Source organism: Pan paniscus, chromosome 13, assembly GCF_029289425.2.
Source record: "Pan paniscus chromosome 13, NHGRI_mPanPan1-v2.0_pri, whole genome shotgun sequence".
Lineage (NCBI taxonomy): Eukaryota > Metazoa > Chordata > Mammalia > Primates > Hominidae > Pan > Pan paniscus.
In genome coordinates, this window is record NC_073262.2 from 84421743 (window position 1) to 85572454 (window position 1150712).

At 37.0% G+C, this 1150712-nt stretch overlaps 6 protein-coding genes, 1 long non-coding RNA gene, 1 other non-coding gene and 1 pseudogene across 33 annotated transcripts; 4 read left to right on the forward strand and 5 right to left on the reverse strand.

The window, feature by feature from the left end:
- The first annotated feature begins 118790 nt into the window (after positions 1-118790).
- ITPRID2 (ITPR interacting domain containing 2) lies at positions 118791-157521 on the forward strand. 7 transcript variants are annotated; one of them, XM_008977190.4, is made up of 18 exons: positions 118791-119353; positions 119691-119736; positions 123114-123163; positions 123992-124048; positions 125962-126001; positions 126096-126194; positions 127773-127981; positions 128854-129554; positions 136991-137063; positions 140936-141024; positions 142307-143518; positions 145695-145772; positions 145852-145979; positions 146393-146543; positions 147698-147763; positions 149045-149509; positions 155259-155376; positions 156345-157521. In XM_008977190.4, exons 1-17 carry the CDS (start codon positions 119143-119145, stop codon positions 155361-155363), a joined length of 3780 nt encoding a protein of 1259 aa, XP_008975438.3. In that variant the 5' UTR covers positions 118791-119142; the 3' UTR covers positions 155364-155376; positions 156345-157521. The 7 variants fall into 7 exon arrangements, with proteins under 7 accessions (XP_008975438.3, XP_008975442.3, XP_008975441.3 ...); XM_034954606.3 differs by having other exon boundaries at positions 118807-119353; positions 147698-147751; XM_055108832.2 differs by having other exon boundaries at positions 118807-119353; positions 145864-145979.
- A 30417-nt stretch (positions 157522-187938) lies between these two features.
- Positions 187939-189348, reverse strand: LOC100972754 (keratin, type I cytoskeletal 18-like; annotated as a pseudogene).
- A 15021-nt stretch (positions 189349-204369) lies between these two features.
- PPP1R1C (protein phosphatase 1 regulatory inhibitor subunit 1C) lies at positions 204370-349504 on the forward strand. Of its 2 annotated transcripts, none has more exons than XM_063595230.1 (5): positions 204370-204574; positions 214350-214410; positions 287984-288021; positions 290271-290331; positions 349026-349504. In XM_063595230.1, exons 1-5 carry the CDS (start codon positions 204464-204466, stop codon positions 349112-349114), a joined length of 360 nt encoding a protein of 119 aa, XP_063451300.1. In that variant the 5' UTR covers positions 204370-204463; the 3' UTR covers positions 349115-349504. The 2 variants fall into 2 exon arrangements, with proteins under 2 accessions (XP_063451300.1, XP_003823581.1); XM_003823533.4 differs by lacking the exon at positions 204370-204574 and adding an exon at positions 210391-212718.
- LOC134728704 (uncharacterized) lies at positions 274414-282460 on the reverse strand. Its single transcript, XR_010109401.1, has 3 exons — positions 281982-282460; positions 279179-279262; positions 274414-278573 (listed from the first exon to the last, which is right to left on the reverse strand). It is a non-coding gene; the product is annotated as an uncharacterized LOC134728704 (long non-coding RNA).
- Positions 349505-367799: 18295 nt separating the features above from the next.
- Positions 367800-763223, reverse strand: PDE1A (phosphodiesterase 1A). 18 transcript variants are annotated; one of them, XM_008977183.4, is made up of 16 exons: positions 762955-763220; positions 762613-762723; positions 496775-496888; positions 473273-473455; positions 467588-467654; positions 464174-464290; positions 463165-463305; positions 457018-457118; positions 438966-439091; positions 434715-434816; positions 434467-434587; positions 422018-422099; positions 419505-419625; positions 418929-419116; positions 378829-378945; positions 367800-374796 (listed from the first exon to the last, which is right to left on the reverse strand). In XM_008977183.4, the coding sequence occupies exons 2-15, from the start codon at positions 762711-762713 to the stop codon at positions 378872-378874; spliced, it is 1638 nt and encodes a 545-aa protein (XP_008975431.1). In that variant the 5' UTR covers positions 762714-762723; positions 762955-763220; the 3' UTR covers positions 367800-374796; positions 378829-378871. The 18 variants fall into 18 exon arrangements, with proteins under 18 accessions (XP_008975431.1, XP_063451292.1, XP_063451294.1 ...); XM_063595222.1 differs by lacking the exon at positions 762955-763220 and adding an exon at positions 498422-498523 and having other exon boundaries at positions 762613-762907; XM_063595224.1 differs by lacking the exons at positions 762613-762723; positions 762955-763220 and adding exons at positions 498422-498523; positions 668259-669568.
- A 30764-nt stretch (positions 763224-793987) lies between these two features.
- Positions 793988-848826, reverse strand: LOC134728705 (uncharacterized). Its single transcript, XM_063595231.1, has 2 exons — positions 848264-848826; positions 793988-794059 (listed from the first exon to the last, which is right to left on the reverse strand). The coding sequence occupies exon 1, from the start codon at positions 848724-848726 to the stop codon at positions 848346-848348; it is 381 nt and encodes a 126-aa protein (XP_063451301.1). The 5' UTR covers positions 848727-848826; the 3' UTR covers positions 793988-794059; positions 848264-848345.
- Positions 848827-956581: 107755 nt separating this feature from the next.
- Positions 956582-1024178, forward strand: DNAJC10 (DnaJ heat shock protein family (Hsp40) member C10). Of its 2 annotated transcripts, XM_003823529.6 has the most exons (23): positions 956582-956638; positions 957507-957856; positions 959565-959727; positions 961585-961635; positions 968153-968235; positions 968441-968572; positions 969428-969521; positions 970603-970680; positions 972078-972121; positions 975812-975949; positions 980233-980322; positions 981176-981289; positions 983528-983642; positions 991591-991718; positions 992005-992121; positions 994951-995052; positions 996266-996421; positions 997644-997777; positions 998789-998842; positions 999112-999259; positions 1002797-1002916; positions 1015437-1015541; positions 1017247-1024178. In XM_003823529.6, exons 2-23 carry the CDS (start codon positions 957653-957655, stop codon positions 1017256-1017258), a joined length of 2382 nt encoding a protein of 793 aa, XP_003823577.3. In that variant the 5' UTR covers positions 956582-956638; positions 957507-957652; the 3' UTR covers positions 1017259-1024178. The 2 variants fall into 2 exon arrangements, with proteins under 2 accessions (XP_003823577.3, XP_063451302.1); XM_063595232.1 differs by lacking the exons at positions 1015437-1015541; positions 1017247-1024178 and having other exon boundaries at positions 1002797-1007586.
- Positions 1024179-1070853: 46675 nt separating this feature from the next.
- FRZB (frizzled related protein) lies at positions 1070854-1104153 on the reverse strand. The gene is made up of 6 exons (XM_003823528.5): positions 1103054-1104153; positions 1095758-1095805; positions 1079451-1079516; positions 1075263-1075467; positions 1074802-1074865; positions 1070854-1071809 (listed from the first exon to the last, which is right to left on the reverse strand). Exons 1-6 carry the CDS (start codon positions 1103529-1103531, stop codon positions 1071693-1071695), a joined length of 978 nt encoding a protein of 325 aa, XP_003823576.1. The 5' UTR covers positions 1103532-1104153; the 3' UTR covers positions 1070854-1071692.
- A 6668-nt stretch (positions 1104154-1110821) lies between these two features.
- LOC112439235 (U6 spliceosomal RNA) lies at positions 1110822-1110928 on the forward strand. Its single transcript, XR_003027517.1, has one exon. It is a non-coding gene; the product is annotated as a U6 spliceosomal RNA (small nuclear RNA).
- The last annotated feature ends 39784 nt before the right edge of the window (positions 1110929-1150712 follow it).

Below are 1150712 nucleotides of genomic sequence, written 5' to 3' on the forward strand. Positions count from 1 at the left end.
TGAATCTTTCAGGATCTCGTCTTCCCCCTCCTATTTCCCTCTCCATCATATTACTGTGTTCATAGCTTATTGGTGCTGCCAGCAGAAATGTTGGCTGAAACTGTCAGGAAAAGCACAATCAGTCCAAATTGAAGGACATTAGGCATGTAGATGAAAGATTTGGTGGGAAATGAAATATGGTTTTAAATGAATTTTAAGTAAGTTTTCAGATCCATAATATCTTGGATTAAGAAAAAAAGTACCTTTTTATGTTCTTCTCAACTATAAATGTGTGCAAGTGAATCCCATTTTTTACAATCAGTTAGTAAATACCATCTTTCCCCATTGGTTTCCCCATAGTATTGTCACAGATTTACACTTCTCCAAAGAAGAGTTTTGCTACTTGCTTTCTTCCCATTTGCTTCTCTGCCCTCACACCTGACTTCCTCTTCTATCACTCTGATAGCATAATTCTCCCCAGGGTCACTAAATGCCTTATTAATTGCCAAATCCAGTGGATGCTTTCAGTCCTTATCTTGCTGGGCCTCTGCTGCATTTGGTGCTATGCATCATTCTTTATTTTTTGAAGCTTCCTTTTCTCTTAATATTTGCTAAACTGCAGCCCTCTGGCTATTCTTGTATCATTCTGACCATCCTTTTCCAGAAACCTCTTCTTCTACCCATAATATAAATGTTGCCATACTCTTGGGTTACATCTTCCATATACTGCTCTTCTCATTCCAGATGCTTCATCTGAGTAAAATTGTTATGATCTGAATGTTTGTGTTCTCTCCAAGTTCATGTGTTGAAACCTAATCTCCAATGCGATGGTATTAGAAGGCAGGGCCTTTGGGAGATGATTACATCAAGAAGGCTCCTCCCTCATGAATGGAATTAGTGCCTTAATAAGAGGTCCCAAAGAGCTACCTTGCCCCTTTGTCCATGTGAGAACATAGCTAGAACGTGCTGTCTGTGAGGAACAGGCCTTCACAAGACACTGAATCTGCTGGTGCTTTGATCTTGGACTTCCCAGCTTCCAGAGCTGTGAGGAATAAATATTTGTTGCTTATAAGCCACCCAAGTTGTGGTATTTTTGTTATAGCAACCAAAACAGATTAAGATAAAAATCTCTTGTGATTGAACTCATACCTGCTTGCTAATGACTACCATACATATATACGCACATACATATGGGGGGTGTGTGTGTGTTCAGTCTCTTCTTCAAGTTTTACATTTTTACATCTATTTTCTATTGGTCATTGTCACCTAGATAGCTCACTGGCCTCTCAAGTGGAACTGACTGTGTTGAATTTCATCTTTCCTCTTCCATTGGCTCCTCTTAGAGTATAGTAGTCCCCCTTTATCCATGGGGGATGCATTCCAAGACCCCCAGTAAATACCAAAAACCTCTGGTAGAACCAAGCCCCATTGTCCTCATTTAGAACATGTTTTTCCTCATGCCTTCCACCCACAAATGTAATGCCTTTTCTTTCATAACTAAGTACTTATCATGCACTTTGACTATGACTTTTGCAGTTTGAGGTGTGACAGCAAAACTAGCACAGATTTCTTTTTCTTGCTTCAAAATCTCATAGGTAGAAGATTCACTCTTACTATACATCTTAGCAACCTCAGCATATGATTTTTTTTCTTTCCTTATTAAGTGGAGAACTTTTACTTTTTTAGTTAAAGGAAGCACTTTATAGCTTCTCTTTGACATTTCCATGTTGCCGGCATCACTACTCTTGTGCTTTGGGGCCACTATTAAGTAAAATAAGAGTGACTTGGGCACAATCGCAGCAAATTGCTATGGCTGATCTGATATACAAGACAGCTACTAGGATGCATAGCATCTACAGTGTGGATATGATGGACAAAGGGATGATTCATGTCACGGGTGGGGTGGAGTGGGATGGTATGAGATTTCATCATACTACTCAGAATGGCATGCAATTTAAAACTTATGAATTGTTTATTTCTGGAATATTCCATTTAATATTTTCAGACCACAGTTGACTGCAGGTAACTGAAACCACAGAAAGCGAAACTGGATAAGGGGGAACTACTGCATTCTCTTTCCTTTGTTGACTGCACCAAACTTTCAATTACTCAAATGAAAAATCCGGAAGTTTGTTTTACACCTCTTACCCTATCAGTTGTCTTGCCTGGCTAGATTTGTCTCCAAATCCATCTTGAGTGAATTCCTTTCCTCCATTCCTACTACCACAACCTTAGTTCGGATCTTTGTCATCTCTTGCTTAGATTAATGTAAGTTTTCTAACTGTTCTTGCTCCTCTAGCCTTTCTACTCAAATGTATCCTCCACAAGACTATCTGAAAGCTCTAACAAAAATACAAATTTGGCCCATTTTGCTCCCTTGTTTAAATGTCTTCAACAGCTATTCATCGTCTATACTGTCTTACGGATCCTCTACAGAGCACTTAAAATTCTTTATATGAAAATAGGCTTCTAGGCCAGGCATAGTGGCTCACACCTGTAATCCCAGCACTTTGGGAGGCCGAGGCGGGCAGATCAGGAGTTTGAGACAAGCCTGGCCAACATGGTGAAACCCCATCCCTACTAAAAATACAAAATTAGCCGGGCATGGTGGCATGCACATGTAGTCCCAGCTACTTGGGAGGCTGAGGCAGGAGAATCGCTTGAACCCAGGAGGTGGAGGTTGCAGTGAGCCGAGATCATGCAACTGCATTCCAGCCTGGCGACAGAGTGAGACTCCATCTCAAAACAAGAAAAAAAAAAAAAGGAAAAGAAATAAAAAGAAAATAGGCTTCTCCACAAACTGCATACCACTGTTCTTTCTTGCCATTGTCGGTTATATGCTAAGCTTCCATATCAACTTGCTTACTGTTCTCTGTAAATGCTGTTTCTTACCTGTAAAGCTTTTTTTTTTTTTTTTTTAAATCTGGTCTCATATTGTTGGAATGGTCTTTCCTGCCTAATTTACCAGCAGCTAACTCCTACTCATGCTTTAAGGCTTAGATCTGGTATTACATCTGCCAAGAATTTTCTGAAACCTTCCAAGTAAGATTCACAAGTGATATGGTGCTGTATAGCATTAAAATTATAAATTTTAAATTCACCTCTAGCATTAAACTATAGACTCTGAAGTCAGACAGTTTCACATTAGCATATTCCACATGGCTTCCATAGTACATTGCATACAATAGGCACTCAGTGAATGTTGGATGATTGCACAATAGTTAAGTGTTGATTAAATATTGGTATGTGCCTTACCTAATACTCTTGGGTACCAGTATCTATTGATTTATGATTGCTAGATCTTTCATGTCTTATAGTTTCTTCCCAAGTGCTATGTATTTAAGATTTCTTAACAATTATATTACTTTTACAGAAATTTTATAATAATAGTTCTTGTAAGTTTTAACTCCTCAGATAGCTAACTCCTTCAGAGGCTTTAATTTATATTTTTATAAAACAGTTATATGTTCTCTGCCAACACCTACAGGTTTTTCTGGAAACCCCTGTAAAAAAGGAAAGCAACTTCAACACGCATTTCTAACTCATTGATATGCCAAGTTCCTTTTGGAATGATAAGTTGCCAAGCACCAAAGCACTGTGACTTGTCATCCCCAGTGAATGAGAGGAAGAGGTGGTGTGGAAAGAACATCCTGTTGTGCAGAACCTCAGTAACTAAAGTGTTGTCATCTCACATTATTTTTTTTTTTTTGTCATTAGTGCATCTGTTTAATCTTACACTGCCCCTGATACTACATGGTTGACTTAGATAACTAAAATCCAGCTGATCCAAATAAGCTGGAGCAAAAGAAAAGCAGTACAGTTTGAGCGAATTCCTTACTTCACAGTCCTAAGTGGTAATAGTAGCGCACGAGACACTTCTGAGTCTCACAAGCCCCATCTTTCAGCTCCTGAAGATCTTGGAATGTTATAATGCCAATCCCAATGACTTTGCCTTAGCTCACCTATCAGACCCATGGCATTACCAGAAACAATATAGTTCTGTTTTAGAAAAATACATAGTTGGAGAATATCAAGCACTATAGAAGCAAGTTTTCGTTAATAACAATACTTGAGGTCAGGCACTGTGGCTCATGCCTGTAATCCCCTCAATTTGGGAAGCCAAGGTGGGTGGATCACTTGAGCCCAGGAGTTCCAGACCAGCCTGGGCAACACAGGGAGACCTCATCTTTACAAAAAAAATTAAAAATTTATTCAGGCATGTTGGCACATACCTGTAGTCCCAGCTACTAGGGAGGCTGAGGTGGGAGGATCATTTTAGCCAAGGAGTTTGAGGCTACAGTAAGCCATGATCACACCACTACACTCAAGCCTGGGTGACACAGTGAGTCCCTGTCTTAAAAATAAAGTAAAATAAAACAAAGTAAACCTTTTTATTTAAAAAACCCACAATATTTGCTTTCTATAAAAAAATAGTTCTACTAGTTGAGTGTGTACTATTTCAAGCATGCGGTACTTGCTGTACATGTTCTCTTGCTTAATCTATACATTAATATTCTGAAATAATATCCAATTTTAATACGTGTAAACCAAAGCTCAGAGGGAATAAGTACTTTGCTCAAGGTTATATGGTTGGTAAGTACCTGAACTGAGATGAAAATGTAAGTCAGTTTTGGTCTCGATTTAAGTATTCTAAAACTCCTTGTTCTTTTTGCTAAAATATAGCTCAGTTTTACTCTTACAGTACTGTTGGATATTTTTTATCTTTAAGTAATTATACATTGAAAGTATTGCATATTTCATTTCAAATTCTTGAGGGAAGGGTACATTTATTACTGTCAGTCTCAAATGCAAGAACTTGACAAATGTTAGCCATAATTAAGTGTTAGCATTTGCTATGTATTTTAAAGTACAAATGACAGTGCTAAGCACTTTCATTCACAAGGAAGGATGCGAAATATCTCTTGCTTTCATGGGTCATATAACCTGTTTGGTTAGTCAGTCCCTGTATTTGTGATGACAGCTTAGCAAATTGATAGTGCTTATCTTTATGGCTCTTTAGTTGAACTTGATTTTGATCTATTGAAATGGAAGTATTGGAAGTACTAACTTCACATTACTTACACACTCACAAAATATGAGTTTATCAAACATGAGAAAAATTATTTAAAGAAACGATAACACTGGCCTTTAAGCTCATTTGAAGTTCTGCACTTTTTCGTAGTCTGCAGGAAACTTACATCTTCAGAAACTCACTCAGAAGCATTCTTGAGTTATGAGACAAATCATTAATAATTAGGAACTCTAACATGAAGTTTCCAAATCCTTGAAATCTTCCTAAGGAAAGGAGATATACACCCTTAATATGAAATTGAACCTTTTGTTTCTTTTCTAATAAGGGCAGGGCTAATTTTGTCTTATTTGAAAAAATATTTTGATTTTGTCATTTTATTTTAATAAAAACATCTAGCTAAATTCCTTCTTTGCTGTTTTCTCAAGTTTATCTTGGCTAGATGAGATTCTCTTTCCTGATGTTAGATTAAAATGTAAAATGTGGTTAATTGCACTTTCCTGCATACTATCATCTTTAAAAATTAAGTTAGAGAAGATGAGAAATGGGCTTATACCTTCACCTTTCCTTTAAAAATAAAACAGATGTTAATTATTATGTGGACATACCATATTATAAAGTTATACCATAGATTCATAGTTTCCCAGAAGTATGTCAATATTATATTTTAAATTGCAAAGAAAAGATTATATCAGCATAATAGTTAGATCCAATGAACTGAGAGACACAATTTTATGGGATAGCTATTAATGAGTTGTACAGTTCAAATACAACTTCTGAGTTCACTTAAATCTAGCTGTGCTATGTAAAAAGACAAAGGAGGCAGTGAGAGCTTAGCTGGGTTTCAAACCCATAAAGCTGGCTCTGAACAGCATGAGTCACTCAGAGATAAAGGCATTCAGTGATTTACTTGAATCCATTCGGTGCTAGCCTGGGAAAGATTTGGGGAATTAGCAGTGTCCTCACTTTTTTGATGGCGTGGCTAAAGAAAGGCTAATTCATGAAAAGGAGAAACCCTTTTCATTTGACATTGGATTTCCTCCTAGCTCAAACACAAATGGCATTACTAATAACACAATGTGCTGGGAGACTAGCAGGATATTGTGTCCCTTTAAGAATAGGCTACCATCTTGAGCATAATAACTAACTAGTGACCTGGGTAATTTTGAATCCATAAACAATTTCATTTGACAGATTATCCCTTCTTGCTTAAAAAAAAAGACATCAATAAGAGTTCACTAATTTCCCAAGCAGCTGTGATTTGTAATGAACTTGACAGTTTCCATTTTTACTCTGTGAATGATTTCTTGGCCTGGTTAGAACGTTTGATTCAGGTACATGCAGATTCTTTGTGGAACATTAGACTGATAAACTATGCTTACAATGAGAAAGTACATTATCTGCCATCTTTTCTCTTTGAAGATGTTGACAGTTTGACCATAATTTGACCATTAGCATAACTGAGAAACTGGGCTATGTTAAGTTAACCACAAACTCATCATCATGACACTAGATGGTATTTGAGTCTCCTCCCCAAAGACAGCGCTGCCTCTTCTGAATTCAGGAAAGATGTCAGAGCTCATTTCCGGTTCATCAAGGCCCACACAGGGTCTCCTTGTCAGTGGGTGGAATGATATAGAATGTATGCTGGGACCTTCCCAGAGATGGAATGAAAGAAACAGGCAACAGTTACTTAATGCTAAGAGCTTGTCAACCCCAGACTTCAGGAAAGACCAGAAGGTGATCAATCATTTACTTTGACCTGAATGCATGTTTTGTCACATTATATCTGTAGGAGCTGCAGGCATGCTTTATGTCTTCTTGTTGGCTTCCTTATTCAGAAAGCACCAACCTAGGGTTGATGGCTGTTCTTGCCCTCCAAGGTCGCTTCATGGCTGAAACTTGAATGGGTTTCATTGTATCCTTAAGAGCATCTCTTTCCTCAGTTTTCTAGTTACTAGCCTTGACAACCCGGGAAGAGTGTTTTACTTATCCTCCTTAATGTCCTCTGCACACGCAGATGATTTGCAGGGAGTATGATTCTACTTCTGGCCTTGGTTTCCCTCCCACCTAAAGTTTCTCTCTCTGTAATTGGCACAGTCTCCTGATACATGGATTGGAGTTAAACTTATTTTAAAACCTGATTTCTGCTAATGTGCATATATCATCCCTAGTTTAATAATAAACCTTTTTTGTTGTTGCTCCTAGCATAATTTGTAAATTACTTCCCAGAGCCGCCTTTACTAAATGTCTGTGACCTTATTGTCAAGAAAGGCTTGACAAGCAGAAGCTGCTGCCTGGGGGCTGGAATGTCCCACTTCCTGTTCTTTCTCTCCAAGCTGCAGCATTGTATCCAAACAAAAACTGAACTCAGTGCACATGTGACCCAGAATTAGTTTGAAATGAAACTCTCTGAAGATGAAAAACTTTACACATTAACTCCTTGTTACACTCCATCTACTTGCAGTGCTAAGACCACAAAGAGGGCCTTTTAAAAAGAACCAAAATAAACAAATGGATAGCTCAAGCTGTGGATAGAAAAAACAAGCAAACAGCAGCTGCATATAGCATCAGATTAACTGCTGCTGAGCTCTGACAAAATGGCAAGAATCTAAGACAAAGGAGTAGCACTGTTCAAGTAAATGAACCCATAGCCTTGGACTCTACTCAATCCCAGGAGGGTATTTCAGTGTAAAGGAAATCAGTTCTTGGACCCCAACCAAGGGTGTTTATGACTAGAAGGAGCAAAAGAATCCTATGTCTTCACTACAAAAATACCATTCCTACAGAACCATTTCTTCTGTTATAGAAGCCTGGAAGAACTACCATACCATTCTTCTGTTATAGACACCTGGAACTCATCTTGATGTTTTCCTTGTAGCCATGACTCTAGTTTTTCTATCAATCATTTACTAAGATACAATAAAGAAAGGGCACAAAGCTAGATATTAAACTGGAGGTTTGCTTTCCTTCCTTTAGGAGATGATTTAGCAATAAGTCACAATATGAATGGAAACAGGAAATCACCAGCCAATCACCAAGGTGGCTTCCTTTAAGATGACAGATATAAGGAAAGAAAGCTCAATTTTTAAAGAGGAGTTGCCACCCAGGAGAGGGAAGAAGTTGGGAAGAGGGAAGGAGTTGGAAAGATGGTGATCTGGGGTCCATGAGGAGGTAGTAAGTACCTAGCAGGTGGCTGTGAGCTGTGAGAAGGCTGAGCACCAGGGCTATAAATCCCCTGGGTTCTTGCCAGGCAGGGAATAAAAACCCATGGCTGAGTATGACACTGTTTGTGGTGGCAGAGGTGGGGGTGCCTTTCCCCTAGGAGCCTCTGTGGCAGGGCTCTGCTGTAGTCCTAGTAGCCATTGGAACAGTGGGCCTTGCCTGTGCAGGGTTCTGAGGCAACCTTTAGGGCATAGGCAGCACTTCCCCTTTCTTAAGCCCACTCACTCCCTGCCTCCTCCCCAGTGAGATCCCTAGAACCCAGCATTCATAAAGACTTTTCATGGCTAATGAGCAACAAAGCAGTGCCCAGCAAGATAATTACAGTACAACCTGAATTTACACTGTTCAACACCAGTGAGTTGGCCAAAACTTGAAAGAGCTATAACTCACAAGGCATGGCCACCCTGTGGGAGGAATCCACCAGGATGTGCCCACATATCACTGAAGATGGGAAGCACTTCCCCACCCTGAATATTTGCTTCCATAGAGTAGGATGCTACCTTGGTTTCTGTGGTTGCTACAGGAGCTGGGGTTTGCTATCAGCTTGTATCCTTTCCTCACAAGTTTCCAAGGCCAAGTTCTTAAGCCACTAGTATCATTCCCTGTTATCAGGGCTTTGACAGAGTCCAAGGTAGGCAATATTCCCTTTTCCTGGACTCCAACATTTTCCTAAGCATTAACGAATCCCTGGATATGCAATCAGGAAGGAATGGGAGCTCTGGATGAGGGATAGAAAGGACTTCTCTTGCAGGTGGAGATAATGAGATGTTGCACATCAAGGCAAATTAACTGTACAGTGGGGTGATTAACTAACTGAGGGGGTCCTCAGGATATTGAACTTTTAGTGCTAAAAGGAAAATCCTGGGCAAACCAAGATGAATGGGTTATCTGTTGCATATCAAACTGTACAAGGGACGCACTTTTTTTTTTCTGTATATGGAATAAAACTTTGAGTTCTGCTCATTTGGAACTTGATTCAAATAGGGGCTGATAAACACATATTTGACAAATTATATAATAAACATATATGTAGCACACAATCAAGAGGAAAAAAATCAAAGTTTTCTGCAAGCACTTACACATTGACAGAGATCAGTCAATGTAACAGTGTTCTTATGTTATCCTTTAAAGTGAGATTCAAGACTTTCAACTGGAAAGTGCTACTCTAAAGTCCTTCTGTATACTGAACAGTAAATTATTAAGTTTGGAGCAAAGGAAAAAAATACAATTTGAGATAACAAACACTGTGGAAACTGTGAAATAAATGAGTTTTGTCATTTTCCCCCCAGAATATTTTCTTGCTTTGGCCACTGCAAGTGAGGATGTTTCTATCTATATTTTTTCACTTATGAAATTTTTCCTTTCTACTCCCACTGTAGTAAGTTGAATAGTGCCCTTCCCAAAATTTATGTCACTTGGAACTTTAAAATATGACCTTATTTAGAAAGAGACTTTGCAGAGGTAACTAGTTAAAGATGTCAAGATAGAATCATCCTAGGTTTAGGGTGGGCCCTAAGTCCAATGACTGGTGTCCTTATAAGAAGAGTAAAGGAAACAGAGACACAGGGAGGAATGCTGTGTGAAGATTGAGGCAGAGATTAGAGTTATACAGCTGCAAGCCTAGGAAGGCCTGGGGCCACCTCCTGTGCTGGAAAGGTCAAGGAACCTTTCTTCCCTACAGACTTCAAAGGGAACTCACCCTGCTGACACCTTGGTTTCAGTATTCTGGCCTCCAGAACTATGAGAGAATAAATTTCTGTTGTTTTAAGACAACAAGTCTGTGATAATTTGTTATGGCAGCCCTGGGAAACTAATACACCCACTAAATAAATGTTGAACAAATGGTTTGCTATTGTCTGGGTTTTGGTCCAACCCTGTTCTCTGGTTTCTGGCAAGTGCAATAGGGAATAAGTCGTGCACTTTTCATTAGGAAACACTAGCAGAAAGGAGGTTTGGATGCAAAACGGATTTCAGAATTAGACATATTGAGTTTCAGTTGTCTGTGCCATATGTAAGTGGAGATGTTGAAGTGTCAATCAGATGTATCATTATGGATTTCAGAGGCCAGGTTTGGGCTGGGTATATATGTTGAAATTTATCTGCATACAAATGGTACATGAAACACAGAAGTGGTTAAGAGTGCCTAGGAAGTGAGTGAGAAAAGAGGAGCACTTCAAACAGTTCCCCAAGGTGTCCCATCATTCAAAATGGACTAGAGGAGAAAGAGATACTAAAGGAGACTGGAAGGGAAAAATAGAGAAGACAGAGAAAAGCCAGGAAAGGAAGTGGCATATCAGCCAGAGAAGGGGGCTATTTCAAGAAGAAGAGAACATTCCCCATGTTGAATGCTGAGAAGATGTCAGATAAGATCCAGATTGAAACTGGCCATTGGTGTTAGCAACACAAAGGTCACTGGTGACTTAAACAAGAGTAGTTTAGGCAGAGTGGTATTCAGATTGAAGTAGGTTGAGAAGTATATACATATTTGAAATATTTTAATACATTTTGTAAAAGGAAGAAAGAAATTCAAGATAGCAAGGCTTGCAAAGTTTGGCTGTGAAGGAGAGCAGGACAGGAGGGTTGTGTGTGTTAAGATGAAAAAGACTTAGGCAAGTTTAAATGCTGTTAAAAGGGAATGTTAAGGGGGAGAGTTAATGAGAGGAAACGAGTTTGAGGATACAGTGAGGGGGAGAGTAGAGATAATAGTGCAAAGTCTATATAGAAGGTGATCACAGATGGGATTCACAAGACACATGGAGGAATTTGGGCTTAGATAGGAGGGGGAATCCTTTCCTCCCCTGTGAGAGCAGGGAAGTTAAAGACAGGTGAGAGTAGCTGTGGACAAGCAGGTCACAGACTTTTTTTGATGGGAGGCCAAGGCTATGTTATCATCTAACCTGTATATTTTCCCAGAATATTAAAAGGCTATACATTTACTTTCTTCTAGTTCATATTGTACACTATGCTGAGATTCCCTTCTCTGCCTATAATTAATTCAAATCAGTGATATGTCAGGGTAGTGACTTCTCTAAAACTTCAGGCCATATAACTAGGTATATTGTGTCAGGGCGCTATGCTATTCTTATAAAATAAAGAGTTGTACAATTACATTTGGTCATTAATATCACCAGAAAATCTCACACATATTCATAGAATGAAATGTTTTGCTACCTTCCCAAGAGAGAAAAATTATGTTTTCAAAAAGGAAAAAAATATGGTATATTCATGAAAAGAATTGTTTTGAGGATTTGTTGACTTAACCAAATTTTTAAAAATGTAAGCAGTCTTATAATAGCATAATTGTTTTATGATTATTCCCAAAGTAAACTGAGTAAATATTGGAATGTGGGGCTGTTCATACATTTACACACAGTGTAAAGCAAGTATAATGATAGATACACAGATAAGTGATTAGGTAGGTGGGTAGGTAGTGAAACTCCTTAACATCTATCCTACTGCTCCTGTTACCAGGCACATGATTAAGCTGAATACAGCAGCTGGCTGTTGATTTAACCTTTGAGTTTTCTGGCTCCTGGCATGTAAGAATCCTAACATTATGCCTGAGCAACACTGAATAATAAGCCAGATACTGCTTTGAAAATGTATGTGGTCCCACACATATAATTTTTTTTTGATGAGCTGTTTGTCTTTTAACCTTAATCCTTTTAGTTTGTTATGAAATTCCTTACGGCATAATCACCCCCCAGGAATGGCAAGGATAGAGCCTTTTCCCTCGCAACCCTCCCACCCCACCCATTTTCTTTGACATGACAATTATTGTCTGATAATGATGTGGTAGAAACAGCAGCATGCTTGAGAATCAAGATTTAACTACGAATGAATGTCAATTCACTACTTTAACCTAGTACCTTCATTTTGATCCTGTACATGTTAGCCTTCTGATCTATGGTTCATAAGCTGTTCTATTTGAGTGTATTACTGGGAGGAAGGTTTCTATTTGAGTGTATTACCAGCAATTACTTCCCATCATTGAAGTTAAGTAAATTTTGCCACACTTTATCTTTTGTTTTATAAATCACAGCAGGTACCATAATTCATTTCAGTAATTTATTCATAGGGCAATTATATAGTTATTAATGGAATAGTAATGGAGTAAAGGTTTTCTTTTAAAACCCAAGTACTGTACCTTTAAAAATATCCTAGACTTTATCAGTCTTCTGATAAGAAAATACTAATAACTTTTCATTTACATTTTAAAAGGAAACACTATATCTGTATATACTTTTTCAGTTTCTAAATTTTAGTTGTGGACTTGTAATTACAAGTTATAAAACTGTCATTTAGAGAATATTGGGTTTTATTATTGAAATGGGAAGGTTAAAAAATGGTGTTACAGAGAACATTATACATTTAAATTTTCAGGATTGGCAAATTGGGTTCATGTAGGCCCCTAGAAATGTTTGTGGAAACCAACAAACAAACTGGAATAAGAGTTCAGAGAACAAGGGTCTAAGGTTATATACAACTGACTGCAAGATCTTCAGCAAATCATTCAATGTCTCTAAGCTCCTCTTTCCTGGATCATAAAATAAGTGTATCAGACTAGACATTCCTTCTAATACTCTTTTTAGCTCTAACATTTTCAGGACAACCACACTTTATGGGTCAGAGAGTAATAACTATAAATAATGATTTATTTCTTCCAGAAAAAACATGCTCAATAAATTACTGTATTACAAAACACAGGAGGAGCCTAGCCTAATAAAAAGGACATGGAATGAGTCAGACTGAGGCTGAAATCCTAGCTTCACCATTACTGGCCTTAAGCAGTTCTGCCAGTTTCCTCACCTGTCCAGGTAGAATGCTATCTCTGCTTTATTGTTTTCATCATGGAGGATTGCTATGAAGATAAAGGTGTCTAGCACAATTTAGGTGCTCAATAGGTTATGTATGTTCTTGACTCCTTTTAAAATTTCATTGAAAGTGCAAAGTATATGTGTAGTAGATGTCTAGGGGTATAAGATTAGTCACACAGTATAAGAAAGAAGCATTAAAAATGGCCAGAAGAATTCCCAAGTCATGAGATTGAGGCAAGGAGTTTCTCAATAAGATCAGTAACTGCATACTGGGGAAGTGGGATAATGATGTTAACTCAAAGTAGAACTCCATTATAGTTAGCATTAAGAAATACACCAATGTAGAAAATAAGGCAAAGGGAATAGAAAGACTATTAAAAAATAAAAAAACCATCCTCAACAAGCAGGAAGTCAATTAACTCAACAGCAAAAATCAGCCAGGTAGGAAGGTTTGTGAAGGGAAATCAATGGAATGAGAATTTTTTCGTGTGTCCAGGCATGAGCAAGGTGCTGTGCTGAGTTCTCATTAACAGACCTGCCCTAAACTTTCTTGACCTCCTCTGGCTGCTTTTCTCAGTACATTTTTGACACAGAAGTGCACTGGACTAGAAATCGGAATGCTCACTCTGCTGTGCTGTGGAAATGTGATTGTAAATGAGTCTCTTATTACCTTGAAGCCTGTTTTCTCCTACCTAGAGAATGCATTGTAAGGAAAGAATGATGCAATATAAGCTGCTCCTAGGTCATCCATATTCCAAAGGTGCAACCCTTAATTTTCAAATTATAATTTTGGAGTGAACCTTCCAATGGTCTATTTGCTTGAAATAAGCTCCTCTCAAAGTTTTACCCCAGCTATTTCTGAGAGTTCCTCAGGGATCTCGTGATCTCTGATAGAATCCTTACAGTTTCTTCTGATCTCTTTCTTCCATTTCCCTGTTGATTCTGTTGTTGCTCACACTTTTGAGGTAATCATTTGGGAAAATGGTACTCTATAGGCATTCCTGCTCTTAGAACTGGGCAAGGGTGCTTGCTTCAACCTTCCTCCAGCCATGCTGCTCTCCATGGGGTGTGAAATCCATTGGGTTTACTTCCCCTTTTCTAGACCATGCTCTGGGTACCAAGGACTCAAGACTCTTCTGCTTAGAAGGACTTCAGTCTTCTCTGGCCCTTCATTCTGAGGCTAACACATGCCAGTGTGCAACTCTGGGGGCTCAAAGTGCAGCAAAAGGTGACTGTTTTCTGTGGGAGTGTGTGTGGAGCTTGGAAGCATGACCTGGGATATCCACACATGGTGAGCAAGGCCCTTCCTCATATGAGACAGAGAGAGTGAGCATGGAAAAAGAAGGCTGTGGGTGTCGGCAGGAGAGAGAGGAGGGGGTGGAGAATTCTAAATTTCAACTGTCCTTCAAGTCATTATGAAGAGAGATTTGTCAAGGTAGAGGATGAGACATATTCCAGGAAATTAGGTAGCTTGATTTATAACATTTAAATATTTGGACATAGGTATGCAAGTCTCCTTTGTGCTCCCGCCCAGGCCTGTGGATGTTGGGGTAGACCTGTCTGAGGTGAAGTGATCACCACTGATACCTCTTCAGCACTAGAGAGGGCTCTAATTCCTCTTAGCGCAGGTGACACCAGTCTGTGAGTTTAACAAGACCTCCTTGAAGGCCTGGAAATAATAGAAGTCTAATACAAAGTAACCAACAGCTATTATCAGTGGTGGTTACTTAGGATTCACAGACCCAACTGGACTGCAGAGTTCCTTACACACTCCCACAGCTTCTGGGATCATGGAGACCAGCTCAAACCCACAAATGGGAGTCTCCAGACACCTCCAAACACTAGTCTAGGCCTGTTTATTGTGGTTCCTGTTGTTTTAAATGAAGTCATACTTGTTTCATTGATTGACAGTGGCACTATCTGTTTCCTTCAGATGAGATACCACTTCCCCCTCAGCCTCTACTTGTGTGTAATATGACAACAGTGGCCTGGAAGAGATCATCACAGTTGTTCCCCTTATTTATCAAAATCCCGATTGTTTTATTTTAAACAGCACACATCTGAGCTACTAACAGTTTGGTCCAGGCAGCAGAGCACAAACCCAACACCAATTTCCTGTCACAGCCTCACCTGCAATGGGAGGTGGGAGAACGATGAGATTGATAGGTCCCTCCTGTCACAGGCTGGTCTCAATTCCTAGAGTCCTGTGAACAACTATCTGGATTTAAAAAAGACAAACTAGCTGGGCACGGTGGCTCATGGCTGTAATCCCAGCACTTTGGGAAGCTGAGTCAGGTGAATCGCTTGAGCCCAGGAGTTTGTGACCAGTTGGGCAACATGGTGAAACATTGTCTCTACTAAAAACATAGAGATTAGCTGGACGTGGTGGCATGCACCTGTAGTCCTAGCTACCTGGGGAATTGAGGCATGAGAATTGCTTGAACCTGGGAGGTGGAGGTTGCAGTGAGCTGGGATGGGCCACTGAACTCCAGCCTGGGCAACAGAGTGAGACTCCATCTCAGAACAAAACAAGAGACACAAACCTTCCAAGAACAAGATTTTTTTTTTTTTTTAAATCATAAGGCAGTCTAAATTAAGACTAGGGCAGAGAAGAATTCTCTAAATCTCCAGGGCTGAAGTCTGCTAATAGTCTCAATTATGGAATTAAGTAGAACTGAATATATCTGTCTGAAGCAGCAGCACTTGGGTTAAATTTTTATAATCCAGAGATTCCTGAAAATATGGGTTTCCATCTATATCTTCAAGATTTTAAAAGCTCACCAAAGTCAATTCTCCCAGAGAAAAATGAGGTATAAACTGCCCACTACCCCTCTCGGCTTGTCAGTTTTCAATCTTCAAAATTATTGGAATCAAATATCCACTATACATAATTAAATATGTGTACTACTAAAGACATTAGTATTTATTACTAACATGAATAATATCTGTCCTGTCTGTATCATGCACCACTGTGAAGCCTGAAAAAAAGGGGATGTAGTGCAAGAGTAACACAGTAGCACCAGTAATACCATCAAGCAGGGATAGCCCAAGCGCAGTACTGTTACACACATGGTTTTCAAAAGCAGGTTGCAAACCATAAAATGATCCAAAGGTTAGGTAATTCTGTCACATTTCCCTTCCTTACTGAGGCTAGCTGTTCTGGTGAACATATTTGGATTCAATTCAATATGTTTTCAGTGTCTTCTAAGTACAAGTTGGTATGATAGGTGGTGAAACTCAAACTATCCCCTTGGCTCAAAGCAACATTTTCAATGTTACTGCTCAGCCGCACTTATACACAGCCTGGAAAACCTGTAAGAGCTCTGCTGCAGCTGAAGACCAAGGATTTCTTTTGTTTTTCTCCATTTTCCTTAGTCATTTTACATGAACAGGGAGAAAGAATGTTAGGATCTTCCTTCATCTAACAAATGAATCATTTTGTTTTGTTAGCATGAATACTATCTGTAACATACAGCTATTATGGTAAAGACTGAATTCTAGAGTCAGCAGACCTGTTTTCAACTCTTAACAGTTGAGTTATTTAACATCATCAATTCAATTCAGACTTTGATCGTATGTCAAATTGGATTGAGGATAGGATCTATCTCATGGGAAGGCTGAGAAGATTAAGGGGGATAACAAATATGAAGTATGTAGCGCAGTAAGGACTCAAACATTAATCATTTTAAATTAGTAATTGTATTATTTCTAAACTGGGTGCTTGCTAAAGAAGATACACAGATTGTAAAATGAGATCTCCATTGTCAAGTATAGAATCCTTCTACATGGAATAAGCTGTACACCAATAATGTCATTTACCCTAAGAGACATATAGAAACTCTTTGTTATCCAGAATGCCATCTATGCAAAATATATTTAAGAGATGGGAAGTGAAAAATGAATCAATGCAGCTAAATTAGGTACCAGACAGTACATATATACCTTGTACAAGTGAAGGGTCCAAAATAGTAGATGACTAATTGCCAACAGTAGATTTTTGTTGTAGTTACCTACAAGAGTAATCATGATTCTTCTCATGTGGCACTATTATTATTGATCTTTCACAGAAAGAGTCATGTTATCCATGCTCATGTGCAATGGACAAAGCTTTTCCAACTTCGTCCTGTTCTAGATGTTACATGCCAGAAGTTCACTCCTGCAATCAGCAAGTGGGACACAGGTAGAGAAAGACAGAGATTTCAAAGCCACACAGACAGAGCAGTCATTCCCAGACAGTCACTAACTCCACACCCATATTCAGTAGAGAGCACTGAAGGAAAGCCTTATCTGCACTTTCGAAACTGATACGACAGATTTTAAGGTCTAACACTGAGCAGCTGTGGACTCAGAGATAGAGAATGTCCTGAAAAATAGTAATAAGGTCCATGATAGAAGGAAATAACATGAGCTAAAATACACATAAAGGATTTAGAAGAGTTCTGCGAATGTGGAAAGTCCTTAAGAAAAGTGAGCTTTTATTATTATTTTTTCTAGGAAAAAAGCAACTTGGACCCACAAAACAGCAACAATGGAAACTGGACAGCTGAAAAATATGTAGAACCATTGGCAACTTAGAAATTTAGACCCCCAAATCACCAAAGAATATTTTATTTGTTCAAGAGAACAAATTCCTTAGTAGATAGGGGCACTTATAATACACTTGAAGACTTTCTTGTGGTTGATTTCATGTGTGGGTTAACTCTAAAGTAATCTGCATATACAGATTATTCCTTAGTTTTAAATTTGTCATCTTCATAAAGTTCCAACCTAAAACCCTTCCAGGTATTATTACACCCGAGAGTATACGGATCTACCTTAGCTGTTAAAGTCTGAGGGCCCACCCAGAGCGGGCAGATCAGATAAGCACGTCACCCCACAGGAAGCTGCTTTCAGTTGTTTGCTGGGGCATGCCTTGGTATCAGTCACAGATGTTACTCAAAGATGAGACCCCTATAGCCCTTATTCAAAGCCCTTTTACTCTTCTTTGTTCCAATTCTGTAATAAACATTTATCGAATTTTAGATACTGACAAGGCCAGGAATATATGTCTGGCCAGCCACAGCCAGGTAAACATCATACGCGAACTAAAAGACAAATGCAGTCAGGGGAGCTGTGAACACATTCAAGCCCCTGAACTATGACCTGTGCTTTGAGTTCTGTGTGAGACTGAAAAAGAAAAACAGAAGAGTTGCCTGTTAGAGATAGTTTTGTTTTTCTGGTTTTAAAGATATAATCCTTAGATTTGTAAATCATTCTTGGTAAGGGGGAGACACTGCTTTCCAGTTGTCTACCATTTCACTTACCTGAAATTTTTGAATGCATACTCCTATACATTCTTTGTCAGTACATTGATTTTGAAGTCATTTTATAAAAGTTAATGACTCACGGGGCCATCTGTGCAACTTAAACACAATGGCAACCTATGCAGGTGGTTGCTGTGTGTCATATACTGTGCCTGCTGTGTATATTTCTTCTAATTAGTCATACATCCTGAATCAGTTAAGGATGACTGTGGTGAGAAATACAAATCATACCAGGACTGCTTTTAGCCTGACCTATGGTGAACTTGAATGAGTAAAGTACTCCCTGGAGAGAAAATTGCTCACTGTATAGGTAGGCGTACTCCTTTCTTTCAAGGCAACAGGATACATTTAACAACAAGGAAAAAGGAGTTTATCAAATATATCCTGAGTAAGACCCTTTGGTGGCTGGTTGTTTTTCAGGCTCAATTTCTTGGCTTCTCAGATCTATCCTTTAGGAAAAAAGAAAAGAGTAGTCCAAAAGCTGAAATTCGTCAAGAAACATTCCCTGTTCATGAAGGAGTCCTAGTGGAGGATGGAAACAACTTTAATTTAGGTTCTAGTAAGCAGTCTGGGGTGATTTTCAGATAAACCATGAAGCCATCAACTTGTATTTAATTTGCTGTCATAAAATTTAATTACCCTCAAGCAAAACAAGTTCTAATTAGATGTGATATGAAAAAATTAAAACACAGCATATTAACAAGTGAAACTGATCTCTAGATAATAAAAGTGAGAGAAAGTACATATTGAACTTAAGGAGTGGTCTGGAAAGAGTACCAACAACTAAACGAGGAAAATTTAGTGTGGTCGTGGTAGGAGGAAAGGTAGCCAAAGAAAAGAATCCTGTGTTAATGAGCCTCTGGTCAGTGACTGAGACTATAGAAAAGAGTAAAAAATAAAATGAAAAAAGTCAAAGGAATTCTAGGTTATCTGCACTCACCTCATTATACAACAGATGAAGAAACTGAAGCCTCTCATGGCAAAGTGACTTGTTCAAGGACACAAGGCAAGACAATGTTATTACTAAGGCATATGTATGTCCTCTTCTTCATTGTTAGGTAATGTATGCTAAAGTATAGTAGGCACTGTCTTCATACTTGGATGTGAAAAGAGGAAGTTTCTAGTAGTATTTAAGATTATAGGTAGACTACCAATAAAATAATTTGCTAAATATACATGATACTCATTTAAAATAGATTCCTTCTACCAGTAATGTCACAATTGGTAGTGTATGGAGGGTTTTGTCCATGTAATCCAAATTTGTGGCAAATTTTAGAAATTTTTCTTGGGAAAGGAAATTTAATAAGAAAGTGATACAAACTTGAAATATAGCTTTAACAATCAATAAATTATCTAAGTACTTTTAAATGGACTGGAAGACCGAAGATGTACAGATGGCAAACAAGTGTGTGAAAAGGTGTTCAAAATCATTTGTCACTGGGAAATTAAAAATTAAAACAACAATGAGATTATACTACACACCTATTAGAGTGGCTAAAATTCCAAAAACAGATAATATCAATTGCTGGTGAGGATGTGGAAAAAGGAACTCTCATTGATTGCTGGCAGAAATGCAAAATAGTCTAGCCATTTTGGAAAGCAGTTTGGCAGTTTGCAGGAAGCTAAACATGGTCCTAACATATGATCTAGCAATTGTTCTAGGTGTTTACCCAACTGAATTGAAAACTTATGTCTACCCCCAAATCGCCATGCAAATGTTTAGAGCAGCTTCATTCATAATTGTCCCAAACTGGAAGCAACCAAGATGTTCTTCACCAGGTGAATGAATGAAAAAAACAAAATAAAACTATGGTACATCCATACAATGGAATACTATTCAGTAATAAAAAGAAATGAGCCATCGAGCAATGAAAAGACATGGATGAATTTTCAATGCATATTGCTATGTCAAAGAAGTCTGTCTGAAAGGCTATATGCAGTATGATTCCAATTATATGACATTCTGGAAAAGACAAAACTACAGAGATAGAAGCAATTAGTGATTGCCAGAGGTTTGGTGTGGGAGAAGGGGAGCACAGAACAAGTGCGGCTCAGGAGAAGTTTTAGAGCAATGAAACTATTCTGTATGGTATAACTGTGGATATGTGTCACTATGTATTTGTCAAAATCCATAGAAATGTACAGTAGAGAGAGTAGAGCTTAATGTATACAAATTAAAGAAAAAACATTTATGAGGTTGGGAGAATCCCAAGATGAAATGTCCAACATGACAAAGATTGTAACTGTATTACAAATGTGTGAAACAACCTCACTGTAGGTTCTATAGGGGAAGGTTACTGACCTAAGTAACTGGAAATGAGTGAGGTCTGTATGACTGAAAAAGATGGCAAAAGAAATTATACATAAGCACTATACACTCATTAATGAAGTTGTTTCCCACAGGGATAAAAGTTTTAATACCATTATACATATATACTGAAATTGAACAATGAAGTAAATGGATGATGAATATTAGATGTCAGGTATCTCACTTTTGGAAAGAGAGGTTACAGATAAACAAGGGGACGAGGCCAGAATAACCCACGTGGTAATGGATTAGTCAGAAGCATCAGTATGAATTCATGTTTAGCTTCATATAGCTAAAACATGGTCACATATGGAAATATTTAGAGATATGCGCATATGTATAGGCTAGTATTCACACAGGTATCTTGCTGATCTGTCAGCTGAGAGGGCCAAGAAGCAATGACAGTTTAGTAGCATGGACACTAAGCATCGAGTTCTTGGGTTCCCATACCATTCTGCAATAAAAGGAATGAGGGCTTCTTGGGGGAAATGTCTGATTCTAAGACTGGAACAAGAAATATACAAGTAAGATTTGCGTATTTGTAGTACCACAAAAAAGGAAGTACTCAGAAAAAGCCAACAAACAAACAAAACACAATGATAGGGGCACATCAAAGGGACACAAGATCTCACTGAAAGAGCTCCCAGTAGTAAAAATTGGAACAATTTGAGCAACCATAATAAATAAAGTAGCATCAGATTATAACCCAAAGTATAAAATAAATATTCAAGTAGCATTGGATTATAATCCAAGGTATAAAAATTATTCAACCAAAATAAATAAAGTAGCATCAGATTATAATCCAAAGTATAAAATAAATATTCATTAATCCATACTGACATAAATGATTGAATAAATAAATAAATAAATAAATAAATAGAAGGAGAAGAGACCACCTCCCTTGCAGAAATATTTCAAATAATTTAGGTAGATAGTCCTCAAGGAGGTAGAGCATAATTCCCCAGTCCTTAAGTGGGAGCTGTGCATAGGGACTCCCTACCAACGAGTACATGATAGAAAGCGGTGAGGAGAATAACTTCATAGTGGAGACACCTGATAAACACATCTCAGCCAGGTGATCACCACCAACAGTGATATCAATAGATCACCGTAGTGATGGCAATATGCCCTTGATAGATGTGATGAAAATGGCATTTTAACTTTTTGAGCTTTCTCCCAAAAACACATAACCTCAGTTTAATTGTTAGTCAAATCCCAACTGAGGGATATTTTATAAACTATCGGACCAGTACTTCTCAAAACTAAATGTTATCAAAAACAAGGTATGAGCCAGATGTGATGGCTCATGCCTGTAATCCCAGCACTTTGGGAGGCCAAGGCAGGAGGATCACTTGAACCCAGGAGTTTGGGATAGTGAGACCTCGTCCCTGCAAAAATTTAAGAAAAATTGGCGGGGTGTGGTGGTGCATGCCTGTTCCAGCTACTAAGGAGGCTAAGGCAAGAGGATCACTTGAGCCTGGGAGATTGAGGCTGCAGTAAGCCATGATTGTGCCAGTGCACTCCAGCCTGGGCAACAAAGTGAGACCCTGTCTCAAAAACAAAAAACAGACAAAACCAAAAAACAAGGTAAGTTTGAGAAACTGACATAGCCAAGAAGAGTCTACAGAGACATAATACTACATGCAATATGGTACCTTGGATGGGATCCTGACACAGAAAATGAACATTAGGTAAAAATGAAAGGAAACTGATTAAAGTATGCACTTTAGTTAATAATGTGTCAATATTGGTTCATTAAGTGTAGAAGGTATATCATACTAATGTAAGATATTAATAATAAGGGAAACTGGGTGTGGTGTATATGGAAACTGTACTATCTTCCCAATTTTTTTCATACTGTTCTAAAACAAGAAAAGTTTACTTAAAAAATGTGTTGGGGGAAGAGGTTCATATTGGGGTGCTGAGTTTCATATGTTTGCAGGACAAATAATGAGATTAGGTGTTCCACAATGCCCTGAATCATAGGGCTGGCCATTTTGATCTTGCCAATAGTTTCAAAGCAATTTTTTTAAAGTAATTTTTTTTAGAGGTAGAGGGGTGGAAATTGTTTCAACAGGTACGTACTACTGTATTTTAAGATGGAATGAAGTGGGAAACACTATTTTACTTTAATCTTAGAGGATATTAATATCACAAAAGTAATATTTTTTTAATACTCACCTTACATTTCTTCAGGTTTCCAGTTCCACAGATGACCAATTAGTAACCAGGGATCAGTTGAAAGAAGAAAAATCTTGATGTTTTCTACATTGGGAAATACAATTATGTATCACTTCATGATGGATATATACTCTGAGAAATGCATCATTAGGCAATTTTGTCCTTGCGAGCATTATAGAGTGCACTTACACAAACCTAGATGGTACAGCCTACTATACACCCAGGTTATATTGTACAGTCTATTGCTCCTAGGTTGCAAACCTATATAGCATGTTACTGTACTGAATAGTGCATTCAATTGTGATACAATGGTATTTGTGTATCTAAACATATCTAAACATAGAAAAGGTACATTAAAAATTCAGTATCATAATCTTATGGGACCACCAGTACACATGTGGTTCATGACTAACTGAAATGGTGTTATGCAGCACTTTACTATACTAAACATAGAGTCTTTAGGATTTTCCATGCTAAAATCTTTCTGAAATGATACATTCTCACCACATTCAATTGTTCAGGGACAGACCATCTAGTTTGTAAATTCTGCATTTCTTTAGCTTTCCTCATTATCCTCTCTGCCAGTCTGTCATTAGATGGAAAAAGATTATTTTTACAGGGTGAAAAGAAAAAACACAGAGCATCAAAAGTATTACCCAAAATGGGCTTCTTGAATTATCTGCAGATCTGATTTTTGTATGCTATTTTTCCCACTTAATGCACTGTCACTTGGCCATATCTGGGCATATTTCAGATGCCCAGAATTGAGATTGTTAGCAGAAAGCAGTCCTGCCAGCAGATTGTTCATGGTTCAGAATCTCCTGTCCTTTCTTCACTCTGACCAAGTCACACTTGCTGATGGCCTTGGGTTTATAAGGTATTCTTAAAGATCCACTTAAATTTGTGCTCAGAACTGATGCTGACTTCAAGTGTGATCTGGTCATCAGGTTGCCGGTATCCAATATGATACTTTACCAACTTAGAGGCGGATGAATCATCAGTACCATTTCTTCCCACACCTGAATCCTGCTTAGAGGCCTTGGCCTCAAATACGCCTTTTATAATCTCTTACAGGAGAAAATTAGCAGCGAAGTCTTAGGCCATTTAATGAACTTATAACATGTTTGAGAGCAAGGGAAACAAAGAGGTTTTTACAAAAGTTGGGCCAATCTGTAAACACAGTACTGATCAAATTCCAGCAAACCTAAACTAGAGGGCATACATACTAAATATCCTACAGTTTCAGTTTTCTTAATAACAAGCAACAGAGTGTCTGTTGCGTTCAAAACACAACACAATTCTTTTACTTTCCATCATTCTCTTTATTTCTGCATATACTCTATGTCAGTCTTTCAAACACACTATTCTTCAATAGCTTGTGCTAATCTGCTCTCATATCACTTTCTCAACATCTTACCAGACCACTGAGCACACACTAATGCCACTGGAACGTTTTCTATAGTGTGAGTGTGTATGTGTTTGTGTGTGAGTGTGAGTGGGTGTGCATGTCAGGAGGGAGTAATTTCTTTCATAGGCCAACATAAATGAAAGGCTCTTACTAGCTTTGTGGAGAGAATTTCAGCTCTTTTGGTCAAAGGAAAGGGAATTTACTAGGTTAAGGGCCCCATGTCCATGTAAAATGACGCACTAACTTCCCAACCAAGTCAGACAAGAAAATTTACAATGAAGGGTGAGCTTCTTATAGCCAGGTAGCCATTGTGGCCCACATGAAAGGCTGGCTGTTCTTTCCCTCTAAAGAGAGCATGGGCTAAGAAAGTCAGCAAGTCGGTTGTCTTGTGAATCACCTCTACAATGGCATGGGGTCTGGGTACACAGGGGACAGGAGGGTAAGGGAGGTGAATGAATGAGAAAGGTACATGGTCATGCCTCTGTTTCATGAGTCTTTCTTTGCTTTGATAGCTTGTGTCATGTGTGAAAGGGGCGGTGAAATTTAGGTTTTTTAGAAAAGTCTGATAGCTGTGAGTTTTCTGGGGCTGCTATAACAGAGTACCACAAACTTGGGGGCTTAGAACAACAGAAATGTATTATCTCAAAATTCTGGAGGCCAGAAGTCTGATATCAAGATGTTGGCAAGGCCATGCTCCTTTCAAGGGCATTAGGGAAGGTTCTTTTCCAGGCCCCTCTCCTAGCTTCTGAGAGCTCCTTGCCTTATGGCAGTATAATTCCAATCTTCACATGATATTCCTGTGTGCATGTCTCTGTGTCCAAATTTCCCCTCTATATAAAGGCATGAGTCATATTGGTTAAGGGGCCTACAGTACTCCATTATAGCTTCATCTTAACTGTATCTTCAACAACGCTATTTCCAAATAAGATCACATTCTGAGGTACTGGGGATTAGAACTCCAGTGTGTGAATTTTTACACAGTTCAATTCATAAGAACATCAAACTGTATACAGACACTTGGCAATTATCCTGAAAAGAGCAGTTCTTTGAGTTGATACGTCTCTGTGCTAGAAGCCTTTCTTTTTGATCTGTGAAGTAATTAAACCAGTGTTCTGGCCAGGATATGTTGAAATCATAACAATGGCATGAATTTGGGCTGGATATAATTGTACATTTTTTTAGGTAAAATTACAATATTTATGTTAAAATAATATGAAATATTTGCATAACAAAAGCTTTAATATGTGTGATCCATTTTCCTTTGAATTCAAAATATACCTGCAGATGGAAATACACAAAGGTATTAAAAGCAGTTATTACAGGTGGGAAGGAATATAAAGTCTTTCTTTTCTTCCCTTTCTGATTTTCAAATTGTATAGCTAGCAGGATTTTTTTTTTTACTACTTTAATTTCTAGGGTACATGTGCACAACATGCAGGTTTGATATATAGGTATACATGTGCCATGTTGGTTTGCTGCACCTATCGGTCATTTACATTAGGTATTTCTCCTAATGCTATCCCTTCCCCAGGCCCCCACCCCCGAAAAGCCCCAGTGTGTGATGTTCCCCACACTGTGTCCAAGTAATCTCATTGTTCAATTCCCACCTATAAGTGAGAACATGTGGTATTTGGTTTTCTGTCCTTGTGATAATTTGCTGAGAATGATGGTTTCCAGTTTCGTCCATGTCCCTGCAAAGGACATGAACTCAGCCTTTTTTATGGCTGCATTGTATTTCACAGTGTATACGTGCCATATTTTCTTTATCCAGTCTATCATTGATGGACATTTGGGTTGGTTCCAAGTCTTTGCTATTGTGAATAGTGCTGCAATAAACATACGTGTGCATGTGTGTTTATAGTAGCATGATTTATAATCCTTTGGGTATATACCCAGTAATGGGATGGCTGGGTCAAATGGTATTTCTAGTTCTAGATCCTTGAGGAATTGCCACACTGTCTGCCACAATGGTTGAACTAATTTACACTCCCACCAACTGTGTAAAAGCTTTCCTATTTCTCCACATCCTCTCCAGGATCTTGTTGTTTCCTGACTTTTTAATGATTGCCATTCTAACTGGCATGAGATGGTATCTCAATGTCGTGTTGATTTGCATTTCTCTAATGACCAGTGATGATGAGCATTTTTTCATGTGTCTGTTGGCTGCATAGATGTCTTCTTTTGAGAAGTGTCTCTTCATATCCTTTGCCCACTTTTTGATGGGGTTGTTTGTTTTTTTCTTGTAAATCTGTTTAAGTTCTTTGTAGATTCTGGATATTAGCCCTTTGTCAGATGGGTAGATTGCAAAAATTTTCTCCCATTCTGTAAGTTGCCTGTTCACTCTGATGGTAGTTTCTTTTGCTGTGCAGAAGCTCTTTAGTTTAATTAGATTCCATTTGTCTATTTTGGCTTTCATTGCCATTGCTTTTGGTGTTTTAGTCATGAAGTCCTTGACCATGCCTATGTCCTGAATTGTACTGCCTCAGTTTTCTTCTAGGGTTTTTATGGTTTTACGTCTAACATTTAAGTCTTTAATCCATCTTGAATTAGTTTTTGTATAAGGTGTAAGGAAGGGATCCAGTTTCAGCTTTCTGCATATGTCTAGCCAGTTTTCCCAGCACCATTTATTAAATAGGGAATCCTTTCCCCATTTCTTATTTTTGTCAGGTTTGTCAAAGATCAGATGATTGTGGATGTGTGGTATTATTTCTGAGGGCTGTGTTCTGTTCCAGTGGTCTATATCTCTGTTTTGGTACCAGTACCATGCTGTTTTGGTTACTCTAGGCTTGTAGTATAGTTTGACGTCAGGTAGTGTGATGCCTCCAGCTTTGTTCTTTTTGCTTAGGATTGTCTTGGCAATGCAGGCTCTTTTTTGATTCCATATGAACTTTAAAGCAGTTTTTTCCAATTCTGTGAAGAAAGTCATCGGTAGCTTGATGGGGATGGCATTGAATCTATAAATTACCTTCGGCTGTATGGCCATTTTCATGATATAGATTCTTCCTATCCATGAGCATGGAATGTTTTTTCATTTGTTTGTGTCCTCTTTTATTTCATTGAGCAGTGGTTTGTAGTTCTCCTTGAAGAGGTCCTTCATGTACCTTGTAAGTTGGATTCCTAGGTATTTCATTCTCTTTGAAGCAATTGTGAATGGGAGTTCACTCGTGATTTGGTTCTCTGTCTGCTACTGGTATGTAGGAATGCTTGTGATTTTTGCACATTGATTTTGTATCCTGAGACTTTGCTGAATTTGCTTATCAGCTTAAGGAGATTTTAGGCTGAGACGATGGGGTTTTCTAAATATACAGTCATGTCATCTGCAAACAGGGACAATTTGACTTCCTCTTTTCCCAATTGAATACCCTTTATTTCTTTCTGTTGTCTGATTGCCCTGGCCAGAACTTCTAACACTATGTTGAATAGGAGTGGTGAGAGAGGGCATCCCTGTCTTCTGCCAGTTTTCAAAGGGAATGCTTCCAGTTTTTGCCCATTAAGTATGATATTGGCTGTGGATTTGTCATAAATAGCTCCTATTATTTTGAGATACGGTCCATCTATACCTAGTTTATTGAGAGTCCTTAGCATGAAGGGCTGTTGAATTTTGTCAAAGGCCTTTTCTGCATCTATTGAGATAATCGTGTGGTTTTTGTCTTTGGTTCTGTTTATGTGATGGATTATGTTTATTAATTTGCATATGTTGAACCAGCCTTGCATCCCAGGGATGAAACCGACCTGATCGTGGTGGATAAGCTTTTTTATGTGCTGCTGGATTTGTTTTGCCAGTATTTTATTGAGGATTTTTGCATCAATGTTCATCAGGGATATTGGTCTAAAATTCTCTTTTGTTATTGTGTCTTTGCCAGGCTTTGGTATCAGGATGATGTTGGCCTCAAAATGAGTTGGGGAGGATTCCCTATTTTTCTATTGATTGGAATAGTTTCAGAAGGAACAGTACCAGCTCCTCTTTGTACCTCTGGTAGAATTTGGCTGTGAATCCCTCTGGTCCTGGACTTTTTTTGGTTGGTAGGTTACTAATTATTGCCTCAATTTCAGAGCCTGTTGCTGGTCTATTCAGAGATTCAACTTCTTCCTGGTTTAGTCTTGGGAGGGTGTATGTGTCCAGGAATTTATCCATTTCTTCTAGATATTCTAGTTTATTTGCATAGAGGTGTTTATACTATTCTCTGATGGTAGTTTGTATCTCTGTGGGATCGGTGGTGATATCTCCTTTATCATTTTTTTATTGTGCCTATTTGCCTATTTGAATCTTCTCTCTTTTCTTCTTTATTAGTCTTGCTAGTGGTCTATCAATTTTGTTGATCTTTTCAAAAAACCAGCTCCTGGGTTCATCGATTTTTTGAAGGGTTTTTTGTGTCTCTATCTCTTTCAGTTCTGCTCTGATCTTAGTTATTTCTTGCCTTCTGCTAGCTTTTGAATGTGTTTTCTCTTCCTTCTCTAGTTGTTTTAATTGTGATGTTAGGGTGTCAATTTTAGATCTTTCCTGGTTTCTCTTGTGGGCATTTGGTGCTATAAATTTCCCTCCACACACTGCTTTAAATGTGTCCCAGAGATTCTGATACGTTGTGTCTTTGTTCTCATTGGTTTCAAAGAACATCTTTATTTCTGCCTTCATTTCGTTATTTACCCAGTAGTCATTTAGGAGCAAGTTGTTCAGTTTCCGTGTAGTTGTGCAGTTTTGAATGAGTTTCTTAATCCTTAGTTCTAATTTGATTGCATTGTGGTCTGAGAGACAGTTTGTTTTGATTTCTGTTCTTTTACATTTGCTGAGGAGCGCTTTACTTCCAATTACGTGGTCAATTTTAGAATAAGTGCAATGTGATGCTGAGAAGAATGTAAATTCTATTGATTTGGGTTGGAGAGTTCTGTAGATATCTATTAGCTCCGGTTGGTGCAGAGCTGAGTTCAAGTCCTGGATAGCCTTGTTAACCTTCTGTCTCGTTGATCTAATATTGGCAGTGGGGTGTTAAAGTCTCCCATTATTATTGTGTGGGAGTCTAAGTCTCTTTCTACGTCTCTAAGGACTTGCTTTATGAATCTGGGTGCTCCTGTATTGGGTGCACATATATTTAGGATAGTTAGGTCTTCTTGTTGAATTGATCCCCTTACCATTTTGTAATGGCCTTCTTTGTCTCTTTTGATCTTTGTTGGTTTAAAGTCTGTTTTATCAGAGACTAGGATTGCAACCCCTGCTTTGTTTTGCTTTGCATTTGCTTGGTAGATCTTCCTCCATCCCTTTACTTTGAGCCTATGTGTGTTTTTGCACATGAGACATATCTCCTGAAAACAGCACACTGATGGGTCTTGACTCTTTATCCAGTTTGCCAGCCTGTGTCTTTTAATTGGGGCATTTAGCCCATTTACATTTAAGGTTAATATTGTTATGTGTGAATTAGATCCTGTCGTTATGATGTTAGCTGGTTATTTTGACCATTAGTTGATGCAGTTTCTTCATAGCATGGATGGTCTTTATAATTTGGCATGTTTTTGCAGCAACTGGTACTGGTTGTTCCTTTCTATGTTTAGTGCTTCCTTCAGGAGCTCTTATAAGGCAGGCCTGGTGGTGACAAAATCTCTCAGCATTTGCTTGTCTGTAAAAAATTGTACTTCTCCTTCACTTATGAAGTTTAGTTTGGCTGGATATGAAATTCTGGGTTGAAAATTCTTTTCTTTAAAAATGTTGAATATTGGCTGCCACTCTCTTCTAACTTGTAGGGTTTCTGCATATAGATCTGCTGTTGGTCTGATGGGCTTTGCTTTGTGGGTAACTCGACCTTTCTCTCTGGCTGCCCTTAACACTTTTTCCTTCATTTCAATCTCGGTGAATCTGATAATTATGTGTCTTGGGGTTGCTTCTCTTGAGGAGTATCTTTATGGTGTTGTCTGTATTTCCTGAATTTTAATGTTGGCCTGCCTTGCTAGATTGGGGAAGTTCTCCTGGATAATATCCTGAACGGTGTTTTCCAACTTGGTTCCATTCTTTACATCACTTTCAGGTACACCAATTGAACATAGATTTGGTCTTTTCACATAATCCCATATTTCTTGGAAGCTTTGTTGATTTCTTTTTACTCTTTTTTCTCTAACCTTGTCTTCTTGCTTTATTTCATTAATTTGGTCTTCAATCACTGATACCCTTTCTTCCACTTGATCAAATAGGCTATTGAAGCTTGTGCATGTGTCACCAAGTTCTCGTGCCATGGTTTCAGATCCATCAGGTCATTTAAGGTCTTCTGTACACTGTTTATTCTAGTTAGCCATTCATCTAACCTTTTCCAAGATTTTTAGCTTCCTTGCAATGGGCTGGGACATGCTCCTTTAGCTCAGAGAAGTTTGTTATTACTGACCTTCTGAAGCCTACTTCTGTCAACTCATCAAAGTCATTCTCTGTCCAGCTTCGTTCCGTTGCTGACGAGGAGCTATGATCCTTTGGAGTAGAAGAGGTGCTCTGATTTTTAGAATTTTCAGCTTTTCTGCTCTGATTTCTCCCCATCTTTGTGGTTTTATCTACCTTTGGTCTTTGATGTTGGTGACCTACAGTGGGGTTTTGGTGTAGATGTCCTTTTTGTTGATGTTGATGCTATTCCTTTCTGTTTGTTAGTTTTCCTTTTAACAGTCATGTCCCTCAGCTGCAGGTCTGTTGGAGTTTGCTGGAGGTCCACTCCAGACCCTGTTTGCCTGGGTATCACCAGCAGAGGCTGCAGAACAGCAAATATTGCAGAACAGCAAATATTGCAGAATAACAAATATTGCTGCCTGATCCTTCTCCAGAATCTTCATCCCAGAGGGGCACCCGCCTATATGAGGTGTCTGTTGGCCCCTACTGGGAGGTGTCTCCCAGTTAGGCCACATGGGGGTCAGGTACCCACTTGAAGAGGCAGTCTGTCTGTTCTCAGAGCTCAAACGCCATGCTGGGAGAACCACCACTCTCTTCAGAGCTGTTGGACAGGGACGTTTAAGTCTGTAGAAGTTGTCTGCTGCCTTTTGTTCAACTAAACCCTGCCCACAGAGGTGGAGTCTAGTGGCAGTAGGCCTTGCTGAGCTGTGGTGGGCTCCACCCAGTTCGAGCTCCCCAGCAGCTTTGTTTACTTATTCAAGCCTCAGTAACGGCAGACACCCCTCCCCAATCCAGGCTGCTGCCTCGTATTTTGATCTCAAGACTGCTGTGCTAGCAGTGAGCAAGGCTCTGTGGGCGTGGGACCTGCCAAGTCAGGCATGGGAGAGAATCTCCTTGTCTGCTGGTTGCTAAGACCTTGGGAAAAGCACAGTATTTGGGTGGGAGTGTCCCGTTTTTCCAGGTACAGTCTGTCACAACTTCCCTTGGCTAGGAAAGGGAAATCCCCCAATCCCTTGCACTTTCCAGGTGAGGTGATGTCCTGCCCTGCTTTGGCTCACCCTCCATGGGCTGCACCCACTGACCAACTGGTCCCAATGTGATGAACCAGGTACCTCAGTTGGAAATGCAGAAATCACCTGTCTTCTGCGTCGATCACGCTGGGAGCTGCAGACTGGAGCTGTTCCTATTTGGCCATCTTGGAACAGATCTCAATTGTATATCTCTTCAAAAGGTAAATTGTCTCTTTAGAAATAACCCATTTGTTTATCAAAATGTTCATCTTCTTACTTCGATGAGACTACCATTTCCTTTAGTGTACTTCCAAAATACCTCCTGAATAATTCTGCATCCTGATTTTCCAACTTGGTGAAAATGCTTGAGGAGCGGTCAATTAGAAGCAATGGGGCATATGGTGATTTTATGATCAGTAAACTATGTAGAATGGGATTCTCTTATTTTTTTCCCTGATGCTTTGGTCCTTGCTGAAACTGCATTTCTTAAAACTTGAGGAGAAACAATAATTTTAGTTGTTTGGTGTAAGACAGATAGCATTTCAGAATTAATTCTGCAGTGAATTAGAAGTTCTAGAGTGGCTAACACATCTAGTGGACTCCAGATCTCTGATTCTATACTAAGTTTTAATAGTTCCATGTTAACTTTATTCTAAAAATGAATCCATCAAAGGTTTCCCATTGTGAACATGCTTATTGTTAATTAACAATAGAATGTAACATACAATAAAGAAGAAGTATGGGCTTGGCAAAAGCATTCAACTGTTACTTTTTAAAGAAACTAGAGTCTGAATAGGAAGTGAATCATACCTTTTATTTTTTTAAACTTCACAACAAACCCAGAATTCTTATTTTACTTCACTGACAGAAAGTCTGAGAACCTTGATATTCTCCAGAGCACATAACAGATGCAGTGATAATTCTAAGCCTTAGACATTTGGCATAGTTGAGGTTTTATGACAAGGTACTCTGGCAGAAGAGAGAAGACCCTAATGAGCAAAGTAACCTTGTTAACCTTTAAAGTATTGTCCTTTTGGATCCCATGAGGTTTTTTAACAGATACATCATTTGTTTAGATCATTTCAGTTCTATGACTTGATATATTTCCAAAACTGGCTTCAAGGTCTTATTTATTTTATCCTCCAAATGAGCCTAGTAAAGTAGAAACATAACTGCATTGTTGAAAGTCATTTGTGGTTTGCAAGCTTCTTCTGTCTTCCTTCCCATAAAATACAATTTAGTACTTAAGCTTTTTCTTTCAATAATGTATGCTAAAGCATTGTCCATCGATGCCACATTTCCCTTTATATGTTACAAATAAGGGTGGCTGTGTGAAATAAGACGGTATCTGATTACATGGCCTGGAACTTCCTCTTTCCTAGTTTTTGCACAGCTACAAGGCTGAGAGTTAAACAAAGGGTACGGGACAGTAAGACCTAGTGAGAGCCAGACATGAAGCCTGGTGTGACAGTGGCTGCCCCAAGTTTGGAGGGACCTCAGGAGACCCATTTTATTCCAGGTCCAGGAGGAGACTGGCCTCTGCTTGCTTTAAATACAGACTTCATGGATGCAGCAAGGAGGGTCTGAAGTTTACAGGGAAAGGCAAGGATTTTGTAGCTCTTAGGAGCTTCGTTATTACCATCAGGTAGCTGCCAAGCTCAGCGCCCTTTTGCTTGGCAATCAGTCTGAGTACTCTTTCCCCTCCTGCCAACTTGCCCAAGGAAGGCCTAAGCCACATGCTACTAAGTAACAATTTGCCAAATATACTAATTTCCTTTTGGTTATTTGTTCTCTAGAAGCCCAGCATTTCTGAAATCACTAAAACTTCACTGTGTGGAAACTATCACACACACATTTATTTTTGCTTCTCTCTTCATTACAGGGATAGGAAAGTGCATATATTAGTAGAGTTTTACCTCCATGGCATTTGCTGCTTTTACGCCATATGTAGTGATAATAGTAGAGAATATAGGCAGAAGAAGAAAGCCCCCCTCCCACCAAAACAAGCAACATTATTAAAAATTAACCGTTGCAGAGAAAAAGAAGTGCTTATACACTGTTGGTGTGTAAATTAGTTCAACCATTGTGGAAAGCAGGGTGACGATTCCTCAAAGAGCTAAAAACAGAACCACGATTCAACCCAGCAATCCCATTCAACCCAGCAATCCATTCAACCCAGCAATCCCATTACCGGGTATATACCCCAAGGAATATAAATTGTTCTATCATAAAGACACATGCATACGTATGTTCACTGCAGCACTATTCACAATAGCAAAGACATAGAATCAACCTAAATGCCCATCAATGATAGACCAGATAAAGAAAATATGGTACATATACACCATGGAATACTATGCAGCCACAAAAGAGAAAGAGATCATGTCCTTTGCAAGAACATGGCTGGAGCTAAAGGCCATTATCCTTAGGAAACTAACACAGGAACAGAAAACCAAATACTACCTCTTCTCACTTTTAAGTGGGAGCTAAGTGATGAGTACACATGGACACATAGAGAGGAACAATACACACTGGGGCTTCCTGGAGGGTGGAAGGTGAGAGGAGGGAGAGGATTAAGAAAAATAATTAATGGGTACTAGGCTTAATATGTGGGTGACAAAATAATCTGTATGACAAACCCCCATGATGTGGGTTTACCTATATAACAAGCCTTCACATGTACTCCTGAACTTAAGAGTTAAAAAAAAAGATTAACCTTTACTGCATGCTGCCTCTGCACCAGACACTGAGTTAACAATTGCACATGTATTATTTTAGTTAGCCCTCAAAACAGCTTGAAGAGGTTGGTTTGAGAGGTTGGGTGTCTGACAGGTCACACAGTTTTGTATGCATGATCCATCAAACTTACCTTTATCCCATTCTTTAGAATGGGATGGAAACCTACGACTGCCTATTACAGAGTGAAGCTCTTAATTGTGCTACATATTGGCTACCTTTCTTTCCCTGTCGCATTTAGTTTGTGATGGGAATAGAACAGGAGCATAGGAAGAAAATGAATAGTTACAAATCAACTCAGTAGAGAGTAATTAGAATGTGTGTACTGTCTACTTATTGACTGTAAATTGTGATTTGCTAGCGTCCTGGGTTGTGAATGCTTGCTAGCAGGGTTCATGAGTACATAATTACCTAACATTGCTTAATGTGGCCAGGATAATCTGTCCTTTGATGAATCCAAGTGTGAGAGAGAGATCTTAGGTTTCTGGATTAAGATTCTTCCTGAGATTTGTAACCTCAAACATTTGGCCAGCTTCCTTACTGTGCATCCCCAGTTTGAAGCCCAAAGGATTATTAGGCAGAATGGACTAGTTCATTAAGCATCTTTCCACTGGCTGTGGGTTTGAGTGCCTATGCTCTGTCCTAAAGCATCCACAACTGATTTCTACTCTTGAAGTCTGGGGGTTAGACATGAGCTGGTCCCGAACTCACGTAGTGAACTCTGTCTGGCTTGAATCTTCCTATAGGAAGATTATAGGAACCAGTCTAGGAACTGAGTGCTGTACAATGCAGAATTGATTGGCTACTATGTCACAACTAAAAAAATGATATCTGGATGCCCTGAGATTATTTGGACCTGTGTTTTCCTTCAAAGAAAAGTAATTTTTATTTGCTTTTTAGAAATTCACTTTTGTTAAATAATAACAAGATATTTTTTAAAAATACAGACTATATAAAAAGAAAACTATAAACCATAGTTCCATTGCCCAGAGATCAACACTAACAGGTCTATTAACATCCAGTCTTTTTTCTAGTTTTATTAAAGAGAAGTGTGTGTATGCATGTGTTTACATTAAACATTATTTGCTCCTTATTAATTGGTCCTTAGTAAATATTTGTTGAGTAAATGAAAAATTAACATTAGATTCTGACATTTTTTTCAGAGGAATTTTTAAATACACAATTACAGTGTTGTCCCCATAATGAGATACACATTTCATAATAAAATTATTTACTTTGAATCCAAATGCTATCGTGAGAGTAATTTGGCACCAACAATATCACATTATTAAAAGAATATTAATGTGGTCAGTTTAGTCAGGTGTGGTTTGTTTTTTAGGACTTCTCTGATGTGATGAATATTTTACGTGTTGATGGTAATAATAATTGCTAACATGTACTGAGTGCTTAGAATACATTAGCAATTAGGAAAATTTCTCATTGCTCTCCATTTATTAACTAATTTAATATTCAAAACAGCCATAAGATTACCTGCAGGTTACAGAGGAAGAAACTAAACTAGTTTTCTCCAGGTCACACAGTTAATGAGTAGTGGAACAGGGATATGAACCCAGGCAGTCTGGGTCCAAAGCCTTTGAGTATAGCTACTATACTATAACAGGGCACTCTTCCAGGCATATTATACCATGATTTCCCTTTCTGGAATTTTTATGTTAGTTAATCATTAGTCAATTTGAGTATATTTTCACTAGGTGTTACATTTAATATACTTTTGAGAGCAAGTAACAGAAAATATTACTCAAACTGGCTTAAACCCGTGGTTCTCAAACTTTAGTCTGCATCAGAATCCCCTGAAGGGCATCTTAAAGCATGGATTGCTGAGCTAGCTCTACCCTGAGTTTCTGATTCTACATTTCTGGGATAGGGCTTTAGATTTTGTATTTGAACAGATTCCCAGGTGAGGCTGATGCTTCTGGTCTAGGACTATGCTTTGAGAAAACTCACTGATCTTAGTCAAGATTTATGCCTTAGGCTGGCTTAATACAATTCTATGGCTCGATTCCTCTGCATCCCTCTTAGCTATTGTCTCCTCTGTGTATCTTCCTAATCTTCAAACCGTAGCAAGATGACTGCAGCAGTTTTAAGCCTTGAATCTATGCACAAAAGTATCCAACAAAGGAGAACCCAGTTATTTCAGCAATTTTTGTAAGAACAAGGAAATTCCTTTATCAACGACTTTGAAAAATTTCTTTGGGTCTTGACCTACATTAGATCAACTCTCTGTTGAACAAATTCTAATGGACAGGAGAGCTCTGCTTGCTGATTGGCTTAGGCTTAGGTGGAAAAAGAGAACTTTTCTATTTAGTCTTCCTTTCTACTGTTTAGGTTCAAAGCATGTTTTTTAAAAAAGCATTTCCTTTTTCAGTCAAAATCTTCGGAATCTATCTCTGAAAAACTGTAGACTATAAAATGTTACCTTCCCAAGTCACCTTAATAATTAGGCCATATTATTATCTATGTTTTGCAGATAAGGGCTATAAAGCATCTATACTATAATAGTACACATCTAATTTAACTTAAATGAATATAACAATTTATTTTTCTTGAAACTGTATAATGTCTACCATGGTATAACATATAATTGTTTCAGAAATCATCTCTATGAGGTACATATGAAAAATAACCAATCTTGGGCTGGGCACGGTGGCTCATGCCTATAATCCCAGCACTTTGGGAGGCCGAGGCGGGTGGATCACAAGGTCAGGAGATTGAGACTATCCTGGCTAACATGGTGAAACCCCGTCTCTACTAAAAATACAAAAAAATTAGCCCGGTTTGGTGGTGGGTGCCTGTAGTCCCAGCTACTCAGAAGGCTGAGGCAGGAGAATGGTGTGAACCCAGGAGGCAGAGGTTGCAGTGAGCTGAGATCGTGCCACTGCACTCTAGCCTGGGCGACAAAGCGAGACTCCGTCTCAAAAAATAAAATAAAAATAACTAATCTTAAGGGAGTTATGCTGATGTATGTTGTTTTCATATCTAGTTTAATTAAATTTAAATGTCTATACTTAAGTATTTATTATGTATATTATGTATTATGTATGAAACACACATAATATATATTTATTTTACATATACATACAATATGTGTGTGTGTGTGTTTAGAGAGAGTGAGAAAAAAATCTCTTATTATAATGCCTGGCTCATAGAAAGTACCCTATGATAATGTTATATTTTTATTTAATTCAATGTAATAGCTATTTGTTGGGGAACTACTAGCTATGAAGTATTGTGCAAGGAAATGAATAGCTATTAATATATACTGACATTAAACACCGTATATTAAACACCAGGCCCTTTAACATAGGCTCTTCTTAATATACTCATTACAGAGGTAATTTCTCAAGCAAATTAGTCATGTAACTTGTTTCTTGATAACAGCACAGGGAGTTAAGACTGCCAAAATCAACAGCGTATTTCAAAGGCTTCCAGGTTCTCTGTAACAAAGGCTGAGTAAGCCATGACTCATAATCGGGAAACTTCTATTTGAGGGCCTGATTATCTTTCTTCATATCTGGGGTGTGGGAAAGACTGGTAGCAGTGGGCAGCAGGCTAGGGAGGAGTTCCGTTCTGTTTCCAGGGCCACAAAGGGAGTGAGAAGCACATAGTGAAAGTTCTCCAGAGTAGCTTTTTCTCTTTCAAGGGAGCCCTAGAGACACACAGAGTGATCTGAAACATATTCGGGACAATCGAGTTGTTAGAATTCATGATTTACTGCATTATCTGGTTAAGTCCATCATGTACCATCACCCAGGAGTCAACTAGCCTCTGTCTTGCACCAAGCCACTCTGGGTTGCTTGCTGCTTCTGTCTGTGTGTTTTATTTATTTACGTGGGCAGGAGGAGGGAGGAGTAGGGTTGGAGGAGGGAGGAGAAGGGTTAGGGGAGGTATGTTTTTAAGGCCCCATTTTGAACCTGCACATAATATAATTGAAAGAGAACAGTTTTCCAGTTGCCCAGAAACGCATCTAAATTTTGGCTATCATGTACCTTTGTGTGGCCTTGGGTAATGCCTTAACATTTCTGAATCACAGTTTCCTGTTGTTTAAGACAGTGACATTATCTGCATAGTGGATTTGTTGTAAAAAATTAATTACAGTGCAAGTGAAAAAGAGCCATCGCAATGCCTGGCATATAGTAAGCTCTCAAAAAAGAAAAAGAGGAATAAAAAAAGAAACCTAGTGAGTTGGTGTCATGCTAAATAACCATTATATTTAAAATGACTATGTAATTTATATCCCAAAGATGTTTTTGAGAATAAAAGGATCACTATTAATAATTAGGTCAGGGCTGGGCGCAGTGGCTCATGCCTGTAATCCCAGCACTTTGGAAGGCCAAGGTAGGCAGATTGCTTGAGCTCAGGAGTTCGAGACTAGCCTGGGGAATACAGCAAAACCTCATCTCTACAAAAAATGTGATGGCGCACCCCTGTAGTCCCAGCTACTTGGGGCGCTGAGGTGGGAGAATTCACTGGAGCCACAGAGGCAGAGGTTACAGTGAGCCGAGATCAAAACACTTCACCACAGCCTGGGTGAGACAGCGATATCCTGTCTCAAAAAAATAAAAATAAAAATAAAAATTAGCTCAGAACAACAGACCAAACAAGCACTGTCCTGAGCAAATCTGAAGGCATACTCCTTCTAATTACAATCATGCTGCTCTATTGATAGGGCTAAAGGTAGGAGTCAGAAGTCCTTATTTCTTGAAATCATAAATTTGTAATCACATAACTTTTCTCTAGGTTTCTCTCAGATACTTAATGGTTGTCATTAGATCATGCATACAATATAGTCCGTGATAAGTGATAGGGTAGAGAAAGGAACGTGGATGGCCCAGTTTTCTTCTTCCCCTAAACTGAAAAAAACCTAAATCTCACTTTTTCCCCTAAACTGAAAAAAAAAAAAAAAAAGAGAGAAATCTCCCTCTTGCCTGAACAGCAACTGCAAGGCTTAGAACCCACAAAAATACCACTTAGCTCAGACATCAGAGAAATGTCTGTGCAGTTGATGGGCTGAAGGTCGGGAGGAGACTTTTCATAAAAGTTTGCTTTGTAATTCCATAATTTAAGCTCATGATCTGGAAAGTATTTCCTCCTTCCTGTTGTTGTGTAATCCAGGATATACTTTTATGATATACTCGATGGCATTCAAGACAATGACTAAATTCAGAGGCAGTGGAATATTGTTATACCTCCTAATTTAAATTCCTATTTTATATGGCACAAAGAGTCCTGCCATTCTCCTAAAGAAACTTTTTAAAAATGGAGGCTAAAAAGAAGAAATGTGATCATTTTAAACACTTTATATTTTGTAAAATTCCAATTTTAAAACATGGGAAAAGAAATACAATGTATAAAACAGATACATTAAAAATCTGGCATTATCTCTTTATTTTGAATATTGATCCTGAACTGTCTTAACTTTTGCTGTTAAATTCTGACTTTTCTAAGAAATCAAAAGGAGGCACTTTGATCCTTGATCCAAGAAATTGTCTGGGCCTTACCATTTACATTTTAGGAAAGAAGTCTAGAAAAAGTCAAGCTAAAAGGCTGTATGCTACTTCACCTGGCCACTCTCCTACTCACAAAAGTGAACCTGGGCAGATCCTTTATTGGTTCATTCATTCATTCATTTAACAGGAATTTATTATGCTCCTAATAAGTGCCATATTCCAGGCCAAATGCTGGAGATTCAAGCATGGTCATGCCATTTCCAGGCTTAATGTCCAATGAAGCAGATGGCATTGCTGTGAAGAATTATTACTAGAAAACGAGATCAAGATTAATGATAGAGGAAGCTCAAGACACTTTGAGAGCCCATAGTAGTCTATGGGTCAGGGAAGGCTCTCTGAATATGGATCTTTCTCCAGCCGAGTAAGGTGAGCAGGAATTGGTCATTTTATAATAGAAATGGTGTCCAAGGCAGGAAGGACAATCTGTGAGGGAGGGGAAAAAAGAGAGAAGTTGGTGTGAGGATCTGAAAATATACAAGTATGGCTAGAATGAGGGCACTCAGTCACCATGAGGCTAAAGAGACAAGCAAGAGCCCAATTATAGAGGCTTTGAAGTCATATTAGGAGTTCAGGGTTTACCCTGTTGATAGCCGGGGTGTCTCTAAACATTGAGTGATTTTATGAAAAAGGTTGACATGATCAAGTGTGCATTTTATAGAGAGAATTCTAGCTTCAGAAGATCAATTAGAGAATGACATAATGGTCAAGATCAAAATTAATAGCAATTTCTACAAAGATGTTGTCATTGGAAATGGAGAAATTTAGGAAGGAATATTAACAGGACATGGTGATTCCTGAGTAGATGGTGATGCCCCTAAATGACATGGAGAATATAAGGAGAAGAAGTGGGTTTAGAAGGTGGTGATACCCGTCAAACAGTTGAATGTGAAATGTCCTTAACATATTCAAGTGAAGATTTCCAACAGAAAGTTGATTGTATGGGCCAAGGACTCAGGAGGGCATGGTGAACCATATTTAGAGACTGGGGAGTCCTTAGGGTATAAGTGGCCTTTGAAGCCTAGGGAGTAAATGAGACACCCTGAAGACAGTAGGCAGAATGAGAGAAGAAGCGGGTCAAGGACAGTCTCCCAAGGAACATCAACATATAAAGGAGCAGGAGGGCCGCTCTTGTGTTTCTCTGGCCCTGAGGTTTCAAAAGGTCTTCATAACAACAGGCAGCATGTGACCGCGATCTAACTGGTGATAAGATGAACTGTCTGATATTATGCATGGGGTTAGAGTGTCAGTCAATATCTACTGGTAGTTCTAAAACTAGATTCCCACTTGAGAAAAACATTTCTTGATGTCCTGTGGAAATGAAGAGGAGTCATAGTCTGACTATGTCACTAATGTTTCTGCAGTTCCTTTGCTTTTCTTTCCCTTCTTTGGTAATGCTCCATCCAGCACATGCTGGCCTGGCAACATTCCAGGCATAAACAGCTTAAAGACTGCTCTCAGTTTATTCTTACATAATATTCTCACTCGTATTATAGAAAAAGGAAGTTTTATGATAGAGTTAGTTGGAAAATAAACCATATGCTTAACCTAGCCATAAACTATACTTAGAAAGACCAAAAATACCTGAAGTGGTAATTCAAGACTCACTTTTCTCAAGAATCTCATAAAAAATAAGGAATGCAAAGGTCCTGATAAAAGCTTTTAAATATACACTGAAAATGAAATAGATGCTCTTATTTTTCTGTTTCCAGTCTGCATCACATCCACTTACACACACTGTCTCTTCATTCTAATAGACAAATCTTAGAATGAAGGCATGCTAAATCTGAAAAGATCTCAAAGAGAGTCTCTAATTCAAGCCCCCTTCCCACTGGCCCCTTGCCTACTTTCTAGATGAGAAACATAAGATGCTGGAATGATAACACTAAGAACTTTTACATGTTGCTGTATATGTAAATAATAATGTTTACCTTCAAGAGAAAATAAGTTAATCACATTGGCTAATATCCTCAGCTCTCAGAATTGATTATCTGGGTTTGACCTTGGGCAAATTACTTAACCTCTCATTTCCTTAGCTTTTGCACCTATAAAATTAGTTAATGATAGTATCTATTCACAGATGGGAGATAATTCTCCACAGGTTTCTCACATTTTTGCCTGTCTTGAGTGCAGAAACACTGATAATTCTTGTTTCAGACTATATTTTTAAAGATGTTAGTATAGCAAACTGTCTTGAAAGATACATACAGTGTTTTCCTCCAGAGCAAAGGGCAGGTGTGCTGACTGTCTAGCATAATAGAGATAGTATCTCCCTCTGGAGCAAAGGTGAGCATACTTCCTGCCTTTTTGAAATATTTGGGTTCCCTAATCTCAGGATTTCTGTCCTGTAAGAGTACCATCTCCAAAAGTAGGTGTCATCTGGCCCTCAGAGAATTGGTACAAATGGTGGTACTCTGTTATTCTTGATGTGAATACAAGTTGAGCATCCCTAATCCCAAAATTCAAAATCCAAAATGCTCCAAAATCTGAAATGTTTGGAGTACCGACATACCACCACATCTGGGAAATTGCACACCTGACCTCGTGTGATGAGCCACAGTCAAAATGCAGTAAGAACTTTTGTTTCATGAACAAATATTTTAGAAAATATTTTATAAAATTACCAATTACCTTCAGGCGATGTGTATAAGGTATACGTGAAACATAAATGAATTTAGTGTATAGACTTTGGTCTCATTCTCAAGATGTCTCCTTACATACATCCAAATATTCCAAAATCTGAAAAATCACAAATCTGAAACACTTCTTGTCCCAAGATAAGAGATAATCAACCTGTAATGAGGTCCTCTGTCTCTGACCCAGGAGTCTCATATCTTTTGTCAGGATCCATGCATTTGTGACAAGCTAGCATGTTAGCTCACAAGTATGGTAAAATCTCAGACTCTTCACAGTTCTTGGCAATGGATTTTGGTTAAGAAATCAGTAAATAAACATAAATTTCTCAGAAGAGTATATGACACAAAGCAACTAAAGACTGGTTAAATCAGTCATACCTCTTCAATAAGCCACTCACAAACAGCCTCATTCTAACTGTATGCTCTTGGGTAGAATGTGACATTTTTAAAAAATATATAATACGAAGATAATAAACTTTTATGAATTTTCTTATTTCCCTCTCTCCAACTCTCCCTGCCTCACTACTCACACATTTGAATATCATGTTTTCAATTGTGGGAAGGTTAAAATCAATATGTAGTGTGACCAATGTTTGAGTGACAGTGTTTCTAAAAAAATTCAAAGTTTTCTCCATTATCATCAACTCATTTTGTTATTTCTCTTTCTGATTCACTACATCAGCTCTTTTAAAACACTGGTGACTTTTTTTCCTGATGTGTGTTCTATGCTATTTTCAGAGTTCTGTTTTCTATCTGTAAGCCTGTCAAACATAGTAGCTCCATCTTTTAAAAATAATGTTTCACCTTTTCTTTTTTTCTATACTATAACTCATACTTTTGAAAAATCAGCATGACCTTTTTCATTCTTGATCAACACTTAACAAAAGAGCCTCCCTGAAGCAAAAGGAAGTAACTAGAAGAGACAATATGCTGAATGATCAGGATGTGGGGCCTAAATCTTGGCTTATACCCAGCTGGTGTACTTGACCACCTACTTTACGTAAGTTTAGGGATTTCAAAATCCCCCATGTCTCCAGATCTTTTGAACACTGATTTGCCATGATCTTTGGTCATTATCAGTTTAGATAGATAGGGGCCTTGTCTTTAGCTGGCCACTGTTAAAACACCATAGTCAAGGATGATTATTATTAGAATAACTACTTATCAACTAAAGCTCCAAGAACATGAGCATGTTACTGTGCAGGGAGAAAACAGGGAGTAAGGAAAGAGTGTCCAGAGTGAGATCTGTATCTGGGCAGAACACAGGAGGACATGATACTAGAGAGGTCTAGAATTTGGCAATGTATGGGAACTTGGAAGGCTTTATTTATTTCCTTATGTGTCCATCAATGGGGAAACCACTCGAAGGATGAAAATGATAAGAGGTAGCCTCTGCTTTTAAAGTACTTCTAGTCTAGCTGGGGAAATTAATCCCACACAACCTAGGTAGAACACTGTATGTAATTGTGTTTGTGGTATAGACATAACTATACATATTGACAAGACTATTGACTTTATACGGGACTATTAAGACTTCAAAGAAGGGAGACATTCTTAACTCAGGATTATTGACAGCTTTCTCTGGAAATGGCAATGAAAAATTAAAGAGGAGAAAGGAGAGTGGTCAAAGAAAGGAACAGCAATGTACGCTCTGCCCATACAGGGGTTGTGTGGGAGCAGTTACCAAAAGATGAGGCAAAACAGTTTCCAGCACAATTTGGCTTTGAGCTGGGGACACCTTAGAAGGGAGACGTGGAGTTTGTGTGTGGCCATGACTCATACAAAACTCTGTCATTCAATTCCTATATTTGTAAAAACAAATTAAATGGAATTTGCTTGTTACTCTCCTAATTTGTGATGTGTTTGGCTCCATTAGGTTATAGCAGGCATTACCTGAAAGCATCTATTATATGGCAATTTTGGCATGGAATTAAGGACTGAATTAATAGAACCCTATAAGCCCTATTTTTGCCCTGTAGATGATTATAATATTGTAACCAGATATACTAAGGAAACACTGATAATGGGAATATCATTAGCACATTCTTTGTAAGACGACTGGAAATGAGTGGCCTGTGCTGTAATACTCTGCTTTCAGTTACTCTGTCCTTGTTCCTCAGCCTTCTGTTCTCTAAGTTCTAATTTCTTCTCAAACTTGCTGGGTAAATCTTGGCAGAAAGTTTAGCAAGCTATATCTAGGAGATAGTAAAAGAATCACATTTCAGGATGTGGGAAATCCTGCATTTGGCCTTTCTGGATCTTGAAGAGATACTGCTTTAAGGATTGAAGGCCAGCTCTCCTCTTGGAAAAATTTTGCAGATAATTGCCAATGATATGTACATTACAACAGGATCAGAGTTTTCAAAGTGAATCCAATTGGTGAGAAGGAATATTTCAAAAGAATAAGAACTAAAGAATTTAGTGAATTTAGACCCACTCCTAATACTTCAAATAGCAGCTTTATTTTTCCCTCAGAGAAGTCATTGCCAAAATGGACATACAGAAAAACCAACGGTTAATTAAAAAAACCCATTAGCTTGAATCATGTAGAAATAATTATAAGAACCAGGGCTGGTTCCTCTCAATTTTGACCTTTTGTTTTACTGTTCAATGTAGAATTTTTGATAATGTTTGGATTCAGTACAGTGAAGATTTATCTTGTGTAGTGAACTCTATGAAGAACAGACTTGACTTGGAAATAACTTACTGGCTTAAAAAGAGTCACTTAACAATTTCTTTGGCAGTAAATAAGGCATAATGCTATTGCTTATGGTTTTTGTTAGCTGGGTTTTTTTCCTGGTGAAAAGAGATGTTGAATAAGAATTTCTTTCTTACAAAAGCTTTGGTATTATTAACATAATTGACTAGGATTTGAAATTCTATGAAAACAAATGCCCTTTCACCAGTTCTTATTTTGAATATGTGTATTCATTTAGTGCTTACTTGAGGATTTAGGATCTTGTTCACTATTGTTCTTTAGGATAACTTTGAAGAAAATATTGTTGTATGAAACCATGGATGGTATTAACATAGCTAATATCCCGGATGTTTTATGAATACTTTTATGAATCCTGATATTTTATGAATACACAAGCTTCATTGAAAATATTTTTTCCATTTTATTTTCTTAAGTAGAATTTTCTATATTGAAAAGTATAAGACTAAAAAGATCAGAGTGCCATAACAAGGGAGAAGGATGACCATATAAAGTGTGGGAAGAGGTTCAGTAGGTATTTTCTCTAGACATTAAGGAGATAATGTGCTAGACAGTTCCTGGAACATAGTTAGAGCTTTGATGTATTGTTTTTGGTTGATTGATATACTAAGGAAATGGTTGCCCTTCACTGTCAGAAGTGAACATAGGATGTGAAAAGTAAATAAAGCCTGAAAGGGCAGTTTATACTGTGTCATTTTAAATTCTTTCTGTCTCTGGGCACCACACTTCCCCACAGCTTGTTTTATAAAGGCCTATAGTATGGCGAAGATTCAGGAGGAATGAATAATAGGGCCTCTGAGCAGGGGAAAAGAGAAAAGAAAGATCTGAAATGAAGGTGGGGCTCTGAGTTAGAAGCAAAAGTGTACTTTCGAGGAAGGTGGTATAATCTCTGATTTAAGAAATCTGTAGTACTAAAGGGGGAAAAACATATCAGAGAAGTAGAACTGGAAAATGGGGCTTTGGATCCAAATTGTACACATCATTGGCTTCTCCAGTATCAGCTATGTGTTCCCAGCTCATGGCAGGGAAGAGCCCTGAGGGATTCTCGTCATTACTTCCTCACCTTGGGGTAGCTTGAACTCTGAGGAGATAAAGCAGGGACTGTTTCCTGATACTGTATATCCCTAAACTCTTTGATTGCTTTTTTTTTTTTCAGTCCCCTGATGGGGTAATTAGTAATAGTAATTCCTAGCTACCCAAGAACTAGGAACAAAGCCTAATTCCTTTTGGAAAAAAAGATTCTAATGCCAGCCTCATAATTAATGGGATATCTAAAATGTGGGCTAATGGCCTCTGTGTGTTTCAATTTCCTCTTCTAATAAACAATCTCTACTGATATCCTGTGTTAAGATTAAAGATATACAACACTTTTAGAGGAATAAGGCATAAGATTTGTATCTGAGTTAGTAGTACACTTTATTTTGTGCTTAGCATGGGAAGAGCCTCAGACAGGTACCTGTGTGGAATTCTGATGCATCTGCCATTAGAAAAGTAAATCTTTAGGATTTGTTCTTGTATTTGTTTGTGGGAGGGTGTTGAGGAGGGGCAGATAGTGCAGGAAATAGAAAAGGGACCAAATAAAGTGAAATAGCTATGAAGAAGACCAAAGGGTACCTTTCTTATGTGATTCACTTAAACTTCACCTAGGAATGTGCTTTTGTTTTCTACATTGAAATAAAACAGATGTTTAAAGGGATTCTTTCTTATAGCATAGTTATTTATGTCAGTGTTACTTCTTTTATTTACCTACAAACTCCTTGAGGACAGAAGCCATGTCTCATATTTTCTACTCTTACAAGACATATCATAGAGACATTCATTCATAAAGAGTCCATAAACATCTAGTGTGTGAATATGATCTGCTCATTTTGCCAGTTGCTATATGGAAATAAATCTCTAGTCACATGCTATGTAATGATAGTGGTGGGCACAGATAATAAAAGGGGACTGGATAAATGGGTCAGCAGACTGTGGTTTCCATTTCCAAAAAGTGCTTTAAATGGTCAAGGGAAATTTATTTATTTATTTACTGAGACGGAGTCTCACTGTGTCACCCAGCCTGGGGTATAATGATGCCACCTCAGCTCACTGCAACATTTGTCTCCAGGGTTCACGCGATTCTCCTGCCTTAGGCTCCCAAATAGCTGGGATTACAGACATGTACAACCACACCTAGCTAATTTTTGTCTTTTTATTGGAGACGGGCTTTCACCATGTTGGCCAGGCTGGTCTCAAACTCCCGACCTCAGGTGATCCACCCACCTCGGCCTCCCAAAGTGCTGGAATTACAGGCATGAGCGACCGTGCCCTGCTGGTAAGGGAAAAATTTTAAGAACTGCTAAAGATTCATCATTTATGTATGGTCATCATTCAAATTTCTGTGCTTTTTTGCTTGTTTTTAATTAGGGCCCACTATCATTCCCAAAATATATGTTCCTCAACAACTGACTCTATGTTTCATCATCTTTAGGACAAAGAATACCAGCTCTCTTTAAAGTAGTGCTTTGAAATACAGTTTGGGAGGTAAGTATAGATGTAAAATTGTATCTCCTAGCTCAAAGAGAACTGTTGAAAGAAAGGTAGCTGCTTTGTTTTTCTAGAATGTCAGTGTCACTATTTTTACAGCTCCTTTTGAGAAACACTAATTTGTGAAAGGAAAGCATCTCAGAAGTTAAAGTTGATGGTTTAAATTCTTATGCCTGTTGTGTTCTGAGGAACATAATTAATGGGAAGATAACAAGAGGCTGAATACAGCCTTGTTAAACTTATTCACAGAGCCAGTGAAATGATTCTGAATTGAACTTTCAAAGTCTGAAAGAAGAAAGTGTAGTATGCTTTAGACAGAAAGCCACAGGGTGATTGGGAAAATGCGAGATATGAGCAGGTGTTATGGTAGCATTCTAGTGAAGTTTCCAAACTGTCAGAATAAGCAAGGTCCCTTCCCACACTGATAAACACATAGTTGTAGATGGCATTCCACTCTTTGAGGCAGACTTAAATAGTATGTTCGTTTATTAGTGTCTGGAAAGGGATGCCAGTGAAAAACTTGCAAATTTGGTCCATTTCAAGAAATCAAACCTAAACTTGTTGCTGTCAATCATTTTTTGATAGATTTAATAAGGAAACCACTTTGTGGGCAGACTTAAGACATGGAAACTGTCATTTGCACTATGGAGAAGTTTCAAGAAAAAAAAGCAGCTATGGTTAAAAATCAAGAAAGAACTGCCAACTTCAGGACCTAGATTTCTTTATACCTGTATAACTTACTTTTGAGTTTTTTGAGGGGAGGGGGAATTTGGGATTTTATCTTTCTCTTGTTATCATTGGTCCTTCCATCTCACCCCATTGCTGCTAGGAAAATTACATGGTCAGGCTGGGTGTAGTGGCTTACCCCTGTAATCCCAGCACTTCGGAAGGCTGAAAAGCGGGAGGATTGCTTGAGCCCTTGAGTTTGAGACCAGCCTGGGCAACATAAGGAGAACCCTCTCTCTACAAAACATTTAACAATAAAAATTAAGCTGGGAGCAAGATGCTGCATACCTGTAGTCCCAGCTACTGGGAAAGCTGAGGTGGGAGGATCACTTGAGCTCAGGAAGCTGAGGCTGCAATGAACTATCATCATGCCACTGTGCTCCAGGCTGGGTGACACAGCAATACCCTATCTCAAAATAAAATAAAAAATAACATGGTCACATGATATTAATAATAGTTATGTAGCGTTTCCTTTGAGGACATTTAACTTTGGGGCAAAATTGAGGTTGAGTTATATGACTCAAGATGGAGATAGGGAGAAGGTTGGTGGCAGTGATAATATTGCTATTAGAAAACAAGTGGGGGAGACCAGCTCAAATCTGAGAAATACCCTGGGGACAAGCCTTGCCAAGGCCACAGAACTATTTCCAATGGCAGGAGCTGGAGTTGAGGTCATCTACACAGTTACTGACAAGTTAGTGGGTGGGTACTGGGTAGGAAGGGAGGTGCCTTGGTCTCTCACTTAAAGCTTCTGTGTGAGGAGATTTCATAACAGAATATTTTCCTGAAGGAAATTACTGCTGCTATATATGTGGTACTCTGTGAAACAAAGATACTGAGTAATTATTAGTTCAGCGAATAAGAGAGTGAATAAATAGATATTTTTCCCCCCATGGAAGTTCTTTTCTATTAGGATAAGTTTATATAGTCCATCCAAATGTATCCTAATTTATCTATTAGGATAAATTTATACAGTCAATCCATATACATACATGTAGAATGTAACATATTTTTATTGACTTTCTACATGCTGTATTATATTGTCTAGGAGTGTTATATGGATAACACTACAAAGGGAAACTATATTGAGTTTTAAATCAGTGATTTAAAAGCAGGATTTTACAAATACTAGTAACAGTCATAAGTTTCATTTGAGTGCTTACCAAGTCTCATATTCTGCTGAGTCTCATACATGTATCATGTCTTTTTGTGTTCACAGAAAAAAAAAACCAATGAGGTCAGTATGAGCATCCCCCTTTTACACAGGAAACAGACTGAGATTGCTAAGCCATATGCTGAAAATTGCAAAGCTAGTAAGGGACAGAGCAAGGGGTTACATTCAGAGGGGTCAGACTCCAAGTCACACCATCTTTTAAAAAAGTTGTACTAATTTATGGGGTACTTGTGTAATTTTGTTACATGCACAGATTGCATGGTGATTAAGCTAGGTCTCGGTTATCTATCACTCACATGATGTACCTTTTACCCATTAACCAGTTTCTCATCATCCTCCCTGCTCCAAGCCTCTCACCATTCTGAGTCTCCATTATCTATAATCCTACTCTACATCCACGTAAATACTTTTTAGTACCTATTTTTGAGAACATGTGGCATGTCTTTCTGTGCCTGATTTGTTTTACTTAAGATAATGACCTTCAGTTCCATCTTTGTTGCTGCAAAGACATGATTTCACTTTTTATGGCTGAATAGTATTCCATTGTGTGTATGTGTGTGGTGTATACACACATACATATATACATATACACATACCTTACACAGGAAATAGACACTCAGATTATTAAAGCATACACTGAAAATTGCACAGCTAGTAAGGGGTTACATTCAGAGTAGTCCCATTCCAAGATATGTGTGTGTGTGTATACACCACACAGATACAGATACACACACACACACACACACACACATATATTTCTGAGAGTCTCACTCTGTCATCCAGGCTGGAATGCAGTGGCACAAACATGGCTCACTGCAGCCTTGACTTCCTTGGCTCAAGCAATCCTATTGAGTAGCCAGGACTACAGGTGCATGACACTAAGCCCAGCTAATTTTTTTTTTATTTTTTCAAGAGAGAGGTCCTCACCATATTCCCCAGGCTGGTCTCGAATTCCTGGCCACAACAAATCCTCCACCTTGGCCTCACAAAGTACTGGGATTACAGGCATGAGTCACCATGCCTGGCCTCCATTACATATATACATACACCACATTTTCTCTCTCTCTTCATCTGGCGATAGACATTTAGGTTGATTCCATATATTCTATTGTGAATAGTGCTGCAACTGCAGATATCTTTTTGATATATTTATTTCTTTTTCCTTTAGGAAGATATTCAGTAGTGGAATTACTAGATCAAATGGTAGTTCTATTTTATTTTAGTTGTTTGAGAAATCACCATACTATTTTCCATACAGGTTGTACTAATTTACATTCCCATCAATAATTTAACAGTTCATTTTATCCGCATCCTGATTAACATTTGCTATTTTTTGACTTTTTAATAATACTCATTCCAACTGAGGTAAGATGATATCTCATTGTGGTTTTGATTTGGGTTTTCCTGATGGTTAGTGATCATGAGTATTTTTTCATATACCTGTTGGCCTTTTGTAGTCCTCTTTTTGAAAAATGTCTATTCATGTTCTTTGCCCACTTTTTAATGAAATTGGTTTGTTGTTGTTGTTGAGTTCCTTGTATATTCTGGATATTAGTCCCCTGTCGGATGTGTACAAATATTTTCTCCCATTCAACAGGTAGTCTCTTCACTCTGTTATTTCTTTTTCTGTGCAAAAGCTTAAGTCCCAGTTGCTTATTTTTGTTTCTGTTGTCCATGCTTTTAAGGTCTTAGTCATAAATTCTTGGCCTAGACCAGTGTCCAGATGAGTTTTCTGTAGGTTTTCTTCTCCTAATTTTATAGTTTGGGGTTTTACATTTAAGTCTTTAATCCATCTTGAGTTGATTTTTGTATATGGTGAGTTAGGAGTCCAGTTTCATTTTTCGGCATGTGGCTATCTAATTTTCTCAGCACCATTTATTGAAGAGGGCATTCTTCCCCCAGTATATGTTCTTCTTGGCTTTGTCGAAGATCAGTTGACTATAAACATGACAAGGTATGCATTCTTAAATCTAAATTATCTTATAAATACAGTCAATGAATATTTTAAATTTTTTTTGAGATGTAGGCCTATTTAAGAATATAAAAAAGCTATAGTTCCCTCCCCAAGACTAAATATACGTATGTACATTGACATGTAATTTCCAGGTATATGGACATACATCCTGCCACCCCTCCCATTATGAACCCCATGTTATTCATATAAATACCAGCCTTAAAAAGGCAGAAAATCTACAAAATTATGTTGAGAAATGGAAAGAAATATGAAAATTACAATAAAAAGTTTTCTGAAGGCCTCACCACAGAAATAAATATTAAGAGGAAAATTCAGGGGCACTGAATTTGAGAGTAGTTGCATGTTCAAGCATGGAATTTGCTGCACCAATACTTCAAACACCTGCAAATCTTTCCTATTCACCGTGTTAAATTGCATAAGGTTTCTTCTCCCCTTGTTCCTTTCACCTTCTTCTGTAATCCTATACACCCCCCTTGTCTCCTTGATTCTTGGAATCCTCAAGTATTTAGTGCCTACTACACATCAGGCACTCTTCTGAGTGTTTGTGATATACCAGCAAAAGGAAAAACAGAGGGACAGAAAATCACTGTCTTCCTGGAGTTTATATTTTAGTGGGAAGACAAATGATAAAAAGAAATCTACAAAAGAAAATATATATTATGTTAGAAAGTGATAAATGCTATGGCGAAAACATTGGGCAAATTGGGGCTAGAAGAATGACAGGTTGCAATTTAAACGAGGATGGTCCAGGATAGCCTCATTGAGAAGGGCATATTTAGGCAAAGATTTGAAGGCATTAACTCTGTGACTTTTGGAGAAAACACTGTTCTAGACAGAGGGCACAGCCAGTGTCTAAGTCCAAGGCAGGAGGGTGCTTGATGTGTTTCAGGCACAGTGTGGAGGGTGTGGAGCCACATGGAGTGAGTGAAGAGGTAGAACTAGGAGGTGCGATCACAGAGGTAAGGGGTGGAGCAGAACATACAGGGTCAAGGTGGCCTTATAAGATCTTTGATGTTTACCCTGAGAAAAATGGAAAATCAATGTAGATTTTGAGCAGAGTGGCATAATCTGACATAGGATTTAAATGAGTCACTCTAGCTGCTGTATTAAGAAGACTGTAGCAGGCAAGGGTAGAAGTTACAAAATCAGTTAGGAGGCTTTTTAATAATCTAGGTGAGGAAGAGTGATAGATTGTAAGTAGAACTGAGTAGTTGAATTCTGCATATATTTTGTCATAAAAGGTTTTACTACTGTATGTTTCTCTCTATGCACTGCTTTAGCTGCATCCCACAAATTGATTTGTTATGCTTTAATTTCATTCAATTCAAAATGATTTCTAATTTCCCTTGTAATTTCCTCTTTTGATAAATGGATTATTTAGAAATAATTACTTTTATTTTCTAATATTTGGAGATTTTCTAGATGTCTTTTTGAGAGGTCTCAAACATTTTACATTATTTCAATTAATTTAAGTGTATTAATGTATTAAGATTTGTTGTATGACCCAGAAGATGGTCATTCTTAATAAATGTTCCATATTAAGTTGAAAAAAAATATGTACTCAACAATTGGTGAAGTGTTCTCCCTATATAAGCTCAAACTGATAGATAATGTTGTTCAGGTCTTCTATATCCTTAATGATTTTCTTTATTTTTGTCCTGTCAATTCCTGCAAGAATAGTGTTGAAATCTCCAACCACAATTGTGGATTTGCCTTATTTTTATCAATTTTTGCTTCATGTATTTTTAAGTCTTTTTGCTAAATGCCTACACATGTAGAACAATAATGCTTTCTTGGAGAACCAATCCCTTTATCATCATGTAATATCTCTCTTTATCCCTGGTAAATGTCATTGAGTCCTACTTCAGTTATTAATATAGCTACTCTCGTTTTCTTTTGTTTAGTTTTAATGGTGTATCTTTTCCCATCTCTTTACTTTGTATTTATGTCTTACATTTAAAATAAATTTCTTATAGATAGTGTACAGCTGGATCTTGCTTTAAAAAAATCTAATTTGACAATATTTATCTGAAATTGTTGTTTATATTGTTTACATTTAATTATTTATGGTTTGATTCAACTACCATCTTACTAGCTTTTCCTAATGTTCCATCTGTTCTTAGTTTCTTTTCTCCTATTTTTATTTTCACCTTCTTTTGGAATTTTTAAAAATTCTGTTTTATTCCTACCATGGGCATATTAGATATACCTTTCTATAAATATTTTAGTTATTTCTGTATATTTTAAAATATACATGTTTAATTAATCAGGATATACCTTAAAATATACTACTTTATATGTAGTATAAGAACCTTAAAACAGTATATATCCAATTCCTTCCTCCCAACTTTGGTGCATTTTTTTTTTTTGAGACAGTGTCTCACTCTTGTTGCCCAGGCTGGAGGGCAATGGCACGGTCTCTGCTCACTGCAACCTCTGTCTTCCAGGTTCAAGCAATTCTCCTGCCTCAGCCTCCTGAGTAGCTGGAATTACAGGCACCCGCCCCACGCCTGGCTAATTTTTTGTATTTTCAGTAGAGACAGGGTTTCGCCATATTGGCCAGGCTTGTCTCGAACTCCTGACCTTGTGATCCATCTTCCTCAGCCTCCCAAAGTGCTGGGATTACAGGTGTGAGCCACCAAGCCTGGCCACATTTTACTTTTACATTTGCGACAAACATATAATGCATTACTACTGTTTTTGCTTTAGATAATCAATTATTTTTGAGAGCAAATTAAAGTAAGAAAAATTTCTATTACTTTGATTTATTTAATTTCCAGCACGCTTCATTTCTTTATATAGATCCAGGTTTATGGCTGGTCTAATATTCGTTTTGATTGAAGAACTTCCTAAATTTGAAATTTTAAATGCAGACCCTATGAGATTTCCAGACATATTAGGTACAGCCATGGAAGGAAAAGCCAAAGATGACCCTAGAGTTTATAATAGAGGTGATGATAAATCACAATGATCGCAGCAAATAATTAAAATAATTATTTAGGAGGGGATACGGGTATAAAAACAAATTCAGCTCTAAAAGAGGAAAACCACTTGATACACCAAATATATTTTGTAATCCAGATATTTGGTATGAATTTTTCTACACCTCAAAGTTCAAATTTCAATGACCTGTAGAAGTTCAAGGCTTTTCATAATTCCCAAGGAGGTGGAGGAGGGATTAGATGCTGTGTATGACTCCCATATCGACAGATGCTTAACTCTTCTCCTCCACTTCAGTCTGGATAAAAAACTCAGTCCCTTCACTGGTTTCAACAAGAAATCTACTCTCCTGTTATGCTAAAGCCCTGTTAACCTCAGTAGGGAAGGCACCAGGTTCAAGAGGCCTAAGAGACCCGCAGCCAGCAAAGGAGACGTGGGGCTTTATTAGAGGCTCAGGGAAGAGTCCAGTGGTGGCAGCCTGGACAGGAGAACCTCCTTACATACAGAAATGTTCCAGTAGCAATGAGCTAGACAAGATATCTGCCTTACTTACAGTCCGGTGGCAGCTGGCTGGACAACATAACTGCATGGCCCAGTGGTAGCGGCTGGTCAGGAAAATAGCAACCACTTGCAAACAGCATGCAGTTGATACAGCATTTTCACTTAACACCCTCCACCTGATGACCTCCACTTGACAACCTTCATTTAATCCAGAACTCAGGGCCTCAATCCCCTATACAGCCTGTGTTCCACAGGATGGGCCAGGGCTCAGATTTTTATCATAAAGAACAAATGTCTGAGTTGGCCACTTCCGGATTCCCGAGCTCAGAAAACACATTCAGATATAACTGTCCTGTAGGTTCATTCTAAGGGTATGCCTAAGTTACTGCTATCAGGTGCATTTACCCTACATCATCCCCACACTCCACCCCTCCTTACACATTTATCAGTTTTTCTTAACTCATTTTCATTCCCTCTTGTGATCTTCCTTCCCTTCCTATGAAATTGCTTCCTGTGAGTTCCAAATTCTTTCCCTTATTTTAGGCAGAATATGTATCTCCTACACTCAGCATTACATAGACAACCCCTTAAAGAGGTTATCAGAATGAAGGAGGCAGGCCAGACATGGTGGCTCACAACTGTAATCCCAGCACTTTGAGAGGTTCAGGCAAGAGGATCACTAGAGGCCAGGAGTTTGAGACCAGCCTGGGCAACATAGTGAGACCCCCCATTTCTACAAAAAAAAGAAAAATAAATGGAGTTATGATTACACCACTGCATTCCAGCCTAAACCACAAAGCAAGACCCTGTTTCTAAAAAGACAAATAAATAAACGAGGCATCAGGATCTTCCCTTTTTAGAGATTCAGCTTTATAAATATAACCTATTGGCACAGGTAAAATTTCCTAGGGATTTGCATGCGGGAGTTTACTAGAAGTGCTTTTGAAAGCTGTATCTGTGAAGGTGCAAGAAAAACAACACAGGGCAGAGGCAGAAGTGAAATGAGGTGTGGTTGAAACATTTGCCTTACCCAGTGCCACAGAGACCTTGCAAGGTTGAAATGCTCCTACAAAGATGTCCTTCATTACAGAATCAATCATTGGATATAGGCTGCCCCAAATAATTGGGCATAGATTTGCGCAAGGCAGTTTCCTTCAGCTGAGAGCACAGAGTTGGACACAGCTGCTAGTTGTCAGAGCCAATACCCCAGGCATCTGGAGTGTGCCCTGATCATGAAGGGGATCTGGGAGGTATTCAAATGTATCCACTACAATCCAGCCTGTGCCACTCCACTCCACTAGCCTCATATAGTATGTTCCCCCCACAAGGGAACAACACTTCCAAAATTGTAATTTGTCTCCTACTTACAATTCTGGAAAAGTTTTAAGAGGAAGTTTAGTGGGACAAGCTACAATGTCAGCCCTTCTCCTGTCCCCCTCCTTCCTCCCAACCCCTTGCCATTATCCTACCCCCACCTCTACCCCTCCAGCTATTCTCTAGATTGCACCTGATGTTTATAGTCTCTCATCTACTTACCCCATCTACTAGATTCCTCTCACCCTTAACTATCTTTTCTGTTCATCTTGGTTACTTACCTGGTGGGATGACCCAGACCCTTCTCCCTGAGGGGGTCTGGGCCCCTAGTTGCTGTGCTTTTCTCAGGATTAAGTTCTGCATGTGTCCATTTACCACCAAAATTGGTCAGGAGAATACCAAGAGCCCTCCTCCTTCTCTCCCAACAGATCACCTGAGTAACTTCATCTTCAGTCCTCCCCCTACCATGAATTCCATTTGCCTGTTAAATATTCTCCTCCTGCTCCACTTGGAAAGATCCCATTAGTAAAGATTATGAGAAAGTATTTCTCATAATCTAAAAGGATTTCCATTTACTGCCTTTATGTTATTACTTCAACCTGGAATTTCCCTCCTATTCCATCATCCCGAATCCTCCATAAAATACTTATTTTTATGATCCAACTCGAATCTTTCAGGAAGTGAGACATTAATAAATTGAGTCTCCATGAAGAAACTCCTGTCAAAAATAGATCTTCCCTCCTCTGAACACCCTGCAATCTTTAATGTTAGAGCTCACATCTTACTATCTTTATATCGCTGCACAAAGCACACAGCAGGTGCATAAAGTTGGATGAATAAATGTCTTAGCACCTTACGCTTGGGACACACAGCCTTGTATTATATTTTGGAGTCATTTATCTGTCCTGTAAGTTAAAAATCTCCTTGAAGTCAGAGACCAGGTCACAATTTTGATTTTTATCACATCTCACAAAATGTCTTTACATCAAGTTAGAACCAGTTAACGTGTTAAAAGAATTACTGTTAACCCAGGACACATGAGAAGAGAAGCTGACTCATGCTGTAATTACAGGAATAGATTCCATCTATCCTATAGGGTTTTCTGCAGGTGCAGTGGCCATTTAGAAGTGTCCTGAATCGAGGCTTGGGGGACAAACTTTTGTTCTCTGCATTGCCTAGGCATTGGATGTCCTCTGTGTGCCAGGGAGAGCAGATAGCCTTGGGTGAGACAGCTTCCTTCACCTAAGGGCAAGTCCTCAAATAGGACACAGCTGTGAGCCCTCAGCATCCAAAATTCCAGTCAACTAGGATAGTGACTACCTTGATTCTAAAAGGGGATCTGGGTGGCACACAACAGCATTAAATATAGCATCCCTGAGTGGGAAAAACACAGACACTGGTCATGTTTCATGAAAAATCCTCTTCTTGAGGCATGGGGGGAAAGAACATGGAATTTCCCTGTAGCACCCAAGCCTCAAACTCCTCCTCTGAGCCCAAATAAGTCCCTTTTCTCTTTGGGGATTTTGACTAGCCCTTGAGGTATTGATTTCTAGCTCTGCTCTATCACTTGGATACTGGGAAGGTTTCTCCTCCTTACCTGCACAGTGCTTGTCCTCATACTAGTACTGTCACTGCGTCAGCCTAATCAGGAGGCATCTCCTTATATTAGTAAGATATCCCATGATATGTGAATTGCCAGGGGCTATGCAATTGTTCCTAAAGATCATAGCAGTAGAAAATATGGGGCCTGAAAAAATACAATTCTCTTCAGTATATTCTACCATCTTCTACTCTCAGAATAAAGGCTTACTTCTGGGTTAATGACACCTACATACAGGGAAGGTGCATCAGGCTCTGTTCTTCTTAGCCCCTAACTGCATGATCTCTGCCTCCTATAAAAAGGATCCAGAATATCTATGGGGCATTTTGTTTGCAAGGATGACCTATCTACTTGGTTCCTCTTTGTTTTTTACTTCAATTTCCAGATAGCTATGGAAAGTCTCCCATAGCAAGTATCATTTCCTAGAAAATACTGATATTTTCTATAACCAAATTTGAAGAGGGGAAGGGAAGACACTTTCATTTCATCTGGCAACTCTATACACTTTCCTGAATGTGCACCACACAAATGGGAACCACCTAAATGTGATTTGTACTTGGACGGTCACAGGTATTCTCTCTGCAGTCAGATCTCATAAACTAAGAGTAAATTAATGAACCTGGTCTCTCCCTAGGACTTCCCACTTTTTCTGGATTTTGGGCCAGAGCAGAGGTTAGAGAAAATTTCCTGGGACCCTACTTGCAAGGAAGTTAATTGACTGGGAAGGCTGTTAAACCAGCATCATCATCATCATCTTCAATTTTCAAGTCTCAACTGAAACCTTCAGTTCAACTCTGCCATTTGGTTTGGTTGCGTAAAGACATCGGTCATCCTTTTCTCTTCTCTTCTTGTGTAAAGATTTGCTAACAAGGATAATTTAGATCTCCCATGAGTTTTAAAGCTTCTCTTATAATGCCTTACTGTATATTGCTCTTGTAATAACATGCTTCAGCTGAACCTGATTTTCCAAACTGTTCAATAGCACCTTGTCATATGGCTTATTGCAAAATACTCTAGTATCAACACACATCCAGGGAGCTTTTCTCCTTCCTGTTGGTACATGGTGGGCAAGTGGATTTACGAGTTCCAGCAACTCGTCACAGTATCAAGTATGCTTTTTGATGCTGTCAAGGATTTCGTCAATGAGGTGAAGCCCTGGCAGGACTGAGATCATGTGTACCTCCTAATGCCAGGCCCTATAAACTTTATTTTAATCTCCTTCACACTCCTGCTTCAGAAACATACCACTACTGCAACACAGGATGCTCTCTTCAAACTCAAAATCCTTCTGTCTGTTCCCTGAACTGGACTGCCTGAAAGTGTGTTTAGCTAATGGTCAACAGGTAGTTCTCATGACGCTGCAATGCTTAACCTGATAACCGATTCAATAGATCAGGATCTGATCTATTGACAGTCCCCAGGATCAAAGGGACCCTCAACAAATGCATCAAGGTAGCAATATTTGATCAGGCAAAGCACGCTTCTTCCAAAATGAATGTTGTATTTTAGAGTATGCTGAGGTAAACTTCTAAAAAAGACCCTCACCTGCAACTTGGGGTTTTTGAGGGTCGTGTAATGGTATGGTACCTCGTTTAGCTTAAAATATTCAATGTTGAACAGCATGTCCATATGTAAAAATGAATGGCACAGTTGATCTCAGAGTAGATCTCTACCTTGGGCTCCCTATGAGTCTGTTATAAAATTGTTCTCTAAGATTTTTAGAAAGATAATATTTAACATTGAGAGTCTTTGAGGCACATCCTGGAAATCCACAGAAGGCCTTTTGAAAGAGTTTATGAGATATTACCTTAAATCCTTCTAATGTCTTAAGAAAAGGTTTTACAGCCACACACTTGAATTCATATTTATCATGTTTTCTGACAGCATTCTGGATTTGATCTTTGCCCCAGAGTTCTTTCTTATTTTTGAGGGTTGTCTTCTGGGAGAGACTAGAGATGAAAAATAGTTTTATTTCTGAACTCAGTAAATTTTGTCCCACTTATATTTGTTTTCATTCTGCTCAAAAAAAAATGAGTAATTTCTTCCTTAGCTTATATCCCTTTGCCTTCATTTTATGATATTCAGCTTAAATAAATAACTTGTCATTTTCAACACTTAGCCTAGAAATATACTTAGCCAGATCAATTAATTCATTAGGTACATTTCTATTTTTACAGGTGACAGATTTCCTAAACTTTCCACCACTACATATCCAAGGTCTCCTATCTTCCAGGCTCAAATAACATTTCACTCACTCTTCTTTAAGCCTTCACTGATACCCTCTTTGAGGCTCACTGGTCCTAGAAACACTTTATTTCCGAGAAATAATAATCTGTTACTCTTGCTACATAGTAAATCTACCCAAAACCTAGTTGTGTAACACAACATTTATTTTGTCTTGCTCATGATTTTGTTTAACAAATTTTGGGAAGGCCTCTGCTGGGCAGATCCTACCTCAAGCCTCTCTTGCAGTTTTAGTCAAATGTTGGTTAGGGCTATAATCATCTGAAGGCTTGACTGGGCTGGACATCTAAAGCTCGCTCTCATGGCCAGCAGTTGACATTGGCTGCCAACCAGAGTGCCCACAGGCAGCCTCTACGTATAGCTTAGCTTCCTTATATCATGGCAGCTTCTGGTAGGTGGGCTTCTTAAATGGCAACTCAGAACCCCACATGTGAGCGTTCTCATGAAAAAGGTGGAAGTCGTATCACCTTTTATGATCTAGCTTTAGAAATTATATAGCATCAGTTGTCCCAAATTCTATTAGTTAAACATGCTCAGATTTAAAGTGAGGGAATTCTGTGAGTTAAACACCTCAGATTTAAAGTTAGGGAATGCTTATTCACTTCTCAATTTCAGAAATGTCTAAAAATTTTGCAGCCACTTTTAAAAGCCCATCACATGGTGCCTTGCTGTTAGGCTTTCTCGTGTATTACCAGCCATGTGATGGTACCAAACAGATAAGGGATGTTGTATAAGCATTTGTTGAAGTCATGAATTTTGGTAGGGAAAGAAAAGGAATTCTGTGAGTGACAGTAAAACTAATAAGGCACCACGTGAGGTCTCTTTCTCTTGGTTCTTCAAGAAGAGAAGAGACACTACTTTTGCCTCTGTTGCATGATGTAATCACCTGTCTGTCTAAAGGTAAAGGACTGACTAGTGTTCTTCTCTTGTTTTTTTATTTTTTATTTTTTATTTTTTTTATTTTTTTATTTTTTGACCATTCTAGGCCTAAGAGACAGACTCCTAGATTGCTGTATTAGTCTGTATCATACTGCTATAAAGAAAGACCTGAGACTGGGTAATTTATAAACAAGAGAGGTTTAATTGACTCACAGTTCTGCATGGCTGAGGAAGCCCCAGGAAATTTACAATCATGGTGGGAGGCAAAGGGGAAGCAAGGCACATCTTACATGGTGGTAGGAGAGAGAAAGAGAGCATGGGGGATGGGAGAGTGCCACACTTTAAAACCATCAGCCCTAGTGAGAACTCATTATCACAAGAACAGCAAGGGAGAAATCTGCCCGCATGATCCAATCATCTTCCACCAGGCTCCTCCTACAACATGTGGGGATTAAAATTCAAGATGAGATTTGGGTGAGGACACAGAGCCAAACCATATAAATTGCCAAATCTTTTATTTGAATTTTCAAAAAGGAGTCAGATTTCCATACTCCAAGAAGATGTGGAGTTATGATAATCTGGTAGCAACCTTGAGTAACATAAGGCAAACAAGTGATCTGGAAGAAGTAGGGATGCTCTTCAAGTCCTCTGTTCCAGGGAGTAACTTTGGCCACACAGCTATATAACTGAACATCTTTCTCTGTTCTAAGTTAGTCTCAGTATCATAAAGGGTCTTAATTTTCTTCTGTTACTGGATACAGGGAAATTCTTCATGTGGAGGAGAGGAGCTACAGGAATATTATATGCCAAGACCGAATACCTAGACTCCAAATTAGGATGAGTTTCAGTAAATGCACTTTTTATACATCATAAAAAGTTATAAACAGGACAAAAGCCTTAAAAAATTTGGTTATTGTCCCTTAACACTCCCATGCAACAAGTTATCATGCTCATAAATGGAAATATCTACTGAGAAATGGCATCTTGTTCGAAGCTTTTGAAACAAAACAATTTCTGTGATGCATGTCTAGTGATGCCAAGAAGTCCATCTGCCAGCCAGAATTTCATCCTTTAAAAACCTTGTTATGGCAGCACAAAAGAACACAATAAGATTTGTTTAGAGTGTCAGTTTTCCATCTCTGGGCTAAAGGGATTAGGTCTAAATTGCACATCATTAGGTAAGACTGTGCATGAAAATGTTTGCTTCTTTTGTCCGTAAAATTACTTGCTGTTATTTTAGAAATAGCCAAAAAATATTAATTGGACTAAATAAACCCATTCATAGCATCATAAGCAGTAGATTTATCAGTCATTCTCATTTATGTTGTTATTTGACACACAAAAGTAGTGGGAAGTTTCAAGTACAAATGTTTATTGGACATGGCAAGAGGTTGAGGAGAGGCCATATAGTGTGGTAGTTAAAAGCATATATTTTAGAGTTAGTCTGGGTTTTAGAGTTAGATTGGGTTTTAGCCCTTCTGGTAAATAACTGTAACTTCAGGAATATAACTTCTCTGTGGCTCATTTTCCTCACTTGTAACATTGAATATCAGTGCTTAGTAGAGAGTAGATGCACAGTTAACAATTTGGGTAAGAATGAGCACACAATTTCAATACGTTGTGTGTGGGGGGGGGGTGTGTGTAGGAGAGAAAGAATGAGAATATTTTTGGAGGAGTACATACATAGAGAATATTATTGAAGACAATAGGGATATCATGGTCAGTTTTTAGTATACTGATGATGAGATTTTGAATTTTGAAGATGTTGGAACTGAACAAGAATAAAATGTCAAGAGGCTTATGATGATATACATCACTTTGAGAGCCACTTGACTCTTGTACCTAGTACAAAGCAGAAAGCCCAAAGCATTTCTCATGTCTCAGCAAGGCTCAGCCGTCTACTAGATGAAAAAGTTGGAAAGCCACCAGGCCATTACTTGTCATAGTAATCAACTTAAAGGTATTTTCATTTTATTATGGGTGGGAAGTTCAGTATGATATACAAATAAAAGGCAACTTTCCTGAGAAAGAAGACTGGCGAAGGAGTGGAGGAAAGATTTAGAGGTTGCCTAGCCCTTTCTTCCTTTTTGAAATGAACTGGTAAGGTCATCCTTGCTCTTAATTCTTGTATGTTAGGCAATTTGGAAGAAAGACATCTGCAATATAATGCTGTAATCTTGCCATTATCAATTAGGATAATCATTTCCATTGCTAAGGCTTATTTCTATAATGATCTTGTTCAAAAAAATAAGATTTAGACATGTATGTAAAGAAATCGAGTATAGAGGGCAAATTTCTAGATTTTAAAAAATGCTTTCACCAAAAATAGGTTTTTATTTCCTTTAAATGCTGTCCTATTCAAAAACAATGCTTTTAACACCCTTCACACAACCTTTTAAAATATTACTTATGAATCTATGCACCTTGATAAAATGTTTCCTGTTTTTCATTCCCCAAGGCTAAGGTGACACAATTATTAGCTTTCGATAGGGTTAAACAATAACTACCCATGCTTACTTTTGTGAAAGTACGGAAAACAAATATACCTTGAAGCCCTGTAACAGTTGAAAAAGTTCCCATACTTTGGCTCTTTCTTATTTTTCTTTTTCCTAGAAGAGCACAGAAGAATTGGAAGAAAAAGAACAATACTTTTAAATAAATGTTTTATCCGCTTCTAGTGCTGAATATATCCTTTCTATCCCTAAATTTTAACCATGTAATATTTTTTAATGGGGACTATTTTTAATCCTCTGTAGTAGCAGTTACAATATACCAGGTAATATTCTAGATGGAGGGAGTACACCAGTAAATAGGACAGATCAAAACCCCCGCTATCTGGAGCTTACAGTCTACTGGGGGAGACAGAAAATGAACAATATAAGTAAGTATAGAATGCGTCAATAAGCATAGAATGAAAGAAAAAATAAGGTAGGAAGAGAATGCGGAGTGTCAGTGGGGTGGGCAGGGGCTGCAGTTTTAGAGAAGGTGGTTAGGGAAGGGCTTTTGAGAAGATGACAGTTAAGGGAAGATGTGAGGGAAATGAAGGAGGATGCTTTGTTTTAAAGAACAGTTGGTGGACCGAGTGCAGTCAGCCAGGGGAGAGTATGAGAAATGAAAAGTAAGAGAAGGTCAGCTTGGTAGTCTACTGTGACGACTTTGGCTTCTATGCCATTACATTAAATGGCATTGCAGGTAGAGGTGGGAGGCCATTATAGGTCTGTCTACATCTTCTGTACATCTCCACCCTTCTCCATTCTGTTCTCTGGCCCAGAGAAGCTGAAATATATTTTCCTATTTTCCCTTATGACCAATCATACTTCCTTTTGGCCACCTTCCTCCTCTTTCAATTGTCCAAAGGTTCCTTCTGTTAGAGAAGCAGACACATCAAGCTACCTGTGTTTCCCTGGATCGGTAGCTCTCAACAGTGGCCGTAAGCCCACGTGTGTCAGTCCCACACTTATTAAAATGCAGATTAGTCAGCCTCCCTCAATGCATATTCAGTCAGTATTTCTACAACTGGGGCTTGAGAATCTGCATGTTTGAAAATTTTCCCAGGGCATTTCTTTCTTGTAAAGTCTGAAAATTAGAATCCTAGATTATAGAAACAACACCCTTCTGATGGGCATCCAAGTGGTTTCTTAAACCTAATTTTTTTCTAATCTCCAAAAAGGAGAACTTAGAAATAATTGGTTTGTCTCTGCTCTATTTTGACTGAGTATAATCTGCTAGGCTTTTATTTCTAGTTTATTCAATGCCTATAAAATATCTCATTTTGTGATGTATTTTGTAAATTTTTTTTTTTGAGACAGAGTCTCACTCTGTTGCCCAGACTGAAGTGCAGTGGCATGATCTCAGCTCACTGCAACCTCTGCCTCCTGGGTTCAAGCTATTCTCCTGCCTCAGCCTCCAGAGTAACTGGGATTACAGGCACGCACCACCACACCTGGCTAATTTTTTGTATTTTTAGTAGAGACGGGGTTTCACCATGTTAGCCAGGCTGGTCTTGAACTCCTGACCTCAAGTGATCCACCCACCTAGGCCTCCCAAAGTGCTGGGATTACAGGTGTGAGCCACCGTGCCCAGCCCAGTATTTCATCATTAAGTACTATCCATAAGAATCATTTTGCACATTTCTCATCAATTTGTGTAACATGAGATTCAATGTCTGGCTTGAAATTTTATAAACTGTGAAAAGATTATGACTTTCATGTTTTTTACTAAGTCTAATCCCATGACAGATTATTCCATATATTTCTGTATAACAGTACTGATTTTATTTTTATTTGCATGCTAATGTTTCTATGATAAATTATATTTCAATATTTTACTTGTATTACAAATAAAGTCATTAAAAAATTACTAATCAATGCTATGCTTTTATGCGTTTCTCTGAGTCATAGAGGGGAAATGAGTCTGTGACTTAGATGGTTATAGAATTTGTCATGAGGAATCTATGTTTCCCAAAAGTGTATGCAACACTGCTTTCACATTACACCCAATCTTCTGGAAGACAGACACTAGGTTGATATTTTCCAGAGTTTCTGTTACAATTTCCAGAGTTTAGCACTTTTAAACAAATATTGTCCTTTCATTTTCTTCAGATTTCATAGGTGGATTTCCCCACACCAGAAATTATTTCAAGATATTAGGGCAAATCAAGGTTGTCATAAATAAAGAACAAGGCAGAGGTAAAGCCATGTGCCAAGCAGATAATAAATATCTAGCTGAGTAGCTAAATGCAGTCCCATCAAAGAAGACCGATTCTATTGGTCTCTTATTAATAATGTTGAATTATTTCCTGACACAGAATGGGTGTGGTATATTGATTGCAAGAGCTGCGTAACACATTGGGCTGAGATTTAAATTAAACCAGCCTTCTAAGCTGGAAAGGATCAGATGATGGAGTCTTTATGTTCCACTTTGGCTGAACTGTGTTTATGGTGAACACACAAAAGCATGCATTTCCTTTCAAACGTTAAGATTTGCAGCTGTTGGTTAAAAATACATCCAAAATGGTACCAAAAGCAAATGGTCCATACATTTTAAGAATGTAAGGAAAAGGCTGATGAATTTTTTACAAATTACATTGCATGAGATAAAATGTCTCATAAGAAAAGACTCTTAGAGAATTTCTGCTCCTCTATGCCTCTGGTTAAATTATTTAAGTCAATGTGTTTAACATGAATGCATTTTTCAGAAAGAGAAAAAAATTTCCACATTTAAAATAATTGTGCATTTTCTTTTATTAGCAAAAAGGCTTATAAAACCTCCAGATTCTGGAAGTATAGATGAATAAATAAGGAGTAACATGTAAAAAAGGGAGAGAAAATAATTTTGTATTATATACACCAAAAGTCTTTATTTGCATTAAGATTTTTACATAGGGATTATATAGGATTTTGGAAATCCTAAATTTGAAATGAACCTTGAAATTTATCAAGTTCAGAACTACTAATAATAACAACAATTATGTTAATAATATAGCTAAATTTTGAGCACTTATAATCTGCTGCAAATTTTTAAAAGAAGCTTTACATATGTAATCTTAGTCAATCCTCACAACAACCCTATGATGTAAATATTATTAACTTCATTTGACATTATGATAAAGGAACTGAGACACAGAATGTTTAAAAATTCTGCGTGAGGTCATAGAGCTAGCAAGTGGAAGAGTCAGTATTAAGACTGAAGAAACACTTGTAAAATTAGCCCAGCCAGTTCTGTCCAGGGAAAGTGTACACAGCTGTAGAGAGTATGATTTGAAGATGCCAGAAGGTCTACCCAAGTTCTATCCAAACACAGTACCTTCAGCAGTTTACAACACTGCTTCAAATTCCCACCAATAAAGAAAGTGCTTTGTGCTAAGTTATTGCCTAGAAAGGACATGTGTTTAAAATATTACCTAAGAAGAATTGCTCATTAATGATATCAAGACAAGGTGGACACATTTTAGGGAAATTTGGATGATAAAAGAGAGAGAGAAAAAAAGAGCTGTTGGAGGTAAAGCATCATGATATATACTTTTCTTCAATCCTGGAAAAGTGGAAGGGTAATGAAGATAAAAATCATCTAATTTGGTTTTGATTGGATATGGAAATTGTACATCTTAAGTTGTCTTCTCATTTGGGAGGTATAAACATAATAGATAGTTAAAGCTTTACCATTTGCAATTGTTAAGTTTGATTAATAGCAAAAATGGTCTAGGTATAATACAAAAATTATCTATGTATAATATCTAGGCAAGTCAAGGAGACTTGCCTCCTTGAGCAGAGATTCTTAAACAAGGGTCCACATAAGAACCCCTATTGATATATGAAATTTCAAGTATGTACGTGAGAATACACAGCACCCTAAAAAGACTGTCCAAATTCATTAAATTCTCAAGTGGATGTAAATCTTTTAAAACTGTCAAGATAGCGTAGAATCAACCTAGCACAGCTGAACTTCTTACATATCATCCAAAATTAGTGCCTTCTGGAAGTGGTCTTTAACAGCTAAGAGAATAATATCACATACAACTGTTTTGAATTTTGTATCCTAACGAGCACCTAGAGCTACATTTAAGCTGATATTTTAGAAAGCAAAATATGATATCAAAATACTCAAGATAATATCGCACACCACCGGTTTGCTAGAACTACCTTTTACTTTTCCAGTGTGTTTCTGCAGCAGCAGATGCAACTGTCTGGGATTGGGGTTTTAAGTAAAGAATATGCTACAAGGAAATGAGAAGGTATGTCAATAGATGTTCTTAGCAAAGAGTTAGGCAATTGGAGTCAGCAGTCTATTAATTAAAAATACTTTCCAAAATGAACAAACTGATCTGACTTTCTTGATGAGTTATTACCAGGTTCCTTTCAGCTCTTAAAACATTTGCTTTACTCTGTGTTTAACAACAAATGTGGGCCAATTGCTGTGAGTTAATTGAAAAGGATTGTTTTCTAGTTGCCAAGAAACAGTGCTTTCTTACATTATGCCGGCCATTATGTGCACAGATCAAGCTTCCTGATTTTTCTTTTAGGGTTTAAGAATATAGGCTGCTGTGATTTAGCTGTCCCTTGAGGAGAGGAGAGCAAATCAAGAAGGCTTTTGGGAGCGTTGTTCTATTTCAATTTACCAGGTAGGATTTGGATTTGAAAGTGCTACCTTCTTTCTTGTGCTTAACTTTTCCTAAATCACTTAAATGCATTTATGTTGAGTGAATTAGTAGATCTAAAATAATGATATTACTTGACATAGTTTCATGTAAGATCATGCCACATTGATATTCTTCCAGTTGAAGATTCTGAGAAAAAAGAGAAAAAGAGATAGAGATAATAATAGATGTCTGTGAGACTGGTTCTAGAGCTTGTTGTTGGCTTCAGAGTAGTAAATATATGTAAATCAAGAGGTTGTGAGTGTGCTTAGGGTTGAAATATTGTTATTGCTTTGGAAGCAAATATCATTATGTCTCTTTAAAGGAAAGATTTCAAATCTTGTTTGGTTCCAACTACAAAACGGGCTTTATAGCTTGTTAACTTCAAAAAGATTAGTTGATCTTGTATCTAAGTATAACTTGGTTACTTCTGGCTCTTAAAAAAACACACCTGTATATATTTTCAGCATCTTTTTTTCCTCTTTTTTGTTGACTATTTTCTTGATGATTTTCCTTTAACAATGAAGGTAAAATTAGGGTCCTTGCACTTAATGGAGTATACTAATAGGTATGATACAAACAAAAAAAGTCATTTGTCATGCTCAGGAAGAAAAGCAACATTTCCTTTTCTTTTCTCTCTCTCTTTTACTCTGGATCATTTGAATTAAAAGAAAAACAGCATTTGTTGATTCAAAATTAGTAGCTTCCAGGCTCACAAATGCAGTGCTCACTGTGTGTAATGTAGGGCAAGGGTTGAAAAGGACTCCGTGAGTTAAGTTCGTTGGGTCAAAGCATCATCCCATTCTTGAATTCATGCTTTCATAGGTTTAGGTTGAACTCTGCAAGTTCGTGAACTTATACTTAGCATCATGGAGTTTACATTGATTGCACGTTGAAAGCAGGTCTTGCCAACTTTGCAGATGAACCTAGCTGAAAGCTGTTATTGATCCTTTCTTTCAAAGATTTTACCTCCTGTCTTGCATACTTCTGGGTTTCTTTAGGAACGTATTTCCTTTAAAAGGAAGATCACCAAAATGGATACAAGTCAGGTCAAATATTTGTTGTCTCATTAGGTACGTTTCCATTTGTTCAGGGTTTGAAGCCACCTAAGTATAAATATGACCTGTGTAATATGAACCCTAGTTAATGCTGGAAAGAAATGATTGCAGCATGCCTTTATCTGATAATATGATTTGGGTTTTCCACATGTGAACAAACACTTTGGTAAGGAAACTATTATGTGAAATAATGTCAATGAAGTGATAGTTGAATATGAACATGCAATCCATTCATTTATTTTTAACTCTTCATACCGGAGTCTCCTTTCTTGAGTTTACTATTTACGTTTTAATTAAAATAAAGAATCACAGTACCACTGGCTTTTGCAAATTCATTACACTGCATTTTTAATTCGTATAATAGTAAAATTGAAGTAGCTCATTTAAATAAATGCGTGGTTTGTGGTTATGTATGCTTGGTGTGATATTACCATTTTTAGTTTTGTTAGGATTTTGCATTTCTTTCCAAGCAAGATGCAATTAAACAATTCTGTTGTAGTTTACATTCTTTTCTTCATTTTTTTTCTGGCCAAAAAGTGCTCTTTTTCCTGAAAATGTACACTTGATATTATTGGTAGTGTGGTGCTTAAAATATCTATGCTGGTGAAAATTTTTACTTAGTCCTTTTTTTTTTTTTTTTGCCACTGCTAGAGCAAGGTGACATGTGATTGTGTGGGGTGGGTGGAGTGGTTTGAAAATCAGCCTGAGATGGTACCTTATAAGTAGATTTCTTTCCATATCTAGCACACTGTTTCTTCTTTGTCAGTACAGCAGAGTGGTTGTGACATTAATAAAATACCTACATAGGAAATATTTGGTAGTGCAACAAAAAACCTTGGTTTCATCTCTGAAAATTATTGGTTTAATAAATATTAAGTGATATTAATTTGCTTCTCTGTGGATTAAAAATTTTGTAAAAAGAATAATGTCCATCTAGGTTGGGATGGAAATTAGGCTATAAAATTTTTGTTCATCCTTAATTAAGGAGAGACTGAATTGCATTCATTGGTAGTTTGTAGAACATAGTGATTGATATTCCATAAAATCATAAGGGCATTTATTGCTTATTGAATCTAATGGCTTTAAAACTTTATTGTGAGGAAACTTAGAAATTCCCAAAAGCATTATAACAAGGATGGATATGTAGAAGAGGGAAGGAATGGTTAGCTCTTGGTGTGGAGTAAATAAGCCATGTTTCAACTAGCCCATGGTTTTTAAATTTGTCTGCAAGAACACAGATAGCGTAAGAGGTTTTGGCAAACTTTTCATGACAATAGAATACACTGGATTTACTCTATAGCATTACTCTGATCAACCATTCGAGAAATCCAGTCAAGTATGAGGTTAACTTGACATATCTCATTTATAGTGAACTCAAGATGCTTTTTGATAACCAGTTCTCCTATTGCAGGCACTCAGCATTTCTTTCATTGTTCTAGAATTTAGAATTATTTCAGGGATCCTTACTAAGTAGTTTATCAATTTTTTTAAAAGTCTACCTACTTTTTTTTTTGAAATTGGGTTATTTATCTTATGGTACTTTTTTTTTTTTTTTTTTTTTTTTTTTTTTTTTTTTTTTTACAGGTTCTTGCTATGTAGCCCAGGCTGGTCTTAAACCCCTGGCCTCAAACAATTCTGCCTGGGTCTCCCAAAGTGTTCGATTATAGGCATGTGCCACTGTGCGCAGCCTATGGGTCATCTTTTGAACGTTGTTTCAAGGATTTCTGAAAACATTATTGTGCCTTTGATTGCTAATTTCCCTCATAGTCTTTTGGTATGAAATTTACCTAAGTTTAGAAATTCAGAATAATATATATATTAATAAAGTGCTTTCTTATTATCTATTTTCCTAAAAATGTTCCCTATAATATTAGATCATTCACCTAAATGAAGGAGATAGATATATACAAAATATTACAATAATTTTAATTGTTCTATTGTTTATATAAATACAATTAGTACCAATCTTCAATCTTGCTCTGATACCCATAGGGACATTCCTTTCTTTTTGCCTTAAAATTTTTGTTATGCTGAAATTTTAACCCTTTCCTCAACTGCTGTGGTGTTATTTCTCATATGTTCCTATTTACATGTTTTCTGTAGACATTTCTAATACTTCAGAGTGCTTGCTCTCTCTTTCTTTTCCTTTTGAGTAGTTCTCAGTTTGGCAATGTGTGAAGATGTTTTTTTGGTTGTCACAACAAGGGGGCGGAGTACTCCTGGCATCTCATAGGCAGAGGACAGGCGGGCTGCTAAACATCATACAATACATGGACATTCCCCCACAACAAAGAAGTGTTCAATTCCAAATGTCAATAAGAAATCCTGCTTTACAGGTCTCATATATCTGATTGTGGCTAAACACATAATTATGGGTCAGAATTTTTGTTTTGAGAATGTCTTCAAGTCCCATGTAACTTTATTCCTTTTATTCATAATATTAGCCTATAAGATCACACCTATTTGTTAATTGAACTTTCTGGAATCTGCCTATTTAAAGTCTAGGAATCATGATCTGACTGGATTATCCAGTTTTCTCTTCCTTGATTATTACCAGTACTAAAATGACAATGGTCACATTATCTTTAAGCTGTGCGTATAACTAAATAGTGCTTTGTTTGAATGACTTGTGGATTATTTCCCTCATTGCTTCTAAAAGCAATGGATAAAGAAGGATTCATTAAAGCAAGACAATAATCATCTGTTGAATCACTGTGCTCCTGGATTTCCATGCCCAAATCATTTTTCAATAGTGATTTGCTCATTCTACAGATATTTCATTCTATAGAATAATCATTTGCTCATTCTACAGATATTTATTGAGCATCTATAAAAAGAAAAGGACAAGAAAAAATGAAAAAATGAAAAGAAATGAAAAAATGAAACAAAATAGAGGGGAAAAAAAAGCAGCAATGTATCTTTCCAGTGCAACCATAACTCAGAGTAATTCTTTTCCTCTGGTGAATATCTGTCTCTAGTGAATTCTTTAAAATTCCTTACTTATTTTATATTTTATTACTCAATGGTCTGGGGTGAAGCTATTAGTTTCTTTTTTAGGAGGGGAATGAGAAGCATAAGTGAAGCAGAGTATTATAATTTTAATATTCTGATACTGCTATTTCATGTTATTTTGTAGTTTCTTCCCTTCCTTCCTTAATGCTTCTGTTTGTTTTGTTCGTTTGTTTGTTTTTGAGACATGGGCTCACTCCTAGAGTGCAGTGGCATAATCTCAGCTTACTGCAACCTCTGCCTCTAGGCCTCCCAAGTAGCTGGGACTACTGGCACATACCACCACCATTTTGTATTTTTTTGTAAAAACAGGGTTTTGCCATATTGCGTAGGCTGGTCTCAAACTCCTGGACTCAAGTAATCCTCTTGCCTTGCCTTCCAAAGTGTTGGGATTACAGGTGTGAGCCACCTCGACCAACCTTGTTTACATGATATATGCAGAAATACATGCATCTTCCTGTTAAATGTTCTACTACTGTGTTAAAATATGAAGAAAAATTTGATGCTCTAAAATTCTCACTTTGTAAAGCTATAAATTTTAAGTAATCATTTAACTTACTACGATTTTATTTACCAAAAGATGATTCCTCTTCTCTTCAAATTAGAAATTGAATTTTGCTCACTAGGGGTTTATTGGCATACAAAATTCCAAAGAAACAATACAAATAATAGCTATAGAAAATGTTTAAAAATTGTATGAGTATATTTTTGGAGTTTATTGAAAATGAGAGATATTCTAATACTTTGCCTTATAATTTTCTAGTGATGATTTTGAAAAAAATAATTTTATCTTAAAAGTCTTAGTGGTAACTGACAGACCGCAATGAAATTGCCTTTGTTATGCAAGCAAAACAAAGAGGAGTAATTTGTTCTTTGAAGTCCAGACTTTGCAATTTATTAGCTCTCCAAATGTGAGTAAGTTACTTAGTCTTTATTAACCTAGATTTCTTCTACTGTGAACTGGATAAAAATATTTATCTCATAGTGTCATTATGGAAACTAAATGCACAAATACAGTTCAGTACTTGTCACAGAGAAATTATGTAATGATATGAAGTTCCCCTTTCTTCATAACTTTAGGCCTAGGCTATCAAAATTCATTCACAGAAAAGACTCTAAACGAACCTTAAAGATCATCTAGTGTACCACACGTGATGCTTGCATAGTTTAATGTTCCCCTAGTAACTAGCTTATACTTTATTAGCTTTAATAAAATAAAAACTGTTACCTCCTAAGGCAACAGACATTTATAAATATTATGTTGAAACCTATGAAATTGCTACTTCTGTAGGCCAAAACAGCCCAATATTGACAAATTTTATATGAGTCAACCCAGTAAATATAACATAGCCAATCCTATTTCTGCAAAGAATTCTATATTATGAAAGATTGACATGACTTGATAAGGTTATAGACATAGTTCTATTAAAAAGCATTATAAAAAGACACTACTAGGGAGAGAGAGTATAATCAATAAGAGCTTAGAGCAGAGGTTAACAAACCGCAGTCTGTGGGCCAAATCCAGCCCACTACTTGTTTTTGTATAGCCTGTGCGGTAAGAATTGTTTTTACATTTTTAGACAGTTGGAAAAAAATCAAAAGAAGGACAATACTTTGCGACACATGGAAATTATATGAAATTTAAATTTCTGTGTCCATAAATAAAGTTTTATTGGAGCAGAGCCGTATACCTGCATGTACATATTGTCTAAGTCTACTTTTGTGCTCCAGAGACAGAGTTAAATAGTTAAGACAGAGATTTTATGGTTTATAAACCTAAAGTATTTACTACCTCAACCTTTACAACAAAGGTTTGCTGACCCCTGCCCTAAAGTCAGACTGCCTGCTTTCAAATGCCAGTGTCAACACTTCTTGGCTGTGTGATTTAGTCAAGTTACTTAACTTTTCTAAGCCTCAATTTCCACATTTTAAAATGAGCATAATAATAGTCCTTACCTCAAGGATAATTGTAACTGCCTAGTATATCATAAGTACTCTATAAATATTACTATAATTATTAATATTATTTGGGGGTGCCATTGTAAATGACTTTAAAACCCCTTAGATTGTAGCCCAGCTTCTGTAGCTGAAAAGCTTAGATGGGCTACAATTGTTGTATCACCATATTATGACATGAAGTCCAAACAACAGTCACCAGCATTCTGTGGACTTTAATAGTAAAATGTTACCACTTGCTCATATAAATGATTTTAATATTTACATCTCGTTCATACCAAATGGATCATTTCAAGTTAAAAATATTTAAGCTTCTAAATGTGCAATTGCTAAGCTGCAAAGTAGGGGCTGTTTTCTCCCTGGGACAATGAACATCTGCTGAAACAATTTGTCCGACGGAGCATTTGCCTGTGCTGGCCTTTTTTTTTTTCTTTTTTTTCTGAAATGGAAAAAGGATCATTGTTTAACTTCAACTCTTCTAAACCAAGAAACAGTTTCTCTTGGGACTACATGTTTCTAGGATTTGGGAAAGTAAGGGGGCCTTAGCTTTTTATTTATTTTTTCTTATTTTCCAGTAAGGGTAAGTGGAGTTTTACTTAGAATGCCATATTCTTTTTTCCTTTTTATTTTAATATTGTTTGAAAGACCACAGGCCTTTCTAGATGATTTTAAGATTTGTGTATTGAATTGATCTCTGCAGCACTTTCTAAATCTGAGAGTGAGTAGGGGGTGGGGTTAGTGGTTATCAAACAGCAGAAAAGGAGTCAGGTTTTAAATTAGAAAGGCTTTTGAGAAATAGCCCAGATCTATTACTTTTTGTTTGCAAAGTCAGAGGGGTTTGGAGGGAAGACGATCCAAAATCTTGAAAATAAAATAAAATCCTCTCAAAGCTAACATCTAATAGCCTACTAGAGATAACGGATGGGTAAGTAGAACTGCTGATAAACTTCAAGTCCAGGACTTATCAGTCAGCCTTCTTCTCCAGCTTTTCTACATTGATTTCCCCAGGGAAAGTTGAAGAGAGGACACTTAAGGCACTCAGCTTTATAATGCATACTTAAGAGGTCAGTGAATAATAACTACTAGAATTATCTGGGTAAACCAGTTTGAATTAAAGATGCATTTCCTTTTGTTTCCTTGCTTTAAAGCAGGGGTTCTTGGTCTTTCGAGGTTACATCGAGAGCAGTGAGTCATATCCAAAATGAGGAAAGGAAAGTGTTGTCAAATTTCTTGTTGATTCATAAGAAGGAGCATAAAGTATTATTCACAGTTCTATTTGCTAGAAAAAAATTGATGAACTTTGCTATGTCCAAATAGAATAAATTCTATAATATATAAATTATTTCTGATTTTTAATATTCAACCTAGTATTTTCCTGATAAAATGGTCAAGTATGTAAATAAAAACAGTATAGCTATCAAGTCAAAAGTTTTTGCCACTTGTTTGTATTTTGTCAGTCAATTAAAATCTTTAACATTCTTTGTTACAGAGGCTTAAGATGCTTGCAGGGTGGAGGGAAATTTTCCTTTGAGTGAACTGTTAGAATCTTTTGGATGATAGTCAAACACTTCTGTAATTTCCTTCACCATTTTTAGCTCCTTTTGGCATCATTTATTTCAAGTATGTCTCTGGAATGTCAAGAAGATGCCATTATTTTAAATGTTGTGTTTTAATATAATATCAAGCTAAATTTGTTCCTAGAGAATTCAGAAATAAAGGTAGAGTTCTTTTTTCTTATCTTTTAGCAAAATGGAAAACTTCAAAGATCAAATGGAGCCTTTGATCAATCTCCTACCTATGAAAGCAGATTAGAATTTTTATCCTCTGGCTACAGTCAATACAGATTTATGTGTTGTAGGAAAAAGAACTGAGTCAAAGGGAAACTAGAAGCTAGACCTCTCACTCAAATATTTGGTCCAAAAGCAGCTGCATTGTTCTGTCCTGATACTGGCTTTTGAGTGTTCTTCATTTAAACCTTTAGAAGAATGATTTGGGTAATACTTTGGAATAAACTTCCTATGGTTATTTCTGAAGTTGAATACATCTACAATTCGAAATTCTATAATTCCTGGCTACTGTAATTCCCTTAAACATACATGTGAAGTTCATTGTGCTGGCACCAGTAGGCACAGCGAAAGAAAGAGCCAGGAGGGACCTCATTAGATCATCTAATTCATACCAAAATCATTCAAAACCGAGTCAAAGGTTTCCAAAGGATTTGTTACAACTGCAATTGCAATATAATTAGGTCTGTAACAATAAAAGAGGCTTGCTTGCCTTTCTGATCAAGAATCATTACAATATCAAACAAAAGATGAATTCTTTCCTAAGAATCGTATGCTAATTCAGGTCTCTACAAGCACTCCAGGAACAAGATTCTTTTTAGTTACCAAGATAATGGTAAGTGTGATTTTGGCCCAAAGGCTTAAAAAGCAAAGCACATATGATGTGTCCCACTGGTCTATGGGCTAGTTCTCTTTTCATTCCTATGCTCTAGATTTTTTTCTATCCTTGTTATATTGAGAAACAGTAAGTATAAGTATTTTTAGCTGGCTTACCTGAATTAATCTCTTACAGGGCTGACATATTTAAACTAACAACAGCAAATATTTAACAGAGAGAACTTTCCCTGCTCTTAATTTCTAGCTCCTATCCCACTATTTTTAGCTTTGTGGACTTGGGCAAGTCATTTAAATTCTCTGGATCTCAGTTTCTCCTTCTGTATAAAGTAAGAGAATGAATCTAGATGACTAAAAGAATCTCTTTTAGCTCTGACAGTCTATACCCCAGTCTATCATAAAGCTAAACTAAAACAATTCTGTGACCTTTATCAGGAAGAAAGGACAGTGGGAGGGAGACACGTTAGGAATTTTCTCTCATTTCTCCCACTCACACAACTGCTGCTGCAAAGGGCTCAAGTTGGTGACCCCAAATTTTACTAGTTATGTTAATTATTTGGGTAAATTTTCATGCAAAGCTTATGTATTTGAAGCTGAAGGGGAGAGAGATTCTAAGTTGTAATCTTTAATTTTTTTAAAAATTTGTGGCCAATTTTAAGGCTTGAAACCTGTTGTTCTAGAATAGACCACTGAGTAACATATGTATTTGTTTCTCAGGAAATAACAGCTAACTGAAGTTATTATTCCTTCTTATTAATAAAATATAATTTTTCATCTTTTCTGCCCAAATTTGTGATAAATGTGCTTACTCCTATAAATGGCTTATATTTCTCTTTAGCACTCCTATGCTGAAACTCTCCAAAAATGTTCAAAATACTCACATTCTAGTAATAAAATATTGCTAAAGGTGTACTTTTAATGAGTTTATTCCATGCACACAAACAAATAGTTTTTTTCTTATAGTCTGACTCCTTATCGTAGCTATTAGTGGAGGAAGAGAAGGAGAAAATTTTATTGATGAATTTCCTATTGCTATTTTTGAAATTTCCTCAAATGACAGATATATCCAGAGAGATCTATGGCTATGAGAAAACTATTTGAGAGGTCCGCTAATTGTAAACTAAGCAATTTCAGTCAGACAGTGTAATTAACAGACTGGGTATAGGAAAAGGAGCTAGTTATGTTTCATTTCCTGAATTTTTATGTCTAAAAACAGAAATGTTTTATCCACTTCCCATTTTGTAAAGCTATTGCAAAAATTTCCTGCCATCACAAATGTTAGAGATAGTGTGTATTACTAAAAAGTTGTATGTGGAAAGCCTACTAAATTTATGCCAAAGTGTCACTGTAGACATGGTTTAACATGAAAGATCAAGGAGTATATCTTGTTTTTTTGTTCTTAGAGAGAGGATCTTGGATCTTGCCATGTTGCCCAGGGTGGTCTGAAACTGAAAGCATATCTTTTCTATTAGATGATGTTATGAACCAGTCTTAGTGACAAGTTAAATAATCTTTCGAAGACAAAAACAATTCTTCATTTTAACTGCCACCTGCTTAGTATGTCAGGATGGCGAAAGTATTTCAGTGACACCATTGACTATTGTTATTCATTGCAAATAATTGTACATGCCAGATAGTAGATGTAACAAGAGCCAGTGACCAATTACAATGCTAATGTATGTATTTTTCCGTCACTACTGAAAAAAGGAAATGAATTTAATTTTAACATTTCCACAGAGTCTATAAAACCTAATTCATGTAAAGTTAAAAATAGATCCATATTATAGAATCAAAATCATGTAAACAGTTTTATTCATTTTAATGGAAGAATATACAAATACAGAGGAGACTCCAAACCAAGCACTGATGGCTTTTTACTTTAAAAACCTCTCATTTTCCAGTTTATTTTCAAGGAACATTCTACTAAATCTTACTTGAAAATCAAGAGTAGCCTACAGATTTAATTGATCTCAACAGGGGGAGAAAATGATCTAATTTTTCATTAGAGTTCCTGTGGTAACCACAGAGAGAGCCAGTAACTTGGTAAATACAGTTATGTCTCTATGGGCCTGTGAAAAGCAGAATGAAGAACATGACTGTATAAAAGGTTAACCCATGAGGATAATTTCCAAGTACATCATTTATTTTCACTGCCCTGCATCAAGGAGGCCTCACTGGAGAATAATTTAAACAATAAGAAAACAAACTTAAAAAAAATTAGATAAAATGTTTTCATACATTTTTCTGAAAGAATCTATTTCACAGGCTCAGTACATATTCCAGATATAAAGGCACTAGCTTTTTACTGGAATTTAGATATTTTCACTAATTCAGAAGTCTTAACAAAATTCTACCTATTGCTGAAGCACTAAGAAGAGATTCATTAAGATTAACAATTTTCCAATATTATCTCTCCTCCAGACAATATTATTTTGTTGTGTTCCAACACTCAGCTCTTCCATCATTTAACTGGTACCTTTCATATATGATACAGATCATAGCTTTTTTTTTTTTTTGGAGATGGAGTCTCGCTCTGTTACCAGGCTGGAGTGCAGTGGTGTGATCTCAGCTCACTGCAACCTCTGCCTCCAGGGTTCAAGAGATTCTCCTGCCTCAGCCTCCCAAGTAGCTGGGACTACAGGTGGCGCCACCACGCCCAGCTAATTTTTGTATTTTTAGTAGAGACGGGTTTCACCATGTTGGCCAGGATGGTCTCGATCTCTTGACCTCGTGATCCACCCGCCTCGGCCTCCCAAAGTGCTGGGATTACAGGCATGAGCCACCACACCTGGGCAATCATAGCTCTTTTAATACTCTGAACCATTAGGTATTTGTCCCAGATAATCTACATTCACAAATAGAGGAGTACTTTCATTTTTACACAGAAGTGAAGAATGAGGAAATTTATAAGTTAGAATTCTTAAGAAAGATAATTGAAAAGATTCTGTTAGATGTTTACCCATGTATTGGCTGTCTGGGTGGCTCTAATCATCCAACTTGCTCAGAGTTTTGTAGCCTTACAATAGTTGAATAAAAATGACCCCACTTTTGTCCCTACCCTGGGTCTCATGAATAGTGTGAAACACATCATTTTCTTTTTTCCCCTGCTGCATCCCCACCTCCCATTTCACTTCTTATTGCTATCCCCTTCTATCCATTCTGCATGGACCCAGATGTGAAACGCATGTGTTTTCATTTATTTCCATAAAACACATTCACACCAGGCAGTGGGGCTGAAGATTTGTTGTGTGTCTTGGAATACAAGGGCATTATATTCACAGCACAGCACGGCCCATAGCATTAACCTAAGTATCAAACCCCTGTTCTTTAGCAGGACTGGCCACCAGCCAGCCCATTTTCTCAGGACCTGGCTCTGGATGTCTTGCTGGGCCATCTTCTTTACCTTCTATTATCTTCCATTGCTTTCCCTAGTCTTGGAACACTTGACTCACCTATCTCTAGCTGAAGCAAAACATTCTTCTTACTTTATTATGCAAGCAATATAATTTTATTTATCAAATTGCTAGCTCATTTTAGACAACTTCCAAATGCAGAACCAAAGATGGCTCACCAAGGTGTTTTTGCTAAACTGGGACATTTTTTCCATGATAAATTCTTTCACCTGCTTTTAACTTATCTGGCCCCTCCCATCTATCACCACACCCACACAGATCCCTACACAAGGTTTTGTAGCACATTCTACCTGTCGAAGGCGATTCAGCCAGCAAAAATTTAGGCTTTGAAGGACACTTGGAAGAGACCTGGGATTCATTTCCATTTCTCCCCATTCCTTTCCAAACATAGCCAACCCTAAGCCCTGTTGATTCTACAGTACTTGAAACACTTCACTGCCCTTTGCTGCTACCCTAGTCCAAGCCACCATTATCTTTTCACCAGGATTAGTGCCAACAGCCTCCCAACCTATTTTTGGGAGAAAAAAACTTTGCCTCTACCAACTTTATTGGTTGGTAGTGGTTGAGAGTTGTGGGGGAGGCTGAAAATTAATTGAAAATGACAGATTAAATGGAGAAAAGTTTATTTTCACATGCATGAGGGAGCACTCCATAAGAGGTGGCTCTATAAACAGCTAGGGGTAAGGGTTTATATACTAGCTTAATAAAGGGGGAGTTTAGGGTTTCAAATAACAGAGGTTTTAATTAGGATTGTTTATACTTTTTTTTTTAATGTCCCAGTTCTCAAGGCTCAAGTCCCTCTCTTATAGAGACTACCCAGGATGGGTGATTTGTGGCAGCTGACTCTACTTTTGTCAGATAAGGGAAGTTCAGATAAGACTTTTTTCTGCATCTGTTAGAGCTCTGGTGTTTTCACTTTGAAGAAATCTTTATACCATTTTGGTGGGTTGTTGGTCCCTATGCCGTCTCCCTACTTCCAGTCTTATTCCCCACAAATCTGTTCTCCACATTACAGCCAGAATGACATTTCTAAAACATCTGATCATGGCATTCCCCTTCTTAAAAACACTTCAGTGGCTTTTCACTGCCAAGGATTATGATTTATAATCCTAGATTTACCAACTTGCCTAATAAAGCTTAAAGAACAAAAAGCTAAAATTGTATAAATCTAGCCTAGTTGGCTAAATTTGATTTCCATGGCAGGAGAGGTAAGGCAAGGTGCATAAATTATGATATACAAAAAGTTAGTCTTTAGTGCCATCCCACATTTGTATTGTTTCTGATTTCACTTCTGAAAATCACTGCTTTGGGCTGTATGCCAGGTATTAAATCTTTTTCTCTTTCCTTAAATTTTAATTAGCACTTCATTCCTTCAGGGCCTTACCGAAATGCCTGGCTAAGTTCATAAGCTTCTTCTTATGAGTGTTAATAAGTTAATGTACTATGAATTTCCACATGCGGTGTTTCTATTTCACCAAGGCCCTTCATGATTTACTCCACAGGGTGACTGTAAAAGGCATTTTAGACCCTGAAGCAAAACACTGAGGAGAAATTTTGAGCAATGGGCTTTTGAGCACCTTTTAAATGATAGGCTTTTTGCACTGCCTATGAATAGAACTGGTCCTGGAGGGAAGAATTCTATTGCCTTTGTGTAATCTGAGCCCCTCTAGAAGAGTTCATGCACCTCTATATGGCCTTATTATGTAGGACAACTTCAGTGACTACAGTGATATTTTGCTAACCATCTGTGATTTCTACTTGAATTGACCATTTTTAATAGCTTTATTTAGATATAATTTACATGCCCTAAAATTCACCCATTTAAAATGTACATTTCAATAATTGTTTGTATATTGACAGACTTGTGCTACCATCACTACTACCTAATTTTCAAATATTCTCATCATCCCCAAAAGAAGCCCTATACTCTCATTAGCAGTCATTCTCTATTTCTGCTTCCAATACCCCAGCCCAGCACTGGGTAACAAATGGTCTATTTTCTGGCTCTATAGATTTCCCCACTCTGGATTTTTCATATAATTACAATTATACAATATGTAATCTTTCTTTTTTGACTGGCTTCTTTCATCTAGCATAATGTTTTCAAGGTTCATCCATATTGTAGCATGTGTTAACACTTAATTCCTTTTAATTGCCAAATAATATTTTATTATAAGAATATACCAAAATTGTTTATTCATAATCAGTTACTGGACATTTGGGTTGTTTCCACTTTTTAGCTACTATGACTAATGCTGCTATGAATATTGATATACAAGTTTGTGTGTGGACATGTTTTCAATTCTCTTGTGTATATACCTAGTTGTGGAATTGCTAGGTCATATGGTAATTCTATGTTTAGCATTTTGAGGAATTGACAAATTGTTTTCAAAGTGGCTACACCAGTTTACATTCCCATCAGCAATGTATGAGGGTTCCAATTTCTCTGCATCCTAATGACCCCTTTTATTGCTATCCTATGTGTATAAAGTGGTATCTCATTATAATTTTGATTTGCATGTCCCTAATAACTAATAAGGTTGATCATATTTTCATGTGCTTTTGGCCATTTGTATATCTTCTTTGGAGAAATGCCTATTAAAATCCTTTTCCAGTTTTTATTTTCTAAAAAATTATCCAGTTGTGAGTTGTTTATATATTCTTTATATATGACTTGCAAATATTGTTTCCCATTCTGTGGGCTGTCTTTCCTTTCTTGTTGTTGTCTTTTGAAACATTAAACTTTCTAATATTAAAGAAGTCAAATTTATCTATTTTTTGTTGCTTATATTTTTGGAGTCATATCCAAGAAGCCATTGCCTAACCCAATGTCATATTTACTCATGTTTTCTTCTATGAGTTTTATAATTTTAACTTTTACCTAAGTTCTATGATCCATTTTGAAACAATTTTTGTATGGAGTGTGAGATAGGGGTCTACCTTAATTCTTTTCCATGTACTTATTCAGTTGTCCTACTGCCATATTTTGAAGTTAACTGTGGTTTTAACCACTAACAAGGAAGCTATAACTTTAGTAGTTATGTTAGTTATCTGTCACTGAGTACCCTAGCAAGCAAATTCAACTCTGAGGGGCTTTATGTGTCAATATTTGTTCTGTAAATTTGTACACATTGTGCACTGTTCTTGCTTTTGAATATTGTGTTGGTATTGTTCTTTTAAATATCTCAGATGTTTGGATGTATGTCTTACCTCCAAAAAATTATTTACTATATTTAAGGTGAAAATGGATGATAATTTTCAAAAGTAATTTAATCTTGACCTACACAGAACTTAGAAATTCATCCATTTATTCCCTTCACAAACACTTATTGAGGAAAAAATATGTGCCAGGTATTCAATACTGAGGATATAATAATGAACAAAACATAGTCCCTGTCCTCAAGGAACAGTTTCTAGAGAGAAGAGGTGAAAAGTGTATGAAAATAGGTATATAATAGGTCAGATATCAATATGTGTTATAAAGAAAATGAAAGAGAAAGAGGATACAGAGTAATGCAGAAAGGGGTTACTATAAATAGTATAGCATAGCATCTATTTATACAAACCTGCTATACTATAAATAGTATAGTTATCTATTTATATAATAGTATAGTATAGTTATCTATTTATATAAATAGATAACTATTTATAGCTATTTATTAGTAAAGCAGATATACTAATAAAGAGTGTTTCATACAATGGGAACAGCAAGTGCTGAAATCTGAGATTCAGTGTGCTTGGTTCAGCTCAATTTTTCCCTTTCTTCTATTTCAAACAGAAATGGCATAATTTCTGTACTAACTCCATTTACCACAGTTTCTTTTCAAAAAGGATTTAGCCATAATGGATTATACATTGTATCATACCTAAGAAGATTTGTTTAGATAATGTTTCAAAATGCAATACATTTACAAACTAAAACAACTAACAAAACATTTTACTATGATACATTTTGCATCCTTGCAGAAGCACTATTTATGATGTTGTAACTTCAATCCAATTCAACAAACTTTATTGAGCACCTATGGTGATATTTCCAAAGTTATAATCTGTGGATCATATTTGTGGTTTAGAACTTCCACTAGAGACTTGACAATTGTTTAGGTAATTAGGAATAGTTAGTTAGGACTTAGTAATTTATGATAACTAGATTTACATTTTGACAATGCAGAATGTAGTCAACATTGTCACTGGAATGACTTAATTCCAAGGAGCTATACGTTGAGAAATCTGGATAGTTTATAAACAGTCTACCTTGAGCATCATCAGTTATGACACACTGGGTGTGTACAGTGGGATCAGTTCATCACTTATGCCATATATGGCTCTGGTGATTCAATGACTCACTGGAGCTAATGTTGCAAATTAGACGTTGTTACCTATGTACTATGTTCCCACTGAATATTAATATCCAAAGAAAAAATCTACTTGCTACAAAAAGGTTCAGTGCATTTTACAGTCATTACTGTCTTCAATAGTCATTACTTTTCAGGAACAATACCCTGAAAATCCATGCCCCACCTTTCTCTGTTCATCCTTGCCCCTGTTTGTGATCCCTATTTCAGATTACCTAGGGCAGCTGGCTAATATTCTGTGGCCTAGATATGCAAAAGTAAGATGATATAATACCTTCCCTATTTAGACTCGAATATTCCAAGGTTTCCCCAAATCTTCACATTTACTAGATGATCCTAGGTGCACTTAGACTTGCTCTCTGTATTTTGGCAGATAAAGCAAACATCCCTAAGTTTCAATGTTTCCAAGGAGTACCACTGCAAGTTGGTCTATGATTGAGGCATATACACAGTAAAAAAAATTAAATTAGAAAATTAAAATGCAATTATAGAATGCCCTCTTGCCTTTACACCAAATATATTCAATTCTTATCTACTGCTTATGGTAAAATACTCCTTCTTGACCCTGACTTCACATTAAGACTATTTTCTCTTGGCTAGCATTTCTTATGTTCTATTTTCCACATTAAATTATATATGTGTCCTTCGACTGTCATGACCTAGAAGCATATTCATATTCTGCCTGTAGAGGGTTCTCAAAAAGTATTTACTAATTTATTATTACTATGCTTTGAAGTATTAGGGAGATAAATAGCACAATGATCCCATTGGGTTCAACTTTGTTTCTATTTCGGTTTTTGGTTTTGCTTGTTTAGTAAGATTTGGGTTTTTTTTTTTTTTTTTTTTAAATAGAAGATGAGTGGGAAGAAAAGTTTAAAGTATGTTATTTCTTTGGTAACATTTTTTCTTGTTTTACCTGCCTTGTAATCAGAAATAGATTTTAACTTAAAAAAAAAACATTGTGAGTCCTAATTGCTATTTCCTTTAAATGTGGCCGAAGTGACCGTCTTTAAAGGGTGTTACCAGATTTAAGCTTTGCCAAGTAAGGAAGGTGGAGCTGTGTGGGAATGAGGTTTTGTTTAATCAGGTTGTATAATATTTTGCTGAGACATGTTAGGGAAAGCAATCCAATGTGATGTGGACTTAGTATGAAATCACAGTCTGAAACTCACCTTATAAAATTTAGAGAACTTTTGCCATCCTCTTAAAAAATTATATAGCAGTAATGCTAGGAAAATGAACTCTTGATTCAATGTATACATACAACCCTTTCCCTAACATTTATGGGACTAGAAAGAGTACAAGTAGTGGCCCACATACAATATGCTGAATTATAAACCCTCCTAAATATCTTTAATCGAGTGGGTTCTATCCTCCTACCTTAGAAAATTTACCTAAAGGCAAGGTTCAAATTTAAATTAAAATTCTTTGATTCCTTGTAGCTTCATGTTGAAGAAGTAGAGATGCTGGAAGATCCTGATTTAAAACACATAGCCCAGGCCCCTCCTTGCACCTGCTCCCATCACCAGCTCCCACAACCAGCTCCTCCTTGCAAGATGAGAGATCTCAAGAGTATGCATGAAGCCACTTCTGCCCACATATCCAAATTCCATCCAGACACCCTGCAAACAGCTGCCACTTGAGCATTCCTCAGGCCTAGAAATGTTTCATACCCATGGGATAGTCCATTCCTGGAAACAGGCCTGTGGAAGAAGCTGAAGCAGGTACATGGCCATTTGGGGGTGGGGAATGAAATTCAGGGATTTCAAGTAACCACAGAAGGCAAAGAAGAGGTTATGGCTCAAGCTATGGGTGGGTACAATCCTTTGATTCCAAAATTCTTTGTCCTGGTCAAAGAACTGTAGCCAGAGGAAGGACAGAGAGATTCTCTGAAGCATGAGGTCCACAACAGAGACCCTCTTGCCTGGGATAAAAGTCATACTCTGTAGTATGTGTGAACACACATATGTATATCAACAATGCCAAGCCCCGTATAATCATGTATTGATTATCTTATCTAAGGGAGAGCTATAATGTTATAAATGACCCAAAAGAGTGAGTAATACAACACATTTGTGACTGGGTATATACTGCAATGATTAGTTGATTGTAGATATAGAAATACTTCATTTTACTAAAAAAAAGACTGAAGCCCCTCTCAGAAAAGCTTGGAAAGCTACGAAGTTTCCCTAATTTATACACTGAAGGATCAACTTCATCTTGCTCCTTGCTGGACTGCACTGCACTGCACTGCCTGCACTAGCAAAAATGCTGACTTGGTGATGCCCACTTCAACTAGGTTCCTCCTCTCTCACTGGTGGCTTCACATCCTCTTCCTTTTGAGTGTCCTTGTTCTTCTTGTATCCATGCTGGAAGGGGCTCTCTTAAAAGTTCTTAACACTTTAATCCCCTGAGCCACCAACTACCTTTGGCAAAGGAGAGAATTGAAGCTCGATCTTCAGTCTTTGGAATAAAAAATATTGAAGACTTAACTATATTTACTTTTGTGATAGGTCGATATAGAGAGAAGATAATTAGAAAAATGGAGCATATGAATATGAAACAATTACTTTATTATGTGTGAATGTGAATTTTTTAAAGAGTTAATGTTTTAGCTAAGGTCTGTATTTCAGGAGTGCAGAAGTCAAAGATGAGTGTGGGACATAGGAGAAGCTATCAAGTTATATAAAATGCAGTAAAGTAATTCTTAATAAAAATGGCAGCAGATGTCTGAGCAAATATTACAAATACTTATATGTGAACTATTCTGCTATAATGCTATATTTAATAGTCAGATAACTTGAAACAGTGAATTTAATCTGTTGTGATCTGATTTGCCAGAATTTGCAACGAGACAATATATTTTACTAATATTTTAAGTGATCCACATCCTGGATTATGATCATTACATCTTTGGGCTTCCTTATTGCCTAACCATGTTCTCAAACATTTTATTACTCTGTGAAGAAGAAAGTGGTTAATTGGCATGTATAAATCAACAGAGCAAGTAAGCAAGAGTATAAGATCCCTGAGGATAAGGATGTCCTGTTTGCTCACCACCGTATTTCTAGAAACCTAGAACCTAAAACAGTTTATATATAGTATGGCTCTCAGTAAGTATTTGTTGGCTAACAAAAGAATAATAGAAGTAATAAGAGAATAATATAACTAATGGAAATAATTTTTATCAAGTGCCAGCTCTGGCCCGAGGAATAGTATTTTAGTACGATAGTGTTAGGTTGATTAGTATTTTCTATATTGTATGGCATTAAATCTTCTGGTATAGATGAAGAAAATGAGGTTCAATGAGGTTATATAACTTTCCCAAGGTAACACAGCTTGTGAAATGATGGACTTACCTATAACTATCATAAGTGATCAAATATTAATCTTGATATAATTTATTAATATAATCAAATATGTGAATGAAAATAATAAAATAACTCTTGTTATTGGCACATCTAGAGTATAACAGGTATATATGGCCAGTCACTTCCTTTCAAAGTTGGAATCTTGGTTTAAAATAGGGAAGTCAGGAATCTGGGATGTAAAATCACAAAACTCTGTGCCCTAAGTGGTCCCGGTTCCTCTGACTCAGTGAGAGCAGAATTCCCAAGCAGACTTTTCATCTTTTTCTGGTAGTAATTAGTGGTCAAGGGCCTATGATGGCCGCATTTGGTGGGAAGAACAAAGGAGGGCAGAAATCAAATGGCTTCTGCCCTTCGCTGTCACTTGCTCTCCTGAACATATCTTTCCAACTCGCTGCCTTCCTGGACTCTGGGCTTTGGTTACTCAGAACAGTGGTCCTTGCAAGCTCGCGGTTGGCCTTACCTGACTTCCCTGGACTCCAGCCTGAAGTATAACAACTTTGTGCCCCTCCCAGCCTTGTCTCTACCTCCCATAGCCTTCCTGAGGCTCTCTAAGTCAGTGACTGCCAGAACCTCTTACCTGGCTAGTTAGACTCCTATGCATTTTGTCTTAGTCTGGGCAACCTCACAACCACCTAAGAAATGAACTGCAGAAAACCTTGGCAGTTCTTAAAAAAAAATTGGGGAAAATAAATTAGCTCTTATTCTAAATTATATTATCTGTTAGTATATTATAGTACTTATATGGTCTTTTCTCTGTTCATATAGGCCTGAAAGATGAATCTTTAAGGATGTAATGAGTGTCTGGTGACCATTTTTGTTTGTCTGCAGGTACCTGGCAGTTGCAAAAGGGCTGGAGTGTGTTTGTGTGTGTGTGATTTGGGTTACTTTGGATTGTTTTGCTAAGGTGTTGTTAATGTTAGTTAGGGCTGAAATGAAATTGTCTTGCAAAAAACACAATGATGTCTTAACTGTAAATACTGATCAAACCAAATAAACTCACATCATATGCTATTCCTACCATAAGCAGCAAGTATCTTTACACGGGATGACAGACTGACCACCAGGATTTAAAACAGTTAATAATATGGTCACATATTTTAATATCTCTAGGGGATCGTTTTACTCACCCAGGGCAGAGTCAGAGGAGGAGAGGGAAAGAAACAGAGAGAAAATGTTAACTGGCCTTACCTAGCAAGAGCTGAGCTAGTGTTTCACTGCAAAATGATGTGTCTTCAAAAAAAGTTCCTGTTCTTAAATGTGAATTTTATTATCATAAAAACCTTTTCAAAGTCCTAATACGAAAGGTTATCAAAGTGTTTTCTCATTTCTAACCTGAGAAACTAAACAACAGCTAGATAAAATCTGGGAAGTTCTTCAACTGAACTAATTTGCTTAACAGCTGATATTAAATATTTGATTAAAATTTTACTTCTCAAAACTCAGTTTGGAATTGTAGTGAATGTTAATTCCAGAATGTCTCAGAGTAAAGGTACTTTTATATCGTTACTAGATTGGTCTATAGATTGGGTACCCACTAGATTGGGTATGTCTGTTGTCTGAGCTAAAACTGTTGGCATCTGGGAGTTTTGTGAATTCATTTGAAGGTGGAATGGCATATAAAATGAGCAGTGGAGTGGGAATAAGAATTCCACTGGCCTCTGGTTCTATTAGCTTTGTCAATAACTAGTTTAGTGAGCTTGAGCAGGTCATTTAATCCCTATTGGCCTTAGAATTTTTCTTTGCAAATGAGGGGCCGAGCTTTGATATCTAAGGTCAATTAAAGCTACGGAATCATGTGACTCTTCCACAAGTTTCTTTCAAAATACACATTGCTTATTTATTTATATCTGAGCCTATCTTAAAGGTTTTACTGGACTTTGTCCAATCATAGCTTCAGCAAACAATACGGCCACAGAAAGCCTACTTGCGTCACTTGGTTTTATTTTTTCACATTCAAACAATACCTGGCAAACAAAAAAAAGGTTTCTGAATTGTGATTGGCACAATGATACATGGTCAGCTGCACTGAGAATTTAGGCAAAGTATATACATAGTCAGGGTGCAGAATGAAGGTGAGGGCTGATTTGTAGTTACTTGCATTTGTGAACCAAACAAATGCTGTAAATTGTGGGTGTGAGACGAATGCCAAAACCCAACAATTTTACTACTCTCCTACTCATTTGGCCTTTCCACTAGAATGCACACACACACAGCAACATTTTCTGGTTTTCTCTCCTAGATCTTCCATTGAATGTACCACCATAGTCCATGCTTATTGTTTGCACTTCCTTGTTTCCGTGACATTACACAACCTTCTGCCTCTGCTCTCCTTTCCATATCTTAAATTTAGCCATACTACAAGACATATTCCTAAATCTTTTGGTCTTCTGTATTGGATCTCGCTCCCTTAGCATTTTCTCAACTGCAATTGTCACTAATATGTGGATAGCTCCACAATTTACATCTTTGATCACTTTTATATAGTTTAAAACTAACTTATTATTAACTCGTTTATTCAATAGACAGGAGATATATTATGAAAGGATTATTTTAGGTACAATGAGGTATTTGAGGAATTTTTTTTAATATGTCCTTTCAAGAAAGAAGTGGTATATGATGTGTATCAATTCTTGCTGAATGCTTAGAAGGCATCCACAATTTTGAATAGGACTAAATTAGATATCCTATTTTTATTTTTACTTTTTTGAAACAGGGTCTCACTCTGCCACCCAGGCTGGAGTATGGTGGCACGATCATGGCTCCATGCAGCCTCAACCTCCCACGCTCAAGTGATCCTCCCACCTCAGCCTCCCAAGTACCTGGGAATACAGTCGTGTGCCACCACACCTGGCTATATATATATATATATATTATTATTTTTTTTTTTTGGTAGAGACAGGGTCCCACTATGTGGTCCAGGCTAGTCTCAAACTCCTCTGCTCAAGCAGTCCTCCCATCTCAGCCTCCCAAAGTGCTAAAATTACAAGTATGAACCACTGTGCCTGGCCCCCACTATTTTTAGAAAGTGAGTAACTCATGATCTTTTATGATTTAGAAGTTATTTAGAGGAAAGAGAATTCAAGAATAAGACTTTTGGGGTTTTAGAATATATTAATTTCTATTTCAAAGAAATCTTGCTCTTGTTTATAAAACATAGGATGCTGATATACTGCCATTATTTGAAACATGACTGTAGTCAAATTATTCCTCCTCTTATTCTCCAGTACCCTACTTTCCACACCTGTGGCACAAGTCAGCATTCCTCATCTATGTTAATGATAATCATCATTACTGTGGTCACCCAGCCTTAAAATATTAATCAAGCCTATGGTTCTTCCCTTTCCCTCTTCCTCGTGCTCCAGTATCTTGTCAGACATTGAATTCTATAAATTCCTGCTTCATATTATCTTTCAAAAGCACCCTTTGTATTCCCTTCGGCCCCAACCCAAGTCAATGTTCTCACACCCTGCATCTGCAATATTGCAACAGTCTTTTAGCTGCAGTCTAAATTCCATAACTCCCTTCTAAATCCCTACTGAAACCCTCCAGTTGAATCTTTGTAAAGCATTTTACCCAACTCATTGCCATTAGTAGCTCTCCAATGACTACAGAATAAAGTCTAAATCCCTCACTTTCAAGAACCTACCACAAATTATCTAATCTGTTCAAGAAAAGTTTAACTGCTATATTTAGAAAAAGGAGATAGGTTGTTCATAACTGAGAACTTAATGTAAGGGGAGTTTTGATTTTTAGTGTAGTTTGTTTGTTTGCTTAATCTCCTATCTGAAATAAAAATATAATAACTGTGAAAATATATTTTTAAGCAAATAAATTGACAAAGAATGCAGAAAGCAGAGGGATCTAGGATTCTTGTCTAAGTGAACTTGGGGACCTCCTAGATATCACCAGGATGCTTTAGAAGCTTACGGAAGTAATATATTGAATGAGAACATTTAGTATCAAGGTTAGACTAAAAATGAAGCAAGAATTTAATGTGTTTATATATTGAGGCCTATGAGAAAGACTTATGGGCTAAACTAAGAAAATTATAATTATTCTAAATATTTGGTATTTTTCCTTAATTTGGAATGAAATACCTTAAAACATATTTTAAGAAGGATCTTAATGAGATCCTTTTTGAATCTATACAACTTATTCAATAGAAAGAGCAAAAGTACTGCCTCGTAAGATTTTCTGAAAGCTGAAAATACATGAAAATAAAGATCCTCAAATATAGCATCCTTGTATTATCTAGTAGAACTGGTAGCTCAATCCAATTATTTGAACCGCACTCTAGAAGTTATGCAACAAAGTGAAATGCAGTATAGAACTTATGAGTGCTCTGGAGTTAAGACTGTCCGGTTTCAGATCCTAGTTAAGTCCTTATTAGCTGTGTATCCTTGGACAAGGTACTTAATCTTTCCATGTTTTAGTTTCCTGAACTATAAAATATTGGTAATAACACTACATACTTCATAAAGTTTTCCTGAGCAATAAATGAGATCATGCATGCAAGGTGCTTAGAAAAGGCACCAAGTACATATCTGGGTACATACTAACAATCCTACAAAGTAAGCAGTGTTCTACTTATTTTACAGATAGGAACCAAGCCATGAAGAGATTGAGACTTGCCCAAGATAATACTACTACTAAGTGCTTAGCCTCCACAACTCCAAAATCTTTGCGCTTTTCCCACATAGTTTCATTGTTTTTGTATTGCTGGAGATATAATAATGGATAAGACACAGGCCCTCCCTTCAAGGATAACACTTTAAATAGAGAAAAAAACAAGAAGTGAATGGACAATTCTATATAAGTGTTCTGGGGGCACTGGTAATAGGGCATTTAACCCAGCATTGAAGGGCTGGGGATGGCTTATGTAGAGGTTTGCAGGTAAACTAGGTCTTGAAATGTGAGTAGGAATTAGGTCATGGGTTTGGGCGGGTGGAAAGTATCCTAAGTAGCAGAAATGTCTGGCAAAGGAGTGGAAAGGATGCTGTACATGCAAAGTGGCAAAGGCTGTGCAAAGACATGGGACAGTAGTATTTGCAATAGCTCATGAGGCTGGAATATGGAATTTAGCATAGGGTGGAGGACTGATTTTAAAGGGATAAGGTTAAAGAAGTTCTCTTTCACCAACCATGGAAATATAAATCAAGGAGGAGGAGTACAAATGCATGTACACAATGATGTATACCCTGGAGCCAAATAATCAGTATCCTTAGATGTGTAGGCTGGTGCTCATAGACATTGAGGCATAGGCTAAAATCCTTTTAAATATAATGTATGCCACAGGCTTGAGGAAGTCAAACGTATCTATAGGTAATATATACTTCACAGAAAAAATAACCTTATTAGCAACTGAGAGAACTATTCCCTACTTCCTCCTTCTAGATATCTTTTCCTAAGGAAATTTATCTACATTCGAATTATATGTTCAAATTCCTGTGTTTCTAATAGGAAAGCATCTTTCTGACTTGTGTGAAAAATATTATTGGTAGTGTTTTACTGTAACCTTTATCATGGCAATAGATCAACCAAGTTACACCTAGTAACCAAGTCAGTGCCCATAGATGGGCTACAGAGAAGTGTTGAGTTAAGGATCTACTCCTAAAGATATATTATCTCAAGATATATTAACAGTGGGTTTCAACCATTGTGGAAAGCAGTATGGTGATTGAGCTAAAAGTAAAACTACCATTTGACCCAGCAATCCCATTACTGGGTATATACCCGGAATAATATAAATTATTCTCCCATAAAGACACATGCATATGAATGTTCACTGCACATTCACAGTAACAAAGACATGGAATCGACCTAAATGCCCATCGATGACCGCCATAGAATACTATGCAGCCAAAGAAAAGAGCAAGATCATGTCTTTTGAAGGAACCTGGATGAAGCTGGAGGCTACTATCCTTAGCAAACTAATGCAGGAACAGAAAACCAAAGACCGCATATTCTCACTTATAAGTGGGAACTAAATAATAAGAACTTATGAACGCAAAGAAGGAAACAACAGACACTGGGGTCTCCTTGATGGGGGAGGGTGAGAGGAGGGAGACGAGCAGAAAAGATAACTTGGTAACTGGGCTTAATACCTGGGTGATGAAATAATATGTATGACAAACCCCCATGACACGTGTGTACCTATGTAACGAATCTTCATGTGTACCCCCAAACCTAAAATAAAAGTTTAAAAACGTGGGTTTCACTAGTCAGTGCAAGTTTACTGTTGAAAACATTTATCAAGAACTAATTAAAATATAAAACGAGTTGGGCACCTTAGGAAATTTCAGTATAGTACTTTCTTAACTATGGAAGACAACCTTGTACATAAAAAAGTAGTCCATCTAATGCCTCCCTGTATAGTTTGTGAAAAAGTTATTTGTATGGTGCCAGCATGTTGAGAAACCATATATATTAACAATACTAATTTCAGATTCAGTGCAACTTCTCGTGATATCATTAACCAATAAAGTGTGTGCTAAGTGCCAGGCACTAGGGATACTGTGAGTAATATATAGTTGTCCCTACAAAGAACTCATTTTATATGGATAAAAACAGAAATATTCATGATGTAACATAGTAAGTACAAAAATAGAAATATGCATCAAACTCATATCAGACTTGATAATCAAGAGAGGGCATCCCAAACCTGAGAAAAAAGATGATAATTACGCAGTTTGGTGTTTTTTTGCTCCAGCAACTAGATGTGGGAGGGTTGAATCATTTTATGTAGGTCAGAAAAACATCTGATTAGCACTAACTTGTCTAGATTTGATCCTAATTCAAATAAATGATAATGTTACTGGAATTGTTAGTTCCCTTATCTTTTAAAACACTCTGGTCTCCTTTATAAGTGCTTTAAAAATGCAAATGTTGTAATGTGCACCTGCTTAATTAGAACTGTTTCCTTAGATTATGTAACATATCATAAAATATTTTTTAAAGTCATCTCACTAGCTAACATGTGATAGTGTTCCTAAGAACACTGAATGTGGATATCATAATTTATATAAAATAAGATTGCTCTGAGACCGAAAGCTACAAAACATATTTTCTTTTTTATTTTTATTTCACTTTCTGCAGTTTCAGTTACAAAACATATTTCTCTAAAAATGTGAAGAAATTTTTTTGTTGTTGCCTTTAAAGCAGGAAAGTTTTAATTAATCTGTGAGCTGCTGTAATCTGAATTCTTTAATTTATAATGGATAAAGCATAATTTTTAATCTGAACAACATTTAATGTATATAGCTAGCTTGGATCAGATCTTATATTTCCTCATGTACACAGAGAAGTTCATGTTTAGTATCTCCTTGACTTTTCCACGTAAAGTTGACATCAGCTTCCATTGTCAATGAAGCTGTTAATTTCTTTTGGCTATTCCAAACAAAGTAAGCATCACTTCTTCAACTTGTTTCCTTCTTTCCCAAGTTTCTCATCCCCAATAATCATATGGCAGTAATGCTGATTTTAAAGTCAATCAGAAGGATTATTGAATATGGGATATGTGTTTCATTTTAAAAACTAGTATCTGCCTATTTTTCAAGTTGTAGAAAAGAAACAGTCCCAGTTCCATGTATTTAAACACACCATGTTGAAATGTATCAAATTAATTTTAAACAAATTTCCTAGTTATGATAGAACTAACCAGAATAGAGAGAAATAAATATTTCCAGGCCTCCCCAAATGTTAGAAACATGAAATAATTTTCATCTATTGTAATATTTAAAAAGGCATCCTAATATATTTGAAGGTAAGTAATACCCATTTTACATATAAATGTTTGACTATTTCATGTTTGTAATGATACCACAGTTCACTTATAGATGAAAATGCTTCCAGATTTTAAAGTGCTTTGTATTTGCTTGATCCTCATAATCCTCACAATAACTCTAGAGAGTGAGAAGTGTTTTTCAATCATCTTTGTTAATCAGAGAAAATAGAAAAAGGTTGTATGTTTACAACAGTAGTCAGCAAACTATAGCCTGAAGGCCAAATCTCATCTACTACCTGTTTTTGAAAATAAAGTTTTATTAAAAGACAGCCCCATGTTCATTCATTTACATATTACATTTGGCTTCTTTTGTGCTATAATGGCAAAATTGAGTAGTTGTAATTGAGACTCGTAGGCCCACAAAGTCTACTAAGGCCACAAAATCTATTAAAACTATAAGACTATGACTATAAGGCCAAGAAGTCTACTAAGTCTATAATGCCTACAAATTTGCTACCTGGGCCAGGCGCGGTGGCTCACGCCTGTAATACTAGCACTTTGGGAGGCTGAGTTGGGCAGATCACGAGGTCAGGAGATCGAGACCATCCTGGCTAACACGGTGAAACCCATCTCTAATAAAAATAAAAAATAAAAAATTAGCCGGGCATGATGGCAGATGCCTGTAGTCCCAGCTACTCAGGAGGCTGAGGCAGGAGAATGGCATGAACCCAGGAGGCGGAGCTTGCAGTGAGCTGAGATCCCGCCACTGCACTCCAGCCTGGGTGACAGAGCAAGATTCCTTCTCAAAAAAAAAAAAAAAAAAGCTGCTACCTGACCTCTTATGAAAAAAAATTTCTGACCCTGACCCTGTTATACAGAAGTTTGTTCTTAAGAATTGTATTTTAAGACACCAATTTAAAATTATTTTTCTCACTTTATGATGTCAAAATTTATGTGCCACGTTATATGTACATTTTCTGTGAGAAATCTGCATACTGCAAGAGATGAAATAGAATTTCATAGCATTTAATGTTGATATTTTACAATAAAGGCATATCAGAAAATGCATGTGAACAAAATAATTAGAAGAATTTTGGTTTGTTGATAACAATATGACTAGCATGAAGTACTCCAAAAAAAGTCTCATTTTAAACTTAAACTAATACTATTCTAATTTAGTATGGCTTGGAATTCCATTCATATTGATACTTTAGGTTAGCTTGCACTAAGATTGTTCTTCATAGAAACAATTACCAAACAGTTCCTGTAGCCTTAGAATATGCAGTAAGGCTAATTTAACCTTACTTTTGGGCATCTTTTTCATTTCAGGAGGTTTTAAACTTGAACGCAAACGTCTGGCTCTTTCTTTAGAAACATCATCTTCAGAGTAGATGTGCTACACTTCTATGATATATAAAATTGTACCAAGGATAATAAATTCTCACCAGTTGAACATAAAATGAACTAAATCTATATTTTCTAGTAGGGGCACATAATAATTTCAAATGACAAGGTTTGCCTCTTGCCTTTCTCCCCTTAAAATACTTAACTTTGGAGAAATTGGAAAAAACAGACTTTTCTTTATTATTACTAGAAATTTGAGGACAATTTGATTTGGAGCATAAAAGAAAGAACTGAGATAGATAAATGGTACACGAATGTAAAGTTAGATTTTCAAAAAATGAAACTGCAACATTTTAACCACCAGGATGCTTTTCTTTTGGTTTTTATTTTGATGTATTTGAGTTATTTAAAAATACTGGATTCTTTTCCTTAAAGCCACAAAGTCAACATCTTTCTAAAAAGGAATACACAACCAATTTTCAACTTTCTTTTCATGGCCTTTCTATTCTTGTGGGCCTTATCAACAGCAATTATATTCAAGTGTTTATGGGTGGCATCTATTCCAGAAACTTGTATGTGTAGTATCTTCTGAGCGTCATCTTTAATTTACTCATGTTTTTCTTATAACTTTCAGATTAATTAAGCCAAACAAAATATTGATGAGCTACTAAATCCAAGGCACTGATACAGTTTGAGAGAAAATCTTATTTGACATTCTCCATTATTTGATGCTTAGCTACTCTTCTCTCAAGGAATGGTCAATTGAGACAGAGTTGAATGGAGCCAAAATAAAAACATTACATCCTATTGGTCCTAGCTGCACTCCCACTTATGCCTCAATGGATTCAGTAGCTTTATAGCTATATTCCTCTAAGAATAAACATACTTTCATAATATACAGAAAAGCCCAATAGCTCCCTTTCTTTCTTATCTAACTTCTTTACCATTCCCCTCGCCTTCAGACTTTCCCTAATAAAAATCATCCTTCCTGTCAAGTCTTTTTTTATTATTATTATAGTGCTTTTAAAGATGGTTGATGTATGTATGGGAGGAGGGAGAGTAAATGTGACCAGGAATTCCTCATTGCTTTTCCAGGCAAAAAAGTTCCCCTTTGATTCACCTCAGATCTCAAATGGTTTTTCACATTCAAAAACGTGATTTTAAAGCAATGTCTATATCTCTAAGATGATAATTGGCTTATACTGCAGTTCCTTATTATGGTCCTAATTAGTGTGCAAGTTTCTGGGTATCAAATCTTAGTACTCAATTCCTATTAAGTTAGGTAAATCATCTTGTACGAAAGGTAACACAACACTTTAATGAATGGGAAAAATTTACATGGACTGAATATTTTAAATTATTATTTTTAATTGACACAAAATTGTACATATTTATGGGCTAAGTGTGATACTTCAATACGTGTGTACAATGTGTAATGATCAAATAAGAGTAATTAGCATATTCGTTATTTCAAACATGAATCATTTCTTTGAGTTGAAAACATTCAAAAAAGAACGAAATTCTGAATATTCTCAATTTAAGTATATTTAAATTATTTATATAAGTTTTCAATAATAAGTGCACTGTGTTAAATTTCACTAAATTTTGTAAGTTATATGTACAATTTATTTCTAAAGTTTAATTCATTAGAAATGACTTTAACAATAAATATTTATAAAATTATATATATGCATACACACATATATACAAATACACACATGTAGATGACTTGGCTTTTCTATTGAGATTTTCACATTATAAATCTATTTTGTAAACTGGAATATTTTGGTAAGAAAACTAGCAGCAGTATCAACAGTTGTTGTGATCAAGCCGAATATGGCACTTTTTTATTGATAGCTGAGTCAAGTTGATCTGATGAGAAAACCAGGCATTCTAAAAAATTTATAGATGTTGGCAGTCACATTAAAGTATGCTGCAGTTAAAAGTAGCAACAGTTTATTTAACAGGTTGCCTGAATCAAGTGGAACTTACTGTTTTTTGCCTGCCTTTTTTTTTCCATTTACAAATGAACCAGTGCAACATAGAAATAGTTTTTAAATATAGCCAAACTGAAATGTCCCAATTTCACCAATATATTTTATTAACTGGAGTGGTAGTACTTTTTAGTGGTATTTGCCTGACACTGGGTTTGTGTATTTCTTCACACATTCTGTTAAGTGAACACATGCCAAAGCAAATATCTGAATGATATTTATACCAGATTGTTTCTGTGTAGGAACACTATGTTACACTGCTTGCATCCTTGAAGTTACACAGAAGTTTAGAAGTCAAGAATATTGAATACTAACTTTGGTTACTTAAAAAATGCTACCTCAAAGTAGAACTTTCAAAACTGAAATTTACTGATAAAAGGTAATCCACAAACCAGAATACAAATGAAACACAATTGTTCAAATTGTTAATCAATCCTAGATTCTTATTTTTATCAAACATTATAAAACATTTTTTTCTAAGGAAACATAAGAAAAAATATTGACCTAATACAACTACAGAACATTGAAATAGCATAGGCATGAATCTTTTTTTTTCTTTTCATTTGTCTTGACTGATGCTTGCATTATGAAGCTTCTCAGCCTCTATGTATGACCTCTGACAGCCAAGTTCATTGTTTTTAAGGTTGAGGAAAGAGATTTGGTCAAGCCCGCACAGAGAGGGAGTGGCAGAGCCAAGACCAAGGTTTCTGCCGTTTCTACAAAGTGTCTCTTGAATTCCTGGAGGAGCCACAGGAGCTATCTGTGGAAGGGTCAAGCAGGCAGTTCCTCACCTCTCGCCTCACACACTGCACTCTCTTTACCAAGAGTCTCTCCATTGGCATCTCTTCCACATGTTTGAGGTTCTGGGTAAGAATGAGTTTGAGAAAAATAAATCCTTGTAAAAAGCAATTTTAAAACCACGGTATTACCACATGCACCATGGAGAAAAAAGAGAGACTATCATGGAGAACCAAATCTGAAATGATGTCACTATTGGTAACTCGCATGAGAAATGCCTAGAAATTGCACTCCAGAATAAGAGGAAAGGAGCCCTGCATGTACCTTTTTTTAAAACAAGTAAAAATGTATTGTTTTCTTTCTTGTTCTCTGGTTGTTGACTTTAGTGTTTCTGGAAATTTGAATTCACGGATTTGAACAATGAATAAACAAACTTTGGTAGAGAAATTTCTAGTATGTTTCAGAATGCAAGGGCAGATGGAGACTATAGGAGAGCGTTAAGAATAAACCAGTTAGTTAGTAGTCAGAACAACGGAATGCTAAACTCATACTGAGAGTAGAACACCACATGGACTGGAAAACTCAGAAAGAGCTTTCTGGAAAAGGTAAATGTTGAAAGACTCAAGCAAGAGAGGAAGATAAAGGAGATGACATTCTTGGTGGACAGAAACAACAGGGATGAAGCGGGGGTGGGGGCAGGGGTCATGTTCACTAAAGAGAAAGAAGGTAGATTTAAATGGAGAAAAGTGTTTCTGTAAGTGGATAGGCTTCAATTGTAAATGGGGTCATATTGAAGAAGGACTTTTTTTTAATCATTCTTTTTTGTCTGAGATAGAGTATCACTCTGTCTCCCAGGCTGGAATGCAGCAGTGCATATACATTAAGATATTTTGCTTATGGTAAGTTCTATTAGTTTGAGAAATATTTGAAGTAAAATAGTCTTTCTTAGGGTAGTATAGAAATATTATTTGACTATATTGGAAAAACAATGGATATTACCAAAGATTTGAGTTAAAAGATGCTGGAGAAATGTTCTCTTCCATTTATCAGTTTTATTTCCAGTTTTTGTTATTGTTGTTATGCAAGATGTAGAGACAAAATTTTACCTAGTATGAATAAATAATAAAAAGAGGGAATCCTTGGACTGGAAATGTCTTTCCAAGGTAAATTCAATGAATGACCCTTAGAGTTTATTGTGTGATTATTAATTTTTAAGGGAGAGCAAATCAATATTTTAAAAAAGTAACAGATCTTGATACATAGGTTAAAATGAATTCCAAACAAAAAGCATCCTACAAAAAGATTTATCTTCTAAATATATTTCTTCAATTGTCAATGTTTTTAGACCACCTAATTAAAATGTTAAATGTTTCTGCTCCTCCTTTTTGTTCTCTCAAGTTCACTGTTCTTATTTTGGGGTATGTGTGTTTGCATGCATGTATGTGCCATGTTTTTTTGTTTCTACATTCTGATACAGAGAATATTAATTTTTTTCTAAGGAGCAAATTTTTTCCTTTTTGGGACTCACCTGGTTTTGCTGAATGAACACTAAAATATGCTTGTTGGGGGGTGTATAAGAGATGTCTGTCAAGAAGTATGTTTAAGTGAGAATAGTGGTAATCGGACAGTATTTTAACATGAATGCTTTTTATACTATAACTGCAATGTTTCTGTTTTTCTTAGATAAGAAAACTTGGAAGGAAAGCTGAATTGTATTTAAGTAAGATTGTGTTAGGAAAGAGAGAGGAGAAGAGTGATGAGGTGGCTAGAGATCAGAGCAGAATTTGAAGGGTACTGCTATGTCAGGTGACAATGTGTACTGTAAACTTCTTGGTGTTCCCTCCTTCCATTTCCCACCCCTGGAAATGTTTAGTAAAACTGATTTTACTTGCTCTGGTTTTGTGAGTCTGGATCTGCCTTAATGATGGGCATGGAGGAAAGAGCAGAGAGAGGCTTCTTGTGTGGGGGGAACATCCACCGCTAGGCCACTCACAAGCATAAATGTGCACACATACTCACAGATATGCACACAAATGTATATCACCATTTGTGATAGACATCTGTATAAGCCTGTAAGCTTAGACCATTTTCCCCACTGACCATGAGAAGTCACTTCGTGTAAAACTTCCTCTGTTCTAGAATCACTGTGGTTATACCAATGGTAGAATTTTAAGAGTATTCACAAACCTGGTTTGGGCTTCTGGTAAATCTTTGGACGCGAATAGAAAATGTCAACTTCTATTGCTTCCAGGGCCACATAGACTGTAAAATTATCTAAAAATTTTCCATTGTTTATCTTATTTTCTTTTGCCTGAGATTACTTTGTTCTTTTGGGATACTAAGAGGCAAAACTATAAACTTATATGGATAAAAGATTACATTCTAACTTTTACTCATAACTCAAGAAACACCAGGTAGAAGTTACTGAATTACTGCTTTTCATGATGGTGGTGTTATAAATATAGCCCTCTTAATTCTTAAAACAAGTGGCTACTGTCAAAAAACCCTTTTATCATATCATTAATTTTAATATTGGATAATCTCTGTGGTAAGGCTTAATTGTTAAGTGCTTTGACAATTAAGAAAGTATCTGCCCCACCTTTACATCTTTTATATCATATCCTCATTTGTCCTATAGTAACAATAATATTTTCTGAACTACAATAGATCTTAGAAATCATCAAATCCAGCCAAACCATACAGATGAATACATCAACATGTTATGTATTTTGCAAAAATAATCTTTATGAAGTGCTACACAAAGACATAAAATTATGAATTCTTAAAACATAGATGCATTTTATATTGAAGAACCTTCACAGAGATTTTTTGGAAATACAAACTATAATTTCTAAGTTGACACTTAGGGACGAACAATATGTTATCATCGTGCTCAATGACAGAGATGATAAAACTCTGTCAGTTAGTACACTTTGGGCTATAAGTAACAGAAAATGCAGACAGAACTTGCTTAACAGCAAGGAAAATTTGCCTAATATTAATTAAAATGTTTTGAATTAGGACAGTTCCAGATTTGGCTCATACAGCAGCTCAATTACTTCTTCATTGAGCCAGAGTCTTTCTTTCTCTTTTTTCATCCGCACCAACTGGAATTGCCAGATTAAATACATACATCACTGAAATCTGAATTTTGGAAAAACAATGCATAATTTTAAGGTGCATCCCATGCAATACTATTTGTTATCTAAAACTGGTATTTAACTGGATGCCCTGCATTTCTGTTTTCCAAATGTGGGAACCTTGTCAGCATATTGGTTTATCTTCTTAGGCCAGCCTCTCTCATGGCCACGAGATGGCTGCCATAGCTCTTAGTGTTATGTGAAGATGCCAATATCCACTGGCATAAAAGTGATTCTTTTGGTAAAGAAGAAGGTGGAGGAATGGTGGTTTGATAGCTAACCAACAATATAAATCACCAAGGCAAATCTGATTTTTTGTTGATTAAAACATAGTTTCTGCCAATATTAAGTACTTAGTTCTGTAACAGGATGTAATTTACCCTGCCTTCTGATTTAAGGACAGAAAGTTATCGACTGTAGTATTTATGTAGAAGTTTCTGGCCCTTATTTTTCTTCTGTGAAAATGTATATTTTGTTTTGAGACTCTTTGTTAGATCTGGGAAATCCCCTATCACTGAATCTGAAATAATTTTTATTGAGACTGAAATGAGGTAAGGAGACGGCTCATTTGCAGTTTCCCCTTTTCCACAATATTCCCGGGGCACATAGTAAGTAGTTCTCCATGTTCACCATTCTTTTCTCCTCCCTTATATGTTAGTTGTTCACATTACCCCTAGCCAAATTCCATCTTAATTTTCCATGTTCCCTTCCTCCTTCCACTAATCCTCCTTTTAAAATGTGTCTTTATCTTCAGGCCCCTATTTATACTTAAGTGATAATGATTTTAAATGGGCTGAACTAATCTGTGTTAATATTACTATATTAATATTACTGTGTTAATATTTACTTTGTTAATGTGTTGGACCTCTGGGGTAATTTAAGCCTTTTATCATTTCAAAAGTTCAACCCCGTTAAAAAGCTCTTCAGGAATGCTGCCAGTTTGGGCACCTTAGTGGCACAGCACTTTTGGCTTCCCCATCAAGCTCAGAGAGGTAGGTGACTAAAAGAAAGAGTGGCCTGTATGACTGCTCTCTGTAGTCTGTTCATCATGGCTGTCTGGTCTCTGTACTTAGTTTATCTTAGATTATTCTCTCATCACACTCACACTGCAATCCACTGGTCTCTGAAGTCCTTTTCTCCACCCCTTCCTGTCTCATCCTGAGTGATTCATCTGTGACTTCAGTATTTATAGGGATGCCCCACCCAGCACCCTAGACTCATAATTTCTTGACCTCCTCTTCTACAGAGGCTTTTAATGCCTTTGGACGTCAGTGTTCTCCCAGTGCCACACCCCAGTGCTACCTAGTCATCCAGTAATTCTTCACCTCCTACAATTACACTTCAAAATCCTGTGTTGCAATCTAAGCTCCTGCCCCTTTCAACGATCGTACTGCCCCTTACTTCTATCAGGCTAGCCCACTGACCTCATAAGGAATTTAAAACCTTAGGAAAATAGCAAAGAACCAAGTATTTGAGCGCCTCTACAAACCCACTTGCTTCACTCCTGCCTTCTCTCTTCCAAGCAGTCTGCACTCTGTGGATTATCTCAACAACTAAGCCCTCATTTTCCTCCATATCTCAAACTTCTATCACATTCAACCTCTGAACTCCTATCCTGGATGAATCTTAAAACATTGGTCTTTTGAAATTCAACACCTATGTACCTAAATCTGCTTAATAAACTCATATCATTGACATGTGGGCCTTTTAGAATGTTGAACAATTAGGAGGCAGCATTGCAAAGTGGTTCAGAGCATGAAGCTCAGTTCCTGGCTCCTCCACTAGCTGGGTGCCTTTGGGAAAATAGCATGACCACTTTGTGCCTGATTTTCTTCTTCTGCAAAAAGAATAATTGAACATATCTCACAGGTATGTTACTGTGTGCAAACGAGTTAATCTTTACAAGGTGCTTAACTGTTGAATAAATGAATATTTTACTACTTCCTTGTAGTTTTATTTCCATTTTGAATAATAGCTATTCAAAATCTTTACCCTTTTAAGTTATCCAAACAGCTCAGGCTCCATCACTTCAGCAGATTATCTGGCCTAGTTCTTAGAATACATATAGGACATTAGGTGTGAATGCCTTTAAATTATCTCCCCCTGAAAATTTAAGTACATTGGTGCATTTATATCTCCTTTCCATCTAAAAAAAGACCTTCTAAAGTTAATTTTTTTCTTCTTCTCCTCAAGATCTTATCTTTTCAAATATCTAACCTGTCTTTATTTGTTCCTGTCTTTAGCTAATAAACATATGTTATTCCCATGTATCCCTGACAAAAAATAATAAAAAATCCTTTTTCAATCATACATTTCTTTTAGCTATTTTCCTATTTCCATCCTTCCTTTTATCATGCATATGTGTTTGTGTATGTATGTGTATATATGTGTTTGTGTATGTATGTGTGTATGTGTATATATGTGTGTGTATATATGTATATATGTGTATGTATGTGTGTATATACGCATATTATATGTGTATATATGTGTGTATATATGTATATATGTGTATATATGTGTATGTGTATATATGTGTATATATGTATGTGTATATATGATATATATGTGTATATATGTATATATGTGCGTATATGTATATATGTGTATGTGTGTATGTGTATATATGTGTATATATGTTTATGTATGTGTATACACGTACACACATATATATTATACATATGCATGTCTACATGTGCTGTTTCTATCTTACCTCCCTCATTACTGCATTAATGAGAAATTATAAGTAAGAATGTCTAACACTACAATTAACTGGTAATTAACTCAGAAGGGTCAAAACTTCAGAATTTTGCTTTTTCTCAGGCTTAGCCAAGTATAGACATCTGTGATTTTGAATAGCCATATATTTGTATAATGGCTTTCCTGCTCTTTTGTTCTATGTTAGCCAATTCATTGTTTTATTTTGAATACCCCTGCTATTTCCTATTTCTCTCTCTTAAAAGGAACCAGCCCACAGATTCCCACTCTAATCAAGGTGTCCTTCTTCATGATTTCACCACAATTATTGCCAAAGTCAGCAATAAACATCTATATTGCCAAATCCAGAGGTTAATTCTCAGTGTTCATTTTAACTTCTCAGGAAGATGGTGGTGTTGATCATTTCCTTCTCTTTAAAACCCTTTTTTACAGTCATCTTCTGGAAAACACTTTCTCTTCGTTCTCTTCCTACCTCACTAGTTGATTTTTCTCAGCCTCCTTTGCTGGGATCTTCTCATTTATCTGCCTCTAAATTGTGGAATACCCAAGACACTATCCTTGGACATCTCCTCTTTTCATTCTTCACCAACCCCTCCCTGGTGGCCCCAACTAGTTTTCAGCTTTAGATACCATCTATATGCTTATGACTCCTTAATTTATATTCCAGTCCAAAATTTTCCTCGCAACTCTGTATCTGTATCCAAGTGCCCATTCAGTATCACTACTTGAATGCCTAACAGGCTTTTCAAACTTAACATAGTCAACAAACTTTTGTTTCCCTGAAAACTGCTCCACTGGAAGTCTTAACCATCTCAGTCTTCTTACTCCAGTCTTCTAGTTGCACATCTCAAAAAAAAAATTCTTTCTGTATTCCTTTCTTTCTTTGACATACCACCTCACATGAATAAACAAATCCTATTGACTTTATCTTCATAATCCTCATCAGTTATCATTTCCATAGCTCCCACTCTGGTACAATCCTAGATTATTTCATAATCCTCTTGTTTTTTTTTTCTCTACCTCTATCTCAACCCCATTAGTTTATTTTACACATAGTATTTAGTCTTTTAAAACATAAGTCAGCCCATGGCATCCCTTTGCTAAGCATCGCAAATGATCTCTGTTCTTTCAAGTGGTTCTCCTCTGCCTCGCTTACTTCCTACCACTCTCTCCTCACCCAGAAGAGTATATGAACTTAAGAGAGAGCTCTTCTCAGAACAATAAAGCTGGTAGAAGAATAAAAGCCAATGAAGGAGACTCAGAAGTAGGAGAATCCTAAAATGTAAGGTCAAGAAAGAAATTAGATGAGGAGTCAATCCTACCAAAAGCTATGAGAATACTATAAAATGAGAGCTGAAAAGTATCCACTGGATTTGGTGTTTTAGAGGTCATTGATGATTATTTCCTCAGTAGGTTTGGAATAGATTACTTGGAAAATAGGAATAGGGCTGACCAAGAACATATAAAAACATGGCTGTCTGGTATTAATGGTTCAAAACACACACACACACATACACACACACACAATCTCTCTCTCTATAGATATAGATATAGATATAGATATAGATATATATACACCAAACCTTTATCCAGAGTTTCATCTCTGAGTGGTATTTCTGAATGCTTGGGGCTATATCTCCATCTGCATGTATTATATGCACATCACATCTAGTATGTCCAGTGATGTACTAATTTCCCTTCTTCCACCTTATTCTCCTTATTCTCAACCAAATTAACCCCAAATACTCAATCCTTGTAAATTGTCTATCATGTAGAATGACACAAATACCTACCCATTGATCTAAAGTAGAAAACAAATCTTAGGGGTCATTCTAGTTCTTCTTCCTCACCCATTTCTAATCTGTCAAATCTGACTGTAGCTTCTGTCTCCACTGAGTCTTTATCAACCTACCTCCTTCCCCTAAGCATAAGCTTCCTAACTAGTTCTCTTGTCTGAGGACTTCCCATGTCCTACTCCTTCAATTATTCAGTTGCTAGTTTTCTGTCTATAAAACACTTTCATTACAAACTGAAGGCTGCTTTCTACTTCCTATTGGCAATAAGACAATCCCTTAGAGTAGTGCACTAAGACCTTAGAAACTGGTTCTCACCTACCATTCTGACTTCAATTTATGACAGTTCCCCACTTAGTATAATCAAACATTGCATGGAGTTATGCTCATACTTCTGTGCATTCTAGCAATATAGTATGATATGTCATGTTTTCAGTATTATTTGATTCACTTCATTTCTACTGTATTCTTTCCAGGCCCCTGACTACACTAGTTCAATCACATGTGATGACAGCCTTTGGAGTAGCTATGACCAGAGGAAACATCACTTTCTGCTAGACCTCACGTAGCCATTTTAAAGATGGTAGGGGAGAGGCGTGGCAAGGTGTGGCTGTGGTAAAGGGAAGAGTGCACTAAATCCGATGTAGCATATTATTATGCTGGTGCCCACAGTGCAGATATGGGTAAAATTTACTACGGATTTTTCACACAATTTATGACAGTTCCCCATTTGTCTTGGTATAATCAAACATTGCATGGGGTTATGCGCATACCCCTGCACATTCTTCCTGCTTTTGGAATAAGTAACTAGAGCTTTCAAAATTCAAATAATTTTTTTGTCCCTAAATTGCAAATACAATTTCAAAAAGTTTGGAAAAGAAAAAAAAGCCAGCCATAATGTTGCCACTTTAACAGAACATATTTGTTCATTTCTGTCTTAATATTCCTCTATGGATGTACACATTTGTATAGCAAATATAAAATTTTGCATAATTTTCTCATATATTTTATTTGGCTATTCCTTGTCATGTTGCAAAAAAGGAACATCAAAAGTAACAAAATATTATTTTGAGAAAAGGAGAAAATGGAAGAAGAAAGAATAAAACAGGGATGGGGACAAAAAGGATCTATGAATAAGGTTTAAGATGTATACCATGATAACCTACTCATCTCCCACAGTTGAGCTCCACATTTGGTTCTCAATTTCTCCAGCAGTCAATGTGAAAACAGAAATTTGTCTGTTATCCAATCCCCAGTATCCATGTGATGTAAAAAAATGTTCTGGTAATTTCAATCATTCTTGGAACAAATATTGTCAAAAGAAATTTCTCTTGAGATCCTTCTAAAGAGAATAGAGGGTGACATACCATCAACGTTCAGGTAGGTAGATTCCTTCTTAGAGATAGTACATGCTTATTTCATGTCTTTGCTCATGTTGATAATCAAAACAGGCAAGTGCCATTGCACAAATCACAGAATGATTTTTGAAAAAGCCATCTTTTGGGAAAACATTTGATATTATTAAGGCATTCATCTCTTAAAGTTACAGTAGTGGCCAAATTGTTATCCTTTAGAAAAACTTTCTGAATATTGTTTTTCTTTAAGATACAGTTTGAGATGGTTTTAATATTTCCTACATGAAATCTTAAAACTCCAGGTTTTATATCTGGCAGTGGATGCTTCCTTGGAAGGCCAGAGTTTAGGTTGAGAAGCAAAAATCCTCACTTTCTGATTATGAACATGTTTCCCTTTGAGGAAGTCTTCTGAGAATGTGGCTGGACAGAGATGTTACAGTCTTGGGCTTTTGTCTCTTGTGGAGAATAGGATGTTATCCTAAGAGAACTAAAACATAAGTTGAATAACATACTCAGGTTCATAGAGGTTCTGTCCCCAGTCCTGAGTCTTCTCCAGAAATGTGGCTAGATAGAGCTATAAATTTTGGACCTGAAGTATCAACTTCACTGAGGAATGTTAACAATGCATGCTGGTAAGAAACCTGGATACTAAAATCTTTATTTTTCCATTTTCTGAGCTTTTGAGAAGATTTGTTAAGATAAAAGCAGTTTAAAAATATTTGGCTTTATGTTTTTAGGGCTGTTCATATGAAAAGAAAATCCTTCTGACTACAACCTAGATATGATTTATCTTACACATTCATTTTCTCTGCTGAAATGCATACAACTTTAGATACATGGTGACATTTTAAAGATATTTAAACAACACTGTACATATCTCAAGGCAGATGTAATCATCTGACAGGAATGGTGCAGGTCTAGTGTAGTCCTTTCCAGAGATTCCCAGAGGGGAATAGGATGACTACTTGACTATTAAATGCGATATCTCTATATGAAGTGGAAGATTTATCAAATAACCAACTTATGAATAAAGGCTCATGGTATTGCATATTACTGTGTGGAAAATCTGTGGTAAATTTTACCTATATCTCCACTATGGGCACTAGCATAATGGGCTACATCAGAGTTAGTTCACTCCTCCCTTAACCACAGCTACACCATGCCACTCCTCACCCCTACCATCTTTAAAATGGCTATCTGAGGTATAGCAGAAAATGATGTTTCCTCTCGTTTAAACTCTGGTCATAGCTGCTCCAAAGGCCATCCCATGTGACTGAACTAGTGTAGTCAGAGGCCTGGAAAGAGTACAGTAGGATGGAATCTTTCAAACGATATTGAAAAGTTGACATATCATACTATACTGCTAGATTGTCTGTAAAATTTATTTCATAATGGCCATAAAATATTTTATAGAGCAGCTATATCATAATGTAACTACACCTTCTTTTATTACTTATTATTTTGATTTTCCTACATAAATAAGACGTGAATGAATATTTTTACTCACAGTTTTTTCCTTCTACTCTATGAGGCACACAGTAAAGATTGGAGTATAATTTATGGTAATACAAAAAGTGCAAACTAGCTGTGCCATATTAGGAAGAGGAAAAGCAAAATAAGAAAGTAACAGGAAAGAAAAAAGAAGAAGGAATGAAGAGGAGGAGGGATGAGATGATCACCCAGAAGGTCTTCCATTATAGGATGGAATGGCAGGACAAGCCTGTTTTGGTCATTATGGTAACACAGAGGCTTTACAGTAGCTGGCATATTCAATAAACATTTGTTGAATGAATGAGTGAAAAATGAAAAATATAAATGACATATATCCAGTGAGCAGAACTATGTGCATGATGGTATCCCATCAGTTCATAAGCTAGATTTGGACCCATGTGAGAATGTGTATACTAGGTTCCTAATTTCTTTTAAATTGTCAAGGAGACAGTAGAGACATGTCTGCCTGCGTTTAACCAGAACTTCCCTGATCACAAACCAACAGATATTCCTAAGTCTCCTAAAAAACCTTTTGAGTGATTGTTGCAAATATTCTGAGAATATGTGCTTCATATTCTCAGTATAAATGATTTTGGTTTATAATATCATTTATTTGTTGATTAATGCTTTTAAAATGTATTGATTTTATCTGCAATGTCTTCACTCATATCAGGTTTCTCTAAAGTATATATATGAGAAATGTTTATGATATACACTATTATGTTAACGTTAAAGTGTTAACATTCTTATACAGTCATGCATCACTTAGTGACTAGAATATATTCTGAAGATGCATCCTTAGGCAATTTTGTCTTTGTGTGAAAATCACAGGGGGTTCTTATACATACCTAGATGATACAGTCTATTGCTCTGAGGCTACAAACTTGTACAGTATGTTACTCTACTGAATACTGTAGGTAATAGTAATACAGAAGCAAGTATCTGTATATGTAAACATTAAAAAGGTACAGTGAAACTTCAGTATTATAATCTTAGGGACCACCATTATATATGTGGTCCATCATTGGCCAAAACCTTGTTATGTGGCATATGACCCTAATTGCTGCCCATACCTTCCTGATGAAAGTATTGTGTGGTGGAGTGGGAAGCACATTGAACTGATGATACGGATTCTTGCTCCTAATTCTCTCACTAACTAGTTGGCTGACCTCAGGCAGGCTACTTAAAGTTTCAAGCTCAGTTTTCCTTCCCTGTAAAATGGAGTTGTAGGAGGCAATTCCCTCCCCAGGATTCCATTCACTTAAGGGTCACACTGACCCTCTGCCCATCAGCTATAAGTGAAGAATCCTTTCAGTATGATGAGACTAAGTGACTGCTAATGTTTCTCTAACAGTGGGGCTGAAATACTATGAGACCATCGCATATGGTAGGTAACAGCATGGGCTTTAGGTGTAGAGTAAGTCCTGGTTCTTCTCTGTCACTTTCTAGTATGTAGCCTGGGGCAAGTATTAACCTTTCAGAGGCTCAGTTTCCCAATCTATAAAGTGAGAATAATACAAACACTTACAGTTTTTGTATTAAATGAGACAGGGTAAATCCAGCCCAAAATACTGTGTCTGACACAATAGAAGTGCTCAGTCAAAAGCATCCATTTTTAACACTGTTATTTCCTTGGCTCCACTGAAATAACTGCTCTTCTAGTAGTACTTCTCCAAACTGATTATCAGTACTATTGTAATTATAGTACTTAAAGGATTTTAAGGTGCCAACTTGGGCTGACCTGTTTAAAAATAATTGGAAAGACATGGGCTCGGGGGATCTTTAACAATTAAGCAAAACAACCTGTGTGCTGACCTTTACCCTGTGGTTCTTTTATTTAATAACAGTCTATTAATAAACACAGCTTTAGTTCTTTAATACTAATGTAATCCAAGCCAAATATGCTACCTAACAGCTGTAATAAACTTTCTTGCCCCAAAGAAATTTTGATGAAAATTTGCCTCACTTTTCAGTTTGTTTTGAAAGATTATGGAGAAGCTCTTGAGTTCCTATCAATAAATATTAAGTCTCCTTAGTTTTTGATTATATGTAGATTAAATTTAAATAGAAACAAATGAGATAAAGTCATTCCTAGATTGGTGAGAGAATTTTTGAAGGCTGTATAAGTTGTTACTTTATAATTTTAAAACAATTACTTAACCATAAAAGGGAAGGAAAAAAAAGTCCCCAAAATGTAGGAAACCAGAGTACTTGCTTTGCTGTTAATTATAGCAGGAAATACCTGCGTGTTTATCATGACCCTGTACTTCCATAGTCACATTAACTTTTAAACAGTTTTCATTCCCTTTACCAACAATTGTCAGCCTGCCTTGTGGAAACTGATCATTTGCAAGGGAGTTCAAGGAGATTACTTGCTTAATTAAATCAGTAGTAACTGGCTTCTTCCCACAACTTGGGGATGGACCATTTGTAAACAGGCAACACTACTAAGTGTAGGAACCTCTATAACACCTGTTAATTGCCTCACAATAATCTGCTGGGTCAACTTATGCTAAAGATTACTTGAGGACTCTCAAATTTTATAGCAAGTGTTCTATGTTACCATTATGTGTTTAAGAATTTCTTCTTAATGATTCCATGTTTCTTTCCATTCATGAGATGTGAGCCTCAACTGATCTGTAGCAGGTTGTGGAAAAGTAATCACTATATTTCTGCTAGAAAGTTATCCGCAGGATACAGGATACGTCATAGGTTCCATAGACACATAAGAATCTACATTGATATATAAATCTGTAATATTTGCATGTTAAATATCTAAAATTCAACAAGCCATGGTATAGACTTGTTTTAATTATAATAATTCAATTTTTAAAGTTTCTTAAAAAGTAGCTTATTATTTTCAATCTCCATAGCTCTATCTCCTTTAATATTTTATTATTTGATTGACTCTCATGAGACTTGTTTTAAAAGCAATTTGAGAGGATTGCATATTGCATTTATATAACATTTTCTAATTGCCTATGGTAACTATTTGTCAAATACACATTTAATCAAAAGAATTGGGCTATTAAATGTATATGTTTTATAGCTTCTGAATCAGAGACAAAAAGGGGGACTTAAACTGTTGCTTAGTTCTTGTGTATCTGCTCATCATCACAGTGTAAAATGAAGTGTCTTTGTTTTGAAGTCCTACCTGCTCAACCTAGTACTTTTTAGTTGGTGATGGGATTTGGTGGAGTTGAATGTAAAGAACTAGCCAAAACTGGTTTACCAGAATCCTGTCTGAGTGTGGCAGAAGACCTGTTCTTTCCCCATTTTGTCCACCCTCAAACTTGCCAAGCCTTGTTCGCTTTGGCTTTATTTTTAAAATGCATTTCTGGTGAGTGAGGAAAGGTTTTGTACTGTGTTTTCAAGTGACTCACCCAAAATAACTCCATTCAACTTGTAAACGGTTCTGTTCTGAATGCAGATTGTATTTGTTCTGAGATGGGCATAAAGGAGCTGCAGAAGGGAGATTAGAGAAGGGAAACGTGCTGGGAGAGGCCGGTGCAGTTTATATTTATTCAGGTTCAGGCACATACCACAATTATTTTTTTTTTCAAAGACTTGTGTGTGTGTGTATGCTCAAGAACCGTTATAAGGTGTGTACCATTTAAAGCTCTTCAAGGTACAGCAGTGTTAGATAGATGTATGGTTCATCTAATCACGAACCTTCCTTTCCTGGTCTTCATAAAATACAGAAAGAGAAATTTACATGAAAATATATAATTTCAAATATATGCATAGTGAGCTGTAATTTTTTTAAAGTTCTAAATGGCTCCAAAGAGAAAGTAATCATATACATAAACAAAAGAGCTAGAATATAATCTTAAATATGGAAGAGAAATTAACTATATAATAGGACAGTGCTAACACTGGAATAATGACATCCTCCTGTTCGGTTGTGTTTTGCAGAAAAATTCTTAATATCATCTGGCATGGGTATAGACTGTGCATTTCATATGGACAGATATACCTTTTTAAAAGCTTTTATGATTCAAAATGTCAGAGACTTTTAAAAGCAACATTTTAGGGCAGGGCTGAGAAGAAAAAGTAAAAGGATTGATCCAAACTTGAGAATTAGGCTTCATAGATAGAAAGCCAAAATGTTTGTAATTCATGTGTAACTATGTTCAGTAAAAAGGATTTCAAAACTCCTTTGAGTTGTTTTATGAATTCGTGAAACAGAACAAATAGTCTATTCTGTTACATAATCTTGCTTCACTTCATTGTTAAGAATAGATGAGCCATTCTTACCTGTTGCTCAGAAACACCAGAGAATTGAGCCACTGAAAAGAAAACAAACTGGCCACAAGGTTTCACTGAGAAAAGAGTAAATTTAGCATTATGTGGCAAACTGAATAAATTGTGATCTGAGAATGAGTGATAAAACGACAAGCTTTTAACATGCACAAAATCAGAAAGTATATAAACTGGTAATTTACCCAGACTGTATAAATAATTTGCAAGGCAAAATTCTAGTGGTATTAACACCTGCTTCTCCTTCTTATCTGTACTTGGGAAAATAAGAGAAATCAAAATAATGGACTATTCTACATATTAATGCTTCCTTATGAGGAAAAGAAACTAATCTAAAAATCCTTGAATTTTTGCTAATGTGGAAGAACTCTAAGATCAAAGGTTTATAGGCTTTAAACATGTAATTTTATTGCTTTAACATATATACAATAACCAGAAATACTAAAATCAGAAATACTTTAATAATTAATAATGGTTTCAAAAATAGAGGAATATATCAATAACCCAATCTAAGTCAGACTAACCAGCATTCCTCATAGTTCAATTACATGATTTGTAAATAAATCTCTGAAAATTTTTGAAGTGTTTACTCTTATTTATTAATATTTTTTCCTTTATTCTCTTTTATGCTATTGCAAATTATTTCACTGGTATCCCTGGAAATGTTAATGGATACATTGAGGGGCCAAAAATATTTACTGTTGAAATAAATTTTATAACTATTGGGTTTAAAAAATTAAACGGTTTTAAAAAACAAGTTTTGAAGACGTCTCAAGTCTTTAACATTCATTGTGACTGGGCTGGGGTGGAGGAAGAGGAGGGGGTATAATATGCAGTGTTTTCCATTCTTATTTTATGTAGAATTTTTTTCTCCAGGCAATACTATCAAAATATAAAATGCTACTTTGTTCATTTAACCTGATATTCTACTTAACCTTATACCTCTGAGCCCCCTTTTGTCTTAACAAAAGATGAGAATTTGAAGAAATAACTGCAACTCTACCACTCTCTAATCAGATTCTAAATAATTAAGATTTTGATGCACAAAATACAATTTTTGAGCATATAAATATTATTAAAGAAACAATACCATAACTACAACCAAAATGGCTTAGCCTACCCAATAGTAAATCTTGTTTTGCAATTTTAAATATCTAATTAAACCAAGAACAATGTTTCCCTTATGATTCATGCTTTCCCATATAAAACTGCCTGATTTAACCAAAGTATACGTTTTCTATCCTTGCCTGAACTTATGCCAATTTTAAAATACAGCTGCATAAGCATGATGATAGATGCCATTTGCTAATATGAGAATTATTCCCCCATATGAAATTGATTTATTTTTGCTTTCTGCAATATAATCATTCTAATAGCTATACTGAGCACCTACATTATTTCATGTGAGATTCACATCAATTTGGGAAGGTAGTTATCATGATTGCTATTTCAAAGATGAGAAAAGTCATGGCCTTGGGATATTAGCTGTCTTGCCTTATACCATACAGCTAGAAAAAGAGGGAAACATTTCAAACTTCAGTCTAACACCAAAGACCACGTTGCTTCCACTATGTCATGCTGGATGGAATTATCCACATTTAATATACATTTCTTTCTTTATCCACCTTGCAAACATCATTGATTCAGACAGTACTCTTTTTTTTTTTTTTGAGACAGCGTTTCACTCTTTTTGCCCAGGCTGGAGTGCAATGGCACAATCTCAGCTCACCGCAACCTCTGCCTCCTGGGTTCAAGCTATTCTCCTGCCTTAGCCTCCCAAGTTGGTGGAATTACAGGCATTCGCCACCATGCATGGCTAATTTTGTATTTTTAGTAGAGACAGGGTTTCTCCATGTTGGTCAGGCTGGTCTCAAACTCCCGACCTCAGGTGATCTGCCCCGCCTCAGCCTCCCAAAGTGCTGGGATTACAGGTGTGAGCCACCATGCCTGGCCCAGACAATACTCTTTATGTAGAGCTTCGCAATGTATATTTGCAGTTGGTGTACAACATAGTACTTGTTTGGGAGAAAATCCTCCAAGAAGCAAACATGCAGACTTTCTTCATGTGTAGTATTCATTATCGAATAAATGAAATACCTTGGGCATTTTGAAACATCTGTAAAAGTTGAGAATACAATGAAAAAACCTTACTTTTCAAGGCAATAGCATACTACTTCAAGGATTTCCTTCTCTATTACTTCTATACCCTCAACATATTTCATTAAAAAATGCCATGTAGAAGAAAGCACACATTTGTGCTACCGGAAACTGAATAATGTATATATTCTACTTTGTTACCTGCTGGTAATTTTTCCCCCTTATTACTTGACTCTGGTTGTTTGATTTTTTTTAAACTATGGTTAATTATTGCCTTTCACAAGAATTCTTTGTTGTTGTCATCTGAAAGTGTATTTAAACAACTGCAAACCTAAATAAAATATAAGCATTATAGAAATAACATGAAGCAAATTTTAAAATAATCAATTTAGGTGTCTCTTTGAAGAACACAGAAAACAGAAACTACCTCAAGAAGACCCATTATCCCTTGTGGGATCAGCATTTAAAAGTGTAATGGGTGCAAGAATACTGAAGAATGTTCTATCATCTCTCACAATTTACAATCTGGCTAGTAAGCCAAACATACCTTCCAGGGCCAATCTTATTATTTACTCTACAATCCAGTCCCCAAATAAATGACGTAGACAGGCTGTTGTATATCAGATCCCTGTGGGAGGGGTGTGATCAGGAGTGGTGGAATGGTGGAGTCAAAAAGTTCTGGCTTAGCTAGATTTTGAAAGTCATGAAGGTAGTGGACAGAAAGAACAGGAATGAATTAATTAGCAAAGACAGAGTAGGCAACAGCACTTAGATATGATAGAATTGAAGCTGGGAGCAGCAGAGGAACAGGGTGGGTACGTAAGAACCCTGGATAAAACTTTGAAGGCAGCATATTTTGTGGCACTTGACCAGCCCTTTCAATGCTTCTTCTTAGGTACCTTCTTTATTCATTCTCTTTTTCATCTTCCACACAGGCAGCGAGACTCTGACCTATTTTGGAGAGCCATTAAACTGTTAGCTGCATCCTACTACAGGACCCTTGAAGGCTGAGAAAGTCTTATAGGTTCAAAGAAAAGATTTTCTAGTAGTGAAATTTCAAGCCATAGAGATATTAATATCACTGTTCTAACTCCCCTGACATTTGGCAGTACATAGATGAGACTCAGGAGAATATTATGATGGTTCTGGAAAGCTAGTCTGGATTTTGGATTTGATCTTGGGAATATTAGTAAACCATTAGAAGATGTCTTGGAATTGTAAATCTAGAGCAATGCGCTAGAAAGGAGATAGGAAAGAATGAAGGCAGGAAAATCAGTGTGCTATTTTAGTAGTCTATGACTTATGTGTAAATGCCTGGACAAAAACTAGGCACTATTTCATCTCCAGAGCATTCTTCATTCCAAATTCTCCAAAAGTTATGGTTTCCTGTAGCTATCAATGACAATGCACTTAATTACCTTGTAATTCGAATGCTTCCATTAGGAATTTTACTATGCTCTTGATTTTAATTTCAAATGAAAAATAATTCCTTCCTTAAAATATTTTGTCTATGCAAAATATTCTTTTCAATCACGTTAAGATTTTAAAAAGTGTTCTAACTTGTTCTTCAGAGCATAGCCAAGTACAATAAAATATTGGAAGCCTTACTTATATGTATAGTTCAGACATAACATTTAGGGGAACAATGCTGCTTGATAGGTCTGTCACATTGTGTCTGGTTTTGGATAGAATTTGAGTCTTTTTGCTAATGAGAATTTAAACATAACAAAACGGAATGCCAAAGCTGGCTTTAAAAAGTTTTGAACCCTGACATCATTTGTTTCTTGTATCATGCTGTCTCACCAAAATCCAAGCAACTATCTCCACATTGTCCCAATTGTTTCCTCTATTCTCCCTCACCGAAGTCCAACTTCAATGTGAAATTTCCAGATTAAATATCCTTTCACAATTCATTTTCATTCATAACATAAACACGATAAATAACTTTATGAAAGTAGCACTCCAGGAAGCTTAGTCTTTTGCAGTTTTGACATTTTGGCAACACCAATCAAGCACCTCTTTCCGTCCTTACCCCAATTCCTTGGACACTAAAGAGTCTACATTCAGGCGACTCTTTCAAGTGTATGTTTCAGGGTGCCCAAGCAGACACTTGTTTTCTCGCGGGGGATGTTTTGTGAGACTTGGCCTCCCCACTTTCGTTCTATTTTTAGGTGAGGGAGGAGGAGGAGGAGAGGAGGAAAGATTATTAACAAACTAATCTTGCCCATTCCGCGGGCAGTAGTCGGGGGCTGGCCTGCTCCTCGTCGCGCCGGGCGCGCCCCGCCCTACCGCGCCCCGCGCGCCCCCGGCCGGAAGGGGGCGTGGGCCGCCGCCGAGGGAAGGCGCGCAGACGCGCAGCGGCCGGCCTGCTCCGGGCGCGTCAGGCAGTGGGTGGGGAGCAGGGGCCGGGCGGGCGCTCGGCTCCCAGCCGCGCTCCCTCGGGCCACTAGCGCTCCCGCGCCGCGCCCGGCCGCCTTCATGTGAAGCGCCGGCCCTCCGCCCCTTCCCTCCCCTTCCTTCCCTCCCTCCCTCCCTGTCCCCTCCTCCTCCTCCTCCTCCTCCTTCGGCGCCCGCTTCAGCTCCCCGGGGCCCCCTGCCCGGCCGGGCGCTGACAGCAAGGGCGGGGGTCCCCGCCGCCGCCGTGTCTCGCGCAGGGTCCGGCTGGGGTAGCGGAGCCCCCAGTGCGACCATGGACCGGCCCCTGTCGTCGTCGGCGGAGGCGGAGGAGGAACTGGAGTGGCAAGTGGCGAGTCGCAGGAGGAAGGCCTGGGCCAAGTGCCGCAGCTCCTGGCAAGCGTCGGAGACGGAGGATCTGTCCACAGAAGCGACGACGCAGGACGAGGAGGAGGACGAGGAGGAGGACCTCCCCGGCGCGCAGCTGCCGGCAGCGGGGGGAAGAGGTCGGTGCGCCCGGCCGGGCTCTGGGGGGAGGCTGGTGGGCTGGGGAGAGTCTCGTGCGCCCTGGGCGCCTGCCACGAGTTCTGGGAGAGCCTCGGGCACGGTAGGCCGAGGGGAGAGGGGACACTTCCGACCTTCAAACGCGCGCGCTGGACGAGGCGCCCCCAGCGTCAACACAGACAACTGGGTGCCATCCGATTTCCCTGCCAAGGGACACTGAGACGTGTCGCTTAGGCTGCATTTGCCGTGGTAGATTTTCCTACTTGGGAGGGTCCAGGGTGACTCCGCCGTCGTAGTGCTCCTGGGTGGTAACGTGCTGTCCCCTCTCTCTACCCCCAGGAAACGTGCCCAACGAGAAGATCGCGATATGGCTCAAGGACTGCCGGTGAGTGCTCCCTGGCCCGCCCGCGTCCCGGGGGAGATCCGTGCGGACGGGACGCCGGAGCAGAGCCACTCGGGCCGCGTCCCTGTGGGTCCCGCGACCGTTGTAAGCTACAAACCGGAAAGTGAGCCGGCGGATAGCTTCCTCCTCTAAGCGATTAGAAATGGAAGTGCTGTGACCGCTGATTATTTGGTGACCGTGTTGACTTTACAGTTAGGACTTGAGCTACTCACGCATCGTGTTAGCATCAGAGATCAGAAATCCAGAACAGATAATCATGCCAAATTTGTTCTGTTTTTATTTGAAAGAATTCTCACATCTCACAGGATATTTTGTTTTGCTTTAGTTTTGGCATCTGTACAACTGGCACGGAATCATTTTCCTTTCAAATGTGTTTTAGACGAGTTTAATTTACCTAACTACACTAAATGGGCTTTAATTTTGTTTTTGTTTGGGGAGCTATTAAAACTAGCTAACTTTGTACTTATAGTTTACTTCTTGAACATGGAATTGTCAGATGGCACTGAATTCTCAGAGAATAGAACTTTTAAAAGCATTCAGACTGCATAAATCTGTTTAATTACATGCTTTGGCAACTGGTACAAAAATGTTTGATAAAATACAGAGGAGATGAATCATGTTGCACGTAAATCTGACTACAGCAAAATGTACTTGTTTCTTATTTTTTCCACTTTATTTGCTAGTTGTAAAATCAGGAATGTAGCCTTTAAACTTTTGTTAGTGTTTGCTTTCGAGCATATTTTTGCTTTCTCAATTTAGATTTTCTTAATATTTTGTTCAAATATTAGAGTTAGGGTAGTTTGTTTTGTTTTGTTGTGGAAAGTGATTCATATGCCAGTTTGCCTCCTCTAAAGACAGACAAGATATTGGCTACCATGATATTAATGCCTTGTTTTGATGAATCGACTGGAACCTTATTGAACACTCTTTATTACAGAACTCGTACCCTTTATTGGAAGTGTCATAGACCCTTCTGAAATATGATGACATATATGGAATAACTTCTGTTTAAAGATGCACAGAGGCAAATACACTGCTTGAAGTCCTTGGACCCCAGATTTACAATCTAGCTGTAAATCAATCTCCCAGTTTTCAGATAAGCCTTAGGTATTAGATACTTCACTCAAAGTTTAGATCAAGAAATTGTATTAATGTGCTACTGGTTCATTTAATTGTTAAATACTAAAATAGTCTATAATTTAAAAGCTTGAAATTTTGAATGTACGTGTTCAGGACCTTTTGGGTGAGATCTGATGAAACTAGTATCTTTCAGGTTTCCTCTTAGAAATGTGTTTGAGAAGTTGTTTTGTAACTTTTACTTAAGTCTTTTAAAGCCTCCAATCTGACTCTTTATTTAAATACAGTCCTAAGTACAGTATTGGCTTACTTTAGGTTTCTTAAAATAGGCTTAGCATTACAAATACATTTATAATGTTTTATTGTTTAAATTCAAGTGCATATTCAAAAGAATTTTAAAAATTAAGAACAAGAGAAGAATCACACTATAGTTTAATGACATATAGGATTTAAGATTGTATAAGAGATCCTGTCAATTAGACAGTAAATAAGTGCATCTTTTTTGAGACAAATGCAGTAGGCAAATGTTGACATTCACCAGGGCACAGTCAATCCCTTACAATTTCAGAAGTTTTGTTGCCAATACTGATTTATGTGGGCAGATTCTGTAGTCTGCTGCTCCTTCTCTCATGGATTACCTTCTTGTTCCTGCAGTTGCACCTATTCTACACGAGAGTGGCATTCATTTGTATCCAGGAAAGCTAGAACAAGTAGTCTTTTAATCTTGGCTATATTATCACAGATTCGACTTAGGATATGTTGCATCTGTATTTTTGTTTTAAATAACAACTCAAGTTACTTCTCAGAGTTGGGCATCTGTGTATTTTGTTTATTATGTACAAATGACCTGAAGACAGCATTTTACCCACTTGATAAGTTCTCAAATAGTCTTTGTTTCTTAGTGCCGTCCATATCCTGAATAAAGATACCGTGTTTTCTTTCCTGAAAGGGAGTCTTTATTTTGATAACCATTTGTGGGGGGACTAAGTAAAAACTGCTTGAATTAACATTTAAGAAATGATAGAGATTTTGATAGAATTTGGAAGGGAGCAACTATAAAAGTAAGATATTTGTTTTCGAAGGAGGATTCCTGTTACTCTGCTTATCTACCATTTTCTGTTAGTGCATAGACCAGTAGAGACATCTGTGGACAGAGTAATACAATGTTTACATCCAAGAAAGTAGCCATCAGGGAAGGATGACTTTTTAAAGACATACATTAGAATTTTATTAAAATATATGCAAAAAATAGATTAAAGCTTTTATTAATATATTTATGGTAATTGCTTGTGATTCTTTTACGTTTCAAAAGCACTAAGTTTTAAAGAGCTGCCATTGTTAGTATACTTGTAGAAAGTTTTAACCTTTAATTGGCATTTCAGTAACATTTCCTTGAAACTGATATTTTCATGATTGATCCCATGTCTCGTGAATTTTTAACAGGTATAAATTGTTACTGAAGAAAGGTGTGTATCACAAAACAGACCCTCCAATATAAAACAATGTGTTTCTTACTATAACTTGGTTTCAGAGAATTAAAAGTGTTTATTTTTGTATTTGAAAAAAAGATATTTCTCTCATCTGTATTTGAACTACAAGAATGAAAAAATTTTAGCAATGGCTAATCTTAATGTTGATTCTCAAGTCAACTTTTTAGTAATTTTCAAAGTTAAATGAAGAATATATATATTTTTTAGCTCAAAAACAGACAGCGAATCTCAAGCTTCTAATTTACATAAAGAAAAAGATAGTTGTTGGGGCAAGGGGGAGGCATTAGGTGATGCTCTGAAATGCTAGTGATAGATTAACAGATGAGGTTTAAGGAAACTATTGGGCCTCATTTCCAACTACTCTTCACTTTAATTTTATTAAGGTTAAGTTACCTATGACTGAAGATTTGTTTTCTTCTAATTCTGTTTTCTTTTTTGATGGAAGGGGTTGAGAAGAACAGACATTTTCTTAATGCTTATTGTCAGTCATTCTCTCTTTTTTGCAAAGAAAAATGCCAATTCACATCATTTGTCATTGCCATTTTTGCCCCTAATTGTTGGCACATCAGACATGATTAAATCATTCCTGCTGAACTGACCTGATGACAGGTATTTGCTTAGTTAGTGAATATTACTTATGTAATCTACTTGCATTCCTTGTGTGTTTTTGGAGGAGAGTTTAACTGTGATTAGAAGCTTATTGAGCTATAAATCTTTAAGTAAGGCTGTGTAATGACAACTTTCCAAATAGCCTTTCACAAGACTAAGGCTTATACGTTTATATGGTTTCAGTACACCTTTGGGAGCCTCACTGGATGAACAAAGCAGTAGTACACTCAAGGGTAAGAGAAGGTTGCCTTTCTAAATCTGTTCTTTATGACAGTTCTACTTCTTTGTCCTCTGGGTAAAAGTGTATATATAACTTATAAAAGTGATATTCATGTTTATAGTATATGCTATTCTGAGCTAGAAGCAAAATGGAGAAACTTTGTTATAAACCGTAAAACAGTAGGGAGTTTAAGCAAATTGCCTAGCCTTTTCACAACGTGAAACTTACATCTTTATTGTCCAGTTAGGTATTATAAAGACTAATTAAATATGAATATATAATATGCAAATATAAGGAAAATACTTACTGAGTGAACAAAAGTTGAGTCAACTTTAGTGCAGCATTTCTTTGCTTACATTTACTGAAATTGCCACACCTAAAATTTTACCACCTGTTCAAGACAGAATTCTAAAGTTCAAAGTACAACAAGCATGTGCAGGCAGTGGCAAGGCATATAAAAAAACATTTACAGTGTCAGGAAAATCCAGCTCCTGACTTAATATGAGATGGATAAGAAGAATATTTGCTCCAGGATCTGGTTTTCCATGAAACTCTTGGTATGTAGTCTGATTGAACATCTTCAAAAATATAAGTTTAAAACAGCCTATAGGTTGGCTTCTGAGAACTTTATGTTGCTGGAAAAGTGGTTTCTTTACGTTAAAGTAAAAGCTTATACCTGCTTCTTGAAGTTATATAATCAGAATAATGTCTGAGTACATTCAAGTCTAAAAGATTTTGCTATATAAGATATTTTGCTGGGTGAATTTAACTAAAACAGTGATTTTATATGAGGGTGGGGAGGAACAGAACACCAGGATGAGTTTTCAAATGTGTCTTTCAGGTGTGCTTGTGAGAAATGGAGGAAGTTTTGAAGATGATTTGTCATTGGGAGCTGAAGGTATGTTTGTTGGGAAGAACTGTATTTTTGTGTAGTTTTCAAATTAAAAAAAAATGAGAAAGCTGAATGGTTTCAGGTTTATGATCCTCAAGCTAAATTTAAAGGTCTTGAAAATGGCTCAGGCACATTTCACATTACCTTTCTTTGTTAATAATCTAGTCATAGTCTGTAGGATACGTGTAGGAATGACTCTGAAAAACTATGTGAAGTGTCCATCTGTCTTTCTTGGACTAAATGCTTAAAGGAACAGTTTGTAACAAACCGTGGTAATATAACTGAGGGAAGAATTGTCCTGAAAAAGGAAGGACACTTAAATATTTATACATGGGAAAACAAAATTGAAGCTTATTTTTAGCGCAAAATAGACTTATGTCATACTTACAGCTGCAGCTTGTCTTTCTCTTTGCATTTAAGTGTCTCCTGTCTTTTCCCCATTTTCCTGATTTTCAGAAGATTAAAGGGGAAAGACAAAATAGCAGAGCTAATAGAATTTTATTAGAAATCATGCTGGTGTTTATTCCAGAAAGCATTAGATTTTAAAAAGTGTGTTGTGCTATTTAAAAGTTTTTACAAGTTATGTAATGTTTTCCAGTAGATTTATAATAAAGCTTTCTTGTACAAAAAATAAGAATTTTTAATTATTTTACTGGTGTTTTAAAAGCTATTTTATAGCTCATTGATCAAACTGAATAGATTATTCATAGCTGTATAGCTCAGTTATTAATGTGTACTTTTTAAAAAAAACAAGGATTTTAAAAAAATCTTTAAAGCTTACAAGTTGGTGAATAGTGAATTTATACACTGAATTTAATATTCTTGATTTTTTCCTGTTTGAAATGCATCTGTAAAGTAAATTACTTATTTAGAACCTTCTAACATTTAAAACTCTGGAATATGCAAATATATTAGTTCTTATTATTTCTGTTCATATATTTTCAAGCTCTATAAAGAGCTTAAACTTACTGCTTCCCACTCAGTACAATTGAACATGTTGTCAATCCTTTATTAAAATGCACTTTGCACTTTTGATATTTGCCTTGGTAGTTTGATAATATTGAATGATTTTATTGGAAACCAGAACCTAAAAAGGAGTCTCATGAAAGAGTAAATCTATTACGTTGTTTTACTGAAAATTATTTCAAGGCTATTTCCATTCATTAAGTAAATAATTACTGAGTGCTGTGAGTTAGGCACCTTTCTGGTGGATGTACAAAGAAACACAAAATTGTCATAACTTTGTAGATCAGAAATGAAAAGCAATTCATGTGTGCTGAAATAGATGTGTTTATAATTAATTTTATTCTTTGTATTTGTCTATAAATTTAACTTTAAACATTAACACTTACCTGTTTAGAACTTTAAGCTAAAGTTCTATCATAAAGTTGAAAGGCAATTTTTAAAAGAAACTTTATATTGAAATAAGTAGAAATTTTCATGTTATATGTGTGAAAAATCAGTTATAACCTTAAAAAAATCCACATTAGAAACTGACATATACTATTGCCACACTTAATGTTAAATCATGTTTTCCTCTTAAGATATTATTCATTAATAGCTTTTAATTTTAATAATTAGTACCACATATATGGTACATATCTTCCTCATTACTTATTTCTAACCTGTTAAAGAAATTTAACTGGTTCCCTATACGTTTTTTTATTTTAAGCACTCAAGTGAGAGTAGTTAGTTTCATGTTGCCAAAACACAAAAACACCCTTCAAAAGCTCCTGGCCCTGTTCTTATCTATCTGTATATCACTTTTAATAATGCAGATTTAATGGACTAAGATAAGTGTTTAATATATTTGGCATTTAATTCTAATATTGTAGGTAATTTGATTTCTTGATAATTGTATCATAGTAGTTATAGTCCTACTAACAATTGTGCTCTACATTTATTGTTTTTACCTGTAGCCAACCACCTCCATGAAAGTGATGCTCAAATTGAAAACTGGTATGTAGCTGTTTTGTTCTATTTCTTTTAAAAAATGAAGACCTTTAATGAAAATAAAGTTATAAAGTTTTATATAATCTGATTTTGTTCGTAGCAATAATATCTTGGCCAAAGAGAGAAGATTACAGTTTCATCAGAAAGGGAGAAGTATGAATTCCACTGGATCTGGGAAAAGTAGTGGGACAGTTTCAAGGTAACTTATTCTGAAATTGTGTTGGAATTACATTGTGCTATAGATGACCTACTCTTATCATTTTTTCAATCTTGGATTTGACCTTGATCATATGAAATCAGAAAGAACACAAAAAGAGTGTTTCCTGTACCAGCACAACTGATAGGAGCTTTTTGTTTTGTTTTGTTTTGTTTTACTTTGAGATTAAATAAAAAGCAATAAATAGGCTTATACTGCTGCTGGAACCCATAAATGAGTATTTTGAGCCCTCTCAACAGCCTGAAAGAGGAACTCCATAGCGGAGTAACTTGTAGTTGTAGAGAACCAAAATTCATTGTTAAGGACTTGAGTTAACTCTGACACAAAAATCAGAATAAATTTTTCTAAGTTACAGCTTGATATTTAAGCATACTTTTTTTCAACACATTAAACCAAAGATCTTTCAAATATATAGTATAGCCAGGCCCAGTGGCTGACACCGGTAATCCCAGTGCTTTGGAGTGTCAAAGTGGGTGGATTACTTGAGCTTAGGAATTCAAGACCAGCCTGAGCAATATGGGGAAACGGCGAAACCCTGTCTTTACAAAAAATGCAAAAATTAGCTGGGTATGGTGGGATCCACCTGTAGTCACAACCGCTTGGAAGGCTGAAGTGGTACCCAGGAGGTTGAGGCTGCAGTGAGCTATAATTGTGCCACTCCATTTCAACTTGGCTGACAGAGTGAGACGCTGTCTCAAAAAAGCCAAACAAAAAAATACCCTTGCCCCTCTCCCGCCTGCACACATAGGATATTAAAATACATCAGTGCATGTGCCTATGGAATCCAGTTTAAACTGTTATCCAAATTATAATATTAGAATCTGAGCATTTTGTCTGAAACAAATTGAAATGTCTCTCTGTTGAAGTTCCATCTCTGACTTTCCTGTTTTCTTCAGTGAGTCTTAGAAAGCTTGGATTATCACTGGTATGAGAGAGAAGGGATACTAAATATTTAATTCCCAATAGGATTAGAGTAGTTACCTTTGTGTAACCCACACTCTCCGTACCTTACTCCTCCTACTTCCTGAGTGGAAGTGGTTGGAGAGAAGTTGAAAGTAAGCTCCTCCCTCACTTCTCTGAAATCAGCTTGTTATCTTTATTGTTCCTCCTAGGACAATTGCCACTCCTAGAACAAGGATAACAGAAAAGCTCAAATTTCACAAAATGTCCCTCAGTTCCTTTTCATTTCTTCTTTAATCTGTTCATTCCTTATTCTTCATCATCTGTCTTCTACTTGTTTTAGCTGCTTTACAGGGAATCTCTTAAAATGACAAAAAAAATAAGGTGAGGAATCACGTAGGGAAACTCTGACTGTGTTCATTGGGGTTAGCTCTTTTCTGCAACTCTAGCAACTTGAGACAATGAACCCTTTATAAGGGCTATTTATTCCCCAGTACACATGTGTAAACATGGTAAAATAAATAATGGTTTCCAGAGCAGAAGCTGAGAAAAAAGATTTTATCATAGGAAATCAGTAATATGTATTCATTTATAATGTGGTGTGGACTATCAATTTATTTTATATTTTCATGTTTCCTTTTTTGCCCCCTTTTTTTGTAGTGTTTCAGAATTGTTGGAACTTTATGAGGAAGATCCTGAAGAAATTCTTTATAATCTTGGATTTGGACGTGATGAACCAGATATTGCTTCTAAAATTCCTTCCAGATTTTTTAATTCATCATCCTTTGCCAAAGGGATAGATATTAAAGTATTTTTGAGTGCTCAGATGCAACGGATGGAAGTAGAAAACCCAAATTATGCTTTAACAAGTAAGATTTTTAAGTGTTAGGCATATTATTTTCTTAAATTATAGCATCTACAGCAAGATGGTCTTATTTTAAAGCCTTGATAATTTTCAGGAATAGCACTGGAAAGTAAAGAGATTGATTAACACAAAAGCCATTTTTACATGTTAAAATTAAAATTAAGCTATTTTATTACTCCATTTATAGTGGTTAATTTGCCTATTTTTCCCCTCCTCCCCAATTCCTGACTTAAGTGCTACCATAACTTATTTGCAGAACCTTATTGTTGTCTACAGATTGCTTTTATTCAAGAAGAAAAGAAGTAGGAGAGGAGCCTTGTTAATCTTAAATGAAGTCAGTCTATTTCAGGAACTAGTCTGGCTAATTTGATCAGTTTCACTCATATCTTTGCTTGTTTTCTTTCTGTTAGCCAAAGATTCCAAAAATAGGATTCCAATCCTGCATTGTTCATGGATCAGTTTTAAGAGATCAATAAATCCCTCCCCCTGCAAATTAGGTATAAAATGTATGCTTACATGCATTTTCTTAGGAGAATTTTGAAAGAGTCTTAATGGAGTTCAAGACTTCAGAATAGAATCACAACTGTAGATTCAATAGCTAGTTCTTTTGTTTTATTCAGTGTTGCCATTATGCTTTGTGCTTATTTCTGATTTTTTAAAAATACAAATTCTAGTGCTTAGAGTAAAAATCTTGCTCCTTCTTCCCACCCAGTGAATGTAGAGAAGGTTTAAGTGTTAGATGAGGAAAAAATAGGGTTTTATAATCTTTGTGATCTAAGTGTAGTTTTTGGAATTCTAAACAATAATATGCATTTAATATATGTGTATGTATATATATAAATATAAACATATCATTAATATTGTTTCTTTTGGTAGGCCGTTTTCGTCAAATTGAAGTGCTTACTACTGTGGCCAATGCATTTTCTTCTTTATATTCTCAAGTCTCCGGGACTCCCCTGCAGAGAATTGGAAGTATGTCCTCAGTGACCTCTAACAAGGAGACAGACCCACCTCCACCTTTAACTCGAAGTAACACTGCAAATCGTTTAATGAAAACACTCTCAAAACTGAATTTATGTGTTGATAAAACAGAGAAAGGAGAAAGTAGTAGTCCTTCTCCATCAGCTGAAAAAGGAAAGATTCTAAATGTTTCAGTGATTGAAGAAAGTGGCAATAAAAACGATCAAAAGTCTCAAAAAATTATGAAGAAGAAAGAGTCATCTTCTATGTTGGCTACAGTTAAAGAAGAAGTCTCTGGTAGTTCAGCAGCTGTTATGGAGAATGCTGATAGTGATAGAATTTCTGATGAAGCAAATAGTAATTTTAACCAAGGAACTGAAAATGAACAAAGTAAAGAAACTCAAAGTCATGAGAGTAAACTGGGTGAGGAATCTGGTATTGTAGAATCCAAATTAGATAGTGATTTCAACATATCCAGCCACAGTGAGCTGGAAAATAGCAGTGAGCTGAAAAGTGTCCATATATCCACACCTGAAAAAGAGCCTTGTGCACCACTGACAATACCATCCATAAGAAATATAATGACACAGCAGAAGGACTCCTTCGAAATGGAAGAGGTAGGTAAAAAATTACTGAGACTGATTTCAAGTTGCAGACTAGGAAAAAAAGTACCAAAAATGCTTATAAAATGAGAGGTAGCTAATAGATTTATACTAGAAAAATTTATTCTAATTTTGACTTTCCAGGTTTATGTTTCACAAACCAAGAATTGGTCTCAGGATTATGTGATGTCGAGGTAATGGGACAGTTCAGTAACTCCTCCAGATCTTTATCCACTAGTTGATATTTGAACCTTAACCCTCTTTTCTCTCTCAAGGGTAAGATTTTGATGCTCAAGAAAGCCCTGAGAGAGTATATTTAAATTCAAAGCAATATTGCATAATAGTTAGAAACACAGGCTTTGAAATCAAACAGGGCTTTGAGTTTTGTCTGCCACTGAATGACTGTATGCCTTTGGGCAAGCTTTTCTTAACATATCTCAGTGGTAAGGGTATGTGAAGAAGGCTTTGGGGATAGTTCTTGTTATATGACTGGAAAGAACATGAAGATATTACGTACCTGCATGGGGAGGATAGGGACCCTAGAATAAGCAGGTTTGAAAGGCCACTGAATAGGGTTTCTGCAAGCCCAAAAGACCAATGTTTGGTTACTTGTTATTTGTGTCCAGTAATATACCTGATAGTTAACATAAATTTTTAATTGGAAAAGATAAAAGATACTTATTTTGAATGAGGTTCAGCTAAAACTGCTTCTGAATAGTAGGAGCTGAATAGCTTGGGGCAGGAAAACTGATTTTACCAAGCATCTACCCTGTGCTGGGCACTGTTCTTGGCTCTTGAAGTACTTCATTGCAGTCTGTGAGGCACATAGTAGTGGTCTCATTTTATACATGAGGAAACTGAGGCATATGTATGCTGATGAAGAGTTGTGGCTATAAATTATATAATGCGCAATTTGTCTTTTGTAATTTATTACATTAGATGCGTTTTAGTAATAGTTCACAGTAGTTTTAACATCACACACCATTATTTTAGGGAATTAGAAAATGAAATAATTGATTCAGCTCATAAATGTCCTCTTAGGTGAGTGTCTCTCTCTCTCGCTCCCTCTCTCCCTCCCTCCCTCAGATTAGTGAAGATTTTTCATTTATTGTAAAATTTCAGTTGCTGATACAGATTTTTGCCTTTTTGTGGTCTGTTAATACTTTAATTACAACTGAATAGTGAAATAAAAAGGGAGTAGGAGCAGCACCTTGGAATATTTTACATTTTGAGCTTTTTTTCTTTTATTTATTTGTATATATTTATAGTTCTTCTATCTTTTTACCTCCTGGTATAATTTATTTCTCATCTAATGAGTATGGAAGATGACTGTGATGACTACATTAAAACCTCTGTTCTATTTCACTCTGATAACTTTTTGACTTTGTTTTGGTCTAAACTTGTTCCAGCACTCATAATTAAAGTGTAAATTTTTGCCTACCATTAGGGCCCTCTTCTATGACAATTAGATATGGCAGTTAATTTCCTTGTTTAATACAATAGCAGAGCATAAAGATCTAAACAAATTATGTTAGATAATTGCAAATCTGATATTGGCGACTCCGAGTGAACAACACTCATATTTTCAAGTAAGTCACTCTTCAAAGAAATCAAGGAAGTTTATTTTTAATTTCTAAAATTCCTGAATTCTAAGCTGTAGTTTTTAAAATTTTTTAAGATGCCATACACAAAAGGTTTTTTAAACACTTATAAAGTGGTAGATGTACTTTTGTGGCAAGTTAACCTTTAATGATAGTCTGGGGTTTTTTTGCCCCCTCTACTGGCAAAAAAGGTTAATGAAGAAAGCAATGTGGCATTGACGTGAACATTTTTTTGAAGTACAAGGTTACATGCATTGGTGGAAGAATAATGGGAGATTTTTTTTTTAAATGAATTTATGGTCGACCACAGCTACATTGTAAATATGGGGAATTTTAAAGAAAATAATGTATCTTCAGATATATTTAAAATATGGATAAAAACCTCCTGGAAGTGTGTTTTCATCCCTAGGGGAACATTAAAGAGAGCTTGTAGAACAATGGATAAAGAAAGGAAATAATGTGTTAACTTTAATTTCCTCTTCTCCCAAACACTTGAATCATATTGGCAAATGAAGAGAACAATCTTATTGAAACTGACTTTTAGATCCTATTCAGCGTAGTTTGTTGCTATTTTTCTTTTGGACCTCTTTCCATGAGGTTTGATTCTTGCTGGGAATTTTCTTCTTGTGAAAACCATGAGTAAATATAAGTTAGAGCTCCCTCTGTCTCAGTAAATCAGTTCTCAGAAACATTATCTGAGCATGAGCTGCTTTAGGAAGCTAGGAAGGAGAAAATGTTGCAGATATGTTGACTGCATGAAGCTGCCTAATCCATCTGAGACGAGGTAAGATCCCACAGTCACCAGAAGCAAAGAGACAAAATACTTAAATGTAAAGAGAGCTAAATAGATGATGAGACTGCTCCTGGCCTGGTACAATGAAGTGTCTATTTCTTATGTTAGAAAAGGAAAAGGCCAGAGACTTTCAGTTAAAAGTCAACTTGCCTTATAAAGTGTCTTGTAGACTGTTTAAAATAGTTATGAATGTTTATAACGATGTTTTTTCTTTTTTTTTTTTTTTTGAGACGGAGTTGCGCATTGTCACCCGGGAGTGCAGTGGTGCAATCTTGGCTAACTGCAACGTCTGCCTCCTGGGTTCATGTAATTCTCCTGCCTCAGCTTCCTGAGTAGCTGGGATTACAGGCACATACCACCACAGCCAGCTAATTTTTTGTATTTTTAGTAGAGATGGGGTTTCACTACGTTGGCCAAGCTGGTCTCAAACTCCTGACCTCGTGATCTGACCACCTCAGCCTCCCAAAATGCTGGGATTACAGGTGTGAGCCACCGCACCCAGCCTATAACTATTTATAAAAAGTTATTAAATCCTGTTCTTGAATTTCTAATTTTTCCAAATGACTTGCTTCATTAATTCTTGTGTTCTTCTTGAATGGCTTGTTTTGAATACGTCATGGTAACTCTCTGAAGCATAGATTAGTAGTGTGAATGATTCACAAGTTAAACCAAAATGATCCTTCTCAAGCAGATGTTCATCTTTTAGATGTAAAGGAAAAACTTAAGAAGGAGAACTTTTATCTCAGCATTTCTGTAAGAAGTTGACTGTGTGGTCTTCTTGACCTTTAAATGAATTTTTATTTAAATATAACCATTATTGGATATACACATAATCTTTTTTAAGCTACTGATGTGTTAGTAACTGTTTCTAATCCTGTCTTCGTACTAATTATTGATTTAACTAATGTACTTGACTACTCATTTTTAGCTGTTAAGTTTTAGGATTTTTCTATGTTTATTGGTCTGAGTTAAAATAATTCCACATCAATCAGATATTTGACAGATAATTAAGTTGTTCCTTTGGCCTTTTAAATGTAACTGTGTATGTTTTGAAGATAAGCCTGCCCTGGAATATGAACTCTTAACGTATGACATGCACAGATATCTGCTACTCTAAAGCCCAATTAACCACTGTTTTGTTATTTGATATTTACCTAAAAGACCTTAGTTAATTTTTATTAAAAATTTACCTGACAGTGAAAATAAATGATATTTTTGTGTGTATGTGTAAAACTCGATAGTATTTGTTTAAGATAAACATTTGCAAGTAATTTATAGAATCATAAACTAGTACGGAAAGAGATACTTTATTCATTATTCATTTTCTAGTTTCTTCCCTTTACAAATGAGGAAGCATCCCCTCCCTCATTTGATATTGTTTTATAGCAGTGGTTCTTCACCATCTTTCTGAGGGCTATAATATTCCTTTTGATATCAGTGCTTCACAGGGGGAAGGAGCACAGCGGGTGTCAGTGGAGGATGGCAGAGGAGGATCTCCTGTTGTACATTCTTACTACTTTACTGTTTGAAAGTACTTTGACTTACAGTTATATTTGATCACCCCAAGGACCTGTGAGGTAGAAATTTTAATTTTAATTTTGCTGTTAATTTTAATTTTGAGGCTGAGCATGGTGATTCACACCTGTAACCCCAGCACTGTGTGGAGGCTGAGGCAGGAGGATCACTTGAGCCCAGAAGTTAGAGACCAGCCTGGACAACATAGCATGACTTGTCTCTACAAATAGTTTTAAAATTAGCTGTGCATGGTGGTGCATGTCTGTAGTCCCACTTCTCCAAAGGCTGAGGTGGGAGAATCACTTGAGCCCAGGCAGTTGAGGCTGCAGTGAGCCATGATTCCACCACTGCACTCCAGCCTGGGCAACAGAACGAGACCTTGTTTCAAAAAAATGAAATAAAAAGAAAAAAAAATACGGATATTTATCGCAGATAATTGTCAGAGGCCGTTAGCCAGTAAGTGGCATGAATAAGACTTGAATTCACGTTACTTGTGACTATACTATACAACTTGCTGAAGGTCAGATATGTTGGTATGGTCAGGCATTGTACAAGAACTAATCATCTGATGCACAGCACCATGCTACTACTTTGGAAAAAGAATGATTTCCTCTGACATTTTTTTGAGCTGTCTTAAAAATTAGACAGAATTGTAATTTCTAAAGCTCTAGTTTTGATTTTCTTTGAAAACCATTTTGATATACAATGTTTATTCAATGATGACAGCTATACAGTCTCTTTTTAAACTTTAGAGGAAGGGTTATTTGAGTTAGAACATCCATGTATTGCTGTCCTGTGCAATACAATACAGTAGTATTGTGCCTAGAAGATCCCTCTTAGTCAAGGTAAACATGACAGCTGTTAAGAAACCAAAGTGGTTCACTGAAACAAAAAGTACATTTTTTAAACAAGAGAAAGAAACCAAAGTGAGTGCCTGTCATTTTAGCAGAACATTGATTTAGAAAGATACAGTCATTGTTTCATGAAAACTTTTTTAAATGAAGTAACCCAAATGTGTGGGTTATTCTAAAGCTATTTTTCATCTTTAAATCCCAAAACATTGAGACCATGCAATTTTATCACTTTGGTTTAGTGGGTTTTTTTTTTATATTATGAAACAGTTTTGTTATGAAAAGTTTCAAACTTACCTGAAGATTAGAGAAAATAATATCATGAACACCCATTACTCATCATTCTAATTCAGTTTTATTTGGCTATTCTTGTTAATTATGAAAGCCTGCTTATAGCAAATGACCAGAATTCTACGGAGCATTTGAAACCACTGAATAGGGAAAATCTTGTCACATAAATCTAAATTCTGTGTTCTATATTTGCTTCATAATTCTCTGTGGTGTACCCCATCTCAAATTTGACTGCCTTCTTTTGCACAATTGTGACCAATAATAAAATAAGAAATTCACCCATTTTCACTAGCATGTATGTTTCTCTCTTCAGCAAGTGGGTACTCTGATTTTGCTGAGAAAACAAGAAGAATCCCGACTTTAGTTTTATTAGTAAAATGTGACTGTCTCAGCTTTTTGAAGTGCTCCTTTCTTGCACTTAATTATGGAGTTTGTAGTAAAAGGAGAGAGTAGATTTGTTTTTGCCATTGAGTAGCATCTTGAAGAATAGAACGCTGATGATATGTGTTTATTAAAGTCGTGTTATTTTGTGATTAATTTCATAAGTCTAAGGAAATAGAATATGTGATAATTCTGTGTTTAAAGGTGAGCAGCCGGGTGCGGCGGCTCACACCTTTAATCCCAGCACTTGGAAGGCTGTGGCAGGTGGATCGCTTGAGCCCAGGAGTTTGAGACCCCAGCCTGGGCAACATGGTGAAACCCCATCTCTACCAAAAATACAAAAATTACCCAGTCTCATAACCCAGTCTCAAAATAAATAAATAGATTAAATTAAAAAAAATATGACAGTGAGAGATTTGGTATATTAATGCTGTGCCTGAGCCAGTATTCCTAGAACATAAATGCAGAGGCATTGGAATTCTATTATAATTTTTTGATCTGGTTGATATTTACTTTACAGAAAGTTACTTGAAGTAGACCGAGCCTGAATAGAAGCTAATAATAGACATTGTATTGAATATAAAAAGAAAACGCACATTGTTCCCTTGCATACAAGACAATGGTTTTCCTGTTGAACATGTATCTGCTGCTTTGAAGAATTATTCTAATTTTAACAAGATAACAAAGAATAGTAGAATCTATTTTTATATATCTGATCTACAGGTGATGGTTTTGCATGAGCAGTGTGCTTTCAGTTTTCAAAAGATTCATAAACTTGGGTTCCTGGAGCTATGTAGAGCAAAGAAATCACAAATTAGAGCAAATTTTAAATTGGGTAATACTATCTTTAACCTTTGGGCTTTTAAAAATGTTGGTTATTTCACTCTTATTCCTTTGGAATATTTCTTATTCTTGAATAGCTTCATAAATAAAAACTACCAGAGTTTTCCCTAAAATGTGTTAACTATTAGCGCTTTGATTTTTTTTTTCAAGGTTGAAAACCCATATGTTCAGCTAGGTACCACGCTTTACTAGGATGTTCTTTATGATTTAAGAACCAATCATTACAGAGTAAAGTGACAGAAATTACTGTGCATCTTGCCCATTCCCTATGTATTTAATGTTGACATAGAGTTAATTATGTTAGAATAAACAGAGTGTTTGTGGGGTGGAGGTGGTGATTTAGGAATCTGAAAATTTCTAAATTATGTACTTGTGCAGATAGAAAAATAAACACAAAAAGACAACTAAGTTTGATATGTTCTTTGAACAGTGTTTTCAGGGAAGATTTATGGTTAATATCTTTCATTATTTTAGTTCTGTAATGAAACCTGCTTTTCCACGTACAGCTCCCAAGTTATGTCTTGAAAGAATTTCAGGACAAAGCAGTCTTACACATGAGCAATTTTTGATACCTGAAAGTTTGGGGGAGTTTAGAAATTCTGCAGTGGTAGCACTGTGTTCTATTTTCAAAGATGCGAGACTTATAATTACCTCAACTGTGTGTTGGTCATAATGTGCTGTAGTGAGTGTATTAGTGTTTCTCCTGGGATTTACCCTACTTTGAAGTTTAACGTTTAGAGAACTTTTCCTTATGGATCTGTTTTTCATATAATAGCAACATTTTTTTTGAATGAAGCAGTTATTAAAATTTATTCAAGGTTGAAAACCCATATGTTGGGCTAGTTTGCACACTTGACTACGATGTTCTTTACTATTTAAGAACTAACCGTTACAGGGTAAAATGATGGAAGCTAGTGCACGTCTGATGCACTAATTTCCATCAGTTATTTTTCTTTGCTACAACTTGAGTGCTGTTGTTAACTGGAAAATAGATCAGAAAATTTAGTTGTGGAGCATTCTAATAATTTTGAGGTCAGATTTCTTAAAGTTTGAATATATATATAATGTTTTGGTGCACTTGAGTTAGGTTGATTTGTTTAATAGATGGTTATTCAAGAAGTTATACTTGTTTGCCTTAGATTCATTTGGTTTTAACTACTTAAAACTCTTCTTAAGGTTCAAAGTACGGAGGGAGAAGCTCCTCATGTTCCAGCCACTTACCAGCTAGGTCTTACGAAGTCGAAAAGAGGTAAGTGGACCAGTATCCACTAGTTCTGAGCACATTATCAAATATTAGTTGATTTGGAAAAGGGGTTTTATGTATCAGTATTTGTAGTATTTATGAGTGTGAAAAGGTAAAGAACACACACAGGTAGGCATGATTCACTATTGTTTGTAGAACTTTTTTTGTATTTTTAAAAAGACTTTTTAAAAATTAGTTTGCTAATTAGTTTGCTTATTCTGGAATGACCTCATTACACAATTTTGTGTGCTCTAAGTATTTTACACTATTGCATAAGACCTAGTTGGGAAGTGATAGAGCAATGGATTAAGACTACCTTTTACATTGTTATGACTGAAAAATATACTGGTATTATCTATCTTTGGTGTTTCACTATATAAATATAGCTCCTAGGTATAACACATGAATATTCCTCTAGCAAAACCCACCAATTTTTTAGCAATAGTTAAAGCTAGTTAAATTCAAACTATGGGTCGAAGGTGAGTGGTTGTAGATACTGTTCCTCTCTTAAATTATTAATTATTGACCAAAGAACCTTTGAATCCATTCCTTTCACTTTTAACTTGCAACAACAACAACAACAAAAATGTGTGATCTTTGGATTTACAAAACTTTTGAGCTTTAGAGAAAGGGAAAGAGGAAGAAGTGAAAATGACCACTGAAGGTAGGACTGTTTATTTTTGAAACTTTACACATGCTGAACCACCCTGTTTTTTTTTTAAACAAAGATTCGTATGTATGTTCCTAGAATAGGAAATTACATGTTTGTTGTCTCCTGATCTCTGAAATTACTTCACAGGAGACAATTTGCATAAATTGTTTTCTTTTATTGCAATATGGTATTAAGAAACAAGAGCTTCACTCTCACTCGGTCACTGCAGCTCTGGTTAGACTCAAAATGAACTTTACTATTTAATTTTCTTCCCCTTGTAAGTTCATAAATTTATGTATGTGTTTCTGAGCTGAGTTCATGGTCATCAAGAAGTGTTTGCTTTAGATAGGTAGACAGGGGATACATTGGAAAAAGCAGCTTGCCATGCATTAAAAGGAGGATAAGAAAACAATAAAATTACTTTAAGGTGTTTTAAGAGCAAGATCCCTGTAGTAGGAATGATTAGATGTGGTTTATATTCATATCTGGGTTTTTTTCCTTTTCTTAGTCAGATTTTTATAAATTAACAGTAAAATGGTTCTGTGTGTCTGTGTGCATGAGAGAGAAGAGAGAACACCATAGTTTTCATCATTTTGAAAAGTATCCTATATCCTATGTAAGTATCTTAGATTGATCATAACTGCAGAGTTAGAAACACTCGTAATATATTTACTTCAAAAGTTTAGGAAAAATGCATATAGCAGTTTGATAATAGGACTTTTGAAATCAAAATTATCTTAATCTCAAATCCAGTCCAAGATTTACATACTGAAGCCCAGAGAGGTTTAGTGACTTAATGTTTGTTACAAGTTAGCATTCGGTAGTTATGTTGAGAAAAGTTCAACATTTTTCTTATTAAAGAAGACATACAATATTTTCTTTAGTCTAGGAGAGAATAGATAGACAGTTATTTGGTTTCTTTATGATAATACTAGACAAAGTTTCCAGATTTTTTTCTCACTTTAATGTTTCCTCTAACTTCCTAGTTTTTAATTAGAAATCATATATTGTATCTTCAGGACAGAGATCTAATCCTTTTTTATAGTTCCATCTTTTTCTGTTGAGAACTGTGTTTTTGGAAACAGAAATGTCTGACTAAAGAACTTAGATTGTGATTTATGGTTTACAAAATAGTTTCCCCTACATTCTACTTAGTTTCTGAAGTAGCCCTGTGAGATAGACAGAAGAATTATTATTATCTCGTTTTGCAGAGGAGAGAAGCTATTGCTTATGACAAGAAACACAGCAAGAACTTGAACCCAGGCCTCCTTCTTTTACCCATTGCCCCAAACCTGCTCTGAAGTCTAAGCAGTCTACCTGCATTATGACCCAAACTGTGTACTTAGACAGGGCTTAGCAACTGTGAGGTGAACTTGGCAGACTGTACTCTCTTGCAGATAAAACATACCTTAGCAGAGAGAACCAGTCAGAGCTGCTCACTCTGTCTTCCCTGCACTCTCAGGCACCTGCCCTTGCCTAGCCAGATAGACAGTTTCACTTCTAAATCATTTAAATGACTGCATTATTCTTTTGTTGCTTTAAGGAAATAGGTATCATTGATTGAGGTCAGCAAACATTTATTGTCAGCTTATTCTAGGTACTGGGATACAAAGAAGAATAGTTTCTGCCTTCAAAAGGCTCACAATCTAGTTTAAAGATATGGAAATACGTAATTATAGTGATAACTGCTATAGCATAAGATGTTAATCATTTTACCAAGAATATAATGCCTTATCAGTACTGGTGGTAACAGCTTATTGCAGTTCAGTTTCACAAGTATTCCAGTTTACCTAGGCTTATCAAGGATATGGAATAATTCCTTATATTTCATTTTGCAGTCTTGTTACTATCAAAATGATATTACAAAATTATTCTAAATTTTTAATGGGAAAAATGTATTCCATGGAAACTGAGTCTATAGTGGGGTATTTTTCAAACCAAGTTGACTTTAATAGATTTTAAATTTTATTTAATTATATTATCTGGCTCTTTTTCTATGTGGTTCATATCTTAAATGAATATGGTTTTGGTAAACACACTTTATTTAGCCTTTTGCTTTTGAAGTTCTGCAGAACTTTGCTGTCTCTTGAAGCTTCTGCCTTGATGAATGTAAGAACTGTACAGTCTCTCCCATTGTGGTAGTTGTAGTGTGGATAGAATGTGAACATACTTGCTATGCTTAGTTGGCCTTTTTACTTATGTAAAACATTATAGATCATACTAACCAGGAATTAGAATTTTGAGGCAGAAAAATAAGCAGAAAGATTTTATAAGATTAACAATATTATGTTGTAGTTGAACCTATTTGGTTGAGTTTTATGTAATTTTTATGAAAGAATTGTTTCATACCTTATACATTTGCATCATTTAAAACATCATAAAACACCAGAGACATTTAAGTATGCTTGCATTTCAGATTATTTAATTTACTGGCCTTAATTGTATTTATTTATTTATTTATTTTTTTGAGACGGAGTCTTGCTCTGTCGCCCAGGCTGGAGTGCAGTGGCACAATCTTGGCTCACTGCAACCTCCACCTCCCAGGTTTACTCCATTCTCCTGCCTCAGCCTCCCGAGTAGCTGGGACTACAGGTGCCCGCTACCACGCCTGGCTAATTTTTTGTATTTTTAGTACAGACGGGGTTTTACCGTGTTAGCCAGGATGGTCTCGATCTCCTAACCTCGTGATCCACCCGCCTCAGCCTCCCAAAGTGCTGGGATTACAGGCATGAGCCACCGCGCCCAGCCCTAACTGTGTTTTTTAAATTGGGAAGATAGTAGAAATCTTTACACACTATGCTCTCTATATGAACTACTAAATTTACCTCCTAAATATCTTTACATATTTACATAATGGAAATGGTTTACTTTGGGACTTCTGTTTTTATTAGAGCCGTCTTTTACTTCAGTTTTCCTCCAAGGATAAAACATTGATTGGATTTACCAAAATAGATTATAATTATAGCTTAATTAATGAGCGAATACCGAGAGATTCTAATAGAAGATCTGATACAGTTTTTGTTTGAATTTGAGTTACCTCCTGTACTTTGAAGACATAATCTTACATAAGTAATGCATATTTTTCTAAGAAGCAGTCAAATATTGTGTATCTTATATCTGCTGGGAATCATATCTCTGTAGTAATATTGCTCTCAGTAATTTCTTATAGCCACTTTTTTTATTCATAGATCATCTGTTTCTTATAGCCACATTTTTTTATTCATAGATCATCTGTTACGTACTGCAAGTCAGCATTCCGATAGCAGTGGTTTTGCTGAAGATTCTACAGACTGCCTATCCCTTAATCATCTTCAGGTAAAATTTTCTGTTCTAATAGGCACTATGATTAACTTCCTCATTTTAAGGTGGTTTTTCTATTACTATATATTTTAATATTGAGTCTGTGTAATCTTTATTTTTCAAGTGACAGAACAAAACTCCTGGCATGTAGATGTTATCTAAGCATTTGACTATAAATTTTAGATTTCATTAATTCTTCTCTCTGAATATGTTTTTAAAAATATCTATCTTCCCCTTAATTTTTGGACCACCAGTAAATAGAGATTATTGTGATCATTAACCTGTTTTGTCTGTTGTTTTTCTTATTTTTTTAACCATCATTATATTTCATTATTTTACAGTAATTGTTTTGCCTATTTAATAACTGACATTAATTGTGGACCTATAGCTTGCTGAGTGTTATACTGATTTTTACACTAGGTTGTGTGAGATAACCCAGAGAACAGGCACATCTTTATCCTCAAGAAGCATATAGTCTATATGTAGAGTACACAGAATGCACAGAAAAAGCATTTGAAACATTTTTTAAGCAAATTCTAAAGAAAATTGGGATGAGAAAACTCCCAAAGAGCCTTTAGGAACATAGCATTTAAGGGGTAAACAGACAAGAGGCATATGTAAGTTCACTGAGAAAGAGTAATTAAGTGGACAGAAACACTGGGAGATGGAGGAGAAACTTTCAGAAGGTATGGAAGAAAAGATAGGAATGTTGACTGGTTTTCAAATATGAATGATAGCTTAAGAGTGAGGGGTCTTTTTGTCTTTTTATAATAACATGAAATGACTTGGGGAAGGTGTTCAGCTAAGGGAAATAACCGTAAGAGAAGAACTGATTCAGAAAAATCCGGGATGAAACTGGAGAGATACCCTGGTCTTGGAGAGGATATGATCAGGAACCCAGGTTGGAGGGATTCGCTTTGAGTTTCCTTTCAGAATGGAGAGAAGGAAGGAATGATGGGGAGAGATACAAGGAAGTTTTTAGATGTTGGGGAAGAATGTTAGGAAGTGTTTGTCCATTTTCTCTATGAGTCAGTGTGTTGTATTGAAAGGAAAGGGGGAGGTTGTTGGAAAGGGAATTTTAGGAAAACAGTGAAGTTCTGAAATAATCTTTGTGAGAAAGTGAGAGGAAGGAGGGATGTGGTTGCTGCTCAGGAGCAATAAAACAATTTTGAGCAACAGCAGGGCCACAACTGCAGTGGAGACAGTGAAATTATAGAAGCACCATGTTGGTTTGGTATTTTGTTAGTGACTCTTCTTACATGTATTCTTCATCTTTCCACCTATTTTCTTTTCACAGGTTCAGGAGTCCTTGCAGGCTATGGGGAGTAGTGCTGATAGTTGTGACAGTGAGACAACAGTTACGTCACTTGGTGAAGACCTTGCCACACCAACAGCACAAGACCAGCCTTATTTTAATGAATCAGAGGAGGAGTCTCTTGTCCCTCTTCAGAAGGGACTAGAGAAGGCAGCAGCAGTTGCAGACAAAAGAAAATCAGGTAGCCAGGATTTCCCTCAGTGCAACACCATTGAGAATCCAGGAACTAAACAGTCCACCTGTAGTCCAGGGGATCATATCACTGAAATTACTGAAGTGGAAGAGGATTTGTTTCCAGCAGAGACAGTAGAGCTACTGAGGGAAGCAAGTGCTGAAAGTGATGTGGATAAAAGCAGTGAAAGTGAATTTACTCAGTATACCACACACCATATTCTGAAATCATTGGCTTCTATTGAAGCTAAATGCAGTGATATGAGCTCTGAAAATACAACTGGGCCTCCCTCTTCCATGGACAGAGTTAATACAGCTTTGCAAAGAGCTCAAATGAAGGTTTGCAGTCTGTCTAATCAAAGGATGGGGCGTAGCTTGCTAAAATCAAAAGATTTGTTAAAACAAAGGTACTTATTTGCAAAAGCTGGCTATCCTCTAAGAAGGTCTCAGTCTTTACCAACCACCTTATTGAGCCCAGTAAGGGTTGTGTCCTCTGTCAATGTTCGATTATCTCCAGGAAAAGAGACCAGATGCAGCCCACCTTCCTTCACCTATAAGTACACACCTGAAGAGGAGCAGGAATTGGAAAAGCGGGTGATGGAACATGATGGTCAGTCTTTAGTTAAATCGACCATTTTCATCTCTCCATCATCTGTGAAGAAAGAAGAAGCCCCCGAGAGTGAGGCGCCGCGGGTGGAGGAATGCCATCATGGAAGGACTCCTACCTGTTCACGGCTTGCTCCACCACCAATGTCTCAGTCTACCTGCTCCCTTCATTCCATCCACTCTGAGTGGCAAGAAAGGCCCCTGTGTGAGCACACAAGAACTCTGAGCACTCACAGTGTTCCCAACATATCAGGGGCTACTTGTAGTGCCTTCGCTTCCCCTTTCGGGTGTCCTTACTCACATAGACATGCCACCTACCCTTACCGAGTGTGCTCTGTGAATCCTCCTTCAGCCATAGAAATGCAGTTGCGAAGAGTATTACATGATATTAGAAACTCACTGCAGAATCTTTCACAGGTATGAGAAAAAGTATATTATCATTAGCTTTTTTCTTTTACTGCTCTGAGCACTTTTTAATTCACAGAGAAGCTAAGGCACATCAAGTATGAACTACCTCAGCTTTATTTTCTGACATGTCTAAACTTAATCTGCATCTGCCTTCCTTTTCTATCTTCCCTCCTGTTTCAAGGGAGAAGCTGTAACTAACCCTGATCAGTCGATTTCTCTGCTCATAAGTCTGTCTCCTTTCCAAGAGGAGAGATTTTTCTCGTTAAGTATCCTCCCATTTTTACTCTATCATCCACTGTCTTTGTTTTAGTCTAGAATCTTTTGTCATTTCTATTATTAAAAAATCTTCCCTCTTAAAGTTCTTTCTCTCTTTCTCTCTGCTATTTGAACATGTTGACTACCTTTTCCTTTTCCAAGTTTTCTCCCTGTTGGCTTCTGTGGCACCACGTTCTCCTGGTTCTGCTCGTAGCTCTCTGACTAAGCTTTCCCCTTCACCTACTGACCCTCGATGCTGTGCACAGAGTTAGTCTACTTCCACTGGACTCAAAGACTGGAACTACTCCAGACCAGAAAATAACAAATCAGGTAAAGTGTGAATTTGATTTAAAATGCTCTGTATGTCTTGTCACTTTTAAAGTCATTCTCAGATTTGTTAGTAGACTGGAAATAATTTTCCCAAAAAAATTTTGAAAATAAGTACGTTGTCTTCAGTTTTGCCTTTTACATTTTCTTGAACATTCTCTCTGAATGAATCGTGTTTAGACAATTGAGGGATTGAAGAAAATGACAATGTAATATAGTCATGAGAGCATTCAACAAAGAGTCAGGAGGCCTAGAATGAATGTAATAGACCTCTTATCATGACATAGTAGACAGGGAGCCACTTGGAAAGTAAAAATCAAAGGTGTAACTTCTCAAGTTATAATAAGATATACCTCCTCTTAACTGTAAGTTTTATCCTCATGACAATTGTCCCCTAACAGTTTTCTGTTTAAACAGAATGTGGGTGTTTCTTATTCCTCCTTACAAAATATAGTTCTGTCTGTGATGGAACTTGCAGCTGTGATTATGTCAAGCTGGGGATTTCCAGGACCCTGTCCACCAGTACCGTGGTGCATCTTTCTTTCTAGGCCACCTAGTTCTTCGGCTCCAGCTGTGGTCTCTTTCTCCTGGATATCCCAGCAATAACTCAGCTAATACATCTCCCCATGCCTACCCCACCCTACACTAGTGGACAGGTGCTTTCTATGATGTGGTCTCTGACTATCTCTCCAGCCTCATTCCTTAGCTGTAGGACTGTGCACAGGTCTCTAAACAGTTGTGTGTTCTTAGGTATCTGCACATGGCTGATTTTGTGTTTTGTTTTGTTTTTCTAAAATAAAAAGATGAAGTTTCTGTTTCTCGCCCACGTGGAGTGCTGGAGACAGCGGTGTAATCATGGCTCCCTGCAGTCTTGAACTCCTGGGCTCAAGTGATCCTCCTGCCTTGGCCTCCCAAAGTACTGGGACTATAAGCCACTTTTTTTTAACCGAGATCACCCAGCCTTTGCCTTTCTTTGCATAATCAAGCCGTAGTTACTGTTAAGGCTCAGTTCAAGTAGTGTTACCGCTTTTGGGAAAGTTCACGTAATCTGAATTTTTCTGTGTCCATCATAGCACTCCTTCCACAGTATTAGAATTTTTTAAAAATTTCCTTTATTTTTCTTTACACTGTGAGAACACCTGAAGGCTGGGAATACCTTTTATGTTTTTATCTCACTGCCTAAAATAGTGGCATATAGGAAATGCTAAGATGTCTGAGAAAGACGACATTGATTGCTTGCTCTCCAGCAAAGTTAATAATCACTATAATCTCATGATGATATTTGCAATGGCTTCTACATTTTTGCGTTTTGATTTTGTTTTTTTTAGTTTCACAAGAGGGAAGTCCTGAAAGAAATAGATGTGAACTATGTTCCTTCGCCTCCTCCTCCCACATAGATTGACTTATACCTGGAACAGCTAGCAGTATTAGGTGTCATTGGGAACTGATTTCTTTTTTCCTGCTTACAATATGAAGGTTTTTTGGATCCTTTTGTCTTAAAGAGAAAAATATATAGGCCCCAAATTCTGCCTTTTAACCCCTTAAGTGATTTGGAAGTATTCACTTTAACATTGGTTTTAATCCTACTTTTACTTTTTTGAAGTACCCTATGATGAGAGGACCTGATCCTGCTGCTGCTCCATATAGTACTCAGAAATCATCTGTTCTACCTCTTTATGAAGTAAGTTCTTTCTTACATCTTTGTGTTCCGAAATAATTTGTAGAATTTAGAAGTGTAATTTTGTTATATTGCATTCTAGAATACTTTTCAGGAGCTCCAGGTAATGAGGCGGAGCCTGAATTTGTTTAGAACACAAATGATGGATTTAGAATTGGCAATGCTGCGTCAGCAAACCATGGTTTATCATCATATGACTGAGGAGGAGAGGTAAAAGTTCATTTTGTCTTAGCACACCTCAAAAAGCTTTTCATTCAAAGTCTTCTCAACTTATATTTTTTAAAATTAGGTTTTGATTCCACTGCTGTGTACCTTGTATCTGTTTTGTGAACCAGTGTAGATAAGATTAGTCATAGATAGTGTTTTACTAAGTAAACTTGTATGCCTTCAGTATCCTAAGGGTAGTGGTAACCTGCTTTCCCGTGTTTGAGATATTTGTGAGAGGATAGGGGAAGAAAGACCAATGTCCTTGTGGATACACCTATTGTAGTTGATATTGTACTAATTTCTAGAACCTGAGATTTCCATGCCTTCTGTTAGCATATAGTAGTTGTTGAAAGATTTGTGATTAGGAATCTCCAAACTGCATTTTTCAAATTTTGTGCCCTTCACCATACCAATAGGTTTGAAGTTGATCAGCTCCAGGGTTTGAGAAATTCAGTCCGAATGGAACTTCAGGACCTGGAACTGCAGCTGGAAGAGCGCCTGCTGGGCCTGGAGGAGCAGCTTCGTGCTGTGCGCATGCCTTCACCCTTCCGCTCCTCCGCACTCATGGTACGCTACCTGGAGGGTGGTCGGAGTTTTCACCAAAGGTTTATTTATAATGTTCCAATAATTTAGGACGTGTGCCTTCATTTCAAGTCATTTATTTTAATGGTATTAAAAGCATGCATACTGTTTAAGGAGCTTTCCCACAAATCAGTTGAATGTACAATTTGTAATAATTGTCATAAATAGTATATTTAGAAATATGTTGAAAATTTTTAATGATAAATTTTAATAACAGGAAAGAATAAGGGCTTATACGAAAGTTGAGGGTTTTTAAAGGAAAAATGATAGTGAATTAACATATGAGTAATGTAAATTTTAATTGTTACATGTAACTGCAGAGAACACAGATGCATATTTTGCTCACTTTTTTTTTCTTTCATGCCTTTAAATAAAAAGTGTTCCTTTTAAACTTTTTCTTTATTTTGGATTCTTTTCCATTTGTTTTTAAAGGAATCAAATGATACCTGTATATTTTCATACATATATATATACATATACATATATGTATTTTCCTAAATATATAGATATATATCCAAGAGAATAAAAAGAAACATGTTTTTGTACCACTTTTCATACTTCTAATGTTTCTTTCCATGACATTTGAACTTCAACAGTTGTATTCTTATTTTTGCAAATATCTTTGAAGTTGTAGAATATGTTGCTTTGAAATGCTGAAATAGTGAATTATTCTTTGTTACCTTAACAATGTATTTGATTTTGTTAAAAAGAAATGGATGAATATACACACATACAATTATGTGTGTATATACTATAAATGAAGTAGAATAAACATTGGTGTATAAACACATATATGTATAGCATAGACTAAGGATGTTCTGTATTGCTAATGAATGTACTTTTCAACATGGTTTTGATTTATCATTCTGAGAAGTGTATGTTGGTGACAGGGGAGAACTAGAACATCCTTTTTGCATATTGTATCAGTTTTAACTCACAATAATGCATTTTATGGGATCTGTGACACTTGAGGGTAACCTTTGTGACATAAAGGGATGCTTCCAGGCACTAATTAGCCAATTAATTTTATTATAAAAGTCTTGTGATTTGAAAAAATATATATGTACATTATAATTATATATGCATGTATGTATATATACACACACATATACATATTTATATTGTTCTTACCTTTTCAGGGAATGTGTGGCAGTAGAAGCGCTGATAACTTGTCATGCCCTTCTCCATTGAATGTAATGGAACCAGTAAGCTTCTTTCCTCTTAAATCACTGGGGAAGGGAATGATACAACATTTCAGACACATAGTTTCCCTAGTTTAGATGAAATATATGTTTATTTTAAATACATAATTTGATAAATTATAGTTGATTGGAAGTGACTTTCACCTTTGAAAGTCCATTGCTGTCTGAAGCCACTAGAAAGCCACCTGAATTGCAATAGTGATTTATCTTTCTGACTAAAGGAGGTAATGCACCATAAAAACATGTACAGTGGCTCATGCCTGTAATCCCAGCACTTTATTTAAATGGTTGAGGTGGAAGGATTGCTTCAAGCCAGGAGTTTGAGACCAGCCTAGTCAACAAAATGAGACCCTTTCTCTACAGAAAATTTAAAAATCAGCCAGGCATGGTGATATGTGCCTGTAGTCCCAGTTACTCAGGAGGCTGAGGCGGGAGGATTGCTTGAGGCCAGGAGCTCAAGGCTACAGTGAGCTATGATTGTGCCACTGCACTCCAGCCTGGGTGACAGAGCAAGACCCTGTCTTTAAAAAATAATAGGCCAGGTGTGGTGGCTCATGCCTGTAATCCCAGCATTTTGGGAGGCTGAGGCAAGTGGATCACCTGAGGTCAGGAGTTGAAGACCAGCCTGACCAACATGGTGAAACCGCATCTCTACTAAAAATACAAAAATTAGCTGGGCATGGTGGCAGGCATCTGTAATCCCAGCTACTTGGGAGGCTGAGGCAGGAGACTTGCTTGAACCCGGGAGGCGGAGGTTGCAGTGAGCCGAGATCAAGCCATTGCACTCCAGCCTGGGTGACAGAGTGAGACTCCATCTCAAAAAAAAAAAATTGATTTTTAATTTACATTTCAGGAGACATGTGCTTTCACAGTTTGATCCTGGTTCTTTAGGTAGGTAGAGCTGTAACATGACCACGTTTTTAACAGAAATCTGTCTTTATTGTGTTAGACAGATTGGTTCATTTGGGGGCAAAAGCACTATGAGTAACTATTTTTCACTAGTTACTCTTCCTTACAAGTGATTTGGACACCTTGGTGGTAACAAGTAAAATTTCATCCTACTATGTATTCTGTTTACCTGTTTTGTTGCTTCATCTCAATAGGAATTTAAATTTTACTTACTGTTTTTGCAAATAAAATTGAGTAGTTATTAAATTAATGGAATAGATTTATGTCTTTACAAATTACATGATTTTAGGCAATAATAACAACCAGGACTTTAACCTTTTTAGCTACCAATCTTAATTCCAAGAGAGAAGAATAACATTTTTTTATGATCTCCAGGTCACTGAACTGATGCAGGAGCAGTCATACCTGAAGTCTGAATTGGGCCTGGGACTTGGAGAAATGGGATTTGAAATTCCTCCTGGAGAAAGCTCAGAATCTGTTTTTTCCCAAGCAACATCAGAATCATCTTCTGTATGTTCTGGTCCCTCTCATGCTAACAGAAGAACTGGAGTACCTTCTACTGCCTCAGTGGGCAAATCCAAAACCCCATTAGTGGCAAGGAAGAAAGTGTTCCGAGCATCGGTGGCTCTAACGCCAACAGCTCCTTCTAGAACAGGCTCCGTGCAGACACCTCCAGATTTGGAAAGTTCTGAGGAAGTTGATGCAGCTGAAGAAGCCCCAGAAGTTGTAGGACCTAAATCTGAAGTGGAAGAAGGACATGGAAAACTCCCATCAATGCCAGCTGCTGAGGAAATGCATAAAAATGTGGAGCAAGATGAGTTGCAGCAAGTCATACGGGAGGTGGGTAAAATCTGTGTTTCATTCATTTATTTGGAGGTATATGTTAGAGGAGATTTTGTCTGAATATTAATTATTTACAGAATGTTCTTTCGATTCACTGTATTCAATAATTTTCACAGAGCTTTTAAATTAGCTTTCCTGTTGATCAAGTTTGTGTCAATTAAGATATATTTGTAATGGCATTTCTGCAAATTTCATACTCTAATGTGAAATAATTACAATTCTCTGTGTTCAGTATGGTGAAAAAGATATGTGAAGGACTCAAAATAAACATGACGTACTCTTTGGACCTCTTGTTTCCACATCTACAAAATGAGGATTTACAGTTTAGATCTCTTCGAGGATTAAAAACTGCATTTTATAGCTGGACGTGGTGGCATGTGCCTGTAGTCCCAGCTACTCGGGAGGCTGGGGTAGGAGAATTGCTTGAACCCGGGAGGCGGAGGTTGCAGTGAGCCAAGATCATGCCATTGCACTCCAGCCTGGGCAGCAGAGCAAGACTCCATCTCAAAAAAAAAGAAACTGCATTTTATAATTTCACTTGATAGGAGAAAATGATTTTGTGATTTTAATAAGTATAAATAGATTGATTTGGTTTGGTGTTTTTTATTCAAAAATCAAAATATACTAAGAAAAGAGGGTTTGCCCTAGGTGATAGCAGCATAAGAACTTGAAGAATTACCATAGTTATGGATGACCAAAAGAACTGCAAAAGGAAATTACATATGATTAGTAGTGAAAGTTCAAAAGTTGAGAAAATTAGTAAAATAAATGTTTTTTGCACTGAGATCAGGTAATAGGAAGGAATAGAATATATCGTTTAAACAGCTCAATGCAATTATCTCTGTTTACCTAGTAGTATTCTGTGGATTAAATTGTACATAAGCAAATGTGAAATTTGCTGTATATGCTGTTCTCTAGTATTTCAATCATGTTGAATCAAATCACATTTTCAAAACAAGCATTATAGCAGAAGACTTCATATCTGTAATTTATTTTCATGATATGACTCTACCAACTAAATGTTTAAAAGGTCTTAATTCTATAAATTTATTTTTCCTACAAATGTAATTATTTTTGTAAATTGGTTTTGGCTGCCTAATGTTTAGCAAACTCAGCATTCACCCTACTCGGTCAGGTGTGTCTATGATTAATAATCCATTCCTGTTTACATGTTTTATATCAAAGATCAGTTTTTGAGTGAAATTATGTAATTATTCTTCTCCACACTATATTTGCTAACTGAGGAAGCGGGTTTTAAGGTAATTTTTTTTTTCTAGAAATGTGATGGTTTTGCTCCCCTTAGCTTGCTTTGGTATGAAAGTTTTCTTTGAAAACTTTATATTGCTCTTTTAAAACAAATATTCCATTCAATGCACACTTGAATCCTCATTTTTAGAATTTTAATGGCCTGATATGTCCTGTAGATGATTTCCTAAGAATAAAGTGTTCATTTCAGACTAGAACATTGATTCTTTGGCTTATAAGACATAGCATATAGAAAATTTAGTTATTCCCATTAGGCTGCCTTGGTCCTAGAGAATTAATCATTTAAAAGAACTTCTCATTAAATATGAAAGATTTTATAATTTGCAAACACTTAAGCTGGTATGCAAGGCAAATGTTCAAAGAATTTTTCAGAATTTGTTATTTAAACCATTAATTAGAAACTACTTAGTTCTGAATTTGGCATAGGCTTGAGGAAATTGGGTTTAACATTTATTCTTTTACTGTCTACAAAGGACCTACCCAGCAAAATATGTATAGATCAAACAAGGCATAAGAGGAGTATTGTTGTACTTAAGAAAACAAATTATTTTTAAGTACTTTAAAAGCATATTTAATAGTTTAATGCCAGTTATAATTTAAAAATTTATGTTAATATTCTCTTAGTTACAATAGTTTTCTGTTTATAAAGTATTTAAAATTTAGTTTGGTTTTTATTCCAGTCATTCAAATTGGTAACCTTTTTACCTAAATACATACTGTACTAAATTCCAATTTTTTAAAATCTTGGTGTACAGCTACCAAGAAAATTAAATTAGATTCTGTCTTCCTAGCAGATCTGAGCCCCTAATCCCATTAACAAAGCCACCATTCAGGAAGGCAAGATTTAATCTTGGGTTGAACAGTTTTGCAGGTGAGGATTAAGCATGTTTGGCAGGCACTTTCAGGAAAGTTTTCTTACTGCGTTCATGGATGCATGAAAACAATGGTATCTGTCAGGCCTTTGTTTCTTTCGTTGTACCATTAAGTGAGGTTTTTAAAAAGAGGGTTTTCATCATTTATAATGTGTTAATACAGTAGAATTCTTTTTTTGAAGGACAACATTGAAAGTCTTTTCAGACAAATATTTAATACACTAATTACATAGCTAAACTTTTGTCATATTAAAGATACCTCTTTTCTGCATGTGCATTGTACTAGGAAAAAAGTACACACTGTCTTAAAATTTGCCCAAGTCATCTGTGATGTATGTGATCAGTGGCCTGAAACTGTTTGCAGTTACTTTAAAAATGTATAAATGTGTGTAAATAAAAAGATTACTTAATAGGATGAATGAATACATGCCCACAGAAGGCAATTCAGCAAAATTAAATGTCAAGGAGTAAACATAGATTGCTTTGTGTTTAGAGAGTTATTTGTTAATTAGAGTTCATAGACTTGATTCATGCCTTTTGGGATCTTTATTAGAGCACGTCTGACATGTTTTACCCGTGTATTTTGGTAAATACACAGCTTGCTCATGTGTTCTTATGGAAATTTCTTTTAGTGATCACTTGTAATAGCTGCCACTTAGTAGGCACTCAATAAGTGCATAATAAGTGGATGTGTTCCCACATACTTCAGACTTGTAGTCAGTCTTTTTGTATTGTCGATCAGCATGACTTTCTCAATCTCAGGTAGTCTGTATTTAGCCTACATTTTTTTGGAAATTATGCTCATAAAGGTAATTTTACCATCCATCCCAGGGTAGTTTCCTCACTTCTAATCCTTCCAACCTCTCCATAGCATGGGAGACTTTAGAACTAAATTATTTGTCCATGCATTTATTCATTCAATAAATTAATAAAGACATTGTATCATTTTCAGGGCCATTTTATCTGTAGTCTGCTTTCGTTTTTCTGCTTTCTCTTCCTTTTTGTGTCTGATATTGTCTCTCACCCTTGTGCTTTCTCACTCTCTCATTGATTCATTCATTCAGACACTTACTGAGTTCTTCCTGTATGCTGAGATACACTGATAAATGAGACCTGACCTGCTCGCTGAAGGAGCTCACAGTACGCCTTCCATCTGACCTCACCCTTCCTATTCTGATTCCCTTCTACTCTCTAGAGGGAACTGTCTTGGCAGTCAGGCTCCATTATACTCCCCTCTTATTTGAGACCGTCTTGCTACAGAGTTTTCTATCTCCACTGTCATCTGAAATTGTTCTTTCTTTGTTGTGACATACCATGTAAAAGCTGCCATTCTCTGAGAATTTTGTCCCACACTAGTCTCTCATTTATCAAAATTTTTTGTTCTTATGTCATTAATGAATCAATACATTATTTTTCCTTTAGTATTTTATGAAACCGACGAGGTGCGGTGGCTCACGCCTGTAATCACAGCACTTTGGGAGGCCGAGGTGGGCGGATCACCTGAGGTCAGGAGTTTGAGACCAGCCTGGCCAACATGGTGAAACCCCATCTCTACTAAAAATACAAAAATTAGCCAGGTGTGGTGGTAATCCCAGCTATGCAGGAGGCTGAGGCAGGAGAATTACTTGAACGTGGGAGGCAGAGGTTGCAGTGAGCCGAGATTGCGCCCCTACACTCCAGTCTGGATGACACAGCAAGACTCTATCACAAAAATAAATAAATAAGAAATATATTTTATGAAACAGTATTCATTTTGTGTCCATTGAGATTATATCATGCTTGATGGTAGAGATTCTTTTATACTTTATTACAATAATGCCTGTACTCCCAAAAAAGATTGGCACACATTCCTGGTTTGTCAAGAATACATTTTGGCGACTGGGCGCGGTGGCTCACGCCTGTAATCCCAGCACTTTGGGAGGCCAAGGCGGGTGGATCATGAGGTCAGGAGATCGAGACCATCTTGGCTAACATGGTGAAACCCCGTCTCTACTAAAAATACAAAAAATTAGCTGGGCGTGGTGGCGGGTGCCTGCAGTCCCAGCTACTCAGGAGGCTGAGGCAGGAGAATGGCGTGAACCCAGGAAGCGGAGCTTGCAGTGAGCCGATATTGTACCACTGCACTCCAGCCTGGGTGACAGAGTGAGAATCCATCTCAAAAAAAAAAAAAAAAAAAGAATACATTTTGGCTAGTTTGTTTTTTGAGTGATGAAGAATAATGAGATATAATAAAATGGCCATATTGCATTGGTAGCAGGACTGGAAAGACTATACTCATTGTTGTGAATATAGATTTGCAGTGGTCCTAATTCAGTATGTTGTATTTCTGTTTATATACTGTGACTAAGAGATTCTGGTTTTTAAAATATTTGTATCCAACACATACTTGTTTGAAAAGTAAATCTGAAGTGCTGTGTGCTTCATAGTCTTTTGATGTTGTTTAAAGTTTAGAAATATTGATAAAAGGTAAAGTGAAAAGCTTATAGTATTTAAATATATTCCAGTACAGACGGTTGGTAGCTAAGGAGTGTTTTGTTTCTTTAAATAACGATGTATAAATCTATGTATTGTGTACCAATTTTGCATGATAGACTAATACAGGACCATTTTTGGAAAGATTATAGTTAAGATGTGTTTGAGATGTACTTAGGAACATTTTAGGAAATAAATCAATTTGGCTGACGGAAACTGGAAATGTAGAATTTTTAAAAGCTTGTTGAGAGTATCTTGAGTGCTTATTTGGGAACACATTATCACTTTATTTCAGGAAATACACATTTATAGCTTTCACAAAGGGCTATTTAAAAGTGATGCTGTATCATTAGAGAGAAAAGGTGGAGATAGGCATATGTAAGTGTTTGGACACCTGTAGAAGAAAATCCTGTTGGAATTGTCATTTCCTCAGGTCTGTTTGCCTTTTCCAACAATAAAATGAGATGTATATCCTCATATCCTATATGCATATTGGAAACAAAAGCTTAGATGGCTGGCAATGATACCATGCAACTAAACAAAAAGTTATTTCTTTAGAGTTTATGGTTGTTTTGAGGATGTTTTTTATATTATAAAATAAATTGTACTAAATGATAATTTCTTCTTCCCATTTTAAATGTGTTAGGTTAGAACAATATGTCTTTAGATACCTTGCTGTCAGTTGGCATAAACAGGCAGTATACCTGTATACTATTTTGCCTCTAAAAGATTTTCTCAGCAATGAGAGCACTTGTGTCTCTGCTGATTACCTTACAAAGTTAGACAATACTAAAAACATTTAAGAAGTCCTTCCAGATTATTTTTTTGACATGAGGTAAAGTATTTACTAGAAGTTTTTTAACTTATGAAATAACATTTTCCTAATGTCCTCACCTTATGAATTGTGATATTTGTAATCTAGTTAGCTCTAGAATGATTCTAGACCAGTCCTTGGGAGTCTGATCTGGGTTGGATGATAGATGGACTCGATTCCCCACTCCCTCTCTGTATTGCAGGGAGATTCACATGAAGGTGAAATTAAGAAATTGAATGCTATTTGTATTTTTTCCAAAAACAGGAAAAAATAAATTCCATTCATATTGGTAAATTTTTGTTTTATTGTTTTTCCAATCTAGATTAAAGAGTCTATTGTTGGGGAAATCAGACGGGAAATTGTAAGTGGACTTTTGGCAGCAGTATCTTCAAGTAAAGCGTCTAATTCTAAGCAAGATAATCATTAAACAGAAATTATAGGTAAATTTTTCTGAGTTTCTTTGTTGAGCTAAATGTAAATAGTAACTGGCATTTTATTCTTTGTTTTGTTAGTATACAGGTTTGGTTCTCTAGTTAAATTTTGAGTTTTAGAATGTATGTAATATGTTATTTTACAGTGTGAAAATTTCACACAAGCCTATTTGAAGTGTAAGTCAAATCCCATAATACAAATCTCCAAGGAATTACTTATATTGGGTCATTCTACTGAAATTTCATTATAGTAATAAATCCTGGAATTGGACCTTCAAACCTGAATCTTATTTTGATTATAATGGTATTTCAGATGTATAGTTTTAAAGAACAAGATTTTGTGAATTAATCACAACTTCTAAGTATCTTTCCTAATTATTTTTATCTTTTAAAGAAACATATCCCATAGATTCATTTCTAATAATAATTTATTTCAAAAAACTCTTTTATATGTCTGTCTTAGTAAAACGAATTACTTTCATTTTATCTCGTAGCTCTAATTACGTTAAAAAATTTTTTTGTAGAGATGGGGTCTTGCTATGTTGCCCACGCTAGTCTTAAACTCCTAGCCTCAAGCGATCCTCCTGCTTTAGCTCTAACTTCATTTTATATAATATATATTAATAATAATTCTTGGTGAATGCAAAAAGAAAGAATAAGTTGAGTAGAATAGAACTAAAAATATTCATTGAATAAGACATGAGAAACAAATGTAATTTGAAAAGTATAATATACAATTTCAGATATAGGAAATTGGAAAGTATTTTAATAAATTATGTCACAAAGCAATTAATAGGAATTATTCTTTTTAAAGCCAGGGATATAAGAATTAACTCTCAGGAAGATGTATAGAGATTACAGGATAATCATGTTTCTGTGTATATATATTTGCATAAAATTCTCATCTCCTTTTAAATAAGCTTTTAATAATAGTATTTGAAAGAGGTTTAAAACTGACTTCTCTTTTCTTTTTTAAGGTTGGCATGGATCCTATTAGCTGTGTAATACTGGAATTATCAATGATATGCACTGGTGGAGGTGTTATTTGTGCTTTAGAAGATACTTGCTGTTGAGCTGGGCTACTGTATACAGTGTACAATATGTATTTCTTCAACCGTATATTTTAAAAAGACGTACATAGAAACTTAGGCACTTTGCTATTTCTTTTCTAAACTATCAAAAACTCTAGCAGTTTGAAAAGCCTAATATTTATTTGTATGTCAATATTTTTCATTTGATTCCCTATTAGAATTAATTATAAAACTTGAAGACTTCCAGACTTATCCAACTTATAAATAACATATTTCTTCAGACTAACATCTTAAAACACTGACCTCTATGAGGTATTTACTGTGCAATAACTGATTCATTTTTTCAGAGCTTGAAGCAACCAATGATTTTTCCCTCCACTGCTGTTAATTAATGTCACTTCCAAGAAGAAAAACTGTTCTGTTGTAAAAAATATAATTGCTCTTAATTCTTGGGGAGGTTACTAATAGCAGTAGGATAGAATTTTATGAGGTTACCTACAACTACTTAATGTTCTTACACTGTAAGCCTTGTTGCTTTACCCAAGACAAATGTAATTTTATCATTGCTTATGTAGTATTTTTCTTTTGGAAATGTGCCTTATGTTAAACACTATGTACTTTTACTTTTTGCATTGTCCAGACTTCTTTATTAGATGGAGATGTTTCTTTTTCTGTCTTCTAGACTAAATAGAGTATCATCCAAATAATGGGGCCTATGACTTGAATGAATAGAAATGAATAAGCTGGTGTTTGTTTATTCAAAATGGAAGTAATTTAGATTTGTTCTCCTCATACATAAAATGATTTTAGTTCAGTTTTAACCAGTGAAAACTTTGTTTTTATGAAAAAAAAGGAAAATGGTTTCCCATTTGGTTTTATATGTGTTAAATAAATGTGTAAAGTAACCACCAAATGTTATTAGAATTTTTCTTCTAGGATTTATAATTTTTTCAACTCCTATTGTGTTTCTTTGTGTGTGATATTTTAATCAAAAGTGGTTGAGTTGTTAACAGTGTTCTTTGAAAGAATCTCTAAAAGGCTTATAAATGTTTGAAATATCACACAAAGGCTGATTTCTAAAATATATGTATATTAAAACAATAAAGTATTTATTTTGCCTAAAGTGTTTTAGTGGTTTCTTAAACTGCAACATGAAGATTTTGAATTAGATTTGATAGGTAACAAATGAGGTCCAAAAGAATTGCAGCATATAACCCAATAGAGTGATACTCTCTTTTCCTAGGGAAGTGTTATGATACTTTAAAAAAACAATGCTTTAAAAAATGCTGTTTAAGACTAGACCACCCTGGAGAGAGGGCATGATTGAGGCCTCTTTGGCTTATCTAGTTCTGTGGTCATGATAATTACCATCAGAGGTCAAATAAAACTTCTCTTTAAAAATAAGCTATTAAACTACAAACAATAGATATTAAAATACTATTTAACTCTTTGTTCAATAACAGCAGTAATAACAGCAGTAATAACACCTATCAACCAAATGCCCCAATTTTTTTTTTTATACTTTAAGTTTTAGGGTACATGTGCACAACATGCAGGTTTGTTACGTATGTATACATGTGCCATGTTGGTGTGCTGCATGCAGTAACTCGTCATTTAACATTAGGTATATCTCCTAATGCTATCCCTCCCCCCTTCCCCCACCCCACAACAGGCCCCGGTGTGTGATGTTCCCCTTCCTGTGTCCATGTGTTCTCATTGTTCAATTCCCATCTATGAGTGAGAACATGCAGTGTTTGGTTTTTTGTCCTTGCGGTAGTTTGCTGAGAATGATGGTTTCCAGCTTCATCCATGTCCCCACAAAGGACATGAACTCATCATTTTTATGGCTGCATAGTATTCCATGGTGTATATGTGCCACATTTTCTTAATCCAGTCTATCATTGTTGGACATTTGGTTTGGTTCCAAGTCTTTGCTATTGTGAATAGTGCTACAATAAACTTACGTGTGCATGTGTCTTTATAGCAGCATGATTTATAATCCTTTGGGTATATACCCAGTAATGGGATGGCTGGGTCAAATGGTATTTCTAGTTCTAGATCCTTGAGGAATCGCCACACTGACTTCCACAATGGTTGAACTAGTTTACAATCCCACCCCCAAATGCCCCATATTAATAGAAATACAGTAATCAACGATTTAAACTATTTAGTTTTGAAGTCACTTTTAGTTAATTTTTGACAACACAAGATACCCAGATTTTGATAATCAAAATTAGAAATATAACAGTTGCAATAATAGGCTGAGACAATCAGCAAATTACCTACATAGTATATGAATGAAATAAGAGGAGTCTCAACAACTATCAGAGTTTTATGTTCCTTCTCCCCATTTTATTGTGTACTTAACATTTGAAAGCTATCAAGTTCAAGCCACCGTGCTAGCTGCTATGTGAAAATGAAAAATGAAAGGGTCAAAAAAAAGACAAAGTCAAGGCATCTTTTAATTTATGGATACGTTTAGAAGTGTCAACGAATAACTAAAATAATTTGAGAGACTATAGCCTGGGGTGGTCAGAGAAGCCTACCAAGGAGATGAGATTTGAGTAAAGTCTTAAAGTAGTCAAGAACATTAGCAAAAGTTATCAAGAATACATAGAGTTTGAATTACCATGTACATGATCAAAGCAATACTTTTTAAATGCCAGGTTCATAGTTTGTGTGTATTGTGCTAAGAGCTTGCACAAAGCATAGAAGAGAAAGAAACTTGAAATGGTGATTTTGATGTTTGGAGTTGCTATGAATGATACACCATGAGAAAAATAGGCAGATTTTGAAGTACATTTCAGATTTGGAGTACATTTCAGATTTGAAGTACATTTGAAAAATTCTCAGATTTGAAGTACATTTCTTTCCTCTAAATATATTCAGTTGAATTTCATACATTTAAAAGTACTGAATATTTGCTCAGCTGGCCATCTTCAACCTTTTCAGAGGAACATGAGAATGCAGTAAAGTGTATATAAAAGAATGTAAAGAGAACGAAAGTTTGGGCAGTTTCTGGAGAAATGCTGCATTGCCCATGTTCTTCACCTGTACAAATGGGAGTGTGGCCTTAGGGAAGGAATTAAGCAAAACTGAAGTGTATGTTCTTCTAGAATTTTTCCTCTCCTGGAAAGAAGGAAATTATAGCACTCCTAGGAAGTGGGAAGAGGAAACATCCTATCACCTTTTAATTGAAGCTGAGGGTCTACACTTTTAAGCATCACTTAGAGTTACTTATGAATATTGGAAACATTTAATTAGCACTTATTCTAATTGCATTCTAAATGTATAAAGTTAAAATGTCATAACTAATAGTTCCTCTCCTATACAGTTTCTTCTATGTATTGCTATTGAATGAGGCCTTTTCCTTTTTGTTCTCATTTCCACAACTGATGTTCCATTAGTCATATTGAGTAAATAACAGTTTACATACAGTGTCAGTGTAATAAATAATACTGTCACAAATCATAAGTAATAACTTGCATACAGAATGTCAGTGCTCAGCAGGGAGTTACAAATATATTAAAAGATAATGCATATCAGACAAATATCAGAGTCCGTTTTCCTCATAAGGGTCTTTCTGCACACCCAAAGGAGAAAGACTTAAATTTTTGTGAACAATGAGCTTATTTGCTCACTCTATCATGGTAGTATTAGTACCTGTTTCTCAGTTGATAGAGAAGAATGTAAAGGAACTTAGCACAGCGCTTGGCACAGCTCAGTAAGTTAGCTGTTACGGTGATAGCAAAGATGGGTAAAGATAGTTGACAGGTAGATGAGTTTTGGCAAGTCAAAGCATTAAATGGGAAGGACAGAATATGGACTTATAGATCCAGGACTGACCTTTTCAACTTTAATGTGTTCTTTCAAGCAGTTGAACTAGGAACTGGTACCAGACTGCCGATTCTATGATATAACAGGTGAACATTAATTACTGGTTTTAACATTTTCAAGAAATTTTGTTATTTGAAACCAAAAAACTGGTCATGGAATACCATTTAGAACAGTGCTTCTCAAACTTTAATCATACAAATCAAATTACCTGAGAATCTGTAAAAAGGAAAATTCTGATTGAGGTCTGGGTCCTACCTTCTGGGATTGAATTTCTGCATTTCAAGAAGCTCCCAGGTGAGGTTGATGGTGCTGCCATGGACTGCACTTTAGTAGCAAGGACTTAGGATAGTAGGTCTTCACTACCTGTCTGCTAGATGCTTCAAAGGAAGGAACTTGTTAAGTAGGAAAAGGATTTTAATCTCCAAGGGTACATCATCTTACAGGCCCCTTCAAGAAACTTTTCATTATAGCCAAAGTTCAAAATGAAGAACAAATGTAAGCAAAGCACATAGAAAGGAGATCTCAGGAGGGCCCAGCCAAGGCATTGTGGAATTGTACAATGGCCAAGGAATGATCACAGTAAAAGAAAAAAAATTGCTGATTGCCGTTGATGGCAATGAATAGTAAGTCCTTATATTGTGTAGATTGGATGTTGAGAAAATGCAAAGACCATCTGAGTGCTTCTAGAATCAACCAGTCAAGAACCAGAATGAGACCCAAAAAAGAATTAGTCTAGAGATGCTGCAGAAAGAGATCGGATCTGGGATATGGAATTTATTTATAGCCGTTGGAGTTTGAAGGAGTTTATCATTCCTTTCAGAGAGATTCATGATATTTCACCTCTGCAGAGCACACTAATTTCTTATTCGTGTTCCTGAGTTAATTGTTTAGTAAATCCATGTACTGATGATTCATGGTTTTGCTTCGGTACATCTCAAATAATTTTATTATTTCAGCAGTCCAAGATAAAAAAGAAAAAGGCCCCTGAAGTATAAAGCAGACATCTGAGGAGTAGATTCACAAATATCTGTTAGAACTCTGTGCCTGGGCAGAGACTGCTCTTGATAGAATCAGCAGGGTCATCAGTTAAATCTCAGTTGTGAATGTCTTGATTTATGTTTAGTCAAAAAGGACTTGCATTGTTATTAACCTATTGATATCTGTAAAATATAGACATTTCAATAAGATGATGTGTTTACCCAATCTTCTTTAGTCTGTGATGACAAATGGGAATGCATTAATGATGACAGATATATTTTTCTTTTTCCATCATGTGTTAAAAGATATGTTCCTCTCCTAAATCTCATGCATTAATATTGGGGCTCCCCGAGAGTTATTCATACATCTTCATGACAGTCCTAATACGTCAATTCTAAGTGCTTTGCTCTTCTCTTGCTCTCTCTGTTGAGGGACCCAGTGCTCCCCTGCCCTTCTGCTGGGGTCCTCAATTGGCCAAGGTTATGATGATAACACACTGTATGGAAGTGGAGGGAGTGCTTCTCTTGCTGAATTACCCCTTACTACCTTAGCAGCATAGCAGCATTGCTTATAACCCAGCTTTCTCATATGAATCCCTTGTGAAAGAATCTTAGGTCATTTCTGCTTTCAGACACATCTTCATGGGGCTTGGCCATGGGTGAAAGCGCTTGAGGCAGACATTTCGCTGTCCTTCCTATCCTCTCTTCTCCTCTAATGCTGGCAGGCTCTCTCGCTCTCTGCTAAAATGCCCCCATTTAAATCAACTCATTCAAATCTACCTTGGCTGAATCATAGTAGGAACACAGTGTGGGACCAAACTGTTCCCTCCTACTTTCAGAAACAGACATGCATTTTAATGACAGATATGAGCATTCATATTTTAACTGTTCTATTCTGAAATCTTACCACAATTAATTTCATTCGACCAACACTTAATAAACTATTGAGTATAAGGAAATAATGACAAAATTAAATTTTTAATGACCTGATTATACCATTTACTAATTTACTAATTTTACTAGCATTCGAGTCAAGTCTTTCAAAATTCACAAAAGTGAATTTTTATTTTGATATAACTTATTAGTTTTTCAATTGTTGTATAAAAAGCTGAAAGCAGAACGCAAATAACATCATGATTTCATCAGGTATATTCCTAAACCATTTTTTAGAGTAGATATAATTCTCTAGAAGTCTTTGGTTGGTCCATTCTGCTCTATAATGGGAAAGAGAAATGAATGAAATGGCTCATAATTGCCTAGATTCTGGATACATATTATGGCAGAAATTATTTTTAGAGGAGCATAGAAACATTGAAGGAAACTTAATTCATCATCAGAACTGTACATGGATTATAGTATACAGTTGTAATCATTACTCAGGATTTTAGGGCAATTTTTCCCAAACAGGGTTAACCTCCCACAGGTTTTGAATTTGTGTCTAACAGTCCATTTATATTATTTCTTGGTTGATGGATTAGCTGCATTATGGCAAAGCTGGCTGCAAAACAAGTTTCTCTAAAATACTTTATACTTTCCAGTTAATAACAAAAGGAAAGGGAAAAGAGGAAGAGGCAGTTGGGAGAATTAGTAACAGGCTAAATTTAGACCTTTTAATGAGAAAAATTCTTCTACTATGAAAAAATTCCAACCACTGGTACTCTTAGAGCAATATGTATTTTTTTAATAGTGTGTTCTCAATTTCAGCATTACCGTTCTGCTCTTTTCTTCTTGCCATTCAAGAAATTCCCTTGAAATTTCAGGTTGTGTAAAACAAGCTAGTTCTTGATCGGATCAGACCTGTATGTTTGAGTCTGTGTACTGAGCCTGCTAAACACCAAAGACATCTGTGTTCACTTCTTTTTCAAAGAAAATAGTGCTGAAAACATACATAACTGAAGGGAGTAGAAAAATGTAAACATTGACGGGTCCAATTTAGAGGCAGATAGACCTCAATTCCAGACCTAGCATTGCCACTTTCATACCTGTCTAAGTCTCACCTTCCTGTAAAATGAGAAGTAACAATTGTACCTACCTCTTTGGTTTATTGAGGAGATTAACAAGTGTAATAGCACAGGGATATTTAGTTAGCTGCCTAGTATATGGTAAGAGCTCCATAAATATTAGCTATTAGCAAGAGGTAATAATAGTAGAAGAAAAATACAAAATATATAGCAGTATATTAAAATATCAAGATGATACACTGCATTGGTTATCTGAATCAAACATGAGAGAAAATACAGTTGATTTTATTCCAACTTTATGTTAAACCGTTAAATGTAAAAATTATGTAATTAGTCCTGCCTAATCTTTATTTAATTCAGGGAAAGTTCAATGTGAGTTACATTTTTCAGAAGTCTCTCTAACTATTTTGAAGAATACACTTAATTGGCACCATTAATTGGGATCATCAATTAGGATAGTTGCCGATGATGAAATGCATCATCCTGTATCACTTACTTAGATTTGGAGCTTCAGAAAACTGGCATTTTTAGTTCGGTTATTTGTAGCCCTTTAGTGTATTTTTATAAGAATGCCTTGACACTAATATTCTCTGATGATTATCCTGTTTCTCTTCCATGTTTCTTATTTTTAAAAATTAATCAATGAACAATTGAACTGAGCTTTTAAAAACCTTCTAGCATAGTGATTCTCAGCGGGGCAAGGGCAGTTATCATAAGAGTATGTGTTGTGTGTGTATATTTGCATGTGTGAATGTACACACATATGTATGGGCATGCCGTTTTTATTCAGTTTTGTGATTTTTTTGTTTGGAAAATACTTTTTTGAAATACAAACTATAGAAAAGAGCCTTTTAAAATTTCCTGAGTTGGTGAATATAGGTTTTTTAAAAGTTGAGAACAAACTTTTTAACAAATTAAGCCATTTATACTTGCTAGCATTCAGAATTAAATGGTTTGATTTGTTATCAACATAGAAACATTACAAATAAAATATACTCTATCCAGTGTTCATTGTAATATTTACTTTTGAAAGGTTCTGCTCTTCAGAATATTAGAATTCTAATGGATGTGTGATAGCCAAGTGATTTTCAACTTGATCTAATTCTGAAAGACATACAATCTAAAGTTGAATAAATATTCAATAGCTAGATATTACAGAAAATTTGGACAACAATTTTTAAAACACTACTGTGGAACAGGCAGCATCTTCCTGCTAGAGGGAAGAATGTACAGCTCTGGGTCAGCTGGTTGCTGAGAGAGGAACACTTACTTAACTATGACTTGTGTATCTTAAGAGATTGAGAATCAGGAAGTGTGGACATCAGTATTTTGTGACCTTGTCGTTTCATTACAAGCAAGAAAAAGAAGAGGCACTTAGGGGAAGTGACGGCCACTGCCAACTTTTTGTTTCTTATTCAAACAAGGAACATTTAGGCATCTCCAAAATATTCTGGTACAATGCTAGAAAAACATTCTGTATGCAGCAAGTGCCTCTTCTCAGCCCATCTGTTTTTGTGGTTGCTGGTGAGAAACTTCATAGCTATCTCCCTAAAAATTAAGAGGGTTTTAATTGAGGTGCTGATCTATAAACACAACTATAAAGAAAGCTTCACAATATCCATAAAAAGCCCCTGGTTTGGTGGTTATTTTGTTACTAAACTGTGTATTTGGCTTCTCCTCAAGAAGAAATGTGTGAGTGGTTTTATATACTTGAGCCCCTCTCTACAGATACTAAGTACATAAAAGTACATTTATAGATTATACTGTAAGTAATTTCTTTCCCTTCAAGGGAGTATTATATACAAAGATCATGCCATCTGAAGCATTAGCCATTTTGGATTACTTTTTACATTTTCCCTTGTTGAAATAGCTAAGTAAAAGTTCCACTAAGGTCCAATTATACTTAGCAAATATGTTTTATCTATTGTATGCCAGGTACTTGGCTTCTTTTCACCAAGTCATGAGATTCTATAATAACTCCTTCATATCCAGTTGTCCCTACTGTTAATGTCTTAGTTTCCACCCTCTTCTTGAATTATGGCACTATTTCCCACCTGGGCCTTTCTGCCTACCAGAGTTTGCCAGTAAGCCCATATTTTTCCATTTTGTTAGAGTGGTTGTTCTAAATGCAAATATGATCCTCACTCCTATTGCTCAGTGTCATCCATGGATGTCTCATTGTTTTTGAGTTAAAGTCCAAATGCATCCCTTTCTTTCTTTTTCTTTTTGAGATGGGGCCTCACTCTGTTTCCAGGCTGGAGTGCAGTGGTGCAATCACCGCTCACTGAAGCCTCAACCTCCCAGACTCAGATGATCCATCCATCTCAGCCTCCCAGGTAGCTGAGACTACAGGCACGTCAACACACCCAGCTAATTTTTGTAATTTTGTTGAGATAGGGTCTCATTATGTTGCCCAGGTTGATCTCAAGCTCCTGGGCTCAAGCAATCTGCCCATCTCGGACTCCCAAAGTGCTGGGGTTACAGGTGTGAGCCACTGCTCCCAGCCAAATGCATCCCTTTCCTTTCTCCAATCCTCATTTCTTGAATCCCTCAATATGCAACTGTGCTTCAGTCATACTCAACCATGCTGCTCCATGCTTCCCTGTATTTGCAAGTTTTGCCCTCTCTGCTTGGAAGTCCTTTCCTTTTTCTCCAATGCCACCCATGCTTCAAACATCTATCTCTCCATGAAGCCCTTTGTGACCCACCAAGCAGAAATCACCACTTTGTGTTTCCAATGTACCTAGAACATACATTTAAATGTGTGTGTGTACATATGTGTGTGTGCAGATGCATATTAGCTTTATTGAAATATTCACAGATCATAAAATTCACTCATTTAATAATACATACAAATCAACGGTCTTATTATGTTTACAGAGTTCTGCAACCATCATCACAATTAATTTTAAACCATTTTCATTACCCCCTAAAACTCCCAGTACCCACTAGCAGTCACTCCTTATTTCTCCTCAACCCACACCCACCATAGCTCTAGGTAGCCACTAATCTGCTTCCTGTCTCTATAGACTTGCCTATTCTGGACATTTCATATAAATGGAATCATACCATGTGTGACTTTTTGTGGCTGGTTTCCTCACTTAGAATAATGTTTGCAAGGTTTATCATGTTGTAGCATACCTCAGTACTTAGTTCTTTTTTATTGCCAAATAATATTCCCTTATATATACATGCCGGCATTATATGAATATGCCCTCATTTTGTTTACCTATTTATCAGCTGATACACATTTGGGACATTTGGGTCCTTTCCATTCTTTGTTTATTATAAATAATGCTGCTATGAACATTTATGTGCAAGTTTTTCTAAAGACACGTGTTTTCATTCCTTTTGCATAGACACCTAGGAGTGGATTTGCTGGGTCATATGGTAACTCTATGTTTAACATTTTGAGGATTGTCTTTTTTTATTTTTTTATTTTTTTTTTGAGATGGAGTGTCGCTCTGTCACCCAGGCTGGAGTGCAGTGGTGCAATATTGGCTCACTACAACCTCCGCCTCCTGGGTTCAAGTGATTCTTCTGCCTCAGCCTCCCAAGTAGCTAGGACTACAGGCACACACCACCACGCCCAGCTAATTTTTGTATTTTTAGTACAGACAGGGTTTCATCATGTTGGCCAGGATGGTCTTGATCTCCTGACCTCGTGATCCACTCACCTTGGCCTCCCAAAGTGCTGGGATTACAGGTATGAGCCATTGCACCCGGCCAAGGATTGTCTTCTAAAGTGACTGAACAACTCTACATCCATCAATAGTGTATGGGGGTTGCAATTTTTCCACATCCTTGCTAAACTTGTAGTGGTCAGTCTTTTTTTATTCTAGCCATTCTAGCAGGTGTGAGGTGGTAGCTCATCGTGGTTTTCATGTGCATTTCCCTGAATGATGTTGAGCATCTTTTTGTGCACTTATTGGGCATTTATATATCTTCTTTGGAGAAATGTCTGCTTACATCATTTAACCATTGTTTTTAAAGTGAGTTATTTGTCTTCCTATTATTGAGTATGTGAAGTCTTTACGTTTTCTAGGTGCAAGTTCCTTAGATACAGGATTTGCAACATTGTTCTCCTATTTTATGGGTTGTCTTTTCATCTTCTTGATAGTGTGCTTTGAAGCTTGAAAGATTTTAGTTTGGATAAAATTTAATTGATCTATTTCTGTCTTTTGTTGCATCTGCATTTTGGTGTCATATCTAAGAAACCATTGCTTAGCCCAGGTCATAAAGATTTACTCTTATTTATTGCCTAAGAATTTTGTAATTTTAGCTCTTAAATTTGTGTATTTTATTCCTGTTGAGTTAATTTTTGTACATGGTGTAAGTTAGTGGTCCGATTCTATTTATTTTCATGTGTGTGTAGTACATATCTTTTAATTTTTTTCATTTATTATACTATATTGCAATTAACCATTTAGTCTTCCCAATTATAATAAGACAGAAACATGCCTTACCTACTATCATATACCTAGCACAGTGTTTGGCATGTAGTAAGTGTTCTATAAATATTTGTTAAATGGAGTTGAACTAAATGGAAAATATTGACTTTTCCTCCATTATTAAAAACAACAGATAATTTTTATTGAGATAAGTAATTATTTAAATTTTAGTATGATAATGTTTTACCAGAATATGTCCACTTTATGAACATAAGGATTTCCAAACTCAGTCAGATCTATAATCCATCGAGATATATTTTGTTTACTGTCAGGGAAGAAGAAGAGCTATATTATGGAGTGTTTAATTCTTCTCCATAATTTTGACATCATTGATAAAAAATATATCCTCTGAATTATTAATGTCTCTATGCAATTCTTTGTTTACTTAATGTGGCAGATTATATTTTTTAAAGATAGGTCCAAAAGAATCTCCTATCCTAACTACTCTTCTAAAACTTTGCAATTTCCTCATTAAGAACTGTAGCCTGTATGTCTTCCTCCTCTTGCAACTGGTTGGTCTCTGTGACTGCTTTTGAACAATATGAAAAATAGAGTGTGGTGAAGGTAATAACCTGTGACTTTCAAGGTTAGAACATGAAAAATGCCATGCACTTTTATCTGATTCTCTTTGAATTCTTGGTCTTGGAACCCAAACACCATACTGTCAGGAAGACCAAGAAGCCTGGGAAGAGGCCTACATGGAGGAAGACAGAAGCTTCTGGCCTTTGGCCCTGGAGGAACTCCTAGCCAACAGACAGCACCAAATTGCCAATCATATGAGAAAGTTATCATGAACGTGGATTCTCCACCGCTAGTCAAGCCACCCCAGGTGATATCACATTGAGTTGAAACAAGTTGTCCCTGTTAAGCCCTGCCCGAATTGTGAATTCATGAATGAAATGAATGATTGCTGTTGCTTCAAGACACTAAGCTTTCAGGATACTTTATGTGCCCATAGATATCTGTGACAAATTTTGGTATCTAGAAGTAGGATGCTGCCATAACAAAACCCTATATTTGGGCATTGGCTTTGGGCCTGGACTGTGGGAAGCAGCTGGAAGGGCTTTGAAGAGATGCTTAGTGAAAACCAAAGGCTCTCAAGTAGACTGCTAGTGGAAACCTGAAAGACCTTGAGGAGGCTGTCAGTGAAGGTTTAAAGGAAAGTGAGGACAATGGTATTGGAAGCTAAAGGAATGGGAAGCCTTGTTGGATGATGGCACAGAGTTTGCCAACATAATCATCTGTGTTAATGTGGCAAAGTGGAAATATACCTGCTAAACTCAATGATCTAGTTAAGATTTCCAGGCAGAATATTCAAAATGCCACCTGATTTTTTTTTTCATCACCTATGATAAAATGTGAGACAAGAGAGATGAGCTAAAAATAACCTTTAAATATAAAAGAGTCAGAACTTGCCAGGTTTGAAATAAAATTGTGTCTTATGCCCTGATCCGCTAAAAACAATTACTAAATTAAAAATGGCTCTGGAAAAGATAAAATCAAGGGTGGATCCATAAGATTCTTTGTTAGTACTTAAGAAAGATTTAAGAGAGTGGCTCACAAAACATTTCAAACAGAAAAAGGTATTTTTATGGATCTTAAGGCCTGCCTGGCCATCTCTTCTCTGTTAAATAATTGGGTGCTCAAGTGCCCAAGACTCCTAAGGATATATTCCCATAGGAGTCTCAAGAAAACCCCAAATAGATAAGGGCTTATCTTGAAGAGCTTTGCTAATTTGGTTTTTGTCTAACGGAGTTGGTTATCAATTGATACACAGAAATCTACAAGGATTTTTAAAGAATTTATTAACTTGAGCTGAAGGTAGAGGAAACAATATAAAACAAAGAAGGCTTTGGATCTTCAAATGTTTAGAGTTTGGAAGCAGGCCTTCTCACACTACTGTTTTGTAGCATCAGATTATGCATTGCCTTGCTTGGGTAAATCATTCTCCTGTATGTGTCTTAAATCTTCATGTTTCTGTCTTCAAAGGGCATTTCATATTTCTAATATGACTGGGATTTGAGGAACAAGATGTTGTTTCCAATCCATCACTTTAGTAGGTTTTAAGGGCTTCAAATAAACTATCACTCTGACTCAGATAGAAAAACACTAGACATTTTTTTCTTTCAGAATGAGGTCTCTTCCAACCCACTACCTATTATCAACATCCCTTCTACAGTTTATGATCCCCTTGTATCTATTTTCTGGCTTTATTTTCTATTTCTTAAAATGCATCAGCCAGGACTACATCTAATGCCTCAGAACAGATGTATGTTGCTTTTGCCAGATAAGAACAATGTTATATGTTTGTTTACCACAGTAGTACTCTTTTTGATGATCATGGAGATTATATTGTTTTACTAAATATGGTATAGTTGGAAGATTACATAAGTATCTTTGGCCATAAATCTCAGAACAAGGAGGTTACCGTTTTAACTGCTTAGATTAGGAACAGTTCAAGGATTATCGGAAATAAAGTAGGAAGCACATATCTTACCAAATGTGGTTGGTAGAAACAGTAAATATTGGCAGAATCCTGTTTGAATAGTGATGAAGGATTATTCTGTGTTTTCTATTATTCACTTCAATGATGTTGAGTTTGAGGAGGTGAAGTGGAGCCTAAATACATCTGGAACATTTCCTTTTGCATTTGGCATTTGGGGACTGGAAGATGGTGTTGCAACAGGTACATATTTGGAATTGTCTCAGACCTTGTGTGAAGTATGTCTCTCCCTGTTCAGTATGCATTTGGAGTGTCAAGAGTAACTAAGTACCAGTTGAGCTACATTCCTCATGAAACAATCTTATTATGGCAAACCCAAAGACCTTAGCCCTGGTGATAATTTCCAGAGTGAAGTGTTCACAAGATGAAATGGAAAAACATCAGCAGCCCATCTTTTTCTTTGTCATCTTTGTTTATGAAAACCTAAAAATGTGAATGAGCTTTCCTTGTTTGTGTTTCCCAAGCTTAATAAGGACATACATGGAATTTGTCAATGTGAATTAACAATTCTATTCATGTTCTATACAAGTGGCTTTCTACTGTTTGAACAACCAGTCCCTTTTGCTGGATTCAAAGTTATTTACTTACAAAGAAACAAACTCAATTTGCTCCAATTATTAACTAAAGACCTAATGTTGATTGATGGTGCAATCTCACTTTTTAGTTCCTTACCATTTAATTAGCCTACTTTTGTACCGAATAACAGAGGGAACGTCAGGTCTTCATTTCTGATTTACTATAGCAGGATAACTTTTTTCATGCTGGTTTATGTTTGTTTTCCTAGTATTTTGCTCACTCTATTTAGAAGACAAAGGCCAAGTCTTACAATCGCTTGCCTCAGGTTTGTGATGCAGGACTGATTTTCCAATATCAAAGGAAAATAGGCTGCTATCCTAGACTAGGCGCTCCACAGTACTCCACTCTGACGTTCGCCTTTTAACTGTTATTTGAGAAAAACCACCACTGCCAGCACCACCAGACAGCAACAACAACCTTAATATGTCAGGGTCCCTGGAGAACCGGGTATGGTACAGGCTGGGTATTCTCAGATGAGACACTCGCTGTTCAACTCAGATTACTCTTAGAGAAAAAGAACTTCCTGTAGAGAGAAGAACACACACCCTTTGTATAAGATAGTTCTCAGGGAGATGAAGGGACAAACTTTTGTGAACTTCAAAGTTCATTTAAAAGTAAACAATCTAATAGAACTTCCTGTCACTGGATTAGAAGGAAGTTAGGGACTTTAGACAAAAGACAAGGGACAAAAGAATTTAGAGGATTTCTTAAATTTGTAGTTTTCCCATGTTTGTTTGTTTTTTAATGTTCTTAATGTTCTTCTGCTTTCCCAAAATGATCATCAGTGATAAACATACATCAAAAAAGATATGTGCACACCATCCTCCCCCTTATGCCTGGGACATATGATCCAAGAGGTTTTGAAGATGCCTGAAATCCCAGATAGTACTGAGCCCCCTATACGCTATGCTTTTTCCTATACTTAGATAACTATGTTAAAGTTTAGTTTACAAATTAGGTAAGTAAGAGGTTAACAATGATAACTAATAATAAAATAGAACAATTGTACCAATATACTACAATAAAAGTTATGTGAATAGGATCTCTCTCCCAAATATCTTACTGTACTCAACATTCTTGTGATGACATGAGATGACAAATGCCTACGTGATGAGATGAAATGAGATGAATGCTGTAGGCACTCTGATGTAGAGGTAGGCTACATTTGGATCATCTGCTTTTGGGTGATCTTGCATCATGGAGCCATGACATTGTCGATGGTTGGATGTCAGGAGCAGATAACGTCAATGACTAATGGGCAGGCGGCATGTACAGCGTGGATACTCTGTGCAAAGGGGTGGTTCACATAGCGGGCAGGACAGAGAGAGACATCTTGAGATTTCCCCATGCTCCTCAGAATGGCACACAATTTAACACTTGTTAATTATTTCTGGAGTTTTCCATTTAATAGTTTTGAATCAGCATTTACCACAGGTAACTCAAATTGCAAAGAACGAAATCATGGATGAGGGGTCAGGGGTGGGCTACAGTACTTTTCTCAGGGATCAGGTAGTGAAACTGTGCCCAGTGTTTAGACACTCTTGGGGGAAAAGTCCAAAGAATGCTGTAAAAAGAGGGACTCTCATCTGGTGAAAATTTGTTGATCCCATGCTGTTTGACTGATCCTACAACACAAATGAGGTGGGTATTTAATTCATTCAATGTGAATTGAATGTGCAGAAATGAAATTTTTTTATTTCCCTAAAACTGATGCTCATCATGTCCATTTGTATTTGGTGCTTATCAAAGTATAAATTTCAAAAAATTAAAAACACGATTCAAATATAAAATCAACAAATGTCAAAGACTGAATTAATAATTGAGGAAACTAGAGGGATAGTAAAGCTAATTGCAAAATGCACAGGACAAGCAGAAATATTACAGTACTTGGAAAAAATACTGAAATAAGATGATTACATTAAAATTTAAAACATTGGGTTTTACTCTTTTCTATCAGAACTTATTTATATCTCTACAGAGCAAAATTAATTTGAAATGTTATTGAACAAAAATTATTTGAATTTCTGTCAGCTTTCTACAAATCAACATTTCCTTTTTTAGAATTGGAATATACTTTAATTAATAGAAAATAGTAAGTTGAAAGAAAGCTATATACCCTTAGAGAATCAACCTGTTGTCTGTTTTCAACTTTGGGATTTTCCCTTTTAATGTGCTGATGTAATTAATTATATTTTCCCTCAAACTGGGAAGTACAGGGTAATTTCTTCTGATTTATAATTCCAATAAGGTGGTACATTGTAATATCAATTATTTTGACATTTATTTCATGCAAAACTGTGAACCAGTATTGATTTAAAAAAATTTTAAGTGCATTCAGAAGTCTTAAAATAAAATGGTTAATGAAACTAAAGGCTTCATGAATTTTAAATACAAAGTGTATGAATATATTATAAAATATAATTTAAATCATGATTTATAAAAATATAAATGCCAAACACTATCATTTTATTATAAACCAACAAAAAATTTAGAAAAACAAAGTATTAAATCAAATACTCTAAAAGTGCTAAAAGTTTAATTAATCATAAGAAATCACATTATTCAATTTTAAATTACAAAAGAAAACAAAATCTGTGAATGGTGATGTGGTTAAGTGACAAGGTTACTTTTGTGTAAATTGTTCCAGATGCTGAAAAACGCTTTTTGACTTTAGTCAGAATAGTGTGACCTCTAACTCCAATTTGAGTATTGTGGAGGTGTAAAAGAGATGCTTTCTAAATGAGGACACCATTGTTTCATGTAAGGTTTTGAAGTGGTGCAACTACTCTCTAGGAATGTCTCAAGATGTAATAATGTAAGATGTAAATAATACCAGTTCCACTGCCTACCCTTCAACTCTGGCTACTTTAAAGATTTTCTTCCTAATATAGTAGTTCCCCCTTATCCTGGAGGGATATATTCCAAGACTCCTAGTAGATGCCTAAAATTGTGAATAGGTAGGAACCTGATTGCTGTCAGTCAGAACACATTACTGTTCATGTCTTCTGCACACACATTTCATGTCTTTTCCAACTTAACTAAACACTTATCACACACTGTGGTAACAACTTTCACAATTTGAAGTGAGACAGCAAAATAAGCACAAATTTCTTTTTCCTTCCCACTTTCATGGACAGAAGATTCATTTTTAATGTAGATCTTAGCAACTTCAGCATATATTTTTTGCTTTTTTTTTTAAGTCAAGAACTTTCACCTTTTCACTTAAAGGATGCACTTTATGGCTCCTCTTTGGCATATCCAATAGCCAGCATCACTACTCTTGTACTTTGGAGACATTATTAAGTAAAATAAGGGTTACTGGAACACAAGCACTGTGATAGGTCTTCTGTATTTAAATAAGCCCTATGCCATTTCCATTATATGGTGCCCACCCTCATCTAGTATGGAATACTCTTTGAGGCTGCTTCCAATTAGAATTCCAGGCCCAGAGTGAAAAAAAGCTGTTTCTGCCCATAGTTCAGAGATATTTGGGCATTTTTTCATGCAGCTTACTGTCCAACCCACCCTTCTCCCTGAGCTGGAAGCAGGGCAGGGGCCTCTCTGTAAACTCACCTATGACTCACTTACCTGCTCTGCTTATTTTCAAGATTCTTTTCATACCAAAGAAGGTTTGTTATTTTTTTGTTTCCTTTTTTTGGGCTGGAAGACTGTTCTCATGTCATTTCCTGTATCATTTATATTTAAAGATTTTTAGTAAAATGATTTTCTCAGCCTTCCAGGTTTTGTTTCTTGATATTGAAAGGAAAAATTATAGAATTTTTAAAACAAAAAAAAAACAAAACAAACTCTGCATCTCTATCTCTTGCTTGCCTCTTGAAATTGAAAATAAATTTAAGAATTTTCTTGCTGAAACTAATTTGAGGGGTCTGTTTTTGAAAGCGAAAAGCCAAACTCTAAAAACTTTATATATTCTAACTATAATAATCTTATTCTTCCCTAAGTAATGAATATCTCTAATTGAATAGGGATAAGATTTTAAAAAGATACAAGGAAGTGCCAAAAAGAAAAGCATAGTAACGTATTCAAAAGTATTACCTCACTACACAAATAGAATACAAGCTTTTCTACTGACACATAAAAAAAAAAAGAACTAGGTAACCACAAACAGTTGTTTTAAAATAGCAGTATTGAGTTCTAAGCTACTTTTCTCTCTTTTCCTTGTCCATGGAACTGCTAGAACTCAGATGTTGAAGTCATTTTCTTCCTTGGCAGAGTTTCTGGTATGGATTCCTTATAGCTAGTGTGCATTTGCTGCTCCCCCTCACTCCACTGGTCTCTGGATTGCTGCCTGTCTACCATCTTCTATATCATACCTTGGAGTGTCATGTTGGGGTTTGCTGAGATCCCTCCATCTCTCGAAGTCCCAGGGTGTGCTTGGGCTCTTCTAGCAAATAATACTTCCCAGTAGTATTTTTGTGTGGGTGTGGTTTCTCTGTAGAGCAGTCTTTTTCATTTGCTCAGATTCTATTAATAATCCCATGTGTCATAAGCGTTTTGTATCCTTTTTAATTTCTTGAGAAATTAGAATAATATTCCTCATAGGCAGAGTCAGAGGACAATTCATATGGCATTTGATTGAGTCACCTCAAAGTATCACCTTGTACTGCAAAATCAACCAGTTTCCTATGTGTCAATGGAAACATCTGGATGTGCCTTTCCTGGAGCTTTGTTTTATTTTGTTTCTTTCTTTCTTTCTTTCTTTCTTTCTTTCTTTCTTTCTGTCTGTCTGTCTGTCTTTCTTTCTTTCTTTCTTTCTTTCCTTCTTTCTTTCCTTCTTTCTTTCCTTTCTTTCTGTTTTTTTGACATGTTCTCTAGTTCATTGCAATCTTGAACTCCTGGGTTCAAAGGATCATCCAGCCTCAGCCTCTGAAATAGCTGGGACTACAGGCACACCACTGTGCTCGTCTAATTTTGTTTTGTTTTTGTTTTGTTTTGTTTTGTTTTGTTTTTTAATAGAGATGGAGTCTCGCCATTTTGAGCAGGCTGATTTTGAACTCCTAGACTCAAGCAACCCTCCCTCCTTGGCTTCCCAAAGTGCTGGGATTATAGGTGTAAGCTACCAAACCTGGCTACTGGAGTTTTGTAGATATCTGGCATATTCTCTGAGAGGCATTGGTGTTGCCTTTATCCTCTTGTTTTTGGAGTTTTAGTTCTTGATTCCCTTTTTCCTCTGGAGTCCATTTACAACTTCTTCTTGGGGACCATCAGAATCTTTCTCAAATATACCCACTGACATTTTGTCCTGACATGTTAGAATTTTGGGTGAATATACAAATTAGGAATTTCTGGAATCCAACTCAAGCTGGTTAAATGACAGAGGGATTTATTGGCCCATAATTGGAAGCTGACATGTAAGTTGGCTCCAGCGTTGGCTTGAGTCAGCTACTCAACAATTTCCTTTTATCTCCTCTCTGCCTCTGGCAGGGTCAACTTCTTCTGAAGCTGGCTCTACTCTGTAGTCACAAAATAGTTGTGTCAACTCTCATAGCAATGTGGAGAAGCACATCTATGGAGGAAGAAGCTTACATTCATGGCAGAAGGTGAATGGGGAGCAGGCATGTCTTACACGGCAGCAGCAGGAGCAAGAGAGTGAGTCGGGAGGTGCTACACATTTTTAAAGGATCATATCTCAGGAAAACTCACTGTTTAGTGCAAGGACAGTATCATGGGGGATGGTGCTAAACCATTCATGAGAAATCTGCCCCCATGATCCAATCACTTCCCACCAGACCCCACCTCCAACATTGGAGATACAATTCAACATGAGATTTGGGTGGTGACACATATGCAAACCCTATCATATGACCTTTGTGTCAGGGACTAGCATATGTGCTAAAGATTCTACATACGTATTTCTGAAATGGTTCAGGGTGTCTGCCCAGCCTATTACTGCCTTTCTTTGAGAGTTTCCCTTACCAGAAGATGGACTTATTATAGCTTGTTTGTTTGATGAAGTTGATTGGATTAAGAATAGTTATTTGGTCCACATTAAGCCAATTATCTTCCCTAGGATTTTTTTTCACTGTATTTTAAAAATACCGTCTCTAGAAATTTTGAGGTGGGATTCAAACTAGTCAGTTTCTGCTGGTGTGTGGGAGCAGAACAGATATATTCCAAAATAGAACACTAGAAGCTTGAGGTGGCCATTTTTTATATGTGCACAGAGAAACAGGATGGATTGTGAGCAGAGTTAAGGTAGTATTAGGGCCCAAAGAGGCAAAGACAAAGAAAAGCGTCCTTGGTTCCTGATGACTTTCACATTCATGGTTCAGCTGCACCTTGGGCCCATTATCTGTGCAACAGGTTTTTCAAATGAGGCACAAAGATAAAGAAAAATATAATAGATTCCAAGGAATAATTATCTCTCCCTACCCAATGCCTCATAAGCTAAAGTGGGGGTGCTAGATTGCCTGTGCATGATTTGCTAAGGGATAATCAAGATGGTTCTGTCAGCATGGTCATGTACCTCAGCTAGTATAACAGGGAAAACTTGGAGAACAGAGGTTTTTGTGTGAACTTTGAATGGTCTCCTCTGCCCCTCCTCATGGAAATAGCAGGATGCTTTATCTCAGCTCAAGCCAATGTGTAGGGCTTCATGGGGACTGTGAGGAGATTTTGATATCTGTATCCTGGAGATTAATGGACATAGTCAGTAGTGTTTAACTTAAGTCTGAAAAGTCTAAAGTCAAGGGATATAAAAGGAATCCACTGGGGCACTGGGAGTAGGCTGCACTTCCACTCAAATTGGCTCCTGGTTAAAAAAAAAAAGAAAGAGAGACCCTCTCCTCCCCTAACCCTGCAAAAGAGAGTTGACCTGGGGTTATCTTAAAACAGAAACTCTTAAATGACTACCTCAGTGGGTTGTATACATGAAAAAATAGTGTGTTACTGGGTGCTCAAAATGGAGCTATCCAGAAGAAGGCATTGCCAAGGTCAAAGAAACTGCATTGCAGATCTTGAGTGAGAAGCTCTGAAGAAGCAACAAAAGTGTCCAACCAAGAAAGACTCAGCAATGCATCTGCTGTCCAGAGAGCACGAAAGCCACATTTTATCAGCTGCATAACCCAGCTCCTTCCTCTGGTCCCTCTTTCCTTAGTCTGTCTTTGGAGAAGCCAGAGCCGTGGCTTACACAGTGTGGGAGGAGGCAGAGTTAGGAACTTCTTAAGAAACCAGCCACATCCCCACCCCACCTTAAGCCTCCATTCTGGGAATGAGGAAAGCTTGACACTGAATAAGAATTTAGATATTCTATTTCTTTACTGAACTGAACTCTAGCTTGGGTATTATTAGAGTAGCTGATATGTTTAATGCCAAAACATTACCTAAGAATGAATACACTAACTATGGACTTTATCTATAGTTTTATCTTTAATAGTGAGAAATAATACATCATTTTCTTTTCACATTTTATCACTGATGGAGGTATCACATAATCATATTAATGTATCTGCAGGATAGATGTTATCTTAGTAGGAATTATTTTCTTCCCTCTGTAATTAAGGAAACTGAAGCTCACAGAGTTTAAGTAAGTTTCCTAAGGTCCCACAACCAACAGTCAAAAGAACAAGGCTATGAAACATGAATGTTTCAGTCAAACAGTCATTCCCTTCCTGCACGCTGCACTGAAACTCAAGGACCAACAAATAACTTGAGAATTCAAAGTGGGCAAGATTTTATCTAATTTGGGGAAACAAGGAGTGTTCATGCAAGGGGAATGGTTCATGAAATGGACTTTCAGGATGAATAGGTTTTTAGCAAACAGAGATGAGAGGAAAATAATTCTAGGACAGAAGTGACTAAACTAAGAAACTGAGGCTGGATAGGGTGTAGTCTACAAACTATGGTAGTCTAATCTGGATACGTATAAGGTCGAGGAAGGGTTAGGGAAAGAGAAGTCTGGAAACACTGTGGGGCAATAGAATGGTAATTCTTTACTTTTTACCTTACTCCCTCTTCTGCAACTGCCTCTTATTCTTTGAGAAAAAAAGGAAGATATCCTTTTCATATGATTTGGAAAGCAGAGATTATGTGCTAACATCTCACTTGGTATAGGGAAAAACTGCAAGGATTTTTTAGAGAGGTGGACCTAGTTTCAAATCCATTACTACTATAAGAATATACTATTTCTGAAACTCAATTTCCTTGTCTGTAGAGCAAAAAAATTACTCCATAGTACCACAGTGGAGGATAAATAAAATAAGATGAATATGATACACAATTATAAAATAACTGTGTGACCTTAAGCAAATTACAAATATCATGTCTCTGTTCCTCAGTTTGCCCACCCCATTGTGTTGTCAATGACATGTTATATCACTGTTTGAAGGACTTTACAGGGAAGATTTTTTTTTTAAGCAAAAAAAGGTATTCTTATAAATGCTCAGTAGATGTCAAGCTTAATTTTGTATGTGTCCAAAATTAAACCTTTCATTTTAGTTACATAAAAAGGTCCTTTAAGTGAGGGTAAGAGAACATTTAAACTGAAAGTTATATATACTAGGCCTGAAATTTTTAATGGCCTTATTTAAAATGAATATAAAGGTACTTAAGGAAGGTAGCAGTTGTAGGCTTTCTTTTCTTAGGAAATCAATACTCATAAAACTCAAGGTTGGAAATGAGAATTAAAAACCACAGTGAGTTTATTTTAAAACATGTAGTCTGTCATCTTTATTTTCCCTTTGGATTACATAGTGTTTATACCCTGAGGTCTATTTATGTTGCTGCAACTCTTTCACTGACTTTGAAGTGAACTTTACATGGTGCTAGAATCAGAGCATTAGGGCTTAGAGATCATGTATTCCAACCCTCTCATTTAAAAAGAGTAAATTAAGGTAAGAGAGTAAAGCGAATTTCCTTGATATCTTTGTTTCCTCTGAGATGTAAAAATCTCTGTTGTTCTTAACCACCAGGCTAAGTTCAGTGACAGCAAGAGTCATCCTAGTTCAGCCCCTAACATGGCCCCTGATCCTCCCCTTAACCTAGACAGTGCCTGGCACTTAGCAGACACTCCACTTATAGTTCTGGAAAAAAAGCACTTATCTCTGAGCAAAGTCTTTTACTCTCATTAGAAACTCTCTGGCATTCCTGGTATGGCTTAGGAGACTAATCACTGATAATAAATAAATAAATAAATAAATAAATGATAAATTCCTGCTGTTCTTCTCCCAAATACATGCCTCATGGAGTTGCCTGCAGGAGAAAGAGTTCCACAGCAAATCAATACCTGCAATTTAAAGGATTCTACTCTTGCCAGGTGTGATGGCTCATGCGTGTAATCCCAGCACTTTGGGAGGCTGGGGTAGGAGGATTGCTTGGGGCCAGGAATTTGAAACCATCCTGGTCAATATAGCAAGATCCCGTCTTTACAAAAAAATTAAAAATTTAGCTAGGCGTGGTGTTGCCCACCTGTAGTCCCAGCTACTCAGGTGGCTGAGGCATGAGGATTGCTTGAGGGATTGCTTGAGCCTGGGAGGTCAAGGCGGAAGTGAGCTGTGATCGCACCACTGTACTCCAGGCTGGGTGACAGGGTGAGAGGCTCTCTCAAAAACAAACAAACACACAAAAACGAGGGTTCTATTCTTGTAACTTCAAACCAATAAAAATAAGGATTCTACTCTTATAACTTCTCACCAGCAGATTCATTTAAAACCATTATTTCTTCTGTCCAGAGCATCCTAATACATGCAACTGCTCTCATCCAACTGGCAAGCACACAGATTTACTAGCAAAGTTTAGTACCTGTTGGTCAGAAGACTGCCTATTTCTTCTGGGTATCTCTTCAATGTTCCAGGAAACAAATTTCATTTATTCTTATAAGTCTGACTGTCCCAAACAAAGTTACTGTATGTACAAAAATCTGTGTATTTCTTTTGGTGTGATTCAGATGCAAGCAGAAATTAATTTTATTCATATTGTTATCTTTAAGACTGTGTGGATTGGAGAAGGATTCATAGACAACAAAACAGGAAAAGATTAAGTCAAACAAAACAACTTAGTGGTTTTGTAATTTTGGAGGCTTTTGTCTGAAGGGAGATAGCTAAAGCTTGACAAAGGCTTCCTATGTGTGAGTAGAAGAGACAGCTCTTTTCCCTCTTCATTGGGGCAAGCACCATAGTAATTAGATTTAAAGGACACCAATAGACTTTTTTATTAGAACCAGACAACTTTCTGGTGTTTCTCAAATGAGAGAAAGGCACCTCCACGGAATGTCTTTCATCCGTTTTCAAATTCTACCAAGCCCAGTTCTTCTGCAAACTTCACCTAATGTATGTGTGATCTACAGCTGTGGTTTACAAACTGAATTCAGGTGGCCAGGCAGGGACCCCTCCCCCCGCGCCCCCTATCCGCTAACCGCCTCCCGCCACCCACACACACACCCCGCGCGCGCGCGCGCACACACACACACACACCCCCCGCGCGCGCGCACACACACACACCCCACCCCACCACCCCGACCTCCACATACATTCCCCCGACCCCCTCCAGCAGTGAAGTCTAAGAGCACCGCGAAGTAATTTAAATTTTCGAGGGAAAGCACAGCGCCATCTGTCGGACATCATGCCAATTACTCTTGTTAAGTTCCGACCTGACGGTTACTTTATACTTTGAACTGCTAGGTACTCCTTTTGGCCTAAGGACACAGTGAAAAATGTACCGAGACCTTGGAGAGCCACGAACCAAGAAACTTCAGAAACCTCTGATATCTGATCAAGAGTTAAGAGACGTCAGAATCATCACAACTGACAAAAGGTTAGGAAAAAATTCTAAACATTTCTATTTCCTACAGACTTCCCCATTATATTTTTGGCTGCCTAAACAGAAACAGACTTCCATGATCAGGAGCTGGGCTCTGGCAGTTAACATTTTATTGCCATTTTACTGGTTATGAACTCTTTCTATGATATCTTCGTATCTATATGAATAGATAGGTGATATGTATCAGTATGTATGTGTTTAAAGAGAGTTTTTTTCCCCTGGGCATGTCTCCATACATAAATATTTTTAAAAGTTAAAAACATGGGTTCCATGTTTCGAAATGGCTAGGACAGGAGCTGTGGAGTTCTCAAATCCTAATTGAGGGCTGTCTCAGGGAAAGGTGCTGATACAAAAATCAATCTCATCCTAGGTGACCTCTGTCAACTTTATAAGCTCTTTGATGACTTATTAGTCCATTTATAAAACAAAGAGAATAATACAGATGTTATTGAGGTTCGTGTTTATAAAATATTCTAAGATGGCCAGATGAAAAGTGTGACTCACAGGAAATGCCAAATCTGAAATAAATCATCCTTCTGAGTCACAACAAATACCTTTCAATGTGATGGAAACTTGATATTTGAAAACTCCCTTGATTAGATTCCTGTTTTCATCAGCTGTACTTTTCCTATGAAATTTGTTTACATATTTCTTTCCTCTTTACCATGCTTTCAAATTGGTTGACATTTATAACTTGAAAGAGGACCATTGAAAAATTACTTAAGGGAGACCGGCACAAATACAATTTTTTTTTCCACCAGGGAAAGGCCATGTGCGTGTGTTTAAATGTAATTATCGTTTCCCTTTTGATTTTTGTCAATCAAGGAAATAGTGTTACTAAAATGTCTGATTGTTTTATCTCATCACTACCAACAAAAACTGTTCCATTACAGTCTGTGAGGCTTTCTATTTTAGAGTGTTTTCTAGGCAATATGTGGTAATTCAAAGAGATCAAAGTAAATGTCTCCACCTCAATTCATACAAGCCTTGATAATAATATATTTTCAAAACTTGTCCATTCTAAAGTAACATTTGTCTACTAAGCCCTTTTTTGGGGGAAATTTAAATTAGTGGGAGGACCTTATACACTATCTTTTTCATAAATAACACTTTTCTTGATTATTAAGAAGTAAATAAAATGATCTTCAATTCTAGCACACAGAGATAAGCGCCATTGAAATGTTGGTGTGCTTTGGTCTAGTCTTTTGTCTATGCATGTTTTAATATTATATACTTTTTAAATTTTATTAATCTCATTTTGTGTTACAGTTTCTTTTTTATTAAGTTGTGCAGGTTTGTTACATAGGTACACATGTGCCATGGTGGTTTGCTGCACCCATCAACCCATCATCTACGTTAGGTATTTCTCCTAATGCTATCCCTCCCCTATCTCCTCCCCACCTCCCCGCCGCCACCCCTGCCCACAGGCCTGGCGTGTGAAGTTCCCCTCCCTGTGCCCATATGTTCTCACTTTTCAACTCCCACTTATGAGTGAGAACATGTGGTGTTTGGTTTTCTGTTCTTGTGTTAGTTTGCTGAGAATGATGGTTTCCAGCTTCATCCATGTCCCTGCAAAGGACATGAACTCATTCTTTCTTATGGCTGCATAGTATTCCATGGTGTATATGTGCCACATTTTCTTTATCCAGTCTATCATTGATGGGCATTTGGGTTGGTTCCAAGTCTTTGCTATTGTGAACAGTGCTGCAATAAACATACGTGTGCATGTGTCTTTATAGTAGAATGATTTATAATCCTTGGGGTATATACCCAGTAACGGGATTGCTGGGTCAAGTATTTCTAGTTCTAGATCCTTGAGGAATCGCCACACTGTCTGCCACAATGGTTGAACTAATTTACACTCCCACCAACAATGTAAAAGTATTTCTATTTCTCCACATCCTCTCCAGTATCTGTTGTTTCCTGACTTTTTAATGATCGCCATTCTAACTGGTGTGAGATGGTATCTCCTCGTGGTTTTGATTTGCATTTCTCTGATGACCAGTGATGATGAGCATTGTTTCATGTTTTTTTGGCCACATAAATGTCTTCTTTTGAAAAGTGTCTGTTCATATCCTTCATGTTACAGTTTCTTTTGGTAATTTTGATTACTATTCACTCCAATTAAGTCAGTCATGTAATATTTAACATATTTTTGCATGTGTTTAAAAAATGGCAATTTAAGATTATTTTAGATACTGTAAGTAAATTGAAATTGTGAAGTATAGATTTAAATGTATTATTTTTGAAATTTCCATCTGAAATGTTACATAATTTTGTTTGTTGAGTCACTCTGTAATTAATTCTAAAGCTCAAACCATGAGCTGTTCACACTGTTAAACCTTAAAATTGATTTGGGACCAGAAAAATTTCATCAGCTGTTTTAATTTAAATAAGTATGCATGTGCTTTGCCACTGGATAATTGTGCTAACTCAGGCCAGGTGCAGTGGCTCGCGCCTGTAATCCCACCACTTTGGGAGGCTGAGGTGGGCGGATTATCTGAGGTCAGGAGTTCGAGAACAGCCTGGCCAAAATGATGAAGCTCTGTCTCTACCAAAAATACAAAAATTAGCCAGGCATGGTAGTGCACCCCTGTAATCCCAGCTATTCAGGAGGCTGAGGCAGAATTGCTTGAACCCGGGAGGTGGAGGTTGTGGTAAGCCGAGGTAGCGCCACTGCACTTCAACCTGGGCGACAGAGTGAGACTCTGTCTTAAAAAGAGAAGAAAAAAATTGTGCTAACTCTTATCAAGCAAGCCCTTGAAATTCCACTCAATTCATGAAGCCATCTCAGTTTCTTCTGGGACAGGTAGTAATTTACCCATTCTCAACCATTTAGAAATATTATTAAGTCCCTTTAACTTACTGAATCATAACAGACATTCATTCCATTGTTTATACATAAAATTACTAAATATTAGTTATTGGGTAGTCCTAGATAAAATTTGTGAAGTTAGGGTGTCTTCTGCTCAAAACTGTTTCTGTTTTGAGTATTCTTTATTTTCTTCTTATACCCAAATAATCAAAATCTGATAATTCCCATTGCATACCTTAGGAATCTGTCTCCCATGCCCCACTCAGCTCCCCTTTCCTTGCAAGGCTTGTACTTTGGACTTTTCTGACCACCACACCTTACCCCATACTCATCAGCCAATGTTGATTCTTCTGGTGGCTGAGGGTCTTGTTGGATGACTGCATTGCTAATCTTGCCATTGCATTTCGCTAAAGTGCAAATAATTGATAAATGATTCATGAGTCATGCCTCCCAGAGTGTGTACTCATTTAATTAATGGAAGGCTTCGAAGGCTTAATTCCTAAGAGGGACTGAGTGATAATGAAAGTAGATTGAAGTATTTTGAAGGGTAGTGAGGGAAAGAAAGCTACACCCATGTGATAACTGGGTTTCCAATATAGCTGTTTTCAGTCTGATTCTCAGAGGCTGACTTTGATATAAGAACATTTGAGCAGGAGATATGCTAAGGAAGTGCTCCCAAGAAAAATCAGTAGGGGGGCTTAATGGAAGCAGAACAGGGAAGTGGAAGTAGCTAAGCAAGGACTAATTTCAGGTCAACTCCCTTTCTCAGCCCGATCCTGCAGGGAGTTGTGCAAAGGAAATTACATTACTGATTTTGTCCTGGCTTGAGGAAAGCGAGTCATTTTCCATAGCTTGCCCTGTGGTGGCCATAAACTCCCTGGCACTTCCTGCTATAAGTATGGCCAAAAAGGCTGTAGTAAACCAAGGACAGTCCCCTTGGTTTTGAGACTGTGAGCTGTTAGAAGTACAAATACAAAAGCTGGGGATGGGCATAGGAATCATAAGGAGGATCCATAGGGATGTGGATGAAGCACCATCTGTATATACTGCAATGGCATGAACTTAAGAGGGAACAGAGTGGATGAACAATATCCATGCAGCCATGAGTTGGGCAGTGGGTCCTTCTTCCTGAAGGTAATTACAGCACCAGATCAAGATATAGAATAGAAGTCTTTCTTGTACTCACTTCCCATCAATAGACCCCTTGAAAAGGTAATCAGTACTCTGATTACACTTACTTTTGCTTGCTTTGTAGCCTTATGTAAATAAATCATACACTATGTACTCTTCTTTGTCTGTCTTTTATATCTGACTTATTGAGATGCATCCACATTGTAGCATCTAGAGGGTGGTCATTCTTTTTCATTGCTGTGGAGTATTCAATTATATAACTGTTTCACTATTTATTCTACTGCTGATGGGTGTTTGGGCTATTTCCAATTTGGGGCTATTATGAGTAATGCTGTTATAAATTTCTTTTAAGTGTATTTTGAGGCACAAATGTTTGCATTTCTGCAAGAAATGTGTAAATACCTGACAGTAGAGTTGACTGCATAGACTACACATATGTTAAGCATTAGTATAATAGATATTGCCATATAGTTTCCCAAAGCGATTATGGCATTTTAACTCCCACTAGCAGTATATGTGAATTTCAGTTACTCTACATTCTCTACAATACTTGGGAGCCTCAGTCTGTAAATTTTAGTCATTCTAAATGCATAGCTTGTTTTTTAAACTGTCAGTAAATTGAAAACCTACGATTAAGAATTTTGTGGAAATTTCCCTTGATATTAGCAACCTTATTTTGAGAAATGCCAATATTAGTAAATAACCACTCTCCCCACACATATGCTAAGTGCTAAATATTATTATTTATTTACTCAACTGATAAACTTGTTTTTTATTTTTAAGCATTTGGATCTGAATCAACAAGATGTCTCTCATATTGTGTATTGTGAGTAATTAATGGTTATGTCTACTTAAATTTGCTTTATACAGAGCAAAGTTTCATGCTACATAACCCATCAACTAGTTAATACATATCTTTAAAAAACATTTTAATTTGGCTAGTCTTTAGCCTAGAACTTTCTAGCTCCAATTTAAAATTAAGACATTCCAGCAAAATATGTGGGAATATTTTGACATCTGTGTGTATGTATATAGTAGGAAATGAGTCATTTTAGTGTCAGCTGAAAAAAAAGCCACATTTTAGGTGTATGAGACTATTTTTAAAAGTTGTAATTTTCTGTAGACTGAAACCTGATAGCAGGTGAGAGAGAGGTAGCTGTCTGTCCATGCATGGACTGTAATTGGAGAAAGCTTTGAGCAGTATGCCTGTCCTCCAGTATCACTGTCACTATACATCATTTTACTAGTATGACTTTAGCTTTTTAAGTGTTTTAGGACTCTGCAGTATCCAGTTAATAATGTTTTTAACTTAGGTAGTAGCCATGCTGCAAAATAAGAAGCCATTGTAGGAGGCTCCAATGATCTAAAAAAAATTAGGCTTTTATTAGATGGCAAATTTGTTCAACCATGTGATTCTTGTGTTAATTTTTCTCCTTATAACTAAAAAAGTCTTACAAAATAAAAGGTAAATATTGCCTCAAAAATTGTGGATACCTGTATAAAGCATCTGCCCTCGATCCTTATCAGCTAACACCTGCTTTATAAATTAATACCTTATCAGAGATTTGTAGAGTTAGCTACAGAGTAAGTCATTAAGACGTGGTGGTTGAAAGAAAGAAAACCAAAAATTATAGTGGAGAACTGTCTAGAGGGAAAGAAGATCTGCTTATAAATTACAGAAAACAACAACAATTTTAAAAATAATAAGTTTTTCACAATTTTTCCAAAGCCTGCCTCTGCTCATTTTAGGATGAGCACAAACCATATGGCTTCTATCTGGAGGCACTGTGAGATCAATGGTCTGGTAATGTCTGTTGATTTCCAGTATCAAATTCATAGAAGCATACAGTAAGTAAAAGAGAAAGAGTCTTGGCAATTTTGTAGTTTTTGTTCTTTCATCCAAACAGGAGAACTGGAGCTCTGCAAAGAGTGAAGAACAACCTCAATGTCACATGAAACGTTTTCCATCCTCCATTTCCACCTATTTCTCCAAACACCTCTCTCTCCCCCTCTCTTCAACAGTTTCTATTAGTGTTTTCCGTTAACACAAAACTCAGAATTCTCTCTGCCATGGGCCCTTGTGTTTTTTGATGTTTGTGTCCTTGTTTATGCAGTCTCTCCACTTACAGGCAACTGTGTCAGGCAGTGGGGACAGCTGAAATGTTGATGCTGCCATCTGGGAATCACTTTCTTGTGGGGGTCACTCATGTAAACAAAGAACACTTGCTCTAAAGTACAACGTAATCAAATCATGAAAATTATGAAACCAAACAAGCTCTAGCTCCCCTTCTGTGCCTGTATGAATTACAGAAATTCCATTGAAATGTGTTGAAATGATAGCAAACATTTTAGTAGACAATTCCATTATATACCCTGATTTTAAAAGATGGACTCAGACCAGAAATTTTGGGTGATTCTTGGAAGGTAAAGGGCAGATAGAATCACTTTGCTGGAGAAATCAGAAGAGGGACAACTGCAAAATAAAGGCTGTAACAGGAGCGTGTGTCACATCATCATAGCAGTTTTCTTGTCTTCCTTCCCTTCCTTCCTTCCTTCCTTTCACCTCTGAACTTTTTATTGACCTCCTGCTCCCCAAAGGGTACCCTGCTTCTGCTGGCTTGATGTCTTAGAACTTTGGTGTCATTGGTCTCAGACACCACTGTGCGGCGGGTGGTGGTCTTTGGATGGTTTGCATGGAGTTGCTGTTGTCCAGGGCATCACCAAGATTGAAGTCCTCATCATCAAGCAGGCGGTGGTAGGTGGCGCTCTCAGCCTCCAGCTTGACCTTGATGTTCAGCAGAGCCTCGTACTCCCCGATCTGGTGCTGTCCCTCTGCCCGGCTCTGTGCCATCTCTGACTCCAGGTGCAGCAGGATCCTGTTGAGCTGCTCCATCTGCAGGGTGTAGTGGGCCTCCACCTCCCTCAGGCTGTTCTCTAAGCTGGCCTTCAGATTTCTCATGGAGTCCAGGTCCATCTTTAAGGACTGGACTGTACGTCTCAGCTCCGTGAGCGTCATCTCAGCATCTCCAACCTTGGTGGACTGCATAGTGACCACTGTGGTGCTCTTCTCAATCTGCTGAGACCAGCACTTGTCCAGCTCCTCTCAGTTCTTTCGAGTCAGCTCATCATATTGGGCCCGGATATCTGCTATGATCTTGGCAAGGTCCTGAGATTTGGGGGCATCTACCTCCACGGTCAACTCAGAGCTGGCAATCTGGGCTTGTAGGCCTTTTACTTCCTCTTTGTGGTTCTTCTTCATGAAGAGCAGCTCCTCCTTGAGAGCCTCCATCTCTGTCTCCAGCGGCAGCCAAGTGACATTGGTCATCAGTGACCTTGTGGAGCCCATGGATGTCACTCCCCACAGACTGGTGCATGGCCAGCTCTGTCTCATACTTGACTCTAAAGTCATCGGCTGCAAGACAGGCATTGTCAATCTGCAAAACGATGCCGGCATCGTCCACAGTATTTGCGAAGATCTGAACCCTCAGGTCCTCGATGGTCTTGAGGTAATGACTCCAGTCTCTGACCTGGAGTCCCTTCTTCTCCAGGTGCTCCCGGATTTTGCTCTCCAGCTTCCGGTTCTTGGTCTCCAGGCTCCTCACTCTGTCCAGGTAGGAGGCCAGACGGTCATTCAGGCTTTGCATTGTCTCCTTCTTATTCTGGATGCCTCCCATTCCTGCCAGACCCCCGGCCATCCCCGCGGCCAGGTCCCCGGACCCCATGCCACCCCGGAAGCTGGTGGAGCGGGACACGGATATCCGGGAACCAGAGCCCCCGGCGCCTGCATAGACGCTGGCCATGCAGCTGGCCGGCCGGGCGCCGTAGTTGGACACCTGGACAAAGCCCAGGAACAGGTAGTTGGTGGAGAAGATGGAGCGAGTGGTGAAGCTCATGCTATCCAGGGAGGAGAGTGAGAGGACAGGACTCAGGCTTTGCCGACGACCCGTCATAGCAGTTTTCTAAGGAAGCTGCAGAGAAACATCAAGCTCAGATCGAACAAAGCAAAGAGCGGGAGGGGCCCTTGGGCCAAGTATCAGGGCAATAAATTAAAGACTTTATTTGAATAATCTGGGTCCCACCCTCTAGCCTCAATAAGCAGCTGTTGACCCCAGCAGTGTTTACTCCAGAATGAAGCCTAGAGGGTGTTTGTTTGATATACAGTGAGTTTTCCTAGGAGAGTCCCTTTTGTATGAGGCTGTGGCTGGAGATAAAGGAAAGCGGAGCTTGAGCTAACCAGGGACCTTCACATCCACATGAAGACAGGGGAAGGAAGGAGAATCACTGATTCCCTTTGTCTGCAGGACACATTTGAGAGGGGGGAACTCTGAAGCAGGAGTTCAGACACAGGATACTCCCAGGGTGGGTAGTATACAAGGTAATATACAACACAGAGCAGGGCTGCCGATCCCCAAGACTCTAAATAAAAGTTATTTGTAAACCCTGGAGGTTTATCAGTCTGGCCTCCTCTCAAACATTCAAGGCAAGTTTCTATGTTCAGAGCTTATATTCAGTGACAATAAAAGAGGGTCTCATTTGATCTGATGAAATACAATACAAACATTATCTAACAATTCCGTTTGATAAAGATCATTATAAATAGCAACCCCCAAACCATAAACTTGCTAAATAAATTTAGGATAAAAGCAAGTCATTAAAAATATTTAAAAGATCCAAAATGTTTCTGAGTAGCATGAATAGAAAAAACACTATCCACATTTAAACATACCCTAATATAATTTCAGAATACCAAGGATAAATATGAAATTCAAAAAGTTGGCCAGGCGCAATGGCTTACGCCTGTAATCCCAGCACTTTGGGGGGCCGAAGCGGGTGGACCACGAGGTCAGGAGTTCAAGACCAGCCTGGCCAACATGGTGAAACCCCCTCTCTCCTAAAAATATAAAAATTATCTGGTCATGGTGGTGCGTTCCTGTAATCCCAGCTACTCAGGAGGCTGCAGCAGGAGAATTGCTTGAACTGGGACCCGGGAGGCAGAGGTTGCAGTGAGCCAAGATTGGGCCACTGCACTCCAGCCTGGGCTACAGAGAGAAACTCTGTCTCAAAAAACAAACCAACAAACAAAAATCCAAAAGTTTTTCAAGAGAAAAAAACCCAGATTGCTAATGATAGAGTTCCCATGTTGAAAGTGAAGGAATAATATTGAAGTTGTGAAAGACAAAAATATTAACCTAGAGTTCTTTTTTGCTTGTTTTTTTTTTAAATTTTAATTTTAAAAAAATTTTCATGAGTACACAGTAGGCTTATGTATTTATGAGGTATGTAAGATATTTTGATACAGGCATACAATGCATAATAATAAACTAGGAGTAAATGGGGTATCCATCACCTCAAACATTCATCCTTTCTTTGTGATAGAAACAATTCAATTATAACTTTTAGTTATTTTAAATGTATAATGAATTATTGTTGACTGTATTCACCCTGTTGTGCTATCAAATACCAGATCTTATTTATTCTATATAAATATATTTTTGTACGCATTAACCAGCCCTACTCCCTCACTCCACAAGTACACGTCCCAGCCTCTTGTAACCATCATTCTGCTCTCTGTTGCCATGAGTTCAATTGTTTTAATTTTTAGCTCCCACAAAAAATGGAGAACATACAAAGTTTGTCTTCCTGTGCTTGGCTTATTTCACTTAATTAACATAATGACTTCCAGTTCCATCCATGCTGTTGCAAATGACAAGATTTCATTCTTTTTCATTGCCGAATAGTGCTCCAAAGAAAATATGTACCACAGTTTCTTTATCCATTGGTTTGTTGATGGACACTTAGGTTGCTTCTAAATCTTGACTATTATGAATAGTGCTACAATAAACATGAGGGAGCATATATCTGTTCAATTTACTGATTTCCTTTCTTTTGGGTATACACTAAGCAGTGGAATTACTGGATCATATGGTAGCTCTATTTTTTAGTTTTTTAAGGAACCTCCATACTATTCTCCATAGTGGCTATACTAATTTACATTCCCACCAATGGGGTACAAAGTTTCCTGTTTTGCTACATCCTCAATAGGATTTGTTATTATCTGTCTTTTGGAAAAAAAGCCGTTTTGACTGGGGTGAGATGACATCTCACTGTAGTTTATTTTATTTATTTATTTATTGAAACAGAGTCTCACCCTGTTACCCAGGCTGAAGTGCAGTGGTGCAATCTCAGCTCACTACAACTTCCGCCTCCTGGGTTCAAGAGATTCTCCTGCCACAGGCTCCAGAGTAGCTGGGATTACAACAGCCTGCCACCATGCCTGGCAAATTTTTGTATTTTTAGTAGAGACAGGGCTTCACCATGTTGGTCAGGCTGGTCTCAAACTCCTGACCTCAGGTCATCCACCCACTTTGGCCTCCCAAAATGCTGGGATTACAGGCGTGAGCCATCGCACTCGGCCCAACATCTCATTGTAGTTTAGTATGCATATCTCTGATGATCAATGATGTTGAGTGCCTTTTCATATACCTGTTTGCCATTTATATATCTTGTTTTGATAAATCTGTATTCAGATCTTTTTTCCATTTTTAAATTGGATTATTAGATTTTTTTCCTATAGAGTTGTTTGAGCTCCTTATATTTTTGTTATTAATCCCTTGTCATAAGAATAGTTTGCAAACATTTTCTGCCATTTTATGGAGTGTCTTTTTACTTTGTTGATTGTTTCCTCTGCTATGCAGAATCTTTTTAACTTGATGTGATCCTATTTATCCATTTTTGCTTTAGTTGCCTGTGCTTGTCAGATATTACTCAAGAAATCTTTGCCCACTCCAGTGTCCTGAAGGATTTCATCAATGTTTTCTCTTAATGGTTTCATAGTTTGGGGTTCTTGATTTAAGTCTTTAATCCATTTTGATTTGGTTTTTGTACATGGCAAGAGATAGGGGTCAAGTTTCATTCTTCTGCATATAAATATTCAGTTTTCCTGGCACCATTTATTGAAGAAACTGTCTTTTCCTCAATGTATGTTCTTGACATCTTTGTTGAAAATGAGTTCACTGTAGCTGTGTATATTTGTTTCTGGGTTCTCAGTTTGGTTCCATTGGTCTGTGTCTGTTTTTATGCCAGTAACCAAAACCATGCTGTTTTGGTTACTACAGCTTTAAAGTATAATTTGAAGTCAGGTAATGTGATCCATTCAGTTTTGTTCTTTTTGCTCAGGATAGCTTTGGGTATTCTGGATCTTTGGTGGTTCCATATAAATTTTGGGATAGTTTTTCCTATTTCCATGAAGAATGTCATTGGTATTTGGATAGGGCTTGCACTGAATCTGTAGATTGCTTTAGGGAGTATGGACATTTTAACAATATTAACTCTTCCAATCCATGAAGATGAAGTATTTTTGCACTCTTTCATTTCCTCTTTATTTTATTTCATTAGTGTTTTATAGTTTTCATTGTAAATATTTCACTTCTTTGGTTAAGTTTATTCCTAGGTATTTTATTTTATTTTGCTTGTGGCAATTGTAAAGGTAATTATTTTTTGATTTCCTTTTCAGATTGTTCACTGTTGGCATATAGAAACACTACTAATTTTTATATGTTAATTTTGTATGCTGCAGCTTTTCTGAATTTGTTTATGAGTTCTAATAGGTTTTTGGTGGAGGCTTTAGGTTTTTACAAATATAAGATTATGTCATCTGCTGAGAAGGATGATTTGGCTTCTTCCTTTCCAATTTGGAGGCACTTTATTTCTTTTTCTTATCTGATTTTTCCCTTGTACTTCCAGTACCATGTTGAATAACAGTGGTGAAAGTGGACATCATGGTCATGTTCCAAATCTTAGAGGAAAGCCTTTCAGTTTTTCCCCATTCGGTATGATACTAGCTGTGGGTATGTCATATATGGCTTTTATTGCATTGAGGTATGTGTCTTCTATACCCAGTTTTTTTTAGTGTTTTTTTCATCATAAAAGGATATTGAATTTTATCAAATGCATTTTCAGCATCAGTTGCAATGATCATATGGCTTTTGTCCTTCATTCTGCTAATATGATGTATCACATTCATTGATTTCTGTATGTTGGACCATCCTTGTATTCCTGTGAAAAATCTCTGTTGTTCACGATGAATGATCTTTTTAATGTGTTACTGAATTCAGTTTGCTAGTATTTTGTTAAGGGTTTTTGTATCGATATTCAGAGATATTGACCTGTGATTTTCTTTATTTGATGTGTCTGTCTAGTTTTGATTTCAGGGTAATAATACTTGCCTCATAGAATGAGTTTGGAAGTATTTCTTTCTCTTCTATTTTTCAGAATAGTTTGAGTAGGATTGGTATTAGTCCTTCTTTAATTGTTTGGTAATATTTAGCAGTGAAGCCATGGGGGGTGCTTGGCTTTTCCTTACTGGGAGACTTTTTATTATAGCATTGATCTTGTTGCTTATTATTGGTCTTTTCAGGTTTTAAACTTCTTCAGTCTTGGTAGGTTGTAAGTGTCTAGGAATTCATCCATTTTTTCTAGGTTTTCCAATTTATTGGCATATAGTTGCTCATAGTGGTCTCTAATCATCCTTTGAATTTCTGTGTTATTTATTGTAATGTCTTCTTTTTTGTCTCTGATTTTATTTATTTGAGTCTTCTCTCGTTTTTTGTTAGTAAGTCTGGCTAAAAGTTTGTTGGTTTTACCTTTTCAAAAAACCAAATTTTCCCTTTATTAATCTCATATTTTTTGGTTTCAATTTCATTTATTTCTGCTCTGATACCTGTGGGGTTTTTTTTCTTGTACTAATTTTGGGTTTGGTTTGCTCTTGATTTTCTACATCTTTAACAGGCATTGTAAGGTTGGTCATGTGAAGATTTTCCACTTTGTTGATGTGGGTGCTTATTGCTATAAACTTTCTTCTTAGTACTGTTTTTGCTGTATCCTACAGGTTTTGGTACAATGTGTTTCCATTTTCATTTATTTCAAGAAATTCTTCAACTTCCTTCTTAATTTTTTAATTGATCCACTGGTCATTCAGGAGCATATTATTTAATTTCCATGTGTTTGTAAAGTCCCAAAGTTTGTGTTTCTGTTTTTATCAATTTTCCTTCCTTCCTTCCTCCCTCCCTCCCTCCCTCCTTCTCTCTCTCTTTCCTTCCTTCCTTCCTTTCTTTCTCTTTCTTTCTTTCATTCTTTCTTTCTTTTCTGAGATGGAGTTTCACTCTTGTTGCCCAGGCTGGAGTGCAATGGCACATTCTTGGCTCACTGCAACCTCCGCCTTCTAGGTTCAAGCAATTCTCCTGCCTCAGCCTCCAGAGTAGCTGGGATTACAGGCACGAGCCACCATGCCTGGCTAATTTTGTGTTTTTAGTAGAGATGAGTTTTCTTCATGTTGGTCAAGCTGGTCTCAAACTCCCAATCTCAGGTGATCCGCCCGCCTTGGTCCCCCAAAGTGCTGGGGTTGCAGGCATGAGCCACCGTGCCTGGCCTGTTATCGATTTCTAGTTTTACTCCATTGTGATCAGAGAAAATATTTGATATGATTCCAGTTATGTTTTTAATTTATTAAAACTTGTTTTGTGGCCTAACATGTTGTCTGATCTTGAGAATGATTCAGGTGCTGAGGAGAAGATTATGTATTCTTTAGTTGTTGGATGAAATGTTTTGTAAATATCTTTTGGGACCATTTGGTCTGTAGCATAGATTAAGTCCAAAGTTTCTTTGTTGATTTTCTGTTTAGATGATCTGTCCAGTGCTACAGTGGGTTGTTGAAGTCTCCAGCTATTATTGTATTAGCATCCATCTCTCTCTTTAATGCTAGTAATATTTGCTTTACATATCTGGATACTCCAGGGTTGGGTTTATACGTTTATAGTTGTTATATCCTCTTGCTAAAATGGACCTCTTTTTCATTATATAATGACCTTTTTGTCCTTTTTATAGTTTTTGTCTTGAAGTCTATTTCGTCTAATATAAGTATAGTTACTCCTGTTCTATTTTGGTTTCCATTTACATGGAATGTCTTTTCCCATCCCTTTATTTTCAGTCTATGTGTATTTTTATAGGTGGAGTGTGTTTCCTGTAGGGAACAGATAATTGGGTCTTGTTTTGTGATCCGTTCAGCCACTCTATGGCTTTTGATTGGAGAGTTTAGTTCTTTTACATTCAATGTTATTATTGATAATGAAGGACTCACTACTGCCATTTTATTATTTGTTTTCTGGTTGTTTTGTGGTCTTCTCCTCTTTCTTTACTTCTTTCCTTTTAGTGAAGGTGATTTTCTCTGGTTTTAAATTAAATTTTCTTTAATTTATTGCTTTTTATTTTTGTGTATCTGTTGTATGTTTTTTGATTTGAGGTTACTTGAGGCTTGTAAATATCATCTTACAACACATTATTTTAAACTGATGGATTCATAATGATTACAAAAACAAACAAGCAAAGAGAAAACAAATAAAATCTGTAGATTTTAACTTGATATCCCCCTGCTTTTTAACTTTCTGTTATTTCTATTTGTGTCTTATTGTACTTCTTATCCTTCCAACTTTGTTGTAGTTATTATTTTTGATAGGTTTATTGTTTAGTCTTTCTACTCAATATATGAGTAGTTTACACACCACAATTGCAGTATTATAATATTCTGTTTTTCTGTGTACTATTACCAGTGAGTTTTATACCTTCAGATAATTTCTTATTGCTATTAATGTCTTTTAATTTTGTACTGGAGAACTCCCTTTAGCATTTCTTGTAGGACAGGGCTAATGTTGATGAAATCTTTCAGCTTTTGTTTGGGAAAGTATTTATTTCTCCTTCATGTTTGAAGGATATTTTCTCTGGTTATACTATTCTAAGATACATATTTTTTTCTTTTAGCACTTTATATATGTCACACCACTCTCTCCTGGCCTATATGCCTGTATGATTTCCATTGAGAAGTCTACTGCCAGATATATTGGAACTTCTTTGTTTGTTATTTGTTGTTTTCTTTTTCCCTCTTGCTACTTTTGGAATCCTTTCTTTATCCTAGACCTTTGGGAGTTTGATTATTAAATATCTTGAGGTAGTCTTATTTGAGTTAAATCTGCTTGGTGTTGCATAACCTTCTTGTACTGGTATCTTGATATCTTTCTCCAGTTTTGGGAAATTTTCTGTTATTTCTTTGAATAAACTTTCTACCCCTGTCTCTCTCTCTACCTTGCCTTACAGCCAAAAACTCTTAGATTTACTATTTGAGGCTATTTTGTAGATCTTGTAGGCATGCTTGTTTTTTATTCTTGTTCTTTTGTCTCCTCTGACTATGTGTTTTGAAACAGCCTGTCTTCAAGTTCATCAATTCTTTCTTCTGCCTGATCAATTCTGCTATTGAGACTCTGATGCATTCTTCATTATGTCAATTGTATTTTTCAAATCCAGAATTTCTGTTTGATTCTGTTTAATTATTCCAATCTCTTTGTTAAATTTATCTGATAAGATTCTGAATTCCTTCTCTGTGTTATCTTGAATTTCATTGAAGTTGCTCAAAACAGCTATTTTGAATTCTCTGTCTTGAAAGGTCACATATCACATATCTCTCTGTCTCCAGGATTGGTCCATGGTGTCTTGTGCCTTATTTAGTTTTTTTTTTTTCCTTTGAGGTCATGTTTTCCTGGATGGTCTTGATGCATGTGGTTGTTTATTGGTTTCTGGGCATTGAAGGATTAGGTATTTATTATAGTCTTTGCAGTCTGTGCTTATTTGTACCCATCCTTCTTGAGAAGGCTTTCAGGGTATTTGAAGGGACTTGCATGTTGTGATCTAAGATATTGGTCATTGCAGCCATATCTGCATTAGGGGGCACTCCAAGCCTAGTAATGCTGTGAATCTTCCACACTCATAGAGGTACCACCTTCGTGGTCTTGGATAAGATCCTGAAGTATTCTCTGGATTACCAGGCAGAGACTCTTCTTCTCTTCTCTTACATTTCCCCAAACAGAGTTTTTCTCTCAGTGCTGAGCTGTGCAAAGCCAGCACAGCCCTAGGTCTTGACCAAAGTCCATGATAACCACTGCTTGGCTATCACCCATGTTTGCTCAAGGGCCTAGGTCTCTACAATCAGCAGGTGGCAAAGCCAGCCAGGCTTATGGCTTTTCCTTCAGGTGGCAATTTCTCCCTGGCCATGGGTGGGTCCTGAGATGCTGTCCATTAGCCAGGGCCTGGAGTCAGGAAGCTTAGGAATCTACCTAATGTTCTATTCTACTGCAAATAAGCTGGCACCCAAGCCATAAGACAAAGTCCTTCCTACTCTTCCATCTCCTTTCCACAAGCAGAGGGGACTCCTTCTGTGGCCACCACTGCCCCAGTTCACGGAGAGTACTGACTGGCTACCACTGATGTTCACTCAAGGCTCAGGGGCTGTTTAGTCAGCTCGTGGTGAATGCTGCCAGGCCTGGGCTCTCCCTTCAGGCCAGTGGGCTCCCCTCTATTTCAGGACAGGTCCAGAAATGCTATCCAGGAGCCAAGGCCTGGAATCAGGAGCCCAAAGAGCCCACCTAGTGCTCTACCCCATTGTGACCAGGCTGTTTCCATGCCACAAGACAAAGTCTCCTTTACTCTTCTGTTTCCATTTCTCAAGCAGAATGAGTCTCTCACCACAGCCATGACAGCTGGGAATGTGCTAGTCACACCTGAAGCCAGCACGTCTCTGAGTTACACCCAAGGCCCACAGCGAGTACTGCCTATCACTGCTGATTATTCAGGCCCAAGGGCTCTTTAATCAGCACTTGGCAAATCCTGCCAGGACTGGGTCCATCCCTTCAAGGCAGCGAGTTTCCTTTTCATTGAGGGTGTGTCTAGAAATGTCCAGGAGCTAGGTCCTGGAATGGGGGACTCAGGACTCTGCCTGTGGCCGTATTCTACTGTGGCTGAGCTGGTATCCAAGTTGCAAGACAAAGTCCTCTTTAATGTCCCCTCTACTCTCCTCAAACAGAAGGAAGGAGTCTCTTTTGGTGCTACAAGCTGTGCTGCCTGGGGTTGGGGAGTTGGCACAAGCACTCCCTTGGCCACCCCAGCTGGTGTCTCACTAGGTCACGTTCCCTGCAAGTCCCCTCACTCCACACTTAGCACAGCACCAGACCTTGCCAAAGAATTGCAGTCCTTGAGGCATAGATTGCCTTTCAGGTTTATTTAGGGCCCCAGAGTACTGTAGGCCATGGTCTTGAGGCTTGGTAGAACTCAGGTTCTGACTGCTGGGATGGATGATTCCTTTCTGTCTAGGGCTCATATAAATGCTCCCTCTATAGGTGCCAGCTTAGTTCTGCCTGATGTTGCTTTCTGTTGTGCCAGGGCAACACTGAGTTCCAATGCAGTCCCACAATCCCTTTGCTCTCCTTTCCTCAAGTGCACAGATTCTCTTGCTGCACCACATGGCCACTGCTGGGGGATGGAGAAGGGATTGTGTCTGCAATTCAAGAGTATCTTTACTACCCTCTTCAGTGCCTCTTCCAGTGATATAAACTTAAAACCAGGTATTGTGATTGCTCACATGATTTTTTTGGTTCTCATGAAGGACTTTTGTGTGAATAGTCATTTAATTTGGTGTTTCTGCCAAGGGGACAATTGGTAGAGACTTTTATTTGGCTATCATTCTCTGTCTCCTCTCTCAATCTGGAGTTCTTTACTCAGCCAAATTCACTAATGTGGGAAGGGAAAGAAAGTCATTTTTAGATATTCGAAGTCTTGGAAAGTTTAATACCTATGAATCATTTCTATAAAGCTTACTAAAGAATATACTTCAGTAAGTCAGAGAATAAATCCAAGACAAAATGTGTGATGTAGGAAAGATGGCGAACAAATAGATGATTTCACTGTGGCAGATGAGTGAAGCCTGTGGAAAAGGTCATGCTGAGCATCTTGTTTCTTTGGAGGTGTATGTGGACAATAAACGTGTATTCATCCATTATATAAATTATTCGTGTAATTACTTTTTAATAGGACAAAAAAACCCACAATATATCAACAAAGTCCAGAGGATCGAGCAACAAAGCACTTGGAGGACATTTTAGCAGAAGGAGCATTTGAACTTGGTCCTAAAAGTAGAGATGTTTGCTAAGTAGCAAACATAGGGTGGAAGGGTGCTCCGAGTCACTACAAGTGACCATATGTACAAAGTGAAAGGACTTGGGTTATTCAAGAAAGAGTAAGTTCAGTGGTGATTAGGGGGTACATGGCCTGAGGTGCGCCTAGAAAATAAAGTTTTAATTTCTGTTTTCTATAGAGTGCCAGATGATGAGCTAAATTGATTTCCTTATCATACTTTCTTAATTACCTACTCCTATCATTCATTTTGTTCCATGACTCATTATTTGTACTGGAAAACAAGGCTTAGCACATTACAACCTGCTAGAAATTTCATGTTCTTTCTGAATTAAGAATTATCTGTTTGCTTCCAAACTCATTATGCATATATTACACAAGCAGTATAATGAGTCATATGTTACACTTTTTAAAACTGGATCATTAAGAAATCGTAAGAACAGATGTATAACAGTTCAAAATCTCAAGAAGCAGAGATTATGGGATGGCACTGGTGATCCCCAAAACAGGTTGCTGTGGCATAAATATGATCAGTAAGCAACTTTGACTCATAGGCCAGACCAGACCCACCCCAGACCACCATGACCAAGACACAGAGGCAAATGCTCTCAGTCAATATAGGTTTCATGTTCTTACCGAGACATTTGCTTTTACTGGAAGTGACTCATCCTAATCAGAAAATTATTTTATTTTTAATGCTCCGTTATTTGTAGATATGAATAAGCCTACATTCTGCATGGAAACATAGGCAAGCACTCAAGAACAGCTCTTTTGCAGAGTTTACGCAGAGCCAGAAGATTGCTAAACTGAAGCAACATAAGTCCAAAACTTGAAATCATTTATAAAGAACTTATTTTTGTTTAAATAGATGTTAGAAGTCAGAGAACATATACAAAGTACTAAATGTGTGTATACCATTTACATAGCAGATAGGGAGGTAAGCAGAAGAAGCAAGACAGGAGAGAGCTGTTTGTCAAGTTTTATAGTGATAATAAAAAAGGCAAAACGAATGTTTCAGTGTCAACTGAGAGCTGATCATTTGTTGAAGATTAAAGGCGGAAGAAAAGGGACTTTTGGCAAAGCAGATCTTTCTGTAACACTGTTAGTACAAAAAACAATTGGCTGCCTTTTGCAGAGATGTTCTAATCAAATACATTTCTTGAAAAAGTAAAGGCATACTCAGGATGAATACAGCATGTAATGTATGGCCCCACTGACATCTACATTCTATGAAACTTTCAAATTATATTTATATTTAATTTAAATTTACATCCCTGTTTTCTTTTTAAAAAATATTTTGAAAAGGTTGTCTAATCAATTACTGTTAGCACCAACTTTTTATTTCTGGGGATTGATTAATTAGTTTGTGGGTTATGCAGACATTTGATGACTTGTTTTTTCCTTGCATCTTGCCTTTTAAACATTATGTTAAATAGTAGCATTTTACCAAGATTGAGAGATAAGAGTTGAAATTTAAATCAGTCAATTATGCTACCTTGGAGTATTTATAAGGCTTTATATATGGGTGGGTAGAGACTTTAAGGTAAAAAAAAATAGGTAAAAAAAAAGTCATTAAGGAAAGAGAAATGGAACCAATATCTAGAGTTGACTTAAATCATGTATTTGCTGTTTGTCCTCTTTCCCACAGGAATCTAAGAGATGGTTGTGAATATTAATTAAAATAACATACAGAAGATTATACTCTGAGAATATTTCTTACTTGATATTTATCAATGTTACATAAATTCCAAATTGGATTCCATAGAGTATATTTGAAGGTGCAAATGAATTGAACAGAAGATGCTGTTAAAATATTTCACAAAACAACCAGAAATTCAATGAAAGTATCTTAACTGCACTTTAATATTATCACAGAATATATATTCTAGTCTTGTCACAAACTGTAATTGGAAAAGACTGTGATCATACTCCCTTGCACAAAGATTTGGTATCCATTCTGAGATTGGATTCTTCTAGAATAAATATGAATCTGAAGCATCTCTATGTCAACCTTATATACAGTGGACCATTCCTGGAATTGAGGAACTCAGATTTTCCAATTGTGCTATGTGATTTTCAGAAACAATTTGAGAATGTTCAGGTGTAAAGGTGTGAAATGGAGAAGACAGTCACTTTGGGTTGGAAGACACCCTTTGCCTGAGAACTATAAATCAGAATGCTCACTGGTTTCCAGAGAAAGTGAGAGTAGTTAGGCAGCAGTAGCTGCCTGGAACTACCTGATTTTCCACTAGCTATACCTGAACATCGTTTAAAAGGTTATACATATTTTAAAGTGCTTCACCATTATTAGGAGTGCAGTCTTTCCTGTCTTCAATCATTTGTAATGTCTCTCAATAAAGGCAGTACCCCAAATGCTTTTCCTGATACCTGCAAAATAAATGAAAGGAGTCCACTAAAATTCTGATGACTGTCAAGATTGTGTCAGACATCAATCATATGGGGTTACAAGGCACTGACTTAAGGGACTCTTAAAACCCTGCTTTGAGAAATTATAATATAAAATTTTGGGGGTAATTTAGATCAATGCTCCTGATGAAATGTTTTGAAGAACTAAACTGGAGATAGTACATCAGCCTGGTAGTTATTTGTTGCCTTTTTTTGTTTTGTTTTGTTTTTTTAGAATGTTTTCTCTCTTCAAGATTCTCTTTTGAAAGACATCTAAAAAGGCAAGACTGGGCAAGACTTTGAGAGAATTTGTTCTTTCAAGTCTTCCCTGATTGATAACTATTGCTAAAATATAGTTCATGGTTTGCCTACATCAGTGATGGTGCATAATACTATTTATATTTTGAACATTTCCTCTGAGTAGAAGATGTGAAGTTCATTCAAATTTATGGAGCTTCATCTTCGACCGTGTTTATTCTCTCTCTTTTTTCTCTCTCAGACAACACATTCATTTATTCTGTTTTAACTATGTAAAAAAATAAGAATATGTTGCACTTGTTATCCATAGCTTAAAGAAAGAATTAACAAAGCTAAACCAATAAAATAATAGCTATTTAACAGGAAGCTATAAGAAAACACTCTCCTGGTTCTTTCTCTTTTTATTTTTTATTTTATTATTATTATAATACTTTAAGTTTTAGGGTACATGTGCACAATTATTATTGTAGTTCGTTTCCATTGTATTACATATGTCAAGTACAATGCATATTGAAAGGCCCTCTGTGTACCTATAATATTGCTCTTATAGGTAAATGTAAGAATGTTAGGAACAGTGTTCTTTTGCATGAAGTAAGGGAGGTAAATTCAATATGATTTTGGAAATAATGATCTCATCCAAAGTAGCGTGTCCTTCATTAGAAGACAAAGCATGTTTTTTTGAAAAAGAGCTCTATTTTAATTTCTCTGATTTAAGAGAGGGTGTGAAAAATCTTTTTCTGCATCAAAATGCAAAAGAACCTTAAAAATATTATTTAAAATTATCTTTGTTATTCTGGCTCTTAATTTTTTATTAAAAAATTCAAATGTGCTCATTGTATAACATAGAAAATCATAAAGAGAAAATATATAACCTATAAACTCACCATCCAGAGACAACCCCATTAACATCTCAGAATATATTCTTCCAAACATTTTTCGCACATCACACACAAAAGTATAAGTAAGCGTGTATGTATATGTCAGTAGGTGTTTAATGCATGAGTACATGCATGTGTATATATGGATACAAATCTATAATGAAATTATACTAGATACAGCTGTACTATTTAAACATTGCGTGAAATTTTTGAAAATTATTTGGAAACCCTACCAAAAACAGAGTTCTAGAAGTTACTCTGAATCCAAACCAAATAAAATCTTATAACATTATTTTCTTCCATTGTATTACCAAACTATTTAAAATGTGAAGAATTTTGCAAATGGGTTATTTATTCATTTATTTATTTATATTGTTGAGTAAGAGGATCATACCTATAATCTCCTACAAAGGCTACTGGCCTACTGTTCAGGAATCCTGAGTAATTCTCCTCACCTTAATATAAATTTTATCTATATATCTGTATATCTATATCTATATCTATATCTATATCTATATATCTATTCCTCACTCCTCTCTGTCTCTTGAGTATTTTAAACCTCTTTCCTCTCTGGCTACCTCCTTGCAGCCCAGGACATATTCAAGTCTGGTTCATCTATAAAATAAATCTAAAAAGCTCCACTCCACTCTTGCTCTTGCTCTCTACTGTAAGGTCCCATGTTTGAAGGAGGCTTTCTTTTAACTGTCAAGGTGTTTTTTAAAGAACTTGCCTAAATTATGGGCCAGGCACAATGGCTTATGCCTGTAATCCCAGCACTTTGGGATGCTGAGGCAGGTGGATCACTTGAGGCCAGGAGTTCAAGACCAGCCTGGGCAACATAGCGAGACCCTGTCTCTACTAAAAATACAAAAGTTAGCTGGGCATGGTGACACATGCCTGTAATCCCAGCTACCTGGAGGCTGAGGCATGAGAATCACTTGAACCCAGGTGGAGGTTGCAGTGAGCTGAGATCGTGCCATTGCACTCCAGCCTGGGTAACAGAGTGAGAATCTATCTAAAAAAAAAAAAAAAAAAAAAAAAAAAAAAAGAGCTAGGCTAATTTTTTCTCACCTACCTATTTCCCACTCTTTCCCTCAATATAACTACTAGAATTCAGTGGATAATTTTTAGATGTTTGTAATTACATCCTCTGTAGTTTTGACATGCTGATCGCATGTTTCCTAAAGAAACTCTCTTCAATCTTTATTTCCATGTTGTTATTCTTTCCTGGTCTTCTTACTCCTCTGATTGTATTTTTTTGTGTGTGTGTTTGTTTCCATTTTGTCCTCTTTTCCCCCTTAACATTTGGGTTTATCAGAATTCTATACTTTTTTCTTATCTTTGCATTCCACAAACTGCTTGGATTAATTTATCTATCCCCATGTCTTTCAGGGCTTATTTGACAAGGACTCATATATTATGTGTATACCTTCAAGACAGACCACTCTTCTGTGTTATAAAATAGAAAACTGTAAGAATAATACTAATGATATTTAAAGTGCCTAACAGGACACGGGGGCTCATGCCCGTAATCCCAGCACTTTGGAGGCCAGCAACCATTTTTTATGTCCATAGTTTCTGTAGGTCAAGAATCCAGGTAAGGCAAAGTGAAGATGACTTGTCTCTGCTCCACTATGATGAGGGCCTCAGTTGGAACTCTCACAACTGGAGCTGACTCACGTGGCTGGGGACTGGAATTACCCAGAGGCTTCTTCACTCACATGTCTCATGGGGTAGCTGTGATGACTCAAAGTCTGGGCTCCACTGGGGCTGTTGACAGGAATCAGCATGTGACATCTTGTATTAGTCTGTTTTCATGCTGCTAATAAAGACATACCTGAGACTGGGTGGTTTATAAAGCAGAGAGGTTTAATGGACTCATGGTTTCACATGGCTGGGGAGGCCTCACAATCATGGTGGAAGACAAAGAAAGAACAAAGGGATGTCTTATATGGCGGCAGGCAAGGGGGCTTGTGCAGGAGAAGTCCCAGTTATAAAACCATCAGATCTTATGAGACTTATTCACTACCACAAGAAAAGTATGGCAAAACCACTCCCATGATTCAATTATCTCCACCTGGCCCTGCCCTTAACACATGGGGATTATCACAATTCAGGGTGAGATTTGGTGGGGACACAGCCAAACCTCTGCATGTGACTTGGGCTTTTCACTGCATACCTCCTGGGTTCTGAATGTGCCTCATGACAGAACATTTGGAGAGTAGGCAGACAGAGCAATGCCAGAGTGTTTTTCTTTGCACCATGATGTCTGGGGCATCAGATCAGAGACTCAAACAGCTGGAGATGACTTGAATAGCTAGGGATTAGAATGCTTTGGAAGCTTCTTAACTCGCATGGCTGACACCTGGGCAAAAATGACTCACAGGTCAGGCTCAGTTGAGGGTGCCCACTGGAGTACTCACAGGTGGTCTCCATGTGGCTTTGCCTTCTTCACAGTGCAGTGGCTGTTTTCTGAGAGGGAGCAGTCCCAGCTGGAGGGACTGGAGAGGGGTGTTACACGGGAACTGAGTGGAATGAGCATGGCCTTTTATGAACCAGCCTCAGTAATCAGGAAGCATCACCTTCTCTGTGTTCTATAGTTTACATATGAGTCACTTAGGCCAGCCTAGATTTGAGGGGAATTAGACTACAACTCTTGGTGGGAGAATAGTAAGGGCCATTTCAGAAAAATATGTGGAATGAGAGAGATTGTTTCTTCCATTTTTGCAAAAATAGATACCCCGATACCCCTAACTGAGCCTAGCTTTTGAGTCATTCTTGCCCAGGTGTCAGGCATGTGAGTAAAGAAGTCTCCAGAGCATTCTAATCCCTGGCTATTCAAGTCATCGCCAGCTGTTTGAGTCACAATTATGCCATGTGCTGAACAGTTTTCATGAATTACCTCTTGGAATCCTTATATCAATTCTATGAAATAGTTAAGAGTTTTATCCTTATTTTAAATTTTAATATTCACTAATTTTAACAATGAGAAAATGTAAGGAGTATTTCCATCTAGATAACATACTTGGACTAAACCAAGTCTAGAGTAATTGATTTTTATTGTTGTTCTACATGTTATCCTTACATTTTACCATTTAGTGAGTGATATGACCCCATATACTAGGCTACTAAATCTGAATTCATAGTTCATCATTGTTCCAACTCTCTCTTCCATTATTATCATCCAATTTCATTAAATAACTATATTCTATGCATCTCCCTCTCCATTTTCACTGCTATTACTTTATTTGAGGCTTTTTTTCATTTCTTGAGTAGATTTTTATACATCCTCAGATAATCTTGTCTCTGGTCTTGACCCATTCCAATCTACTTCTACGTGGGCACCACAGTGATCATTCTTTAAAAAACCTAAATCAAATTGCCATACTCTCTTATGTGAATCTCTTTAGTTCCTGTCACTGCCTTCAGAGTAAATCCCACATTTCTTTGCATGGGCAAGAATGACTCAAAAGCTAGGCTCAGTTGGGGGTATCGGGGTATCTACTTTTGCAAAGAAATGTGCATGGCATGCAATGTTGTCATTTCTTCCTCTAGGTCAGGGACTGAGTGAAGATAACTGGGTGTGAATAGAGTGTACGTAGTGTTAGAGGCGATGGAGCCTGTCTCTATGTAAAAATCACTTCTTTGCATAGAGAGGGCAGCTCTGTGACCTTGTGGATATGAGGGCCCAGCTTTGCAAGACTTTCTACTTTATTGAGAAGCTGAATATCTTTATTTTTGTGTGTTTTTGTGTATTTTTAAACGTGGTAGCAATTAAAAACGACAACAACACCTGTAGGCAAATAAAAGAATGTCTGTGGCTCACAGTCAGACATCACCCTCCTACCTAGGTCCCCTTTCCACTTCCTATAACTCCTTTTGATCATGGCGTCACCAGCTCTATGGTGCTTATTTTTATAGGATTCTGCCTTCTTCTCTCAACTGTATGTTCTTTAGAGGTTGGGATCTTATTGTATTTGTGTTTGTATCACTGTGTCTGTCCATAGAATGAGATACTCAATAAATATTTGTTGGATGTATAAATAATATTTATGAAAGCATTTTGGAAATGAATATATTTCTAGGTATACTCAGCAATTACAAGTCCAACTTCATTTAATAATCATCTCTCCAAAACAAAAAGCAGGGAGAGGCTAACATTAAGCTATGGAAATCCATAAAAGTGAAAGGTACCAAAACAAATGAAAAGGGAGATAGGTAGACAAGGGGTGAGAGCGAATTCCAAGTCTTCCTCACGTTATTCCTGTGCCTTTGCTGGACTTGAGCTAAAGTCTTTTTAAAAGTCTACATGGTCTAAAATTTCTAAGACTGTCCACACTGGGCTGTGATTGACTGTGTCCCCATGACACTCCTATTCCTGGGCTGTCCATTGAGCTGTTTCCCAAAGTGGCATCAGTAAAGACCTACAGTGCCTCGGCTCTACAAATCTCTGTAGCTCCCTCTCTCTGATGTCAACTCACTGCTATAGCATCATGGCTAATATGGACTTGCTACAAACTCTTCATGGGTTTATGGCTTTCTTTAGTGAAACTGCCTCAACAAGAATAGAGATTAAACATAATTGAGTGACTACTCAGGAAAATTATACATTAAAAAATAGTGTCTGCATGGTTAGAGAAAAAAAATACTGAGTATGTAACACACTAATAATTCTTCAGTTCAATTCAGCACTCATATACACTCTACTGATTGATATGAGGATTCTAGAGTCAAAATTGTTAGAGTTAGTGAAGATGAGAACATACAATCACAAAACAAATAAGGAGAAGTTTTAAAGAACACAGTAGGCACTAAATAAATGTGGAATGAAAGAATCATTGATGTTTGCGTTTAAGCCTGATAGAGATTGCAAGTATTTTATACTTAAGTGCTGTGGGAATTCAGATTTTAATATGAGATTGCAATATAGTGAGCTTAGTCTGGTAAGGCTTCTTATAGCTGTAGATCTGAAAAAATATCATATTTAAAATTGCATTGTTGAACTTATAGGACATTCTGAAAGAGTTAAAATATGGCTAATAATTTCCATGGGGGAAATTTAATTTAAATGAGCACTTGGAAAGAGTGGTTCATTTCACTTATATTACTGGGATTCGACCACATTTTATAGATAGGCCTCTTTGTCTCAATTAGGTATCAATGGTTCAGTAATAATTTAATATTAATATGAAGGTTTTGGAGTTCTCCAACAGGTTACATTGAATATAATTGAGATAATTCTATGAAAGCCCAATAATATTGTCACTCTCCCATGCATCTGTTTTCTTTGATGGAGGAAATGAATGAAGTTACAACTAGAATCAAAGGAGGACATGCAAGGGAGTGCATCTGAAATGTGACTGCCAGCATTTGGGTTTTAAATAGAAGAGACAGAAAATCATTGCATTAGGGCTAGAAATCTTTTCAATGGACTCATATCTAGATGATATTGTATTTTTTCTGCTTTTGTTCATTATTGTACTTCCAGCATTTAATGTAGTCATGTGTAATACATATTTGCTTTTATTTTTGATGGCATTTAGTTAGCCAACCAATTGTTAAACAAAGTCATGTCTCATATATCTGCATAACTTTCAAGATTCATGAATTCAAGATATTTAAAACAAAGCCTTGAATAGAAAATACATTAAAAAGTTTAAAAATTTGCTTTTCCCTCTCCACCCCTCTCCTCTCTTCCCCTTTCTTTCCCTTCTCTTCCCTCAAAGAAAGCACTTGTTAATATCAGGTAACAATTAAAAAACAAGTATTGACAGTTATCAGATAAAGAAAAATAACTCTAAAAACAGTCATAAGAACTATGTATCTATGGTATTTGGAGGCAGTAACTATAGCAAGAAATACTAACAGCAAGGTGTAGGGCTTGAAAGGGTGAGCCATAGTCTTTTGGAAAATTCAGTTTATTGGAACACCTTACGTTTCTTGATAGTATTAGATAAAGCCTAATTGGACTTATTTAGTAACTACTAGATGACCAGCATCTTGCTTGTTATGTTTATGTTTAAGATAGGATGGGATTTGCAGTCTAGGAGAAGAGGCAAAAGAAACACATAGGAAATTATTATAGAATAACATAAAACAATATATAATTAAATACCAGGAGAGGGAACAAATTGAGTGATTCTTCTTGTGTGGAGAATCTGAAGGTCTCTTTCTAAGGAGGTGGAATTAGAGAATGAATATAATTTGGGTTAAAAAAGGGAGCGGGGAGGCAGGATGGCTTCCAGGGAGGTAGGGGAGGCCACAGAAAGACTGGTGGTAAGGTGAACTGTGGCGGCCTGTAGGAGGGTCTTGAGGAATCATGCAAAGTAGGGCAAGATAGATATTATAGTGTAAAATTAGGAAGGCCTAATGGCCTATTTTCCTAATGTTTTTCCATCTTTACTCCAGTATCACTTACTTTGAAGAGAGACTATAGTTGTTGCTTGTTCTAGAGGCCTTTTTAATCTTTAATGATTGAACCCATTACTTTTAAAGAGCAACAGAGAGGATTCCTTTTTCAGTTTGGTGGTACAACATCCAACTTTAGGCTCTCCTTTCTATATTGATATCTAATTTGCAATGATTGAGTATCTTGATTAATAGTATCCTAGTCATGCTACTTGCTTCTCTTTCATTCATATACCACGTCATCTTAAGATCTTTTACCATGGAATTGATATGGTCAGAACCTCTAACCACTGCGGAGATTCTGTTGACTTTCACTGACTTCTCTACCGGCCTTATATTATAGTGGCCATCATGATGCTGTTGTGATTAAAAGCCCAAGCCCTATGCAAAATTGCCCAGGTTTGAAACTGGGCTTTGCCATATATTAGCTGGATGACCCCGGACAAATTATCTAAACTCTCTGACTCCCGATTACCTAATTTTAAATTGAGGATAGCAATAATATCTACCTCAAACAGTTGTTGGAATAAATTAATGCAGATAAAGCACTTAGAATAATTCCTGGCACATGGTATCATATAAGGGTTAATTATTACTCTTGTCTCTAATAGGGATAAAAAAATGTGCACTTAATATTTAGGAAAATTATACCCCCCATGCAAACTCTATATTAACATTTTTTAGATTATCTTACATTTAAGTTGCATTTTAAGTAGTTCTTCAAGTAACAATTTAGCTTTAAAAGGACTTCAAATACCTTTTAACACAATCTCTCCTCTAGTGCCATAGCAAAAGGCCTGGTGTGGAGTAGACTATAGTATCTACTCAACAAATATTTGCTATGTGAATAAATAAAGTTGCAAAATACTAAACATTCAAAAGACATGTAGGTAGTTATTATGATAAATAGAGTTATGCTTCATTATTTAAGAATACAGAGAGGTGAGTTTAAACCCAATGTGGAGAACAGTAAATCTACAAAGGCTTCCTAGAAGCAATGATACTTAACTGAATCTTAATGGACACACAGGAGTTGGCCTCATAAAAAACAAGAAGCTTAAAGGGTCTAGATAGCCCATTTACAATATTGTCTCTGATCAACCTATTCAAAATAGGGCAATTAGCTAATGAGAACCATTTTATTGGTATTTATACCAAACACATATATGAAATTTCACTTTGTCACCTATTATTCTAAGTGGAATCAAATTATTCCAAGTAGATAGATATTCTTAGTGATTCTGGTTGAAAATGTGTATGTTTATGCCTTTTGAAAAATCTGGCTGAAAGAAAAATAATAGCTATCTTTTATTGAGTGATTCCGTGCTGGCCTTGTAATGAGCTCTTTTCAGGAATTGAGTAATCTAAACCTCACAAGAAGAAAGTTCTCTTACTGCCCAAACTGATAAACTTGGTAAGTAGCAGAGCTAGAGCTTGAACTCAAGGTTGCCAAGTGCATGTTCTTAATTATTACATTATGTGAAGTTTTGGATTAACTCCTCACTAAAAATACTGTCTTGTCTTGTTTTCCTTTTATATAATTTGAAGATATATTCAAAGAAATAACTTCATTAATGATATCAATTTAGATTTTATTTCTGGAGACTTTTGTAAACTGTTACATAAAATGTAATTTATAAATTTCCCTTCGACACTACACGGATAAACTCATCACAAGATTTCTTGCTAGTCAGCACTGTTCTCCACTAAAAGTGCTTTCACATCCACATCTTTGCTTTTTCCCCTAGTGAATATAGAAAACTACTTCAATAATGCATATTCCTTTCTATATTCCTTCAACAGAATGTTGCCTATTTAAATCATTAAGATGGATTCCTAGTACAGAATCAGAATTTAAAAAATAAAAACTTCAATTGTAAATACCTGGAATCATAGTCGATGTCTAAATATATTAAGTACATCCAAAAACATATTTACAAATCTAGTATTCATCACATAATGCCTCTCAAGAAAGCAGAGATCTCAAGCAGTTTCATTTTCACACTTCCTTCATAAAAGTATTCGAATGCATGAAGGCCATCTGGCTATGTTACTACCCCCCCTTTGACATTAACTAATGTGGCAATCAGGCTAGTGTCCCACTGTTCCCTGACCACTAGCCAATATCAACCCTCTGAACATTACCCACTTCATGCTTTTTTCAAGTCCTTATCTTTGCATACATTTCTACTGTTGACAACAAGCCATAATGTTGACTACCATTAGGTTTCTACTAATGTTTTCCAGTCATATTCTTCCAAGTCAGAGAATGTAACTGGCTCCACCAGGAAATAAAATAGAGGTCATTGAAGCAGCAGTGACTTCCAAGCTGTTTGCTAAATTTAGCAGCACAATACTTTCCACTCTAATGAAAACTGTGAACTGCAATTTTAGAATGTTGGAACAGGATGGGACTTTAAAGGTCATTGAGTCCAATCCTCTCATTTTTCTGATGGAAGTGTGGAGGCCTAGACGTAGCCAGTAATTTTCTGGAGGCCACAGAGCTTGTTAATTATGAAGATGGAACTCGAACTAAGATCTGCTCAGCCCTGCAGTAATGCTGCCCTCACTACACCACAGATGCTCTGCCTCCTAGGATGAGTTTAAACTAACCAGATCTTATAGCATAAACATAGCTGATATTATTGGTTGTGGCTTACCCTCCATGGCCATTCAACTGTTTCGTGGCTGAATGTGAAATAGCAAAGGTATCTGACTTATAAGTTGCTGAGAGAAATGATTCCATACCAAAACCCTGCCCCCAACTCTAAAAACTTCCTGCTTGATGTTCATCAATAATGAATGGCCCATCCCTGCAATACTCAGAGGGAGCTTACATTGCACTTTTGAGCAGCCGTTTAGTAATGTACAGTGGATAGAGCCTTTCTTTCAAATCCCAGGGCAGTGGGTCCTTCAAGGCTAGCATTGCATTTTCAATTAGCTGCTGAGTGAATGCTTGGCATGTGTATTAGTGAAGAGGCACACAATTAGCGTATTGTTCCTTTCTGTATTGTGCTGAGAGGATCCAAGGGATTGGTGGGGGAACAGGCAAGCCAGGCATCACCGTGGATGTTGAAGAAGGGGGTTACTCAAACCTCGGCATCTTCACTTGCTCGATCTGGAATTACAGCTATTTATTACGAAGCACTCTGTGTGGCTTAGTGGAGTGTGTCTGAGGAAACACATCCCAGACACCACTTAGGGTTAGTCTTTCTGAGCTCTTCACATCTCTGACTAATTATCATCATTACCATGGAGCCCAACAGTCCCAAAAAGATACAGTTTGCCGTGCCTGTATTCCAGAGTCAGATTGCACCTGAAGCAGCAGAGCAGGTATGTGAAATTGCATGGGGAACCATTCCTGTACATAAGGTAATATGAACATGCATTCTGGTTATTAATTGAAAGGTTCTTTACCTTTTGATTTTGCTAACTCTGACTTTCAAGATAATGTAAACAAGAAATAAGTTGGTTTTTACACATACTTGTATTTAAATTGCATTGGGAGAACTATTGTCTAAAATGTAACACTTCATTTGATACAAAATTAGCACCTCTGAGGGGAAAATGGCTCTGTAAGCAATTCAGATATGGATTCATAAATCTGTTCATTTTTGCTCATTAAAATAACAGTTTCAACATTTAGAGCAACTTTTAAAAATTATCAAAATGAGCAACATTTTATTTTATAAAAAATGATTTAGCAATAAAATCATTAAATCCTGCAATAGTTTGAGACTATAGGCCTAATACTTTATTTTCATATGTTTTATTATTGTGGACACAAAACAATGATTATAAGTTTATATAATATATTACAGCTAGGATTTGTAGCTTTTTGTACAGTTTTAAAATCGTTTTGTTCAGACATTACAAACAGTGTTTTAACATTTCCTAGATTCTTTGTCCATGTCTAATATTGGTTTACATCTGTATCACCTTTCATATTCAGATTTACTTAGATTCTTGATGCAATGGCATCTCTTAGAACTGCAACTGTGAGGAGGCAAAAGCAAAGAAATTTATGAGGACATCAACCTAATCCATTCATTTCTTAAAACTTAAATTATTCTTGAATCCTTTTCCAAGTATTTGATATAAAGTCTTAAAAATAATTATTTAATCCGTGACTCATAGTGTTTCAGGATGTTTTGAAATCTGAGGTAGATGCACCTAGACTCAGGCCAGATAAATGTAACCTTGAACATGTGTCTATCCATGCTGAATGGGATGTTGCTTCTATCTTGGACAGGATGTCATTGATAAATTTTATTATCTATCCTACTGACACTTACTTTGGGAATTTACCCATAAATGAATATAATAAACAAATAAAGGATATTATATTCAAGGGATTCTGACAATACTATGCTCCTGTAACTCTTAAAATGAAAAAAAAACTTTAGAGTTTGTAATAAGTTGCATATTCTCATAAGATCCATATTTATTCTTCATTTGTTTATTTGTTCTAAATACTATACTAGAAAATAAAAAAGTTAACAAAATTAATTGAAATTCAAAGCTTATGCTATTGATTTGACTCTGGTACCTGCTAGAAATAGGTTTCCAAGCTCTTCCTTATCCTGTTTAAAAATAAGGGTAATGAATCTTGAAAGCACCACCAATGTTATGAGGCTCCAAGCAAGCCACTAACATTATCAGGTCAACCCTGTACCTTCACTGTAAATTAATTTTCTGTTGTATCATTCAGTTGTATATAATTATTTCTTTTCCGTGGAAATGTAGCTTTTTGGTCAAAGAGGGTGATACTTCTATCAGACAGTTCAATTCTGTGGCTTTCTATTATTTCAAAATAAAATTAGTGAGCACCTTCCATGTGTCCTCCAGAAATTTGCTTTTGCATGTGGGGAAAAGATGAGGGTGAGACAGCTTTGCAAGCTGCAGAGTAACCTGGAGCAGTGTCTAATACTCACTGATATTAGCTGGGCTTTTGTCGTTCACAGATCAGGAAAAGAAGACCTACACCAGCATCACTTGTGATTCTCAATGAGCATAACCCCCCAGGTAAAGAAGCATGATGTGTTTCACACTGATGGAACAGAATGGAATTGTTTAAAGAACATCAAAGTACATGTCATTACTGAAAAGTTTCAATTTAGGATTTCACAGTTAGCAATACTCTAGAAAGCTAATCTATAAAATGGATCGTAAACAGAATCAGAAATAAATATTACAGGAATAATCTCAAGCCACAGCCTGTATTTCCTCTAGAATATCATAAGTGATGATATGCTATGAAATATTTTGCTAGCACTGGCTGTCATATGTTCAGGTGTTTGTATGGAACCTGGATTACTGCTTATTAATGAGGCTGGTGGAAAGCTGTTTAATTAGGTTTCAAAGCTCAAATTACAGCCCTAGAGATGCTTATATCTTTACAGAGTAAGTTTTTTATATGGAAAAGGTTGACATGGGGTGGGCAATGACCCAGCGTTGGCTTCAGCTTTGCTGCTGACGTCATCTCTGAATAATGCAATTGACAAGTAACCAGATCAATTTTCAGCACCGCCTATTTGAGAGCCATTCTGAATGGCTGAATCCATTTGTTGAGGTTTTATTTTCCATTTCCTGTAAAAATGAAAACTGCATTATTACTCCTGATAAAAGACTATGATCTGTAATCCACAAACATTATTTACTTATTGAAGCGGGGTGATTTTTAGTCTCACATTTAAGTGCTGCTTCTGGATATACAAGTAGGATAGGAAAGGTCATGACATTAATTTGCAACCAGGCAGAACTTGGTGTTGGATTTTTTTGCAGGTATAAACAATAATGGGTGGACAAAAGGAGTTTAAACACTGGAAACATAATATGTCTAATAATAGACTGTAGCGAGTGATCTAAGAATACCAGGGTGAAATAGTCCTTGACTTTTTCAGACTCTTTTCTAATTAGAGAAACATATAAAAAGAAAGTAAACTAATAGGCTACTCATCATTTAGCCCAAATCCAAGAAAATTTTCAGGTGATGGAAAATAAGCAAGCTAATTTATTTCTGTTGAAAATGAATAATTATAATTTGATCCTATAACTTTACAGTGTCATTGCATTTAAAATTATTTTCAAATATATTATCTCAATAAATGTTAACTTATATTTGGTTAAATAAGAGGTGCAAATGATATGTAATTATAATTCTAAAATAAATACAAGTATGAAGATAATGAAGTCTTCTCGATTTGGGGGGTAATTTTATAGCAATTTTCCATCACTGCCTTGCTCACGGTAGCAGACATTTCTGTAATGTCCTAAAACTTTCCTCCCTATGCCTGCCTTAAGGTGTACTGCACAACTTGATTTCCAGGTGTTCTATCTCCTGGAGAGCAGTTTTCAGAGGTCTATAGGCATCATTGCTGTTTGAACATAGTGAAGTCATGTAAGTGACCTTCATCCTCTCATTTGAACTCCCAAAATAGCAGCTACATTCTCTTGAGTGCCAAATATGTGACATTTGGATGAGGAAAGTGTGTATCAGAGAGGTGAAGTGATTTTTGTGGCTATTCCACTAGAAGTGACGGATTCCAGAGACAAATGCAGGTAATTCTGATACTGAAGCCCATACATTTCCACTGGCACTGGCTTTGAAAATATCAGTTTGCACTACATGGTGAAGGCTTTATAATGTGACTAGTCATTCAGGCCCTATAAACAAGCAAATCCAAACAAAGTAAATCCATTTTCTGGACCACTTATCTTAGTAGATTAAGGAATTGTACTTAAATATCCCTGGGAATGAGATTCAGTTTTTCTCTAGAAACCTTTTTTTTTGTCAGATCTCCCAATTACTAGATGGCATTGTCCCTTTTCTCTAATTGACCTCATACTTCTCTTTGTTTTTTAAGCACCACTGGAGACAAATTAGATGCAAATAGCATCTCACAGAGAACTACTTTATTTTAGTACATCACCTGCCTGCATCTTCATCCCCCTTTATGGAAACTAGAATAGTCTACAAAGAATTAATCAGCTTTTGGCTGTGTATAGGACTTGGATAAGTGTGCGTGGCAACTAGAGATTTTGGACTAGTGATGGATTTTTGTAGTAAAACCCTTAAAAGCTTATAGTTTTCCCAGTAAAAATGATCTAGCACCAAGCTTACTGGGGAAATAACTCTAAAGATAAAACAACAACAATAACAACAAAGAAACAAACAGCAAAAAAAGAACACTAAACCAAATCAAACTTGGATACTGGTCTTAACTAGCCATGTGATGTGATCTTGGGAAAGGGATATCTCCAAGCTTTCTTTTCTTTCTTTTTTTTTTTTTGAGACGGAGTCTCGCTCTTTCGCCCAGGCTGGAGGGCAGTGGTGCGATCTCAGCTCACTGCAAGCTCCGCCTCCCGGGTTCACGCCATTCTCCTGCCTCAGCCTCCTGAGCAGCTGGGACTACAGGCTCCCGCCACCCCGCCCGGCTAATTTTTTTGTATTTTTTTTTTTAGTAGAGATGGGGTTTCACCGTGTTAGCCGGATGGTCTCGATCTCCTGACCTCGCGATCCGCCCGCCTCGGCCTCCCAAAGGGCTGGGATTACAGGCCTGAGCCACAGCGCCCGGCCTCCAAGCTTTATTTTCTCATCTATAAAATAGGGATCATAGTGTTCTTTCTTTCAACCTCACAGGGTTGTAGTAATGATCAAAAGAGTTACCATGAACATGACTTAAAAATTGCAAAGTGCAACAAAGATTAGGTATCATTAACTGATGTGTTCGGGAATACAATATTTGCATGTGATATTTAAGAACAAAGATATAACAAGAAAAACAGAATTTTCATAATCTCATCTGTTCTAAATATTTCTGCGCGATCCAACAGTTTCTTTTCCACACATTATTTGAACACTCTCTATCAAACAACAAAACAAATAAGAGTAACAACGAAAACACTCATAAGTGTTAAATGACCATTTTTAAGCAAGTGTTTCTCCTGTCCCCCAAAAGCAATATGTTGTTTGAAAAACAAAAGCTGGGTGCAGCTTTAAATCCTGGTAAAACTAAACAAATCTCTTCAATTCACTGAAATTGGCCAGGGAATAATTGGCTGTTCTTGGACTCACCTGTCATTAATGCTGTTTAAAATTCAAAACCCTGCAAATCTTTCTTTACTGTCAATTAATAAAGCAAAGAAAATTAAATTCTTCGTTATAGAAACATAAGTAATAAAACATTCCAATTCATATGACAAGATCAGTGTACTGCAATCACTGTTAAATGGATTAGACATAGCTTGCTTTTTTTTTTTAACCTTTTGAAGTGTTTGCAGGAAGAGTAAATTATAGGAGTATTTGAAAGAATGATTATATATATTCTGTTTATATTTTGTAGAGGAAAAATAGAAAGATATTTCAAGATGTATATTCAGATTTTTTGTTTGCTAGTTCATCTATGCTGGTCTAAACACATAGATGAGATAGGCACCTGATTAGTTGTATTCTAGGGGCAGCATAATGTCCCATCAGTCCCTTTCTGACAAATAACCTAGAACTCTCAGCAGTAGAAGCACTATGTAAACAGATACTTAATCTGTTAAGGAACTATCACCCTCTGGCATGGGTTAGTAAATCAGTTTAACTCAAAATAGTGGGAGATGAAACTAAAATTTTTAAATTGAAGGCATGAGTCTGGGAAAGTTTAGTAACAAAGGTGTGTCTTTAGGGTAGAAAAAGCAGAAACAATGTATTTGCTCCTAGGAATAACTCTCAACAGTCAGGTGGCAGCAAAAAGATACTGAAAAACTGAGATAGGGGAAGTAGGGAATCGCCAAAGATCCCTATATTTCGTCTTTTTCAAATGTTTTCTGGGGCTACCAACATGAGTGACCTGTGTAGCAAACTGCCTCTCTGTATTTTCAGTTCCTCTTCTGATTAAGGGCCTCTTTATGATAAGCTCTCTGAAGCTACACAGGAGAGCATTATTATCTATTCTTATACTGTGTGCTGTTTGCTTTTACTTTTGTATAATCTGTAGTGAACTGGTTTGGTTCCTATATTTTTTTTTTTATCTAGAGAGCTGCTTATGTGTAAATCCTCTCTATAGGGAAATAGATGGCAAAGATACTTTCTGTAATTTATTCCATCACATCTATAGATATTTTAAGTCTACTTAAAAACAAGTAATGTCTTAAGTAGACTTATGAAAAGACTGTATATTTGGCTACCAGCGTTTGAAATCTAGAGTTGGAAAATAATTTCAGAAAATACCTACTTTAACCACACATCTTCATGACAGACATACATAAACCAACCCAAGTCCCTGAGACTCGCTCCATTTTATATACCTCAGAGAAGAATCCATAATTAACCGGGGTTTTCAACTCCAGCTCTGATAATTTCAGATGTTAGAAAATGATTTCTTATACCAAACTTAAATATAAATTCCCCACTTTATTCTAAAATAACTTCATTTGTTCTCTGCAATAAAAAGTCATTTTCTCACCTTTTAAAAAATATGAATGAATGATTATTTTCTTTTATTCTAAATCTCCCTAAGGGCTTTAATAAACTCTATCCGAATTCTCCCTATTGCTCTGCCTTTGAAGCCCAGAGCTGGACACAGTCTTCCAGTAAAAAGCCAGCCTAGACCAGGTCTTCTGAATATTAAAGTTTGTGGCATCCATTGTTTTCCATTTACCATTAAGCAGAGACAATATGGTTACAGTTATATTTAATGGACCTGATGCCTATTAAACATGAGTGAGCTGTATGAGGCCTGGAGATAAGTGCAGATTTGGGTAAGTACCCAGGAGTTTTGACGTCATTTAAAAGCTCACTGTACATCTAAAAAGTGGAATCCGAAACATAAGGTAAAATAGTTTTTTGAGTATATTTATTGAACTTCCTATCACAGCCAAATTTTGGGGAAATCAACTTTATCTTTGACCCTTTTAGTGTCAAATATCCTTTGAAATCAAGAATAAAAACAAAAGTTGTTCTCACATGCCTCAGGTTCCCAAAAGTTAGTTAATAGGAGACATAAGAGATATATGATACTAAATATAATACTATCTCCTTTCAAATTTGATAGCAGGCCTGGTCATTAGAGAGAACTGAGATGTGCAATTGCTTTGGCTATTCATTTCCAGAAACGAAAAAGAAGCCACAGTTTATACTGTATGTAGCATATTACTTTCTAAATGAGGCATACGTTTCAGGATTCTGAAACTAAGTTAAAAAAACAGATTTTGAAGAGCTGAGACACTGGATGATAGCTAGAAAATAATGCTGGACTAAGATTGAATTGTTCAAAACGCAAGGGGGCTCCAGAAATTTCTGGTGATTATTTTTTAATCCAAAAATAACAGGAAGTTTTTCAGGGTCAACAAAATGAAAGTAGAAATTTATTTCCAGTATTAGGGCATCACATGCACAAAATCTCTTTTCATGGAGACCCTCTCTTTTGCAAAATGAATGATTGTGTTGTCAAGAGAAAATTGGGCTCCAGGGACCATACTGAGAAGTTTCTGGGGACTCTTAAAGATGAGTAAGACATTATCAGGCCCAGATCTTGAGGTACCAGCCACCTCCAGGGACCTCCAATTAAATGTATTCAAATAAACGCTATACTGGCCCATTGTCCACATACTTATGTTGCATTTTAAATGGTCTCATTTGAATGTGGTTGTAATTCATTTGAATCCACAATCCTTGCTGATTGCTCAGCGATTATTTTGCCTTGTCTGTATTAATGACAATGTAATACAAAAAAATGGTCCAGTGTTTGAAGATCATTGAAGTGTTAGCTAGTATTAATTTTTAAGAAATTGTAAAAAAGCCTATTTATTTCCCTCAGCACTTATTTTTATGAGTTATTGAATGCTGAATGATTTTTTTAAAAGTTACACATGTGGCTTTCAGTGATTCATGTACTGTACAATTAATTGACTTATTTTCCCTTAACTCTTCAGTATGTGCAGCCAAATAGCCCAATCAGTTGGAATAATTGTGAGCCAAAGATGAGGTTCCAGTTCTTGATAGTGACAAGGCTTGCTACATTGTAAGTTTTCAAAGTAACTTGTCCAATCTTCAAATTAAATGAAAAAAAAAATGAAAGGGACCTGCATTTCTTATTCAAAGATGGCCCAGCTTTTTTCTAATCCAGATGATGTTAGTCATTGGCAAATAGTTTTCCCAAAAAACAGTAGTAGTGCGTAAGAAAAAAAAAAAAAAAGATCTATAGTACCCCCTAATTCATCAGGAGAGGCATATACAATTGTGGAAGTATTATGTATCCTATATTGTAGTGTTGGTTTAACTGAGCATGCCCTGTTTGCCAATATAATTTTCATGGAATATGAGTTCTTAAGATTTTTTTAAAATAAGCATGCTACTAATGCTTAGGTTTTTCATAAGGTTATGAAAAACATTATTGCAAATAATTGACATATTTGTGGCCAATTTGTGTTTGACCAAAAATGAAATTCATATTCCAACAGTATGTAGAAAGAAAAAAAATTTAAGGATTGAGTATAAAAATCTTTTAGAGATATCTATCAAATACTCTTGTTGCTCAATTTTCATTCCACTCCATTTTTATTCACTTCTTTTCATACATCATCTCTGTTCTATATTCTGGCTAACCTTTCTTTATTTATTGAAGCAGTTCTCTCATGCTGACTTTTAAGACTTAGTCTAGACTGACTCACTTGCATAAATCAGTCTCTGTCTTTTTCACGAATTTCTCTTATTTAAATAAACTTCAGCACAAGACTCACTTAAATTGCAAAAGATTTCCCTGAATAATCTGACCCATTGTCTGGTCATGTTAGTCTAATATTCTTCTCTTAGTTTCTACTCTTAAAGCTGTTTATTGGTTTATACATTCAATTCGATTTATTGAGTCCTTATTCTAAATCCTCTGGGAACATGTGGTCTAGGTAACAGAAAATATTATGTCTGGATGTACCATGATACAACTGTAATAACAGAAATCCCTGTTGCTGAAACCACAGTAAAGCTAATTCTGGCCAAGGCATAGAGGCACTTATTTATTATGCTTCCTAGTCTATGAAGCATTTGCATGACTAATTTTGATCTCTGGGCTTTAAGCTATTAAGGATTGAGGTCAGAGCTAAAATTTTACTGTTTATTCCAACTTACTAGTAGAGTAGATGTTAAATGCCTGTGAACGATTCAAAGTCAATCCTTCAAACTTTTTTTGGCACCAGCTCTGGTTAAAGCACAATGTTACTCTTCTAGGGGATAAAACAGGTAAATTAATTATCAACGCTACCCACATGGAGAAACTTATCTCAGACATATTTACAATCTGACATATGCATTTTTGTAGTAAAACCAATAGTATATGCCAAAAATACAAAATATATTTCATTCAGTAAAGAAGTGTCTATCACAGGATTTTTAAAGATTAGATTAAAATGTTGTACAGTACACAGACTAGATGCCTGATAAATGACAATGATTACTTTGGGGAGGCAGATATGTAATACTTAAGAGTAGAGGCTTTGGAATCACTCAGGTCTGGATATCAATCTTAGATGGCTGTTTACTGCCTGAGTTTCCTCAGAAAAATAGCGCATCCTCCTAAGACCCAAGAAGCCACATGAGGTAGTTGGGCTCATGCGTCATCAAAATACATGTGTTTTCCCACACCACTAAATATAGAATACATTAATTTCAAAGAACTCTAGTCTGAGTCCATTGAATAAATAGGTGTCTGCATAGTAATAGACACAGATGACATCATTGTCAGTTGTTCTGGGTAGCTTAACAGTTGTTCAGTTTCAAATTTGATAGAAAAAATTACTAACAGTTCTTTCTAATTGCTTCTAGTTGATAGTCATATTCCACAAGACCGCAAATTAGTGGACCTCTAACAATAAATCTAGCTAAGCTGTGTGCTTGATGGAAAAAGATTACTTCTAAATTTCTTCCTTTTTTTTTTTTTTTTTTTTTGGAATTATTCAGGAGCAAGCCCTGGAGCCTTGGGATTTTTCTGTCTTTTCTCTCATCATTTTCTAGGCATCACTTCCACTAAGTAGTGATCTGACACAGTTTCCACAATTCCAGACACAATTCCAGACAGAATTTACCAGGGGCTTAAGCAGAAATGCCCCGGGACCTGGGCAGGTGACATAGATGAGAGCCTGGGCCCTAAGAAGGACAGTAGGCCGTGGTGGGGTCTGTAGTCTACTTGGAGAACACAAGCTCCATCCAAGGCTTTCAAATTAAACAGATAAAACTGCAAAGGACATTGAGAAAGCACTATAACAGGTTGGAACACCTAAGTGGTAAGATTTTAGAGATACTGGAAAGTATCTCCCTAAATTAGTTTCCATACTACCTGAAATCTTACCTTTTGCAGTTGTTGCTATAACTTCTAAAACACAAGTACTCTGAAGATATAACACGTTGTCCTTGACACCTTAGAAAAATTGCCTACCTGGAGCTCAGGAAGGACCTGTGAAAGCCAGAGGTGGAGGGAAAGGCATGTCCTAAAACAAATGTCCCAGCTGTGACAATCAGGGGGCTCAGAATTCACCTTCTCCCTCCCAGTCTGTGTGCGGTCTCTGCCCTCTCCATACTCATTTGAGTCCCTTCAGATCTTCCCTAATACTTCAGGGGTTCCCAGCACATGTTGGAAAATGTTACACCTATATCTGTGAGTCTTCTCTGGGCTTGGGTAGAATATTATCTTTGTGACTTTACTTCATTTAGAATAATTTGATATAGTAAAAATTAGTGTTTAACAAAGCCATTTGTGAAATAAGTTGCCAAAATCCACATCATGAAAGACATATATTGACAATCTGATTAGAACACAATTACAATTTGACCTTGGTAATAATGCTGAGGAAAAAAAGGACTGTGCAAACTAAAAAGCTAGAGAATTTATAATCTTTCATGTTTTTTTATTCTCTGGGAGCAATTTTCCATCATTACAGAAAACAATTTTCAGAATTACACTCTTTACATATAAATACATATTGACTTGCTTGTGAAAATAGAACTGGATGCACAACATAGAAGAATGAGAAGTTATTTCGGAATCCAATTTTTAGAATACTTTGCCTCAATGATGCAATATCATTTTATGCTTTTTCCCCTGTCTGATGATAAATAACAGAATATTAGAAGACATATACACAGCCGGGCGCGGTGGCTCACGCCTGTAATCCCAGCACTTTGGGAGGCCGAGGCGGGCGGATCACGAGGTCAGGAGATCGAGACCATCCTGGCTAACATGGTGAAACCCCGTCTTTACTAGAAATACAAAACATTAGCTGGGCGCGGTGGCGGGCGCCTGTTGTCCCAGCTACTCCGGAGGCTGAGGCAGGAGAATGGCGTGAACCTGGGAGGCGGAGCTTGCAGTGAATTGAAATTGCGCCACTGCACTCCAGCCTGGGTGACAGAGCAAGACTCTGTCTCAAAAAAAAAAAAAAAAAAAAGAACACATATACACAAATATTTACATGCATGAACACACGTACACATGATGCACACAGAGGTAGATATCCAACTGTATGTAAAAAAAAAGACCCCACGTGGACTACTTAACCAAGTAATAAATCCATATCCACTAAGTAACCTGACTTACAAAAGAGGCCTGAACCTGCCAAAGTGTCTTGAAAAGCTTTGAAAATTCAGGTTTTAAATGGAATAAGCTAATAATAATTTTTTTGTTTCTAACATCTTGAATTAAAAACCAATAGATTAAAAGCAAATTGTAGTATTTTAAAATCCAACCTTGAATAGAAAACATTGAAATTATTGGCATGGATTCAAGTAATGAGATTGATTAAATTATTTTTTAAAAAGTAAAAAGAGTATTTTAAAGAATAAATTGCATGTATTGAATATTAACAATACTTTAAGATTATATTCTCATTTGAGTAGGTTTCATATGCCCATTTTCATGATTTACGGACAGAAGTATTATAATTAGATGTAGAAATTGAGCTCCTCCAGCTACCACCTGAAAGTCAATGTCTAACTAAAATGCATCATCCATATTTGAAGACAACTTTTCAACTATTGACTTCAGCATTACAGTTAATTTTATCCCCATTCTTCTAATCACTAAACCACACAACGTTAGGATCATCTCTGGCTCCTCTATCTCTCCTTCATGTCTTAAATATAGCAATGTTTTTTCTGTTAACTCCATTCTATAGGTTGAATCTGCCCTATGTGTTTTTATTGTTTCTGCTGTGTCTGTGACACATATTGCTTTATTCTGAACTCACACAGTAACTTTCAAACTAGTTTTCTTTGACTTTGACACTGGGAGGCCATTTTGTGTAGGACTAAGAGCCTAACCTTAGAATCAGTGAACACGGGTTTCATTCGTGGCATGAGTAAATGTCTGAGTCTTAGTTTCCTCCTCCAGGAAGCAGGGATCCTGGTAACACTGGCATTGATTGTGTTGCTGGAATCAAGTGAGATCATGCATGCAACACTATTGATGCTAGGCTCGGTCTTTGCCCATTCTGGTTTGTGTGAGAGGCTTTTGGCAGACATAATTATATGATATGTGATTGACTATGGCAGCTTTACTTTCATAATTGATTTGTCATAAGCTCTAATTTGTATCCTGTGATTTATCTGCCCTAGCTTGTAATTAGTTGAGATAAGGCACCTGGAGTCTTCTCATGAATAGCTCATCTATTTCATCATAATATACACATCATTCTCATTCCTTCTTTTGAATAAGTCAGCCATTATAGAATCTTATTACACAAATTGTTGACAACTGCACTAAAGCTGAGGCTTGATTAAAAGGAAATGAACAGAAGAAAGGGAGATGATTGTTAGATTATGGTTAATGTTACCACTTAACTTCCTCCTTTATTTTTGTGGAGGGCTCATAAAGCAGAACACAGGAACCTTGTTTATTTGCCATAGAGAACTTCCTATTTAAAATAATTTTTCAAAATGCGTAAAGATTTCCGATCAACTAGGAACAGGCTTAAGCTGGATTTGCTTCCCAAAACACTTTTAAGAATATCCACTCTTTCTTCGTGAATTTTAAGCACTTCTCACCTGCCTCTAATGGTTAAAAGGTTTTCAAGAAAGAATGCCAGAGACCCACTCACCATCACATTTCAGTGAAGCAAAACAGCATGAATGATTGGACTAAAACGGATCATCTCAATTTCTACCACAGGTCATTTTACTTGGTGAATAGCCCAGAGTTCCTGCTTCACTTAGCCAATAAAGGACAATTTTTTACTTAAGGGTCTGGAGATGTCTGCAAATATTTTCACACATTCTAGATCTACAGTACACAGCCATCATTGGAATCAAGACAAACACCAGCTGTACTTTTCATTTAGACAGTTACAGAATAAGCAACATATTCAAAATATATTTTGAAACATGTTTAGGACACAAAAGAGAAAAAATGCCTCTAAGCAACAAGTGAAATAATTTAAAAAGAAAAACATACCAACTCAAAAGCAAATTTAAAGGGGGTTACAGAAATGTATCTTACTTTTGGTAGATTTACAGTTTGCAAATCCATTTGTTCTATAATACATGTCCTTACAAACTCTATCAAATGAATATTTTAAACTCCATTTTACAGAGAGAGGGTGATGGGTGAGCTGTTCAAGGTCAAAAGAGCTATTTCAGTAGGTAGGTCTGTAATGTACACATAGATTGTGTAACCAAGGTCAATGTACTTCCTACTACATTAATAACATCTTTATTTCTGTAAATAAGCAACACAGCACTGTTTCTATTTTATTTGTCTTTTTCATGGAATAAAATATAAGCAAGCTCCTCTTTGTAGCTTGGCCATGTGAGATTCTGTTTGATATAATATATCCCAATATGTATTTCATCTTTATTCCAAAATAAGTTGGTTTTGAAGTGGTAATTCTATACTTTTTTCTTTCTCTTCTTTTGTATTTATTAGTTAAGAAGACTGCTTTAGCATTGCTTATACTAGATATTTTATTCTATACGCTAAAAACCAAAAAAAAAAGATAACCAAATAGAAAAAAGTAAATATCATCCATTATTCCCTCTTAGAGATGAACCCCGTTATTTATTCATCTCTGTGTTTGCTTACCTATATATATCCATTTATTTTAAGAAATCATTATCTTGACTTAAATCATCATTAGTTGTGAGGCTGAGGGACATCTGGATTCTAGTTAACTCAAAACATGACCGATTTGTGCACATACAGTCATCTTCCCTTCCCTTCCATTTTAGTTCTTCTTGTCCTGTGAGACTCAGATCAAATCCCACTTCCTTCATGAAACCTTTTTGGACCACTCCAGCTGGAAGGTTTTGCACGAGTAAACATAATATGTCATGACACCAAACCAGGCTTGTTCTGCCAGCTAGCAGTAAGTCAGTCATTGTGATGGTGGCCTTTGCAAAACAGAAAAGATTTTATTCACAAAGCTGCTGGGAGAGTAAATGAGAGAACAAATCTCAAACCCACCTCCCTGAAATCAGGGCTTGGTAGTACTTATGGGATAGAAACGGGGTTGGTCTAAAGTGTGGGGAAAGGTGATTGTTGGGTAGGAAAGGTGAGATAATCAGGATTCTGTCCAAGTGTAATCAATCTACATGGCTCTTCATAGGATGCATGTTCCAAAAATAGTGGCATTAGCATGATCTGAGGGTGGAGTTTTTGGCCTCCTGACATCAAAAGGTCACATTTTGGGCAACCAGGCAGGCCAAGTTGGAGGATCAGTAATCTCAACTAATTGGAATTGGACAAGAGTTTGCCCCCTTGCTCCTGAAAAACAACTTTTAGCAACAGTTACCATAGAGACATACACATTAGAGATATTATCTATAAGGAAGCTAATGAAAGTTTAGTTATGTATTATTTGGTTATGTGACTTTTAGCTATCTAGGTTTTAAGACCAACTAGAAGTAAGCCATTAAAGGTGAACAAGGCAGGTTAAGCTTGGTGGGCTTAATCAGGTTAGTCCTCGGTTTCAGTGATTGGATCCATTAATACATTTGCTCCAATCGATTGCTCAATGCCTTTCTGTCACCTGATAATGCCCTGAAGGAATAGATCTTGGAATTAATAAAATTTAATGTGGATGGAAAGAAGAAAGGTCCATGTATATGAGGCCTTATAATTCCTCTCTGGATAGGATGGCTGCAAATAAGGCTCTGAGGATGGAGCAACCCTCACTGTGGAAGGAAAATAGAGGTCATTAAAACTAACCTGAGTGTTCCATGAGGTTTATTCTTGTCCTCCCAGTTCACAGATACCTACACTTGCTGATGCATAACCCATTGGATTATTATGAGCTCCTACATAAAATATTTATGGGCATAATTTAAAGTGGCCTTTGAAGCACAAAACACAGGCTGACCAAAGTTTTGGAATCATCTCAACAAGAATGAATTTTAGTAGTAGAAGACTTGAGCTGGTTGTTTCACTGTTTTAGTGTAGACATGCTTTGAGGTAGGCATCACAGGTAATTAGTGACTGCAGATGCATAGACAATTTTGCATAATAATGATTTTGGGACTTCTGGAGTTTTAGAGGACAATTGAAAGACTGAGCGTGTTTTGTTTAATGACCAATTTTATTCTTTTGCTGTCTTTAAATTATTCACATCTGATTTTAAAGTGTCAATAAAATGGTAATGCTGGAAAACTGAATACACAATCAATTTGGCTGCTTTCTTCTAAGAATATAGGAGCTCAAGAGTCCAATTCAATGCCATCAAATAGTAACCATCTCTGTCCTACTGGATGGTCATATACTTTCCTTCTATGTGAACTTGGTATGTGCCCAGATAAATAGGGGCTAGGTTTTATTTTCATTTCCTTTGAGTTGTAAAATAAACATTTTACAACTTAAATTATTTCCTTTGTTAGCAATAAACTATCAGGGAATAGTTAGCAACCCTACAGTCAGTACTGAAAATCAAACAGTTCATTACATATTAAATGCATTTAAAATTATACAACTTCACTCCAAAATCCATTTGATGTGTTTTCTGGTAAGATTTCTATGTAAGCAGAACTTAATGATTGTACGAGAAATCATTTTAGAGTGGACTTTGTACTATATCCTTCCTTTCCCTCACCTTATACACAAGGAATCTATAGAAACAACTTATTTTTACCCTACTGAATTATTTGCAGTCATATATGTATAGCTTCACATTACAACATTCCAGCTGCTATATTATTTTCTGACTGAGTCAGATAAGATTATGTTCTATGTATTTCTGTTATCTGGGTGCTTATTAACATGCGTATCATTGTGGACATATTGCTGTTATATTGTATAACAATGAGCTTATAGCAGGCACAAGCTCCCTTTCCTTATTTCCAGCTTAGAATGTTGATATTCTTCTTAGCATTTTTTCCTGACATACTACAACCCACTTTCCATCAAGGTATTTTTTTTTTCTTTTCAGTATTAAAATTTTTCTGTGTAGTAGCTAGAGTTTGCAATTGTCTCATTGTTTTTAGAACTATAGGTCTACCTTTCACTCCAGTAAAAAATCTGAAAAACTTTAGTATGAAATTCCTTATGAGAAAATAACTTTTTAAGATATGATATAAACTTGAAACTGACATAAAATAAATTGAGAAGGAATAAAAAACGATTACGTGCTCCAAATTTTATACTCTAAGAAATATATGTAAACTGAAACAAAATAATACCAAACAATAACAACAAAAACAAACCTTTGTTTCCACAGAAGTTATTGGATTTATATTTTTATTAATAAAAATTATTATGTAATAATGAGCAAGATTCCTTGGGCTTAAAGTAGAATATTTGAATCCCAGCTCTTTATTAATAATCTTGGTTAAATGTCTGATAAAGAAAAGAATGGCTAAGACTAATGCTCCAAAATGATATTTCAAAGAACTGAAAAACAAAATATTAGAGGATTTTCATGACATTGTTTATTAATATGCTTCATGATCTGGACTGATTTACATGCTTTAAAATCTCCAAATTTAAATATTCTAATACCCTCATGAAATCCCATCAAACATTTGAGAGCAGAAAGATATATTTGAAATTTGTGTTTATAAGATCACCCCCTAGTATCTGTACATAGTCATTCTCACCTTCGTCTTCCATAACTGGTAGAATCATACCACCAAGAGTGATGCCATAAAACCCCCCCCAAAACCCTGAAATCCCCCAGAACTGTCATCAACTATTATATTGGGAGAAAATTGACCCGTATTCTTTCCCATAGTCAAGCAAACCACAGGGAGTTTCCTTCAGCAATGGAGGTTAACAACATTCTGCCAAACTATCAACATATAGGGGAAATGGGCCCACTGAATTACAAAGGAGTCACATAAATTGTCAATTTTTAAACTACTGTGATAAAGATATTTGCAATTTGTGCTTACATTTGAGATCTGCTCTGCATAATCTTGCCTCATCTTTTCCAAACAGTAGTCTTGTATTTCACTACCTTTGCTCACCCATTGCTCCTACAACTATAACACTTAGATTTCTTAGTCTGAAGAAATACAAAACCTGTAAATCTACTTTGCTTTATTCTTAGGCCTGGACCTGCATCTCTGGCCAGACTGGCTAATTGTCTTCTAACCATTTCTACCTTAAACCTTTGATAGAATTTTTTTTCTACTTAGAATGCCTTCACCAGTACCCTATTTTACTAAATACTTGCATTTTTTAAGATACTCAGATTCCATTTTATTTCATTTTTGGACATGGACATACAAGAAATATGTTTTCTTGCAGCTCAGAGCTGAAAAAATATCACTAAGTAGAGTACAGTTAGGTAGCAGTTTATATCTCTGAATTTCCTACATTCTACCAAAAGTGGACATAAATCAGTCTTGTAGCATCTCCAAGCTAATAAACTCAATAGTCAGCCTCTATGATTTTTGTTGGATGTGTGTGTGTGTGTGTGTGTGTGTGTGTGTGTGTGTAGTGTGTGTGTATGTAAAATGGACACTACCATTTGGACTTTGCACAAATTTAATTATTAAAAAAAAGGAATGCTCAATAGCCTCCCAAGCTCCCACTAAAACCATCCCCTTTTCATTAACTTTGAAATAGATTGTTTCATAAACAAATCAGGTACACAGTAAAATTGATAAAAGCTTGAGTAGGAACACATAGCCCAGTTTTGATCTCAGCTCTATGCTGGATTACTTTCTCCAGGAATTTCAACTGATGATTAGTCAGATTCCACTTGACCATTTCCAGTGGTTAGGATTTTGGCTGGTTTTGAAACATCACGGCTCTGACTGGAGAGCTCTAATTGTTAGAAAGTCATGCCATATACCTAGTTAAAATATCTTTCCTGAAGCTTTCTTCTGTTAGTCTTGGTCAATTCTTTCAAAAGATCTCAGAAAAAGTATAATACTTCTTCCAGTTGAACACCCTTCCTGTGTTTAGGGGCAGACATCTCATTTGCTCTCAGTTCTGTCTTATCTAAAATTTGCAGGTATGTTTAACTTTACAATTATGAAATATTTTTAGATGTCTCATTATTCTACTCCCTAGCAATACACAGATTTTCAGTATAGCACCAACATTTCATTCATTTAACAGATAGTTACTGAGGCCAGGTATGTGCTGAGTTGAGGATTCACAATGAAAGGTGATGGAGTTTGTGATGGCAGAAATATAGGATGGTTTAAAAGCACACAGTAGGAACACATAGCCCAGTCAATGATAGGGAGGGTAAGGAAGAGTATGCTGAAATCTTAGGGTGAAGGCAGGGAAGACTATCCAAGACACAAAGAAAAGTAGAGGCAAAAGCCCAGAAACATGACAAGGCATTAGAGATTCAATGCTATGAATGGAGCCTGTTATGTGTGGCATGGCGTGCCATTAGGTGGAGGGTGGAGATTTGGCAGGTGCCATGTTGGCAGGCATTGTAAACATCTCAAAAGAGTTAGGATTAGGAACCACGAGATGGTTTTCAGCAGGAGGGCTCACCAGCAGGAGGGCTCACATGCTCATTTTTTATTTTAAGAAGGTCCCTGTGGCTGCAGATAAAGAAACCTGAGTGCATAGAGATTTAGTGAACTTAATGATTTATTGGATGGCAAAATTGGAGGTGGTGATAAGAAAGAGTACTGGAGTACTGAATTAAAGCTATAGATGCTGGGGCCTTTTCTAACAAGACAGAAGCCATTTGGGAGAGTGGGGATGGTAATGAATTCAGAATGGAACCCATTACTCTAGACATGGTAGATAAAATAGCCCTCATTCTAATCTCATATGAAATATTCATAACATTCCTGGAAGTAATGGCTCAATAATGGAGCTGCTAGTATTATAAACTAATTTACTAGATGTTTTTAGAGTAAGCACAATGTGCTTATTAAAAACAGAAATGTTTACCTAGTAATTATTACTTCGATAACGTTGGCAATATATATACTATAGGCTCAATATAACTATCTTAAAAACAATTACTGCTCTTAATCATTAAAATAAATTCAATTAGACATGTACATCATTAGCTAAGCAATTTAGATTAGTTACTCACATCTACTGATCTGCTGAGCAGTCACTGACATGCTGCCAGAAAATCTATGGGATATTATCTCTGCTCTGACAACTGCTCCACATATAGGTGTTCTAAGGAATAGCTAATCTGAAAATGTATAGCCTCAGTTCAATATATCCATTCATATTCAAAGTCTAATGGGAGCAACATTTTTCATTCTTCTTTGATGAGTTTTATATCTTTCATTTTCAATTTTTAGGAAAGTGAGCATGTGTGACTGAACAAGTTATCTAAATATGGTTTTGGAATTTTGAAGATTTGTAAGTGAGAAGTAGCAAATTGTTTCTATCTGTAACTAGGGGCATCTGTTATATACAACATAAACACATATTTTGCATCATTTGTGTTATTTATACAATTATTTTCACGTCTCAAATATGAGCTTACTACACTAACCATTTTCTTATTCTCTTCAGTGCCGATCTTAGAAAAATTATATTGCTTGCCAGGTAGTGTGGTATAACAGAAGAGGTTAACGTTGGAACGAAAAAGACCTAGGTTTGAATGTCATTTACTAGGTCTGTCACTTTAAGCAAGCTACCCAATCTTATGAGCTTCAGTTTACTCACATGTAAAATGTAACTAATAATGCCTACCTCACAGGGTAGTTTAAAAGATGAAAATAATAAATAAAAATGTTTGGCATTATGGCATCACAGTATTAGAGCCAAAAGTAGTCACAGTAAATAAAACATTAATAGTCTGGAAGTTGTTGAAACAAAAAGAATATTCTTTTTTCTTTCCTCAGCTGGAGATTCTGCCAATCTCATCATTGCATTTGTTATTTATGTTTGATGGTGATTTTATAAGTTGAGGGATGAAGGGTCCCCAAAGACCAGTAGTTGAAATTAAAGAACTAGCAACTTAAAAGTCAATGAAAGAGAATTTGGGTTAATTTTATATTATTATCCATGATCTTACTAAATAAAGACTTCATGATATATGGAAGTGAGGCTTTGGTTATAAAAGATCAAATACATACACTTTGATCTTCACTAGAACCTTTGAAGACTCTTAAAAATATTGCCTTTTTATTTCTTAGCCAGAAAATAAGGATTAGATGAGAGAGACTAAATGTGGATGTAAAGTTAATCGGATCGGCATATATGATATACAGCATTGATGAAACAAGATTTCCTAAGAAGAAAAAGAAGTGATACTTCAGCCAGTTTGTCCATAATTTCTGGTGACACACATTGGTTCTCAGGCCCGAAGGATAAGTGTTGCTGCTGAATGTGGTTACAATTTTTAGCAAAATCACATGGGTCAATTGAAAAATCTCTAGACATGTTTTCTGGCTGGTCTGTTCCTTTTTAACAACGGTCTTAAGTTTTAAGCAGTTTCTTCTTGTAAGGCAAATGTGCTGAAACATGTGTGTGAAGCCATGTGCCATTAGGAGTATAACACAAAGAAGTTGAAACACAGCCCTGTACATGAACCATTATTGAAGTATTTGAGTTATTACAAAACAGCAAGAATCCTAAAGTCTTGAGCAATTATCAAAGTGACAATCATGGACATTGTAATGTTAGGATTTCAACTGGTTAATCTGCCTTCTTACTGCTTGTTGATAGCTTTCAGAGTATTCATCATGTTGGTCTTCAAAATGAAGATGTAGTAGATATTTCCTTGTATATCTGGTTAGGTTATTTTATATATTCTCATGTTTCAGCTATAAAAATTGTTTATTGGTTTTTGTTTATTTATGCAGAGGACATAAGGGAATACTTAAAAAACTAAAACAATAATAACTAATCTAGATTTTAATCTCAAGTCTGCCATGATCTAGCTAGATAAAGGGCTATTTGCCTCATGTCTTTAGAGTTTCATTTTTTGAATCTATGAAATTAAGAGGTTTGATGAGATGACATTCTTGATCCTTGTGTTGAAATTTAACAATTTTAGATATTGTTGGACACACACACATACACACAGGTCTATCTACGTATACACTAACATACCGCATAACTGATTTCTCAGGATGTTTCATCATTCTGTGGTTGTATATTATGGCTTGCTTATTTTCTACAATATCAATAAGAATACTAACATACTACTAATTCTATAGTTACATTTTATTCTACATTTAAATTATATTTAATATCCAATTGAAATTCCATTCTAAGCCTAACATTTCATAGCAGACACCATTTGAATTTTGATCCCCAAATCTGTGTTGTACATAGCGCCTTATTTGGAATTCTATGCTTTTGAGAATAATGCCACATTAAGGCATATGGTGGTGGAATAAAAGAGAAATAGATAGTAGTGGATTTTGTCCTGACTTCCACTAACCAAGTAACCTTAGTAAGGCAATTTGTCTTTCTTTTCCCAGGCCATGTTTTTCCCATTAGGCAACAGAGGCAAAGTGCCTGGAGACTAGGAGTTTTATCTGGACCTATCAAAAAATGTAAGGCCAGAAAATTTTCAGTGCATTCAGTATATGTAAAAATGTATCAAAATAGAAATCAAGGCTAGGCGCGGTGGCTCACGCCTGTAATCCCAGCACTTTGGGAGGCTGAGGCGGGTGGATCACGAGGTCAGGAGATCGAGACCATCCTGGCTAACACGGTGAAACCCCGTCTCTGCTAAAAATAATTTTAAAAAACTTAGCCGGGAGTGGTGGTGGGTGTCTGTAGTCCCAGCTACTCGGGAGGCTGAGGCAGGAGAATGGCGTGAACCTAGGAGGTGGAGCTTGCAGTGAGCTGAGATCGCGCTACTGCACTCCGGCCTGGGCAAAAGAGCGAGACTCTGTCTCAAAAAAAATAAATAAATAAATAAATAAATAAAAATAAAATAAAATAGAAATCAATACTTTTGCATAAATGTCTATAAACAGATTACATTTAGTGTGAGGTATGAGTGAATTGTATTATGCTTGATGTAATATGGGATAGACCCCTCAAGGTCATTGCCAATGCCTTTGGTTAAGGCAAACTGGTAGAGAGGGACAGACTCAATAGTTTCAAAGGACCCTCCCATCTTTAACACTTCATCATTATATTCACTGTTTTAAAATAATGTTTTTATTATCATTCTTGATGGCTTACAATAAAAAAAACAGAAAATGGACTTTTCTGATAAATTTACTTTGAAGGCAGTAGTGTAAAGCAAGAAGGTTTTGATGTGAGATAGATGTGGGTTTATAGCTCAGTTTTACTACTTAGCCATCAAAGGATCCTACAAAAGCGACATAATTTTTGTGAAATATAGTTTCTTTTTAGAAATTTTATTTTTATGGGCATATAGTAGGTGAATGTATTTATGGGATACATGGGATATTTTGATACAAGCATACAATGTGTAGTAATCACATTAGGGTTAATAAGGTATCCATCACCTCAAGCATTTACCATTTCTTTGTGTTACAAATATTCTCGTTATACCATTTAACTTATTTTAAAATGCACAATAAATTATTGTTGACTGTTATCACCCTGTTGTGCTATCAAATACTAGCTCTTTTTCATTCTCCGTTTAGTCCCCACTATCATTCCTAGTCTCTGGTAACCATCATTCTACTCTCCATCACCATGTGTTTGTTTCAATTTTTAACTCCCACAAATAAGCGGGAACATGTGAAGCTTGTCTTTCTGTGTTTATTCCACTTAACATAACGATGTCCAGTTCTATCCATGTTGTTACAAATGATAGGACCTCATTCTTTTTTATGGCTGAAAAGTAGTCTATTGTGTTTACGTATCACATTTTGTTATCCATTCATCTGTTGATGGACACTTAGATTGCTTCCAAATCTTGGCTATTATGAATAATACTACAATAAACATGAGAGTACAGATATCTCCTCAATACACTGATTTCTTTTCTTTTGGTACAAATTATCAACGGGATTACTGGGTCATATGATAGTTCTATTTTTAGTTTTTTTCAGGAACCTCCATACTGTTCTCCAAAGTAGCTGTACAAATTTACATTCCCACCAGCAGCATATGAGGGTTTCCTTTTCTGCACATCCTCACCAGCATTTGTTATTGCCTAACTTTTGGATAAAAGCCACTTTAACTGGCATGAGATAATATCTCATGGTAGTTTTGATTTGCATACCTCTGATGATCAATGACTTTGAGCACCTTTTCATATACCTATTTGCCATTTGTATCTCTTCAGAAATGTCTATTCAGATCTTTTGCCCATTTTAAAATCAGATTATTTTGGTGTTTGCCTATACTGTTGCTTGAGTTCCTTATATATTCTGGTTATTATCCCTTTGTCATATGAGTAGTTTTGAATATTTTCTCCCATTCTGTGGGGGTGTCTATTCACTTTGTTTGTTGTATCCTTTGCTGTGCAGAAGCTTTCTAACTGGATATGATTCTATTTGTCCATTTTTGCTTAGTTGCTGTGCTTGTGAGGTATCATTCAAGAAATATTTGCTAAGACCAAATCCTGGAGAGTTTCCCCAATGTTTTCTCTTAGTTTCATAATTTGAGATCTTAGATTTAAGTCTTTAATCTATTTTGATTGGATTTTTGTTTATGGTGAGAGATAGGGGTCTAGTTTTATTCTTCTGCATATGGATATCCAGTTTTTCCAGAACTAATTTATTAAAGAGACTGTCCTTCCCTTGTTATATGTTTTTTTCACTTTGGTCAAAAATGAATTCACTGTAGGTGTGTGGATTTGTTTCTGGGTTCTCAATTCTGTTCCATTGGTCTGTGTGTCTGTTTTTATGCTAGGATCATGCTGTTTTGGTTACTATAGCTCTGTAGTATAAAGTCAGGTAATGTGATTCCTCCAGTTTTGTTCTTTTTGCTCAGGATTGTTTTGGCTATTCTAGCTCTTTTGTGATTCTTGTAAATTTTAGGATAGTTTTTTTTCTATTTCTGTGAAAAGTGTCATTGGTATTTTTATGGGGATTTACACTGAATTTCTAGACTGTTTTGGGTACTATGGATATTTTAACAATATTTGTTCTTCCAATTCATGAACATGAAATATTTTTGCATTTTTTTGTGTCCTTTTCATTTTCTTTCATCAAAGTTTTACAGTTTTCATTGTAGAAATCTTTTACTTCTTTAATTAAGTTTATTCCCAGGTATTTTATTTTATTTGTAGCTATTTTAAAGATAATTACTTCGCTGATTCCTTTTACAGATTGTTTACTGTTGCCATATAGAAATGCTACTGATGTTTGTATGTTAATATCATATCCTACAACTTTACTGAATTAGTTTACCAGTTATACTAGTTTTTTTGTGGAGTCTTTAGGTTTTTCCAAATATAAGATCATGTTGTCTACAAACAAGGATAATTTAGCTGCTGCTTTTTCAATTCGGAGGCACTTTATTTCTTTTTCTTATCTAATTTCTCTAGCTAGGATTTCTAGTACTATGTTAAATAACAATGGTGAAAGTGGTCGGCCTTATCGTGTTTTAGGTCTAAGAGGAAAGCCTTTCAGTTTTCCCCCATTCAGTATGACACTAGCTTGTGGATTTCTCATATATGGCTTTCCTGTGTGGAGGTATGTACCTTCTATTCCCAATTTCTGAGGGTTTTTATCTTACAGGGATATTGAATTTTATCAAATGCTTTTTCATCATCAATTGCAATGATCATATGGTGTTAGTCCTTTATTTTATTGCTATAATGTATCACATTGTTTGATTTGTGTATGTTGAACCATTCTTGCATCCCTGGGATAAATCCCACTTGGTCATGATGAATAATCTTTTTAATGTGTTATTGAATTCCATTTGCTAGTATTTTGTTGAGAATTTTTGCATCATTGTTCAGGGATATTGGCCTGTAGTTTTCTTTACTTTGATGTGTCTTTGTCTGGTTTTGGTATCATGGTCCTTCTGGCCTCACAGGATGAGTTGGAAGCATTCCCTTCTCTGCTGTTTTTCAGAATAGTTTGAGTAGGATCAGTGTTAGTTCTTTAAATGACTGGTGAAATTCAGCAGTGAAGCTATTGGGTGCCAGGCTTTTCTTAGTTGGGAGGCTTTATAATGGCTTCAATCTCATTACCTGCTATTGCTCCATTCAGGTTTTGGATTTCTTCAGGACTCTATTTTGATAGGTTGTATGTGTCTAGGAATTTATCCATTTCTTCAAGGTTTTAAAATTTATTGGCATATAGCCATTCACAGTAGTCTCTAATGATCCTTTGAATTTGTGCCATATTGGTTATGAGGTCTCCATTTTTGTCTCTTATTTTATTTATTTGAATCTTCTGTCTTTTTTTCTTCATCTGGCTAAAAGTTTGTTGATTCTGTTTATCTTTTCAAAAACCCAACTTTTCATTTCATTGATTTTTTATTTATTAATTTATTTGTTTCAATTCCATTTTCTACTGCTTTGTTCTTTATGGTTTATTTTCTTGTACTAATTTTAGGTTTGGTTTGCTCTTGCTTTTCTAGTTCCTTAAGATGCATTGTAAGGTTGGTTATTTGAAGTTTTTCTACTTTGTATGTAGGCACTTATTGCTATAAACTTTCCACTTAGTACTGCTTTTGCTGTATCCCATAGGTTTTGGTATGTTGTGTTTCTATTTTCATTTGTTTCAAGAAATTCTTCAACTTCCTTCTTAATTTCTTCATTGACCCATTGGTTATTCACGAGCTTATTATTTAATTCTGATGTGTGTGTGTATAGTTTCCAAAGTTTCTCTTCTTATTGATTTTTAATGTTATTCCACTGTGGTCTGAGAAATATTTGAAATTATTTCATTTTCTTTGAATTTGTTAAGACTTGTTTTGTGGCCTAACATATGGTCTATCCTTGATAATGATCTACCTGCTGAGAAGAAGAAGGTGTATTTTATGGTCATTGGATAACCTGTAAATATCTATTAGGTCCATTTTATCTATAGTGTAAATTAGGTGTTATGTTCCCTTGTCAATTTTCTGTCTGGATGATCTGTCCAATGCTGAAAGTGGATGTTGATGTCTCCAGGTATTATTGTATTGTGATTTATATCTCTCTTTAATAATATTTCCTTTCTTTATCTGTGTGCTTCATGGGTGGGTGCATATATGTTTACAATTGTTAAATCCCCTTGCTAAACCGACCCCTTCATCATTGTATAATGACCCTCTTTGTCTCTTCTTATAGTTTTTCTCTCAAAGTTTGTTTTGTCTGATATAAGTACAGCCTATATTGTATGTCATTTCTGGTTTTTGTTGGCATGGAATATCTTTTTTGATCCCTTTATATTCAGTCTATGTGTGTCTTTATAGGTGAAGTGTATTTCTTGTAGGCAACATAGTTGGGTCTTTTTAAAAAAAACCTTTTAGCCACTCTATGTCTTTTGACTGGAGAGTTTAGTCCATTTACATTTAATGTTATTATTGGCAAGTAAGGACTTGCTATGGCCATTTCGTTATTTGTTTTCTGGTTGTTTTGTGGTCTTCCTTCAGTCCTTGTCTTCCTTTCAATGAAGGTGATTTTTCTCTGGTAGTATGCATTAATTCTTGCTTTTTATTTTTTGTGTGTCTTTTGTATGTTTTGTGATTTGAGATTATCATGAGGCTTGCCAATAACATCTTATAAGACATTATTTTAAGCTGATGACAACATCACACTGATTGCAAAAACAAACAACTAAGAAACAGGCAAAGAAAAAAACTAATAAAAACTGTAGATTATAACTTCATACACCCTCACCGCTTTTTAACTTTTTATTGTTTCTCTTTATGTGCTATTGTACTTTCTATGTATTTAAAAATTGTTGTAATTATAATTTTTGATGGGTGCATCATTTAGTCTTATTACTCAAGAAATGAATAGTTTGCACACCATAGTTACAGTGTCATAATATTCTCCATTTTTCTGTGTACTTACCATTTCCAGTAAGTTTTGTACCTTCAGATGATTTCTTATTGCTCATTAATGTTCTTTTCTTTCAGACTGAAGAACTTCCGTTAGCATTTCATATAGGACAGATTTGGTGTTGTTGAGATCTCTCAGCTTTTATTTGTCAGGGAGTCTTTATTTCTCCTTCATGATTGAAGGATTTTTCACTGTATATACTATTCTAGGGTAAAAGTTTGTGTTTTTTCCCCCTTCATCACTTTAAATATGTCATGACACTCTCTCCTGGCCAGTAAGGTTTCCATTGAGAAGTCTGCTGCCAGATATATTGTAGCTCTGTTGTATGTTATTTTTTGTTTCTTTTCTCTTGCTGCTTTTAGGATCCTTTCTTTATCCTTGATCTTTGGGAGTTTATTGTCTTGAGATAGTCTTCTTTGGGTTAAATCTGCTTGGTGTTCTATACCCTCCCTATAATTGAATATTGATATCTTTCTCTAGGTCTGGGAAGTTTTCTGTTATTATTACTTTGAATAAACTTTCTATATCTATCTCTTTCATCACCTCCTCTTTAAGGCCATCAACTCTTAGATTTGCCCTTTTGAGGCTATTTTCTAGATCTTGCAGGCATGCTTAATTCTTATCTATTCTTTTTCTTTTGTCTCCCCGATTGTGTATTTTCAAATAGCCTATCTTCAAGCTCACCATTTCTTTCTGCTGCTTGATCAGTTCTGCTATTAAGAGACTCAGATATGTTTTTCAGTATATCAATAGAATTTTTCAGCTCTAGAATTTCTGCTTAATTTTTAAAAATTATTTCAATCTCTTGTTTAATTTATCTGATAGGATTCTGAATTCCTTTTCTGTGTTATCTTGAATTTCATTGAGCTTACTCAAAACAACTATTTTGAATTCTCTGTCTAAAAGTTTACATATCTCTGTCACTCCTGGTTGGTCCCCAGTACCATATTTAGTTAGTTGTCGAGGTCATGTTTTCCTGGATGGTCTTGATGTTTGTTCATATTCTTCGATTTTGGGGCACTGAAGAATCAGGTGTTGATTGTGGTCTTTGTAGTGTAACCTTGTTTGTACCTGTTCTTCTTGAGAAGGCTTTCCAAGTATTGAAAGGGCATCGAGTGCTATTATCTATCTGGTCACTGTAGCTGTATCTGCATTAGGAGGCACCCAAAGCCCAGTAATTCTGTGATTCTTCAAGACTCATAGAGGTACTGCCTTGGGGGTCTTTTTAAAATCTGAGGGACTTTCCTAGATTACCTAGCAGAAGCTCTTGTTATCTTTCATTACTTTCCCCCAAACAAACAGAATCTCTCTCTCTCTGTGCTGAGCTGTGTAGAACTCTGGGAGAAGTGATGCAGGCATTGTGTGGCCACCACTGGGACTGCACTGGTTCAGACCCAAGCCAGCACAGCACCGAGTCTTGCCCAAGGCCCATGGCAACCACTGCCTGGCTACTGCCAGTTGTCACTCAAGGCCCAAGGGCTCTTCAGTCAGTAAGTGGCGAATCCAGCCAGGCTGATGTCCTTCCCTTCACGGCGGCAAACCCTACTCCATCCCAGGGTAGATCTAGAAATGTTGTCTGGGAGCCAGAGCCTAGAACAGGGAACCTTAGTAACCTACTTGGTGCTCCTTTCTACTGTGGCTGAGCTAGCACCCTAGCTGCAAAACAAAGTCCTTCCCACTCTTCCATCTCATTTCCTCAAGCAGAAGGAGACTCTCTTTGTGGCTACCACTTCCCCAGGTCCATGGTGAGTACTGCCTGGCTACCACCAATGTTCACTCAAGGCCCAAGGACTCTTTAGTCAGCTTGTAGTGAACGCTGCCAGGCCTGGGTCTCTCCCTTCAGGGCAGTGTGGGCTCCCATCTTGCTCAGGGCGGGTGCGGAAATGCTGTCCAGAAGCCATAGCTAGAATCAAGGACCCTAGAAGTCCTCTTGGTGCTCTACTCCATTGTGACTAAACTGGTACCCAAGCTGCAAGACAAAGTCCCCTTTAGTCTTCTCTCTCCTTTCTTCTAGCAGAAGGAGTCTGACATGGTTTGGCTGTATCCCCACCCAAATCTCATCTTGAATTGTAGCTTCCATAATTCCCATATGTTGTGGGAGTGACCTGGTGGGAGATAACTGAATCATGGGGGCAGTTTACCCCGTACTGTTCTCGTAGTAGTGAATAAGTCTCATGAGATGTGATGGTTTTATAAGGTTCTCATTCTCTCTTCCCTGCTGCCATGTAAGATGTGACTTGCTCCTTCTTGCCTTCTGCCATAATTGTGAGGCCTCGCTAGCCATGTGGAACTGTGAGTGAATTAAACCTCTTTCCTTTATAATTACCCAGTCTCTGTTATATGTTTATCAGCAGTGTGCAAATGGACTAATACAGAGTCTCTCCCTCTGTATTAGGCACTGCAGCTGGGATTATGTTGGGTCACACCTGAAGCTGACACAGCACTGGGTCTCACCTAAGGCCCATGGTGAATACTGCTGGCTCCAGCTTATGTTTATTCAATGCCCAAGAAAATGTCAGTCAGCAGGTGATGAATCTTGCTAGTACTGGTTCCTTCCCTTTAAGGCAGTGGGTTCCTTTCTGGCCCAGGGTATGTCTAGAAGTGTCATCCAGGAGCTAGGGCCTGGAATGGGGGGTCTTAGGGCTCTGCTTGGTGCCCTGTTCCACTGTGGCTGAGCTGGATCTAAGTCGCAAAAAAGTCCTTTTTATTCTATTGTCTCCTCTTCTCAAGCAGAGTAAAGGGGTCTCTCCCAGAGCTGCGAGCTTCACTGCCTGTGGTTAAGGGATGGGTGATGACTCAAGCACTCCTTTGGCTGCCCTGGCTGGTATCTCACTAGGTCATTTGCACCCCACGTGTGCATGTGCTGGCTCCGAGCCCAGCACAGCACTAGGACTTGCCCAGGAATTGCAGTCTTTGTGGCCTAGATTGCCTTTCAAACATACTTAGGACCCCAGAGTGCTTTAGCCTGTGTTGGTGGGGCTACCTGAGTCTCAGGATTCCAGCCACTGGGACGAGTGCTTCCCCTCTGGCTAGGGCTGGTCTAAATGCCCCCTCCATGGGCATCCAATGCGAAGACCCACAATCTCTGAACTCTCTCTCCCACAAGCACACAGATTCTCTCTCCCCACCATGTGGTCACTGCTGGAGAATGGGGGAGGGGTGGCATCAGCAATTCAGGACTGTCTTTTCTACCTTCTTCCATGCCTCTTTCAGTGATATGACATTAAAACCAGAGATTGTGATTGCTCATTTGATTTTTGGTTCTTTCTTATGAAGTTGCTTTCTTGTGTGGGTAGTTGTTCAATTTGGTATTCCTACAGGTGGGGAGGGGATGACTGCTAGAGGCTTCTATTTGGCCATCTTGCTCTGCTTCCTCTTGAAATGCAATTTCTTTATCTGGAATATAGTGTAGTATTATTCACTTTATGTAAATATTAATATGAAGATTAAATGAAATAATACAGTTATTGGCACATGGTAGTTGTCTAATAAAAGTTTTCTTTTTCCTTCCATTTTAAACATGAAAGTCCATCGAACTGGTATTTTTATACAAGTAGTTATGCATATATTTGAAAGAGAAACTGATTTCTAGTCTTTTCTAGCTGAAATATGATAATACTACAGCTTCTATAAAACATAGGAACCATTTAGTCAAAATACACATCTAATTTTGTCCTTGTTTCTGATAACAAACTGTGAGTCTGAGTTCCTGATTTTATTGTCAGTTGTATTTATCCTTCTATTAGCAACTTAAAAGTGGTTAGACATCTGTTTAAGTTTTATGTCGTTTTTATAGGGTAGGCCCTAAAGTATCTAATTTGTGTGATTCATAGCCAAATTTCCAATTACAGGAGTAAAGTTTCAATCTTATTTTAATCCATAATCCAAAAGGAATTTTTCCTTGTCATCACAAATTCATGATAGTATATAGTTTACCCATCTTTGAAGAGGTTGAGCCATCTTTGAAGTCTTTGCCAAATACTTGGTAGGCCAACAGGCTTTATAAGTTTCTTCTAACAGTAGACATTCTAAGTGAATCAACTATATCTTTAGTGCATTTATTTATTTATGCATGTATTAAGTATACATTTAGCAATAAGTTAACTGATTATAAAAATTACATTTCTGGAAACACACTCATATATGTATGTATATATATAATCAAAATTTATCAATACATTTTAGAGTTATTAATTTATATTTGGGGACTGGTCTAAGTCCATATTTTAACTCTATAACCACTATCCAGCTACCTTTTCATATTGTTAAATCACTATCACCAGAATTTTTTAAATTCAGTCTAATTTTTATATAACTTACTTCAAAAGTTATACTTATTTCTCCTTGCTCATTGTTTTTGCTTATATGGCTTGAAGTTTGTATATCAACAAAAAATGAGTGATTTTAGACTTAGGTAAGAGGCTAGCAGTACAATTGCACAGTAGAATGTTAACATTTAAAGAATATAGGGGTGAATTGAAATAATTTTTCACTTATGCAATCAATTAATAACTATTAAGCACTAACTACATGTTCTAGGTACTGTAGATGCAGTGATGAAGAAAACAATTTATTCTGTGAGTTTGTGTTTTGTCAGCAAGAGAAATAAATTAAAATGTATAGTGCTATATTTGTCAAAATACATTCATTTACTTCCATGTATTTAATAGGAGTTTACTGCAGAACATGTTGTTTTCATAGAACTGTCATACTGTACATCTATTGTTAGTCTCAAAAGAGATGTATGATGAAAAAGCTCTAGATTTCTGGGATAAGTCAACAAAAGGAAAAATCATACTTTTTTGTTTTGCATTGTAAAACAATGTGCTGTTTATATTGAGGAATGATCGTTATTCTAAATTAATGTCAGATAAAAGAGCATGGTTATAATTTAAGTTATAGTTTGAGACTTTATGTATTATACATTCAGACTAATCAATAATGGTTATTTCTATTGATTTCCTTCAAATTTTATATTTGTAAAACTGTCTTCTTAAATATTTAAAGCAAAAAATGGACAGTAATGTGAAAAAACGACTTTATACTATAAAGCTCTCAGCTATAATGATCTACCTAAACTAAGACCAAATAAAAACATTGAGAGTATAATTCCTAAGTCTAGTTTCTATGCTGGATGTGTTAGGATAAACCAGATCTCTGATTAGCTAGCTTACAAACTAGTTTAAGGAAACAAGACAAGGAAATTAGGACAGCTAACAGAAATGAGAAACAATATAAAGGAGTTGCAATAAGTAGATGATTCATTATTTAATAATGATGTCCACAGTAAATGCTGTAAGTGTTTGGAAGAGTGAGAACTCTAAGAAGATTGATGTTTTTAGAATTGACTTCATGGAAGAGTTGGAGTTACATTCCAGGCATAGCTTGTGGAAAATCATGGAGGGAGACCTTATAAAGTTTAGATTGTTCAGGCCAGTTAGACTAGAGCAGATGGTTAACACAGATCAGTGAGAATTTAGGTGTGTGGGGACCAGAGGGTTCAGGATGAATAATTCTGAATTTCTCTTGCAAAATAAAAATTATTGTCATTCTATGAGCTAGAACATGATGTGATTAAATGAGGTTCAGTCTTGCAGCATGCAATTTGAAACATGGAGTGGCATGAAAGTCAGTTAGGAGACCAGTGGAATAGTATAGGAAAGAATGATAAGGATCTGACTGGGGGATGGGAAAGCAATCGATTGAAAAAGACTAATTTCTGAGGCACTGAGAAAAATGAATCAACTGATGACTTGAATCATTGATTGGCTACTGAGTATAAAATGAGGATGATGAGAGAGTCAAGCAGGAGTCTTAAGTATGGATAATTGGGTAATTAGAAACCTGGAAAAGGAAAATACTTTTGTGGTGAAAATTAAGTTAGTCATTTACGAAAGTATAGTGAACATATATATCTATATTATAATATATTAAACACAGATAGTGAATGCAACATTACATTACTGAGATGTTATTATAAGTATATTTATGCCATGAAAAAATTCTTATACACAACAACTCAACTTCAAAAATAAGACCAAATGTAGAGATTATTTGAAAGAGTAAAGGTTTGTATCATTATAGATACAGCTTGAAGTTATCTAAGTCTTGTCAGTCTGTGGAGCTAGATGTGGTCTTATTTACACTAATTCCTGAAGTTTCTTTGCATGGTAGCCATTACGTGCTAATGTGGGCCCTCCAGCCCCATGCAAAGTACTTTCTCTCATCAAATATTTTTGCCATCCCTTAGGTGGAGTATCACATGTGTACAATTTCCCATGATTTTTACAGCTCTACTGGGCACAGCTGCTACAACTTCACGCCATTTCAACCAGAAGGCACGTATTTTCTTAGTTGGTGGCCACCCTCAGCTCTGAGCCTGCTGATGATACAATGGTACTATGCTGTTTGTTCAAAAATGATTATTCTTTTTATTAACCCTTTAGAAGCATCCCAAAATACTTAGGGCAGGTTTATTACAGAGAATGGGTAAGTGTCTCATTCAGTTTTTACTTATAGCTCTTTTCCCCATTTTTGAAGAGAAAATGAGTTCAGGGAGGTTAAGTAATGAGCCTGATACCACATAACAAATCAGTGGCAGAGCTAGAGTTTGAACTCAGAGATCTGATCACAAATCCAGTGTTCTTAAACACAAAATTTTTATGAAAGACATCCAGTTTCATAAGACAGCATTGAAATAAGCTCCAGGGATCAGATCCAGAAGTTTATCAAATCAGCAAAACATATTAAATAGAAATTCCTGAGCTGAAGCCAAGCTTAGCAACTAATTTGATGAAGTGTTCTTCAGAGTAAGCAGTGGCATATAGATCCATCTCTGTAACAGCGACTTGAGAACATCAGATATACTAAATAAATGAGATGCTTAAGAAATCAGTTCCCTGAAACTACGACCATTTGAAACTGGTTTAAACAAGTTAACTATTTGTCTGATATTTAATATTGAAGCCTCATTAGAGACATAATTAGTTTTCAGAGGAGCAGGAGATTGCTGATGACTGTAAAGATTTAAAGGACTACAGTGCCCTATGTGTATTTAAATTAAAGTAGCATCATTTTGATTTGGTAAGCTATTTTAGTATATTTAAAAATATTCATACTGTGATTCCTGATAAGAAAGATCTGAGGTAAACAGATTATATGTTTTAATTCCCACATTATAACTGCATAGAATTAGATGAAAGAAGAGTAATATCTTAGATAAAATATGTTATTAGACATGTTCATGCGTTCTGGAATTGGGGGTTAGAGAATGAGAAGGACTGTGCAACTTGTACTTTCCTATCCCTCTGTCTTTTTGAGAGCCACATGAGGATTCTCTTTGAGCATGAAGGGCCTAAGGGTAAAGGTAAATGTTTGCAGAAGCCTAGAGTAGAATAAGTCGTTCCCTAGAGGCCCCTCACATTTTGAACACTGTTTTGCTTCTGTTTCCCTGACAGCCTCAGAAGAAACCACAACTCTTCTCAACATGAAGTTTCTTCTAATGTTATTTGATTCTTTTTCTCTTCTCTTTCCATAAGGGGTTTAAATTCCTATCCTTTCTGGTATCCTGATCCTCTCTTTCCCCACTGTCTTCCTTTCTTCTGCTTTTTAAAGTGAGTAGGAGCCCATATCTTAAGAGAAAGAAAAAGAAAATACTTTTGTTCTGACCTTCCCCAACCTTTTCTATATGGTATTTGATTTCTTTCTGGCTGTTTATGAGTCAGCTTTCCAAAGGTTAGTCTGACTTTGTTTTTGGATTCTCGTTAGTCACTGAACCCACTTCAATTTGGCTTTCTCTAAATCTCCTCTCTAGAAGGTCACTTTATCCAAATACACTTGTCTGTGCTTATCTGTCTTGATATCTAAGCTTCTGTTGAAAATGCTGACAGTTTTCTTCTTGAAATTCTCTCCACCCTTTGTTTTCATGATCCCACGCCCTCTTTTTCTGTAATAGCCTGGGTGACTTCTCTTTCTCAATATTGTTGGCTGGTAACCCCTGTCCCTCCTACCCTCCATCATGGGAAAGAATGGGCTGGAGTGTAAATGAATCTTTGGTAATTCAGGCAGAATCTAGATTGTTGTCTCTCATGCACGTGGTAGAAAGAGTCCTTAATTGCTTAGGAAGAAGTGAGGAGTAGACCCTTGTGAAGTTTCTTTGGGGTATAAGAACCTATTCATATGGCCCAAGTCATCAAATTTTATGGTTATTCTTTCTCTCTCTCTCTCTCTTTTTTTTTTTTTAATGGAGTCTCGCTCTGTCACCAGGCCGGAGTGCAGTGGCACAATCTCATCTCACTGCAACCTCCACCCCTTGGGTTCATGCAATTCTCCTGCCTCAGCCTCCCGAGTAGCTGGGACTACAGGTGCGAGACACCACGCACGGCTAATTTTTGTATTTTTAGTAGAGACAGGGTTTCACCATGTTGGCCAGGATGGTCTTTATCTCTTGACCTCATGATCCTCCTGCCTTGGCCTCCCAAAGTGCTGAGATTACAGGCGTGAGCCTCACGCCCAGCCAAATAAAATGGTTATTTTCTTAAGATTTTAGATTCCTTAATATAAGAAAGAAGATGATGGTAATTTCTCTCTGCCTTTTAAAAACTGCTCCTGAAAAGAAAAAGTATCAGACAGAAAAGAGCTAAAGAGGTTAAAGGAAGGCAGGTAAAGGAGCAACTAATGTGGTCTAGAAAGTATCAGGATATATTTATCCTTTCCTACACAAAACAGAAAGTGGTCATTTTAAAGAAATGAACGAACACTTTAGACATTAGAGCTAATCACCTAACACATTGCTTGATATTTATCTGTGAGGCAGCCAGAAATAGCAGGGGGAGGAGAGACCCCAGTAGAAACTCTCTAAGCCAATAGGGCTACAATCAGAGTTAAAAAGCAAGAAAGATTCTAAAATGCGTTGGCAATGAACCACTTATGAGTAGATATTTCTTTCAGTCATGATCTAAATTGTATGTTTTCTTAAGAAATGTCAAACTGAATTAGTACCTAGTGTTTACTTAACTTGTGCTATTGTTTAAATTAAACAAATAATTTAATTAAAGAAACCACTACATGCTGTAAGACATAAATTGATGAAAATTTTTTGGTTAACACCATCTTCACCTGAAGTCAATTTATGTTTTCAATTAAATTAAAAAATATTTAGTGAGCATAGGCTAAATACCACTTTGCAAGACTCTGGGGGGAAATCAGAGATAAAGCAAAATTCATAAATCTGGGTATAGACAATTTAATAAAGTTGCCTTCATTCTTTGTGAAATTAAAAAAGTAAAACCTGTAGGAAAGTAATAAGATAAAACTAGCAGCACCAAAAGAGGCAAACCAGTAAATCTCCATGCCATGAACTTTAAAATGTGGCAGTGAAGGAAAGAAATAGACTCTATCCCAACTCAGAGTGGCTGTTTACTCCTACTCCATCCCCGCACACATACGTAGCACAAAATAATTCTGTGAATTTTTATTTAAAACATCCAATTTGAAAAGACTTTGATTAAAGGTGATTTCTATACAGATTTCCAAATCTTACAGGAGACAATAAAACCCTGAAGAGTAGTAACTATTAACCACTACTGTAGAATCTCAGGATCTTAGTAGAAGCTTGAGAGACCATTAGAAATCATCATGGCCAGGCTTTCATAATTAATGAGAACAATAAGTGTATCTCCCTTATAAAGAATGAATGTTGCTAACAGGTGGAGTGAACCCTAACGCAAGAAATTTAACAGTATGTTGAAGAAATATCAGAGCCAAGACCAGTGATGCCCTCCTTCCCCACTCATCCTTAGACATATGCTTAGGTTATGCAAAAGTGGATGTAGAAATACCCAATTCTCACTTGTAACTTGTGGCAAGAAGATAATAAATTAATGTGGAAATAATATCAAGAATGATCTATAGTTTATCGTATCAAAATATAAAGAAATGGAATAGCAACTTTGTAAATATAACACATAGAGACAAATGTAAAAAACCACAATGTAGCTTGCTACAGGCAGATTAAGTAGGCAATATGGAAAAATTATCATGCAAGAAACAGAAAAAAATTTATTCGTCAATGCTCAGTGATGCAGAAATACTGAGTAACAACATGACTCTCATGATCCCACAGCTAAAACTTCAGATGATAAGAAGAAACAGTGAAATAAAATGGAAAGAATATACCAAAATGGTACCACTACTGAATTGATGAATAAATTACAAATAAAAAGGAAAATATAATAGGCAAGCTAAAAGTGAAATTACTGATCTGGATGAAAAGCTTGAGTTCATGTGTAGGGAAAAGACATGGAAACAACTTGAAAAAAAGAGTGAGGGCAAAGATAATCCAACATAAGGACAATTGGTGTCACCCTTGACAACTGCCCCACCTCCAACAAAAGAAAACAACAAAAACAAATTATATAGTATCAAATTTTAAACTATAATACTGGAGTTGAAAGGACATTGATGATCCAACAACAACTTGCCTAGAGTGCTTATGATAAAATATTATTATTAAATGATTGATTTTTTTTTAAGACAGGATTTTCCTCTGGTTCCTCAGGCTGGAGTACAGTGGCACAACCATAACTCACTGCAGCCTTGGTCTCCTGGGCTAAAGCAATCTTCTCACCTCAGCTTCTCACGTAGCTGGGACTACAGGCATGCACCATCATGCCTGGCTAATTTTTAATTTATTGTTTTTAATTTTTTTTTTGTAGAAACCAGGTCTCACTGTTTTGCCAGGCTGGTCTTGAACTCCTGTGCTCAAGCAATCCTCCCACCTTGGCCTCTCAGAGTGCTGGGGTTACAGGTATGAGTCACCGTTCTCTCCCTGAAATTTAATAATAATTATTCAGATGTACAGGCATAAAAAGCAAATTTCTCCTTCTCATAATAGCGCTAAATTACAGAATATGGTAGGAGCAATATCCACATGATTTTAAAGGAAAGTGTGACCCAACATATATTTAAACCAGACAAATTATTTTTGTATTTCAAGGTACAGATAGTCTCAAGCATGTAAGAATTAAAAACAGTTTTCTATGAGGCTTTCTAAAAAATAATTAATGATGAAATTCAGCTAAATCTGAGCAAGTTAAAAAGGACTTAGCATGAAGAAGCTGTGATACAAACAGTATTTGTGAGTGTATATATATCCTTAGAATTAAGGTTAAATAACTATGTTTTGGAAGAGAATGTAAACATTATATCCTGAAATATAAGAATTAGAACCAAAAAATTTAAGGGTGACAAAAACAGTTTGAGGACAAATTAAAGTACTAATTTTTAAAATATTTCAGAGCGCAGTCAATTGATAACCACTACACTTGAAATATTGTTAAAATAATATTCTCTATTTCTTCACAATGTAAAATTATCTTTAAAGAGCTGTTACCTCTCGGTGAAGAAATATTTATTTGAAATTTACTAACTTCTAGAAATTTACATCACTATCTTTTTGTTCACTAAGTTGAAGAAGTATTATAGAACCTGTAAAAACTAGCAATATCTTGGGAGGCCGAGGTGGGCAGATTTCCTGAGCTCAGGAGTCCAAGACCAGCCTGCAACACGGTGAAACCTTGTTTCTACTAAAATACAAAAAATTAGCCAGGCATGGCAGCATGAGCCTGTAGTCCCAGCTACTCGGGAGGTTGAGGCAGGATAATTGCTTGAACCCAGGAGGCAGAGGTTGCAGTGAGCCGAGATCATGCCACTGCACTCCAGCCTGGGCAACAAAGCAAGAATATGTCTCAACAAACAAACAAACAAACAAAAATACTAGCAATATCGTGGATAGTAGAAATCCATTAAATTAAAAAATTAATATATTCTTCTTTTTTTTTTTTTAATGGGTACAATGTATGTTATTTGGGTGAGGAATATACACTAAAAGCTATGACTTGACAACCACCCAATCTCTGCACATAACAAAGTTGCACATGTACTGCATAAATTTGTGCAAAAAATAAAACAGGTCCTATACTCTTTATAAGGCAATTATTGACTTAAAGAGTAAATTGTTTCTCTTTCTCTTTGCCAAACCTCAAGTAAATAAAATTCTTATTATTATTATTTATTTATTTATTTTTATTATACTTTAAGTTTTAGGGTACATGTGCACATTGTGCAGGTTAGTTACATATGTATACATGTGCCATGCTGGTGCGCTGCACCCACTAACTCATCATCTAGCATTAGGTATATCTCCCAATGCTATCCCTCCCCCCTTCCCCCACCCCACCACAGTCCCCAGAGTGTGATATTCCTCTTCCAGTGTCCATGTGATCTCATTGTTCAATTCCCACCTATGAGTGAGAATATGCGGTGTTTGGTTTTTTGTTCTTGCGATAGTTTACTGAGAATGATGATTTCCAATTTCATCCATGTCCCTACAAAGGACATGAACTCATCATTTTTTGTGGCTGCATAGTATTCCATGGTGTATATGTGCCACATTTTCTTAATCCGGTCTATCATTGTTGGACATTTGGGTTGGTTCCAAGTCTTTGCTATTGTGAATAATGCCGCAATAAACATACGTGTGCATGTGTCTTTATAGCAGCATGATTTATAGTCCTTTGGGTATATACCCAGTAATGGGATGGCTGGGTCAAATGGTATTTCTAGTTCTAGATCCCTGAGGAGTCGCCACACTGACTTCCACAATGGTTGAACTAGTTTACAGTCCCACCAACAATGTAAAAGTGTTCCTATTTCTCCACATCCTCTCCAGCACCTGTTGTTTCCTGACTTTTTAACGATCGCCATTCTAACTGGTGTGAGATGGTATCTCATTGTGGTTTTGATTTGCATTTCTCTGATGGCCAGTGATGATGAACATTTTTTCATGTGTTTTTTGGCTGCATAAATGTCTTCTTTTGAGAAGTGTCTGTTCATGTCCTTTGCCCACTTTTTGATAGGGTTGTTTGTTTTTTTCTTGTAAATTTGTTTGAGTTCATTGTAGATTCTGGATATTAGCCCTTTGTCAGATGAGTAGGTTGCGAAAATTTTCTCCCATTTTGTAGGTTGCCTGTTCACTCTGATGGTAGTTTCTTTTGTTGTGCAGAAGCTCTTTAGTTTAATTAGATCCCATTTGTCAATTTTGGCTTTTGTTGCCATTGCTTTTGGTGTTTTGGACATGAAGTCCTTGCCCATGCCTATGTCCTGAATGGTAATGCCTAGGTTTTCCTAGGGTTTTTATGGTTTTAGGTCTAACGTTTAAGTCTTTAATCCATCTGGAATTGATTTTTGTATAAGGTGTAAGGAAGGGATCCAGTTTCAGCTTTCTACATATGGCTAGCCAGTTTTCCCAGCACCATTTATTAAATAGGGAATCCTTTCCCCATTGCTTGTTTTTCTCAGGTTTGTCAAAGATCAGATAGTTGTAGATATGCGGCGTTATTTCTGAGGGCTCTGTTCTGTTCCATTGATCTATATATCTGTTTTGGTACCAGTACCATGCTGTTTTGGTTACTGTAGCCTTGTAGTGTAGTTTGAAGTCAGGTAGTGTGATGCCTCCAGCTTCGTTCTTTTGGCTTAGGATTGCCTTGGCGATGCAGGCTCTTTTTTGGTTCCATATGAACTTTAAAGTAGTTTTTTCCAATTCTGTGAAGAAAGTCATTGGTAGCTTGATGGGGATGGCATTGAATCTGTAAATTACCTCGGGCAGTATGGCCATTTTCACGATATTGATTCTTCCTACCCATGAGCATAGAATGTTCTTCCATTTGTTTGTATCCTCTTTTATTTCCTTGAGCAGTGGTTTGTAGCTCTCCTTGAAGAGGTCCTTCACATCTCTTGTTAGTTGGATTCCTAGGTATTTTATTCTCTTTGAAGCAATTGTGAATGGGAGTTCACTCATGATTTGGCTCTCTGTTTGTCTGTTGTTGGTGTATAAGAATGCTTGTGATTTTTGTACATTGATTTTGTATCCTGAGACTTTGCTGAAGTTGCTTATCAGCTTAAGGAGATTTTGGGCTGAGACCATGGGGTTTTCTAGATATACAATCATGTCGTCTGCAAACAGGGACAATTTGACTTCCTCTTTTCCTAATTGAATACCCTTTATTTCCTTCTCCTGCCTAATTGCCCTGGCCAGAACTTCCAACACTATGTTGAATAGGAGTGTTGAGAGAGGGCATCCCTGTCTTGTGCCAGTTTTCAAAGGGAATGCTTCCAGTTTTTGCCCATTTAGTATGATATTGGCTGTGGGTTTGTCATAGATAGCTCTTATTATTTTGAAATACGTCCCATCAATACCTAATTTATTGAGAGTTTTTAGCATGAAGGGTTGTTGAATTTTGTCAAAGGCCTTTTCTGCATCTATTGAGATAATCATGTGGTTTTTGTCTTTGGCTCTGTTTATATGCTGGATTACATTTATTGATTTGCGTATATTGAACCAGCCTTGCATCCCAGGGATGAAGCCCACTTGATCATGGTGGATAAACTTTTTGATGTGCTGCTGGATTCGTTTTGCCAGCATTTTATTGAGGATTTTTGCATCAATGTTCATCAAGGATATTGGTCTAAAATTCTCTTTTTTTGTTGTGTCTCTGCCCGGCTTTGGTATCAGAATGATGCTAGCCTCATAAAATGAGTTAGGGAGGATTCCCTCTTTTTCTATTGATTGGAATAGTTTCAGAAGGAATGGTACCAGTTCCTCCTTGTACCTCTGGTAGAATTCGGCTGTGAATCCATCTGGTCCTGGACTCTTTTTGGTTGGTAAACTATTGATTATTGCCACAATTTCAGCTCCTGTTATTGGTCTATTCAGAGATTCAACTTCTTCCTGGTTTAGTCTTGGGAGAGTGTATGTGTCGAGGAATTTATCCATTTCTTCTAGATTTTCTAGTTTATTTGCGTAGAGGTGTTTATAGTATTCTCTGATGGTAGTTTGTATTTCTGTGGGATCGGTGGTGATATCCCCTTTATCATTTTTTATTGTGTCTATTTGATTCTTCTCTCTTTTTTTCTTTATTAGTCTTGCTAGCGGTCTATCTATTTTGTTGATCCTTTCAAAAAACCAGCTCCTGGATTCATTAATTTTTTGAAGGGTTTTTTGTGTCTCTATTACCTTTAGTTCTGCTCTGATTTTAGTTATTTCTTGCCTTCTGCTAGCTTTTGAATGTGTTTGCTCTTGCTTTTCTAGTTCTTTTAATTGTGATGTTAGGGTGTCAATTTTGGATCTTTCTTGCTTTCTCTTGTGGGCATTTAGTGCTATAAATTTCCCTCTACACACTGCTTTGAATGCATCCCAGAGATTCTGGTATGTTGTGTCTTTGTTCTCGTTGGTTTCAAAGAACATCTTTATTTCTGCCTTCATTTCATTATGTATCCAGTAGTCATTCAGGAGCAGGTTGTTCAGTTTCCATGTAGTTGAGGGGTTTTGAGTGAGATTCTTAATCCTGAGTTCTAGTTTGATTGCACTGTGGTCTGAGAGATAGTTTGTTATAATCTCTGTTCTTTTACATTTGCTGAGGAAAGCTTTACTTCCAAGTATGTGGTCAATTTTGGAATAGGTGTGGTGTGGTGCTGAAAAAAGTGTATATTCTGTTGATTTGGGGTGGAGAGTTCTGTAGATGTCTATTAGGTCCGCTTGGTGGAGAGCTGAGTTCAATTCCTGGGTATCCTTGTTGACTTTCTGTCTCGTTGATCTGTCTAATGTTGACGGTGGGGTGTTAAAGTCTCCCATTATTAATGTGTGGGAGTCTAAGTCTCTTTGTAGGTCACTCAGGACTTGCTTTATGAATCTGGGTGCTCCTGTATTGGATGCATATATATTTAGGATAGTTTGCTCTTCTTGTTGAATTGATCTCTTTACCATTATGTAATGGCCTTCTTTGTCTCTTTTGATCTTTGTTGGTTTCAAGTCTGTTTTATCAGAGACTAGGATTGCAACCCCTGCCTTTTTTTGTTTTCCCTTGGCTTGGTAGATCTTCCTCCATCCTTTTATTTTGAGCCTATGTGTGTCTCTGCATGTGAGATGGGTTTCCTGAATATAGCACACTGATGGGTCTTGACTCTTTATCCAATTTGCCAGTCTGTGTCTTTTAATTGGAGCATTTAGTCCATTTACATTTAAAGTTAATATTGTTATGTGTGAATTTGATCCTGTCATTATCATGTTAGCTGGTTATTTTGCCCATTAGTTGATGCAGTTTCTTCCTAGTCTCGATGGTCTTTACATTTTGGCATGATTTTGCAGCGGCTGGTACCGGTTGTTCCTTTCTATGTTTAGCACTTCCTTCAGGAGCTCTTTTAGGGCAGGCTTGGTGGTGACCAAATCTCTCAGCATTTGCTTGTCTGTAAAGTATTTTATTTCTCCTTCACTTATGAATCTTAGTTTGGCTGGATATGAAATTCTGGGTTGAAAATTCTTTTCTTTAAGAATGTTGAATATTGGCCCCCACTCTCTTCTGGCTTGTAGGGTTTCTGCTGAGAGATCCGCTGTTAGTCTGATGGGCTTCCCTTTGAGGGTAACCCGACCTTTCTCTCTGGCTGCCCTTAACATTTTTTCCTTCATTTCAACTTTGGTGAATTGACAATTATGTGTCTTGGAGTTGCTCTTCTCGAGGAGTATCTTTGTGGCATTCTCTGTATTTCCTGAATCTGAACGTTGGCCTGCCTTGCTAGATTGGGGAAGTTCTCCTGGATAATATCCTGCAGAGTGTTTTCCAACTTGGTTCCATTCTCCCCATCACTTTCAGGTACACCAATCAGACGTAGATTTGGTCTTTTCACATAGTCCCATATTTCTTGGAGGCTTTGCTCATTTCTTTTTATTCTTTTTTCTCTAAACTTCCCTTCTCACTTCATTTCATTCATTTCATCTTCCATTGCTGATACCCTTTCTTCCAGTTGATCACATCGGCTCCTGAGGCTTCTGCATTCTTCACGTAGTTCTCGAGCCTTGGTTTTCAGCTCCATCAGCTCCTTTAAGCACTTCTCTGTATTGGTTATTCTAGTTATACATTCTTCTAAATTTTTTTCAAAGTTTTCAACTTCTTTGCCTTTGGTTTGAATGTCCTCCCATAGCTCAGAGTAATTTGATCGTCTGAAGCCTTCTTCTCTCAGCTTGTCAAAGTCATTCTCCATCCAGCTTTGTTCCGTTGCTGGTGAGGAACTGCGTTCCTTTGGAGGAGGAGAGGTGCTCTGTGTTTTAGAGTTTCCCGTTTTTCTGTTCTGTTTTTTCCCCATCTTTGTGGTTTTATCTACTTTTGGTCTTTGATGATGGTGATGTACAGATGGGTTTTTGGTGTGGATGTCCTTTCTGTTTGTTAGTTTTCCTTCTAACAAACAGGACCCTCAGCTGCAGGTCTGTTGGAATACCCTGCCGTGTGAGATGTCAGTGTGCCCCTGCTGGGGGGTGCCTCCCAGTTAGGCTGCTCGGGGGTCAGGGGTCAGGGGTCAGGGACCCACTTGAGGAGGCATTCTGCCCGTTCTCAGATCTCCAGCTGCGTGCTGGGAGAACCACTGCTCTCTTCAAAGCTGTCAGACAGGGACATTTAAGTCTGCAGAGGTTACTGCTGTCTTTTTGTTTGTCTGTGCCCTGCCCCAAGAGGTGGAGCCTACAGAGGCAGGCAGGCCTTCATGAGCTGTGGTGGGCTCCACCCAGTTCGAGCTTCCCAGCTGCTTTGTTTACCTAATCAAGCGTGGGCAATGGCGGGCGCCCCTCCCCCAGCCTCGCTGCCGCCTTGCAGTTTGATCTCAGACTGCTGTGCTAGCAATCAGCGAGACTCCGTGGGCGTAGGACCCTCTGAGCCAGGTGCCGGATATAATCTCGTGGTTCGCCGTTTTTTAAGCCGGTCCGAAAAGCCAACATTCGGGTGGGAGTGACCCGATTTTCCAGGTGAGTCCGCCACCCCTTTCTTTGACTCGGAAAGGGAACTCCCTGACCCCTTGCGCTTCCCAAGTGAGGCAATGCCTCGCCCTGCTTCGGCTCGCGCACAGTGCGCGCACCCACTGACCTGCGCCCACTGTCTGGCACTCCCTAGTGAGATGAACCCGGTACCTCAGATGGAAATGCAGAAATCACCCGTCTTCTGCATAGCTCACGCTGGGAGCTGTAGACCGGAGCTGTTCCTATTCGGCCATCTTGGCTCCTCCCCCTATATTCTTGTATATGTGTTTATATAACAAGAATTATCTGGCATAAGATTCACCTGATAATGATGATTATATTTGGATAGTAATATTGAGTGGCTTTCTTCACTATAGTGGACTGTCTTGCTTGAATTTTAAGAAGTGGACATTATTTTTATGTGAAGAAAAAAGTCGTTAAGTTGCTAAACATTCGGATAAAAATGTTTGGAGGCAAAAATAAAGTAAAAAAATTTAAATCATTCACTTAACTTAGTTATAGCCTGGAGAATTTGTATTTATGACTTAGGATGTCATCATTTCTTCAAACACATTTTTTAAAAGAATTCAACAATATGTTAAAGGAGAAATCAAAAGCCTTGCTGTAATTACTTAGGCATAATTTGTATTACAATAGCCTCACTTCTTATTTTCTTATCAAATATCATTTTAGTCCCATTGCAATATAAACACTTGATACAGCTCTTTGACCACACACATTGTTTTCCCATGATCAACAGCTGCTGAAATGTTTTACTAGAAACTTCAAAATTTATAAATTCTATAATTTATGGTTTATATATTCTACTATGAGTAATTCTACTACTTAACCAAACCTACCTAGAAGATTTTGTTAAAAGAAAAAAAGATTGATATTCACTTAGGAAGCATGTATGTATGATAAAGAAATTGTACCATATCTTATTTTTTCCACATTCCAGATCATAGCCCAATCTTAAACTCGGGAGATTGTTGGAGAGAGTTAGAAATTTTCGTGCCCCTTCATGGGGAAGTCCTGTGGGTATCAGTTTAAAGTTTAGTATTTATTTTTGCGTTGGTAGAAGGTAACTTGTTCTTTCTTAAACATTTAAATTTGTGGTTACAGTGATGTAATACACCAACAAATCATAGCAGATAAACATGGAAACTGGCCTTCTGAAATGTTCATAGTTCAGCCAAAACTCAAGGGGGCCATCCCTTTCAACTGAGCTAATCCAATCTAAAGAAGAGTTAACATATTGGTTTCATCAGAACTGAATATCAACTATTGCATTTGTTTCTAGACGTGGTTAACTTTTTAACCTCTTTCAAACCTTGCTTTAATGTCGGTCTCTCAGTGAGACCTACCCTGTCTACCATATTTAGTTTGCAAACCCATTACTCTGCACTGCTGGTTCGTTTTTCCATAATACTTATTACCATCCAACATACCATATAATTAACTTATTTATTGTGTTTATTGTTTATGTCTCCATTACTAAGGGGAAAAGATCTTTGTCAGGTTTTTGTTCACTGGTATATTCCAGGAGCCTAGAGCAGTTTCTGATACATAGTGGGCCCCACCACATACTTATTTTTGATGAATTTATTTCCATTATGTTCAGTGTTTCCATTCGTGCTGAAAGGCAGTATAGTTAGCAGTGTGGGCTCAAATTAGACTGCTTGGGTTCAGGTTCTAGTTCCACTACTTACAAGCTGTGTGAGCTGCCCTGGATTATACAATGCCAGAGGTTCAATTTTCTCATCTATAAAAATGTTAATAATTCCACTACCTATTATGAGGATTAGAATAGCGTGATGGGATGAATAATGCCCAACATACTAAGTGCTCGATAAATATTAATGCTTTCTCCTTAAGTTATCAATATATTCAAGCCTCTTATTTTAAAAACAAAACTTCTCTTGAGCTCTCTAGGCATTACCTCATCTTCTGCCCTTCAGAGACAAACTTCTTGAGAGAGTTGTTGCAAATTCTTTATCTTTTATTTCATTTTAGCCTGTTGCAGTCTGACTTTACCCCCAAATTCACTCCACTCCAATTGCTTTGTTAAAAGTTACTATTAATAATTATCCAATAATTGCCAAATCCAGTAATCATTTTTAAAGTCCTTGATCCCTCTCTACTACTTAACATTGTTAGCTATGTTAACTTTCTTGCAATTCTTTTCTTCCCTGATTTTTGTGATGTCCTCCTTTCCTTGCCACATCTTGCTCTGCTCCTAAGTTTCCTACCACACAAACAATGATCTTTCTAGAGCTTGTAATACCTATTCTCCTCATGACACCTATACTTACTCTCTTAATTTTATTTACTCTCATAGTCTAAAACTGTCAGTCATATACTGATAACTTTCAAATCAGTGTCTTGAGCCAAAAATATTGCCTGATCTTTAGACGTCCATGTTTAAAAATCATCTGGATGTTTCCCTAACTCTGGTTGTCCCAGAGGCATATCAATTTAACATGTCTAAAAGTGAATTTATGACTTCCTTTAACTTTCCAAACTTGCTCCTTGTTATGTATTCTTTAAAAACCAACTAATAATCAATTTTTGCCCATTTTGTCTCTTAAAATATTTCTCAAATGTGGCCCACATCTCCCTTATGACCACTGCTTAACTCAGGTCCTTATCATCTCCATTCTTTTACAATAACCTTGTCTCACTCTTTGTGCCAACTTTGCCGTTACCCTTCTCTTTTCCAACAGTCATATTCTTAAAATACACATCTGACCACACTATTCCTCTATTTATGAAGCCCTTCAAAAATTTTCTAAGAAGTGCAGAAAAAGTTCCAAGCTCATTTGTGTGATATTAAAGGCCAGCTACGATGTTTCCTATTTACCTTTTCAATCTCATCCTTACGCTAAATCGCTTTGAACTGCTTCTAGGTACCAGGACGCAGAAAAGTTTTAGAAATGTATCATTGTATTCATGATATTCTCTGTTCCTGCAAAACTCTTCTGATCTTTCAGTGGCTAATTCCTCCTTTGTCAAGATTCAGGTTTAGAATCAAGAAGGCTTTTTAACTCCAGGCTATAATGTGTGTCTTCTAGAATTTTCTAGAATGTGTAGTGTTTTTTGACCCCATGAGCACACCATAATACATTTATTTATTAGTTTATTCAATCAATGAAATATTTTTGAGTGCCTACTATGTCTAGGAAACTGCCCTATTCAGAATAGAGGCAAAATCATTTTCTTATACATTGTGCTATTAAGGACAGGAAGACAAAGTTAAATCAATCACTACACAAATGCTTAATTTATGATAATCGTGATAAATGCTATCAAGTTGGATTAAAAGGTGGCATCAGAGTATATAACAAGACAGATGTAGCTTAGTCTAGGTGGTCCAAGAGGGCTCAGTCATGGAATTAATACTTTAAGTGCAAAATACGGAAGAGATAGAGTGTATATTTTTTAATTAGAAGGAAAAATATGTACAAAAGCCCTGAGGTGGGAAGAAGAATAACATGTTTGAGGAACAAAAAGAAGGTCATTGAGGCTGGAGAGCAGAGAGGTGGCAGAAAAAGCAGCATGACATGACACATTGATGTTTTTATATTAAACTGTTTCTCCACAAATAGACTATAAACTTTTAAGGGCAGGACTGGTTTGACTGATGTTTTAATTACTCATACCTATTCAAATTAATTCTGGTCAATTTAAGTAGAAGGCTTAAGTTGGAAGGATGTTAAGTCAGAAATGTGCGAATGTCAATAAGTGGGCAGGCCACAAGTAGATCCAGGTTATCTAAAAGGCAGTCTCATCAAACTTATCCAAAGAGGAAAAATGTAACTCCTCAAAAGTTATTAGGTTGCTGTTGGAAAGAAAATAGGAGGGTAGGCCACCAAAATCAGCAAATGTTCACATCATTTATCATGGTCCTAGGCACATATTAGGAGTACAATGAATGTTTTATGGATTGAACTGTACTCCTGTGGCTCCTTACACACCTTTAATGCACTACATTGTGATTATTTTGGGTCTGTCTCTTTTTGAAAGAAAGGACTGTATCTGATTGCACTTTTTATTCCCAATACCTAGCCCAGTGCCTGGCACCTCCTTGTTGCTCAATAAATGCTTTGTGAGGGAATGGGAAGTGACTGTATGCCCATGTGCACATCTGTTAAATAGTTCTGTAGTCTTGACTGTGAATCTGGGCTCTTCATCACCACATCACCTTGCTTCCTCCCATCCCCATCATTGAATAGAGTGCCGAATTCACAGTGAAAGTTTATAGCATGAATGAATGGCAAAAATGGTTGTTATTATACAAAGCTGGTTTTACATTCAAACATTCAAATGCCTAAGTAAAATATTTTTTCACAATATTTCATCAGCTTTTAGTAACTATTTAATTCTCAATTTTTCAACTGTAAGCCTCTAACAAATCATGTAAGTGCCTTACTTAAAAGAAATTGCCATGAGGAATTATGCATAATTTGTTTCTTCATAGAATTTACTTCTTGGCATTTGATATAGTTTGTCTCTGTGTCCCCACCCAAATCTCATGTTAAGTTGTGATCCAGAGTGTTTGAGGTGAGGCCTAGTGGGAGGTGATTGAATCATGGGGGTGGTTTCTAATGTTTTAGCACCATCCCTCAAGTGCTGTCTCATGACAAAGTTCTCATGAGACCTGGTTGTTTGAAAGTGTGTAGCACTTCCCCCTTCGCTCTCTCTCTCTCATGCTGGCCAAGTGAAGATGCACTTGCTACCCCTTTGCCTTCTGCCGTGATTGTAAGTTTCCCGAGGCCTCCTCAGCCATGCCTCCTGTGCAGCCTATGGAACTGTGAGTCAATTAAACCTCTCTTCTTTATAAATTACCCAGTATCAGGTAGTGCTTTATAGCAGTGTGAGAACAGACTAATACAGTATTCTTGCTACCAATTCTAAATATCCCAAGGGGAAAAAGCTTAATTGTTTCTGACTAATCCTAGAATGATTATACTATAAAGACTCATGCTATGTATGCTATACTCCCTCATTTCATTGTGTGTTTATACACACACACACACACACACACACACATTTGCTTTTCCACATACAGGGATTGTGACTGAGCAGCAGAAGAGAAAACGGGCTCTCCAAAACAAGTCCTTTCAACAAAGTGAGTTAGAAGGCTGAAACTACAAATTCAACCTGAATTTGATTTCAATTTATTTGGTAACACAAAAAGCCCTTCTCCTTCTTACAATCTCTGTAACTCTATTTAGATAGTTTCTCCTCTTGAGGACTCAGTTGCTCTGCTTTGAACTGGTTTCAAATCCTGGTTTCTCCATTAATTATGTGACTTGCTTCTTTTATTGCCTGTAAATGGAGGCTGATAATAACCACTCAATAGTTTTGTTGAGATTAAATAGAATATAACATGTTAAAATGCTTAGCACAGTCCTGATACAAACTAAGTACTTATTAAATAGTAGTTACTGGATTATTACTATTATTATTTGTTGCTTATTTCATATATATAACTAAAATGCACAAACATTTTTAAACATGAAATTACTACACAGGTATACTAATACTTAATTCTGCTTTTCTGCATAAACATAATTTTTAGTATTTAGATAGTTAAAATAACTACATTTATCTAGGTGATCTCTAAGGTATCTCTGCATTCTACTGTCAACATTTCATAATTCTAAATTTATTGAGAATAGAAACTGTTATTATTATAACTTAACCTGATATATACATTCTGTCTCTCTCTCTATGTGTTTGTGTGTGTGTGTGTATATATATAAAACATAGTGTGTGTGTGCATATATATATATATATATATATATAAAACATAATGGCAAATACCACAATTACTTTTGCACCAACCTAATATGTGTGTGTATGTGTATGTATAATACATGTACTATTAAATGACACATTTGTAAGTTGTAAGTTGCATTTTCAAGGTGAACTCACTAGAAGCCTGGATTTTTATCCTACCCTTCTGTTATATTAGCATGTTTCAATAAAGATAAGACCTTAGATGTTCACTTTTTAGAAACAACACAAAGGTAAAAAAAGGAACACATAACAACATGTGAATTTCAAAGAGAGAGTGGATTTGTAGGAATTGTATTAGAGAGGCTAAATACCAGAACGGATTGAGGCTTGAAAATAACATACCATTAAACATACACATAAAATAGCTTTTAGATTCTCTAGGAGCAAAAAGAAGAAGGGCATTCCCAGTTGCTTTGTTACAATGCCAGAATATTAGATTAAAAACAAAAACAAACAAAAAAGGCAGAGGTTGTTGACTCATATTTCTTTCACAGTTTTCTACAAGAGAAATTCTCCTCCAAGTGAGGATGAGATGTAAATATTGTTAAAGAAGACTTGAATCTAAGTTCAGTAATAAAATAGGAGAGCTTGTTATTTAGCTTTCTAGGCTCAGGAAGCACTTTGGGAGGCCAAGGCCAGAGGATCACAAGGTCAAGAGATTGAGGCCATCCTGGCCAACATGGTGAAACCCCGTCTCTACTAAAAATACAAAAATTAGCTGGGTGTGGTGGTGGGCACCTGTAGTTCCAGCTACTCGGGAGGCTGAGGCAGGAGAATCGCTTGAACCTGGGAGGCAGAAGTTGCAGTGAGCCGAGATCACGCCACTGCACTCCAGCCTGGTGACAGAGCAAGACTCCATCTCAAAAAAAAAAAATGTGTAACACCAAGCAATTAAAGAATAGCAATTATAATCAACAAGCTATTGATGGCAACCTATAAAGATACAGGTGAAATAAATGAGCTGCAAGTAATCATGATGTTTATGAACAAGAAAACCTCAGAGTTTAGAAACTATGAACTGTTAATTTCACCTGAATTTGAAGCAAAATCTATTACAGACATCTCAGTAACCTAAAATGTCATTTCCTAGAAACAAGTGTAGGCTCATTAAAAGCAAATCACTTCCTCACAACTTTATTTCTACACTTTTATTAGATTATTCTATTAATTGATCAAAGTCATGCTGAAACCACATATATATCAGTAAGATATTTGGAAAATATCTCCTGATATCTCTATATTTACTGTGGAGAATAATTGGGTTATAATAATATATTCAGGCAATTTCTATTTATATTTATATGTATTTTATTTTATATATATATTTGAGATAAGGTCTCACTCTGTTGCCCAGGCTGGAGTGCAGTGGCCTGATCATGACTGCAGCCTCCACTTCCTGGGCTCATTCCATCCTTCCACCTCAGTCTCCCGAGTAGCTGGGACTACAGGCACACACCACCATGACCAGCTAATGTTTTGTGGTTTTTGTAGATATGTGGTTTTACCATGTTGGCCAGGCTGGTCTTGAACTTCTGAGCTCAAGCAATCTGCCCTCCTCAGCCTCCCAAAGTGCTGAGATTATAGGCACGAGCCACTGCACCCAGCCTTATTCATGATTTTTAAACTAACTATCCCTGTAGATTAGTGGATACATGGGCACCTGGAGTAAACTATCTTAGTGGTTTGCTTCTTCTGTCTCAATATTTGCATCCTTATATTTGTTTGATATTTTTTATTGACGACTTTAAGTGAAGTCTTGTTAATGCCCCCAAACTGAAAAGATATATGTAGGCATTGAATGGCAGGATCAAAGCTGAAGAGATCCTGACAAGCCATTTAGATAGGTTGAAACCCTTCAAGATTAGCTCTATCAGGGAAGAATGTAAGATCTTGTTTTTAACTAGTTAAAGTCGACTGCATACAGAAGAAAGGAAAAGGGTTTTTGTGAATCAAATCCATGGATTTAAAAAAGCAATAGGCTGTGTGTGCCTAATGTGTTTGGCAGCTGATACAGTCCTTCATGACATTAAGAGAGCTATGACACACCCTCATCAGGAATGTAGTGCTCAGTTCTAAGGATCAGCTTTTAAGAGTCATCAACTGCTATAAGTAACAAGGATGTGGGCAGAAGCTCCAGGCAGGTAGATTTTAGCTTAGAATAGAAAATAATTTTCTAATTGTTATTTCATTTTTTTATAAGAGATTGTTTCAAAAGTCCTTAATTCACTCCCTTTTATTTAAACTGTGTAAGCTGTTATTGAAAGTCTGTTAAGACACACAGAAAGGATCCTTGCTTTGAGTACGAGTTTGGAGTAGATGTTCTTTATGTTCTTCCACACAATTCTAAACTTGTATACTCTATTTGTCCATAATATTGCAACATTTACTTTTCAATTTATATAAGTATTGATCTTCTTTTCTGTGGTTGCTGTTAAGCAGAAGGAATATTTCCACTAGGATGAGAAATATGAACTTGTTACTGGCCTATTTTGAATTCCTTTCCTATGTTATCATCTTTGATTGTTCCATATAATTTTGATTGAAAGTGTCATAGAGGTAATCTGCAAATGGTACTGCTCAAGCCAGCTTCCTGTTAGAGATGTCTCATTTTGTAGCTTTTGGAGTATAAGTGGGTTTTGGGTTGTTGTTGTTGTTGTTGTTCTTTGTTTTTGAGACTGATCTCACTCTGTCTCCTAGGCTAGAATGCAGTGGTATGATCACGGCTCACTGCAGCCTTGACCTCCCCGACTCAGGTAATTCTCTAACCTCAGCCTCCTAAGTAGCTGGGACTCTAGGCGTGTGCCATGATACCCAGCTAGTTTTTTGTGTATTTGTAGAGCTAAGATCTCATTATTTTGCCCAGGCTGGTCTTGAACTCCCAGGCTTAAGTGATCCTCCCACCTTGGCCTCCCAAAGTACTGAGATTACAGGTGTGAGCCACCACTCCTGGCACAAGGGGTTTTTGGTTACGTAGACGAATTGTATAGTGGTGAAATCTAAGATTTTAGTGCATTTGACATCCGAGTAGTGCATATTGTACCCAATATGTAGTTTTTAATCCTTCACCCCCCTCACCCTCTCCCAATTCTGAGTCTCCAAAGTCCATTATTTCACTCTGTATGTCTTTGTGTACCCATAGCTTATCTCCAATTATAAATGAGAACATACAATATTTGTTTTATTCATTCCTGAGTTACTTCATTCAGAATAATGGCCTCTAGCTCCATCCAAGTTGCTGCAAAAGACATTATTTCATTCTTTTTATAGCTGAGTAGTATTCCATGGTGTATAGATACCACATTTTCTTCATCCACTCATTAGTTGATGGGCACTTAGGTTGGTACCATATCTTTGCAATTGTGAATTTTGCAACAATAAACATATGCATGTGGGTGCTTTTTGATATATTCACTTCTTTTCCTTTGGGTAGATACCCAGTAGTGAGATTGCTAGATCAAATAGTAAATCTACTTTTAGTCCTTTGAGAATACTCCATACTGTTTTCCTTAAAGGTTGCACTAGTTTACATCCCCACCAGCAGTTTTTAAGCATTCCCTTCTCACCACATCCATACCAACATTTATTGTTTTTTGACTTTTTAATAGTGGTCATTCTTGCAGGAGTAAGGTGTATCTCATTGTGGTTTTAATTTGCATTTCCCTGATGATTAGTGATATTGAGCATTTTCTTCATACATTTATTGGCCATCGGTATATCTTCTTTTGAGAGCTGCCTATTCATGTCATTTGCCCACTTTTTAATGGGATTATTTATTTTTTTTTCTTGCAGATTTGTTTGAGTTGCTTGTAGATTCTGGATATTGGTCCTTTGTTGGATGCATAGTTTGCAAATATTTTCTCCCATTTCATGGGTTTTCTGTTTATTCCAATGATTATTATTTTGCCATGTACAAGCTTTTTGGTTTAAATAAATCCCATTTATATATTTTTGTTTTTGTTGCATTTGCTTTTGAGGTCTTAGTCATGAATTCTTTGCCTAGGCCAATGTCTTACAGAGTTTTTCCTAGGTTATCTTGTAGAATTTGTATGGCTTCAGGTCTTAGATTTAAGACTCTGATCCATCTTGACTTGATTTTTATATATAGTGAGAGGTAGGGACCCAGTTTTCTCTACATGTGGCTTGCCAGTTTTCGTAGCACCATTTATTGAATAGGGTGTCTTGTCCCTAGTTTATGTTTTTGTATGCTTTGTCAAAGATTATTTAGTTGTGAGTAACTGGCTTTATTTCTGGATTCTCTATTCTGTTCCATTGGTCTAGGTGTCTACTTTTATACCAGTACCATGTTGTTTTGGTAGCTATAGCCTTGTAGAATAATTTTAATTCCTGTAATGCGATACGTCCAGATTTGTTCATTTTGCATAGGATTGCTTTGGCTCTTCAGGCTCCTTTTTGGTTCCATATGAATTTTAGGGTTGTTGTTTTCTAATTCTGTGAAAAATGATGTTGATATCTTTATAGGAATTGCATTGGATGTGTTTTAATCTAAGTTTCTTCACAATTTTAAAAAATGGAATATGTCATCGACATTAGATATGAACTTCTTATGAAGCACTTCTCTTACTAAAAATTGTTCCAGGCCTGGCGTGGTAGCTCACGCCTGGAATCCCAGCATTTTGGGAGGCCAAGGCGGGTGGATCACCTGAGGTCAGGAGTTTGAGACCAGCCTGGCCAACATGGTAAAACTCTATCTCTACTAAAAATACAAAAATTAGCCAGTTGTGGCGGCAGCTGCCTGTAATCCCAGCTACTTGGGAGGCTAAGGCAGGAAAATTGCTGGAACCCGGGAGGCGGAGATTGCAGTGAACTGAGGTCATGCCATTGACTCCAGTCTAGGATGACAACAGAGAGACCCTGTCTCAAAAAAAAAAAAAAAAAAAAAAAAAAAATTGTCCCAAATGTAGCCACTTTCGGTATATAAACTGTATGAGCTAAGAAAATGCAATCAAAAAAGTTTAAAAATAAGAAAAGAAAAACAAAAAAATTATCATAGTAGACCAAAGGGGTCATATAACATACGTCCGTATGTTCTTTCATGTGTTAATATAGTTGCCCTTTACCCAGCAACAAAATGTCATCATGTTTGCTTCCTTCTCCAAATTCATAACCTCTGTTTATTCTGCTTTTGGCAGCTTTATAGTGCTTAAAGTTTAATTTATAATGTATTTATCTACATTCCTTTGATCTAATATGTGGTTATTTCATATATGTGTTTGTATCCCATTTTTCCAACTATTTTTTGAACTTCTGGTAATCTGGGTCAGTCATACTTTTTCCTTTTCCGTGTATGTAGCTCCCTCTCTTCCACTTGTCTGTCAGTATATGTTGTATTTAACACATCTTACTCACGTTGAATTGTGATAATTGAATTATGTAGTTGTATTCACTGAAGAAGGTTTTCTGGAATAGAATAGAAAGTATGACTCCTTTTTTTACTCTACTTATTTGGTAAAATTTCAATTAACATTAAAGAAGAATAAATACTTCTTGATCTTTGTTCAATGAAGTTCAAGGATGTATTATTTCATGTCACAGATAAATATGAAAAATGAGTGACTTAAAGTCTCTGGAATGCAGAGACTAGAAAAGGATTTGGATGGAAGTACTTTATCTGGGATGGAATTTCAGAAAGCAAGAATAAGTGAGAGAAGGAGTAAATAAAAGACTCATTATCAAGGTCATTGCTGTGAAATGAAGGCTTGACTGTGTTGGGACCTCCTAAGATGCATCTAGCCTACCTTGCTGGGGCTGCCCACCTGAAAACAGGAGGCTGAAGTTTTCACTCACCGGCTTCAGTCCTCTAGTGGCTGTGAACTGTCCCCCAAGAGCATTAACTTCACCTGCGTTTGATTCTTCTAGGGTCAGAGAATGCCCTAGGGAGAAAGAGGAAAGATGCATGTGGCATGAGGTTGAGGTGGAATGAAGTTAAACAAGAGCCTATTAGTCCTCTGCTACAATAGCAGAATTGTAATGCCTTATACCTTGGTCTGGAATGTTGTGTTCAGTTCTGTGCACCAGCTTTTAAGAGGTGGCATCAAGTCATGAGACAAACAGGAAAACGTGGTACTGAAACCAAGTCACATTAAAAGGTACCAGGGAAGCTGGAGGTATTAGCTTTAAGAGAAGAACAGAAAATGAGATAGGTTCGTTCAACTAGAGATGATTGTGAGCCTTTCTGGATGCAGGGCATCTGAAACATCTGCTACAATAAGAATCCTTAAAAAACTTGAACAACAATATTTGTTTAAAAACTTTCTCCTTAACCTTAAAAAATATGTAAGCAACTGCAAACAATGAGCCACCAGAAAAATTTTTTAAAAATTGACTATTAAAACATAATGGCCAAACATTAGAAAAGCAAAAGAGCACACAACTCAACATTTTTGCCAGTTCACTACTCAGAGAGTTATATTTAGATGAATGCAAAATGCATTTGGTCAACCACTTCGTATTCAAATTCATGTGTGTGGAAGTAAATTTGATCCATCTGTTTCTGGATTATTTTCTTAAACCACCACAATTTTATTTTACAAGAACAGATTTCCAAAGAGTCATGTGATACCCTCAACTTCCTGCCAAGCCTCCTCAAAAGGTCTGAAATATGGTTATTATATACTGAACTCAAAATACTTATTTAAAAACTTTAATAAGCAAAATAACAAGCAAAAGGATATCTGATTTATCTGCCGTAATGTTATTTATGTTGAAATCGAGCATAGAACATGAAAAAAATGGGAGAAAGCTCTATAAAGTATCTATTTTTTTTCCACATATATGCCCAGATATGGTATGATACAAATGATCTACCTAAACCGCACGCCATGTGTAAGCAGTTTACACATGTGCCACTCATGTAAATGTGGAGTAGCTGATCCGGGACAACTTCATGCCTACCCTGAAGAGTATGCTGACGTAAGTTGTATAGGTTACCATGAAGTTTCCCCTCGAATCCTTGGCTTCTCTTGTGTCTTTTTACAGGCCTCTTCCCTGCAGTCTATTCCTTATTTGTTGCTATTACTCAGAGTTGCTATCTTGGCCCTCTGCTTCTCTAGTCCTCCACCGTCTTCCTGGGCATTCTCATCCTCTCTCATGGCTTTATTGACCACCTAGGTGCTGAAGACTCCTAAATCTGTGTCTTCAGCTCCGCTTTCACTACTGAGAGTGACTATATCTGAATTCTACCCACTTGGATAATCAATAAGTACCACAATATGAACAATTCCATGAACTCAAAATCTAAGCCAGAAACTGCATGTAATGTTTGACTCACTTTTCCTGTCACTTGTTCCCCCACCCTCACCCATGTCGAGTCAGTGTGCAAGTCGAGTCCATTCTTTCTCTTAAGCATCTCTCTCACCTGGTTCCACCTTCATCATCCATCACCTGAATAACTGCAATGTCTTCCTAACTGAGCTACCTGTATCCAGGATGGACTCCTCCAATTCGTTCTCCATATAACTGTGAGAATGATCTTTCTACGAAAGAAATCTGGTCATGCCTCTTTCTGCTTAAAACCCTTCATTGGTTTTCCATCACTTTTGGAATAAACTACAAACTTCATACAGTTTCAAATCCCTGAATCATCTAGTCTTACTAAATCTTCAACCCCTTCTGTCTGAACTCACCCCTGGCATTCTATAGTCCAAGTATTTGAGCTTTTTCTAATTTCTAAAAAACATCATGCTCTCTCACACCTCAGGGACATTCCCACAAGCTGTTTCATCTGATGAAAATCTTTTCTCATCTCCAGTCTTACCCCACCCAACTTCCTTGCCCACTCACCTTTGCTGGCCATCTCAGCAGCAAGCTTATAAAGATTTATTTCCTTTAAGGAAAAAAATGATAAGATAGATGCCCTTGATATATGCTTCTCCCACACTCGGTGCTTCGTCTGTTGCAGCCCTTATTTATCATACTGTACTGTGGTTGCCTTTTAATCATCTGTCTTTTTCAATAGAGTTTGAACTCCTCAGGAGGGTGGGACCTCAGTTCCTAAAAGGATGCATAGCACAGAGTATATATGCAATAAATTATTGTTAAAATATTGGGCACATTTTGATCCATGGTGACAGACAACCTTACATATAAGACACAGATTGTCATAGGCGTTAATCTACAAACTGCATTTAAATGTGTTTTTATTCTATTTTTCTCTTTTATCACCATTATAAGAAAAAAATGGTTAGTTAAAGGCTTATACAAAGATAAAGTTCCTTTTCCTTCATCTTTCTGTCTCTCTATCTATAGATATATGTATATTCTGTTTTCGTATCTGAACTTGGTGCCAAACATATTGAGTTGGTATCTTGTTACAGGTCTGTCCTTTCACAGTTCTTCCATATAGCTACTAGAAATAATCACTGCAGTTTAGAACACACTGTGCAACCCTCAAGTAAATTACATTTGAGACAAGAAAACTGAGAAACTGCATGAAGGTTAAGATTTTCGAGATAGGTAAAAATACCAAGAGCTGAAAACAGAATCCAATTACACAGATATTTAATCCTTCAATCTTTAAAACTCAATAAATAAAGCATTGCTTTTTTTGAGGCATGTTATTTAGGATGAAAAGTGAATGTTTATTTCAGATGATCAAGTGACAAAAACTAACTTCTATAGTTTTCAAGTCGATAAAAACTTATAGAAAGTGAAATAGGATTTTAAGGATATTTTTCCATTGACCTCTCTTTCTGTTAGTAACAAAAAAAAAAACTTCCATTGATGATAGGATGCCTTCAGTTGATTAAGCCATGAAAAGATTACCACTTTGTTTATAATCATCCATATGTATTTAATGTGTACAGTAACATCTTGTGATTTTAAGAATAAATTTTCCATCTATAACTAAAAAATAAAAGTTTTCCTCTTGTTATACAGAATTCTAGTTAAAGAGAATGTTGCTTTATTTTATGTTATTTTTATAATGGTTGGTTTACTCATAATAGTGATACTCAGATACAATTATTTTGAAATTTGCAATGGTTATATCTACACAGTTCAAAATGCAAAAGGGTTTGGAAAAAATAAATTATTCATCCATGGAAGATATAAAACAGCATAGCTATAAAATAAGAATATGACTTAAATGAGCAATTCTATGATTTGGCAATTTGATCAAAGTAGAAAAGCTTCAAAATTATCAAATATCCAATCATGTTTGGCTTTATAAGAATACATTGAAACCTAATTTTATTTTACCTTTTACTGTATATATATTAAAAATATACAACATGATGTTTTGATATACTTACCTTAATATACATATGCATAGTGTTTACTACAATCAAGCAAATTAACAAACCAAGTATCTCTTATAGTTACTTTTTTCTTTCTCTCCCCTCCTACATTTCTTTCTTTCCTTCCTTCCTTCCTTCCTTCCTTCCTTCCTTCCTTCTTTCCTTCCTTCCTTCTTCCTTCCTTTCCTCCTTTATTTCATGGTAAGAGTACCTAAAATCTACTCTCTTAGCAAAGTACCAGTGTGAATACATTACTAACTATAGACCTCCTGTTGTACATTAGTTCTCTAGATTTACTTAACCTACATAATGCAACTTTGTACTTTGACCTATATCATCCCATTCCCCCTGCCCTTACCTCGTCCCTAGTAACCACTGTTCCACTCTCTGTGAAACCCAGTGTTAAAAATAGCTTTGCTTCAGTTTTTATACATGAATGATAATCCCCAAATTAGTCATAGAAACTATTAACTAGCAATTCAAAGGCGAAGTGGCTCACGCCTGTAATCCCAGCACTTTGGGAGGCCGAGGCAGGTGGATCACAAGGTCAAGAGATCGAGACCTTCCTGGCCAACATGGTGAAATCTCGTCTCTACTCAAAAAAAAAAAAAAAAAAAATACTAAAAGTAGCCTGACGTGGTGGCATGCGCCTGTGATCCCAGCTACTCGGGAGGCTGAGGCAGGAGAATCACTTGAACCCAGGTGGTGGAGGTTGCAGTGAGCCGAGATTGTGCCACTGCATTCCAGCCTGGCAACAGAGCAAGACTCTGTCTCAAGGAAAAAAAAAAAAGAAGGAAATACATTGATAATAATTTTAAGTTGGACAATCATGGCAAGTAATTAAATGTACAATATATAAAGAAATATTTTACAAGTTTACCTTTATATTCCAATATCTTCTCTAGAAATGAAAATCTGTTACATGTGCTCTGGCTGACTAATGCAAGTTACAAAGCAGATTTAGTAAGTCACTGTCAATGTTAGCGACCTATGTGGAAAAAAAAAGAAAACATTTCTGTGAAGTAAAAAGAGAACTAAATATTTCAAATAGTGGTAAGCAGCTAATTCTATTCTAATTCCAGTGCCTCTCAGAACCATCTTTAAAGTGAATGCTCTCAAAATTTCCTGTCATCATCATTCAAATTGTTAACCTTTGAATAATTTTCTCATGCTCACCTCAATTATTTCCCCTACTTCTACTTGTAAGGAAATTGGTCATAAGACTTTATTTGGGGACTCTGATGAGAATACTTTTGTGATATCTTATGTAGAAAAATGAAATATTAGTGTTTTAAAATGACTAATACCTAAATTATTCAAATCCTATTTAAAGGAATCTATAGATCAAAATGACATAAAAATATATTATTGGGAAAGGATTAAATGCACATTGAATAATTACATCATTAGTTTTCCAACATTGCCTAAAACATCTAATAATTATTTCTAATTTGTAAAAGTTATGTTAAAAGTATGTTTACAATCAGTTCTCTGCTCAAAAGAAGATACACTTTTTAAAAAAACTAGAATTACTGGAATAAATATTGCTGTTTAAACTGATGTCATCCCCAAAGAAAACCCATCCATTAAGTGAACCAACTTATTTTTCTGGAGCAAATTGGCAAATTCAAACTCCAAGAAGGCAGAAAAAATTGTACCAGTGATTGAAAAATCACTACTGATAAGATGATGCAATAGTTCTTTGGCTCTCATATAAAATGGTTGTGTGGTAGGATAAAATATATCTTATAAGAGAAACTAAGTTCATAAAAATTGAGAATACTAATGAAAAGCAGACTCTTGAGGTTTCAAATAATCTGCTTTTTCTGCTCTTCTTTTACTGTGCGTGGAAGAGGCAGCAGAAATTATGAAATATAAGCAGAAAGGTAGTTTGGAAGATTTCCAACCTGAATCATGAGATAATTACTAGTTGAGAGTTCTTTTTGAATAAATCAACATAATCCATCTTGTGTTTTCTTTGTCATTTCCACCGCTATTTCCACAGAGAATATCTTATACCAGGTTCTTATTGGCATCCCCTAAAATGAGCCATTTTAGGGGGTTCAGAGAGATAAAAATCTATTAAGTAATGAGGTTATGTTCCCACTTTCATCATTTAAAATGGAAAGCTATAAATAATATTGAAAGAAAAATACAGCTGTGTGAATCTTGGCACAACAGGGTAAAACTATTCTTAACATTTTCTTCTTTTCCCCACATTCCCCTTTCCAGTGCATATAACTTTATTATTCTGGTGGTTTCAGTTTGGGCCCCAGTTTTGACTAACTCTGAGAACTCAAAGAAAAACACAACTGAAACCACTACCTAGTGGCTTAACGTGAAGCCCCAAATGATAGGCCTTCAACAGAGCCCAGCAAAGGGCTTATAAACACAGCTCATTTTGGAAAGGAGGAGAGTTTGATAAGTCAGGAAGACAGGCTTCACTATAGCTGGCTTAGGAGATTTTCATAGCCCTACTACATTTAGCCTTACTAAAAAGAAATTATAATTCTAATCCTCTGCTATAGGTAAGAAATACATGATAGATTTCTCTGGCACTTTGAACAGATTGATTTTATGCTAGAATGCTAATAACACAAGGAAATGGCAAATATACATGCAAAATGAAATTGAGCTGTGCATAACAATTTCTTTCATTTCTCTTTGATTTATTCCCATTCAATTCTGAAGGCTCATGGGTCAATGATTGTGTTGAATTAGTTTTGTCCCCTCCTTATATTGTTCAACTGTAGATGACCTAGTCAATAGTTGTAATCCAAGGATCACTGTAAAGAAAGAGATTCTACCTTCAAACATGTTAGATACAGTCTACTGCCCTACCACCCTGAAAGCGCCCCATCTCATTTGATCTTGGAAGCTAAGCAGTGCTGGGCCTGGTGAGTAGTTGGATGGGAAACATGTTGGATACAAAAATGGAGAATCTGCTGAAATGTGATAATTGAGATTTCACTGTTGTTTTCAGAGATCTGATGGTAAATTCCTTCGGAGACTGTCAAAGATAGCACTGATGTCCTTATGATTAAATCTCTGAGGCAGGCCAGGCATGGAGGCTCACGCCTGTAATCCCAGAACTTTAGGAGGCCGAGGCAGGCGGATCACCTGAGGTCATGAGTTTGACACCAGTCTGGCCAACATGGTGAAACCCCATCTCTACTAATACAAAAGTGAGCTGGGTGTGGTAGCGGGTGCCTGTAGTCCCAGCTACTTAGGAGGCAGAGGCAGGAGAATCACTTGAGCCTGGGAAGTGGAGGTTGCCATGAGCCAAGATCATGCCACCACTGCACTCCAGGCTGGGTAACAGAATGAGATTCCATCTCAAAAAAAAAAAAAAAAATCTCTCTAGGGCACCTCAAAAAGAGGAACATAAATTGTTTTTCTCTGTTGCTACTTCTCTACACAATTATTTTTTTCCCACAAAATAGTGCAGGAAAAGATTATAAACAAAAGCTAATGAAAATATACTAAGGTTTTGAATAGTGTCCCAGTTTGCAGCCTTGGCTGAATATAATCCCTTGACTGCAAACTGGGATACTATTCAACTTATTACACAGAGGGGTGGAACATCAAACTGAGAGATATGCTAAACATTCTTTCAGGCCCCAAAACATGCAGGGGTTTACCTTTTCCTCTGTGAGGCAGAGTAGGAAACTGATCATGTATTCCAATAATAAATTGTGCTAGGAAAGTCCCAATTTTAGTTTTAATACAATTCAGTTTACCTCTGATTTGTATATTTTCTAGGCCTTTCAACTAATGGTCTGTGGTCTTTGTATTTTTTAAATTTACGTTCTGTTTTCAAGAGATTTCCATATTATTTATTCACTTACCCAGTATAGCTTCAGAAACTCTCAAATGTCTTAAGGCAGAGACAAATTGCATGTTTTAATTCCCTGAAGTCTTCAATTTTATCACTCTACTATTACACAATTGCCAAAATATCTTGTGGATTTTCTGTTCTCCTGTAGTGGGGCTCTGCCAGAGGCCAAATTTGAATAGTGAGCCTCTAGTTCTGAATGTCTCTGCTCTCTGTAGTTTTCTTTGCTTTGTCAGGTCTTGCTGTCTTTTATAATTTATCCTATTTTTATAGTTCTGTTAAGCAATATCATTGGCCTGCTGTATACCGATCCATACTACTTCAAGCAGAACTGCAAAATTTAATATCAAGGCAAGTTTTTTGTTTGTTTACTTTCCTAGTTTTATATAGATTATCCCCTATAGTTTCTACTCAGTTTTCTAGTAACTATTCTCCTCTCACAGCCAGGCTGTCAGTGGCTGTGTCTCTGATGCTAATGCTTGATTTCATAGAAGTTTATCTTCACCATCTGTTTATACCACCTTGCTATCTTGTACTGTTCTTTAAAAAGCCTAATTTTGGTCTTTAGGACTAAATTATCTCTCAGAACTCCACTCCATCTGCTGACTTTATTTCAGTTTGGTCTTTTGGATACAAAAGTGCTGCCTCTGCAGCCCACTCTCCACCCTCCAAACCTCTGCTTGTGTATTCTGTTCATGTGTTAATTCTGAACAGCATGTCAGGACTACCTGCTCAGATGCCAGCCTTACCTGGTTCTCTGATCATAGTGTCACACTGTAGCAATAAGTCATCCATTGATTTCACAGCCTTGCCTATTTATTTGATTCTTCCAGATCCTAGCCAAATTAAGCACTAATCTTACTTCAATCATATCTGTTCACCTGTCATCCACAAGCCAATACTTAAACTTTGGCAAAAAGCACAGCATAAAACACATGCAAAACTGACAGGAAATTTCAAAAGAAAAACATTTTAATATAGAAGATTTTTCCACTTCATTTATTAATCTCAGTGTACTCTGCATACATTTCCTAGAGTATGAGTCTCAGAACACATTGTACTACAATTTCATCCAGATTTTTATTACAGCAGTCAACATTTTCTCTTGAGTAACTTTAAAAAGAGAATCAAACACATCCTGCCTTCAGACAAAAACAAAACAACAGCAGCAGCTGAGCTTCTCATGATCCAGCGAGATACACAGGCTGGATGTGAAAATAACCTATTCTCACCTGAATACTTTGAAATTCATGGAGGAAATTGATGGAGAAAGGTGCGGTATTTGTTTTAAGCACTAACTCAACAGAAGAGTAAAAGAAGTGGGGAAAGAATATATGCATGATTGAGACTTTTATTCTGCAATCTTATTAGTGTTTTTTGTGCAAAATATGTTCTTAGTGCCTCCTGAAAGATAGAAGAAAAACTTAAATGCTGACCAGTGTTTAAAGTCTGTGGAATTGTAGCCATCACTCTCTTGTTACAGATTAAAGGAGGTGGAGAGGTAAAGAATCAGCCTCCAGTAATGGTTACCATGAGAGGTGTAATTAATTCATTAAACTGTAGTTTAATGAATGACTTTTCCAGTGCAGGCCTATACAGGGAGAAGTGATAATATTCATAAGGCTTAGCCATGGATTTTTCTGGTAGCTAAATATTACCACCACATCAGTTACAGTATTTCCATTGATAGACATTTAAAAAAAACGGTCACGAAATAACTTTATCACCATACTTCATAAACTTACATGGCCTCTATTTTTCAATTTAAACTTCAGTGTGAAAAGATGTGGAATTTTCACAGCTGTGCTAGGTGAGTCCCACTGCCTTAGAAAACAATTAGACAACACTTCTTAATCATAAAATTTACTCACACATTAGAGTAAACTTGATATTGACATAATGACCTCTCTATGTTTATTCCCACTCTTTAAATACAGTTAAACCATTTGTTTTTTGATATTAGAGTGTATATGAGATGCTTTAGGTTTAGTGGAGATTGAGAGTTAATATTTTACAAAACCCTTTTTTAAATTGTGATAATACTGGTGCGTATCTGCAATCCCAGCTACTCAGGAGGCTGAGGCAGGAGAATTGCTTGAACCAGGAGGCGGAGGTTGCAGTGAGCCGCTGAGATCGCGCCGTTGCACTCCAGCCTGGGCGACACAGTGAGACTCTGTCTCAAAAAAAAAAAATCATGATAATACAATGATTAATACTTAATATTTTTGACAAAATTATTAAGCATCAATTGTAGATTGATGATTTTTAAATAATAAATTTGATAGAAGTTAAAAGGTATCAAATACCGTTGTATCTAACAAAAATGCTGGCAATATAAATAAAAACTTAGCTTTTAGTTTTTCTTTGTCGCTCCAGGTAATTCAGGAAATTTCTGTAACCTCTTTCCTAGGATTAGTTTTAAGGGATGGAATAAAAGTTAATCATCAGATTAAAAAAGTGTCAATGGAATGGTGAGAAAAACACGTATCATTGAACACAAATCTAGTCTCTGTCATGGCAAGAAAAGAATATTGGGAAATCTCAATTTCCTTTCTCCTATTAGAGCAGACATGCTTGGCTCTATCAGCTAATAGTTATTTTTAGACAATGCCAAAGGAATGCCTTGATAAGTGAAATAATCAAGTTTATTTCTTTTGTGTGTCATATCATCCCACACAGCAATGGTAGTTTTGTGAAATTTAATTCGATTTCAGTGAATTCTACCTAACTAACTGGTTTAGGATTGCACACAATCCTACTTTCTCCTCTGACACTCACCTGCTTATGTATCTCACATTAATATGACAAAAGTGAGGCCATCACCCCAACACAGCAGGCTGCCACTTCACTGCTCAACTTGCCCTGTTGTAAATTAAGAAAAAGATATTATCCACTTAATCTTAGGATTAGTATTTGTGTTTTAACCTTTTGTTGTAAAATTAATCGAAATCACAAAACATACAATTTTTATTAACATGTTCGAATATTTTTAGTAAAATAAAATCATAATTTATTGACAGACGTCTAAAATAGACTGACTTCCTGTCAGCTCATTAGAATAGCTCCCAAATGAGTGAGCCAAGAAAAAAAAATCGTATGTTTGAATTCTAAACAAAATGTAGTAATATGTTTCCCTTTTAAAAAGAAATTTTCTGTTTCTTGGTACTCACCAAAAATTCAGAATAAGGAGGAAATTGAAGTTATTTTGGAACCAGGAAAAGCAGGCTTAGTACACAAAACAAAAGTGTATGTTTTTAAAAGAAAGGACTTTTATGTTGATAATTTCATCCGTTCAAGAAAGATATTAGTAAGAAAAACAAACCAATTCTGCTCTTAGAGTAGGACAAAATTAGCTTTGGAAACAATTGTCTGCAGTTTCCTCCATCTTCCATTCTGTTTGAAGATGTATAATCTAGTTGTGGTGAAAAATGTTTTCAGCTAAAGGGTTTATACAATGTACAAATATTTGTTTTATTCACTTTGAGCAAATAGTTGATCTTTTATTTTTAAACACTCTGGAATGTATAAATATAAGTTGATCTTATTCATTGATAAAATAAAGGTCATTGTAACTATTGATCTTTTTCAATTGTCTGAAAATGGCTGTATTTTGTCCTTTTTGAATACAACTTGGTAGAAAAATAGTTTTGTTTACTTCCATGCCTTTGCCTTTGCCATTTGTTATTGCAGGTGAGATTTTTCCACAGTTAATAATTGTCCTTTCTAGCTCTCGTAACCCTCGAGATTTCTCTTTAAATGTGATGTTATAAACTTTTACTTCCATGGTCTGGGCGTAGAGTTATTTTCATGAACTTTCTTGGCATCTGTTTTATTTATAATATTTATGTATCTCTTCACTTATAAAACATTTTCTAACATTTATCCTCTCATTCTAAATCTGCTCTTTTATATGATTTTGCAGATTTTTATTTATTTATTTATTTTATTTATTTATTTATTTTTTTGAGACAGAGTTTTGCTCCTGTTGCCTAGGCTGGAGTGCAGTGGTGTGATCTCAGCTCACCACAACCTCCGCCTCCCGGGTTCAAGTGATTCTCCTGCCTCAGCCTTCTGAGTAGCTGGGACTACAGGTGCCTGCCATCACGCCCAGCTAATTTTATATTTTCCTCTGGGATTAGTGCTGGGATTACAGGCCTGAGCCACCACCCCCGGCCAGATTCTTAATCTCTTCCTTATGTCTGTTTACCTTTGTTTCATGTATTTTATATCTTTATATTTTGGTATTGGATTTGGGTAAATTTCTCAGTAACATTTTTGATTTATTAATTTTCTCTTAAATTATTTCCAATCTTGAATTTTTGTTGTCATAATTTGTTTCTTTTAACTTTTAATTTGGAAATAAAAGATTCACAGAAAGTTTTAAACATAGCCTGGAGAGGTTCCAGGTTCCTTTCATTGAGTTTTCTGTAATGGTAACATTTACAGTACAATAACAAAACCATGAAATTGACATGAGTACAATGTGTGCTTATAGTTTTACGGCATTTTATCACTTATGTAGATTGTATACCTACTATGGCAATCAAATAGAATTATTCCATCACCACAAAGATCTCCCTCTTGCTACTACTTTATATTTATACTCACTCCTTCCTCCTCTCACTATTCTTGATCCCTGGCAACTACTAATCTCTTCTCCATCTTGAATAACAAAATGTCATTCAAGAATGTTATATGAATTGAATTACACAGTATGTGACCTTTTGAAATTGGCTTTTTTTTTCACTCAACATAATGCCCTTGTGTATAGTTAGATTATTTTGATTTTTATCCACTGTGCCAATGTGTGTGTGTAAGTGTGTGTGTGTGTGTGTCTTTCTTTTTGAGACCGTTTTGCTCTGTCACCCAGGCTAGAATGCAGTGGTATGATCTCAGCTCACTGCAGCCTCTGCCTCCTGGGTTCAAGTGACTGTCCTGCCTCAGCCTCCTTGGTAGCTGGAATTATAGGTGTGTGCCACCACACCTGGCTAATTTTCATATTTTTAGTAGAGACAGGGTTTCACCATGTTGGCTAGGCTGGTCTCGAACTCCTGACCTCAGGTGATCCACCTGCCTTGGCCTCCCAAAGTGCTGGGATTACAGGCATGAGCCACCACACCTGGCCCAGTGTGTTTTTTAATTGGTTTACTTGGGCCATTTATATTTAATATAATTACTGCTATGTTAGGACTTACATCTACCATTTTAGTTTTCCAGTTGTCATTTTGTTTTTAGTTTCTGTTTTTTTTTATCTTTGCCTAGGTTACTTGAACATTTTTATAATTCCATTTTGATGTATCTATAACATTTCTGAGTGTATCTCTTTGTATGGATTTTTAGCAATTGTGCTATTATGCATACATACTTATCACAGTTTGCTGGTGCCAACTTTTATCAGAGTATAGAAACTTCCCTCTAAGTGGCTTTACTTCCCTCTAAGTCTCTTTACCATCTCTTACTTATATATAGATTGTCTTAAATATTCCCTCTGTATAGGTTGAGAACCATAATTTTTTATCTACTTGGCAAACATAATGTAGACAATTCAAGAGAGGTAGCAAAATCTATGATATTTACTCACATTTTTGCTTTTTCCATTATTCTTCTTTTCTTCCTGGTGTTCTAAGACTCCTTTTTTCAATCCTTTTTCTTCTGGTTATAGAGGACTTCCTTTGCCATTCATTTAGGGTATATCTGCTAGTGAGGGTATATCTGCTACTGGCAAATTCTCTTGGTTTCCTTTGTCTAATGGTGGATAAAGAAAAACTTTATTTCTCTTTCATTCCTAAAGGATGATTTTACTGAATATTGAATTCTACAGTTGATAGTTCATTTTGTTCAGTACTTGAAGACCGTTGTGCTGCTTCCTTCTGGCTTCATGATTTCTCATGAGAAATTATGCTTTCTTCTTCATCTCTTTGTAAGTCCAAAATATATGCATTTTAGAGACATTTTAAAACTGCTCTGATGTTTTCAAATCGCTCTGATGTTTTCATTTCACCTGGAAGAATTCATCTTCCACTTGCTTTTTAAGCAGCATTCCTAAAAAAGATTTTTCGTTTTCTTCTTATGTTTTGAAATTTTAATTTTCAACTCCTTGTGAATGGGAGTTTTCTCTCCTTTATGCTCATTCTTCCTTGTTAATGTTCTTGAGTCTTTCTTTATTCAATACTATATACTTGTCATCTAGAATGAGATCCTAATTGGGACATCAAAGACTCCTGTTTTATGATGATACTAGAAGTAAAGCAGAGGCACTTACCTAGCTTGTGGTGGCCTGTTCTAAAATGACCACTTTCTCCCGTCTCGCTAGATACACAGATGAGTGCCTTTCTCAACACAGATGAGAGAGCCCTGCTTCCACTTCCAGGTAGCAAGTCTGGCCTTTGTCTTTCACATGAAGTCAGTTCTGCTGAGAGATTAGAAGTTCTAGTTGCCTCAGTCGACTTCTGGATCTAAAGACTTGCAGGCCCCATGGTTTCCAACCTGCTTATTGCATTTTGCTTTTCTTGTATTTATGGTCCTTGGAGATGTTTAACTAATTTTTGACTGTGGCTCTATCTTTTTAGTCATCTCTTTTTGTATTTAATCTGCCATTGCTATTGCTTTTGAGCAGAAGAGTCTTCAAAGAATGAATTTACAAGACTGTTTTTATTGGAAGCCCTCCAATTTCCACTAAACTGACTTTTTCCCTCACATTTCCAAAATAGCTGCCTAAAATGAAGATTCAAGTGACCCTCTGTTATCTAAATTCATCAAAAGTCTGTATCTTTGGGGTTTAGTCTAAGAAATTGAGTCTCTTCTTACCAAAGCATTCTATATATGGGTCAGTGCTCTTTAGCAGCCAATATCCAGAATAAATCATTCCTTTCCATGGTTTTAGTTATTGTCTAAGGCTAGTTTCTGTAAAATTATATGTTTGATTTGACCTTGCCTACCGCTTATTTTTAATTTGTCTTATACATATTGTCCTTGAAATAGATATCTTCTCAATCTCTAGAAACCAACAGAGGGAAGTCATACATCCTTATTTTTCCTGTAAGATTCCCTTTGAGCCACTTAGGCAATATTTATAAGAATTTGAGTGTCTGTAGCATTTGAACCTAGTACATTGATTTTTAAAAATGGAAGTAATGGATTCTGCCTTAAAAAGTTTGCAAACTGAACACTTAAAAATTGTTAAAAGTATTTATTTAGCACCTACTATGAGCAAATAATTGCACTACTATTGTAATTTGGAATGCAGAGAAGCAGCAAACAGATGGTCTGGTTTTATGAAACATAGGCATTAAGATAAATTTATTTGACAGGTTGTTATTGTGTGTCAGCTATGCTATTGTGCTCAGAGATGTGGAAAAATCAAACATAGAGGATAATCCTCATTCTTTTGCAGGTTGCCTGGGGAGATAAAAACACTAATGGACATGATATAGGGAATATGGTGGTGAGTTCTATGAGACAGGAGTAAAGGAAGTGCTGTGGGTGTTGGTTGGGGAAGAGATGAGTTCCAATTGAGCATAGGAGAGACATGAATTGGGAAAGATTTCCCAGAGGAAATGCTGTTTGAACAGAACTCTGAGGGATAGTAGTATTTGGTATGAGGGCAGGAGTTTTCCGGATATGGGGAATAAATGCACAGAAGCAGCAAGCTGGGGAATATGTATAATCAAACAGATACTAGTGGTATTTTATTTTATACTTTGTTCCATTATCTCCCCACATTCAGTCAGTAAGTAAATCAAGGTAAAGTGCTCCCATCATTATGGACTTATTTGAAAATTGTTTAACTCCCCATTTTTTCCTCTAACACATTTTTACTTGCATCAGCTTTCAACAACTTCAACTAAACTTTGAAATATTCTCTTTGTAAGCTCACTCTTGCCCTTCCTTATACCTCTTTAATTGGCCCTATATAACACTTTTAAATGATATTTTCATGACCTTGTTTTTAGTTACATTGTCTACTTTCTAATCATGACTCTCTGTTGCTCTTCAAAATACACGCAGAATTCTGACAGTAAGAACAAAAATGTACTCTTAGGGTGATTTTATTTGGATTTAGTGATTTTTTATTTTTCAAGTTTTTATTAATGGGCTTAATTTTTTAAAAGAGTTTTAGATTTATGGAAAAATTGAACGAAGGGCACATTGAGTCCCATGGAGCACCTTCTTCACACATAGTTTCCCTATTCTTAATATTCTAAGTCATTACTATTTAATTTTTACAATTAATAACCCAATAATGATTTTTTTAATTAACTGAAACCCATAGTTTATTGAGATAGTTTTATAATGCCTTTTTTTCTGTTCCAGAATCCTATTTAGGATACCTCATTACATTTATCATGTCTCCTTAGGCTCCTCTTGGCTATGACAGTCTCTCAGACTTTTCTTGTTTTTCATGACCTTGACAGCTTTGAAGAGTACTAGTCAGCAATCTTGTACAATGCCCTTGTATTGGGATTTATCTGATGTTTTTCTCATGACTAGACTAGGCTTAAGGGGTTTGAGGAGGAAGATCATTGATATAAAGTCTCGTCTTCATAGCATCATAGCAAGGGATCAACACGATTTATGACTTGTATTGCCCTTGGTTACCTGGCAGAATTAAGTTTCCCACCATAAAGATACTCATTCCCTCCTGCTCCTTTTCCATACTGCACTCTTTGGAAAGAAGTTATAGTCTGCACTTAAGGTGTGGGAAATTGTGCTCTCATTTTTTCATTTTTTTATTCCTCAAAACAAACTTATGAGAAAACGAGGAAGGCAGAGTAAGAATTATTATGCTTCCTCTTTCCCATTTCACACATGAGGAAAACTCTGTAATTCAGGAATTTTATGTGGCTTAAGTGTGGTCACGACAGACAAATGGAAGAAACAGTATTAGATATTATGTATGCTCTACAGTGCTTTCTCCAAGACAGATTTTTCTGCCAGCCTCAATCATGGCTCTTTAGGCTTTCCTTAGTGTTGTCTCTGCATTCTGCCCGTTTCTTAGTTTTTATAGTTCTCATTCTATTATAGTTCACTTTTCCTTATTTTTTGACCATGCTCTTTATGTTTCCTTTGCTCTTACACTTCATTTTTGTAGGCACTTAATTTTTTATTACAACTAGTTTTCCAAAATTGAATGAGATCTCATTGACAAAGACAAGGAGACGCTGGGTGTTTGTAGTTCACGTGTGTATCCACATGCATTCTCAGTTTGTCCTGTTCCTTTCATGAATTTAAATATCTTAAGAGCATTCTAACTAATCAATACTCAAAACAGAAATTTCTGTTTCTATCTTCATCTTTAATGATGACAATATTTCTTAAAATGTTATACTTAGATGAGTTTTACATTTTCCTCCCAAACCAAGAAATTTCTTCTTTCAGACTAAGTGGTCCTTGAGAAATGGAGAAATATAGACAAGATATGGCTGGAATAGCTACAAAAGCCTCTTTCAGAAAATTTATAGTTTGTGATTATGGGTAATCTACTAACACACTGATTTTGTTCAACCCTACTCCAAAATAGTATTTTTTTTTTCTGGTTTGATGAGAGAGCTAAACAATATTTGAAGACAGGGGTATATTCTTATGCTTCATGTGGGATCCAGTTTCCTAAAGACTTCTGGGACTGCCAACGGGGTCAGAATTTGAGGCCCTGAGGAAAAAAAAAAGGAGACATTATTAAGAACATTTTGATGTTTTTGTGTAAAGAGCTGGCAACTATGATCTGTTATTGGCTTCCGTTGTACTTTTGTCTGAGTCAATTTGACTGAAAAGTTAGTTATTTAATTTTCACTTTTCAATTTCAAGACAAGAATGTAAGACTGATTTTTTTTAATCCTTGCCTTCACGACATAAATAATTGATTTTATCAGCAGAACTCAACAACAACAACAAAACAAACCTTTTTTTATTGAAATATTTAACAGTGAGGCCCTCATAATTGCCTTGGGAAAACACTGTTTTAGTGGGCGTTGTAGTGAGACAGTAGGGAAAGTAAAAATCTGAATGATCAGATCCCATTGTGTTTCTAAAACATAAAGTTATAGGTCCTGGGTTGGATTTTGTAAATCCTAATCAAAAGCAAAATATTAAGGAACCCCACTGGCATTTAATCATCCAATGGATCACAGTACATTGTTACAGTGGATCATATTTGATATTTAATAATAATGTGATAGCAAAAAAATAGTGCACATTGATAGACAGGATTGTTCAATTTAGTATATTCATAGCTGCCTGAAAATGCCCCACATACTTACAGTTATTGCATCAGACACTTGTGATTGCCATACTAAACTGTCTGTCCTCCCTTATATAAAGAAAGTACAATGTATCAGAAGTTTCCATAACTTTTTAACATTTAGTAAGCAAGATATCAGATTAGAATAAACAATGGTTCCATATACTATTCCCATTCTAGCTGTTTAGCCAGTTTGTTCTCTTACTATATGAAATATCAACTTCAGGCATGGTTGGATTTATAGAGAAATTCTACTACATATATGTATATATTTGTGTGCATATATATGTGTATCCACATACATACGTATACACTGCTTTTTTGTTATAAAAGTAATACATGCTTGTTATAAAAAGAAAAGCAGTACAGATAGGGATAAAACAGAATATGTTATTCAATCACCCCAGGATAACTACCGTTAACATACTGGTAGTTTTCTATGCATATATATATCACTTTATCTACATATATCTATCCTTTATTAAATAAAAATACCATTCATTTAGTTTGAAATATTTTTCACTTATATAGCATGTATTTTCATGTAAATACAGATCTACATCATTGTCTTTAAGCAGATATTATTTGATGAACTTCTCATTCAGTTTTTGGATCATGGGGTTAGTCTTTGAGCCTTGGGCCTAGCATAAGGATCAGGAAAGGGGAACTAGGTGAAGAAGCCAAGAGGCAGACACCATACAATGTAGGTGACGAGGTAAAAAAGAAACCCAGCCCAGAACATCTTGCTGCTGTGGAAGGGGCATATGTAAGCACCTCTTCCTCCACCTCACCGTTCCTCACAACCCTTCATACACAGCACAATCATAAGAAGCCATCCAAGCACTGTCATAAGAAATATTTGATGGAGCAATTAGTTCTTTCCAGATACATATATAGAGAGGATACTGCCTTCCTTGTAGTCATGGTGATTGGACTGAGTGGGAAAGGAGATTTGATTTGGGTAGTGACAAACTTGAGGAAATTTGACAAAGGCTCTCATTAATGGATAGTGGCGGAGGAGAGGAGGTTCCTGACACCTTAACTGTGAGGCTGATGACACCTAACTTTGTTCCAAGAGTCACTTCCCTGGTCCCCTTTCTGGACTGCTGAAAGGTGAGAAATCTGGGATGTCAAGCTTTTTCTATAACTTTTTTGAACCTTTGGGAGAAGGTTATATCAAAAGGAAACTACCCACCTCTGTCCTCCTCTCCTTCTTAGCTGTAAGTTGTAGTTTTTGTATAAGGCAATTATTAAATCATTTTTATCTGTGTTGTTGAAAATGTTAATATATATATTACAAGAAAGAATATTACATGCCTAATACATTATACCTACTTCTCTTACAGAAATAGATGACAAGAGGGTGCCCAACACACAAGGGGAAGTAAGTTTTTAAAAATATTTTGTATAAATGTGTTCAAATCAATTAAAAATGCAAAAATTTGCTTGATTTGATGTGATATAAATAATATGATACAACTGTAATAAAACTTTAGGTTGCTCCTTCTGACTGAATAAACAGTAATATAGTGTCATTAAAATCTCTGCCTCTCGGTTACCTTTATTCTCTACCTATGTAATGCTAACCCCTGAAAATACTTTTAAAATAAAACATCACTTTTAATGGCAAAATATGGTATTGACAACTTCAATTTATTGAGTGTTTATATATGCATACCACAGGCTAAGCCAAGTAATGCTGGAACCCCAGAGCAAGGAGATGGGGTTGGAGGGATGACACCTCTTACAGGGTCTTCTGGTATGTGGAGCCAAAAGTCTGAGGCCAGAGTCTAGGGGGACTGAAGTCCCCAAAGCCTGAGTAAACAGATCCAATGGGTTCACCTAGAAATGTACTCAGATTTAAATTCAGCAGGCTGTCTGAACACTGTCACTCTCTATTCCCTCCACATACATGTGTAGGAGTTTATATAGAAAATAGAAACCAGGAGAGGCTAGGAGAGCATATAATATAGAATATATGAAACACAAAGCGAATAAACTAGTTCCCAGAAATGAAATAAATATTGAATAGGATGCTGTGCAGGGTTACCTAATCAATTCCCTTGATCGCAGGTGTAGGCATACAGCAATACTTAAAGAGAAAAATGTAGAATGGACAAAATATCAAATAGTATATCACAAGACTTTTCTGAAAATTTTGTGAGATAGTAAAAGTGGAAAAGCTTTCAAAACTAAACTCTTACATAAATATAAATTAGTTTTTATTAGTAAGTTTACACTGTGTTACTAAACAACAACAATAAAAAAATTTCTGTGGATTTAATTTTCTATTTGATCTTTAAATATGTGTATGGAAGTAAACATTAAAAATCCCTAAACTGATTCCTTCTCAAAACCAGCCAGATGTGACTGAAACAGTAGAAGTGCCCCAGAAATGTCAGTCATCCACATATTTAACATTAATGTAGAGTCACCCTGTCTACACCTGTGCATAGTATGTAGGTATCACAAAACTCTATTCTGGAGAAATTTGCTTATACTATTTGCTCATCTGATATGGATTTGGTAACTGTTTTGTTGAAAGGTTTAGTTTTTAATTGATTGTTTTTGCATCAGATAAATAACATCTCGATGATACCTTTGAGGGCAGTTAATCTTTAGCAAGCACAAGGAAAGAGGCCTCAAGCTCTATCTACAACTTTGTAAAACAGTTTCTAGTTTAAACTTTGTACATTATGTTCTTGCTAATGTGCATAGCAAGCCTGGAACAATCTTCAAAAAGTATGTTGTAACTATTTACACTTGAGCTTTTCAAAGCAAAAATAATTGCCCCAGATGCAAAAACTCATTGATTAAGACCCGTACACTTGCAACATTAAAACATAAATCAACGTGCTATTAAAACGGAGTCTTTGGCATTTTCCGATTGGGGGTTAGACCATGTAATTTATTAAATGAATAATATGTATATCCATTATATAGAGCTCTGTATCCTTATCTGTATTTTGACCCTGAAATAAGTTCTTATTTTTGTCATTTTGAAATGCAAAATCTCTTCAATAACTTTATCCTGATCCAATAATGCTTAGGTAAGAGTGTCACATAACAGTTTTATTAGGAAAGGACTTATCTTTTAAACATATGAAGAATGTTACCTCAACATTATAATTCCAAGTAAATGGAGGTAATAGTTGAACACGTCAATTCAAGAGGGTTAAAGATTGCTATTACTTTCCAAGGATCTTCATTGTCCCTCTTGAATCACTCAGTAACCCCACGAACAGATACTATTATTCCCTGGACATAGCTTTTGGAATATACTTTGTCATGGAACTCAGACTGTTTTTCTCTCAAATGAAAAGGATTGGTGTCTCTTTTTCTCTTTCTTTTTAAAATAAATTAATGTTATTAGGTGGGAAAGTAAAATGATTTCAAGGCTGCCATGAATGAAGAATTTTATGATTAAGTAGACCCTACAACTCCATGTATCTTTTAAGTCTGTGATATCACTAACATGTATATAATTTCTCATTAATTAGATTCTATTTCATGACAGGGAGAAATCAGAAAGCTTTTCATAACATGGCACAGTATTTATTTCCCTCACAGGTCTGATGGCATCGTACTTTGTATCCAAATCTAAGGCTTTTACTTTTTTCTCTTTCTCCACAGTTACAGAATGCATCCCCTAAGCAAAGGAAGCAGAGTGTGTACACGCCACCCACCATAAAAGGTACTGTTCAGGTACTGTTTCGGGTTGTCATGAGTGCTGAATCATGGCTGGTCGGCCGTCTGTTCTCTAGGACCACACATCTGATGATAAGCTAGATCTAGTCTCAGCTCTGCAACTTAACAGTGTTATGTTCAGTAAGATATCTTATCTACTTAAAACTTAGTTTCATCAAGAGTAAAATATGGGGTTGAAAAAGAAATAATTAGGGATCTCAGAATTTCATTCTAGAAATTCAGTTTCCAAAATAATGACAAAAATTTTTTTTTACCCTTATTCACATACTTCCTTAAAGAGATTTTTCCAGAAGCCCTAATTACTCTTGCCAGTGTTGGCAGATGATTACTGTTTTTCTCTTGGCTAAAGCAAAGCAGAATAACTTCAATTTCAGGGAGACTGAGGATGAAGTGTTGCCTCATTGTCTTGTGTCAGGAGCAGCTCTAAGAAACTCAATCAAACCAGCTATTCACTGTACATGTAACTACTGTTGAAACAACAACTAAGAATCTAGTTCAGATTCTGAAATTTTCCCCAGAATTGGAACTGCTAGAAGAAGACCTATCAGTATCTTGACCAACATCAGTTCCAGGGAAAGCATCTCTTATTTCTCACACTGAAATGTTCTTGATTTGAGGTAGAGTCTGCCCAGTCTACTCTCTCATGTTTTTTCTAGTCTGGTGCTTGGACTGTGGGCCCACTGGTTGATCATACTCAATTTGTCCAGCTCAGTTTCAACTGCATGAGAGGCCAGCTGAGCAGCTTCCTCTGGAGTTTGGAGAGAGGGCTAAATTGGGAGTGAAATTTCCCACTCTGTATTTGCTCTAGATTTGGGGCCTATTCAGGGAGGCGGGATATAAATGGACACATTAATAGCTACTTTCAGTAGACTTCCTTCCTCATGCAGCTATAAAACACCATGTTTGCTTGTTCATAAGACTGCAGAACATAATATAATCATCAGCATTGTAGTTTATTCCAGAGTAATTATTGAGACTACTAGGCATCTCTCTCTGAAGATAAGTTTAATCATTTTAAAGATATTTTCCCCGTTGTAAGTGATTTTGTACTTTCAAGACACATCCGTTTTGGCATGAATGGGCAACAAGGAAAAATATATGTTCACTCATTTAATGATTTCCTCTGCTCTATTTTAGGTTCACTTAAACTAAATAAAGTAATACTGTTCTCATGTCCTCAGAGAATAATGCTATTATTTTTAAAGGAAAATCTTAAACTGAAAGTCTCAAGGGCCCATGATGTTCATTATATTTAGTTCTCAAATATCAAAAGAATGTGGGATCCTAACATTTAGAGAAGTTAGTCCTGTTACACATTTTTGCATAAAGCCTTATACTGTCAAGTCTCCCCGAGATACTCATTTAATGATAATCATTTGTGGTCATAAGTTAATGGCTTGAGAAAGCACAGTAATTGTTTCAAGAGGATATCAGGGTATTACTACAAGTCACATAGGTTCTCATTTATAAACAGAAATGATTTGGAAGTCCCCTGCTTTTGATAAAAGAAAAGAGAAAGCTAAATGCAAATATTTTATTTGGTTTACCTGTCCCTAAGAGCTAGAAATAAATATTTTAAGACAAAATGAAGCAATGGTAACATACGGCATCTTGTGAGCACATTAAGAGGCTTCAATTATAAAAAAGATGAAAGAACAAAGGAAATGTTATTAAGATCTTAAATATAATGATACAATTGCTCTGAAATGTATAATTCTTCAAATCGCAGTTGAATGGAACATGCAGTTATTGAGTGTAAAAACATTTGCTGAGGGCACCATGGTACATGCTTATAGTCTCAGCTACTTGGGAGGCTGAGGTAGGAGGATGGCTTGAGCCCAGGAGTTGGAGGCTATAGGGCATTATGATTATGCCTGTGAATAGATACTTCATGCCAGCCTGGGCAATATAGTGGGACCCAGTCTCTAAAAAAAATTCTAAAAAGAAAAAAAGAATTTGTACTCACAGATCCTTGTTCTACATCTTGTCATTTGTGAATTTTTAAATGACAGATATCTAAATATTTCAAGATATCTATTAGGTCTTTGTCTCATGCTAAATTTTCTTTTTTCCAGGTTGAAATATCTTGATGTCAGTTATACCTGTTATTTAGTTATTTTGCCTTCATTCTTGATCTTATAATAAGCTCCACTTTGCCTGTATCATTCTAGAAGTCCATCATTCAAAATGAACCTAATGGTTAAGATGTGTTCTGATCAGAAACTTGTGGAGACTTCAATTATGCCTGAAACCTCCTTCAACCCAGATACTTTAATTCTATTAATGCAACCCAAAATCTTATCAGCTTTTTGTGGCAGCATTACACATTGTTGGCAAATAGTGAGCTAACTATAAAATCAAAATGTCCAAGTATTTTACAGGTACAGCTTTCCATATTATTCACCATGTATTCCCCATACTGATGTCTTAAATTTGTTTATATCAGAAACTAATACAGTACTGTCATCTCAATTGAATTGCCTATGTTGGAGACAGATTGTTACATCGGCATGTTATATTTTGTATCCTGACTCTATTATTCATTCTATTTTCAGCTATCTCAATTGTGTGTCATCATAGATAAGATAAACCTATTTTGTTATTTTTATCTGATCCATAACAAATGTATGAAACAAAACACAGCTAAAAGAGAGCCCTGCAGCAGCCCATATATCCCCTTCTAATTCACATTGATCCCCTTGTCACCATCATTTAACCATTTATCAAATAGACTTATTATATCAGGGTTCCATCCCTTCATCAGAGGTTATCATCAGCACTCCTATTAGATAAATTGTTGTATTTCAGATATCTTGTGCTAACCATGAGTCATAAATTTATGATATATAGTGCATAAAAATGACAGAAGTTGAAGTTTGCATAGAAAACAGACTTTTTCATTATCTTGTGTAATATTGTGTTTCATGATTATACACAGAAAGTTCAGATTATCAGAAAAATGACAGCTGATGACTAATACCCATGTACATTTCTCTGGTGTTTATATGGTGGTCAGCCCTGTAATTTACAGAACAGCCAATTAAATTATTGTTGGACTGCTTGAATCATGTTTTCAGAAAAGTGGATTTGAATGTTAGGACAGGAAATGGCTGACTCATTTCTATCCCAATTTTGTGTGTGTGTCTGTGTGTGTGTGTGTTTGTGTTTTACTGGAATGCAAATGCCTTCTACTGAAGAAAGCAAAGTAAGTGCTATTGATTTAAACGGAAATTTGAACATTAAACAAAGCAGCTGACTTAAAAATGACTTTGTAGAGCAGGGCCTATTAGTATTGCATTACCATTCTTAATGCATAGCCAGTCAGATTTTTCATTTACTTCTGTAAAATATCTTTTTCCTCCCATTCTTCATAATTTCTTGTAAAGACTTCAGTATCTAGATATTTTTCTTCTAAGTCAAACAGACTTCTGATATGTCAAAAATACCTTTGAATGCTTACAGCATTTTAACACTGAAGCTTTTTTTTTTTCTCCAAGGATGGCTATGATCTTGATTTTTTTTTCAACCTCTCCTCATAATAAAGAAATAAATACAAATACAGAATAAATCAGAGAGCAAATCAACCTGGACCAATAAGAAGGCTAACATGGATTTTGGAGGGTGGAAGATGAAAGTGGCAATAATGGCAAGAATAAGACATACTTCAGATCACCAACTGAAACATGATCTTCCATTCAGGGAAAACTGCTGATCATGGTGATTTCCTGGAACTCAATATGAAAGGACATGGACTTTGGCGGACAAGCCATCACGGTTCCAACCTCAATGCCACCACTTATTAGCTGTGCAACCTTCAGAAAATCAATGGGTTGTTCACCCCAGAAAACAACAACAAAGAAAAATATATTCAAATATGCTGGATGTATTTGGGAAGTAGAAATGAAGATTATGACCCAAGACGCACAGTTAAGCCAAGCCACATATGCATCTGCAGTGGGAAGGGTAAAGGGAAGTTTTATTGGCACAGGGGGAAGTTCATGTAAGCTACTTGGAAACAGAGTTTATTAGTTTCGGACACTCAGAGCCAGATTTGGCATCAGTTAATTGCCAATATAATTGAATGGCAATTTAATTACATTGCTGGACATACCTGTCCAGTAATGGCTGCAGATGCCATTACTGAACCGGTATTCTTTTGAGAACATCTTATCTGAATTGCAGTAGTCCTAAAGAAAGAATTTCTTGGGAGGTTATTTTAGCAAGTCCTTGAGACAGTCTTTATCTCAGCCATATAAGCATGAACTCCTCCTTTTGGCTTTTTGCTTTAGTGTGTTTGGGCCTGACAAAAAAGTGATTTCATCCTAGTATCTGCAACTTTCACAGGATTAGCCTGTCTCACTTCTCTCATGGGGAAAATGAAAGTGTTGTTTACCACATATGATTGCTGTAGGGACTGAATGAAACAAAATGTGTAAAGAAAATGCTTATATCAGGCACACAATATGTGGAACTATTTTGAATAATTATTTGAACCCTGAATTGAGAGTAGCGAATACTCCTTCTCCGTTTCTGCTTCACCCTGCAGCATGAAGGAATGATTTTGAGAGAGACAGAGGAGAGGTGAAAGGACTTCCAGGAGAATAAAATAGCTTTGTTTTCATCCCAGTGAGACTTGAAAAGTCAGGTTTAAGATGCCTAGATGTAAAATCCATGTGGATTACCACGCTTGCAACATTCACTCCACTTTTATTTAGCACTAAGCCTCAGGTAGGTGTGTGAAGTTTATCTTCAACATTTTGCTTGCTTTTAAACAAATGTGGCTTTTCCCTCATTTCACCTAGCTCCGGTCCTCAGACATCATGTCCTTTATTTTCCGACTATTATAACATTCCTGTAAGAGATACTGATATTTCAATTAATAAGCCTTGCAGTTCAAAAAAGCTGAAAAACAAAATGATAGCTGATGTTGAATTTTGGGGTGCTATAGCAGATTATGCAATAAGTATTTCTTGCCAGAGGGATGAGAAGGAAATCATCACACCATATAAATGCAGCCTACGCTTAGGCAACATAGGTAAATTAACCATGACTGTATTGGAATGTGACCAGTTCACTCTTCCTGATTTCAAATCTCCTTATAATTATGACTCAAAAAAACTCAAAAGGAATAGACCAGCTGTAATATCCTGTTCTCATTACCCGTCACACATTGAAAATTGAAGGCAGGAAGAGAAGGCGGCAAGATCTCTTAGCCTCTCATCAGGCCATCTCCACCACACTACATTCCTTTTATAAACACTCCTGTCCCTCTGTGGGTGTTCTTCAGGTATTCATCACATTTGCCTTTCTAAATCTTGGCTTTTTTGTTTGTGCTGGCTCAGTTTGTTTACTGTGTAGGGTGGGGCTTATTTATGCAGCTCAAGAAACATTTTGACAGATTTCTAGATAACAAGGAACATTCTAAATATATACAAGTCTCGCTGTCTTTTTTTTTTTTAAACCCAAGTATGCTCCTATTTCCAGACCCACTTCCTCTGGTTCTCTTTAATTTCTTCCACTGAGTTTTATGCTCATCTTTCCTCACATCTTTGGATGTGGAGGGTGGAGTCAGGTTGGAGAAGCAATTTGAGAATGTACCTTTCTTGCAAGTCAGTCACTAAGGTATCTTTTTTTTTTTGGAGGTCAACATTGAGAGAGAATGAAGGAAGAGGAAAATACCAGCAAGTATGGGTGAACTTCATCTTTTATGACATTGTCATGGATTATTAGGTTAAAAGGTCTAAAAGACCTTGAGATAAATCAAATTGAATTGCAAATTTAAAATAGAGTCCAGTAACTTAATTAATCTCATGGGATGCCACTTAAACATTGGAAAAGAAGAGCACCATTTGTCAATATGGTTCCATTCATTTGTCTATATATATATTAACCTATTTTAAAATTAATTAATCTTTTAAATTTATATTTCTCTGTATAAATAACATAACAGCTTTTAAAATTGCTTTCTATTTGAGAAGCAGGGAAAAAGATAAAGTTTTGCATTGGGTTTGAATAACTGAATCAAGAATCAGTTTCTTTAAATATTTCCCAAATAAGCAAATAGCAACATTCAATTGTGTAAGTACTAATAACACACTGCCACAATCACATATGAGCCTTTGCCATGTGTGGAATGCTGCATTAAAGTGGGGTGGATGCAGAGGTGAAAAGCAGAGCCCTGGCCCTGTGGGAGACCAGTCTGGAGGAAGCAACATACAAGTGGATAGAGCATAGCATGGTAAGTCCTTTAATAGGGATTTAGACAAAGACATCTGGAGATGGGATGAGACTCGCCATAGGCTTACTGGACAGGAGGGTAAGGCCACTTTCAGATCACAGAAGGGACAGTCATATTTACACATAAGTCTGGAGAATAAAATGGACTAGGTCATGGAAAAGTGGCATACATGGCTCATACCATGATCATTCCTCCTGCTCATGCACACTTGTGAAGCATTTAAGATGATGCTGTAATGTGGACAGTTAAATTCTGCATGGACCATCACAAAGAACTTTGCTGCCATGCAAAGACTAAATAGGTCTCATTAATGGGACTATGTAGATAATATCACTTTCCAAAGCATCTGAAGTCCTTGTTCATTTGATTCCAATTTAAAATTTCTGCTTCACATCTTTGTCTTTCTTCTTAATAATATTACCTTTAAAACAGAATAAATCCCAACCAAAATTACATGTTTTAAAGTTAGATTTTATATTTTAGAACAGGTTTGGATTTGTAGAAAAATTCTGAAGATAGTACAGGGAGTTTTCATATACCCCATATCCAGTTTTCCCTATTATTTATGTCTCATGTTAGTATGGCACAGTTATAATTGGTAAATCAATAGTTGTATAAAACAGTTCTTGCATTGCTATAAAGAAATACCTGAGACTGGGTAATTTATAAAGAAAAGAGGTTTAATTGGCTTATAGTTCCACAGGCTGTACAGGAAGCATGATGCTAGCACCTGCTCGGCTTCTGGGGAGGCCTCAGAAAACTTGCAGTCATGGCAGAAGGTGAAGGGGGAGCCAGCACTTTCCATGGCTGGAGTAGGAGGAAGAGAGGGAGGAGGAGGTGCTACACACTGTTAAACAACCAGATCTCACAATAACTCCCTCACACACTATCAAGAGAACAGCACTGAGGGGGTGGTGCTAACCCATTCATGAAGGATCCACCCCTATGATCCAATCACCTCCCACCAAGCCCCACCTCCAACACTGGGGATTACAATTGTACATGAGATTTGGATGGGGACACAGATCCACACCTTATCAATATGTATACGTTGTTGTTAACTAAAGCCCATATTTTCTTGGTATCTATTTAGTTTTTTTCCTAATGTCTTCTCTTCTATTCTAGGAATCTATCCAGCATACCACATTATGTGTGGTTTCATGTCTCCTTAGGCTCCTCTGGGATGTGACAATTTCTCAGACGTCCCTTGTTTGTGACGACCTTAAACGTTTTGAGGAATACTGGTTAGGTATTTTCTAGAATATCCCTGTACCGGGATTTGACTGATGTTTTTCTCATGATTATATTGAGGTAGTGGGTTTTTGGAAGAAAGACAGCAGAGATAAAGTAACATTTCATCCCATGATATGAGGGGCACATACTACCAATATGGTTTATCGCTGTTAATTTTGACCTTGATCACCTGGCTGAGGTAGTAGTTTTGGAGATTCTTCACTGTAAAGTTATCCTTTTTTCACTCCGTTTCCATACTGTACTCTTTGGAAGGAAGTCACTGTGTGTAGTACCCATTTAAAGAGTGGGAAGCTGCACTCTACTTCCTTGAAGGAAATGTCCTGTACACACATAAATCATTTGAAATTCTTCTGCACAGATTTGTTTCTCCTCCTCCATTGATTTATCTGTTCATTTATTTTCATCATTATGGACACATGGATATTCATTTTATACTTTGGATTATAACTCAATACTATATTACTTATTTTGTTGCTCAAATAGTTCCTGTTTTGGCCTTTGGGAACTTTTTCCATTGACTCCTGTGTCCCATTGACATATTCCATTAATGTCAGGGTGTTGGTTTGTTTTAGAATATCTTTACTTTCTGGGACTACAAGATTCTCTAGGCTCATTTTATGTATTTCTTTTCCCAGTCCTAGAATCAGCCTTTTCTCCAAGGAGCTCTCAAATATAATTTGAATTCCTATTTGAGTCAGTATTCTACAAAATATATGTGTGAATAAGCATGTGGTTGCTAAAAATGGAGAAATCTATCTCCTTGCAAAAATGTGTGTACACCACGTCCATTAATGTAGGCGCTATCAGTATGCTAAGGTGTACACACTCCACTCATACTAATGCTAATGGGAATCTCAGGAAGTAAAAACAATTCCTCATTACTAGAATAGGCAGATGCCATTTTTATGGACTTGCTCTCCTTTGTTTTATGCCCAATGGAGTGTTCCCTGATGTTTTCTGAGACGAGATTTGTATTATCCCTTTATAAATGTGGAATTAATAATAGACTGACAGCCTTCTTGACGCTTAGCTGTTTGCTTTACTTAAATCAAAGATTTAAAAAAAGATGTTTATAATACCTTACAGTTGTGTAGTGTAGTGCTTCAACATATACAATGTGCTTTTGTATAATTATTTGGCTTTTATAGAAAACTATGAAAGGTAACTAAAATAGTTTATTTTGGAGGAAAGTGTGGATTATAGAGGAGCAGCGTTCCCATGTTAAGTGTCCTTCCCCTTTACAAAACTAAGTCATGACCTGAGCCTTTTTTTAGGGTGTCCTATGAAGTTTTGTTAGAATAGCAATGGGCCTCATTTTTTCCATTTGCCCATCTATCCTGTTTGCCCTAACTAAAATACAGAGACCATGCAACCTTATAACTTGATGGAAAATTTTTACAAGATCTTTTTATACCAATGTTTTTACAAAATGCTTGGTATCTTTGTTTTTAATAATTTTAAACTCGTGTTATTGATCCTTATGTAATAACAGTTTTGTACTCAAACCAAGCTTGCCTCTAATCTTGTCTCTCTCCAGCTTCTCTCCCTCTCCCAGACAGCTGACCACACAAATCTGACTGTTTTGTTTTAGATTCCTTCAAGTGTTCACTAATTCCCTTAGAGTAAGTCCCTGGAAATGATGTACAGGTCTCTTTATGACCTTGCCTCTTCACTCCTGTCCTGCCTTGCCTCTGGCCACAGCCTTCTTTTTTCCATGCTGCAGCAATGCTGAGCTGCATTCAGTTCTTTGAAAATAATACGTGGTTTCTGGCCTCTATGCTTTTGTTCTGCAGTGTTATTTACATAGAGGCGTTTCTTCGTCCGCCTTCCTGCCAGTTCTAAATCCTTTTAGCTGTGCTTCTTTGAGACTGAGAATGCATTTTATATACCTATATATGTGATACCTGTAATTCCTTCTAGCTAGACTGCGGAGCCCTTGAGGGCAGGGCCCATGTCCTATTTGTCTTCCAGGAGCATTCTGATCTGTCTTCCATTTGAATTTTAGAAGACTCCTAGTCAATGGTGAATAATCTTTCTGATTTAAAAATAAGCATCATTAGCTTAATTTTAGCCACATTGAACAAAATTATAAATTCATTCACTGACTCACACCTTCATTCTAGACTCTAATAAAATGCTTACTCTCTATCTTCCAGGTCATTTATTAGGCTCTTTTAGTTCAAGATAAGCTAATACAGTCCCTGTTTATATGAAAAATGTTGTCAAATGAAAAAGAAAGTTATTTAAAAAATTGTAACTTGTAAGTTCCCTGAGATTGATATGGACAATGACATTAGAACACAGAGAAGGAAATAGCTGGCACTTCCTGTCACAGCTAGGGAAGACTGTACAGAAGAAATGAATGGCATCTGTAAGTTGAGGGATGAGTGAGATTTTGTTAGAGAAATATCAGGGGTGGATTCCAGAAAGAGGGTTTGGCAGACCTGAAGGCACAGAATGTGAATGGGCACATGAACTTTGAACACTGTGGGGTGGGGGCAGAAACTGTGGAGGAGAAAACACTGAACAGATGCAGGGGACTTGTCAAAGGTCTCCTGTGTCCTGTGCAAAAAAGTTGGGATTGTATCCCGAGACAATAGAGCACTTTTGGATAATTTTGAAGATTGCTTGACACGTTGCCATATTTCTTGTGAGTGCTTTGAAGATTTGCGACCAGGGCAAAAGGACAAAGTAGTTAAAAATTCTTCTTTTTTTTTTTTTTTTTTTTTTTTGAGACGGAGTCTCACTCTGTCGCCCAGGCTGGAGTGCAGTGGCGCGATCTCGGCTCACTGCAAGCTCTGCCTCCCGGGTTCACGCCATTCTTCTGCCTCAGCCTCCCAAGTAGCTGGGACTACAGGCGCCCGCCATCACGCCCGGCTAATTTTTTGTACTTTTAGTAGAGATGGGGTTTCACCATATTAGCCAGGATGGTCTCCATCTCCTGACCTCATGATCCGCCCGCCTCGGCCTCCCAAAGTGCTAGGGTTACAGGCGTGAGACACTGCGCCCAGCCAAAAATTCTTCTATGATAAGTTGTATTTGCCTCAGTTTATCTGCTTGTTCCCAGTGCTCTTATTTCTACAAGAATGGACAACTGTTAGCACCAATCTTTCTTTTTCTTTCATGCATTTAGACTTTCTAAGTAGTAGCTATGACTTTGACATGCCAAAATACTCATCATATTATCTTCCAGAGTAGATCAATTGAAATCCTTGTAAAATGTGTTAAAATATAAAAATGTCAAGATAAATTGAGAAATTGGTTCTTAGTGGGGCAAACTTAAGATAAGACTACATTCTTCACAAACTTGTCCTGGTCTATAACATTTTCCCTCCTAAAACTTTATATTCTTGCCTGAACTTGAAAAAGGAGCCTGATCTGCAAGATAATTTTAAGAACAGTTTTATTAATTCCTTTCTCAATAGGCTGTCATGACAAAATACCCAACACCTCAGTTGTGGCAGAACTAGATGCACTCTTTCTGTTGAGTGTTTTCTGTGGGACAGTAAAGATACCAGCAATGCTGTCAAACAGTATACAAATATTTATTAAACTTGTACTCTGTGCAACATTCTGAGATCTGTGTTACTTTAAACAAATTAACTACCAAATTCTAAACACCCTAAGTCAGATTTTGAGGAAGGTTTACTGTTTTGGATTTTTCATTAAGAGAAAAAATACCAAGCAGGATAAGAATGTTCAAAGGTTAGAATTTCAGGAAATTGCTATGTGCACAATATAAAAATTATGTGATAAGCATTGAATTTATGATCTGTATTCTACATTGCATCCTTTCTGGTATAATTACCAATGGGAGCTATGTTGTACTTTCATTATCCTTGGTAGGTATACTGAAGCTATCATTTTATTCTTTTTTATGTATAAATTTGTCACATTTTATTTTCAAAACCAAACTTAAAATTATTTTAATTGACTTCCAACAGGCGATCTTAGGAAAAGATTCTCCCATGCTTTCATCCATGTAATACCCACAAGGCAACTCAGTTCCAAATACAGCTAAAGCTAGAATTGTTATAGAGCCTCTGAGAGCTTGAAATGGCTATCATTTGCCTTCTGACTCTGAGGCCATCAGCAACCTACTACTAAATATTTAATTCTTAAAAGCCAGTTGGTCCTCTTAGACCATGGCAGTCTAAGAACAAATGAAAAGGAAGTAGGAAGTAGAAGTAAGGCACATGATGGCTGCAGGAGATATGAGAGCAGGCTGCCTGATGAGCAGAGGCAGAAACACATAAAATTTACACACCATCACTACGTAGGACAAAGATGATCAAAACAATGATTCAGTCACTAAGAAAATAATTACACTATTTCTATTGTAATGCATATTTTAAAAGGCAGGAAAGTGGTTTGAATCCCACTTTTCAAAAGCATTTTTAAATTCTTGTTGACAATTAACTCTATGCACTACTCTATGTCCATTTCAGGTTAAACTATGAAGTCTGAGCATCTCACTTCAAATTTTGGAGTTTCCTTTTGGGTTTCAATTGATAATCTTGAGATGATAAGCTTTGCCTCAACTTACAGTACTTCTGTGAAAAAATATATTTTATGTATCAAAAATTGTCACTGGATGATAATGCTCACATTATGTAAAAATAGGTCTCAAAACATATTTTTGTGTGGCAAAAATAAAAAAATTAAAGTAGTTTAAATGCTTTTTTTGTATATGCTTATAATGTATTATTTTATCTTTAAGTTTTACATTTAGTCCCACAGCTTATTATGTTGATTTTTGCCTTGAAAAAGTTTACTCTGTGATTGTAGGAATTAGTCTGGATCTTTTAGAACAGTTCTTGATATCTCTAAAGTTATCTATAAATCAAGGATTTTGAATTTTTTTTTTTTTTTTTTTTTTTTTTTTTTTTTGAGACGGAGTCTCGCTTTGTCTCCTGGCTCACTGCAAGCTCTGCCTCCCAGGTTCATGCCATTCTCCTGCCTCAGCCTCCTGAGTAGCTGGGACTACAGGTGCCCGCTACCACGCCCGACTAATTTTTTTTTTGTATGAACTTCTATAATAGAAAAAAGGGACCGAAAGAGAAATCCTCTCCTACTGTCTGTTCATCTTTTTAAAAAATGCAAGCAAGAAGTACTTGTTCCTGCCTTTGATGTTATTGAAGAAATAATATATGTAAAAATCAGGAGAATGGAGGGAAAGAGCATTGGATCTGTGATTTCATACACTGCACTCATTTATGCTTTAAGTCCTGATGGTTAATGAAGTCAATCAGAACCCCCCCCAAACCTCCTAACTCTACCATTATTCCTTGATGTAATTCCCTCTTTGTGCAATAAGTTAATTAGTACTTTTACAATAATTTTCTTCAAAATACTTTTCTATTAATCTTTCTCAATTATGTATGGCTGTAGTATCTTGCTTATGCTATTTTCTTCAACATTTTAATTTTTCTACTATTAACAAACTTAATTGGATTTTAAATAACACATCTGTAAATCCTACCACGAAGAAATATGGAAGAGTGTTGTTTGCCAAAGATTCTTAGCCTATCTGATGTTGATCCCTGTATACTCCTTTGTACCAGTCTTACTCATCCTAAACTTTGTAAAAATAATAATGGAATTAGTTTTTCTTTGGGCCTTTCTTAGAAGATGGTAGGCAGTGTCATTTGATTTTTATTAATTAATTTTTTACAGTTACTTGGGCATACAAATGTGTCCTAGACATAATGAAAACTTCTAGTCTACCTTCAAATTTTTAGAGAAGTACTACGTGAATACTCATTTGTGTAAATGAAAACGAAAACTTTCTTTTATGACCTCAAAGAACCTCAAAGAATGGCAAAATAGGTTTCAAGTTTCAGATATTTAAACATTGCTACATTAAACTGTTTGTTTTAAAGTAACATAAAATGTCATAAACTTACTTTTTTTGGATTAAGATACATTTTGTGAGAGCTGAACCATGATAAAAAGGAGAAACACCTGATCGTCTTAATTTTTATGTGAATCGACTTTAATTAACATATAAATGTTTTGAAAAATATCACAGGGCCTCACTGGCAATGTCAAAGCTTTATTTCATTTTATTAAGATTAATTAATTGTTGAATCACCACATGTCCCATGTTTTACTTATAAGGCCAAACCAAAGAATTCTTTGCATCTATATCAGCATCCTTAGCTTTTCAGACAGGCATTTTAATGTCTTCTGATCTCTGAGATAAATATATTTTTTCACGTAATTATGTAATTACTCAATAGACCAGAGCAGATCCCATGGAGCCACTGCAGTGTGTGCTGTATAAATAATGTTCCGTTCTACCCCTGATAATTGGCCAGTAGAGCCTCCTAGGAGAGTTTTTATCCCTTGAATAAACACTACATAGGCAAGGAGGGTTGACTCAGTATTTTCTTCATTGGCAATGAAACAGAAGCGCTTCACACTCAGTGCTTATTAGATCATTTTAAAAAGAACACAGTGCTTATGACCCTACAGCTCCCTCTGCTGGTTCACAAAGTTTAAAAAGTACAAGTAGAAAATAATGTTTAAGAAGTGGAACCCTTGCCGGGCGTGGTGGCTCACGCCTGTAATGCCAACCCTTTGGGAGGCCAATGCGGACGGCTTGAGATCAGGAGTTCGAGACCAGCCTGGCTAACATGGTAAAACCCCTATCTCTACTTGAAAATGCAAAAAAATTAGCCGGGTGTGTGGCGCACACCTGTTGTCCCAGCTACTCCGGAGTCTGAGGCAGGAGAATCGCTTGAGCCCGGGTGGCAGAGGTTGCAGTGAGCCGAGACTGTGCCACTGCACTCCAGCCTGGGTGAAAAGAACCTGAGCCCCTTAGGAGAAAAATATGTCATTTTTGGTATGAAATGGGGTTAAACTAAGGGAATAAGCAACAGAAAGTCTTCTTATTTTTATGATTATTAAATTGTGAGCCACCTTACTCACCATCTGTCTTCAATCATCCAAGCATTATGTATTCCTGTCGTGTCTTACTTTTTGCAGTAAAAAGCAGGCTCTAGGTAGAGTAGGCAGGTATTTTTTTCAGGACAACCGTAACCAAAGTGAGCTTCATGAGTCTATCAGCCCCACATTAACAGCTCTATTCCTTCATAAGGCCGATTATTATTCATAGGGGTCCTTAAGGTACCTTTACTCCATATGAAGGAGTGGCAAATGAAAGATGTAAAGAAATGAACATCTTCTTCAGACTGACCAGTTAAAATCCTGTGTATCTCATCTTTCTGATATTGATAACCGCCTTCATTTGGTACGGGAAAAAAATAGCAGAAAGAAGGAGAACTGGAGTAGGAGAAACGTGGGCTTGAATCCAGCTCTGACAATTCAAATCTGTGTAGTCTTCTTCCCATTATTTAACCTTTATACTCTTTCTTGTTCACACCTATAATTTGAAGATAACCTCAGAGAGTCATGTGAGTGAAAAATAAAGTAATATATGTATAGTGCCCAGTATGTAGCAGGTGCATTTTAATTGTAGTAAACACTACTCCTGAGAAATCTGGGTTTCTGCCCCAACCAACAGAATGACACAGAGAATGTCAAAGAGAAATCATTTCCCTTCCAAACATTCTGAAAGTATGGCCAGGCAACATACAGTCAATCATATAAAATACATAGTTTTTATTTAAAGAAGTTAATGTGATGTGACTTTTCCATAGTTACACAATCTGCAATCAAATTCTATTTATTTTTGATATGGAGACAAGATCAGAAATATAGTTGATTCTACAGAATTGTAGGTTCCAGAAACCATTAAATCAGCCTATAAAAGAAGCTATGTAAACACTATATTCTGATGAAGAGGATTTAGATAATGAGTTTTAGAGGTTGTCATAGATTATTACAAATAAATTCATGTCTCTGATAGCTCTCTATTGCTACTTACATAGCAGATGTGTTTATTTTAGTATATTAGGTTTTGACAAGACAGTAAACAATGGTTTTATAATCTAATAGCTAGATAAAGGAAAATGGTTTGAGCCTAATGTCTTACGTATTCTGAACAACAGTTTGCCTTCAGGTAATGCTGCGCTGTGTCTTGTTCCCTATACACAGGTTAGGTCATTCTTTATTATCAGGTAATAAAAAATAATAGAGGAAGTATAAGCAGTGGCTAAGTGCAAAAATCTGAAGCCTGAGAATCTAAGTTTGAATTCTAATTCCATTTAACTGTCTGACCTTGAGAGAGTGGGTTGGATGCCTCATCTGTGCTTCATTTTCTTTGCTTCTAAAATGGAGGTAATAAAAGTGTGCACTTTGTATCAGTTTTCAAGGACTGCCTTAATAGATTCCCACAAACTTGGTACTTAACACAAAAGAAATGTTTCCTCTCACAGTTGGTGAAGCTAGATGTCTAAAAATCAAGGTATCAGTATGGCCATGCTCCCACTGAAGGCTGTAGGGAAGATTCCTTCCTTGCCTCTTCCAGTTTCTGGTGGCCCCAGGTGTTCTTCAGCAAGTCCTCAGGTGTTTCTGGGAGTGGAACTCGTTTCTGTCTCACTCTTCTCGTGGCCTGCTCTTCTGTGTCGCTGTGTGTTGTTTCCTCTTCTTGTAAGTACATCAGTTATTGGATTTAGAATATTGGCTACTTCATCCTGTCGAGCCTCATTTTAATTATATCTGCAAAGGCCTTATTTTCAGATAAGGTCACATTCTGATGTTCCAAGTGGACATGAATTTTTGGAGGACACTCTTCAACCCAATACATACCTCACTGGTTTTGAGGATTAAATAGGTTGCTATACATAAAGCACTAGAACAATGCCTGTTGCAGGAGTTTTAGTTAAGGTGACTTCTAAAATTCTATGCATAGTTCAAGCCATTTCCAGTTTCACCTAAGTTACAGATGTCCCATTGCATATCTTCTTGACAGCACATCCCCCAATAGCCTGCTCTATCTTAAACTTAAGCCATCTAAAACTGCCTTTATGTTCATCCCCAAACGAAAACCAGAGGATCCTCCAATTCCTGTAAATGGTATCACTATCCCCCATTTGCTCAGATTCAAAGCCTCAACATCATTTATAACGACTTCGTCTTCTTTGTTGCCATAACTAATCAACCTTTTGGTCCTGTAGAGTGGATCTTGAGAGAAGTTCACTTGTTATATTCTATTTGTCCTTTTCCAGGTCAGGCTTTCTTTAACATTCACCCAGATAAAAAACAGAGTAATACCATAACACAATACATCATGTAATACACATACACACATATTTCAGATAGAAACAGAACTATATTTCCTTTAATTCAGACTATATGTCTATTTAATGACAAAGAGAAATAAGAAATATCCAGCAAGTTGGCCTTATTTAGTGGCTCTGCATACAAACTGACTCATTGCAGAAAAGGAGAAGCTTTAAGGGGAAAAAAAGGAAAATATTAACTGCTTCTAACCCACAAAATTTAAATAAAGCCATTTTAATATGCATTGATTATGTTCAGCCATTTTATAGCTCTGGCCTCAGTTTTCTTATTGGTAAAATATGACCTTGAGAAAGTTATTTAAATTCCCTAATCATAAAGATACATACTCATAAGGTTTTCATAAAAATGAAATGAAAAAACTGTATGTAAAATGCTTCAGCATAGTACTATGCCCCTCATCCATGGTCAAGAAATACTAGTTATTAGATATAATTTTAGCATCATATTGACGTAAACTCTTTAAAACTCTTACACTTATTTGGTTGCTGCTTCATTTGATGATTAACTTCATTTAAAGCATATTTCCAGGTTTGATTGCATTTTAACAAGAGAGTGAGGTTTGTGCTCAGTGTGTGCAGTTGTTGGGAAGACTTTGGTAAGTAGTATACTCTTTCTGAGCATAGTGCCAACTGGTGTCTATATTTATACAAAAGGGGGTTAAAGGGAATGAGAAAGAGCACACAGTAAGCATTCAACAAATAGCGGCTATCGTATTGTATAATTTTTTTTCAAGTTTCAGTTTCCGGGTGAATACAAATGAGTGCCTTAACCTCTTTTCAGTCTTCTTTCAGAGAAGATTCAATACATTGCAGTTGCAGTAGTTATAGGAAGTAGCTAAACAGAGAAGAGTAGAAAATTGTGATAGAAAATTTGAAATCCTTATATTTCTTTTGCTAGATTAATTAACATATATTCAGCACCTATTGAGTGTTGATTCTGAAAAGCATTGATCAGATAAAAGTGATCATTTAGTAAAGCAAATGAGAGAAACTTAATTCTAAAATACAGCTATCAGAGTTAACTTACAAATGAACTTTGATAACTTCTGGATGCCTTTTGTAAAAAAAAGTATTGTGTCATATTAAAATATGTCATAATAAAAACTCCTGCACTTAGCAGGAATTACATTAGCTATGTCTAATGTGTGTGGTTGAAAAGCCACTTCAACCACTCATCACGTACACCTCATATCCTGCCTGCATAAAAGGCTATGCCCATTTCACTGTGGATATAGATTTGTTTATCCTGCATATTACCAATTCCTTATGTCCACATAAAAAGTCATAAATATCAGGGAGAAAAGCTTCATGTGCAGAAACTTTGTAGTTAATGGGAAAGCAAATACCAAGTTCTAACTACATACCTCCCTGTGCCTATTTTTTTTTAAAGTCTTTTTTATTCCTGAAGCTTAAAGAAATAAACAAAAGCTATCACTTTGACAAAGCAGACACCAACATAATGAGATTTGAGCAGGATTCTGTATTTCCCTTTATCTACCACTCTGTTTTCCATAAGGGGACACAAAGACATTTTTTGCACTTAATCTTGTGAGCTAGTTAGGAATTCTCACTTCACCCATGCAAAGAATAGAAACAAACTCATAAAGCAACAGATGAATGCATGCATGTGAAATTGGAAGTCATTTGCATTTAAAGTGATAGAACTTAGGTAAACAGAGGGGATGCATTTAGGATAATATTTTCTTTCAGGACTCAAAGTTCTCAAAAGAAAATATCTCACCTGGTTTTCAAGCAGGTTTCAAATTATGTTTGACAAACATGGGACATCGTCTCTAAAGCATGTGTGCACGTGTCTGGCATAAAATCAAGGTTGGAAAGTTACCCTGAAGGTCAAACGGACAAGGTTTTCTGAGTTTCTGCTTGGCCTGGTAAGACAGCCTTGGTCATGGAGGAGGCCTGATTCTGAAGACTGGGTCAATTCTGTCACTTGCATTTGTTTACTGCCCTGCCTTCGCTGGCTCTGCATCTGAGTCGCGGAAGAACATAGACTCAATAAGTACTGAATATATGTTGATTATTCCAGCAATAGAAATATAAGAATTTCAAGATTGATCTATTTTAACAAAAGCACTGTTAAACATTGAAGACCTAAGTAATATTACTAGAGGATCTCTCTGATCAACTATAACATACAGGCAGAAAGGGCATCCTTTCCTGTGTTGCCCCAGATCACCCTTTGACTTGGTCACAGAAGGATTCCAGTTAGCAATGCTTTATGGAGCAAAAAGGTACCTGTTGGGAAGCTGCAACACTTGGTGGAGTCTAATAATACCCAGCGGGAGACCACGGTACCCGGTGGGATAGAATCAACACAGCCCAACTGGAATACAGATATTTGGGAACACTGTTAGATATGTATACTCAGAAAAGCCTTGGGACATGACCAGAGCATAATAGATTCTTAAAGGGGCCTTAGGTGAGTCCTAGAGTCAAAAAGAAGTTTGAGGTATTTGTGATATTAGAATCTCATAAATTCTCCAGGCTGCTAAAGTCTAGAAGTCAAGTTACAAAAGAAAGATTAGATTATTGTCATACTTTCAATTGTGTACAAGTTTTTGGTTTCAGTCTTCAAAACAAAGATTTGAATAATTAGGTTGAAAGTGAATTTTTTCATATATATTTATTTTTATTTCAATAGTTTTAGAGGTACAGGTGGTTTTTGGTTACACGGATGAATTGTATAGTGGTGAAGTCTGAAATTGTGATGCTGCCATCATACAAGTGCTGTATATTGTGACTGATATGTAGTTTTTTAGCTCTCACCCCTCTCTCATCCTGCCCATACCTGAGTCTCCAATGTCTGTTATATAACTCTGTGGCATAATGTATACCCTTGTGGACCTATAGCTTAGCTCCCTCTTGTAATCAGGAACATATGGTATTTGGCTTCCCATTCCTGAGTCACTTCACTTAGAATAATGGCCTCCAACTACATCCAAGTTGCTGCAAAGGATATTTTTTTTCTTTTTTAATGCCTGAGTAGTATTCTACAGTGTATATACACCACATTTTCTTTATCTGATCATTGGTTGATGGGCACTTAGTTTTGTTCCATATCTTTGTAATTGTGAATTTTGTGCTGTGATAAACACATGTGTACAGGTGTCTTTTTGCTATAATGACTTCTTTTCCTTTGGGTAGATACCCATCAGTGAGATTGCTAGATCAAATGATAGATCTACTATTAGTTCTTCGAGAAGTCTCCATACTGTTTTCCATAGAGGTTGTACTAATTAAAATTTCCACCAGCAGTGTATAAGCGTTCTCTTTCACCACATCCACATCAGCATCTGTTACTTTTTAACTTTTTAATAATTACCATTCTGGCTGGGGTGAGGTGGTATTTCATTGTGGTTTTAATCTGCATTTCCCTGATTATTAGTGATGTTGAATATTTTAAAATGTTTGTTGGTCATTTATGTATATCTTCTATTGAGAGCTATCTATTCATGTCATTTGCTTAATTTTTAATGGGATTATTTGTGTTTTTTTATTTTATTTGTTTGAATTTCTTGCAGAGTCTTGTTACTAGTCCTTTGTTGGAAGCACAGTTTGCAAGTATTTTCTCCCATTCTGTGGGTTGTCTGTTTACTCTGATAATTATTTCTTTTTCTGTGCAGGAGCTTTTTAGTTTAATTAGGTCCCGTTTATTTATTTTTGTTTTTGTTGCATTTGCTTTAAGTGTCTTAGTCATAAATTCTTTGCTGAGGCCAATGTCCAGAAGAGTTTTTCCTAGGTTTTATTTTAAGATTTTTATGATTTCAACTGTTAGATGTAAGTCTTTAATCCAATTTGAGTTGATTTTTGTATGTGGTGAGAGAGAAGGACTCTGTTTCATTCTTCTACATGTGGCTATCCAGTTTTCTCAGCGCCATTTATTAAGTAGGGTGTCCTTTCCCCATTTTATGTTTTTGTATGCTTCGTTTAAGATCAGCTGGTTGTATTTGGTTTTATTTCTGGGTTACCTATTCTGTTTTACTGGTCTATGTATCTACTTTTATGCCAATACCATGCTGTTTTGGTTACTATAGCCTTGTAGTATAATTTGAAGTTGGCTAATGTGATGCCACCAGATTTGTTCATCTTACACAGAGTTACTTTGGCTATTCATTTTTGTTGTTATTAATTTAAGGATTGTTTTCTTAATTCTGTGAAAAAATGATGTTGATGTTTTGATAGGAATTGCATTGAGTCTATAGATTGCTTTGGGTAGTATGGCCATTTCACAATATTGATTCTTCTAATTCATGAGCATGAGATGTATTTCCATTTGTTTGTGTCACCTATAATTTTTTTCAACAGTATTTTATAGTTCTTGTAGAGATCTTTTACCTCCTTGGTTAAGTATATTCCTAGGTATTTTATTTTATTTTTTGGCAGCTATTGTTAGAGATTAAATTGTTGATTTAATTCTCAGCTTGGTCATTGTTGGTGTGCTACTGATTTGTGTACATTGCATCATATAGTGATACTGATTTGTGTACATTGATTTTGCTGAATTCATATAAATCTAGGAGTATTTTGGATGGATCTTTAGGATTTTCTAGGCATATAATCATATCATTAGCAAACAGAGATTGTTTGACTTCCTGTTTTCCAATTTGAATGCCCTTTATTTCTTTCCTTTGTCTAATTGCTCTGGCTAGGACTTCCTGAAGGTAAAACTTATTTTTTTCTTATCTATTTTACTTTGCAAGTTTTCCCTCTGTACATCCATCTGTATACACATAAACACACACACTAGTCTCTAAAAAAGTAAAATGTTATGAATATTCATCCTTTAATTGTAGAAAATGTGTAGTTACAAATTTTTTTCTAAAATGTTTATCAAAAGTGTAAGTAGCTTTACCCTTCAGCCCCCATTCGAGTATAAACATGAATATGGGTGCCAAAGATGGTACTTGTAGAAGATAATTAAATTCTGGTTCAATTTACTTTAGACAAAATGGGAAATGTCTTGTCTTTTGTTGCCTCTAGCTTTTCACACTAAAAACAAACCCTAAAGAATTTGCTGCATGTAATGTTTTTGCTGCCTAAGGCAACTGTCTGCTCTGGCTATACAACAGAATCTATTCTAGTTATATTTGTTGAAGTTCAAATATTTGTAGTTTATTTTCAATGAAGAAATGACACTGCAACATGCCACGGGGGAAACTTTTAAAATGGGGCGGGTGAGCAGGGAACAGATAGGAAAGCTAATCACATAACACACATGTTTGTTCTACTTTGCCCTCCAGAATATCTTAGTTTTCTGGTCAAATGGAAATGTATTGATAAATCCATAAGAAAACCCCTAGATGGGTCATAAAGTAAAAAATTTCAAATGATATCACAAAATAACACAGAAGAAATATGTATACTAATCAGATATTAGATCTGGAAATATAAATATATTTACAAAATGTGTTTAAAATATAAGTGCAAAGTTAAGATTTTATAAAGAAAAAAACACGAGAAACAGGATTATAGATACCAAGAGGAAAATATTGCAATAGCTAAAACATTATTGAAAGATAAATGACAGACTAGAAAAGAAGTAGAAAAAAATGTTATCATCATTATATCAAGAGCTGTCACAAGTTAAGCTGTCATAAGCTAACACTTTAAAGGAAAGATGAATAAAAGTTGTAAACAGGCAATTTATAGAAAAATGATTGTGTTCCCAAAATAAAAAAGTTAAATCTCATTTATAATTGAAAAAATATAAAGCAAAGCAATCTACCAATTTTGAATTTTTCTTTAAAAGGATCATACTCAAACTTTGTAAGAGTGTGGGAAAAGATACACTCATACATTGTTACAGAAATGGAAATCGATACCACTTTTTCAAGAAACAGAAAAACAAATGACCTCTTGTTATAGGATTCTGCATTTATGAATCTGTTATAAATGTGATGTGAGGAAATTGCATACCATAAAACATTAAGTGAAAAAAGCTGGATTCATAATTACCTGTATATTTGTATTATCTGCTGTATGATCTCAATTTTGTAGAGAAAACAGAAGAAAATACAGCAAATATGCACAATAGTTACCAGTATGAGAGACTGTTTTACACCAATATAGAAACTTAAGAATTAAAACTATAAGGCTCTATATATGTACACTATATTAATGAATACATATATGTATCCCTGATATGAAACATATAAATTCATTAATTAACACAGTAACTATCTGTGTAAGACCTGCTATATGATTGGTCTGACAGAGATCTTAAACTTAACACGTCCCTGACAGAAACCCAGATTTTCTTCTGTCCCCTACCAGTATCTTCACTACAGGGGAGAAAATACCAAAAAAACCAAAAACATTTCTTTCTCTCAGTTAATGGCCTCTTCATCCTTCTAGTTGCCACAGGCCAAACATTTTAGTCTTTTTTATATTTCTTTTTAACTCTCACATTTCACATCCAAGCTACCAGGAAATCCCACTGGCTCTACCCTCAAAAAAATATACAATTACTTCTCACAAAGCCAGTTGCTATCATTGTTGTTTGAGCGGTCGATAGTTTTCACCTGGACTACTGCAGTAACCTCTAAATGGGCCGTATTGTACACCTTTGTACACTGCAGTTTATTCTTAATACATCAGAGTGATTATTTATAGTTCTCGTAATGCCTGCAAGGCCCAGGAGCTGTAGCCTGTGACCTGTCTGACCTCTTGCCTGCCACTCTCCCACCAGCTTGCTCTGCCTGAAGCACCTGGCTTCTTTGTTGTTCCTTAAAAATGCCAGTCACCCACTTGCCTTTAGGGTCTTTGCACAACTGCTGAATTCCGTTCCTCTGCTCTATATTTTCCCATGCTAATTTCATCTTTTTAACAAATTTTATCATTTACTTATTAATCACATATGATGCTTATTATCTGGACTTTCCCACTAAAAATAAACTCCATAAGGTCAGGAATTTTTGTTTTTTTGTGTGTGTGCATATTCCAGTATACCAAAGTATGCCTGGCACACAGTAGGTACTCAGGAAATATCTATTGAGTGAATGAATGGACTCTGAGTGACTGTGACTATAAGCTCCTTGAAAAAGTGACCATGTCTGTTTTGGTCATTAATGGATCCCCAGATCCCAGCACACTATTTAGCACTTGGCACTGAATAAATGAAGGAGAATTAGACGTGGGTTGTTCAACCGTGACACAACTTTTGGTCAGAGTCCATAGTTTATAATATCATGTATTTTTCTTAGTTGCTCAAAATTGGAAATACTTACAAAGCTTTATAAGCTACACAAAGGTAATGCATAATAGTTAATGAGCTCTCACAGGGCATAACCATAGGCTAGGAAGTGGAGCAATGGCATTCTACTGCTGCAAATCATGCAATGAAAATGACCTGATCCAAATGCTGTCACCATCTTCCAGAAGAAGAATGATCTCTTGCTGGCTTTCTTTTAAGTAATAAGATTATTTTTCATAGCTTTCAGTAGTTTTTCTTTTTAACTTTCATGGAAGTTTCCCCCCGACTTTTTATTTTGAAAAATTTAAAGCCTACATCCATTTCCCATCTACAGACAGACACTGCGTGGTATTTAAAGCTTTACGGGTAGATCTCTTAGGTAATTGCCTTGAATGTTTCCCTCTGTGGTTTGCTGGGGTAACCAGTGAAGATGCAAGCAAATCTTATAACAATTCTCCATTTCCTACTCAGGGCCTTTACTATCAGTAGATTTTGAGCTCAATGCTTTAGGCTATTAAAAACAAATACTTCTAACATGTTCTCGGACCTCTTGCTGTGAAAATCTTCTAGTCAATGATTAAATTTCAAGAGCCTGAACCATCACTAAACTAGTAACCGTTGTTGGATAAATTTGGGAAGAGGTTTGTTGATGCTCATCTAAGCAGCCCCATATGTGGAGTTTGTTTTTCTCCTTGGTTATCAGAGTTTGTGGGTAGCAGTCAAGGCGATGGGGACATAGAATGAGGCTGTAACCAAGGAATACATGTTGGTGACTTCCATGACTAGTAAGAGTTTGGCAGTGAGGCAAGGCTAATGGGGGGTTTGGCAGTTTTCTTATCACTTGATTCTTTTTGCCTTGGAAAGTTGCATCGGTATTCCAACTACACTGACTATTTCTTTTTCTCTACTTCTTAGTAATGTGTTCTTCCCTTAGTCCTATGTGTTTGGTTTAATGTAATTAAGACTAATACAAACAAATTTGCTAATAGGATTACTAGTAGCAAGCACACTATAAATATGCTTAGCCTAAATGAATCACAATCATTCCCTGGTGCACGCAACATTCCTTATTCAACATTCCTTATTCAAATTCATTTACTCTATCTTAATAAAATCCCAATAGGAACTAGAAACTCTAGGCCTTTTAAACAGAGTCAGATAACCTCAAATGCTAGAGAGGAAGAATAAATAGAAATTTGGACCTTGTTTTATCTAGACAGCCAGGTCAAACTGGCCCTGTGCAGGACCACCATTTATTTCTTGGTTTTGTAAACTGAATCCTGTGATTACAGTGGAAATCCAGCTCTGTTCAAGAATTTTTTTCAAAGGCATGTCCAGCTGGAGCCAGACAATTCTGAAATAGATCCCAGCTGTTTGGATCATCTGAACCCGAGAATAACTAAATGCTGCCACTGAAAGCACTATCAGTAGTAAATTCTCATTTGAAGTTGTAGGTAGCTAGAATGCCAAATCCTTAAAGACCACCCCTACTTAGCAGCAGCTTGGAAAGGGTAGTAAAAGGAAGAGATTAATTCTTACTTGTGGTTTTAACTGGCCCAACTACCACAATCCATTTGGTATCTAAAATTTGTTCCAAGCATGAGCATGCTTAGATGGGCATATTTCAAAGTTGGAAAAGCTGGCCCTTTTCTAGGAAATCTTCAGATTTTTCTAACTTTGAGTTAAATGTTTCATGTATATCTTCAATAATCATAATTGTTCATGGATTGTGTATTTTGTCTCATATTTAACTTCTTTATCTTTTTATAAATGCAAGCAGGTATAGACATTTCCATAGCTAAAGTCTCATTTTCATTACACAGCACAAAACAAGTATTATTTAAAACAACAATATTCAAAGAGTAACATGGTAGATAACTAGAGGGTAGTTTCCTTTATTCACAATAATCATCACTACACTGTTAATTAATCTGATTGTATTTTGTCTCAGTCATATGCTTTGTTATTAATAAGATAAACAACAGTACATATCAATTTCTAAAAATTAGGTTTTATAATTTTGTTCTCCAGCTAAATAAGCCTCATAAGTTTTACTCTGTACTCATCATTATCTTCTAATGGCACAAATATTTTAAAGCAATTTAAATATATTTAAATATATTCAATTTTTAAATGCTTATAATATATTATCTTTTTATACTTACATATTCATAAGTAATATATTTGAATTTGGTTTTCACCTGAAAGTCTAACCAAAAGCAAATCTTTTCAAATATAAATATTTAGTCTCTCAAGAAATAGATTCATTTTCCTTTAGTATATGTTCTGTACACTTAATTTGTTCATTCTTATCTATGTAGAATTAACCAACCTATCCTACAAAAATACTCTGTATACAGATGAATGCTAATTCTAATTGGGCAGCAGTTTAGAACTAAAGCCAAAATTCATTTTATTACCTGATATTATGTCAAACTACAGTTAAACAATTCTCTTGAACTATAAACTCTGTGTGTGTGTGTGTGTGTGTGTGTGTGTGTGTGTGTCAGAGAGAGACAGAGAGAAAGACAGAGAGAAAAACTGAGAGAGACAGAAAGAGATGAAGCTATGTAGTTCGATATGCTTTCTTAAAATAAGGCTGTGGGGAGGTAGTTGGTAAAGAATGTTTTCCCAATCTTAAACAAGTAGTAAATTAGGTGATATTTTCTATTTATAACCGGTAAAAACCAGACAAGAATTTCTTTCTGCTACAACTTTCTGAACAGAGCATTTAAAACCTTTGATGACTAGATGAGTTCATTTTCTTTAAATGCTGTGCTTAATATTTAAGCTACATCTTATTCGAAATATTAGTCTAGGATAAATAAATAAAACATTCCAGATGCAATCTTCCAGCAATGACATTCCAGCAATTTCCCTGAGAATAAAGTCAGAGAATATTCCAGGTTTTGAACGTCAAGTGTTTTCAGATGATAACTAGTAAGTTTTCCAAAACATCTAAAGTTTCAAACAAAAACTTTTAAAAAGCTTTTTCAAAAAATGAAAAGAAACCAAACTCTCCATTTACATATGTACAGTCTTCACAGTTGAATGAGAATATAAACCATTACTTAAAAACATAAAAACTTTAAAGTTTGAACATAAAAATAGACAATCTACTTCCTAGGGCAAGTGGAATTGTCCACAAGTCCTACCTTCCTTTTCCGGAAACAAGTAATCAAAACTGTTAACCAAGACCAGGATTAAAAGAGAAGAAATGAGCTAATAGTTTTGGACATGTTGAGTTTATAGTGCCTGTATTGGTGAAGGACTTTTCTTCAACCTTAAAGAAGTAATAAATTACCTTGAGCAAATAATTTCACTTAAATCTAAGTAGGAAAAGCAGAAAAACAGAGCACAAAGGAGACTGAGAAGGAGACTTAATTAAAAGTAGTAGGGAGACTGCCCCACACCCAGAAGAATTATATCTCAGAAGCCAAGGGAAGTCAAATATTCAGGAAAAAGTGAATGCTTAACAGTGGCAAAGACTGAAATATGATGAAATATTAAAATGTAAAAAACACTAGTTGGGTTAAGTGAATCAAAGTCTATCTATAAACAATTTCAGTAAAGAGATTGGGGGTAAATCACACTGGATAGTTGGATGAGTGAACAGGCGGTGAGAAAGAGAAAGTGGAGCCAGCTGCAAAGACAGCTGTTTTTCTTAAAAATAAAATAAAATAAATAAAAAGGTAAATACAGTAGTAAGAGGAATGTGCAGGGTTAAAGGATGTTTTTATTTGCTTGCTTATTTCTAGGACAGAAGATACTTGAGTTATGTTTTGTAAACTGAAGGGAAGAAGGGAGTAGGGAGGATACAAAGAAGTTCTACAAAACCCTGAGGAGATTGGAGTTAGGATGTGTATGGACATCCCACCCGGCACCATCAGCACTTCCAATGCCCCCATGCCCTGCTTGTTTTTCTTTTCTCTGTAGCACTGATTACCTTCAATAGTGCTATATACCTCACCTATTTGTTTCAATTATTCTTTCTCTCACTTACCTTTCCACCCTCAATCTCCTTTGGGATATTCTTATTTCCCACCATTTCCACCTACCCTTTAGATGCACCTGACTTCCCAGGGCTTTATAAAGTTCACAGATCTTTGTCTTTTGTTCTTTCTTATATTTTAAGCACCTAGAACATAGTGACACTCAATAATTATGTGTTAAATAAAAATATGTTGGATTGTAGAATTTAAAAAAATGTAGGGATGAGTCTGAAAGTCTGCATTTTTTACCTACAAAGTAGGAATAATTAAGCTGCATGGAAGGAGGGCTAGAGAGAGTGTGTTAGTCCATTTTCATGCTGCTGATAAAGACATACCCGAGACCAGGCAATTTACAAAAGAAAGAAGTTTATTATTCCACATGGCTGGGGAGGCCTCAGAATTATGGTTAGCAGCAGACAGAGAACTTGTGCAGAGAAACTCCCATTTTTAAAACCATAACTTCTGTGAGACCCATTCATAATCATGAGAACAGCATGAGAGAGACCTGCTCCTATGATTCAACCATCTCCCACCGGGTCTCTCCCACAACATGTGGGAATTATGGGAGATACAAGATGAGATTTGGGCAGGTACACAGAACCAAATCATATCATTCAGCCCCTGGCCCCTCCCAAATCTCATTTCTTCACATTTCAAAGCCCATCATGCCTTCCCAACAGTCTCCCAAAGTCTCAACTCATTTCATCATTAACTCCAAAGTCCACAGTCCAAATTCTCATCTGAGACAAGGCAAATCCCTTCCACCTATAAGCCTGTAAAATCAAAAGCAAGTTATATACTTCCTAGATCTAATGTGGGTACAGGCATTGGTAAATACAGCCATTCCAAATGGGAGTAATTGGCCAAAATAAAGGTGTTACAGGCCCAATGCAAGTCCAAAATCCAGCAGGATAGTCAAATCTTAAAGCTCCAAAGTGATCTCCTTTGACTCCATGTCTCACATCTAGGTCACACTGATGCAAGAGGTAGGTTCCCATAGTCTTGGGCAGCTCTGTCCTGTGGCTTTGCAGGGTACAGCCTCCCTCCTGGCCACTTTCACAGGCTGGCATTGAGTATCTGCAGCTTTTCCAGGCACACAATGCAAGCTGTCAGTGGATCTACCATTCTGGGGTCTGAAGGATGGTGGCCCTCTTCTGACAGCTCCACTAGTTGATGCCCCAGTAGGGACTCTTTGTGGGGGCTTCGACCCCACATTTCCCCTCTGCACTGCCCCAACAGAAGTTCTCCATGAGGACCCTAACCCCTGCAGCAAGCATCTGCCTGGACATCCATGCATTTCCATACATCCTCTAAAATCTAGGTGGAGGTTCCTAAACCACAATTCGTGACTTCTGTACACTATCAGGCTCAACAGCACGTAGAAGCTGCCAAGGATTGGGGCTTCCACCCTCTGAAGCCACAGCCTGAGCTCTACGTTGGCCCCTTTCAGCCACAGCTGGAGTAGCTGGGACCCAGGGCACCAAGTCCCTAGGCTGCACACAGCATGGAGACCCTGGACCTGGCCCATGAAACCACTTTTTCCTCCAGGAAAAAGGCTCCAGGCCTGTGATGGGAAAGGCTGCTGAGAAGACCTCTGACATGTCCTGGAGACATTTTCCCCATTGTATTGGGGATTAACATTCAGCTCCTCATTACTTATGCAAATTTCTCCAGCCAGTTTGAATTTCTGTTCAGAAAATGGGATTTTCTTTTCTATTCCATTATCAGGCTGCAAATTTTCCAAACATTTATGCTCTGCTTCCCTTATAAAACTGAATGCCTTTAACAGCACCGTAGTCACCTCTTAATGCTTTGCTGCTTAGAAATTTCTTCTGCCAGATACCCTAAATCAACTCTCTCAAGGTCAAAGTTCCACAAATCTTTGGCAAAAGCAAAATGCCACCAGTCTCTTTGCTAAAACATAATAAGAGTCACCTTTGCTCCAATTCCCAATAAGTTCCTCATTTCCATCTGAGACCACTTCAGCCTGGACATTATTGTCCATGTGACTTTCAGCATTTTGGTCAAAGCCATTCAACAAGTCTCTAGGAAGTTTCAAACTTTTCCACATTTTCCTTTCTTTTTCTGAGCCCTTCAAACTGTTCCAACTCTTGCCTGCTACCCAGTTCCAAAGTCTCTTCCACATTTTCTGGTATCTGTTTAGCGGTGCACCACTCTACTCATACCAATTTATTGTATTAGTCCATTTTCACACTGCTGATAAAGACATACCAGAGACTGGACAATTTACAAAAGAAAGTCATGATCTTCAGTAGGCTAGTCATTATTGGACTTACAGTTCCACATGGCTGGAGAGGCCTCACAATCTTGGTGGAAGGCAAGGAGGAGCAAGTCACATCTTATGTGGATGGTGGCAGGCAAAAAAAGAGCTTGTGCAGAGAAACTCCCATTTTTAAAACCATCAGAGACCCATTTGCTATTACAAGAACAGCACGGGAAAGACCTGCCCCCATAATTCAACCATCTCCTACCAGGTCCCTCCCACAACACGTGGGAATTACGGGAGATACAAGATGAGATTTGGGTGGGGACACAGAGCCATACCATATCAGAGAGATTTCAAATATACTGAAAGTTAAACATTCAGTACAGACTGGTCCCCAATATGACAATTTTTCAAGTTTAGCATGGTGGGAAAGCTATATGAATTCAGTAGAAAAAGTACTTTAAATTTTGAATTTTGATCTCTTCCCAGGCTAATGACAGGAAGTATGATAGTCTCTTGCGATGCTGGGCAGTGGCAGTGAGCTACAGCTCTGGGTCAGCCATATGTTCAGGAGGGCAGACAACTGACAGTCTAGAGTGAACTGTGTTGTGATACGATTTTGCCCAACTGTAGGCTAATGTAAGTGTTTAGGCTGGAGGTTGCACTTTTTTGAATTGCAGATGTGTACAAAATCAGACCTTGCGATGACCTTGAGCAGTAGGATATATATAACTCCCACATGCTTAGCGTTCCAATAATGGAACAGTAGGCATAAATGGATTAAGGTAGGCCAGGCTAAGCTATGATCTTCAATAGGCTAGGTATATTAGATGCATTGTTGACTAGTGACGCTTCAACTTACTATGGGTTTATCATAATGTATCCCCATTGTAAGCCAAGGAGCATCTATATATAGATCAAAGGTCATTCGTGGAAGCTCATGAACCCCATTTAAGAAGTGGCATGTTGGCCAGGAGCGGTTGCTCATGCCTGTAATCCCAGCACTCTGGGAGGCTGAGGCAGGCGGATCATGAGGTCAGGAGTTGAAGACCAACCTGGCCAACATGGTGAAACCCCATCTCTACTAAAAATACAAAAAAAAGAAAAAATCAGCTGGGTGTGGTGGCATGGACCTGTAGTCCCAGCTGCTGTGGAGGCTGAGGTGGGAGAATCGCTTGAACCCCGGAGGCAGAGGTTGCAGTGAGCTGAGATCGTGCCACTGTATTCCAGCCTGGGTGACAGAGCGAGACTCCATCTCAAATAAAAAAAATTTAAAAAAAAGGAATGACATGGTTTACTTACCCTATATAATCTTTTTAAAATTAGCTGCTATCATTAAACATTATTTAACATGACATTTTAGATATTTGGCTTGTCTCAGAAAGTAAGAAGATGTAGCTATATGGTCGTCATTTACAAAGTTCCCACCATTCATTATTGTATCCCTAAACCCTAAGTTTAATGTCAGTTGTCTTTTATTATTAAGCTTGTGCTATTGTCTTTTAGTGTGGCTCCTTTATCACTTCTGTCACTCCCTTGGCCTCTTTATGTGGTAGTGTCTATAATCCATAATATTGGTAGTTTTCAATGTATAAATAAGTTGTCTTCCAATGGGGCTGCAGAGGAGAAAAAGTAATATCTTTTCTTCACCCATCAGATGGGTAGTAACTGGCCAGGAGCAGTGGCTCATGCCTGTAATCCTAGCACCTTGGAAGGCCGAGGCAAAAGGATCCCTTGAAGTCAGGAGTTTGAGACCAGCCTGGCCAACATAGTAAAACCCCATCTCTTAGTTGGGCATGGTGGCCTGTGCCTGTAGTCCCAGCTACTCAGGAAGCTGAAGCAGGAGAATCTCATGAATCCAGGAGGTGGAGATTACAGTGAGCCAAGATCGCGCCACTGCACTCCAGCCTGGGCGACAGAGCAGGACTCCGTCTCAGACACACACAAAAAAACTCTAAAAAAAAAAAAAAAAAAAAGGTAGTAGCTGATACCCCATAAAGAAAGACAGATTAAAAAGACAAAAGCATAATACATTTATTTAAACGAAGTTTTACAAGCCTTCAGAAATGAAACCCAAAATTCTAGAGAAAACTGTGTATTTTTATGCTGTCTGATGAAAGAAGTAGGTAGTTGTGGGAAAACATAATTGGACAAAAAGTGCTATAATTTAATGGTAAAAACTGGGGGGAATTTAGCAAGGCTTGTTTGTTCAGATTCTTTTTGGCTTCTGGGTATAGGGTGGGACTTCTCTGGATTGAGGGTCATATGACCCTACTTTCAGGCAAGGAAGGTCAGAGAATTTCTTTATGACCATGTTTCAGTGGAGAAAGGCAGGAGAAAGTCAGAGTGACCTTGCTTCTGTGGATTTCTGATTCATTAAGGTGCCATCTTTTGGGGTATTGTATTCTGAGTCCCTACACGGCTTTCCAATGCCCTTAGAAATAGATTAAATTTCTTAGCTTAGCTAATCAGGCCCTACATGATCTGGTGGCTCCGACTCCTGTGACCTCCCTTCGCAAATCTACACCTGGCTTTAAATGCGCTCCTATTTTCTATCTTCAGTGGTCCTTTTTCTTGTTCTTAAATAGGCCAAGCAGCTTTTAGCCTTTATATTTTCAGGTCACTTTACTGGGATTCCCTTCCTCCAGATGATTAACATGGCTGGTTCCTTTGTTATCTCCCAACAGTGAGAGTGAAGGCCATAGTTCTCTTTCCACAAAACCCTGATTCCTGTCCTAATTTTGCCACCCACACACACATTTGTTATCAAGTAGCTCCTTCTGTCAAAATCATGCAAGTTGTTCTGAAATTTCAGTACAACTCAGCCTTCTGTCCTTTCAAGTTCTTCTAACTTCCATGAAAAGCTTGCTCAAGAAACAGCTGACAATTTCTTGGTGTCAGGATTAATTTAAACTTTTAGTCAGAATCAGGTGACAAAGACTGCACACAGAACAGACTGGAATCCTAAAACTGGGTTGCAGTCTGAAGAACATACACTATTACTAGACTTTTAAGCCCATTTATGCAAATGCAAGGGTACCTATTCGATATGTCCAGCTAACAGACATATCTCTGATACCACTCATTTCTCCAAAGAAAAATTATTTCTAGCACACTATATGCTAATTAGTAAACTTTCTGGTCTTGATTGGAGTTACAAATATTGCTCTTCAGGAGGAGGTTTTTCATTAGAGTCCTTTAAATGTTCACTAACTAGTCCTCGAGTGGTAGTTTTCATTAATGTACTTGAAATATTTACCTGCCACCCCTAATGTGCTAGGTTAAAACACAGACTCACTCCTGAACACATACACTCACACATCACACATTCTCTCTTCTGATGTGTCTTCAAGTAAGTTATAGAAAACATAAGTATTGGGAATCGCTTCTGTATAGAACAAATGAGTGAGAATCCTCCCACTGCTACCCCCACCACCAACAACCACATACACACCAGTTCTAAGTGAATTGACAGGGGAATAAAAACTTAGTTTACTACTGGGATGGGGACTAAGAAGCATTGGTTCACCCCTTTAGTCTTTCCATGAAACTGGTGAGATTTAAAGAAATTGTTTCTGGCACCTCCCATTTAACTTGGAATGTATTTTGTTACAGAAACAAGGCCTGTCTTAATTTGGCTTGAAATGGATCTGTTGGTTGTGCATTTCTGTATCTTTATGTGTTAAGTAGCTATTTCAGTCTTCCCAGAATGACTCTCATAAAACCTAGATTATGTTTCTCCACTTCTTCTCTTCCTGCTCTCTCAATAAATCATTGCACACAGGTGTACATGAGCAATTTATAATATACTGATCATTTTAAAGAATAAACTGAAGAGAGGGTTTCATATCAAATACTCCAAGGCAAACTCTTCTAAAATCATCTTGAGACATATCTCTTCTTTCAGGTCTCTTTTACCTCTCACATGATCAAACAGATGTTTTTTTCTTCCTCTTTTCTTCCCCCAGACACTGCTCAGCTTCTGCTTAGTCCTTCTCTTCTTCTCTTCCAAAAGAAAAAGTGTTTCTTTTCTTTCACACGTGTAATAATCCTACCATGTCTCCATATCCTAGATGACAATTGATAACAGACACCCCCAACCCCTGGCCTCTACCATGAACAAGTTTATTGAAACAGCAAATGTAGGTCTTTCCTTCTAGAAGATTTGTATACCAGCAGCCTAGAAAAAAAAATTCCTCACACTGTTGCGTTTGTACTTGTAGAAATATAGATTGAGTTCTCTGCACCACATGTATTTTTTGAAGCAGAAACTCATTTTAATTTGGAGATTTCTTAAGTAATAGAAACAAAAAATGCTCATTAACTTTGGATTTTCTTCAAATGTGATGGATGTGGTTTCTTATGATGATATTTCATATATAACAAAAAGGCACAAGCTGTTCTGTCTCAACACACACCAATCTAAAGTTATTTATGTAAAGAGTATTAACTTAAGAACAAATATCTAAAATAATTAAGAGATCACCACAAGCTTTCTAAAATAATTTTGTTGAAAAAAATGAAAAATGTGATTCTAATAATCTACTTCTTCAACAGATGTTATCTGTCTCCCTACATTCTTCTGGTTATCATATTTTCTAGAAAAAAAATCAGAATTAAGAATATTTGTAATTTTGTAATAATATTAATGCAGGAAGTAGTTCAGATATTGGATTTCCTGGGACATTTCCATAATGTATGGGAAAAGTACTTCAGAACACTTGAAATTAGTACTGTCTTTGAAATATGTCTGCCTTATTCCAAAGTAAGCCCTACAAACAGAAAACAGGAAGCTATCTAAATATTATGATCTAAGGGACAGTATAAAGTCCTATGCCTTGCATTATCTTTACCTATCATAGTCTTTCTCAATGCCTGGACTAAAATTGCCATTACTTGAACTTTTCTTCTCAGGTATGAGAAAGTAATCTGTATTCTTCAGAAAAATATTGTTAAAATGTTTACCATTTTTTATTGCAAGGTGATGGGGAAGGTCACCAAATTAGTAATAACTTGTGACTAGAAAAATTAAGATCCTGGCAGAATGAGAAATTATACCATGGGGTGGGGGAAAACTAGATTTGAATTCAGGAACTTTGAGTTCCAGTGCTAGCTGTGATGTTGACTTGTCAAGAGATCATGGGCAACTCATGTAATCTTCAGCAGCCACAATTTCTCCAGTTTTGGAATAGAGTTAGTAGCAGTAGTACTTCCCAGTTTGATTTTTGCCTTAAAAAATTGAAAAGTGCTTTAGGATCAGGAAACTAATAGGGGAAGCAGAAGGGAATCGACTTTGGGTTGGCTAATGCTAATCATAAATATTGATAATATAGAATGAAGGTGCAAAGGAAAGAAGGAGGATGAAATTTCCAAAGTCATCCCTCCTGCCCCCACAAGACAGGTTAGCTGTCTCATGGGAACGCTGAGGTAAGTCATGCCTAAACAAAACCTCACTCTTACCTAGAATTGGCTGTGATCATAATGCAAGGATAATTTAGGCAAGTGGGAGAATACAGATAAACAACAACAATAAAAATATGTATGGCATCAAGAATTATAGAATCATGGATCCTGGTTACTTATATTTTCAAAGCCAAATTGAAATAATGTGTTAGATAAGGAGGAAGCTCAAAGACTAATTTATTGGAGGATTTAAACAATTTTTCTTTGCTATGTTTCCCTAGAGACTTTAGGAGATTGCTTTTAAAGTCTTGTGCTATCATGCATGTCAGTATCTGATACAGTTTTATCCATAATTTACTAAAGGAGTAACAGTGGCACAGTGAAAGCTGACTGACCGTAAATGCTTAGGGCTTTGCAGTATTAATATTATCGCCTCAGGAACCAAGGAAAGTATGAAATCAGCTGTGAAGATTTTGACCTCTGACCTGCAAGTCTATGATATATATCCCTTAAATAGGTGCCTTGTCCATAGGGAGACGATTAGAGACTTAACCAAAAAAAAGTCCCAAACTTTCTCTATTACCTCAGTTGTGGTACCAAGTCTAATGTTTAGACGTAACTTGAAAGATACTCCTGAGATAAAATGAAATATTTCCCATCTCTTTTTCTCAGTTCATCATAAGTGTCATTCAGAGGTAATGATACAGAAGAAAAAAGTACTTAAGTTGCCTTTCATTTCCCTTTTCTGTCTTCCATCTCTAAAGGAGATTCCAGGGAAGATATAAGACAGAGAGAGGCTGGGCGTAGTGGCTCACCCCTGTAGTCCCAGCACTTTGGGAGGCTGAGGCGGGTGAATCACGAAGTCAAGAGATTGAGACCATCCTAGCCAACATGATGAAACCCCATCTCTACTAAAAATACATAAATTAGCTGGGCGTGGTGGTGCGTGCCTGTAGTCCCAGCTACTCGGGAGGCTGAGGCAGGAGAATCGCTTGAACCTGGGAGGTGGAGGTTGCAGTGAGCCGAGATCTCGCCACTGCACTCCCCACTGGCAACAGAGCGAGATTCCATCTCGGAAAACAAAAAAAAAGACGGGGAGAATGCAAAAGTTAGGACACTTTGACACATCAAAAATCAAGTACAATTGGCTTAGGCAAAAGGGAAATTTATTGAAAGATTACTTGGTCACTTCCATTATTAAGTGAAAACCAACACCCAGGAAAGGAAGGAGGCAGCCTGCTGAACCTCAGGAAATAAAGACTGCCTCTTTCCCATTCCCTTTGGTCCCTTTGTTTGCCTGTCTACTTCAGCCTCCACACCAGCTGCTGCCACCTTAAGTAGGAAACACGGTCATCAGGAGCAAACAATATCTTATGCCATTTACAATTCAAAAACTCCATAATGATGACTTGGTTCTAGACAGCAAGATCATGGAGGAAGGATCGCGATTGTCCCAATGGTCAGAGGACAAGGCTACATAAGAAGCAGGCAGGGCTGATTGTTTTCCCATGTTTGGGGTCATGAGGAGAGCGGTTCCTGAAAGAAGGGGAGTGGGGAAAGTAATTCCCTATAAGAAAGGGAAGGTGGAGAGCACTGCTGAAAGAACTAAACAGTAGATCACCATCATAAAGAACAAATTAGGAATATCTAGGGGATAATGTTACTCGGTGAGAAATAAACAAGCCTTCCTTAGAAACTTAGAAAATTATACCCTTTATTTCTGCCTACTTCAAATTATGTTCTGGTAGTACCATTGGTGAATTTCCCGAGCAGGCAGCCTCCAATTGTAGAAAAGAATTGTGTTCCCAAAATTGACTTGTAAGGAGTTTGGATCTGAGAATACACAGAAACAATGCTACCAATGGTGTTTTTGCTTTTAGGTCAGTTTATAGGAGCAGAATCCTTAATATGCCTAAATTATTATACTAACGGTCCATTTCAATGTCACCAAATATCCATAAGAGAATCTTTCTCAAGAGTCCAGCTTCTGAGTACCATGAAATACATTTTACCTCCTAGTGGTGATTTCTTTTTACTGCATCAGGTCATGTTTGGGTAGATAAAGCATGAAAGGGAACTCTGCTGGGACTCCCAGGAAGTAGCAGTTTATTTGCTTTCTGTGTTGCTTTCTGATGCAGAGAATATGGAATAAAAGGCTGACAACCTGTGTTGTAGATTGAGTAACTGTTTCTTGCTCTGTGACTTCAGAAAACAGGCCTTGGTTTTCACATCTGTAATACGGTGTTGGTATGTGTACGTGTGCATATATGTGTGCTGGGAGCCAGGTGGACTGCCTTTTAAATTCAGCACTACCTTTTGAAGTTCTTTCCACCCTAAAAAGTCATGCTTCTGTGCTGAGAACAGCACTTTCTCAAAGCCCTGTTACTGCTGAAGGGAAGGCTGCCCTCTGGGCCAGTAACTAGGTGGGGAGGAGACTAGAAGAGAGCAGCTCAGGAAAACAGGCTGCACTCCTTCAATGTCTGCTGATCTATATGAAGGCCTCCCTAGTAAAGCCAAGGGGGGTTTCTCACCACTCTCCTTTTTTGAGGTTCCCTGTATTAATAAATGAAGGAATGACAAAATAGGATTGTAAAAATTATGGAATTGTGAATATTTTCATTTGACAAATTAGCACAACAGAAATTATGATATAATTGAGCTACTAAGAACTAACTATAATATTTATAAAAAATCATTTATGGTACAATCTAAAGTAGTTCAGTAATTGAGTGTATGTGTGAAGTTTTATGAGAGACATGGAAAACATATTGTCAATAAATATGTCTGTTATTGTATATATGAACTCACCTGGAGATAGCATCAAAGACCCAATTTATGGCCACTTTTGTATGAAGCCCTAGTCAAAGGGCCTTTCTAGTAACTTTTGTGAGATGCCCTGTTCCCTCATGTTAGTAAAGTTGTAGACTATTTCTAGTTAGAGTATCAAACCAGAAATAACAGTGCCGCACATTCTCAATGATCTCATTTTCCCTAATCATGTGATTGGTTATCTTATCAATTCTATTTTTTTCTCAGAGTAGTTTCTATCATTTGAGGAAGAAATAAAAGAATAAATATCCAAATAAAGATAACTAGACTAGCTGCACAATTACTTTGGGAAAAAAATTGAAATGATTATAAATCATATGCAGTGTAATAAGTCATGGACACAAGTTCAGGATAATTATTCCTCTCAAATTGTGGATTTAAATGAAATTCAATATGGGATTTTGAAAATACATCAATTTTATCAATGTTTAAAAAATTTTGTAATACAAAGATGATTTTTTTTTGTAAATGTAATACATGTATACTGAAAGTAAGGTTGTTTTCCCTACCTAGAGGAGCATTTGAAAATTTAGAAGTAATGATATTTTATTAATTTTCTTATTTTTGAGTCGGGGTCTTGCTATGTTGCCCAGGCTGGAGTGCAGTGGTGCACCATCACAGCTCACGGCACTACTGGACTCAAGTGAGCCTCTCACCTCAGCCTCCCAAGCAGCTGAGATTACGGGTACACACCACCATGCACGGCTAATTTATTTTTTTATAGAGATGGGGTTTCGCCATGTTGCCCAGGCTGGTTTCAAACTCCTGGGCTCAAGCAATCCACCTGCCTTGGCCTCCCAAATTACTGGGATTACAGGTGTGAGCCCCGCTTCCGGCCAAGCCGTGATCTTAAAGCAATTCATTTATAATGTCTAAAGGTTGGGGGGAGGTTCTGATTTTGTTATTTAAAAAAAAATCTCAAGTTAGTGATACTTGTGTTGAGAAACTAAGTAAATTAAACACTTTTTCCCCTAGTTATTAAATTTGAATAGAGTGGAAATAACAAAAAGTTATCATTTTAAGCAAGAATTTTGGTTAATATTTTTTCTCTTTCATGTAATCTGTATGAAATTGCTAGTCCTTATAAAAGTTGAGCAATACATTGCTCCTTTGCTTTAAGTATTCTTCAGAAAATTTTATAAATAGGAAGAATTAAAGAAGGTATTAGCTTATCTATGGAGTTTGTTAAAATCTATGTAAAAAGAAGAGAGGCTGTGATGTTACATGTGGAAGACAACTAAAACAGACCAACTGTAGGGCAGCAAATGAAAGAAGAAAGTAGGTCAGCGAGCCCCCTGGCGAACAATAAATTGCTATTATTTAAAAGGATGGTCAGAGAGTAAAACTGCCTGTGAACAAGAATGCTTAAGTGAACAATGGTAAATCTGATAGAAAAGCAGGGTCAGAGCAAAACAGTTGCAAAGCTCAGAGTGTAAACTGCATGTCCTCAGGTCAAGCAGAGGATGAAAAGCAGAACAATCTCCTCATTCAAGAAACTTCCTGGCGGCCAGCAAGCTGAGTAATGAGAAACAAACTGAGTGGAGGCCTTCCACAGAGAAAGTAGAAGCAAACAGCCTCAGGATATGGAGGGAATCGAGCAGATTTTGAGACTATAAACTCATCAGGATTCACACTTTCGATAAAAGAACATTTTCAGTAACAGGAGAATCACTGAGGGGACCAAAATACTTAATCAAATCCATTGTCATCACTTACTTGTAAAAGCCATGGACCCGATGGGATTAATTAATTGTGTTTGGTGATCAGAAAGCATTGTCAGGGAAAGCACCATTCCTTATTTTCATTTTTAAGATTTACTGTGCTTTTTCTTGCCACTAGGTAAAATTTGAGAATCATAATTGCTATGCAAGTATAGACTGGTAAATTAAAATAGTATAGAAGACCAAGATTAACAAACTAACTCTAGACCAAAACACTCTAACCCTTTTCTATTTATCATAGAAGTATTGTAACCACTCAATGGGCCCATTTTGCCCACTGCCGAGATACAGCTAATTTATCAAGATAGAGGAAGTGCAATAAAGAATTTAATTCACGTGGAGCCAGCTGAACAGGAGACTGGAGATTTATTATTATTCAAATCAGTCTCCCTAAAATTTTGGAGAATAAAGTTTTTTAAGGATAATTCGGTGGGTAGGGGGCCAGGTAGTAAGGAGTGCTGATTGGTAAGGTTGGGATGAAATCATAAGGAGTTGAAGCTGTCCTCTTGCACTGAGTCATTTCTTAGGTTGGGGGGCCACAAGACCAGATGAGCCAGTTTATTGATCTGGGTGGCATCAGCCGATCCATCAAATGCAGGATCTGAAAAATATATCGAGCACCGAACTTAGGTTTTACAATAGTGATGCTGTCCCAAAGAGCAATTGGAAAGGTTTATAACCCTGTGTCCTCTAACTGCATGACTCTTAAACCATAATTTCTAATCTTGTGGTTAATTTGTTAGCCCTGCAAAGGCAGTCTGTTACCCAGCTAAGAAGGACTATTATCATCATTGTTTCAAAGTCAAACTATAATGTAAGATCCTCTCAAAGTTAGTCTGGCCTATGCCCAAGAATAAACAAGGATAGCTTGGAGGTTAGAAGTAAAATGGAGTCAGTTAGGTCAGATCTCTTTCACAGTCATGATTTTCTCACTGTTACAATTTTTGCAAATGCAATTTAGTATGACTTAAATTGATTGGGCAAAAGTTCCCTCATCTGAAAAAGGTTTTACCAGGTTGAAAATTATTCACACTCTGAATAGGGGATAGCTTTAATGAAAGTGAGACTGAAGTCAGTTCTTAGTTCATTTAAAATGCCTTGAGCATCTACGGGGTTCAGGTATTGATCTAGCCTCTGCTGATCAGTCACTGAATAAAACAATGTATTGGCTCTGATTTCATGGTGCAAACATTCAGGGTAGGGGTATGCACACATACCACAAGTCCCCAAATAAGTATAATAACATAAACATAATAAATATAGCAACAGGGAGTGATAAATGCTCTGAAGAAAGGGAAAAAATGAAACAGATCATAATAAGGGGATAGAGAGTAAGGGAAAGAAGCACAGGATGTTTTAGATGGAATGGTCAAGGGAAGCCTCTCTGACATGGTAACATTTGAGCTGAGACCTGACTGGTTGAATGAGGTGAAGGAAGCCACATGTGTCCCTTGGAGGAGGAGAAACCCAGTAAAGAGCATTTAAGAGGACAAGGCTCTGAAGCTGGAAGAGATCTTCAGGTAAAAGATCAATGTGGCTAGGCAAGTGAGAGGAGATTTGAGAGGAGATAAGGTCAGGAGACAGAACAAATCATAAAGAATCTTAAAATCTATGATAAGGAGTTTGAATCTCATTCTTCGGACAATGAGAAGTTATCAAAAGTTTTCATCAGGGGATTAATGTAACTTGATTTATTTTTAAAAAGATTACTCTGTAGATTGTTTGTGGAATTGACTTTGGGTAGGAGAGAAAGTAGAACACCAGTTAGAAGGCTATTGAGTTTCTCTAGGTGGAGATTAGTGGTGCATTGCACTCAGGTGATAATGCTGGAATTAATGAAAAATTTTAGATTTGGGATATCATTTTGAATGTAGAAACTTCAAAATGTGATCATGGATTGGAAGAGAAGTATGAAATGCAAAGACGACATACATCAGGCCTGATAAATTTTGGAGAAGAGTAGGTTAGTAATGGGCAGGGCCTTGTTTTGTTTGTTCATTTTTTTTTTTTTTTTTTTTGAAGAGGGGACAAAATCAAGATCATATTTTGGATACACTAAGTTTGAGATGCTATTAAACATCTAACTATCAGAATACAGTTTGGCTATTGAATACATGAATCTGAGTCTAGGCGAAGAATTGGGACTGATGCTATACAACTGGAAGTCACTGCTTTATAGGTTATAGGCGACAGCAAGTTATCTATCAATAATTACTTTAAATGTAAATGGATTAAATTATCCAATTGAAAGACAGAGTGGCAGAATAGATTAAAAAACAAATCTAAGAATGTACTGCTTACAAGAAACTCACTTTAACCTAAGGATACACACAGGCTGAATGTAAAGGGATAAAAAAGATGTTCCATGCAAATGTGAAAAAGAGAGCAGAAGTAGCTATACTTACATCATACAACATAGGCTTTCAATCAAAATCTATCACAAGAGAAAAAGATTACTATACAACAATAAAGGAAAGGGGTGACTTAATCAAGAGGATATATAACAATTGTAGATACATAAATGCCTAACATTAGAGCACTGAAATATATAAAGCAAATATTAACAGAACTGATGGAGAAAATAGACAGCAATACAATATAGTATGGGACTTTTATACCCCATTTTTAACAAGATAATCCAGAGAGAAAATAAATAATGAAATAGCAGATTTGAATCGCACTGTCGACCAAAAGGATCTAACAGATATATAGAGAGCATTCCATCTAATAATAGCAGAATATATACTCTTCTCAAGTGCACATAGAACATTCTCCAGGATAGATTATACATTGGGTCACAAAATAAGTCTCAACAAAAATTAAAAGATTGAAATAATATCAAGTATCTTTTCTGATCCCAGTGGTATGAAACTAGAAATCAATAGCAGGAGGAATTTTGGAAATTCACGAATATGTGGAAATTAAACAACACATTCCTTAACAACCAGAGGATTAAAGAGGAAATCAAAAAAGAAATAAAAGTGTATCTTGGGACAAACAGAAATGAAAACACAACATGCCAAATTAATAGGATGCAGAAAAAGCAGTTTTAAAAGAGAAATTTATAGCAATAAATGCCTACATTAAGTAAAAAGAAAAAAATGTTCAAATAAACAGCCTAACTTTACACCTCAAGGATCTAGTACAATAAGAATAAACTAAAGCCAAAGTTAGCAGAAGGAATAATATAATAAAGATTAGAGCAGAAATACATGAAATAGAGACTAGAAAGACAATGGTAAAGAGCAACAAAACTAAAAGTTCGTTTTGGGAAAAGGTAAAATTGACAAACCTTTATCTAGACTAACCAATAAAAAAGAGAGAAGCCTGACACATATAAAATTATATGTGAAAGAGGAGATATTACAACTGACACTATGGGGGAAAAAAGGATCATAAAAGACTATTATGAACAATTATATGCCAACAAGTTGGCATGTAATTGGATAACTAGAAAAAATGGATACATTTCTAGAAGCCCACTGAGACTGAATCATAAAGAAACAGAAAATCTGAACAGATTAATAACAAGTAAGGCAATTGAGTCAGTAATAAAAAGTCTCCCTTCAAAGAAAAGCCCAGGACATGATGGCTTCACGGCTGAATTCTGCCAAACATTTAAACAATTAATACCAAACTTTAACAAAATCTTCCAAAATACTGAAGATGAGGGAGCACTTCTAAACTCATTTTAAGAGACCAGCATTAACCTTATACCAAAGCAACAAAAGGATGCCACAAGAAAAGAAAATTACAAACCAATATCCTTGATGAACATAGATGCAAAATCCTCACCTAAATACTAGTAAATCAAATTCAATAGCACATTGAAAGGATCCTAAATACTAGTAAATCACCTAAATACTAGTAAATCAAATTCAATAGCACATTAAAAGGATCACACATTATGATCAACTGGGATTTATGCCTGGGATGCAAAGATGGTTCAACATATACAAATCAATAAGTGTGATACACCACATTAACTGAATAAAGAATAAAAACCATGTGATCACCTCAATAGGTGCAGAAAAAGTATTTGACAAAATTCAACATCATTTCATAATAAATGGATGATAAAACCACTTAACAAATTAGGTATAAAAGGAGTATACCTCAACCTAATAAAGACCATATATGTATGACAACCCCATAGCTAACATCATACTCAATGGAAGACCAGAAACAAGACAAGAGTTCCCACTGTCACCTCTTCTATTCTACATAGTATTGGAAGTCCTAGCTAGAGCAAGTAGGCAAGAAAAAGCAATACAAGTCACACAGATTAGAAAGGAAGAAGTTAAATTGCCCTTGTTTGCAGACAACATGATCTTATATATAAAAAATTCTAAAGACTCCACCAAAAAAATTGCTAGAACTAATAAGTGAATTTGGTAAAGATGAAGGATACAAAATCAACATATAAAAATTAGTTGTATTTGTATTTACTAGTAGCAAACTATCTGAAAAACAAATTCAGAAAACAATCTCTAACAATAATATATAAAATAATAAAATACTTAGGAATAAATTTATTCAAGGGAGTCCAATATCTGTACATTGAAAACTATAAGACATTGATTTAAAAAAATTGAAGAAAACACAAATAAATGGAAATATATGCCATGGTCATGGATTGGAGGAATTAAAATTGTTAAAATGTTCATACTACCCAAAGTTATCTAGAGATTTAATCACCCTCTATCAAAATTCCAATGACAATTTTTACAGAAATAGAAAATACAATCCTAAAATTTGTTTGAAACCACAAATGACCGTGAATAGTCAAAGCAAACTTGAGAAAGAAGAACAAAACTTGAGGCATTACACTTCCTATTTTAACATATATTACAAAGCTAAACAAAACACTATGGTGCTGGCATAAAAACAGACACATAGACAAATGGAAGAGAATAAAGAGCCCAGAAATAAACCCATGTATATATGGTCAACTAATATTTGACAAGGGCACCAGGAATACACAATGGGGAAAGGATAGTTTTGTCAGTAAATGATCTTGGGAAAACCGGATATTCACTTGCAAAAGAATGAAACTGAACCCTTATCTTATACCTTGTATAAAAATTACTTTGAAATGGATGAAAGACTCAAGTGTAAGACCTAAAACAGTAAAATTTATAGAAAAATACAGAGGAAAAGAGCTCCTTGACATTGGCCTTGGCAATGATTTTTTTGGATTCAGCACTGAAATCAAAGGCAACAAAAACACACATTGAATAAGTGGGATTACATCAAACTGAAAAGCTTCTGCACAGCAAAAGAAATCATCAACAAAATGAAAAGGCAACTTACAGAATGGAAAAAATATTTTCAAACTATATATCTAATAAGGAGTTAACATCTAAAATATGTAAGAAACCCATACAACTCAATAGCAAAAAACAACCAAATAACCTGATTAAAAAATGAGCACATTTTTTTCAGAGAAGACATACAAAATGGACAACAGGTATCTGAAAAGGTACTCAGCATCACTAATCATCAGGACAATACAAATTATGCCTCAAAAAAGCTGGAAAAAATTATAGATTATATTTAAAGCAATGATACTGGATCAGATCACGTAGGGAGTTAGTGTAAATAGATAATACATCCAGTAACCAAGCCCTGGAAATGTTTGACATGAAGGGATAAGAATGATTAAAATTATCAGGCCGGGAGCAGTGGCTCATGCCTGTAATCCCAGCACTTTGGGAGGCTGAGGCGGGTGGATCACAAGGTCAGGAGATCGAGATCATCCTGGCTAACATGGTGAAACCCCATCTCTACTAAAAATACAAAAATATTAGACGGGAGTGGTGGTGGGCACCTTAGTCCCAGCTACTCGGGAGGCTGAGGCAGGAGAATGGCGTGAACCCGGGAGGCAGAGCTAGCAGTGAGCCGAGATCGCGCCACTGCACTCCAGCCTGGGCGAAGTGTGCAAACAAACAAACAAAAAAATAGAAAACAAAAAAGAATGATTAAAATTATCTAGCAGAAAAGACAGAATGTGTAGCCAATGACGTAGTGGAAAAACAGGATTGTTTGGTCATCTTAAAGTTAGTGTTTCAAGGAAGAGAAGTGTTCAATTGTGACGTAGCTGCCAAGAAATGGATGTGAAACTGACCAGTGGATTTCCTTAGATGCATTTTGTTGGAAAATTTAACAAGAACTATTTTAATGGAGTAATAGGCATAGAAGTCTAACTGGGTTGGGTTAAGAAAAGGTTTCAAAGTGACAATCTATTTAGTACACTATAAGGAGTTTTACTATGAAAGGGAGAAGAGGCAGGGGGCAATGTCTGGAGAGGAACATAGAGTCAAGAGGGTTTCCTGAAATGGGAGATCTTAAAACATGTTTTCGTGGCATTAGAAATATTTTAGCAGAATGGAAGAAACTGACAATGCAAAAGAGAGTGGCTAAAATTTTAGGAGTGTTCTTTGAAAGGGGAAGAGATATTGTAAAAAAAAATGAGGGGTGGAAAAAAATGAAGGTTGAATCTTAGGAGATAAGGCAGATATATGGGTGCAGATTCAAATATATTAGTAGATTTGGCCAGGCTGATGTCATTTCTTTAATGATTGCTTTGCTTTACTACGTAAAATCAGCTGAGTTTGAGGAAGGTGTGGGAATGTTGAAGATTTGAGGAGTGAATAGCATTCTGAGACAATTTAAGACTGATTTAAAGAGGGAAATAGAGTAGATTTTTCAGGAAATGTTGAAGCCCACTTAAAAATTGTGGTCAAAAATTTTATGTGACATCAGTCAGCATAGTTTTAGGCTTTTGTCAGTTGTGCTTCTCCATTGGGGTTCAGGCATTCTGTAATTACAGAGAGGTGGATTTTTATCACAATTGTAGGTTTGTCAGATGAGTACCACAGAAGAGAGAAGGGCAAAGGTGTGGGAGTCTAGGTAAGGAAGCTTTATAGTGACGGGAGAGGGAATGGGTCATCTTGGTGGAGACTGAAGTCTTCAAGAATGATTTTAGGAGAACTGGTATAAAGAAATTTAGGGAAGTGCTATAATCTCCAGAGAATTTGATATGATCATGAGGTTGGTAGATGACTGCATAAAGGAAAGGAAGATTTGATATAGTCTGATAGCAGGTGCTTCCAAGAAGCTGAATGTTTCATTGGCAGCAGGAGAAACTCAGTAGCTGTGCTTTAAATCCAACTGAGGGTATATCACAATGGTATTGGGGAGGATGGGGATTTCCCATACACAATTCAACGCTATAGATGTATTAGTTTGCTAGGGTTGCCATCACAATGTGCCATAACAACCACAACTGGGTGGTTGAAGCAACAGAAATGTATTGTCTCACAGTTTTGGAGACCAGAACCCTGAGACAACGGTGTCCTCAGAGTTTGTTTCCTCTGAGGGCTGAAGGAAAATCTGTGTCATGCCTCTCTCCTAGTGTCTAGTAGCCTCAGATTTTCCTTGGCTTATAGATGGTGTTCTCTATGTGTTTTCATATGGTTTTCCTTCTGTACAGAACTGTCTCTGTGTTCAAATTTCTCCCTTTTTTAAGGATACAATTGATACAGGAGTGGGGCAGGGAAGTACTGGGTAGAGAAGGGCTGTGTCCCTAGCAAGGGCTCCACCCTTGGGCCTGTGCCCAGGGGACCTAAGTGAGTACAGACACTCCTGCTTTCAAGCCCCAATGTTGCATTTTCCAAGACCACTCTGGCCTGCCACACCCCCATCTTGTGCCTATAAAAACCCTGAGATCCTAGCAGGCATACAAACGAGCAGCTAGTTATTTAGAGGAGCAGAGGGGCAAAAAAGTGCACGGACAAGCACCAGCAGACGCTGTCAGGACATCGATGATGTGGACACCAAGGGGAATTTGGTTGAGGGTGGTGGTCGGAAGAGAGCCCAGCCACTGATTGGCCTGACTCCAGGGGAAGATCACCTTCCCACTCCATCCCACTTCTGGCTCCCCATCCATCTGCTGAGAGCTACCTCCACCACTCAATAAAACCTTGAACTCATTCTCCAAGCCCATATGTGATCCAATTTTTTCTTTTTTGGTACACTAGGGCAAGAATCCCCGGATACAGAAAGCCCTCTGTCTTTGCCATAAGGCATGGGGCCTAATTGAGCTGATTAACACAAGCCACCTGCAGACAGCACAACTAAAAAACTAAAAAACTGAAAAACTAAAAAAGCACACTGTAATATGCACCACTAGGGCTTCAGGAGCTGTAAACACTCAATCCTAGACCCTGATGTGGGGTTGGAGCCCCACGACTTGCCAGTGTGCATGCTCCCCATAGAGGTTTGAGCAGGGGGACACCAGAAGAAGCAAGCCACACCCCCACTGCATGCCCTTCGAGGGGTATAAGGAAACTCCTCCCATTTCACAGTCATTTTGGACTAGAGCCCAATCTTATGACCTCACTTTAACTTGAGGAACTGTTAAGACACTATTTTCAAATAAAGTCACGTTTACAGATACTGAGGGCTATGAATTCAACATCTTTTTGGGGCACACAATTCAATCTATAACAGTGGGCTTTCCTTAAATTCTTCCAATGGTAATACATTGCCAGGGGAAAATGAACTTGCCAGAAACTTTGGTAATCTTTATTAATTTTTAAAATTTGTAATCTTTCAATATGTCATGGTCTGAGCAAAAATTGACTTTTAAGTAAAGAGACGTCAGAATTTGCATGATTCCAATGAAGTATTTTTGCCCAGAATTCTTCTAATCTAGGTATTAGAATGCTTAAAATTCATCAGTTCTTTCAGATTAAACATTGTCCCCATCCTTGCCATTGTTTAAAATTCAAACATTCTTGTCTGAGAGTCATTCCTGCCTTATTTTCCTGGAGATATCATGGATATGAGAAAAATGTTTATAAAAACACTTTTAAAAATACAAAAACATTGTAGAGACGGAACGAAAAACAAATTAACAAGGTTTTACAAGTGGTGAGACGTAGTGTTGGCCTACTGCTCACCTTCTTTTATGCAACTGGACACAGCTTTACTGATGGTCTTATTTTGAACTCATGACTACAGAACCTCTGATGGGCACTTAGTACTTTCTGACAGGCACACTACCTTTCCTTAGTTCATTCTCTCTTCCACTCTCTTAGATGTCTATTACAGTGTATCCTTTCTCTGCAAACCTCCAGCACATCCTCTTCTTTCTCACTCTTATCTAATGAGCTTGCTTTCTACTTTGAGAAAACCAAAGCCATGAGAAGAGAACTTTTGGACTCCCACCATGAGGTCTTCTCGCCTACCACATCTGTTCCTTTTCATAGCCTGCCTTTCTGCTTGCTATTGTAGGTGAACGTTTTGTGCTTTTCTCTAACAGCAACTCCTTCAGTTGTGCAATATAGCTATCCCCACCTGCATTCTGAAACATTGCTCTAGAAATTCTTCCGTCTGTTTTCTGTGTCATAGTTTTCCTCCTCCCTATGGGATCATACCCATCAGCAAACAAGTATCCTCTATTGTTTCCTAGGTTAAAAAATTCCTGTTTGGATGGAAATGTTTGTTATCTTGAATGTAGTAATGGTGTCACAGATGCTAACATCTGTCAAAACTGATAAAATTGTACGCCTTGAATATGTGCAGTTTACTGTATTTCAAATATACCTCAATAAAATAGGAAAAAATTCTATTTGACCTCACTGTTCCTATAGCTAATGCAGTATTTCTTAGCTCTCTCTTGCAGCAGAACTTCTTGGAGTAGTTGGGTACATTCACTGCTTTCATCTCTTCTCTTTTCAGACTCCTGGACAGTCTTCTTTTTCTGTGCCATCCTGTTCTCTTTGCACTCTTAATGTTGGAGTACTCCAGGGCTCAGCTTTTGAACATGTTTTCTTCTTTATTTATTCCCTTTCTCGGGGATCTTCAACTGTTTAACGGTTTTAAATGTTGTCTACATAATGATGACTTCCACATTAATACCTGAGCCCAGAATTCTCTTCTGAATTTCAGACACATAATAACCATATATTCATTTGGGTATACATTGTAACTATCAAATTTACTATGTTTGGCATCAGATATTCCATATAAAACTTTCTTCATCTAAATCTTCCCCATCTTCGTTAATCATGATTCCATTTTTTCTGTTACCTTGGCCAAAAACTTTGGTGACATACTTGACTGTCTTCTTTTTCTTATAATCCATATCCAGTTTTCCAGCAAATACTATTGATTCTGTCTTCCAAGGTTTTGCAGTTATTAACAAAGCTGCTATAAATATCTATGTGCAGGTTTTTTGTGTGGACATCAGTTTTCGATTCATTTGGGTAAATACAAAGCAGTGATTTCTGGATTGTATAGTATGTTTACTTTTGTAGGAAATTGCCAAACTCTCTCTCAAAGTTGCTGTAGTATTTCTCATTTCTGTTGCTCCCTGTCTTTGCTAGCATTTCTCAGTGTTTTGTCAGGTGTTGTCAGTGTTTTGGATTTCAGCCACTCTCATAGGTGTGCAGTAGTATCTCATTGTTTTAATTTGCAGTTCTTAATGAAAGATGATGTTGAACATCTTTTCATATGCTTACTTGCCATCTATGTATCTCCTTGGCTGTTCAGACCTTTTTTTTCCATTCTTAATTGGATTGTTTGTTTCCTTACTGTTGAGTTTTAAGAGTCCTTTGTATGTTTTGGATAGTAGCCCTTTTATCAGGTGTGTCTTTTGCAAACATTTTCTCTCAGTCTATGGCTTGTATTCGCATCCTTTACATTGTTTTTCACAGAGCAGATGTTTTAATTTTAATGAAGAACAGCTTACCTGTTTCTTTTCTTTCATGGATTATGTCTTTGGTGTTGAACCTAAAAAGCTATCCCCATATTTAAGGCTACCCAGGTATTCTCCTATGTTATTTTCTAGGAGTATCATAAATGTGTGTTTTACATTGAAGTCTGGATCAATTTGGGTTTTTTTGGTGAAGAGTGTAGTGTCTGAATCTAGATTATTATATTTTTTTGCATGTGGATGTCCAGTTGTTCAAGTTCCCATTTGTTGGAAAGACTGTCTTTGCTCCATTGTATTCCCTTTTCTCCTTTGTCAAAGATTAGTTGACTACATTTACATGAGTCAGTTTCTGGACTCTCTATGCTGTTCCATTGTTCTCTTTGTCTGTTTTTTCACCACACACTCTCTTGATTACTGTAGTTTTATAGTAAGTCTTAAACTAAAGTAGCATGAGTTCCCCACCTCCAGAGGTCCCTTCAAGTTCCCACCTTAGCTGCTGGCCAGATTCAGCCACCACTGGGCATGTTCACAAATTATCTCGTTGATGATGACTGAGAGTCAGTTGAAGTTGTAATATTTGTGTTCCATAAAAAGCATATCAGGACTGACATATATAACTAGAATGCAAATTTATTAATTCAAAATAAGAAATGTCATCGTCAGGTGAACATAAGACTAGCCTAATCTGTGCCTTCTCTCCTAGTAAGCAAGCTGGTGTTCTATTGCCCAGCAAGTTTACAACAATTCACAATAATACAGAGTATACTTCAAGACAGCTAAAAGACAGGATTTTAAATGTTTTTACCACAAATAAATTATTAATAAACATTTGAGGTAATGGATATACTATCTACTCTGATTTGATCATTTCAAAATAAATGTATCAAAATATCACTCTGTACTCCATATTTATATTAAAATTAATGAAAAATAAAATTCAATAAGGTTCATTATTAAAATAAATAATACATTGTTATATGTTAATTAAAATAAAATATAACTTTAAAAACTAATATATAAAACCAGAATGTTAATTTATCAATTCAAAATAAACGACTACTATCAGGTAAAGACAATATTATTCTAGTCAGAGCCTTCTCTCCTTGTATGCTAGCTCTGTTGCTATCAGAGGTTTTCCTTGGTGAGCTCAGAGTCAGAGCTGGGTGATTGAATTATGTGACTGGGGCATACACTGGCAACAGTCTATGGTAGCCTGTGGTAACCATTGCTTTAATAGGGAAGTACCCTGCCCGGAGGACAGAGCCTTTAAAATGCCAGCACAGGATGTTATTCTCTGGACATGGTAAAAGAAACACACACAACATTTGCTTCTGTGGCTGTAAATGTAACTCTCCTTTTGTTATTTTATTTTTAATGCTTTCAAGGCTAACCACTGACTCCTGCTGATTGATGCATTCTTTATTTTAGATATGCTATTGTGTTCAGTCAATTGCAGTCAAGTCTTGCAGGCTAGGGAGCCATTCTGTCTCTTTCTAAAGTGAAATTGCCTAAACATTGTTGAGCTCCATTATGTGTAGGCTTAAAAATTTAACTCTACTTCTAAATTCATGGGGAATGCATTAGCTTCAGAAGAAAAATGGGTACTAGAGGGGCACATGACTGTGGAGGGCAAAAGCGGCAATCAGTCTATTAAAGTAATTCTCATCCTGGGCCAAGCAGCAGAATGCTTGCAACATTTTTAAAAAGAGAGAGAGAGAGATGATAAAGATGTGGGCTCTTTACGTTTTGATAAATGATACCATATTACTTTCCAAAGATATTGTTTGAATTCATATTTCTAATATTAATATGTAATAGTACCTTCTTCCCTACCTTCTTAGTATTTACTGCTAAACCTTTTATCTCAGCTTTGCTATTGGGTAACAGTTTTGGTAAAATATAGGTAAAAATATACAAAACATACTTATGAATATCACATAAACATGTTGTCCCTATTTCCATGGATGATGAAGAGAAAATCATATTGCACGTTTATTCTTCTGCAAAGAAATGATGCCTTAAGTAATGGGGAGTTAAAGGATCATGTGTTGATTTGCAGCTTATATTAATTGGCAAGTCATTATATTAGAACAGAGATTAACTGTGCTGTCTACATACAGTTTATGTCAAATAAAATAGAAAGGGATACATTTATGGTGAGTTCAGGAAATAATATGCTTTTAATTTTGAAAAAAATCAATATGTCCCTTGTTGTCTGTGACCTTCAGGATATTAATGTATAGTTCTTTATTATAAATGAATGACAAGAGGATTGAACAATTACAATAAGTATAAAAGCATTTTGAGAAATGTGAAATCTGAGAGATGGTGGACCTTTGCTGAGGGGCCTTTCTGTTTTATATTATAGATTAAAGATTATAGATTAAATTATATTGAGTCATAAAATTATAAATATATATAACTATACATACAATTATATAGAAATTATATTCCTAGTATTATTTTTGTGATAAACCTTAGGGTGCCAATACTCAAGGAACCCTTAGAAAGCCATCTTTCTAAGCCCACTGAAATCACTCCTTTGTATATAGGAGGATTTTAGAAAACCAATGCCTGTTAAATCTATTTTGCAAAAAGTTTTTGCGATAGGCACCAGGTTTGCGTTTCCCATAATCTAATGAGTATATTGCTCAATCAATGACAGTCCAAATTACTATCCATTGACTCGGAGCTCTTCTTTTCATTGTCAGAATTTTCCTAATGCACCATTTGTTTTACTGATCCATAGCACTTCTTCACTGAATTAGCTTCATTACATGCACACCATCACCTTTTGGCTGACCTTCCCATCTGATTTGTAGCTGTTTCTTTTTCATGCTCAGCACACAGTAGGGGCTTTATTATATTCAACGCATACTGCTTGATGACTATGTCTCATCTCTACAGACTAGACCACAATATTTTTTTCTGTGTTTCCCAGAGTTCAGTCCAGGTTTGGGAACTGATCTAAATGCTATTTCTAACTTGGTTTTATCCTGGGAGTGTTCCTGGGCAAGGTTAAATTCTATTATCTTTCTGACTCCAAATTCTATTGAAAATAATGACAACCACAATAACAAAAGGATTGAAAAGTTATACTGAAATCTATCCATGATGTAAAATCTTCTGATAATGAAAAGGGTCTCATGATCTTGAGTCACCATAGTTTTCTCAAATTCTAACTTTCTAAGAAGTCAATAACAGTGGAAGATTAGGTCCTTGGAACCCAGGTAAAGAGCCCCCAATAGGAGTTAAGGGCCAAATGTGTGCCCCAGCTCAACCAATAACCACTATGGGAATTTAAGCAAGTCACTTTACCATCTGAAACTGTTTCTTCATCTTTAAAGAGATTAGAATTCAAATTCATAATTACTTGCAGATCAGAGACCCCACTGAGATTCTGCTGAAAACTATTGACCTCGTTCCCTGAAAAAGCACAAATACACTATAAATAGAATTCCAAGAAGGTCAGAAGTTCTTTAAAATCCACACATAGATTCCCTAAAGGACTTTAGAATGATTTGCAATGGTCTAAAATATGTAGTTGAAAAAAATAAAATAAATCTATTTACATTTGCTACTCTCTATGTGAATTAGTTTTAAAATGTGTATTTGGGCCATTATATCATTTGACATTATAATTACTTTTTTGTAACTTATAGTACTCAAAACAGAGCTAATTTTTCAATAGTACAGAATATTTCCTTTGTGGATTAATAGCATCCTAGGATATGCAAGGTTACGTGTTCACCCTGCTACTCAGTGCAGGAATTATCTATAACCTGCCTCAGAGATGAAACTATAGCTTTGACTTCAACATGTACAGTGATGAGGAACTCACTCATTTGTTTATTTCTGGGCAAACATAAAGAATTTGGGAATTTCCTTTTTTATATTGAGTTATAATCTGCCTATACGCATAAATATCAGCCATTGACTCTATTTCTGCTCTTGGAAGCTACATAGATTAATTTTATTTCCTTTTCCAGTATTTTAGGAATTCAAAGTCAGCCTCTATTGTCCTCTATTAATTTCCTGTATGCTAAATATTCCAGTTTCATCTATAATTCCTCCAGAAAAGTGAAGTCATAAAACTACCTTTTATCTCAATTCCCTTCTTAAACTAGTCCTCTTAAAATGCAGATGAGAACTAGACAGCATGTTGCAGGAAAAGTCTGACCAACACGTGGTTAGAGAGCAATTCCCTTTCTCGTACTGCCAACTTCGCCACTAGGAATACCACCAACACTGCCAGGAGCTCTGTGCCTAGAAACACCAGGTCAAGTGAAATTGTGGTCACCTAAAATCTATAACTATAATTAATTAAGGTTGCCCTTATACTCTTTTTTTTTTTTAGAACTAAACCTTTCTAAAAACAAAAATTCTGTTGAACTCTACCTTAATTGCTTAGGCCATCATTCCAGCTCTTGGAAACCTTTACTCACTTTGCCATTCATGTCATCTTTTCTTACAAATTTTGTGTTATCTACAAATGTAATGAGCCTCCTGTCTTTGGCTTCAGATTAATTGATTAAAAATATTGACCTGTGGTTTGCCAAATATAAACCTCCCTCTATGGATTCAGTATTCAAAATTCTTCACTCAGTTACTTCACAATTTTGTTGACTCCACATTTAACCATTTGATCTACAGAATAGAGAAGAGAATAAGTATTATATTCTGCTTAGGGTCAAAATTTATTTCTTTTCCTTTTCTTCTTTTATTGTCTGCTTTCTTTTCTTCATTCCTTCACATTTTCATATGGCATATCCTTGTCTTCTACATGGTCCCTTTTCCTGTGTGCTCATTTTGCTTCGAAGAAAAGAACCTTCAATGTGTTTTTTGGGATTCCTTGGTTTTCCACCCATATGCAGCCCTAGCTGAGTCTGCACTTGCTCCTGAGGCTGATTGCCCTGTGCCAAGCCTCAAACCCTGTGCAGGGGAGGGATTTCCCTGATGCTTATTAGCATCTGGCAGAGGACGAAGCTCTGAGAATTTCAACAACATCCCCAGACCAATTCATTTTCATCCATCTGTAGAATTACATCAAATGTAAGTCTCCTCAAACATCAAATGGGGGTTTAAAGAAAATTAAACACAAATTATACGTGTGTTTTGGGATGCAGGAGAGGTGTAGGGAGAAAGAAATTATTACATAGTCCTCAGCAGCCTTCTCACTTTAATCTCAGCATTATTGCATCTATAATCAGATGAATATTGATGACAGGAAAAGAGAGAGATTGCCTTGAAGGCTGCTTCAAGGCACACATCAACCAATCGTTCATTATCCAATTGAAAGATGGTATTAGAGTAAACTGCTTTGGGAATCAAAGAATTCGTGGTAGATATTCTGCTGAACAGCTCTGTGGTAACATGTCACCTGCTCCTGCCTCATCAAAATGTTTCACCTGGAAATAGTAATGCCACAATTGTATAGGGCTAAGGAAGACCTTCTAACATTTGTCCAAGCGAGTGATTTTACTTTGAAAAAGGTTTGGCTTTTTCATATAACTTTGTGACTATTATTATTATAAAATAAATTAAATGTGGATCAGGGTAAACAAGCAGACCTATTCTCAAGTGTGGAAAGTGGGTGATTAATGGATTAATGAGTTAAACATCTTAATTACTGATTTTTTCCTTTATATTTAATCCCCTCATTTAGACAAATCAATAAGGACATTAGATTATTACCTCTTATTTAAAGAACATTATCTCAAACACAGATTTATTACTCTTGAGTTACCTTGTGAATGAAAAAGATGAGCTCTGGAGTCATTAGAACCTTTGCAAACCTGGCAAGATATAGTCAACCTCAGCTAAGGAAGAAGAGTGGCAGGTGGCTGAATGATTACTGTGTCTTAATATTTCAGAGGGAACCCCAAGACCTCGGTGCCAGGTTAATTGGTACTTCAAACCTATGATAAATCCTAGAGAATGATGGAAAGTTTGGGTCAGCAGCCAAAAAGCTAAAGGTGAAAATGAATCAGTGTCTCTTAATAATGGAACTTTATGACTTACTCATTCATACCCTCATTAATTCATTCAGTATATATTGAGAGACTATGATGTGTCCGAACTTCTCTTAGCATCACAATACTCTTACAACCTTGTACAAATCCTTTATCTTCTCTAAGTCTAAATTTTACTAGACAGGTGTTTACCACAAGGAGTTGTGAGGTTTAGTGAGTCATGTATGTAAGACTCAAGCAGAGTGACTGGTTGGACACTTAATAAACCCTCTTCCCTTTCCCTGAGCACTGAGACCTCCTTTTCAGGTAATTTATGATAATGTGAAGTGAATTCCATGTCTTAGCAACAAATTTCTCCCTACAGTCTTAGATCAAGAAGAATTGTGAGTAATGTAAGTTTTCAGATGAAATTAAAGTATTTAAATATTATTACAAGTGATAAAATATTTTTGCAATCCATGAAGTCCAAGGACGTCACTGTTTGCCAAATAGCACTCTGAGGCTTGCTGACAGCCGTACATGCAAACTTACACATTTCTTGAGACTCTTTGTTTTATAGCAAACATGAGGAATGACTTCCTTTCATTTATCAATTCTTACTAGAGTGTTTTTTAGTAATACTTAAAAAATCTCATAAACTAATTTTATAAGATACAAAAAAGTGTAAAATTTCCCACGTTAACTATCACTATATGCAGAAAGTTTCAGCTACTCTGATATCTTAACAGAATAGACTCGAGGGAAATGAAAGATAATTTTGTAGATTGAGTGTGGTTGTTGTAATTGTCTTCTGATTTATACTCTAAATTTGAAATAATTTTGAAAAAAATCTAAAGATAGATTATTGTGGAACTGCCAAATGCATATACCAAACTGTTACTTCATTAATTCAATCAATGATTTAGACAATAAATATTAATGAGTACCTACTGTTTGCTAGGCACTGTGCCTGGGACTCCAAATTAAATTACATATTTCTCAGCATCGAGGAGTTTTCTCTGATGAGAAAGAGATGTAAACAAATACAGTTCTATAAGGTAATTGACAATAGATGTTCTAAGAGCAGGGGGGAATATGAGAAAGTCTATCTACATGGGGAATTGGGGTAGCCATCAGAGAGGAGGCAAGCTGACACGAGAAGGGTGAGTGGGAGATTATCATGTGTGTGTTTAGGATGAAGATGTCTGGCAATGAGAACAGAACAAGAAAAGTATGAAAGCCTGAGGGAGCCTGGAGTGGCCCGGGGGAAAAGTAGGTTAGTGTTGTTAAGTGTAAATTACCCTGAAAGCAGGAAAGGCTAGTGAGAAATGGTAGAGAGCCCAGATTATAAGAGCCTTGTATAGCAGGCAAATGTATGCCAATGTTTTTCCCACTGTATAGGTTGTGGGGGAAGTTATTGAAGAATTTTGAATAGAGAAGTTCCATAATCACTTTGGTATGTTTAGGTTCTGAAAGAAGATTCACAAGATTCTGATTGTTTTGTTGTTTATAAGTTACAGAAATGGCACGCACACCCTTTTGTTCCTAGGGGTTTCAATAGTTCTTGTTGTAATAGAATTGAGGGATGCCAAAAGCAATATTTGAACTAAGTGATACATTAGAATTGTAATAAGAATCTGTGAGCAGATTTTTAGTTAACAGGTTTTTAATAGGCTGTGATGCAATCCCTAATGGAGAAGCTTTAATTATGAAAGATAGCCTGCCTCTAATGGAAATTCAGCTGGGTATGTTTTTATTGCTCAGTGAATTAAAAGGTTTATATAGGATTACATTGTTAAGATTCTTGGAGAAAAACATATAAACACCAAGTGAAAACTTTCCACTCTTTATCTTTTGCAGCAAAGCGGTTAATATTCCAGAAATGAAAATCATTTAAATTTTGCATAATTTTTATAATTTCAGGGGTTAAGCATCTGAAAGGCCAGAATGAATCAGCGTTCCCTGAAGAAGAAGAAGGCACCAATGAAAGAGAGGAGCAGCGGGACCATTAATTACTGGTCTGCAGCAAGAAGGCTTCTTGGAAATAACTGAACTATTAACTTTTCTGAGTATACCATGGAATTCCACTGCTTGACTTCCAGAAGCATCCTCCATCTGTGCACCCCACACTCATACAGTAGCTATGCACATCCTGGAAGTCTCCTTGACTGAACTTTAGAACTAAGTACACATTGCTCCACATCACTTATAATTAAAGAATAAGCATTTATTTTACAGTGATTCTTCTTTTTAACTATGTAAAAATTTGCATACATGTGACTGTTCTAACTTTAATACTGCCAGAGCTTAATCCTTGATGTCCTACTGATAAGGTTTGCATTCTAACAACACATGTAAATAACATCACTTTAAGAGTAAAAAATAAATAGTAAACACATTTAGACATGAGTGTGTGTGTGTGTGTGTGTGGTTTTAGCTTAAAGAGAAATATCTAGTAAAGCTTTTAGCTTGAGATTTGCATTGATCATATTTCTGTATTCAGAACAGAACACAATGTTCATTTTTAAATGATGAAGAAATGCCAGTTTTCTTGATTCAATACACCACAATATTAGATACTAAACATCTTTTTCCCACCAACAACACATTAATGGTTGATTATACAACTACAGAATTCTCTTCATTTTCTAAGCTGCAAGATATATATTTCCCAGCATTTTCTCTAGTTATTAAGAAAGAAGAATGATAAATCCAAAAATCTATGCCAAATCTTCCTACCTCCTCTTTTAGCTATTACTTGAAATTTGGGCCATCTATTTCCTATTGCATTTTGATAAATAATATAGCAGTTTATAAATCTTCCATATCATAAAATAAGAAATTCCATTAATTCATTCATATAGTCATTTATTCATTAATTAAACAAATATCTTTTATGAGCTTATCCCTAGGAAGGTACTATGCTGCGAATTATAGAAATAAAAGAAAGATACTTTTACCCCTATAGAAATGGCAGAAAAGATAAAGCATTAGCATAAAGCAAGATTTTATATGACAGTGTATATTTATTGAATATGGCTTTTTCATAATTTAAAATTCTGGGCATTTTGAACAATTTTAATTATACATTATTTGTGAAGGCAAAGTATCTAAACTACAAAATTTAGGGGGAATGGAAGAATACTCAGTTTGGTCCTTTATTAATAATATTAATGAAATTCAAATGTATCATGGATAAAAAATAAAAAGATTTCTCAAAAGTCAGTAAAGCACAAATGAAGGCAGGAAGAAAAAATCAAATGTGTAATCCACTGTGGGATCTTAATATCAAGATTCAAATATGTAAAATGATTGCTTTTAATTTTGAATATGAGTTTTGTAATGTAGAAGTTAAGAGAGTTTTATGGAGCTATAAGAGAATGCAGTGAGTTGACAACCATTTTCCTTAGTATTTTTCCCCAAGAAAATAAGTGTGAAACCCGTTGATAAGCATACCACATGTATAAATGACTATTCTAGATTCATCTCTCTCTCCTTCTGTTCCTTTCTTCTGTCTTTCTCCCTCCCTCCTTCTCTTCCTTTCTTTCTTCCTTTTCTATCTCCCTCTCTCCCCTTCTCCCTCTCCTTCTCTGTCTTTCTCCACCCCTCCCATGACTTTTTCTTTTTTTTTTAATTATACTTTAAGCTTTAGGGTACATGTGCACAACATGCAGGTTTGTTACATATGTATACATGTGCCATGTTGGTGTGCTGCATGCATTAACTCATCATTTAACATTAGGTATATCTCCTAATGCTATCCCTCCCCCCACCACCCACCCCACAGCAGGCCCCGGTGTGTGATGTTCCCCTTCCTGTATCCGTGTGTTCTCACTGTTCAATTCCCACCTATGAGTGGGAACATGTGGTGTTTGGTTTTTTTGTCCTTGCAATAGTTTGCTGAGAATGATGGTTTCCAGCTTCATCCATGTCCCTACAAAGGACATGAACTCATCATTTTTTATGGCTGCATAGTATTCCATGGTGTATATGTGCCACATTTTCTTAATCCAGTCTATCATTGTTGGACATTTGGGTTGGTTCCAATTCTTTGCTATTGTGAATAGTGCCGCAATAAACATACGTGTGCGTGTGTCTTTATAGCAGCATGATTTATAATCCTTTGGGTATATACCCAGTAATGGGATGGCTGGGTCAAATGGTATTTCTACTTCTAGATCCCTGAGGAATCACCACACTGACTTCCACAATGGTTGAACTAGTTTACAGTCCCACCAACAGTGTAAAAGTGTTCCTATTTCTCCACATCCTCTCCAGCACCTGTTGTTTCCTGACTTTTTAATGATCACCATTCTAACTGGTGTGAGATGGTATCTCATTGTGGTTTTGATTTGCATTTCTCTGATGGCCAGTGATGATGAGCATTTTTTCATGTGTCTTTTGGCTGCATAAATGTCTTCTTTTGAGAAGTGTCTGTTCATATCCTTCAGCCACTTTTTGATGGGGTTGTTTGTTTTTTTCTTGTAAATTTTTTGGAGTTCACTGTAGATTCTGGATATTAGCCCTTTGTCAGATGAGTAGATTGCAAAAATGTTCTCCCATTCTGTAGGTTGCCTGTTCACTCTGATGGTAGTTTCTTTTGCTGTGCAGAAGCTCTTTAGTTTAATTAGATCCCATTTGTCAGTTTTGGCTTTTGTTGCCATTGCTTTTGGTGTTTTAGGCATGAAGTCCTTGCCCATGCCTATGTCCTGAATGGTATTGCCTAGGTTTTCTTCTAGGGTTTTTGTGGTTTTAGGTCTAACATTTGAGTCTTTAATCCATCTCGAATTAATTTTTGTATAAGGTGTAAGGAAGGGACCCAGTTTCAGCTTTCTACATATGGCTAGCCAGTTTTCCCAGCACCATTTATTAAATAAGGAATCCTTTCCCCATTTCTTGTTTTTGCCAGGTTTGTCAAAGATCAGATGGTTGTAGATATGCGGCATTATTTCTGAGGGCTCTGTTCTGTTCCATTGGTCTATATCTGTTTTGGCACCAGTACCATGCTGTTTTGGTTGCTGTAGCCTTGTAGCTGAAGGAAGTAGAGACACAAAAAACCCTTCAAAAAATCATTGAATCCAGAAGCTGGTTTTTTGAAAAGATCAACAAAACTGATAGATCGCTAGCAAGACTAATAAAGAAGAAAAGAGAGAAGAATCAAATAGACGCAATAAAAAATGATAAAGGGGATATCACCACCAATCCCCTGACTTTTTCTTTGTTAAGCCAAAACTTTCTGGAATTTCTATACCACCTGCTATGACTCTTTGTTTATTTCTCAAGTTTCTCTCTACTTAAAACCTGATTAAGGCCCTTATTTATTTTAAGTGATTTTGAATTACTTGTGTTTGGAAAACATCTCAATGCCCCTTGAGAGTATTTGAGACACCCTGAGGTGCTAAACATAACATTGCCCTTCCCTTTCCTTGAACAGATGCTTTTAAAATGCTTTTTCAAAGGGATTCAGGCAAACAAAAAGAAACCAAAGCTTTTGCTGATTTGGTAACATCATTTAGGGTAATATACAGTATAGCTTCTGGATTTTTCTGTTCTGTTCTCCATTCCTAAAAAAAAACACAAAGAAATCAAAATTAAGAACATAAGTTTTCTTTGGGAAATGGTTTCTTCCATTCTGTTCTCCACTCTCAAAACACAGAGAGAATTCAATTAAAAGCTTAAGTTTTCTTTGAGAAATATGTTGACTTTCTCAGAAATTTGAAGGAAACCAGTTGAGATAATGGCTTTTCACTTTACTTTTCACACAATTATAGTTTTCAAAAAAATTTTTTTCTAGAAGCCAACTTGGCTTCAGTTTGGAAGAATGGGCAAAGAAACTGACCAAAGCAAAACAAAACAGAAACTATATTTCCCAGACCACATTTATAATATAATTGTTTGTAGCTGGACTTTGAGTCATTCTGACTTGGATTCAACTCCAGGCTCTACCAGATTTCAGACTCAGTTTCTTCATTTGTAAAATAGGTACAATCATACCTAACCTGCTGGGTTGTTGTGAGGCTTAAATGAGATAAGACCTATAAAATACTTAGCCAAGCTTAGTGAGCATTTAATAATTGGTATATATTATTATTATTAGAGTTAGAAAGGACCTCAGAGGCCTTCTATCTTAACTTTATCTACTTCATGATCCTCTTCAACATCATGAACAAGTGATTAATCACCCCACTTATTTTACTTTTTATTTTTTTTTATTTATTTATTTTTTGAGATGGAGTCTCGCTCTGTCACCAGGCTGGAGTACAGTGGCACCATCTCGGCTTACTGAAACTTCCACCTCCTGGGTTCAAGCGATTCCCCTGCCTCAGCCTCCCAAGTAGCTGGGACTACAGGTGCCCACCACCACGCCCAGCTGATTTTTGATTGTTTGTTTGTTTGTTTTGTATTTTAGTAGAAACAGGGTTTCGCCATATTGTCCAAGATGGTCTCGATATCCTGACCTCATAATCCACCCGCCTCAGCCTCTCAAAGTGCTGGGATTACAGGCGTGAGCCCCCGTTCCCGGCCTACCCTACTTATTCTTGAATAACTCCAGTTCCAAGCCAACCAAAAGTTCTGATTGTTCTTCTGTGTGTTAAACTCTACCCTTCTACACCTTTCCTGCTTCTTTGATTCATCTCTGAAAACTCCAGATATTAAAGAACATTCTGATGTCATTTCTTTGATAAAATGTCATCAGTTCCTCCCAAACTTCTCTTCTCCTCCTGGCCACTCACTTTTGGATCCTGTTTAGTTGTTTACACTGACTCTAAGAAAGGCTCTGTCAGGTGAATAAGTTAGGGGTTATTTTTCTATCCTCTTATACGTGAGGAACAGGCAGACTGTGGCAGAGTCGGGCAGGATTCTTGACTAGAGTTATTTCTATTGGACGATAATTTTGTAACCCTTTATTCTTCCCAGAGTTATCCAAGTTAAGGGTATTTATAAAAAAAAATTACTCACTAATTTTTTTACCATTCACTTTTAGTGTTAATTTAATATATGCCAATGTTTTATACATTATGGAGAACAATATAATTTTAGGTTGGCCAGGAAAAATCCTTTTTTTTATAGTTACAAATATGATTATAATGTGTATTAGAGTAAATACATATCCAGCAACCCCAAATCCATGATTCCATACCTATTATTGCTTAAGATGAGGCAAGTTTAAAGTGTGAGTATATTTTAGGTTTATTTAAAGAAAAATTTAGTAGAAGTGGTACCCCCAATCAAAAAAGTAATATATAATTGAACGAAAGTTTGGAAGCACTAGTTTTTTTTTTTTTTGAGGAAATGATAATTTTATTGGGATTGCTAGCTAACCACTTTGGCTCTGTAGGGACGATGCACCCATTTCAACAGATGCATATTTAAATATGGAAAGATAAAATGGCATGATGTGTGAGATTTACTTTTAAATACGTAAGCCAAAACAGACATAAAGCAAGCAAGAAAAAAAAGAAAAAATATTGTTAGATAAATCAGGTAGGTGAAGTGTTCAAGAAACTAGGTCAGTGGTACTGTGAGATGTCCTACATTCTGGAGTTGTCTCTGTTTTTTCCTGGCACTATTTATTTATTTATTTATTTTAGTTTATTATTATACTCTAAGTTCTGGGATACCTGTGCAGAACGTGCAGGTTTGTTACAGAGGTATACACGTGCCATGGTGGTTTGCTGCACCCATCAACCTGTCATCTACATTAGGTATTTCTCCTAATGCTATCCCTCCTCTAGCCCCCCGCCCCTTGACAGGCCCCTGTGTGTGATGTTCCCCTCCCTGTGCCCATATGTTCTCATTGTCTAACTTCCACTTATGAGTGAAAACATGTGGTGTTTGCTTTTCTGTTCCTGTGTTAGTTTGCTCAGAATGATGGTTTCCAGCTTCATCCATGTGCCTGCAAAGGACATGAACTCATTCTTTTTATGGCTGCATAGTATTCCATGGTGTATATGTGCCACATTTTCTTTATCCAATCTATCATTGATGGACATTTGTGTTGGTTCCAAGTCTTTACTTTTGTGAATAGTGCCACAGTAAACATACGTGTGCATGTGTCTTTATAGTAGAATGATTTATAATCCTTTAGGTATGTACCCAGAAATGGGATTGCTGGGTCAAATGGTATTTCTGGTTCTAGATCCTTGAGAAATCACCACACTGTCTTCCACAATGGTTGAACTAGTTTACACTCCCACCAACAATGTAAAAGTGTTCCTATTTCTTCACATCCTCTCCAGCATCTGTTGTTTCCTGACTTTTTAATGATCGCCATTTTAACTAGCCTGAGATGTTATCTCATTGTGGTTTTGATTTGCATTTCTCTAGTGACCAGTGATGATGAGCTTTTTATCATATGTTTGTTGACCACATAAATGTCTTCTTTTGAAAAGTGTCTGTTCGTATCCTTTGCCCACTTTTTGATGGGGTTGTTTGTTTTTTTCTTGTAAATTTGTTTAAGTTCCTTATAGATTCTGGATATTAGCCCTTTATCAAATGGATAGATTGCAAAAATTTTCTCCCATTCTGTAGGTTGCCTGTTCACTCTGATGGTAGTTTCTTTTGCCGTACAGAAGCTCTTTAGTTTAATTGGATCCCATTTGTCAATTTTGGCTTTTGTTGCCATTGCTTTTGGTGTTTTACTCATGAAAACTTTGCCCATCCCTATGTCGTGAATGGTATTGCCTAGGTTTTCTTCTAGGGTTTTTATGGTTTTAGGTCTAACATTTAAATCTTTAATCCATCTTCAGTTAATTTTTGTATAAGGTTTAAGGAAGGGGTCCAGTTTCAGCTTTCTGCATATGGCTAGCCAGTTTTCCCCAACACCATTTATTAAATAGGTAATCCTTTCCACATTGCTTGTTTTTGTCAGGACTGTCAAAGATCAGATAGTTGTAGATGTGTGGCATTATTTCTGAGGGCTCTGTTCTGTTCCTTTGGTCTATATATCTGTTTTGGTACCAGTACCATGCTGTTTTGGTTATTGTACCTTTGTAGTATAGTTTGAAGTCAGGTAGTGTTATGCCTCCAGCTTTGTTTTTGTTTTTGTTTTGCTTAGGATTGTCTTGGCTATACGGGCTCTTTTTTTGGTTCCATATCAAGTTTAAAGTAGTTTTTTTCTAATTCTGTGAAGAAAGTCAATGGGATCTTGATGGGAATAGCATTGAATCTATAAATTACTTTGGGCAGTATGGCCATTTTCATGATATTGACTCTTCCTATTCATGAGGATGGAATGTTTTTCCATTTGTTTGTGTTATTTCCTTGAGCAGTGGTTTGTAGTTCTCCTTAGAGAGGTCCTTCACATCCCTCGTAAGTTGCATTCCTAGCTATTTTACTATCTTTGTAGCAATTGTGAATGGGTGTTCACATGATTTTGCTCTCTGTTTGTCTATTATTGGTGTATAGGAATGCTTGTGATTTTTGCAAATTGATTTTGTATCCTGAGACTTCACTGAAGTTGCTTATCAGCTGAAGGAGTTTTTGGACTGAGATGATGGGATTTTCTAAATATATAATCGTGTCATCTGCAAACAGAGATAATTTGACTTCCCCTCTTCCTATTTTAATACCCTTTATCTTTCTCTTGCCTGATTGCCCTGGCCAGATCTTCCAATACTATGTTGAATAGGAGTGGTGAGAGAGGGCATCCTTGTCTTGCATAAGACAAAGTTTTCAAAGGGAATGGTAGAATTTTGCCCATTCAGTATGATATTGGCTGTGGATTTCTCATAAATAGCTCTTATTATTTTGAGATAAGTTCCATCAATACATAGTTTGTTGAGTGTTTTTAGCATGAAGGAGTGTTGAATTTTATCAAAGGCCTTTTTCTGCATCTATTGAGATAATTGTGTGGTTTTTGTCATTGGTTCTGTTTATGTGATGGATGATGTTTATTGATTTGTGTATGTTGAACCAGCCTTGCATCCTAGGGATGAAGCCAACTTGATCACGGTAGATAAGCTTTTTGCTGTGCTGCTGGATTCGGTTTGGCAGTATTTTATTGAGGGTTTTCACATCGATGTTCATCAGGTATATTGGCCTGAAATTTTCTTTTTTTGTTGTGTTTCTGCCAGGTTTCAGTATCATGATGATGCTAGCCTCATAAAATGAGTTAGGGAGGAGTCCCTCTTTTTCTATGTTTGGAATAGTTTTAGAAGGAAAGGTACCAGCTCCTCTTTGTACCTCTGGTAGAATTTGGCTGTGAATCCATCTGGTCCTGGGCTTTTTGGTTGGTAGGCTATTAATTACTACCTCAATTTCAGAACTTGTTATTGCTCTATTCGGGGATTTGATTTCTTCCTAGTTTAGTCTTGGGAGAGTGTATATGTCCTGGAATTTATCCATTTCTTCTAGATTTTCTAGTTTATTTGTGTAGAGATGTTTATAGAATTTTCTGATGGTAGTTAATATTTTTGTGGGATCAGTGGTGATATCCCCTTTATAATTTTTTATTGTGTCTATTTGATTCTTCTGTCTTTTCTTCCTTATTAGTCTGGCTAGCAGTCTATCTATTTTGTTAATCTTTTGAAAGAAAATCTTTTCAAAGAAACAGCTCCTGGATTCATTGATTTTTTGAAGGGATTTTTGTGTCTCTATCTCCTTCACTTCTGCTCTGCTATTAGTTGTTTCTTGTCTTCTGCAAGCTTTTGAATTTGTTTGTTCTTGCTTCTCTACTTCTTTTAATTGTGATGTTAGGGTGTCAATTCTAGATCTTTCCCACTTTCTAATGTGGGCATTTAGGGAAGCACTGGTTTTAAATATTGTCATTACAGAGTTCATTTAATTGTGATATAGATTTATGCATTCATAAATAAACCATGTGTATTGTATTTTTTAAAAAGTCTTTATATGTTTTTTTGGCCACTATCAAAAAGCAAACAGTTTAATTGCAAAATGAATAATAGAAAAATCATGTCTACTTACATTAAAGTGTCTATATACATATACAATTTTTAATATTTGCTTTCTCTGAGTAAGCAGAATGTAGAAGAAATGCCTTTACTTATTTTCTAAGTCAGTGATTCCAAAAACCAGTCCTCAAAGCTCCATTAGTTGTATTAATTAATAAGAAATGTCTATGTTGCTGAAATGTCTATTTTGTCTATGTTAACAAAATTAAATTGTTCGATTTTATAACATCATAACATTTTGAAGAACTATATCAGAGAAGAGCTTTATAAAAATGCTAGGGGGAATGTTTGGTTTTAAATGACATTTTAAGTGAGTAAACATCTCACGTAATATGAGATGCAAACATCTCACATAATTCACACAGCAATGCAGCATTGTCCTGTAAATTCTGAAATAATCTACATGAGTGATAGATGCCTGATGACATTTTGTAAAGAGGCTACCACTCAACCGTAGGTCTTTCCTTGACATTTATTTTGTGGACACAGACATTGTGTGTAGAGGTGCAGCCACTTCCCCTACTGAATATAATAATATATTTCATGCAGGCAATGGAGACTTGGTGTACAGAGGGAAGATGAACAAGAGAGTGGATTAGAGAGAAAAGTAGGTAAAGGAGGGAATTTGTAACTTGGAGACAAGGGAAAAATTCTTGATGAAGTAAATTAAAATGATATTGGATTCATCTTTGTTTTTAATTTCTTACGTTATAAACATGACTTAACAGGGGTTTCCCTTTTCTCTGAATTTCAGTAACAATGAAGCTAATTTGAAGGAACGAACATAGTGAGAATCCCAGCAGTATATAAAATTACCATATTAGAATCCTGAAAGTAACAGAATATTAGAGTATATTCAGCAAATAATTCTTTAGACAAAGTGTTAACTTACAAGGCAGACAGTTACCAGAAGTCCAGCTGAACTTTGGTGACATAAACTTGTAAGGTTTGTGGAGCACATTACCATGACTTTGTTTTCAAGAGGTGAGAGCAGTCTAGAGGGGCTAGCATTTTCTGAGCTGGAAATTGAGTCATGAGTCACAGTTCTGGCCTATGGCCCTCATTTTACAGGTAGAAAAAGTGAGGCCTAGAGAATTTTTCTTCAAATTTACATTTAGAAATTTCAAAATTGTGTCACGTAGAAAATTATTTGGCAGCAAATAAAAGAAAAACCAGCAAACAACGGTGTAGAGATATGTTTATGTCAAGAAATAAAATGTCTAGGACTGGAATAGTGAATCAAGACCCCAACAAGCAACAGGCAATTTTCATTTTTCTTAACATTCTCAGAGTTGTAAACTCACATCTCAACCAAGCTGCTGCTCCAGGCATCTGGTCGGTCCAACTAGAAAGAACAGTGGGAAGAAAAGGGGAAGAACCAATAACAAAGAAGCAAAACTTTCAGAAATCTTGAACTAATGTCTCGTAGGCCAGAACTGTGTCACCGGACTATCCCTTGATGCAACGGTGTTGGAGAAAGTAAATATTTTTAACCAGGTGCCTTGCCACGTCCCAGCTAAATTAGGGTTCTCATAGTGAAAGTGAGCATAGGTATTTGTTGAACGTTCAGCAGTATCTGATTCCCAAGTGAACAGAGTTTTGGGATTTTCTTCTTCCTTAAGGCATTTAAATGAACCACAGACTATTCATATTTGTCAAGGAGTTAAAAATATTAACATTCTGTAGACATTTTTGCCAATTAAAAATGCATATATTAGGTAATACGGGCTGGATAGAACCAGTCAGATATTATTAACTGTTCTATGCTGTTTTTCATAGGATTATTTGGTGAAGTTTTAAAAGGTATCCTTTACAAACACAAGACCAAAATTCTAGTTCATTATTCAATAAATATGTATGAATACCTATGACATGCTAAACATTGTTTAAGTGCTGCGGATTCTAGGTATTAATAAGATAGTGAGAGTCCTTAAACTCATGGGTGTATATTTTAGTGTTTGAAGGCAGTCAAATACATGTAAACTAATAAAGTAATGAAATCATTTCTGATAATGATAAGTTTCTGGAAGGAAATAAAACGGTAATATTGCAAAAGGTAGCGTCTCCTTTTTATCAAAGCTGTGTGACATTGGGCAAGTCCTTTAACCACTCTAGAACTGAGTTTTCTGCTCGGTAAAACGTGGAGAATGATACAATAGAAGATCAGATAAACTTGTCAGGGCCCCTCTGACTCTAAGATCTGTTTCTCCTTTCTAATTTTCTTTCAAGAACGGCAGGCAAGTTGTAAAGGAAAAAAGAAGAGATGAGAATAGACAGAAAGCAGCAGTATTATGAGAATATGGGCTCAGAAGAGAAATGATATCTGTGTGCTTGTATGACAGCCAACGGAATAAAATTGCTTGAGTTAGAAATGCACGAACACACACACGCATATGTATGTATGTATGTATGTATGCATGTATGTATGTAATAAAATGAGCATTGTAACAAGTTGATTTTTGTCTTTTAAAATTTCCCTTTAGAAAATGACCTAAATAGTGACGATCAGTTTTTTGCTTGTTGTTTGTTTTTAAAATTTAGAAGTTCTTCCAGGAAAACTTTCCTCTTACAAATCACTAATTGGATAATTGACTCTATCCTAGCACACAAGCTTTGTTGCTACTAAGTGCTGCATACCAGATTTTTCCCTTTACAGAGATTTACATGACATGGTATTAAATCCTCTGGAAAGTTTCCACTGTGTTCTGAAGTATTTTCTTTTTCTCCTCCAGGTGCAAAATGAGTTGATAACAACCAGAAGTTGACTTGTTAGTGCTGTGCTTCTACTTGAGCTTGGAAAAATCCCAACACAAAACAAACACCACCTCCGATTCCATCATGATGCCACGTTGCTTTCTACTGGATTACCTCCTGAAGCACTTTAGATATTTTATACATAAGTATTCACATGTTTTTCAGAAGCTGTTTCTTCACTTACTGCTTTTTTCTAATAATTTTTATTACACCATTTGCCAAGTTCTTCCCTTTGGTTTTAGTTTATTCCTCTCTACAACTAAAAAAGGGATCTTGAGTTTAGGTACATTTTAAGTGATTCATTTTTAGTTTTTCTAATTCTGGAATCTGAGCCTTCTCTTACAACAGGGAGTCTTTCAAACACATTTTTTTGTTCCTTTTTCAAATTCCACTGTGTTTATTTATTGCCTTGTTTCTTTTTCAAATTCCATTGGTCTTGATTTAATTTAGTTCCACAGATTTTACTGATAGTCTACTACCTGCCAACTACTGAATTATGCAGCAGACTCATAAAAATAAAAAGGCTATTTTATTGTTATTGCCATCCTGCTAGTAAAGACTTATTCAATTATTTATAATTAATTAAGTGGCTTCACCTATATTTCTGTTAATAATCACATTAATTATGTATGACAGGTAGGATTTATGTTATAGATAAGAAAACTAGAGTCCAAAGAAAATAAGTGTCCCCAAATGAACCAATAATCCAACAAACGCTTCCACTAACTAGCTTCTGACCTGTTTGAGTTGTGATAGATTTTAGAATAAAAAAGCCCATCCTCCTTAGGAGCCATAGAGTTTTATTCTTTCTTATACTGTCTTATATATTGACTTAGAGCTAAACTTCCTCCAATTCAGACATAAAGCATAGGCAGATACTTTTGCTAATGAGGCTAAGCTGGGAAGAAAACCCTGAGTTCTACTTTAATTCTTGGGCATTGACTTCAAACTAAGATGACTTACAAGAAATAAAAGAAGTAAATTTGAAACTTTAATAAAAAAGTACATGGTTCATTTAAAAATGTTTCCTATGTCTAAATCTATATTTTAAAAATAACCTTTATCATGTAAAATGAGAGAATTGCTGAGTTTATAACAATCTTAGGTATAACCTTTTCTTAAAGAACAAGGCATCAATCTTTAATTTGTTTCCCTTTCTTGATTTCTCATAAGTTGCAAAATAAAAACAAAAATAATTTCACAAATTGTTCATTATTATTATCCTCCCTACTTGCCCCAGGATTTAAGTACTAACTTTTACTCCCTACTCTTAGACTTTGTATTGCCAAAGAAATAAAATATGAAAAAGCATAATCACCCAGACCTACCTGTGAAATTGTGGATTATGCTGTAGATATTAGATCATTGAAAGGAACAATATACTACTTAATGAGGAGCCAAAGACAACATTCTACCTGCTGCTCCCTTCAAGCTGAGGAATGAGTTTCATTGACTTCAAAGTCCCATTATTCTCAAAAGTAGCAAAGGTACGACATGGCTCTGCATGAATCAAAGGAAGGGAACAACAAGAACTTAAAAAAATAGTTTGCAGATGGTTGAACATCTCTTTAATAATTAGAGAAGAATATCTTTTCTTTCTTTATTGTTTACAGAGACCAACATTTTTCAAAGCCTTGCAGTAGATGGGTGAGTCTCCTGTTACATTTCTCCTGCAGCATATATTCTGTGGATGTGTTTTCCTAAGCAGACTAATTATATGTTGCTCTCTTCTTTTACCCTAATGAAACATAGATTTTTCTGTTTTGAATTTGTCACTTGTTTGTTACATTTGTCAAGTGTTTTAAATATTACATTGGTCCTTTATTTGCTTTTGAGAACACCCAATAGTTTAAAAATTAAAATGACATGAAGGTCAATTCTAAGACAGGAATGATACTACTAAATCCTGGACTTGCCTATGATAACAAGCTCGAGCTACACACTTTTATTGTCAGAATAAATGGGATATATAGGAAGGAGTTAATTGGAACTGGTTAGTACCTAAATAAGATTTTTCAAAGTAAGTTTTTTGTCGTATTGGCAGAACAGTGTTAAAAAATAGACATTGTCATCATAAACACCCACAACTATATCTGTAAAATATAATTTAATGCAATATTCTGGGGAAAATACAGTGGCCAAAATTAATCTCCTTGTTTTCTTTCATTGTGCAATGTGGAGTTAAATTTTTTTTCTATTGAGCAGTGTGTGTGTGTGTGTGTGTTTGTGTCTATAATTTATATATGTGCTTATATACATCTCTACACATGTATGTGTATGCAAAATATGTATGTATACACATATATATAAAATGTACACTAAATATGTATATATGTATATTCATAAAATGTTTTGCTGTACGGAAATAAAAAAGAAGCTTTCTAAAGGAAAGATAGAGAAGAAATTTAACCTGATTTCTATTAAATTAAGCACAGAGAAATAAAACTTTACTAAAGGGCCAGGTGCCGTGGCTCAAGCCTGTAATCCCAGCACTTTGTGAGGCCAAGGCTGGCAGATCACTTGAGGTCAGGTGTTTGAGAATAGCCTGGCCACATGGTGAAACCCTGTCTCTACTAAAAACACAAAAATTAGCCGGGCATGGTGGCATGTGCCTTTAGTCCCAGCTACTCAGGAGGCTGAGGCAGGAGAATTATTAGTCCCCAGGGTGGCTAGCAGGACCTAGGGAAGCTGGAGATCCTGGGGTGACTGTCCCTGGCAGAGCTGGAGGTTGCAGTGACTGTCCCTGGAGTTGGAGGTTGCAGTGAGCCGATATCACGCCACTGCACTCCAGCCTGGGTGACAGAGCGAGACTCCATCTCAAAACAAAACAAAACAAAAACAGAAAAACACTTTACTAAATAAATACCTCCCAAAGTTATAATTTCCATATTCTTGTCTGTTAGGGAGAAGCCAGGTGAGAACAGAGGAGGACATCCAGAGTAAACTGGACACAGTAACAGAGGTGAGGAGATCCTCACAAAGGGTGCCTCCGGTGAAAAGAGAAAGATAGCCAGAGGGAGAGGACCCGAGGGAGGGCAAGGCCAGCTCCTTCCCTCTCCCTCTCTGGCCACACAACTTATTCTTAGCAGCTTCCTGTCCACTGCTGCTAAGTCATTTCCACATGAACGCGTCTTTTGCACCATGGCTGTTTTCCTTTTGCCCCCATTTCTGTCTGAGGAAAGGTTTGATGGTGATTTCAGTGTTGACACACTCGACTTTTAGATTGCAGCTGACTTACCATGCTTGTTGAATGAGTCTGTTCCTCTCACATGGACAGTTTCCACTTATGAAAAGTCCCTTCCTTTTTCATTTCCTCTGCAGAAAGCTTGTTTTGCTAATGAGGAGTCCATGAAATTGGGGGAGTTTGCTGCTCTGTGTGTGTGTGTGTGTGTGTGTGTGTGTGTGTGTGTGTGTGTGTATGTGTACATAGTTTTCCTCTTTGAGAAATTGCTATTGTTGCTTCTCAGTGCACCTGGATGTCTGATGATATTTTTTATTTAACGAGCTGTCTAGGAAATACAAAAGTTACTGTTATTTTATCTTTATGTTGGTATTTTTCTCTTTAATATTTGCATTAAAATTGTTCCCCCAAATAGAATATCTACATGATATAGCAACCAATGAACAAATCAACATATCTACCTACACACATATATATGTAAATCTATATATTAATCTCTCTGTATCTAATTAATATATACGTATAATTTAGCCTTTCCTCTCAAGCAAGGACATAAGTGGTAAATTAATGATAATATAATCTTTACTATGGAATGGCTGGTCTACTCTGCATGGAGCAACCTCTCCATCATGTGGACTTTTAAGATATTGCTACTAAAGTTAAAGCCATGCTATGCTCTTGAAACTGTAAATATCAATTAATTTTAAAAGAAAGGGATGAAGCTCTAGGTAGGTTTTTATTTGTATAGCTCATATTATTTCTGTTTTTCTATGTGTCAGGTGATATTCTCAGCACCTTGTATAGAACATTTCACTTAATCATTCCAAAAGTACCTATTAGATAGGCACTTTTATTATTTCCATTTTATAGATGAAAAATTTTAGGCTTGTCCAAGACCACAGCACTGGTAAATGACAAAGTTAAGTCCAAAACTGAACTGAAGGCCAAATTTCATGAGATATCTTGGGTGAGATATTTCTTGCCTCAAGTCTTCCACATGAAATGTAACAAATTTAATGGTATCTGGATAAATACAAAATAATATTATTTTCTGTTCATCAAGGGCCAAAAAATGGGTCAGATACTGTCTGGACCCTTTAAATATTCTTTGTCATTATTTTACCATTCTATCAAAGTATTAATGGTTAAGAAATGTCTTCAGATTAGAAAATGTTGCAGTTAGCAGCTACCAACCACCAATGACTAAGAATTAGTCATTATTGTTCTAAATCCTGTATGGTTCCCATTATTAATCGTCAAGGCTGTAGGAAATCAACTAGGAAATGTGAACTTTTCTTCTTAGCAAAGTTTAGGATTTGCTGTTATGAACATATCTCTACACCAGCAGACCCAACTCCCCAAGAATACAGACAAGAGAGAAATGAAGAGATCTTACTGTTTCTCTCACATAATTCAGGTTTGCTTTTAGTATGCTATTAAGAATTAATGCACTCCCCATTTGTCTGCTCTGAGAAAAAAAAACATAAATGGCTTTTGGGATTTTGCAGATCTAAAGTGCTTGAAAAGTGGGTCTTATTTTGACTAAATTAACTGGAGATGTTATCTGAAAAGGACTGACTCAATCACATACCAAGCAGGACAAATAATAATACACTTTTCCTTCCTGCCTTCATTCATTTATTCACATCCATTTATTCCACAAATATTTACTGAACATTTACAGTGTGTAAAACTCAGTGCTTTTTTCCCTAAAAATCTAGCAGCAAGTGTATGACAGAGAGCTGCAATTCTTTCACACAGAGGGATAGCAGATCAGTATTCATCCAAAGAGGAGATGGAGTTCTGGTTAGAGGAATGAGAAGAGGCTTTGCAAGAGAGCAGGCAAATGCACAGATCCTTAGAGGAAGGAGGGACAGTGACAGGTAAAGATGACAAAGGGAGCAGCAAGACTCAGGTAGAAGAGGCACTCAGTGCAAAGGCATCAGGAACAGTGAATACCGTAATGAAGGCTAGACTGAAAATGTGCTGGGTTAGACTGTGAGGGGCTTTGAAAATCATGCTAAGGAGTTTAAGCTTTACCTGCTGGCCAGTGGCTCTCAAAGTGAGATCCCCAGTCTACCAGCATTAGCTTTGCTTCAGGCCCATCCCAGAACTACTGAATCAGAATCTCTGGGGATGGGGCTTAGAATTCTGTAGTTTAACAAACCCTTAAGGCCATGTTGATGCATGCTAAGGGTTGAGAACCAGTGCTGTAGCCAGGCCTTCCAAACGGATGTGTGTACTGGGAATGAGTGGCAGGTGTGCTGGAGATAGATAGTGACATTTGCAGTCCTCAGGGTGGCTAGCAGGGCCTGGAGAAGCTGGAGCTCCTGGGGTGACTGTCCCTGGCAGAAGCAGCCTCGTTCTTTTTCCTAGGGTACCAAGTTCTTTGACCTGAAATAGTAGTGCTGTGCAGGGCAGGCCTGTGGGCCAAATTTGCCATGTAGCTGGTCTTTGCATGCTCTCTCCCCACCAGCTAAGAATAGTTTACACTTTTAAATGGTTGTGAAGGAGAAAAGGAAGAGAAAGGAGAAGGATCGGAAGGAACAGAAGGAGGAGGAGAAGAAAATGATGAAGGAGGAGGAGAAAGGAAAGGAGAAGAGGGGGAGGAGGAGCAGCAGGATGAGGGTGGTATAATGGTATGTGGCTTCCAAAGCCTAAAATATTTACTATCTGACCCTTTACAGAAAAATTTTGCTGACCTCTGATGTAGACAAGGAGAAATTGTTTTTAAGAAGAGGAGCAATATGTCCAAAGAATTCATTAGGGAGATTTAGCATAACAACTGTATACAGAAAAGACTAAGTAAAAAGAGCGGGAAAGAGAAGCCAAATGTTCAACACAGGTAAGGTGGTAAAGACTTAAAGAATGCAATACTCTTTGATTAGAAAGAAGAAATGAGTCTATAATCCTTATAGAAATTATACGCTTTAAATTGACCCAAGCACAATGTCATGGCAAGGTTCTCAACAGCTGAAGAAATCATAGATTCTGTCAAGTTCAGCAATCTCTTGAAGTTTGGTTTAGTTTTGAAAGAGTAAAACGATGCTGAGGGCATGAACTCTGAAATCAGAATCCCAAGCCTGCATCTTCCAGGATGGAAGACGATGAATGCATTGCTTCTCCTAGCTTTGTCTCAGTCCTCCTTTCTATAAAATGGATGTAACAGTAATATTTATCTCTTAGGATTGCTGTGAGAAATAAGTTGGTAGAGACACGAAACTTAGAACTTAGCAGACTTATGTAAGCACTCAATGAATTTTAGCGATTACATGTTCAGATATAAAAACTGTAATTACTTTTGCACCAACCTAATAGGTTTGCATCACATAGCCAGGAACAAATGCCAATATAAATGAACAAACAATAGCTAACACTAAAGTACATGAATCAACAGGCTCTAAGTTCCTTACCTCTATCAATATACTTATTTCTTGCAACAATCTTAAGAGGTAAACCCCGAAAGGCTTCAGGAATATATAGCTGCCTTCAACTTAACAAATTCAATCAAAAACAGTCAGGCTATGTTGTGTGCAAGCCGTGTTAGGCTATGGGAAAACAAAGTAACAAAACATAAACCCCTGACCCCATGGAATGTCTAGTCTACCTTGCAGACTAAGTGAAGAATGCTATGTAGATGCTATCTGTAACAACAACAAAATGGAGTTTGTTTACAAATAAGAGATTAAATGCATATTACTTTTGTAATCTGAGACAAATATCATTCAAACTATCATTTAAAAGGCGCTGTAGCTGTCACTTGCTTCTGTTTCTCAGTGGGAAAATTGTGATTTCAATGAGTGGAGCAGGAGTTAGAAAACAAGGAGGTTAGAAACTTGAAATCTCTAATTTATTTTATGTCTTTTTTTTTTTTTTTTTTTTTTTTTTTGAGATGGAGTCTTGCCCTGTCACCCAGGCTGGAGTGCAATGGCGCTATCTCCTCTCACTGCAAACTCCACCTCCCGGGTTCAAATGATTCTCCTGCCTCAGCCTCCCGAGTAGCTGGGACTACAGGCACACACCACCAAGCCTGGCTAATTTTTGTATTTTTAGTAGAGACAGGGTTTCATCATCTTGGCTAGGCTGGTCTCAAACTCCTGACATCATGATCTGCCCACCACAGCCTCTCAAAGTGCTGGGATTACAGGTGTGAGGCATTGCGCCCGTCTGAAATCTCTAATTTAATATTTCATCTGAAACCACCAAGTTTTTATATGCCCACACACACACTCATACACACAAACACACACACATACTAAGGTAAAATTGATTCATGCTTAATGCACAGGTATATTCTTAATTCTAAATAGACATTTTTATTTTCACTTGTTCATATGCATGTATGATATTATTCATCAGAAAATCAATTTTTAATAATGAACTCTAGTACACTTTAATACCTTTTAGAATGAGTACATGAAAAAGGACATATTTTATATCTATATTTAAGTAATAATTTAGAAATGCTAAGATGGAATGCCAATGAAGTTGAGGGTAAAAGTAAACATTTCATCAACATCCAAAGTCAAGGATTTTGAAAAAAAATTTTTTTAAGGAGTATGTGATCTCTGAAAGATAATTTATAGGATCATATCTATAGAAAAAAAGTTTGACTTGGAAAAAAAATAGATTCCTGCTCTTCGTATAAACTCTCGCTCACTACAGATCATAATATTAATTTTTTCTTCCATACATATGAGATCAGGAAGATTTTATATATATGTGTGTGTTTCTGTGTGTGTGTGTGTATACACTTCAGCTGTGTATTTCAAGATATAATATCAGTTAGTGGCTATTACTATTTACCTTCCAGAAGTTTCTTAAACATGCCTTGGGTCTCTCTGTTATCTTAAAATTTAAAATTACAGCACATAGATTAATACTACAGCCCCTCGGTTTTGTACCTCCTCACAGGTTTAGTTCCCATTACCTTTGGAGCATCTGACTTCTGAATAGGTTGTTGCACGTCTACCTCTGTGCTCTGAAAGCAAGAAACACCTGAAAGCGTGACATTGCCACATTAGTAGGGCTTTCTGAGCCTAGCTTTGCCTAGAGAAAAGCTGAATGTTGTGAGTTTTGTATTTATTTAATTTAAAAGTCCTTCAGGTCAGGGGAGGTTCCTGAGAATCCTGTGCATGCTTCAGCCTCTTCAAGGTGCAAATCCAAAACAGAAAATAAGACACCTACGCAAGAAACAATTACACTGTTGGTTGGCTTATGATGGGATGTAAATACAGGACTCAAAAAGACAGAAAGTTGTACCATATGCAGAAAAATTTGCCCAGCCAAATTCAGTTACCCAAAGCCAATGCTTCTTCGGTAAACCAAAAAACAAATGTCATCTCACACACTGCCCATCTTTTTCCTTTTCAGTTCTCCCTCATTCCTACTGCCTAATACGAATCTTTTCTCACTGTGTGGCTCACCCCACAGTTTCAGATGGAATGAGGTCTCCCAGATACCCATCCTGCACACTCTCTGGGCTTATGTCACTGTGAAAATACACCCAGCTCCCTTTCCTTCTGTAAACCAATATCAGCTCCCTGTTTTCTTTTTGTTTTCCTTGGTATATTATGTTTCTGAATTCAGATGGCTTGCTGCTTCCAAAATTAACACAAACTCTTTTCCTTCCACTCTAGGCTTGGCAATTAGCTCTAATGTTTAATGTCCTCTCCCTCACCCTACCCCATACATTTCAAGCGTATTCTCCATAACTTTTTCTGTATTTTAAGGTTTTAAAAAAAGCTGACAGATAAGAGTGAAACACATCAAACTATGTTTTTAGGTTAACAGTTATGTATTTATCACTTGTGCAAGGTAAAGTTGCCTTTGTACGCTATATAATTCAATTGCAATATTTGATAGGCCAATGAAAACAGGATCAATCAACTATGTTAATGCCTCCTATGAAGAATTTTGCTTTCAAAGATTTTTTTGCTCTAAAAGCCATATGGTCATGCTCACACATTTAAAGTCTTTTTCCAAGTCTTAATGTCTTTCCTCCAAGTCCTCCTCTAATTATTCGTGTAAGGAACCACATTTCATCAATACAGATATATACACTTCATTAAATGATGCAAGAGCCTGAACCTTTAGCCTTTGTTCCATGATGTTTGCTGATAGATCTAAGGAAGGGTACAGTAGTCAAAAGGCACTTGTTAAGAACCTCTACTGTGAAGAAAAACAACCTTGTATTTAAGTGGCTAGTAGGTACTTAGAATAGTATGTAATTACTGTCTAAAGCAGTGATTTGTATAGAAATCACCTAGTTATCTTTGTAAAATGCCAATTCAAGTTTAATAGAAACCTGAGATTATTTTTAAGAAGTTCACAGGTGTTGACCACATTTTGAGTAGCAAAAGTGTAGAGTGAGGACCAGTGGTTACTTTTGAAAAGGACATTTTACAGTCATATATTAAGTATGGAAAATGGTTTCTCCCATCCACAAAAATAAAAGACACCTTTTCTACAGTAATACATGGTTAAATTGGTCACCAAAGCACACACCGTCCTGCTGTTGGTCATTGAAAATTCTTCCCTCTCATAGTGATAGTTTTTAGGGACAAGAGCCTGCAAAATGGAACAAAGAGTAAAAAAGGAAGGTAATGAATATCATAAGCAGAAAAAACATGACAGATCCTACTCCAATGGCCAGAGGCAATCTAGCCTAGTGGTTTTGAGTCAGACTCCCTTAGACTTCAGATCTGGTTCCTCTACTTACTAGTTGCTTGACCTTACACAAATTATTTTACCTGCCTCTGCCACACTTCCTTACCTATAATAATGAATAATAATGCCTTACAGAGTAGTTGTAGGAAGTAAAACAGATAATGTAAGAAAATAATATAATGCACTAGTATGACTACAATAAACTAAAACTACATGATTATACTCTTTAATTGTCAGAGATAAAAATATATCAACTGAGATGCAAAGGAAACTCTCCAACCTTCACACATATTAAGCAAATTACCTAGAAATTAATTAATGTTATTAAGGGATAAAAAGCCCCAACTAGAGCTTTAAACATAATGTTGGCCCATATATAGAAAATGTATCTTAAATATTTACAATTACCTCCAAAGAAATGATAAGATTAATGTAATAATGCAGGACATTATTAGGTGTTTGCTTTTTAGACTCTAAAATATACATTGTCTTTATTGTCCAGGACCTGTATTAAATGGTAGAGAAGCTTTGCCGTATTTAGAAAAACATTTAAACAGAGGACAGAAGGCTTAATATATTATTGCTTCCAAAGGAAATATGTGTTTTATATCTAAATTATATTTCTAAACATAAATATGGACTTTCATATTTAAAATATAGCCTTTGAAAGCTTTTTGATATTAGGGGGAAATTTATCATGTAATCATACTTAAAGTAAAAAATTCAGCTAAGTGTCACATATTTGATGACCAGTTAAGTGTTTACATCTTCTTCTGGAACTCATTGGCTTCATAGAGACACAGCCTAAGGTTTCACACATACCATGCCAGTTACTCTTAATTCAATTAATTGAGACTCACTGGGTCTTCACCTTGATTCAACACTCTTTGCTACTTTATTCTTCTCTGGTGTTGCCTTATTCACGTTGCTCTTCTTCACAGACCCTTTCCTTCTGCTGTGCTTCTGCCCAGCCCCACGTGGATGTTGTAGAAAGAAAACAAGGTGCCGGAGAAACATAGAACCAAATCCAGTGTGGAGTCTGCCAATGGAGACCTGCATGGCCTTGGACAAAGCTTTTTCTCTGAGACTTGGTTTCCTTTGTTCATATCAACACCACTTTACTGGATTACTGTGAGGATTTGAGATAATATTGTTAAGCATTTACATGGAGGCCACACATGGAAAATAGGCAATGTTTATAAACTTGTTTTTATTTACTAAATGCCAACTGATGCACCACTTAGTCCTGAAAGCTCTGAAGACAGAAGCAGTTTTTTACCTCCTCAAATATACATAGGTGCATTTTATTTGCAACTGGTTACTTTTTTATGTGGCATTCTAGTTATTAGGCATAAATTACAGTCTGTGTAGATTATCTCCTTTATAAGACTTGAAATTTCTAGAGGAAATATTGCCATATTCATATATGCACCATGCTTCCAGCCAGGAGCTTATGAATAATAGGTATAATAAAAAGTAATTCAATCAGTATTTATTTAATGGAACAAAAAGCACTTTCTTACCAAACTCATATCAATTTTTAAGTTGGTCTCCTTTGGGTTTCCCCCAATTTCTCCAACTTTTCAATGCCTCACTAAATTGAATTGCATAAAACACCAAATGTTTCACAATGTTTTCCCTCAAATATGATTTATTTAGCAATCACATGTAATAAGAAACACAGAAAAATACAGCATAATAAAAACACAAGAATTGTAGGTTGTTATGTTAAAAATTAAATAAAAGAGGTTTCGGTTAAATGAAAAGGCATATAAACTGCAAGATATATATGTTGGGGAGCTGAGGTTAAAAATGCAAAGCAGGACATTCACGGTGCAACAGCCTAACCTATCAATCCCTCTCTTCAGATGGCCTCAACAGTAATGTTTGCAGAAAGACATGCACAGATAACCTCCACTCTGACTTTCTACTAATTAGTGCTCAGTAGTAGCTGTCTTACAGAGAGGAAAACAAAGGAAGGAATAAATATAAAAGCTTAAAAGAAAAAGAAAGAAAAGGAGGGAGTGTAGCAGATAGAAAGAGAGAGATTAGGAAAATAAGTACAGCAGTAGCATGACAATACTTCTGAAGGAGTAAAACTTTTTTTTCTTTTTTTTTTTTTCACTCTCTCTGGAAGTTTGGTCACAGTGCTTTATAAGTCGCATAACCTGGAAAATTAGGTTAAAGCCCATATACAGAAATTGATGAATTCTTTATATTCCTCTATTTTTTAGTAATAAGGTCTTATAGATCTTAAAGTATTAATAGAAACAAAGTGGATATGCTTCCTATGACATTTAAGAAATAGTATTTCTATTTACTTCTTTGAGAGATTCTATAGCTTTACTGAAAGACAACTGGCTCAAATAGGAACAATAGTAATTAGACTCCCCAGATAGATTCTATTTTAAATGCATGATATTTTCTAGCTGGTAAATAGCTTGCTTTAAAAAGACATTAAAAGCAGTAGTTACAGTCTCTCCATAAATAGAAATAAAAAGTCCATTTGAAAGGACAAAAAGTAACCATGATGTACATATCTATAAATGTTTTCCCCAGCACATTATTATAGATCAATCTTACTCCTTACATTTAAAAGATCAATTACATCATAATGTCTATAATACAACTCAATTTTTTAGCTGTGTTTTGCACAAGATTCAGGTGAAACTAAAGCTAAGGATCTATTCACAGAACAATTAAAGGCATTTTATACAGCCTACATCCAAATATATCTTAAATTACAATGATGCATAATAAATATGCATATAGAATATGGCTTACACATTAAAAGAGATCTAAGTTGTGAGTTATAAAATCTCACCACCTGGGCTTAAAAGCTTCCAATTGTACCCTTTTCTAAAATATTGCTTAACATTGTGGAACCCAGGAAGGAAGCAGGTGCAGCAGAAAACTCGTTAGGATGGATGGATCCTCCTTTGCATGATTTAATTTATGGCTACTCTTGATTCTTTCCAGCCAATTTTTACCTTTCACAAAGATAAATTCACTGAAGCTCACAATCATTGCAATGCTTGTACAGTGAAAAGTTACAACATCTAATTGTGCTTGATCTTTCTTGTCAGCTAACAATGCATAAAGGTAGTTTTTCAGCTTTAAGCAAAGGAAAGACTTTGCACATGCTCAGGCAAAACATGACAAGGAAGCAGGGCCTCTGAGGGCTGCAGTTTGTTTCTGTGTAGTAAAATATAAAGGTCACATCAAGTAATGTTATCTGTACAGAAAAGTGTGGGTTTTCATTTTCATAGACATTTTTGAACACACACACACACACATTCTTGTCTCTTATCTCTTGGCTGGTAATATATTTTGTTACATTCTGATGGGATAAACATCCCGCTGGCAAATTTCATTTTCCATTCTAGTGTCTGTCTCCACCAATGGTTGACGGTCTTGTTATCATGAACTGTAGATAGCACGTGACTTGCTTGTAACCACAACCATGGAGGTAATGCATTCGTGCTTTGAAACCATGGGGACGGACGCAGGCTGGTCCACGGGTTCAGAAAAAGGTTTCACTGCCATTTCCCAGTATGAGAGTTTACAAAGGTGTCCATCAGGTCACCTAGCTGCGGATCTAATGCTCCATTGTTGGACTGTAGCATTGCTCTGATGCTTCAACCAGCTCCTCAGCATCCCACCTGTCATTCTGTTCCCATGCATTTAAAATAAGAAGGACAATCTAAATAGTATATTCCCCAGCACAACAAAAAAAAATTTTCCATAATTTTGTTTTTGCTTCCTTTTATTTAAGACCTTGAAAAATTTATAGTTATAGCACTCTGTGTAAGACAGTGCAAGGAAGTAAATTTTAAAATACCTCATCTTCTGCACATGTATTGCACAGTCATTATGACAGGGTTCAAAGCAAGAAAAATTAAGAACTGTCTGACTTTTGTCCCAAAAATTTATCTGGCTTGATTGAAGAAGGCCAAATTGTGGAGGGAAAAAAATGGCAGAAGCACTGGCCAAAAACTCTGATAAAAACTTGAGTGTATTTATTTGGCCAGAGTTACTAGCTCAAAATTTATGTTCTTCTTAATTCCTTGTATAGGAGTCAATTAAAATGGCCCAATCCAATTCTATGTTGAAAGAAGAGCCATAGCTTTGTGGAAAGTTGAGAATTTAGGATGTTTTTCATGCTGATTTCATTGTCCTGAAATAAAATCCAAATGAAAATATGGATCAGAGAAGAAAGAGTGGGAAGTGGTTGGGCGCATGCTAGTCAAAGAGTACAAAATTCCAGTTAGATAGGAGGAATCAGTTCAAGGGTCTACTGTAAAACATGGTTACTGTAGTTAAAAACCAATGGATCATATTCTTGAAAACTGCTGCTAAGAGAGATTTTAAATGTTCTCCCCACAAAAAGAGATGAGCATGTGAAGTAATGAATATGTTAATCAGCTTGATTCTCCATTCCACAATTTCAAAAAAACATGTTGCACACCATTTTTATTTGTGAATTTAAAAATAAATAAATAAAAAGAAAAGAAAACATAGAAACTGAAGGTCATCACTTAGTCATACACAGGTATCAATTACTGTGTGGCAATTCACATTGCACTTTACATACCTTGTCAAAAATAAGGGCTTTCTTTTTTAAAAAAATTTTAATTAATTAATTAATTTATTTTATTTTATTTTATTTGTTTTTTGGTGAGACGAGTCTCACTCTGTCGCCCAGGCTGGAGTGCAGTGGCGCGATATCGGCTCACTGCAAGCTCCGCCTCCCGGGTTCACGCAATTCTCCTGCCTCAGCCTCCCGAGTAGCTGGGACTCCAGGCGCCCGCCACTACGCCCGGCTAATTTTTTGTATTTTTAGTAGACACGGGGTTTCACCGTGTTAGCCAGGATGGTCTCGATCTCCTGATCTCATGATCCACCCACCTCGGCCTACCAAAGTGCTGGGATTACAGGCATGAGCAACCGCACCCGTCCTGGCTTTCTTTACTATCTTTCTAATAGATAGTGGTTTTACATCAGTTGGAATTTCTCTTCCTATTTCTGCTCTGGGTGTGTGTGCGTGTGTTTGTATGTGTGGGTGTTCAATTCCAGTAAAAACTCTGGTTCTCTAGATCAGATAGGCATATGGGCCTGTCAGGTAGTGTAAATGAGTTAAGTGGGCCAGTGTGAGTGTAAAACAACTAGACTCACAGGGACTGTAGTCAACTAAAGAACATAAGCCCTGCCTAAAGACATTCCAAAAGATATTTTAAATCAGTGTGAAAGTCCAGGCAAGTCTACTGACTAAATACAGCAACAAATCATCAATTTTGATATCTTGTTGGATAGCACACTCAACGTTAAAGAGTAGACACCGGTCGTGATAGGGAACACTTTCCTCCCAGTGGGTAACAGGTCTGATAGTGGCTTGCTTTGGAAATGCCAGAAATTCCTGACATATCTTTCAAGAAAGATAATGTGATAAATGATATGCCATTAGCTTTTTAAATAATAAAGCAGCCTGGGATTATATATCCAACCATTCCATTTTATTTCCTTTAATAAACAAAAACACAAAAGAAAAATGTAAGCAAAACAAAACACTTTCGTGGTCTAAAATCTCTTAGAAATGATGGCGAAATTATACAACAATGTGAAAAGTAGATTGCAAGGGCTTCTTTCTTGTCCTAAGTGTAGTGTTGCACATTGATTTATGAAGTCTCAACACGGCACAGATTTAATTAGAGCTCAATATTTTCTGGGAAATTGCCTCACAGTGGGACCTACACACTGAGAACAAAGCAGGTAACGGCTTTCAGAGACATGGCCAGGCTGCGATAACATCTACACTTTCTGTGATGGCAGCCAGCAAAGAATTAGCTATCAGTCACAAAGAAGGTGTGCTAAATTTGCAACAGAAACCCTGCAAGCCAAATCTGACCCTCAGATATATTTTTCTCTTGTCCACAAAACATTTCAAAAAACTTTGAGCCAATAGGAAAAATTGGAAGAGTTTACTTTAAGGACCTTTCTTAACCACTAGAAACAGCTGGCAACACTGGGCCCTTACTCTTCCAGAGTAAAAATCTGCCAGAGCCAAAGGGTGGCTGACTGTAGCCTTCAGATTGGGTGTGCTGTGTCCTCTCTGTTTCCAGGACTGATCACTGCCTGTTGTCTCCCAGACACCATGCCTGAGTCACAGTTGCCAATCGTCACCCCTCCTGTTGTTTTTAGACCTCACTCATTTCCCTCATTTAAAAGACCTACTTGTTTTGGGAAGCTATGTGAATTTCTGTCTGAAGTTTGAGTAAAGATATTCCAACAATTAAACTTTGCACCAATTAACTTTGACATAATTCCTTTAACATATGCTGTAGGACTGTATCAACTCAGTTGCAGCAGAATTCTATAGAGGTTACATAATTAGTGAACATATAAAATTTATAAGGTGCTACTGAAGATCACATTTCCCGGAAGACTGTGCACCAAAGGCAGGGCTTTCTCAAACTGAGAAGGAAGCTAAATAATTTAACTGGCCTTGACAGAAAAAAAAAAAATTGCCAAATCGTCTGCTCGGGCTTAAATATTATATTTAATTTGAGCGGGCCGCACACTGTTCTAGCTTTGGGGTTTTTTTAGTTGAAAAATGCAAAAAGGGGCCGGGTGCAGTGGCTCACGCCTGTAATCCTAACACTTCGGGAGGCCGAGGCAGATGGATTGCCTGAGCTCAGGAGTTCGAGACCAGCCTGGGCAACACGGTGAAACCCTGTCTCTACTAAAATACAAAAAAATTAGCCAGGCTTGGGGGTGGGCGCCTGTAGTCCCAGCTACTTGCGGGGCTGAGGCAGGAGAATTGCTTGAACCTGGGAGGCAGAGGTTGCAGCGAGCTGAGATTGTGCCACTGCACTCCAGCCTGGGCAACAGAGCGAGACTCGGTCTCCAAAAATAAAAAAAGAAAAATGCAAAAAGGTATTTCATATACAAGATGTTCACCACAGTGCCTGACACTTTATTGTTGCTATTCACAAAACTATTCTTATGAATAAAAGACAGTCTTACAACTGTCTTTGTAACTCAAGAATATTGAGGAAGAAATTATTTTAAAAGCGAATCACATTTTAACACTTTCATATCTAAAGTAACAGCTGTGGAACTAATAATAACAACATCTCTAAGGTTTGGAATGGTACCCTCAGCATTTTCTCTTGCCCCAACCCACCACCCCCATAACAGGATGCGTTATAACACTTGGATTTTGTTCTTTACTTCTTCTTATTTTTAGTAGATATTAAGACATCTCCATTGTAAATACACATCCCTCTTTTCTAACTGCCCATATCTCCGCCATCAGTTCCAGACAGTGATTCTCAATTTTAGTGGACAGAAATATCAACAGACTGGCTTATCAAAAATTCAAATTTTCAAGGCATCACTCCCAGAGTTAATAATTTGGTAGACTGAAAACAAGCCCTAGAAGCTGAATTTTTAAAAAGAGAACCATAGATGCACATGTTCACAGATTTTAACAAACATGATATTTGCTTTATAATATGTACTTGCTTTGTTTTAATTACTGGGTAGAAACATATTTTTACATGAAATAAAACAAGAAATCAGTCTAAAACATTTATATTTCTTACATGACATGGAAAAAGAAATGAGGATTAAACATCCCCATGAACGTATTTATTATTGTTATTATTATTATTATTTTGAGATGGGGTCTTGCACTGTCACCCTGGCTGTAGTATAGTGGCCTGATCTCGCTCACTGCAACCTTCGCTTCCCAGGTTCAAGCAACTCTCTTGCCTCAGCCTCCCAAGTATCTGGGATTACAGGTGCCTGCCACCACACCCAGCTAATTTTTTATATTTTTAGTAGAGACAGGATTTCACTATGTTGGCCAGGCTGGTCTCAAACTCCTGACCTTGTGATTTGCCCACCTTGGCCTCGCAAAGTGCTGGAACTACAGGCATGAGCCACTGTGCCCGGCCATTTTTAAAATTATTTTTAAAGATTGAAAATTTTAGTTCCAGTAAATATAATTTTTGTTGATTAACAAATTAAGAACTATTTGAAAAGGTAAATATTTAAAGTTTACCTGTTAAGATTTTGTCTCAAAGGATTGATGATAGAGATTTAAAAACTCTAGGAGGGCATTTAAATAAGATAATTTCATCCATAATGGTATTCTGCAAACCATTTACTTTAGAAGTTAAGTTTCTGGTCTATAAAATAAAATTACCTCTCATGTTTAAAATGACAGAAGTCTTTAAGGTGTTTCGGGCCTATGAATGTGTCTCATCATGTTTTTCTTCAGCATTTACTAAGTCTTCTGAGTTCTTATGAAGATCGGATTCACCTAAAAACATAAGGAAACACAAGCAAAACAAAACAAAATAAGGCTTTGGAAAAAACTAATAAGGTTAGGAGACTGAAGAACTTTGTAAAATGTTGAAGACTGAATTTTACAATGGATTTTGTGGCACATTTTTTCAAAGACACCAAACATCTTCCTTTCAGCCTGTGGATCTACATAGTATAACAAGCTATCTTCTGTTGGTTACATAACTTTCTCAAGCTGTGATTTAATATGAAAATACAGAAATAAAATAGATGAAACATGTTTAAACATCTATTAAATCCCATGTAAAAAATCATGTTTTTTTCTGAATATTTTTTAATTGGAACAAATTCCTTTAACTAAACCTTCTAATGATCAATGTTTTTTTTAACCATATATTGCTTAGTTGCTATGAATATTTAAAAATGAGTATGAAAGGATAGTAGTGTTTAAGATACCATCTGTCAAGACAAACTAATCTTGGAATCACTCAGTTTCCATATAAACTTTCAAGAAAAATAAAATATTAGCATGGAAAAATCTTTCAACATTTCTGGAGAGGTTGTAGAGAATCTATGAAAATAGAAGTATAAAGCAAAATGTTTAGATGAAAGAGTCTTATTACATAACCAACAAAGTAAACAAAATAAACAGAAATTAATTTTTGAGTCAATTACTTGAAATATCTTGATAGTTCAGGAAATAGTCACATACAATGAAAGGTTCTTTCTGTCTGAAGTTTGAGTAAAGATATTCTAACAATTAAACTGCCCAATTAACTTTGTTATAATTCCTTTAACATATATTGTAGCATTGTATCAATTCAGTTGCAGCATATTTTTGTTGAGGTTATGTAATTAGTGGACATACAGAATTTATAAGGTGCTATTACAAAACAATTTTGTCTTTACGATATGGAGGGTGGGGACTTATCTTCTCAGCCAAGATCAAAATTTCAGGTAGTCTCATTACTTTCCTGATCATTCTTAGAGAACTAAAAACATCCTGTGATCACATTAAGTTGCCAAAATCTCAAATCAGACAATAGAAGGCCTGGTCTCATGTAATACACATCGTCAAACAAAGATAAGACTCCTTTCCCACCTTGTTTGTTACAGAACCCAGAAATGGTGCCTGTGTGTGTGGAGGGGGGTGGGGTGTGTATGGTTGATGTTTCTCTCATTTCTTGCTTGCTCTCCCTCCACTGGCTACTTTGGGCTCCTAAGCATGGGAGAGAAGAAGGCTAAGAGGAGCAGCAGTGTTGTAGGATGGCTTTGCACTCACTAGACCTGGCAGGCGTTTACAGCTGCCTTTATTTTCTGTGAGCACAGTCATGGGCTCTTAACAGAATTCTTGCCAAGGACCATGGCTTTTTACCAGGTTGGTAAGACCCATGAATCTCTGGCTTCTTTACAATGTCCACAGCCCCTGGAAATTTGCTGGTACATTTCCAGCTTCTGTCTGCTGAGGTCCCATCAGCTTTCCAAATGTGGGTGGGTACATTTGGTTCACATGACACACTCTTGAGGCATTTGTTTCCATGAATGACTGGAAGAAAAGCTGAAATCTACACAGCTGTCTCTCCTTTGGCTCACCTGCCACCATTTAACTCTTTAGATATCTCAGGTAGGAACTAGATTCCATTCTCAATAGCCTCTTAAATTCAATCTCTCCAAGGGTCTTGGTGAAGTTCTCCTCCCTTAATTTGAGGTGAAGAAGGAAGCGTTTCTGCACTTTTCCCAATAGCAGAGAAGTCTTTAAAGAAATCATCTTCATAAATCTTTTTTTTTCAAGCTCAGTGACCTGAGCTTTTCATTTGTTTGAATTGGGAAAGGGTTTTATGCATCTTATTACTGAGTTTTGAATCTTCTTTGGAATTCGTGTCTCAAAAATCCGTTTTTTTCTGACATTTATCATGTTAGAGTCTTGGTTTAAATTCTGATTTAATATTCTGTTACTTAAGACTAGATTAGAACAGAACAAAACAGTCTAGAATAGAACAGAACATAGTAAAAAGAACAGACTGAATTACAAGAAAGAAATAGAAGTAATTAACTAATTCACTGGTTCTCAAAATTTTTTAGAGAACTTTTTATAATGGGTAAAGGCCATTACTAAGGCCATCCACCACCAAATTATTTATCTTATTTCTAGTGAATAAAGAAATCAGCAGTAATAAAAGAGTAAAAGAAAAAGAAAGTAATCAAATGGCAACAAGGCAGCAATTATAAAAAATAACAAATCCCCAAATGATACACATATTATACCCAATAATAATTCTGTACATGTGATTAGCAACAATTAAAAACTATGATAAACTCAAGATAAGAGTTTCGTAGCACTGAAAAAGGGTCTTCCTTGAAAACTAAAATTCCAGCTCTTTTCAGGAGTAGACACGCAATTGCCAAGGAATTTCATGACAGCCAGATAGCAGAGTCCTCAGCAAATCCAAATTACATTATTTTAGTTGATAAATCTTTAGGTGTAGACGCCTTTACAATTAACTTGGGCAGTACTGCTTGTTAGTGACCCTTAGTACTTCATAAAAAAGGAAGTCATTCTGACATATCATTCTCCCATAAAGAGGAAATAATTTGCATTTTCAATCCATTAAAGATCATCTTAGATGACCTTTATGGCCCAAGAGTGTACCATATAAAGGCTTCGAGAAACACCCATATACCAAGGTTCCAAATGGTTTTGAATCATAGATCCCTCTTGTAGTCTGGTGAAGCCTATGGCCCGCTTTTCAAAGTACAATTTATAAATAAAATAAAACATATATGATTACTAAGAATTCTACTTAAAATACAGTTATCAACATATTTAAGTAAACCTAGTGATGTGCTATAGTGTTATATATGCTCCATTAATGCATTAAATTAAAAGGTCTAATTGAAGGTCTACCTATGTAGTTTTGAAATAGTGATATAAAATGATACTTCAAGGTTGCTACACTAAATATAAGTGTATAATAGGTATACAATAAATAGATATATAGTTCTATTGATGACAAAAATACCATAAATGTTGATGCATATTCTTTCCTACAAATGAAGAGAATGATAAATTTCAGTTAAAGACTAGTAAAAAGAAATCCCTCCCTAAGTATTCTGAACCTCTCTATATAACTCTGGATTAAAACTTGATCCAGTCTAACTTCATTTTTCAGGCAAGAAATAGGTCCAGAATAATCGATTGACTTTCTACAATGCAGATCATAAATAGATAACCTGAAGTCAAGACTGTTGGCTTTTAATTCACTGGTACTTCAAGAAGACCAGTAACGTCACTTTTGAATTTCATCTTACTGAAAGGATTTGCAATGTCATATGTATAGAAAGCTGCTCATTAGGAATGAATGCAAGTGGTCTGCTCAAAGAAATTGCATATAAACTTGTTTGTCAGCCAGGAAAAACAGTGAAAATAAAGGAACATCAATAATTCTGTTCAGTTCAAGGAGTTTTAGGTGTTCATCTCAACCAGTTTCAAAAGTTCAAATCTAACAAAATAATTTGTAAAATGATAGAAATTTTATGGGTTTGGTTTGTAAATAGAGTCTCAATTCTTCAAGGAGCAGGGAGGGGATAGTTGTTATAGGAGAGACAAACTTACCAAAACCAACAGAAATCCTCTAAATTTAGCTAATCTAGGCTTTTAGATTGCAATTTAAGCTCACTTTTACCATATTAGAATCATAATGTGTTAGACTCCTGGTGCTGTGAATAAGACTTGCAGGGAATTACACCAAACACACTATCAAGTGGATATTAGAGACTTTTGTCCTCCAGTCAGGGTCTCACTAACTATCTGAGAAATAACCTGTTAGGATAAATTATTATACAATTGAAAATATACCAATAATAATCAATACTTTGTGAACACCAACTAGGTGGCAGACACTATTCTAAGTGCTTCACTCACCTCACTTCCCTGAATCCTCACAGCAAACTTATTATTATTATTTTTTGAGACAAAGTTTTGCTCTTGTTGTCCAGGCTGGAGTGCAATGGTGCAATCTCAGCCCATTGCAACCTCCGCTTCCTGGGTTCAAGCGATTCTCCTGCTTCAGCCTCTCAAGTAGCTGGGACTATAGGCATCTGCCACCACACCGAGCTAATTTTTTTGTTTTTTGTTTTTTTGCATTTTTCATAGACACGGGTTTCACCATTTTGGCCAAGCTGGTCTTGAACTCCTGACCTTCAGGTGATCCACCTGCCTTGGCCTCCCAAAGTGCTGGGATTACAGGTGTGAGCCACCACGCCCTGCCCCCCTCACAGCAATCTTATAAAGTAAGGTTGAACAATTGTGGAAGCTGAGACATAGCTTGAAAGCTATCTGCCCAAAGTCTTAAAGCCAGCAAGGGGCTGGATCCTCTGACAAAGGACAACCAGAATCTTGGCCTCTGGTTTGACTGTTTCCCAAGCTACAATCATGAGTAACCTACCCTCACCAATTCTGCTGTATTCATATGCCACCTGTCCTCTCGCTTACCTAATATTTTTCTTTAAATAGACTTTAAATATACTCCTTTAAAAATTAGTTTTGTTCTCAACAGTGATTTTCCTACCACAGAAATAAATTTGTTGTTCTTTTTGTATTTTTCTAATACCTCAAATCCATAATTAAAAGATCATTTCTCATGTAGATATAAAAAACAAAATGATTTAATAGCTTATTTTGCACTCGTTATTTTTGACTTATCTAGCCCAACAATCCCTGCATGTAAGTGGGAAAATCATCATTATGATTTTCATTTTAGAGATGAGAAAGACATGATTAGAGGGGTAGCTGACTATTCCAACGCAAAATAGCCTAGGTGAATTTGGGAGACAGAATCACAAGCTATTCCTCAGAGCAATGCCCCAGTTAATTTTTTAAATTTAACAGCAATAATAAATGGTGTTTGAAAAATACCACAAAATTGGTTTGTGCAGTCTTTTCAACAGAAATACTAGCTCTGAGTATCACTGCATTCTTATTTTTTCATAAGAAGAATATTACCTTTGCTATGTATAATAGTATTTCCTTAGGCACATCTCTAAGTTGCTTCAGCTTTACTTTTAGACCATTTATATAGTTTATGTTGCAGATAACTAGAATAAATTGGTGATCAAAGATTAAAGTTACAGTCATTGGAGAAATGTAATGTAGGATAAATCAGATATTCTGATTTGAATTGGTGTTTTGGCATCCATATAATGTAGTTTGCCTTACATGCTGGGAAAAAGAAATCTATTTTAATACCAGGGGAAATACTTTCCCTATTTTTTTCCTCTTTTTTTTTTTTTTTTTTTTTTGAGATGGAGTCTCGCTCTTGTTGCCCAGGCTGGAGTGCAATGGCATCATCTTGGCTCACTGCAACCTCTGCCTCCCAGGTTCAAGTGATTCTCCTGCCTCACCCTCCCAAGTAGCTGGGATTACAGGCACCTGCCACCAGGCCCAGCTAATTTTTGTATTTTTAGTAGAGACGGGGTTTCGCCATGTTGGCCAGGCTGGTCTTGAACTCCTGACCTCAGGTGATCCACCCGCCTCAGCCTCCCAAAGTGCTGGGATTACAGGTGTGAGCCACTGTGCCCAGCCTATTTTTTTCCTCTTAATTTTAATGCATTTGGAGAAGAAGCAGTTGTATGTGTTCGTTTACTTTGCAGTATGCGTGAAGGCAACAGTAAGAGAAGACAGGACTGCACACTAGACAGAAGAAAAAGAAGGCTGTGAAAACAAAATTCCACTTAATTCCAAAATGTGCTAGCTCCAACCCTGTAAAATTAGAGCAAGTAATACCTTAAAGTGTTACATAAGACACAAATCAAGAAATAGGTAAATTATGTATTGGTTCATTAAAGAAAAACAGAAACATCTGATTTTGAGGAAAATACACCAATTTACTTTAGCAAGCTTTATACTTACACCCAATGCATATGTGCTAGGCATCTAGATATGTAGAGAGTTTTACAGGTGATCTACAGAAAATGAAAAATTTATATGTATATTCATCTGCAAATCAGTGAAATTATACTCAACTTGGGGAAGCTAATACCTTGTCAGACAGCCAGAAATCTTAGCGCTTAAGTTACACTGAAATAGTTTAACAATGTGGGAGGTAGTTCAGCTGGCACCTTGAAAGAGTTGTCTAAAATTGGGTCTGAAGGTTGTATATGTTTTGTTGGCACACAGGTAGGAGTATGCTGTTAGTGAAGGGATGAGGAGGTACGGTGGAGTCTGAGCAAAGGCAGAGGGTTGAAAAGAAAAATGATATGCCAGGAAAGAAATGAAGCCCAGCTGAGAAAACTACTGTGAGCTCCTACCCACTGGTTGAAGCAATTATTTCTCCATCAGAGTGTCATTCTTTTAGAGGAAGGCTCTGACACCTATTAAAATGTTATTATTCCTAGAAGGGAACTTTGTGACTGAATCGCAGATCTTCTTAAAAGAAAGCAGGCTCTGAGAGCAGGGAGATGATAAGAATGCACAGGCATTGATTGAAGGTAGAGAAGTTGGGGGTGGCAATGGAGAGAGAAGCTCTGGAGTGGTGAAGTTAAGACCATTCAAATCACACTTTATCTCTTGTAAAGAGTAGCAGGAATCAGCCATGGAAATGATCAGATTTGGCTCGTAGAGGCAAGTTGATGTGAAAGGCAACATGGGGCTGCTCTGATTTCTCAATTAGGATGAAAAATGGGATGAAAATTGAGTCTGATGTTGGAGATACTGAAGGGTAGGAGGTTTGGAGGCAGGTAAGGGATGAGAAATTACTTAATGGGTATAATGTACACTATTCGGGTGATGGCTGCACTTGAGTGTGAGAGAAATGCCAAAAATTCACATATTCTTTATCTTTATAAATAGGACAAATTAACTGTAGAATATTGATTTTAACTATCTACCTAAGTGAGTTTCAAAAGCTAAAACTTGGAAAAAATAATCTGTAAAATGATGCAAACATTTTGGCTTTCCTTTAAATAATCTGAATAAACTATTCTGGTTGATTGAGTTTTCTTTGTAAAGCTGGATTAAGAAAACAAACAAACAACAACAACAACAAAACAAACTTCAATTGCCTTTAGTAAAAATGTCAATACATAAATCCATTTCTGTGCCTGAATGGAGAATGTTGAATATGATTGAATTTGTTTTGATTATGATAATCATGTAAAAACAAAAACAAAAAATCCTGAGGTGCATTGTTCTAAACATAAACCATTAATTTTCACTCTCCTATACATGTACACTAGATATATACGTGTCAAATAAACATGTATCATTCATCCTTATTATGAATGGCTCTAAGAAGTTGATATGGTTTAGCTGTGTCCCCACCCATATCTCACCTTGAACTTAATAATCCCCACGTGTGAAGGGCAGGGCCAGGTGAAGATAATTGAATCATGGGGGCAGTTTCCCCATACTGTTCTCACGGTAGTGAATAAGTCTCACGAGATCTGATGGTTTAATAAATGGGAGGTCTCCTGCTTCTTGCCTCTCTTGCCTGCCGCCACGTAAGCCACACCTTTGCTTCTCCTTTGCCTTCTGCCATGATTGTGATGCCTCCTCAGACATGTGGAGCCGTGAGTCCGTTAAACCTCTTTCTTTTATAAATTACCTAGTCTCAAGTATGTCTTTATTAGCAGTGTGAGAACAGACTACTACAGAAATCATTTAAAAAACAATTCTTAAATTTTCTGGTTTGTTACCATTTCTCAATTTACAAGTTAAAAAATTAATTGAAGGATCTACTTTCAATGTGGAATTTTATAACATAATACTACTACTAACAAATTATTTTTCAAGTTGCTTAACTTTAAGAATGTCAGAAAAAAAAATAAGGCATTCATATTATGTAATTTTACCACTTATCTGAAATCTCTCACCTATAATTTTTCATTGCTCTCTTTTTTTTTTAATGGGCCCAAACATGAATATAAAAAAATGTCAAATTTTAATTCTGCTTTTTTTTTTTTTTTTTTTTTTAAGAGAGGGTCCCACTCTGGTTACCCAGGCTGAAGTGCAATGGTGCCATCATGGCTCGCTGCAGCCTCCACCTCCTGGGCTCAGTTGATCCTCCCAACTTCAGACTCCCAAGTAGCTGGAACTACACAAGCACACCACCATGCCCAGGTACTTTTTTATATTTTCTGTAGAGATGGGGTTTCGTCATGTTGCCCAGGCTGGTCTTGAATTCCTGGACTCAAGCAATCTGCTCACCTCGGCCTCCAATAGTGTTGGGATTACGGGCATGAGCCACCATGTCCAGCTGGGAAATTCTGGCTCTTTATGCAATAACCTTAAAATGATGTAATACACAACCACATTTATATTTTAAATTCTTCTATCTGACTAAATATGGACTAGATATATACATGTAGGATAAACATGTATAATTCATCTTTATAATGAATGGCTCTAGGAAATTGATATGGTTTGGCTGTGTCCCCACCTATATCTCACCTTGAACTATAATAAGCCCCACGTGTCAGCCAGGTGCAGTGGCTCAGGCCTGTAATCCCAGAACTTTGGGAGGCAGAGCCTGGTGGATCACCTGAGGCCGGGAGTTTGAGATCAGCCTGACCAACAAGGAGAAACCCCGTCTCTACTAAAAATACAGAAAATTAGCTGGGTATTGTGGCGCATGCCTGTAATCCCAGCTACTGGGGAGGCTGAGGCAGGAGAATTGCTTGAACCAGGGAGGCAGAGGTTGCAGTGAGCCGAGATTGCACCATTGCACTCCAGCCTGGGCAAAAAGAGAGAAACTCTGTCTCAATAATAATAATAATCCCCACAGCTCAAGGGCGGGGCCAGGTGAAGATAATTGAATCATGGTTGCAGTTTCTCCCATGCTTTTCTCACGGTAGTGAATAAGTCTCATGAGATCCGATGGTTTTATAAATGGGAGCTCCCCTGCACAAGCTCTCTTGCCTGCCACCATGTAAGCCATGACTTTGCCATAATTGTGAGGTCTCACCAGCCATATCAATAATCTGTCTATATGTATTTTAGCATGAAGTGTTACTATAGCTCAAATTATCTAATCATAAGTTATCTGTGCAGGAAATAGCATAAGAGCATAACTTAGTAAGGAGGAATAACTTAAGTTTATAATTATTAAGAACAATATTAGTAGCAACAGTAAAAACAATAGTAAACATTCAGAAAATGCTTACTATGTACCAAGCACTGTGCTTAGTGCTTCACATATTTTATCATCTTATCCTTTCAACACTTTTTTTTTTTTACCCAAGGTCATACACCATCTAAGTGACAGAGCTGGGCTTTCAACCCCAGAGCCATGAATTTTATTACTAAGTTGAAGAGTTTGGTAACATGGTGCTAAGGCTCTGACTCAAAGGGGAAAGTATCTATTGATTGGAAAGGGCAGGAGCATTCCTAGTCATCTGGAAAAGCACAACAGTGAAGTTTCCAGTTGGGAAATGTGGAGTAAACATGACATTTTTCATCTTCCTTCTCTAACAAGCTACTAGTATTTGAAATTCAGTTCTTCAGGGGTGGCTGAGTAGTGTGGTAGTAAGAAGTGTGAGCAGCATTTGTAAGAAATAAGATTATCTTTTTACTACTATTCTCTGTGATAAAACCAGCAGTAGAAGATAATCTAAAAAGAATCCAGCAGCAAGGCCTGCACAAGTCCTATACCCCTGGGGATTTCAAAGTAAAGGGCTGCTAATACTATAAAGGAGAAATAATAGACATTGGGACTCCAAGAATAATGAGAAGTTATTTTATTTAAAATCCAGTATAAATATATAACTGAAGTAAGTATCTATGCTTAAAAAATCAAAAGATGTAGAGGAGCACAAACCCTGTTATCATTTTTGTTTCGTTGAATTTTTTATTTTATTATTATTATTATTTTATTTTATTTATTTATTTTTTTTGAGACAGAGTCTTGCTCTGTCACCCAGGCTGGAGTGCAATGGTGCAATCTCGGCTCACTGCAACCTCCAGCTCCTGGGTTCAATCGATTCTCCTGGCTCAGCCTTCCCAGTAGCTGGGATTACAGGCACACGCCACCATGTCTGGCTAATTTTTGTATTTTTAGTAGAGACAGGATTTCACCATGTTGGCCAGGCTGGTCTCAAACTCCTGACCTCAGGTGATCCACCTGCCTTGGCCTTCCGAAGTGCTGGGATTACAGGTGTGAGCCACTGTGACCAGTCTATTTTGATGAATTGTGACTCTCCATCCTGAAACACCATGGCTAAGCATCCATTGTAGATCTTAAAACATCTCAAATTGTGCACACTTTGCATATTCAAACATAGCAAGAGCTATGAACTGTTTCTAACCTAGAGACTGCAAATATCACAAGTTTCTATAGACTCTAAGACCCAATTTTAGTGTTTATAATCAACAAACTCTTCAATGCAGAGGGCACTTCTTTGTATGAGTTTCCATCTAGGGAGGATGCGAGAAGAGTCAGGAAAGTAAGTTTCCTTTGATTTTTTTTCTCTTCGTTTTTTTCGTGGAGACTAAACCCACTTACAATCTTTACCAACCTAAATAATATTCACCATGTAAGTATCTGTTACAGAAGAACAAGTCATCAAATGCTGGTGGTATGCATAATCCAAAATTCTAGAGTCTATAGATATCCCTGATGGTATTGTGTAAACACTGTTCAACAAATTTGTAAACTGAGTTGAATTGGAGCTACCAAATGCCCCCAGAAATAAATGTTTTTCCATCTCATCTTTTAGCTTGCAGCCACCAAATCTTTAACTCTAAGAGGCTTTAGAGAGTTGGTAGTAGCTATGTTGATTGGGCCTAAGAATCAGCCAAGATAGAAATCAATTCCACATATTCAGCTATGCTTTAACCTGGGGTGAGAAAGGCTCTTGGCTTCTTACAAAAGTCTTTCCACGTTATTTCTTTCTCTGCTATGTACATGTCAATACCTAACTTTGGCTGGCTATGATGGGGGGTTATTTGATGGGATATGTGGAGAGAGCTAGCTTCATCTACTTAGAGTTTGTGAACGTAGTGGTGGAAGAAATTGCCTCCCTTGGATGTATATGCAAGTTGCTCCTATTGAAGTAAACTTGTAAATTCATGCTTTAAAATAAAAGCACTTTAAGCAATTAGTCACAAAGTACTTTATTGATCTACAACTTTCAGTCAGGATTATGAGAAGCAGTAGAATCTCTAATCTCTAAAGACTCATGTAACAGGTTAACTGTCCTGATGGAGGCGAACTTATTTAATATAAGTTGTGGGTGTTTTGTTATCTCTACATCAAATTACATCAAAACTATTCTCTTACTCTTGTTGTACTGCCTTTATTTGATGAAGTTTTTGTTTATTACTGATGTATTTGGGTTTCTCTGAATCAGCAGGCATGCCTTCATATTTTATAGAAGTCTCATCTAAGATGGAAGGGTAATGTGGGAACACAGGAGCCTTCTGAATGAATCCCATGTCCAGAGTGATGAGTTAATATCTTTGAGTTGATATTAACTTGACTGAATTTCTATTGCTAACTCTACAAAAATTTCCTGACATGAATCAAAATTAGTGCATGGCTTCCAAGACCACTCACTACCCAGTTGTCTTGCTAAAGAATGGGCCTTGGTTATGTTTTGAAGATGACACTGTAATAAACTTTGAGCATCAGATTCTTGTAGGTTTTCACCATCTTCCCATGAAGACATACTGAATCCTACCTTAAGAGATCTTTTAGATCACTTTTCCTTTCCTTTTCACTTTGCATAATTTTTTTCTTTGGAGAAAGAACAAAATACAGAAATTAAATACATATGACAGAGATCAAATACTTTAGTTATACATTTTTTGCATAATTACTGGGAATTTCCTAGATTCCTATCATTAAAAAGAGAAAGTTATATTAGCCAAAGTATAAATAGCAGTCCTAGAAGAAGTAAAATTAGGGAAGCTGAAGAGTTTGGGCTGTATACAGTCTAAATCTAGGCATATTTTAAGAGATAAAAATTAAAATGGTAAAAATCCCTTCAGGAAAGAATTGAATTGTCATAAACCAAGTTTACTGGATGAGCTAAAGTGTCCTCTTTTTGAGAAAATTTAGGTTTACAGAACATTCTTTTTTAGAATCCTTCTTTCCCCCTAAAGGCTTCTGTGACAGGTATATGAAGTGGCAGAATCCTTAACAGAAAGTATTTAGATAAAGATGGTCCATTTATAACTATATAGAGTGAGCAGTTGTAGTAACCATTCAGAACAAGCTAATTCCATTGCTTGATTTACTCGTCAGAAAACTGGATGGATTTGAGAGATATTTGGGGATAAACTTTATAGACTATCTTGATAGGTTAATTAAGAATGGAAAGGTGATAGAAATCACCTATCAAGATAATTCATCATACAGCAGTTCACTCGACTGATTGATGGACAGTGCCATTGCATGTTTTGTCATGAGTAAAGCATAATCTTATATATATCAAAATCATCTTGAGCAAGTAATATTTTTCCATAGTACACTTCTTTAAGGAAGCTTTATATGAAATATCCATTCAGTCTCAAGGAACATATGTGAGCTGAGGAGAATAAGAATTAATGTAGGCCTAGTGCATTGGCTCTTGCACTTTGGGAGGCTGAGGAGAGAGGATCACTTGAGTCCAGGAGTTCAAGACCAGCCTGTGGAACATAGACCACATTTCTACAAAAGTGAAAATTTAGCCAGGCATGGTAGTGTGTGTCTGTAGTCCTAGCTATTCAGGAGACTGAGGCAGGAGGATTTCTTGAGCCCAGGAGTTTGAGGCTGCAGTGAGCTATGATTATGCCATTGCACTTCAGGCTGGGTGACACAGCGAAACCCTGTCTCAAATTAAAAAAAAGAATTATTGTAGAAAATGCCAAGTTCTAAACACTTTATATACATTGACTCATTTAATCCTCCTAACAGCTCTTGAGACAGAAACTATTTTTGTGATCCTCACTTTATAAATGAGCAAACTGAAACACAAAAAAGATTAAATCAATTGTCCAAGATTACATAACTAGTAAGTAAGGAACCAGAATTGAAAAAGATAGTCTAGTTCTAGAGTCCTGGATCCTAACTGTATATTATGCTCCCTCCCTGGGTGTAATGTACTGCCTTTTATGTTTTTGGCTTTTCTTAGCGTGATGATTAATTTTAGGTGTCAATTTGACTGGGTTGAGGGCTGGTGAGGTACTGATTTTGGGTATGGCTGTGAGGGTATGTCCAGAAGAGATTGACCCATGAGTTAGTGAACTGGGCCACCCTCAATGTGGGCAGGCACCATCCAGTCAGTTAGGGATGTAGGTAAAGCAATGCAGGCAGGAAAAGGGAGACATTCGTCTTGCTCAGCTTTTTCTTTTGGCCTCTCTGTCTCTCTCTTCCTGAGTAGACACCTTTTTATCCTTTGCCCTTGGACACCAGACTCCAGGTTCTTTGACCCTTAAACTCTGAGATGCAGTAGCCACCTCCTGGGGCACTCTAAGGCCGTTGGCCTCAGATTGGGGCTGCATTCTTGGCCTCCTTGGTTTTGAGGCTTTCAGACTGAGATGGTCACACTACCGGCTTCTCTCAAAGCCATGCTACAAACTGCTTCTTCATCTTGCAGACGGCCTATCGTGGTGACACTTTGCCTTTGTGACAGTGTGAGCCAATTTTCCCCAATAAATTCCCTTTCATGTATATTCTATTGGTTCTGTCCCCCTGGAGAGCCCTAATACAGACACTGATGCCAGGAATGGTTCTAGAGGAACAGTATTTTTAAAAGGAGTTTCCTTAATTGGTTTTGGGATTTCTGGAACTGACTCTATAAGCTGATTAAACCTAAATAGTCTTTGGCGTGAACTGTTTATAGAGATACACAAAATAAAGGCACTTGATGCTTCTAATTCACCACTTTCAGGAGGGAAGGAGTTCAGTGACTCTATGCATACCTTCAAACTCTGGTGGGAAACCAAGGAATGATAATGAAGTTAGTTGGGTGCTCTTAATATCACTGGACAAAGTGAGGAAAGAAAAAGATGAGCTCAGGGATTCCAACTCCCAGCTCCAGATGCATATACATACCCTAAAAGTTTCTAAGTGTGTCCTGAGGGAGAATCTCCTCTTCTTTAGCCATGGGACTTAAACTGCTGAAAATCAAACACAAGCCTTCAGCATCCATCGGCTGAGTTACAAAGAAAGGTGAACTCTCAGCCTTTACTGGTATCTAGTGTTAAAGTGAGGACATTGGTTGGGGAAAAAAAAATGGAATTATCTAAATGGGGATGGAGATGTGTGGGATGATCCTGATGGAGCTGGGGGCATTGAGCTCGTAAATTCTGAAGAGTATTTTTTGCCAAGGTGACTGTCCTCTCCACCTCCAGAGGCAGTGGCACCCCCACCCACAATGGTATCTCTTTTCCACCCCTCTCTGGGATTAACTGCATTGTCAGAAAAAAGAGTAATGGTCTCCCCTGCAGCAGTTGCTAGGCAAGACAATGCTGATTCTCCTTGAGACCCACCCCTACTACCCCTCTTTGCTTCTAAACCTGTAACTAGACTGAAATCCCAGAGGGGAGGTTCAGAGTGTGACCCACAAGGAGGTGCGCTATACTCCAAAAGAACTACTTGAGTGTTCTCATTGATACCAGCAGAAATCCAAGAAACATGTGTGGGAATGGATATTAAGGATGTGGGATTATGGTGGAAGAAACAAAGAATAAGGTCAAATTTATTGATATGAGCCCACTAAGCTTATATTCTGCATTTAATATTGAAGCTCAAGGAGTGAAAAAAGGCACTGTAAGTTTATTTGGCTGACTGGCTGAAACATGGATCAAAAAATAGACCACCCCATGAGTGAGCTGGGGATGCCTGATCTACCTTGGTTTCATTTAGAGGAGGGAATTAAAAGGCTTAAGGAAATTGGAATGATACAGTGGACTTGTCACATAAAACCTACTCCCCCACACTGCGAGGGTCCAGAAGATACACCTTTCACTAATATTTTAAGAAATAAATTTGTGAGGGGAGCACCAGCATCCTTAAAGATCTCTGTGATTGCTCTTCTCTGCATTCCAGAACTTACAGTGGGAACTACAATCACTCAATTAGAAAACAAATGCAATGGGAATAATTGGATCCCTGGGTGGCAGGGGCCAAGCGATGGCACTCAAATGTCAAAGGCAAGGTGGGCGTAGTTACTGGAATTAACAGCAGAGGCAAAGCAACAATCAGAATAATCTGACTTGTGTAGACCTCCAGCATTGGCTAATTAATCATGATGTTCCTAGAAGTAAAATAGATGGGAAGCTTACTATGCTCTTACTTGAACCGTAGAAGCACAAAATTTCTGGGTCAAGTGAAGAAAAGTCTAACTCAAATCATGACAACAGGGAATCACTGCCCCTCCATCAATTTCTAGACTTGAGCCAGTTTACAGACCCAGAGCCCTTTAAGTGAAGGGGAGACCAGGTCCTGTTGAGGAAAGACTCTGGTGCACTACATAAAATTTATACTGTTAATCTTTCTCTTATACTTCCCCAAAGGGACCTCTGGCCTTGTATCAGGGAAAGGAAAATAATCAGACTTTTCAGGGATGACTGGCCACTGGCTCTGAACTGACATTGATTCCAAGAGACTGAAAACATCACTGTGGCCCTCCAGTTATAGTAGAGGTTAGGGGAGTCAGGTGATTCATGGAGCTTTAGCTCAGGTCCAGTGGTCCCCGAACCCATAAGGTAGTTATTTCCCCAGTTCAAAATGCATTATTGGAATAGACAGACTTAGCAGCAGGCAGAATCCCCACATCTGTTCCCTAACTAGTGGGTGAAGATTATTATGACAGGAAAGGCCAAATGAAAGCTATTAGAACTGCCTGTACCTAAGACAATAGTAAATAGAAAACAAGGTAGCATTCTTGAAGGGTTTGCAGAGACTAGTGCAACCATCAAGGACTTGACAGATGCAGAGGTGGTGATTTTCACCATGTCCCCATTCAACTCTCCTATTTGACTTGTACAGAAGACAGATGGATCCTGGAGAATGGCAATGGCTTATTGTAAGCTTACCCAAGTGGTGACTCTAATTGCAACTGCTACACCCAATGTAGTTTCATTCTTGAACACATTAACACATCTGGTGCCTGTTATGCAGCTTTAGTTCTGGTAAATGCTTTTTCTCCATACCTGTCCATAAGGCCCACCAGAAGCAATTTGATTCACTGGCAAGGCCAGCAATATACCTTTGCCCTCCTACCTCAGGGGTATACCAACCCTTCAGCCCTATGTCATAATCTATTTTGCAGGGATCTTGATTGCTTTTCCCTTCCACAAGATATCACCCTGTTCACTTCATTGATGATATTATGTTAATTGGACCTAGTGAGCAAGAAGTAACAACCACTGTGGATTTATTGGCAAGACATGTGCATTGTCAGGGGGCAGGAAATAAATCCAACTAAACTTCAGGGGCCTTCTATTTCAGTGAAATTTCTAAGGGTCCAGTGGTGCAGGGCCTGTCAAGATAACCCTTCTAAAGTAAAGAGTTGTTGGCATCTGGCCCCTCCTATAACTGAGAAAGAAGCACAATTCCTAGTGGACCTATTTGGATTATAAAGGCGACATATTTGGGTGTGTTACCCTAGCCCATTTACTGGGTGACACAAAAAACTGCTAGTTATGAGTGGGGCACAGAACAGGAAAAGACTCTGCAACAAGTCCAGGCTGCTATGCAAGCTGCTCTGCCACTTGGGCCATGTGACCCAAGAGCTCCAATGGTCCTTGCTGTATCAGTGGCAGATAGGTATGCTGTTTGGAGTCTTTGGCAGGGCCCTACAGGTGAATCACAATAGAGGTCTTTAGGATTCTGGAATGAGGCCTGGCATCATCTGCAGATAACTACTCTCCTTTGGCGAGGTAGCTCTTGACCTGCTACTAGGCCTTAGTAAAAGCTGAATGCTTGGCCTTGGGCCAGCAAATTACCATGTGACCTGAACTACCTACCATTAACTGGGTGTTATTTGGCCCATTAAGCCATAAAGTTGGGGAGACACAGCAGTATTCTATCGTCACATGGTAGTGGTATACACATGATCGGGCTGAAGCAGGTCCTGAAGGCACAAGTAAGTTACATGAAGTAGCCCAAATGCCCATAGTCCTCACTCCTTCTACACTGCCTCCTCTCTCCCAGTTTGTACTATGCCTTCATGGGGAGTTCCCTACAATCAGTTGACAGAGGACAAGAATACATGGTCCAGTGGTTTGGCTGGATGGTCAAGGACTTGGAAGGAACATAATTGGAATATTGATAACACAGAAATTTGGGGAAGAGTTATGTGTATAGACCTCTCTGAGTGGGCAAAAAATGTAAAAATATTTGTGTTCCATATGAATACTCACCAAAAGGTGACCTCAGCAGAGGAGGGTGTTAATAATCAAGTGAATAAGATGACCCATTCTGTGGATACCAGTCAGCCTCCTCCTCAGCTACCATTGTCATTGCCCAGTGAACTCATGAACAAAGTGACCATGGTGGTAGGGATAGAGGTGATTCATGGGCTCAGCAACATGGGCTTCCACTCACCAAGAGTGATCTGGCTACTGCCTCACCATAGACTGAGCACTCACAGACCAATAGTGAGCACTCAGAGACCAACAGTGAGCCCTAATATGGCACCATTCCCCAGGGCAGATTGATTCCATTAGACTACTTCCATCACAGAAGGGGCAGCATTTTGTCCTTACTGGCATAGACACTTACTATGGATATGGATTTGTCTTCCCTGCATACAATGCTATTGCCAAAACTACCATCTGTAGACTTATGTAATGACTTATTCACTGCCATCCTATTCCACATAGCATTGTTTCTGACCCAGAACTCACTTCACAGGGAAAAAGTGCAGCAATCAGCTCATGCTCATAGAATTCACTGGTCTTAGCATGTTTCCCATTATCCTGAAGAAGCTGGCTTCTACAGTACCAGCTAGGTGACAATATTTTACAGGGCTGAGATAGATTTCTCCAGAAGGTTGTATATGTTCTGAATCAGCATCCAATATATGGTACTGTTTCTCCCATAGCCAGGAGTCATAGGTCCGGGAATCAATAGGTAGAAATGGAAGTGGAACTACTTACCATCACCTCTAGTGACCCACTAGCAAAATTTTTTCTCACTGTTTCTGCAACATTATGTTCTTCTGGCCTAGTTCTGCAGGGAACTTTGTTTCAGAGGGAGGCATGCTTCTACTAGGAGACATAAAAATGATTCAACTGAACTGGGAATTAAAACTGTGACTCGGCTGCTTAGGGTTCCTCATGATTCTTGAGTCAACAGGCTAAAAAGGGAGTTAGGGTGTTGGCTAGGGCGATTGATTGGCCTACTGCTCCACAATGGAGATAAAGAATAGTATTTCTGGAATACAGAAGGTTCCTTAGAGCAACTGTTAGTATTACCCTGTCCTGTGATGAAGGTCAATGGGAAACTACAACCACTCAATATAGGCTGGACTATGAATTGCCCAGACTCTTCAGGAATGAAGGTTTGGGTCACCTTGCCAGGCAAAGAACCATGACCAGCTGAGGTGCTTACTGAAGGCAATACAGAATACAGAATGGGTAGTAGAAGACATGTATAAATACCATATACAGCCATGTGGCCAGATACAGAAATGAGGATTGTAATTTTTATAAGTATTTCCTATTTTGTTAAGAATACATTTGTATGTATATTAACATGTCTTAAGCAAGTATCTTTGTTTTCTCTTTTCCCTTTATCATGTAACATAAGATTTATTGACTTAATATCAGCATTTGAATATTGTTAATTTTATATCAGATTTGAGTTGCAGGAGATCAGAAGAGTAAACAACACTCATGAACTTTATCCTTTCTTCTGAGGATGGGATTAGTACATGTTGGCTTGTAAACAGGATAGTTTTACCATGTTGGACAGAATTATGACCTTTTTATAGTCTTCATCTGGAGATTAGGTATGGTTTAAAGAGGTGCATAATGGGTGCCAAGCTGGCAAGGGGTAGACTTGTGATGGGTAATTTTAGGTACAAACTTGACTGGATTGAGGGATGCCTAGATGGCTGGTGAAGCATTGTTTTGGGGTGTGCCTAGGTGACTGTTTCCAGAGAAGATTAACCCATGAGTCAGTGGGCTGAGAGAGAAAAAGACCTACCCTGAATATGGGCGGGCACCATCCAATCAGCTGGGGGAGCAGCTGGGACAAAGCAGGTAGAAAAAGGGAGACACTCAGCTTGCTCTGGCTTTCTCTCTTTCCCTTTCTGAGTAGGAAACTTCCGTCACAGAAGGGGCTGTTTATCCTCCTTCCCTTGGACATTCAGCTCCAGGTTCTCAGCCTTTGGACCCTGAGACTTGTACAAACAGCCTCCCGGGAAGGGGGTGGTCTAAGGCCTTTGGCCTCAGGCTGGGGCTCCACTGTTCACTTTCCTGGTTTCTCGGCTTTTGCATTTGGACTGAGCCAAGCCACCAGCTTTTCTGGCTCTCCAGCTTGCAGATGGCCCCATCATGGGACTTTGCCTTTGTGACTGCATGAGGCAATTCTCCCTAATAAATTTCATTTCACATGTATTTCTTATTGTTTCTGTTCCTCTCGAGAACCTTGACTAATCTGATGATATTTTATAGCCAAGTTTTCCACCTCCTGTGAGAAGGCAAGGCGAGATAGATGAAATAAATATACTTATTTGTGAAAATACATTATTCAATACTGGACATCAGCCATTCTTAGCTAATTAATTATTGGAGTGCTTCCACTAGTCTAGCAGAGTTAACTATTAAGTAAACTGATAACAGTAAAAGATGATGTAGGAAAGCAGCTCTTAAAAACCAGACTTTTTCCAAAAAGAAATAACTTAGCTAATCTTAAACTGAATTATGTAGGAAACAAGTCAATTTCAAATCCAACAAAAACAGTACAGTAAACCGTTTATGTTCTGAGAGACCAAAATAAATACCCACTTATTAACTAAGATGAACACTAAGGTTAAGGAAACAAAAGTTACTTCCAGGTTGAGTGTTGAGAGCTTGACTGTCATGGAAACTTCCTAAATTCCTACGGCTATAAGAAAAACCACATTCTTGGTAAACTCCCTAACAATAGGAGATATCAGAAAAATTGCAGACCCTTCCTAACTGATTTATAGCCCACACCACTACAACTTTAAGAAGACTCAGGGCCAATCTTACAAACATTCTTTACTGAGAAGTAACTAAAGATCTCAAGCCAGTTTTGGCCAGCTTACAGAGACTGTCCACAAACTTTGTATCCTATGTTTCTTTAAAAGAAAGAGCCAAATTCCTCCTCATTTTAATGCTAAATCCCCACCCCAAAATGAACATGGGATGTACATTACATATATGTTTACCCATTAGGCATGTGCTTGACTCTGCTCATAAATATGTATAGCTTTTTCCCCAAACCTGCTAAATATGTATGCCTCTATTGTGTAATAGACTCTGTGAGGCATAAAAACCCAACTACCCTTTCCCGCTTCGAAGAGAGCATCTTTAGTACACACTGAAGACTGTCTCTTCCCAGTTGCAAACTGATATTGCCAGTAAAACTCACCTTTCTACTATTTGGACAACCTGGTGGGTTTTTGGATGATACATTTCATCCCTGCCATTCACTCTCACTATAATATAAACATGTTTTCAAAGATATCTATCCCTTAGGACAAATGGTAGAATTAATGTAAAAGATAATTTTTTTTTTAATTTGCACTACCTTTTTGACGTTTTAGAAAAGGGACAATCTAAGGTGAAAACAGGTGGACCAAGCTTTATTATAGAAATGACAAAATTAGCAATTAGCTGCTCAAAGAAAATTTATTGGCACTCAGTAAAGACAAATGCCACAAAATGCCATTGAAACAGATATCTGAAAGCACAAGGTGCTGATGTAGCCACTAGATGAATCTGTTCGGTAGCAGTTGAGCCCGGTGAATTAAGGAGTTTACAGCTGTTATTTATGTGGCTCATGATGCTTATTGAGCAATCTGCAAAAATAGATTCCCTGTCTCACACAGGACAGGGTAGATTTCCAGCAAGCATAATCAAAATCTCCAAGTCTTTTGGTCAAATTAGAGCTGCCACCATGCACGAGGTTTTACTTAAAGGTGTTTACTGATGGATAAACTCACACTTCTGTGAACTGGTTCTTGCTTCTGAAAAAAAAAAAAAGCGTACTTATTTTAATAATTTAGAGAAAATGCTGTAAAGAAGTTATGAAAAAAATGTAATTCTCATTTATAATCAGCCATGATTGTAAAAAATTACTGTGGTAAAATTATGAAGAGAAACATAATTGGCATATTTTCCTTAATTTTTAATATACTTTGCTTTTGCTATTGAAACTTTTGTGATTCTTGTATTCATCAGTGGTGATCTTAAGATGATTCATTTTTCTTTATAACTCAACTTATTTTTTACTCTACTTGAATTGTTTCCTGGATTCCTATGGAGTCCAACTCTAGTTGTTATCAACTAGAGCAGACACTCTCAGAATCTAATGAGAGATTATCTTGAAACCTATTAATATTGTCTGCTAACAAATAGTATGCAATGCAAATATTTGGATGTAGAATTTTATTATGTAAAGAAATGATATTCTGTGATTTATTTTCAAAATAAAAAAGAATAAAATCATGTTTCCTTTTCCTTTATCCACAGAAAAATCTTTCTCTTATTAAAAAATGTTGAAATATGCTAACAACAACAACAAAATTTCTGATTGAATTACAGACCTGGAAGGGCTAATGCTGTCACATAGGTTATAACATGATTTTCAGGTGGAATTGTGCTCTATCATTCCTCAATCTCCTGAAATGGCATCAAGGAAATTATTAAGTCTTGTGTGCATGTGTGTGTAAGTGTATGTGTGTGTATATCTGACAAGTTATAATCATGCCCAATATAATGCTATTTTTTGTAATTTAATATAAATATCATAAATAATTTCTTTAACTCATAAGCATTTGGTAAACTCATAAGCATTAAGATGAACTATAGAAGGACAATTTTGGCCTCATGTGGGTTTTAGAACAATTCTAAACTCATTGAAATTAGGTTTCTTCTCTTTACTATTTACCAGACTTTACATTGATTCCATCTCCAGTTTAGTAGAGTTATGGAAATACAGTTTTAAGGAAAGAATATTGTACATTGAAAAAAACATACTGAAACATAAATGCTGAAAGTTATACCATAAGAATTAGTTATATTTATTTATTTGCACACATATGTGGCATGGATTTTGTATATCAACACAATAAATGTCATAAGCTCTGAGTGATACAACTAAAATAATAGTAAAGGCAGTATTGGCTAAAATTGTTGATCATAACAATGAGATATGACACACAGAAAGAAAAAAAATCTATAATACTCAATAAGGACCATCTGCTAGGGTTCCTGTTAAACAAATGGGAGGGAAAAAACGCATACCTTGGATGAAGGGGATTGGTGGAATCTTCTGGAAATAACTTCTAATATCCTGACTGTATCTAACTATGAGTAAACATCTAAGAGTTACTCCAAGACAGATGAGCTTCACAGACCACCCCTACTTTCAAATTTAGTAAAGAGTACATCATCTGATAACTCATCTTCCTACCAACCCAGATCCTTTCTTGTCCTAGTCCTGCCCCCCTTGGGAAAACATTTTATCATCACCAAGCCAGCTAATAATCTCCATGGGAATGCAGGCATGCTCCCTCTACCTTCCTTCTTACTTTTGTTGTCCATGCAAATACAGTGGATAGGAGACACACACACACACACACACTCTCCCTCTCCCTCTCTCTCTTTCTCTTTCATACACACACACACACACACACACTCTCACACACAATATTACTTAAAATATCCTTAAGTTCTGCTGCTGTCAGAATCCTTCCATCAGTAGATTTTGAGCACACTTTTTGCTCTGGAGGGAAGTTTAGAGAATTTAACTAAACCAACCCATCATAATTAACTTCTAGAACATGATACAGGTTACTGGTTTTGAATTTGGGCAAAATAGATGAAAAGCCCCGCCTTTTCAAAAATTAGTTTTGTGACGTTAGACAAATAATTTAGTTTCTCTGAGTGAGCTTCACTTTTGTCAGACTAAAATTCTTTCCTTGTAGAGTTAGCTGTAATTTTTTTGTATAGATGGTCAATGATAAATGACCATCTATACAAAATGATAAAATGATAAAAAATGAAATGATAAAGTGAAATGATAAAAAATTTCACTCCCAAATTCATAACTTTCAACATTTAAAAATAAAAATATCTGTGAGATATAACTAATCTTATGAGCACATTTGTAAGCTCATTGGATAAATTGTGCTAAGATTAAACAGAAGTAGATCTGATGAAGCAATTATGCTAGTCTTTGGGGTAAGGTTTCACAGGAAATTCTTTCCTCTTTCTGTCTGTACTCCTACCGCATAGCTATACCATATAATTTTCTGTGTGCTATATGAAACCGTGAAAAGAAATGAGAAAGTTAGATTCATTTGTAATACATGTATACACCTGTGATGCTGGAGACTTACTTCGCTGCCTTAGACCTAAGTTCTCACCTTGGATTTAGATATGATAATATCTAAATTGTAGGGTTATTTGTCTGACTAAACAGGATAGTGCTTGTAATAAAACTCAGTGTATTTTCTGGAACATAAAGATGTAGTTAGTAGAATATGAATCTACATTTGATTTGGCATTAATACCAACATAATTACAAAGATCATTTACCATACCTAATACAAAATATTGCATTTTAAGATGTTTCAAATATAAACAATATATAAAGTTTAATTAGTGAACTATGATAATATATTAAAATACTATGTTAATCATAAGGCAAATTTGATCTTTTAATAATGTTAATACTTTCCCACCAATTTTAAATGTTTCTCTTACTTCTAGTGAAAAACACTTCTAGTTTTGTTTTTAAATTTTTAAACCAGTGATATAAAACCTATTCCCATTTTTTTGTTTCCTACTGAGAAAATGTATGAGCTTTTCTAGCAAAAACATAATTTAAATAAACCGTAAAATGTTAAAAATATAAGCAACCATCTAACTCAGTAACTCGTGATATTTTCTAATTACAAATGTAGGTCATAGGTACAGTGATTAAGATTTTGAAAAATGTCCTGAGGGTAATGAGGAAATTAAATTTTTATAGGAATTCTAATGAAATTGAAAATAACAGACAAACCATGATCAACCCAGACAATATGCAGTATTGCATATTATGTATGGTACATGATTTTTGTTTGAAGAACTATAGATGTCATTTTAGGGAAACCATCAGGCTTTTGCTTTGTTGAATTGATTAATCTTTTGACCAGAACTAAATTGTTCTGAAAAATTGGGAGTATTTTAGAAGCAGAATGAGAAGAGAGATGGATAGAGACCTGGAATCAAGAGGAACGGAAGCCTATAGGTTTTGGAGAGAGAGGAGATGAGTGGTAACAAAAGAAGGGATTTCTGTTCTTCAAGGTGTAAGGTTAAGACAACAGAGCTTCCAATAATTTGGAAGTACTTTCAGTACTTGGAGCGGGGCTAATTATTGGGGGTATATAACAAAGTCTTGAGTTTGTCCTTGGTGTGAGCATTACACATGAACCCAGTCAAATTCTGGTCACACATCAAACTCCTACTAGATGACAGCGGCACTAGAATGAGAGAACTGTCTCTGAGAGCTGTACCATACCTTGTACCCAAAGACTTAGCTTACTCTGCCCCATCATCTCTGTTCGACAGTGCAACATCCAACCCAATACTCCCTTCCCCATTATTACCTCTACTTCCCAAATTTCCACACTTCCTGTCCCAGAGTTTTCAGAAGCCACAAAACTCCCATGAACTCTTGCATGCATTACTTATATTGCAAAGTACAATTAGAGCAAGTGACTAGGTTTGAGGTATCAGAAAACATTGCAAATGCAGACATAAAACATGAGGAGAAACTTTTGGGGAACAACCCTTACATTTAGTTTGCCCTTTTGTGATTTATCAGATTTTTAAGGTCATTTAGCTAACAAACAAAAACATACTACAAAATAGTGGGTAATACTATTTCATTTATGTGGACTCACCATTAATATCAGACTTCCACAAAGTGGAGCAAACTTTCTTCTAATCAACACTGACAGAGCTCTTACCTAGCCCTGAGTAGGAGACACCAGAAATCTGATGCTGAACAGCCCATGAGTTCTGCTCTCAAGAAAAAAAGATGATAGGCATTTGTTTGCACTGGTACATAGGGGGTCTCTGTAAATATTTTTGTAATGACTTAATTAGTGGTTCTCAACCTTTTATCAAAATCCATGGTTTTTACATTTGTAACATACTCCAATCATATCTCATAATACACAGTGGTTCTCATTGCATAGAGAAATGGTGCACACACCCAAAGCAGAATGCCAGAACCTCGATAAGGCATGTGTAGTTAAATGTCCTCTCCACCTCCACTCTTACTGGAACTCTAATTTGGGTAGGCCTCCTGCAAATGCATTTCTCACTTCTTATTTTGAGAATGCAAGGTAGAATATGATAAGCAGTCTAACTACACTACAGTATGAAAGAGACAGCTATGTTTATAAAACTAAATGATAGGCTTCTTGGAGAAGATGGCATTTTAATTGAATCTTGGAAGACAGGTAGGATTTTAATAAGCAGAATGGAGGAGAAGGCCCAGGAAGAGCATTCTATGAGGAGGGAAGAATAAAACCAAAGGTAGAGAGATAGGAAAACATAGGCGTAGCTAGACTTCAAGTTGTGTGAAGAGTAACCTTAAGTTCCAGGACCAGTCATGACCTTGTCCACTGATCTTCCCAGAAGTAGAGAGCAAACATTCCAGGGTACAACAGTATGAACCAAGATCTAGATATCATGTGGGATAGACACAATGGAACTATCCCATCCCTAGGTGGATATAACTACAAAGGTTCCCATTGCCATTTCCTGACTTCAGCCTGCCAAGGTGAAGCTGGCTCAGATTTAGATCTGTACTTGGCTTGTCCTGACCATGAGCTGGTATTTCCTGCTCTTCCCCTACATGTCCTGTTGCACTGATTTAAATGCACAAAAGTGTTCTACCTAGACCTTCCTCTGTGAACTGGAGAAAGGGCATGTTGAACTTTAAAAAAATCAAGTAGTCCAGATGATGCTGATAGGCTGTCCAGGTTGAAAACTTTTGAATTATACCTTTGTAATAAAGGAATGAGTGAATGAATGGATAACACACAAGCACACACCATTCAAACAATTATTTAAGCTCTTCTAGGGTTAAGTGACTCTGAATATCACTTCTTAGAACTTCATGATTCTTACCTTCTGAAAGTTCCACTCTATCAAATGCATACTCCTGCTCTATTGTACTGCTAACATGATGTAGAACATGATCTGAAGACAAAGCTGAAGAGGTTAAATTGGAAATAGGAACAATAAAGGAAATATATAATATAATAATTTAATTTACTAATAATTTAAAATATATAAAATTACTAACATGATCTCATTTAAACTTCTAATTACATTTTGAACCATAATTAGAGAGAGAATGATAGCAAGCTCTAGTTTTTATTTCTGAAAGACTTTGTTTTCCTCTGTTTGATTATTTGTCCCTTTTGAAATCTAAAATGTACATGTATATTCTCTCAGAATTGCTTAGGATTCAGTCCTTGGAACTTAGAAGTTATAATGTAAAGTGAACTGTGCTTTACATGAAGGGTTTTGATTGAATTAAAAAGATAGTGGAAAGGAATAGCAAATATTTTAAGAACACATACCTTATAAATACAACTTTTCAAAGTAATTCAATACAAAGTAACATTGACATGTTTTCGTTACTTTCAAAAAATCAATTTTTACTTTCTCTAAGCAACAGATGTGGAAGAGTGAGGCCCACTGGTGAGTACTAATAGGCATTGCTGGCAAATAAAAACATGTGCTCAGAAAGCTCACAGAGACCTGTGAGATAAAACTACAGATAAATACCACAGGGGAATGTAGGTCTTTGAGAGTCACTGCTCTGTAACTAGTTGGGGTGGGGTGCCAAGGCTAACACTGCTATTCATTCTCCCTGAGCAGCTTGTTATCTAGCAGTCCTAAAGGTGATTTGAAAATATTCACTGAAAAAGCCTCTCTAAGTGTCCACAGAATCAGAGCTTGGGAATGGAGCCTGAAGCCATTCAGCCTTATTTCCTGATGACGTCCATGGACGCAGACCTAGGTTTTTCACAGAGAGGCAAAGGAGGAATATAAAGGTGGTACTCAGATTGATTACTTATTTATTGTTCCAATAACAACTTTTTCACATGCTCTGAAACCAAAAGGAAGACTTGGCTTGATTCAAACTGTGATACTTTTCAGAAGGAGCAAGAGAAACTCTGAGAGTCAATCAGGGGAGGGTAAAACAACTGTTTGTTGCATTTATTTTTAAAGTTCTCTGCATTACACACTGAACAAAAAGAAGGGCAAATTCACTATTCCTACTCTGTTACAGTCCTCAAGTTTTTAAGCTGGCTTGTATAATCCTTTAAGTATTTTCTGGGAAGAAATAGTTTAAATAATTCAATTAACACCTTAAGATTGTCCTACACGTTGCATAAAACAGAACAGGTTATCTCATTTGTTTTTTATGTATTTTATTTTATTTTTATTATACTTTAAGTTCTGGGATACATGTGCAGAATGTGTAGGTTTGTTACAGAGGTATACACATGCCGTGGGGGTTTGCTGCACCCATCAACCCGTCATCTACATTAGATATTTCTCCTAATGCTATTCCTCCCCTAGCCCCCCACCCTCTGACAGGCCCTGGCGTATGATGTTCCCTTCCCTGTGTCCATGTGTTCTCATTATTCAAGTCCCACTTATAAATAAGAACATGCTGTATTTGGTTTTCTGTTCCTGTGTTAGTTTGCTGAGAATAATGGTTTCCAGCTTCATCCATGTCCCTGCCAAGGACATGAACTCATCCTTTTTAATGGCTGCATAGTATTCCATGGTGTATATATGCCACATTTTCTTTATCCAGTCTATCATTGGTGAGCATTTGGGTTGGTTCCAAGTCTTTGCTATTGTGAACAGTGCTGCAATAAACATACGTGTGTATGTATATTTATAGTAGAATGATTTATAATCCTTTGGGTACATACCCAGTAATGGGAATGCTGGGTCAAATGGTGTTTCTAGTTCTAGATCCTTAAGGAATTGCCACACAGTCTTCCACAATGGTTGAACTAATTTACCCTCCCACCAACAGTGTAAAAGCATTCCTATTTCTCCACATCCTCTCCAGTATCTGTTATTTCCTGACTTTTTAATGATCACCATTCTAACTGGTGTGAGATGGTGTCTCATTGTGGTTTTGGTTTGTGTTTCTCTAATGACCAGTGATGATGAGCATTTTTTCATATGTTTGTTGGCCACATAAATGTCTTCCTTTGAAGTGTCTGTTCATATCCTTCACCCACTTTTTGATGGGGTTGTTTGTTTTTTTCTTGTAAATTTGTTTAAGTTCTTTGTAGATTCTGGATATTAACCCTTTGTCAGATGGATAGAGTGCAAAAATTTTCTCCCATTCTGTAGGTTGTCTGTTCAGTCTGATGATAGTTTCTTTTGATGATAGTTTCTTTGCTGTGCAGAAGCTCTTTAGTTTTGTATAAAGTGTAAGGAAGGGGTCCAGTTTCAGTTTTCTGCATATGGCTAGCCAGTTTTCCCAACACCATTTATCTATTTATTTCTTATTATTATTATTTTTTTGCCAGGAACACTGAATCTTTTTTTTTTCTTTTTTTTATTATTATACTTTAAGTTTTAGGGTACATGTGCACATTGTGCAGGTTAGTTACATATGTATACATGTGCCATGCTGGTGCGCTGCACCCACTAACTCGTCATCTAGCATTAGGTATATCTCCCAATGCTATCCCTCCCACCTCCCCCCACCCCACAACAGTCCCCAGAGTGTGATGTTCCCCTTCCTGTGTCCATGTGTTCTCATTGTTCAATTCCCACCTATGAGTGAGAATATGCGGTGTTTGGTTTTTTGTTCTTGCGATAGTTTACTGAGAATGATGATTTTCGATTTCATCCATGTCCCTACAAAGGACATGAACTCATCCTTTTTTATGGCTGCATAGTATTCCATGGTGTATATGTGCCACATTTTCTTAATCCAGTCTATCATTGTTGGACATTTGGGTTGGTTCCAAGTCTTTGCTATTGTGAATAATGCCGCAATAAACATACGTGTGCATGTGTCTTTATAGCAGCATGATTTATAGTCCTTTGGGTATATACCCAGTCATGGGATGGCTGGGTCAAATGGTATTTCCAGTTCTAGATCCCTGAGGAATCGCCACACTGACTTCCACAATGGTTGAACTAGTTTACAGTCCCACCAACAGTGTTAAAGTGTTCTTATTTCTCCACATCCTCTCCAGCACCTGTTGTTTCCTGACTTTTTAATGATTGCCATTCTAACTGGTGTGAGATGGTATCTCATTGTGGTTTTGATTTGCATTTCTCTGATGGCCAGTGATGGTGAGCATTTTTTCATGTGTTTTTTGGCTGCATAAATGTCTTCTTTTGAGAAGTGTCTGTTCGTGTCCTTTGCCCACTTTTTGATGGGGTTGTTTGTTTTTTTCTTGTAAATTTGTTTGAGTTCATTGTAGATTCTGGATATTAGCCCTTTGTCAGATGAGTAGGTTGTGAAAATTTTCTCCCATTTTGTAGGTTGCCTGTTCACTCTGATGGTAGTTTCTTTTGTTGTGCAGAAGCTCTTTAGTTTAATTAGATCCCATTTGTCAATTTTGTCTTTTGTTGCCATTGCTTTTGGTGTTTTACACATGAAGTCCTTGCCCATGCCTATGTCCTGAATGGTAATGCCTAGGTTTTCTTCTAGGCTTTTTATGGTTTTAGGTCTAACGTTTAAGTCTTTAATCCATCTGGAATTGATTTTTGCATAAGGTGTAAGGAAGGGATCCAGTTTCAGCTTTCTACATATGGCTAGCCAGTTTTCCCAGCACCATTTATTAAATAGGGAATCCTTTCCCCATTGCTTGTTTTTCTCAGGTTTGTCAAAGATCAGATAGTTGTAGATAAGCGGCATTATTTCTGAGGGCTGTGTTCTGTTCCATTGATCTATATCTCTGTTTTGGTACCAGTACCATGCTGTTTTGGTTACTGTAGCCTTGTAGTATAGTTGGAAGTCAGGTAGTGTGATGCCTCCAGCTTTGTTCTTTTGGCTTAGGATTGACTTGGCGATGCGGGCTTTTTTTGGTTCCATGTGAACTTTAAAGTAGTTTTTTCCAATTCTGTGAAGAAAGTCATTGGTAGCTTGATGGGGATGGCATTGAATCTGTAAATTACCTTGGGCAGTATGGCCATTTTCATGATATTGATTCTTCCTACCCATGAGCATGGAATGTTCTTCCATTTGTTTGTATCCTCTTTTATTTCCTTGAGCAGTGGTCTGTAGTTCTCCCTGAAGAGGTCCTTCACATCCCTTGTAAGTTGGATTCCTAGGTATTTTATTCTCTTTGAAGCAATTGTGAATGGGAGTTCACTCATGATTTGGCTCTCTGTCTGTTGTTGGTGTATAAGAATGCTTGTGATTTTTGTACATTGATTTTGTATCCTGAGACTTTGCTGAAGTTGCTTATGAGCTTAAGGAGATTTTGGGCTGAGACCATGGGGTTTTCTAGATATACAATCATGTCATCTGCAAACAGGGACAATTTGACTTCCTCTTTTCCTAATTGAATACCCTTTATTTCCTTCTCCTGCCTAATTGCCCTGGCCAGAACTTCCAACACTATGTTGAATAGGAGCGGTGAGAGAGGGCATCCCTGTCTTGTGCCAGTTTTCAAAGGGAATGCTTCCAGTTTTTGCCCATTCAGTATGATATTGGCTGTGGGTTTGTCATAGATAGCTCTTATTATTTTGAAATACGTCCCATCAATACCTAATTTATTGAGAGTTTTTAGCATGAAGGGTTGTTGAATTTTGTCAAAGGCTTTTTCTGCATCTATTGAGATAATCATGTGGTTTTTGTCTTTGGCTCTGTTTATATGCTGGATTACATTTATTGATTTGCGTATATTGAACCAGCCTTGCATCCCAGGGATGAAGCCCACTTGATCATGGTGGATAAGCTTTTTGATGTGCTGCTGGATTCGTTTTGCCAGTATTTTCTTGAGGATTTTTGCATCAATGTTCATCAAGGATATTGGTCTAAAATTCTCTTTTTTTGTTGTGTCTCTGCCTGGCTTTGGTATCAGAATGATGTTAGCCTCATAAAATGAGTTAGGGAGGATTCCCTCTTTTTCTATTGATTGGAATAGTTTCGGAAGGAATGGTACCAGTTTCTTCTTGTACCTCTGGTAGAATTCGGCTGTGAATCCATCTGGTCCTGGACTCTTTTTGGTTGGTAAGCTATTGATTATTGCCACAATTTCAGATCCTGTTATTGGTCTATTCAGAGATTCAATTTCTTCCTGGTTTAGTCTTGGGAGAGTGTATGTGTTGAGGAATTTATCCATTTCTTCTAGATTTTCTAGTTTATTTGCGTAGAGGTGTTTGTAGTATTCTCCAACACCATTTATTAAATAGGGAATCCTTTCCCTATTGCTTGTTTTGGTGAGGGTTGTCAAAGATCACATGGTTGTAGATGTGTGGCATTATTTCTGAGGCCTCTGTTCTGTTCCATTGGTCTATATATCTGTTTTGGTACCAGTACCATGCTATTTTGGTTACTGTAGCCTTGTAGTATAATTTGAAGTCATGTAGCATGATTCCTCCAGCTTTGTTCTTTCATTCGGATTTCCCCATAATAAAAAAATGTCTTTTTTGTTTTTCAGTTTCCTTCTGAAATATGTCTTTGACATTACTAACCATACTGAAACACCTCAATGGATATAAAATTATGGATTTAATTTGTATCACATGATTCACTTCCATCACATTAAATCACTTAAATTCAAAGAAAAAAATAAGCTTCTAATCTTTTTTTTCTGTAAAGTGATGAAACATACTTGATAAATGTTCTTTGAATAATAGTATTTTAAATACACTTAATTTAGTAATCACACATTGTTTTTCATTTCTCTTTTAAAACAACTACAAAAGCTTATTTTGTGTGTCTCGATGAGCTGATACAGTGAATCATTAGCTGATCTGGTTTTGTTTCTACTTGTTTGTTATCACAGGCTCATGCCTATTTAGACAAGGAGACACAGGGGTTGTTACTAAGCTACCCCAGAAACAAAGGCATCTATCCTTTGTCTTCAAATTCAAAAGCCACATCTATGCATGGCTAAAAGGTTTTTGGAAAATACTTAATCAAGTTCTACCTTCCCACCCATACTTCCAGAGGAGATCCAGGTTTCTCACTCCCTGGACATGGATCTAGGTTTTCCCTAAGAGAAGCAAAAAGGGGTATGAAGGTGCCATTCAAATTGGAGGAGGGAAAAGTTTAACTCCTTACCCTTCCAGTGACATATTTTTCACCCCCTATGAAACCAAAAGTAAGGTGTAAGGGAGAAAAGTGTTGGAAGATTCAAGAGACTTAGACAGTTATAGTCTGAGACGGGACCTGCTCTCTGAGTTTGGCCATCCCTGTGCATTTTGAGTTATTTCCGAGGGAAAAACAAGAAAGAATTCTGAGAAAAAGTCAGGGATCCAGGGGTTAGAGAAGATCTTTGTCATGTTCCCTTATCCAGCATTCTGAACAAGGTGGGTGTTCTCAGCGTGCAAGGAATAGAGGAGGGGTGGCTGTGTAGAATGTCAGGACAGGAGAGCCTGAGAGAGCGCCTGCAGTATTCAGTCAACCCCAGTGACTCTGATGTGAAGACCAGCCTGTCCTTCAGCCCTGAGAAGTGCAATGAGAAGGAGAAGAAAAGAGAGCAAGCAAGCTGTGGAAAGCAAAGATATGGGGGCCTGTCGTGGGGAAGCAAGGGGTCAGAGTCAGAAGGTGATACAAGCCAAAAACCAATGGGGGCTGTCTGTCTGGAAAGATGAGAGAGAGGCCAGAGGTCAAGCAAGGACCTGATGCTCATCTGAAATCCATTAATACCACAACGTTAGTCCCCAGGGACTGCAATGCCATCTAAAGAAGGAGGAAAGAGAGGTCAGAAACCCTGGATTGACCAGGCTTACTCTGATTCAGTCAAAACACTTAAATGATAAGCTTATATTTTCTTCAAACAGGTAGCATGAGGACATAGCTAGAAACTATGTTTGGTCACAGAGAAATAATGAAGGGTATATTATTTATGCACCTGATTTGTGGCCCAAGGATATGATATGTACAGACTTAAACAAAACACTGATATTTAAAAAGTATCTGCACAGTATTTGGATTTTTTTTTCTGTCTCATGTTTTCTGCAAGATCCAGAAAACTCCTGCTGAAACAGAACAACATTTGTGTTGTCATGGATAAATTTTAAAAAGCATGTTGTTGAGTGGAAAGCAATTCATAAAGGAATATATATGGCACAGTTCCATATATATATGTCTGTTTGGTTTTAAAACAGACAAAACTAAATTATACATTGTTTAAAATTATACAAAGAGGGATAACAGCTTAAAAAAAGAATGATTATCACAGAATTCAAAACAATAATTAGCTCATGGGTGGGAGAAAAGGAAATAAATGATTAGAGAAGGCATAGAGAGAATTCCAAGGGCATGGCAAGATCATATATTTCATATTTTGGGGCCTAGATGGTAGGTTTTCTACCTCTCTCTTTCCTTCTTCCCTTCTCCTCCTTTCTCTACCCCCTCCTCTCTCGTCCTCCCTCTTGCGCTCTGTCTCTCTCTTTCTTCCCTGCCTACTGCAGATAATCATTCGAATTTCTACTTTGTGCCAGTCTCTGTTCAAAGAGCTTAGGATACATCAGCGATGGAAACAAACATCCTTATTTTAATGAACCTTATTTTTAAGGGGGTGAAGTAGATAATAAAAATGAAGCATAATAGGTCAACAATCTCTCCCTGCTCTAGGACTAGGGAGATGTTTTTGCGATATCTGTGAAATAGAGCTTAAGGGTTAATATGATGATGAGCAAACATCTGGAATTCTCTTCAAAGCCCTGATGCTTAATTAATATTCCAAAGCTCTAAACATCATATGACCTGCTTATTTTAATCTCAATGCAATTGTAATAAAGAAACTTTCATCTTCAGCGTATAAGACTAGAAGTGGTAGGTACTGGAAAATTAAAATGGCAATATCTGATACTCAGTGACTTTAAAATTGATCACTATGTTAGTAGATGTATTTTAATAGCTTATCATTGTTTCATTTTTATGCAATATTTCATGTATATAAATGAATTATAGATGCATATATAAAGCACATGTTAGACATAATCATAATCATAATGATAAAATGAACTTTTGTGTGTCTAGTGCCCAATCTAGGAAGTAAAATTCTACTTATTTCTAATAATATGAAATTTTGGGTTGAAAAATTCTTATCTTTAAGAATGCTGAATATTGAATATTGTATATTGCCCTCACTCTTTTCTAGCTTGTAGGGTTTCTGCTGAGAGATCTGCTGTTAGTCTGATGAGCTTCCCTTTGTAGGTGACCTGACCTTTTTCTCTGGTTGCCCTTAAACATTTTTTCCTTTGTTTCAACCTTGGAGAATCTGAAAATTACGTGTCCTGGCGTTGATCTTCTCATGGAGTATCTTAGTGGTGTTCTCCGTATTTCCTGAATTTGAATGTTGGCCTGTCTTGCTAGGTTGGGGAAGTTCTCCTGGATAATATCCTGAAGTGTGTTTTCCAACTTGATTCCATTCTCCCAGTCTCTTTCAGGTACTCCAATCAATCGTAGCTTCAGTATCTTCACATAGTCCCACATTTCTCGGAGGTTTTGTTCATTCCTTTTCATTATTTTTTCTCTAATCTTGTCTGTATGCCTTATTTCAGCAAGATGGTCTTCAAATTCTGATATCCTTTCTTCTGCTTGATTTATTCAGCTATTGATACTTGTGTATGCTTCACAAAGTTCTTGTGCTGTGTTTTTCATCTCCATCAGGTCATTTATGTTCCTCTCTAAACTGGTTATTCTAGTTAGCAGCTCCTGTAACCTTTTATCAAGGTTCTTAGCTTCTTTGCATTGGGTTAGAACATGCTCCTTTAGCTCAGCAGAGTTTGTTATTACCCACCTTCTGAAGCCTACTTCTGTCAATTAATCCATCTCATTCTCTGTCCAGTCCTGTGTCCTTGCTGGAGAGGTGTTACAATCATTTGGAGGAGAAGAGGCATTCTGGCTTTTGGAATTTTCAGCGTTTTTCACTGTTTCTTCCTCATCTTCATGGATTTATCTACCTTTGATCTTTGAAGCTGATGACCTTTGGATGAGGTTTTGTAGGAGGTCTTTTTTGTTGATGCTTTTGTTGTTGTTGCTTTCTGTTTGTTACTTTTTCTTCTAACAGTTAGACCCATCTTCTGCAGGTCTGCTGCAGTTTGATGGGGGTCCACTCCAGACCCTGTCACCTAGGTTTCACCAATGGAGTTTGCAGAACATCAAAGATTGCTGTCTGCTCCTTCCTCTGGAAGCTTCAGCTCTCCTGTATGAGGTGTCTATTGACCCCTGTTGGGAGGTCTCTCCCAGTCAAGAGGCGCAAGGTCAGGAACCTGCTTGAGGAGGCAGTCTGTCCCTTAGCAGAACTGGTGCACTCTGCTGGGAGAGTCCCCCTTGTTAGGGTCAGCTGCTCTCTTCAGAGCCGGCAGACAGGAAAGATTAAATCTGCTGAACCTGCGACTGCAGCTGCCTCTCCCTTCAGGTGCTCTGTCCCAGGGAGTTGAGAGTCCTGTCTGTAAGCCCCTGACTGGAGCTGCTGGATTTCCTGCAGAGATGCCCTGCCCAGTGAGGAGGAATCTAGAGAAGCAGTCTGGGCACAGCCGCTTTGCTGTGTTGTGGTGAATTTTGCTTAGTCCAAACCTCTCAGTCTCCTTCACACTGTCAGGGGAAAGCCGCCTACTAAAGCCCAGCAGTTTGCTTATTTTGTGCAACACTGTGTCCTTCATTCCTGTGGTGATTAGTTAAATTTTAACAGTTTTATACTGTGCCATAATATGTACATACTACAGTATATAAATCAATTTTACTGTTTTTTTACACTTTATTTTGCAGTCATGAACAATGCTGCTGTGAATATTTTAGACATGTCTTTGATGCATATGCACAAAAGTCTCTCTGGGGTAAAAATACAGAAGCAAAATTGTCGAGAAGTATGGCACATGCATCTTTAAATTTCCTACAGAATGCCAAATTGTTCCATGAAATGATTATATAATTTTACCTATATACAAATAATGTGTAAGAAAACCAAAAAGCCTGGCATCATTTTTGATTCTTCTCTTCACTTTGTTTCCTACATCTAATCTGGTAACAAATCCTATCAGTTCAGCTTTCAAAATATCTGTATATCCAGAATCCAATCCCTTTTTGCTTACCCTCCTTCTACTCACACATACTGCCACAATCTTTACATATCCAGAAATTATACACCCTCTCAACCATTACTACCTGGTCTAAGCTCCCATGTGTCTCCTGGGTTATGAACAACAGCCTTCCTTCTGATCTCCTTGTTTCTATTTTTACTACCCAAACAAAAGAACATTTTCCATTCTGTAGCAGAGTAATCCTTTTGAAACCTCAGTTCAGATCAATCAACATTTTTTCTCAAAACTCTACATTTGGTTTCCTGTCTTTCTCGGGCCAAAACCAAAGGTCAGGCACCACATTCCCCACCCATCACATTGCCTACATTATTCCCACTTGTCCAATTTCTTCCTGCTTCACTGCCCTTCTTGTTGTTTCTGGCATGTCAGGCAAGCTCGGCCTCCTAGATAATGTGGTAGCCAATCCATTTTAAAAATTTGTTACCACCCACCCTCCCAGACCTCTCCATCATTCTCTTTCTAACCTCCATTGTGTATTTATTTAAATTATTTCTTCCTCAGTGAAGGCTTTCCTTACCAGTTTACTATATAGAAATTACCCCCAATTTCCATAGTAATTAGATTTTCTTAATCTGGTAATGTCTTTATTTTTCTTTATTTCTGAATAGTTTTGCTGGATTTAGAATTCAGCATTAGGGACACCCCTAGTTTCTATATAGTAGCCCTATAACCCTTATTTCTAGAACACATGGCAGAAACATAATAAATAATAGTTATAGTAATAACAGCTAACTCATATAGCGCTTAGTACTCTAGACACTTCTAAGCAAATTATATTAATAAACTCATTTAATTCTCTTAAAACCTATGGTGAAGAGGAATACTTCCTGCTATAGTGATGTCAAGAAGTTGAGTTTTTTCTCTTCATGAAAAAACAAGAGTAAAACTGGAAAGCATTAATAAAAACAACTATTCAATGACTCTGGAAATCAACCAAAGGGACATAATAATTTGAGAAACATTTATTCTTAAAAAATTGTTGGACATTCAGGTAAAAACAGCAGGAACCTGTGACCTTCTTGCCTGAAGTTACTCCCACTCCTCCATCTTCCTCTCCAACTCTGACCTGGGAATGGAAGCAAAAGCCAACTTTCCTGCTGGATGTGGTAGAATCAACTTGGAATGGGAAGGCAGCAAATAATTCTGGTTACTTGAATATAAAATGGTGAATCCACTTAGACTAGATGAGGAGAGCCCCAAGCTTTGTCAGCCTAGGGTTGGGGTCCAAGTTGGGGTAAAGGGTAAACCAGCAGGATTTAACAGAAAAACCCTAGAAATTAGAGAGCCATAGAAAGGCCATTTATAGTCAGTTTTAAAATTGATTTCAAAAAATTCAAGACACGTTTTTTAAATATGTTTTTAAAATTAAAGAAAATAATCTTGAAGAATTAAAGGAAAATAATGCTAACAATGAATGAAAATATAAAATATCAACAGAGAAATAGATATTATAAAAAAGAACCAAATGGAAATAATAAAATTGAAAAAAAGTAGCTGAGATAAAAAGTTAATTCAGTGAAATCAACAGCAGGATTGAGGTGGCAGAGAAAGAAACAGTAAACTTGAAGATAAATCATTAGAAAGCAGCCAATCAAAAATGAATGAAGAAGGAAGGAAGGAACAAAAGAAGGAAGGAAAGGAAGAGAAGAAAGAGAAAGAAAGAAAGAAAGAAAGAAAGAAAGAAAGAAAGAAAGAAAGAAAGAACAATTAAAGAAATTGACAGAGATCCAGAGCATCCAGGACAATTTCCAGAATCCTAAATTATGCATAACACGATCCTCAGAAGGACAGAACAGAGAGAGAGAGGCAGAAGAAAAATATTGAACAAAATGACAGAAAGCTTTCTAAATTTGAAGCAAATTATTAATTTGTGGATTTAAGAAGCTCAGTGAACACTAAGTAGAATACTGAAAAAAAAACGACCTAGATATATCATCATCAAATTGCTGAAAGTCAAAATAAAGTCTAGAAAACAGAAAGAAAAAGATAATAGTACATACAAGGAAGCAACAATACAATTTATTTTTGGCCAACACTATCAGAAACTATGGAAGCCAGAGGCAATAGAATTACACATTAAAAGTGCTAAAATAAAAAAAAATCATTCAACAATTCTAAATCAAGTAAAATTATTCATAAATAAAAGTAAGATACAGACATTCCCAGATAAAGAAAATCTAATTGTTTGTCAGTATAACTGTGTTATAAGAAAATACTTGAGAAAGTACTCCAGTGTGAAGAGAAATGATACCAAATAGTAGCTCTGACACACAAGAAGAAATGAAGAATATCATAAGGGTAAATATGTGAGAACATACAAAAGATTGCATATACGAATGTGTGTGTCTGCCATCTGTCAAGTTCTGCAGGAATTAATGTGCTATTTTTGGCTCTCTGGTCTATTCCCAAGGCCCATCTTATTATCTCTATATCACAGCCACACTAAATTTATTACTTCAGTATAAGAGTAAATTTCGATATATGGCAAGTGCTCCCACTTTATTATCCTTCAGGAGTGTCTTGAGTATTCTTAGGTATTTGCAATACCATATAGATTTTAGGATCAATTTCTTAAATTCCATGAAAAATGTATTGGAATTTTCACCGGAAACATGTTATATTTATGGTTGACTTTTGGGATAATTGAAAACTTTTCAATATTGTGTCTTTCTGACTATAAATATGATTTAACACTCTATTTTGATCTTATATTATCCATTTTAAGAAAAATAAGTTTATTCCTGAGTATATTAAAGCTGCAAAAAACACAAGGAAAAAAATTTCTGGCTGAAAAAATAACTACAAAGACCCTGGAGTATTTTAAGAAACTTCCAAGAGGCCATTGTGCAGGGAGTGTAGTGTATAAGGGAGACAGAGCTGTGGGAATGAGTGTGAGAACAGGCAGGGGCCAGATCTGGATATGAAAGCTAATTCCTGCAGGAAAGATAATAACTGTTTGAATACCAACTCACAAACCTACTAAATGGACTAATTAATTTGAAGCAGCTAATATGTCAGAAATAACTGTAGCTACCTTCCCATGCGATTGCTGTGGTGGTTGATTACTAATGATTTCCCCAATTCCTGTCTAAATTCTGAGTCAAAAAAGCAACTTAGTGAAACAGAAAAAAAACACACCCAAGTCTCTGACATGAAGTGATAACACACTTAATGCAACACAAAAGCCACTTACCAAGTAAAATCCAGGCTGGAAAGCACCTCTACGAAAGCACAGGAGTTTATATGGTACCACAAAGTTTTGTCACCATTTCATTATCTCATCTTTCAGTATGCAGTTTGCCACCACCCACTGACACACAGATCTGCAGCCCATGTGGCACAAACAAACCAGAACCTCTTTTTATCTAATAAATGAGCCAACTTTCTCATGAATGATCAAAGAGTAGCCAAATTCCCAATACCATCAAGGGCTTACATATTCTATAGAAGAAGAAATCTAGAAGAAGTAATCCAAACTCTTAGAGGAGAAGTGAAGACAGAGAGAGATGGCAGTAAGGCCTCATAAACAACACTACCTTGTGCAGCTAACTCTTTCCACCTCTCTTTGTTCTGCTGAATGATGTCCACCAGGTTGTTCTTGAAACTCTTCAGGTCCACTGCTGCAAGGGAGTAGTCTGGGGAATAGGACCCATCACTCATGGAGCCTTTTGTATTTGATCGTCTTAGTGCATCAGCAATGTGTAACCCCACAATGGTGGTTGAGCTAACAGTAACAACCAAAGAAACCAAAAAACACCATCAGGATATGGGGTGAACAAGGAAAACCTGAAAAACTTTACAAAACCGACTAGAAAAGCAGGATAGTAGATGCTCAGTCCCAGTTCTGAGCACGTGGCAGCTGCTCACCTCCTTTCTCTCCCTCCCCACACTGGATTCTCCTTAGTACACACCTTACTTAGTATTTCATATTTTGTGTATTAAACTTTAGTTGTCAAAGGCAGATGCAATATAATATAAAGCCACTAGGTGGCAATACTCCCTAATAATTCTTGTGAGAATTCTCTGCCTAGATGTGAGAAATATAATCATTAAGGAAAGCGTTACTAAACACCACAAAGATGAAAAATAATGCAAAAAAGAAAATATCATACCTGCTTGCCACATAGGAAGAAGTTTCGGCTTTTGAGGCTTCCTCTATAAGAGGAATAACAATTTTCTCTGTTGAGTCTGTCAGAAGAGAAAATGTTGGCTCTACTATGAAATCGATGAAACCTACAAAAGCCAAAATGAGAAGAGAGAGAGATAAATTCAAGTGTTACAATTTCCTGAATTCTGAAATCAGAAATAATGAAGAGCCTCTGACAATCCTGGGATAGCGAGAATCAACTAAAATATTGGTTCTGCTTACCCTTTGTATTGTTTTAATCTAATAACAGTCTTTAGAGATGGTTTAACTGCTCTATAAAATAATACTTGAAGCCATGGAAGTGACACAATTTAAGCTTGCTAACTCAAGTATATTGGCTTTTCTATTTACTATTCAGCCTTATATAATATACGATTGCTAACAATACATTTAGATCCAATGAGAGTGACTATAGTTTCCTCTCTCAACACCAGGGATCATTATCTTTTTTGAAAGCACATCATGTGCATTTTGGGTTTCATTCTTTACTAACAAGAAATCATATCTAAGCTCCAAAGAAATTAAATAATTGAAGGTTTTTCTCAGGTAACAGGAAGACAATTACTTTTTGTTTCTTACTATATCAGTCAGAGCTTTCTGCCAGTGTGTTAATATTTCAAATTGCTGTTTATTATTCTCTGGATGTAAAGTGTTAGTTCACAGCATGTGTGTGTGTTCTGTCAAATCAGTGAAGAGAAAAGTAACATCTCTGGGAGACAGCATTAATCCCACCACTTTGAGATGTCAGTACTGAATGAAGACTTTTACATTTAAAGTACTCATCGAGATAGAAAATGACACACAGAGAAAAGGGCATTGTCCTCTGGGAGCATTTTCCATCCCATGTTTAGGCAGAGGAGGAGACAACAACCTATTCTAAGGTCTGTGTACATGGCAATATCCCAGATCCCAGGACTGCTGTGGGTGCCTCAAGTCAAGAATTGTTGTTGGAAACACTTCTGAGAGCAATGGACTACCACCTGAATATAGGAGAATAGCTGGAGGGAGGCTTTTTAAGTGATAATGTCCTGTAAAGTATGCACATTTAAAGACTGTCCATCAGATGCTTGGATAAAAGTAATTCACATTTCAAGTAACTGGATTACTTATAGTATATAATAAGGCACATTTTTAATTTAATAAAACTTCAGTAGTTTTAATGGATGCCTTCAAGTTAAATCAGTGTTAATTGACCACCTAGGGTACTATTTTAAGTTCTATGTTCTTTTTTTGTTCTTTTTTTTTTTTTTTTTTTTTTTTTGAGATGGAGTCTCACTCTGTTGCCCAGGCTGGAGTGCAGTGGTGCAATCTCGGCTCACTGCAACCTCTGCCTCCTGGGTTCAAGTGATTCTCATGCCTCGGCCTCCCGAGTAGCTGGGATTACAGGTGCATGCCACCACGCCTGGCTAATTTTTTGTATTTTTTAGTAGAGACGGGTTTCACCATGTTAGCCAAGATGGTCTTGATCTCCTGACCCGAGATTCACCTGCCTCGGCCTCCCAAAGTGCTGGGATTACAGGCATAAGCCACTGCACCCAGCCAGTTCTATGTTCTTAAATGCCTGAGATGTGTAGACTGTCAACTGGGGCATCACCTCTACTAACATGGCAGCAATTTGCATTACAGCAACAAGCCTCAGAAACTTCCATTCTTAGCTTGCCACATCAGGTCCTTAGCCTGCCACATTTAACACTTACTAAGCAAGGATAGGCACCTGTGTTATGGTCTCTAGAAAAACAGCTGTTGAAACTTGGATGGGAAGGGGAAAAGGTCAGAGCAGGCAGCTTTCCCCAACGCTTTGTGATGGGTGGTGCCGGAGCATAACTACACAGCTAAGAAGTGATCCTTGTGTTTATTGATCATATTGTTCAGTAACAAAAATGCTGGCTTAGGGAATAATTATTACAAGTATTTGAGCCATGCAACACATGTTTTAATAATGGACTGGACTTGAAGTCCCCAACACAAATACAGATGATAAGAATGAATGTGGTTGGGAGCATTATCATTTTGCAAATTTCCTGTTGTTGGTTAATCTATTCACATCATGAGAGAATATTTTTCCAAATGAAATGTGCACTACTATATTAAGCATACCATGGAAACTTAGTGATAGAACAAGTGCACTAACATTTTCATTGAGTTGACCTATATATCTAAAGAATTAAATTACAGAAAACAATAATCAGCAACAAAACAACATAAAATGGTCTCCCACACAAGAAAATTTTATATTTTGTAAAAGGATTACAACCATGATAACAATTACATTTACTAATGTTGCTTTATTGAATTCATTTTGTGAAAATGCTTCAATAAGTCTTATTCAGCACCACATAGATCCATTTAAAAATCAAATATATCATGAATATGGAGTGAGGTTTTCATGCAAGTTACCCCTTTAAACAACATCGTTTACCCATTTGAAAACTGACAAGCACACACTCACTTTCCACCACCACAAATCATCAGAATTACCTATTTGTGACTGGGCCACCATGGTTGACTTCCGATCACAAAGTGGGGAAAATGGAAGCCCTAATTCAGCTTCTTTATCTCCCTGGAGAAAGAAAAGCACATTAATATAGACTTGGGTTGGAGAAGCTAAAATAATGAGCAACCTAAGATATAAAGCCTAGAAAAGCCACATCTTTCATTTCTTAATTAGCAATACTTTTTTCTTATTTATAAAACCAAAAGCTATGGTCCAAGTTTACATAATTTTTCTTGGATGGTCTCCATTTGGGGACATTTTGCAGGGAGAAAAATGAGGAATGTTTTCAGTACCTGGAGACTTTGCTTTGGCATTACAATCCCTTGACTTTCAAGAAACAAACATTTGCTTTTGGAATTTTCCAAAGTCACCATAAAATACCTAGCCATCTTATGTGTTATCTGACATTTAATTAACAATCCAAGCTAATTTATTTATGCCAAGTATATCAACAGACCTTTACTATCAAAATTTTGTGATGGAACTGTTTTTCAAAATTAAAAGTATATGATGTGAAACACCTTTCTATCCATTAACCAAGTTTTGTTAAATCTTCCACAACATATAATGAGGAATTTCTTCAACATTCTTACATTCAGTGTGCATAAACTTATTTTAATGTTTTCTTCTCGGAGAAAATTGAAATATCAATTTTTTTATTATTTGATCTCATCTAAAATAGATTAATTGAGCACATATGTTAAAGAATTCCATTTATATTGGGGTTTTACTTCATGAGAAGTAATTAAATTTTCATCTTCTAAAACAAAGGTTGCTGTTCTGGTCAAACCTTTAATATCACAAGGTTTATTAAACTTTGGTTCTTTCCTTTGCATTAAAGGGGATGTGCTTATGAAAGAAAGAGGAGAGGATACTTCCTTGTTCTTGTTCATTTCAATTTCCTGGCCATTTGAAAGAACATTTTAGGTTCTATTTTCTCCTAATTTATTGGCTGTATACCTTCATGAGCAACACCAGCCTTGCATCATTAAGTCCATAACTTAGGATAAAATACGTAAGGACTCCACGGTTTCCTTTCACTCTGTTTCCATTAACATCTTTCTATGCTAATCTTTACAACATCATGTCAACATGTAGCTTTACAACTTTTTGAGAATATCTTCTAGAGCAGTTCCCCTAAACCATGCCTTTGATTATGAGAGTTATAGACAGAAAGTCTGGAATCAGAATTGTTGAGGAAAATCTAGATATGGCCATCAAAGAAGTAGGAAAATAGTTACAAACAGGAACATTTCACTATGTCATAACTCAGAGAAAACAAGGAATAAGAATTTCTGTGACCTCTGCCAGTAACTCCCCTAATTCCTCTGGATAATAATAACACTATTTCCATTTGAAATTGCGATTTATACTCAGCTTAAAGGACAGATGGAAGAGAATTATTAATGCCACTAGTCTTAGAGTCAGAAGATACAGTCAGCTGAATCGCTGCTGTCTAGGGGTTATTGCTGTTACTTCAGACACAGCACAGCCTTTGCTGAAATGAATTCTCCTTATCTGTTACCTAATTTTGTGATCTTGATTTACTTGTTTTAGGGATAAAATATAATAGATGTAATAGTATCTATCCTGAAGTTATCTAAGATTATTTATATGAAGCATAAAGACAGTGCCTGACACTTAGTAGTCATTAAGTTTAGCTAATAAGAAACATAATTTAGGTCAGGCACGGTGGCTCACACATGTAATCCCAGCACTTTGGGAAGCTGAGGCAGATGGATCACGAAGTCAGGAGATTGAGACCATCCTGGCCAACATGGTGAAACACCATCTCTACTAAAAATACAAAAATTACCTAGGTGTGGTGGCATGTGCCTGCAGTCCCAGCTACTCAGGAGGCTGAGGCCGGGGAATCGCTTGAACCCAAGAGGTAGAGGTTGCAGTGAGCCGAGATTGCACCACTGCACTCCAGCCTGGGTGACAGAGCAAGACTCCATCCCCCCCCAAAAAAAGAAAAAAAAATCCATAATTTAGAATAGCAACAACATGAATGCAATATGTACAAATTAAAGGTATTTATGATGTCTAATGCATACATTGAATAGTTTTAAAACACAGGAAATTGAAGTAGTGCTTAATTTAGCATGTAATAGAGAGGGATCAGCTTTTTCTCCCTCTTTTTTCCTAGCAAGGAATTGACAAGAAAGGATTTCCACTTTTGAAAGATTAGTTTGTCTGCAGTATGAGAGATGACTTGGGGTGAGTTGAGGATGACTCCTTGGCTTCCAGTGTGAATGGAAAGGAGGAGTCTGTTGATGCCACTAATGGAAACCAGATATCTGGGTGGGGGAAAGATTTGAATACTATTATGGATTTGGTTTCTAACATGTTGAGGATAAGGTGCAAGAATAATGTCATCAATCATTTATGTTAAAATGTAAATACTAATATTACTATTGATGAAATAAAATAGAAATAAAGCTATCGATAGGCTTTTGGGAACCTGATATTAGAGATGCTTATTTAACATATGCTGATACAACTGCGTTTTATTCTTTTGTGTATTTGTTAGGTTGGTGCAAAAGTAATTGTGGTTTTTGCAATTAAAATTGTCAGTAGTCTTAGAATCAGAAGATACAGTCAGCTGTATCTTTTGCAATTAAAATTGCAAAAACCACAATTATTTTTGCACCACCCTAAATATTATAAGATTGTATCTATTAAATGCTGCTAAGCTATATTTAACTTTTTTTTTTTTTTTTTTTTGTCAAGATGCTGCTATCTGGCATTTAAGGACACAAATGTAATAGATGTATTTTTATACTCTGTGGTACAAGCTCTTTGGCCCCAAAATGATAACTTTGGCCTGAGAAAGGCATTATGATGATTTACTTTCTTTTTTTTTTATTTTTTAATTTTTTTTGAGACAGTTTCGCTCTTGTTGCCCAGGCTGGAGGGCAATGGCGCAATCTTGGTTCACTGTAACCTCTGCCTCCCAGGTTCAAGCAATTCTCCTGCCTTAGCCTCCCAAGTAGCTGGGATTTCAGGCGCCTGCCACCATGCTGAGCTAATTTTTTATATTTTTAGTAGAGATGGGGTTTCACCATGTTGGCGAAGGTGGTCTCAAACTCCTGACCTCAGGTAGTCCATCTGCCTCAGCCTCCCAGAGTGCTAGGATTACTGGCATGAGCCACTGTGCCCAGCCACTTTCTTGAGCTAAATTTTATAGAATGTTGAATGGCAACATATTTCGTATAGGGCTTAGGCATTTGACAGATACATGCAGGGATGACCTTCCTACAGATGGAGCAAGAGATTTTATATTCTATTTGCTTCCTGTACCTCACAATTAATTTAGAATATTAAATTTTCACTGTCAAAGCACATTGAATGCTAAAGTACATTAATTATTTAATTTATTTATAAATATTTCAAAGTGTTATTTACTCTTTAGGGTGAATAAAGGCCATGAGTGCAAGATTAGTAGGGGGCCCTGTAGGTAAACTATGAAGGAACTAGAACTTTGTATAAAGAGAATGTTAGAATCTCTGAGTATAGATTTGGCCACCTTTATAATTTCCTCATTCTGTCCCAGGATAGGGAATATTTATTTTCCATCAAGGTAAAAGCAGAGGTCATCGCAATAAGCATTGTGAAAGAAGAGTTTATATTTTTCTTAGAGGTTTCGCTGTCATTTGAGGATGCTGCCTTCAGGGGGCCAAAATACACTTTTAAAAATGAGGAGTAAGTAGAAAAACTAGTCCCATCGAAATGGAAACTCAAGGCAGCCTGAGGTTCTCAGGCCCCACAGCTTATACCTGTCTTTACAATTCCCTGGAGATCCTTCAGGTTTCTTCTCTGAAAGTCTGTAAGAGAACTAGTAATTGTTTTTAAATGCCTTCCTACCATTGTAAAGTGCTCTGACAGCCATTAATAAGGTATGAAATCCATTGACCTAACAGCACCTTTTTGTTGTTGTTGTTTGTTTTTTGCATTTCTCTGAAACCAAAAAAATTTCTATAGTTTTGCTTTGTTTTTGTTTTTCTTTTTTTCTTGAGAGGAGTCTCACTCTGTCGCCCAGGCTGGAGTGCAGTAGCATGATATCGGCTCACTGCAACCTCCGCCTCCTGGGTTCAAGCGATTCTCCTGCCTCAGCCTCCCGAGTAGATGGGACTACAGGCACCTGCCACCATGCCCAGCTAATTTTTGTATTTTTAGTAGAGACAGGGTTTCACCATATTGGCCAGGTTGGTCTCGAACTCCTGACCTTGTGATCCGTCTGCCCCAGCCTCCCAAAGTGTTGGGATTACAGGCGTGAGCCACCGCGCCTGGCCAGTTTTGTTTTGTTTTGTTTTAATGAAGAAGATAAGACAGGGTAAAGTATAGAAATCTTGAGAAAACTCTTCATTGAAACGTCAATTTTGGAGAAAGAAGCAACGTCGATAACAAATATGCAGGAATCCCCTGACCACAGGGACAGGGGCTTAGGAAACACTCCTCCTAAGGACAGCCTTTGGAGACATTCTAAGGCTGAGGGTGAAATCTGAGAGACCACTGGTTCTATAGAGAATTTGATTGGGAGAGGAGAGGAGCATGCACTAATTTAGCCTTATTTGGAAAATTTAAGGAATTTAGGCCCTCTAATGACCCTTCTTTACTTCTTCTACAAATGGGCCCTTCTAAATTCGAAGAATGCCACGAAAAACATTTAAGCATTTAATAATTACAGCAACTAATACATTCAGTAAAATATTGGTCTGATATAACTGTATTTCTGTGAATGTTATAAATATTTTATGGAGTATTAGAACCCCTGGTGTAATCGGTGTTTATAGTACTTTTATGGCTCTTGAAACTAAAAGCTTTACTTTTTTACATTTAAAGTTATCTTGGCTCATAGCTACAGTTCTTTTCATTTCTGTAATTTTAGGGGTTATGTTTATGATTTTTTTGAAAAGCCAGATCCTTGGCTGAGAATGGACTAAGTACATTTGTATTACTATGGACAATGAAATTTATTTTGAAATAACACACTTTATACTACTTCTAACAACATTTAAAAATAGAGAGGCCTGACTGTATACAATTCAAGGTAAAGTAAACATTTTGACCTTTCTTTCCAAATAACTTGCATTTCTAATTATTTTTTTCTTCTTGGCTAACAAGGTAATAATGATTAATAAATGCAGATTTTGTTCAAATATAGATTTTTTTCATGTGTCACAAAACAGCTAGTTGAAGAAGGGAAAAAATTCACGTAGTTATTGTTATTTAGTTTAAAATATAAGCACATTTTGATGGAAGTGACTATTTTTGTAAAACAATTAACTGCATTGACTTCTTATCTTGCCAACCTGACATGTGTGTTCAAGAGGAGAATAAAAAGCAAAAACTTGTCTTCTTTTACCAATGATTACTTTTTTGGCTGATATTGATCTCTCTCTCCTATCAGTCATAGTTAAAATAAAGCAGCATCTTCCAAATCTACCCATTACTGTCAGTAGGTGTGTTGATCTGCATGAAAACTCGAGGAGACATTAATTGTATTAATAAATATCACAGGCTTGTTGCGAAAATGCCTTGGAAATGAGAACTCGCTCTACTGCCTTTTACCATTAGCAGCTTATTCAAGAGTCAGAAATCAGCGTTTCTCAAGACTGCAAATTCTGGATACAATTCTGATCTCTGGCTAGTTTCTCATGGCTTTAGAGGGTGAAACTAAAGTAGTAGCACTAAAGAATGGGATAACGTTGATGGGATTTTTAAGAATAATACAAATAGCTTGTCTTCCAGAAATATACAGCATTTAAAAAATTCTTAGTGTCTGAGTCCATTTGTTAAATAAAATGAGTTCGGTAGACAAACTAATAAGAAAATGATTTAGAAGTTAACACATCACAAAATTTCTCTGCATTTTTCTGAAATATTCACACACACACACACACACACACACAGGAACCTTTCTTGAAAGGTTGCTCTTGAAAAATTCTAAAAATCAGCTCTTTCCTTTGCTACTTTTCTGATTTTTTGAATTTCTATCCAGGCTCTAATTTTGTTCAAAACCAATAGAAGGAATTGCAAGTCTAGCATTACATTCTGCAGAGCAAAAAGGAAAATACTTCTCTTAATTGGTTACTTTTTAAACTTGATGATTGTGTTGGAAATGTGCTTTTAAATTGTGCCCAGATCTTTAGAAATTCAGCGTTAAGTAACTATCAAACAACAAAATACTTCATAAGCAATGGTGTAGTATACTGATACCTTGCCTCGGAAAGTATAAAGCTTAAAATAGACTAGCAGGATAACAAATACCACCAATTCCTCACATTTGAAGCCCTCTTACTTTTGTTCTATCACTTTGCTCCTCACAATCATCCTGGGAAGTAGGCAGGATGGGAAAAGGTAAGAAGGTGTATAGAGACAGGAAGGGGAAGACTCATGTCTCCCACCCCTGGAAGAATGAGAAGCTAGGGCCTACCCTTGAGTTTTCTGAAGTCAAGTCCAATTATCTCTCTAATTCGCATTATTAGGCTTCTTATGTTTGACCAATGTACATAAAATACAGTCTTTAACAAGAAACACAAGATGTTTACATTTAAACTGTAGCTGAGCACCATAATGAGCTCTGGACAGACCTCCTTTGATTTACCTCAAAATCTCTAGCACAGCCAGTGGAATTTAAGACACAGTATTTAGCTTCTTAGTACCTTCCAAAGGAATGAAGACATATATTTGCAAATTGCTTTGTAAAAGTGCTGTTTTCACTGTCCAAGATGAAAAACCCAGTCACCTTGGCTAAATGCAGAGCAGAATGGTATCAGTACTGTGGGTCTGACAAAGTGACAGTTTTACAGATGGCTATGTGAGGATGAACAAAAATAAAACATACAAGAACCACTGCAGTCCTGCTAATTTCTAGGACATCTGCATAGATACATAGACACAGTTCAATATCTTATGTCAAATCAGAGAAATGCATACAGCAAGGAGTTTCAGGTTCATTGCTTATTTACCTCCAAAGGTGTACATTATGCAGTATGACTAAGAATAAGTGAGAGTAATATGGGATTTATTTAGTTAGTTCAATGCAAGAAAACGTTTTGCCTGTTGGAATCAATATCATATTTCAGTTTAAGTTTCATAAAGAAAAACTTGTTTTGCTTGAAAGACATATTTGTTGGCAGTATACACTTAATTATTTTGACCTTTAGCTCCACATTTTTCTGTTTTGCTGCATATGTTTCTGAAGGGGATTTGAAAATCATTTACTTTTAAAAATCCAGAAATTGGTGAACTTTCAACAGATCTGAACTCAATTTCATTGAATTTACTAATCTCATGATCCTGTCAGGTATTCTTTGTCTGTTTTGAAATCAGTAAAACAAAAGGATAATACAAATCGTGATATTATTTGGAGATCTAATGGTAATCTTCAGGAGTCTCTGGGATTTTAGTTGTGTTTTTTCCCACAGTAATTTTTTTAGGGTCTTCTTTAAGTCAGAGATGAGCTACCTTCATTATGATATACTTTTTTTAAAAAAAAATTAAAGGGAAATTTATGGGCAAATCTGAAGGGTATAAACAGGAACACTTGTATAATACTTGATTAAGATATAGAGCATTTCCATTACCCCCAGAAAGTTGCCTTAACCTCGTCCAAGGAATCCTAACCCATATAGGCACCTACTGTTCTGATTTCTATCACCATATATTAATTTTGCCAATTTTTGAACTTCATATAAATTGGTTTATAGTATGTATTATTTTGAGATTTATTGTCATTTGTATCATTAGTCTATTTTTTATTGTTGCTTGATATTCCATTGTATGACTGTACCATGATTTATTTTTTATCCATTTCTATTTTTCATGAATATTTGGACTGTTTCTAGCATTGAGTTTTTGTAAGTAGTAGTATAATGACTACTCCTATATAAGACATTTGGTGGGCATAAATACTCATTTATCTAGGGGTAAAAGTGCTGGGTCCTAAGGGATATTAACTATCCCTTCATATTAACTTCAGTAGATGATATCCAGTAGTTTTCCAGAGTGATTGTAATAATTTATCCTCCCACCTGTGATGTATGTATGATACCTCCAGTTGTTCCTCATTTTTGGTAACACCTTATATTGTCAATTATTTTAATTTTAGTCATTCTCATGGGGCTATATGATATTTCATTATGGTTTAATTTATAATTCTTTGATAAGTAAAGAAAATGAACATACTTGTATGTAAGTATTACCTACTTGTACATTTCCTTTTATAAAATATCCATTCAAATTGGCCTGATTTTCTTTTTACTATTGATTTGTTGGAGTTCTATATGCAATTGGACACAAGTCCTTGGACAGATATTTGTAGTACAAATATTTTCTCTCAGTCTATGGTTTGCATTTTCTTAATAGTGCCTTTGGAAGATCAGAAGTTTTGAGTTTTGCTTTTTTCCACTTCATTTTTTTTTTCTTTTATGGGTAATGCTTTATGTGTCTTCTCTAAGAAATATTTACCTACCCCCAAGATTAGAGAGATCTTCTCTTGCGTTTTCCTCTAAGATCTTTATAGTTTTAGGTTTTGTCTTAAACTCCTTAATTTTGAATTAGTTTTTGTGTTAAGGTGTAGGTAGGGGACAAGTTTCCTTTTCTTCCCATATATTCACTAATTGCTGTTCCATTTCCTTTTGTGGAAAGACTTTCCTTTCCCCATGTAGTTGTTTTGGTGCCTTTGTAAAGATCACATGACATTATATATATGAGCCTGTTTCTGAAATCACTCCTCTATTTTAATGATCTATTTGCCTAGCCCTATGCCCTATGCCAATAACACAGTGCCTTGATCACTGTAGCTTTATACTAACTCACATAAGGAGGAAGTGTAAGTCCTCCAACTTCTTTAATCTTTTTCAAAATTGTTTTAGCTGCCTTAGACTCTTATATTTCTATACAGATTTTAGAATCAGCCTTTCAACTTCTACAAATAAGCCTGTTACAATTTCTGATAAAGATTATGCTAAATTTATTAAAAATTTGTAAGAATTGACATCTTAGAAATATTGAGTCTTTCAGTCATTAACATATCTCTCCATTTATATAGGTCTTAAAATTTCTGTCAACAATATTTTGTGGTTTGCAGTGTGGAGGTTTCATATACATTTAATTAAAGGTTTCCCCGAATATTTTATTATTTTATGCTGTTATAAAGCATACTGTTTTCAATTTTTATTTTCAAATTGTTTGCAGCTTGCATACAGAAACACAATTGATTCTACAACTAATAAACTCATTTATTAATTCTAGTAGCCTTTTGTAGATCTCTTGAGGTTTTCTATGCAGATGCTCATGTTTCTGCAAATAACAGTTTTATTTATTTTTATTCAAACTATACTTTGTTTTTTATTACCTTCCTACACTGGCTAGAACTTCAAATGCAATGTTGAATAGAAGTGGTAAGAGTATCTATAATGATCTTAAAATAAAAATGTTCAATATTTCATTGTGAAGTATCACATTAGCTATAGACCTTTGATCAGGTTGAGAAAGGTCTTCTACTTCTAGTTTACTAACAGTTTTTATAATTAATGTCTGTCGAATATTGTCAAATGCATTTTGCACATCTATAGGGTTGATAATATATTTTTTCCTTTATTTCCTTTAATATGGTGAATTACCTTAATTTTTTAATATTAAACTGACTCAAGTTATGATATGATATGCACTATCTTACTAAATTGCGGGATTTGATTTGCTAAAAATTTTAAAAATTAAAAAAATTTCTCTTTCAGTTTTATGGCAGATGTGGATGTGTAATTTTCTTTACTTGAAAAGTCTTTGTCAGGTAATGTCGAGAATTATGCTGTCAAATTTTCCTCTTCCTCTATGTCATAAAAGAATTTGTGTAAAACTGGCATTATTTCTTCCTGAAATGTTTGAGAAAATTCTCCATCTCTCAATTGAATTGAATATTGAGAATTGAAATCGGAAATAAGAATTAAAGTCATCTAAGCCTAGAGTTTTCTTCATAAGAAGAGTTAAAGTACAAATTCAACTTTTGAAACAGATATATGAATATTCAGACTACATGATTTTTTCTTGTGTCTGTTTTGGTAATTTATATCTGTCAAAAATTTTGACAATTTCATCTAAGTTTTCAATTTTATTGGCATAAATTGTGCATAATATTCCTCACCCTTTTGATGAATACAGGCTCTATAATGATATTCTCTCTTTCATTTATAGTTTTTTCCTCTTTTTGATCCTGCAAGTAATTTCATTACTTTTTCGGAGAGCCAACTGTTATCTTTATTAACTTTTGTTATTGTTTGTCTTTGTTCTGTTTCACTGTTTTTGGCTTTTATATTTATTATATCCTTCCATCAACTTATTTTGATTCAATTTTCTTAATTTCTAGCTTCTTAAGGTGAAACAGATATAACTTACTTTATTACACATTTTTTTCTAATGTAAGTATGTGAAACTATAAAATTTCCCCTAAGCACTGCTTCAGTTGCATCCAACAATTTTCAAATATTATGTTTTCAAAATCATTCAACTTAAGATATTTAAAAATTTCTTCTTAACCTGAAAAATCTTTGTATCTCTTTATTTTTCTGTTTTTGCATCTCTAATGTCACAGGGCTATACAGAAAGATCTCTGGTTGATTGATTGAGTATATCATTATAATTTTTAATTGACCATAATAAGCAGTTGACCTTTAGAATTTGGTAGGTTTTTACATTTAGTGTATTTTTTTAGCACAAAGTAAATTATTAAAATATTTTTCAATACTATTTTTAGGACCAAAATATTTGAATTTAGTAAGATGCTACTCAGTAACTTTCTCTAGGAATATAAATTGCAATATAAAAATGAAACCACACATTATGTCCATCAACAATGGGAGACAGAAACGTGAGTCATCCAAACATAGTAATATATTTGGTGTTTATATCTTCAGAACAGGTATAAAATTAATGAACAAACTTTCAAAATACCACACATTATGTCCATCAACAATGGGAGACAGAAACGTGAGTCATCCAAACATAGTAATATATTTGGTGTTTATATCTTCAGAACAGGTATAAAATTAATGAACAAACTTTCAAAATAAAGAACAATACTGAGAAATGAAATAATCTGAAAATACAGAAATAAAAGAACTTCTCTAAGTGGGACTGTGATATAATAAAACAAAATTATCTGATATTCATTCCCAGTTCCTAGCAGAGCTTCAAAAACCTGTGGAATTTCATGAGTGATAGGCGACTCTATGCTAATGAGGCAACTCTGGGCCTATGCCCTAGATAGTTTCAGCATAGGGCCTGGTCACCAGAAACCAACCACATGATTAGAAAGTTGGAACTTTAAGCCAGCCAGGGGATATCTGGGAAGGAAGTGAGGCTGGAGACTGAGTTCAATCGCATGTCCAATGGTTTAATCAACCATGCCTATGTAATGAAACCCTGATAAATACTCTGGACAGGAAAGCTCAGTAGAGCTTCCTGGATGGTGAAAACATTGACAAGGCAGGATGGTGGTACTCGCTAACTCCACTGGAAATAGCAAGGAAGCTCTGCATCCAAGACCCTCCCAGGCCTTTCCTTATGGGCCTTTTCATTTGGCTCTGCCTGGATTGTATTCTTTATAATAAAATTGTAATTGTAAGGATAGCACTTTTGAAGTTTTGTGAGTCATTCTAGCAAGTTATCAAACCTAGAGAGGGTTGTGGGAACCACTGAACTTGTAACTGGCTGGTCAGAAGTGCTGGTGTCCCACAGCCCCATTTGCAGCTGGCATCTGAAGTAGAGCCAATCTTGTGGAAGACTGAGCCCTTAATTTGTGCAATTTGATGCTAACTCTGAGTGGTTAGCATCACATTTGTATTGTAGCACTCCAGCTTGGATTGTGGGGGTTGCAAAACAGGGACATGTATAAAGAAAAGATGTGTACTTGTGGCAGAGAACGCCAGTCACAATCCTTATCCGGGCTTGTTTCTGACGTAACATTAGATTTTTGTTGTTGTTGTTGTTGTTGCCTATTTCAGTTAGGCATGTGTCCACCCAGCTAAAGCAATATTTCTTGGCCTCCATTAAAATTCTGGCCAACAAGATTTATGCAGAACTGTTATATATCCTTATCTACTCTTTCTATTATGAAAGCTATTTGCTGTCTCTGCTGTGGCACTTACGTCTTAACAGCAGATAACAATTCTTAGCTGCCTTTATTTTTCTTTCCTGACAGTAGCATCTCAGATCCAAAATTTGAATCTCTTTAAAACATGTATCACACTACATAGACTTAATACACCTTTCTGATAGACTAATAAATTTTGCTGAAACCCCCAAGAATGTGTAGGTGGCCAGTTGATAATAGTAAGTCACAAGCCCTGGATTCCATACAGAAAAGGTGTACGCTAATATGCACAGTCACTATTTCCAAAAACATTTGCACAGAGTGTGAAAGAGGCACCTGCAGGAAAAACTCCTCCATTAGGGCCATGGTCCACCGATAATGCAGCTTCCAGGATTTGGCTGGGTGGCTGATGTCTGCTGCGTGGAGAATCAGGGACATGGTTTTGGCTCTGTCAATCCTGTCAAACCAAGGACATGCTTATATTATTCAAAACAAAGGAAACAATTACAGTCTTTTCTGAGGCCAAGCCCCTGGAACTTTAACATGACCAAAAAAAAAAAAAAAAACCACAAAACAAAACCTACCCTTCAGGCTGCTGCAAACTGTTTCTTATATTTTTAATTTGCTGGAAGTGACCTGACATGTCTGTAGATAAAACCATTTCAATCACTAGGTTCCGAAGATCCCTGCAGAGTCACCAAAAGGAGAAAGGTTCATTCAGCCATTTATTGTTCTGAAGTGGAACACTTCAATAAATAATCACTCACCATGTTTTATAGTTCTTAATGGATATGAACACAAAAGATGCTACTTTTTAAATGTGAAAGTCCACACACAAGTTTGATATTATTTTACCTTTTAACTGTCATGGATCTAAGAAGTTGCCAGCAGCGAGAATGGCAACGATGTTCACACCTCCCTGAAGAGCTAGTGTTTTCCCTTCTCACTCCCACAACTCTTCTGCAGTCATAATTCCTAAATATTATTATTTTTAATCTGAAAGGAACTTTAGCCATTTTAAAGAAAAACTATTCCAAATACAGTATTATATAGTATTTCAGTGCTTTGAGGAAAAAAAGTAGTCCAATGGGGCCTGAGACTATTCTAAATCCACATGTCAACCAAACTAAAAGGTTTGATGTCTCAGAGAAGAGACAGAGATAAGAAGAGCATGAGATTTCAAGACCCTATCTGATTCTTCTTCATTTTGCATTTTTAATCAAAACTACTACTATTAATAAAACCAGTGCTATTCATTCAGTATTTATTCAGCAAGGCACTGAACTGTAAGGATTAAATGTCTTCATATAATACCGATAATAAAATACTTTAGCAACTAGTTGCTTTGTATGTATACAAAGACATTTAATCCTTCTAACAATCCTGAGGGAGCATTAATATTTCCCCCCAAAGGAGACTGAGTCACCCAGTCACACAGCTGGTACATGGCTCAGATAAGATTCAACGCAAGAGGTCCCACTTCCAAAGCAGACACATGGACCACTCCTCTGTGCCAAGCTTCCATCATAAGAACCCTAGAGAAACCAAGATGCTAAAGTGAGTAGTGATTTTCTGTTTAAGCTTTTGGGATCTGACCCTCCCTAACATAAAGAGAGCCATTGGTATTACTGACTATTTTAACCAAGGCACTGTAAATACAATAACCATGTCACAAAGCCTCACACTTAGTAGAAAATAAGGCACCCCAGCAAAGCCTTGCACGTTCCACAATTCCTTGTTTGCTCTATACAGATAAGTTAAAAAAGTCACTTGTACTGGAAAACATATTTCATTTTCATTGTGTGGTGTGGCCAGTAGGATAAGCTGAACCAAAAGTGTGAAGGAAACTTGAATTACGATCTTGCACAAAGATATTTTACTTAAAGATGATATAATCTATTTAATTGCTTTTTTAAAAAAACTACATATTGGCCGGGCATGGTGGCTCACGCCTGTAATCCCAGCACTTTGGGAGGCCGAGGCGGGTGGATCACGAGGTCAGGAGATCGAGACCATCCCGGCTAACACGGTGAAACCCCGTCTCTACCAAAAATACAAAAAAAAAATTAGCCAGCCCTGGTGGCGGGCACCTGTAGTCCCAGCTACTCGGGAGGCTGAGGCAGGAGAATGTCATGAACTCAGGAGACAGAGCTTGCAGTGAGCCGAGATTGCACCACTGCACTCCAGCCTGGGCTACAGAGCAAGACTCCGTCTGAAAAAAAAAAAAAAAAAAAAAACTACATATTGATGGTTCTTGCTGAAAATCATGAGCACTCAACATTTCTATTGAATTTTTAGATAGAAGCCATGAGAATCAATACTCTGCTTACTTACTTTTATTCAAGTAGTAAGGGAAAGGAAGCTATTAATAAAATTATTCTCAATTACATTTTCTTCACTGAAAATATGACAAGACCCATATTTGAAAAGCAACTGAATAAGAACATTTATGTTTGCTAAGGAAAATGAGATTAGAGTTTAAGGAAATCAATAGAATCTAATAAGTATATTGTGCTTTGTATATAAATGATCAGTAAATGCTAGATGTTATCAATAACCAACTAATAATATGTCAATAATTAGGCAAAATAAGAAAACATAATTTATAAAATTTTCTTGTGAAAACTTTTAAATTAATGCATTTATTTTTACTAAAAGTACTTTAAGAAATAAACAGATATGTAAACAGAAAACATCAGTCTTTAAGAAGATATCCATATTTTAATTCTTAGTAAAATGTTATCAAACGTATAGCATCAAATAGGTATTTTATAGATTTTTGGAAAGTGTTGAATCTATTAAATTCTAAAATGTATATAATATGTACACTATTTGTTAAAACAATTCTTTAAAAACATTCAATTAAAATGACTCTGAAGTTACCAAACAGAAACTTAGACAATTACAGCAATAAACTATTAGAATAAAATATTTAAAATGGTAAATAACAAAATATAATAGGAAATAAAATCACACTGAAATAGCAACAAAGTGAACTTTGAGGAAAAAAGGTTTATTTCTTTGAATAACAACAGAAATTAATATTATAAAAATTATCTATGGGAATGGTAATCACTGATTAAGAAAATAAACTAATACCCTAGATGTAAATAATCTCTCTTAGGCTTTAGGAAATATCTCAGAACTTGTCTGCTTGTTCCTACCTTTGCCCATCTAATCGCTACATAACCCAACAGTGGTCTCTTTAAAATTCTTTCACAGTTAGATCCTGGCATTTCTAGACTGTAAATCCTCTTGGGCTACTATTTCCTGCAGAATACAGTTAACCCTTGAACAACGTAAGTTTGAACTGTGTGGGACCACTCGTACACATATTTTTTCCCCTCTGTCACACCTGAGAAGCAAAACCAATCCCTCCTCTTCCATTCTCCTCCTCAGCCCACTCCACATAAAGACAGAGGATGAAGGCCTTTTTGATGACCCACTTCCACTTAATAAACAGTAAATATATTTTCTATTCTTTATGACTTTCTTAATAACATTTTCTTCTCTCTAGTTACTTTATTGTAGTAATATTGTATGTAATACAAATAACATACAAATTATGTATTTATCAACTTTTATATTATTGGTAAGGCTTCCTATCCAGAGTGGGCTATTAGTAGTTAAGTTTTTGAAGTGTCAAAAGGTATACATGGGTTTTCAGTTGAATGGGGGTGCCCCAACCCCTGTATTGTTCAAGGGTCAACTGTAAAATGAAAGGCCTGAACTGTGTCTCCAAAAGAAAGTTCCACCTTCCCTCTACCTGACAGCATTTTCTAGAGTTGCAAAAATGAGCCCATATTTCTAGATATGGCCTTGAAGAACCAGGAAACTTTGAAAATTTGAAAAAGTGCTCACAGGAGATTTAGGCTTATTTTAAACTCTGATTTTTATCTTTTACGTTTTTTAATGTTTTTATTGTCACTTTCCTTTTGGATATTTCTTTTTACCTTGATTTAAAAAAACAAAAATGAAAGCAAAAACCTTTGATATTTACATTCAATTGGAAACCTTTTCTAGTCAATTAAATGACTTTTAATAAGATTGTTGTTAAAGATAAATACAGGCCTTTTTCTGTTCTTACTATAAGAGAGTCCCATAGAATATTAGGGACATATACTAAGAAGATTCTATGATTAATGAAATTCATATTTAATTGATTGTCCTTTACTTTTATTTGTGAAGTCCAGCAACCCTATTGTCAATTGAAGGAGATGATAATGACCAAAGGATCAAAAAAAAGAGAAGAAAGGTTATAAGAGGGATGGGGGTACATCTTGTTATTTTTCCCTACATAGCAACAAGTATCAATATACCATGTAATTTTTTTCAAGCAAACAGATGCTTTGGAGAAACATGTAAGATTTCCTCTGCACTTGGGTCATTTTAGTATATTGGAATTTTTTTCCCACGTTTAACGTTTTGTTTTTAAAAAAACCTTAACTCCACATCTTTTAAAAAAAATATATGAAAGAATGAATATAATGCCAAAATTTTGAATTTATGTAACACCCCATATTGATAAAAATTGAGCAGAGCTCCATTCCAGAGAGTGTGTAATTATGTATATAAAATTATTTGTTGTGTTATATGTGGTCTTATTCAGACATATGGATGTTGAGTTGACCTGGAAATACTTCAGGTCCCTTTAACACAGTCTGGCTCTGAACAAAGTCCCTAAGTACTAATCCTTCTCAGAGTCATCCAGTCGACAGTAATTAAGTTTGTAATTTGGGGAATGCATCGACTTTCATCTTTTTTCTTGACTTTAAATCACATAATTGATTCCTTTCCTGAAATTAAATTTCCTCTAGGTTTTCTCTGAAACTCACCTCCAGTCATCTTTGGATAAATTTATCAAGATATTCATTTCTTCTTCTTGCATAAGTCGATAAGCTGCACTCACGTGGTGATTCTCAAGGACAGAGCGATCATTATACAAAATGGCAACATCTGACCTAAGAATTAAAAACAAAATGCCCAACAGAGGATTTCTTTAGACATCATGAATGTCTAATAAGACTTACTCAAGTATCAAGTCATCTGACCAGAAAACATCCTATAATTGAACAGTGAGAATTATGGAAGTACTTAGTTTCTTTTATTTTTTACTGTATGATATTTTAAAATTTTATATAAACTCTATTAGAGAAGTTTTAGGCTCACAGCAAAATTGAAGTTGGTACAAAATTTCCCATGTACTTTCTTCTTCCACACATGCGTAACCTCCCCCATTGTCAACATCCCCAACAAGAGTGGTATTTTTGTTACAATTGATGAACCTACATAGACACATCATTATCATCCAATGTCCACAGTTTACATTAGGGTTCACTCTTGGTGTTGTACATTCTATGCATTTAGACAAGTGAATAATGACATGTATCTACTATTATAGTACCATACAGAGTAGTTTCTCTGCCCCAAATCCCTCTGTGCTCCACCTCTTCATCCCTTTCTCTCCCCTAACCCTGGCAACCACTGATTTTTTTCACTGTCTCCATAGTTTTGCCTTCTTCAAAATGTTATGTAGATGGAATCATATAGTATGTTGCTGATATGGTTTGGCTCTGTGTCCCTACCCAAATCTTATGTTGAATTGTAATCTCCAGTGTTAGGGGAGGGACCTGGTGGGAGGTGATTGGATCTTGGGGGCAGACTTCCCCCATGCTGTTCTTGTGATAGTGAGTTAGTTCTCATGAGATCTGGTGGTTTAAAAGCCTGTAGCACTTTCTTCTTTGCACTCTGTCCTGCCACCATGTGAAGATGTGCTTACTTCCTCTTCACCCTACCATCATGATTGTAAGTTTCCTGAGGACTCCCAGCCATGCCTCCTGGATGACCTGTGGAACTGTGAGTTAATCAAACCTCTTTTCTTTATATGTTACTGAGTCTCAGGTAGTTCTTTATAGCAGTATGAGAATGGACTAATACAGAAAATTGGTACTAAGCGTGGGGTATTGCTATAAAGATACCTAAAACTGTGGAAGCAACTTTGGAACTGGGTAATGGGCAGAGGTTGAAACAGTTTGGAGGGCTCAGAAAAAGAGGAAGATATGGGAAAGTTTGGAACTTCATATAGACTTGTTGAATGGTTGTGACCAAAATACTGATAGTGATACAGACAGTGAAGACTAGGTTGAGGACGTCTTAGGTAGAGATAAGGAGGTCTTAGCTAGAGATGAGGAACTTATTTGGGACTCTGAGTATTTGAGTACTTATTTGAGTAAAAGTCACTCTGGCTATGCTTTAGCAAAAAGACTGATGGCATTGTGCCCCTGCTCTAGAAATCTGTGGAATTTTGAACTTGAGAGAGATGATTTAGGGTATCCGGTGAAAGCAATGTCTAAGCAGCAAAGTGTTCAAGATGTGGTTTGGCTTTTTCTAAAAGCCTATGCTCATTTGCATAAAGAAAGAAATGACCTGAAACTGGAACTTATATTTAAAAGAGAAGCAGAGCATAAAAGTTTAAAATAGTTGCAGCCTGACCATGAGGTAGAAAAGAAAAACCCATTTTCTGGGGAGGAATTCAAGGCTGCAAAAATTTGCATACGTAAAGAGAAACCTAATGTTAATAGCCCAGACAATGGGGAAAATGTCTCCAGGGCATTTCAGAGACCTTCATGGCAGCCCCTCCTATTACAAGCCTGAAGGCCTAGCAGGGAAAAATGGATTCATGGGCCAGGCCTATGGCCTCCACTGCTCTGTGCATGCATCCTGGACATCCCAGCTGCTCTAGCTCCAGTCGTGGCTGAAAGAGGACAAGGTACAGCTCAGGCCATTGCTTCAGAGGGTGAAAGCCCCAAGCCTTGGTGGCTTCTACATGGTATTAGGCCTGTAGGTATGCAGACAGTAGTAATTGAGGCTTGGGAGCCTTTGCCTAGATTTCGGAGGATGTATGGAAATGCCTGAATATCCAGGAAGAAGTCTGCTGCAGGGGCAGAGGCCTCATGGAGAACCTCTAGTAGGGCAGTGTGGAGGGGAAATGTGGGGTTAGAGTCCCCATAGTCCTCACTGGGGCACTGCCTAGTGGAGCTGTGAGAAGAGGGCTACTGTATTAGTCCATTTTCACAATGTCATAAAGATAGTACCTGAGGCTGGGTAATTGATAAAGGAAAGAGGTTTAATTGACTTACAGTTCTGCATGGCTGGCGGGGGCAGGGGCCTCAGGAAACTTACAATCATGATGGAAGGCAAAGGGGGAAGCAAGGCACATCTTAAATGGCAGCAGGAGAGAGAGAGTGCAGGGGGGATGCTGCCACTTTTAAACCATCAGATCTCATGAGAATTCCCTCACTATTATGAGAACAGCATGGGAGAAGCTGTCCCTATGATCCAGTTACCTCCCAACAGGTCCCTCCCTCAAAACATGGGGATTACAATCTGAGATGAGATTTGGTGGGGACACGGAGCCAAACCATATCAGCCACTGTCTTTCAGACTCCAGAATGGTAAATCTACCGACAGCTTGCACTGTGCACCTGGAAAAGCCACAGGCACTGGACGCCAGCCAGTGAAAGCAGCCATGGGGGCTGTACCCTGCAGGGCAACAGAGGTGGAGTGCCCAAGGCCGTAGGAGCACACCCCCTGCATCAGCATACCCTGAATATGAGACATGGAGTCAAAAAGATTATTTGGGGGCTTTAAGATTAAATAACTGTCCTGCTGGGGTTCAGACTTGCATGGGGCCTACAGTCCCTTTGTTTGGGCCAATTTCTCCCTTTCGGAATAGGAGCATTTACCCAATGCCTGTAACCCCATTATATCTCGGAAGTAACTAACTTGTTTTTCATTTTACAAGCTCATAGGTGGAAGGGACTTGCCTTGTCTCACATGAGGCTTTGGAGTTGGACTTTTGAGTTAATGCTGGAGTGAGTTAAGACTTTTGGGGACTGTTGGGAAGGCATGATTGGTTTTTTGAAATATGAGAAGGACATGTGATTCAGGAGGGGCCAGAAGTGGAATAATGTATTAGTCCATTTTCAAGCTGCTGATAAAGACATACCCAGGACTGGGCAATTTACAAAAGACAGAGGTTTATTGGACTTACAGTTCCACATGGCTGGGGAGAGGCCTCACAATCATGGTGGAAGGTGAAAGGCAAGTCTCACATGGTGGCGGCAAGAGAGAGAATGAGAACCAAGTGAAACAGATTTCCCCTTATCCAACCATCAAATCTGGTGAGACTTATTCACTATCACGAGAACAGTATGGGGGAAACCACCCCCATGATTCAATTATCTCCCACTGGGTCTCTCCCACAACACATGGGAATTATGGGATTACAATTCAACATGAGATTTGGATGAGAGACACAGAGCCAAACCATATTATGAGCCAAATGTTGATTACAATTCAACATGAGATTTGGGTGGGGGACACAGAGCCAAGCATATTATTTGATATGGTTTGGATCTGTGTCCCCCGCCCAAATCTCATATTGAATTGTAATCTCCAGTACTGGTAGAGGGACCTGATAGGAGGTGACTAGATCATGGGGGTGAGTATCCCGCTTGCTGTTCTCATGATAATGAGTGAGTTCTCATGAGATCTGGTTGCTGAAAAGTGTGCAGCACTTCCCCCTTCACTCCCTCTCTTGCCACCATATGAAAATATGCTTGCTTCCCCTTCGCCCTTCTGCCATGACTGTAAGTTTCCTGAGGCCTCCCAGCCTCACCAGCCATGCCTTCTGTATGGCATCTGGAACTATGAGTCAATTGAACCTCTTTTCTTTATAAGTTATCCATTCTCTGCCAGCTTTTTATAGCAGTGTGAGAAGAAGATAATACAATTGGTTCCTTTCACTCAGTAATATGCATTCATGTTTCCTTCATGTCTTTTCACCGATTGATAGCTAATTTCCTTGCTGCACTCAAGTTTTCTTGTCTGCATATACCACAGTTTATTTATTCAGTCACCTACTGAAGGACATCTTGCTGGCTTCCAAGTTTTGGCAATTATGAATAAAGCTGCTATAAGTATCTGTGCTATAAGTTTTTGTGTGAATGTGTTTGTAATTTTTTTGAGTAAATACCAAGGAGTGCAATTCATGGATCATATGGTAAGAGTAGTCTCAATTTTGTAATAAATTGGTAAACTGTCTTCCGAAATGGCTATACCAGTTTTCATGCCTACTAGCAATAAATGAGAGTTCCTGCTGCTCCATTCTCACCAGCTTTTGGTGGTGTTAGTGTTATGGATTTTGGCCATTTTAATAGATGTGTATTGCCTATTGATCTATTTGGTATCTCATTGTTTCAATTTGGATTTCTCTGATGACATGATATGGAATATCTTTTCATATGCCTATTTGCCATTTGTATATCTTCCTAGCTGGAGTGACTGGTAAAGTTTTTGGTTCATTTTTAAATTAGGTTGTTAGTTTTCTTATTGTTGAGTTTTAAGCATTCTTTGTATATTTTGGATAACAGTGCTTTATCAGATGTTCTTTGCAAATATTTTCTTCCAGTCTGTGGCTTGTCTTTTTAGTCTCTTGATAGTGTCTTTGGTAGAGCATAAATTTTTAATTTTAATGAAATCCAACTTATCAATTTATTATTTCATATATTGTGCCTTTGATATTATATTTAAAGAGTCATCACCAAATCTAAGGTCATCTAGATTTTTCTTCTATGTAATCTTCTAGGAATTTTATAGATTTTTGTTTTAAATTTAGGTCTGTGATCCATTTTGAGTTAATTTTGTAAAGGGTATAAGGCCTGTGTCTTAGTGTGTTTTATGCTGATGTGACAGAATACCTGAGGCTGGGTAATTTATCAAAAAAAAAAAAAGAAATTTATTTATCACAGTTCTTAACTGGAAAGTCAAAGATCAACATACCATCATCTCAGGAGGGCCTTCTTGCTGTATCATCAAATGGTGGAAAGCATCACATAGTAGAAAGGCAGAGAGTGCAAGAGAGCAAACCCTCTCTGGCAAGCCCCATTTTATAATGGCATTAATTTATTTATGAGGATAGAACACTCCTGACCTCAATACCTTCCAACCCTGTCACATTGGGAGTTATGTTTGCAACACATGAATTCTGGGAAACACATTCAAACCATAGCAGTCTGTGTCTAGATTCTTCTTTTCTTTTTGCTTTTGCATGTGGATGTTCAGTCGTGTTAGCACCATTTATTGAAAAGATTATTTTTGCTTCACTGTATTGCTTTTACTCCTTTGTCAAAGATCAGTTGACTATATTTTTTGTAGGTTCATTACTGGGCTCTCTACTCTTTTTCATTGATCTATTTGTCTGTCCTTTTATCAATACTACACTGTCTTGATTACTGTGGTTTTGTAGCAAGTCTTAAAGTTACGTAGTGTCAGTCCTCCAACTTTGTGCTTCTCCTTTAGAACTGTGTTAGCTATTATGAGTCTTTTGCCTCTCCATACAAACTTTAGAATCACTTTGTCAGAATCACAAAATAACTTGCTGGTATTTTCATTGGGATTGGATTATATCTATAGATGAAGTTGCGAAGAACTGACATCCTGACAATTTTGAGTCTATCTATGAACATGAAATATCTGTCCCTGTATTATTTATTTCATCAAAGTTTTACAGTTTTTCTTATAAAGGTCTTGTATATGTTTTGTTCCATTTATACCTAAATATTTAATTTTGAGTGGTGCTAATGCAAATGATATTTGTGTTTCCAATTTCAAATTACATTTGTTTATTGCTGGCATATAGAAAAGCAATTGAGTTTTGTGTATTAACCTTGTATTTTGCAACCCTGCTATAATCACTTAGTTCCAGGAGTTTTTTGGTCAATTCTTTCAGATTTTCTACATGGACAATCATATCATCTGCAAACAAAGATAATTTTATTTCTCTCTTCCCAAGATGCATGGGAAGAGAGAAATTCCTTTTTCTAGTTGTATTGCATTAGCTAGGACTTCCAGTATGATACAAAAATTAGTTGTGAGAGGGGACATCTTCCCTTGTTCACAATCTTAGTGGGAAAGCTTCAACTTTTTCACCATTAAGTATGAAGTTAGTTAGTTGTAGGTTTTTTATAAATAGATACTTTTCTTTGAATTATTTACTTTTTAATTGACAATTAAAATTATATATATTTATTACGTACGAGATAATGTCTTGAAACATATATATCTTTCTATATATATATGTATACATTTATATATACACACACACACACACATAGTGGAATGGCTAACTCAGGCTAATTAACATATGTGTTACTTCACAATTTACCATTTTTTGAGGTGAGAACACTTAAAATCTACTCTTGGCAATCTTTTAGAATACAATACATTGGGGAGGAGCCAAGATGGCCGAATAGGAACAGCTCCGGTCTACAGCTCCCAGCGTGAGCGACGCAGAAGACGGTGATTTCTGCATTTCCATCTGAGGTACCGGGTTCATCTCACTAGGGAGTGCCAGACAGTGGGCACAGGTCAGTGGGTGCGCGCGCCGTGCACGAGCCGAAGCAGGGCGAGGAATTGCCTCACTTGGGAAGCGCAAGGGGTCAAGGAGTTCCCTTTCCAAGTCAAAGAAAGGGGTGACGGACGGCACCTGGAAAATTGGGTCACTCCCACCCGAATACTGCGCTTTTCCGACGGGCTTTAAAAAAGGCGCGCCACGAGATTATATCCCACACGTGGCTTGGAGGGTCCTATGCCCACGGAGTCTCGCTGATTGCTAGCACAGCAGTCTGAGATCAAACTGCAAGGCTGCAGCGAGGCCAGGGGAGGGGCGCCTGCCATTGCCCAGCCTTGATTTGGTAAACAAAGCAGCCGGGAAGCTCGAACTGGGTGGAGCCCACCACAGCTCAAGGAGGCCTGCCTGCCTCTGTAGGCTCCACCTCTGGGGGCAGGGCACAGACAAACAAAAAGACAGCAGTAACCTCTGCAGACTTAAATGTCCCTGTCTGACAGCTTTGAAGAGAGCAGTGGTTCTCCCAGCACGCAGCTGGAGATCTCAGAACCAGCAGACTGCCTCCTCAAGTGGGTCCCTGACCCCTGACCCCCGAGCAGCCTAACTGGGAGGCACCCCCCAGCAGGGGCAGACTGACACCTCACACAGCAGGGTATTCCAACAGACCTGCAGCTGAGGGTCCTGTCTGTTAGAAGGAAGACTAACAAACAGAAAGGACATCCACACCAAAAACCCATCTGTACATCACCATCATCAAAGACCAAAAGTAGATAAAACCACAAAGATGGGGAAAAAACAGAACAGAAAAACTGGAAACTCTAAAAAGCAGAGCGACTCTCTTCCTCCAAAGGAATGCAGTTCCTCACCAGCAATGGAACAAAGCTGGATGGAGAATGACTTTGACGAGCTGAGAAAAGAAGGCTTCAGACGATCAAATTACTCTGAGCTACAGGAGGACATTCAAACCAAAGGCAAAGAAGTTGAAAACTTTGAAAAAAAATTTAGAAGAATGTATAACTAGAATAACCAATACAGAGAAGTGCTTAAAGGAGCTGATGGATCTGAAAACCAAGGCTCGAGAACTACGTGAAGAATGCAGAAGCCTCAGGAGCCGATGTGATCAACTGGAAGAAAGGGTATCAGTGATGGAAGATGAAATGAATGAAATGAAGTGAGAAGGGAAGTTTAGAGAAAAAAGAATAAAAAGAAATGAGCAAAGCCTCCAAGAAATATGGGACTATGTGAAAAGACCAAATCTACGTCTGATTGGTGTACCTGAAAGTGATGGGGAGAATGGAACCAAGTTGGAAAACACTCTGCAGGATATTATCCAGGAGAACTTCCCCAATCTAGTAAGGCAGGCCAATGTTCACATTCAGGAAATACAGAGAACGCCACAAAGATACTCCTCAAGAAGAGCAACTCCAAGACACATAATTGTCAGATTCACCAAAGTTGAAATGAAGAAAAAAATGTTAAGGGCAGCCAGAGAGAAAGGTCGGGTTACCCTCAAAGGGAAGCCCATCAGACTAACAGCAGATCTCTCAGCAGAAACCCTACAAGCCAGAAGAGAGTGGGGGCCAATATTCAACATTCTTAAAGAAAAGAATTTTCAACCCAGAGTTTCATATCGAGCCAAACTAAGCTTCATAAGCGAAGGAGAAATAAAATACTTTACAGACAAGAAAATGCTGAGAGATTTTGTCACCACCAGGCCTGCCCTAAAAGAGCTCCTGAAGGAAGCACTAAACATGGAAAGGAACAACTGGTGCCAGCTGCTGCAAAATCATGCCAAAATGTAAAGACTATCAAGACTAGGAAGAAAACTGCATCAACTAACGAGCAAAATAACCAGCCAACATCATAATGACAGGATCAAATTCACAAATAACAATATTAACTTTAAATGTAAATGGACTAAATGCTCCAATTAAAAGACACAGACTGGCAAATTGGATAAAGAGTCAAGACCCATCAGTGTGCTGTATTCAGGAAACCCATCTCACGTGCAGAGACACACATAGGCTCAAAATAAAAGGATGGAGGAAGATCTACCAAGCCAATGGAAAACAAAAAAAGGAAGGGGTTGCAATCCTAGTCTCTGATAAAACAGACTTTAAACCAACAAAGATCAAAAGACAAAAAGAAGGCCATTATATAATGGTAAAGGGATCAATTCAACAAGAAGAGCTAACTATCCTAAATATATATGCACCCAATACAGGAGCACCCAGATTCATAAAGCAAGTCCTGAGTGACCTACAAAGAGACTTAGACTCCCACACATTAATAATGGGAGACTTTAACACCCCACTGTCAACATTAGACAGATCAATGAGACACAAAGTCAACAAGGATACCCAGGAATTGAACTCAGCCCTGCACCAAGCGGACCTAATAGACATCTACAGAACTCTCCACCCCAAATCAACAGAATATACGTTTTTTTCAGCACCACACCACACCTATTCCAAAATTGACCACATACTGGGAAGTAAAGCTCTCCTCAGCAAATGTAAAAGAACAGAAATGATAACAAACTATCTCTCAGACCACAGTGCAATCAAACTAGAACTCAGGATTAAGAATCTCACTCAAAACCGCTCAACTGCATGGAAACTGAACAACCTGCTCCTTAATGACTACTGGGTACATAACGAAATGAAGGCAGAAATAAAGATGTTCTTTGAAACCAATGAGAACGAAGACACAACATACCAGAATCAAATTTCCCTCTACACACTGCTTTGAATTAGGTAAACAAAGCAGCCGGGAAGCTCGAACTCTGTGGAGCCCACCACAGCTCAAGGAGGCCTGCCTGCCTCTGTAGGCTCCACCTCTGGGGGCAGGGCACAGACCTGCATTCAAAGCAGTGTGTAGAGGGAAATTTATAGCGCTAAATGCCCACAAGAGAAAGCAGGAAAGATCCAAAATTGACACCCTAACATCACAATTAAAAGAACTAGAAAAGCAAGAGCAAACACATTCAAAAGCTAGCAGAAGGCAAGAAATAACTAAGATCAGAGCAGAACTCAAGGAAATAGAGACACAAAAAACCCTTCAAAAAATTAATGAATCCAGGAGCTGGTTTTTTGAAAGGATCAACAAAATTGACAGACTGCTAGCAAGACTAATAAAGAAAAAAAGAGAGAAGAATCTAATAGATGCAATAAAAAATGATAATGGGGATATCACCACTGATCCCACAGAAATACAAACTACCATCAGAGAATAGTACAAACACCTCTACGCAAATAAACTAGAAAATCTAGAAGAAATGGATAAATTCCTCAACACATACACTGTCCCAAGACTAAACCAGGAAGAAGTTGAATCTCTGAATAGACCAATAACAGGAGCTGAAATTGTGGCAATAATCAATAGCTTACCAACCAAAAAGAGTCCAGGACCAGATGGATTCACAGCTGAATTCTACCAGAGGTACAAGGAGGAACTGGTACCATTCCTTCTGAAACTATTCCAATCAATAGAAAAAGAGGGAATCCTCCCTAACTCATTTTATGAGGCTAGCATCATTCTGATACCAAAGCCAGGCAGAGACACAACAAAAAAAGAGAATTTTAGACCAATATCCTTGATGAACATTGATGCAAAAATCCTCAAGAAAATACTGGCAAAACGAATCCAGCAGCACATCAAAAAGCTTATCCACCATGATCAAGTGGGCTTCATCCCTGGGATGCAAGGCTGGTTCAATATATGCAAATCAATAAATGTAATCCAGCATATAAACAGAGCCAAAGACAAAAACCACATGATTATCTCAATAGATGCAGAAAAAGCCTTTGACAAAATTCAACAACCCTTCATGCTAAAAACTCTCAATAAATTAGGTATTGATGGGACATATTTCAAAATAATAAGAGCTATCTATGACAAACCCACAGCCAATATCATACTGAATGGGCAAAAACTGGAAGCATTCCCTTTGAAAACTGGCACAAGACAGGGATGCCCTCTCTCACCGCTCCTATTCAACATAGTGTTGGAAGTTCTGGCCAGGGCAATTAGGCAGGAGAAGGAAATAAAGGGTATTCAATTAGGAAAAGAGGAAGTCAAATTGTCCCTGTTTGCAGACGACATGATTGTATATCTAGAAAACCCCATGGTCTCAGCCCAAAATCTCCTTAAGCTCATAAGCAACTTCAGCAAAGTCTCAGGATACAAAATCAATGTACAAAAATCACAAGCATTCTTATACACCAACAACAGACAGAGAGCCAAATCATGAGTGAACTCCCATTCACAATTGCTTCAAAGAGAATAAAATACCGAGGAATCCAACTTACAAGGGATGTGAAGGACCTCTTCAAGGAGAACTACAAACCACTGCTCAAGGAAATAAAAGAGGATACAAACAAATGGAAGAACATTCCATGCTCATGGGTAGGAAGAATCAATATTGTGAAAATGGCCATACTGCCCAAGGTAATTTACAAATTCAATGCCATCCCCATCAAGCTACCAATGACTTTCTTCACAGAATTGGAAAAAACTACTTTAAAGTTCATATGGAACCAAAAAAGAGCCTGCATCACCAAGTCAATCCTAAGCCAAAAGAACAAAGCTGGAGGCATCACACTACCTGACTTCCAACTATACTACAAGGCTACAGTAACCAAAACAGCATGGTACTGGTACCAAAACAGAGATATAGATCAATGGAACAGAACAGAGCCCTCAGAAATAACGCCGCATATCTACAACTATCTGATCTTTGACAAACCTGAGAAAAACAAGCAATGGGGAAAGGATTCCCTATTTAATAAATGGTGCTGGGAAAACTGGCTAGCCATATGTAGAAAGCTGAAACTGGATCCCTTCCTTACACCTTATACAAAAATCAATTCAAGATGGATTAAAGACTTCAACGTTAGACCTAAAACCATAAAAAGCCTAGAAGAAAACCTAGGCATTACCATTCAGGACGTAGGCATGGGCAAGGACTTCATGTGTAAAACACCAAAAGCAATGGCAACAAAAGACAAAATTGACAAATGGGATCTAATTAAACTAAAGAGCTTCTGCACAGCAAAAGAAACTACCATCAGAGTGAACAGGCAATCTACAAAATGGGAGAAAATTTTCGCAACCTACTCATCTGACAAAGGGCTAATATCCAGAATCTACAATGAACTCAAACAAATTTACAAGAAAAAAACAAACAACCCCATCAAAAAGTGGGCGAAGGACATGAACAGACACTTCTCAAAAGAAGACATTTATGCAGCCAAAAAACACATGAAAAAATGCTCATCATCACTGGCCATCAGAGAAATGCAAATCAAAACCACAATGAGATACCATCTCACACCAGTTAGAATGGCAATCATTAAAAAGTCAGGAAACAACAGGTGCTGGAGAGGATGTGGAGAAATAGGAACACTTTTACACTGTTGGTGGGACTGTAAACTAGTTCAACCATTGTGGAAGTCAGTGTGGCAATTCCTCAGGGATCTAGAACTGGAAATACCATTTGACCCAGCCATCCCATTACTGGGTATATACCCAAAGGACTATAAATCATGCTGCTATAAAGACACATGCACACGTATGTTTATTGCGGCACTATTCACAATAGCAAAGACTTGGAACCAACCCAAATGTCCAACAATGATAGACTGGATTAAGAAAATGTGGCACATATACACCATGGAATACTATGCATCCATAAAAAAGGATGAGTTCACGTCCTTTGTAGGGACATGGATGAAATTGGAAATCATCATTCTCAGTAAACTATCGCAAGAACAAAAAACCAAACACCGCATATTCTCACTCATAGGTGGGAATTGAACAATGAGAACACATGGACACAGGAAGGGGAACATCACACTCTGGGGACTGTTGTGGGGTGTGGGGAGTGGGGAGGGATAGCATTGGGAGATATACCTAATGCTAGATGACGAGTTAGTGGGTGCAGTGCACCAGCATGGCACGCGTATACATATGTAACTAACCTGCACAATGTGCACATGTTCCCTAAAACTTGAAGTATAATAAAAAATTAAAAAACAAGAAAAAAAAGAATACAATGCATTGTTATTAACTCTAGTTGACACATTGTACAATAGATCTCTTGAACTTCTTTATCCCATCTAACTGAAATTATGTATCCTTTGACCAACATCTTCCTAACTTTTATCTCCACCCCAGTCCCTCATAACCACAATTCTACTCTAGTATAGATATTCTTTATCAAGTTAAGGAAGGTCCTCTCTATTCCTAGTTAGAGTTTATATCATAAACGTGGGTTGGAATGTTTTGTAAAATGCTTTTTCTGCATTTATTGATAAGATCATGTGATTTTTTTCCTGTATACCCTGTTGATGTGGTAGATTATATTAGTTGAATTATGAATGTTGAGCCAGACTTGCATACCTGGGATAAACCCCACTTAGTTGTGGTGCTTAGCGTTCTTTTAATTATCATTATTATAGTTTAAATGTGTTTATGCCTTTTCCTTCTGATTTGTAATCCAGACACCTGCAAAATACTCTAGATATATCAAAGTGAATAAAATTACCTAACGTCTTATTCAGTCAGTGAATGAACAAACCCCTTTGTACCCATTCAAGAGTGTTGATACCATCCCTGTTCCTTTAAACTAAAATTACTTTGGGTAGCAGGTGAAGGGGATGATGAAAATCATTTGATCTATTTATGATTCTAGTTTTTTACTCTCTTATAATGTTGTGATTAAATTTTATTGTTACAGATCCTTTTGCTTTAAAATTAAGATAGAAAAGTCGTTTTTAAAGAAAACTTAAAATGTATGCTTCATCACCCATTTAAAAGGAACATTTTATTTTTAAAATGATGAATACATCAAGGGAAGGCTTTTATTTCTCACCTGTCTGTATTTTAATATAATTTTATTATGAAATAAATTGGTATACTTCAAGTTGCATTGATGAATTTGGTATTCTAACTTTAAGCTTGAAATATTTCAAGTATTCTCAGATCTGTATAATGGAACCTGGGCTTCTCCTTCCTCTATCCTCCTAGGTTGCCAGATCATTATGCAAGTGTGGAATGGAAGCAAAATCACTATGTTCAATCTCTTAAAATGGTGAACTCGTTCATATAAGTTGGCAAGTTGAATACTGACAACAAATATAGCAAAAAAGAAAGTCAAGTTAAAACTTGTAGCAAGTTTGCTACCACTTACCCAACACCGAGGCTTCTCTCACTCTCCTATCTCCTGGTAGATACTTAATGCTGTCAAGTGTAAAACTGCCTCACTCCAGACTTACTGTTTCAGGCTTTTCAGTGGGTAAAGTCCTAGGTATAACCTAGCACTGGTCCTGCCACTGAATATTTATGATAGAGTAGACAAGGACAAAATAAAAAATGAAAAGTTCCCACTAAAACACCACCACCACCACCACACATGGATAGCTATGTGAGATGATGGATATATTAATTTGCTTCTGTATAATAATCATTTTACTATCTGTATCTTATAACATCATGTTATATACCATAAATGTACACAATAAAAACTATTTAATAACAACAGAGAAAACAAAAACTAAAGAAATCTGGCATTTTATACAAGCAGCCTGTTTAAGATCTGTGTCTGATAGTCTGCCAGATAAACCAAGCTTTATTATTCATCCAACATATGATAAATGACCTACCAGGCACTATTACTTTCTTTTTTCTTTCTAGCACTATCATAAAGATGAAATAATATATGTCTTTAATAGCACATATTTCTAAAATAGATTTCCATTTAATAATCTTAGTTAAGGCCTAAAAAGGATTTAATCAATAATCATACCTCAGTATACAGAAATATGAACTAGCAAAGCATATGTATAATTCTTATTGAAGAGATAATTGAAGAGATGTTTCCCAAGCAAAACACTGTGTGCATTTCTAGAAGTTTGCTGAGATCATGGGGAAAGCTGTGATTTTCCAGTAACATTTGCACTATATGGCACCAAATCTAGCCATAGCAGATTTGTCAGGGTTATTACATGATATGGCTCCAAGCATCACCATCCACTCTTTCAGAAACAAGCTAAAATGTGTTTTTGAACCAGATTTAATTGTAGCAAAGTATGCATGATTTTGTCTCATAAAGCTAACAAGGATGCTGAGAATGCAGCATGGTCTAATGTTTGAGATGGTCTTTGACTGCTAAGAAAAGAACAGACTCTGAGCAACATCCAGTATCCATGGTAACATGTAGCCTGGCATTTTCTTTTCACAAAGAGGAAATTATTTCCATTTATTTACACTTTCAAGGATTTCATGCATTATAATATCTGCATTGAACTCAAATCTAGCCTTGCCCTATGTTCCAAATCACATTTTAGCCATTTTGTATTATGTAGTAAATTAGTTTCCAGATTGGAAAAAACACTCTCAATCCAAGTAACAATGAATAATATAAAATAAAATAGAATTACTGATATAAATGACATATCACCTTATTTCATCTTGGATGAAGGCAATATTGAGAGTTAAAAATCATGTTATATTGTTGCATTTTGGTCATTACAACATTTTGGTTCATGGAATTTTCAAGTTCATGTAGAATTAATTCATTAAATAGTTGACCCTGTTAGACAATTTTTTCCCATTTTTATACAGAGTTTTAAAATATAAATTGAAAAAAACATGATTCTTCTTTTTCCTTCTCTGCCCCCAGCTACCCCTTCTTGTCCTCCTCTTCCTTGTCATCCCCCTCCTTTCCTCCACCACCTCCTCCTCCCTCTCCACAGCCAAATGCATAAGTAAATCAGGACTCTTCATCCACTTGCGGATAAATAGTAAAAGGAGAAAGCTAGAGTGATGATCTAACACTGCTGCTGGAAGAGGCCAGCCCACTGGCCTTTACTTTTCAAAGTCGAAAGGGCAACTGGCATTCACTGATAACAAATCACTTGCTTTCTTCTCAAACCCCTAGAACTGTTTTCCTGTACAGAGCCCAGCTCAGTGATGAGCGATCTTTAATTAAAATCCTCCACATCGTGGATCCAGTGGATGTAGAGAGCCTTTGTTAAGCAAAATGATCTGCATAGTCTTGTTTTCCTTTGACATTAAATACAAATAAAAGCAAAAATCTCCCTATACTCTGCAAATATGGGTAGAAAAACAACATTCCTGCTACATAACCAGACTCTGACGTTTTCCTTTTCCCTCCAAACTGTATCAATCTCTGGGACCCTGGGGTTTCCTCCATTCCAGGGACAGACAGAATGCCCTCCCCAACACTTCACTGTTTGAATTGCAACTCTTCCTCTGTCTCCATCAAGGGGCTACAATGTGTAAGCCCACCCCATTTCAGGCTTTAACAGCTTGGAATTATCATGTGTCCATCTCTGGCCGTGGGAGCAGACTTATATAAAAACTGGATTGACAGTGAGTGTCCCGTTTCTCACTCCTCAATTCTGCCACTGCCATCACCTGACCAAGTGCATATAGACAGGTCACTCTACCTCTCGAGGTCTTCATTTTCTATTTTTAGATGACGGATATCAGACCAGATGATCTATACTGTGGATCTCACTCATCTTAGGGTCCTTTAAGTTCTAAAGTGTCTAACATTTTAATAAACTGTTTCTATATTCCCCACATCAAACAATAACTCCCACATCTGGAAAATCAGTTGTTAAAAATATATATATATTAAAAAAACAAATGAACTGACCACACAAGAGCCTGCACATGTATGCTTATATCAGTATTATTCATAAGTGCCCAAATTTGGAAACAACCAAGATTTGCTTTAATAGGTGAATAGATAAACAAACTATGGTATGTCCATGTAATGGAATAGTATTCAGTGATAAGAAATAAGCTGTCAACCATGAAAAGACATGGAGGAACATTAAACACATTCTTCTAAATGAAATAACCCAGTCTGAAAGAATTATATACTGTATTATTTCAGCTCTATGACATTTTGGAAAAGGCAAAACTAAAGAGACATTAAAGAGACCAGTGGTTGCCAGGGGTAAAGGGGCAGGAAGAGAGGAATGATAGCTGAAGCACAGGAGACTTTTAGGGCCGTGAAACTATTGTGTGTGATACTGCAATGGTAGATACATGACATTATACATTTGTCAAAACCCATAGAACCCATAATGCAAAGAGTGAACCTTCATATAAACAATGGACCTTAGTTAATAACAGTGTATCAATACTGGTTAATCAATTGTAACAAATATCTCACACCAGTGTAAGATGTTAATAACAACGAAACTTTAAGGTAGCAGGAGGAAGCATATGGAACTCATGCAACTCTGTACTTCCTGTTCGATTTTTCTGTGAATCTAAAACTGCTCTAAGAAATAAAGTCTATTGATTAGAAAAAAAAAAATCAGATCTAATCTTTCCTCAACAAGAATGGAGATTTATGCAGTGGTTCAAGAGAGACATCAGCTCTTAACATATATCTCCTTATTAAGCATCCTGACTAGTGAAAGAGAAATTTCAGGATCCCACACATATAAAGTAAGTTGGATCCTGATGGGGCCTAGACCAAATCCTGCTTCTCAGATACTGACTTCTGTGCCTAACTAAAAAGAGGTTAGGGTAACTCTCTGTTATGGACTGAATTGTGTCTGCCCTAAAATTCATGTGTTGAAGCCCTAACCCTCAGTGTGTCTGTATTTGGAGACAGGGCTATTAAGGGTGTAATTAAAGTTAATGAAGTAACAAGAGTGGGGCCCAAGTCCGTTATGACTGGTGTCCATATAAGAAGAGGAAGAGACACTGGGGTGCATGTGCTCGGAGAAAAGACCATGTGAAGACACAGCAAGAAGGGTGTTGTCTGTAAGTCAAGAAGAGCAACCTCAGAGGAAACCAAACCAGCTGACACTGTGATCCTGTACTCCTAGCATCCATAATTGTGAAAAAATAAATTCATGTTGTTTAAGCCACCCATTCTGTGGTATTTTGTTATGGCAGCCCTAACAGACTAACATACTTCTACTCTGGTATTTGATTTAAATAACTTCCATTGTAACCATCATCAAATAATGTCATTTTCTAGTTATTTTAAATTTAATACTTCATGCTGGCCTGAAAATGAGATTTAATTTTTGGATTTTGTTTTCAGAAGTACACTCGTATTACTTTCAAATACATAATGACACCAAACCAGTACCTTAAGCATTATGTTGCAAGATTTGCCTCAGTGAATAGATGTCTGACTTGTGTGGTAGTTCACAGTGTAAGTTCTGGGCAGAGACAGATTGTCTTAAACATTTTCATGTTCTTTAAATTGCTAGATATGCCATAAAATACTATACACAAGATTCTTAAAAAATAGTAGTTAATTGATTCAAGTGTTAGCAGCTTAAGAAATTTTGCTAAAAATTAATTAAACCTGTTATTAGAATCTTTATTATTTTTTAAAAATCCTCTTAAGTGATATGCAGAAAAATAAATTTCAAATTTTAACTAATGAAAGTTAATACTTTTTCAAACTTACTTACCTTGTCTGAATGTGAAAGTTGTTCGTTGTCCCTGTATGCTCATAATCATGAATGGCAGCAGCAAAGACCATTGCTAAAATTTCCAGTTCAGTGAGCCAGTGCTAGTAAATTACAGAAAGAATCCATTATATTCAAGAAGTAGATACCATCTTTCCTTTCTTTGAAAAGGACTTTCAGTGCACCCTGTTTATGTAATCATATAAAATTATTTTTCATTTCTTTTAATTTGTTTCCTATTTTACCTCCACTAATTGTGCAAGATGGATGCTTCATGAAGTCAATGATTGTTTCATGGCATATAAGTTCAAAATTCAGAATATAATTGTCCTTGCTAATTGAAAAAGGAGTAGTTTTCTACGATTTAAAAGGTGAACCCTAACTGGATTTTGAATTTACAGCCATACATGTTTGGGTTCTTCTGAAATCAATTACAGTTTGGTGATTTTTAACATACAGCTCATACATTATTAAAATGTCTTTTAGCCCAAGTGTTGTAGAACAATCTACTATGAAAAAAAATTTCATCTAAAAATTAAAAATATTCACTTTCTTACTAGAGAAAGTGTACTCCATTTTCATGTTTACAGATTTAAAAAAGTTTCTGAAATTCACAAATTTTTCTATTCATAACACATAAAAATGGCTGTGCAATTAACTTCAATAATGTTAAAAGAAAGAATAAATGCTTTCATGTAAAAATCCATGACTATCTGCTTTACATACATTCATCTTTCAGTTACTAACTAGATGCTTTAACAAAAGTTCCCTGCTATTATTAGTTCATTTAGAAATAATTCAATAGTTTTTTCATCACTCACATTTTGTAAAACCCTTATACTGTACTCCCAATATGGTAACCACATGTGACTGTTTAAGTTAAAAATAAAGAAAATTAAGTAAAATTAAATTCACTTTCCCAGTTACACTAGCCACATTACATATGCCCATTGGTCACATGTGACAAGTGGTTACCATATAGAACAGCACAGACACAAAACATTTCCATCACCACAGCAAGTTCTACTAGAGAACACTATAAATAGATGGCACTTGATGGTACGAATGCGGAATCCAAAATGCTATGACACTCACTCTGAGTGGTCTTATTCTGTACACTTAAAACAATAAAAGACTTTGCGAAAAACAACAGAGATCATGTAAACTATGTGCACATTTGATAAAAGTTTGCAGAATAAAGATGCAATTTAAGAGCATAGACAGAAAGGCTAATTGGTGGCAGTAGATCTTGGGAAAAGGATGGAAAAAGGCTGATAGTTAAGTGCAAGGATGGAGACAGAAGAATTTCAAATAGAAAGAGCAAATGTAGAATCATACTATAGGGTCTGTATTAAAATAGAATTGTCAATAGTACAATCGTGTTGGAGAATCAAGTGAAGTGTAATTGAAGAATATGGAGAGTATGGAAAGAGTTAATGGACTAATTTGATGAGAATTGATGAATTTAAATTTTGTGTAAAAGGTAAAAGAAAGCCATTGTAGGTCCATGAGTCAAAAATGAAGGCAGTGACAATTGTTGAATCTCACAGGTACCAAAGGTATAATCTTATTAATCTTAGCTCCCTTCACATAACCTATCATGATATTTGGCACATATTAGGAACTTAGTATTTGTTTGTTAAATTGCAGTTAGCTAGTTTTGCATTAGAAAGAGGCAACAGTGGTAAGAGACCATGGAATCAGTCCTGGTTTTAAATCTCTGTTAATCCTCAGGAAAATAAGTTATTTACCCTCTTAGCTACAGTTGTGGTGAAAATGGCATTAGTAATCTTTCCCCTATGGGGTTTAAGAAGAAGTTTTGGGTTAATGTATGCACTGCGCCTGTCATGTCTTGTCATATGGTAAAATAAAGAATAAATGGCATTTTGCTAGGAACTTACTATGTTAAATGCATTGATAAAGGCATTAAATCTGGGAAATAATAGCTAACATATCATTAGTGATTGTAATTCATGTACAAATGCCTCACAACTGGATGAGTGAAGCAGAAATAATTTTCAGAGCCAAAGGGAGTTAATATAACTAGCTGTTCTGTGTTCATAGACACATTTAATTGTGAGTCATTAAAAGGAAGAAAGTTACCTTATAGAGGTCTGAATTGGGATTGAGCCTCCAATGTTCCCAATGAAACTATGGAACTAAACACCATGAAATGAATAGCAATTGAAGTTAAACTAGTTTTGTACCCTAGAAACCCATTGTTTTATTAAAGAAAATGGAAAAAAATCACTTATTTAAATTTTCGAGTGGGTTCAAATTACGTATTTATAAATATAGCTGTGGTTTTAAAAAAGGCAGCATTCATTATCTACGATGATAACACAGAATATAAAGTGTCAATAGTAAAAAGAAATTAAATTAGAAAATCAGAGATGGAATTAATTAGTGATTGACTCATAAATATTTAAAATTATTATCTTGCTAGCTGTGAAAATTTATTATAAATACATTTCCTGTTTTTATTTTGGTTCATTTCTGCCTCCCATAAATAGTACTTTCTCCACAAATCCCCCTTACTTATTTCTGCACTATGGACTATATCATTAAGTTCCACTACAAACTAATATAGGAAGAGAGAAACACTGAACTTTCACACTTAATTTAAAAACACATCTACTTTGCATTAGCAAAAGTAGAATTCTGGACTGATTGTTAGTTCCTTAGCTGCTGATTCATTTTGTGCTGGTATCAAAAAGAATTCTAACTCAGAAAACAGGTGCTTAAATTCATAGATTTTATAAATGACTCCTGAGGGCAAGCCAGAGAGAATGAGGTTAAACCCTGTCACTCTTCCCAACTACAGCACTGGTCAATACAAATCCAAGGTTCTTCTGATTCCTAATAGGCAGAAATAAAGGGTTAAGAGGATAAATCATGAGCAATGCAACACTGTATTTCATCAGAATTGTAGGTTGTATTTTGTCTGAAGAAATGCTCAGGTTGGCTTACTCTAGAGCGGGCAGTCATCAACTTACAAGGCGGTATTGACTGCTATTAATAACATGTATTATAACAGAAACAAAGGAAGGGAATTAACATTAACTGGACACTTTAGTTAGCTGATCTCATTTAATTCTTAAAACCACTTTATAAGATGGTTATAGGTAAATATTTTTATGCCTATGTTGCAGAAAACAAAGCTGAATCCTAGAGAAATGGATCAACATGTCAAAGGTCACATACGTATCTAGCGGCAGAGCAGGAATGCAAACCCAAATCTGTCTGATTTCAAAGTTTCTATTTCTTCAACGGATCACAATAGCATTCATTACATAAAGAAGGCAATATGCTGAACACATGCTTCTAAGGTTTCAAAAGTAGAATTTCTAGCTAATTTTAGTATATGAATGGGTAGAAGGTAACAGAGTTTTGACTTAGGACTTAAAATGCAATTTTCATGTCTGAATTACTCAGGATGTGTGAGTGTGTGCCTGTGGGATAGAAAAAGTAAATATGTGTATTATACAAAGTATGTATGTGTATTATATAAAGGGTGGGGAGAATTTCAAGTCAGAAAATCACATTTATTTCTTGATTCCTTGTGTATCTAAAAACACATAATTAACAATTCTTTTAGCTAGAATTTATGAGGTTTGACACTATTTTTCACTATTCCTTTGAATAGGCTGAAGAAGTTTGCTGTAAGTTACCAGTATAGAAAATTGGCATATTACAATTAATTAATTAAGGTATGTTAATAGCTATTATGTTTTAGGCACTAGGTTAGGTGCCTTGCAAATGTTTTATTTACTCCTCTTTGCCATTCTATAAGGTGGCTGGTATTATTAACTGCATTTTAGTGACAAGGGAAGCAATGTAGAGCTAGTGAATTAGAAAGTGGTGGGGCATGGTTTTAAACTCGTGTCTGACTGCTTCCTGAGTCCATGCTCTCTTTCCTCTTCCAAACAGTATCATATTGGAAGCCATTTATAAGAACAGAATTTCCACATAATTTGTAGAAAGATATAGTACTAAATGTTCTGTAGACTGATCAGAGAAAAATGCAGTCATTCCAAAGTGTGGAAGACTGTTTCTGTGTAGTCAGTGCACTAAACATTCCAAAGGAACTAGATTTACAGTCATCTCTCCTCCTTCTACTCTTAGTATTAGAGAGAACGCAGTGCCAGGAGCCCTCTAATGCAAATGTTTTCTGGCCAAGGCCCTTGTATAATTCCATATTCAAAGAGACACTTGAAGGTGACTTGACAGCACTTTATAAAACATTTGCTCCTTAGCAAATGGACTGAGTTACTGTGCATCACTGTCACCATGGCACAGGACTACAAATGTATCAAGTGACAAAAGGACAGAGATAGGGGGACAAGCAGGTGTATGAGCATCAACTCTCCTCAGCATTGTCTACTCCCAGACTTGAGGGCGTCCCTTATGACATTAACAAACAGAAGGACAATGGCTTAATTGCAATCCCTTTCAGGAATGGTCCTTAAAACATCTTGCAGATGACAACATGCATTAGTCTCCTGACAGTACTGGGCTGCTACTAGAGTGCTTCATAAATGTCACACTGATAGGGCCACCCTGAAATAGCAGGGCATCAACTAAAACACTAAAGTAGATGGCCCAGTCTTCTTTATATCAAATCTGAGGGGTAAGAAAGAACTAAAGATTTTTTCCTAATGAAAATTTCTATAAAGCTTTTTTGTTTCAAAGAACCAACATATTCATATACATGAAATTTAATAGTCACCTATCACTACTTTTTAATGTAGAGAAAACTTGTTAAAATAACTTGCCAAAAATTGTCAAGCTGACAATGTAACCTAGTTTAGACAAAATAGTCAATACATTCATAAACTCATGTTGTCTTCCCTTTCTCCATCTATGGTAAAAGTTCTCATTATTCTCTTTAGTTCAAAGGTATTTTCTTGGTTCTGGAAAACACTAAAGGTCTACCACCAGACTATTTTTGTAATGGTTAAATTAATGGATGAGTAAAGAGGCCAGTGACACATTTTTGCTAAAGGATGAATAAAATCAGAAAGTTACATTTATATTTGGTAAGTCATAGCTGTCTCAGAAAGTGACTATGTGATCTTTGCTAACAACTTGAACTTTCTAGGAGTCATGCCAGGCTGGGCCAAATTCCCTAGTCTTACAGAGAAGTTGGAACGGCTTATTAGGTCCCATAACAGTCTTCCTTATAATTCTGAGGGTAAAACCACATTGTGGATTTGATTTTCTCTATTTACCAATTAATATGACACCCACATCTCTTCAATGTCACCTTCACACCAGATGTTCTGAAGCTGATATAGTAGACTTTTATTTGGCTCCCTTTACACTTGTAGCAAGTGTAAAAAAAATGCATTCAAGCAGGAATTTTTTTTTAAATGATGAAATTCTGGTTGCCTCCTAGGCTGAAATGGCATTTTCTCACTGCACTTCACGATTAAAGCAGGTGCTAGGATTTAGAAATCTCACATGGCCTGCTCCTTTTTTGAACCCAGCTCAGTTTTGCACCTTCACAGGAAGGTCAGTTCCTCACTTTTTACCTTCTGGGAATCATCCTGAGTTCTAAGACATTACAAAAATTCCCAACTCTCTCAGAGTTCCTGTCATACACTCACTGTTATTTCAGGCTTTGCATCGCTGAATCGTTTAGTCACCCATTCACTGATTCATCAAATGCAAAGAAGAGGAAGGAAATTTTGGAAAAATTGACATTAATAATTTCCCCAAATCCCTATTAGAATTTGACTGTGATTAGTAATATGAATAAGAGAGCAAAAGCGACTAAGTTCAGGTTAGGAGCACATAAGGAATGAGAAAAAGAGTGCTATAACTTTCTTTCTAAAGACTTTTTCTCTAGGTCACTTTTTTTTGGCTGACTCCTGCAGAATAAAGGAATTTACAAACAAAAATGTTTGGTAGTCCAAATTTTGGGGAACTTTTTTTTTTTTTGCCTCTGGTTATCTTTTTTGCACTGACTTAAAGTATTTTTTGAAAAATGTGTATTATAACACATTAAGCTTCAAAAATCCAAACAATTATTATTTATAATACTTATTACTTAGAATACCTCTGGGCATTAAAGAGACAATAGAAACTTATAGGAACGGAAGTTGATGCTTCCAAACTAACAAACCTCAGTTACAAAGACTGTCTTACCATGATACCTGTATGAAGCATTATGTAATGCACAGTTTGAGTGACATCAGCTGCATGAATCAAATTGTGATATGGATTTTTGTACTTGCTGTAACCAACTTCTAAAGCTTCTGCAAAGGTGATTAGGCAAGAAACAGGAATCTGTGGAAAGTAATAATTATAATTATATTTTGACCAAAAAAGTGGTACTAAATCAACCTGAGCACTGTTTGTCATGGAACATATTAGTGAGTCAGATGTGGACAGTAGTTTCTTTATGTCAAATGTAGATTGTTCTGAAAAACCACCTCATGAACATGTTAACTTTCATTCCCAAAAAGAAAGATCGTAACCCCCAAGTATTTGACTAGGACAGATTAAATAATAGCCTTAGTTGTACTATAGCCTTGAAATTTTGGTATCTTCCGGAGAGTAGGAAGGCTAATTCGTAGAAGGGTAAATATTTCCAGTTACAATTAGTGGAGTCTAGTTTTTCTACCTTAATACAAAGAGGTTAAAATAGATTATCTCTCAGTACTTTATAGCTCTAAAAATGTGATGATTCTACAGGAAATGATGAAAGTAATAAGCTACAATCTGCTCAGTAGTCTGTATCAAATCTATTGCTTGGATGGTTCTAAATGAAGTTAATTAGAAGCCCCTTCATTCTAATTTAAGAAAAGCTGGCAATAAAGGTTCATTCTGTATTTTAGGAATGCTGGAGTAGTCATATTTCTTTAAGACATAGCTGCCAAACCCTATGTGAGTGTTTTGTGAATAAGTCAGGGGATATTGGCATCTTGCTGGAATGAGGCTATAGTGGCCTCATGATCTCTAGGTGGATATATAGATGTGTCAGTGAGTTGCGGAGAATGGTTCTATCATATAAAGACCTCATCCCCTTAATTCTGTGACCTGCTAACTAAAACATCCTAAAATGAATTGCTTAATTACTCGAATGTTCTGCATTTTCATTCTTATTCAAATAACCAATTCTAAGAGCATTTCACTTTTGTTCCATGTTTCTGACCTTGAAACGGTTGATAAGATCATATCTGGTAAACAGTTCATAAATCATAAACTTCAGACTATGCTCTCCACTTGCTTCATTTAGGGCAAATACATCGAAAGACCACTTATCAACATCCTGTAGAAAAAAGAATAAATACTTTAGGTGCAAATATCATACTGTTTCTACGAGAATTTATTCAAAAGATAAGGCATTGTACATTTAGCAGGTCATCTTTCAATTTAGCATGTCAAACTACACTTTGACCAGAGTTTCATAGGACAGGACCACTTAGTATCCATGGGTCCACAAAATTGAGGCCATAATGCTTTATAAAGCATCAAAACCTTTTCTTTAATCCCAAAGTTACTAAAGTGATTTAATACATTTGATAATACCATAATACTGCCATTATCTTTAATCTCTCTCCAACTTCCTGCCATAAATCATTTTCTCAGAGTGGACCTCAATTTAGGGTAGAATTGCTAGTTACATAGGTGATGTCAATTGGGAAATACAGAAAAAATAGTCCCGGTTTTTCTTTCTTACTCACTTGCTACATTGCTTGAAATTTCACCATAAGAGTTTGCAGTTTGGCATAAAGTTTTGATATTTATGTCCTGTTTTAAGATGTAAATATCGGCCTGGTGTGGTGGCTCATGCCTGTAATCCCAGCACTTTGGGAGGCCAAAATGGGCCGATCACGAGGTCAGGAGTTTGAGGCCAGCCTGACCAACATGGTGAAACCCCATCTCTACAAAAAAATACAACAATTAGCCAGGTGTGGTGGTGCACACCTGTAATCCCAGCTAATCAGGAGGCTGAGGCAGGAGAATCGCTTGAACCCAGGAGGCAGAGGTTGCAGTGAGCCAAGATTGCGCTACTGCACTCCAGCCTGGGTGACAGAGTGAGACTCCATTTCCAAAAAGAAAGAAAGAAAGAAAGAAAAATATGTAAATATCATAGCGAGATAGAGTATACACTATCTTTAATTATTAAAAGGTATTTTTTTACACTACTTTTCAACTATTATTATTTGCTCTATCTTTGGCTGACTTACTAATACTTTGCTTGAGGGACAGGTGGTGAGGAAAAGGAAGTGGGCCTTTTGATTGAGGAGGAGGATAGTAATACTCGCATTTCATGCAGTTCCCTAGGGAAGCAAGCAGGCCAGTACGGAAACTGGAAAGTACCCCCTAACAGACAGAGAGGAGAGTGAGCAGGGATATAAACCACTCCAGCCACCTCATGATTTTGCTTTGAAAATCTATAGAAGCACTGTAGTCCATTCTAATGGTTATCAGAAACTGCTAGCAGGAAGGCCTACTGTTTATACACATACAGTAGGTTTAGTATTGAACAGTAAGTGGGCAACCATAAAGCTATGCGTTAATTTTCTATTTGAGTAGGCACGTTTCAAATTTCATTCAACACATTTTTCTGGAGGCCAACTCTATGTGCTATAATATGCTAGAACCAAAATAAAAATCTGATAAAAAGTATTCAGTCTCTTTTAAAAATACTTCCTTCAAAAAATAATAGTAAGAGCTTCAAATGGTACTTTTAATCACTTGGAAACAAGCACCAATGAAATAGTTTTTGGTTTGCTTGTATGTTGTTATTAAATTCCTTGCATTTGGCCCTTATTTGATCCCCAAATGCTTGCTTTATCTCTTTATATATTAAAAGTTATTATAAGTTCTGTTAGAAGGCATTTTACATCAGTAAATCTCAAAGGAGGTCAATAAATCTTTTATCAAACTCCAAAGCTAACAAACAAGAGTTAGTTCAGACTCTTAGAAGGTTGCTATTTATATTTACAGTTCCAACTTGGGGGTTCCCACTGAGTAAAAGGTTAATTCTTTATTTCTTGAGAATTTTTTATAAACCCTGATGATTTACATTTCTAAACTACTGCAGATGCTTGGCTTTTATGTCATCAGATTGAGAACAAACGAGACAAGGAGGCTTCTCAGAAAATAAGAATTATTTAACTAAAACATTCTTTACTTGGTGATATTCCCTCTCTCAACCTGTTAGTTTATATCTTTTTTACTATACAACACTTTAGAAAAAATACTACATTCTCTCATACTAAAATATTTTGTTAGTTGGTTTTTAAGCAAAGATTCTTAAAATAAATAAAAATGAGTAATTTTCTTGCTCATTGTTAATGAAATAATAGAGAAGGCAAAATCTCTCAAGAACCGAGGAATGATTAATATCCTTTAATGCAATGGTCCTCAATATTTTGGCACCAGGGACTAGTTGTGTGGAAGAAAATTTTTCTACAGGCTGAGTTGGGGTTGGATGGTTTTGGAATGAAAGTGTTCCACCTCATCAGCAGTGCACAACCCTCACATGCACATTTCACAATAGGGTTTGCACTCCTATCAGAATCTAGTGTCCCCTCTGATCTGACAGGAGGCAGAGAAACATAAATATAAAAAAAGCACCAAAGAAAAATGAGCTATCTTTTAACATTAAAGAGATTAAAATCTAATATGCAGCAGAGAAAAAACAAATGCAAAGAAGATGCTTAAAATTTTTAAAAACACAAATTTAAAATTAAAAAGGAGTACAATAAGTCAGAAATAAATCAACCCAAGATCTGCTGCTGCCAATATCCTTTAAATTCTTGGTTAATGCAGAAAAACCAACATGCAGATGTTTTAGGAGACAATGTTAAATTCCCTTAACCAAATTAGGCAACAGAAACAAGTTTAGAAGGATGAGCCTACAAAATGCCTCTGTAGAAATAACATTTAGAAACAAGGCACATGAACACCACACACACACACACACACACACACACACACAATGGAGCAAGTATGTGAGCCAATAACTTTACTCACTTCAGAGTTTCAACTCTGATTATTTCTAACATATGTAGCACTGCAATTGGGCCTTAGAATAGTGTAGCCACAGGAGAAGCCAAAGACGAGAGAGAAGTGTTTTTTCTTTCTTAATTTTATCTTACATTTTGTATTTTTTCAGACCTACAATCCTAAATAATTTCCTTCTGTATGTTTTGTCATTTAAACATCATTGACTAAAACATCTTTTTATAACATGCATTTAACTCTTCCATAATATATTCATAACAAAATATGTACATTTTGACAAGTACTAGTGCCATTTCAAAATGAATTCAAGATCCACATAAATAAAATTAAGAAAAAAAAACACACGTGTGTGTGCATACAAACATGCATATATATATGTTGATATAGTTTGTGTAAATCAGTCATTTGAATCTACAGTGAGTCATGATTTGGAACACAGTTCATTTTTTAAATTGTTAGGATATGTTGAATTTTTTAACGTTCTAAGATGTAGGCTGCAGTAAAGACCTATTCTCATTTTCTCCTAGCCTTTTTAAGAAAATTTTTTTAAATGACCATTTTATACACGAAAATAATGAAATTATGTCACCTTTAATGTTACGATGACAGCTGCTGGATATGCCAAACCAACCATATGATATGTTTTTCGGTACATTCTAAAAAAGACAAAAGTAAGTGTAAATATAAAATTCATTTATTCAAAGTTTTCAACTATTTCTTAAATATAAGGGAAAAGATTACTTTTGACATGTTCACCTCTTATCATTAGTTACAGACTCCCTTTGTGTCAATAATGATAACTATAGTCACCTTTTTACTAAACATCTACAATGTGACAATGTAATATATTCTCTATTCACAATCACCCTGCAAAGTTAATGTGACTTTAGTTTCCATGTAAAGATATCCTTCCCTGAACTTTATCGTATTAAAAGATGCACTACACTTTGCATATGCGACAATTTTCTAACATGCCACCATATCCCTGACAGCAGAACATTCTTGTTTTATGTCCATTTATATGCCAAAATTTTTAGTCTGGAAGCTAAACGTCATTAAAATATTTCCTTTATATTTTTATATTAAAATTATAGAGGGGGATATGTAGTATCATCAGAATTTACATAGCTCCCCCTTCTTTTATTTAATGATATTGGGGAAATCATACTAGCAAAAATTGTTTAAGTTTGTTCAAATTGTCATTCAATATTAAGAAAGTTATTCAGAAAGAAAACAATGTTATTTTCATTTCCATAAGAGTATCAATAAGAAAAGTGGTTTTTTGTTTTTGTTTTGTGTTTCTTTTTTTTTTTGAGACAGAGTCTCGCTCTGTTGCCCAAGCTGGAGTGCAGTGGTGTGATCTCTGCTCAATGCAAGCTCCGCCTCCCGGGTTCAAGAGATTCTCCTGCCTCAGCCTCCTGAGTAGCTGGGATTACAGGCATGCGCCACCATGCCCAACTAATTTTTGTATTTTCAGTAGAGACAGGGTTTCACCATGTTGGTCAGGCTGGTCTCAAACTCCTAACCTCGTGATCCGCCCACATTGGCCTCCCAAAGTACTGGAATTACAGGCGTGAGCCACCACGCCCAGCCAACAAAACTGTTTTTAATAATCAGTGATTTGATTTTTTCTATCTTCTGCTGGGCAACCCAAATAGCATAAACCAAATATAAGAACCCCCTCCATGAATTCATGTGAGAAAAGAATCAATATGATAGCCTAGCGTGTGATATAGCAATAGTGCTTCTATTCGGGACTCTAAAAGAAACATGTTTCCTCCTCCAAGGCCTGGGAAGAAAGAATACAATTGAGATTAATCATGTCCCTTAATTTTTATATCAAGTTAGTCCACAACGAGCTGAATTTCTAGGCTACATGGCTGTAAATTCTCCCTACAAAAGGCCTGGACAATGCCATAGCTTAATTAAATATAACGATAAATATGGTCGATGTAAGAAATGGTCACATGGACAATATTCTACATCTTTTATAAAACCGCTATAGAAGATACTAAATTTTTTGATTCAATGTTCCTTATGTTAAAAATGCATGGGACATATTACTCAGTTTCTATGTAAAAGCCATCATTTGTTAAAGATAATCAAAGCTAAGCAACTTATCATGTTTTCCTTTTAAGTCTTGACTAGTTGGAAGTTCAGAATGAAAATACTGTGTTTAATTACATCTCTAGCCTAGGCTTTCTTGATGAAGTAGCTCTCCATTTTATTCTAGAGACCTTAAGCACAAAGCTTTCATGCTTCCACTTTATGTTTATTTTAAATAGTCATAAATTATTTTTGGATGTGGGTGATTAGGTAGAATAAGAAATTATCCTATAACTCTATTGAAAGATTTTAGAATAGTTAAAACTAAAAATACTTATATTAATTACTCCATTGATATAGGTATAATTATTCTAATCTTGCAAAGCAAGGAAACTACTAATCATACTATACAAGATCTAGAATAATTACTATCAACGATACTCAGGTGTTTTTTTTTTGGAAACAGTCTTTTCCATCTGTTTCTAGTCATTACTATTAATACTAAACAAATGGAGGTGCAGGGGAAATGGAAGGATGATGAACAGGGAAAAGCGTCAATATAAAAATCATTCAGGATTAAGAAATTTTAAAATGTTAATTAACATTAGCTCGACTTGACTTCATGGCACAGAAAGGCAAAGAGAACACATGCTTTGAATCACATGTTAGCCACTCACTGCTGTGTGACCTTTGGAAACTATTTAATGTCATTCATTTGTAAAATGAGAATAATTATAAGCTTTTTGTGTAGAGTAAATGATTCTCAATATAAGAAAGCCATCATTTTTATTATTATTTTAACTGTTCTCATTACTTTGCAGCCAATATCATTGGTTCAAAATCTTATGTCTTTAGAGCTCTCTGGCCTCAATGGGACCTCTGCTGCTACTGAGTTTCTTAAACTTGGGATAGGTTGAGAAATGAATACCAATATACTTTCTCATTACATGGAATGTAAAGGAAGACAAAGAGGATTACCCTTCCAAAGAGATAGAAAACTTTCCCATTATCATACTTTTCTAATTCTATAATCAGGAATAGAATTCTAGGATGGAAAATTAGAAATAGAACACTAAGATGGAAAATTAAGGTGACTCATCCTTGAATTAGAATGAGCATCGGAGATATCTTAACCCAGTTGTCTCACACTTTAGTAAACAGGTGATATATTACAAGTTTCTGAAAAATGATAGTGAATTTCCTGGGCTCCTAAAGGTGGTGAAAGTCTAACTGGAAATGTAGTGGATTATTTTTGGAAGTTTCCATAATAGTTACAAGATATAATTCAAAAACTCTTTTAAAATACTATTTTAAGGACGGGCGCAGTGACTCACGCCTGTAATCCCAGAACTTTGGGAGGCCGAGGCGGGTGAATCACCTGAGATCAGGAGTTCGAGACTAGCCTGGCCAACACGGGAAACCCTGTCTCTACTAAAAATACAAAAAACAATTAGCCGTGCGTGGTGGCACGCGCCTGTAATCCCAGCAGGAGAATCTCTTGAACTCGGGAGGCGGAGGTTGCAGTAAACGGAGATCAAGCCACTGCACTCCAGCCTGGGTGACAGAGCCAGACTCCGTCTCAAAGAAAAACGAAACAAAACAAACACACAAACAAAAAACAACACTATTTATACCAGGCACTCTGCAAGGCAACAGACTTATTTAGTGGAAGGCAAGGGAAATATTGTTGCTATTTCACAGGGTTTATTCCAGTGGTGAGGAGAAATGAAAAATAAGATACAATATATGATTACAAACAGGGATAAGTGCTAGGAGGTAAACCACTGGCTGGGGGCAGCAATAGTGAGGAACAGCATAGAGTGATCCGGGAAGACCTCTGGAACGGTAAAAAGGTCAGCCCGCCATGTTGAAGGGTGGGGAGAACCACTTCTGACAGAGAAAATAACAGGATGAATGGCTCCAAGGCAGGAAAGAGCTTAGAAATGTTCTTGAAATTGAAATCAGGCTAGTATAGGTGTTCAGTCAAGGATGAAGGTTGCAGTAGATGAGGCTAGAAAGCAGAAAGGGACCTAACCAGGCTCAAGTGAATTGGGAAACCTTCTGGTGGTTTGAAGCTTAAGAATGACAGGAACTAGGCCAGGCACGGTGGCTCACGCCTGTAATCCCAGCACTTTGGGAGGCCTAGGTGGGTGGATCACGAGGTCAGGAGATCGAGACCATTCTGGCTAATATGCTGAAACCCCGTCTCTACTAAAAATGCAAAAAAATTAGCCGGGCATGGTGGCGGGCGCCTGTAGTCCCAGCTACTCGGGAGGCTGAGGCAGGAGAATGGCGTGAACCCGGGAGGTGGAGCTTGCAGGGAGCCGAGATCGCGCCACTGCACCCCAACCTGGGTGACAGAGCCAGACTCCGTCAAAAAAAAAAAAAAAAAAAAGAAAAGAAAAAGAAAAAGAAAAGAATGACAGGAACTAATTTATATCCTAAAAACATCACTGTGGAATGGCTTGGTTGGGGTGGTCAAGTTAGGAGGAGAGGAGCCCAGTTAGAAAGTTACTGTCGTATTTCTGAAGGCAGATAGTGGAGGCTTAGATTGTGGTTGCAGGAGTGGAGATGAGGAAGTGAGTGGATTCAGAATGCATTTGGGTAAGTAATTGCCAGGGCTTGCCAGGGAATTGAATCTTGGGAGGAAGTGTTTAAAGGAAGAAGCAACAAGACTTCAAGTAGACTTTCAGCTGTCAGGATTGAAGATGATTACTTTTGAAAATTTCCAATAAACTTGTCCCACTATTTTTATGCACCTACTAGTGGGGATTCAACAGTGATTAAAAAAAGACTTTATTTCCATATGTTCTTAGCACATTGATTTCTTAAAGACTGCTTACTAATTTAGTTACCTGAAGAACAATTTTATACTTTTATAGGCTACTAAGTAAAATGTGTTTTATGTAACATATGAAAAAATTGAAATTTAGCATATTCATATATTTTATATATTATAACCTTCTCTTGAATGGAAATGGAAAATCAGTTGATCTTCCTCCACAGTTTACATTTTTTCCCAGTTTGCCAAGTTCTGTAATATTTTTTTAAACAAAGAAGACAAAATATACATTTCTTTAGCAAATCAAACATACTCTCATGTTTCATCTGTGATTCTCTCACAGATTTTCTGATGTACTATTTAGATATTTTTAATTTGATGCTAGAGAAAAGTCATCTTCTTTAAATTGCAGTGTATTTAACCATCTTTAAGCTTTATATTTGTTGCCATGCATTCTCATTTACACTTTTAGAAATTCAAATGTGCTTTCCATTGTCCCTTTAGCAGAAGAAAATTCAAGTTTGTAATATTTATTAACGGTAATGCCTAGAGATATCAGAAGATGAGAAATAATGCAGTTTATCTAAAATTTAATTTTAGGCATATTGGCAAAAATTTTCTCTGTTTCTCAACTTTATTAGTTTCTAAAATATTCAAATAATCATTCCACATATAATTTCATGTAATTATTTTTTAATCTAAGGGATTTCTGATAACTACTTTTCAATTCTGTCAAACATGAAATGTCTATTTTGGCAAGTCTTTTGTAGTTTTAGTTCTAGGAAATATCTTGTTTCCTAGATGGAAAAAATAAGCTGTATTCTTAAGGGCTGAAAGAATGTAAAATTGGGTCATATTAACATGTGTTTCACATTGAAAACTCTGATGATATAACTAGGCGTTTCTAGGGGCCATCAAATATCCCTTGCTTCAGTGACAGAAATGTTGAAAAAAAAAAAACCTATCAAAAGTGAGCATGAGAGAGATTTCCTCCATTATGGAAAGAAGGGAAGCAAATGGTCTTCTGTCTTTAGGGCAGAGGAAGGCCTAAGTGATCTTGACATGTAGATTGCTACCCAGTGTAGAATGTATTTCATGAAATGTTACATTTTATTCAGGTAAAATTAGTTGTATAACATATACATGTGTCAGAATTGTTTTTAAACAGTTGTTCACAAAGGTTCATTTGAGGAGAAAGGTCATTCAAAAATCTTTGCTTTCAGTCTTCATGTCAACTTAAAATAAATAAAAAGAATGCATCCGGGACCAGGTGTTTTTGTTATAGGTAAGTTCATCATAAAGTCCCAAATTTGTTCATTCTAGTTATCATTATGATCACAGTTTTCGTCAATAAGTGAAATATAGACTGCTCATACCCTTGAAAAAATGAACGTATCTGCTGCCTTTCAAATGTTACTGTCTTGAGATACAAACAATTTCACTTACCTTTCCACAAAAATTCCAGCTTGAACAGCATGCACAATGCTCCGAAATTTTGGTTTTTCCTCAGGTTTCTTTTTTGTCATCCCCATTTTCCGTGTAAAGGTAGAAGCCAACCAGTCCCGGACTTCAGATGGGACTGAGTCAGTCTGAATGTCACTGAGCTCATCTTCAGTATCCAGAAGTCTTCTACAAAAATTTATACAGATTAAACTTTTTTATAAAAAAGTGAAGAAAAACTAATAACAGAAAAACAAGGATTGCAATCGGATTTAAAATATAGCCAATCACTCTCTGATTATTCCTTAATATGTACTCTCTAAAGAAAGAAAAAAAATTCATTAACATTTGGAAAGCTCTTAATTTCTCAAATTGATCATATGAAGACAACAACGAATAGACTTGAGCATTTGCAGCTTCCCAAACATTTCAGCACAATGATACACCAGTCTAGAGGTACCGACTGTTAATATCTTTAGTGTGCTATTCTAATAATGAATAAAACTAAGGAAAGATGGGGAAGAGAATTCATAAACAGATGTCTGCTATTAAAGGAAGTAACTGGAGTGGGAAGAAAAAAGGGGGATTGAATCTATAATAGTTGTCATATACTTAATAATCTTGTGTGTATCTTAAGTATAGTACATGCTATTTGAATAAGGCTTTGCAATTTATAAAAGTCATTCACAGATGCTACTTCATTGGATAAGTACCTCTAAATTTTAGGAAAATAACCACTTAAGTGCTCCCAACGATATCCATTCTATCAATGTCACAGATTTTAAAAGTGAAAAAAAAAATGAAAACACATGATATTAAATAGATTATGTTTAAAGCGCATTTCAGGTGACCACGGGGTGGAGCTCTCATGGGTTTAGAGCTGCTGGCTGAGGAAATCAACCCAGTGAGTGAGGTAGTGAACAGGAACTGAAACAATGACCACGCTCTGTATAAGCTCCAGGTAGATAAAATTGACTGGACTGCTGAGTAATAACAGCTGCCATTAAAGAGGAAACTAAGGAAACATCGTTATTTTAAGGCCAGTCAGCTTCGGCAGTCAAGAACTTCCTAGAGGTCTGAACTGGCAACATCCCAGAGGCTCCCCACCAAATACAGAAACAGCTTACAGAACAGTTGAACTTTGCCTCTAGGAAGAACACAGGCCAGCTCTGCCTGCCATTTGACTTGGTTCTTTCCTTATCTGTGCACCAATCTAAAAACTCTGGCACATGTTAGCTTCAACCTTTGGGTTTCATCTGCTTTTGAAAATCTCTTTGCCCAGACCTAGGCCTAAGGATTATGAGCTAATGTTGGAAGGTGGCCAGAGATGGTTGTACATGCTAATGCCTCAGAAACAAGGCAGGGGCCATCTCAAAAAGCAGGGACAAAACAAAGGACAAAAAACAGGAGGTCTCCACAAAGAACTCAATCTGACTAAAGAGAGGCTCAAAAGGTAATATGCAGGAGAGGAACTCTTCATGTTCCTTTAAATGACCTCTCACATATGCTGCTGTTTCCTATAAACCTGCAGAAAAGTCATTTGCCAATATTTATTTTCCATGGTATTAAATAAGCATGAATGTATTTATGAAATACCTTATAAAAAATAAACATAAGTTCTGGAGTCACAAAGATACGTGTATACATATAACGATAAAAAATATTTAGAGTTGAATGTTAATACTGATTAATACTTACTCTATATGATTTTTAACTTTCTTTCTGATCTGACATTTGGATGGTTTTGATTTACCCCTAAAACACTGAACTAGAAAATTAAAGCAAAATAGTTTGTTTATCTTTTTGCCCATTTGAAATTAGATTCCCTAGCCCATTTCAGCAAGTCACTAAACTTCATGGCTTGAAAATATCACTACTTTAAAGATAATGCCATTTCTACTATCTCTTATGCAGTGATCAGATACAGGGTAGGTAGAACAAGTGGAATAGGAATCATTGTGGTGTAATCTTGTGATGTCACCATGCTCCAAGCATTCCACTGCAGCCTAGTTTTGTCAGCTAATCTCCTTAGAATGACAGAAACCTGGCTGATGGTGCCAATTCCTCCACAGTAAATTTCATGTTGATGGCTTTAAGGCTATATGTCCTATACTCATAAATGATCCAAGAGAGCTCACCAAACATGACAAAACCAGCATATGGAAGTGATATTCCACATAGTAGAGTGGTACTTAGGAGGCTGGAAATCCTTAGTCGTGATGCATGAGGTCATCTACTGAGAAGAAAGTGCATATAATTTTAGGGAGAAATAATCATACGGATTAATTAGGGACACACAAATAAAGGACGACAGTGTGTTAAGGGAAGAGCATGGAATATGCTATTGTGTAACTTGAAAAGGGAATCTTGAAAAGGCAACAACTACCTCCGTGAGGTTTAATTTTATGTGTCACCATAGGTAGGTTATGGTGGCCAGTCGTTTGGTCAAACACCAATTTAAATGTCGCTGTGAAAGTATTTTTTAGATGTGATTAACATTTAAATCAGTAGACTTTGAATAAAGCAGATTACCCTCTAAATTATGGGTAAGCCTCATCTAATCAGTTGAAAACCTTAAGAAAAAAGATTAAGGTCCCCCAAAGAGAAAGGAATTCAGCTTCCAGAACGCCTTTGAAATCAAGACTGCAACAATGACTCCTGCCAGGGTTTCCAGCCTGCCAGTTTGCTTTGCAAATTTCAGACTTGCCAGCACCAATAATCACATGAGCCCATTCCTTAAAATACATATCTCGCTCTCTCTCTCCTCTCCTCCCTCTCTCTGTCTCTCTCTCGTGTGTGTGTGTGTGTGTGTGTGTGTGTGTGTTGTGTAGCTGTTGGTTTGGATAAGAAATCATCTTTCCATCATTTATGAATGCTGCGTGATAACTACCAGTGTAGGTTATAAATAAAATAGAATATAAAGACTCAGTTCTCTATTAATATTCATTTAATAGAACATACCAGTCCTATTTCTCATGTAAAAATCCTATTTGCAATGAAATAAAATGCCTTTTTAGCAATTATAAATCTAAACACCATACTGTTTAAACATTACGGAATTATTGTCAAACTAAATGAAGTGATTAAAAATTGAAAAAATGAGAATGATCCCTTATCAGGTAGAACTTATATTTTAAAAGAAAGACTAAAAATAAAATAAGAATTATGATATAAGGTTAATTATGAGAGGAAACACTATGTTAGATAAGATGATCAGATAGTTAAGACCCGAACAATGAGGAAGTATTAGTTATAGGAAAGTCTGGGGGAAGTCTGTTCTATCTATTCCAGATAGAAAGAACGGCAAGTACAAAGGCCCGAGGCATGATCAGTATTGGCATGTTTGAGGAACAGGAAGGAGGCCAAATGTGGCTGGAGTATACTGACTGAGAGAGTGACCCAAGTTGGGAGGCAAACATAGGTATAAGTAAGCTAATATCAGGCCTTGGAAGGATTCTGTCATATTTGCAATGGCAGGTCATTGAATTATTTTAAGCAGGATGTGATATGATTTATGTATCTAAAAGACCAATGTGCATGCTGTGGGAGGAATAGAAAAAGTTGTAAGAATGGTGTTTTGAGTTTAGTTAGTTTAGTTAACTGAGCACAATTGCAAAAATGGTCTTTTATTTTGGAAGTTCACTACTTTTCAAAGACCGTAATTGGTATTGAGTTGGGTATCATTTTGTCCTGTAAACATATGGCTCAAAGTCTTAATGGTATATTATTTTATTTACTTATTATTATTATTTTTGAGATGGAGTTTCGCTCTTGTTGCCCAGGCTGGAGTGCAATGGTGCGATCTCGGCTCACCACAACCTCTGCCTCCCAGGTTCAAGCGATTCTCCTGCCTCAGCCTCCTGAGTAGCTGGGATTACAGGCACGTGCCACCACGCCTGGCTAATTTTGTATTTTTAGTAGAGTCGGGGTTTCTCCATGTTGGCCAGGCTGGTCTCGAACTCCCGACCTCAGGTGATCCGCCCGCCTTGGCCTCCCAAAGTGCTGGGATTACAGGAGTGAGCCACCATGCCCGGCCTTAATGGTATATTATTAATGTTTTCTCAGACTATACATTTTTTTCTGTTCCATTCGTTTGGTTCTCTTCTTCAGGGAAATGGATTATGCCTATCAGAGATCTCTTTTATCTAGTTTCCATATCTATCATTTTTCCACTAAACTTTTTTTGAAAAATTAATGTCTTGATCTTATCCTGTTTTGTTTACCTTTTTCTTTTTTTTTTAAAGTATTTTATTTGTCAAACACTCTACCGTGTTTTCAGTTATGTCTCTTTTAAGTTTTGTGGCTTATGGCTTGGCTGTCTCTACAGGGTAGCCTCATTTTCCTCCTCCATTTGCTGACTGAGTTATGTGTACCCATGTTTCACCTCCTTGTATTATCATATTATTTACCTCTTGAAACCTTTTTCTTTGTTTTAATTGTATTATTTTTTCTACAGAATTGATGATTTCATTAAGTTCTTGAGTTCATAGGATGAGCTCACAGATTTGTACATTCCTCTGGCATGGGTTCTTTGTCATGTGTTTTTCCCTATCTTTTCCACCTTTGTTCTTGTGGTATTTTTTTATATGGATTCCATGTTGGTTTCTTTTTGAAAATTGTTCATTCTTGTATGAGAGAACTTCTTTCCAAATCAGAAGGTTGAAGAGAAGGACCAGGAGAATGTGTACAGCAGAAAAGAAGTGAATCTGGGTATGAGTTCAGTTGTATGTCTCTGTGTGCAAGAACTGACTTAACTTTCTCTTCAGCTGACAGAAATAGTAGCTGCAGGTCTGTTTCTCACAGATTTTTCTCTGCTCTACAGCCCAGTTACAACAATGGCCTTTGAGATCTTCATCTGCCTATGCATGCATCTCTGCTACTCCAGTGTGTGAAATGGGGGAAGCCTCCAAAGCCAGCCAACATAACTTGACCTTTTCATTCTCCTCAAGAAGTTTTTAATTTTTCCTTTTTGAATAAGCATGATTACCTAGAGAACTCTGTACTATGCTATCCCTGCCTGAAAGCCACAATCTCAGGCACCTTCTTCATTTAGACTTTATTTTTTAGGCTTACAGAAAAATCGAGTGTATAGTACAGAGAATTCCCATTCATCTCATCTCCACCCCTACCTTCACAGTTCCCATATTACTGACATCTGGTATTATTGTGGTACAGTTATTTCAGTTGATGAGCCAATGTTAATACATAATTATTAATTAACATCCATAGTTTCTATGAGGACTCACACTTTCTGTTGTACATTCTATGGGTTTTGATAAATCTATAATGACATATGTCTACCATTACAGTATCATACAGGGTAGTTCCACTGCCCTAAAAAAAATCCCTATACTTCATCTATTCAACCTTCCTTCCTTCCCTCACCTCTGGTCCCTGGCAACCACTATCTTTTTGCTGTCTCCTTAGTTTGGCCTTTTCCAGACCATCAAATACTTAGTATCATATAGTAAAAGGCTAGACTTTTTAATATTGGCTTATTCCACTTGGTAATATGCATTTTCTCCATGTCTTTTCATGGCTTGATAGCTAATTTCTTTATATTGCTAAATAATATTCTATTGTGTGCATAGATAGTTAGTCTATGCATTCTACTATTGAAGGACATCTTGATTGCTCCAAGGTTTGACAATTATGAATAAAGCTCCTATAAACAGGTACAGCTTTTTTCAACTCATTTGAGTAAATGCCAAGGAACACAGTGGCTGGATGGTATCATAAGTGTTTAGTTTTGCAAAAACTGCTAAACTTTCTTGCTATACCATTTTGTATTCCCACCTGTAACGAATGAGCCAGAGGCCAAGCTGCCATCATCTCTTGCCTGGCCTCCTGTGCAGCCTGCTAACTGGCCTCCCACTCTTGCTCCTGACCCCTGTCAGTCTCTTCTTCCCTCTACAGCCAGAATGCCTCTTTTAAAGTTTAAGTCAGACCACAATGCCTTATTCATAAAACTCCACATAAGTCATCTCAAGCTAAGTCTCCAACCTCACCTTTTAACCAGTTCCCCTTTATTCATTTTGCTCCAGTGACACTAGCCTTGCTGTATGCAAAGCTGCCAAGCTTGCTTTTGCCTCAGGGCCTGTGTACTTGCTATTCACTCTACTTAGAATCTTGTACTCAGATATTTGTGTGAATCATTTCCTTACTGCATTTAGGCAGAGAGGGCATCCCTGTGCCTGCCCCCAATAGTAAGCATTTTTCATTTTTATTTTGTCTTTTTATTCTACTATAGTCTTTTTCTTTCTTTTTTTTTTTTTTTTTTGACAGAGTCTTGTTCCGTCGCTCAGGCTGTAGTGCAGTGGCATGATCTCGGCTCACTGCAGCCTCTACCTCCCATGTTCAAGCGATTCTCCTGCCTCAGCCTCCCAAGTTGCTGGGATTACAGGCACGCCACCACATCCAGCTAATTTTTTGTATTTTTAGTAGAGACAGGGTTGGGTTTCGCCATGTTGGCCAGGCTGGTCTCAAACTCTTGACCTCAAGTGATCTGCCTGCCTCCCAAAATGCTGGGATTGTATACAGGTGTGAGCCACCATGCCCAGCCTTACCCTGTTATAATCTTCTTAGCACTGACCACTACTAGATGCCATACCATATGTCCACTGGTTGGTTTGTTCATTTTATGCTTACAGTCTAGCAGCCTGGGCTGCAAAGACCTGGAGAGCAAAGAGTTGGCCTTCTGTTGTACACTGCTGTATCATCAGCTTCTAAAATCATGTGTGACACAGAGCAGGGGGTCAATATATATCCACTGAATGGCTATAAAGTGTCTAGAAATATTTACATTAGACTAATTGTAACTGATTACCTTCATGAGTGGAGTAAGGATGGAAATGGTAGAAGTTTTAATGTATACTCCTGTGCAATTTGATTGATGTAATCAAATTTATTGCTGCTTATGCAGCAACAACATCTTGGGAGCAAATTCACTGCTGCCAATCATCTCCTTCATTGCCTTTAGATTAAGTTGTTCCTGAATAATCATGTTGCATATTATTGAAACAAATTGTGGGGAAACACATATATTTGGTGTAGAAAAAAAAAAAACTAAACATTTTTGATAGCATTTTAAAGTCACAGGAAAGAAAACTTAAAAAAAAGTATGCATTGTTTATATGCCTTTAGCCAAGAAACTCAGTATTTCTGTCAAATATTAGCTCTTTTATGCTCATTTATCACATAGAGAAGAGTAAGAAACTTCTAATGAAGACATAAGTAAGTGTTCACAGGTTCATTAAGATGGTTATTCCAGTTTGGAGAGAAGAAAGTTGAAAAACAGGTAGATCAAACCTAAATTTGAATAAATTTTGAAAATAAACTAATAAACCTAAAGACATATTTCTCCCTACTCCCCTCCATTTACCTCTTCTTACTTATTCATTTTCCCTTTCCCTCGTACCCGCCTTGTACTCCGTGTCTTCTTCCGTCTGAGCAACATGAGCAGCTCCTCAAGTTTCATCTGACCATGCTAGACAGTGCAGGAACAAAAACTATAATGTAATATGGACTAGTCATTGTCATCCTGTACTTTTTCACGGGCAGAGAATTATTATAAAGAATTTTCCTATACATTTATCTAAGACATGAAAATATCTGAATACTTGTATAAGATTATGCCACATGTAAAACATATATTTTGTCCTCATTTCATTTCTGAAAGAAATTTGTGCAAGGAGGATGATAAAATAGGATCTCAACTATCATAGTTAATTTTGTTTTACAAACATCTAATAGCTTCATTGCTCTTTATTCTAATGTTAAAGGGCAGAGTGTGCATAATCATTTACATTGTAAATGCTTTTTAAAAATGAAGACTTTGTTTTTAAGAAACATACAACGTGAAAAATGATGACTGGTATATTTTCCTTAGGAATTCTTAAAATGTGTCAAGACCAGCCTGGCCAACATGGTGAAACCTTTTCTCTACTACAGATACAAAAATTTAGCTGGGTCTGGTGGTGCATGCTTGCAATCTCAGCTACTGGGGAGGCTGAGACAGGAGAATCACTTGAACCCAGAACCAGAGGTTACAGTGAGCCAAGATCACACCACTGCACTCCAGCCTGGGCCACAAGAGCAAGACTGTCAAAAAAAAAAAGAAAAGAAAAAAGCAATTCTTAAAATGTGCTATACAGAAAAAGAAACGATAAGGAATATATGTGTAAAATGTTACCACTGTTTACCTCTGAAAAATGCTCCCACTGGTGTTTGATACGACTTTAGTTTTTGTCCCAGTGGAGTCAATAAAGCATAAAGTCAAGGGTTTCTAAACACGACCTGGGTGCAGATGGCAGCCGGTGAACTGTGAAAACTGACCCTGCATCCAATCTGTGACTCAACTAATCCTTCGGAGCTATTTATAATCATAATTTTCTCTTGAAATCAGATGACATAACTCCCAAAGGGCTTATGTTTTGAACTAAAAAGTTTGCAGGGAAGGGAAGTAAAGAAGGAGGCGGCCACGGAAGGAGAGGTCATGGGATTTTGACTCTTACAATCATATGTCAGTGAAAATATTTCTGTCCACAGTGGACTCTTGGAAAATGATTACATTCATGTACTGATGTGGTTATTTCTGGGCAATTGGTACCCGCAATTATACCTTCTAAGTGCTAAAATTCAAGTGCCAGGTGCGGTTAGGAGATACTGGTTTCTCAAGTTTGAAATGTTCCTTTCCTGCTTTACTATTCTTATAAAGGACATGTTTCACGCAGCAACGAACTCATTCAGTTCTTTCCCCTAACATTTCATGGGCTCAGGGTAGGAGCATATTTCATCCAAATACCATTTAACTAAGTATTTTAAAGTTATATATCAGGTGACTAAACTGCTATATGTTCTATCCTTCTACCTTTTAATAAGTTTCATAAAAGACAGACAAGTTGGGTGAACTGAAAGTTCTCAGCTCCTTGTGTGACAGCGCTGGGCCAGCAACCTGCAGCTCCACTCTGCACCACAGGTGGAAACCTCAGCCCCCAAGTACAGTCTCCATCAACCTACCTAGCTTTGAAAGGAGCTGCTTCTTGGCCACTCCTTGGTTTGAGAGGGTACAAACACCAATAGCGCCCTGGGTCCCTTGAGAGGAAAGACCTAATAAGAAAGCCCAGTAAGATGGAGGAGACAGGCTTGGGGACCTTTGGGTAGAGAATGCTGGGGTCTTCTGCCCAAAATAAGGTAAAGGAACATACTGGGAAGAGCAGGGAATCCCAGGGTCCTACAGTATCTGGAGGGGGAAGAGGGCCATGAGCTTCAGGTTCTTCTTGGTCTTGCGGGGCACACCATGGGGAGAGGAACACCAAAGAGAGCCCTTGTCAGGCCCCCTGAAGTGGGGAATCGTGCCCTGGGAAGCAGCTTCACTGGCCTGGGGCTAAAGGTGGTACTGAACTCATATGTTGCGAATATCTTCCAGGACAGCTGGAGGAATTAAGGGTGGTTCATCTTTCCATAGTAGGAATACTCTTGTTGGAGTAAGTGGTTTCCTCCTAAGAAAGGCCATTAGTATTATTTCTTTGATTAACCTATGTCTGCGTTCTGAGCTGCTTGTACCCTTCTTCACCCTTACCCCCCAACCCCGCCCCAAAAAACAGAAAACAAACCAAAACTCTAAAGGTAACACCAATCCGTCACTCAGCCTTCAGAACTGTTTGAGGATCGATATAGATGATAATGCCAGCTGCTTTATTGCTTTCTTACTAAGAACCAGGCAAGAAACCAAGCTTTAGCTTATTTAATCCTCATAATACCACCATTAGAAAGATCTAATTATTATTGCTACTTCTATTTTACTGATAAATAGACTGAGGCACAGATGTCTTGAGTGATTTGTGCAAAGTCATTCAACCAGGAGTGTCCGTGTCACATTTTTTGGTCATGTATGTCTGGTTTCAGGGTCTGAGTTACTGATTGATAAGTTATCCTCCACTTTAAACGCATTTTTTTCATACTGAGTACCCAGACTGCCTTCACATTCGGTCAATGCTAATGCCAGTAATCATTTTCTCTATCTCCTCTCTGCCTTGAAACTTATGGTTAAAAAGAATTGATCTCAAAAAGTCTTAAAGGAGTTTGATCTGTCTTGATCTGTCAGGAAATCTTTAGTTGGAGGAAGCTTGAATTTAATTTCCAGTGCTAGTATGTTGAATTGTTTTCTCATAGAGAAATATATCTGGATGACAAAATTTCAGGACACTTTGAAGTACAATAAATTAAATGTCAGGATGGAAATAGGTAATACATTTGAAATGCCATATCTACTTGTCAGTAACCTACTTACTAAGTGCTAAATACATTTGAATTATTTCTTTCAGGCCACCACTGAAGCATGTTTATTTATTCCCTGTTTTGTTCCAAAAGGGATTTAAAATGGCAAGCTTACCAATTTATCTCAACAGCGTTTTTTTAAAAAAAAAGTTTCCTGATAGATTTGTTCAATGTTCCTCTGGTATTGTTAGCCTCTCCTCGACCCAACTTTTTTTTTTTAACTGTGAGAAGATGACCATTGTATATGAGTGACTATGAAGACTGAACTTTTGGGTGGAGAAGTCAGTTATGCCGACCTTAGCTCAATTCCCAAAAGGCAAATCTTGGCGTAAATGAGGTCAAGTAAGGATAATGTTGAAGTTAGATGTGGCTTTCTCCAAGGTAAGACCTACGGAGTGCTTGGTGCCTCCTCCATACCCAATCTAGGAAGCAAAGGTGGAGGCAGTGGAGGTCCTTTCCCCCAGGAGAGGCAGAAAGGACCCAAAGAATGTTGAGGGGAAGGGCCTGAGAAAGAGTCAAATTGCTTGGAGAGCTGGGATCAAGATTGTATTTTTGGAGTCATTTGGGGATGGAATTGGGATTAATGGGTGAGGCAGAAAACTGCCCAAAGCCTTGCTGATGACTCTTGGCTTCCCACCAGGAAATCCTCTTGGCTCAAAAACATTTTTGAAAATATTCCATTAGGCATAGAGCCTAATGCTCCACTGATTAACAAATTTTGATTAATAAGCATCCTGTGTAGTTAGAAAGACTGCCTCTGGAGTCAAACTCCTGGCTTCATCACCTATTGGCTGTGTAGTTTTGGAAGAAATATTTCATCTGCGTGAGACTTAGTTCCTTTATCAGTACAAAAAAAGGTTGGAATTGGGGCATTTTAGCACAAAGTTATCTCATTTACAACTTGGAACAACACTTGGGGCATAGTCTTGATAAGACCTTAAATTTCTAACCACCAAATTTCTAATGGTCTCTCTGTTTCTCTTTTTTTGTGTGTGTATGGTCTCATTGTGACATCATCTAGAAAAGTAGTTTCAAATTGTTGTCACTAGACCAGAAGAATTAGCATCACCTGGGAACTTGTTAGAAATGAAAGTTCCCATGCTGTAAGACCTATTGAATCAGAAAGTCTGGGAGTGAGGCCCAGCACCCTGGTTTAACAAGCCCTTCAGGTGATTTCAATGACTACTAAGGTTTGAGAACACTGTTCTCCTTCATTCACAGCTTGCCAATTAATGGAAGCTCTATACCAAGAAAATACGATTTACTTATTTTCTATGACATGTACTGAATGGCACTGCTTATTTCCTTATGCACATTATTTCACCGTCAGTGATGAGGCATGTTGGTGAATTATATCGGGAGGAACAGTCAGAAGAGTCCCCATGAAAGTATTTTAATTAATGAATCTTTTATAATGATGTTACAAATGGGAATTATCTGTATGTTACTTGACTGCGAACTAAAAAAGTCAATTTTCAACAGACCATGGGTGGAGAATGTGTCCTCAGTAGAGCAGGGGTATATTTGGAAGACAAGAGTGTAAGGGGAGATAAGGAATATATTTCTTTCTACACCCATGAGGCCAAAATAGTAGGGATGATGACAACTGGGAGGTAACGGTAGCCAAACAGAATAGCGAAATAAGTATCAGTGTATATAGTGTGTCCTTCACAAATATTTGTTGAATAAATGAATAAAAGTATAAAAAACATAGGCATAGGGTCTCTGGTTTTAGGGATTTTTAAAATATTCAGGTATTTGCACTAGTTAGGTATTAGCCCAGATGAAGAATAAAGTCATTTTTATTTGCTTATTTTGATGCATATGTTGTATATGTCAGTGTTTTTAGTCACATCCTGTTTAATGTAGAAAAAGATATTTTTCATGGGTAAAAATGTTTAAAAAAAAATTTTTAAAGTATTTTCTGTGATCCTGTAACTCTTTGTATATACGGTCAGCCATGAATTCACTCACTGACTCAAGTTGTAAATGACACACAATAACCTACCTGAAGGAGGGAAAAATCCATGTCCCATGGAAGGAAGAGAGACCCAGGAAAAGATAATAGAAGAATATGTGATAAGTCAGAGTAAAGTTTCCATTCCTGTGATTGTCCAAAGATACCCCATATTAACGAAGAGTAGTCAGAAAGGAAGGCAGGAGAGATCTTGAGAAGGAACACTGGATCCTGCCTGACCTCTAATCCAAGACAAACTGTGAGGAGGGTGGGAGCATGCCCCAGATAAGTTTCCAGGATCCTGCAGCAGAAGCCAGCTGAATGCCCCACCCTAACCCCAGCCCCTACTCCTGGGTGGAGCCTGCAGGACGGCAAGGTCCCTGTGTGGAACTGACTAATGTGTGTCTACACAGATAGGCCTGAGACAGCCTCACAGATAATGGTGACTCCAGCTAGACTGATGGGGATGGAAATGAGATAAAAGAGATGGAGAGTAGACAGAAGAAAAATATATTGGGAAGTAGGCTATATAAATATAGTAAAGAATGTACAAACATCTTTGTATGTAGAAAAATGTAAGTCCCTCATTTCTAGTACTTGATACTTGCTCAAGAAACACCTATGTTGTTCGACTTTATGACGGGATCAGTGTTTTGAGGGTTACCTTGGCAACTTAACCTATTACCTCATTTCATGGGAAACTAGATTATGAATTATTAGTGGTTAACTTAGAAATCAAACATTTGCATTAGGATTTATTGTTAGGGTAAAGTGACTCCTGGGAAGGATTAGAGATGAAGAACATGAATTTGGAGCAAGTCCAACCTACCTGGCTGTAAGAATGCTGTCAATGACAAGTGACATCAAACCTAAATGAAAGTGGCTCAAATAATGTAGAAATTGATTGATTTCCTTAAAAAACAGTTAAAAGTAAGTTGACCCCAGTAAGGGATTTTTTAAAATCAGGAAGTCAACAATATCACCAAGGACTAAGGTTTCCTTTGTCTTTCTACATGAACAACTTTAGTATTAGGTTTAGCTTTCTGTTTGAAGCAAGATGGCTGTATTCACTGTAAGTATCAGATGTAGATACACCATCCAGAAGCATGACACCCTTCCTATGAAGAGGAAACCTTCTGCCAACACCCCCTTCATTCTGCCATTTATGCAATTCTCATTGGCCAGAATCATATCACATGTCCAAGCCTAAACTCACTGATTAGTGAACTGGAGAACAATAACTGGTTAATATCAATTAGGAGTCATCCATCCTGAGCCTGGGGCTGATGTTGGTGTCCCCTGAATCACTTGGCCTTAAAAAAGGGAGTAAATAATTAGGAAAAAAATGGGCTCTGTTGGCTAGGAAAAAAGAGAAAAATAGATGTTTGATATATTCCATTTAAGTTTGAACTTGTCTCTGATGCTTAATAATTATATAATCCTAAGCAAGTCAATTACTTTCTTTATGCCTTAAATTTTTTAACTTTATAGTAGAAAGAATATAAGAATCTAATTTATAGGCATTTTTGAGAATTATATGGAATCATATATGCAAATTGAATAATATGTTGCCTTGGATGTAACTGTCAAATGATTTTCATTATCATTATTATTATTATTAGAAAAGAATAATATTTGAAACATCTTTTTAAAATGCAGCAAATATTCATTTATATTACACGAATCAAAACTTCACTAATAATCAGATCTTATTCAACACATAGAGCTTTTTTGTTAGTCATTTCTCAAAAGATCTGGTCAGGTTTTTTTCCCCCTTTTCAGGAGTGAGGCTGTTTTTGAAAGTTTGTAGAAAGTAACACACCACAGATGGACAGAAAATAGGAAAACCAACCAAAAAGTATTGCAACTTTTTCTAAGTGATTTTCACACTCCACCTACAGGGTGAGAACAGCCTACAAACACAACACTCCAAACAGCCACCCCTCCCCACAACTCACACCACAAAAATGGAATTCAGAAAAATCATTACTTGATTTTTAATGATTCACTGAGCTCCAGCAACGTCTTAGCACATTTTCCTCAAATTGATTTCCTCAGGGACTTTTCCAAATGGAAATAATTTGAAGAATACAAGAGCCCATATTTATAAATGCTAAGCAAATGATAAGCAGTTTCCTCCTGTCACCCTCCTGGTAGTCAGGGTAATTGAGTCATGAGCAGGTCTTTACAGGGGGACTTTGGAACCATGGATAAAATCACACAATTCCAGAACAAAAAGGGACTGGAGATTTTATCTTCCACGTGAAAAAAACAATGATTAGAGACTAATCATTAGTAGGAGCAAAGCCAAGAAAGGAGTTGCTGAACTGCCAATCAAGGGCTTTCCACCACATCCCACACAAACCCCAATCCAGGTCCCCTGCTTGTGACACTAACGGAAACATTTTAGTTTTCACTGCAGAGACAACACAGTTGTGGTTTGAGAAAGCACTTTCCTCCATTCTCAGTGCTTAAGCGTATGACTTAAATAGAGTTGACCACCTATCTTTCTCATGGGATGCTTGACGACCGACCTTGTATATTCAACTCCCCTGGACACAATGACTGGTTGAGGGATAAATATGTTACCTAACTAGAGCCAATGAAACATAAGGATATGCTTATTGGATCCTATGGGAAAGAAAACTTTTCTCATTCCTGTTGGATTTGATGGTGTGAGGATGTGAAGCTTGGAAATACTGTCACCATCTTGCTACCAGATAAAACATCAAAAGAGCCATTCCAGAGCAAGCAAAACAGAGGTGGACCTGCTGACATCATTTGTGCCCTAGATCAACCTATGTTTATAGTCACCACTAGCCATCAATATTTTGGCCATGAAAGCCAATAAGTTAATCATTTGTTTAAACTGGCTTGGTTGGGTTTCCTATCACTTACAATTGAAATATTAATAAAAGCCGTTCATTAGCCCAATCTATTTCTCTTTTTCCTCTCTCTTATTCTGACTCTAAATGCCAAAGGAGCACACATGAGTGAGTGCCATCCTGATGTGCAGGTTGTAGTGATTAAACATAAAGAGTTTGCCCTCCACATCATTCCCCAAGTTTAGCAGCTCATTATTCATACGTTAGCCATAACTCTTGCAGCGCATTTACCCATGCTAAGCAGCTGAGTTTAAAATGAAATACCAGTGAGTCTTTCGGATTTTACAATGCTACTCATGTTTTGCTTACTTGAAGACCCTTGGCTGTGCACTAGTTAGCTCCAAGTTCATCTACACTTTTTCTTTTCTTTCTTCCTTTTCTTTTTTTTGAGACAGAGTCTTGCTCTGTCACCCAGGCTGGAGTGCAGTGGCATGGTCTCAGCTCACTGCAACCTCTGCCTCCTGAGTTCAAGCGATTCTCCTGCATCACTCTCCCAAGTAGCTGGGACTACAGGTGTGCACTAGCGCACCTAGCTAATTTTTGTATTTTTAGTAGAGAGGGAGTTTCACCATATTGGCCAGGCTGGTCTTGAACTCCTGACCTTGTGATCTGCTGACCTCATGATCCACCCGCCTCGGCCTCCCAAAGTGCTGGGATTACATGCATGAGCCACCGCACCTGGCCACATCAACATTTTCAACCAATGTTTGGCTATTTCTCTCTTCCTAGATAACTTCCCAAGGATGACCTCTTGACCTAATCTTTCTAGGAAGCATTTTTTTTCTTGTCATGCTAAATACGTTTTTTAAACTTTTCATTTCTGGGCTACAGATACCAACCTTTCATCCTAAAAACAATGTGAACAAAAACATACAAAAAGGATTCCTCAAGTATATGTCCAAATCAGTAGATTGGTCTATCTCTGTTTTTTGTACTCTAGCAAATTCTGGAAAAATAATCTATACTAATTTCTTCACGAAGCCATTCCACACTAATTCCTCATAGTATCATCTTCTGGCTGGTAGCTTTTTCTCTTTGCTGAAACTCTACTTCAGGGCATTAGGAATCTCCCAACTCATCCAGTGGTTCACCCTGTGGCATTTGATTTACCCTTTTCAGTAACCCTGCTTTCTGCTAATTGGGCAATTCATATTTGTCATATATGCCTGTTGCTTTGGTGTCTATTCTTTCTAGTCTCCTCTTTGGTAGCTCCATGCCTTGCCTTAAATACTCAAGTTTTCCTTAACTACCTGCCTGTCCTTAACTACCCTCCTGTTCCACACCTCCAATTTTATCCCCTCCCTTGATTTAAATTACTAGGATAACATGGTAGCCCATTTTGATATGGAATTCCAAGCGTTTTTTAAACCTTAATAGTTGAAAGTGAAAAAACTTTGACATTTGAAAAGTCAAAAAATTGGTTTAGTCTACATAGATAGGCTTTATTTTACCTTCAGTGCAGACTAATTCTTTTGTTTTATAAAAAATACTTTGAATAGGTCTTTTAGTTACACTAAAAAAAGTAAGGGCTCTCCTTTGGCATTTAGAAGACTGAGACAATGGGATTCCAAGAGGCTAAACATCTCCAGAAAGTAATGCTCAAGCTTGTCTTCACCATGAGCACAGCTGCAACACTCTCAGGTTCTGTGTCCTTTAGAAAACTGTCATGTTTTTTCTAAATGTGAATTTAGACTGCACAGTCTTTTAACATAGGGGTTGATCCTTAGAGATGAATGACATTAATTTTGATTGCCCCCTATCTTTATTTTAGTCACAGAACTTGAGGTCCTGAACTCAGGACAGCGAGACATGTCAAAAGGACTTCTGTAGTGGAAGGTCTCTGTGACATGGGCATCAGGCATTAGAGGATGCACCAAGATGCTTGATAAGGGACCTCTATGAAAGGGCTTAAGTTGTAGATTTTTGAAAGCATCTATCGGCTGGGCGCGGTGGCTCACGCCTGTAATCCCAGCACTTTGGGGAGCCGAGGCGGGCAGATCACGAGGTCAGGAGATCGAGACCACCCTGGCTAACACGGTGAAACCCCATCTCTACTAAAAAGACAAAAAAATTAGCTGGGTGTGGTGGCAGGCACCTGTAGTCCCAGCTACGCGGGAGGCTGAGGCAGGAGAATGGCATGAACCCGGGAGGCGGAGCTTGCAGTGAGCCGAGATTGTGCCACTGCACTCCAGCCTAGGCGACAGTATGAGACTCCATCTCGAAAAAAAAAAGAAAAGAAAAAAAGAAAAAAGAAAAAAGTAAGCATCTATCACTAATGCCTTATAGCAATTATAGCTGATTTTAGCTTCAGTTTGGAGAACAGGAGGAAGGGATTGAACTCATGCTTGGGATCCTGGCTATACACAGCTGGACTTGAGGAAAAAAATAGGTAAGAAGAAAAAAATGCAAAGGAACATTTCATCAGTCTGAAGCCAGAGAGCTGGCTGCAAAGGAAAGTGACAGCCAGGACAGACTGGTGAAATAAGTAAACATTCACTGACCATTCTCAAGAACTTTAGGATGGAGAACATATTCAAACAGTAAAGGAGCTCCAACTATTGAATGTTAGCATCAAAGTAAAGGTATTTAAAAATTCTGAGACCCTTGAGTTATAATTCATATCTCTAAATGGCACTATATTTCTGAGCTTCCATGCACATATATCTAGCATATTCCAGACATATTTTACCTTTAGTCCTCTTGTTAGAAGCCATGTCTTTAAGAATAGGCAGGGAGAGCTTTGCCAGAGAACAAACTCATTAATACTCAAAAATGCCTGCAAGTCTAGAAGTCTAGACATATCTGGTTTGGAAGTCTGACTCTGTATAAATTCTTACCCCATTCTTACCCCATGTTACTCCCTCTGGTTATCAGTTACTGTTGATACTTGGTGTTTCCTCCTTGTAATCTGTCACTGTTGCTTGGGTCTCTCTCTAAATCTCTCTGTTTCTTGTTTGAGCATTTGTTCTTGTGCCTAGGTTTGGCTTCACGATTCTAGACCCATTTCTAGCCACCAGCTGCCTGCACAATTTTGCTCCTGATTCTGATTACCAGTGTGTCTGGTATTCATTTCAGGTACTCAACAGGTATTTGTTAAATGAGTGAAGATTCCTTGGAAAGTCCCTCTACTCAGTAATTTCAAGGATCTTAGCCTCTAATGTACCCTAAATGACACTCAATTTCTTTCTACCAGACTAACTTCTCAAAGTACTGATTGACATCAATGCAGTATCTAATCCCAAATTAAGGATCCCTAGATTTAGCAAGATGCAAAAGTCAACTGATGTTTTTACAGAGATAATGTGACTCTGTATTAAGGGAAAGGCATTCTTTTCCATAATTTTATGCTTTCATTCCTTGGTGACCAGCACCCGTTTTCATTTTCTCAGGATTAAAAACTGCTCTCAGGGAAGCATTTGATACCTTCATTAGAATATGTAAATCATATAGCTTCATGTGTTATGTATCCCAGAGTTATTTGCATTTTACTCATACGTAATAAATAAGAATTTTATTTAAAATAGAAATATCTTGTTATTTAAATTTTACTCTTAGGCATTGTTACACATTTAATTCTCATATCAACTTTACGAAGTGAACATTGTCCTTACTCTTATTTTGTAGATGATAAAGCCAGGGATGTAAAGTAACTTCCTTAAAGAAAGAGTATTAAGTAGAGAATCCAGACTTTGAACAACCTACTCTTTCTGAATCCAGAGTCTAAGCGCTAATCATCGAAATTACGAGACAGATTGGTTCATGTTAAACAAAGAAAGTTATAAATTGTGTTTTTAGGAGGTATTAGTAAGCACAATACCGATCTTGAAAGTATATCTCTCAGGCAGCTGCCTGCCCTGCTATGCATGAGGCCAAAAATGCTACTTTGCTTGGCAATATCCCAATCCAAATAAGGACAATCGAACATATTTTTTTAGGCTACATGTTTCTGTATTAAAACTTTGTAAGTTTGAAAAACAATAGCCTCTAGAGACAGTTCTGAACACAAGACTGATAAAGGATTGGCATTTGCATTTGAAAATGTCTTTTAAAAAATCCAGCAGTCATATTCATTAGGGTACTGTGCTATTATCTCCACTAAGAGTCAGAATTCAGAAACTTTTTATTTTTCTCACCAAAATCATCTTTAAAGGGAGATTTTTGTTTTGATTGCTTTCTTAACTGAAATTCTGCAATCATTAAGGCTCTGTATGTGTGTGTGTTTTAAACCAATTAATAATTTGTGTTTTACACTGCTCTATTTTGTGCTGACTTTTTTCTTTCAGTCCAGCCCAACTTTCAAACAATACCTCTCTGGAATACTCACGGCATCGAATTTTCTATCAAAAAACATTTCAGAAGTCAAAAGGTTTCTAAAGTTTAAAAGCAACTAAATGCTTCTTGGACCTGACTCCCTTTACATAATCTCTGTTTTACTGATAGTTTTAAGGGAAATGGTACTTTAATAATTGTATGGACATCTCAACAGAAACATCCTCAGTTTACTGCGGTGTGTGTTACTAAGTATATAGAAAATCAACCACATAAATTATTATTGTTCTAAAAAATCTTAAGCTGATATTTTGATCATGAAATTGCAGCTCTTAGGAGATTTGTAAGAGGTAATCTTAGGTCTGACCTGTGGTATGATGGTAAATGTTTAACAACAGACTCACCAGAAAAAAAATAAATTCTGATGTGTAGCATGTTATTTTTCGTGGGTGTGAATACTCCCACGGTAGCCATTTTCAAGCTAGCCACATGAAATTACTGAAGGCAGAATTGGAAAGAGATGCCACACAATCAGTACACCACTGGGGCTGATGATCCTGACAACCTGTGCACTTTCATCAAACTTCAGTGTCTCTGAAGTCACCTTTTCATCAAATGTTAGAAAAGGGATGAGGATGAGAATTGCACTTCATAGCCCAAGCCCTAGAGTCAGACTGCCAAGGCCTTAATCCAACTCTTCAACTCCCTGTCTTCCCTTTGGTAAGCTATGTAACTTTTCTGTGATTTAAGTTTTCTCATATACAATCTGGTAATAATAGAGTTTCTATTTCATAGGACTTTTATGATGTTTAAATAAAATGGTACATATAAAATGCTTAGAAGATTTTTTAGCACATAGTAGGCCCTTAATACGTGTTAGTTACAGGATTTACACTTCCAGCTATCAAAATGTTTTATATGTTGTCATCTAAATCTTTCAGAGGTCACTAAAAACCATTCTGTTTTACAGGAATACTCTGAGAAGAGTCAGGTATAGAGGAAGGAGTACTAAATAAGAAGTCATGGGTTAGGTTTTAGTCCCAGTTTTGCCAACACTTCCATCCATGACCTGTGTCAAACCATTTTCCTTCTAAGAGCTTTAATTCTCTCATTAGTAAAATGCAGAAAGTAATAATCATCCTGCCAATCACATAGGATTGTGGTGACACTAATGTGAGATAATGAAACTAAGAGCCCTTTGAAGATGATACAAATGTGGGGTATTATTATTAATCCAATTTAAAACTCATGATGCCATGGAAGCATTATAATAAAATAATAAAAATTTGGAGTAAATATTAGGAATAATGTGGTGTTAAGAGATGGAATGTTTTGTTATATGAAGGAAAAAAATAAATGGATTTCTACCACGAAGCAGGGCAGCATTGTGCTCAACCTCTTTTCCCCGCAAAAGAGCAATTTTCAAATGAAAAAGGGCTATACTTTAGGTATAATATACATTTAAATGGGTTAGGGATCATAGGGAACTAAGTTAGCAAATATCCATGGAGTCATACTTCTCAGGGAAAGGAAATGCACCAGAAAAATGAATAAATAAATAAAGCATATAATAATCTATTAAATGACAGATAGGACATTTAGGCAAACCAGGTAGTTAGCATTATGCCATTAGAAGATGAATAATGAAATCTTCAAATCGTTCTTTGGTTCTTAAGTTTTATAGATAAATAGAAAAGAAAATATCTGTTCAAGGACAGATTGAATAAATCTTAAACCTGTTAAGTTCAATCATCTTGTGAACAATAAGAGCACACATAAAAATGAGGGAGCAAGGGAAAAACATCAGATATTTTTAAAATTTGCACTTTGGATTCTGTTTACTTAGAAGAATCATGTACATTCATACACATTCAGTGAACATTCACCAAGAAAATAATTTCTTTCTTTCTTTCTCTTTTCCTTTCTTTCTTTCTCTTCTTTCTTTCCCTTTCTTTCCTTTTTCTTTTTTTCTCTTTCCTTCTTTCTTTCTCTTTCTTTCCCTTTCTTTCCTTTTTCTTTTTTTCTCTTTCCTTCTTTCTTTCTTTTTCTTTCTCTCTTTCTTTCTTTCTTCTTTTTTTATTTCTTCTTTCCTTCTTTTATTCATTTATCTATTGACATGATCTCACTCTGTCACCCAGATTGGAGTGCAGTGGCACAATCTCAGCTCACTGCAACCTCGGCCTCCCTGGCTCAAGTGATCCTCCCACCTCAGCCTCCCAAATAGCTGGGACTACAGACACACGCCACAATGCCTGGCTAATTTTTGTGTTTTCTTGTAGAGATGAGGTTTTGCTATGTTGCACAGGCTGGTTGTGAACTCCTGGGCTCAAAAGTGATCCGCCCACTTCAGCCTCCCAAAATGCTAGGATTATAGGTGTGAGCCACTGTGCCCAGCCTGTTTTCTTTTCCTCAAATAATTTCTCCAAGCTATGCTTTAGTAGAGGAGTTTCATTCTGCAGACAAAGAAAGAATTGCTTGTGCAACAAAGCTCTCAATATGGCCTCTTCTGCCAGCTATTAGTAAAAATTCTCATTGTCAAATATTTAAAAAATCAGAATAAAATAAAAGGAAACTTTTAAGTTTCCTTTTTCAGTGAAAAAAGAAGAATGAGAGACTGTTTACGTAGTATACTATCTTCCATGAAAGGATGAGGCAAAAATACAAAATAAAAATATGTAATAAATCACTGGAAAGATGTATAAGAAATTTATGAGAAACAGAGTAGACTGTGACCAGGGTAGAGGCAAGAATTTCATCATGTGAATTTTGTACTTATTAAACAATGTGTGTGTGTGTGTCTGTGTGTGTGTGTGTATCTGCATGCCTGTGAAGTCCAGTACACATAGGTAAATAAAAACCAATGTTATTTAGTTGCCCATCCAGTTTAACATTGCTCATCTTCCCCAAGCTTAGGCCTGGGACAGGCATGGACACCTGCTGAGTGGAAGGGGCCTAGTGGGTGTCCTCACCTCCATATTCCCACTCACTGCTGCTTCTGGTTGTTTAGCAATGCGGTGCGAGAGGCAGGAAATTATAGGACCAAAGGGTCTGGCTAGACTGGTGGTTTTGCTGTGATCTATGTGACAAATGCCCAAATGCTGCCTATTTTTTTTCTCCTGGGGACCATTTGTGGGTCCTTCAGAGACAACTCGCTAACACCAAGAGAGTACTTTGAATATATATATTTTCTACTATTTTAGCTGAATTTTTATAATTCCTACCCTGGCTCTTATACCATCACTTACTCTATGCAGCCTCTTTTTCACTATTTGACTTAAGTAGTCTTTGGTGCTTTAAGAGACCTCTATTCTACCTGCTTTATGGCTGTGAAAAAAATTAGCACCTTTTCCATGTCAAATGCTGGAAATGCATGCCTCTCTCCCCACAGGTTCCCTCTTAGCTCTGAATTCACAGGTAGCCCTGATTAGCCTGTCACTTTTATCCTTTTTGAGAAGAGAATTAGGAACCAGATATCTTTGAACACCAAGAGACACTGGTCACATCTCCTGGATTTGCCAAATATCCTCCAGGGGGTGAACAGCCTCTTTGAGGGTCACAGCATTAAGCTGGCAACCCTCTTCAAATAAGTCCCCCTTTCCTAATCTCCTTACAACTGCTAATTATGAGGCTAGGTTTGGATGATCAAAAACACACATTTGGGATGCCCCTTAGCAATCCCTGCATAGAGGGCCTGTTAGACACATCTCATGAGAATGTGTGGGCATATAACACCCATTTTCCTAAAGGGACTCTTACATTTGAGATAATAGGGAAAATCCTTACATCAGTGAAAACCAATATAAGCCTACATGTAACTCTGACATTTAAAAGTCTGAGCCCAAGGAGACTGAGGATGGGGGAAGAGATTTTTTTTTCACTTTAGTGTTTGACTATCTTATGACATTCAAACATTTGGATTAAAATGTGTATTAATTTTAGAGAATCATAATCCAGTTAATTAGCCACATGAAGAAGAACATTTCAAATTTTAATAAGATTTGATTTTGGTTTCACAGGAAGATATGCTAAATTCCTGTTTGAGATAAAGGAGGGTCAAGAAAGAGGAAGAAAAACGGGAGAGAATCAAAGAAGATAAAAGAGAAGAAGGTTAAAACTTACCTTGTTTCATCGATATAAACTGCTTCCAGCACAGATGCCGCATATTCAATATTCTTCTTTAAGTCGACGACGTTAACATCACCTCTTTCCAGCTGCTTCACCAAGCATCTTAGTCTATTTCAAAAAAGTAGCCAAAGAGAGAAAGAGCAAGGAATTTATTGTAACTATATGGAAAATAGTACAGTATTAAATACACTCAGTTAAGCTTTTTAACATAGCTACTTCTAGGTCAACAAATAGCATTATTTTCAGATTTTTTTTGATATAATTAAGACCAGCCTTTATTATGTAAGGAATTATTAGGTATTATATTCAGCTCACAATAATATTAGGAGTATGGGTAGCTAGTTTAAGTATAATATTTCAGAGATAGTCTTCCTGAAAATTCAAGACAATATAGACATTTTCAGAAAAGTATATTCCTATAATTTATTCTATGGTTTTTCTGTTTTTTCAATGTTGGCACTAGGAGAATATTCAAAGGATACTCTTCTTAATTCACAGTTGCAAAAATATGGAACCAACCTAAGTGCCCATTGACCAATGAGTGGATAAAGAAAATGTGGTATATATATATATATATATATATATACACACACATACACACCATGGAATACTACTCAGCCATAAAAAGGAATAAAATAGTGTCTTTTGCAGCAACTTGGATGGAGCTGGAGGCCATTATTCTAAGTGAGGTGACTCAGGAATGGAAAGCCAAATATAGTATGTTGTCACTTATAAGTGGGAGCTAAACTGTGAGAATGCAAAGGCATCTGAATAATATAATGGACTTTGGGGACTCACAGAGGAAGAGTGGGAGGTGGTGTGGGATAAAATACTATATATTGGGTACAGTGTACACTGCTCGGGTGATGGGTGCACAAAAATCCCAGAAATCACCACTAAAGAACTCATCCACATAACCAGAAACCACCTGTACCCCCCAAAAAAACTACTAAATAAAAAATTAAGAAATAAAATTAAAAGAAGACTTCATAAAATAAACAAAAAAACAAAGAGTGCTTTTCTGACTGCTAGATTAGCTATTATTCACTGTATAAAGCAATAAAGACAGACGAAAGGCAAACATTATTTTAAAAGTTAATTGAGACAAGAAAAAATATATGTATGTGTCCTTAGTGTATTTACTGCACTCATTTTTCACCTGAGGCAAATTTGAAAATATTTTCTCATGTTTGAGTCCTTAGGATGATGTGTCCCAATGCTCTGAGGAATTTTAAAGTATAGGACTCAGCTAGATTCCTGAGTTACAGAAACCATGAGATAATTAATCTTAGTGTATTAAGCCCCAAGCCTTGAGATAATTGTTATATAGCAATAGGTAACTAATAAAGTAAGGTGATACAAATTACCTTAACAAGTTTGTAACAGCTTTGGCAACTTCTATGCATTAAATTGTAAGCTGCCTGTTTCTGAAGATGCTGCTCTTTACCAAGTACAAAAGGAACATATTCCTTACTCTCTCCATACTACAGATAAGCAATATAAAGACTACTTGTCTATTTTCCTAAGTCATCAGACAGAATTTAATTCCATTCTATTCAGAGGTATTGCAAAAGAGAGTAGATTGCGGCTACTTTTAGGCACTCCCTTAGAGATAATTTAGCAGATTTCCTAGCAATTTACCTTGGATAATTTTCAATGCCAAGGGTGAAGATACAAAGGCAAGTTAAGAATTTCAGCAAAGGTATTTGACATTTCTCCACCCATAAGCAATAGTTCATTTCTCTATGGGAAAAAAAAGACACACCTAAATGAAAATGTCTTACTCAGGAAGCTGTAAACAATTACTTTTTTTATGCCATTTACTTTTGTATGATAAAATATCAGCAGGCAATAACATTGAAAAATAAATTGTATATACCAATAAATAAGTCTTATTAATACAGAATAAGCAAAACAAAGCACAACAAAAAGGCAACCAAAACAGGTTACTTAGAAAGGAAAAATTAAGCCTGGCTTTGAGGCTTGTCTGAAACAACGAATGTGGTTATAATGGATCAAGATACAGAGGGTTTTGAGATTTTTTTAATGGTTATGACCCAAGAACATTATTCTTAGTCAAACTGTCCTTTATTTATGAAAGTAGAAGATAGAGTTTTTGTTTTTCCATAGTCCTGCAATGGCTTAGAAATATACTATCATATGTCTTTCTTGTGAAAATTACTTGAGTTCAGCTTGGTAATATAAGGTGGTTTAAAAACAATAGTACTTCAAAGGGTTGCCTTCCTTTTCCCTGAAAAACTGCATTCTACTTTTATTTGTTAGCGATTTTCCCACTAAAAACACTACATTTTCTAAGCTCTCTTGAAGCTAGGTATGGTCACATGACTAAATTCTTGCCACAGATGATGTGCATGGAGGTTGTTGGTGAAACTTTCAGAACAGTTCTTTGGAGAGAGCTAACTGTACCGGAAGGAGTTCTCTTGCTGTCTGGAATGCAGCGGAACTCTCTAAAGGCCAGCAGCCATCTGGGATCATAAATGACCTGGCAAAAGAAAGCCACACACTAAGCATGGTAGAAAAGAAAAAATGGAAGTGGCCTGGATATCATGCTGTGGGTCCACCTGAATGAAATCGCCCATCTCTGGACTTGTTTCTGATGCAAGAACAACAAAAATTGCATTTAAGCCACGATTATTTTGTGGTTTCTTTTATAGGCAAATGAACCCAAAACACACTGATAAATGAATAGAGAATGAAGCAAAATAAGGTAGTCAAGAATGGAGAAATCTTCATTATCAAATGAGATGATGAGTACCCTAGGAGACCATCGACAAGTGCATTTCCTAACTCACAACAGCCTGTGGTTGTTCCTAGGGGATTCATCCCATCTGCAACTATAACTGATAAGACTTGTGAAAATCAAGAGGCTCTAATGCTTGCACAATGAACATGCCCTTTCACACAGAGATCTCAATGTGGTTTAAAAACAAAATATTATGAATTATGTCTTGATAATTCATAATTAGGTATATAAACCTATAATTGGACATAAAACTTCCACTGGGGAAAAACACTTCAGTAAGGTTTTACCACCCAATTAGAAAATGTAATTGCATATAGTTATAACTCAGTAAAACCATATCCCCTCATACACACATGCACACACACACACACACACACACGCCTATATTCACTATGCCAACCCCAAAAGACTGGATAGAAATGTATATTGGGGGGTTACTAGGACTCGTTTTTTCTCCTTTGCTTCTTGCACTAAATTTTCATTAACGAGTGCACATTTCTATTTACATAAAAAGGAAAACCTTTATATTGTAAAAATATTATTTACAACTAGAACACGAGCTTAATGGAATAATTTATATTATTATTACTATCCTAATTGTAATCATTTATATCATCACTATCCTAATTGCAAATATGCTTTTGTAATCAAATTATATATACAACAATCCTCAACAATCTTATTTCGGCTACTATTTTACTTTCTTCCTAGATAATACAAGGTCAAACATCTTCATGAATAATTTTCAAATGATTGTATGTTCTGTACTGGTGGGTTCCAAAGTGTTAAGGCTTTATTGTATATATCTGTACAATTTTTTTTATTTTTAAGATAATCACATCTTATTTACCTAATTCTTAAGCCATCCAATAGACAAATTCTCAGAGCTGAAAATAAAATATTTTATGCACCAAGTCATGTGCATAAAATAAACAAGTTCCCTTAATTTAGCAAAAATTCTTTTTAATAATGATTTTGCTTCTTTCATCAATCAGGGTGGACAAGCTGAGTAGAAAACAATGTTCTTAATTTCTGGCATAGATAAGTTGTTCTGGTTCCCAAAGCTTAGGGTGAGGGCATGTTCTTGATGTTCTAATCTGAGCAGTTTCTGACCCAGAAAATTGTGGATGAGGACGGCTACTGTGTTTGGTAGCAAAACAAGTCAACAGCTATTGTATCAAGCAGTATAGACAACTTTGCTAAAAAGGTGTTAAAAAACCCAGTTCAGTTAGATAAATTATTATTGGGTATCTATTACTGCACCTAGGGCTGTGTAAAGGAATAAATATCTATATATAGATATTAGTACATATATAAGAATACATATGTATACATTAGTTTATATATATAAGGATACACACAAAACCACACTTATATATACATATATACATATATAATGCATGGGTACCTGTGTGTGTGCACAACAATACCTTCTTCAAGGTATTTGCAATCTCTGAGGGGTGTATGACATGCAAACAATGTGGTCAAATGTCAAACTGCGGGTATTTCCCGTTGCTTCTTTTATGCACACCATAATTTCTAAGCAAACTGGTGTAGTCACTCTTCCTCAAAAACCCTCACATCATCTTAGATCCCAGTGCTTCTCTCTTGCTGAACTCTCTTTCTCCCATGTTCCTACCATTTGTTACTGTCTTAAATTATGTTTGGTTACCAGGCATATCTGAGATGCTAACTATCTCGTAAGTCCTTTGAAGATGCCTGTTCATTGTGATCACTCCCTACGTAGAAACTAAGCCACATTTTATTTGTTTCTCATTGACAACGTTCACATTTCTCTGACTTTCATATAATTTCAATTTTTTTATATGATAGTTCCCCAACTGGTCTCTCAGCAAATAAAAAATTTTCAGGCATGCAAACAAGCAGGAAAATTCACCCATGATGAGGATAAAAATAAATGAGTTAAAATTAACCCAGATATGACAAAGAAGATAAATTAGTAGACAAAAATGTTGATTGTTATTATACAAATAAAATAATATGAACAACATTATGCCAATAAATTCAATAACTTAGATAAAATGAATTATTTTCTTAAAAGACACAAACTGACAAATATCAAGAAGAAACAAATAAATGAAATTTGTAGCTAAAAACCCTTCGCATAAGAAAACTCCTGGCCTAGAAGACTTCTCTGGTAAATTTTGAGAGGCCGAAGTGGGTGGATCACCTGAGGTTGGGAGTTTGAGACCAGCCTGGCCAACATGGAGAAACTCCGTCTCTACTAAAAATACAAAATTAGCCGGGTGTGGTGGTGCATGCCTGTAATCCCAGCTACTCAGGAGGCTGAGGCAGAAGAATCACTTGAACCCAGGAGGAGGAGGTTGTGGTGAGCCAAGATCACCACCATTGCACTCCAGCCTGGGCAACAAGAGTGAAAAATCTGTCTCAAAAAAATAAATAAATAAAAATAAAAAATAAAAAATTAAGGATGTAATAATATTTTATACATGCTTTTCCAGAAAATTGATCAACTGTAAATACTTCCCAACTCATTCTAGGTGACCAAATTATTTTTATAACAAAACTAGATGCAATCATTGAGGAGGAGGAGTTCTATTTATATAAAATTTGAGAAAATGCAAATGATCCTAATAGTGACAGAAAGTAGATACTAGTTGTTTAAGAATGGAGAAAGCAAGAATCCGGGAAGCAGAGGTTCAAGGAAACTTTTGAGAGTAATGGATAATGTTAATTTTCTTGTTATATGGTGATGGTTTCACAAGTGTATACCTGTGTCTGCACTTATCAAATTGCAAATTGCAAGCTAAAATATGTAATCAGTAATTTGAGAAAGAAAAAGGCTATGGGCTAAATAGAGGCTATTGGTATATACCTTCATTTTTCATCTATTTTATTAAAATATTTAGAATTCCAAGTTATATTATCAAAGACATGAAAAAAAATCTAAAGCATCATTAATGATCTTTTCCCAAAGAGAATGACACAAATCTTTGATAATTCCTAAGACTTTAAAAATCAGCCTGAAAATATGTGCTGAGCACACTTTGATCTGCTTAGTTTTTAAAGGGACTTCCTTACCTTCTAACAATCAGGACACATAAAAGAAGACAGAAACAAAAATAGCAATACCATCTTTGAAAGCAATTGATTGGCTCTGTGGCTAAATCAAGCAATTGCAGAAGACACATAATTTCTTCTTTTGAACAAAGAGTACTGAGTTGTAGAAAATTATTGAGTATTTTAATTCAAATACAGAACTGCTACATTCCAAATGAAAAGTTCGTCAATGTCAAATAATGCAGTTTTTATAACCAAGTACTCTGAATACCTTCTAAGCTACTGTTACATAACCGAATCTTGCAGAATGACCACCTACATAAGTAACAATGTTCTCATATGGAAAAATCCTGTGCGTCTACGCATGTCTTTTTAAATTTTAGGATACAAAATACCCAGGATATCCCTCATGTGACAGAGCATGAATAAAACATAATAATTAAATAAAATTTATTAAAATAATTTATAATTATTATATAACTATCAACGTTCCCACTTGTGATCTGATTGAAATATAAAAGTGAAAAGGATATGGTTGTAAGAAATCCATACTAAGAATCAGAAGAGCTAAAGTTAAAAGAAATTATACACCTATAATACATATTAATATTAACATTAAAATCTGGCCATAAGCAGAAGCGCATGAAATCGCATAAATAGAAACTATCAGAACAAGAAGCTACTGTGTCATTTTCAGTAAGTCCTGCTTGACTCTAAAACAATAAAAAGTTGATAATAAAATCTGTTAAATAATGAAGTCTTATCTATTCTGCAGGTCGATGCTCAGGAAATTAAACCCTAACCTTAGTCTAAAATGCAGGGTTTATGGACGTAAAGACTTTTCCAGTATTTTTTTCATACAGGCAAATATAACTGTAAAGCTCCATGATACCTTTATTTTATATGATAAATAATTCCCCAAACAATTTCTATAATTGAACACAATGAAAACAAATGGGATCAATGGCATAATGCACAGCATGAGGACTACACTTAATAATATTGCATTGTACACTGGAAATTTGCTAAGAGAGTAGACTTTTAGGTACCTTTACCACCAAAAAAAAAAAAAAAAGCTACCTATGTGAAATGATGGAATGATGGATATGTTAATTTGCTTGAGTGTACTAATCATTTCACTGTATATGTATATAAAACATCATGTTGGTCTACCTTAAACATATACAACAAAAATAGTATGGCAAACAGTATTACTCTTAAAAATGTGTTTACAGTCTACATTTAAAGGAGCAAAATAATCCCATTGAAGCAGAGAATATGTGACTGAAAAAACTCTTTTAAGTACAAAGGAATATATTCTCTCTTCCCCAAAAGTCACAATTTAGGTAAACTATTTCTTTACTTCAAGAGGTATTAACTTTTTCTACAAAAATGGACATTATGTAATTTCCAGTTTGTTGAAGAGTTCCTCATAAGTACAGAGATGTAAACATTCAAAGAGTTAGAAATGCTTTCAAGATCAATTTGTTTCTCTTTGAAGATAAGAAAACAGTAAGATCATATTGAGTCTAAACAAGGAACCAATCAAGTGTTTCTGGTCAGTGTTAACCATCTGAAATAACTGAGTCATATTACATCATTTAACTGTGGTATAATTTTTATATTGTTCAAAAAGAAATAGACAAAAGGGTATTTATGGTTTGCATTAACTCCTGGTAGATTAAAAAATTTCTTTATTGGTGCTCACCACTGAAACATTAATATGACTTAATAAACTGAAACAGAGACTGAAAAGAACTATTAAGAAACAAACAAAAAACTTTGAGAAAAGAGATTGATACACGATGCAAAAACATGCTACTTTTTAAATGGAATAAATGGTGATGAAAGGGCTTTTGGAAATTAACACTAATAATTTACATGAAAATGTCAACAGAAGGGGTAGAGGGAAAGTCTAATTTCTATCCCAGGAAGTGGACAAAAAGACAGCAAGATGGATACTAGAATAATAAAGAAAAACATTAGAGAGCCGGTTTGGGAGATCTAATATCCAGCTAATTGGGGTTCTACACATAAGGAATACAGAAGAGAATTAGACAAAATTATCAAAGAAATAGTCACTTTCCCAGAACTTAGAATCTCCATGCTGAAAGGACCTCCCAAGGCCAGCTTCATGGGCATGTACCTGTGCAGTCACTCAGGGCCTTGCACTTGGGAGGGCCCCACACTTTCCTTAGTGCTCTGCTGTCGCTATCTTGAAATTCTTGATAATTTTGAGCAAGAAACTGCATATTTTCATTTTTTCACTGGGTCCTGCATGTTATGCAGATGGTCTTAGGTCTGACCTAGAATTCTATACTCAGCCAAACTCTCAATCTAGTTTGAGGAAAGAATAAAGGCATTTTCAAATATTCAACAACTTCAAAAATTTGAATTTTCATGCACTCTTTTTCAAGAAGCCACTGAGGAGATGCATTTGACCAGTACAAGAACATAACAGAAAATCTAAGACAGATAAGTTGGGAAGGGAAGTCTTACAATAAGAGGTATGTGTCCATCCTGGAAACTAACTAGTCCAGATTGAAGTATGAGTACAGAGGAAAGGAAGTGTGAGAGAAACCTGTAAGGGAAAAAATGGAACTAATGACCAATGGAACTGATAGAATGTTTGGAAATTCGTTTTGACAGATCAAGCATTTACAAAATTGTGAAATATATGTATGAAAAATACAATAATTATGAATCTAGGAGGAAGAAAGAAGTTGTATGAGATAGGAAACAGTCATAGTTCACTATCTGATTGACAGTTGAATAATATATACAAAGTCATATTACTATAAACACTAGTAATTTTAAAACAAAATAAGGCACAATATCTCTTTTGAGAACATTAGAGTAAGGAAGTTGATGAAGTTAATGTACAAGAGTTATTTCCTCTATTATCATTGTGGATGTCCATAAAGTCTGAAATTGATAAATCAAGAAAGAATACAGCATTTTATTTGGAAATATCAATCTTCCTCCAAAAGAAGGAAGGACTAAAAGAGCTAAAACATTGTGATTATTCACTTCTGGGGAATTGACTGATATCTTTTGATAATTAAAAAAAGCATTTTAATGATGTAGTTCCCTATTTAAGTAAAACGTCCAAGTCACAAGGAAAGTGACTTAACTTAGAAGTCAGATCCTTTACTTGGTAGTTTTTGAATCACTGACCATGACAAATTTAAAAGCCTGAAAAATAACAAGATGTCAAAATTCATCTTGAATTTAAAAGACTTTGAAAAGGTATGAAGCATTCAAAGTTGATAGTGATGTTGAGATACAGTTCTAGGCTCTTTTAGGCATATGGCTAAGCCAAGGATAAAAAAATAGATTTAACATAAAAAATATATATATATACATATCTTTTTGTCACATATATCATGCTCATCTACTGAACTAACTGAAAACAGGCACATATTTCAGGTTTGAGGTAGACATAAAGAAGAAAATACACATTAAGTGAAAAGACAAAGAGAAATATGATGAAACAAACTATGATGGCTGAATTTATCTTTTCTTTTTTCTTTTTGCAAAATCAGAGGAAAGAAAAAAGTGTGCCGAATACTTTTACAAAAATCAAATTAAATTGTGGCTTAGAAAGAATGAAAGTGAGGAGATAAAAGGTTGGTTGGGCAAAGAACTCTGAGATTTGGGTGCTCCTGAAGCACTAAGGTGGTGAAAACCAGTAAAATCTATTACTATATTGGCTGAGCAAAGCAATCTCAGCACCAGTTCCACCAAAAATAACAAAGGAATGGTTAAAAGTGATATATTAGACCAAACAAAACACCATATTCTGGGTGGCTTATAAACAAGAGAAATTTCTTTCTCGCAGTCCTGGAGGCTGGGAAATCCCTGATCAAGGTGTTGGCAGATTCAATGTCTGGTGAGGGCCTTCTTCCCAGTTCATAGATGGCTGTCTTCTCACTGTAACCTCACATGGTAGAAGGAGCAAACCAGCCCTCTGGGGTGTCTTTTATGAAGACACTAATCCCATTCAGGAGAGCTCTGCCCCCCATGATCTAATCACCTCCTAAAGGCCCAACCTCCTACCGTCACCTTGGAAGGGTTAGAATTTGAACCTATGAATTTTGGGGTGACACAAATATATCAAATGGCTTGGGATATTTATTCTTAATGCAGTACCATGTACCGACACACTTCAAAAATGCACTAGCAGAGAAGGAAATCTTTTAAAAATAGATTTTTACACAAACATGCATACGGAAAAAAACCACAGAAAGAAAAGTCAACATGATATTTTTCCAATTACAATAGCTCACACAACACAAAAATATCTAAAAACAGAAATATTTCCATGGCAGATACTATCGGAGAGCATAGAAGTCCTTCTGTTACTCTTGATACTCACTGATAGAAAAATTGAGTCATTTCAAGAAGCGTCTCTTGAAAGGCCAATTTTTTGGAGATACAATTTGTGGCATAAAAAGCAATCAAATCGAGTCCAAAAGAATTGATTGAGAAGATAACTTTTATTGTGAAGGTTGTTATATGTATTATAAAAAATATTTTAGACCCCAATTTGATTAATTCTCTCTCTCTTTCCCTCTCTGCCTTCTTTCATGTATGTATGAATACCTAAGTTTCAAGAAAAAACTAAAGTTGAATGACAAAAAACTCATATTTGGTTTTACAGAATTTCCCTTGCTTCTGTAGAAATGTAGCTTTTGTAGCCATAATCTCTCAGAATCATTGTAAATAATTCTTTATGATATCTTTGAAGCATTATATTGACATTGACAGAAGTAGTTTTGAGAACGCATCATCACTGGTATAAACTTCTGAGTTGCTTAGCAAGGCTTAACAATAAGAATAAAAAATGAAATACTACGAAATAAATTAGTTAAGGTCTAACTAGGAAAACAAAACTCTGAACATTTAAAACTAAGTTTAATTCTTGCAATTGATTACTTGGATGATGGGAGATGAGAAAACAACCAGGGAATAGTGAGGATCCCCCAAATAAGCAACTTCAGGAAGCTTTTGGAGGGTCAAAAGAGGGAGGCAGGATCACCAGACCCCAGTGGCTTTGGGAGTTCCTGCAGAAGAGAGAAACACCAGTGGGGACTGCCCACGGCAATCTTGAACCACAGAAGAGACACAACTAATGTAAGAGAGGCTTCCTCAAGGCAGACAGAGAGGGAGAGGAATGCCCTGGCTTTTACCTTCCTCCTCACCTATCCTGACTTTATATGCCACTGGCCAGATCCAAGCACAAGTCAGCTGACAGGAACCTGGGAAATTTAGCTATGATTATACAGAGCACTGCAGGGCAGGGATAAGGCAAGGAATAGATCACAGACTAGTAGGCCCAGAACCACAATACACAGTACCCAGAAGGTGTCAGAAAGTTTTTCTTGAGATTTGCAAATAAGGCAGAAAGGTAGGTGGCATGTTGTTTCTGTCACATAAAGGCAAAGCCAATGAAAAGGTATCTAGAATAAGGTATTTAGTTCATCTTACTGTTTGATGTTGATTAAAGGGCCAAGGTTTAGCAAGGCTGTTTAGTTAACTTGCAGATTTTTGTCTGGTGTGAAAAAAAATAATTTTTATTTGGCAGAATAGGCACCCTCGTAAATTCATAATCTCATTAGACATCAACTAGATTTGCTTCTAACACAGCCATTTTATTGAAACATTGCCTATGTATATCTAACTTTCTAAATGCTCTTTCAACCAGTCATAACTTCTTACTGATTCCCTCATTATTAATGATTTAAATAGAAACATTGGCATATGCTCAGTTTATATTTGCACATGACTAATACTTTTACCTTTGGAAAATTATATATTAACAAGGCATTACAAATTTTGGTAAAATTAATTTCAACACCTTAAACATATAGGATAATAAATAATACTCCTAACTCTAGAAAGGAAGGAGGAATCTAAGAGATATAAAATTAATGACCAGAAAAAACATTTCCTTCCTCTCTCCCTTCCTTTCTTCCTTTCTCCCATCCTTCCTTCCTTTTTCCATTCTCTCTCTTTTCTCTGTTTCTTTGTTTCTGGTTTCTTTCAAGAAAACTAATAAAGACATGGCTCTCATGAGTTCCTAGAATGTAGACAAAAAATGAACAAAAATTGGTCTTAGAAGCTATGCTCCAAATAGCAACTGCTGCAGGAAGTCAGGGACCCCAAACGGAGGGACCAGCTGGAGCCGTGGCAGAGGAACATAAATTGCAAATATTTCATTTTAATATGGACATATATCAGTTCCCAAAATTAATACTTTTATAATTCCTTATACCTGTCTTCATCTCAATCTCTGAACATAAACTGTGAAGATTTCATGGACATTTATCAGTTCCCAAATAATACTCTTATAATTTCTTACGCCTGTCTTACTTTAATCTCTTAATCCTGTTATCTTCATAATCTGAGGATATTTGTCACCTCAGGACCACTATTGTACAAATTGATTGTAAAACATGTGTGTTTGAACAATATGAAATCAGTGCACCTTGAAAAAGAACAGAATAACAGCGATTTTAGGGAACAAGGGAAGACAACCATAAGGTCTGACTGCCTGTGGGGTTGGCCAGAATACAGCCATATTTTTCTTCTTGCAGAGAGCCTATAAACAGAGGTGCAAGTAGGGAAGATATCACTGAATTCTTTTCCTAGCAAGGAATATTAATAATTAAGACCCTGGGAAAGGAATGCATTCGTTGGGGGAGGTCTATAAACAGCTGCTCTGGGAGTGTCTGTCTTATGTGGTTGAGATAAGGACTGAAATACGCCCTGGTCTCCTGCAGTACCCTCAGGCTTATTAGGGTGGGGAAAAAATCCCATCCTGGTAAATTTGAAGTCAGACCAGTTCTCTGCTCTCGAACCCTGTTTTCTGTTGTTTAAGTTTATTAAGACAATATGTGCACAGCTGAACATAGACCCTCATGAGTAATTCTAATTTTGCCCTTTGCCTTGTGATCTTTGCTTTTGTCCTTGCCCTGTTTCCTCAGAAGCATGTGATCTTTGTTCTCCTTTTTTGCCCTTTGAAGCATGTGATCTTTGTGACCTAATCCCTCTTCATACATCCCCTCCCCCTTTGAAATCCTTAATAAAACTTGCTGGTTTTGTGGCTCAGTTGGGCATCATGGTCCTACTGATGCGTGATGTCACCCCTGGAGTCCCAGCTGTAAAATTCCTCTCTTTGTACTCTTTCTCTTCATTTCTCAGATCAGCCAACACTTAGGGAAAATGGAAAGAATATATGTTGAAATATTGTGGGCGAGTTCCCCCGATAAGCAATTCATTTGGGAATGCCATCATCCATTTGAATTTTTGATTTTTAAAAGTAAAGATCAAGTGCTGAGCATTTCCCAAGAGACCACCATAGTCTCATTGCATATGCATGACAGAATTCTCCACCTAGTTGGGCTTCTCTTGTAAGTTCATATCTGCCCCTACATGAGGCAAACAAAGCAAGTAACTTGGCAAGACGAATTTCTGATCTTAAACATAAAATAATGTACTAAACAACAACAAAAAATTGCCCTAGGTTGTCTTAAGGAATTCTTAATGGTCTAGATCCTTGCTAGAGAGCTACTGGGTGCAAGAGAGACACCTGATTCTTAAGTGAAGTTTTTCTCATTTAACTGAGGTAAGCACAGTTCCATCTATATTGAGATGCACTGAGTTTCAGCAGGTGTTTCAGATGGAATTAAACTGCCCTGTGGAAAAAACAATATGGTATGTAACACTGTCAGAAAGCTGCTCACCTAGAATGGCTCACACTGTCACTTGGTCTTATCCTACTCTACTGTGTCCCTACCATGACAAGGTTACACTGAACAACTGTCAAGTACCATCCTCCATTACAGTGTATTCAATGTCAATCAATTCACAGTACCAGACAGATATATTTACCATATGTGGTCTGGCCAAGAGATCTTGATGACTTCTTCTTGGAAGATCAAAATTTCTTCATAAAACATATTTAATATAGTGATTAAATAGGACAATTTCTTTGTAAGTCTTGAATTCTCTACCCTTTCCTGTGTCCCTACAACAACTCACATCAAGACAAGCACTAGTCTGAAAATGGGTACATTTTCACACTTAAGGATCACATTTAAGGATGTGATTTAACAAGCTTACACAATTGAGTTGAGTCTTCTAATTTCAAAGTCTCTAGTGGATACAACACACACACAAAAGTGGATATAACACAAACAATCATCAATCTGCAGGAGAAGATGAGCTGGAGCGTAAACTTTTGACATTATTTTTCCAGGTATTTAACCATAAACACTAAAAGGCTTCAATTCTATGTTTTGGTAGACTAAGATATAGAGAAAGTTTAGCATTAAAATAGAGTCTTTAAAGAAGTATCATCAGTAAAATTTACATTTCTATCATATGAGAGGTTTATAAGTCATTTTGATTATTTAGCAGTTCATTCATAGTTTTGATCTAGTGTATAGTGGTAAATAGAAATGTTGTTTATGTATTATGGACTAGACTTCAAAATTACATGGATACTTATCAACACTAAAAATCTAACTGAAACAGTGATTCATGTTGGTCCAAATGTAAGAGGGGCCTCAGAAGTGAATACCTGTTTGACATTCCAGAAGGAGCCTTCACTCTGGTAAGTTCAACCCTGTTCTCTATAGTAGCCCAGCAATGATTAATTTGGAGGGGAAGAAAAATCTGGTAGAATTGGCTAACCCAAGAATATGTGAAGTTCTTTTTACAATTTTTAACTTTTTAAAGTAAGCCAAACACAGTTTATACAGATTTGTATAGGGTATTAGGAACAGAAGCATTAATGTAAAAGCTTAAAGTTTAAATTCCAAGATTGAAGTTCATTTCTTTTCCAACTCAGATACCTTACATTGGTAAATGACAGAGACTTTTATAGTTTCTTAGAGACTCTTATAAATTATGTTCTTTTAAACAATAACCAAAATCCTAAACCAAAACAATAACCAAGGTATAATGAAAATAGGGCATAGAGGCAGGATTCTTAAAAAGTAAATTATCAGTTTTTTAGTTTAGTTTTTAATCTTATGTAGGCAATGAATATTCACTGTCAAGAGTTGGAGGATGAGCAGATTTTCAACAACAGTCTGTAGTAGGAGAAAATATGCCACACTGTAATTCTTAGACGAGCACAACCTAAATTATCATGATGTACAGAAACTCCCAAAGCATCCCAGCACCATAAAAAAATAGAGAAATCTTATCAGTCTTCTTTAGGATTTGTTCCCTGGGAAGCCAATGACCATCAAAACAGAATGGCTTTGGTTACTGGTAAGAGCAACCTTCCTTGTAGAATATATATTCATGGACCAGATTTTTAAAATCCTGCTTTCTTTTTCTTTCCACAGTCAATATGCTTGGAAGAATATCAACCCTGAATACCTATCATGTATCCTTTACAGCTTCAATGGTATAGGGTCTACATATCTTCAGGAAAATATCTTTGTAAATCTAAATATTAAGGTTTTCTTTTGTCTTTCTCATTCTTTGAACTTCACTTTTAAAACATCTTTATTGGAGTAAATTATGGACAAAATTAAATGGCATATTTAATTTACAAATACATATAGTTTTATAATGAAATAAAATATATTTAATTTCTCTTTCTCTCTACCTATCTCTGAAATCTTTTTATAAAAATTAGCAGTTTCTTCATCCACTTAGTCCTACCCTATGTTCTGCTCACTAGGACATCTCTTTAAAAATACTTTGATTGTTTTTTTCTGGGATTTTACTCTACATTTTAAAATGGTAAGCTTATTCTGCTATCTCTTGGTTTATTGATACTGGATACCACCTATTGGCCTCCTGTTATGGTGAATAAGGACTTAGGTGTTTTTTATATATCTGCTCCATTTTACCTTACCCTAAGTTACCAAAAATACTGTTTTATAATACTTGTAACATTAATAATCAAGGTTTACATTTTTATGATCAGACATACAGTGTTCATTACATAGCTGAATAGTGTATGAAGATTACATTTCCATGCCTTTGGGTTTTTTTATTACCCAAAGTAATGAATTACTGCATTTTTTACTAACATTATGTTCTGAATGTCTATCCAAATTTTCCCCCTAAGCCCTATTTACATCTTCCAAATATCAATCAGCACTTCCTCTTTTATGCTGGAAACCTATCTTGGACCTGTATCTCTGGCTCACATTCAGATCTGTTGCTCTCCAGATCTTACACAGCTGTCATCCTGAGGCTGCCCTCGACCACATTTCCTGTTGGATTCCCTGTTTCTGGATTCTATGACCTCACTTCTGAATTTTCTTCTGTTTTGCACATTCTCCAGTAGTTTCCAAGAAAGGGTGTATGTGACATAAATCACTGAGTTTCTGAATGCTAAAAATTTTGTTCTTTCTTCCCACTTGATTGATAGTCTGACAGAATATTCTAGATTGAAAAGAATTTTCTCTCAAAATTTAAAGGCTTTTCTTCATTTCTTCTGTTAGGGGGAGTCCTATGCCTAGTGACTCTGCTCTGCCAGTTACCACTATTCCTTCTGTTTACATTTTTCAAAAATTCGCTAAAATAACCTATTCTCTAATGCCTTCTCTTTTTTTCCTCTTTGATTTTGTGGGTTTATAAATTTTTATTTTCAATTTTAGGGGGTTTCAAGCTGGAAAAAAAATCAATACATGTGACCATCCATCACCTTATTCAAAAGTAAGATTTTATTTTTTTGCTGCCTGACTAAATCGGCAAAATGATAGTAATAAGGTGGCAGCAAGGTAAAAACTTCTTTTTAATGATGTACCTAAATAACTGCACAAACTAACAATGACGAAACAGATAAGTTACAGGGCTGGTGCAAATGGACACTACCCATTTGGTATTGGAAAAATTATAGAGATGTTTTTCACAAACAGAATATAATCTCTTTGTTTTTTCTGGGGCAGAAAGAATAACTGAGGAAATAAAAAATAAAGAATTATAACAGAAAGTCCATTTAGATAGTAGGAAGAATCAAGTTTGAGCTAGATCTCAAGGGAGTCTGTGTATTCTAAAATGCATGAGTCATTTTCATTTTTTAATTTTAGCATTAATTTTGTGTTTTCATCAGTTACTTCATTTTCCTTTGAAGGTGTGATATTCTGTCAAGTTCTATAACACGGACGCTGGTTTTCTACTGCAATTTGCTTTTAAAATGTCCAGTGGAAAAAAATGCTAAAGAATGTTATAATGAGTGCTTTGTCTTAGTGATGTTTAAAAGAACCTTGCCTCTCAAAGAAACTGCTTAAAACAAGCCTGTGGAGCAAATGGTCATGCAACTTTAAAATGCTGCCAGTAAAATAGCTAAGTAATCTCAAGAAACCCATCTGAATGCTAACCACCTAGACCAGAAAACTCAATCCAAACTCCAATAATCAACTGCTTCGTGAAAGAGCCAGCTGCTGAAAAGATGTTCTTCCTACTGCTGCTAAGAAAGAAAAAATAACTGTGCATACTCTGTACACCATATTCAACACGTGCTTTTACAGCCAGAAGAGAACTGAAGAAATCAGTGGAGTGTGATAAATATCAGTGTGTCCAAAGAAATCAGTTTGTGAAAATTTCATTATTTTTTTAATTTTCCCCTCTCAATGGCTGTTTAGATTGTTTTACACTCACTCTGATTTAGCAAGTGAATATTGACTGGAAGGGAAAATATTTTTTAATGCTGTGAATAAGCAAATTGTCAATTTTGCTTCTAACACTAAATGTCTTAGAGTTTAATATTAAATATAGTTAAGAAATTTTAGAAAAATAAACCTGAGACTAAAATGATAAAGAAAAGAAACAAATATATTATTGATACCATTTTGTATGTTTATTATTGATCACCCAAATCATTCACCCCATACCTGTGCCTTTCTGTCATCTGGAACAATGTTACCCTCAATGATGTTATTTTAACAGACAGAATGATGACAGTTTAATCTTGATACGGGAGTAGGCCTATCCAGTTAACTCTGGTTTCTCAACTCACTCACCTCTAACTCTTACAGAAGATATTTAAGCATAATCCTAATCTTTTACCACTATTCCACTCACTTATCCTCACTACTTTGTCACTCTTGAGCTCTTTCCTGTCTCCACTATCCATGCTCAGGTAGGTCTTGGCTACCTTTCTGCTCCAAGAAGAGATGATTATTGTCAGGAAAAGTCACTGTAGCCTCCTTACATACAAGCCTCCTTACATACATTTCAAGTTAGTGACCTGGGTCCTCTGATGTTCTGCCCTAATTTTAGCTACCAAACATCTTCCCTAAGAAAAACTTTCTATGCGAATAAAATTCATCCTTTTGAATTAATTAAGTTCATAGGTGTCATTGTTACTTAACTCAAGATTATGAAAACCTCAGCACCAAAGCATACATTCTCACCAAATTTCAACTCTCAGCTCTATTGCATGCAACACACTCAAACATCCCAATATTTATATGTAAGGAGACATCCATATCATATTTCATATCCTAATATTGGAGATTTGTGTTAGTTATGTGTGAGTACCTATATATAATTCCAAAACTTGGCATTATTTTCCTACATACACCAAGAATTTAATTTGTTTATTTTTTTGCAATTTATAAATGATTGACCCAATATATAAATATACAGCCTATATGCATGTTTTGTGTCTTAATAAATCTTTTAGTCCTCAATTATAATTGGCAGTCCAGTTCATTCAATAAACTATTAAAACTTCCTTAATGTTCACAAAAACCCTAATGAAATAGTCTCAATTGGAAAATGTGGACACTGTGCCTTAAACTTTTACAGAACCTGTGCATAGCCATACTGTTGAATCACAGAAGAGGCATGTCTAAAACAAGTAGAACTTTCTCAGAATCCATGCTATTTCCATCTATATAAAGCTGGAAATAACACTAAGATTATGGGTAGTAAATTTAGTAAATACCTTAGGTATTAATCAATACTAATAAGCAATAGGAAAGAAATATTTTCTTTTCAAATCTTTAAAGTATAAACTGTCAACTCAATGTAATTGTTCCCAAGGACTAGGAAATGTAATGGCAAAGTAAAATCACTGGACACTTGTTGAGTGTCCACATATGTGTGGTCAGGTAAGTTTTACACATAGTAGTAAATGGTCACCTATATGTTATGATTAAGTGATTCTGATGTAATGTTTTGACCACCAAATCTTTCCAAAAATAATAAAACAAGTTGCTTAAACTGGTATATCTCTTTGAATAGTCCACCTTATCAATATGAGAACATGGTTTTGGTATAAAGGGTACCTGAGTTACACACACACACATACACACACACACACTTTATGACTTGGTGGCAGCCTTCATTAAATGCTATATAACACAAATTATTAGATTTGAGAAAATGAAAAAACAATATAGGGCTCTGGGCTTTTGATATTTATTTATGAAACTGTTATGAGTTTTTTTTAAAAAAATCTTTCCAACTTTTAGCTCAGAAAAAAATGAGTTAAATCTTGAGTTTTACAAAGATACAACCTGAAGTTTTCCTAGAAGGAAACAAAAGATGTATTCACCCAGAAGGAAATTAATCATGCTTAGGAATTGGGGTCTGTATTTGAAAACAAAAGACAAAGAACCATCACTACAACTTGACACATTTTGACAAAGTTGTAAAGATTATGAAGTGAAAGTACAAAGGAGGATGCTTTTGATTAAATTAGTGGTTAGCTAGGACTCTGTGAAAAGCATCATGACTTGTAAAAGATTATCCATTATCAAACCTCATTTTAACATCTTTTTTTACAGATAGTGGAAAACTTCAATGACACATGAAGCCTATTGCCACTTAGGATTTCTAGGAGGTGGTTTTTTAATAGTAAAAGTTATAACAATCAAGTACATACCTTCTTTTTCTCTGGGATACAACTGTATTAGGTCCCAGCTTTCAAGCGGCTAGTGACCTGGCAGCCCTTACCTGGCCTATTGCAAGAATCAGTTTGGGAGAACAAGAGGCAGTAAGGAAAGGAAATGGCATATATGAAAGAACAGAAGGATATAACCTGAGGCTGCATTGTCCATGATTTTAAATTCTAGTTTGAGGAGTCTGTGTCTTACAATACATGAAAGATTTCAAGAAATTGTCAGATGAAAGTAGTTTTTGGTAAATTGACTTAGCTTACTTCTTAGCTAGAACAAATCTTAAATGCAAAATAACATTTACACTTACAAATAAATAGCTGCATTAGAGGATTTTTACTGACTGATATATCACTAAGATTTTAATAAGATGACTGATAATTAAAATATAAAATTGGAACATAAAATTAAATTGAGCAAACTCACAAATTTGGAGAAGCATTGGCTAATTTGTTATTTTCACTATCTTTGCTAAAATGCATATAAATATATTTTGGAGGGAAATGAGTATAACTTGAAATTTTATATAATGTCATTAATTATCAGATACACAACAAATTTATCTTGCTTAAAGGGGGCATGTTGGCTAAAATGATTCAGAAGAAAATAATCAGATTTCTCCCATTTACCTAAGTCAATAGAAAATATAGATGGGTGGTAATTTTTTAATAATAAGGACATAATATAAAATCCCCCTAAATTTTTAATCTTTTCTTTATACAAGCCTTTTGTCATCAATATAGGATCATGCTGAATATTTTCCCATTCTGGAAATAAAACAATAATAACTAACATTTATTAAGCACTTTACATATAATAATTCCTTTCATCTCACATTGATTTTATGAAGTAATTTACATTTATCTTCATTTCATGATGAGGAATCTGAGACACCATGAGATTAAGTAACTTGCCTAAGGTCACACAATTAGTTGGTAGTTTCTTGGATAGTTAGCCATGCAGTTTTAACCAATGCACGAGTTAGCTTAGCTATCTTCACTTTCCTCAAGCCAGCATTCTTATACTCTTGTACTTTCTCTTCATAGCAAACTTGCACGCAGATAATCGTTTTGCCGTCTCTGATTCCCTCCCCAGTGCCTGCCTTCCACCCATCAAAGTGGCACTGCAGCCACTCTTGCTTCTGCCATCCTGACTTCTCCACAGCTATATCTAAGGATACTCCTTGGTTTTTATGTTTTTCAAAGCTCTGCAGCATCTTTCACTTCTGGACACTCTTTAGAGTGTTTTATTTTCTTGTTTTCTCTGGCATCATCTTATTTTTATTCAAGCAATAAAGTTGGTTTTTTTTCCTCAATTTCCCTTTCTTCCCTCTCTCTGCTAAGGACACTTAAAGTGCATGAACCGACCCTTATTTGTACCAAATTTGCTAACCACTAATTTAATCAAAAGGACACTTAGCAGAGGGAGGGAAGGAAGTGGCCAAAATCAGATTTACTAAGAAACGATCTGGTCAAATTATGTCTAAGGACACTTAGCAGAGGGAGGGAAGGAAGGGAAACTGAGAAAAAACTGAGAGAGTAGAGTATAACCTTCTTCTCCTAACCACTTCCCATGTGGATGTTGACTTTGACAATATGAGTTACTTTGGCCAATGGAAAGTCAGCATCTTGAAACAAGTGGCAGCCTTAAATGCAGCAGCTTGGCTTGGCATCTCAGGCTTCTGTGACCCACCATAGTAAGAACATATTCCAAGTAGTAGGTGGCTGAGGACAGTGAGGAAACATGTGGAGCAGACTTGAGTCTAACTGCAGCCTAGAGCCAGGCCCAGCTGATCTTAGCTGAGTTCAGCAGAGAAACAGCAGACTTGCAGACCCATGAATGATAAATCAAACAAATACTATTATAAATCAATGGAAAGGTACAGATTCAACTCCACTACTTATCATGAAACTTTAATACAGGCAACTTATTTATCCTCTGTAAGTCTTAGTGTTTTCATCTGTAAAGTTGGAAAATGAATAGTTTGCTTTACTTGATTTGTACAGAAAATTAAATGAAGTAATATATGTGAAGTGCTTAGCACAATGGCATAGTATGAGCCCAATTAATGCTAATTTAAGCAAAGAATGTTTTCCTTATTTCCAGACTCAAATATGACGCTAGAAAGCTGCTCTGGGAGGGCACTTCGAGAGCTCAAAATCAACAGGTGTCATAATGAACTCATTACATTTCCTCATCCTCTGATATCTAACATTGTAAATGACAGCCTTTTTTACACAGCTCACAAACGAGCAACTTAGGGGTCCTCCCTACCTTCCTCCTTACCACTTTTCTCCGATTTTCAATCAAGTTTTTTTTTTTTAATCTCCTGTATATGTTATCTGTTCATCACCTTTCCTTCATCATTACAGCCACCATCTAAATCACTTATTTTACTGCATCAATACCTATTTTAGTTAAGGTAAGGCTAAACACTGTAAGAGGTAAAATCCTCAATCCAGTCATTACATAATCAGTTTGCTTCTCACTCATAAGAAATCTTAGTTGTGAGTTCCTGATTAGTGAATGATTTCAGACCTAAGCTCTTTGCATCACATGATGTCACTATTTTCAATACATGGCTTCTTCCATAGTCGCTGTATTCACATTAAGCCGGTGGAGAGGGAAAGAACATGGATGGTTGTATGTGGAAGCCTTTATGGTTAAGAGTTGGAAGTGGTGCTCATAGTTTCCACTCATATTACATTGAGGATAAATCTATCATATGATCACATCTAACTTTAAGGGAGGCTGGAAAAGGCAATCTGACTGTATGCCAAAGAAAAAGAGGTAATAGGTATGATGAACAACTAGCCATACATTATCCCAGTTCCCTCAGTGGCCTCCATGCTTCCAGCCTAGTCCTTTTACAATTCAGTTCCTACAAGAAGCCAGTGTTTTGTTTGTTTGTTAAACATAAATTGGATCATCTCACTCTTATGTTTAAAATTTCCAATGTCTTTCAGTAGGGCATTGACTAAAACCCAAACTCCTTACCTTGACTTCATAATCTTGCCCCTGCTTTACCTTGCTGAACTTGTCTCATTCCAATCTCTTCATCATGCACTGTGGTTTACTCACATTGATTTTCTTTCTGTTCCTTGACCATCTGAAACAAACTCTTCCCCTAGGATCTTTATACCAGCTCTTCTTTCCTTCTAGAACACTCTTCCATAACCTTCACAAAGCTGGTATCTTCCTCCCACTAAGACTTCATTTTAAATGATACCTCTTCAGAAAAGCCCTCCCTGACAACCCAGTCGAAAATAATCACCCAGTCACTTTCTACCACATCGATGTATTTTAACATTCTACATAAAACTTATGAGAATTTGGTGGGTTTCTTTCTGTCAGGTAGCTATTTATTTTTTATTTGTCTGTCTATCATCTATCTATCACGTCTATTTACCTATCTATTTATGCCTCCACATGCAGACAGAGATCCTTGAGTGTTTTATTCCCCACTGAACTCTATTACCTAGAATACTAGCCCTGTTTGGCACAGGGCTACTTGAGTAAAGTTTGACTCACTAATAAAGTTTGCTGAACTTTCTGTGCACTAAGGTAGGAACACTTTCATCCCACCAACCAACTCTACTGAGCTGAAAAAGACAAAACAAGTTTGTTTCTTACTTAGCATTACAAAAGATACCTGTGGCTGAAAGTCAGGTTTACTAAGAAACAAACTGGTCAAATTATGCCTAAAGAACTGCTTAGCTGACCAATTTACTTGTAAGCTTTTCTCTTTCCACTGAGCCTAAGACTCTGAATGTAATGTCTGATGGTAGACAATACATTTTTTCTCACTTAGGCAGGAACCTGTGTTTTTTGTTTGAAGGAAATTTTATATTTATGTGTAGTAAACCACTTAATTTTTCAGCCTGGAACAAATATCCTCTTTAATTTAATGAATTGAATTGTTCTTCTTGTTTACATTGATAAATCTCAGTTCAAAGAGAGAACAAGTGTATTACATGGCATTTAAAATTAAAAATTAAAAAGAGTTTTACAAGGAAAGCCAAATTATTGGTACTTAAAACAATGAAAGACATTTATTAACATTTGATAAGTGTTTTAGTACAATTTTAGTTTGCAAATGTGGAATGAAGACTTCTATTTTATTTCCTTCCAATAGAATGTTTGTAGTAATAAAATCATAGCAGTTAATAGTTGCTGAGAACTTTTGATATGCCAGTCACTATCCATGCATACTTTACAAGAACTGTGTGAACTTAGGCAAGTGAGGCCTAAAGAGGTCAAATTACTTTCCCCAAATCAGAAAGCTATCAAAGGTAATCGCCGTACACAGTGCAAATGCAATTTACGAATCACAGTGTAATCTCTATGTCCTGGACTACAAGAAACTGCAATCAACAGGTTCGTCTATCAACAGGCATTCTGTCTTAAGTTTGAATATCATCATTTTCATAAGGCATACTTTTAAGTTCAGTCTGTAATAATCATCCAGTTCTCCTGGATGATGTAAGGCATAGCAGATTCTGGCAAATCTACCCAGAATTACCTTCATGGCCAGCAATTCAATACTTGCAATAAGAACTACCAATAACATTAGTTTCTGCCTGTGGAAGACACCACAGAAAACGCCAAGTACAACTAGCTTGGGGGAAACTTGAACTCTTAAACAGATCACCAATGTAGCATCCATGTCAGACGTGTTATCCAAAAGGAGCTGCCAAACCTGCTTGTGGAATTTCTGTGGATGACTATGCTTGCTTCCCTCTCTGACTTTGCCACTTCATCAATCCCTCAGCCCATTCCCGCTTGAGTACAATCGAATATTAGAAATGATGCACATTAGAAGTTAAGAAATCAATATGTTTCAGAACTTCAGATTTTGAAAGACTTTTAAAAATAGTAATCTGGTTTAAGATTTTTCTTTTGACAATGAATCAAATCATTTCAGAGAGATTTGCCATTAGGAGCAGTCAGGACTAGGACTCCAGGCCTCTTGCTCCTGGATTCACATTCCTTTTGCTATACCACTGTTCCTCACCTTGCTACTTCTGGTTGTCCATAATTCTTTAGAGTTCCCTGGACCTTTAGAATCTACATGATTCCCGAAGTTAGAATCCCCACCCACTCCCATTACAACACCAATATTTACCTATTCTGTTTCCTTTATTCTCAGTGTTCTCTTTCTGTTCGTTTAGATATTAGAAAATTGCATAAATTAATTCTAATGCCTATATTAATGGAGGCTACAGATTGAAATACTTCTTTCCCTTTCTAGCTAAAATTTTGTTTATTTAAAAACACACCATTGCAGTTACTAAGATTTCAGGTAACATAGCAGACCAAGAAGAAAGACATTATGGGCAGGCATTTTTCAGAGCCCCTCACATCATTTGAGGGAGAGCCCAGCTTCACATAAAAGACACAGAAGCGGAGATGCAGTGGTAACATAGCAGCCAGAACAAGTTAAATAACATGGATATAAATATTTTAACTAGGGCTAGACATCACTCCCTGTGTTTTAATATTGTATCTCTCCTTTAATCACAAACTCTTCCTTGTTTAGTTTTCTGGTTCAAGAAAAAGCAGATTTCAAGAGGGGCCCTTTTAGCTTTTAACAGGAAGGACATTTTCTACAGTTATTTTCTCAAATGTAGCAGTTTGTTCAATTTCCTTATTGGATTTCTAAGCCGGAAACTTATTATTGCCTTTTGCCTACTAATGGCAAATGTATGTACTTAATTCTAAAATTCTCATCTTCTCTTTTGATTCTATTATTACTCCTAACCTACGAGTTACTTTTTTGATGTTTTAAATCAGTGTAAATAAAATCAGTGATGATTTTCAAAAATTATAAAAAATACTCAAAGAAAAATAACTAGAAATGTAATCTCATCTTGAGACAGACTCAGCTATGTATGGATCAAACATATTCTGTACTGACATAAACCCCACAGTAGGTTTCCAAACAAATTTGTTAAAGGTTACATTAAATTATCCTAATAAAAATGTTCAATTTTGCTAGAAAAAAATGCATGCCATAGTAACATGAAAAATATAAAAAGTAAATAACTGTCAATTGTGGAATTAAATTAAAAAATTAAAAAGTCTCTTTTACTCTAAAGCAATATGCTCAGTGATTGAGATCATCAAACAAATTATCTCTGAAGACAATTTTACATATTCTATAGCCTTTTTTGTCCATTAAGCTCAGGAATTACCAAAATTAATTAATGCCAAAACTTGAGAAGAAAAGTATATTGAGTATGCATGTATTAGTATGTTTGTATGCATCTTCTGGGTAAGTCATCTTTTTTCAAAATAAAATAAAATAAGATAAATGTTTAGTAATATCCAAATCTTTTGGTGGAAAGACTGAAAGCCTTCAGGTGTTTACTAATTTCTCTCAACCTTACGGCTATTGTCTAGCAATACTAACTAGGGATAAAATTAAAAAAAACAAGGGTAGAACTAGTGGTAACTTTGGTTAATCTTAAAACATGAAAAAACTGTAACAGATGAGTCTCTGCCCTATATACAAAGAATAAAGAATCCAGCCTCCCTCTGCTTGCCTGAAGGGGCCTCCCTATGTCCCTTCTTTGAAACTCTGTATTTCTATGACTTGTATGCCTGTCACTGCACTGATTTCTTATTTTGCTCCAATCTAATCCATCCTTTTTAGAGCCTTTTACTGTTTCCTTTCTCATTCTTCTGCTTAGATGATAGTGTTGTCGAGGGTTATATTGTTGCTTCTCTTCTCATTTTACTCTACATGCCACTGAAAATCTACTGCTACCTATCAGCACCTCCTACTTGAGTTCTCTATTTAGAATTTTAACCAGTAACTTCACCCTCCATAACCCCAGCTGGAGCTCATGAACTTTCCCCCAAATCTGCTCTTTCCCACCTACACTGAATTTTATATAAATGGCACCAACATTCGCCCAGTCCTGCAAGCTAGAAATGTGGTTTTCATGTGTTCTGACTTCACACTTACACTAACTCATCATGTACAGTTATATATTAAATGCCACTGATTCTCCATCATAGCTCATCCATTTAAACTTTCCTCTTCTTTCCTGCAGCCACAATGTTAGCTCTGATCCTGACCATCTCTTGCTTGAACTAGTAATTCAGTCTACTAACTGGTCCACCCTCCTTCTAGACCCTTCAAACCTCTCGTCCTGCCTAGGCAATCCTTCATGTACATTACCACTGATCTTCATAAACCACACATTCAACCAAGATTAAACTCTTCAGTCTTCCTATTGCCTTCAAAGATTTCCAAAAGAAATTTCTCACCATATCTACACCTGGAAACTCTGTCAAACTGCTGGTCAGTCTTCAAGAACTAGATCAAATGTTTACTTCTTTGTGAGATCCTTCATGACCTACTGATGCAGGGTTAATCACCCCTTCTGGTAACAGTATTGCACGTAGTGCATATCTCTTTTTTATATTTACCACACTGGTATGATTATGTGTTTACATGACTGTACTGCCTCTGGATTGTCAACTTTTCAAGGCTCTGGTTGTAACTATTTATCTCTGTGGTTAGGGACCTTAAGTTTTCTGCAGAAAAAAATATACCAATTCCCTCTGGAAACATGAGAGACTAATAGGATTTGTTTAATTTGGAACATAATCTAGCAACAGTTTAGAGCATAAAGTGGAAGAATGAGTGGAAAATAGGGACCAGGAAACAAGTAGGAAATAAGCTGCTGCAGTACAAACACAGAAGAATGACAAAGTCCTGGATAAAGACAGAGCTGGGAGTCTGCCGAAAGGGCACTGCTGAATTTTGGAGAAAACTATTTGCCTATTCATAGGATTTAAATTCTGACATTCAAAGAAAATTTTTAAAATTTTGTTTAATAATATTTGTAGGCAATTTGGAGAATAAATATATTCATTGTGTTTCCCCTCCCCTAAATATCCTTTTGCATCATTGGGAGGTGAAACAGATGCTCAGGAAGCATGACTGTTACTTGTAGTTTAAAAAATGACGTATTTCTTGGTTTTAAAAAAGAAGACTAGTAGTATAGTATGATCTATAAAACTGTATTGCCAACTTGGAAATAAATGTCTCTATGATAAAGGTAAGAAATATTCTTTTTGAAATATTCATATAATTGGATATGCTTTGTGTGTATAAGGGGCTTCACAAGTGTTCTTTTTATAAACTTCTGAAAGACCAGAGGCTCTCTCTCTCTACTAATCCTATCATCTGATTAGAATGCAGATATTTTGGAGAAATTTATTTTTTGGTTATTTATGTTGACCTATATTTTATGCCTAAATTTTCAACAATTAAGCTTCTGAGAACCAAGTGTCTATAGATCTAATAATTTTTATGACATTTATAAACAAAAAAATTATCTTACTAGTTTCTCCATTTTTCATGTTTTCATATTTTAAATAATTTTTAATTAAAATAACACTTTAACATGTTTTAGCCCTAATTTCTGCTTAGGTTATCTGTCACACAGAATTTGATAATTATTTCTTTTTAAAATATGTATTCCACAATAGTGAGACTATTCAATATTCAAGGTATATTCTTGAAGTACACTCAGAATCTATTCTCATCAAAATTATGTATTTCTGAATAATAGTACAAAATTTGCTATTTTTATTTTTTATAATATCATAATGCAGAAAACAGAAACAAGAAAGTGGAAACCACACATGCAATTGCAACATCTTTCAGGAGAACATAAATTAAGTAGTAAAACTCTTTCTCTATCTCCTCTCTCTTTCTTACCTTTTAAATTAAAAGTTTGATGTTTCTCATTCCACATTTTTCCAGTGGTTATAATAAAATGCATCTATACAAATATCTGTATATAAAGCATAGCTTTTTGTTATAAAAATGAAGTCATATTGTATATACTCTTTTGCAAACTTAAAAAATATTGTCAGTGTATCATTGTGAGGTTTCCAATTCAGTATATCATACATAAAAATGTAACTCCTTTAATTTTTAAAATTGAGGTATAATTTACCTACAGTGAAAGGGATACATCTTGAGTGTACAGTTCAATGAATTTCAACAAATGTATAGATGAGTGTAAACAATGTACCCTTTTCAAGATTTAGAACCTTTCCATTGATATTTTAAAGGTATACCATAGAATTGACAGTCATCAGTTACCCTCTGTAAGAATTCTTTAAGAATTACAAGCTGAGAACCCTGGATCCTCTAGAAAGAAAGTTGCATCAAATTCTTCCTCAGAAATTTGAAAGTAAAAGGATGGAATTTCCAGACAACAAATAACGCAACAACTCTTGTATCATTAAAACTTACATTCAAGAAAATAAATTAGGAAAAACAGTAGCGCTTTGATTTAAAAAAAAATCTTCAGAGAACAGCAATTCTGCAGCAACATTATTACTCTGAACATTTTAGTTACTTCAGTATTAATGATCTATATTGTTTCTCTCACCTGGTACTGATATTGTTCATTTGCTAACACATATTTGAAGGAAAAAAAAACACCTATAGCCTTTAATGAGCTAATTATCACATGCAACTTCCACATACATCATGATAGTATGAATAATACAATAGTGTCCCCTCATTCGTGGGGAATGTGTTCCAAAACTCCCAGTGGATGTCTGAAACTACAGAAAGTACCCTAAACACAGCCTACATGTGATGACATTTAATTTATAAATTAGAGACATAAGAGATTAACAGCAATAACTAATAATAAAATAGAACAATATAACTGTAAGAGGAGTTATGTGAGTGGTATCTCTCCTTCTTAAAACCCCTTATTGTACTGTACTTATCCTTCTTATGATGATGCGAGATGATAAAATGCCTACATGATAAGTGAAGTGAGGTGAATGACATAGGCATTGTGAGGTAGTGTTAAGCTACTAATGACCTTCTGACAATACTCAGAAGGAGGATCACCTGCTTTCAGGGTTCCTGGATCATCAAGCCATGATGATGTCTATGGTGTGATATTAGGAGCAGATGATATTGATGACTGACGGGTAAGTAGCATATATAGCACAGCTACGCTGGACATAGAAATAATTTATGTCTCTGGCAGGACAAAGTGGAACAACAAAAGATTTAATCACACAAATCAGGATGGCACACAATATAAAAACTACGAATTGTTTATTTCTAGAATTTTCCATTTAGTATTTTTGGAGAGCAGCTGACAACACTTAACTGAAATCTCAGAAAGTGAAACCTTGGATGAGGGGGGAGCTATTGTACAACATAAGTAAACGTGATAAATGTAAATTAATCAGAGAGCAATTAATCTGGGCTTATTAATGATAATTTTTCAAAATAACATTGGCTTACAGAAAGGTATGTTTTTCATTTAATTTTAGCTTTTTATTGGAATGAAACACTAATATTTTCATGGCATTGTTATGCTTTTAATAATAATGGCATTAATAACTCATATGATCTCAAGTAAGCATGAAAACACACATACGAGGTAAATGTGCTAGGTAGACATTGACAATGCTGCTCACACATTCTGTTTTAAGAGAAAGTCCAAACTCCCTTCTATAGGATCCCCATAGGCAGCCATATTTAATATCACATTACCCTGTGTCTTTCAGCATCAGCTAATTGGGCAAAAGGTGAACACTGATTCAAGGGTGGTAAGTTTATAGAGTATCAAGTACTATATGATGTAGCCTGGCACAAAAGTTAAGCTGGGACCAATAGACTTTCTGTTTTAAAAAAATGTGAATTGAGAAAGAGTAATAATCAAGCAGTTAATAGTGGCAGGTAAAGACGAAAGGGTGTTTACAGAGGTGAGCCATGAGGGCAATCAGGGTCATCAGGTGTGATGACAAATCAAAGTTATAAGGGAACAGAGGGAAACAGAAATGCCAGGAAAGAGAAATCTTTGGCCCATGAGAGGGAGAAGGATAGGTAGTGCCCAGAGCCGAGTGCCCCAGTTTTCCGCAGATAATTTTAGGTAACTTGGTTAAGTCTCCGTTTATTGCAACCAAAAACGACCAATCAAAATAAAAGGTAATCTTATCCCTACTTTGTAAATTGAATAACAGAAATTCAAAAGAATGGAAATCACCTATCTACTATCAGATGGTCATAAAGTGTTTTAGTTGGTAATGGAAGAAAAACCTCTTAAAGTCAAATCAATGTTTTGTTCACAGATGTTTTCTTAAATCTAAAAAGTTGTCAGAATTTTTAGGAGAGTTTTACAGCATGCCAATTTCCAGGCCCTGAATGGTACCTATGGATTCATAGTCTTCAGGGATATGACCATGGCTTAATTTCAGAATTTTAAATGAGTTCCCTGATATTATTCTGATGATCATTCAGATTGAGAGCTAAAATGTCTACTTTTAAAATAACTTAAAACTTTCCAAATTTGTCTCTTTGTAAAATTAGCTTAAGTCCTTTTTTTGAATAAAATATATATATACTGAGAGAGAAAGAAAAAAATGTTTGATTTAACATTATTGAACAAGAACTATAAAAATGAAGAAACCTGGATGTTGTTAACTATTGATTCCTTATAAGGAAAAGAAATTAGAATTTATTGGTCATATTTCCAATATTTGAGTATTAGGAAGAAGTCCACCATAGTCTAGTCATACAGATGTGGCTTGCTAGATACTAGAAATTTACTCGTTAATTAACTTAAATAGTGGGAATGCAGGCAAAACATAAAACTCTGAGTTCACAATTGGTTGAATATTTTAAGCAAGGTAATGCTTTCAAGCTTTCAATTTTAATACCAGTCAGTATACAGAAACTAAAAATATAATCATGGTAAGCTCAAATATAGGCATGTGTAATGCATTAGAGTCCATGGAATGAGGCCAAAAAACACTAACTTAAAGTATACTGCCTTGATTTGACATTTGGGGTTGCTTTTGAGCTCACCTCGGGCTCTCTGGGCTGCTGTGCCCCAATGCCTTGCTGTAGATTTCTATCATCTTTTTCTTAGTTTTGATACAACTCCCCCACTGTCATACATATAGGACAGTGGGGATGAAGTCAAGGCACATATTTGCCTACTTATCAACTAGGGTGAACTGAAGAAAGTACTTTTGGTTTTGCAAATATTTGGATGTCTGAGTATATGTGGCTACTACTGGGGAAATCCTACTCATAGATAGATGATATAGATACACAGATATAGACACAGATACAGATATAGGTATAGATACAGATATAGATATAGACCTTTCCCTAAGGGCATAGCAATGAGTGGCCTATGACATATTGCCTAAGAAAAATAAGGCTAACTAATAAAGAGGCAACCGATCTTCAAGTGAGGAACACCTAGCAAAATTGCCTTTGGAGGCTCTAAAATCTATCCCACCAGCCACTGGATGTGTGTGATGATTAATTTTATATCAACTTGACATACAGTGCTCAGATAAAACATTATTTCTGGGTGTGCTGTGAGAGTGTTTCCCAATTAGATTAGTATTTAAATTTATGGGCGCAGTAAAATAGATTGCTCTCACTCATGTTGAGTACACATCATCAATCCATTGAGGGCCTGAATGGAACAAAAAGGTGGAAAAAGAAGGAACTCACCCGTTTTTTCTTTCTGCCTTCCTAATTGAGCTGGAATGTCAGTCTTCTCCTGCCATTGGTCAAGGATTTATGCCACAGGCTTCTCTGGTTCTCAGGCATTCAGACCTGGACTGGAATTACATCACTGCTTTCTTGGGTCTCCAACTTCCAGAAAGCAGATTTTGGGACTTCTCAGCCTCCATAATCATGTGAGCTATTCCTTATAATAAATCTCTTCCTAAATATATCCTCTTGGTTCTGTTCTTTGGAGAACACTGACTAATATGTTATATTATGATCTATATTTTGCCATTGGATTGGTTAACTATAAAGTAACTTTCGGCAGTTACAGGGTTATAAAAACTGTTACTTGGAAGGAGGAGCCAAGATGGCCGAATAGAAACAGCTCCAGTCTACAGCTCCCAGCGTGAGCGACACAGAAGACGGTGATTTCTGCATTTCCATCTGAGGTACCGGGTTCATCTCACTAGGGAGTGCCAGACAGTGGGTGCAGGTCAGTGGGTGCACGCACCCTGCGCGAGCCGAAGCAGGGTGAGGCATTGCCTCACTTGGGAAGCGCAAGGGGTCAGGGAGTTCCCTTTCCAAGTCAAAGAAAGGGATGACGGACAACACCTGGAAAATCGGGTCACTCCCACCCGAATACTGAGCTGTTCCGACGGGCTTAAAAAACGGCGCACCAAGAGATTATATCCTGCACGTGGCTTGGAGGGTCCTATGCCCACGGAGTCTTGCTGATTGCTAGCACAGCAGTCTGAGATCAAACTGCAAGGCGGCAGCGAGGCTGGGGGAGGGGCGCCCGCCATTGCCCAGGCTTGATTAGGTAAACAAAGCAGCCAGGAAGCTCGAACTGGGTGGAGCCCACCACAGCTCAAGGAGTCCTGCCTGCCTCTGTAGGCTCCACCTCTGGGGGCAGGGCACAGACAAACAAAAAGACAGCAGTAACCTCTGCAGACTTAAATGTCCCTGTCTGACAGCTTTGAAGAGAGCAGTGGTTCTCCCAGCACGCAGCTGGAGATCTGAGAACGGACAGACTGCCTCCTCAAGTGGGTCCCTGACCCCTGACCCCTAAGCAGCCTAACTGGGAGGCACCCCCCAGCAGGGGCACACTGACATCTCACACGGCAGGGTATTCCAACAGACCTGCAGCTGAGGGTCCTGTCTGTTAGAAGGAAAACTAACAAACAGAAAGGACATCCACACCAAAAACCCATCTGTACATCACCATCATCAAAGACCAAAAGTAGATAAAACCACAAAGATGGGGAAAAAACAGAACAGAAAAACTAGAAACTCTAGAAAGCAGAGCGCCTCTCCTCCTCCAAAGGAATGCAGTTCCTCACCAGCAATGGAACAAAGCTGGATGGAGAATGACTTTGACGAGCTGAGAAAAGAAGGCTTCAGACGATCAAATTACTCTGAGCTACGGGAGGACATTCAAACCAAAGGCAAAGAAGTTGAAAACTTTGAAAAAAATTTAGAAGAATGTATAACTAGAATAACCAATACAGAGAAGTGCTTAAAGGAGCTGATGGAGCTGAAAACCAAGGTTCGAGAACTACGTGAAGAATGCAGAAGCCTCAGGAGCCGATGCGATCAACTGGAAGAAAGGGTATCAGCGATGGAAGATGAAATGAGTGAAATGAAGTGAGAAGGGAAGTTTAGAGAAAAAAGAATAAAAAGAAATGAGCAAAGCCTCCAAGAAATATGGGACTATGTGAAAAGACCAAATCTATGTCTGATTGGTGTACCTGAAAGTGATGGGGAGAATGGAACCAAGTTGGAAAACACTCTGCAGGATATTATCCAGGAGAACTTCCCCAATCTAGCAAGGCAGGCCAATGTTCACATTCAGGAAATACAGAGAACGCCACAAAGATACTCCTCGAGAAGAGCAACTCCAAGACACATAATTGTCAGATTCACCAAAGTTGAAATGAAGGAAAAAATGTTAAGGACAGCCAGAGAGAAAGGTCGGGTTACCCTCAAAGGGAAGCCCATCAGACTAACAGCGGATTTCTCGGTAGAAACCCTACAAGCCAGAAGGGAGTGGGGGCCAATATTCAACATTCTTAAAGAAAAGAATTTTCAACCCAGAATTTCATATCCAGCCAAACTAAGCTTCATAAGTGAAGGAGAAATAAAATACTTTACAGACAAGCAAATGCTGAGAGATTTTGTCACCACCAGGCCTGCCCTAAAAGAGCTCCTGAAGGAAGTGCTAAACATGGAAAGGAACAACCGGTACCAGCCGCTGCAAAATCATGCCAAAATGTAAAGACCATCAAGACTGGGAAGAAACTGCATCAACTAACGAGCAAAATAACCAGCTAACATCATAATGACAGGATCAAATTCACACATAACAATATTAACTTTAAATGTAAGTGGACTAAATGCTCCAATTAAAAGACACAGACTGGCAAATTGGATAAAGAGTCAAGACCCATCAGGGTGCTGTATTCAGGAAACCCATCTCACGTGCAGAGACACACATAGGCTCAAAATAAAAGGATGGAGGAAGATCTACCAAGCAAATGGAAAACAAAAAAAGGCAGGGGTTGCAATCCTAGTCTCTGATAAAACATACTTTAAACCAACAAAGATCAAAAGAGACAAAGAAGGCCATTATATAATGGTAAAGGGATCAATTCAACAAGAAGAGCTAACTATCCTAAATATATATGCAACCAATACAGGAGCACCCAGATTCATAAAGCAAGTCCTGAGTGACCTACAAAGAGACTTAGACTCCCACACATTAATAATGGGAGACTTTAACACCCCACTGTCAACATTAGACAGATCAACGAGACAGAAAGTCAACAAGGATACCCAGGAATTGAACTCAGCTCTGCACCAAGCGGACCTAATAGACATCTACAGAACTCTCCACCCCAAATCAACAGAATATACATTTTTTTCAGCACATCACACCTATTCCAAAATTGACCACATACTTGGGAGTAAAGCTCTCCTCAGCAAATGTAAAAGAACAGAAATTATAACAAACTATCTCTCAGACCACAGTGCAATCAAACTAGAACTCAGGATTAAGAATCTCACTCAAAACCGCTCAACTACATGGAAACTGAACAACCTGCTCCTGAATGACTACTGGGTACATAACGAAATGAAGGCAGAAATAAAGATGTTCTTTGAAACCAATGAGAACAAAGACACAACATACCAGAATCTCTGGGACGCATTCAAAGCAGTGTGTAGAGGGAAATTTATAGCACTAAATGCCCACAAGAGAAAGCAGGAAAGATCCAAAATTGACACCCTAACATCACAATTAAAAGAACTAGAAAAGCAAGAGCAAACACATTCAAAAGCTAGCAGAAGGCAAGAAATAACTAAAATCAGAGCAGAACTCAAAGAAATAGAGACACAAAAAAACCCTTCAAAAAATTAATGAATCCAGGAGCTGGTTTTTTGAAAGGATCAACAAAATTGATAGACTGCTAGCAAGACTAATAAAGAAAAAAAGACAGAAGAATCTAATAGATGCAATAAAAAATGATAAAGGGGATATCACCACCGATCCCACAGAAATACAAACTACCATCAGAGAATACTACAAACACCTCTATGCAAATAAACTAGAAAATCTAGAAGAAATGGATAAATTCCTCAACACATACACTGTCCCAAGACTAAACCAGGAAGAAGTTGAATCTCTGAATAGACCAATAACAGGAGCTGAAATTGTGGCAATAATCAATAGTTTAGCAACCAAAAAGAGTCCAGGACCAGATGGATTCACAGCCGAATTCTACCAGAGGTACAAGGAGGAACTGGTACCATTCCTTCTGAAACTATTCCAATCAATAGAAAAAGAGGGAATCCTCCCTAACTCATTTTATGAGGCTAGCATCATTCTGATACCAAAGCCAGGCAGAGACACAACCAAAAAAGAGAATTTTAGACCAATATCCTTGATGAACATTGATGCAAAAATCCTCAAGAAAATACTGGCAAACCGAATCCAGCAGCACATCAAAAAGCTTATCCACCATGATCAAGTGGGCTTCATCCCTGGGATGCAAGGCTGGTTCAATATACGCAAATCAATAAATGTAATCCAGCATATAAACAGAGCCAAAGACAAAAACCACATGATTATCTCAATAGATGCAGAAAAAGCCTTTGACAAAATTCAACAACCCTTCATGCTAAAAACTCTCAATAAATTAGGTATTGATGGGATGTACTTCAAAATAATAAGAGCTATCTATGACAAACCCACAGCCAATATCATACTGAATGGGCAAAAACTGGAAGCATTCCCTTTGAAAACTGGCACAAGACAGGGTTGCCCTCTCTCACCACTCCTATTCAACATAGTGTTGGAAGTTCTGGCCAGGGCAATCAGGCAGGAGAAGGAAATAAAAGGTATTCAATTAGGAAAAGAGAAAGTCAAATTGTCCCTGTTTGCAGATGACATGATTGTATATCTAGAAAACCCCATTGTCTCAGCCCAAAATCTCCTTAAGCTGATAAGCAACTTCAGCAAAGTCTCAGGATACAAAATCAATGTACAAAAATCACAAATATTCTTATACACCAGCAACAAACAGAGAGCCAAATCATGAGTGAACTCCCATTCACAATTGCTTCAAAGAGAATAAAATACCTAGGAATCCAACTTACAAGGGATGTGAAGGACCTCTTCAAGGAGAACTACAAACCACTGCTCAAGGAAATAAAAGAGGATACAAACAAATGGAAGAACATTCCATGCTCATGGGTAGGAAGAATCAATATCGTGAAAATGGCCATACTGCCCAAGGTAATTTATAGATTCAATGCCATCCCCATCAAGCTACCAATGACTTTCTTGACAGAATTGGAAAAAACTACTTTAAAGTTCATATGGAACCAAAAAAGAGCCCGCATCGCCAAGTCAATCCTATGCCAAAAGAACAAAGCTGGAGGCATCACACTACCTGACTTCAAACTATACTACAAGGCTACAGTAACCAAAACAGCATGGTACTGGTACCAAAACAGAGATATAGATCAATGGAACAGAACAGAGCCCTCAGAAATAGCGCCACGTATCTACAACTATCTGATCTTTGACAAACCTGAGAAAAACAAGCAATGGGGAAAGGATTCCCTATTTAATAAATGGTGCTGGGAAAACTGGCTAGCCATATGTAGAAAGCTGAAACTGGATCCCTTCCTTACGCCTTATACAAAAATCAATTCAAGATGAATTAAAGACTTAAACGTTAGACCTAAAACCATAAAAACCCGAGAAGAAAACCTAGGCATTACCATTCAGGACATAGGCATGGGCAAGGACTTCATGTCTAAGACACCAAAAGCAATGGCAACAAAAGACAAAATTGACAAATGGGATCTAATTAAACTAAAGAGCTTCTGCACAACAAAAGAAACTACCATCAGAGTGAACAGGCAACCTACAAAATGGGAGAACATTTTCACAACCTACTCATCTGACAAAGGGCTAATGTCCAGAATCTACAATGAACTCAAACAAATTTACAAGAAAAAAACGAACAACCCCATCAAAAAGTGGGAGAAGGACATGGACAGACTGGATTAAGAAAATGTGGCACATATACACCATGGAATACTATGCAGCCATAAAAAATGATGAGTTCATGTCCTTTGTAGGGACATGGATGAAATTGGAAATCATCATTCTCAGTAAACTATCGCAAGAACAAAAAACCAAACACCGCATATTCTCACTCATAGGTGGGAATTGAACAATGAGATCACATGGACACAGGAAGGGGAATATCACACTCCAGGGACTGTTGTGGGGTGGGGGGAGGGGGAGGGATAGCATTGGGAGATATACCTAATGCTAGATGACGAGTTAGTGGGTGCAGTGCACCAGCATGGCACATGTATACATATGTAACTAACCTGCACAATGTGCACATGTACCCTAAAACTTAATGTATAATAAAGAAAAAAGAAAAAAAAATTTATTACTATTAAAAAAAAACTGTTACTTATTACACAAGGCTTCCACTGTCTTTTCTTGGTTTTGATCTTTCCCATTAGTGAAAAAAAAAAATCCTACTAACCCTCTTTTCCTCTTCTTCCTCCCACCCATTTGCTTATTAAACTCTATATTCTGAGCCCAATGGAGAAAAAACAAGAGCCATTTTTAAATCTTTATCCTTGGGCTGGCCACAAAGAGGAGGTTTGATCATTAAATTGAATTGGGGCTTATTTTTATAAAGCCACTTTTAAGTAAGTGAAAACTAGACAACGTTCCCTAAGGACAAATGTGAAAGTAACAGTCTAACGTAGGATTACCAAAAAAGTCAAAAAGCCTGTGCTCTTGTTTCCATTCTACTTCACATACACTAAGACGTTAGATGTCACTTATAAAAGATGCTATCAGTGCCTTGCCCATATCTGTTCAGCCTTTACCATTTCATTCCATGTCTCCTCTACTTCCAACATCCAGCAGCTAAATCTCTACCTGAGAACTTTCCCTGTATAACAGAGCCCACTCTGCCTATGCATGTGCCTATGCTTCCAGAATTACACCTTGATTGGTATATGAATACCCTACCCTCTCACTCCATTTATGGTATAACTCTGAGGTGTGTGTTCCATACCGTTTCCTAGAGTTCCCCAGCAAGCTCCAGCTGCCCAGTGGTAACTTGCTAAATAACACATTATTTCCTCTGTTACTTCCCCCTTCCTTACCAATGATCCTGACCAGCAACTGTTCTGCTTTGAGGAATCATATGCAAAGACATTATTGTCTTATATTAAGTAGCAGATACTCAGGGTATGTTAGCAGAATTGGGTAACTTGTTAGCCATATGGCAACAAGAATTCCATTGCTGGCTGTAATTGCAGTGGTGATAATCCCTGGTGTACTACAGCACCACAATTGTTATCTCATCTGTGAAGAATTGGGATAAAATACAGATGGAAGAAGATACTTACACATAGCATCTGACAGCTGTAAAGGCAATGGTAATTATAGGACCTATGAAATTGGGTGGCTATTGATAAGTGCCATTGCAGTGCTTAAAGCAAGAAAATGACAGTGTCAGTTGAGCTCACTGTAAACTCAGGGCAAGGTGCGAAGACCAAAAAGTCTCTGTGGCTGTATTTAAACACACCTGTCTTCTCCAGCTGGAGTAATATGTTGCCTTATTGTGAGAAAGGCTAAAACAGAACCAGTAAGTCCTATATGGTGAAGTAAGGCCCTGAGAAGAAAGAACATGACCATGATATGTGGGATGGGGACAATGCGGGTGGATGCATTTGGTAAAACTGAGTCCTCCAATTTCTTAGAACCCCAATAGAAGTGCCTCACCCCCAGTTGTTAGAGGATAGCAGCCTTTCTTTTACTGGAGACTATACAAAGACCTCACCTGAAGCAGATGGCTCACAAGCTAATCTTGCCCCACTTTACCTCATTACTTCCAGAAAAATAATTAGGATTAAGTCTCAGCATGACCCAGCTGGAGAAACAGTCCCTTCTATAAGAGGAAGGTGATTATTAACCTAATTAACCACAGGATATCAATATTATATATTAGCAAAAACTGAGAGAATATGCCTGAGAAGAAATCTTGAGGACTCTAGACTTTAAGTGCTGAAATATAAGTAATGGAATATAAGGTTGAATATATACAAACACACACACACATTTAAAAACAGATCAAGATCAGGGGAGCTGAAAAAGCTAATATTTGACTACAATGGAAATTTACAATCTCTCAGCCAGTGTTCCAAGCAGAAACAGTATTAGATTCAAAACCTATTAACTAGGAAAGCTAGGTCCCCTTGTAGAAGAATCCTGCAACACCATAGCAAATGTGTAGAGTATCAATTCCCCAATATTTTCCCCGAAATACCAGGGTCTCTGTACACTGGGGAAAAATACATATTTTAAGGTGTGTTGGATACCAAGAGACCCTGAATACCATCAAGGCCTGACTGTTATAGGGTATATAGATGCCAGGTAATAAATGGAGGCCTGGCCCAAGTCTGTCTCACAGTGGACATAATATGTCCACAAACTCATCTGGTGATTATTTCCCTAGTCCTTGAATATAGAATCTGGATTGATATACTTAGCAACCAGCAGAACCTTTCAGTTGGTTCCCTGATCTTTTCAGTAAGAGCCATTATGGTAGGAAAGACCGAGTACAAGTCCTTAATACTGCTTCCTCCTCTCTGGCCAGGGATGTAATTCAAATGCAATGTGGCATCCTAGATGAAATGGCAGAGATTAGTCCCACCACCAATGACTTAAAGGTCCAGGATGGTCATCTCCATCATATTCCCAATTAATTCACCATTCTGGACCTGCAAAAACAGCCTAGAACATGGCACATGGCAGTCAAATACTACAAATTTAATGAAACAACAGCTCCGTTTACAGTTTCTGTGCTAGATGTGTTATCTGTTCTACAGCAGAGTAAGAAAGCCTCTGATATACAGTATACAACTGCTGAAATGATAAATTTTTTTCCATACTTATCAGAAAAAAGGATCAGAAGCAGTTCAGATTCACATGATTGCATAACAATGTGTTCTTGATTATACACCAAGATTGCTAACTTTCTTGCTGTCTAACACAATATAGTCTGAAGGGACCTTGATCATTTCGACATCCTTCAGAAAGTCACACCGGTGTATTGTATTGATGACAGCACGCTATTTAAACTTGAGCAGCAGCTAGCAATAAGGACAACCACACTGTGACATATCTCAGACAGATAGTGGGAGATAAATCTTCCTAATTCAGGGGTGTATCACATTGGTGAAGTTTGTAGTAGTCCAGTTGTCTGGGACATGCTGTCCTATATGCCCCAAGGTAAAGAACAAGTCATTGTACTTTGCACATCCAGCACTAAGAAAGAAACGTGACCCTTAACATGGCCTTTTCAGATTTTCAAGTCAGTTCTGCCCCATTTTGGACTATTCACTGATCTGTTCATCAGGTGAGTTGGATGTTAAACAGATAAAGCCTCATATAACAAATATACTGAGAAAATATAAATAAGCTTCAGGAATAGGTAGACTAGACTTCCATGTTTCACTGACACGTTTTTCATACCTATGGCTTCATGGGAAGTTCCATAAAACTGGCTGATGGAGCTAGAGTAAAACCTGGACTTGGTTCATTGATAGGCCATTGCAATCAATTGTTGGGAGTTGAAAGCTCTGTACTAGATCCTCACTCTGTGATATCCCTGAAAGACAATAGTATGGACAAACCTTCCCATTAGGAAGAGTTTTGAGCAGTGTATCTAGCCATCAATTGTGCAGGGGCAGAACATATATTTAAGAGAAGGGTATATATGGACTACTGAGCAGTTACAAATGACTTGAATGTTTAGTAAGTGGCTTTGGAAAAAGCAAGATTGGAAGACTAAAGATAACAATGTCTAGAGAAGAAATAGTGGAAATAATTATAGAAGTAGGCACAAAGTATGTATATCTTGGCCTCTTGTATAAATGTCCTCTGAATTAGATGCACTGAACAAACAAATGGATAGAATTACACGTCTAGTAGGACAAGTTGTTTTTGTTTGTCTTGGCTACTACACTTGTTGTGTAATGGCCCATGAAATGAATAATTACTGTGACATGAATGTACGCTATGCATGGGCTCTCTCTTGCAAAGTTGTTCAAGCTACTTCCTCCGTCAAATGACTGATTTCTCATAATCAGAGACGAACTTGCAACTTGGTTGCAAGTTGATAATATCTGACATTTTCCTACCTGGAAAGAGCAGTAATTTTTCATTATCGAGATCAATAAATATTTTAGATATGGGTTTAGCTTTTCTAAGTGTCTCATCTAGCAATATTATCCAAGGACTTGGAAAATGTGAGATTTATCCTCACAAGATGGTATATGATATCTCCTTGAACTAAAGAACCCATATTACAGCAAAGGAAAGATGACAAAATGTAAATGACTGAAATATCACTCATTTTACAATATATTGCATTACCCCAAATCTGCTGGCCTGACAGAATGTTGGATTTGTTTCTTAAAGGCACAAGTAAACAAATCAGTCTGTGGATGGCATTGTTACTCTGTGAGATTTGGATATTATCCTTTAAATGCCAGTGGCTACTATATGGTGTTGTGTCTCTAACAGGTGGAACACATGGCTCTGAGAACCAAAAAGTCAAACTATAAGTGCCCTTTTATTATCTCTCCAAGTGACCCAGTTGGGTGATGTGTGCTTCCCATGTTCCACTTTCAACTCAGCTGTAAAAGACACACTTGATTTCCAAGGTGTGGTAGTGGTGCAGGGGTGCTTTTACAAGGGAGGATAGAGTAAGGGTTCTACTAAACTATGGCTGCTACCTGATCATTTTGTTATCCTGATCCTGATATATTAGAAGGAAAATATAAAACAGTGAGTATGCTGACACAAATAAATCATAATCATAATGATGAGAAAGAAGTATTGATGCAAAATGATAATGAACAGTATGTCTTAGAATTCAGGGGACTCACTGAGGAGCTCTTGGTGCCCCCAAGCCTAGTGATAACCATGGACAAACAATTACAGTGACCTCTGTCTGAAAAGGTCATAGTAACCAGGGGCTCAAGCCCCTCAGGATGAAAGTCTTTGTTACCCATAGGACAAACCTACACCTACAGAACTACTGGCCAAGGATGAGAGGAATCTAGAATGAGTGATAGAGGAGGGGCATGATGATTATTAATTATAGTTTTAGGATTAATTGCAGCAGTAAGGACTACAAAATCTACCATTAAGTCTCCTGTACTAAGTTGTTGGGTTTTTAAAAGAAATTGTAATCTCTTGCCACCTAGAAGAATACAGAAGAATATGTAGCAGGAATGGGGTGAAGTTAATGGAGGCAACAGTGGATATTAATAGTGGTAGGCTGGATTTTAGCAAACACCCATAATAACTCAGCCCTTAACATTTCAGTACATGCCAGCCCAACTTTCAACTGCAGTTCTTGCATCTCTTTATCTGACTTTTTTCTCTGGCTATTGAAGCCTCTTCCGCCCTTGCACATGGTAAGATAGATTGCAATAGAATTAATACCCCTACGAGAAACCCTCAATTATCGGCATGCCTCAGAGATACTGTGGGCTTAGTTCCAGACCACTGTAATAGCGCAAATGTGAGTCACACAAATTTTTTTGTTTCCCAGTACATATAAAAGTTATGTTTGTACTACACTGTAATCTCTTAAGTGTGCAACAACATTATGCATAACAATGTATATAACTTAATTTAAAATACTTCATTGCTAAAAAATGCTAACAATCATCTGAGCCTTTCAGCAAGTTGTAATCTTTTTGCTGGTAAAGGGTTCTGCCTCTGTGTTGATGTCTGCTGACTGATCAGGGAGGTAGTTGCTGAAGGTTGAGTTAGCTGTGCCAGTTTCTTAAAAATAAGGCAACAATCAAGTTTGTCACACTGACTGACTACGTCTTTCATAAAAGATTTATCTGTAGCATGCAACCCTGTTTGATAGCATTTGACCCACAGTACTTCTTTCAAAATTGAAGTCAGTCCTCTCAAACCCTGCCACTGATTTACCAACTAAGTTTTTTTTTTCTTACCAACTAAGTTTTTGTAATATTCTAAATACTTTGCTGTTATTTCAACAATGTTCACAGCATCTTCACCAGGAGTAGATTCCATTTCAAGGAACCACTTTCTTTGCTCACGCATAAGAAGCAACTCTTCATCCACTTAAGTTTTAACATGAGATTGCAGCAATTCAGCTACATCTTCAGGCTCTACTTCTAATTCTAGTTCTCTTACTATTTCTACAACATCTGCAGTAACTTCCTTTACTGAAGTCTTGAACCCCTCAAAGTTATCCTTGAGGGTTGGAATCAATGTCTTCCAATTCCTGTTAATGGTTATGTTTTGACTGCCTTTCAGGAATCATAAATGTCATCTAGAATGGTGAATCTTTTCCAGATGCTTTCAATTTATTTTGCCTAGATCCAACAAAGGAATCACTATCTATGGCAGCTATAGCCTTATGAGATATATTTCTTAGATAATAAGACTTGAAAGTCAAAATTACTCCTTGATCCATGGGCTGCAGAATGGACGTTTTGTTAGCAGGCATGAAAATAATATTAATTGTATATATCTCCATTAGAGCTCTTGAGTGACTAGGTGCATTGTCAATGAGTAGTGACATTTGAAATGAAATCTTGTTTTCCAAGCAATGGGTCTCAACAGTGTGCTTACAGTATTTATAAACCATGCTGTAAACAGATATGCTGTCATCCAGGCTTGATCGTTCCATTTCTAGAGCACAGGCAGAATAGCTCTGTTATTTTATTCTTAAGGGGCCTGGGATTTTCAGAAGGGTAAATGAGCATTGGCTCTAAGTTAAAGTCACCAGCTGCATTAGCCCCTAATAGTAGAGTCAGCCTGTCCTTTGAGGCTTTGAGAAGTCAATGTCTGGCTTCAAAGCTTGGCATTGACTTCTCCTATTTAGCAATGAAAGTACTAGATGGCATCTTTTCCATTAGGCTGATTCTTCTTCATTGAAAATCTGTTGTTTAAGGAAACTACCTCATCAATGCTCTTACCTCTATCTTCTGGATAAACTGCTGCAGCTTTTACATTAGTATTTGCTGCTTCATCTTGCCCTTTTATGTTACAGAGATGGCTTCTTTTCTGTTTGTTTGTTTGTTTGTTTGTTTGTTTGTTTGTTTGTTGAGATGGAGTCTCGCTGTGTCGCCAGGCTGGAGTGCAGTGGCAAGATCTCTGCTCACTGCAACCTCCGCCTCCCAGGTTCAGGTGATTCTCCTGCCTCAGCCTCCCGAGTAGCTGGGACTACAGGTGTGTGCCACCATGACCAGCTAATTTTTGTATTTTTAGTAGAGACACGGTTTCACCATGTTGGCCCTTGACCTCGTGATCCTCCTGCCTCGGACTCCCAAAGTGCTGGATTATAGGCGTGAGCCACCATACCCGGCCGATGGCTTCTTTTCTTAATCCTCATAAACCAGCCTCTGCTAGCTTCAAAATTCTTCTTCTGCAGCTTTCTCACCTCTCTCTATCTTCATATAATTGAAGAGAGTCAAGGCCTTGCTCTGGATTAGGCTTTGGCTTAAGGGAATATTGTGACTGGTTTGATCTTCTATCCAGACAACTAAAACTTTCTCCGTATCAGTGATAAGGCTGTTTTGCTTTCTTATAATTCCTGTTTTCACTAGAGTAGCACTGTTAATTTCCTTCAAGAACTTTTCCTTTGCATTCACAACTAGGCTAACTGTTTGGCATAAGAGACATAGTTTTTGTCCTGTCTTGGCTTTCAACTTGCCTTCCTCGTTAAACTTAATCCTTTCTAGCTTATGATTTAAAGTAGGAGACATCTGACTTCCTTTTACTTGAACAGTTAGAGGTCATTCTAAGGTTAACTGTCCTAATTTCAATAATATTGTGTCTCAAAGAATAGGAAGGCCAAAGAGAGGGAGAAAGACACGGGAATGGCTGGTTGGTGGAGCAGCCAGAACACACACAACATTTATCAATTGAGTTGGCCATCTTATATGGCATGATTTAGTGGTGCCCCAAAACAATTATAATAGTAACATCAAAGGTCACTGATCACCATAACACACATGATAATAACAATATAGTTTGCAAGAATTACTAAAATATCACACAGAGACATGAAATAAGCATATGCTATTGGAAAAAATGGCACTGATAGACTTGCTTGATGCAGGCAGTGTTGCCATAAACCTCCAATAAAATTAGTGTATAAAGACCCCAACTCCATTGTCCCTCAGATGAAATAACTCTAAGGAACATGCATTACATTTTTCCCCAGAGTCGCTCAGTAGGATTGAGTTTCAGTTGTCCACCAAGAAAACACATGAATTAATAACACTTGCCTAATAACACATTATTGGCTTTCTTCCTTCCTTGTCTCTCTTCTCCAATCTTCTATTAATGTTTGTTCGGATTACTTCCACAATAAACAAACTAAATTCAAATCTTTTTTTCAGAGTCTATTTTTGGGGAACTTCAAAATAAGACAGCAACTAATCTCCAGGTACCTCAACTTCCCCCGTTGTTAAGTAAGTTTTTCCTCTACATCATGAATAAGCCATTTTTTTTTCTTTAAAGGGCCAAATACAGGCCTTACAGGGCATACTTTCAGCTTTACCCTTACAGATAATACATAAATAGATGAGCCTGTGTTTCAATAAAACTTTATAAAAAGAGACTGCTGACCAGATTTAGCTCATGAACTATAGTTTGCTGATCCCTGCTCTAAATTAATTCCAAGTTTTTTCATGGTCTAAAATTCAGTACTGTATGCCTCTGAATTCAGACAACACTTTGGAAATCCTACAAATTGCAAGAGATTATCAGTAGCTCTATAAAGAGATTATAAAGTTTATAAAAATCAAATAATCTAAAATTGTTGCTAAGCATTAGAATTTCAAAATTTATTCTCTAATGATAAAAGTGATGTATTTATTACTGTTGTTGTTTTTATTATCTTAAAAGTAGATAATTATTTTTATTATATTGTAATTTGACAAATTATAATGGTATATATTTATGAGGTAAAAGTGATATTATGATATAGGTATACAAAGTGGAATGATTAAATCAAGCTAATTAACATATCCATCACCTCAAACATTTACTGTTTTTTATGATAAGAACATCTGAAATTTACTCTCTTAGCAATTTTAAAATATACAATACACTATTTTGAACTATAGTCATCATACTATGCAATAGAGTTCAAAAAATTTATTTCTCTTATTTAACTAAAACTTTGTATTCTCTTAACAATATCTCCTCATATCCTCCACCCCCAGCCTCTGGTAACCACCATTCTACTATCTGTTTCTTTGAGTTCAATTGTTTTAAATTCTATACATAAGTGAGAACATGTAGTATTAGTTTTTCCTTGCCTGGCTTATTTTACTTAGCATAATGCTCTCCAGGTTCATCTATTTTGCCACAAATGACAGAATTTTCTTCCTTTTTAAGACTGTGTAGTATGCCACCATGTATACGTACAATATTGTACAGCATTGTAAGTCATGCTGCAGTGAAAATGGGAGTGCAGATATCTCTTTGACATACTGATTTCAAATTCTTTGGATACATACACAGAAGTGGAATTGCTGGATTCTACTGTAATTCTATTTTTAGTTTTTGAGTAATCTCCATATAGTTTTTTGTTATCCCAATGTCATTTTTCACAGAAATAGAAAAAAATCCAAAAATTCATATGGAACCACACACACACACACACACACACACACACACACACCCACCCACCCCCAAGGCAATATTGAGCAAAAAGAACAAATCTGAAGACACCATACTACCTGATTCCAAACTATAATGTAAATCTATAGTAATTAAAACAGCATGGGACTGGCATAAAAATAGACACATTTGCCAATGGAATAGAAGAAAGAACCAAGAAATGAACTCAAACATTTACAGTCAATTGATTTTTGATGAAAGTGCAAGAATACAATGGGAAGAAGAAAGTCTCTTCAATAAAAAGTATTGACAAACATGCAGAAAAAGAATGACATTGGATCCTTATCTCACTCTTTATAGAATAAACTCGAAATGGATTAAAGACTTAAATGTATGACCCGAAACTGTGAAACTACACTGAAAACACAGGGGTGACACTATACAACATGGGTCTGGGTATTGATTTTTTAGATATGACCCCAAAAGCTCATGCAACAAAAGCAAAAGTAGATAAACGGGATTACATCAAACTAAAAAGTTTCTGCATAGCAAAGCTACAATTAGCAGAGTGAAGAGAGAACCTACCAACTGGGAGAAATATTTACAAGCATATTATCTGTTAAGTGGTTAATATGTATAATATAAAAGGAAATTAAACAACTCAATAGCAAGAAAACAAATAACCTGATTAAAACATGGGCAAGGGGCCTGAATAGATATTTCTCAAAAGAAGACATACAAATTACCAACAGATATATGAAAAAATGCTCAACATTACTGCTATGGTTTGAATGTCTGTCTCCTCCCAAACTCATTTTGAAATTTAATTATCATTATAACAGCATTAGAGGGTGGGACCTTTAAAAGGTGATTAGACCAGGAGAGCTCTGCCTTCATGAATGGATTAATGCTGTTCTCACAGGACTGTGTTTTTGATGTGGGAGTGGGTTCCTTATAAAGGTGGAATGTGCTTTCACTGTCACCCTCTCTTGCCCTTCCACCATGGGATGATGCAGCAAGAGGTTCCTTGACCGATCCCAGCCTCTTGATTTTTGTCTTTTGAGCCTCCAAAGCTGTGAGTCAATGAATTTCTGTTCATTATAAATTACTCAGTCTGTGATATTCTGTTATAGCAGCACAAAACAGAGTAAGACAATCACTGGATCATTAGGAAAATGAAAGTTAAAACCAAAATGAGATATCGCCACAAGCCTGTCAGAATGGCCACTATAAAAACATGGAAACAGCTTGGGCAACATAGCAAGATCCCATCTCTACCAAAAAAAATGCTTCGCTGGGAATCATGGCTTACACTTATAGTCCTAGCTACCTGGGAAACTGAGGTGGGGGGATGGCTTGAGACAGTGAGCTATGATTATGCCACTGAACTCTAGCATGAACAACAGATACAGACTGTCTAAAGACAAAAACAAAAACTAAAATAACAAAAGAGATGAAAGATGACAAGTTGTTGGTGAGGGTGTGGAGAAAAGAGAGCCCTTGTACACTGCTGGTAGGACTGTAAATTAGTACAATCATTATGGAAAACTATATAGAGCTTCCTCAAGAAAACTAAATATAATTGTTTTTTTAACAGTTAGCATTAAGACACTGACAGTTAAATGAAAATTGAATTTGAAAAATAATGTCCACTGGAGAAATTACTCTTTTTAATATGGCAGGCCTTGTTGACAACATTATTCTGCACAAGTTTAACAATTATAGCCTAAATCAGAACAAAATCACATCCAGCTTAGAGTGCTCAGGGAGAAATACTACACATAACATATATAATAACTAAGAAACATAAAAAGGTTGTTCTTTCAAGGGTAATTCTATAATGAAATCAATTATGTAAGCAATATAAGAGAAATTGCTTTTATTTAACTCCAATAAAGATGGATGTGGTTTGTGCAAATCATCACTTTTAAATTGCTAAAAATATATTAAATATTGAAGTGCCAAATAAAATACATTGCTGTAAATCTCTTTTAAAGTCCGAAATGTAATTTAAAGTCATTGAGAAATTTATAAAGCAAATCTTGGTATAATAAGCAACTATAAATTAAGTAAATCCATATGTGGATCATGTTTTCTCCCCCTTCATTTTTAACCAGGCAGAATATTTTATAGGATAAAATAAAATAAAATGATCTAGAAATTAGTAAATTGTAATAAAATGTGATATTTGGTCAAGCATAGTTTTTTAAACTTTAAACAACAATGATGTAAAAATTTTTCACTTTCATCCAATTGTATGTTTTTATATCTTTTTTACAGATACAATGTGAGTTATAAAGTATGAAAGTCTTTGAAACAATCCAAATACTTTTTTATATTTAGTTGAAGGCAAAATATATGTGCTTCTTTCCTTATAAAGTGCAGCGTGCAACCTATAAATCTCTAATATTGATTAAAATTCAGCTTAGTCAAAGCACACATACAGGCTAAGAATTCTGCTATGTTTATTTTTCCTCTTTAAATTGGAATCGTATTTATGCCCTTATCTTACCTATGTCCTTATTTCTACAACTTATCCTAAATGCCAGATAAATATCTATTAGTAAGGTTATGAAATAGCATTAGTCTTGCTTTAAAAAAAAAAAAAAAGTGACAAAGAAGTTCACACAGGGAAAAAGCAGCGTTTGCAAATTAACCTAAGAAGAGCTTCATGAAATTCAGGTTTTCCTTTTACGTAAAAAGTTGGATATGATTTTTGTTTATGTAAGAGACTCAATTGCATTAATTCTGAAAGGAGACAAGACTTATTAACTATCCCTTTATTTTACAGAACCATGTTTTTTCCTTCTAAAGTTGTAAACTTAAGTAAAGAAAAATCAGTGTGTTGTATTTATATTGAGACAATAAATTGTGACAAAATAGAAAATAACATTGAGCATACCATCCTTATAATTCTACAATCATGGGTAATCACATACACAAAAATATACTTTATTGCACTTACACCTAACCAAAACTTAAGGCATCTCCATTTCTGCCAATAAAATGTGGCACCTAGAAAATAAAAATAAAATAAAACAAAACAAATAAGTACCCAAAGTGTCAGAAGAAACTTAGAAGGCCAGCTTCCTACTGATGAAGTCACAGTTACCTTCTAAGAGTATAAAGCATTAACTGTACCCATGATCTCTAATCAAAAAATATCAAAGATGAGAAAGAGTAAGTCTATTCAATTTGAATATTAAATCAGTAATTTCAGTCAAAATCACATGTGCAATTGTTTGAAGGGCGAGAAGAACGAATCAATGAAGAAAACCTTATTTTTCAGATATATGCAGTCAGGTAAAATATGCATGAAATACAACTGATGGAAAGTATCAAAACCACAATTTTAAGAATGTTTCTGACACAAAGACATGGAAAAGTGAAAAAACTGCATGTGATTGATGTGAATAGCTCAAGTATGGTGGAAAAGTTGCCTTGGAACTCAATAAAACAGTTAAAATAGGAATCAAAGGCACCAAGAAGGTAATTTAAAAAGAGAGAGGAGAGAATGCCAATGCAATAAAAAACATCAAATTGGTTTTAGAAGTGACTAGTTGGCAGACAGCCCTAAGGGAAGAGACAGAGTTATCAGAGTAATTGAGGCAAGACACAAGGAACATACTAAAGATAAGCAGAAAATATAGATGAGGCAAAAATGAAATCTGCAGAAAGAAGAGACAAAACCAGGGCTTAATTTCATCTTTTGAAATAAGAGTCTATCATTCACTTCAACATTGCGCACATTATTGTTATTTTTATTAGCACAGATGGTACCACTATATGCTTAGCTATAACATAGCAGGAATCCAAAGAAGTGTTCTAAGAAATCCTGTGGTTTCCTTTCCTTTATAGTTAATAACTTATTAATATCTTCTCTTTAGAGGGGAACAAGATAGGCAAAGGAAATAACTATTCCTTCAGGGGGCTATGGAGGAAATATCAAAGGTCAAAAGTTATGGAAAAACTTTGAACGTTGAAGGGAAATCATTGAAAAAGAAAGAAATGCTTTGCAATTGTAGCAACTTTTTTTTCAGATTAATACAATATGTGTCATATACTCATTTAGTGTTTTATAAACCTTGAGAGACAGTTTGACTATATTACACTATTCCATCCTCAGTATATCTCTGAGTGGTAGGCAAATATTATCCTAGTAAACAAACATGTATTTAACGCAAATTTATTCCCCCAAAGACAGTATAATTGGCATTTAATGTCCTCCTTTAATTTCTGCCACATTCTCTTACAAATTTTACCAGCTTCCTACAGCCAAACTGAACTCACTGCTCCATGGCTGCACATCTCAATTTCACGTTGCCATACCTGTAGCAGAGACATTGTTATGTGCTCATCAAACTCATTTCCTTCTTCGAGGAACCCAGCTCAAACTATATCTCCCAGTGCTTTTTTCAGATAAACAAGGCCATGTGACCATGTTCTGGCCAATAGAGTGCAGGCAGAAATGATATACTCAACTTTTATGCCTGTCCTCCAAAATCTCCCACTCGATCTGCCACAAAAGCGCTCTGCTTCCATATCTTTCTTCCCCTGTCTCCAGGCCAGATACAGAAGACACAGTGGAGGATGCCAAGACCTACACTCTCTAGGTTTGAGATCCTGCCTCATCCGTGGGAAGAATGCCTCCTGAATATTGAAGTGAACTGCCATGTGGGCCAGAAATATATCATTCCTCTGTTAAGCCACCAAAATGTTGGATTATTGAATAGCAGTAAGTTTTTCCTAACTCATATTATAACTTCACTCTTCTGCTTTTCATCTATTTAGATAGAAACTCTAACCAAGTGAACCTACTCCAGAAAAACTTTCCTGACCACTTCAGCATGTCCCAGTTTTCTCTACTATTAATCAGTTCTGCTTACTGTTTCATGTGCATAAATATATTTTTTAAAAATCAGGTTCATTGATGTATAATTTATGTAACAAAAATAATCTTTCTGAAGTGTACAGATCAATAAGTTTTAGCAAATGTATATAGTCATGTTACCATCACTACACTGAAGACACAGAACATTTCCATCACCCCTAAAAGCTGCATCATTGCCTTTTCCCTCAATTCCCTTCCCACTTCTGGTCCTATAGTTTTGCTTTTCTAAAATGTCATATAAATGGAAGCATACCATCTGTAGCCTTTTGTGACTGGCTTCTTTCCCTGAGCATAAAGCTTTTAAGAATAGCTCATGTTATGGCCTCTATCAGAAGTTTGTTCCTTTTTATTGCTGAGTACTATTTTTTTTTGAATGGATGAGCCACAATTTGTTTATTCATTCCCCAGCTGATGGACATTCACATGTAAGTCTACGTATCTTGTATGATTTCATTTCTCTTGGATAAATACCTATGAATGGAAGGGTTGGATTGCATATTAGGTATAAGTTTAACTTTTTAAGAAGCTTCCAAACTTTTTCCCAAAGTGACTGTACTATTTTATATTCCCAACAGCATTATATAAGTTCTAGTACCTCCACATTATCACCAATGCTTAATATGGTCAGAGTAAAATAAAAATTTAGTCATCCTAATAGATGTGTAGTGGTATCTCACTGCAGTTTTAATTTGCATTTCCCTAGTGATGAATGCTTCTGCTGCTGTGAGTTATCTTTTCATGTGCTTACTTGCTATTCATGTATCCTCTTTGATGGAAGTGTCTTTTACATTTTTTTCCCATTTTTAGTTGAATTATTTTTATTTTCTTTTTTCCTTTTATAGAATTTTGAGAGTTCTTTAGATATTCTTGATGTAAGTCCTTTTTCAGATATACGGTTTGCAATTATTTTTCCCTGTCCATGGCATCTTTTCATTCTCTGTACAATGTCTTTCAAGGAGCAAACCTTTGTGGTTTTTAAATAGTTAATGAAGTCCATCATCTTTTTTTAATTTTGTAGATTATATGTTTTATGTTATATCTAAACAATATTTGCCTAACTCAAGATCACAAGGCTCTTCTCTTATAATTTCTCCTAGATGTTTTACAGTTTTAGGCTTTACATTTAGACCTATCATTCATTTTGAGTTAATATTTTACATATGATGTGAGATACTGCTAGCAGTTTATTTTATTTCTATACATAGACATCCAATTATTGAGAGCACCATTTGTTGAAAAAGCTATTATTTCTCCACTGAATTGCCTTTGTACCTTTGTGTAAAAAATAGATTGTCCATATATATGTGGGTTAATTTGTGGACTCCACTTTATTACATTTCTCTATTATCTACCAGTGATGCCACACTATCTTGATTACTGTAGCTTTTAATCAATCTTGAAATCAGGTAGTGTCAGTCTTCTAACTTCGTTCTTCTTTTACAAATTTATTTTGGCTATTACAGTTTCTTGGCATTTTCATATGGATTTTAGAATAAACTTTTTATGTTTTACCAAAAAAAAAAAAAACCTGCTGGGATTATGACTGGGGTTATATTGAAATTGAACCTATAGAACAATTTAGTGCGAACTGACATCTTGAGTCTTGACCATAAACATAGTATATCTCTCTATTTATTTGTGACTTCTTTAATTTCTTTCTGCAATGCTTTAAAATTTTTAGTACATAGTTCTTGCATATCATTTATCAGATTTACTCTAAAAATTTTCAGAATATCTGTTGCTATTGTAAATATTAGATATCCTATTATCTTGCTAAACTTACTTATTAGTTCTAGGAGTTTTAAAAAGTAAATTATGGCCAGGTGCAGTGGCTCACGCCTGTAATCCCAGCACTTTGGGAGGCCGAGGCAGGCAGATCACGTAAGATCAGAAGTTCGACAGCAGCCTGGCCAACATGGTGAAACCTCGTCTCTATAAAAAACATAAAAATTAGCCAGGTGTGGTGGTGGGCACCTGTAATCCCAGCTACTCAGGAGGCTGAAGCAGGAGAATCGCTTGAACCCGGGAGGCAGAGGCTGCAGTGAGCTGAGATCGTGCCACTGCACTCCAGTCTAGGTGACAGAGAAAGACTCCGTCTCAAAAAAAAAAAGTAAATTATTTCCGGCTTTCTACATAGGCAATCAGATGTTCAGCAAATAACAGTTTTAATCCTTTCTAATCCAGATTTTTCTTTCTTTTTCTTGTATTGTTGCATTTCCTAGAATTTCCAGACCACATTGAATAGCAGTAAGAGCAGACATCTTTAACTTGTTCTAGTTGACACTTAATTTTATTTTCATATTTTGCTTTTCATACACTTTGGTATTTCACCTGTATTGATCTGTACTGGTGAGCATATTGAGGAATGGTAAGAAGTGTGTGGCTTCTACAAACACTTTAATTTATCAATTTATTTATTTTGAGTCTTACTTTGCATATAGGATGAAACATTAGTAGGTTTTTAAGGGGAGATAATATGAAGAAGTCCACTTAAGTACACTTGAGTAATCATCAGTTATGCAAATACATAATTGATCTAATATTAAAGGGTAACTCATTTAAAAAGACTGGGAATACCTAGTGCTGGCAATGAGGTAGAGCAACTTGAAACATACGTATTGTAGGAATACAAAATGAAGCAGTCACTGTGGAAAACCTAGCATGTTCTACTAAAGGTAAATATGCATTTCTTATACAGTCCAGCAATGCCATTTCTAGAAAGTTACCCAAAAGTAATGAACACAATATGTTAATACACAGACTTGTACATTAACATTCATAAGAGCTTTATTCTTAATAGCCAGACTAAAAGCAAACCCAAATTTTCATCAACCGATAAAAATATAAACAAATTATGATACACCAATACAGCAGAATACTACTCCAGAGAATAAAAATGAATGAATAATTGATACACACAGCATCATGAATGAATCTCAAAATAATTACACTGAGTAAAAGAAACCAGAAGCCTAGTAAAGTCAATTCCTGTAGTCCCAGCTACTTGAAGGCTGAGGCAGGGGGATTGCTTGAATCCAGGAATTCTGGGATACACTATGCCAATAGGGTGACCTCCTGGGAGTGCGAGACCACCAGGTTGTCTAAGGAGGGGTGAACTGGACCAGGTCAGAAACAGGGCAGGTCAAAACTCCTGTGCTGATTAGCAGTAGGATTGCATCTGTGAATAGCCATTGCACTCCAGCCTGGGAAACACAGTGAGACCCTGCTTCTTAAAGAAAAAAGCAGCAGCAGAAGAAGAAGACACCACAGCCACCCGACAAAAAGAATGTTATTTATGTAAAATTCTAGAAAATGGAAATGAATTGATAGTGATCAAAAGCAGATAAGTGGCTGCCTGGGACCAGGAGGCCAGAGAAAAAACAAAGGGAGAAATTTTCAAGGAGCATATGGAAACTTTTTGGGGTAATGTCTATTTTTGTGATCTTGATTGGAGTAGTAATTTGATGAATATATATCAAAGCTTATGAAAATGTATACTTTATGCATGCAATGTATTATATGTTAATTATGCCTCAATAAAACTGTTTTTAAAAAAGAAACCTTGGGGAAAATTATAATATTTATTCAGTTAGATTAACTTGTCTTAGAACTAAATGTCTTCTGAGACTGTCCCAGTTATAAGCATATCAAAACAAAACTGTGTGTAAAGGTGAGGGTTTAGGGGTCTGGAAGGTATGTTTTCTTAGCTAGACCCTGAATTTTCCATGAACACTTTAAACTCAAAAAATCAGCATAGAATGGCTTAGTAAAATATCCTGATTAATAACACTCCTTGATTAATTCTTAAATTTTACCTTTTAAATTGTAAAACTATTAATATGCCTTCAGAAAAAATGGAATGACATCAAGATTTTTAAGGCCATAATTAAAATGCATTTATATGCATGTGGTCTCTCCAATCATTTTCATTAATAAGTTTGAAACTATTATTACTTTGAGCATATTTTTCAAGCATTTATTTATCCATTCATTCTTCAAGAATTATTTTTTTACCATCTACTATGTGCCAAGTACTGAAGCTATTGACACAGAGTTTCTCTCTCAGAACTTACTTCTAGAAAGCTAGAAGACAAATATTAGTAAATAAAAGCAAAATGCATATAATTAAAAGTTAAATTCTATAGCAGAAAAGAAAAGAAAGCAATGTCTGATTATCCATTCAAGGAAGCCACACCAGTTTATTTTACATGTATTGGCTGAAAAAAGAAGAGTTACTTCTGGGCTCCTTGTGAGAAGGAGTTGGGATCATGAAGATAAAAAGTACAAGTTGTGTCTGTCTCAGCTAATGGTCCCCATGCCCAACTTCAGGAACTGACTCTATTAGAGAAAAAGATTACATATCTGGGATATCTATTTTAGTGAGGGACTTTCTGGGACACTGGGGCACATGTAAGATGCTTTAGTGCCTGCCCAGACTCCCAGCACAGAGTAGGAGAGAGAAATATTCTTCCTACAGTTTCAAGGTCCACTATGGGGTTTTGGCAGAGAGGATCTGGGAAATTCAATATACATTTTGCCCTTAAAGGGTTTGCAGTGTTAAGAGCACCAAGAAAGAGCATCTCCTGGCAAACACATCACCATTTCCACTGGGGACATTGATGATAGGTGTCTGGCAAAGCTCTGTTCACAAGTGGCTTTACAAGCAATAAAAATTGACCAAGAGGTAAGAAACCAGAAGAATCTGGAAGTTGTGAACTCAGAGGAGACATCCTGGTGTCTCTGAGCAGTAATTGAATAAGTCTCTAAATCTGGTTGGAGGACCTTGCTAAGCAGATGCATCCAGGAGTTGAAGATGTACTGCACAGGTTCTAAATGAGCAAGATGCACATCAGATTATTCTAACTCATCCATGTGATCAGTAGGGTAACAGGGGACTTTAACATAAAAATGAGGTAATTTATGTGGTCAAACTTTGAAAGAGTGTAATGTTTTATAAAGTTGTAGTGCATTATACTGATGTATTAAATTATATGTTTAAACTTTTACAAAGATCTTTTACATATTTTTCTCATTTGATTAAGTAAATGTTAATTAAGCAAACAGGAATTATTATCACTATTTTACAGAATAGTGAGCTGAGATTCAAAGGAAATAAGTAATTTGCCCAAGACCATATGTTTGGTAAATGGCCCAGATAAGGGTGGGTCTTTTGAATTCTAATCTAAAGTACTTCACATTCTACTAAGCTCATAGTGTTAAGAACGGATTTGCAATGTCAGTTTTGTTAATAGCTAAAATATTTGTAAAAATATTGTTGGTGTCTTCATTTCTGGTTTGGGATTGAAAAGAAGATATTCACAAAACTAAGAATGATGAGTATATCTTTTAATTTTTATTCTCTTTTTAAAACTGCATGACAATAAGTATTGTATATTGTACTTTACTTTCAATAACTGTTATGCAGACTGCAGACTCTGAATATATGAAAACATTTTAAAAATTGTATAAATTGGATATTACTAATTTTTGAAAATCGAAGGTAAAAACATGGACATTTGTCTCATTTGGATATGTGTTGGCTTAGTATTAAGTAAAGAAAATCTGCCAAATTGCTGTAGGATTGACACACTCATTAAAAAGAGTGAAAAGTTACTTACATCCTTTTGTAAGACTTTAAGGACGATCATATTTTCATTGTTCTTCCTCTGACCAGCCTATGATTAGGTTTAAAAAAGGCTTGTGTTTTGGTTTCATCTTGCTTCCAAATAATACATTTCTGGTTTGGAGTTTAGACAAGTTTACTTATGCAGTGCATCTTAATGCACACACTTAAGTATATTCTCATACAAACCAGATGTTAGCACTCACATGCATTTATACTTTATGACACGTGGAGTGATATGTAGCTCCAGAGTTGTTTCAAATATTTTTGCTTAATTTTTTAAGAAAACAGATGCTCTTGGAACATTTCTCACAAACTTTTTTTTTTTTGAGGATAAGAGTACTATTGGATAAAACTATGATTCATTGAGCTAGGACATTCTGCATAGTATCATTCTCTCCACTCAATGCTACCATCATCCACCTTAAAGGACTACAGCCATTACATTAACAAATATATGTTGAACACCTACTATGCACCAAGTATTATGCATGCCATGGCAAATTCTAAAATGAAACATGCAGTTCTCATTTTTACAGACTAGAAATGCAGATAGGCAAGTACTCTGGCAATCATCGTATAAGATGATGAGTGCTGCAACAAGGAAAAGCAGAGGCATACATAACCGATGAGTGCTGCAACAAGGAAAAGCAGAGGCATACATAATGATATGTCCGAAAGCCTGAAGGTATGCAAGAGCAGAAACCCTTCAGCAAATTGCCAATTATTAGAAGGCAGGGACCCTGTGGCAGCTGATGATCCCGGAAAGCAGGCAGGGACCATCTGCACCATTAAGAAGTTTGGAATTAACATAGAGGCCTATGGGAAAGCCAGTGAATGATTTAAAGCATGGAATAGCACTCCTCCAGTAGCACTCCAGCAGTTTTGCAGTATTGTGAAAGATAAATCTAAGAGGGATGGGAATACAGCACGAAACTTGGAGGATATTTTGTTATCCAAGTGAGGAACATGAGAAGGCAGGCAGGGTGGAGAGCAGAACTTGATGACTAACGGGATGTGGCAGTAACAGAGAGAGAGATGCTTGGGTTTAGGAAAGTGTGGGATTAGTGAGCATCACCATGATAGTGATTATGGGAGAGGAAGGAGCAGGCTAGGCTGAGAGAAATGATGGATCCAATTCTGGGCACCCTGAACTTGTGGTGCTTATGGAAGAGAACCTGCCCAACAGGAAATGGAGCACTTAGTTCTGGCACTCAGGAAAGAGATTTGAGATGATGACATAGACTTGGAATTCATCAGAATGCAGGACAGAAGAAGATCTGGGGTCAAGCCCCAAATATGCATGTCTTTTAAGTATCCCTAAGTGATTCTGAAGCAGGTTTATTCACAGCCACATGTGCAGTAATAAATAGTAGGTAAAACTATTGGTGTGGACTAATGTCTCCAGGAGATGTAATAAAGACAGAAGGAAACAACGATAAAGATGGAACCATAAAAATGACAGTATGTAAAAGGCAGGCAGGAGAAGATGAACTCTGTAAGAAGGGAATAAGAAAAGGAAAGGCAGAGAGGAAGCTGAGGGAGAAAACGTCAAGGAAGAATGTATAAGAATAATTATAGTACTAGTGATCCTCAGGATTAGGTGCAGAGAGAAAATCCTGAGAACTACTGATTACATTTGGCAACCAAGGGAATTGGGACCTCAGTGAGACCAGCTTCAGTGGGACGGATGAAGATCAAAGCCAGTTGCAAAGGGTGGAGGCTTGAATGCACCATGAGAAAGTAGAGATAATGAATGTGGACCAGAAAGTTTTACTACTAGGAGACAGCCATTGTGGTAACGGGGCAGGGACCTAGGAACAATGGAGGTGGCTCTCTTTCAGTTCTTAATTGATTCTTGAGTATGCTTAAATTCTGGGTGGGAAAATAAATAGACATGAGAAAGCTAGAAGGAGAAGGTGAGCAAGAGTTAGAAGGAGAAGGGAATAGGTAGATGGGGGAGAAAACAAATCACTTTTTTGTAAGTATGCCTGACACTTAAAATACTATTGTATTTATATGTCTTAATGCATGGATATGATTATCTAACTCTGAAAATTTGATTATTCCCAATTTACAGGTCAATAAAATAAGACTTAGGAAGTATAAGTCAGGTGCCCCAGCATACAACAAGCCAGGCTGATATTCAAATACAGAATTCTCTGGCTATAATACATATTTTCTTTTAAATACACCAGATTCTCAAACATTTAAAACCTTTCTCTACTTTCACAAACATGAAAATTTCAGGCTCACACTTTTAGCTGATTTAATATGTCCCCTCAATATAGATCACTATAATCTGTATTCTCACTAGCCAAGAATTTCAATCCCTATAGTTTGTAACACAAATCAAATTATATTTGTTATTTCTAAATATAAAACTGCAATGCCAATGATGCATTTTCAACCTACACACACCCTCTGACCCCAGTTGTCCCCTACTGAAAATCACCGCTCACATCATACTATTCCCTGGCCTCACCAGTGCTAATCTTCATATCGAGAAATGATTCCTGCCATTTGTCATTTTCAATATCCTTCATTTAGAAAGATCAACAATGTTATACACATAAGTCCATATAATCAAGAAACAGCTTTCACAGATAGCATTGTTAGGAGGTGCTAAGGCTCTTTTGCCGAAAATTAAATGCTGCAATAGTAGCATGCTGGTTTCACACTCTCCCTGGAGCTCTTCATCTTGAGGCCCATATGACAATCATGTGAATAAAAAGAACTTCACCCACAGGACCACAGCTGCTGCCAAATGCTCACTTCAATGCCTTGGAGACTCTAGGAGGAAAGGAATAGCTTTGCAGCAACATGATAATTCTCTGTGACTTCTAAAATTTTGCAGAACACTAGTGGTCCTAATTTTCACTAGAGTCACCCTCAGCTGCAATCTATATGATATGAGCTCTTCTTTATTCCTTTCTTTTTTTAAAACCTTTAAAAAGACTTTGTTCAGCCCACATTGATTTCAATATGTCTTAGTATTCTCAGCATGAATTACTCATTATCCTATTTTCTTAGTCATTCTTCCTATGTTTATAAAAATGTGTTGAGAGCTGCCTTGGAGAATGAAGATATTCTTTTCATCACCTTCTCTCTCATTTTACCTTTCATGCCTTCATGTTTTGAAAATGCAAGATTATTTCTCGTCATGTATTGATTTTCCCATTTTGGTAATTTTTGCTTTTGCCAAAAAAAGAAATTGTGCAATATGCCTCTTATCTCAGGATAAGATGATTCTTTTTGATTTCTGTAAGAGGATCTACTGACTGAAATTCTCAGCAGAATTATACAGAGTTAGGAGAAAAACTAAAAACATATCTTTACATAACCTAAACATGTTCTGTCAGGTCTTTATTGATGTTATTAAACCAACACTGTTAACTTTGACATGGATGATAAAATTTATAGGGAACAAAAGAGATTTTTAAATTTTTTTTAAAATCTAAATCCCTGTTTAACCTTTTGTTTTCTGGGCTTAAGTTAACTGAAAACTAAACAATGCTCATTGTGGTCTGGCCTTAATTTTCTATCTTAAATCTATTCATATTTAGCTGTAAGTGTATCTTTATTTACTCCTATATTTCTAAATGGAAGTTACTATGCTTGAACAATTAGCATAATATGCATTAATGGGGTGATGTTATGTAGACTTCATCTACTCCTGTGGCAATCTAAGGAATAATTTTCCCCAAACATATTTTCTGAGGTCTCAAAAGGACAATAGAAGTAAGAAGTATGTTTAAGCACCTTTCCTAGCTGGCTCATTTGTATCTGTACAGCTGTTCTTTAGAAGCTGCCCAGAATGACTTCAGCTCCTGCTGACAAGCACAGTAACTCATCAAGAAATATAAAAATTGGTGTGACAAAGTAAATAAAGATGATACACATTATTTAATTGGCATGTAATGGGATTATTTTCTTCAGAGTTAGACTGTAAGATTCTGAATATTTATTCAGTCTCTCCAGGATTCTAAGACTATGATAAATCAAGAAGCAGTTTTCCATTTTCACATTTCATTCTTGTTTAGAGTAGCATAGACTATGTCAGTGGTCTGCATTCTCTGGTGGATTTAAAGGCTGGTAGGCCCTATGTTGCCTATATTCAGTGTCTTTCATTCACCAGGACCTATAAAATAAGGGCCAACTGGAAGCTATACAAGTCGTCTTGGCTCATAGTCAAGACTGGACAAATACAATAACTGTTTAATTAATGAATATTCTAAGTAATGCATGAGGCTAGGTATTGACCCTAATATTAGTGACAACATAAGCTCAATATAGGAAGATACTGTCCAGTTCCTTTTATCCTGTGACCCAAGAACATGGCTGGTTGGTTTTGTTGGTTATTTGAGTGGAGGATAATTACCAGAGCATGAGCATACTCATTCAGCAGACAGCTGGTGTAACCTGCCAGATCCTAAGGTGCTGGGGTATGAGGGCTCTGTCTTTGTGTAGGCCGCACTGATCAAGAGGAAATTTGCCAAAGAAGACTTGAGAGAAAAATACAGCTTCACATAGGCTCAAGAAATAATATTTTCTAAATTTACAAAATTTAAAAACTGTAGTATAAATCCAAGTAAAAATAAGAAACAATATTATCTGGAACAGAAAAAACATTTTTGAATAAAATTTATGTTTATCTTTGTTACGTTTGTAAGTAGATATTAGCAATAAGTAGATATTTGCTTTGAATTTGCTCTTTTCAGGACTCAATACAACCAGCTTTTTGAAAGTTAGCTATTAATTTTAGCAATAAATCACTTTTCCAATGTTCGTAGCTAACTTCAGTTGAATAATTTTCAATGGACTAGTTACAAAAGACCTATGATTAATATAAATTTAGACATGTCATTTGACAGACGATCTTGATGGTTTATAATAGCAAATTCACTGTTACTTATTTTGTGACTCCTTTGTCTCCATGAGATCTAATTTCCAAGGTATAACCTAAACCAAAAATATTCCACATGTAAGCTATTATGCAAATGAAATATTTTGCAAAACATTTTGTCCTATTTCACTAGTAGGTATACAATATATAATCATTAATTAAATTATTTACTAATGTATCTATTTACACATTCAATCTCATGCAATAGGTTCTAATAAAATGCTTAAATAATCTGCTATCAACAAAAAGCAAAAAATAGCATTTAGGGCAAATAACTGCTAATGACTTGTGAGTGACTGTTTATTTAAAGCAGATAGATGTTTTGCATGTTGCATGAGATGTAAAACCAAGATGATCATTAAAAACAGGAATAATGGCATTTTCCAGAAAGAACATTTACTGGTGCCTTCTGACTGAATTCCAATTCATGAGATCACAGCCAGAATTTTCGAGCTCTCCTGTAGTTTCAATTGGCATACTTCTCTAATTCTTGCTTATTTCTCTGTGAAGGGACATGGTGTTTCATTTTTAATAGTTCACAAGTTCTCCCCAAGGCAATATATGTTAGAACAAGTCTGATGATTAGTTACAAATCAACATGTAGCTATGAAAAATTAACTTTCCTTCCAAAATCTTTGCTTTTTTTTTGGTTTTATGAAGTATCAGGCACTGTTAATAATGAGTTTCAACAATTAATGAAAAGAACAAAATACAATCGGTATCCTCCTACTATATGGATCAAAGATGAGAGAGAGGAGCCACAAAGAAGGGAGTCTATTACTTTGACAAGGAGTAAAATGATCCTTTCATTTTAACTACATTGCTGAACACCTGTTTTTTCACTAATGGAATAAAGATCTTGGCCTTTACAGTGGTTTTGCAAATTATTCCTTTAGGACTTGCATCTAGAAGGATTCTTTGACACTCACCTAGAAAGCACCTCAAGCTGAAAGTTGTACAAACCTTCCCATTGCCCCTTCTCTCCTCATAGAGCTCTCCAAATTTGCATGTTTTATAGCTTTAAGCTTCCAGGTAAGATTTTTATATAAGGGAAGAGTTTCATGGCTAGGAAGCAATTTATAAACCACCAGGCTAGATATTATTTTAATTTCCCTTCCAGCTTCACCATTCTAGGATTCTAGGAAATGATGTTTTACTCTGGATTTAAAATTTCAAGGTAATTACCTTTAGAAGGACAGTGTGGTGTTCTGTCCCTAATCGTTGGAAATAAGAGCTCCAAAGTCACGTTGCACTTTGAATTCCTTCTCTCCTACTTACAAGTTGTGTGATCTTGGGCAAACTATATTTTCTTTCTAAACCTCTGTCTTCTCTTTTATAAAAAGAGATAAGAGAAGAATCACCAGGATTGAATTCAATATTGTATGAAAATTTCTTAATATGGTGTTGGGCACATAGTAAGCCACAGAATCAACTCGAGACTTCATAGATTCCAGACTATTAGAAGCTGATATGGTTTGGCTTTGTCCCTACCCAAATCTCATCTCGAATTATAGCTCCCATAATCCCCACATGTTGTGGGAGGGACCCAGTGGGAGGTAATTGAATCATGGAAGTGGGTTTTTCCTGTACTCTTCTCCTGATAATGAATATGTCTCAAGAGATCTGATGGTTTTATAAAGGGCAGTTCCCCTGCACATGCCCTCTTGCCTGCCACCATGTAAGATGTGCCTTTGCTCCTCTTTTACCTCTGCCAAGCCATGTTGAACTGTGAGTCCATTAAACCTCTTTTTCTTTATAAATTACCCTGTCTCAGATATTTCTTCATAGCAGTATGAAAATAAACTAACACAGAAGCTGAATTCACTTCTCATGAGGCAGACTCTGTTATACAATTAAAAAGTTATGTGATTCACCAATAGTTTTTATTTTTATCTTGATGGGCTTTTTACCTAAGACACTCACCATTTTTATAAAGTTTAGTAAAAGAATTTGTAGAACACTCCAGTGATACAGATAGGTGAAACTATATTCTTTTTATTTTAGAAAATAAATGATAAAGTAGATACGTTAAATGATTTCGCAAAAATAAATAAATAACTAGGCTGTAGACCCAGAAATAAAATCAGAGAGTATATTTCTTGAAAATATCTTAATTACATGTTAGTTGATTGTTAAACTATGCTTAGTTTCTACAAAATGAGTTCTTATCTGAATGTTTTAGAATACTCAATATTCTGAGTGTTATACACAATATAACTATTCTACATCTTGTAAGACTCATAAAAAGTTGTCTGCTGACTTATTACAAAATAAAACAAATGTTATTTTAACCTTATGAGCTTGAACAAATAAATCTAAAATAAATGGCTTTATAGAAGCCTTTGAACTTGTAAACCAATTAAAGCAATGGAAAACAACTACATATATATAAAGGACAGAAAAACATACCCGGTTTATCTCTTCTTTGTGACTAATAATTGTGGCTTATTGTCAATGCTGTTCGATATATTTTGTAAATTTATGGAAATGAAAACAGACAAACAAAAAACTCCCATTTCTTCTCTCCAAATAAGAGATTAGCTATTTCTATCAATGGGACTCAGTCACAAGAGTTCTAAAGAGAAGTTCTTTATTAGAGAAGTAATAACTATAATAAGGAATGTTTTCTCTAAGAGGGAAGAGAGAGACTATTAGGAAGTTGAACATAGGCTGGAGACAGACAAGAAAAAAATGAATTTTTCAGAAACATCTCTACCCCTGCCCTGTTGTTTACCAGTTAAGAGCCAAAAGTGTCTTTCAACTTCTTGGAGGCAGGGGAAATTCTTTGGAAGATTTAAGTGCCTGTCGGAGGAGCGCTGAAAAAATCCATCTTCAGCATTAGCACTGCTTGGAGGGTCCTTGTCTGGAGAGGTAGGTCTGGCTATCGTCAATGAATAGGGCAGGAAGCCCCCAGGAACACAAGGAGGATAGTATCGCAAGTATTACATCTCACGAGCTCTGAGGCACCCTGTTTCTGCCAGAGGTGTGAGACTGTACCAGCTTCCAAGGGATTTCCACCAGAAGCCCCACACCCTGGTAGAGCAGACCAGCGTGTCAGTGTGTTGCCACACCATCCAAGGCACAACTGTAGGACCTAACATTGCAGTAGGGCTGTGCAGGCCTTTTCAGGCACAGCATAGATTTTCTCAGTGGGCCAGGGAATCAATCAGAGACTCGCTACACCAGTAGGGAAGACATTTCTGCTTTAAGAACCATAGGAAAGTGAAAGAGAGACCCATAAATATAGGTGGTGCTATTAATTTTTACTGTTTATTTCCCAGCAAGATGCCTGGAAAAATTATTCATTACAAGCTTATATGCTTCATTTCATTTGAACCTCAATATATTACTGTGAGGGAGATAGGAAAAGAAGTATTATTTCAGTTTCGTTGAGGAGGGGATAATACTAACGGTTCTATATCTCAGTGATTAGAGAACAGGGAGGAGAATCTATTCAAACATAATTCCCTCACAAGAATCTTGACTTCATCATTTAATCCACTAAATTTCCATTTTGGGAACTTGCATACAAGATAATTGATGTATACAAATTTAGGCATATTTTAAAATTCTAATTCTGTTAAATATGAAAATGATGTGCATAAAATCATCTTAATGTCTAAGTTTAGGGGATTCCAAAACATAGTAACTTAGTTGTCATAATTACCTGTATATGAGAAAATTAAAAACAGATGAAAATCAGAGACCTTCTATGTAATCTTAAATATTTAGACTTTCCACCTAATGCCAAGCATACTCTATGTTAGAGGTCAAATCTGTTATGTTACTTTTTGCTTGAGGTTTCATATTTTGCCCCAAACCTACAAGAAAATAAATCACTGTTCTGTGGGTACATTGGGTAGCACACGCTCATCCCACGTCTGTACTCCTTTGTGATGTCTCTTGGAACTCGTTCTTTTTTTGTTCCCCCAGCATAGACGGTTTGTCCCTTCCATCCTCCATTCACTGTACAGTTGACTGCCCTCAATGCAAAACCAAGTCAGCTGAAATTAGTCACTCACAAAAAAATCAGTGCTTCAGTCTTGAGCAATAAGTTCAGGAAACATTTAAGTGTTTATTACGTGCCAGTTGCTTTCACAAAGGTTATCACAACAAATTCTGAGGTAGACACTATTACTCCTGCAGCTCAGAAAGGTTCAATGATTTGCTCAGGGTCATGGAACTAGTTATTTCTGGGATTCAGTCCAAGATTTTGACTTTGAATTCACTGCCCTTTTTCCTATCCTATTAACACACATCAGGGCTAAAATCCCAGGGTACAAACATACATTTGACTAGTCAACAGGAGCAAAAATGGTAATAAATTCAGGCCATACTGAGCAATTAAAAATAGGAAGATATAAGTCTCAAGTATGAGAGTAATGGAAAATATAGACTTGTTGGTTAGTAATTAATTTAAAGTTACATAGATACTTTGTCAACCTATAACACTAAATGTGACTAAAAAGCATATGTGCCTTTACCATACAACATATACAAAAAGTAAAAATGAATCAAAGATCTAACATAAAAGCTAAAACTATAAAAAATCGTAGAAGGAAACATAAGGGAAAAGCTCTATGATATCAGATTTGGCAACAATTATTGGATATGACACCAAAAACATGGGTAATGAAACAAAACAATGGAAAAAAATTGAGTTCATTATAATTAAAAACTTGTACATCAAAGGAGACTATCAATAGAATAAAAAAGCAACTCAAACAATTGGAGAAAATATTTGTAAATCACATGTCTAATAAGAGATTAAGATCCAGAATACATAAAGAACTCCTACAACTTAATAACACCAAAATAAAAACCCAGCTGGGCGTGCTGGCTCACGTCTGTAATCCCAGTAGTTTGGGAGGCCTAGGCAGATGGATTGCCTGAGCTCAGGTGTTCGCAACCAGCTTGGGCAACATGGTGAAACCCCGTCTCTACTAAAATATAAAATTTAGCCTGGCATGGTGGTGTGCACCTGTATTCTCAGCCACTCAGGAGGCTGAGGCAGGAGAATTGCTTGAACCCAGGAGTCAGAGATTGCAGTGAGTTGAGATCACGCCACTGCACTCCAACCTGGGTGACAGAGCAAGACTCCATCTCAAAACAAACAAACAACAATGACAAAAACAAACAAACCAGTTTAAAAATTGGCAAAGAACTTGAATACACATTTCTCCAAAGCTATATAAATGGCAAATGAACATATGAGAAGACACTTAGCATCACTAATCACTAGGAAAATGCAAATCAAAACCACAATGAGATATCAGTTCACACCAATAAGGATGACAAGTATATATATATATTTTAAAAAGAACAGAAAATAAGTGTTAGCAAAGATGCAGAGAAATTGGAACACTTGTGCATTACTGGTGAGAATATAAAATGGTGGACCCATATCTACCCACAAGAATTGAATGCAGGGACTAAAAGAGATATTTGTAGACTAATGTTTATAGTACCATTACTCGTAACAGCCAAATGGGGAAAAAATTCAAATGTCCATTGATGAATTTGTGGGGAAACAAAGTATGACATATGCATACAATGAAATATTATTCACCCTTAAAAAGCAAATAAATTCTGGTACATGTTACAACATAGATAAACCTTGAAAATATTATGCTATGTAAAATAAGTTAGATGCAAAAAAGATGAACGCTGTATGATTCTTAGAATTATACATGAGGTTCCTAGAATAGTCAAATTCACAGAAACAGAAAATAGAACAGTTGTTCTCAGAGAATGGCGAATTATTGTTTAATGGATACAGAGTTTCAGTTTGGAATGAGGAAATAGTTCTGGAGATGGATAGGGGTGATGGTTGTACAACACTGTGAATGTAATTAATACTACAGAATGGTATGCTTACAAATGTTTAAGCTGGTAAATTTTATGTTATTTTATCACAATAATAATTTTTTCTTCAAGACTATCCCTGCAGTTACTTGGTAAAAGTGAGTTAGAAGCCCTGAATAAAAAAGTCCATGTGGGGATTAGGATCAGAGACTGGAGGGAGGCACACACATTAACTTTCTCTGAATATTGGTGATTCAGTCTTTCAATTATTCAACATTTAAAAGCATATGTTAAGGCTCTCATTTATTTGTAATGTAAACAAGGTATTATCTCTGTGCTTAAAAAGCTCACAGACTATTTTGAGTAAACATTATCTCAACAGAGATACCTGTGATGCTAAATTGGTTCACTATCTCTCATTCATTCAACAAATAATTATTGAATATCTAGCTGACTAGGAATTCTTCTAGGTCCTGGGGACACTATGGTATATAAAACAAAGTTCCTGTTTTAGTAGAGCTGACATTTCTTTGAACAAGACAGAAAACAGGCAAATGAGTAAATATGTAATGTTAGATGATGATCAATGCTGTGGAAAAATTAATCAGTGTAAGGGAGAGAGGGAATGACTGGTTGGAAGGAGCAAGTCGAAGTGTATTGGAAAAAGTGATCATGTGATACTGGAGTAGAGAATTGAGTGAAAGAAAATGTAGGCAATGTGGATATCTGCAGGAAGAGCATTCCAGGCAGAGAAAAATTTATTTTCAGAAGTCAATTAAATCCCTCAGATAGGAATATGCTTGAGTGTTCAGGGAAAAGTAAAGAGGGCAGCATGGCTGGAGCAGAGGTTTTTGAAAATACTTTAAATTTTAATGGTAAGGAGATGAGGAAAAATCAACAGAAGTCATTGAGATGGAGTGGCCAATGAGTGAGGTTAGGGTAGAACCAAGTGAAGAAATTATTTCAAAAAGGAGGGAGTATTTCATCACCTCTAAATCTGCTAATAGTTTTTATAAACAGACTGAGCTATGACCACTGGGTTTAACAACACAAGGTCACTGAAGACTGGCTGGAGACACAGGGACAAAGCCTGATTCCAGTGGGTTTGAGAAGTATGGAGGAAGAGGAAGTAGAGAATGCACTGCAGACAACACATTAGGACTTTGTTATAGATGATGAAGAGTGGGGAGAAATGTGGGTTGAGGAGGGCTTTTTCTAAGTAGAAAAGATAAAAACATGTTTCTGTGCTGAAAGCACTAAACCAATAGGACAAACTGATGGAGTGAAGAGAGGGAGCGATGTCTGGAGTAAAGTGAAAGGTGAGAAGGAATGTGATTTAGCACCTAAGTAGAAGCCATGGCTTTAACAGGCAGGCTCTTCTACACTTATAGGAATGAAGGTAGAATATGCGAATATAGGTGCCGTTAGGGAGGTAGATGTGCGGGAAATGTCTCAAGTTCTCTTCTGATTGCTTTTATTCTGTCAGTGAAATAAGAAGCAAAGTCACAAAGACTATATCTAAGAGTGACAGGGCAGAGACCAAGAAGGTGTGAAATAGATTCTAAGAGAGTACTTAAGCCTGTAGCAGTAGGAAAACATGGAATGATTGCCAGGAAACATTAAGGGATTATTTGAGGTTGATGGTGAATTTAAACACAGAATATTACGCATGAGTTTGTTTTTATTCAGTGACACCACCAAAGTGCTGGTGTGAATCATTTAAAAGTTCATTGTAATATTATTTGGGTTTTGCCAGAAGAATAACATAGAAAGTAATGGAACGAGGGCATTGAGAGTACATGGAAGGTCATTATTGCAATGATGGATTATTGAGTATAAATTGGGGAGAGAAATAAAGGTAAAGTTCAGGGACATAGTAAAAAAAAGTGGTGAGATGAACAGATTGTAAGTTCTACTATAATCAAGAATTTTTGGAGTTGGAATACGAGAGGGAGGGAACTTGAAGGACGAGATGCAACTTGAAGGCTGGACACTGAGATGCTAGAACCTGAGATTGTGGAAGGGGTACAGTTATTAGGTCTAGAGGATGACCACGGGAGCAGGTGGTTAAGAGAGTGAGGAGAAAATCTAGAATGAGGAGATCAAGGAACTGAAAGGCCAGAGTTCCATGGGGGAACCACCATGAAATACTTCTAGAGACTGTGACAATAAACCAGTCCTAAACTCTTCAAGGACAGATAAGTAAGAGTCTCTGCATTATTTAGAATCAAAGTAACATTGAAGAATGGTGTTGGACAGCAACTCATCCTCCATAGCAAGAGCTTTTAACCTGGGCTTTATGGAAGGGTTTCCAGAGTTCCAAGAACTCTACAAAATTGTAAGCAACTTCTTTTCTTTGTGTAAACATGGGCTTTTCTCTAGGGAAAGAATCCACAGCTTTCACAGGTTCTTAAAGTGGTCTAACTAATAACTTCAAATATAAACAACTACCAGCAGGGGTAAAAAAAATTATACACAATAAAAATAAAAACTGTAATTCACATGTGATACATTCCTATGGCTGTCTTTACCAGTAGGCATAGTAGATGACTATATATGGCTGTAAAATTTAAATTGCCAACCTCCTATTCCCTGTGCTCTCAAATTTCACTCCAGCCATAGTGGCATCTTAGTTGTTCCCTGAATATGTCAAAATCTCTGCAGTTGTAGATTGTTGCACTCACTGTTCTTCATCAGAAACTTTTTCTATCCATATATTCATAAAGTTGAATCTCTGGCTGCCTTGAGATTTATACTCAAACGTCTCTTTATTTTATTATTTTTTTTTTTTTGGAGATGGAGTTTCACTCTAGTTGCCCAAGGTGGAGTGCAATGGGGCAATCTTGACTCACTGTAACCTCTGCCTCCCAGGCTCAAGTGATTCTCCTGCCTCAGCCTCCCGAGTAGCTGGGATTACAGGCACCCGCCAGCAGCCCCAGCTAATTTTTTGTATTTTTAGTAGAAAGGGGGTTTCACCATGTTGGTCAGGCTGGTCTTGAACTCTTGACATCAGGTGATCCACTGGCCTCAGCCTCCCAAAGTGCTGGGATTACAGGCGTGAGCCACCAGGCCTGGCCTGTCTAATTACCAAATAGGGGTTTCTATCTCCTATCTGCAAAGCACCATCACCACTCCAGGGACCACTCCTACTTTCGGATTCCAGTTTAGTTTTCTTCATACTAATTATCTCCACCGGACATATTTTCTATCCATTAATTTGCATGCTTACTGTTTATTTTAGAAAGACTCCACAATGAAAGTTCCATGAAAGCAGGGTTGTTTTCTGTTTTGTTTTTGCTCGTTATATTCCCCACACTTAAAATGGTGTCTGATATATAATGACTATTTAATAAACATTAGTTGTTGAATGAACCTCAAATTACCATCTGTTATTTCTTGGTTGGGCATCGTGGCTCAACGTCTGTAATCCCACCACTTTGGGAGGCTGAGGTGGGTGGATCACCTGAGGTCAGGAGTTCAAGACCAGCCCGGCCAACATGGTGAAACCCCATCTCTACTAAAAACACAACAATTAGCTGGGCATGGTGGCGCAAGCCTGTAATCCCAGCTACTAAGGAGGCTGCGGCAGGAGAATCACTTGAACCTGGGAGGTGGAGGTTGCAGTGAGCCAAGATCATGCCATTTCACTCCAGCCTGGGTGACAACAGCAAAACTCAGTCTTAAAAAAAAAAAATAACAACAGTTATTTCTTGGGTTACAGCACTGAATAATTTATTAAAATGTAAATATTTTCAGAAGGGTTATAAGCCTACTTCTTTCTCCTTTATCTTACTTTATCACTCTCTAGCCTTCTCAGTCTCATTATTTCTCTGATCCTTAAATGTTATTAAGAAACACACATAAATGACCCTTATGTGCAAGCCCTTCTCTCAGCTGTTTTCTCTCTGGCTTCAACCATCTCTTTCTGCAAGACTGCTTACTGTCCCCTCTGTCGCCCTCCTGCCCTCTCTGCCTCTGAACCCACTGCAATCCCACTACCATCGCTGCAGCTCTAGAAAGGGGTCTCTCAAAAGGTCAGTGATGACCTCATTGCCAAACATAGTCATCTGATTTTAGTCCTCAAAATATAAAAAGTTATCTTTGGCCTTGCTGACTAGTTTCTTGGTTTCTCTAGCATCACTCTCTTGGTTCTGCTCCAGTTTCTTGAACCTCTCTCCCACACAGTCCTTTACAGCATCCCTTTCATTTCTGAATATTTCTCCCTTCCCTGGCCCCACAGGGAAATCTTGCTCCATGTGTTCTTCCTGGAGATCTCACTGGGCTTCCTTCCACTGGGAGCTGTAAGTGGCTAGTTTCCAGACATTGTGCTCCACCTTGCCTCTTAAATTCCAGAGGTACCTTTTTACCTGCTCACTGAACATCTCCACCAAGGGGGCTGTGAACTCTTTGAAGCATATCTATTTATTTTGTATCCCCACTGACCTTCTTTCAGATGAGCAGATGGAGGCATAGAGAGGCTTAGTCACTTAGCTGAGATCACACAGTTAGGGAGTGGATGACTATAAACATCATACTGACTTGAATCTTGACGCTGGGGAAATTACTTAACTTTTCTGTGCTTAAGTTCACTCATCTACAAAAGGAGATTTTTAAAAGTCCCTATGAGTCTTGACTCTTTCTCCTATTTGCCAGTCTGTGTCTTTTAATTAGGGCATTTAGCCCATTTACATTTAAGGTTAATATTGTTATGTGTGAATTTGATCCTATCATTATGATGTTAGCTGGTTATTTTGCCCAATAGTTGATGCAGTTTCTTCATAGTGTCGATGGTCTTTACAATTTGGTATGTTTTTGCAGTGGCTGGTACCAGTTTTTCCTTTCCATATTTAGTGCTTCCTTCAGGAGCTCTTGTAAGGCAAACCTGGTGGTGACAAAATCTCTCAGCATTTGCTTGTCTGTAAAAAATTTTATTTCTCCTTCGCTTATGAAGCTTAGTTTGGCTGGATATGAAATTCTGGGTTGAAAGTTCTTTTCTTTAAGAATGTTGAATATTGTCACCCACTCTCTTCTGGCTTGTAAGGTTTCTGCTGAGAGATCCACTGTTAGTCTGATGGGCTTCCCTTTGTGGGTAACCCGACCTTTCTTTCTGGCTGCGCTTAACATTTTTTCCTTCATTTCAACCTTGGTGAATCTGACAATTATGTGTCTTGGGGTTGCTCTTCTCAAGGAGTATGTTTGTGGTGTTCTCTGTATTTCCTGAATTTGAATGTTGGCCTGCCTTGCTAAGTTGGGGAAGTTCTCCTGGATAATAACCTGAAGAGTGTTTTCTAACTTGGTTCCATTCTCTCCCTCACTTTCAAGTACACCAATCAAACGTAGGTTTGGTCTTTTCACATAGTCTTATATTTCTTGGAGGGTTTGTTCATTCCTTTTCATTCTTTTTTTCTCTAATCTTGTCTTCACACTTTATTTCATTAAGTTCATCTTCAATCTATGATATCCTTTCTTCCGCTTGATCGATTCAGCTATTGATACTTGTGTATGGTTCACAAAGTTCTCGTGCTGCATTTTTCAGCTCCATCAGGTCTTTTATGTTCTTCTCTAAACTACTTATTCTAGTTAGCAATTCCTCTAACCTTTTTTCAAGGTTCTTAGCTTTCTTGCATTGGGTTAGAACATGCTCCTTTAGCTCGGAGGAGTTTGTTATTACCCTCTTTCTGAAGCCTACTTCTGTCAATTCATCAAACTCATTCTCTGTCCAGTTTTGTTCCCTTGCTGGCGAGGAGTTGTAATCCTTTGGAGGAGAAGAGAAGTTCTGGGTTTTGGGAATTCTCAGCCTTTTTGCACTGGTTTTTCCTCATCTTCATGGATTTAACTACCTTTGGTCTTTGATGTTTGTGACCTTCGCATGGGGTTTCTGGGGTTTTTGTGTGGATGTCCTTTTTGTTGATGTTGATGCTATTCCTTTTCATTTGTTCATTTTCCTGCTGCAGGTCTGCTGGAGTTTGCTGGGGAGCCACTCCAGACCCTGTTTGCCTGAGTATCACCAGCAGAGGCTGCAGAACAGCAAAGATTGCTGCCTGCTCCTTCCTCTGGAAGCTTCGTCCCAGAGGGGCACCCACCAGATGCCAGCCAGAGCTCTCCTGTATGAGGTGTTAGTTGACCCCTGCTGGGAGGTGCCTCCCAGTCAGGAGGCAAGGTGGTCAGGGACCATTTCACGTGGAAAGACACACATAGGCTCAAAATAAAGTAATGGAGAAATATTTACCAAGGAAATGGAAAGCAAGACAAAAAAAAGCAGGGATTGCAATCCTAGTGTCTGATAAAACAGACTTTAAGCCACCAAATATCAGCATGGGCAAAGAAGGGCATTACATAATGGTAAATGAACCAATGCAACAAGAAGAGCTAACTATCTTAAATATATATGCACCCAATACAGGAGCACCCAAATTCATAAAGCAAGTTCTTAGAGACATACAAAGAGATGTAGACTCCCACATCCATAGTAGTGGGAGACTTTAACACTCCACTGTCAATATTAGACAGATCAATGAGACAGAAAATTAACAAGGACATTCAGGACTTGAACTCAGCTCTGGACCAAGCAGACTTAATAGACATCTACAGAACTCTCCACCCCAAATCAACAGAATATACATTCTTCTCAGCACCACATCACACTTCTTATAAAACTGACCACATAATTGGAAGTAAAACACTGCTCAGCAAATGCAAAAGGACTGAAATCAAAACAAACAGCCTCTCAGGCCACAGGGCAATCAAATTAGAACTCAGGATTAAGAAATTCACCCAAAACCGCACAATTACATGGAAACTGAACAACCTACTCCTGAATGACTATTGGGTAAATAACGAAATTAAGGCAGAAATAAATAAGCTCTTTGAAACCAATGAGAACAAAGACACAATGTACCAGGATCTCTGGGACACAGGTAAAGCAGTGTTTACAGGGGAATTTATAGCACTAGATGCCCACATGAGAAAGCAGAAAGATCTAAAATCGACATCCTAACATCACAATTAAAAGAAGTAGAGAAGCTAGAGAAAACAAATTCAAAAGCTAGTAGAAGACAAGAAATAACAAAGATCAGAGCAGAACTGAAGGAGATAGAGACACGAAAAACCCTTCAACAAATCAATGAATCCAGGAGCTGGTCTTTTGAAAAGATTAACAAAATAGACCACTAGCCAGACCAATAAAGAAGAAACAAGAGAAGAATCAAATAGCCACAATAAAAAATTATAAAGGGGATATCACCACTAATCCCACAGAAATAAAAACTACCGCCAGAGAATACTATAAACACCTCTATGCAAATAAACTAGAAAATCTAGAAGAAATGAATAAATTCCTGGACACATACACTATCCCAAGACTAAACCAGAAATAAGTTGAATAACTGAATAGACCAATAACAAGTTCTGAAATTGAGGCAGTAATTAATAGCCTACCAACCAAAAAAACCCCACGACCAGACAGATTCACAGCCGAATTCCACCAGAGGTATGAAGAGGAGCTGGTACCATTCCTTCTGAAACTATTCCAAACAATAGAAAAAGAAGGACTTCTCCCTAACTCATTTTATGAGGCCAGCATAATCCTGATACCAAACCCTGGAAGAGACACACACACACACACACACGCACACACACACACAAAAAAAGAAAGAAAGAAAGAAAGAAAGAAAGAAAGAAAAAATTTCAGGCCAATATCCCTGATGAACATCAATGCAAAAATCCTCAATAAAATACTGGCAAACTGAATCCAGCAGCACATCAAAAAGCTTATGCAACACGATCAAGTTAGCTTCAACCCTGGGATGCAAGGCTGGTTCAACATATGCAAATCAATAAACGTAATCCATCACATAAACAGAACCAATGACAAAAACCATATGATTATCTCAATAGATGCAGAAAAGGCCTTCAATAAAATTCAACATGGCTTCATTCTGAAAACTCTCAATGAACTAGGTATTGATGGAATGTATCTCAAAATAATAAGAGCTATTTATGACAAACCTACAGCCAATATTATATTGAATGGGCAAAAGCTGGAAGCATTCCCTTTCAAAACCAGCACAAAAAAAGGATGTCCTCTTTCACCACCCCTATTCAACATAGTTTTGGAAGTTCTGGCCAGAGCAATCAGGCAAGAGAAAGAAATAAAGCGTATTCAAATAGGAAGAGAGGAAGTCAAATTGTCTCTGTTTGCAGATGACATGACTGTATATTCAGAAAACCCCATTGTCTCAGCCCAAAATCCCCTTAAGCTGATGAGCAACTTCAGCAAAGTCTCAGGATACAAAATCAGTGTGCAAAATTCACAAGCATTCCTATACACAAATAATAGACAAACAGCCAAATCATGAGTGAACCCCCATTTACAATTTCTGCAAGGAGAATAAAGTAACTAAGAATACAGCTTATAAGGGATGTGAAGGACCTCTTCAAGGAGAAATACAAACCACTGCTCAAGAAAATAAGAGAGGACACAAACAAATGGAAAAACATTCCATGCTCATGGATAGGAAGAATCAATATCATGAAAATGGCCATACTGTCCAAGGTAATTTATAAGTTCAATGCTATCCCCATCAAGCTACCACTGACTTTCTTCACAGAATTAGAAAAAATGACTTTAAATTTCATATTGAACCAAAAAGGAGCCCATATAGCCAAGACAATCCTAAGCAAAAAGAACAAAGCTGGAGGCATCACGCTACCTGACTTCAAACTATACTACAAGGTTACAGTAACCAAAACAGCACGGTACTGATACCAAAACAGATTTATAGACCAATGGAACAGAACAGAGGCCTCAGAAATAACACCAACACAACTACTAACTTCTGATCTTTGACAACCCTGACAAAAACAAGCAATTGGGAAAGGATTCCCTATTTAATAAATGATGTTGGGAAAACTGGCTGGCCATTTGCAGAAAACAGAAACTGGATCCCTTCCTTACACCTTATACAAAAGTTAACTCAAGATGGATTAAAGACTTAAACATAAGACCTAAAATCATAAAAACCCTAGAAGAAAACCTAGGCAATACCATTGAGGACATAGGCATGGGCAAATCTTCATGAGTAAAACATCAAAAGCAATGGCGACAAAAGCCAAAATTGACAAGTGGGATATAATTAAATTAAAGAGCTGCTGCATAGCAAAAGAAACTATCATCAGCATGAACAGGCAACCTATAGAATGGGAGAAAATTTTTGCAATTTATCCACCTGACAATGGGCTAATATCCAGAATCTACAAGGAACTTAAACAAATTTACAAGAAAAAAATAAACAACCCCATCAAAAAGTGGGCAAAGGATATGAACAGACACTTCTCAAAAGTAGACATTTATCTGGCCAACAAACATATGAAAAAAAGCTCATCATCACTGGTCATTAGAGAAATGCAAATCAAAACCACAATGAGATACTATCTCACGCCAGTTAGAATGGTGATCATTTAAAAGTCAGGAAAAACACATGGTGAAGAGGATGTGAAGAAATAGGAACACTTTTACACTGTTGGTGGCAGAGTAGATTAGTTCAACCATTGTGGAAGACAGTGTGGCGATTCCTCAAGGACCTAGAACCAGAAATACCATTTGACCCAGCAATCCCTTTACTGGGTATATACCCAAAAGATTATAAATCATTCTACTATAAGGACACATGCACACATATGTCTATTGTGGCCCTATTCACAATAGCAAAGATTTGGAAGCAACCCAAATGCCCATCAATTTTAGACTGGATAAAGAAAATGTGGCACATATGCAACATGGAATACTATGCAGCCATAAAGAAGGATGAGTTCATGTCCTTTGCAGGGACATGGATGAAGCTGGACACCATCATTCTCAGCAAACTAACACAGGAACAGAAAACCAAACACCACATGTTCTCACTCATAAGTGGGAGTTGAACAATGAGAACACATGGACATAAGGAGAGGAACATCACACACCAGGGCCTGTCAGGGGGTAGGGGACTAGGGAAGGGATAGCATTAGGAGAAATACCTAATGTGGATGATGGGTTGATGGGTGCAGCAAACCACCATGGCACGTGTATACCTATGTAACAAAACTGCACGTTTTGCACATGTACCCCACAACTTAAAGTATATATATATATATATATATATATATATATATATATATATATATATATATATAGAAGTCCCTATGAGAGTTGAACAATGAGAACACATGGACACAGAGAGGGGAACAACACACAACAGGGCCTGTTGGGGGTAGGGTGTGAGGGGAGGGAACTTAGAGGATGGATCAATAGGTGCAGCAAACCACCATGGCACACATAGACCTAAGTAACAAACCTGCAGGTTCTGCACATGTATCCCTTTTTAAAAAAAAAAAAAAAAAAAGAATAAAAATAAAAGTCCCTATGATACAAAGTGGCTATGAGAATTAAAATAAAATACACTTATAAAATAGTATTTAGAAGAGTACATTGTAAGTGATAAATACTTGGTACATAGTAAATGGTAAATACATGTTAGGTTGTATTTTCCTTATCTGGAGTTTAATGTATACACTTTGCCTTATATGTACAGTGTGAAGTGCACAACCTCAAAGGTAGGGAAAGGATTTGAACAGAAAAAGATTGAAAGATTGTGACTTTCACAGGAAAGAAATACATACAAAATAAAGCAGAACATTAAGTGGAAAGAAAGAAAGAAAATATCCTACATGTTAAGAGTTTCACAGTTAATTTCATGTAAACATTATATGAAACATACTTAGTTAACCACATTATAATACAGAGTTATGTTCAATTTACCATCTAAATGGTAGAGTGTGTGTGGAATCTTCAGAATGTAAATAATTGTCATTTTCAAAGTCATGAAATTATTAATTACCTAAAACTTTTGGTAAATAACATGTCATTTCATCTTCTCCACTGTAAAAATTAGCCCCTAGAATCTAGAAATTAGCTTTTCACTAGAGTTTCCAAATAATTTGGAGAATGGCCTTTTGTACTTTCAGATGCCAGAGCACTTGGGAAGAAACAGAAGCTCATTAGAAAGCTGCTTCATTTCCTTTCCCCATCCATGGTCAATAACCTTCGACAGCTGATCTAAAAAGGTCGCCTATTCTAAGTATCACAGGATAGAGTTATGTCAAATTGGACTTAATGAATGTTGTTACCTTTTTGACAGAAAGCAAAATGATCCTTTTCAGTGCACTAAAGGTAAATATAGGATTAAAAAAAAAAAGAAAGTGTGATACCCCTCTGTTATTAGTAATGTAATGTCAAAATATTAGACACTAAACCAAAACTACCTTTGTCAATTTTCATCCTCAATGACCTACCTGTCATTTGATGTTCTAGAGCCATTAGGTCTATATCACATAGGTATGTTCCTACTGGATCCTCCATTTTTTAAATGTCCTTCAGCAAGACCTGCACACTATTAGCACAGTTTGAATGGATTAAAATATTCTAATGCCATCATTTCAGATGTAAGTCTACAGAGAAGAGACAGTCATTCAAAGATGCATGACACTTTGGATCCATTGAGTTCATCCTCTTACTGCCTTGAATGAGGCCACAAGAGAAGTGAGGATGCTGGAGCTGGCAGCACCTACATGTGAACCCTGACTCTAACACCCAGTAACTATTTGATGTGGAATTACATAAGCCATCTTTGGGTCTCAGCTTTCTCATCTGTAAAATAGGTATAATATCACTCACTTCACAGGGACTTCATGAAATGAGCATGTAAAATGCTTTTAATAAATGTTAGTTCACTTTCTTGATCTAACATGAGAGTTCCTTTCTTGTTGGTTCTGCACTTAGAATTTTAACTTGCATAAGTACCTATGTAATCAAAACCACTTTACTCATCACAATATCGGCTATCACTGATTCCACCCTTCCACTAAGCACATGGTTTTATTTATTTGTTTGTTTGTTTGTTTTTGAGACAGTGTCTCATTCTGCCATCCAGGCTGGAGAGTAGTGGTGTGATCTCGGCTCACTGCAACCTCTGCCTCCCAGGTTCAGCCATTCTCCTGCCTCAGCCTCCCAAGTAGCTGGGACTATAAGCACCTGACACCATGCCTGGCTAATTTTTCTATTTTTAGTAGAGACGGGGTTTCACCATATTGGCCAGGCTGGTCTCAAACTCCTCACCTCGTGATCTACCCGCCTCGGCCTGCCAAAGTGCTGGGATTACAGGTGTGACCTGCTGTGCCCAGCCGGTTTTATTTTTAACCAGAAGGCAAGGGCTTGAGATGACAGACAAGTAAGTCATCTGTTTTATTTTGCCTGACTGCACCCAATAGTAGCAACCAATATTTCAATGGTAACTAGACTGAATTTAATGAGGTGCTTGAAACTCTTAGCCTTATTTTCTGTTGATGATTATCAGTGTGTTTCTGAAGAATATGAATTTTAATTAAATTCTTCCTCATGGATTTGTGCTGAAGATATTTTTTTTCTATATGTTTACAAAAGGATAACCTTGCCCTAACCTCAAGGCATATTTCCTCTTCTTTGTACCACTGCATAAAAGAAAATTTTACAGGGTGTGTTACTAGGAGTCCTTTAGCAGAACTAAAAGAGACACAATGAATAGAACCACTTCCACTTGTTTAATAGATTGTGAAGACTTTCAATGAAATTTGTATTAATCAAAGGTGCATTTTTTTACCCTACCTCATTTCATATTACTTTTTTATTTCTCAAGTTGCCTGAGAAAATGTTTAGTATAAACTAGATGCTCTTATCCATGAATTTCCATTCTGTAAACAAAAGTATGGCAATAAAAATCTCATTCTTGAAAATTACTTTTTAAAAGAGCTATAAAATTCAAACACAATCTAGATTCAACAAAAATTAAGCTTACTTAATTTGAATAAGATGCTTTCATTACTGTAATAATATGTAACTCAAATAATCATCAGAATATAACTGCTTTGAAAAGTGACTCAATTCAATTTTTTGTGTTAAAATGATCACATAAAAATGGCCTGAGTTCTACAAGTCCTGTTCTATCTGCTGGAGCCTACTGCACTTCTAAATCTTGAACAATTGGGAGTTAAAAGGCAAGGGCTGGTCCCTCTTTCAGAGGAAATTAAATATTCTACTTCCATCTATGACAGTGGTTCCAAAACCTGCCCACTCATAATCTCTTGTAGAGCATTTTAAAAATATTAACACTCCATGAAATTTTGATTTAGCAGGTCTACTCCATGTAGATTCCATGAAACTTTTGCAATTATTCTTATGTTTTGTGAAAGAGGGAGAAGAGTTTTCATTTTCTAAAGTCCTAAACCCAATTTACTTAGGGCAAAGGGAATGATAATCATATATTCAATATCCTACTTTATTCTAGAGATGTAAATATGCCTCAGAATAATCCTGATAAAGCAAGCTCCTGCTGCGTAGTTCGGGCATAGATGGCTGACATTATACTGTAAAATGCAACTTTCATTAAAGAACAATTTATGAGGATTGTTGAATTATGACAAGGCCAAGGTAAACGTTAAAATGAAGTATATACAGTTTGTAGATTTATAAAATTGTCAGAAGAGTTTCAAAATAAGCAAATGGCTGCTTTTAAGGTCATTTGTAATATATGCAACTGTACTTCTATTTGCTTTCAGGCAAATTATATCCAATTCAAATGTTACTCTTCAGAAAGTATGTCTAATAAAATTCACCACCATAACTTCTGCATGGGTAATGCCTGCTCTCATCACTGAAGACTAGTTTGCTGTCAAAACTTTCAAAGAGCCTCCAAGTGAAATGAATACTGAAGAATAAAGCTTCTAAAGGCTATTTTGGGTTCCGACACCTCCTTTCTCATGTGGCATTAAACTAAGCCAAGGGCACCTTGTCTCATAAAACTCACTTCATGAAATACCTCTTGTAAAACTGCAGAAAATGGGAAGTTTGAAATTAGAAACAGAATACAAAAGAGAAGCTAGCCCTTAACTACATGTAGCATCTTCAGATTTTTAAGTAGGAGGAAAAGTGGTTAAGAAAGGGTTTTCTGTGAAAATTGCATGACTATGTTATATATAAATTAAGTAGCTAGAATGTAAGGGACAATAGCTAGCTTTTCTGTAGCCCTGATGTTAAAACAGAAGGAAGTTAACCGAAATCTGGGTATTAAAAATAATTTAATGATGATGAATGTTTTAACAGATCAAATGGATATATTGTAGAGAATTTCTCTTACCTCTCCTTTAGAGTCATGATGCCTGGTTATGCCAGGCTAGTTGTAGAATCATGGATAAATCAAACGGATCTTCTAGGTCTCAGAATTCTCATTTGTAAAATGGAGAGTTTGGATACGTAATTTAACTTCTAAGGTGTCTTCCTGTTCTCTGGACTCTGACTTAAAGTATTATTTCCTCCTAGAAGCTTCGAAAGTGTAAACTGTTTTCTAACATGCTCTGGCATTGTTTAGTATGGTGCTGAGCATACAGGAATTTGACTGTTCATTAATAATAAAACCTAAGTTTTCAATAGTATGTTACTCCTTCAAAGTACTCTTATAAACATCAACACTTTCAATCCCAATTCTCACAATGTTATAGAGAAGAACATGGACATGAATAATTCCCTTCATTTTATTAAGGAGAGAAGCAAAATTCAAGCGATTTGGGATCCTATCTAAATTACAAGACCAAGAAGTAGCCAATCTGGCTCAAGAAGCCAAGATTTCTAACTCCTCATCCACAGCATCCTATTGATGAAGTCATTTGTATGAGTTGTGCTTGTATACAGAGGCTATTTTTCTAAATTTCTAACTATAAAAACAGCAATATTTGTGGCAATAACTGTTTTAATGTCATCTTTGAAGATGTCCCCATTGTTAATCATCTTTGTTTAGTCCTATGGTGCACTCATATGGGAACTCCAATCTACCTCATAGTTCCCCTCCCTGAAGATTCAGCAGCCCCAGAAACTCCAACTTGGCCTGGTCATATATTTTGATAAACAGGTATGACATGCAGTTTTATCTTATCCATCACCCCCATAAAGCATAAGCTCTTACTTGTGAAATTTTCTTTGTAACTTCACTGAGTGAGCAATTGATAGGGAGAAAGCTATTCTTACTCTGGTGCTTTATTGTGTTCACATGTGACACTTTCTTTGAATAAACTACAAATTTGGTAACATTTCTTTATCCTCTTTTTTTGAGATAGGGTCTTTCTCTGCCATGCAGGGCTTGGATTGTAGTGGTGCAATCATGGCTCACTGCAACCTCAAACTTCTGGGCTTAAACAATCCTCCCATCTCAGCCTCTCCAGTAGCTAAGACTACAGACACACGCCACCACACCCAGCTACTTTTTTTAAAAAAAGTGTTATTTATTGTAGAGACCAGGCCTCGCTATGTTGCCCAGGCTGATCTGGAACTCCTAGCCTCAAGTGACTCTCCCACTTCAGCCTCCCAAAGCACTGGGATTAACAGGCATGAGCCACCACACCCGGCCCTTTTCTATAGTTATCTTTTATATATTAGCAGAATTTGCTCATATTTGCTCCCAGAAATTTTGTGTTAAATGTTCATTTTATAACTATTAAACAATCTTTTATGTTTTGGCTGAGAACATTTCACTTCTTTGTACTATACCTGGACCAGACTTGGTAGACAAATCCGAAAGTGTTGTTGTTGTTTGTTTTTATATAGTATTTTTTGTTTCTTAAATTTTAAGTTCAGAGGTATATTTGTAGGTTTGTTACATAGGTAAGCACGTGTCATGAAGGTTTGTTGAAAGGAAAGATTTTTCAAAGATTCCGAAGCAAAAAACATCACCTAAACATAGGCCAGGCACGGTGGCTCACGCCTGTAATCCCAGCACCTTGGGAGGCAAAGGAGGGAGGATCACGAGGTCAGGAGATTGAGACCATCCTGGCTAACACGGTGAAACCTCATCTCTACTAAAAATACAAAAAATTAGACTGGCGTGGTAACACGTGCCTGTAGTCCTAGCTACTCAGGAGGCTGAGGCAGGAGGATCACTTGAACCCGGGAGGTGGAGGTTGCAGTGAGCTGAGATCGCGCCACTGCACTCCAGCCTGGGCAACAGAGCGAGACTCCATCTCAAAAAAGAAAAACAAAACAAACACACACACAAAAACTAAGTTAATTTATACTGAGTTTTCTATTTAAAATATACAAATAGTCATCATTTATATGGAACCATATTACGTAACATAATTTCATATGGAACTCTTTTGCAAGAAAGTCAATAGACTCTTTCGTACCTATAACTAGAGATTCTAATGTGTTATACTGAAGAGAGGTTCAGGGCTCCAGAATAATAAGACACTTTCTTTGTCCTTTAGACTCCTATGCAGGATAAGGTGAATATACAAGATGTATATGCACATATATGCGTTCATATATGTTTGTGTGTGAATACATGTACAAACTGCATATGAAGAATAAATGAAACTATAATTATGTTTTATAATTGGACTATAGAGTGGATACATTGTCTTATATACAAATAGGCCCATAATACTCATTGGTTGACACCTGAATGTTCTGCATGAATCAGTTCATCCACTTAGAGTGTGCATAATTCAATTTACAATGTCACCACCTGCAAGGACACGGTCAATTCAGGTATAGTCACAGTTCAAGGTTGTTTTGTCTGGGCATTTTGGTGGAAATTTAACATTAAGCAAGCAGGTCTAATTCCTGCTTATTCACTATAAATTAAAGTTAATAGTTATCACCTTATTCCCTGGCTAACATTTAATAGATATACAACACTATACCAACTAACTACTTCACAGTACATACACATAATTTAAATAGGAAATAATTCTGAAGGTTTTCAGATGCCATAAGCAGCAGACCTAACTAGGTGATCTTTGAATTTTATTCTTACAATATTAGTATAATATGTTTCTTCTAAGATAAGAAAACAACTAGAAAATTTGTCATTAAAATTGCTCCAATCTCTAAAAATTCTTACACTTAAAAAATTTTGCAGCCTAATTGACAAGGTTAGCATTTTATACAGGTCTATGTCTTCTAAACTATTATTGTGTTTTTGCAATATACTTATCAATTAATTGTGATAACAATTAAATTGGGTATTGTGGTACCAGAATTACAATATTACCATTTATGATTTCTTATATTTAGTAATTAAGATATTAAATGTTTTATCTCTGGTAAGAATATCCAAGGACCATAGACCATATTTTATCTCTGTCAAGAATATCCAAAGACCACATTACTATGTCCAAATACATAGTAATCTCTTAATCTTTTTCTTTTTCTTTTTTTTTTTTTTTTTTTTTTTTGAGGCAGAGTCTTACTCTCACTCAGGCTGGAGTGCAGTGGCACAATCACAGCTCACTGCAGCCTCAACCTCCCTGGGGTCAGGTGATCCTCCTATCTCAGCTTCCCAAGTAACTGGGACTACAGGCACACGCCACCATGCCTGGCTAATTTTTAATATTTTTTGTAGATTCAAAGTCTCATTATGTTGCCCAGGTTGGTCTCAAACTCCTGGGTTCAAGTAATTCTCCTGCCTTGGCCTCCCAAAGTGCTGGTATTACAGGCATGAGAAATGAAGCCTGGCCTTTTAATCAATATTTTTGAAGCCATTACTGAAATTTAATTGAAAATATTGTTTATATTTTTGCATCATACTACAAAATATATGAATATAGGGAATCTTATTCATATGCAATAAAATATATATAATGTTTACAAAGAAAATATGAACAAATATTTTTAAATGAAAACTCAGGATTATAAGTATACACAAATACATTGTATGTTGATTTGCTCTTACTAATGGCTGCAAATTGGCTTCAATCTTCCTAGCTATTGTACTTAATTATAACATAATTTGATTGTCTCCAGACTCCATACTATTTTATACACAATCACTCAGAGCAGAGCATTCGACTCATCTTGGCTTTTTTTAACACCTCCACTTGTAGTCACGGCCTCTGCTTTACCATTGTGTCAACACTCATGGTTATTTTCTGGAAAAAGAAATATTCAGTACCAAAAGTGTATTTCTATCTTTACCTTTGCAAGATGGAAAACTGCTTGCATCTTTAAAGTAATAGTGTCTGTGTGTACTAGGTTTTTGTTTGTTTTGCTTGTTTTTCTTCTTTCCTTTCTCTCTGTCTCTCTGTCTCTCTCTCTCTCTCACACACACACACACTCACACAAAGATTTCAAAGATTTTAAGAACGCATCTCATCCAGGCCTCAAGTTCAAAGTGCCAGTTATTTGACTTCCCTGACAGAAGCCCCTGCAGAAAAAAAGAGCTTGTCCCAAACCCACAATCTGTAAATGGCCACCTCATTCTGAAGTGACCTCAGAGAAAACACCCCGATTCAGTGCACTGTCTTTTCCTTGGTTTTCTACCAGGTCTGCACTCTTCTCTTAGAATCAACCAGGATACCCTGGCTTGTTTTGGGGGCTAAAATGGGATGACTATTTTCAAGTCTTTATTTAGGCTTTATTTGGTTATTTATTTATTTAGGCTTTATTTATAAATGGCTTCCACATTTATATCTTCAGCCTAAAGCTCTCTATCCCATCACCATCTCCACTTAGATAATTAATAGACATCTAACACTGAATATGCTGATAAATGACCTCCCAGGGTTTCACCCTCCATTTCTGATGTCCCCATCTTGGTGAATGGTGGCATGTTCTTCAAGGTGCTAACCCACACACCTTTAAGTTATCCTTGTGTTATCTTTCTCCTTCACCTCACACAGAAATCCAGGACTTAGGACACAATTTCTTGCCTATAGTACACCAATAAATATTATTTCCTGCTTCCTCTCTTAGCTTTCTATCATCTATTCTGAACAGCAGTCAGATTCTCTGCCAAAAACCATCCATGTTTCCCTATCTCACTCAAGGTAAAAACTGAGCTTGTTAATACGACTTAAGAGACTCTACATAGCCTTATCCCAGTTATTACAGACCTCCTCTCCTCCCACGCCTCCTCTTAATCACACTTTCTGCGGCTACCCTGGCTCCCCTGCTACTCATTGAACATACCAGCACGGTCCTGCTTAAAGAGTCTTTGTAATGGTTGTTTCCTCTGCCAGGAATACTCTTCCCCCAGGTTCTGTGTGGCTTGTTCCCTCATCCACTTCAAGTCTTTGCTCCATCTCTTTCTCATCAAGGCCACTCTGACCATTATAGTTAAAGCTGAAGACTCTGCCAGCACTCTCATGTCCCCTCCCCCTGATTGCCTTTGCGTTATTTCCATAGCATACTCCACCATCCAACATACTAAGGAATGTACTTATTTATTACTTTATTGTTTATTATCTGTCTCCTGCAATGTTACCTCTGCAAGGAGAAGGAAATGTGTCTGATTAATTCAAATGAAGTAACACGAGAGTGAGGGTATCAGACACATATATAGTAGACAGCATAAATGTTCCTTAAAGGAATATATTATCATCAGGCTTTTAGATCTGTATGTCTTACCAAAAACAGACAAGCTATGTTATTAAAGTTTAGATTTTCTAGAAACATAAATATCTTCAGCATTTATCTATTCTAGTTGTTTACTAGTGTAAACATTTAGTTTTTAAGGTATATTATCCCCACCAACAAGAGGAAATATAAATAAATAAATAACAAAAAACTCAGCAATTTTGGAAATTAATCTTAAATTTTAGCTTATTCTATGGTTAAAAACAATTGCAAAAGGAAAACTCAAAATTTCTTTTAATGGAACACAAGGATAGATTAAGATAAAATACGGTAGAACTAAAATTTCCATAAAAGAGCAGACATGTTTTCTTATGGATACCAGATCAGGGAGGGTAAGTTGGAGGTAAAATAGAGAAGATGAAGACAATATTTACTGAGTACCATGTCAGGAACTGTGTTAGAAATTTTATTTCATATTGCATTATTTTTCAAATCAAGCAGTTTAGTTTTAAAAGAATAATACATGTAATGGTACAATGTTCTAAAGGTATAAAAGAGTATACCCTAAAAAGTAAGTCTCTCTCCCATCTCTTGACACCTGCAACACATCCAGTTCCTCTCCCTGGAGGGAAAAATTGCAACCTGTTTTTCCTGTAACCTTTTAGAGATGAATCTATGCACATACAAATGAAGGTATCTGTGCATATTTACATATCTGTACAAAAATGATCATTGATTCCTACTTCAATATGAGAAAATCAACTCAGAGGGTTTAAATGACAATCCCATGATCACTCAGAGAATAAATAACAGAGCCAGGATTTGAGCTCATACCTGTCTACATCTAAGCCCATACCAAAGAAAAAAATCTCAAGTATTTCACCCAAGACTTCTGAGAAAATTTACTTGTCCTTCATAGAAGCACTTTTCTTTCATTTGGCAGCTGGTAAAGAAGTAGACTATTAAGACACTGTATTCTTTTTCAGAAAATTATTTTGAAACCAAAGCTGAGATAAAGGTCTATAAGACAGACCCCATGGTCAAATGGTTAAGTCCTTATCTATGTCAGAAAGAAAGACAAGTTACCAAAAAGCTGAGTTTTTTTTTTCCCCTCTGGCCTATGTGTAAAAGCCATTTAGTCAGAAAATGTTGATTTAAATCCTGATCAGAAAATTTTTAATTTTGTTTAAAGCTCCAGATCTCTCTTTGATAAGTACATTGACCTACCATGCTAATAACTCAAGGAGAAAGGAATATGCACAGAATCTGCTACGAAGAAAGCGATTTTCCTAATTTCAACTATGAGTCTAATTTAAAGGGGTAAACTCAGAAATTAATATTAAAATCTTCGGAGCTTTCAGTATAATAGCTCATTTGTGCTATGTTTCTGTATAACTCATATATTCAGTCCCAATATTAATCTACTTGGGTATCCATTTCATTTATTAAAATTATGTTTCCCTCCCTCGTAATCTCCTTTAATAACATACTTTCTTTGCCTCTGGTACAATCATGGATTGAAATCTTTGTTAACTGTAGCATGAATTCTGTCCTTGGAACATTATTTTTTTTGTCCACGTATTGAAACTCTCCAATGCATATCAATTGCCTAATTTAAGACAGGTGCCATGCTAGATATTGTGCAGTAAGAATGAATAGGGTGAATGCTCCATTTTCAAAGAAATTGCCAATTGCTAGAAAAGACAAGAATGTATATAAATAATTATAGTGCAAAGCCATAGGAGAGATATAAACAAAGCACTATGTGAGCACAAAGTTTTGAGTATTCATTTTAACAGAGAGGATCAGAAATAGCTTCATGAAGGAGGAGCATAAAAACTGAAAATTAAAAAGGGTTTATGCTAGTTGAGGGGAAAAGTAAAAGAAAAAAATAGAATGGTAGTACAGCGTTTTCTTTGAAAGAAGCAACACGTAGTTTTGGGGAAAAAGGATTTGTAATGCTATCCACAAATGAAGTGACACATTTAAGTCAATTACCCTCCTAGAGATTTGAGAAGACTATTGCACTTAAAACTCACCCATACTATGCCGATGTAAAACCAGCCAGCATTTTTGTCATTTATTTGGGACCTACTACTTAGCTATAATCACAAATCTTTAAGAAAAATAATGTATCTCTTAAATTAAGGATTTGCTTTATGTTAATAGTCTTTAATAAGCCAGTATGGGCAAAGGAAAGTAAACAAAAAGTAGAAAGATGCCATTTCTCCATTTTGTGTATGTTGCCAGGAATCTTCAGGAACTTAGGCAGATTGTTAGACTCTTTCAGTAAGAGGAACTAATCATGCTTAAGAGAAAAGTGGTAGATAGAGAAGGTGAATGGGGCCATTGAACATGTATAGAACAATTCAGGATTCTGTGATCTCTGACTTTACAGGTATCCATTACTTACAGGAATCAGCCCACATCACCTAACAGGAAGGCCATAAATTCCCTAGAAAAGATTTCCTCCCATATTCTCTCATGGTTCAGGGAATTTCTCCCGGTTCTTCGCACATGTTCCAGCTATTTTTCCTGTCTTTGACACATCTTAATAAGTGTCACATCTATACATGTATAGATTACATGTATCCAATTGATTATTTGGACTCTATGCTATCCTGTCCATTTCATTTCATTCCATTTCTTTGATCCATAAAGTAGTTCTTAGTTCATCTTAGCTCTATGTTTAGCTACACTCCCAGTTGCATCCCTGGATCTCAAAACCTTACCTTGTGACAGAGCTTTGGGCTACTAGATGTCTGAGAGGGTAATTGAACCTTATTCTAAATTTTTAGTTCAAATTGTTCTGTACTTTCCTCTACTAAAACAGATTATCAGAGGAAAGAACTCAAGACAGAAAAGGCTGTGTAAAGGAGGTGGGACAGTTTGAATTTCCGTAAAAAGTGTTACTATAACACCAAAATAAACTAATCTGTTCTGATAAATGTTATATTAATAGGCATCTCCAATAAGGATCTAGGTAGAATAAAATGTCATTGCTATAGTGATTTCAGTCTCAGGAGAATTGAAAATAACTCAAGGGTACGTACAGACCAGACCTTTGACTGCTAAGTTTATTTAGTTAGAAAGCTCTTTGCTGTGGATGCCAGGAGAAGTATTTCAATATACTGAAGATTACAAAATGGAGGCCACTGAGAAAAAGGTAAGCCTCTGTGGGTGAACAACTTAATTTTTTAACTATCATAAATAAACAGGATAAACATAGAATCTGTCTGAAAAAGACACACTTTCCATTTCTCTTTGCCAAAATCAAATACTGGCCTCCAACTGTGCCAGCATAGGTCAGCAAAGTAACATGGCTGTTGAGTTCTTGGGATCTTAACTACAACAACAAATTGAATGGAAAAGCTTTTCAGTAACAAGCATTTATGTTTAGATTTTCTGTCATGTTTTTTATTTTTCTTGGTCAGAGACCAAATTGGTGGAATTTTTAGTAGTGTTTATGACACTGAAAGGCACGTGAAATTTCTGTAAACCATCAATCTTCTGATTAGAAAGATTAAGATTTGTCAAACTGCATTCCTTCCCAAAGTCATAGCCTTCTAGACATGGTACTTGATCTGAAAATTAAAACACAAACATCGGAGGCTGAGGCAGGAGAATCGCTTGAATCCGGGAGGCGGAGGTTGCAGTGAGCCGAGATTGCACCACTGCACTCCAGCCTGGCGGCAGAGTGAGACTCCATCTCAAAACAAAAACAAAAACAAAACCACACAAACATAAAGACACACGCAAACACAGATTAAAAGAAAAGATAGCCTAAGCCTCTGGAGGGTAACAGTAGGTGAGTAGCAGTGAATAGAAGAATGCAAGATTTTTTTACTGCTGTATTTTTTTTAACTTTTTATTGACATATTACATACATACAGAAAATGCACAAATCTTAAGTTACAACCTGATGAGCTTTTCTAAATTAACACTGGCTCCCAGATTAAGAAAGAAAATATTATCAGGACACTAAAAGTTCCATTTATTCCTCTTTCAGTACTTATCCTGCCCCCTCCAAGTGTAACCATTACTGTGACTTCTAACACCACAGTAACTAACACCATAGATTAGTTCTGCCTATTTTTAAAATGCATATACATGAAATTACACTGTGTGTACTCTTCTGTATTTGGTTTCTCTGATTCAGCATTATCTTTGGGAGATTAATGTATCTTGTCGTTTGTGGATGTACTCTGTTTCCAGAATTAATTGCGCATTTGGATGATTCTCAGTATTGGGCTATGAGAGATGGAACTTCTGCGAACATTCTTGTACATGGCTTTAGATGAATGTATGCATTTCTATTAGATATTTTCCTTGGAGTGGAATTGCTGGGGATGCTTATATCCTGTGTGCTAGCTATCGTATCTTTATTTGAGAATAAGCAGAAGTAGTTTCTCACAAAGAATGGCTACATACAAGGCCAGTTATAGAATGTACAGGTTACAGTGCAAAATAAAAATGCAAGGCCCCTTTTTAAAAAGCAGGAAAAAAGTGCAGTTTGAGGTATAAAGTTTTTTTCTTTCTTCCATGATGTTTTTCTTGACTTGTCATGATGATTTTTAATTGCTATATAATTATATTCTAAGTAAAGAAAGGCTCCAGATTCCTCATTCATAGTCAAGAAGAGTGGTGTGTTCAGACTCTAGGAGGACATTTCCAGTTATCTCCATGGACTTCTCATCTGTAGAGTGGGGCATGGCCAGAGCAGTGCCAGAGAAGGGACCAAGGTAGAGGCCCCCAGGACCCAGCTGTAGGGACAGTACTGCCCCCACCCTAGCTACTACCAATATCACCCTCACACGTTGACTCACCCACCTATCATTACTCCCTGCCCTATAATATTCTGCTCCCTGATTCTCTTTATCTCAAAGAAAGGCTCTAGTTGTTACCACTCTGTAACTTTTATAGCTTCTCTTTGTTTTTATGAACTATGATAAATGCAAGTTTGGCTTATGGTAAAAGATGTTTTTGCTTGTTCTTGTTTCAGCAGTATTAACAGAAAGCACACTGAGCAACAGAACGTGTTCTTGGGATAATTTGAAGAAAAATGCTTTTGATATAAGCAGACCCTGTCTTCTAGGGACTCTAGAAATAATTTAATTAAACTCCAACTTTGCCTCGCAGCACTTGAGGACTACAGACAATTTTGTCCTCTTAGTTCATTGCTTCTACAGCTTAACCTGTGTTTCCCAAAGTAGTCATCCAAATTTCCATTTTTTAAATAGACGTAAATGTGGATAAATGCTTATACCTTCTGGTACATTAACAATGGGCACAAGTAAGGGGTAGTTTCTAGTCATTTGTTTTTATCCAAATGTCTCAAACTGATGAAATCCAGTTTCTTAGAAGATAACTACAAAAATTGTAGGCTGATTAGACACATTTTGCAGCTATCTTTTAGGACCTGATTATCAAGCTGGAAGTGGGGGAAAATCAGTACCAATTTACAGTATCAACACTGAAGAAAACATTGAATAAGAGATGAAAATATTCCGACAGGGTGATATCAGAGAATGTCATTTTTCATCACAAATTTGGAATACTTTTCCATGCATGTCACAAACCAATCGTTTCAACTGAGGTGTTTCAAGTGTCAGCGTTGGCACTTTACCGTGACATTTATGATCAATCATAGCAATCTGTACTCACTTCTGAAAGTAAAATCACAGCCAACACTCTATCAACCCTGTTCTGTTGTGCAGACAAACTTTACTGAGCCATAAAAGGTTATTTTTTAAGGCAATGGATCTGAACCATAATTAATTGATGTTAATAATCCACTTGATGCTGAAGTTCTAGAGCATTATCTGGATTAAGAAAATAGGTAGACGCATATTAATAGTTTACCATATACACATTCAGTTAGTCAAATGCCAAAAACATATAAGAAATATGCACACATACCCACCTAAAATAGAGTCATGCATGTCAAAACATTTGTAATTTTCATACATAAAGATGTTATGAGATACAGACCTTCATGGGTCTCTTCACTCCTACATGTCCTGCTGTGTGTGCACCAAGACTGTGGAACCACAACCACTTTTTACCCAGGCTACTTCTCACATTATGTTTGCTTCAAGCCACCTTGAGGGATGAGGTAATGTCTCCCATTGGGACAAAGAGCAGGCTTGCCTACTGTTCACGGTATAAAATGGGTTCCCAAGCCCAGTGTTCCTCAACTGTGATGCAAAGCCACTGCATGAGCAGTGTCCACCTGAGTCTATGTCACGTTGCCCCTGTGGGACTTGAGGACAAGAAGAATCCATGCACATGTTGATACTCATGCTGCTTGCAGTGCTGTGCACAAGTAGAGTTTTGCTTCTGAACCCAGGAGGCTTATGCCTTCTGCCAGCATCCATGATGCCTTAAAAGGCTAACTTCTTGGCTTCTAAGTAGGGTTAAATCTATTCTACAAAAATGGGGCTCAAATATAAAATACTGAAACAAAATAAAAATGAAATATTAAAAAATGAAACTAAGAAAGGGAAGAAAGAGGAAATAAACCAATAAAGAAAGGAAAGGAATAAACTACTTTATGGACATCAACACAAGGACATCCAATTTACTGGAAAGTGATGCTCACTCTGTTGTTGTTGTGTTTTTTTCAGTTAATTTTCCTCTTAATTGTGTGGGCATTCTGCCCATTTGCTAGCTGGACTAAAAGAGTTGCCTACCGTAGCTGACTTGATGTGTGGCGGAAAGCATTCATTTTAGATAACATTTTGTAAACAAAACACAACTGCTGCATTCAATTAAGCAGTGAATACGTTTCATCTTGAGTCAAAGAAACTATCAGCCAATTGTGCTTCTAAACTGAGAACTTGAAAATCATTAAAAAAAAATAAATCAACAATTTGACCTAGTGTATCTCAAATATGTGAGACATACATAAAAATTCAATACTTTAATATCTCATTTCATTTGGGTTGGGCCTAAGAGTTCAATGAGATAACTATAAAGCAGAGCTAGTTAAATATAAACATGTGGATAAGCAAAGATGTACCTTGACAACTACTATCACAATTACATATGGAAAAGTCATGTATGGATTTTACAGCTGCAAGCTAAAAAACAGACACTTGCTAATGGCAAAGTAGACAGGCCCAGTAAGTTAAATTATGTTCTGTTTCGTCTGTCTTCTAAAAATTAATCTGTTAATTGATTATTTGGACCATCAGCACTTATCAATGGCAGAAGCTTTATTGCTTTTGCTAAATCCAGAATTATTTGGTATGAAATGCATATTATAAAAAACAAATACAAATATACTTATGAAATGCAAATGTAGGCTCACTTATTGATTGCTCTAAATCTGAATATTATACATGTTCTAACTCTTTTATCTCTATTCTGAGGTATAAACAAAAAACAGTTCACTAACTTGCTAGGAATTTTTCTTTGCTTGGTATTTCACACATTTTGATGTTTTGTTATAGCATTATCTGTGGAAAACAGATAGAAAAATAAGGTAATTTCATAAGTTCCCTTCTAATTCTAAGACACATAATTTTATAGATCTAAATTCATATCTACAGCATGCACAAATACACATATTGAAAGGAAACAATGAAAACTTTAAATTTAATTAGAATGGGAATTAAAATAAAAGTTTATATTTGTAATATAAAAACCTATCTGTTTCAATTCTGTGAGATCGAGCACAGGGTAAACAGAATAAAATACTCACTACATTAAGATGTCAGTTAATCAGTATGGTTGAAAATTGGAATTTCTGCGTACCTAAATTCTCTGGTTAAATAATGGATCTAATTTTCACTTATTAAACTTAATCTAATTTTAATAAATCTAATTATATGGTGATTCCAAGAAGTAGTATATAGAAACCTGCATTTCAGAAACTCTTCTTGGGTGGCTATAATTATATCAGTAAATCTATGTACTGTATACCTTTGAAAATATATCACTTTGCAACCATAAGACTTTAGTCTGATAACCAAATTGTCAACCACACTTTCACGAATGAGATCTCCTGAATACATAAAGTATTCACGTAAAGATGATACACAAAGATGACATGGAGCAGAACCCCCTGCCAATCTTCAACTGATAATTGACACCCAGTTTAAGCAAGAAATAAATTATGTTTTTTAGTCCACTGAACTTTGAAGGCTGTTTGTCACTGCAGCATAATCAATCCTATCCTGAATACCATAATTCTCATCAGAAACAAATGCCCAGCTATTTTGTACTACATGCAATGTCACACTGGTGACTGTCAGTAGACATTCCACCACTATAGAATCTACCCATCCGAAATATTTGAAAGCGAGAACAGGGGCACATCCTATCAATCATGTAGTTTCCCCTCAAATTAGGAAGATAACAAGCCAGTTTTATTCACAGGAAAATCACGTTTTCTGCCTTAAGGTTGCATTCCAAATCAGGCTTTACTGACAACCATCTGGATGCAAGTCAATCATTAAAAGTTGATTATAGCTATTCATGATTTTTCACAGTAAGTGTCAGAACAACTTGGCAGATAAGGGCACTGTCTTCACTTTAAGAGAAAATCCACAGTGAAAAACATCTATGGTAACAAGTGCTTGAGAAAAGACCTATTCATGAACAAATAAATGTGCTCAGGTTTTTGATGGATAAAGGGGAAAAATTAATGTAGCTTTTAAACACAGAAAAATATTTAAAGGTGGACATTTAATAAATAGATTATATGTCAGATAACATTCAAATATTAGTACCTACTATTACTTTAAAGACCATTTTTAAAAGAACGCTGGAACCTTAGACCAGAGGTTCCTAATTATAGGTTTGTTGATCAGCTGTATCAGTATGACTTTGGGGTAAGGGTACTTTTTAATAATAGATTCCTGGACCCTGTCCAACATAATAAAGTGAACCAAAGTATTTTTAATAAGGTTCCTAGAGAACTTTTGATCCATAATTAGTGATGACTATTATAGCCAGCATGTATTTGAAGTGTTAATGCACTTCACTTAATGGAGGATTTATTTTACAATTCCCCTGATAAAATAAGAGATAAGTTGAGGCTTTGTATTTTAATGGACATTAATATTTAATATTAGCCAATCTTTCTCATATACACAAGAAAACATAATTAAATAAAAAAGAAATGTATATATGTAAATATTCTATTGCCAGTTATATCAATTGCTGAATTATACTAAAATAAATATGGCTACTCTTACCATTAAGACTTAGCAACATATCCCTATCAACAGTTAAAAACAAATCCATTTCTGAATTTGTCTTGATACTCACAGTATAAAGAAGACAGTAAGTGTAGGTACATAAATATATTTTCAAATGACTCATATTTGTAAAACCTTAGGCAAAATAATTATAATTTAAAAATTTTAAATTTTAAAATATTTAAATTTTATGCTATTTTGATTTCATAAAATAAACCTAAGTTTGAAGATAAAATTGTAACACTATGAAATACTCAAGATAATACTTCAATCTTATTTATAAATAACTGGATTTTATCTCTATATGTTTTATGTAGCTATTATTACAGCCAGAGTGTGCCATATCTCATCATATATCTGAATTTTACATGTATCCATTAATATAAAAATTATTGCTATTGAATTCTAATTTTCTAAAGCATTTTTTTCCTAAAAATAGTTTCATGGTAAAATTTTTTAAAAGGCTTTTAATTAAGGTAGAGTTTTGGCAGCAATGCTGTTTCTATGACAACTCATAATTCCAGTTTAGTTCCTTCAATGTAATATTAAAAGTTAACAATTCTAATTGAGAACACATTTAATGAAATTTTAGGCTTTTGATTTAAAATGACTCTCTCCTTTAAAATAATTTGTCTGAAATATTTTCATTTGCATTGAGTTATAGGGACCTGAAGAGAAACTAAGTTTGCTTATAATTTTTGAGTTGTTTATATTCTAGAATAGGAAAGCCTAAGTTGGATAATAGTTTCTAGCATGCAAGTGTTGCACAACTTTCAGGCAGCTACAGGTCAGTTTGATTGTAACAAGAGCTTTTGAACTATTCTGCTGAGTGCTGATAATAAAAAACAATTAAACTATACCAAAATGAAAAGATGTTTTGCAATGTTACTAAAATTCCGAAGAAAGAAGACTTTAAGTGGTGTGCAGTGGCTCATGTGCATAATCCCAGCACTTTGGGAGGCTGAGGCAGGAGGATCACTTGAAACCAGGAATTCAAGAAAGAAGACATTAGTAGTGACTAGGGAATACTTTAGTAGCACAAGTCTAGTTAGTGAAAAAAAATCAAAAGATTACATGACCTTGTGTCTATATACTATGTTACAAAACTTTTTCCATCTAAGTTTTAAAACGTAAAATCTATATTAAGAATTTTTATTAATGTGAATTAGTAATTATTAATGTATTAATATTAAAATAGAGATTTCTCATTGCTGTCTTATGATCTAATAATTTTTATGAAAAGTGGTTCTCAGCACTTTGGGAGCCCGAAGCAGACGGATCAGTGGAGCTCAGGAGTTCAAAACCAGCCTGGGCAACATGGAGAAACCCCATCTCCACAGAAAATACAAAAATTAGTGGGGTGTGGTCCCAGCTATGTGGGAGGCTGAGGTGGGAGAATCTCTTGAACCTGGAAGGTGGAGGTTGCAGTGAGCCAAGATGGCACCACTGCACTCCAGCCTGAACGATAGAGTGAGACTGCCTCAAAAAAAATTAAAAGCACTATTCACAATAGCAAAGACTTGGAACCAACTCAAATGTCTAACAATGATAGACTGGATTAAGAAAATGTGGCACATATACACCATGGAATACTATGCAGCCGTAAGAAATGATGAGTTAATGTCCTTTGTAGGGACATGGATGAAGCTAGAAACCATCATTCTCAGCAAACTATCACAAGGACAAAAAACCAAACACCGCATGTTCTCACTCACAGGTGGGAATTGAACAATGAGAACACTTGGACACAGGAAGGGGAACATCACACACCGGGGCCTGTTGTGGGGTGTGGGGAGGGGGGAGGGATAGCATTAGGAGATATACCTAATGTAAATGATGAGTTAATGGGTGCAGCACACCAATATGGCACATGTATACATACGTAACAAACCTGCACATTGTGCACATATACCCTAAAACTTAAAGTATAATAAAAAAATTAAAAGAAAAAAGGAAAAAAGAAAAGTGATTCTTAAAAAATAAAGATTCAGTGAACTACAGAGAGCAAGGAGGAAGGAAAACAAAAAAACAAACAAACAAACAGAGAAATGGGTAAAGGAAAACCAGAAGGGAGAGAGAATAGGACTGGTAGTCTGAACACGTAGATGACATCAATATTTTCAACCATCTCTGAAATCAGTTCATTGCTGTAAGTCTTCCTAATGTATAGGGAAAAGCTTAAAAAACAGTATTGCGTGGATAATCACAAATTCATTGACCTTTCTTTAGAGGAGGAAGTCAACCTACAATATTCCAAGACTGAGCTGTACTTGGTTATTTTACTGCCAACAGATTTTGAGCATTGCAGAAAGTGCGTTTATTTATTTATTTATTTATTGGCTATTAGGATCATTATGATTTAAATAAGAATATAACTATTTCACATATATCAAATCCCAGCAGGAATAATTGACATTAGTAATGTCTGGTGAAAATACTATGAGAAATTTTAACTAAAAATGATAAATTTTAAAAATTGTGACTTTGTCAACAATTCTGTTGTATTCTGAATAATATTGGGTTCCAGACTTGATTTTAATTTAAATTGCTCCATAATGCCTTTCAAAGGCAGCTCCACTGAGTTAAGGCACATGCCTCAAAGAAATAAATGGACTTTTATCAGTAGATCATGAAATATATGTTAGATTTACAAGCAGTTTGTCCCAAGGTACCATGTGGCTCCACTGATGCCTGCAGATCAAGGTAGGGAAGTCAGCACCCCCTTCCTTGTGATGAGCTGTGTTGCAGTTCTTGCCTCTAAGTGGATGGCTATCTCTTGGTTGGCTCTCAACCATTTCTCAGCCACCTTCCATTTTCTAGGCTTGTGTTTTGGGTGGACATGATTGCACTCTTCCTCACTTAAAGTTATCTTTTTAGGGACGAATCCGATGATACCACCTTTTCATGTAATCCTGTAATGGCTTCATAGTGTTCATATGTTAGAGTTCTGGAAAGCCATGGATAGCCTGATTCTAATCTTCCTTTCCATATTTATCTCCCTCTACTCAGCCACTCTCCCTCAAGGCTCACTTAACCAATCACTACTTCTTAAATTTACCTTGTGTTTTATGTCCCCATGTCTTTTCTGATGCCCTTACATCTGCATACTTTCTAAATCTTTATATGCATCAGGAAACTTCCTTTTTGAAGTTTTGTCTAACCCAACTAATCAGAATTAATCTTGCCTCCTTTGTGCTGTTCTGCATTTGTTTTTCATCCCTTATCTATTATCTTCTTTTCCTAGACACCACTGTGTTTTTTTCCATTGGTATCATCTCTGTAACTCCTCTAGCACTTTGTTCAGATTTATTTCACAATATTTATCATGCTATATTATAGTTGCATCTGTATCTTGCTGTTTTCCTATTACACTATGAGTTTTTTGGTAGCAACAATATTCAGCTAATAGCTAACATTTTTTGAAGGCTTACTAAGCAACAGGCAGGATCCTAAGCAATTTACATACATAAATCCATTTGATACTCATAACAGTCCTAGAAGGTTAGACTATTATTATCCCTGTGTTACAGATGAGGAAACTGAAGGAGAAGCAAGTTAAGTAATTTCCTCAAGGTTTTGTTTCTTGTTATTAGAAGAGATGGCATTCAAACTGAGGCCATCTGACTCCATAACCCTAGTTATTTAACTAATTTGCTACACTGCTTGTCCTTTCATCTTCCTTCCATTCCCTTTCTTCCTTCCCTTCCTTCCTTTCCTTCCTTCCTTCCTTCCTCTGTCCTTTCTTCATTTCTTCCTTTTATTCTTTCTTTCCTTTCTGACTTTACAATACTTACTATAATTCCTAACATGTAGCTGTGGATGTTTCTTGAACAAGTTAACATTGTTTGAACATGTGTAAGTCTTTGGGAAAGGTAGGCACAGCTTCTTCCCAAGCAAACTCTTTAAAAGTTTAATAAATCTAAGTTAACTTTACATAAACAGTTCTGCTTCCTTAGTTTGAAACTGATAATAACCAGAATCCATTTGAAGCAAAATTTAAGTACACTCTTTCAGAGCACACTAACTCACTTAGTGGATAGTCTCTTAAAAAGCAAACTCAAAATGACCATGTTAAAACTTGTAATAAATAACAGTAATAAATCCCTCCATCCGATTCTTGATAGGTTTTATTGAGCGACTTTATAACGTAAAACTGCTTTTACAGAGGACAAATTTACAAGCTCTTAGCTGACACATCAATGATTTACGTAAATGATTTTTTCAGTTTTAAATCAGTTTCTGGGTCTAAGAATTTGGATGCCTAAGTATACAACTGTACTAATGCATTTCCCTCATTTGAAACATCATTTTCATGCATCAGAAAGATTATTGATGTCATTTTAATGAAGTATTTTTTTGTTTGACATCCACATCAGTATAGTAAATGAGTAGTTAAGATCTGAATGGGATTGTATGTCATAGAAACACTTTATGTCACTGAGACTAAAGCTCCCAGCAGTCAAGAAAAGTAACAGGGAAAAGGTTACAGAAGGCATTTTCCCATGAGCTTCTATTCCCTGCATTCATAAACCTTCCTGTCTGAGGAAACTCAGATGATCACACCACACCAAACATTACCCGGCAAAGAAGGGCAGGCTTATCTTGAGATTGCCAAAGAATGACATGTTTATTTAGCTTTGTTTCTTGAAGATGGTCCAACGATTTTATACAGTTCAAACCTGCAATTTCTAAATTCTATAGAGCTCTCAAAATGGAACCGAAATACCATGAAGAAAATGCTATGAAAGTTTTAATGTAGCATTCCTCTTTCTCCCAATGATTATTCTATGAAAACTACACACTTAAAATGCGTGATTCTGGGCTCCTTTTCTTTCCGGATTACACCAACTCCAGACACAGACTTTGACACTGTTTTGGAACATTTAACATAGATACGACTTCTGGAGAAGACGTGATGAATTACTACATTTCCTAGTACACATTTGTTTGTGATTAATCTTAGATTTCATTATCTGACGTGGAAGAACTGTTGTGTTTTACATGTTTTAAAATATTAACTTCTTTATCCCAGACTTTTGAATTTGTATAATCTCATCCATCACTCACAGAGAGTGAGGCAATCGGATTTGGCAAGTGTCCCAGTTTTATCTAACTCAGTTTAGGAGCTAACTATAGTATACTTAGGAAGTCACTGTGAGGGGGGCGGGGAGACCTCACTGGAACACTCTGAATTGCAAGACCAAACATAGGGATAGAAGGATCCCTTATTCATGTTGTTTGTCTCCATATGAAGCAGTTTGGTGTTTTTTTTTTTTTTTTTTTTTTGTAACTTAAGATTGGTTTAACCATTAGACACAGTGGGGATAGTGCCCAGGGCCTATGACGCATGTAGAGACCTGCAAAAATATTCTTATTTTAATTTCCTTTAAAATATGACGACAAAGTGAATATAATAGTAATGTATATATTCAAGTCAATCCCACCTGCATTTTTAGAAGTTTTTTTTTTCCCCCTATGGTGGAAGGGGCCCATGAAGGCAAAAATGCCCATGGCCCAACAAGTCATAATTCAGCCCTGTACTCAGTTGATCTGCTGTATGGATTCTTGACAAGTTTTAAAATATTACTTGTAAACAAGTCCTGGGTCCTCAAGTTACAAGTTATGTCTATTGGACAAATCACTTAACCTCCCTGAGCCTCAATTTATTTATCTGTAAACAGGAATAATAATACTAAAGGCTTATTTGTCTGGCATTCTTCTAGATACATTATTAGCATTACCTCATTTAGTCCTCCAACAACTTGGGAAAGGGTTGAGTAAATGAGACAGACACTGCAATCACCATTACACACCAGCCGAAACTAAGGATCAGAGGTCTGATCTGATTCCCCCAAGTACTTACAATTAGAGTGATAGTGTAAAGATCTGAATCCAATCTGATTTTAACACTTGCTTTTTTCTAACATCACTATGAGGATTCTGTTATTAATATTATTTGTACATGTGTACATAGTACATGTGAAATAATGTTAGATATACGTAATGCATAGTGATCAAATCAAGGTATTTGGGGTATCCATACTGTGAGGATTAATAGACAAAAAATGTGATCTCTAAACACCTAAGTATCATTTAAATATAAAGTATTTAATTGCAAATGATGATGCTTGCTATTGCTAACATTTTTTCCCCAAAGGATTTGTAAATCTAAACATGAGAGTTGTATTTAGATGAAACTACTTGTTTGTCTAATAGGTTTTATTCAAATTTATGAAAGGATAGCACACAGCTAAATATTTAGAGGATAAGGAAAAAATATGAATGGCCAGGTTTCCTTTAATTTCTACACACACAGTTCAGCCTCATATCTCTGTGTATATTTTTTTAGTCATAACTACGCACATTTTATGAGGAAATTGATAGTAAATCATCAAATTATGTTTTAAATTGCTCACAAAACAGCTGGATCCCTTAAACATTAATTTAGCAGGGAACACAGCCACTTTAATAGGAAAATGTTTAAGAGCTACATCACACTTTTTTCACACTTTTTATCATGAGGAAATCTTAGTTGGGAAAAGGCAGGTCAGGCACTAACACTGATAACATAAGGGAACCAAAATTCCCTTGACTTTTCTAGATCCAGGGAGGCTCCTGCTTTTCCTCAACTGCCAAGTTCTTTGATTGAGGACATAGCAGTGGCCAAGCCATCTACCAAGCAAAAGGAACAGTTTCAACTGCAGGTCAGAAGAAACCCCACAGAGTCGTTACTATCCTAGAATGCTGGTTGTGTAAAGAGTTTGCTTTAGCATCGGTTTTCATTTTATGAAAGAAAAAACAAAGGCCAGGTTGGTGAGGTGAGTTGAGATTAGTGGCAGAATTTGCACTAGAATTCAGATGTTTGCTAGTCTGGTACTTTCTTCATAATAACATGAAAAGTATTAGCAAGAAGAACATGTATTCATTCTGCAAATCAATCCAGAAGACCAATGAAATTATACCATTTACAGACTTATCAGTTAAAGAAGGATGTCCCCCAGGCCTTTTTGTTGGATAAACATTTGTAATCTTATTAAAAATTACTGGAAACCATAGTAGTGTCAGCAGTAGCATAGGAAAAAAGTAGAAATAGAACAGAAATAAAATAAAATAATGTACGGTAGCCATCTCACACTAAGACAGGAACAGGTGATTACAAAATTTAAACAATAATAGACAATTATAAGAATAAAAAGTGACCAACTGTCCTGGCCTGCACAGGGCTGAGAGGGTTTCCAGGACAAAGGACTTTCATGTTAAAACCAAGAAACTCCCATGCAAACTGGCACAAAATGCCTAATATATTGTTTCTCTTTAAATTGTCAATTTACCTTTTATCTTCCTTTTATTTTCAAACTTATCTATAAAAATGTGGTTGTTGTTGTGGAAGACAATGTAGTGATTCCTCAGAGACCTAAGACATACCATTCAACCCAGCAATCCCATTACTGGGTATATACCCAAAGGAATATAAATTGTTGTATCATAAAGACACATACATGCTCATGTTCATTGCAGCACTATTCACAATAGCAAAGACATAGAATCAACCTAAATGCCCATCAATGATAGACTGGATAAAGAAAATGTGATACATATACACCATGGAATACTATGCAGCCATAAAAAGGAATGCGATCATGTTCTTTGCAGGAACATGGATGGGCCTGGAGACCATTATCCTTAGCAAACTAACACAGAAACAGAAAACCAAATACCACAGGTTCTCACAAGTGGGAGCTAAATGATGAGAACACATGGATACATAGAGGGAAACAACACACACTGGGGCCTATTGGAGGATGGAGGGCAGGAGGAGGGAGAGGATCAGGAAAAATAACTAAAGGGTACTAGGCTTAATACCTGGGTGATGAAATAATCTGTACAACAAATCTCCATGACACCCATTTACCTATATAACAAACCTGCTCATGTACCCCTGAACCTGAACTTAAAAGTTAAATTTTAAGAAAAGAAAATGTGGTTGTTAACATTTAGTAACTAATAACATGCATATATGTTCCTATACAAAATAGAGAAAATAAAACAAGATAAAAATCCCTACTTCAAAGACATTACGTTCTACTGGAGGAGAAAAGAGAGAATATAAATACAATGAAGTATATAATATATTAGAAGATTCCAAGTGTTATTGAAAAAAAATAGAAGAGAGAAATAGAGTTGATCCAGGGTAGCAACGTTAAGTACGACAGCCAGAGAAGACCTTCCTAAGAAGGTGAAATTTGAATTTAGATGTGAAGGAGGTAAAAGAATGAGCCATGTGGATGTCTGAGAAAAGTGTGTTCCAGGCAGAGGGAATAACACACGCCAAAATTCTAAGTGGTGATGAAGCTCTATTTGTTTGAGGAAGAGTGAAAATTTATTGCAGCTGGGGACAGAGTAAAAAGAAAAAAGGCTGCAAAAGGCATTTGAATTCTCCAATACCATTTTCTGCATCATGCAGTGCTGAGTACAGCATTGACTATGGAGTGGTTTCAATGAGGAGGGATGAGAAAGTAATGCTACTACATTCTAGAGTTAAGTTTCTAGAATTAGAAATTAACAAGGCAATAGTCTCAATAAAAGATGTGTACCACAAACTATGCATATAGTTAGAATGGCAATCATTAAAAAGTCAGGAAACAACAGGTGCTGGAGAGGATGTGGAGAAATAGGAACACTTTTACACTGTTGGTGGGACTGTAAACTAGTTCAACCATTGTGGAAGTCAGTGTGGCGACTCCTCAGGGATCTAGAACTAGAAATACCATTTGACCCAGCCATCCCATTACTGGGTATATACCCAAAGGACTATAAATCTTGCTGCTATAAAGACACATGCACACGTATGTTTATTGCGGCATTATTCACAATAGCAAAGACTTGGAACCAACCCAAATGTCCAACAATGATAGACTGGATTAAGAAAATGTGGCACATATACACCATGGAATACTAGGCAGCCATAAAAAATGATGAGTTCATGTCCTTTGTAGGGACATGGATGAAATTGGAAATCATCATTCTCAGTAAACTATCGCAAGAACAAAAAACCAAACACCGCATATTCTCACTCATAGGTGGGAATTGAACAATGAGATCACATGGACACAGGAAGGGGAATATCACACTCTGGGGACTGTTGTGGGGTGGGGGGAGGGGGGAGGGATAGCATTGGGAGATATACCTAATGCTAGATGACGAGTTAGTGGGTGCAGTGCACCAGCATGGCACATGTATACATATGTAACTAGCCTGCACAATGTGCACATGTACCCTAAAACTTAAAGTATAATTAAAAAAAAAAGATTTTAGAGGCTCAGAACTCTGTTGAGTATGTATAGTAACTTTATGATATACACATATCATGAGTTTTACAGATAGAAGAGATGGAACAAGTATCTACTGTGTCTAAAAATAAGCAGAGATATATTACTTTGGAAAATAACTGTTCCATATTAAAATGAATAACATCAGCCACGTGCGGTGGCTCACACCTGTAATCCCAGCATTTTGGGAGGTCGAGGCGGGCAGATCACCTGAGGTTGGGAGTTCGAGACCAGCCTGACCAACATGGAGAAATCCCATCTCTATTAAAAATACAAAATTAGCCAGGCATGGTGGCGCATGCCTGTAATCCCAGCTACTTGGGAGGCTGAGGCAGGAGAATCGCTTGAACCCAGGAGGCAGAGGTTGTGGTGAGCCGAGATCACGCCATTGCATTCCAGCCTGGGCAAGAAGAGTGAAACTCCGTCTCAAAAAATAAAAACAAACAAACAAACAAAAAAACACAAAAACATAATTTTATATTAGCTAACAGTTTGTCTTGTATCTTAACGAGAGGCAACAGTGATATTAATGAAACACACTAGTTGCATTTCCTGAATATGTGTGAATGTCATCAGTCTTAAATTTTATAATGGGAGCTAACATTGGGGAAAATCTTTCTGATCTAACAAATGCAATGACTAAAAAGTCAACACAGAGTTTACAGATTTAAAATCTAAGCCAAAAGATATTTTATAGGTGTGTATGGTATTAGCCAGTATTTTGAATGTGACATGGTAGTGTGAAGAGCTAGAAATGCTGGGCTATTTAGAAATTGGAAGACATGATGTAATCCTCAATCACTCCCTAAATAACCTAAGAATCTCACTCTCTACTCCTTGCACCAACCCCTTCCTATTTGGACTGTTGTCATAGCCTGTTAATCTACGTGGTCTTGCTCCTCTCCATTTCTCTCTTGCAAACTTGGCCATGACATTCCCATACTTAAAATTCTTCAAGCGTACTCCTTCAATCTCAGAATTAATTATTATCTTCATTTCAGAGCACAAAACCATTCATAATTTAATGTGTCTAGGGTTCATTTCCTGATGATTCTTCATGTGGAATCTACATCTACTTTCTCTTTTATCCCCTCAATAATGCCATTTTGTCTTAACTGCAATTAATAGGTTTTTTCCTACCCTCATCACAATTCTTCCTCCACCTCTATGAATTCTTGCTCATTCTTCAGCTCCTCTATGAAGCTTTCCTTTACAGTGCCTCCCCATCCCAGTCCTCCTCTGCATCTCCAGAGCACACCCTTCTAAAAGACTTACATTGGATTTTAACTGAGACTTTTCCTCTCTGTTTTCCCCTGCTTGCTGAATTATTTCACCATGGGTGCTGAGACTTGTGCATCTTTGTATCACTAGCTTTTAGAACTGTATCTGACATCTAAGTAATCCTCGCTAGAAAGATGGATGCATGGACAATTTGATGAATGATTGAAATAATGAATATGATCCTGGGGAACTCAATTTATTTAAACCATAACTTTTCATCTAAGAAGATATTTTTATTTTGCTATCATTCACTTTAAACTTAAAATTTGAATTTCAGTAAATTTTCATCACTAATATTTTCATCAGGGTTAGGTGCCTATGTTACATGGTTGGAAATAATGGGCTCATGTCATATTTGCAATTTCTGTAGCATCTTCTTTTCAACCCCCAACAATGTTGTAATCAATCATTTCATAATTAATTTAGAATTATGGAATTCCTAATCAAACCTATAAAGTAAAAAACTTATGCAGCATTGGCTTTCTGATCCTCTCTCTTTTTTTTTTTTTTTTTTTTTTTTTGAGACGGAGTCTCACTCTGTTGCCCAGGCTGGAGTGCAGTGGCGTGATCTCGGCTCACTGCACCCTCTGCCTCCCGGGTTCAAGCGATTCCCCTGGCTCAGCCTCCTGAGTAGCTAGGATTACAGGCACCCACCATCACACCTGGCTAATTTTTGTATTTTTAGTAGAGATAGGGTTTCACTATGTTGGCCAGGTTAGTCTTGAACTCCTGAACTCAGGTGATCCGCCCACCTTGGCCTCCCAAAGTGCTGGAATTACAGGTATAAGCCACCATGCCCAGCCTCTGATCCTCTTATTAGCACCACTGGAAGCCCTTTGTCATACAAGATCTCATACAGAATATACAAAATAGTAGAAGTAGAAATCACAGATATTCAAGTTAAGGCTAAAATTGAGATACTCAGCCTTTCACTCTTAATTTCCTCTCCTTCCTCCCTCTCATGGGGGCTGCAATGTGTATTTGTCATATTACTTAATAATGTTTAATTTTTCTATATAGAAAACAAGAAAAAGAAATGGAATGGATGAAACTCACAAGTATTAAGAATAGATAGTAAGCAAGCGATTTCTTGTCAGATATAGTTGAAATTCATAAGACATGTTAATTATAGACAGAAAGTAAATTAGTAACTTGTAAGACATGGACAACTATCCTGTGGATAGAGAGAATAAATGGAACATTTAATTTTTTAAATGAATAGAATAAGCAAGAATATCACGTATAGATGGAAATAGATAGAAAGAACAAGCCATGGTACAGATCATGCCACCTCCAGATTGAAAGGTATATCATCACCAAGTCAGCCACCCATTTGTAATATGCATCATGGTTCCATTTTGGTTCCATTTATGCTCTGCCTCCACATCTGCAGAGAAAACACGTGACTATTTAGCAGGTCACATGAAAGCTACAGCAATTACCCAGGTCTTAGCCCTAAATATCTCCAATAGAACAAGGATATGTTGGCTCTAAGTACCTTCCTTCCCTGAGTCCACTTCTTCAAGGTAACTCTTGTCTTTACAACCATACCTTCAGTAAGAAAGGCTAATGTGGCCAAGAGCCAGGCAGGGCATATTAAGCAAGTGCTTTACAGGATTCAGGTAGAGCAGTCCTTCCCCCAGCTTACACCCTATCCCATGTGTGTTAATTTCATATCTTCTCCTTTGTTTCTTGTTGTGTGTTGTGTTGTTTGGGTCAATAAAATGCCTCTCAGTAACCTTAAACTCTATCAATTTTAGTTTAATTTAATATTGCTTTCACAGCATTCTCAGACTATATTAGAACACTTTGGTAAAAACAAACAAACAAACAAAAAAACACCTTATTCTGAATTCTTTGCTAGGAATCTTACCCCTTGCAGGAAAAGCTAGTACATAGCTCTGACATTTCAGGACAGCATAGCATTAAAATATACCCAACTTTTCTCTCAACTTCCAATGCATCCCTCTTATTTTAATATCTTACTATATTTGTAACAAATAAAGATATAGTTTAATTTTTATACTTCCTGATGGAGAACTTTTAGGATTTTATAATTTTTTAAAAAAATAGCATGTTACTTTTCAAACATGGAACGTGTTTTTACAACACAATAAACATAAAATAGACTCCCAGGTGTTGGTAGACATTGTATTCAGTTAATACAATGACATTTTTGTATGTCTAAAACAGACATTGTATTCAGTTAACAAACTGACATTTTCATACGTCTAAAACAGGCAAATATTGGCACTTTCATATAATTCAAATTAATACATCTGCTGCTCTAACCCTTATCTGGTTTAGGCCTCCTAAAAACTGATAGCTAATAGTTTTTCAGCATCTGATTGAGGACTGCTAGTTTTTCCACTGGTTCTTAAGGCAATGCCTTCCATTATAGGACAATTTCAATTTGTAGAAGGTTCTCCCTAATTTTAAGTACAAATCTATATAACTGTAACTTCAATTTATGAGTAGGGTGTTCATATTCTTTATCATGCAAACCAGAACTCTTTAAGAATGAAATAGGATGCTCTTAGTAATTACACAGGGACAGCAGGTGTAAGCTAAGATGATGCCTGGCAAATGTGCAGTTGCAATCATCCTGCACATACGTCACGGTGAATATAGGTGATTCTTCTTTTGCAAGCTAACCATTAAAATAACTGATTATTTCTACTATTGCTGTTTTCTCCTGTTTTCATGAAATTAAACACAGCTCCATTTTTTAGATGATTCCTCTGCTGGCATAATTTTGAACCCTATACACTTAACTTAGCTAGTATAAATATGTTAAATACATATTACAAAGCAAGGAGAATCAGATTAAACTAAGTCAACTTCTCAGTCACAAAATGGACAAATTATAAAATTAACAGCAATGCCTATCCCCAAGTTAATTATCGGTTGTAAATTGCAGGCTCATCATGTGCTCCTTCTTTCCTTATTTCTATTCATCCTGTGTTCTTCTCCTTACTCCTCTCTCTCTCTTACCAGTGTCTTGGGCCTGCAATGATAGAATTAATATTGTTTAGACTTGATTTTGTTTCTCATCATTAAAAATGTGCTGACCCATCCCAGAATTCTTTTGATTGAACATATGCTAAAAATCTCTACTTGTTAGCCTCCTTGATTAGAATCTATCCCTCATGTTGTATTGTTCTCCATGTAACTGAAATCAAACTACAGATGATAAAAGTGACTAAAACTTATTAAAGGGCTTTGTACCCCATAAACACTCAATAAATCAATGGTTCTCACCTATGCTAGGTACCACACCCCTCCGAGGTGTACTGTCAACTGTTAAGAGATGCTAAAAGGAGTGCAACGTGCAGGAATTTGCCTCCTGAGTACTAAGAGATGTTCATCTGGCAATAAACAGTTAAAATCAGTGACACACTGTTGAAAGGTGATGACGTGAATTGTGAGAAACTGTGATTACTTTTATAGGAGCAGGCACTGTGAGAAGTTTCTCTTCTAGAGTCATTTTAAAAATTTAATTATTCCTTATGTGTTTAGTGCTATTTTGACTTTTTTAGTCCTCTCAAGGGTGGTTCCAAAAGTTCCAGTATTAAAGAGTTTGCCTTAAAAAAGGATAAGATCCACTGTAATAAATGTTTGTTTATAAACAGGTGATTGACCAATATCAGTTAAAAGATGAGAAAAAGGAGATAGAATGAGAAACATGTTTCCCAACTACCTTTATGGGTGAGGTGACATTTCTGTTAGAGCTGGATCAAAAATCACATTGATCTATCAATTATGATTTGCCGTTGGATCTCTTAAAGTTCGTCACATAACCTTAAACACCCTAAACTAACCACCTCTCTATAAAATAATCATATCCCCGTCCTCATTAATTTAATAACCTATTGTTTTTAAATTTGAAAAATGAATTAAATATTCATAAAATTTTGAAAGTACTATGACTAAAACAAGCAATATGGACAATATGAAACTGAAAGCTCATTTCACATGAAGAGACATTTTAAGCATGAGAAGCCAGACTGTTTATGTAAAGCTTTATTTTGGGACATTAGCTTTCCCTTTAATAGAACATCATTTCCTCAGACTACATGGGTTACTATGGTATCCCACTTCTATTTGCTTCTGCTAATGTTCTTCAGTCCATTAATGTTCAATTGTGAAATTGTTTTGACTAGTGGGCTTGGCAGTCGTGGCTAATGTGGAACAATGAGAGCAGATCCTTGAGCAATCAGATTGGTACAGAAATAAACAGAGTAAAGCATCATCATCACAAGCTTGTATTAAATCATTGTGGGCTTTATTACTATGACAAGATAATCGTAAATCTGACAAAAGTTACAAACAAAAAGCAAGTGAGATTTCAAGTACTTCTTGACCATCTTTCTTCAAATTAACACTGATCACTAATGTAGTGATCACCTAATGCAGGCAAAAATATAGTCTGCTTCTTTTAGTCAAAAATATTAAATGGTTTATAAAATTTTCAAGTTAGAAAAAAAAACAAGCTTGCTTTTGTTGATTCCTTGATTTAGAAGTCATATGGAAAAGATTTTTTTAAAATGACAGCTGAGTTTAATATTAAGGCTCTTTTAGGAAAACTATTTCTTATTGAATTATTGCTAATTGTTGCAACTATTTAGTCTCTTATGACTAGAATCACTAGAATCAGATGTAAAAATAATTTGTTCATTTGTTTACAAGAGCGTGATATCCATATTACATGATACACTCAGTAAATTTGCTCACATGATTTGTTTAAACCTTTTATCTTCATATGTTTCAAGTTCAAACCAGCATTAAAAACTTAAAACCTGTATTAAACATTAGAAAAAAAACACTCTAATGAATTTTAAAATACAGTGGTGGGAATTTGTTCTCTTAATAAAATGTCAAGTGGAACAAAAGAACTTCCTTACAACTTGGGTAGTTAATTTCTCGATAGAAGAATCCTGACAAATTAATGTGGCAATGTAGCAAAGCCAATTCAAGCATGAAACTGCATTTGATGGGACAAGTAGGGTTTATAGATTAGTCAGTGAGTTTTAAAAATCCCATTAGTACCTAATACTTTAAAAAATTAATTGAAAAAATAAAATTATATTTTGCCATGCACAGATGCCTTAATATATAATTTTTAAAGTCACACATAAACATTAACCTGGAAATATCTATCTTATTTTTATTTATTATCTGTCTTTTAAAAAATCCACTTTATTGAGATATAATTGGCCTACAAAAAGCTGTATATATTTAATGTATAGAACTTGATCATTTGGTAGATAAATATATACCCATGAAACCAACACCACTCTGTCTTTCTTTTACTTTTTCTTCTAGAAAATTTAAAACACACACAAAAGGAGAGAGGTTAATATAATGAATTACCATACATCCACCACTCCACTTCAACAATTATCAATAGTTTGCCAATCTTTTCTCATCTATCTCCACCTACTTATATTTGTAAGAGTATTTTAAAGTAAATCTCACATTTAATATCACCTCACCAGTTTACACCTCAGTATGGATCATTAACAGATGACACTTTTTCCATAACACTTTCTAATAACATTATCGCATTTTACAGCATTATCAACAATTCCTTAGTATCATCAAATATGGAGTTCATGTTCAAATTTTATTATTTTCTCATACATATTTTCTCAGTTTCTTAAGTCCAGAACACCCCAGCCCCTCCACCCAAAGGCCAGACATTGCATTTGATTGATAAGTTTATGAAGTCTCCTTCAATACATAACATTTTCCCCTTCCCACTCTTTTTTATTCATGCCATTTATCTGTTGAAGGAACCATCTCACTTGTCCTATAGAATGTCTACATTTCAGGTTTCACTGATTTTCTCCTTATACTTCTCATCACCTTTTTTTTTTTTTAACAGAAGACTACAATGGGGCTGAGAGAGATTAAATGATTCATCTGTTGTTGCATAAGTAAATAATAAACTTAGGGCTGCAACTCACTCTCTGTTGTTGAATCTAGAGCTTTATGCAATCTCATGAAAAGGCAGAGCAAGAAGTTTGCAGATTGGAAACTTGGGATGGGAGCCCATCCTATTTTCCAGCTGAGTGAACTTGGGCATGTTATCTAAACTCTCTGAGACTCATTTTCCACATCTAAAAAATAAGGATAATAAAACTCTCCTTACAGAATTGGGAGTGATGATTAACAAGTAAAAATATAAAATCCCTTCCTTGCCCATAGTGAACACTCATTAAATGGTAGCTGCTTTCACATTATTATTTCAAGATTTATAAACTATCCTTTTGGAAAGGAAAATGTTAGTTTTTATCTAAAGTAGTAGCATATTTTGGTTACTCAACCGGCCTAGTTGTAGGGAGTTAGACTTGGATAAAAAAACTGCTAAATAGTCACTAAATATTTTTTAATATCAAATCGAGCAGGAACCATTGTATATATCACCTTAGATTACTTCCCCGTCTTTCTATCTCAAATTTGATCTGTCTCAGCAAGCCCAATCCATTAGGATATTTAGTATCCCTCTCTATTTCTGCATTCTGTCTGTCTCTAGTCACATCCCCAAAAGTCACCTAACAAGCATGCCTAACTCAGTGACTCCCTTTCCTCTTTTCACAAGCCCATGCAGTGTACATTCTTATTAAGCTAATCTTCTTGATACATTGTTTTTATATAATAGCTTCTTATTGCACAGGTTTATTGTTTCATTTTGTTAACATCTATTTAGAAGACATAAAATATAATTATGTGTAGCCTATTTAAAATAGAATTGATTGCTTAAAAGGCAGCTGCAATAAAAATATAAGTAAAGTGATCTCTTTCCAGTTTGACAAAGCATTTATTGGAAATAAGGGGGAAACGTTTCATGGTAGCTTCATCTTTACCAAGATTACCTCTAGTGAATTTCAGGTCTCTGGGGTGTCATATAAATAAAGTAGCACATTTGCAGAACACTTTGAAGAAGTGGTCAGAAGTGATAAATCCTGCAGCATAAGTCAAGGAAGATGAGAAGAAAAAGAGACTCAGAAAAAAAAAAATGGCCATCAGGTAATGCCTTCAGACCTTGGAGGAGTTCCATTGATATGGTGAGAACTAAAGCCAAATTGCAGTGTCATAACAAATAAATTGGAAATGAAGAATTAGAAGCAATGCATCAAAACCAAGTGTAGTGCAAATGGAAGGTTAGAGATAAACTCATTACTTGAAATGAAGGTAAGTGTAAAAGAAGCCTTAGAAAGGAGTTTCATTGGCTGGGCGCAGTGGCTCACGCCTGTAATCCCAGTACTTTGGGAGGCTGAGGCAGGTGGATCACCTGAGGTCAGGAGATCAAGACCATCCTGGCCAACATGGTGAAACCCTGTCTCTACTAAACAAATACAAAAATTAGCCGGGCGTGGTGGTGGCTGCCTGTAATCCTAGCTACTCGGGAGGCTGAGGCATGAGAATCCCTTGAACCTGGTAGGCAGAGGTTGCAGTGAGCTGAGATCACACCACTGCACTCCAGCCTGGACGACAGAGTGAGACTTTGTCTCAAAAAAGAAAAAAAAAGAAAAAGAAAAGAAAAAAAGAAAGGAGGTTAATCTTTTTTCCTGTGAGATAAGAAAAAAGGAAGAAAGGATGGCTGATTAATTAGTTAAACTTTGACATGGAGATGAACGAAATTAATAGGTCGCATGCCTAATGGACTCTAGTTCCTTGAAAGGATCATAACAGACAGTTTGCTGAGTGTTAGGTTGAGTGTTTGAGGAAACTTGTAAAGATTTCAGACAGTTGGTGAGAGAATGCGAGAGACTGATGGGGAATCAAGAAGGGCTGACTGTGCCTGAACTTTTATTTAAGGATGACTGGTAACAATGTCAGGCAATTTTTCTTAAGCACCACCCAGGCAAGGAGCAGCTCAGAGGGGGCAGATGATTGATCTGAGATTTGACAAGAACCCAGAACCCAGAGAATGTGGCAAGACTGCTGTTGCTGGTGAGACTGCTGTTAGATTTAAAATGAGTTCCAACCTGGGTAGGAAGAGAAAGAAAGCCAAGAGTGAGTGACAAACTGGGAGGAAGAGATTATGATGAGCTCGTGTGTGTTACAGAAGGACACAGAAAGTGGACTTTTAAAGTTCAAGATCTCAAAGACAGGACCATGTGAGTGTGCTGTTGAAACAGAAAAGTTATGGGATTGTAGGAGATTAGGAGTTCGTTGAATGAATTATCATTGAACATGCTGAAGTTACAATCTTTCAAGAGACTTCAGAAACCTTCCAGCAAAGACCCAGAAAAAAAGAAAAAGTTCAGAAAAACTGCGAAAAGAGGCTCTAAAGTCTTACCACAAGATACAGCAAAAGAGGAGGAGGACTACTCAAACGCAATCAATTAACATATCTGAGAAATACAAAGAAAAAGTTTTCCCAGCGGTATAGGCTAGGCAGAAAATCTTAGCCCATCCAAAGCAGCAGCTGGATGGAATCACAACTTAATGTCATTTGATTCTAAAATATTTGAAAAATATTAGAACAACAGTTCCAAAAAAAGACTACGAAAAAAGTAGTTATAAAGTATGCACTATAAACATTTATTAAATATAGACTTCTTCCATATTAAATTATTATTTTAATACCTACAGGCATTAGTTTCTATTTAAGATCAAGGCCCTGCCAAATTTTGTTTTATTAACAGAAGAAAACCAGAAGAAACTTCCCCAAGCAGTATTTTAATTGAAATGTTATTTTTATAAAATGACTATGAGGTCTCCTGAGACGAAAACTTATTCTGATAAAAGTTTATTGTTAACAGGACTTCAGGAGCTGAGCAAAGGGAGAAGATTGCAACAAGCAATGAAAAGCTCCCAATAAAAGTACAAGCAGACTGCCCCACAATGTTTCAGCAGATAGGCAGAAGAAGTGACACATTTACAATTTTGCCCTAATAGACATTTTTTAAGTTTTTCCCTAACAATTTGTTTACTGGATATCTGGGAGGTCATGGATGCTCTTTAGGATAAAAATGACTCCTCTCAAAGGTGATAGTAATAACCATTTGTTTAGGTGTTCCTAACACATAGTCATGTCTTGCCTCATTAAAAATCATGCATGATTATCTTACTTTTATGATAAATGTTAAAATGACCTACAAAATGAATTAACATTTATTTATTTATTTAGAGACAGGGTCTCACTCTGTCACCAGGCTGGAGTGCAGTGATGCCATCTTGGCTCACTGCAACCTCCGTTTCCTGGGCTCAAGGGATCCTCCGACCTCAGCCTCCTGAGTAGCTAGGACCACAGGCATGCACCACCACGCCTGGCTTTTTTTATTTTTATTTTTGTATTTTTAGTAGAGATGAAGTCTTGCCATGTTGTCCAAGCTGATCTCAAACTCCTGAGCTCACGCAATGCGTCCACCTCAGCCTCCCAAAGTGCTGGCATGGGCCACCATGACTGGCCAACTCTGATATATTTTTATTACCGTTAATTGGCATAATTTTTTTCAAATGTGCATATCTTGACTTGCATACCAAAATGTGAGTTTTCTGAAGATACAGTAAAACTGTGGTTTTATTTTTATTTATATAACTCTTGTATTTATACAACTCATCTACTGCATAACTGCTATGAGGAGGAAGGTGTTGTGTTTGACATTACATAGGGGAGAAGTATTGGTAAAAATGTGGAATTTATCTTAACTAAAATGTTAGGTGTATAGCATAAATTCAATAACTGTTTGATAAATAAAATGATAATTGTGATCATTTTATCTATATTTAAGTGGGAATGGGTTTCAATTTTCTCTTTTAAAAGGCATTTTAAAGAAAAACTTTGAACATGTCACAGACCAGGATGTAAAAATAGTGACAACAAAGAATTAAACAGGTAACACTGTTATATGCTGCTGATATTACAACAGTTCCTTAAGTACTTTCTAATTTAGTGAAGAATTCGGAGCTAGGCAGGATAGGGACTGGAGAAACAAATTTCACCCCCTAGTCTGACCCTGAAGAGTGAGAAGGTACAATGTTTAAGAGGGTGCTATGCCACAATCTCAGGTCCAAATTCCAAAGTTATTCATACTAGAGAACCAATCTGAGGGGCAATTCAGAACACAGAGAAATTCAGGAACTGGCTGATTGCTCAGGAGTGACGCAGACCAACGGTTAGCACTGGGAAGTGTTCCCGTAGGAGAAAAGGCTCAAACACCAAGATGACTCATAAGACAAAATTCCATTTCCTGTACAGAGGGACAGGCTGGAACAAGGCAGCACAGAAAACAGAAATGTCATAAGGACAGTGATAAAGGAACAATGTGCAGGCCAGGGATCCACTCATGACTTAGGAAAAGGGACTAAGACAAAGGCCCAAGCCCTGTGCACTGGGACCCTATGTAGTGACAAGGAGAAATTGTTGAGGCTCAGCAGTTTCACGACCTCACATAATGCCAGTTCTTACCTGTGGTTGTCTGTGAAGAAGATTAGAATGAAAAATACATCACAGGGGCTTCAATGATTTACTTGAGTCAGGCATCCTGAATTTTGGGGTTTAGTATCAAACACTGCATTATAACAATAATGGAAGGGGAACCAATTACTATCCAATCTGCCTCTTTTGGAATGGCCTCAGGGGTGACCTGGGCTGCATGTGGTACTGTCAGGAGAACAACTTTCAACTTCAATAAAATGGTGGAAGGCAAAGCCAAATGACAAGGGACTGCTAAGGAAAGGAGGAGGAAAGAGGGCAGAGAAACCAACAGTGTAAATTACTTCTTCGACAATCTATTAATGTCAGTACAACCACATATCTTAGGTTCAAAAGCTGGAAAAAATTAATTATTAAGTGATTTGGTCATGGTGGGCTTAAAAACAGAAATTTAAAGGCAGTTCTAAAACTCTAATAAATCATTGTTTTAAAGTTCTCACACAGCTGAAATAGAATAAGGCTATTTCATAAAATTTCCTTAAAGTAAACATTCAAATTTCTCATAGAAAAAGTCACAGGTTGCTAGAAATGTATTATAGCACTTCACTTGAGAAACAGAAGTAAAGCAGTGAAGAAGGAGAAAGGATAGAATTTAGTGACTAGTAAGGTTGAAAAATGAATATTTTTTTCACATGAGCTTGTTTAAAGGCAGAAGAAGGAATTCAGGCAGGGACAGATTAAAAATACATGTAACAAGAAATGCTTGGGGGAGATATATGACAAGAAAACAAGAGGAAATGTTATTAATATCACAGGAAAAGAAATCAGATTTTCACAAGATGACTTCATTGAGTTGCCAAATCATGTGCAAATGTTGTAAAGGGACTAAAAAGATATGCAGTAAATAGAAAAGGACAAGAAACAATAAATATTAATGGCTTTGCCACAGCAGTCATTCAATTATTTAATCAATAAATTTTTACCAAGTATTTGGTGAATGGTGGAGGAGAAATATTAGATAAAGTACTAATGTTCAAAAAATTAAAAATTTAGTCAATCCACATATATGATTAGTCAAAATTTCTTTATAACATATACTTATTATTTTTTCATATGTGACATTTAAAATTTATATGTACATTCATGGGTCAAATCAAAATAGATAACTCTCAAAGACTGATAGGTACTTCTACGATAAATATCATCATGAACACTTGAATATTCATATAGAAAGAATAAACTTTATGCCCCACCTCACACCATAGATAAGAATTATTTCAAGATGAATAAAAAACCTACACATAAATGATAAAATTATAAAGCTTATAAAAGAAAATACAGGAAAATCTTTGTAATCCCAGCACAAGCAAAAATTTCTTGAGACACAAAAATACTAACCATAAAAGAAAATTGATAAAGTTTACTTCATCACAATTAAACTTCTGCTATTTAAAAGAGACAGTTTTAAAAATACCATTAAGAAAATAAAAATTCAAGTAAGAATTAGAAGAAAAAATTCATCAGACATATATCTGACATAAGTCTTACATACAGATCATATTAAAATCTTCTACATATAAATAATTAATAGAAAAAAATGAACATGATACTAGAATAAACACTTCAAAAAATAAGACACACAAGTGGTGAATAAGCACATAAAAAGATGTTCAATATCACTATAGCCAAAAGGGAAATACAAATTAAATCCAATGATTTACCACTTTTGTATTAGTCTGTTTTCATGCTGCTGATAAAGACATACCCAAGACTGGGAAATTTACAAAAGAAAGAGGTTTAACTGAACTTACAGTTGCATATGGCTGGGGAAGCCTCACAATCATGGTGGAAGGCAAGGAGAAAGTTTCGTCTTACATGGATGGCAGCAGGCAAAGAGAGAATGAGGAGGATGCAAAAGTGGAAACCCCTCATAAAACCAACAGATCTCGTGAGACTTATTCACTACCATGAGAACAGTATGTGGGAAACTGCTCCCATTACTCAAATTATCTTCCACCAGGTCCCTGACACAACACATGGGAATTACGGGAGTACAATTTGAGATGAGATTTGGGTGGGGACATAGAGCCAAACCATATCATTCTGCCCCTGGCTCCTCCAAATCTTATGTCTTCACATTTCAAAACCAATCATGCCTTCCCAGCAGTACCCCAAAGTCCTAACTCATTTTAGCATTAACCCAAAAGTCCACGGTCCAAAGTCTTTTCTGAGACAAGCAAGTCCCTTCCAACTTTGAGCCTGTAAAATCAAAAGCAAGCTAGTTACTTCCTAGATACAATGGGGGTACAGGTATTGGGTAAATAGAGCTGTTCCAAATGGGAGAAATTGATGAAAATCTGAAATCTTCCAGGACAGTCAAATTTTAAAGCTCCAAAATAATCTCCTTTGACTCCAGGTCTTACATCCAGGTCACACTGATGCAAGAGGTGGGCTTTCATGGCCTTGGGCAGCTCCACCCCTGTGGCTTTGCAGGGTACTGTCTGCCTCCCAGCTGCTTTCATGGGCTGGCATTGAGTGTCTGTGGCTTTTCCAGGCATAAAGTGCAAGCTGTAGGTGCATTCTGGGGTCTGGAAGATGGTGGCCCTCTTCTCATAGCTCCACTATGTGGTACCCCAGTAGGGATTCTGTGTGGGGGCTCCAACCCCACATTTCCCTTCCACACTGCCTTAGCAGAGGTTCTCCATGAGAGCCCCATCCTGCAGCAAACTTCTGCCTGGGCATCCAGGCATTTCCATACATCTTCTGAAATCTAGGTGGAGGTTCCCAAACCCCAATTCTTGACTTCTGTGAACATTCAGGCTCAACACCATGTGGAGGCTGCCAAGGGGTGGCTTGCACCCAATGAAGCTATGGCTCAAGCTCTACGTTTGCCCTTTTCAGCCAAAGCTGGAGTGACTGGGACAAAAGGCACCAAGTCCCTAGGCTGCAAGCAGCATGGGGACCCTGGGCCCTGCCCATGAAACCATTTTTTCCTCCTAGACCTCCAGGTCTGTAATGGGAGGGACTGCTGCAAAGGTCTTTGATGTGTCCTGAAGACATTTTCCCCATTGTCTTGGGGTTTAACATTTGGCTCCTTGTTACTTATGCAAATATCTGCAGCTGGTTTGGATTTCTCCTCAGAAAATGGGATTTTCTTTCCTATTGCATTGTCAGGCTGCAAATTTTCTGAACTTTCATACTCTTCTTCATTTTTAAAATTGAATGCCTTTAACAGCACCCAAGTCACCTCTTGAATGCTTTGCTGCTTAGAAATTTCTTCTGCCAGATTCCCTACATCATCTCTCTCAAGTACAAAGTTCCAAAAAACTCTAGGGAAGGGACAAAATGCTGCCAGTCTCTTTGCTAAGACATAATAAGAGTCACCTTTGCTCCAGTTCTCAACAAGTTCTCATCTCAGCATCTGAGACCACCTCAGCCTGGATTTCATTGTCCATATTATTATCAGCATTTTGGTTAAAGCCATTCAACAAGTCTCTGGGGACTTCCAAACTTTCCCACATTTTCTTGTCTTCTTCTGAGCCCTCCAAACTGTTCCAACCTCTGCCTGTTACCCAGTTTCAAAGTCACTTCCACATTTTCGGGTATCTTTTCAGCAATGCCCAACTCTAATGGTACCAATTTACTGTATTAGTCCATTTTCACACTGCTGATAAAGAGATACCTAAGACTGGGCAATTTACAAAAGAAAGAGGTTTAATTGGAGTTACAGTTCCATGTGGCTGGGGAAGCCTCAAAATCATGACAGAAGGCAAGGAGGAGCAAGTCACATCTTATTGGATGGCAGCAGGCAAAGAGAGAATGAGAAGGATACAAAAGCGGAAACACCTGTTAAAACCATCAGATCTCGTGAGACTTATTCACTGCCATGAGAATAGTATAGGGGAAACTGCCCCCATGATTCAAATTATCTTCCACAGGGTCCCAGTCACAACACATGAGAATTATGGGAGTACAATTCAAGATGAGATTTGGGTGGGGACATAGAGCCAAACCATATCAACTTTTAACCCACGTGATTGGGTAAAAAAATTATGAAAATGATATTGACATACTTTGGATATTTGTCCCTGCCCAAATCTCATGTCGAATTGTAATCCCCAATGCTGGAAGTGGGGCCTAGTGAGAAGAATTTGGTTCATGAGGGTGGCTCCCTCCTGGCTTGGTGCTGTCTTGGTGATAGTGAGTTCTCATGAGATCTGGTGGATTAGAAGTGTGCAGCACCTACACCCCCTGACCCTTTATCTTTCTCCTGCTCCTGCTCCTGCTCTCGCCATATAACATGCCTGCTCCTGCTTTACCTTCTGACATGATTCAGATTCCTGAGGCCTCCTCAGAAGCAGATGTCAGAGCGATGCTTCCTGTACAGCCTGCAGAACTATGCACCAATTAAATCTCTTTTCCTATAAATTACCCAGTCTCAGGTATTTCTTGATAGTGATGCAAGAACAGATTAATGCAGACATTGTCAAGTGTTGACAAGAAAATGAAGCAAGTAGAACTCTCCTAAATTGCTAGTGGAAGTGAAAAATTGTATTACAATTTTGGAAGTTAGTTTGGCAGTTTTTCATAAAGCTAATTACACAATCTCTTTATGACCCAGCAGTTCCACTCCTTGGTATTTACTCAAGAGAAATGAAAATATGTGTCCACAAAAAGACTTGTACAAATATGTTCATAGTAGCTTTATTCATAATAATCCCAACATGAAAATAAACCACACGTCCACAAATGGAAATTTGATGAACAAATTGTATTGTGTTCATACAGCAAAATGCAATTCAGACAGTTTTTTTTTTTTGAGACAGAGTCTTGCTGTCACCCAGACTGGAGTGCAGTGGTGCGATCTCGGCTCACTGCAGGCTCCTCCCCCCGGGGTTCATGCCATTCTCCTGCCTCAGCCTCCCGAGTAGCTGGGACTATAGGTGCCCGCCACCTCGCCCGGCTAATTTTTTGTATTTTTAGTAGAGACGGGGTTTCACCGTGTTAGCCAGGATGGTCTCGATCTCCTGACCTCGTGATCCACCCGCCTCAGCCTCCCAAAGTGCTGGGATTACAGGCGTGAGCCACCGTGCCCGGCCCAGACATTTTTTAAAAAGAATCAAATACTGATAACGAAACAACATGAATTATCTCAAAAATATTATATTGAGCTAAAGAAGCCCAACACAAAAGTGTGCATAATGAGTCATTTCATTTTTATGAAGTTCTAGAGCAGGTAAAACTAGGCTACTGTAATACAAATTTGAACAAGATTGTTTCTGGGTGAAGGGGGCATATCAATATTGACCTGGCCATGAAAAACCTTTTTGGAAAGATAAAAATGTTCAATGTTTTAATTGGTGATGTGTTTGCATACTGTGTCAACAACTGTCAAATTTTATTGAACTAAGTACTTAAGACCTGTGTTATACAGTATATAAATTACACCTCAATTAATTAAAAATTGCCACCAAGTGATTTCTAGGAGTCCCTTTCTACTCTAATATTCTTGTCATGACCATAGTGATTTTCCAAGTATTAGCTGTGATACAAATAATTATTGAAGGAACTCTGTAAGTTACACTTAGACCCATTTGCATGTTACTGTCTCAAAGCTTAACACTATTTAAGTGTTTAATGAGGTCCAATATGCAACTAATGAACTATCCAAATAAAATGCTACCATATATGACTCATGTTATGCACTGTATTGTTCAACAGCTGTCAATCTCAAATCTTCTGACTTCACTTCCAGTCAGAACTACACTACTATGAAAATCCTGCTGTTTTGTTATTACAGCTTTTTACTACAAAATCTTCGTATTATCCAGTATTTTTGGATTTTTAAAGGTCATTCTTATTTTAACATAGCTTTATCTGTATCAAAACTAGATAGTCCTAATCTAAACATAGCATTTGTTCAGACTCTCAGCATGTCCCCAAGGGCAACATGAAACAAGTTGAATTTTATTTTTGACAAAACTTTTAAAGTTAGTTTTCATGAAGATTATGTTAAGCAATTGAAAAATGAGAATAAGGATGAAATAGTTTTGTGTAAATCCCACTGATACCTACTTTCACAATTTAAAATAACAACTTCCGTTTTTTCAATAGTGTAAAAAAAAATTCCATCCTAGAACTACTTAAATCTTTGCTTCATGCCAAATACTTCACAAGATAGAATAACAATATAATTACAATGTTCTAAAATGGATTTAGCAAAGCAATCACAAAAGTCCTGCAATGTTAAAAGCCAGATATTAGATGCAATTCCTTCTCACTCTCTCTTCCATCCTGACATAAATTACAAATGTCAGTTTCTTTCAAATGAAACTGTGTGAATATCAAGCCTCTAGGAGAGATCATGAAAGCACATGGCCCTTGCTGACAGGATCTTTGCAGATCTTTTTTCTTCAAACTCAGAAACTACAGAATCCCAGCTGTTCAAACGTCTGATAGAAATAAGGGCTTGGACAAGTTCCATCTGGCTGAACTTTAACAGCACAAACAGGAATAAAGCAGTACTCAAAGGCAAGGATTTTGAATGACTAAATATTCCTGTAAAGGTAAATTAGAACAAAATGTATAGTAATATAACATAAAATAATTTAAGCATAAAATGTTAACAGGATTGTCCTCACTTCAGTATTCCATCTAAAATAAAGATATGCATGTATTTATTTATGAAATATTTTTCTTTCCAAAAGTGGGTATTTTTCAGGATCATCTTGCTTAGTCTACAGCAGTAGGAGAGGTTTCAGTGAGGATGAAGATCTTTTCTATTGTTCTATTCCATCCTTGATGGTCCAGGGACTTGCATGAGCCCCTTACTTTGTAGCAATTCACAGGCAAAGCTGGAAATTCTGGACTGCCATCCTGATGGTACACTTCTAAATGTGGCATACAAAATCTATCAAAATCACATTTTCTTTTAATTTTGTTTTCTCTACCCTTTCTTTAAATGCTTACTATGGTCCTTTACTCTATCATGTCTCTCTACATTTACCTATTTTCTCCCTGATTCTCCTCTTAAACGCCAAGTCATCTTAGAAGACCCAGCTCCTCTTTTTTTTTTTTTTTTTTTTTGAGACAGAGTCTTGCTCTCTCGCCCAGGCTGGAGTGCAGTGGCACGCTCTCGGCTCACTGCAAGCTCCACCTCCTGGGTTCACACCATTCTCCTGCCTCAGCCTCCCGAGTAGCTGCGACTACAGGCTCCCGCCACCACGCCAGGCTACTTTTTTGTATTTTTTTAGTAGAGACTGGGTTTCACCATGTTAGTCAGGATGGTCTCTATCTCCTGATCTCGTGATCCGCCCATCTCGGCCTCCCAAAGTGCTGGGATTACAGGCGTGAGCCACCGCACCCAGCGCCAGCTCCTCTTTAACTTTCCTAGCTTTCTGTCTCTCCTGCCCGGGTAAAATAGATCATGCCCTTTGCCCACTCACGGCAACGTGATACATTTTCTGGTTCATTTTGAGAAGAATGGTATATGTGCTAATTTTACAACAAATAAAAACAATTTAAAATTTATCTTCAATGGATCTTTTGAAAGAGTCATTTTGCAAAAATTTGAAATTCATGTTGCAGGTAATCTTATAATTTTTGTCCTTAACTATTTGTTTTCAATAAACATTTGTAGAATTTTTAATTGGGAAAATTATTTCTTCAACTTTAGGATAGTTATAATTAGATAATTATAAGGATTATTATTTGAGGATAATTATTAGGCATGGATAGTGCCTAGTAGAATCCAGTTCACAAGGTAACCAGACTAATAGTTATTTAATAAAGCAATAAATATCACTGAATGAACCTCAGCTGGGCCATGACCAGTTACTATGCTGAAGAGCACTAAAAAATGCACCAGTATCCTAGAAATGAGAAGTCAGATACAGGGCATACTGTAGTGTGTCTGGGAGAAGAATACCTGTTGACTTCGTAGTCAAGATCACTAGCCATGGCAGATGTGATGGTTGTATTTGAGCCAAAGCAGTGATGGACATGGAGAAGTAGTAATGAGCTCTAAGCACTTAGGATCTAGAAGTGGTCAGGACAGGAATGTAGATAGTCAAATTGTATGGTTACTCTGATATGATTGTGATAGGTTTTCTCTTTCTTCATGAATGCATACTTTTTTTTTTTTTTTACATTTCTCAGAAGAAATAGAACTATTGAAGTTGTAACAGATTTTTAACACAGACTATGTTATTTTTCATCTAGAATACTGGGAGGAAGGGGAGCTTTCTATCAGCTCCCACTTCATCATCATGCTCTTTCTAGCCCAGTCATGAAACATCTGAATTCATTGTTGGGATATCTAATTAGGCCAAAATGTGATTTAGAATAGTTGCCAGAGTAGTCAATGAAGCGTTACATTATAAGGCTTACAGGATGGTGGCGAATTGCCCTTTTAAAGGGCCTTTGTTGAATGTATCAGTGTAATGTCATGTATTGCACAGAAAGTACAAGTTGCTTATAAACGTTATATTAGGCCAGGCACGGTGGCTCACGCCTATAATCCCAGCACTTTGGGAGGCGGAGGCGAGCAGATCACGAGATCAGGAGTTTGAGACCAGCCTGGCCAACAGGGTGAAACCCCATCTCTACTAAAAATACAAAACTTAGCCAGGCATGGTGGTGCGTGCCTATAATCTCAGCTACTCAGGAGGCTGAGGCGGGAGAATCGCTCGAACCCAGGAGGCAGAGGTTGCAGTGAGCCGAGATGGCACCTCTGCACTCCAGCCTGGGTGACAGAGCGAGACTCTGTCTCAAAAATAATAATAATTATTATTATTATATTAACTGAGTTTAATTTTGTTCCCAAAGAGTAACCATTTAGATATGTTTTAATTTTTATTTTATTCTTGCTGAAACATAGTCATTGTTTCTGGATCACATGTGTTTTTCACTAATCCCTAAATTATTATATATTTCTGTAACAACTATTATTTGCAGTATTTATATTATGTATAATATTAAGTTTTGACAATAAACAAATACATATTTTTGGTAGGTAGACTTCTAGGAACGACCCCCCAATAACCCTTACCTTTTTATAAGCTCTCCTTTGAGTATAGGTGGAAACTGTGACTATGATAAAATATTACTCTGCTATGATTATGTTATATGGTAAAGCTAGACTTAAAATTAGTAGATTATCCAAGTGTTCAAATCTAATCACATGAGTCCTTTAAAAGCAGAGTTTTCCTTGAACAGTGATATAAGAAGAAGGCAGAAGAGCAAATAAGAAAGATATAAAGCTAGAGAACGTTTTGACAAATGGTTTGAAGATGGAAGGGCTCAAGAACAAGGAAGAAGAGCAGTCTCTAGAAGCTAAAAGGTAGCCCCTGACTAACAACCAGCAAGTAAATGGAGACTTCACTCTCACAGCTATGAAAAGAAATGAATTCTGCCAAAATATATTGCACTTGGAGCCAGAGATTTTCCCAAAGCTTCCAGATAAGAGCCCAGCCTAGCTAACACCTTGATTTCATTCTTGTGATATTCCATACATACATCCCAGCCTAGCATGCTTGAATTTCTGACCCACAGAACTTTTCACTAATAAATAGGTGTCATAAGCTACTGTTTATAATAACTTGTTACTTAACCAAAGAAAACTAATATAGCATCTGAAATCAAGAGACACACAGCTTAGTTTACTGTTTAGAAAAAAAAACCTAAATTTTGAGGATATTTTCTTTTGGAGCAAAATATTCCAGAAACACACTACTATTCACTTAACATCTATTTTTTTCTATTTTTATACTCTCCTATAGGCTGTACTAGAAGATTTAAATAGGTATCTTCCAAAATATGAATTATAGCATTTGGTGTAAGTTAATAATTAAAAGTCTGAAAAGCATGTATGGAAAACATATTTAAAAGTAAGAAATGGTGCTAGATAAATTTAAAGTTTCCATAGCTAAATAAGTAAAATTGACCAAGATAATCATTAACAACACCATACCACCAATACGTTAAAACCCCAATTAAATATCTCCCTCATTCTGGTCCCAAGTCTTCTCCTTGCCTTATCTGCAATTAATCCCATTCTCCAAGACTCCCCATAATCTAAAAATAGCTTGGGAATTTCTCATGCCGTCTTTCTAGTAACCTATTCCTCACTGTCTGTGCTCTCTTTTCTTCTCTTTCTATCCAATTTCCACCCATACTTCAAGACATATTTAAAGTCCTTCCTGAAGTTCTTGCAACCTTCTCTTGCTGTGAAAATCTTTTTTCAAATTCTCAAGTGCTTCTTAACTGTGCTGAGTTTTTGCTTTTCCATTTTATATATTTCCATCATCTCAAATATCATCTTGAGCCATTAGTTAACTGATCTTGTCTCTCTATGTAGATTGTAGTTTAATGAAGGACAGAGATAATGTCATAAATACAGGAAATGACCAGTATATGACAGTTTATCTGAATATTTATAAATATGAAAGAAAATTTAAAAATAAATTTAAAACATATATAATACAAGGCAAAGGAAAAGTGAATTAGATAACATTTTAGATCTAGTTGGATGCAAGAAAATATGCCGACTGGAGAGAGGTAGGCAGAGCAAGATGGCAGAGTATGGCCCTCCAGTAGTTATCCCCCAACAAAAACATCAATTTGGAAACCATTCATGCATGGAAATACCTACACAAGAGCTAAGAAAACCAGGTGAGAGATCACAGTATCTAACTGTAGCAAAACAATGAGAAAAGATATAATACAGAGGATGGGAAGGACAATTTTACATTACTTGCATCATTCTTCCCCAACCCCAGGCATTTCAGCATGGAGAGAGATGCCATTTGCTTGGAGGGAAGAGACAGAAGTGAGCACAGGACTTTGCCTTGGATTCCACCACACGGCCTACTACAGTAAAACTCAGCACTGGGAAGACTTCTATAGTCTCATACTCCGTGATGGTACTTTTGGACTGAGCCTGTAGAAATGCCTTGGTGCCATATTGGAGCACACAGCCCCAGGCTTTAGGCTTCTGTGGTAGACTTGATCTCTAGACCACATCACCAGCAGGCTGACTTCAGCAGCTCCATGCTCCAGACAATCCTTAGTGACAGGCAGCCCTCAGTGGCTCTGAGCTTCTGGCCCATCCCAGTGCCATACCTGCCACAGGGCTTTCCCAGACAAAGCCAGTTTACAAATACTGAAATGAGTATCTACTTTTTCAAATATGCACACATAGACACATGACCACAAGAATCAAGAAGAATTAAGGAAACATCATCAAACAGGCAAAATGAGGTTCCAGTGATTGACCCTAAAAAATGAAATATATAAACCACCTGACAAAAAAAATTCAAAATAACCATTTAAGTAGGCTTAGTGAACTTCAGGATATATGAAAAATGATTCAACAAAATGAGAAAAATAATAAATTACCAAAAAGCAAAATTTAATAAAGAGAAAATAATAATAATAATAATAATAAAATAGAAATCCAGGAGCTGAAAAATACAACAAACAAAATTAAAAATTAAAAATGCTATAGAGAGTAAATTAATGAAGTAGATACAAATAACCTGAACTCCAAGACAGGTTATTTGAAAATATGTAGTCAGAAGAGGGAAAAAAATAATAAAAAGAAATAAAGTTAGCTTACAGGATTTGTGGAACAGCATCAAAAGAGCAAATATTCCAGTCACAGGAGTTCAAAAAGGAAAACTGAAATATAAAGGGATAGAAAGCTTATTTTATAAAATAGTAGCAGAAAATTTTCTAAACCTGGAGAAAGATGTAAATATTGAAATACAGAAAGGTCAAATATCTCCAATCAAATTCAATTCAAATAAGACTACCCCAGTACCTATTATAATCAAACTGTCAAAAACTCAAAGACAAGGAGAAGACTGAAAGCAGCAAGAGAAAAGAAGGAAATAGCATATAATAGGATTCCAGTACAGCTAGGAGCAGACTTATCAACAGGAGCTTTACAGGCCAGGAGAGGGCAGAATGATAGATCCAAAATCCTAAAGGGACAAACTGTCAACCAATAATACTGTACCCAACAAAGCTTTATAAATGAAGGCATGATAACAACTTTCCCAGAAAAACAAAAGCAGAGGGAATCCATCTCCACCAGGCCTGTCTTACAAGAAACACTAAAGGGAATTATTCAAGTTGAAAGAAAAGGATGCTAATGTGTAACATGAAGACATATGAAAGTACAAATCTCACTGCTAGTCATACAGACAAATTCATCATACTCTAATACTATAGTGGTGATACACAAATCACTTATAACTTCAGTGCAAAGGTTAACAGTCAAAACTATTAAAAATAATAATAGCAACAGCAATTTGTTAAGAAATATGAAATATAAAAAGATGGAAATTATGACATCAAAAAGTCAAAATGTGAGGGGAGGAATGGAATAAATGTATATTTTGTGGGTTTTTTTAAAATCAAAATCAAGTTTTTATTGGCTTAAAAGAAAGTTATTAGATTTTTTGCAAGCTTCATGTTAATCACAAAGCAAAAATCTATAGTGGATACACAGAAAAATAAAAAGCAAGGAATCAAAACATACCATTAAAGAAAAATGCTTAGATGAAAGAAACAGAAAGAAAGAAGAAAGAAAGAAAGAAGAAAAAAAGAAAGAAAAGAAAGAAAGAAAGAAGAGCTCTCCCTCTCCCTCCTCTCCCTCTCCCTCCTCTCCCTCTCCCTCCTCTCCCTCTCCCTCCTCTCCCTCTCCCTCCTCTCCCTCTCCCTCTCCCTCTCTGTCTCCCTCTCTTTCCACGGTCTCCATCTGATGCCCAGCCAAAGCTGGACTGTACTGCTGCCATCTCGGCTCACTGCAACCTCCCTGCCTGATTCTCCTGCCGAGTGCCTGCGATTGCGGGCGCGTGCCACCACGCCTGACTGTGTTTTTTTGGTGGAGACGGGGTTTCGCTGTGTTGGCTGTTGGCCGGGCTGGTTTCCAGCTCCTAACCACGAGTGATCCGCCAGCCTCAGCCTCCCGAGGTGCCGGGATTGCGGACAGAGACTCGTTCACTCAGTGCTCAATGTTGCCCAGGCTGGAGTGCAGTGGCGTGATCTCGGCTAGCTACAACCTCCACCTCCCAGCCGCCTGCCTTGGCCTCCCAAAGTGCCAAGATTACAGCCTCTGCCCAGCCGCCACCCTGTCTGGGAAGCGAGGAGCGTCTCTGCTTGGCCGCCCATCATCTGGGATGTGAGGATCCCCTCTGCCCGGCTGCCCAGTCTGGGAAGTGAGGAGCGCCTCTTCCCGGCCACCATCCCATCTAAGAAGTGAGGAGCATCTCTGCCCGGCCGCCCATCGTCTGAGATGTGGGGAGCGCCTCTGCCCCGCCGCCATGTCTGGGATGTGAGGAGTGCCTCTGCCCGGCTGCGAGCCCATCTGGGAGGTGAGGAGTGTCTCTGCCCGGCCGCTCCGTCCGAGAAGTGAGGAGCCCCTCCGCCCAGCAGCCGCCCCATCTGAGAAGCGAGGAGCCCCTCCACCCGGCAGCCACCCCGTCTGAGAAGTGAGGAGCCCCTCCACCCAGCAGCCGCCCCATCTGAGAAGCGAGGAGCCCCTCTGCCCGGCCACCACCCCGTCTGAGAAGTGAGGAGCCCCTCCGCCCGGCAGCCGCCCCGTCTGGGAAGTGAGGAGCGTCTCTGCCCGGCAGCCACCTCGTCCGGGAGGGAGGTGGAGGGCCAGCCCCCGCCTGGCCAGCTGCCCCGTCTGGGAGGGAGGTGGGGAGCACCTCCGCCCGGCCACCGTCCCGTCCAGGAGGTGGGGGGGCGCCTCTGCCTGGCCGCCCCTTCTGGGAGGTGAGGAGCCCCTCTGCCCGGCCACCACCCGGTCTGGGAGGTGCACCCAACAGCTCACTGAGAACGGGCCATGATGACGACGGCGGTTTTGTGAAATAGAAAAGGGGGAAAGGTGGGGAAAAGATAGAGAGATCGGATTATTGCTGTGTCTGTGTGGAAAGAAGTAGACATGGGAGACTTCATTTTGTTCTGTACTAAGAAAAATTCTTCTGCCTTGGGATGCTGTTGATCTATGACCTTACCCCCAACCCTGTGCTCTCTGAAACATGTGCTGTGTCCACTCAGGGTTAAATGGATTAAGGGCGGTGCAAGATGTGCTTTGTTAAGCAGATGCTTGAAGGCAGCATGCTCGTTAAGAGTCATCACCACTCCCTAATCTCAAGTACCCAGGGACACAAACACTGCGGAAGGCCGCAGGGTCCTCTGCCTAGGAAAGCCAGAGACCTTTGTTCACTTGTTTATCTGCTGACCTTCCCTCCACTATTGTCCTATGACCCTGCCAAATCCCCCTCTGCCAGAAACACCCAAGAATGATCAATAAAAACAAAAAGAAGAAGAAGAAAGAAAGAGAGAAAGAAAGAAAGAAGAAAGAAAGAGAGAGAGAGGTTGGGTGTGGTGGCTCATGCCTGTAATCCCAGCACTTTTAAAGGCTGAGGTGGGCAGATGTCCTGAGGTCAGGAGTTTGAGACCAGCCTGGCCAATGTGGTGAAACTTCATCTCTACTAAAAATACAAAATTAGCCAGGTGTGGTGGCGCAAGCCTGTAATCCCAGATACTTGGGAGGCTGAGGCATGAGGATTACTTGAACCTGGGAGGTGGAGGTTGCAGTGAGCCAAGATCATACCATTGCACTCCAGTCTGGGTGACGAGAGTAAAACTCCATCTTAAAAAAAAAAAGAAAGAAAAAAGAAAGAAAGAAAGAATCACTCTACAAAACAACTAGAAAACAATAAACAAAATGGCAGTAGTATCAATAATTACCTTGAATGTAAATGTATTAAATTCTCCAATAGAAAGACACTGAATGGTTGAATGGATAAAAAAAGACCCAAGTATATGCTGCATACCACATACTTCAACTGTAAGGAAACACATAGACTCAAAGTGAAGGGATAGAAAAAGATATTCCACGGAAATAGAAACCAAAAAAGAGCAGGAGTAACTATACCTATACAGACAAAATAGACTTTAAGTAAAACCTATAAAAAGAGACAAAGAAGATCATTATATAATGATGGAGGGGTCAATTAAGCAAGAGACTATAACGGTTATAAATAGATATGAATACAACATTGTAGCACTTAAATATATATGAGAAATATTAATAGATCTGAAGAGAGAGACACACTGCAATACAATAATAGTAGGGGATATCAACACTCCACTTTCAGCAATGAACAGATTCAACCAGACAGAAAATCAAGAAGGAAACATCAGAGTTAAACTGCAATCTAGGCATAACAGATATATACAGAAAACTTCATCCCCCAACTGCAAAATACACATTCTTCTCAACTGCACACAAAACATTCTCCAGGACTGATTATATGTCAGGCCACAAAATAAGTCTTCATAAATTTAAGAAAATTAAAATTTTATGAACTATCTTTTCTGACCACAATGGTATAAAACTAGAAATTAATAACAGCAAGACTTTCAGAAGATTCATAAATACATGGAAATTAATATGCACCTAAACAGCCAATGATCAATGAAGAAATTTAAAGAAAAATTTAAAAATATTTTAAGACAAATGAAAATAAAAACACAACATACCTATGGGATATAGCAAAAGCAGTTATAAGAGGAAAGTTTACAGCAATAAATACCCACATCAAAAAAAGAAACATCTCAAACAATCTAGCACTGCACCTCAAGAAAGGAGGAAAGCAATAACAAATTAAGCTTAAAGTATATGGAAGGAAGTAATATAGATCAGAACAAAAATGAAATAAAGACTAGAAAAAATAGAAAAGTTAACAAAATTAAGAGTTGATTTCCTGAAATGATGATTAATATCAACAAACCTATAGCTAGACTAAGAAAAAAAGAGAGAAAACTCAAATAAAAACTTTTAAATGAGACATTACAACTGATAAAGCAGACATACAATGCATCATGAGAGACTACTATGAACAATTGTAAAAGAGGACTTCAAAAGATTCATGGAAAAATGAAGTTAAAAGATAAAAATAAAAATTATAAACTTTAGTTCTCAAAATAAGTTCAATCAAGTTCAAGATACTTTTGTAAGTAATGATACCAACCATTAAGTCCATCCCTAAAGAACTGAGAATCTTGAGAATTTAACTGTGTCAATGCAGTCTTTTTTACATTATTAACTAAAGAAAAATGAGTGCTTTATACAGATATTTTTAAGATTAGGAAACAAAGTAAAGTCAGGAAACTATCAACAGAGTGAACAGACAACCTATAGAATGAGAGAAAATACTTGCAAACTATATATCTGAAAAGGGTGTTTTGAATATATGAGGTTGTGTATATATTCAAAATATACGAGGTATACAAACCATAGCAAGAATACAAATAACCCAATTAAAAAATGGACAAACGGCATGAATATACATTTCTCAAAGAAGACTTATAAGTGATATATTAAAAAAATACTTAATATCAGTAATCATCAGGGAAATGCAAATTAAAACCAAATAACATGCAATAAATAAAATAAAACCAAATAAAAGCAAATAAAATGAAATAACACCTCACAGCTGTTAGAAGAGCTACTATCAAAAAGACAAAAGACAGTGTGATGGTTAATAGTGTCAACTTCATTGGATTGAAGGATCCAAAGTATTGTTCCTGGGTGTGTCTGTGAGGGTGTTGCCAAAGGAGATTAACATTCCAGTCGGTGGACTGGGAGAGGTAGACTCACCCTCAATCTGGGTGAGCACCATCTTATCAGCTGTCAGCGCGGACAGAATAAGGCAGGCAAAAGAAGGTGGAAAGAGCAGACTTGCTGAGTTTTCCAGCCTTTATCTTTCTTCTGTGCTGGATGCTTCCTGCCCTTGAATATCGGACTCCAAGTTCTTCAGCTTTTGGACGCTTGGACTTACACGGGCGGTTTGCGAGGGGCTCTTGGGCCATCAGCCACAGACTGAAGGCTGATCTGTCAGCTTCCCTACTTTTGAGGTTTTGGGATTCAGACTGGCTTTCTTGCTCCTGAGCTTGCAGAGGGCCTATTGTATGATTTCACCTTGTGATCATGTGAGTTGGTACTCCTTAATAAACTCCTCATCATATATACATCTATCCCACTAGTTCTGTCCCCCTAGAGAATCCAGACTAACACAGATTTTGGTACCAGGAGTGGTTCTAGAGGAACTGAATTTAAGGATGGATTTCTTTAGTTGGTTTTGGGGTTTCTGGAGTTGGCTTCTTAATCTGATTAAACCCCAAAATACTAAGGACTCTACTTCTAACAGTATGGAGAACACTGATAGTCTTTGGCATGAACTGTTTAGAGAGTTATGCAAAATAAATGCATTTGATACTTCTGAATCATCACTTTTGAGGGGCAAGGAGTTTAGTGACTCTATACATAATACCTTCAACCATATGTGGAGAACCAAGGAATATAATGAGGTTGGTTGCTCCTAAGTTCACTGGATAAAGTGACAAAAGAAAACAATGACCTCAGAGATTCTAATTCCTGGCTCCAGAAGCGTATACTGAGCCTCAAATCTTCTAAGACTGACCTGAGTGAGTCTTACCTCCTACAGACAAAGGGCTGACATTGTGGAAAATCAGACACAAGCCCTTATCGTGTGAGTGGCTGACCTGCAACGAAAGGTGCACACTCAGCCTCACCAGGTGTCTACTGTTAAAGTGAGGGCATTGATTGGAAAAGAATGGGTCCCTGCAACTTGGAATGGGGATGTGTGGGAAGACCCTGATGAGGCTGGAGCCACTGTGCCCAGTAGTGACAACATCCCTACCCACAACCACACTACCATCAGCCTTCTCACCTTTCACTGAGGAGAACAACCATGCACTGCCTGAGGCAACAGTGATGGCCTCCCCTGAGGCAGTTGCCACGCCAGACAATGCTGATTCTCCTCAGGACCCACCACAACAGCCCTGTTTGCTTCTAGACCTACAACTAGAATCAAGGGCCAGCAGACCCCTAGAGGTGAGGTTCAGAGTGTGTCTCACAGGAGGTGCACAAAATTCCAAAAGAACTGCTTGAGTTTTCTAATATAAGCAGAAATCTGGAGAACGGCTCTGAAAATGGATATTAAGGGTGTGAGATAATGGTGGAAAGAATATAAAGTTGGTTCAGGCTGATATGGCCTGAAAGATATGGGCCATCTAAGGAGGGCCCATATCTGCATTTAACGTTGCAGCTCTGGGAGTTATATTGATATGGGCCCTCCTTAGAAGGCCCTCCTTAGAGGGCCCATATCTGCATTTAATGTTGCCAGCTCTGGGAGTTAAAAAATGTTCTAATAGTTTATTTGCTTGGTTAACTGAAACATGGACCAAAGATGCCCCACTGTGAGTGAGCTGGAAATGCCTGATCTCCCTTGGTTTAATGTAGAGAAAGGGATCCAAAGGCTTAGGGAGATTGAAATGCTAGAGTGGATTAGTCACTTTAGACCTACTCATCCCAGCTGAGAGGGTCCAGAAGACATACCCTTCACCAATACCTTGCAAAACAGATTTGTGAGGGGAGCACCTACATCCTTGAAGAGCTCTGTCATTGCTTTTCTCTATATGCCACATCTTACAGTGGGAACCACAGTCACTCAACTGGAAAACTTAAACACAATGGGAATAATTGGATCCTGAGGTGGCAGGGGCCAACTGGAGGCACGCAACAGTCAAAGGCAAGGTGGGTGTAGTTACCATAATGAACAGCAGAGGCAAAGCAGCAATCAGAATAGTCTGATTCATGTAGAGCTCTGGCACTGGCTAATAATCACAGTATTCCTGGAAGTGAAATTGATAGGAGGCCTGCTGTATTCTTACATAATTTGTACATGCAGAAAACTTCCAGGCTGAATGGACAAAAAACTAATTTTAATTATAAAAATAGGGAATCATGACCCCTCAATCAGTTTTCAGACTTGAACCAGTTAACAGAGCCAGAACCCCTTTAATGAAGGAGAGGTCAGGTCCCATTGAGGAAGAATCCCACAACACTACTGACAATTTATACTGTTAATCTCTCTCCCATCCTTCCCCAGGGAGACATCCAGCCTTTTACTAGGGTGTATCAGTCCATTCTTATGCTGCTAATAAAGCCATACCCAAGACTGGGCAATTTATAAAGAAAAAAGAGGTTTAATGGACTCACAGTACCATATGGCTGAAGTGGTCTCACAATCATGGCAGAAGGCAAAGGAGGAACAAAGGCACCTCTTACATGGTGCCAGGCAAGAGAGACAGCATGTGCAGGGGAACTACCCTCTATAAAACCATCAGATCTCATGAGACTTATTCACTATCACAAGAACAGCATGTGAAAAATCCAACCCCATGATTCAATTACCTCCCACCAGGTCCCTCCCACAACACTTGGGAATTTTGGGAGCTAATATGCAAGATGAGATGTTGGTGGGGACACAGCCAAATCACATCATTCTGCCCCTGACTCCTCCCAAATCTCATGTCCTCACATTTCCAAACCAATCATGCCTTCCCAACAGTCCCCCAAGGTTTTAACTCATTTCAGCATTAACGCAAAAGTCCACAGTCCAAAGTCTCATTTGTGACAAGGCAAGTCCCTTCTGCCTATGAGACTGTGAAATCAAAGGCAAGGTAGTTACTTCCTAGATATAATGAGGGCACAGGCATTGGGTAAATACATCTATACCAAATGGGAGAAATTGGCCAAAATGAAGGGGCCACAGGCCCCATGCAAGTTTGAAATCCAGTGGGGCAGTCAAATCTTAAAGCTCCAAAGTGATCTCCTTTGACTCCATTTCTCAATCCAGCTCACGCTGATGCAAGGGGTGGGTTCCCATGGTCTTGGGCATCTCTGCCCCTGTGGCTTTGCAGGGTGCAGCCTCCCTCCTGGCTGCTTTCCTGAGCTGGTGTTGTGTCTGTGGCTTTTCCAGATACACAGTGTAAGCTGTTTGTGGATCTACCATTCTGGGGTCTGGAGAACAGTAGCCTTCTTCTCACAGCTCCACTAGGCAGTGCCCCAGTAGGATTCTGTGTGGGGGCTCCCACCCAACATTTCCCTTCTGCCCTGCCCTTGCAGAGGTTCTCCATAAGGACTCTGCCCCTGCAGCACACCTCTGCCTGGACATCCAAGCATTTCCATACATCCTCTGAAATCTAGGCAGAGGTTCCCAAACTTCAATTCTTGACTTCTGTGCAGCCACAGGCCCAACACCATGTGTAAGCCACCAAGGTTTGGGGCTTGCACCCTCTGAAGCAATGGCCTGAGCTGTACGTTGGCCCCTTTTAGCCACAGCTGGGATGCAGGGCACCAAGTCCCTAGACTGCACACAGCAGCAAGATCTGGACCCTACCCGCAGAACCTTTTTTTTTTTCCTACTAGGCCTCTAGGCCTGTGATGGGGGCACTGCTGTGAAGGTCTCTGACATGCCTGGAAACATTTTCCCCACTGCCTTGGTGATTAACATTTGGCTCCTCATTGCTTATGCAAATTTTTGCAGCCAGCTTGAATTTTTCCTCAGAAAATGGGTTTTTCTTTCCTATTGCATCAGACTGCAAATTTTTCAAACTCTATGCTCTGCTTCCCTTGTAAACATGTTATGATTCCAAACCATATTTTTGTGAATAAAAAACTGAATGCTTTTAAGAGCACCCAAGCCATTTCTTTGAACACATTGCTGCTTAGAAATTTTTTCCACCAGATACTCTAGATCATATCTCTTAAGTTCAAAATTCCACAGATCTCCAGGGCAGGGGCAAAATGCCATCAGTCTCTTTGCTAAAACATAAGAGTCACCTTTGCTCCATTTCCCAACAAGTTTCTCATCTCCATCTGAGACCACCTCAGCCTGGACTTCATTGTCCATATCATTATCAGCATTTTGGTTAAAGCCATTCAACAAGTCTCTAGGAAGTTCCACACTTTCCCACATCTTCCTGTCTTCTGAGCTCTCCAAGTCTCCAGGAAGTTCCAAATTTCCCATATTTTCCAGTTCTTCTTCTGAGTCCTCCAAACTTTTCCAACCTCTGCCTGTTACCCAGTTCCAAAGTTGCTTCCTCATTTTCATGTATTTTTAGAGCAGAACCCCAATCTATTGGTGCCAATTCACTGTATCAGTCCATTCTCACGCTGCTAATAAAGATATACCCCAAAACTGGATAATTTATAAAGAAAAAGAGGTTTAATGGACTCACAGTTCCACATTAACTGTTAGGTTGCGGGGGGCCTCACAATCACGGCAGGAGTTGAAGGAGAAGTAAAGGCATGTCTTACATGGTGGCAGCCAACAGACAGCATGCAGGGGAACTACCCTTTATAAAATCATCAGATTTCATTAGACTTATTCACTATCACCAAAACAGCATGGGAAATTCCCACCCCCATGATTCAATTACCTCCCACCAAGTCCCTCCCATGACATGTGGGGATTATGGGAGCTACAATTCAAGATGAGATTTGGAAGGGGACACAGCCAAACCAGACCACAGGGTAACTGCACTGGGGAAAGGGGAATGACCAGACCTTTGAGGGGCTGCTGGACACTGGCTCTGAGCTGACATTGATTCCAGGGGACCCAAAACATCAATATTGGTCCTCCAGTTAAAGTAGGGTTTATGAAGGTCAGGTAATTAATGGATTGTTAGTTCAGGTCTGACTTACAGTGTATCCAATGCATTCCTGGACTCATCTTGCAGTCATTTCCCCAGAGCCAGAATGCATAATTGGCATAGACATACTTAGCTGCTGGCTAAATCCCCACATTGGCTCCCTGACTTGTAGGGTGAGGGCTACTATGGTGGAAAAGCCAAATGGAAGCCTTTAGAGCTGCCTCCACCTAGAAAAACAGTAAATCAAAAACAATATCACATCCCTGGAGTGGCTGCAGAGATGAGTGCCACCATCAAGGACTTGAAAGATGCAGGGGTGGTGATTTCCATAACATCCATATTCAAGTCTCCTGGTTCGTTGTGCAGAAGACAGATGGATCTCTGAGAATGACCATGGGTTATCATGAGCTTAACCAAGTAGTGACTCCAGCTGTAGCTGCTGTACCAGATGTGGTTTCACTGCTTGAACAAATTAACATATTTCCTGGTACCTGCTATGCAGCCATTGATCTGGCAAATGCCTTTTTCTCCATTCCTGTTCATAAAGCCTGCTAGAAGCAATTTGCCTCCAGCTGGTAAGACCAGCAGTATACCTTTAATTTCCTACCTCAGGGGTATGTCAACTCTCCAGCTTTGTGTCATAATCTTGTTTGCAGAGCCCTTGATTGCTTTTCCTTTTTACAAGATATCGCATTGATCCATTATATCGATGACAGTATGCTGATTGGAGCCAGTGAGCAGTAAGTAGCAAACACTGGACTTATTGGTGAGACATTTGTGTGCCAGAGGATAGGAAATAAATCTAACTAAAATTCACAGACCTTCTACCTCAGGGAAGTTTCTAGGGGTCCAGTGGTGTGGGGTATGTTGAGATATTCCTTCTAAGGTGAAAGATAAGTTGTTGCATTTGGCCCCTCCTACAACTATGTGGATTTGGGAGGCAACACCTTCCTCATTTGGGTGTCTTATGCCAGCCCATTTACTGAGCGACCTGAAGTGTGCCAATTTTGAGTGAGGTCCAGAGCCAGGCTGCTGTGCAAGCTGCTCTGCCACTTGGGCCATATGATCCAGCAGATCCAATGGTGCTTGAGGTGTCAGTGGCAGATAGGGATGCTGTTTGGAGCCTTTGGAAGGCCCCCATAGGTGAATCACAGCAGAAGCCTCTAGGATTTGGGAGCAAGGCCCTGCCATCTTCTCCAGATAACTACTCTCCTTTTGAGAGACAGCTCTTGGCCTGTTATTAGGCTTTGGTAGAAACTGAACTTTTGACTAGTGGTCATCAAGTCACCATGAGACCTGAACTTCCTATCATGAACTTGGTGCTTTCTTACCCATCTAGCCATGAAGTGGGTCATGCACAGAAGCATTCAGTCATCAAATGGAAGTGGTATATACGCGATCAGGCTTGAGCAGGTCCTGAAGGCACAAGTAAGTTACGTGAGGAAGTGGCTCAAATGCCCATGGTCTCCACTGTTGCCACCCTGCCTTCTCTCCCTTAGACTGCCCCGATGGCCTCCTGTGGAGCTGACAGAGGAAGAGAAGACTAAGGCCTGGTTCACAGATAGTTCTGCATGACGTGCAGGCAACACCCAAAAGAGGACAGCTGCAGCACTACAGTCCTTTCCTAGGACATCCCTGAAGGACAGTGGTGAAGGGAAATCTTCCCAGTGGGAAGAACTTCGAGCAGTGCACCTGGTTGTGCACTTTGCTTGGAAGGAGAAATGGCCAGATGTGCAATTATATACTATTTCATGGGCTACAGCCAATGGTTTGGCTGGGTGGTCAGGGACTTGGAAGAAGCATGATTGGAAAATTAGAATACAGATGGGTAGTAGAAGAAGGTAGTCATTAATACCAGCTACGACTACATGACCAGTTGAAGAAATGAGAACTGTAATTGTCATGAGTATTTCCTCCTTATTTTGCTAAGAACATGTTCATGCATATATACACTTGTACTAAGAAAATATCTTCATTTTATTTCCTTTCTTTTTCCTTTATCAAGTAACATAAGATTTATTGACTTCATATCATTATTTAAGTGTTGTTATCTTTATGTAATAGCATTTAGGTTAAGGATTAGTATGCTCCCGGTTGTATGAAGGATAGCTGTATTATGTTAGGCATAATTATGACCTTATTATTGTCTTTATTTGAAGATTATGTATGATTTCAGGAGATGTGTATGGGTTTAAGTTGACAAGGGGTGGACTTACGATAGTTAATACTGAGTGTATTCATTCACTTCCAGGTGATTTGGCAACTGCTTTTACCTCCGGTTGTATTGACTGGGAAGTGAAAAGCAGTGTTTTTTTCATGCATCTAAGAAACAACATAGCACAAATTTATCTACCTGTGGGTATTTCCCTTTTAAGGCTTCTTCAAGACTTGGTTATGGTTGTGCAAGAAATAGATAATTGAGGTCATTTATCTCATAGGAAATACTCATTACAATGTCAAATATAGGCCTCACTTCTCTGTTCCCATGCCTTTCTGCACGCACTATTACCTTTCATTTCAACGATATATACAGTATATTTTTAGGACATTTTGAGAGGCAGCAAACTCAAAATATGTAGTAACAATAATGAACCTAACATATTTGAGGTGATGGCAAGATGAACAGAAATAACAAAATTTACAAATGGGCTGGCTATTATTATATATTTCTGTTCTTGTAGGTCGAAAACAGTTCAATATTGGCAATTTCATATTGTTTAATCCTATATGTCATGATTGCCATATCCCCAAAAGTGATTGTAAAACACCATTTATATGACACATGATTTCAGAGACATTACAATGTGGAAAAAAATGTGTAAATCAGAATTTAAAAATGGTATTTTTCAATTAACGCTTTCCCTGAAAAAAAGTTATATATGATTTTAAGAATTATTAGTGTTAATGTCAGACATGAGAAAAAATTCTGCGATAAGAAAACCGATAAGGAGGGTAGTTTCACTGAGTATTTCAAAGACCCATTAGAAGAAATGTCCTCTACCTGTTTCAGCAACACCATAGTGTCTTTTCGGTTTTTTTCCTATTACGCTATGTCACATAATGTTTAGTACTGGAGTCACATGTACAGCTTCTTATCTCTTTTACTGTATAAACTCTTTAAGATCAGCGATCAGTTTTTGGTCATCTGTGTGTCTCCTTCACCAGGTAGCATGGGGCTTCATATAGAAAAATGATCAATATCTACCTGATTGAATGAACGGATGCTAGAAAAATGTAAAAGGAGCTTGTAACAGTCTCCGCACTTACAATTTATTTGGGGAGATGAAATTAACTTGCATAAAACTAAGACTATTCTATTCTATGTATAGTAATATTTCAGAAAATAAAAAGAATTCTTTCTAAAGATGTTTACATGAGAGACATGGTATTTCAACTGTGCTGAGAACAGATGAACATGGTTTAGATAGTTGAGGCAAGAAATGAAAGACATCATTGGACACTGAAAAAAATGACAAAAAGAGAGAAAATGTAAGAAATGAAAAAAAGCTTGAGTTGGGTGAAGTCAGTGAGGAAATTCTTATTCTACTCTTGTAAAACAGTTTTTGTTTAAAATGTGCAGTCTTGAATTATGATCACTTAAGAGGCAGACAGATATTTAATATTCATACTGGAAATAGCCATATCCATGAATTACAATGCAAACTGTCAATGTTAAATATACAACTACTGATCTCTTATGCCACTTGACTCCTACTGACATGAAAAACCCACAGTTCAACATTGTCATAGATGTGAATATAGGGTTACTAAATATATTTTAAATTCATTATACTTTTTGTACTTTGATGACTCATTAAGTCATTTACCATTGACTCTTTATCCTGTAGTATTTCATTAAAAGCTCTTTTACAAGAGTATAGGTCATGTTCTTTTGCACAGTTGAATTAAGATTCCTTATAAAAATATATGACCTTATTTTCAGCATCCTCAATTGAATTATAAACAGAGATGACTGTGATAATTACACAACACTAAGTCCACTAAGCCTCCAGAGGTGCTTGGATCAGTACCGACCATAAGTGACTACTTATATATTAGGTCTGTTTGATTACTCTTAAAGTGTAGGAGCATACCGCTATCTTAAATCTTACTAGTTTTTTCATTTTTGCCTTCTGATAATTAATTCATACAAATGGCTTGAATCCTGTAGATACTTTACTTTTAGAAATCTTAAATTTCTTTTTTAAAATTTATTTTACTTTAAGTTCCAGAATACATGTGGAGAATGTGCAAGTTTGTTACATGGGTTTGAATTTCAACATGAAGTTCTTTTACCTATGTAGTTCTTGGTAAACTACCAAATTCCCCTAAACTTCAGTGTGTTAACTATAAAGCAGGATTAATAATAATACCTATTGAACTATCCTACTAAATGACATTTTGATGACCGTCAAGGATGAAGTGGGCTGAAACTGAAAAATAACCCTAAAGTTTTCAAAATTACGGCCAGTTTTCTCTTTAAAATTTTTTTTGTCTCAGTTTAGCCTATAATTAGAATATTTTGGAGGACTATGTTTATTACTCATTTCTTAGTATTTTTTAACCCATATTTTTTTCTTCACTAATATAGTTTCTTTTAAATTTATATGCTACAAAATAATGCACTTTTTTGGTATAAAATTCTATGAATTTTGACACATGCATAGATTAATGTGTCATTACTCACCATCAAAATAGAATACAGAACAGTTCCATCAGCCAAAACTATTCCCTTATGTGACCCCTTTTAGTTAAATCCTGCCCCCTCTGCTTCTAATCCCCGGAAACTCCTGATATGCTCTCAATTTAATACATTCTACATCATGAAATTAATACATGCTTATTGTAAAAAGTTTTAAAATGGTATACATTAGTATATAAGTTTAAAAATGAGTCTTCTCATTCCTTTTACCAATATCATCCCTCTAAGCTTATCAATTGTAATAGTATATGTATCCTTTTACAGTTTTCTCAATGTTCAACTTATACAAGTATTTACAAATGTATCTAAACTTACAGAGTCTCACTCCTATTTTTTTAAGTGAAACCATTCTAGTATAGAGTTTACATCTCACTTTTTCAATACTAACATATTTGGGGAGTATTTCCACATTAATGTAGAACTCTATTTCACTCCTCCTAATAACTGCCTATGTTCCATAGTTTGATTATACTATAATCAATTTAGTCAGTCTCCTGTAATGGCAAGCATTAAGATTGTTTCTAATTTAGGCAGTTACAAACAATGCTGAAATCAAGAGACGGTCCTATATACTGATGTTTTTATTCCTGCATGAAAGACTTCTAAAACAGGATTGCTAGTCTAAAGCTATGTATTTATAATTTTAATAAATATTATAAGGTTATTTCCTCAAGAGACAGTAAAAATTCACACTCTTTCCTTTGCCCACAATGAATGCTATCAGTCTTTAAATGAAATATTGTTTTAATTTGCCTCCCACTGGCTACTATTGAAGATTAAGATTTTTACATATTTATTGGCTATTTGATTTTTTTCTTCCCTAAATTCTTTGCCAATATCACTGAACAAATGTCTATTGGGTTATTTTTCCTTTTCCCATGATAAAAGAAGGTTACATGTATTTGACAGAGCAGATCCTGAGCAAACTGAATTAAAATTTTCCTTTATCTTTTCCCAATTGTTGTCTCAAGTTAGCAACCTTTCTGACATGGTGGCAAGACACTTTCACATATTAGAATACACTTCTGTAAAATGAGAAACAGTTGCTCCATTTACATTACAATAATTTCAAGACAAATCCTTTATGGATAATTCTCCAAGATAATGTGCCTTCATATATGGCCCCAGAAAGAGCTTTCAGAACACATGTGTTTGTTTTCTCTTCCCTCCTTACATCTTTACCCAAAGGAGACTCTCAACATCTCCTTAGATGCTGCAACCCTAATTAGCCCTCCAGAGGACTCTCAGGAGCCACTCTCAGGGGAGTTTTCCAACTAAGTAACTAAGGGATCAAGCATAACTGCGTTTTCATTCAAAGGAGCCACTCTCTAAAGGCATGAAGAGAAAGCAGAATGATGTCTTTTGAGTTTAATACAGTGAGAGGAAGGAGAGACTGGGAAAAATATTAGGAAATCAAGACCAAAGCAGGGTAGGGCAAGAGAAGGACCACTTGCTGGGGTGAATAATGGCAGGTACTATCTTGATTTCCTGCTCTAAACTCGTCACAGAGATTTCTTTCATAAAGTTTAGTAGAGAAACCACCTTTGCCAAAATGTCAGAGCATTTCTCATCTTCAAGTCCAGTTACCAAACATTAATGATTCCTATCAGAGAGGAGTTTTTATTATTCCATTGGTGTTCTCTTTTTTATAAGTCCCTAGTTCTGTTTCATAAAAGTTCTGATTCAGTAAAAAACCTGCATACCCTCTGAGGCTTCCTCCACTTAAGAAAATAAAGGATTCACAGCTGAATTCTATCGGAAGTATAAAGAGGAGCTAGTATCATTCCTTCTAAAACTATTCCAAACAATATAAAAAGAGGGACTCTTCTCTAACTCATTTTATGATGCCAGCATCATCCTGATACCAAAACCCAGGAGGGACACGACACAAAAAGAAAATTTTTGCCAATATCCCTGATAAACATCGATGCGAAAATCCTCAATAAAATACTGGCAAACCAAATCCAGCAGACGTCAAAAAGCTTATCCAACACGATCAAGTTGGCTTCATCCCTGGAATGCAAGGCTGGGTCAACATATGCAAATCAATAAACATAATCCATCACATAAACAGAACCAATGACAAAAAACATGATTATCTCAATAGATGCAGAAAAGGCCTTCAATAAAATTCAGTAGCCCTTCATTCTAAAAACTCTCAATAAACTAGGTACTGATGGAAAGTATCTCAAAACATTAAGAGCTATTTATGAAAAACACACAGCCAATATCATACTGAATGGGCAAAAGCTGGAAGCATTCTCTCTGAAAACTGGCACAAGACAAGCAAGGATGCCCTTTCTCACCACTCCTGTTCAACATAGTGGTGAAAGTTCTGGCCAGGGCAATCAGGCAAAAGAAAGAAATAAAGGGTATTCAAATAGGAAGAGAGGAAGTCAAATTGTCTCTGTTTGCAGATGACATGACTGTATATTTAGAAAACCTCACTGTCTCAGCTCAAAATCTCCTTAAGCTGATAAGCAACTTCAGCAGTCTCAGAATACAAAATCAATGTACAAAAATCACAAGCATTCTTATACACCAATAACAGACAAACAGAGAGCCAAATCATGAGTGAACTTCCATTCACAATTACTACAAAGAAAATAAAATACCTCGAAATACAACTTACAAGGGATGAGAAGGACCTCTCAAGGAGAGCTACAAACCACCATTCAAAAAAATAAGAGAAGACACAAACAAATGGATAAACATTCCATGCTCATGAATAGAAAGAATCAATATTGTGAAAATAGCCATACTGCCCAAAGTAATTTATAGATTCAATGCTATCCCCATCAAGCTACCACTGACTTTCTTCAGAGAATTAGAAAAAAAATACTTTAAATTTCATATGGACCCAAAAAACAGCCCGCATAGCAAAGACAATACTAAGCAAAAAGAACAAAGCTGGAGGCATTATGCTACCTGACTTCAAACTATACTACAAGGCTACAGTAACCAAAACAGCCTTGTACTGGTACCAAAACAGATTTATAGACCAATGGAACAGAACAGAGGCCTCAGAAATAACACCACAAATCTACAACCATCTGATCTTTGACAAACCTGACAAAAACAAGCAATGGGGAAATGATTCCCTGTTTAATAAATGGTATTGGGAAAACTGGCTAGCCATATGTAGAAAACTGAAACTGGACCCCTTCCTTATACCTTATACAGAAATCAACTCAAGATTAAGATTAAAGACTTAAATGTAAAGCCCCAAACCATACAAACCCTGGAAGAAAACCTAGGCAATACTATTCAGGACATAGACATGGGCAAAGCCTTCATGACTAAAACACCAAAAGCAATGGCAACAAAAGCCAAAATTGACAAATGAGATCTAATTAAACTAAAGAGCTTCTGCACAGCAAAAGAAACTATCATCAGAGTGAACAGGCAACCTACAGAATGGGAGAAAATTCTTGCAATCTATCCATCTGACAAAGGGCTAATATCCAGAATCTACAAAAACTTAAACAAATTTATAAGAAAAAACAAACAACGCCATCAAAAAGTGGGTGAAGGATATGAACAGACACATCTCAAAAGAAGACATTTATGCTGCCAACAAACATGAAAAAAGTTGATCATCACTGGTCATTAGAGAAATGCAAATCAAAGCCACAATGAGATACCATCTCACGCCAGTTAGAATGGCAATCATTAAAAAGTCAGGAAACAACAGATGCTGGAGAGGATATGGAGAAATAGGAATGCTTTTACAGTGTTGATGGGAGTGTAAATTAGTTCAACCATTGTGGAAGACAGTGTGGTGATTCCTCAAGAATCTAGAACCAGAAATACCATTTGACCCAGCAATCCCATTACTGGGTATATACCCAAAGGATTATAAATCATTCTAGTACAAAGACACATGCACACATATATTTATTGCAGCACTGTTTACAATCACAAAGACTTGGAACCACCCAAATTCCCATCAACGATAGACTGGATCAAGAAAATGTGGCACATATACACCATGGAATACTATGCAGCCATAAAAGGGATGAGTTCATGTCCTTTGCAGGGACATGGGTGAACCTGGAAACCATCGTTCTCAGCAAACTAACACAAGAACAGAAAACCATATACTGCATGTTCTCACTCATAAATGGGAGTTGAATAGGAGAACACATGGAAACAGGGAGGGGAACATCACACACTGGGTCCTGTCAGGGGGTGGGGGGCTAGGCAAGGGATAGCATTAGGATAAATACCTAATGTAGATCATGGGTTGATGGGTGCAGCAAACCACTATGGCACGTGTATACCTACGTAACAAACCTGCACATTCTGCACATGTACCCCAGAACTTAAAGTATAATAAAAAATAAAAGGTCAGTTTAATTTGGGGTATAACTTATGTCAATAGGAACAAATTTTTTTTTAAAAAGTCATATCCTACAAGAGGAAAAATATGCTTTGGAAATGGTCCTGGTAAATATGAAATAAGCCATGAAGAAATTCTATGCTTCAAATAGGCTGAAAATTCACCCAAGTCTCAAACCTGACGACTCTGCCTTTTTCTCTCTTGGATATCCTCTGCCAATTAGCCAAGGAGCAGAGAAGAGCAAAGGTGAAATCACTATAGGAAATGGATGAAATTCTTTATATTCCATAGGCCAACTTCTAAGAGAGATGACTCATTCTTTGGCTCTCAAAATGATATCCCAGGATGACCCTTCTACATCAAAAAGGAGAACAGAAGACATTACTGTACACTACCGGACACTTTATAAACCCTGTACACTTAGGCTACACTAAATTTGTTTTTTAAATGTTTCTTTCTTCAATAAACAAATTAACTTTTTCTTACTGTAACTGTTTCATTTTACAAACTTTTAAATTAAAAAACATTTCGACTCTTTTGTAGTAATACTTGGCACAAACACATTGTACTGTTGTACAAAAATATTTTATTTCTTTATGTCCTTATTCTATCAGATGTTCTGTATTTTTAAAACTTGTATTTTTTTTTTTACTTTTTAAATATTTTGTGTAAAAACTAAGATACAAACACACACATTACCCTAGGGCCACACAAGGTCAGGATAATATCACTGTCTTCCTCCTCCATATCTTGTCCCCATGGAAGTTCTTTGGGGGCAATACCACGCATGGAGCTGTCATCTCCTTTGTTAACAATGCATTCTTTTGAAATACCTCCTGAAGGATCTCCATGAGGCTGTTTTACAGTTAATTTATTAAAAATATAAGTAGAAGGAATACTCTATAAAATAACAATAAAAAGTATAGCAAACAATACATATACCAGTAACATAGTTATTTATTGTCAAGTATTATGTACTGTACATAATTATATGTGCTCTAATTTTATACAACTGGCAGTGCAGTAGGTTTGTTTACACCAGCATCACCACAAACATGTGAGTAATGCATTGTGCTATCACATATGATGGCTATAATGTCACTAAGCAATAGGATTTTTCAGTTCCATTTTAATATTATGGGATCACTATCATTGTATATGCTGTCCATTGTTGACTGAAATGTTATATAGCACATGACTGTACATATATGACTCAGTGGCAAAGCCCTTCCCTAGGATAACATGAGTAATACAAAGGAAATCAAAGATTTAAATTTATTGTCACTCGTCTACTTTCTCTGGGGTCATTTATATAAGAAGAACAAGAAGACACAGCTGCTATTGCAAGGAGGCTTATTGCCATCTAATACTGCATGGTGCCCCCAGGGTCAGTGAACTGTAGTTCACAATGCTAAGTTCTGAATAGGATTTTATCAAGTGGTCCTGACATAAACTTCACTTGCAGGAAACTACAAATATGCATCTCATAGGGTATTTTGCTCCTTTTATCTACTGTGGTTTTTATTCCTTCAATTTTCATCATTTCTGGCTTTCACTTAATTCTGTCAAAAACTACACTCACCAAATCCTTGTGCCCTAAAAATTTTAAGAATAAAATATTGGGTGAAGGGGGCTGCTGGAAAAATGTTGGTCAAAGGGTACAAAGTTTGAGTTAGACAAAAGGAATACATTTTTTAAGACCTTCTGCATAGCATAGTAACTGTAGTTAATAAGGTGTATTTCAAAATTTCTGAGAGTAAAGTTCAAATAGTCTCACCATAAAAAAATAAGTATTTGAGGTGATGGAAATCTTAATGAGATAAATTTGATCATTCCACATTATGTACATATATCATAACATCACATTGTACCCATAAATATATGCAATTATCATTTGTCAACTAAAAGTAAAAATAATTTTTAAAATAAAATATTACTAATAAAAAGAATAACATACTGCTCTACAAGTATTTTCTCCTCAATTTGAAAGCTTTATGGATCCATCTTAGGTCAAAGAAATTTTACCAAAAAAAAAATAAATTTCCTATTTGATAATAATAGCTATCATTTATCAAATGCTTAGAATATTTTGAGCATGCTGTTAAGCACTTTCTATATAGTACTTCATTTTATTCTCACTTCAACTGTATATAGCTCTATTATTATTATTCCCATTTTACAGATGAAATAAAAGTTCAAACAAGGCCTAAAATTACAAGCCATTTTTACAGATTATATTTAGGGGACCAAGGCTTAAGCATTCTGAAATTTACTGTATTTATTTAGTCATTCTCATCTTTAGCATAAACCTAACAGTAGTTTTGTGGATCTGATTAGCAGTCAATTTATTTTTAGGTTTTTTGGCTCACAGTAAAAAAAAAATGTAGATTTCCAGTAATACTAGCAGACCAAGCATGACACATTTTAGGCGTTCGCTTATTATTCATTTGTCATCTGTTCTTTCGTTCAACAAGTATAAATTATCAACTGCTGTGCTCAGAACTCTGGTGGACACAAAGAAATAAGAAGCTATTTCCCACAATCATCCAAGAAGATTTACAGAAATAACCCTTAGTTTTAGCTACTGGCATAGTTAGCATGTTGGATATTGGAGTAGATCATTTTTTAACATTCCTTTTTTATGTATAAAAAATTATTATCAGAAATAATCATGAAATGAGATAATAATAACAGCTAGAAAAGAAATGCAGGCAGTAAATATTTTCTTTAGTTGAAATTGTGCTGGTATACCAGTTTGAAAAAACAAATAATTTTTTAAAACTACAGATATTACAAGAAATGAAAAAATGCATTTATTTTTAAAATTATATTAATAAATTATTTTATTTATACAAAAGTGAAAAGGTATACCTTCTTGTTGCTCTGTCACAGTAATCAATACTCTCTCAGTTTCTGTTTTTAATTGTAAATCCTGCATATTTTTCAATGATGTTGTCTAAATTGATCTTCTTTAAATATTCATGTTCAGTAGAGAGTATAGCGAGATTTATCAATCTATTTTCCCCGAGAGTACTTCAAAGAGTTTGTTTTAATCAATTTACTTTCAAAATGTTTTCTTCACATGAAGCAACAGATATAAAAGTGGATAGGAAACGTCTTAAATATAAGTTTGGCAGAGATTTATGAAATCCCATTTCATAATTAAATGCTGTTCATGTCTTTGTTTCTGCAGATTGATTCTAACAGCTTTCAAATGTCTCTGTCATAAGAAAAAAATGCTACTAAAAAATCTTCATCAAAAAAGTCAGCATACATGTGTATTATACTTGGTAAACATTTCCAAAGTTTATAATTGTTCAGGATAATTTGAGTTTGCTTTAAGTACAGTTTTTGCATTCTTTCCTTCAACATACTTTATTTATTATTATTTTTTTTTATTTTTTGAGATGGAGTCTTGCTCTATTGCCCAGGCTGGAGTACAGTGGTGCCATCTCAGCTCACTGCAACCTCTATCTCCCAGGTCCAAGTGATTCTCTTGCCTCAGTCTCTGGAGTAGCTGGGACTACAGGTTCCCGCCATCACACCTGGCTAATTTTTGTGTTTTTAGTAGAGACAGGGTTTCACCATGTTGGCCAGGCTGGTCTCAAACCCCTGGCCTCAAGTGATCCACAGCCTGGGCCTCCCACAGTGCTAGGATTACAGATGTGAGCCACCTTGCCCGGCCAACATACTTTACGTAGCATATTTGCAACAAATGCTACCACAGTGACCAAAAAACAGAACTTGACCAACCACTTACTCTTGAAGCAAATGTATGTAGCTAAGTCTTCACATGTTGGGAGACTAGCCAATAATTGGAAACGCCCTGAAAGTTTCTCCCATGAAGAATACAATGTTTCTTAAAGAATAAGTCATATGTACATGTATGTATATGTTATATATGTGTGTGTATACTATATATCCATACATATTCTATATGAATATAGATAAGTAGATAATTTAAACTCAACAGCATCCACAGCAATTCTTTAGGAGTTAGACAAACACAAAACTTTTGAGGAGTATTTTATTGCTGATGTTGTTTAGAATTGCTGGCACGTGATGATAATAAAAAGCAGACCAGGGAGATCTTACCCCACTGCCCCACACATAGCTAATCACTGGTGTAAGTCACTGGAGTTTAGTCAATCAATTTATGCAAAATTATTTTTTAAAAGTATCTGCCAAAAAAAAAAAAAAAGCAGTGGCTACCTAAATCCCTCCCACCTTTTATTTTCCCACACTATTACTCCAAGCTATTTGGAAATGACATACCTGGACTACCCATGGATTTTGTAGTTTGACAGATGTGGTTTTGAATCTTGGCTCTGCTACTTTCTAGCTGTATTACCTTAAACAAGTTAGCTAACACCTCAGAGCTTCACTTTTAATTTCTCAAATGTGAACAATACTTACTAGAATGACATACATTTCATAAATAACAAATGAAAAGCACCTTCACATATCAAGTGCTTATTAAATGGTAACTATCATGATTATCCCTTAGCCATGGCCCTGACCTATCACCTGCTACAGACCCTTAAATATTTCAGGGTCTTTGGGCAGTAATTACCTGTGATAGAGGGTGGACTAAATGAAGACGTTAATTTTTTCCCTAAAAGATCATGTTAAATTAGCGTGCAGTGTCTTCTGCACCACCAACTTAGCTCTCATAAACTGTTTAAATAAATGATCTACACCTACTGCTCTCTCTATCACTACCCAGTTTTCATAAACTGCTCATTTTCTTCCATTCTTTTAAAGGTGGGGCTTAAATGTTACCAACAAAAAACATCAACACCATGGCCTTTGCTCACTCTCACAGAAACTTTGCACAAAATTCAGGGACTGCAAAATCCACTAGAAGGAAACTGGGGGATCAGCTAGAAGCCAATCCACTCACCTTGCAGAGAGAAAACTGATGATCGGTATGGTGAAGTGATTTGTTCTACCAGCTAGTGGCTGAGCAGGGACTCAGTAAGGCTTCCCAGAGCCACAGGTCTTCTGCCTCCACAGTAGCTCCTTGGGCTCCAGCTTCATTATTGGTCACTTCCTGCTCTGAAACTCTCCATTCTTTCTTCATTCTTCTGTAATTCCTCTCTCCCCTAATAATGCTGGGCATTTCCCTTGATTCATTTTTCAATCCTCCTCCCTTCTCCTTTTACATGCTTTTCCTTAAAATCGAATCCTTTTTCCACGTCGATTAGCACCTTTCTCAGTGTCTCCTAACTCTCACTTCAGTTCCACTCCTAGACTGTGAATAGCCTGCTAGAAATTTCTACCTGAACAGAATAATGACTTCAATGATTAATCTCAAATATTGGATACAAACTTAATTAGATAACCAATTAAATAAGGCCCAAGCCTTTAAAGGAAATTTAATGTTATTTGTTATTCAACAAATATTTATCTAGCACCTATTAGGTAGGAGGTACTGTGCAAAGTATTGGAGATACGATATGTACAAACCCAGTCTCCATTCTGTGAATACAGAACATACATTCTAGTGGAGAGGGCAGACACTAAGCAGATTGTAAAAGTAAATGTATAGCTAAAAACCATGAAAAAGCCTTCAAACAAGTTACAGGTCCTATGAAATAACCACATTCTTACTTCCTGATGGGCCTGTGGGTGCCTGTTTGCTTACTCTTCCATTCATAGCAATTGAATGAATGGGAGGGTCACTGGGTATACCATAGGCATAAGGGAAGTCAAAATGTCTTTTTATAGATGAACCTCCAGTCTCATTGATCTCATTCAAGTGCAGTGGTCAGGAACATTACAATTATATGTACCATTTGGTCTATTAGTAAAAAATATTAATATAAATTAAATGTGATATTTCTTCTTTCATGATAAAGACATTTATATCACATAGTTCATATAGCCAAGTCATAATCAATAGTAAGGATAATAATTTTAATATAAAGAACTCAAAATCAAATGTGTTTTACTGCTTTTTTCCATCTTCAGATAAATGCGTACTTTTTGGAAATGAACGTATAAAAAATTTTCAAAAAATTGTATAATGAACAGTTCAGTTAATTTACTGTTTTAAAATGCATCCACAGGCCAGACATGGTGGCTCATGCTTGTAATCCCAGCACTTTGGGAGGCTAAGGCGAGAGGATCACTCAAGCCCAGGAGCTCAAGAACAGTTTGGGCAACATAGTGGGACCCTGTTTCTACAATTTAAAAAAGAAATTTTTTTTTTAATTAGCTAGGCATGGTGGTGCACACCTGCAGTCCCAGCTACTTGAGAGGCTGAGGCACGAGGATCACTTTAGCCTAGGAAGTCAAGGTTGTAATGAGTCATGACCATGCTGCTGCACCCCAGCCTGGGTAACAGAGTAAGACTCTGTCTTAAAATAAATAAATAAATAAATGAAAGAAAATGTACCTACAGTTTGAAACTATGAATAAACATTTATCAGAGTGTGGCTTATTTTAAAGTAAATATGCATATTTTATGAATTCTTTCCAACTATAACAATAATAAGCAATCTAAATATTTAATGTGAGAGTCTCTCTAATGTACATATAAGAATTGTAGTACAATTAATAAATGGCTGTGTTAAGAAAAATACAGCTGGGCTCACATGATCAGTGTCATTCTGTGCAAAGAATTTCTGTCTCAAACTCAACCTCATCAAGATAATATAATTACTTTCATTAGCAATGTAGAATAATAAAACTTGGAAGATATCTGGGTAAACATAAAGTACTGAAAAATTAATGTCTTCCCATCCAGCTTTAATTGTTCTTCACAGTTGTTATTTTTTGACAGATTTCCACTGACAAGACACAGAAAAGAAGTACCATCCATTCCCTTTGTGCCTATCCATGCCACACTAAGGCCCTTTACAAAGTGTCTCCTCAATGTCACTCTAATACCACCATCAGGTTTTCCCTGGAGCTTCACTTGTAATTGGTTAATTTGGGAAGTTTGTGTCTTCTCCCAAATAGAATCTGCTACAGTTTTTTCCCTAACTTTTTACTAAGGTGTAACATTCATACTGAAAACTACACAAATAATAATTTTCATAAATGAAACACATCCATGTAAGTAGAAGCCAGATCAAAGAAACAGAATGTTCGTTGCCAACACCCTAGAAGACCCTTTCATGTTCACTTTAAGTGGTTCCAAGGATAACCACTGTCCTACATTAGTGTTGCATACTCTGTTTTTTCTTCAGCTTATATAAATCTTTCACTTTTTACTACATTAGTGTTGTCTGTTGCTGAACCCTAAAAAAATGGAATCACACAATATATTTTTTGTCTGCCTCCTTCCATTCAAAATTGTGTTTGCGATATTTGCACACACTGTTGCATGTATTTTTGGTTCCTCTTTTCTCACTGCTGTATAGCATTCCACACAATTTACTTACCTATTCTACTGTTGATGAACATTTGAGTGGTATTTTTGTTTGAGGTTATTATGAATAGTGCCTCTAAGAACATGCTTGTACAGGTCTTTGATGACAATTGGGGTATGTATTTACTTCTGTTTGGCTTGGAATTTCTGGATATACCTATGTTCACCTTTAGTAGATACTACAAACAGTTTTTCAAGTTGTACCTCCTTTCAGTCCCATCGGCCATGTATGAGAGTTCCAATTGCTCTAAATCAATGGTTCTCAATTGGTCATAATTTCACAAATGTCCAGGAACATTTGGCAATGCCTGGAGACACTTTTGGTCTTTACAACTAAAAGGATGTTACTGGAATCTTGTGGGTAGAGACCAGTGATGTTGCTCAACATCTTACAATGAACAAAATGGCCCCAACAACACGCCTGTAATCCCAGCACTTTGGGATACTGAGGTGAGCAGATCACAGGTCAGGAGTTCAAGACCAGCCTGGCCAACATAGTGAAACCCTGTCTCTACTAAAAATACAAAAATTAGCCGGGTATGGTGGCATGTGCCTGTAATCCCAGCTACTCGGGAGGCTGAGGCAGGAGAATTGCTTGAACCTGGGAGGCAGAGATTGCAGTGAGCCAACACCGCACCATTGCACTCCAGCCTGGGCAATGGAGTGAGACTCCATCTCAAAAAAAAAAAAAAAAAAAAAAAGATTATCTATTCCAAAATGTTAAGTGTTGGAGTCGAGAAATTCTGCTTTAAACTCTCACCAACCTAGGTAAATTTTTGACTTCTATATTTAGCCATTTCAGAAAGCATATAAATGTATTGCATTGTGGTTTCAATTTGCACTTCCGTGACAACTAAATATAATCATTTTGAAGGCTGAGATTTGTTTCTTAGACAGCTATCCAAATTTTTAGTTTCCAGAAATGACTACTCCAAGATCCCACCCTAAACAGTAGACAGTTCTGTTTATTCATTCAATATCTGACTCTAGAGCATAGTTGCTGAAATCAAGTGGACCTCGCTTTGACTCCAAATTCTTCTACCCAGCAAAGTTATTTAAGCTCACTGAAATTCAGTTTCTTTATCCATAATATGGGGATACTAATGCCCATACTTCAGTATTACTGTTACAATTAGATATAATGTAGGTAAGATCCCTGGCATGTAGTGGATGCTCAATGGTTATTACTGCCATGGGCTATAAGAACAAGAGGCACAAATAAATTAGACTAGAAACAGCACGGGCTTGAGAGTTGATGTGTGTTCTAGTCCTGACTCTACCACTAACTAGCTGTGAGGACTTAGTCAAAATACTTAATGTCTTAGAGTTTTTCATTTATCTATGAAATAAGACAGTTACACTAGATACAAGGTCTTTCTAACTTGATTATTCTCTAATTCTATGGATATGACAGGGTCTTAGCCATGAAGTTTACACTAAGAAGGGGAAATAGGACATGCATTAAACAATGACACAAATTACTGAGAAATATACTCAGAAATTCAGAGCTACAAATAAAGTACTACTGCCATGCAAGTTCAAAGGAATAAAAGCTTATTTTGGTTGGAACAATCAGGGAGCCCTTCATAAAGACAGTGGCATTTGAATTAGGACTTGAAGCATGGACGAGGACAGAGACCAGTTCAGACAAAAGAGAGAGAAGCATAAAAGCAGACAAAGCAGAGTAGACAAAGGCTTAGGAAGGGAAGCGTAAGACAGGTCCTAGGAGCAATAAGTCACCCAGAATGACCGTAGCATAAGAGTTGTGAAAGGAGGAAAGAGACGGAATAGATGGAGAGTAGGTATAAAGTGCTTGCAATCTCAGAAGAATCCATGTTTCACTTGGTAGAAAATAAAGGGCCATGGCAAATTACAAATGAAAGGAGTGACATAACCATGACAAAGTTTAAAGACTAATCTGATAACTTGAGAACCAAGGAACTGTGGAAGAGGGGCTGAAGACTAGAAGATTAATTTTTAAATATCATTAAATTTTAAATGGGAGGCTAGAGGGCTTTGAAGTGGAGAAGCACAAAGAAAAGAGTAGAGAAAGAAATGTTCTAAGGACATAAATGAAAGGACTTGATAATTGTTTTGTTAAGAATGATAAGAAGTAGAGAAGCATGAAAAATAACAGACATTTGAAATCTAAATGACAAGAGGATTAAAAGTACAGGGAAGTGTTTTATGCTTTCCTTAACAGCTTTCAACAAAGAGGCTCAAAGCAGCTAGGCTAACCTGTTCCTCTAAGCAATATTTCTGAAACAACAATTTACTGAAAACTTTCATATGTTTATAGATATTTGGCACAAAGAAAGTTCCACTGTCAATTTAGGAAACACTAAATATCATATCTTTGCCTTAAATATTTACATTTAACATAAACATTATAAAGTTCTGGGAAATCCTCTTGTAATCCTGTGTCTGTGTGTGTCTGTGTTTATGTTAGTGTGCACATATGTGTGTGTGATAAATCTATTAAATCTCATGGTGCACTAGTGTTACAAGGGACAAGGTTTGGAGAGATAAGCATGTGCTTCTGAACTTATTATTATTGTTATTATACATGCATTATAAATCTCTTTCAGAGAGATTAGTATTGGTAGTATTGGGTATCAGGAGGTCATCAGGTGGACATGTTTAAGAAATGTAAAGAAATGTGAATCGTCACTCAGAATAGAGTTGAGATCTGCACATGTAAATTTGAGGATCACCTAACAGAAGACAGTTGAGATTAAGAGAAGAGGTGTATTCACAAAGGACAGAAGAAGTTCATGGGAAGACATGGAAGCAGAGGACGATTCCTGGTCTACATTTTGAAGATAAATGAATGGAAGGAAGAGATCGAATTGTAACTAGATGGAGTAGATAAGAGGAAATTATTTTAGAATGAATAGAATGAACATCTGCAAGTAACTCAATAAGTTATGAAGATATCACCTAAGCATTCTAGTCTGAGTCTTAAATGTGGAATTCCAGACCCCCCCAGGGGTCTCATTCTTTAAGGGAAAACCCAGAAACAACATCTACCTAGGAGTCCTAAGGCCACTATCTGCTCAGATATAAACTCACAGATCTAAGGTGACCTTCAATGTCCTAATGTTTGTTTACAGAGGTAGGTAGAACTCCTCAGGATAACATAGTAACTGGCATAAACACTTGTTTTCTGGATATGCAGCAAGTTGTTCTCACATAGAAAATATTAGGCATTCTGGTTTCTGTCAAGGGAGAAAGGATGAAAGAAAAGAGAGGGCAGTGGGAAGGGGCAGCATCAAATTGTTATCTAGACATCTAAATGAAGAAAAAAAGAAAGATTCAAGCGAAGGTCCTTCATTAGCTCAGTGTTGACATTGCTTCCATTAAATGGATGAGTGAGCTAAATTCCAACTGAGCTAGTAGAGAGAGTGGGAAATGATGTGTTGGTAGGCAGGAAGAAGGATAAAGCAGAACAAATTATCCAGATTAAACACACGGATCAAAATTTTTCAACTTTAGCAGCTCAAATTCTACATCAATTTGTCTAAAAACTGTACAGAATAATTGAAAAGAAATTTTACATAATGTTTAGCTCAGTGGTCATTTGGTACAACTGTTCAGCTCCTTAGACTGGAGTCGGAAAGTATTTTCCATTTTTTAAGTAAGCACCAATTTGGGATAGATTATTATTGAAGTAAACATCATGAAATAATGGTTCTACCCTACAGATAGAAGCATTTTTAAAAAAATTCTGTCTTTACCACTCTGTACCACATAAAATATATTGCCTTCAATAAACACTTTCTAAATATTTTATTCCTAAAAGAGAGAAAATAGCCTTCTGAGGGCTTTGTGTTGTTTGCCTAGCCAACTGTGGAATATGTTTTCTCTTCAGAAAATAAATTATTGGTATGTTTCAGAAAATCACAATAAGTAAAATATTTTAAAATAACAAAACATGCAAGCTTCATAGCACCCAAGAATGGTCTCAAACACATTAAAATAAAACAATGAATTTTTAGCATTTTGGATACTAGGAAATTGATGGAAAACAATGTCTGAAAATATAGATTAATAGGATGGCTGTCAAATTATATTTTAATCATTTCTATTAATGAAATCATGAAATCCAGTTCTAGTCTTGTACAACCTAGAAGTCATATCCTTCAAGATCTACATCTTTCTGCTGTCTAGGAAAATGTTATTTATATTATGATAGCAACAAATCTCTTCTGTTTAGAAACACTTTCAAAGCAACTGCCTGAACTTTATTTTTTCCCTCCTGTCTTTACTTCTTCTAGAGACAGTTCTTTATGTCCTAAATTTTCTAGTAAGTGTATCATATGTGATATGTTAAATCTATATTTGTGCAGTCATCACAGTAAATCGTATGACACTGAAAACATATAATTTACTTATCTCAACTTTTTTTCTCTCTCCATGTCTAGAAAAGGAAACTTGCATGGAAATCATGGGTATTAAATAACTCTAAGTAGCTAAAAACAATGTTTAAGGACATTCAAATCACTTCCTTGGCTACTGAGAATGGGTTATACCTCAAAGAAGAACCATATGGCTGGCCTGGCATACACACTAAGTTCTCCTAACATATTTGTCATAAAAACTAAATCTGTAATGGCAAGCCACACTTAATCTGCCTGTTCTTAATGTCAGTGTCCCGTGTCTCTTTCTCTAACTCCCTGTGACCATTTGAACTTCAATTTCTTCATCTATGAAATGGGGAGCTATATGGTTTCATTACAGGGCAAATGTGCAAGCAAATAGTATAACAGATGTATAAAATTAAAAAATATAAACTAAATATGGGATTCTACACACCTACAAATTATCATTATTCAACATGGCATTATTCGTAGATGTTTAACTGTCTATTTCTCACTAAGTGTGAATTTCAGGGCGATGATTTTTTAAAAATCTCTTCAGGATGAAGCAAGGGAAAAGACACAAAGGCAAGTTAAAATGCTGCCAAATGGGTGTACAGTGACACCTGGGTGTGATAATCCACACATAACTTCCATCTGTTATTTCTTAATTTACGCTCAGCTGTTTCAATAATGTGACATTGTTCATCCTCTCCCAATCTTTTCAAAATATTTCTTCTTCCTTTTTTTAAACTCACATCATCACAGTTATGTAATAAAACATTAACTATTCCTTCAACTAGGCAACATTTTTTTGCCTGACTTCTCTAAAAGGAGATGAAAAATGTTAACTATGGAGAAGTTTCTTGAGGACAGGCTATCTTCCAGAAAACATAAATAAGAAAAGAAATAATTAAAGGAGGAGAAAAGACTAGCTGAAGCACAGTGAATTTCAGAAAAATAAAGAAGGCATGTTTTGGAGAAATTTAGGAAAACTAAAATATGTTTCTTTGGAATACTACTTTCTGGGGATATTAATAAGCATTATACATAAATAGAGTGTTTAGGAAAATATTAGAGTAAACGAGTTTTACTACAAAACTTCTAATATGCTTTGTAAATCTCTAAGAGGGAAATTAGTGTGACTGGAAGTAATTCCCAAGCTCATTTGATGCTTTTGTTCAGAGTATCTCAGGGGAATGGTGACCTACGACCAAACGGTATTTTGGAAATGCTGAGCTCAAGATTCAGTTCATTGGATTTGTCAGTTTCAACATCATGCCACATGGGTGACAATACACAGTCACACAACAGACACACACTGTATGGCCCTGGACTCTCTAGCCCAAACCAAACTGAGCCACGCATCCCTTCACATGCAGATGCTCAGCACTTGGCTGGCCAATGAAGAATTCTCCCTATTCCTGAGACTTTCCCAAACACTTTATGCACTTTTAGATTCCCACGCCTTAGCTGATGCTATACCACTTTGCTAATGTTCTTTCCTTCTTCCAGTTGCCTGTCAGAATCCTATTCACCTTTCAGTGTTCACCTGCAAGTGTTTTCCCTTCTTCTGTCACTGTACTTTATGTGTGCTTCTCTTTAGGTCTGTGGTTTTCAAGTGTGGCTTAGGGAATTTAAGAAAAACACTGATTCCTAGGTTTTACCCAGAGATTTTGATATAGTAGGTCTGAAATACCACCTAATTTTTGGGATTTTTAAAAATTCCCCAGTGAGTGCAAGACACAGCCAATATTGAGAACTGTTGCTTTGAAGTTCATGGTAGTTTGTCTCTGTTCTATATCCTAAAAAAGCATTGAAGATTTTTTAGAGGAGACATTTATCCTTCTTCATATTCAGAAGTCCACTGTACCCAACAGAGATTTTTCATGAAAAATGAAAGAAAAAAATAGCTTATATTTCCAATTATGATGTTAATCTTATCAAAATGTTTTACAAATTATTTTGCCTTTCCATTCCTAGTGTAAATTATATCATCAAGGAAATGGGTCCCAAATCTAGCAATGAATCAGACAGCTTGTAGGAATACATCAAACCTTTCTATCCCCAGAGTTAACGAATCAAAATCTCTGGTTACAAATGCAGAAGTTTGTTGTGTTTTGTTTTTGTTTTTGTAAACTGCAAGTCTAATGTCAATTTAAAAAAAATTCATTTTGTGAATCACTGTTTCAAAATAAATGTTATATAATTTGCAGGTATTACAAAAATATTTACCTATTATAGTGGTGTTTAGGAGGGTTCAAAATAGAAAACGTTATCATAAATCTATCCCATAAAAAAATTTTAAGATAATAAATTTAAGTCCCAAGAGAATACACATTATGGCTAGAACTCAAATTAGATTCAAATGCATAAGGAAGCTCTGTTTTATTATTACGATTTCCAAAGCCTCCTTTCCCTGTCATAGTTTTAGTGTATTTGGAATGGAATTGCCCAAAATTATGTAATTAATTATGTTCAGCTTCTATTAAAATAATTAATTTCATCAAGTCGGCTAGCATGACACTTGGTAAAAATCAATTATTGAAAAAGAACTGGGAAAATGTGGGCAGTCATTAGGGGTGTAATAGCTCATGTTTTAGGGCAATTAGGTGAAATGGTTTTTACTTTTTAACTTTTTAAAACTTCTTAAACCAGGAATCTCAGGCATGCTATAACCCTGGAGTCAGGTGAACCATGTTTGACCCTTGGGTCACATGAGAGTCATCTGGACTACACTGCTTCATTCATATATATTTTTTTCCTATCCTCACTGGTCACTTAGACCACTTAACAACATGAAATGAAGATCAAACTATGTGCTTTTTCTTCAACGGCGGAATGAACTGCAGATGGAGTAAGGGAAAGAAGAATCAAAAAAAGCATAAGCGTTTTAAGAGCAGAATAATCGCATTAACTGACCCAAATGCAAATGCTTCCTCGTATCTACACCCTTTGGTTATGCCCTCGCACACCAACACTGGGCTTGGCCACGTGGATTTTTTATTGTTTTTTAAATGGGACAGTAACAACTTAACTCAATCAAACTTAATCACAACCTTGAAAAACTTTGTGAGTTTCCTCTTCCTCTTAAGCCGGCCCACAGAAAACCCACCATCTGGCCACAGATGCATGGAAAAGACCCACTGATATCAACCAAGCCTGGCACAAATCAGCAGAAACATTCAGCTGACCCACGGGCGCAGATCATTTTAAGCCACTATGCTTTGGGAAGATTTACAAACTGCAATCGCCGATACAATTGTCTTCAATGTTTAAAGAGCTAAACTATGGAAGAGAAAGTTTAAATCCTTCTTGTTCCAGTTCCACTAAAAGAGAAAAAAAAAAAAAAAAAAAACATTGTACTGATAGGAAGACAGATTTCAATTTAAGAAAGTATTTTCTAACAAGTTAAGATCAAATTTGAAATGCCTATAGGCAATGAATTTCCTGACACTGGAATAATTCAAGTTGGTGCTAACACAAATGCATTTTGTTCATTCAAGGATTATATACTTCATCTATTCTTTTAATGCTACAAAATTATATACAAGTTATCAGTACAGTTATGCTGTAGAGTATATTGATTTTCTCATTCTTTTTCTCTTTTCTTTTTTTTTTTTTTTTTTTTTTTTTTGAGATAGAGTCTCACTCTGTTGCCCAGGCTGGAGTGCAGTGGCACGATCTTGGCTCACTGCAACCCCCACCCCCTGGATTCAAGCAATTCTCCTGCCTTAGCCTCCCAAGTAGCTAGGACTACAGGCGTGTGCCACCACATCCGGCTAATTTGATTTTCTCATTCTTTAATAAGGATTAGAAACAAGAACCAAGTACTCATCCTCCTAGTATACCTCTTGGATGTAACTGCCAGAATTTTCAACTAAGCTCTACTGGCCATTTGTTCACCCTAACAATAGAGAGAAGACCACTGTGTGGACCTAACAAAACAAACTTTTCATTCTATCATTCATTCATTCATTTCAAGGGGCACCAGCTAGCAGTCTGCAGCTAGATCCTGTTTAGTGTTTTAGTGTTTTTTAAAATGTCAAACTACATGCCTTTTGTTTCGCACCTACTACGTTCCCACCATATCCTACTTCACACATTTACAATACCAGTGTGGTCCCTGTAGGTATTTAAGTTGAAGACTTGGGTGAATTCTTACTTATAAAATACATTCTACTAAAAGTTATGAGAAATACAAAGATGAATTCAGTATTGATTCTAGCCTCAGGGATCTTATAGTTTCGTAGGGGAGCTGATCCCCTTACTTAATTAATTATAATAGAATTATAATAATTATAATAGAAGTATAATATAATTAATACTAATTAATTACTTAAGTATAATAGAATGAGAGAGATGCACAGCAGAAGAGGTGCAGATAAAATGCCACTGTGCTGTTAGAAATAATAATTGGATGCAGCTGGACTGAGCAGTAAATGCCTAATGGGTCCAAAAATTAGCAAGAGTCTCTTTTTTTCTGTTTTCTGTTTTGTTTCGTTTTTTTCACAGAAACATCACTATTAGAATAGATATGTCTTTGGCATCTTTGTTAGTGATCTCTAACAAACAGGTGGGCCCAGATCATCACATATCCCTATTTTCATCCAAATTTAATTTAATGATATAACTTAAAAGTGACTTGACCTGGTGGGGATTTTCTTTTCCTACCTCAGTTGGAACTGACATAACTGCCACTTTTATATGACAAAGATACAGCCCTACTGTTTTTCATTACCATTGGTTTCTAATCAATTTGTTCCAAGCTCTTTGATCCTTAAAAAAGTCAAATTAAGTATTAATATTTTAAAGCTGAAGTGATGGTTTTCATAATAAAAGCACATAACTTTTCAAGCCTATAAGCAGCTGGTTAATACATATACAATTAATATTTAAATATCTGTTTTGGTTTAATGTAAAAACTCTTCAAAAATAATATCCTAAAACCCTAAAGGCTGGAGACACCAAAACACTAAACGTGGATACCAACTTGACTCAGAACTAATGCTTCTACATAACAAAAAGTAAGACTTCAGTGCAGCTGGCTTGGATATTACAAAGATAATAAATCTGGAAGTATTATCATCTATTCCTTCAAATGCACTGGAACTTGCCCCGTACATTTCCAGCAGCTCCAACTCAGGAAATGTTGAATTTTCCTCAATTATAGCTTGTGTCCAAGTGGCCGTAATCAAATACATAAATAAACTGAAGCTTTCCCATGAGAACTAACTGTCAAAACTCCATTATGTCCAGTCACAGAACTGAGAAGACTAGGTTCAAAAATACTGCAGACTTCTTTAAATTTATTCCATCTCTACATACCTACAGGTCATCTTTTAAACAAGTATCCATCAGTATGACTGTTTCTTTTTTTCATTGCGTTTTACCTAAACACTATGTGAAGTAGTCTGACTACTATAAATGTAAAATTTTCCAGATGGCATAAAATCACTAACAATACCAGTAGATTGTTTTACCTGCATAATCTTAATTTTCCTTATTTTGATCATTCCAAATCTTTGAAAAGCCATTTCTAAATCTTACCAATGTCTAAGATAAATGTACATGTCATCAAGCTGCTCTAGCTGAGAAAACGACATTTGTGTAGCTCCTGAGTGGGAGACACCTCCCCACATTTTAATCGTACGCTGTTCCTGACTCTATACCCAAAATTATTAATTGTAGATTTAATACTGCCTCATGGAGTTATCCAAAAGATTACATGCATATAGCTTGCCTAAAAATACACCAAGTTTTGTATGAATTTTCCCTCTTGATGTTAATATCAACACTTGCTACTGCTGCTGATAATTATGATGCTAGTTTATTGGAGATAATTTAAATTGTGCTGACTGTGGGTGAAATAATACCAGCAGGAATAAATGCCTGGCATTAAATTTACCTCCTGCTATTAAAATGTATAACAAATCATAGTTTATCTATTAGTGATGACCTCTTAAAAATTAGAGCTACTTTTATCACAACTGGAAAAATAACAAGGCACTGTAATGTCTGAAATTTTCTTTCATGGTAAACATTATCTGCCTTACACTCAAATGTGTTTATTTGTTTTCCTTTGATCTTGGTAATACATTTCAAAAATCAGTAAGTTACTAACAGCAATAGGTATTAACCATACCCATTAGGTCCACAAACAAAATTAGGATGTGCTTTTCTTTTTCTAGGCTTTCCTATTTAATCCCACTGCTTTCTCCATTATTAAATGAAGAAAATATGCCTGCCAAATACACACTCAGAACTCCTCTGCTAACAGATACTTGTGAAAATAAAGCTTCTGAGAAGGCGTAAAGAGAAGAAACAGTGTGATCTAAATGCTGTGAAGATCCCAATATGATGTTCACTAGTCTTGAAACCTGGCTGCCTTTAGTGTCTTCGATCCTGGATGTACAGACTTGTTCTCAATTACAGGCCTAATAAGGAACTATTTGTGTGATTTTGTTTGTGGCTTTTTAGTTTTATTTCTAATGGAAAATTACCACAAAAGTGACCTAATCACTTTTGAACCATGAAAGAGCTTCAAAAGGTTGTCAGTTCCAAAGAACACTAAAGTTTCACATATAAGAATCATTTCAATTTACTTTTTAAATTCATTTTTTCACTGCCTACTTCTGGAAAGAATTCGGAGAGACAAATGGGGAAAATGCACATATAATAGAATTTGATAAAACAAAATATCAAGTAAGAGAAAATAATTGTAACAAAAGCCCAGGCTTAAATGGTTTGAGGCAGTGAAATTCAGAAAAATACTTTTACTGGTGCAATTTTACTAGAAGAAACAGATTTTTCTTGGCCTCATAGTCTAAGGTTGATTTATCACAAGGGAATATAGAAAGTTTACTAAGCAAGATGAGTATGCAATAAGGTGGAAATGTCTTCAACAATTATTTTACTAAAGTTACATAAAGATCCTTCATTTGAATGTGTTACATCATTTAATATTAAAACACAAATTAATGAATATAGTCATATAATGAGACAAATTATTATAATTACCAGAGATAAAGATCTCTGGGAATATAGAAACAAAGGTTTTCAAAAGCCTAAAGGAATGTATCTATGTGAGGTCTCATATATGAAGTGTTGATTCACATCTTGGATTTTAAAGATATATGTACAGTAATTTGTTACATGCCGAGGACCTTAGTATTATTGATTGAAAATATATTAATATACTTTTGTGATTGTGTTTTCTTTCCAGAAAATTATAAAACTCAAAGTATTTCTCTTGAGGAAAAGGAGCATCGTGTTTTCTCAACACCAGTCTGAGCTGGAAGAGCCTGTGCAGGCAGAATCACAGTGTGCCCAAAAGGCACTCACCATGCACATATGCTCAGGGCTGGATAGTCTCATTGATGCCACACTTCCACATGATAGCCATAAAGGAGATAATATAAACTCCTGCCTTGGCCATAAAAGAAACTTAGCCTTTCTTCCTTCCCTCATTGACATGATATGAAAATATATACCTAAAATTTCCAAGGAAATTTTTTAAAAAATAGATTTGATAACCTCATGATACGAAAATATATACCTAAAATTTCCAAGGAAATTTTTTTAAAAATAGATTTGATAACCTAACTACAGGAAATGATTTGGAATCTTTACTGTAGGAGCCCCAGACATTCTTAGACGCAGGATCTAAATGATACGTAAGATTCCTCCCAAGCCTCCTAATATCGTAGCCAGCTACAAAATTTCAACGTTCACCATCTACTCCAAAACCTCTCAGTAACTTTTTCCACTTGATGGATGACTTTTACTTTCTGATATTTAGGATGATTGTGCTGATGGAAAACTGATTTTAATTAAATCTTGAAAATTAAATTGGAAAAAAAGCTCTTGCTCTCATATCTTTCAGGTCACTTAGGTGTTTAGAATGAGTCATTCCTGAAATCTGTCTCTTCCATTTCAATCTCCCAGGATGTTATCACCTCCTTTATGGCACCCATTGCCTGCCTGTAGCACATTTATCTAGGTATATCCTCAATGATATGTCACGTGAGGGCACATAAGTATTTTTCTCCCCATATCTGAACTCTCAAGCACCATGAACTCAGAAGTGGACACTTGTAGTCAATCAGTGAAGGCCAGGTGACTAGAATTAAAGCTGGAGCTTCAATTATACGGGAAATTAGCCTGTATATAGAAATTTGAAACTATGTCAATGAGCCAAATATTTCAAAAAAAAAAATCCTGGATTAACCTTTTTTTTTTTTTTTTTTTGATGGGGTCTCACTCTATAGCCCAACCTGGAGTGCAGTGGCGCAATTTCAGCTCACTGCGACCTCCACCTCCAGAGCTCAAGCGATTCTCATGCCTCGGCCTCCCAAGTAGCTGGGACTACAGGTGCACACCACCACACCTGGCTAATTTTTTGTATTTTAGTAGAGACGGGGTTTCACCATGTTGCCCAGGGTAGTCTCAAACTCCTGAACTCAGGCGATCCACTCCCCTTGGCCTCCCAAAGTGCTGGGATTACAGGCATGAGCCACGGCACCCAGCCAAATATTTCTTAATGACTGAAATTTTAAATGAATTACTTTTAAACAGCCAAGATACTATTTTCATAAAATGTCCATTAAGCTTATAACTGGCCCCACTAGCACATAAAATACACTGGTACAGATTTGCCTGTCAAGTGGATTGAGATCCAGTATGCAAGGCCCCTAGGAAGTGGGGTGCAGTTACAAGTACATACTGAGAAGGAAAGGTCTGGTACATGGGTCTCTGAAAAGTCAGGCTTGAGAAAGATGTCTCAATGTGAGATGCCAGACAGCCTAGGGAAAGCCTAAGAGAACAAGGTGCCTAAGAAAGGAGGCTGGCGAAGAAAACGAAGTGAGGCATGAGATAAGAAGCAATGCATCAAAAGCAAGCTTAACCCACTGCCAGCTTCCCTAAAAGTACAACTAGCTATCGGGAAGTCTGTGTTATGGAAATCAGCCCCAAACTTTCTCTGTGCAATTAAGCCTAGTTATTTGAATCTTTTAAGATATTCTCCATCTCCCTTTTCCCTAATCACAATCATAACCTGGTAAAAGCAATGCCAACTGTCAATGTGCCAGATGACCAATAAATCCTGCTCTCACATACAGCTTTAATCTGTTATCAGTCAAAGACCCATTTCTAGACCTACTTGTAACAATTCCCTGGTGAAAGTATGAGAGCACCAGGATCATGAAGCAAATCACTTGAATTTAACAAATTTTATTCTAATTATCTGGGCAAAGAATCTCAGCTTCCACAAAGTTCTATTTTTTATATAAATAAGCACAGAAGTGCAGTTAAGTTGCAATCCACCTTCCCCGTAGCACCTAAGCATATAATTAATTAATTAGGAAGAAATGAGGATTTGGCATAAATCAGTGGTGAAAACCACCTGCTTCAATCCCCACAGCTCTCCAAAGGGGTAATACAATAAAGATGATGGCTAGGTGGATCTGATTTTATCCAACACAACCTTGCCTTTCCAAACTGCTGTGGGTGCCCTCTGTGAGTTGTGCCTCACTGGTGTTGAGTTTAGAATCTCCTGGGCAACTATCATGCCTTTTTGAAGTCGCATGTGCACTTGGGAGAATATAGATACTACATACAATTGGAAGAACTTCTTAGGAAATATGGTAGGTGAATATATTTTGGGGGTTATTTTAGATTTTTGATTATTTACCAACATCATTGCATAAGACACAAAAACATATTTAAGTAGATGGGGATAGTAATATTAAATCCATATATATGAATTTAAATATAATTTATGTTCAAAGGAAGACTTTAAAACAGATTCAAGCTAACATCTTGTTTTAAGCATTACAAAGGTATAATGTTGCTATTAATAATTCAGTAATAATGCTTAATCAGTAAAAATGGCCAAATTTTATATAATTATATTCCTTGAGGTCTACTCATTCATTATGTAGAAACCACAGAGAAATTTTGCTCATACGTTTTATCATCCTGTATTTAATTCCAGACAAAAACCAGTGGTTGCAACTTGACTTTAACATTGCTAACATGTAGTATCTCTGCTTTATCTAGAATATTATTTTGTGGAAAGACAAAACTGATATATAACTGACTTTCTTAAAAATCTTCTGTTTTGAGGGGCAAAAATAGGGTTCAATTTCTAGATACTTTTAAATTATTTTTTATTTTAAATTCTAAAGTACATAATAGGTAACTAAAGAATCCAGAATTAAAGAGTCAATGAAGAAACAGCTGCTTTCTTAAAGAAAGGGTGTACCTCCCTCCAAAATTAAACTTTAGCTCAATCCATTATACTGTATCTACATTTTGCCTGGTCACAGATTCCACCACAGTGTAAAATTTTTCCTATCACCCTGTTGTTTCTTTAACTGCTGGTCTGATATTCCTGAGCAAGCTGTAAAATGTGTACTCTAGTAAAGTAGCTATCAAGTTCAAATTTATCTCCCGACACTTAACTCCAGAAAGGTGTAGTATTCACAGCACTGAAACACTGCCCTTGCCTGTAATCAGTTGAAAGAACTAAGCACAACGTTTCCTATTTAGAGGGCTGTGCAACAGCCTACAGAAACAGCTAGAGATTGCATAAGGTTTCCAAAGTTTTTCCAGTACTATGTCATTTATGTGTTTGAATAGTTAAGATTTTTTTAAATGTATTTTCAGGAGTTGATAAGAGTTTGTGCACAAAGTTTCAGAAAACAGAAAATAAAAAGGCTCCCGCAGTATGCCTGAAGTTAAACTTTAAGCACTCTTGATTGCTCTGCTGTAGCTTAGTGGCAGAATCCCCAAATTAAGGATGAAGGGAGAAACTATTGTTCCAGACAGCCCTAGAGCCACCTGGGATGTAGCATTACTTACCTAAAGATGGGTCTTTGGAGATGTTTCTTCCTGATTGTGACATGGTCATCCATTTAAAGGTGAAGGTTTAACTTCTTCCTGGAAACCACTCTAGAAACTCCAGAGAGGAAATGTGGAAGCTTATCCTGATCTATTGTGCTGCAAGGAGCCCAGAAAGAAAAAGTAGTTTCCTCTTTCTCTTTTTGGGTGCTGGGAGAAAACTTCCCTGCTCTCTGCCAGCTGAGCAGTGTGTCCATAGAGGCCACATAAGACAGGCACGTTGGGGCACTCCCCCACAGAGCAGGGTGTGCAAAAACCACCAAGAGTCACGTTGATCCAGGCAAGAGAAGTGCACGGGACCCTCCGAAACAGAACAAAACAAACAGAAAACTTCCTACCCCAGTGTCATCCAGGTAGGAACTCCCTAAGTTATTGCAGCCATGAGAGCTCTCCTTCCACATGCTGGTCAAGCTCCGAAAGGCTAAGTCCCTCCCTGTCTTTAAAACAGACTGTTCTGAGGCTCAACTTTTTTTCTTCAAAATAAAAGTTGTACAGCTGGTTCAGCAGCCCTATGTGAGTACCCTCTGAAAGTTTGTTCTCTTAAAATAAGAACTGTATACAAATTAATGAAGAAAGATAGGCTCGGGTTGCATGGCTGGCTCTGCTTCAGATTATAATTATTTTACAATCTTGCTTGTATTCATGCTGGCTGAAGTGTGGAGACGACTCATCATTTTTAGCACTTATAATCTAATAACCTCCTCTTGGCTGAAGTTGAAGATGCCATATCAACTGATAGAGAAGCCCATGCGAAGCTGACCAGAGCTACAAAAGTTAGAAAAACAAAAATTGCTAATTTCTACTGGTGACATTATACCCAGATGTCTGTACCCAAATGTGGTTTCCAACTAAGAGGAAACATCTCTTGCAAAAAAGAGATGGAAACACACACACACATCCATGTGCTTTTTTTAACAAAAAGCCCCTCCAAAGTGCCTGGGAGCCTATGGTTTATATATTATGTGATGAAATTTGGATTTATAAAAGTAAAAGGAAAGAAAAGAAGGTATAAAAGAATTTGTGAACAGCTGAAAATAAATGATATTAAAAATTGTTTTCTTTTAGAAGACAGATTTACACTGCGGGAACTCTTATTCTAGCTCCAGATAAAGGGAATGCTCGTATTTTAATGTAAATTATTTTGGAGACCTTCCTGTATCTGAATCACTAACAAAGTTCCTATTCAGTCAATAATGTCATAAGATTCCAGGTCAGAGATTTGTAATAAACTAAATCATTTCAAAGCATGATTAGAATGTTTTTAATATATACATGTAATAAAAAGGGAAAAATGAGTAACGTGCATGCCTTTAGTTGAATGATCCATAAAAATAAAGATCAAATGTCATGAAGGAGGATACTATCTGTAGTTATTGGCACTCTCCAAATACTTCCAGGGAGAAAGATCACCTTTTTATTTTCCTCCCTGAGGAGAGATAAGGAAGGAGAAGAGAGTTATAAGGGAATCATGGATTTTATCGAGCCGCTCTAATCCAAACTAGGAAATGTAATCATTATGAGAGCATTGGACTAAAAATAAAATAAATGGGTTCTAGTCCTAGTTCTATCGTAAATATGCCGGGCCACTGTGGGCAAATTTCTTGACCTGTCTGAGACCATTTTCTTGTTTGTAAAATGAAATTATAATATTAATTGAATTCTATATTTCTTTCCAGCTTTAATGGTACTATCATGTTATTTCTAAATCTGATTCGCCTGCTTCTTGCAAAGAAACTGCCATAGAAGTTATGATGCCTGATACTTCAAAAACTACACGCTTATTATGTACTGTTATAAATAAATAAGGAAGCTATAAATAAAAAGATGATTTTATATTATGTATAACATATTTATATAGATATTACATAGTTATGTAGTGACATCTATGTCACTGTTCTCTTTATGATCAATAAGTACCAATGATAAATTCACATGTGTGCTATACAGCAGTTAAATATACAGACCATGTATAAACAAACTTAGATACAGATCTTTGAAGCAGATGCTTTATTATTACCATATGCTTTGGCTTTCTTTGTATTTAGGAAAGCACATAAGAAATAACACATTGTACAGGTCTTCTGGGAGGGATTTTGCGTTTGTGGGTAGCATTCAATTTCTGTAGTCATGGTTTACCTGTATTACCATTAATATAGCATAAATCTTCCTCCTGAGGGAAAATTCAAGAAAATAATAAGCCCATCAACTTTTAAAAATTAACTTTCATTTTGTCTTCTTTTGAATTGGAAATGTGAGACAATTTCTACATGAACACAATGGAGAGAACTCAACATAAATACTAATAAACATCTAGCCAAGGTACAGTTCAAACGGCAAGCAAGTATGAAATATAGCTTGAAGTCCAAAGGCTTGATTACCAGCTGAAGAATCTGAAAGTTGTTAATCATAGGAAATCCATAACATACTTCATTACCTTAGGTTTATATTCTTTTTTCTTTCTGTGATTAAGTTAGAAAGTTTAGATTCACTTTATGGAAAGCACTATATTTAAAACCAATCTGAGACCCTATAAAGCATTCAGATGATACCAGTAAATTAAATATTCACTGGGCACCAAGAAAAATATATATTTCTTAAATGTTTTTATTAGCTTTTTCTCAAAGAACATTTAAATTTAACATTGGAAAAAAGTTGGCTTTATCAACTTATTCAACTTTAATGTAGTATTCAATAAGACAAAGATTTCATGATTATTAATTAAATTACAAAAATATATTCCTTACATTAACACAACTGTAGTGTGCAAAATACTAAAATATATGGCATAAATAAAAAGGCCAAGTCTTCTATACAATAGACTATAATTTATTATGAATAGTTTTTTTCCTGAGGGGGGTCAGAAAGGGTGTTTTTATTTTTCCTGTTGTGGAAAAACAAAGTCAGGCTGACTTAGTCTAACACGTTCACACACATACCCTACCCGACTCAGTGCTGTTAGAAATCGTCCTAACTGGTGCTCAATAAATATGTTAATTTTCTAAAACACAAATCAGCTGAAACACACCAAGAATTCCATCTAACCAACTCATTTTGTGTGACAAAACACATAGATCAACCCACGTGACTTTTCCAACCAAAAGTACCCTAAGAGTGTCATGGTATTTTCCATTAAGCATCATGGAGAAAAGGTAAGCTTTTCTTTTCCTGATTTTCTTCATTGTTATAGTCTGGCTGTGTTTGTAATACACAAGTGCCAAAGCATGCAATGGCAAAAAGGTCATTTGATATTATGCCATCCCAAGCACTGGAAAATGCATGGGTCTGCAGGTTCTCAGTTTAACCATGTAAGTCTAGTCAAATAGCACGTGAGACCACATGTGTGTTCTTTTTGTTAAACAACATTTAATTAAACACAATGTTACAAGTTATATATTTTAATGAGCTTCAAATTAAGTGCAGGAGGGAAACGAAACTGCAAGAAAGAAAGGATTAGATGGCATTTTAGGTTTTACCATGACACATAGATGATATTATCTCAATTTAAAAAAACACAACACTGCTTCTTTTACTCTTCCTTCACTACCATTCACCAAAATTAAAGCTAGCCTTGTGTATGATTAGAGTACCTCACACACCTAAACTCCAGTTTAGTTGTTGCCAATCTTTTCTCTTTTTTGACATATCATACATGAAAGATAAAGTGTGCATGTGATCCTCCCCCAGGAAAGTTCCAAGGTCTTGCTAAAACCATGAAGAGTAAAACGTGGGCATTAAATGCAAACACTACTATAATTTTCATTTGTCATAACTAGGAATATCACATCAATAAAGTGGAACACCACTTGGTCAATTATACCATGAGATAAATGGGGGTGTAAATTCTTCCTCATAAACTAACCATAACTTTACCGCTTTACCTCTAGAGGAAAAACTACTGCATATAAGTGAGTGACAGTAGAATCATTTTCGAGATAACTTAAATCTGATTTATCCTTCCAAGGTAAGTCATTCACAACTCTCAGCATTTTGTTCATTCTTTATAACACATTTCTTGCTACAAGTTTTACAACTGACTTTAAGAAGCTAGTAGATACATGATAGAGCTGGGATTTGAACTCAGATGTCTCATTCCTGAGCCCAAGCTTTTACTCCTTACAGTAGGCTGTCATCTTGGCAAGCACTCTGTCTCTGGGGTCACTCAGGATCTTTCTGGGCTGTATTTAACATTCTACTGGGAAAAAGAAGAAACAACTTACCACTCTAGAGAGTTTCTATTTTTCTTCTAACCGCCTATCCTACTCAAGTGTCATAACACTGCCAATTATGTTCCCAATACCTATAAACACTAGCCCTAGAAACATTTCCAAAGGGCCCTGGTTTACTTGATATCAAGGTGAATTGAATAGGCTTATAGATTATCTCCTGCTAAGATATGAATGAAAGTTCTGTTCTATTATAAAGATCCCTAGACTAAAGTCAAAAAACATATATTTAAACCCCAGCTTTAGCGGCAAGTTTCCCTTCAACTCCCTGTATGTCAGTTTCCTCACTAATCAAACTAAGAGGTTGGACCAGATGACCTCTAAGATCCTTTCCAGCTCTAAAATTCTGTGCCTGACTAACCCTATGATAAAATGTCAAGTTATTTAAATTTAATGTCCAACCAAGAATAAACTCTGTAGTCATTTTTAACTCTCCTTAACCACAACAAGGTCATGCATACCACCAGAATACTTTTCATCCCCATTGTTGTAGGATTAAAAATACAGCACACTACTCAAATGTGAAAATAAATTAAAGTATCTTTTTTTAAATTGAGCTTTGTTGTTGTTGTTGTTGTTGTTATTTTCCTTATAGCTTCAACCAGGAACTACCCTCACTAAGCTCTGGAAAGGCAGGGATTAGTGTCTGTTGTATTCCCTGTGCATAGTATATAAAAGATGCTCACTGGTTATTTGTTAAGTGAATGAATACATGAACAAAGTGATCATTAATGCTATCTCATCATCTTTTTATATAAATACATATTCTTTTTCTAAAAACTCAGTAATCTCTGTTAAATGTGTAATCTTTCATATTTCCTCCAGCCCATTGTTTTTCTTCAAGGAGACACCTGAGTTTATAAGGAAGAGGGTTTCTCTGACCTTGAGGTGGCAGGAAAGAGGTGGTCTCAGCCCCAAACCTGCAGGTCCCTGATCTCCTTTATGTCCTCTGGTCTCTGCAACTATGTCCCTTGTCTCTCTTGTCACTTGGTTCCCTGCACACATCTACAGCTAAAATCCAGGGCTTCTCTGATCAATTGCCTCAGTTTGGGAACCTTGGTCATTTGTCATGGATCGAGCCAATCTCAGCCTTCCTTGTTGCTTCAATATCCTCTAAGTCTCATCCACATCCTCCACCTGGATCTCTATTGAGGCTATTAAACCTTTGGCATCTGTCTAGGACCCCCCAGCCTCCTACTGTGGTCATGGCAGGCTCATGACAGATACACTGCTCCATCTCAGCTAGCTTTTGACATCCTCACAGGGCTAGCAGAACTTCCTGAGACTCCATCCCACACAGGCACTGAGGAAGACTTGGGATTGGCCACACCATACCACCATTTTTACTCTGTCATAGCTAACTCACTAAATCACAGCAAAATTCACTCTGCTTTAGCTTTTCACTTTCAACCAAACCTGCTCCTCCTCTGGGATTTCAGCTTATAGGAAAGAAGTCAAAATACTTTGACCATTTGCACAAAACACCTTCTTTTGGGGGTTCTCTTTCTGTACTTCATCAGGGCAGAAGAAATGCTTTCTTAATTTATCTCCTGCGTACCTTTCATCCATGGTCTATAACAGACCCAATGTTCAAGTCTACAGCCCTTGATCATGTATATCAGGTAGAGCTTCAGGGATTTAAGAAATAATTTTTGGTGTGAACAAAGTCTGGCTTTCAGAAATATTGTCTTAAAGGGGCTCAAAATTTCCATTTAGGTTTTCAAAACTGGCCCATACCCATGCTTCTGGTCATACACATCAAAATGGAAGATAAACAAATACATTATCACTATATATGATGAAACTTTCTTATTCATTTCATTGGGTGCATAATGAGTACAGCATACCACAATATCCACATTCTGCCTGATCCGGCCCTCGTGTACCTGTACCCTTCATCTCAAAACCCTGACCTTTGGCTCATTCCCCACTACCTGTGCTGGCATTTTGTGCCTTGAACACTTCACGCTCTTATCCTGCTGTTTCTGTACATACTTTTCCTTCTGTTTGAAATGCTTTTCATCCTGCTCATTGCTCAGATATCATTGCAGTGTCCCTCTTCAGAGATGTGACTCTCCTGACAACTCTATTTGAATTTCATGTACCTGTACCTGCACTGTTTTTCCTCCCTCAGCAAGTATCATAATCTGTGTGCATCATAATCTGTTTAATTTTTTATTCACAAATGTATCTGTTCAATGCATGAATAAATCCATTCCGCAGGATACAATAACTGAGGAAAAGATCAGAACATGTAACTTACCATGACTACTATAAAAATAAACCTAGTCAAGTTATACCAAAAATATATTTTTTCTCATATATGTGACTGTAAGACCCTAAAAATAGACTCAGTGATCTCTTGTAATGCTTCAAAACATTTTGTAAAACTTACATTCGTGTTTCATATTTGCCATTACACTTCTTCAAATCTGGAACTTTACATAAATGAGAGCAAATACAATGGCATCTTGGTCCATGTTGTTCTTCTGTAACAGAATACTTGAGACTAGGTAATTTATAAAGAACAGAAACTCATTTCCTCACAGTTACAGAAGCTGGGAAGTCCAATATCAAGGTGTCAGCCTCTGGTTTAGTGAGGGCCTTTTTACTACATCTTCAGATAGGCAGAAGACAGAAAGGAAAGCTAACTGAAAATGAAGCCTTTTTTTTTCCTGAAAGGGCCTTAATCCCCTTAAGTGGGGAGCAGCCCTCCTGGCCTAATCACCTCTTAAAAGTCCCCACCTCTACTACCACACCGAAATCACTTGAATTTTGGAGAGGACACATTCAAACCACAGCAAAGAGAATTGTAAAATTAACAATACAACTGAGAATCACTTTGAAAATGGTTCTCAGCCTCACCAGAAATGTTTTCTACCTCAGGGGAAAATTTTCTATTCACTCAATAGCTTTATACTAGATTCCCTTGATTTGTGTATCAGACTCAGTTCATTGGCCACAAATTCAATAACAAAATACGCAAGAATTATTATTTTCTTAGATTAATTAATAATAATGTTCACATTTATAATTTCTAGTGACAGAAAAGCTGTTCCCCAAATTGGCTAACTCCCCGGTCATTTAAATCCATCAGAAACAAGGCTTTCTATGTCACAAAGTAGAAGAAATTCCTCTTTGTCACTGAAGTGTAGGAGCAGGTAGGTTAAAGTTTGATTGGCTCCAATTAGCACTCCCACCTCTTCTCACAGCCTTAAGTGCTGCCCATCAAAAAACTTCCTATAAGTAGTGTAACATTATATGAAAACATCAACAACAACAACAACAATAGAAATAATTTAAAACAGATTCTCATAGCCAAACATCCATTGCTTAGTGTGTAATCAACGAACATACAAATCTACTATTAAAGGAAATGGCTTTTGTATAGTAGGTAGTTAAAGGAACATTGCAAAAAGAAGTCTCCTTAATATAAAATTCTCTTTGAGTCAGAGGTCTAAAAAGGAGATGGCTGAACAGGGGTTGGAAGGATGAATAGATATTCAACTAGCAGGATAAGAAGAAGAGCAAGCAGAGTGTTTCATAAGCCCGAAGTACCATGCAATAATACGTGATTTCAAGTGCACATGGTGGGTGAAGCAGTGTGGTGTCAGTCATGCGGCATTCGCCTGCAGTTACAGAGGCTCACACCATCACATAAAAAGAGGGGTTTTAATTAGGGAAGTGATCCATGTGATATCAAAGTTTAAAAGCATCTGATTCAGAGGTTTCCATTACTCCCCAAACATGCCAAAAATATTCTTATCTGCAATTCTTCAGTCAGTGGAAAGCTGTTCAAAAGTAGCTGCATACTGAGACTTGGTTAGTTTCTCTGAAACTCTGAAGTCCATCACAAAATCAACAACCTAACTTCAATATTGAGTCCTCCTTACCAGCTTTCCTCCATATTTTAAGTTTGGCTTCAATATAATGCTAAATTGGATTAGCAATTTTTTTAAGTCTGCTTAAGCTTTCAGTAATGCTTATGAATAAATGTTCAGAGCTACAACCAAGAAATGAATTGAATCAATGTCAGTAATAGAAAATTCCTAAATGCTAAACTATTGGCTTCTCTAAGCTTTGAGAATTAGACAGCAATAGAGATAATCATGACTCATGCTGACTGAGTAGAACCATCCACTGACTTTGCCAGACTTCCAATAGTGTGTTTGGTAAGGTTCTGTGTAAATAATCCAAATGTATAGAAATAGGTTACAACACTTATTACCTTTCTAAAATAAAAATTAGTTATTAACAGAGAAAATCAATACCACATATATTTGTACCCTCACTCCTTAAAAAACTCATTCTAGTTTCAGCTTTTCTCTTTGCTTCTATGGAATACTCCCTCCACTCCAAGTGCACTGTAATAATCTATCCTTGGCAATCTCATCTTTGGAATTACTATCTTCTTTTGAATATCAATGTATCATTACTATTAATTGTTCTATGACATGCCATAGTTACCATAATTCTTTTGTACTTTTATTTTATTAAACTCAAAATTCAAATTCCATACAGGATTTAAACTGGTCAGTAGTGCTTTCCCAAGCCCCATACTGGACATATTATTTATTGCATCATCTATTGCATGGCTCGATACCAGAAGAGAATACTGGAAATCAAGTCTATCTTAGAAATGCTGCATCTTTTTCAACATTATGAACCCTCATCTTGCTCTATGGTACTAGAAAATAATAATTTTCCCTCATCTGCTCTTTACATGACCCAATGGAAAATGTGGAGGGAGGAAAGTTGGCATGTGTTTGGCAGTCATTAACTGTGTCAGGTACTATACTTTATATGCCCTGTTTCAGTTAATTCTACATAACACACCCAAAAGGTAGAATCTCATATCTTCATTTCACACTCAAGGCAACTAGACTTTAGAAAAGTTATATAATTTGCCAAAGACTGTATAGTTCGCATATTACAGTAATAGGATTTGAATCCAGTCTTTCTGATGCTGACCTCTTTGTTCTTACTAACATATTGCACTGTCTCTCCATGATCATATTCTTAGTTTTAATAACAGCCTTAAAAAAGCACCTTGGCCAACCATATTTTTAAAATTATAATTCTCTGATAATTTAAATTAAGTTGAACCCTAGCAGGAATTGAGACTTGATTTCAGAGACACATTTATCTGGTTTGGGTCAATCTCACAATACAAGCCTTACATGTGGATGGATCAATGAACCATGAAAAGCACAAGACTAAATATTTGGATGCTTTAAAGTTTAAATTTTGCCATTTGTTTGCTGTATAATCTTCATTGAACAAAAGTGGATAAACAAAACTTCTGGTCAAAACATCACTGAGAAACTCTTGGGGAAAAAAATCAGATTAGTAAATGTGCACATGAAGTTGTGATATATATCCCCAACATACAGAATGGGTCTCCAACACAAAGGTGTGTCTGTAAGGTAATTTTCTCTTTGAAATCCTATTTGCAACCACCCAAATCGTAAAAATAATTAATTGATTAATTAAAACTCTACCTTTTCTCTAAATCACTTCATAAGATGTTTCACCTTCACTGAAAAGGCTAGATAGGCTCCATTCACAGACTTGTAAAGCTAAGAGTTACCTATGAAATTACCTAGCCCCTATATCCAATAAAAGAGCTGTTGCCATTACAGAGCACATATGTACCAGGCACTGCTGAGGATTCTACAGAACCTATTACACTGAATTCCCCAGATGACAATATGGGATAATATTAGTATCCTAATTTTAGAGATAGCTAATATTGTACAGCTGGGACTGACAAAACAAAGGTTTGAACCTGGGACTGCTTTTCACCAGAGTCCACAGAATTAATTATTAGTGCCTTGTAAGATTGGGTCCATCTAATATGATTCACTTTGATTCTTTCTCTCTGTTTCTTACAATCATTTTATATTTTTATCTTCACTCTTTTCTTTTGCTCTGTTTCATAAATAATTTTCTTTTCCAGTGATAAGCATCAAGTGTATTATTAACTGGTTCTTACCTTAAATTTATGGAGATTCTGAATTCACTTCTCTTGGTTGTTCTGCAAATACAGAACATTGCTGCTGTTTTGAATGTACACAATGTTTCAGTATAGTTCATGAACATCAATTTTTTGACCTTGAGGTAATGAGTTATTTGTTATAAATAGAATCATAGACTTCTGGAATCTGAAGGGATTTTCAAGGTCAAGTTATTCACCTTCCTAGCCATTACAGAACTCCTCTTGTTTTCCTCTCAGAGAGCACTTACCTCTCAAGTATCCCTGAGCTGGTAAAAGTAAATCTACAGTTCCCCTGATCTCCAAATTTAAGACCTCTCATAATACGAGCATTTCATCTTGTTAAATGCTACTTGTATTTAAAGATAGAGACTTCTTATACCAAGTTATGTAGCCAATACACAATCAAAAAACAACAATCTACTCCAAGAATGGAGGGAAAACTGGCTGCGTTCAGCTTACTAAGAAGTCCTATGTTGGTCTCCAATGGGGCCACTTCTAAGGCATATGGAAAGGTAAATTTTGATTTTAATTTTTAAATTCTGAAATATAATCTATTTTTAAAAGTAATTTTAATACAATTAAGTGCATTCATAAAATAAAAGGAACAAAAGAGGCAAAGAGGGGAGAGAAAGGAAGACTCACAGAGGAAATTATGCTGTTTTAGCAAGGTTTAGCCAGTGCTTGGAAGTTCATCAGGGGAAAATTATTTACTAGAAAGACAATGTAGAGAAAGAAAGTTCAGTCAAAAGATGGTAGAAAGTAATGCAGAATCATGAAATGCCATAGTATTCAGGAAGGTATCCTGGCATGACTTAAAGGTAAAAATACGAGGGGAAATTACAGGAGATGAATCTGAAAAATTATAGAGACCAAATTATATATGCCATACTGAAGAGCTGAGACTATATCCAATAGGCAATGGGGAGCCACTAGTGGGCTACCATCAGAGAAATGATACTTTCTACTTTGCAGTTTTGGAAGATGTCACTGAACAATGTAGAAAATATTTTTTAGGATTACAAGTATGGGTATAGGGATATCAGTAAAAAGCATGTTAGACTAGTCTAGGTGAAAGATGACTGTAACTTGAAGTAAAGCAAAGGCATTAATTGCAAAAAAGAGTGTATTCAAGAGATATTAACAGGGATAGTACATAGGTTATAGTGCATAATAAGGTGTACTGAATGAAAAAGAAAAAGGATTCTAAGATAATAATTAGATTTCTGATTTGTTATCTGGGAGGATGGTGTAAGAAGACCCAGATTGGTAATAAGAAGAAAGAAGTATAATGGTAAGTTTATTGGTAACACATAGTGAATTTGTGATGCCAAAAGATGGTTCAAGTGAAGATATTTAATGGGCAATTAGATATTTGAATGGTGCAGGGGGGTAGTGTGATGAAAGAGGAAAGAAGACAGTTATGGAGATAAAATGTGGGGGAGGGGAGTTGCATAAATATAAAATTATGAACGTGGATGGTCTTGCTCAGAGAGAACATTTAGATTACAGAAGTAAAGTCCCAAGAACAAAACTCTGGCAATTGAGGAGATGGACAGGGACGAGTATTCAGCAAAGATGTCAGAGAGAATTGGGACTCAGGAGGAGAAGTTTGTCCTACAACAGAAGTGGAGAGGGCGTCAAGTGGAAGAAAGATGTCACTGGTACCAAAGCTGCAGAGCAGTCAGAGAGACTAGTGGAACATTTCCACTAAACATTTCCAGTAAAGTTGGCAGCATGGAAGCCACTGGTGACCTTAATTAAGGCAGTTTCTGTGCTGGAACAATCCCATATTCAGGAAGACAAAAAGTTCTGAAACCAAGAAAACCTTTAAGGTTGGGAGAATTTTTCTGATTAGGCACACAAAACAAGCACTTCAGTTAATTGTTTCTATGGAAATAAATATGAAAGGAAGATATGGGCTAACTGTACAAATATTTGAAGTCACAGAAAAAGTACATATGGCTACCTGTTTACATGACAACATTTTACTTCGAGCAAGTTGTTGTTTCCTACCTTAATGCCTTGATTTAAAGTTTCTGAGGATATTTTCTTTTGGGAGAAAATGTGTAGGAACATAACAGAAATATAAACCAAAAGAAAAGTTGCCCTAATTGCGTCTTCCTCAGTTGGAATTCACTTGAATAATCTTTTTTGGTTATGGTATATGTAGAAATGGTGACACTGCTGTCCCAGAGCATATAATTTAAGCCAACACAGATTATCTCATATATCCTTCTCTTCCTTTCAGGATTCATTTCCAGAATCCCAGTGCTCTCATTTTAATTTCTGGAAGTTCAAATCTCAAACTGAAGCAATCATCTAGGGTTACTAGTCTACATATTTTCTTCCCATTCTGATTTCTATAGAAACTCGCATATTCTGTGTTTCATTGGCTCAAAATGGTACTCTGAGCCAGCTGACCCAAGGAAGAAAGGGAATCTGCTAATATATTAGGAGATGACAAATTCCTCTTATTACATTCTGGGACGCAATTATCAAAAACTCTAACAGAAAGTAACTGTGGCAGATCAATGGGATGCTACTTAGTTACAGGCATGCCTTTAAATCATACCACATAGCTGTCTATTCTTCCTGACTATATGCAGACATCATATACTTCCACTCAACTGCAGCAAATGCCTATTGTGTTTTCATTTATGAAGAAGAAATAATAAATGCTTGACATATTTCTGCATTATTAAAACAAGATATATTCTAAATAAAATACTTTTCTATTGAGAAATGAATTAACAGTACATAAAACTTAAGGCATATTCTCAATATTATAATTGGATTTTTCCAAATTATCCAAAATGCTTATTATCCCAATATTATGTGTTTAAAATATTCTTTATTTTCTCTTCTACTTTAAAATGTTACTTTTATTATACATTTAATTTTCATGGGGTTTTTTTTTTATTTTATTTCTCTTCTTTTCTGTTGATTTTTCTGCTCAAGCACCAAACTGGTTTAATTACTGTAGCTTTTAGTATGCCTAAGCATTGAGTAATAAGTCTTCCTTCAGTTTATTTTTCCCCTTACCACGAAAATTTTTTGGATACTAATGCATGTGTACTAGTCCATTCTCGTGCTACTAATAAAGACATACCTTAGACTGGGTAATTTATAAAGGAAAGAGGTTTAATGAACTCACAGTTCCACATGGCTGGGGAGGCCTCATAATCAGGACAGAAGACAAAGGAAGAGCCAAGGGTCATCTTACATGGCAGCAGGCAAGATGGCTTGTGCAGGAGAACTCCCATTTATAAAACCAACAGCTCTCATGGGACTTATTCACCACCCAAGAACTGTATGGGTGAAACCACCCCCATGATTCAATTATCTCCACCTGGCCCCATCCTTGACACATGGGGATTATCACAATTCAAGGTGAGATTTGGGTGGGGACAAAGCCAAACCATATCAGTATGTTTATTCTTCTCCATAAATTTATTTTTATATATAATCATTTTATATGTATAAATCTCCTATTTATTTGAGCAAAAGAATATTGAGGATAATAGGAGCCAGATTGCTCATGATTGGAGATGGAATTTCACATATGGAAAGGGGAAGAACTAAAATAGGTACCATGGCATTGGCTAGAAGTTAGAGGTACTGGTATAAACTATAGGTTTTATAAATACAATATATACAACCCTAGCTATGTCCAGTGAGAGGAGCAAGAAACAACGCCACAACAGTAGCAATTAGCACACCTAGCACCCAAATTTTGTTTTCTATATAAGATTCACTACTGAAAGTGATCAAGAATCCTTATATAATAGGCTGAATCCAGGGCTGGGGAGAGAGAAAGTGCAAGATAAATCTGGAATACATCACACTAGAAAGTAAGGATGCATTCAAAGAATGATGGTAGCATATCAAAAGAACATGCAAATAAGCTTGAAGAGGCTTCATTGATCAAATCTGGGACAATCTGAACATCAAAATAAATAATGATAGCAATGTTTTATGTCTTATTGCCCACTGAATAAAATCAGAATCCATGAGTCATTTCTGATAAAAAATAAATGAATGAATACATTAGGAATAAAGGTCCTCCTACTGGAAAACACCAACTGATAAATACCAAAGGAATGATAGAGCTAGAAAATCAGTGAATAGTAAAACCATTGGGTGAAAATTTGGTGAGAAAGAAGCAGGATATTTATACATCCTCAATATATCATTCTATAAATTTCTAATTAATTCAAAAATTAAAAATGGGAATATTACTGGTATTGCATCACTATTAGGACAAACTAGGATTAATTATGTGCCTCCTGACCCAATATCACAGAAACAAATCTACTCATTTTTGTAGAAATAAAAATTTCTAATTATTTTCATGGAAATACCAAACATAACCAAAGTGAGGGAAAGTCTATAAATAATTGGCCTGTACTCTAAAAATGTCAAGGTCAAAAAACACAAGGAAAGGTTGAAGAACCACTCCAAATTAAAAGACCCAAGAGAACTGACAACTAAATGCAATGTATCATCTTAGATTTCCTTCTACGTTAGGAATGACATAGATATAAAAGATTATTGGGACAAAGACAAAACTTGAAAAATAACTGCAGATTAAACAGTATTTTACCTGTATTAAATTATTTGATTTCATTTGTGCTATATATGTGCAAATGTGTGATAAAAATTATATGCATTATGTAATACATATTTAATTTTATTCTATTCTTATAATAAACAATATTTATATGCATGTTTAATTATACATGAATAAAGAGAATAAAGACAATGATAAGTGGGGCAAAACATAAAAAATTGTTCCTGGACTTCCCTGTACTATTCTTGCAACTTTAAAATTACATTAAATTTGAAAATTTTTTAAAAACTTGTTGCAACTTTAATTTTTAAATCATATAGAAATTATAGATTTTAAAAGGTCAAAGGAAATGTAAAATTTAGCATCATCTTGAAATGTTGTATCTTACAATAAATTTTGCTACATCAGAACTTTGTGATGCCATATTTCAGAAGCAAGGTTAACAACTCTGGGAGAATGACATCTGTGTATTGTCTCTATTCACAGTGATTTACAAACAAAACAAAACAATCAGTAATAAATAAGATGGGTAATCTGTGAATATGTTGAGTAATAAACCCAACCAAAATATTCCCCCTTCACCCTGAAGGGGGTTCAGGTAAATCCCCCTTCTGAGGTTTACCTGAATTCTTCAAGTAGAACTAATCGTACAACTCTTAACTCACATGCCATTGTTTTTCTAATTTTCCTAGGATATATAAAACTTTCTACCTCGGATAATAATTATGTATACACACATTATCTTTGAGAATCAACTAAAAAAAAACCCTTAAGGATAGAACTCCCATTTGCTTAAAAATCTTTCAGTGGCTCCCAGATGCCCTTAAGATGGTCAAACTGTTTAATTTATATACATAAAATATTATATATTTAAGCTTCATAAATCACATATATATAATACAGTCTGCCTATGATATGGTTTGGCTCTGTGTTCCCACTCAAATCTCAGGTTGAATTGTAATTCTTATTGTTGGAGGAGGTACCTGGTGGGAGGTTATTTGATCATGGGGGCAGATCTCCCCCTTGCTGGTCTCGAGATAGTGAGTGTGTTCTCATATATGATGGTTTGAAAGTGTGTGACACTTCCTCCTTTGCTCTCTCTCTCTCCTGTCAACATGTGAAGATGTGCTTGCTTCCCCTTTGCCTTTCACCCTGATTGTAAGTTTCATAAGGCCTCCCCAGCCATGCTTCCTCTACAGCCTGTGCAAATGTGAGTCAATTAAACTTCTTTTATTTTCTTTTTTCCTTTTTTTTTTTTTCTGGAGATAGAATTTCACTCTTGTTGCCCAGGCTGGAGTTTAATAGTGTGATCTCAGCTCACTGCAAACTCGGCCTCCTGGGTTCAAGCTATTCTCCTGCCTCAGCCTCCCAAGTAGCTGGTATTACAGGCATGCACCACCATGCCCGGCTAATTTTGTATTTTTAGTAGAGACGAGGTTTCTCCATGTTGGTCAGGTTGGTCTTGAACTCCTGACCTCAGGTGATCTGCCTACCTTGGCCTCCCAAAGTGCTGGGATTTCAGGCGTGAGCCACTGCACCCGGCCAAACTTCTTTTCTTTATAAACTATCAAGTCTCAGGTACTTATGTATAGCAATATGAGAACAGCCTAATATAGGTTAGGTCTCTCAAAATCTCCCTAACCACTCATTCACTAAATAGATACATGGTCCCAGCTTTGGCAATATTGGATGACTTTCAGTTCACCTAAATCACTACATTTTCCCTCCAAGAAGTTTTAAGTTCCTTTGCCTAGAATATGCTTCCTTCAAATTCTTCCCCCAGCCATTTCTGGCTTCATGTTTAACCTTCAGTATGGGTATGGGTATCTCTTGCTTCTAGAAGTCTTCCTTGAGAATCACATCTGAGATAGATGTCCCTTCTTTGTGGCTGTGTATTTTTACTTCCAGTTTCAAATCATCAGTAGCATGATTACAATAGCACTTATACTTCTTTTCATTAATCATTAACTGTAACTTTCCTGTCTCATTTTGTACTGTATTGAGAGAATAACTCATCTTCATATTCTATACATTTCTTTAATACTGTCTTGTATAAAGTAGCTTGGCAATTAATAAATGCATATCTATATTGTACTTGAGCAAAATGCTACTTATGAATTTTGAGTTTGAAGAGAAATCCATCTAACTGTCTATCAATATATCTCTCTCTCTCTTTCTCTCTCTCTTTCTTGCTGAGACCACTGAGAAGGCTTAGAAATAATGGCAGCTCGGTAGTAATGGGCATACCTAGCACCAAGGCCTTAGCTTCTATATATCATTATCTACTAAAAAAGAAATTGTCATCTATCCACACTTACATGTATGCATATATAGCTGAATAACATGTTTCCCAAAAGAATGTACTTCAGTACTTAATTTAGTACTCTTATTCTTCTTTTTGAATAGAACAAGGAAAAAGAACTCTTCAAAAAGAGTGGAAAAGATAGCTAATCCTCTGGGGTTTTATGTGCTAAAACAGTCCTGAGATACACAAGTTAAACTTGGCATACTTTGGATCGGGGCCAAAAATTGTTTTTATTGGCTGTAGAAAATGGAATTTTAGACCATGTTGAGCCATACTATAATTATGTTTGGAAATGCATGATGTGATGGTTGAGCATTCAGTGCGACTAAATGAGTTTATATCTTCTGGAAAGTGATTGATCATATTTTTCTCAGCATTTACGCCTTATGCAGGCAAAAAGAAAAGTTTTACTTCTTAACTCCATTTACTGAAAATATAGAAACACAAATATTTCCAAAAGACAATGAGGAATTATAAAGGAACTTCCTTCTAAATATAGATATCAAGATCTCGACAGGGTTAATGTAAGCCTAAAGTCAGCTTTTTATTGATAGAAAAACAACAGTAAAACAAATCATTTAGAGTAAATAGTTTATGCCTTGAGCTATCGCCTCAAAATAAACATTCCATTTTCCCACTTGACATTGACTCAAATGACATTGTTTTGCTTCTAAACAGAGTTATTTTTTCTAGGTTCCACAGATGTCGGTGATTTCCTTCAGGAGAGTTGAAACTGATAAATATTGTTTTAGAGAGCTGATCTGGGAGTTGAAAGGAAAATATTTTATGCCAATAAAAATTAAATTAGCTTCAACGTGAAAGCTATACAAAAGAGGAAAATACATAACACAAGAATATAATTCAATGATTTAGGCAATGTTAAGAGCTGAAATACCATAGAGCTTTTAATATTATTATTTGGAAAAGTTTCTGCCTAGGGCAATACCAATGTAAACATTTCCAGTTTCATCCCTGCCAAATATTGTTGTTTTTTCCATTATTGAAGCTTAAAAATACTTGGGCTGTTTTAAAGATTAGTGTGTTGGCATAAAACCACACATGCTTCCTAGAAGTATGTTCTTTAACCCTCAATCATGACATTTAAAATTATTTTTCATGATATTTAAATATTGTCAAGGTACTTTGGCATCAGAAGAGAATTTCACCAATTCTCATTAGGCAATTAGTTATGATAGAAATGAGGTAACATGCTGAGCCATGAATATTCAGTATTTATCACTACTTAAAATGCTAATATGCAAGATAAAAATGCCAAGTACACTTTTTTGGATTCATTTAAACTTAAATCATAGGGATGGCATTGTGTTTTCACCATCTCAGCTTTCATCATTATATTAAGATTTTAAATATAATAGCCAGAATATATTAATTACAAAGCAAAGTGGTCAGCAATGGTTTCCCAGGGTTATTTTGTAGTATCTTAAAATGCTGGCCAGATGAAAAGCATGCACAATTACCACATCTCCTGCCTAGAAGAGATTGTGGACCACTCAGCTCTGTTAGAACAGCATACCAGTGAAGTCAAAGCTCTCACAAGGTTCAATTAACATAGGACAAAGATAAACTTATCTTAGCCATTGATATCATAAAGGCATGCTGTTTACCCCAAATAAAATCAGGTCAGAGGATGGAGATAAATTTTACTGCCATTAAACATTTGTTAAATTGAGTGTAGTCTCCTGTTTTGGTCAGGAGTGGCTACTACAACATACCTTGACTGAGACTAAGTATTCTGTGTCTAAAATGTCAGATTTAAGAACTGAGGACAGATATCTATTTGCTTTGAAGCAAAGAGCATGTATTCAGATTGAAAATTTGCTTCGTAAATGGAAATGGAGAAAACAATTAACAAACTTGCTAATATTGTCGTTTGGTTAATTAACTTACCTACATTACACATGTGGACTGTTGAGTTCAAATGGTTAAATATTAAGTTTATGTGCCCTTCAATGATTAAGCAGCCTTCTCTGGTAGAGAATAAAGAGCATGAACTCTGGAATGGCCTGCTTTGGTTAGAATCCCAGCCCCTCATCTAACAAGGTATGTGATCCCCAGAAAATTTTTTAAAATACTTAAGGTTAAATTTCCTCATCTTCAACGAAGGGAAAATAATCATCATCACCATATGGGATTTCTGTGTTTTTTAAGTGAGATAATATATATATATATAGACCACGTAGACAAATGCCTGATACATAGTAAACCTGCACAAAATCTTTTGTTTTGTCATTTAAATCTGTACATTAAACTCCACAATTACACTTACAAGTTGGTTAAGTTCAAAAGGACGGCCACTGGAAAAATGTTTACTTTGAGAAATTTTTTTTCACTTACACACACACACACACAAACACACATACTCTATTCATATTTTACATATCACTGTTTATTATATTTCCCTTTATAAATTTTCATGTTCCTCATTATTCCTAGATAATGTTGCACTTAGTTTTGATGTCCTAATATCTCATGTCATCTATGAGCAATCATTTCCAAGCAGATGAAGCTGGGACATGGCCACATAAGACCGTATCAGAATCTACTGAGAGATTTTCCAGACTGTAAACACACTGGACCCTCTACTTCCCATTCTTGCCAAATTCTGACACTTTCCAGTGACCTTCCTGATTACCAGTTCAGTTCATGAGGAGCCCTTTTTGCTGACGGCAACGTGTGCCACAAGTAAAGAGGAATAGAAGAAACAGGCTGTAGACCACCAACAAGTAAAGGTCCTCACACTCCCCAGTAAGGATGATGCTATTGTAGGCCTGGAGACTAAGGGATCCCTTCTACGAGGCACACATGCCTACCCTGTAAAGCCCATCTCAAAGGCTATATTTTCAACCTTATTTTCACTGGTGCTCTCTGCTCTTTCCCTCTGAACAACCATAAATCTATCTATACTTTCTTATGGCATGGCTCACTTTCTACTATGTATTATAGTTTCTTATGTCCATGACACATTTCCCTACTAGGCTTCTGTGCATTACAGATAATAAGTGATTTCTGAATTAATTAATTAATTAATATCAAATGTCTCCCTTTGAACTGTGCCTAAACTGTTTAAACAGGCTTGCGTTTCAGAGTTTCATCCATAGCCTGTCATATGGATGTTTCTGATGAGCACAAACATTGGTCAACTTTTTGACATTATGGGGCTAGAACACAAACTTCTTGGAGCTCTGGCTTTATCTCCTTAACTATGTGATCTTGTTTCACAACCCTGACGTTACTGCTATTTTCCCACATCCCAGTCATGCCTTATGATGACAAGCTGCATTTTTAACATTTTAGTGCTACAGGATAAGCTCAGTGAAACTTCTTTTAATTTGCAAGTCTTTGGCTTTCCTAACATTTCAAGATTCTAACACTCATGCTTGGCACATTGGGTGTGCTCAGTAACTTTTGATTTTATATCTTAAATTTTCCCTTCCTTTTCTCACTCCTTTCTTCTTTATTTTAAACCATTTTGGAGCATATGTTTCTAATCAATAAACAAAATCACATCATTTGCTTAGTCTTATCATTTAGATTTTTTTTTTGTTCTTGTGTTGAAAGCAGATTTTAAAGACTGGTAGTTTAGAATTACCTTTGAATTATTCTTTTAACTTATGTTTCCCTTGTTGAAGTCTGATTTACACATACCCCGAAACTCCACAATTGTAAAGTATATGCGATGTTTTAGAACCCAACAGAAATGTTGGGTTATGGACCATTCTGCTGTGAAAATTGTGAAGAATCTCAGATATTTAGAACTGAAAGAAAAAACTTCAAAGGCATTCCAAAACAGCTCCCTGTTCTTTCCACATTATATCCAAAAAAACTATCACCCACTGCTAATGACTGTGCATGCCAGCCAATTTTCATCTACCAACAAAGGTATTCACTTTCAGCAGAGTTCCAAATTGGTTTAATTTAGTGCAGTTTGATGGATAAAATCTAAATGATCTTTTTATTTAAAAACTAACACTACAGAGTTGTCTTAATCTACTGTGATTCCGTTTTTAGCAGATACAAACATAAGTTATGGTGTTGGTGTGGAAAGGTACTATAGAGATTATTTGGTTCAGACTCTATTTTCCTCTGGGGAAACTGAGACCACAAGACATACTAAAGCAATATCCTTTTACTCTAGCCTACAAATTTAAAATTGATTCTTCTCTATATTTAAAGATATACGTTTAAATTTAAAATAATAAGTATTGGAGATTAACAGAATTGTACCACTACAGGATCACATCATACACATACACACACACACACACACACACACACACACACACACACACACACAAAACCCAGGAAATCCTTCTAAATCTTCTTAGGATAGTCTTGCCAAACCTTGTAATAAACCTGTGAATAAAAGGCATCACAAAATGATAGCTTATCTAACTGTGGAAGTATCCTTCCCAAACATCTAGGCTGACCCAGAAAAAATAAACCAAAAAAAGGAAAAGCAAATGAAAACATAATTAACTCAACTTTACCAAAAATGAAACAGAGAAAGAAAGAAAGAGACAGAGAGAGAGAGAAAGATAAAGGAAAGAAGGAAGGAAGGAAGGGAGGGAGGGAGGGCGAGCGGGCAAAATAACACAAAATAACAGCTCCATGGAAAAATTCATTCTGTATCATGAATAGTGAAAAAAATGAGGAGAGGCTATAAAAATAACCTCCCTCACCTCATTACCTCTTCCTATACTCCTTCACCAAAGGAGGGTGTTTGTAGTTCAAATATTGTCAACAACATTTCAAGTTGAAAGGAGAAAGTATCTTTGTCTGATTTTTATGCCATACAGGCTTATTTTCCACATTTTCTGAGAGACACTAAACATTCACTCTTTGGCATTTTTACCTTTATTTCTATTTCTATTTCTATAATTCTACTAAATCATAAAGTCCTAGTATTCATAAAATCAGATGTGAAAAAGACCCATATTTGAATGTTGGTTACATTACCTACTAGCTATGCAACAATGGATAATTTTCTGAATATCTCTCTGTCTCACCTTCACATTACTAAAATAGGCTTGAGAATAATAACTACTACATAGGGCTGCCCTAATAACTGAAGAGAATCAGAGTGAATTTTGACCCCTCTATAGTATACGTAGCATTTAAATTTAAATTTTTTAATGACTAGACTTCAGCTATTATAACAAACTAAATTACACCAACTTGGATCATCCATGTAAAGCATTTATAATGCTACAACATAAAATGTGCTAGCTAAAATTATTTTTAGGTTGTTGTCAAGATTAAATAAAACAAAAGAAATATATTAATTTCTGAGCATAGAACCTGGCACACAGTAAATGGCACTCAATAAATGTTGGCTTTTTAATCATCATCATAATCATCACTGGTATTATCTTTAATTACTCCTACTGCTAACTGCCTTCTCTTTTATTCAATACCAAAGGAAACAAAAGCACCATCAAGCACATATCACATTTTCAAAAGGCTGTGACACCAACAAAATTTACTAACCAGAGAGAAAGAGAGAATGGACAAAGGAAAAGAATGGAAGAAATGGAGACATAAAGTGCCACATTGAGCTAGAAAGTTTCCAACTGAAAAAATAAGCTATGAAATCTTCCATGAATAGAATTCAGGGCTGGCCAATTTATGACTCCACCTCATGTCATGTGCCTCAGTTAGCCCAGAGGCCAAAATGTAAGCATTTGCCCATGAAACTGAATTTATTGGCTCACGGTAGGAAACAATATACCAATGACATCAAGCTAGTCCTCAAAAATGTTTTCATTAAAAAAAAAAAAAAAACCAACTTTACTAGGGCAATGAAAATTCCCTGCAGTTTGATTAAATAAAGACTAGTTAAGATCAAATCAGGCTTGTTCCTTTTAAGGCTATTGTTTTCTTTTTCAAATTTCCAAAGAGCCATGCTTTGGAAATTATAATTTCTTCATCAGAGAGATGTTACATGAATATCAGTGTATGACCTGGTAGCTTTTCACTATGTATAAAAAAGACACAAAGAAAAAAAAAGAATTTCTCACATTTGCAAAAATTAATGTATACTGACTATAAAGGGAAAAAAGCAGCTATTTACAGCTGGCACTGTTTGTTGTATCGGTTTCTGAAACAATAGAGAATATCAAAGTACGTGAATCACCATATACAAGTTCTTTCCTTCTGAGAAATCTAATTTACAAATAACTTAAGCCTGTATTCTGTAATTCCCATTGAAGTTAGTGAAAGTTGGGTTCTGAGTCTCATTTAGATGACCAATGCTATGGAAATACATGCTTGAAAGATATTTTTCTTTGTATTAAAAATATTTTAACTATACAAATGCATAAAGTATTAGTATGTATGTGGACATATGAAAAGACAAAACTATGCACACTCCCCAGATCTATTTCTGTTATTAACTGGCATCATCAGAAAATGCTGTACCTTACTTAACTGTGTAAGTAACTCTTTAAGCCTTTTTTAAAATGTTAATTTTTTAACAAAAATTAATCTGAAATTTATTATATACTTTTACCAGTAAGAATTCTGCTATTGTTTCAAGCCATAATCAGGGACCTGAGCTCACATGTCAATGCAAACTTGCATAACCTATACTCTAGTTGCTTAAACTTTTGATGGCACCAAGAACACCGAAAGAGAAGCAAACTGAGGATGCTCAGAGTTGTGCAGTACCGCTTCCCATGCAGCTCTGAGCTGCCCCTCTCTCCTACTGCCTCCACGGCTTTGTCTTTCTTACTACTTCTGCTCTGCACTGCTTTCCTCCAAGCACCTCTGCTTTCCTTTTTTCCTTTTTCTCTCATTCACCATTCAGTGCCAAACATGAGCTAGAACTTCTGCTGGGCACTGGTTCCATAGCAGCAAAAAGACAGACACATTTTCTTTTCTTTTTTTTATCTGAGTTTGTTTATTGTTCTGATTTACTGAAACTTAAAATATTCCATCAAATTATCCAGGAAAATCCAGGTGGCAGAAATATATAATATGTCCATTTCATCAAGAGGTCTCGAATAAATTTTAAAAGTCCAGAAAATGATATATACTATGCTATTTAAATCAGTTCTATCTTCTGTACTTAAGAACTCAAGTACAGAAACAAACTGTGGTGCTGAGGTAACATTGTAACCCACTGCCAACATGACTGCATAGGTGTCTAAGGTTAAGAGTGAACGTTACTGTGAGGTCTCAAGTTATTTGATTGATCAGTCCCATTTGAATTTCAATCCAAGCAGCATATTTTACATGCACCTGAAGGAAATATCTTCAATGTGTTCATGTGTGTGTTTATGTGCACATATGTGTAGGGGATGACTGAAAAACATTGATAAGTGCATGCTAGAACTCTGCTGTCCTAACAAAGATTAAATTCCTGTCTTATTTGCATATGTCCTTGAAGCTTTTGTTTTGTTTTCTTTGTTGTTCATGATTTGTTCAGTTTAACTTCCAGCACCTTGATTCTGTGATCACCACTAATCCACAAAATCTTTTTTCTGCTCAGTGAACAATGCCACTACATTTTACTGGAACAGATTGTTGCAATGAAGGATTTACCATCTCAGTTTCTACTGAAGCCCCAAGCAAAAAAGGTGACAACTTGCCTCATGTTTCACTGTGAGCTGGAGGCCCATCAAAGTACGACTTGCAGAAGAAGAGTTCGAGAGCCAGTAACCTTCAAATGTGCTCCATTTAAGTCTGCTAAAGCCCTGCAATGCCAGTGGTTAAACACCATGGCAAAACCAGAATAATCAAGGGATAACTTTCCTGCACTTACCTTTTTCTTCCCACCCCACATCCAGTCAAGAAAACATGAAGCAGCCCTGTAAATAGGTACTAGCCAAGAAAAAAGAACAGATGGTGACTGCACTTTCACTTTTTTATTTTGCCATGGACAGTCTGCAAAAACAGATCCAAGCTGACCTATTAGAAAACCTTTCACCTTAAATGAAGATAGATACTTTATTTCATTCAACTAGGCATATCATTACTGAGACTATTTTTTCGTGTGACCAGAAGTGACTTGACGTATTTTTATGGCCTAAAAACGATCAGATAAATTATAGTTTCTGCTCAAGTTTTCATTGTCCACCTCAGCAAAGCATGGTGGTAGCAAGACTCCTCATTAGGGTAATTCCTTTGTTTTGGCACTATCATTATTAGTCATTCATTATGAAGCTGATACGGTGATGAAAGAGCTCAAAAAGCTTTTTGGGATACCACTTGATGCAGGCCATTTTTTTTCTCAGTCCTGGAAAAAGTCAATAAGACAACTCCATAGCCAAATTGGACACATGATGCCCGATTTGGTCTACTTATTTTCCAAAAGAATTGTGAACCTCTTCATTAAAAAAAAAAATCTGTGTGCAGGAAATTACTTTAACAGAAGAATTTGCAATATCCTTGATGAACATTGATGCAAAAATCCTCAATAAAATACTGGCAAACCAAATCCAGCAGCACATCAAAAAGCTTATCCACCATGATCAAGTGGGCTTCATCCCTGGGATGCAAGGCTGGGTCAACATATGAAAATCAATAAATGTAATCCAGCATATAAACAGAACCAAAGACAAAAACCACATGATTATCTCAATAGATGCAGAAAAGGCCTTTGACAAAATTCAACAACCCTTCATGCTAAAAACTCTCAATAAATTAGGTATTGATGGGATGTATCTCAAAATAATAAGAGCTATCTATGAAAAACCCACAGCCAATATCATACTGAATGGGCAAAAACTGGAAGCATTCCCTTTGAAAACTGACACAAGACAGGGATGCCCTCTCTCACCACTCCTATTCAACATAGTGTTGGAAGTTCTGGCCAGGGCAATTAGGCAGGAGAAGGAAATAAAGGGTATTCAATTAGGAAAAGAGGAAGTCAAATTGTCCCTGTTTGCAGATGACATGATTGTATATCTAGAAAACCCCATTGTCTCAGCCCAAAACCTCCTTAAGCTGATAAGCAACTTCAGCAAAGTCTCAGATACAAAATCAATGCACAAAAATCACAAGCATTCTTATACATCAATAACAGACAAACAGAGAGCCAAATCATGAGTGAACTCCCATTCACAATTGCTTCAAAGAGAATAAAATACCTAGGAATCCAGCTTACAAGGGATGCGAAGGACCTCTTCAAGGAGAACTACAAACCACTGCTCAACGAAATAAAAGAGGATACAAACAAATGGAAGAACATTCCATGCTCATGGGTAGGAAGAATCAATATCGTGAAAATGGCCATACTGCCCAAGGTAATTTACAGCTTCAATGCCATCCCCATCAAGCTACCAATGACTTTCTTCACAGAATTGGAAAAAACTACTTTAAAGTTCATATGGAACCAAAAAAGAGCCCGCATCACCAAGTCAATCCCAAGCCAAAAGAACAAAGCCGGAGGCATCACGCTACCTGACTTCAAACTATACTACAAGGCTACAGTAACCAAAACAGCATGGTACTGGTACCAAAACAGAGATATAGACCAATGGAACAGAACAGAGCCCTCAGAAATAATGCCGCATATCTACAACTATCTGATCTTTGACAAACCTGACAAAAACAAGCAATGGGGAAAGGATTCCCTATTTAATAAGTGGTGCTGGGAAAACTGGCTAGCCATATGTAGAAAGCTGAAACTGGATCCCTTCCTTACACCTTATACAAAAATCAATTCAAGATGGATGAAAGACTTACATATTAGACCTAAAACCATAAAAACCCAGAAGAAAACCTAGGCAATACAATTGAGGACATAGGCATGGGCAAGGACTTCATGTCTAAAACACCAAAAGCAATGGCAACAAAAGACAAAATTGACAAATGGGATCTAATTAAACTAAAGAGCTTCTGCACAACAAAAGAAACTACCATCAGAGTGAACAGGCAATCTACAAAATGGGAGAAAATTTTTGCAACCTACTCATCTGACAAAGGGCTAATATCCAGAATCTACAATGAACTCAAACAAATTTACAAGAAAAAAACAAACAACCCCATCAAAATGTGGGCAAAGGATATGAACAGATACTTCTCAAAAGAAGACATTTACGCAGCCAAAAAACACATGAAAAAATGCTCACCATCACTGGCCATCAGAGAAATGCAAATCAAAACCACAATGAGATACCATCTCACACCAGTTAGAATGGCAATCATTAAAAAGTCAGGAAACAACAGGTGCTGGAGAGGATGTGGAGAAATAGGAACACTTTTACACTGTTGGTGGGACTGTAAACTAGTTCAACCATTGTGGAAGTCAGTGTGGCGATTCCTCAGGGATCTAGAACTAGAAATAACATTTGACCCAGCCATCCCATTACTGGGTATATATCCAAAGGATTATAAATCATGCTGCTATAAAGACACATGCACACGTATGTTTATTGTGGCACTATTCACAATAGCAAAGACTTGGAACCAACCCAAATGTCCAACAACGATAGACTGGATTAAGAAAATGAGGCATATATACACCATGGAACACTATGCAGCCATAAAAAATGAAGAGTTCATGTCCTTTGCAGGGAGATGGATGAAACCGGAAACCATCATTCTCAGCAAACTATTCCAAGGACAAAAAACCAAACACTGCATGTTCTCACTCATAGGTGGGAATTGTACAATGAGAACCCATGGACACAGGAAGGGGAACATCACACTCTGGGGACTGTTGTGGGTGGGGGAATGGGGGAGGGAAAGCATTAGGAGATATACCTAATGCTAAATGACGAGTTAATGGGTGCAGCACACCAACGTGGCACATGTATACATATGTAACAAACCTGCACATTGTGCACATGTACCCTAAAACTTAAAGTATAATAATAATAAACAGGTTAAGAGAAAAAAAAAAACAGAAGAATTTGCTAACAAATATGTGTGTGTGCTGATTGTTCAAAGTAAATTATATTTAGATTATTTTCAACACATTAAACTTATGCATTTATTCAAATTAACTCAAGAAAATTCAGATCTAATTCATATCTTTGAAACCACATAGATGTGAACTCAATGTGGATGTAAAATGCTGCCCAACTAGTCATCAGGGTTACCTAGCTCTAATCGGGTTCTCTAACATATTATACTAGTTCTTTCAGAGTGTGGTCCCTGGATCAGTAGCATCCACTTTACCAGGGAACTTATCAGCCATGCAAACAATCGGCCCCCCTTCCCAAGCCTACTGAAGTAGAAACTGTTGGGGGGGGTGGTGCTAGGGGCAGCAATATGGATCTTTACAAGACCTTCTAGAGACTCCGATGCACGCTAGTTTCAAAGTCACTGTATTGACACAAAGATCTTTTAAATAACAACTATTTCATAGTGCTCCCCTTATTAGCCTAAATTTTATAAATGATGTAACTTACCCATATAAATTTTTGAATCAATATAATACCTTAGCTGTGTAATGCCTAAATAAAAGTAGTACAATAAAATAATATTAATTTCTCTATATTAGCATTCAGGCATGATGACACTTAGAGATTCTGAAGTATTGAAACAATTGAACCAATCACCATGAGTACAACAGCTACACATGCAGAGAAGGAGGGCAGTGAAAGATTCTTGACAAAAATATCATGATCACATTACTGATGTGATACAACTGAGTAACTCTGGGAAATTTTAAACTACAAAGAAATACAATCCTCAATCTTTTATCAATATGTACAATAGTAGCACTCCTGGAAAATCAGTGTATACTACAACTGCCAAAAAATGTGCGTGTGTGTTTATATGTAAAATCAAATTAGTCTCTATGCTCCAATTAATATAAACAGGTTCTCTCCTACACAAATGTCTGGTGAGGAATCTAAAATTCTTGCAGGAAAAATACAATGTTTTATATTGCAGGATGGATAGCATCTCACACACTAAATGCCTGTGGTTAATCATTGGAACAAGCATAAAAACATCCCCCAGCATTTTTAAACATTTCCTAACAGTAAGTATGAATGCCTTTGAGAACACTGAAAACCAGACAGTCTGGACTGATTAAGTTGGTACACGTTCCCTTTCTTGTTAGGATGCATACATGCTTCTAGGCGAGGTGTGCTCCATCTCAAGAAACAATTCCACTTTCTTAGTAGAGGAGAAACTTACTGATTCAGACAATATAAGGAATTTTCTGCCCTGCTGGATTCTTTTTGCAAAATTTTTATACTCTAAAATATTCCTAAATATTAGCTGGTGGCCTCTTATTTTATTGACCTTGTCATGAAATTACCTGCATATGATATAGTAGGCCATTTTTCTCAATTATCATAGATGTTTATATTAAGCACTTAAACAGGTAGAAAACTGTAAATAAGCAAGATTTCTTCAGCCATCTGCCTGTAAACAATTAAATCTGTGTGTAAACAAAAAAAATTAGATAAAAATCTCAGGAAAAGAATTAAGTTTGTAGATGGTAATTAAGCATTCTAGATTCTTCAAGTCAACTTCCAACTCTGAAAGTCTACAGTTCTATGAAAAGGTCCTTTGGACAGTATAATGCCAAAGTAGATTAATGCTGTTGTATGGTTTTGGTAGTGATGATTAGAATAGTGTGATGACTGGCAAACCTCAAAATAGAAAGTCTTCGTTCTTATGTAAGTAAATTATCTTACAAAAAAGCATGTACAGACAAGCAGTACTTAGCAAAAATAACTCTAGGAAGTGCTTTAGACTTATATATTGTTTTGATATTGTGTGAAGGACCATTTCTCCACATACAATAACTGGATAAATAACAGCTATGGTAAAGGGAAGAAATTTAAAATGGTTACAGTAAGAATAGGTTTGGTTTAATGAATGGATAAATACTGAGCATTAACAATTCATTAGATTCTATTTAAGATGTAGCTTTATTTATGACTTGTGTTGGGCAAAGTAAAATTTATGCTTAGGTTTAAGCCAAAATTTCTATACATCCTCTATTGATAAGGGAAACACTCCTCTATAAAGCATCAATATTAGCAAATGTACATAAAAAATACATGATATTGAGGTACATATTTACAACAGTAGTTACAGCAAGTAGCTTGAATGAAAATTTTAGGAGAATGCCACCTGTCTTGTCTTGAGATAATGTGAAATAACCATGGTACAATGGGAAACAAACAAACTAAGATCATCAATCAAATATGAGAAGGCTTCCTCAAATCCAACACTTTGGGACTAACCCCAATCTGTAACAAGCCTCCCAAGAAAGGCATTCATAATAAAAAAACAAAAAAAGCAATATTTTCATTCCTTATTATCTGAATTGTATTCAGCACATTGTCTGTGGCAGGCACTGCCATGTGCTTTTGAAAAAAAAGAAGTTAACAAAATGTGTAAAGTCCCTGTGTCCATGGAGCTTCCATTCTAACTCAGGATGGGAAAAAATCAGTAATAGGTCAGGTACAATAAGAACTGTAGGAATTAACAGGCTATGTGAGGGGGATATAGAGTGACCAGAGTGATATTTTATAGCTGGTGTTAATTAAATCTTCCCAATAATGCTCTAAAGCAAATAAAGAGGGTTCATTTGAGTGTAATCGAGAAAACTAAAGCTCAGAGATGATTACAGGAAGTAGCAGACTCAAGACTAAGTCCCAGCATTCCCAACTCAATCTTATACTCATTTTATTTTATCACCCTGCCTCTGATTGGGAAATTATGCTTATCTGAAGAGTTCTTAACAAAGCAAAATGTGGGGGAGGTCAAAGCTGTAGGCAACCACTTTTAAAAACACTGGACAGCAAAAACAACTTAAGCCATCATAAATTCCCACTAATTAAAATGTTGCTAAGTGCCCTGATAATTACACAGATAACTGTGCCAATCCATTCTTCTAGCCATTTGTGGTCCAGCTTTTCATCTATCATATTCTAAAGATTACTCCTTAAGCTTATCAATATCTTCTCTTGTTCTTTTTTATTCTTACACAATATAGTAAAAGCACTTCACATTAACATAATAAACACAATAGTAATCTGTTGCCTGAACTCATGAAGTATTTTATGATTTTAATACATTTTGTTTATCACAATTTTTATTCATCTCTAAGATAAATAATACCTATACCTATTACTGGCTGTTAAATTAATCTCAACAAACAGGTAGAGGGTTCTTGTAAAAGATTAATATTTAGTTAATGAAAATTTGAAGCACCAACATCAAAGACAGAAGTCCTAATACAAAGCACTAAATGCTTAACATCTTAAGAGAGAAGTTCAGAGAACCTATAAAATCTAAGTTCTCAGAGGAGGGAATGTTATAAGCCTCCCCCTTGAGAAGGCTCCCTCCAGTGCATATTGAGAGGAAGTTGGACCATAAGAATTTCCTTCAATTCTAACAGCAAGCTTTAAAGTTCTCCCTTTCTTATTCTCCTAAATCAAGTTTTATGTTCTGCCTTGAATTCATTAATGCCTGTGTTTATATCTGTCAGGTGAAACTTGGTCAGAAAAGGAATTTACTAAAAGGATACTGGGTGGTTGCACTCTTAATCCACAAATGATCTCTAACTACTCAATGCCTTCCCATCAGTAACTTCACATTCTGAATCTGCTCAAGAGCATCAGTTGACTAAGCCTAGGTCCCTAAAGAAACTCTAGTTGCCAGGAAGTGAAGAAGGAGAGGGAATATCTGGCCACCTTTAGCTTCCATAACAGGAATAACTACCAACATTCAATGAGGAATGCTACAAAGGGGGTAGAATGTGAGCAGCCAAAAAACCCCTAACAAATATCTACTGTAGCATGCACAGTATTTCAGTATTTTTTTTCTCAAAACTCTGAAGTTCTAGAGAATAGTAATCTTCCCCATTGTGCTTAGCACCATACCTAGCACAAACAGGAGCTCAATAAATACTTAGTTGCTTTTATCATATTATTCCACTTTAAACCCTTAAGGTCAAATAACCCACTTCTTAGCCACTTCAATCTCCATTCACTGACAACTGCCAAGTCATCTTTTGTTCTTCCTTCTTCCTCACTCCTGTTATTTAGTCCATGGCCACAATTGATACTACCTCTTTTAACATCTTGCTCATTCATTCCAATCCCTCTTCCAACCTACCACAAGAGTGACTTTCCTAAAAATACAAATCTGCATAAAATCCATCAATCCAGCTATTGTTATCTTTGTCCCTCAGAGGCAAGAGAATATCTCATACCTTGAAGCCTTCAGTCACAGGTCCTCTCATTTTCAATACTCCCAGCAGCCTCTTCGGTGACAGGTGCACATTCAACCCTCAAGACAGGTCAAGCCTCACTTCCCCAGTGTTACTTCCCATCACCAGTTCGACCTTTCATTCAAAAACAGTAAAAGCCCTCTGATCCCATGGAATATTGAAACCCATATGTAACACATTTTTAAGAGATGGGGTGTCACTATGTTTCCCAGGCTTGCCTCTAACTCCTGGGCTCAAAGAATCCTCCTGCTTCAGCCTCCCAAGCATCTGAGACTAACTACAGATGTGCACCACCGCACCCTGATTGCAACCTGTATGTAACTTTAATATTGCATTTGCCTTGTTTCCTTTGCTCGACTAAAGATGACTTTTCTTTCATGTATGAAACCAGAGTTCAAGTAGAATTGTTAGTGGACAGAATTGGATTAAGTATGCATAAACAAGAGTAACTAAAAAGAATAGAGCCTCTAATGTTCAACTGTATTTGAACAAAAGGAATAAGCCATTCTGCTGAATAACTATAACTACAAATTAGAAAATATCAGGTTTTCAATGAGAGAGAATGTTATCATTTTATTAGGTTGGTGCAAAAGTAATTGTAGTTTTTGTTATTGCTTTTAATGGCAAAAACTGCAATGACTTTTGTACCAACCTAAGAGTAGCATTCTTATTTAACCCACTCTCCTCCACTTGGTATTACAAGGAAAACAAAAGGTGGAGGGCTAAGAGGGAAGAGAATTCATGGTCAAATTAACTAAGGAAAAATAAATAAGCTTCTTTACTATTTGCCAAAGTTTTTAATATACTAAAGTACCCTATGAGTGGTCAGAAGGTGACCTCATATGCAGCATTTCACAGACTTATTTGGCCATGGAATCTTTTTCTCATGAAGTGTTTGTGAGCCTGGAGTTCTGAGGTGTATTCGTTAGCAAATATTATTCTACAGCATAGAACTATAGGAATCTGAAAGGAATACGAAAAACTAAAATAAAGTTCAACCACTTCCACTCTGGCACATATGACTTCATTACATGAAATAATATATTGTACAGCCATTAAAAAAAAATTTGAATACTGTCAACTAAATTGTTTCCATCGAAAAATTTTAAAAACCTTGGGCCAGGTTATTCATGATAAAGCATGGATGTCTGATCCACCTATACAGTTTTACAACCAGGAATATTGAATCTGCCCTGCTATTCACTTTGACTCTCCCATCTCTCTCCCATATAAGGTATCCAAGAGTGATAAGCTTGGGAATAATAACCAAATAGGAAACAAAATATCCCATCATTATTAGTTGAGCCAGAAACCAATAATCCCTCACCAGCCATATCATAACCCATGATGGAGTGCACAATCTAACCCTCCTACATTCCCCTGTAACAGCGTCCTGTATGTTGCAAGTGACAGAAATACACCTCAACCTGACTTAAAGAAAGACAGGAAATACGTAGGACCTATAAATGAAGACTCCAGTGCTGGTGCTTTCTTCAGCTATGGTTTGATTCAGAGTTTCAAATAATCTCATCAAGATTTGTTTCCTCTGTGTATCTCAGCTGTCCTTTCCCCTGTCAGTAAGCCTCATCCTCACGGTGTATCTCATTGGCAGCAAAAAGGTTATTCTCACCTCTTCACACTCACAAATCCAGTAGAAGAAAGATCTAAACTAGTTTTTCCCAGAAGCCCCAGAAAAATTTCTCTTGTGTCTTATAGCTTTGATTGGGTTGCATGCTTATCTGTTAATCCAGCGAGATAGACAATGCTTGCTGGATTAAACCAAGGGGGCTCATTCTCTTTAAAAAGTATTCTCAGCAAACTATCGCAAGAATAAAAAACCAAACACCTCATAGGTGGGAATTGAACAATGAGAACACTTGGACACAGGAAGGGGAACATCACACACCGGGGCCTGTTGTGGGGTGGGGGGGAGCGGGGAGGGAAAGCATTAGGAGATATACCTAATGTCAATGATGAGTTAATGGGTGCAGCACACCAACATGGCACATGTATACATATGTAACAAACCTGCACATTGTGCACATGCACCCTAGAACTTAAAGTATAATAAAAAAAAGAATAGACATATAAAATATATATATATATATGTATATCTTATATATATGTGTGTGTGTGTATATATATATATATATGTATATCTTAAAAGCAGGACTGAGTTCTGATCAGCACCCTCAAACCAGACTCTTGGTGTTTAACAGTCTGTTAGGTTTAGGCTTGATTGTGGAGAGGGACAAGTGACAAGGACAGCCACGTTTAGGCTAACCTACTCATTCTGTGCATGAAGAAGGGAAAAAAAAGGAACAGAGCATGGGCCCTGCCTTTTAGCATGCAGTGGTTCTCAACAATTTTCTTAGATATTGACTAGTCAAATTAACATACTTCCACCTTAAGAGAAGGATAAGGGGGAAAAAAGGGTGTAAGCAGGGAGCCCTAGAGGCAGTACTGCAGTGAGAGGGGACACATATGTCCCCTCCCCAACAAGAAATGCTAGGATTATTTTTCTCTACTGATTTTTTAAAAATTCAGAATAAAAATATCAAAACCTTGAAACTTTTTTTTATTTTTTGAAATTTTAAAATAAAAGTAAAAAGGGATGATGTTATTCACAATCTGTTTTATGAGTTTTAAGGTCAAATGCTAATTATATTTTTCTTATGACTAATTTTCTGCATTGTATTAATAAAATGACTACAATTCTAAGGGTAGGCTGGGTGCGGTGGCTCACACCTGTAATCCCAGCACTTTGGGAGGCCAAGGCAGGAGGATCACTTGAGGCCAGGAGTTCGAGACCAGCCTGGCCAACAGGGAGAAACCCCGTCTCTACTAAAAATACAACAATTAGCCAGGCGTGATGGCATGCATCTGTAGTACCAGCTACTCGGGAGGCTGAGGCGAGAATCCCTTGAACCCAGGAGGCGGAGGTTGCAGTGAGCTGAGAGTGCACCACTGCACTCCAGCCTGGGTGACAAAGTGAGTCTCCATCTCAAAAAATAAAAATAAATAAATAAAATAAAATAATAAAAATAAAAATAAAAAATTTAAGGGTCTCAATGTATCTGAAAATATTAGTTAATTAAAAAAACAAATATGTATTGCAAAGTTAGACTCTCACCCCCTGGAATGCTACAGTATTCACAGCACAACAAATATACTACACACGTTATCCCTCGGCCTTCAACCCTTAGATTTAGAAAGCAAGCCCACTCTGATTTAAACTCCTTTGTGTGAAAGAAGAGAATATTTATGCTGCATTGTACTTCAACTAGAAAAGAAATCACCTGCTGCAATTTTGATAGCCTCAAACAAGAATGGTTACCATAAGAAAAGAGTTGTGGAAGACATACTTTTATTTTCTTCTGTCAAGAAGAGCAGGAACAATTCAAGATCTTTCCACTCACATATGGCTCTACGAGAGGAAGAACAAGTACATTTTGCAAGGCAAAAATTTTATGTTTTGTTAATATTGATTAACAAATCTATAAAAGATAATTGGTGTCCAAGTCCCTGTAAGGTTAAAATAATATGCAAAATATGTACCACTTATTACAAATTCAGAGTTAATTTTCAAAATCATAGACAAGTACAAGCTGTGGAAAAGCATAAGCATGAAATCAGATTCACCCAGGGCTGCCAAAGAACACTTCTAGGAGCCCATGGTAACAGAATTATCTCCTGGCAAAGAAACTTCTGGCAAGGATATGAAGCTGGTAATGACGAGGGAAGAACTGCTTCTATGCCAGCCCCACTTCTCACTCTATCTGTTAGATAAGTGAATGGGTATTCAGAGCCACAGTGATGGCTATGCTACTCTATGAAAGCTCTCTCCCCCATCCTGACCTGGTCACCTATACCAAGCCATGCCAAGAATCTAGAACTCCCAAAATTTTCTATGTTTTCTTTAGGCTACTGATGTCATGGAGATTCTACAATTGTTCACCTGAAATTCTGAGTAGTGTTAATGAAAAAATTATTCAATGACACTTGTTAAAGCATGGTAAGAAAGACTTTACTTAGGACCATTGTGACAGGCATAGGGACCACTGCAACAGGGTCTTGCAGTGGGGTATAAGGCAAATACCCTATTCCAAACTCCAAAAACAGCAGAGATGAGTGAAAATTTATGGCCAAAAAGCAGAGTGCAGGTCAATACATGAGAAACTAGTAAAAAGGAAATATTAGGGGTAAGGACAATTCTGCTTAAACTGACCAAATACCTCTCAGTAGGAGTTTTGGCCACCCTATCTAAAATAGACTATGCATCAACCTCTTATTTCTGTTCTATAGCTGATTTATTTTCTTTGTCAAAGAAAAACCAGAGCTGGATAGTAGCTAACATGGTAAAAAAAATAATAATAATAACAGATTTAATTTATGACAATTGCAGTAGAGAGAAAAGAAACATCAATAAAGAATCAGGCTCAATTCTGAATACAGCATAGGCAAGTGGGAATTCATAGCCAAGGATCAGGGTCAGGGTGGTCAGTGAATAGAAAATCACTGAAGGGAAACATCAGCAGTAAGGAGGGATTCTGGCTAAACCAACCTAATAGGAATCTTGCTCAAGTCAGACCAGGGTGCTGAGACCACCAGAACGAAAGCACCATTGTGCACAGACCCTTTAGCTTTTTTCATCGCTGTATGCCTCATGCTAAGCAGAATTACTGATACATGGTGAACACTCAATCAATGTTTTTGAATGAATATTTAATTGAAGAGTGAGACTTAAAGACTATTAAAAAATATTAACTGTATGTTAAAATATAACAATATTAAAAGTATGTTTTTCTACCTCTATTTTGTTAACTTGACATTACCTCAGTTTTTTTAATTTGACTTAATCCTTTACAATTATAAAAAATAAACTGTGATGGCTAGCGAAAGGAACAGTGCCTTTATTTCATAAGGACTGCAGTAATAATAATTTAATGGGAGATGACAATTTTGAACTACCAAATATTTAAAATCTAACCTAAAGTTTACTTTTCAAATCACAGTGGAATAACTAGCTTTGCTTTCATCCAATAATATTGTAAATGTCTATGCCTAAGAATTTTTACAATTTTCCTTTCCAAACATGCATACAAAAGAATTGGAATTTGAGAACCTCTGCTTACTTTGATTCAAAAAACAGTTCAGAGCAGTGTCTCAAAAAAATTTTATTTTTTAAAAAAAATCTGATACATTCAATCAATTATATTGATACATTCAATTAAGAGTTGTAGAATTCCTAATGAACCACAGGAATTAAAAATTTTTTTAAGTAGAAAATAAGATACTCTTTGGTTTAGAAAGCATTTATTTTCTTTATTCTGTCCTTTGGCAAGTATAATGTCTGAGAATAGCACTATCTAAATTACTCCATAAAATATTAACCTTAAAATATGTTTGATGCAGTTTAAAGCAATAATTTTTGTCCAGTAGACACAAATATTTACTGACTTCATGTCTGCTGAATTTAGTTATCCACAGACAAACATGGAAGATATTTCTTAATATCCCCCAAATCATGATTATTACTTCATCTTTTAAACATAACTATTCAGAATCAATTTTTTCTAAAAGCCTTAATAAAATTTTGACATATCCATTTTGATGATGAGAACATGCAATTCATTAAATAAACAGTTTACTTTTGTGGCCCCAGTGTCTAGAGTGATGCCGGAAAAGAGTAGTATTCAAAAAATATTTGTAAAAACAAATAAAATTACATAAATATTTACTATACCAAACAATATGATACAATTTAGGGTAATATAAGTAAAGAATTTTAAGGTTTTGCCTACACTTTTGTGTGTGTGTGTGTGTGTAACCTGCCAGTTCTTTATTCCTAAGGTCTTGAATGTGTTTGTCACTTGTTTTCTTCATAATGTCTTTAAATGCATACGTTTCTCTTTGTCTCACAACCCCTGAACTAACCTGAATACCTCAGTCCTCTTTACTCTTGTACTTACCACAAGTTTCATCTTCTATCCTACTATTTAAAGATATTGAGTTTATCTTTCCCAGACCACATTTTCTTCCTAAGAGTTACCTTCCCAGGAACCTAAAAGGCATCCTATTTCTCATCAGATTAAAATCAAACTCTTAGAGCTAGGAAAGAAAAACCCTACATTTGTCTTTTCTCATTCTCTTAAATAAAATGTTTGTCATTGATAACTTCTGCCACCTCTCTGGGCTTTAGTTCTCCTAGAAAATGTAGAGAAATTAGAAATTGGGGAAATTGAGGAGTGGGATGGTCCTACAAATGTGAAGCCATAGTAACATAAGTCCACGAAGTATGTTGGCAAAATAGTAAACCATCTCACCTGGAGAGGTGAGGATGGAAACAGTGAAATAGAACAGTGGAAAGTTGGGAAGACCAGAGAGAAGAGGATTTAGAATACTAGACAGAGAGCTATGTACACTGGTCTATAAACAGTAAGATCTTCAAAGAAGGGGTGTTACTCGTATTCATCACTCCATTCTCAGGAGTGAGGGCTCTTGACTGAAGCATCCAAAAAGAGCACACAAATGGATCATTATACAGGAGGTGGAAGTGTTGGTTAGAGTTGTGAAGTAAACCAAAGTTCTATTCTTCTTCCTAACTAGTGCCTTCTTTCTTCTCAAGGGAATCCTTATTTTTGAAAAGGCAACAGGGCATGGACACAGTTTTGCTGAATAGAAGCCTAGAGAAAAATCAACTCTACTCTTCCCATACGGGTATACTAAGAGGAGCTCTTAAGATTTGTCTTTTGAGCTGCTAGGCTTACCAGACTAAAAGGGCAGCTAGAGATTAAAGTGTATGCATAGCTTATATCTTGGGAAGGAGAAAGAAAGAAAAGGAAGGGATAAAGGAAAAGAAAATATGGAAAGAAATAAGGAAGAAAAAAAGAGGAATGAAAGAAGGGAGGGAGAGAGGAAGGGAGGGGAGGAAGAGAAAGAGGGAGAGAGGAAAGAAAATTACCAATATCAGGAATGAAAGAGACCACCTCACTACAGATTTTATGGACAGTAAAAGGAAAATAAGGAAATTGCAGGATATGAAGAAGATATTACAAACAACTTTGTGCCAATAAATTTTGCACCTAAATGAAATGGGAAATTCCTAAATATCACATGAAGAACATTTTTAAAAATTGAGTAGTTTTATATTAAATTTAAAAATTTCAGTTTGTAATTAAAACCTTCCCAAAAGGAAAACATTGGACCCAGATAGCTTCAATGGGAAATTATATTAAACATTTCAGGAAAAAATAGTAACTATCATCCAGAAACTCTTTCAGAGAGTAGAGTATTAGAAAAAACTTCCCAATTTATTTTATTAAGCCAGAATTTTCCTGATTCCAAAGCCAAACAAAGATAACACAAGAGAACTGCAGACCAATATCACTTGAAAACAGAGATTAAAACTGTAAAAATAAATTAGCAAATCAAATTGAGCATTATGTAAAAAGGATTATATATCATTACCAAAGAGATGTTTGTCCTAGGAGTGTAAGATTTATTTAACATCTGAAAATTAATCAATGTAATTAGCCATATTACTTGAACAAAGAGAGAAAACCATAGATAGGCATACCTCAGAAACATTGCAGGTTCAGTTCCAGTCTACCACAATAAAGCTAACATAATAAAATGAGTTACACAAATTTTCTGGTTTTGCACTATGTATAAAGGTTATGTTTACACTCTACGGTAATTTATTAAGTGTGAAATAACATTATGCCTAAAAAACAGCATAGATACCTTAATTTAAAAATTCTTTATTGCTAAAACATACTAACGATTATCTGAGTCTTCAGAATCATACTCTTTTTCCTGGTAGAGAATCTTTCTTCAGTGTGATGGTTGCTGAGTGATCAGGACGGTGGTTGCTGAAAGTTGGGGTCGTTGTGGCAATTTCATAAAATAATACAAGAATGAAGTTTGCTGCATCAGTGGACTCCTCTTTTCACAGAAGATACCTCCGTAGCATGTGATGCTGTTTGATAGCATTTGACTGACAGTAGAACTTCTTTTGAAATTGAAGTCAATCCTCTCAAACTCTGCCATTGCTTTCTCAACCAAGTTTATGTACAAGTTTATATCTGTTATTGTCATTTCAACAATGTTCATAGCATCTTTACCAGAAGTAGATTCCATCTCAATAAACCATTTCCTTTGCTCATCCATAAAAAGCAACTCCACATCCATTGAAATATTATTACAAGATTGAAGTAATTTGGCCACATCTTCAGGCTCTATTTTTAATTCTAGTTCTCTTGCTATTTTCACCACATCTGCAGTCACTTTCTCCACTAATGTCTTAAACCCCTCAAAGTCATCCATGAGTGCTGGAGTCAACTTCTGAACTCCTTATGTTAATGTTGATATTTTGGCCTCCTCCCATGAAACACAAATGTTCTTAATGGGATTTGGAATAGCAAATCCTATCCAGAAGGTTTTCAATTTACTTTGCTCAGATCCATCAGAAGAATCACTATCTGTGGCAGCTACAGCCTCATGAAATGTATTTCTTAAATAATAAGACTTGAAAGTCAAAATTACTCCTTGGTCCATGGCTTCAGAATGGATGTTGTGTGAGCAGGCATGAAAACAGCATTAATCTCCTTTTACATCACTAGCAGAGCTCCTGGGTGACCAGATGCATTGTTAATGAGCAGTAATATTTTGAAGTGAATCCTTTTCTCTGAGCAGTAGGTCTTAACAGTGGGCTTAAAATTTTCAGTAAACCTTGCTGTAAACAGATGTACTGTTATCCAGCTTCATTGTTGCATTTCTAGAATAGAGGCAGAGTAGATGTAGCAAAATTCTTCAGTGCTCTGGGATTTTCAGAATGGTAAATGAGCACTGGCTCTAACTTAAAGTCACCACCTTCATCAGCTCCTGACAGGGGAGTTACCCAGGCCTTTGAAGCTTTGAAGTCAGGCATTGACTTTTCTTCTCTAGCTATGAAAGCCCTAGATGGCATCTTCTTCCAATAGAAATCTGTGTCATCTACACTGAAAATCTGTTGTTTAGTGTAGCTACCTTCATCAATAATCTTAGCCAGATCTTCTGGAAAACTTGCTGCAGCTTCTCCATCAGCATTTGCTGCTTCATCTTGCACTTTTATGTTAGGAAGACAGCTTCTTTCCTTAAACCTCATGAACCAGCCTCTGCTAGCTTCAGACTTTTCTTCTCCAGCTTCCTCACCTCTCTCAGCCTTCATAGAATTGAAGAGGATTAGGGCCTTGCTCCGAATTAGGCTTTGGCTAAAGGGAAAGTTGTGGCTGGTTTGATCAACTATCCAGACCACTAAAACTTTCTCCATATCAGCAATAAGGCTGTTTGCCTTCCTTATAATTCATATGTTCACTAGGATAGCACTTTTAATTTTCATCAATACTTTTCCTTTGTGTTTACAACTTGGCTTACTCTTTGGTGCAAGAGGCCAAGCTTTCAGCCTATCTCGGCTTTCACTGTGCCTTCTTCACTAAACTTCATCATTTCTAGCTTTTGATTTAAAGTGAGAAACATGCAACTCTTTCTTTCACTTGAACATTTAGAGGCCTTAGAGGCCATAGAGGTCATTGAAAGGTTACTAATTGGTCTAATTTCAGTATTGTTTCAGGGAACAGGGAGGCTAAGGAGAGGAAGAGAGAGAGAGGGAATAGCTGGCCCATAGGAGCAATCAGAACACATGTAACATTTAAGTTCTCTGTCTTATTTACATGTGGTTGGTGCCCCACAACAATTGCAATAGTAACAACAAAGATCATTGATCACAGATCACCATAATAAATATAATAATAATGGAAAAGTTTGAAATAGTGCAAGAATTATCAGAATGTGAGAAAGATATTAAGTGAAAACACGCTGTTAGAAAAATGGCACTGGTAGACTTGGTCAACAGAGGGTTCCCACTAACTTTTAATTTATAAAAAGCACAATATCTTTGAAGTGCAGTAAAGCAAAATGTAATGAAATGAGGTGTTTATAGAATCATTTCAGTAAATTTAGTGAAAGAATTTGACAAAATAGACCAACATTTCATAATAAAAGCTGAGAAATCTAGAGCTTAGCAGGAATATCCGTAACCTGATTAAGTGCAGCTATGCAAAACTACAGCTAACATCAAACTCAATGGTGTTAATCTCAATGCTTTCTAGCATTCTAAATGTTCGGTATAATTCAATTCTCCAAATATTAATAGAGCAGCTATTCTCTAGCAAAAGCTATTATAGAAATAGCTATTTAACAGTAAACAAGAAGACAGTTCTTCCTCTCTAGGAACTTATAGTTTAGTAAGAGAGAGAAATAGGAAATTTCAATAAAGATATGATAACACTGTGAAGTCAGTAAATACATACAGGAAGCTATATATTCAAAGTGGAGGGGCCTCCACTACTGTCTTGCAATCCAGGATTTATTCCGAGAGTGGGTTTCTGTACATTGAGATCTGAAGAATGGGAAGAAGTCATCCTGTGAAATGAGGGTAGATGCAAGAGACAATATGCTGTTCATGGGACAGCAAATAGGTACTATATATGAACACAGTCATGGAGTGAAGAGAATCTCAACTGTGTTACAGAACACTTAGAAGAAAGGTTTTGCACAAGGAGCATTAGGCTCAATCCAGTGGGAGATGACATTTGACTTCACATTTTTATAGAGATACTATGACTATTTTGATATAGCAATTTGTTTTTCATGAATTACCTTGTCTGTGTTCTAAGTGATTTTTGTGCTTAACTACTGCATGTAGGTGGAATAACATTTCAAATAGTTAAAATTATATACACTTATCTAAAAAACTGAGAGTAGGCAAATGACAATCTTCAAAATTTAGTGAACTAAATTTTTTAAGTGGTAACATGAAAGTCAACTTGCTCTACAGACCAATACATTTATATCTAGAGCAAAAATATTATCTAAAGCCATCAGCTATAATCCATAGTCATGTGGCTTTAGAACACTTAGAAGTTATAAAGAAGAGATACATTTCAATAACTGTTTATTTAATAAAATGGATAACATATCACAAAGGTATTATATGTCAGGCAGATGAAAAATATGAACAAGAAGCTTTCCCTATGCCTACCACAGAATTGACCTCACCTAGTCCCACAATCATTAGATGTTCTGAAGAACCTTTTATACACAGTATAATTATTGATGTTCTCACAAGAAGCCCAATTATAATAAAGCAAAATACAGAAGTCTCTTGAATTATGACTTCTCAAATTTTGACTAAAATGAAACTAGTTTTTGAGTGTAGGATAGAAGGTAAGGTAAAAGTTTTCTAAGTGTTTCTTCTCCAAGATATACCAACCCAATTCCTTTTACCTATTAAGATGCTATGTACTACACACCACTTTATTACACTGTACTTTGGAAAGAGAATTTTTACGTTACCATTTCCTTCTTTTTTAAGAATTTTTTTGTAGAAAACTTTCTTGAATAGGAATAGTGTTCCAACTCTTCAGTGAATGTCAAGAAAGTCAATGGTTCAGCAATACGGTGGCTAAAAGAGTTTCATAAGACACTCTTCCTCTAAACTTTTTTATTTTAAAATCCATTTAGAAAGAGAAAATATTTCCAAAAGGGGACAGAATGTATAAGGAACTCAAACAACTCAACAACAAAAAATTCCCAAATAATCCCATTTAAAACTGGGTTAGGGCAATGAATAGACTATATTTTTAAAGAAGACAAATGTCCAACAAGCATATGAAAAAATGTTCAACATCACTAATAATCAGATGAATGCAAATTAATATCACAATTAGATACCATCTTACACTAATGAGAATGACTAATATTAAAAAGACAAAAAGTAACATGTTGGAGAGGATGTGGAAAGAAAGGAACTTAAAACACTGTTGGTGAGAATGTAAATTAGTACCACCTTTATGGAAAACAGTATGGAGATTTCTCAAAGAACTAAAGAAGGAATGACCATATGATTCAGCAGTCTCACTACTTGGTATCTACCCAAAGGAAAAGAAAAATCATTATATCAAAAAGATATCTGTATTTGTCTATTTATCACAGAACTATTCACAAAAGCAAAATATGAAATCAACCTAAGTGGCCATCAATGGATAACTGGATAAAGAAAATGTGGTATATATACACAATGAAATACTATTCAGCCACAAAAAAAGAATAAAATCATGTCTTTTGCAGCAACACGGATGGAACTGGAGGCCATTATCCTAAGTGAAACAACTCAAACACAAAGACAAATACTAAACGTTCTCCTCATAAGTGGGAGCTAAATTATGTGTACACATTGAAGCAGTGTGTGGAATGGTGGACAATGAAGACTTGAAAGGGTATGAGGGATGAGGAGGGGTGAATGATGGGAGGTTGCTTGGTGGGTACAACGTGCATTACTCTAGTTATGGATGCACTGAAGACTCTGACTTCATGACAGTGTAGTACATCAATGTAGCAAAATTGCACTTGTACCCATGAATATATACAAATAAAAAAGCTCATTTCCACATAATCAACTCTAGCTCAACTGCTATTAAATTCACAGACCTTCTAAACAAAATCTGATTTGTCATTTCTCACAGTAAAGATTTTCTTTAGGCAAAAAGAAAAACAAAACTTTTTTAAAATAAATACATTTAGAGCCTGAGAAGAACTTCTTTAACATTAAATCCTACCTTTAGTATCCAGACTCATACATAAGCTTTTTAAAAATTTTATTAATTTTTTCTTTTTTTTAAATTTTTTATTTTATTATTATTATACTTTAAGTTTTAGGGTACATGTGCACAATGTGCAAGTTAGTTACATATGTATACATGTGCCATGCTGGTGTGCTGCACCCATTTAGCATTATTTGGCATTTAGCTTTAGGTATATCTCCTAATGCTATCCCTCCCCCCTCAACCCCACAAGATGGATTAAAGACTTAAAACCTTAGACCTAAAACCATAAAAACCCTAGAAGAAAACCTAGGCATTACCATTCAGGACACAGGCATGGGCAAGGACTTCATGTCTAAAACACCAAAAGCAACGGCAACAAAAGCCAAAATTGACAAATGGGATCTAATTCAACTAAAGAGCTTCTGCACAGCAAAAGAAACTACCATCAGAGTGAACAGGCAACCTACAAAATGGGAGAAAATTTTCGCAACCCACTCATCTGACAAAGGGCTAATATCCAGAATCTACAATGAACTCAAACAAATTTACAAGAAAAAAACAAACAACCCCATCAAAAAGTGGGTGAAGGACATGAACAGACACTTTTTTTCTTTTTTTATACTTTTAAGTTCAGGGGTACATGTGCAGGTTTGTTACATAGGTAAACGTGTGTCATGGCAGTTTGTTGTGTACCTCATTTCATCACCCAGGTATTAAGCCTAGTATCATTAGTTATTTTTCCTGATCCTCACCCTCCTCCTACCTTCCACCCTCTGATAGGCCCCAGTGTGTGTTAATTCCCTCTATGTGTCCATGTGTTCTCATAATTTAGCCCCACATATAAGTGAGAACATCAGGTATTTGGTTTTCTGTTCCTGCATTAGTTTGCTAAGGATAATGGCCTTCAGCTCCATCCATGTTCCTTCAAAGAACATGATCTCATTCTTTTTCATGGGTGTATAATATTCCATGGTATATATGTGCCACCTTTTCTTTATCCTGTCTATCACGATGGGCATTTAGGTTGATTCTATGTCTTTGCTATTGTGAAAAGTGCTACAGTGAACATACATGTGCATGTATCTCTATAGTAGAATGATTTATATTCCTTTGGGTATATACCCAGTAATGGGGTTGCTGTGTCAAATCGTATTTCTGCCTTTAAGTCTTTGAGGTATCACCACGCTGTCTTCCACAATGGTTGAATTAATTTACAATCCCACCAACAGTATATAAGCGTTCTTTAAATTCAATATAAACATTTTTTGGTGTGTATATATTATGAACCTACTTTGTGTAAAGTGATGGGTAACCATGAAGAGTAAATATTTACTTGGGTCTAGGTATTTTACTATGATGAAAGTTTTACTCTTTCGCTTCAGCTAAGAAAGGCTCTTTCAGAGTGAGAAAAAAAAGTATTTGTAAACATGTTTATCAAATGAAAGGACCCAACAGGAATGCCTCAGGCGTCATGTGCAGCAGCAAAGTAGGCTATTCAGCAGTGGAGAAGTCATTTACTCAAGGAGGCCAAAAGCTGCCCTAGAAGTAGAGGATGCACTTTGGGGTCCAACAAAATGCACCAAAATTGAACATGGACTCCATTCATAATTAGCATGTGATCTTGATCAAGCCACTTAACTCCTCTGAACCCTGGTATTTTTTAACATATAAAATGCACATTCCTAATTTTTAAGGATTTGTGAGAATTAAACAAGATTATTATAAAGCACATAGTAGGTGCTTATTAGGTCACTCCTCTTGATGATATATACAAGTTCTATCAGGTTACTGCTTTTCCTCAATAATACAGAAAAAAGATAGAATATGAGGACAATTATATATACATAAACCCTAATAAAACTCCCTGGCTTACTCTTTCAAAAAAAGATTAAGGAGAAGACGACGACCAAGAACACTCAACTGCCCAAGCTGATGCCGTAAAGTTCTACTTACACGAAGACAACATAGAATTCCAAGAGAAAAATAGAATTTATGTAGAAAACTGGGCTAAGACATACAGAAATTAAAACTCCTCACAAAAGGGAAGATAAACACTGCCACAGTCTCTCTCTAAATGGGAAATGGATCATGTCTGAGAGAAAAGAGTCAGTGTGGCTCGACATCATTCTGGGGTATCCCTTGTCACAGCACTTTTAGAGGTAGCTCTCTGTGTTTCTCTTTAGATAGCTTTTTCTCTCATCTCAAGGACTTGTCTATACCTTCTTGAAAAAGTAAAGTAAAAGCTTAGACACTTTCAGGAGCCAAGTAAGAAGTTAGAGCCTTCCACTACTTCAACAAGCATGGCAACAATGGACTTCAGGAATGGGATGTCTTCCACATCAGCACTGTCAAGATGAGACCTCAGGAAAAAAGACCAAGATGAGTGCCATCTGGGACAGCAGCAACAGGTGCAGACTGAGGCCATCAGGTGATACAGTGTTGATAGCCCCACTAATGGAGGCAAGACAGGGAAAGAAAAGTGAAGAAATTGAGGGTCTCCCCATTCCTCTGCCCAAACTCTTCAAATCAGACATTGTGTTTTATATACAGTATCTCACTGAGGGGAATAAATTTGCAAACTGAGAAGTGATTTATATTCCAAGCAGCTCCAAAGGGCTGGAATCCACAGCCAGACTATATGCTTTACCATTCTCATTATTACTTTAATAGTTTGTTATTACCAATATATTCTGGGAGAGCTAGGGTTATATTTTTTGTGACTGAAATTATCTCTTAGGAAACAAACACGGGCTATTCATTCTTTCTTCCAACATTAAGGACCACAAAACACTTCTCAGACATACCAGATTTTTTTCTCAACTCTCTTGCCTTTAATGAAGTTAATATACAACTTCATTTTATTTCACTCATTAAAACTGTTTTATCCGTTTCCTTAGGCCATATACTCAGCAAAAAGTAGTAGAATGGAAATGGAGCCCTTTCAAAATCCTTAACTGCTTGTTTACCAAAATGTTGTACAATGAATTTCTGTTCACTGGTTTCTGAGATAACATAGTTTTTAACATTGTTTTTAAGATAACACAGTAAAAGTTTTGAGGAGGTAGGATGTTGATAAAAAATTAAAACTAGGTGCACTTAAGGCTATATGAGAAAAGAACAAATGTTTAAATTTTGTCTCCAAAAGAACATATTAAAAGCTAAATTTTATACAAGAGCACAAAAAGAAATACTATATTAATTTTAAAAGGGTTATTTTTATATTGTGACCAATTTTCATTTAAAGGTGAAATATCACAACAATAAATATGTATGTTCTGTATCCACAGGTTGGTTAACTATTAATTAGAATTAATTATATTTTTAAAATTAAGGCTGGATGGGGTGGTTCACACCTGTAATCCCAGCACTTTGGGAGGCCAAGATGGGTGGATCACTTGAGGTCAGGAATTCAACACCAGCCTATTCAATATGACAAAACCCCGTCTCTACCAAAAATACAAAAATTAGCCAGGTGTGGTGGCACATGCCTGTAATCCTAGCTACTTGGGAGACTGAGGCAGGAGAATCACTTGAACCCAGCAGGCACAGGTTTCAGTGAGCTGAGATCCCCACTGCACTCCAACCTGGGCAACAAAGCGAGACTCTGTCTCAAATAAATAAATTAATTAAATAAAAGTAGTGTTACCCATCTTAGCATGTTATTTCATAATGCACACATTATTTTGATTAATAGACAGTATACTGCTTTGCTGATTAGGACATTTACTGAGTGTCAAAATTAATTCTGATTTAATAAAATTAATGTGGAATGTCGCAGGATAGCAAAAGTAGAATCAAAGCTTATCAGAATTAAATAACATTATTTTTCTAGTTTTCTAATTTTCAGTGATCCATTTATTTGAAAAGGAGCTTGGGCAAGTTTACCCTAAAAATGAAGATACAGAACTGGAATATAGTAACATAAAAATGAAAGAATAAAAGACCAATAATAAAAGTGACTAGGAAGCAACAATTATATAAGAAGGTTTCAATTTTTTACATGGCTAAGGTTTTCGTAAAAAAAAAAAAATCTCTGAGCTTCCTGGCAGCCAAAGTAAAGAGGGAAATGTTATGCATTATACATGACACATTTTGCCTCATGAAAGAAGATACAACAATAAATCAAAAGAAAGATGTTTATTCTAATATTTAAATTCTGTTAAGAGTTTGTCATATGGGCTATGACATCAAAAAACAAAAGGAACAGCATAATAATTCGTAAGTCAAAGGCATTCATGGATTTCCATCACTTCAAAAGAACATCAATAAGAAGCCAATATATCCTATATTGAGAACCTATAGCAGTAAGTGTACTGCGGGGTAATGCAAAATAATTCATATATGTAGCCTTCCAATTATCTGACTCATGTTGAGGGTAAAAGAGAAAAATGTAGTCTGGTTAGCATGTCTTGGATTATAACTTTCATTAAGTCAACTAGTATTTATTGATTATAATAGCTGCCATTAATTGACTATTTACTGGGAACAAGTGACTATGACAGCTGCTTTAAACACTTGACAATTTAATTATAACAGTCCATTTCAATCAAGGCAAATGAAGAAATTGAGGCTCAGAAGGGTCAAGGAAAGTTCCTTGAGTCACGTAGTGAATGGTGAAATTGAGATGTGAATCTGGTGCGCTTGGCTTCAAAGACAATGTTTTCAACTTCTCTGCTGTCCTGCCTCCACATATGGTAAGTGCCATGTTCTAGAAAACACAGCGTGTAGGGTTGACGGTTAACTGGCATTTGTTTGAAACTGCACACAAATTTTCACATATTTAATTTCATGCCACAAAACAAATCCTAGACATAGAGAGCATTATCACAGTGATCTCCATTTTGCAAATAAGAAAACTGAATCCAAAGATGCATAAGATTGCATAGTTACGGTAAACTACACACGGACTCACTCAAAGTTTGAAAGCCCAGAGCCCTTTCATGCTTTTGACAGAAGCTGTATGACATAGTTCACAACCCAATCACAAAAACATCATTCAAGTGATGCACGTCTCTTTTGTGGAGGACTGGGGGATCTTCATTCTCTAGATTCCAGGTGTGTAGGAAGAAAAGGTGGGATTTTATTGCAGGAGCCATGGAGCCTGACTCACATTCTTGCCATGACAAAGGACAGCTGCATGTCAACATGGAGTAGAGCTGAAAGAGTAACTGCAGGCAGAGATGAAACTCATCTCAAAAAGAAGCGGCTCAAACCAGTATACACCAACGTGAAAACGATCCATTGCTAAACTTTTTTTGTTTCTTTGATGAGTGTTTCTTTTAAGTAGAATTTTGAAAATAAACAGGTAACTCTAAAGATGTATTTCTTTGTGTCTCGATACTTGCTATAATCCCCAAAACACCAATGGAATTTTATAAATTTTCAACCATCTTGTTCAATACATTTATGATAAAACATCCATTAGATATTTCTGAGTCAAATACTGAGCTGGTTATTCCTGCTGTGCAGAAAAAAAAAATAGTGCTCTATCATTCTCTTGGACTGGCAGTGAATTCCTGGAGCACTGCATTGAGGACAATGTCCAGCCTCAGTAGAACAAGGTGTATAATAGATGAACAGTATCTTACCTGGGCTGAGAATGGGGAAACTACATATGCAAGCCACATATATACCACTCTTATTTCAGGGGCACCTTCATACCTACTGTATTTCCTCATGTCATTTATCCCTGCAAATACCTTTTAGTTCAGACCAGGTTTTAATTGGAAAAATCACAACACAAGAGTCAAACATAGTACCTGGACTGATCATGTCTGGATATCACTGCCAATGCATTTGTCCTGCTGCCTCCAACATTTTGTGCAATTTCTTGGCTAGCACAAACTCTTTTCTTAGTGTGTAAAAGTTGACATTTTTCTATATAACTTTTCATGCCCCAGATCCCATATTTGGAGGCTAATAGAGTGAACACTTCACATCTCTCATCATGCAAGAAATGAAGGGGTTATAAATCTAGCTTATGACTTTAAAAAGGTTACTAGACCCCTTAATCTGGCCTTGGGTGACTTGACTATAACAACATTCTCTTCTCAAAACTAAAATTATAATGGCACAATGCCTGAAAAATGACTCCTGTCCTGTTGTATTATTTTTTATACACCATCTTGCTTCAAAACACAATAGATATGATTGATGATATTTCCTTATTAATCCTGTTTAGTTAGAAGTGAGGAAAAAGGATAAAAGCCTTACATATCTCAAATGCAAATATATGTGAATATTAATCCTACAAATGGATAATCCTTTTAGATCATGTTTATAGAGCAGTCTATATAGAAAGTGTTAGGATTTTCTTAGACAAACTCAAATCAGGAAAAGTGAACTTTACTTCTATAAAAATCAGCAATTGTAGGCATCTTAAGGATGCATAAAAGCAATATGCCTGTCATTACATTTACTCCCACTCAAAAGTTCACCCAAAAGATAGTTATGTTGACAGCTTACCACGTTGGCAATCATAACAATTCTTGGATAAATTTGGGCATTACAAGTTATGTTGAAATGTGAAAGCTCTAATTTAACCCCTAATTGACAGAATCATTGATTTCAAACTCACAGATATAATTTTACCCTCTTCTTCATAAAAAGGAAAAATAGGGAAGAAAGGCAGGCAGGCAAGAAGGAAGGGAGGAAGGAAGACAGGCAGGAAGGAAGACAGCCAGACTTAGGACACATGACTGATTTTGATCTAGTCCTAAAGGATAAAAATGCGTTAATATGCAGATTGTGACAACACTAAAGATTGTAAAAAAAAAAAATTAAAAGATAAATATATATAGCATTTCAGTCTTTATCATATTCTGCCTCTAGTATTTGTTGAGCACATAATAAAGTATAAATCATACATAATAGAAATAGTAATTATTGTACTATATAAATACATATCTTGCATTATAATTTCTTGCTTTTACTTATTTTATTATCAAAGGTCCTGGTAAAAGACTTTACCTGCAGAAGTCATTTGATTCTTTACGTACATAGGAAGAAAGGACTAAGTATGAATTCTGTCCTGTTGTCAATGATAAGCTGTTGAAAATTATTCTATCATATCTGTTTCATATGGAGAACAAAACTTCCTAAAATATCATAGTACCAATTACTTTCCTCTCTCAAATACAAGGGACTTTTTCTATTAAACATTCAGCACCATTATGGTGAAGAACAGTAATCACAAAAACAAACAAATGGACAAAAAAGCTTTACCATCTTGATCAACAGTGTTTTCAGGTATGACTGCTAAGGCAAAGAAGAGTTTCTTTATGACAAAAACAACAATTTTCTACCAAAGAGAATCCAATATCATATTCTCTCCCAATTACAAAAATATGCTACTAACTCATATATGGTCAAATAACACTCATTTTATTTAACTCCTAAAACACAATGGTATTACGTGCCAGAAACTGTACATGGTGATTAAAACCAACAGTCGGAAGCAATCGCATCATATATAAAGAACATATTTAAAGTTCAGAGAGCCCAGCCTGTTAGAGATAGCCACCTCCTTGAAAGGCTTTCTGAAAAATGGTCAGTTAACAGAACCAGAAATACAGTCAGCCTACTGTATCTCTGGGTTCCGCCTCTGTGGATTCAACCAACTGTGGATGGAAAATATTTGGGAAAAATTTCCACAGGGTTCCAAATAATAAAATTTTAATTTTCCACCTGTGGAGTACTACACTTAATCCATGCAAATGAAGTGATGTGTAGGCATTGTATTGGATATTATAAGTAACTAGAGATGATTTAAAGTATACAGGAGAATGGGTGTAGGTTATATGCAAATACTATGACACTTTATATAATGGACTTGAGCATCTTCTGAGGTCCTGAAACCAATCCCCCACGATAATGAGGGATGACTGTACTGCCACACATGTGCATGTACATACACAAACACACTCCCACCTACTAAAAAGATGATTGATAGGAAGAAGAAGGAGGCTATGCTTTAGGGAGGCTGCATTCATGGAAGGGATATTTCCTCTCTTCCCTCCCTGCTGGAGTCAAAATGGGTACTTTGTAGCCACTTGCAGAAACCTTTACCTCCTCTGTCCTCTCTCCAGGTTCCAAGGATCTGGTGCTGGGAAGGAAGGTGGGACAAAAATAGAGAAGACTGCTCCTTCCATTCTTGCACTTCGAGTTTGCAGAGGGATGTGAAGAGTTTTACACCGGATATAAGGTTCATACTTTAAAATAAACTGGATGAAGTTTTAAAGAAACAAAAAGAATCAAACTAATAAACAAAAGCAATCGAAAAGTTTTGAAACAAGACTGGTTTTTTTAAAGGGGGGCACTACTTTGTGTGAAAAGGAAGAGTGTAATAACATAACTAGGGACAATTGTAAAAAAGCAGTTTTATGTTTAGGCCTCAAGAAACCACTTACATATCCATTATTGTTAAAATACAATAGCATTTATCATAGTCTTCAACAAGTGAACCTCTCTGTCATGGAACCTGTGCTTGAATACCTCCATTTGTGTAGAGCTCACTAGCATACTGATGAAGTCTAATCCATTTTTTTGAATAGCTCTAACATTTGACTATGAAGTCTGAAGTGAAAAAATCTCCCAAATGCTGAAAATATTTCATTCTAACTACAGAAAAAGGAAAGAATTTCCATTAACTCAAAATGGTAATGACTGATTTGATCATCATAGAGAAACATGAAGGAATTTATAGGTTGGAAGTTTCTGTTCTTGTGGAGGAAGGACCTGATTTAAAGCACAGTACAAAAATCCCAGATTGTGGAAATAGCTAGTGACTGAGGGTGTCCTGGAATGCAAGAAAAATGAATATGTGGGGGAAGGTACAGAAAAGCACCAACATGGCCTTATAGTCCAATCTCGTCTCTTTTCTTTTAGATTTTGTCCCTGCAGAGCAGATGGCACATGGCCCCAGTGCTCTATTAAGTTACAGTAAATCAGAATGAGAAAGTCCCATACTAATCTGATAAGAGGCATCTACTAGTTGGATAAGAGCATTGACTTTAGAATCAGGTGAACTTGGGTTTGAATCAGCTCAATCCCTTGGCAGCTGAGTGACCAATGTAATTATCTCAGCTACAGAACTGGAGATATACGATACCTTTACATTCTGAGATCCCCTGATTCTAACATATAGTCTCTGTCTTTTCCTTCCCTTCACTACCTATTCACAAGAAAGTGAAATTTACACATTGTCACTATTTTCTTATTAACAGTCTATATATTTTTAATTCCATGGTAAATTTAGAGTCTGACAAAATTGATTAAGCACAATAATAAAATAAAATCACTCTATTAATAAATGTAGGAAGTAAAAAGTAGAGATTTAAAAAACCTGAGACTTTATAAGATTTATATAACTTTTAGGTTATCACCTAGTTTTTAAACTGCTATAAGACAAACAATCTATCAGTATTGAGAAAAATTTATAGTTCCAAAAACCTTTAACTTAATTTTTAAAGTCTAGTTAAAGTATAAGAAAAAATATGATTATGGAGTTTTTAAGTTATCATTTTTCATTTGTCAAAAAAAGAAAGCCCACATTTCATCAAAATATTTTATCAAATTCAAAATGTTAGAGACTTCTGACCATGAAGGAGTAAAAGGATCACAAACAGTCTCCACAAAAAAAAATGAAAATAGCTATACAACTGGATCACATTGTCAGGACAATAATTCCAGGATCTAGAAATCAACCACGGGCAAACAGCAAATTGAGAAGCATGTATTCACCAGAAACTATGGAATATCAGTTAACAGTGGGAGTCTGCGGAATTCCAGCCTGAAGCTATTACCCCCATCCACTGCCCTACTGGGTCAACATGGATATTTTACAATAGTGGCACTGGTCTTGAAACCAGCAGCTTCATTGCTGGAGGTAGCTGACTTGATTTGGAACAGAGTATGGAGTTCAGAAAGCATGTGAGTTAGAGAAAGCAAATAGCAACATGACAGATTCCAACCATGTCAATTAGCTGTAACTAGACTTAAACACTACAATCAAAAGGCAGATTATCAGCCTGCACACAAAGACCAGATCCAACCAAATGCTGCCTATAAGAGATACACTTTAGATACAGACATAAACAGGTGAAAATAAAAGGATGGAAAAAGCTATACTGTATAACCATCAGGGAGCTGATGTGGCTGTATTAATATCATACAAAAATACTTTGAAACAATAAATGTAACTACAGACAAAGAGGATCATTCATAATGGTCAGAGGGCCAATACATCAGGACGATATAGCAATCATAGCTGTATACTTACACACAGAGACAGAAAATACCCAAAGCTAAAACTGACAGAATTTAAAGCAAAATAGGCAATTAAACAATTATAGTTGTATATTTTAATACTGTATTCTCAATATTTGATAGAAAAACTAGACAGAAAAAATAAAGGGGTATAGAAGACTTGAACATCACAATCAACTAGACCTGACATTCAGAGAGCACTCCACCCAACAAAGCGAAATACACATTATTTTCAAATGCACACATAATATATGCTAAACCAAAGAATACATCTCAATAAATTTAAAATTATTGAAATCATTCAGGTATTGTCCACAACCACAACAATAATCAATTAGAAACTGACAACATAAAGAAATTTAGGGACTCCACAAATACATAAAAGACAAACAACATACTCTAAATAATTCACAGATAAATGGAGTTATAATGGAAATTAGAATACATTTTGAACTTAATAAAAACACAACTCATCAATGTATGAGATATACCTAAAGCAGTGTTTTAAAGAAAATATAGCTGTCAATGTAAATACTAAAAAAATTTTTCAAATAAATAATCCAAACTTCTACTTTAAGAGCCTACAAAAGAAAAGCCTAAGCAAGCAAAAGGAAGGAAAAACTAAAGATCCAGAAATCAATTACATAGATAACATAAAACAATAGAGAAAATCAATGAAACCAAAAGTTAGCTTATTGAAAAGATCAACAAAACTATTTTACCTGTAGCTATGTTAACCAAGAAAAGACACAATTGTTACACTCAAGAATGAAAGAGTAGACATCACTATGAATTCTTCAGAAATTAAAAGAACTATAAGAGAATATTTTGAACAACTCTATGCCAAAAAATTGGACAACTTAGATGAAATGGACAAATTCATTAAAAGATCTAAATCACTACAAAAGACTCATAAACAAAAATCTGAATAGAACAATAAGTAAATAATTGAATTAGCAATTAAATTCTTCCCACAGAGGAAAATTCAGGCCCAGGTGTCTTCCCTAGTGAACTCTATAAATGTTTTTGAAAGGAAATAATACTAATCCTACACAACCTTTTTCATCAACTAGAGGTGGAGGAACACTTCCCAACTCTTTGCATAAATTCAAACCCAAAGATACCACAAGAAAAGAAAACTATAGAACAATACTTTTCATGAACATATACCAAAAAATCATTACTAAAATAGTAACAAACATTATATAAAAATCAACTCAAGATGGATTACAGACATAAATGTAAAACCCAAAACTATAAAAACTTTGGAAGATAATCTAGGCAATACCATCCTGGATACAGGAACAGGCGAAGACTTCATGATAAAGATACCAAAAGCAATCGCAACAAAACAAAAATTGACAAGTGGGATCTAATTAAATTGAAAAGCTTCTGCACAGCCAAAGGAACTACTGACAGAGTAAACAGACAACCTAGAAAATGGAAGAAAATATTTGCAAACTATGCATCTGACAAAGGACTAACATCCAGCTTCTATAAGGAACTTAAACTAATTTGCAAGAGAAAAACAAACAACCCCATTAAAAAGTGGGCAAAAGACATGAACAAATACTTTTCAAAAGAGGACATACATGCAGCCAACAAGCATGTGAAAAAAAAAAGCTCAAAATCACTGATTATTACAGAATGCAAATAAAAACCACAATGAGATACCATCTCACACCAGTCAGAATGGATACTATTAAAACATCAAAAAATAACAGATGCTGGCGAGGTTGTGGAGAAAAGAGAACGTTTATACACTGTTTGTGGGAATGTAAATTAGTTCAACCAATGTGAAAGACAGTGTGGCGATCCCTCCAAGAACTAAAAGCAGGCCTACCATTCAACCCAGCAATTCCATTACTAGGTATAAACCCAGAGGAATATAAATCATTCTACTATAAAGATACTGGCAAGCAAATGTTCACTGTAGCACTATTCATAATAGCAAAGATATGGAATTAACCTAAATGCCTATCAGTGACAGATTGGATAAAGAAAATGTGGTACATATACACCATGGCATACTATGCAGCCATAAAAAGAATGAGATCATGTCTTTTGCAGGAACACGGATGCAGCTGGAGACCATTAGCCTTGGCAAACTAACACAGGAACAGAAAACCAAATATCACGTGTTCTCACTTACAAGCGGGAGCTAAAAGATAAGAACTCATGAACACAAAGAAGGAAACAACAGACACTGGGGTCTACCTGAGGGCAATGGGTGGGAGGAGAGGGAGGAGCAGAAAAGATACCTATTGCGTACTGGGCTTAATACCTGGGTGATGAAATAATCTGTACAACAAACCCCCGTGACACAAGTTTACCTATGTAACTTTCACACGTACCCCCAAACCTAAAATAAAAGTTTTTTTAAAAAGCTATAGTATCAAATATAAATTAAAGCAGTAAAATATACCACTTTTTGTGAAAGATGCAGAAAACAAAATAGTAGCAAACCAAATCTAACAACATATAAAAGAATGATACAACACATCCAAGTGAGATTTATCCCAGGAATGCGAGACAAGTTTAAAATATAAAAATTAATTAATACAATACATCACATTAATAGAATAAAGGACAGAAAAGCATATCATTGTCCTAATAGATGCAGAAAAACTATTTGACAAAATCTAATACATATTCATGATTTTAAAAAATTCAACAAACAAAGCATAGAAAGAAACTTCATCAACAAGGGCATCTAAGAGAAGCATTGAACAACCCCCACTTAAGACAGAACTAAGGCAAGGGCATCTGCCTGCTTCACTACCATTTATTATCAAACTGGAAGGTCTACCCAGTACACTTAGACAAATCAGAGCAATTACAGGCATACAAATTAGAAAGGAAGAAGTAAAACTCTATTCACAGACTACAGATTCTTTAGGTAGAAAAACCTAAAGAATCTATAAAAGGAAGACATACTAGATACTATTAAATGAATATAGCAAGTTTGCACAATTCATGATCAATATAAAAAAATTCAAATGTATTTCTATATAATAGCAACTAAAAATTCAAAAATGAAAATAAGAAATTCTATTCAAAAATCATCAAAAAGTGTAAAATTCTTAGCAATGGGTTAATAAAAGAAGTGTAAAATTTGTACACTGACAATAATAAAATATTACTGAGAGAAATTAAAGAATATAAAAGTAGACGGACATTGTATGTTTATGATGAAGACTTAATATTGGTTAACAAGAAAATTCCCAAGAATTGATCTACAGAAACAATAATATTTCTATCAAAACCCCACCAGGCTTTTTTTGTAGAAGTTGGAAATACGCTTCTAAACTTGAGAGGGAATTATAAAGGATCTAGAATAGCCAGGACAATTTTTTAAAAGAACAAAGTTGGAGGATTTACACTTTGAAGTTACAAACTTACTATAAAGCTACAGTAATCAAGACAGTTGGTACTAGCATAAATTGACATATAGACAAACAGAACAGAATTGAAAGACCAGAAATAAATCCTTAGATTTTTGATCAATTCATTTTTAACAAAGCTACCATTGGGAAATGGATGATATTTTCAACAAATGTTTCCAGGTCAATTAGATATCCATATGCAAAAATATGACTTTTGGCCCTTACCTCAAACCATACACAAAGATTAACTCAAATAGGATTATAGACCTAGATGTAAGAGCTAATATTACAAAGACTTCTAGTAGAAAACAGGAGAGAATTTTTGTGACCTTAGATTAGGCAAAGATTAAGACACTAAAAGCATAATCCATAAGGGAAAATGATAAATTTGACTTCATTAAAATTAAAAACCTTTATTCTTCAAAAGATGCCATTAAGAAAATGAAGGACAAGTAATAAACTGAGAAAAAATATTTGTAAATCATCTATTGGACAAAGCACTTGTGACCAGAATTGATAAAGGACTCTTAAAACTCAAAATATGGATTTAATTCATCTTAAAAATTGGCAAAAGAATTGAATAGATATTCTATCAAAGAGGCTGTACAAAGGACAAATAAGCACATGAAAAGATGTTCACCATCATCGGTCATTAGAGAAATGTAATTTAAAACTACAATGAGATACAATTCCACAGCTGCTAGAAGGATTCTCATTTTTTAAAACTGCCATACCAGGTGCCAGCGAGAAAGTGAAGAAGCTGAAACTCTCATACACTGCTGGGGAGACTATAAAGTTGTATGGCCGCTCTGGAAGATTAGCAGCTTACGAATGGATTAAACCAACACTTACTTTTGGATCTAACAATTCCATTCTTAGGAATCTACTCAAAGGAGTTAAAAACATATATTTACACAATCTTGTCAACTGATGTTCACAGCAGCATTATTTGTAATAAACAAAACCTGTCAATCCACTGGTTATTTAATAATCAAAATATGACATCTATAAAATTGAAAACTATTCAGATATAAAAAGGAATTTCAAAGGAATGAAGTTCTGATATCCACTACAAAAACACTGAGAACTACATATTGCCTGATAGATCATTTACCTGTGGTTGGGGTGTGGGGATGGGTAGGAGTGGGCCATGACTGCACATTGACACAAGGGAACTTTTAAGGATTGCATAACTCTAAAAATTTTTTGAAAATCACTGAATCATATATTTAAAAGGATAAATTTTATGATATGTAAATTATGCCTTAACAAATCTGTTTAAAACTGTCATTATTAAACCAAAAACTTTTACTTGGAGCTGACTTCCTAAGAAAGTTTGTAATGAAAGATATCCTGTAGCAGAAAGACTCATGCATAATATGTTCAAAAGGGGTTCATTAATGTCAGAAAAAATATCAAATAATTATTCAATGCATGTGTCAAGATCTGAATATACCACTGTTTATAGTTTTCTTTTATAATAAGTGAATCTTATCAGAGTGGTTTACAATATTGAACAAAAAAGTATAAGTTGAATAGAACACTCATAATTTTGGATTTACATAATGTGTGTAGTTTCACAGTTTTTACTAACATTTTTTTCTGAAAAGTTCTCAAAACCAGTTCCATCACATTGATATGTTTTAATAAATCAGAAAGTTATAACTAGGGTACAATTCACAATTTGTAATCTGTCAATATTAAAATGTGATTAACCAGTTTGGTTCAATTAAAATGACTATAGCACTTGAAAATGTTTCTCTTTTTCCCTATGTCAAAATTTAATTTACCAAGGGCTACAGTGGATTCTTCACAACTGCGACCTTCTGAATATACTGACTCAAGATAAAAGCAAATAAGTGATTACAAATAAGCTAGATAATGATATCTAGGAGGCAATATATGAAAAAGCAAATCATATAATAAAAGTTCAGATATCCACTTTATTTGGCAAATTAGATATTTCAAAGTGTTTTGTTATGCCTTATTTCCATTTAGATATTGTACTGTAGTGTTGATTCACATGTTAACACTACACTATTACTAAAACAATGATAAATACCTGCCTATCTACTGAAGCCTTCTGCAAAATTAACAGTTTTTGAAAATTGTAAATACACGAAATGTGAAGATGAAGAATATGTAAGTAATCAAAAATATTCTATTGTAATTTGCCCACCAAATTATCCAAAATTAAAACTAATATCCAATGCCTATAAGTGTGTGATGAAACTTGCCCTTACAGAAATTATGTAAAACACAGTCTGATAATATGACTCAACAATTTGAATGTATAGATGCTATTTGTCCAGTCAACGAAAAACGGTGGATGTCAACCAGGTGTTGCAGGAATGATTCAGGCCCTGGAAAGAGAGCATGTTCAAAAGCAAAGTAAAAGTGCCTGCTTTTATGAAGTTTGCTTTCTAATGGGCATGGGCAATTAATCAAATAAATAGTATGTCAGAAGGTGAAAAGTTTATAAATAAAACTAAAATAGAATAAAAATGTACAGACTGATATTGGGGGAGCTATTTTATAAAAAGTGGTCAAAGAGAGCTTTTCTGAGAGACGACATTTGAGTTGAGCCCTAAAGGAGGTGAGAGGGTGCACTATGAATGTATCTCAGACAAGAGTGTACCAGGAAGAGCAAAGGGCAGATTCACAAGCCCTAGGGCCTGAGCATGCCTCAAGTTTAGAAGGAGAAGCAAGAAAGCCAATGTGGATGGAGCCAGTGTGTGAGAAAAGAAAAAGACATGAAGTTAAAAAGATGGAAGAGAAGGGCCGAATTACAAAGAATAAGGATGTTTGATTTTACTCTGAGATAAAGGGCCAATGAAAGCTCTCAAACAGAGAAGTGACATGATCTAGCTTCCTCTGTAAAAGGATCACTGACACTGCGTGAAAAAGAGCAGAGGTGGAAGAGTGGATTAGGGAGACCGTAGCAGGCCATGGCAGGTGGGAGTATTCCAGGTGTGAGAGATGACAGCAGCTCGGACCAGGGAGGTTGCACTGGATGTGGTAAGAAGTGATTGGATTCTAGATATATTTTGAAGGTAGATTCCACAAGATTTGCTGATGAATTGGATATGGCTGTGAGTGAAAGTCTCTCAAGCTTTTAGAAGCTTCTGGTACAAGAAAATGACAGAATGGAGTTGTCATTGACCTAGAGGAGGAAATCTACAGGAAGAGACAGTTTTCCAGAAGGACAAAAGGGGAAAATTGAATTTGGTTTTGGAAATGTTCAGTCTGAGCAACAAGAGGTGTTGGATAAACTGTAGTTTTTAAAGTCTGGAGAGGTCCAGGCTGCAGATATAAATGTGGCACTAATCGGTAGAGCATGATAGATTGATGGAATATAGCACCATGATGCTGGATGTTATCACACGGGGCAGTAGCACAGATAAAGACAATTAATCTGAGAATTGAGCACTGGGACATTCCAAAATTCCAATGTGTAAAAATAAAGAGAAATCATCAAAGAAAACTGAGAAGGAGTAGCCAATGAAATAGATGGAGAACCAATAAAGTGTTATTCTGGAAGCAGTAAAGAAAGTGTTCCAAAAAGAAACTTTAAGCTAAATGTTGCTAATGGGCCAAGAGAGATAAAGATGGAGAAGCGAACATTTGATTTGGCAATATGGAGGCCATCAATGACTTTTAACAACAGCAGTTTCAGTGTGGAAAGTGAGATATAAAAAAATTATTAGAGTGGATTCAACATCAGATGGAAGCAGAGCAAGTGAAAACCATGAGTAGTCAACCTTTAAGGAGTTTTACTGTAAAGGAGAACTTTGACTTACAGGAGGATGACATAGGTTAAAAGATTTTAATTTTTATTTATTTATTTATTTACTTTTTGAGACGGAGTCTCGCTCTTTCGCCCAGGCTGGAGTGCAATGGCTGGACCTTGGCTCACTGCAAACTGCCTCGTGGGTTCACGCCATTCTCCTGCCTCAGCCTCCCGAATAGCTGAGACTGCAAGCGCCCACCACCACGCCCAGCTAATTTTGTTTTTGTATTTTTAGTGAAGACGGAGTTTCACTATGTTAGCCAGGATGGTCTCAATCTCCTGAACTCATGATCCGCCCACCTGGGCCTCCCAAAGTGCTAGGATTACAGGCGTGAGCCACCACGCCCAGCCAAGATTTTTATTTTTTTAACCTGAAAATATTATGGTACACTTATAGGCTGATCAGAATTATACACTAGAGAGGGAAAATAATGCAAGCTAAAGCAGGCACAATTTTAAGAGTGATGTCCTTGAATGACAATATACTTTAGTATACAAGTAGGGGATGGTCTTAGACAGGCGCACTGACAGTTCATTGACTATAGCAGAAAAGAATGCAAAGTGTAGGAAGAGATATGTGGGGCTGTAGACATGGTAGGGAAGGGTTCTTTTTAGTAATTCACTTGCTCAACGAAGTAGGAAGCAGTGGGGAAGGAAGTGTCTGAGGTTTGAGGAGGCAGGAAAAGGCTTAAAATAATCATTAATGGTTATATTTAGGTTGATGGGAACGTAATTGCAGTTTTCGCCATTACTTTTAATGATTTTAATTACTTTTAAAACGCAACTATGTTGGCACCAACCTAATAGGAAGTGCAGAGATTGGTGGACAACAAATAGGGTGCACTTGCAGTTTGTGGTCATACGTTTAGGGTAACAGCAGTCAGTATAATAGTGTGTTTTTCTCCAACCGCAATCAGCTACATGAATGCAAGCATGAAATGATCAGAGTGGAATTTAACCAGGAATAAGATTTTTCGGGAAGTCTATACATGAGAGGGACAAGGGAGTTTAGTGAGTATGCAAGTGAGGGATATAATAATGGACTGTGGCATTTAAGCTTGTTGGGGGGACATGAGCGCATGGGAGGAGCAGAGAGGAATGAGAGAGGCAGTGTGAAGGTACAAAGAATTGGAGGTCCCAGTAGGGAAGAAAAACTACTGTAGTTGAGGTGCTACAAGGACTACGCTGGAAAATAGGAGGCAGTGATGGAAAAGTTGGTCACTTGAAATTTAGATTTGACCCAGCATACTTACTTCTGGACATTTATCCTAAGAAGAAAGACGAAATATGGGAAAGCTGTTTCCTAGTGTTTATAATAGCCCTAAACGATCTACAGCCATACCACTCTCAATACACCTGATCTTGTCTGCTGTGGTTTTATGAGATAGAATGTTATTTTTCCCAAACACTTTACATTTTCCTACTACCTTGCATATTCTCATACTGTTTCTTTTCCCTTGACTATCATTCTCCTTATTGCTACTTAATAAAATCCTTCAAGATACCAGGTAAATGCCACTTTCCCTACCAGTTGTTTCTTATTTCTCTATGCACTTGCAGAGGACCACTCAGGCTTTTTATCTCATTCTACATTGTGCATTCAGATGTCTAACAGTAACATTAAGATTCCTTGCTTAAGAGTTGGCATATGTTCCGCCCATTAAACTCCATGCACTCATGACCTTTATTATTATTGCCATGACCTGATGCCCCACTGCTTGATCATTGCTTCTAGAGGCTAGTCTGATCATTTCCTATCATCTTGCTTTGCCTTGCCAATATCAATACAGTTGCCCCATGACCAAATCCCTTTAGATGTGTGAATTTTTTTGTCCAGTGGGATAATTTCCAGTCTTGACTACAAAACTTCAGGCTTCCTCTCCTCTACCTATTTCATACTACATTGGACTACACTATAATTATTTATACCAATATCTAATTATTTATGTGATTATTTGTGTCAAAGTCTAACTCTCATACTAGCTTTTAAGTGCTCGACTTCTTAAGGTTTACAACTATATTTTTATCCATCTAAAAAAGCAAGCATCAAGCTCTAAATATGATAGAAGCTCAGTACATTTTATTTTGAACAGGTGAGTGAGTTTGTGAATGAGTGAACTGATGGATGATAAATGGATCTCTTTATACTTTTGGCTTTCAAATCTAAACATCACATAAAATTTTTAGTAATAGCAAGATTCTATCAAACTTCCTGAAATTCTGAGCTTAGCTCCAACCTATTGATGAAAATTATTTAAGGTTATAGAATCATACTATAAATTATCACTTTTGCTTATCTGACCTTAAAACAACTCTGGATGAAGAGTAAAATATTCACCTTGTGAATTAGTTTCACTTAGAGAAGAATCAACTTTTCTGTCATGAGCTTTAGAGAAGAATCAACTTTTCTGTCATGAGCTTTTGTGAACCATAAACTTTTGTTTATTGTTATATTTTTAAAACAAGGCTAACTAAATTTTTTTGATGCAGTGAAATATGTTTTTATAAAGTCTGATTCTCAGAGAGATTCTGTGACAAGAGATATCCACATACTAAAAAGTCATTGGCACTTCCTTTGCTATGCACATACTAAAACGTGTGGGGAACTACACAGTTTCCAGGCTTAGAATCAGTGTCAGTGTAATGCCCACATGTACAATTATGGTGGCAAAAAAAAAAGGGCAGGGACCAGCAGGCTTTTCAACCACACTTCTTTTATTGCATAAAACATCTACTCTGTGCTTACATCATCCTAGTCATTACAACAGCTGTAAGACCCCAAACAACAAAACACTACCAGAAACTTACAAAACAAAAAGTTTAACAATTAGTCAAAGCATGCCTTGCTATACCTAGTTTTTAAATCACCCCTTAACTGCATAAATTTTAATCGGCAAGGGGACTTTCTCAACTAACTTTTTTTTTTTTTTGGAGAGACAGTGTCTTACTATACTGGTTAGGCTGGTCTTTTTATATATATATATACTTTAAGTTCTAGGGTACATGTGCACAACGTGCAGGCTTGTTACATATGTATCCATGTGCCGTGTTGGTGTGCTGCACCCATTAACTCGTCATTTACATTAGGCATATCTCCTAATGCTATCCCTCCCTGCCTCCTCACCCCGTGACAGGCCCCGGTGTGTGATGTTCCCCTTCCTGTATCCAAGTGTTCTCATTGTTCAATTCCCACCTATGAGTGAGAACATGCGGTGTTAGAACTAGAAATACCATTTGACCCAGCAATCCCATTACTGGGTATATACCCAAAGGATTATAAATCATGCTGCTATAAAGACACATGCACAAGTATTTTTATTGCGGCATTATTCACAATAGCAAAGATTTGGAACCATCCCAAATGTCCGTCAATTATAGACTGGATTAAGAAAATGTGGCACATATACACAATCAAATACTATGCAGCCATAAAAAAGGATGAGTTCATGTCCTTTGTAGGAACATGGATGGAGCTGAAAACCATCATTCTCAGCAAACTGTTGCAAGGACAGGAAACCAAACACCACATGTTAGGCTGGTCTTGAACTCCTGGCCTCAAGTGATCCTCCTGCCTCAACCTCCCAAAGTGCTGGGATTACACGTGTGAACCACTGAGCCCAGGCATGGACTGTATTTTGCAATGCATGCTTTACCACTGTTTGAAGAAATTCCAGATCATGGCATGTGAACAATTATATAAACAGAGAATGATAATGTTCCTTAATTTGGTGGCTTTGTTAAGTCCTTCAGAAATGTACATTCAAAACAATCAAGGTAGGCTTTAAAGGAGCATTCAAAATCATTAACTGAGTCTTCAACTGAGTCATTTATTATAATTTGAAGAAGGTTGAATGGTCTTTACTGGGATGTCTCTTGAGCAAAGGTAACCTTTTATCATCTACATATCCAAAAGCCTTAGAACTGTCAATTTTGTTCTCTCATCTAAATGTGTAGTAAGCTTACAAGATCATTTGGATTCTACAAAAAAAAAAAAAGAAAAGAAAAAGAAACAGACTATGGACTACACAGAAAGATTTACACCTTCTGTTACTTAATATAATTGATTATACTTTCCACACCCAGTGCTCAGCCCCTCTGCCCAACCACCATCCCTTAGCCCAGATAATACAAATGGCGAGCCCACAGTTTTGGCTTGCAGACATGAGTAACTGTTTAAGAAACATACTGATGTCAGCATTGTGTCTTTTATGGTTTTCTTCCCATTGTCCCTTCACACTTTCTGGATTTCTTTGTCTCCACCCCTGGATGAAATCCACCTCCCACAGACATTCTGGCTCCTTTTAGTCACAAGATGGTTCTCATCTCAGAAGTCAAAATGCCCAACAACCAATGTAATAATCAGAATTCCATTTTTTTTTTCAAAGCGAAGAATCTGAAAAGCCTTACCCTCCCTCCCAAGCCCAGGCCTGCTTCCACTTGGAATTTTCTTCCTCTCCAACTCTCCAACTTACTAGGCTCCAGGGGAAAGGAATTAGGAGAAACAGCACAGTTTTATATAGCAGATGCAATTGGTTCCTTGTGTTGGTTCCTTCTAGATGCTGAATTTGTCTCTTGTGAGATTCCCTTCTCCCAACAGAATTCTTGGATTTTTTTAGCTCTTTCCTCTGTGGTCTTCTCACTGCAGTTTCTAAGGCTATCCTCTACCTGACCATTAAGGACTCCCTTTCTCATCCCTAGCTTCAGTGGTCCACTCTGTCGGGGGTGCTCGGCACTTCCAGGCAGTCATCTTAGGCAGGATCTCTTGAATTGGTCCAGGCTGACTTCTTTCTAAGGTGCACTTGGCCGGCAGAAGGACACGTGCCCCTGACATTAGTACAAGCCCATTGGATCTTCTTTCTCCTTGCTGACAAAGGCAGCTCCAGTCACAGTCTCTTGGCTTTAGCCTTTTCCTTGGGGTGATAAGGGTACCTGCATACTGACAGAGCTCACTTCAAATAAATCCTGAAATCCTCCCTTTCAGTATCTCATTCGATACAGACCAGAGGAGGCCTGTCTCTAATGCTAGAGAACCCATTTTGCACTCACTTAGCTATCCTCTATGGGTGGTCCAGCATGTAGAATCTGGCTTTGGTTGGCACCTTTTGAAATTTTCTTGGCCTTCAGTGCTTCAGCCAGGGCTAAAATGGAACCAATCCCATTTTAACATGCTGTAACACATGGGTTTTATTTAGTCTTCATAGTGTTGACCCAATCAGTGATTTTTAATGCTGTGATTTGTTTGCTAACATTTTTAAATCAAAGGATTATATATTTTAAAATATGGATCTTTAACTTTCTCTAAAAGAGAAAGTAAAGGCCCCTTAGCCTCCTGCCCCAAGAGGCAACAAGTAGTCTCTGAGCTGCTACAGTCAGCAGCCACCCCCGCTCCTTCAAGTATGGCCCCTGATAGAATTTGAGTTTGAGATGCCTGTCCTATCCCTCTCTCCATCCAAATCCTACCCTTCATTAAGATTCATCTGAAATCTCCTCGAGAGACAGACTGATATAAAAGAAAGAGCAAAAATATTTAAATCCCACTCTATAGTCCAATGTCAGTATAATTTCATGAAGTTATCTAATCTGGAGTGTCAATGCACTGTTCTTCAAAATGGCAAAGGCAATATTACTTTACAAGGCTTGTATGGAGATTTAGTGGGATAACAAATACAAAGTTGCTGACATACAACAGATATAAGTCCTCTAAACCATAAAGAAAAACACATATCTTCCAAATTTTATAATGTACCCCAATTAATAGGAATTTGTTTTATCTACCCTATTAGAGGAAAGACTGTCTTTTATTTTTTTATCTCTTAAGTAACCTAGTTTAATATTAAACATGTAATACAGGTTCATACACTCACTGCAGAGATATTACTTAAGAGATAATATTAAACTAGGCTACAAAATATTGTACTAGGCTACAAAATATTGTCCAGCATTTAAATACTACCAAAGACTGCTAGGAAAAAAGCCTTAGAAGGAAAACATGTTGATCACATTGTTATTGTATTTTAGATAATCATTCCATTTGGAAAACAAATTGTAATGTGGTTATGTATCTTTTTTATTATTATTTTCTTAACGAAAAGAAGCAGTAGAAATAAAAATACTGAAAGTGACAAAAACTGGGATCTGGTTATAGCTCTGTCACAAACCGTTATTATGATAGATAATTTAGGTTGACTCATTCTATTTGGAGAGATTTGAAAGCTAAAATCTATATCCCTGGGCCATTTTAGCTAGGCTTCTAACGTGAATTAGGTACTGCCAATTGAAAGGGGCCTGAAAGCATTTGGAAGGCAAAGTGAGGAAGAGCCATCTTTCTGCTGCTATTTTGGCTGACAAACAAGGTCATGAGACAATTGTATTGGCTGGACTTTGCCTTTGCATGTCTAGCCACTGGCTCCATAGGTATCTAGAGGCAGCGGACTGATAGCAGCAGTAGTGATGGCAGCCCAGAGGCAGTAGCTTCCTGACTGAATCACAGCTAAGCTTTTAACTTGCTAATCCAGTAGTGGCCCTGACTTCCGGCTCCTATAGACATTCCTGTGATTTTGTAAGCAACTAATTCCTGTATTGAATCCCTTTCTGTTTCAAATACCAGTGGGTTTTCTTTCCTGCACTGAACCCTATATGATGCAATTACTTTAAGGTTACTTATTTTGGCTTCCTTATATGATAAATGGAGTTGGTATATGGTCTTACTTCACAGAGTTTTCCAGACAATTAAAGTGAAAAAAAATTTTAATTTATTTTAAATTATTGAAAAACTTTAGTGCATCTCTTTTAACCATGGCCAATTGAATACATGTATTTATCATTGTTATCTCCTAAAACTCCACTAACATGACAGTAAAAACAAAACATGTTATAAATCCCTCAAAAGGACAGTGTGAATAGGAAAGAAGTAACAAAATCCAAGAGCATCAATTCGTTTTCGGGAGTGTGGAAACTAGGTGGAGGGGTAGAAACCTTAGCAAAGGATGACAGCAGAAACAAGGGTTTCACCCTAAAGATCCCTGAAAAGATGCAGGAATTGAAGGCACCAGGTATCGCAGCAGTCAGGGAAGCAGAGTGGTGCTGAAAGTGGGGTTTTGGCTATGTAAAGACAAGGTAAGTCCTTAATTTCCTCCTAGTACCTGGTAACTATTGTTCCCATGTCGCTTTGGGAAACAAGGTGTTTGTTTTCTTGTGAAATTAAACCACAGAGGTGACAGAGGTTAAACTTCTATTCTTAATAAGTAAAAACTACATAATGAATGTTATGGCCCCAACGTTTTTCCTCATTCAGTTCTAGAGTAGACACAAAAAGGCTTAAGCATACTAGACAGGATATTAGATTATTTTCCCTTATAGAAAATACATAGCTCCAAAGAAAGACCTGTGGACACAGGTACCGGCATTTGGTAACCACCCAATTAAAAGACAGAGCACCCGGCCGGGCGCGGTGGCTCACGCCTGTAATCCCAGCACTTTGGGAGGCCGAGGTCTCCCAAAAGACGGCGGATCACGAGGTCAGGAAATTGAGTCCATCCTGGCTAACACCGTGAAACCCCGTCTCTACTGAAAAAATACAAAAAAATCAGCCGGGCGTGGTGGCAGGCGCCTGTAGTCCCAGCTACTCGGGAGGCTGAGACAGGAGAATGGCGTGAACACAGGAGGCAGAGCTTGCAATGAGCCGAGATCGCGCCACTGCACCCCAGCCTGTGCGACAGAGCGAGATTGCGTCTCAAAAAAAAAAAAAAAAAAAAAAGACTGAGCACCCACCACACTGTTATGAAGCCCACTGCCCATTCACACTGAGTGTCAATGAGCTCTGCAATGTCTCACTTTGCAATGTGAGAAGGCAGCCAAGAATTACCAAACCTCTGAGGAAAGCCTTTATCATGAAAGATACACTGAAGTGAACACAAAGAAAGTGGCACTCCAGAGAAAAAGTCTATTCATATAGAAGAAGAATTGTTAATCAACTAAAACAATTTCAGAGCTATAAAAATTATTATATACATAGCAAAAGAATGGAATGCTACAAATAAGAATCAAAGTAAGAATGTTATCAGGTCTCAGAAAAGTATTAGACAGGCTGAGAGATAGATGTTAAAGTTTTGAATTTTTTAAAAAAGGCAAAAATTGGCAAGAGGAGGAAAAAAATATAAGAAAATTTCAGGCTTAATCCAGGAGGTGCAAACTATAAATCCCAGAAAGAAAAAAATAAGAAAAAAAGTTATCAAATTAAAAAAATGAAATATTCTCCATACTGAAAGGCATGTATTTCCAGACTGAAAGGACCAGTCAATTTCCCAGTATCAAAATTACCCTAAGGCCCGGCGCGGTAGCTGACACCTGTAATTCCAGCACTTTGGGAGGTCGAGGCAGGCAGATCATGAGGTTAGGAGACCGAGACCATCCTGGCTAACACGGTGAAACCCCGTCTTTACTAAAAATACAAAAATTTAGCCGGACACGGTGGCGGGCACCTGTAGTCCCAGCTACTTGGGAGGCTGAGGCAGGAGAATGGCGTGAACCCGGGAGGCGGAGTTCGCAGTGAGCGGAAATGCGCCACTGCACTCCAGCCTGGGCGACAGAGCGAGACTCCATCTCAAAATAAAAAAATAAAAAAAGACCCTACTAAGGTTTTTTTTGGTTTTTGGTTTTTGGTTTTTTGAGATGGAGTCTTGCTCTGTCACCCAGGCTGGAGTGCAATGGTGCAGTCTCAGCTCACTGCAACCTCCGCCTCCTGGGTTCAAGCAATTCTCCTGCCTCAGCCTTCCAAGTAGCTGGGATTACAGGCATGCACCACCATGCCAGGCTATTTTCTTTTCCTTTTTTTTTTTTTTTTTTTTTTTTTTGAGACGGAGTCTTGCTCTGTCACCCAGGCTGGAGTGCAGTGGCGCGATCTCAGCTCACTGCAAGCTCCGCCTCCCGGGTTCACACCATTCTCCTGCCTCAGCCTCCCAAGTAAGCTGGGACTACAGGCGCCCGCCACTGTACTCCGCTAATTTTTTGTATTTTCAGTAGAGACAGGGTTTCACCATGTTAACCATAATTTTTGTATTTTTAGTAGAGACAGGATTTTACCATGTTGACCAGGCTAGTCTCAAACTCCTGACCTCAAATGAGCCACCAGCCTTAGCCTCCCAAAGGGCTGGGATTACAGGCATGGGCCACTGCACCCGGACTAAGGTTATTATCACGAAATTCCAGAACAGCAGAAATAAGAAAAATTCCTGGCTTATGAGGGTTGGGAAGAACATCACACAAAAAGAAGACTGAAAGGCATCAGGCTCCTTGATAGCAATACCGAGAGTTAAAAGGCAATGAACTGGTATCTGCAAAATTCTGAGAGAAAGTATCTTTTACTTATGTTTGAACCAATTAACCTGTATCAAAATAAATATATCTTCACATATGAATTCATTTTTACACATGTATTTCTCAAGTGCCCTATCTCAGGAACTATTGGAGAAGCTCATCCCCTAAATAGGGTAAACAAGAAAGGATGAGATCCAGGAAACAGCAAACGCAATTCATGAGAGTGCTGGAGGGATTTCCCAGAATGAAAGCAAAGGGCAGTCCCAGGGGATGGCTGTGTCTCCAGCTTTAGCGAGTCCCAGTTGGAGCTGGGGGACAAAGATTTGAAAAACAATACCAATTAAAAACAACAAAAACAAAATGTCTTTAAGGAAAAGAGTGGGACAGAAGAAGCACATGATGGTAATATATTGAAGGGTTTTGCAGTTCTTTCGGTGAACTCAGAAAGAATTAGTGATAGGTTTGCAGTAATCAAGTCCAACAAACTAACAATTAAAATGAGATATTTATTAATTCCAGGAAAAACAAGAAGTTATACTCCATAGAAACATATTCGTACTTTACTACTTGGCTCAGACGTGAAGCCAATTCAGTCATAAGACTACAAACCTCAAATACTGATTCACTGAAGTGGTCATAGAACTACATTGGGAGGACGGTCAGTCAGGAGGGGGTGGCAGGAGCTTGGTCTAAAAATGCTCAATTTTCATCCATGTTATATGAAATCAGTAAAGAATATTTAAAATAGATAAATCAAAAAACAACTACATTAAATTATTATTTAAAAATAAGGAAAAGCAGAAAAAGGATCTCCAGGAGCTGAGAAGGAAGTTTAATCTATCAACCAAAAAATGCAAAGAATTACTGATGGGAACATCTCACTAAGGGTCCAAGAATTGCAAGAATTACTTTGGGATAAGCAGCCTGACACTAAACTTCAAATAAGAGCCACCCTCCAATGCCAAATAAGAAATTCAACCAAAACTTCAAAAGATTTTTTTAAATATTGACATAACTCACATATAATTATCCCCAAATTAGCTTATTGCATGAAAACAGAAGATTCCATTTCCAAAAAGCCAAAAGTAGATGTAAAATCTATCCAGTGACCCCAACATGGCAGTCTTACAACTGTTTAACATTGTGACCCACCAAATTCTATATATAATGACACTAATTGTGACAAAAATCAAAATAATGACTTTCACTTCTCCTCACACCTGATCAACACTGTATTGTAGTTAGTGAATAGCAGTTGCATTTACACCAATGTACATAATTTTGTATCATTATTTTATGTGTATACGTGTGTAGCTACTTTGTTATAAAATTTCAACCAAAACGAACTTCAGTCTTGGTAACAAAATCATCAGAAAAAGGAACAATTAATTGCTTGCTGAGCATGTGCAAATTTACAAAACAATTTGGCTTTTCAGATGGAATTTGAAGGCCTGAATTATTTAAGTCAACTGAAACTACTATTACTGTAAATAGAGGCACAACGACCCTTATATAGTGACATAATCATCACGTCCTTCTGGTTAATAACGTATTTCACAGCAGTCCTTCATTGCATGCTGGGCCTGTTGCTACTGATCCATACTTTAAATTTGCCATCCACCACCATCAACACCACAAAAAGTAAAGCTCAGTCACTAAAGCAAGGTGAAGGAAAAACCCTGTTATGAGTTTTGATGACACTGTTTAAGTGTAACTTCTATTGTTGTATAGGCAATACTTTAAAAGCTGTGGTCAAGGAAAAGCATCCTAAAAATTAGATCTGCCTGCTTTGTTTTCTTTTCAGGAATAGCCATGCTTTCAAACAGCCTCTTCTGTTTTGAAGAGAAAGCCTCCTAATGAAATGTAAAGGTGCTCACAGAGGTCTTCTACAGAGGAAAATAAAATCTCCTACCATATATTCATTTCACAAATTATATTTCTTATGTAAGCTTGTCTAATTCAATATGTGTTTATTATATCATTTTGTGCCTTTAACAAGAAAAGGTCACTGATTCTAGCGCCCTATTCTAGCAATTCATTACCGTCTTCTCTACCACCAATTCATTGACCTCACCCACCTTCTCCCTGTCCATACTTCCTCCCATGTCCTCATTTCTCTCCCTACCCAACTTAGATCTCATGGTCAATCTAGGTTTAACACCCTGTCCTTTAAAGAGGCCCTCAAGCTCCAGTTTTCCCTCTCTTCATCCATCACACTTATGTTTTCTGGCAAAATATGAACTCTGTAAACCTAGTTCTGAATCTGCCCTGAACCTCTGAGCCTGCATGGAAACAGCTGAACTGAACGTAACAGGAAAAAAGGCACACAGGGACACAGATCTGACTTTAAATACGACACCGCTGGCAGGCCCTCAGACTGCCTGCCCTGTCCACCTCCTGTCCTCAGCCACACTCCTCTCAGGTGACTCCATCTTCTCCTCCTTCCTCAAATGCCTCTTCAAATAGCCTCTTCTTTCATTTCGCTGAGTAAATAAAAGTAACCAGAGTTTTCACCTATCTATTTGCAAATGTTCCCAAACATTCTGTCTTCCCTCTTGCTATCATAGATAAGCCGCCCTGCTCCTAGACTTAGGTGACTGCTGAAAGAGGTAAAGACATAAGTCCCCTTACTGCTCACCTACTCTCTTTCGTGTGTGTCTGTGTGTGTTTGTGTGTGTGTCTGTGTCTGTGTATCTGTATCTGTGTCTCCATTGTTTTTATCACTCTCTACAGACCTGTAAATGTTAGAGTGCCAGACAGCCCTCGATCCTCTTCTCACTTATACCAACTTTCACTCCCTGAACGTTCTCATTGAGTCCTGTGATTTTAAATACACCCATATATCAACAACTCCAAAATGTATGTGTTCAGCCCTGACCCCCTATCTGTCCAGCTATGTATGTATTTGTTAAGGCCACTTGAGCATCTAATGGGCATCCCAAAAGCATGGGTTTAAAAGAGGTTTTTATTTCCACAGCCATCTTCCCCATTTCAGGAAATAGTACAAGTCAACAATCCCTTTTCCACACTGAAAATTCAAAAACCCTAAAAATCAGACTTTTTTCATTTGGCAGCAAAACTTGGCCAGACCTGAGCTCATCTGACAGCAAAACCTGACCTGAACTGAGAGGAGAGCATGTATTAAGTGGATACTTATATGTTTTGTTGCAGATTTGTGCCTATGGAGCTACCCCAAACCCCACTGGGAATATGTGATAATTTTTGAAATAGGCACATTATTACCTTTCTAAAATTTGGAAAGTTGTGAATTTGGTTCACATCTGGGCCCAAAGGTTTCAGGTAAGGAACTGTAGACCCAGTTGTTCAGGTTCTCTCTCTCTTTCTCTCTCTCTCTCTCCCCCTCCCCATTCTTTCTTACACACACACACACACACACACACACACACAGCATTGTGCCTCATTCTCTTCCATCCTTTAACCCCATATCCATTTCATCAGTGCATTCTGTCAGCTCTAATCTCAAATATGTCCCAAATCTTCATACTTCTTACCACCTCCAAAGGCACCAATGTCACCAAAGCTACAGAACCTTCACATGGACAAAGGTCAGAGCCTTGTGACACATCCTCCTATTTTTAATTTTGTCCTTCCTTGCCTCTCCACTTCTTAGCTTTATTTTCCACAAAATGGTCAGAGAAGTCTTCTTAAAACATAAATCAGATCTGCCACCTACCCTGATGCTCCTAAGGTGAAAGGGCTTCCCATCATGCAGGAAATAAAATCTTGACTTCTTATCAAGGCTTGCTGGGTCTTGGGTCATCTGACTTCTGCCCATCTCTCGACATTCAATTATTCCACTCTTTCTCCTACCTGTACTCCAGCCCTTCTGCTCTTACTGGTTTTCTTCAAACAGGCCAAGTGCACCCTGCTTGGGGTGTGTGCCCTTGCTTCCCTCCGCACACCAAGGCCAATGCTTCAGGCCTTGGTGTCACCCACTATTCACTTCATTAAGGTCTTTCTTCACAAGTCACCATCACGAGAAGCTCTTTCCTGACCACTCTGGTCTAAAATACAGACTTTTGAAACTCCCAGGAGTTTGTTGCTGTACCCTGTTTTATTAAAATTACATTATATTCTTTTGCCTGATTATGCAACCCCACCATCAAAATATACACTTCAGGAAGGTAGGGATCGTATCTGGACTGTTTATTGTTATATCCCTGGTTCCTAGAGTAATGCTGGAACTCTCCATGTGCCAGTGAATGAATATTTGTAGAATGAACAAATAATTAAGTTGTATTAATAAGTCAACAGAGTTGAGTTAATAAAAGAATATTAACCCTACTTTCCAAAGTATCTCAATGTTTTTAAAAGTATCAGTATAGTCTGGATGAATTTGGCTATAACTTTTTTTCTGAATGACACTCATTCTTAAGATAGTTCTAACCAGTGGCTAAGATTACCATAGTGTGACTCACGCTGTATACATTAGTGTTTACTGCTATACCCACAAGACATACACTTAACAAAACAATCTGAATTCATCAAGGACAGCCTTTTCTTTTCATTCTTTGCTTTTACTGTGAGCTGAATTTCTCTTTCTAAGGAATTTAAGATTACTCAGCAATATGTTTCTAATTCCAAGGTGCGCTAAAGTGATTCCATGTGATTTCTTGTTCCCCAGGTAATACTGGTAGATACAACCAAATTATCTAATTACAGAAAGTGTGTATTATGCAAATTTAGCATAGAATTAGGAATTTTAAAAACATAAGAATGGAGATAAACAAGAAATCATTTTTAGTATTTTATCATTTTTTATTTAGTAAAGATAAAATTTACGGTAAGGAATTTTAAAAATTATTGCCTCATGTAAAATAATTGGAAAGTATATATAATAAAGTCATTTGGGGACTAATGCTGGGAATATTTTAATCTCTTAAACTGGGTATTATTTCGGTTGTGAATTTCATTTTGGAACACTCTCAGTTATTAAGCACGTATGATTAAGCATATATGATCTCCTTTTGGATAGATGAGTTAACTTTTAGAGAGAGGCATCTTCTGATAAACACTGTACGAGTATTTATCCCTAACTGAAATTTGGTTCACATGATAGAATAAATAAAGTCTGAGAACAAAAATTAAGTGACAGCTTCAAAATGGTGACTATTGTCCAAGCTTCATCACACACCTTGGAATTGAATGTCTGGTAAAAATGAAACTTGAGAAATGTTAAAATTGTTCAATTACATCGGAAAACTTCAAGATTACCTTGCTTTGTAAGTTTCTTTTTAAGGACCCATGCGAAGAGATTATATAGTCTTCAACTCAGTAGCAAACAACATGTTGTAGCCTGGAAGCCAATTCTAAAGTATTTAGCCTGATTGCCTCCAAATTCAGTCAGCTTATCTCCCCGTCTGACTCACTGCAATTGGGAAACTTCAGCAGGCAATTTTCTCTCACAGGACACACAGCCGTCTCCACTCACTAAGAATTCTCCAGGCTGCAAGGCCACATGAGGCCAGAATGTTCACTAATCACTGAAAGATACTGTCAACATAATCCTAATTATTCAGCTACATCATGAAACAGAAATTTCAGTTTTCCTGGTATATGTGTGGTGGAGAACTTAGGAAATTAGAACCTTGGACTATAAGAAATTCATTAATTCAGTCAGTGTTTAAATCTCTTCTGCCTCCTATCCACTATGTAGTTATCTAGAGTCGACTTTTACCTCAATCTTAACATTTGGTAGAGGAATGGGGAAAAACAAACACATTGTTTCCCACATAGATACACCAAAAAAGTAATTTACAGTAACAGCTATCATTCGTAGATGCTTATTCTGGGCCAGACACAGGGCCTGAGCACTTTGATTTTATTACTTTATCCCTCACAATTTTGAGAAAGTTGGGTAGTCCTCACTCACATGTCCGGTAGTTAACTGTTTGGTTTAGAGGGGCCTCAGCTGGAGTGGTTTATATCCACCCCACATGCCCATCCTCCAATGGGTCTCACCAGGCTTCTTCACACGCCAGTTTGAGGGTTCCAGAGAGCTTAAACTCCAGTGCATAAGTCCTTTCTAAGCCTTTGATTGTGTCACATTTGGTAAGGGCCCACTGGCTAAAACAAGCTGCATGGCCAAGAGTAAGTATGAGAGAGATTATTCAAGAGAATGGATACAGGAAGTCATGAATAAATTGGGCCATTACTGCAACAGTAAACAACAACATGATAGAATTTCTGGAAAATAAATAAATAATATCTTTGGAAAACTCAAGATATTGAAGCAGAGATTTGCTAGGAAATGAAGTATCAAAAGGCCACACATAAAGATGCTTGTTCATACTGCAACCAGTGGGAAGTACTGGAAATTTTTCAAATTCTAAAAGTTAGAAAGGAACCCGTTAATCCATATGCTAGCCATCTCTAAGTGCAATGCATAACTAAATATCAGAAAATGATGTTATGCTATACAAGTTTTTATCAACTGAATTCCCAATTCTATATAAAATTTTTCCTTTTTCATTCTTAGCCTTTTCTTTCCTTCGTCATTCATCTTTTCTTTCCATGTAGAGTTCGTAAGAAAGCAATCTGATCAAATTCTTTTTTTCTCCTGTTTCTCTTTGTTCCCTATGCAATTGGTTTGATTACAAGTAGGAAATACCGTTTGTCTTTACAACTTATATCTTATTTTAAAATAAGACCAAATAAACAGCCATTTTATAGATGTGACTTCTTGTGATGACTCCTTAAAAATTTTAAAGGCTAACTAGTGTGGCTAATGGACACATACCCCAAATCAGCTCTCAGCTGCTAAACTGTTCTTATAATATTAATGCTTCTCTGGTTTCCACAATTTATTCTCATTACTATTTTGATTCTCTCTCATTTTTTCTTATCATTTACTCCTTTGAACTAATCAAATATTAGCAAATGTTTCAGAGCTTATGAATGTAAAAATTGAAGTCACTATTTCCTGCCCCCCTCTTACATCTGGAAAGATAAATCTTATACTGGAATGGTTCAGATAACAGAAGAAATATGTAGGTGGGGAGGAACAAGATGCAACATCACTTTCTTCTTTGTCTTTGTGGTTGCAAAGAGGAGGCCTAGAAAACTGGGAACTGGGCCTTCCCATGCCCTGTATGACCTGTTGTCAGGGCAACAGGATGTGTGGGGAGCCCTGGCCTTTCTAGTGCCTGTTGCCAGGGTAACAGGATATGAACCATCTTCTTTTATGCAACTATGCAGTTTCCCTGCTTTACTCTATACTTCTCTTCTATTTGGTGGGAAATTACATTTGTTCACAGAAATCTAAGAGCAATACAAGTTCAGTACACAGCTGCTGAAGGAGCATGTACTGGAAGAAATATTTTATGTGGACACATGCCATTGATAGTGTTGCTGGTGAAAATAATATGTAGATGAATTTTATTAGACTATCTTTCTAAAAAGAGAGACCTCAATGTTTATCTTTGTAAGCTCTAAAATATTTACTAATTGGCTATTAGTTCAAAGAAATAAATGACAGTAGATGATGAGAAAGTAGTAACCACAGTAATAGGTAGAAAAAAAAAACTTTAGAAACCAGAGAATTACGTGAAAAATTCAGAAGCTAAGAGATCATTGTGGGTGCATATCAACTAGCTTTTGTTGTGCAACAAAACACCGACAACTTAGTGGACAACAATAATAAACATTTATTGTTTTCTCACAATTTTGAGAAAGTTGGGTAGTCCTCACTCACATGTCCGGTAGTTAACTGTTTGGTTTAGAGGGGCCTCAGCTGGAGTGGTTTATATCTACCCTACATGCCCATCCTCCAATAGGTCTCACCAGGCTTCTTCACACGCCAGTTTGAGGGTTCCAGAGAGCTTAAACTCCAGTGCATAAGCCCTTTCTAAGCCTTTGATTGTGTCACATTTGGTAAGGTCCCACTGGCTAAAACAAGGTGTATGGCCAAGAGTAAGTATGAGAGAGATTATTCAAGAGAATGGATACAGGAAATCATGAATAAATTGGGCCATTACTGCAACAGCAAACAACAATATGATAGAATTTCTGGAAAATAAATAAATCATATCTTTGGAAAACTCAAGATATTGAAGCAGAGATTTGCTAGGAAATGAAGTATTGAACAGCCACACATAAAGATGCTTGTTCATACTGCAACCAGTGGGAAGTACTGGAAATTTTTCAAGTTCTAAAAGTTAGAAAGGAACCCATTAATCCATATACTAGCCATCTCTAAGTGCAATCTAAGAATGCTTGAAAAAAATACTGTGTAGTTTAAGTTCTGTTTTGGAAGTAAGGCAGAATAAACTATATTAAGATTATTTTTCTGAAATAAACAGAAGAAAGACTACTCATTTGACTTCAGGGAAGAGCATTCTTATGTGCTTAAGTTTTGTTATAACAAGAATAGAGTAGTAGCTTAAGCAAAAATAAAGTACCTAGATTTAATGGTTAGAATTCTTTTTTTTTTTTAAGGATAAAAATTTTATGATTATCTCAATAGATTCAAAAAAATCATTCAACAAAATTCAACATTTTATGATTTAAAATTCTCAATAAATTACTAACATAAGGCATATACCTTAATATATAAAGGCCATATACAACAAGTCGATAGCTAACATTATAATCAATGGTGAAAAGCCTAAAACATTCCATCAAAGACCACCAACAAAACAAAGGTGCCCACTTTCACCACTTCTGTTCAACATAGTACTGGAAGTCTTAGCCAGACTAACCAGATAAGAAAAAGAAATAAAAGATATTCATGTGAAAAAAAAAAAAAAGGTAAAAGTGGTTTACAAATGAAAGGTGAGTTAGGTCGGAAAAATTGGCATGTGGAGTAATTCATTTATGTTTTCTAAGCAAAAGTTCTCTACTTGGATATTTAGGAATGACATTACTGACTTTGTTTATTTGCTGTAAACACTGAATGACAGAATACCTAAGGAGCCACAAATAAACATCAACAAGTAAAAAAGAAAACTAGCATAGCATTTTTAACACAGAGTATAAACACGAAGATTCAGAAGTGAGATATTTTCCGGGGTATCAAAGCCATTTGTAAATTTCTTTTTTTTTTCATTTTTATTATTATTTTTTTTAAAGCTTGTTGATTATTTTTATTTTATCTTATTTTTTTTAATTATACTTTAAGTTTTAGGGTACATGTGCACATTGTGCAGGTTAGTTACATATGTATACATGTGCCATGCTGGTGCACTGCACCCACTAACTCGTCATCTAGCATTAGGTATATCTCCCGATGCTATCCCTCCCCCCTCCCCCCACCCCACAACAGTCCCCAGAGTGTGATATTCCCCTTCCTGTGTCCATGTGATCTCTTTGTTCAATTCCCACCTATGAGTGAGAATATGTGGTGTTAGAATTCTTGAATTTATTTTCATTGGTTAAAAAAAAATCTTCTGAAATGGGCACCCAGACATTACTGTGCAGGGTTTTCTTGGTTGTTTGGCGTACCAAAGGCCAAATAAGTTACAGTGATTTCACAAAGGTCCAAGCTCTAAGGAGGTAAAAGAGTTTAGAAAACATCAAATTCTCTTGTAGCTATTAGCTAGAATCATTGTTTAAATAAATTAATTTAAAAGGTAATGGTAGCACATGTCCTAGAGAAGAGAAACAAAATTGGGGAGTTTCTGACATCCAAACCATATGCCACATGATAACTCCCTTTAGTATTCAGCTTTGAGTACGCAAAACTAGACAAACAGATGGCAGGACTGTGGAAAAAATCAAAACAAGAGAACAGCTTTTAATTCCTGAAATGTCAGGTTTTATACTGAGCCTTGCGTATTAAGTAGAATTATCTAAGTCAGTGTTCAATGGAATAAGTATGGGCCTCAGAATTTGGCCCTCCCCTTACTAACTGTGAAATAGTGGCCAAGTGGTTTAATATCCTGGAGGTTCAATTTTCTCATCCGAAAGACTGGAGATAATTGTACTGAGCCATACAGATAAAAAGTAAAATCTTTCAGAAAGTATCAGGCAGAAAACAATTATAAAGTATGATTACTACTATGATTCAATTTTGAGGTGATTTTTAAACAATTTAAGGTAACCAGAAATGTAGTTGATACCAAAGTTGTTCAGCTTTGTCTTATCTTGCTCCAAACACAGCTTATTTTGAACCAACTCTTAGAAAGTCCAGTTTTAAATGGACCAGAATTAGTACATTATTGTTTTTCTAATAAGTTCATTTTTATTTTCTTTTAAATTTATCTACAACTTGTTTTAAAAGAATCCCTTGAACATCCATACTTATGCAGAGTTTAGTTAATGTTGACCTCAGGTTTCTTCTCCTGGAGACTCTGGTGCTTAGAGATTTTACTATTTTTTTCATGACTCATTATAAACATATTTGAATAACTATAAATATCAAAAATTTGCCTATCAAAAATTATCTGCATGACTGAGCTTTTTGTCGGCCTATTTAGTAAAAGTCCACGTTTTTAAATATTTTATAAAATATAAAATAAAATTTGATCTTTTTAAAAAGCTTCAAGAAAGTGTAGCTGAAAGGAGAAACCAACCAAAGGGTCATGTTTCATATATATGCTTCTAATGAGCTATTATCATTGTTATGCCTTCCTTAACTATAGTCATTCATGCCTAAAACTTGCTCAGCCTGGATATGTGGAGTAGTGTGATTCTCATGAGACTTTAACACTATCATCTGTTTAATAATGTTAATTAAGACTTTCTTTCATATCCAAAAGGCCTACTATAGCATAGTCCTTTACCAGATGATAATCAAACTTGCTCACATATTACATTTGACTAGCTAATTGAAATATGTTAAATGACAAAATCTGATAACATAATGGAAATACAGCATTTTCTAAAATGAGTCAGCAAGGGGATGGACATGGGACATGATAGCAATTACCTAGAAGTCAAGTCTGTTGTGAACCAGGCTCAGGTTATAATAAGAAAAGGACTAAAGAATAATTTTCAAGCCAGAGTGACTCAGGAAAATAAGTCTAGCCCTGAGATAAACATGATTATAGAGACCTAAAATCCACTATAAGGCTACCTCAAGATGTTGACTTAAAGATGCCCTCAAGACAATTCTTCTATCAGTGAAACTCTCAAAGCCCACTTCTCCTCAGCTCTCTCTCCTTATATACCCTAGTTCCTGCTCCAGGGAAACACAAATCCTTATGTATAATGATTCTGGTGAAGAGAAACCTGGGGAGTGAGAATACTTCCATTGAGCTAAAAGAAAGTTGTCTTTCTGCATCTTGACAACCCTACTCTGTGCATTGATTCTGATAAGAAAAGTACATGAAAATATATAGAATTGTGTTTCTGCATTTAATATTAGCAATAATAATGACTGACAAAAGCTAGGAATTCTTGAATTCTGGATACATTTCTAAATAATTTGTGTGTCAATTTAATTAATTCTCTCAACACCGATGAGATACGTAATGATATTATTTCCATTTACAGATAAGAAAATTGAGGAATTGAAAAATCAATCAAGAGGGAAAGAGTCAAGATGGTCAACTAGATGTAGCCAGGAAAACCTTCTCTCACCAAGAGACCAGACCATCCAAAAGACCGGCACGCTCCAAGCAGATCTTCAGAAGGGCATTGAGAGTGGACAGAGGAAACAGACCCTGAGCTGAAGAGAAAGGAGGCTGCGAATGCTGCATAGGATTGCCAAGCACCAGGACTCATTCCTGGACCAGAGGAGCTCCTGGGGCCAGGGTGAGTAAAATAGGTGGGGAGTGGCCCACTCTCACCACAGACCTCCAGAATCCTAGCTGCAGGAGACCCCATGACACATACTGACTTTTGAGCTGGCAGGGAGAGCTTCTTACAGAGTTGATAGGGGTGGGACTTAAGCCTGCACAGAGCCTGAAGGGTTTAGTGTGGGAACAGCTGTAGTGGAGCACAGCCAGGGATGCCCATCTCCCAAGGCCTGCCATGCTATGCTAGCAGGCTTTGGCTTGTGTTGACTCAAATCTAGACAGAACAGGGCTATTTTCCCCATGAGACAGAGCCAATCTGATCTTGGAGCCCCCCTGTTTGCCAGCCTCTCCCCAGAGTCCTTGCCTGGACACACCCATTTGCAGTGCAAGCACAGATACTGAACTGGGGTGCTTCCCAGTGGACACTACCACAGCTCCTTCACCAACAGACCCTGTCTGACCATCAGAGAGCTTCTGCAGATGGGCCCCTGCCAGTGCACACCCATCTGCCGCTTCCCCTACCACCTTGCCAACACATGTTCACAAATGTGTCCTGCAGCTGCCCAACATACATGCGTGGACCACACTGCCCCACCACCACCAGTGCACAGGCAGATTCCACCACTGCTGCTGCCAGTGCATGTGTGCAAACCTCCTCACACCACCATCCCATTGTCACTGGTGAATGTGCACACAGAGCCCACCACCTCACCACTACCCTACTGCCACTATCGCACATGTGCACATGCAAACCCCACTGCTACAACCTCAATAAAGTCCTTTTTCCAGCACCTTTCTCCCCATCAGAATGTTGTTGCCAGTGAACTGGAAACACCTCAGCCCCTCCAGTGCAGCAGGTGCTTAACCTCAAGGGGCCATAAAACAAAGTCATGGGCCTGGTCCCAGGCCCCAGTGTTAGAGCATGCAGTCCAGGAGTGCTGAGCTGAGACTTGGCCCCCTGAAATAATCCAAAAACAAAGCCAGTCAACTCAACCCAACTTATACCACAGTCAAACCCTCAAGTGCATAAAAGAATATAAAAGCAAAAAGCCCCATCCAAAGGACAGCAACTTCAAAGATTAAAGAAACATCAGCTTACACAGATAAGAAAGAAACAATGCAAGAACTCTGGCAACTCACAAATCTAGTGTCTTTTACCTCCAAATGACCATAACAGCTACCCAGCAATGTTTTTTTACCAGACGAAATAGTTGAAATGACAGACACAGAGTTCAGAATCTGGATGGCATGGAAAATTATTGCAATTCAAGAGAAACTTGAAACCCAATTCAAGGAATCTAAGAAATCTATTAAAATGATTCAAGAGCTGAGAGACAAAATAGCAATTTTAAGAAAGAAACAAACTGTTCTGATAGAGCTGAAAAACTCACTACAAGAATATCATAATACGATTATGATTAACAGCAGTATTAAGAGCAGAATAGACCAAGCTGAGGAAAGAATCTCAGAGCTCAAAGTCCGATTCCTTGAATCAACTCAGTGAGACAAAAATAATGAAAAAACAATTTTAAAATGAACAAAATCTCTGAGAAATATGAGATTATTTAGAAACCAAACCCATAACTCAATGGCATCCCTGAAAGAGAGGGAGAGAGAGCAAGCAACTTGGAAAACATATTTGAGAATATTGCTCACAAAATTTTTCCCAACCTCACTAGAGAGGTTGACATTCAAATTCAGGAAATCAGAAAACCCCTGTGAGATACTATACAAGATGACCATCCCTAAGACACATGGGCATCAGGTTCTCAAAGGTCAATGTAAAAGAAAAAATATTAAAGGCAGCTAGAGAGAAGGGCAGGCTGCCTACAAAGAGAACTCCCTTAGGCTAATAGCAGACCTTTCAACAAAAACTCTACAAGCCAGAAGAGATTGGGGGCCTATATTCAGCATCCTTACAGGAAAAACATTCCAACCAAGAATTTCATATCCAGCCAAACTAAGCTTCATAAAACAAGGAAAAATAAAATCCTTTTCAGACAAGCAAATGCTAAGGGAATTTGTTACCACCATACCTGCTTTACAAGAGGTCCTTAAGGGAGTGCTAAACATAGCAACAAAAAACTGTTACCAGCCACCACAAAAGCACACTTAAGTACATAGACCATTGACACTATAAAGCATGTACACAATCAAGTCTATATAACAACCAGCTAACAAGATGTCAGGATCAAATCTGCACATATCGATGTTAACCTTGGACGTAAACAGGCTAAACGCCCCACTTAAAAAGCACGAAGTGGCAAGTTGGATAAAGAAGCAAGGCCCAACCTGTATGCTGTCTTCAAGAGACTCATCTCACATGTGATGACAACCATAGGCTCAAAGTAAAGGGATGGAGTAAGATCTATCAAGCAAACAGAAAACAAAAAAGAGCAGAGACTGCTATTCTAATTCAGACAAAACAGAAATTAAGCCAACAATGATCAAAAAGGACAAAGAAGGGCATTACATAATGATAAATGTTTCAATTCAGTAAGAAGACTTAACTTTTCTAAATATATGCACCCAACACTGGAGCATCCAGATTCATAAAACAAGTGCTTAGAGACCTACAAAAAGACTTAGATAACCACACAATAATAGTGTAAGACTGCAACACCTCACAGCATTTCTATACACCAGTAACATCCAAGCTGAGAGCCAAATCAGGGATGCAATCCCATTCACAATAGCCACAGAAAGAATAAAATACCTAGAAATACTACTAACCAGGGAAGTAAAAGATTTCTACAACAAGAATTACAAAACACTGCTTAAAGAAATCAGAGATGACACAAATAAATGGAAAAACATTCCATGCTCATGGGTAGGAAGAATCAACATTGCTAAAATGTCCATACTGCCCAAAGCAATTTACAGATTCAATGTTATTCCTATCAAACTACCAATGAAATTTTTCACAGAATTAGAAAACACTATTTTAAAATTTATATTGAATCAAAAAAGAGCATGAACAGTCAAAGCAATCCTAAGCAAGAAGAACAAAGCCAGAGGCAGCACACTACCCAGCTTCAAACTATAGTACAAAGCTATAACCAAAACAGCATGGCACTGGTACAAAAACGGACACATAGACCCATGGAACAGAATAGAGAACCCCAAAATAAAGTTATAACCATCTGATCTCCAACAAAGTCAATGATAACAAACAATGAAGAAAGGACTCCCTATTCAATAAACGATGCTGAGATAACTGGCTAGTCATATGCAGAATATTTAAACTGGACACCTTCTTTTCACCATATACAAAAATCAACTCGAGATTGATTAAAGACTTAAATGTAAAGCCTAATCTATAAAATCCCTAAAAGAAAACCTAGAAAATACCACTCTGGAAATAGACCCTGGCAAAGATTTCATGAGGAAGACTCCAAAAGCAATTGCAACAAAAACACAAATAGACAAGTGGAACCTAATTAAACTAAAGAGCTTCTGCACAGCAAAAGAAACTATCAACAGAATCAACAGAAAGTTTATTTTGTTCTATAGTTCTGCAGTTTTGAAAGTTAAGTTGGATTCAAAGGAATTCTGGTTTATTTAGCCACACACCCAAACCATGTTCTTCCATGCAAGTTTAATCTGCAATAAAGCTGATATTTTGATTTTCATCTACGGGACTCCTAAACCTATCTCTCTCTTAATTCTGAACTTGGGCAGGAATTATGGGTATCATTCATTAGCACTTCCTCTCACCCTAGCATCTTATGAGGTAGGTATCAGTTTTGTCCATGTCTCAGCTGAAAAATAACCTAAAAGAAGTCATCCCTGAATATCCAAAATACTTTCCCAAAGGTGCATTTTATTCTGGTCACTTCTTACTGCATATTAACTTGCTTTTTATAATTTACTTTTTTGTTGTTTGTCTCCTCTACAGGAACAGTAGCTTCTGTGTCTAACATTGTACCTGACACAGTATACAATCAGAGTATATTTACTGAATGAGTAAATGAATGATCAATTCAATTAATGGATTTTACAAATAAGAAAAGTGAAGTTTAGGTAAATTAATAACTTTTCCATGGACAATCAGCTAAAAAGCAGGTAGTATTGTAATATTAGAAAATATCTGATTAGAGTTCAATTTCTAAGCCACCTAATCTGTAAGGTATTCCACCTTAATAATGTTAGTTCTATAAACTATAACATAATGTTATGTAGGACTGAATATTAAGACTACGTCTACACATCAAAATGAGTTTTGATGAAGTGGTTTTCTTCAAAACAAATTATGATTATGATTAAAAGACAGATTTTTAATAACTGATTTGCCTGATTAATCCATCAAAACAGTCACATACTGAACAACATACAGACTTATCAACAATTTCCAAGAAAGATCACATTCTCTTCTGACATTTGAAATGAATCCAGTAAATACCCTCCATCTCAGAGTTTGGTGAGGAAACTGGTGTTTTGGGCATGCAAGTCAGGGTTAGATGGAGGTACAGTGAGTTGTTTAATGGCTAAGAATAAAGAGTATCTGAATCCAATGTGCCATAGAGTGAGGCAGGGCTTCACCACTAGGGATTGTGTGTGTGTGTGTGTTTCTGTGTGTGTGTGTGTGTGTGTGTGTATGTGTGTGTTGGGTGAGGACAGGAATGGTCATGTTGATGTGTTCTTCTGGTATAGAAGGCATGTATTAGATTTTTATTGCTACTGTAACAAATTTACCACAAACTCAGTGGCTTGAAATAAATGAATTATCTTCAGTTCTGTAGCTCAGAAATCTGGTGCAAATTTCACTGAGTTCTAGTATCAGCAGGACTGTATTCTTTCCAGAAGCTCTAGGCACATTCTGTTTTATTATCTTTTCAAGTTTCTAGAGGTTGCCCTTGGCTCGTGGCCCACTTCCACCATCTTCAATAGTAGCACAGACGAGTTAAGTCCTTGTCACTCACTCCTACTTTCTCTTCTGCCTCTCTCTCCCACTTTTCGAGCCTTTGTGATTGGCCAGGCATGGTGGCTCACACCTGCAATCCTAGCACTTTGGGAGGCTGAGGTCAGTGAATCACTTGAGCCCAGGCATTCAAGACCAGCCTGAGCAACATGGCAAAAACCCATCTCTACTAGATGTATAAAAAAATTAGCCAGGTGTGGTGGCACATGCCTGTAGTTCTTGCTACCTGGGAGGCTGAGGTGGGAGGATCACCTGAGCCTGGGAGATCAAGGCTGCAGTGAGCAGAGATCGCACCACTGCACCAGAGTGAGATCCTATCTGAAAAAGAAAGAAAGAGAGAAAGAGAGAAAGAAGGGAAGGAGGGAAGGAGGGAAGGGAGGAAGGGAGGAAGGGAAGGAGGGAGGGAGGAAGGAAGGAAGGAAGGAAAAAGAGAGAGAGAAAGAAAGAAAAAGAAAGAAAGAAAGAAAGAAAGAAAGAAAGAAAGAAAGAAAGAAAGAAAGAAAGAAAGAAAGAAAGAAAGAGAAAGGAAGGAAGGAAAGGAAGGGAAGGGAAGGAAGGAAGGAAGGCAGGGAGGGAGCGAAGGAGGGAGGGAGGGAGGGAGGGAGGAAGGAAGATGAATCTTTGTGATTACATTAGGCTCACCTGGGTAATACAGGATACTCTCCCTATTTTAAAGTCAGCTCATTAGCAATTTTAACTCCATCTGCTCCTTTAATTCTCCCTTTCAAATGAAGTAACATATCCTTTGGTTCAGGGGATTAAGACATGGACGTTTCTGGAGGGTGATAAGTCTGCCTACCCCAAGCCTGGGAATTGAGTTTTAAGGAGAACCATTGTAGATCCTTTTCTGGTGTCTTTTGGGTAAGCATTCTGAGACTGTCATCTTTTCTGTATTGGATGCAAGATAAATATAATGTTAGAACTAGGTATATCTATGTTTAAACCCATGTTCTACCAGATACTAGCTGCATAACTACTTAAGATACTTATGTTTTTAAGAACACTGGTGGGGAGTAAGAATACAAATATGTTATATCTGCACAATTCTAACAATATGATGATAAAGATGATAAAGCAAACACCCTTCCATCTTCTCCATGTTTATTCCAGTTGTGAATCTATCTCCAATCCTCCCACCTGGTTTTAGTCACTATTTTCGCAGCCTGGCTGATCTAATTTTCTAGTTACAGCCAGTGTAAGATTCAGAATTTTATTCATTCATTGACTTAAAATATTAATTGCATTATCTCCTATGTGCTAAGTACTGTGCTATGTGCTGGAATCCAAGAGCAAATCCAATGAAGTGAGCATAGCTCTTGCACTCAAAAGCTGTGGTTGAATAGGGAAGGTGGATTTTGTTACGAGAAGAGAAATTCAGGTTATTTATGAGCTGAAAATAAAAAACTAATCTAGTCTGGAAGGTCAGGAAGAATTTCCTTTGCAAGTGAAATTTAAGCAGCAATCTTTGCACATTTTTAACAGGATATCTATCAGAATTTTGAGTGGGACAACTCCTCCTGATAAGGAAATGCCCTGAGCTCTGTAGGACATTTAGCCTACTCGGACCCTGCTGCCCACTAAATGCAGAAACACCTTGCCATCACTGCAACCACCAGAAACTTCCCTACGCAACTCCAAAAGCTTCGTATAGAACAAGAGCAAACCTGGCTGAAAGGAAAACGGAGGAACAGTTGCCTCCAGAAGAGAGAACAATATGAGCACAGGAAAAGGGGTGGTAAGCAATGTTTCTTTTGGGTGACCCTAGGTCTGAATAGGAGGCATGTCACAGAAGGAGAGGCATTAGAGGAGAATCCAAAGATCAAGCTGGTATGCAGTGACCCTGTGAAGGATGCAAAGCTTTAAAGGTGTTTAAGCAGAGAGTAAAAGGATCAAATTTGTGTCTTATCTATAATGCACCTTCATCCTAAAGTATGGTTCCAATTTGGGAATATGATGCTAATAGCTCCTGTCACTTCCATGTTTTTTTTGCTAATTTTTATTTTAAATGTATATTTCTGCTACATCCTCTTGGTGATAAAGGCCTGGACAACTCCTTCTGAGAACTACACAACATACTGCCCTCTTCAACAATAACAGTTGCTTAGAATTAAAAGATTACCATCTAATTCTTCTCTCCTTCACTTTTTGCTTCTAAACATTTTGTCCTTCACTATTGATAGTCATGTTCACTACCCTACCAATCACAGAGAGAAAAAAGACAATGAAGCTTAACTTAATGTCTTTCAAGCATTGCATTCACAATTCCAAGTCTTAAAATTAATATCTGGACATTCGTCAGGATGGGGGAGATAAGGAGGTATGTGTCGAGACGTGTAAAATTAGCGATCAGATATAAAGTTAGCTTCTAACTGAAATTGTGATAGATTCTAGTACTATGTTTATAAAAACTGAAGGAACTGGGGCAGTAAGTACTATGAAGTGGTGAGTATTACATTTTTGTCAGTAGTTTATGGTTTCTGGCAGTTCATACTTTCTTCTCTTCTGTTGAATGCCTGAGTAAGATAATACTTTGTTTCAGATTTTTCCCTATAATTTCATGTCGTTTTCACTGAATTTTCTACCTGAAAAATGCTCATTTTCAGTTTTCTGAAAATGCTGTCACCTCTTAGATTGAATTCTTATAGCAATGTCACTAACTGGAAAGAGCAACACCAGTGTTTTTTAAATGTTTAATTTTTAAATAAAATCCACAGGTGTGGAACTCTTTGTATGTTTAGAGAAAAAAAAAGCAACAGTACATGACACAAAAAGGCATTTATCTTTCAAATGGAAAAGAAACACAATGCATAGGTGAAATACTGTAAAATCTTCAAACCAACTTTCCACATGGAAATCAATGAAATTGACAATCTTTGAAAGACTATCAATAGCTATGTTTTCTTAGTATGTAGGAAGAAGTCTAGGTCCCAAATTCATAAGAAACTTCTGAATCAGAAATTTCATTTGGTGTTGAGATGGCATAAGAAATAGGAAGTGTTTTCCAGCCCTAAACAATTGATAACTTATGGCCAAGTATATAATTCTTTTTAAATCTAATTTATGAAAGACCTGATGCCATAGTTATTTGCCCATATTTCCACCATCATAGATGATGACTTGTAGTGTAGAATCTAAATTGTTGTACTGAGTAACAAATTAGTGGTTGAATATGGAAAAAGATAAATAAAAAGATTGTAATATAAGAAGAAAATTAATAGACTAATGCAGAGAAGTCTACATCAGAATGGGAGTAAGAAACTGTTTCACCTTTCTTGTCACAAAAGAAAAAGAGATTTCTTGGCACATAACTTTATATGGTGTCTCAAATATTATATGAAGACAATTTAGAAGAAGCTCAATAAAAGAAAACAAAAATGGTAGACAGCATTGATATTTTAATTTAGTTACCAATGTTTTCCACGTGTTCCAAAATTTAAAAATTATTTCTATGGACTCAAAAGACTCTCTAAAATGTTATGTCATACAACAATCCCTATAAGATATTTTCTCTAAATATCTACCTGTAATGGTTCATGATTTCTATATTTAAGGCATAATTGAATAAACATTATTTTACTTTCACCTTTGTCTCTATTTTTATTTAACCTTAAAATTTACATACTGGAAGCTCAATTAAAAACAGTATATTATGCCAAAATAAGTCAATATATTTGTAAAGTACAAGATTTTAAAAATCACTTTCTAAACAAATATCTAAAGGTCTTTAGTCTATTTTAGCAAAAATAAGAAAACTATTGCACAATTGTTTGATAGGTTTAATGAGTAGCATGATTTTAATTGCCAAAACTTAAGTGTAGAATTCTAGTACCAGCAATTTTGATAAGCTAAAATTCTGTTTGAATCAATATTGCATTTTAAATAGACAAGACAATATCAGCAATGGAATAGGGAGTCCCTCATATCACTGCTCTGAATGCAAACTATACAAAAGACCATAATTAAACAATTTGGTTGTCATTAGTCATGCAGATTTTAGATTTAGAGTTTCTCGCTTTGACAATTCTAAGCCTTGAACACTGAAAATGTACTAAGTCAAAGTACAAGTTAAAGTGATAGTACCAAAATGCAATTTCTTCTTTATTCAATGAAAAAGCAGTCATTTTAGTCAGTTAGATAATGATTTTTAAAAGAAAGAAAGAAAGAAACTTGGTTAATGATTATTTAGTGGCTCTAAATAAACACAACTCAAAATTAATTTTGCATGTACATATTTTCATATATCCTTCTATCAATTCATGAAGATCTACTGTTGAATGACTCTATCACCCTTTTCTGAAATAAAATGACAGATTGATCTCTGAGACCAACTGATACAGTGAGTCAGTAACTTTGCCCTAAAGTATCGAATAAACACAAAATCACTTTTCAAATTTCTTAAAGACATATGCATAAATCCACCAGCATACATCTTCATACATTCAAGTAACTACAGGAAACTAGAAAAATGCAAACAAAACAAAATAAGCAAAACATCCTTCTAAGGAGAAGAAAATCTAAAATAGGTTGTAATGAGAGACATAATTTTCCCGGTACTGATGTTCATCCACTCATTAGGCTAAAACACAAATCATCTGCTGACTGCTAATGTTTAATTTGCATCTATGCTAATTAATTTTGAGAGCTGTTATTTGCTTTGATAGGATTACTTGTTCCGCTAGAGAACAACCTCACCGAAAAGCTGTAATTTCTAAATCTTCAATGGATCTTAGAAACAGATTTCTAGCTCATCCAAATAATGTAAAGATGGCTTCCTTTTTGAAAGTTATTCTCTGCTATATGTTCTTTGCATTATGTGCTCTTACACTAATGCACTGTAAAGCCATGTATTACTTCAAGAAGTAAGAAAATATACAAAGAATATTTAAATACATAAACATCATTAAATACAATCAAATGAAGGAAAGCAGAAGGAATTTTTACCTCTAAACAAAGTTTGATGTAATTTTCTTTAAAAAAATATCAAACAGGGACATCAAATTTACTCAGGTACTGAATTTTTAAAAATAGTGTGTAAATACAGCATTAGAGATATAAATCTTAGAAAATCTCTATTTTGCATAGTGTAGGATTCTTTCAGCTGTTATTATAGAAAAGCAAATATATTAATATTTTCATTTGAGATCTGCAAATATACTAAGCAATTACAATGGCCTGTAAAATTCATATTCATATTTCTCATTTTTATCCAAATGTTAAATCTGATTTTTAAATTATGACAATTAAGATAAAGCATACAAACAGTGTGGTGCTGAAACACTAAACAGGAACTAGTAGCACACACAGCTAAAAAAAATGTAAGGGTGTAAATATCAAGGTGAATAGCATTGCAATTAACATTTGACTTAGGTAATTACATCCCATGTTTGACATAATGCATAATTCTTGACCCATTTTACTAAGGGCTATTATGTACTATGGACTATTCTGTACTCTCAGGAGAAGTGAACTGTGAACTGGTTAATTTAAAGCCAAAACTCTCCAATAAGTTTGATATGCTGTTAATATTTTTATCACGTAAACATTTTTTCTTATAGAAATATCATTTAAGCAAAAAGAAGCACAATAAAGTATAATTATTTATTATCATATTAATCATCTCATTGCTTTTCCAAATCTAATCACAGAGAAAGAAGTATCAGTCTTATTTCTCTCTCTGCTTACCTGAGGGAAATTTTATTTGTGGCAGTATCCCGGCAAATGGCTTTCTTAGTTACCTTTCTGCATATCTGAACCACATATCTAAACAGCACATATAGAATGCATAAAAGAAACCATGTAATATGACAGTAAAGTGACTTCTCCAGAAGTTACCTTACTTTAATAACGTGCAAGTACAAAAAATCATTCGTCTTTCAACAAGTTGTTAGCTGAGGTAGGCACATTTTATTTTTCAAGAGAAAATCTTTCTAAAGGAAACTAGCCCACAAAGGCGGATAGCACCAACAATTAGTCACGTTAATAGTCAAATCTTTTGGGGGGAAATAAAAAGCAAAGAGCATACTCACATTCCTTTCAGGCGCTGCCACATTTTTTCAGTCTGTTCTCCTGTAAGATACTTAAAAGTGGTGTTTTCCAATTCTTCAATCTCTGTGGCACTAGACCCCATGATGATGCTCCTAAGACAATACAGTTACAGTCAGTTTCAGCAGCTAGAACAAGCATTCCTCAGTCCATTACAAATCTTACACACTTATACAGTAGCCTCTCTTATCTATCAAAACAGTGCTGATGTACAAAGCTGAGGGAAGACTCTGACAGATTTGCTATTGACTTTGACAGGCATATATCCACTGCTCACCACCTCACCACCCCCCTAAGCAGACAGCAGTATAAACAGATGCTCTGACCTCACAAGAACAATCCGTACATGTGAGCCTGCTACTGTACTACTGACCGACTGAGTACTCAAGCTCTCCCCAAAAGCAGCTCATCTGTTACTGTTCTGTGCACTGAAGCACATCAGAATTCCTACAGTTTACGAGCTCTATTATGCACAAGAGAAACGTGAATGACTTTCGCGCTCCAGAAGAAGCTGAATTCCTCTCTACCAACAGAACAAGGAAGGGCAGGATGTAATAAGGAAACAGATGGTAGGAGCCAGTATCAGCAGCACCACCGTGAGAAAAAAAAGTGCCTGTTTAAATGCCAAGGTTTTTTTCTCTAAATTGATCTGAAACTAACACTTAAAAATGTATCATCATCTAACAATAAATGCAACAAATATTAATGATAACAAAGAGAAAATAACATCTAAAGCCATACAGAAGAACACAGCTCCACAGGTTGTTATTGCAAGAATATGTACATCAACTGATGCTGTAATCATGCTTATTCACCTTCTCCTAGCAACTCCACACAGTAGGTAACTGCCAATTTAACCAGTGGAAAATACGGCAGCTGCACACAGCCTGCTCTATGAATCCTTTGGGGATTAAAAAATAAATAAAATGAAACTAGTGTAAACGCACTTTTGTGTGTGTGTGTGTTTTGAAGGAAAAGGGAATAGGTTTGTGTGTGTGTGTTTATGAGAGAGAGAAGGAGAAAGGGAGAGAGGGACAAGAGAGAAACTGATGGTTTGCGGCTTGTGCATTTTAGAAGAGAAATGAGAGAGAGTGGACATAAAAGGAATCAGAACTGAGTCGTCTGCCAAGCTCCTAACACATGGCGAGCTTTCTTTGAAACAAGCACAGACCTTAAGTATGAGCACCATAACAGCTCTTGCTATCTGCAAGCTGCTATAGAAAATATACTTATAAACAATATTTCTTCTTGTTTGTTTGAAAACCCAGATGTAGTTTTATTTCTTCTTGCAAGAAAACTTGCCTGTTACTATGAGTTTTAAGGTAGAGACATTCAAAGATTGGTAATAACATCCAATATTTGTTGAATATTTCTGATGTTTCAGACAATGTTCTCAGTACCTATTACATATTACCTTTTTAAATTCTTACAAGATGCCTGTGAGATAGGCAATACTCCTGTTCAACAGTTGAGAAAACTGAGAAACAGAGACATTCTCCAGATTTAAAGCTAATTCTTAAAAATGGGAACTATTATTAACAATTAGTCTTCCAGTGTAAAATTACTATGTCTATCCAAATGACACTGATGCTATCTAGTAGTCAGTTATAATGTGTATGTAAAAAGGACCTTTTCAAAATGTTATAGAAAATGGCTTCTGATTTGCAAATTATAAGAGGGTAAATCAAGTGAGGCTTCCATTTTCCTTTCTCAGACAAGATATTTCCAGAATTCAATCTGAATGTAATGTCTTTAGCTAGCAGACAGCTTTGTGAAATTAAAACTTCATTCCTATAAGCATTTACCAGAGTTGTCAGAAATAAGTGAATCTTTGCCCTGAAAGTACCAATTTTACCTTCACTGTGCCTTCATTTGTAATCTTAGCTATATTCATGTAATAAACTGTTACCTGATATTTCTTTAACGAAACAGTCAACAAACATCTATGTTCTGCTTTCAAAGAAATATTGCAGCCAAAAATCTCCACAGATAGCAAGTACTCTATAATTATTATTTTATGAATCAAGATACCTAAGTCCTTGAGGCTATACAGATGATTTTCTAAATATGACATGAAATGTCAAGACCTCACATTGACCAGCTTACCAATAACATTGCAAAGTAAATAAAGAATGAGAACTATTCTACTTAAGTATATGTCTAAGAATCTTGTTTCAATACTACAATTCATTTGCCCTTTGCTTTCACTATGTAACTTCTATCACACATTGATATTTAAGACCTCAAGGTATACTAATTCGGTCACTTACTAGAAAAAAATCCTTAATCATTTCATTAAATGTTTCATAAAATAAAATTTTGAATAATAAACTAGATAAAATAGCTTATTGTTGAAATCCTTGACCAAGATAATCTTCATCCTTAGGAAGTATCAAAAAGTTACTTCTGTTAACATAGAGAATTCAAATCATTTTTCTTTGTTAGTTTACAAAAAAATTCAATATAAGTTCTGCAAGGGAAAATTGAGAAAATAGTCTATAAAAGTACAGTAAAAAATGATCCAATTTGTATGTCCCTCATTTCTCATAGTTTCCATTTATTTTGCTTTAACTCTACAGTCAGGTAAATTATCTCTATTAGAATAAGTAGTTCCTTCATTCCTGTTTACCTAATATTTTATTAGGAATGGTGACAAAAATGTATAGAATGAATTTAGTATCTACTATTGCCAAAATGTAATATAACATATACTCTAAATCTAGACTACCTGGGTTTGAATCCTTATTCTTTCACTGAAAGAATTATGTGATTTTTTACAAGTTACAATTTTTGTCTGTTTCTTCATGTATAAAATGAGCATAATAATAACATCTCCTCATAGTGTTCATGCACTGAATGAGTTAATACAGGTAAAGAAATTAAAACAGTATCTGGCACATAATAATTGCTTAATAATTATTAGTTCTTATTATTATTGATAATATTACTTGATTTTTTCCTTTTCATTATAGTCTAATTATTCAATAGATTTTAGTGACAATTATTTCCCAAATCATTTGTAATCATTGTTTTTATGCATTGCTGGTGTTCCTTTTGTTTAGAAACTACATCCTTATTTATAAGCAAAATCGTTCTAAGTATTTGTGTCACTAGGTTTATTGGTTTTCATATTAAGGTTATATTGGCTGATGTAGTTTGGATCTGTGCCCACTCAAATCTCATGTTAAAATATAAGCCCCAGTTCTAGAGGTGGGGCCTGGTGGGAGGTGACTGGATCATGGGGGTGATTTCTAGTGGTTTAGCACCATCCTCCTGCTGTGGTCATGTAAGATGTGCCTGCTTCTCCTTCACCTTCTGCCAAGATTGAAAGTTTCCTGAGGCCTCCCCAGAAGCAGCTATGCTTCCTTTACAGCCTGCAGAACCATGAGCCAATTAAACCTCTTTTCTTTATAAGTTACCCAGTCTCAGATATTTCTTTATAGCAATGTAAGAATGACTAATACATTGGCACCATGTAACAAATGGTAAAGAAAATAATTTTAATTCTTTAGCCAGTAAGCCATCACTCAATGACAAAGATAAATGATGACACATTCAGAACACCAAATTCAGAAAGCACACCATTCAAATACTCGTTAAAAATAATTACATGAGTTAATATACCTGAAAAAAGAAAAAAAAGTAATTAATGAGAAAAATCAGAAACGTAGCAATGGAAAATCATAAACAAAATCCCAAGTTAGCATCTGTGAAGAAGGGCTAGGAAGAAATCAATTCAGGTGAGAACAAGAAATCATAGGGATCAAAAATGTGGCTTCAAGAAAAAGTGGATTAAATTCATCAAGAATATTTAAAAACAAAATACTGTTTTATTGATAATAAAAGTACATTATGTTTTCACTGACAAGAAAATAATTTAGAAAATATCTTAATTTCTGAACAATATCGCAGACTAAGGTACTCTTAAAACTTCCAGACCAAAAATAATTTTCAACTATTGGAAAAATTCTAATAAATATTATTTTGAATGCATAACTGAACCTATATAAAATGAAGTCCAAAATGAACAGGGACAAAAAAATTAGAATTGTAAGGACATTTATCAAACATAGTAATCTACAGCCTTGTATTATAATCAGTATATAGGAAACAGAAAATAAGGGTTTGGGTCTGTACAGTATGAAGACTTGAAACCAAGGTCCTCCCAGAAAGATAGAAACCATAAAAGGCTACCCATGTAGTCAATTTGTGGACAAGAAAGCGTTAAGTGTGGCCAAGAGATACCTGAAAAAATGTTCTCTCTCAGCTTAGACTCTAGGAGAGGAAAAACAAAATAAAAGCATTCTTTGATAGATTTTAACAATGGAACTGCCATCTATGAGTTTGATTAAACTTAAACTACCAGCTTTGTCTGAGAAACAGCAAAACTTAAAGTGATCTTGGGTTAGTGGCATCCAAGGTTACCTAGAATAAGGAAAGCAAATTTCTTTGGAGGAATGAATCCTGAAACACACCTCTTAAAATTCTTACAGATAAATCTAGTCAAATATGAGCTTACAATTCAAAATTATAAAACACATAGTTAATCAAGTCATCACTAGTGAGAGTCACTAGACAAAAACTAATAGAACCACACCCTCATTTGTTTATGAATATCTGTTGCTATGTTTCTGATTTTTCTCATTAATTACTTTTTTTTCTTTTTTCAGGTATTGTAATTACCTAATAAGTTATAACAATGTTTAAATTTTAAATAAATAGAAAAAATTATTGGTCAAAACATGACCAATAAAAGATATTCTATTTTTTTAAAGGACCATTCAGGAAAAGGAAGTAAAAAGAATTTTTTTTAATTAAAAAAGAACCATTGAAATTACATATTCAATGTACAAGGTAAGAACAGAAAGAGAATTAGCTAATAAGAAAAATATGAAGAGGCTGGGAGCCATGAGTCATGCCCATAAACCCAGCACTTTGGGAGGCCAAAGCAGGCAGATCACTTCAGCTCAGCAGTTCAAGATTAGCCTGGACAATACGGTGAAACCCTTTCTCTATAATTAAAAAAAAAAAAAAAAAAAAAAATATATATATATATATATATATATATATATATATATATATACACACACACATATATATACACAAAAATTAGCCAGGCATGGTAGTGTGTGCCTGTAGTCCCTGCTACTTGGGGGGCTGAGGTGGGAGGATCACTTGAGCCCAGGAAGTTGAGGCTGCAGTGAGCCTTGTTCATGCCACTGCACTCCAGCATGGGTGACAGAGAGACCCCATGTCAAAAAAAGAAAAAAAGAAAAGAAAAATCTGAAGAAATTGCCCAAGATGTACAGATAGACACAGAAGTGAGATTATGAAAAAATAACTTAGACATCAAGAAAGACAAAAAAAGTTCCTAATGTACATGTCTAATATGGTTTGGCTGTGTTCCCATCCAAATCTCATTTTGAATTGTAGCTCCCATAATTCCCATGTGTTGTGGGAGGAACCTGGTGGGAGATAATTGAATCATGGGGGTGGTTTCCCTTACACTGTTTTTGTTGTAGTGAATAAGTCTCATGAGATCTCATAGTTTTGTAAGCCTTTTGCTTGGCTCTCATTCTCTCGTCTGCCACCATGTAAGATGTGACTTTCGCCTTCCACCATGATTGTAAGGCCGCCCCAGCCATGTAGAACTGTGAATCCATTAAGCCTCTTTTTCTTTATAAATTACCCAGTCTCAGGTATGTCTTCATCAGCAGCATGAAAATGGACTAATACAGTAAATTGGTACCAGTAGAGTGGGGCACTGCTGTAAAGATACCCAAAAAGTGAAAGCAACTTTGGAACTGGGTAACAAGCAGAGGTTGGAACAATTTGGAGAGCTCAGAAGAAGACAGGAAAAGGTGGGAAAGTTTGGAACTTTCTAGAGACTTGTTAAATGGCTTTGACCAAAATGCTGATAGTGATATGAACAAAGAAATCCAGGCTGAGGTGGTCTCAAATAGAGATGAGGAACTTGTTGGGAACTGCAGTAAAGGTGACTCTTGCTATGTTTTAGCAAAGAGACTGGTGGCACTTTGCCCCTGCCCTAGAGATTTGTGGAATTTGGAAATTGAGGGAGATGAGGTAGGGTATTTAACAGAAGAAATGTCTAAGCAGCAAAGCATTCAAGAAGTGACTTGGGTACTGTTAAAAGCATTCAGTTTTAAAAGGGAAACAGAGCATAAAAGTTTGGAATATTTGCAGCCTGAGGATGCGATAGAAAGGAAAAGCACATTTTCTGAGAAGAAACTCAAGCCGGCTACAGAAATTTGCATAAGTAATGAGGAGCCAAATGATAATCACCAAGACAATGGGGGAAATGCCTCCACAGTATGTCAGAGACCTTTGTGGCAGCCCCTCCCATCACAAGCCTGGAGGTCTAGGAGGAAAAATGTTTTTGTGGGCCAGGCCCAGGGCTCCCATGCTATGTACAGCCTAGGGACTTCGTGCCCTGTATCCCAGCCAGTCTAGCCATGGCTAAAAGGGGCCAAGGTACAGCTCAGGCCATGGCTTCAGAGGGTGCAAGCCCCAAGCCTTGGCAGCTTCCAGGTGGTGTTGAGCCTACAAGTGCACAGAAGTCAAGAATTGAGGTTTGGGAACCTTCACCTAGATTTCAGAGGATGTATGGAAATATCTGGATGTCCAAACAGAAGTTTGCTGCTGGGGTGGGGCCCTCATGGAGAACCTCTGCTTGGGCAGTGTGGAAGGGAAATGTGGGGTTGAAGCCTCCACACAGAGTCCCCACTTGGATACTACCTACTGGAGCTGTGAGAAGAGGGCCACCATCCTCCAGACCCCAGAATAGCAGATCTACAAACAGCTTGCACCGTGCACGTGGATAGGTGCCACAGACTCTCAATGCCAGTGCATGAAAGCAGCTGGGAGGGAGGCTGTAACCTGCAGAGCCACAGGGGCAGAGCTGCCAAAGACCATGGGAACCTACCTTTTGCATCAATATGACCTGTATGTGAGACATGGAGTCAAAGGAGATCATTTTGGAGCTTTAAGATCTGACTGTCCCACTGGATTTCGAACTTGATAGGGCCTGTAGCCCTTTTGTTTTGGCCAATTTCTCCCATTTGGAACAGTTATATTTACCCAATGCCCATACCCCCATCATATCTAGAAAGTAACTAGCTTGCCTTTTATTTTACAGACTCATAGGCAGAAGGGACTTGCCTTGTCTCAGATGAGACTTTGGACTGTGGACTTTTGAGTTAATGCTGAAATGAGTTAATACTTTGGGGGACTGTTGAGAAGGCATGATCGATTTTGAAAAGTGAGACCACGAGGTTTGGGAGGGGGCCAGGAGCGGAATGATATGTGTGTCTCCACCCAAATCTCATTTTGAATTGTAGCTCCCATAATTCCCACATGTTGTGGGGAGGACCACTGGGAGATAATTGAATCAAGGGAGCTGATTTCCCCATACTGTCTTCATGGTAGTGAATAAGTCTCAAGAGATCTGATGGTTTTATAAGCCTTTCACTTGGCTCTCATTCTCTCTTCTCTGCCACCATATAAGATGTGACTTGATTTCCACCATGATTGTGAGGCCTCCCTAACCATGTGGAACTGTGAGTCCATTAAACCTCTTTTCCTTCATAAATTACCCAGCCTCGGTATGTCTTTATCAGCAGCATGAAAATGAACTAACACAATCTCTTTGGATTTTCAGAAGTGTAAAATAGATTGAATACAGAAGCAGAAAAATATGAAAAGGAAGCAATTAAGACGATTCCAGAATCAGTGGAAAACAAGAAAATTCAAATTCAGGAAGCAAAACACATTGCAAACTCTTACTAAAAAGAAATTCAGGCTGCTGCTTCCAAACAAGATTGAGTAATTAGGACCATCTAAATTAGCCAGAAAGCAGACAAAATATATTGTTTTCAAGCCATTAGCCATCAGGCAACAAGAGACAGTATCCTTAAGAGATGAGAAACAAACAGAATAAACTGTATAGTTGCCCCAGATTAGCAACTTTGAGAGAAATTTTAAACCACAGTGAAGGTAATGGGACGCCAGATGAAAAGAATAAAGAGAGCAGGGAGGTGGGAAAACTCAAAGAAATAATAAATAAAAGCCTTCCAAATTTGGCAAGAGACATAAACCTAGAGACTCAGGATGAATGGATCTCAAATAGGGTAAACCCAAAGAAATCCACATCAAGACATATTGTAGTGAAGATTCTGAAAACTAAAGACGAGGAAAAAATCTTGAAAGCAGTGAGAGAAAAATTCTTACCTATAGAGAAAAAACATTTACAGTGACAATGGATTTGTCATCAGAAACCATAGAGGGCAGAAAGATGTGGCACAGCTTTTTTCAAGTACTACAAGAAAAGATCTGTCAAATTTGAAATCCATATTCAGTGAAAATATTCTTCAGAAATGAAGGTAAAACTAAGACAATAACAGATAAAGAAAAACTAAAAGAATATGTCACCAAAATACCTTCTTTAAAACAATAGCTAAAGGAAATTCTCCAAACAGAAAGAAAATAATAAAATGAAACTTGAAACATCAGGAAAAAACAAAAAGCACAGTAAGCAAAAATGCAGGTAAATATCATAGCCTTTCTTCATCCTCTTGAGTTTTATAAATTCTGTTTAAAAGTTGAAGCAATAATTATATCATCTGATATGGTTCTAAGTGTATACAGTGGAATATATAAAATTATTATAAATGGGAGAGAGTAAAGGAACATAAATGAGGTGAGAGTTCTATACTTCTCTCAAACTGATAAAATAATGACATATCAGTAGATTTTTATAAGCTATGCATAGATAATGATATCAAAAGGAACTATTAAAAATAGCTATTTAAACAAATACACTTAAAAATATAGATATAGATGAATCAAAATAAAATTCTAAAAAAAACGTGCTCAAGTAACCGATAGGAAGACAAGAGAAAGAAAACAGAAACAAAAAACAGAAGAAAAAACAAGAAAGCAAAAAATCAAGACTTAAATCCTAACATGTCAATAATTACATTAAATGTAAATGATCTAAATGCTGGTCTATAAGAAAAGCACTTCAAATGTAAAAGCTCAAATGGATTAAAAGTAAAAAGGTAGCAAAACAAAAAAATACCATAATAATTCTAACCAAATGAACACTGGAGTCATGATAGGAATATCAGAAAATGTAGATTTTAAAGCAAAAATTATTAAAAGAAATAAAAAGGGCATAGCCTAAAGATAAAGAGTTTAAGTTCATTAAGAAGATATAAAAATCCCAAATGTTTATGCACATAAAAATCGAGTTTCCAAACACATAAAGCAAAAATAATACATAGAAGAGATTTCATGTATTCTACAAGATTTTCATGTATTGTTCACGTATTTTCTTCTATAAGGAGAAGCAAACAAGTTCACATTATAGTCATATAATCTAATATTTGTGGGTTTTTTAATATACTTTAAGCTCTAGAGTACATGTGCACAATGTGCAGGTTTGTTACATAGGTAAACATGTGCCATATTGGTTTGCTGCACCCATCAACTCATCATTTACATTAGGTATATCTCCTAATACTATCCCTCCCCCAGGCTCCCACCCACCTTCAGGCCCCGGTGTGTAATGTTCCCCGCCCTGTGTCCATGTGTTGCATTGTTCAATTCCCACCTATGAGTGAGAACATGTTGTATTTGGTTTTCTGTTCTTGTGACAGTTTGCTAAAAATAATGGTTTCCAGCTTCATCCATGTCCCTGCAAAGGACATGAACTCATTCTTTTTTGTGGCTGCAGTAAAAAGGTATTGAATACTGATGTGTACTACCACATGTATAAATCTTAACACCATTTTGGTAAAAAAAAATTTTTTTAAAGGATACAAATGTATACTTGGAAGAAATAAATTCTAGTGTTCTATAACGCTGTAGGATGACTATAATCAACAATAATGTATTGCATAGTTTCAAAGAGCTAGAAGAAGGATATTAAATATACCCAATACAAAGAAAGGATCAATGTTTGACATAATGGATATGCTAATTACCCTGATGTAGAGTACACACTCTATGCATCACAACATCACTATGTATCCAATAAATATGTACATTGTGTCAATTTAAGAATGTTTACATTTTTTTAATTAAAAACTTTTTTAAAATTATAAAAAGCCAGACACAAGAGATCACATATTGTATGATTCCGATTATATGAAATGCAGAAAAGGCAAATCTAGAGAGTCATGAAGTAGATTAGTGGTTTCCAGGGGCTGGGGTTAGGAAAGGGGATTAACTGTAAATGGACATAAGGATCTTACTGGGGTAATGAAAATGTGAAACTGTTCTAAAACTCAATTGTGATGATAATTGCATCACCTGGTATGTTTACTAAAAACCTTTGAATTATATACTTAAAAATCAATGAATTTGCCAGGCACAGTGGCTCACGCCTGTAATCCCAGCACTTTGGGAGGCCGAGGCGGGCGGATCGACACGAGGTCAGGAGATCGACACGACGGTGAGACCCCGTCTCTACCAAAAATACAAAAAATTATATGGGCGCGGTGGTGGGCGCCTGTAGTCCCAGCTACTCGGGAGGCTGAGGCAGGAGAATGGCGTGAACCCTGGGAGGCGGAGCTTGGAATGAGTCAAGATCACGCCACTGCACTCCAGCCTGGGGGACACAGCGAGACTCCGTCTCAAAAAAAAAAAAAAAAAAAAAAAGAATTTTGTATTATGTAAATTATACCTCAATAAAGTTGTTAAAAAGCAAAGAAGAGGCCAGGCGCGGCTCAGTCCTGTAAACCCAGCACTTTGGGAGGCCAAAGCCGGTGGATCATTTGAGGTCAAGAGTTGGAGACAAGCCTGGCCAACATGGCAAAAGCGCATCTCTACTAAAATACAAAAATTAGCTGGGTGTAGTGGCGCATGCCTGTAATTCCAGCTATTTGGCAGGCTGAGGTGGGAGGATCACCTGAACCCGTGGGGTGGAGAGCGCAGTGAGCCAAGATCACACCACTGCACTCCAGCCTGGGTGACAGAGCGAGACCCTGTCTCAGAAAAAAGCAAAGAAGAAAGAATTACATTTTTTCCAATGGATTTCAAATATGCGGTATGTTCTATTGATATATCAATAACTTTTACATAATCAAAATATTATCAATTCCCCTTTGATAATCTTCTGAATCTTAGTGAAAGTGATGGAATAGCTGCCAGATAATGGGAGAAAAATGAGGATGAGAAGTGGAGGGAAGTTTATGATTACTGACATTCTCAGCTCATATTATGGAAAATTAAATGATACTGTTTAAAGCTGAAAAATCAAGATATAGAGACTTGAAGTTGAAAAATTCAGATAAAGAAGTTTAATAGATTAGAATCATTATCAATAGATATAAAAGTGTAAGTATAATTGATTAGAATCATTATCAATGGAATATCAAAAAATAATTCAACTTAAAAATTAGGAGGAGAGGACCACAAATTTCTGGTCTTTCAGGGTATAGAGACATCATATATTAAGTTTAATGTTGATAGATCAAGGTATCAAAATTTGAGCTCCATGGATATGGATTGGATCACCAGATTAAATAAAAATGAAAATAACTGAAGAGGTAAAACTCTTTCTTTCTGTGCACTTTTCTAGATATCTTTATTTATATAATTGAGGCCATCTGCATGTGTATTTCATGGTTTAACTCATTTAATATGATATCAATGGCAACATTTTATATTTTTTTCTAAATATAAAATACATATTATTGTAGAGAATTTGAACCAGTATCAAAAAATGCAAAGTAAAAAAATGAAAGTCACTCATAACCCCTGAGAGGAAATAACAACTACAAATTAGATTATGATGTAGAGGCATATAAAAGTATATACTCCTTTATCCTTTTAAAATTGTATTATGCACAGTTTCCCATTCCCTTAACTTCTCTTCAAAATTGTACATCTAATGGCTGCATAGTATACCATCATTTGGTTGCATCATGATTTAGCCAATCCCTGTTTTTTTTTTCCAATTTTCCTTTGTTATAAAGAATTCTCTAATGAATAGTTTTGCATCTCAGTGCTTTTACACATCTCTATTTCTTAAAACAAATTTGCATACAAAACATATTGGGTCGAGGGTTATAAATCTAATGTAAGATCTTTAATATTTACTCCAATTTATTTCCTAATCTGCATTGTCTGAACATTCACGTTTCAGAGGACGCTAACCAATAATGGATATTAAATTTTTTCTTTCAAATTACTTACCAGTTTGATAAGCCAAAAGGTCTTTAAATTTATTACTAATGAGAATTAATGTATTTTTTGAATTTTTGTACCACTTTAAAAAAAAATACCTGCTGCAATTTTTAATCTTTTTTTCTTTTCTAGGGATCACAATATTTATTATTGATTTGTAAAGATTATTTTATATTAATTACTTATATTAATTTTTGGCCTATCATGTATGATGCAAATACCTTTTTTCTCATCATTTGTAATTCAATTTTTATTGAATTTTTTATGTTACACCTAACTTTTTATGTAGTTAAATTTGTTAAATTCGTCTCTTTGTTTCTGCTATTGCTCTTTTGCCTTAGAGGTTTTTCCTAAAGTCAATATCCAACATGTATTGACCCAAATTTTATTCTAATTTACATGCAGCTTTATTTTATTTAATGCTCTAGTTTACATGAAATTTACCTGTGTTTAAATAAAAAACACACATCTAGCTATTTTTTTCCAAAGATTAAATGATGGTCCAGAACCATTTACTAAAATTTTTCTGCTGCCTTCATTGGTTTGAATTGTGGCCCTTATCAAACAGTATTTTTTTATATATAAGTACTGTATTTGTCCTTGAAGCACCTCTACTATTTCATTGCCCCATCAGTCTATTTTTATGTAAGTCCTACAGTTTTAGTAATAAGGTTTTGATGCATTTTAAATTACATTTAATAGATACTATTTTGAAGTGCTTTTTCCAGGCATACATTATCTGTTAATCTCACATTAACATTACATTCATTTTATAGATGAGGAATAGTGAACTCAAGGAGATTAACCTCCTGTCTAGTACAAGACAGAGTCAGGATTTAAACCTAGACATGTCTAATTCCAAAGCCTGTACTCTTAAATACTTTGTCTTTTACTTATTCCTTTATATCTTGTCATCAGTCCTAAGTATTTTATATTGTATGGCTATTATGCTTTCTTATTTTTCCATTCTGCCTTCTAATCATTGCTGTTTATAAGAAAACTAGTGGTATTTTTATATTATTTTCTATCCAATTAACTTATTGAATTTAATTTTTAGTTAATTATCTTGGAGTTTTAGTTAGGTAATCCTGCTGTCAGCTGTGAAAAATGATCTTTTGCTTTCTCTTTTGGGAAGTCTTTTTAAATGTATGTACATTTGATGGGGGTATATAATTAATTTCTCAACCATTCTACTAACTGTGAATATTTAGATTGTTTTCAGCTGGAATGAAAAATCACCCATTTCTCTGTTCCTCTGATTGTCATGTCCTTGAGGGCTATTATTAAGAGGGCAACCTTAATGCATATACCCATGTTTGTGTCACAGAACACTACACTGTGCATTACGGAAAATGGGTTTTAAATGAACATTTCTTGGCTTTAGAAAATTGCCACTTTCATTGAAGATCCAAGGAATACTTTTTCCTTTCTGATTATAAACAGTCTGCCTTAAAAGAAGCATAAATTTAGGCACACTGAACATGCTAAAGTGAACAGTCCGAAATGGCGAGTAGGGTCACTGTACCACACAGCTCATCTTCACTGATATAGCATGAGCTACATTATGGCATTTGTATGGCTGTGACTGACACAGTATTTACAATGTTATAATCTGTGCACATGAGCAGATTACAATCTAAACTCACACTTCTCAACTTCTGTGATTTGTATCAACTGAGAACTCAGGAAGTGTGATGTTAAAAAGCTACAGTTTTCCAAAATGTTATACAGGAAGCATGTACTTTCTTTTTTCTACTTAGGTACATGTCATAAAAACCAATTCACATTTAGGAAAATTTTAGTATATTCTATCCTCTTATTGTGTTTCTGGAACAGTTTATGGAATATTATAAAACTTTCTTTCATCTCTAAAACACTAGTTTTCATAATACTTCTATTGTTTCATAGATCATTAATTCAGGAAATATTTATTCATTCAATAGCAGAAATTGTTGAGTGCCTACCATATGCCAATCATTGACCTATGTAGCAAAACCTGATTGATCAGCAGTAAAGAAGACTATAAAAGCTTTGACTTTATAGGGCTTATATTCTAGTGATGAAAACAGAAAATAAATAGAGCAAAGTCTGCACTGGAGAAAGAAAAAGGAATGTGGAAGATTATATTTTCCAAACATGGAGAATATATTTATATATACCATTACACATGTTCTTAAAATGTCACGTTCACCTCCTCCCTTGAAGCTGGGTTAACCTTTGTAATTCCCTCAACTAAGAGAATGCAGCAGAAGTGATACTCACTGACTTTCCAAGACTAGATCATAAATGGTGGTATGGCTTCTACATGGCTAACTCTCTCCCTCAGGACATTTGCCTTTGGAGCCTTGAGCCACCACGGAAGAATTCTGATTACCCTAAAGCCACCACGCTGGAGAGTCCCTACAGAGAAAAATGACTAAGGAGACCCATGTGTTCTAGTCCCCAGCTTCTTTAGTCTTCCCAGACCAGGTGCCAAACATGTAAGTGAAGGCTAAGAGATGATCCCAGCCATAGCCGCTGCATGAATGCAATATCATAAAACACCCAGAGACAGAACCACTTAGTTGAACCATTTTCAAATTCCTGACCTCACAGAAACTGTGAGAAATAATAGTTATTGCTGTTTTAAGCAACTAAGCTTTGGTGTAACTGCTTACATAGTCATACCAACTGGAAGAAGCAGAGTAAAGGAATATTGAGGGATAGGTGGAGGTTAGATTTTACATTGATATTGAACGTAGGCTTCTCTAAGGTTTTAAAATTTGAGCAGAGAAAGAAAATGTGGCACAGATACACCATGGAATATTATGTAGTCATAAAAAAGAATGAGTTCATGTCCTTTGCAGGGACATGGATGAAGCTGGAAACCATTATTCACAGAAAACAAACATAGGAGCAGAAAACCAAACACCGCATGTTCTCACTCATAACTGGGAGTTGAACAGTGAGAACATATGGACACAGGGAGGAGAACATCACACACTGGGACCTGTCGGGGGGTTGGGGGCAAGGGGAGGGATAGCATTAGGAGAAATACCTAATGTAGATGACAGGTTGATGGGTGCAGCAAACCACCATGGCACGTGTATACCTATGTAACAAACTTGCACGTTATGCACATGTATCCCAGAACTTAAAGTATAATAAAAAGAAATGAAAATGAAAAGAAAAATTAAGAAGGCCTGTATATATCCATGGAAAGAAAATTTCAAGCAGAGGGAGCAGCAAATAAAAACTTCCTGAGGCTGGAGATACTTGGCATATTAGACAATCAGCAAGGTGTGTTGCTGGTAGGAAGTAATCAGAAGAAAAGTGGGTGAGTGGATGGGAGAAGTCATGTCATACAGAGCCTTGGAGGCCCCTGAAAAGTCCTGGGATTTTGTTCTAGGTGTAATGGGAAGCTCTTGAAGGATTTTGAACAAGAGATTGAAGCTCTTAAAGACTGAAGCTCTTGGTTTTGAGCTCCGATTTATGTGTCAAAAGCACCCTTCTGTATGACTTCTTCCCCTGCACTCTCTTTCCCACTGATTTGGTCCAGCCACACTGGCCTTTTTTCTATGCCTTCAACATACAAAACTCTTTCCGGAGTTAGGTCTTTGAGACTACTGTTCCCTCTGCCAGCACCTGCCTCCTCATATCCTCAAATGGATGCTGAACCAAACATTCCTTGGTCTGTTTATCCAGCCTAAAATATCAGGCCACATCAGGTGACACTTCCAATCACATTTCCCTGTTTTTACTTGTTTATGGTGTGTTGCTCCTTCTCAAATATAAACTCCCTTGGCAAGAGAGACTGTGTCTCTCTTGCTTTTTGATACATGTACAGAAATATAGAACAGTGTTTGAAATAAAGTAAGTGCTCTACCAGTATTTGCTAGATAAATGCATGAACAACAATATCTTCTGTAGATATTATGAGAAGGAAGAAATACAAGGTATGAAAAGATATTGGCATGCACCATTAATTTAGAGAATTTTATTGTTTATTTTTTCTCCAATTTTTTTTGCTTTTTTTTGCTGGACTCTATTCTTATTAGCCTCATGCAATATAAGGAAAATATCTTCATTTGTTTGACTATACACATTTCACTTTTAATTATAAAATTATGTAAATATTTCTCTTATGAATAGATTCTAAACAAGAGAAAAACTTCAATAAATATTCATAGAGATTTTTAAATCTAAATATCTTTGGAAATATTTTAGGCCTAGTACTCCTCTACTATATTCCATGACATTTGTTAAAATTGGGTGAATCAAATACATATGGTGTCGGATTTTGTAAAACTCATTTTGATTTTAAGTGGTAAAAAGTACTCATTCAGTAAAAACAAACATCAACATTATATGAATTAAGCCTACAGTAGTAATGAGTTACGGCCTGACCCAACATTCATGTCTCTGCCCTTTGCTACCTCAGGTCCATACCTAAGATTATGTCAAAATCAATCTATTGTGTTAGAAATTGCCAGCACATCTACACTATCTTTAAAGGATCTCATTTGCAAGATCTTGAAGGTTTTGAGCTCTGATTTATGTGTCAATAGTACCTTTCTGTATGACTTTTTCCCCACACTCTCTTTCCCACTGATTTGGTCCAGCCACACTGGCCTTTTTTCCATTCCTTCAACATACAAAATTCCTTCCTGACTTAGAGTCAGGTAGGGTTTCATAGCGATGGGGTTTCACAAACATGGTTTATTTTACTCATAGTAAATTTCCAAGTTATCTGAATCAAACTTAAATTCTGTGAAATTCATATCATAAAAGATTATAAGCAAAAGAGGCTCTTGAGCCATCACAAATCCTTGGGAGCTTTCAAGATTTTCTCTGTCCTCCCACTAGCTCCTAGGTCAAGTGGTGGGCTTGCATTATTAGTTTTATTTTGAGTCCCTAGAACAAACAGTGAGCTTTCAGAGACAGCCCAGGATTTATAAACCAAAGTCCTGAATATCAACCCCAAAAAGGAACATTCGTGAGCATAACTCCACTAGCTTTCAAAGCAATTGAATAAAAACCAATAGTTTCTATCCTAACTTAAAGCTATCTATAGGAATATTTGGTTCATTGTTTGTTAGCTAGAAAAAGCTATAATTTTATTTTGTTATATACATCACATCCCATACTGAAAGTCTTCATTTTTTCAGGAAAAAAACGTTGTGTTACTCCACTACTGTACATGTTATAGATTATTTAGTGCCAAGCTCATCTTATAGTTTAGTATGAATAGCCTAACTGTAGTTTCAGTGCAATGGGCATTGAATGACAATGGAATGCATTGTTAATAAACACTTGTAAAAACACCTATCAAATGATTTGTTGACTTCATTGTCAGTTTTATGCAGATATGGAGTAAAGTTCATTCAGCTATGCTCAGGAAGTCATTTCTTTCCCTTAAAATATGTCTCCCACTTGCTTGATAATGACTAAAATTATATTTAGAAGAAAGCTTTTTATTGTAGCATTACTTAGAAATATCAAAATGCAAATAACTCTTGGAGAAATAAGACATTGACCTAAAGTTCCACAAAGGCATAAATTACTGACATCAAATCATTTATCGAAAGAAGTAGGAAGTGGCTGGGTGCAGTGGCTCACACGTGTAATCCAGCACTTTGGGAGGCCGAGGCAGGCGGATCATTTGAGGTCAGGAGTTCAAACCCAGCCTGGCCAACATGGTGAAACACCGTCTCTACTTAAAATACAAAAATTAGCTGGGCGTGGTGGTGGGCCCCTGTAATCCCAGCTACTCGGGAGCCTGAGGCAGGAGAATTGCTTGAGCCCAGGAGGCAGAGGTTGCAATGAGCTGAGACACACCACTGCACTCCAGCCTGGGCAACAGAGAGACACCCTGTCTCAAAGAAAAAAAAAAAAAAAAAAGCAGCAGCAGCAGCAGCAGCAGGAAGTCAGAAGAGGTCATGAGTACTTTAGTGCATGAAGGAGACAAGGGATACAGAAAAGGGAAGCTATTTTGCAAGGGACTAACCTCTCCCACTTTAAAATCTTGCCAAATTATTAAATTGGCCACACTGATGTAGAATAACTACTTCTCAAAACAAATAGTGTCTGAGTTAACCAAATTCTCTATATTTAAAAATTTTTAAGTTAGTTATTTCTTGATTTAAGTAAAGCCATATTTTTTACATTCAAAATTATATATGATCTTGACTTACACAGTTTTACCTTTCTTCATATGTACACAGTTTGTCGAAAACTGGTATAAAATTTTCAATTCACTTATGTAGTTTTAATAAATATAATGAACATAAATACATGTTTATTTATATTGCTCTTAATTCACATTGACACAAATACATGACTATGTACTTGTATTACTGTATGTTAATATACATGCATAGGACCTCCCCCAACTGAAAGGCTCCATAAAATACTAAATATTCATTACCTAATTGTATATTTACGCTTATTCCATGCAAGAAAACTCAACTGCTTTCCCTATTACCATTAGCTAAAACCCCCAATATAATTGCAGCAATTATCTTGGAAGGAAGGAAAGATACGAGAAAGGAACGATGGCTGATTGGCTACAAAATCAGAAATCAAAGAAACAAGATATATTTATATGTAAGAGGATAGAGTTCAAAACATATACAACAATATCTAATCTAAGCATACTGAAAGTCACTACTAACCTCACATGATTTAAATGAAAAAGTTATATTTATAAAGACCCTTACAATAATTTTGGCACACAATGGTGATGCAGTAGAATCAGTGCTGGATTTGGATTCACAGGAACTGGGTTCAGGTTCTGGCCCTACTCCTTGCTAATGATCTAAACACTTAAGCTCTCTATATTTCAGTTTCTTCATCTATAAATAAAAAGCCAAAAGAGATTAAGATAAGCTTAGATCTATTCCCAGTCTTACCACTTTCCAACTCAGTAACCTGGCAGAAACTGCTTAATATTTCTAGTTTCCTCTGACATAAAGGACTAACCACAGAACTTCCTTCACTAGGTTGTCACGAGGTTTCAGAGAGGAAATACATGTAACATGGTGACCATGGGTCTTGGTGGAAGGAAACGTTCAATAAATGCAATATATTATGCTATTGAAGGTCTGTGAGAAAAGCTGCCCTACTAACCTTAGAGTTTTCTTGTGAGGCTCAATCTCTAATAAGGTTTATAAAAACCTATTACACATGTAACTATTTTAAAACCCATTAGAGACTGACCATTAGGTCTATATTTGTTCATATTTAAGTTAATTTAACTGATAATAGAGTATTAATGCTCTGAACGTAGAAAATTTGAAAATGTGTTGTTAGCCATGCATGTTTGCAGACAAATCTGCTTGTGACTTAATTACCTTTACATGTTAGAAAAGGGAATATTAAGTTTAAAAATTCCAAATTAACTATTGTAAATGAAGCTTTATGTGTGACTTGAGCAGGAAAGACTGGCTTAAGGAGAGGCCCAAATATTAAGATTCCTTTTCCAACTAATAAACCTATCAATTCCAAATCCAAAGCATGAAAATTAAAATCAACCTGGGAATTTAATGTCAGGAATTTAGAAACATTTGCTGAAAATATCTCAATTAACCTATTTTTAAAATTTTATGTGATTATAAAATACATTGCTTTTATTAGATTATTTTAAAATCAAGCATTGCCTTTTCAAATTAGTTATTATTTTATACATCTATACCTATGCGATTTCAGAGAAAATATATACTTTAAGTTAAAAATCTAACCTTAAATATTTCAAAATGTTATATATTCTGCGAATTTTCTAAACTACGCTCAATTTCACAAAAAGATGTATTTGATATTTTATTTGACAGCTATCTCTATGTATGTTCTTTAAGGCCAAATTACTTTTAACATTAGAGACAGGGCCCAGATTTTCTGAACTGCTAACCAGTAGATGTTCCAAATAAATTTAGGTAAAAACATCACTGAAGATGTATGAAAATATCTAGCATTCTGTATGAATTAAACATTTGTGTAAGTTTAATGAATATATTAAATTACATATAGTATCTAATATATTCCAAGTGTTGAATGTCTTGAATTATTTTATTTGTATTTCTAGTTTTTAAATTTTTTATAAATCTCATTTTATCCTTCATAGCATGTTCTATTATTTTATTAGGCAATAAAATAGTAATACCTATTTAGGGAATAGAAATCTCTTGGTCCCATGGCATATCATTAGAATTTCTACACTACGGGTTTACGTCAACGAATGATAAATTTTTGGTTAAGATGTCCAACTGGCGTATTAAAGCCAATTGTCAAGATAATAACTTGGATGTTTCTCAGTATTCACATTTGTTTTGATTTCTCTGCCAAAATCATATCTTTATCTCTTAGGGGGAAATCACGTTAATGAAAATAAGCATATGTCTTCATGTCCAAAAGCCAGAACTCACAATGCAATGATAAAGGAAATTAGAGTGTATGTACATTTATAAGCATTATCATTGATGTACCTTGCTTCCACATCTCGTTTTTCCTTTGGCTTTTTTAAGAGGCTGTGTTTTTGTGAGTGTACTCTGAGTGAGTCAGCTCAAGGCAGCTGCTCTATTTCCCTGAAGTTACAAATCCAGGAAGCAGTGGGCACTGGAAAGGGTAGCCATCAGAGGAGACCACTCAAATCATGCTTTGTAACTGCACTATATATGAAATATTGATAGTGTACGTAGCTCAGATATAGAAATATAAATAAGATTGTGGAAAATAAAGTCCATTTTCTCTTAAGTGTATTTATTAATGTTTTCTCAAAAATGCCCTGGAAATGAAATAAAACATACAGATTTGTATGATTAATTCTAAGTAGCCGACTATTCTACTCATTGTAAGACGAAACCCTAATGTACCACTGACCATTGTTATAAGCCACTACAACTTGCTATTGTAACTATATTTCATTAGATAAACCAGATTACAAGATTCTTAAGGGCAGGGACTGAGATTTGTTTGGGTAGTCCAACCCAGGGTTTAAAATTAGGACTCAGCTTTGTACATCAAACTATAAAAGGAACAAGGGATGCCTAAATTATGGGTGGATTTTGTTTTTTACATTTTGGGTTATTTTATTTTGAACATTAAAATCAAACTTTAACCTTATTTTAATCAAAGACATGTAATCTTTATGTTCTTGACAAATTAAACATTGGAAACAGTTCTTTTAGAAATTTTTTCATTAAAAAAAAGATGTCTCAATTTATCTTTCAAGGTCAGTCTATATTACACTCCAGATACTCGTGAAAAATTTTTGTGAATTATAATGTGAGATTTATAATTTAACTGAAATGCTCCTCTTAATAGGGTTTATTTTTAATAGGATGTAGACTAAAACTATATGGCAATTGAGCAGAGCATTATGAAGCACCATATGGGCTTCTAAACTGAGAAGATGATACACATGGGTCCTGCCAACTCTTCCTCTCTGTCTCTCCTTCCCCACCTGCCAGTCTCCCTCCACATCCTGAATTCTGTCATGATACTGAATGTCTTTGGTGAAAAATTACTTAAGTAGTGGTCTCTGTATTTTTCAACTAACTTCTCTCAGTAATAAGCGGGAGAAAATAAAAAGAATCCTAACCTTCTTAAAAATAAGTGACCTGGTTCAAGTTGCAGGACTATCAACACATAAACTTTCCCAAATGAGGTTAAGAGGTGACCAAGCAATTAATGACCTGACCATAACTGGCAACCAAGACTGGGTGATAAACAGATACTACTGAAATTAAAGCAGGGCAACTTGCTCAGAGTAGCAGCAGGACTAGCCCTGACAGATAGTGGTAAACAAAAGTAACTGAAGTACAATACAGCTGTCTGGTTTCCCTCCTCTGTTTATGGTCAAGTTTTAGTATCTTTTCTACAGCATGCTTTCTTTTGCTGCTTTTGCTTCCTTCTGCTGTCCAAACTTAGACTTTTGAGTCTAGATGAGTTTAAGTCACAAGGAAAAAGTTGTCTAAAATATTCATAAAAACATGGGATTTGCGACATACCATCAGCTCAGAGAGCTAAACATGTGGCACCTGCTCTGGTGACAAGAAATCAAGGTCAGCCTAAAGGAAAGTGATGTCGTGGAGGGAGAATTTGTTTGAAATATTCTTTTCCACTCACCTTCCCAATCCCTCCTCCTTCCTCTCATTTGAATGAGGAAGCTGCCCATTAAAATGTAGTATGCATAGCATCATTTCAAAACTTTATCATTACAGTTACTGGCCTTGCTTTTCTGCCTCAATTTGTCTGTTTTTCTTGATTCTCTCCACATTGGCTTCTCTGATGCTTCCACTTGCCTTCCCCTTTTTTCCTGTCTCATCTTTCTGGTTCATCTCCTTCTTTATTTATCTCCTTCTCATGTGATGGAAAGAAACAAAGAGGTAAAATTACTGTAAAAGTTGTGATGAGGATGAAAAGGAATAAACAGTACAATAATCACGTCTCATTTTATCATTTACTATTTGTGTAATTATTATTTTTATAATAATTAAATAAATACCGGTCTTACTGGAAGTGTGCTTCTTTTTATCCTTTAAATATGCCCCTTTAGAGCTTAGTTATTAGATGTGCCATGTGTTTTCTTAGTTCATAGCCATTGTATTCACTAGGAAAATTCAAAAAGGAAAGACAGACACAAGTGTAAGAATAGCAGACAGAATGAAGGAAGAAACCGGATACTACTCCCTGTCTCTGCTGTGGCTGGCTTCTCTGATAATGGCTGCACCTTCTTCATGGCTCCGGATCCCACTGGACAATCCCATCCCCTGTGGTCCCAGCTTCTCCCAAGCAGCCCCTTCCCTGGTCCTAGACCCCATCCCATGGGCTCCAGTGACACACTCAAGCACTAGGAATAGTAGCAGCTCCCTGCACTTGCTGTCCTCTGAGTTGTTGCCCTCTTCCCTGCTCAATGTCTTCTTTCTTACATTTCCAGTGTAACAAATTCTCTCTAATAAATTCCTTCCATTTGAAATATCCAGAGTGGTTTCTATTTTTTTAATAACTCTGATGGATACAAATACTATAGTGGAAAAGACATGAGATGAGAAAGCCTGATTTCATGTCTTAACTGTGACTAAGTAGCTAGAAAGTTCTGGTCAGGTCATTCAACCTAGGGTTCATAACATTGCTTTATGGCTCAGAGCTCAAAGTTTAAAGTGAAAGCTCTCTAACTCACCTTATGAACAGACCTGTCATATTAAAACTCTCTGTTCCTCTGTAAAACATACTGACTGACTTCCGCAGCACAGTGAAAGGCCAAATCTGTGATCTTTTTTTCCAGGAGTTTATACTTCTGTTTCTACACTGTAATTTATGTTCTTACCAGCAGTCAGTTATATTTATTCCAAAATCTATTCATGCCAGTTGTTAGTATAATTACATAATGTAATTAGTAAGTGACAGAGGCCAAACTTGTTTAGTGACTTTTATCATACAGAGTTTTAACAGGACTTTTACTATATAGAGAAGCAAGACGAAAGTGACCTTTTCAAGTACTATAGAGTTAGTGGAGAATAACCCATTGCTCCCTTCATCCCCTCTGTGGCTGAGGAAAGTTATTTGAATTGGTTCTCCAGCTCTGGTCTTTCAACCAAAAGTGTCTCCCCTTGTTACTGAAGCAAGTGTTGGTAATCATCTCTTGCCTGAAAGTGGCAGAGTTCCTGATAAGCAAAATACCAAGAAGAAGCAGGAGAGAAGGGGCAGATCAGGAGCATGAAGTGCCAAGAGTCCAGCCTGCATTCCCATTGTGCTGTTGCTAGGATGCACCAGGGTGTCTGATACACACCTAGACAAAGGAGAAGGTAGCAAAGTTAAAACCATTTTGCTTATATCCATTCCAAGAGACCACTCACTGGATGGATGTACCCCAAGAGCAAGGCATTCTTGGTGGTCCATCTGCTGTGGGAGGAAAGAAGGTAAAGATAAAGCTGAGACTAAGATGGATACCCCCTATCAGAGGGCTGTGCATCAAAAGGCCCCTATAAGGCCCTGTGAGGAAGAAACAACTGGGGAAGGGTGATAGCATTTGAAAGCCACGTGGATAACGAAGCATCGATCACTCACAAAAGAACAGCAACTTCATCACCACCCATGAGGAGTGGTTCTCATCCAAGAACAAGAGTTACAATCAACCAGAGATTCCAGCCAACTTGCTGTGTGTTGTTGCCCTGTTGCTGGTTCCTCAAAGGGCAGATCCTTTCATTCCCTCTTCTTCCTTGCCAAACCAATACCAAAGGAACAAGTCTGGAGAACAAGAAAGGACTCACCTAAATGAAACATTTTATTAACTCTAAATGACAGGGTGTTGTAGAATTGAACTGAAATAATCTTAAGGAAACTTACTACTACAGAGCAGAAGATATGGTTAACTTGAAAGAACTACCGCTTAAAGGACAATAGAAGTTATTAAAAAGTTCAATCATTTCCTGTTTTTACCTCCAAGTTGCTATTTCATCAAAACAGTTACTTTCACATTATTTTTTATGGAATCAAAAAAATGATTAAGAGGCACTCGCAGCTAACTGAAGTTAGTGCTCCTTCAGTAGATGAACTCACTTCACAATTTTTTAAAAATAAAATTGAAAGTATATTAGTGATTATTAGGGGTAAATACATCTAAAAATAGGATTTAACAAAAAAGAGCCTTCATTAACAGCCCTAGTTAATAACTGCATTTGCAAAATACAAAAAGAGGCATTTGCACATCCTGGGTGCTGGGTTTCCATCTCGTTGTTGGGTTCCTGTTCTAAACGATCAGCCTACCCTTTCTGATCTAGCACCCTTTTGCTGTCCATATGTGTCTAGCAGAACTGTCATCTCCTAAAATAAATCTACCCCCACAAAAAAGAGAACCAAAGAGAATTCTTAGGAAACCAACCAAAGTTGATGTGTTTTAACCCTCCATCTTATGCCTTCCTGCCTTTGATGATGAGCATAAGATATTTTCTTGATGAAAAGACTCCAGACGGGAACTAATTAATCAACAACATCAGAATTTACTTCGTGTAAGTTGTTTTTATTAATCAGGCCAGGTTAACCAACAGTACTCAGTAAATACTAATTAAAACACGTAAGCTATGCAGACACTTGACACATTCTTCATATTGCATAGGAAGTGTACATAGGCAAATATCCTTAAAAAAATAAATCTACATTAATTTACACTCATGCAGACTAGGCTGATGCCTTTGTAATGTAATTTGGCAGTTACCAGAAGGCCCATTCTGACCAAAAATCTCTCAGAAATGTCCTGTGAAAGAGCCAGAAATTTCTATGACTAGAATAAATACTAATATATTTATCAATTATTACTCTTAATGGCATCATGTGAATTAATTGATAAAGTAATTATTTCCCAGTTCTCTGAGAGGTTAGTACCTAGGACAAGTAAGTTTTGAAGAAAAAAGTTAAATAGCCATTTTTATTGCAACAATATCGAGAAACCGAGAAGTAGGGTCTGAGAGAGATGTGTAGATATGGGAATTGCTTACCCTAAAATAAAATCACAATTTTTCCTGGGACTGGAATTCGGTACCATTTAATTCCTATCACAAGTTTAAAATAAACATCTCCTTTCCCAAGTTTGTGCTTTTTCCCAAGGAACTGGAAGATGGAAAAAGATTTGCTTTTATTCTCATCTTAAGTCAGTGAACATAATATTTGCTCAGACACCAGAGGTGAAATAGTGGACAGCAGATCAGCGCCTAAAGAAGCCTGTGCTCCAGATTCAGCTGTTACTAACAGGAAACAGCTGGTTTTGCCTTTTTTCCCAAGACCTCCTGAATAGTTCCCTGACTTTCAATTTTTGTTTTTAAAGTACCTGAGCCAAAACAACGGCAAGCTTGATTTTTAAAATAGGATCAGTGACAAATGCTGAAATGCCAAGTCGAAACGCACAGGATACGACCAAGCAAAATGCAAGAAGGAATTTGGAAGGCAGATTAGGGGAATGTGGATCCCAATCTGTGCCTGACAACTGCTCTCAATAAACTGTGCCGAGGTCAAAGAAACATTTGGGAGTTTATTCAAAAACACACACAGACCAAGGAGACAGATGTTGCTTTTCCACAGATTTTTAAGAATTTTTTTCTTTTTTAAATAAGGAGGCTAGAGCACTTCCCAAAATTATGGATTTCTACCATTCTTTGTGGGTGAAATTTTTTTCTCCCATTGCCTAAACCCTTATCTGGGGTAGGTTAGGTCCCTTTGGTAATTCCCTAGTTCATGCAACACTAGTATATTTTCCCCACTTGGAACCAGATTCCACTCATGGTTCTGCATTCCCTCAGATAGGTCATGCTAAGGTCAAACAGCAATTCCACAATGGAAAAACTAACCACTGCATGTCCTCTAAATGTGTGCAGACCAGTCCTAAAGAATGTTCCATGTGGATAATCAATTAAGTGTTTTTGATAATCACAATTTGTAAGACTAACAGGAAGCAGAGATGTGTTTAAGACGTTAAGTCCAACTAATAAAGCTTAGAGTATGCAGTGAAGGTAAATGTATATTAGTATGTCTACATCATAAAAGAAATTAGTATTTATAAACTACCTTGAAGTTCTCAAGTATAATTCACTTTGGATTATAGAAGTTTTGAATCCCTCAATCATCAGTGTTTCCATTTCCCTTGGAAAAAAATCACTTTTATGGAGAAAATATTTCAAAAAATATTTGAGATATATTTGAATAGCCAAAAAATCTTGAAAAAAAATAACAAGCACAATCGATTTCTATTGTATGTTTCATAGAAGATAAAGTTAAAGTCTACTTTAACTTGCAAACCAGAATTACATTTCTATTAATTTAGATTTTGTCTCTTTCAAATTACAAGTATTGATTATGCAAAAAGGCACAAAACCAATAATTCTAAAAGAACATAGGAAATTAAAAAGTCATGAGTTACACATAAATCAGGAGTTAATGGTAATATGATCAGCAATATAGTATTGTATTATGCATACAATGTATAGCATACTGAAGAAGGAAAGAGTGAATTAGGAAATATGATTTGCAGATCTCTGGAAAATATCTCCAAATTTGAACAAATTGTGTACTTAAATAGGAAACAAATGCCTTTTTCTGTCTAGATTATATTTTGTTACAAATCATTCACTATAAGTAAAGGCAAAACTGGGGAACTCTCTTCCAATTTAAATAGACATGGAATACAGAAGACAGAAGCAACGTTATTATTCTAAGTACATATTTTTTTCATTCCTTCACCAAGTTATTAGGGTTCTTTCAATGAGATAGTGTTTTTTGACATATTTGTGTGTGTATATGTTTATATTACTTATAGGCAGGGTTATTAAATAGTTTTTACTATCTGTATTGTTTAATTCCGTTTTATAAATAGTAACATTTGGTTAAGGTAAATTGATATACAAATGAAATCAGGCAGAAAATCTGATTATTCTCAATTTAGCTATTATCTTTATGTCTTACTTAGCTTTTCCCTATGACATTTTTATTTTCACCTTCATAGTCATTCAAAGTTATTAGATTTTTCTAGCCATCAATGAAGAAAAAGAGGAACATTTTCTCTTGGAGATTCCTAGTAAAGAAGTAGCAAATTTCTGACCCCAGATATCCAAAATAATCAAGACCGGCATTAGAATCCAGGTTCTACCTCTGTTTAGCCTACTAGAGAATTCTTCCTATAAATAAAGAAAGTAAATGTGAGAATGACACGTAACTAGTTGAATTTGTCTTTTCCCAGTCCACCAAAAATTCCTTGAACTCTAAACAAAGGTGTTAAATACCATGAAATAAATAATTAATTAGTTTCAAACTTAGTCTGGAATAGATTAATTCACAGGGCACTTCGCTAGCCTTTCTATTTGGTTATTATAGCTGTAATAAAACCCCATTCTCCAGGGAAATCATGCTCTGGGCAACTATTATACTTCTCTGGCACAGATCATCAGAATTCAGGGCAATTCCAGCCAAGCCAGACTCTTTGTTAGCCTTAGTCTACTACTAAGTTCTGAAATACTGGTAAAGCAAGTACTGGTGATTTTAAGACCTTTAATTCCGTTCTACTGAAGGAAAAAAGGAATAATATGTTAATGAACAATTACCACACTCCAGTCACAGTTCTAGGTGCATTAGACACATTATTGTATTATTCAGGATGGCCTCACTGTTATAACAGACAATCCAATAGTTTTCATGCCTTAACAATAGGATTCTATACCTCTGTGCCAGGTAAAAGATCAATGAGTGTGTTTGGTGGGCAGCTATCAGGAGTTGACTCAGGAATCCAGAATTGTTTCCATCTTGTGGTTCCACTATCCTGTAGAGAGCATGAGAGTCTCCTGTTGGATCTTCCGTGTCCATATGGCAAATGGAGGAAAAAGGAGCACAGAGGCAAGACCTCAAAATGGTATGTAAGTTCTGTTCACATTCCTTTAACCAGAAACAAAGCACAAGGATATACCAAACAGGAAGGGAGCCTGGAAATATAGTCTACCAGTGTACCCAGGAAACAAAGAAACAGATTTGGAGAATAACTGGCCAATGTTTCCTACAATCAGCAAATACAAAAAAAAAAAAAAAAAATCCCTGACCTTTAGGAACTTACATTCTGTCTGGGGGAAACAAATGACTAGAAAGAGGCATAATAAATTATAAATTGCATAATCTATTATAAAATAATAGCTACAATTGGGGGGTGCAAAGAAAGCTCAGAGCAAGGTAAAAGGGAGAGGTATCTTTTGAAAATAGCTATAGGTGGCTGTGGCAGGGTAGAAGATGGATCACTGTTGAAGAGTCAATCAAAGGAATGAGAGGCCAATTATTGGAGGAATCATCTTTGCCAATAATGGGATAATGTTGGAGAGAGTGATGGTGATCCAGAAGCTAAAATTGGAGCGAAGTGGGGGCTTGGGGTTGTCCCATGAGTAAGCTGATAACAGTAATAGAGAAAAGCAGTGGGTGCCGTGGAATTTGGAATTTTACAGGAAAGAAAAAGCATGATCTGAAAGCAGCAATGAGGAGAGAAGACAATGCCTACTCCCAACTTCAGGTCCAGCTATGAAAGAGTTGTGGAATTAAAAGCAGCCACCACTTCAGAGGGCTGCAGAGAAGGAATGCCCTCTTGTGAGAGACCAGTTCCCCTTAGAAAGCATTCTTATAGAAAGAATGTCAATGATATCAGGATTTTAGGAAATCTGGCACTTTCTGTCGTGACCGGTATGAACAGAGATAAGTGGCATACTGAGATTTGTCCTGGTGGAGTCAGGCTGAAATGGTGGCAAGCCTACAAGTGTCCAGGACAGTAAGGAGTGAGGATTGGCAACTCACTCTTGACCCCTGCTAAAAAATCAAGGTAGATAGAAGGCTTAGGATTAGGTTTTCTTAAACTCAGTTCTTGACTTCAATCTGGACCTCTTTCAAGAAGGGTGAGTTTATGCCAAACACAGTGTCTATTTCTATACCCAGAGAAGCTAGAGATTACTCTGGATAAACAGGTAAAAGTCACAGGGGTGTGTGGTCTTGATCTAGAATGTGGCCACTTTTTGACTTCCAATGATCACTACCAGCCAGCCATCACATACAACTCTTTGAAACCTTTAAAAAATATTTTAAAAGATATGCTATTTGTTTTACTATTTCATTTTTATCACATAATGAACCCAAATATTCCCATTACCTCTCCAATAAGTCATATTGGGCCTGAGTATCACTTCAGTTTTTCACATATAATGCCTTTCCAAACCTATAACATATCTTTCCAGGGCTCTCAAAAACAGGGCGAAAAATAGATTCTAAAGAAAGCATGTTAGCATAAGCAACTCCCCAAATTTTCAGCTCTTCCTTCACATGCTCTTCCTTGACACAGCATTCAGCTAGTCATTCAACAAGGAATTGTGAGCAGCTATTGTACTGGGAACTGCAGTAGGCAATTGTTTGTAAAACAAAAGCTACACAAAGTTTTTTTTTTTTTTGAAACAGAGTGTCGCTCTGTCACCCAGGCTGGAGGGTGGTGGCGTGATCTCGGCTCACTGCAACTGAGAGACAGGACTAGCTGGATTTCCTGGGCCAACTAAGAATCCCTAAGCCTAGCTGGGAAGGTGACCGCATCCACCTTTAAACACGGGGCTTGCAACTTAGCTCACGCCAACCAATCAGAGCGCTCACTAAAATTCTAATTAGGCAAAAACAGGAGGTAAAGAAATAGCCAATCATCTGTTGCCTGAGAGCACAGTGGGAGGGACAAGGATCGGGATATAAACCCAGGCATTCGAGCCAGCAATGGCTACCCCCTTTGGACCCCCTCCCTTTGTATGGGAGCTCTGTTTTCACTCTATTTCACTCTATTAAATCTTGCAACTGCACTCTTCTGGTCCATGTTTGTTAAGGCTTGAGCTGAGCTTTCGCTCGCCATCCACCACAGCTGTTTGCCGCCCTCGCAGACCCACTGCTGACTCCCATCTCTCCAGATCCAGCAGGGTGTCCGCTGTGCTTCTGATCCAGCGAGGGGCTCATTGCCACTCCTGATCCGGGCTAAAGGCTTGCCATTGTTCCTGCACGGCTAAGTGCCTGGGTTCATCCTAATCGAGCTAAACACTGGTCACTGGATTCCACGGTTCTCTTCCATGACCCACGGCTTCTAACAGAGCTATTACACTCACCGCATGGCCCAAGATTCCATTCCTTGGAATCCGTGAGGCCAAGAACCCCAGGTCAGAGAACACGAGGCTTGCCACCATCTTGGAAGCGGCCCACCACCATCTTGGAAGTGGCTCGCCACCATCTTGGGAGCTCTGTGAGCAAGGACCCCCCAGTAACACAACCTCTGCCTCCCAGGTTCAAGTGATTCTCCTGCCTCAGCCTCCTGAGTAGCTGGGATTACAGGTGCATACCACTACACCGGCTGATATTTGTATTTTTAGTAGAGACAGGGTTTCACCATGTTGGCTGGGCTGGTCTCGAGCTCCTGACCTCAGGTGATCCACCTGCCTCGGTCTCCCAAAGTGCTGGGATTACAGGCATGAACCACCATGCCTGGCATACAAAGATTTTTTTAAATAAAATGTTGTCATTCTCCTTGAGGAGCTAACTCATAGTTGGGAGCATGTGGAGATATGATTACAGTTCAAGGTGTTAAAACAAAAATATGTACCAAATGCACTGGAGGAATTGTGAAAAGAATGATTAACTTGCCTGGGAGGAGTTGAGAGACTTCTCACAGGAGGTTTCATTTAAACTGGAACTGAAAGTATGAGTAGGCATTTTCTAGATGGAAAATGAGAAGACAAGCATTCAGTCAGAGGTACAAATGCACACACAGAAGTGCAGAGCAATCTGCATGACAGAGTTATGTATATCTCTATAACAGATTTAGGGGCTATAAAGAATCCCCGTATGTCTGGAATGGTGGGTGCATGCCGAAAAGTATCAGGAGACTTTAGACAGTCAAGGCCAAAGCCTTGAGCAATGAAGTAAAAAACTGACAATGGAAATCATCACAGACTGTTTTAGGCAGGGGGGTTACGGGATCAGGTTTGTATTTCAGTAGATAACTCAACTTTATAGTGGAGAGTTTATTACAAGGCACAAAACTCCAGGCAGGTAGACCAGTAGAGAAAGGACTATAATACTTAGATGAGACATGAGGGCCTGAAGGAAGGCATCTCTCAAAGGAGTCACACCATTTTCCTTTGACTAAATTTAACCTACAATTCAAAGAGATCATTTGTTTGGAAACCAAATTTTCTAAACTATTTCATATTCCATTTTAGTGCTTTAAATTAAAACTAATTTTAAATCCATCTTTGATGAAACTCCAGTCACGATTCCCCTTCTGAAGTCTAAAGGTACATAAAAATACATTTCTTACTGATATAAACATAGAATCACATATTCTCAGGGCTTGAAAGTTTTACTTCACTTGGTTTACCATCCATCTGATGTTGGAAGCCTTTCTAAGCTCTCCTTGCCAAGCCATCTTCTGGACCAGGCTTGATCATCTCCAGGAATGAAGTATCTAGTGAGGTGGTGAAGGTGTGGGTTCTGAAACTAAGCAGACCTAGATTTGAGTTCCTATTTCATCGCTTCTACTTGTGTGAACTTTGGCGAGTTAGTTAACTTTTTTCTCAAAGCTTCATAATCTGTAAAATGAATATAATATTATTTAACTCATAGAGTTATACGAAGGAAATAATGCATGCACAGCCTTCAAAAATGTTTTATAATGTTATCATTATTTTTAGTCATGTCATTATTATTATTAGTTTCCAAGGCATTCATCTTCTAATGTTGGATCGCTACCTTAGAAATGTCTTCATTCTGCCAGTTCATAGAAAAATATGGTTTCATAATATAATTTAGCAAAATAAAGTCAGTATTTCCTTAGCTGTAATTCACCATAAAATTTGGAGGAAACTCTTTGAAAAGGATTTGCACAATCTCATCGATATCTTCTCAGGATTTCAAGACATCATTTCAAAAGTGTAAACAGAGAAATAGTTGAAATATTGAATCTATAAAGCCCTGTCAGTAATATCTGTCTCATAATACTCATATAAACTAAAGAGATGTGAACAAACGTAATCTGTTACCTGACATCACTCCTGGGCAATGACTCAAATGGCAAATTTAATTACAGTAGCACTCACAGTAAACATTCCCTGACTTCAGAGCTTTCTGTTGACAGAGGCACTCTAGACAATAAATAGAATCTTAACCAAAAAAGGATTTTATGAAGCTTTTCTTAAATTCACAACAGCTTTCCATGCTACCTGAGTTAATTACATCATTCAAACACATTGTCGGTGAATGTTTTTGTCAAGATACTCCGAGCGTTTGATAATAGAAGTAAGATAACAGAATCAAGATTTCAGGAGCTACAATAAAATAACTTCTAATCGGTGTGGATGCCACCTGCCATAACTAGTAAATCCTGATATATGTAAATGAACCTCTTTTTTCATGTAAATTAACCAATTCTTTTTTTAAATGTCTTTTATGTTATAGTGCAGTGAAAAACGTCAACAATCTTAAAAATCACATAACCCTTTCTTCACATTTAAGAATATGTACTAAGAATGCATAATTTTACACTGAGAAAATTTTGCCCAGAACATGTTCTCAGAAAATGTTTGAAATGTCATTATTAGTTATCAGGAATTTTTTAAGATAATATTCTTTAAGAATGTCATTGTTGGCTGGGCGTGGTGGGTCACGCCTATAATACCAGCACTTTGGGAGGCTGAGGCAGGCGAATCACCTGAGGTCAGGAGTTGGAGACCAGCCTGGCCAACATGATGAAACCCGTGTCTCTACTAAAAATACAAAAATTAGCCAGATATGGTGGCAGGCACCTGCGATCCCGGCTACTCAGGAGGCTGAGGCAGGAGAATCGCTTGGACCCGGGAGGCAGAGGTTGCAGTAAGCCGAGATGTCGCCACTGCACTCCAGCCTGGAGACAGAGGGAAACTCCATCTCAAAAAAAAAAAAAAAAAAAAAAGAGTGGCATTCTTTTGACTTAAGATAATCATAATCTACTCTTGGATGGATAATTAGAACTGTGTGCATTGGTGAATTGAAGAGGGAAACAAAAAAACTCATTGGAAGAAAATCAACAATAAAAATGAAGGGAGTGATGTACATAAGATCTGACAAAAGAAAATCAGAACTGACCATATTGAAATTATTTGAGATGGTAGCTACAAACATGGAGCAAGAAAAACCTTTGGAAATAACTATTTAAACCATCTAAAATTTCCCACCAAAGATCCACCAAAGAAAATATGGCAATGAGGCTGAGATCTGAAAGATAATTTGGCTGTTGGGGTGGTGAGAGAGGAAGAGAGAGCCACAGGCAGCCAGGATATCGTGACTTTTCAGCTTACTTGTAAGCAGTTAAATTGGTTTACAAATTATTCTATATAACGTTAACTAAACTTATTCTCAGAAAATGCACAAGTGTCTTAAAAATACTCCTATAAATAAATTAAATATTAAAGACAGTGTAATAATGATGCAAGCACCAGCAAACAATCAGAAAACAAGGAAGCTAACCCTCCTGTTAGGAAATGTTCCTCAATGGCCATACTGGGAATTGAAAGCAATGAGTCCAATGAGCCCTTTAAACTTTTTGAAATTATGGAGACTATAAAATAAATTTACATGAACTTTCATTTATGATGAATGCACTGCCCTAATTTTATTTCTTAAAATATTGTCTAATGTGCTTCAGAAGCCATAACTAGAAATATGACATTTTAAAATATTTTCATGCCATCTTCATCTCAGCCTTTTCAATTTCTATTTCTCCATTTATTTTATAATATATTAGGTACTTCATATAGTAAGCCTGGTACTTAAACACTAGGACCATAGTACATGTATATTGTTAACGAACAAATAAATATTGGTGATGCAGTGAATACACATTTTCACTGAAAGCTGAATGGTAGAATTGATATTTACCCAAAGCCAAGTATTATCATCATGGAGAGAACACCTGGAATTAGAATAAACAAGGCTGGGCACGGTGGCTCATGCCTGTAATCCCAGCACTTTGGGAGGCCGAGGCGGGTGGATCACCTGAGGTCAGGAGTTCAAGACCTGCCTGGCCAACATGGAAAACCCTGTCTCTACTAAAAATACAAAAATTAGCCGGGAGAATCACTTGATCCCAAGTGGTGGAGGTTGCAGTGAGTGGAGATTGCGCCACTGCACTCCAGCCTGGGTGACAGAGTGACTGTGTATCAAAAACAAACAAAAAAAGAATACATTAAATTTTATGAAAAATATTTATTTCAGATCATTAAAAATTCTAGTGCTTCCTTTTCTAAATTTTTATATTATTGTCTGAATATAATTTCTCTGCACTGTCATCTCTAGATTATTTCGGCAATCACTGTTTATAGATTCTGGCCCATTTAAAAATGTCTCTAGGCTGGCACAGTGGCTCACACCTGTAATCTTAGCACTTTGGGAGGCCAAGGTGGGCAGATCGCTTGAGCCTAGGAGTTCAAGACCAGCCTGGGGAACATGATGAGACCCCATCTATACAAAAAATACAAAACTAAGCCAGGTATGGTGTCATGCACTGGTAGTCCCAGCTACTTGGGAGGCTGAGGTGGGAAGATGGCTTGAACCCGGGAGGCAAAGATTTCAGTGAGCCAAAATCGTGCCACTGCACTCTAGCCTAGGCAACAGAGCAAGACCCTATCTCAAAAAAATAATAATAAAATAAAAATAAATAAATAAAATAAAAAAGTATCTAAATGTCTCCATGCACAGAAGAATATTATTCAGAAAACAACTTTTAGTAGCGTATTTCCTAGAGAGAATTTTATAAAACATCCATAGCTTGAGCAAATCTTACAAATCTTTCATCATCAACTACTGAAAGTAGCTGGCAGCTATAGCAATCATAAGTTTTCTCTTGAAATTTTAACTGCCATAGCCACAAAACTTTAAGAACTTTTCTTTATAAATTGTTATAAAATCTGTTATTTCAAAGTTTAATTAGTAAGTACAAAATATGTTTGGGGTAATCCATTCTTCTCCTAACATAGTTCTTCATATTCTTATAACAGTTTGAGTTGAAAATAATTTATCATTGATGTATATCATTTTGTAGGATTTTCTTCCCTGTAAATTTTGAGAAGATAAGTTTGGCATCCTTCTGTTATTTCATTCTCACTGGATGTGCAGGATTCTCAAAGAAACACTACAACAGTTTGACAACTCTTTTTTTTTTAATAAGGCAAGTACACCAAAAGAGTCTACAAATATTTGAATTATGATATAATCTAATATATATTATGGCATTAAGATTTAAGATTAACATTGTCACAAAAAATAAGTTGATCTTCCCAAATTTATGTAATATTCTCATTTAATATACATATTAATGGCTACTCCATATCTCTGTTTAGCCCTTTGACAGTCTGTAATAATATAAAATAAAACAAAATTAAAGCTTTTACAATCATTATTTTACTTCTAGCATAATATGCTACAGCCATAATGGCCTTTAATCTATGTAAAACCAGGACTGCTACAAGAAGTGAAAGGTACAAGATCATGTCAGTTTTTTCCTTTCAACAAATATATAGTCAACTGCAATTTTAAAACATCTGACAATGGAAACTGTAAAAGTGAAACAGCTAACAGTTCTTTCATAGTGCATGACAAGAGTGATTTATAAAAGCCATGCCAAAGATAAAGGATTTGCAAAAATAATAAATGTGCTTTCCATTTCTCAATAAATCATAGTGTACAGTATTTAAACTGTCAGTACTCAAATCATGCAGTCTTCCATAAAAGAAAATGTACTCTTCCTCCTAGCTCTGTTTGGGAAAGAAATGTCTGCAGATCAGAATGTGGGCTTGAATCAATGTCAACATTTATTCAATCTCAGTGATTCCAAAAGGATGTTGAGGAACGTTTTTTCTCCTCCTTGCCAGGAAACGTATTCTTTGATCATCGCTAATATCAAAGCCTAAGCCTAAATCCAAAGGGAAAACAAAATAGTGATTTTAAAGGACTTACTGTTCTCAAACTTTGAGAATACCTCAACCAAAGAGAGCTTTTCAAATCATATCACCTTAATTTATCTTGACTCCTTATATTTGCCCAGTGATCAGTTTTTTAAAAAACCATTATAACATTAAAAATTAAAGGCTGAATAAGTGAAAAGGTGAGACAAAAACCTAATGCAAAATTTCCAAAGTTAACTTTGAAAAGAAGTAAAGGCTGCAGATCTGGAATCCACAGAACAAGGGAGACTGATATAAAGTGAAATCAGGAATAAGCAGTGGCTAGATTATACAGAGGTCTGTAAACTATGGTAAGAAGCTTGGATTTTATCCTAGGTTAAATTAGAAGCCATGGGAGAGTGTTTTTAAAACAGAAAAGATATAATCATGATTTTAAACCATCACTCTGACCACAAAACATCCATCAGCACAGCTAAAATTACAAATAGTGACAACAGTAAATGCTGACAAGGGTATAGAGCAACCAGAATTCTCTGACATTGCTTGTATAAACGTAAATGGATAAAATCACTTTGAAAACTACTTTACGGTACCTACTAAAGCTGAACATAGGTATACCCCATGGCCCAGCAATTCTCTCCTACATATATTTCCAGTACAAATGTGTACATATGTTCAATAACAAGACACTTAATAGAATGCTTGTTATACCATTATTCAAATAGCATCAAACTGAAAACTACCCAAATGCTCATCAACAGTGCAATAAAGTGTATCATATTCACACAATGAAGCACTATATGTACAGCAATCAGAATTAATCATTTACAACTAAACAAAACAGGATGACTCGCACAAGTATCATCGAGCAAAAGCCAGTTACAAAAGAATGCTTTGAATGAATCCATTTAAATTTTTAAAAAACAGGCAAAGCTAACCCATATTTGTAAGAGACAGGATAAGGGTTACCCTCAGTGTGGGTAGGGAGCAGCCAGTGACTGGAAGGTAGTTTGTGGGGGAAGAGAAGCATTAAACACATTTTCTTGGTGGCAGAGGGATGGATGAAGAAGAGATAGGGATTCTTTTTTTTTATATATATACTTTAAGTTTTAGGGTACATGTGCACAATGTGCAGGTTAGTTACATATGTATACATGTGCCATGCTGGTGTACTGCACCCATTAACTCATCATTTAGCATTATGTATATTTCCTAATGCTATCCCTCTCCCCTCCCCCCACCCCACAACAGTCACCAGAGTGTGATGTTCCCCTTCCTGTGTCCGTGTGTTCTCATTGTTCAATTCCCACCTATGAGTGAGAATATGCGGTGTTTGGTTTTTTGTCCTTGCGATAGTTTACTGAGAATGACGATTTCCAATTTCATCCATGTCCCTACAAAGGACATGAACTCATCATTTTTTATGGCTGCATAGTATTCCATGGTGTATATGTGCCACATTTTCTTAATCCAGTCTATCATTGTTGGACATTTGGGTTGGTTCCAAATCTTTGCTATTGTGAATAGTGCCGTAATAAACATACGTGTGCATGTGTCTTTATAGCAGCATGATTTATAGTCCTTTGGGTATATACCCAGTAATGGGATGGCTGGGTCAAATGGTATTTCTAGTTCTAGATCCCTGAGGAATCACCACACTGACTTCCACAATGGTTGAACTAGTTTACAGTCCCACCAACAGTGTAAAAGTGTTCCTATTTCTCCACATCCTCTCCAGCATTTGTTGTTTCCTGACTTTTTAATGATTGCCATTCTAACTAGTGTGAGATGGTATCTCATTGTGGTTTTGATTTGCATTTCTCTGATGGCCAGTGATGGTGAGCATTTTTTCATGTGTTTTTTGGCTGCATAAATGTCTTCTTTTGAGAAGTGTCTGTTCATGTCCTTCGCCCACTTTTTGATGGGGTTGTTTTTTTCTTGTAAATTTGTTTGAGTTCATTGTAGATTCTGGATATTAGCCCTTGGTCAGATGAGTTGGTTGCGAAAATTTTCTCCCATTTTGTAGGTTGCCTGTTCACTCTGATGGTAGTTTCTTTTGCTGTGCAGAAGCTCTTTAGTTTAATTAGATCCCATTTGTCAATTTTGTCTTTTGTTGCCATTGCTTTTGGTGTTTTAGAAATGAAGTCCTTGCCCATGCCTATGTCCTGAATGGTAATGCCTAGGTTTTCTTCTAGGGTTTTTATGGTTTTATGTCTAATGTTTAAGTCTTTATCCATCTTGAATTAATTTTTCTATAAGGTGTAAGGAAGGGATCCAGTTTCAGCTTTCCACATATGGCTAGCCAGTCTTCCCAGCACCATTTATTAAATAGGGAATCCTTTCCCCATTGCTTGTTTTTCTCAGGTTTGTCAAAGATCAGATGGTTGTAGATATGCGGCATTATTTCTGAGGGCTCTGTTCTGTTCCATTGGTCTATATATCTGTTTTGGTACCAGTACCATGCTGTTTTGGTTACTGTAGCCTTGTAGTATAGTTTGAAGTCAGGCAGCATGATGCCTCCAGCTTTGTTCTTTTGGCTTAGGATTGACTTGGCGATGCGGGCTCTTTTTTGGTTCCATATGAACTTTAAAGTAGTTTTTTCCAATTCTGTGAAGAAAGTCATTGGTAGCTTGATGGGAATGCTATTGAATCTATAAATTACCTTGGGCAGTATGGCCATTTTCACGATATTGATTCTTCCTACCCATGAGCATGGAATGTTCTTCCATTTGTTTGTATCCTCTTTTATTTCATTGAGCAGTGGTTTGTAGTTCTCCTTGAAGAGGTCCTTCATATCCCTTGCAAGTTGGATTCCTAGGTATTTTATTCTCTTTGAAGCAATTGTGAATGGGAGTTCACTCATGATTTGGCTCTCTGTCTGTTATTCGTGTATAAGAATGCTTGTGATTTTTGTACATTGATTTTGTATCCTGAGACTTTGCTGAAGTTGCTTATCAGCTTAAGGAGATTTTGGGCTGAGACAATGGGGTTTTCTGGATATACAATCATGTCGTCTGCAAACAGGGACAATTTGACTTCCTCTTTTCCTAATTGAATACCCTTTATTTCCTTCTCCTGCCTGATTGCTCTGGCCAGAACTTCCAACACTATGTTGAATAGGAGTGGTGAGAGAGGGCATCCCTGTCTTGTGCCAGTTTTCAAAGGGAATGCTTCCAGTTTTTGCCCATTCAGTATTATATTGGCTGTGGGTTTGTCATAGATAGCTCTTATTATGTTGAGATATGTCCCATCAATACCTAATTTATTGAGAGTTTTTAGCATGAAGGGTTGTTGAATTTTGTCAAAGGCCTTTTCTGCATCTATTGAGATAATCATGTGGTTTTTGTCTTTGGTTCTGTTTATATGCTGCATTACATTTATTGATTTGCATATATTGAACCAGCCTTGCATCCCAGGGATGAAGCCCACTTGATCATGGTGGATAAGCTTTTTGATGTGCTGCTGGATTCGGTTTGCCAGTATTTTATTGAGGATTTTTGCATCAATGTTCATCAAGGATATTGGTCTAAAATTCTCTTTTTTGGTTGTGTCTCTGCCTGGCTTTGGTATCAGGATGATGCTGGCCTTATAAAATGAGTTAGCGAGGATTCCCTCTTTTTCTATTGATTGGAATAGTTTCAGAAGGAATGGTACCACTTCCTCCTTGTACCTCTGGTAGAATTCGGCTGTGAATCCATCTGGTCCTGGACTCTTTTTGGTTGGTAAGCTATTGATTATTGCCACAATTTCAGAGCCTGTTATTGGTCTATTCAGAGATTCAACTTCTTCCTGGTTTAGTCTTGGGAGTATGTATATGTCGAGGAATTTATCCATTTCTTCTAGATTTTCTAGTTTATTTGCGTAGAGGTGTTTGTAGTATTCTCTGATGGTAGTTTGAATATCTGTGGGATCGGTGGTGATATCCCCTTTATCATTTTTTATTGTGTCTATTTGATTCTTTGCTCTTTCCTTCTTTATTAGTCTTGCTAGTGCTCCATCAATTTTGTTGATCCTTTCGAAAAACCACCTCCTGGATTCATTAATTTTTTGAAGGGTTTTTTGTGTCTCTATTTCCTTCAGTTCTGCTCTGATTTTAGTTATTTCTTGCCTTCTGCTAGCTTTTGAATGTGTTTGCTCTTGCTTCTCTAGTTCTTTTAATTGTGATATTAGGGTGTCAATTTTGGATCTTTCCTGCTTTCTCTTGTGGGCATTTAGTGCTATGAATTTCCCTCTACAACTGCTTTAAATGTGTCCCAGAGATTCTGGTATGTTGCACCTTTGTTCTCGTTGGTTTCAAGGAACATCTTTATTTCTGCCTTCATTTCGTTATGTACCCAGTAGTCATTCAGGAGCAGGTTGTTCAGTTTCCATGTAGTTAAGTGGTTTTGAGTGAGTTTCTTAATCCTGAGTTCTAGTTTGATTGCACTGTGGTCTGAGAGATAGTTTGTTATCATTTCTGTTCTTTTACATTTGCTGAGAAGAGCTTTCCTTCCAACTATGTGGTCAATTTTGGAATAGGTGTGGTGCAGAGCTGAAGAAAATGTATATTCTGTTGATTTGGGGTGGAGAGTTCTGTAGATGTATATTAGGTCTGCTTGGTGCAGAGCTGAGTTCAATTCCTGGGTATCCTTGTTAACTTTCTGTCTCGTTGATCTGTCTAATGTTGACAGTGGGGTGTTAAAGTCTCCCATTATTATTGTGTGGGAGTCTAAGTCTCTTTGTAGGTCACTCAGGACTTGCTTTATGAAACTGGATGCTCCTGTATTGGGTGCATATATATTTAGGATAGTTAGCTCTTCTTGTTGAATTGATCCCTTTACCATTACGTAATGGCCTTCTTTGTCTCTTTTGATCTTTGTTGGTTTAAAGTGTTTTATCAGAGACTAGGATTGCAACCCCTTCCTTTTTTTGTTTTCCATTTGCTTGGTAGATCTTCCTCCCTCCTTTTATTTTGAGCCTGTGTGTGTCTCTGCACGTGAGATGGGTTTCCTGAATACAGCACACTGATGGGTCTTGACTCTTTATCCAATTTGCCAGTCTGTGTCTTTTAATTGGAGCATTTAGTCCATTTACATTTAAAGTTAATATTGTTATATGTGAATTTGATCCTGTCATTTTGATGTTAGCTGGTTATTTTGCTCGCTTCCTAGCCTCGATGGTCTTTACAATTTGGCATGATTTTGCAGTGGCTGGTACTGGTTTTTCCTTTCCATGTTTAGTGCTTCCTTCAGGAGCTCCTTTAGGGCAGGCCTGGCGGTGACAAAATCTCTCAGCATTTGCTTGTCTGTAAAGTATTTTATTTCTCCTTCGCTTATGAAGCTTAGTTTGGCTGGATATGAACTTCTGGGTTGAAAATTCTTTTCTTTAAGAATGTTGAATATTGGCCCCCACTCTCTTCTGGCTTGTAGAGTTTCTGCCGAGAGATCTGCTGTTAGTCTGATGGGCTTCCCTTTGTGGGTAACCCGACCTTTCTCTCTGGCTGCCCTTAACATTTTTTCCTTCATTTCAACTTTGGTGACTCTGACAATTATGTCTTGGAGTTGCTCTTCTTGAGAAGTATCTTTGTGGCGTTCTCTGTATTTCCTGAATCTGAATGTTGGCCTGCCTTGCTAGATTGGGGAAGTTCTCCTGGATAATATCCTGCAGAGTGTTTTCCAACTTGGTTCCATTCTCCCCGTCACTTCAGGTACACCAATCAGACATAGATTTGGTCTTTTCACATAGTCCCATATTTCTTGAAGGCTTTGTTCGTTTCTTTTTATTCTTTTTTCTCTAAACTTCCCTTCTCGCTTCATTTCATTCATTTCATATTCCATCACTGATACCCTTTCTTCCAGTTGATCGCATCGGCTCCTGAGGCTTCTGCATTCTTCACGTAGTTCTTGAGCCTTGGCTTTCAGCTCCATCAGCTCCTTTAAGCACTTCTCTGTATTGGTTATTCTAGTTATACATTCTTCTAAATTTTTTTCAAAGTTTTCAAGTTCTTTGCCTTTGGTTCAAATTTCCTCCTGTAGCTCGGAGTAGTTTGTTCGTCTGAAGCCTTCTTCTCTCAGCTCGTCAAAGTCATTCTCCATCCAGCTTTGTTCCGTTGCTGGTGAGGAACTGCATTCCTTTGGAGGAGGAGAGGCGCTCTGCTTTTTAGAGTTTCCAGTTTTTCTGCTCTGTTCTTTCCCCATCTTTGTGGTTTTATCTACTTTTGGTCTTTGATGATGGTGACGTACAGATGGGTTTTTGGTGTGGATGTCCTTTCTGTTTGTTAGTTTTCCTTCTAACAGATAGGACCCTCAGCTGCAGGTCTGTTGGAGTTTGCTAGAGGTCCACTCCAGACCCTGTTTGCCTGGGTACCAGCAGCGGTGGCTGCAGAACAGCGGATTTTCGTGAACCACAAATTCTGCTGTCTGATCGTTCCTCTGGAAGTTTTGTCTCAGAGGAGTACCCGGCCGTGTGAGATGTCAGTCTGCCCCTACTGGGGGGTGCCTCCCAGTTAGGCTGCTCGGGGGTCAGGGATCAGGGATCCACTTGAGGAGGCAGTCTGCCCGTTCTTGACTGGTGATGTGTACACGAAAAGCACAGAATCAAAGAGTCCTACTTTGCAGCCATCCATTACAATCTGCCTTCGATACATCTGGTTGAACCACTGGTGATGAGAAACACAATTTATAAGGGAGACTGTTCTTTTTTGGAAGAAAAAAAAGAATCTAATGACTCACATGCTATTTATTAGAGTCAAGATTTTTTCTAGTTATTCTTTCTGAAACATGAAACAATCCACTTGAATTTCCAGTAAAAGTTCTTCCAGGAATTGAACACAGCAAACTTACTTTGCCCTTAGTTTTTTTCCCAGGTTAAACAACTCAGCTCCTTAATCCACTCTTCGTAGAAATTATCACAGACTGACCCATCACCATCACTACCCTGATAAGCTCTCATTTGCTAATATTACTAAGAAAAAGAAGAAAGAGAGTGATTTGGATCAGACATGTAGACACAGAATACAAAATTTATGGAATTGTGAGTTCAGGGAGTCTCAGAGCTCAGTGATTTGAATGAAATGCAAGAGATTTCAAGGGTGGTTCAAGGTAGCTTCCAGACCTTCTGCTTGACATTCTTATTCTAATTCACTTACTTGTTTTCACATAGGCCATTAATTCTCTCTCATCTACAAGCCTTCCTTCATGTGTCACAACTATGTTCTCCCTCCACTGAACCATAACAAACCTTGGTCTGAACCTTAGGCTAAACTTCTCCTGTTTTAAATCAATTCATTTCCCATATCTATCTACCTGCCATACTTTTGACCCTACACCTTCTAATACTGTAATTTTTAAGTTATATTTCATATAAAACTGGTAAACTTCTTAGTCATCAATATTTTGAAATAATTAACAATGAAGATTAAAAAGAAAAGAAAGAAGACAGGAAATAATGGAGGGAAAGATTTCAGCAATTTTACATTCCAAATATATATGATTTAATACCATATGCTATGCATAATATAAATTATATAATATATATTTATTATACATCCTATGAAACAGGAAATAAGTAAATTATATTAGATTTTAAATATTTCTTTCTAGTTTCTCAAGATGTAGTTTCAAGCATGGAACTGGAAAAGGCTTCGGTGTTAGTTATTTATCTGATAATACGTCCTTAAAGTTCTCAAGTTTATATTTGAGTCCAAACTTCTATAAAGCTAGGAAGCTGATCCTAGTGAGAGTGAATTTGCCAAGTTTTCTTTCCCTCCTTTCTTAACATTCTAAGACCATCTACCAGTTGTGAGTTGATTTTTCATCTTCTGTAAATAGCAACACTGCTATGGAAATATTTTTTATAAACTTAGCTTTGCATAACATCTTCAAGCAATCCAAATTTTTAAACTTATTCCTGTGAATACCTAGATTTAGTTTACTGTTTACTCTTGCTTTGCAACATAGAGATAATTCATGATAACCTTACATATTTTGTTTCTTATATAATTATAATTTAGAATGAACAATTTGAAGTGTTAAAAGCCCTGGATAAGTCTAGCTTGATTAGTTACTTTATTTATTAGTAATTAGTTATAACATTTTTTAAATGCAGAACATTTTTGCTGCCATAACCAAATTTAGCTGTATGATATTCTAAATCACTCTGTAATGCCATCTCGTAACAATTTGCTATAACATTACCATGAGAGAACATTACCAAGAATTAGGAAATCAGCAAGAAAACTACCTGATTCCCACAAAACATTTGCTTCCAATTGGATGACTGTGAAACTTCGTTTTCCTGGCATATTTGTGTTTGATATCTCTCCCAGCTGGTGACCTACTGCTCTAAGGTAATTCTTCAGAAAGGGAAGAAGATTTTATAGCAGAAGTACTATTCATTTACTTTTCTGGCACCTGCAGAAGAAACCTGGAATGATATACCTGGCTTTAAAACAAAGAGTCAAATAGTTATGAAAAGGAAAATCTTTACTCATTTAGACATGAAATACCACCAAATTGGGAAACTTCAAAAATATGTCTTCTCGTCTTCCTTCCATTTACAACAAATAAAATCTCTTTAATAGGTTTTCTAAAGCAAATACAGTGATTTCTAATTGCTCAACAAAAATAATGTTTTAACAACTAATCATAAATTTCAGCTTGCAATATTGCAAATTGAAAAAATAATATTCATTTTGATTTTTTTATATTCTTGGTTGAAATAAAATCTAATTTCCCTGATAATGAGTTTTTAATATCTTTTATATAACGTATAAATCATTTTAATGTTTACTTTTTTTTTCTTTTTTTCTTTTTTCTTTTTTTTTTTTTTTTTTTTGAGATGGAGTCTTGCACTGTTGCCAGGACTGGTGTGCAGTGGCATGATTTTGACTCACTGCAACCTCTGCCTCCCGGGTTCAAGCAATTCTCCTGCCTCAGCCTCCTGAGTAGCTGGGATTAGAGGCGCCCGCCACCACGCCCGGCTAATTTTGTATTTTTAGTAGAGACAGTGTTTCACTATGTTGGCCAGGCTGGTCTTGAACTCTTGACCTCATGATTCACCTGCCTCGGCCTCCCAAAGTGCTAGGATTACAGGTGCAAGTCACTGTGCCCGCGCCCGGCAATGTTTAAGTTTTCTAAATAACTTTTTGTATAGCCTTTTTTGTAGAGTTTCCTTTAGTTAAATTTAAATTTAAAATGTAACAGTATTGTTAAAATTTTTGGTTTTTAATCTGTTCTTTAATAACGAGTTATTAAACTAAAGTTTACATTTATAAACTTAAGAAAAAAACATTTTTCATTGAACTCATATTTCTGATTTCCTTAGCTGTTATTAAAACTTTGAACACAAAAATTATTTTAAATTTATCTTCTATCCTTTTATAAAATGTTTTTATAGTAATAGTAAACACAAAGACTGGGCGCGGTGGCTCACACCTGTAATCCCAGCACTTTGGGAGGCCAAGGCGGGCAGATCACTAGGACAGGAGATCGAGACCGCGGTGAAACCCCATCTCTACTAAAAATACAGAAAGTTAGCCAGGCGCAGTGGCGGGCGCCTGTATTCCCAGCTACTCGGAAGGCTGAGGCAGGAGAACGGCATGAACCCGGGAGGGGAGCTTGCAGTGAGCCGAGATCACACCACTGCCCTCCAGCCTGGGTGACATAGTGAGACGCCGTCTCAAAAAATAAATAAATAAATAACACAGAGTAGGTACATATTTCCGTATTTATCATCAATACAAATATGCTTAGTTGGTATACAACATGTAATTGCACTCAAAAAATTCATACAAGTTTAATTAGCTGAATAAAATGGCTTAGAAACTTTTTCTTGAAAAATCACATATGTGATCATATATATTTATTTCCTATAGGCCAGGCACGGTGGCTCACACCTGTAATGTTTTAAGAGATTAATCACCAATCTCATCTTGCCAAGTCGCAAATTGAAAAAAATAATAATAATAATATTCATCTTGATATTTTTTACATTCTTGCTTGAAATAAAATCTAATTTCAGCCCTTTGGGAGTTCAAGACAGGTAGATCACTTGAGCTCTCAGGAGTTCAAAACCAGCCTGGGCAACATGACAAAACCACATCTCTAAAAAAAATTTTGAAGTTAACTGTGTGTAGTGGCACATGCCTGTAGTCCCAGCTACTTGGTGGGGCTGACGTGGGAGGATCACTTGGCCCAAGAGGTCAAGGCTGCAGTGAGCCGAGATTGTGCCACTGCACTTCAGCCTGAGTGACAGAGTGATACCCTGTCTCAAAAAAATATATATATATATATTTCCTATTGTAATAAAATAAAGCTCATAATTGTTTGCTGAACATTAGCTCTGACCTACAATTTTTCATTATGCTCTGTATAAATTCTCTACTCTAGCTAAATGGTTTTATAAGGGAGGCACTATATTCAGCTATGGTCAACCTGCTCCCAGCATTCTGCTCCATCATTCTGAGTGTCCTCTTTATCCTCAGGGTCTAAGACGCTCATTGAGCTCCTTGGGCATCAAGCAGTAGGATGGTAGAAGGAGAAAAGAAGAGCAAACTTCCTCTCTTTAACGAGACTTTCTCAAAGTCCCACAGAATGACACAACACTTTGTGCTTATATTTCACTGGCAAAAGCAGATTACTTTGATTAACCTGGTTTCAAAGCAGAAATGGAAAACATCGTCTTTTATCTGGTTACGTGGCTGCTCTGAAATAAAACTGAAGTTCAGCAATTGAGGGAGAGATGAGAATGGATGTTGGAGCTGACAATTAACAATCTTCTGCCATTGTTATCTGAATAAGCCAGATTCCCATTAACATCTTGGTTCAATACATTTTCCTTTCTTAAAAACCTTCTTTCGATACTACTCTTACTGAAGTTCTAGCCTTTCTTCAATGGCCAGTGTAGTTTCTAGTTCTTCTTAAGTGTTTTCCAACTGTCCCAGACCTCATGCAAAACTCCTACAGCATTTTTTCAATCTATACCACTTGTGATATTCCCAAGGTGAATTTGCTTCTGCATCCTGTGCTGTATTCCCAATCATGTCTGAGCTTCATAAAATCAGAGACCATGCCTTTTGCTTCCTTGCTTCCCTGGGGTTTGGGGACACAAAATTGTCTCTATCTTATTCTACAAGAGATTTGAGGTGGTTTACGTAAAACATTCAAAGGGGAGATAAAATGTTAGTAAAAATCTGGCGCAGGGAAAATACAACCTGAAATAGGAAGCCAAGACATAAAGAGAAGGGAAGTAGAGAGTATAAAATAGAAAAATAAAATATAAAAATGCAGACTGTAAGAACCTACTTTAAAACATTTTTAATACTGAGCTTCATATTTGACTCTAAGACACATATTTGACTAAACTAAATATGTTATTCCTGGTAACCAAAGTGAAAGAGAAATAGAGACAGTTGTAAATGACTGTTGAAAAAGGCAGGGAGATTATCAGTGAGAGCAAATCCCTTTCTTATCACTAAATTTTAAAAGATGTTCTTCACTCAGGTCTTTACAATGTGAGACAAAGTAATACAGTAGACAAAGCCCTCAGTAGCATTGTCATGTCAAATACAGCGACAAATCTATGAAGTTGTTTCTTAGAGCATACACCAATAAAAGAAAGGCCTGGCATCAGACACAGTAATGAAGTCTATTTTAGAAAGGGTCAGTGTTCAATATGATCATTTTCTTATTGTTTAAAATAGGGTAAAAAGGAAACCTAAAATAATTGGAGCAATATATGTCCTTCAGTCATTAACACCTAATGCTTTCTGGATCTTGCTTCTGAGCTGGGCCAGATAGTGGAGAGCTTAAGGATTTGTGTATCCGTATATTAGACATGAAAAGCTGTATGAGAAAATGGCACGGGATAGAGATAAAGGCACTTGTTGCCTGTGGAGCACTGGGTAAGTCATTTGACATCTCTTTGCTTTAATTTCCTCATCTGTAAAATGAGACTAATAATTGTACCTAGCTCATTGAGTTGATATGGATATTATAACAAAATCATTCGTAAGGTTCTTAGAGCAAGAGCTGGCAACAGCAACTGCTATAAAATAAGTGGCTAATTCATTTTAAGTAGATGCTAATGTTTAAATACTCATATGAAGATTAGAAAGCTGACTGGAGCTTTTATTTTAATGGGTGCCAACAATTTATCCTTGAATGCTTCCTGATTATGAGAAGAATGGTAAGAGCTATTTTCATGGATGAAACTGAAATTTTTAGTTTGCAATTCAAACCTTTAAGATCATGTTTTTCATATGCTTTCTTTTAAAATAGGGGTCATTGAAATATCACCAAGAGGAAGAGAATGAAAAAAGAATAATGTAAATATCCTCATTATTATTCTACCAATCAAATCATAGAAGAGATGATAGGACTGGACAAAGAGAATTTCAAGAAAATAGCATATAATGATTACCACAAACTTTGAGACTTTGGAGGTTTGTTAAGCCTCTTATTTTCTAATTCTTTGTCTAAAGTGAGTATGGATCTGTGAAGGCAAATGTCATGAGTTATAAGGAAGCTGATGTCTCTCTCTACATCATTGTTAAAATTAAAAATTGGTAAAATACAAGAACTGCTTATTGCTGGATTAAAGATAACATTCAATGGCACTTTCCTGTTATGTGAGAGCAAAATAGGATGCTAACTACTAAACAATAAGTTTATATTTAAAAATAATAATAATAATAATGTCAATCATAGAAAATGTTTTAAATGCCAGTAAATCTGATTTCCGAGAGTAGCAAAAAAAGCTCAAATAACTTTCAGGTCTCCGGTGTAGTAGCAACTTTTCAAGAACAGTATCATGATCCATTATGCCAGCAGAATTCTAAATCTACAACACAGCAGTCACTCAACCATGTCTCATTATCCAGAAAAGGTCCTTTTAAAAATTGACCTTACTCTATGTTCACTTCCTAAGAAAGGCTAACCATGTGGCAAAGTCATCTTTGTGATGACCTCATGACAGCCCATAGTTTATTTCTCTTAGAACTGAAGTGTCAGCTAACTCCCCTTAGAAAGATGTTTTCTAACTGAACTATAATTCCTGAGAGGCAGAGACTTTTTTGGGGTGGTTTTATGTCTCTAAAGATCCAGGAACTGACACTGTGCCTGACATTGAGCAAATGTTCAATATTTGTTTGTTATTGAAAGAATGGAAGTCGGCAGAATGTCTTCTTAGGAGTGTGTTTTATGTGCTTATACGAAGCCCATTTTGCATGAACTGGTGAGGTAGAAGACAAGGGAAGGAAGAGCTTTCACTAAAGAAGAATGAGGAGAAAATTCATACAATAATCTCTCCTCTTCTGACAATCTAGGAGAACACTCTTCTGATATAACTCTGCAGGAAAACAGGTACAGGAGGAAGGAAAGAGAAGAAAATCATCCACTCTTCCTTTAAACAAACTGGCTCTTTCTTCTCATGGTTCCAAGTTTGTTACCTTAAATCACAATCACTATAAAACAGTTTAGAAAAGTATGACAATAATTACTATCCAATTCCTATCAGCCCTGGACTTGCTAGGAAATTTTCTACTTCATTGTAAAGCCTCTTGCTAAACATTTATAAAGGCTACAGTGTTTTAAAAGTGAAAGATAGGCCAGGCGCGGTGGCTCACGCCAGTAATTCCAGCTGAGGCAGGCGGATCACGAGGTCAGGAGATCGAGACCATCCTGGCTAACACCATGAAACCCCGTCTCTACTAAAAATACAAAAAATTAGCCGGACATGGTGGTGGGCGCCTGTAGTCCCAGCTACTCGGGAGCTGAGGCAGGAGAATGGCGTGAACCCGGGAGGCGGAGCTTGCAGTGAGCCAAGATTGCGCCACTGCACTCCAGTCTGGGCGACAGAGCGAGACTCTGCCTCAAAAAAAAAAAAAAAAAAAAAAAAGTGAAAGATAAATCTTATTTGCCACCACTAGAGGAGACAACAGTGCCCAATCTTTACTCTAGAAAGTGATAACTAAAATGAAAGAATTCAACATCTAACTTTCCTTTTTAGAGGAATTCTAATTCATCTCTGTTTTTAAATCCCCAATGAAATAATGATTTAATTAGACCAAAGAATGCTAAAGCCATTTGGGGTAAGGCTGGTGAGAAATGGGCTCTGCCTCGCACGTTATTCTATAGACTGCTTGGCAAATACCTGATACCGTTTACAATGTAGTTTATGACTACATTGTAATGACCCTCTCTTAACCCACTGATCAAGCTTAGCAAACTGTGGGAGGAAAACCTGCTTTCATGTAACTGTTGGGTGTAAAATATAAAGACATCACTGATCCTGTCAAAAATGTTTCATCTGAATCTCACTGAGGCTTTGGGACTAACTTCCAGATTGACAGAAATAGAGGACAGAGAGAAACAAGCTGAACGACGCCATAAGGAAATCATTTTTTAAAAAAAAATACAGAATGTGGGACATTTCTCAAGACAGCTATACTGGTCTCTTCAAAAAGCTAATTTCACAGGGAAAAACAAACGAGGGGCTATCACTAAACTAGGACAGAATCTAAAGGGACGCAACAACAAAATGCAATGCAGGAATCTTAATAGATCCTGGTTTGAAAAATTTGTCTATTAAAGACATTTAGGGGACAGATGATGATATTCATATATTAGTGAGGAATATACGACATTAGCAAATCGTTAGTAATTTCTTAGTTATAATGGAATTGTAACTATGTATAATTTTGTTCTTAGGAAATGCATGCTAGAATATTTAGGTAAAAGGTGATGATCTCTGCAATTTATTTTAAACGATTCAGCAAAAATATACTTTCATATAATATACAAAATTCTAGTAATATCAATCGGGGTTCTCTAAAGGGACAGAATAGGATATATATATTTATCTATTTATATATACATATGTATATATATTTATATATACATATGTATATTTATATATTATATATATTTATATATATTTTTATACACACACACACACAAACATATATATATACGGAGTTTATTAAGTGTTAACTTACAAGGCCCCACGATAGGCTGCAAGCTGAGGAGCAAAGAAAGCCAATCCAAGTCCCAAAGGTGAAGAACGTGGAGTCTGATGTGTGAAGGCAGGAAGCATCCAGCACGGGAGAAAGATGTAGGCTGGAAGGCTAGGCCAGTCTCTCCTTTTCATGTTTTTCTGCCTGCTTTATATCCGCTGGCAGCTGATTAAAAGGTGCCCATCCAGATTAAGGGTGGGTTTGCCTTCTCCAGCCCACTGACTCAAATGTCAATCTCCTTTGGCAACACCCTCACAGACACACTCAGGGTCGATGCTTTACATCCTTCAATCCAATCAAGTTGACACTCAGTATTAACAACCACAAGTCCAACCCTTGTCAACTTGAACCCATACACATCTCCTGAGATCATACATAATCTTCAAATAAAGACAATAATGTCATAATTACACCTCACATAATACAACTACCCTTTGTACAACCAGAAACACACCAATCCCCAACCCAAATACTATTACATAAAGTTAACAATACTTAAATGCTGATATGAAGTTGATAAATCTTATGTCAAATGATAAAGAAAAAAATATTTTCTTAGTACAAGCGTATACATGCACAAACATGTTTTTAACAAAAGAAGGAGGAAATACTCATGACAATCACAGTCTCCGTTTTTTTTGTTTGTTTGTTTTGTTTTTTGAGACAGAGTCTCACTCTGTTGCCTAGGCTGGAGTGCATTGGCACAACCTCGGCTCACTGTAAGCTCTGCCTCCAGTTTCAAGTGATTCTCCTGCCTCAGCCTCCCAAGTAGCTGGGACTACAGGTACACACCACCATGCCCAGCTAATTTTTGTATTTTTTAGTAGAGACGGGGTTTCACTATGTTGGCCAGGCTGGTCTTGAACTCCTGACCTCATGATCTGCCCACCTCAGCCTCCCAAGGTGCTGGAATTACAAGCATGAGCCACCGTGCCTGGCCTGAGCCACCACTGTGCCCAGCCTACAGTCTCCGTTTCTGCAGCTGGTCACGTGGTTGTAGCTGGTATTGATGCCTACCTTCTTCTACGACCCATTCTGTATTCCCTTTGCTTTAAGCAAGCACCTCAGCAGGTCATGGTTTTTTTCCTGGTGGACTGATCCAAACCTTCATTCCTGAGGGGTCTGAGACACTTGTGGTCCTGCCTGGATTGGGCTGTTGTCGTTTCCCATTGACCTTAATCACAGAGTATGATAATACTAAAAGACACCCTAATTGATCTCCTGTATTCCACGAATTCTCTTCCTTACCTCCATTGTGGAGGAGTACACTGATTTCATACTGATAGTTTGGGTCAATCACCCCAGCCAACACTATAACTCCCTTCTTAGCCTGTTGACTTAAAGGTAGGAGGAGCCCAAAGTGTCCAGGTGGCAATCTTAACTTCTAGTTTAATGGAATAATTGTTCTGACTCCTGGTGGCAATGTTCCTTCCTCTGGAACTAAGACCTCTAGGCCAGCAGAACATAATGCCGCAGGAACAGGAAGCAAAAATTTTGCTAGGGGATGGTGGTGAGTGGTGCCACTTCCACTTCTGCCCTTTGATTCCTGGACCCATGAATCCTGGCTATGGGAGAAACAATACCAGGGTCTGCCAGCCTAGAGGTCTTAGTCCCAGGGGAGGAACGCTGCCACCAGGAGACACAATTATTCCATTATGTATCTATATATATAGATAGATAGATATAAAAAGTTAATACTACATATAGTATTAATAATATATTATATAATTATTATTAATAATTAGTATTATTAATTATTAATTACTTAGTCTTTGCTCCTCATCTTGCAGAGAGCCTATTGTGGGACCTTGTGATCATATAAGTTAATACTTTATATATATATAAAGTTAATACTATATATAGTATCATATTATTATACTACATATAGTATTAATATATTATAATATATAAATACGAATACTAATTAATTAGTACTATATTAAGAACACACTAGGTGCTGTATATACATTATCTGATTTGCTTTTTAAAAATTGTGATAAAATGCATATAACAAACTTTTTTATCTTAACTACTTTTGAGTGTACAGTTCAGTGGCCTTAATAAATTCAAATTGTCATATAATCATTACCACCATTCATCTACAGAACTCTTTTCATCTTGCAAAACTGAAACTCTGCACCCATGAATCCAAAAGTCTCCATTCCTCTTTTCCCTAAGCACCTAGTAACCACCCTTCTACTTTACGTCTCTATGAATTTGACTACTGTAGGTACCTCTTATAAGTAGAATGGCACATTTGTCTTTTTATGACTGCTTGTTTCACTTAGCAAAATGTTCTCAAGATTCATCCTTGTTGTAGAATATGTTAGTATTCATTTCTTTTTAAGACTGAATAATATTCCTTTGTATGTATAGGCCACATTTTTCTTATCCATTCATCTACCAACGAACACTTGTGTGGCTTCCACCTTTCTGGCTATTGTGAATAATGTGGCTATGAACATCAGTGTACAAATATTTCTTCAAAATCTTGCTTTCAACTCTTTTGTGTATATAAACAGAAGTGAAATTGCTGGATTATATGGTACTTCTAATTTTAATTTTTTGAGGAACCACCATACTGTTTTCCACAGTGGCTACACCATTTTATATCCCGACCAACAGTACACAGGGGTTCCAATTTCTCTAAATCTTGCCAAAATCTGTTATTTTGTTTTGTGTTTTTTATAGTAGCCATCCCAATTAGAGCCATTAAAACCACTGATATCACCAGTAGATAGAAGGTGGTATCAGTGGTTTTTATGACTTCAATCGACATTTCTGTAATGATTGGTGATTATAAGCATCTTTTCATATATATCTTAATTAGAAAAATGTCTCTTCAAGTTTTTGCCCATTTTTATTTGGTTGTTTGCTCTTTGTCCTTGCATTATAAAGGTTATTTATATATTCTGAATATTAACCATATCAAATATACGATTTGCAAATATTTTTTCCAATTCCATGAGTTGCTTTCTCTATTGATTGTATTATTTGATGCACAGAAGTTTTTAATTTCAATGTAGTTTAATTGATCATTTTTTCTTTTGCTACTTGATTTACTTTTCATATTACTTTGAGAGATGTGTATTTTAGCCCAATTTTATACAGAAAGAATCTGAAGCTTAGAATATAATTAACTTGGCCAAGTCTACACTACCATTATGAGGTGAAGCCGAGTTTCAAATTCAGTTCCATCTGACATCTCTATAAGCCATGCTGCAGTACTAATTTAAATATTTATATTGTTACCAAATTAAGAATAATTAATTAGAATAAACTTTCTGTCCCATCCTGAATTTGCAGATTTGTCAGTTCTACAAATATAGAGTCTGATTAAATTGATTAAGAGAAACTCTTTCCCCGAGATGGCAAAGCTCGGACAGCCAAATGTCTTAGATATTGTATTCTTTGACATGTGAACTGCTTAGAAACAGAGAAAGATAAATAGTCATACAAGACTTCTGACAGAATGTCACTGTTTAGAATAACTAAAGCAAGAGGTGAAGGGGTCAAACATGATAATCAGGGAATGCTGAATGTGGCAGCAGGTCCGATGTGTGAGATCACCTCTAAAATTGCACTCATAGAATTGCATTCATAAAATTGCACTTACAGAATTGCCAAAGAGAGTTGGTAGAACCTTCTCAATAGATAAGAGCAGCCTGGCCAACATAGCAAAACCCCGTCTCTACTAAAAATACAAAAATTAGCTAGGTGTGGTGGCCCGTGCCTGTAATCCCAGCTACTCAGGAGGCTGAGGCAGGAGAATCGCTTGAACCTGGGAGGCAGAGGTTGCAGTGAGCCGAGATCTCACCACTGCACTCCAGTCTGGGCGACAGAGCAAGACTTTGTCAAAAGAAAGAAAGAAAACGGAAGGAAGGGAGGGAGGGAGGGAGGGAGGGAGGGAGGGGAAAGAGCAAGGAAGAATTAGTTAAAATTTAAAAATTAAAAAGTGTCTTTGCACAAGGACCAGAAAGAAGGCTTTTCTTTTTCCATTTTCTGAACCATGAGCTTTGGTCTAGAAGAAGCCCGAAGTCATGAGCCAGCCTAAATCATGGAACCTCTATAATAAAGCATAACAAGGATCTCTTTCCTTCTAAACTCCCTTCTACTCTTTGGCAGGAAGCAAATTTAAGGGTCCTCTTTTATACCTTATGTATCTATTAAGCTTATCATCTGAGTTTCTTACAAATTTTATTCCAAACATAGGAAACAAAATAGAGACTTAAAGCTTCTAACATCAAAAAGGCAATATTTTATGATTTCAAAAAGAAAGTCTATATTATTAAGGTTTAAATTAGTAAAGTTTTGAATAATGTGATCTGGCAACATCTATTTTAAAATATTCATGTACTTTGACCAACAGATTCATTTTTTCATAAGCTTATCATTTAACAGCAAAGAGGACAGGGGCCCTGGAAACAAACCAAAGTTCATCAGTAAGGGAATGGTTGAATAAGTACATTTATACAATAGAAAAGTATACTGCTATTTAAAAAATAAGCTAGCTTTTTTACATGAACCTGAAAGAATGGTATTTCCACTCCATGCAAACAGTAAGTTGTAGCAGTGTACATAGTTTTGCCCTATTGTGAGCTCAGGAAAGGGCAAGGAATGGTAGACAGTGAGGTGCTAACATGGGTTACTTTAGGCCTGAAGGAAGGTTGAAGGGAGTATTATCAGCCTCTTCTTAGATCTCACATGGTGACCTTGTTGCAATAACAAAGTACTATTATATAATTTTTTAATCTAGTAAAGACAAAATTCTGAAGTTCTGCTCAACAGATACAATTTGTAAAGTCAAGTTTTAGGCAATGGAGTTGCTTCTCTTTCTTTTTCCTAAAAGGCACTTAGTTATCTATTCACACAAAAGGGAAAAACAAATGTTTTCACCTTGAGTGAAGTGAATAAATAACCTGAAAACAGTTTTGAAAGCTCAGAGCCACTTAATTCTAACTTGATTATAAGAGGAAAACAGTGAGCTTAATGTATCTCAAAATAAACATGCTACAATGGATTTAAGAAATACTTATTAGTTGACCATCTCTGCTGCTGAATGGGGCTGACCCCAGCTCTGGAGTCAGACTGCCTGGTTCAAATTCTGTCTGCTACTCACTTGCTTGCTACGTAGCATCTGACTCCTTATTTATTCTCTCTGTTGGCCTCCCTTTGCTCATCTATAAAGTGGGAGGTCACTCCCTTAGCAAGGTGGCAGGCATATAATACACGGACAATAAATGTTAGGAGTTAGGCACTCTGCTATAGAGTTCGGTCCCTGCCCTTAAGTAGCTCATAGCAAAGCAGCGAGACAAATATCTAAAAATTAGCAAGAAACACGCTAATGAAGATTTCTTCTGCAAGGGATCAGAATCATTTTCAGTTCTCCCCAAGTGGCATGGTCTGCAGCAGCTTGAAGATCAGCCAAGGGCTATGAGTATATAGAGCCACTTTGACTGTCATTGTTGGCATAAGTCTGAAAGGAGAACAAGTTTGAAAGACGGGGATAACTGTTTTCCATCATACCTAGAAGCAAGTATATGGTATGCCCCCCCCAAAAAAAGGAGAAATGAGCATTTTAAATCTAAATTACTTTCATATAAATTATTATAATAAAGTGGTATACACTTGTATAATTTGGACAAAAGAATGATAATTATAGTACTAGAAGAAACACAAATGGAGGGCATTAATTCCATGAGAACAACAAACAGTGAAAGAATGTCTAGCTAACTCTTCTTGTCCCCAAAAATCCTATCAGCACATATTTCACTATAGCTGATCATGAGCAATGTGACTTCATTAAATGCAGATAAATACACAGACCCTGTTTCCATTTCATTCAGGCTAACAACATCTTCAAAACAAACTATAACTACTCCTTTGATAACTAAAATAAACACACAAATTAATCATTTGAATTTCCTAAATTTGCCTTCCTTAACAAGGAATTCACTGTATCACAGAGAACTTCTTATGGTTGGATTGTGTTGGCCAAAATGGTATATTGATGTCCTAACCCTCAGTACCTCAGAATGTGACCTTATATTAATTAATAGTTTGCTGGGAGTACCATAACAAAGTACCACAGACCAGGTAGGAAGTTTAAACAACAGAAATTTATTTCCTCACAGTTCTGAAGGCTAGAAATTTGAGATCCAGATTGGATTCATCTGAGGCTTCTCTCATTCGCTTATGGGTAGCTGTCTTCTCCCTGAGTCTTTACACGGTCTGCCTGCTGTGCCTGTCTGTGTCCAAATTTTCTCTTCTTATAGAGATACTAGTCATATTAGATTAGTGCCCACCTGCTCACTTCATTTTATCTCTTTAAAGACTTGACTTCCAAATATAGTCACAATCTGAAGTGCTGCAGGTTAGAACTTCAGCACTGAATTTGGGGGTGGAGAGCCAGGGGAAACAGTTCAGTCCATAGCAAGGTTGAGAAAGATTTTACTATAACTTAAATGGACGACTGGCTTTCAGTCAATCCATTTTCAATGTACTTAGTGCCACTGTAAGTACCAGGAATAACGTAGGTTTTTAATTTAAATGTATTACTAAGAGCCAAGGGATATTTAATAAAGGTGCACTTCCTTTTAACAGCATTTGTAAACATCCTCTGCTTGACACCGCTCAACAATGGCCTTAGTCATATAACTTCATTACTTATCTTTTGGGAAGATAAGTAATTTTTGTCCCTTTTTCCCCATTATTCCACATAAATTACATGCCTTGCAAAAAAATGATCTCCCAGCTGCAAAATATATATGCCTCTTTTCTGTATCTTGTCACTCTTACTCTCCCAGTCTGAAATACCTTACCATCCTACAGCTTTCAGTATTGCTGACAATATCAGATAACATCTAATAAGATAACCATGGCTGTTGACCACATAGGCAGTCATCATTTTCTTCATAAATTGAGTCTGATGACAATAAAACAAGTGATTTAAAGTTGTACCTGCTAGCTAGTTTTAATTATACCAAAGCAAATTTTAGTCCCTGGAAGATACGTATTTTCATAATTGTTGCACAAAGTCAGTGAAGACCATCCTATCTTCCCAAAAGACCTGGTAAAGAAAAACTAAAGATGTTGGAGTAGTCTCACAGGTTTAATTCTTCAAGTGTAGACTCAGACAAGAACAGAATTGGGTACAAACCTCAAACGGCCTCATGTAGACTCTCTCTTGCCAAAGAAAATAGCTGCAGACTCGCTCAGCATGCAAAAAGCCTCTGTGCATTCAAAAGATAGCACCCATATTCTCCAATGAAGGGCCTTTGCACACAAATGCCCCTGTGTGTGAGCCCTCCAGCATACTTCTCATTTTTACCTAAAGGAATAATTGGGAGACCTGCACCCATGTCAGAAATCAAATCAATCTATTATTTCTCTGTTATAATTCTCTGTATCTCACATTGGTTAACTGTCAGTCTTCCCTGTTACATAGAAATCAAAGAAAATACCAGATTGAGAAATCAGAACCAAGTTAGTATAGGACACCCAAGAAGAAAAACCTGTACTTGGAAAACCTTAGACTATTTTATCTGGACAGAAACAGCTGAAGAAACAGAAGCCTAGGGCAGTGAAATAACAGGGCTAGCAACTGGAGAGCTCACTAGAGACTCAACCAGAACGTAAGCTGATCTCAATCCACTCGAGGGCAGCTTCCATATTAACCCCCCTTCTGTATCACCTGGGGGAGGCAGAATAGTTTTGTTATCTGGTTTGAGATACTGAGAAAAATAGAAATCCTATGCATTTTTAAAATACAATACTAAAGCAAGCTCTCCAACTGCTCCAGGTAAAACTAAAAATGACAATAAGGAAATACTGAATCACATACCAAAGCATGCAATTTCATGTAGTAGAATTTTAAAATGTTTAGCTTAATATTAAAAATAAAGTAAATTACCTGACAGCCCCCTCCACCCTAACCATCCACTTGCACCTCAGAATTTCATTTTATAGGCCTTCCTGGCTTTAAATGCAAAGGTGGCAAGGATCAAAATGTCTGGTTAGATGGATACTTCCAAGGAGTTGGAAATATAAAGCAATGAACTGGGCAAGAATCTTCAAAGTTATGTCAGTTGGCATGAAAATGTGGACATCTTCTCCAAAAGGGCATAAAAATTGATCAATGTAATTTAGCAAAAAGCTTTTGAATGCCTGGTATGTGCTTGTTGCTATGCTACACGCAGATGGTCATTAAGATGTAGTCTCTGCTTCCAAGGAACCCAGGCCTAACAAAGGGGATAGATACCAGATTAAAAAATAAAACAGTATAACTGAAATTTTTAAATAATATCAAAGGCACTACAGAAACAGGAATTAATTTTGTGGAAGTCTGAAACACTAAGACTTGATCAATATGTGAGATCTCAAGAATGAGTAAGGATATATGGACAAAAGAGATGGGAGAGTGCCACTCAGGCCAAGGGGAACAGCTCGTACAATGATGCACAAATGCAAAATCTCAGATGTCTGCAAGGAAGAGAGTGCCCTAGTGGGGCTAAGGTCTATATTACAGAACACATAGGAGAAAGCTTGAGTTGAGATCAAAGGGATAGACCCAGTTATAAGAAACTTACTACTAAGCTAGCGGACAGAGCCTATGGGACTTGGAAAAACACTAGTGACCATAGGATCAGAGATATAACATGTGTTAAGTCAGATCATTTTTGTTTCCCACATTTTTCTGTGCTTGTATCCTTATATTTGTGGTTCTGTGTTTGGCTGATATTTGAATATTTCATGCTATATTAATTGTAAAAAAAGAACTGAAAATGGGGTTCCTTTTTGCGCTTGAACCAGACCTTTAAAATAACTACAGCATACCCCCAGAGAATGGTTTGATGATGGTGGGAGTGATTAGAACAGAAAAACCCCAAGACAAAGATAAATCCAGGAGAACAAAGAAACAGCTGCTTGTTCACCTGCTCTCCTCTTCAAAAATCATCTCCTTCCAGTGGTAAAATCCATGGAGCTTCTGGGTTTTGTTTTTAATAAGAGAGGCTGTTCTTTTTTCAATAGCTGACATTATATGATTCAGCTATTACGCATTTAATAAGAATTGAAAGAGAACAGCAAAATATCTATAATCAAAGAAAATTCAGTAATTGAGGAAATTATCAGAATAATATATGCAAACTGACCACTTAAAATTATTATAAAGATATAGTAGAAATCTGTTTCACTATTTATCTGAAACATCTGGCTTTTCTTTCTTCAACTGCAGACGTAAGAGCAAAATGCCTTTCTCAAGGAGCTGGAAGCCATCCGTCCAAAATGCAATCATCATCATCCATGGATGCCTTGCTCTAAGTTGTAAACCTGCCTCCTGTCATGAAGATATGGAAAGTTTACTTTTCCTTTGGGTAAGTCCAATTAGCAAATACAGGCAATCTATGATTCTCCTCACCCCAGCTCTTAAAAACTCTCCAGCCCTTTGTTTTGGGGAAGTTGGGTTCAACCTCTCTCCTCTATTGAAATAGCCTTGAGTAAAGTCTTCCTTGCCTGTTTAACTTTTTCCAGTGCAATTTTTCTGCATTATTCACATCAGTAAAACAGTCACATATTTCTGCTATACTGTATTCCCAGTGACAGGTCTTTGCCTTCATTATACAATGTTTCGCATGAATTTAAAAATCACCTATTTAGTGTTCCACAGAAGACCCACCTGAGGTAAGCATATTGTGGTGATTAAATTTTTGCACAGAAGTTGAAATTGGGATGATTTAAAACTTGGAACTCAACAAGAATTGGGTTCACAATTCCTATCAAGAGATTCAATAATATTATTAAATCCTTCAACCTCTGATTTCCTGATAAGAAATCAGAGATATTACGTGATCTCATTTAGAAAGCTGGCCAATGCTACTTTCTCTTATTAGTTAAAAAGGCAGCTCTAGAGATCTTGCAAGGAGCCACAAGGAGTTGCAGAGAGAGAACACAGCAGTGTTGGACTTACAGAGACTTCAATTTGAATTCTAGTTCTACTGCTGACTATCTCTGTTAGTTAAAAAGGCAGCTCTAGAGATCTTGCAAGGAGCCACAAGGAGTTGCGGAGAGAAAGCACAGCAGTGTTGGACTTAGAGAGACTTCAGTTTGAATTCTAGCTCTACCGCTGACTATCTCTGTGACTTTACAGGCAAACTACTTAACTTAAAGATTCAGATTCCCTGTCTTTAAAAAGAAGATAATAATAATCACTTGGACGTCATGCTGTAAGTCATATGTGAGATGATGTGTGTAAGTGAGACAGACGGTGGCTGTCGTCACCTGCTCAGGCCACTAGTGTCTGAGACAGCTGTGCAATGCTCACCATCTAAAAGGGAATTGACAGGATGTGCCAGAGAAGAGTCAGAGACTTCTCCAAAGTGAACTCTGCCCTCCTAGGGTGATGGGAGTCTCTTGCCAGCAACTGTCAGCACTTGTGGTTGAGGCTCACCTCTCAGCAGAAAGCCTGGCTACACCAGGGCATTGGCTCTCCTCTGTCCTCACCCAAGAGCAAGTGCCTCAAGCTATCTTGAGCACAGGAGGAAAACCCACCCCAATAATTAACTCCACAAACAGAACAGACTCAATCCACTGTGAAAGGTGATATGAGAAAAGCTTTGTTTTTGAGCTGGTTCTACAAAAACAAAAATACACAAAACAAAATCAAACAATAAACCTGGACGTAAAAAAATTAAGAGGGTTTTTCAACTTCTTGATTTTTTGAAAAACGTTATAAAGCAAAAGCTTTTAACACCTAAATAGAGGAGCACAGTAATGTTTTAACTTCAGTAGGAGAATAAGAACTGGATATAAATTGGCAGGAATTGCATTTCAGCTCTAACTCTCATGTATATCCCATTTAGTCTTTAATATTTGGCAACAATCACCTGGAAAGAATTGACATCTTCCAGGAAATTTCATCACACTAGAGATCCTGATGAAAATTAGATTCGTGATAGCAACATGTCCCATAAAGTATCTCATTCAAAAATTAATGGTGTGTTATTTTTATGAAGTGTATTTTGGGAGTCTCACTCCTATTTGGGAAATTTTTATTCTTCAATGTCCTCAATCAGAGATTTCTCCATTAAAATTCACATATAAAAATTTGTATATGAACCACAGAAAGTGATCGTATTCATGAGTCAAATAATAGATTTGTCTTAAGAACTACCTAGGTTTGAGCACTTTTATTTCCTCATTCAGAAAGCGATTCAGAACTCTTAAAAAAATTGATAGTCTATAACCACCTTTAAGAAAGTGGGTTTTCAGTCCACTTTCTTAATCTTACATTTTCTATTCCCCACCCACATGACTTTGCTTTTCTCCTGGCAAAAATAGATAATAACACAAGGAAAACAAGAAGGGCAATATCTGTGCTGATTATTCAGAGAAGCAAAATATTTCTCATCTTTGTATATTCGTTGGTGGCAAAAATAATTTTCCTCTTTGTTCCCATAGATACAGTAAGTCTGATTAGTAATCAGAATAATAGATCATAAATCACAAAGCCAGTTTAATATCATCTGTCCTTATGTAATATTTTAAACATATTCTTGTTTACTAATTGGTCCCATTTGTTACAATAACATGATTTTGAAAGGTGATTTGACTTAAATTTAGATGCATTTCATATATACATGTAGAAAAAAATGGTATTACCATGCTTGACCATGTGTAAACTGTAATCAAAAAGATATTACACAGATGATATAGAATAATGTATACCTATTTCTAAGACAGGTCAAAATACTGAATGTTTTCGCATTTCCCATATTAGAAGCACTTTCGGTTCTATCTCCCCCATCTTTCTCCTACAAATTATGAGGTATTCATTTTCAGTATTCATCCCGAGTAAATAATCTATAATATTCAAATAGAATATTATTTTTTTAAACTTCAAAATTGAGTGACAAAAATATCTTACGGACATTAAGGAGAAGTCAAGGCAATGTAAAACAGCAATTAACTAGAAGGGATAAGAAAAGGACAATAAATATTTTAGAGAACACATCCCAGCCTGAACCTTGTGCACTACTCTACTCAGCCCCGACCACCACTATCAAGGGAAGATTGGTGCCTCTTGCTCTCCATGACTTTGCTTCTGAATCATGCTTCTTGTTCCTTGTCTTAAACTGCTTCCAAACCTCCCAATTATTTACTTTGACTGTCTATTTTTTCTACTACTTTCCTCTGAGGACAACTTTGCATTGCCTGTTACATGTTACACTGAACATGGTATTATTTGTAGCTAGGTTTCTCAATCTCAGCATTATTGACACTTTGGACCAGACAAGTCTTTGTTATGCATTATAGGATGTTTACATCCTACAGTGGCCTCTACTGACTAGATACTGCCAACACCACCCCTCTCAAATCTTGTCAATCAAAAACGTCTTCAGACATTGCTGAATATACCCTAGTAGGCAAGATCAATGGCCCCTAGATGAAAATCACTATTTTACACTGACATTTATTCATGCATTCATCCATTCGATAAATGTTTATCAGATGCATATTATGTGTCAAATACTGGACTATAATAGTAAGAAAGATACAGTGGTTGCCCTATCCTAAAGTCTGGTTATAAGTGTGGACAAGTAATCTGTTAATTATAGTTTAGTATATGAAGAGATAAAAACAAAGCACTACTAAAGCATAATGAAAGGGCACGTAGCCCAGTTTGGCAGGGGTGGGGGGTGTAAAGCTTTTCACAAAGGAAAAGGCACTTAAGCACATACAAGAAAGATGAGTGGTAATTAGCTCAGTGAAAAATTTAAAAGGCACAGAGTGCTCCAGACAAAGAGACCAAGTAGGCAAATGCCTGCAGGTCAGCATTATTGGGGCACAGAGAACAGTAAGCAGGAACCAGGTCACACAAGGTCTTGTGTTTCATATTAAGGAGTTTGACTTTATTCTGAGGATAATGATGAGCTATGACCTTGCTCCTCAGGACAATGCTAGTTGGGGTCCCCTGCCCTGACTCTTATAACTTGAAATAAATGTCCTTCTAACATATGCCAGTCCTTGGGTACTTCCATGACAGCCTAGAACCTCTCCAACACAGCACTCTTTTCAAGCTTTATCCACTCTTTTGACAGGTCCAATACAGAGACCATCAATCTTCCAGGTCTAACCATAAAAGAATGAGAAATTATCTCTACAATTTAAACTAAAATGATTTGCCATTTTTCACTATTGCACAAATAACTAAATTCTGAAGTTATTCCACGTGGTTATAACTAAGTGGGGTACCTACCAACTTTTCTGTGCACTAACTAAGAATTAGTTCTTTAAGAATATAAAGAAAGTTAATTGCCATTTACAGATGAAACTAAGAAAAAATCAAATCGATGGCTGATCGGGTTTAGACAAGTTCTGCTGACTTCCCCTTTCCTAGTCTTGATGTTATATCTAGTTATATTTGTCTAGAGTTCACTGGGGAATTTTGAGCCACAATAACTCAATTTTTAAAAAATTAAATGTCTAATACGTTCATTACATAAGCAATGGATTTAGTCTTTGTGTGAATTAAAAACACTAAATATGCAGGCAATGTTTGTTTAATATACCACACAACTAAAGAAGACATTTAGCATGAGAGAGAAAACAACTTGATGTGACTTTGAATAACATCTGAGTCACAAGGAAGAAAATCAAATAAATGCTCAACATATTGGGAGAATGTTTTTAACCAAGCAATGACTGTGTTTTAACAGAATGTGGTTTTGATATGTGAAGTTTGGAATGTGAAGTTTGGAATGTGAAGTTTGGAATGTGAAGGATGAAAAATTGGTAGCATTGCTTTGCAATTAAGCAACCTTACTCAAACCAAAGCTTTGTGGAATATGTCTATTTGCAAGTAAGTAAGTTTGAATTCATTTCCTTCTCATCATCTGTTCACTACAGCATAAAACAGGGAAAAAGAGAGCGCTGGGTAAAATAAAACCAGAGTTGAGCTTCTCTCTCCAGTTTTGTAAAGATTCATCTTTTCATCTGGAGTAAGTGGCCCAGGGATCTTTACTTTTGATCTTTAGCACATTTCAAAGTGATTCTTGTCCATTGATCTTTCTCTCACAGGTGAACAAAAAGTTCCTGTAGTTTTAAATTTCCATAAATTCTGCTACATTTTAAATTCTGAATATTTAGAAAGACTCTAAAGTGCTGGAGAAATTAACCTTCCCCTGAAACTCTTATTACTTCTGTCTAAATTTTCTCAGCAAAAATATACTTAAATATCACTGCAGGTCTTAAAAATGAACAACCATATGACCCTTTTTCATATTATCTGTCACCTCATATTTAAAAAGTATCTCATCCTTTCTAAGTGGTCATATCTGAATGTCTAATTAAGATTATAAAACCTATTAAAGAAGGTTAGAACTGAATTCTTTTTTCCTCACAGTATTTAAATTTTTAAAGATATTCAACAAAAGGTAATCATTAGGTAATAATTTTAAATAATAATTTTTCGCCGGGCGCTATGGCTCACACCTGTAATCCCAGCGCTTTGGGAGGCCGAGGCGGGCGGATCACCCAAGGTCAGGAGTTCAAGGCCAGCTTGGCCAACATGGTGAAACCCCATCTTTACAAAAATACAAAAATTAGCCAGGCATGATGGCGGATGCCTGTAATCCCAGCTACTTGGGAGGCTGAGGTGGGAGAATCACATGAACCTGGGAGGCAGAGGTTGCACTGAGCCGAGATGGCACCATTGCACTCCAGCCTGTGTGACAGAGTGAAACTCTGTCTCAAAATAATAATAATAATAATAATAATTTTAATGATCTTTTGACACAATTATATTGTTTTTTTTTAACTTAGCAAGACTGGGCCTGAAAGAGAAAACAGAAGGAAAGATAGCAGAGGAAGAAGGGAAGAAGGAAAGGAAAGAGGGAAAGAAAGAGAAAGAAAAGAAAAAAAGGGGAAAAAAAGAAAAGAAGGAAGGGAGGGAGGGAGGGAGGGAGGGAGGGAGGAAGGAAGGAAGGAAGGAAGGAAGGAAAAAGAGGTATGATTGATGTAATTCATAGAAGCTACAGTGTGACAATCTCCACTGAGATTTAGAATCAATGAATAGTGTGCAAGTGTAGAGATTCCCTAGCCCAAAAGATCAAATCCAATCTGAATGAATATAATAATACCCTTAAAGAAAGATGTCCATTATGACTTGGTGGAAGATATGAAAAAGCAGGGGTATTCTGTCACAAAATCATCTAAAACAAAAATTCAAGGAGAAAAAGAAAACTAGAAGTGCCTATCCAAGCCTCATCCAGGAAAGAAAGCAATTTAGCCAACTATACTTAGAGTAATGCAATCCCATGAAAAATGTTCTTCCTGTCAGGGAAACGAGTACATCAGGCTAAAGAAATTTGTATCTATCTAAATCTCACTGCTCTGATTCTGATTTCAGATGGATGTGCCTACAAATCGAGAATACTCTCATTTAAGAATGCTCATAAATATTGATATATTAACATTTCTATTCCATACATCAGTCCCACAAGCCTGGTCAATGGAAGTCCATCATACCAGTGGTTAACATACCCACCTAGAGTTACTACACCAGATTTAGGATAACATATACTTACTAGGATAATAATCAGCCAGGCTTCCTCCAGTGGACATCCTAACCATGCTATTAGCTTTTGGTGCTCTCCATTTGAAATTTCTACAACTAAAACTCGTCCATTCCTTGTCAACATTAAGCAATATGTGTATGTGCAAACCATAAAGACAAGTTATAGGTGTCCTTTCTGGATGTTCTTCCATCATACATAACTCCCTCTGTGTGCTAGATTCTTTAGTAAGTAGTGGAGACGTAGCATACCCACTTTGATATAGCTCACAACCTGGCAGAGGAGACTGAAATGTGTATAAATGTAGTTAGGCATGGTGGCTCATGCCTATAATCTCAGCAATTTAAGAGGCTGAGGCAGAGGGGATTGCTTGAGCCCAGGAGTTCAAGACTAGCCTGAAGAACAAAGTGAGACCCTCATCTCTGCAAAAAATTTAAAAGTTAGCCAGGCATGGTGGTGCCCGCCCATAGTCCCAGCTACTCAGTAGACTGAGGTGGAAGGATCTCTTCCACCCAGGAGTTCAGGGCTGCAGTGAGCTATGACTATGCCACTGCACTCCAGCCTGGGCAACATAGCCAGACCCTGACTCAAAAAAAAAAATGTGTGTGCACATGATATAGTATTAAAAACACTATAATGGTGCTTTGTGGGAGTGAAATTGAAGCAAGTGGAGGGGGAACTTAATTCTGCATGCAACTCAGTTGAGAGGGATCAGTTCTACAATTTAAATAACCAAGAGACTTTACCAAACATTCACCATTTTTTTTCATAAAATAAAAGCAATGATTGCAGAATTTGTACTTATAGATGTTCTAACTCATGAATGACTACCCCAGATATTTTATATGCAAAGATTTCCATTAAATATAGGGAAAACCTGGTTCTGAGAGGAAAATATATCTGTTACGTAAAATTGAGAAAAGCATGTGACTCCCATAGTCCCATTTATTTGCACCCACTAATTTGCACTGGAAATGACTTGCCTACTAGCGAAACAACTCAGTTGTGTTCTCACAATTGGATCTAAGACATATTTCTAATACCACCCACAGTAAGCAAGCCCTGTGTCTATTTTTGCTCACCATTATGTCCACAGGAACTATAACAATGCCTCATACATAGAAGATGCTCAATATAACCTATTGAATATACAAAACAAATATTTAAGAATGCCAGTAGTTCCTTAAGATACTGGGTGGGTCATCAATGTGTTAAAAGGTTGAAACTGGACCTATTCTTTTTAGAACTAACCTAAACAAAATTAGTCATGCACAATCATTAGGATACTTTGATAAATATAAATACTCCCTAATAATGAGGGGTAGATAAGGGCCATAGGTCTTCATTCTCAAAATTTCTTAGTCTACCAGGTGTTCTATTACAATAAGTGTAAGTCTCAGATCGAATTCTGTAACACACTCAAACATATATTAGCAAGCAGGCACAAAAACAGTTAAGTCCCAGTTATCTGACCTCTTGGGAACTCCAACTATCATGTTCCATCAAAGATTCATTTGAGAGAATTGCAGCAGTATTCTGGCAGCAAGAGTCAGCTAAATTTCTAGTCAGAACCAGGTGGCAGAATCCTCAGTTAATGGCTACACATGGGACCAAATAGCATTCTAGACCTGGGATACCACCCTGATGGGTCTAGGCTACGGTTTCTCAACCTTAGCACTACCAATATTCTGGGTTGTGTAATTCTTCATTGCGGGTGAGTGATGAGATTTTATACATTGTAGGGTTTTCCACAACGCCCTGGGTATCTACCCACTAGATGTCAGTAGCAGCCTCTCCCCCAAGCTGTGACATCCAAAAATGTCTCCAGACATTGCTAAATATTCTGGGACAGGAGGTTGAGAGGCAAAATCACCCTAGTCAAGAACCACTAGTCAAGCCGCCTGGTTCACTGGAAATTTAGTCTCTTTTTAAGTTAAGTCAGTTGTGCCTATGCAACATTTCTAACCAATTCATACATCTTGAGCATTCTCATTCCACCAGTGAAGAATCATTTCTAACATTGCTTACAACATAATTAGGACACCTACCAGTGCTCATCAGAAAGCAAGATATGAGAGTGCTAGTAGCAGGTGCCTCTGGAGAGTGCACTCCTGATTAGATTCTTTCAAATGCTAACTAACTGCTTGTGGTGGGTGTATGCCTGATTAGAGTATTTCAAATGTTAACTAACCATCCTCTGACTTCAAATCAAATAAACACTTTTTCTCTAATTTTGATGCCAGCTTGGTAGTGCCCCCAAGCACCTCAGAGAAGCAACCACTGGAAAGCTTAAGGCTAAACTCTCAGGAAAAAAGTGATAAAGCTGATAGCAATAATGCCAATACCTTAAACACAAGCATACATGCTGTAATCCTACTGCTAGAACAACTGAGATGTAGCATGCTCTACAGTTTCTCTCCGAGTTTCATCCAACAAAAATGATTTTGCTCATGCACAAGCATATTCATTATAGCAGGTGTTCAGTTCAAAGAATGAATTATGGGCAAAAGTTTTGCAAGTATATAAATATTTGAGTATTAAGATTTAAATGGTGCTAGATTCCTATATCCACATGGGGTGCATTTACACTTGAACTTGGTTACATATCTTCCCAACACCAGCTTCCATGACTGAAAATTAAGAGGTGGTTTTAGATTATTTCAATTTTGAACTGAGTAAAAGTATGATTATGCTGACAAAAGACAGCTACTTCCCATCCAGGACTGGATATTCTGGAGATGTTTTCTGCATACAAAATACAGGAAAAAAAATAAGGACAGGGCAAATCAAGTGAATCCAATGAAATAATCACAGCCACATGGAGGTGTTTTGGATAAATTATACTCCTGGTCAGGGTGGCAGAGGTTTTATGCCTGACACAGAAAGAAAAAGAAAGAATGAATCAGAAAACAAGTCAAAAAAGGAAAAAGGGTAGTTGATACATTTGTCAAAACAGACATCTCTTTCACACACACTGTTCTGCCTCTCTGGACAGTGTACTTGAATCTGCTAATCCACCCAGTTAGGAACTGAAAGCATAAAACGACGAGGTGACCCAGAGGCCTTACCCCTAAAGATAACTGTGAATGCCAAGGATGGTGCCCACCTAGAAGGAGGTTCAGTTGACCCTCTCGGAAGAAACAGGAATAAATTCTACCCAATAATTAAACGTATCTACACACAACACCATTAATGTACACTGATTGCTTAGGAGACAGTGAGAGTTCTATGCCCCTGAGAGTCTTCCAGGGAAAAAGACTGGGCACAAGTGTTGTTAAAAACATAGAAGGTGTTATCTACCCAGAAGTGTTAAAATCATTACTGTACTTGCAGTGTCATCCCCAAACAATCACAAATAGGTTAGCTCTTTTTGACTTCCCTATCACCTGCTGGTGGAATTTGGGATCAAACCTAGGGATTAAACTGGGCAAGTCTGCACTTGAATCCAGTTATAGTTTCCTTTCATTACTAAAGAATCAGAGAACAGATATTGTCAAGAATACTAACAGAAGAGCACTGCAGTTGAACCAGAAAATTGGGAAGAGATTGGCAGAGATCATATAGAAGCCCCATCAATCCACTACTGTTCGAATTAAGTACTCAGGAAATCTAGACTAGTAGATAGGATAATGTGGTTCCACTTAACATAAGGACAGAATAATCCCTCCTGATGAGTCAGACCCGTGGGAGGGAATTTGTGTTGGATTTGAAAAAACTCATTTGGAGTTTCTGCCAAGCAGCATCTTATACTAAAAAGATATATAATTATGTAGAGTGACTAATTTACTTTTGCAGACCCCTTACGTGTTACATGAAATAAAGTCTTCTGTTTACCTGTTTGTCTCTACCACTGGGACCATGTCTTACAGGACAGGGACTGTGTCATCTGCATTCTTTTGTCTCTGTAGTGTAACACAGTATGAACACCCAATAAAGGTCTTTTGAGTGTTGAATAAATAGGCAGACAAGTCTTTATGCAGAAAAACTAATAGCATCTGCATATTTGAGTATTCCCTTGTGTGATTCCAGGCCATTTGTGAAACTTCAAATAAAACTGTCTTGAAAATGCATGGGCGTCACTTCTTCTATCCAGAAGTAATTTTTATCTGTTCCCTTTGTTACTTATATCTGTTTATTAGTAATTAAACTTATAAAAGGGCCCTTAAGTCTAGAAATCTAATATAACCATAGATTCTTTTTACTTTATAAATAAAAAGACCTGCTGAAATAATAAGGTGAGATTAATTCTTTTCAAAGCCTATATCATGGTTTATGATCTAAATATATTTTAAACAACCTAGTCCTAAATTTTTCATTTACTTTTAACACTCATGTGCATTAAATATAACCCAAATGATTTATTTATTTCTAGATTGCCAAATGTGAAGATAATACCATAAGCTTACAACTCTCTAATCTAAAATGTGGACATCTCTAGATAGAGTCTAAGTATGGCACTTTGCACAGCGTATTTCTTGGTAAAGATTTAAGCAATTGTTGAAGATCTGTGCTGTCTCCTTTCTAGTCCTCACAGCAACTCCTACACAGTGACTACTGAGTAGTACTCCTTTGTGTTAGCAGCTGGCTTCCTTATTTCAATATATTTTAAGAAACCTCTAAGTTGCAAACTAAAGCCCTATTAAGGCATTCCTCAAATTCTTTTTGACTAATCTAAGATCTAGTTTCAACATGACATAACTTTTCTTTGTCATATACAAGTCAGATATTAAATGAACACAAAATGAATTTCCAAAAATAATTTATAAAAGATATTGGCATTTTTATAGGACCACTTCTTGTATAAAGGTATTTAACTCGACACTTAGTCTTCTGACCTATAATATGTAACAGCAGGATTTTTTAAAAGTTGTTTTTAAGCAGGCACGGAGTCCAACTTATTTAATAACTCATTTAGCACAGAGATCTACCATTCAGAATGGATGCTGGTGGTCATAACACTGGACCAGGGCCTGAACTGCTCCTTCATGCTCCTTATTAGTTTCTGGATAATGGGAGGCCTGGGTGAATTGCAGGGATTCAATGGAATGGCAGTAGGGGGCACTCAGGTAATTGAGGCAATGGCTATTTATCAATTATTTCGATTTTTGCAATAATTTAACAACTGTGCATAGTTAGTGGTACACATTCATATAAAATAAGCCCTGTGGTAAGCCTTTTTGTTACTTTTTTTCTTCTAGAAAAGAAATGGACGATAAAGACAATTGAACTAAGAGCCGTTTCACTTTGAGGAAGAGAGTATCCTATTTCACAGTGTTCTCAGGGATTAGACATAATCAATTTAAGCAAGGCCTGAAGCTTCTGCAATTGAGGAAGAAAATGCTTTTTAAGAAAAAAACATATTTCTTATGCAAATTTTACAAAAAACAATAGGACTATATGAACACATTTCTAGAGTTCCTCCCAGAGGACCTAAAGCTCCAACTTCATTATCATCACTAAATCCTCCTCTGCTGATTGTCCAAAAGAAACTGCAAAACTGATTGACTCTTTGAAAGATTCTCCTGTGCCCAATATAAATTTTAACCCTAGCAAACTGAGAAATTTATTAAAATCCAGAATTAACATTACACGTCACATTAACTGTGTTTTTATATAGTAAACAGGAAAATAAATAGGTCAAGGCTGAAAATGAGATAATATATGCTTATTTTCTGATCCTACTCAATCGTTTTCAACTTGGCCAAAGATTATTCTTATAGCTTAGAATGGGGAACTCTATAGCATCCATAAGGCAGTCTCTTTCTCCCTCTGAAGTCTGTGTTTGAAATTCTTTCCTTATACAAATTGCTATGGACTCACTTCAAGCACCAAACTAAAATTCAGCTTTCTCTCGCCATCAGGTGGATCTCTTGATATGACTTGCTGGTGGGTGAGGGTGATTTGTCTGCTTTCATCTGAAGGAGGAGGACTACTATTTTGACATCCGGAATAAAGATTAGGAGGGTGAGGAGATGACTATAACATTGGCCTCCTGTCAATGCTTATAAAATAGAAGTTCTCAACCCTCATAGCACAGTAGAATCAACTGATGCTAGGGCTCATCCAGACAGATTAAACCAAAATCTTTGGGGTTGAGGCAGCAGCACTTTTAAAGGAGTAACTTAAAGTAGGTGATTCAAGGTGAGAAACACCACTATAAATTTATAGTACAAGCAAATAAAGTCAAAAGCTAAAACAGCAACAACAACAACCAACCTTTGTTTCATAAGGGAGTATTTGAGACAGAACAGGCATAAGGAGTGTTACTTAAGTCTCTAAAACAAAGTTTAATCAAGTAAGGTACATTCTTTGGTACGCTGGACCAGGCAGCTATGAAAGTTCAAAGAGAGTGAACACATGGAGTGAGCATGGGTGTTTTGCAGCAAGCAGCTGCAGGCAGAGCACTGACAAGCAGCCCTTCAGGCAAAGGGGAGTCCGAAGAGCACAGAGTGATCAAGACAGTGTTCAGGGCATGCACCCACAGACTCTTCTGAGGCACACATGAGACATACCTTCCCCCAGGGAGGCTGAAGACTTAGGTGAGAATTTGCAGAGTCTTAAAAGTGCCAGCCACATCGCAAGGGGAGAAGGAAAGCCAGTGAAATTTGAGCTACTGATCCTGTTACCAAAGTGGCAATACTCTTCAATAATTGGTTTATACTTTAAATACTTTTATATCTTTAACATAATATTCACTATGTGCAGGTAACTCCATTGAAAAACAAATAAGGCTATCAAAGTTGAGGGCCATCAGTAACTATGAGGCTACTGTATAATATGAACTGTCTGCATGAATAATAAACTGGATGGATGGATGGATGGATGGATGGATGGATGGATGGATGGATGGATGGGAAAAATGCCAGAATTTGGGCAAGGACAAAGAGAGTAAGGCAAGAATCAACAGCTACAATGAAAGCTGTAGAGTAACCAGAAAGCTGATTTTTAAAAAATAGAAGCAATGAGGTGTGAGGAATAGAACTTTCATATAAAGAATCTAAACACACTGCCAGGCGCAATGGCTCATACCTGTAATCCTAGCACTTTGGGAGGCTGAGGCAGGTGAATCTGTAGAGTCCAGGAATTTGAGTCCAGCCTGGGCAACATGGCAAACCCCGTCTCTATTAAAAATACAAAAATTAGGTGGGCACAGTGTTGAATGCCTGCAGTCCCAGCCGCTCAAGAGGCTGAGGTGGGAAGATCACCTGAGCCTGGAGGTTGAGGCTGAGGTGAGCCATGATCATGCCACTGCATTCCAGCCTGGGCAACAGAGTGAGACCTCATCTCAAAAATTTAAAAAAAAAAAATTTTTTTTTAAATCTAAACACATTATCTAAAAATGATTTGGAGTTTCAGACTTAAGAACAATTATGAGAAATGAATTTGACATCAAAATCTTAGAATTGCTGAGGAATTTTAATTCATGGAGACAATGGAATGTACCAGGATAGGTATATGACTTATTCTGGAAGATACAGACTATGTGGTTGCTATGCCTCACTAAGGGGAAATACATCTGAATGGTGCATGTGAAGGAGCCATCAATAGGTTCAAAGGCAAGGCTGGAGGAAACAGAGAAGCCAGCGCTTGCAGGCTATTGCAGAGGAAGAGAGGAACTGGTGGGCCAGGACAGGGCATGAGAGCTGAGGGGTCCTGGGAGGGTCCTGAGAGGTGTGGGGGAAAGGGAGTAAAGAAAGTAAAGAATACAGGGGTAGAGAGACCGTTTCCACAATACCCACCTCATAATTTTGCCCAAAGCCCACTTCTAAATCAAGAAGTGTACTTTTTCACATGTAAATAGAAATCTCTAGATGTTAACTTTATTTTGAGTAATATAAGACATACTTTGAATTATAAACTTTTCAGGCATTGTCAAGTCCCCAGGGAAAATGATGCAACCTTCAGTATCTTCCCTACAACAACTGCGGATGGTGAAGCTCAGAAACAATCCTTCCACAAATAGAGATAACATAGTTTCTTTTGCATTTATCTTTGGTCATTCAGCAGTTTGGAGACTTCTCAAAAGGCACTGAGGCGTTAAGAAAATCCTCTTTTCACCAAATTGCTGTTCTCCCATGAAACTTTTCTGTTCTTTTAGAACACTTTAAAATTTCCTTGTTTCAGCATGTTAAAGAAATGTGAAATTTAAGCGACTAAGTCAGCCTACTGGGTCACCAATGCAAAATTACTGCAATCTGTTTCTCAGTTTATCAGGCTCCCTAAAGACCATTAAGTCCTATGCACAGCCATAACAGCTTCATCTTCAAATGCTCAGAAACATAGCCCAGAAATTAAAATGGGAGTTTAATTTATTCCTTCTTCTGTTCAACCCTTAATCTTTTTTCCAGTGCTTCTGCAAGTTGATTTACTTTAAATTGCAATTATCCTAAGAAGAAAATTGTAAAGGAAAAAGAACAAGGTTCTCAACCGGGCACAGTGGATCACGCCTGTAATTCCAGCATATTGGGAGGCCGAGGTGGAGGGATCACCTAAGGCCAGGAGTTCAAGACCAGCCTGGCCAACATGGGGAAACCCTGTCTCTACTAAAAATCCAAAAATTAGCTAGGCATGGTGGCGGGCACCTGTAATCCCAGATACTTGGGAGGCTGAGGCATGAGAATCACTTGAATCTGGGAGGCGGAGGTTGCAGTGAGCTGCAATGCACTCCAGCCTGCGTGATGGAGCGCAACTCTGTCTCAAAAAAAAAAAAACAAAAACAAGGATCTTTGCCATTAATTCTGCTTTCACGCTCTCCCTTTCTCATTTCCCATGTTCTATACTCCCTATCAAGCTCTGCCTTTCGAGTGTGGGGGCAGGGCAGAGTAGGGGAATCCTCACCCTACCAAAGCCTCTGATGACTCCTTCTTCCATTAAGCTCCTGCACCACTGATTATTTTAACCATTCACTTTATACTGAGCATGTGTATTACAGTTACTATTACTGCGTAACAAATAACCACAAAACTTTGTGGCTTAAAACCACTTTACTATGCTCCTGGATTCTGTAGGTCAAGAATTAAGATAGCACACAGCTTATCTGTGCTCCACAATGCCTGGGCTTCTGCTGGGAATTACTCATGGGATGGAGGCTGGAGTTCTCCAGACAGCACAACCGCTGCCATCACGCTGGCTGCAGCAGAGAGACACGGCTGGGGCTTCATGCTCCATGGAGCCAGTGAGAGCTCTGCCCCTTCTGAGTTGGGGCAGGAGCTCCCCAGGTGTCGCTGCAACTACCCAAACCGTGGCTGCAGACTCATGCATCCTGCATTCTTGGGGGCCCAGGAAGGCCCCCCCTACCCTCACAGGCTCAGAAGTGACTGCTCCCACTGCCTGGCTTTTCCCTGCTATGGGTGCCTGCTCCCATGACTGGTGGTGGATGCTGGCTCTGCCTCAGTGGGACTTGAGCTGGGGCTGTCAACTAAAGCAGCTGCTTGAGCTCTCCATGTGGCCTGGGCTCCCTTATACCATGGTGGCCTTAGAGTAGTCTTTTTCTTTCCTGGGCGCTCATCTGCAAAAGCAAGACAGAAGCTACAATGCCTTTTATGACCTAGCCTCCATAGCTATGCAGGCATTTCCTCTGCATCTATTGGTTACAAGTGAATCATTAAATCCGATCAGATTTAAAAGAAAGGACATACATCCCACCTCTCAATGGAGTGCCAGAGAACTTGTGGATATGTTTTAAATCCACCACAATGTGCTTCTCTGTGTTATTATTTCTTATGTATGTTCTGGCTTTTAAGCTTTGTATTGTCTAAACTGATAAAATTTTCAGAAATAACAAATAAAAATACAGAATGCCCCCACTAGATTTGAATTTCAGATGAATAGGACATCCTTTTACTATTAAAAAAAATTATTTGTTGTCTATCTGAAACTTAATTTTAACTGGATGGCCCATCTTTTATCAGACAAGCCAACCCAAGCACATATCCCTGTGCTATAGGCATCAGAGAGGTTTAATTATGCCAGTTATTGACCCAAATGTAATATCTGATTAGATTGCTAAATAATTACATGTACCAGATCTCTAGACTCTACTCCCTCCATTGCAATCATAAAAGTAAAATCCCATATTCCACCTCCAGATCTTCAGGTTGCTACTTCAACATGACAGGAAAGTCCCTTGAAGCCTGGTCTAGGAACACAATCCTACTTTACTCTCAGGATAAAAATAAATCCGTAAGTAAAAATTTTCAGGTTTTAGAGTTTCCATCATTGTTAATTAGATTTGAACACTCTACAGCAAAGTTCTCTTAGGTTTTGAAAATAAAATTGGGTAGTTTTATAAGAGCTGATTATTAAAAAATAAGTAATGCTATTTCAAAATGCTCCTGCTTTTTTTGTCATCATCAACACATTTCTCTTTCTGTACCATCTGTTGCAGAATATTCATTTTCTGAAAGGTTTTTTTCAGGTTGCTTGCTACACAATTTTCAACAACAGAGGACCCATAGAGAGGACTCAAAATTATTGTAAGTTGTTTAGAAATCCCAAGCCTTCCTTGTTTATGCACTGAATACATAAAAGTGCTATTACTGTTTTGTGGAAATTCACATTTTAATCTTCACATTTGTGTAGCTGAAAAAAAATATTGAGTTGTCCACTGGATTTCCTTCATGGAGAGAGCTGTTTTACTCAGAAACATATCTTCAGGTTTGTTTACAAAAATTAGGTCTTTGGGGGATGGATTTAGATGACAAAGAAGAGTTTTAAAAGAAAAGTACTCATAAAATGAAGAAACAAAATCAGAGGTTGGGCATGATTGAGTTACTGAGTCAGGATGAAAAGAAAAAAGTTCAGAAGAAGAGAAGTTAGCCCAGCCATGCATTGAAATACATGCCCCCTAAAAGAAAAGATGACCACTTTTTAAAAATATATAAAATGTTTTTAAACAACGTGTGGTAGACTGTTTGCAAGTTGGCTCAATAATTCTTCTTCCTATATCCTTTTCCTTGATTATCCCCTACCCAACACTGATTCTGGGCTGGGCCTTCAGTCTTTCCTTGATCAATGGCAAATCTGACACAGGCAGAGATTTTTTAAGTGCTCATGTATTAAGAACATGTCTCCTGCTACTTTTCAGAACTTTGTGGCTGCTATCATGTTAAAAGCCAAGGCTAGTCTGCTAAATAATAAAAGAATATGGTCCAGTTGTTACAGGATCTTTGGGGTGTCACTTTTCTGGCCGGAAACCTCTGGCTGGTGGTGCGTTTGCCCACCTTTTGCTCAGACCCAGCTTGTTCCACCCACTCGGCCTGGCAGGCTGCACTTGGATCACACTACCAGCATGGATCCCACATCTGCCAAGGGTGAGCCAGGCATGGAGCTGCAAGGGGTGTGTGAGCAAGTGAGTGTAGGGTCCGGCCACTGCACATAGTCACACTGGCTGCTGCAGTGTGGCAGGCAGCTCCAGGTGCTGACACAGGTGCCAGCTCTCTGCAAGGCTGCAGCTGGACCAGCTACACTGCAAGCAGCTTTCCCAACTGGCACCAAGGAATTCAGCAGCACCCAGAAGCTCAGAGATTCCAAAAACCATAGGGCCTCAAAGAGGGAGTCATGGCCCTGAATGTCTAGGCTCCCCAAAGAGCCTCAGCTCTTCTCTTCATCAGCAATGTGGTGAGCAAGGGGTATGTTTCTGTCCTGTGTCTGTTACAGATCTTCTAGACTTGCCATTTGGTGGGCCCCAAGTTCTTGTCCTGTGACCAGGAAGAATGAGGCACACAGACAAATGGAGGGTGAGCAAGATGAAGAGAAGCTTTATTGAGCAGTAGAAGAGCTCAGAGACCTGCTGTGGGTAGCTCCTTTCTGCAGCTAGGATGTTCCAACGAGTGTTCAGCCTTCAGCAGAGAGGAGGAGGCTCTGGGTTGGGTGGCTCCTCTCTGCTGGCAGCCCGTGCCATCCTCTCTGCAGCTCTTAGCAGAGTAGAGACCCTGGAGTGGGAAGCTTCTCTCTGCTGCTGGTCATTCCATCATCTGCTCATCTCTAGCTGAGCCCGGGACTTTTATGGGCCCCAGAGGGGATGAAGTCACACCAATTGGTCCATGGGCAGCCATGGGTGGGCCCAGAGAAAGCACCACAAGTTCCCACTCCATTCCGTGGGACTGGCAGCCCAGCCCCCAGCCTTCAGGCCCTCCCTGTCCTAAAGGTAGGGTCTCACTGGGGACCTTCCCCCTTCCACCCAGGAATCTGCCTGCCTCCTGCTGCCATTCATGGTGCCCAGGTTCAGCCCCAACTTTGCTCCAAGATGAGAGCAGGCACTGATAGCAGGGAGAATCCAGGCAGAGGGAGCAGGCATTTCTGAGCCTATGAGGGCAGGGGGGCCTTCCCGGGCCCCCAAGAGCGCAGGATGCGTGAGTCTGCAGCCACGGCTTGGGCAGCTGCAGCAACACCTGGGGAGCTTCTGCCCCAACTCAGAAGGGGCAGGGCTCTCACTGGCTCCATGGAGCATGAAGCCCCAGCCATGTCTCTCTGCTGCAGCCAGCATGATGACAGCGGTTGTGCTGTCTGGAGCGGCCACTGCCATCAGTCATCCCTATCACCCCAGTCAACATCCAACACCAACTGGTCAAATTAAAAGTAAAGCCATTCTAGAATAATCAGCCCTCAGATGGACATGGAACTACTTGGTCAACCCACAGATTCAGGAACAATAATAAAATGATCGTTAGCTTTAATTTCTTGGGTGGTTTCTCATGAAGCAAAAGCTAACAGATGCAAATATCTATTATCCAATTTTAAACTGTATACTGTACTATGATACAATCTTACTTTTTTGGTCCCACATATCCAATAAAAATTTTCTAGACAATCAGCCCATGATTGGTGGTGATTTGGAAGCAGAATAAAATTGGGCAATGGCAGTAGTTTAAAGATAGAATAGTGGAAGAACAGGCATGAGAAAGGAATTAATAGAGGAGAAGATAAATGGTACAATAGACAAAGAGAATAAAACAACATTAGAAACTCAGGCCAAGAATAAGTGGCTTTCATGAAACTGAAGATACCAGAAGAGAGGTTAGAGGTTGTAGCCAATTACATTAAATGTAAGAATACAATATGAACTCAGTTGATCTAGGGAACATCTAAGGAGCTGACACTCGGGTTGCCCTAAAATACATCACACACACACATACATACATACATACATACATACATACATACATACCAGTTTGGTGGGGGAAGCTGATATACACTCTCTCTATGTGGTCATCTTTGACATTAATTTGAAAGGCAACTTGGCCAGAATTAAAGATGAACCCAGTTCATAGAATGACAAAAGTCCTGGCTATAACTTAGGTGTGTTCTTTTATTGTTTCTAGAAATTCTCTCACCTTTCCTGTCTGTAAATAATTGTTTAGGAAAATATCATCAGTTTTGCTGATATTCACTCCCTAAAAATGGTATAACTGAGACCACATTGATTACTACTGGAGGTTAGCACAGAAGAGGTGAGTTGAAGTTTTTTGTTTTTTGTTTTTGTTTTTGGAGATGAAGTCTCATTCTTTTGCCCAGGCTGGAATGCAGTGGCGCCATCTCAGTTCACTGTAACCACCACCTCCCAGGTTCAAGCAATTCTCCCTGCCTCAGCCTCTTGAGTAGCTTGGATTACAGGCACCTGCCACCACACCCCAGCTAATTTTGGTATTTTTTAGTAGAGACAGGGTTTTGCCATGTTGGCCAGGCTGGTCTTGAACTCCTGACCTCAGGTGATCCGCCCACCTCGGCCTCCCAAAGTGAGTTGAAGTTTATTAGTAGTTGCAGAATGCAGGTAAGAAGCTCAAGTAAAATGCAGACTGTGAGAGCAGCAAAATAGAAAGTTAATTATTTGGATGTTTACACTGAAATTTTAGTTTGCTCAACAAGATGTGGTATTAAGTTAAATTCCTTTTTTAAAAAAAGAACTCAGGTCAACAAGAAACATTATCAAAAAATGTAAACTTTATACCAAGAAAGAGCCAGAATATTAATAAATAATTTTAAAATTGCAGCAATTTAAACTCCTAAAATTTCATAGAGTGATGTTTAGATTCCTCTTTCACTCTGAAATATCTCAACCTACTAATACTTCATTGGGTTAAAAGTAAACCCTTTTATAAAAGTGATATTTTATAAAATAAATTATATACTATTCCTAGAAATTTAGTTTTTAAAAAAAATTTCATACACTTTTCCTAAAGTACACATGCCCAGAACTATACAGGAAGTATTTACAAATTAAGAAGATCTTACTGGAATACAAAAGAATAAGAATTTTAATTATATCTGATAGAAATTATAATGAAATGTAAATAAAATTTTATTTTAATTTTTCATTTGGAATAATTCTGGTTAATTTGTAGTGTCTGTGCACTAAAATAGATATTCCATTTACATAGAGCAGTGCTTAGATAACCTGTGTAATTATTTGAGAGTTATCAGCACTTTAAGCCATTCCTAAACTAGCAATATAAATTTGATACATTACACAAAACATTTCAAGAGGAAATTTGCTATTTCTTGAACATTGCTTAGAATACTAACCGAATGATCTTAATTTTAAACATGCTGTCAATCATTATAATCACAGAAAACAGTCATATTCAGAGAAAAGGAAAAAAGTACTTCCCATGAAGAGCTACTTAAAATGACAAAAGTAATCATTCGCTCAGTCCAAGGATATGGAGAATACAGTGGAAAGTTTATCGAAAAAGACAACCAATGAAAGAAGTTACAGGTTTTCAGAAATCAAAGTTTTTAAAAGATAGTCTATACGTATTTTATTATTATCCCTAAGCATGCTACTACTGATTAATTTTAATTTCTGCATTTGTTGCTAATTGATGAGGAAAATGCATGCCATATATATAAAATAGCCATTCCTGGTAAGAATTCACAGCATTCTAAGAAATTTAACCCAAGACAGTTTTGAAAGCCAGGTTATATTGGTTTTTTAAGTGTTTCATGATTGTTACTCTTTTTTTAACTCATAAAAGATTTACCAAGTGTTTAGTATTATACGTCAGGTACTCTTAAAGAGTTTTTTCCACTCTAATGAAGAAAATAGAAAAGTGAACCAAAGAAAGATATTTTCTTTCTAACGTTTCTTTAAGTGTGACTTAGTGGCCAGCTTCAGAATCACTTCATCAGTCTCTGGGTGGGGGCCTGAGGGGAGTGGATTTTTTTTTTTAATCATGTTCCTTGGTGGATATTTTTCCTAAGATTTTAAAACCACTCACCTAAAACTGAGAGCATTTGACCTTAACAATTCATTTCAAGCCCGTCTCTGCCCTGGGCCCTGCCCTGGGCCCTGCCCTGGTCCAATTAGGCCTACCGATGACAAGAGGCCCCGCCAATGCAGAAGGTGACCTCAAGCCCAACCTATCTGTGGTACTACCCATCAGGGCTGCTAAACAAATATTTCTGGTGCTTTCCTCTTCCTACACTAGCTGTTCCCTCACAGCTAGTTGTGACCCTGTGATCAGTAGTGGCATATGAGATGTAAACAGAAGTCATTCCAGGCAGAGGTGTCACTCCAGCCAGAGGTTTTAAAAGCTAAAGCATGAGTTTCCATATCCTTTTCTAAATTCCTTCATAACTGTGGAAACACAGGGATGGATTCTCCCTCAGTCCTTGAGTAAGGACAATGTGGAGCACATCTCCAATGGATGGCCTCGTGAAATACGGGTAAGAAATAAACCTGTTTTTTAAGTCATTAAGACATTTAAGTTTGCTTGTTTCCACTATCCTGATGGCTACATAACCACACCAGCTACATAAAGTACAAAAAGTCATCAATCCATTGATCCAGAGTAAAGGGAGAACTTTCAAACCTCTGTTATCCCCTCCTAAATTTCACCCAAGCATCATAGTCAAATTGTGTCTCTGAGTATTCCACAAATCCAGAGCTGCTCACCAAGGGTGGAGTAAAAAGAGAGGAAGGAGTAGCTTCGAACTAAATGTTAATGTGAACTGTACTTGTGATGGGAATTACATTTTAGAATCAAAATTCCAATTAAACACACCTGCACATACACACACCAAAACATCTAAAGGATGTCACATCTTCCAGCTCTCATATTTTTTTAATGCTTCCAAGGCCTATCTGATTTTCAGACTAATCTCCTGTGACTTTGTCAATAGGATATCATGCCATTACTGTTCAATAGGATATCATACTGTCACTTAATGACATATGACTTTATTACAATGACTGTGGAAGATAGGTATGAAATATAACTCTATAGCACTGTCACAGAAAGAATAAATTACTCCCCAAGGTATGTATGTATGTATGTATGTATGTAGTTATTTATTTGTTTGTTTTTGAGATGGAGTCTCGCCCTTCGCCCTATCGCCCAGGCTGGAATGCAGTGGCGCAATCTCAGCTCACTGCAACCTCCACTTCCCAGGTTCAAGCAACTCTCCTGCCTCAACCTCCTGAGTAGCCAGGATTACAGGCACATGCCACCACACCTGGCTAATTTTTTGTATCTTTAGTAGAGACGGGGTTTCACCATGTTGGCCAGGCTGGTCTCGAACTCCTGACCTTGTAATCCACCCGCCCTGGCCTCCCAAAGTGCTGGGATTACAGGTGTGAGCCACCGTGCCCAGCCTCCTCAAGGTATTTACATAATGAAAATTCAAACCCAGTTTTTTTCATTCATTCAATTATTTAACAAGTATTTATAGCTACTGAGGATACATCAGTGAACAACACAGACAAAAATCCATGCCCTGTGGATGTTATAATATAGAAAAAGAAGACAGGAAATAAACGAATAAGCTTATCATATAACATACCAGCAGGTCATAAATACCATGAAATTAATAAAACAAAAATTGTATATCTAACTTTTCAGAGTGAAGGTGTCTTGCATTTCTAAATAGAGTGGAAAAGGAAAGTATTCATGAGAAAATGGCACTGAAGGAATGGAAGGCCACATACTGACAGCAGAGGGGAAGCTCTTCAGGAAAAGGAAAGAGCAAGTACAAAGGTGTCACCAAAATGCCAGGGGTTCAGTCCAGGTCCTGCTGCTCACTGTGCACAAAGCCAGTCACTGAGACAATAAGTATTGCCAGAGAAGAAGGTGCTGCCGCTGAGGAGATGGGAGACCAGTCTCAAATCCATCTCCCTGATGGTCTAGAATTAAGGGTTTAAATGGCAGAGAAGAAATGTAACGTGGGGGGGGGGGGGGGCGGGGAAAGACAGGATTTAGGGAAGAGTAAGGAAGAGGAATTGGTCAACCAGAAGCAGGTGGTTAGTTAGGCAATTATGATGGGTGTTGGGTCTAGTGTCTCATCGTCCAGATGTGGTGATCTGGTAAGTTTCAGTTCCTTGATACTATCTGGGAGGCCTGATGGTTGGTTTTCTGAAAAAGCAACTCACATAAGATAATTGTAACTTTCTCAAGTTTTAAGATTGGGAGGGCCAATTTCTATGTTTATTCAAAATAAACCATAAATATCAGTTCTATAGGACAATTGGGCCGGTTTCAAAGGCAGGAAAGACAAAGTATGCCTGGATTGTTTGAGGAATAGCACTTTAAGTACACTTAAAATGAGTGCATTTCACTATACAGTTGTCTCTCAGCATAGTGGGGGATTGGTTCCAGAACCCCCGCGTATACCAAAATTCATGCAAACTCAAGGCCCAAGGTCAGAACTGCAGAACCCACATACATGTGAACAGTCAACCCTCCCTATACTGGAGTTTCACATCAATGAATACTGTATTTTCCATCCACGTTTGGTTGAAAAAAGTCTATGTACAAGACCCATGAAGTTCAAACCCATGTTGTTCAGGGGTCAACTGCGAGTAAATTTACCTTTATGTAAATAAAGCTGATGTTTTTAAAATAAAATAAAACGTTCATATTACAGGATGAGTTCTCATAGAAGCAGATTCTAACAAGCACTTTACAGCACATGATGTTACTTAGGAAGTGACCTTGGGAACGGCACCTGTGGAAGGGGGAGGAACTAAGTGGGAGTGAATAAAGGGAGAAGGCACATTGGGACTTCAGGCCAAAACACAGCTTCTGCAGACTCCATGGGGACTAACAAGATCCTTCAGAGTTATTGTACATTTGGCAAAAATGACCAGGCCTTTATACCTCCACCTGTATCAGTCACTCAGCATGGGCTGAGTCCTGGGAAGAGGGTATTGGGACTAAGAAAACAATACCCCTAAAAGAAGCCTTCAAAAACAGCCTCAGAAGCAAGAGTTTCCTCCGACCTTCTCCTGCCCTTCTCTCTCTCAGTTCCATTCTCCCCCGAGGCTAGCCTAGAAACTAGAATTCCTCTTCTCCAAGAGGGGTGGGGGTTGTGGGGTTATAGAAACCAGGACCCTTTTTCCCTGAAAATCTAAAAATATTACTGTAACTTTTCTGCCACTTTTCTGCGGAAAAACTTACCATAAAGAAATTATCTGACCTACCTTGTTTGACTGTAGGTCATCATGAGAGGTGACACCCGGGCTCGCTCTCGGCGCCTCCTCGGCCCTGGCGCCCACTCTGGCTTCAGCCCGCAGCTGCACCGTGGGAGCCCCTTTCTGGGCTGGCCAAGGCCCAAGCCGGCTCCCTCAGCTTGCGAGGAGGTGTGGAGGGAGAGGCGCAGGTGGGAACCTGGGCTGCGCCAGGCGCTTGCGGGCCAGAGCGAGTTCCGGGTGGGCGTGGGCTCGGCGGCCCGGCACTCGGAGCGGCGCCGCACCTGGCAGTGAGGGGCTTAGCACCTGGGCCAGCAGCTGCTGTGCTCGATTTCTCGCCGGGCCTTAGCTGCCTCCCCACAGGGCAGGGCTCCGGACCTGCAGCCGGCCATGCCTGAGCTTCCGCCGTGGACTCCTGCGCCTCCGGAGCCTCGCCGACCAGCGCCGCCCCCTGCTCCACGGCGCCCAGTCCCATCAACCGCCCAAGGGCTGAGGAGTGCGGCCGCAGGGCGCGGGACTGGCAGGCAGCTTCCCCTGCGCTCCGGTGCGGGAACCACTGGGTGAAGCCAGCTGGGCTCCTGAGTCTGGTGGGGACTTGGAGAATCTTTATGTCTAGCTAAGGGATTGTAAATACACCAATCAGCACTCTGTATCTAGCTCAAGGTTTGTAAACACACCAATCAGCACCATGTGTCTAGCTCAGGGTTTGTGAATGCACCAATTGGCACTCTGTCTCTAGTTAATTTGGTGGGGACTTGGAGAACCTTTATGTCTAGCTAAGGGATTGTAAATACACCAATCAGCACTCTATCTAGCTCAAGGTTTGTAAATGCACCAATCAGCACTCTGTGTCTAGTTCAGGGTTTGTAAATACCCCAACCGACACTCTGTATCTAGCTAATCTAGTGGGGAGGTGGAGAACTTTTTTGTCTAGCCCAGGGATTGTAAAGGCACCAATCAGCACCCTGTCAAAACGGACCAATCAGCTCTCTGCAAAACAGACCAATCGGCTCTCTGTAAAATGGACCAATCAGCAGGATGTGCGTGGCGCCAGGTAAGAGAATAAAAGCAGGCTGCCCCAGCCAGCCTGGTAACCCGCTAGAGTCCTTTTCTACATTGTGGAAGCTTTGTTCTTTTGCTCTTTGCAATAAATCTTGCTGTTGTTCACTCATTGGGTCCACACTTCCTTTATGAGTTGTAACGCTTACCGTGAAGGTCTGCAGCTTCGCTCCTGAAGCCAGCAAGACCACGAACCCACCAGGAGGAATGAACAACTCCAGACGTGCCGTCTTAAGAGCTGTAACACTCACCATGAAGGTCTGCAGCTTCACTCCTGAGCCAGTAAGACCACGAACCCACCAGAAGGAACAAACTCCGGACACACCGCCTTTAAGAACTGTAACACTCACCGTGAGGGTCCGCGGCTTCGTTCTTGAAGTCAGTGAGACCAAGAACCCACCAATTCCAGACACAATCAGATTCCCATTCCAGAGTGGGTCCCACCCTATTCCTAGGGAAAAAACGGATGGGGCACAGTGGTTCATGCCTGTAATCCTAGCACTTTGGGAGGCCGAGGCAGGTGGATCATCTGTGGTCAGGAGTTCGAGACCAGCGTGGCCAACATGGCGAAACCCCATTTCTACTGAAAATACAAAAATTAGCTGGGTCTAGTGGCACAGGCCTGTATTCCCAGCTACTTGGGAGGCTGAGGTAGGAGAATCGCTTGAACCCAGGAGGCGGAGGTTGCAGTGAGCCAAGATTATGCCACTGCACACCAGCTTGGGAGACAGAGTGAGACTCTATCTCAAAAAAAAAAAAAAAAAAAGAAATGCATGCTCAGAGGAGCCAACAAGAGTCTGGACAAATAGGCCTTGCTGGGTTTCCCCACTCAGCCTATTAGCATTAGACCATACCCTTTTTGTCCAATCCTATTTCTATACAGCTCTTCATGCTTTGTCAAACCTAAGCATAAACATTGACAATTTCCCCTATATCTTTGGGTCTTCCTTCTGAAGTCTCTTTTGTACACATTAAGTCAATTCGTATGCCTTTTCTCCAGTTAATCTGCCTTTTGTGGGCTGGTTTTTTCAGTGAACTATCAGAGGGCAAAGGGAAAGTCCTCCCTCAGCTCCTACAGCTGTAATCATGGAGGTGGTGCTCTCTGCGGTTGAGGCAATCCCTGAAGCAACTGACCAAGCTGAAACTGACCAAGCTGAAACCTTCCTCGAAAATCTTCTGTGGGTTAAAGTCAGATAAAAAAAAAGCATGGCAATGTTTTAAAGGATTACATTGTAAAATTTTTTTTAAAACTGCTTTAAAATAGTAAATTAAAACAGTTGAAAATCTTTTATTTAAATCAGAAAATAAAAGCTAGGGTTAAATAAAAACAAAAAGAGAATAAAAAGTATGTCAGACAAAAGCAATAGCTCAAAATTGAATAGGATTGGATAAAACTAAATTATAACAAATTTATAAAACTTTTTGAAAAAGAGAGAAGAAAATAAAACTGAAAAATAAAAGTAAAATTAAGTATCCTAAAAACAAGAAAATTAAAGGCAAATATAAACTTGAATTATTAACAATATAAGCTATTATTGCTGTAAACTTTAAGAGAATAAAGTAAATTATATAACACTGGTTACAAAGTATTTTATATACAAAATGTAAAAAACACAAAGTGCAAGCCAAGTGCAGAATATGTCCAGAGGTTCTGCTTTTTTGACTCCTCATTTGTCGTCTGAAAATTTAAAGTTCTTTGAAAGGATATCCAGGTAAATTCTTTAGATGAAAAGCAGAAGCTCAGGTAATCAGAGCTATTGCCTTACAGGGCCCAGTTTCTTCTCTATCTCCCTGAACCTCTGGTCCTCCCAGTCCCTAAACCTACAATACGTAAGTGAGTGATTCAGCCCACTTCCAATTCCATGCACTGCCATTTGGAGGTGCTGGATAACACAGCAACACTCAGCACCTGAGCCACACAGAACTCCAAGCTGTTTACCACTTGAGGAGCGCAGGAAAAACAAGGAAAAATGGACTTCAAAATAGCAATAGAAAAAAGTGATTTCAAAGAGAACAAACCACCCCTCCCCAAAATGTATCTCAAATATATATGCCAAAAAGGTAGCATGAATATAAACAAAATAATCCCAAGGCACAGTATTTCCTCTTTGCTACACTTTTCACCAAACTAATCTTCTTAACCAGTATAGACAGTCTGTAAATTTAAACTTCAACTCATCTTCCATTTTGCTTGAAGTAGCAGATTTCAGAACCCTGGGATTCATAGACTCTTAGGAAAGTATGCAATTTTAACTTTCTGCCTTAACTTACGACCTAAAATAATCCCAGAAAAACTGTCTTACTGGTAAAGATTCCAAAGACGGTGCTTTTACAGCATTCTTTAGTAATTATTTAAACATTTAACAATTTATATTGCCAGGAAATATATATTAAAGAAAGAATGAAGAAAAAAGAAAAAAAAATCGTGTCTATTTGAAAGCAAAAGAATTGCAAAGCACAAAAATAAGCAAATAAAGAACAATAATATTTGAAACTGATGACCGGCTTTAAATAACAAAGTTGAATATAAGTAAATGAAGATGTTTGGTCAAATAACTACTTTTCCCAAAACAAGAACAGCCAGGCCAGCTGCTTCAACACCTTCCATGCCCTGCTGACAAAATCTCAACCTCAACACTGAACTCTGTCAAAACAACAGCTCCATTTTTTCCAGGTGCCCTAATCAGATGACAAAGTGTCAACTCAAATATACTTTGCAGCACAAAGGACTCCAGCCCAGTACTAATTTCATCCAAAACAAATATACACAATATTTTAATATTCAGAAAAATCTACAAATTAATCTATCAAAATAATTTCATTTATAGGAATTTTATATTCTTAGTGAACATAATATTTAACAATTCAGTCATTGTGAATCATGTATTAAAGGCTAATCAGGTTGCTTAGACAAAGATATCAATTTCACAGGTATTCAAGACAAAAAAAGGTCTGAGTGAAGGAATTTCATGGATTGAAATAACTTTTCATAGACTATTGTTCAGAAACAGATTGGAGTCAAAAATGAACATTCTCTAATACCTAATTCTCATATATCCAGCATGTTTATTCTTCCAGTATGTAAGTTCTCATTACACAAATGCATCAGTAGAAATTTATTTGGGTTTGAGCACCCTAGGCTATGACACTGAAATCTTCTGTTTCTGCAATTAAATGATATTGAAGTATGAAAACAGGAAAAAAAAATGACAACAAAAAACACCTTGTATCATAAAGGCCACATGTATTTCACTCCAATCTATATGTAAATTAATTATCTTGCAAGGCAAGAACGAAAATGGCTCTCACTATACACTATTTTTCTTTTTCATTGGGGCCTCTATAAAGATGGGGAAAAGCAAAAAAGTAGGCGCATGATATTTTCTGTTGCTATTTGCAAAATGTCAACTGACTTATACAAAAACAAAGCAGGACCAATATGAATATTTAGATCGAAATTAAATTGAACAGAAACGAGATTATTTTATAAACTTTTCCTCTGAGATAAATCATGGACCTCTATTTGGGGGAGATGGGAATAACCATTTGCGAGATCGGCCTCCTCCATAAGCCACCAATCTTACTCGTTTCTGCAGTTTTTTAATCTTTTCATGAGTCTTTTGAATATGAGCTCTTTTACTCACACTGAATCTTCAGGGCAAGAAATGTTTTTAAATGCACAACTTTGTAGTTATACAAATTTTACATGAGAATTCAACATTTAAAATTCGTAGCAAATTGGATAGTCCTGATTTAAATGTAATATAAAAGATTGAAGCATTTTTATCTCTGTTATCAGAGAAAAATACCATGCATGACACTATTTTTTATATTTGTCAAATTGTTTTCATGAGTTTTTAAAATTATATTATTGAAGAACAATTGTCAAGGATTCATTTATTTATTCTATACATAACTTCAAATGACATCATTAAATAGGGTGCCGGGCACGGTGGCTCACGCCTGTAATCCCCAGAACTTTGGGAGGCCGAGGCGAGTGGATCACGAGGTCAGGAGATCAAGAACATCCTGGCTAACACGGTGAAACCCCATCTCTACTAAAAATACAAAAAAATTAGCCGGGCATGGTGATGGGCACCTGTAGTCCCAGCTACTTCGGAGGCTGAGGCAGGAGAATCGCGTGAACCTAGGAGGCAGAGCTTGCAGTTGGCTGAGATTGCTCCACTGTACTCCAGCCTGGGCGACAGAGTGAGACTCCATCTCAAAAAAAAAAAAAAAAAAACATTAAATAATGTTTTCATATACTTTGTTTTTATACAGGGTTCTATTGAATGGTACGGTGGTAAAGTCTTAAGTCAATAAAAGATCAACTATCTTCAGTTATTAAGATATTTTGAATGCATAAATACACTATGGTTTCAAATCCTAACTTCAACACTTATTAGCTGTTCATTTTGAGAAATTTTTAACCATGAGTTTCCCGAACTGTTTGCCAAGGTATTCCAAGGATTGCCATGGGGTATTTTAGGTTTTCAAGAGCAACACAGTGATACTCAACATCTTTTCAATACAGTGCAAACAGGGTCAATATTAGATCATGCCACACTCCTTTCAATGATGACATATTTTTGCAAAGCTGGGTTTTCAGAAATTAGTATGATAAGCAAGTACCACCTCAAATTCAATGTAAAACACGAAATTGGGGTGGAGGTATCCTATCTGATGTAAAGTTTGCAAAGCTGTGCAGTGCCCAAAAGGCACGTACATCCTGTTAGTAATTGTGGTTAAGAATGAAGTAAAAATAAACTTAGCTTCAATTTATGTATATTTTATTTTCCAATGGCTACTAAGTTGATAGAACCTACATACTTATTAAGGTTTTAGAACTAATAACTTAGTCAAGGAAACTTTTAGGAATACCTTTAGGCAGAGTGGTGTGAAACATTACTGAGACGCTAAGAACATTGTGCAGTGAAAAAGTTTGGGAACCTAGGAGTATCCCTCTGAGAGGCATTTTCTTTATCTGTAAAATGAACATAATAGCTAGCTCATAGAGCTATTGTAAGAGTCAGAGTTTATAATGAATGTAAAACTGTCTAATATAAAGTCCATGTAAACTCTATAAATTTTAATTCTTTATCTTTTCAAGTGACTTAGCTTTTCAGTTTTGAATATTATTATATGAAAACATTTTTCTCTGCTACATTTATGTAAGTTATCACTTTATTACATAATATTTAAAGTAACTAGCATATCTTTTTTTTTTTTTTTTTTTGAGACAGAGTCTCACTCTGTCTTACCCAGGCTGGAGTGCAGTGGTGCAATCTCAGCTCACTGCAGCCTCTACCTCCTGGGTTCAAGCAATTCTCCTGTCTCAGGCTCCTGAGTAGCTGAGACTACAGGCATGTGCCACCACACCCAGCCAATTTTGTATTTTTAGTAGAGACAGGATTTCACCATGTTGGCCAGGCTGGTCTCGAACTCCTGACATCAGGTCATCCACCTGCCTTGGCCTCCCAAAGTGCTGGGATTACAGGCGTAAGCCACTGTGCCCAGCCTATCTATTGTTATTATACCTGAGGAGATGCTCACAATTCTTATCCCAAACCTTAGCATGAAACAAAAATGATTTATGAATTATCAAACATAAAGTAAAATATGTCCTGTATAGTTTTAATATTGATGATACTTTTAGAATAAATAATTCCTATACACTCTGTTAATCGGAATATTTCATAAATTAGAATATTCTATTTTCCTGAAAATTCATTTATAATTGAATCCAAATGCATGCCATTTTCACCATTTCCTAAGACTATGTAGCTATGACAGATGATTTGAGAATGTGTGACATTGTTACATAAATTTCATTTCATTTCTACTTCCATGGGAGTAAGGTCCAGTGAAAGCCTCCTGAATAAAAGTAGGCTGCAGTTCCATTCAGACTCCAGTGAGTAATTTTGAGTCATTTGACTCCTCCTGGTATATGATGGCATATCTTTGCAAAGCTGGGTTTTCAGCTATAAAACCCAGCTAAAATGACAAGATCAGTCCTGCCCCAAAAGCAGTAAGAGATACAAAAAAAAAAGTGATAGTTATTTATATCTTATTGGAACAATACAATTAAAATATTATTGGGAAGATAAAACTGCAACACTTAGTAAAAACCCAGAAACAATATAAGACCATATGTCATTAGATGCTAAATTAGCAATTTCCCTATTAAGATTAAATATAATTATCTCGACATGTGTTATTAGTAGCATTACTAATAAAATAACACATTGCTATTGTCTATTTTTTGTTGCTGTAACAGAATACCTAAGACTGGGTAATTTATAAAGGTCAGGGACTTATTTCTTAAGTTCTGGAGGTTGGGAAGCTCAATATCAAGGGTCCCACACCTGATAAGGTGCTTGGTGCTGCATCATACCATGGTGGAAGGTAGAAGGGCAAGAGAGCATGCATGTGCACACATGAGAAGGGAAGAAAGAGACAGAAGGAGAGGGAGAAGGAAGAGGGGCTCAAACTCATCCTTTTATCAGAAACCCACTCCCACGTTAATCAACCCAGGCCCATGACAATGGCATTAATCCATTCATTAGGGTGGAGCCCTCAAGACCCAATCACCTCTTAAAGGTCTCAGTTCTCAACACTGTTGCCTTGGGGGTTAAGTTTCCAACACATTAACTTTGGAGGTCACATGCAAACCATAGCACTTATGAACAATAATGAATAAATTATTTAACATTTTTTAAGTCTTAGCTTCTCAGCAATGAAATAAAAATTATAATGGCATTTACTTCATAGGAATGTTGTAAGAATTAAGTTCATTTATGGGTTAAGGTCAGCAATTTGGCACAGTGGCTAGAATAAGGCTTCAATCACCTACCTCAGTGAGATGCTGAGGATCACACTGCTGGCACTTTTGGAGCCTATAGCAAAAGTTCAACACTAAAGTTTACATAATCTTACAACAAGTTATGAGGTATCTCCTATTATCCCCATTTTACCAGTGAGGTAGCTAGGGCTCAAAGAATTATGTAATCTGCCTCAGAAGGTGAGAGGCAAAGGCCAGAGTAATAGGTAAACTCATTCATGTGGCACACCACAAGGACAGGTTACTTCAGAAGGAAGATACCCACTGTAAGGATATAATATGTCCAGAAAATCACCCTAGCAATAGTTGAGTAAAGTCTCATGACATGCCTGTCTGCATACCTCAGCAACTCCAATAGAAAATCATTTTCTTGATTCAGCTTCTCTGTTTATGCTTCTTCTCCTGAGACTACATCTTTATCTACACCCACTGCTGGAGCCAATTATTTGTCTTAGTCAGACTCCCCAGGAGAGGACATCACACTCCAGAGAGCATCTTTGCTAGGCAGTTTTCCCAGCTACTTCATGAAGTGGTTCTCAATCTTGACCATGAATTAGAATTATCTGCAGATCTTTTAAAACATACCAATCCTGGACCTGCCCCAGACTAATTAAATCAGAATCTCTGGGGACAGCGGGTATGGGCTAAAACATCAGCAACATTAATTATCCCTGTGTAAGCCTAATGTGCAGCCAGGTTGAGATCCATTAAACCTCAGTGGAAGTCTTTGATTCAACAGCTGACCTCAGGTCCAGGGAGTGATGCCTTATGCCAGACTTCCTCCAAAGGAAATATGACTGGAATTTAAAAGTTTTGTGGTGTGTGACAAAGAATTAATCTTGCCCAAACAGAGGTTTGACCTTTGCCTTCCATTCCTGGGAGGTAACCTCTATGTCCTTGGAAGGTCCTGCCTAATCACATTGTTTTTGTGTACCTTGGAATCTTGGACCATGCCAAATATCCTACACTAACAATGTGATTTATGGTTGGGGCCTTGATATACCTGATATCAACTTGACCTCTGAAGGGGCTAGAGTCTAAAATCAGCCATATGAGTGGTCAATCATGTCTATATGGCCACACTTCAATAAAACTGGACACCAAGGATTGAGTAAGCTTCCCTGTGTCAACACCCCACACATGTTGTCACACATCATTTCAGGGAAATATTAGCACTGTTTGCAAGGCTCTACCAGGGAAGGATAACTGGAAGCTCATGCCTGGATTTCTCCTGGCCCCTGCTCTATGGACCTCTTCCTTTGGCTGATTTGAATCTATATCCTTTGTTGTAATAAACTGTAACCATGAGAACAACAGCTTTGCTGAGTTCTATGAACACTTCTAGTGAATTATTGAACCTAAGAGTGGTCTTGGGGATCCCAGAATTTGCAGTTTATGTCAGAAATTAGGGTGATCTTAGGGATCCCCTGAACTTTGCATGTGGCCTATTCAGTTCACCCAGTGCAGACGGCCTCCTCTCTGAAGAACACAACAACTCCCATTCTGGATAATTCTCCATTTGAGTCATAGCAGCATCCTCTCATATCTCCATGCCTTTGCATCGGCTTCTTCCTGTTCTTGGAATGTCTTTACTCATCTTCATCATCAAGTCACTCCTTCTCATTCAATGTACTTTTCTCAGGTGTCACTTGCCCCCAGAAACCTCCACACCCCATCTGGATTACATGTTAGCCCTTTATGTTCTCTTAAGACCTTACACCCATTTCTAACATAACCTTATCATGGTGTAACTCTCATACCTAAAGCTTGCTATTTTTGTTTTCTTTCAATCTCATACATCCTTGATAGAACTTTGACCAAAGTTTCAATTTTAGCAGCAAAGAAACTCCAGTATTTCATTCATCCTGTTTTCTTTCTCATTTACTGCTGTGCTGCCTGCTTAATGTTCTAATGTCACGGACATTGTGTTGTTACATTTGAGTTTTATTATTTGTGAGAAATTACAGGAAAACTGAAAATAAATGCCACCAAGAGAAAGAATTAGACAGACAGAAAGAAGGAGAAAAGACTGCAAATTTCACACATCAGTAATATTTCCCCTCAATTTGGGAGAATTATTATAGTGTCATAAATTTTTGATTTGGCCAAGTAAGCAAATTAACAAAGCTAACCTATTATAATACTCCATTCTTATCACATTGAATAAGTGGATATTTTAATAAGATATGAATAGAGAAATTATAATAGCAAGAACTAAGAATGTAGAATTAATTTACCCTTAGGATGAACTCGTTATAGTATCTTTTGGTTCAAAGTGGAGGTGGAGGAAGGAAAAGAGTTTGACAAGGAAGGTGAGCAACACAATGGCATTCAAAGAACAATAAGGCTGAAGAATCTACACTAAGAATCATTGTTGAGCTTTGATTCTGCTTGCAAAAAAAAAAAAGAATAGATGTACATGAGAATTTAATAAAGATAGAATTGACAGTTTTCTTTGCATACTGGCAATAGGTTTACTGCTTTAAAAGATGGCATGCATTGCATTTCTCTCTTTTGTGTCTTTGATATACATGGTTATTTCCGGGAACATGAGTCAGTGACAACAAGATTCAACTGAAAAATTATCTGTTTACAGATTGTGAGTTTCATGAGGCAGAGACTTTTATCTTTATGTTCCTGGCACAGAGCACAAGCCTGGCTTGTGTTTGTTAAATAAATGAATGCCCTACAAAGAGAAGACAACCTCAAAGAAAGTCTCTGTTCTGACACCATGTTAGGATTATAGACAGCATTAAAGCTGGCCAGAATAAACGACATAATCTATGGCAGTGACTCCCAAATTTCAGTCCTTCGTCCAGTGCCAGTTAGTGATTAAGTTGTCATTGACTCCTCTGCAAAAAAAAAAAAAAAACAAAAATAGGCGGGTGAGGGGGGGCAGGGTTGGAAGATACTATAACAAGTTCATCCTAAGGCTCAATTAATTCTACATTCTTAATTCTTGCAATTATAATTTCTCTATTTACATCTTATTAAAATATCCATGTATTCAATGTGATAAGAATGGAGTGAGTATTATAATTTGTTAGCTTTATTAATATGCTTACTTGGCCAAATAGAAAATTTACAACACTATAATAATTCCCCCAAATTGAGGGGAAATGTTACTGATGTGTAAAATTTAAAAACCTGCGAACACCCAGAAAAATGCTATAGATCCCTCAGAAGATGAGGAAAGAGCAAAAGCTCTGAGAAGACATTGTGTGACCCATACAAGCAGAGGGCTGTGCAGCCAGTCATGCCTCAAAATGACCAGAAGAGCAGAGTAACATGAGCAAACCATGGCAGCAGAGCAAAATACAGCAGAATTTGTCAAAGCCACTCATGGAGTGAGTGCCTACATGGAAATATTTCTTATTCAGAGAGGTTTTTGACATGGGGAAATACTCATTGTGAAACACTGAGATTCTAAGACACTGGCGGATTTTATATCACTTTGAATTACCTATTAAATAGGACAAGATTTTTTTCTTTTATCAAAATTTCCTTTTGACACATAAGTGTTATTAGACATGCAAGTTCAGGAGTTTCATGCCACTGAGTTTTCATGGTGTCAGTCTGTTTTGTGTTGCTATAACAGACCACAGACTAGGTAATTTACAAAGAAAAGGCATGTATTGCTCACAGTTCTGGAGACTGGAAAGTCCTAGGGCATGGTACCAGCACCTTGCAAGGGCCCTTGTGCTGCATCATCACATGGCAGAAGGCAGAAGCGCAAGAGAACACACTGGGGAGCAAGAGAGAACTCACTTCCAAAAGTTTTTTTTAAGGCATCAAACCCATCCATAAGGGTAGAATCTTTGTGGCCTAATCACCTCTTAAAGGCCTCACATCCCAATATTGTTACAATGGCAGTTACATTTCAACATGAGTTTTGGAGGGGATGAACATTCAAACCATGACACATAGTCTACTGGGATTTTTGGTGGAAATTAAGCCAAGTATAGAATCTCATAAAATAAAGAAGTTATTAACTTTAAAATGTATTTATTTCTTTATTTATTTAATAAATAACAATTAATTGAGTCAATTTGAGCCTCTGGGAACACAACTATTAATATATTTCTATATTAATATGAATTTCAGTTATTTGATTTGTAAAGCTTAAAATGATTTCACAAATAGTTATTCAATCTTTGTTTATTGCTTTCAGACATCTGATTGAAATCTATTATTCCATGTACTTTTTCAAGTTTGATTATAGCATCTATAAATTTGTCCAGATATATGTGTGGAATTATCCTGCCAAAAATATAAGTTGGCACCTTCCTCTAAGAACAAAATTTATCTTCTATTGTTATCCCCCATCCAAACTGGGTCATGCTGAACTAGAATAAAGAGTAAGAACAAGGATTTGAAAAAGAGAAAATACATTTTATAATTCTCTTAAAACAGGAAATAGAGGCTAGAATGCTATGAATCCAAGCCTCTTATGAGTCACAAGATTTTTTAATGCCATTAGAAGAACAAGAATAATAAGATTTATGTTTTTCATGTTCCTTTTCAGTTGTCTTATGTAATGCTATGGATTTAATTCCACAAAGTTACATATACACAAATATAATTTTCTTTCTTTCCTCAAATTCAGTTTCTATTTTAAGCACCATTTCACCAGGATGGCAAACTTTAATCTTAGCTCATTTGAGTTCGCAACTCCAGTTTTTCTGGGGCTCTAAATTCTGGGTGTCTATATACTGCCAGAGGATTAAGGAGAACACATTTTGTCCTCAATGCATATGATTCTTCAGATATCCAGTATGCTGACCACCAGCCCATCCAATTATCAGCCCACACAAGACATTGCTGAGACAATTCGCATTCCTGCCTACATGGCCCTTTAAGGTTCAGCAGTTCATCTACTCCCTGGATATACTCCTAGTGACACAGAAATTATCTCTGGAAGGTTCTTTGTGCCCCTTCTGCCGAGATGCATAAAGCAGCCATCTCCTCTCTGACGCTCCGCCACATCCCAAGACTCTAAGTCTGAGAATTGGGAGCAGATCCCTTTCTATCTTGGGTTCTACAAACTTCTCATATCTTTCCACATCTCCAGGTAATATCTTAGAAGCAGGGCTATCCATCCTTCTCTCTGTGACTCAGAAACCTTCATAACTAGCAGAATCTTTTGCTATCTGCAGTTGACACTCCCCACTCCCTTAACCTTGCTTTGAGAGTGGAAGAATTACTTTCTCTATCAAATGTTTTTGCTTCAAAGAGCACCTAATATAATCTCCTCCCAGGGGCTGAGCCTTTTGGAAACACAAAAGCCTCAGTAAAAAGGAGATTCCATCCTTTTTACTCTCCAACCTATCACACTCTCCTCAGGAGGAATAATACCCGTTAATATCCTTAAAACTGAGGTCTGTTGTGTTCTATAACATCAATTGTTTTTCAACCATTTACAATAACTTTAAAAAAAAATTTTTTTTTGGTTATCATGATACAAATAATTCCTTGTTTTTCTCTCCCTTTGAATGTGTTGTCATACTTTTTGGTTTCCGAAAGAAATTTTTAGAACTTGATTTTTGTGAATATAGCAAAATGTTTATTGTTTTTTCTAACATTTATACAATTCCTGGGGGTTTCAAAGTATTTAACTCCTATATAATTAAGTGAATGACGGTAGACAAGAAGAATACAGCATTACATCCTGAAGAAAAATGAGCTTTCTGATTTAGTATGAAATTTACAGGATGTGAATTACAGTTCATGCATATTCCTTTGGTTTGCTAATTTATAATGCATTTACTTAATAATGGAAATAGCCTCAAGAGAGAATTACACATTTTCATGACTTTGGAGAATGAGATTTGAAAATCTAATTAATGGCTTCATTTGTAAACTACAGAACATTATAGACTGGTTATCTCATTTCCAGATGTGCAAAATACGCCATCTTAGAGAGGAATTGAGGGTTAAGTATGCTCTAAATACTTTTATTCATAAAAAGAATGACTGGAAAGAAATGAGACTATTTAATATGACATAGAACCACTATTTAAAACTAGGTAGCAAGTGATTGTTTTGATACAGTCCTCTAATCCAAGTGGTTCTAAACCCTAGCTGCATATTAAACACACGTGACAAGATTGTTTTTAATGTCCATGTCCTGGAACCATCTATAGAAATACTGATTTAATTTATCAGAATTGAGTGGGGTATATTTTTAAAAACTACTCAAGGTAATTTAAAATGTGCAGCCAGTGCTGAGCACCACTGCTCTGTCTCATTAGGTCAGAGAATAAACACGAGAAGGAAAACTGTGCAGTGATAGTTTCCCAAATGAGTAAGATAAACTATCCTGAAGTAAGTTCTTAGCAAGCCAAGTAGTCTTTTGTAAGTGTTGGAAGCACACTTCCAAGCAGTCTTCCAAATTTTTTTGCCATAAAGAAAAATAAATGCCCTTTATATGGGGTCTACACAGAAATGATAGGAATGAATGTATATTAATTTTACAAATTGGTTCATACCATCCTACATCCAAGCTGCCGATTATCCACTCCCAGGTCAGTAGGAAGCAAAGGTACTGACCTGGGCTGAGATCTCAGAAGGCTGAGCTAGATTTGATAGTAGCCAAGACTGCCCCAGAAATTAGGGACTCTTCTGAGAGCCTGGTGAAACACAACATAAGTATAGGTCCAAAATGAGAAGAAAACTGGAACAATAAGCACAGAGTCAACAGCAAGAAAGACACAGATTCAAGGACATATTCAGAGATGGAGTCTCAAAAAACAATCTTCAGTGGATGGAAGCATTTTTATAATAGCAGAGTCTGTGGGTAGGGAGCATAGTTAGAACAACACCACCCAAAAGAGGATATGGCTTAATTTACAATAAATGGCACTCAACAACATTATTATTATTGAAATGCAGTGTTTTACTTGGTCCACACTGAACTGCAGTTTGCACAAGTGGTTGAATTAAAACTCTGCCACTATCTATGTGCATAAGTTGACATCTATAAATGCTTTGGGGCCTGGCAAGAAGAAGGAGGAAAAGATATGAATAGGTAGGCATATGCATACACTAAGCTGGGAATCTAATGAGAGGAAAGAAATGAGGATGGAGGTGACAGCACAATTACCATCCTTTCTGCCCAGCCAACAGACTGGTATAGACATTGCATGTAGAGAGAAGTTTAAAAGCAGAAAGACATAGTACACTTCTCTAGGATAGCCTGTGTTCCATTTCAGGCACAAGGAGTCTCAAGAAGTCTTGTCACAGGGCCCAAAAGACAGAAAAAAAACATTAAAGCAGTTGATATTTTACCTGCTCTTTCACAGACTAGGGTCATGGCCTGGGATGCAGGGTTCTTACCAGCAACCTGACTTCTAAGGCACAGAAGAGAGTGTCCTCATAGGAGATAATAGCAGAAGAGCCATTAGTGAAGGGACACTAGTGAGAGGGCACAGAGACCCCTGAATACCTACAAGACATCTTCAGAAGACATGTAGATATAAAGAGAGAGCCTTAGGAGTGGAGGGCAGGTCTTGCATAAGCAGGCTGTAACTACAAAAAACTGTCTTCATTTGGATGTTAATATCATTGACTTCATTTCTGCCCATAGGCTACAGCCTAGGTTATTTGGATTACGTTATTATTTAATGAAACACCGTGACATAAGTTTTCTCAACCATTAGCTTGCTTGAACATTATACAAACCCTTTAGATAAGAAGACAGGCCAGGCGCGGTGGCTCACGCCTGTAACCCCAGCACTTTGGGAGGCCGAGACGGGCGGATCGCGAGGTCAGGAGACCGAGACCATCCTGGCTAACACCATGAAACCCCATCTCTACTAAAAATACAAAAAATTAGCCAGGCATAGTGGCAGGCGCCTGTAGTCCCAGCTACTCGGGAGGCTGAGGCAGGAGAATGGCGTGAACCCGGGAGGCAGAGCTTGCAGTGAGCTAAGATCACGCCACTGCACTCCAGCCTGGGGGACAGAGCGAGACTCCGTCTCAAAAAAAAAAAAAAGAAGAAGACAGGTTTTGGTTTTATTCCCATTTTACACTGAAATCCAAAAAAGATAAATGCCTGCTCAATATCAGCCACAAAAATTTAACTTTGTGTCTCCTGATTTAAAATACGTAATAAGCCTCCTGCTAGCTACTATGCTCAAGGCACAGGTGGGCACCTCTACTCCTGGCTGCAGCTGCTTATTGAAAAGGTCTGTACTCAAAAGGAGAAACAGAAGCCACCGCATTTGTTAGCCAATAATCAGATGCTCACATACCAGTGGATTCAGAAACATTTGTCAATAGTACTAGATCCTAAGAGGAATGTATATGGTAAGTCTTTACACTGATATCATGGGGACCAATGAACACTATTTCCAATAGCACTTTTTAAAAGATGCAGAAACCTTTCTTTTATGGCCAGCCCTTATACCAACCCCTAATGGAAGCTGGGTCATATGAAATCTGTTCCTGGCAACCATGAGCAATATAATTTTTTGTAAATTTCTGTCTTGAGCCGGTTTTGAGGCCCTGGCTAGAGGCCTGTCAGTCCCCTTCTTGAGCAGCTGATTATTAAGTCTATACCTCAACCACGTTTCTTATTGGGCTCTCAGAACCTGGGCCACTATGCACGTGTCCTAATTGCCCTGGGGCCAGATACCAGACAACCAAGAACAGTTCCATGCCCCAGAGATTGAGAAACTATTCAAATTAGCCAGTCCACAGGGAGCCCAGCAAACCTAGCTAACCCCAAACCTCTTTCCATACTTCAGCTGCCCCCTACAATTCCACCTTAATATTACCCTTGCAACCCCCTGCTTGTGCCCCTAAAATTTCATATGTTGAAGCTCTAATCCCCAGTGTAACGGTATAAAAAAGTGGAGCCTTTGGGAGGTGATTAGATAGATTTAGATGAGATCGCGAGAATGGTAGAACACTTATGATGGGATTAGCGATGAGATTAGAAGGAGAGACACCAGAGCTGCTTCTCTCTGCCATGTGAAGATACTGCAAGAAGGTGGCTGTCTACAAGCTAGAAAGTGATCCCTCACTAGATCCTGACCATGCCAGTAGCCTGGACTTTCCAGAATCCAAAACTGTGAGAAATTAATTGTTGTTTAACATCCATTCTATGGTATTTTGTTATAGCAACCTGAGCAAAGACAAAATCTTATAAAACACCATATAATGACAGTGAGGTGAGATGGTCCTCCCAGGAGTACAAGATGTTCTGGTGCTTGGACTTGACACGGGTACAGAGATTGGAGAAATAGGTAGTTAGTTTAACTTTTTCTGACTATTTCTTCCAAATATTTGTTGTCTCTTCTGGACTCTTAACAATTGATATTAAGTTCCGGGCACTTGCCTACATGCAGAGACCATGCCTTGAAGAAATCTCTCTGCTTTAGGGAACAGGATAGAGGTAGTATCAATTTATGCTAGGTTAGGAAAATAACTCTTGGCTGAATGGATGGATACAAGACCATCTCACTGGTCCTGACAGAGTCTAAATTTCCTTTCAGGTTTCATGTGGGAATAGACTTAGTAACAGAAAAATGTGAAAATTTGAGTTCAGTTTACATTGCTTTTAAGTTGTCAGTATCATATGATAGCCTAAAGCCAATATGTACTTTTGAGGGGTGCAGGGCTAAAAGGCCAAATGATCACATACTTCTAGCTCAAAGGAAAAGAAGCTCAAACCTTGATGTCTTCTAATAAAGACATCCCTCCTCATGTACAGCAACATATGCCATAACACTGGCATCTACTGTTGCCTGTATGTGAGAAAAACAAAAGAGAAGACAGGGAATTAGAAAGATTTACAAGGATAAAATTCAAACAATGCCTATGATCAAAGACAAAGGCAGAGACAGGAAAAAAACATCTCAGAATGGTAACACTGACAAAGCAGGAACAGGTAGCTGATCCTGCTCACCTGCTGCTCCCTGCTGCCTTTGAAATCTGCAGGGCTTCCACATGTTGGAAGTGCAGGAAGTGACTGAAAATGAGACTGTAGCTTGACACTTGTCTGATTTGCTCCCATGAATTTCCAAAACAAAAAGCAAACTTAAACACCAGGTAGCTATATCTTCAGCTCACTTAGAAACAGCAAATGTGAATAGATCTTGAGAGTTCTAGTTAAAGCTTTTTCCTGGTGAAAACCAGAATAACACTCAATTGAATCTGAATTCAATTTCAGAGAAAGGTTAGTGAGAAACTTTAAAATCCACAAAGTATTTCAGGGAAGCAAAGGACACCTGCATTTTTTTTAAAAAAGCCCAAGGATATATTTTAAAATGTTATCTGTTTAAAATGCTACTTTAAAGGACATTGCTTTTGAAAATTCTGATTATTTCAAACACATGTTGAACATATTAAACTAATTTTAGAGTTTGTGATATTAATCCTTACACTGGTATAAAAAAAAACCATGATGACTCCCTTCATTCTAGAGAACATTATATAAATACATAAACTTTTAGCAACAACCTGTAGATCCAATAAGAAAAAAATGTTTCCTAATATGTAATTGCCTTTGAGAAAAAAAAAAAGATCAAAGGACAAATGTCTTTATATATATATATATATATATATATATACACCTTTAGACTGTAGATCCAATAAGAAAAAAATGTTTCCTAATATGCAATTGCCTTTGAGAAAAAAAAAAAGACCAAAGGACAAACGTCTTTATATATATATATATATATATATTTATATATAATTATATATAATAATATAAATATATATAAATAAATATATTTATATATAAATATATTTATATTTATATATAAACATACTTATATTTATATATAAATATATATATTTAATATTTATTATATAATATATAACATACATTATATATTATATAAATATATATTATATTTAAATATATCTATATATATAAAATGTCTTTCAAGTAAATCATTGAGTCACTTTCAGTGCATTCAAGATTGCTCCAACAAATAGCTTATTTAAAATAGCTTTTCAAGTTTGATTAGCATTCATTTTGTCTAAGGAAAAACATTGCTCACACATGATATTTTAATTATGTCTATTTGCTGCGCTTACCTAAAAAAAAATTTCCAGACATCTGCAGCTGAAAGTAAAAAATTAATTCAAATTGCTGGGTGCAGTGGCTCATGCCCGTAATCCCAGCACTTTGGGAGGCTGAGGCGGGCGGATCATCTGACGTCAGGAGTTCGAGACCAGGCTGGCCAAACTTGTGAGACCCCATCTCTACTAAAAATACAAAAATTTAGCCAGGCGTGGTGGTGCAATCCTATAGTCCCAGCTACTCGGAAGGCTGAGGCAGGAGAATCACTTGAACCTGGGAGGTGGAGGTTGCAGTGAGCTGAGATCATGCCACTGCACTCCAGCCTGGGCAACAGAGTGAGACTCCATCTCAAAAAAAAAAAAAAGAAAGAAAGAAAAAATTAATTCAAATTATTTATAATGCTATTTTCACCTCTAACAGTGCTTCTATGAAAAAAGTGTATGTGCGCGCACACACACACACACACAGAGTTTGCATTTTTTTTTACCTGAAAATGGAACCCTAGTGACCTAGAAGCACTAACTGACTTCAGAGGACTTTGCTTATCCTTACTTGGCCAGAATCCGATTATTGTTATCGCTAATTTTCATTTTAGAGAAATAGAAGGATGTGAAGTAAGCAATGTCTGAGAAAAGGGAGGTATCCCACTGGGATCTAAAAACTTCCAGCAGGAAAACTAGAGAGCTTTCTGGAGGAAAAAATACATTCAAGTAGTTTCATCAAATCTAAGACAAATATATTTTCACATTTTAACATTTTTTAATTTGGCATATACCTCATAATTAATTTGCTAAGCAAGCCTAGTTTAACTAGAGTTCTTTTCCTTTAATTGTAATACATAAAATAATAATCCTCTGACAATTAACACCATGTTAGAATGGATGAAATATAGAAGCAAAGACTGAAGAAAAACAACCAAACCCAAGAGGACATTCATTATGAAGAACTCAAGGAAGTACATGATATTGCATCAATGTATAGTATTAGTACTCTCAGAAAAGCTTGTGGAAATACGTATTACTAATGGTCTGAGGTGTAGAAGTAATTTTCTTTTCTTAATGTCTGTTTTTTTTAAATTATTCAACACATAGATGTAATTTTATGTAATAAGATCATGTTAATCATTTCTGTTTTTGATTTGGCTTTGGTCTTTTTAAAATACTGTTTTCATTGTTTGCTTGGCCATCTGTAACAGACACACCCTACTCTTGACACCCCCAGTGATCCATGTTCTCGTAATCATCTCCAGTCCTTGGATAAGTGGGACATGCAACTTTCTTCTAGCCAACAGAATATGGCAAAAGTGATGGTATGGGATGTCACTCTTGTGATTGTATTTCATTTCGTAAGACTCCATCTTAGCTGATTTAGCAGCAGGAGATCTCCTGCTGGCACTGAAGAAGCAAACAGACATGCCAGAACTGCCTATGGAGAGGGCCATGTGACAAGGAATTGCAGGTGGCCTCTGAGACATAAGGGTGGCCTCCAGCCAACAGCCGGTAAGAAGCCAGGGCCATCAGGCAGGCAGTCCCGAGGAAATTAGTTCTACCAACAATAATGCAAGCTTGGAAAAGGATCCTGAGCTCCAGAAGGGAATTCAGTCCTGCCAGCACCTTGATTGTAGCTTTAGAAGATCCTGAGCAGAGGATTCAGCTAAGCTGTGCCCAGACTCAACCCATGGAAACAGAAAATAAGTGTATGTCATTTTAAACTTCTGAATTTGTGTTAATTTGTTACACAACAGGAGAAAACAAGAACATTCCCCTTCTCTTTTCTCTTCCTCCCCTCTATCCACATTACTACCACCACCACCACTCAGGTAACAGGTGATGAAGTTCCTTTGATTATAAAATTACAAGTATTTACAAAATACACATACACTTATAGTGGGAGGATCTTACTTATGTTTCAAAACTGGGCTATTACACAGTTTATCAGCATCCTGCTTTTCTCACTCAACCATACCTCATGGAAATCCCTCCAGGTTTCCTACTATCTTTCTAACACAGTCTTTTTGATGGCTACAAAATAGCCCATGGTATTAATGTGCTATTATGGGCATTCACTTTGTTTCCAGTTCTTATAATCAACATTATGTATACATGTTCATTGGTGCTATTATTTTTACTAGTTAGATTCCTAAGGGTGACAGTGCTAGATCAAAGCATCCTATGCATTTATTTCTGCTAATAGATGTTACAAGATTACGTTCCAAAAAGGATGCTAAAATGTAAGTTACTACATTTTTGTTAGAAATATCTGAAACTACCATTGCCTATCCATTCTTTGGCAGAAAGTGGTGCTTTCCTTCTTTTTAGGTTTGGCCAGTGTGTGAGGTATATAAATGTTAGTTTAATTTGTACTTGCCTGCCTATAAGAAGTTTGATCTTTTTGGGATTAACTCTTCTATGATTTGCCTATTTTTCTCTTTTGCCCATTTTTCTATTGGATGATCTCCTCATCATTTGTAAGAATTCTTTGTCTATTATAGTATTAATCTTCTGTGTCCTGCATTCAAACATTTTTTTCCAAATCTATTGTTTTTTCTATTCACTTTTTTAAATGGTCCTCTTTTTCCCCCTAGTTTATACTTATAATCTTGTAGATTTTCCTGTAGGTGTTTCTTGTTATGTTGCTAACTTTAATATTTAATTCATCCCAAATTTATCTATATTGTGTAAGTCAGTGATACAATTTTATTTACTTCCTGATGGATTAGCCAATTGGGCTAACACCATATGTTGCAGGAAACCGTGATTTTCCCAATGAGTTAAAATACCACCTTGGCTGTATGTTAAATTCTCATCCATACCAGGATCTATTTTCAGATTCTGGATTCTTTTCCACTGATCTGTTCTGATGCCAATGCCATATTGATTCAAATACAATAAATTACAGCATGTTCTCATATGGTAAGGCAAGCTCCCTTTCTTTAATCCTCTTCTAAAAAAAAAAAATCTTACCTGATTTCAGCCATTTATTCCTTCATGAAAATTTTTAAACATTTCATCAGTTTGATGGTTCTAATTTAAAATGAATTTTATTTTTATGTAAACATTTAGAAGATTCATAATGTTATTAATCTTTTAATCCAAAAATGTATTCTAGCTTTTTATTTATATCTCATGTTCTTCAATACAAATCTATAGTTTTCCACACAGGGATGAATCTAGCATCAGCTCTCCCTTCAGGACCCTGGCAAGATCCAGGTGCTCACTAGAACACAGACATCATAAACACACCAAAATTTCTTTTTTCCTTCTTTCCCTTCCATTTTCTTACTTCAATTTAATATTTATTAACTTAATGAGAATTTGAGTTCTGTATTAATTATGGTTCTCCAGAAAACAGAACTAATCTAATGTACATATACGTTGTGTGTATATATATATGTATACACACACACACACACATACAGATATAGAAAGAAATATTTATTATAAGGTATTGGCTCACACAATTGTGGAAGCTGAGAAGTCCTACAATCTGCTGTCTGCAAGCTGGAGACCCAAGAAAGTCAGTGGTATAATTTAAAAACTTGACAGCCAGAAAGCCAATGGTGTACATTCTAGTCCAAATCTGAAGCCCTTAGAACCAGGTGTACTAAGGGCAGAAGATCAATATCCTAGTTCAAGCATTCAGGCAAAGGAAGGGTGACTCCAATCTGCCTTTGCCTTCTTTTTTTTTAAATTAATTTATTTATTTATTTATTATTATTATACTTTAAGTTTTAGGGTAGATGTGCACAATGTGCAGGTTAGTTACATATGTATACATGTGCCATACTGGTGCGCTGCACCCACTGACTCATCATCTCACATTAGGTAATCAGGCTCTCAATGGATTGTACAATGCCACATTAGGGAAAGCCATCTGCTTTACTCAGTTCACCAATTCAAATGCTAATCTCTTCAGGAAAACGCCTTCACAGGCATACCCCCCAGAAACAATGTTTCACCATCTATCTGGACACAATCAACCAGTCAAATTAACACATAAAATTAACCATTACAGCTTCCTACAGTTGCAAAGCACTTTCATATGATAGGATACTATATAGTTTGTAATTTCTATTTAACAGGCATTAACTTAGTTAAAAATTAACTGTATATTAGACAAATAAATGCTTTTGTCACAATTTACTTTTCTTCCTCTCTGACATGGTTTTCACATGGAAGTATTCCTCTGCATCTCTTTCAAGTATAATGCTAGGAAATTGTCAAAATTTACATCTTGCTATTCTCAAACACGTAAGTGGAACTCAGAGTCCAGCTGAAACAGCAATAATTACCATTTGTTTTAGAAATTCTCATAAATAAAAAAGCATTATTAATCAAATTAGTGGAATGAGATACAGCTGAATCAGATACACTGATACTAAATTATAGTGACTACTTTCTTTTTCCCTTTTTCATACCGATTTTAAACAACTTTCAAAGGGTTTTATTCTCTTCCAGACTGAAGTATATAAAGGGTGAGAGACAGTTAGTCTGGAGATGGGTGGAAAAGGAAGAAAACCTTTAGGATACATAAACACACACACCAAGAGACAGAGAGAGAGATTTTTTCCAAACATACATTTCATCAGATTTAAAGTCAAACAAAAATACAGTATGCTTTCATTAACTGTACCACCATTAAAAATAAAATTTTAAGTTACGAGTATATTTTAATGAGTGTATTTTAACCACTTTTATCTTAGCAATCAAATAAATAAAATTGATGATGTTTTACAATCGTTCTATGTAAGATTTAGCATCCACCTGAGTAAATGAAAGAATAACTGCAAATGTGAATCTTCCTTTTTAAACATTTGATAATGAATTCAAAGATCAGCATAATACTACTTCTCTTTTTTTTTCTTTGTAAGTATGTCTCCTACTCCTCCAGTTGCCTTCTCTCTCCCCTAGCAAGAAGATAGCACTATTAGATACTGCAAGAAGAAATACTCTCTTTCTACCTTGAAAATCATACCTTCTTCTTTCCTCCACTGTTACCATGCCCCACTGGGTTCTACACTTATGAAAATGTCCTGGTTTTTACAAAGATAGGAGATAATTTTTAAGCATCTCTATAAATGAAAGCAAATAGACTACACCATAGAATTGTTTATAAAAGTTCAAATTACATTTTGAAAAGATTATTCTTCTTATAAATACACAAGTTTACTTAGCCCCCCACAATTTTAAATAAAAGTTTCAAGTTCAGGATATTATAAAACAATCTCAAATTATGACCACTATAAGGTGGCAATGCTGCTTTGTTTCTCTGTTTCTTAATTTACTCAATAAAAAGCATAATTATTTCCTAAAAGCCTAAGAAAAAGGAAAATGATTTTAGGACTTCATGGTAAACTCAAAGCACCTAATCCAGTAGCATTCAGATTATGCTGTATCAATTTAGGTCTTGAGACTTCCCTTCAAATTATGCTATATGACAAATAAAGACGAATTTCATGTTGGCTCCATTTACTCCAATCAAAACAAAGTAAGATAAAATGGCATGATGAATGGATTTACTCAGATACATTTAGGATGGAGATGTCAGTGTCACAGCAGGTCAGCATAAAATGGGTAAATAGCACAACATGAATAAGATTTTCAGTTGCTCAGGTCAACAATATGACAACGATTGCATGGACAATCTGAAAATCAAAAACAACTTTATCTGTGTAGTCAAATATATTTTCCTCAAGCCATGCAAAATTAAAAAGGTCCACCCTGTTGCATTCTGCTCCAGGCTGGTATTTGTGCTTTTCTTCCTGTTTCCTACCTACATTATTCTCCTCAGACTCCCCACTAGTCTCAGTCACTTACACTTAGCCTGAAAACTCACTCACACCAAAACAGAAATGGCTGGTGTTATGTCCAATTATCTGCACTTGGAATATTCTTAATATTGGCATGGAAGGCTTACCTCTTATTAAAGGAAACCATGGGGAAGGAGGAGCGTTGTTAATCTGTGACCTTAGTCATGGATTTCTTCTAGCAGAAATAGGAACCATGTGACTTCTGGACCCACGGCGTTCTCATTTTGTTCCCACTCTTCATTTCATCCTGCCCCTATTTCAGATATTCTCTTAAATATTTCTAATCATTTGGCCTGCATCCTAAGAGAACATTACATTCTTCCAAAAACAGACTTCCACCTATCTCACAACACGTAAGTCCAAACTGAGTGATTAAAAGGATAACCAGGCCGGATGCAGTGGCTCATGACAGTAATCCCAGCACTTTGGGAGGCCAAGGCAGGCAGATCCCATAAGCCCAGGAGTTCAAGACCAGCCTGGCCAACATGGCGAAACCCTGCTCTACCAAAAACAAAAAAACAAAAATTAGCCAGGAGTGGTGGTGTGCGCCTGTAGTCCCAGCTACTGAAGAAGCTGAGGCGGGAGGATCCTTTGAACCTAAGAGGGAGAGGTTGCAGCGAACCAAAATCACACCATTGTACTCTAAGCCTGGATGACAGAGCAAGACTCTGTCTCAAAAAACAAGAAAAAAAAAAGATAACCCCTCAATTTCAGTAGCAATCCTTTTATCTGACACATCAGCACTGGTTATATCATCAACTAATCAAAAATAAAAAGTATTATACATCCTTTAAACATTCCATCTGAATTTAAAATGTACAAATGTACATTTATTTTCTAGTTTTTTTCACATAGAGCCAAAACATCTCCAAGTATGGGGACTCAGCTGATGAGTTTTGAACTATGTCTAGTGTGAACCACACGTAATGCAGTCTAGTGTTTCCAATTTTTATTGTTTAATGTGAAGAGAAAGCAGCTTTCTATCTCCAAATGTTTATAATACTAAGATTAAAAGTAGAGAAAATGAAAACTCCAGGAACAAGGCAGACCAAAGAGCACACAGACAGTTGAAATAAACCAAGCAACAGCAGGGGAGTCCTGCTTTGCCGAAAGAGGTTTGCAACCATCATTTTTGGAGCATGAAATTGATCCTATTAGCATTTTCTGAGATGCTAAGGATTGCAGGTGTCACTATTATTCACTAAATAATGTTACCCTTGCCTTGAAATGCAAAATCTTTCTTTCACATGGGGAGCATTATGCGGTACTCAGAGAAAAAAACAAGTTTCTAATGTGAAGACTGAAAATAAAGGTCTACAAGAGGACTTGATGAAATGCAAATGAATTGTTTTAACAGCAATTTGCACTGGCAAATATTAAAATGATCAAAATTCACACAGCATATATGGATGATGATTCATCTTTAGTCAAAGCTTAATTACTACATTCATCCTAATGATTGGAACCTGTTCCAGAAATATTGAAAACAGGTGCAAAATAAAAGGTAGTATAAAATGTCACTCACTGTGAAATAAACTGCAGTTGCAATTATTATAAGTAATGTCATGCAGCTTATGGATCTCAAAAGCATAATCTGAATTTTAGAATTATAGGACAATAAATCAATTGGATACCCCTCATTATAAAAAATGTGTTCTCATACTCTGCGGGAAAAGGGGAATTGGGTACATAGCCACATTGTAAATGGAAAAAAAAAAAAAGCTGATTTTTAAAATTTTGATCAATACTAAGTTTCGGTATTTTTTCTTTAGAATTTTTTGATGTTGCTTTTAATACCATTGATTTAATGTAATAATAGATAATTCACATGACTCAAAAATTACAAAGTTCAAAAAGATACACAGTGAAGACTCCTTCCAAGATAATTCCCATCTGCCCATTCCCAACTATCGCCTTCCCAGTAACAATTGTTTATATATATAATTAATACTATATATTGATGTTTCCAATTTATGCTAATAGTAGTATATTATAGTTTCCTGGACCTTTTTTGTTTAATATATCTTAGAAATCTTTCAAAATTAGTACATAGAATACTTCCTTGTTTGTTTTTATCAAATGAAAAATATTTCATTGTATGAAAAACCATAATTTATTTAACTAGTACATCTTATGGACTTGAACAGGTTTAGGAGAGTTTCTGTCACCAGTCTAGCTTATCACCAGCTGTTCCCACATCTTCGGTTGGCCAACTTTTCATTTTAATCATTTATGGATCACTTTGTTTTAAGAGTATCTCTCTCTCTCTCTCTCTCTCTCTCTCTCTCTCCCCCCACATATGTGGAACTTCTTTTTAACTTCAAAGAGTGTCCTTCATATGGGAGGTGAGTTTTTTTGGTTTTCTTTTTCCAGCTTTATTGAGGTATAATTAACAAATAAAAATTGTACATATTTAAGGTATAAGGAGGTAAATTTTGATTAATGTTTTCTGAGGTCTGCTGCCACTGAATTCTCCCACTGCTCTGAGTCCTTATTTTTCTTTACTTCCATCAATAAAGCTTCTGCTCAATCTCACTGGTTTTTTTTTTTTTTTTTTGAGACAGAGTCTTGCTCTTTTGCCCAGGCCGGACTGCAGTGGCACTATCTCGGCTCACTGCAAGCTCCACCTCCCGGGTTCACGCCATTCTCCTGCTTCAGGCTCCCGAGTAGCTGGGACTACAGGTGCCCGCCACCGTGCCTGGCTAATTTTTTTTGTATTTTTAGTAGAGAAGGTGTTTCACCGTGTTAGACAGGATGGTCTCGATCTCCTGACCTCATGATCTACCCGCCTCAGCCTCCCAAAGTGCTGGGATTACAGGCGTGATACATTGCGCCCGGCCTCACCTGTATTTTTTAGGCTTAAAGTAATTTTTAGCCTGCTGATTAATAGCTGTCTCCTAGTTCCAACAAAAATGGAATTCACTGGGTTTTTTTTTTTCTTTTTTAACTCTGTCTTTAACTTTTGGATAATTTCTAGAAGGAAAACAGCATAATCCTGATTTACCTTAGTTAGGTTTGTACGGGAAGTTCACAAATGCTGCTTTCAAGTGATAAAATATGATTTAAATCACCCAAAAGGTGATTAAGTCACCCAGTTTCCCTTCATCATGCAATTTTCACAATGAGAAAAAAACCCATTTAGCACGATTTTTATTTCAAACAAACGTATTTTGCTTTCATCAGTACATGTATTCCCTAATCAGCAAAGCGAACTTTCTCCCATGTATTATAATAGTTTATAATTGCTTCTTAGAGGTGTAAAACAATACAAATTGATTATCTCACAGTTCTATAGTTGAGAAGTCGGTCAGACCCTGCTTAGAGTCTCACAGGGTGCCGATGAGGCTGTGCTCCTTACTGGACACTCTAGGGAAGAATATGCCTCCCAGCTCAGTCAGGTTGCTGGCTAAGTTCAGTTTCTTGTGTTTGTAGCATTAAGGTCCCTATTTCCTTACTGGCTGTCAGCAGGGGGCTGGTCTTTGCTCCTAGAGGCTGTGCACATTCTTCTCATGCTTTTCATGAGCCCCCTCCAGCAATGGCAGGTTGAATACCTCTGGCAATAAAATATCTCTGACTTGTCTTTCTGCCACATCTCTCTAACTCTGCCTGAAAAAAAAAATTATTTACTTTTAAAGGCTCATGTAATTAAGCTAGGTCCAGCAGGACAACCCAGGATAATCTTCCTATTTTAATGTCTGTAACATTAATGACATCTGCAAAATTCCTTTTATCATGTAACATCTTCATAGGTCTGGTGATAGGGCATGAGAATTTAAAAGAGGTCATTATTCTTCCTAGACATCCTATAACTGCATCCAGCATTTGAGACATAGCAAAATAAATTTCACCAAAGATATACTACTCCATTGATTAGCTAATATAATCTCCTAGTTCTACCCTTTGGCAGACTGAAAATCCCACAGCAATCCAGAAAAAGTTGATGAACTGAACTGTGAAGAACCAAGTTGATTAGTGGCTAATCCATACAGATGCCAAATATGGTGAAGATTAGAATCTAAGCATAAGAATCTGAATTTTTAAATATTCCTCAAGTTGTCAAAAAATGAAGCTAATAAAATAGAAATATGAAAGACCAATTAAAGAAAAGAGCTCATATCAATGTGGCTAACATAAGAAAATACCAATGATGAAGGTTAGAATCTCAGCATAGGAGCCTGAATTTTCTTACCAAAGAATCAGTACTCTTCCAAAATGTCAAAGTCAGGCCGGGCACTGTGGCTCACACCCGTAATTCCTGCACTTCGGGAGGCTGAGGTGGGCGGATCACTTGAGACCAAGAGTTCAAGACCAGGCTCCCAACGTGATGAAACCCCATCTCTACTAAAAATACAAAAATTAGCCAGGCATGGTGGTACGTGCCTGTAATCCTAGCTACTCAGGAGGCTGAGGCAGGAGAATCACTTGAACCCCAGGAGGCAGAGGTTGCAGTGAGTCGAGATCATGCCACTGCACTCCAGCCTGGGCAACAGAGCGAGACTCTGTCTGAAAAAAACAAAAAGTCAAAGTCATACAAAAAAGGAAAAGACCAGGGAACTATCACAGGCGGGAAGAAACAATGGAGAAATAAAAACTAAATGCAATGTGAAATCCTGGATAAATTCTGAAGGAGAAAAGAAACATTATCAAGGAAATTCATGAAATTCTAATGGAATCTCTTAATTAATAATATTGTACAAATATTAATTTCCTGTTCTTGATAATTATCCTTTGGGAGTGTAAGATGTTAAATAGAGGAAAAAGGATGAGGGATTGCTCATGCATTTATTCTGTAAGTCTAAAATTAGTTCAAACTAAATAATTAAAATAAAAATCAGGCATACAGCCGGGCGCAGTGGCTCACACCTGTAATCCCAGCACTTTGGGAGGCCAAGGCAGGTGGATCACCTGAGGTCAGAAGTTCGAGACCAGCCTGGCCAACATGGTGAACATCTCTACTAAAAATAACAAAAATTAGCCAGGTGTGATGGCGGGTGCCTGTAATCCCAGCTACTCAGGAGACTGAGGCAGGAGAATCACTTGAACCCAGGAGGCAGAGGTTGCAGTGAGCTGAGATTGCACCCCTGCACTCCAGCCTGGGTGACAGAGTGGGACTCCATCTCAAAAAAAATGAAAAAAACAATTTAGGCATACAAAAAAATGGCTTTCTCTTCTCCTCCTGAATGTCACACAAAGGTATCAGGGTAAATGGGAAAAAGCCCATTATTTTCAGCGAAAAACATTAGATATAATCTGCATAAAAATTTTAGCAAAAGCAGCTAAAATCATGACAAAGTGACAAAGTTGCACAGGAAGATTACAACAGAAGCAGTAAAAAGAAAAGTAAATGACAAGCCAGCCTAGCGCTTCTGGTAGGCTAGGGGCTTGCACTGAGATGATAAAACTATCACCTTTCCACACAAGAGATTCCAGATCAGGAGGGAACCAGATAGAGACTGAATAAACAGAAGCCATGTGGTGAGGAAAGTGTAGCAAAGATACTCAGAATTTCAGTGGTGAGAACTCAGAAAATGTCAGCCCAGACTCTGAAGACACCTCCTTTCAACAACAGGGTCAAGGAAATCTAACTCATGACATTTTGAAAGATCTGACAGTGCTGATACAAAATTTCAGTATGAGAAACAGAAAGAGCAGGAAAACTTACCAAAAGAGGAACATACATCATAAGTAGATAAAAACTTGGATTAAACATTTTGCCATGAATTTCAGAACTTAATAAAGCAATTGCTCTCTGAATATAAATCAGAAGGCGAAAATACAAGAAGGCAAAAGAGAAATGGTAAGAAAACCTAAGCAGAGAGTAAGAAAACAGAAGAAGATGAAACATGACCTGAGAGAACTCAGGAAAGAAAGTGAGGATTAAAATAAATTTGCCCGTAATCCCCACACTTTGGGAGGCCAAGTGAGGCAGATCTCTTGAAGCCAGGAGTTCGAGACCAGCCTGGCCAACGTGGCGAAAACCCGTCTCTTACAAAAATACAAAAATTAGCTGGGCAGGGTGGCACACACCTGTAATCACAGCTGCTCGGGAGGTCGAGGCAGGAGAATCACTTGAACCCAAGAGGCAGAGGTTGCAGTGAGCCAAGATCATGCCACTGCACTCCGGCCTGCATGACAGAGTAAAATTCTCTTAGGAAAATAAAAAATAATTAAAAACTATCATCTAAATGAAAATAAAGTCGAAAAAGAGAGAAATCCTGTGAAAAATACAGTAAGAGATATTGACATATTTAGGCCAAAAAGAAGAGTAAGCAACATGAAATGAAAAAAAATTTAAAAGAATGAGAAAATATTAGATATAGAAGATAAGCAAAAGAGATCCATCATACATGTAACTGGAATCCTGAGAGAATAAAACAAATACAATGGAATAGAACAAATATATAAAGATATCAATCATAAAACAGCTCTGAAACATATAATTTATATAAATATATATTTATTATATATATGCATAGATAATCTATATATTATAATAAAAGGACACATTATTCAGAAAAAAATAAATTAGAATGCTCAACAATATGGTCTATTCCTGTTTAAAGGATGTTAAAAAAAAATGGTGAAGTCTAGCAAGAACTTTAAATAATTTCTTGGGGAAAATAATTCAGGCTGTATTCATATAACTCCTCAATGTCTTATAATACTAGAGGACAGTAAAGCAATACCTACAGGGTTCACAAAAACCAAAGCATGGGCTAAGGATTTTATATCTTGCCAAGCTGTTATTAAAGTGTGAAGGTTGTGTATACAAGAACTCAGGAATGTTGGTTCCACAAGCCTTCTTGAGGAAAATATTAAAATACAAACTTTACGCAAGCAAAGTCAGGAAAACTGCAGCAAAGAGACCATAAATGAGGACTGAAATATATTTCTCTTAGAACTGACACTGAATAAAAGTGGGGATAACAGTGAACAATCAGAATGTAAATATTACATGCTCTGAAGTTATTGAAATGATACAACCCATCAAAACAGGAAGGGCATTAAGGAAAGAGGTAGAAAGTAAATAAATATTCTGATTGTCCTACCTGTCAGCTGGGAATAAAAATATTTGAAGCTGACAAATCAATTAATAGAAACATACGTATATTTAAGAATATAAGAGTAAATACTAAAATGATTTTATTTTCTAATATCAAATGGTGGAAGAAGGAGGGTGCATGGAAGAAGATAAAATGCTAATTTTATCATTTCTCTTAGTAGGATCGATACTGTAAGACAAAGGGTATAATACACAATTATATTCATGAAAGCAACCACTAGAAGGAAAAAAAGAATTCTTAATTATCAGAAAATATACAGGCCGGGTGCAGTGGCTCATGCCTGTAATCCCAGCACTTTGGGAGGCCAAGGCAGGCAGATCACTTGAGGTCAGGAGTTCAAGACCAGACTGGTCAACATAGTAAAACCTCGTTTCTACTAAAACTACCAAAATTAGCCAGACATGGTGGCACACAGCTGTAATCCCAGCCACTTGGGAGGCTGAGGCAGGAGAATCGCTTGAACCTGGTAGGTGGAGGTTGCAGTGAGCCGAGATCACACTACTGCACTCCAGCCTGGGCAACAGAGTGAGACTCCATCTCAAAAAAAAAAAAAAAGAAGATATACAAGGAATACAAAGCAAGAGAACAAACCATGTAGTAAGTTTTCAAACATGTGAAAAATGAAAGAACATTAAGATTCTAGGTACACATTTTTATAGATGCATAAAGAAACTCAGAAAGGATATAGTTTACATTAAAAAACTAAAAAGATGGTTGCCTATGTAAGAGGAGAAGTGGGAAGAAGAATGTAGGGAAAGTACTAGGCATATAGGGGAAAAGGATGAGACAGATTTTTCACCATTCTATTTTAGTTTAGGATTACCTAACCAGAAAATCAAATAAAATAATGTAAAAAATATTTTCAATCATTAAAAACTAGGCCAATTTTTTACCTGTTGTCATAGTTAAGCTATTCCCCATATTTCATAACTAATACAAAGAGTGATCATTAGATATTTGTCCAAAACTTTGGGTATTTCAACATTTTTCCCAAGAAAGCAGTTATAAATTGAAATTTTTTAACTAAGAGCAAACCACTAATCCAAATGAGTTTTTTGGACTTTTATTCATCTCATTTATAAAATGAATCATTATGATGAAAAAGAAGACAATGAATTTATAATTAACAAGTTACTATGGTTTCATGTTCTGAGAACATTAGTCTTCTTTCACATCTTCACATAATAAGTTAATTTTACAACCCGAATAATGACTAAAGACCTCTACAAAGTTTTTCCGAGGTTACAAGCAATTTATTGTTTTTGTAACATATTTATTGTTACTATTCTTAGGCAGGATAATCATTTGGAAATTTGAGCATGTCAGTATAGCTGCTCTCCCAGGTACATGAGACAATACATGTCTTCACAGTTGACATTTAAGCAATCTTCAATTGTCGAAAGGTGCATCCAAGAAAAGCTATCTGCACACTTTTCTAATTTACTATGGCGTACCTCCTAAGATCATCTGAGGCCTATTATTTAAAGTCACTAGAAACTTTCTTTCCTAACCAATTGCATTTAATCATAAAGACAAAGACCTATGAGAAAAGTTTTCACGGAAAGGTTTCATAGGACAAACTTAACTATTATTTCTAAAGCAAACACTTCAGCAGGGGCTACACATGATATGGAATCCTGCAAATTATTTGTAGTCTAAAATATTTCTTTTACTTTTGCTTCACTAAATTATAAATTATGTAATATAATAAGAAATATTTGGGGCTCAACGCTTTGGAAACTGTATAAGCCAGAACATTTTCAGCATCAAGTGACAGAAAAATGTAAGTGAGAAGATCATAAAAGATAAATCTCCTGTTAAATCCAGGAATTTAAACAACATCATCAGAACTCTGTTCTCTTTCCTCCTTGACTTTGGCTCTGCTTTCCACTGCTTTGCCTCAGATCAGACAGGATTTGAAATGGCTGCAGGTATCCCTAAGACCATGTGGATTAGAGATGTCATAAACCTGAGGACTCTGAATTTGCCCACTGTGAGTTACATGCTCATCCCCATAGCAATCACTGAGGTCAGCGGGATACAGCGCTCTGATTGGTCAGGCCTGGAGGGTGTGCTATGGAGGATTAGGAAACATAAATATGCAGCCAGGCCACACCGGTTGTTATGAAATTGGGGAAGAGATGGTTCCCATCTCTTAAAAGGAATTGGGGAAGAGATGCTGAAGTTTATCTATACATTTTCTTTTTCACTTACCTCTGATGCTAAGATATCTAACCTAGTAGAATTAACTTTAGAAGTTCTGTAAAGTGTGTCTTTGAAGCCTTCCATCATCTCATTTTAGAACCCTAAGTTATTTTAGGGAACATTGTCTGGCTTAAATCCTGAAAATTGGGTCTTCCAGTGACACTTTAGATTTCCCAGTGACAACCATTTACTCCCTTTAATTGGCTCCAGAAATGCCTTCCTTCTGGAGGCAGGAACAAACACAAGTTGACACCCTTAAACTGAGTGTCAGGGACAGGCATGTGCCCAAGCATGGAAAATCAGAGGTTACAAGGAGACCTGATGCCCATCATTTATCTCAGCCACATCCTCCTCTTAGAGAATATTCCCTGTCTAGTGCAGCCCTCCAGGTGAGGCAGCCTTAACCTTTGCTTCAGGCCCAAAGACAACTACTGCTGGGTCCTGGTCGTCAGGATCCTGAGTCCTGCTCAATTCCTGGCTGCTTGCTTCTGCTCCTCCAGCTCCGTATTAGCCAGTCACAAGTTACCAAGCACATTCAAATACTTGTAAACCTCCTTTGAGGCAGAGTATAGTTCTCATTTTATACCGATTAAAAATTAGTGCTGAGAGGTTAATTAATTGCCTGGCACGGCACAGGTAAGCAGGGAGCCAGGTCTGCCGCCTAGGTCTCATGTTTTTCTCCCTATATCCAGCTTCCAGGTTCTCTCTGGGTCTGGCTCATCTTATGCCTGGTCTTGGGTACTGCCCTCAGTCTTACCTTGTCTTTTCTCATCTTGCATTCTCATCTCAGCTTCCTGCCCAGCCGTTATACATTGCATAACTTTCTTCCCAATATGTTTGCTCTACAACAAATGGTATTATTTTTCGAGTGAGGCATTTTTTGAGTTATAGTTCTAAGAAGGAAGTGAAGGCATGTAGAAGTAGACAAGAGGAGTCATGAAAGAGAAAGCTCTCTCACCAGAACTATTAGCATTGCTCTTTATCTTCAGGAAGAGAAAGAAAAGGTTTAAAAATGGAGGTCCAGAAACAATGGCTACTGTTCAGGGGGACACTACAATAACAAAAAGACAGAGAAACTCAGTGTCAGATCTTTAAATGAAAGAATTGATATGAAGGACATTTGCTTTGGCACATCTAGAAAAATATGAGAAAATAATACATTGTAATTTATTTGCAATATATTTAAGCTGCTTATGTGGATGGCTTATTAATTAGGCCAGGAATTCAGCCAAGTCCCATTGATTTATACAACCAAAATTCTTTGTTTAGCTTATGATGGATGATACATAAATGCTGATGATTAATCTCTTGTAAGTTTTCCCTTTTTTTAATTCCCAGAACACTACAGTTTGCCTCAAGTGAGTTGATGCTCTTCATAGCCTAATTGTCATATTTAATTTGTTAAGTCAGAGATACCTTCTCTCTAATCAATGGTTACACACACACACACACACACACACACACACACACACACACACACAGAGACTGGTAATGAGCTTCTACACCTGAGGATTTACCAACCACCAAAAATGACTTAAATCTGGGCTTTTACTTCCGATATCTCCAGGTCAGAGTCTTAAGACTCTGTGTGTGTGTGTGTGTGTGTCTGTGTGTGTGTGTGTCTGTGTGTGTCTGTGTATGTAAAGCCATGTATGAAACCCAAAGTTGTTATTAGATCCAAACCATGGAGTTTGGGATGATGGTTTCTAGAGTTAATGGATCAAAAATAGTTAAGTTCAAACATTCATCAGGTTTGAAATAAACTGTAATGCTCTTCTAATACAGTAAAAGGATCCTAGCAAAAATTCTACATTAGAAGGTAAGAATTATAACTCTCCAAGTGCATGTTGTTATATAGTTTAAGAAGTACAATCCATGGTGTGGAATGAGTTACTAAACTAGAAGACTGAGCTTCTGACACCAATTTTGCTGAAGTTACTAATACTGTGACCTTTGGCAAGGACTTCATCTCTCTGAGCCTGATTTTCACATCTATGAGTGGGAAGGATACAACCTGTTCAGAGGACTGTGGTGATGAAAAACTGTGACAAGAGAGGTAGCATAAGAGGCAGAATGACTAGCACATGGTTCCTTCTTCTTTCCCAGTTCTATTTAAGACCTAAACAGGATCAGTGAAACCCACCAAGATGTTGGAACATAAGTAGAGTCTGGAAAAAAAACCATAATATAAACACATATATTTGAAAAATAGATAATAGCATTAAATTATTTCAATTTTGAAAAGTATAGTAATTTAAAATGAAATTAATTATTTCTGCTTCCTCAAGCATGCCCATGTCTTCTGTATTTTTTTGTTTGTTTGTTTGAGACTGAGTCTCGCTCTGTTGCCCAGGCTGGAGTGCAGTGGCACAATCTCCACTCACTGCAAGCTCAGCCTCCTGGGTTTACGCCATTCTCCTGCCTCAGCCTCCCGAGTAGCTGGGACTACAGGTGCCCGCCACCACACCCAGCTAATTTTTTGTATTTTTTGGTAGAGATGGGGTTTCACCATGTTAGCCAGGATGATCTCTATCTCCTGACCTCATGATCTGCCCACCTCAGCCTCCCAAAGTGCTGGGATTACAGGCGTGAGCCACTGAGCCCAGCCCTCTTCTGTATTTTTGTGGCTACTTTCTGTTATGGATATTTGTTTTAATATAAATATTCCTTTTTACCTGATGAAATATTTCTGTGAGGGCATTCTTTCTACTAAAATTGTCACTTATTATAAAATCATCACTGGCAATCTATCTTTTTTCACATTTTCTTCATCTTTACTAAGCCATTCAAGCGTGGTTGGCATTTCTTATTCAAAACACATCAATAACACAGGAGGCCAGAGAACACTTATCTTTTTTTGTCAAATTGAAGTCAGCTATTGTACTATTTGGAATGTTAATGGAGAGCTTGTCAGATATTCAGATAATAATGAAACGTTTATCAAAATCATTATGCTCAAAAAAACAAAAGTTCAAGATTTCTAAAGTAAACGAAAAACAAAAATTTTTGCAGATTATCTTAAGTCTACAATTTCTAATGAAAAGAAAAAAAATTAATATATGGCCACTACAGAACAAAATATACTAAATCCAGGTACAACATAATTGTTAATTTGAAAAGGTAAAACGGTGAAGGTTATGCCAGCTTCTTATTCCATAGTTAAGAAAAATCCATGTTTTAAATATTACCTCCCTCCTCAACAAGGTAAATTATTATTCATGTTAAATGTCATCCAAAGTAAAGAATTTGCCTAAAATATATTTTCTCTTTTTCTAAATATGCTGAATGAGTGATTCGTATCCTCCCCATTTGGGGAAGGAAATGTCATATTTTGGTTGAAAATAACTTCCAATAGGCTACGTGGGGATATAAAAGATAAATTTTTAAAAGGGTATAGTAAAAAAAAGAAAAAGAAAGAAAACAACCTTCAGCCACTCTTTTACAGAGTTAGATGGATAAGAATATAGGTTGGATTGGTCATGGCTAATTACATTAAGAATTAAGCAAAATGGGCAGGGCATGCCTGTAATCCCAGCACTTTCAGAGGCCGAGGCAGGTAGATCACCTGAGGTCAGGAGTTTGAGACCAGCCTGGCCAACGTGGTGTAACCCCGTCTTTACTAAAAATACATTAAAAAAAAAACGGGCATAGTGGTGCATACCTGTAGTCCCAGCTACTCGGGAGGCTGTGGCAGGAGAATCGTTTGAACCCAGGAGGTGAAGGTTCAAAAAAAAAAAAAAAAGCCATATGCGGTGGCTCACACCTGTAATCCTAGTACTTTGGGAGGCCGAGGCGGGCAGATCACAAGGTCAGGAGTTCGAGACCAGCCTGGCCAACACAGTGAAATCATGTCTCTAAAAATACAAAAATTATCTGGGCATGGTGGCAGGCGCCTGTAATCCCAGCTATTCGGAGGCTGAGGCAGGAGAATCGCTTGAACCCGGGAGGCGGAGGTTGCAGTGAGCCGAGATCGCGCCACTGCACTCCAGCCTAGGTGACAGAGCTAGACTCCATTTAGGAAAAAAAAAAAAGAATTAAGCAAAGTCACCCAAAAAGAATAATTCCCAAGTCAGTGAAACATAAGTATAACCCAATTAAAGGTAGTAATATTGCTGAAGAAATTATGTATTAAGCAGAATGAAAGATCAGCTAAAAAATCATAGGAGACTCTTTTGAAAACATTGGCAGTGCCTACACAGATGGTGTCAAGAAAAAGCAGTAAATTTAGCCATCAGGCTCTCTGGTAATAAACTGGTTTCCATCTAGGCCTGCGTGGAGACAAAGCAGATGTGGCCATGCTGATAATTGGATTCCAGTTCTTATCACACAGATAATGGTAAAGTAAGAGATTGGCACGATGACTTTTTGCATTAGTTTTAAGAATTTGTTGGGAGTTTGTTTCTTTGTTTTTAACAATGTTGAACCCACCTGTGGAACTGACCGAATTAGGATTTTTAAGGCTGTCCAGCTGAGGACCAGCCCCTCAGCACAACAAATCCTCCAAAATGACTTCACCCCAGGAAGTCTCTTCTCTCAGGGGACATCACTGCGTGCACTCACCTGTGTCCCTGTACCTTTTCATATGCTCTATTAGGGTGATGCTTGCACAGATGAGGGATCTTGACAAGATAGATTACTGAATGGATGGATCAGCAGTTTTCAAGATCAGAATTTATTTCTGGTCTCTTTCCAATAAAGCATAGTTAGATTAGATTGGATCGTACACCTTCCCAGAACAACTTAATACAATAACAATCATATAATTTGTCATTTTTCCTATGGTATCTTTATGTGCTTTGTTTTTATAATGTGCCAAGAGCCTCATGGAATTCAATTTAAGGGTTATTGAGGTAGTCTATTAAGAGTTATTGAGATAGTTATTGAGACAGACTATCCAGATAATCAGCAGCTTCTGCAGGGATAAAATGGAGTCACTTAGGAAAAGACACATCACCTTTTTCTGAGCAGATAAGACTTAAGTTGAACACCATCTGGTTCGAAAACCTTTCATTAGTGTATGGCTTTTAAAGATACGATGCTACAGTAAAGACTAAATCATCTTGGTGGCTACAATTTCAGGATCATTTACTCCAGTTCAATTTAGCATAAGAAGCCTCTGTAGAAAAATTGGCTTTCCAAACCCAAATTACATAGTGAGCTGATAAACAATTAGATGAAATTCTGTCATTGACAGGAGGAGCTAGGCAGAGGAGGACAAAAAAGGGAGAGAAAGATGCCCAAATTTACTGAGGAAAAAAAAGGCACAGGAAAGGAAGTGAGGTGAGTATCGGCAGGTTAACCTCACATCCTTCTGAGAGATTTTCCTCTAGGAAGCTGATTTTCAAATTTGCTTGAAGATAAGAACTGACTAGAACACTTGTTTAAAAAACTCTCAGGCCTCAGCCCGGACCTACTAAACCATGGTATATTGGAAAAACCATAGTATATTGGAGAAGAAACCTGGTAACCTGGCAATCTGTGCATATAACAAGTGCCTTACGTGATCCTCATCAGGTAAGTTTGAGCTAGCACTGTAGCTAAAAAGATGTTTCTATGGGCTTGTTGGGACATTCTGAGCCTTGGGAGTAGTAAGCCTCATTCTTAATAAGACGGTCCAGTTGTTGGAGTCAGAATAGGAGCTCTGATTCAGACGAGCAGAACAAAAACATTAAGGCCTCACAGTTTGTGGCAAGAGCTTAAGTAGATGCAGTAATAAGTCCAGACTGGGCACAGTGGCTCACACCTATAATCCCAGCACTTAGGAAGCTGAGGCTGGAGGATCCCTTGTGGCCAGAAGTTTGAGACCAGCCTGGACCACAGAGTAAGCAAGACCCTGTCCCCACAAAAAAAAAAAAAAAAAATTAAAAAAATTACCCGGATGTAGTGGTGCACTGGTGCATGCCTGGAGTCCTAGCTGCTTGGGAGGCTGAGGGAGGAGGATCACTTGATCCCAGGAGATTGAGGCTGCAGTGAGTCATAATCATGTTACTGCACTCAGCCTGGGTGGCAGAGCAAGACCCTGTCTCTTTAAAAAAAAAAAAAAAAATTCAAGACAGACAAGGCAGTTAAAGCCAGTTGCAATTAATTTAAATAAACAACAACAAAGCATCCTAATACCTGTAATATGAAGACATGGGTGCAAATGCCAACTCTTCCAGTCACATTTTTATCATCTATACAAAAGAAGTGATGATATCCAGTTTATAGATGTTATTATCAGAGCTGGTGTTTGAAAGTGCCACCTAAATATGAGCAATTATTGCTACTAGGTAAAGGGTACGAGAGCAAGTGCTGATATCAGGACAGTCAAACAAGATGTGTCCCTACAAGTGGGTGGGGAAACACTGCAATGGGAATGTAGAATGGAAAAATTGTGAGGTGTGTGTAAGTGGCAGCAGGTAGCAGGCCCCTCTGGTGGCCTAGAATACACCTGAAACTATCATCTTCAGGCATAGAAAGAAGAAAATGAGATGTGAGTTAGTTGAGAAGAAACTGGATAGCTGAGAGATTACCAAGATAAGATTCAGACATATTAAAAACAATCTTGGTACCCACTGCCTGGCGACAGGGTATGTGGTAGCAGCTTTGTGCAACATAAGTTATTAGCACAGAAACCAAAATCAGAATAGGAAAAGCAACATGAGCTATTCCTAACACTTCAGTTCCCCTTGGTCAGAGGTAGGAAAGTTGAGCCTACAAATAGGAATAAAGTCCCAGCCGTAGAACATAGAGAGACGCAGGAAGCTAAAGAGGTTTTTTTCAGGGGGCAGGTAAACCTTATTCAATCATGAAATGATTTTCAAGAGAGACATCTACTGGCCGGGAGCAGTGGCTGACAATTGTAATTCCAGCACTTTGGGAGGCCAAGGTGGGAGGGTCTCTTGAGCCCAGCAGTTCGAGACCAGCCTGGGCAACATACCAAGACCCCACTCTATACAAAAAAAAAAAAAAAAAATTGAGATGGAGTCTCGCTTTTTCACCCAGGCTTGATTGCAGGGGCGCAATCTCAGTTCACTGCAACCTCTGCCTCCCAGGTTTAGGCAATTATTTGCCTCAGCCTCCCAAGTAGCTGGGATTACAGGCGCCTGCCACCACGTCCGGCTAATTTTTGTATTTTTAGTAGAAACAGGGTTTCACCATCTTGGCCAGGCTGGTCTTAAACTCCTGGCCTTGTGATCCATCCACCTCAGCCTCCCAACGTGCTGGGATTACAGGTGTGAGCCACTGTGCCCGGCCTACAAAAAAAATTTTTTTAAATTAGCCAGACATGGTAGCTCATGCTTGTAGTCTCAGCTACTCGGAAGGTTGAGATAAGAGGATCACTTGAGCCCAGGAGTTTGAGGCTGCAGTGAGCCGTGATCATATCTAGGTGTGATCGTACTCCAGCCTAGGTGATAGAGCGAGACTCTCTCTCCAAAAAAGAGAGAGAGAGACATCTGCTGCCAGCAAAAAGATCCTAGATCTAGCCATAGGTTTAAAACACACGTGGCTTTAGGTGCCAGGTAGATGAGGAAATGTATAAGGGCACAGGGTCTCAGACAATGGGAAAATGCAAGTATTGTTTAGTATTTAGAATGCAATCACTGAAATGCAGTCTAACTCAGATTTTTAAAAACCTACTAACAAGCAAAACTGGTCTCTGGGCTAAATAAAATCCCAGGAGACCAGGTTCTTAACATGAATGGCCCAGAGCAGAGAGCACAGATACAAATATGTAGTGTGATGTATTCAATAACATTAAAAGTTATTTTTTTAACTTCAGATTCAGACTTAAGGAACATTCATTTAGCACCTACTATAACCTAGGAATGAGGCCCTCCTATATACATTTCATGTGCATGGAAATAGGGAAGAACCAGGCTACTTGAATCAAAACACTTTGATAACCTTATTCCCCAGAAAGCATCTCAAAATTCTGATTTCATGTCAACAATAATGATAAAAATGACAGTAGTAGTAATAACAGTTATACAAGGTAATTAAGTAAAATGTCATAAAGTAATGTAGGGATAACAATTATACCTATACATATTGTAACTCTAACTTTTTTTATGTAAGTATACTCTCTTGAGAAATTAATTGTATCCTCGGCATTAAAGAACTTAAACCATCCCAACTGAAAACACTTGAAAGAGAACAGGAAAATCCCACTGCTCCATGCTGACAACTGATATTCAAGATCTTGCGTAAGAATTCTAAACTTCTTGAAAGTATTCACAATGACTTTTAAATATCTGCCTTCATGTTACATTTAAAAAGCCTTCTTGAAAAACAATAGGAGTAGAGTGCCCTCTAGAGTCTTATTTGTGTTTTGTTTTTTGGGTTTTTGTTTTGTTTTGTTTTGTTTTTTTCCAGATGGAGTTTCGCTCTTGTTGCCCAGACTGGAGTGCAATGGCATGATCTTTACTCACTGCAACCTCTGCCTCCCAGGTTCAGGCAATTCCCCTGCCTCAGACTCCTGAGTAGCTGGGATTACAGGCACCTGCCATCACACCCAGCCTATTTTTGTATTTTTAGTAGAGATAGGGGTTCACCATGTTGGCCAGCCTGGTCTTGAACTCCTGACCTCAAGTGGTCCACCCGCCTTGGCCTCCCAAAGTGCTAGGATTACAGGCATGAGCCACCACACCTGGCCTTGTATTTTTAATGCCAAATTAGGGGGGTAGATAATTTGATCATTTCTGGCTGCAGTCAATGAAATTGAGAAATGTGAAAAATTTGACTATTGCTGCTACAAAAATGTATCTCTTTACAAAATTTAGTATGATCTTTTTCCTCCCAAGAGAAATCTCTTTGAACATTACCTATCTACATAGTTAGAACAGACAAAAATATTAAAGATTTGTATTGAAAATGTGTTAATTTGTATTCTACTTTCTATGTCCTACACATACAAATTTATTCAAAGGAATTCTAATATCAGTATGACTATTTCATCTTTTGTGTGCACTTTTTTAAAACTTATACATTCATTTCAGTCCATAAGTTACCAAAAGGGAAACAATATTTGTTAATCTAACATTTGAGGCTTCTACCTAAAATTTATACAACGCATTTGGGTAACTAATAAACGCTTTTACACATAGGTGCATTAACATACACTGATTAAAATAAAGGCATAGCTAGAAATGTCTTTGCCCCGCTTAAGACATACAGATCATCACAAGGCTGTGATGGCAGGCCTAATAGGAATATGTGAAGCCTAAAGCTGCAAACTTGGAATCTGCAGTTTAACAAAAGATAGGCTTTGCTTTTACATCTAGCACTCCACTATTTATCAAGGAAGTCAGGGATCCAACATACTTAGCTCTAAAATGGGATAATATTGACAGCTGAGCTTATTATGTATTTTTAATGTATCAATTGTAAAAATTTATAGGAGGGCTGTATAGATCATAAATAGCAATTCATATAAGGTATTTTTTCTGTTTTTCACATAAAATGGAGAGTTCAGCCAAGTTAAGTCATCCTTGAATAAAAACATGAAGCATTCTCCCAGTATTATTGCAGACTGCTCTTCAAGCTTCTTTGCCAATGTTTTCTCCTCACATATATATTACCTGTCCCTTGACTATAAGTGTTTTAAATATTCTTTGGGACTCTTCCCTATGAACTGTCTAATTTCACTGCTGAAATTCTCCCTAGAGAAATTTTTCCCTCCCAGGTCTTTAGATTCCTTCTGCAGTCTAGAAACACACTTACCTCTCCAGATCGACCTCCTACGATCTGGATCCCTATTTCAACTGCCTATTTCACACCTCCTTCATCCTCAGCGTCAGAGGAACCCTAGGCCTGAGATCAAAGACATACAATAGAGATCTGAGGCAAGATGTCGTCACTGCAAAATGAGTCAAAACATGCATGGAACTATCCTCCCCAGCCACAGCCGGATAAAAAGGTATAGCTCACAGGATGTGAGGTGGGGCACATCCTCTTGATGCAGTCCACCCCTGGTACCATTGAGACCCACTTGTACCCTATATTAAATGCAATTCATCACTGAGTGTTCAAGGTGGTGGCCTCTTCAAAAAGCTTCATATACAACAGTTACAGGTAGAAACTACAAATGCTGCAACTGGTACCCAAATCATAATTCATATTCATATTTCACTTCTCTATTACACTTTGTAATTTCTCTCTCCCTTTTGTCCATCAGGTTGCTCAGTCCCTCTTTTGCTGATATAGGTTGCTTGTCTAATGGAGTCACCCAAACCTTCAGCTGATTCTGAGTTCTTAGTTGTTTTGTTCTTACCATGTTATGGTCACTGCAATTTCTGGTTCATCATCGTCACCAGACATGGACACACAAGTGCACCTCATGAGTTCTACTGTGTAGTAGCAACTCTAGCTCTTCAGGATCATGGGGCTCATTTCCCCCAGGAATATACTTCTTTTTTGGCTGCCATTCTGCTGGAATGAGGAGCCCACAACATAGGAATCACTTTCGACCCTTTTGAAGTAGTCACAATTGCAGGTTTAGTGGGCACTTACCATATTGCTGAGTGCAAATATTCCCCTAATATAGCAGAGCTAATTTATTTAAAAAAGGAAAACGTGAATTCCATCCTGAGGTGGACCTCAGGATGATAGGGAGGGGAACTAATTCTGTTTCCATGTCTTGCTTCCTGGATCTGTATATTTTAGCCATGAGAGACACCTCGCTATATATCGCTAATGATTTAAGGCAATTCTGAAGGACATTGACTAAATCACTCCATAATTTTAATCATTTGGTTTTTTTCGAGGGGATGTGGTGTGTGGCAGGACCAGAAAACTATTTGGCCATACACTTGCTTACTCACCTCTTTCTCTATGAAATTAGGCTCTTGATCTGACAGGATGTTTACAATATTGCTTTTGTAAATCATACATTCTGTAAGTGCTTGAATGAGGTGTTGCAGAAACCCCGTTATCAAGGAAGGAAACCCATATCTAGAAAAGATAGCAATTGAAGAATCAGTTTCATCTTCAGGATGGAAGGGGATTGATGTAATCAACTTGCCATCAAGTGATTACTTAATCTCCTTGAGGGATGGGAACATATAATTGATCTCTGCTTCTGATAGGCCCAGCATTCAGCAGCACTAGTAGCCCACTCATCCTGGCTGATCTGGCTCAGATACGAGTCTTAACCTCTGCCATCATTGCTACTCTGAAACTCTGAAACTTTATAGGGTCCTTCTCCCAGCTTCTGACACAAACGTGCCTTACTGGGGCAACTAGGGTACTCTCTTCTTCCTGCACATCAGATCCATCATCGTCACCACACATGGACCAGTTGGCACAATGGCATCAATATAGTGGACAAATGAAATGATCTGTGAAATATTAAAATAATCAGAGTCCCCACAGACTATATTTTTATAGACTATAAGAGTGTTAATAATACCTGTGGAAAATAGTGACTGTATACTACTGTCCATCTAACATAAAAGTGAATTAATTATGAAACTCTTGATTGATAGAGATTGAAAACTGCATTTGTTAGATCAATACCAAGTACCAGAGGCTATATTAGTTGATTCTAATGGAAATAAAATACCTGACACCACTGCAGTTGCACCCACCACTTGGTTAAGTTTGTGGTAGTCCTCCACCGTCTACCAAAATTCATGTTGTTGTTGCTTGGGTCAAACAGGTGAATTGAAAAATAATGTGTTGGAAGCAACCCTGCATTCTTTAAGTCTTTGGGAGTAGCACTAACCTCTGCAATTTCTCCCAGGTTGCAGTTTCACTTGGGATTCTGTTTCTTGGTGTTGGGAGCTGGACTCACTGTAAGATATATTTAGGTCAGGATTCCATTTAGCATCTGCTCTTCCAAGGTGTCACTTTAACTAGGGATCATAGTAATATTCCTGTTTAAAATGTCCCCTATTTTAAGTGCCAGCTCAGATAATTTATCCAAAGCCCTTTGAAAGGCCTTTTTTCAACATGTAATCTGATATATGCTTTAAGTCCTTTTGGGGCAGGAATGGAGACATATTTATGGCATACACATGAAGTAACCTCTCAGGGTCCCTCCTCAAGTGAACCTAGCCTTCCCTTCAATGAATGGGCTCTGGCTCTGTGAACTAGCTCAGATCTCTCTAGCTCAGTCTGGAATCTATTCATTGTCCATCATCCCATCTGACATCAGTCTTCTGTTCACAACTCTTTTTTTTCCATTTGTTGATGTTAACAAGCTGTACCTCTAATGGGCTTTCCATGTCTCTTCTATTGGGAACACCATGATGTATGAACACTTGCCACAGGTCCCAGTGGGTCAAGGCCTCCTGGTTATTCATCTGGCCTTTTTGCTCATTTGTTCTGTCTAAGGTACCACCATTTGGCCTCAGAAATTCTGGAATCCTATCACTCCTATTTTGTCTAGGCAACCACAGATGCCAATCCCCAACTCTCAACCATAGCGTAAAGAGGATAGTAACTACAGAGCTTCTAGAAGATGCCAATGTCTGCCTCAAGGTGCATTCCTTATTGCTTTAGTGAATGAAGTGTCATCAGGGCTCTCCCCGGGAACAGAGGCAGGAATGAGAGTTTTCTAGTCTCCCATAATAAATCCATTCTAACATGCCCACTTCCCTGAGCTTCTAACTCCATTCCTCAATACTCTGTCTAAAGGTTCTGGCTTCTCTAACTAGCTTCAAAGAGCCATCCTAGCAGGGCATTATGATGGACTCCAGGTGTTTTCACTAGGATGTTAAATCTTGAGTCATGGGAAGATGAACCCAAGTCAATAAACTCTCCACTTACCAGCCTTATATTCTGCACCAAGCCCCTGGCTAATGGCCACAAGATCTATTTCCACACCTGCTTACCTAGTTCCTGTTGGTACAGCCTATCCAGATCCTGCCATCCTTTAAAGAGTAAACTATTCCTCCCAGACTTTTCTCCTCAAGGAATGCTCAGATTTGACCCTTATTTCTAGCCTCTAGACAATGAGAGAAGGAAGGAAAACATGCATTATTTTGCAAGGCATTTGCCTGTGTTGAGGTCTTTCAGGAGAGTTTTCTTTTTCCCCGGCAAGGAGAGGATACTCTCCTCTAGCCAGTAGGTGGGGGTCACCTCTGACAGCACAGGAGAATAAAGGGTTCAAAATTCTCTGGCACATCCACCAAATGTCTTCATTCCAGTTCTCAAGTTTCCGTGATCTGAGCCCTGAATCTAATTTAGGAAACCTGCCAAGGCTTCTCACTCCATCTCCTTTGCAACTTGACCACCGTCACAATTAAATTCCAGTCCCAATCTATTCTCTGGCTGCAGGAGATAAAGATCACTTCAAAAACTGCCTTGAAGGCCTGCTGGGTTTCACAGTGTCCTGATTGATGGTTGGCTGACCTGACCCTGTGGTTATCCTTCATCAAGCCTTTTAAAGCAGTTAGCAAAGGCCAGACAATTATACAGTCCTTATTATTTCCCCCACATCATTCTATTACTGTAGCTGCCAGTATTTTACCTTCTACCTGTTGCAAGTGCAATCCACTACAGGTAAGATTCTTAGCCATCATGATACCACATTACTCCAGGAGTTCTCATCATTCCACTGAGCACCAACACATCAGTTTTCTTCCAAAAGACCTCTGAGACACATGAAGTACAGATTTAGAAATGAAGTATAGATCTATATTTGATAGTAATGAAAATAACATTCATTACAATCAAAACCTCTAAAAATCTGAGTGGTTTGACTCTATCTTACTTTTGTCAAGCAGCCAACTTGTGATTTAGCTATAATGCACATTCTATGATAATTTCACTTTGAAACTATAAAAATGGAAAGATGGGAAGAGCAAAAGAAAATCATCACTTTCATCACTTAGCTATACTGGATGAGGTATCAGGAATATGGACTGATGACCAATAAAGTAAGACAGACTCTACTCTGAGCCCTGGGATGAGATTTTAAGTTCTGCAGAAAATGGAAACGAATCTTTAAAATGTCTTTTTACTTAGTCTTCAATAAGTAGCTGTACCTAAAACAAGAAAAGTCTATTTGCAGAAATTCAAATAATCATTAAACTGTATTAGGCATACCATATTTGTATTCCTTCATTTATTTTTATTTTATTTGAAAACTTTCCAATAGTTCAAAACTACATGCTGGTATTATCTCATTTAATTTTTAAGTATTCATACAATATGTCCTGAAAACACATACTGAAATAGAGCTTTGCCAGACTTAGGATGGTGTGATTAGTCATTTTCTTCTTTTCTCTTATCTATGCTTTCTAAATTCCTTACGGTAAAAATGTATTATATGCAGAATAAAACACAACTGGCCAGGTGCGGTGGCTCATGCCTGTAATCCCAGCACTTTGGGAAGCCAAGGTGGGCAGATCACAAGGTCAAGAAATCAAGACCATCCTGGCCAACATGGTGAAACCCCCTCTCTACTAAAAATGCAAAAATTAGCTGGGCTTGGTGGTGCATGCCTATAGTCCCAGCTACTTGGGAGGCTGAGGCAGGAGAATTGCTTGAACCCGGGAGGTGGAGGTTGCAGTGAGCCAAGGTCGTGCCACTGCACTCCAGCCTGGTGACAGATCGAGAATCCGTCTCAGAAAAAACCCAAAACAAACAACACAACTATATTACGTTAAATTTTTTCAACCGCATTTAGAATATCAAATAGTTGCTTGAGCCAAGTAATGTGTCAGACATATATTTTATTGTCCTACCTCTACCAAATATTCCAACTTAGTCCTTATATTTAACACTATTACAAATATAAATCTCCAGTGATGATGATGTCAGCCCTAACAACAAAAGTGATCAAGGATAAACAAATATATAAGAAATACTTGCCAGACCTTAGCAAAATCCTAAGTGGGCAGGATTTATTTTATATTGCTACTCTACCTTCTCTTTCTATACCTTTCACTAAACCATGCCCATCTTTTCATCATGTATCCAACGGTCTTAAGCTGTAGAGCTTCTGTGACATCAGATAAAAATAACAAAAACACCTGATAAATTTATGTTTCCATGGGCATATGCTATTTCTTCTAGGAATATTTACATTGCAAAAATAAATATTAATAATGAAAAATAGTGAAATTTTAGACATTAGTAGGAGGTATATTTTTTGCTTCCAATTCTCCTAAAATCAACCATGTGGGAAGCCCCAGGTGGCTAAAAACATCTCTAAGTTTAGCTGTCCCTTTGTAGATGAGAGATCATCAGCAATAATGTGTTATAATTGCTTCCGTATCAGATAGAGACCATTTACTGTGTAACTTTGGAAAACTTATTTAAGACTACTCAGCCTGAGGTTTTGTAGCTATAAAATGGGAATAATATCTACCCTGCAAGGAAGTTGTGAGAAGAACAGTAATGACATAATGTGTGTATCGCATAGTACCTAGCACATAAACAGCTTCTCAGTAAAAAAAAAAAAAAAAAGTTTTCTTCCTGCCTTTCCTCCTGTGTTAGTTTCCTAGGGCTGCCACAACAAAGTACCACAAACTACATGGCTTAAAATATCAGAAAAATATTCTCCCATTTCTAGAGGCTAGACGTCCAAAGTCAAGAATCAGCAAGGCTGGTTTCCTTTGAAGGCTCTACATATGAATCTCTTCCATGATTTTCTCCTAGATTCTGGTGATCACTGGCAGTCCCTGACGTTCCCTGCCTTGCAATTGTAACACTCCAATCTCTGTCCCAGCCATCATATGGTATTTTTCTGTGTGCACCTTTGCCCTCATATGGCCTTATTAGAAGGATACTGGTCATTATATTTAGAGCCTACTCCAATCTTAACCTCATCTTAATTTGATTATATGTGCGAAGATGCTGTTTCAAAACTAAGGTCACATTCACAAGTTCCAGAGGTTTGCACTTCAACGTATCTTTTTAAGTGATGCAGTTCTACCCACAGCATCGTGATTGTATAATGACATAGCATAGGTGGATTCCACAGTGTAACTGAGAGACTAACCCAAGTAAAGACGATTGAAGGAGTGGTACTCTATTAATAAGCGTAACAAGAACATGGTAGAAGCAGCTCAATAAGTGAGAAATGTTTGTCATTTTGTGCTGAATATAGCAATCATGTACACAAATAGTATAAGTTCTCTCAGTCATTCAACATTTTATCGGTTCAAGGGCAAAATTCTTGTGGATATGAGATGTCCAGAAGTTTTTCTTTGTATGCATACAAGTGCACTTTACTGCCATTTCCCACTCCTTCTTAAATTCCATTACTTTCAAACACTGGCAAATCTTTTTTCCCATTTTGAAAAAGGGTGAAATTTCTGCAAATTCTCACTGCAAGCCATCATACTATTGACAGGGACTGGAACATGGAATTGAAAGAAAAACTCATTTCTTACTACACTCTTTTTACCTATTTGAATTTATAATCTGCCTATATTACCTATTTAAAATAATTAAATTTTAAAAGTTACCTGATATTGACCCACTTATACCATCCATCTCTCTATTTGTAAGTTCCATCTACTTAACAAAAGCCTCTTGCCAAGCAGAATGTCTTCATCAATCTCCAAACCTCATGAATATTTCTATTTCGAATATTTTTTCATTCTTTCTTAGGAAATTTGTCTCTAGACAATGAAATGTTGTTAAGGAATAGTCTAAGTGTGAAAGGCTGAGAAATCCTTGAATAAATCTGTTAACTGGACTGTTTTACATTTGTTCCCTTTATAAATAAGATTTACAGCCTCATAAAAATACAAGGAAAACATGAAGCAGACAAGAATCATATGCCAAATATAAATGATAGGGCATAATAGAAATAAAACCAATTCATAAAGAGTTGTGCATAAATCTCGAGGTAAATGAAATAGTCATTCTTTGAAATGAGTTCAGAGTTGCACAAAATAAGATGATATCCCTCCAATTCTATAAAGTTATGTCTCTATTATTTTATGAAAACATGATATACTTATAAACTCTTTCTACTCATATGGTAGTGAAAAGGTTATATGAAAGAGCTTGAACTCAAAATTCCTTGGTTGGATTCCCAGTTCTACCCAATTCTACCTGCATAATTTGAGGAATCACCAACCTTGGTATTCCTTTCCTCACTTACAACATCGCTGCTAAGCATTATGAGATACATATGTAGCATGATGCCTTGTAAACTATAAATGTAGGTATTACTAATAAACAGAAATGTAAGTATTAATAATAAAAACCACATCTCTCAAAGGTAAAACAAAATACTATGAAAATGTTTTTTCTGTCACTTTAGGATTCTCTAATGCTGTCATAATTTTGTAAACACTCTAACATATTCAAACTGCAAAAGAATAAAATTATACCAGAAATTATTGCTGACTAACAGCAAGACATTAGTAAAACTTTACAATAAGTTACCAAATATATCATGGGCATGGCTGGATGTGTGTGTATACATGTGGCTTTGAATATAACTGAAACATCAGCTGTAAACCAGTGAAACTCAGAAGCTCTTGGATTAAAATTCATAAATTATCCAGCTACTGAAGGGCACATGAAAAAGATGGTCCCCAGCCTTATCTAAGAAATGAGGCTGAAACCATACTATCAATGTAAGGCATTTGGCAGCTTAAGGTATATGCAAATATTTAGAAAAGAGAAAGATTCATTGACACCTTAAGATGATGCCATGAAACAAGAAAGAAAATGCTTCTCTGAGAGAGTGGAAGAAAGAGGAGAGTGACACTCTGCATATATGCAGGATCTGTGATAATTGGAATCCTAAAATGATCCCATTGCCCCTCATCCTGTATAACCCTATTCCCTTGTGTGTGGGGAGAACCTATGAATATAAGATTTCACTCCAGTGATTGTTACATTGCATGACAAAAGAGATTTTGCAGCTATAATCAAGGTCCCAAATCTGTTAACTGAGTAAATCAAAAGGTAGGTTACCTTAGTTGTTCTGACCTAATCAGGTGATCCCTTCAAAGCAAGAATTTTCTCTGGTTGGCTTAAGAGAAGGAAAGCAAATACTGTAGCCATGTTGCAAGCTGTCTACAGAGAGGGGTGGCCTTCAATTGCTTAGAGAGGTGCCCAGACAACAGCTAGAAAGAAAACATGGACATCGGTCCTGGAGCTGCAAGAAATTAAAATCTGCCAACAACCTGAACGAACTTGTAAAAGGTCCCTAAACCCAGATAAGAACCACAGCAAAGCTGGCACTGGGATTGCGGCCCTTAAGACTCAAACAGAGAGTTCAGCTAACCCGTACCCAGACTCCTCGCCCTGAAAACCCTGGGATAATAAATTAGCAGTGTTATAAGCTTCTCACTTTGTGATAATTTGTTACATAGCAATAGAAAACTAAGACAGTAGCAGAACTGTGGAATCTGACTTCCCTCTCCAAATGCCTAGTATTGGTTTTTGTTTTTGAAGAAGGCATACACAAAAACATAGCTTCTGAATGACATGTTTGACATTTGAATGTTTACGCCTAGTGAGTTGACATTAACAGATGTTTAAAAACGACAATTTTGTCATAAATCAATTCTCCTCAGTTGCAGAGTAACTTCTTCCTGTTTATCACAGAGATTAAAAAGATTCTTAAATATTCAAGTTGACATCTCCTCTGGATAATTTAAGATGCTACACCAGATTGCAAACTTTAATCACTGTGCATTTAGGTGTATAATTTTCTGAGATTTTTATGCCTGACAGAAATGCTCTTACCTAATATATGCCCATATACTAGAAAGAATAATAGAATTTAAATCAATAATTATTCAGTGGGCACCTTCTATATATCAGATACCAGGTTAGGTGCTGGAATCAAAGACAAATTCTCAACCACTGATTACAAGCAAAGACTACAGTTAATGGTGAACTGTTAGAAACATTGCCATTAAAAGTAGAAACAGAGTACCCCCCATCACTACACTATTTGATGTGGTTCTAGAGGTTGTCCTAACCATGAAGCTAAACAAGAAAAAATAAAAATATGGAACGGTTGGAAATGAGGCAAATAAAAATTGACATTATTATCAGACAATGTGACCACCTACAAAATAATCCTACAAGAAACTATAGACAAATTATTACAGTTAATTGGATGTAATGTACCAAATATATTCCTAAACTAGCAATAAATAGCTGTATAATATAATTTTAAGAAATATCCTTTGTAATAATAGCAACAAAAATGTCAGGTACCTAGAAATAAATGTAGCAAAGGATATGTGAGACATTGTAAGACTTTACGGAATTACATTAAAGGAGACCAATTCACATAAAGACACACATTCTGCCCAAATTAATCTTTAAAACTGATATAGTTTCAACTAAAAATCCAAAGAAAATTTTACTAATTCGACCAGCTGATTCTAAAATTTATATGAAAAAAATCAAAGGGCCACTAATAGCCAAAAACATTTTGAAAAAAAATACAAAAAATATGATAGGGGAGAGGGGGCTTACCCTACCTAACATGAAGACTTATAATACAGTTTAAATGGTATACTATGACCTCAGAAGTAGATAAATAGAACAGAAGAAAGAACCAAAAACAGGTATGTATTGAGAAACTTGATATTTCACCATAAAGAAAAGTTGAAATATCCAAAAAAAAAGTTTGTTAATAACTGGTTTTCCAGTTATCTCAAGATAACTAAAAAACCTACATATTAAAAGGAAATTTTTATATAGGAGAGCTTAAAAATTGAAAAAAAAAAAAAGAAAAAAAAAAACAAAAAAAAACTTTTTCCCGAATAGCCACGACAATCCTAAGCAAAAGGAACAAAGCTGGAGGCATCACACTACCCTGCTTCAAACTATTCTACAGGGCTACAGTAACCAAAACAGCACAGTACTGGTACAAAAACAGACACATAGACCAATGAAACAGAATAGAGAGCGCAGAAATAAGCCTGCACATCTACAACTGTCTGATCTTTGACAAAGTTGACAAAAACAAGCAGTGGGGAAAGGACTCCCTATTCGATAATTGGTGCTGGAATAACTGGCCAGCTATATGCAGGAGATTGAAACTGGACCCTTCCTTACATCATATACAAAAATCAACTCAAGATGGATTAAAGGCCTAAATGTAAAACTCTAAAAGCCCTGGAAGACAACCTAGGCAATACCATTCTGGACATAGAAACAGTCAAAGATTTCATGATGAAGATACCAAAGCAATTGCAACAAAAGCAAAAATTGACAAATAGGATCTAATTAAAATTAAGAGTTTCTGCACAGCAAAATAAATTATCATCAAAGTAAACAGACAACCTAGAGAATGGGAGAAAAATTTTGCAAACTATGCATCTGACAGAGGTCTAATATCCAGCAACTATAAGGAATTGAAACAAATTGACAAGAGAAAAACAAACCACCCCATTAAAAAGTGGACAAAAGATATAAACAAACACTTCTCAAATGAAGACATTTATGCAGCCAATGACCATGTGAAAAAAAGGTCAACATTACCGATCAATAGAGAAATGCAAATCAAAATCACAATGAAATACCATCTAACACCAGTTAGAATGGCTATTACTAAAAAGCCAAAAAATAATAGACACTGGCAAGGTTGCAGAGAAAAAGGAACACTTATACATTGTTGGTGGGAGTGTAATTTAGTTCAATCACTGTTGATAGCAGTGTGGCAATTCCTCAAAGACAGAAAAACCATTCAAGCCAGCAATTCCATTACTGAGTATATACCCAAAGGAATATAAATAGTTCTATCATAAAGACACATTCATGCAATTGTTCATTGCAGCACTATTAATAATAGCAAAGACATGGAAACAACCTTAATGCCTATCTATGGTAAACTGGATAAGAAAATATGGTACATATATACTATAGAATACTATGCAGTCATAAAAATGAATTAGATCATGTCCTTTGCAGGAACATGCATGGAGCTGGAGGCCATTATCCTTAGCATACTAATGCAGGAACAGAAAACCAAATACCTCATGTTCTCACTTATAAGTGGGAGCTAAATGCTGAGAACACACGGACACATAGAAGGGAACAACAGACACCGGGGTCTAGTGGAGAGAGGAAAGTGGGAGGAGGGAGAGAATCAGGAAAAATAACTAATGAGTACCAGGCTTAGTACGTGAGTGACAAAATAATCTGTACAACAAACCCGCATGACACAAGTTTACCTGTATAACAAACCTGCACATGTACCCCCGAACTTAAAAGTTAAAAAAAAAAAAGAAAAAAGGTCTGCAAGATCTCCTAAAATAAACCATAAGAAAGTAACTTATAAAAATTTAAAATTTTTGAACATTAAGAGTCCCCATTTTCTAAAGTGAAAAGACCAGACATGGACTAAGAAAACTTATCTGAAACCCTTTTATATAGCAAATGATTAATATCCCAAATGTATTTTTAAAAAAACTTTTGTAAGAAAAACAGTCCAAAAGAATAATGGGCAAAAATTGGAAAAAGTAGTTGACTTTACTAGTAATGAAGGAAACACTAATGAAAGCTACAGTGAGAATTTTTACACATCCATCCAATAAATAAAAATTTAAAAATCAAGTAGTAGTAAACCAGTGTATAGTTTGGTGCAAATCACTTTGGAGAACAATTTGAGAACATCTGATAAAGTCGAAGATGCACAGATCCAATAACTTGCAGTTCTGCTGCCAAAGAAATTTTTGCAAATATGACCATGGATTATTATACAAACATTACTTGTAAAACATTTGGATACAACATAAATGCCCATCAATGACAGAATAGGTATGTAATTTGTGGTATATTTATACTTTGGAAAACCACATGGCTATAAAAAGAGTAACACAGAACCACATGTACTAAAATAGGAATGCCTCATAGTGGCAGAAGGATAACTAACGTACTAATATTTATTTGAAGTTTTGAAACTCCACTATCTTGTTATGGGATGAATACAAATGTGATTAAAATAATGACAATGCATTTGGCTTAAAATGTTAAGTACCAAATACAGAATAGTGGTTCCTTTGGTTTGAAGAGGAAGGAAGGAGGGAATGTGATTGAGTTTAACATTTAAGAGAAAGACACCATTGCCCATCTAAATAACCAGGTGTCTGGCAGAAAGAAATATCCCTACCCTAAAATGAGTTCTAATTAATGAATGCACTTGGATCCATGGAACTTCTGGATCAAAAATATCAAAGCCTTCATGATACCAAGAAAGTGCTAGCCAAAGCGATTTCTGTTTTGAAATTATTCTAAAGAGATACGTAAGTCAAATAATAGTATCTCTTTTTCATTCTCGGGCTTAAAACAATACATATTACAATAATGGCATGTGGCACAATTATTTTTCTCAAAAAAAGTAAACTCAAAATACACAATAGTTGTTGTCAAGAGTAGTTGTTAGGACATCTTCTTTTAAAGTTTATAAACAATGTTCTTGAAAATTTTTAATCAAATCAAACTTTGTTTTCTCCAAACGGTTTTGCTATGAAAAATTATAAACATATAGAAAATTGATAAAATACTACAATAAACTAGATTTTTTGTTTCACTTTTAACTTTTCAGTAAAAAAGACTTCAGAAGTTTTCTTGTCATAAAAAACGTACAGGCTTACAAAAACAAAAATTGACAATGGGTCCTAAATAAACTAAAGAGCTTCTGCAGAGCAAAAGAAACTATCATCATAGTGAACAGGCAACCTACAGAATGGAAGAAAATTTTTGGAATCTGACAAAGTCCTAATATTCAGAAGCTACAAGGAATTTAAACAAATTTACAGGAAAAAAAGAAATAACCCCATCAAAAAGTGGACAAAGGACATGAACAGACCCTTCTCAGAAGACATTTATGTGGCCAACAACCATATGGAAAAAAACTCGACATCACTGATCATTAGAGAAATGCAAATCAAAACCACAATGAGATACCATCTCACAGCAGTCAGAATGGCAATTATTAAAAAGTCAGGAAACAACAGATGCTTGTGAGGCTGTGGAGAAATAGGAATGCTTTTACACTGTTGGGAATGTAAATTAGTTCAACTATTGTGTAAGACAGCGTGACGATTCCTCAAAAATCTAGAACCAGAAATATCATTTGACCCAGCAATTCCATTACTGGGCATATATCCAAAGGAATATAAATCACTCCATTATAAAGATACATGCACACATATGTTTATTGCAGCACTATTTACAATAGCAAAGACATGGAATCAACCCAAACGCCCATTAATGATAAGACTGGATAAAGAAAGTGTGGTACATATACACCATAGAATACTACGCAGCCATAAAAAGGAATGAAATCATGTCTTTTGCAGGAACATGGATAGAGCTGGAAGTCATCATTCTCAGCAAACTAACACAGGAACAGAAAAGCAAACACCCCATGTTCTCACTTATAAATAGGAGCCGAACAATAAGAACGCATGGACACAGGGAGGTGAACAACATACACTGAGGCCTGTCGGCAGGGAGGGAGAGCATCAGGATAAATAGCTAATGCATGCAAGGCTTAATTCCTAGGTGATGGGTTGATAGGTGCAGCAAACCACCATGTCACATGCTTACCTAAGTAACAAACCTGCACGTCCTGCACATGTACCCCAGAACTTAAAATTAAAATTAAATTTTAAAAAATCCTCCCCCAAAAAATGTACATGCTTAAATTAATAAACACACATAAATTTGGCTTAATGAATTAAAGATTACTACATTTTTTAAAAAATCATAGACAAGCGGCTGGGTGTGGTGGCTCACGTCTGTAATCCCAGCACTTTGGGAGGCCAAGGCGGGTGGATTACCTGAGGTCGGGAGTTCGAGACCAGCCTGACCAACATGGTGAAACCCCATCAATACAAAATTAGCTGGGTGTGGTGGCGCATGCCTGTAATCCCAGCTACTCAGGAGGCTGAGGCAGGAGAATCACTTGAACCCAGGAGGCAGAGGTTGCAGTGAGCTGAGATCATGCCATTGCACTCCAGCCTAGGAAACAACAGCAAAACTCTGTCTCAAAAAAAAAATTATAGACAATAACATACTCAAAGGGGTAAAGCTTGACAAGGTAGCAAGAAGCAGAGATTTTGCCAATTGCCAAGTATGTCTATATTTGCAGCTCTACATTCAGGAACCAGGGAAGAAATTACCAGCTAACTTCTACCTCTATCTAAGCCTTTGTCTATCACCTGGCCACCATAAGCTCCCATTTGATTGGTACAGTATAGCAGGTTTGGAGTGCCCAGGAATAGCATCAGTTCATATTAAGTGTCTAGGAATATCTGAAAAGTCTGGGTATTTCCTTTTTCCCAGTACACAGTCACGGTCTAGGTATTTCCTTTTTCCCAGTGCACAGTCCTGCTAGTAAGTCACCCTTTGGGAAAGAATCAGGGGAAATTTTACATTCTATATGTGGTTCTGCTGTAGCACCCTTCTTCAAAAGAACCTGGCCTCCCCTTGAATCAGGGAGTTCTAACCTGTGAACTGGTTTAGCTCTAAAAAGTACCTAGAAATCCATCACCCTCCACTAGGTGGCTCAAATCAGGTTTTTAGCCACCAGACCTGCAGTTTCTGTTTTATAAATTAAGCAGCTTTTTAGTAGGCTGCTCATCATTTTCATTTCTGGTAACCACATGGTCAATTAGTCACTACCAAAAATTCCTGCAGGTCTAAATAGTCTGATTACCTTTACAGTAATCAGAATCTGCCAGCCTTTATAACAAATATGGGTGCTTTATCTTTGGCAGTTAAGTATTGTCCATTGGCCTCTGCTCTTTCAGGGTCCCATCATCCCTATTGGAATCAGGGAACCCATCACAATGGTGGTATTTCTCACCATCATATGTGGCTTACATATGAGAGCCACTACAGTGCTCTTCAGAGTGTGGGTGTTCCCCTCACTAATGTGTTTCTCACTGCTTTCAAGGGAGTATCCTCTGAGTCTCCTCAGACAATACAGTTGAGAGTAGAGGGACACAGCACCCATATAACAAATCATTCCTGTTCGAAGCCTTTGGAGTCCTAAACTTTTAGATTCCTTTCTGCACATGTGAAGTCAACAAACATTTTCTGTAAAGGACCAGATTGTAAATATTTTAGGCTTTGTGAGTCAACAGTCCAAACAGAAGAGATTCTGTCACAGAGGGATTAGAATTGCTATATCTGGAAAAGACAGAACGATGTCAATGTTCAACTTCCAAAACTGCAACCCAAAATGAGAGATTTTATAAGTTCCAAAATCTCTTTCTTTCAAATGAAAAGTAAACCCTTGGGATCTGAAAATAGGGCTTTATTAGAAGCCATAGTGTAAAGAATACTTGAGATATAATATCAAGGAAGTCCCACCAGAGATATTAGAGTCTGCTAAGGGAAAGGATTGAAGGAGGGAAGTGGGATGGTGCTGATGAAGATGCAACACCCTTCCCAACCCATGGACTTCAGTCAAAGGGAAAAGAGATTCCTAAATGGGTGGAGAAGGAATCCAAAATTATCTGGGAGGCTGCTCTGTCCTTCTCAGTGTAGCATGGCTGAGAGGTATTAGTCCATGATCAGAGAGCAGTGAGTATTTAAGAGTAGCCTGAGGTAGCACCAATTCTCCACAGCTGACTTATGATTCCCAAGGGCTCAGAGACGTAGGATTTGTAGGGGTTCTGAGAAGGATGCTGGACAACTAGAGATCTGCAGTCAAGACAGGAGATATGGGGCAGGCACATCACAACAGTGACAAATAGTAGGAACCATGGACTTAGGCAGAGGGCACTTACAGATGAGTGTTATAAGCATACCTCTGCAAGATTAGACCAGACCAATCAACTTCACTTCAGTGGAGACTAGCATGAGACCGAAAAAAAGGCAAAAAAAACCAATAGAGGCCACCAAGAGTAACTGTAAGCCACACACACATGCACACCCCTAGACAGTCTCTAGAAATGGAGGAAATGGAAGAGAGATGTCAGGTTTGAGCCCAAACTGAGGTTCAAGGGGGAGTTGGTGGATGACTGGTAGGTAGTTGAAAGAACACTCGGGGCTGCAGTCAGGTGAAATATGGCTTTATTCTCTCTCTGGGCACAAGCCTTTGTCTCGGCTGCCTGCTCCTGCCACATCCCTTCTCAGCAGCCAGCTCTTCGGCTCCTGCTGCCCCAACGCATACAGCTGCACTCCCTGGAGCACTCACCATTTCCTGGCTCCCTACTGTCTGCCTGCAAGGTGGTTAGCTCTGGCTCTCTCTTACAGAGTCAGCAGCTTTACTCTCTCTCTCTCCTGCCTCGTGCGAGCCGGTGGCAGCAGGGCAGTTACACTCCTTACAGACAACAGTGGCTCAGAGCCAAGTATGAGCTTAACAAACAGGTTACATAATGCATGGGACTATGCACCTGTGCTCCAATCCCACTCATCATGCTGTACTGGATGTTTATCTTGGCCTATTCTTGACCACAGCATATCCATTTTCCTTTCAAGAGGCCTTTGATAGAGGAGAGAAACAGCCTTTCAGGAAGGTTGAACTTTGAATTAACTGTTTCCCCCAAAGAAGCTATTCTAGACTGAAAAGACCAAATAACCTTTAATAAGGCAAGATTAAGTGTACTGACCCTTCACTCACCCCAGACACACTATTTACAGGACTCCAAAGATCATTCCTCAAAACAAAGGAATACTACTTGTTTTGGCCCATTTTGTTAGGTGTGACTTTTAATACAATAGCCCAGTAGGGTCAGGTGTTGCTTAATTAAAGTGACGGGAATTATTGTTTTGACAAAGTCAAAGACTGTTCCCAGATGTGGGTTTTTAACCCATCTTTTAACAAATATTCCCACCAGTCAAGGAAAATTTGTTGAATTTTGCTATAGTTTCCATGTATTAAAAGTTGGAAGTTTGTTTTGTTTTCTATTTTCAGTCTCTTCTCTGACTTTACCTTTTGTTAAGATCTCACCCTTCTTTAAAACAGCAACCTTCGCTATTTTTCCCTATTAAGCATGTTATTTCTTTCCCATCTTCCTGATTAAAGATTTTTAATGAACTCCCCATCACTCATATTTTTGTCATTAATTCTGTTTATAATCCCTTGTATTTTACATTCTATTCGCACAGCTCTTGACTGCCTTATCATAGGTGGTTCCCACACTTCTTAACTCTCTCCTTTGAATCCACCTTTTACACCATGTGTATGGTAAACACCCTGATAGCAATGACATAAGAATACCCTAAAAATGCTCCCGTATGGCAGACGCACCTGCATGTGCGTTCTGAGCTAAGGAATCCGGGAGTGGCCAACCCAGAGATTCATTCCTTGTCTATTAGGAACATCTGAGCCCTCGGAGCATCCCATGGGAACATGGGCCACACACGGGCCCATTTGGAGCACATGAAGGTTGCCAGGTGCAGGTCATTAAGGGATGATGGTGTTAAGTAAAAATGCTATATAAACCACATGCTGTTTGCAAGCAGTTATGGTTTTCCTGGCCAGCTCACTGCCACAGGGCCATGCAGATATCTTGTCCAGCCCACCACCACTGGATTCTCTCTTCCCTGTATATAAGTGCCCAGTACAACCCCATGTCTCGTTTGCTGGCTCTGGGTCTCTTTTTGGCTTCTTGAATCAAAAGGTACTCAGGGAGTTTACCCTACACCTGTTTAGAGAAAAAATTCCAAGGTCTTCAGTTGTTCCCACCTAAACCATTTAACTGTTTTACAAGGACTAGTATTTCTCAATCCTTAATTGCACACTAAAGACTCCTAGGAAGCTTGAAAAATTAATATAGAGTCCTGAGCTCTACAACAGGGCAAGTAAATCAGAATATCTCAGAGTGAGGCCCAGCTATCAATAGCTTTTAAAAGCTCTCCAAGCTATTCTCATGTGCAGTCAAGGTTGAGAATCATTTATCTAGAACTAGATCAAGTCAAAGTTGGGCTAGATTGTCCTAGGCCTAGGGCAATGATGCATCACAATCACCTGGGGGATCTTGTTAATATTCCTGGATTTCAGACCAATTGAATTAAAATCTCTAGTGATGGGTGCCGAAGCCTCTTTTTAACAAGCTCTCCAGACATTCTTATTTAGCCAAATGGTCCTGGTGTGGTGACCAGTATTTGGGAAACCTATCACCTACCAATGTTTCTCAAGCTTTAAGGCACATAAGAATCACCTGAGAAATCTTGTTGATGTGGAAGTTTTAATTCAGTAGGACTATGGTGGAACCTGAGAGTCACTATTTCTTTTGGAGGGGAGGCGGGTGGTGGATGGAATCTTGCTCTGTCGCCCTGGCTGGAGTGCAGTGGTGTGATCTCGGCTCACTGCAACCTTTGCCTCCTGGGTTCAAGTGATTCTCCTGCCTCAGCCTCCCGAGTAACTGGTTTTACAGGCGTACACCACCAAGCCTAGCTAATTTTTGTATTTTTAGTAGCGATGGGGTTTCACGATGTTGGCCAGGTTGGTCTCAAACTCCTGACCCCAAGTGATCCGCCCACCTTGGCCTCCCAAAGTGCTGGTATTACAGGCATCCAGCCACTGCGCCCAGCCATACTATTTCTCATAAACTCCCAGGTGATGGTTATGCTGCAAGTCTATGGATCACACTTTGTTTTCTTTTGAGACGGTGTTCTCGCTCTGTCGCCCAGGCTGGAGTGCAGTGGCGCGATCTCAGCTCACTGCAAGCTCCACCTCCAGGGTTCACGCCATTCTCCTGCCTCAGCCTCCCGAGTAGCTCAGACTACAGGCGCCTGCCACCACGACTGGCTAATTTTTTTTTTTTTTTTTTTTTGTATTTTTAGTAGAGACGGGGTTTCACCGCGTTAGCTAGGATGGTCTCAATTTCCTGACCTCGTGATCCACTGGTCTCAACCTCCCAAAGTGCTGAGATTACAGGCGTGAGCCACCACGCCTGGCCTGGATCACGCTTTTGAGTGGCCAGCACTCAAATTACACAAACCCCATTTTTCCTGATAGGTACATTTCTTGACCCTTCCTTACTAGCATCATTTGCAGCTTTGCTCTGGTGGGGTGGTTGTGACTTTCTTTTTCTTTTTCTTTTTTTGAGACAAGTCTCGCTCTGTCGCCCAGGCTGCAGTGCAGTGGCGCGATCTCAGCTCACTGCATGCTACACCTCCCAGGTTCACACCACTTTCCTACCTCAGCCTCCCAAGTAGCTGGTACTACAGGCGCCTGCCACCACGCCCGGCTAATTTTTTGTATTTTTAGTAGAGACGGAGTTTCACCATGTTAGCCAGGATGGTCTCGATCTCCTGACCTCATGATCCACCCACCTCGGCCTCCCAAAGTGCTGGGATTACAGGCTTGAGCCACCGTGCCCGGCCGTGACTTTCTAAAATGCCCTCTCCTTTCTTAGTGACCATACACCCCTCAATACTCCCCTTACTCCAGCTCCTCCTCGAATTCTGCCCGCTAAACCTCCTCTAAATTGCTAGAACATTTAGTGTCCAAACTAATTTTTCATGCTAAATAGCATACTTACCAATTATTTTAAAATGGTATGTTTTTCTTGGATCCCTAGTTTTCTTCAGTGACTATGCTGAGGATGTAGTAGGTATTTTTTAAAATACTGGCTAGTTAAACACTTGAATAGTTATATGGTAATTGTTCCCATTGTTACCTATTGGTTGAGAAAATACACATTAAAATATTACTATCAATTTGTTAATGTTTTTATATAAACATATTTTACTTGACAAAACAGCATGTATGCACCTTAAAATAGTGTTACTTTACCATTACTTTTAATGCAAAAACCCCAATTACTTTTCACCAGCCCAATATTACAAAAGTGTGAGATATCATGAATTTGGACTGTTGACAAATAACTCAGAAACCTTTAGTTAGTATTCACACAAAAGGTTACTGACATAAAAGAGAGTCAGTCATTAAACAGTTGTCAACAAATATAACAAAAAGAGAATTTATAAAAGAAAGAGACAGGGTAGAAAAAACACACATAGACTATCTGAGAGCAGTGTGTTTTGTTTAACTTTTCTTTGGTAAGCTGATTGGCTGGAAGCCATCAAAAAGACAAATGTGGGCAGCCTTTCCTGGAGCAGATTGACCAGCCATTAGTAACAACTATTGTAGTGACTTCTGGATTCTCTGAGAAAGTAAGCTGAGCAGCATTCATGATAAGCTGCCTCTGTAGGATGCCTGCCACGTCCTTCTGTTAACATTTCCACTTTGGTTGGGCTAAACTTACACCATATGCCCCTTCAAATCTGAATTCTATCAGTAATTCTTAATCTTCCTTTTAATGTGTAATAAGAATTTTGTGGCTCATCATGTCTTCCTACCTCAGATTGAGAATCCCCATTCTAAGGCACCATCCTCGTCATATTCTCATGTGCATGTCCAGTAGTTATCAAGTGACTCATAGACTTGGCATTCTGCTACTGACGTCACTCCAGGATTGACTCTTAGAAAACAGCAGAGTAATTTTTCCGGTGTAAAAGAATGACAATACAACAGAAAAAGGGCCCTCACATGTTTTTGTGGTAATCCAGTTGCTACCAAATATTAATGAAGATATGCCATTATATCATTAGCCACATGCCATTTTAGACATATCATTGCCTAAGCCACTATGGTGACTTCTATAATTCTGATTGTTTCAGATTGATGACTTTGTAATCAATATGTTAGGCTGAGCTTAAAATTTCAAGTTTTGATATTGTCTTCATCTGAACATGTGAGTTATTAAAATTAATCAAAATAAATGTGTTATTATCAAAAGGTATAAGTGTTGAAAGACAATGTTCCATGGATCTCTTGTGTTTCTGCACCTCTTACGAAGCACAAAGAGGTAAGAAATATGACTCCTCTTCTTTTTACTGGTGTCTACCTTTTAGTTCAATACATCTAGATGTAGACAATAGCATGCTAAGAAAAGTTAAACAATAAAAAATCATGAGAGAATTATTTTTCAGAAAATGTGTCACTTAAAATATGTAGTATATTGGGGCAGCATTTCAATATAATATTAAACATTTTAAATAAGTAATTTTTTAGTATATTGTAATCTAATTCCATTTAAGATTTCGTTTTAATTTTGTATAAATTAGTCATGTATAAACATGACTATCTCAGAATTCTTTAAATAGAATTGCCTTAAATATGTTGCTTATTCAACCCAAATTTCTAAGATATATGCTCTGATATAATAAAAGCCAAGAATACTATAATAGGAAACCTTAAGTATAAGAAAAACACCCTAATTTCTTGCTTATACAAATCAGCTCCTCTGTATTTTCTAGGCTGATCACCCTAAAAAGTGGTCATAAACAGGAACATCCAGCCATAAAACTAGGGAGAACTTACCATCCAATAAAAATAGTGATTCTTATAGAGTACTTATTATGACATAGGTAATATAACTTCATATATATATATATATATATATATATATATATAATGAATTGATTTAAGCCTAATGGTAAAATATGAGGTAGAAATTAACAGCCCTGCTTTTATGGATGATAAAGCTAAGGAATAGAAAATGTATAGAATTTGACCATGATCACAGTTAGTAAGTGGTATAGCCAGGAACTGAACTTAAATCTGGCACCAAAAATCTATGTACTAAAACACTGTGCTACACTATACACTAAACCACTATGTGATCCAACTGCAGTTGCATTGCTTTCAAACTTGCCTCATGATTCAGTCCTTTCTATACACTGATATTTATTAAAATGCCCATAGTGCCTTCTGTTAGGTACCATAGACAAACACAATGAAACAGGGTCCCAGCCTCCAGTAAACTTTTCCCCAATTATCTCATTAAATGGCTATTTATTTAATCTGTGTTCTTACCTTAAATTTATAATAATCTGATAGCTGTTTATGTAGAACTGGCAAATAAAAAGCCAGTATCATCCCTACCAATATGAAATCTTAGAATGCAGGGCCTAGGACAAAATAAAATTATATATTGAATCACATTTATTAATCCCATTCACAGATATATATATATATATAGATATATATATAAATATACCCCACCACCCCACCCACTCCTGTCCCACAAACAGACTCCTTCTTAATCTATTCAGAATTGCCACCTCTGATCATAGTGAGGCAGAAGACAAATTCAATGGTAGATTCAAAGTCATGTGCCTGAAGAAGTTCCATTTTCACAACTGTATAAGAAGTTCAAGAGGAATACTTTCTACTTACCTTTCTTCTGTACATCTTTTTTGCTTTGTTTTTTGTTTCAATGATTTTATTAACGTGCATAATAATCCCAGCAGAGAACATGTATTCAAGCAATGTTAATCAGTTCCCTAGGCTGCAACCCCATGATGTAATGGGCCATTTGATCTTCTTTTCAAAAAAATTTTGATGTTTTTATTTATTTATTTAACTTTTATTTTAGGCTCAGAGGTACATGTGCAGGTTTGTTACATAGGTAAACTTGTGTCATGGGTGTTTGTTGTACAGATTATTTTGTCACCCAGCTACCAAGCCTAGTACCCAATAGTTATTTTTTCTGCTCCTCTCCCTCCTCTCACCCTCTACCCTCAAGTAGGACCCAATGTTTGTTGTTCCTTTCTTTGTGTTCATGAGTTCTCCTTATTTAGCTCCCACTTATAAGTGAGAACATGAAGCATTTGGTTTTCTGTTCCTACATTAGTTTGCTAATAATAATGGCCTGCAGCTCCATCCATGTTCCTGCAAAAGACATGATCTCGTTGTTTTTTATGGCTGCATAGTATTCTATGGTGTATATTTACCACATTTTCTTTATCCAATCTGTCATAGATGGGCATTTAGGTTGATTCCATGTCTTTCCTATTGTGAATAGTGCTACAATGAATATTCACATGAATGTGTCTTATGGTAGAATGATTTATATTCTTTTGGGTGTATACCCAATAATGAGATTGCTGGGTCAAATGGTAGTTCTGTTTTTAGGTCTTTGAGGAATTGCCATGCTGCTTTCAATAATGGTTGAACTAATTTACACTCCCACCAACAGTGTATAAGTTTTCCCATTTCTCTGCAACTTCTCCAGCATCTGTTATTTTTTGACTTTTTAGTAACAGCCATTCTGACTGGTATTACATGGTATCTCATTGTAGTTTTGATTTGCATTTCCCTAATGATAACTAATGTTGAGCTTTTTTTCATATACTTGTTGATCACATGCATGTCTTTTTCTGAGAAGTGTCTGTTCATGTTTTTTGCCCACTTGTTAATGGGGTTGTTTTTCTCTTGTAATTTGTTTAAATTCCTTATAGATGCTGGATATTAGACCTTTGTCAGATGCATAGTTTGCAAAAATGTTCTCCCATTCTGTAGGCTGTCCGTTTACTCTGTTGATAATGTCTTTTGCTGTACAGAAGTTATTTAGTTTAATTAGATCCCATTTGTCAATTTTTGCTTTTGTTGCAATTGCTTTTGGCATCTTTCTCATGAAATCTGTGCCCATTACTATGTTCAGGATGGTAGTGCCTAGGTTGTCTTCCAAGGTTTTTATACTTTTTGGTTTTACATTTAAGTCTTTAATTCAGACCAAAAAAAACCATTCAAAAGATAAATGAATCCAGGAGTTGGCTTTTTGAAAAAAGTAACTAGTAAAGAAGAAAAGAGAGAAGATCCAAATAAACACAATTAGAAATGACAAATGGGACATTACCACTGACCTCACAGAAATAAAAATAAACACCAAAAACTACTACAAACACCTCTACACACAAAAATTAGAAAACCTAGGCGAGATGGATAGATTTCTGGACACATACACCCTCCAAAGACTGAACCAGGGAGAAACTGATTCCCTGAACAGATCAATAATGAGCTCTGAAATTGAATCAGTAATAAATAGCCTACCAACCAAAAAAAAAAAAGGCCAGTACCAGATGGATTCACAGCCGAATTCTACCAGATGTACAAAAAAGAGCTGGTACCATACCTACTAAAACTATCCCAAAAATTGAAGAGGAGGGACTCCTCCCCAACTCATTGGGAGGCCAGCATCATCCTGATACCAAAATCTGACAAAGACACAACAGAAAATAAAATTTCAGGCCAATATCATTAATGAACATTGATACAAAAATCATCAATAAAATACTTTCCAGCCAAATCCAGCAGCACATCAAAAAGTTAATCCACCATGAGCAAGTAGGCTTCCTCCCCAAGATGCAAAGTTGGTTCAACATATGCAAATCAATAAATGTAATTCATCACATAAAGAGACCTAAAGACAAAAACCAAATGATTATCTCAGTAGATGCAGAAAAGGCTTTCAATAGAATTCAACATCCATTCATGTTAAAAACTTTCAATAAACTAGGTATAGAAGGAACATAACTCAGAATAATAAGAGCCATCTATGACAGACCCACAGCCAACATCATACTGAATGGACAAAAGCTGGAAACATTCCCCTTGAAAACTGGCACAAGACAAGGATGCTCTCTCACCCACTCCTATTCAACATAGTATTGGAAGTCTTGGCCAGCGCAATCAGGCAAGAGAAAGAAATAAAGCATACCCATATAGGAAGACAGGAAGTCAAACTATCCCTGATTGCAGACAATATGATTTGATATCAAGAAAACCCCATAGTCTTGGCCAAAAGCTCCTGCAGCTGATAAACAATGTCAGCAAAGCTTCAGGATACAAAATCAATGTACAAAGATCACTAACATTCCTATACACCAACAACAACCAAGCTGAGAGTCAAATCAATTCCCATTCACGATTGCCATAAAAAGAATAAAATACCCAGGAATACAGCTAACCAGGGAGGTGACAGAGTTCCACAATCAGAATTACAAACCACTGCTCAAACAAATCAGAGATAACACAAACAAATGGAAAAACATTCCATGTTCATGTATAAGAAGAATTAATATCATTAAAATGGCCATTCTGCCCAAATGATTCGATGTTATTCCTATCAAAGTACTGATGACATTCCTCACAGAGCTAGACAAAAACTATCTTAAAATTCATATGGAACCAAAAAAGAGCCGGAATACCCAAGACAATGCTGAAGGCATCAGGCTACCTGACTTCAAACGATGCTACAGGGCTACAGACAGCATGGTACTGGTACAAACACAGACACATAGACCAATGGAACAGAATAGAGAGCCCATAAATACGGCCACACACCTACAACCATCTGATCTTTGACAAAGCTGATGAAAGCAAGCAATGGGAAAAGGACTCCATATTCAATAAATGGTGCTGGGATAACTGGCTAGCCATATGCAGAAGACTGAAACTGGACCCCTTCCTTACAACATATACAAAAATCAATTTTTCTGTACATCTCTGACTGCCCATTTTATCAAATAATCTCATTTCAACCCAGGAATTCTATACTCCTTCTTAATAAAATACTCAATAAAATAGGAATAGATAGAAACTTTCTTAATATATCGCAGCGCAAAAGCCAGGAGCATATAATAAGGAAATACCAGAAGCACCCTTTTTAAAGGCAAGAATGAGAGAAGGAAAACTACTATCACAAGTACTATTTCAGATTGTATAGGATGTATTAGTTGTAACGCCATTAAGAAAGAGAAAATATGGCTGGGCGCAGTGGCTCACGCCTGTAATCCCAGCACTTTGGGAGGCCAAGGCAGGCGGATCATGAGGTCAGGGGTTTGAGACCAGTCTGGCCAACATGGCAAAACCCTGTCTCTACTAAAAATACAAAAATTAGCCAGGCATGGTGGTGGGCGCCTGTAATCCCAGCTACTCGGGAGGCTGAGGCAGCAGAATCATTTGAACCTGGGAGGTGGAGGTTGCAGTGAGCCGATATCATGCCATTGCACTCCAGCCTGGGGGACAAGAGCAAGGCTCTGTCTCAGAAAAAAAAGAAAAGAAAGAAAGAGAAACTATTTAGGGCCTGTGAATTGAAAAAATGTCCTAATTGCTTCCCATTGCTTAATAACACAAAAATCATATTATATGATATATACCTGCATGTGCCAAAAAAATTAATGGGAAAAACAACTACAAACAATAAGATTTCAGGTATATTATTTAGGTAGCAGAATATAAAATTAATATACAGAAATCCATAGAATTTATCACAACAACAACCAGTTAAATGACATAATGGAAACTAGGATGTTGTTTACTATAACAGCAAAAATATAAAATGCTAAAAATATACTTAATAAAAAGTTGATCTCATACAAGTAGAGATTAGAGTAGTGGTTACCAGAGGCTGCAAAGAGGAGGGGGAGAGGGAATGGAGAGGGTTGGTCAACAAGTAGAAAGTTATAGTTAAATAAGATGATTACTTTCTAATGTTTCATTGCACAGTATGGTAATTATAGTTAACAACAGTATATTGTGTATTTCGTAATAGCTAAAGGGAGAATTTTATATGTTGTTACATTTCTGAGATGATGGATATGCTAATTATCCTCACTTTGGTTTCTTTTTTTTTTTTTTTTTTTTTTTTTTGAGTCAGAGTCTCACTCTGTCACCTAGACTGGAGTGCAGTGGTGTGATCTTGGCTCACTGCAACCTCCACCTCCTGGGTTCAAGTGATTCTCATGCCTCAGCCTCCTGAGTAGCTGGGACTACAGGCACATGCCACCATGCCTGGAAATTATTATTATTATTATTTTTTTTTTTTTTTTTGAAACGGAGTCTTACTCAGTCGCCCAGGCTGGAGTGCAGTGGTGCAATCTCGGCTCACTGCAAGCTCCGCCTCCCGGGTTAACGTCATTCTCCAGCCTTAGCCTCCCAAGTAGGTGGGACTACAGGTGCCCGCCACCATGCTCAGCTAATTTTTTTTTTTTTTTTTTTTTGTATTTTTAGTAGAGATGGGGTTTCACCGTGTTAGCTAGGCTGGTCTTGAAATCCTAACCTCAGGTGATCCACGCGCCTCAGCCTCCCAAAGTGCTGAGATTACAGGCGTGAGCCACCGCACCGGGCTCTAATTACCCTAATTTGATCATTACGCATTGTATACATGTATTGAAACATCACACTGTACCCACAAATATGTACAATTATTACGTGTCAATTACAAATAAGATAAAACTTTTTAAAAAAGGAAATGTAAAATCCTCCGTGAGAAAAAGATCATTAAAACCCTTCTGGAAAAAACACAAATATAGACGTGAACACATTTCTAGAGCCATTTCATGAAGAAGCAGACTCAGTATCACAAAGATGTCAGTTCTTTCTGTGTTAATTCACAGATCTAATGTGATTTTATTTAAATAATCAACAACTTTTTTCCTAGAGCTAATAAAATTGATTCTAAAGTGCATATGGAAAGATAGGGAAGTCAAAATAGAACAGGAAACCCCTGAAACATAGAAATGGTGGGTAGGGGGAAGATGGGAGGAAGAAGGACTACCTCTACCAGATATTACAACATTATCAAGCCTCAAAAATTAAAATAATATGGCATTGGCATATGAGTAGTCAGACCATGAAACAAAATTGAATGTCCAGAAATAGAAAAAGTACACATAGAAACATAATAAAACATAAAGCAGCATTTTGAATCAAGATAAAATATGGTCAGTCAGTTCTGCTAAAGTGGCAAATAACCATTCTTACAAATTACGCCACTATGTAAACTCACACAATAAAAATCACAGGGCATATAGGGGTCAACATTCAAAAACTTTATCAGTGACTTTTTTTTTTTTTTTTTTTGAGACAGGGTCTTGCTCTGTCACCTAGGCTAGAGCGCAGTGGCATGCTTACAGCTCACTGCAGCCTCAACCTGGTCTCAAGCAATCCTCCCACCTCAGCTTCCCAAGTAGCTGGGACTACAGGGATGCATCACCACACCTGGCTAATTTTTATTTTTTTTGTACAGAATTTACAAAAATTAAATTTTGTACCAAATTACAGTTTCACCAAGCTGCCCAGGCTGGGACACTTTTCTTTCAGATGGGAATTTAATAAAAAGCATAGCATAGTTTTATACATGTTAAATAGTTAAGAAATACATAGATACTATTTTTTAAATGGCACTTAATCTTAAAAAAGACCTGAAATTTGCTTGTGAAAGTGTATGTAGGAAAGATTGCAGCTTGTGAGTTACTAGGAAGTGGTACAAGGAGGATTCTCACAGTTTGTGACGTTTCACAGCTTTAAATCCTTTTGATGCAGGGAAGGCAAGTCTTAAAGTTGGGGTTTAGCCCAGGAAGGTTCTTGGCTTCACCCAGGAAAGAATTCAAGTGTGAACCAGTGGTAGAAGAAAACAGCTTTATTGAGGCAGCAGCATTACAGCTCCATGACTGCTCCTGCAGGGCAGGGCTACCCCATAGGCAGTGTATAGACAGTAACAGCTCAGGGATACTTCTGCACTCTTATGTATACCTACTTTCAATTACATGTAAATTAATGAGATTATTCAGAAATTTCTAGAAAAGGGGTGGTAACTTCCAGGTTGCTGCCGTGGAAAAGGACAGTAACTTTCAGGTGTTGCTATGGCAATGATAAACTGTCATGGGGCTGAAGGGTGTATCTTAAGGAGAGGTACTTTTGGTGCCTCTTCCTTTCTTCAGCCAGTCTTCAATCTGGTCTGGAGTCAAGTCCTACCTCCTACTTCACTGGGGCCTGTTTTTTTTTTTTTTTTTTTTTTGTGTGTGTGTCTTTGAGATGTAGATCCTTCAAGAGATACATTTTCAATAACAGCTGTTTCCTCAAAACTGAAGTTTGATACAATATATAGCCTAGCTCTTCAATTCACATGTGTTTCACTGCTGGAAATTCTTTTATAATTATTTAATTATTTATTTTAGAGAGAGAGAGTCTTGCTCTGTTGCCCAGGCTGGAGTGCAGTGCTGCAATCAGAGTTCATTGCACCCTCAAACTCCTGGGCTCAAGCCATCCTCCTGCCTCACTCTCCCAAAGTGCTGGGATTACAGGCATGAGCCACCATACCTATCTGGAAATTCTTTCGTGGCTTTTTTGTGCACAAAAAAAAACCTGACAGCTGAAGACTTTGAAAACTACAGTGATGTTTAAAATTGCCAAACGAGCACCTCTAAATTTAAAAAAAAAAAACACAGTTATTCAGGATTTGTCAATATCTACTTAAGGTCTTTGCTTTGTATATAGATTACTCTTTCTCTTTGTTTTTTTGTTTTGAGATGGAGTCTCGCTCTGTCACTGAGCAGTGGCACGATCTGGGCTCACTGCAAGCTCCACCTCCCGGGTTCCCACTATTCTCCTGCCTCAGCCTCCCGAGTAGCTGGGACTACAGGTGCCCGCCACCTCGCCCAGCTAATTTTTTTGTATTTTTAGTAGAGATGGGGTTTCACCATGTTAGCCAGGATGGTCTCCATCTCCTGACCTCGTGATCCGCTCACCTCGGCCTCCCAAAGTGCTGGGATTACAGGCGTGAGCCACCATGCCCGGCCTACTCTTTCTCTTTGATTATAAGAAAGGCTGTTCTCAACACAGTTTGGTCTTCAATCTATATTCCACAATTTTTCCATTTCTTCTATTTCTTGAGACCTCCTTTTCTTATTGACTTCACAGCACTTGAACTTGTTCCAGCCACGATGTTTCTTTTATTTTGTGGAGTTTCTGACTGTCTACAATGTGAACTTCCATATGCCTTTTACCTGAGAGAGATTGTTACGGAATACCAGGCATTTGGTCTAGGTCCAGTTGCTTGCCACACAGAAGGCCAATCACTGAGATGAGCATTGCCTGAGAAGACTTTAATCGGGAGCTGTGTCTGAGGAGATGGGTGATCAGTTTCAAATCTATCTTCCTGACCAACTAAAAGTAGGGGTTTATATAGCAGGGAAGAAATGTAAACATGTGTGGGGAAACAGTAATTAGGCAGGGGTAAGGAAGAAATGTTGCTAAACAGGAAGCAGGTAGTAGGTTAGGCAGTCATGATGGATAAAGGGTCTGGTGTCTTATTTTCCAGATCCAATGATCTAGTAAGTTTCAGTTCCTTGATACTACCTGGGACTCCTGAGAGTTCATTTCCTGAGAAAGGAGCTCAGATAAGACAATTATAACTTTCTCAAGTTCTAAGACTGGAAGGCTTAGTTTCTATGTTTAATCAAAGAAGCCCTAAATATCAGCTCTATGGAATAATTGGGCTGGTTTCAATATCACATATTTTCTCATTTCCCTCAAAACTTTTACTATGTCAAGACTTTACCCAATATTTAGTTTTCCTTTTTCATGCACTGCTTAGCATTTTTGAACCAGCCTGCTTAGGCATGTGTGGGAAGTTAAATGAATGTTGTTGTTGTTGCTGTTGTTTAACACAGAAAAGTTTACAAATGTGTAAAATAATAGCAAAACACAACCTTATCAGATAAGATTGCAGTGAACTGAGGTAGATGTCTGAGGACTGTGTGTGTGTAAGGGTGTGTCTGTGCATGTTGTACTCCTCTATAGGGTAGCCCAGTTAAGCTGGGTACAGTTTTTTGTGTGAGTTTTGTGTTTCTAACATAAGATTGTGCATAAGAAAATGCAAATTTAGTGTTATGATCAAACATATATGAATTGCATTGGAACAACTTGTGTTTTCTTTTTCTTTTCTTTTTTTTTTTTTTTTGAGACGGAGTCTCACTCTGTTGCCCAGGCTGGAGTGCAGTGGTGCGATCTCGGCTCACTGCAACCTCTGCCCCCCAGGTTCAAGCGATTCTCCTGCCTCACCTCCTGAGTAGCTGGGATTACAGGCGTGCTGTAATTTTTGTACTTTTAGTAGAGACAGGGTTTCACCATCTTGGCCAGGCTGGTCTTGAACTCCTGACCTCATGATCCACCCACCTCGGCCTCCCAAAGTGCTGGGATTACAGGAGTGAGCCATCATGCCCGGCCAACAACTTGCGTTTTCAAAACAAGTATAATAGCGGAACTGACTACACTTTCTAAATGTGGAAAAAGATAAAATTGAGTCCAAAAAATAAACTCCAAATGGATCAAAGATCCAAAGGTAAAAAATGAAACTAAACAAGTATGGGAAGAAGACAAGTACAAGACTAGAATTTCTATACATCCTGCAAGTGGAGAAAGTTTCCTAACCCCAAATACAAACTACAGAAACAATAAAAGATTTACAAATTTGACTATATCAAAAACTGTTTAAATCATGACCGATAAAACAAAAGCAAAGTCAATGAAGAAAAATAACAGGTAGGAAAAAAAGCTTGCAGCTTTTCACTAGCAAAGGGCTTAACTACTTTTTAGGTAAAGACCTGAAAATCAAGAAATATGATAACAGCATCTATTGGTAAGGCTTTGAGGAACCAAACTGCTGATAGAAATGCAAAATGGGGCTGGGAGCGGGGGCTCACATCTGTAATTCCAACACTTTGGGAGGCCAAGGCAGGAGGATCACCTGAGGTCAGGAGATCGAGACCAGCCAGACCAACATGGAGAAACCTCATTTCTACTAAAAATACAAAAAAAATTAGCTGGGTGTGGTGGCGCATGCCTGTAATCCAGATACCTTGGAGGCTGAGGCAGGGGAATCGCTTGAACCTGGGAGGCAGAGGTTGCAGTGAGCTGAGATCACGCCATTGCACTCCAGCCTGGGCAACAAGAGCAAAACTCCATCTCAAAAAAAAAAAAAAAAAAAGAAATGCAAAATGGTTCAACAAAGGATCATTTTGTAATACCTAAAAAAAACTATATAAAAATGATACACCAAAACTATTTCTAAAGCTTCATTCCAAAAATAAACTGCCAAAAATACTAAGAAAATTTACTTGACAATACCGTATGTAATATATGTACATTGTGTATTATATATAGTATACATTTTATTGTATTTTCTAGCCAATACAGGCTGCTAATTAAATAGCTGAGAAAAAATAAGCTACATAAATATTTAAACTAAACAATTCTCACCAAGAAAGAACTCACTAGTTTATTACTCTGCTTTGAAGTAGAGACTACAAATCCAAACTGCAAGCCTTATGTAAGTAATCACGTCAAGAACAGACTTTCCTGAAGAAGAAAATTCTACAAGCTTTTAAAGATGCAAAACATATAATTTTTTTTTTTGAGATGGAGTCTTGCTATGTCACCCAGGCTGGAGTGCAGTGGCACAATCTCAGCTCACTGCACCCTCCGTGTCCTGGATTCAAGTGATTCTCTTGCCTCAGCCTCCCGAGCAGCTGGGATTACAGGCATGCGCCACCACACCCAGCTATTTTTTGTATTTTTAGTAGAGACAGGATTTTGCCATGTTGGCCAGGCTGGTCTCGAATTCCTGATCTCAAAACATATAATTTTTAATTGACCATATAACATATCATTTCTAATTAACCATATAAATGTTAAAATTATTAATTTCTTAAATGATGTATTAGGTTATATTGGTGTCATTCATATATACGTATATAAATGACACATTCATACATTCCCAATGAGAAAGGGAGGGGTAGATTCAGAGAGACAGCAGAAAGAAGAGGAGATTTAGCATTTAAGAAGTGCCTTGCATGTTGCAAGCTTTTGACAAGCATTTTAATAATAGCAGCACTGTGGTTATTCCGAATATATATATATATTCAGAGTATATATAAATATATAACATATACATATATATATACACACACACAGAGAGAGAGAGAGAGAACAGATAGACATATCTCCACAAAGTAACTTTGTAAAACCTTGACTATCAAAAGAGAAACAGATGGCTTGCCTGCTTTTAATGCCCAATTAAACTTATATATACTAAAGAAATAAAATAATCCCCACTGCTTATTGTTAGTCTTTGTAGTTAACAAAAGGACATTCTCTGCTTTTGAAGCTCACTGAAGTTTTTAGTAAATCAGCTAATGATGTATTTGTATGCTATGTATAATACGTTTATGTAATACTCATTCTCATTATTGAAAAAGTGGCATAGTTGACTATTCTTTAATTATTTCAATGGAAACAACATTGACTTTGGAGTCATACAAACTTGGAATTAAAATTTGGCATAGCATTTTGATAGATGAGTCACTTTGTGCAAGTTATTTAACCTCTCTAAAATTCAGTCTACTCATCTATAAATTGTGAACAATCAGTGCTTGCTATTATTAAAACACCTGTCAAAAGTTAGGACCATGGGAGGGACTGCCTGAGTGCTAAATCTCCTCTCCTGTCTGCACTCTGTCTGAGTGTGCCCTTCCCTTTCTTGCTGGCCTCTGTGATTAGAGCACAGACATTCAACGCTCACCCTAAACCAAAGTGTTACATCAGCAAAACTGATCAAAGTGCTTTTGCTTATTGATCACGCACCTTCCTCCCCATCTTATGTGTCCAATATTTTCTTTCCACTTCCCTAACAAAAGTCTCCTCTGCTAATTGGCAAGTGAAGCTGAATATATTATCCCTGCCAAGATAATTTGCATTTTAATAAGACACAAAATCTATTCTACTAGTCATTAGAGCAATCTTAATCATCATATATCATATAATGATTCTGTACCACATAACGAGCTTGATTTGAACCAAGTTGAACAGGCTTAACAGCCTGCTCTTCTAGAAAAATTGAAAAATATTTTATATACCCTTCTTTTCCTTCCCCTCCAATAGGCAAGTTTATGGACTGGAAAATTTTCTGATCACTCCAGAAGTCATCTGCAAAGTAGGGAGAGAACTGAAGTAAAATACACCTTCCAAATATATACAACAATAACAAAAATGAAAAAAATCTATTAATATAATTATATGATTTTTCTTCTTTAATCTGCTATGGTAATGACTTATATGAATAGATTTCCTAGGGTTAAACTATCTTTCAACCTTGAAATGCAAAAAAGTACTTGTTTATGGTTTATTTCTCTTGTAATACATTGTTAAATTTAATTTGCTAATATTTTATTTAGATATGTATATCTATTCATGTATATTTTTGTTTGAACTATTCTTACTAGTATTCAGAATTAAGGTTGCCTTTAAAAAATTAATTGTGGCCATTTTGCATCCATTTTTGGTCTGAAATAGCAAGTAATAGAGGAATTATAAGTTATTTGAAAGTTAGGTTGACAGGCGGTTCCAAGATGGCCGAATAGGAACAGCTCCAGTCTACAGCTCCCAGCGTGAGCAACGCAGAGACAGGTGATTTCTGCATTTCCAACTGAGGTACCAGGTTCATCTCACTGGGGCTTGTCGGACAGTGCGTGCAGGACAGTGGGTGCAGCGCACCGAGCATGAGCCAAAGCAGGGCAAGGCATCACCTTACCCGGGAAACGCAAGGGCTCAGGGAATTCCCTTTCATAGCCATGCAAAGCTGTGACAGATAGCACCTGGAAAATTGGGTCACTCCCACCCTAATACTGCGCTTTTCCAATGGTCTTAGCAAATGGCACACCAGGAGATTATATCCCGCGCATGGCTTGGAGGGTCCCATGCCCACAGAGCCTCGCTCAGTGCTAGCAAAGCAGTCTGAGATCAAACTTCAAGGCGGCAGCCAGGCTGGGGGAGGGGCGCCCGCCATTGCTGAGGCTTGAGTAGGTAAACAAAGCAGCCCGCTGGGAAGCTTGAACTAGGTGGAGCCCACTGCAGCTCAAGAAGGCCTGCCTGCCTCTGTAGGCTCCACCTCTGAGGGCAGGGCATAGCTGAACAAAAGGCAGCAGAAACCTCTGCAGACTTAAATGTCCCTGTCTGACAGCTTTGAAGAGAGTAGTGGTTCTCCCAGCACGGAGTTTGAGATCTGAGAATGGACAGACTGCCTCCTCAAGTGGGTCCCTGACCCCCGAGTAGCCTTTCTGGGAGGCACCCCCCAGTAGAGGCAGACTGACACCACACAGGGCTGGGTTTCCCTCTGAGATGAAACTTCCAGAGGAACAATCAGACAGCAACATTTGCTGTTCAGCAATATTCCCTGTTCTGCAGCCTCTGCTGCTGATACCCAGGCAAACAGGGTCTGGAGTGGACCTCCAGCAAACTCCAACAGACCTGCAGCTGAGGGTCCTGACTGTTAAAAGGAAAACTAACAAACAGAAAGGACATCCACACCAAAACCCCATCTGTACGTCACCAATATCAAAGACCAAAGGTAGATAAAACCACAAAGATGGGGAAAAAACAGAACAGAAAAACTGAAAATTCTAAAAATCAGAGCACCTCTCCTCCTCCATAGGAACGCAGCTCCTCACCAGCAACGGAACAAAGCTGGACGGAGAATGACTTTGATGAGTTGAGAGAAGAAGGTTTCAGACAATTAAACTTCTCCAAGCTGAAGGAGGAAGTTCGAACCCATCGCAAACAAGTTAAAAACCTTGAAAAAAGATTAGACGAATGGCTAACTAGAACAACCAATGCAGAGAAGTCCTTAAAGGACCTGATGGAGCTGAAAACCATGGCACAAGAACTACGTGATGAATGCAAAAGCTTCGCAGCCGATTCGATCAACTGGAAAAAAGGGTATCACTGATTGAAGATCAAATGAATGAAATGAAGTGAGAAGAGAAGTTTAGAGAAAAAAGAATAAAAAGAAATGAACAAAGCCTCCAAGAAATATGGGACTATGTGAAAAGACCAAATCTAGGTCTGACTGGTGTACCTGAAAGTGACAGGGAGAATGGAACCAAGTTGGAAAACACTCTGCAGGATATTATCCAGGAGAACTTCCCCAACCTAGCAAGGCAGGCCAACATTCAAATTCAGGAAATACAGAGAACGCAACAAAGATACTCCTTGAGAAGAGCAACTCCAAGACACAAAATTGTCAGATTCACCAAAGTTGAAATGAAGGAAAAAACATTAAGGGGAGCCAGAGAGAAAGATCCGGTTACCCACAAAGGGAAGCCCATCAAACTAACAGCTGATCTCTCGGCAGAAACTCTACAAGCCAGAAAAGAGTGGGGGCCAATATTCAACATTCTTAAAGAAAACAATTTTCAACCCAGAATTTCATATCCAGCCAAACTAAGCTTCATAAGTGAAGGAGAAATAAAATACTTTACACACAAGCAAATGCTGAGAGATTTTGTCACCACTAGGCCTACCCTACAAGAGCTCCTGAAGGAAGGACTAAACATGGAAAGGAACAACTGGTACCAGCCACTGCAAAAATATGCCAAATTGTAAAGACCATCAAGGCTAGGAAGAAACTGCATCAACTAACGAGCAAAATAACCAGCTAACATCATAATGACAGGATCAAATTCACATATAACAATACTAACCTTAAATGTAAATGAGCTAAATGCTCCAATGAAAAGACACAGACTGGCAAATTGGATAAAGAGTCAAGACCCATCAGTGTGCTGTATTCAGGAAACCCATCTCACATGCAGAGACACACATGGGTTCAAAATAAAGGGATGGAGGAAGATCTACCAAGCAAATGGAAAACAAAAAAAGGCAGGGGTTGCAATCCTAGTCTCTAATAAAACAGACTTTAAACCAACAAAGATCAAAAGAGACAAAGAAGGCCATTACATAATGATAAAGGGATCAATTCAACAAGAAGAGCTAACTATCCTAAATATATATGCACCCAATACAGGAGCACCCAGATTCATAAAGCAAGTCCTTAGAGAACTACAAAGAGACGTAGACTCCCACACAATAATAATGGGAGAGTTTAACACCACACTGTCAACATTAGAGAGATCAGCGAGACAGAAAGTTAACAAGGATATCCAGGAATTGAACTCAGGTCTGCACCAAGCAGACTTAATAGACATCTACAAAACTGTCAACCCCAAATCAACAGAATATACATTCTTCTCAGGACCACACCGCACTTATTCCAAAATTGACCACATAGTTGGAAGTAAAGCACTCCTCAGCAAACGTAAAAGAACAGAAATTATAACAAACTGTCTCTCAGACCACAGTGCAATCAAACTAGAACTCAGGATTAAGAAACTCACTCAAAACCACTCAACTACATGGAAACTGAACAACCTGCTCCTGAATGACTACTGGGTACATAACGAAATGAAGGCAGAAATAAAGATGTTCTTTGAAACCAACGAGAACAAAGACACAACATACCAGACTCTCTGGGACACATTTAAAGCAGTGTGTAGAGGGAAATTTATAGCGCTAAATGCCCACAAGAGAAAGCAGGAAAGATCCAAAATTGACACCCTAACATCACAATTAAAAGAACTAGAGAAGCAAGAGCAAACACATTCAAAAGTTAGCAGAAGGCAAGAAATAACTAAGATCAGAGCAGAACTGAAGGAGATAGAGACACAAAAAACCCTTCAAAAAATCAATGAATCCAGGAGCTGGTTTTTTGAAAAGATCAACAAAATTGATAGACCGCTAGCAAGACTAATAAAGAAGAAAAGAGCAAAAAATCAAATAGACGCAATAAAAAATGATAAAGGGGATATCACGACCGATCCCACAGAAATACAAACTACCATCAGAGAATACTATAAACACCTCTATGCAAATAAACTAGAAAATTTAGAAGAAATGGATAAATTCCTTGACACATACACCCTCCCAAGACTAAACCAGGAAGAAGTAGAATCTCTTAATAGACCAATAACAGGCTCTGAAATTGAGGCAATAATTAACAGCTTACCAACCAAAAAAAGTCCAGGACCAGATGGATTCACAGCCGAATTCTACCAGAGGTATAAGGAGGAGCTGGTACCCTTCCTTCTGAAACTATTCCAATCAATAGAAAAAGAGGGAATCCTCCCTAACTCATTTTATGAGGCCAGCATCATCCTGATACCAAAGCCTGGCAGAGACACAACAAAAAAAGAAAATTTTAGACCAATATCCTTGATGAACATCGATGCAAAATCCTCAATAAAATACTGGCAAATGGAATCCAGCACTACATCAAAAAGCTTATCCACCATGATCAAGTGGGCTTCATCCCTGGGATGCAAGGCTGGTTCAACGTACGCAAATCAATAAACGTAATCCAGCATATGAATAGAACCAGAGACAAAAACCACATGATTATCTCAATAGATGCAGAAAAGGCCTTTGACAAAATTCAACAGCCCTTCATGCTAAAAACTCTCAGTAAATTAGGTATTGATGGGATGTATCTCAAAATAATAAGAGCTATGTATGACAAACCCACAGCCAATATCATACTGAATGGGCAAAGACTGGAAGCATTCCCTTTGAAAACTGGCACAAGACAGGGATGCCCTCTCTCACCACTCCTATTCAACATAGTGTTGGAAGTTCTGGCCAGGGCAATCAGGCAAGAGAAAGAAATAAAGGGTATTCAATTAGGAAAAGAGGAAGTCAAATTGTCCCTGTTTGCAGATGACATGATTGTATATCTAGAAAAACCCATCATCTCAGCCCAAAATCTCTGTAAGCTGATAAGCAACTTCAGCAAAGTCTCAGATACAAAATCAATGTACAAAAATCACAAGCATTCCTATACACCAATAACAGACAAACAGAGAGCCAAATCATGAGTGAACTCCCTTTCACAATTGCTTCAAAGAGAATAAAATACCTAGGAATCCAACTTACAAGGGATGTGAAGGACCTCTTCAAGGAGATCTACAAACCACTGCTCAACAAAATAAAAGAGGACACAAACAAATGGAAGAACATTCCATGCTCATGGGTAGGAAGACTCAATATTGTGAAAATGGCCATACAGCCCAAGGTAATTTATAGATTCAATGCCATCCCCATCAAGCTACCAATGACTCTCTTCACAGAATTGGGAAAAACTACTTTAAAGTTCATATGGAACCAAAAAAGAGCCCACATCACCAAGTCAATCCTCAGCCAAAAGAACAAAGCTGGACGCATCATGCTACCTGACTTCAAACTATACTACAAGGCTACAGTAACCAAAACAGCATGGTACTGGTACCAAAACAGAGATATAGACCAATGGAACAGAACAAAGCCCTCAGAAATAATACCACACATCTACAACCATCTGATCTTTGACAAACCTGACAAAAACAAGAAATAGGGAAAGTATTCTCTAGTTAACAAATGGTGCTGGGAAAACTGGCTAGCCATATGTAGAAAGCTGAAACTGGATCCCTTCCTTGCACCTTATACAAAAATTAATTAAAGATGGATTAAAGACTTACATGTTAGACCTAAAACCATAAAAACCCTAGAAGAAAACCTAGGCAATACCATTCAGGACATAGGCATGGGCAAGGACTTCATGTCTAAAACACCAAAAGCAATGGCAACAAAAGCCATAATTGACAAATGGGATCTAATTAAACTAAAGAGCTTCTGCACAGCAAAAGAAACTACCATCAGAGTAGACAGGCAACCTACAGAATGGGAGAAAATTTTTACAAACTACTCATGTGACAAAGGGCTAATATCCAGAATCTACAAAGAACTCAAACAAATTACAAGAAAAAAAAAAACCATCAAAAAGTGGGCGAAGGATATGAACAGACACTTCTCAAAAGAAGACATTTATGTAACCAACAGACACGAAAAAATGCTTATCATCACTGGCAATCAGATAAATGCAAATCAAAACCACAATGAGATATCATCTCACACCAGTTAGAATGGCGATCATTAAAAAGTCAGGAAACAACAGGTGCTGGAGAGGATGTGGAGAAATAGGAACACTTTTACACTGTTGGTAGGACTGTAAACTAGTTCAACCATTGTGGAAGACAGTGTGGCGATTCCTCAGGGATCTAGAACTAGACATACAATTTGACCCAGCAATCCCATTAGTAGGTATGTACCCAAAGGAATATAAATCATGCTGCTATAAAGACACACACACACGTTTATTGTGGCACTACTCACAATAGCAAAGACTTGGAACCAACCCAAATGTCCAACAATGATAGACTAGATTAAGAAAATGTGGCACATATACACCACGGAATACTATGCAGCCATAAAAATGATGAGTTCATGTCCTTTGTAGGGACATGGATGAAGCTGGAAACCATCATTCTCAGCAAACTATTGCAAGGATAAAAGATCAAACACCCCATGTTGTCACTCATAGGTGGGAACTGAAAAATGAGAACACTTGGACACAGGAAGGGGAACATCACACACTGGGGCCTGTTGTGGGGTGGGGGGAGTGGGGAGGGATAGCATTAGGAGATATACCTAATGTAAATTATGAGTTAACGGGTGCAGCACACCAACATGGCACATGTATACATATGTAACAAACCTGGATGTTGTGCACATATACCCTAGAACTTAAAGTATAATAAAAAAATATATATATATAAAATATATATATATGTAATATATATAAAAGAAAGTTAGGTTGAATTCAGATATAAAACAATCTGGACTTGAAAACTTTTTATGGTTATCTTTAAGAACCTTTCCTAGTTCTTACACAGTAGTCAGTGTAAACATGTCTGCCTCCTCTTGGGTCATTTCAGATAATTTATATGTTTCACTAGGTATCTGTGATTATGTTTTACTTAATCAGTGGTTACATAATTTATTGACTTTAAAAATAAATCTATTTTCCATTTTCATTGTCCCAATTATTTGGCACCTATAGTCCTAGCTACTTGGGAGGCTTAGGTGGCATGATGGCTTGAGCCCACGAGTTTGAGGTTGCAGTGAGCTATGATCATGCAACTGCACTCCAGCCTGGGTGACAGAGAGAGACCCTGTCTCCAAAAAAATAAAAATAGATAAGCAACTAGGAACTCAACAATTAAAATAATTCCCTAGAATCCTATGAATCTTTGTTTCAAATTTCAAATATATATAAAATCAGTAAAGAGTATAGTGAACTCCCATTTATCTGTATTACCCAACTTCAACAAGTATCAATTTTGGTCACTTATACTCATTTAACTTCTACCCAATTCTCCCCATCCCATATTATTTTGAAGCCAATCACAAATATCATATCATTTTATCATAAATATTTGTATTCCTTATTTAATAAGGAATCTCTTTCAACATAACCACAATACTGTATTATTTGTATTTTCCTAGCAGCTAATAATGTGCAGCAGCCTTTTATGTGCTTGCAGGTCATTTGCATAACTTCTTTGCATAAATGTCTTTGGCCATTTTTAACAATTGGGTTACTTGGTTGATGTTGAATTATAAGAGTTTTAAAATAGATTCTGGACACTAGACCCTTATCAGACATATGTTTTTCAAGTATTTTTTTCTTTTCAGTGTGTTGTCTGGTCACTTTCTTGATAGTGTTCTTTTTTTTTTTTTTTTTCTTTTTGAGATGGAGTCTCACACTGTTGCCCAGGTTGGAGTGCAATGGTGCAAACTCGGCTCACTGCAGCCTCCACCTCCCAGATTCAAATGATTCTCCTGTCTCAGCCTCCGGAGCAGCTGGGATTACAGGCACCCACCACCACACCCAACTAATTTTTGTATTTTTAGTAGAGACAGCATTTTGCCATGTTGGCCAGGCTGGTCTCAAACTCCTGACCTCAAGTGATCCGCCCGCCTTAGGCTCCCAAAGTTCTGGGATTACAGGCATGAGCCAGTGCACCTGGCCTCTTGACAGTGTTCTTATAAAAACAAAGCTGTTTAATTCTGATGAAGCCTGTTTTATTTATTTCTTCTTTGGTTGTTTCTATCTTTGGTATTATATCTAAATATCTAAGAGACCATTGCCTAATCCAAAATCATGAAGATTTGCACCTATATTTTCTTCTTAGATAGATATATGTATGTCGTTGATTCATTCTGACTTAATTTTTGTATGTGGTGTGAATAGAGACCCAAATTCATTTTTTACCATGTGGATATCCAGGTGTCCTAGCACCATTTGTTGAAAACACTTCTTTCCCACTAAATTGTTTTGGCTTCTTTGTTGAAAATCAATTGACCACAAATGTATGGGTTTGTTTCTGGGCTCTTAGTTCTATTGAGATATATTGATACATATGTCTGTTTTGCCAGTACTGCAGAGTCTTGATGATGCAATGGGCTCAGATGGATTCTGTGCATGCAGTGAGTTTGCGCTGCACTTGAGAAACACTGAGCATCGGGAATCCACTCCATCTACAGAAGCGGTAACGAAGCCTACTCTCATCTGAGAAATGATCCATGTAAAAGGGCAGTCAGGTTTGAAACACCCAGAAGACATGTAGGAATACAAGAGATCCATGAAGAGATCTCTTCTGACAGGGGGAAAGGTCTTTACTTAGAGTTGGAAAGAACACATCTGTGTTAGAACAAATGTTTACAGAAAAAAGCACATATCCTTGACTAATACAGCATGTTCATATGCTAAAAAATAACCCAGAAAGAAGAAAAATTCAAGAGAATAAGAGCAATTGATGGAAGCAGACTCCTGAGAAAATGGATTATGGAACCCAGAGCTCCAGTGGAAGAATTGAAAGACTGTTGATATTACATAGAGGAAAAAAAAAGGTGGGGGGGTGGGCAACAGTTGTTTGTTTTTTGTTTTTTTTTTTTTTAAAAAAGACAAGAAATAGAAATTATAAAAGTGATTGTTTATGATGATGGGATTATTGATGCTATTTCTACTTAATATACTATCCCATTTTTTGGGAAGTAACATATTATTTTATAATCTAAAAAATGGTTACCATTGTAAAATTTTTTTTAATTCAGAAAAGCATTTAGATTACAAAATTAAAGAATTTAGAAACTATAATTGATGAGTATTCCTATTGTTTTCTTTGAAAGGCATATTTTAAATTTTTATTCCTCGCATTATTTAAAAGCCAAGCATGGCTAGCCTGACATGTAAGGGGCTTGGAAGTCACCACTGCATCCTAACAACAAGTAAAAGGCTGAGAAAACTGAAAAATCAACAACTCTTCTTAAATTCATAAGAGAAGAGAGGTCAGAGGGCAAACCACTGCCCCCAAAATTGAGTCACAATGTACCACACAGAAAACATCAAGCAGAAACTTTCATGGGAACCACCATGGAAGTACGAAAACTTAAACTATAATTGCAAATTGCAGGAGGTTCAGTGTGGACATGTCTGAGAGTTTAAAACTCATTAAAATTTAAAATTTCTGCTCTGCAAAAGAGAATGAAAAGATAAGCCATCCTGGCTAACACGGTGAAACTCCGTCTCTACTAAAACTACAAAAAATTAGCTGGGCGCGGTGGCTGGCGCCTGTAGTCCCAGCTACTTGGGAGGCTGAGGCAGGAGAATGGCGTGAACCCGGGAGGCGGAGCTTGCAGTGAGCCGAGATCGCGCCACTGCACTCCAGCCTGGGCGACAGAGCGAGGCCCTCTCTCAAAAAAAAAAAAAAGAAAAAGAAAAAGAAAAAAAAAGAAAAGATAAGCCACAACTGGGAGGAAATATTTGCAAACAATATATCTCATAGCGGACTGTTACCAAAATATACAATTAAGAAATTGGCCAAAGACCTTAACAGACACCTCAGCAAAGAAAATACACAGATGGCAAGTAAGCATATGAAAAGCTGTTCCATGTCATATGTCAATAAGGAAATCCAAATTAAAGCAAGATACTACTACATACCTATCAGAATGGCCAAAATCCAGAACACTGACAACACCAAATGCTAGCAAGTATGTGGAACAACAGGAACTCTCATTCATTGCTGGTGAGAAGGCAAAATGACACAGCCACTTTGGAAGACAGTTTGGCAGTTTCTTACAAAACTAGACATACTCTTGTCATAAGAGCCAGCAATTGCACTCCTTGGTATTTACTCAAAGGAGTTGAAAACTTATGTCCACACAAAAACCTACACACGGATATTTACAGCAACTTTATTCATAATTGCCAAAATGTGGACACAACCAAAATGTCCTTTAGTAGATGAATGGGGAAATAAACTATAGTACATCCAGACAACGGGATATTATTTACTGCTTAAAGGAAATGAATTATCAAGCCATGAAAAGACATTGAAGAAACTTAAATGTACATTACTAAGGGAGAGAAGGCATTCCGTAAAGATAACATACTGTATGATTCCAACTACATGACGTTCTGAAAAGGCAAAACTATGGAGATAGTAGAAAGGACAGTGGTTCCCAGGAATTAGGAGGAAGGAGAGATTAGTAGGGAGGAATGAGTAGGCAGAGTGCGGAGGATGTTTAGGACAGTGAGACTACTCTGTATGACACTATAATGGTGGACATATGTCATTATACATTTGTTCAAATCTATAGAATGTACAACACCAACAGTGTACCCTAATGGGCTTTGGGTAGTAATGATATGTCAATGCAGGTTCATTAATTGTAACAAATCTACCACTCTGGGAGGGGATGTTGACAATGGGGGAGGATGTGCATGTGTGGGGACAGGGGGAATATGTGAAACCACTGTACCTTCCACTCCAGTTTGCTATAAACCTAAGACTGCTTTAAAATAAAGTCTATTTCCAAAAATTTCCTATGAAATGTATGAAGCATGAAGCAATATAATTTGTTATAGATCATTAGGTCATAAAGTCTAATGTTTTAAGTTGAAATCATATAACTATATAACAATAAAAAGACTCATAAGTATTTCTCAGGACAAAATTTGTCTTAGATTCTAAGCATTGATTTTTATGTCTCAGTTTTTTCTATCTTGAGTTTGAGCTGATCACCATATCAATTCTAAATGTTACATATAAGCTTATCATTTGAGAAATGTCAAAAGGCCAAATTGCACCAAATCTCAACCCCTCTGATATACCAAGATGGCTGAAATTCCCACCATGAGAGTCATTACCATCTTTTAAGTGATTATGTCTGCAGAAAGCCTGTACTAAAATACAAATGTACTTGGGGGAGGTGGGGCTCATGAAGGCAGGAGCACTCAACGGCACAATGGAAGGAACATGGACCTTGGGGTCTCACACACCAAAGTTTGCATGTCGACTCAGCCACTTGCCACTTAACTGTGTGACCTTAGGAAATTGCTTAACATATCTAAATTTCAGCTTCTTTACCTACAAATATGATTCTAATTCTCACAGTATTATTTCAAAGACTATTTGTGATAATTTGGAGGAGTGAGGGATCTGAATCCTAGATCTCTTCCTCAGTTTCCATGAGAATACTGCTTCCCTGTCCCAGTCCTTCCCCAGGGGAGGAGAAGTGCCTGACCTGATTGGATTTACAGAGAGGCCCCTCTCCATAGAACTATGTTGACCAGAAGGCAAAACACCACGCTGCCAGGTGGACAGATGATAGTCTCTCTTTCATTCTCTCAGGCGTGCCTGCTTACACAGTGAGTACCTGTGTTTTTAATTTTTATGTGAGAAGCAGACCAAGAGAGGCCTACTTTGTCAACCCCAGCTTCTCTGCTATAGGCAGGTAGATAAATCAGTGACACTTGGATTCCAAAGTCTAGGCTTGGAGGGAATTAGGACGCATTTCACATACCTCAACCCAGTTTTAGCAGTATGGCTAAGACATTGGGCGCTGTATGACTCCGTTCTCTGCAGCTATACTCTGTTGATGAGAAAACCCTGTTGGGGAAAATAGATGAGTGCTACAATTCAGGCAACAAATCCCACTATGTAATTCCAATAATAATAAATTTGAAATAACAATCACTGCGCCTGGAGCCAAATAGGCACTCAATAAATGTTAGTTCCTCTCTCTCTTCTTGAGAAATTCATCAAGTTGAAAATATGTTCAATTTTCTGTTAAACTCCTCTCAGGCATCAGAAGAGCAGCATTGAAGGTTAGCATTTTCTCCTAGCTGTGCTGCTGCTAAGATAACAAATATAAGTAACAGAATACCAGCTCCACAGTTCTGACATGCCCTGTTGCCATTCCTAAAATATGGCTCCTCAGTCCAGGCTTCAACACCAGATTTTAAAGAGCTGATTAGGATTTTATTAGGAGAAAGTGGTTCTTTATCATCTACTAAAAAAAATCCTGCAGGAATCTATCTTAGGCTCTTGGACCCTGAAATTCAGCTCTTGGGAGTGTATCTTAAGGTAAGAAATCTGAAATAGCAAAGGCTGATATTATATCAGCAGAATGATATTTACATCAGCACTATTTGTATGAGCAAAGGAAAACATGGAAACAACTTTAAAAACTAAAAATAACTAAAGAGTGGTTAAATAAATTATGCTAACTCCATCAGTAAAATATTATATACTATAGCATTATTAAACATGCTTATAAAGATTATGTTATAACATGGAAAATATTTGTTATGATTTTGAATAGAACGAGCAGAATAAAAAATAATTTTTCATTATTTTACAGATTTGTAAAAACTGAATGATGGACATAAAAGTGCTCATAGTAATTATATTAGCGTGGCGAATAAAAACACTCTTTTTTCCTTTTTCTACTCTTCTTTTTTATTGCCTATTCTTATGGAAAAAATATTTCTTTTTAAAGCCCAGAGACATTTGCATGTAGAGAGCACAAAACATAGTCTATCACCAAGGCAAAGGGATAAAACTGCCTGGCTATGACTTCATTCCCCCCTTGAAGGCTGTTCTTAATGTTCTTTTCAAGCTGATTTCATCTCTAAATGCACTCGTGTGGGAGAACATAAGAACACAGTGCATTTGGCCCTGAGACCTCTAGCTCCCAAGGAACGGCTACAGACACTTGGCAATATTTGTCAACTAACATGAGGATCAGGCAGTAACACTGTTATTCTTAAGCATTAAAGACTTCACATCTATCCCTGAGGTAGCCCTTTATCAGTAAAAATAAATGCTGTATTGATCCCTGTTGAACTCAGATCTCTTTTTATCATAACCCAAGGTAAAAAGGGATAGGTGGTAATATTCTCACTCCATGAAGGAAACCAGAGTAGGAATTGTTTTCATCAAAGTAACTAATGCTTCTAGGCAAAGCACCGCACTAATAAACTGACTATTCATACCTTCAGAAAGCAAGTCATTCTATTGCTTTTCCCAGTAAAGAAATGGATACAACCAGCTGATTGTTTGAGGTTCAATAAGTGTCACATTTTGGTAAATACACCAAATTTCAGAACCAAATTTTTCTTACTTTTTGGTTTCTGAAAATTGATTTTATCAGCTCACTGAAGAATAAAGCACTGGTGATTTTGATACAAATAACATATTTTACAATAAACTTTAGCATGCATAAACAGTAATGGTTTATTTTATAAGAATGAAGATGTATTTTTTCTTCTGTAAGATATTTGTTATTGGATTTGAGTTAATACCTCTTCAAAAAAAATAGACTATAGGAGGCTAGTTAGAGTATGTAGAATTTTAGATGACAGTTACAGGTTCTTAAGAAATATTTCCACCATGCTAAAATAGCATGATAAGATGCCATTCTGAGCTGTAAAAATATTTCTGTATAAAGAACAAGTTTGTTTATTTGTTTTTCTTTGACGTTACCATTTGTTGAATGCTTACTGTGTACCAGGCTTTTTAAAAACATGTTTTTTAAAAATAATTCTCAAAGCAATTTTGGGAGATAAACAGAATTACTATGACTGTTTTACAAAGAAGGAGACAAGAGGTCAACCAATTTGTCCAGAGTTAAATTGGCATAGCTAGGATTCCAACCAGGCCTGCCTCTTTTTCCTGTAATCACTGCTCTTGACCATGAGGCTCAGCTGGCTACTGGTGCTACTGTCATCTAACCTGTTTCTCTTCTCTTGGAAAAAAATGGACAAGACCTTATTCTCCAGCTTTTCTTTCTCTATGAAAATGATTCTAATGAGGAAAACCACTTTCTCATTGCCTCTGTCATTGTACCACCTTTCTTGACATTAATACAAGTGCTTTCATAGTAGGTCACATTTCCCAAGAATAAAAACCAGTGATTTACTCTCATGTTGGCTGAATTGTAAGAACATCTTACTCTAGTGGCTTAACTGTTTCCAAAATACAACACACAGCAAATTTGTTCTAAAATTTCCCATTTAAAAAAATATGTAGGCCGGGCGCAGTGGCTCACGCCTATAAACCCAACACTTTGGGAGGCTGAGGTGGGTGGATCACCTGAGGTCAGGAGTTCGAGACTAGCCTGGCCAACGTGGCAAAACCCATCTCTACTAAAAATACAAAAGAAATTAGCTGGGTGATGGTGGGGCGCAGTGGTTCACGCATGTAATCCCAGCACTTTGGGAGGCTGAGGCGGGTGGCTCACAAGGTCAGGAGATCGAGACCATCCTGGCCAACATGGTGAAACCCCATCTCTACTAAAAATACAAAAATTAGGCGGGTGTGGTGGCAGGCACCTGTAATCCCAGCTACTTGGGAGGCTGAGGCAGGAGAATCGCTTTAATGAGGGAGGCAGAGGTTGCAGTGAGCTGAGATTGTGCCTCTGCACTCCAGCCTGGGCGACAGAGCAAGACTCCATCTCAAAAAAAAAAAAAAAAAAAAACAGAAAGAAAAGAAAAAGAAAAAGAAATTAGCTGGGCGTGTTGGCAGGCACCTGTAATCCCAGCTACTTGGGAGGCTGAGGAGAGAAAATTGGTTGAATCTGGAAGGCGGAGGTTGCAAGGAGCTGAGACCACACCACTGCACTCCAGCCTGAGTGACAGAGGGAGATTATATCACACACACACACAAAAAGTAATTCATTAAATGCATGTCCTAATTAGTTTTCATTAAAAAAAACCTTCCTGAATGAATATGAATATTCTGTTTACTTCCTGACTTTCTGTTTTTTGTTTTTGTTGTTGTTGTTTTGAGACAGAGTCTCGCTCTGTTGCCCAAGCTGGAGTGCAGTGGCACGATCTCAGCTCACTGCAAGCTATGCCTCCCAGGTTCACGCCATTCTCCTGCCTCAGCCTCCCAAGTAGCTGAGACTACAGTCGCCTGCCACCACGCCCGGCTAAGTTTTTGTATTTTTAGTAAAGACGGGGTTTCACTGTGTTAGCCAGGATGGTCTTGATCTCCTGACCTCGTGATCCGCCTGCCTTGGCCTCCCAAAGTGCTGGGATTACAGGTGTGAGCCACCGCGCCCGGCTGACCTTCTGTTTTAGTAATATTTTCTTTTATCCTAAACGTTAAGGTTTGCTTAACTTTTTTTTTTTTTTGAAGTTTTGCTGTGTTGCCCAGGCTGGAGTGCAGTGGTGCCATCTCAGCTCAATGCAACTTGCACCTCCCGGGTTCAAGTGATTCTCCTGCCTTAGCCGCCCAAGTAGCTGGGATTACAGACGCGCACCACCACACCAGTCTAATTTTTGTATTTTATAGTAGAGACGGGGTTTCGCCATGTTGGTCAGGCTGGTCTTGAACTCCCAGCCTCAAGTGATCCACCTGCCTCGGCCTCCCAAAGTGCTGGGATTACAGGTGTGAGCCACTGTGTCCGGGCTGGCTTGCTTAACTTTTAAACCTGTGTCCAAATGACTAAAGTACCAGATTTGTCCCAAACCACCGATTCACTATCACCCTCTTGTGATTCTAGGTAGCCTTCAAAGACATGAGAGAGGAGCTGTAGTCTCTAGGATCTACTATAAAAGCACAGAGCTTTTATTCCAGCAAAACTAACTGACTGAGACAATGCTAACAAGATCAATTTTAATCATTGTTTAGATAATGCCTGCCTTTAATGTTAACACTCATTTAAAGAATACAAATAAACAAAATTTAAGGAAGACTCAGCTAAATTTGGGGCTCTAGATTCTAGGTTTCTCTTAAAGAAACCAATTTACAGAATTTAATTTGCAGAATTAAGATTAAAATTGTGAGAAAAACTTTAGCATGCATAAACAGTAATAATTTATGCATATTACTTATTTATTTATTTATTTATTTATTTTTGAGTGTAGTCTCACTCTGTCGCCCAGGCTGGAGTGCAGCGGCAGGCTCTCGACTCACTGCAACCTCCGCCTCCTGGGTTCAAGCAATTCTCTTGCCTCAGCCTCCCAAGTAGCTGGGATTGTAGGCATGTACCACCACACCCGGCTAATTTTTTATATTTTTCGTAGAGACAGGGTTTCACCATGTTGCCAGCTGGTCTCGAACTCCTGACCTAAAGTGATCCACCCACCTCGGCCTCCCAAAGTGCTGGGATTACAGGTGTGAGCCACCTCACCTGGCCTATTCATATGGCTATTTATTGGCTACAAAATATGCAAAGCAGCGTGCTACTTTTGGTGAAGGACCCAAAGATGAATAGATTCTCTACCCTTAGGAGTGTGCATTCTAGTGAGGGAGAGGAGAAATGTACACAGAAGCTGGTATGTGATGCACTTCATAAAATATGCACAATGAATTAATATAAGGGGTCGGAGAAAGACACATTGTCTTATTTTTCATAATTATAAAAGTTATAAAAAAGGTATTTTGCATAGAAAACATAAAGAATATTGAATCAGAGCAATACTTTTAAAAGCTATTTTCTAATTATTTAGAACTCTGATAAATTTACCACATATCATCTTCATAATTTTTGCTCTGAGTCAATCTAAACTCTTTATTAGAAAAGTGGCTAGTGTTGTTCCTCCTCTCACATTGGTATGATTGGGTTAAATTCAAGTCTTTTTTGTTAGAAGTGAAATGAATAAATAGGTGACAGTTAAAATATATCAGTTTGGATTTGTGCAAATTATCACTGTCTTTCTTGTGATCTTTCAGATAGGAAAATCACACAAAGTACTTTCTGAAAGAATAACCATTACTTTTAAAGACTTCAAGTTATAATGGCACATAGAGATGAAAGTTAATGATATGAACCTGTTCATGTACTTAAGCTGATTGTTAAAATGGAACGCAACCAACGAAATTGGTCTAGATAACTTAATGAAAGCATGATAAAATTTCTTTCAGGAGCGGGTATGGGTAAGTAGTCAAGTTATATATTTAATGTTACATAAAAATCCTACTTGTGATTTGATCTTTATTTCTAATAACTCTTCAATCTCTAGTGGCAATTTATTTTGAAGTTCCTGTTAGATTAATTTCAACTTACATTCCAGAAGAAACAGGCCTATCTTTACTCATTAATTTTCGCAGCTGTTGACAGGTCAGTGACTCTCCATGCTAAAAGAGTTCTGATTCTAATGTAGAGCATACAGTTATGAGTGTAGGCAATGGTTAGAAATTCCAATTCTGATCAGGTTGCTGAATGGCATAAGGGAAAGGGAGAAGAATCCTAAAAGAGCTAAGCAGGACCCAGCTCCTGGGTTGGGTAAAATTTATGCCTCCACTCTACAAAAATGGAGAATGTTAAACATGTTTTATAGTCCTGACCCTCCCAAGGCAAAAATCTAAAGAAGAAAAAATGTCATAAAGGGAATTGAAAGGCACCTTCTCCTCACATAGCCTGGGATCTAATCAGTCCAGGCTGGGAATCCCAACTCTGCCAATTAGCTGTGTCGTCCTGAACAAATCATTTCACTTTTCTGAACCTAGGTCTCCTCATCCATGAAATGGATTCTTCTTCTTCAATTTCAGAGAAGCCACAAGGATTAAAAATAAAATACATAAAGTACCTAATAGAAAGTAAGGCATATTCCAGGCCATCCATAAATAAGGTTCCAGCTCTGGTCAATTCTTGTGGCCATGGTTACAGGAATGTGAAATTATAGGAGAAATATTTATAAAAACTCAGTTCTGGCTGGGCGTGATGGCTCACACCTGTAATCCCAGCACTTTGGGAGGCTGAGGCGGGAGGATTACCTTAGGTTAGGAGTTCGAGACAAGCCTGGCCAACGTGGTGAAACCCTGTCTCTACTAAAAATTACAAAAAAAAAAAATTATCTGGGCATGGTGGCAGGCACCTGTAGTCCCAGCTACTCAGGAGGCTGAGGCAGGAGAATTGCTTGAATCCGGGGGGCAGAGGTTGCAGACAGCCGAGATCACGCCACTGCACTCCAGTCTCAGCAAGAGAGAAACACTCCGTCTGGAAAAAACAAAAACAAAAACAAAACTCAAGTTTTTTAAAGCTCCCTGTTCCTACTAATAGCTCCTCACTCATACCTCTCCAGTAGTTTTGCCTCTCAAGTCACGAAGTTGCTGCAGCTATTCAGGGCTCTGTGAAATTCAGAATTCAAGGTAATTGATCTGGCAGTGAATCTGTGGCTAGGGGGAAAAGGCATAATAAGATCCATGAACTAAAAATAGAGTTAAGGTTGTTAAAATGTATTAGGAAGTTAGGCAAAAATCTAAATATATGATTCTTGGGAGAGGAAGGTCAAAGTAAGAATTTTCTTTGTAATCTTTGTTTATATGTGCTGTGTCTACAAATATTTACCATATTAGAAATTAAAACATAAATTTAAAACGTTTATTACTTTATTTAAAAATAATCCATTACATATTAACATATATATTTGTGAAAAATTTTCCCCAAAATTAATGAGTAAGATGGCAGCATTTTACCTTTCTGCAAATCTCTTAATGTTTGGCTTTATAAAGGTCAACTAGATTTTCATATCTGTGTCTACATTCAATCTACTGTGGTATCACACAACATCACATAGTCTGTGGAAAACTTCATTGTATATTTAAGAATGAAAGTGGATAAAAGAATCATCATGAAAGTAGTTTTAACCTCACAAAGCCCTGGAAAGAATTCGGGGGTCCCCAACAGTCCCTAGATCGTACTCTATGGACTCCTGGATTAGATATATACACGTTTGTCCTAGTGATTGACTAAAGTATTTAAAAACAGTATTTTTTCTTAATTCTTAGATAGATCCTGGAGAATGTGGCAAACCACAACCTATAGTTCTCTTACTTCTGCAACTGTCAAATTGATAAAGTAGAAACAAAATCAAACAAAAGGTTTAACTTTAAAAATGTACCATGTGAAAACCTCCAGGTGTCCTGAAGGGCCAAATCTCATGTATGATAATTTTTTAAACAAAAATTCTATATGATGTGGAGTTTTTCTCCCTTTTCTTTCCCAGTATAAATATGGCAGCTCACATAGCCTAATTAATAGTGGGTGACATCTTCTGCTGGCTCAGTGGCATTTTTACAAAGTGAACAAAAACAATTATTGAGGGCATATAAGGAGACAAGCATAGTGACAATATGTTTGCTGCCATCGACTTGGTGGCAGTCTACCCTTTAGCTTATTTAACTAATTAATATGCTAATTAAGAAAACCAAAGCCATTGATGAAAACATTTTTACAAAGAGTAGATTAGGTCTTTGGGCTATAAATTAATCTTCATGAGGGCTAAGTCTTTTTTTTTTTTGTTTTGGGGGACGGAATCTCGCTCTGTCACCAAGGCTGGAGTGGAGTGCAGTTGTGTGATCTTCCCAGCTCACTGCAACTGACGCCTCCTAGGTTCAAGCGATTCTTCTGCCTCAACTTCCCAACTAGCTGGGGTTACAGGCATGCGCCACCAAGCCTAGCTAATTTTTGTATTTTTCATAGAGACCAGGTTTTGCCAGGTTGACAAGGCTGGTCTTGAACTCCTGACCTCAAATGATCCACCTGCCTTGGCCTCCCAAAGTGTTGGGACTACAGGCATGAGCCACTGCACTCAGCTGAGGGCTAAGTCTTTAAAAACAAAAAAGTTCATGACAGTAGAGTTAAACAGTTATATTTAGTTGCAGAATATTACTGATTTCATTATTATGCAATGATAATTTCTTACAAATGGAATAACTGCCTTAAATGATTTACTGCTAGTGACAGGAGACATACAAGACTTTGTGGTCAGTTATGCCAACGGAATTGTTAAACCTAAATCTGACTATTAGAGAAATTAAAACCTTTAAATGGAGAATAGAATAGAAGCCTATAGTCAAATGTGAGATGTTGACTATCAGGTATAACAAATCCAAAAGCCATCAGCAGGTCAGGCATTTGTACCTAGATCTAGACACAGGGAAACAGTGGTTCAGTGTCTTTAAACCTCAAAGAGCCTCTTAGCGCCTACTCCCTTCTCTGAAATTCTATTCCCTCCTTTAGGGACAGAGAATGCTTGTCCTATTTATTTAGCATCTCCATTCAACATTGAGTAGGATTCTCAGCATATTAGCCTGAAGTTGAAATTTGAAATTTTTATTTCATCTTACTTTTGATTATGTTAATTTGGGCAAAGACACATTCAGTTCTGTTTGATGTTTTACAATGTTGAGGAGGAAAATGCCCCTGGAAAGAGCATTTAGTAAATAAATTCCTTTAGGTCTAAAACATGCTAACCAAGAAGGAGTGAATCATATAACTTGAAACTGGTTGAAATGAGTAATATATTTCAAGGTGACCAAAGTAAACTTTTCTGATTTAAAAAGACAATCACAGAAACAAGTTGTTTTGTATTGTTTTGTTGTTAACACCCAACCCATGTTCTTTCTTTGTTTTCATGTTCTGGCTACCAAATCTGAAAAGGCACATGGCTTCCAAAGCAAGCAGAAGTTGCAAAAAACAAATCATGGTTCCACAGTGTCTGGTTAATCAAAGAGACCAATTACATGCTAGAAATGTGCGAAAGCCTGGGCATTCTGATTTCACACTGGTAGTAACAAAGGAGTATGAAAGAGTAAGCAGTAACTTAAATATGTTCCAGGGTTTATAGCAGCAGAGGTAACAGAAAATTCTGTTTTCTCTTTAAAGTAGAATGAAGAAACCCAAAAGTAAAACTGGCAGTGAAAACAATGGCTGATGCATAGCAGTAATGGTCAGGCACTGTTCTGAAAGCACTTCACTTCTACAATAATCCACTGTTCCTTGTGCCCTACAGGATTCTTTGAGGGAGATACTAGTTTATTCCCCCTGTTATATTTAAATAACCCATGGCCAAAGAAGAATTACAAGGGAAATTAGAAAATATTGTGAACTGAATCAGAATAAAAACACAAGCATCAGGAATTATGGGATGCCACTAAGACAGTACTTAGAAATTTAGAACTTTAACTGTTTATCCCAGAAAAGAAGAAATATCCAAAATCAGTAACTTAAATTTCCAGCTTAAAAGGCAAAAAATTTAAAAGAAGATTAAACCCAACATAAGCAGGAAAAAGTAAATAAAGATAAGAAAACAATCAAACTAGAAAAGAGAAAAATAAAAATCAATTAAATCAAAAGCAGATTATTTGAAAAGATCTATAAAATGGATCAGTCAATAGTTTGATTAAGAAAAATGAGAAAGAGCAGAAACAACCAATGTCAAGAGTGAAACAGGAATATCACTACAGATTCCCCAGATGCTAAAAGATAATAAAGGAACTGTGAGAACAATTTTATAGTAATAAATACGACAACTTAGATGAAATAGAAAAATTTCTTAAAAGACACAAATTACTAACACTGACTCAAAAAGAAATAGAAAAACTGAATGGTCCTATATCTAGCAAAGAAATTACATACATAATTTTTAAGTCATATAAAAACCATCCCAGGAAGAAAACTCCAGGTGGATTCACCATGGATTCTATCAAATACTTAAGGGAAAAATAAAATAAATCTCTCTCTGCAAGTACAGGAGAAGAGTACACTTCCTGACTCATTTTATGAGTCCAGCATTACCCCCATATCAAAAGTACAGTCTAGGTAGAAGTCGCAATTAAATTGTGGTTACTAGAGGCTGGAAAGGGTAGCAGGGAGGAGAGAATAAGGAGAGGTTGGGTAAGATACGCAAAGTTACAGCTAGGTAGGATGACTAACTTCTAATGTCCTATGGCACTGTAGAGTGACTACAGTTAGCAATAATTTATTGCATATTTTCAAATAACTGGAAGAGAAGATTTTGAATGTTCCCAACACAAAGAAATAATAAATGTTTAAGGTGATGGATATGCTATTTACCCTGATTTGATCATTACATATTATATATATGTACCAAAATATCACTCTGTACCCCATAAACATGCACAATTATTACATGTTAATTAAAAATACACAGTTTAGGACTAGGCTCCCCAGATTCAAATTCCAGTTCTGCCCCTACTAGCTTTGCAACCTGCCCTCATGATTCAATTATCTCCCACCGGGTCCCTCCCACAACACGTGGGAATTTTGGGAGCTACGATTCAAGATGAGATTTGGGTAGGGACACAGCCAAACCATAACAATAAGTTATTATGTTATTATGAAAAAAATATATGAAAATAATGCCTCTGCTAACTTAAGTAAGTGCTGTCACAAATATTTCAGTTAACTAATTTTGGTATTCTTTGTGGGCTCCAGAGCTACACTGCCTGTATTAGTTTTCACACTGCTCTAAAGAACTTTCCTGAGACGGGGTAATTTATAAAGGAAGGAGGTTTAATTGACTCACAGTTCTGCATGGCTGGAATGTGAAGGAGAAGCAAGCACCTTCTTCAGAAGCCCATCAGATCTCTGAGAACTCACTATCACAGAACAGCATGGGGGAAACCACCCCCATGATCCAATCACCCCCTATCAGGTCCCTCCCTCAACACATGGGGATTACAGTTCGAGATGAGATTTGAGTGGGGACACAGAGCCAAACCATATTACTACCTATGTTGGAATCCAAATTCTACCGCTTACTAACAGTGTGACATTGGCAAGTGGCTAAACCTCTCTTTGTGTCAGCTTCTTCATCAGTAAAATTGACTTAATAACAGCATTTACCTCATAGGGCTGTTGTGACAATTAAATGTATTACTATAACTAAAGTGCTTAAAATAGTATCTGAGAATTATAAAGCAGATGTAAGTTTTGGTTATTTTGATGATCATTATTTCATACTGGTCAAAAAAAACAGGAACCACAGGTTATGTTCCTATGTCATCTATTTACATTTGAGTATCTTTAGGCAAGTCACTCATCAGTCTTCCTGAGCCTCAGTTTCCTCCTCTATGAATTGAAGGAATAGACTTCATGATCTCAAAGATTGTATCTGGTTCTAAAATTCCAAATCTTTTGAGGAATTCTTTTTCTTAAAAAAAAAAAATTTAGAAACACCCATACTTTCCTTTAATTCTCCTCTAAGCACTTCAGCCCCAAATTAAGTCTTTTGGGACCATATTGCTCATATAATTCATTTGACAATTTTTACATATCAATTGTTTGTTCTTCACCTACTCCCACCGGGCCAGACATAATAACTTTAGGAACAAAGGTCCACTCTTACTTCTTTGTACATAATAAACATTTATTCTTCATTTCATCCTAATGCATGTATTGAATACATGCCAAGCACTGTTCTAGCTAGGCATTGAAGGAAAGATAAACAAAACCAGATTCCTGATCTCAACGAATTCAGTATAGTAGACCAACCAATGAAACGTAATTATAATATATGGTGATAAATGCAATAGTAAAGGATGGAGTGATCAAATATGCTTAGCTGGAGCTTACAAAATGATTTTCAGAAGAAGCATGAACTAGGTCTTGAAAGATGAGTAGCATTTCTCCAAATGAAACTGAAAAAATGAAATGAAATGCTTTCTTTGTAATAACATATCTCATACATATATCATGGTGCTGTTGTATTGAGTTTTGATTTATTACACTGAGACTGGCAAGGCCTTGGTTTCCCAAGCAAGTGGACATCCTTGATGTCAATTATCTGAAGTAGAGATGTGTCTTCAAACATCTTTCTCTTCCCCATCATGACCAATTTATCACCAAATTGTACCTACTGCCTTCTCTTTTGTTTGTTTGTTTGTTTTTGTTTTTGAGACAGAGTCTTGCTCTGTTGCCAGGCTGGAGTGCAGTGGCATGATCTTGGCTCACCACAACCTCCGACTCCCTGGTTCAAGCGATTCTCCTGCCTCAGACTCCCGAGTAGCTGGGATTACAGGCACACACCACCACGCCCAGTTAAGTTTTGTATTTTTAGTAGAGATACGGTTTCACCATGTTGGCCAGGATGGTCTCGATCTCCTGACCTTATGATCCGCCCACCTTGGCCTCCCAAAGTGCTGGGATTACAGGCGTGAGCCACTGCACCTGGCCCATATTACCTTCTACATTTTTTTAATTTTAAAATACTTAATTGACAAATAAAAACTGTGTATATTCAACATATACAACATGATTGGATATATATTCTATACTGATTACCACAGTTGAATGAATTAACACATCTATCACCACTCAGTTATGTGTGTGTGCATGTGTGCATGGTGAGGACACTTAAAATCTGCTCTCTTACCAAATTATAGGAGACAATATATTATTAACTATAGTCACTAGGCTGTATATTAGATCCCCAGAACATATTCATCTTACAACTTAAAGTTTGTTCTTTTTGACTACCATCTCTCCTTTTCCCCTCCACCACATCCCCTGGCAAGCACTGTTCTCCTCTCTGCTTCTGTGAGTTTTACTCTTTAGATTCTACAGATAAGTAAGATTATACAATGTTTGCCTTTCTGTATTTGGATTATTTCACTCAGTGTATGTAATGTCTTCCACATTTATCTATGTTGTCACAAATGGCAGGGTTTCCTTCTTTTTTACGGCTGAATAATATTCCATGGTATATATACCACATTTTCTTTATCTATTCATCTGTCAATGGATACTTAAGTTGTCTTCATACCTTGGCTCTTGTGAATATTGCTGCAATGAACATGAGTTCCACATTTTTCTCGAATCTGTTTATTTCTCCACATCTATGCTAACTCTACTCTAGTCCAAGCCATTGTCATCTCTCACCTGGGCTATTTCAGTAGTATCCTAGCCAGTTTTCCTCTATCTTTTGTTGCTCTCCTCCAACATATTCCTCAAACTTTAGCTAAAACAATTATTACAAAATAATCATGCCCTTCCCCATCTTGAATAATTAAGACCAAAGCCATGAGAAGAGAGGCTGAGCAGTGTCAGAACCCAATCAGTGTGAGGAGAGTGTTCATATAAGGCAGTGAGGGTGAGTCACTGTGTATTGGAACCCTTTGAGAATGAGATGTGTGTCCCTCCCAGAGAACAGCCTGGAATAGGTTGGAACCTGAGTGGAGTAAACAGAGCATCTGCTCAGGTGAGCAATCCAGTATAAGGTAGCGGGGCAATCACACAGGGGATGATGGGGAGCATCAGCAATAGAAGATTGGTTATGTATACATACTCATTCAGTGATAACGAGAACCAGTTTTCTTATTGTCAGACAGAAGAGCTACATTTATGGAAAGGAAAAACTAAAATAAATCTGACACCTGTGATATTACATTGCAATTGGAAATATTGGTGTAAACTCACAGTTTTATACATATGTAAATGTGAAGGTGTATATGTGTGAGTATGTGTGTATGTGTATATACATATACATATATTCTCTACCTTTGTCCACCGAGAAGACCTGGAAGCAACAGCAGCCCCAGATTATGATGCATGCCTAGGACCTAGCTCTTGCCATGTAAATACCATTCTTCCAAAGAACCAAGGCTTCTTAGAGAAATGGCTAGTATAATGGCTGAGCCAGGAAAAGTCCTGGATGAGCCTCGAACATCTTATTGTGCACTAAAATAAGCATACCCAAAGAATGATGGGATTGTCAAAACGACACATAAGCCAGCTTGAAAGAATTCCCACTGGTCCAATCTAGAACTACTTAAACATCTAAATAAATGGTAATAATGGATTTTAACCCATTGAATAAAAAAATCCATGAATCCATAATAATATAAATCAATGAATAAATTGGAAGTTTGATGAAGAATAGAATATGTTCATAGAGTCTCAAAGCACCTCCAATAAAGGACTTATTACAAAAGGAGAAATGTAACATTGCCATAGAAAAGCCTCTCAGACATCTCTATAATGAAGCCATCTAAGTTAAAACTACCAACAATGAGACGAATCAAAATTTGCAGCCTGCAATGGATAGACCATAGGGTCAGTTCTGTTAGATTCTTCCCAAATACATAACCTAAATCTAATCGTGAGGAAACATCAGACAAACTGACACAGAAAGACATTTACAAAATAATTGGCCTATATTCTTCACAAGTGTCAAAGTCTTAAAAGTCAAGGAAAAACTGAAGAACTGTTTCCAACTGAGGGAGCCTGAAATATCAGGACACTAAATTGAAACAAGTAGTTGCCAGGTAGATCTTTGTACCGCAAAGATGTTATTGGGACAATTGGCAAGACCTAAATGGGGCCTGAGGATTAGATGGTAATAAGACATCAATGTTAATTTCTGGATTTTGATGATTGTGTTTTGGTTATGAAGGAGAATGTCCTTGTTTGTTAAAAAATATAAACCACTTTTGGGAGACAACGGGACAAGAAGTTAACAACTTACTCACAAATGGTTGAGGAAACAAAATTACTTGTTCTATACACTTAACATTCTTGTAACTTTGAAATTCTTTTCCATTTTTTTCTTTTTTTTTTGAGACGGAGTCTTGCTCTGTTGCCTAAGCTGGAGTGCAGTGGCCTGATCTCCGCTCACTGCAAGCTCCGCCTCTCAGGTTCATGCCATTCTCCTGTCTCAGCCTCCTGAGTAACTGGGACTACAGGAGCCCACCACCACGCCTGGCTAATTTTTTGTATTTTTTGTAGAGATGGGGTTTCACTGTGTTAGCCAGGATGGTCTCAATCTCCTGACCTCGTGATCCGCCCACCTCGGCCTCCCAAAGTGCTGGGATTACAGGTATGAGCCACCGCGCCTGGCTCAGTTTTTTTAAATTAAATAATTCAATACTGTAATGACATTGCATTGTTTAAACACTTCTGTGGCTTCCCATTGCTCATAGGAAAAGGCCCAAACTCCTTAAAATAAACTACATCTTGTCCCTGTCTACTTTTACATTCCCATTTTGTTGACTCTCTCCTTTTGGCTTGCTACATTCTGGTGATCTTTTTGTTCCTTTAACACCCATGCTCTTTTGAAGTACAAGAACTATGCACTTGCTGTTCAATCTGACTATAATATTGCCTAATTTTTTGCCCATATATGTTAAATTTCTTCCTTTTTATTTTTATTTTTGGTAAAACCTTTGGCAAATCTTTGCCCCTAGAGTAGCTCACAACATCACAACACTATGTATTCTTCCTTCATAATTACAGATTTGTTTGAATAATTGATGTGTCCTCTATTATCCTACTTACTGAGGGCAGAGCTATGTCCTTGCTCACCACAGTAACCCTAATGACCTAGCCCAGAGAACAGTAGACTACTTTAATTAATAAATTAAATGTGCACTTTGGGAGGCTGAGGTGGGCAGATCACCTGAGGTCAGGAGTTCGAGACCAGCCTGACCAATATGATGAAACCTCGTCTCTACTAAAAATACAAAAATTATTTAGGCGTGGTGGCATGTGCCTGTAATCCCCCCTACTCGGGAGGCTGAGACAGGAGAATTGCTTGAACCTGGGAAGCAGAGATTGCAGTGAGCCAAGATCGCACCATTGCACTCCAGCCTGGACAATAAGAGCAAAACTCCATCTCAAAAAATAATACTAAATAAATAAATAAATGAACTGTGTAAGATTAATCAATCCATCTGCGCTCTTGACTCCATCCCTGTCATATCTGTGGCCTCTTTCTTTTTTGGCTTCTACTCAGCTTATGAACTTGCTCAAGCCTTTCCAAGCCTAAAGCATTTCCTCTTTGGAATCCACATCCTCTTCTAGTTACATGAGTTTCCTTCCTCTTTTCACCCAAACTCTGAACAGAGTATATGTACTTGCTATTTCCATTTCCTCAGCTCCTAGCCAATCTTTAGTCTACTACAATCTAACTTCCAGCCTTACCATCCACCAAAATTGTGCTTACTAAGGTCCCTATAACCTCCTAATTGCCAGACTTAATTAACAACTTGCAGTCAGTATCTTATCTGACTCACTCTAACTTCCTTGATGTTTAGTTCCTTTTGCCCATCTCTGATCATCTCTTTTTTACATCCTGTATGGGTTCTTCTTCTTCAGCCTATTTCTCAAATTAATGTTTATTCATTCAAAAAATATTTATGTAGTACCTACCATATAGTAAGAACAGCTGGAGCCATAACAGTAAATAAAATGAACAAAAATCCACCTTCATGAAGCTTAGATTCTTTTTCCATGTGTGCTTTCATTCTTGATGTTAGAATTCCCCAAGGTTTTAATCCTTGGTCCACAACTTTACTTATTCTGCACACTTTCTTTGGGTGATCTGATGATTTTTCTCCTATTTTTTCTCCAATCTAGACATTACCCATGAGTTTTATGCAGGGTATATTCACTAAGATATGATCTAGGAACCTTGAACTAGATATGTCCAAGTCAGAACCCTTTATCTTTTCCCTAAACAGATCTTCATTCAGTGGGTAGTATTCAGCCATATGAAGTCAGAAGTTAAACTTAAATCTTTCCTTTATCTCCCATATCCAACCAATCACCATCTCTTACTTTTTTTTTTCCCCCAAGACAGAGTCTTGCTCTGTCACCCAGGCTGGTGTGCAGTGGTGTGATCTTGGCTCACTGCAACCTCTGTCTCCCGGGTTCAAGCGATTCTCTTGACTCCCGAGTAGCTGGGATTATAGGGGTGCGCCACCATGCCCGGCTTATTTTTGTATTTTTAGTAGAGATGGGATTTCACCATGTTGGCCAGGCTGGTCTCGACCTCTTGACCTCAAGTGATCCACCCGCCTCAGCCCCCCAAAGTTCTGCGATTACAAGCGTGAGCCACCACACCCGGCCCACCACCTCTTAAAGCATTTACCCTATTTGTCTAACATTCTCCTGTTCTTTCTCCAGTTTTGTATGCTTTGCATCCTCTCTCCAATAGCTGCCAGGATGATCTAAAATACAATCTCAGTCTCTTTTTTAAAAGCTTCCTCATCACCTAAGAGATAGAAATCTATGTCTTCATCTTGGTATAAAAACCTGTCTGTGATCTGGTCCCTGCTTCATCTTCCAGTTTTCTGTTTGTTTTTCAATTTACTTTAAGATTTTGTTACAGTGTGTAACAAAATGGTTACACACTGTGTCATAATGCTTAACATCATAGTCTCTGAAGCCAGGTTGCTTAGATGTGAATCCTAGCTCTCAAATATTTGCCTCAGTTTCCTCAAATGGGAAATAGATATAGTAGCCACTATCTTGTAAGATTATTTGGAGGACTAAATGAGTTACTACATGTATGCTTAGACCAGTTCCTGAGACATATTAACTACTATTACATCAGGCTGCTTCTAATATGTTTGCCTTTGTTCATTCTACTTCCTCTTCTTTCCTACCAAGTATTAGCTTAGCCATAGATCCTGTGTAGTCTTCCAAGTTTTTAGAACCTGACACTTGATTTACTCCCCGAAACTGTTACCAATCACAACTTATTTCATGTTAGGGTTGATGTTATAAGCAGGTATCCTCTAGGCTCGGTTTTCTCTTTTAAATATAGAAAATGTAGTAAATATAACCACTTCAATTGTTATACTGCTGTGGGACAAAATGCAGTTCCTGTACCATAACAGTAGGAGATCAAGGTAAGAGAGAACAACGATAACTCCCCAGTTTCTAGCTTGTATGACTCAGAATCCAGAAAATATTGTAGAAGTCTCAAATGCTTGTTGATACACACGCTTACACAAAATTGTAAATGTTTTAATTTCCTTCAAGTTTCCTACTGCCTCTTCAGTCCGGAGCCTGATACTGCAATCAGTGTCGCTTCAGGCAAGTTCTCCTTTCTCCGCCAAATTTCGCCTTTCGGTCTCACCCACCCATCACCCAGACAAATCCTCCAAAGCTCCGTCTTCCCTTTAAAAGACTCTCAGGGAACTCAACCCCAAAACCCACCCTCTGGGTTTCCCCGTCACCCTGGCAACGGAAGCAGGAAGAGGCGGGCTTCGCCATCCACCCTCCCCGCCCGCGGCAGGCGCCGGCCGCACCGGTGAGGGGGCGCGGGCTGCTTGGCTAGGGCAGTTCCCTCAGCTCCGGGTTGGAGCCGGAGCCGGATCCCGCGCACACCGCCACGTCAACCTAAACCTACACCGCCCTCTCCACCCCACCGCCGCGGCGCCCGCTGGTCCCGCAGCGGGTCTCCCAGGCAGCGTCCTCCACGCCTTTCCCACAATGCTCCGCGCCAGGCCCCGCCCCGGCTCGCCGTGGAGACCGGCGCGTGAGGAGCCTACCGGTGCCGGCCGCGCGCTGGTAGTCGCCGGTGTGGCTGGACCTCACCAATCCCGTGCGCCGCGGCTGGGCCGTCGGAGAGTGCGTGTGCTTCTCTCCTGCACGCGGTGCTTGGGCTCGGCCAGGCGGGGTCCGCCGCCAGGGTTTGAGGATGGGGGAGTAGCTACAGGAAGCGACCCCGCGATGGCAAGGTGGGCATGGGCCCGGGGCTAGGGCTTTGCTGGAGCCGGTGGTGGCCTGGGCCCTCCGGTCAGGGAGGGGCGGAATGGCTGAGCGCCTGAACCTCCCTTCCTGTGCGCTCTTAAGACCTGGATATTGTGTTCTCGCTCCCCACCTTCCTCCTCCCTGTTATCCACACCACCCTTCCTCTGCCCAGCGATTCCCTCTCAGTTACTTACACTTTCTCCCTAAGTCCGACCTGAGACTTCAGACACCAGCAACACTTGACAGCCCTGTTCCCCCGTGTCTTCATCTTTACCCCTCTCCCCTGTCCGACTCTGCAGTGATGGCAACGCGAAAGCTTGCGCTTTGCATTTACCTGGCGCTTCCACCTGCCCGGTAGCTCGGGCCACGGGCAGTTCGGCCACACCCACGCTGAGAACAACCCCTGGGCGAGAAACATCTTATCCCAAAGTGTTGATTGAGACTATGCCCTCTCTTTTTCTGATGGTTGTTTTCTTGTTTGGATACTTGTTAATCTCTACATCATTATATTTTTCAAAGGTATATTTTTGTGGAATGAAAAGGAAGTATTAGAAATGAGCTGAAGACCATTCACAGGTAAAGAGAAAAATTTTTAAATATACATTTAGGATTAAATGAAAAACAGAAATGAGGTGCGAGGAGCGTTACATTTTTCGAAGCATTACGATATCTTTGGAACTAAAATATAGTGGTTGAAATGTGATATGATGAAGTAATGATTGTTTTTGCCCTGCAGAGAGTATGTCTAAATAACCGATTCCCTTCTCTTTTTGTGTTTTGTTTCTACTTACACCAAACATGAACTTTGCAATAAAATTACACTGGTAACTTACAATTATTTTTCTACTATTTTTAAAAAATGGCCTCTACTTAAATTCAGTATAAGCACCTTCTGAGAAAACTCCGGGAAGAAGATAGACTGCTGTGTAGATTGTCTATTATAACAATATATTTCACTGTCATTTCTGGTAGGGTTATATGAGAAGTAAAAAACCCTATGTTTCCTTCTAGTCCCTCCCAAGGACATTTCCTACAAGTGAATTCTGCTGAAAATGAAAATTAGACAGCTTTAGGAGGTAAAGAAGTAGCTAAAAGGAAGAGGTATTACAGGCGACGCTATAACTGGGTAGAAAGAGGAAGCACCTGTAGCTCATTGCCACCTTTGTGTTCTGATGCTCGTGAGAGGTCTTTTCTCAGTGTATAAATTGCTGAGGGTGTGTGTGCGAGCTACTTACTACCACTCATGACCTTTTTTCTGCTATCTTCAGTGATTTCACGAATCTAGCTACATGGATGTAGAAAGAGTGAAAAATAGAACCTGGGGCATTCACACTGATTTGCCATTTAATGGAGATTGTATTGCTGACCATGTTCTGTGATAAATAAATTGTGCTATTATTGTTTAGTTCAAAATGTATTTTAACTGCCTGCTTTTCTTTCTTAGATTAATATTTTTGGGGACAGATTTGTGATGCTTGATTCACCCTTGAAGTAATGTAGACAGAAGTTCTCAAATTTGCATATTACATCAACTGGAACCAGCAGTGAATCTTAATGTTCACTTAAATCAGAACTTGCGTAAGAAAGAGAATGGGAGTCTGGTTAAATAAAGATGACTATATCAGAGACTTGAAAAGGATCATTCTCTGTTTTCTGATAGTGTATATGGCCATTTTAGTGGGCACAGATCAGGATTTTTACAGTTTACTTGGAGTATCCAAAACTGCAAGCAGTAGAGAAATAAGACAAGCTTTCAAGAAATTGGCATTGAAGTTACATCCTGATAAAAACCCGGTAGGTAAACGTTTGTTTTTAAAAATATTTGATTATATTTTTGGTACATTTTGATATTTATTTAAATTGCTTTAAATGATCAAATGCTTAAGAATAATCATATGTCAAAATTATAATTTAACTTGTATGCTAGAAGCAAAAGCACCAAAATGTTCTGTATTATTTAGGATCCCGTGAAGGAATGTCAGTACCAAAAATTCAGTTCCCTCTGAATTTGTAGACGATTTTCCAACAATTCTATTAAAGACATTAACCCCAAAACAAACGATAATATCCGTGAAGTAGTTGAAGTAGTTTTCTTATTAAAGTAGGTTAAGATCAAGTGTTTTAGAACAGGAACAAAAATATTTTTTTTAAACTCAGAGGGTATGACTTGCTAAAAATAGAAGTAATAGCTAATAATAGCATGTTTTAACTTTGACTATTTTCTTCTGTGTGTGCACAAGCCCACAAACCAGAGTTAGAAAGTTTTATAAATTAATACTTGACAGCAGCTGAATATAATGCCAGTCATAAATATTTATGTACCCATTAATGTAAATCTTTCAAAACTAAACTCATTTTAATTTTTATGGTGTTTTTGTAATTTATTTGATTATTTCTTAGTGAGATTTAGCATTCATCATTAACAAGAAGACATAGTTATAGTTTTTTCTAGGTAGAAGTTTTAAAATAGGATTATTTTCATTGCATAAAGCTGAGCAAGAGAAACAATATTTCTTTAAATATTGTTTAGTTGATTATCTTTTCCTAAGATCCACATTCTATTTAAGGTTTTTATTTTTTTTAATTTTTCTTTAAAATTTCAAATAATGATTTTTAAGTTTCCATATAAAAGACAGTAGACCTTCTACCATCCGAGTATTATTTAAATGAAAGCATCCTTCAGAAACAAATTTTATGAAGCACAGTAACAAGGAAGAAACATTTCCGATCCGATTTTGGATTGTTCTCTTTTTTTTTTTTTTTTTTTTGAGATAGGGTCTCACTCTCTTGCCCAGACTGGAGTGCAGTGATGCCATCTCGGCTTCCTGCAACTTCTGCAGCACAGGCTTAAGCAATTCCCCTGCCTCACCCTCCTGAGTAGCTGGGATTACAGGCGTGCGTCACTACTGCCCAGCTAGTTTTTGTGTTTTTAGTAGAAACGGGGCTTCACCATGTTGGCCAGGCTGGTCTCGATCTCCTGACCTCAAATGATCCACCCTCTTCAGTCTCCCAAAGTACTGGGATCGATTTTGGGGTGTTTCTGATACTGGCTTTTATGTAATTATCTGATAGATTGGGGCACATCCTTTTTTAATTAAGTTGATTTTACCTAAAATAGAAAAATAACCTACAAATGTATTGATTTGTAATTGTTATAGGAGTAAAAAATATTTATGAAATTAAGAGTTTCAACAGGCTTATTATTTTCAGCTGCATTTTTTAGGAAGAATAACTCATGGTCTGATAACGTCTGTCAACCTTTTGAAGAGTCAATTATTTCATTACTTTTCTTACTCTTTTTTTTTTTTTTTTGAAGATTATAGTTTCTTAAAAAATACTTCATTTCAACCCATGGTAACTCATGTCATGTTGTATTACCCCTCCTTATGTTGGTATGTGGTCTCCCAGAAGTTACTAGATTAATTAAACCTACATATATGTTTTGAAGAAACTTGGATTGTGTATCTGAAATAATTGTATTATATCTAATATTTTTTAACAGAATAACCCAAATGCACATGGCGATTTTTTAAAAATAAATAGAGCATATGAAGTACTCAAAGATGAAGATCTACGGAAAAAGTATGACAAATATGGAGAAAAGGGACTTGAGGATAATCAAGGTGGCCAGTATGAAAGCTGGAACTATTATCGTTATGATTTTGGTAAGGTGATACGATATTACTTATGAAATGTGTTCTATCTGAGTAAAAGAAAAGTGAATTCTGTTTCACCACTTAGCTTATATATTTAAGATGCGTCACTTTGATTAGCTCCTTTTAATTTGCTGTGGGAGTGAAATTTAAAAGGAATGTCAGTTGGTATACAGAGATGAGCTGTACAGATATGAAGTTGTATTGGTTAAATCTTGTTAAATACTTTTAAAATAAGGATTGCTATTTAATAAAAAATATGCATTCATGGACTGCATAATGACATTTCACTTAACAATGGATTGTATGTAGGACATTGGTCCCATGAAATTATAATACCGTATTTTTACTGTACCTTTTCTATGTTTAAATACAAAGATACTTAGCATTGTGTTACAGTTGCCTATGGTATTCAGCAGTAACATGCTGTACAGATTTGTAGACTAGGTGTGTAGTAAGCTATACTATCTAGGTTTGTGTAAGTACACTCTATGATGTTTTTGCAACAACAAAATTCCCTAACAACACATTTCTCAGAATGTGTCCCATTAGTAAGTGATGTATGACTATATGTTTGCATTAGCGGTAGCTAAATATTTCTTTCAGTATTTTTTAGTATTGAATAATATTAATTTCTTTCAATTTATTTTAGAGCATCATATTGTCCAAGAAAGGCTAAACTTCAAGTTTAGTAATGATCTATTCAATAGAAATGCCATCCTTCTCATATGGAACCCTTATTGATGTTTTAAGGTGTTTTGGCCTTCAGTTGACATTAAGGTCAATACCTTGAAACATTATCAATAAAGGTTCCATATGAGAAGGACGAAAGGTGTTTTTTTCCTTAAACATGAAGGAAAAAATAAGGTGGAAGGAGGAAACAAAGTAAAGGAACCAAGGAAGAGAGATTGTAAACACACAGGTATCAAGGCAGGAAGGTGTGTTCAGAGACCCAGTGTTTCTCCTAGTCATTAATTAACCTCAAATGCAGGCTAAGAACTGAATATGCTTCTGTATTAGACTAAATAAAGTATTTTAAATTTATATCTGGAGGATTTGCTTTTAGTAAATATGATTTTTTTTTTCAAAATAGTATTTTCAAGTATATTCTCTACACCTTGATAGTCTATATCAAGAGTTAGCAGACTGCATTTCATAGGCCAAATCTGGCTTGCCATTTGCTTTTATAAATAAGTTTTATTGGAATGGAATTACTTTAATTTGTTTACATAATATATGTGACTTCTTTCACGCTTCAAGAGCAGAGTTGAGAAGTTGTGATAGAAGCCATACATCCCACAAAGCCTAAAAAATTTATATTTACTAATATTTGTGTCTGCCTCTGCAAATACTCTAAGCTTTTTAGCAGAAGATATTCTAACATGATACCATGTGTTAAAAACCATATAATCTGAAAATCGAATGAGGTCTGTAGTCTAGTTAACAGTGTACCACTCTCAATTTCCTGGTTTTCGATATTGTGCTATATAGCTACATAACATGTCACCATTAGAGGAAGGTGAGTAAAAAGTATACAAGAGTCTATATTTTTGCACCTTCCTGAATCTGTAATTATTTTTAAAACCATAATATAAATTTTATATGGAGGTAAAATTATGTGAATATTAGGAACTACCACATACACATCTATGAGAGTCCATATCAGAATTCTAATATCTTTAGATCACCCTAAATGTACTGATAGTATTATTTACTTTTTTTTCACTTAGGTTGTTGCATATTCTCTAAGTTTGAGATTTAATATAGTAGTTTGATTTTTTTGATGATTAAAACGAGTAATCTATTTTTATGTGGCAATTTATATGGTGAAGTTTTGATTTTATAATTTTTATATACTTTTAAAATTAGGTATTTATGATGATGATCCTGAAATCATAACATTGGAAAGAAGAGAATTTGGTAAGTTTGTGGGCTTAAGGTTTTATAAAACTAATACAAGTTCGATCTCATCTAAAACTCTTGGGGATATATATGTTTGAAATTTAGAAATCTTTTGGAGTTTCGAACAGTAATAATGTAATATACTGTATCTTAAATATTTCTAGCAGAATGTGGGGAAGTGTACCATAATAAAAACATTAATATTTCTGTAGCAAAATGTGTAAGTATATATACTAAATAAAAGAAATTTAAAAATCAGTTCAGATCAGGTTTGGATGCCAAGTGAGCTTGCTGCCAACTTACAGCAAAACTTCTCAGAGCTTTTTGATTTTAGAGTTTTGGATAAAGGTATAGTTATTTTGGAAGTAGATTTAATTTGATTGGCAACTTTGTGTGAAAATGGCCATAAAAATACAGTTCTGCATTTTCCATTGCATTTTAGAAAATTGTATACCAGAATAGATTCTTATACTTTCATCCTTTGTGCAGTAATAATAGGTTTATTTTTTCTATTTCAGAGCAATAAATTAAACTTCAAATCAAATTTCAATTTTATATTGCTCTATCACAATTGTATTTAATTTAGAAAACTAAAATACAGCCAGGCGCGGTGGCTCACACCTGTATAATCCCAGCACTTTGGGAGGCCAAGGCAGGCAGATCGCTTGAGATCAGGAGTTAGAAACCAGCCTGGCCAACATGGGGAAAACCCGTCTCTACTAAAAATACAAAAATTAGCTGGGCCTGGTGGCACGCACCTGTAATCCCAGCTACTTGGGAGGCTGACGCACAAGAATCGCGTGAATCTGGGAGGCTGATATTGCAGTGAGCCATGATGGCACCACAAAAAAAAAGAAAACTAAAATAGCATACCAGTCGCAAAAAATACATATAAATCTATATGTTTTTCATATATTATCGTTAAAAATTTATTACAGCTACTTGATTTTATGCAGTTTGTTCCTTCTAAGTAAGGGTGGCTTTTTTTTTTTTTTTTTTTTTGAGACGGAGTCTTGCTTTGTCATGCAGACCAGTGTGCAGTGGCACGATCTTGGCTCACTGCAACCTCTGCCCCCCTGGGTTCAAGCGATTCTCCTGCCTCAGCCTTCTGAATAGCTGGGATTACAGGTGCCCGCTACCACACCCAGTTAATTTTTGTATTTGTATTTTTAGTAGAGACAGGATTTCACCATGTTGGCCAGGCTGATCTCGAACTCCTGACCTCAGGCGATCCACCCACGTTGGCCTCCCAAAGTGCCAGGATTACAGGCATGAGCCACCACATCTGGCCAAGGGTGGCATTTTAATCTTATTTTCTACATCATGCTGGTGAGCTTCACATACAAAATAGCTGTTCAATGTATTACTTTGTTAAAAGCCTTCTAGGTGAACACTTGAACATGTTCTAAGTGAATAGAAAATATATCTTCCCTATATTCTGCAAATAAAATAAGACAATTGATTCATTTGGATTGTTAATAGAATTAATGCTCATGTCACAAGCTGGTAGAATCATAACTGTCTTGTGTGAGTTATATAAACCTATAGCTGTTCCTGTGTGGTTTTTATTGTCTCTCATCTCCTAATATATCAGTAAGTGTTTTGTGTACCAATGGTTCAGAAAACATCGGAATTACAGATAGAGGAAGTGAACAAAACTTGCAAGCTTACTAATCCATGAGTCTACCTAGAATGAGACTTCACTGATAGTTATATTGTATACGGGTTCACACTTTTTCAGATGTGTCACTATGCAGAAAAGCTTAAGAACTGTTAATACTTCATATAGAACCCCAAATGGTAGTTCAAGATAAATTGCAGCCACAAAACTTCAGAGATAATTCATAAATAATTAACCTTGCTTGATGAGAGGAATGAGCAGGACCATTGTTGTGATAGAGAAGGACCCTCTAGTGAAGCTTTCCCAGGCATTTTTCTGCTAAGCAGATGTTATCATTTCTGGCTCTCTAGAAAGTCAACAAGCAAATGCCTTCTAAGCTCTTCTGTTATATGCAGCATAGGTTAAGTAGGTTTAGTCAATTCTGACAGCTACTGTAAACTCTGAAAGAATAAAATAAGAGACCTACATAATATAGTAAGGATTGTGGGAATTAAATTTAATATAAGCCCTAAATAAGACATTACCTTGGAAAATCACTTTATTTGAAAAGATTGAGGTTTTTTTAACAATTCAAAATATTAATACATACTTGCTAAAATTATAGATTTGAACAACATGTGATATCTAGCCAATAGTATATTTTATATTTTATCTGTAAAATGACCTGATGCAAATTACAAATTTTACTCACTTAAAAAATTTAACATTGTAAAAATGTGCTTTCACATTCAAGATAAAAAGGCGAGGGTAATCTGCTTTTGGTTAAAGGATTTCCATATGATTCCATGTTAAAATTAGTTAATATTTTAAAATAAAAATTTCAGAAATTACAGTAAGACATTAAAACATACATGGTATTCTAAATACGTGCAACTAATTCAGGCTAATTAGAAACAGGTGCAGGACTCAGTGTTCACCCACATTTCAAGTATAAGATAGACCTGTGGGAAAAAAGTTAATCTGTACATTACAGGCAAAGTAATTATATTTTACTTTGCTAACAGAAGCTGTTAACTGGAGTTGTATGTATATTAACAGACAGTAGCTGTAGTTGTATAGTTTAGAAGTGGAAAGTTGCATTTTGAAATGTAATAATTCTATTCTGGGTCACTGTTAGGCACAACATCCCATTGAGCTGTGATGATACAGTATTAAAAATATTTTAACTTTATTCTTATTACTCAGCAATCAGTGGGAACTTCGCAAATATGAGAAGTGCTCTATGAAGACAAAGTACAGGTGTACCTCATTTTATTACACTTTGCTTTATTGCACTTCATAGATAATGCACTTTTTTTCCTTAACAAATTGAAGGTTTTTAGCAACCCTACATCAAGCGAGTCTATCAGCTGAATGCGTTTCCAATAGCATGTGCTCATTTCATGTCTCTGTCACATTTTGGTATCCAAACTTTTTCATTATTACTCTGTCTGTTACGGTGATCTACAGTCAGTGATCTTTGATGTTACTATTGTAATCGTTTTGGAATGTGCCCATAGGATGGCATACTTAATTTTTGTGTCTATTCGGACTGCTCCCTCTTCCTTCTCCCTTTTCTCCCCCACTTCTTGGGCCTCCCTACTCCCTGAGATACAACATTACTGAAATTAAGCCAATTAATAACTACAGTGACCTCTAAGTGTTGAAGTGGAAGAGATGCACATCTCTCATTTTAAATCAGAAGCTAGAAATGATTAAGCTTAGTGAGGGAGGCATATCAAAACCCAAGACAGGCTAAAAGGTAGGCCTCTTTTGCTAGTTAAATTATAAATGCAAAGGAAAAGTTCTTCATGGAAAGTAAACATGCTACTCCAGTGAACACACTAATGATAACACAAAACAGCCATACTGCTAACAGAGAATGTCTTAGTGGTCTGGGTAGATCAAATTATCCACAATATCCCCTTAGCGAAAGCCTAACCAGAGAAAGACCCTAATTCTTTTCAATTTTATGGAGGCTTAGAGAGATGAAGAAGCTGCAGAAAAAAGTTTGAAGCTAGAAAAGGTTGGTTCATGAGGTTTAAAGAAAACAGCCATCTCCATAACATCAAAATACAAGATGAAGCAGCAAGTCCCAACATAGAAGCTGCAGCAAGTTTTCCAGAAGATCTAGCTAAGATCATTGATGAAGATGGCTGTACTAAATAACAAATTCTCAATGTTAATGAGACAGCCTTCCATTGGAAGAAGATGCTATCTGGGACTTTTTTTTCATGCCTGCTAACACCATATCCATTCTGCAGCCCATAAATCAAGGACTAATTTCAACTTCAAGTCATATTATCTAAGAAATACATTTCCTAAGGCTCTACCTGCCATAGGTAGTGATTCCTCTGATGGATCCAGGCAAAGTAAATTGGAAACCTTCTGGAAAGGAGTCACCATTCTAGTGTCATTAACAACATCGGTGATTAATGGAAGGAGGTCAAAATATCAGTGTTACAGGAGTTGGGAAGAAGTTCATTCCAACCTTCATGGATGACTTTGAGGTGTTCAAGGCTTCAGTGGAGAATGTAACTGTAGATGTGATAGAAATAGCAAGAGAACTGGAATTAGAAGTGGAGCCTGATTATGTGACTGAATTGCTGCAATCTCGTTATAATGATCTCATTATAATATAATTATCTCATTATAATAATCTCACCATGGGGCGGTGAGGAGTTGTTCCTTATGGATGAGCAGAGAAAGTGATTTCCTGAGATGGAACCTACTCCTGGTGAAGATCCTGTAAACAATGTTGATATGACAACAAAGGATTTAGAATATTACATAAACTTGGTTGATAAAACAGCAGCAGGGTTTGAAGCCAGTTTTGACTCCAATTTTGAAAGAAGTTCTACTGTGGGTCAGATGCCATCAAACAGCATTTCATGCTTCAGAGAAAATCTTTCAGGAAAGGAGACATCAATCAGTGTGGCGAACTTCACTGTCATCTCATTTTAAGAAATTGCCACAGCCACCCCAACCTTACACAACCACCACCCTGATCAGTCAGCACCCATCAACATCACGACATGCATGATTTGCTGAAAGGCTGAAATGACTGTTAGTGTTCGCATTTTTTACCAATAAAGTTATTTTTTGTTCCCTGGTTGGTTTGTCACCCCAGCTGGAGAGTGCAGCAGCAGGATCATAGCTCATCACAGCCTTGAACTCCTGGGCTCAAGCGATCCTGCTACCTCAGTCTCCCGACTAGCTGAGACTGCGGGCATGTGCCACCATGTCCAGCTATTCTTATAGAGACAGGGTCTTGCTGTGTTGCCCAGGCTGGTCTCAAACTCCTGGGCTCAAGTGATCCTCCTGCCTCAGCCTCCCAAGAGGCTAGATGACAAGCATGAGCCACTGCGCCCAGCCTATTTTCTAATTAAGGTATGTACATTGTTTTGTTTGGTTTTTTTTTTTTAGACATAATGCTATTACATAATACACTATAGTATAGTGTAAATATAACTTTTATATACACTGGAAAACCAGAAAATTTGTGTGACTCCTTTATAGTGATACTTGTTATGTTGTGATTTGGAAACAAACCCGCAATATCTGAGGTATGCCTGTTACCAGGGTAGGAGACATTTTTACTGCAAGAAAGGTTTTGTGTCAAATACCATTCAAATTTGTTTTACAGCATATTTTTATTTAAGACTTATGAACAGTAATGCCTTGTGTAATTATTGCTTTCTATTTTTATATAAAAATAACTACCTCATTACTTGTTTATAGCTGATAAGATAATCCCTTCTTTCATTAAAGTTTGCATTAATTCTGTTAATATTTTTACCTAAATTTGTACTGGTTTGTGGTCTAAACCAATATGGCAATTTTTTTGACCACCTCTATAGAATGGTCATTTGCCAGACTTTGAAAACATTGCCAAAGAACAGCCCATAGTCCTGAATTACACACTTTGCCTGTAATGTATAGATTAACTGTTTTCCCACAGGTCTGTCTTATACTTGAAATGTAGGTGAACACTGAGTCCTGCACCTGTTTCTAATTAGCCTGAATTAGTTGCACGTATTTAGAATACCATGTGTGATTTAATGTCTTACTGTAATTTCTGAAATTTTTATTTTAAAATATTAACTAATTTTAACATGGAATCATATGGAAATCCTTTAACCAAAAGCAGATTACCCTCGCCTTTTTATCTTGAACGTGAAAGCACATTTTTACAATGTTAAATTTTTTAAGTGAGTAAAATTTGTAATTTGCATCAGGTCATTTTACAGATAAAATATAAAATGTACTATTGGCTAGATGTTATATGTTGTTCAAATCTGTAATTTTAGCAAATATGTATTAATGTTTTGAATTGTTAAAAACCTCAACCTTTTCAAACAAAATGATTTTCCAAGGTAATGTCTTATTTAGGGCTTAGATTAAATTTAATCCCCGCAGTCCTTACTGTATTATGTAGGTCTCTTATTTTATTCTTTCAGAGTTTAAAGTAGCTGTCAGAATTGACTAAACCTACTTAACCTATGCTGCATATAATAGAAGAGCTTAAATCTCAGTCACTCTTACTATTTGTCTTCTTTATTTCTCTCATGCACACAAACTCTTACGTGAGGTTTGGCTGCTATTTCTTGTGCCGTCACTTTTTACAACTTTATGGCCATATTTATCTTGCAGTTTGAGGCTGCTTCTTTTTCAAGTATGGGCGTAGGAGAGTTTTTTTAAAAAGCTATTGTTGGTTTGACATTTGAAATGTTTCTTGTGGAAAAAAAATTTTTAATTTTTTAAGAATGTCATTTATGTAGAAGATATAGAAAAAAATCGCACAGAAAATGAGAAAGACAATATGAAAATTGCATGACTTTTTAAAATTCTGATCTCCACAAAAAGTTTTTAACTAAAATATGCATGAACCTTTAGTAAATAATTCTAAGTTGTTTGCATTTTATGTATTTTTAGATGCTGCTGTTAATTCTGGAGAACTGTGGTTTGTAAATTTTTACTCCCCAGGCTGTTCACACTGCCATGATTTAGCTCCCACAGTATGTATTTTTCACATCCTCATTACTAGTTTTATTTCTAATTGATCTGCAATTTATATGTTAGAATTTTTTTTTTCTATGAATAGTAATCAAAAATAATTATCAAATACTTTAAATGTCTGGTTTAAAAATGTATAGCTTGGAGTGTGTTCAAGGGAAGAAAAGTGGTCTTATCAGAGAAATATGTTTTCTTTTTCTGTCATAGTGGAGAGACTTTGCTAAAGAAGTGGATGGGTTACTTCGAATTGGAGCTGTTAACTGTGGTGATGATAGAATGCTTTGCCGAATGAAAGGAGTCAACAGCTATCCCAGTCTCTTCATTTTTCGGTCTGGAATGGTAAGGGATAAAGTTAGCATTTTTTTAATTTGTGAAACATTATGACAAGTTAAATAGTAGAGAAAATAACAGTATGTGGAATTTGCAGAACATTTTAAGTCTTGTTTTACAAGGTGCCATCTCACTAGTCTTCTGTAATAATAAACATTTTGGATTATGAATTTTTTTTTTTTTTTTGAGACAGAGTCTCACTCTGTTGCCCAGGCTGGAGTGCAAGGGCGTGGTCTCGGCTCACTGCAACCTCTGCCTCCTGGGTTCAAGCAGTTCTCCTGCCTCAGCCTCCCGAGTAGCTGGGACTACAGGCACCCGCTCCCATGCCTGGCTAATTTTTGTATTTTTAGTAGAGACGGGGTTTCGCCATGTTGGCCAGGCTGGTCTTGAACTCCTGACCTCAGGTGATCTGCCCACCTCAGCCTCCCACAGTGCTGGGATTACAGGCATGAGCCACGGTGCCTGGCAAAACACCATTGACTTTGCTATATTTTAAAATTAAATGTTTGCCAATTTCAGTTTCTGTCTTAAGGAACATAATTTATGCAATATGTATATTGTATTTGGTAGTTTACGAAGTATTTTACAAGTGTTGTCTCATTGAATGTAAAGCTCTGATATCTTTTTTCTTAGTTTCCAGTGATGAACCTGAAACAATTATAAATGGTATTATTAAAATGTGTTCCATAGAATCTGTACTGTCAAGATTATCAGGATATCATTTGGAAATACATTCTGCTACTGAGAAATAGAGCTTTGCTGCATTATTCAAGATAATGTAAAAATCAAACTCTTTGGTATTATTTTTATTGAGTTTTAAAAAGAAAAAGTAAAAGATGTTTCTCTTCTTACAAAAACCAATAGGCCCCAGTGAAATATCATGGAGACAGATCAAAGGACAGTTTAGTGAGTTTTGCAATGCAGCATGTTAGAAGTACAGTGACAGAACTTTGGACAGGTAATTTTATTTTCTTAATTTGCTTGATTTTCAGGGTATTTTGAAATCAGTATTTTGTTTTTAATGGCAATATTAACATTTTGGTCATGGTATTGAAATTTTAAAGTGTCTTTTCCATGTTTCTTAGAAGGGAATTGTGTCATTTACTCTGAACTCTGCTGAATTTAACAAACTAGTTAAATTTTTACAGAAACTTGAACTATCGAGATATGGGAAATGGATATGAGATAGGGCTAGGGTAAAAAAGGCATCTCTCAAAGTGCAAAAAATGTTTTGTAATACAAGTGTTTTATTGCTTTTTTAAATATGCTTATCAATCAGTAAATTCAAACCTATTCTAATTTTAAAGTTTAAAAATGCTTCTAATCTTAGGCTTTTAACTCATTAACTGCCTTTAGGCAGATTAAGCTAATAATAGTATTTGTGGCTCAAGATGTTCATTTTATTCATTGAGTAAAGTTACGTGTCAGAAACTATTAAATAGTGGGGCTGCAGTAATAAAATATATAATCCCTGCCATCAGTGACTTCATTAGTGAGGAAAACATTAGTAAACAATTAAAATGCAATATAGGTACTATTATTATAGAGCTTAAGGAAGCATAAGATATGTAAAACAACCCAGTTGGGGAAAAGAGAAAGAGTTAGAAAATACTTTTTGAAAGAAGTCATATCCAATCTGTCATGAAAATGAATAGGAAGCCTTAGGAGATCACTGTGTATTTGGGGAACTGGCAATACTTCATGAATCTGACAAAAAGATCAATAATTGGGTCAAGTGGTGTGGGGAAATATAATATAGCTGGCTAAATAGGTAGACGAAGCTCAAGTCACAGGGGCCTAACTTGCCAATTTGAGTTTTCTTCTTAATGAAATAATGAATTTAGGTTTTATATGATGAAAAAATTGGAGAGCCATTGAAGGAATTTGTCATACTCAAGAGTATCTTTGGAAAGATAACTGGTAAAACTCAGAGTGGATTAGAAGAGGGTGAGATTAGAAAGGAAAAATTACTTAGAAGACTGTTTCCATTAGTAAAGGAGTAGTAGGTGATCAGAATTTGCTTTTTTTCTTTTTTTAAGGAAATTTTGTCAACTCCATACAAACTGCTTTTGCTGCTGGTATTGGCTGGCTGATCACTTTTTGTTCAAAAGGAGGAGGTAATACTATTTTTAAATTTTGTTGGAATGAGAACATGACATTTAAATTTTTGGTGACAGTTTTAAGTATGCTACTGTAATTGATTATTAAGTACTAGAAACTACAATTTATGCCCAAGATTACAATTTTTTTACTTAATAAATATTTGCCTTTTTCATTATTTTACACATGAGGTTATTATTCATTTTTTAATGTATCCTCTATGTTTTTATGTTCAGTGGACCAGTTTTTCAGCTTAGACTCATGATAAATTGTACCTTCAGATAGCCACAGATGTTATTTGACAATTTGCAAAAATAACTAGTTGTTTACAGCTCTAACCCCTCCCAAAATAATAATTTATTGGAAATATGGACTTTGCTTCATGCTTATATATATCTCTCAAACATACATAGATTTGTCTCATACAATTATATATTTGAAGATGACAGCTTCTTCTAGGAACCTTTCCTTGAATAAATTAAGTTGAAAATTCAGTACTCTGCATAGCAAGCCATAAACTGTAAACTGTGTTCAAGCAATGTGGTTGGTTAAAAATTGGTCTAAGACAACAAAATATTATAACTCAATGTATTTGCATGTATTTAATCCCAACATGAGTCTTCTCCCCACATTTCATCTCTCAGCCTTCATGCTGCTATATTGAAAAGGTACTGCCTTGTAACTAAAATCAACCCATTACCCCATCCTGTAAGGCCTATGCTAGGAAGACACTGCCTTGCAGCAAAACGTCAGCCTTAAACTTAACTAATCACCAAGGGATTTTGTCTCATTTTGGCCTATTGCCCAAATTTCTGTTCATCCACACATGAACAGAAGTTCTTACATTCTCTGAGATTCTTTTACTTCTCACCTCAGGTAAATTGCTTCTCCCTGTCTTTGTAGGCTCTGTGATGCTATAGCTCTCTTTCTTCTAAATCTTCTCTCATTGTATTCTAGTGTTCATATTTGCAGAACTTTCATAAAAATAGTGAAGGCACTATTTAAAGATTTTATTGTATTTTGAGGATCGTTTATATACTTTTATCAAATATCTATTACATTTGATTTCCCCCCAATTTTGAGATCTCTTGGATAAAATGGATTGTTGATAGGAGGAGAGATTGAGAGTATTAACCTAAAGAGAGAAAATTACTTTTTCTCTGTAGCTAGACGTCCTAGAAATTAAAGGGAGAGAATGAAAGAAAGAGGGAGCGAGGGAGTGTGTGTGTGTTTGTGTGTGTGTGTGTGTGTGTGTGTGTGTGTGTGTGTAGAAGGATTTCCATATCTATCAATAGAGTCCAGCTCAATTAATTGCCTTCGAATGAACATGGTAATTTGGGGGAAAGGCAAATGCAAGTATTTTCATTAGGTTTAATAAAGGTAAAACTGCCTCATAAGGTTTTTTTGTCCCCAGATTGTTTGACTTCACAGACACGACTCAGGCTTAGTGGCATGTTGGTAAGCATCAATCATTTTGTAAAACTATATCACCATGTAAAGAAACACGTTTAGAAATTGATTTGAAACATTTTCTTCCCTTATTTCTTGAACATTTAACTCACCTATTTGTAATCTTATTTTCTGATGACTGTATTCATAGCTATGTGTTTTTTCCTGAATAATTAGTTACGTTCAATAAATTTTAACGTGGTATCAATTCTAAGTGTCATTTACTTTTTAAGTATTCTGTAATTTATAAGTTCCTCTTCAACTGAAGTTACATGTTAGTGTTTTTGTCATTTCCCAACTTTATCTTTTGTTGTTTTCTTTTTTAGTCATTTTTAAATGTATATAGCTCTCATGTTATGGCTGGGAAGTAGCCTGAGTGATGTTGATTTTTTAACACCATTGAAATACCCTTTGTGGCTTTGTGGCTTGACAAAGCCACACAAATTGTCAGTTTTGAAAATTTTGGAAATTCTTTGTGAGCTTGAATATAATAATGTTAGGTGTAATATTACATTTATTAGATCGGATTTATTAATCATGTTATTTGTTTTTGGACTACATGATCTATAATTTCTAAGAAGGATGTATTAAAATCTCTACCATCCATCATTGATTTATCTATTTCTTATATTTCTGTCAGTTCTTCCTTTACATATTTTGACATTATATTGTTGGCAGCAGTATGATCATTATATCCTTTGGCGGCTATTTATTTCTCTTTGTGCATTATGGATTTGTTTACACAAATTCTGTTTTATTTGATATTAAAATCACTAACTTAGTATGCTTTTGTTTCATTCCCTTTCCTTATTTCACCCTATGCCTAGGCCTTTAGTTTTTCAGCACTACACATTAGAATCACCTGAGGAGCTTTTAAAAATAATAAAAAAACAAAACCATGTCCCCCTGATCAATTAAATCAAAATATTTGAGGGTGAGGACTGAGCATTAGTATCTTTATTTTTTTTTTAATATTTGGTGATCAGAGTGATTGGCCCATATTTTTCCTTTCCAGTAAAGTCTGTGCACTTTTAGCATCAAAGTTAGGCTGGCCTTTAAATGTGTTGGAAAGTATTCTCTCTTTTTCTCTTCTTTGGAAACAGTTTCTGTACAACTGGTGTTATTTCTTTCTCAATTTTTTTTTTTGGTAGAATTTATGAGAAAACCATCTGGGCCTGAAGTTGTCTTTGAATCCGTATTTATAGACTTTTCTCCAATCTCTCTCAGATAGATAGATAGATAGATAGATAGATAGATAGATAGATAGATAGATAGATTTTCTACTTCCTCTATTTGGTAAATTCTGTTTTTCTAAGACTTCGTTCTTTGAAGCAAATGTGTAAAAGTATTGCTATGAAATTGTACATAATATCCTATTTTTTTAATATCTGTAGTATCTATAGTGATGTTCTTTCTTACTTTCTGATCATATTTTGTGTGTGTGTTTCATCTCTGTTTTTATTCTTATTCTGTCCAAGGAGAGGGTTTTTAAGCTTTATAAGTCTTTTCAAAGTCTCAAGTTTTAGCTTTATTGATTTTTTTTTTACTGCCAGTTTCTTGATTTCATTGACTTAAGTACTATATTTCCTTCCCTCTACTTTTTTATGATTTAATTTGCTGTTCTTGAATGATTAGTTCATTGATTTTAGGCTTTCCTTTCTAATATATGAATTTAGATTATAAATTAGTGACTACAGCTTTAGGTACATCTTCTATTTTGATATATATATATAGTATTTTGATTATCAGTTCAAAATATTTTTTAATCTTCCATTTTTATTTCTCTTTGGATCACAGATTCTATATTTTTTGTTTCTAATCATAAAGGGTATTTTTAAAAGTAATTTTGTTATTTTTGGCTAGCTTGATTCTACTGTGGATAATGAACATGGAATCAGTTTTTTTAAGTTGTTAAGCCTTGTTTCATGGCCCAACATATGGTAAATTTTTATAAATGTTTCATATGCATTTGAAAATGAATCCTGTAATTCACAGGTACACATTTCTATCAAATCAGTTGGGTCCAATTTGTTAGCTATGTTAATCAGATCCTCTAGATCTTAATAATTTTATTGTCTGCCTATTCTATCAATAACTGAGAGAGTGTCTTAATATCCTCCACTACTTTGTGGATATTTCTATTTCCTTTGTTTCTGTCAATTTTTATTATCTATTTTGATGCTTTGTTATTAGATGGATATTAATTTAGAATTGTATGTTTTCTTGGTGATTTGAATCTCTAACCTGATGAAATAACCCTCTTTATCTCCTTTCGTGCCTTTTGCCTCCAAGTCTACTTTGACTGATACTAATATAGCTACACCAGCTTTCTTTTGTTTAATGTTGGCATTTTTCCATTTTTTACTGTCACCCTTACTGTATCCTTATATTTATTGCCTGCAATCAGCATGTAATTAGGTTTTGTATTTATCTAGTTGCTATTTTTTATCTTAGTCCATTTACATTTAATGTTATTCTTGATATATTTGGCCCTATGCTTACCATCTTGTTAGTTTTATATTTGTCCTAGCTGTTTTATAGTCCTTTTTTCTTTCCTTTTTGCTTCTTTTGGATTAAGCAAGTGATTTTTAAAATTTCATTTCCCATCTCTACTAGCTCTTTGGTTACCCATCCTTTTATTGTTCATTTAATGGGTACCCTAGAAATTTTGTACATGTATCCTGACTTACTCATTTGCTACCTAACGCAAGAGTACTAAACAGAAATTGTTTTGCTACCTCTGAAACTTTGCTGTTATATATCTTAATCAAATATGTTTTTTTCTAAGTTCTGTCTTAATGCAGTGAAGTGAATACATCTTAAGTGTACAACTTAATTTTTACATATATATGCTCCCATGTAACACCACCTAGATCAAGATCTATTCTTTCTTAGCTTTTAATTGTTCGTGATTTTCTGAAGTTTCATTATGATATACATAGGTCTTGAGTTTCTTTCTTATTCTGATTGAGATTAACTGGACTTCTTGATCACTGTAGGTTAATATCTTTCATCAGTTGTGGAAACCTGTGAGCTGGTATTTCACTTTTTGTTTCTGTCTCATTCTCCCTTATCTTTCCGAGATCCCAGTTGAATGTATGTTAGAACTCTATTTGTTTACTAACTTGCCCAGTCCAGAAATTTTTTTCAGTAACTTAAGGTTATGAGAAATGTACTTTTCGTACAGAATTTTTGGAGCTCACTAAAGGATTAGCTTAGCCACTGTAGATGAAAACTGGGAAGATACTAATTTAAATGCACATTGTAGACACATACAGAGAATGTCTCATAAACTGTATAATTACTAAAAGGATAGCCACAATGAAAAATCTTAAACAGTAGTTTGGTTTATTTTCTTTAACCTGAAAGACTATTGGACAGCTCACTTTCTATAAAAATTGTAAATGTCGTTTTTTGTGGATTCATAGAAAGAATTATAAAAAGTAGATTTCTACTATTAGGGAAAAACCATTTCTCAAGTTACTAAGTACAATTTTTTGCACTTAATATTTCTAAATTTATTAAGAAGTAATTTATAATATTAGAAATCTACTTTTTAACTTTGCTGTAGAACTAAGGCATGAAGTTTTAATTTTATGGTAGGAAAATTGTGTTTTTAGCTAAGTAAAGCTCTAAATCCCTTTAACTTTTTGCCTCCCATTTACAACATGGTTTGTTTTTTGTTTCTTTCCATTTTAGGATGGTCTTGTTAATGTAGGATGGATGGACTGTGCCACCCAGGATAACCTTTGTAAAAGCTTAGATATTACAACAAGTACTACTGCTTATTTTCCTCCTGGAGCCACTTTAAATAACAAAGAGAAAAACCGTATTTTGGTATGAATCACTTTAAACTAATTTCTTTACGTATAATGTGCAAACACCTTCAAAAATAATACATTATTTTGGTAAGCGGTGAGCAAAGAAATGAACAATTTATATTGTCTGATTGTGGAACCCTTATTTAGAACACATACTTAATTTCTGAGATTCTTTTTAATACATGCTTCAAATTATAAAATTGAAGGATTATTTTTAAACTGACGATTACATTTCATTTAAAGTCATTACATCTTTACATTTAAAATTACCTTACATTTAAAACCATTATATTTTTAAACCCCAAAAGTATGGAGTACATTCCTAGGTTATACGAAAGAGCATTTATACCATGAGTTTTCATTGTTTTCTATTTAATTGTTTATTTTGTTTTTTTTGAGATGGAATCTCACTCTTGTCGCCCAGGCTGTAGTGCAGTGGCGTGATCTCGGCCCGGTGCAACCTCTGCCTCCTGGGTTCAAGTGATTCTTCTGCCTCAGCCTCCTGAGTACCTGGGATTACAGGCACCTGCCATCATGCCTGGCTAATTTTTGTACTTTTAGTAGAGACGGGGTTTCGCCATGTTGGCCAGGCTGGTCTTGAACTCCTGACCTCAGATGATCCGCCCACCTTGGCCTCCCAGAGAGCTGGGATTACAGGCGTGAGTCACTGCACCCAACCTAATTGTTTATTTTCTAATGTTAAAAATATAGATCAGTGGTAGTTTTGGCTGGGGCCTAAGTATTTTTCTAAAGCACCCCGTGGGATTCTGGTGTAAACTCAGTTTTGACATCTTGTAATGTGGTATACCTCCTTAAGTTTGAGTGAGGAAACTGAAGCTCAATCTAGTTGTCAAGGAGCTAAGATAAATAGTGGGATATTGGATGGGTCACTATGGAATCCCAAAAGAAAGTAAGGACTCTGATAAGACAAATCTCCCTTAGTTTTCCCTCTGTACTTTAATTCTGCTTTTTTAGATGTTGATAAAGATAACATATACTCATTTCAGAAATTCATATATGGCACAGAGCTGTAAAAGAAGATGCAAAATTCCCTAAAACCAAATCACTAATAGACAGCCACCATCAAATCTTGGTAAATACCCATCCAGATCTCTACTGAAATATATATGCAATTACGACTTTGTGCCAGCAATTCTCTAGTTTATACCTGTGACTCAAACCTCTGTTCTCCACTCCAGATGTATTATACACATGCACCTATACATATATGTGTGGATGTGTGTGTGTGCTTGTGTATGTATATGTCTGTGTGTACATACATACATATCACTGCTCATTCAGTATCTTCCCTAGGATATTAGTCAGTGTCTCAAATTTAAATGCCTATAACCATATTCCCAATATCCCTCCATAAATCTACTTCATCCAGTTTTTTCCCATATTATTTGATGAAAACTCTGTCCTTTATTATTCAAGCCAAATTCCCTGGAGTTATTCTTGATTTCTCTTTTTCTCATACCTTATAACCAATTCATCAAGAAAATCTATGGCTTTATCTTTAAAATGTGTTTATACACATCAAATGGATGGATGGATACAAATACGTAATTTTTCATAAATGGGATTATATAGTAGATTCTATTTTGTAATCTAGTTTTTTCACTCTGTATCAGGAAGATGCCTACTTATTTAAAAAATGTACATTTTATATGCATACTTTATCATTTTGTAAATGAATATATATACATTATCCTTGAAGTAATTAATGATCCCTGGATGGTAAGTCACTGACTAGATGTCACATACTTAGTTTAATCAGTTCTTTCTTGGTGTGTGTTTCTACTTTCTCAAGATGATAAGCAATGTTGTAATGAGCAATCTTGTATCTTTATCCTTGTGCACTTTTTCAGTTATCTGTTTAGAATGGGAGCACTGTGGCCATTTTAAACTCAATTGGTATTGCCAGATTGCCCTCCGGAAAAGTTGTACTAGTTTATTCTGTGCCATCAGTCAACAAGGATTGCCTACACCCTGTCCAACAATAGAGCCTCTTGCCTTGAGTATTATAATCTCTGGGCTTCATGATAGAAAATTACAAGGTCAAAGGCTGTCTGAGACAGGAAACAGAAATGAGTGACTCTGGAAATGTAATAACAGGGAGTGGTGAATTAAACACTACTTGTCCCTCCCCAAAAGCAGTCAGGTTTTTTTTTTTTTTTTTTTTTGGAGACGGAGTCTTGTTCTGTCGCCCAGGCTGGAGTGCAGTGGTGCGGTCTCCACTCACTGCAAGCTCCACCTCCCGGGTTCACACCATTCTCCTGCCTCAGCCTCCCGAGTAGCTGGGACTACAGACGCGTGCCGCCACGCCCAGCTAATTTTTTTATTTTTAGTAGAGACGGGGTTTCACCGTATTAGCCAGAATGGTCTCGATCTCCTGACCTTGTGATCTGCCGGCCTCGGCCTCCCAAAGTGCTGGGATTACAGGCGTGAGCCACCGCACCCGGCCTCATTCAGGTTTTAAAAAATATAAAACAGTATGCCAGCTAAATATATCTGGTAGGTGGAATTCAGAGGCTAGATAAGACAGCAGTCCTTTATAGGTGTAACTAACAAATTCTCCTCTAACAGAAACAGGTTTATAATGAGATTCTAGTAGATTAAGCACTGCAAGTTTATATAGGCTGTGTAATAGGCATTTTAGTAAAAGTCTTCATAGTGAATAGGACTAAAGTGAATAAGATGTAGAACTGAGGCGTGAAAGATTTGTTATGGCATTTTAAGCTCTTTGATAGCAGGAACTATTTCTTTTTTTTTTTTTTTTTTTTTTTTTTTTGAGACGGAGTCTCGCTCTGTCGCCCAGGCCAGACTGCGGACTGCAGTGGCGCAATCTCGGCTCACTGCAAGCTCCGCTTCCCGAGTTCACGCCATTCTCCTGCCTCAGCCTCCCGAGTAGCTGGGACTACAGGCGCCCGCCACCGCGCCCGGCTAATTTTTTTTTTTGTATTTTTAGTAGAGACGGGGTTTCACCTTGTTAGCCAGGATGGTCTCGATCTCCTGACCTCATGATCCACCCGCCTCGGCCTCCCAAAGTGCTGGGATTACAGGCGTGAGCCACCGCGCCCGGAGCAGGAACTATTTCATATAGACCTCTAAGAATGTTTATGATATATATATATAGTATATATCTCATATATATTTATATATATATTTATATATTATATATATATTTATATATATTATATATATGATATATATGATATATATCATATATATATTTATATACATATATATCTCATATATATATATTCAGTTTTAAGAAAAGAATCTTAGGAAAAAAACCTGAATTTTTATTCTTATGTTGTACCTATTATTTTTAGCCATATGTTTGTTCTCATGTCTAGCATGATTAAGCTGTGGATTCCATGATTGTTCGTACAAGTTTTTAGTGAATTTTAGATCTTTCAAGTAATACTTAAACTGTTAAACATAGATGGTTCATAATTAAAGACATATATTAAACTCTGTTTTGTCAACTTTCATATACATTTTCTTGATGTAACCATTGCTGCATTCTTTATAATAACAGCTGCTTCATTGAGAGAATCAGACCAGCAGAGAGAGAGTTATATGACAAAATATGCTGAGGATAAAATATTGACAAATAAAGAAGATTTGTTAGAAGGGCCTTTTATACTCATTTGTGTTTTAAATAAGAGACTCGGGCCGAAAACAAGTTTAAGATAAGATCTGTATCATTGTATTTTACTCTAAAAACTCCTAAGTGGTTTGGTTTTTAGATGAAAACCTCTATAATGAGCAAAAGTCCATTCCAATTTTCCACTTCTAAGTTCCTCTTAATTAATCTTAATTATTGGTTGGGGAATGAAGTGTCTTTGATAGTCTATTATTCTTCCTTCTAGTGTTATAGAAATTCTTAAGTGAATGTGTAAAACATTGGCATTCTGTAAAACATGGTTAGCATTAAAATTAAGCTAAAGATAATGTGGTTTTTCTTGATGATTGGGAGGTCACTCAGGATTATTCTGAGCATTTTTATAGAATACACATCATAGTTAATTAAAAACTCCAGTTAATGCAACATCTTATAATGGAATTTATTGTATATCACTATTTAAGAAACAGCTTAGTTATATAATATTTTTGATAATTGCCAAAATACACTTTTTTTGAAAAAAGACATTTGGAATTGTTTGAAAAACTATTTACCTTCTATAATCATTTTCCTAAAAATACTACATTGGAAATTGAAAAAACAAAAGATATCAAATATAATGAATATTTATTCAAAAAGATTACAGTGTGATTTTCTTTTTCTAGTTTCTCAACTCATTGGATGCTAAAGAAATATATTTGGAAGTAATACATAATCTTCCAGATTTTGAACTACTTTCGGCAAACACACTAGAGGTAATGTTTTTATTAATAATGATAAGTAGCAATGAATGTTCGTAACATTTCAAGTCTTAACATTTTAAAATTAGCATTTGTTTTATTCATCTCTAGAGAGAATTGAAAGTAGCAGTTTCAAAGGATTATATATTAGTCAATTGTAGGTTAAATTCTAATTGGAGATCTGGTGTTGCTAATTCAGGATGGATCTGTAGTTCTGGAAAACCTACTCAGTCCTGAAGTTGGGCTTCAAAAGGAACATCAGAAAAGACAGAATTTTAATCAGAGCAACTTTGGATCTGATTCATAACTTTTTGTTCTTGCTTACAGAACGGATTATATTGATTACTAAGAAGAAGTATTCAGTTTATGGATAGAATGCTGAGAAATATTGCTTGTGGTAGAATCAGTTTTTTTCCTATTAGGTTGGTGCAAAAGTAATTGCAGTTTTTGCCATTTGAAAGTAGTGGCAAAAACCACAGTTACTTTTGCACAAAACGAAATACTTCCTAACCACAGATCTTTTGAAGTCTGTATCACTACCAGATCTTATGTGCTAAGCCTGAAAAAGCTGACAACTTTGCCACCCAACTTTTTAGCTATATGCTGTTAAAATCATGTATTTGTTTTTGGCAGTCATCTACTTTAAGATTTTATAATTTAGTGACTAACCCTCCTTTAATATTTGTTTATTTTACATAGCATTATTCTAAGTAAACTACAAAATAAGAGAATGAGTGGGTCCGAATTTTAGACAGTATTTTGAAATAATGGGTAGGGGAGCTAAAACTAACTTCAAGTCATAGAAATGAAGATTAGAACCCTTAGAATTTCCCATCTCTGACATTTTGTTTTCTTTATCACTTTTAAGGATCGTTTGGCTCATCATCGGTGGCTGTTATTTTTTCATTTTGGAAAAAATGAAAATTCAAATGATCCTGAGCTGAAAAAACTAAAAACTCTACTTAAAAATGATCATATTCAAGTAAGAAAAATGTATTCTGCCTAGCCTTCTGCTGGTGTACTTTGTTGTTAATTTAATACATATAATTAAATTTTAAATAACATAAAAACTCTTATTTGAAATTATAAGAAGCCTATAAGTGCTTTTAGTCTTGGTTTGTGCTTTCTTTTCCTCTTTTTTATTAAAAGTTTATATGTAATCTGAAAGTGGTTAATTTTCACTTATTGTGGCATTTGATAAACCTGTATCATACAATTTTTCTGGAATGCATACTGTAGGAGGTTATCTTTCCATTTTTTAAATTCTTATTTCTTTAAGTAATTCTTGGTCGTTGTTTAAAAATCAGGACAATAAATAAGTACAAAAATAAAGCAATTATCTAAAAAAATCACCCATACTCTTAACATTGCTCATAACCCTGCTATGTATTTACTCTATATAACCATTTAAACATTTTGTGAGTGCCCATATGCATATGTAGGCATATGTATATGTGTGCACATGCATACATATTGTAATGGCCATTGTAATAGACATACAAGTGTAAATTTATATGTCTGTGTTTTAATCAAAATGGATTCACTATATGCTTTTTTTTCTTAACTTCTGTCATACAACAATATCATAAACTTTTTCACAGACCTGTAAAAATGCATATATATTTATATGGATATAAAATCTCTATATCCATGTACACATGTATATCCTCCTTATTCCCTAAAGGCTACATAGTGGCTTACTATATGGTTATGCCATAATTGTTTAGGAAATCCTCTCTTACTGATTTTATGTTGTTTCCTTTATTTTTTATATCAAACGATGTAGAACTTGTCTTTAATATGGGAAATTTTCTTCTCTTTTCTTTTGAGACAGAGTCATTCTGTCACCCAGGCTGGAGTGCAGTGGCGTGCTCTTGACTCACTGCAACCTCAGCCTCACGGGTTCAAGTGATTCTGGGTTCCAGTGATTCCCTCCAGAGTAGCTGGGACTACAGGCGCATGCCACCAAGTCCGGCTAATTTTTGTACTTTTAACAGAGACTGGATTTCTCCATATTGGCCAAGCTGGCCTCGAACTCCTGACCTCAGGTGATCCACCCACCTCAGCCTCCCAGAGTGCTGGGATTACAGGTGTGAGCCACCACACCTGGCCACATGGGAAATTTTCAACTCAAGGTTATGTTTTCTTAAATGGTTTTTATTCTCATCACTAGAGTCCTCCAGAAAGTTTTATCCGTTTATAATCTCACTGACAGCACGTGAATGGCCATTTCTCCACGCTGTGCCCACCATGGTACTATCGTTCTTTATAATCTTCACAATTCCGATAGGCCACAAGTGATATGTTAACAATATTCACTTTCATTTAATTGCTTTCAACTTGTCGGGGAAAAATACTTTTTCATGATTATTAACAAATCATAATTGTTCTCTAGTTAATTTTCTCTTTATATCTGTGGCCCATTTTCTTTTTTCTGATGGGATGTTTGTCCAGCTTTTTCTTTGTTTTTTTTTTCTTTTTTTTTAATGCAATGTAGTGTCACTCTGTCAGCCAGGCTGGAGTGCAGTGGTGCGATCTCGGCTCACTGCAACCTCCGCCTACCAGATTCAAGCAGTTCTGCTGCCTCAGCCTCCCAAGTAGCTGGGACTACAGGTGCAAGCCACCACGCCTGGCTAATTTTTGTATTTTTAGTAGAGACGTGGTTTCACCCTATTGGTCAGGCTGATCTCAAACTCCTGACCTCAGGCGATTCAGCTACCTCAGCCTCCCCAAGTGCTGGTATTATAGGCATGAGCCAATGCGCCTGGCCCTTCTTGTTTCTTAATGGATCTTCTGTCTTAAATGCCACAAATTTGTTCCCGGTTTATATTTGGCTGTTGTGCTTACGCTCCTCTTTTTCACACTCTTTGAAAACATCACTTTTTTCTTCATTATTTCTGCTTCTGAAAGTGATCTCTCCTCTATCTCAAGATTATATAAACATTCTCCACATCTTCAAAAAGTAGGTTTCTGGAATAACTTCATATTTTCTTGGGAATTCCTCAGGTTTTTTTTTAACTCTCTAGGAAGCATTTTTTAACTAAATGGAGTCTTAGTATTAAATGTAAATGAATTATTTCTGTCTCTTATTTTCGTAGCCTATTAGCTTCTGTTTAAAAACTGTGTCATTAGGGCAATGCCATTTTTGGATTATCATGAATATTTACAAATAAATGGGTAAGACAGTGTTTTTATCAAATTTGACCTTTTTCTCCTTTAGGTTGGCAGGTTTGACTGTTCCTCTGCACCAGACATCTGTAGTAATCTGTATGTTTTTCAGCCGTCTCTAGCAGTATTTAAAGGACAAGGAACCAAAGAATATGAAATTCATCATGGTAAGAATGGAAAAAATGATAAAAAAAACTTAGCTTCATTTTCAAATAGAAGTTTTCTAATTGTGCTTTTTAAACTCATTTTGTACAGACATGCTTATTGTAAATAACTTTTCTCAGTAAATATGAGGACAGATATTTTGAATTATATGTAGTCACTTTATTCTCTTTACCCTTCTTTTTAACATAAATGCCTTTTCTCTATTCAGTATTTTGATCAGGATTTCTGGTGATAAGTCAAGCTAGTGAGTAATTTAAGTCCTGCTTGTTTGCAAAAGTAAGCAACACCTGCAGTTTATATTCCAGCTTGCCATGTGTATCATCTCAGCCATTATAGGCAATTTCCAAACATTCTTTTGTATTTTTCTCCCACTAGACTTCCAGACTTCTCCATTAACTGCCTTGTTATCTTTCTTGCATTTATAATTTTATTTCAGCTTATTTGGGACTTTAGCTCTGCATTCATGTGAGTGCAGTCTCAATTCCAAGAGTTTGGACTACAGCAGAGTCCTTGTCCTGAAAGAGGTCAAATATAGCAAAAGAAACACACAGACTACCAACTACCATGCAGTTAAGTGAACAACAGATACCGATGAAATGCCCATTAGCACCTAGCACTGCTTTCAATGTTGAGGATATAAATTTGTAAGACATGAACTCCTTCAAGAAGTTTAAAATAGTGTAGCAGGGAACGGAGGAGGGAGATCCATAAGAAAACATAAAAAATACTTTAATGGTCATTGTATATTAACGACAACAAGATCAAATAGACTTCTGCATAGTAGAGGTCAAGAAGTGGTATTTGAATTGAGCATAAAGTGCTCAATTTCTCCAAGCAACTATAGGGGAAAAGAAGTGAGACCTCTAGGCTGGAGGAACTGTGGGGTAAGATAACCCTCACTGTAACTACTGTTTATTCACTGCTGTCTATAAGTCAGACATTCTGCCAGAAGCCTTGCATACGTGATTCATTTTTATCTTTACAACAGCCCAGTGAAGGAGAAAATGGAGACTTAGAAAGGTTAAGTAACTTGCCCTATGACAGACAACTAGAAACTAGCCATGGTAGATTTTGAATCCAAATTTGTCTGAGTCCAAAACCTAGGCTTATAGCCGTTAAACTATACCATGCACTAAAAGTGCTAGAAATGACTAAGTTTTAATAATGGAATAATACTCTTTTTTATCTCTGAAATAGTTCTCAGACCCCCCCCCCTTCTCTTCTCTGTGCTTACTGCTTTGTTTCAGGCCCATCATCTCCTTCATCTGTGATAGTATTATCCTCTGGGAGGATTGCTTATCTCCTAGCCTTTCTTCCTTAAAGTCAATTCCTTGTTTTGTTTGCAGTTACTACCCATTCTTGTGTCACTTTTCTGCCTTGACTTTCCTTATTTCTTATAGCATAAGCTTCAGATTCCTTAGCACAGAAGCAATAATCTCATCTGTTTTGCTCACTGCTCTGTCTCCAGCACCTAGAATGGTGTCTGGCACATAGTAAGAACTCAGGAAATGTTTGTTAAGTGGATAGGGTATGTTCACAGTCTGGCTCTGCCAGTTTTTCCAGTCTTAATTCCCACTGCTGCCCCTCCAGATAGTCTTAGCTCCAGCTACCTTTGGATGTTTGTGAATGCCATGTTCTTTCACTCCTCTGTGCCTTCACACGATTTTTCCTCCTGCATTGTAATCACTCCTTCCTGTTCCACAGAATATTTAGCAAACTCCAAATTGCCTTTCAAAACGTAAAGCAGCTTCTTCCCTGGGAAATATATTATGAATCTCCAAGCACTTCCTTTTATGTGCTCTTACTAACTTTGTAATAGAACTTACATTGTTTCTTTGGATTAAAATAGTTATTGAGCATCTGCATGTACCAGGTACAGTACTGAGGAATAGGAAAAAATGTGAACTATACTTAGTAATCTCTAATACAAAGAGCATTGTGGACTATTAGGGAAAACAGACAAGTAAATGAACAAATTTTTATTTTTATTTTTTTATGGACAAGTTTTTTTTATTTGAATTTTTTTAAATTTATTATTATTATACTTTAAGTTTTAGGGTACATGTGCACAATGTGCAGGTTAATTACATATGTATACATGTGCCATGCTGGTGTGCTGCACCCACTAACTTGTCATCTAGCATTAGGTATATCTCCCCATGCTATGTCTCCCCACTCCCCCCACCCCACAACAGTACCCAGAGTGTGATGTTCCCTTCCTGTGTCCATGTGTTCTCATTGTTCACTTCCCACCTATGAGTGAGAACATGCGGTGTTTGGTTTTTTGTCCTTGCGATAGTTTACTGAGAATGATGATTTCCAATTTCATCCATGTCCCTACAAAGGACATGAACTCATCATTTTTTATGGCTGCATAGTATTCCATGGTGTATATGTGCCACATTTTCTTAATCCAGTCTATCATTGTTGGACATTTGGGTTGGTTCCAAGTCTTTGCTATTGTGAATAATGCCACAATAAACATACGTGTGCATGTGTCTTTGTAGCAGCATGATTTATAGTCCTTTGGGTATATACCCAGTAATGGGATGGCTGGGTCAAATGGTATTTCTAGTTCTAGATCCCTGAGGAATGGCCACACTGACTTCCACAATGGTTGAACTAGTTTACAGTCCCACCAACAGTGTAAAAGTGTTCCTATTTCTCCACATCCTCTCCAGCACCTGTTGTTTCCTGACTTTTTAATGATTGCCATTCTAACTGGTGTGAGATGGTATCTCATTGTGGTTTTGATTTGCATTTCTCTGATAGCCAGTGATGGTGAGCATTTTTTCATGTGTTTTTTGGCTGCATAAATGTCTTCTTTTGAGAAGTGTCTGTTCATGTCCTTCGCCCACTTTTTGATGGGGTTGTTTGTTTTTTTCTTGTAAATTTGTTTGAGTTCATTGTAGATTCTGGATATTAGCCCTTTCTCAGATGAGTAGGTTGCGAAAATTTTCTCCCATTCTTTAGATTGCCTGTTCACTCTGATGGTAGTTTCTTTTGCTGTGCAGAAGCTCTTTAGTTTAATTAGATCCCATTTGTCAATTTTGGCTTTCGTTGCCATTGCTTTTGGTGTTTTAGACATGAAGTCCTTGCCCATGCCTATGTCCTGAATGGTAATGCCTAGGTTTTCTTCTAGGGTTTTTATGGTTTTAGGTCTAATGTTTAAGTCTTTAATCCATCTTGAATTAATTTTTGTATAAGGTGTAAGGAAGGGATCCAGTTTCAGCTTTCTACATATGGCTAGCCAGTTTTCCCAGCACCATTTATTAAATAGGGAATCCTTTCCCCATTGCTTGTTTTTCTCAGGTTTGTCAGAGATCAGATAGTTGTATATATGCGGTGTTATTTCTGAGGGCTGTGTTCTGTTCCATTGATCTATATCTCTGTTTTGGTACCAGTACCATGCTGCTTTGGTTACTGTAGCCTTGTAGTATAGTTTGAAGTCAGGTAGTGTGATGCCTCCAGCTTTGTTCTTTTGGCTTAGGATTGACTTGGCAATGCGGGCTCTTTTTTGGTTCCATATGAACTTTAAAGTAGTTTTTTCCAATTCTGTGAAGAAAGTCCTTGATAGCTTGATGGGGATGGCATTGAATCTGTAAATTACCTTGGGCAGTATGGCCATTTTCACAATACTGATTCTTCCTACCCATGAGCATGGAATGTTCTTCCATTTGTTTGTATCCTCTTTTATTTCCTTGAGCAGTGGTTTGTAGTTCTCCTTGAAGAGGTCCTTCACATCCCTTGTAAGTTGGATTCCTAGGTATTTTATTCTCTGAAGCAATTGTGAATGGGAGTTCACTCATGATTTGGCTCTGTTTGTCTGTTGTTGGTGTATAAGAATGCTTGTGATTTTTGTACATTGATTTTGTATCTGAGACTTTGCTGAAGTTGCTTATCAGCTTAAGGAGATTTTGGGCTGAGACAGTGTGGTTTTCTAGATATACAATCATGTCATCTGCAAACAGGGACAGTTTGACTTCCTCTTTTCCTAATTGGATACCCTTTATTTCCTTCTCCTGCCTAATTGCCCTGGCCAGAACTTCCAACACTATGTTGAATAGGAGTGGTGAGAGAGGGCATCCCTGTCTTGTGCCAGTTTTCAAAGGGAATGCTTCCAGTTTTTGCCCATTCAGTATGATATTGGCTGTGGGTTTGTCATAGATAGCTCTTATTATTTTGAGATACGTCCCATCAATACCTAATTTATTGAGAGTTTTTAGCATGAAGCGTTGTTGAATTTTGTCAAAGGCCTTTTCTGCATCTATTGAGATAATCATGTGATTTTTGTCTTTGGTTCTGTTTATATGCTGGATTACGTTTATTGATTTGCGTACGTTGAACCAGCCTTGCATCCCAGGGATGAAGCCCACTTGATCATGGTGGATAAGCTTTTTGATGTGCTGCTGGATTCGGTTTGCCAGTATTTTATTGAGGATTTTTGTGTCAATGTTCATCAAAGATATTGGTCTAAAATTCTCTTTTTTTGTTGTGTCTCTGCCAGGCTTTGGTATCAGGATATGCTGGCCTCATAAAATGAGTTAGGGAGGATTCCCTCTTTTTCTATTCATTGGAATAGTTTCAGAAGGAATGGTACCACTTCCTCCGTGTACCTGTGGTAGAATTCGGCTGTGAATCCATCTGGTTCTGGACTCTTTTTGGTTGGTAAGCTAGTGATTATTGCCACAATTTCAGCTCCTGTTATTGGTCTATTCAGAGATTCAACTTCTTCCTGGTTTAGTCTTGGGATAGTGTATGTGTCAAGGAATTTATCCATTTCTTCTAGATTTTCGAGTTTATTTGTGTAGAGGTGTTTATAGTATTCTCTGATGGTAGTTTGTATTTCTGTGGGATTGGTGGTGATATCCCCTTTATCATTTTTTATTGCATCTATTTGATTCTTCTCTCTTTTTTTCCTTGTTAGTCTCACTAGCGGTCTATCAATTTTGTTGATCCTTTCAAAAAACCGGCTCCTCTTTCTGCTAGCTTTTGAATGTATTTGCTCTTGCTTTTCTAGTTCTGTTAATTGTGATGTTAGGGTGTCAGTTTTGGATCTTTCCTGCTTTCTCTTGTGGGCATTTAGTGCTATAAATTTCCCTCTACACACTGCTTTGAATGCATCCCAGAGATTCTGGTATGTTGTGTCTTTGATCTCGTTAGTTTCAAAGAACATCTTTATTTCTGCCTTCATTTCGTTATGTACCCAGTAGTCATTCAGGAGCAGGTTGTTCAGTTTCCATGTAGTTGTGCAGTTTTGAGTGAGATTCTTAATCCTGAGTTCTAGTTTGATTGCACTGTGGTCTGAGAGATAGTTTGTTATAATTTCTGTTCTTTTACATTTGCTGAGGAGAGCTTTACTTCCAAGGGTGTGGTCAATTTTGGAATAGGTGTGGTGTGGTGCTGAAAAAAACGTATATTCTGTTGATTTGGGGTGGAGAGTTCTGTAGATGTCTATTAGGTCTGCTTAGTGCAGAGCTGAGTTCAATTCCTGGGTATCCTTGTTGACTTTCTGTCTCGTTGATCTGTCTAATGTTGACAGTGGGGTGTTAAAGTCTCCCGTTATTAATGTGTGGGAGTCTAAGTCTCTTTGTAGGTCACTCAGGACTTGCTTTATGAATCTGGGTGCTCCTGTATTGGGTGCATATATATTTAGGATAGTTAGCTCTTCTTGTTGAATTGATCCCTTTACCATTATGTAATGGCCTTCTTTGTCTCTTTTGATCTTTGTTGGTTTAAAGTCTGTTTTATCAGAGACTAGGGTTGCAACCCCTGCTTTTTTTGTTTTCCATTGGCTTGGTAGATCTTCCTCCATCCTTTTATTTTGAGCCTATGTGTGTCTCTGCACGTGAGATGGGTTTCCTGAATACAGCACACTGATGGGTCTTGACTCTTTATCCAATTTGCCAGTCTGTGTCTTTTAATTGGAGCATTTAGTCCATTTACATTTAAAGTTAATATTGTTATATGTGAATTTGATTTTATGGACAAGTTTTTAAAAGTGTTTGCAGTGGAGAGTATTTATTGTCTATTGCTTAGTAGTAAATTACCCCAAAACTCAGTGGTTTAAAACAAACATGTATTAATTCACAGTTTTTGGTGGTCAGGAATCTGAGAAAAGTTTAGCTGGGTAGTTCCAGACACGGATTTTCTCATGAGGTTGCATTCAAAATACGCAAGGGCTATGGTCATCTGAAGGCTAGACTGGCTACAGGGTCTGGTTCCAAGCTTACTTTTGTGATTGTCAGGAGGCCTCCTATGTCAGGAGGCCTAAGTTCCTCACTGGCTGTTGGCAGAGGCCTCAGTTCCTCATCATGTGGGCCTTTGTAGGGCTGCTCTCAATATGGTAGCTAGCTTCTCTGATAGTAACAGAGATGAAGAGAAGTAGATTTGTAAAAGACCAAGAATGCAAAGTCAGTATTACTTGGTGACTGATGAGATGTGTGGGAGGTCAAGAGAGAGAGAGTCAAGAATAATACCTGTGTTTCTGACTTGACGAAATTGCAGTTTAGTGATTGTACCGTTCAATGTAAGTGGACTGTGGTAGCAATGTAGAAAATGGATTAGTTAAGGAAGACTGGGTGAAGAAACACTAGCTAGGTTATTGCAGAAGGCCAGACTGAGTTCAGGCAGTAGCAATGGGTTGGAAATGGTAAGAGATGGAATGGATAGAATTATTATGATACAGGGCAGAGAAAGAAGTCAAGGCTCACTCTGGGGAATTATATTTAGGCACCCAGTGGATAATTATGTTATTGCCAAGATAAGGATGGTGAGAAAAGGAGCAGGTTTGGAGGAAAATAACACAGCCTCAATTTGAATATATTGCCATGTGTCAACGACAGAGACGTCTTCTGAGAAATGTGTCATTAGGTGATTTCATCCTTGTACAAACATCAGAGAGTATACTTAAAAAAAACTAGATGATGTAGTCCACTACACATCTAGGCTATACAGTATAGCCTATTGTTCCTAGGCTACATCTGTACAATGTGTTACAATGTACTGAATACCATAAGCAACTGTAACACAGCGGTAAGAGTTTGTGTATCTAAATGTATCTAAACATAGAAAAGGGGTAATGTGTTGCACTACAGAGTTACAACAGCCACACCATCACTGAGCCATAGGAATTTTTCAGCTCCATTATAATCTTATGGGACCCCATCATATATGTGGTCCACCATTGCCTGAAATGTCATTATGCAGGACTGTATTGTGTTTGACATGTTTACGTGATATCCAAGTACAGTTTTTCACTGGGCAGTTGGTAATATGGGTTTTGAATTGATAAGAGAAGTCTAGGTTGTAGAAAACGATTTAGGAGTTAGGCCATAGTAATCACTGAAGTAAGCATAAATAATTTAAAGAACCCTATAAAAAAGTCATTATTCTACCTCTGAAGATGAGGGAACATTTCAAAGAGATTTTGACTTTTTTTTTTTGAAATGGAGTCTCACTCTGTCACCAGGCTGGAGTGCAGTGGCGAGATCACTGCTCACTGCAACCTCCACCTCCCAGGTTCAAGCAGTTCTCCTGCCTCAGCCTCCTCAGTAGCTGGGACTACAGGCGTGTGCCACCATGCCCAGCTAATTTTTTGTATTTTTAGTAGAGACGGGGGTTTCACCATGTTGGCCAGGATGGTCTCGATCTCTTGACCTCGTGATCCGCCCACCTCGGCCTCCCAAAGTGCTAGGATTACAGGCGTGAGCCACCACACCTGGCCAATTTTGACATTTTTAACTAGTCCAGGAAACAGAGGAGTGTGCAAGAAAAGGGTGCTCCTATCAGAGCTAAGCCCTGTATAGTATACAGAACACTAAAACCTCACCAAAATCAATTTGTTCATAATTTATCTTCTTTAGTATTCTGAGTATTAAAACTTTGAAATGTCTCTGTGCATACAAAAAGCAGAATTTGGATTTTAATTTCTCTCATTCACTTTGAAAGGAAAGAAGATTCTATATGATATACTTGCCTTTGCCAAAGAAAGTGTGAATTCTCATGTTACCACGCTTGGACCTCAAAATTTTCCTGCCAATGACAAAGAACCATGGCTTGTTGATTTCTTTGCCCCTGTAAGTTATTTTTATCTGTCAAATTCTAACGTTGTCAGATCTTCTCCTGTTATGGCAAAAAGACATTTTCTAGATAACTTTGAATCATTAGTACAAGAACTGTGTCATTCCATTATGGCCACTAATGCATATTGCTTTTAAATGAGTGCTAATGTAATTACTCCTCCAGGGAAGGTTTGCCACTAAGTACAGTTTGTCTTACTTAGCATATTACTTGTTGCAGAAATGATGGGGGTGGTTTTTGTGTCATTTGGCTCGGTGCTTATGAATATTTTTTCTTTCCTAGTGGTGTCCACCATGTCGAGCTTTACTACCAGAGTTACGAAGAGCATCAAATCTTCTTTATGGTCAGCTTAAGTTTGGTACATTAGATTGTACAGTTCATGAGGGACTCTGTAACATGGTAAGGCAAAGTATCAAAAATTATTCTAATTAATTTTATAAAATGAAGACCTTTTGGCTGTTTCTTATTAAAACACTAAAATAACTTAGAAATAATACATCTTCTATTTAGAGTAGTAACAAATTATTTAAACAAATAATATTTTTAGAAAGTGGTATCAAATATGATTGGATTAAACCATGAATAGCTAATCAATGGATTGAATGTAAATAAGTTCTTATTTATCAAACTCAGGCAACTATTTTCATTAACTTCATAAAATGCTTATATGATTTTCCAATTATTGAAGATTGTTATATTTCTTTAATATTTTTGACACTTTATATTTTTTTTCCTTTGGCTTTCCTCATACTTCTAAGTATATTTGCTGGAAAGAAGTTAAAAAAATGAACAAGCCTTTTGAAATCTTTGTTTAAATGAAATTATTTTCTCAGGTAAATATTCACTCCTCAGTTGCAGGAAGAACTAAAAATTACATACCGTAGAATGAAAGTACATAATATCACCTATAAAATACTCTTGGCAAAAAAAAAGAAAAAAAAATCAATCCTATAGTAGATCTATCTCCGATCTATTAGTCTTTAGGAAATTGAATGACAGGGGAGCACGTTAAGTGACACCATGGATATGAAATCTGCACTTCCCAGTATGGGAGAACTTTACAGGACAAACACCCAGTTTATTGGCCAAATACATTATATATAGTGGAGGAGAGATTAAAAAGACTTAAAAGACTATCAGTCAAATACAACATTCAGACTTTGTTTGGATGCAGTTTAAACAAACCAAGTGCAAAGAAAGAGATAATTGGGGAAATGTGAACACTGACAAGATATCTGATGATTTCAGGTAATTATTGTTAGTTTTTGACAACAAAAATGATACTGTGGTTATATGGAGGGGAGTCCTTATATTTTAAATATACTGAAATATTTGTGGATGAAATTATAGATCATCTGAAATTTGCTTTAAAATGATCTTGGGAGTAGACTAGAAAGGGAGTATAAGTGAAGTAAAAGTAGCCATGAGTCAGTGATTATTGTAGCTATATGAATACGCGAGAGTTTGTTGCTCTCTACTTTTGTGAATGTTTTAAATAACTCGTAAAAAACAAAATGTTTTTAAAGAACATAGATGGAGAAAAGATAAAGGGAAAAAAGAAATGGGAAGAGGAAAGAAAACAAAAGAAAGCCATACATTTTTAGAACATCATAGAAGTTTAAGCCAGCAGCAGTGGCACATGCCTGTAGAAATTTCATTAAAATACATTTTTATAAAAGGAAATAAACAAGGCCTTTGGTTTTGAATGTTTTCTCTGTAACTTTGAAAGAAATGCCAACCAAAGATACAAAATTGATGTGATAAACAATAATTATCTTAATTTTAATTTCTTTAGTTTAGTTTTTTTTTTTTTTTTTTTTTTTTTGAGATGGAGTCTTGCTCTGTTGTCCAGGCTGGAGTGCAGTGGCACAATCTCAGCTCACTGCAAGCTCCACCCCCCGGATTCATGCCATTCTTCTCCGTCAGCCTCCCGAGTAGCTGGGATTACAGGCACCCGCCACCACGCCCAGCTAATTTTTTGTATTTTTAGTAGAGATGGGGTTTTACAGTGTTAGCCAGGATGGTCTTGATCTCCTGACCTCGTGATCCTCCCACCTCGGCCTCCCAAAGTGCTGGGATTACAGGCGTGAGCCACTGCGCCCAGCCTATTTCTTTAGTTTTTCTACTTTTCATCTTAGCTCATTAAACATATGTGAGTTCAGTGTAAGGGTTTAAAACTATGATATCGATTTACCTGGAATAGAGGCCAAGATTCACTACTCACCAATTAGTTGCCACTCACCAATTGGTTGACCTTGACCAAGTTACTTAGCCTCTCAGTAACTTAGTTTCCTAATTTATACAGTGGGTTTTATAATTTTAGCAACTAAGTATAATTGTTGTGAAGAATAAATGAGAAACTACATGTTAAATGCTAAAATAATGCTCAACACATAGTTACATTTTAGCTACAATTGCTTTGTTAATCAGTGAATTATTTGAATTTGCACACATTTTTCAAGACTAATATAAATGTTTCCATTGTTTTTTCAAAAATTATTTTTGAATCCTGGTCAAAGATTCCAATTTTCTAATGAGTACTTAAAACTTTAAGAGTGCAAAGTTCAGCTACAGCAAATCCACAGACAAGGATCTCTTTATAACTTTTTAAAAAATAAAAATAAAAGCTTTAGAGAGATGCTTCCTGGGCTGGTGCCCATTTTAATTCTGAGAAGGAAATTAAGCATTTCCTACTATAAAGGCTATCTTGAAGAAAGAATAAAAAGGGATTACATTCATAGGGCATGATTCATAATTCTTTAACCTAAAATATAATCATGTACCCCCTAATTATTTGTGTCTTTATTCTTGCTGTTTTATTTCCTGATCATCATCTATTTCTAGAAAAAGTATTTATTATGGTTTAAAAAAAAGACTCACGCTAGAGATACAGCCTGTTGTTTATAGCCTCTTCTTACCTTGGTTCAGGAGAGTAAAAAGGGACCATTCGTATAATTACCCATGCCGATTTCTCAATGTTTCAATGCCTATGGTTCTCATGGCGAATGGAGCAGCTATAAATAAGGATCAGGTATTCATCAGTATTTAGCAGTATTCATCACCATAAGTCCTTTGCTAAATTTGGTGAGACTAAAATTTTTGTCACCAGAAATTTAGAAATGGGTTTTTAAAATCTTGTTCTTGTTACTTAAAGGCAAACTTGTTATAAATTTGTAACAAATAGGTGAAATCTATAAAATCTTTAATTCGTATTCTCCTTCCTATCAGTATAACATTCAGGCTTATCCAACAACAGTGGTATTCAACCAGTCCAACATTCATGAGTATGAAGGACATCACTCTGCTGAACAAATCTTGGAGTTCATAGAGGTATTTCAAATTATAGACTATGTGGCTAGAAATTTGTCTGTTTATATGTAAACCCTGTATGAATGTTTCATATTGTTTAATAGGATTTACTCTTTTCATGCCCAAACTATTTTCTTACAAAATGATTTTTAAAGAATTTTTCTAATGTTTTACTCTTATTATATACTTGTCTGTAAACTCAAAGTAAATCTGTGTTTTATTTGTTACCTGGTATGTACAGTGCCTTATAAACAATGGACACAATTATTTATTGAACATATGCAATGTATTTTCACCTTGTCACCCCTTTGCACTGTTTTCTCTGAAAACAAGTGCCTGGCATCTACAGCATCTTTTTTTTTTTTTTTTTCCTCAGTAACACTCTTGATAGAAATACTTACAGGGGCCTCCTAGAAAAAAAAAAAAGAAAATTTCTAGTTTATTATTATCCATTTGATGACCCTCCAACCCTGTCCTACTCACCTGTTCCTCCTCCTCTAACGTAATGTTTTGTCTTGTTTTCCCAGTGAAGCTAGCCTCTTCATCAGTATTACCTGACTGTTGTAGGCTGAAGCTTTGTTAAAATATCATTTGGAACAAAGAATCTGTAGAAAGGTGTAGTATCTCCAGTCAGAATGTCAGAAAAATGAGATAGTAGGCTTTCCACTAGTAATTAAAGAATCATTTCCAAACCAGTCATTCTTGGTTCTAGAACAGAACTTTATGGCCTCTGTAGACATCCAGGCAGCCCTTGAAACTCTTTTATTATCCATGCAGAAACTTAAAGTTGCCTCTTTGCCTGTTATGATTTTAGTGATACATAGAGATAAAGGATAAATAGAGCTTGATTTTTTACAAAACTGATGAGCAAAATCCAAACTTAAAAATCTAAGTTAGGTTTGTTTTCATATTTTAAGATAATTCACATTGGATTTCTTTTAGCTATCCTTAAGCATCTTTTGGTTTCTCAAAAATGGGAACTTTCTAAAGGACATACACAGATTGAGCACCCCTAATCCAAAAATCTTAAATGTGAAATGCTCCAAAGTCTGAATTTCATGTTTAGACTTGGGTTTCATTCCCAAGATATATGCAAATATTCCAAAATTCAAAATTCTCAATACTTCCAAGTATTTTGGATAAGAGATACTCAACCTGTACCAACAATTTGCCAGGAATATATGAACAGCTATGCTTTATATATATGTTATAATGGAAGCTATATTCTCTTCAGGATCTTATGAATCCTTCAGTGGTCTCCCTTACACCTACCACCTTCAACGAACTAGTTACACAAAGAAAACACAACGAAGTCTGGATGGTTGATTTCTATTCTCCGTGGTGTCATCCTTGTCAAGTCTTAATGCCAGAATGGAAAAGAATGGCCCGGGTATAGTAAAAATAGTTTATTTTAAATCTTAACATTTACTAAGAATGTTTATTTAACAGAATTATTTTGAAACGGATGTGAATGAACCCACAACTAAATTATTACTTAATAACAGTACTGATCATACCACTTTGATTCCAGCTCTGTTTCTGTCTGGTGTGTGAATGGTATAGCCTACCATTTTTGTGTGTATAGCATCTGGTACACTTTTTTTTTTTGGTCGGGTAGCAGGGGGCAGAGTCTCGCTCTGGAGTGCAGTGGCTCAATCTCGGCTCACCGCAACCTCAACCACCCTAGTAGCTGGGATTACAGGCATGTGCCACCATGCCTAGCTAATTTTTGTATTTTTAGTAGAAACAGGGTTTTGCCATGTTGGCCAGGCTGGTCTTGAACCCCTGGCCTCAAGTAATCTGCCCACTTCTGCCTTTCAAAGTGCTGGGATTACAAACATGAGCCTCCGTGCCCAGTATATCCAGTACTTTTGACTAAACTGTTGCCAACAACAACCCAAAAATTTACCTCATATTTGTTTCAATTTTTTCTAATTTTTTTCCTGCTTTATTTTTAGAGTTTAAAAATATCATTTCCTGACATACTGTAGGACTTAAAAGTAAGAAAAAAAAGCTTTCAGCATGTGTATTTAGAAAATTTCCTGAAAATAGGCACCATGTTTTAAGTTGTAGAAGATTGGAAACAAATCACTTAAATACCAGAATGGAAAATGCAATTACTACTTCACATTTATTTACAAGATAAAAAACTAAATCTGAGTTAAAGTGATTTCTAGTATCTTAACATTTAGGATTACATATTTTTGTGCTCTTTTCAATAAAATTTTTAAGTTCAGGTGTGAGTCTGTATAACACATTAGACACCTACAAAGCTTGTTTTCATTGGAAAGAATAATTCTTTGAAATATTGCAAAGACTTTCATTAGTTTCTAGCACTTTGAATTTTAGAAGTATATAGTTTTTTCTCATGTAACATAAATAAAGTAAATTGTTTAATCTGCAATAATTTTAGTAAGTACTTAATTACAAAATTAGATTACAAATTAATTAGTATAAATGGTCTATTATATGTTAAACCCTTATCCATTTTTATTGGGTAAAAGTCACTGATAAATAATATAATAACTGTTTCACCATAATAATATAATGCTTATTTCTTCATTGCAAACATATGTAAAAAGTTATGGAGGTAATTGTTTTTTCTTTTACAGACATTAACTGGACTGATCAATGTGGGCAGTATAGATTGCCAACAGTATCATTCTTTTTGTGCCCAGGAAAACGTTCAAAGATACCCTGAGATAAGATTTTTTCCCCCAAAATCAAATAAAGCTTATCAGTATCAGTAAGTATTCTCTCATATTTGAAGACATTTATTATAATTATTTAATTATACACTTAACAGTTAAGTTACCTGAACAAAATAAAAGTTAACCCAACAAATATTTATTGGGAGCCCACTACGTAAAGATAGTTTGTTAATGAACATTTCAGAAGATGAAAAGGGAGTATTGAACAGTCTCACTGTGCATAAAGCTTATAGTCTAGACAAAAAGATAAGGAAAGGAAGAGCTAACATTTATTAAGTCCTTAAACTCCTTATTTGGTTTCAGGTACTATATTAGATACTTTACTCACCTTATTTCCAATAATCCTCACATATGCTCTGTGAACTAGGAATTACTACCCTTCCTACTATTACAGAGAAGTAAACTGTGATTCTCAGACCTTAGAATCCAAGGTCTAGGAGTTATCTAAGGCTTAGATAACTTCCCCAAGTCACACAGCTGCTAAGTTGAAGTTGAGGTTTGAACCCAAGTCTGTCTCAGCACCCATGCTGTTTCCACAACACCACGTGGTATTTCAGGTAGAAAACTCAAATGTAAGGTACATATGATGAATGTTATTAAACAAGTAAAAATGAACCATGGATTTCAAGAGAGGAAAGGGTCACAACTATGAGGAAATTATGAAAGGCTGCATTTTGTAGGTAGTTTTTGACATGTGTCTTTAAAAATGGGTAGGAATTTGACAGACAGTAATAACTTGAATAAAGATTCAGAAACTAAAACCCTTGGACATTCTGAGTTTCGCAATTCCCATAGGCCTACAGGAGATGTCCAGTAGACAGCTAGACATTCTGGGCTGTCTGAGGCACAAAGATACCAAGACTAGAGAAAAATACATTTGTGAGGCCTTATAACCAGAATTTGTAGCTAGGTATATTTGAGAAGAGAGATGCCAGATGAAATCAATCAATATAACTTATTTTTTAAATTGCTACAATAAGATTGTTTTCTGAATACATCCAATAATAGAGAATCCTATTTACAACTAACATTTTTTCTTCTCTCAGCAGTTACAATGGTTGGAATAGGGATGCTTATTCCCTGAGAATCTGGGGTCTAGGGTGAGTAATTAAAATATATATCATTGTATGAAATAGATTCAAAGCCATTTACCCCCCTTTTATGTCAATAGTTAAATTTACTGTGGGTTAAGGTTCCAGCATTTTAAATTACTTAGTAAAGTATTATATTAACCAAGATAGTACTGTACTTTATTACATTGCCCTTCCTTGACATCATTTTTAACTTAGAAAGTATTACAATATTATTGCATTTCATATGTTTGCTTTGGTTTTATATAATGAAAAATGATTTTGATCATTTGCCACAGATTTTTACCTCAAGTATCCACAGATCTAACACCTCAGACTTTCAGTGAAAAAGTTCTACAAGGGAAAAATCATTGGGTGATTGATTTCTATGCTCCTTGGTGTGGACCTTGCCAGAATTTTGCTCCAGAATTTGAGCTCTTGGCTAGGGTAAGTCATACCTGTCTTAAATAAGTTGTAGCCACATTCATGTTTTAGTAATTAGATAAAACATTGTAAGTATGTAATTTTTAGGTTTTTTTCTTAAATGTTTCCTCTGAATTTAAAAATAGCTATTATATTTCTATGACTGTAATGGTTGTAGTAGATTTCCTCTTTGTTAAAACTTTTAGCTAACATCTTCTCTGTCTTGGTAGACATCATCATCTACTAGCCATAAAAGCCAGAAACTTCTCTTTCTTCTCCCTCTTGTCTACTTTCTCCTCCCCACCCCAGTACTCTGTTGCCCTCCAGGCAGTTACTAGATTCTGTCAGTTTTATCCCCTAAATGTCTTTCAAATGTCATTTCTTATTCATCTCTACTGCTAACCTGTTTCTTCAACCCTCTATCATCTCTTGTCTAGACTTAACCATATTTGCCTTTTAAGTACAGTCTTCCCTTGGTATACTCAGGGGATTGGTTCCAGGAACCCCCATTCCATACCAAAATCTGTGCAGCTCAGGCCTCACAGTGGGCCCTCTGTATGCAGGGTTTCACATCCTATGAATATTCTGTTTTCCATCTGCAATTGCTTAAAAAAAAAAATTCCCAGTTCAAGCAGTTCAACACAGTTCAAGCCTTTGTTGTTCAAGAGTCAGCTATGGTATTATACTGTCTACCTTTGTCAGTGCTGCCCTGGTGATCCTCTAAAATATTTCCCTCTCTGACTTACTAAGTTTCTTAATATGCATACATTGACTTCAGGTGTCTGATATGAGCTCTATCTCTATTGTCCACCTCACACCTTAGATTCCAGTGTAGTGTAACAGTACTCCAGGTTCTCTGAACATGTGTCCTTATTTACATGCCGCTCCCTCTCTCTAAAATGCTCTGTCCTGTCCTTGGTCATCTGTATTTTTTCTGCTCTTACTGCAAAACTCAGCTCTGATGGCACTGCTCTATTCTCTGCCCTTCTCAGTTAATCAGTGTCACCTGGATATGTTATCAAGTGTACCGATACAGTGCATATTAATTCTTTATTTATTATTACTTGAAAGATATTTAATTTGACCAGAAATAAAAGGAGCTGGATACCAATGGAAATAATTAGTTGTAGCAATTTTGGGTTTTGTTCGGTTGGTTGGTTTTGTTTATTTTTCGGTATAGCATTGTCCATCTTCCTTTGTAAATGGCTGTCTCTTCCTGAGGGCAAAGTCCATGTTTTATTTATTTTTATATCCTCAGGGCCCAACTCAGTAAATGCTTATATAAAATTAAACTGAATACATACCCTCAATGCAGTCTGGGCTTTTGGTGTTTCTTTCTGTCATAACAGTCTTATTAGTGACCTAATCCAGATTGATAGCTTTCTTGCCTCCGTAACTCAAGGAACTCTTGCCACTAGTGTTGGTATAAAACACTCAACTGGAATGAGAAAGTCAGCTCCAGTTCCACCAGTTCACACTAAAGCTTAGCATCCCAGGCCATGGGAATTTTTTAGCAGAGGGATTTTAAAGGTCTTACTAGCTATAAAAGATTATTTTTGTTATTAGCTGGTGCATCAGATAAGAGGTTTATTCTTTCCATTCTAATCTTCTTATGCTTCCTTCTGTAATAATGCTGCTTTACTCCATTTCTCATGTACTATAAAAACTTTAGTTATAAACTTTGTAATGCAACTCTATATTGTATCTAGTAGAAAATTATTAAACATGAAAAAGACCATTCATTCAACAAATTTTAAGTACCAAATGAAAAGCCATTATGCTAAGTAGTAGGGCCACGTAACTCCACATGAAAGAAAAGGAAGATGAAAAGAAAGAAATTCCATGTCTTTAAGGAGATTTTAATCTAGTGGAAAGAGAAAATGGAAATAAATATAAGTAATACAAGATAATTGCTACAGTAAAATTAGAATGAAGCTGGAACAGGGGTAGAAGGGTGTCAGTGATGCCAGAGAAGGATGTTTAGAGCACCAGAAACAGTATGGTGCCATCTTATAAGTAATTGGAAATACAAGTAAGCAAATATACAAACATTTTGTAAATGACATAGACACTTACGAAATTAACATTTCTACATTTTTCTTACTTTCGGTATGCAAGTGTGTGTGTCTGCCTACATGCTTGTGCCCTAACACAAGTTAGTCTGCATTTTAGTAAACCCCTGCCTTGGGGACGAAACTAGAGGCAGCAAAGATATTTTAATTGTCCTGAAGTGAGAGGTGATAACTTTAATCAGGATTAGGGCATTGGTGATAGAAAGAAGGGGACAAATACAAAAGACAGATAAGAATAAATAGGATTGAATGTGATAGATGAAGGATAGAGAGGAGTCTGGATGAGCCTAATTTCTGGCTTGAACTGAATGAATAGAACGAGGAAAAGTGGGTTCAGGGGACATGCTGTGTTTGGGTGCTTATGCGGCATTCACCCAAAGCAGGCCAATGTGTGGTTAGATATGAAATCGAAGAGAATGATTGGGGTACATCAGCATATAGATATGTAAAACTACCTTGGGCACCTGTTCACAGTGAAAAGATTGTTGATCAAAGATGGAACTCTGATTGGATATTATAACTTGAGGGGCAGATAAAGGAGATCCTCATGCTGGAAAAAGGAAGAACAGTCAGAGGGGTAAGAAAGCCAAGAGAGAGTAGTGATAAATGCTAAAAAAGAAATAAGAAAGGAGTGGTCAGCCTCACACAGTCCTTCTGAGATTGTTAAGCAGATTACTTCCACCAGTATTGAGCCAGGAGTTGAGGTGGAAGTCACCATTGCAGATGCTTAAGTCAACTATTTTAATAAATTGATTACCAATTGTTTTAAAAAAAAAAGAAAGAAAGGAGTGGTCAGCAGTAAACATCAGTTGCGCAATAAGAAGACCAAAAAGTGCCCAGTTTGGTCAAGCGGTCACTGGTGAACTTACAGCAGTTTCAGCGGAGGGAGCAGTAAGCACAGAAGACAGACTAAAATGTTGCCAAATAAGCAGACAGTGGGAATCAGTGAAACAGTAGACTGCTGCTCAGGAAAAAAAAAAAAAGAGAGCGTGAGAAGCACGATGACAGAGGAACCATAATCCAGGAAGGAATCCTTTCATGATTATATACATCTGCACTGGAGAATATGTGTTCTGACAGGGAGGAACTGGAGAATACAGGTGGAGTAAGTCAGCCTTCACAAGACAAAGAGTGCCCAAAGAGTCCTACCACAGCACACCCCCAGAGAAAGGAGAAAAAGATAGAAACAGAAACATGTTTATGGTATGATGTGCCAGTAGTAGGTGGCAGGAAGAAGTTGAGACATTGCAGGATAAAGCTGCTCAGTTTTCTTGATGAGGCAAAGGAGGGTTTATTTGCTGTTGGAGAGGTGGTGCTAGGTGAATAGGGGCTTAAAGGGATAACATGGAAATAATCTTGTTTGAGTAGGAAGAATTAAAGTTTTTTAAATAAATTCTTAGATTCAAAATGTTTTATATCCTGTTGCTTTGTTGTTGCCAAAATAGTTTATGCCAAACAGAAAATGGCAAACTGTATTTTTCTTTTTCAGATGATTAAAGGAAAAGTGAAAGCTGGAAAAGTAGACTGTCAGGCTTATGCTCAGACATGCCAGAAAGCTGGGATCAGGGCCTATCCAACTGTTAAATTTTATTTCTACGAAAGAGCAAAGGTATGTCCAGACTTTCCTCTGTTCCTTCCCTTAGTAGGCCAAGCTCAAAAGATGTGTTTCAGTCTGAGTAATGTTTTTTTCTGTTTTCTGATCCTTGTCATTTTTTTATATTATTACATATTACTGATAACAAGTTTTTAGAATTTACGTGTATACCAAGCGATCTTAAAAGGTTTTTTGTCTCGTGGTTGATACAGACTCAATTGCCTTAACATTTTTATACTAATGAATAGGAAAACTACTAGAAAGAGACAAAAAAAGTATTATTCGTGATTATCTTTGAGTGCTGGAATTCAAGGTAATTTTCTACTTTCTGTGAAAGGTTATGGTGACTGTTGAGGTCGCTAAGAATACTCTATAATACACACTGCTGCTTGGAATAATATTTCCTTACTATATTTCTATTCAGTATACTTTTTACTGAATAAGTTTCAAAGTAATGAGCTTTCCTTTGTGGGGAGGAAAGAACAATGATAAACTAAAGTATTTGCCATGTACTCATGTTTTCTGGTAAAACATTAAAAATAGATAATTTCAAATATTTTTATACTTTTTGTCCAGAGCTTATAGCTTGCAGTGAATGCCAAGAATGAGTTCTCAGACAATTCCAGCTGAATGGGGGCAAGATAGCTCTTCTAAGAGAGTCCACCCCAGCATTCATCCGCACAGTATTTATTGAAAGGGCTTGTTAAACCACAAACATCCACTAGATGGCTTGAGGTCCGGTCGTGAGACACCTGTGGCCTTGTAAAAGCACTCAAACTGCATTCTCAGGAGGCTGTTTTTAGCGTTCCTTATCACACCACACACTCCACTCCCTGTCCTGTTTTCGGGGTCAAGGAGTTTCATTCTCATGCACAAATAACATACACACAGTGCCTCAGTATTTTTCCATGCCCCGACCTCAAATGCCACGTACATAAGGTTGAATATATTGCCATGCTCCCCCGATGTCTCCCCCTTCTTTAATTCTTAGCACATGCCGGTCATCCAATGCAAGGTAAACTTCTGTTGTTCTTCCTTGGTCATAGATACGTTGGGTGGCAGCACAGAGCCGTCTGCAAATGCCTAGCAAACAGATAAAAAAAAAGAATAAGTACAACGGCCATCACCTAAATGCATATGTTTAACCCAGACAACCAAGTGTTGGGGTTTAACCAATGAAAACCTTCCTGTAATTGCTGAAGGGTACTTGTTTGTAGTTGCTGTGACTATTCTTCAAGTTGTTCAATTTACACTCAAGAGTGGAAATTTGAGAAGACAAATAATCGTGATAAGCCCCTTGCAGATGTGCTTTCACTCTCTCCCAAGCATATTGGGAGCTATTATATGGCAGAGGTGTGACACAGAATTATATTGCCAATCACAATGTAAATTTTGACGGGTAATGAATGCCTGCTGCTGATCCCCTAGCCATTCAAAAGCAGCTTCAAGGGTCTCTAGGTGAGACAAAATAGTTTTATCAATATTTACCTATTCCTGAAATTCATGGGTTACATTATATACCATGTGGCTTATCATTGAGGCTGTGTGAATAGATTCTGTCAGAGAAGCAGTTGCAGTAGCGGCAGTTGCTAATATAATAATAGCTGAGACTAAAAAGGCAACTGAAGTGGCCAGAAATCTTATTTTTCAAGTATGAGACAATGCTTTTCTAAATAGGTGCAGGGTGGAATCCTCTTCCTAGCTCCAAGTTAAATTTACAGGCAGCCACCATTCTGCACGCCATTTTAAGATCATGACACAGGTTATATTTAATTGTATAACGTTTTGATGAGAGAAGCATGTGGCATACCAACTACTGGAAGAGACTTTAATACTATAAAAGGATTGATTCTGCTCTATGTTAGGAACACCTTGCCGAAACAAAAGTATATAAGGGTGCATAGTACAAATCAAGACTGTGTCGGTAACATTATTACACAGAGAGAGGGTATAGTTGCCACCGCTAGTAATATACTCACCATGGGAAAGAACCCATTCAAAAAAAGGAAGTCGTAATCTCCAAATCTGGGTATGAGCAGGGCTTAAAGCTTGTTTCCCTTTTACTTGTAATATTGGTCCTAAAAGCCCATACTCTGACCAGATGATAGAACTATTGGAGGGACTCCTAAATCCAATAGTCTGATCTGCAGACATAAGATTACCATGGGGACCCTAATCAAGTAAGGTGTCATTATCAAACAGAGGCTCTTGATGCAGCGCAGGCTGTTTGCGTGGCAACCGCTGGATGGCCTCACACTTATATCGCCAGTCCGTACTCAGACAGTATATAGGAAGATCAGGCACTTGTGTAGCTTCATTAGAGACCTCAGTAAGATTAGTGCTAACAGCAGACATAAAGGTCAAGTTTGCAAACCTAGTATCCCTTTGGGGCTGGTAATAAGGATACTCCTGAAGAATGAGAGTAACACACTTATCATGTGCTATTATGGAAAAAAAAGGGGGATTACTAGACAATAAAATGAAGTAGTAATTAAGTTTAATCCATCCCAAATTTTCAGTTAAGGGGTAAGACAGGGGCATCTATCAACCTCCTGTCCAAAAAGTATCATTAGATGACAAAGGCAGGTCAGCATCCCACCATGTAATAACATTAAAAACGGGGATTTAAAACATGACTCCAATAAACATGTTCTTGAGCTGATCCCACTTGGCAAAGGACAAGAATTGCCAGCCACCCCAACATCCATGTTTGTCTTACTTTCTCAGAAGTTTCCCCATTTACCACCAGATACATAAGAAACCGATTCTCTGCGGTTGCGAGGGCTTCCACAGCTGCAAGCCAAATAGATGCCTGTTGATCCAATTTCTTTAGCTGTCCCCAGGTAGTGTTAGCTGCCTTCCAAGTCATCACCTTCATTGTTGTGGTCGATTCTCTAACAACAGGTCTTGTTCTCGAAAAGAGAGCCCCATATTCCCCCTTTTTTGTTTAAGATATACATTAAGAGTTTGATGAGCTTGTTTAACAATGGCTTGACTAGTTGAGGTATAAGGAATACTAGTTTTGTGTTGTATGTGCTAAAGTTGCAATGCATATGCAAATCGAGCACTAAGCTAGCAAGGTCTATTATCAGTTTTTATAGTTCGTGGAAGGTTTAAAGTTATAATGGATTCAAATAAATGACCAATTGCATCTTTAGTTTTTTTTTCTAGTCTGGGGGTAGCATGTATTAGGCCTGTATAAGTGTCCACGGTAACGTGGAGAAATTTAAAACGTTTCAAGGGTGGATACTGAGTAACATCAGTTTGCCAAATAGCATTAGGCACCAGACCTTGTAGGCTGGCACCAAGCCTTAAGGAAAAAGGGGAAAGAGAATGCTGTTGGCAATCAGGACAAGTTTTAATAATCATGCGAGCTTGAGCAAGTGTCAAATGAAACTGTTGTTTAAGAATCCAGGCATTCTGATGAAAAAAATCATGATCAGCTGGACTCGCAAAAAAGCAGGAGAATCTGCAGACCACATCTACGGTCATACTAGAGCATCAGCTTGAGCATTCTTTTCTGATAAGGGACCAGGTAGCTTAGAATGAGAGCGAATATGTATGATGTAAAGAGGGTGATGACGGGACCGAGGAGCTCTTGTGCTGGAAGAAACAAAGCTAGTAGGGGTTCATTAGTAATGCCCTTCACATGTGCAAGATTTAAATGAGTAATACTATACACCATGTAAGCAGAATCACTAACTATATTTATGTCTTGTTGAGGAAAAGTTGGTTGCATGCTGCCTTCTAGGTTTTATCTCAGATAGCTCTGGCTTTCTTGCTACCCACAGAGGCCTGGGGCAGGAGAGTTGGTAAGATGCAACTAACTTTTCCTTATACTCCAGGGAAGCAGAAAAAAGACACGACCAGAAAGGCTGATGCTGGAAATAGGAAATGAGAACTTGCATATTAGGAAGACTATCATAATCAGCCACTTTCCTTCCCTCCTGTAGGCACCCCTCCAGCCGGGAAGTTTGTTGAGGAGGCGCAGCCACCTAATCATACAAATATTCGCTGACCGGGGGTATAATCTAAGAACTGTCCCTTGGGCAGCCTCTAATCTCCTTAAGGGGGATGGGAGGTGCTGTTGGCTGAACGGGGCCAACAGATGCAGGTCCCTTTAAGGTTGGAGGAAAGAAAGGCAATGGCTTTTCTATAGGGGGAGGAAAAGGCTCCAGTCTGTCCTTATCCTCACTAGAAAAAATATACTCCTTATGCCCTACAGAAGGGAATGAAGTAGAGAGAGGAGCACCCCCGTGCTGTTCTGGTTCCTGTTTTTCCTCACTAGAAAAAAATCTCTTCCTTATTCCCCATAGAAGGGAATGAAGCGTAGAGAGGAATCTCTCCCTTTAAATCTTCCAAATTCCTTTCAGGTGGAGATAATGGGCGATCTGGCGGGTAAAGAGGATACCACGCAGAGCGTACCAGCGCCCAGGTGGCCAAAATAGTAACGTTAGTAAAATGACCTTGCTCATTTCCTCTTTTCAGGCAGTGACCTACCTGCTTCCATAACCCTAAATCTAAGGTTCCGTGATCAGGAAACCAAGGGCATTTCTGGCAAATTAAAAGCATAAGCTTGTGTAGAGCTCCAGGCTCTACAGTGCACTGGATAGCCTTAAGTAGCTGTTGCACTGTTTTAAAAAATACTTTCTGTTCTTTGGTCATTTCCTGACCCATGATAACCCAACCCCTGGTATTTTATGCGTGGGTCCCATCCTCCTGATGGGAGTCAGGACTGTCCCTTACTGGGATTCCCCGAAAATTGATTAGCTCTCCTCCTTCACACATAACTTCAAGGTGATCACGTCGAGGGCACCACTTGCAGAGCTTATAGCTTGCAGTGAATGCCAAGAATGAGTTCTCAGACAACTCCAGCTGAGCAGGGCCGGTGGGGGGGTGGGGGACAGCTCTTCTAAGAGAGTCCACCCCAGCATCATCCATCCACCAAGTATTTATTGAAAGGGCTTGTTAAACCACAGATATCCACTAGATGGCTTTTTTGAGGTCTGGTCATGAGACACCTGTGGCCTTGTAAAAATGCTCAAACTGCGTTCTCAGGAGGCTGTTTTCAGCATTCCTTATCACACTACACACTACACTCCGTGTCCTGTTTTTAGGGTCAAGGAGTTATATTCTCATGCACAAATAACATACACACAGTGCCTCAGTATTTTTCCATGCCCCAACCTCAAATGCCATGTACATAAGTATGAATATGTTGCCGTGCGCTCCCCACATTTTGAGGGAGAATTAGGTTAAGATGTGATGTTATTTATTGGTGGTTACATTTTGTGATGAATAGGGCTAAATTAAGAAATTGGATGATGAATTTCAGAAATCTAGAATTGCCACACATCTAGATTTTTCAGTGAAGGTTTTTGATTTGTCAAGAATCTGTCTCTGTCTTAAGAACAATCTAGAGCAAGCAGAACTTGATGGAGGTGAGAGGCAGCTTATACCAGAGCCTGAGTCTTCATTTCTTTGAATCAACAGCTCTATTTCTCAGTTTTCAGAATAGCTGAGAGATGGGTGACATAAATAGGGATCTTCTTCGGACAATATCAGAGAAGTGTCAATTTAATGAGCAGTTACAAGAGTTAACCATACCATAGACAGAGCTGTTTGAAAAGATGTTGCCATGTGTCCAGAGGAGTCCAGGGGACAAAGTTAAGAACCAAACATCCCTGTCCAAATTGAAAGACAAGGGTAGCATTCAGCCATTGAGGCCAGACGGGAAGGCCAAAGCAGAATAGTGGTTGGAGTAAAGAGAAACACAAACCAGGTGGGCAGTTACACACAAAACAAAATCCTAGCACATAGTTGGGGATTAGAGTTCACACCAAGATTAAGACAACAGGTGGCCCCAGATCCAAATAAGCAGGTCAGGATATGTTGACCTGTTCCTTCCCCTGCTTTTCAGCCACCTTCCTGCTGTGCCCAGATGAAAACTAGGAGATACATGTTGCTTTCCATTACTGTTGTTGGTCATGGTTGGGCAGTGCTAATGATTGTATTAGAGTGGAATGAGTTCGGTCCTCTGGGAACATGTTTTTGTTTGTTTTAATTATACTTTAAGTTCTAGTGTACATGTGCACAATGTGCAGGTTTGATACATAGGTATACATGTGTCGTGTTGGTTTGCTGCACCCATCAACTCATCATTTACATTAGGTATTTCTCCTAATGCTATCCCTCCCCCAGCCCTGAACTCCCCAACAGGCCCCAGTATGTGATGTTCCCCCCACTGTGTCCAAGTGATCTCATTGTTCAATTCCCACCTGTGAGTGAGAACATGAGGTGTTTGGTTTTCTGTCCTTGTGATAGTTTGCTGAGAATGATGGTTTCCAGCTACATTCATGTCCCTGCAAAGGACATGAACGCATCCTTTTTTATGGCTGCATAGTATTCCATGGTGTATATGTGCCACATTTTCTTAATCCAGTCTATCATTGATGTACTTTGGGGTGGTTCCAGGTCTTTGCTATTGTGAATAGTGCTGCAGTAAACATATGTGTGCATGTGTCTTTATAGTAGCATGATTTATAATCCTTTGGGTCTATACCCAGTAGTGGGATTGCTGGGTAAAATGGTAATTCTAATTCTAGATCCTTGAGGAATCGCCACACTGTCTTACACAATGGTTGAACTAATTAACACTCCCACCAACAGTGTAAAAGTGTTCCTGTTTCTCCACATCCTCTCCAACATCTGTTGTTTCCTGACTTTTTAATGATCGCCATTCTAACTGGTGTGAGATGGTATCTCATTGTGGTTTTGATTTGCATTTCTCTGATGACCAGTGATGATGAGCATTTTTTCATGCGTCTGTTGGCTGCATAAATGTCTTCTTTTGAGAAGTGTCTGTTCATATCCTTTGCCCACTTTTTGATGGTTTTTTTTTTTATTGTAAATTTGTTTGAGTTCTTTGTAGATTCTGGATATTAGCCCTTTGTCAGATGGGTAGATTGCCAACATTTTCTCCCATTCTGTAGGTTGCCTTCCACTCTGATGATAGTTTCTTTTGCTGTGCAGAAGCTCTTTAGTTTAATTAGATCCCATTTGTCAATTTTGGCTTTTGTTGCCATTGCTTTTGGTGTTTTAGTCATGAAGTCCTTGCCCATGCCTATGTCCTGAATGGTATTGCCTAGGTTTTCTTCTAGGGTTTTTATGGTTTTAGATCTTATGTTTAGGTCTTTAATCCATCTTGAATTAATTTTTGTATAAGGTGTAAGGAAGGGATCCAGTTTCACCTTTCTACATATGGCTAGCCAGTTTTCTCAGCACCATTTATTAAATAGCGTATCCCCATTGCTTGTTTTTGTCAGGTTTGTCAAAGATCAGATGGTTGTAGATGTGTGGTGTTATTTCTGAGGGCTCTGTTCTGTTCCATTGGTCTATATATCTGTTTTGGTACCAGTACCATGCTGTTTTGGTTACTGTAGCCTTGTAGTATAGTTTGAAGAAAGGTACCGTGATGCCTCCACCTTTGTTCTTTTTGCTTAGGATTGTCTTGGCAATATGGGCCCTTTTTTGGTTCCATATGAAATTTAAAGTAGTTTTTTTCAATTCTGTAAGGAAAGTCATTGGTAGCTTGATGGGGATGGAATTGAATCTATAAATTACTTTGGGCAGTATGGCCATTTTCACACTATTGATTCTTCCTATCCATTAGCATGGAATATTCTTCCATTTGTTTGTGTCCTCTTTTATTTCCTTGAGTAGTGGTTTGTAGTTCTCCTTGAAGAGGTCCTTCACATCCCTTGTAAGTTGGATTCCTGGGTATTTTATTCTCTTTGTAGCAATTGTAAATGGGAGTTCACTCATGATTTGGCTCTCTGTTGATGGTGTATAGGAATGCTTGTGATTTTTGCACATTGATTTTGTATCCTGAGACTTTGCTGAAGTTGCTTATCAGCTTAAGGAGATTTTGGGCTGAGATGATGGGGTTTTCTAAATAAACAATCATGTCATCTGCATACAGGGACAATTTGACTTCCTCATTTCCTAATTGAATACCCTTTATTTCTTTCTCTTGCCTAATTGCCCTGGCCAGAACTTCCAGTACTATGTTGAATAGGAGTGGTGAGAGAGGGCATCCTTGTCTTGTGCTGGTTTTCAAAGGGAATGCTTCCAGTCTTTGCCCATTCAGTATAATATTGGCTGTGGGTTTGTCATGAATAGCTATTATTATTTTGAGATACATTCCATCAGTACCTAGTTTATTGAGTTTTTAGCATGAAGAGCTGTTGAATTTTGTCAAAGGCCTTTTCTGCATCTATTGAGATAATCATGTAGTTTTTGTCTTTGGTTCTGTTTATGTGAAGGATTACATTTATTGATTTGCGTATGTTGAACCAGCCTTGCATCCCAGGGATGAAGCTGACTTGATCTTGGTGGATAAGCTTTTTGATGTGCTGCTGGATTCAGTTTGCCAGTATTTTATTGAGGATTTTCACATCAATATTGAGGATTTTCACATCAATGTTCATCAGGGATATTGGTCTAAAATTCCCTTTTTTTGTTGTGTCTCTGCCAGGCTTTGGTATCAGGATGATGTTGGCCTCATAAAATGAGTTAGGGAGGATTCCCTCTGTTTCTATTGATTGGAATAGTTTCAGAAGGAATGGTACCAGCTCCTCTTTGTAGCTCTGGTAGAATTCAGCTGTGAATCCTTCTGGTCTTGGACTTTTTTTGGTTGATAGGCTATTAATTATTGCCTCAATTTCAGAGCCTGCTATTGGTCTATTCAGAAATTCATCTTCTTCCTGGTTTAGTCTTGGGAGGGTGTTTGTGTCCAAGAATTTATCCATTTCTTCTAGCGTTTCTAGTTTATTTGTGTAGAGGTGTTTATAGTATTCTCTGATGGTAGTTTGTATTTCTGTGGGATTGGTGGTGATATCCCCTTTATCATTTTTTATTGCGTCCATTTGATTCTTCTCTCTTTTCTTATTAGTCTTGTTAGCAGACTATCAATTTTGTTGATCTTTTCAAAAAACCAGCTCCTAGATTCATTGATTTTTTGAAGGGTTTTTTGTGTCTCTGTTTCAGTTCTGCTCTGATCTTAGTTATTTCTTGTCTTCTGCTAGCTTTTGAATTTGTTTGCTCTTGCTTCTCTAGTTCTTTTAATTGTGATGTTAGGGTGTCGATTTTAGATCTTTCCTCATTTCTCCTGTGGGCATTTAGTGCTATAAATTTCCCTCTAAACACTGCTTTAGCTGTGTCCCAGAGATTCTGGTATGTTGTGTCTTTGTTCCCATTGGTTTCAAAGAACATCTTTATTTCTGCCTTCATTTCGTTATTTACCCAGTAGTCATTCAGGAGTAGGTTGTTCAGTTTCCACATAGTTGTGTGGTTTTGAGTGAGTTTCTTAATCCTGAGTTCTAATTTGATTGCACTGTGGTCTGAGAGACAATTTGTTGTGATTTCTGTTGTTTTACATTTGCTGAGGAGTGTTTTGCTTCCAAATATGTTGTCAATTTTAGAATAAGTGCAGTGTAGTTCTGAGAAGAATGTATATTCTGTTGATTTGGGGTGGAGAGTTCTGTAGATGTCTGTTAGGTCTGCTTTTTGCAGAGCTGAGTGCAAGTCCCGGATATCCTTCTTAACCTTGTGTCTCATTGATCTAATATTAACAGTGTGGTGTTAAAGTCCCCCATTATTATTGTGTGGGAGTCTAAGTGTCTTTGTAGGTTTCTAAGGACTTGCTTAATGAATCTGGGTGCTCCTGTATTGGGTCCATTTATATTTAGGATCGTTAGCTCTTCTTGTGGAATTGATCTCTTTACCATTATGTAATAGCCTTCTTTGTCTCTTTGATCTTTGTTGGTTTAAAATCTGTTTTATCAGAGACTAGGATTGCAACCCATGGTTTTTTTTGTTTTGTTTTGTTTTGTTTTGGTTTCCATTTGCTTGGTAGATCTTCCTCCATCCCTTTATTTTGAGCCTGTGTGCATCTTTGCACATGAGATGGGTCTCCTGAATACAGCACACTGATGGGTCTTGACTCTTTATCAAGTTTGCCAGCCTGTGTCTTTTAATTGGGGCATTTAACCCATTTACATTTAAGGTTAATATTGTTATGTGTGAATTTGATCCTGTCATTATGATGTTAGCTGGTTATTTTGCCTGTTAATTGATGTAGTTTCTTCATAGCATCAATGGTCTTTACGATTTGGCATGTTTTTGCAATAGCTGGTACCGGTTGTTTCTTCCTAAGTTTAGTGCTTCCTTCAGGAGCTCTTGTAAGGCAGGCCTGGTGGTGACAAAATCAGCATTTGCTTGTCTGTAAAGGATTTTATTTCTCCTTCACGTATGCAGCTTAGTTTGGCTGGATATGAAATTCTGGGTTTAAAATTCTTTTAAGAATGTTGAATATTGGCCCCCACTATCTTCTGGCTTGTAGAGTTTCTGCCGAGAGATCCGCTGTTAGTCTGATGGGCTTCCCTTTGAGGGTAACTCGACCTTTCTCTCTGGCTGCCCTTAACATTTTTTCCTTCATATCAACCTTGGTGGATCTGACAATTATGTGTCTTGGGGTTGCTTGTCTTGAGGAGTATCTTTGTGGTGTTCTCTGTATTTCCTGAATTTGAATGTTGGCCTGCCTTGATAGGTTGAGGAAGTCCTGGATAATATCCTGAAGAGTGTTTTCCAACTTGGTTCCATTCTCCTCATCACTTTCAAGTGCACCAATCAAACATAGATTTGGTCTTTCCACAGAGTCCCATATTTCTTGGAGGTTTTGTTCATTTCTTTTTACTCTTTTTTTCTCTAACCTTGTCTTCTCGCTTTATTTCATTAATTTGATCTTCCATCACTGATACCCTTTCTTCCACTTGATCAAATTGGCTATTGAAGCTTGTGCATGTGTCACCAAGTTCTTGTGTCATGGTTTTCAGCTCCATCAGGTCCTTTAAGGTCTTCTCTACACTGTTTATTCTAGTTAGCCATTCGTCTAATCTTTTTTCAAGGTTTTTAGCTTCCTCGCGACGTGTTCAAACATCCTTCTTTAGCTCAGAGAAGTTTGTTATTACCGACCTTCTGAAGTCTACTTCTGTCAACTCATCAGAGTCATTCTCCGTCCAGCTTTGTTCCATTGCTGGCAAGGAGCTGCAATCCTTTGGAGGAGAAGAGGCGCTCTGATTTTTAGAATTTTTAGCTTTTCTGCTCTGGTTTCTCCCCATCTTTGTGGTTTTATCTATCTTTGGTCTTTGATGTTGGTGACCTACAGATGGGGTTTTGGTGTAGATGACCTTTTTGTTGATGCTGATGCTATTCCTTTGTTTGTTTGTTTTCCTTCTGACAGGTCCCTCAGCTGCAGGTCTGTTGGAGTTTGCTGGAGGTCCACTCCAGACCCTGTTTGCCTGGGTATCACCAGCAGAGGCTGCAGAACAGCAAATATTGCAGAACAGCAAATATTGCTGCCTGATGCTTCCTCTGGAAGCTTTGTCCCAGAAGGGCAGCCGCCTATATGAGGTGTCTGTCGGCCCCTACTGGAAGGTGTCTCCCAGTCGGGCTACATGGGGATCAGGGACTCACTTGAAGAGGCAGTCTGTCCCTTCTCAGAGCTCAGACGCCATGCTGGGAGAACCACCACTGTCTTCAGAGCTGTCAGACGGGAACGTTTAAGTCTGCAGAAGTTGTCTGCTGCCTTTTGTTCAGCTATGCCCTGCCAACAGAGGTGGAGTCTAGAGGCCGAAGGCCTTGTTGAGCTCTGGTGGGCTCCACCCAGTTTGAGCTTCCCTGTCCACCTTGTTTACCTTCTCAAGCCTCCACAATGGCAGACACCCCTCCCCCAGCCAGGCTACCACCTTGCAGTTCAATCTTAGACTGCTGCACTAGCAGTGAGCAAGGCTCCATGGGTGTGGGACCCTCTGAGCCAGGCCCGGGAGAGAATCTCCTTGTCTGCCGATTGCTAAGACCTTGGGAAAAGTGCAGTATTTGGGCGAGAGTGTCCCATTTTTTCAGGTAGTCTGTCACGGTTTCCCTTGGCTAGGAAAGGGAAGTCACCTAACCCTTTGCACTTCCTGGGTGAGGCAACACCCCCTCAATCCCCGCCCTGGCTTCTTCTCGCCCTCTGTGGGCTGCACCCACTGTCCAGCCAGTCCCAATGAGAAGAACCAGGTACCTCAGTTGGAAGTGCAGAAATCACCTGTCTTCTGCGTTGATCACACTAGGAGCTGCAGACCGGAGCTGTTCCTACTCAGCCATCTTGGAATGCCCTCTCAAACTTTATCCAGGAACATCTGTTCTTGCACAGTTTCGATGTTTTGAGGCTTTTGGAGTCAGTGATGCTTTTTTTTTTTTTTAACAAAGAATTGTTTCATGTTTCCGTGACACTATTATTAGTATTTATTTTAGGTGCATTATGGGTTAACTGCTTTTGCAGCATTATTTCCTTGAAGAGAATAAATTTGAATTTCAAACACTTCAAGTTTTGGAACAAAAGAACTTGAAAGCATATTTAATCAAGTTTCTTAGGTGGAAATGTTATGTTTTTATTAAATACTTAAAAGATAACAAGTGTTTTTAATTTTAGAGAAATTTTCAAGAAGAGCAGATAAATACCAGAGATGCAAAAGCAATCGCTGCCTTAATAAGTGAAAAATTGGAAACTCTCCAAAATCAAGGCAAGAGGAATAAGGTATGGACTAAGCCTAGAGTTGACTTTGGCAAAAGTTGGCAAAAGTTAGCAAAATTTATTTTTCCTATACATTACATGCATCCAGAGACAACAAAATGAGGCATCAAAAAATAGTAAGATAGCTGAAAATTCTACTTTGGGAAATAGGACAATCAAAATGTAGCCTAGACACTGAAATGCTTTTAAAAATTTGGACAAGTAAAACCACTTAACAAAAAATAGTGACTGTGGTCCATGCAAAAACATGTATACAAATATTTATTGCAGTATCATTCATAATAGCAAAAAAAATGAAACAAAATGTCTGTCAACTGACAGATAAATGAAATGTGGTGTATCCATTGAATAGAATATTTTCAGCCATAAAAGGAATTAAGTACTGACCTATGCTACAACATGGATAAACTCTGGAAAATGTTTAGTGAATGAAGCCAGTCACAAAGGCCAAATATTATATAATACTATTGATGTTAAATATCTAGAATAATCCATAGAGACAGAACGTAGGTTAATGGTTGCCTGGGGCTGAAGTGGAGTGGGATAGAAAAGAGCAAAAATGGGGTAACTGCTAATGGATAGTAAGGAGTTTATTTTGGGAATATGGAAAAATGTTTTAAAATTAGATTGTAATGACAGTTGGACAACTCTGAATATACCAAAACCACTAAACTCCTTTAAATGTGGGAATTTTATGGTATGTGAAATATATCTCAACAAAGCCATTAAAAAAAAAATAGTGACTGTGGCCATAAATTATTTAAATTTTGTTCAAATGTAAATAAAGCATTGAATTGTTAGGAATAAATATACTGGAGCCTCATAACACGTTTTGAATAGCAAATTTTCTTTTGTTCTTGGTGTAATCAGAACGTATTGAAACCCATATTTGTGTTGGCCCCTCTTCGAATCTTTAATCTGTCAAGAAGCAGCACAACCTTTTTCCTGTTACTCTTCAGAAGGCAGTTCAGTTTTACCTTTTTCAAATCGGTGTTACTGTAGATCATACTTAAAAACAGAACAGAGTCTATGAATGTTGTAGTGCTTTTAAAATGGAATTTAATACAATCACATGAGTTATCTCGGATTCTTTCCCTATGAGGCGAAAGGAGGACAAAATAGCTCAGCCTCTGGAAAGGGCTAGAGAAGACTGGCTTTATAGCACCATATTAGACAGTAGGTTCTACTGTAATCCAGTTCAAACTGCAGACCCCAATAGACAAAGCCTTACAACCTACCTCAAGAATATTTTTTACAAATCTGAAAGGTAGGAAAGAGTTATGAGTCTGTATTTTCTTGGTTCCACTGAACAAACATGTTTTTCTAGTGTTTCGCTATATTAGTTTTCTCAAGATATTTTATTTTGAAAGGTATAACTTTTATCTCATTAAATATTTGAAATTTAAAAATTGTCATAATCTAGAATATCATACCTGAAATTAAGTTAAAGAGAATACCCAATATGCTTGAAATTATGTAAACCTATATAGTTAGTAATATCTGCTGTGGGCAGGTAAGAACTAGGAGATATTCTTTTCTTTTTTATTGTTATATTTTGGCAAAGTATATTTCATGTCATGATCCATTAAATGAGAATATTGAGTATTTCTGAAAAAGTAAAATGTTGGTTTGTGGTATTTCACCTTATTTTTAACATTACCAACTCATACTTTCTCCTTTCTCTATCGCCTTTACATTATTATTATAGGATGAACTTTGATAATGTTGAAGATGAAGAAAAAGTTTAAAAGAAATTCTGACAGATGACATCAGAAGACACCTATTTAGAATGTTACATTTATGATGGGAATGAATGAACATTATCTTAGACTTGCAGTTGTACTGCCAGAATTATCTACAGCACTGGTGTAAAAGAAGGGTCTGCAAACTTTTTCTGTAAAGGGCCGGTTTATAAATATTTTAGACTTTGCAGGCTATATGGTTCACACATGAGAACAAGAATAGAGTCATCATGTATTCTTTGTTATTTGCTTTTAACAACCTTTAAAAAATATTAAAACGATTCTTAGCTCAGAGCCATACAAAAGTAGGCCGGATTCAGTCCATGGACCATAGATTGCTGTCCCCCTCTATGGACTTATGATGTTTCAGGTGGCTGGCTTGAACATGAGTCTGCTGTGCTATTATCTACATAAATGTCTAAGTTGTATAAAGTCCACTTTCCCTTCATGTTTTTTGGCTGGCCTGAAAAGAGGTAACTTAGTTTTTGGTCACTTGTTCTCCTAAAAATGCTATCCCTGACCATATATTTATATTTCGTTTTAAAAACACCCATGATGTGGCACAGTAAGCAAACCCTGTTATGCTATATTATTATGAAGAGATTCTTCATTGTTTTCTTTCCTTCTCAAAGGTTGAAAAAATGCTTTTAATTTTTCACAGCCGAGAAACAGTGCAGCAGTATATGTGCACACAGTAAGTACACAAATTTGAGCAACAGTAAGTGCACAAATTCTGTAGTTTGCTGTATCATCCAGGAAAACCTGAGGGAAAAAAATTATAGCAATTAACTGGGCATTGTAGAGTATCCTAAATATGTTATCAAGTATTTAGAGTTCTATGTTTTAAAGATATATGTGTTCATGTATTTTCTGAAATTGCTTTCATAGACATTTTCCCACTGATAGTTGATTTTTGAGGCATCTAATATTTACATATTTGCCTTCTGAACTTTGTTTTGACCTGTATCCTTTATTTACATTGGGTTTTTCTTTCATAGTTTTGGTTTTTCACTCCTGTCCAGTCTATTTATTATTCAAATAGGAAAAATTACTTTACAGGTTGTTTTACTGTAGCTCATAATGATACTGTAGTTATTCCAGTTAAGAGTTTACTGTCAGAGGGCTGCCTTTTTCAGATAAATATTGACATAATAACTGAAGTTATTTTTATAAGAAAATCAAGTATATAAATCTAGGAAAGGGATCTTTTAGTTTCTGTGTTGTTTAGACTCAAAGAATCACAAATTTGTCAGTAACATGTAGTTGTTTAGTTATAATTCGGAGTGTACAGACTGGTAAAAATTCCAATCAGTCAAAAGAGGTCAATGAATTAAAAGGTTTGCAATTTTTTTCAAAAACCTGTTAGAATATGCTTTATTGTGTTTTGAAGAGTTTTCCTTTTTTTCTTTTCAATATCACTTTATCCTGCTCACCAGTATTTCCTCATAAAGGTTATTATAGCCATAATTAATGTTAAAATAGACTTTGTTCTTCATATTCTCCCATCTTTTTCTCTACTATATACTCAACTCTGTCTGGATTCTGCTGTATGCCTGTGGGCATATATGGAACAGTCACCACTTGTCACACTTAACACCAGCTTTTTGAATTATGATCAGTAATGGCAAGAGCCTTTCATTCTCGAATGTTTAAAGCCTAGGAGTTCTACAAAATTGGCTTCTTTCTACAAGAATCCCAAAATGGAATGCCTAAAGAAGTCTTACTTGGGTAAATACTTACTAAAATATACTGGTTATGTGCATATCACCACACTGGACACTGAGGAGTGTACAAAAGGAATCCAAGACATGGTCCCCATCTTCCAACTGTCTGTAATTCACTGTTTTGTCACTGAGCTCATAAGGTACTTACATTACTACCTATAAATGTTTCCTACACTTGTTAGTTGTTGAGAAACATTTTAGGCAGTAAATAAAATAGTAAATATTATGTGTCCTATAATTTGACCTAAGCTGTGTGCCTTTGGAATCAGCTCTAAGCCAGGGCCCCCTGGGAGTCATGTTAAGAAACATGTATCATAAAGTGACATACATCAAGGTTATCTTATATAGTCATAACAGTATTATTGGGTCTTTCAAAAACAGCTGGCAGATTGAGCTTTTAATGGCTATATTGATACAGTAGATAGAGCACCTCTAAGGAGTACCAGGTATAATGTGCCATTTCTCTCAGCAACACCATTTTTGTGTGCAGCTGACCCTCTAACATGGTATCAATTCCAGCTGACCAAAGCACATTCTATCAATCAGGCAGCCAGCCTTGGAAATTAGGTCCATTTAAAGTATGTGGCTTACAGCCAGGTATGGTGGTGTGCGCCTATTGTCCCATCTACTTGAGAGGCTGAGGCAGGAGGGATTGCTTGGGCTCAGGATTTTGAATGCAGCCTGGGCAACATAGCAAGACCCCATCTCTAATAATTAAATTATGTTTTGGGCATTAATGATGTTTGTCTATTCTAATTTCTCAAATTTTATTTAGGTCTTTCATAGCTTTTTTATTTAAAGGTATATGATTAAGATAAAGGAAAAGTAAAATGAAATGTTTATGTAATTTTATATTCTCAAAATTTTCTTTAAATTTGCTCTGTTTTCTGACAGTGCTGAAAGTGGGAATTTTTTTAGAAGTACGGTTATCAAAAAAAACACATTTCCTATGGGACACACATTTCAAAGATGTTTAGTACGATAAAATTTTTAGTAAAAGGGTAGCACTTTTAAGTCATTTGAATAGAATCTTTGTGTAATATGTAGTCTAGTGTTAGTCCTTAAATCTGCCAACAAAACCAGATAGATGTCTTAAAGTAGGCACATTTATTCCATTGTGACTGTTAAGAAATAATAAAAGATTAAATTAACAAAATGCATTTTAAATTTTTATACCTATAGAATAAAAATTGATAATGAAGATGAAAAGTAAATAACCTTTCTGATAATATTCTACTTTACACATATACTGAAAACTTACTTACATATACCCAAATTCTTCTAGTGAAGAAGAAGTTTGTAATATGGTTTGAGTGAGTATTTGTCCCCTCCAAATCTCATGTTGAGATATGATCCCCAGTGTTGGATATGGGGCCTGGTGGGAGATGTTTGGGTGATGGGGGCTGATCCCTCATAAATGGCTTTGTGCCTTCCCCAGTGGTAATGAGTTCCTGCTGTGTTTGTTCCTGCAAGAGCTGGTTGTTAAAAGGAACTTGGCACCACCACCTCCTCTCTTTTTCGCTCCTTCTCTGTGTGACATGCCTTCTTCCCCCGTGCCTTCTGCCATGAGTAAAAGCTCCCTGAGACCTCACCAGAAGCTGAGCAGATGCTGGTGCCATGTTTTTACAGCCTGCAGAACTGCAAGTCAAATAAACATTTTCTTTATAAGGTAACCAGTCCCAGGTATTCCTTCATTGCAATGCAAAACAGACTAATACAGTTTCTTTTCAGTAAGAATTACAAAATTTAGGCCAATGACCAAGCTGAGTATAAATTACTAATCATACATAAAAATGTGTTTCACTGGCTTGAGTCATTTTTCTGTTTAACACTGAATTTACACTTAGATTCTTGTACTGTCACTGAGTCCCTTTGTAAACAGCTAGGTATATTTTGTGAATGGAAACTAGCCAAAAATACAGCCAAAGTCTCAACGCCAAACTGGTCTACATCAGTATGGACTCCAGAAATGCATCTTTCAACCACTTGATTGCATTAAGTAGTCATTTGAGTGCATCACCTAGTGGCCTGTGGTCCTGAAAGTTAGTAATCATCCCCAAAAAGGTCTGTGTTAATTACTTATGGACAATCTTCATTAAGCAACTGCTATTTTTTTTTTAATACTTCAAGTTCTGCAATACATGTGCAGAACGTGCAGGTTTGTTACATAGGTATACATGTGCCATGGTGGTTTGCTGCACCCATCAACCTGTCATCTACATTAGGTATTTCTTCTAATGTTGTCCTTCCCCTTGCCCCCTACCCCGCCGACAGGCCCCAGTGTTGATGTTCCCCTCCCTGTGTCCATATGTTCTCATTGTTCAACTCCCACTTATGAGTGACAACATGTAGTGTTTGGTTTTCTGTTCCTGTTAGTTTGCTGAGAATAATGGTTTCCGGCTTCATCCCTGTCCCTGCAAAGGACATGAACGCATCCTTTTTTATGGCTGCATAGTATTCCATGGTGTGTTTGTGCCCGTTTCTTTATCCAGTCTAACATTGATGGGCATTTGGGTTGGTTCCAAGTCTTTCCTATTGTGAATAGTGCTCCAATAAACATACGTGTGCATGTGTCTTTATAGTAAAATTATTTATAATCCTTTAGGTATATACCCAGTAACGGGATTGCTGGGTCAAATGGTATTTCTATTTCTAGATCCTTGGGGAATCGCCACACTGTCTTCCACAATGGTTGAACAAATTTACACTCCCACTAACAGTGTAAAAGCATTCCTATTTCTCCACATCCTCTCCAGCATCTGTTGTTTCCTCACTTTTTAATGATCGCCATTCTAACTGATGTGACATGGTATCTCATTGTGTTTTTGATTTGCATTTCTCTAATGACCACTGATGATGAGCTTTTTTTCATATCTTTGCTGGCCACCTAAATGTCTTCTTTTGAGAAGTGTCTGTTCATATCCTTTGCCCACTTTTAATGGGATTTTTTTCTTGCAAATTTAAGTTCCTTGTAGATTCTGAATATTAGCCCTTTGTCAGATGGATAGATTGCAAAAATTTTCTCCCATTCTTTAGGTTGCCTGTTCACTCTGATCATAGTTTCTTTTGCCATGCAGAAGCTCTTTAATTAGATCCCATTTATCTGTTTTGGCTTTTGTTGCCATTGCTTTTGGTGTTTTAGTCATGAAGTCTTTGCCCATGCCTATGTCCTGCATGGTGTTGCCTAGGTTTTCTTCTAGTTTTTTTATGGTTTCAGATCTTACATTTAAGTCTTTAATCTATCAACTTAATTTTTATATAAGGTGTAAGGAAGGGGTCCCAGTTTCAGTTTTCTACATGTGGCTAGGCGGTTTTCCCAACATCATTTATTAAATAGGGAATCCTTTCCCCATTGCTTGTTTTTGTCAGGTTTGTCAAAGATCAGATGGTTGTAGATGCGTGGCGTTATTTCTGAGGGCTCTGTTCTGTTCCATTGGTCTATAGCTCTGTTTTGGTACCAGTACCATGCTGTTTTGGTTACTGAGCCTTGTAGTATAGTTTGTTCTTTTTGCTTAGGATTGCCTTGGCTATATGGGCTCTTTTTTTTGGTTCCATATGAAATTTAAAGTAGTTTTTTTCCAATTCTGTGAAGAAAGTCCTTGATAGCTTGATGGGGATGGCATTGAATCTATAAATTACTTTGGGCAGTATGACTATTTCACGATATTAATTCTTCCTATCCATGAGCATGGAATGCTTTTTCCATTTGTTTCTGTCCTCTCTCATTTCCTTGAGCAGTGGTTTGTAGTTCTTGAAGAGGTCCTTCACATCCCTTGTAAGTTGTATTCCTAGGTATTTAATTCTCTTTGTAGCAATTGTGAATGGGAGTTCACTCACGATTTGGCTCTCTGTTTGTCAATTATTGGAGTATAGGAATGCTTGTGATTTTTGCACATTAATTTTGTATCCTGAGACTTTGCTGAAGTTGCTTATCAGCTTAAGGAGTTTTTGGGCTGAGATGATGGGGTTTTCTAAATATATAATTATGTCATCTGCAAACAGAGATAATTTGACTTCCTCTCTTCCTGTTTGAATACCGTTTCTTTCTCTTGCCTGATTGTCCTGGCCAGAACTTCCAGTACATAGGAGTGGTGAGAGAGGGCATCCTTGTCTTGTGCCGGTTTTCAAAGGGAATGCTTGCAGCTTTTGCCCATTCAGTATGATATTGACTGTGGTTTTGTCATAAATAACTCATATTATTTTGAGATATGTTCCATCAATATCTAGTTTTTTGAGTGTTTTTAGCATGAAAGGGTGTTGAATTTTATCGAAGGCCTTTTCTGCATCTATTGAGATATTCATGTTTTTGTCATAACTGCTATTTCAAATGTTTGGAGGAAGTAAAATGTCTTTAAAAGAATAAGTGTTGATTTTTGGAAAATATGAAATTGAAAACTTAGAAAACTTGAATTCTAAGTGGCTATTTATATTACCAAGTGGTAAAACATTAGCTAACTAAAACATGGCTCTGAAGCCAGTTAACTAGCAACAAGTCCCACCTATACATTGAAATATCTTTCTCAGGTCATTAGATAAAGTATATGGCGTTAAGGCAAAAAATACATACACACACACAAAAAATATTTCAGCAGCCACTGCCAACTGAAAGTAATAAAATGAAACAATTTGTTGGCTTTAATGTATTTAGGAAAAATCATTTATTTACAAAACATCTTCTCTTTCTTATCATGAAAATTATGAAGGTAAGGTAAAGTCTGTACCATTTTTCCTCTATTTTTGAGAAATCTTAGATTTATCTTTACCAATCTGTAACCCAGCTTTCTTGTTTTATATTTTAAATATACTTTCTATTTTGTGACAGGAGTGAAAAAATGTTTAATGATTTTAAACATGTTTATATATATTTTTCAGACTTGGAACAGCAGTATCTCATGTTTTACTATAAAAACTTGGGTATATTACTTGAAGATCAACTATATTGTTATTTTTAGTATGTTAGCAATTCACCTGTCAATAATCACCAAAGAACTCAAGAATGAATAACATGATCTATCAAAAGGCCTATAATCTCAATCATCATGTTAAGACTTTGGAAAGTTAATTTGTATTAATTAACTAATGTAAATTAATCCTATCAAGTTAATTTGTAATAAATTCAAGATGCAAAAAGAAAACCTATTTCACTACCGAAATTAAATAAACTTTAAAATTCATTTTGTTGTCTGGGTGCAGTGGCTCACGCACATAATCCCAGCACTTTGGGAGGCCAAGTGGAAGGATCACTTAAGGCCAGGAGTTCAAGACCAGCCTAGCCAACATAGTGAAACCCCCATCTCTACTAAAAATACAAAAACTAGCTGGGCATGGAGGTGTGTGCCTGTAATCATCTACCCTGGAGGCTGAGACAGGAGAATTGCATGAACCCGGAGGCGAAGGTTGCAGTGAGCAGAGATCACACCACTGCCCTCCAGCCTGGGTGACGGAGTAAGACCCTGTCTAAAAAAAAAAACAAAAAAAAAACAACAAAAAAAATCATTTTGTTGGTATTTTATATAAACTTAAGAAACCTCCCCACACAAACACACACACAGCCATATTGTCATCTCTGAAGATAGATAGCAGCCACATGTGTCTTATTCCCTGCAGTGTTGGCAGAACCTAGCACATTGTTGACCCGTAGAAGCACAGTGTGTATTTCAATTGACAAACAAACAGCCAGAAGTATTATACTGTTGACTGTGTTTAAAATTAATTTGCCAGAGTTCTACTGTGATAAGAATTTCTGACTAGAAATTATAAATTCATTGTTTTATGCCTTAAAAATTATAAATAATGGTAAGTTTAATTTGCAGCCCTTATAGCTTAGAGGCATTGTAGTTGATATTATAGTAACCCTTTTTAGATGTTAGTAACTTTTATTGTAAAATTTAAGGTAGCTCTACCTATTAAAGTAGCACCTATTCTTTTGAAAGGAACTTTCTCAAAGGATTTTTAGGGCTTCATAATTTCTTGTTGCTCTGTGTAAGTCCCTCTGATAGGCTTCCCTGAAGGATTTTAAGCAGAAATAACATCAGGTACCAGTAGATGGCAGTGAAAAATAAGCAGACACATTTCATTATTCTGATAAAATGCCATTTCTACCTCAGTACTGGACAAGAATCACACAGTCTAGTTGGCCTTTGTGTTTTCACTAAAAATATCCTGAATTATCAGTCACTTATGTTTGACTATGAGAAATTGCAAAAAAGTATTTCGCATCCAAAAGTTTGTGATCTAGTGTAATAGGACAAATATACTCAAAGTGTATGAATGGTATGACAATAAATTTAGAAAATCATACAGGCACACACACTGCTATAGACATGTAAAGATACATACATGTATTGGAGCTCAGCAGATTCCCATTCATGAAGAATGGTGCCTGTGTAACAGTATAAATGGATCACTTTTAATAAATAAAACATAAAATTGGACTAATAGCTTAATTTTTTTTTTCAATTCAAAAGTCTCAGGGTTTTCTGGGGCTTTTAGTACTCCTTTGTGAAATAAGACACATAGTCTTCAGGTAAAAAGAGCTCTTGGTCACAGAAATGGGTGTACTGAATTCTCGCCGTGTAGTCAAGTACTTACTATGAGTTTGGAAAAATTGCTTACTTCATATCTGTATCCTAATTAACTCATTTGTTAAGTGGAAAAAATATTTCAGTAGGTAGTGATATAAATAAGATGAGGTAATGTGTTTAGAAAAATCAATGTGCAGGCAAGAATCAGGAATGTGGGAAATTTTGTAGGACAAATGGTATGATTTCTTTAATGAAAAATACAGAGAAAGGTATCATATAGCTTAAAAGGCAAAAGAAAGAGGCTTTTCAGTCATGAGCCAAATGCAGTATGTGGGCTATATTTGCATCTTGATTTGAACAGACTATTGTATACATTTATATATACATAGATCTATAGAGAGAGTAGGATATATTTCATATATATATGAAACAGTTGGGGAAATCAGAATATTTGAATTTGATATTAACTAAGAATTGTTTGCAGCGGATGTTGCGTATTCTAATGACATTTTTTTTAATAATGAAAATGTTTGGCATTTGCTTTAAAATAATCCAGTAACCAGGATCTGAGAGAAACCAAAAAAAAGGGGGGAGATAATAATCCAGGGACTTTGGGTAGTTGTTAAATGGATGGCTGTATCATAAGTATTGAAGCTGATAAGGGATAGATATGGATTGATTATATATTTGTTTTGCTGGAAAATGTTCCATAATACAGTTTTAATAACTAAGTTTTAATTTCAAAAACGCAAAATATTGTTTTTACAACTAAGATAACATTGAAATTTATACAGAACCCCAAATGACAAGTATATAATCAACTGTTTGCCAGGAAATCAGTTTACCTGTTAGAGGTAGAAAAGTTACAGGATAAAAATGGAATTGGTTGGCACTAAGTAGGACCACTTTCGAAGAGAATGGGTAGAATTCATTTTCTTTTCATTACTTCCTTTCAGCGTGGAGCCTGAGCATCATTTCACCATTTTGAGCCTCAAGCTCTCAATATACTGGAAAATTGTAATCCTGTTCCCTTCACTGAGGTCATAATACTGAATTCTGAAATGGAAATAATTGACTAGCGATTGTCTAGTCAAACTAGACTGATGAGGTCTCATCATTTTCTTCAAGGAAGATCAACTGAACCTGCCTGAAGGCACAGGGTACACCATCTTCCTAAGGTGTGACCTCCTGTTCCCAAAGGAATAGACCTAGGTGACCAACCAGCAGCACCTAGCTTTTGCCAGCTACGCAGCTTTGAATAGCCTTCCACCCTTGTGTCCTTCAAACCCGCCAAAGCCAAGTTCTCTCCCTCTCTCTCAACAGATTTCTCAGCACACATCAGATTTCACACCGATCTATGAAAAACTATTTTTAGAGATTATTACTGTGGTCCGAATGTTTATATCCCCTCCTGCTCTCCCTAAAATTATGTTGAAATCCTAACCCCCAAGGTAATGGTATTAGGAATGTGAGGCCTTTGGGAAGGGTTTAAGTCATGAGGGCAGAGACCTCCTTTTTGAGATTGGTACACTTATAAAAGATACCCCAGTATCTTGCTCATCCCTTCTGCCATGGGAGAACGCGGTGAGAGTGAGCCATCTATAAACCAACAAACAAGGCCCTCACCAGGCACTCAATCTGCCAGCACTTTGATAGTGGACTTCCCAGCCTCCAGAACTATGAGAAATAAATGTGTTGTTTTAAGCCAGCCAGTTCATTTTGTTATAGCAGCCTGGACAGACAATATATTGAAAAAAATTAGTTTTGCAGTTCCACTGGTCAGGTGAATGCCAGAGGAGCTGGTCCACAGTCATAGGCGTTAAACTTCTTTTGGAAACTATACTGGCTTGACAGTCTCCCCATACTGATTCAGACTCCAGCAAGGTGCACATCACCCGCTAGTTATTGTGGCTTCTGCTGCTTTAAGGTTCTGGAATTATGGAAGAAAATAGGGTGGGCCTACTGTCTCTTCCTACTGTTTACCTGGTGTTTTGATTCTGAATAGTTTATAAGTTCTGCTATTCAAGAAGTTTATACAAACCCGTAATGTACTACCAAACCGTTCATTCATTATGACAAAACTGCCTACCAAAGCCACAGACTTTAGATTAAGTCTTTGCAGGATTACCACTGAAAGTTCACATGCTTGGTTAGCAGTCTTAACCTCTTACCAACTGAACAAATCGAAGACATTTAATTTAGTCAAAATAGGTATGGGAATGAAAGTGAGACTTAGAGGCAAAGAATGAGGCCAGGTGCGGTGGCTCACACCTGTAACTCCAGCACTTTGGAAGGCCCAGGCAGAAGGATTCCTGCAGACCAGGATTTCAAGACCAGCCTGGACAACCTGGCGAAACCTCCTCTCTACAAGAAAATTCAAAAATCAGCCAGGCGTGGTAGGGTATGCCTGTAGTCCCAGCTACTTGGGAGGCTGAGGTGGGAGGACTGCTTGAGCCCAGGAGGTCCAGGCTGCAGTGAGCCGTGATCACACCGCTGCACTCCAGCCTGGGAGGCAGAAGAAGACCCTGTCTCAAAAAACAAAAGGCAAAGAATGATTTTAGGAGTTAGGTGTCTCTAAATTGAAGTAATGCTCACATAGAAAAATTAAGGCATATTATTTTACTGTACTCTCAGAAATATGTTTAACAAATACTTGAAGAGCCACTATTTAAGATAAATGAGAGTCCTTTCCAATTTGAGCCTGGCAGAGTGGTTCCTACAGAGAAGGGTGGCAAGAAGGGCTGTTCTGCCATCAATGAGGTGGTGACCCGAGAATATGCCATTAGTGTCCACAAGCCCATCCATGGAGTGGGATTCAAGAAGAATACCCCTCAGAGCACTCAAAGAGATCCGGAAGTGTGCCACAAAGAAAATGCGCGTTGATACCAGCCTCTACAAAGCTGTCGGGGCCAGGCGAGTAAAGGAAGTCCCATGTCTTATCCATAAGCAATAGTCCAGAAAACATAGCGAGGATGAAAACTCACCAAACGAGCTCTTATACTTTGATTACCTATGTACCTGTTACCACTTGCAGAAATCAACAGACAAGGTGGATGAGAACTGTAAATCATCAAATAAGTTATAAAACCACCAAAAAATAGGAGAAAATTGGAGTAAAAACAAAATATATAAATAAAAAGTATTAAAATTTGAAAAGTATCTTGGAAATAAGGATGGACAGTTTAAATACTTATCTCAAAAGGAAAAATGTTAGCAATGGGTTGTAGCAATAAGTCCATCTGTAAGTGATGGTCATATTTGTGTTCTTTTGTCCCAGAGAACAAAAGGAATTGAGCTTATCCCACAGCACAAGCAACGTCTGTTTATCTCAGAGGAAATCCAGGGAAGTTCCTACTTGGGAAAACGGAAAGGTAGACTATTCAGAAGTTTTCTAAAATGGACTTCAAGCTCTATGACTTTATGATCACTTAGTATGTCTACGGATTTTTGTGGGGAAGAGAGATTTCAAGTTAAAGGTCATTTTGTGTCTTCTTTAAAACTCTTGATTCCTTTTAGAGTTTTTTAAATTGTGATAAAGTACATGTAACAAAATTTATTAATCATTTTAAAGTAGCATACAGTTCAGTAATGTTAAGTAATTTCACATTGTTCAACCAATCTCCATGACTTTATCTTACAAAACTGAAATTTTATATCCATAAAGCAAAACCTTTTTATTTACCAATGCTGCTAGACCCTGACAACCACCACCCTACTTTCTATCAATATGACTACCATAGATATTTAATGTAAGTGAAATCATACACCATTTATCTTTTTATGATTGCTTATTTTACTTAGCATAAGTCCTCGAGACTCATCCATGTTGTAGCATGTGTCATAATTTTCTTGTTTTGAGACGGAGTCTTACTCTGTCCCCCTGGCTGGAGTGCAGTGGTATGATCTCAGCTCACTGCAACCTCCACCTCCCAGGTTCAAGCGATTCTCCTGCCTCAGCCCCCCAAGTAGCTGGGACTGCAGGCATGTGCCACCACGCCGGCTAATTTTTGTATGTTTAACGGAGACAAGGTTTTAGTGTGTTGGCCAGGCTGGTCTCGAACTCTTGACCTCAGGTGATCCGCCTGCCTTGGTCTCCCAAAGTGCTGGGATTACAGGCGTGAGCCACCGCACCCAGCCAATTTTCTTCCTTTTTAAGGCTGAATAATATTCAATTATATATACATTCTACATTTTGTTATTCGTCCGTTGATAGGCTGCCTTCACCCTTTGGCCATTGTAAATAATGCTGCTATAAACATGGGTGTACAAATATCAGAGACCCTGCTTTCAGTTCTTTCCTAGAAGTGGAAGTCTATATCATAGTAATTCTATTTTTAATATGGGGGGAACTCCATACTGTTTTTCATAGCAGCTGCACCATTTTACATTCCCACCAATAGTGCACAAGAGTTCTGATTTTTCCACATCCTCACCAACACTCATTTTTTTTAAATAGTAGGTATCCCAATGAGTGTGCGTTCATATCCCATTGGAGTTTTGATATGTACTTTTAGAGTCTTTAAATTATTACTTTTTCCATATCAAAGTACTTTGTGGGAAGTTGGTTATTTTACATTCTCATACCATGCTTTGTATTACTTTCCCATTTGGATGCCCTTTTCATCCTTCACCTCATCCTGTAAACCCAAAATCTAACTTAAATCCCAAATCCAACTTCCACTGTAAAGCCTTTGCTGACTTCTTTACTTCACATTGATTTCTGAATTTCTAAAAGTTCCTCATTGTCTACCACAAAACTAAGTATTTGTTTATAAGAAAAAGCTTTATTTAGTCCTATATTATTCTCTGATTATTCCATATGTTATCTTCCAAACTAGATTGTTAGGTCTTCAAGAGCAGAAGAAATTTATTTTATACTTATAAACTTCAAGATTTGCTGAAGTACTTTGGGTGCTAAATGCTTCTAGCTTATTCGTTTAGTTTACATGACTTTCTGCATGTGAAACTTGAGAAAACTGCAAATCGAATACCTTGGTCTTACAGAACTGAACATTACTTAAATGTGTTTAAACCTGCTATATAAAATGTCAGATGTAAAAGCCAATATCTAATGAAGCACCTTTTCCCTTTTCGAAAATTCAATAGTAATGGCCGGGCACAGTGGCTCACGCCTGAAATCCCAGCGCTTTGGGAGGCCGAGGCGGGTGGATCCCTTGAGGTTAAGAGTTCGAGACCAGCCTGGCCAACATGGTGAAACGCCGTCTCTACTAAAAATACAAAAAAAAAAAATGGCCAGGCATGGTGGTGCATGCCTGTCATCCCAGCTACTTGGGAGTCTGAGACAGGAAAATCGCTTGAACCCGGGAGGCAGAGGTTACAGTGAGCTGAGATCACGTCACTGTACTCCAGCCTGGGCAACAAGAGTGAAACTCTATCTCAAAAAAAAAAAAAAAATTACAGTAGTAATAATTATGCCTCCTAACACTAAAATCAAATAACCTTACTTATCAGTTACATTGCCTACTAAGCTGACTTATTTTCTGACTTTTCCTTTGCTTTATTCTCTGATTTCTTCCAAGTAACCATATTCTCTTTTACCCTCCATTCAACTGTCTATGCTCTTTCTCTCTTTGTTCACTATTTTGATATTTAAATGTTATGACTTATTTTCAAGTAAATATTTTTTTAATTTCTTCATTTGGGATAAAATATTCACTACATAAATTTAGTGGATAAATACCCCCACAGAGATCGACCCTGCATGAAATGTGTTCCCTCAGAAGTAGGGCAATTCATTCATTATGAGATCAAGCCATAAAATTTAAATCCAAGCAGTAATTCTCCAATTAAAGTAACTCTAGAGCTTAGTTTTCAGTCTTCCTGAATCATAACTAGTTGGCAACAAAAACTAGTATGCCTTGGTGTGAATAAACCTTAACATAGAAACTCACCCAGCCTCAAAAGTTAAAAATTAAGAGAGATATGTATTCAGGTGGCCATTTATACACAATATTTTTGAATACTATTCTGGCCAAATTAGTATAAAATGGGTTACTCTAAAATGAAATTTTAAAAGTATATAAACATCTTAAACTTTAAAAGTTCAGCCCAGCTAGAAGTCAATGTGTGTTTCTGAAACTATGCTGGGGAAAGTAGCTCTGTCCATAATGATTATATAGTTGTTAGCAAAATATTGGTCAAAACTTTTTCAGTTTAATGAGTTTCAAGATTTTCTTCAAACTGGCCTCTGTGAACTCTTTCTTGACAAGTGAAACCTGGCTCCAACAATGACTACTTTATTCTACCTCTCATTTATTTTCTGTTTAATAAATCCAGTATTTGGGCATACAAACTGTATACAACATTTTATAACACTCTAATGTGGATAAGACACCTCAAAAACAGGAGTTTAGTCATTTCAGTCACATGTTTCTAATATAAGATTTGCAGTTGTAGTTATTGTTTAATTAATTGCAATATGGAAATAGATACTAAAAATCTTCTGAATTGCATCTTACATTTCAACAATGGATGTTTAAAGTGTTTATAAGTTATGTTTTGCATTTTACAACACATTGAAGATACACATTTTAAATTTAACTCTAAACAATGCAATAATCTAGAGAATCAGAGAATTGGATCCTGAAACACCTTATAAGTTCAGTCCTGTTGATTAGTATGGTTCCCTGTCCTAGAGTGCATGAACTTTCAAAGCCAGGACACAATCTTGTTCACTTTTCATGCCATCATCTTGACACTCAATACATGTTCAAAGAGTAAATTAAAGAAAAAAAGAGATGCTCAAGTCAATTTATAAGTAATCCTCACAAATGCTTGCATACCATCAGTGAACAATTATTTTTTAATCTCCATGCTATAATCTTGCACAAGTTTCATTAGAATTAAATGCACTAGCTGAAGTCTATGTTTATTAAATGAGGATTACAGTAGTTGGTTATCTTTGTGAGGGGTTTTGAGGGTTGTGGAACAGGATAACATTTTGAGGTACAAAAAATAATGAAGAGGATATATTCCAATTTCTTTCCTTCCCCAAGGCTTTTCATTACAGCTGTTATAAACCCTGGTAGAATTGATTGGTTTCCTTTTCAGCTTCCTGTTTTGTCCCTCAATGTTCACAAAAGTCCCATCTGATAAATGTATTGTTTAACCTCTCATTGTTTGAAAGAACAACTCTTTGCTCCCCACAGATTATAGACCTATTGGCTTAAGCAGTCCATCTAAATGCATGCCAGTTTCTTTCTTGATAAATTAGAGGCCTATAACCTCAAACCAGTTTATCTGCAAGAGAAGTGTGTGAAGTTAGACTCAATTCTTCCGCTAATGGAACATCGTAATCCTCCTTGTCATCTTTCCTTTGGCCTTCCTGAATAGAAATCATTTATGAGGAAGTTACATGAGCTCAACATGAGCCCCATGTCACTCAGCAAACATTTATTTGAGTACTTACAATGTGCTAGGCTTTGTTCTATGCATTTAAGATAGTGTATTAAATGTATTGACCTCATGAAGATTCTATTCTCGCAGTGGGGAGATAGACAATAAACAATTAATATAAGCAAATGTTAAGTATGTTAGAAGTATGTTAGAAGATGTGCTGTGAAATAAAGAAAAAGGTAGACCAGGGTATGAGGGATTAGGAGTGTGGGGGCAGCAGCAGGAGGGTTTCGGTATTAAATAGGGTGGACAGGGCAGGTCTCTTGGAGAAGATGCCATTGAAGGAGGTGGAAAAAATGTAGCCACTAAATGGGCTGAGGGTAGAGCATATGAACAGAGAGAAAGGCCAGAGGACAGGCTCCAAGGCATGCTTGGCAGGTTCAAGGAACAGCAGGGAGGCTCATGTGGCTGGAATGGAGTGAGCTAGCAGGAGAGAAGATGAAGTTAGAGGGAGAGAGAAAGTGGGGAGCCAGATCATAGAGGGCTTTGCAGGTCACTGTAAGGACTTTAACTTTCTAACTTTTGTAAGGACTTCAACTTCTACTCACAGTGAAATTGTGAAATTCCAGAACCAAAAAGAAGATCCTGGTAAAAGAGAAACTTTCAGCAAAATACATTTAACAGTTTATTTGAGTAAAGAACAATTCATCCATCAGGCAGCACTGAGAACCAGAAGACATTCAGAGAGCTCTGCTTTGTGAGGTATGCAGTGAACATTCATAGACAGAAAACAAAAATTAAGTACAGAAATAGCTTGATTGGTTACAGATAGGCATTTGCCTTATTTGGACATGGTCTGCTCCAAATAAGGCAAGTTGGCAGCATGCGATTGGCTGTGACCTATCTGTTACAAAAATATATCTATATAATCCTAAATTAGATTTCAGTTTATTTAAGTACTAAGTTAGGTTACAATTTATTACATGGGAACTCAAAGTCTGGAGACAGCCTCAGGCCAAGGTCCTCTTGCTTATTTAATTTAGCAATCCTAAAATTTTCCAGAGAGGAAACACATCACACACACACACACACACACACACACACACAACCTACAAAAAAATAACAATTAGAAAGTAATTGGAGCTTGAAGTATTCTAGAAGACTTTGGAGCAAAACCTTCCAAATTCTGAGAGGAAAATATTTTTAACCTAGGATTCTATTCACACCTACCCAGACTAACAAGTAGCAGGCAGATGATAAATATATTTTTAGGTGGTTAGGTGATGAAACACCTCCTCCAAATGAAGGCATAAACAAAAATGCATGGGGATCCAAGAAACAGTGACTCCAACCCAAGAGAGCAGTGAACAAATCCACAGGATAGCAGCTAAGCAGGAGGCCTCAACATGACCTGGGGCAGATGGGGCGAGAGAGCAGAGAGCTTGGGAAAGAAGTCTCTGAGGAGAAAGAAGGAGGCAGTAAGTCAGATGCGTATTTGTGGACTTCAGAAAAATTTGAGTACATAGGAAACAATAGATGAAGGATAGAAATAATCCATTCAGATTCTCTCCTTTGCGTGATGACCGCATTAAACTTACAGGGTAAGAAATGTCATTCTAGATTTGATTCTACTGTTTGTCTTTGGAGTGAGCTATGTTTTTTTATAACATGTAGAAGTGAAATAAACTTGTCACAAAAATGCAAATGGTGTCACCAATTTTCAGCTTAACAACATAAAAATAATTATATACACTGACCCAGGTTAAGGATGGGTAGAAGTACGAATGTCCTTATCTTCCAGAGTGAAGTGAGGCTGTAGTCAGGCATTGCAAACTCACATAGTTAAGGGTGTTTGGTAGGTAAAGTACATGACGGTAGTTACTGCATGCACTATTTTAAAAAGGCAGTAGTTTCTCTGCTCCAAAAGAGTATTGTCATGAAGAAAGAGACCCAGATGTTCCAGTTTACCCAGAATTTACCCCAATCCGGGTTTTTATGTAAAATATTTCAAATGTTCACAACTACTTAAAACATTTAAATATATGAGGGTCAAACAATACCATATCCAGCCTGGGGTTTCCAGTTTGTGACATTGCTACAGCAGATGGATAAGAAAATGAAGTAAGGTGTTTGAATGTATGAAATTAACCAGTACAGATGTTAAACTGGCAGCAGCAGCTTTAGGGTATGGAAGGGCCATCCGGTCAAAGTCAAGGTGAGGGGAATTTTTTTAAAGCTGTGTTGGCATTGCAAGGATATTATTTGCATTTATTGGGGAGGAGGGTAGGGAGAATTGGGGAGCTAAAATTCTTTCCCCCCAACACTTGGAGAGCAGTGATAAAACTATAGTGGGAAGGAAGAGGTAAGGAAGAAGAGAAAAAGTGTAGTGTGCTAAATCCTCACCTATCATAATAATAAATCAAATGCCAATATCTAAATTAATATATTCTTAAAGTACTATAAACATGTTAAATACTAAAAAATGAAAAATTAGTAAAAATGCCTGTCTCAGGAAACAACAAAACTACTTCTGCATTTATCCCTTGCCTAGCAATCCTATTTTTAAGAACCTACACGGAAGATATACCTCAACAATTTGAAAATACATATATACAAAACTCTTCATTGTGGCATTATTTGTAATTTAAAAATACTATAAACAACCTAAATGTTTATAAATAGGAGATGAGTTTTATAAATTATAGTATATATACTCAATAGAATACTAGGTGTGAATTTTTTCATTTTTTAAGAGAGAGCTATATAAACTGATATGGAGTGATTTCTAGGATGTGTTATTAACAATACAAACTTCAAAAGAATATCTAGTATGGTACCTCTTTTTGTAAAAAGAAACACATGAAGGATAAATGAGAAATTAACAAAATTGGAGACTACAAGGGTATGGTAGGATGGGGTAAAAGAATAAAGGAGAGAGCAACACTCATCCAAATACACCTTTTTGTACTATTGGAATCACATTAATGTTCTACATACTCAAAAAATAAAGTCAACAAAAATGCGAAAAAAACTCTGAAACTGAATGCAAACAAATAGAAATGAACTCAATTTTATTTCAAATGAAACATAACTGAAGGGAAAAGGGAAACTCATCCATGGAACTATGAAAAAATTAATTTGACTGTATGTGTGCCATCTAGGGAAACTGCAAATAAATATTGAACTCTTTTTCATAGTTTTTTTTTTAATTATGATATGGGCGTAGCAGTTCCTAAATTCCTTGTATACCATGGAACTGAGCAAATGAGTTAATATGTTGATGTTGTTGAGAGCTGGGATTCTCATTATGGGGGAAAAGAAGTTCAAATGCAGAAAGAATAAAGTCAAGAAAGTGGAGTTGGATTGAAATTGGAGGTGTAAGCCAACAGGGAAGGTAGGTGTGTGCATGGATGGATGGGTAGACATGGTGGTATGCTGGAGCTTAGTCCTATTGGCTCATTAGACACAATTATGCATCTTTTCCCAAATCTGCATTTAGTGACCTCACATTAGTAGCTTGAAACCAGCCAGTACTTACACCATGGAAATTGGCAAATACTAGAAATTAGGTCTTCTGGCCCCTTCCCCCAGACCTAGTTGTTAAACTTTTCCAGCTCACCACTGGATAGATACGTTTTGTAGCTCTATCTGCTTAAAAGGTCTAAAAGCAATTACACCTCAGCAGAAAACCTCAGCATGTAATGTCCAGATCTTAGCTTCTAAATTTCATTCCTTGGTTGGAAAAATTACTGATTTCAGGACTGCCATAGAAAAGGTACAGGTGGGGCTACAACATCTTTTTATGACAGAAAGTAAGGATCCACTCAAAAACTAAAATACCTATGTCATAAGGACACACAAGGCAGCTTGAAGGGACATCCTCTGTCCAAATCTCAGACATCAATACAAGGTCAGTAATAAATTATAACCCGTTGAGTAAAATAGGAGTCCCTGAGGCCATACTGATGATAGAATGAGAAAGGGAGGGGGGCATAAGAGGGGAGGGAAGGAAAGACAGAGAAGCCAACAAAGGCTCTTCCTTATAGCACCATGTAAACTGATAAATGAAGGAGTGCTGGAGTTATTTTTTTAAAAAATCAACATTTTGTGATGATACTAGCAAAAACTGGTTCAGAAAAAAAGTAATCCAAAAAAAAAAGGATGCTAAATTGGGGAAATTCAATAAGGAGCGGAAGCATTTCTGTGGTCTCAAAGTGTCTCTCCACAGACTTTATTAGTTACAAGGGGGAAAAGAGTAACTATAGAGTAGAAGGATGATTACACCTCAACCAGGTGATCGTATTACCAATGGGGAACAAAGGGATAAAGTGTATCTCCAGATATAATGTCCTGAGAAGGAAATATTACTTTTGTGGTATTCCAGCTGGGTGTGTATAACCTGAATCTAATAAAGAGGGAACATCAGAGAACCCTAAATTGAGAAACATTTTAAAATATCAATATCAAAAACATCTTTGAAAAGACACCACCAAAGAAAATACAGACAATAAACACATAAAGTACGCTCAAGATAATTAGTCATTAGAGAAATGCAAGTTACAACCATAATAAGATACTACTACACAATTGCTAGAATCATTATAATTAAAGATAGGCCATTGTAAATATTGGCTAGAAAATGGAAGATCTGGCCAGGTATGGTGGCTCATGCCTGTAATCCCAGCACTTTGGGAGGCCAAGGCGGGTGGATCACCTGAAGTCAGGAGTTCAAGACCAGCCTGGCCAACATGGCAAAACGCTGTCTCTACTAAAAATACAAAAATTACCTGGGCGTGGTAGCAGGCTCCTGTAATCTCAGCTACTTGGGAGGCTGAGGCAAGAGAATCACTTGAACCTGGGAGGTGGAGGTTGCAGTGAGCCAAGATCGTGCCACTGCACTCCAGCCTGGGTGACAAGAGTGAAACTCCTTCTCAAAAAAAAAAAAGAAAAAAGAAAACGGAAGATCTGGAACTCTCATATAACCCTATTGGAATACAAAATTGTACAACCACTTTAGAAGTTTAACAGTGTAAGTTAAACATACACCTATCATATAATACAGGCATTTCCTTATAGGTATTTACCTAGAAGGTACATAAGTCTATACAAAGACTTGCTTGTAACTATTCATGGTTTCATATGTAACAGCCATGGAAACAACCCAAATGTCCATCAACAGGTGAATGGATAAATAATCCACACAAAATAATACTTCTCAATAAAAATGAATGAGGCTGAGCACAGTGGCTCATACATATAATCCTAGCACTTTGAGAGACTAAGGTGGGAGGATCACTTGAGTCCAGGAGTTTGAGACAAGCCCGGGCAACATAGCAAGACCCCATCTCTAAAAACAACAAAAAGTTTTAATTAGCCAGGTGTGATGGTGTGCACCTGTAGTCCTAGCTACTTTGGAAGCTGAGGTGAAAGAATCACTTGAGCCTAGGAGTTTGAGGCTGCAGTGAGTTGTGATCGCACCACTACGCTCCAGCCTGGGCAACCAAGAGAGACCCCATCTCTGATAAATAAAATAACATAAAATAGATAAAATTTAAAAATGAAACACTGATACATGCAACAACATAAATGACTCAAAGTAGTTATGCTGAAAGAAAAAAGCTACATACTTTGTCATTTCATTTATATAAAATTCTAAAAACAGTGATGGAAGGCACATTAGTGGTTGCGTGGGAAATGAGAAAAGAGTGAGTGGCTGGAAGAAGTTACAAAAGAACACGAAGAAACATTTGGTGGTGAGGAATATGTTTCTTATCTTGATGATGCTGATTGTTTCACAGATGTATACACATTTAAAATGTATCACACTGTGTAATTATCTACTGTACAATTTATCATGTCATAATTTTATCTCAATAAAGCTTTTTTTAAAAGTGAGAGTGTTTTAGTGTGTTAATATTGTGAAAGACAGAAAAAGTCTAAAAAATTACTCCAGAATAAAGGAGATTAAGATGAGTAACAAATGCAGCTCCAGGACCCACCTCCCGCCCCCAACAGATACCAAAATTTGCAGATGCTCAAGCCCCTGATATAAAATGGCATTGCATGTGTATATAATCTCTGCATATCTTCCAGTATACTTTAAATCATCTCTAGAGTACTTATACCACCTAATATAATGTAAATGCTATGTAAATAGTCATTGTACTGTATTTTTTAGGGAATGATGACAAGGAAAAAAATGCACATATTCAGTATGGACACAATTATTTCTTTTCTGAATATTCTGGATCTGTATTGGTTGAATCCTTGAATTTGGAAACTGGATACAGGGGGCTGACTGTTAATACAATACTTAATCCTGAACTGGATTTAGCAATAAAGGATAATAAATCCTCTAGCAGACACGCTTGAGTCAGTTGAGAAAACTGGAATACAAACTACAGATTAGATACAATATTGAACTGTTTAGTTTCCTGGATTTAACAGTTGTACTTAGATTATATAAAATAATATTCAACTTGTGCTTAGGAAATACATTACTGAAGTATTTAATGGTAAAGGGCCATGATGTATGCAATTCAATTCTATACTATAATTCAATACTAATTCAAAACATTCAAAAATTAATCATATATATGTATATAAAATGAGAAAATGGTAGTATAAGTATGGCAAAATATTAAAAACTGGTGACTATGGATAAAATGTAAAAAATAAAACAAAAAGTGTTTAAGTGGTGGCATCTGAGTGAAACGAGAGAAGAAGGTCGGTGCGAAGGATTATTGCTTTTTCATTTAGCATTTTTATGCTACTTTATTTTTAAAATAATGTTGATATGTTTATTAGTTTGGTTTTATTTTTAAGTTTAAAAATTCTAGGAGTCTTTTATTGAGACTTTTTTTTTTATTGAGACTTTTTAAAAATCATCAAGGTTGCACCTGCTTTAGAATTCAGGATGGAGTGCTCTATGGGGAACTTTTTGATCACAAAAAGCCACAGAGTCATTTTGGCTCCATGTATTTTGAGGGCAGTCAATGGCTCAGGTTTGGTTTCACTGAATGTGGCCTTGTAGAGACTGGGTGGCCCTCTATTCAAACAGCATCCTTGCAGTTCCTCAGCTTTTACAAGAATATCATCCTTCCCCCATCAGTTGACTACTAAAGCTAAAGCTCCACATTTAAACAGCACCATAGAAGAGCTGCACTCCAGGTGCTGGCCAGGAAACAACTTCAAATTCACTACCACTCAAAGTTCTACAAAAGCCCAATTGAGAGGAATAATAATTACAGATGGTAGCCTGTAGGATCTACAGTTCATTCTTCCCTCTAAATAGCCTAAAATGTTTTCCTAAATTAAGCCAGACCAGCAGAGATCCACAAACCTGACCACATCTTCTGAAATCCCCACCCCTCCTGGATTGCCTTTTACTGAATTTGGCTTTGGTGTTTGTCATACATTATGACACAGTGAGGGATGTTGTAAGAAGCAGCCCTATGAAAATCTGTTGGACTTATTGGAGAATAGTGTCCACTTCATCACATAGTGACTTCTTTATGAGATTTACAAGAGAAATTTCTTTCTGGTCTCCCAACCAGAAATAATTTTGCTGCTCTTGAGCAACCAGCTTGTTTTTATCTTCTGAACACTGTGAATCATTTAACTGATCATTCTTCCTTCTCAATTTTATTTGGCCAGAAATCTTAGAGGCAAATTTGTGGTTCGTCTCTAGCAGAACCATAGGACCTTACAATTTCTGTTTTGTATATTAACCTTATTCCCAGCTTCATTGTTGAGTCAGTAACATATGATAGAGCAGAGGGCTTGGCCGGGTTTGAACCTCAGAGCTCTACCACTTACTATTTGTATAGTTTTAATCATGTATCTGTGCTTCAGTTACCTCATCTGTAAAATGGAGATGATAATACAGGTTGAGTATCCCTTATCCAAAATGCTTGGGACCAGAATTGTTTCAGATTTTAGAGTTTTTACGATTATGAAATAGTTGTATATATGTATATAATGATATGTCTTGGGGATGGGATCCAAGTCTAAACATGAAAGTCATTTGTGTTTCATATACACCTTATACATGGAGACTGAAGGAAATTTTATACAATATTTTAAATAATCTTGTGCATGAAACAAATTTTGTGTTAAGTACTTATGTGTAGAATTTTTCACTTATGGTGTCATGTCCATGCTCAAAAGGTTATTTTGAAGCTTCTCAGAGATTTCCAGATTAGGGATGCTCAGCCTGTAATATTGTTCCCATGAAGGTGTTGTCAGGATTGAATGAATTCATATACACAAGGTGCTTAGAACAGTGCCGATCATATAGCAAACTGTCTATGTTTAGGCACTATTGTCCTCATCTCACCTTTCCTACTCTCACTTTTCCTTGATGTTGTTCCCCTCTCCCACCAATTTTTAATATAATCTTTTTTCTTGTTATGTATATATATTAAGCCACCTTAAATGGTTCCTGGAACAAGACTGGGAAAAAACAAAAGCAAGGAGTGCAAAAACACCAAAATGTGCGTGGCAATCAAGAATAAATCAGGAGTAACCAAATGAAGATACTAACTTCTATTTAAAAAAAAAAAAACGTACACAATAGCTACAATATGGACCATCATCTTGCTAGACTTTAATCTGGTACTTGCATCTGTAGAAGATACTAGAAGTCTGATCATGTGCTGATTTGCTCCCAATTATAATTTGTTCCGATGATGGGTTCTGTGAGAAAAGCTCATTATACCAAATAGCTGTTCAAAGATTGCCACCGTAAAACTACCTGAAACTCTTTATCAATTGACAAGATAAACCTGGAGGAAAGGCATTTCTCTGCTTCATCTTTGATTAGCTGAGGGTCTGAGCCTCTAAGGAAGCATTCGATTACTTGGCAAAGGCAACGCCTCCTTTTTTTGTGTGTCTGGAAAGCATTTATTCAGATAAAATAAAAGTCAGCTGCAAGACACAAGGAAAGATATAAAATAGAAAAGGATACTGTTTAAAAAGCATTGAAAAGTTTTCCTCTGATATTAAGTATACTTTAATTAAAATAAAACTTTGTGTTTTACTTCTCTACAATTCAAGCAGCATTGATGATGTGCATTATACAATGTCTATTTCTCTCTACTTTTCTTCTCTCACTTCCTGTCTCTGGTGATAGCTATTGGAAGGGCTGACCTTGGTGTTAGGTCAGAGATCATCAAAGGAATCCCTTGCTGTGCAAAAATACTTTCTCCAAATATGAGTTGCTATGAATTAGAGCTTCACTCCTTTGATTTAAATCACAGCAAGGTTTCTCCTATTCTAATGAAAGTAGCCCAAAGAGAATGTCTGGTATTGAGCCTTCTCAGCCATGAGATATTGGATGCTTAACTAAAAGTAAGTCTTAATAAACGAGGAAATTTAGTCAACAAATGTTTACTCAGCACCCACTATGAGCTCAATAGGGATTGGAATTAACAATACAGTGTTCAGTCATGGGTCATCCTAATGAAGAGATATCAGAAATAACATGACAGATGATAAGGGCAAAAAAATTACAAAGCTGGGAAGGGAAAAGAGTGATGGCAGAGGTGGGATGGAGATGGAGGGATACTGCTTAGATAGGAAGGTCAGGAAAGATCTCATTGATGAGAGAAGAGCTATCACAAGAGGCCTGTGGTGAGGAAACGGGTTATACTAAGGTAAGGAAGGAAGGAAAAGCAGCCAGCAATGGAAGAGTAGGGGTCCTAGAGTTAGTTTTGCTGGTTGCTGAACAGGAGTCAAGTTCTGAGTCCTCATCTTGGCTCTGTCAACTCCCTGCCATGCTTGACCTCATCTTTCAGATGAGAGTAATAATGCTTGTCCTGTCTGTACCTTGGAGCTGCTGATGTTTGAGATCATATTAGGAGAATATTTTGAGCTCTACAGGCAGAAAACATTAGGAAAGTACAAGGTACAATTATGTTGTTTTCCCTGTATTTTTCTCCTGTCTTTTTCAGTTTGACTGCTCTTTTATTAAAAACAAACAAACAAACAGAGCTGGTGACCTATTCCTCCCTCTCTGTAAGCCAACCTCATCTGTCAGTTTAAATGTGTCTCATCTAGCCAGGGCAGGCCTGAGATCCTTCTCCATACTGAAAGGTCAAGGTCAATATGAAACTAAAAAGAAAATGTTCTACCATTAAAGCTAGACTTGGAGTGTAAGGGTTAACCCTACAAGGAGGATTCCCATATAGAATGTATTCTCAGAAGAGCAAACAAACACAGGATGTCACTGAATCCTTGAGGGAGGAAAGAGAGTTTTGTAGATTAACTCTCTGGCAACAGCTCACTTATTTAGCATTTTGATGGTACTGGAGAGGTGGCAGAATCTTACGAGACAAAGTACTTTTTCTAGGTTTACACAGTTCAATTAACTTCTTATAGCCCTCAGATTTTGTTCCAACTTCCTTTCATTTTCTTTTAGCTATAACAGGTAAAGCAGGAGAAAACAAGATAAAGGAAGAGAAAAAATGGGAAAATTTCTAGTCAAGTACTAAGATTCATTGGGAGCAGCAAAAGTTCATGAAAATTTTTGGAACTCAAGTTCTTAAATACTCATAATGGTATTTAAAAAAATGCTCTACCATAGAAAATGCCAAACATATACAGAAAGAGAGAAAATACTTGAGTGAACCTCAAGTACCCATCATGTAACCTGAGCAACTTTCAAATCATTGCCCGTTTGTTTCATCTGTGCGGGATCCAAATTCCCTATGCCTCCATGGATTTTTTATTTTTATTATTTTTATTTTTTTGAAATGGAGTCTTGCTCTGTCACCCAGGCTGGAGTGCAATGGTGTGATCTCAGCTCACTGCAGCCTCCGCCTCCCAGGTTCAAGTGATTCTCCTGCCTCAGCCTCCTGAGTAGCTGGGATATTAGGCACGCACCACCATGCCCAGCTAGTTTTTGTATTTTCAGTAGAGACACGGTTTCACCATGTTGGCCAGGCTGGTCTCAAACTCCTGACCTCGTGATCCACCCACCTCAGCCTCCCAAAGTGCTGGGATTATAGGTGTGAGCCACCACACCCGACCTCCACGGATTATTTTTAAGCAAACTCCATCACATCACTTCATCAGTAAGTACAGTTGATTGTCATTATTCTTGGAAGTTATGTTCTATAGAGTCATCACAAACACAATTCAAGTAGATACTAAACCACTCCTCCTAGGGGAAATAAGAGGGTAAGTTCCTGCAAGCCTCTGGTCACATTTTTGTCAGCTGGTCAATACATAACCTTGTTTTATGTGTGTTTCTGTTTAGACACCTGATTCAACATGTGTTGTTGACTTACTAACATTGAAGTAATGGCCAACAGCACCATAACTCATGCCTGAATGAAGCATATTTAACTCGCGTATTTTCTGTGTAGAGCTATCACAGCCTTGCGTATAGAAACCCTAGACAGCACTTTAGCACTTGCTTGGGGGCCACTGTAAACAATACAATTACCAACAACGAAAATCACAAAAATGTGATAAACACAGCACTAAATAGCCCATGAGAAGGACACTCGTTTACAATCTGAGGGCTGAACCAAGAAAGCAGAGTTCCACTTCGCTCAACCTCAGCTAGGAATGTGTACTTCAGGTCACTCAAATCTTTCCCACCCTGCACATATCGATAAGTGACCATGAAAGCACCATGAGTATTGATTTTGGGGTTAGAAATACATTTTAGTGAGTAGGAAAACTTATAAATATGAAGCCACAAAGCCCAACTGTATTTTGTCATGTATTTCATGTAAATATTGATTTTTAGTAACATAAACACAATACCATTTTTTTCCACTGAGGATTAGCACTCAAAGATGGATATTTTTATTTATTTATTTACTTTTAAGCTTTTATTTAAATTTGTGGGGACATGTGTAGATTTGTTACCTGGGTGTATTATGTGATGCTGAGGTTTGGGGTACGAATGATTCTGTCGCCCAGGTACTGAGCACAGTACCCAACAGTTTTCCAACCCTGTCTCCACTTCCTCCCTCCTCTAGTAGTCCCCAGTTTCTATTGTTGCCATCTTTATGTGCATGAGTACCAAATGTTTAGCTCCCACTCATAAGTGAGAACATGTGGTATTTGGTTTTCTCTTCCTGCACTAGTTCACTTAGGATAATAGCCTCCAGCTGCATCCATGTTGCTGTAAAAGTTATGATTTTGTTCTTTTAAAAAACTGGCATTTTTAAGTGACATTTGTCATTCACACATTAATTCAAACATTAAGTACCTACTGCATGCTTTAATATTGGTTGTGACTTAGCTTTGTTAAAGACAAAGCTAGAATAGTAATTAGGTAATGTCCCATCTCAAATATGATAGTATAGGCATCCTTCATTATTAATGAAAAAATGGTTCTAGGACCTCTTACAGATACTAAAATCCACAGCTGCTCAAGTCCCTTATATAAATTGACACAGTATTTGAAATAACCTACTCGCATCCTCCTATATATTTAAAATCACCTCTAAATTACTTATAATACCTAATACGACAAAAATGTGTGTAAATAGTTGTCATACCATGTGTCATTTTTTATTGTTGTATTGTTATTGGTTTTTTCTGAATACTTTTGATCCATTGTTGATTGAATCTGGGGATGTAAAACCCATGAATATAGGGGACTAACTATAATTGAAAGTATGTCAAGGGTTTTGAAAAATTTTTTCTAAATTTGAGGGCAAGATTTCCAGTCAGCATGAGGCGTCATTCAATATTATTAATATTATTACATAGAAAGTACTCTTTAACTGCCCACATCCTTAAATAGTTGTTAGCTAATCAGCTACTGTGCTATTCACTTTTATATTTCTGTTTTTGTCTTGCTATATAAAAACTGCCCTTAATGGAACTTGTTAGTTGTTTAATGTTTACTTAGCAAATGTCCATTTTAACACGGCCGAGATCCTGACTTATAATGGCAATTTTATTTTTCACAGGTAGCAAAATACAAGAGTCCCAGCAATATGATTTATCCAGAGAATTATCTCTGAAATGTGGGCAAAACACTTAAAAATGTAGAAAGAAAGTTTCCCATTAGCAATCTTGGCGGCCCTTCTCTCAAAGCACCCTAGCTCAATTTTTAGGTTATCAGCACTTGAATGGCTGGATCTATACACAACGGGGAACACATTAAATGAAACATACAACAAGACTGTTTCAGTCCAGAGCCCCCAAGAAAAGAAGTTGGAAAATAAATTTCCTTTTAGACTGTCATTTCCAGAACATTTCAACAATGTCACGTAACATTCATCCATTTATTGATGAGTGAAGTATTACAGATCCAAAGCATTATTTTCTAAACAGTGAAATTACAGTTCTCAATCCAACCCCTCAATTTTCATTTACAACGATGATTGTAATCAAAACTGCACAATTTTAAGTAATTGCATTTGATTAGTCCTATTTGGTCATAGAAAAACCACACTGTGGGACCACCATATTTGAACATGTGTTTATATGTCTTACACTCAAAAGTACTAGAGATTTAAAAATTAAGCCATTCAGAAAACTTGTGTTCACATGTGAATAATTCCAAACTAAAATCGAAGTTGCTAGTAGAAGAAGTTTAAAGAGGTTTTTCTAATATGACTAACAAATTCTTCCTTGAATCTTTAGCTGCAATATATATTTCAGAAGAAATATTCCAATTTATTTAAGATATAATAAAACCTTGATTAAGCCCCAAACCCACTCTAAGCTCCCAGTTAACTGGAAAGTTCTTGCTCTTCACCTTTATTTTAGAAAACTAAATTATAAACTATGCCAATACTAATGCAGTATTTGTGTTGGTGTGTATTAAACTGTTAACTTATAGTATTAATCCTGGGATGTATACAAATTTAGATTAATCTTGCATAATTTTCCAAAATGATTATATATTATCAGATTAATATGGGGATACTGAAAAAATCTAAATAATGTGAAATTAAAATATCTATACTGCATAGTTCTTAATAAAGTAGGATAGTAGATTAATACATTTAGGGAGTCCTTTATAAAGTAAGAGCTGAAGCAAGGAGAGATAGTCTGATTAACTCAAGGATACTCAAATAATTCTTTTTTCCTTCACATTCAGTTCATCTCTCAGTTCAGTCTTTAATCTCTCACAAATCCTTATCCCTTCTAGACACACTGATACTGTCTTTATTCAGGCTATTTCATCTTTCTCCTAAAGCTTTATTCTTAGCCAATTTGTCCTCCTTAATGCTGCCAAAACTATGCTTCTGGAATAATATGATATGTATTTAAGCTCTCAATGGTTCCCCTTTGTCTACAGCACAAAATACAAAATATAGTTTAGTATACAAGATGTTTTTAGATCTGCCCCGTCTCCCCATGCAATTTCACCTCCACTCTTTCCTATTTTCTTCCCCCCTCATTCTCCCTCTCATACTACACATTTTGGCCATATTCAACTAATGCCAGTTTCTGAATGGTCATTCCATTTTTAAATGTCTCTATGCCTTTGTACATACTATTCTCTCACATAAGCCCTCAATAGTAGTGACCACTATTAGCTATAATAAAGTATTGTAGCAATAACACAAGCAGCAAAGTATGTCAGGGCCAAGTTGAAGTGCTCACCCTCAAAATCTGGACCACGTCCATTCTAAAGCTGCTCTCCTCCAGGTCATCAATAACCTCCATTCTAGGGTCTTTGTTCTGCCTGCCACTTACTTGACACCTCACCAGATTGATCATTCTCTAGTAAAGGAAGCTGCTCTCCCAGCTTCAAGGACACACTCTCCTGGTTTTCCCTCACTGTGCATGCCTGACTAGTCTGCTTGCATCTCTCCTGTTTGACCTCTAAACAATAGAGTAATCCAGGACTCCGTTGTCAGCTCTCTTTTTGTCTGCTCTTCTCTATCTACATTCACTTGTTTCTATGTTCACACAGTCTTCAGTATCTCAGTAATATGTCCTCACAGTTGCTCTTGTCAAAATCCTAAAAGTGATCTCAGATACCTTTATTTGCCTCACCCCCCATAACTAGCTCATCAGCAAGTCCTGTAGATGCCACCTCCAAAGTATATCCTGACTTTTTCTCCTCCCTCAAACTCCCCAGGCACTACCCTGTTTGTAGCCCTCACCCTCTCTTGCCTGTATTACTGCACAGCCTCCTATCTGGACACCATATTTGCACTCTTCCTCTTCCACAGTTAGTTATTCATAAAGCAAAAGTGAGTTTTATAAAGTATAAATTCAACGTCACTCTCCAGCTGAACAGTCCCTCAGTAGCATCCCATTGTACTGAGAATAACATGAAGCCTTCCCCATAATTGCCAGCAGTCTTGATGGTGTAACCCCTGCAGATTCCTCAGGCTCATCTGGGATTCCTCCCCTCCGCCTGCTACCGCCAGCTACACTGGTCTTTCTCTTCTGTTGACTACTCAAAATCACTCTTCACCTTCTGGGCCTTTGTACTTTCTGTTCTGTCTGCCAAAAATACTCTGTCACATATGTGATTGGTTCTTTCTTGTCATTTAAATTTCAATTCAAATCTTACCTATATAAGCCAGTTCTTGAAAATCTTGCTGCTCTTATTTACAACAGCCTAATTTAGGTGATTAAGTGCACAGTGGTTCTCAAAAATAAGACAGGAAACACACAAAGAAGAACCAGTGTTGGAGAAAATGCGTTCAATTCAGGACCTGTTTGAGTTGGAGATAGAATCCCACCAGGCAGCTGAATATTTGGAACTGATCCCCAGGAAAGACAAATGGTTGGCTATGCAGTTATCAGTGCACGGGTAGTAGCTGAATACATGAAAATAGCTAGATTAGCGTCAGGAAATGAGAGGTGAAAAATTATAAAAGAGCTGAGAACAGAACACTATGAAATATTGCCCATTTATTTTATTTTTTTTGAGACAGAGTCTCACTCTGTTACCCAGGCTGGAGTGCAATAGCGTAATCTTGGCTCACTGCAACCTCTGCCTCCCGGGTTCAAGCAATTCTCCTGCCTCAGCCTCCTGAGTAGCTGAAATTACAGGCCCACACCACCACACCCGGCTAATTTTTGTATTTTTAGTAGAGACGGGGTTTCACCATGTTTTTCAGGCTGGTCTTTAACCTCTGACCTTGTGATCTGCCCACCTAACCCTCCCAAAGTGCTGGGATTACAGGCATGAGGTACTACACTGGGCCCAAACCATCTTTTAATTATATTTCTTTAACACACTGAGGGAGACACAGAGACCCCCCCAACAATACTTCTTTAAAATTTCCTTTAAATTCTCTTACATTCTTCAAGTGCCCCCTAGTTTTCTCTCCTTCAACTTTTCTGCCCAGCCTGTACTTTTAAAATTCAAAACCTCCTCTCTTCAGTCTTTATAACATTCTCATGTTAACTTTTTTCTTAAAGTCCCTTTCCTCCACTTCCTGCTCCCATGGCACTGACTCTATGCCCCTTCTCCAGATCTCAACCATAAACAACAATAACACTTCTGTTAAGTTTTCTAGGAGTGAAAATACCTTAGGAGGTGTCAATGACTCAGGATTCGTTTTATAGCAGTGGTCCTCGAAGTGTGGTCCCAGAGCAGCATCCACAAGCACTAGTACTTAGCAGTGGAAATTCTAGGGCCCCGCCCCAGACCTCCCGAATCAGAAACTCTAGGAGTGGAGCCCAGCTCGCTGGTTTCACAAGCCCTTCAGGTGATCCTGATGCAAGTATTATAGTAACCATTGCCACATGGTTCTCATTCAGCCCTCACTGTATATTAGAATCACCGGAGGAGCATTTAGCCTTACAGATTCTTGAGCCCTAACCCCAGGGATTCCATTTCAGTCGGACTAGGGTGGGGCCCAGGCTTCCAAGGTGATTTTGCTGTTCCACTAGGGTTTGAAACACTGCACTATCCTTAAATAAGAACTAAGTAAAACCAACATTTTTTCTATTGTGGAGGGTTAGGGAGAGGGGTAGAAGATGGTGCAGGTTTCCTGGTTTTCCTGGTTTGGAATATTTAGATATATTTATAACCTTAATTCTAAAATAGTCATTACCATGAGTATAAAGCAAGACTGCATGTCCAATTTTTTAAAATTTGGTTCATTAAAATATATAAATGGTCTTTAGAATTTTGGAGCCACACACGTGGTAGAACTGCTTAAAGTAAGCAGAACTATTCCAAGCATCGCGGACACCGAGATTGGCGACCGGGTACCTGTGGTTCGTTGATGGCTGGCTGGGTGCCTTTCCCCCTTCACAAATTTAGCAGCGCTTTAGGTTGGTGCCCTGGGCAACTGGCCTTCTCACACCTTCCCCTCTGCCCCCAGTCCTTTGGAACACGACTACAATTCTGCTAATGTCTTCAGACAAAGGCATCATTTTATTCAGCTTTTATTAATAGCAGCAAGTGTTAGAGACTCTGTAGACTGAATCCTGTGGGGAGAAAAGTTAGAGACCGGGTGTGAATTTAAGCATCACCACCACCTCATCAGGCCACATTTCCATGTTCTTTCCATAAGAACCAAAATGGACAATGGAAAATGCACCAATTACAATTTTCCTAATGGGAATGAGACACTGCTTTAGGGGTTCACTAGTGAAGTTTATGTTTAAATAACATGCATAATCACACAAACCTCTCTTTTTTTGCTTAATCTGCCTCCATTTATCACCAGCTGATTTGACTTAGGGATTTTCTTTCAATTTAATTCATCATATGGCGTGTAGTTGTAAGTAGTACAATGTTCCTCTTTTAAGAAAATTAAGGTTGACCAATATATTCAAGTTTCAATATTTCCATCTTGTTTGCATGAACTACCTTGATTTTCTCCTAACAATTAAATTAGCCAAAAATCCAGTGTTATCTGGTTACCACAGGAACAATCACCAAGCTCCAGTTCAGCAAAAATTACAAAAGCATGTGGTATTTATAAGAAACTTGAGTGCCAGCTTGTCTCCATGCCCAGCAACAATAAAATGTGAATATCTATTCTGTGCTTGCAGTATGGTAAGTGAGCATAAAGGAAAGACATAAGACAGGCACTGTGGTTCTCCTTCAAGTAACAGTGCATCTGTTCTTTTGCTCATGACATTCTAAACTGTGCTAGGAATGGCTACTCACTGTAAAAAACTACCTACCAAGAATTCCACAATATCTTGAATCTTGTCTGAAGTTACCTGCAAAATTCAGACAAAATAAAAGTTGAAGGAAATACAAGAGACAATCTGAGGACTTGTCCAAGTCAGACACATATTACTGTATCTCCTAATGTGTAGGTGTCATTAAGTTGTGTTATTAGACATGAAGTGGCGGAGTGCTCAAGGAGGTGGAACCTGGACCTTTCTCTCACAAACTACTGATGTGCAGAGTCTGAAGGCAGCTGGGGAGATAAATTTTCATGAGGACATCCCAACCCCTTCTGAGCTTTCAAGTGATTGACACCTATCAGAGGACCCAAGAGGGCTGGACTGAAGGACCAGCAGCAGGAAAGGGCAAAGCTCCCGACACTGAAACACACACGGTGGTGGTAGAAAAGCCGGGCGAGGAACGTGGTGCACCTCAGAGGCTCACCAAACGGAGAGAGGGCGTCTGGCCCATGGTGGTGGGTAGATCCCAATCCCTGTCCTGGCCCCAAGATGCAACCTTTGTGAGAAGGCTTCTAGGCTAGGACGGTACCAAGGTAGATACTTTCAGCCCTCACACTTGCAGGAACCACCACAGTTAGGGCAGGGGAATTCTTTAGGCTTGGTAAGAACCACGCAGGATGTTTAGCACTTAGACCACCTTCTGAGGCACAACCAAAGGACCTGCAAACTCTAAGCGAGCACTTCAGCTTTCCAGGTATCGGCTGGGACACTCTCTCCCTGATGTGGGCATGCAGGGGTCCACTGAGGTGATTCCAGCCTGTGGAGGTGCACCTTGGACCCTACTCATGTGGTGAGTCCAGAGCCACCTGGACTGACTCTTTGGACTGGAGCAAACAACCTGGGGTTGGAAGCACCTTCTTTCGATAGACAAACTGAGAGCTTGGGCTACTTAACTGACTTTTAAAAGGGGTCTCTATTAAGCAATATATTTTGTTTGGTTTTCTCAAATGGACCAAATGTACACAGGAAACTCAAAGATTTAGTGCCCACTTACTCCTTTTCTGAGCCAGTATCACTAGTGAAATTATAACTAGGAGGAGCCACGAGGTAGTAAAATTTGAGATTTAAAATCTAACGGGCTTTTAAAGATTCTCTCTTGAAGACAGATGATAATAACACTCCCAGAATGTGAAACACGAACTTTAGCCTCAGTCCTTTACCATTTTCTGATTAGTCTGTGGATTAGTCAGATATATTAAGTCAAAATTAAAACTAGACTTCTTATGCTTAAAAATTACATAAAAAAAGAAACAGTACATGAAGATTCGCAAGGAAATGATGATGTCAATTTTAGTGGAATTTAACTGCAAAAAGCAGAACCCAGAGGAGACGATGCTTGAGTCCATCTTAAAAGTCATATGTAAACCAGCCAGTTAAGAAAGGGCAGAATTGCTAGACCCTGATGGGCAGCTAAAGAGAATGCGCTGGAATTTTGATCATAGACAATCAGAAATATTGTGTGCCCACAAAAAGATCTTAGAAATGTTGATTATATATTTTATTATAAAAATAAAACCTATGGATTGTAGTTGATAGCTTAAAAGATACAAAGTATAGGCATAGTAAAACTCATACCAACAGAACTCTGATGGAACTGTTACCAGTGGCCGGGCGGTGTGTTCAGTGCTCTCACTTGACTGTAGTGGTCCTGTTAGGCAGGTAATGTCATTACTCCCCCTTAAAGATGAGAAAGCTGAGATCTGACATATTTGGTGCTGGATTTATGACTAGCACCTGAGGTTGCTCTCCCACCATAATGTGATTATATGGCCTCGTCTTTTTTACCCCTTCCAAAGATAACAAGCATATTTAGGTCCCCAGGAATGTTTATGGGACATTCACATATGTAGTATGGGAATTAATTTATTGGCACAAGTTGTGAAATTGGATGCTGGGCTCTCAGATCCCTCTATTTTTTGCTGTTTGTTGTTTGTTCGGTTGGGTTTTTGGGTTTTTTTTTTTTTTCGGTTCTTAACAATTTTTTATTCTTTTTCTTTTTCATTTTTGAGGCAGAGACTCACTCCGTCACCCAGGCGGGAGTGCACAGCTCATGGCAGCCTTCTCCTCCTGGGCTCAATCAATCCTCCTACCTCAGCCTCCCCAGCTAGCTGTGACTACAGGTGTGTGCCACTACACCTGGCTAATTTTTTTTTTTGCAGAGACGGGGTTTCACCATATTGCCCAGGCCATTCTCAAACTTCTGGGCTCAAGCAATCTGCCCACCTTGGCCTCCCAAAGTGCTGGGATTAGAGAGGTATGAGCCACTGCACCCGGCATTTTTTATTCTTCTAATACATTTTCTCCCTCTGCATCCTCAAATCATATGCAGACTACCAAATGTACTTTTGAAACAGTTGGTTGCAAAAAAAGATATTTTCATATTTTAACATTTTTAACCTCAGATTTTTTATGCAATTGTGATCATTATGTACACAACTTTGAGTCCTCCTTTATTCATTTATATTCTATTGTAGGCATTTTTTACATCTTTAAACAGTCTTCACAAAAATATTTACTAGTTGATACTATTCTATCAAGTGGCTAAATCACTTAACCAATCCTGTCGTGTGATATGAAGCTAAATTTAAGTATAAAAGTTAACCTTACTTTAGCCCTTGAGGTCTAGAAACTAATCAGCAGATACCACTCTCAGAGTTAGTACCTAAAAGGCTATTGCAATCAGTAAATTACATAGCATGTCACACTTGATCAATTTTTTACCATATTAACAGTGATTACACGTTTCTCAAGTTTCACAAGGAAATCAAATAATTGACCACAGCTGGCAGTATTTTATTTTACATGGAACACCACAGCTGGAGGAATTCCAGCCTAACCTTGAACAGGGCTTTAATTGACTGCAAACATTTAAGGGCCATGTCTTGTGCTGACTGATTTTCTCTTCTTTGCTAACCTTTCATTTTGTGTCTGAATATTTTCAGGAGTACTCACAGGAGTTACAAAGCTTTCACTGAGGCCCAAGGAAAACCCAGGAGCCCAGCAAGCTTTGTTCCAAGAATGAAAAAATAATAATAATAACCTCCTAAACATGTAGGATCTAACATAGACATTTCTACCCAGCAATGTTTTGAAACTCACTTGATCCCTTTAATTTCACAGCTGTTTCAAATCGATAAGCAGTGACAGTAACTTTAGAGAACATGTTCTGAATACCAGTCATTCTTGCCACAGGATTTTTATAAGCAAGGATGAAATAAAAATGAGAAGAACAAAAGAGAAATAAAAACTTTTCCTGCCACTTAGGTTTACAACCTCTTATTGACAATCACATTTTCCCTGAACCAATTAATTAAACACAGAAGTGCTCTATGAGTATGTGATCATGTGATATGCAGCTTTATCAATATCTTGTTTATCCATTCCGCAGGAATGTCACTATGTAGTTGCAACAGTTTTGACATTTGAAAGAGATGTAAAATCCGTTCACAAAATTTGAATCAATATGTGTGATTTAGACTTTAATTTTCCTAAAGATGTTTAGTTTTCATTGAGTACTGTTAGAAAAAGGGGGGAAAATGGCCAAAGAAGCATTTTCTAGGATTGTCCTTGACTAACTAAAAATAGAAACACAGAAGCAAAGAATCCCATCTTATTACAGCTGCATTTTACTTGACAGAACAAAGAATGCTGCTGTCTACAGTAAAAGCACTTTAAGGTCGACACTTGAAATAACAAAAATAATCCTTAAAAAATTAAATAACTACAATATGTCATACCCCAATCTTAAAAATATAATTAAGGATCAATTGGAATCACCTGGAAGAAAATATTTTCACTTCTAATAAATAGCTGTGTGTATATAATGTACACCTCCTATAAGCTCTGGTCTTCTATAGTATAATGTTAATTTTAAAACTTTGATCAACATTTTAAAGTTTGTATATATATTAATAACAACATAAGAATGACTATAAATTATTTTCGATTTTAAGATGTAGACTTAAAAGGTCTTTTCATGGGGAACAATTTTTTAAATTATTCTATTTTTAGCAATATTCAAGCTTTTACTTTCAGTATTTTCAAAATCTTACTTTTAAGAAAACATTGACCAGCAACTTTAAATACACCTCCAGTTTCTATGGACCATTTTCTATGGCCTTTCCTGGGTTAACACGAACATTACTGTTGCACACACTATGCCACCAGCGATCAGCTTTAGGGGTATAAGATGTCCCATAGGTATATTATCCCACAAATTATTTCAATAACATTTAGAACCAAGATGTCATTTGGAGCTTAGAACAGTTTATAAATTTTTTTAGGGGGAAAGTACATGTCAAAATTGTAAGATATTAGTAACAAGAGAATAACTCTACACAATTTTAAAAGCAAGTAACTTAAGTTTATGTTACCACGGCACATCTAATTGTCAACAAATGCAGCCTGTATTTTATTTCTTTAACTCAGCCTAAATGCTTCCAGTCCTTTCCTTCCACGGTGTCAAATGGAGCTGTTGTGTAGGCAAAGTGTCTTTTGTCCCATCACGTGTGGGAATTTAGTAACCTTTTCACCATGACAATTAGAAATAACAAAGAGGTATCTATTCATTCAGTATAAATTCTTAGCATTAATAGTTGGCCCAGGACTGGTAAAGTTATTAGACTGGTTCATATCTGGTTCATTGTGTTTCTGCCTTAGTAAAATAAGCATTCAGCTAGGGTTCTCATGCTTAAGGCTAGACACCAGTTAATAGGGCAAAAGGTAACAGGGCAATTTAACTTTTAGTTAAGTGTTTTTCCATTAATTGGGCCACACATTCTTACAAGCACAAGTGCACACAGTTTGGTCCTGAGAAGATTTGCAAGCGTTTTGTGTGTCTTTTGTTAGTTCCAATATACAGCTTATCCTTGATTTAGCAGACTACAGTTATACAAGACTTTTCTTAATTGCTTTTCATGCATAGTTGGGAGAAACAGCAGGCAGCCTTTAAGCAAAGGTTTTGTGGCCCAAAATGGTAGCTTCAAGTGCCTCCTTCCCAGTGTTTATTGTTGACAATTCAATTAGCATGCCAAAGCAGCTGTGCGCTGTAGCAGGCAGGGTCAACCCGACTGCACAGAAACTAATTTTACTAACAGAGGAGCAAAATTTGCTGTGCTGCATTTATCTTATGCATTTACTAAAGAGCACGACAGGAGAAAGCTAGCCAGTTCTCCCCAATTTAAATTAATCTTGTGGAAAGTCACACATGTAAGCCATTTTTGTTCCATTAGTGGCTGATGAAAAGCTATTCATTTTCTCACTCTTCAAGCTTTAATAAAAGCCACACTTGGCAACAATGAGATAAATACCTCATATTCATGAGAAGTTTTATTTTAGTGAAAAGTGACTTTTTTTTTTTTTTTTTTTGACATGGAGTCTCACTCTTGTCACCCAGGCTGGTTGCAGTGGCACAGTCTCGGCTCACTGCAACCTCCGCCTCCCGGGTCAAGTAATTCTCCTACCCCAGCCTTCCCAGTAGCTGGGACTACAGGTGTGTGCTACCAGGCCCAGCTAATTTTTTTTTTTTTTTTTTTTTTTGGTAGAGACAGGGTTTCATCATGTTGGCCAGGCTGGTCTCAAACTCCTGGCCTCAAGCCATCCGCCTGCCTTGGCCTCCCAAAATGCTGGGATTACAAGTGTGAACCCACTGCGCTCGGCCTAAAAGTGTATTTCTTAACCAAAGAAAGCCAAACAGAATAAGGCTCATATAAGGGTATTTTATGGATAATGCAGTCAACAAAGATATTTTGGGGAACCACAAGCATACTGAATGATTTAGTCTCTCCTGGTAGTTCAAATGTAATTGGTGAGAGACAACCCATGGTGCAGGGACATGTAGGTAAGCTGAAGGGACTCAAGGGCCAGATGGGAGAAGCTCCTTAGGGTCGGATCTGGCTCTGTAGGTGATTCTGGGGCAGCTCTCAAGCAGGTGCTCCATGTTCTGCTGGTGCAGCTGCGCTCTGGAGCCACGTGCCACTGGTTCCTGGGGGTGCATGTTAGAGCTCTGAGGTGACTGCTGGTTCTCCAAGAGTTCAGCCATGAGATTGGCCACAACAGTGTGCGTGACAACCGGACCCTTATGTGTCCCAGCCAGAAGTGGGGAGGGAAGTCACTCCTGATTCCCTGTTCAACACTGTTGACTTCTCAGGTGCCAACATTTAATATATATATATTTTTTGAGACAGGGTCTCTGTCACCCAGGCTGGAGTGGAATGATGCAATCAGTAGTTCACTGTAGCCCTGACCTCCCGGGTTCAAGCCATCCTTGCACCTCAGCCTCCTGAGTAGCTGGGACTACAGTTATGCACCATCATGCCTGTTTTGTTTTGTTTTTTTGTAGAAATGGGATCACACTATGTTGCCCAGGCTGGTCTTGAACCCCTGGCCTCAAGTGATCCTCCCATCTCCACCTCCAAAAATGCTGAGATTACAGGCATGAGCCACCATACCAGGCCTAACGCTTACTTTTTAATAACTTAGGTTAGACTTTGGACATCATCTTTGATGGCTACAGAAAGTCTGAGTTGGAGGCAGAGATGATAAAGGATGTAACCTCACAAGGAAATAGCATGAGGTGGCTATCTACCTGACCTATTCAATTTTCATACCTAAAATTCTACAAACAGGCAGAATTTGAAAGTTGCTTTATTTTTCTATTGTAGCACTATTGGCAAGGTTTCCTGAATCATTTTATTTTCATCCGTTCATTGTAACCACCTAACAAGTCCACTTTGCCCGCTCCCTAGACAGAGCCGATTTATTAAAACAGGGGAATTGCAGCCAAGTGCGGTGACTCACACCTGTAATCCCAGCACTTTGGGAGGCTGAGGCAGGCAGATCACAAGGTCAAGAGATCAAGACCATACTGGTCAACATGGTGAAACCCTGTCTCTACTAAAAATATAAAAATTAGCTGGGTGTGGTGGCGGGCACCTATAATCCCAGCTACTCAGGGGGCTGAGGCAGGAGAATCGCTTGAACCTGGGAGGCAGAGGTTGCAGTGAGCTGAGATGGTGCCACTGCACTCCAGCCTGGCGACAGAGTGAGACTCCATCTCAAAAGCAAACAAACAAACAAAATCAGAAATCAAACAAACAAACAAACAAAACAGGGGAATTGCAATAGAGAAAGAGTTTAATTCATGCAGAGCTGGCTGTATGGGAGATGGAAAGTGAGGAGTGCTGATTGGTCAGGTCAGAGATGAAATCATAGGGAGTTGAAGCTGTCCTCTTGTGATGAGTCAATTCCTGGGTGGGGACCATAAGACCAGATGAGCCAGTTTATCCATCTAAGTGGTGTCAGCTGATCCATCGAGTACAGGGTCTCCAAAATATCTCAAGCACTGATTTTAATATTTACAATAGTGATATTATCCTCAGGAGCAATTTGGGGAAGTTTAGAATCTTGCAGCCTCTAGCTGCATGACTCCTAAACCATAATTTCTAATCTTGTGACTAATTTGTTAGTCCTGCAAAGGCAATCTACTCCCCAGGCAGAAAGGAGGGTTGTTTTGGGAAACGGCTATTATAATCTTTGTTTCAAAGTTTAATTATAAACTGAATTCCTCCTAAAGTTAGTTCGGCCTAGGCCCTGGAATGAACAAGGACAGCTTGGAGGTTAGAAGCAAAATGGAGTTGGTTAGGTCAGATCTCTTTCACTGTCATAATTTTCTCAGTTATAATTTCTGCAAAGGCAGTTTCATCATCATTCTTGCCCCTTTTCCAACCTTTCTTTAAAATGTTTTTATCTTACCATTAATTTGTACTTCTTTAGGGTTTAACATTCTAGTGCTAAGCAACCCCAAAATTGTTATTTTCACCCCTGAATTTCTTAAGTTGGCTTGCCTGTGGGCTTATATTTTTATTATTTTCTGTAAATTCCTCATCCTACCTTTTTTTCTTTTTTTCTGGATTAGACTTCTAGTCAAATGCTACCAGCCTTCAAAATAAACATTTCAGGAATTTTGTGTATGAGCGGGTACAGGATAGAAGTCCAACACAAAGATGAGATCCCCAAACTTTTAGATGAGCGGCTCTCATAAAGAAAATAGAGAATTGGAAGAAATGAGTTCTGAAATAAGATGGAAACTCATTTATACAAAATCCACTCATGGAAAACTTCACATAGACTTGAATGTTGAGATGACTGGCCTTCTTCACGTTGCAAAGTGACAGATGGCATCTCCTAAGAAGCTTTGTAGCCTCATGATCTCCTTCTTAATTCCAAATTATTTAAATACCATATATTCTCTAAAAGCCTAACGAAAACTTTGTTTTAGAATAATACAACTTTTACTGCGTTTTTATCTACTCATTATGTATACTAATCTGTATATTCCCTAGGAAAAGTAAGAATTTTTTGGAATATCAGCATAACAAATGACTTCTTTCTTATGGGATGTTATCTCTATTCCACAGCTTTTCAAAGTGGTCTCTAATGCTTACACCATACACACATATGGATTTGTCAGGATCCCATATCGCCAGATCATAGTTAGTTATAGCTGACACTTGGAAATTTGGTATACTTGTAAGAAATTTAAACACCAGATTAGCCAAGACTTCTCTTACTTGCTTATTTGGAAAAATATATTTTTAACTCTGGGAAAACATCTCCTAACTGAAACCTCCTAAAGTCAAGGTCTTAATCCACAGGCAACACAATATTTCACATATGCTTTTAAAGTCTGGTGTATTCATCAATTAGAATGATTCAGTGGCGGTCATTTAATTATTTCTCCCAGGCCACTGAGAAATGTAAACAAACTCAGATAACAAAGTTGAAGTCTGATTTATTAAGGTGGTATACATATTTCACATACCTAACTCATTCCTGCACACTCGAGCGGGATTAAGTGATGCAGAATCATGGCTAAATCCATAATCTTGCTTTTATATCACCTTCAAACAGAGGTCAACACTGACATATTTACACCTATATAAAGCCATATCCATTATATTATTAAATGCCCTCCTAAATATTCCTAATAGAACTTTTTATGATGATTGCAACCCCCTGGAGACACTTCTACCCAGCCTTCAACATGTTTTTACTAAGATCCTGTAGTTCCACATGAAAATAACTTTTCAATTTAGCATTTCTACTTAATCCAATTTAAAGGCTTTGTCCTGTCTCAATTAACTTATGGAATGAGAGACCAGTAATAGGAACAGAAATAGGAACTTTATATAGTTTTAAAATATGTTTCATTTACCAAATACATGTGGGTGACTCTCAAATGTTTACATATAGCTCTCCCCTAAGTCACAGACTCCTATCTACTCAACATTCTCCTGCTGAGTAACTAATAAGTATCTCAAACTTATCACAACCAAATTAGAATTCCTTATCCACTCCTGACCCCATTTTTCCCTTTTTCTAGGCTTTCCTCCCCCTGGATGATAGTTGCACCACCATCAACCCAGTGGCTCAAGTCTGAAAAGTTGCTCAAGTCATCTTTGAATATTTTCCCAGCTCCCTACATCCAACTCATCAGCTAGTCCAATGATTTCAAAGTCTAATCGGTATCTTAAATCTGTCCACTTTGCTCTGTAATGCACTGCCACCAGCCTGATCCAAACCACCATCTTCTCTCACCTTTACTACAAGAGCTTCCTTTCTCTAATCACGCCTTAACCCCAGATCAGTTCTTCCTTTGGAGTCTGAGTAATCTTTTAATAACATATATCTGAGCATGTCATTCTCTTGCTTAGAGCACTCCAGTGGTTTTACATACCACTTTGCTACAACCCAACTCCCTAATATGGCTACATGGCCCTTCACTTTTATTCCCGCTAATTTCTCCAACTTTACCTACTACCTTTCTCTCCATTCCCCAACTACTCCATGCTCACGTCCTCTGATTGGCAAGGCAATTTCCAGCTTCAGAATTTTCAAACGGTCCTTCAACCCACCTGAACTGCTGTCCCCACATCCAGCATGGCAAGCTCCTTCTTATCCTGTGAAAATCAACTGAAATCTCTCCTCCTCCTAGAAGTCTTCCCTAGCTACTAAGTGTGAATCCAGATTTTGTGAACCCTGAAGCCTATACAACTTGGTAGAAACGTTTTTATAGAAAAATAATGTATTAAAGCCTTAAATGTGCACACTTTGCAAAAACACATGATCATGGAAACACTCAGGGCCTTAGAAGAGGCCAGTACAAGTGAAGGACCCTTAAGCTTTGCCTCATGAACTTTATAATGATTCTAACTCTGTGACTACCCTTATTAAGCAGGTTTTCTCCTCCTGCCACCTCTATCTCTGATATTCTTTATTGCATCTTATTAAAAGTAATGGCAAAAATCGCAATTGCTTTTGCACCAACCTAATATTTATTTCTTAGCACTTCTCACAGTTTGTCACCTGTGTGCCATCTGCCTCTTACATTTGTCACCTGTGTGCTGTTTGGCTCTGCCTTTGTGTACATTGCAGCAGGGTAGATACTGCGAGTCCACCCACCACCATAGCTGGCATTTGACACAGTAGCACTCGGTTAAGACTTGTCATTGAATGAATAACAACATGTCCTTCGAGATTAATTGTGCTAGATAAAAGCAAATAACTATTTAACATTTTAAAGTTGCCATGTCATTAAAGCAGCTTTTTTTCCTTCCCTTGCTATGTTAAGAAGCTGACAGCGTGACACAATTTCGGGGGCAGGGGAAACTATTGTTATACCCTATCTACTCCAAGCCTCAGGAATTTTTAAAGCCACAGCCTAATTTCAGAGACAAATAAGCAGTTGTTCATGAGGGTTCAGCCTAGTTACCTGGTCAAAATCACCATGCTCGGTGTTTAGAGGAAGAGCTCTGCTTCAAACTGGCTTCTGGCCGTGGTGACGCTAGACTGGGGCTAGGGTGCCGGCAGCCATCCTGGAGCCCAAGACGCTTCCTGGGCTCAGGCCTACCCTCTCCGGATACATTGGTGCACCTGTTCCCTCTTATCTGATTTTTTTTAGTCAGCCTGTTCTCATCACTGCAAGATGTTTCCCCACTTTCTGGGCTGTGGCTCTCAAAAGGGGATCAGGCAAGGGGCCTGTAGTTTGTCTTACCCCTCCCAAGGAGAGCTAACACCTGCACACAGACAGGTAGAGGTGTTATTTGAAGCTAATTCCTTTCTTCCCGAACCCAAAGGAGAAAACCAGCATGAGATTTTACTAAGACTTGCTAGGATGATATTCAATCTAAATTTGAAGTACTTTCAAACTTGGCTTTTTAAGTTAAAGGGCTGAACAAATACTTGGGGAAAATTATAACATCTATAATTGTAGCAAAATGTTTCACATAATTTGACATCTTGTGCTAAAATCTGCACTGTAAATTGCCAATAGCAGAAATTATTAAATTCTAGAACTATCTACAAATGGAGACTATTAAATGTCTTCCAGTGCACTTTTAAAAAATGGGATGGTTGGGAGGCCAAGGTGGGTGGGCCACTTGAGGCCAGGAGTTCAATATCAGTCTGGCCAACATAGCAAAACCCCATCTCTACTGAAAATACAAAAATTAGCCAGGCGTGGTGGTGCACACCTGTGGTCCCAGCTACTCAGGAGGCTGAGGCAGGAGAATCACTTGAACCTGGGAGGTAGAGGTTACAGTGAGCTGAGACCAGGCTCCTGCACTCCAGCCTGGTCAACAGAGCAAGACTCTGCCTCAAAAAAAAAAAAAAAAAAAAAAAAAGGAGGCGGGGTGGAATGAATAAGCCACTATCTTACATGGTTTGTATTTGTTTTTACTTGGACTAGATAAGACTTAGTCGGGTATCAGGTCGAGAATGCTACAAAAATCCTGTTTGCCTTCCACTGAAAATTCCTTAAAATCCTCAAAAAAAAAAAAAAAAAAAAAGCTACACAAATTTAGAAATGAACTCAAGTTTCTTTTGTATTTATATGAAAACTGCATTTCATTTGTTGAGTGAATGGCTCAGGATCTATACCGTTCATTTATTTGGGACAGGTTAAACAGTCAGTCAGAGTGTATATTTTATGGTTAAATGAACCTGAGCTAGGTTAATTATGGTAGCAACTGACTCTCAATCCTATTCCTTGCATATTGACCTTAGTATGGTGATATTTAACTCTAAGCTGCAGTATATTAAACACAAACTTCTGATTGGAAGCAGTTTCAGAATCAATTTGCATTCAAATAAAAAGCCACTTCAGTGAGAGGCACATTAAGATGTTTAAATTATGAGGCATGTGGGATTCATCAAGCAAAGAAAGCAGTTGTAAATCAAGCTTATGGTGAATAGGTTAAACATACAAGAGGGTTTTAGTGCTACAGCAACACTTTCTAAGATCTTTTAGTTTTAGCAACTAAAATGAAAATTTTTAAGAAAACAGTGAAGGGTAAACAGGTTTTCAAAAAATGACAACTACAAACCATATTTATAATTTTTCACTGTCTCTGGCATGCCAGCCTTAAAAATGTGATCATTAGCGCTAGGACTACATTTCAATACATCATACTAGAATGAATGGGAGGGTGGGCAAGAGAGAAATGAGACCAGCAGTTTAAGGAATTTTTTTTAAAAGAATGGCCCTTTGTTCTTCTTTCTTTTGTAGACTCCACCACCTTGTATTACATGCAGATTTTTCTCTGCTGGTTTATCTTATTTTACTTCTCACTTTCAATTCCTAGCACTGAGCCTTGCAGCAAAATGGGTGTTTGTTGAATGGGTGTGCAAGAGCCAAGTGGGTACTCTCTGTCTGGACATGGGCGCTCATTCACGCAGGACTTTATTCCTAAAGAATGAGCCTTTGCAGAAACAAAATAATATTACTGGGAGCCCATTGGGTCCTGTGAATAATTGTTTCAGTTGGGAGGGTCAGGGGAAGGCTAAAATCTCTCTCGTGTGCGTCTTTCTCCCCTTTCAGTCCCCATTTCCCTGCTCTAGGCACTCTGTTCTCTCGGGCAGCTTCTAGAGCCCCTTTCAGCCCCAGTTACTTAATAAGCTAATTGTTACTAAGGAATAGGGACTGATATATTTCATATGCCCTTGCATTTTAAGTGGATTCATGAAGACAACAATGATTGACCCAAAAGACTGAATCTTTAATAGTAAGATTGCAGGTAACCTTTGTTAGTAGTTAAGTTTCTAATGCTACCAAACCACCAATTTCATTAAGTTCCAAGAATGATAAAATAATTCAAGCTAGTTAGGAAACATTTTATTAGGCACACACAAGAGTAGGCAAACCACAAGCCAACAGCCAAATTCAGCCCACTGCCTGCTTTTATGAATAAAGTTTTATTGGAACACAGTCATGCCTGTTCACATATATAATATGGTCTATGTCTGTTTTTGAGCCTCAGTGGCAGAGCTGAGTAGCTGCAACAGAAACTGCATGGCCTGCAAAATCTTAAATATTTACTATGGGACCCTTTACAGAAAAGTTTGTCAACCCTGGATTAGTTTCTTCCTTTTGCAGCTGGGTTTTTGGTTATCGTCTGTTTTTCTAAAAGGGACTAGTCCAAGGCCTTTATGAGTTGTCCTTACTTCCCAGTTTCAGTAAAAGCTGCCTCTGTTTTGAGAACCCTCAGTGTGTAGCCTGGAATGCAGAGCCTGCACTTTTGAAACATAAACACTTTGTCTCGATATAATTTTAGTACTTCTGGAACTCCCTAGGAAATGAAAAACACCAAGAAGATCCTCTGACAAAAATTCAGCTCTTATTGAGAACACATATCTTTTCAAGGGGTCTCTCCTTGCTGACCTGAACTATGAATAATAACCTTTTTGGGGAGCCAAACTTTTATAAATAACATTCAGAGAAAATTTTTTTCTTTACTTTGCTCTTTTGTATAAAGTAACCTATTACTTACAAAGGATAATAGTAAAGTACAAAAACGTGATTCCACTTGAAAGTTCAAGGAATAAATGAATTAATCTGAAAGTTAACATCTCCATAGAAATAACCAGCATGAAGACATTAAAATTCCTATAGGTTTACCATTCTCTATATTTAAAAATGGTTGGAGGCTGGTCCCAGTGCCTTGGTATTTACAACTCATTGATCACTACCAGTTACAGACTTTTTTTCTTCCTTCTTCACCCCCATTGCTTGACTGGCCTTAAAAAATAATAATTATTAAAAAAAAACATGGCTGCAGAAGTCTTTTGGTTCTTTGGTTGCCAAAATAAATAAAAGTATTTGGAATGAAACATAAATTTGTATTGTGATATATTTGTAGATTTGAGTACTTATATGGTTTTTCCAGAATCTTTTGTCCAGTCTCTTGATCATGCTGCATTTTAAGCACACCTGCCTCACTGGAGGGAAAGGAAAAGAACTTTAATCCTCAATTTGAAGAAAAATTGAGAATTTTTTGAGTCCAGCATCTTAAAGATGGAGAACAGAGAACAGGCAGGAAGTGTGATCTCTCGAAAGCCACTTTTCTTCTGGGCTTAGTGAGCACTCACTAGAACCCTGTTAGAGAAGTGTGTACTTCATAGAGAGGAGCTGGGAGTAAAAGGTGGAATGATTCTGATTCCTATTAAACACCTATCATGCTCCAGGCACTGCCCAACAGAATCCGTCCAGCTCATCTCTCCTAATCTTGAAGCTTGGAAATAAGGCTAAACAGCCAATGAGTTGCGAAGTGAGAATTTGAATCCAAGTGCCCTAACTCCAAAGCTCTTCTCAAAGTATGGTGAGGGAGCCATTTTGAATGATTGAATGTCTCCTAATGTTGTCCCTAAGGAAGAAGGAGTGTGGGCAGCTGTGGTTCCAGGCATCATGTAGGCAAGAAAACCTCAGGACAAGACTGCCTGAGCTGATGACCTGGAAAGAATCGAAATGAGCATCATGGATATTGATCAATGGATTTAAAGAATATCAGATAGTTCTATTTGCATCATGCCTGATCTTCTAGCAATTCTGAAAATATTCCTGTAGCTATGTGTTTGATTTAATTAGCCAAGCAATATGAGGAAAAGCAGAATAGGCAAGAATGGCCAGGAGGGAAAGAGATGAATGTGAGCAGACAGGACAATTCAGTATTTGTGGGTATAATATTTTCTGAGCATCACGGGTTTTTTTTTTCTGTTTTTGGTTTGTTTGTTTTGTTTGTTTTTCTTATCTTAGGCCATGTTTTATTAGAAAGAGCTGGCTGGTTAGATCACTTACAAGACACCGTATCTTGAATTTTCAAAGAAAGAGAAACCTTCACAGAGCAAGGTACTTATGGCAATTCCAGTAATTAATGAGAAGGAAAGAAAAGGCCAAATTTAAACATGTTTTTTTTTTTTTTTTGGCAGAAGACTTCACCTGGAGCATCATGCATCTTTTAAAGCTTTGATATATTACTTGAGTTTTAGGTCGTAGAGAAAGTTTTCCAATAGGAATTTTGTTCATATTGATCTCTCCTTTTGCCAAGTTGTCCCACAGTTCAACTCAAATTCTGCTTTTCAGTGCTAGGACAGGAATACCATCTCTGGGAAGCCATGATTCCCTCAGAATCACCAAAATAATGTAGAAATAAAGACATTAGAGTGAACTGCATCTGCTTTATTTATTGGATTTACCACCCAGTATAAACAAGAAATCCTTTGTTCCCTGTTTCATTGACTTCTTAACATCTCAGAGCTATCCTATGTTTCAGACATCACCCGACCCACCCTTGCTGAGGCCCCAGACTATCCTAAGTCCAACCCTGCAATCATAACATCAATCTCACATCATGATGCTAAGTGTTTGGGGAGGGAGGTGGTGGCTGTTTGCAAGAGTGGCCACAGTACCACTGTGTAATGAGTGGGGTCATTCCCCTCCACATCCCTGTGGTTAGTAGAAAATTCTTTCCCGCATTTTCTTTCATTTCTGTGTCGGTTTCCTCAACAGCCCACAAATCCTTTTTTTTTTTTTTTGGACAAATTTCCTTGAGCACAACCTTTCCTTCTTCATGGAACAACTCCTCAAGTTCTCAACAACCACCTAAGTAGAAACATGACAAACGTTTGCATTTCATCGGAAGAAAAACATATTTAGTTGTATTAACATGTTGAATCCCTGTCATAGTGAAAATACTTAATGAATGAAAAGCAGGGGGAATTAGGTCAGGTGGAATAGTTTTTCTAGATTATGGAGGACTCTGGTGGTGGGAAACATTAGAGGGCATAATCTAAAAAGGAGAAATGGGAGTTCCCAGTGGAAGTAGTCATTCTCGTTTTATTTGTAATAATTATCAACTTTTAATTTCAACTTTCTTCCAGGTGTTGTTGAATACAATTAACTGTTTACTTTTCTACAAATTCAAGGGAAAACAGAAACTTTGAAAAATGCTTTTCTAACTGAGAGTCACATATTTTTAAACAACTAATGCCCCCAAAATTACTTAATTCACCTACCTGTCTGTATGGAAATAATTCTACTGAAATTCTGATTTCATAAGGGAGGACACCTGAAGAGGTGAAGTGACAGTATCTTGGATTAGAGTTGGGCCTATATTAAATAGGCTTTCTAACATAGTTGGTAGACCTCAGTTTAAGAAATAATAGCTATTGTTATATTTATATTATTATTTATTATAATCCAATAATAGCAATAGCTACCACTATATGCCTGACACTATGCTTTTTCATTTTTTACAATGCTAGGATGCATTTACCTTTTTATCAGAAATTGCAGTGGTGGAAAACATATAATTTGGGAAATAAGATTATGAGGATCTAAGGCCCAGCTCTGCTACTTACAGAACTCTGAAGTTCTAAATCCTCATTAAAAAAAAAAAAATCTGTTATATGGGAATAAAACATCTACTTCGACAACTTTCAAGGAATAAGTGAGGTAACATATGCACAAGTGTTTCATATAGAGTTCCAGCCACTGTTAGATGTTATTACCCCAAACAGATAATTATGAAAGGTATGACTATACTGTTTTTGTTAATATTAATACATCTGGGTACCATACTTTTAAATTTTATAGGCTGGATTTCAGTAACACCATATTAGAAGTCTCTGCTTTATTTTTACCATCTTCTTGAATTTTTGTGTATTAAAATATGTTAAAACTCAGTGCTAAATGTCAATCTTGAAATACCTTTAGTCATTTTACTTGTTGAAATGTAACAGCAAATAATTTCTTGCAGAAGGCAATAGGTAGTGCTATTTGCTCACAGTGATTATAACTTTTGTATTTGCCTTCTTAATGTGTAACAGATGTGGAAAGACAGTTTGTCTCACCCCATCCCTGAATGCTGGGTGCCACATATGGCACTGAATCAGATTACATTGTATGTGACACAGTAAAATACATATCCATGAAAAGAGAATCCATGTTTGCTGCTATTTAAGTATTTGCTACTTTATTCAGCATGCATCTGACTTTTATTTGGCTAAGAAAATTAAAATCCTAAAGGTGAATAAAATTTTTTAAAGAAATATAAATTTTATCAATCTCAAGGTTACTGACAAGGATGCATGTATATTAAATTTTTAGTGGCTTTAAAAGTTACTATCTGCAAGAAAACCCTATAGAGAGGCATTAACGAGGTGTCTTTGTACTACGGCAACTAGAGTAGAAATGGTTTTGCAATCTCATGAGAAATGTGACCATCATGATAAATCACGCCATCCTCCCAAAAGAGGTCTGCACAGTTTATTAATGAAGATATTGTAGCTATCAAACTGAAAAACCAAATGTACTTTATTCATGGGCTTTATACCATTAGAAATGTTTAAACAGCTGACAGAAGCCTCATATAGGTGAGCAAAATCAAACATTGCCACTATAGATGGTAGTGGTAAAACAGTAGGTTGTAAAATGGCACCGAATGGAAGGTGGTTTAAAAAAAAAACTGCTGAATCTAAGAATCTGGCTGTGTTTTGTTTATATTAAGCATAAAGTGTGTCAAATTCCTACACAGAAACTGATCATACCCCCTTTACCCAACCCCCACCCCCCAAAAAAAACTGCAGAAGCTGGAAACATCTGCAGCTTTTATACATCAAAAGAGTTCCTTACTTAACATTGCTCACCGTGTGTTGAGAGAGTTGACGTTTGTGGATTTGAGATAACAGTTCCTTTAAACCTCTCCTGTAGTCAATTCTTGTCCTTCTTTACAGAGTTAACATGAGAAAGCCTGAGGAAAACAGGCTGAGGCACCAGCACTACTTTCCACCCCTCTGTCCTCAGGCTCAAGTTGAGGCTTACATACCAGGAAGAGAGATTCTCAGGGGCAGTCCATCCACGGTGGTGCTTCATTACTCCCCAGTGACACCCAACTCACCTTTTAAGGGTAGGACATCAGCACCTCAAAAGAGATGTCCTTGCCATCTGAGAATATAGCAACAATGGGCAGATGGCAAGCCCTTTGGAAGTGGTCTTTTGGAAGCTCAAAAGACTATGCAGTCCTATAGGCAAAGGTGGGAATGTTTTCTTCTGGGGCTGGGGAAATTGTTGGCTTTGGAGAGTCAATCAGAAGGCAGGAATGTTCCCTTACTCTGTCACCTTTAAATATAGGGAGATAAATCTCCAAGTAAAGGGTTTATTTGGGAATATAAGAATTAGAATTGTAATTCTGGGCACACAAACAAGTGTAGCCTCTAGTTGTGTTCAAAGAACAAAGAGAAAGGCTGGGGTTTTATTGGGGAAGAGAGGAAGGTGATCTAAATGGTTTTGAATGAAAGTTCACTGGAGCCAGGCGTGTCTTGTAGGATCTAGCAAGTTCTGATTGGTGAGTGGCAGCAGCTACTAGGTAACTTTATCTTAAGGTTAGAGTTAGGTCTTCGTGATTTTTCTGTTGAACTGCAAAAATGGTTCCTGGAACAGGGACCTGGGTGCCTTTCCCCATGGCCTCCCGACTCCATTTTAGTTGGGTATGATATGAGTGACTCCAATTTGTAGAATGAACTTTCACACTTTTGTTGTTGTTACAGAGACAGGGTCATGCTCTATCGCCTATGCTGGAGTGCAGTGGCCGCAATCATAGCTTACTGCAGCTTCAACCTCATGGGCTCTCGCCGTCTTCCTTCCTCAGCCTCCCAAGTAGTGGGGATTACAGGTGCACTCACCACACCCAGCTCACACTTTTAAAATAGAACATTTGGATAGATGATTATTTACCATTTTAGGAAACTTTTGTTCAGGAATGAATTTCATCCTTGCTTGATTATCCTTGTAGAAGGAAACATAGCACGATTTTTGCTTCATAAGCATTTTATTTTCAGCACGCCACAGCTTAGAAATTTGGTTCTACTAATAGCACACATGTAAATGGCAGAGAACGAAACTTTCAAGTAATTGGCACAGGCTCTAAGGAACTCTGCCAGAGGAAGGAAGTACAGATGCTCCTCCATTTACGATGGGGTTACATCTGGATAAACCCATTCGAAACTGAAAATATCGTAAGTTGAAATGCATTGGGTTACATCCTGATAAACCCATTGTAAGTCAAAAAATTGTTAAATTGAAGCATTGTAAATTGAATCATTGTAAGCTAGGGACCATCTATAAAAGCATCATTTGTTCACCACAGCCCCTGGGATCTCACCACAGCTTGGGTAATGAGAAATGTGCAATTGGTTCAAAAGTCGAAATAACCTCTCTCCTGACAACCATAATTCATTTTACTAGACATTTTTCGCTGAGCATTAAGCAGCACAAATCCAAATGATAAAGTGCAGGCCAGTTTGCAGGCCTGTATTTTAATCCACCTTGGGTGTGAGTGCAAGGACACACATGTACACAAATACAGATACACACACAACAGAAAAAACAAAAACAAAAACACCTGCACATTTTATCATTCTGTAATCTACAGCATTTTTATAGAGCCATGTACTTTTAAAAACTAACCCTGGTGCATGTGCATACATAATCTTTTCCTGGTCAATACGGCAATTCTGATTTATTTTAAAAGAAGAGAAAAAAAAAGACTTTCACCAATGGGTTTATTTAAAAGGAAGCAAATTAAACAAAACTACGGTGATAACAGCAGATGTCTAGTTATAATTCATTTCTCTAATGCTGATTAATATATTCATGAACAAATCAAATGTATTGCCAAAAGAAGAATGCTACCATTAACACCCCAGCGGCTACTGGTTTCAGTTGTGCTTCTCAATCAGGCAAAATATTCTTTCTTAAGCTCCTATTTATTTTACTTCCTGACAGTCTCAAAAATAATTCATCTTGTGTGTTGTTTCCTCATAAACACTTCCTGGTGCTTGATTGCTTTGCCTATGTGACATTTGACTTCAAACTGCCATTTTACCTTTATAAACATTTGGAACTTTCTAAGCATGAGGAGAATGCCCAAAAGGCATACAAAAATAAGGCTGTAATTAGATCGGCAGAGTATGTTTTAAGGCATATCTAGCTTTCTGTGAATACCAGAAACCTCTCTTTTCATCCAATATTGCATTCCCAATTGGGGTGCAGAAAGTAAATTAACATCTGGAGACTCCAGCAAAGAGGCTCTGGTAACAGCATGTTTAATTTATTATTACTGCAAAAGAACAGTTTTTCTCATGATTAGTGAAATAGAAAACTCACAATATATTTAAGAGTCTGCCCCCAAACCATTACAAAGGGGTTGAGAGAAGAGAAAAGCAGAAACCAAAAGAGAAACAGAAGTAATAATCAGTTATCACATGATTTTTATAGTAAACAATAGAATATGATGTGCAATAGTGCAATTTTCCTTTGCTAGTCCAGCAATGCAAGTAAGTCTTAATAGGAAGTCCACTGTGTTACTTTTTGTATTTCGGGATTTAGTTGCGTGCTTGCCGGGGGTTCGAGTTCCTGCCAGACTTCTGACTCTGAGTGGAATCACTATTGCTAGAATCACTTTTACTGAGTCCAAGATGACGAAGCTTCATATCCCAGCGCTGTGAAATTTAAAATAGAAAATAGTCACAAGCTCATATCACCAGGGTCATTATTTCCATGATTCTAACAACTGGGTCAGACTGCAAGTTCAGATCTCTGAAGCATTTTGCTACTTTTCCAAAAGTATCAATCTATTTCCCAGGGTAACAAGAAAACTGATGCAATATGAACATTATTCTCTGATTTTAACAAGTGCAAAGTTGCCCATCTATAATGTATTTAGTAATGCTTTCTTATCAAACCTTAAACTTAAAATGTCCATGTCTGTAAACGATGACAGAAATCTCTCCCTATATCTCTGCGTATTTCCTGAGGTAACATACAGGAGGCTAGTGCTTCACAGATACTCAACAAATGGAAGATTTACACACAGAATTTGAAGGGAAGGCTATTTTTCAACATCCTCTCTTAATACACATAAGAACATAGCCTTTTAAAGTCTATGTGATTTGAGCAGTGAAAAAAAAAATGGAAATTTTTTTGAGGGATGGGGGGGGTCTCAAAAATATTTTTCTAAGTAATATCCACTAAGTACAATGAATAAAACAGACAAGGTCCTGCCCTCGTTCTAAGTGTTACAAAGCAGGTATTAGCAATGTTTTTAATAAACACAATCAAGTTTAGTAATATTTCATATTAACAATGTCAATAATATTTTCATGTAATTTAAGTTAAATGGAAGTTATATTACATGAGGATAGGTAGGGAATACGAACTACAGCTGTACTTCCCAAACTTCAAACACGGATATCATATGGGGAATTTGTTAAAATTGCAAATTCTCATTTAGCAGGTCTGAGACAGGGCTGAAGATTTTCATTACTAACAAGCTCCCAGGTGATACCTGTGTTGCTGGTCCAGGGACCACACTTTAAAGAGCAAGCACCATCAGATCCTTGGGTCAGATGGCCCAAGTTCAAATTCTAACTCCACCACTTACTGTGTGAAGTTTCTTGAACTTACTAGACCTCATTTTCATCATGTATATGTCGGAACTGATAATAGAATCTACTTATAAGTAGATACATCTGAAGGTTAATAAAAATATAAAGTGCTTAGCACATAGTAAATGTGTTATTGTTTTTCTGTTACTGAAGGTAATTCTTCATTTCAGTATTCTTTACTCCACAATCTTGTCTTCATATTTTAAAAACAGTCTGATTCTCAACTTCCCAAGGAAGTCCAAACATCTTGAATCGTCTGCTATAAGAGACTTAGGTAAACAACCATTTGCATGAAAAAAACATCATAATGTTTCTTATAAAATTATTGATTCATCCACTGAGAGCACAACTCAGCTAAGAGCAAATCTGATTGAAAAAATAACATCCTCCATAAAACTCTTTTCACACATCTTCAAATTGACTGGAAAACTAAAATAGGAATCTCAATAATTCTGGCCAAAGGAGATTTTCTACCCAAACTCTTTAGCCCTCAATATCTGCATATGAATTTAAAATTGTTCAAATTATTGGTTTCTTTCCTTTAGAATATTTAAATCCAGACTGAGAATATAAATGACTTTACAATAATAACTCTGCAAGTCCCCTGCGGAAAACAATGGGAAATATTGCAGGAAGCAATGGGAAACAGGACAAACAAGCCATGTGTCCTGTCAACAACACAATGATATGGTTTTGGTACCAAAAGAGGAGCAGTAAGCCTTGTTACATGCTTTGCAGCAGGGATATTGAAAGCTTTTCCAACTGGTACAGGAATTTAGGACAAATTCCAGTTCTGCATTAGCAAGCAGAAAACCAAATTAAAGACAGTAAGAGATTCCAACATACTGAACAAGAGCCACTTTTTTCTTTAATAAACACCAAACTAATTGAAGAGAGATGCAGAGAGAATGCCCGCAAGTCTGAACTTGAAATGCATCTCCCTTTTGACAAATCTACTGAAGGGGAGAAGAACTTACTGGAGGGTAGTTTCTCCTTACAAAATAATGCCCTCTACATTTTTGTAGGTCACTTAAACCCAAACGTGTCTGCCGTGTCAAGTGCCAGATGTATAAGATAAACCGCCCAGGGGTGTTTAACTTACCATGTAAATGTTTCCCAAGCCTTCAAACTTGCAGAAGGAAGAGGATGTATTATGTTTGGTACAGTTCCCACTCCCCCCACCCACCCACACATCCTTTGAGATTTTTTTGTCCCCCCCATGCATTCCCCCACCCCATTCTTTTCTTTAAAACAGATTTGCTTAGTGCAGTAAGAAGAAACAAAACCTTCTATAATACAGTAATGTACTATGTGATTTTAAAAAATGTATCAATTCCACAATCTAAGAGTTATTTGGCTTAAAAATAAGGCTACATTACTGCTCTAAGGACCTAATTTATTCAGATCTCTTCTAGACAGATGAATGTAGCTACACTTTGTACATAGGAATTGCTGTTTATTCATCGGACATCATTGTTTATTTTCCTTCCCATCATTTATTCTCCCCTTCTCACAAACTGCAGTTTGTTCAAAGAGGCAATATCCCCAGGTTTAAAAAGACTACATTTTCTAGCCTGTTTTGCAGCTAAGTAAAAACTGCTTGATGAGGCTCTTGGAAATCCCTTTTACCTCCTCTTTTTCCTGCCTGAAATGTACATGTGATACTAGAGGCAGAGCAGCCATCTTGTGACCTCCAGGTGAACATGAGTATGAAAGCGATGCCTTTAAAAATGGTAGAGTGATAAGCTAGAAGGAGCCTGACAACATGAAACCACCCTACCAGGACTGGACTACAGCTAGACTCCTTGTGAAGAGACATTAGGGCAACTGTAGTTAGATCTTTGATACACATACAGGGAACTCATTCCTTAAATAAAATAGACATTAAAGACAAATTCAGCTCTTGGAGTATATAAATATATGCATACTAAATTTTAATATTTCTCATATGGTTGAAGGCAGCTATTTCATTTCAATGACAGATGGCTGGTTTTCTACTTTTGTTTTGTTTTCTGTGTATTACTTCAAACATAAAATACAGGCTTACCTTAACTTTTTTACCGAGCCGATCCTTCCACTTCTCAGCTATAGAGCCTTCCACCAAGAGTAATCTGTATTTTTGAAAGAAGCAATCATTTTTGAAAAACTAAAACCTGTTACTGAAAAGTACAAGGAAACAGTACTTGAACAAGAAAGACTTATATGTTTATTCTTGAATAGGACAGCTAAGATTTAGAACAGTAATTATTAACCATTTGTAAGTCACAGACCCCTTTAAGAAACAAATGAAGTTATGGTCCCTCTCCCAAGAAAAATGTAAACCTATAAACTACACGCATACACCCATTCCATATATGAAATCAAGAAACCCAACTAAAACTTATCTGTAATCCCCAAGAACATAGACAGATCCCAATGTAAAAATGCGAGGGTAGCATCTCTAGAGACAAATTTAATGAGAGTAGGATAAGCAAAGTAGTTATTCTGTATCCTTAAAGAGTGAATTACCTGGAACGTTCCTCATCTTCATAGCCCATGATGATATATTCCTCATTAACATTAAGTGGAGGGCAGAGGCAGCCAGAGCTGGTATAGAGGTTGACAGTGTCCCGTGGAATGTTTACCAGAGAGGACTTTAGAATCTCCTTCACCTCCACTACTGCAGTCACATCATGGCACTTAGTCTTTATCTCTTTAACTTTAGCCCGAATGACTGGGATAAAAGACAAGAAAAGCTGATAATAATATGACACATAATAGCTACCCCATTCAAAAAAAGCCAAAGTAGGCTTCTCTTTAGTTAATTCTTATCCACTTGATATTCAACGAATGGAACAGAAAAGTCAGCCAGATATTTTTGCCTTAGACTGTAGTGTGTGACATAAAACAACACACCTGACCTAATGCTCAGCCCTGCTCTCTTTCCAATTTGTGGCTGTGTATATATTTGCATGTATTTATGCATGTGTGTGCATGTGCTTTTGAGAAATCCATTTAGAGAATCAAAGATTGAGTCAACAATCTGATACAATTTTTCTCTAAAATTCCATTTTGGATGTGTATATATGCATGTGCAGTTCCAATTGCTGCCAAGAGGAATTTAAACTATGTTAATTTTACTATATGAAAAGACCTAATACTTAAATATGCTTTATTCCTTGTCGACACTGTTTTATCAGGTCCATTAACAGGTTTTCTCAAGTAGTGGGCCTCTTTAATGTTATAAAATTGTCCTGCTCAGTAGTGTTCCCAAACTGGTTCTGCAATCTTTTCACCTTCCTCATCTTGGCCCACTGTTCAGATATTAGCTCCTTTCTTTCTTTGTGGTCAGTACAGATTATCTTTTATATTCTCCTTTAGGTGGGCTACATTTTCTTCTTTGTTCGGATATTAGGTCCTTTTTTCCTTTGTGTTCGGTACAGATTATCTTTTATATTCTCCTCTAAGTGGGCTATATTTACTTCTTGAATAAAAATTGTCACCACTAGATCTTATTTCCTCCATCTGCTTTGAAGTCAGACACTCCAACATTCCTTTCCCTCACGTGCTATGGAATGTATTCTCACATGTCAATGGCATTATTCTACCTCTCTCAATGGATATATTGGCATCCAATTTATCTCACAAGACTTGCTTTACTTATCAATGTAACAACAAACTGCCTTCAGTTGCAAAGTTAAAGTATGTGACTCAGAATCTAGAAAGTACAGATCTGCTTCTTTTCTGTATCTCTCCCCTTTAAAAGAGTCAAGTTGTTTAGATTCCTGCTTCTAGTAAATGAGCTTTTAAAAAGAGAAGTTTTAAAACACCAAGAAAGAAGTAAAAATATCAGTAAAAAGCCAGTGGCATTTCTCCCAGTACCCTCATTGCTCCAGTTCACTATCCATGGACATTATACAGAGGAAAACACCGTTTATCCAAATGAGTCAACATTTCAAAAACTTCTTAGGCATATAATTGCAAACCACTTTAATCTGAGTACTTTCCCACATATTTTAGAGATTTTGGACTATAAAGGATTAGAAGAAAGTAATCCTTGAAAAATATAAAACCATTTTTATATTTTTTATATATATATTTATATTTTTTATATATATATTTTTATATATATATAAAATAATATAAAATAAAATATATATATTTTATATATTATATATTTTTTATATATAATGGGGGGAAATCAACCATTCCCCCCATTAATGTTCCAATTTCGTCACAAAAACTTATTCTACCAGTACAACACACATGACAGAAATTAGTTACTAATGAATTCTAAAAGCTTCACATTTCAGTCTTCCGAGAATTAGTTGCCTCAAGTATGAGAACGTGTAGCAAACAAACTGTAACTACCCAACTGTCCTCGCTTGGTTTGACTGGCAAGTGGAGCCTCTGTCTATTCATGTTCTCCCTATTCTGTATTTAACAAAAGATAAGATTGCCCTTTTTGAAATGCCATTTGGGAGAATCAGATGAGAAATTCACAACCCCAGCTAGCAGGCATTTTTGTGTGTCCTGGCTTAAGTGAACGTGCTTCATAGCATCCATCAACTATTAGAGATTAGTGAACTGTGCAAATGTTCTCAAACTAATGATTTATTTACCCAGTGTCTACTATTTCATTAGAAATTTTTAGCACATGTACCCACTCCAAAATAAATATCTTTCTACAAGACCTACTTTTTCACTCAAGTAATTTGGTTAACACTTAAGGAGTTTTTCCCAGAATTAATCTAAATGAAGTAGAGGTTTTGTCTGAATTTCCAACTGCTCCCACCTTGACATGCAGATATAGAAGATAAAAATATTTTGGAAGTAAAATATACTTCCTTTTCAGAGTTCTTCCTTCTATTTAACCATTTGAGTGCCTCCCTTCCCCAAAGAAACTGTAAGAAATCCCAGACAAATGGCAATCCTGAAACTATGATCAACTTAGCTATTACTTGGCTACAAAAAAGAAATTATCTGCTCCTTTCCATTAATTATAATCCATATCCCATTTTATTATGATATTCATTCAGCTACTTTCTCTAAGACCTTCACTTTCCATGACTTGTCATTCAATTTTTAACAAAAATAACAGCAACAACCATTGAAGCACTAAAGAAGCTAGATAAAATAAAACTTGATAATAGGATACATAAAATAAATATAAATAATTACATTTCCCTGATATAAAATTGATATGTTTTTATTCTTAGTGTTACAGTATATAAAAGTTCAGAAAGCATTTTTCAATCTTAACAAGCTAATCTCCTAGAAATTAAGGCCTCCCTTTTCCCTAGGCTTCTTCACATCAATCTGTAAAGAAGCGGGTTCTTAGATAAGCAGCCAGGCATTTGACTTCTTACATAAATATAAGCTTACAAACTTAGAAAGAGCATCCATCATTGACTAAGAACAGCTACATTCCTCTTAAGAGGAGTAGCAGGCAAAACATAGAAATTAATTCCATTGAAGAAAAATTTGGGAAACAAGGTGGATTTGTTTTAAAGAGATTTAACTAAACCAAAAATTTTCAACTTTATATTTTTAATACACTGCATTTTGAAAGATATTGACGATAACTTTTACAGTCTTATTCATTTCTCTCCTTTCAATTCTCAAAAGTATAGAAGAAATAAATCTGCTGTATGTATCCTATATACTTTAAAATAGTGTACATAAATGCAATAATAAAACTCTTATTTTAATAAGGTTCACTGTAAAAGTCTGTTTAATCTCCATGTTTACTCATTGACTCAACATCAATAGTCTTATGCAGAGATAGTAACATACCTTTTATTAATACCATAGATATTAGAAAAAATCAAAATGCATATGGAATACAGTAAATATCAGTCCCTTATGTGTTAACGGGAAAGCTCTGTTAATTGCCCTTTCTAAATATAATGACTGTATAAATGAATTTATGACTCTAAAATATACACCAGCATCCAAAGTACGTTGTGAACAATCAAAGAAGGGACAACTTAGGTTCAATAATCATTGATAAAATCAAGATGGTAATATCTCTCATGGGGCAGCTGAGAAAATTAAAGATAATGTATGGAAATCACTTAGCACAGTCCCTGGCGCAAAAATGGCAGGCTTTTTAATCCTTCAGTTAAGTTTGTCAGCTACATTTGGATTGGTGGCTCTTCAATTAATATTTAGTTTATTAGAATGTCGGATTTTAAGTCAAGCTAGATAACCACACATTTCCCTCGCTGAATACCAGCAACTTCTACAAGTGTTACTTTCCAAATCTGTCAGTGTTTTTCATGGGATAGTCTGACTGAAGAAGTCAAGTTTGAGTCTTTTAACAGTTCCTTATGCATCAAAGTGCTCTGCTGTTCACTCAGTGAAGCACAACCGATGGCCTATGCAACCCAACTTGAGCTCAAATCCTCCTTCAGCCTCCAGGCAGGGAAGAGTCCCATGTATCTTGATACTTATCTCTGTGTACTTAAGTGCATGGCTCTAGGATGACAATACTGCTTGATGTGCTTCAACATCAACCAAGTGTTAAGCATTTTGCCCGTGTGAGACATTTTAATTGGTCGGGGCAGAGGGACTATGCTCCTAAAAATAGTCCTTCTGTTTTTAAGCCTTATTCTTAAATGGCTCCACTCGTTTACATGTGCACATCCTCATAGGTGCATCCACACACCTCTCTTAACACAGCAGTTTATACATCAACCATGAAGTTTTCCTTACCATAGTTGTAATTGTTCCGGAAATAGGTCTTCTGTGTAGCTCTAATAGGCTTACATTTACAGCGTTCTGAAAAACACATTTTAGTTATAAGCACATTTCCAATATTAGCTTTCTTTTGTTTTGCTCAGACTCACATTTTTTGCTCAGACTAGATCTCAATTTGGTGGTGAGCAGGCTCTTGTCAATTCTGTGTGTCCGATTTTTTTCTCCTGGAACTACATTCATGTTTATTCTATCTACATGTCCTCTTATTCAATGTCAGTATGCTCATGAGAACGAGTTTCCATTCTCAACAAACCACCCAAATCCTGAGGAAATGCTGTTCACCCCCATGCATGAGAAGAGCATGACCCCTTAATCCTGAAAGAGGTATGCTTTATGCTTATGGAAGTATTAATATTATGAATACCAACTGGGAGGCAATTTTCTGCCTATGCTCAGGTAGCTGGTTTGCCCTGTGGACTATCACCTAATGTTCTTTTACTTTTAACAGACGACACAGTACTCCTCCTACTATTAGCTCCTAGATCTGAAAGCAACTCAAAGAGATAAGCAAGTGTTATTACAACCCAGTGAACTTGGTGAAGTTCTTAAGAGGGGTAGTGAGCCCCTTCTATAGGTAAAATAGCTACCATTCAACTCAATGGTATTTTTGTGCTTGTTGGAGGAAATTATGCAGGTATTTTGAAAAGAGAAATTTCATTTTTTAAAAATATTTGGTGAGTAGTGACCAGAATGCATATTTTATGTATATATTAGGTTGGTACAAAAGGAGTTGTGGTTTTGGCCATCATAATAATAACAATTCTAATTATCTCAAAATGTTTCATCTATAGGGTAGATTCATTTGACATCTTGAAGAGTAGATTATTATACCTTTTATAGAAGAGCTACAAAGCTAATATTACTTAGCTAAGAAATACACATCATAAGCATGGCAAATTGTCAGGAATTAATGTCAATATAAAAGTAGAAAATAATACACAATTACCTTAAAACATTTAATTATATGTAAAGATTTCTTTAAATAATGCCCCTGAGAAAGCTTTATTAAAAATTAAATGGTATGTGCTTCTCTTTTGACACAGAAAGGAAATACGAACACTTAAATTAGAGAAAGGACATCAACAAAAAAAGTTTCACTTAAAAGGATTTTATGGCTGGGCACAAGCGCTCACGCCTGTAATCCCAGCACTCACTTTGGGAGGCCAACATGGTGGGGGAAAAAAATTGTTTTAGCCCAGGAGTTCAAGACCAGTCTGGGCAATGTGGCAAAACCCCGTCTCTACAAAAAATGCAAAAATCAGCTGGTGTGGTGGCGTGTGCCTGTAGTTTCAGCTATTCAGGAGACTGAGTTGGGAGGATCACTTGAGCCCTGGAAGTCAAAGCTGCAGTGGGCCAAGCTCAAGCCACTGCACTCCAGACTGGGTGACAGAGTAAGACCCCATCTCAAAAAAAAAAAAAAAAAGTTGTTTTATGTTAACATGGGGAACAATAAAAGGCAGAAGCTTTTGTTGACCACTTGTATTTTCTAATGAAAATAAATTTTATTTCCAGTTGAACTTGCCGATAATACACTTTAACATAGCAGTCCCGAAAAGAGTATCACCCTTCCTGCCAGAGAAATAAGTATCTCTACTGGGGATAGGTAGCAGCAGCAACTGTTGCTCTTGCCCATGACAGAAATGAGAATTCCTCAATACCACACACAGCTCCTTCCCTTGTTCTCCTGATAATTTTTAGCACACAATTTCTGTGAAGATCTCAGCCAATAAACAATGAGTAACATTAGTGCTTGTTGCTATTTTGACAAAAACTATTCCAAAAATAACTTTATTAGCAAAATGATTGTATTATCATTTAAAAGAGAACAAAAAGTTACCTAGTTTTTGGCATTCTGTATTTTATTCCGTATTAAAATGTTACATGTATTTTTAAAGAGATATTCTTGAGATGAGAATATTTCTGAAGATGTAAATTTTATGGTATTAGGTTTATAAATTATCCTCATCCATATATAGACTTGTGAGTTTTCTACTTAAAAATAAATATCTATCAAAAATAAGTCATGTAAATAAATTACACATTTGTAATTCTTCAGAAATTTGCATGTGCTCAAATACAAAATTTTGGCAAAAACTATAGCAACTGTCACTGAATTGAGTCTAATTTGATGTTGTTACTTACATATCTTTGCTTGGAGCATAAACAAATGGATTCCATAAAACTTTCCAGGCAGGGATTTTTAAAAATTATATTACAAAATGATTTAGTAATATTTCAAGTTGGCATTTACAAAGCTATGCATACAACTACATATACATAGCTAGACTATTACCTAACAGCTAATGAGCTAAGCAAATATTCTCGGGACTAAATTTTGCTCATCTGCAATATACTTCTTATTTCTGCTGGTCTCCAAGGTGACAATGCCATACTAAATATATATTTTAAATATTTATATGGGACAATATGTCCCAATCCCTAGCTCTTGCCATAAGCAAATTATCTGTCTAGTTCAAGTAGCTCGATAAAATAACAGTAATAAGGAGAAGCTGAGTTTATATCCACAAAGCTCAAATATGAAAGAACCTCCTCTCATTTATGCTTACTCAACCCCAAAATTCATATCTTAGGTTATTCATGAAAAGGGTATCTTAGATCAATAGATCTGAAACATAATCCTCATCTGAATTATGTTTACACACATCAACGTACACATCCCCACAAGCCCAAGAACTGTGAAATTGTGAAGAATCAGAGAGAGGTATGTTGCATGCATCAGCTGTCACCTTTTTTGTGCCTGCTACCCTAAATCAGATGTAACAGTTTATTTTTATTACCTATAGTTGATTTCTTGATACTCTTTTGGGGGGGCCTGTAGCATTACCATCATTTCTTGTTTAATTGCTAGTAATCTTCCTCTCCCAACTTCCTAATGGCACAAGTTTTTTAGAATGGAAAATGAAATCTATTATTTACTGAGCTTTGCACAAAAACCATTAGATATTGATTTTTCTGTATTTCACTGTTGAGAAGAAAAGCTTATAAATGAATTAGCATCTGCCTTGGTGCTTTATGTAAGGAAAAAAAATACTTTAAAAGTTAAAGGAGTTGGTTTTGACAAAATAGGCTAAGAAGTGACAAAGAGATCTTCAAACATGGGCAGTTTTAACATTAGCAATTCATTTACCTCAAAGCCTGGAATTAATACAATACCTTCAATTGTGGGACAGAGTGCAGTGCTACATTTACCAGCAGCCGTGGAAAGGACAGAAAACTATTTTCAGCTTAGTTCTTCCTCACATTCCTTCCACTCCTCTTGCTTGATTTTTCTAGTGACTCTCCTAATACTAATGATCTCCTACATATCTGCTAACGAAACTGGAGACTGTTTATTTCATAGAAACATGAGTTTATCACCCTAGTAGAAAGAAATCTGAGTTTGCAAAGTTAACATGCCCAGTACTTCGCAGAAGTTAGTCTGCAGCTCAGGGGAAATGCCCCATGATACACGCAGTGCCCGAGCGGTGAACAGCCTTGCTGCCTCAGAGTAGCTTCTTATAAAGATCAAAATAGTTCAGAGGAGACAAGAATCTTAGCCTTCTTTATTCAGTTTTGCTCATACAAATATGCTCATTTATTTTTTAAAAACAAAAGGATACTAGTATTTTTGATATGATCTTAGAAGATCTAAAGAAGTCTAAGTCCCTGATACAGCTATGAAATATGATACTCACTGGACCGTCACTATTTAATGCAACCTTGTTTGAGTTCAAGCTTAAGTGTGATAAAACTTTCTAACTATCCCTGACCTTTGTTTGAAATTGAATGCTTTTGGGTCTTATCCAGAGCTGTAAGACTATAATTAACTTCATCAGATCCCCAAACTCTCATAACCTTTCATGTACCATGACTTTGGAGGACTACTATGTTTGAGTGGATATTTTTCTGTTTTTTCTAGGAAAAAAAGCCTCAGATCTGTGCTCAGGATTTATTGTCAAAAACTATGGGGAAGGAGAGAAGAAAATACAATTGTATTTGTGTTACAATTTCCTTTATAACTTTTTCAAGACTGACCTTTTCTAATCAGATCAGAGTTTAAATCATTTTAATTTTTACCAGATGCACTGTATGTCTCATATCCTGGCATTTGACCCCTGAAACCCAATTGTGCTCTTTTCCTCCATTTTAAAACACATAGGAGCAAAACACAACACATTTTAAAAGATATAAAAAATAAAATTTTATAATTTGAAGATCCAGGTCCTTAAATATGACTTTTTTACTGAGCTCTAGATCTATATTTCCAACTGCCTGTACGAGGTATCTATGAGCAGTTCCAAAATTTTTAACAGTTCCATAATTTTTAACATCTGGTAACATCCATCACACCATGAATTTGTCTTTCTTCTATAGAACTGATAGTAGTATCCTCTGACTCCATAACTCTGGTGTATCCATTCTTCTGTAAATATGAGATGAGAAAGGGAAAGAGAACTAACATTTGTTGAACCCTTTCAGTCACTTACATATGAGTTCATTCGTTCTGCAAATATTGGGCATCTGCTACATTCCAGGCTCTGTGATAGGCATGTAGGACACATGTTGGGCACCACAGACAATACAGAAGAGGATAAAGACATTGAACAAAGAAAGTACACACAAAATAATTTGTCATATGTGATACATGACATGAAATTAAAACACAATGTATATGTATAATAAGAACATATAACTTAATGACCTAAACTAGTCTGGCCTCCAATATACTGTGAGAAAATGATATTTAAAGCTTTGGGTGAGTTGTAGTTTTCTAGGCAGGAACTACATCTTTATATATGAGACACAGAATATGAAGTCCATAAAGGAGACTGAGAAGGAGCATCCAGTGATGTGGAAGGAAATACAGGAGAGTGTGGAATTGAAAAAGTGTCTTCCAAAATAAAAGCAGGGTAGTCCTCTGTGTCAAATGACCCTCAGAGCTAAAATGAGTTCAGAGAGAAAAGGGTCCACTAAATTCAACTGGCAACGTGATGACTGGACCCTGAGCAAAAGAGAGAATAGGACTTTGAAAGCTAGAAGACTTTATCCACTACACAAGAAGGAAAAGGAGAGAAAGGTACTGATATTGACAAGTTTATAAATTGGTTGGTGGAATAATGAGGGTGTTCTTTCCAATGGCTTTTACCTTCTCATTGAAGAATGAAGTGAAGTCATCAGCTATGGGGAATGAGGGGCTACGAAAAGCAGGATGTGGGCATGTAAGCAAAGAAAGTATAAAGCAGTTATTTCATCAAATAGAAAGGCAAACCTTATAGTGGGTAAGAATGCTTGGCCATCTTGATTATCTATTTGAATTTTCTATCTTGAATTTAAAGTGAAACCAGTCACCTCAGTTGAGTAATTTTCTCAAATAACTGGAGTTGGGATTTGCCAGATGAGTATGCAAGAGGAAGAGAAAGCAAAGAAATTGAGGGTATCTTCAAGGGTATCAGTATTGCAGTAGACCATGATATCTCACATAGACAAGAAGGCCAGAGGCTTAGCAGATAGTGAGCGGTAGCTGATGGATAGGTAATCTCAACATGGTAAAAAAAAAAAAAAAAAAAGCAGCAGTGATGATACTGCAACAAATCATCTAGAATGAAAAGAAGCAGCAAGCAAAGAATGGGATTCTTAGAATTAATACTACAATGCTAGCACCACTGCTAGCACCACTGAAAGGCCCAGAACTGCTCATGGAAGTGAGTGGCTGGGGTAGAATAGACAAGCAGGTTAGTAAAGTGAAGAAATCAGTGCACTAGATGGATCATCTACTTTATCATTGCAGCTATCAAAACAGCAGCAGGAATGGATGCCATGGTGGAACTTGCTCAGATAGCCCTTAAAACAGAAGATGGGCAATATACCACTTGGCCATTCAGGAGGTCAATTCCACTATCCTTCTAGAAACAAGGCGATGGTAAAACATCCCTAGATTCCACCCCATGGAACACATTCCCTCTTCCCAAAATTGCAAGTCATCAAATGGACACTTAATGGAAAACCGACAGGGTCTTATTGTTCCTGGGGCATTAACAAACAAACAAAACACCAGAACCCTAGAGTCCTGGTGTCAATGATGAAAGGGAAGAAAACGAACAACAACAACAACAGCACAACTCCTGCAGATTCAGAAATCAACTATATTAAACTAGGAACCATATAGAAGTCATATTGGTATTATGCTCATACAAGGGTGTACTTTTACACAATTAGAAATAAAATAAAATGATGCACAGAACTCAAAGTCTCAAAAATGCCATGGTATGCCAAAGCAGCCAGTCCCAAGTGTGTACAGTATGCTTCGATTTACGTGAAGCTGAATAACGACACCCATCTATAGCAATGAAAATCAGAACTGTGCTTGCCTCAGGGCAGAATGGGTGATAGGACACCAGACAATTTAAAGAAATGTTCTTTAGGCCGGGGTGCAGTGGCTCACGTCTGTAATCCCAGCACTTTGGGAGGCCGAGGCGGGTGGATCACGAGGTCAGGAGATCGAGACCATCCTGGCTAACACGGTGAAACCCCGTCTCTACTAAAAATACAACAAATTAGCCGGGCGTGGTGGCGGGTGCCTGTAGTCCCAGCTACTCGGGAGGCTGAGGCAGGAGAATGGCGTGAACCCAGGGGGTGGAGCTTGCAGTGAGCTGAGATCGCGCCACTGCACTGCAGCCTGGGCGACAGAGCGAGACTCCATCTCAAAATAAATAAATAAATAAATAAATAAATAAATAAATAAATAAATAAATAAATAAATGTTCTTTATCTTGATCTGGATGATGGTTACATAAGTATATACATTTGTCAAAATTTAAATGCAGCATACACTTAAGATTTGTAGTATTTTACTGTAAATAAATTATACCTTAATAGAGTCCTATTAACAAAAAATAAGACATTTCTTTCATTTTTTAATAAAAGGAAGTGTGTCTTGACTTAGTAACCATTCATTACCTATGTAAAACAATATTTATTTCCTACACCTATACACAGGGCAAAGAATATCATATTAAATTTTATTTTGGATTACACCGGTATATGGAAAATGTGATGAAGTTGACTGGTGAACCTAGGCGATATAACAAGGCTTTACAAAGTAAAAGTAACATTTGCTCAACTTAGCTGTAAAAACAAACCTCAAATATTGTAATAAAGGACTCAATTCACTGTAATTTGCACTTTGTAAAAGAAATTGCTTAAGACTGACAGAACTAACGCTATATTAATAAGAAAAGGAAATTCAGTTTATTCCTTTTTGTCTTTGGAAAATTTCAAATAAACTGCCTTTCACAAGTTTTCTGCATCCAAGAGTTATTCAGAATATCCAAAATATAGAAAGAGTCAATACAATTATGCTTGTTTTCCCTCATGACTTCTGAAGTGTTGTTTTGAGATAGACTCTAAAGAAGTCAATTAACAAAAAGAAAAGGGGGCTTCACAGCCTCTAGAAGACCATGTGTCCACTCAATGCCAAGTATTGAAAAGAGGTGAAAGAAAAGGGAGTGCCAGTCACCTATTTGCTCTTTCATTCCATGTCATTGGCACATATTGTGCCTGATACAAGTAAGTGTCCCTTATATTTTTTATTAATACATAATAGATGGACATATTTTCAGGGTACATTGATATTTTCATACATTCACATAATGTGTAAATATCAAGTTAGGGTAATATCCACCACATTAAACATTCCTCCTTATGCTGTGAACATGTGAATTATTGTACATATTGAAATGTACAAGTAGATTATTGTTAACTATAGTCTCCATACTGATCTATCAAACACTAGGTCTTCCTCCTAACTAACTGTATATTTGTCCTCATTAATCATCCTCTCTTCATTCCCTCCTCCACGCTACCGTTCCCAGCCTCTGGTAACCACAAATCTACTCTCCAGCTCCATGAGATTCACTTTTTTCTGTTTTTAGCTCCCATATATGAAGGAGAACGTGTGATATTGGTCTTTCTGGGCTTGGCTTATTTCATTTAACATAATGACCTCCAGTTCCATTTTCCTTCGAATGACAGGATTTCACTTTTTTAAATAGCTGAACAATATGTCATTGTGCATATATACTACATTTTCTTTATTCATTCATCCACTAATCAGCACTTAGGTTGATTCTACATTTTGGCTATTGTGAATAGCACTGCAGTAAACATTGGAATACAGATATTCTTCAATGTATTAATTCCCTTTCTTTTGGATATATACCCAGTAATAAAATTGCTGGATCATATGGTAGTTCTATTTTTAGTTTTTTGAAGAACTCCCTATTGTTTTCCTTAGTGGCTATACTAATTTACATTCCCACCAACAGTATACTAGAGTTCCCCTTTTTCCACATCCTCGCCACCGTCCATTGTTCCATCTTTTTGATAAAAGCCATTCAAACTGGGGTGAGATATCTCACTGTGGTTTTGATTTGCATTTATCTGATTAGTGATGTCGAAAATTTTTTCGTATACCTGTTGGCCATTTGTAAGTCTTCTTTTGAGAAATGTCTGCTCAGATCTTTTGCCCATTTTTAGATTATTTGTTGTTTTTTGTTTTGTTTTTGCTATTGAATTGTCAGAGTTGCTTATATATTCTGGTTATTAAGCTCTTGCCAGATAGTTTGCAAATATTTTCCCTCATTCTATGGATTGTCTCTTCACTTTGTTGATTGTTTCCTTTGATGTGCAGAAGCTTTTTGGCAGGACTAATCATTACATTTCTAATGAATGGTGAGATCGGTGGACTAAAACCAAATAAAGTTTCAGTACTAGGGACTTAGAAAAGCAATGGTGTCACATACTTAAATGAGAAAGTTACAAAAGAGAAAGTTTTAATTAAACAATTACTTCAGGGCTGGGGGTGGTGGCTCACGCCTGTAATCCCAGCACTCTGGGAGGATGAGGTGGTTGGATCACCTGAGATCAGGAGTTAGAGACCAGCCTGGCCAACATGGCGAAACCCCTTCTCTATTAAAAATACAAAAATTAGCCAGGCGTGGTGGCGGGTGCCTGTAATCACAGCTACTCAGGAGGCTAAGACAGGAGAATTGCTTGAACCCAGGACGTGGAGGTTGCAGTGAGCTGAGATCGTGCTATTGCACTCCAGCCTGAGCAACAGAGTGAGACTCCATCTCAAAAAAACAAAACAAAACAAAAAACAACAAAAAAAAACAACTTCAGTAATTAAATACATTATTTTTGAAGTACCCAAAGAGTACCCAGCGAAGTGTTACAGAAGGGAAATGTGGTCCTAGAGAGTAATCACAACTAGAGTCATAAAAATGATAATTCGGCCTATGTAGCTTGATGAACTCCAACAGGATGAATCCCTATGAGGAGAGAGGAACAGAAGCCAAGCACAGAGCCTCAGTGACTGTCTATAGCTGAGGGACAGGCAGAGAAGAACTAGGACAATTTGGGTAATAGCTCAAGGAGAGAAATGCTTAGGAAAGAGAACTGGTCAAAAGTATCAGTTGTTGCAAAGTAATGGGGAAAAAAATCCTATAGTTTTAAGCTACTGTAAAATCACAAAAATACTATTTGTCTATCCTTTTTTTTCCAATAAGGTGTGGAAGTTGGCTCTACAGTCAGTAAACATTTCTACCAAAGAAAAAAACCGAACTCCTTCCCAAAATTGGTAGTAAGCCAGAAGAGAGGAAAGAAGTGTAATAGAAAGAAAGAGAGGGAATGGGTCTATGCTACCCAAGCTAAGCATAAATCATGTCAGCAAAAGTGGGAGTGGCTGGGCAGGCCTGGCAGCTGCAGTCATCAGGAATCTCCAGTTGTTCAGTGGCCACCAGGCAGCTACCCAGAGGAGCTTCTCTGGAGCACCTTTGGAACAGGGCCAAGAAGAGGTTAGTGAAAACTCTGGGAGAGCATCTGACTTACACGAATGTTCCCTAATTTAAGATAAATCAGAAGGGAACTCAGATCAATACAATCTGATTTTATATTAGGAAACAGGCCCCAAGAAATAATTTGGTCACATTTATATATTTAGTGTCAGAATTTACCAACTCTATCTCCGCTCTGGAGACATTTGTGTTTTTCAAATGTGAAAGTTCATAAATTGGTCACCATCACAAAGCAGAAAATTGGAAGAATTACTTTTTGGAATTATTTTAACTAAAAAAAACCCTTTGCATTGGACCACTTGAATATCTGCTTTAATTTTCTGTGTACTGATTTGATAGATCAAGTGACTAGGTGAAATAGAACAAAAATTGTTTTCCTCCATATTACACGCTATGGAAATAAAGAGCATCTATTCCTTATTACAATAGTGAATTTGCAACAGTAAAATGTACAGTTGGATGCTGTTCAGAGTCATTATCTCAAAAAAAGAAAAAGAAAAAATTGTTAAGCTTTGAGGCAAAGAATATATTAACTAGAGTGAAAGAATTTCTTTTCCAAATTCCAGACAGAAACAGCTTGACACTTTGGAAAGAGGTCCTTATGTGGGTTACAGTGTTTTCATGCCTTCCTCATTTCCTGTTTTATCATGATCAACCTCAGCTGTTATATTTCTCCAAAGCATAAATTTTTGAGTGTGAACAAATTATATTTCCTTTTCAGAACATGTGAACATGTTAGTGTTTTTTTCACAAACAGAATGAGCTTTGGTTTTGCCTATTTGTTTTCATCACTCTCATTATGCCAGAGAACTGGAAAACATTTTTAAAAGACGAACAGTAAACACTGACTCTGAGAACACCACATTCGTTCTAGGTAGTTTTACATGTTGAACTGTTTTTTGTATATTGTTGATAGTGTTGTTGATGTGTTTTCTTTCTTTCATACATTGAAGTGCTATATTACTCTAACCATAACTTTGGAACAAATTGGTAACATATACATGTCCTTGGCCAGAAATTTTGACTCACCAATTGCAGTTTTATACAAATGAGCTTTTCAGTTCGGGTTAAGAAAACATAATAGAAGGAGTGACCCTTCAAATAGCAACATTACTGGACAGCAATGATTTCCAACTGATTTCATGATATTGAAAAACATTATCAATTATATAAAGTAACAAAACAATTCTAAAATAATTTTAATTTACTTATGTTTTTAATGGGATAAATATTTGTTGGGACACCTTTGGTAGACATTTCCTCAGATCAAACATATCACCATGATAAGATTCAGTGGAAGTCAACAGAGAAAACTGTCCCAATGTAATGAAAGTTGATATTTCAAACTTATTTACAACTTAATAAAATAAATGTTTCATTTCCACAGATAAGACACCTTATAAGGCAGGACATACTCACCAAAATCAGTGCAAAATACTAGAGGAAAGTGAAATGGAATATATGGTACTCATCGCAGCTATCATATTGTAGAAATAAATGCAGCATTAGTCATAGTAACAAAAACTGAAAACAACCCAAATATCCATGAACATTAGAATGAATAAAGTGTACCACATTCAATGATAGAATACAATATAGCACTTAAAGTGAAAAACTACTGCTATACACAGCCTAATGAAAAGCATAGGAAGTCACATGCATATACAAAAATACATACTGTAGAATTCCATTTATATAAAGTTCAAGATCAGGCAAAATGAATTTATGGTACTAGAATTCCTGGGAGTAGTTACCTTTGAAGAGAAGGGTGGGGGTAGTGACTTGGAGGCTTCTGGAGTGCTGGTAATGTTACATATCTTGGTTGCAGAGAGTGGTTACTTTGTGAAAATGCACATTTATGATTTGTGCACTTTTCTGCATGCATGTTATACTTTAATGGTTTATTTTATGGTAAGATGGAATAAGTAGATTCCATCTTGTTTCTCCCACTGAAAGCAGATCTGAAACCTGAACAGAGTGCATGAAGCAGCAACATAAGAACTCTAAAACGTAATACAAGCATAACAGGAAGACTGGGGGGAGAAAATAATACCATAAAACTGATAGTGGGCTCATCATTTTTTCCCTCTGGTATCCACCAGTCTGGTGTCAACACAGCCTGTATCGTAGAGGTAAGCATTTTGCAGATAGAGTACACTCCAGTTCTAACTCAAGAAGTGGAAAGGATCTCTAACATATCAGCCTCTTGCATTCCATTCCTCAAGGCATCCTGGGACTGTGGTAACAGCAACAGCTGCAACAAGGGAGACCCTCAGGAGCCCAAAACTTTGATGAAGGAGAGAATCTTACCCTCTGATTGGAGGACTTGTAGTTCCAAAAGACTGGGGCAAATCCCCATTACTTTGTCTCTCTCTCTCTTTCTCTGTCCTCCCACCACTTGGCCCCATAGGAAGGAGCAGTCACAAGAAGCAAATCACAGAGTAGGATAAAGCTTTCTAGCCAAAGGACCAAAACGGGGGAATTCCAAGGAACTGAAAAGTGCAAGGGAGATCAGAGAGATAAAGGAGCCTGGGAAAGGATTTTGTAAAGTTGTTTATGAACTACCGAAGTCACCCCTGGGCATGTGTGACTCTGACATAAAACAGTGTATCACAGATTTCAAAAACTGCACTGTAGGATAAAGTATTGCTCTGACCTCATACTGGCCACTGAGTGGTATACATGTGGGATAGATATGGAAGGTACTTCGAAGGCTTTGGAAATGGAACTGACATTAAAATCACAACCCACAGAAGACTAGTCAGAATTTGCAGCCTAATCCTAACTAGGTTAACTGTTGCTAAAATTAAAAAAAGAAAATCAGCATTTTCCATATAACTTTAAGTAAACAAGACCCAAAGCTTTATTGCATGATATTCAAAATGTCCAGGATTCAACCCAAAATTACTCTACACATGAAGATGTAGAGAAAAAAATGTTGACTTGAGTGGGACAAGACAATTAGGTGACACAGATGACTTTACGGTAGCTATGATTAAAATGCCTCACAAATTAAGGGTGAATACCCTTGAAATAAATGGAAAGATAGAAAGTCTTACCAAAGAAATACAAAATATAATGAAGAATCAAATGGAACTTTTAACTTTGAAAAATATACTAACAAATAAAAACTATCTGGATGTGCTTCAGAGAGTAGGAGATTGAACAAGACCAACGAAAGAGTCAATGAACTTGTCGCTAGGCCAATAGAAATTACCTAATCTAAACAAGAGAGAAAAAAGATTAGGAGAAAAAATTAACAGAGCCTCTCTGGGGCCTGTGGAACAATATCAGAAGATCTAACATTCATATCATCATAGAAGAGACTATTGTGTAAAAAGCAAGTATTTGAAGAAATAATTCCTAAGCACTTCTCAAATTTGGCTAACATTATAAATTTATAGATTCAAGAAGCTCAGATAACCCTAAACAGGGTAAACTCAAAGGAATCAATGCCCAGACATGTAATAATTAAAGCACTAAAAACTAAAGACACAGGAAAAAAAAAATCAAATGCAACCAAAGAAAACTGATGTATTACTTACAGGGAAACAATTATTTGCAAGGCTGCCAATTTCCCATGAGAAACATTGAAGCCAGAAGGAAGTGGAATATTTTTTATGTGCTAAATGTACTGCAAACCTAGAATTCTGTATGCAGTGAAAATATCCTTTAGGAATGAAGGTGAAATGAGGATATTTTCAGGTAAAGGAAAAAAGAAGTTTTTGCCAGCAGAACTGCTTTAAAACAAGTACAAAAAATACTTAAGAAAGTTCTTCAGACAGAACTTCTGTCTGAAGAACAGAAGAGAAAGAATACCAGAAGGAAGTATGGAATGTTGGAAAAGAAGGAAGAATAATAGAAATTAAAACATCTGTAAAAATACAGTAGGCTACTATTCTCCTCAAGTTGTTTAAAAGATATGTAATGGTTAAAAGAAAAAATATAAAATTATCTCATGAGGATATATATATATCTCACATACGTGTGTGTGTGAGAGAGAGAGAGAGAGATTCAATCCAAAAGAAAGAAGAGAATGTGAATAAAAAGGAGAGGGCACAAACAGAAAATGAAACAGTAGATCTAAATACAAATATGAATAACTACATTAGCTGCAAATGGTCAAAACATACCAATCAAAAGACAAAGATCAACAGTATGGATTTTTTTAAAAAGACCCAACTATATGATGTCTACAAGAAACGTATTTAAAACACAATGACTTAAGTATGTTAAAAGTAGGATAGAAAAAGTTTCGCCCTGCAAACACTAATCAAATGACAGCTGAAATAGCTATAGCAATATCAGAAAAAATAGAATTTAGAGCAGAGAAAATTACCAAGGATAAAAGGACACTACATAATGAAAACATCAATTCACCAATAAGACATAAAAAATATTAAACAAGTATGTACCAAACAGAGCTTCAAAATACATGAAGCAAAACTGACAGACTGAAAAAAGAAATAGAAAAATCCACAATATTTGGAGACCTAATCACCCTTCTCTCAATAATCAATAGATCTAGTAGACAGAAAATCAGCAAGAATATAAAAGAACTAAATAACAGTATTAATCAACTAAATTGAATTGACATTTAAAGGACATTCCACCCAACAGCAAAATACTCTTTTTTCTAAGTGTACATGGAACATTCACCAAGACAGATTATATCCTGGATCAGAGAATAAACCTTAATAAATCTAAAAGAACTGAAATCACACAAAGTATATTCTTCAACAGTAGAATTTGAAAAATAGCAAAGATAATAGGAAAATCCTCAAAAAGCAGCAAATTAAACAGCATAATCCCAAATGATGCACAAGTCAAAGGAAATATCAAGGAAAAATATAAAATATTTTGAACTGAAGAAAAATGAAACTATCAAAATTTGTGAGTTGCAACTAAAGTCATTCTTAGATGAGTATTTATAGCATTACATTTTATTAGAAGAAAGGTCTTGGCCGGACATGGTGGCTCACGTGTGTAATCCCAGCACTCTGTAAGGCCAAGGTGGGTGGATCACCTGAGATCAAGTGTTAGAGACCAGCTGGCCAACATGGTGAAACCTTGTCTCTACTAATAATACAAAAATTAGCTGGGTGTGGTGGTGCACACCTGTAATCCTAGCTAGTTGGGAGGCTGAGGCAGAATTGCTTGAACCCAGGAAGTGGAGGTTGTGGTGAGCTGAGATTGCATCACGGCACTCCAGCCTGGGCAACAGAGCAAGACTCCATCTCAAAAAAAAAAAAAAGTCTCAAAACACAATATAAGCTTCTACTCTAAGAAACAAAAGAAAAAGCAAAATAAACCTCTAAAGCAAGCAAGCAGAAGGAAAGAATCAATAAAATTGAAAACAGTAAAACAATAGAGAAAATGAATAAAACCAAAAGATGTTTTTTGTATCCAGAATATGTAAAGAACCCTCAGAACTCATTAAGAAAACAACCCAATTTAAAATGGGCAAAATTATTGAACATTTTACCAAAAAGAATATATGTGGATAGCAAATAAACACATGAAAATGTATTCAGCATCATTAGCCATTAGGGAAATGCAAATTAAAACCATGATGAGCTATTATTACATACCTATTAAAATGGCTAACAATAAAATATATTGATAATACCAAGGGCTCACAAGGATATAGAACAACTGGAACTCTTATACATTACTAGCACAAAATTGAACAGCCATCTTGGAAACAGTTTGGCACTTTTTTACAAAGTTAAACATATACTTACCATATAACCCAGTGATCCTATTCCTACATATTTAGCCTAGAGAAATAAAAACTTACATTCCCACAAAAACCTGTACTGGAATGTTTATAGTAGCTCTATTCGCGATTGCTCCAAACTGGAGACAACCCAAATTTCCTTGAAGGAGTGAATGGGTGAACAAATGGTCATACATCCAAGTAATAAAATATTCTGTAATAAAAAGGAATGCACCATTGATATATGCAGCAATTGGTTAAGTCTCAAAGGCATACTGTCAGTCTGTCTATACGGACAATCCAATCTCAAATAGAGAAAACTATAGTGATAAAGAAAAGATGAGTGATTGCCAGTGGATGAAGATAGGGGAAACTTGTAATTATAAAGGGATACAGCTTGAAGGAGTTTTGGGAGGTGATGGAATTGTTCTGTATCCTGATGTGGTGGTGGTTACATAAATCTCTACATAATATTAAAATTCATCTGTACCAAACTATATGTCCAAATAAAAGGCCAATTTTACTATGTGCTAATTTTAAAAATAAAATTAATATAAATGAGGGAATTTTAAAAAGTTTACTTGTAAAATGTAGGGCACAAGCTTCCCCAAGAATGACTTAAGTATCTAAATTACATCAATGACTAATCTGACCACAAATGAAAACCAGGAAGATAATGATATACTCACCACTGCTTGCCCCTCTACAGTTTCCGTTACTAGAATCCATAGGAAAATCTGAAAGGAGGTGACAGAAAAAAGAACTATAACATATTTATTTCAAGAATTCCTAAAGGTAAAAATCTAACTCAGTCACAAGTTTGATTTGGGTAAGAATCCAATTGTCTAAAGGAAGTAGATTTTTATTAATGTCATGAGGTCGGCATTCTTACCATTCGTGGGTTGAGTATGGATGAGACTTATTTTTTCATGTGGTTATAAGGAAATACTCTTCTGAATACTCAACTGTGCATTAAATTTTAGAATTTAATAATTTATTTGAATTTCACAAAATTTGTAAATGATAAGCATCCTATCATAATAAAGCCTATGCAAATATTAGGCACTCATCCAACACTTATGACTTGATGACAAAAAAAAAAACCAAACGCATCTTCAATAAATAGACATATCACACTGAACTGGTATATATTTAAATCCTTAGTTCCTAAACGAACACTCAGAAATCATTCTCATGTCCTTTAACTGCAGGTTAAATAATTCTTCAACAGAAAAGAAACCTACTATTCAGGGACTATTCAAGCCAGTGCAATTAATAGATGTGACAATAATTAGAAATTGCTATTGATTCTTTTTAGGATGCCATAATCCCAGAAAATAGTAATGATAAAGGGTTTCTGTGTTCTAATTAAGAAAGCAGCCTCTAATGAATAACAGTGCGCCAGCGGAACACCGTGCTGAGAGATGCTGTACCTAGCAATATATCCTCATTGACACTCCAATTTAGTACTTTTATATAAGAGTTTTACATTTGTAGTAACACTTTATGCTAAACTAATTTAATGCCTCTATTTATTCTAGGAGAAAATAGTATTCTTCCTTTGTCCTTTTTGTTTATAGGTCCTATCAGGAATAAATTAAACAAGGGGTTAATACTATTTTAGGACTATAACACCCACAATTACAATTAATGAATTACTTTCCCAGGTTTAGTAATCATCAGCAAGTATTTAAAAAGCAATATCCAAGAAAAGATAGCAGTCAGCAAACAAACAGATAAGCAAGTAACAAACACTAATTCTAAAACATTTGGCTCAACTTGGGCATAAACTATTAATTACTAATACTTTCATTATATTCAAACATTTATTCATGATAAATGTACCCAAGTATTACAGTAACGTGCCAGTGGTTTTTCTATTTCTGAATAATCATGTGATAAACTACATACAAAAATAATGTCTTCATAAAGGAAGAAATTATATTGGCCCATATTTGAAATGTTTATTGTTCAAAGGTAGAAATAAGAGTGAAAAATAAAACTTTGCTTGGTGAAAGGGAATCACTTCAAAATAGCTAAGCCAAGGAGAGTGTTTTACTTCTTTCATTCTTATTCAAAGGAAAATGTTTCTACACTTTTACAAATGCTTAGAAGTCAATTGTTAGAACTGTAAGACAGAAAACAAAAATTTTCTAATAATTGATCAAAAAATTATTGTCAGAAAGTTAAACTTAGGAATTCTAACAACAAATTACCCTAAATGAAAATAGATATTATTAGTAAGGATTTTAAGCAAAATATTTGCATTTCAGAAAAAATGTCTATTGGAATATGGAGGGGAAATACTGGAGATAAGAGAGACCATTATCATCCTATGGCCATAATCCTGGTGAGAAATGCTGAGGTCCAAACTAAGAAAGTAGCATTAGAGAGGGAGGGAAGGGAATTTGAGTCAGAGTAGACCAAACAGCATGTGATACCTATTGAGTGAGGGGAATGAGGAAAAAGGTAGAATCAAGACTGCTTCCCACAGCCAGGTGTGGTGACTCACACCTGTAATCTCAGCACTGCCAGGCCAAGGCAGGCAGATCATCTGAGGTCAGCAGTTCGAGACCAGCCTGGCCAACATGGCGAAAACCCATCTCTAACAGAAATACAAAAATTAGCTGGGCGTGGTGGCATGCACCTGTAGTCCCAGCTACTCAGGAGGCTGAGACAGGAGAATTGCTTGAACCTTGGAGGCAGAGGTTGCAGTGAGCAGAGATCACGCCACTGCACTCCAGTCTGAGTGACAGAGCGAGACTGTCTCAAAAAAAAAAAAAAAAAAAAGACTGCCTCCCAGGCCTGGACTACTAAGATATGGTGGTACCTTTCAACAATATAGAAAATACTAGAAAGAAACAAGTGCATGACTATGGGGAAATGATGAGTTCACGCTGGGGCATGCTGAGACCGAGAGACTAGGGACATGAGAATCTGGAATGTATAATCTCTACTATCTCAAAATTGCAGTGAAGTCAGAATCTCTTATCTCTTTGAGTCCATTGTCTAGAAGCCACCTTTTATTCTCTTAAGCCATAGATAAGTGTACTTCAAAATACAATGAGAAAACCTTTGTTCCTTTAACTGCAATCTGCTAGGCAAAGAATAACAGATTCTCTAGAAAGTTAGGAATTACATTTCTTAAGGGAGGAAGAGTAGTGTAGAACAGGCTCTGCTTCGAATTCTCTTTTTCTTACTAGCTCTGCTAACTTGGACAGTCACTTAGCTTCTCTATATGCCTTGGCTTCCTTTTCTCCAAACTGGGAATAATAGTGAATGTGCAAAATGCACTCAGGACAGCACCTAGAACATAAGTGTTGGTTGCTTTTATTGTGTTGCTAATGGTTCCTGTCCTGAGGATGACACGTCCTCTCCCCAATGACGTTGTTGTTAAACATTTATATTGTGCTTTACCGTTTATCAGTAACTTCATGTTACTATTTCTTTTGTTCTTCACAATTCCTAATGAATGTCAATGTCAAGCGACTAGTTCAGTGTACAAAATTAATGGCAAATCTAGAATTCCAACTAAGGGCCTGTAACTCTAAAACTGTGGTTTTCTCTAAATTGAGGAGATGTAGCCAATTCTTAATTATACAGAACTATGTCTATTTGTTGGCTGTTGGTCTCCTCATTCTAGACACCAAGTAGAACTAGAAGAGCTAAATATAACCTAGTCAGTTTTGCAATTTGTAGCAACAACTATTTGAAGGTTTAGTGGGAATGAGATAAAAAGTAAATTATTAAGATTTGGAGACTACATAAGATTACATTACTCCTGATAATGGGGGTTGCTCTAAATAAAGTTAAATACTACTAACGTAACACTGAGATACTCTTCCCTAACCCATCCAGAGTGCCTTTCAGTATTTTACACAATGAAGGATCCTCAGAAGCATGTTTTCCCTTTAATTCTAATCTAAAATTTCCATTTCTCCTTTCGATTTTCCTCCTCATATCACACTAAATAATTCTTCCTTCTTGGTACTTGGCCCCTCAAATATTTGTAGACCAGGGCTAAAGAAAAGACTGCCTGTTTCTCTGAGAGTGGAGAAATGATTAAATGGCAGCTCCTGCATATGAAAGTTGGCACAGCTCATGCCAGGAGAGAGAAGGCCTGCAGAAACATGTTGAGCAAGAGCTGGGGAGAAAAGTTAACACTGCCCCAGAAGCCAGCACTGACTGAGGAATGATTATAAAGCCCTTGGCACGGCAAACTGTAGGTGTTGTGGAAATAGCTGTGAAATATCATACCATAAATTTTCTTAACTGCTTGATTCCTGGGTTTCTGAGATAAATTATTTGTAATTAACTCCTCCACCAGACTCATTCTTTTTTCTGTTGCTCCCAAGGGGATCTGCTCTTGAGCCTGAGGTCTAGGTCAATTTGTGTAAAAGGAAATACTAACTTTATATATTTAGAAGAAATAAGATTTGTTTTTCCAGTTAGGTACCAGTGTAAAGCTTTTTTGTTTTGTTTTTCCCCAGAGATGAACTAATAAAAGTTCTAGGCTGCATCTGCATTTACCAACATAACCATTTCAAAAACAAAATAGAAAATGTTAGTCAATTTGTTTTAACAGTGATAATAGTAAAACAGCAGCAGCACTTTTTTCAGTGCTTACTAAGTACTAAAGCAATGCTTTATATGCTGTTTAATTTCTTTTCTTTTCTTTTCTTTTCTTTTCTTTTTGAAACACAGTCTGGCTCTGTCGCTCAGTCTGGAGTGCAGTGGCGCCATCTCAGGTCACTGCAACCTCCGCCTCCGGAGTTCAAGTGAGTCTCTTGCCTCAGTTTCCTGGAGTAGCTGGGACTACAGGCATGCACCACCATCCCAGGCTAATTTTTGTATTTTTAGTAGAGACAGGGTTTCACCATGTTGGCCAAGCTGGTCTCCAACTCCTGACCTCAAGTGATCCACCCGCCTCGGCCTCCCAAAGTGCTGAGATTACAGGAGTGAGCCACTGCACCAGCTTTAATTTCATCTTTACCATGCCCTTGGGATGTAGATAGTTTTGTCCTAATTTTACAGATAAGAAAACTTTGAATTACAGAGGTCATATAATTTTCCTATAACAATAGTTGATGTCGGGGCAGAGTCATTCACACCTGGTCTGCCCCACTCCAAGCCTATCCTCTTTACTCACCACACAATATTAAAGATTTGACTGAATGTCATCACTAACTTGCTGAATGACTCAATTGAGCTGAGTTTTCAGATAATCAGTTGTACATGTAGTCACACAAAGTTACGCAAATATAAAATGTGTAAGATGAATAATAATGGTCAGGATGGAACCCGTTCTTTTCAAAAATATGTTTACCCTTAGTATTTCGAAAGCAAAAAGTAGTTTCAAACATTACTGCATTTCAGTAAGACTGCTTTGTAAAAGGTCCTAAGCTTGTTTGTGGAGTCATGATATACTATGAGAGAACAGATCCCCATGAATGGGTAGGATTTGAAAATCCTCTTGGCATCAGAAGAATGTGAAAGATTGTCCTATTTTATTCAGGGAGACCTCATTTTTATATCTAGTTGGACAGATACTAGTCAAAAGACACAGGGATTCTGTTTATACCCAGTTGAACAAGAAAAAAACCTTGCTTTGTGAACTATCACTTCCCACTGAACCAAAGAGTATATTGGATATTGCATGGTAAATTACACTGGCCACATGTGGTAGTTCCTAAGTAATTCCAGGTGTCTGACAGTTTGACCCAGCATAGGGAATGTAATTTTCAACAAGCTGGCCCTGGAAGCCAGGAGACCCTTCAGGCTACAATCTACACACTTCATTCCCAATTTCCACCTCCCCCCACCTTTGAGCTCCCCTTGCCATCATAGCCTCTGGTTCACACTGAAGCTTATGGAAGGGAGCAGGGATGCCATCACTAACTATGATTCCAACTACCACCTATTTTTCTAGCAAGGATGCTGCCAGTAAAGCAAATACTCTGGCATTTTAAAGAAGCTTAGAAATCAGGTCCCATGAACTGACAAATTGTTTCCATGCATGTCCTATTTGAGTGCTTCAATGAGGCAACTGTTTCCATGTTTGTTCCACAGTGATTGGTAACTCAGGGACACTTAATGAAACTGCTTCCCATCCATATTGACTATGGCTTTTTGAGAGCCATTAACCTTGCCAAACCTCACTCACTCTAGGTCCACCTCTAAGGGAGGTTTAAGAGCAAGTTTTGTGCTTTACGGGGAAGAATGCATTTCAGCCTGAACCACTGCCACCTCATTCCTAGCCCTTGGCCTGAGAGGAGCACCTGCATTTAACTGATTCTAAGTGCCTGGCAAACCAGAGCGGCAACTGCACTGAGCACTTTCAGACTCTGCAGTCTGTGACTTTAGTGAGTACGAAGCCTCAAGCATGCTCTTTTAGCAAAGATTAATAACGAATACGTTTCTGTGATGATTTTGCACAACTAGCTTTTGGTTCTTGATTAAAATCAAGAAGACAATAGGTATATTCAAAAAGTGATAAACTAAGTGAGGTCACCATTAAAAAGTTCTTGAAATTCTTCTGTTTATTTTTTTTCCTTCAGCTATTTTTACAATTACTTCTCCTTCTCTCACTTTGTTAAATGAGTCAACGTGCACAGAAGGTAATTTTTCCAAATCAATTTCCTGATAACTAAGAATTACTATCTGGAAATGGACTGGGGACATGCGCCTAGACTGCGCAAGTTGAAAGAGGAAGGAAAGTTGATGCCCAAGAAATAAACAGATGGAGGCAACCAAGTCAACGCATCTAAGAACAGAGTTGTTGGGGGGTGGGGTGGGGGTGGTATGAAAGAGGACCACTCATGAAAGAAATTGCCTTCTTTATAAAATATATGAAGGGTAAAATTTGAGGTTGGGTTAGTAGGTAGAAGTAATACTGAGTTAGAATTAAATGGACCATAATGAAGTAGGTTTAGTTGGGGTCTTAAAGTTACAAATGTCATAATTAGACTAAACACTAGTGAGAAAACAACTTGTGGTTGACTCCATTAAATTTAGAGCTGCAATAAAGTTTTATGGTAGGGAAAGACTGAAATGACTGTGGTTGGTGCACACACGGAAAAGGAGCATGAAATAAGGTATTAAAGACAAATTTTTTTTTCAAAATATGAGAGTGGAATAAGGGGTGAGATTTAAAATAACATTACGTGAGTGTATGATAACACGCCTTAAATATAACTCCTTTCATCTGTATGCCACTTATAAAATGACTTGAAGGCATGTGGGCATGTGAAAAGAGCTCAGTAATTTCAGTCTGCCAGCTCTATGGCAAGCCACAGAAGCTAATTAACAGTGCATAGCAATGTTTCACAGTTGTTTCATTCTGGAATGGAAGAACAATTTATCTCATTGAAAGGAGGGGGAAATTTAAGGTGAAGGTAATTGCTCAAATTGGATCTTGAGCAAACACATACCCCTAACATCTGTGGGTTAGAGTAAGGTTATTGAAATTATCTTGGCATTTTTAATTAGAAGAAAATGGGGCTTCAGTTTTCTGTTTCCTCCACACAATCTTAACAAGCATCTAAGACACTAACGATACAGAAACCTGATGACTGAGATTGCCTGAGAATCAGCAAAGAAAACCAAATGATTATAAACACATTTTAAAAGAAAAAGAGCATCACTTTACAAAATGTGGCTACTTGCACATGTAAGGAGTTGAAGTGAAGGATTTCTGTGGAGTAGAAGTGTGATGGGTTTGGAATGCATGGATTGTTTTAGAAAGATCGCCTATTGGAACGGAGTGCCAGAGTGCATCAGTTTGGAAGGTGATAAGGTGAGGGTTTTTTTGTTTTCGTTTTTGAAAAAAGAAGAAAGAAGAAGAAGGGTCTTTGATAGAGGAGCAGTTATGGGAGAGATTAAGTGATCCGAAGAGAAAAAAATTAGAGAGTAAAGGCTAGTAACAAGGACTCCAAGAATTGAGGAGGCTGTAGGGTAAGGGAAGGGTGGGCCGTGTCAAAACTCACCAGCTCCGTCCGCAGTAACGATGGCCTCGGGAGAGATGCACACGCCCCTGTCGTACACTGGCAGCTCCTCGCAGGCCAGGTTCTCCGGCCACGAGTGGCGGTACTTGATGAGTATGGGCTCACAGCCCTGCCGGGCCCGCTCGCACACAGACTTACAGGGCTTGATGGGCTCGTGCTGGAAGTCAATGGTGCAGATGGGCGCGTACATGGCACAGAGGAAGAAGAGCAGATCGGGGCTGCAGTGGGTGCCCAGCAGACCTTCGAACTGCTCGATGGCCAGGATGGCGTTGGCCTGAGTGCTGTGGTGCAGGTGGTTGGGCATCTTAGTCATGTTCCAGGGCAGGGACTTGCACAGGGGGATGCGGACGGGCTCACAGGCTGCAGCCCGAGCCCCGGGCACCCGGAGCAGGCAGAGAGCAGCCAGGGCAAGCAGCCCGGCCCGCAGCAGCAGCATCCCTCCCGGGCTGCCGCACACCATGATCCCGGCAGGATGGGGCAGGGTGCAGCCGCGCAGTGGACGCCAAAAGGCCCGCTCCGCCGTCTCCGCCTCCCCCGCTGCAAGTGGACACAAGGATCTGGGAGCTTCTCCTCCCCCGGCAATCACCGCTTCCTTGGATCAAATTCCCCCAATGGGGTCCCACGAGCTTTACCGAGCTCCAGCCACCGCCCCTGCCGCCCAGGCTGCTCTTTCCCAACGTCTAAGCCTTCGGAGGCAGCAACATCTATTTATTCCTCTCTCTCTGGCAGAAGCGTCAGACTTCGCAGATCAGTCAGATAAGAGGGACACGAGAGGAGGCGAGGAAGACATAAAAACAAAAGTAGAATTCAGCTGAGAGCTAGTTGGAGCTCTGGGGTGTCTCCTCCCCTAGATCACGCACACAAAAAGATGCTAAAGAAAGCATTAAATTTCCCAAAGTGAGGAGGACAGAGGGGTTGGGGGGAAGGAGGGAGGAAAAGCTCCTAATGGGAGAGAAGGGTGCAGTAAGAGTTTACAAGTCCTGTGTGGGCTAAGAGCTGCGGCCGCCGCTACGGCTGCGACCCTGGCTGGCAGGAGGGACGCTCAGGAGGAGCCTCGCCGGGACGTCTGTGCCTCTGCCCGGGCGGCTCTGCACTTTCCTACCTCCCGCCCGAGAGGGAGCTCCGCCCCTGGGGCAGTCTCTGCCCTCCAGTGCCGGCTGCTCTTCCCGAGAATGGAGTGGGCGCCCGGGGAAGAGAAGGCCTGGGGGTCGCAGGCGGTGGGGTGCGAAGCCGTGCGAGTGCGAGACCCCAAGACAGCGCCGAGTCGAGCGCGCCCTCACACTAGGGAACCCGTCTTTGGCCCCAGAAACGGGCCCCTAGCCCCTCACTGAAGAGCCCACCCCAATTCCCTACGGAAAAGTCCCCCTAGTTCCCCATTTGGGAACCCACCCGAGACCCTCCTTCCTGGAGGTATTTCCTTTAAGCAAACTACAGCTTCTCCTCTGCAATCACTGGCTCTGCACAAAGTCAGACCTGGTGGGGGGAAAGGCTTAAGCAATGTCACTTTGTCCAAGTAGCGGAAAACACAGACCCCTGCGAGCAACGGTGGAGCCATATCAACCCAGAGCTAGTGACTACAGAGGTCTCCATTTTCAATAACTGCGGGGGAGGAGGTGGGGGGAGGATTGCCTTTCAAAAAAAAAAAGAGAGAGAGAGAGAAAAACAAAGAAATGCTGTTCATGATTACAAATAGGCCACCAGAAGCAAGGAACAGGGGTTTTTTCCTTCTATTCCCGCCCCCCGACCTAGTGGAATTAGAACTTTTGAGCTTTGCTCCTTAAGGGTTAACGTGGAAACTAACAGCTCTAATACACTTGGACTTTTTTTTTTCTGATTTTGCTCACGGATAACATGGCAGATATTATTTGTTATTCTCAGCAACAATTCTGCCCGACACTTAAAAAAAAAAGTGTAGGAAAACGACATCACGCAGGTAATAATGATGATTATAACAACAATCAAACCCTTTCCATCCAGATGAGTTCAATCTGGAGGAGAAAATGGAAAACAGATCCCCTCCTGATCTGCTTCTTCCACTAATGAGCTCCCTCTTCCCCCCACCCCCGCCCCACCCTACCCTTTCAGCTTATATTATAAATGGAATGACCTGCAGAGGCCTTTACACTATGCCCTCTCAATGGGAAATCACTGAGCAAAAGGATTGCCGAATGTCAGAAAACACAACCTTCATTGAGAGGAGAAGGAAACAAAACCTGAAACAAAACAGGAAGTCACCTTTGCTCTGCATCACTGAAATATTTCTCTGCTTTAATTTAGCCATCTCTCACCGTCCATAACAAGCAGAGAAATATGTCCCCACTTCAGAGCACATAGTGAGATGCTCATTTTCATTCCCTAGAGTGACTTGACAGCACTTATAAAATGTCAACGCTAACTTGAGTTATGGAATTTTATATCTAAAATGATCATAAACAGCAGTTTGTGACTGCTGTAAATTTTTTTGGAAGGAAGTTTGTTCCACTTATGGTGGCGGGGGCGGGGAACACCAGATGGTAGACAGGGAGTCAGTTAGTATACAAACTTTGCCTGGTCTACAATTATCTAGTGTCATGTAAGAGAACAAATTCAAAAATTGTACAAACGAATTTAAAATGATTTATCAAGTAAAATTTAGAGGAAAAACAACTTTAAAAGACAGTCAACATTAGAACATTTTGGGGCTATTTTGTATAAGAAAAATATAGCTGAGATTTTCAATAATTAGAAGAAAAAACATCAGGAGTAGATGTAGTAGATTATTTGCTAAATACATTTTTCTGTTCATCTTAAGTCTTACAGTGTGAGAAGAAATGTGCCAATAGTTTTAAAGGTTCTACAACTATTTGAAACAAAGTCTGTTTTCCTTCCCCTGCACAAAAGTCAGCTATCTTCTTTGTCTAATATGTCCCCTTACAACTTTAATCCAAATTTGTTTTTATAAAAGCCCAAAATAAATGTCACTGTCTTGAGGAAGCCCTTTTGAGTACCTTGTCTAGTTGTGTTCATTTTTCTGGTTAGTTACCCTTGAACAGTGTTTGTTTTTACAAATTATTCCTTTATTTATTTATTTATTTATTTATTTATTTTGAGATGGAGTTTTGCTCTTGTTGCCCAGGCTGGAGTGCAGTGGCACTATCTTGGCTCACTGAAACCTCCACCTCCCGGGTTCAAGAGATTCTCCTGCCTCAGCCTCCCTAGTAGACTCACAAGCTCCCCACTTGTGAGTCTCCAAAGTCTATTCTACCACTCAAAGATATGCCTTCTTGTACCCATAGCTTTGCTCTCATTTATAAGTGAGAACATACAGTATTTCATTTTCCATTCCTGAGTTACATCACCTAGTATAATGGCCTCCAGCTCCACCCAAACTGCTGCAAAATACATTATTTCATTCTTTCTTCTGGCTGGGTAGTATTCCGTGGTGTATATATACCACATTTTCTTTATCCACTCATCATTTGATGGACATGGACACTTAGTTTAGTTCCATATTTTTGGTTGATGGGCACTTAGTTTGGTTCTATATCTTTGCAATTGTGAATTGTGTTGCAATAAACATATGCATGCAGTTGTCCTTCTGACAAATTGATGTCTTTTCACTTGGGTAGATACCCAGTAGTGGGATTGCTGGATCAAACTGTAGATCCAGTTTCGTTCTTTGAGAAATCTTCACACTGTTTTTCATAAAGGTTGTACTTACATTTCCACCAGCAGTGTATAAGCATTCCCTTTCACCACATCCACACCAACATCTATTGTTTTTGTTTTGCTGAGACGGAATATTGCTCTGTCTCCAGCCTGGAGTGCAGCGATGTGATCTCAGCTCACTGCAACCTCCACCTCCCAGGTTTAAGTGATTCTGCTGCCTCAGCCTCCCGAGTAGCTGAGACTATAGGCACGCACCACCATGCCCAGCTAATTTTTGTATTTTTAGTAGAGACAGGGCTCACTATGTTGGCCAGGCTGGTCTCGAACCCCTGACCTCACTCAGGTGATCCACCCACCTTGGCCTCTCAAAGTGCTGGAATTACAGGTGTGAGCCACTGAGCCCAGCCAAGTTTTGCCATGTTTCCCAGGCTGGTCTCAAACTCCTGGGCTCAAATGATCTGCCCACCTTGGCTCAAATGATCTGCCCACTTACAGGTGTGAGCCCCCACCAAATTATTAATATACTAATACTCTGCTGGAAACAAAAAATCTATGGACACCAGATTCAAGGACTTCAAAGGGCTCCACACAATGCATATCCAGGTTATGATATGCATTGGTTATGATAGCCAGAGGACACCTGGCTGTCTGAGAGCTGCAGCATAGCGCCCCCTAGCACCTAGTTGGGACTATGGGTTAATCCTAGGCTCAACCACTGCTTAGGAAGTGCACCCAGACCCAGTGATGGCCAGTCAAGCTTCTTAGGATGAGTAATGATACCATGATCATTGACATTTGGTTTAACTTCCTGACAGGTAGGTGTTCCTGTGGCAAGGTCAAGAAAAAGATCATGCTAGAGTATATTACTTTGATATAGCCATATTACCAAAATTCAAATTTGGCCAATTTCCCCCTCCCTGCCCCAATTTTGCAATGTCTTATTTTCTCAGTAATTTAAATATTCACATTATTTTTTCATCTGTTTAAATAAACTGTAAACCTATCCTAGGTTTGTGTTAATAAGTCTGCCCACATCTTTCCTATAAGAAAATGTGTTTGCAAAAAATAAGAAAATATTCTTACATTTTCACAAGCAGAGCTGATATGTAAAATAGTTAAAAACTGGTACAGTTGAACACCAGTGAGTCAGAATGGCTGTGGCCAGGCCCATTCTGTACTATCAGGGTATCAAGGAGCAAGGAATTAGTGTTTATTGAGTACTTGCGAGTACTTTATGTGAGGTATGTAAACCACTTTTTAAGCACATAAACTGCTCAAGGTATTAGTTCCAAAGATGAAGAAAATAAGGCTCCATAAGATGAAGTTTCCCAAAGTTCTCACAGATAGATAAGGGCCTGGCAGAGTGGGATTTGAATCCAGGCTCTTTTAACAATTCCAATCATCTGCTTCATAGGCAGAAAAGAGCCAGGGAAAGGGAAATATCAGGGATCTCTGTGAGCTTGGGTCTCAGCCTGCACCCTGACCACACCAACTGTCAGATATTGGCTCTATCTTCTTAAGAATGGAAAGATGTCGGCCGGGTGTGCTGGCTCACGCCTGTAATCACATCACTTTGGGAGGGCAAGGCGGGTGGATCACAAGGTCAGGAGTTTGAGACCAGCCTGACCAACACGCTGAAACCCCGTCTCTACTAAAAAAAAAAAAAAAAAAAAATTAGCCAGGCGTGGTGGCGCATGCCTGTAATCCCAGTTACTTAGGAGGCTGAGGCAGGAGAATTGCTTGAACCTAAGAGGCGGAGGTTGTAGTGAGCAGAGATCAAGCCACTGCACTCCAGCCTGGGTGACAGAGGGAGACCCGTCTCAAAAAGAAAAAAAAAAAAAAAAGAATAAAAAGATGTCAGGATGTCAAGCCCAATGAGAAGCTTTGGATTTCAGATGGGGAGACCTCCTTGCTCATAGCCTCTCCCTGAGGTATTCTGCAGACCTAGTAATTCCTTGAGTTCTGCCTTAGGAAGATCTTACCCTTTCCCATCTCCACGCAAACCAATAAAAGCTTCCCAACTGTTCAATGCAGCAACATTAGGGCAATGATTCTCAAACTGAATCATGCAGCAGAATCCCCTGGAAGGCTCCTGAAAACACAGGTTGCTGGGCTTCATCCAGAATTTCTGATAAGGTAGGTCTGAGAATTTGCATTTCAAATAAGTTATCAGGTGATCCTAATACTGCTGTTGAAGAACAACACTTTAAAATCACTCTTTTGAACTAGATATTAAGCTCTGATTTACCCCAAGTAAATGCTTTTCATGCTATAAAGATTTCATGATTTTATCTCCTTTTATCTTTTCTCATAGGAAAATTGGAAACAAAATTGTAATAAAGCAACCTAATAGCTAAATAACTCTCTAAAGTTTGTCTAGATAACTCTACCACTCAAAGATCATAATAATAGCCCCAGTGAGACTCGGCCTTACAATCAACTGGCCCTCTGACCTTTATGTACTGTCCTAAGGGTCACAGCATCACTCTACCTCTGTTGTAGAAGAAGAACGATAGATCCAGCTTCAAAGAAGTTCCAGAGGGAATCTTAATATCTTAGTGGTGGAATGAACCTCAACAATCTAATCCACCCACCTCTTTCACCTCTGCAACCTTCTAGCCCTCCCCTCCATACCTTAATTTGAAAAGAAGACTTGAGATAAAATCACTTACCCAAAATCATGAAGTTAATGGCACGTATGGCAGACGTACCTACCAGCAGCAATAACTCAACTTAAGCATACCCTGAGAATGACCCTATGGTCTAAAAACAATGTGTGTTCAGAGCTGCGAGGTAAGGAATTCAAAAGTGACCAATCCAGAGATTAATTCATTATTTATGAGGAACGTATGAACCCCCAGCCCATCCCATGGAATGCAGGCCATACAGGGGATTGAGGCTGTTTGTTTTGGGTTAAATGAAGTTTGTTAGGTAGGGGTTCCTAAGGAGAGGGTGCCAAGTGAAAATTCTGTATAAACAGCGTGCTTTCTACAAATGGTAGTGGTTCTGCTGTCCAATCTACTGCCACTGGACTACCCTGTATGTAAGTTCCCTCAGTAAACTCCATGTCTCATTTGCTGGCTCTGGGTCCCTTCTTCAGCTTCTTGAACATGGTACCACCCTTACTGAAGTCAATAGGGGCCTGGTGTGACACGGCAACTCATATGGTTTGACTGTGTCCCCTCTGTCCCCAGCAAATCTCACCATGAATTGTAATCCCCATAACCCCTATGTGTCAAGGGCAGGACCAGGAGGAGGTAATTGGATCATGGGGGCAGTTTCCCCCATGCTGTTCTCATGATAGTGAGTGAATCTCATGAGATCTGATGGCATTTCCCCTGCTTGCGCTCATTCCATCCTGCCGCCCTGTGAAGAAGATGCCTGCTTCTCCTTTGCTTTCCGCCAAGATTGTAAGTTTTCTGAGGCCTCCCCAGCAATGCAGAACTGTGAGTCAAGTGCTGGGATTACAGTAAATTCTATTTAATTTTCTAAAACTATCTGCATTTATTATTTTGACTAAAACATAAATATTGCCCCCACCATAACTAGAGACCACTCAATGGTACCATAGCTAATCTGACATGAGATTAAATAAAATTTTGGTGACTAATTAAAAATAGGATTATCCTAGATTATCCAAATAGGCCCAACATAACCAACAAGGTCCTTAAAAGACTCATGAAGTAAACCCAACAATGCCATAAGTGTGACATTTTGGGACGAGGGAGAAATGTCAAGAGGCATTTTAGGCAACTTTCTACATGATGTGTGCTATGTAAAACTTAGTCTGGCCAGGCATGGTGGCTCATGCCTGTAATCCCAGCACTTTGGGAGGCCGAGGTGGGCAGATCACCTGAGGTTGGGAGTTCAAGACCAGCCTGACCAACATGGAAAAAACCTGTCTCTACTAAAAATACAAAAATTAGCCGGGCATGGTGGTGCATGCCTGTAATCCTAGCTACTCAGTAGGGCTGAGGCAGGAGAATCGCTTGAACCTGGGAGGCAGAGGTTGTGGTGAGCCGAGATTGTGCCATTGCACTGCAGCCTGGGCAACAAGAGCGAAACTCCATCTCGAAAAAAAAAAAAAAAATTACCCAGCTTTGTGCTCGCTTCACCAGCACATATACTAAAATTGGAACAATACAGAGAAGATTAGCATGGCCCCTGGGCAAAGATGACATGCAAATTTGAGAAGGCTTCCATATTTTTATGAACAGAAAGGAATAGCATCAACATCGACAAAAAGGATGTCCACACAAAAACCCCAACTGAAGGTCACCAGCATCAAAGACCAAAGGTAGATAAATCCACAAAGATGAGAAAAAACCAGTGCAAAAAGGCTGAAAATTCCAAAAACCAGAATGCCTCTTCTCCTCCAAAGGATCACAACTCCTCGCCAGCAAGGGAAAAAAAAAAAAACGGGATGCAGACTGAGTTTGATGAATTAACAGAAGTAGGCTTCAGAAGGTGGGTAATAAAAAAACTCCTCCAAGGCATCACGCTACCGGACTTCAAACTATACTACAAGTCTACAGTAACCAAAACAGCGTGGTACTGGTACCAAAACAGAGATATACACCAATGGAACAGAACAGAGCCCTCAGAAATAATGCCGCATATCTACAACTATCTGATCTTTGACAAACTTGACAAAAACAAGCAATGGGGAAAGGATTCCCCATTTAATAAATGGTGCTGGGAAAACTGGCTAGCCATATGTAGACAGCTGAAACTGGATCCCTTCCTTACACCTTATACAAAAATTAATTCAAGATGGATTAAAGACTTAAACGTTAAACCTAAAACCATAAAAACCCTAGAAGAAAACCTAGGCAATACCATTCAGGACATAGGCATGGGCAAGGACTTCATGTCCAAAACACCAAAAGCAATGGCAATAATAGCCAAAATTGACAAATGGGATCTAATTAAACTGAAGAGCTTCTGCACAGCAAAAGAAACTACCATCAGAGTGAACAGGCAACCTACAGAATGGGAGAAAATTTTTGCAACCTACTCATCTGACAAAGGGCTAATATCCAGAATCTACAATGAACTCAAACAAATTTACAAGAAAAAAACAAACAACCCCATCAAAAAGTGGGTGAAGGATATGAACAGACACTTCTCAAAAGAAGACATTTATGCAGCCAAAAAACACATGAAAAAATGCTCATGATCACTGGCCATCAGAGAAATGCAAATCAAAACCACAATGAGATACCATCTTACACCAGTTAGAATGGCGATCATTAAAAAGTCAGGAAACAACAGGTGCTGGAGAGGATGTGGAGATATAGGAACACTTTTACACTGTTGGTGGGACTGTAAACTAGTTCAACCATTGTGGAAGTCAGTATGGTGATTCCTCAGGGATCTAGAACTAGAAATACCATCTGACCCAGCCATCCCATTACTAGGTATTTACCCAAAGGATTATAAATCATGCTGCTATAAAGACACATGCACACATATGTTTACGGCGGCACTATTCACAATAGCAAAGACTTGGAACCAACCCAAATGTCCAACAATGATAGACTGGATTAAGAAAATGTGGCACATATGCACCATGGAATACTATGCAGCCATAAAAAATGATGAGTTCATGTCCTTTGTAGGGACATGGATGAAGCTGGAAACCATCATTCTCAGCAAACTATGGCAAGGACAAAAAAACTAAACACCGCATGTTCTCACTCATAGGTGGGAATTGAACAAGAGAACACATGGACACAGGAAGGGGAACATCACACACCGGGGACTGTTGTGGGGTGGGGGGAGGGGGAGGGATAGCATTAGGAGATATACCCAATGCTAAATGACGAGTTAATGGGTGCAGCACACCAACATGGCACATGTATACATATGTAACAAACCTGCACGTTGTGCACATGTACCCTAAAACTTAAAGTATAAAAAAAAAAAAAAAAAAAACTCCTCCAAGCTAAAGGAGCATGTTCTAACCCAATGCAAGGAACCTTGAAAAAAGGTTAGAGGAATTGCTAACTAGAATAACCAGTTTAGAGAAGAAAATAAATGACCTGATGGAGCTGAAAAACACAGCAGGAGAACTTCGTGAAGCGTACACCAGTATCAATAGCCAAATCGATCAAGCAGAAGAAAGGATATCAGAGATTGAAGATCAAATTAATTAAGTAAAGCATGAAGACAAGACTAGAGAAAAAAGAATGAAAAGGAACAAACAAAACCTTCAAGAAATATGGGACTATGTGAAAAGACCAACCCTACGTTTGATTGGTGTACCTGAAAGTGACGGGGAGAATGCAACCAAGTTGGAAATCACTCTTCAGGATATTTTCCAGGAGAACTTCCCCAACCTAGCAAGACAGGCCAACATTCAAATTCAGGAAATATAGAGAATACCACAAAGAAACTCCTTGAGAAGAGCAACTCCAAGACCCATAATTGTCAGATTCACCAAGGTGGAAATGAAGGAAAAAATGTTAAGGGCAGCCAGAGAGAAAGGTCGGGTTAAACACAAAGGTAAGCCTATCAGACTAACAGTGGATCTCTCTGCAGAAACCCTACAAGCCAGAAGAGAGTGGGGGCCAATAGCCAACATTCTTAAAGGAAAGAATTTTCAACCTAGAATTTCATATCCAGCCAAACTAAGCTTCATAAGTGAAGGAGAAATAAAATCCTTTACAGACAAGCAAATGCTCAGAGACTTTGTCACCACCAGGCCTGCCTTACAAGAGCTCCTGAAGGAAGCACTAAACATGGAAAGGAAAAACTGGTACCAGCCACTGCAAAAACATAACAAATTGTAAAGATCATCAACACTATGAAGAAGCTGGATCAACTAATGAGCAAAATAACCAGCTAGTATCATAAGGACAGGATCAAATTCATACATAACAATATAAACTTTAAATGTAAATTGGCTAAATCCCCCAATTAAAAGACACAGACTGGCAAATTGGATAAAGTATCAAGACCCATCGGTGTACTGTATTCAGGAGACCCATCTCACATGCAAAGACACACATAGGCTCAAAATAAAGGGATAGAGGAATATTTACCAAGCAAATGGAAAGCAAAAAAAAAAAAAAAAAAAAAAAAAAAAAAAAAAAAAAAAAAAAAAAACCTGGGATTGCAATCCTAGTCTCTGATAAAACAGACTTTAAACCAACCAAGATCAGAAAAGACAAATAAGGGCATTGCAAAATGGTAAAGGGATCAGTGCAACCAGAAGAGCTAACTATCCTAAATATATATGCACCCAATACAGGTGCACCCAGATTCATAAAGCAAGTTCTTGCAGACCTACAAAGAGACTTAGACTCCCACACAATAATAGTGGGAGACTTTAACACCCCACTGTCAATATTAGACAGATAAATGAGACAGAAAATTAACAGGGATATTCAGGACTTGAACTCAGCTCTGGACCAAATGGACCTAATAGACATCTACAGAACTCTCCACCCCAAATCAGCAGAATATACATTCTTCTCAGAACCACACTACACTTATTCTAAAATTGACAACATAATTGGAAGCAAACCACTCCTCAGCAAATGCAAAAGAACAGAAATCATAACAAACAGTCTCTCAGAGCACAGTGCAACCAAATTAGAACTCAGGATTAAGAAACTCACTCAAAACCACACAACTACATGGAAACTGAACAACCTGCTCCCGAATGACTACTGGGTAAATAACTAAATGAAGGCAGAAATAAAGAAGTTCTTTGAAACCAATGAGAGCAAAGACACAATGTACCAGAATTTCTGGGACACAGCTAAAGCAGTGTTTAGAGGGAAATATATAGCACTAAACGCCCACAGGAGAAAGTGGGAAATATCTAAAATCGACATCGTAACATCCCAATGGAAAGAACTAGAGAAGCAAGAGCAAACAAATTCAAAAGCTAGCAGAAGACAAGAAATAACTAAGATCAGAGAAGAACTGAAGGAGATAGAGACACAAAAAAACCTTCAAAAAATTAGTCAATTCAGGAGTTGGTTTTTTGAAAAGATTAACAAAATAGATAGACCACTAGCCAGACTAATAAAGAAGAAAAGAGAGAAGAATCAAATAGACACAATAAAAAATGATAAAAGGGATGTCACCACTGATCCCACAGAAATGCAAACTACCATCAGAGAATACTATATACACCTCTATGCAAATAAACTAGAAAATCTAGAAGAAATGGATAAATTTCTGGATACATACACCCTCCCAAGACTAAACCAGGAAGAAGTAGAATCCATGAAAAGACCAATAACAAGTTCTGAAATTGAGGCAGTAATTAATAGCCTACCAACCAAAAAAAGCCCAGGACCAGACGGATTCCCAGCCGAATTCTATCAGCGGTACAAAGAGGAGCTGGTACCATTCCTTCTGAAACTATTCCAAACAACAGAAAACGAGGGACTCCTCCCTAGCTCATTTTATGAGGCCAGAATCATCCTGATACCAAAACCTGGCAGGGACATAACCAAAAAAAGAAAATTTAAGGCCAATATGGCTGATGAACATCGATGCAAAAATCCTCAATAAAATACTGGCAAACAGAATCCAGCAGCACATCAAAAAGCTTATCCACCACGATCAAGTTAGATTCATCCCTGGGATGCAAGGCTGGTTCAACATACACAAATCAATAAATGTAATCCATCACATAAACAGAACCAATGACAAAAAAAAGATGATTATCTCAATAGATGCAGAAAAGGCCTTCGATAAAATTCAACACCTCTTCCTGCTAAACACTCTCAATAAACTAGGTATTGATGGAAAGTATCTCAAAATAATAAGAGCTATTTATGATACCGTACTGAATGAGCAAAAGCTGGAAGCATTCCCTTTGAAAACCGGCACAAGACAAGGATGCCCTCTCTCACCACTCCTATTCAACATAGTATTGGAAGTTCTGGCCAAGGCAATCAGGCAAGAGAAACAAATAAAGAGTATTCAAACAGGAAGAGAGGTAGTGAAATTGTCTCTGTTTGCAGACGACATGATTGTATATTTAGAAAACGCCATCATCTCAGCCCAAAAACTCCTTAAGCTATAAGCAACTTCAGCAAAATCTCAGGATACAAAATCAATGTGCCAAAATAACAAACATTCCTATACACCAATAATAGACAAACAGAGAGCCAAATCATGAGTGAACTCCCATTAACAATTGCTACAAAGAGAATAAAATACCTAGGAATACAACTTACAAGGGATGTGAAGGACCTCTTCAAGGAGAACTACAAACCACTGCTCAAGGAAGTAAGAGAGGACACAAACAAATGGAAAAACATTCCATGCTCATGGATAGGAAGAATCAATATCGTGAAAATGGCCACACTGCCCAAACGAATTTATAGATTCAATGCTATCCCCATCAAGCTACCACTGACTTTCTTCACAGAATTAGAAAAACTACTTTAAATTTCATATGGAACCAAAAAAGAGCCCATATAGCCAAGACAATCCTAAGCAAAAAGAACAAACCTGGAGGCATCATGCTACCTGACTTCAAACTACACTATAAAGCTCCAGTAACCAAAACAGCATGGTACTGGTACCAAAACAGATATATAGACCAATGGAACAGAAAAGAGGCCTCAGAAATAATGCCACACATCTACAACCATCTGATCTTTGACAAACCTGACAAAAACAAGCAATGGGGAAAGGATTCCCTATTTAATAAATGGTGTTGGGAAAACTGGCTAGCTACATGCAGAAAACTGGAACTGGACATCTTCCTTACACCTTACACAAAAATTAACTCAAGATGGATTAAAGACTTAAACCTAAGACCTAAAACCATAAAAACCCTAGAAGAAAACTTAGGCATTACCATTCAGGACATACGCATGGGCAAAGACTTCATGACTAAAACACCAAAAGCAATGGCAACAGAAGCCAAAATTGACAAATGGGATCTGATTAAACTAAAGAGCTTCTGCAGAGCAAAAGAAACTATCAGAGTGAACAAGCAACCTACAGAATGGGAGAAAACTTTTGCAATCTATCCGTCTGACAAAGAGCTAATATCCAGAATCTACAAGGAACTTAAACAAATTTACAAGAAAAAAAAACTCCATCAAAAACTGGGCAAAGGATATGAACAGACACTTCTCAAAAGAAGACATTTATGTGCAGCAAACATATGAAGAAAAGCTCATCATCACTAGTCATTATAGAAACGCAACTCAAAATCACAATGAGGTAGTATCTCACGCCAGTTAGAATGGCGATTATTAAAAAGTCAGGAAACAACAGATGCTGGAGAGGATGTGGAGAAATAGGAACACTTTTACACTGTTGGTGGGAGTGTAAATTAGTTCAACCATTGTTGAAGAAAGTGTGGCAATTCCTCAAGGATCTAGAACCAGAAATACCATGTGACCTAGCAGTCCCATTATTGGGTATATACCCACAGGATTATAAATCATTCTACTATGAAGACACAAGCACGTATGTTTAGTGCAGCACTATTCACAATAACAAAGACTTGGAACCAACTCAAATGCCAATCAATGATAGACTGGATAAAGAAAATGTGGCACATACACACCATGGAATACTATGCAACCATAAAAAAGGATGACTTCATGTCCTTTGCAGGAACATAGATGAAGCTGGAAACCATTATTCTCAGCAAACTAACACAGGAACAGAAAACCAAACACCACATGTTCTCACTCATAAGTGGGAGTTGAACAATGAGAACACATGGACACAGGGAGGGGAACATCACACCCTGGGGACTTTTGAGCAGGGTGGAGGGCTAGGGGAGGGATAGCATTAGGAGAAATACCCAATGTAGATGACGGGGTGATGGGTGCAGCAAACTACCATGACACGTGTATATGTATGTAACGAACCTGCACGTTCTGCACATGTATCCCAGAACTTAAAGTATAATAAAAAAACTTACATTTTATTTAATTCTTTACTAAAAAAAATGAAGTCTGTATAAAACAAAAAAAAAGAAAAAGAAAATAAAAACAAAAATTACCCAGCTTTGGGTATTTCTTCATAGCAGTGTGAAAATGAACTAATACAGTAGTTAAGTGTGTTTGCTAGTTTGATCTATTTACACAACTCTCCTTCTCTATTGGTAGTGTGTGTTTTTCTTAAACACCTGGAAACAGAAAATGCCTATAGAAATATATCTGATAATTAACATAATGGTATTCAGTTTATGTAATACCTTAAAATAATTTAAGTCTATTATTATAGACTTTTCAAGCAGTCCAAAAGGTTTTCAGGGTCTGGAAGGGGAAGTGTGGGGCACATCAAAGAACCCACACTGTAGGCTCTCCCCATGTCAGTTGAAACCCCGATGATTCTGAATTTCTGTCTAATCTCCCTTTGACAAGATATAATTACAGATAATTTCTAAAACACCCTTTCTATCATCTTACTCTAGAATAGACCTACATGTTTTGCCACATCTTTTGTATTATCATACCTTTTAAAGCCTTATTTTATTGCTTATTTCTCCTTATGGTAACAAAGGAGCAACCAAGTAGCATACAGGTCATTCCAACATGAGTTTTATGCCTCAGTTATAATGTAGACACCTAAACAACTCATTGTGACCAAGGCCTAATTAGAAACTAGCCTTAAAATGATCCCTCGCAAGACAATAAATCCAACAGAACGATCAAAAGGGCTGGGCATGGTGGCTCACGCCTGTAATCCCAGCACTTCGGGAGGCCAAGGCAGGCGGATTACTTGAGGTCAGGAGTTCAAGACCAGCCTGGCTAACGTGGTGAAGCCCCGTCCCCATAAAAATACAAAAATTAGCGGGGCATAGTGGCATGCACCTGTAATCCCAGCTTCTTGGGAGACTGAGGCAGGAGAATCACTTGAACCCAGGAGGCAGAGGTTGCAGTGAGCTGAGACTGCACCACTGCACTCCAGCCTGGGCAACAGACCAAGCCTCCATCTCAAAAAAAAAAAAAAAAAGCAATAACCAGGTTAATCCTCACTCATCTATGATTTGTTAAATGTGAGTCACACATCTTACGTTTAATCTGGAAGGCAAATCAGTCTCTTTCATTGATATATAAATAATGATAAAACTAACCTGGAAACTTGGCAACCACATAAAGTATTAAATCCAATGCATTTTTTTAAATCTAAACTTTTGTCCTCAGTCTTGAAGAATAAATGCTAATCAGAATGTCAGAAGTGCCTATTGAAAGATTTTTAGGGGTAAAGTGAGACATTTCAAAATAAATTAGCCAATGTAAAGGACCTACATCTTAAGATGGATCCTCCCAGTGCTCACAGAACCTTCCCTGGGAATAGCTTTAGTACCACTATATCACTAATCAACAGATTGGCCCCACCTGGGAATCCTGACCTGCTGCTCCTCTTGCTAACCCAACAACATTAACCATCCTGTGCAATTTTTCCTCCAAGATATTTTCTAATTGAGGCCCTTATCCTCAAGGTGGCTCTCAGCTATCTATCTCACTCCTCCCATCACTGGGTAATAACTTTACCTCTGGCTAATACTCTTTCAATCTTTCTGTCCATTCTTCCATTACAAGGAACTGAATTATTATAATGTAACTCAGGCCAGAAAAGTGGGATCCACTCACTGCTAACATCCTTAGTAACTCAATAGTTAATTTAGTAGCTAGAGAATTTCCTAATTATAAGTCTCAAAAGGTGAATGCAGACATCTTGCCTTTTTCTTGGGGTATATTTAATCATATTTCACAGATACAAGATAATAATTCTTAAAGTGTAGCTGTATGAGAAGGCAAATACAAATATTTTATTCTTCCTCTGTATTTTATCTCTCTGAAATCTACGCCTTAGAAATCCATTTTTCCTTATTAAAATTTTGGCTCCTTTTTTTCATGTGATTACTCACTCATTTGGAAACAGAAAGAGTTGAAATTAAGTCAGCTCCAGAGGGTTATGCTTTGAATTTTGTAGCCTGTATAATAACAGCAAATACTTATATATTTAGGTTGGTGCAAAAGTAATTGTGGTAAAAGTAATGAGAAAAAAACGCAATTACTTTTGCACCAACCTAATAGCATTACTATGATTTATTATGTACCAGGCCCTGTTAAAGCTTATATTTAATCACCACAACTCTAAAACATAGTACCATTATTATTATTCCCATTTTGTGAATGAGGACATTAGGCCGCAGAATAATTTTCCCAAGATCCCATGACTTAATAAGAGGTCATGTCAGGATTAAAATCCAGACAATCTGGCTGCAAATTCTGTACTCCCCGTCACAACACTGCATTTCCTCTGCATGGAAATTTACTCCTTCAGTCTTAACCCAGTGCCCACTAGAAAAAGTCTGGCATGTTTTAATAGAAATACCTCACCTACTAAATTGCTGCCAGTCCCTCAGATATCTTTTTTTATAACAGCTGCATTGAGACACAATTTGATTTCCATAAAGTTTACCCTTTTAAAGTATATGATTCAGTGGCTCTTTGTTTATTCACATAGTTGTGTAATCATCACCACAAACAATTTCAGAACATTTTTATCATCCCCAAAATGAAACCTCATACCCATTGGCAGTCACTCCCATTTCTCCCCCGTAACTCCAGCCCTAGACAGCCATTTATCTATCTCTATGGACTTGCCTATTCTGGACATATATATATGCCTATTTATATAAAGAGACTCATAGAATTTGTTGTCTTTGTAAATAGCTTCTTTCACTTTACATAGTGCTTTTAGGTTCATCTATGTTGTAGCGTATATCGGTACTTAATTTCTTTCTATTGCTAAATAAATTCTACTGAATGGATATATCTCATTTTGCTTATCCATTTATCAATTGATAGACATTTGGATTGTTTCTACCTTTATGGCTATTATGAATAATGCTGGCATGAACACTTGTGTACAAGTTTTTGCATTAAATATACTTTTATTTCTCTTAGGTATATACCTAGAAGTGAAATTGAAATTGCTGGATCACATGGTGACTCTATTTTAACATTTTTAGGAACTCTCAAACTGTTTTCAAGGTGATTGTGCCATTATGTAGTCCTACTAGCAAAATATAAAAGTTCCAATTTCTCCACATCCTTGTCAACACTTATAGATACAACATTTATATAATCTTTTTTTTAATTACAGCCATCCTAGTGGGTGTAAAGTGGCATTTCATTGTGCTTTTGATTTGCAGTTTCTTAATGACTGATGACGTTGAATATATTTTCAAATGCTCATTGGCTATTTGTACAACTTCCTTGGGGAAATTGCTATTCAAATCCTTTGCCACTTTTTTTTCTTTTTGGTCTGTGTTATTGCTAGTACCTTTGCCACTTTTTAATTGAGTTACTTGTCTTGTTTTTGAGTTTTAAGAGTTCTTTATATATTCCACATACAAGTCCCTTATTAGATATATGATTAGAAAATATATTTTATCATTTTATGGATTGTCTTTTCATTTTATTAATGGTATCTTTTGAAGCACAAAAGTTTTTAATATGGATGAAGTCCAATTTATCTTTTTTTCTTTTGTCTCTTGTGCTTTTAGTGTCATATCTAAGAAGCCAAGGTCACAAAGATTGGCTCCTTTGTTTTCTTCTAAGAATTTTTAATAGTTTCAGCTCTTATCTTTAGGTCTATAATCCGTTCTGGGTGAGTTTTTATGCATGATGTAAGGAAGTGATTCCACTTCATTCTTTTACATGCTACTATCTTGTTGTCTCAGCACTTACTTGTTCAAATATTGTGTCCCTTATTTCATTGTCTTGGCACCATTGTCAAAAATCAGTTTACAGGCCAGGAATGGTGGCTGACACCTGTAATCCATGCATTTTGGTAGGCTGAAGCAGGCTGATCGATTGAGTCCAGGAGTTCAAGACCAGCCTAGGCAACATGGTGAAACTCTGTCTCTACAAAAAATACATAGAAATTAGCTAGGCATGGTGATGCGTGCCTGTAGTCCCAGCTACTTAGGGGGCTGAGGTTGGAGGATTGCTTGAGCCCGGGAGGTGGAGGTTGCAATGAGCCGATATCATGCCACTGCACTCCAGCCTGGGGACAGAGAGGGACCCTGTCTCAAAAAAAAAAAATCAGTTGAACATATTTTTGGACTTTCAATTCCATTCCATTAATTCCCTAGATATCTTAATTCAATCTGATGATAATTCATAAAGACCTTAACATCAAGATTGGTTTGATCTTAGGAAATGTGTCTTGCAAAGCCTGTCACCCTTGAGCAATCTCTCAGGAAAGGAAAAGAAAGACAGGAAGATTGCGATTTCCAAATTCTACCTTGAACGTATGACTGATATGAGATCAATGCAATATTATTAACTGAATGTAACAATAAATAATTTCTTGAGCCTAAAGGAAAAATATCTGGTCAAACTGTTTAATTACTGCAACATTATGATGTTATGGAATACATCTAGGGGAGGATTATATCATCCATCTTTAAATAAAAATCTGCTTTTACTTATTTCCTTCATAAGAGATAGTTTCCAAGGCTCTCTAGAAAATTAAATCCATGACTATAATTTATAATAAATGTTTTGATCCTCAATCTTGGCTGTCAGTCTGATTATTACAATGTTGAGTTTGACAGAATAAAAACAGTAAGGACAAGTGAGAGTCTCAATTATTTAATTGACTTGATGAGTCTTAGAATTTGATAGGACTTTGCACATAGGTCTTCTGAGAAACCTCCCCCTTCCCCTACAGTAACATGTCATGTAAAAGACAGCATAATAGGAGAGATTCCCAGAGAGAGAAAGAATCAGGAAAGAATGTTACCTGGAGTGACATCACTCAATTATTCTCTCTGAGGTGGAAAGAGAGATGGGGACAGAACATCAGCCATCCTTTCTCTTGGCCTGATAAAGATAGAACCTGGCAAAGCTTTGAAAATAACACCCACATGAAGATAAGCTAAGGCCATACAGATTCTTTCAAAGTGACTGTGCCATTTTGTAGTCCTACTAGCAACATACAAAAGTTCCAACTTCTCCACATCCTTGTCAACACTTAAAGATACAACATTTATATAGTCTTTTTTATTATAGCCATGCTAGTGGGTGTGAAGTGGGATTTCATTGTGCTTTTGATTTGCATTTCTTTTGCACTTTGAAGGCCATACGCAATTTCTTTTTTTTTTCTTTCTTTTTTTTTGAGATGGAGTCTCACTTTTTCACCCAGGCTGGAGTGCAGTGGCACAATCCCGGCTCACTGCAACCTCCGCCTCCTAGGTTCAAGCGATTCTCCTGCCCTAGCCTCCTGAGTAACTGTGATTACAGGTGCACACCACCACACCCAGCTGATTTTGTATTTTTAGGAGAGACGGAGTTTCACCATGTTGGCCAGTTGATCTCAAACGCCAGACCTCAAGTGGTCCACCCCCTCCGCCTCCCAAAGTGCTAGGATTACAGGCATGAGCCACGGCGCCCAGCCTGCAGTACACAATTTCTATAAATTCTTCATCTCTCTTGATAGAAGTTCCAATGTTGACTTATCACTAGTAATTGCCAAACAAAAACAATTTGAATTCTTTAAATATTTTGCAAGAGTAAGAAATAGCATCTCTTTTTTTAGATTTCCTGTTTTCCAGTTTTGAAACTAGAACAAATTTAATTTGTAAGTAAAATATAATCTGCTTTGAATGAAAACATTCAAAGATCTCCCAAGAGGGCATTGGAGTAGAACGTCCACTGGAGTCGATTTATATTGTTTTATTTTAATGTTTCTGATGATGATAATCACGGTGATTAACACAATGAAAATACAGCTATTAAGGTCTAGAATACTGTGTCTAGTAGGACCAAACTGGACAGGATACAGAAGAAACTATGAAGCCTCTTTGGGGAAGGAAGTGGAATATAGTATCTGAGGAAGGTTTAAAATAATATTGTTATTCTGAAAAAGTTAATTCACCCAATTCATTCATTGAACATTTATTGCTCACCTTCTAATTACCAGACAATTTTAGGTTGCTGAGATAACGCAATAAACAAAGCAGGGTCTGGGCCATCATAAAACTTAAACTCTAATAAGTTTACTTTACAAGATGGAAAGAACTATAAACAAGTCGGTCCTGTATCTTCACTGAGGGAAAACTAAGTTACGACATTGTTTATGTTACAGTGGAGAAGATTTACACCAGATTTGAAGAATGTTCTAGTGTAGAGGTTGGTAAATTCCTGAACTTGATTTTTTAAAAATTAAGTAACGTAGAATGAGAAAACACTTTTCTCTTCAAAGGGTTTAGATGACACCACCCTGCGAGCCAGGCCATATACATCAGTTTTCTTCAGAAAGGCCATAAACCTAATGTGCAAGGAGGGAGGTTGGGAGACAGGGCTTTAAAAGAACTGGCAGGTGGAATACAATTAATTGGGCATTTTTGATAGTGCCTATAAACTGCTTTTGAAAAACTGCTTACATTTCACCAACGTATGTCAATGTTGGCATATATTTATTTAGTCATTTTTCATTTTGTAAGAGCCTAAATGTGTATATTTGAAATAATCATTTGTCCTGCAGGTGACACATTTGATGTTTCATTTCACCAAGTTGTAGGTCCATATTTTCATTTTATTTTTGTTTCTCATCTCACATTATCCATGAACAAGCATTTTGCAGAAAATTGCATTTTCCTTTTCTAGGTATAAACAATTTTTAACTGCAAGTAACTGTAAAACACTATTGCCAGGTTTGCATAGGCTTCAAGGAACTCTCTGTCATTTGGTGCCACATCAACAATTGGTGCTGCCTAGTGTTAAAAATATCATTTCTGGCGGAAGTTTCAGTGGGGAACTCTACAGTGTTTTACACCTGCTGTGCATTTTGTTTTCGAGCCTGTTTTTCTCTGAAGAATGGGGTAAAGCCAACAACAGGCTAAAATTTTCCCTAAAGTATTTAAGAAGAACCAAACAGAAGGCTGGAAAATTATAACACTTAATTCACAGTAAGACTATGACAAAGGAACTAAAAGCAGTCAAGAAACGACTTTACATAGAAAAGGGTTTGGTCACATGTAGAAAAGAAAAAATCATGCAAATAGACTGCCAATCAATTGCTTCTATCTAGCTATGACTAGCTCTAGGTTCTGTTTATAAATGAATTTATTCTATCTTTTTAATAAATGTAATGTTCCTTAGGTATTCACACATTCCATGTTTCAACCTAAATGCAAATTTACTTTTTCTTTCCTGAATATAGAGAATGACGATTTGTTGCATTTCACATATAGATCTAAAAATATATAAATTACATATTTTCTTTGCTCTGGTAAGTGGATGTAACCAATATTACTATTATATCACTATGGTTACTATATATGATTGAAATAAATTATTAAGAAAAAGGGCAGAGAAAAATGTTTGATGGCTTCCCATGATCAATACAGTATGAACCCCCAAGACAGAGAAAGACAGATGTGGAAAGAACAAAGGAAATGAAAAGAAGTGTAGCAAAACAAGATTGAAGGATGCTAGGGATGAGCTTAATGTTAATGGGGAAACAAGAATGTATTTCCACAGAGAGGAGGAAACACCCACTCTTCTCCCCAGGACTAAAAACAACATGGGAGGAACCTGAATGGAGGTTTTTTCAGACCTGTAAATCTGAGCGAAGGAAGACATCTGGGCTTTCCTCTCTCCTTTGGAACTCTTCAACACTTTTCAGGTGCCCTGTGTGGTCACTTCTAGGGGTGGCTCAGCCTGCAGAGGAGCCCTGCAGTGGTCCAGCACACCCATGACTGGGTGCTTAATTCTTATGAATCCTGGGATCGAAAATTAGCAAGACCCGTTAGTCACACATCTAAAGCCACATTCTCCAACCAACTTTATATTAGTAATAATATCAATCAGTTAATCTGCTGTGACTTTTATTTCAATTAGTTTTTAATTTGGATTGGTAAAAGAGGTGTTTGTTTACCGGGCCCCTTCAAGATTTACCAGGAGTCTAATTTCATCCCGTTGCCCTCAGGGACCGCTGCGTACCCCTAGAGTCTAGTTCCTCTATAGTGTGGATGATAATGAGACCTCTGTGCAGGTGATGAGGCTCTGTGCAAGCCCTCTTAAGGAGACAGCACCAAAAAGAATACAATTCCAAAGAGATGCTGTGATCCTAAAGTACTTTTCTTTACAATAATATTGGTTACTTTTTCTGAATTTTATTTTTAACTGACAAATAATAATTGTATATATTTAGGGTAAAATGTGATGTTTTGATATGGATATACATTGTGGAATGATCAAATCAGGCTAATTAATATATCCATTACCTCAAATACTTATCATTTCTTTGTGGTGAGAACATTTCAAATGCATTCTTTTAGCAATTTTAAAATATACAATGCATTATTATTAATAATAGCCACATGCCGTGTAATAGATCACGAAAACCTATTTCTCTTGTCTCACAAACTTTGTACCCTTAGACCAAGTGCTCCCTTTTCCCATGTACACCCGCCTCCCCAGTCTCTGGTAACCACCATTGTGCTCTCTACTATGATGAGATCGATGTTCTTAGGTTCCACATATAAGTGAGATCATGTGGCATTCGTCTCTCTGTACCTGTCTTATTTCACCTAACATAATGTCCTGTAGGCCCATCCGTGTTGTTGCCAATGACAGAATTTCCAGTTTTTTTAAAGGCTGAATAGTATTTCATCCTGTATATATATATATATATATATCACATTTTTTATCCATTCATCTGTTGATGAGCACTTTGGTTGTTACCATATCTCGGCTGTTCTGAATAATGCTGCAATGAACATGGTAGTTCAGACATGTCTATGACATACTGATTTCAGTTCCTTTGGATATATGGCCAGAAGTGGAATTGCTGGATCCCTAGTGGTTATTTTTATAAATAGTATCACAAAGAACAAATAAGTCACAGAATAATAGAATATAAAATACTGTTTACTAAGGCATAAACTCTTACAATTTTTTTTCTCTCATGTATATCATGACCCCTCCCCAACCAATTTTCCTCTCTTATTACCTGTTCTTTGCTTTTCTATAGACAAAAATGCCCTGGAGATTAAGTACTACATACATATAAGATAAAACAGATGGTGCACTGAATAACCCCCATTCCCTGCATCCCTCAGAAAACCCAGGACTAAAGTTGCTTTTGACATACTGTATGTTTTTTATAAGGCCAAAGGTGTACTACACATTTTTATAATATGAGTATTGTTGGGAACCTGATACGTACTGTGGTTAACGCCATAAAATATTCGAAGATTCTGAGGCAAGGTCCGTGAAAACGGCTGAGCGTTTCAGTGAATCTGATTGTAATTCAACATGTGTCCTTCCAGGTTTGTAATACTGTCACCAAGACTCTCCTGCTTGTTTTATTTGCAACTCCCCACTGATAAAAGTAATGAATTCCAAGCGTGTTCACATGAGCCTGTGAACCAAGACTTAAGTCATAAATATGTTCCCTGGTGATATGGAATGGTTACAAAATCGTTATGTTTTGGGATAAAAATGTCTATATACTTCCATTATTAATTAGTATTATACAATGTTTATGAAGATTTATAACTGGGTAATCTCTAACTGATTTCTCCCAATTTCTTTTTTTTTTTTAAGAGCGTGTCCACACATAAATATGTATTTACTAGGTAACAATAACATGTAATCCCAAAGGGAGTGGTGATTAGCATTAAGGCATTCTAAAATCCTTCAGTGTTTGAAAGGATTATTTGCTTGTCTAATTATTGACATTAGACTGTGTGAGGTGAAATATGTCCTTCAAAATGTGTCTCAGGTAGCCAATAGCGCACATAACTTAAACTAATAAAGGAGAACATACCCGAGGAGCAGAGAAAAACTGAAAGTAAAAACTTCAAAATGAATCTTTTTTCTTGAGAGTGGGTATAGTCTGGAAATGATTTACAGTTGCAAATGTTCCAGAGGTTGCAAAAGCCCTCCACCCTTGTGACCTTCGAACCCCATTTGCTCACCAAACCCAAGGTTTCTCTCTCTCTCTCTCCTCCTTCTTCTTTATATCTCACTATGCATACATATATATATACACAGATCTATATACTCAGTTCTTTTTATGGTCTCTACTTATTTTTAGATCAATACTATATCTACATTTTAAGTTCTTAAAAGACATTTCTATGATTGAATCTATATACTAACAAAGAAATTTGACAAGTTAACAAAAAGCTAAGCTGAGTATAACTGAATTTTGACCTACCTGGTTGTTTGCACAGGGTGTTAGGATTTTAAATATCTATTTTCAATGGTAAACCAACTCTCAATGAAATTTTTGTAGCTTAAATCACTATTTGATCAGAAGTATATATTAATTTTTTCATTGGTGATAATTTAGGGTAGAAAGAGGAAGGAGAAAAAAGGCAGGTCATGGAGACATAGAGAAACTGTCCGGGATTGGGAATTAGTTTGCAGCAGAAACAGGGAGAAGGAAAGAGCCTTCCCAGCCAGTTTCATCAGCTATTTATCAACACTACCTTCTTCCTTCTTTCTAACTCTGATTAGATCGTCCTGATTTGACAAATTAATCGTCCTAAGGTTAGGATTAGATTCCATGTCTCATTACTATGGCCTCTAGGAAAGACAAGACAGTCTATACTTGTGAATGATGCAATAAACCATAGCTAATATCTGCCTGTAGCCTCTATTTATGAAGCACAGCTTGATAGGAAGAGAAGACAGGAGCTTTAAAATTGAATTAAATGAGCAAAAACAACTCTTTAGACAGACGTTCTATTCTAGAGAAAAAGATCTTTAATGTTTAATTTATAAAACTCTTCAAACTCGTGAATATCCAGCAACAAATTTTATACCTATTTGATTGATTTAAAGTAAATTAATTAGAAAAGCTTTAGACTTAGACTTCCCATTGCAGTATGATTATTTACCAATCTAAATTTAAGATTCTGTAATAAATTATTCACATTAAGTATTTCCCCAAAACCCATTAAATATTACATTGACTTGAAAATTCTCCTAGACTGCCGTTTTGTTTAACGTGCCATATTTTTGTGTATGGAATGAATGCTCTTTGGTGGATGCATATTATGCAGTTTTTTTCACGTAGACATAAAATATCAAATGGCTAAACTTAAGTAAAACCTGATTGCTACCAATTAAAGGTTCTTTAGTGTAATGTTTTGAAAATGTTCTAGAATTTACAACCTCTGAAAAAATTAGCTTTTTGCCAAAGTCAGTATTGCTGAATTTGCCTAGTCCTAAAGGGATAATGCAGGGGTTATCTCCCTAAAGATTCAGAAAGCAAACAAACAAAAACTTAGATTAATTATACCAGAAGTTCTGGAGCTCATTCACTTCCTTTTAGTTTTGTTGAGTGGCAAAGACATGAAGTGAATGTTAAAATTTATGAAAACAGTCATAGGATTTATCTTTTTTATGTGAGAGCAATTATGACACTTCAGATATGTTCTGATGTTCAACTTAATCTTTCCAGAAAAAAGGCTTTTGGAAGAAAATCTAACACTGCTAATAATGAAATCAGATGCTTTGACTAGAAGAGTCTTAAAACAACCTATTCCACCAAATGCCTTATGCTCCTTTCCTGCTCAATGGAACACATCACTTGTTATTGGAATAAAATTATAACTAAATAACTTTAACACTAGGATTTTCTGTAGATCTTTATCCTTAGGATAAGCACATGGACAATTTCAGCCCTGTAACTGACTGCAATAAAAAGAACAATTTGGGCCAGGTGCAGTGGCTCATGCCTGTAATCCCAGCACTTTGGGAGGCCGAGGTGGGTGGATCATGAGGTCAGGAGTTCAAGACCAGCCTGGCCAAGATGGTGAAACCTCGTCTCTACTAAAAATACAAAAATTAGGCTGGCACAGAGGCAGGTGCCTGTAATCCCAGCTACTCGGGAGGCTGAGGCAGGAGAATCGCTTGAACCCAGGGGGCGGAGGTTGCAGTGAGCTGAGATCGCGCCACTGCACTCCAGCCTGGGTGACTTAGTAAGACTCTGTCTCAAAATAAATAAATAAATAAATAAATAACTATTTGGCTTATTTAACGAAGTGTTTGGTCATTACTTTCTCCTTTGAGGCACACAGGAGCAAAGAGTAGCTGTATAAAACTGAAACCACTCTTTGAGGTTACGAAAAATGAATGTGATGGGACACATACCCTAATGAGTTTTATTTTCCTACAAGTGATAGGAAGGAGACAGGAGACAGACACATTCCTAGGTAGTCAAGAACAGGTTCCCAGTGAAACCCAACATTCAAGTTAAAGAGAGCCTGAAGCCAGAAAACCGAGCTGCCAGTTTCGGGTGGAATACAACACCAGAGTGAGAATTTCCTCCATGCCTTGTAGCCAATGGAATGGTGCTTTTTCCAGGCCTGACCATGGACCAATCGGCATGCACTCCCCCATGCTGAACCCATAAAAACCGTAGACTCAGCCTCACAGATGGCTACCTGATTTCGGGTTTCCTTTCACACAGAGGGCTACCCACTTCAGGTGCCCTCTCATGTCAAGAGCTTTTCTGCTGCTCAATAAAATTCTTCTCTGCTTTGCTCACTCCCCGGTCGGTGTCCACATACCTCATTCCTCTTGTTTGTGGGACAAGAACTCGGAACCGCGGAATGGCAGGTGCAAAAAGAGCTGTAACATGCATTCCTGTTCCCCAAGCTAGGAAGTGGAAAAACCACTGGGCACCATGCATCCCCGTTCACCAAGCAGCGGGTGGCAGGAACAAACGAGCTGTAACACACCCCCATCCGCCAAGCTGTGGGCATCAGAGAGAGCTGTATCACACCCCCGTTTGCCTAGCTGTGGCATAAAGAAGCGAAGCAGTTGAGTGCCATTCCCTCCTGGCTGGCTTGCCAAACTACAAAATCCACATTTCTTGGGGGCTCAGACCTCAGGACTCCCTGAGTGAGAGGTGTGACACCCACTGGGGCTCTGTGGTTGCTGGCATCCCTGAGTTTTCAGTTGCCACCGCATTCCCCGCATCTAGACTTTTGCACCCAATGTGAAAGCCACCCATGGCACACCTAGTCCAGCTGAGGGCTGAGGGCAGAGTCCCTGTTTGGATGCGGGATCTGGGCAGGGGCACAAGCTGAGCCCAGCCTGTGGGCCGAGTGGGTAGAGTGAGCCCCAGGCGCCGAGTGAGGCCCTGAGCAGACGCCACAGCAGCTGCAGAGATTTCTGGCTGGTGAAGTGGCACTGAAGGAATCCTGTAATACCAGGAAGTGTTCCAACCATAACATAACATGATGTGAGCACCAAGTCAGGGACCTTCAGAGAAAGGAGAGACTGAACTCCATCTATCTTGTTTCTTCGGTATGGTACCTTAAATACCATGGATGTTCAATAAGTGTAGATTGTAAGAATGAGTGAATGAGAATTAGTGAGTGAATGAAAAAATAGAACATGTGCCTTTTTTTTTTTTTAGTTTAGCAACTTTTGTTCTTTCAGAATATTCTGAGATAAAAAATAATGCTTTTTTAAACTTCACAGCACATTTTCCTAGTGAGGTCAAATCCAAGGTAAAGGGAAGAAATAAAGCAGCCCTTGGAAGTCACCGTCTGTGCCCTTCATAGCGCTTCAGAGAGGACCCAGAAGGTCAGAGGGGCTGCTTAGACCCAATCTCCAGCATTAGGAGGTACCCAGAGTCTTGGTGTCCAGCCTTCCCCTAACTCATGCTTCTTCAAAGAGGCATAAGAAGTGGGCTGGGGCTGAGACTTATTTTTTGAAGTTTTAATCAAAGCCCTGTAGAGAGTTGGCTGAGGATCCTCAGACCCCTAACATTCTCTCCCTGTTTAATCCATGCTCCCCAACCACCACCACCACACCAAGGGTCCTTCTGCTCTTGGACTGTATGCCCCTTCCATAGAACCCATTCTATTCTTCGCTCCAAGCCAACACACAGCTGTTTCTCAATACTGCTAAATTAAACTAAATTTGGCCAAGGCCACCTCCTTACTTTGTATCTGCCTCCTTACTTTGTTTCTCTGTAGCAAACTGCGGCCTAATAGCACATAAACAAAATGCAGGCTAACACTTGAGTAGCAAGTAGCTGAATCTCAGCAAATTATAGTAGCCAAACTTCAGCCAATTACAGGCTGCCAACTAATCAGTCCATGCCCAAATAAGGCAAATGCCAAGCTGTAACAAATCAAGCCGTTTCTGTACATTATTTCCTTTTTCTGTCTATAAATATTGCCTGCCACTTTGTTCCACATTGCTGGATAGAGCTCTCTGAATCTCCTGGAAATCCTCATCTCCATGATTTCTAATTTTTTTCTTTTTTTTGCGGGGGGACGAAGTTTTGCTCTTGTTGCCCAGGCTGGAATGCAATGGAATGATCTCGGCTCACCGTAACCTCCGTCTCCCGGGTTCAAGCAATTCTCCTGCCTCAGCTTCCCAAGTAGCTGGGATTACAGGCATGCATCACCACGCCCAGCTAATTTTGTATTTTTAGTAGAGACGGGGTTTCTCCATGTTGGTCAGGCTGGTCTGGAACTCCCCATCTCAGGTGATCCGCCTGCCTCGGCCTCCCAAAGTGCTGGGATTACAGGTGTGAGCCACCGCGCCCGGCCCAGGATTTCTTAATGTTGAAGGGCTTCATGGTTCAGTCCTGGTTCTGAATGCTGTCCAATTCATGAATCATTGCTCAAAAAAACTCTGCTAAATTTAATTTGTCTAAAGATTTTCTTTTAACAACACATGCTCTCTGCTCTGGCCAAGCTGATATATAAGCATGATCTTCGTGAACTCTTCCTCAACCCTGGCAGCCTGCAGTAACTGCACTTATCACAGCTATGTTACTTAATCATATTAACCCTTAATGTGTATGCATATATTAATTTCTGGTGCTTCAAGGTTGAGGGCCGTACCCTAACTCTTTATATCCCACTATTCTTTGCAGTGTTTTGTTCTCATAGTAGCTTATTCGTATTTGTAATCAAAATGAGAATATATTCTTTTCCTCTGGAACTGCCTTCTGTATCTTTTTTATTTAAGGCATGTTAATTCAGAGCAAAGACTTTCTGAAACATTATGTGATAGTTGTAGAACAAGAGGTAGCCTCCTTGTTATGCAGAAGAGTCAGCTAAGTAATTTCTCCACCCAGAAAATTCACCACTCTCATAGATATGAAGGAGGTCAAGTGTAAATTTTCTCTGTAAAACACAATTACAACAAATCCAGTTTACATAACCAACATCACATAACAGTCATGTGGTCATGAAGGGGATGATGATGGTGGTGGTGATGATGGCAGACCATTTGGATACCCTAGAAGATGACCCTCAGAATCCTCATCTGCATAATTTCTTAATGTTGGAAAGCCTGAGTTCAGTCTTTGATACGCTTCTTTTCTCTATACTCACTCCCTTGGTGACTTCATCCAATCTCACAGCTTTATATTCTATCTAAAAACTGTTAATGTCCAGATTTATGTCTCTAGGCCAGATCTTGCCCCTGAACGCTACTCCACATTTCCACTGGGATATATAATAAACATCTTAAATTTAACATGCCCTAAACTGTGCTCCTGATCTTTCCCCACCACTTCCACCCCAAAACAAAATAATGAAAAATTTTAAAACTGGCCCACTAACAATCTTTCCAATCTCAGTTATGGTAGTTCCTTCCTTACAGTTGTTCAGGCAGAAATCCTTGGAGTCATTCTTCCTTTTAACTCCACCTTCAAAATATGTAAAATTCTGGCCATCTGGCCATCTCTCCATCTCTCATTACTCCATGTTAGCCCAGTGGCTCAAGTCTAGATTATTGCAGTAGCCTTCTAACTAGTCTCCCTGCTTCCATTTTCAGCTCCTTACAGACTAATCTCAACACAGAAGTCAAAATGATACTTTAAAAACATAAATTAGATCAATGTGACTCCTTCAATGTCCTTTACTTTCACTTAAAGCAAATATCAAAGTCTACAGTGGCCCACAAGACTCTACATGATCTACCTCTTCCCTCTGTTCTCTGACTTCACCCCCACTACCCATCCCCTCATTCATTCCACCTTAGCACATATGTTTCTGGCTGTGTTTTGAACACATTGGGAATGAGAATGCTCCTGAGTCATTGATTTTTCCCTTGCTGATCCCTTGGTCTGCAGTACTCTTTCTCCAGATGTCCATGTGACTCACCCCTATACCTCTTTAATGTTTTCACTTAAATGTTAACTTCTCAATGGAACCTACCCTGACTACCCTATTTGAAAAGGTAAACACCCAATCCCTTGGCCCTCTTTATCCCTCCTCTTCCACTAATTTATTTTTCTCCATAACTCTCATCACCTTCTACATAATTCGTGTATGTATTTTATTGTCTACTTTCTTCCCCTAGAATGTAAATTCAAATGAAGACAGTGATATATCCATTTTGTTCTCGTGCCTATGAAAGAGCCAGGCACCTTATAGGCATTCAAAAAATATATGTTGCAAGAATTAATTAATGAATGGCTGAATCATTCATTAATTAGGTCATAATACAGTCTTAATTAAGTCATAATACAGTCTTCACTCACTGTAACATAAAGGAACAGCAACATTAGAAGTTACTCAAAACTCCACCAAATATATACCATCTTGACCTTGGGTAAATCATTGAACTTCTCTGACCCTCGGTGTTCTCATCTGTAAAACAGACATAATAGTCCTTTCTCATTCTATATCAAAAGGCTGTTCTGAGGGTAAAATAAGATAAATGGTAAGATGAAAATGGTATAAACCTTAGGTAAGTTCTAGCCTTAACACTGTCAAACAAGTAATTTTAATAATAAAATTTCAGGGATAAGTCAACTCAGTTCCTGAATTTCCTTATTGAACTTATTTTCTGTTTGACTTACTTAGCATTTTATCACATAATAGTCTAAAAAATTTCCATTAATTTCATTTATGTTTACTCCTTCAACTTTTCAAGCTTGTCCATTAAAATGAGATTTTTATTATTGCCTTTATTGTCTTATTATAGTAATAGTAAAATTTCTGAAGGACAAATTTTGTGATATATATTTTTATACTTCTCTTTTATATAGGTTGTCATACACATTTGATTGTTACATTTTTGTCAAGTGAACTTATTGGATCCCTAGAAAAGTGAGCCATGGTGAAGGTGGCTCATAAATACTGGCTTGCAGAACTCAGGTCCAACTGACTTAGACTTGAGATACACAGCAATATATAATTAACATTATAATATTACATAATTATGTTATTATAATTATATAATTAACTATAAATGGAAATAGAATATCAAACTGGTTATAATCTTACATATTATTTTATCTTGCCTTGAAGCAACACTGTGTTCAAACCATCATAAGACTAGTAAAAATATAATGAAAGATCATTATGTTTTTATAGCCCTGGGTAGACCAAGACATACAGTTACATCAAGTTAATTACATATACCAGACTTATTTGATAATTATCGCACTCTAATTCACCCATAATTTTCAGGAGAAAATGTAGGGTTTTGATCTTTGTAATTATTTTCTGTCAGTTTTCAGGACAATAGCTTTGCACAACTAATGCTTATCCATAAAAATCATAGAAAAAATTAAATTATCTTTCATTAAACCCAGTCTTAGCAACACTTCAGAAGCAAGTCTAGGGGAAGCAGCTGCTTCTGTTAGGCCAAACTACCCAGGTTGGGAGTGGTGGCAGGGGTGGGCAGAGACCTGGAGGTGCTGTGGCCACAAGACAGGAAATCACACCTTCTTCTTAGTGATAACATAAAAACACAAATCTAGGAAACGTAGCCTAGGAGCTTCCAAAATCTGAACATCTTCAGAAAAGAAAGTTCCACACCCTCCTTCAGTAATGACTAGGGTCTGTTCCACAATTTAAATAATCTGCATTTCCTGGAATTATCTGCTTATCTGCAAGACTTCCACATACACCCAAACCTGTGCTCTGTGGGACCCTAGGGACACAGCCATCATCCCTGACCTATTTCTTGGTCCCAAGTTCTATTCTCTTCACTATCCCCAGAAATAAGCACCCAAGCTTTTTTCACTTAAAATGTGGTAAAGAGAATTTTTACAGGGAAATTGAGAAGAACGATGAGGATAGACAACATGGGAGGTAACAGAGTTGGCAAACTGCTCAAAGTCACACTCCCAGGGGTGTGATGATGAAACCACTCCATCTTCCACCCCTTCTATGTTGGAGTGAATTAAACCTTCCATACTATCTTACAAAGATTGCCTGCCCTGTTTTTTTCTTTTTCTTTTTTTGAGACTTTTCTTCTTGGGAACTGAATCTATTCAGTAGGCTGGTATGCTCACAGAACTCAGGGGAACACATTTACTGCCTTATTTCATAGTAAAGGATATGATAAAGAATACAGATGGGCAGCCAGGTGGAGAAGTATTATACATAGGAAGAGATTTGGAAGGGATGCAAGCTCAGGAACTTCTGTCCCATGAAGTTGGGGTGCACCACCCTCCTGGCTCATGGATGTGAGCTGGAAACTCTCCAAACCTGATACTTTAAAAGCTTCTGTCCTGTGGAGTTGGGGTGCACTGCCCTCCTGGCTCACGGCTGTGGAGTTGAAAACTCTCCAAACCCCATACTTTGGGGACTTTTTTTTTTTTTTTTTGAGATGGAGTCTCACTCTGTCACCAGGACTGGAGTACAGTGGCGCACAGCAACCTCCGCCTCCCGGGTTCAAGCGATTCTCCTGAGTCAGCTTCCTGAGTAGCTGGGATTACAGGCGCCTACCACTACTTCCAGCTAATTTTTGGTATTTTTAGTAGAGATAGGGTTTCACCATGTTGGCCAGGCTGGTCTCGAACTCCTGACCTCAAGTGATCCGCCTGCCTTGGCCTCCCAAAGTGCTGGGATTATAGGCGTGAGCCACCGCGCCCGGCCTACGGACTTTTATGAAGGCTTCCTTATGTAGGCATGGTTGATTATTAACTCAATCTGGAGCCCTCCTTCCTTCCCCAGAGGCTCGGGGCTGAAAGTTTCTAGCTTCTAGTCTTGGCTTGGTGTTTCTGGTGAACATGCAGGAGGAGCCCACCAAGTCTTGCCTCATTAGAACAAAAGATGTTCCCCATCACCCAGGAACTTCCAAGTGACTTAGGAGCTCTGTGTCAGGAACTGGGGTCAAATATCAAATATGTAATTTTATTATGCCACATTATTATATGATAATATAGCAAAAATTGGGGATGAGTAAATTCTGGAATATTGTAGACTTGGCAGAAACTTTAGGCTATTTTTTCCAATGTTTTGTGGTTACCAGAATGCTTTTGCAACCAGTACAATTCCTTGAAGTCAATGAGTATTATCAGAAAATTTCATCTATATTTTACAAATTAATTTATGTTTTACTCACCAATTCCATTTCAAAGGAGATTTTGGTATCAAGGAATTTATTTCAGTTTCTTTTTACAGGTCTCTTTTAAAACTTATTTTCTCCTGGTGACAGGAAACTGCCCGGGCAGCACTGAACTCTAGTAGATTAGAATTTGTTAGAAACCCTGAACTGAAGAAATTTCTGAACAGCGTGACAAAATTAACCAGGCTACCGTTAACCAAAATGACAGTTATCTTATTATATAGTTAAATGAAATTTTGGCAATATAGCTAAAATAAAAATAACTGGAAAGTCAGCTGACCAGGAATCAATTCTTGGTCTTTGCTCAACCCAATCTTAGTTTCTTACTTCAGCCAAATATTTAGTATTTTACAATACACCAAGCATAACAACCCTTTTCACTCTCCTGCCTAATATAGAAAACATTGTTAAGTGGATGTCTGTGTGGCACTTTGAGATGTTCAGATTTAAAAAGCTGCCTGGAAAAACTTAAGTAATGTTTGGTGTGAGGCAAGAAAGAAGGCCCTGTCAAATCCTACGGGTTGAAGTAGAAACAGGAACAGACTGTCTGGAAGACAAAGTGTCACTGAGCGGCAGAATCCTTATAATTTTGACTCATAATTCACCTTCTCCAAATTTATTCTAATAAATAATAGGGTATTGGTAAAATTATGCTATGTGGAATACTATACATTAAACCATTAAAAATGATTTAGTAGACTGTACAATAGAAGAAGAAAATGGCATGGAAAAATATTCATGATATGTCAAGTTTTTAAAAGTTATCAAACGGTGGGTATGGCATGATGGCATGTAAATGTATATATAGATATAAACACTGAGAGAGAGGTCGGGCGCGGTGGCTCACGCCTGTAATCCCAGCACTTTGGGAGGCCAAAGTGGGTGGATCACTTGAGGTCAGGAGTTCGAGACCAGCCTGGGCAACATCGTGAAACCCCATCTCTACTAAAAATACAAAAATTAGACGGGCGTGGTTGTGGTGGCGGTGCCTGTAATTCCAGCTACTCGGGAGGTGGAGACAGAATTGCTTGAACCTGGGAAGTGGAGGTTGCAGTGAGCTGAGATTGCGCCACTGCATTCCAGCGTGGGCAACAGAGTGAGACTCCGTCTCAAAAAATAATAATAAAAAAAATAAAAAATAAATACTTAGAGAGAGAAAGAAAATTAGAGAGCTAGATGTATATATAAAGATAGATGTAGATGTAGTTGTAGATACAGATGCAAATATAGTCATAGAAATACATATGGCTCTAGAACATATATATGTATGCATGTATATCCATATATAGATACAGATATAGATTTCAATGGTTTAATGCATAGTATTCCATATTGCATAGTTTTACATATAGATATAAATGTGATGCTAAAATGTTAATAAAGACTTTCAAAGGTATGAGATTTGGGGTGATTTTTACTTTTTTTGCTTATCTATTTTTTTCTGAATAAACATGGATTTTCTTCAATAAACATGTAAGTTTTCTTCAATAAATATTTTGAAGAACTATTTTATAATATAAAAATCATTTAAGTGAATGGCACTAGGAAAAAATAACATCTATAAACTAATTACTAGACTGTACCATACTTACTTTAAAAGAAACAAGCAAATCATTATGCACATTTTTATGTACTCATACTTTTCAAGGTTAAATTCTACAGATGTCAATTTTTGCCCTTTGGGCTTTATTGCAGGCAGGAGCTGTCTCTCCTGAGTCATATCGCCAGGTGATAAGGGAAGTGCATCACATCCACCATCCCAGGCCACAGTCTCAAAATTACAGCAGCTTTGATCTAGGGCTTCTTGAGGTGTAGCTGAATTTTCACACAAATTCTAGGTCACTAGGTCACCCATCATCTGAAACATGATAAGTCATTTAATGATTGCTTGAATGTACTTTAAATTCATTTGGGAACTATATTCAGATTTTCAAAGTAAAGAGGAAAATAAGTCCACACTGAACCTTTATTTAGCAAACAAAATGGGATCCAATTTATTAGCCAAAGTACTAATAGCGGGGTAGCACGAGGAACAGGAAAATTTATTCTGGCATCCAGCTCCTTCTTGTTTTATCCATCTGGGACTCCCTCCCCAGTTTAATAACAAAGAAGGAAATGTGGTCACCTCCACCAGGGAATATCACCTAGGAGTCAAATATTTCTGGTATAATATCCTCTCTGTAGAATGCTGGCTCTTAAGCAAAATGCTTTAAAGAAATGAATGTGGAAATTTTCTTTTTTGGCTTTAGAAGATTGGTATTCAACCTAAGACATGACAGAAGGCCTAGATGTTGTGCACAAAAAATATAGAAATGAACAATTACTGGTATCTTTCCATTCTTATTTAAGCTACAGTAGAGTCTCTTTAGAAAAGAGCACATGGAATAGACACATATATATGCTAAAAGGTTCAGTGCAGAGTTCTCACAGGGGAAGATTCTTTCATATTTTTAAATTTTCTTGAATCTGGTTTGTGGCATGGGAAAATAGATTGTTTCTTCTTTGCTTTCTGATTTAACAGTTAGCTTTCTGGTAACAATAATTAAAGAATAACTATCAAATTTCTTTTCTTTTCTTTTTTTTTTGAGATGGAGTCTCGCTCTGTTGCCCAGGCTGGAGTGCAGTGGCGCAATCTCAGCTCACTGCAAGCTCTGCCTCCCAGGTTCACACCATTCTCCTGCCTCAGCCTCCCGAGTAGCTGGGACTACAGGTGCCCGCCACCATGCCCGGCTAATTTTTTGTATTTTTAGTAGAGACAGGGTTTCACCGTGTTAGCCAGGATGGTCTCGATCTCCTGACCTCATGATCTGCCCCCCTTGGCCTCCCAAAGTGCTGGAATTACAAGTGTGAGCCACCATGCCCAGCCTTCAAATTTCTCTTAAATCAGCTGAAAGAAACACATCATTCAGAGCACTGGGTATCTCTCCCTAATCTCCAGCCTCAGAAATTAGAGACTCCTTAAAAAAAAAAAAAGTTAAGCTAATGAAACATATTCCTGAAAGATCTAGTTTTTGAGCCATCTATTTTTTTCTTTTCAAACTAATAAAATACGATAAATCTTTGTTGTCTAATTTGCTCAGTGGGAAACCCCATTGCATATAACCTTTCACATGCTCAGTGTCAAATGCGTCTTTTCTCTTCATTTCAATATCACAGTTGATTAACTGCTACCTACAGTGCAGACACAAGCTGTTTTTATGAAAAGGTGCTAAATATACAAAACAGGTTATTATTCAGCAGAGGCTATTTAGAAATATGTAAAAATTTAATTTACTTGTTTCTCCTACAAGAGGCTATTGCAAACACCATAAAATATATTCACTTACAGTCATAAAAGGGGGATTTATTGTACATTTCCTGTTTCCACTGAGGTCTGGTTATAGTTCCCACAGGTAGACAAAACACAAGAGAATTTTAACTTCCTTTAATAATTGCTCAAACTGACTTTAGTTAATATAGAAGGAAATGGAAACAGGTTTTCAAAAATATGCTTGGACCTGAAAATTTGCTTTTTTCTTTTTTTCCTTTTCTTTTTGCTTGTAGCTATATTGTACCTTCTAGATGGTTGGGAATCTCTGGTTTGTATTTCTAAGTTGGTATTTTATCCTTTAGGTTTTTTTTTTTTTTCAGTTGTTAATTGTGAGCTTTCTTTTCCTAAGGAAAAAAAAAATCAGCTATCTTATTAAATTTTGCATAATATATTGAACTATAGCATCAAAGCTAGATTTCCTAAGCTACATTTTAGATTCTTTTCTCAGCAATGTACACTTACTTTTAAAAAAATAATAAAAATCCTTTTCCCAAGCACCCCCGTCTAAAGTTACAGCTGTATTTGGTTACTCGTTGGAGAGGAAGGCCGGGTGCCTTTCTTCTTGGCTTCCAAGCCTTGTTTCTGAATCCTTTCCACACACACAACTCTTATTTCAAAGAGAAACCCCACTGGGAGACTGGAAGACAGGACTGTGAGAGAAGGAAGTTATGTTAATTCCCCAACCCCAAAGACACCAGTGAGCACTTCAAATACTTAGGGAGAAAAAAAAAAAAAAGCTTCCTTCTAGATTGATTAAAAGTTTGGTGATCACATTTGCAAGTTTTCACAGCTCCACCATTACATCCCTCCTCCCCCACCGCACCAGTCACTTGCTTAGTCACAGATAGTGTCGCTGCTTAAGGAGCCAAGTAAGGCTGAATGTGACCCCTGTTTCCCCGTGGCAGCCTGGGCTCCAAGGTAATTGAAGACATGACGGCTGTTGATTTTGGCTGAGGCTCAGCAAGGACTTAATGTTTGGGGAAATCAATGGCACCACAGTAGGCCACAACCCAACCAAGTAGCTTCTCCAGCCTTGAGGAGTACTTTTGCCTCTCAAACTTGAAAGATTCCAAAAAAAAGGGAACAGGAAGTGCTAAGAAACAATTTTTAAAATATTTACACATCTGACAATAAAACAACAGACTGTTAATTGGAAGTTACTAATGGAAAAATCTTTCAAGAAGAGATGGTATATAGAGATTGAAAGAAATCTTTGAAGAGGAAATACAGTCTCCTGCAAGCATTCATTCAACAAATATTTTACATGTCATGCAATGCAATTATTCTTAATTTTTTCCCTTCCATCTGACAATCCGATAAACAATAGAAACTATTTCCCCAGGAAAAAGCACACATGTATATAAATATTAGACCTAGGCCGGCTGCAGTGGCTCATGTCTGCAATCCCAGCACTTTGGGAGGCCCAGGTGGGCAGATCACTTGCACCCAGGAGCACAAGGCAGGATGAGGCAACATGGTGAGACCCCATCTCTACAAATAAAAAATAAAAAAATAAAAATTAGTTGGTGGTGGCGCACGCCTATAGTAACACCTACTTGAGGGGCTGAGTGGGGAGGATCATTGAGCCCAAGAAGTCGAGGCTGCAGTGAGCCAAGACCATGACATGCACTCCAGCCTGGGGACAGAGAAAGACCCTTTCTCAGAAAAAAAAAAAAAAAAAAAGAATAAAACCCACATGGGGAATTTTTTTTTTTTTTTTTTGAGACAGAGTCTCGCTCTGTTGCCCAGGCTGGAGTACAGTGCCGTGATCTTGGCTCGCTGCAAGCTCCACCTCCCAGTTTCATGCCATTCTCCTGCCTCAGCCTCCTAAGTAGCTGGGACTGCAGGTGCTCGCCACTACGCCCAGCTAATTTTTTGTATTTTTAGCAGAGACAGGGTTTCACCGCGTTAGCCAGCATGGTCTCAATCTCCTGACCTCGCGATCCGCCTGCCTTAGCCTCCCAAAATGCTGGGATTACAGGCGTGAGCCACTGCACCCGGCCAAAATGGGGAATTTTTTTAATCTTGAAAAACTGGATATAGTTCGTCAGCCTAACTATTTAAAAGTTCTGTATGGCTAAAAAAAAAAAATAAAGACAAATGATAAGTTTAGAAAACATTTGCCAAATATATGATAGACAAAAACAATTTCATTAATATGTGTACATTTTGTTAATAAGTGACTTCTTACAAGTCAATAAACATACAAAAAAGATGTTCAACCTCACTCAGACAATATTTTTCATCTATCCAATCGACAGAGGTTAAAAAATTGGATAATATCCATTGCTGGACCATGAGGACACAGGGATCATATATCACAGATGGGAGTGTCAACTGGTACAACTGTTATTTGATAATGTACCACATTTCTGGGGCTTTTTAAAGCATATATATTTATCCAAGTGCTCAAATATATATATTCAGATGTTCAATACTGTATTTTTTTGAAGAATGTAATCGGACTGTTCCATAGGACACATAACACATTTAGGCTATTTAAAGATAATGGTTTATTTTGACACCACCAAAAGGAAGGTAGATCTCTCTGTTTTGATCTGGAAATAGGTTCAATACACATTATATAAAATTTACCATTTCAACCATTTTTAAGCATACAGCTCTGTGGCATTAAGTACATTCATGTTGCTGTGCAACAACCACCATCATCCACTGTCAGAACTTTTTCATCTTCCCCAACTGAAACTCTGTTCCCTTCATACACCTTCTCTTCATTTCCCTCTCCTTGCCAGCCCCTGTCAACCAACATTCTACTTTCTATCAATTTGACTATTTTAGGTACCTAATATAAGAGGAATTATACGATATCTGTTCTTTTGTGGCTGGCTTATTTCACTCAGCATAATTAATGTCTTCAAGGTTCATTCATATTGTCTCATGTGTCAAAATTTCTTTCCTTTTTAAGGCTGAATAGTATGCCACCGTACATATATATCTCATTTGTTTTTTGATTCATTTGTTGATGGATGCTCGGATTTACTGCCTTTTCTTGTATGTTGTTGTTTTATTTGTTTAAGTAAACAATCACTTTTAAAGCCAAGGTTTCCTTGAGAAGATATTTAGGGCACAGGACACCAAAATACAAGTAAGTCAACTAGAAATGAGAATTTTCTGTGCTCCATTTTGAATTTGATTTGTAGTTCTCAGAATAGAACAGGGAGCCCAACCTGAGCTGAGCTTCTTGGGTACTCCTAAGAAAAACACTTCCCTGGAATCCATTCTCAGCCACCAATTTAGATAAGGGCCAAATAGCCTCCTGATCCAAGGCCACAAATTCTGTCACATTTGGTGTTCAGACACGTATAACCAAGTCTGTTGGAATGGATGGGGTGGGAATTCAGTGAAGGCCAAAATACAAAAGAAAATGATAGGGTCACAGACAGGAAGTTTTATTCTAAGGAGTTCAACCGCTGAGCCCTAGAGTTAAGGAGAAACAGTGGTTTCTGCAAAGCTGTGGTGGTAGCTGGCTCTTTAACTGGTTCAGACTCTACTATCTTGGAGGCCTGCAGGTGCCCTGGTAGCCAAAAGGGCTCTAAGTTCAAACTCAAAGAGCTGCCTCACTAAACTCTACATCATTTTGGAGTCCAAGTAAACCTGCTGTGGGACAACCCTCGCCACCCCACTCAAGCTACAGTTTTTGATTGAGTAGGAAAGCCAGCATGATTTGTGTTTCTGCATCCAGGCAAATGTACTAAAATTCTTTGAGAGATGAGAGGAAATATTTTTCAGAAGCTTGGAGGTCTGAGTACACATGTGGGGAAAACAGTGATTATAAATTGGGCATGGATGTTAATGTATACTCATATGTGCCCACAACAGTTGGAGCCTTGGGAACAAGGAAGTTACACTGCCTTGGCAAAGAAAGTGCTTTTCTCCACTGGACCTGCAAAGGAGAATCTCAGCTCTAGGAGAGCCTCAGACCATTCAGGATTCAGAACCTAGATAGATGATGCTGTGAGGGCTGCGGCTGTGCTCTGCACTTCTGTGTACATCGAACAAGACAATAGATGTGAAAGAGCAACCCAGAAGTTAGTCCATGTTTGGTGGAAAGGGGTCCTCAGCACCCTCACGGGTCATGCATCCTCAAAACCTTTTCTTCTAGGAAATTCCTGGCAATGCAATCTAATTTCTTCACTCCTCATCTTGAGGGGTAAGTGGGCAAACATCAAGAACATTGGCTTGTCAGCAACCTTCAGAGAAAGTTACTGAGAAGAAGGTGATTGCTAAGTATTTACAGATTAAAGACTCAACCTGTATTCATGCTCTGATGGTCCAAAATTATAACTTGGAAATAAAAATAAAATCCTAAGCCCCCCACCCATTTGACTAAATAGACCCTCTCCTGGCCAAGAGGACTTCAGGGAAACCTTAAAAACTGAGTTCCCGGCCATGATGGGATGGGAGGTTGGGCACATCTCATTATACCCCCTCCTCACTAACTGCCATTAGGTGTTCTTTCCTAAGAGTTAAACAGAAACCAGCCCTTTGGAAAGACCTGTTGCACCTCTGATTACAACCAACCTCATGACTACCCCTCCCTTTTTGCTCTTTGACAACTGACCAGCATTCCTTCCTATTAAGGGAGTCCACTGACCATGGAGTGGTTCTGGCCAGTCTAGGGAAGATGCAATGAGGGTTTTTGTGTCCTCTGCTTCACCTTTTGATGTCAGAGGGCTGAAAATCCCACCCTTGGATCATGCTAACACCACTAAGCTTTACACAGTGGGGAATTCAAACACATGGGAAGGGGATTAATTCACAAAACAGCCTATACTATGTGAATAAGACCAAAAAATGGCCATCAGTTCATGGCTTTATTAACTTATATAGTTAATACATGTTTTATATACTGTTATAAACAGACTATGTGAAAAAATTTGAAATATAAACTCTTAAACCATGAAAACATAAGTCAATATTCTGTTACTTCAAATGTTAAATATTTCAGTCATCTATGAATGGCCATCATAATGATTTGAAACTATCAAAGTTATCAGTTAGGTTTGCTGTATCCTTTTTTTTCTCCCAAGCTGTTTGAGCTTTTATGTTAACACCTATACTACTACAATGAGAAAACAGATTGTTGTTGATGGGAATTATTTAAAAAAAACAAAACAAACAGAACAGCTTTTGGAGAAACTTGCCCTTATATACTCTCTTATAATTGCCTCAACAAATTCAAGATGGTTATACTTTTTAAAAAAGTTTTTCATGATTTTATTAGAAAGCAGTAACTGCATTTCTGGTAGGCCTTTCTGATAGGTCACTTGAGAATGACTTTTGCATTATTCATGCATTTTCCACAATAGACACTTCATGTCTTTGAATTCTTTTAGTTGGAGTAGGAAATGCAAACAAATCGGCAAATGGACTTAGCCCTTGAAAGCTTATGTCCAGCTGAGTAGTTATATCAATCACATCATGAAAAATTCCTTTTACCTAAAACACTGCTGAAGTTCAGAGGTTGTAATTTTTTTTTCTCAGCATAGGACAGACTGAAAAAGAAAATGAAGACCATCTTAAAATATCTTTGGATATTGGCAAAAATTTAGGGAGCTTTTTGATATGAGAAAAATATGCTTTTGCCTTTAAAGCAACATGTTGCCCATTACGTATTAATAAACTGGATTCAACAAAGACATTCTTACCCATTGCTAAAAATCAACCAACTATAAACAGTTACCACAGTTCTGTTTTTGCTAGTGCCAAAAAGATTTCCAAATCTTTTCAGCTAAAAAGCCAGCAAAGATCAAAGAGTTTTCACACGAGCTCTCTATGTGGCAATGAGATACAAGTGCCATCTTTTAGCACATTATAATAATCCTGTTGTGCAGTACTCCTTTCCAATGACCTGTAAAAATTATATATTCAGAAAGGCATTTTTCTCAGCAAAAGGGAAAAAGTACGAATTAGGAAAGGTACATTTAACAAGCTCAATGATCTATTATAAGTTAATACACTTTTTCCCCATTCTGTGGAGTTCAGAATTATAAATGCTTGGCTAGTTAGCCGTAATAAAAATGGAATTTGAATGTTAGAGTGCAACCTGACAAAATGATTTATTACTCCTTCGTCATTGAAACTAATACACGTTCTAACCTTTATAGCTTTTCACTTACTCTGTTAAGCATGCCTTGCACCAAATTAAAATACGTGCACTAGCACAATACTATAGACAGATCTCAAAACCAAAGAAAGATAGAGGAAGAAAGGAAGAAAGGAAGGAAGGAAGGAAAGAATTCAGCCAGATGAACTTTAGTTAAGTGCAATTTATGTTTTTGCTAATGGTATCATACTAATTTTCCAATGCATTCACCTATCCATTGGCCATGGTTACTATCATTGAAACTTTCACTTGAGCCTCTGTTCAGTTTTGACGTTACCATGTTGCATAGTCGTTATTTGTTTTACTGTCTGCTTCCTTCATCAGATGATGAGTAGTGACCCTAGTTTTACAGTCAAGATCAAATATGTAAAGTCTGTCTCCTCCACTATATTATAAGCTCTGTGACATCAAGGACCAAATCTGGTTCGTGTACATGCCAAGCATTTAGGACACTATGTCCTGTGTATTCATTGATTCAACAAATATTTATTGAGGACTGTTGTGGCTTGAATGTGTCCCCCAAAAGTTCATGTGTTGGAAATTTGGTCCCCAGTGCAGCAGTGTTGAGAGGTGGGACTTCTGGGAGGTGATTGGTTCACAAAAGCTCTGCCCTCATGAGTGAATGAATTCATTTCTAGATTAATGGATTGATGGGCTATCGAGGGAGTGGGTTAGTTACCACAAAAGTGAGTCTGTTATAAAAGTCAGTTTGGCTCTCTCTGGTGGATCCCACCCCCACACCATGTGATGCTCTGTGTTACCTCAGGACTCTACAGAGACCCCACTAGCAAGAAGGCCCTCACTAGATGAGAACCCTTGACCTTGTACTTCCCAGCATCTAAAATGGTAAGCAATAAATTTCTTTACTTTATAAATTACCCAGTCTCGGGTATTCAGCTATAGCAACAAAAAATGAACAAAGATAAGGACCTTCTCTGCACAGGGCCCTTTTGATTGCAAGAAATATAATCTAGTCAAATTAATTAAAATGAAAAAAGAGTCTATTTCCTAATTCTCATCCTCTCATGCTTCTTTGCTTCTCTGTCTGCATCTGCCCCATTCTTTTTTCCTGATCAGCACTCTGATGCTCTCTGCCCCCACAGCCTGTGGAAATACAGGAAACTTCACAATGGTGCACAGTCCATACTCCATGAAACTTTCTGCTTAAGTAGCCCCCACAACCCTCAGCCTCTTGGTTCTAACTTAGTGAGAAAACTCTGATAAGAACCCACCATTTACAAGCTATTGGACTAACTCCCCTTGGATCAGTTTTCTTCCCTCATTTAATCAGTTGTAGCCAGGGAGAAGTCACATATTGTTATCAGAGTGTGCAGTCACAGAAGGAACTCCCTTTAGCAGTATCTCCCCTTAAATGAAGTTATAGTTAGGGCAGGTAATCGTAGACAAGACTAGTTAAACTGTGTTTTTAGTTAGCTTTGTTTTGTATTTTATCATTCTGTCCTCAGTATCTAGCACATAGTAGATATTTTAAAAACTATATTCATTGAACTGATGTTAGGATATGGCATAATATATTATTTCTAACTTTTATAGTTTATGTGAAATGGGGAAGGCAAGTGGAGGGAGCTGATGTTTTGGATTCTGGACAGATACAATACATACCTGCTGCCAGGATGAATAGATTAAAACAGGCAATTTCTATTTCTTTAACTTTCCTACTCAAGCATTGTTTTTAAATGAAAACTAACTCAGCATATCAAGCTTTAAAAAACCAATTAAAACAATTAAAAGAGGAAATGGAGATACTCTAGTATGCAATTTATATGAAACCCATTGCCCACTATAACCATCTTTGAGGACACTCCGCATTTTAGAAGTGCCACAATAGCATATTCTCTCCTTTTCTGATTCCCTTTAAAACTTAAGTCACTTAGAATGACATGAGGGGTTCTATTATTAACTTGAAGAGTAAAAAGAGTAAAAAGGAACAAATTCCCCTCTAATAAATTACCCCCACAGAAAATATGCTGTGAGGTGGGAAAGGCTGATGGCTACACCGACACTGCAGAGTTCCATTGGTAGAGATGCGCTTTGTGTAATGTTGGGAGCAAGTAATGATTTTTCCTCTTTGTTCTTGTGGAGGGATGCTTTGGGTGCTCAGAGGAGCATTGACTACCTTTTCCATCCCTTCCCTTTAAAGAAATCAGATTTTGTAAACAGTGAAAAAACCAAGAGCAGATGTGATCATTTAAGCTGGGAATGCAGCCATACCAGGTGTCAGAGCATGTTGTGAGCACCTCTACCTGGGTGTCCCCCTAGGGCTACAGCTGCTCTCAAGGTCACTTCCTCTCACACAGACAGGCAGTGAAACTCATGCTGAGGACTCATCTTCTGTACACACTTTTAAGAACTTCTACTTCCAAAGATACAATGAAGTTAATAAATGAAGCAAAGCAGATTTCTAGACTAGGCTTCACATAGGGTGGCTTGCAGCATTCAGAAGCATTTCTCTAGACACCACACCTATTTTCCAACTGTAATATTCTGTATAGAATGCAAATGTTCAGACTTTGCTTTTCAAAAACGTTGTATGGTTCACAGCTGAAGAGAGAATAGTTGAGAGTTGAGTGATCTATCCTTTAAACTACAGGCATGATATTCCTTCACTTGCCAGCAACCCTTGGACCTCTGCAAGGATGTGACAGGAATAGCACAACTCAGTAGAGCAGGTTATCAGCTGCTCCCTCTAGTCACTTTCTGGGTGCTGTGACCTCCAGCAGCAGAGGCATTCATTCTCCAAGGGTGTTCTATGAGCCTTATTGGTCCTCCCTGTATGATCAGCTGCGAAAGAGTTGCCAGTGCAATCTTGAGACTAGATGAGGAGTTACACTGACAGGATAAAATTTCAAGGCTTGCTAATCCTTGTGCATGATGACATGAGATCATCAGACCAGCTTGACTACAAGAGGCATTTCTGTAAAGGGGTAAGATTACAGTTAAGTGTCTCACAGCTCCTGTCTTTTCTATGAAGTACTGACTCTAGCTAGGGGTGAGTTACCAGAATAAAATGATCATTTATTTCAGGACAATGACCTGAGTAGTCACTTTGAAATTTTTCTGATGGCCTCTCTTCTTTGCTCTTGGCATTTCACTTAAATTTTCAGATTTAAAAATAATTTTTCTGCTACGTGGAATGCCTTTTTGATCTATTGCCAATGCTTTCACCTTTTGTCTATTTATACAAGGGGCTCAGATTCTGCATCTTCTCCCCCTGACATCCCAGACAAGTGATTTGTCTCATTGGGAGAAATCTTAGAAACCATGTCTTCGGGGCAGTTTCCTCTCCCTCCCCGTCTGCCTGCTCCTGCTCCTCCCTCTCCCCCTCCCCCACTCTAACTCTCCCTTTCCCTCTGCCATGTAAGAAGTACCTTGCTTCCCCTTCACCTTCTGTCAAAAAAAAAAAAAAAAAAAAAAAACCATGTCTCTGTGTCATCGTTGAGCTGCTGCTATTACAGGTGTAGAAATCCCCAGCTGCCTGTATCTCTGATGCTTCTCCACAGGAACAAAAAGAAACACAACCACTTGTTCCCAACATGAAGCTAAGGGCATCTGTACCAATGGAGGTCTGTAGCATCTGTCCAGCCACTGGCCTTTCCTACCTTAAAGTAAGATTCTGAGAGTTACACAGGGTAGGAAATTTGACTAAACAGACAGAAAGATGAAATAAACCTAGACCGTGACCTCAAGGCAGTCCCAGAATCAAAGGAGTCAGAGATAAATAATAATTACATTATGATTCAATATGTACTATAATAAAGGCATTTATAAGGTTTAGAAGAAACAGGATGGCATGGTAAGGAAAGGGCAAGTGATGTTTGAGCTTACTGTTTACATTATGATCAGGAGTTTGCCAGCCAGAATAAGAGAACATTCCATTCCAGAGACAGGAAACAGCATGTGGAAAAGCACAGAAGCTTCCAAGAGCAATTGTCGCAATTGTTCTGGATACTGCAATAACATTTGAAAATACAAGCTTTACATCTTATACATTTTTGTGTATAGTATATACAAATACAGTATAACATACATATAATATAGAGCAGTCTTAAAATTAATTTTAGCATCGTTTTCTGTTAAAGTTACATGACGGGGAAAATAATCTTTCCCATTTAAGATAAAGACTCCGATCAGAGCTATAGAATAGACTAACACACAAATGTTACATTTTCATGAATGGAAGTTCTGATATTATAATACTCATAAAAACCATGAAAA

Excerpts from the sequence above, each read along its gene's own strand:
- ITPRID2 (XM_008977190.4), top strand. The coding sequence starts at position 119,143 with ATGGACCGGCCCCTGTCGTCGTCGGCGGAGGCGGAGGAGGAACTGGAG. Across the intron at positions 119,354-119,690 it reads GCCGGCAGCGGGGGGAAGAG|GAAACGTGCCCAACGAGAAG; the intron begins GTCGGTGCGCCC and ends CTCTACCCCCAG. Across the intron at positions 124,049-125,961 it reads TTTGTCATTGGGAGCTGAAG|CCAACCACCTCCATGAAAGT; the intron begins GTATGTTTGTTG and ends TTTTACCTGTAG.
- PPP1R1C (XM_063595230.1), top strand. The coding sequence starts at position 204,464 with ATGATATTTAAAGTGCCTAACAGGACACGGGGGCTCATGCCCGTAATC. Across the intron at positions 204,575-214,349 it reads TCTGTAGGTCAAGAATCCAG|ATCAGGAAAAGAAGACCTAC; the intron begins GTAAGGCAAAGT and ends TGTCGTTCACAG. Across the intron at positions 288,022-290,270 it reads TGCCCAACACACAAGGGGAA|TTACAGAATGCATCCCCTAA; the intron begins GTAAGTTTTTAA and ends CTTTCTCCACAG.
- PDE1A (XM_034954607.3), bottom strand. The coding sequence starts at position 762,713 with ATGGGGTCTAGTGCCACAGAGATTGAAGAATTGGAAAACACCACTTTT. Across the intron at positions 464,291-467,587 it reads CTGTCATCGTAACATTAAAG|GATGTTGATAAGTGGTCTTT; the intron begins GTGACATAATTT and ends TTTTTTCTACAG. Across the intron at positions 400,074-405,237 it reads TAGAGTGGAACTTTCAGAAG|AAGCAAGAACCAGTTCACAG; the intron begins GTAAGAATCATG and ends TTTTTTTTTCAG.
- LOC134728705 (XM_063595231.1), bottom strand. The coding sequence starts at position 848,726 with ATGGGACTGGGCGCCGTGGAGCAGGGGGCGGCGCTGGTCGGCGAGGCT.
- DNAJC10 (XM_063595232.1), top strand. The coding sequence starts at position 957,653 with ATGGGAGTCTGGTTAAATAAAGATGACTATATCAGAGACTTGAAAAGG. Across the intron at positions 969,522-970,602 it reads AGTGACAGAACTTTGGACAG|GAAATTTTGTCAACTCCATA; the intron begins GTAATTTTATTT and ends TCTTTTTTTAAG. Across the intron at positions 996,422-997,643 it reads AATGGAAAAGAATGGCCCGG|ACATTAACTGGACTGATCAA; the intron begins GTATAGTAAAAA and ends TTTCTTTTACAG.
- FRZB (XM_003823528.5), bottom strand. The coding sequence starts at position 1,103,531 with ATGGTGTGCGGCAGCCCGGGAGGGATGCTGCTGCTGCGGGCCGGGCTG. Across the intron at positions 1,079,517-1,095,757 it reads CTGTAGAGGGGCAAGCAGTG|AACGCTGTAAATGTAAGCCT; the intron begins GTGAGTATATCA and ends TGTGTTTTTCAG. Across the intron at positions 1,071,810-1,074,801 it reads GGCTCGGTAAAAAAGTTAAG|CGCTGGGATATGAAGCTTCG; the intron begins GTAAGCCTGTAT and ends TAAATTTCACAG.